This window comes from Podarcis vaucheri (assembly GCF_965113315.1).
Source record: "Podarcis vaucheri genome assembly, chromosome: 9".
Lineage (NCBI taxonomy): Eukaryota > Metazoa > Chordata > Lepidosauria > Squamata > Lacertidae > Podarcis > Podarcis vaucheri.
Genome location: NC_138767.1, coordinates 24,710,344 through 25,863,776, shown reverse-complemented (window position 1 = coordinate 25,863,776; position 1,153,433 = coordinate 24,710,344). Strand labels below are relative to the sequence as shown.

General features: G+C 42.0%; 18 protein-coding genes and 3 long non-coding RNA genes across 48 annotated transcripts; 8 read left to right on the top strand and 13 right to left on the bottom strand.

Annotated features, from left to right (window-relative positions):
- Nucleotides 1–25,239: 25,239 nt before the first annotated feature.
- On the bottom strand, nt 25,240–25,948 carry LOC309540560. The gene is made up of 2 exons (XR_014223352.1): nt 25,889–25,948; nt 25,240–25,508 (listed from the first exon to the last, which is right to left on the bottom strand). It is a non-coding gene; the product is annotated as an uncharacterized lncRNA (long non-coding RNA).
- Nucleotides 25,949–33,600: 7,652 nt separating this feature from the next.
- Nucleotides 33,601–111,642, top strand: ELOVL6 (ELOVL fatty acid elongase 6). Its single transcript, XM_082237824.1, has 4 exons — nt 33,601–33,949; nt 102,800–102,931; nt 106,195–106,346; nt 110,259–111,642. Exons 1-4 carry the CDS (start codon nt 33,861–33,863, stop codon nt 110,681–110,683), a joined length of 798 nt encoding a protein of 265 aa, XP_082093950.1. The 5' UTR covers nt 33,601–33,860; the 3' UTR covers nt 110,684–111,642.
- A 20,277-nt stretch (nt 111,643–131,919) lies between these two features.
- EGF (epidermal growth factor) lies at nt 131,920–174,644 on the bottom strand. Of its 3 annotated transcripts, XM_082236905.1 has the most exons (23): nt 174,532–174,644; nt 173,903–174,082; nt 167,322–167,521; nt 165,955–166,136; nt 165,384–165,614; nt 164,659–164,861; nt 161,338–161,463; nt 159,727–159,849; nt 157,807–157,929; nt 155,967–156,092; nt 154,988–155,124; nt 152,594–152,742; nt 151,361–151,465; nt 149,281–149,504; nt 145,948–146,115; nt 144,593–144,751; nt 144,067–144,183; nt 143,485–143,610; nt 141,947–142,088; nt 139,429–139,593; nt 136,664–136,772; nt 134,924–135,023; nt 131,920–133,750 (listed from the first exon to the last, which is right to left on the bottom strand). In XM_082236905.1, the coding sequence occupies exons 2-23, from the start codon at nt 174,021–174,023 to the stop codon at nt 133,746–133,748; spliced, it is 3,141 nt and encodes a 1,046-aa protein (XP_082093031.1). In that variant the 5' UTR covers nt 174,024–174,082; nt 174,532–174,644; the 3' UTR covers nt 131,920–133,745. The 3 variants fall into 3 exon arrangements, with proteins under 3 accessions (XP_082093031.1, XP_082093032.1, XP_082093033.1); XM_082236906.1 differs by lacking the exon at nt 174,532–174,644 and having other exon boundaries at nt 136,664–136,769; nt 173,903–174,220; XM_082236907.1 differs by lacking the exons at nt 144,067–144,183; nt 174,532–174,644 and having other exon boundaries at nt 173,903–174,220.
- Nucleotides 174,645–180,322: 5,678 nt separating this feature from the next.
- On the bottom strand, nt 180,323–191,492 carry LRIT3 (leucine rich repeat, Ig-like and transmembrane domains 3). Of its 7 annotated transcripts, none has more exons than XM_082236947.1 (4): nt 191,025–191,492; nt 186,522–187,012; nt 182,775–183,080; nt 180,323–181,972 (listed from the first exon to the last, which is right to left on the bottom strand). In XM_082236947.1, the coding sequence occupies exons 2-4, from the start codon at nt 186,985–186,987 to the stop codon at nt 180,894–180,896; spliced, it is 1,851 nt and encodes a 616-aa protein (XP_082093073.1). In that variant the 5' UTR covers nt 186,988–187,012; nt 191,025–191,492; the 3' UTR covers nt 180,323–180,893. The 7 variants fall into 7 exon arrangements, with proteins under 7 accessions (XP_082093073.1, XP_082093070.1, XP_082093074.1 ...); XM_082236944.1 differs by lacking the exon at nt 191,025–191,492 and adding an exon at nt 190,328–191,017; XM_082236948.1 differs by lacking the exon at nt 191,025–191,492 and adding an exon at nt 189,556–190,125.
- A 236-nt stretch (nt 191,493–191,728) lies between these two features.
- On the bottom strand, nt 191,729–201,522 carry RRH (retinal pigment epithelium-derived rhodopsin homolog). Its single transcript, XM_082237068.1, has 7 exons — nt 200,525–201,522; nt 197,458–197,648; nt 195,427–195,526; nt 193,844–193,997; nt 193,019–193,187; nt 192,147–192,325; nt 191,729–191,921 (listed from the first exon to the last, which is right to left on the bottom strand). Exons 1-7 carry the CDS (start codon nt 200,628–200,630, stop codon nt 191,816–191,818), a joined length of 1,005 nt encoding a protein of 334 aa, XP_082093194.1. The 5' UTR covers nt 200,631–201,522; the 3' UTR covers nt 191,729–191,815.
- Nucleotides 201,523–202,467: 945 nt separating this feature from the next.
- GAR1 (GAR1 ribonucleoprotein) lies at nt 202,468–208,258 on the bottom strand. 3 transcript variants are annotated; one of them, XM_082237522.1, is made up of 7 exons: nt 208,166–208,244; nt 208,019–208,117; nt 207,768–207,922; nt 206,219–206,278; nt 204,621–204,759; nt 204,326–204,400; nt 202,468–203,013 (listed from the first exon to the last, which is right to left on the bottom strand). In XM_082237522.1, the coding sequence occupies exons 1-7, from the start codon at nt 208,227–208,229 to the stop codon at nt 203,000–203,002; spliced, it is 606 nt and encodes a 201-aa protein (XP_082093648.1). In that variant the 5' UTR covers nt 208,230–208,244; the 3' UTR covers nt 202,468–202,999. The 3 variants fall into 3 exon arrangements, with proteins under 3 accessions (XP_082093648.1, XP_082093646.1, XP_082093647.1); XM_082237520.1 differs by having other exon boundaries at nt 208,019–208,258; XM_082237521.1 differs by having other exon boundaries at nt 204,636–204,759; nt 208,019–208,258.
- A 4,925-nt stretch (nt 208,259–213,183) lies between these two features.
- Nucleotides 213,184–230,439, top strand: CFI (complement factor I). Its single transcript, XM_082237506.1, has 14 exons — nt 213,184–213,695; nt 213,863–214,115; nt 215,057–215,207; nt 218,056–218,225; nt 221,624–221,734; nt 222,389–222,499; nt 223,947–223,982; nt 224,864–224,893; nt 225,098–225,133; nt 226,338–226,441; nt 227,116–227,222; nt 227,971–228,251; nt 228,726–228,827; nt 229,680–230,439. The coding sequence occupies exons 1-14, from the start codon at nt 213,633–213,635 to the stop codon at nt 229,895–229,897; spliced, it is 1,773 nt and encodes a 590-aa protein (XP_082093632.1). The 5' UTR covers nt 213,184–213,632; the 3' UTR covers nt 229,898–230,439.
- Nucleotides 230,440–232,815: 2,376 nt separating this feature from the next.
- PLA2G12A (phospholipase A2 group XIIA) lies at nt 232,816–243,279 on the top strand. Its single transcript, XM_082237101.1, has 4 exons — nt 232,816–233,285; nt 236,096–236,172; nt 238,356–238,521; nt 239,743–243,279. The coding sequence occupies exons 1-4, from the start codon at nt 233,075–233,077 to the stop codon at nt 239,859–239,861; spliced, it is 573 nt and encodes a 190-aa protein (XP_082093227.1). The 5' UTR covers nt 232,816–233,074; the 3' UTR covers nt 239,862–243,279.
- A 4,393-nt stretch (nt 243,280–247,672) lies between these two features.
- Nucleotides 247,673–258,363, top strand: CASP6 (caspase 6). Its single transcript, XM_082237078.1, has 8 exons — nt 247,673–247,999; nt 250,721–250,762; nt 251,963–252,005; nt 252,531–252,683; nt 253,699–253,775; nt 255,314–255,489; nt 256,077–256,227; nt 256,966–258,363. The coding sequence occupies exons 1-8, from the start codon at nt 247,957–247,959 to the stop codon at nt 257,202–257,204; spliced, it is 924 nt and encodes a 307-aa protein (XP_082093204.1). The 5' UTR covers nt 247,673–247,956; the 3' UTR covers nt 257,205–258,363.
- MCUB (mitochondrial calcium uniporter dominant negative subunit beta) lies at nt 258,269–318,915 on the bottom strand. 4 transcript variants are annotated; one of them, XM_082237066.1, is made up of 9 exons: nt 318,348–318,416; nt 318,147–318,212; nt 272,326–272,401; nt 271,407–271,577; nt 267,248–267,352; nt 265,834–265,994; nt 263,997–264,200; nt 262,683–262,799; nt 258,269–258,729 (listed from the first exon to the last, which is right to left on the bottom strand). In XM_082237066.1, exons 3-9 carry the CDS (start codon nt 272,399–272,401, stop codon nt 258,652–258,654), a joined length of 912 nt encoding a protein of 303 aa, XP_082093192.1. In that variant the 5' UTR covers nt 318,147–318,212; nt 318,348–318,416; the 3' UTR covers nt 258,269–258,651. The 4 variants fall into 4 exon arrangements, with proteins under 4 accessions (XP_082093192.1, XP_082093191.1, XP_082093189.1 ...); XM_082237065.1 differs by lacking the exons at nt 318,147–318,212; nt 318,348–318,416 and adding an exon at nt 318,676–318,912 and having other exon boundaries at nt 271,407–271,574; XM_082237063.1 differs by lacking the exons at nt 318,147–318,212; nt 318,348–318,416 and adding an exon at nt 318,676–318,910.
- A 5,113-nt stretch (nt 318,916–324,028) lies between these two features.
- SEC24B (SEC24 homolog B, COPII coat complex component) lies at nt 324,029–359,294 on the bottom strand. 2 transcript variants are annotated; one of them, XM_082236902.1, is made up of 24 exons: nt 359,012–359,294; nt 350,916–351,629; nt 348,875–349,036; nt 345,870–345,974; nt 343,081–343,161; nt 342,074–342,252; nt 340,311–340,486; nt 339,680–339,782; nt 339,091–339,217; nt 338,330–338,439; nt 337,966–338,078; nt 337,289–337,407; nt 336,830–336,885; nt 335,783–335,989; nt 335,333–335,456; nt 333,774–333,932; nt 332,367–332,540; nt 331,698–331,808; nt 330,607–330,782; nt 329,802–329,939; nt 328,327–328,431; nt 327,944–328,036; nt 326,934–327,037; nt 324,029–325,198 (listed from the first exon to the last, which is right to left on the bottom strand). In XM_082236902.1, exons 1-24 carry the CDS (start codon nt 359,136–359,138, stop codon nt 325,084–325,086), a joined length of 3,678 nt encoding a protein of 1,225 aa, XP_082093028.1. In that variant the 5' UTR covers nt 359,139–359,294; the 3' UTR covers nt 324,029–325,083. The 2 variants fall into 2 exon arrangements, with proteins under 2 accessions (XP_082093028.1, XP_082093029.1); XM_082236903.1 differs by lacking the exon at nt 345,870–345,974 and having other exon boundaries at nt 359,012–359,292.
- Nucleotides 359,295–405,129: 45,835 nt separating this feature from the next.
- COL25A1 (collagen type XXV alpha 1 chain) lies at nt 405,130–710,448 on the top strand. The gene is made up of 38 exons (XM_082237135.1): nt 405,130–406,077; nt 407,565–407,634; nt 547,479–547,523; nt 548,858–548,865; nt 573,315–573,332; nt 596,817–596,843; nt 597,003–597,029; nt 612,995–613,066; nt 615,096–615,203; nt 617,274–617,309; nt 620,947–620,973; nt 623,999–624,043; nt 632,983–633,027; nt 636,661–636,687; nt 637,219–637,263; nt 638,890–638,922; nt 639,615–639,650; nt 645,208–645,252; nt 651,162–651,224; nt 653,295–653,363; nt 654,791–654,835; nt 656,667–656,711; nt 657,562–657,639; nt 662,638–662,661; nt 665,078–665,122; nt 666,149–666,193; nt 666,989–667,069; nt 669,007–669,069; nt 670,432–670,482; nt 670,989–671,015; nt 676,157–676,210; nt 677,864–677,917; nt 680,270–680,296; nt 681,223–681,276; nt 687,364–687,441; nt 692,348–692,386; nt 707,963–708,048; nt 710,324–710,448. The coding sequence occupies exons 1-38, from the start codon at nt 405,757–405,759 to the stop codon at nt 710,340–710,342; spliced, it is 2,082 nt and encodes a 693-aa protein (XP_082093261.1). The 5' UTR covers nt 405,130–405,756; the 3' UTR covers nt 710,343–710,448.
- Nucleotides 710,449–712,482: 2,034 nt separating this feature from the next.
- On the top strand, nt 712,483–727,097 carry ETNPPL (ethanolamine-phosphate phospho-lyase). The gene is made up of 13 exons (XM_082237006.1): nt 712,483–712,640; nt 715,072–715,190; nt 715,320–715,479; nt 717,250–717,324; nt 717,903–717,996; nt 719,463–719,579; nt 721,774–721,856; nt 722,645–722,870; nt 723,894–724,048; nt 724,343–724,432; nt 724,685–724,815; nt 725,307–725,374; nt 726,059–727,097. Exons 1-13 carry the CDS (start codon nt 712,588–712,590, stop codon nt 726,191–726,193), a joined length of 1,506 nt encoding a protein of 501 aa, XP_082093132.1. The 5' UTR covers nt 712,483–712,587; the 3' UTR covers nt 726,194–727,097.
- A 2,627-nt stretch (nt 727,098–729,724) lies between these two features.
- Nucleotides 729,725–956,880, bottom strand: LOC309540355. The gene is made up of 3 exons (XR_014223210.1): nt 956,567–956,880; nt 732,623–732,811; nt 729,725–732,258 (listed from the first exon to the last, which is right to left on the bottom strand). It is a non-coding gene; the product is annotated as an uncharacterized lncRNA (long non-coding RNA).
- OSTC (oligosaccharyltransferase complex non-catalytic subunit) lies at nt 754,237–759,858 on the bottom strand. The gene is made up of 4 exons (XM_082238451.1): nt 759,559–759,858; nt 757,240–757,333; nt 756,259–756,456; nt 754,237–755,231 (listed from the first exon to the last, which is right to left on the bottom strand). The coding sequence occupies exons 1-4, from the start codon at nt 759,695–759,697 to the stop codon at nt 755,213–755,215; spliced, it is 450 nt and encodes a 149-aa protein (XP_082094577.1). The 5' UTR covers nt 759,698–759,858; the 3' UTR covers nt 754,237–755,212.
- RPL34 (ribosomal protein L34) lies at nt 765,604–769,036 on the bottom strand. Of its 2 annotated transcripts, none has more exons than XM_082238452.1 (5): nt 768,950–769,036; nt 767,838–767,907; nt 767,647–767,746; nt 766,491–766,594; nt 765,604–765,728 (listed from the first exon to the last, which is right to left on the bottom strand). In XM_082238452.1, exons 2-5 carry the CDS (start codon nt 767,900–767,902, stop codon nt 765,644–765,646), a joined length of 354 nt encoding a protein of 117 aa, XP_082094578.1. In that variant the 5' UTR covers nt 767,903–767,907; nt 768,950–769,036; the 3' UTR covers nt 765,604–765,643. The 2 variants fall into 2 exon arrangements, with proteins under 2 accessions (XP_082094578.1, XP_082094579.1); XM_082238453.1 differs by lacking the exon at nt 768,950–769,036 and adding an exon at nt 768,864–768,938.
- Nucleotides 939,823–1,040,724, top strand: LEF1 (lymphoid enhancer binding factor 1). 5 transcript variants are annotated; one of them, XM_082237019.1, is made up of 13 exons: nt 939,824–940,443; nt 941,185–941,425; nt 944,674–944,737; nt 946,597–946,730; nt 1,001,573–1,001,705; nt 1,008,282–1,008,372; nt 1,012,552–1,012,635; nt 1,014,850–1,014,972; nt 1,016,431–1,016,593; nt 1,023,195–1,023,302; nt 1,025,228–1,025,276; nt 1,026,314–1,026,354; nt 1,039,498–1,040,724. In XM_082237019.1, exons 2-12 carry the CDS (start codon nt 941,210–941,212, stop codon nt 1,026,346–1,026,348), a joined length of 1,200 nt encoding a protein of 399 aa, XP_082093145.1. In that variant the 5' UTR covers nt 939,824–940,443; nt 941,185–941,209; the 3' UTR covers nt 1,026,349–1,026,354; nt 1,039,498–1,040,724. The 5 variants fall into 5 exon arrangements, with proteins under 5 accessions (XP_082093142.1, XP_082093146.1, XP_082093145.1 ...); XM_082237016.1 differs by lacking the exon at nt 1,026,314–1,026,354 and having other exon boundaries at nt 939,823–940,443; XM_082237018.1 differs by lacking the exons at nt 939,824–940,443; nt 1,026,314–1,026,354 and adding an exon at nt 940,794–940,959 and having other exon boundaries at nt 941,199–941,425.
- A 4,206-nt stretch (nt 1,040,725–1,044,930) lies between these two features.
- HADH (hydroxyacyl-CoA dehydrogenase) lies at nt 1,044,931–1,065,340 on the bottom strand. The gene is made up of 8 exons (XM_082237077.1): nt 1,065,170–1,065,340; nt 1,059,541–1,059,669; nt 1,057,082–1,057,239; nt 1,053,136–1,053,262; nt 1,050,922–1,051,011; nt 1,049,790–1,049,862; nt 1,046,737–1,046,853; nt 1,044,931–1,045,384 (listed from the first exon to the last, which is right to left on the bottom strand). The coding sequence occupies exons 1-8, from the start codon at nt 1,065,290–1,065,292 to the stop codon at nt 1,045,266–1,045,268; spliced, it is 936 nt and encodes a 311-aa protein (XP_082093203.1). The 5' UTR covers nt 1,065,293–1,065,340; the 3' UTR covers nt 1,044,931–1,045,265.
- A 3,338-nt stretch (nt 1,065,341–1,068,678) lies between these two features.
- CYP2U1 (cytochrome P450 family 2 subfamily U member 1) lies at nt 1,068,679–1,084,180 on the bottom strand. Of its 2 annotated transcripts, XM_082236984.1 has the most exons (6): nt 1,083,358–1,084,180; nt 1,077,171–1,077,806; nt 1,073,484–1,073,645; nt 1,072,256–1,072,423; nt 1,070,657–1,070,864; nt 1,068,679–1,070,301 (listed from the first exon to the last, which is right to left on the bottom strand). In XM_082236984.1, the coding sequence occupies exons 1-5, from the start codon at nt 1,083,800–1,083,802 to the stop codon at nt 1,070,686–1,070,688; spliced, it is 1,590 nt and encodes a 529-aa protein (XP_082093110.1). In that variant the 5' UTR covers nt 1,083,803–1,084,180; the 3' UTR covers nt 1,068,679–1,070,301; nt 1,070,657–1,070,685. The 2 variants fall into 2 exon arrangements, with proteins under 2 accessions (XP_082093110.1, XP_082093109.1); XM_082236983.1 differs by having other exon boundaries at nt 1,068,679–1,070,864; nt 1,083,358–1,084,179.
- Nucleotides 1,084,181–1,093,671: 9,491 nt separating this feature from the next.
- Nucleotides 1,093,672–1,123,569, bottom strand: SGMS2 (sphingomyelin synthase 2). Of its 7 annotated transcripts, none has more exons than XM_082237047.1 (7): nt 1,123,405–1,123,569; nt 1,123,127–1,123,279; nt 1,104,272–1,104,941; nt 1,102,613–1,102,730; nt 1,102,329–1,102,482; nt 1,099,189–1,099,355; nt 1,093,672–1,098,194 (listed from the first exon to the last, which is right to left on the bottom strand). In XM_082237047.1, the coding sequence occupies exons 3-7, from the start codon at nt 1,104,724–1,104,726 to the stop codon at nt 1,097,991–1,097,993; spliced, it is 1,098 nt and encodes a 365-aa protein (XP_082093173.1). In that variant the 5' UTR covers nt 1,104,727–1,104,941; nt 1,123,127–1,123,279; nt 1,123,405–1,123,569; the 3' UTR covers nt 1,093,672–1,097,990. The 7 variants fall into 7 exon arrangements, with proteins under 7 accessions (XP_082093173.1, XP_082093175.1, XP_082093171.1 ...); XM_082237049.1 differs by having other exon boundaries at nt 1,123,131–1,123,279; XM_082237045.1 differs by lacking the exon at nt 1,123,127–1,123,279.
- A 1,251-nt stretch (nt 1,123,570–1,124,820) lies between these two features.
- On the top strand, nt 1,124,821–1,136,172 carry LOC309540338. 2 transcript variants are annotated; one of them, XR_014223188.1, is made up of 4 exons: nt 1,124,821–1,125,508; nt 1,127,728–1,127,815; nt 1,129,526–1,129,599; nt 1,135,950–1,136,172. It is a non-coding gene; the product is annotated as an uncharacterized lncRNA (long non-coding RNA). The 2 variants fall into 2 exon arrangements; XR_014223189.1 differs by lacking the exon at nt 1,124,821–1,125,508 and adding an exon at nt 1,125,965–1,126,604.
- The last annotated feature ends 17,261 nt before the right edge of the window (nt 1,136,173–1,153,433 follow it).

Below are 1,153,433 nucleotides of genomic sequence, written 5' to 3'. Positions count from 1 at the left end.
AGACTCCTTCGGGTAATAATAAAGTGGGGTATCAAATCCAAACTCCTCCTCCCCCAGGTGGCAGTGATGGCCCCTGACTTGGATGGCTTCCAAAGAGGATTAGACAATGGGACCAGGGAGAGGAGTTGGTGGAAGATTGGAAAAAGTTTAAAGAATATCTACAGAAATACTGTAAAATTTATGAATGTTAAATGGACGTTGGATGGAAAATTAGCGGTATTGGTAAAAGATTAATAAGATTAATAAGAATATGTAAATATAGATTGATAATGTGTGAAAATGTATTTTTAATATAGGTTAAGATCTTGAGTAAAGTTAAGGATAGAGGGTAAGGATTTCCTGAACTAAATATCTGAACTGGAATACGAAAAGGGAGGTGTGAGGAGGTCAAGAAACTAGTGATGAAGTATAGGTTATGAAAATTCTAATCTTTTTTTTGTTTTGTTTGTTGATGTTCTGTGTTCTTTTCTTTTATTCTGTTAAATGTTTTTTTTCTCTTTATTCTGTGTTTTTATTAATTGCTCAATAAATATTACTTTTTAAAAAAAACAACAAAGAGGATTAGACAAACCCATGGAGGAGAAGGTAAAGGGTAAAGGTAAATGACCCCTGGACGGTTAAGTCCAGTCAAAGGCAACTATGGGGTACGGCACTCATCTCGCTTTTCAGGCCGAGGGAGCTGGCATTTGTCCACAGACAGCTTTCCAGGTCATGTGGCCAGCATGACTAAACTGGTTCCGGCGCAACAGAACACCGTGATGGAACCAGAGCACACGGGCTATCAATGGCTACTAGCCGTAATGGCTATGCTCTGCCTCCACAGCTGGATGCAGCAATGCTTCCAAATACCCATTGCTGGAAACCATGGGAGGGGAGAGTGCGCCTGTGCTCCTGTTTCTGCTCCCTGGTTTCCCACAGCCATCTTAGCAGCCCCTGTGAGAACAAGATGCTGGTCTAGATGGACCATCAGGTATTACTCTGCTTGGAGCATTGCATGATATAATGAAACTGAAATATACTTGGAGTCGAGAGTGGATTTCATGCTCTTTATTCAACTCATAGTGGTGAGGAGGAATGGAAGTTCCCCCAGGATGTCTGCTTTATATACATTGTTTACACAATGGGCCCCACGTGATTGGCTAATTCCGGGATTCTCCTGTAGGCCAATCAGGTTGTGGATTCACTTCCACCTGGAGCTGGATTGGGTGGCTCCTGCGGACCAATCATACTGCTGCATTGTTCTAGGACCAATCAGACTGCTGCATTTTGGATCCTATTCAACTCAGTACATAACAGAAACAAAAAAGTGAAAGATCAAAGAAAAGTAGGGAGAAGATAAAAGTCCTAGAAGTAGAAATATGATGTGCTAAATCTATATATTTAATCTAGATATTCTAAAATCTGACTCATTAATCTTCAGCAACTGCTGTCAACACCCAATTTATGTGATGCTTGCTTAGATTTCTCCTTCATTTTGGTTCTTGGCTTTTCTCCCAGGTAGTAACAGGAGTACTGTACTCCAAATATGGTTGTACCATAGATTTGTAGTACAGCATTATGATATTGGCAGTTTTATTTTCAGTTCATTTTCTAATGATCCCTAGCATGGAATTTGCCTTTTTCACAGCTGCCACACTGAATCAACATGCTCATTGAGTTACCATATTTTTATGTGTATAATATGCCCCCCCCCCGTGTATAAGACTATTTGGGGAGACTCAAAATTAATAAAATGGAGGGAGATTGCCCACAGATGTTGAGCTTGGGGGGGGGGTTAACAAAAATTGCTCACCCACCTGACCAACACTTCCAATCTCTCACGCGCATTGCATAGGCCTTAAATTGTCTGCCCGCTTGCAACCAGCAGCATCCAGTCACCAGCCCAATTGCCAAAGCACCAGCCAATCAACAGCAGCCCTTGTCACAGCCACCAATCAACAGCACAATCATCGCTGAAAATCTCCTGCTCACAGCAGAAACCAATCCCCCATCCCCACTCTGCACTACTCATGTATAGGACGACCCCCAATTTTAGAGATTATTTTATCAGAAATTAACATAGTCTTATACACAGAAAAGTACGGTATCTACTATGACCCCAAGGTCTCTCTCCTGGTCTGTCAACTGAGCCCGCTCTTGGCCAGGGAAGGTGGGGTATAAATAAAATTACATAAATAAATAAAATAATAGATAAAACAGAAGGGGAAGAAATGGAGGCAGTGAGAGATTTTACTTTCTTCGGCTACATGATCACTGCAGATGGTGACAGCAGTCACGAAATTAAAAGACGCCTGCTCCTTGGGAGAAAGGCGATGGCAAACCTAGACAGCATCTTAAAAAGCAGAGACATCACCTTGCCAACAAAGGTCCGTATAGTTAAAGCCATGGTTTTCCCAGTAGTGATGTATGGAAGTGAGAGCTGGACCATAAAGAAGGCTGATCGCCGAAGAATTGACACTTTTGAATTATGGTGCTGGAGGAGACTCTTGAGAGTCCCATGGACTGCAAGGAGATCAAACCTGTCCATTCTTAAGGAAATCAGCCCTGAGTGCTCACTGGAAGGACAGATCGTGAAGCTGAGGCTCCAATACTTTGGCCACCTCATGAGAAGAGAAGACTCCCTGGAAGAGACCCTGATGTTGGGAAGGATGGAGGGCACAAGGAGAAGGGGACGACAGAGGATGAGATGGTTGGACAGTGTTCTCGAAGCTACAAACATGAGTCTGACCAGGCAGTGGAAGACAGGAGTGCCTGGCGTGCTCTGGTCCATGGGGTCACGAAGAGTCGGAAACGACTAAACGACTAAACAACAACAACAAGGATCCCACTACCCACTAGAAAGGTATCCTCAGCATGTGAGGATACACTAGCAACCGCCAAGGAATGGGTACCTTCTAAGGGAATAGAAGGTGAGGTGATGTTATCCTTTCTCAAGACCTTCATTCTTCCTGACAGCAGGGGAGCTGTCATTGTGGGAAAGATATCCAGCTATCACATCCATCACTCACTTTTCCTCTCTAACACTTCCAGTTCCGCCAGGAGCTCATTGCACTTCTGACATGCTCACAACTTCTGCCCCAAAGAGAGACATATGGCAGAGGGAGCTCGGAGTGTTTTCCTAGTAGTGTAAGACCAATGACATCCTTATTTTGATCCCCTAATTTGCCACGGATTAAAAAACTCTAATTTCACATTATTGCAATAGGTTGCTGCTGGTTATTAAGAAACATTACCACATACATATTACAACAGACCTCTCAAGTGTTCTGAGAGGGAGTATCTAAGCTTTAAAACCAATCAAAAATCCCATCGAATTGTAGTGGTTGCTACAATAGCCTTCTCTGATTGCCAAGTGATATTAAAAAAAATGTTGGATTGACATCTTAACACAAATGGGACAAATTGGTCCCTCCCTTTGATGCAGGAGCTTTTCTCTAGGCAGGATGGAAGACCGGCAGATGTTGTGGAACTATTGGGAGAAGTATTTAGGACATTATCTGCTAATCACAGTAACTTATATATTTGGATCCGGAGCCAGCTTGTGTGAAGTTCTGTTTGTGCACTCTTCTTTATAGTAATAAAAGCATCATTGTAAAGTCTACCCAGTGTCAAGTCTATGGAGATATAGAATAAAATATATTATATGTTAATTATTGGAAAATTATTATTTCTACTACTAATAAATTATTATCACTTTGTTAATTATTAGGAAAGAAGAAAGGAGGCACATTGTTTCAATTGGATCTGGAGATTGTAGAGATGTGACTGAACAGTGTTGCTCTAAGAGCAGTTGGAGGGAGGAGATTCAGTTAGACCACTTATAAACTGAGGATTTAAGGAAACGTGGAAAATCCTTGGAATGTGATGAAAGGAGTAGTCCATTTTTAAATTGCAATAAGGTCTGTGTCTTAAAAGGAAGCATTAGCTTAAAGGGTAGCATTAGCTACTGTAAGGCAGCATTTTGTCCTGTTTTATATAATTTGCTTGGTTTGGTCAATTTTCTGCAGAATGCTATTAAGCTGTTGCTCTTATTTAAAATACATCATTGCTTATTCAGTGTGGCTTGGCCAATTCTTTCCCCACATTGTAGTTATGGGGATGATCAACAATTTTCACAGTGCTCAACAACCAGCAGTGCAAGGTACGGAGCAAGAAAACAGAAGAAAATTCCTCAAGTGGTGGCAGCAAGATGGTAATAGCAGCTTTAGACTTTTCTCTCTCACAGGCTGACATATCATTAACTATCACCCTTATGAAACTTAAAGGACTCTAAGAGTAGAAATCACCCTTTGGCTGCAATAACTGAGCATGGCAGGATGCTTAAAAGAAGTAACTTAAAGCATGAGTAGGCAACTTCTTCAACCTCAAGAGATTTAATAGAATCATAGAATCTTAGAGTTTGGTTTCATCTGCAAATTTGATGACCATCCCCTCAATTCCTTCATCCAAGTCATTTATAAATATGTTAAACAACAACGGGCCCAGGACAGAACCCTGTGGCACCCCACTTGTCTCTTTTTTCCAGGCTGGTGATGAACTCTTTGGGTTCGATCAGTCAACCAGCTACAAATCCACCTAACAGTTACCTCGTTCAACCCACATTTTACCAGTTTCCATGAGAGAATATCATGGGGGACTCTGACAAAACCCTTACTGAAATCATGATACACTACATCCACAGCATTTCCCTGATCCACCAAGTTTGTTTTTGAATGTTTGATGCCTTTTAGAGCAGATTACCAAAGTCTTCAGTCTGGCTTGGCGGTCTATAGCAGACCCTCACAGTAAGGTCACTGTTCCATTCTCCTACAATTTTTACCCATATAGTCGCTACAATAATCTATACAGTATCTCTGTCTATAGCATCATCATCATCGTTGTTGTTGTTGTTGTTATTTCTATACAGTTCTTTATTTGAGGATCACAAGGCAGTTTACAGTATAAAAACACAAAAATATATAACATAGTAACAAACATGGATGTAGCCAAGGGGAGGCAGGGGCAGCAGCTGCTTCCCCCAAATCAATAAAATTCAATATACGGTAAATTTATAGCAAACTGAGGTTCTAACCCCCCCCCAACAAAAGGCCTGACCCCCCCTAACAAAAATCCTGGCTATGCCCACGGTAACAAACAAATACAACAGCCCCCTCAATGATCTATCTGACGACATTTGCAAGCTGATCTATGCTATGCTTTAGAACATAAAAATGTCAAAGAGTTCAAAGTTTCTAGGGCAAAAATGTGCAAGCTGATGGAAAAATGTGATTCATTTCTGCTCCAGTTAGAATTTGCTTGTGCTAATTGTTGAAGCGATGCATCTCTATAATGTGAACAATGGATTTAGGTAATTGTCTTGTTAGTTCTATTTCCTTCCTCCCCAGTCTGGAACTATGGGGATAGAGAACCTAGCATTAGCTGTGGAAATGCATGCAGCTGCATTTGTTACTAAATAAGTACTTTTGAAGCTCAGAAGGGCTGGTGTCCACATGGTGTAAAACTAGTGATTCAAGCTAGCACTGTTTGCTTGGTAAAGGTGGCCCCATTAGGGCTACTGGACCACAGCCCTCCCAGTGGGAATTACAAGCATTCTTTTTAATACCCTCAAAATCTCAAAACCACTCACTCTTTCCTGTCCCCATTTTATACTTCTATTTGAACTCACAGAAGCTCTGCAAACACTTCTGTCAATCTGTTGTTGTTCTCTGGCCAATCAGCAATCTTTACCACTCAGCCAGTCCTAATCCAAAAGTACAGCTATGGCAAAAAGGTCCCTCCTATATGGTTCTAAGCAGAAAAAACATGTGATTGATCAGACGACCTGAAATCTAGCCCCTGATGGAATGCTCTGTCTCCTGCTATGAGGCCTGTCCATCAAAGCCACTATTGCATATATGTCAGGATTGCCTCAACAACAGCATATGTGCCACAGCAGCCAAGAAGGTCTTACTTCTCCCAAGCAGAAACCAAGTGTGGTTCTATCTCTCCAGCTTTTGCTTGCTTCTAGCTCACACAAAACTCTGCTCTGGTTTTTGTCCTTCTAAGTACCAGCCAGGTGAGGGAGGGAGAGAGGTCTCCATTCATTTGCCCTCTGGGGACAACTTTTATCTGAAAATGAAAAAATTATTAAACTTGCTTTGGCGCTTCTTTTGAATGCGTGTTAAGCAGTCTCTGGTACTTTTAAAACAGTCACTTCAAGGACCTTTTGGATGACACAGTAGTTTATAAATATAAATATAAATATAAATATAAATATAAATATAAATAAAAGTAAGGCTAAACCAAAATATATTTAATAAACCTCGCATCGTGCAGGATTGCTAGATGACCACTTTAGCTATGTAGGCAATTCTTATTTCTGAGATCCTGTATAAAAGGGGTGATACCTTCACTTTCTGAGAAATAGTAAAGGTATCACCCCCTTTATACAGGATTTTAGGAATTTTGCTGCCATTAACAATGGCCTCAAACCTTAAAGGAGAATGGAATGTGGCTGGCTTTAGTTTATACCATTATAACTGAGATCAGGATCTGCCTATCATTCTTCATTCGCCATTACACTCCCCATTAATATTTTTTATTGGGTGATTAATCATGTGGCGTCATGAGGTGCAGAAAGTTATCAAGCTCTAAACTGCAAATTAAATTTTTCATAAGCAGATTTTACTTAGTCCACAATCATAGATGGATTTTATAATAGAAGCCAAAAGTTCTTGCATAAATTGACATGAAAGGACGGCGAGATAGATGGTTTTTCTGCATCAGTGGTCTATCGTGCACTAATGCTTGTTTCATATGAGTTTAGCACATCTCTCACTTGCAGCATTTACCCTATGCCCAGACAGAAATTTGTACAAACTAGGCATTTTGGCCCTCATCCAGCTCCAGTTATGGGCACCTAGTCATGCAGAACAACTGTAAGCCCCAGATGGAAACACAAATTCCCAGCTACATCAAATTCCCAGCTAGTTCAAAGGACTCTAGATAAATGCTGTGCTGTGTATGAGTGCTGGATGTGCTGCTGAAAACATGCCAGTTCTGTATACAGAAACTTTCTTCCACTTGCACATTTCCCTTGCTAGATTGGGGCACTTGTTTCCTAAAAGAATGGTGTAGCACAATGAAGGTGTTCCTGCTATAGGATTCAGGACAACAAAATGTAGAGAACATTTCCAGGACTTGGCCTATTGTAGCAGAGTCATTGAGGTGGATCTCTTTTTACCTTCTTTGATCCTTATATTCTTTTCTAGGTACTAGCACCCAGTGGGAGTCTTTCTGTTTTTATTTTAGAAAATGGAAGTTAGGGGAGATGATCAAAAATGTTTAAGAAATAGTGGCACAGAATATACATAGGGTTTATGGTTGTGTACACACCTCACATTTAAAGCACATTTAAAGCATATTTTCCCCTTCTAGAGAATCCTGGGAACTGCAGTATGTCAAGGTTTCTGGGAATTGTAGCTCCATAAAGGGTAAACTACAGTTCACATGAATCTTTGGGAGAGAGAAATGTGTGTTAAATGCATGGTGTGTACACGGCCTAAGGATTTATGAGAAGTATCCAGAGTTCCTACGAGTCGTACTTCACTCATGGGACATTGTTGAGGTTGGGAGGCAATTTTTTTTGCCAGTCCCTTTTTTCTCCGAGGCCCTCTGTGCCAATTGAAAAGCCAATTGGAAGGTTTGGGGGACACTCTGTAATGATGTGGGAGGAGATATGAGGGGTAGCATAGAAACTTACCTCTTTCTGCTTCCACAAGCAGAAACTTCTCCTGGATCTCAGTGCCTTCCAAAAACTGAAGGCGTGTTTTCACTCTCAGAAGAGATACTCTGGATCTAACCCAATATATTGTGTTAGTTATGTAAATGATATTAAAATTAATGGGGACTGTAAGGAAAATATACTGTTGGCCGGGGTTAAGACAATATTGACACTGAACAAAGGAGGAAGATTATTGCTATCCTATTTTACCAATACAAGAATTTTCAAAATACCTCTATCTCTCATGACATTGCCTAATCCACCATTAAAGCCATCTAAAGCCGTTTCGGTGTAGTGCTTAGAGTTCTGGACTAGGATCTGGGAAACCAGGGTTCAAATCACCACTCACCCCTGAAGCTCACTGGGTGACCCTGGGCCAGTCACAGTCTCTCAGCCTAACTTACCTCACAGGATGTTGTGAAGATAAAAAATGGAAAAAAGAAGGGAACGATGTACACCACCTTGAGTTCCTGGCAGGAAAGGCAAGATATAAACATAACAATAAATCAAATAAATAACATTTGCCTGAAGGCATGAGGGTTAATGTCAAGGCTCTGTCAAGGCTTTGGGAAAGCTATTCCTCCCCTGGCTGCAGCAAAAACAGAGAAAACAAGGTAGAGTCCTTTTTAAATGAGTTTTACTGAATCCTAATAGCAAGAGACAAAAGAACGCAAGCAGCCTCAACATGGCGTTGCTCCAAACTGGGCTCCTCCTTCCTAGCAACAGCATCTTCCCTTACGGTGGCCGCTCATGGTCAAATGTCTTTGAGTCCTTTGTTCCTGTACTCTTAACAAACTCCACATTCTGGGAGAAGGGGGATCAGAAATACTTTCCAGTGACAACGTGTCATCTAGCTGCCCTGCTGCAGTCCACCCCCTTCTTCTAACACTTCCCAACTTTTCTGTTTGTCTCTCTCTGAGCTGTGACTTTCCTTAAACCCCTCAAAGCCCTGCTGTAAATCAAAGCTGTCTCCTTGCAGCATCAGGAGAAGGGAAGGGGATGATCTCCACCATCCCTCCTCCTCCACCTCGCCCTCTTGAGTTCAGTCCCTGATATTTGCAGAGGATCATGGTGTGCATACAAGCCTCATCCCATGGCTCCCATCTGCTCAGAATTTCTTGCTCCGATCAATGTTTCTAAAGGGGGTTTCTAATTGCATTCAATCTGGATCTAGTTAGGAACCTCGGTGCAACCAGAAGCCCTGCAGTATCAAGGAGGCTCATTACCACATTCAGATCTTTCTTTGAGCGCCTCATGTTCAGGGAAGGAGATGCATCTGAAGTTCATGGGAGGTTGAGATCGTACACTTAAGCTCAGCCACCTATACACATTTAGTGTTCAAGTAATCAGGTGAAGGGTTGAAGTCTGTGACCATAATCCCATCCTACTGAGGCTTCCAAGTAACAGTGACAAATTTAGGGTGGTGCAAGCAATTTCCACACACAAGGTGCCAATATTTGTCCTTGCTCAAGGTTCCATATTACAAAAGTCTGTCCCTGCCAAATAGCTATTAAGATAATAATTGTTCGCACAGAGTATATGATAGCCTCATAGTTGCAAAGGAATTATGATGAAAGGTTTAAGTCAGACTAGCTCTAATTCAAAGGGTTGCAGATATCTCAGCACGTGAAACTTGGTGAAAGAGAGCCATGGGCCACTACTGTATACCCAGCCAGATGGGCAAGGTATAAATAATGAAGTTATCATCATCATCATCAGTGAGAATCTAGGCACACCAATGGATCACAGAGCACTTCATGGCTGTGCATTTGTACAATGAAATTGGCCTTAAAAACAAATCTGTGATGTTCCCCACAAGTAAAATTGTGTGGTTTTCATTCTTCTGCCAAACCATGCATACATAGTGGGCTAAGTTGATAATAGCACTGACTGACCCAGCACAATGGTCTTCTTTTCCTGGATCCACACATATCATCTCGATGACAAGCTCCTATTCACTTGGGTGATCCTAGCTTTGATATTTGGCCTGAATGCTCTGAGGTGTTTTCACAGTTGTGAAGAATGTGATTCATAGAACTAGCCAGAACTGCTGTTGACATTCAGATTCCTGTTGGTTTGAAATGAACAAATACTTTGGTAGGTCAGGTAGTGATAATGTGTTATATGACTGTCCATAAATAATGACCACAAGGAAACATAACAGTGAAAACTTGAATTAAATGGCTGCAATCCTGAACACACTAAGGAGAAGGCCCCGTGATCAGTGCATCTTGAGAGAGCATCAGCACATATTGAGGAAGTATTTTCTTCTGTTTCTAATCTATATGTAATTATTTCTGATAGAAATGCACTTGCTTGGCAGAATATCTTTTATATATATGTATATAAAATTTTTATTGGTTTTTCACAATTTTTATGAACACAAACATACAAACAAACAAACACATAAACAAACATGTATAATTTCAAATCCTTTTTTCTTAAACCTTACTTCACCGACTTCCCCATACCTCCCCTTTCTGCATCCCAATTTCCAAATTTATTTCAGCAAATCCTACCCCTTGGTTTTATCAAATTTTCCCTTATTCTTTTCTTTTACTTAATCTTTTACAGCTGTAATCCCCTTTTTTCTAAAACTTCAACATTTTAGCATTCATTAATTTTACAATGTTTCTTAAGATAAATTTTAAATTTCTTCCAGTCTTCATCTGCCGACTCTTTCCCCTGGTCACGGATTCTGCCAGTCATTTCAGCCAGTCCCATGTAGTCTATCACCTTCATCTGCCATTCTTCCAGAGTGGGTAGATCTTGTGTCTTCCAATACTTTGCGATGAGTATTCTTGCTGCTGTGGTAGCATACATAAAAAAAGTTCTGTCTTTCTTTGGCACCAATTGGCCAACAATGCCCAAGAGAAAGGCCTCTGGTTTCTTAGGGAAAGTACATTTAAGTACCTTTTTCATTTCATTATATATCATTTCCCAGAAAGCCTTAATCTTCGGGCACGTCCACCAAAGGTGATAAAAAGTACCTTCAGTTTCTTTACATTTCCAACACTTATTATCAGGCAAATGGTAGATTTTTGCTAGCTTGATTGGGGTCATGTACCACCTATAGATCATTTTCATAATATTTTCCTTTAAGGCATTACATGCCGTAAATTTTATACCGGTGGTCCACAACTGTTCCCAGTCAGCAAACATAATGTTATGACCAATGTCCTGTGCCCACTTAATCATAGCTGATTTAACTGTTTCATCTTGTGTATTCCATTTCAGTGACAAGTTATACATTCTTGACAGATTCTTAGCATTGGGTTCTAACAGTTCTGTTTCTAGTTTTGATTTCTCCACCTGGAAGCCAATTTTCCTGTCCTGTTTATAAACCTCCATTATTTGATAGTAATGGAGCCAGTCTCGTACTTTAGGCTTCAATCTCTCATAACTCTGTAATTTCAGTTTATCTCCCTCTTGTTCCAAAATTTCCCAATATTTTGGCCATTTGGCCTCCATGTTAAGTTTTTTCACGGCTTTAGCCTCCATTGGTGACAGCCACCTTGGGGTTTTATTTTCCAACAAATCTTTATATCTAATCCAAACATTATATAATGCTTTCCTAACAATGTGATTTTTAAAAGCTTTATGCGCTTTAACCTTATCATACCATAAATATGCATGCCATCCAAATACATTATTGAAACCTTCCAAGTCCAACATGTCTGTATTCTCGAGGAGCAGCCACTCTTTCATCCAGCAAAAAGCTGCTGATTCATAATACAGTTTTAAGTCCGGCAGGGCAAATCCCCCTCTTTCCTTTGCATCCGTTAAAATTTTAAACTTTATTCTGGGTTTTTTGCCCTGCCAGACAAATTTCGAAATGTCTTTCTGCCACCTCTTGAAACAGTCCATCTTGTCAAGAATTTGCAATGCTTGAAATAAAAATAACATTCTAGGCAATACATTCATCTTAATAACTGCAATTCGGCCTAACAAGGAAAGCTTCAAATTTGACCATATTTCTAGATCTTTTTTAACTTCTGTCCAACATTTCTCATAATTGTCTTTAAACAGATTTACATTCTTAGATGTCATATTAATCCCCAAGTATTTTACCTTCTTAACCACTGTCAACCCTGTTTCATTCTGGAACCTCTCCCTTTCAATAGCTGTTAAATTTTTCTCCAAGACCTTAGTTTTTTGTTTATTCAACTTGAATCCTGCAACTTGACCAAATTCTTGAATTAGTTCTAAAACCCTTTTCGTACTAGTGTCTGGCTCTTGTAAAGTAGGTACCAGATCATCCGTGAACGCCCTTAACTTATACTGTTTGGCTCCGACCTGAACCCCTTTAACCAGCTGGTCACTTCTGATCATGTTTAGCAGAACCTCCAGGACTGATATAAAAAGTAATGGGGAAATTGGGCACCCCTGTCGCGTCCCTTTTTCTATTTTAAATTATTCCGTTATCACATTGTTTACGATTAATTTAGCCTTTTGTTCTGAATATATTGCACCCATACCATTCTCAAATCCTTGCCCTACCCCCATCCCATGTAGATTCTTCTTCATAAAACTCCAAGAGTTGGCAGAATATCACTCACCTAAATGGAGGTAGTTTTCTCCCCACGTGGTGGACCTACATGGTAAATAAAGCACAATTCTGTTTAAACAGGAATGGCAGATTACATCAATAAATTGAAAACAAAACAGCATAATTTTAAATTTTCACAGCACTCGGGAAATATAAAATGCCCCATCTCTATCTCAGTTTCTGTCAAAACCCTTGTGAATCTTTTTGCCCATCTTAGTAAATGGTATTGTTTGAAAGCCAAAGGAATATATCACCCAAAGTACTTACCGGTAGGCAGAATGGTTGCAGTCCATGCACACTTATCTGGGAGAAAGCCCCATTGAATATGGCGGGGTAAACGTGTGGTGTTACTGCCAGCACTATATAAAAAACATGATGCAATACTAGAATGTTGGAACACCATTGTTAGCAGATAAAATAGCTGTGTTGCATGAAATACAGGCATGGAAGAATCTGTCCATTTTGGCAGAGATGGTAGAAGAGCAGAGCAGTACTTCTCATTTCACCTCAACCAACAAAATAGGACACACCACCCCTGCTACCCTGAATCTGTTGGTCTACAACACTGTCCGGCTGCAAATACTGTTTTCCTTTCAGATACTGATAATCTGGATTCATTCCAATTTGGATTCAGGCATAGTTTCAGAATTGAATAGGTCACAGTGATCCTTCATTAACAGACAAGGGAAGTGCAGCAACCACCCATGGCAGCTCCATCGAATCCGGATTTATCTTCAATTTGTTTGCCTACACCCAGTCCATACACCTCCAGACACCAATTCAAGAGCTTTCCTTCTGACACTAATGAAACAGGAAAACGGAGCTGGGTGTCATCAGTACGTTGACCTCAAATCACCTGATGACTGTTCCCAGTATTGGCAACAAAACATTACCAAAAAATGAGCCCATTAGGCATAGAATTGCATAGAAATATGGGCACATTTATTATTTCTTAGCATTCTTTATTAAATTCCTATACCACCCTTCAACCAAAAATCACGGGGCAGTTTACAATATAAAAACACAAAAATACAGAGCATAACAACAAACAAAAACAATACTCACATGCAGTTTAAAAGGCCATAGATTGATTAATTAGCCAAAGGCCTGGAAGAAGAGGAATGTTTTTGCCTCCACACTAAACTGTTGACACGGTTGCAAATGTGTTGCAGACATGTGGCAATCAAAACTGAATAAAAAGAGAAAGTGAGAGGAGCCAAAAGTGACAGATCCTTCTGAAGAGGGCTAGGGTCACATGCATCAAAAAGTCAAAGCTCTGGGTTTTTGCTCTCCTGGCACTAAATTGTACAGATTTATTTGAAATGTAGAAAGCAGTACCTGACCAGAATTTCCTTTTATGTTCTACTCTCTACAGCTTCCAGATGGTGCAGCAGAACTAATGAATCTGTGCTTCAGCACTGCCTAGTGCCAAAGCAGGTGCCTCAAAGTGGAGGAACAGCTTTTTGCCTGCTATTCATCACTTTCTCCAGAATTAGTACAGTGCATGAACCAGGAGAACAGCAGCAAAAAACTTTTGTCCTCATACCTTTCTCCTCACTTCCCTCCATTCCTCTCTTAAGGAGGGACAGCCAGCCCATTGCTCATTTCAGCAATGTGTTTACATTTGCACTTCTCTTCCATGTTCCTCTCATTCATTGCTCACTCATCCTTGAAAGGGCAAGTGAACAGGCAGCAGTGGCAAGGAGGACAAGCAGCAGTGCATGGGATCCCTGTTGGGAACTTGGCGTGTGCCCAGCAATGCTGGGGTCTGGCGCGGACACTGTGTCCATCAGAAGCAGATTCAAGGGCTGCTGGGTTGTGTGGAGGAATAGGCAGATCTGTCTGTTTCTGTTTCTTTCTGTTTCTCCTTTTTCCTTCTTGAGGTCAGTTATCCAGGTTTATACATTAGTTTGCTTTAAAAAACAAACTGCAAGATCTCAAGAAAATACATCAGCATTTTAGTACAATTTTCTCCTAAGATACACCTCTATCTACGCAATATCCCCCCCCCAATATACATATATTTGCAAATAATGTTTCCAACTAAAATGCATTTATTTTCACTAATATATGCATGTTTTATGGACACTTTGCACTGGTATATGCATTTTTATAGACATTACCTGGCTGGAGAACTGCATTGCAAGTGCATATTTTGTTTCAGAAAGTGCAGATTAGGTAACTTTGCCTTTAAACCAGTGTGATGTAGTGGTTAGTGTCGGACTAGGCTCTGAGAGAAAGCAGGGTTGTAGTCCTCACTCGACTAGGAAGCTCACAGTCTATCAGTCACCCTCAGCCTGCCCTACCACACAAGGTTGTTGTGAGGATAAAATACTTTATAATAACAAAACATATAATTGTTAATTTAAAAAAAATCCACGTGTGACCCTCAATAAAGTAGCAGCAACATCATCATAGTCTATCAAATGCCTGGGGAAAGAGTAAAGGTTTTAGCAGATGTTTGTGATGGCTCCAGTTGAAGCTCACTGGGGAGACCATTCCATAAACAGGGAGCCACAACTAAAAAGGCCCTGGTGAGCACTGGTGAGTTATGAGTTCCTGAAGGGCCCTTGCAAAACTACCAGGTGCACCGAGTGCTTCTTTTCCACCAGGCTTATGAAGATCAGCCTTGATTTATAATACTTGTGGCAGATGGAGAAGCAGACGGAGAAGCATATGGAGTGTACTGCAGTCATAGAAAAACTTACTTGTCATCAGCATGTGCTGCAGGGAACCACAGAGCTTGAGGATTATGTGGATATTGGGCGGACCGTTACGACGTATCTTAAGAGTCGCCCCTATCTCAATATAGTCCCTGCAAAGTATTAATTCATATGGCAGTACCTTTAACTAGTATCCCCCCCATTTATCTTCCTCACCCATTATTTACCTAGTCTGTCTATTTTTTCAAATATTCTTTTCCTTATAATTAGATGTCAATGGTCTTTGAATCTCTCTCTCTCTCTCTCTCTCTCTCTCTCACACACACACACACACACACACAGACACACACACACACACACACACACAGAGAGAGAGAGAGAGAGAGAGAGAATTATAAAACAAGAGAGTGGGGTCCTGTCCCTGCCCCACCACATAAGATAATGGAGAGGATGGGTACTGATAAATGTTAGTGGAACTTCCATGATGCGGGTGACGTCGTGGTCTAAACCACTGAGCCTCTTGGGCTTCCTGATCAGAAGGTTGGTGGTTCAAATCTCCATGATGGGGTGAGCTCCCGTTGTTATGTCCCAGCCTAGAAAGCAGGCCAGTGCAAGTAGATAAATAGGTACTGCTGCGGCGGGAAGGTAAACGGCATTTCCGTGTGCTCTGGTTTCTGTCACGGTGTTCTGTTGCGCCAGAAGTGATTTAGTCCTGCTGGCCACATGACCTGGAAAGCTGTTTGCAGACAAACGCCAGCTCCCTCGACCTGAAAACAAGATGAATGCTGCACCCCATAGTCGCCTTTAACTGGACTTAACCATCCAGGGGTCCTTTACCTTTATTTTTTGTTGTTGTTGTTGTTGTTTAGTCATGTCTGACTCTTCATTACCCCATGGACCAGAGCACACAGGCACTCCTGTCATCCACTGCCTCCCACAGTTTGGTCAAACTCATGTTAGTAGCTTCAAGAACACTATCCAACCATCTCATCCTCTGTTGTCCCCTTCTCCTTGTGCCCTTCATCTTCCCCAACATCAGGGTCTTTTCCAGGGAGTCTTCTCTTCTCACGAGGTGGCCAAAGTATTGGAGCCTCAGCTTCAGGATCTGTCCTTCCAATGTGCACTCAGGGCTGATTTCCTTAAGAATGGATAGGTTTGATCTTCTTGCAGTCCATGGGACTCTAGTAGAACTTCCTTTTCCCTACCATAGGGGGAATGAATATGTGTGTAGTACAAAGGGGGTGCAATGTGCAGCCTTTGGGTGGGGATTCCTAACCTTGATGTGTACTGCTGTGTTTGCCTTCCCTTTCCTAGGTCTTTAAGAAGCCAACTAATAGGGGTACCCCAAGACCTTATCACATGGAGGACTGAGTGGAAAGGATGTGCACATATTCTGGAGGACCCAGATCTGCTGAATAAACATGAGGGACACCCCAATGGTCTATATCAACAAAGGATACCCATTGTATGCTTGCTCTTTTCTCGCCCTTTGTGACTTGTCCTATGTGAGGTCACTTTTCCAGGCAAAATGGAGACCCTTACCTAAGAGGATTATAATCAGGGAGTTACGAAGAAAGATGTGGTTTGTTACTAATCATACAGAAGTTAATGCAACCTCACTTCCCTTTTATTACTACTACTGTATTATAGTGATGATGAACACTGTTGTTACTACTAATTATAATTGTTAAGTATCTAGAGCACTAGGCACTGAAAAGCTTTTAAAGAATGAAACAGACCATGCCTGCAGGCTTACATTGCAGTTTAGGCTTGGATCTACTACTATTACTATTTATTAATTACATTTATATACCACCCTTCATCCAAATATCTCCAGGTAGTTCACAAGGTAAAATACAGTATAAAGGCACAAAATAAACAAATACTTCAATCTCTGTATGTTCCATCTAACCTTAGACTTTGGTTTAAGAATGAACGGTGGTGGGTAGCAACCTAAAGTCATACTGGACTATTTCTCAATAAGTCATACACAGAATAGACCTTAGATTGAATCAATGGCCTTGGAGTTAGACCCAGGTCTACTCTGAGCAGGACTTAGTCAAGTATAACACCCTCTGGGGAGATGTAATACAAAATATATGCATTGAAATGCTGCCATTTTGGGGAATTCAGGTAGTATTTACAAAATTTCCATGGACTCTGAATGTTGACTATTGAATGACCTATGTGAATCAAAAGAGATTACCCAACAGTGCTAATTCTATATCTTTATATTTAATAACAATATTTATAAGTCCCATTAACAAAACGTTCTCTGGGTATAAGTAATACAGATTTGAGAAATGGAAAGAAAGGAGGGTCCTTTTGCACTCAGGTCCTTCTTGCAGGTCCTTCAGGTCCTTTCTATCTTCATCTGTGAGATCAGTGAGATCAGTATGCTGGACAGCATGAGCCACTGGCCTGATCCAGCAGGGCTCTTATGTTCATAAAGCTCAAAAATAAAGCATAAACATGAAATCTAAAACCAACTAGAAGAAGAAGAGTTTGGATTTGATCCAAGAGTTTGGATTTCCAAGTCGGCAGAAATATCTTTACTCCCTCTTCTCATGCAGGTAGATTATTGTTCAATTTTCTCCCCTCCACTCCTGCCAGCCGGAGGGGAGTCTCTTCTATTTTGGTGCTGGATTTGAACTGTCTCAGTCGCTGGCAGAATCCGTCAGTGGGCGTTTCTTAAACTTCTTCCAGCACAAAAGTTCCTTGACGTCTAGTCTCCGCCTAGACTCCCTGCGCAGAAGCCTTCTGCGCAGGGAGGGTGTGGGCAGCGGAGGACCCGTACTCTCTCCGCTGGTCTCCGGCGAGGAGTCTTGGAGCCTCCTCTCCAATTCCCCCATCTGCTCCCCCTTCTCTACTGGTGTTACGCTGATTTCCTTCCCCAGCGGACGGGCTGCCTCTCTCCCTACTGGGATCCCCTCCGCCATCCCTCTGGAGCCTTCCCTCCACCTCTAGCTCCGATGGCAGTTCCCTGACATCCATCTCCCCCCAGGACCCCCCCCCTTGGCCTGACCTTCTGATCCAACCTCGTCCCTTTCCTTGGCTGATGATGCGGGGAATCCCCTGAAGGAGTTGTCGCCATCCTCTGAGGATTCAAAACCCGCTTCCCACCCGCTCCGAACTCTTACCATGGGGTGGGCCTCCCAGTCTGATTCTTCTCCCTCCGACACCTCCCCTCCCTCCTCTTCGGAGGCAGGAAAACCCACAAATTCCTCTTCGTCATCTGTGGTTCCAAATTCTTCCTCCCAGAATCTCGCTAGTGGTTTTGGTTTGTCTGGGAACAGGCTGTGGAATTCTTCCACTAGATACCCATCATTGACCGCCTCAGCGGGGACCCACGTGTTTTCTGACCCGGGTTCTCCTTCCCAAGCCACTAAGTACTCCACCTGACGCCCTCGCCACCTTGAATCGAGTATTTCCGTGGCTTGGTTGTGGAGTTCCCTCTCCTCTACCCTCCTGCCCCTGGTGACTCCTCCCTCCTGCCCCTGGAATTCCCACCCCTCCCTGTACGGTGAGAGTAGGGACCTATGGAACACCGGATGTATCTTCATGCTATCAGGCAACTTGAGCTTGAATGCCACAGGGTTCACCTGCTGTGTTACCTCAAAGGGTCCCAGCCACCTTGGCTGCAACTTCTTGCACCTTCCCTTTAGGGGTAACCCTTGGGTTGACACCCACACTCGGTCTCCCACCCGTATGGCCTCCCCCTCCCGACGGTGCTTGTCTGCCTGTCTCTTGTAAATTTCCTTGGCTCGCTCCAAGTTCATCTTGAGTTGCTGGTGCAAGGCCTCCATTTCTTCCACAAACTGCTCTGCCGCAGGTACACTCCACCCTTCCTCCCCCCTCCCCGGGAAGGCCCTGGGGTGACACCCATAATTGGCCATGAACGGGCTCATCCCCGTGGACACATGTTCAGCGTTATTGTACGCAAATTCAGCCAACGCTAGTTTCTCTACCCAATCGTTCTGTCTCTCGCTGACGTAGCAGCGTAGGTATTGCTGGAGTATACTGTTTGCTCTTTCTGCTTGCCCGTTGGTTTCCGGGTGTCGCGCCGTCGAGAAGCCCACCTCTACCTGCAGCAAGCTCATGAGCTTCCTCCAGAACCAGGAAGTAAATCTGAGATGACCCTCGAGGGTGCCCCATGCAACATGTCGTCACCGCATGTGAGCAAGCTATGAAATGGCACATCTTCGTCAGTAGATCGACTACTACCATGACTGCTGTCTTCCCCCTTGACTTGGGCAAATCTGTCATAAAATCAATGGACACCACCTCCCAGGGTCTTCCCGGTGTGGGTAAGGGTTCCAGTAACCCTGCAGGGGCAACCCTCTCCCCCTTTGCCCTTTGGCAACGGTCGCACCCCCGTACATATTCCCGTACATCCTCCCTCACCCTTGGCCACCAGAACTGCCTGGTGATGAGCAGCATGGTTTTGTGCTGTCCAAAGTGCCCAGCTGTAGGGTTGTCGTGGAGTTGTTTGAGTACCTTCCCCTCAAGGTCTCCCCCGGTACATACAGCGCCCCCTTATAGTACAGCACCCCTTCCGTTTCCTCAAACCCTCCATGGTTTTCCCTTCCGTCTGAGTTCCCTGATTTTAGTTTGAGCGAACACGTCGTTTCTAGTAAGCCTGGCCAGTTCTCGTTTCCCAACCAAGGCTCCCCCCCACACCCATCGGTCCTCAGGGATCACGTGTTGGATCTCCAGCTGTCCCTCTCCTTCCATGTACTCCGGCTTCCGGGAGAGAGCATCTGCTCTTACGTTTTCCTCTCCCGGCACGTATTGGATCTCGAAGGAAAACTTGGAGAACTCCTGTGCCCATCGAATCTGTCTCTGGTTGAGTACTCGCGCGGTCCTCCAGTATTCCAAGTTCTTGTGATCAGTACAAACCTGGATCTTGTGCTGTGCCCCTATTAACAGATGTCTCCATCGGCGAAACACCACATAGATCGCAAGCAGTTCGCGGTCATACACAGTATAGTTTTGCTCCAACTTGCTCAGCTTCCTCGAGAAAAAGGCATACGGCTTCCAGTCCTGCTTGCCCCCCCCCAGCTGCAAAAGCACCACCCCAATGGCTCGGTCGGACGCGTCGGTCTCTAGCCTCATGGGCTTCTCCAGATCAACGTGCAGGAGCTGCTTTTCCGAAGCAAACGCCTTCTTCAGTCTTTCAAAGGATTGCTGGGCACTTTCTGTCCAGGCGAACTTCCTTTTGCTACTGAGACAATCTGTGATGGGTGCTGTCAAGTGGGCGAAGTTCTTGATGAACTTCCTGTAGAAGTTGCTGAACCCTAGGAACCTCTGCACATCCTTCCGGGTTTTAGGGGCTTTCCATTCCAGCACTGCCTGCACCTTGCTTGGGTCCATAGCTAGTCCCTTGTCTGACAACTTGTACCCCAGAAACTCGACCTCTCTGGTGTGAAATTGGCATTTTTCCAGCTTGACCCACAACTTGTGCTTCTGCAGCCTCTTTAGCACTTCCCTGACGTCTCTGATATGTTGCTTCTCATTGTCTGAATAGATTAAGACGTCGTCCAAGAAGGCTACGCAGTTCTTGTACAGCAGGGGCCCCAACATGTGGTGAATGAATGCTTGAAAGCAGGCGGAGCCCGACTGTAATCCAAATGGCATGACTAAGTACTCAAAAGCCCCCAGGGGGGGTGAACATGGTGGTTTTCCATTCGTCCCCCTCCCTTACCCTGATCAAATTGTACGCTCCCCTGAGGTCCAGCTTGGTAAAAAATTTCCCCTGCCTCACCCGTGTTAAAATGTCATCAATCCTGGGCATTGGGAAGGTCACGAGTTCTGATACCAGGTTTAACGCCTGGTAATCTACGACTAATCTGGGCTGATTAGTCCCTTTTTTGTCCACAAAGAACACCAGACTGCCCCCACCGCCTTTGATTCCCTTATGAACCCCCTCTTCAGGTTCTTGTCAATGAAATGGTGTAACTTCTACTTTAATCTTCAAGTGAATTAGGAAAGCTGATTCACTGTTGCTGAGAAGCTAGTTTGACTGCACATAGTGAAACCAGCATGGGACAGGAGAGAATGACACTTTAACTCTGCGTGGGCATCCAAGCTTCGTATCTTGAGCAGCTCACCCAGTGTTTGGAGAGAGAGAAAAGACGCTGAGAATGCTCAAAGGCCCAGTTCTCATTATTATTGGTCTGATATTCCTTAACTACTTGTTTAGGCATGCAGGTAAGAGTCTAGAGACACATGTAGAACTGGAGATGCTAAGCTCTGGAAATTGCACTTGCCATATTGTCATCACTGATGTATGGTAAATGACGCCTGAAAATTTTGCTTAAGGGGAAGCAGGTTCTACCAGTTCAAAGCACGCTTTATGCACAGATCAGATGTGTTGGTTGCCTGGAACATCACAAAAACAGTCTAGATTTGTGGTGGTGTTGTTGTTGTTGTTTAGTCGTTTAGTCGTGTCTGACTCTTCGTGACCCCATGGACCAGAGCACACCAGGCACTCCTGTCTTCCACTGCCTCCCGCAGTTTGGTCAGACTCATGTTTGTAGCTTTGAGAACACTGTCTAACCATCTCATCCTTTGTCGTCCCCTTCTCCTTGTGCCCTCAATCTTTCCCAACATCAGGGTCTTTTCCATGGAGTCTTCTCTTCTCATGAGGTGGCCAAAGTTTTGGAGCCTCAGCTTCACAATCTGTCCTTCCAGTGAGCACTCAGGGCTGATTTCCTTAAGAATGGATACGTTTGATCTTCTTGCAGTCCATGGGACTCTCAAGAGTCTCCTCCAGCACCATAATTCAAAAGCATCAATTCTTCGGCAATCAGCATTACTTTTATATGCCTGTTGTCTTTGTCCATGGAGTTTTCTTGGCAGGGATACTGGAGTGGCTTGCCGGTTCCTGCTCCAGGTGGATCACGTTTGGTCAAAACTCTCCACTATGACCTGTCCATCTTGGGTGGCCCTGCATGGCATAGCTCATAGCTTCTCTGAGTTATTCAAGCCCCTTCGCCACGGCAAGGCAGTGATCCATGAAGGGGTTTACAGCAAATCAAACTATATTATTATTATTATTATTACTATTATTTCAATACCAACATTCATCCGAAAATCACAGAGTGATTTGCAAGATAAAAACACAAAAATGCATATCATAATAACAACAAAAACCATTTGGCCATCTTGCCCACTCATTTCTGATTGCTCAGATTGGCAGGGGACATCCAGGTTCTCAAGGAGAGATTTTCCCCAGCACCTTCTATCTCAGAAGAGGCTGGTAGGATTACCTAGTGGGGCACTGAAGGTGAAAATGACAAGAGATCACTGGATGAAGTTCCTCAATTTTGCTGAAGTAGTTAAACTATTTAGTCTTAATGGGATTTTGAATAAATATGCAATTAATTGCAACTATTTTGAATTTCATTATGTTATTATCTTCCTCAGTGGGTTGTGCAAACCACTATTCTGAATACAGTAATGCTTTTTATAGCATAGGCGCCGACTCCATGGGGCGTGAGGGGGCCGAAGCCCCCTCAAAAATTCGTTTGGGGGGGCTCCGCCCCCCCAATAATCTCAGGCACCCCTCCAGCAGAGCGCCACCGCCGCCCCTCCCCATCCCAAAATGCACAGGGTCGGGCTGCATGCCTCCTGCCCTCCCTCCCAAGCAAAAGCTCCACCCAATTTCCTTTGGAGCTGATTAATAGGCGCAGCACGCTCTCCCCTATTCGCTCACGAGGAGGCGGCGCCACTTTATCTGCATATTCATGAGCTTATTAATTATTCATGAGCTTTCCCGGGGGCCCCCAATATTTTTTATAAGTCCGCGTCCCTGGGGTAGAGCATACTGCAGATGAGTTTATAGAACCAAGGAGACGAGTTTGGGAACCCCTGTTCTGATTCTTCTAAGACGAGGTGGCAAGGATTAAACCTTGGTCTTTCTGCAAAGAGCTCTAAGCTGTTGTTGCTGTCTCATACAAACAGCAGTTCGAGAGGACTCAAAAGAGGGTTCTGTTAACCCATCGGAAGAGATGGGGAGCAGCAAAACTGGAAAGGAAATCTGCACTCACTCAATAGGCAGAAATATGTGCCATTTGAAGAGCAAAGGCCTGAGGGAATCTGGAAGACCCTCATGCAAGCTCCTCTTCAATGTGTATCTGTTCTGTGTACACTGCAAACACCTCTTGGGTAGAGATATTTGATGAAGGGATGGGGGAACCTACAAGCCTAGATAGTTCCTGATGTGTGTATGTGTGTGATTTTGCAGGGGGTTCTGCATCTGTTAGAAACAAGCCAGTGAGTGTCTATAGAAACAGTGAAGAAATCTGATACAGAAAAGAAAGCCTGAATTTATTACAGAGCAAATGTTTTGGAATACAGTACGTAGAGAGTAATCACACATACCACTCTGTTGAGAATGTATGACTCTGCATGTTCTTTTATTTTATTTTTTGTTCCATTTCAAATAAAGCTGAATTTCAAAAGCTATATATTTTATTCATTGTTGTAACACAATCCTATACATTATAAGAGCTGTTGTTTTGCGGTACACCCTACGTTTTGCATGTAGAACATCCCAAGTCCAGTGCCCTGCATCCTAGGTCCACCTCCCTTACCTCTCACAGGTAAGGTTGGCAGAGACCACAGTCTGAAATCCTGGACAGCCACAGCCAGTCGGTGTAAACAATACAGAGCTGGGTGGAGCAATAGCCTCACTCCGTGTAAGGCAGCTTCCTGTTTCATTTGAAGTTCACTGCTTTGAGTGGGATTTACTAGCTAGTGTATCTAGTATTTGCTACATTTGCTTACTAAGAATTCCAATAAATCTGTGGGATTTCTCTTTTAAAAGGGCTTCTTGGTGGTTGTTCCCAGGCCCTGGAATGTCCTGCCTGGAGAACATAGACTGGTTTCCCCTTGTTGTCCTTCAACTGGCAGGTGTGAAGATCTTCTTGTTCCTACAGGTTTTTTGGGGAATTGACTGCTTTTAATGAAAGTGCTGGTGCTGTGTTGTTTTTATTGTAATTTCTGGTATGTTTTAAACAGATTATATACCGTATATGTTTGTAGTTTTAGTTCTATCAGTGTTTAGTTGTTTTTTAAGGATGGGTTGTTTTTTTCGGGGGGGGGGGGTAAGCGATTCTTATTTTTAACTGTAAGCCACCATGAGTCCTATGAGGGGAAAAGGCAGTATACTGTATAAATAAACTAATAATGCTAACACTAATACTACTAATAATAATGTTTTGGGTCAGGCCGTTATTGTGACAAAGAAAGCTTGAAGTGACGGAAATGCAACAGTAAACAACATTTAACATACTAGTTAAACTGGAATGATAGGATCTACAGTGGTTCAGCTGCATTTAGGAAACTGGCTTAAAGCCAAGCAATCTTGTTCAACTGGTTTGAGGATTTGCAACCTTAGCCTATGGAAGCTGAAAACTTGTAGTGAGAAAGTAATATACTGTTGCATGCCACCCCAACCTGAAAGCAGTGTGAGATTCCAGAGCTTCCAGGTGCTTACCCTTCAGCGTGAGGGACAGCGGAGACTGTAGTGTCTTTATGGTATATGGTCTATTTACACATACAGTGGTACTTCGGGTTACATACGCTTCAGGTTACAGACTCCACTAACCCAGAAATAGTACCTCGGGTTAAGAACTTTGCTTCAGGATGAGGACAGAAATCATGCTCCGGTGGCGCGGCAGCAGCAGGAGACCCCATTAGCTAAAGTGGTGCTTCAGGTTAATAACAGTTTCAGGTTAAGAACGGACCTCCGGAACGAATTAAGTTCTTAGCCCGAGGTACCACTGCTTATACAACCTGAGCCTATGATGGATTGGTTCACAACACTAACACCCAAGAGGGTCTTGCTTCTCCCATGGCCACAGCCTTGGATTCCAGCAGAAATCGGGCATAGCTGTGTCTCCCAGGAGCCTAGCCTGCACACTCCCAGCTTCTAGCTCACATAACTCTGCCCTTTGTCTTTCTAACTGCCAGCAAGGTGAGAGGGAGACATCCTTTGTTATTTGCCACAGAACCACTTCCTTTGTTACCTTAATGGCTCGTACACAGAGGGCCATTACCTCACCAGGAAACTAGCCCGGCTATTCCAAGAATTGAATCCAACCTGAAGGGGGCTCAAGCATATAGCATACCCCACACACAAAAAACCACAATACTAACATTAGCTGATCACCAAAGTGAGATGAAACTTCTTGCCCATGATAGGGCGAGATAGGGCTGGCTATTGGCCAGAAAATAAACCTAGCCAGCCAGGTCTGTGCTCTTTCTACTTTGACATGGATTTGCTATGCATAAATCAACAGGTGAAGCTCTGCATGTCATGAAAGGAAAGCGCCATCGCCTTTGGCAGAAGTACGATGTACACGTGTCAGCGTTCTTTAAAGCGATTTTCCTCGGGGGTGTACGGGTGAGTAGTAAGGATGAGTAGTTAAAGCGGCAAGACTAAAATGCAAACGCCTTTGGAAGTCTATCCCACTGGAATGCTGCTGTTGTTGTTCAGCTGGTGGTGATCTGGCGCTGGTAGGCTCACCTGCAAAAAAGATATCTATTACTTAAGCCGCCGCACGTCGGATGATTGGCCAAGGACACGCCTACAGCCCGTGGGCCGGCATAATGGCGAAGCGCCCCCTCCGCCGCGCTGCTCTCCCTCTTGCTCCGCGCTCTGCCTCTTTCGCGGGCATTCGGCTGGGCGTGACGTCATTTCATTCATACCGCCAGTTTGCAGAACAATCTAGAGCCTGGGCTCGTTCGAAGTGAGACAAAGGTGAGGGGGAAGCTGGACCGCCCAACTTCTCTCGCCGGTTTATAAATGCCTCGAAACCGGTTGCTTGAGTTCGGCGCGCGCCCCTGAGCTAAGTCGCTCCCCCTGCAGCGGATTATTTTTTTTAAAATAAAATCTCTTCCACTTACTCATGTTTCGGCACTGTGGATTCAGTGCATCACATATCTTTCATATAGATAATGTTTAAAAAGTCTCTATCTCTCCCCCCACCCCTTGCCAGCTCTCGGTGGTGCAGTCCATTGTGACATTCCGGTAGGAAACCTGTCGGCTTCGCCAACTGCAGACCACGAGGGCGCTCCTGGGTCTTAAAGCTCGCGATGTGTAGTTTGCTAAGATTTCGTTTTATCCTAGGGAAGGAAAGTGCGTTCCTCGAACCTAACAGTGACAGCTTTCCTCAGTTGCCTCTGAGGAAGATATTGGAACGATAAATTTGGTTGCCTCGCTGAATTGCTGAGAGACAGTATGGTGTAGTGGTCAGAGCGTCAGAATAGGACCTGGGGGAGAGCAGGATTCTAGTGCCAACCTGGCCACGAGGCTCACTCCGTGACTTTGAGCCAGGCAGTCACTCAGCCAAACTTACCTCACAGGGTTGTTGCCAGGATAAAATGTCACTATGGGGTGGGGAGAGAACTATAAACACCAACTTAAGCTCCTTTGATGAAAAATAGGGTGTAAAAGAATTACCGCAATTTGAATCCATTAGCTGGGAGTAAACATCTATCTTAGTATTCTGCATAGCTATTCAAAGGCAAATTCCACTGAGGTCAATTGGGCTTACTCCTAGGAAGTTGGGCATGGGATTGCTCCTTCGCTCTCCCATTGACATCAATTAAAATACCTAACTTTTGAAAGAGGGAAGGCCAAAAGGAGGGCAAACTGTGTAGATGGACATGTAAAAATTCAATCACTGTCCATTGTTATTTATTTAAGGCATTTATACTGCATAATCATTAGCATTTCTAAGCAGTGTATATAAAAATAAACCATACAGAGAAGAAAACAATAAATGTTCATCATAAAACCAAACTTAAGCTGGAGCATTACCTTAAAATGTCTGTGCCATGTGCCTGAAGTTCAGCAAGCAGAGTGCTTGTCTGATCTCAGGAGGGAATTCCACAGACATGTTCCCATAACACTGAATGCATGTCTTCTAGTTGTTACAAGATGTGCATGGGGGACCCACATACAGAGAGCAAGGTGCTTAAGAGGTTGGTGGCAGTCCAGCTTCAGGAATGCTTGGAAGAGACTGCATATATCTAAATCCATTTCAGTCTGGCTTCAGGCCTGGTCATGGCACTGGAACTGCCTTGGTTGCCCTGGCTGATGACATTTACTGGGAGAGAGATGGGGGCAGTTAAGCCCCACTCTTTCTTCTTGACCTCTTTCAATACATTAACCATTATCCTTCTGGTGCAGCTCAAGGAGTTGTAGGTACTGCACTTCAGTGTTTCCTCTTAGCTCCAGGGCCATTTCCATAAAGTTGTTATGGGAAGTCACTGTTCAGTGCCACAAGAGCTTGCCATCTTCTCCCACATGCTATTTAACTTGTATATGAAGCCTCTGGGAAGTCACCAGGAATGTCACCAATATGCAGATGACACCCAGCTCTATCTGTCCCTCTGTTCCATCTGAATCTGGCTTACAGGTGTTTGGTGGCCATGATGGGCTGGATGTGGACCAGGAAATTGAAACTGAATCCTAATAGACAGAGGAATTATGTGTTCCAAGTTCTCAAATCCAGGAGGTGAGAAGATGGCCTGTTGTAGACAGGGTTGCACTCCCCTGGAAGGGGCAGGTTTATCATTTGGGGGTATTCCTGGATCCAGTATTGTCACTTGAGATCCAGGTTCATGGTCCTTTCTGTATCCCAGCACAGAACCTTCAATCAGTCAACCAAGGTTATCTGTGTCCCAAAACCAAATCAAAAGTGACAGAAAAGGATCAAAATATCCTCCTCCAAGAATCTGTGGAGCTGGGTTGCTAAAATATGCTCCAATATATTCCTGAAGTAGACCATTTGTCTAAAGTTAATAGGGTTAGCTAAATCATATGTGGGCTTTTTAAAGAGAAACAATGTCATCTAACCACAGTCCTCTTCAGGTTTTTGGGAACCACCTTCTCCATTGTGTAGGCATTTACTACCCTCCTGGTCCAGTTGCTTAGTCTTCTTGTAGAAAATATAATCCAGGAACGGATAAAGATCAAGAGTGCTAGTTGTGGCTCTCACCCCATTAAGAATCTTGTCCATGTCCTCTGGTTGCAGAAACTGGAAGGCCAGAACAGAACACGAAAAGAACAAGTGGAACCAGGGCAAGTGGTTTCTTTCTCAACTAGGTCTACTCCAGGTGTTTTGAATGACATCAGCCCCAGCCCACACCTATGATTTAATACGTATTTAAGCTATGCCCAATAATCTGATTATCATTTGCGGTAAACACAAATCAGAAAGGAACAAAGGTGTATCACATTAAGAGTCAGATCAGGATAAGCTGGACATACCTAAAGAGATATTAAGAAAACGCCAATATTTATACATGGAACAGTGCTATTCAGCCATCAAATGCCTGAATAAACAGGATGTTTTCAAATTTATCCTGATAATAATGATAGAGACAGGTGCACCTCATTAGGGAGCACATTACACAACCAGGGATCCACCACTGGGGCCTTCTCAACTGAGGCCCAGCCAACTGTGCAGCCCATTGTAGCAGCAGCACAAACGAGGCCTCACTTGCTGAACACAGGGCCCAAAATGGTTGGGAAAGGTGTTCTTTTGGGTACTTGGGTCCTAAGCCATTTAGGGTTTTATATGCTAGTACTAGCACCTTGATTTGGGCCCAGTAGTTCACTGGAAGACAGGGCATTGCTTTCAGGACTGGTGTCACAGGGTTGCCCACATGCAGCAGCCTCCAGACAATCTTCAAGGGCAGCCCCATGTAGGCTACATAGCAGTAGTCCAAGTGGAAGGTCACTAGAGCATGAACAACTGAAACCAGGCTATCCATGACCCAGAATGGCCATAACTGGCAAACCAGCCTAAGCTGGGGGTAAGCACTCTTACCCACAAAAGTCATTTGAGACTCCAGTGACAAGTTGGAATCCAGGAGTACTCCCAGATTATGAACCTGATCCTTCAGTTGGAGTGTAGCATCCCTCAAAACAAGATATACATCTAACTTCCAAAATATAAGGTACACATGGAAACCACCCACACACTGTCTTGGCCCTCATTGTTGGATGAAGAACTCAAACGCCTCGTTTGGTTTCTGCTGAAGTCTTTAATCCACAAATCTGATGGGTGCATAGGCAAGGGACAGGTTACAAGATTCAGCAGGTGCATAAAGGTAAAGATACATGTTGCTGCTGTTGGCATCCATTTGTCTTGAGAGACAATGGTCAAACGGCTGTGCTGGCAGCACCATGGTGACCTCCCTGGGTAGCAGCTGGGGCAGTGCGTATGGAGGTCCTGGGCTGCCCAGACGACAATAACCCCCTCTTGGGCTCACTGTTGTGGTCCAAAGGAAAGCAGAACAATACATTTGTCACCAGCTTGGCTACAGGAGTTGCCGGAAGGAGGTGTACAAGATGCCATGCAACCGCCTTAGGGACTCCACCCTTGTGAAGGGTTTACTCCTTAGCCTTTTCTTCTCCCAAAGATATCCTGCAAAGCAGCAGAGGTTATGGATCAGATTTTTCCTTCTCCTAGATGGACTACGTTCCCAGGTTGAAGAGCCCCACCTGCCCTTCACTCCCCCCTACAGGATGCACATAAACCACCTTCTTGACAACTGGGCCCGCTATTGGTCTCACCCACTCAAAGGGACACGGGTGGCACTGTGGGTTAAACCACAGAGCCTAGGACTTGCCGATCAGAAAGTTGGTGGTTCGAATCCCCATGACGGGGTGAGCTCCCATTGCTCGGTCCCTGCTCCTGCCAACCTAGCAGTTCGAAAGCACGTCAAAGTGCTTCCGGTGGGAAGGTAAAGCCGTTTCCGTGCGCTGCTCTGGTTCGCCAGAAGCAGCTTAGTCATGCTGGCCACATGACCTGGAAGCTGTACGCCGGCTCCCTCGGCCAATAAAGCGAGATGAGCACTGCAACCCCAGAGTCGGTCGCGACTGGACCTAATGGTCAGGGGTCCCTTTACCTTTACTCCATCCCCCAGAGCCTGTCTTCACATGCTGGGCAAATCCCTAACTCAAGCTAAAATATTTATCCAACAAGCAACCCCCCCCCCCATACCTTCATTTTTTGAAGGGCAGGCAGAGAGCACTTAGTGTGGCAAGCAGCTAGAGTCCTGGGACTGGGCAAGCAGATGGACACTCCTTCAAGTGAGTTGAGCTTACTAAGTTTGTTTGCACTGGTGGTGGGGTCCCCATGTTCTTGGAGATGGAGGCGGTGCCAGCTCAGCATCCAATTGACTCTCCTCACTGGCAGGAGGCACTGAGGAGCAGCTCCACAACAGGAGGTATCTGAGATGGGGTGTCTGGTTCCATAGGGGCAGTACACTCCTCTGCCAACCTGCTTGGTCCCTCCCCTAGATCCAGCTCTCTATTCCCTGTAAATACTTGCACCCTCCCTGAGCTCAGACACTTCTTGGGGTCCCAATTGCATCTCCCCCCATGCTAGGATCCTCCCTGGGGTTATTCAGATCCAACTCTTTATTTCACAGTTAAGGTAACTGAAATGGAATCCCACGCACAGATTTTCTTTAGATTAGCATTTGTGAAGTTGAAACAATGTTTCTAATCCACCTTTTTTTGTAATCAACGGGTGGACTGATTGGAACTGGAGAACCAATTAATAGATTCCTGATAAGTGCTATAAGCATGCCCTGAAAAAAATGGCTAACAGAACATTCCTTAAAATGTTCTAAAGGTTGGCTAACCTAGCTACCACAGTGCCTGCGAACTGGCGATTCTCACCTAGTACTGATGACGGAAACAAACTAACAAGACACAATCTATTTCTAGATAGGAAAGGATACAATTGTAGGCACTTGGTGCAGCTTGGAAACTGAGCATGATTACTTAGATGCAAACCTGAGTTCAGTGGTTCCCCAGTAAAATGTGCAGCTACCTAGTTAAACAAGATGTAGTGATGTCTTCTTTGGCGATCACTCGCAGCCGAGTAAGATTGTCTTCCATAAACACAGTTTTAACAATGAGTCCATAAGTGACTGTGGAGGCCAATTCTGGATCCACACATCCTTCCACAGTAGGGACACTGGTTTCTGGGCAGGATTTGATCACGGTGTGGATTTGCCAAGTGTGCCTTCCTCTTAGCACATTTCTCCCTTGCGTCCTGAGTTCGAGTGTCTTCAAAACTCATGACACCTTTGGTAAAGGCTGTTCTCCAACTGGAGCGCCCGCAGGCCAGTGTTTCCCAGTTGTCAGTGTTTATACTTCTTCTTTTTTTTAAGATTTGCCTTAAGACAGTCTTTAAACCTCTTTTGTTGACCACCACCCCAGCATTACACTTTCCATTTTAAAGTTTAGAATTGAGTAGTTGCTTTGGAAGACTATCATCAGGCATCTGCACAACATGACCAGTCCAGCGAAGTTGATGTTGAAGAATCATTGCTTCACCAACTTGGATGGCTTTAAAAGAGGATTAGGCACCCTCCCCCTCTCCCCCCTCCCCACCCCAAGACTTCCCTCAGCTCCTCTCTCTGATTTCTCAACACATATTTTTCTCTGCATACTTGGGGAGGTGGGGGGCGGGAAAGGGGGGGAATAATGAATATGATATGTTTTGATATTTTGTTATGTTGAAATTGTTAATTTTAAAAATTTAAAATAAAATATAGGATTAGGCAAATTTGTGGAGCCTAAGGCTACCAGCATCTACTAGGCATGATGTCTATCTATGTATCCTGCACTTTCAGAGGCATTACATCCATGAATGCCAGTTGCTAAGAATCAAAGGTGAGCAGAGTGGCATCTGGTTGGCTGCTCTGAGAACAGGATGCTGGACTAGATGTGCCACTGGCCTGATCCAGCAGTGATCTCCTTATGTAGCTCCCTAGACATTATTTGCTGTGAATGCAGTGTGGAACATATGGTGGAAATAAGGGGAAACTGGGGGTCTTTTTTTGTTCCTTCTGGGTATTTCGCCTTCATCATTTCACCCATAGCAGAGTAGGCTTGGCCGAAGCTGTATGGTTACATCATTTTTTAAAAAGAAAAGACAAGACAAAATAAAGAGTCACTACTGCATTTGTATAGGGTAGTGAGGAAGAATACAAAGGGCAAGAATTTTATTTATTTTTCACAAAATTTAGATACTGATTGGTTGTTAAAAAACAACAACCCTCCAAGTGGTTAAGAAAAAGAATAAAATAATGAAATTATCAGTAAAACACAGTTAACAGCAACCATTAAAAACCTTCAAAAAGAATGTGGTTGTTTGTTGTTGTTGTTGGTTTTGCTAAAAACCAGATTAAAATACATGTCAGCATAACCACATGGCTGGATAGACTTGCCTAAACAGAATTTTTTTTTGTAGCAGTCACCAGAATGTACCTGCCTGGTGTGAATAGGCCGGGTGCCCCAAAGTATGGGTGCCTCCACGTCAAAATATTTTCATTACGAATGCCATGAGCAGGGCCAGCACAAGACATTTTGACACATGAGGCAAACCACAAAATGGCACCACCACACCAGGGAAGGAGGGTTGAGTAAAGATCTACACAGCAAGATCAAGCTGGGGATAAAGATCTACACTGGGAACAAAGGGGGGGGATAAAATGAACCCCAGCTGATGGTTGAAGGAATGGGAGGGGAAAAGGTGGGTGCAGAATTCAGGAGACCCCCTAAGGGTGGGAGGAGACTGGCAATGCCTCCTATTGGCTGAGAGGCCCCTATAGAGGGGAGCCTGCTGAGGAGGGGGCAGATCTGGCCTCTAAGGACCGTGCCACTGCTGTCACTGCCACTGCATTATCTGGAGGCTGGATCTGCTGCCCCTGTGGATCCTGCCGCCTGAGGCAGTTGCCTCACCTTGCCTCAAGAGTGGGCCTGCCCTGACCAGGAGCATTATGTGGCACCTGTAACAATGCCAGTGACACCGAAGGAAGATATTCCGCAGAGACTCTTACTCAGATCTATTCCCCAAATAGATCTTGCTCAATTGGTTCTTCCTGGCACTGGTGCACTCTTACTTGTTGGCATCCGTCCATCTCAAGAAACAATGGAGTGCACCTCCAGGGGTGTTAGCAGCACTGAAATGACCTCCCTGGGGTGCAAGCCTGAGCAGTGTGCGTGGAGGTCCTGGGCTGCCCAGACAACAAGACTCCCCTCTCAGCCTCACTGATGTGGTCCAAAGGAAAGCAGAGCCATATGTTGGGCAACAGCCTGGCTGCAGAAGTTGCTGGAAGGAGGGCATACAAGGTGCCATCCAATTGTCTTAGGGACTTAGGGTTTACTCCTTAGCCTTTTTTTCTCCTGATGGCGTCCCACAAGCATCATTTTAATCAAGTTATGGGAATGATAGGAATCAAGGAAGGCTTGGAGAGGAAAGACAAGTTTAAAACACATCCCTAAAAAGTGTGTTGCTGCCAAGGTTTGAAGGCCAGGTTGAAGGTGTTATCTGATGTGCAAACTGAGCAGAAAAGGTCCTTCACGGTATGGAAGTGTGGGAATCTCCTGCATGTGTCACGCAGCATGGTTAGGAAAGCAAAACCTTCGCACTGCTGCAAGCCCCGCCTCACCGCCCCTCCACCCGTTTCTTTTCTACCCACACTTGGAAGCTTGCCTAGTTAGGAAAGCCAACAGGAATGAATGGACTTGGGGAGGCTCTGAGCGAGGGTTGGGCACTAAGACCGCCGCGGCTCCCTTTCCGCCCAGGGTGGATTGCAGAAGCGGAGAGGAGGAGAGATCTCCAGACACGAGAGGAGGTTATAGGAAGAGGATAAAAGCAATGCTACAACAAGGATATAGCTGAGAGAGAGAAAGAGGGGCGAAGAAGAAAAGGAGAAGGTGGTGGATGAGGCCGTGTGGTGGGGATACCTGACGAGACGCTGAGCGGGGGGGGAAAGGGGGGCCTTTCGCAGACCTTGTATTGTCAGCCAGGCGTAAGGAAGCTTCCCCTCCAAGATCGTTCCAATGAACATGTCAGTGTTGACTCTGCAAGAATACGAATTCGAGAAGCAGTTCAACGAGAATGAAGCGATTCAATGGATGCAAGAGAACTGGTGAGTGATGATGGTGGCGGCGGCGGCGGCTCCAGGCGAGCCGGTGCTCTCTGGCTGGGAGCAAAGCGTGTGCGTCTCCGGGTGATGCTCTCGCTCCCTCCCTCCTGCCGTGGCAAGGATTACAAGCGAAGGAGGGAGGGAGCGGGGCGAGCGGTGGCGGAGAGGAGAGAATGCAGATCGCCCAATGTGCCCAAGACGCCTCTGTGCGTCCAGGGCGCGCGCGCGCGTGCGCCACAGAGTGCATTATTGGCGTGTGGGTCGGCGCGCATCGCGTGTAGGTAACGCTTTCCGTGAATGGGTCTAGTGTTGGGAAGCCTCCCAGGCTGGAACAAGAACACCACTGTCTTCTGGAGGAGACAGGCTCCTGTTGTTTATTTGGATGCCTATACTGTATATAGATATATTATATAATAGAGCCCATCTCCCACATTGTTCCTTGTCCTCAGAAACCATCTGCTTCTCCAGCACCACCGTTTTGCATTAGGCCCTCGCTCTGTTTCACCCATTGCGCCCCATGCGTCTTTAATTCGCACCCTCTCTTCTGTTGTGACTCCTAATTTTACTCGGGGTCCTTTACCTCCCCCCACGCCTTACCATGCATGTTTCCTCTCCCCCCACCGCCTTTTGTATGTGTGTAGGAGGTGAATACAGGCTTGTTTCGATCCATGCAAAAAAAAAACAACCCTCGCTTCGTTGCTGATAAAGAAGCCCCCGCTCCCAGCATCTCTCGGTGGGGCTGGGATCACTTTTGCGTTATAGCCGTGCATGTAAGCGCGGGGTAAATTTCTGTGGATGGGTTTGGAGAGGATGATGAGAGGAGGGGTTCCTCTTCCTGCCGCCGGTTGCCTGGAAGGCAGGGAGGGTCTGGGAACTTGGGAGCCGAGAAGTAGTAAGGCTGGTCACATTCAGGTAAAGCAATAGTAAGAAGGGGAGAGGGGCAAATGTAAAATGATACGCATTTGCCGCTGACGAAGTGGCCTGCATCTTCTCTGACTCTGCCGTAGGAGGGAGTTTCTGCTCACAGCTAGACTTTAGGCTAGACTCGTCAGGTGCTTTTTTATTTTATGGCGGTTTCTCCCTCCCTGCTGCCGCGATCCCAAATCTGATCTCCATCGAGATCTCTTGCTACAATAAGTCTCGGATAGAATGTCCTTGGCTTAAAAGTGCCTTTGATCCTGACAGCCTTCTCCAAGTAAACTTTGACTTGCCACCCCAAGAGGACTGAAAAATGCATCCTTCTTTCCCCATTTTGAGGATGATGGTGCGCATCGGAGGGAGGAAAATGGAGGGGGGAAGCTTTCCAGACAGAGGCTCATAGCACCCCCCGGATCTAGCCTGAGCCGGCCAGCGAGACTGTGTGTGTATGCGCGCGCGCCTTTCCTCAAACAAGCACATGCCGTTGTGGGCGAATCAGTGGGGAGACGGAGAGGGGAAATGAGGTGACGCCATGGGAGCCGCTGCGCGGACAGGGCTTAATTTTGAGCCCGGGCTCCGTCCCTGAACCTATTTTTGAAACGCCGGGACCATGCAAATCAAGTCGGAGAGTGGCCACTTCCTCTGCGCATGAGCAGAGCGCGCTCCCACGGAGTGACCCAGGCCGCCGGCACACCGTGGGAAGGGAGGAGCCGGGTTAGGTTGAGCCCTGGCATCTGTTGTCTTAGAAATTTCGCTTTGGAAGGAGATGGGTGGAGAAGGCAACCCCTTTTCCCTGCATGGAGGGAGAAGGATGGAGCTGATCGTGTGTGTCTGTGTCTCCTCTTGTCCTCCTGGCCTGCTTCTGCCGCTGCGACCTGCGGAGATCCGCCATCCTTCCAGACATAAACACGTGCCTGCCCCTAGCCAGTTCACGCTCTCTCAGGTTTAAATCTGCCATCCCGCTCCGCCCCTTCTTCCTCCCTTAAGTAGGCCGGGCCTGCTGCTTTGGCAAGCCTGCAAGCTGGCGAGCGGCGAGCGCGCTTGCCAGGTAGCAGATTCGCCCTGGCGCGCCCCGCGTGCAAAAATCTCTCCACCCCGCTCTCTTTCTCTCGGTCGTCACGCAGCATTCGCCTGTCCTCACCTGAACTGCAGCAGCTACATGAGGGAGGTCAGCAGATCGGTGGGGTGAAGTGTCTGGGTCCTCCAAGAGCCAACGAGGGCACCGTTGCACAACGGTGCCACGAGGTAGTCATCCCTGCTGGGGTGAGGAGACCAGTCTGTGTGCTGATCAGGTTGGCATGCAGGCAAGTGCGCGGCTCGCTACGATGCTCCTTTCCACACCTGGCACAGATCTGCCAGACGATCGATTTGGAACTCTCCTCAGACGAGGTTGCCAACTGTCTAGATTTGTCTGTTTGCATGTTTCATTCTTGGCCCCATTTCACGGCGGTTTGACCTGCAGCAGTCATCAGGTGAGACTTGGGGGAGGGGGGTAGAGCCGGACGTGATCACCTGATGAGCAGGTCAAACCGCTGCCAAAGGGGACATGCCAAAAAAGAGATACTCTTTGTCTGGCAGCTTAAATATTCCCCCTGTCCTCCTCTACTCTGTGCAAACTTTTGACTTTTAGTCAACTTTTGTACTTCTTTTAGCCAGCAGACATTTGTTGCGTGAGCTGTGGCCCTCTCACTTTCAGGTAGTGTGGCAGCCTTTGCCAACCTCCATATATTTTGGACTACAGCTCCCATCAGTCCCAGGCCAAATTCATAGAATCATAGAGTTGGAAGGGACCCTGAGAATCATTTAGTCCAACCCCCTGCAATATGCAGCTGTCCCTGACAGGGATTGAACCTGCAACCTTGGTGTTATCAGCACCCTGCTCTAACCAACTGAGCTATCCATACATTTAAAGTGCTATAATACTGCGCTAAAAAAGCACGGGTCCCCCCAAAGTATTCTGGGAGCTGTAGTTTGTCAACAGTACTCAGTTGTTAGGAGATGCCTTCTCCCCTCACAAAACTGCCTTCTCCCCTCACAAGGAGTTCCCAGTGCTCCATGTGAAGATTGGCTTATTGTAAAAACCACTCTGGGAACCAGCTGTGGGAGACAAATATGGGTCTCCAAACAACTCTCAGCGCCCTTAACAAACTACAGCTCCCAGAATTCTTTGGGGAAAGCCTTAAAATACTTTAAATGTTATCCTAGTGCTTTAAATGCATGGCATGAATGTGGCTTCAACATGATGGGAGTTGTAGTCTGTCTGGAGGGCCCTAGGGTGGCAAATGTTGGTCCTTCTGTATGTTCTCTTCTCACCCCTACCCTGCAAAAACCCCTGGTTCTTAGATTTCTTTGCTCCATTACTTTTCTTCAGCAGCACTGCTCACTAAGAAAAGCTGAGAAAGGGGGATGCATCTTCTTTTCCCACTGTCTATTGCTAGAGGGTTCTTCCACAATAAATTTATTCATTAAATTTATATCACACATCTTCAACACACTCAAAAGTTCCCAGGGCAGCAAACAATATGAATGTAATAATAACAAAAGTACAATAAAAAAATCTTGCAAAAAATAAAGAAAAGCCATCTATCAAAACCAGTACAAGCAGCTCTTCTCGGCAGTTTGGAAGGATAGAAAATCTAGGAAGTAATTCATTGACCTTAAGAATGCTCTTTTAACAGTAAACTGGTGGGGGCACTGAGGACCTTCGGCACATCATATTGCAAGCTCTTTCTTGATGGCTGTACTGAAGACTGTGACAGTATTATACTGAGCAATCTAAATTTTAATGTCTTTAGAACATTCATATCCCTCCTTTAATTTTTTTGAAAAATGAATTTAAAAATGAATTCTCATATCCATCTGTCTCCCCAACAGCTTCCCTGGTGGGGGTGGTACTGGTTTCATATCCTGAGCCCCCCCCCCCTCATTTGCAGCAGCTCAGAATTTCATGCCCTCCTTGACCACCATGGGCCTGTCTCAGTTGATCTTGTGATGTCACACATGTTTGATGTGGTCCATCTGGGATAGGATGGTGGTGATCTGGGGATGACAGTTACACTTAATTGTAATTAATTATCCTTAGCTGGTAGCATCTAGGCTTCCTGAGATGCCTAACCTCTGCAGGGGTGAAGGGCCAATTAAAATGGTCTGTCTGCAGACACTGATGGATTCCTGACTGCTCTTGAGGATGAAGTTGTGGCTGGGGCTTCATTCCTAATACCTCAAGCACCCTCTCCTGCCTGCAAGTGCTCTTGCTCTTTGGTTTACTGAAATGACTGAAGATGGCGTAGGGTGATGGTAGTTTGATTTGTATTCCAGGTAACCTTTGGGATTGTGCTGGTATGACATTGATTTTTGCCTATGCTGCCTTGTGTACTTTTGTAGAAAGGCAGGACATAAATACATTAATAATAATAATAATAATAATAATAATAATAATAATAATAATTGGATGAAGATTTTTGATACATCAAACACAAGCTTTAGATCATTTTAGAGACTACTCTATAGTTATGATGGCAGCAAAGAAATCTGAATTCTCTGCTACCATCGCATCAGTTCAGTGCCAGCCAGCAGAGCTTTTCCCAGTGGTTAGGACCTTATTTCATCTGGAGCTAACGAACTTTTGAAAACCCGCTTTGAGCGATTACCATATTTTTCGCTCTATGAGACGCACCATACCACAAGACGCACCTAGTTTTTGGAGGAGGAAAACAAGGAAAAAAATATTCTGAATCCCAGAAGCCAGAACAGCAAGAGGGATCGCTGTGTAGTGAAAGCAGCAATCCCTCTTGCTGTTCTGGCTTCTGGGATAGCTGCGCAGCCTGCATTCGCTCCATAAAATGCACACACATTTCCCCTTACTTTTTAGGAGGGAAAAAGTGAGTCATAGAGCAAAAAATACGGTATTTTTAAAAACCAACACTTTGCTGATAAAGTTGCCCATATCCGCTCCAACTTCACTCTGCATTTAAATCATGAGCAATGTATGTGCCCTTGATACCAGCTTGACATATTCTGATTGACACATTTCAGTTTCTTCAACCTGTGGATGTGGACAAGTTGCTTGGAGCTTTGAGACCAAACCTGTTATTGTTGACCTTGTCCATCCTGGCTGGTGAAAGCCACTAGTGGAGCAAGATGGCAAGATTGGTTAAATCTTACCTTTTGCAGAAGGTACAACACCATCTACTTTAAAGTAAGCAGTAGTAAGACCTCAGTGGACCTTGCCACTTTAGACAATTTAAGCCAATCTCTCATTTTTTCATTTCATAGCAAATTGCTCCAATGAGTGGCAATGACTCATCTCCAGGCTTCCTTGGTCAAAACTGATTATTGGGATCATTTGTAATCTGAGTTGAGGACTGATTTTGGAACTGAAACTGCCTTGGTCACTTTGGTGGGTGACCTTCACTGGGAACTGACTTGGTGGGGTGACCTTCACTGGAAATTGACTAGGGCAGGGGTGGGGAACCTGTGGTTCTCCAGATGTGGCTGAATTGTAACTCCTATAATCTCTGACCATTGACGATGCTGGCTGGGGCTGATGAGAACTGAAGTCCAACAACATCTGGAGGATCACAGGTTCCCCCACCCTCTGGTTAGGGGGAGTGTAGTCCTGGTCTTTGATACTATCAGTCAAAACATCTTTCTGGTTAATAGGAGAGCTGAATTGGGACTTGGGATATAGAGTATATCCTGTTCTAGATGGAATAGTATAACCCTTGAAAGACTCAAGTCCATAGCTGGTGCAGAGAAGGCATGTTTTGTACATTCATAAAGACTTGACAAGCTTGGAGACAGGAAGGAAAAAACAGTTTCACCATATAGTAGTACCTCGGGCTAAGAAGTTAATTCGTTCCGGAGGTCCATTCTTAACCTGAAACTGTTCTTAACCTGAAGCACCACTTTAGCTAATGGGGTCTCCTGCTGCTGCCGCGCCACCGGAGCATGATTTCTGTTCTCATCCTGAAGCAAAGTTCTTAACCCGAGGTACTATTTCTGGGTTAGTGGAGTCTGTAACCTGAAGCATATGTAACCCAAGGTATACAAATCTATGTGCCAGGGCACATCACTTTCCAAAAAATGGGCCTCACATTAGGAACTCTAAGCTAAATTAAAAATCTGGTTCTTCTATTGACACTGAAAGCCTAACTGAAGAAAAAAATGGTGTGATCAAATTGTCAAATAGATTTGAGGCACTTCTCTTTCAACAGAAACATCTTTATAGAAATGGCATCAATGTACCGCCTTACTGTTAGCTACTGAAAACAGAGGGAATTTAGCTCAGTTTATGCTCTCTGGCCCTTCTCCACAACTCCATCCACATCCTTTCCCTCTCTTTTCTGGATGCCACTGTGTCACCTCCCACTTTTGTCACCCACTATCTTTTACTTCTTCAGCTTGTCTCTGTTGGCAGCTTCATACATGTTCCCCAGGTAGCGTGCCACCTTGCAGTCTGTTGCTTATCTTCTGTACCCCACATATCATCATTGCTAGCACACCTATGCTCCAGTCTGTATCTTATTTTCGACATCTGCTTTGTATCTCACTCTTTCAAGTAGTCATCACTGGACTAGATGACCCTCAGGGTCCCTTCCAACACTACATTTCTATGATTCTATGTATTCTAGTTTATGGCCTCTCTATAGTCTTCTATAGTACTTTGCCTCGTTGTTTGCAATGAGCTATCCTGTTCAACCCATCTCTGCTTTTTTATCTGTTGCACCAACAAGCTCTCTAATTGTTTTATCCATTTGGGAGAGAAGGGAAGGGATAAATTATTACCCCCATCACTGATTTACACACAAAATTTTGTCCAGATGTCTTTCTCCTATATCTATAGTAAGCATTTTATCCACTTCTCACTAAGAGTAGCAGAATGGCTGAGAGCTGGACAAGTATCAATACCCAACTCTCATTTTTTACTCACTTTGCCAAACAAACCTGTACTCTGTTAGGTGAATCTTCAGAATTTTCTGTGTGACCTTCAAAATTTATTGGAAAGTAACACAAAATAAGTCATGTGTGGATGCTTCTTCTGTCTCCTATGAGGAAGGGTAGCCTTGAAAGGTTGGAAATTGTCTGGTTTTGAAAAAGATAGTTTCTGTTGCCTCTGGTAAGTTTCTTGGAGCTTTGTAGGGCTGGGAGCAATATATGTTGAGCTTCACACTGCTCACTAAAGGGGGAAATGAAACATTTCAAACTTGTGCAATAATTATATGTGATACTGATGCTTATTGTCAGATGATATTTGCTGCTAATCTTTAGTGATTGTTTACATTGTAATGAGCTTGTGCTTTAGGTTCCCGGACATTTCCTTAGGTATACTAGTCAAACTCAAGGTGTGTGCAGGTTCAGTTAAAGAATTACACCAGGTATCTTTCAACTACTTACGGTATGTGTTTCATAGTAAATATTATTGATATTGATTTGCAACATGGTACTTACTTCTAATCAGAGGCATATCTAAGGATTGGGAAAACCAGCTGCCCGAAATGTGTCTTTAATTACCTGTGTAAGGTGGTAAGTTTAGGCAAGAGCTGAGAGCTGAGTGGTAGGAGAAGTGGCAAGGCAGTGTCTTCATCTTCTATGTGTTGTCTTCTTCTTCTTTGCCGAGTCAGATTGTCTTCCATAAACACAGTTTTAACCGTGAGTCCACTTGGGATGGGTTTTTGGAAGACGCCTGTGCATGAATTTGTTTTATTTGTGTAGATCAGTGCACGCTGATTTACGCACGGTCTTTGCAGTAAGGCTCTATTTCAATGGCATAAGTATCATGACGACCGGTAGATTCTTTTCTGCTGCAGCCTTCATCTGCCTTCACAGCCGTTGTAACATACCGCTTGTTATCATCCGCCTGTTCTTCCATTGAGGACTTCTTGGGTCATTCTTTATCTAGCTTCTCCCCTTTGACCTTACCGTCTTGGGTGACCCTGCTGGGAGTACGAGACTCCTGGCGGCTTCATTCACAAGGGTCATAGGAACGTTCAAGCTCACTCACCACGACAAGGTGATGATCTAGCGAGTGAGAGTGTGAAGGTAGACTGTGGGATACTATGGAGTGTGAAATATACCGTATGTGTGTGGCATCATGGTGAGATAAAATGTAGGAGAAGCTTCCTTTCCTTCTTGCACTGTAGCACAAAGGCATGCTTCCCCTCCCTTCTCCTCCTCACTTTGTCCTTACCCTGGACTCTTCAAGTACTTGGGTTCTGTAACATGTAGCAATTTCTGGTGTGGCTGTTGTGGTTGATTTTTTTTGGGGGGGGGAGGGCAGGGACTCTGATACAGTTCCTTGCCAGGGAACCTTAGGTATGCCTCTGGTTCTAATACTAAGCAATTATTTTTAATAGCTAGGTCACACTATATTAAAAAAAATTCAACTACCAAATATTTGTTAAGCTAAATGAAGTAGATTACTTTAGAGTATTACAATGATTGGGCAATACATGTTGCATTCCAAGATTATTAATGTAGAACTATTATTCAGTACAAAAGTGACTCAGCAGGTAAACTCTTTTTGTAAGTAGCTTTGAGGTTATTTTTACAATAAAGTGGTGTGCAGTATCAGTTCTATAAAATAAATAAGTCAACTACAGGGACACTTTGATTTACAGTGGTACCTTGGTTGTCGAATTTAATCTGTTCTGGGAGTCCATTTGATTCCCGAAATGGTTTGAAAACCAAAGCGTGGCTTCCGATTGACTGCAGGAGCTACCTGCACTCAAGTTGAAGCCGCGTCGGATGTTCAGCTTCCAAAAAACGTTTGCAAACCGGAACACTTACTTCCAGATTTGCGATGTTCAGGAGCCAATTTGTTTGGGAGCCAAACCGTTTGAGAACCAAATCTGTATTCTCAGCTAGGCTCTGATGTGCATCTTTTTTGAGTGACCTTGTAGGGATCATACAACTGCCTCTGTTTCTCCAGCTGTAACATGAGAATACCGCTTACCTCGAAGAGGATTAATTTCTTATTGTTTCTGGAACTCTCTGCGAACAGGGAAAATGCAGAATGTGGTGTTGTGTATTAATAAAGAAGAAACCACAACCCTCATTATGAAATCCCTTGGGTATCTTAATTCGCTGCAGAAGTTTACCTGCTGGGATCTCAGTAATAGCAAGCTCTCACTGTTTTGCCTCATGGGGGAACTTAGTGCTTTTACACTGATTCCTTCCAGTTTCAGGTATTAGATCAGCCGCAAGTCTCTATCAAATGTGTGACTTTGCGTACTGTGTTAAAGGGCCCCAGTGAAGCAAACCCTTAAGCTTCATTTCATAATGCTTTAGGATGGGGTAGAAAATGGAATGGAACCGAGACTCGGGAGATGTTTACTAAATTCCTTGAAAATACTGGAAAGATTGAGGAGGGTGCGCAGGAAACTGGTCCATCTACCTCAGTGGTGTTTACACTTAGTACTGCAGAAAGGTTTCGCCCAGGTTTTGGATGGGTCTTTTCCAGCCCTACCTGGAGATTCCAGGGATCGAACCCGGAACTTTTTGCATGCAAATGTTTCCTACATTTCTAGGGACTGCTTATTTTCAAGACATCCAGTTTCCACTTCCACCACCACCCCACAGTAAAGAAGAAAGATTGCATTATTAGCAAGGGGTTGGAATTCTAGGCATGTTTGCTGGGAGATGAGCACTATTGAAATTAATGGAATTTATGTATGCAAGGTGAGAGGTAGGATTGTACAGGAAAGCTATTATTGCCATCCATGCATCATGGGGGAGGGGCTCTCAAGAGATGAGGTTGCTCTAGGCATTTAGCCTCTCCCCATGGTGTGAAAAGCTGATTGTGCTGGGTCCAAAATCCATAGCATGTAGAGCATGCTTCCTTCTTCTAACTCCCAAAGCAAGTGTGGCAGGGGGCAGAGCTGATGAGGACTGGATGGCAGGACCAGTTTTACATGAGCCTTAATGCCCTTGCAATATTCTGTTGCCTTCTTCCTCCTCCTTGCAGCCCAATGCCCACAGATCCCTGGCACTAGACACCCGTTTCTTGCAAATCCTCATGCAGTGCAAAGATATTCCAGTCTATGGGACCTTTGCAAGAATTGCCTTTCCCCAAACCAAACTTACAGCAGCTGATCCACATTTCATCATGACTTTACTCCAAGGAGCTCATGTACAATTCTCCCTGGACAAACACTTTGAGTTCACAACAACCCAGTTAGGCAGAGAAATAGTGACTGATCCATGGTCACCCATTCATAGCTGAGAGAGATTTACACATGAGCCTCCTGAATTTAACAGAATCACTACCCTGCTCTAATAATCAGACACTTCATATTTTAAATTCTCTTGCCTTGTGGCCTGGCTAGTTAGTTTTAACACTGAACATTTCCTTTTGCCATTTCCTGTTTAGAGTGAGGGGGGACCAATTCTCTCCCCTTTCCTCAGCTACCTCTATAGAGTTTAATTCCAAAACACAAAGTTCTTTCCCACCATGGCGTATATTATTTTTAGTTTTATCAGTACTTTGTCAAGGTCATGGGTCGGCAAACTAAGGGCCGTGGGCCGAATCAGGCCCAATTGTCTTCTAGATCCGGCCCGTGGACAGTCTGGGAATTGCTGCGTGGATTGCTAGTGCATGCATTCTTTCCCTCCCTCCCTTTCCCTCACATGGTGGCGCTTTTCTCCTCAGTTGAAGGAGCAATCTTATCCCACACCAGGCACCGTCAAAATCAGGAGTTGGCTCACCTGCCTGCCCGCCTCAGCAAGGTGGCACTGTGAAGGGGGCGTGTGATGCCAGCTGCAGGCTGCTGCGGCCTTTTCCTCCCTCTCCTCCTCCCTCTCCTTCAGTCCGCCCTTCCTGGCGGTGCCCCGGTTCCCCTACCTCCATCCACGGCTCCTCTGCCAGGGCTGCTGCTTCTGTCTTCGCCAACTAACCCAGCCTCTTACCCTGCCATAGCCCTGGCTGGCTGGAGAAGCCCAACTGCTGCTTTTGGGACAACAACTGGGACAGGTAAAGCGAAGCATCTTCAGGCCTCTTTGCGAGTAGACGAAAATCGTTCATTTTCTCTCTCTTCAAAATATAGTCCTGCCCCCCCCCAGGTCTGAGGGACAGTGGACCGGCCCCCTGCTGAAAAAGTTTGCTGACCCCTGGTCAAGGTCATAGACTCAGTAGAGGAAGACTATTTTTCAAACCTAATCCCTCCCCCTCTCCCACATTTCTCACAAATCTCAGTTTTTAACAATTATATGTTCAAATCTTTGAATCCATTCACATCAAAATAATTATAAGATCCAACATAGTAATATTAAATAGATTTCAATTTCTAAAAACTTTCCTTTCCGCAATCATAAGTCTTCATCTTCTTTGGCGATCAGTCATAGCCGAGTAAGATTGTCTTCCATAAATACGGTTTTAACAATAAGTCCGTAAGTGACTATGGGCGACAAGGTGATGATCCAGTGAGTGGGACAACCATAAGTAGAAGGTTTAAGACAGTGGTGTTGGGGCTCTCTGATGTTCCCAGGAGTCTGGCACCACCTTCCCTTTTCTGTCTCTCAACCCTGCATAGTAGCCGCTTTTAAAGTCTCCTGATATTAACAATCAGTGAAGAGAATCTAATATAGTAAATCAATGTTATTAAATTTATTTTAGTCAGTGTTCACAGTGAATAATCTTGTCCTTTTCTTTTGATCTTGATTTTTAGCCAGCAAATGCCCTTTAAGCACATAGTTGTAAATCCTTAATTTTGACATCATCAGAGTAAATCCCAAAGTACTTTACCAGAAGTAAAATAGTTTGCAGAGAGTCAATCTGTGGGCCATCAGTGAGTCTGCAGGACCCTGAGACACCCTGTCGCCCTCTCGCTCTTCCCCTCGCTCTACGGAGCCAAATCTTATAGAGCCATCAGATTCCCAGTCCGATCACCATGTTGCGAAGTCCTCTCCATTGTCATTGTCAAAATAATAATCAGCTGTCAGTCTTGTCAGCATGGGGATATGTGGGTGAGGAGCAGGGAAGGGAACTAGGTTGCAATTTCAGGCTCCCTCCCTGGCTATTCGGCAACAAATGGAAGCTACTTTAAAGCCACAATGGATTGCATAATACCATTGTACAACCAACACAAGTATGTTAGCATACCATTAATCCTGCTTAAGTAGAGGTTCAGTAAGATAAATAAAACAATTTCTGGATTAATTTCAAAAGATGACCTCAACAAGGTCAGTAGCGTGTTACAAAATGTTTGATGGAGCCAAACATTCCATAACACGCAATTGATCTTATTGAGGTCAACTTTTGAAATTAATCCATAGTTTCAGGTAGGTTTCATAAGAGTGTAAGAAGAGCTTACTGGATCAGGCCAATGGCCCTTGTAGTCTAGCATCTTGTTCTCACAGTGGACAACCCGTTGCCTGAGGGAAACCAGCATGCAGGACCGGAACACAAGAACAGTCTCCTCTACCATGATTTCCAGCAATTGGGGTTCAGAAGCGTTGCTGTCTCCAACTGTGACAGCAGAGCACAGCTATCGTATCCAGTAGCCATTGATATCCCAGTCCTATGATCTTGTCTGATCCTATATCAAAGTCACCCACGTTACTGGCCATCACTGACTCCCATGGGAATGAAGGCTATACCTGTTTTATAACTGTAATGGTGTTATCTGTTTTCACAATTGAATTTTCTGTTGCAATCCACCCTGGGACTTTGGGATGAAGGCAAGAATTGTTTCCCCCCAACATAAATACAGTGGTACCTTGGGTTACATACGCTTCAGGTTATATACGCTTCAGGTTACAGACTCCGTTAACCCAGAAATAGTACCTCGGGTTAAGAACTTTGCTTCAGGATGAGAACAGAAATCATGCTCCAGTGGCACGACAGCAGCAAGAGGCTCCATTAGCTAAAGTGGTGCTTCAGGTTAAGAACAGTTTCAGGTTAAGAACGGACGAATTAAGTACTTAACCCGAGGTACCACTGTAGATACATAAAAAATACTTATCTAATTTTACCAATTGGAAGTAGCTCCTATTGATGATGTTCAGTGGAGTCAGAGGATAGAAATGAGCTCAAACACACAGCCCTTACAAAAATCTGGAACATTCCCAAATGTGTTTTGAAAAACAAAAGCACCAGAACATAATCCTATTTACCAGTATTTTGTTTATACACTCCCTTCTCAAAACGACATGCCTGTGATCCCAGTGAGGTTTATACACATGAGACCTGAGACAAAGCTTTGCAGTGTGGAGTGCTCCTGTTTAGGGTTCCGTGTCCTCTTCCAGAATATTCCAATTCTTCCCCTCCCCACGCCTGGTTTTCTACCTGTGTGAAATGGAATTGTGTGAAATAGTGTGATTATGCTTTAAAATATGGGTGGCATCTGCAGGGCTGTCCCTACCATTAGGCAGAGTGAGGCAGTTGGTTGCCTCAGGTGGAAGCTGGAGTGTGTTACCAGGAGTCATTCATCATGCCATGCATATTAAGCTAGCCGAGTCTTATTTTCCCCTTTTGGATCTGCAAACCCTGCGGCTTCTCCACACCTACTGACACCTTCCTCTGTCTTGTCTATGGGTAGTGTTGTTTTCGCTTTCATAAAGATAAATAGATAGTTGGGTGGATAGATTCCAAACTGCTGCCATTGCCTTGTGGTCAAAGCTTTAGGACCTGAATGGAGCAAATCAAACTGTTTTCTTGGGGTGGGGTGGGGATTATTAATGTACAGTGGACCCTTTAGTTACATACCACTCTGGATACATATCTTTCGGGTTACGAACGTTTTGCCATGCGTGCATGTGCAGAAGCGCTCTGTGCACCGTGCACATGCACAGAAATGGCACCTCTCCCTACGGACTTTACGGGTTGCGGACGGATCCCTGGAATGAATATAATTCGTATCCGGAGGGTCCACTGTATTATCTATGGAACATGCTCCCCCAGGAGGCAGTGATGGCCACCAACTTGGATGGCTTTAGAAGAGGACTAGACAAATTCATGGAGGAGAGGGCTTTCAATGGCTACTAGCCGTGATGGCTATGCTCTGCCTCCACAGCTGGAGGCAGCAATGATTCTGAATACCAGTCGCTGGAAACCATGGGAGGGGAGAATGCTCTTGTGCTCATCTTTCTGCTCCCTGGTTTCCCACAGCCATCTTAGCAGCCACTGTGAGAACAGGATGCTGGACTAGATAGGCCATTGTCCTGATCCTGCAGGAATGCCAGCGCCTGTTGCTATCAATTCAGAAAGGTGGAATGGCGCTGGTTGTGAGAAGGGGAAAGGAGCACCTGTCCATCTGTGGAGGCTCGTATTCAGTGCTATCTCATGGTCTGTCCTTTTCCCCACTTGTCGCAGCTCCTCCTTTCTCAGATTCCAAACCTGCAGCCAACGAGCTTATCTACTTTTTCTTTTCACAACACCTGGTTGCTGTACAGACATAATTGGCTAGTATTGCAGAGTACATATTGAAAAATGGGCGAGTAATTGGCTGACAAAGTAAATCCAACACCTCGTCAATACTGCACTAGCTCACACTTCCTCCTCCAGGTTTTTGACACTCTTTAGTTGGACGCGGGTGGCGCTGTGGGCTAAAGCCTCAACGCCTAGGGCTTGCCGATCGAAAGGTCGGCGGTTCGAATCCCCGCGGCGGGGTGCGCTCCCGCTGTTCGGTCCCAGCGCCTGCCCACCTAGCAGTTCGAAAGCACCCCCGGGTGCAAGTAGATAAATAGGTACCGCTTACCAGCGGGAAGGTAAACGGCGTTCCGTGTGCGGCTCTGGCTCGCCAGAGCAGCGATGTCACGCTGGCCACGTGACCCGGAAGTGTCCCCGGACAGCGCTGGCCCCCGGCCAATAAATGTGAGATGGGCGCACAAACCCCACAGTCTGTCAAGACTGGCCCGTTCGGGCAGGGGTACCTTTACCTTTACCTTTAGTTGACCTGGTATAAGGTCATTAACATAAGCACCACAATCACCATGATGATCACCATTATCATATATTTATACCCCACCTTTTCCCCTAATAGGATTCAAGGTGGCTTACAGGTAAAAACAAGAACTGCCAAAAGCATAGAAAAAACAATCCTTCAATATATATAGAATTAAAACTATATACTTATATAAAATCTCTTAAAACCAGACAAATAATTACAATAATGCAGCACAGTACCAGCCTTTCCATTAAAAGCAGTCAGTTCCCAAAATCTTGTTGAGCAGAGACCTGGGTGTCCATACTAAGGGCTGAGTGCAGAAGCACACCCAATCTGTGTTTTCAGAGGGAGTGTTACCCCATACAGCGCAGGCCGAATCTCTATTGCCTGTTGCACCTTCTGACTAACCTGGATTGTCTGGATTAAGTTTCAGCTTGTTGACCCTCATCCAGGCCATTACTGATGATAGACACCAGTTTAGAACTGAGACAGCTTCCTTGGATTTAGGTGGAAAGGAGAAAAGGAGCATGCAGAACCCTGAAACTCTGGACAGCCTTTCCCAGCAGTTTCATGTAAATGGTAAATAGCACGGGGGATGGAACAGAACCCTCTGTCCAGTTCCTGGTTTAGGTCAACCACCAAGCTGATCAAAGCCATCTCTCTCCCATAAACAGGCCTGAAACGAGATTGAAATTGATCTAGATCAGGGTTTACCAAACTTGGGTCCCCAGCTGTTTTTGGACTACAATTCCCATCATCTCTATCTGGCAGAAGCAGTGGTCAGGGATGATGGAATTGTAGTACAAAAACAGCTGAAGACCCAAGTTTGCGAAACCCTGATCTAGACAATCCATCAGCTCCAGAAACTCTTGGAGCTGAGATGCCACCACACGCTCCCGTACCTTGCCCAAAAATGGGATGTTGGAGATGGTCTGAAAGTTATCCAGTATGGTGGGATTCAAGAAGGGCTTCTTTAATAGAGGTCCTTTAGGCACACTGGAATTATGTTTTGGGGTTGCTAGCACAAGTGCACAGGACACCTCAGATTTTTCCTTTGCAGTCTTTAATCAAACATTCAGCAGAGCAAACTCCTGTGCAGAACAACCGTCTTCTCTAAGGAGGCATATAATTATGCCTAAAAGTTCAGCCATGCAGTTGATCCGATTGCACTTCTTGCAAAAGATGAGTTACACAGAGTTTGCACACAATAAACTTAACACCATCCTAGTTGAAAGGGTCTGTAAGCTGTTATTCAGACAAAACAGCTACAGAAGTATCAAAAATTGGTCGGTGACTGTAGAATTTGTTTGTTTTCTTTTTTTTTAAAAAAAAGGAAACCAAGCAAACCACTGAGCTAGCAACAACACCCCACTTTTTCTTTCATTTGTACAGACTGTCAGCTTTAGGCTATCAGCAGTAAATGACAGTTACCTCCCTTGTAATGGTCCATCCAGTAATATTTGTCTTCTGATGTCTGCTGATGCAGGGCACACCAATAGGAACTCAGGAAGTCTGTGCTGACCGCTCAGAGAGAATTGAGTGAGGTTATGTCATCAGGAGGGGAGGGGGTTGGTTTGAAATGCCATCAAAACTTGACTCTTCTCTTCTCAGAACATCCATGAAGCATTCAGTATAGTTTTGCCCTGTAAAGCTGTATTTTTAAAGACTCATTTGGATTGATATATTTGTTACAGCTCTGAAACTGGCTGCAGTTTCCTTCTCTCTCTCTCTCTCTCTCTCTCTCTCTCTCTCTCTCTCTCTCTCACACACACACACACACACACACACACACACACTTAATATAAGATCAGAGTTCTTTATACAAAGTGATGTGAAAACTTGCTTTAAATAAGTGTACTGCAAATGTGTTTTCTAGGAAAGCTTGTTCCGCAACAGCCAATGGATTTTGTTTTAAAAGAGGCAGTGTTTAAATAATAAAAAACCACATTTGATTCAAAAGCCTAGGCTAAGTTTATAGTGCTCTTTATAAACAGGCATGCAAGCTTACTCCCTGTAGCAGTTTGAAACCAATTAGTCCTAGCAAGAAAAAAATATGGCTTAAAAAATTTGAGTATTACTAATTGGAGTATTAGTGTAACAGAAAAGTGGTGCATGAAAAAGAAATTGAAATATTAAAAAGGAATGTTCTTGTTTTTATGTGCGCTGGTGGAAAAAATACGAAACTAAAGAGATATTTGAATAGATATCAAAAATTTATATTTGCATTTATTTTTCTCTGTACAACAGAGCAATCTCTCTAATGCCCTTTCCCTCAGCTTTCTAGATCAATAGCAGAAATGTCAAATCTTTCCAACTCCTCAAACACAGAGTTGCAACAATTTATGCTATTAATTGAAAAAGCCATTTTTACTTTGATTGTGTAGTTGGTGACAGCCAATCTTGGATACAAATTAGGGCAACTTCCAGAGGGCTCTAATTTAGATCATTGTCAGCCAAATCCAAGCCAAAGCTCTTCCAGGATGAGAAAATTTGAATTCAACGGATCTTGAACTCAGCCAGGGCTATGTTAGTGTAATTCCCTCACCCTGGCTCAGCCAGGCCTCAGGCAGTGGAACTTATGTTGAAGTTAGTCCCCAAAAGAGGTGTTCTGGAGGTGTGGCAAAGGCGAAAGGAGGCAAGAAGAGACACCTATTCCAAATCCTATTCATCTCAGCAATGTGATCCAGGGCCTGATCTTCAACAATTGGGCCCACACTCACCTGCATGCTCAGTCAACAGTAGCTCCTCCCAAATGCTCCTGAATGGAGTTTGGGTAACTTAGTTCAGCCTAAGTTACACCATCTTTTATAATACGTTTTGCTCAATGTGCTTATTTATCAGTACAATTTGTAACTTGCCCTTCCCCAAAGGTCGCTGGGAAGGAATAAATATATAATTAAAACAAAAATTAAATATCTATTAAAAAATGTCACCATCTGCTGCCACCCTGCCCCAGAGTGAAGAGCACTGCAAGATGAGCAGCATGCAACATTCAGTTGACTTGCCTTTTGTAACTCGCCGATTTTATGGCAATAGCTGATGACAGTCTTTTGTAATTGCAGCTCAGTTCTCAGGACCAGAAGACTTACTACTGCTCCCAGAGTAGAATTATTGTAGCATACAGGGTGAACAAGAATAGAGATAGGCAGGGAACAGGACACCTACAGAACTCTTCACTCAGATTCATCACTTAGCCTATTTTCTGACACTTATTTTGGGACAAAGGTGACTCAGTTGTCTGCTCAGATCACTATTTGGAGGACTGGAAATATGTTGGATATGTTGTCCGTTTGAGCTTTTCCTCCCCTCCCCTTCTCTTCTTGCACATACTGATTATTTCTTCCAATTTCTGGTTTCCTCTAAACCAGGTATCTTCAACCTTTTCTGACCCAGGACTGACTTTTAACCCAAACATGCATTTGGGGACCCATTCTTAATCTTTCCCCATATATTTGCATGGTGGTGATGCTCTTGTTGTGACCCACCTTGGATCAGGCCATGACTTACTAGTGACCCTCATCCACATGTTGAAGATCAGTACTTTGCTATGACATTCAAATCAAGCAATCTATGGTGAGTGCTAAACCCAAACCATAGTTTGGAGGCAAGTGCTAACTACAGCTGTTCAACTTATTTTAACAATGTCTAAACTGTCCTGTATCCGAAAATGAATTTCAAGGCAGTGTACAAGAAAATTTAAAATCTCCAGGTGCGACATAAAACATAACCAGTAATGCCTTAAAATTAATAGGAAGAAAACCAACTAGCCAGCTAAAAATATCATAATTTAAAATGCCTGGGCAACTAAAGGTTTTAACCTTTTACAAATGTCACAACAAATTATAGTTAGAGAAACCTGAAAATGGTGGAGGAAATAGACTTGTGAGAGGGAATGAAGGTGTACATGAATCTGCTTAATTGTTTAGAAAAGCCATCTAAATCAATGACTGTTGCAGTTTGTGGCAATGCATCTCATAAACTACTATTGTGTTGAGCAAAGAAGTACTTTTGGTTTGGTTTGCCTTGAACCTACTTCCAATTAGCTTTTGTGTTATTGTATATGTCAGTCAAGGGACACGGGTGGCGCTGTGGGTTAAACCACAGAGGCTAGGGCTTGCTAATCAGAAGGTTGGCAGTTCGAATCCCCGCTATGGGATGAGCTCCCATTACTCGGTCCCAGCTCCTGCCAACCTAGCAGTTCGAAAGCATGTCAAAGTGCAAGTAGATAAATAGGTACCGTTCCAGCGGGAAGGTAAACGGCGTTTCCGTGCGCTGCTCTGGTTCCCCAGAAGCGGCTTAGTCATGCTGGCCACATGACCGGGAAGCTGTATGCCGGCTCCCTCGGCCAATAAAGCGAGATGAACGCTGCAACCCCAGAGTCGGCCACGACTGGACCTAATGGTCAGGGGTCCCTTTACCCTTTACCTTTATATGTCAGTCAAGCAAAATGCTTTTCCTATAGGGAGCATGCTTAGAGGTGGTAGTTGTGATTTGCGTATCATGAATTTTCCCTTATGTTGTGTCAGCCTTGGCACTCTCCAGAGGTTTTGAGCTACAGCTCCCATCAGCTCAACCAGCTAGCACAGCTGGCTAGGGTTGATGGGAGTTATAGCCCAAAACATTTGGAGGACACCGGCTTAGCGATGGCTGTTACAACTTGTTGAATCCCAGTGGGACATGGAAGGCCTTCTGCCCAGATTTTCTAGTTGCTTCTATTTCTATGAGACAAATGAAAATTCTATTTCATAACATGCTGTGATGTGGCTGTGGTTAGCATTAACTTTGTATTTATGATCCCCAGTATTATTAATTGATTAATTGCTTACAGCTAACCACTGGTGATGCTCAAACTCTGGGTTTCCTGCATTGAGCAGGAAGTAGGACTAGACCTCTTCCAACTCTGAGATTCTACGTATCCCACAGGGTCATGAACTCTAAGCAATTTACGACAAGATGCAGAAAGTTAAATGGATCAAGTAATAAAATCAAAATACTGTACTGTATCCAGCACCAAAATAAATAGCAAGGCCCAGAATTGACAAGTAAAAGCTCCAGCCTATAAACTCACTCATGTCAAAGGTTGTGAGCCACCAAGTACCTAGGACAGAACATTGTTACAACATCTCATTGCAGTATAGGACATTTTGTTGTCATTAAAGGGTTGTGTTGTTGGTTTCAGGCACACCCACCACTATGCTTTTTTTTTTTTTTAACTTGGTGTGTCCATAGCTTATCTGGTTATATACTGCTTGTATTTACATAAGAGGAGCAATCCTATATCAGTGAAACTCCCACAGGGAAAAAGTCCATTGTTTTCAGAGTTTTAAGATTGTGTAAATACGGAGTTTGATTGTTGCTTCCATTTCCCCACCTCCTTTCTTTTTGATTCCTGGACTCCTGTGCCTTTCACCAGCTGTGTTTTCAACCTGAAATTTTTCGGGATTTTCTCATGAAGGTGCAGTGAACAGACAAAGCATCACCTGTTGCCCTTGTGTTTGTCAGCTAGTTTATGAAAGCTCAGGAGTCTTCCTAGAAAAACTGGGGCATCCTAAGATAGAGAATAATCAAAATGATGCATTTGTATGCCATTCCTAATAGAGCTGGGTGATATATTGTTTAATTATCTGAGACTGGTATGATGTTCAGATCATGATACCGTTTTCATACATTTTGAGTTGGCAACATATTGTGCCAGCTCAAACTGCCGGCAGATGGTGTTGTAAACAAAAATTACCCTTTTCCCTTATGGGGTATCCAAGAGCCCATGTAGAGTCCTTACATAGGTTCCCTATCGGTAGGAGAGAATAACAAGAGGCCAACCAGAGAATATTGAGAAGCAAAGCAGCTAGTAAGCTTGATCTTTATTGATCTGTTGCAACAGGGTGCTCCCTTCACCCGCAGGAGAGGAGGAGGGACCTAGAAAAATGGCATGCAAGGCCTTATAAAGACTTTTGAAATTCCCATCCTGTAGATCAAGACCACCCCCAGAAACATCATACATACATCACAGAAGGGGTGTAACCTAAGACCATCCCTCAGATACATCACACCTACATCACAGAAAAGGCGGTCTAAAACAGAAATTTGAATATTGTTTTTCTCCTGTTGTTGTTTATCTCCTGTCTGGAAGGTTACTTGATTGGATTGCCTGGGGAGCCCGGCCATTCTTTTGTAGTGATAGATACTTAGTTCCTGGGCCAGGTCACAGGCTCACACCCTATTCATATCTTAAATGTGACCTTAAGACAGGATTTGCAAGGAAAGAGACAATGGGGAGGTTTCCCACTTTACCTTGCAGAGAAAACATTTGGTCAGTTTAGGAATCAAAATGGTTCCAGGTTGGCCTTCCTGTGCTGATCTATGTATGTGCTTGGTACATACACTTATGAACATTACCACTAAGACCATAAAATTCCTATCACAATGGCAAAGCTGCAGACAGGCAAATAATTAGCCTCAATTTCCCCATTATGGCATGGTGCCCATTATGATCAATGTACTCCTACATATGCATTCTTAGACTGCTGTTGCAAATCTTTTAATGGAGCCATCTCCATGGCCTCTGTTTCCCAATGCTTGCAGTTGGCAAATGGTTACCAGAAGTCCCACACAGCTCCCTTTCCCATCCCAGAAGCTACATGCACTCCATAAACTTACAGCTGCAGCCATGCTCTGTTGAAACGGCATCTAGATTTTGCTCTGGCCTCAGAGATTGCAAAGAAAACTGCAGTTCAGCCTTGCTTAAAGTATTATTGAAACAAATAGATCCTGCTGCAGACGAGGAGGTCTTAATAGGGAGGCTGATGTATTGTCTTATTCAGCAGAGCCGGATGGAAGTCTGATTGCACACATTGATCTTAATAGTCAGAAATGCTTGTCAATCGAACAGATTAAGGCAGTCTGCTGAGTCACGGTTGCACTGCTCCCCCACCTCTGGCATAATTTGATGTTATCTTTACTTGTGTGGTGGTGCTCGGCAGCTGTAATCTAACTACTGCCTCTGCTACTATTTTAAAATGCAATTAGCTCTGACAGTGCACTAGGCATTGAATCCCAGGATGCTCTTGTTTGTCCTGCATGCACATTCTGGTAAGAGTTGTCAATATGCCCATTAAAATGCTTTGTGTGTTCCTTGAAGCCAGACTCCAATGGCCTCAAATATTAAAGTTCCTCACCCTCTGCCTACTAAACACTACCATCCCTGAATGCTAGGAAGGATTTCATCTACTTATTGTTACTATGCTTGCCGTATAAATGCTCCTGACAAATGTGTATATTAATTGCAAATATCACATTTTAAATAATGAATTGCACGGAAACTACCTAACCTAGACAGTAGGGTTAAGTGTATGTTTATGTGGAACAAAGGAAGCTACCTTATTCAGATCACTGAACCATTTAGATCAGTATTGGCTACACTGGCCTTCAAAAAAACCCTGTTGCCTTCCAGATATTTTGGACTATATTTCCCATCAGCCCCAGCCCAGTGTTCGAAACTCCCATTGTTCTAGGCACATTTTGCAACAGGGAGTTACATTAGCGCAAGCAGTTTCTGTGCTCTGGGTACAGTACTGCGCCTAAGATTTCTGATTAAAACAGTGGCGTGGAGTGGAAGGAAAGGAAGACCTTTTCCTGCTTCCCCACTTCCAGCTACTCTCTGAAGACTGTAGAAGAGACCCTCTTAAGAATATTAGGGTGGTGAACATAATATTTTAGCTGCAGTTCATTCATTTGCAGCTTTGTTATATATAAAAAAAGCACGCCTAGACATTTCATTGTTGCTCCCATAACCTAGGTTCAAGGTGCCATCTAGCTCCTAGTTTTCATATCTCCGTTTCTAACAATGCCTCAGCCACCATGGCTAATGATCAAGGATTATGGAATCTGTAGTCTAAAACATCTGGAGAACTTCAGGGAAGGGACGGCTGGTCCATGCAGGTCAGCAGTGGTTCTCCGGGGTTTCCATGAGGGCTTGATCCCCTTCCCAGCTAGAGATAACAAGGATTCAAAGCATGTGCTCTAACTCTGGCTCTTGACAGTTCCCCTATGGAGAAGACTAAAGATTACATCACCAATACCAAAGTCCTGGGGCTTTTGTTTTCATCTTTACAGTACACATCTGTGTGATCCAAACATCTGGCCATGCATTGTGGGCAGCTGGCTTTTTGTAACCCCAGAAATTGGCAAAACCAGGAGTATTTATTTATTTATTTATTTATGTTGAATTTATACACTGCCCTTCATCCAAGGATCATGGGGCTGTTTAGAGTAGAAAAGGTGATGACTACAGTTCACCCCCTTCCTTCAACTCCATTCCTGTATAAGATTCCTGATTAAAAACTGAGCATTTTTTTGGCTCTGGCATAGGGATTCCAAAGTGTTAATCGGTCTTCGTTCACTGGAGTAGTAAGCTTAAGGGCATCATAGGAAAAACAAGGCAGGACGTACTTTTGCTGTTAAGTCTGCATCGATTTCAGTTCAGTAGATCAGTCCAGTGTTTCGATGCCTGTTAATGGTTCATTGTTGGTGTTTATAATTTTTCTGAGGGTCTCAGCCACAAAATGGTCTTATGGGCATTAAGCTATTTTCTGGTGGGTGTGTAGGAAGCTCACCTCACAGTCCCCATGGCGAACCTTTGAGCAACTAGGTTGAAGCATTCCGACTATGGCCCCTTGAGCTTAAGTTACATTCTGGTAATTTGTTCTTCCATTTTTAGAGAACTGCAGTTTTGCTTGTCAGTCCCATTCTTCAGGCAATCACGTTGCAGTGCATTGAGGAGATGGTTGTGAAAGGCGTCCTCAACCCCCCACCTCCTCTGAAGACTCTTCTGTAGAAATGCACAGTGTAGGCTTTGATATGTAAAAGAACGGAGCCTTATTCATTTTCAGCTTTCTTACACCAGGCTGTGAGACAGAGATGTGAGCACACAGCTGTTCTTCCTTGCCTCACCCAACCAGGTGAAACTGATTTCATTTACATTAGCAGTAGAGTTGCAGATATAAGGTGTTTTCTGTGAGTTGCCTGAGGATATTAGCTAACAGGGTGCAAAAGAGATGGGAGACTTAGAGCACTGCTATTTGTTTATTTTTAAATTTCTAGCCTGTCTTTTCTCTCAAAGTAGCCCAGAGCAGAAAACAACACAACAGCAAAACAATACAATTTTTAAAGTGCTTAAAAACAGTCACAGCTAATAATTTCAAGTGCAGTTTATTTCAGATGGCAAATGCCAGGGAGAATTGGAATGTTTTAAAATTCTTCCTGAATGTTAATGATGAAGGAGGGAGACACCTCAGGCTGGAGGGAATTCCATAAATGGGGAACTACTATCAAGGCCTTTGCTACACACCCTACTGTCCCAAGAAATTCAGGGTTGTGCAACAGGTTGAGAACATGAGATCCCTGATGGACCAGACTAAGACCCATGTAGTCCAGTATTCTGTTCCTTCCATAGTCGGCCATAGACCTATCAGAAGCCCACAAGCAAGTCCTGAGTGCAATATTTGAGCATAATCTGGCCTGACTGCACTGGCTGCCAGTTAGCTTCCAGGCTCAATTCAAAGTGCAGTTTCTGACCTGTAAAGCCTTAAACAGCTGAGGACCACAATACAGTACCTCAAAGAATGCCTCTACCCATATAAACTGTCCCAGACTCAGCATTTATCATCTGATGCCCTTCTTCGTGTGCCTCCTCTACCTCCACATGAGGGTGACAACATGAAAACGGGCCTTCTCTGTAGTTGCTTCTTGTTTGTGGAACGCTCTCCCCAGGGAGACTACCCTTACACCTTCATTATATACATTTTAGGCACCAGTCCTTTTCAATCAGGCTTTTGGTTGATTAATATTCTACAGCCTTTCAAATATGTATCTGTAGGAAGATGGGGCTATTGTTTTGCAGTTTTGCTTAATTATTTACTTGTTTTAATCCTATATTTTAGTCTGTGAACTGCCCTGAGACTTTATGATGAAGGGTGGTAAACAAATCAAATAAAGGATAATAATATTTCTGTAACTTTTATTTGGGTAAGACAGCACTTGAGATTAATGGCACATGTGTAATGTTTAATTACAATGTGCAGTGTTTAATTACAAATATGGGGGAGCACCTTCGTAACCAAATAACTCCTACCATACGGAACTTGCATCACTGTCCCTGGATGAACAGCATACCAGTAATCCTGCCAGAGCTCCTCTACCAGTCCAGCTACACCTACAAACTATTATCTCTTTCCATCTGTCTGTGACCAAATCCAAGCTTGAAGCAACTGCTTCACTGCCCTTCCTTTGGTGGGAAGAGTAGAACCTTCTAAAGGCCGGAGAAAGGTTGTAAAACATGGTTATACAATGGCATTAAGCTTTTTGTGTGATCCCTGACTGGGTAGGATTACAGCTGGATGATGCCCTCCTGGAACTGAAGTACTGTAATATATCAGCTGTGAATAGGAAGCAGATAAGGAGTGAAAAGTGCAATGACACTTTTAGCTCTTCCTAACACAACCCCCCCCCCCACACACAGATTTTAGGGAAGAGAAGATTGGCACAACCAGTGTAGACTTTTTTCCCATTTAAATTGCAACAAAGTCTTATTTCACTCCTTTAGCTGCCCCAGACTGTGCATTGTTGCTGTTTTGCAGGTGTTTTGCAACATGGCATTGATGCAATAGTAGGGGATTAGTGGTAGATTTATAACAGATCATCCACACCTTATTCTGCTTTATTAGTTGTTCTGCAATACTTTCCCAATGCTGCTGCATTATTGCCATCAGGAAGGGCACTATAACCTGCACAATAGGTTAGCAAAAGCAGGACAACACAACATTTGTCTACCCTGGCTGGCAGCTCACAGTTTAGATCTTCCATATCACCTGAGATTGAAATTAGGACCTTTTGCAATTGAAGGCATGGGCTCCCTGAGTTATGATCCCTTCTGATGTGGGAAGAAGTCATGCTTCTCACTTTGGCACTATTTGAGCAGCACCTGGTTTGTGTGGGCAGGGAAGTTCTTGTACCCTCTTCTAACTTCCAACCATCCTACACATTTGCACTGGCTTCAGATGTAAAGCATGGTGTGCAATTAGCCATGGAAAGGGCAAATGAAGAAAGAGAGTTTCTTGCAAGAAAATAGATCTGCCCCATTGCCTGGATTTCTATTTCTGTTGTGAGAAAAACATATTCCATGCCACCTATTTATTTATTTTTAAATAATTTTTATTAACCAGCCAATCAAATCAAATCAAATCACATCACATAAATTCCGAATTACAAAGCCGAATTTTAAATTTTGTTGGGGGGACCCATATTTCAAGATCCGAAGAGGGATTCTGATCATCTTCTTGCTACTGCATTAATGTCCAAATTAATGTCCAAATCAGTCCAAACAGAGTTCATAATTCTATCCAGTCTTATCTTGCTGTTTCCACATCACATCTTGTTCATATATTTTCTCTTTTTTCTTTATGATCTCTTATGATAGTCTCCTTAAGCCGATAAACATCAATAATAATCCTGTGTGAATTTTTCCGTTCTTCCAATCCTCAAATCGAGATGGTTTCCATATATCATCGCCTTCATAGATAACATCGCTCTTTCCATCATTAATTACAGAACTGTCGCTCTTAAGTCCCTCTGAGGAGTTTCACCCAAAATATAAAAACAGCTCTATTTCTCTACTTCTCCTCCCAGATTCAAGACCTCTGACAGAACTTCCCAATATGGTGACGGCATTTTTAACTGCGTCATTCCAAAGCCCTTATACATTCCACGCTCTTCTTAAAACATGCTTTGGTTCGAAAGTTTATCTCCACACAGCCTTAAATCCACAGCTTAAGTCCTTAAAACGACATTTCTGAATTGTTAGGGGAGGGGATTCTTGTTTAATCACATAAGGAAAAAAAGGAAAGTTTTCCCCCCTCCCCCATCAGTCATTTGCCATACCGAGTCTTGGCGTATCTTCTCAGGATTTATTCTTGTTCCTCCAACTCGTCTTGTTTTATCAGAGATCTCTTATGTTAGCATTCTTTACTCCCCCTCCTTCCTTGAAATATGTGCATTCCTTCATCCAAATTGTTTCTTTTGAAGTTCTTACAGCTAGTGGCGTGGATCAGGAATCAGGGAGCGCCGAAATCCCACAGGAGGGCTTTGTGCCAAGTACCCCCACCCCCACAAATTCGGGGGTGGTATAGGGCACAGCCATCCTTGGGGGGGGGGTAGGGAGGCTAATCACTCCCATCATAGCCTCCAAATTACCTCGTGTGGGTCGGAGAGATATTATTGTCAGCCATCTTCTGATGCGCCCCCTAGTGGCCCCCCATGCCACCTATTTTAAGGCAGGGAGAACATCAATCGGCATCATTTCCATTTCTTTTCTACATCAGATGTCATCCAGAAACTGAAAGGGGGAGGAACTTAAATCGTTCTAGGAACTGTAAACTGGGCAAGAGCACATTTTTGTATCCTGGTTCTGTCATAAAAAAGCAAAACAAATGTTCTGGGTATATACCTGGACCCGTGCCATAAGGTAGGATGAAACTTTGAGTTCTTAGGCAAATGAGCTCCCCTTTTCCCTACACTCTGTGACGCCCACACTTGTATTTTGCTTATATAGGCTTTGCTGCTGTGGTAGAATGAATTATTCAGAATGTAGCTGTCTAGCACAGTGCAAAGGAAAGGAATCTCTCATAAGCAGGTGCCGAACAGCACTCAGTTGCAGTGGTCAGGATCCTTTCCCTTCTTCTGTGTGATCAAGAATACAATTGGTAAGGGTGGAGGACATAGACAAGAAGTTTAGTTTGGTCATCGTGACCACGTGCTCTTAGGACCCTTGCCCATCTTGGCTAATGAAAAGTAGAAGGTAGTTGACAGCTGGCTGTGCCATGGAGGTGACTAGTGCCTCATTGTGAGATGGGCTGGTCCCTGTCTGCTTGAAGAAGGCAGTGGTAAAACTACTCCTAAAGAAATCCTCTGTGGATTCAGAAAATCATAAGTACTGTAATTCCTGGCGTGTTGCCAGTCTCACCTTATTGGGCAATGTTCTTGAGAGGGTGGTTGCATATAAAAACATTAAGGCCTTGGAAGTCTTTTAAAACTCCCCCCTGGGTGAGAGGCAGGAACGCGTTGTCTGACTCCTTTGGCATCCCATGATGAGTGATCAAAGAACTACATTAGTACCCTATGGTGTGGGAGGGTCACATGAGATTTCTCAGTACTATAATGTCCTACTGGCACAAAGATGGAAGGGGTAGCTGGAGAGAGGGCAGCAACAAGACAGGGCTTTCGCAGCTGTATACTGTATACCACAGATACTGATAAGGAATAATGATTTGTGGGGCAGTGCTTCCTACAACTAACTGCTATCATTTGCCCACTACATAATGGAACATTTGAGGAAGATGTATATAATTTGTGATTCGAGAATTAAATTAGAAACTAATTGATGTAAAAAATGAAAATTACTGCACCCAAACAAGGCAACTTTATTTGGTTTGCCTGACTAGAATGAGTTGCAATTTTCTGTTTGTTTTTTGCAGAGTTTAGCCTGAGGTTACAGCATTTAAATAAAATAGTTTGAAAATTTGTGATGCTGAAGAAGCATTGAAGGATGCTGTGGTATCAGTTTTGAACTGTGTGATTGGCCAAGAGACCTGAAAGATGTGTTTTGTGGCATCCCTAGGGAGAAATATATTGCTTCTTGTCTTGTGTGATGAATTGTCTGCATCAAGGCATTCTCTTCTTCCAAACAGAACCTCAATATGTCCCCTGCATGAGGCAGAAATATCATTTATTTGAACTTTCTATTGTTTGTTGCAAAACAACAGCAACAACCCCACTTTGGATATGATCCTTCCCTACTCTGAGACTCACACAATTTGATTGTGCTAGAAGGAGAGAGCTAGAGGAGTATTTCTTATTTCCAAAATGTTACACAGATTCCTTATTTCAAAAAATTGCCTTACTACAGTGGCTACACACCTGCCCAAGTGTAGCCAACTGAGCAGGGCAGCTAGAAATGGTTGAGTTTGTAGGGATCTCTCCGCACATGTGCTCTTGTATCCACAGGAGGAAATAAGTATCACATGCATGCTAGAAGAATTGTAGATGTTAATGCATGTTAAGACTTCCTGATCTACATTTGTTCCAGCGCAAGATTGAGTAAATGTAATTACAGTGGTACCTCGGGTTAAGTACTTAATTCGTTCCGGAGGTCCGTTCTTAACCTGAAACTGTTCTTAACCTGAAGCACCACTTTGGCTAATGGGGCCTCCCGCTGCCGCTGCACCGCCGGAGCACGATTTCTGTTCTTATCCTGAAGCAAAGTTCTTAACCTGAAGCACTATTTCTGGGATAGCGGAGTGTGTAACCTGAAGCGTATGTAACCTGAGGTACCACTGTACTGAAATCACAGCAGAGTCATCAGTAATGAATGTCTTTACTGAATAACAGAATTCATCTAGCAATTAATAACATTATTTACTGCATCATCAGTTGTTGAAATCCAACTCAGCAGCATTATACTAGGAATTATTTTGTCCTAGTCCTGTCCATGTGTACTTCAATGTACACAACAAAATCCCACGGAAATGTTCTGAACTTTTTGAAACTGGGTGGTTCAAACACAGAGGACTCACCACTTACATAGGAGTTATGTTCTGGTGCCCTGTGCACATAAGTGAAAAATCGCATAATGTGGGGGGGGGCACTCTCTAAACACCCTTTAAATGCCCTCTCTCTTCAATCCATACCAAAAATACCGTATCAAAAAATATTCCCAGCTAGAACTGAAGTTCTGGAGCTGGTGGGAGGCTGGAGGATACACAGCAAAGCGCAGCTGTTGCTGCTGCACTACCCTGCACATCAGCTGTTAGGTGGGGAAGCTGAGCAGCATAAACAAAGCTCTGCGGTGCCTCTAGACTCTTTGGGGCTTCCTCTTCGGGCTCTGGGGAGGGTCTCCTCATGAGCCACAAAGACTCTCCAGCTTGCTCCTGCCATTTCCAGGTATGAATCAAATTGTTAATTTATTTTCTGGCACCGCACATATATGTGGCCACATGCAAGTTGATCACTCGCAAATGTGGGGAAAGACTGTAGTCACAAACAAGGTGCTAGGCCTTTAATGGTGCTATAGCATTTCTGGCTTCATGTTTTGTAGTTGAAAGTCACACTTGGTTGAAAATTTAGCTCAGAATGGAGACAGAAGACCATTAAAAAGCTTAGCAAAAATGAGAAGGAACACCCCAGTCCACCTACCAACTTGTTGCACAGGAAGAAGGGGAAGTCAACTGCAGGAATGGTTGCCAGTTCCACCCTGTGGTGTTTCAAGGGCAGCTCACTGGGCTGTATAATTGTTGTTACATACTAGTGAATAATAGCTATTGCTCAATATGTATACCTAAGGTACAGATACTGGCATGAGTAGAGGAAAGCATATTGGACCTTGAACAGCAAGATCAGATATATAAGCTAGGTGCCAAATGGCTCCTTTCACCAGACTTCTAGTCACCAAAATGGAATGGCTAGTTGCCATTTGCGGGCCAGACAGTTCAAACATTGTATTTTTCAATACAATGTTTTGCTTCCTGAAATGCGTTCTGATTGTGCAGATAAAATTGAATTCTACAGGATATGTCAGGTGCACCAAGTTGGACACAACATTTGGGGGGGGGGAGCTATCGCACATGCATGACATCACATGTGCAACATCCCGCCCCCCATTGGGCCACGTCTGTCAGGACATACGGGCACCTACCAGGATGCTCTGGCAACCGTGGCGGGAAATACAGAGGGCGAAAATTGCCCTCCAACCCTCCCACCCCTGCCTGGTGCATGCCCGGGAGCAGCAGAGGATGGTGCCCTCCTCAATCGGGGTGGGGGGGCTCAGTCCCCTGCCTCAAAATATTGAAGGGGCTGAAGCCCCTTCTGCCCCCTATAGCAGGCACCTGTGGTTTGTGCTACTAGTGTGTGAAAACAGTCAAGATCCAAGGATTTTAATGTATTTTTAATCTTTGTTGGAAGCTGCCCAGAGTGGCTGGGGGAACACAGCCAGATGGGCAGGGTACAAATAAATTATTATTATTATTATTATTATTATTATTATTATTATCCCCAGGCATTCACCTCCAGGTGGTGAAGATATCAGGCACTATCCTGGCACCTGGGCATCTTCTCTTTGTGGCACATGGCCGGTATCCAGGCAAGCAAGTGGTTTGAGGTCCCGCACCCTTCTGTAATTGGTGCCTCTGGTGAAATGTGCCACACGGAGAGAACTGCCATGGGGAAAGCAATTAAAACAGCCTTCCTGTGGCAGCTTCTCCATTGGAACTGGCTGTTACTTTTCTTGACTTTAAGTTAAAAAGGTAAACAAAGGGAGAGAAGATGGCAGGTGGTAAAAGCAAATAAAAGAAGAAAAGGAAATGCACGAATAACGCACCGCATTCCGATTGCACAGGAGCGCCTAAGGCTGCCTCGCACAAGCACGCAGACAGGAATGTAACCAACTGCTTTATGCAGAGTCAGGGACCGCTGCCCTATCAAGCTCAGTGATTTTGACACTGGCTGACAGCAGCTCTCTAGAATTTCTGAGCCCTACCTGGAGGTGCAAGGAATTAAAGCCAGAATCTTCTACAATCAGCACATGTGTACTACTGAGCTATGCAGCATGCCTGGATCTGCCTGGGTGGGGAAGGGCTGGGAGTTTTCCATTTGCAGGTGGTGATAGTCAACAACATAGCTGATATATATGGAAATTGTTGGCACTGCAGCCTGCACAGTTGAGAACTGTGTGACTCATAAGGTTGTGGATTTTTTTTTAAAAAAAAGTATTGGCTGCATGACACATACATTGATCAAAATGAAACACCAATGGCCACCACATCTGAGGGCAGGGCAACAAGTTAAGGTAGGAGGTGCAGGGCGGATCATGTGGCACCTGCCACTCAGTCCTCCGAACACCCCATCACCACTCCCTAACCTCCAATATCTGCTGCCTGAGACTACTGCCTCCCTTTGCTTACTGGTTGGGCTGGCCCTGGGTTTAGTTTCTGGTTCATGCCTCATCCTTCTGATTATGGTCCACATATTGGGGTGGAAAACCTTCCCCCGCTCACTATAATCTGCAAAGGGGAGCATTGGCTGGCTTCACGGTTTCCCCCATGAAGTAATGTGTGTAAGTAAGCTTCATATGCGCTAAAACTTGCTGTATCTTGAACATGTGCATGCACACGAAAGACCTACACTGGCTCCCAGTACGTTTCCGAGCACAATTCAAAGCGTTGGTGCTGACCTTTAAAGCCCTAAACGGCCAGTATACCTGAAGGAGCATCTCCACCCCCATCATTCTGCCCGGACACTGAGGTCCAGTGCTGAGGGCCTTCTGGCGGTTCCTTCTCTGCGAGAAGCCAAGTTACAGGGAACCAGGCAGAGGGCCTTCTCGGTAGTGGCACCCGCCCTGTGGAACGCTCTCCCACCAGATGTCAAAGAGAACAACAACTACCAGACTTTTAGAAGACATCTGAAGGCAGCCCTGTTTAGGGAAGCTTTTAATGTTTAATAGGTTATTGTATTTTAATATTTTGTTGGGAGCCACCTGGAGTGGCTGGGGAAACCCAGCCAAATGGGCGGAGTATACATAAATAAATTATTATTATTATTATTACACCCAGAACAAACTTAGTTGGTCTCTAAGGTGCTACTGGACAATTTTTTAATTTTTAAACTTATTTCGACTGCGTCAGACCAACACAGCTACCTGCCTGAATCTATGCAACCGAAGGATGCTCTTTAGATAAAGGTCAGCGTTGTTTTCACGTTCATGCCAGTGCCTGAAAGCATGGCTGAAGAAAAAGCAGGCTGAACAGTAATATATACCAGGGGAGGAAAGGCCAAATAATGCCTAGAGCTCTGCACATATTTGCAATCTCAATTTTAGTTGATTGGGCAGTGGATTGTCTTTTTTGTGGAAGGGGTGGGGAATCCATTGGGCTATCCATTGAGCTATTCAAAAGCATGCTGACTGCAGCTGCTAAGCTCCCTTCTTGTTCGCAACTGTGGAGGAATTACTGCAATAGTAGGAATCCACTACTACTGTTAGTGGAGCAGGGAAGAACAATGGTACTGGTGACAACCACAGGTAATGCCAGTGAGGCTGAGGCTGAGTGAGGCTAGCTTGGTTCAGGGTGAACACTGATTCAGGCTAGCAAGAGGATTTGAGCAAAAGTAGTGAAGGCATGTGCCATCTCATAGCTTCCAGTGTTTGGATTATGTGATCCATTGCTTTTAAAACTGCTGCTTTTTTATTTTTTACTGCTGCTTGTTTTGTGTGTTTAGTTTGTTCTGATTTTAGGTTTCATTTTGCGCCATGTTGGTTTTGTGTAAGCCGCTATATGCCCTTTTGGATAAAGGTATGGCATACATTTATAATCAGTCATAATAATAACTTTGCACACATATACAGCTGTCCACACGAGGATGAAAATTAAAGAAACTGGATTTCTGATGCACTGGTCCCCAGAGTTAATATCTGAGTTTCATCTCTCCCCACTCATTTGTGACTATGTTTTTTTTAAAAAACCACAGAAATTTTAATTAAATGCATGACTTGCACAACTGTGTTTGTTTACACAGCACCACTATTTGGTAGAGCATGAGACTCTTAATCTCAGGTCCATGGGTTTGAGCCCCATGTTGGGCCACAGATGTCCCTTGTGGCCCCTTCCAACTCTGCTATGCTATGCTTCTATGATTCTAAAATCAGATTGTGCATATTTACATAGCTACCAAACACTTTCCCCAAGGCATCATCTTTTGCGTCTAGAAGATAATCTGACACTTATTTTGGTGAACGAGTGAAGCAAAACAAATCCTGCCAAATATACTTTTTATTTTTATTCATGATCCCCAGCATAATATATAGCACTGATAAAACATGTCAGTACAGTAATTCCTCGAGGTAGGCAGTGTCCCATACAGCTCTGTGAGAATGAACAAACACACAAAATACTGTGGGTGAAAAGGCTAGCTAGAATTTAAAACAAATGACACTCCTAGTTATTCAAACTTCTGGTAATGACCTATATACTTTGCATCTCTCCCAAGCTGTTCAGATGAATCAGGTTGTAGTGTGTTGGCAATCTGGGTGTGGATTTCAAGAGCAAAGGGAACTCTTTACATTAGAAATATGGGATACATATTCACAAGCTCTTCAAAATTGCTTTTGCTGTTCCAATTCTGTCTCAACTAACCTCCTCTGCTAACTGCCAGCACACCCGTCTTTTGAAGAATCGGATCATTCCTTCCAGGCAGTTAAGGAAGATCTGTAGCATTTTACTGTGTTGCAGGCCTCAGAGAGCCAGTATCACTGAAATATACACAGCATCTGATCTGCAGGGCTTTGTTTGTTTAGAGATGTGTGTATTTTGTGTTTCTGTGTGTGTGCGCGCACACACAACTAGCCTTAAAACAACAGATGTCCTGTTCATGAACTTAACTAGTCCGAGTACATAATTTAGCAGGCAATGGGTAGCTAAGCTGGCAATATTATTATTCCTAACAATGTCCAGGGAATCCTTTGTGCAGGAGGATGTCAAAGTGCTGCTGTATTCCAGTCTCCTTTCTAGCTCACCCACATTCAGATTGCTCTGCTCAGCAAAGTGACCTCATGCTCTTTGTAGAGGGGGCACTTCTCCATTGCAGGCTGATCCTGTGTAAACACAGCAGTGCCAATTGCCTCTTCCTGAAGTGGTGCCAGCCTTCAGGAAGTTGGATGCAGCATCTGTGCTTGATGATTATTCACCGAAAGGCAGGCAAAATACAGAAACAGTTGTAAAAATACTGCCAGCACTGAAACTACCAACACGTTTTGCTGTTTCTCAGAATGAAGACTCTCTCTTTGGACAAAAGCGTCAGAGTGGTAATGACTGGCAGCATGCCTTGCTGTGATACGAAGGGGCAGAGCAGGTGCATGCTCTTCTTGCGCAGGGAGGATGTGTGTTTGACTGTATTGTCTTGGGAAGAATAGTATATGTTAGCTTGTCATGGAAGGAAAATATGCAGTTAGGTAAGCAGAGATGAGCTAAGCCTTCTTAAGCTGCTTACTTTGTATTAGAGAAGCTATAGTCAAGAGAAGACTCATTATTCTCTCTCTCCACAGTTATTTCAGGAATGCTATTGGAAGGTATTCTCAATGCTATTGGAAGGTATTCTCAAGTTCTGGCTTCTATTGTGCTTCCTTCTCAACTTTCAGAAGAAAATTGTCGGCATGCAAAGACGAAAGGTCCCCAGATTTACATCATAGATAAATGATTCATAGATGACATCACCCATGTAAAGAGATAGATGCATCGATTAGCATAGATCTTAGTTCATTCTAGGACAGGGGTCACCAACATTGTGCCCTCTAGATGTTATTTGACTCTATCAGCCCCTGTCAGAATGACCAGTATTCAAAGATGATGGGAGTTGGAGTTCATACAACATCTGAAGGGCATCCATTGGGTATCCCTATCTTAGGAATGACCAAAACATATCCCTCTGTTATAACTAGTGAGTGAGAATGTTCCAAGACCTGTGAGAAGTATCAGGAAGCACAGTTGATTTAATGTTTGAAAGAGCAGCTAGCCAAGGGGCGACTGCAATTTTAGATGACAATGGTCTTTCAAGTTGGTATAAACTGGTTGCTTTGAGATCACTTTTCAGCCTCTGGTGCAACACTCCCAAACACTATGAATATAGCATTTTTTTAAAAGAAGGTCATTTCCTTTTATTTTTAAATGAAATGCATATTTCTCAGTCATTAAGTCTGTAATTCTTTGTGCATTTACTTTGGAAGAAGCTCTGCTAGAGGGACTTACTCCTGAATAAACATGCACAAGATTGTTCTACACGAGTAGGAATTGTGGGCCAAGTTTCAAAAGTGCAACCATGAATAGTATTTTCCAAGGTACAAAGTTTTGCAGATCAAGTGTTGGCAAAAATAGTATTCCTGCAATGGGATGTCTACACTGGAGGAGTGGAAAGCACACTGGGGAATCTTACATGAATCCTAAAAAAGACTAGAAAGGATAGACATTATATTGAAAGTACTGTTTACTGTAAATAGCTTTAAATTTACTTGCTGTGAATTGCTGTGCTTGAATAATTTGTGCATGGTCTGGAGACACACATGATACGGCCACCTTGCTGAAGCTTACCAGGTTTGGGTCTGGTCAGCAAATGAATGGGAGAGCCCTGTTAGCTGCCACAACAAAATGTTAAACGAAATAATAAAGTGTGCTGTAGACTTGGAATGCTGCCTTTAGAGGAGGACATTGATTTGGTCAAGATCATGATGCTTGGAGTTCTGACAACAATAGCTGAATTGCACAGCTTAAATATCCTTCAGGCAAAAGTGACCCATGGTCACTGTAGACAGTGGACAGATTTGAACTAATGAACCAGAGGTAAATGGATCTAGATCCCATTACAAAGCCACTGTTCAGTCCCCCTCATTAACATTTGAGTGGCAGAAGCTCAAATGATTTATTTCATTAATAGTCATGAAACTAATTACACTGAAGTGCATCTGTTGGTAGCAGAAGAGGCTGATTTTGTCCTGCAAAATAAATTCTCTCTCATTAGGTAAATGTTACCTTTTTAAAAAGCAAAGAGAGACTAATTTCAAAAACAAAAAGCTCATTGTAGTCCATGAAAGAGACAAGACTCATTTAAACATTGATCTGGAAGTGTGTTTTAAATATAGAGTGCCAGGTTTGAATTGCTTTTAATGCAATCATTTAAAAAAATCATCAGAAATGTGTATGCAGCTATAACACAGCCAGACCTTGCTTCATTCCATCCCCTGTTAGCATTTGCAACATATAACAGAGTCCATATCACATTATCCTTACTGCTGTTCACAACAAAGGGCATTTTCAGATGTTCTATAGGTGCAGGAGAGAAAGCACAAATTACATTTATGTCATATTGTCTGTGGAACATATAAAATGAGAGTGTGTGTGTTTTCCACACAGTATTATGCATTTCTGAAACTGTCCTATCTTTCCCCAGGGCAGCTCTGCAAGTCCCTCCTTCAACATTGGAGACTCAAACATAAGGCCAAATTACTTCTGCTTCCCCTTGCACCAATTCATTATAACATCTGAAGCTGCATAGCATTATTCTAGATCTGTCGATACTTCTTGAAAGCCTTAAGCAGAACTGACTCAGAAATGTGATGGACAGGAAGCAGATGCTGATTCCAAGGCTACCCAGATACCCCACCCATGACCACCCAGACACCCCACCCTTGTAAGGTGGTAGAGGAGTCTAGCTCTCCCATGTGCTCAGCACTCCTTCCAGTTGGTGTCATGACCTGAAACTTCCTCCTTTTTAAAAAAGCACCCTGGAAAATTGGAAGCACCATGATTCAGTAATAACACCAGGGTGGCCCACGCAAAATCAACTCATTTTGCTGGACACTTTGCTGAAATGTAATGGGGAGCAGCTTCTGGTCCAAAGTCACAATAAAAAAAAAAATCATTTATAATTTACTCACAGACATAGCATAAAAATAGATGAGCTTTGGCCTTAAAGCTTTATTTAAAGAGTGAGAGGGGGGAAGGTTAATCAGGAGGGCATGAGAAAGTGTAGTAGGTCAATGCTTGATGGCATGGGTATACGTTTTATACAGGACAGCCTGATTTTTGCTTTTTCCAGTAAATTGGAGGAGTAAGGTTGGCTGGGTGTGATTGAAAATGTATTTTGAAACATTTGGAGGGCACCAGGTTGGCAAGGGTTAATGCAGACTGATGTGCACACTGACTGTGTTGTGTCTCGCTTGCCTTTTACTAATAGCAGAGCTGCTGTTCACTGAGAGAGCAAATTTAATTTGGGTAGGATGGGAAATGACACTGTTGCAAATGGGATAACTGTATCAGAAACAGGGGAGCAGTAACATTACATCCTGGTCAGTTTGCTACTGTAGCCATAAAAAGATATGCTTTGTTTTGTTTGACACACCATTCGGTCCCTCAGAAAGATAAGGGTGAGGGGAAAGTAGTTACTGTAACCAAAATTTTGCAACCGAGGCTGTTCATGGATCCCATATCCATCCTATGATCCCCAGCTAATTACAGTGGTACCTCGGGTTAAGAACTTAATTCGTTCTGGAGGTCCGTTCTTAACCTGAAACTGTACTTAACCTGAGGTACCACTTTAGCTAATGGGGCCTCCCACTGCCGCTGCGCCGCTGGAGCACAATTTCTGTTCTCATCCTGAAGCAAAGTTCTTAACCCAAGGTACTATTTCTGGGTTAGGGGAGTCTGTAACCCGAAGCATCTGTAAACTGAAGTGTCTATAACCCAAGGTACCACTGTATACTGATTCGCCCTGTACTGCCTGGGGGCCAAGGCCCACTTAACCCCTCCTGGATCTGTTCCTGAAGCAGTTTGTGGGTAGGGGTCAGGGTGAGGGTTTCCAAAGCCTCTCCGGATTCAGAGGTTCTGGAGAAATAGAGCTGAGTATCATCAGCACGCTGGTGGCATCTCACCCCAAAATGCCTCATGACAGCAAAGAGCATTAGCGATAAGAAATAAACACCTATAATTAAAACAGTAAAATAACCCATTTAAAAATAATAAAATACAAATACCCATAATTAAAATATGGGGGAAAGTCCAATTAAGTCAACACAGCAATTAAAACAGGAGACTTGGGTTAAGAGAGTTTTCATCATTTGCACTTCCTCAGATGAAATCTATGTCAGTGCAGATGAAAGATCCATGATGATAATGTATCCCTCCGTGAATCACCCTTGGGCTGGATCTGGATGACACAGTAAGCCAGAGGTAGCCAATGTGGCTGTTGTTAGACTCCAACTCTCCTCATCGCTGTCCTTTGGCAAAGCTGGTTGGGGCTGATTGGAGTTGTTGTCCATCAATATCTGAAGGGTACCATGCTTGCTACCCATCTGGTAAGCCATAAACCATGGCTTGCCATGAATAAGCAGTGTGCTAGTGTGTGTTCATTCCCACTTACTGAGGTGTCTGAACCCTGACTCATGGTTTGCATCCCTGAACAAAACACAAACTATAAGCTCTGATTTGATTGCCCTGATGAGCCAGGGTTTGTGGTGTGCTGCTTTTGCAGGAGGGCAGCAGGAGTGAATCATCAGTATGCACTGGGCATGCTGCTCCTTCGCAGCAAACCATAGTTTGTGGCTTACCATATCATCTGAATGCAGATTCTGTCCAATATCTGACTTGGGTGATCCAGTTCTGATGTAGGATATCTAGCCTGAAAAATCAAACCACTGGAACACTGAAGCAGTTATGACTGTGCAAACTTTTTATAACCTCGCAATCTCAAAAGATGCATGAATGTGAAAAACCAGGGTAATCCCTCAATTGGATTGGTCCCTTCTGGAGACTGTTTAGAGAGAAACTGAATAGTATCTCTTTTACAGCTAGACACATCCCTGGCACTTGGCCTACACAGGTAATAGGAGCTGAGTCGCTGTGATTTCCAATGAACACAATGAGCATCAGTCTCCCCTGAGAACACAGTCAATAATTTGGAGATATCCCTTAACACTGTTTGGCTAGCACTGTTTTACTTGTTGCATAGTTTAAGTAGATCACAATTGGAAATGCAGGGTTCTCCTGTCTGTAACATTATATTCTTTAATATAGTGGTATATAAACTAGAACCTGCCCAGAAGCTCCACTGTTAAATTTTTCATGGAACTTTGTGTGGTCTTTGGGAAGGGGCTCTGAAAAGCAATACATCCTCAGAGATGGGAGAAGTTATGTTTTTTTTGCAACAGTTTTACCTGAAAAGCTGCCGTTTCTGTTTTTTAAAAATAACATTTTTTAAAAAAATTCAATCAATCTTTGTTGTTAAAATCACAGATCAGCCACTAAACGACAATCAAACAAATACCATTTTACAATGTATAAGAGAGCAAAAGACAATTTGGAATTAACTGCAAGGCAAAGAGCTAGGATATGTGTGTGTGGTGTTATACATTCACATTCACACTAGAATGAGGCTGTTGAGTGCTAGGTAGCAGCACTCCACCAGAACAACAACCATGCCTTCTATGAACCCCCTTCTATAGGGGTTATGTTCTGGACCCCCATGTGCGTTCCTCCCTTTTAGCAACATTTTAGTGATGTTTTTTGGTCACTTCTGGGTTCAGCACATGTGCAGTCACACATCAGACATGTGTAAATCAGTTGTTGCCTATAATACACAACTCAAACACATTTAACTTGTGTGCCTTCAAATTTATGTGCTTAGCAAATATAAATGGAAGGGAGTGGGTTTCCGGGGGGAAAGGTTTTGGCAGCCCCACTCAGCCATTGCACCCAATGTGTTTGTCTTTATGCAATTTCGGCTTTATGCACTATCCCTGTAATGTACCCCCCACATAAGTTGAGAGTCACCTGTAGGAGGATTTCTGGGTGGCTTGTTGAAGGGAAAAATGGTCACAGGGGAAGGTGGTTGGACAGACAGATAATGAGAAGAAACTGCCATCACTGTTTTTGGCCCCTATCATATCTACAAACATGTGCATATAGGAAGCTGCCTCATACCAAATAAGACTCTTAGTCCATCCAGCTCAGTATTGTCTAAACTGAGTAGCAGTAGCTTTACAGAGTTGCAGGCAGGGGTCTCACCCAGCCCTACCTGAAGATGCCAGGGACTGAAACTGAGATCTTCTTTATGCAAAGTAAATACTCCACCACTGCTCTGCAAAATGTGTTTGAGAAATTCAAGGCCACCTCTGCTACAGCCAGCCCCATTGTGTATGCGTAAGGGGGGGAGGAGAGAAACTTCTCAGGAAGCAGTGGAACCACCCCAGTTTTCTTGGCCGGATCCTGCAAGCACCTTGAAGTGGCCCAAGTGATGCCAAGGAGATAGGAAGTGTTAATAGTAAGCTAAGTCAGGATAGGGCAGAACTGAGCATGACACAGCTCTGCTGCGGCATGAAGAGATCATTGATGCGATAACTCCAAAAATTCCTACGTAGCCTGCGGGGCTGACAACTAATTGTTCAGTCATCCAAGTTTCTGTGCTCCTGCAGCAACCCTCTAGGTTTGGACTGTTAACTTGCACATTTTCCACCTCACCTCGATGCATGTAAATACACAAGCGTACAGAAAAAGCTCTGTGAGGTTAGGTTGCAGCTAAATATATTTGGAAACGATGTGAACTGTATATGTAAAGCCATGTGTATGTACTTGTAGTCATGACCTAGAGTGACCTGACCTGAGGGTGAATGAATAGTTCCTTTAATTTTTCTTTCTGTAGCCTTTTGTGATTACTGAACGGTACATTGCCCAGAGACTTCCCTGCTACATTCAGCTACAATATTATACCTTACTAGAGGACACATTTTTATGATAGTTCATACTAAGAGCAGCTGGGGACATCAGATGAGAGCGATTACATAGCCAGCCTCCAAACCTCCCAGCCTGTAGTTAACACCCAAGTCTTGAAGTAACTTGTGCAGACCTAACCCATTCCCATGGAAAAAAATTGGGACATAGTCAAAATAAAGCAAACATGAACATCATGAACTGAACTAATCTGTGGCCGGGTCATATACTTTATCCACTGCCCATTTGACCATATAGTTAGGGTTCTTCATGCTCAGCTAAACAAGTTCTCTGGATAATTCACTTACAGGTGCTATTCAAGCTTCTTTGTAAAACACATTGCACCTTTGTCACCTTTTCATCATGAGCTTGAGGCTGCCAGGAGCAACCAGGTTCACCAACGTTCTCTCAGCCTTGAGACCAAGGGCAAGAATGCCTTTAAAGAGGGCAGATCTGCACCAGATAAATGCCCAGCCACTGCAGCCCAGTACCACCAGAGATGCCACTATAAGGGCCACCACTCTCATCTAACAGCACTCTTGCCCTCAGTTGAAAATAATGGTCTGTGAGCTGAGTTACATAATAATAAATCAAGCAGCTTTATGTTTTGTACCTTAATTGCACCTCTGCTACAATGTCTGCACAGCCACAAACACTTGGGCAGTCTTCTTTAAAGAGTATAGGGCATAAATTGCAGTCTGCTTTAAAGAGTGACACTTTTTCTGCTTTTTTTATAATGGAACTTAAATATCACCTTAGTGTTGTGTGTCTTGGGCTTTCACCTTTCTTCATCCAGGCACCAAGGATATGTTAAATCTTTACAGCTGTGGGAACATGACTTACAGGAACTTTCTGTTGCTGGGAAGAAATTGTAAGTGGGATGAGGGAAGCAATGAGTTGCATCACCGCTTCAGCCTGAAGGATGAGCCACACCTAACTGTTAGGGCAAGAACATTTATGTCATTCTTATTTATGTTTGAAATATCTAGAGAGCACCAGGTTGGGGAAGTGGAAGCACTTCTTGTACTTAAACTTGCTATTCAAATACAGTTGAATACTTATTTTGGAGTGGAAACTAAAATGTATGGGTGTGTGTCATATTTGGATGAATCCCTTGGAGGGATTTTGGACTTGTCAAAGGTGAAACACGTTCAGTACAAGTCTGCATGAGTCAAAACAGGGATCCTTGATGGGCTTTGTAGTGCCTCAATGATCCAGGCATCTTAAAAAAATGCTGCGGACAACACTCTGCTAAATGCAAAAGTGATGTCTCTAAGCTTACTATACAAGGAATGATGTTGGAGTAGAGTGTTAGGGGAGGGGAGAACAAACACCAATGTGGGAAGAGGGAAAGCTCTGTTGTGATTGACAGGTAAAATTTTATTTAAGGGGAGTGGTTTTATTCAGAAGAAAAATCCCCTTTGGTTCTTCCCTTCAAAAATCAGCTTCAAAGGTGCCATGGCTTTTTGTCTGTGACTTGGCTGGTTCCTTACCCAGCACACCTCTCTCATGTCTACAATTTTCAGAGCAATTGCCAACTAAACACTGGGGGAAATTAAGTGATACATTTCTTATTTACTTCCAAACTGAATTGACTACCCTTGCAGAAAAGCCACTACAGCTATCCTTCTCAAAGCCAGCAAGATACATGACCTCAGAAGAGTGACCTTGCCAGCAAATTTTATCCAATTCTGTCCCTTTCCCCAAAAAGCAATTCTTTCCTCAAAATGGGTATAGGGCTGTCCCTTTCTCCCCTTCCAAAAACCCAAACTTTAAGGGGCCAACCACAAAAGAGCCAGGACCTGTTTGTCTGTAGATTAGAGGGACTACTATGCCTTCAAATTTTATCAATTTCTGTAAAAAGAAAAGTAAACCATTGTTTTGATCTCCCAATAGCTCAGGGCATGAAGCAGACTCAGATGGGGCCAAATTGGGCAGCCTACAAAGCCTCTCAGGCTGGGGCAAGCTATTTTCCAAAGCACCAGAGTATAAACAGTTTCTTGTGGTCAGTGCACAACCCCACATTGTTCCTGCCTGACCATCACACTTCATAATCACTACCCCCTTTTCACCTATTTTACTTGTGTCTGCATATGTGTTTGGCATCTACAAGTATATCTACCTCCAGGAGAGCAGCAAATGAAGTTGCAGCTTTAATTTTCTTTACTGAAGTTGATACATATGGCAGTTTGCCTTTGCTCACCAGAAGCCCTCTGAAAGAAGCAGCAGCAGATATATTAGGTGCAATTGCAATTTTACTTGCTAAAAAGTACAGAATGCCAGCAGGGAGAAATGTTAATCACTTTTACAAACTACTGAGGCAAACTGCCTAGGCATGGAAACAGCAAGCATGCAGTGCCAATCATTTGTGTGAATGGGGGAGGTGATGGAGGATTTTCATCACTCCTTTGGGTCTGGTAAATGTTCCTCATGTGAGACCTATACCCAAGGTCTTCCATTAGCATCGTGGGCATCTCAGCTTCCTGCACAGTGATGTAGCGGTGAATTTTGAAAAACAGGAGCTCCCCATCACCCTAGCCACACTCCCAATAAGACTTCAGAAATGCAAGCTGCTGTGTTTATCTGTCTCACACACATGCATCTCAAATAGTAGTAGTACATAGCACAATGCCAAAAATGTTACTATCACTATGATTACAATCCTATACAGTGGTACCTCGGGTTGCAGACACTTCAGGTTACAGATTCCGCTAACCCAGAAATAGTACCTCAGTTTAAGAACTTTGCTTCAGGATGAGAACAGAAATTGTGCAGCGGCAGCGGGAGGCCCCATTAGCTAAAGTGGTACCTCAGGTTAAGAACAGTTTCAGGTCAAGAACGGACCTCCAGAACAAATTAAGTTCTTAACCCGAGCAGTGGCGTAGCGTGGGGGTGCAGGGGGGGCCGGCCGCACCGGGCGCAACATCTGGGGGTTAGGGTTAGGGGGCGCAAATCCACGGGTTGGGGGTGCAAATCCACGGGTTAGGGGGCGCAAATTACTTGCCTTGCCCTGGGTGCTGACAACCCACGCTACGCCACTGAACCCGAGGTACCACTGTACACGGTCACCTGGGGAAAGATCTCAGTGGTGATTATTTCTGGATATGTGGGTGCAATTTGTCAAACACAGAGAACTTTAACAAAGTATCTACTGCTAGTTGAAATGCAACCAACTTCCTCTATGTTAGGTCCCATCTGCACTGTGCATTTAAAGCAGTATCATATCACTTCAAAGAGTCATGGCTTCCCTCAAAGAATCCTGGGAACAATAGTTTAAGAGTGCTGAGAGTTGTTAGGGGACCCCTAGTCCCCCTAAAAAAGTTACAATTCCCAGAGTTCCTTGGGAAGAGGTATTGTTAAACCATTCTGGGGCATATGAGTCTCTTATTCCAACTTGAAAACAAACTTGAAAGCCTCATTATCACTTCATTCACTTCCCAGAACAAAATAGGTTCATAGGTTTTTCTGGTGCTCTGACAAATGACATCAGCACTCCTGCTGTTCAGTAAGTTTTGGAGCCATGCTCACCTGCTTCCCCCCACCCTCCCGCTACAGCACTGTACCTATGTAAAGTCACAGCGTGTGGGCTTCAGAGTCTGAATACAGATTTGCTAAATGGTCACTTATCTGTAGGTTCCTTGAGAAGACTATCCCCATCACTTAAAAAAAAATATTTGCCATCACACACACACACACACAGAGAGAGAGAGAGAGAGAGAGAGAGAGAGAGAGAGAGAGACTTGATTTATGGTGTAGTCAATAGTTTCAAGTAATATGGACAGGCTAGGCTGGTAGTTTAGGGACATAGAAAGCTTCCTTATAACAAACCAGATCATTGGTCCATCTGACTATTTGGAAGATAAGGCTATCAATGCTCTGCCTTCATGTTTGAAGGCAGTAATGCATACCAGTTGCTGGAAACCACAGGAGCGTGCTCTTGTGCTCAGGTCCAGCTTGAGAATTTCCCACGGGCATCTGGGTGGTCACTGTGAGAACAGGATGTTAGACTAGATGCACCATTGGCCTAATAATAATAATAATAATAATAATAATAATTTATTTATACCCCGCCCATCTGGCTGGGTTTCCCCAGCCGCTCTGGGCTGCTTCCAACAAAATATTAAAACACAGTGGTCTGTATACAGGGCTGCCTTCAGATGTCTTCTATAAGTCTGGTAGTTGTTCTTCACTTTGACATCTGGTGGGAGGGCATTCCATAGGACCGGTGCCACTACCAAGAAAGCCCTCTGCCTGGTTCCCTATAACTTGGCTTCTCGCAGTGAGGGAACCGCCAGAAGGCCCTCGGAGCTGGACCTCAGTGTCTGGGCAGAACGATGAGGGTGGAGATGCTCCTCCTCCTCCGCCTTCTTCTGCTCTTACATCTACAGTGGCTGGCTGGCTGCCCCTATCTGGAGAAGCTGGAGATTAAGCCAAAGACATTTTGCCTGCAACACATATGCTCGGGCTTTTCATAGACCCAAAAAGCTTCTCTTGTCTTTATAGTTTCATTTGCTTGTTTTCTTGGCTTAATGCTGTTTAAAAGAGTTAAGATGGAGTCCTGATTTTATCTTCCAGTTGTGGCTCATTTCAAGGTGATTTGGGGACTTGTGGTAATAACCGTACATAACAACATACCTGTGCTGGTCTGTTTCTTCAGAAACAACAGAGAGCCCTGTGGCACATGAAAGACTAATGATTTTACCGCGACATAAGCTTTCATAGCCCTTCCTGGACATGCCCTTCCTGGGCTTTGCAGCATAGGATGTAATTAAGGAGGTCATTTGTGCTATGTAGTTGTACAGGGTTTTCCCCTATTATATATTCTCATTGCTGCACGGTTCAAGGAAGTGCTTGACTTTTCCCCCCACATGGGTAAATGTTTACATAGTAAGCTGCCTTGCACTGAATCATACCATTGCCCTACATAGCTCAGTACAGTGGAACCTTGGTTCTCAAATGCCTTGGTACTCAAACAACTTGGAACCCAAACACTGCAAACCTGGAAGTAAGTGTTCTGGTTTGCGAACTTTTTCCAGAAGCCAAACGTGCTCCGTTTTGAGTGTTACGCTGAGGTCTTTCTGTTTTTGCTATTTATTTTGCGTTTTTGAATTTGCAGCTTTTTTGTTTTGTTTTTGTGGCTGTGTGGAACCCAGTTCAGCTACTGACTGATTGACTGATTGATTGATTGATTGATTGATTGTGTGACTGCAGTAATTGTTTATTGCTTTCATTTTATGGATCAATAGTCTCGTTAGATAGTAAAATTCATGTTAAATTGCTGTTTTAGGGGGTGTTTTTTAAAGTCTGGAATGGATTGATCCATTTTGCATTACTTTCTATGGGAAAGCGTGCCTTCGTTTTGGAACACTTTGGTTTTGGAATGGACTTCTGGAATGGATTAAGTTTGAGAACCAAGGTACGACTGTACTACTGGCAGCAGTACTCTGGAGTTTGAAATGGGGTTATTCCCAGCCCTACATGGGAGTTGCTGAAGATTGTACCTGGAACCTTTTGCATGTTAACATGATGCTCTGTCTTTGAACTATGACCCTTACGCCACTTCCTTCCATCTTTTAGAAGCATGCCAAAATGTTGGCGTCTATATTATGAACTTGAATGAGTTGGCTTTCAGCCATCTGAAGCTGGTTTTTTCTTTTCTGACAAATCTTGTAGCTTGGTGCATAGGATTGTTGCCACATTCCATGTTGCTACAGCACCTTTCTTATTGCAGCCTTTCTTTTCTTTTTCCCATTTAGGTCACTCTTCCTCAGCCTAGTTCCCTCCAGCTGTTTTGGACTTCAATTCCCATTAGCCAGTGCTGGAGGAGCTGGTGGGAGTTGTATTCCAAAACAGCTGGAGGGCACCAGCTTAGGGAAGGTGCACCACAAACATAATCAGAAAAGTTCAAGTTAGCCTAATGCGTCAGCAGCCAACGTCATGCCCTACAGATGTTGTTGGATGAGCAAGGGATGATGGCAGTTGTAGGTCAACAACATCTGGAGGGCATACCTTGACTCACCTTTCCTAGTTTTGGATAATTCCCCTTTTCCGTTCCTTTTATTCCAAATGAGAGGTGGATTTTGACAGGGCAGAAAGCAAGTTCAAGGTCTAAAGGTTTAGATTTTATATGCAACAAATAATATAGCAAGCAACAACCAATCACTGCCTTCTCCTATTAGTGCAAATGTGCTCGTTGTTTTTCAGTTCCCATGACTCAAATTGCCTATTGCGCTCAGACTGTCTGCAGCTATCCCAGTGAGCTTAACTCTGCCCCAGATGGGCCCACTCTGTGTTGTTTCTGTTGTTTCAACAGTGTCCTGGAACCCTGCTGGCTACTCCAGTTCTGCAGAACTGTGTTGCTGTCTGTAAGCCAATTACAGTAACCACAGCCTCTTTTAGGTTCAGCTGAACAGACTAGGTCAAGAGTTCACGAATTAATCAGTTTGTTTAAGCACATTAGCATAACACATTTAGCAATAAGAGGCTAATAAAAGCACATACAAAGCAAACTATACCTCTCATGTAGATCATTGTCTCTCTGGGTTAGGCAGATTATCTGAATTTTTTTACTCCAGGAGCCAAGAACATTGATGGATCAGGTCTTCTCAGACATCCAAGGTCCTCTTTGTTCTTCATGTTCACAGTGGTGGAGACAGCAGAACAGAGCCATCCTTGCTTCTTCTTTTTTGTGATGATGGATCCTCTGTGTGTCTTTGGCTCTCTGTCCTGGGCTCCAGGCTTGGTGAGTTCCTGTAGACAACCAAAGAAAAATCTCATATAGTCCAATGTAAATGTGTACAAAAATCAACAGCGATTTCCCCTTGCAATAGGTTTCATGCTTGAGACTGAGCAGTGACTGGGTAGCTTTTGCCATCCTGGTTGTCCAAGACATGCGCCTTGGCACATTTCTTTGTACTTTCCATATGTACTTTTCAACTACAGGCATTTATTCATGCATCAGCTAAAGCATCCAAGTTAACTCAGGTGTTTCCTGCAGATGGGTGCTATGAGAATGGACCTCGCACCTTGGATAGTTTAACCACAAATTTAACTTAACTTGCTACAACATCATATCTGCAGTCCAGCTTGCAGAAAACAGGCCATCAGACCTCAGAGGATTTCCCTATCCCCAGAGTTCTACATGGTCATTTATGCTTAGAACCATGTTTTCAGATCATGAGGATTTGTGGGTTCCAGAATCATTGCACCCCTTTCCAGTTTTTCTTGAAATAAATTAAACATGCTTTTAAAAAATAGTTTTTAGGAGGCAGTTCCACTCATCGCAAGCTTTCTGAGTGTGAAGGAGCACATGCTGCAGCCTTCACCAAGGGTTACTCTGACATTTTATGTTGTTTGAAGCTTGTGGGCCAATGGTTGCACACACTATCCAAGCATTGTTCTTCTGGTTGTCTGCCACAATCATTGTTCATGTCATTTGGCAGCTCCTTGGACATTTTTTAAAGGCTAATAATTAGAACTGGTAACTGAGTAGCTGACAAGGTACAGTGGTACCTCTAGTTATGAACTTAATTCGTTCCGAAGGTCTGTTCTTAACCTGAAACAGTTCTTAACTAGAGGTGTGCTTTCGCTAATGGGGCCCCTTGCTGCCGTTGTACCGCTGGCACACGATTTCCATTCTCATCCTGAGGCAAAGTTCTCAACTCGAGGTAACTCTTCCAGGTTAGCGGAGTTTGTAACTTGAAGCATTTGTAACCTAAGGCAATTGTAACTTGAGGCACCACTGTATTCACATTTTGCCACTGGTTTTTAAATGGAACCAATGAGTACAAACAAGGTTGTAGACAGGGGTGTAGCTAGCAGCTCTGGCACCCGCAGTGATGGGGGCGGGGCGATCCACCCAGGGGGGTGGCGTGGCAAGCTGCCCACAGAGTCCATTTGGTGAATGCAAGCCCCATGCTGCCGTTTCAGGCAGCACGGGGCCCTGAGCCACCGTGTCACTCATGGCTTGGGCGTGCTGCAGGCTAGGCCCTGAGGTAAGTGCCGCCCCCCACGGTGTGCCATTTTGTCACCCCCCCCCCCAAGGATGGCACCCGGGGCAGACCGCAACCCCACCCCACACCACCCCTTCCTATGCCCCTGGTTATAGATCTCTTTGGTAGACTTGATAAGTCTTTGGTCCCCCCCCCCACTTCAGACTTTCACCCTAAAAACTTGTGGAGAACTGTAAACGGTGTGAAAGTGATGGATAGGAGCATGGCAGTGTGCCTCAGATCCCCCTCATGTTTTTGTTTACAAGTGGAGAGATTTGGGTTAACATGCAAACATGTTTTTGTTTACAAGCGGAGAGAGTTTTACACCCAAAAAGAATGAAAGAATACTGTGGTGTAATGAATTTACTTCATTCCCTCCTAACTTCACAACAGCCAAACTACCTATCACGTTGTTTTAGTATTGCTGTATTTATACACAAAATGTAAATGGCATTGCTCGCCCATGAAGAAAATTTTGAAATCCATATTTGGACAATACCTTAATTAGATTAACCAAAATGTCACTAGGCTTGATGGTAAAGGGATAGGACCGGGGGCCGGGGGTTGGGGTGGAGGTGTTGGTTAAATGTTGGAGCCATGACAACTGCATTTGTTCATTTATAAGAGTTGCATTCCAAGATGGAATATGGGAGGAGCTAGCAAACATTCAAATGAGGCTCTTTCCGTGCCTCCGTTACTCTGTTCATCTAGCCCAGGTGTGGACAATCTGTGGTCCTCCAGATGTTGAACTACAACTCCCATCAGCCCGACTAAGCGTAGTCAGTGCCCAGGGATGATGGCAGATATACAGCAACATTTGAAGAGCCCAAGGTTCCTCACACCTGATTTAGCCTGATGGAGAATTTTGGAGAATTCAAAAGTTTATGCACCATCTTATGACATTTTTGGTCATTGCCATTTCTAGGATAGCTACAAATAAATAAAAACCGTTTTAAAAATCTAACAACACTTTAAAGGTCAAGGAATTGTTTTTAAACAATCATTGCAGCTGGGAATCATGTAATAATGGCATCTTGTCACGATGTCAATGAAATTACATGCCTAAGTAAAATGTACAGATTCATCACTGTCTTCCTTTTTAAGGCACATTATGTGATACAATTAGTACAGCAGGAGCATTTGACCTCACAAGCTCTTATTTAAAGCTATTAACTAGTTATAGGCTTACTTTTCCTTAAAAAAAATTGTATTGATTGAACAATAAAAATGAACTGTTAATTCAGTCAGTCATTTATTTGCTTAAAACCAATGGTCAGCACTAAAATGCACAAGGCCCAGTTCCCAGTATAAAATATTAATATTATTAATTCATTGGACGAGAACCAGAAAAAGCAAAAATTGCAAAAATACATTCAAACACTGTAAACAACATTCTATTAAAGAAATAAATAGAAGTCCACCATTAACAAAATATAGTGTTGCCAATGCAGGTGCCTTGTTCTGTGAGTAGAAAGCCAATTCCATACAAGTTGGGGTTTTCCCACCCCCAAATCTACATTTTCTTCTCCTGTTGCAGCCTCAGCATACTATTCTGGAGGCCCCTAACCCTGACCATTAAAAACAGGATTTCAGAAGCCTACAGTTGGAGAAGGGGCAAGGAAACCTTGTGTGAACAGAACTCCTCTGACAGGGTAATAAGGAGCAGGGCCTAACAAAATGATGAAAACTTTTAATCCAGGGCAGGATACTTATGGACCAATTTTGGGTAACATTAAAAAGTAACATTGATGTTATGACATGTCAATACTTTATGAACAGATGGAATTTTGTCACACAGTATATCAATAAAGAATTATAAATATCAGGCATCGGAATAAACTATGTGTGATTTTTAAGTAAAGATGAATTAATTAGTAACTTGGTTACTGTTAAGCCCTCTTTTAGCGGTTATAAATAAGTTTTTGACTCTCTTTCTAAACAACTATGCACTTGATATTGATAAATATAAATTTTACTGGTTGTATAAAGGAAAATATTATGTTTACATCATTTGCACATTCACCAGTTTATAGATTTATCTACATACTTAAGATATTTATAATGTAGGATCAATAATTAAAAGAAGAAGAAGAAGAAGAAGAAGAAGAAGAAGAGGAGGAGGAGGAGGAGTTTGGATTTGATATCCCGCCTTTCACTCCCTTTAAGGAGTCTCAAAGTGGCTAACATTCTCCTTTCCCTTCCTCTCCCACAACAAACACTCTGTGAGGTGAGTGGGGCTGAGAGACTTAGAATCATAGAATCATAGAGTTGGAAGAGACCACAAGGGCCATCGAGTCCAACCCCCTGCCAAGCAGGAAACACCATCAGAGCACTCCTGACATATGGTTGTCAAGCCTCTGCTCAGAGAAGTGTGACTGGCCCAAGGTCACCCAGCAGCTGCATGTGGAGGAGCGGAGACGCGAACCCAGTTCCCCAGATTACGTAACTACCACTCTTAACCACTACACCATACTGGCTCTCAAAAGACATTGACCTGTCTATTTGTTCTTGTCCTGTTTTTCTGCATTGCAGAATGCATTGCATTGCAATCCATTTGCATTGCAAAATTTACAACCACGGCTGTATTCACGCCATACATTTAAAGCACATGACTTCCCCCAAAGAATACCGGAAACTGTAATTTGTTAAGGGCGTTGGAAGTTGTAACTTTGTGCAGTATAATTAAAGGTAATTTTTCTCATAACGTCTGCTCCTGAAGCTGGTTGGTTTCTTTTTTCTTTTTTACCATAGTGGTTTTCTTAGATCCAAAATAACACCTTACATTTATGCTCAGGTTTCTGTGCTACACAGCTATTTATTTAATTTTTGTTACATCTTGTTACATCTTTTTTACATCTTGTTTACATCTTTGTTACATCTTCCTTTTCTTCTATAGTAGAATTCAATGCAGCTAACAACACAAAAGTATGAACAATTCAAGCAATCACAATTTTTATTATTTGTCTGTCCGTCCGACTGTCTGTTTTATTACATTTATTACCTATATTTCCTCCAAGGAGCTCAAGATGGCATACATAGTTCTCCTCCTCTCCCTTTTGTCCTCACAATAACCCTGTGAGGTAAGTTAGGCAGAGAGTTGGTTACTCGCTCAAAATCACCCAGTGAGCTTCATGGCTGAATGGAGATTTGAACCCTGGTCTCTCAGGGCCTTGTCTGACAAAGAAAAGTTGGGGAAATGATAAAATGCTTCTGAAAATATAACGTATTATTTTCAGTGCCGGAATTCATCTACTTTTCAAGCACAGGCTGTTTTGCCCAGGCTGCATTGTTTATGTTGGCTATTATTTAAGTCATAGAGACTCTTATTATTTAACCTACAACCCTGACATTAAGAGTCTCATGTTCTACCAATTGAACCATGGGGTGAGAAGTTATAGGGGCATCTAGCCCCCTATGGAAGAGTCTTCTACTTCTGTCAGTCTTTCTTAACAAGATAAAGCCATCGTGGTGAAAGTCTCTATTAAGAAGAGTCGAGGAGCAAAGATATTTATTAGTCTTGCCTTAGGCACCTTCACTGACCTCATTCTAGGTGACATTGTCTTCCCTTCCAACATTGCTCTTTTCTGCAGGTTTTTTTTTGGGTAAGTTCCGCCTTAACCGTATTCCCCAGAGGCTTCTGTTTCAAGGCTTGTCTTACAACATTACTGTCTTATTTCTGCAGCAGCATGCAGGCAATTTTGGCTTCCCTTTTGCTCCCTTTTGCCTGGACCTGTGAAACTTGCCACTGAACCAACTGCTGCTCACAAGCAATATCTTCTGGCCTGGCAAAAGGTTTCAGTTAACCCCAGGGTTTTGGGTTCCCCACATTGGAAGGCAAAAAAGAAGAGAAGAGAAAGAAGTTTTATCAAGCTCTTTGTGGGCCCTAGAAGAAAGATCAGAACTTATCCAGCTTGTTATATACCCAGGTTGTCCACATTTGGTATGGCAGCAGCAGCAGCAGGAGGCCCCATTAGCTAAAATGGTGCTTCAGTTTAAGAACAGTTTCAGGTTAAGAACAGATCTCCAGAACAAATTAAGTTCTTAACTCGAGGTACCACTGTATTTAGAACTGGGAGGGCGGAGCCCTGATTGACTCCAGCTACAAAAGCTGAGACTGCTGAACAGAATATTGGGCTGAGGTATTGTTTAGTGAGTGTTGTTGCTGTTAAATCTTTGGATCTTATGGTTTATGTGGAAAGTGTTCAGTTTGGTTGTGTACTTTTTGATGTTTGGTTTATTGTTTATCACTACTTTTGTTATTTTTGTAGCTATGTAATTCTTTATCTGTTGTAAGCTGCCTTGAGCATGGTTTTATTTTGGAAACATGACATGCAAATAAAATGGTTGATTGATTGTGCAGGTGCAGATGGACATACAAGTACAGTTTACAGTTTAATGCAGCGTTGCCATATTTCAGAAAGTGAAAATCCAGACACAAAAGTGTCTTATGGGTTGCCATACGTCTGAATTTTCCTGGACATTCCAGCTATGTCCAGGAAATTCTGGATGTATGGAGGCCCATAAGTCTATATTTTGGAGAATTTCCTAATGATTAGGAGTTTCAGGGGGGTACCATGGGCAGGGAAACCAAGAAGGTCAGCCACATCAGGTGAATATAACCCCTCTCCAATGTGAACAACCCCATGCAAATGTTGCATGCAATTTATCAGGGGGAGTGACCTTGCTGCATTTTAAGCTTCTAGTGCAGGCATAGGCAAACTCAGCCCTCCAGATGTTTTGGGACTACAACTCCCATCATCCCTAGCTAACAGGACCAGTGGTCAGGGGTGATGGGAATTGTAGTCCCAAAACATCTGGAGGACCAAGTTTGCCTATGCCTATTCTAGTGTGACTATACCCTTACTTTCTTTTTAAATGAAAGCTGAGAATCTGGAGTTTATGGTTCATCTGGGGCAACTACCCCCTTCCCTTCCCCCATGAACAGCTATGCTTTCTGTTCAATGAAAATTAATGGTTCCAGGAGGCGGGGTACAGTTCACATGACTGTATGGAGGATGTCTTGTTAATTTCTAATTTTATCATTATAGTCTTTGCCTGTAATCTTCCCTGGGCAACAAAGTTCAGAAATCCTTATAGATAGATGTAGAAAATTGATTTGCCTTGACAATTGCTGGCTTTAGCACTATGTTTGTACAGAATATGTTATATGTTTCCTAACTAATTCATCTAGGCATGGATTAATGTAGCTCCCTGTTGTACTGAAAGCTATTACATTTATGGAATTACAGTTTTTGACATGTTTGTGGTGTTAGGAGATTCGAGTCGCAGCATAACTTAATGTTTGCTGTATTGCTGGAACAGTGGTAGGCAAGGTAGAAATTCCCATTGAAAATACATTGCTTCTGACGTAACTACAAAACAACAACAACAACAACAACAACAACAACAACAACAACAACAACAACAAAATAGGAAATGTGATACTTTTATACCTTTGGTTTTGCTTATGTCTGCAATGATAATTCAACATTCGGTAATAGCTGGTGGTGGCTGGTGAATTTTGCAGTTGATGAGACTGCAATTAAACAAGAAGAAGTATACTTCTTCTTTCTCCTCAATATCCCCTTCACCCAGTTTAAACACAGTATTAAAATAAATCTGCTCAACTTGAGACCTACCTGGAACATGTGCATGATCTGGGGTAAAAGCGGGCAATGAATCTCAGCCAGGAAGTTTGAATTGTTTTGGTTAGGGAAGATGATGAATAGGAAACTCACATTTAAATTCTGTACATCTTTGACCGTGGTTAGTAAAATTTTATGCTGTGTTCCGGTTAGGTGAATTTCATCTTACATTTTATCTTCTCCCAGAACCATAGGAAGCATTCAATCATCTTTTCTGAGGGCAGAAAGAGAGTTCACACCACACAGAGAGAGATACAGTGTTCAGTGCTCTAGAGACAGACACTGTCTCTGTGCCTAAACTATCTTACAGGGATGCTGTGAAGTTAAATGGGGAAGGGTGAAACCATGTACATCACTTGATGTCAGGGAGCCGACAAGGAGAACAGGGCGTTCGCAGATCAGAGAAAGACAAAGAAACACGGGCTAACTTACAGTTAGTTTCTTTATAAAGAAAGCAGAACAGAGAACACGCAAAGACTTCTAAGGGTTGCTCCTGTCTAGATGAAGCTGTTGCTCGGACTGCTTGTAACTGCCCCCTTCACTTCCTATTCCTCTGTGTCAGGCCAGCCCCAAGAGACCCTCCCTGTTTCTTTTTTTTTTTTAAATAGTTTTTATTACATTTTTTCAGACACAGACAGAAGACAGAAGAAGAAAAAAAGAAAGAAAAATGTAAAAGAAAATAAAAAAGATTATAACCCTTCAACAGCTTATTTCAACTTTCCATCGAACTTCCCCACATCTCCCGCACAATGCATTCTTAATAATAAATTTATCAGCAAATTGTAACCTTGTTTCATGTGTTTCTTTGGTACTTTCAATTGCAATTTAAGTTTAAATCCCTTATTGTCCATTTACTCTAAAAACAAAATGTATTATCTTTTTTAACATTTAAACTTTGATCCCTTCAATATTGTTATCCAATTTCATAAATATTGCACTCTCATTGCTGGAGCTAGCATTTCAAATTATGCGTCATTTTATAGTTCATATAACTTATAAAGTTTTTGCAAATAATTCGTAAATTTTTTCCAGTCCTCCTCCATTGCTTCTTCGCCCAGATCTCGGATTCTGGCAGTCATTTCGGCCAACTCCATGTAGTCAATCAGTTGCGTTTGCCACTCTTCCAGCGTGGGTAAATCTTGAGTCTTCCAATATTTGGCGATCAGAATTCTTGCTGCAGTGGTAGCATACATAAAAAACGTTCTATCCTTCTTTAACACCTTTTGGCCGACAATACCCAAGAGGAAGGCCTCCGGTTTTTTAGGGAAGGTGTGCTTAAACACCTTTTTTAACTCATTGTAGATCATTTCCCAGAAGGCCTTCACTCTTGGGCAAGTCCACCAAAGGTGAAAGAATGTTCCTTCAGCCTCCTTGCACTTCCAACATTTGTTATCAGACAAATGGTATATCTTAGCAAGCTTGACTGGGGTCATGTACCACCTGTATACCATTTTCATAATGTTTTCTTTCAAGGCATTACATGCCGTAAATTTCATACCGGTGGTCCATAACCTTTCCCAGTCTTCAGACATGATATTGTAACCAATGTCTTGAGCCCACTTTATCATGGCTGATTTAACTGTCTCATCCTGTGTATTCCACTTAAGCAGCAAGTTATACATTCTCGATAAAACCTTGGTCTTTGGTTCTAACAACTCTGTCTCAAGTTTCGATTTTTCCACCTGGAATCCTGTTTTTTTATCCAACTTAACAACCTCGTTAATTTGGGCATAATGGAACCAATCTTGCACCTTATCTTTTAAGTTTTCAAAGCTCCGCAACCTCCAATTGTCACCAACTTTTTCTATTAGTTCCCAATATTTCGGCCAGCCGGCCTCCATATTGGGTTTTTTCCACGCCTTAGCCTCCACTGGTGATAACCACCTCGGAGTCTTACTTTCAAGTAAGTCTTTGTATTTCAGCCAGACCATAAAAATTGCTTTCCTGACAATATGGTTTTTGAACATTCCATGTGTTTTTGCCTTGCCGTACCACAGATACGCATGCCATCCTAGCGAATTGTTAAAACCTTCCAGGTCTAGGACATCTGTATTCTCTAATAAAATCCAATCTTTCAACCAGCAGAAGGCTGCCGCCTCGTAGTATAACCTTAAGTCTGGCAGGGCAAACCCCCCTCTTTCTTTTGCGTCAGTTAGTATTTTAAACTTTATTCGGGGCTTTTTGCCCTGCCAGACAAACTTTGAGATATCCCTCTGCCACTTTCCAAAACATTCCACTCTGTCCACGACCTGCAAGGTTTGAAATAGAAACAACATTTTTGGCAAAACATTCATCTTAACAGCAGCAATTCGGCCCAGCAAGGAGAGCTTCAGTCTCGACCATGTTTCCAAATCTTTCTTAACTTCTGACCAGCATTTCTCATAGTTATCCTTAAACAAGTTCAAATTTTTAGGCGTCAAGTTTACCCCCAGGTATTTCACCTTCTTAACCACAACTAACTCTGTTTCCTTCTGAAACCCCTCTATTTCTAAAGGCGTCAAGTTTTTCCCCAAAACTTTAGTTTTTTGTTTGTTCAACTTAAATCCTGCCACCCGACCAAATTCTTGTATCAGTTCCAGAACTCTTTTTGTACTAGATTCTGGCTCCTGTAATGTTATTACTAAGTCATCTGCAAATGCTTTCAGTTTATATTGTTTCACTCCGACCGTGATCCCCTGTATTTGCCGGTCCCTCCTAATCATGTTCAGCAGAACCTCCAGGACTGATATAAATAGTAGGGGGGATAGGGGGCACCCCTGGCGTGTTCCTTTTTCAATATGGAACTCCTCTGTCACCACATTGTTCACTATCAACTTAGCTTTTTGTTCTGAATAAATTGCTTCTATACCATTTTCAAACCCTCGTCCCACTCCCATCCCTTCCAAGTTTTTCTTCATAAATTTCCAAGAAATATTGTCAAAGGCCTTCTCAGCATCGATAAAGATTAACACTGCTTTAGTGTTAATATTTGTTTGTAAAAGTTCCAGAATATCGATAATATTCCGAGTATTGTCAAACAAATGCCTGCCAGGAAGAAAGCCTGCTTGGTCCTTATGAATTACTTCATTTAAAACCTTTTTCAATCTACTTGCCAAAATGTCTGCAAATATTTTGTAATCCACATTTAGGAGTGAGATGGGACGGTAGTTCCTAAGTTGAGTCTTTTCAGTTTCCACTTTGGGTATCAATGTGATGAAAGCTTCTTTCCACGTTTCCGGTGCCCTTCCTCCCCCTATAATCTGATTGCAAACCTCCATTAGTGGTAGGGTCAAATAGTCTTTTAATGTCTTATAGTATTTGGAGGTAAGCCCATCTGGGCCTGGAGATTTGCCCAGCTGCATATTCTGAATGGCATCCTCAATTTCCTGTTGTGTTATTTTACAGTTCAAGATTGATCTCTTCTCCTGGGACAGTTCTGGTAAGCCATTGAGTTTCAAAAATTGTTCCATCTCAGACATTTCCTCAGGCCCTTGTGTATACAGCTTTTTGAAGTATTTCTGGAAACACTTTCTAATTTCACCTGGTTTCTGGATATTTTTCCCTTCCACCTCTAGATTGGTAACGTAATTAAGTTTCTGTCTTTTTTTCAACTGCCATGCCAGCAGTTTCCCACATTTGTTTGCTGACTCAAAGGATCTTTGTCTCATTTGTTTAATTTTCCATTCCACTTCTTGATTTATCAATTTCAAATATTGTGCCTGATGGAATTTAATTTCTCGCAAGATCTCTTTGGATTTTGGTTTAGATCTCAACCTTTTCTCTCCATCTCTTATCTTCTCTAATATTTTATCCTTTTTCCCATTCCAGAGTTTTTTCTTAATTGTGTTTTGTTGTATCAGAAACCCCCTCATTACAGCTTTACTGGCGTCCCAGATTGTTCTTTTTTCCACTGAAGTGTTCAAGTTGATTTCAAAATAGTCCTTTAAAGTTTTTTGGGCCTTCTTTACGATCTCTTGATCTCTAAAGAGGGTGTCATTCATTTTCCATCTGAAGAAACCGGCTGGAGTAAGTCTCAATTCCATTTTCAGGGCGTTGTGGTCGGAGCAAGTCTTTGGGCAGATTTCCACTCTTGTAGTCTTCGGTGCCAGCCCTCTAGTTGTCCAAATTTGGTCGATTCTCGTCCATGATGAGTGGGCCTCAGAAAAGAAAGTTCCCTCTCTACCTAGGGGGTTCCTTGTCTGCCAAATGTCAATCAAGTCCATATTGTCTGTCAGTTCAAAAAAGGTTTTCGGTAGTCTGCCGTCCTTAGTTATTTGGTTTTGTGATTTATCCATCAAAGTGGAGACCACCCCATTCATGTCTCCCATCATAATGATGTTCGAATAGTCCAGATAGTCCAGTAGTGTCTCATGTAGCTTCTTGTAAAATTCTGCTTTCCCCTCATTTGGAGCATAAATTCCTAATATCAAAACTTTTTCTCCTTGAGATTGTATTTCAATTGCCAAGATTCTCCCTTGTTCATCTTTAAACAAAAATTTCGGTGCTAGGTTCTCCTTTGCGTAGATCACCAGGCCCCTCTTTTTTACTTTGTCTGATGAAATAAATTCTTGGCCTAGTCTTTTGTTAATTAGTACTTTCCTATGGAGCCTAGTCACGTGCGTTTCTTGCAAGCAAATTATATCCAAATTTTCCTTTTTTCAAAATATGAAAGATCCTTTTCCGTTTTTCCGGGGAATTTGCGCCATTAATGTTCCAACTGTACAGCTGCAGAGACATCCTGTACCAATCTGTTGTTGCTCTTTATGGGGTGTCCTCCTTCTTGTCCGGGTCCGAGGGAGATGGTGTTGGATCCGGTCCAGGCTGTGGCAGAGGCCAAGGAACTGCTATTCCCTTCTGGAGATCTTCTCCGTTGTCGTGCAGGAACTTCTGGTTGTCCTCTTTTGACTTAATTCTAACCTTCTTTCCTTTGTATTTAAATGATAAGCCTTGTGGGAACTCCCACCTGTAAGGTATTCCGTTGCCTCTCAAAAGTCTTGCTAGGTCAGTGTAGATGGCTCTGAGATCCAGTAGTTGTTTTGGTATATCCTTATAAATTTCCGCTCTTCTATCCTGGATCTCAAGTGATTTGTTAAAATGAAGGTCAAGTATTTTGTCTCTCTCCTGTTTAGTCCTTAGGATGATCAGGCAGTCTCTGGGTCTGTCCTTTCTGGTAACACTTCCCAGTCTAAATGCCGTTGTTATTTTAAAGTCTTCGTCTTCCTTTATTCCCCAGAATTTGGAGAATTCTACTGTCAAAAAGCCAGTCAAATCTTCTTTTTCAATCTCTGGGATAGAACGTAATCTTAAATTATTTTCCCTGTTTCTCAACTCCACCATAGACAGGTAGGCCTGCTGGTCACTGATGTGCTTGTGTAGTGGCCTTACCTCTCCTTTCAGTTCATCCACTTTTTGAATTGCTTGATCAGCTTTTTCGTTCGCAGCTTCGGCCAGTTTCCGGTTCTCAGACGTAGCGTCTTTTAGATTCCCAATTGTTTGTGAGTGCTGTGCCACTTGTTCAGATAGCTTTGTAATGGAGGATGTGGCTAAGTCAATTTTTGCTGTTTGGTCATCAACCTTCTTATTTAAGATTGCAAATTGTTGTAGCATCTCCTTCAGAAGTGCATCGGATCCACCTGCAGCCATATCCTCTGTTGCTGGTTGTTCAGCTTCCTTAAGTTCAGCTGTTGTTGAAGGTTCAGTTCCCTTCAATTCAGCTACTGTTGGAAGTTCAATTCCCTTCAGTACAGCGGGGACTGATGATCTACGTGACTGAGAAGTCAGAGTTGTTTGCACAAGCTGGCCTTTTGTTGCTTTCGCTTTTGCAGATCTTGTTTTCGGTTGGCCACTCATTCCCCACCTGTCTATGAGTCAAGGTCAAGCTGTCAAAAGTTCCATGGGAAGGACAGGCCTCAGTGTAGATAACAACAGCGGAGAGACAAAACAAAGTTAGTTCCCAAGGAATTGTAAATCCCAATCTCCACTAGAGGGAGTACAGTTGGAGGGAGTACAGTTGGAGTTCAGGAAGGAAGGAAAAAAGTTATGGTCGCCATTAAAGTTCCTGCAGCTAAATAATTTTCCAATAGTCCTTAAAACTTTTTCCACTGGCAGAGCCCTTCCAAAGTTGCCACAAGTATCACCTCTCAAGGCGCAGGATACAGTTACTTAGTTATATAGTCCAAAGTTGCCTCTATGTATCTGGTTCAATTTTATAGATTGTATCAGCAAAAGACATTCTTTTCCCCTGCCACCCCGAGGCTGGGTCTTGAACTTTAAAGTCCGCCAGAGGAGAAGGTTCCCAAATTACTTCCACACTATAGAGTAAACTAATGAAAAAACTTGCCTTTCATTTCAAACCTCAGTACTGTCAGACGCATAGTGCTTCCACTTTAAAAATCCTTTTTCACTGCGTCCAGCCTGTCAGTTCCTTTGCCTTTGATCTGCAAGCTTTGCCGGAAGACGGACTTCCTGTTTCTCGTCACTCCGCTTTCAGCCAAATTCAAAGTCTTGAAAATCTTAAAAGTCTTAAAATTGTAAAGTCCCAATTACTCACGGATTGTGATTTTCCAAATTTGAAGGTTTCAGGAAGAAAGGTCAGCGTTGATTGGCAACAGCAGCGCGGCTTCGCTCCGTTGACTGCGAAACGACCCTCAGTGCCGCTACCCCCTCCGCGATCCGGAGCCCCGTTACGGGGTCCCTTCAACGTTTTAGGGGCTGCTTCTGGCACCCGCCGGGTCTCGGGACCACAGGCTTCTACCACCTGTGGTTTTCCTAAGTGGGTCTCCGCTTCGCCGTAGCGGACGACCCGTTTTCAGCGGAGCTCCCCTCTCCTTACAAGGAGCAGGCAGCCATTACCGAACGCGCCGCCTCCGGAAGTCCGAGACCCTCCCTGTTTCTGCCTGGCTCTCTGCCCTTTAACATGCAATAGACACCTTGTTCTGGGAGGGGGCGGGGCTTGCAGACTGTCAGCAGAGAAGCTGTCAGGGTGGCTCTGTGGTAGAACTGCCAAGTCTGATTCTCTGTGCTGATTCCCTGTGATGGGGCATCTGCCTGTTTCCTCCTCTTCATCATCCTTCAAGCTCCCAGCCTCCAGTACTTCCCAGCTCTTCCCCTCCTCTGGGGTGTGGCTGGTTTCCCACCACCAGGAGTCAGGATCCAAACCCTCCCCTTCTGTGCTTTCCCTGGGGGGTCTCTTGGTCAAGCGACTTCCACAACTCCTCATCCGGCCAGTCCCTGACACTTGAGTTCCTTGGAGGAAAGGAGGGGACATAAATGTAATAAATCCATAGTAGGAATTTTCAGCAGCCTTCTGGATAGTGGAGGACTCCAAATGTGGACTTTGCTAGCAAGGCCTCTGCCTTCAACACCTCCCCCAGATCTGGAATTCCTGTTTCTTTTATTCCTCTGCTGCCTCTTTTCAATTCTCTTTTATCCTCTTCCCTCCCTCTCTCTCTTTGGGTAGGGTCAGGGCTTTTATAGCCAGCTGACTGGACCCCGCCCAAGATTCCCCAACTCCCTTTGCCTGTTTAATCTTTCCCTGCCTTCCTGGGAGCCTCCCCCCAATGTTTGTTCTGTTGGACCATAGGTACCCTCCTTCTGGCTCTGGAGTCCTTTTCTGTAGGTGCCCACCTCTCAAGAACCACAGAACCAAAATATACAAGGTCCCATTTTGACCACAGAAAATATGCACAGCTGGATTTTCCCCTGTTGCAGAGAAGACAGGTCTTTGATCCAAGACTACTGGAGCATGGCCAGCTCCAAGCATTTGTCTGATGTTGTCCGGCTCACTATGAGCTAATCAATCTGTGGATGGAGCAGGGAGGTAAATGAGATGGCTTTGCTGTCTGTTACAATCCGTCGCTGTGTTGTCAGTCCACTGTGGAGAAAGGCACAGAAGGGATTTCAAAGGGAAGCCATCACAATGGATGTTATGTGGTTTCTAATATATACAGCTCAGATGGGCTGAGCCTGGAATTCCCTTACTTGAGTTCAATGGAGATTCACATCAACTATTAGATGCTTATATTTGAAGCAACCCACAATCTTCCAAATATAATGTAAAAATATTTCTATGTATCTGTTATGCGGCTGGGACAATCTGTTCATTCAATATACTTGAATAGAAAATATAAACCAATGTTGGTAGTCCACAGAAACACATTAGCATGTGGTAGCCAAATATTTTATTTCAGGAAAAAATGGTACGTCTCTGACACATTCCCATAAATGTTGACACATTTCCATACATTTTTGCTTTCCATTCATTTGCTCGTTTAGGTCAGTATCAGCGATGAGCCTGGCTTCTTAAACTTATCAGATTTTGTTATAAACTGCAATCCCTGGTCTGGATAACGGAAGAAACCAAGATTCAGAGAAAATGGAAATAAATATCTTTGAAGGCCTCATCCTGGCTTCAGGGCGGGAGGAGAAGAGAGGAGAGGAGGAGCACATGGCTCACTCATGCTTGTGCATGTAATGCTAAACAATGGTTTAGCGTGACACTGACCATAGTCAGTGCCTGGTCTAGTGTTTTTGGTACCAGTGCTATATGTTATGACATCCTTCTCCAACCTGGTGGCCTCTAGATAATAGCTGGACTACAACTCCCATCATCCCTTACCATTGACCATATTGGCTGGGGGTGATGGGAGCTGGAATCCAACATCAACTGGTGGGGTTTTGGGGAAGACTGTTTTATGAGATCAGTAGAGTGGTGGGCCCATAAATTTTCTCAGTATTTAACGAAGAATATAAATAAGACATTACTGCTGTATCCCCTCCCTTCCATCTCTTTTTTTGCTTGTGTCACATGTTAGTTTGTAAGAGGGCAGGGATCTGTGATTTTGTACTCCATGAACGCACACTGATGGCACAGCATAAAGACCTTACCTTTATCTGCACTGTAGTATCACCCCTTTTCCCCCCTTCATTTTTCATGCTTTCAGACCCCCTCTTTCATTTTAGACCATTCTTTTTCCTCTTGCTTTTTTATTCATGTTCATGACTCAGAAAAAGCAGTCTTTCTGATGGATTGTTTTTTTTACCACAATTCCCTGTTGCTCTTCAACTCTACTTGGGTATTCTGTTTGCACATAATCCTTACACACAAGCCGGGTGAGTAGAGACAAGCGGGGATATTCCCTGTAGGGAGTGAGAAGTCTCCTCTACTCATAGAAGTTCCCTGCATGATTTAATACCCTGCATAACTGGGGTTCTAAATCGTACAATGCAGGAATATGCAGTTGTCTCATACAGGGCTCAAACCATGCTCTAACCAGCTGAGCTATCCAGGCATGTGGGAGCCTGGACCCACTGCCCACTGAGGATGATGCCAGGGTAGAGTTTTGCATGCTTCTCCCAGCCTGCTCAACTCACGCACAGGGTTTACACCCGAACCAAGTGGAATTTCAGGCTCTGCTATTATTCTTCTATTGGTTGCTGTTTTTTCCTCCTCTCCTCACCTGTGAATGACAGTATGGATGACTAGATTACCAGCCACTAGACACCCACACTTTGATGTGGTCTTCTGTATTCACCATAACTCTCTGTGTTTCTTTTGCTCCTTTGAACGCCATCACTCCTTTGTTCCACAATGTCATTTCCCCCCAGATTTTAGGCCTCAATGGCCCATTTGTAGGGTCTGCTATTTAAATATCTTGCCAGGGAAGCAAAACATTCATTTTACTGATCCCCAGCAATAACGCCTTCTGTAGATAATGTAGACAGGCAGATAATGACCTTTAAAAGTCAGAAATAAGGAGCTAATTAAAAAGTTGTGAAGTGACCTAAGATATAATTATAGATGCTGACCTACTTAATACAGCTTGAACACAAAGTAATAGGGGTAATTTGGGTGCCATTTTCTGTTAAATAACTACATTGTGCCTATAAAAAAAACAAAAGAACTGGGAGAGAGGTCAGGTTTCTCCAGTCTATTATCTTGCACTGATGTAAGTTCTATTGCAACAGGGTAGAAATGGTTTTGTAATTTTATTCTGCTTGATATACATTCACAACAGAGGTAAAGACCCAAAGAGCTGTTTAGCTACATGAAAGAATTTGAGTCTGTCCTGTAGTTTTATATTTTAAATATGAGCTGTAGGTAGTTTTACTCTGCCCATGGGCCCAGAGGATGCCATTGATTGGCTATAAACAAACCTGACTGCTTTTAATTGGCTTCCCTGGGGAAATATAAGCATTGGCTAAACTTCAGTGCTGTGGCACCCACCAATAGCATACCATCTTGCAAAGGCAGACACAAGAGATACCTCGTGGGGCTAAAAGAAAACAGACCAGCAGAGAGCCAACTGTATGGGAAGCAATCCTTCCCTTGGTGCAGTCAAAAAATGTCTGAAATGTCAGACTCCATCCCATCTTGTCACTTCACGCCAACCCCCCAATTCTTTGCTTTGAGTTTGAACTACAAATTAGCCCTTGGCCATGGCCTTACTATATGTCTGAAGCACCCTTATAGCACTTAGATAGCCCCGGCTTCCCCCAAGGAATTCTGGGAACTGTAGTTTGTCAAGGGTGCCAAGAGTTGTTAGGCGACCCCTATTCCTATTGCAGAGCTACAGCTCTAGAGTGGCTTTTTTATGGTGACACTACAGTATTCATTTAGAAATTTGGAATTGGTTTGTGGCAAAGATTCCAACAAGGTGGTTTTATTTATTTATTCAGTGGTTCGACCGGAATGGTGAGGGAGAATGAACTGCAGGTTGATAGCAGGTTGAGAGGAAAGTGGGGTCCGGAAGAAGCCTCCCCAGCTCTGCACCCTGTCCCCCAACCCCAGCTCCTAGAGTGGCTTAACAATCAATCCCTCTTCCCAGAGCACTCTGGGAAATGTAGTTCTGCAAGGGGCTAATTAGGACTATGCTGGACAAGATGGTGTTTTTTCTCAGATGTGGAGGGGGAAATATGGGGGGACTCGTACCTCCCACATCCCACTGGTGGAAAAGCAGCTGAGGAAGGATGGTAGCTCAGTGATTTGAACACAGGCAGCTGTGTTATATTGAGCCAGACTGTTGGCCCATCTTAAGCAGTATTATCCATACTAGAGGAGGAGAATCTCAGGGCCAGTGGCCAATGTGGCCCTTCAATCCTCTCTATCTGGCCCTTGAGGCTTTCTCCAGGCCTCCTTCCCTCTTTAGGCACATCTGCTGCTCTGCTTCATGCCCTCCTTGAGAGTTTTTGCCTGGCTGGAATGTGTCCTTGCTTGCCTGGAGGGAGGATAGAGAGGGGTGTTTGTGCAGAAACCAGTCTGCTATAGAAAGGTAAAATCAACATCCATTGCTTCACCTACTTTTGCTCTGGTCCTGCCCATCACTGGTATGTGGTGCCAGGAAGATTGACCCTTGGGCTGAAAAGGGTTATTTATCCCTAGCCTACACTGGCTAGCAGTAGCTTTCCAGGGTTTCAGGCAGAAGTTACCCCTCTTCCTCCAGCCCTAGCTATTACAGTGGTACCTCTGGATGTGAACAGGATCCGTTCCGGAGCCCTGTTCGCATCCTGAAGTGACCATAGCACACGACTGCACATCTGCACGTGCGCGGGTTGCATTTCGCCACTTCCATGCATGCACGTGACATCATTTTGCGCATCTGCGCATGCGTGAGCGGCGAAACCCAGAAGTAATGTGTTCCATTACTTCTGGATCACTGCAGAGTGCAACCCAAAAACGCTCAACCTGAAGCGTATTCATCCCGAGGTATGACTGTATGATTATTAATAATACTAATAATAATAAAATAATAATAATAATTGAATTTATATACCTCTCTATACCTGGAGGTCTCAGAGCAGTTCACAATAGACTGTCTAGCTGTGTTCAGGTTATAAACCTGTTTTCCTGGAGGCTAAAAGCTGAGCTTGGCTTTTCGTCCTGAATCTTTAGATGCTTTAGATGCTTTAGAAACATGTGGCAGGAACTTTTGAGATGTCACTCTGCTGGCTGCAGTGCCCTGAGAGAAGGCAGGAGTGAAGAAGAGCAGGGCAGGGAGCTAATAGCCACCAGCTCCTGAAGCTTGGGAGAGAATATATTTTGTTTATTCTAATGTATTTTAAATTGTAAACTGCCTTGGGTTGACTTGGCAGGAGGGTGGCATGTAAATGCAATATATAAATAAACTTAAATCCATTAAATTTCGGGTTGTGGGTTGGCCTTTGTGTTAGTGAACTGCTTTCACTAGATTTTGGTTCCGGCTGTGTATGATGACTGCAAGTCTTTGATGGAAAATAACTCAGCAGAGCAGATTTGGACAACATATGGCCTGTTGGTTACATGCAGCTCCTGAGGCACACTTGTACAGCCTGTGTGATCGGGATCATTTTTTTTATTAAAAAAAGAAAAGAAAAACCCTTCTGCAACTAAAAGAGGCAGATTTATCTGCATGTGATTTATCAAGTCATGATGTATTTCCATTGTGCATGAGAAACATTGGTCAGGTTCAGATGTAGAGATCTCTGTTGTATCTTTTTGTACCCTTATTCAACAGAGTGTGATGTGAAGCAGCATATAAATTGTTGAAATAAATATATAACTAACTCAGACCAAGAAACTATGGGGTTTGTTTGTTTTTCAAACTGAGAACATTGTGAATGCTTCTTAAGTCTAGACAGGAAATCTGTGGTTAATGCTCTGGCGGCAAACTGGTCAAAGTTTATCAGCATGACCCAGGAATATACCTGCTTTCAGGGACAAAAGAATGTATTGTGTGAAACATCTCTACTAACTTGTTCCAAACCAAATGTGTTTCCCCAACCAACAGGGCAATCCTATGTAACTTGTTCCAAACCAAATGTGTTTCCCCAACCAACAGGGCAATCATCAGTAAGTCCCATTGAGTTTAATAGGTCTTACAGATATAGGGATCTGGGGTTGCAAACTTGATGATCTGTAAATGTGAAGGAGTGTCTCCACCCCCATCATTCTACCCGGACACTGAGGTCCAGCGCTGAGGGCCTTCTGACAGTTCCCTAACTGCGAGAAGCCAAGTTACAGGGAACCAGGCAGAGGGCCTTCTCGGTAGTGGCACCTGCCCTGTGGAACGCCCTCCCACCAGATGTCAAAGAGAACAACAACCACCAGACTTTTAGAAGACATCTGAAGGCAGCCCTGTTTAGGGAAGCTTTTAATGTTTGATGCATTACTGTATTTTAATATTTTGTTGGAAGCCGCCCAGAATAGCTGGGGAAGCCCAGCCAGATGGGCAGGGTATAAATAAATTATTATTATTATTATTATTATTATTATTATTATTATTATTATTCAGCTAAAAAGCTCACTGAATATCTGTCAGGGGTTCAGGAGCAGAGGCGAGGGCAAGGGAGGAAACAGAGAGCGAGGGGGAGGAGTCCGAAGGAAAGATGAGCGATGACGACGACCCGAGGTCTCCGAGTCTGTCCAGTGAATCGGAAGATTCACAGAAAGGAGCGCCAGTGACCAGAGCAAGGGGGGAGCTTAGGGGGACACCCCAGGAAGAAGGGACAAGAGGGGGCTCAGAGAGCAGCAGTTGGAAATCGGGGCCAACGTCCCCAACAGAGCGCAGTGGGGAGGAAGGGCGCCAGGCATCGGGATCCGGCGGCTCGCCGCAGGGGGGAGGACATGAGTCAGGAGTGGCCACGCCTCCATCGGAGAGCGAAGAAACGGTCAAGCGGAAAGTGGAAGGTTGGGCGCGCGCGCCAAGTTCAAATGCACAGGAAGGCGGCACAGTAAGCAGCCCGGAAAGGGAGCCAGGTCCTAAAGCCCGCCGCAAGGAGACAGAAGGGTCCGGGGGGGTCAGCGTCAGAAGAGTCCCGGAAGGAAGAGACCACGGGGGGCAGAGGGACCCAGAGAAGAACGGTCAGGCGGAAAAGGTGGAGTAAGGCTAGGGTAGTAAGTTGGTGTACAGGAGGCGGGGACTCAGACGGAGCTTCGCCGGTCTAGCTTATAAGACGTAGGGCTGCACGCTGCAGCTTGGAATTGGAAACTGTAACTTAATAAAGACTTTTATAAAGTGAACGCTGGCTAGCGTGATCCTCTGTGAGCTGGGATCTGGAAGCAGCCCTGACAATATCTTTTGGTAATTGTGGGTTTTGTGTTTTTCCCCCCCAGGAAAAAATCTTTCCTGTTTTCAGCTCTTTATGCTGCCTTTATATTTGGTGGTCGACATCTAATGAACAAACGAGCAAAATTTGAACTGAGGAAACCACTAGTGCTCTGGTCTCTGTGCCTGGCAGTCTTCAGGTAAGTTGAGGAATATGACAAGAATGCCCCTGATTTAATCAATATCCTATAATGCAGCCTTCCCCAAACTGATATCCTCCATATGTTTTAGCCAACCACTCCCCTCAGTCCTGGACACCATGGCCAATGGTCAGTGATGATGAGAGATGCAGTTTAACTACATTATTATTTATTAAATTTATATGCCCTCCTATACCCACAGGTTCAAGGCGGTTCACGGGATAAAGGGCACCAGGTTGGGGCAAGGGCAGTCTTTGGTCATATGGCACCTTGAGCAAGGATAAAATCCCCCCCCATTTTCCCATTTTTTCATGCCTTCCTGTGACTTGGACCCAGGTCACAGACCCACTTGACATGAGTTCAGTCGTGATGCACCCACCACTTGACCTCTGCTCAGTTAGTCCTTAGTAGCAGGCAACACAAACCAGCTACTATGATAGCTCTAGAAGCTGTCTGTTCTTAGAAAAGCTAATTCTGTAACCTAGCAGCCTCTGTGGTTGGGAATTTTCACATCAAAAGTACAGACAGGAGGTCCAGGCAGTGAGCTCACTCCCTCTCACCTTCCATTCTGCGCCCCCTCAGTTCAGCGGCCTGTGTGAAGGAGCCACCTTGACAGCCCTAAATCTGGCCTTGGTGTGGGAAGGCTGCTTTAGTTACTGCCGGTTTCTTAACCGCTTTCTCCAGCACACTACAAGCATTGCGACAGGAAGGAAGACAAAAACCACAAGGCTAGGCAAAGTGTATGAGCAAGAAAATTGCATTGTGCTACTGCCAGCTGCCCTAACATTGCAAACTTCGGCATTCAGTTGGTACCTGCACCAGGAACAGGCATTGAAAAGGCTGGATTGAAATAAATGAAAGGCATGCAAACATGTTCCCACATGGTGAAAGCACCCCCATGTGGCAAGAGTCTAGATTTCACATCCTGAAAAAGCATGCTTTCTGCATGGAACCTAATGGCTGTTGATTTAAAAGAACAGTGTAACTTTCAATCAGACCTGACATCAGCATGCAACCATTTTTGTTACCACCGCTGATGCCGGATCTAGCCCCCCACCTTTAATATAAGCTAAAGCATTCCTCTATAGCCAGGCTGTTGGCCTTTAACTATCTGTGGCCTTTTAGAAGTGGGTGGGATGCTTTTCATGTATTTCTCTTTCCTCTTGGTTTTAATGTATCTATGTGGGATTTGTTTTGTTTGGTTGGGTTGCCTTGTGCAAGATAAAGCAACTGACAAATTTTAATAATAATAATAATAGTCTGGGAACTGCCATTTTAATTTCCCACAGTGCCCTGGTGTGCCAGTTAGCTGTAGGCTAAATTCAGGGTGATGGCACTGGTATGCAAAACCCTACATATCTTAGGACCAGGATACCAAAAAAATCATATATAACATATATACCCAATGGATTGCTATGCTGTGCAGGGCAGCACCTCCTGCAGATACTGTTCCATGTGTTTGGTATAAGAATCAGAGATTTAATGTGGTGGCACTTTGAAATTCCCTCCCTTTATTTATTTATTTAGCCACAATTTGAAATACAAAATTTTAAAAAAAACACAGTTTAAAACAGCTTAGAACCACCGATTGAAGACTTTTTCTTTTCACCAATTTATTATAATTGTATTAGAACTCAGCTTTTCCTTCCAGCCATCTGAAACTTTCCATGCCATTTATAATCTGCTTAAACTATTTTATAGTTTAGCCTTATTGAGTTCATTTATTTGCCTCACGGCTTTCTTACTTTTTTCATTGTTTGCTCAGGATAATTTTCAACCGGCACATAGATACATACTTTTCAGGGCTAAATATTCTAGTTGCTATAACAACTGGATACCTTTGATCTTGTAAGAACCTTAAAGAGTATCCTCTAGAAACAGGTATTCTGCCTTTTCGGATTACTGTTCAAATCTCCAGATTACTGCAGTATTCTCAGATTCTGTTTGGAGCCTAGCCCTCTCCCACCGACCCCAGTAACTTCACAAGGCTACATCCCTGAAGTATTCATTAAGGATTATTTCAGTGTTATACCATGCTTATGAATCCCTCCTGTGCCATCCTAAAGATTATTAAGTGGCTTCCTTAATTCCAATGAGATCTCTTGCCAAACAGAGTTTTAGCTAAAAAGTGAGTATTGCCTTTGCATATAAAATCCAGAAGCTGTCCAGTCTTGTTAACTGTGAATGTGGCGGAACTAAGATATTTCCTTAATAAAAAAATTTATTGGTTATGCCCCAGTCTCCACAAGGCCTTCAGCAGACTTTGGCATAATTATAGAAGCTTTGATATATTTATTTGTAAATGCTGAATTTACCCACAAATGTATTTGAGCGGATGAGTAATTTCAAAATAAAGGAATCTTACAAAAGCAAGGAACTCTGTCTTCTGTAGCAATGAAATTCAGTATTGATTAATTCTAGGGGGTTACTTGGAAACTAGATGTGAAATGCTATGGAGAGGATATGGTGCTGCATATTTATTTCAAGAGTTCTGTTGCTCTAAGGCAGGGATAGGAAGCCTATGGACAACCAGATGTTGTTAGACTCCAACTTCCATCATATTGGACCACTGGCCATTGTTGACTGGCACTGATGGGAGTTAAGAGTCCAGCAACAACTGGAAGGCCCCTGCGCTAAACTGTATTGACTCGCCAATCATCCTCCCAACTAGAAGCAGTGTCTCTCACACAGGAGGCATGGAGGAAGTGTCCACTGTCTGTAAAGGGGTAGCCTTGAACTCCCACATAGATTCATAGAAGGGTATCACAAGGGTCATCTAGTCCAACCCCCTGCAATGCAGGAATATTTTACCCAGGACCCTGAGATTAAGAGTCCCATACTCTACCGGCTGAGCCATCTGTATGATAAGCTCTATGTTGGAGAATAACCACTGTCTATGCTGGCTGGGACTGATGGAAGTTGGAGTCCAACAAAATCAAAGGAACGTGTTTCCAATAAATGTGTTTAATAGCAGCCTCCTTAACTAAATTCTTCTGTGGGAACTTTTTGAGTATTCAGAAAGGGTGCAGTCTTCCCATGAGCATCTGCTTGGCTGCTATAAGAACAAGTTGCTGGACTAAATGCGCCTTTGACCGGATCCAGCAAGACTCATCTCATGTTCTTAAGTGGAGGTCAGGATAGGCACAATGAAGGTACTTCCTACTTCTTGCACTCAGCAACTATATCTGGGCTCTCTAAGGATTTTGTCTTCTACTTTCTGATGATAACCGACTGCTCTTTGTTTTCTCTTTATGGTCATGAAGTATATTTGGTGCTGTTCGAACGGGTGCTTATATGGTGTACATTTTGATGACCAAAGGACTGAAGCAGTCAGTTTGTGACCAGAGTTTTTACAATGGACCTGTCAGCAAATTCTGGGCTTATGCATTTGTGCTAAGCAAAGCACCAGAACTAGGTGAGTGCCTTCTCTCCTTTCTCACTTCATGGGGTACATTTGGATCAAAAGGACAAAGGTGTGACAGGATTGCTCCATAGCAGTTCTCTTGTTTATGGTATAAACAAGATGTGCTTGATGTGCTTGAAAAAGGTGCTTGTTTGATTGCTTAATGACAGTGCTAGAAAAATGCCTTTAAAATTTTGCATTCAGTCAATATATTAATCACCCTACAACCACTTGTATTTGTGGTCTCAAATGAGTTTTCCTCAGTGGAGCAAAATTGTAATATAGTTAAGTCATTGTGGGTCACATTTGTGAAAAAAATAACAAATACAGATAAGAATAATATGAAGATGACGAATATGTCGATGACAAAGAGACTCTCAAAATTCCAGATGGAATAGTTGTCCTTAACTCGTACTGTTTGGATTATTAAGGCTCGTGGGTTCTACATTTGCTTCTGTTCCTCAACTATCTTCCAAGAGCAAGAAAGTAGCTTTTTAGCAACCACACAAAGTAACCATTCACCAACCCAGTGAATGGCCAATGCAGCCAAAAAACCTTGACCCATTGGTGGCGCAGAGTCTACCTAACACAGATACGGTCATATATTGTTCATTCTGCAGTACTTCTACACCTATCAAAATATTGTATATAACCATCACAATCTTCTCAAGGGTCAAACTTCTCAAGGGCCAGCAGAACAGCAAAAAACAATAATACAGAAATCAGTCATATATATGACTGCCTGCTCATATGCCTGCCAACAGGATGGTCTAACGAATTCCTCACCTAGATATAATGGCCAGACCTAGTCTCCCTTAATCCTTTAGTTTATGAAGATGTGTCTAAGCAGTTTCCTCACCAGCAGTTTTAAAAAGCTTGTTAGTAGCAAACCCATTTGCACATCTATGCTTGCTTATCCTGAAGTTTCTTAGGCAGATTCTAATTGGAAATAGGAAGCAGTGATTTGGCAGACATTCCACAGCTTGTTTCTCAGGAAACCTCACAGGGCTTCCGACCCAACAAAACAATGATGACTATTAAGAATATGCTGTTTCAGTGCATTGCTGATTTTCAGCATCAGCCAGAAGGAGATATCCTTCATATTAACTTTATTATGTATCCTGCCTTACTCTCCTCTTAGGGCCCAAGGGAACCTGTGTTCCCCAAGTGCACTGACCAGAGCCAGACCTGCTTCACATCATTTAGAATGGTACCACTTTGTACCCTTCAGACTGCTGTTGAGAATGTCCAGTGCTTTTTTCTAAAAAAAAACACGTTTAGGGGTACTCTCATTTTCCTACTCATATTGAAATACTGCTTCCCAATGAGGCCAAACTATTCATAAAATGTTTAGGGGTACGCGTACCCATGTGTCCCCCTAGGAAAAAAAGCACTGGGAATCTGTGAAAACCTATTGTGAGTTACCTATATTAGTCCTGCAGTTGCTTATGGAAATGGGGCATTGTTAGAAACTCGTGTGTATATAAGCTAGGCACCAAATGTTTCCTTAAACCAGCATTACAGTTGCCAAAATGGAATGTCTAGTTGCCATTTGGGGGCCAGACCGCTCGGAAGTTGTATTTTTTCAATACGATTTTTGGGTTCCTGAAATTTATTCTGATTGTGCAGATAAAATATAACGGATATAATTCCACAGGCTGTGCTATTAGTGTGTGAAAACAGTCAAGATCCAAGGATCCCCAGGCGTGCACCTCCAGATAGTGGAGACATCAGGCACCATACTGGTGCCCAGGCATTTTAACTTGGTCACAAAATGACATGGTGAAATATGAAAACTGATTTACTAATCAGCTTTACTGCTGATTTAGGTTACCATCCTAAGCCCACTTCATTGGAAGTTGGCACCACCAGTTCACCCCCTTCCTCTTTGCAAGTAAACATGTATGAGGTTGGGTTACAGGCAATGAAGACACTGGTTCATATCCCTTACTAGTATTCTTTTGTTTGAATTTTGAAGCAGGGGTGGCTGCAGGGCAGGGCAGCAATGTTACTGGCCTCCTGGAACCAGTGTCTCTGCAGCTTACCAGAGGGGTGAGGCAGTGGGAACGTTGGCACATTGCACACACATTGGTGGGGGTGCCAGTTTGGCTCTGCTGGGGCATCAGTACCACACCAACCTCCCTCACAATATACAAAATGGTCTTAGAAAGAATCATGGAATAACTAAGTTTGATAGGGCATTGTTTACTTGCAACCTTTTCCTCTCTAAACATATCTAAAGAGATATGTTTAGATATTGATAATTTTCCCATAGAGGCAATTTCAGTAAGAACATCCCAACTGGAGGCTGTGATGTTTCAGTCTATGAGAGAGCTCTGCCATTCTAGCTGGGGAGCATCTCTTTGAGTAGATCTGATTTTCTAAGTAGTGTGTTAATAACTGAGTTGTGGGGAGATTTTCTGTATTACGCTCTCTCTAAAGTTGTACATTGTTCAGAAAGCAATTTGTATCTCTATAGGTAAAATTCAGGGATTTGATTCCAGTTGCACAATATTTTTCATTTGCACAGTACTTTTCTTCTCCCTAAATGTAAAGTTAATTTGTGTTGGAACCTATTGACATGACTAAATGTAATGACTTCAGAGACCATAGTATAATTAGGGCTTGGATTGATATGCATTTTCTTCATCTATACTTAACTTCCATTTTCCTCAGGCTAATACAAGATAAATAGCCATTATCCATGCTTAGAAAGATAATGGGTTATTTCAAAAATGTATTTTAGTTTTTTTCTCAATAATATCTTCTGTGAAATGTCTACCTTTGCTTAAATTTCATGCAAACCCAGTCATAAGCTGACTTTTGATTCTTTCACTGCAATCCTATACATGTCAACTGAAAAGTCCCATATGAGTTCAATGGGACTGACTCCCAGGTCAGTGGGAGTAGGATTGCAGCATCAATCTCATTGAAAAATTGATCTTTGCAACTAAATTGGACAAAAAATTCCTAAATGACCTTACACCTCATGGTTTTTGACAGTATAATCAACTGCAAATGTTCCTGGATGACACGGATGATCTACAATAGAACCACTTCAGTCTGGGTTTAGGCCAGGTTATGGGACTGAATTGACTTTGCTCACCCCACTGGAGGAGCTGAATCAGGAGAGGTAGTGGGGGATTGCAACCCTGCCATGCTTACTTAATCTCTTAGCATCTTTTGTACCATTCACCATGGTGTCATCCTGGATCAATTGAATAGGAGAGGTATCAGAGATACTGTATTACGTTAGTTCCATTCCTACCCAAGAAAATAACATTGGGCAAGTACTCTTGTGCTATGGGGTTCTGCAGGGCACCCATTGGTCTCAAATGTCACTTAACATCTGAAGCTACTAGGAGTGGCCATTAGAATTTTTGGAGCACGGTGCCATTAGCATGCTGACGACACACAGCTCAATTTCTCTATAACGGGGATGTCCAACAGGTCGATCGCGATCTACCGGTCAATCTCAGGGCATCCCTGGTCTATCCTGGTTGATCGTCAAGAAAGCTCAACAACTTTGGTCAATACAATGGGTAGATCACTGCCAGGTTTTTTTAGTGGGAGTAGATCACAGTCTCTTGGAAGTTGGACATCCCCGCTCTATAACATCTGAATCAGAAGAGGCTGTGCAAATTTTGGACGAGGGGCTTAATGGACTGGGTAAGGGCCAATAAACTGAGTGTGAACCCTGGGAAGATTGAAGTTTTGTGGTTTCCATGTCTGGAAGATAAGTAAGTTGCCTGTTGTTGGATGGGCAGGTAAATGTCTAAATGGGCAGGTACATAGTTTGGGGGTAGTTCTGGTTGCATCTTTGTTATTAGAGGGCCAGGTGACCTCCATGGCTAGTAGTGCCACCTGATTCACAAGTACGCTTCAGGGTTCTAACATTTTTCTTATGTTTTTTCCTCCCCCCAGGAGATACAATATTTATTGTTCTTAGGAAACAGAAGCTTATCTTCCTCCATTGGTACCACCATATTACTGTACTGCTTTACTCTTGGTACTCATACAAGGACATGGTAGCTGGTGGTGGCTGGTTTATGACCATGAACTATGGAGTGCATGCACTCATGTACACTTACTACGCCTTGCGGGCTGCTGGCTTCAGAGTGTCCCGGAAGTTTGCCATGTTTATCACACTATCACAGATCACACAGATGTTCGTGGGCTGCATCATCAACTACCTGGTCTTCGCCTGGATGCAACAAGGCCAGTGTCACTCACACATTTCCAACGTCTTCTGGTGTTCTCTTATGTACCTCAGCTACTTTGTGCTCTTCTGCCATTTCTTCTTTGACGCATATGTTAGCAACACCAGAAAAACAAGGAAGGCCGAGTAAAGCTAGAAAGGAGAGAGAGAAGGAAGCAGCTGCTCAGGTCATCCACAAAATGGCAAACACAAAGAGGGGGAGAGAGAAAGAGAGGAGGGGGGGACAGAAATGGCACAAGAAGGAAACATTTATATATGGTGCAACTAAAACTCAGCAGCTGAGGGACAGCTAAGTTTGTTCAAAACCAGTAAGTTTATGATCCTGTCATGGTGAGGACTCACTGAATGATCTTGCATCTCAAAAGGCTGCTGTAAGACATCTTCCTTCTTAGACATCTTACTGCTCTTTTAAAAAACCAACCACACTTTTTTTTAAGAAGGGGGGAAAGCAAAAGTAGATAATGATTTTGCAAAATAAAATGTTAAAAGAAATGGTTTCCCTGAGCATAGATGACTTTTATTTTTTAAAAAGCAAACTAATTATTTATATATACTTTCTAACGTGTTGTTTTTAAAATACAAAACTTGAACAAGATTTGAGCAGAGGAAACACACAATCTGTGTCATATGAACATAGGACTTTGACCTGTCAGAGCTGCATGTAGCCCCATAGAGTCACCTCTGACTGGCAGCTCCCTTGCAAGGTCTCAGGCAGATGTTCTGCAACCTGACAGCCATTAAAAAATAAAAATAAAAACTCAAAGAGTCCCAGGATCAAACCTGCCATTTTCTGCATGCAAAGTACCTTCTCTCCCACTGAGCTCTGACCCCCAACAGTACCAGGTTTTTGCAAAGTTAAAAGTTTTCTCCTTGGAAGAGATGAACCCTAAAAGCTTCAATGTGAAAATGAAAGGTTAATCTTGAGTGCCTGCTGTAGACAGCCATTTAAGCTCAATTGAAGTAATAAATGGAGAGGAATTGGTTGGGTTTCTGTTTTGTTTTTAGTACTGAGTATTATGCTGTGAGAGGACCTGGTATGAGATATTGATTTGAGAATTAAATACTGTTGAGATGCAGTATCAGAAAGAATGTGTTCCAGTGCATTGTCTGGTCAAAAGCAATGCGTACAAAAGAGCAGTTTAATATACAGTCAGTTATAATTAAATATGCTTGGGGCTAGTAATAAAGGAGAGCAGGGAAAAGGAATCCAGGAGCTAAGAAAGGCAGAGTAGGCCAGTCCTCAACGTGCCCTACAAAATACTGGTGAGAAGCGTTTGAGAGTCATAGTACAGTATATAATTTATTTTTCTGAAGTCCAATTCTCGCACAGGATGGCTCTGAGTGTGATTGCTATGGGTGCATTTTGTTGGGAATATATCACCAACATCACTTGCCCAAAGTCAATTCCAGGGACTCCTCAAGCACAGGTTAAAGAGTAAGAACCATAACAAGGGAAAGAAGGAGTCTTGAGGATGCCCAACCACAGCCAGCACTCGGGCAACAGACTGCCATTCTCACTAGAGTGAGAAGTATTATATTTCTCTTTAAATTTCAGCCATTATTTCCAAACTGGCACCTATCTTTATAAAAAGAACATGCAGATTTTATGCTAACTGTGCCCTCTTGTTTGTCTTTTTTGGGGGGGTGGGGGGGAGGTGATTTCTTCTTTTTTGGTGCTGTGCAAATGGCCACCCTACAGACACATCCATTTCATGCAGTCTCTTTCGAGAAGCTGAAGCGATTCTGATGTGACGCTTCCCTATGTGCACAGGGTCCATGAGGTGAGGTGAGGGGCAGCTGATCCTGCCTCCATGAACCTAACATTGCCTATCCCTCCGCCAACCCAGGACCCTTAACAAATTCCAGTTCCTGGGGGTACCATTTTCTGATTCACCTCAGGCAGCAGAGTATATTGAGCTGGCCCTGTGTGCACACACCCACCACAGGAATTGTTCCAAAAGCCATCTTGCGAATACAAAACATTACGGTGGGACTGGTCTTTGGAACAGGAAATGGTACTTTAAAATATCCTGATCGTGGTAGCATCCATTTTGATTCTAGTGCTGCCCATGATGGTTCCCACCACATGATCTGCGAAGTCATTTTCATGAAAGAAAAATTGTGATTTTAAAAAATTATTATTATTTTTGAGGAGACGCATGCAAAATGTCCGGTTCTGCTCCTAGCAAATAAATCCAAAATCCCAAGAACCATGAGCAAGCAATGAGCCATCATGGGCAGACGAGAACAGCAGCTGCTATAAACACAGAACAGCCCTGAAGTTACAGCAGTCAGTAAATGCAATTGGAGTGACAGGTGCAAAGACAAATGGAAAAAAACTAAATATCTTTAGAGAGGGTGTTGTTAGTGTTGGATGGAAACTTCAGGAAAAAAACAACCCTGTGGTATGGTACATATTTTATATTTTTATGAACTTTGAAGAATAGATATCTGCAACCTTAATAGTGTTCTACAGGATTATATGTGACTTTAGGTAACACTGTGTTTCTGCATTTGCCTCACAAGCAATGCAAAGATGTTTAAAGTGCCCTCATCTGGTCACTTGGAGATACTACAGTAAAAGGCATAAGCTTGGCGTCATCACACTGCAAGTTTTAAATGGGAAGGGATTGAAAGCCTAAATGCAGTAATTGTGCTGCAACAAATTAACTCTAATGTCCAGAGAGAACTATTCTTAATTTTTTTAAAAAAATTAAATCTGTAGAAAAATATACTGTAGCATCTTTGGTCGCTTAAAAAAGACACCTGGTTCTTCAGTCAGCTGCAGGTAAAAGGACAACCTCAGAGAATTAGCTGAAAAGAGCCATATTTTCTACAAGGAAAAGTAGATTGTATTATCTGTAAGATTTCAGTCCTTACAAAGCCAAATAAAATGTGTAAACGTTCCTAGTACTTCAAGGAAACAAGTGTGTAAACTTGATGTTATAACTGTGTTAACATAGTATTCTCAATCGTATCAGTTTGGTAGTTTTAACTAAACAATTAGAAGAACTAGCGGAACCAATTAAGAACTGCTGTTCTACATAGAAAAATCATACATGCCTATAACTACAACCATAACACATATGTGAGCTGTCCAAAAATAAAAAATAAAAAATAAAAACCTGGGTGGGGGCAAAATCTCCACCCTCCCCAGCTAATGCAAAATATTCTCAACTTCCCTGCTTTGAGACTGTACAATACCAAGTAATATTTTCCCTTATTTTTGCTTCAACTGTGCTGTTCACCATTCATGACAAAAAGCTGGTGTAATATTCTGTTAGACATAACAAGGGCTTTTAGTGTTTCACCTTGCGTAGAAAAACTGCTGCATTCTATATTATATGAACAGTGTTTTAAGAAAAGGAAATTGGAAAGCTCTCTGGAGTTTAATCATAACTGTGAAAAATGGTGGGGGAAGTTTCTGTCTGTGTCATTTAAGTTATTAATGTTCTGACATTGTTATATGGTACAAACCCCCCTCCCCAAGCAAATTGTTATGTTCAGTGAAACATATGACATGATCTTAAATTATAGACTCCTGTATAAATGGAAATATCAATTAAAATGTATAAAAAATTAATAATGTTATTTTACAGTTTTGGGAGTAGATTCTATTCCACAATGAGCCTTTTCTGCCTAAGTATTTCTCCCCAGTTTCCAATATTTGAAGTAAACCAAAACCAGTTATTACAGAATAACAAAATTATTGGGCAGCAGTAGTGAGTAACTTTCAATGGTGCCATTCATTTTTGTGACTCTTGTTCCTCCTGTTGTGCTGACTGATCTGGTGAATCAACACTTCCACAGATCTTATCTTGAAATAAATGAAAAGGTATTTCATAAGGGAAGCCAATACTGCATTATAGTTTCTTTTCTCTATAAACCAAAGGAACAAACAACATTAATCACAGCATACATAAGAAGCTAAAATCCTGGACATGTTCACCTGGGAGTAAGTCCTATTGAAATGAATGGGGCTTACTTCTGAGTGGGCAGATATAGGATTGCTCTGCAAATTTCAATATGTGTTTTTCTTCCACGTACACTCTTCCATTAACGGCAATGACAATTTAGACTCTAAAAGTTTAGAGGTAAAGAAAGGTATTCTTAATATCACTTGTGAAAAATGCTTCAATTCTTCTACCATGATTAAACAGTGATTACTATTCTTGTTGTTGCTATTGCATTTAGTTATTCATACTTTTTGTGTTCAAAAACCCAAATAAACATCACAAGAAACAAGCAAGCTATTGACAAAAAAAGGTATAGGATGTTTACAGAGGTAATAATTCTAAGAAATGTGTTCTCACTTAGTTGGATGTAAGTGCCATTGAATTTAACGGTGCTTGCTTCTGAGTAGATCTGTATATTGTACTGTTATGTCCCATTAGGACTGCACTGTTATATCCCATTATTTGAAATGTGAAAATGTAAAACATAAGCTAACTTTCCCATTGAAACCAATGGTTCTTAAAAATGCTTAATTTTAACTTGATTGTGCCCATTTTCTTATGCTAATATGTGTAGTGTTTTGAGACAGATGGACATTTTACACCTCCTTTAGTTTTCTTCACAAAATCTATGAAAACAATTATTAATAGCTCCATCCTGTCCACCACTTTTGGGTCAGTATCACATTGAATTCAGAAGGATTCATGAGTTTGAATTATGAGATTCAAAGTAATTCAGAAAAGCCCTTCAGAAACTGATGGTACCTCAGTCTTTGAATCTCCATAAGGGGAAAGGGTCTTTGCTATCCAACTATGAAACGCTCAGAGAAGACCCACTGAAAAAAGGGACTTTTCCATTGATTTTAATTGGTATACTCTAGGACAGGGGTCAGCAACCTTTTCCAGCCATGTGGTGGGCCAGACTATATTTTTTTTTGGGGGGGGGGGAGATGAATGAATTCCTATGCCCCACAAATAACCCAGAGATGCATTTTAAATAAAAGGACACATTCTCCTCATGTAAAAACACACTGATTCCTGGACCGTTCACGGGCCAGATTGAGAAGGCAATTGGGCCGCATCCAGCCCATGGGCCTTAGGTTGCCTACCCCTGCTCTAGGATATAGTTGTTTATTGCCCATAGATTCCTTAACCAGCTTCTAATGTGTAGTGCCTATTGTTTTAACTGTTCTGGGACTGCACAACATTATGGATAGGAGAGCTTTCCCACATGTGTTCATCTCTTGATTCAGATATGCAATGTAAAAGTGAATGATCTCTACACCTTAAGAACCCAAATTACCTAAAAACACTGCCAGCCAACACAACATCTGGAGCTACATATGAACAGCATATGCTCTCATTATTTCCATTAATTTTGATTTTTTTTGGCCATTGTTTATACAAATAGGTACCTCTTAGGTGTGGAAATTGTGGCACAAGTTAACAATAGTCAGGCTATTTACCTGGAAGTTTGCATTTAAAATGCATGTTTAAAAGTGAGTAGGATTTGTCTCGCAGAGTCAGCAATATGGTGGGTAGTGGAACAAAGCATGTGTGAAGTGTTCTTTTCTGTAGAATGGCATACATAGCTCGCAAGACAAAACTGCAAAAGGCTCCAGCACACTTACTCATGAGCCAATCCTCCTGAAATCTGTGACACTTTGTCATGAATGATGGTTTCTTAGGGGTGCGTGCCCTCCACTTGTTTTCCCACTTTAGAATAATTTGAAGATCATTCCATTGATTTAGGGCAGATATCCCCCAGAAGATGCTGAACTACAACTCCCATCATCCCTGGCCTGTGGTCATACTTACTAGGGCTAATGGGAGTTGTAGTTCACCAACATCTGGAATGCAAAAGGACATAAAGCATTTCTTAAAATTTTGCATATATTTGAAAGTAAGAAATTGTAGCTGAAAGCAAGAAAAATAAACTTCCCAGCGATTTTTTTAATGTTATACAAGACAGTATGCATGAAGCAGTATTTTTTAACTAACATTGAAATAGATATCTCAAATACTGATTTCAGTAATGAGACTTGGTTCAAGCCAAAATCTCCAAAGTAGTAAATGGCTTGAAGCTATGGCTGTCAGTTGTCTTTGCTTTATGTTGGTCAGAAATCCAGAATCTGGGTCCTTCCTTCCCATCTCTCGTGGCTGGAACCCAATTTACACGAGCCACTTTTGGTATGTATAAAACATTTATCTGCACAGGATTCCATTCTGCCTGGTGTTACATTTAAAGGGTTCTTAACTGGTGCAGCAGTCTCTATACGCATGACACCTGCATCTGTGAGCTATTATCTGTGGCTGCTGGTGGTAACCACATGGGCTTAGAACTCCTTAACTGTGACTGCAGGTTTGTGGCATCCTGGGGACATAGGTATTTCACACACCTATATTATCACACTTAAATGAGGTGCAGAAAACCAAATGAAGACTCAAAAATATTATACAATGGGGGGGGACATATTTAGAGACTATTTCCCTAGCTTTTGGTCATAGGAGGTATCAATTTGACCTACAACAGAAGTGTAGAGTGCTCCTGTTCAGCATTCCAGCCTGCCAGAATACTCCATTCTATTCCCTGCCCCCAGGCAGCAACAGCCAGCATTCTATTGCCTCTGAGCATGCTAAGTCCACATTGGGCTGTTTTTTCCTTTCCTTCATTTCCCACCCTCCCTTGCTCCCTCTCTCTCCCCTCTCATTCTGCAAATCATGGGCTTTCTCAAAATGTGCTGATAATCAATTACATGGATGGTGCCATCTTGGCTGCATAAGGCTCCATGCTCAGAGAAGGGGAGTTTATTATTAGTGTATAGGAACAGTAATCTTTCACTTGTGCACTTTACTTTGTTGTGGCCTGGGGAAGAGTTTCTTATGCCCAGTGCCACTTGTGCTACTGCTCAAATCTCATTGGGTTGAGTGAGTTGTGAAGGTGCTCAGCCCCTTGTGGGCTACCAGGGAGATTACTTGTAGCAATGGATACATGCCCTCTAAAATAAATGCCAGCTACCCTAAGAAGAAATGTCCAGTTGTTCTTTCTGTTAACAAGACTGCTTTAGGGGCAAACTAGATGGGATTGCATCAGTTCCATTTACTGCAATTAGAAGGATGTGGTGCTGTCTCATTTTAGCAGCAATGGGGACGTGTGGATGGGAAGAGCAAACTCTGTGTGAGACTTACCTTTCTCCTTAGATAAGCTCCGATGCCAAAACTTAGCTGAGCAAAAAGAGCTCAGGGAGATGGATTCAGGGAGTAAGCACATCACTTGCTTGCCCCTTTTGCTGTTAATACCAGTCATTTTTTAACACAACTGGAGCAGTACCAGTTTAAACAATACAGCCATCACACTTAGTTTGACCCTTGGAAAAGCACTAACGTATCTTGGACTCAGATGGATAAGGCTACGGATCTGTGAACAAGTCAAGTTTCTCTTCATTTTTACAAGGTCCGGTTGTCGATGTTGTCTACTCTCTCAATGTCTCTCCAGAGTCTCAGACAGGGGTCATTCCCAGCACCTTCATTTCATTTCTTTTCATTCCTTTAAAATGAAAAGACCTCTGGCTTGTAAAGGCCCTTGGCCATGTACAATAAAGTTGACTTACTGATACTGAAATTTAGGTGTCACATCTATGCCCTCTACCACTGAGTCACAGTCTTAGCCCAGTAAATGTCCACTGATGCCAATTTTACCCATTATTTTCATTTAATGCACATTACTTCTCTCACGATGAGTAGTAGCCACATCATAAAGAACGCTCAAGTCTGGTGCTCTAGGTCGTAAGCAATCTCAGACTTTTCTGTCCACTGGGTGCAATTATTAGAAGTATTCACCATTTGGAAATTATGGGTAAAAGGTGTGACCCAGTCATCAAAAAGAAGCATTAGAACTAGACCTTTTAAGGCAATTTGCTGCTTGTTTTCATAGCATAATTAAGACTGCAACTCCATTTCTCTCCATCCTTTTTTGTTATAGAAGGTTGCCCCGATCTATTAAGGGCTATCCTCTTCCACACAGGAAGCTGATGTTGAAGCACATCTGGATGCTGATATGCTGCACAATTCTTACCAGTACCCCCTTGAACTTGATTGACATGCCCAATAAGGTTGGGGGTGTCTCTTCAGCCAGGGCCATAGGTGTCACAGGTGACAAAGCACAACTAGATAAAACTGGATCCCTGAATCTAGTTATGGGTGCATGAAATAGTCAGTACAAAGTCCAGCAAACTCAGCAGCAGTTTCTCTAAGGCTGCAATGCTATATGCACACCTAGGAGGAAGCCCCATTGAATTCAATGGGATATACTTCTGAGTAGACCTGCTTGGTTGTGCTGTAATAGGTTGCTGTGATGTTTTTAAAAATAGACACATTGCATTTCAAAGGCTCAAAACACACACACACAAAAACACCCAGGGCATTAAAATAAAAATGCTAGTAATTATTTTTTGATTTCCAATTCCACAAATAAATCCATCTCAGAGATTTACAGGAAGCCAAGTCATGTTGTTGAACACTTTGCTTTTGCAGACCAACTCTCAAAGTTGCAAAGTCCATGTATGTATATTTGATTCTGTTGTCGAAACAAGTAGTATGTTGTGTTCCTTGCTAAAGCAATTTAAACCACCTAGCAAAATCAGCAAAAGCTATTTGTCTCAGCTTAATTCCATCAGCTTTGCTGAGGGAGGCTACTTCCGACCAGCCCTTTGGATCAGCTTTAGTTATTGCAGCACAGATAATATTTTGTACCAAAGCAGCTAAAGGTATCCATGGGCAACTGGGAAGAGATGAAATGATCTCCTCTCACTTGCCATTCCATACAGCAACATTTGCCACTTCCCAAACTTGTGCAACAGAGTCTCTCTGAGCTGCAGCTGAGCTGTTGAGGTGCTGTATGGAACACCACCATAGTTCTGCTGATGACTGGACTGAGACATTCTGGGTAGGCTGGGGTCCCAGTGCCTCAGCATGTCCATTTCCAGGCATGAGATGCCACCAGTATCCCTAGTGTTTAATTTTGTCTGGAGTCATTCTTCCCATGTATCAGATATGGAGCCATTGACCCCATGTCCTCCCTGCAATGCTCTACATCAGCCTTTGCCAACCTAGTGCCTTCCAGACGTTTGCACTGTTGTTGTCGTCCAAAACATCTGGAGCGTGCTGGGCGGGCAAAGGCTGTTCTATTTGTTATGTGGGTTGCCACATGTAAGCCTTCTTGTTCTCACTCACTCATCTGCTTTCTCCGAAGCCGTTCAGTGCTTTAGGCTCTTAAGTGTCTTAACGCTTGAGCTAGATGTACATTCAGATTCAAGTAGTTCTGTAAAATATCTATGAGATAATGACTAGGAACAGCTTTATTTTACCATTTTCAAAATATTGATATTTCACTACACAAAGGAAATTTTTGATTTTAATTTTATTTTTGGTATATGGATATTCTAAATAAAATGTTGATTTTTGGTTTAAAATAGCACACGTTTCTGTGTCTTCTTACACTGTCTTTCTATCCCATACCCTCTAACATTCCTCCGATGAAACCAGGGACATCACAACATTTCTCCGATGAAAATAGGGACATCCTATTCCATACACTCCAACATATCTCTGATGAAAATAGGGATGTCCTATGGAAAAGCAGGACATTCTGGGAATAAATCAGAAACAGGGACGGTTTCTCTAAACCTGAGAATGTCCCTGGAAAACAGCGACATTGCCTATCTATCAATATTCCATTGTGTAAGAATGGATGTGTGTATGCATATGGTTGCTAAAAGTGCAAATAAATAAATTGGAGGGCATCAAGTTAACTTCCCCTGGACTTTTGTCTCAATTATCTTGGACTTTTTTCTGCTGTTTATAGCAATAGACACTGAGGCCCTGATGGTTTTACTCTCATGTAGGCTCATGGCTTGGACACTAAATACATCCTTTCCTGTGCCCTTTCGTGATTTGTGCGTCCAATGGGAGCTGAGGGAGTGATACGAAACTCTGGAGGCCTTCATATTTTGCAACCATTGCAAGGTCAGATCAGATCAGAAGAATCTCTATTTGCATCAGCCACTAGCCATAGCAATAAAATAAAATGCACTGAAGATAGAGGTTAAAAACTTAACTAGCATGGTGTAGTGGTTAAGAATGGTAGACTCGTAATCTGGTGAACTGGGTTCGCGTCTCCACTCCTCCACATGCAGCTGCTGGGTGACCTTGGGCCAGTCACACGTCTTTGAAGTCTCTCAGCCTCACTCACCTCACAGAGTGTTTGTTGTGGGGGAGGAAGGGAAAGGAGATTGTTAGCTGCTTTGAGACTCCTTAGGGTAGTGATAAAGTGGGATATCAAATCCAAACTCCCTCCCTTCTTCTTCTTCTTCATCTTCTACTATTACTATCCAAAATACATTTGGGAGGTTTACATCAATATAATCAAATAATAGATCTTATTCTAACTGCCCCAGCTAAAAACCTTGCAGTTTTTGCAAAATATTGATCCAACATGAGTATTCAGGGTATCTTTTAATTGCATTTTATATATACAAAGCACAGCACTTTTTTGCTTTTGATAAAAAGGTTATTAATGTTGTCACAGACACTGAATGCTGGGAACAGGGCATGTTATGCATAAACAGGGTGAACACTTAAAGCCTTTCATTGCTCAGCGCCCCGCCAGCTATTCCTACTACTGGCCAACCTTTTTGATAAACTGAGATCACCAGTCAATGATGTTTACCCCATTAACTGAGGAAATTGGACTAATTGCTAGAGCTGAGCAGCATATTTGATAAATAAATAAAGATTAATAGCTGTGCTGCCCTCCGCTGAAAAATGTTCTTTTTATAGGTTGGAAGAGAACTGAGCGTTTATTATCCCTATTCATTTGCAGCCAGCAAGTCTCTCCAGTTGGATGAGTTTGTTACGAAACCAAAAGGTGTGTGGCAGGCAGCTCTGTGTCATTTGGCGATTCATAGCTGCTTTTATGGGGCCACATCTGTAGCATACTATGCCAGTAAGAGAGCAAAGTTGAATGTGAATTTTCATAAAAGTATTCTTAAGAAAGGAAAGACGACTGAGTCCTCTTGCATTCTGTGTGCATACAAATTGGGCATTTGGGGGATTTCTGCAAATCAAAGAAGCCTTGAGCTGAGCTGAGCTCATACTGGTTCACTCCCAGTCCCTGCAAGAGCAGCAGAGGACCATAATTAGGTCAGCAAGTTCAGCACATTGCGTTCTGCAGCTCTATCCATGCTCTGATGTTCTGTAAATAAGTGACTGGCTAGCTATCTCATTGGGGTAGTTCATACTCTCACACAGCATGTGTGTTAACTATGTTGCATGATGCATCACTGTGATTATGAACTGCATAAAAACACATCTCTGTTTCCTGATCTGGAGTTTCCAGTGTACAAGTTCCTCTCGTTTTTCTTCCTTTCTGTCCATTCTGCATGTCATTTTATCTCCAACTTTCCTATTGTCCCCCTTCCCCAACTCCTTTGTCAGCCTTTCCCTCTGGTCTGCATCTTCCACTCATCTTCACAGCTTCTCAGTCTGTTTTCTACTCTGCTATCCCAGGTGAGCTCCATTTCCTTTTAGACCCCCTGCATCCTGGACCTTTTCCCCACAGCTTCCCATTCCTCGTCTGCTCTCCCTGTTGATGGTTGCTTGCACACTAGCTATTTTGTCTTGAAACTGACACCCTTCAATCAATCACTTTTATACAGGGAGCCTAGATGCTATCCAACCAGGGCCAGATTTAGGTTTGATGAGGCCCTAAGCTACTGAAGGTAATGGGGCCCTTGACATGTCCCGCTATCCTTTGTCAACAACAAATTGTCACTTTTATGTTGAATATATGCTATATGGTAATTTATGGACCTAATAGGTATCTAAAGCTATTTGCACAGCACAAAATATGTATTTTATCAAAGTAATTGCATTTTTTCCTTTAATTTTTTGGGGGTCCCCCCAAGAGAGTGGGGCCCTAAGCTTTAGTTTGTTTAGCTTATACATAAATCCAGGACTCCATCCAATGCATTGAGTTCCACTGTTTTCTGTCTTATCTACCCTTCCTTTCTCAGATCGAGCTTTACTTTCCACTTAAACAATTCAAATGTGGACAGGAAAAACATTAACAAGGTGTTTCAGGGCTACTGTACCTTTAATAAGCAGCTTTCTCCTTCAGAAAGAATACTTTACTCTGCCTTTAATTGCTTTCTGTTCAGCATCAGGCAGGATTACAGGTGAATTGCCCCTTCATTATCCAATAATTAATCTGTTCCTGGTCTCCATGATCTAGACCCTAGATTCTAGGCTGATGGAACCATGGAAAATCAAACAGGCCTATAGACCACACAGGCTTTTCCACACCCCTACAACCATTATCAAAATGCAGATGAACAAGCATATGAATATACCTTAAAAGCTTAAGACCATACTGGCTTTTTGACAGCATTTAAGAGTTACATTATTCATATAAGAAAAATGAAAATCATGTTGAAAAGATCTCCATTTGGCTAACACATCAAGTGTGTACCCTCCAGTCGTCTTTGACAGAGGGAAATAGATACACTCTTTACATTTTACATTAAGTGTATGAGGGATTTAAAGAATGACAAAGAGCAAGCCAAATGAGGGAGCCACTTCCATAGGGCTTGGCAGCATGCCCTGCCAAAAAATGTCTGAAACAATAACTTCAAAATGTACACTTTCCTATAACCAGGAATTCACAGCTTTTCACTCTCTCGGGTCATAAATTTGTGCATTGGCACTGTCAAAAGTTTTGTGACTCTCCAAATATATGCATTTTTATTTAATACACATACATCCCTGCCTTCTTCCCAGGAGCTCAAGGTGACACAGGCAGTTCCTTTCCACTACTTCTTTTACCCAAGCAAAAAAGCTGTGAGGTTGGTTAGGCTGAGAAAGAAACACTTTCTTACAGGTCTCTCTTTGTCACGGTCCGGTCAACGGGTGATCAAAGCCCCAGCTGAGGACGTCGGATCCAGGGGCAAGATGGCAGGGTGGGAGCAGGAACGAGAGTCCAGAAGTCAGGGGTTCGAGGATCAAGAAGCAAGGCGTCAAGGAGCCGAGGTCCGAGGATCAGGAAGCAAGGAGCCAAACGCAGCAAGCCAGGAAACTTGTTGCTGTGGCAAAGAGCTGAAAGGAAATGGTAACCTTATATCCCTTCCCGGCACTTGCCACCAGATGCAGTGAGTTACCAAGTGGCCTCACCTGTGCGGCCGCACCTTGCCTCTCCAGAACAAACTTAGGAAGGTCCCAGTCCTGCAAAACCCTGCTGGTCACAAGACCTGGCTCCTGCACACACTCCTGAGACTCTTGTTTTAAGATATAAATGCCATACAATCCACAAAGTATTTCCCTGACATTCTAGTTTTCCACATGCAGGGATGATATTGGTTTGTGTTTTAGACAAGGTAGGGGTGTAAGTAAGCAACAATTTCTGTTCCTGCCACTTTTTGTCAAAATCAGCCCTGTTTCTATTCCACTACAGTTCACTTTCCACTAAATTCTATGATATTCATCTCACTGTCTGTTATTTCTCGTTTCTTAAGCTACATAACTCTATCGGTAATGTAACTTACATTCATTTCAATGCAAAGGAAACATTAAAACTAGTTAAAAGAGTAATTTGTTTGTTATCCTTTGGAGACTTAAAAAAACCACAACGTGAACATGAATACTGATTGCATTTTGTTGACTGATTTCCATTCCTGACTACAGACAAACAATTGAACTGCAGCAATTTCTGCTTCATTTTCCATTTTTGTCAGGATTCTCTGATACTCGTACAAGATGGGGCATTCAGATGTATGATCTCCCATGTGGAGTGTAGAGTGTCAAAGAAGACCTAAAAGTCACTTGTAATAAGATGAAGGTTAAAAAATGAAATATTAAGTTATAAGGTTTTAAGGACGTGTGTGAATGAGTATTAAACAATGAAACGGAGAAGAGGAGGGGAGGGAAGTCAACCAAAATTATGGTTTAAAAATTTGTTGATGAAGCTTTAGCTGTTATTTTTGGAAAAATTAATAAAATATTATTTTTTAAAATAGAGAGAGCATCAAAGAAGACCTGAACAAAGTGCTCTTTCTGCATGCTTAACTTGGCCCTGAGTATTCTCTGTCACAAATGTTCCAAGTGAAGAATCTCTAAGTCACATCAAGTGCCTCACAGCCTTTATTTTGAGGTCAGCATAAGAGATACAGAAAGCTTCCACCAAGATTTCTTTTGCTGCAACATTTACTGTAATATTCATCTAAGATGACAGTCCTCCTGGGGATCTAAGATGACACTGCCTCCTTTGCCATTTATTTATCTCTAATGACAAATGGAAAGACAAAGTACTTTTATATGAAGATTGGACATATACCCAACGGTGCCATAAAAGCACGACTTGGGGGGAGAATGAGCAGGGCGATCCTGGAGTGCAGCAAGGCTGGGTTACCACATATAGAAGTAGGTGGAGTAATGCATACTGCCATTTTAAAAGAGTAGAGGTGTTAGCACCATCAGCCCAGAGTCTCTTATTACTTAACTGCACAACTGCATAGACTTCCAAGTTATAAAATGAATGAAGTTCAGACAAATTGAGGGAAGTCCAAAAATGGAATTAAGAGGTAATTAAGAAGTTTGAATGTACAACTTTGTTTTCTTCTTTTGTATTTGTAAACCAATAAAAATATAATTTAAAAAAACAACAACTGCATAGACTTCCTCATTCTGTCCAAAGCTTTACACTGATCATTTCAACTGGATAAATTTAAAATGCGTGAAAATAATAATATGCCTGGAGAGAGAGAAAGTAACTTTACACTTGGTGCTGGGGTTCTTCCCAGTTCATCATGTTTGCTGCAGTCAGGTCTGGTAGTTGGCCAGTTGTCAGCAAGAAGTATTACACTAGGACCTGTGCATGCTTTCCCCTTTTAATTCTTCATTTTTATTTTATTAAATTTATAGACCACCCTCCACCTGAAGATCACAGGGCAGTTTGCAACATGAAACCAGAAAATAAAATCACAAGATGCATAACATAACGACCAAAAAAATCAGCCAAAGCCCTGGGAGATGAGAAATGCTTTTGCCTGGCATCTAAAGATATGTAAAGAGGGCACCAGGTGAGCCTCCCTGGGGAGAGCATTCTGCAAACAAGGAGCCACCACAGAAAAGGCCTGCTCTCCTGCTGCCACCCTCCAGACCTCTTGTGGAGGGGGCAAACAAAGATGGAGCTCAGATGATAACCACAGGATCCAGGTTGGTTCGTGTAAGGAGAAGCTACCGGTATTTCCCAGTATGATGGAACTTGGATGACATCCGCACCATAGATTTAAAGCAATCATATACTGATTTTACAGTCATGGCTTCCCCGGAAGACTCCTGGGAACTATAGTTTGTTAAGAGTGCAAACCTCACAGATCTGCAATGCCCAGCACCCTTGACAAAATGCAGTTCCTAGATTCTCCATAACTATTAAAATGGCATACGAGTGCTTTAAATCTATGTCGTGGGTGTGACCATTCAATGTACCACAAGAGGCAAAGTAACGCTGTTCTCATTGGCTGAAATAGTTACTCTTATATATTTATTTGTTTACTTTAAAGCATGTATAAGCTGCTTAGCATTTTTGTAAAAAAAATCCCTAAATACTGTACAATATAAGAAACAATATAATGAAAATAAAAACATGGCATAAAACTAAAGTATAGAGCTTTGTTTAAAAAAAGAAATTAAACAGGAATTTGGGGACTTCAAAAACATAAATCAAGATCTGATATTAAGGGTCAGTTAAAGCTTTGGCAAAAAGAAGACATCTGTTGGTTTTACATATGGGAGAGGAAATGACATTGAATAGTACAGAAAGAATAGAAGAAAATACCTGCTATTTAGCAGAAATTCCCAGATTAGTGGGGTTAGAAACAGATTATTTTCTGGAAGCAAGTAACATGAAAATGGGTACCAAACTTCTGGAAAACTAGTGGCATAAAGCAGTAGTGAAAGATAATATAACATGATGGGATTATCAGGTAAGGAAATGTCAGGGAAACAGAATAAAGTGCTGTCTGAATGCACCTTCATAGGGCCCAACATTTGATCCATGTGGCTTCAAAAAACAGATGCACAAATAGTAATTACTGCGTTACTGGGAAGAAACTGTATTCACAAACAAGACGGCCCCTTTCTCCTGACAGGAATTGTGCAATGAGATACAGAAACAAAAGACTTTCTTCTCTCTCTTTTCCTTCCAACCCCTTTGTTGCTGTTGCTGAAAATATAAGCAAAATTGGTTTCTAGTATCAAAGAACTACTTTGGCTAATTGAAAACTCACTTGAGCTTCCTCAGCCATTGTGATGCCAGCTCTTGCTTCAGTCTTCAAAGCAATCCCTCCCAGGTTGCTAAGGTGCTTCAGGTGTCAATAATTAAGCAGCCATCCTACCAAGGGGAGGTAGGCCCTGCAGGGTACAGTGAATTGAAAAATGCCCTTTGTCCTAGGCTCCAGGGAATTCACAAATTATTCTGGGAATTGCTGGATGATCACCTCTGCTTTAACTTAGTTTCAGTTGGAGAACATGTGGGCCCTCCAGATGTTGTGATATTTTTTAAAAAAGCAAAAACAGAAAAGTTGTTGAGCTTCATTAAAAAAATTGGCTAAAGAAAATTGAAGTTTCAGCAATTCCCATCCGGACACAGTTTCCAACAGCTGATTGCCTCCTATGTCGGGGAAATTCTGGACATATGTCAACCCCAAATTAGACTTTCTTCATCCCTGAACAAGGGTGCTGGCAGCTGAAGTTCACAACAAGCTCCCCACTTCTGATTTAAATTATAAATGGGTCAGTTGTTGTTGTTGTTACCCTGCCTTCCCCCCCTGACAGGGACTTACAGATAAAATAAGGTAAAGGTAAAGGGACCCCTGACCATTAGGTCCAGTCGTGGCCGACTCTGGGGTTGCTCATCTCTGGGATTGCTCATCTCGCTTTATTGGCCAAGGGAGCCGGCGTACATGTGGCCAGCATGACTGAGCCGCTTCTGGCGAACCAGAGCAGCGCACGGAAACGCCATTTACCTTCCCGCCGGAGCGGTACCTATTTATCTCTTGCACTTTAACATGCTTTCGAGCTGCTAGGCTGGCAGGAGCAGGGACCAAGCAACGGGAGCTCACCCCGTCATGGGGATTCGAACCGCCGACCTTCTGATTGGCAAGCCCTAGGCTCTGTTGTTTAACCCACAGCGCCATCCGTGTCCCTACAGATAAAATAGGAGCAGCTAAAACATAGGTGGGATCATTAAAAAAACAATTACACATTAACAGAATTAAAACTTTTATATATTTTATATACAATCTATTAAAACATACAGATAATTACAATAAAAACAACACGGCAAGCAACAAAACATTTCAGGAGAATAAAAGAATAACTTCTCACATTATACATAGTTTCGCCCTGAAATGCAATGCGGGAATAGAACTCCAAGGAAGGTTGTGCAGTATTATTCAAAATGTCTAGAAAGATCTCAGCAAAGGCTATGAAACAACCAGCATTTGCCAGTTTGAGTTCTTTTTTCTTTTTCATTTTTGGCCAGCTCTTAGCAACATAAAATGGGGAAAGCCTAATGGAATCTAGCAAATTTTAGCCATGCCCTAAGAGGGTAAGACTTATGCATAATGCAGAAGTACAAATGTTAACGGACTCTTCCAAGAGCGTTTACATTTATTTTTTATGACCTTGAGAAATTGATCTGTAAAACGGTCCTGCTGGAGGGTGCATTTGGGCCCTGAATGATGCCCAGAGAGAGAAGCCTGTCTTCCTTCCATCACATATGCTATGAATTTACAAATCTCAGAAGAACAGGGGATTCACATGTCCACTGCTGGGTTGTTACAGGCAAAAAGTGCTCCTCGTGTACAGAATTTGGGTTGTAAAACATCAGTTTAAGCAAGGTGTTCTCTTACTGTTCCCATCAATCTAAAGCACACCTCTGAGAAGCAAAACATGAATGCCATTACTAATAAAATAACAGTGCTGAGCATCTGTTTTTAGCTACACATTGTGAAAACAATCCATTCTCTTTTAATCCTGTCGTATCTCTCAGCACTGTTCCCATTCACTAGAAATGAGGGTGGAGAATTGTGTTTGTTTTTCTTTGTTTCGGAGAAAAACCCGAACAACCTTACTGGAAACTTGTGACAGTCATTGGTGTCTGTCTATCCACTTTTCATTAACAGAACTGAGAATCTAACCCGCAGCTCATTGGGAATTATGACAACCTTCCTTTTTGCCAGCAGAAGTCATGATCCCCAAGCCACTGAAGGCAGATTACCTGGATTTCATCCAACAGCTACCCAGTTCACAGAACAGTTTAACTGGGGCATGTGAACTTAAGCTGATTTTGTTTAGTTAGCTTTACAGAGACTTTAACTAAACCAAGCTAAATCCATGGACTCTCTATGCTTCTTGGTGGTGGATCAAGTTGCCTGCTTCCCCAACATAACTGGCAAAGAGTTCTCTTGCTGTTACTAATCCACGTGTACAAATACTGCGGCTGTGATCTGGTCGCTCTATTCCACACACTGAACCCCTCATGCACAAAGGTTCCCCATTGTCCTCAGCAAGACAGACGTTGTAGGAAGCAAGCAGGACCTGCAACAAAATGGCACCATCTGGAGCACTACTGGAATGTTCAGGGTTTGAACCAATCCTTTTCTAGGATACTCCAATACTCCTTCCCCAGCAGTCAATCAACATTCTTTGCCCACTGAGCATGCTCAGTCCTCACTGATCTATTTGGGATCCCTGCCTCCCTTTAAGGTTTCTTTCTAAAGGGCTTTACTTTTTTACTTTTGCACATCCTGGGGTTCCCCATAGCCTACTGTTCCGTCACTTATGTATGTGACTGGAGCTGTTTTGGATCTAGGGTGGTCTTCAAGGCAGAGGGCCTTCTCAGCAGTGGCCCCCCCCCTGTGGAACACCGTCCCATCAGATGTCAAAGAAAAAACAGCTATCTGATTTTTAGAAGACATCTGAAGGCAACCCTGTTTAGGGAAGTTTTTAATGTTTGATGTTTTATCATGTTTTTAATATTCTGTTGGGAGCCACCCAGAGTGGCTGGGGAAACCCAGCCAGATGGGTAAGGTATTATTATTATTATTATTATTATTATTATTATTATTCGACTATGTTTGACTCAGAGTAGGCACACTGAAATTCATGAACATAAATAAGGTTCATTAACTTCAGTTGGTCTGCTCCGAGTCACCTTGCATACAACCCCAGAAGCATCCATTCTCAGAGAGTGAATTTGCTATTAGCATTGTATGGGACCCCAGTCCCTGAGCAGTAAGAGACTGCAAAGGTCTCCACACATACTGTGGGTTATTATCTCCACAGAATGAAGGTCATTTGAGATTCCAGTGTCCTTGTAATATATACAGTTCTGTTTGCACATATATACAGGATAAGTGGTTCACAGCACTAGCACTCCAACAGGTACTGGTTCCCATTACATTTTGAGGGCCACAATCCCTCCCTTTCCCCCCAGATTCCAGTTACCAATCTGACTACTCCGTCCACAGACCCACAACATCACCTTCAGCCAGGGGAGGGGGAGGGGGGAAAGTGTGTCCTCCTCAGTCTACCTTCTGGAAAAGTCTCCATCTCTTAGTTCCTATGCACCATTTTGACCCCAGTTTAACACAACAAAGATAATACTTAACATGCTTGGCTAGAGCCATTCACTTAACCAAAAAATTGGTTTGGCCTCTTTTAGCAGCCTCTCTTTCTGTAGAATCCAACCCCCTACCTAAGAGATGGGATGGGGTTTGAGGGGACCCAGAATGACATCTAGAGACTATATAGGATATCTGTGAACCATTCTCATTTTCTCTAATATGAAATCCCTGAATGTGGAAATAATGTTTCTAGGTGGCAGCAGACGACACACACTATTCTACAAAAGCTTTCAGTGCAAATCCCAGTGCCTTGAGAAGTCTGCATGAACTTCTTTGAAATGCTGCCTTTAAAAACAGTGAATGGTTTTGTTTCACATATAAATCCTCCTGATTTTAGCTGGGTGACCTGCTGAAGAACAAGTGATGTTCAAATAAGTAACACAATCTGCATAGGAAAGGGAGAGAAGACGTGGCTTATAATTGAAAGAACTTGAAACATATCCATTTTCTACAAATACATGTGGAAAGAGTAGAATCATAGAATCCTAGAATCATAACATTTCACATTTTAAATCTCGGCTCCTTGTTGCTTTACATTCCAAGGATTGATCTTCCAGTGGATCACCACAGCCTTTTCTGTTCTGTCTTTTGGAAAGCTACTGCACTGCTATACCCGTTATTGGAAATCTTTCATTAAAAGCAACTGTTTAAAGAGGTTATCCAGACCCAGGGCCTTTCTTTTAGTGAAGTGGGTGGTGTGTAATAATACAGATACAAAGCCAAACTGTGGCACAACGTCTTGGGTGGTGGTGTGGGGAGATAAATGCCCCATTCTCAAGGTCACTAGAACAGTTCTTTAACTGGTAGGTTTCAACTGGATACTTGGATACTTTGTTTACTTGGAAACTCCCGCTTGGACTACTGCAATGCGCTCTCCGTGGGGCTACCTCTGAAGGTGACCTGGAAACTACAACTAATCCAGAATGCGGCAGCTAGACTGGTGACTGGGGGCAGCTGCCGAGACCACATAACACCGGTCTTGAAAGACCTACATTGGCTCCCAGTACGTTTCCGAGCACAATTCAAGGTGTTGGTGTTGACCTTTAAAGCCCTAAACGGCCTCGGTCCAGTATACCTGAAGGAGCGTCTCCACCCCCTTCGTTTTGCCCGGACGCTGAGGTTCAGCGCCGAGGGCCTTCTGGCGGTTCCCTCATTGTGAGAAGCAAAGCTACAGGGAACCAGGCACAGGGCCTTCTCGATAGTGGCGCCTACCCTGTGGAACGCCCTCCCATCAGATGTCAAAGAGATAAATTACCTGACATTCAGAAGACATCTTAAGGCAGCCCTGTTCAGGGAAGTTTTTAATGTGTGACATTTTAGTGTATTTTTGGTCTTTGTGGAAGCCGCCCAGAGTGGCTGGGGAAACTCAGCCAGATGGGTGGGGTACAAATAAATTATTATTATTATTATTATTATTATTACTACTACTACTACTACTACTATTACTATTATTGGGACAGTATTCCAAGATATAGATGGGTGTGACACACAAAGAGAGAAAAATGAAAAATGATGCATTTATATAATCAGTCAATCAATCAGTCACCTGATAGCAGAGGAACGATGTGGGGCAAGTGGGCACAGCTGGGGGGAAATGGCCATATGGGGCAAATTAGGGCCCCTACCAGGCTTTAGATTTCCAATGCCTGCTTCATAACAACTAAACTTGGGAATCAATTCATCAACAGTTCCATTTATTTCAATAACATTTAAAGCAGATAAGTTGTACAAATGTTTTTAGCATATATATGAGTGCTTTCGGCTATTGAACTGTAACATTTAAAATCCACAGTAGTGAAATATCTTTATCAATACGAACCAAAAGATCACAAAAATAGCGAGCAAGCTTTTGAGTTGGGTAGCATTACCTAGTGGCTGGCGTTTGGAATAGGGGTAAATTACACCAACATAATCTGCCCTAGGCACAAATTATTCTGGTTTCCTATAGCTTGGATTGCTCTGTAAGTCTCACTGTCTTCAAAAGGATTTACTCCCAGGTAAGTGAGAATAGGTAAGTGAGAAGAGGATTGCAGCCCAACTTTCCTAAATCTCTTAGTTTTAATTATGTCCTGAACTATAATCTGGAAATATATGTATGTAAATCATAAATATAAATCCTCTCCATTTTTATGCAATCTGTTTTGTAGATTTACAGAGCCAATATAGTTGAAGTAGCTCTATTCAAAATCAATTCCAAGATTGATTTTCTTCCAGTTTTAAAATAACCTTTTGTTGAAGGCACTGGAGCAGCCTTTTGCCATTCAACAGATCCCTATGGCCCCTTCTCTGCAGTGTGCATGATATATAGAACCAGAATTCCCAGCGTTGGCCTCAGAAAAGTGGTTCAAGCAGTTGCTGGAAGATAAATGGTTCCTTCCATTTCAGTCTGAATGTGCTTGATGAGTACAAGGCAGGGAGATGCCAGCCCTTCGCCTCCTAATCAATGCCATGTGATCAACTATGTATAGGGTTGATAAATGATAGTCAGGACAAGTACAAAAAGCTTTTCTAATATCTTCAGCTCAAAACCTAATATTCATTTTAATAAGGCAGAGATGAAGAACCTGCAATCCAGCCCTAATACTTCATCCAGGATTGTTGTTTTGGAGTTGGGGCATGTAATATGTGAATATCCCATCTTCAAATGCAATCTTCCAACCTCTTTGGAAATCCTTCCAAAGTTGCATTATTTTCCTTTCCAGAAAACTATTTTCCCTGCATTAAAAATGCTGGCCAACTTCATATATAGAAAAGTACTTTTGAGGACAGGGTTGGGGGGATAATATTGTCACCTTTGTTATACATGCAAATTAATTTTCATAAAATAGTTCTTTTGAAAGACCACACATTCCAGTTACATAACAAGGTGTAGCTGAAAGGTTACTGAATCTGCTTTCATTAACTGGCTGTGTGAGTACGGATGGGGGAGAAACAGAACTCACATTTAAAAGTGAACCTACCTAATTCACGCTTTCTGAAAGAATACAGGAACTGATACACAGCCAGCCTTTGAAAGCCACATTTCTGAGAATTTTCTGATGTAGATCTCCAGCCAAGTGGTGTCTACAGAAATGTATAAATGACTGGGGTAAAGTGTGCCTAGAAATGTATATATTAGCAAATATAATGCACAAAGATGTCATATTAGCAGTAATTTGCAAAAAAAAAAAAGGATATATTAGTCAAAACTGCATACAAAGATATGTGTAGTGGAAGAAATTCATACAAAAATACCGATGACAACTTTTTTCTTTTCTTTTTGCAAACTGATGTGGAGAACCAAACTGGAAAACTTGACAGATTTGCCCATCCTTATGTATGAGGATGTGGAGAGAGGATCACTTTTGGCGGTGTTTAGGGCTGGCATTCCACCGAAGAAGCTGAAAGTCATTTTCTGATTTACAAGGCAAAGGTTTTCAGGTAGCTGCAGACTGATTCTAAGAGAGAAGCCTGATCTGTTGCTTCCTTTGTCAACATTGGTAGACCACACTTCCATTGCTCAAGCTGGACAAGAAGAAAAAAGAGAACAGTTATTCTTGGTGTAAAAAACTTCAGGAGAAGGCTAGTGTGCTCATATCCTGCTTGTGGGCTTCCCATAGACATCTGATTGGCCACTGTGGGCGACAGAATATAGGACTAGATGGGCCTTCAGTCTGATCCAGTTTTTCTTATGTATCCAACAAATGTGCAAATGGCTTCAGAAATATACAGGAATGGCAGTTCTGAGAGCCGGTGTGATGCAGTATTGCAGATATTAATATTGTACAACTTGAAGCAACTGGATGCATAAAAACTGAATCCTTTTGGAATAAAAATTGTCCAGACCCATAAATATTATTCAAAGCTTTACTAACCAGAACTTCTTCAAAACAGGTGCAAAAACCATCAATGATGCACCCAGAAAGCTGTATAAAGGATATACATATTCAAGCATAGGCTCTTCTTCTTAGATATATAAATAACATAATTAGGATCAGAGCAAAGGCCAAAACACTGTCTCTCCCATAGCTTGCATTAGTCTGCATCCAGCCTATGGGTATGCAGTTGCTGGAGAGGCATCTTATCACATCCTTCTCTCTGTGTGCCTGAGAACAAAAAACCTTTCAAAATGGAGATTTGCAATTGAATACCTTAAGCGCATGTTTCAAGGTTAAACACTCGCATGACTGCTAGTAGAGAACATCAAATGTTAATTATCAACTCAGCTAGAAGCTCAGAGAGCCCTCTTCTAGCTTAGTATACTCCAACGGAATTCTCCAGTGTTAAACCCTTAGCAACACACAGGCATTCTCCATTTCAGTGTGCAATTATACTTAACATGTAAGGGATGGTGCCAGAAGAGTGGGGCTTTGGGTGAGCTGGAGAGGATAGGCAAGGGGGTGGGTGAGGTGTAGCCTCAAGTTCTTTGGTTTTTAATGCAAAGTCACATGGAAAAGTGAAGAACTGAAGTGAAGATGAGAAATTGAAAGGAGATGAAATTGACAGATTCAGCCATCCCTACTTTTAAGGCAGCCATTTCTCAGAAGTCGCTTCTCTTGTAGTTCCAAGTAAGGATTGTGATGGTACTCAAACTAGGCAGACAACTGAAGAATCTGACCTGAATAGCTTTGCTTATCTTTCCTTTTGCTATACTTTCGAGGTAAAGACATTCCCCAAAGATAAAGAAAATCTACTCACAGGGTTCTGAAAGGCAGAAATAATCAAGATCTTTCGTATCACAGTCTGTTCCATCAGTGGTTCTGCCTTCACTGTTGTCATCGCATGCCATTACAATGAACTACAAAACAGGCAATGTGCACATGTGAATTTGTATAGGCACATAATAATAATAAAAAAAATTATTTATACCCCGCCCTCCCCAGCCAAGACCGAGCTCAGGGCGGCTAACACCCGATATAAAAACAAGTTAATTGAAATACAACTTATAAACAAAGTTAAAATACAACATTAAAACATTAAAATATTAAAATACAGCCTAATTTCAATGGAAACTTTATTGCAAGCTTTATTGAAATGAAGGGGACTCATTCATTTCAATATGGCAGAGATAAGAGCTCTCCAGATGTTGGACTACAATCCCTATCCTCCCTGGCCAAGCTGGCTAGAGATGTTGGAAGTTGGAGTGTTGCAGCATATGGACTGCCAGTTATTCAGCCATCTAGCATATGGAGAGTCACAGGTTCTCCATGTTTCCATTTTTAAAAAATTATTATTATTATTATTATTATTATTATTATTATTATTATTATTATTATTATTATTTCATGGACTTACTTCAGGGCACAGCCACAAAAACTTAAATATGAATACTCTTCTGCCTATATATATATCTTATCCATTTTATTGTATACCTGAAGATCTTCCTACTGACCCAATGATGAGGCTAGACTAACAGAATTTGGATCCTACCAACTGCTGCTAATAATTTCACTATCAAGTAAAGCAACGCAGCAGGGAGAAAATCAACAGTGAAAAATACATCACAGCAGATTAAGTTAGATTTGATTTTATTGACTCAGTCCACTGTTTAGATGTTTAATTAACCCTCATACTCAACGACAATTACATTACTAGCCAAGATTAACTGCGGCAGGAACCACTGCAAAGGGCAGCCTTATTCAGCGATAACAAACAGCTTGACGTGAACAAGGTGGTTGCAGTTCTAATACATCATTCTGGTTCTAGAAGTTCTACATGAGATGACAAATTAGGTTTTCCGCCTATTGCCTCAAATAACGCAGGTCGTAAAATAAAACCTTTGGTGCAAAATGCAGCATTAAGGCACCTTTATTCTGTCAGGGTGGTACAAAAATGGCCTCCATGTAAAAGTTTACAAGGAACATGAGGTGATCTCATCAGCTCATTTATCATTCTCTTTGTTTCACTCCTCAGCTGCCGAAATAAATTCAAAGCTGCTTCTGGTGCAAAGGCATTTCATCCCTTCCAAACCAAACATCCCTAGGTAGCACACAGGATCCGTGAGCGGCAATTTGGTACCAACTTGATCATGCTTCGGACTCCTGGACTTGGGAGGCGAGCAAGCATGCCTAACTGGTTTCAGGATTGCAGGCTTGGTCTCTAAGAAACGGAACCCGTTTAGATCTCTGCTGTGAGAATCAGGCATGTCATCACATCGGTATTCCTTAATTTAGAACACATCCCCTCCAACTGTTGTGTGCCGAGCTAACAATAACACTGTCTCCTGCCTGCAATGCACCCAGGCAGCTGTGAACTTAGAAGGATAACATAACAATGAGGTAAGAGGGACTGGGGTTCATAGCTAAGCACTTGATGACCCCAGCAGTTATTTAATATATTTAAGATGTGAATTATTTGATGGATAATCTCAAGTGGATCCCTAATGCCCTTTGATCCTTTCTCCTTCTCTCACCACTCCACGTGTTAATATAAAATTACCAGCGGCTCGTTGCTGGGGAGCTTCGTGTTCCTGCTGTCAGCACTGCTGCCGCTAGTATCTTCTGTTGATTCTATGTATGGCTCCTTCTTGAAAAGCCTCCTGTGTCTACTGAAAAAGAGAAAGGAGCCAAGGAAATAAAACGCCCTCAGGGGAAAGGGATACTGGCCACACAACACAGCTCAAACACTCCATTTGTTTTGGCAGCTGACCTTCATTTCATCACTACCAGGAACCAACGTAGTCTAGCATTGCTCTTCAGCTGATGAGTCGGCACTCAATACTGCAGGGGTAGCCAATGGGCCTCCAGATGTTGGCGGACTACAACTCCCATCAGCCCCAGTTCAGAGATGATGGGAGCTGTAGTGCAGCGGCATCTGTAGGGCACCACAAGCTGGGACACAATTCAACCTACAGTTAGATGCAAAAGTGGTTGCTCTCTGCAGTGGTCATCCCCCTGCCAGAAGCCTGCCACTAATTTTCGTCCACCTTCAAATGCCATACCCTTCCATATGAATCTCTGGGGAATGGTGTCCATATCCCCAAATGCTGGCCGAATTGCGGGATATAAAATTTGGGAGGCTGGACTCTTGAATTCAGCACACTTTCCCCCATAAAGAACCACCTGAGTGTAGCACCATTTAGCTAGCTATGGATTACACTGACACAGAGGCTCATCTTTCCAAAGCCTACTGAGTTACCGTATTTTTCGTCCCATGGGACGCTCTGTCCCATAGGATGCACCTAGTTTTTTGGGGGGAAATAAAGGGGGGGAATTTCCTTTATTTCCCCCCCAAAACCAGGTCAGGGAAACTGAACCAGGTCGAGGAACAACGGGATGGCGGCGCTACACCTCCTTGCTGTCCCCCGAGCTTGTGGGGCTGGCCGATGTCTGCCCGGCGCGGGGGGCGCTCTGCTTCAGGGCGTCCCTCACGCCGGGTGGCATGCTGCTATCCGCAGCGTAGGGAGCCCTGCGGGAACTCCCCAGGGCTGCCTAGGCTGCGGATGTGTTCCCGAAGCGCCGGGCGCTCTGCTTACAGCACGCCCGGCGCTCCGTGAAGCAGGCTGCTATCCGCAGCCTAGACAGTTCCCGCAGGGCTGCCTAGGCTGCGGATGTGTTCCTGAAGCCTGGAGAGTGAGAGGGGTTGGTGCACACCGACCCCTCTCGCTCTCCAAGCTTCAGTGAAAGCCTGCATTCGCCCCATAGGACGCACCCAGATTTCCCCTTCATTTTTGGAGGAGAAAAAGTGCGTCCTATAGGGCGAAAAATACGGTAATTTTTTGAATGTGCATCCTTGAACAGCACCATGACCACACAAGATGGAGCTTTAGCAGGCTTAGTATAAACCATTTTTTAAAGAAATACATTTTTTTTAGAAGAAGAAAACAAGCTAGGGCACCCCAATGAGGACTGAACATGCTCACTGCCCACAGAATGCTGGCTAATTATTTCTGGGGAATCTAGAAGCAGGAGTATCCTTAAAGATGTCATGTCTGAACAAGAATATTCCACATGGCAACCTTTGGTTGCAGTACCCTCCTGTAAATGTTCTGAATAGGTAGATACAGGGAAGTTGGCGGGGAGCATGTGTGTATGTTTGTAGGTCTTGGTCTTTAAAAAGTCTTATCCCAGCAGCTCATTTTTTATTCCTGCAAGCCTCACATTAAGGGGCAAGATGAGTTTATGTTTTATGGATGAAGGGAAGGACTTTTACTGACCTGCTCATGGAACTTAATCGATAGGTCTTAAAATACAGCAGAGTATGAGCAAAAATGAAATAGCAATCCCAATCCAAATATTGGTTTCTGGACTCCAGTTAAAGGGGGATTTAGATCAGTGGTTTCATTTTGATCTAGTTAGGCTACTAATAGCTGTAGTACAAACCCAGCCGAGCATGTAATTGAAAACTTGCTTTCAAGATAAACAGTTATATTGATCAAAACCATTTGGTAAAGGAGGAAAGTAAATCAGGGCAAAACAATGACTTTTTATTTTTGTTTCTAAGTGAGAACAGGTTGCAGAAGGAGAAAGAAGAAATAAGAGTGCATGAATCAAGGCACCCAAATTTATATATACTGTATATATATATATTCTCAACAATATTTCCAGTGTTGTTAAAATGACATTTTTAGTGCTAGTTCACCAACAAATTTAGGAGCCTCAGTGTCATGTAATGATTCCAAGTATATCACTCAGGTTGTTGGGAAGTGGTGAAAGCAGAACAATCAGTTTTCGTTACAGAACTCTAAAACCAGGCCACAGAATCTATGAGGCACAAAAGCAGCACTATGTATGAAAGCAACACGTACGTAGTCTAAAATATTGCATATACTTTGCATTAGAATAATGCACTGGGTGACTCAGGGCCACTCTGAACTGGTGCATTTTTGTGGGTGTATGTATGTCATTGAGGCAATAATAGTGCATTCGTGGTGGACTTTTAATGGACCCTCCAGACAGCATTCCACATTATTAGTTGTGCTGTGATACTTCACCAGCCTTATTGCATTATTGCAGCCTATTGCTCACTTAATAGTGATATCCCTGCCTTGAGGTGTTATTGGTCTACAACTCCCATCATCCTGGGCCACTGGCTATGCTAGATGGAGCTGGAGGAAGTGGCCACAAACAAATCAGAACCAATGCTTGCTAAAGACTGGATATAACCTAACTTCTGTGTAAGCTTTGTGCAAGCAAATCAGGGTGAATGCTCAATAAAGAGGTTGTCTGGAGGGGTACTGTGGCAGGCTTTGCAGATAGATTTACCTGTAGCAGTAGACAGCGGCAACTCCAAGGAGGAGGGCCAGGAGCAAGATAGCCAAGCAAGCTGCAGTGACCATGTTCTGGTTGTTTCTTTGCATCACTTGCTGCTGTTCCCACCACTCCAAGTCACTGAACTGGCAGCGCTCTCCCAGGTAGCCTTTTGGACAGCTGTCAAACGAGGAGACACAGCAGCTAGTAAAGGAGAATACTACACAGATCACCATCATGGTTTAATTCCACCAAATTCAGCCATTCCAGAAACCTTGGATTAGGGTAATCTAAAGCAGTCAAAATCAATGTGGGCTTTGCTAATGGACCCAGGAGGATGTCGACTGCAACCAGTTGAGCACTTTTAAAATGAGGTTCTCTTGAAACCACCAGTAAAGGAAATTAAAATGAGCTATTTCCTGCTGAGCAAAAGACACTCTCTGGAGCCAATTTTACTCCAAACTATACTGTGCAGAGAAGCCCAACACAAATCATGAACAAATCATAAACACTAAGGGTGTTTGCAGATGGATGCTGATTGTGGAAAGACGCTCCTCATGCTTACATATTTTTTGCCACAGCAGAATTGCCATTAAAATTAGGGCTGTGGCCCCTGGATTGGACCAAGCCTGCCCCCCACCCTGTGCCAACCTTGGGACCACCTACCCCAGATCTAGTGCCAGATGAATTTGGGGATGAGGCTGCTTAGTTAGGGGTTTTCAAACACTACTTAAACATGAGGAGAACAGAAAGAGTATTGTTCATTGCATCTCTTCCCCGCTGAAGGCTGCTGCTTGCTCACAGTTGCCTTCCTTGCAGCAGAAATGGTTTTAGGGTAAAGGTAAAGGTAAAGGACCCCTGACCATTATGTCCAGTCACAGACGACTCTGGGGTTGCGGTATTCATCTCGCTTTATTGGCCAAGAGAGCCGGGTTCAGCTTCCGGGCCATGTGGCCAGCATGACTAAGCCACTTTCTGGCGAACTAGAGCAGTGCACGGAAATGCCATTTACCTTCCCGCCAGAGCGGTACCTATTTATCTACTTGCATTTCATGCTTTCGAACTGCTAGGTTGGCAGGAGCAGGGACCGAGCAACGGGAGCTCACCCCATCACGGGGATTCAAACCACCGCCCTGCTGATCGGCAAGCCCTAGGCTCTGCGGTTTAGGCCACAGCACCACCCGCGTCCCTGTAGCTGTTGCCAATGATCCGTCTGCAATATCAGAACTACCTATTTGTAATATTAAACTCCCATCTAGAAGCATCCTCACTTTTGTTGAGCTCTGTAAATTCATCATGCCTTCCATCTAGCGGTACCACCACACACATCTGAAGAATTAAGTTAGCTTTACAAGATAGTTTATATCACTAGGCTAGGAACATATATATGCTGATATCTAAACACTGATCATGCCATCTGCTCTGTAAGAATGGCATAACATGAGCCATATTAATAACTTTATATCTCAGGTATGCTTCCCAAAGTAAATCAGAAACTATGTAGTTTTGTCTACTTGAAACATATGGCAGAAGAATGTGTGTGAGTGTGTGAGTGTGTGAGTGTGTGTGTGTGTGTGCGCGCGCACGCACGCACATTTCCTGCTAGGTTTTCTGTGGGACCAAGAGTGTGCATGTGTTGGTGAAGAATGGTGAAACACTGCCACCTAGTGTGAATTTATTTTCAAAAAATTCACTAACATATTTATTATAGCAGAATCTTTCCATTTAATCAGATGCATGAAGTGTCATCCTGAGTTGCAAGCATAGGAGCAGGGGTGAATTGTAAACAGGGAGGTCAGAAGGAAAGGAAATTCAGAAATTACTGGAAGTGAATTAAGTTCTTAACTGTTGTTGGTGATATCACACATCTTGACATCGTTAAGATGATTAACTTGGGGGGCGGGTTCTCATGGAGAATGTACATATAATCATTTCATGAAGAGGGAATTGTGTGCCTCTCTTGGTCAATATCTCTGCTGAATTCTGTACACGAAAAAAGAGTGAAAAGCAAACCTCCCTTCTTCCTGCTGCTTGGCTGATCACAATTTCCTCTTCACAGAAGAATTATGTGCTTATTCTCCATGAGGTTTCGTGAATGTGCCCAATGGCTGACTATTATGGGCTCAAATTATGGTCCCCTATGCCTCTGCTAAACACTAGTATATTATTAACATGTTCAGCAACACTGTTTAACCTAGATGTTATTCCACTGAGCCCCAACCAAAATATTATATGTCATGGACGAAAGAATTCCCACTGCAACAAGCAGAAAACCCACAGCAGGGCCGGCCCTGCCATTAGGCAGAGTGAGAGGCCTCAGGTAGCCAATTTGAGATGTCATAAAAGGGCAGCAAATTGTTAGTTTATTTAATGTGTTATTATGGTTGTATTTTTACTGCCATGGAGAAAGAGAGGTGCTTGTGGGATATTCTGCCTCAGGTTTCAGAGTAACTCAACTGGCCTATGATACTTGCAGGATGGGGGCAACAAAATGTCTTGGGCTGCCCTTGCAGCACTAGAGTTCTCCACTTACTTGCATGCAAAAGCTTGGAGATCAAAAAAATAAACACAAACTCCTTCATGGAGACAGTAAGATGGAGGGCAGCCAGCAGAACTTTCTTGCTCAGATACGGTGGACTCATCACGTGTTGCAGTGGTAGGAGACATGGCAGGTTCTGAAACACAGTATTCCACAATTGTTTTTGTTTTGTTTGTTTTTTAAGAAAAAGAGAGAGAACTGGTTTGGATAAGCTGGTGATTTACACTATAATGCAGGGCAATTGCGATGTCATGGAAGAGAAGTTCTAAGGACCAGTAAATTGACCTAGAAGGCTTTCAAGATAAAAGAAAGACAGAAATGTGAGAAATAAAAACATTTTTTTATTATCTCATACTACTATATTGCAAAATGGATTCCTGAATTGTTTTAATTGTTTATTTTAATTATATTTCAAAGTCTTCTAAGATGACAATGTGATTTATTGTGGCATAGCTTGTTATTTCTACTGTTTGAGTAGTCACATAGAAAAGCAGCATACATGCTACAAATGAAATGAGAACAAAATACTGAGATACTGGGAGAATAAAAGCCGTATACAGCATAGTGATAGAATAATGTCAGACCTAGTTGTGGGGATCAGTGAGTCTGGCCTTAATTGTGAACATGGATTTAAATGTATTCAGACTGTAAATGTCAGCACTCTGAATCTCATGACTATTAAACCAACATAAAATTATTTGCTGAGTATTATGACTGACTCAATACTTTGCTTTCGTTTATATGCATGGCAATGATTTCCAATAAATCTCTGTTGGGTCATTCCCACCCCCCACCCCCTTCCATTAGATCTGCCTAACAAAAGGAGAAGAAAACATCCAGTTGACAAGGTGGCAACTGAAGGCTTTACATATAGATGAAGTGTTGAGGCTGCACATCATGGAGAACAGGAAGTGCTCAAAAGGAGAGCATAATCAGAGCTCAGAAGTTTAGCATTGGCACAGAAGGCCCTAAAGGCCAGTTTATATAGAAATTACAAACACACTGATGCATTTTTTAATTTGTTTTTTACATCATAACATTTGGATGTGTGTTGCAAGGAAAATCTATCTTCTAACCCACTAGCTTAGAGGTTGAAAAGCAAGGCTTGTGGCAGAGCTGCCTGGTGGTACAGGCTAGAGCAGGGGTTGTCAGCCTGGTCCCTACCACCCACTAGTGGGCGATTCAGGATTCTAGGTGGGCGGTAGAGGGTTCTACGGCATAAGCTGAATCCTCCTTCCATCGAGCACTGGTGGGCGGTAAGGATATTTTACCATCAAGAAAGATTCATTAGTGGCTGGTAGGTATAAAAAGGTTGACTACCCCTGGGCTAGACTGTACCATGAAAGAGGGATACTTAGAATGCAAAATCAACAGGTAAAGTTGCATCACTACAACCCTAAGAAAAATAGCTCATGTTCAATTTGGGCTGTCGTTCAGAAGCCTGCCACAAAAATCCCTTTGCAGAATATCAGCAAATCATCCCAAGTGCAAGGGTTTAGAGGACAAGCAGGAACAGCCTCCCATCTACTCACCAGAGCAGCAAAGCCCGTCTCCCGTATATCCCACAAGGCACTCACAAAAGTAGCTGCCTTCGGTATTGATACACGTCGACAAGCTCCGATCGCATGTGTCCATGTCGAAAGCACACTCATCAACATCTACAACAGAAACAAGGTTAAAAGCTGCGAGAAGGAATGGAAAGGGGCTTTGGTGTTTTTTGTTTTTTCGGTGAGAACTAGACTGGAAACAGTGTTGACTGCATTAAAAAATGTAACTGTTTTTAAGTCTAGATCAAGCTTTCTCAACCTTGGGTCCCCATTCGTTTTTGAACTATGACTCTCATGATCCCTGACGACTGATATTTGTTTTATTGTATATTGTGGGTCGCACCCAACTAAGTCATACTCAGCATGGACCCATTGAAATCAATGGACTTGACTACCCTAAGCCCATTGATTTAAATGGGTCTTCTCTTAGTGGGATTCAACTCTATATGTGGGAGGAGGTTAAGATGTACATCTCCTTGGGAGGGCCAAATAGTCCTTAAAACTTGTATACAAATATCTACGTGAATAAAATAAAATAAAATAAAAAACATGTGACACTAAAATTACCATAACACAGCTGGTCTTCCATGATGAACCCTGCCTGGCATTGACAAGTAGTGCCATCTTCATTCAAAATGCACTGGGCGTTGATATCACATCCCAACCATATGCAATTGTCCCGGTCTGTGGCACAAAACAAAGCATGCTCATTCTCATTGTTCATAGTACATGTGCTCAGAATAGGTAATTACTCAGGACAAATTAATTAGAGCCAACCCTTCAATACACTTCTCACTGAAGAAATTTGCAAAAAGTTCACCCCCTAAAATGATATGCCCTACTAGGACATTCTCCACCACTGAACCTGGATTTCTTCCATTTTCTTGCTATGCAGAAAAATGTCCTCGAATATACTTGCAACAAATTATTTTTGTGTTTAATAGCAGTACCCATGCCCTGGGACTCCCTGCCTTTTAACATCAATAGTTGTTGGTAAGCCTATTCAGGGCACATCTGTCTGAAACCAAATTGCCCATCGTTGGATGAATCAACCACTTCCTGGAGTTATGAAATAGGGAATTGCAATCTTTACTAGACACCACGATTTCAGCCGTCAGCATCGGTTTCATCTGTTTTGCATCTCCTCTGCTATCTCCGTATGAACTGTGACTCTGAGGATGCTGGTGGCGTGTTTTCAGGGCTAATAATGTCTTGTTAGTCAGCCCTCCAGCCTTGGATGTGACTCTGCAACCTGAAACAATAACAAGAAGATTCAAAGCATTTTGAAGTTTAGGTCTAGGGTGGCATCCAGCTGGGGCTCAAGCACTCAGAATGGTTTCTGATCCAGCACATGCCTCCACCAGTAACTTCCAGATGAGAATATGGCAATGCACTCTACATGGTGCTGCCCTTGAAGACGACTCAGTGATTCCAGCTGGTCCAAAATGCGGCAGTCAGATCACTGTCGAGGTTGCCACATAACCCCGGTTCTAAAACAGCTGCATTGACTTCTAGTTTGTTTCCAGGCCTAATTGAATGTGCTCGCATTAGTGTTTAAAGTCCTAAATGACCAAGGTCCCAAATATCTGAAGGGCTGCCTCTTTCCCTATAGACTTTCTCAGGTGCTAAGATCAGCAGAGAGGGCCCTTTGGGTAGTTCCACCTCCCACAGAAGTTTGGGAGGGTGACCCAGGAGAGGGCATTCTCTGTGGCAGCCCCTAAATTGCTCCTGACACCTGAGATTTGTGTTTTCAGGACCCACCCTAATCCTGTGATAGTACTGTTTTTAATTCTTCAATTTTTAATTGTTATAACATTCCCTGGAACTTCCTATTGAAGGGTGGATAAATTTGTTGTTGTTGTTGGTGATGATGCTTATAGAAGAGTAGATGAGAAAAGGCAGTTTTTGCTGATTCATTCTTTCCTCTTTCCCTACATTCTCTTCCTCCGTATTCTGCAGAGTCCCCAAACTGTATAAAGTTAATTTTCAGGGGCTGCAGTGGGAAGGGGCCATCTTCAAAAGCCCTTTCATACATGCCAAGTCAATGCATTGGATTTCTTGCAAAGCTGACTGGTGATTAGCAAATATCACAGTCGTATATGCAGCTTTCCAAATTATAAAAGAAAGCAAATGCAGCTTGTTTCTGGGACAAAACGGGCTAGTAATAGCTGCAGGGACCTGCATGTTGTGAAATAACACATATTTATTTCACATGGGATTCCTGTGACACTCACAAAATTCAGAATAATAGCAAAAACATTCAACTGAAAAGATACTTCACACATGGGTTGTTGGTCTCTAGCTCATTTGCCACCAGGGGTTCATTTCTTTCTTCACTATCTACAGCATTTGCCAAATAATACCTAGCCCACCACTCTGCTGCTCATTCATTCAGGCCCTGTTAGCTGGAGCTAATAGGAAAACAGCTGCCTAACCCTTGAAATATACCTGGTTTTGCTAAGGGGTGAATGATGATCAAAGACGAGGGTCTCAACATGCTCCCTCCAAGTCGGACCCTATTTAGGCCAGTCTTCTTGTCCATTCTCAGCAACGAAGGCCTTGCCCAGTCAGAGATCCAAATGTGATCCTCAAACACTGTTATGTCAAATGGATGGCCTAAAAAATATAGATATGTATGCTCTTTATAATCCCATTGCACCAACATACTGAAGAAAACATCAATGAATATGCACACAAGCACCTATTCCTCACATTATACTTAACATTGTATATAAATCAAGGGCTGTCATAGATAGGACAAAACCCACAGGTCACCCGGTTCAACCTCATTTCCTGAGGAAGCACATTCAGCAGGGGCTGCCAACCTTTTAAGACCACTGAGTGTGTTTGGAATTTTGAGAACGTGCTCTGGATGCCAATCACAAAATGGCAGACATGGGGGGGGGGGGCTTGTAAAAAAATGGCTGCCACGGGAGGGCATGGCATGACACATTGCCAAGCCCTGATCCACCACCAAGAACTTATTCAGTGCTTTAAAGCCTCCAAGGAAGGAGATGTCACAAACATGCTGACAGCTTGTTCCATTGTTCAAAGTAACTTTCCTGGAGTTCAAAACTTCTGTTTGTTGCATTATGCACAGCGGATAGGAGGTCAGCTGCTCTTCCTTTTCTGTGGCATTTTTTAGGCTGCTGTTACCTTGCTTTTGCATTTCTGCTTTGTGGCATACTGTGGTTGAGATGGCCAAAGTTAACTGCAGTAGCAGCTAGAGGTAAACTGGACAGAGAACTGAGCTTTTGGTAGTAGATAGGACGAGTGATTTTGTATCCCTTTTCCAGCCCTATTATTCTATATCAATCATATTGTCTGAGTTTCACCATAGACTTAATTCTTTAACTCAGTTGTTGTTGTTTTCATCTGACCTAATTCCATGCCAATTTATGAGGGATAAATAAAATCCTTCCTTGTCCAAATCAGGAACTATACTTTTATGATATATTTTCAGCCCCTCATAAAAAGTGCAGCAAAACAAGGAATGCAAAGCCACGCTGTTCTTGCAGTTGATGAGTCTCATTATTCACAGATCACGACACCAAGAGCAACAGTAGATGGCAGTGGCACTGCAGCAAGAATCCTTGCTCTAATCAATCTGCATTTTAATGGTACTGCTGAGCCCAAATGGGGCTGTATATTTTCTCCCCTGAAAGAACATGCCCAGTTTTCCAAGATTTTTCACATCTCTTTCCAAAAGGGTGTAAAATTGCAATGAAGTAGGTGCTAAAGGTAGGAAGGAATACATCCCCATTGCCAAGGCAACCACACCAATGCTTAAAATTATAGAAGGATAGTGTTGAGGGGGGGGGGTCTTGTAGGTCATCTAGCCCAAGTCCCTGCTCAAAGCAGGAAACTCAGAGCTAAAGCATCTCCAACAGATGGCTGCTCAGTCTCTACCTGAAGATTTCCAGCAAGGGAGAGCTCACCATCCTTCTAGGAAACAGGTTTCAGTGTCAAGGCATTCCTCCTGATGTTCCACCAAAACCCACGCTCCTATAGCTTCCACCCATTTTAACTAGTTCTGCCCTAGTCTTTGCCCCAATACAGTCACAGATTGTTGACTAGTTGGAGCAAAAGGGGAATGGGGATGTGGACTGGGCACATCCAATTGAGAATAATGGTGACAACCCAAGACCTTTGCAGCATAAACTGCTGCCTTCATTTATACTTCCTGAAGTACACCAGTTCACCCTGCTGCATGGCATGGCCAAGCTATGTATCACAGATGGCAGATCCACAGATGCAAATATGAATGTGGATAGTGTACATTTGTTATCCACTTTCAGTGAAATGTACATCTGGATGTGTGTTCCTATGCATAAGTTCATCCACATACTGTCCAATTGGTCATGAGTAACTGACTACCTGCTCAGAAATGGAAAGTTGTGCCAGCTCAGAAAGTCTTGTCATACAAGCACTGACACAGCATAGCAAGCAAGTGATCCTCAATTCAGCTGACAGAGGAATAGGGACGTACAGCGGTACCTTGGGTTAAGTACTTAATTCGTTCCAGAGGTCCGTACTTGACCTGAAACTGTTCTTAACCTGAAGCACCACTTTAGCTAATGGGGCCTCCTGCTGCCGCTGCACAATTTCTGTTCTCATCCTGAAGCAAAGTTCTTAACCCGAGGTACTATTTCTGGGTTAGCGGACTCTGTAACCTGAAGCGCCTGAAACCTGAAGCGTATGTAACCCGAGGTACCACTGTACACATTGTAATACTGTACAATATACTGACCGAATATATTGACCCAACTGAATAGCCCAGTTGAGCTATTTCATGCCTTTCCTGAAATTATACAACTAGTGCACTGTGAGCACATTGGCAAGACTTTAGGACCTGAGAGACCCTAGTTCTTCAAAGGCCCAGGTGTAACTTTTAAAAAGCCAGTAATTACTAGCTGCACTGTAGATCAACCTATCTGAAAGAGAAACATGAAATGAGTGGCTAAGTTTATTGTACCAGCCTATCAGCTTTTAAAGTGTTCAGTCAGGGCCAGCCAACTCAAAGGCCACCGGAGCACGATTTCTGTTCTCATCCTGAAGCAAAGTTCTTAACCTGAAGCACTATTTCTGGGTTAGCAGAGTCTGTAACCTGAAGCGTATGTAACCTGAAGCGTATGTAACCCGAGGTATCACTGTATTCCCTTATTCCCAACTCAAGTGAGAACAGTGAAACGGCTTTGTTTCTTCAAGAGGCTGGGATAAGGCAGTGAGGAAGTTCTTTTCAAGTAGCACTGAAACAAGGAAACAAATCAGGGAAACAATGGCTGTAGGCTGATAAACAAACTGCAAGAAAGAGGTTTCTGTCTGAAATGGCAGTGCTTGTAGCAAAAAAGAACAAAATGCCATGAACTTTCAGCAGAGAACTAGTTACTGTATATTTTTAGTTGTTTCTTATAGACCTTTCCATTTTAAAAAAGAAAAGCCTGTTCCCCTCTCATATTATTACACGTTTCTCTTTTCCCTTTGCAAAACTGCAGCTTATTTCTATAGTTAGCTTTGAATATATGTATGTTTTCAGCCACCCCACCCCAGTTTGCTCAAAGCAGTTCACAATATAGACTGATAACTTCAGTAAAAGCATAGAATAAATATGCAGGTTTCCTGAAATTTACTCCTTTTTCAACTGGCATCAATCTGTAGAATTCACAAGGCACTGGTTAACTCAAAAGGTGGCCTTTCACTGATATTTCGATATGTGCAGCATACCAATGCACTGAAACTCTTGCATCTATGGTCAGAAAACTGTCACTCCCAAAGCCTCACCTACATCATTCTGTGTGAGTATTTGCCGTTCAGAACCATCCAGATTTGAAGTCTCAATAGCAGCCTTTTTTGCATCACACCAGTACAGCTTGTCAGCAAAGTAGTCAATCGTTATTCCACTGGGCCAAAGCAAATCGGAATCTACTATAATGAGACGATCAAAGCCTTGTAAGGAAGACCTTTCAATCCGTGGATTAATCCCTACGTCTGTCCAAAATAGTTGCCTTTATTGAAGAAAAAGAGATTTATTTATTTTTTAAAAAAATTACTTTCACCTTGCAGTAAAGAGAGAGAGAGAGAAACTACTTAAAACATTGTATACATTACAGGATTTATTGTTGTGGATGATATAAATGTAAGCAATTATACAGGTAGGTTATTATTTTGTATGTTAAATTCTCTCCCTGATCCTTGAGCCGTGACAAAACAAAACAAAAGTCACATGACAACTTCAACAAGCACATTTCAAGCCACAGTGGCCACCAAGAGAATTATTTTTATTTTATTTTTACAGAATTTATATAATTTGACTGTTTTATTTTTTTGTAAACTGCTTGGAGGCTATATTTGCAAACATTAGCCCTGTCAATAAATGAAGAGCTAAAATATGAATTATTATTTTTAAATGAAATAATGATTATAGTCTACAATAAGCCAAAACCAGAATCATAGAATTGTTGACTTTTACATGTCTGGATAGGCTTGATTGAAGAAAAATGTTTTAAGCAAGTGCCAAAAGGAAGTGAAAGTGGCTGCCTGAGACTAGGGAGTTCCAAAGGAGAGGTGCTGCAACACGGAAATATTTATTTCTTACAAGTGTGGAAGGAATATTATGTAGCACCTATAACTGTGCCAGTTCCGCAGATCAAAAATTATGCTTTTCTCGTGATGAGTTCAGCACATGACAGCTGTGAGGAAAGCCTTTGGGTTTAACTGAGGTAGACACCCCCACGTGGTTAATTCAGCGTTGCCATGCCACTGCACACCGTGGTTTAGCATCTGCTTTGCATGCCGAAGATTCCCTGGTTGAATCCCCAGTATCTCTAGGTAGAACTGGGAATGTCTATGGCCTGAAATCCTGCAAGTCAATGTAGGCAGTGCTGACCCAGATAGACCAATTGGTCTGACTCCTGTGTACACTAACAGTTGACAAGCGATTGCCATAAACCCACAATTATCCTACAAGCTGTGTATGTCAATATGCTTCAGTTTGATGTTGCCTTATTGGAAAAATTTACTCCCTTATGTCCCATGTGAACGTGATTCCCTGTATTAGACCACCAATACCTCAGGTGTCATTCTGGACAGATGCTCTAGGGATAAAAAAACCCCTTTGAATTATTTTAATGCCTATTTTTATTTCATCCCCCTCTGCAAGGGTGCCAACTTGAATAAAATATTGTGTTGGCCCAGATAAGCCCTGCCCTGCATAATCAATCGCATGATGCAGTGCAAAAATGCCATTTGAATGGGAATGTTCATCAACTTGTGCTCAGCCCCCTCAAATATTTTATTGTGGGGCTCAAAGCCCCTATGGCCTCTAGAAGTTGGCTCCTATGCCTCTCTGGGATCAAAACACTCAGACAAGAGCAGGTTATAAATACTTAGAAAGAAAGAAAGAAATGATCCCTGTTTTGAGTGGCTTAGCTTTGTAGACACACTCCATAAAGGCATTCATGGCAAAACATGTATCTAAATAATAGTTTCACAGACTTTGTTCAGTGGTGCATTCTGGGCAGGATTTGGGGGCAGACGTCCAGAACCCCACTCAGCACAATGATCATAATATCAACCCCCAGCCCCAGCCAACACAGCAGGGCTGGCTAACCACATTTTCTTTAAATAAAGTTATAAACATTCCCATCTAATGAGCCTGTAAGGCTGCAGTCTTAACCACATCTTCTCAGAAATAAGTCTCACTGAATTCAATAAGGCCTGCTCCTAGGTAAATGGGGCTAGGATTGCAGTCTAAAGAAGACAATGAAGCCCAAAATCTAAAATAATCTAATTGCACTACTGGCTTTGTTCTTTAGTCTGTACTCCTCCTTCTGTCAGTTTCAAAGAAAGTTTCACTTCTTACTCAGTGAATGGATGGACAGCAATTCCCCGAGGCTGAGACACGTCTTCCCAGATAATTATTTTCCTCTGCATTCCGTTCAGATTGCTACTTTCAATTTGGGACTTCCTGCGTACACATGCAGATAGATTAGTTACTACAGTAATTTATTACCAACAAAATAAATTGTTGCTCTTTTCGTTTGTGGCTACAGTCAGTTCACGGTACCATCTGCGGTATATTTCCATCCAGTTTTGTCCTGCTCCATCCGTCCTATCCCCCTTCCTGATTTCTCCTTCTCAGTTTTGTTTTGTCCCTCTTACATGAGTCGTAAGCTGCCTAGGTAAGGGATTTTCTATTATATTTTGCTACGCAACCAGCCATTCTGTTAATGTTACTGCATATAATTCTAACAGCTTATATCAGGATCAAGAACCGGTTTAGCACAAACTGTCTGTGGACAAATGCCGGCTCCCTTGGCCTGTAAAGCAAGATGAGCTTTACAACACCAGAGTCATCTGCGACTGAACTTAACTGTCAGGGGTCCTTTACCTTTTTTAAGAGCATTAATTGCCCTGTTTAAAAAACACAAAAGCCATTGTTTGTCTTAAGCAAGCCTTATCCACCCCCATCCATAACATGGGGATAATATTATTAGCCTGCATCATAATTAGCTGATACATAGCACACATCTCCTTAAAACATGTTGCACACTTCTTTTTAAGCACCACAGATATTATCACTGAATGCAAATGACATGACATCATGGCATGGCATGGCATGACATCATAATTATTTGGCCTAGGCCCAAAAAGGGTGCAGCTTCTCCCACACCCACTCCATTGTGATTTCCTCATTTAACTAAAAAATTGTTCCCTTCCTTTATGGTGCCCCAGAGCTGAGAAATTTCTGTAGAAATTTAAGAGAAAGGAGACTTAAGAGAATTTACACGCAGGGGACACTGATCCACCACTGATTTTGTCGCCCCAAACGGTATGGATCTGCTCTTCATCCAGACACTGCCTTCCATGACCACTTCTATGCAGAATAAGGTTCAGCAAAAAGGTCTGTCTGACCCTTCGACATTGGGCAGCGATGGCATTTTCCATTTGCTAAACCTTTCTGTTATGACTTAAGCACACTGGCATCTCTGAGAGCGACATTTCAATTACGCCAGTCTTTTGCCAGTCATTCATTTCCCACAATGTCTTACGCCAGCATTAAGTTTGCTGTAATATGTGTGAGAGAGAAACCTACCCCCAGTCAGTCCAATACAATTTGCGGTTAATCCAGTCGATGGCGAGTCCTTCAGGTTTCTCCGTTGCTTCGCGGATAACATTTTCACGATCTGAGCCATCCAGATTAGCTCTCTCTATCCACTTCAAGGCTGTGTGAGCAAAATAAATCTGTAATGAGAAAAACAGAAGGTTTATAGCTGATTATTGCACATCTTATTAGAGAGCAGGATTTCCTTATCTAGTGGCTTTACCACCAGCAATGAAATTTATTTGGGGCAGGGGGAAATAAATGAGTAATTCCAAAATTGTAGCCCATGATTACAGATCAAATAAGCAGGCACTTATCCTTCAACCAGAATGACTTCTGCAGCCTGAGCATGCTTAGCAAGTAAATCCTGACTGCCCTATATACCATCTCTTCAATAACCTGTACTTCTCTTTCAGCCAAGCAACTTGCAATAGGAGAAACAATCAGTAATCTGTAAAATAATTCTGAAACCTGATAGGCTTTAACTAAGGACCTGCAAAATATGGTTACAGTATGGACTGCTCCTGTTCAGTGCTCCAGTCAGTTAGCTACCCCCTGCTCCAAAATACTCCATTCCATGCCCTCTTCCACTCAGTTTTCCCACCTGGCAACTGTCAGTCATTCCCTGGCTACTGCTCATTCTCAGTCTTTCTTGGGTATTTCTGAGTGCCCCCCCCTTTCGTTTTCTAAAGGGCAGTGGTTTTTCTTTTTGCTTTAAGTTCTGAAAATCATGGGGTTCCTTTGAGGCTGCTCCTGCCTCTCTCGTGCATTAATGGTACTGTTTTGGCTACATACACATTGGCCTTCATCCCTGAACACTGAAAACAGTGAGTATGGTTACTGATATCTTTTGAAACAAATTTGGAAATGCCAAGTATGAAAGATAAGTCATGTTAGTGCATGGAGAAAGTCAAACTACAGATTGAAAATGAGGAATTCCTGGCTTTTTATTCCAAGAATAAAATATAAATTACTAACTGATTCTAAAGAGAGAGGAGGCTTCTCTTTGCCAGATTTGAAATTATATTATGAAGCAACCTATCTCTGCTGGTTGCAGGAATGGATCTTGTTAAAAAATACAGATTTACTAGATTTGGAGGGTCATGATAATAGATTTGGGTGGCATGCTTATTTGTGGTATGATAAAACATAAAGGAAATATAAAGAGAAAGAGGGCACTTTCTATCATATGTGATGGACATGTACATTGGTAAAAAACTTTCTGGTAAATGATATATAATGGGTTAAAGAAAATATTTAAAAATACATTTGTCAAAAAACCAGAAGTCTTTGTACTAAGTATAATAGGTGAAGAGTTCCCAAGAGAAGATAAAAAAAAACTTTTTATGAATGCAACGACGGCAACAAGAATGCTACTAGCCCAGAGATGGAAAGAAGGAGAAGTACCAACAAAAGAAGAATGACAGGTGAAACTGATGGAGTATGCGGAAATGGCAAAACTGACGGGGAAGATCCGAAACCAGGAAGATCAAGTATTTTCTAAAGACTGGAGTAAATTTGTAATTTATTTAAAAGACCACTGTAAATGGTTAAAATCTTTGGCAGGGATGTAAAGACACTTGTAATGTGATTTTTTTATGGTAATTATGGTTATATAATAGAGAGATAAGGGTAAACGATGCAGTAAATTTAATCTTCAAGATGGAACCCATGGAGGGAGGGAAGGTCTAAGGGTTCGAAAGAACTCTGTATTTTAATGTCTGAAATGGTTTTGTTTTATATGTATAATTTTTTTTAAAAAAACTTAATTAAAAAATAAATAAAAAGCAAATGCAAACGAGGAATTCCATTTAACCGTTGATGGATTCTTAAGGATCATAAGAAATAAGCACAAGGCAACTGTGTCCAAATACATTATCTGACGAGATAGCAAGTTGTCCGCTGTTTCCAGGAACTCTTCTCACTGTGAGATTTTTGTGGGTGAGCTGGAGTTTGTTGGACCCTGGGTGAGAAGCCAGAGACTGAGAGGGTGTGTCTGAAGCAAAATGAATTGATACTGATTTATACATACTAGTAGCTTTGTATTAATGTAACATTTTTATATGTAACTGTGTATTTTTGTAATATTGCCATTGTTTGTGTTGTGCCAAAAGGAAACACAGACCCTACATAAGTGCCTGGAACACCATGAATCTCATAGAACTCAGAGAACGGGGTGGTGTGCAACAATGTTCTGTTTAAGTTGTTTGATTTTGCTTCAGTTTTCTGCACCAAGCTTAGAGATATTTTTAAATATATTAAATAAATCTAATCTAAACTCATGCACATCAAGGAGAACCAGTAACCAAGAGGTTAAAATGCAAAGAAGCAAAAGCCAAGTGTCCTTGCAACACTTCAAAATCCTCTAGTTTGCAAATGCCTTACCTTATTTTCAACAGGGTCATAGTCAAGAGCTAAGACTATTCCCATCTGCCACTCGAGTAAATTTGAGTAATCTGTTCCATCAAAACCAATACGGCGGATCTCTCGGCTCTGTGCAAACAACAGAAATGGCTTCGGCCCTGTTTGTGACAAATTTCATAGCATGTTAGCTCTTCTAGTCCCATAATAATCTTTAAAGAAGAAACCTTGAAGATTACAGAGTTACTTTTGCCTTTTGCACACTAAGGAAAAAGGGTGTTGCAGACCATTTTTTCCCTTAAAAGTTTTTTTTTTTTTTAAAGGAAGTCTACAGAAAAGCAGAATGTGACATTTGAATGGTATGGCATATGCTTCTTTTTCCATATGGAAAAGAGAAAAAAGCCACAATGCAGGGAAGAAAGAGAAACTTTAGAGGAAATTGGGGAAAATTAGAGAAACTCTCTCTGTAAGGTCAAACTGAAAGAACACCTGAGCTGTCAGTCTTATCTCTACACCATGCTTTTATCTGAGCTGTACATTTTTATTTTTGTAAAGAGCCACTTGTGCATTGAAACGACATAGACAGATATAATCGTTAGAAGACATCTGAAGGCAGTCCTGTATAGAGAAGCTTTTTAATGTGTAATGTTATATTATGTTTTTATATATGTTGGAAGCCACCCTGAGTAGCTGGGGAAACCCAGTCAGATGGGTGTGGTACAAATAATAAAATTATTATTATTATTATTATTATTATTATTATTATTATTATTATTATTATAAAATTGCTTCAGAGGGAGAGGAGCAAAGGAATTATGACATCACAGCTGTCAGCCAATCAACATTGTGCACAACCAACTTCAGAAGTTGAAATGGTTTTCTCTTAGCTCAACTTAAGGAGAAAGTGTGATGTCAGACAAGAACGTGTTCAGTACACTTCCAGAGTTTCTTCACTACTGAAATCATGTTTGCTTGTAATGAAACCAACTATTGTGCTACTAACCTGCAGCAGTACAGTGTCTTTTGTCCTCCTGGAGAATATAGCCAGGAAAGCAATCACATGCCCAAGTTAATGGACTCAGAGAGACACAAATGTGGCTGCAACCACCATTATCAGAAGATGAACAACCTTTAAGAGACCATGGGGGAAAATTGAACACAAAAACTCTATTACAACAAGGCTTACATTAAACATCACCACCCACCCTAATGAAGCCTTATTAACTGTTACTAAACTTTCTAAACATTATTAAACTTTCTAAAACAAGACTGTTCTTTTTGAAAATGGTGAGTGTTTGCTTCCAAGGAAGGTCACTGGAGCTTCAAGGCAAGGAGGTTCTTCCAAACTGCAAAAAAGGAAGTCCATTCCTCATGGTTGCCTGTCTCCAACAGTTAGCAAGTCTGGACGCTTGTCACGATGTCTAGATAACTTCAGAAAGATTTGCCGTAGTTGCTTACCACTCTAGTTTAGTAATATATGGAATATTCTCAGTATAAGAAGGTTTAGTCACGCACCTCCTGTGTACACACTATATGTTTAAAGCTCATTTGAAGCACATTATTTTCCCTCAAAGAATTCTGGACACTGTAGTTTACCCCTCACAAACTTACAATGCCCAGAAGGCCTTAGCAAACTAGGATTCTTTGAGGGAAGAGGTGTTCTTTAAAGTTAACGTGTATGCAGAGTCTTAAACTCAGAAGATAGTGATTGTTTACAACACTTGAGAGGTCACATTCTCGTGTCTACCCACAGTCTATGAAGTGCTGCAAGCACTGCCCTCTGAATGTGGAGTGACAGTCGGAAAAGAAAAATGATGAGTGGTGGGGAGGGGGTGGGATTGGAAGACTAGAACCCTAAACAGGAGTGCTTACTTTAGGAAGGTTGAAACGCTGCAACGTTTTGCTGCAGTTCCTATGTGTCCACTAAGCAAGAACCTTGTGAGTCAATCTGCATGTCACATGCAAACATATGGTTTGAAATCTGCTTCTTTTAAGGAAAAACAGCTTTGGGAGAAGAGATTTTGAGCAGAGAAGAAGCAGACATCATGGTGGGGCAGTGTTGTCACTGAAAAGTAGGGGGTACGTAAAAGGTTAAAAACCACTGCTGCTTCTACACTTAAAATCACCCCTTCCCAAACCTTAACCCTCTCCACCACCAGAAGAAAGATTTTAAAACATACAGTTGTGTGTAACATTTAGTTCAGCCCTAAACAATTAATGTTATGGCTGGACAAAGACTTAAGGAAAAGGTTTCATCCATAAGCGCCATAAAACATTTGCAGTAAAATGGATGAATATCACACATACCCCAGGGAAAACAGTATTTTTTGTTAAACCCTGTTCATGACAGACAGAAGAATCTCTGCCAAAAAAAGCAATGAATTCTAGCAGATATTAAGCACCCGAACCTCATTTAATGACACACCAAATGAAAGTCGTTCACACACCGCAATATGAAATGGCTTTGGATAATGAAGCAGTGAAACCCAATGATCCTGAAACTTGTCAAGAGGATGCTTCATGTTTTATTGCATCTTTTACTTTTAAATCCGTGTCTCATGATGAGTTGGGGGGCTTTAACCCTTTCCCTGCCTTCTGTTTTTCCATTTCACAGGGTTGCTACTGTAGATGATGAAAATCTTGTAGCAGGCTGGGCAGCAGTTATCTCAGTCAGAACATTTGGGTTAAAGTCCAACTTGAAGCTTACCTGTTACATGATTTAGCTGCTAATAAAAATGGGTTTCTTATTCCCACGATACTAATCTGGACAGTGCAAGAGTGGTGCTGAGTACACACAAACACACTCGCCTCCCAGGCAGGTGGCTCACTCTTCACATGCTTACCTGTGCATGTTCTTCCATCTGCTTGGAGAACTGATCCCTGGGGGCAAACGCAAACAGGCCCCTTCACTGTCTGCCCACAGCCATGGCTGCAATGAATGTAACTGCTTGGACAGGGAATTAGTTCTACAGTAAGTTTAAAACAAAGGAAATAAGAGTTAAAGGGGGAACAGATTGAACAATGGAAATAATGGTTTGCAGTAATTTCAAGGAAGGGATAAATTTCAGCCACCCTGGCTTCTCAAGCCTCAGCTCTTTTAACATATGGCAAGACGATCTCTGAGTGTATGATTTAATACACAGTACCTCTGCCTTTGAGGGACGCAGGTGGCGCTGTGGGTTAAATCACAGAGCCTAGGGCTTGCTGATCAGAAGGTTGGCAGTTCAAATCCCTGCGACGGGGTGAGCTCCCGTTGCTCGGTCCCTGCTCCTGCCAAGCTAGCAGTTCGAAAGCATGTCAAAGTGCAAGTAGATAAATAGGTACCCCTCCGGTGGGAAGGTAAACGGCGTTTCTGAGCGCTGCTCTGGTTCACCAGAAGTGGCTTAGTCATGCTGGCCACATGACCCAGAAGCTGTCTGCAGACAAACGCCGGCTCCCTCAGCCAATAAAGCAAGATGAGCGCCACAACCCCAGAGTCGGTCACGACTGGACCTAATTGTCAGGGGTCCCTTTACCTTTACCTTACCTCTGCCTTTAGAATTAAGCTACACAGGTCTCTATAACCAAAATAATGCATCTTGCCTCCAAGATCATAGTTTAGCCTCTGGGGTTTTTGGAGCAAGGACTGGCACTGCTGTAAGTAAGGATGGAATAGACTGGCTATTGGTGTTAGAGTGTCTAAAGGATCCAGGAGGATGTGGGGAAAGAAACCGTGCCTAAAGTCCCATGTCTGGATAAATGGAAGCAATTTCTTTGTCTTCTTCCAGCATTGCTCGTGTGTATCATATTGTCTGCCTTTTGAGATATACTGTATGGTGCACCTGGGACACAGAGCAATTGCAGCATATAAGCAACATTTGTGTGAAGGAAGGAAGGAAGACCAGTGCTACCTAAGTACAGTGATGTCAGCAACATGAAAGCTGAACACTGTGGTACACCACAGGAAAAAGTGGAGGACTCCATGATCCAACAACGATGTTTGATCTGGAGGGAAATCTCATTTGTCCCCATCTGTTCAGACCATTCATGGCTGAGTTTTTTTAATCTCACAATGCACACGTTTCTCATTTTGCTGAATAAGATTTTAGAATTTGGAAATAATAGGCTGATAGTACTAATACATATTTTTCAACTCTAAATTCTGGCTTTGTCCTTCTTAATATCTGCAAGCTGGAGGAGGAGCCCCTCGCCCCTCGCTTTTGCTCCCTTAATGGCCCATTCCTCAGGCAACCACCTATGAGGAAGCTAGGCTGATCTATATTTTAACACTTGCTAGGATTATAGGGATTAGAACTCTGGGGCCCACAAACTCATAACAATACATTTGAAGCAGTATTATACCACTTGTGCCTTCCTCCAAAGAATCCTGGGAAGTTTAGTTTGTTAAGGACGCAGAGCAGTGTTAAGAGACTCCTATTCCCCTAACAGAGCTTCAGTTCCCAGAGTTCCCTGGGAAGAGGGATTGATCATTAAACCCCTCTGGGTTTTGCATTCAGAGTACCCAGGTTCACTCCACAGCTTCTCCAGGGTAGGGTTGGGGAAAGCACGGCCTAGAATCCTAGAGAGCTACTGCCAATCATTAGAGACAAGAAAAAGCCAAATGGACCAAAGATCTGGCTCAACATAAGACAACTTCTTAGTTCCCTATGTAGCAAAAGTGTCGGATTAGCATGGTTGTTCTGGTAAACTTCCACTGCTATAGGAAGAGGACTTTCAGAAGGCAGGAGCAGACATGCTAGTATTTGTGTCTGACAGCTACCTACCGTGGCAAGTTTTCTTGTCAGACAGTAGAACAAAATTTCTTGGACATATACAATAATAGGAGCCTGGGACATTGACACAACCTAAAGTACATCCATGGTTCCAAAATGCACATTCATTGATATCTGAGGAAAGAACAATTATAAAAACTCAAGGGGGGGTTAATAAAAAAAAGTAAGAGAACATCATTAATGATATTATGGGCTGTCACTATTTGGGAATAGGATTCAGTCACATGCAAATGTAGGTAACACAATTAAATCTGATTTGGAGTTCCTGTACAACAAACCCACCCCCCACAAAGATCAGACGTCTGTGAAAAGGGAAGTAATGGGGAAACGCACTAGAAAGCGTATGATAAAACTTGCTTTGATGTAACATTACCTAACCTCTGCACAAACAAATCAGAGTGAATGCTCATTCAGTAGTCCATGCCTTCTAATCTCACTGCAAAGAAAATCAGCAAGCAGGTCATCTGCAGGTGCCCAATATTCATTTGGATGTCTTGAGTAAGAGAAGGTATCTATGTTACTTTTGGGAGGTGAGGGTTATTGGTTTCTTTTGTTCTTGTTTTTATTATGTATTTTGTGTTTTTATGCTGTAAACTGCCTTGAGATATTCAGATAAGATGCAGGATGCAAGTTCAATACATAGTAATAATATATTACTACACTGGAAACTTCCTGCAACTAATGGGAGAGAAAACTGAGATAGATGAACCAAGGGACCCAACTCAATATAAGGCAGTTTTTAATGTGCTGTCCAGAAGAGCTATAGCATGACAAAACTCAGAATATTTGTGGTATAAAGAGTTATGGGGTTTCAGCAGGAAGTTACAGGATACGCCCTATTTGGAAATAAAACAGTATGACTGCCCCAAAACTCCCCCCCAAAACAGTATTAAAAGCAGGATCCCATGTAACCATGCAAATACTATTGAAAGTGTGATTGTGTGTGACCATCCCAATAGCACCATGCACACAAATCACAATGAATGTGCAATAAAAAGCATGTCTGGAGGAGCCCATAGCATGATCACAACCAAACATTTTATCACTTATCTGTACCTAGCTCTGTACTTAGCTTGGTGGCCACAAAACCATGCACCTCACGCTAAGGGACCCAACACCATCATCTGTCTTGGTTCACACATGCATATGCTTGGGACAATTCATTCTACAAAAAACTGGCACCCTTTTTATTTCTATGTCCAGTATTAAGTGCTGATCAGTTTAGAGTGTATTATGTCTCATGAATCTCCTGCTTCACTCTGAACAAACCAGCACTTGAATTACAAGGGACAGCCTCATTAGTTACTGTATCTAAAAAGTGTAGGGAGTCATGATTTGGCAAAAAAGGGGGGTGAGTCAGGAGCTGGGGCCTCCTTGCCACCCACCTCAAATTAGTCCAGCATTGTGAACCAGACTGAAAGATTTCAAAAGAGCTGCCTTGTGGTCTGACATTTTTGTCCCTCTGTTCCTAAAATATATATGGTGGAGAAACACCATCTATTTTTCTAATTTAGTGCATCTGTTTATAATTTAAACACTAGAGAGTAACAAGTATGCCTGCCTACCCACATCATTCAATCACAAGCAGTTATCCTTCATTACCTTCACAATATTGCTTTGTTTTGCTTAAGGTAAACCCACTCATACATTTACAACGACTGCTCCTGGGGTCTCGATTGCAGGTACTTGTCTTGCAGCTTTTTCGAGTTGAAAGACATGGCCTTCTTTCTGGAAAAGAGGATTATATCAAGATAAAGAGTGACTCAAAATGCACCCAGTTTTTATTTATATATTAGGGGCTGATGTCCCTGGTGGCTTCCTTCAACAATCCCTTCCCTGCAACCCTTCCCCCAGAACCCGCCTTCCCCTTACTCCTTGCCCAAGCCCCCATCCCCAAACCTCTGTCTACTCTACCACACTGCCCATCTCACCAAACCTGCCCTTCTGATGATTTGCAGCATAACCCAATTCCACAAGGACCTTTGCTACAATACTGTCCTCCTGGAGAATAGATTCACTTGAAGAACAAATCTGAATTTCAATGCTCCATCTGTGTCTCAATTAGAAATTTGGGAAATTAGAAACTGAGCTGGATGCAAATATATCTACAAAAAGACCTGTGTGTAAAAAAAAATTGAGCAGAGAAAAATAGGTGTGTTTATGCATGAATGAATTTTGTGTGTATGTGTGTGCGTGCAGACATATACAGATAAATGACCTATCTAAGGCATAGGTAGGAAGATGATAGATAGATAGATAGATAGATAGATAGATAGATAGATAGATAGATAGACAGACACTCACACTCAAGTAAAGGAAGCCTTGGGTTCTTTTGATAGTAACATTGTAGAGAACATGGCTGTAAGTGGGTTCATCTTCAAATGCCGCTTTGTCACTGTATACAATTGTTACTTCATAAAGGTGCACTGTTTATGAATAGAGCTATGACATTGCACAAACGCATTGCATTGGTTTTGAAGCCAACGTACTTCTGTGCAGTGCCATGAAAGAGTCCTGGTAAAGATATGTCAGAACGCCGAGGGAAGGGCAGGTAAAACAGTAGGAGGGATCCTGGTTTGACCTGTTGGAAGCAGAACACTAATCTAGTGGAAGGAAAAGAGCTTGCAACTAATAACCCAAATTTGACCTTAGCAAGCATTTGACAGCTAAAACAGTTTCTGTATTGTATGTGAAAAGCACAGCAACAGCTATTTCCTTTAAAAAAAGAAAAAGGAAACAATGTTAGATTGTGCACTTTTAACTCCAGCGCACATTGACTTAGCCTCTGCAGAGCATTGAATTAATGCTCACATGATTTCATTTTCAGGTTTCCCTTGTTGTAAGATCCCCTTATAAATCTCATTTGTACTTTAGGCTAATTAGCCTTCCCTCAATCCAGGTCCTTGGGCTGGATAAGCTAAACAACGCACATGCAAAGTCCAAAGGCTTCATCTGGATTGGGCTACTTAAGCTTCTTTCCACCCCCTCAATGTTTTATAAGAAGTCATTGGTGGGGGAGTGGGGGAGGCCTATATTACATCCATTTCAAATTCCTATGCTCCAGTCTATCCTGCCGTAAAAGGAAGATTCCAGAGTCAACGAAGAGCTCATTTTAAAAGCGAGCTAATTATTAAGGTGGGAGAGAGGGGAAATTGCATCTCATCTCAACAGCTTTATACTATGGTAGCCAAAAAGGTCATGAGAAAAGGCAAGTAGGAGCATACACATGAGTCAATAAATTGCACCTTACTATGTACCTTCATTTGGACGGACAATTTACTTTCCCAGAATCCTCTGCCACTCTTGTCAGCCATTGTGACCCATATCACTTACAGTGTTGATTGCCTGTTCCCCAGTATACACACATGCAAATACACTGAAAGGCCTCCTGTCAATATGAGCACAGGCTGACTGAAGTGATATTATGCAATGATGTTTGCTAAGCTTAGGTTGACTGCTTGCATCAGCCTCCGCAACAGGACGGCACCTCAGTACCAGCCCACAATCATCTTTATTTGGCTGAATGCACACAACTGATTAGCAGTGTTCCATTTATAAGGATAAACTGCAACGAACTCACTGTCTACATATCCAGCAGAGCAATGGTCCCCAAGGATACAGGTGGACAGGTTTTACATATTTCTTAAAGTGCCATAAGCTTTGCAATTGCCCGAACATTCCCTTCTCTCTCCTCCTGTTTGTAAAGGCCCTGCATATGAATGGTCCATAGATGGGCAGACTATGCATGTACAATGGCTATGCATGTACACTGCGGCATTCAGACTTTCAGGCAACACCGGCAGTGAAAGCAGTACACAAGCATAGAGTGTCATCTGACAGATTTGGGAATTAGGCTGAAGGGAAGAGAAGCATGGTCAGGAACACATTCATCAAGCCAAGTTCCTATGGTGTTCTTCCAGTTTTATTCCTATTGCTTAAAGTAAACCATTGTTTTAATTTCAATCTTATATATTGGTGGGTTTGTGGGGAAGAAGTATTTTTTTTTATAATGAAATATTTTTAGATTTTGTGATCATTTGACTGATTATTTGATTGTTGTTAGCCGCCCTGAGCCCGGCTTCGGCTGGGAAGGGCGGGATATAAATAAAAATTATTATTATTATTATTATTATTATTATTATTATTATTATTATTATCCTTTATTCACAGCCATTTTATACTCCCTCAATAAATTAATCCGGAAGTATCCTCAGTGACATCTATTTTTAAAATAAGGAATTTATAATGAAGGGTGGTTTGAAAAACTACAAAATTTGGGACACGTTAACATGCAAACATTTGTTCCAAATGGATTTCTGGTGGTTGATTATTATACAATATATCTGTGAAGAACACTGGGTATTATTATGACTTATTCTTAGAAGAAGAAAAACTACAAATGAATAAATGTAAAAAGAAAGAGAATGAGGTATATTCATGTTTATCACATTATTAGAAATAGAAACGAAAGTAAGTTGTAAGAGCTATTGTGTGCCAATATCAAGGGAAGGGGGATACAAGTGTATGTGTGCATGCGTGTGAGTGTGCGTGTTTGTTTTACACAAAACATGCAATCTTCTTTTTAAAATGAGGTGCTGGAGAATGTGATATTAATAATGCAGATTTTATACCTTCATAATGAGCATGCTTAGCTAAGGAAATTAGAACAAAGAGAGAGATGAAAGAAATTGAACATAGTTGAACAAAGTTGCAGCATTGTTAAGGCATTTGAAAGGTTTGGTTGGAAAATGTGAACAGGAATTATCATGATAGTATATTCCTTGAATATCATGACAGTAGCAAAAGCAGGGTGGTGCAAGATAATTTGAGATGTGATCCTAATAACCGAGCAAAGCAATTATGCAACATGAGTTAAGCTTAAAATTCTTAAATATTTGATAATCAAATTACATGGAAACTTACCAAATGTTTTAGAACCCATCCTTATGCTGAGCTGTTTTAATGGGTGCACTACCAGTATTTCAGCAGGTGGGAGAAGTGACAGCTGCAGGTTAATTGCAACTATATCTTTTCCTGTATATTTATTGGCTCTCCAAATACTACCAGTGGTTGAGTCAGAATAGTACATGTGGTCAGCAAAGAGAAATATGTCAGAAAGTTGGTTTCTATGGGAAAATAAAGCAAATAGTTGCATCTGTTCATTAACTTGCTGAAAGTTCATTAAGTCATGGACAGCCCTCCAGCTGTTTTGGGACTACAGTTCCCATCATCCCTGACTACTGGTCCTGTTAGCTAGGGATGATGGGAGTTGTAGTCCCAAAACAGCTGGAGGGCCAAGTTTGGCTATCACTGTATCTAGCCAGTTAGGCAGCATTTCAGAGATAACAGGGCGGATCCTTACTATACATTTAAAACACATCCAGACACATTTAAAGCACACGAATTCCCCAAAGAATCCAGGGAACTGTAGTTTGTTAAGATTTCTGGGAATTGTAGCTCTGTGAAGGGAAAACTACAATTCCCAGAATGCTTTGCAGGAAGTCATGTGGTTTAAAAGCATGTTGGATGTACTTTAAATGTATGGGGTAGACCCCATATGTCTCCTGGCTAGATTGGGGCAATTTATTTTACACTTTGGCATTATATATTCACTAGCATATATATAAAAGTTATATTCATTAACATACCGTACTATGTATTTGTGCAAATGAACAGAACTAGCATTGTAGTCACAGCTTGCAATATGTGAAACTTCATCACTGGCATCATATTGGATCCAGAAGAGCTTCAGATCAATAAGATCTAGTGAGATACTTCTGATTTTTCCTGTGCTTCTCAGAAGTCTCCACATGTCTTTCCCATTCAGAACTGCTCTGTAGATGCTGTCAGTGGTTCCTTCAGAGGACCAAAATAAAAACCTGTTGATAAGATCAGTTATTGTCATTAATGTTATTAAAATTACTTCAAGAGCAGCAAATCATAAGTCTCTCACTTAATTCATTTGCAATCATAACTTGGAGGGCTCACCAAAATTTGCCAGTTCAGACATAAGAGGAACCTAGGTTCAATTGTGCCAGGAAATTACTCATTAAACTGATACATAAGAGGAGGAAGGAGAGAGAAGATGAGAATGAATATCCAGGCACATGACCCTTTCCCAGTCCTCCAAACCACAGAGGATCCTTCAGTCTACATTCCATCTAAAGCTTTTCATTTCAGCACTGTGTCACTATAAACCATAAAGACAATCTGAGTTACCTTCTGTTTGGATCAACCACAATACTTGTGGGATGGTGTCCATCATTTATGATGATTTGGGAATGGCTCCCATCCATGTCAACTGCCTCAATTGTGGCCTTCTGGTAGTGAGCAAAGTAAAAGTTGTGGTTTATCCAATCCACTGCAAATCCAGAAACATCTTTTTCTATGTGGTAAATTATCTATAATTGGGGGGGGGGGAGGAAACAATTGTCACCCAATTGTCATTATACTAAGACACCAGATCACTGGTTGAATCAGAATGCCATACAAAGCATTGGAATTCATGAACCTTAATCAAACAATTCAGTATGAAAGCCGCCTGAGATTACCACTTCAGGATATACATTTATGTGTTTACCAGAAAAGCAAGAAAAGGCCAGTTAAATTTGTAAGCAGCTATGCTATTTTTTCTATCACAAGACCTTTCTTGCCTGGACATTTTAGCCTTGGCTTTGTTTGCCTGACAAATAGCAGCTTTCTCCTAGCATCTGTGGGGGGAATTGTCATTAGGACTGCTATGGAGAGATGGTTAAACCTCTGCTCCTCCTCAGAGTAGTAGAGAAACAATAAAATTAATGACTCATTTAACATCATGTCTAGTTTGGTTGAGCGGCTAACTAGATATCTTACTCAAGATATTATTTCACACTACATGTACAGGTAAATGCACAAAACACATTTAGCTTAAAGTAAGGAGTGGGGAAGGAGACATAATTTAAAAATATAAACACAACAAACAAGCAGACAAACATAAGGAAATGCAACAAAGAGGAAACAGTTTTGCATTAAAATTGTAATTTATGAGTGTAGATGCAAATTTAGAAATAATTACTCTAGTTTATATAGAGCTACAATACATCTCACCAACTGTGACCCGGCGATGTGTATGTCTGCTCAAGGCTGCTGTAACTTCAAGGCCCTTTCTCTTCCTTCTTCTTCTCTTGCTTATCTTTAAACTGGGCTTGATTTACACTTCCAAGACAGGACTCATTGTAATAAAGGGTGGTCCTCTGCCAGTCCTTCAATTAGAGGACTGCTCTCTGTAAAGTTGGGTGAGTGATCACTCTAGTTATAATCATTAATAATAGACTGTCCATCACTCCTACTAATAGTGAATTTAGTTGGCGAGTGCTGAGAGGGCAGCAACTAAAATGTGTTTTTTATATTGTAATTTTATGTTGTGAGTTGCACTAACATCTATGGAGGGCAGTGTACAAATTTAATTAATTAAATAATAATAATAATAAAATAATAATAATAATAATAATAATAATAATAATAATAATAATAATACAGATGGAGGTATCAGCATGCTCCAGGGAGATGCAGATGTTTTCAGAATTTTGATGATTACATTCCATTACCTGTTGATTTGAACCATTCAGGTATACTCGCCAGATAAGGCCTTCTTCAGTGTCCACCCAATAAAGGCAATCTTCTTCATAATGAAAATCTATTAATGTTGATAAGCTAGCATCAGCCACCAGTCTTTTGTGATTGGTTCCCTCAGTGTCTATTCTAAAGATTGCATTTCCTTGGCTGAAAACTAGGAATGGTGCAGGATCTAAAAAGGCCAGGAGAGAAAGAGAGAGTTAAATACAAAAAAGTAGAGAATTTTGGATGTTATAGAATTTTAGTGACTTCTACTCGGGTGGTGCTGTGGGTTAAACCACAGAGCCTAGGGCTTGCCGATCAGAAGGTCGGCGGTTCAAATCCCTGTGACGGGGTGAGCTCCCGTTGCTTGGTCCCTGCTCCTGCCAACCTAGCAGTTCGAAAGCACGTCAAAGTGCAAGTAGATAAATAGGTACTCCTCTGGCGGGAAGGTAAACGGTGTTTCTGTGTGCTGCTCTGGTGGCCACATGACCCGGAAGCTTTACACCGGCTCCCTCGGCCAATAAAGCGAGATGAGCGCCGCAACACCAGAGTCGGTCACGACTGGACCTAATGGTCAGGGGTCCCTTTATCTTTACCTTTACTTGCACATCAGGACTTCTTCCTCTCTTTCACCTCCACCTGTTCCCTGTGTGTTCCCAAAATTTTATCCAAGGAGTACCTCAACCCTCTGGCACAGATTTTGGGGGTATACAGGTTTGCTGCCCCAACCACTCTGGGCAGCTTCCAACAAATTATAAAACCACAGTAAAATATCAGACATTTAAAAACTTCCCTATATAGTGCTGCCTTCAGATGTCTTCCAAATAGGTGTTTGCATGGAGAGGCGAGGAAAGGAAAGAGAAAAGCTTTCAGGGACTTGTTTCTTTTGCCTTCACCCTAAAATTCAAGTTAACTGTAGTTTTGCTTTACGTATCTGAGCTTCAAGCACATCATTGCTATCATGCAGCTAGTCATTTGGGTTTTTTGTGCTCAAAATGATCTCTACGAATCTAAGGTTTTGCTTTTGAGTTATTTAATAACACTTTTAATACATTTACAGATAGGTAGCCGTGTTGGTCTGCCATAGTCAAAATAAAAAAATTCCTTCCAGTAGCACCTTAAAGACCAACTAAGTTAATTCTTGGTATGAGCTTTCGTGTGCATGGTATCTGAAGAAGTGTGCATGCACACGAAAGCTCATACCAAGAACTAACTTAGTTGGTCTTTAAGGTGCTACTGGAAGGAATTTTTTTATTTTGACTTTTAATACATATTAGACTGGCTTACAGTTTATATTCAATGGGTAGTCCTGGTTTTTGGCTACGCAAGAGAAAACATCACAAAGTGTGGTTTACTTGGGGGGGGGGTGTTTTTGGAGCGTTCAGAGTTGTTCCTGCATTTGAAGTGATGTTGCTTTCTGCTGTTTGCACTGGGAGAATATGAAACTATGTAGACTTGCTTTGCATACATGGTAAATGAAGGTTGAACTGCAACAAAGTTGATTTGTCTTCAGGAATCTGACAGCTGTACGACTTGCACTTTTTCCAGTTACTCCCTTGACCAAACATTAACATACATTTTGTTACTAAGTTGTTTGAGACATGGAATTTCACACTGAGGTAGGCTAGTCCTACAGGACTTTGGAGGGGCAAATAGCTATGATGGCAAAAGTATTTTTGCTGTTGTTTTTGCTGATATTCTAAAATCTGTTTTTATGATTTAGTTATTGTCCTAAAACGTTGCCATAAGGCACCTTTGAGTATATGGGGAAAGGAGTATAAATATATAAAATGCATAAATACATTTATGCTATTTTTTTTTCCGTTGAAGCCTAGAGACAGAAACACTGGTCAGCTAAAACCATTACACCTTAGTTGAAACAAGTCAGCAGTTTGAGAGGATCAATATATCAACATTGCAAATTATCACCATCAAAAGCTATTTTCAACAGAACACTAAAAACCAAAGTGATATCCTATTAAGAAAATTCCTACAATGCACTTGGCTGATCCATGAATTTTGGATGACTCAAGAGACCATTATGTAATAATTACCCACTTAAAAATATCTCTCCTTGCATGTTTTATTAGTGGGAGTAGGAGAGGTGGGGGGGGATCACATCTAGCAACCATGCACCCCTTTGGTTTCAGATTGTACATGGGTAAAGGTAAAGGTAAAGGGACCCCTGACCATTAGGTCCAGTCGCGGATGACTCTGGGGTTGCGGCGCTCATCTCGCTTTATTGGCCGAGGGAGCTGGCGTACAGCTTCCGGGTCATGTGGCCAGCATGACTAAGCTGCTTCTGGGAAACCAGAGCAGCACATGGAAACGCCGTTTACCGTACCTTCCCGCCAGAGCGGTACCTATTTATTTACTTGCACTTTGACGTGCTTTCAAACTGCTAGGTTAGCAGGAGCAGGGACCAAGCAATGGGAGCTCACCCTGTCGTGGGGATTCGAACCGCCGACCTTCTGATCGGCAAGCCCTAGGCTCTGTGGTTTAACCCACAGTGCCACCCGCGTCCCATCAGTACATGGGTAGATGAGTCTAAAAAGCCTGGCCCTCTAACGGCTATGGTGCCTCATTTACTGAAGTAATGTACCGTATTTTGCGTTAACTCTGGAAGCGTATACTCAACTCTGACCAAACTAAGCCTCCTAGAGCAAAATATACATTCATCAATATCAATAAAGTAATCATTTATAGTTAGAACACAACGGTAAACCACAATCCAAACATGTTTTAATTGTTCAAGTACTGGAATAAGTTAACTACCAATTGCCAATTTTTGATTCCTGTAAATAAAGTAGTATGAGTTATTGTCTTAGATTTAGCTGTTCATGACACCTGGTAAAGAAAGCAAGGAATGACAGTTGATGATCAGCCTAAAATAATGTTCAGGTACTTTTTGAGGACTTACTATCTCCACTCTCCCTGTATTTATTTGTGTTGCTAATTTGGCCCTCATGCAGCTCTTACAGAAATGGAAAGCCATGTGATCTGAATGCACCTTGAATTGAAAATGTGTGCTGTCACCATTAAACTTGATAGATACATCTGATGTCACATCCTCATTCAGGTCCACTAGTCACATATTATAAAGCACAAATAGAACTGAATTTGGGCACTGGCTTTTATTAAATAAAATAGGTACTCTATTTAGTTTGCTCTACATCTGGAGCTCAGTAGGCTCTATTCAATAAAGTATCATGTAACTCATTTTAAACATGTGCTTGACTGTCAATACATTAACATCTTTATCCGACAGATTTTTGTATTCAGACAATCCCCCCCAAAAAAATCAGACCCCTGGAATTCAATCCAAACAGCAGCTAAGATTTGAGCACAGACATCCAAGTTCTGCAGGCTCCAACTAGATCAGCGGTTCTCAACCTGTTGGTCCCCAGATGCCATTGGACTATAACTCCCATCATCCCTGAGCTCTGGCCTTGCTAGCTAGCAGTGATGGGAGTTGTAGTTCAACAACATCTGGGGATCCACAGGTTGAGAAAGGCTGAACTAGATGTTTTGCATGTTAACTAGCTAGAGAATTGCATGTAAAAGAAACAGGAAAAGTTTTCCCCATCCCATCATCATCTGCTGGCCCTGCTTGTAGATCAAAAGCCAATGTGGTGAGATGATATGATGGTGTCATATATCTGTGATGGTCCTTTTGGACAACTCTAGAATGTTACAATTCTATGATGTCACAAGTGATTTCTTCCCTTTAGCCACAACTTGTCTTTGGTCCCTTTGCTAACAAATCAGGCAATTCTGGCCAATGCAGGGTGCTGCACTGTACAGACTAGACATCCAATACCTTGGGCGAAGCCCAACCCAAGAATTTATCCAGTTCCACATAATTCTGCAGACTGGAAAACACGCCAATTCTACAACAGAGGGCGTGGTGTTTTTGTTTATTCCATTTGGCAACTCTAGGCTTGCCCATTTTAACCAGCAGCGGAAACATCTATCTTTTTGTAGAGAAGATGCTGTTTCTTAACATACATCCCACAATATCAAGTGCAATCAAGTCTTAATCATCATCAGCTGCCTGTTTTGTACCCCACACCCATCAAAATAGTGAAGTAGCTGCCATCTTCCTGCAGCTGCTCTGGATACCCTGGCAACAATTTCCCCGTAATGAGAACTTTCCTTGTGTTAAATAAATCCTCTTAGAGAGAACAAAAGTTTCCTACAATGCTCTGGCAGGCAGTGCAGAATGGAAGAATGAGGTTCTGCTTCCAGCTCAAAGGCCTCTTTATGCCATCTCAGCAGAGGGTCTTAAGAAGGAGTAAAAACGATGAATCATGTCATTGCAATGCTAGTAGCCAGTCCTTAGCATCTTTATACACAAGCAACCTCGTTTACCAAGAGTCCGAAAAAAAGACCCAGTTAGAGAAGGTGAAGAAGCATTAGTATGCCTGTCAGGGAGGCAGAGTCCACATTGGTGTATTGTGAAGTGAGCCAGAGTCTGCCCTTGTTTATTTCCTCCCTAATGCCAAGGCCTATACAGAATCTTCTAGTATGATAGCGATATTCAGCTATTCCAAATTTAGGTTGCTACATGCTGCTGCTGAGTGTTATCTGCTGTGCTGCTACAAGTTTCTTCCCACCCCCTCTCCCCTACTCTTCTTTTCAATTTCAAATCATATGCTGAGGAGAAAATATACTTCATGTTAATGCAGATGCATTTTACCTCACCTCCAAAAGACTGAGGCTGTGCAAACATTATTTGAAGCATGTTCGAAGCACATTTCCTCCCTCTCCAAAGGATTGTGGGCACTGTACATAGTTTCTTAGGGGTTGCTGGGAATTTTAATTCTGTGAGAGGTACTCTATGGTGCCCAGAATTCTTTGTGAGGTGGAAATGTGCTTCAAATGTGCTTTAAATGTATAATAATAATAATAGTCTTTTGGAGGTGAGGTATGAGGGACCTCAAATACTGTGGTGTCTTTATGATATATGGTTTATTTACACACATATACAACTTTACTACAATGAAGAGGCTCACACCCCAAGAGGTGTTGCTTCTCCCATAGCCACAGCCTTGAATTCCAGCAGAAACCAAGCATGTCTCTGCCTCACAGGCTTCTGCCTGCCGCCTGCTTCTAGCTCAGTCCTGGCTTTTGTACTTCTAACTACCAGCCACTTGAGGGAGGTGGCACACCCATTTGATATCTGGCCAGAGTCTCTTCCTTTGTTGCCTTAATGACCTACCTGTACATAGACTATTACCAAGAAATTGACCGGGCTATTCCAGCAATTGAATCCTTGCTGGATTCAGGAATTGGAAGGGACTCAGGCATACAACCTAACTCCTGCCCCCAAATTCACAACACTATTGTTTACCCAGATGCTGGACTCTGATTCACAATTTTCTGATTGGTGGTCCTTTTTTCTTTTTGAGCAACGCTAAGTTTTGTCTATGGTACATAGTTTCATTCTGTTTTTAGTCAGCTTTTTAAAAGTTTTATTTGATTGTTAATGTTGCACTTCTATATGAATTTATATTGAGTTTCCCCATTATTATCTCTTATGCCTTTTTACATTAAGCAAAATGGAAATTTCATGAACAAACAAACAGTGTGGGCAATAAACAAAAGGACCTCATGCAACATCTATAATGGACTCCCATCCTGACTGTTAAATCCTGCCTTTTGTGGATTTGAACTAAATGTAGAACTATTCCCAAGATCAGTGTCTTCACAGGGTCTTGAACTGCAAAAATTAAACTTGTAGTGGATAAAATGGTCATGTGAATTCACCTTCAGTTTAAGGAAATCAAAGGATTGCTAGTAAATAGGCCTTTAAAAAAAAAAAAAACCCAGCGATGGAGAAGCAACACATCTTTCAACTATTTGATCCATCTGATGAGGGCTCTTATTGCTATGGTTTTAGCTTTCATGGGTTTTGAAACACTTCTCAATAAAGATATCTCAGAGGCAAATCCTGCTGAGTTGATGGGATTTACTCCCAAGTAAGCATGCGTATGATTGCAGCCAATATCTATTATATTAACACTACAGACTTACATTCCTTGGAAATGGTAGTTCTGTGAGAGGGGAATAGGCATCTTTCACAGATAATACTCACTGGCAAATTACTGTTTCCAGTGTTCTTATGGGGAAGCAAGAGCTCTTAAAGTGGTAGAAAGAAAATCAATAAAAGTTTTTTGAGTCACTCAAGAAACAATTGCTGCAAATTAGTTACTCCAAGGCACATATGAACCTAACTTCCATTAAATGTATCAATACTAACGTCTCCAAACCCACACACCCCCTCACCCAAATATTTCTCCTGCATGCTTTTGTTTTGTTATTTTTTCTGACAAGTTTCTTGGCAGACGTCTCAAAGCACCTGTTACTGTTCCACTGGAAACTTATCAAGGTTGTAGTCCTAGCTATTTCTTCTAAAAACGCACAGCAAACATAGCAGAGACTTCAAAGAATAAAGGCACATAAACATGGTTTCTTTTTAAAGGAAATAGCGTTGAATGAAAAAGCCCCGCATTGCTAAGCCTCTTAACTGACCTGAAGTTTGGAAGGGGGGAGGGACCAGTTCACTCACCTACACAAGAGGAATTTTCCTTCTGCATCTGGTATCCTCTGGGACAGCTCCAGAGCTTCTCAGCAGACAGACTGACCAAACTGATTTTAAAAGCCACAAGCAAAAGATCTGTGAGCAACATAGTCTTGACCCACTTTTTCAGTGTCAGTAGGACAGGTGAGACTGCTCAACTTCAGGCATCTTCAAGACAAAAAAGAAGCAGGTGTCCTCATTCCAAAGGTGCATCAAACACAGCAGAGACACATCACCTCCCAGCTCAATTCCGTGGTCTGGCTAAACTTGACACTAGGGAGAGCGGAGGGGCTGGCTGACTCCAGTTCTCACCCTCAAAGAAATTCCAGGGTGATCGCTTCTTTGCTCATGCACACACTTCTTCTTCTGCCTTTTTTTTTTTTTTTTTTTTTGGAAGTGAAGTATGAAATGCCTAACCCTCTTGTTACAAAATTAACACGGCTTTTTTTAAAAAAAATAAAAAATGTGCTACTGCAAAATTCAATACCAAGACAATGAAATTGTTGCAGGTTTATATGGATATACAAAGGCACTAATTTTTTAAGTAATATTTTTAAAGTAATAGGTAAGCAGAGACACTGTAGTCCCCCAAACATAGATCCCATTTTTGTACGCACGCTAGAATGACGGTCCTTCTCTTCCTAACAGCTTCTTGTCCCCCCCCCCCTCTTTCTTGTATTGTTAGTGCCACTTGAGTGAAGCTTGTGTTTGCAAATAGAACTGTAGCCAGCTCCATGGTCTAGGGAAGTTAGGCAATGCATAGCTAGACAATCGCTCCCAGTTAATTGCCTAGTTGAAGGGAAAGGGAAAGGGAAAAGAGAGAGGAAGCAGCAGCATGGTGTAGTGAATTAGAGTGTTGGACAAGGACCTGGGAGACTAGGGTTCAAATCTCCACTCAGATCAGGCATAGGAGAAGGAGCACAGAGATCAGGTGGGAAGGATGGTGTGGCAGGGGAAATCCTGCTTTGCCCTCCCAAAATGTTGGAGGATATGCAGCCTCCAGTATTTGCTGAAGAATGCTGCATGCTGACTCTGGGCCTGGAGGGGTGCCCAATAGTTTGGTAAGCAAACCGCAGCAAAATTGGGCCCAAGATGGGCCCAAGATGAGAGCCAGCGTGGTGTAGTGGTTAAGAGTGGTGGACTCATAATCTGGTGAAGCGGGTTCACATCCCCGCTCCTCCACATGCAGCTGCTGGGTGACCTTGGGCCAGTCAAACTTCTCTGAAGTCTCTCAGCCCCACTCACCTCACAGAGTGTTTGTTGTGGGGGAAGAAGGGAAAGGAGATTGTTGGCCGCTTTGAGACTCTTTAGGGTACTGATAAAGAGGGATATCAAATCCAAATTCTTATTCTTATTCTTCTGTCACTTGGAACCAGGGCTTCTTTCTCACAACAGGCTTGGAGACCTTTTTTAGGCCTGAAAGATTCCTCTCATGGGCAAACATCCAGACCAGATGCAAATGGGGGCAGAGCTGATGTATGGTACTCTTACTCTTACTCTTACACACACACACCATTTTCCAACCAGGCAAGCAAGAGCCATTATCACAGTTTAAGGACACATTCCAGCCAGGCAAAAATACTCAGGGATGATGCAGCCTATGGGATGGTTTGCAGGCTGGGGAAAGTCCTGAAACCCAAATGAGCAGGTTGGGAGAAACGCATTTGGTCCCCAGGCTTGAGATTCTCCACCCCTGTCTTAGGGCTGTCAAGACACCTATGGCCCTTTAGTTTGATCAGACAAGCTGCTATCTTGTCAGTGCCTCTTTGCTAAGATTGAGGTCTCAGTCTCTTGGGTCCTCTAAAATTAATTTGCTCTTGAATAGACACAGCTCCTTGTTAACTTCCAGGCTTTTGTTTCCAAATATTGCAGAATGGGTTCAGCATGACACCTAAACATGACTTGAACTCTTAAAGGAGCATCTCCACCCCCATTGTCCAGCCCGGACACTGTGGTCTAGCTCCAAGGGCCTTCTGGCGGTTCCCTCACTGCAAGAAGGAGCCAGGCAGAGGGTCTTCTCAGGAGCTGCGCCTGCCCGGTAGAATGCCCTCCCATCAGATGTCAAGGAGATAAATAACTATTCGACTTTTAGAAGACATCTGAAGGCAGCCCTGTACAGGGAAGTTTTTAATAGTTGGTGTTTTACTGTGTTTTTAATATTTTGTTGGGAGCCACTCAGCGTGGCTGGGAGAACCTGGTCAAATGGGCAGCATATAAATAATAAAATATAACAACAGCAGCAACAATTCTGTGCTTCCTGATTTCTCTAAAGAAGTATTTTAGTAGATTAGTTAGTTGGGACCCTTCAGGCAACTCCTTGTGAAATGTGAAGTATATTATTATATGATTAGCAGCATGATACAAGTCCCATTGAGTTCAGTAGGGCTTCCTTCCAGGGACATGGGCGTAGGACTGCAGTCTGGAATTGCACTACGCAACAGCTGGCAATCCTGGCAGCACCCAGGAGATGCCACAGCTGTACATGGAGCCATTCCTAGGAACACTAGCTTTGTTGACCTTAACTGACAGAAACTGATAAGCGTGCACTCTTGGAAATGAAGAAATAGCATGAAATAGCAGATTAGAAACTGTGCCACTTACAGCAATGGCACGAAACTGTTTCATTGTTGTTTATACATCTGTGCAGATGAAATCTCCTGTTTACGTAATCCATTCCATCCATTACTGCAGAGATAGGAAACCTTTTGCAGCCCAAGGTGGGTGTATCCAAAGGCAAAAGTCAGCAGAGCCATGAATGTAAATGGTTTTGTGGTCCTTCCTTTTTGTCTTCTTTTTAAAATGTAGTAGCAATCCCCCACAGCAGCAATTTTGTGACCCATAGTGCTTTCTCAAAATTCCAAATATGTCCACTGACTCAAATGGTTGATAACCCCTGGCATAGATGATCTAAATAAATAAATCAGGTTCTGGGCAGTAACATTACACAGCTAAGATAAGGTGTGTTATTAAAACAGACTAGAAACTATTACAGTTGCTTTAGGAGTGAACTGTGTTTCACCCAGAGATTATACTGTTAAGTGGTGATATTATAGCCACCTTCAAATATCTAGTGGCTATGACTTTGATGATAGAATAAATTTGATTTTATTGCACCTGAGAGTAGGACCTGACTCAAACAGTTTAAATTGCAGGAGTGGAAATTTTTCAACTAATCCAGGAAGACCACTGTTTGACAGTGAAACAGACTGCTTTGGAAAGGTAGTGAGAGTTGTCCTTTGTTAGAGCCTTTTAAGCAGAGCTCTGGGTTGTCTACGTAACAGGGATGGAGTAGCAGCAGATTTCCTGAAGGAACCTTGGAGACAGGGATGGGACAGAAGAGATTTGATTCAGTTCACATTTAAAAGTGAACTTACCTAATTTGCACTTTCTGAAATAATACACGAACCAAAACTCAGTAATCAGATGAAATTTGTACTTCTTTGCCTTTTGCAAAGCAATTCTCTACCCAAATAGTTTGTACGAAAATGCATATACTAGGGTAAAGTGTGCATTAAAATGCATATATTATTGAACGTAGTATAAAAAACTGCATTAAATGAGGGGGAAATTCCCTCCAAAAGTATCAGGCAAATTGGCATACAAAAATGTGTATATTAAGGGAAATTCACACTAAAATGTAGGTGAATTTTCAAGAGGACTTTTTGGGGGGGGTTCTTTTAAAAAAATGCAAACTGGTGTGAAAATTTGGAGAACGTAAGATTGGAAAAACTGACAGTCAGAAACTGAAATTGACATATCCACCAATCCCTACCCAGAAGTTCCTTCTAACTCACTTCCACACCAAACATTTAGGGGATTTATACTGCTTTAACAGTCACTCCCCCTCCCCCGCCCCCGCCCTCAAAGAATCCTGCGAACTGTAGTTTGTTAAAAGTGCTGGGAATTGTAGCTGTGAGAGGGAAACAGCAATTCCCAGGATTCTCTGGGTGAAGCAATATGCATTAACTGTGCATTAAATGCATGTGTGGATGTGACAGATGATTTTCCACAACTGGGATGAAAAAGTTGAGGTATAACATGCACTGTGGAGGAAGTGTTTCACCTTGCGAAGCAAACAAATCCAGCAAAGGCCAAGTCTTGTTTATTTCAAGACAGTCTGAGACCCACATTCTCCTAACATTAGCTCATTGTGAACAATACCTTTACTACAAAAAGTTCAAGTGGAAAAGGGTGAAACTTGGCATAAACTAGGAAACTCAATGCTGGGCATAATTAAAAGCAATTGTAAGTAAAACATATATTTAAATTATGGCTTTATTTCTAATCAGGAAGTGAGATAGTTTTGTTCCAAATTAGGCCAGATTCAGTTGCATCTGTGGAAAATAAGTGAGATGCTTTGAGGTCAATATGAAAAGAAACAGGATGATATATCATTCCATCAAACTCAACTCTGAAGTCTTTGAATGCCTTTTCCATTTGCAGTCAATGCTTGATTTGAATTGGCGAAACAGGATTTAAAAAAAAAACAAAAACCTACCTGAAAATATTCCAGATAACATTTATGGGGAGTGTATCTTATTTTTGATATATTTTGCTTTCTGTTTATTCATTTGATGCAACTTTGTTTTTTAAAATAATATCTATTATTATTATTACTTGATCAGATAGATATAATTCTCAATGCACCTCCAAATTGATCTGTCCTTATGAAGCTAGAGTTTTATTAGAAAACCTTTTTCTCCCACCTAAAATTAGATCCCAAGGAAGGAGTACCTCTTTGGAAACCGTGCCCAAAGTCAGCATGATTTGTTAACCAACTTCTTCAACGCTGCTTTTCCTTGACCAGTGCTGCAACCAACACTTCTAGAATATCCTGGAGTTCCTGGAAGTGGACCCTTTCAACAAGGTTTTAGTTGCAGCAACTGTAAGCAGTACAACACCGCTTTCAAGTTAACAGTTCTAAAGGTCTTTAACTACAGACATGTGGATAAGCCTTCAACAACATACCAAGCTATGCGACTGATAAAATGCGGTCCCAAAGTCTCTAAAGTATGTATTCAGGGGAAACTAGTTGATATGGAAACTGAACATGCTCTGTCTTCATTGAGCTATTTTTCTGTCATCCCCAATAGGAATTTCTAAAGATGTTTGTACTTCTGCCAGCCCTGGAGTTTCCCTCAGCATGCTACTCTCTTGTGCAGATAATGTTGCTTAACATAAATCTGGAGTGGCACCGACATCTGAACATTGGAAAGAGAAGGGGAAATGTTTTGCATTGCCAAGGGTATCCCTGGCCTTGAAAACCTATTATTATTATTATTATTATTATTATTATTATTATTATTATTATGGATTAGACAAAAATCATGGAGTAATAATGGTCTGCCAACTGCTATAAGTCATGACAGCTGAAATGGACCTTCCACAGTCCACAGCTGAATTGCAGGTGCTGAGGAAAAGCAATGAGGGAGAGCTAGTCTTGCCTCTATCGAAATATCCACCTCAAAACACCTATTTCAGTGCCTGTCAGTAAAGGCTTTAAACTGGTTAGCACACTTAACAGGGCCTTCTCAGCAGTGGCTCTGCAACCAGAAGCCAATTCCCCATCTCTTTTCTCAAGCAGTGTTGATTGGGGTGGGGCATGAGAAAGGGTAGTTATCTACTATGGTATTGCTGAATGATTTTTTCTACTGGTGGTTTTAATGTTGGTTTATCATTGCTGGCTGTGTTTTAAAAGGTTTTATGGAATGGATTTGTATATTAAAATATTGCAAGCTGCTCTGTGGAAGATTTCTTCCAGAAGGGAAGGAGAAACCCCTTAAATAAACAAGCAAAACAAACATGCCCTGCTATGTGCCTTTAGACATCTGGATCAAAATTTGTTTGATCAAATTTAACTTGATTTCCTCTTTTATCTTTAGCACTTATGTCTAACCTGGATTACAGTGTAAATTAGGAATATATTACTGTAACTATTACTGTAAATTACTGTAACTATTACTGTATTACTGTAACTATCTTCTACGCTAGCTGCCACCAACCAAGTCCCTCCAGATGTTTGGAACATCAACTCTCATCACCTCCAACCAACATGAATGTGTTGGCTGGCAGGCAGGCAGGCAGGCAGAGATGAGAGTTGTAGTGCAAAACATCTGGAGAGCCCTATATTGGGGAGGCTATTATGCACTTCTGTATAACAAAACACTTGTATCTTACAAAATTCTATATATTCATCATTTCCTTAAATTCAGAATGCAGATAAAACTTCTCCCAAATGTATCCATCATATACAGCTGATGCATAATTTCTCACAAGGAAAAAAAAGCCATGAATTTTGACTAAGTGGGTTGGATCCACAGTTAGTTAGTTATCCTTCCATTCCTTTGAAGTGAATGGGACCTAAGTAGGTCACTTAGTCTGGATCCAACCTGCATATCAAACAGCATATCAAAACAAGGCATTATTTAATGTTCAACTGTGTTCTACAACACAAACCACATTTTTATCACCAGACATCTCGCCCACAATTCAAAAAGCAGAATTAAACCAACAAATCCACACTTATTTCAATGAGTTGTGCTGGATTGTGGCCCTTGTATCTGTCAAATGTCCAAGCATAGAAATCTAACATTTTAACTGCACATGAAAAATGTATTTTTTAATACCTATTAATCTAAAGTTAGTTTATATAAAAACAAGAAACATAGATAGCAATGGACAGGCTGGTGGTACATGTTTTACACAAAATATTTCATTTGAACAAGAGCAAATTGATAAAAAGACAGAATATAAACAGGCAGAATGCTTCAAAAATAATACAAAAGTTCAAAAATGTCACTTTTCAAAGAGGCATTCCTCCCCATATGTCCCACCAAAGACAATTCTGATTTCTATTCAATGCTGCTGTCCTTATTCCTCACATTTTATAACTGGCACTGATCCAGCATCTGAAACAAGGCTGCAGTCACTCCCCTATTCCCCAGTAGGGATCTTCAGATGGTCCGCAGAACACCCAGAGTCAGCAGAGGTACTCTGACCTTGAGCCTTCACTTTTGAAGGTCATCTGAGAATCCATACTTGACCTAGAACACAGCAGTAGTCTTTCTGACTCATCGGTGTTCCGCCGAGCCCAAAGCTCCCCACCTGCCACCACGGAACGTGGCTTGAGGGAAAGGGTTTCAAATTTGACGTAAGTCTCTTTTTCAAGGTCATCTTCCCTGACAGGTTTGGGTTTCCGGTGAAGCATTAAGACTTTATACAGTAAGAAAAATATCAACGGTAAGACAACGGCACAGGCCACCCCACCAGCTACCAGCAAAATGGGAATCTGATAATCATCTTCCATGGTAATTCCATCAGTGGAGAAAATGATGCATTGGTCCTTCGTAGGTGGGGTCCCTTTGGGAACAACACAGGCCATATATTGTGTGCTGGGTTCCAAACCATCTATGGTGACTTTGTTTTTCGAGGGGTCAGTGCTCAGGGGCAGCATGTCTTTCTCCCCATACTTTGAGTACAACACAGTCAAAGAAGAGTTGCTTGTGACATTGGCAGTTTTCCATGTTAAGGTCACTCTTTCGTCAGTTTCAGGAATTACTCTTAGGTTTTTTACTGCACCGTTTTTTTCAGCTCCTGCTGCTGCACTGAGGGATGTCCCGTCATCCTTCTTGCTGACATCACCTGGTTGTTTCTTGCCTCCATTTGTATTTGATTTGGCGTTCTTTCTTCCATCTGGCATTGACTTGGGTGGTTTTTTGTCGCTGCTTCTGTCAGTTGTAGGCCTTTCACTGGTAGCCACTGTTGTAGGAGAAGAAGTGCTTGTAGGCAGTGTTGAAGGAGAAGCGGTGGTTGCATTCAAGGATTCTTGTTTGACCTCTTCCTGGGTGGTGTTTTGCTGGTCTGCTGCAGTCTTTTTCCCGTACTTTTGTGGAGAAACAGTTGTGGTGACAACACCAACAACAGTGACTGTAACAGCAGCTTCTGACATTCCAGCCAAATTTTTGGCCTTGCATCTGTAGTCACCTGCATCCTTGTAGGAAATGCCGGTCAAGCTGATGATGGACCACCTTACACCTTCACCGGGACTTTCTTGAATAACTGGAAAACAATTCAATGCAGATGAGTATGATAAGCTGAACACGAAGCAGCAGCATTCATACTACCTTAGTGTGCTTTTTGTGGTGTTACAGCATACATTTCAAATGAGAAGGAACTTTTTTCATAGGGCTACAACATTTCACTGATTAAGATCAATCAGTTGATTAAGGTCAACCCGTTAAAAACCTTTAAGTCTGATTAGTCAGACATCATCTTAGAAGAAACATTTCCCCTGCAGTATATTGTATTTTAATCCAAAATCCACTGGACTCTGTAGTACTTGATTCTACACAAATATATGCAAGGGTGGACTGTAAATCTGTTTCAGGTATGTGAAACTGGTTGAATGGCACAGGATCCAAGTCAGCCCTACATACAATGATCTATAAAAACTGATTTCCTGTTCTGCCTCTCAGACCAGCAGCATCCAATACAAAATATCTAATACATTTCTAAAAGGAAAACAGACCCTGAGTAAGTGCCTGGAACCCCTGGAATTTCACACCGCTTGGAGACTGGGGTGGTGTTCAACATAAGGAAGGCGAGGGCAGCAGAAGAAGCATCATTTATATCCCTGCCATCCATTTCACCACACTTCCTCTCTACACATGAGTAACGCACGAAGAGGGCTATAGTGGCTGGTCAAGACTACCTAGTGAGCTTCATGGCTGAGTGGGCATTTGAACTTGGGTCACTCCAGCCCACCACTCTTGATGACTACACCCTTATTTTGGTTCTCAATGATCTCACAGGTCACTGTCAACCCAAGGTAAAATGACCTCTTTTGCTTGAGACTCAATACCTGTATAGTTCACCGGCACATTGTCTGACCTAACCCAGGTGAGTTGTGGGGTGGGATAGCCAGTTGCATCACAGCGCAGTAGGACGTTGCTTCCCAGGGGCGAGGTGATCTTTGTGGCTGAAGTCATGACGGATGGTTTCAAGCACTGTTCCAGCTCTGCTCTTTGGAACAAAATCCCAGCCAGGCTCTCAGGTCCACTGCAAGCCACAAAAGGGTCCAGAAGCAAAATGGCGGTATCCACAATTTTGGAAAATTCAATTAGCTTGGAAATGCGACAATCACAATACCATGGGTTGTCCTGCAAGCCTGAAAACAGAAGAACAGTATGCTCATAGTCTTGCTAGCAACGCAACTCAGCAGTTAGACTAGGGCTATGTACATACCCCCATTTATTCTGCATCCAGACAGTGTACATATTGCTGGCTTAAAACACACCTAGGCCATTCTTTTTCTCAATTCAGATCAAAGCTAGCATGGAAGAAACAAAATATTTTATAAGAAATGACAGGGAAGGGCCATAGCTCAGTGGCAGAGGGTCTGGTTTTCTATAGTGGCCAACTGAATGACTTCCAGAGATCCACAAACATGAGGAAAATACCAACCGCCAGCTTCTGCGGGCAACTTGCTTACACAGCCAATGCAGGAAGCTGATGGGCAGAAGAGGTGAAGCATCAGTTACGTGGGCAAGTTCTTGGCAGGGATAGGAGCGTAGGAAGCTGCCTTATACTGAGTCAGACCATTGCACTGCTGGGACAAAGGGCAGGGAGCCCAACAGTAGGTAGAGACAATGAAAGGCAGAGCAAACTAATTCTAGCCTTGTCCCCATCCTCCTCCCTCCTGCGTTTCTACAGGGTCAACTCTGAGACTCGGGTGGAGGAAGCCAACTGGGAGTGCCAGGCCCTGTCAGTAGGAAAGTGGGCTTTAAGGACTCAAGGCTCAGGTTGGTGGGTTGTGCCCCATTTGCCCTAACAGAGCAGCATCCACTAGACATTAGAGGCAATGTCTTAGCAATAAGCCTACTGTGCCGATCTATCTGGTGCTGTTGTTTTAGCCTCATCCTGCTTCTCATTCTTTAAGCAGCTGAAGTTATGTCTGACAACATAGGGGGGTAAGCTTAAGTTATACCAAGCCAGGCCTTTGATCCATCTAGTTCAGTACTGTCTGCAATGACTGACAGTGACTCTCTAGGATCTCTCCCAGCACTATAAGATGAGGACATCTCCCTCCCTCCCTCCCTCTCCCTTCTCCACACCCTGAAATGTTTCTGTCAAGGTGGAAGTCATGGAAGTAAAGAGGACAGGTAGCAATGGGCCAACTGCTTGAAATATTTTGAAATATCTTCCGATTGTACTTTCTCCTTTTAGCCCACTCCAAAATTTGAACCACATTACACTCCAATGAAAAAAGGATGAGTCCAGGTACTAACCAATCAATGTCCCCCCACCAATCCGTGTGCCTCATTTTGCTGCCTGCTCCCCTTTTTCCTCACACTCAGATGTATCTGTCAGTAGTGACAACAGGCATTTCAAACTCTTAAGTTTGTCCTTACAAGCCCTTTGGAAAGCGCAATAGCTAAGTGCTAGCTAAAGCTTCTTCTTTGCATGCAGGTGGTCGCCAGTTCAATCCATGTCATCTCAGGAGAGAACCTCGCCTGACATCCTGGAGAGCTGCTGCCAGTCAGTGTAGACGATACTGATGGACCAATAGTCTGACTCAGTAGAAGGCAGCTTCCTATTGTTCACTTAATTCCAAACTTTGATGCTATCATTAGAGTAGAAGGCACCAGAAAATATATTTAAACCTGTGCAGGCGGGAAGCCAACCCAAGCATCCAAATTAGAATGAATAATCTGTGCACATGGTTAAAGATTTGAAGAAAGAACAATTGGGGGGGGGGGTTATAGGGGAGGGAGGGAGGGGGAAAATTAGTATAAATGAGTAGGGACAAAAAAATATACTGTAATGCATAACTAATAGGAGGGTGATTTTGATGTATGTTATAGTTAGATTTTCAACTGAATGATTTTTTTGTAAGTTATTCAATGAGCCTGGAGGAAAGTGTGATTATAAAGAATAAGAATAAGAATTAAAAAAAAACAACTCGTGCAGATCTGAACATTGAGAAAGGGCCCAGCAGAAAAATTCAGAAAGAGTAGGCACTACCGAACAGGAGAAAGAAAGATGGGGGAAAGGAGAGACAAAAGAAACATTCTAGGCATGAATCTCTATTGCAGCTGATTCAATAAATGAATCCCTAATTCAGGGCAGTTGTGTGCCAGCTCCCTTGTGCAGAAACAGTGCAAGGAACCTTAAATGGCTCCCAGAATTTCCAATACTGAGTTTTATTTTAGAATTGGAGATGCAGGACTTTTGTTTTGTTGGCTTTTGGCACTGCCAATTCTGCATGCAGAACAAGATAATTTGTGAGGAGGCACCTGATATTGAATCAGGATCAGCAGCAATTATTTATGAGAAGATAGTGCGAGAGAAGAATCAATCTGCAGGAGAAATGAGAAGTGATTTAAAAGCCATGTGTACAGCATAACCTTCAAAGTGGGGCATTCGGAAACTGGTCCTCAGTTCCAACTATAAAAGGAACAGCACCCTCTACTGAACAGCGATTTGTACTGCCTAAGTTGTCTAGCAAAGTCACCCGCAAGGATAACTTTGGAATTTGGACAACCCAAAAAACCGTGTTTCCCAAAGCGTAGTGCATGCATCCCTGGGGATACATGACAGGGTCTTAAAGGGTGTGCAGCAGAATATTTTTATTTTACTTTATCATAGTTAAATCGTATTATTCATACTACCCCCAAATTATATTTGTCTTAGAAGGGGTATTCAGGTAAGACTAAAGTCTCAGCAGCAGTATGCAATTCTTGCAGGATTAGGAAACACTGCTATATAACATACAAAGGTAGCAAACTCATTCTCTGAATGTGGACAATGGTGCGTATTTGACCTGGCACATATTTGTATGTGCTACTTGAACAGCCCATCACTGCACAGGAGAGATGTAACAGCAGGCTTTGTGAAACCTCAAGAGTTGCCCCCATATTAATATGCATATTTGTAGAACACATGTTCTACAAAGTGCAATATTTAGAGGGGTGGAAAACTAGGGAGCCCACTCCAAAGCTGCTCTGTGAGGAGCTCAATGGACATGGAATACTGACTGCCTCTTGAAGAAAACAGAAAACTGGGGTTGGGAATTGAATGCAATGTCCTGGAAAAGGGTACTCTGAGCAGAATCACATGACACTGCTAGATTTTGTGGCAGAACCCACATGTGTGGTTATAATACCAAAGCCAATGACTTTGTGTATGCCCCACCCCACCCCCACCCCGGATCATGAACTGAACTTTTGTCAGGTCAGTTCCTTTAAGACGCTTAAAGCAAACATGTCACAGTAATGCACATCTGCAGGGGGTTCTGGTCAGCACATCAAAAGCTCACAAGGCACACAAGCAGCGGCAGTGCTCCCCCCTAGTCAGCAAAGCAGACCATAGGAACTGTGGGTGCCCCAATCAACACAATAGACAGCAATGATCAAACTATTCTAACCAAGTTCCAGATTTTGCTGTTCTCACATTCCTTTCATGCTAAAATGCCAAACTAAAATTTAGGGAAACAGCAGTGCAAGAAATGTATGGCCAGAACTATTTTTCAATGGCCCAGAGACTCATTCAAGAATCATGCCAGCTGGCGCAGTTCAAAGAAGGAATTTCACGATATTTGCCAGCTTACCTAATATGACCCTCTGTATTATGGAGTCTGCATTCCTGGGTTCTGTGTTTCTGGGCAATCCTGTTTCAGAAAAAGGAAGCAAGATATCCAAGATGTCTGATGGCAGAGAGGTTAATTTGTTGCTAGATATGTCCAGGTAAGTGAGATTCCTCAGATATTTGCCGGCCTCAGCAGGAATGCTGGTCATTAGGTTGTTGTGTAAGTCAAGTGTTCGGAGGTTAGGCATCTCAGCCAAAGATTCCCAAGGGAAACTCGACAGCAAATTCCCATCCAGGCGCAATTCATGCAATAGTTTTAAATTATAGAAGCTGCTCGTGTCAATGTTTGCTATAGAGTTGTAGGTAAGCCACAGGTATTTGAGATCCACCAGGTAGTAGAAGGCTTCAGTCGGGATCTTTCGTATGACAGTCTTTTCTATCCGGAGTTTCACTGTATCCACTGGAACGTTTACAGGTATCTCAAACATATCAGGATCATTGCACAGCACGGACCTAAAGTCAAACAAAAAGAAAGAGAGGTGATAATGAATTGTTTTCAATGAAATTTTCAAGGAACCCTATTTCCCTCACAGCTGCAAGTCCCAGAGTAGTTTAACAAACAATCCCATGGAACTCTGGGAATTATAGCTCTTTGAGGGCAACAGGGGTCTCCTAAAAACTCCTAACAAACTACAGTTCCCAGGATTCTTTGAGGGAAGCCATGGGTGTTTAAAGTGGCATGATACTACTTGAAATGTATAGTGCCGATAGGGCCGTAGCACAGTCACATGATGGCAATGTGCCCAAGATGGGCCTTTTCGCTTTGTCAACCTGTGTTGCAGACAGGCATTTTCCTCTTCCTCACCCATCTTCTGCCCTGGCATGTGACAGTGATTCCACCACTCAGTTAAGCCCCATTGCTGCTAGCCAAGGGTTTGGACTGCAGCCTAACCCAGTCAATAGCACAGTATAAAGGGGGTCATGATAACCCAGGCTTCCTCAACCTTGGCCCTCCAGATGTTTTGATGATTCCCATCATCCCTGACCACTGGTCCTGCTAGCTAGGGATCATGGGAGTTGTAGGCCAAAAACATCTGGAGGGCCGAGGTTGAGGAAGCCTGTAATAACCCTTCAAACCCTCATGTCAAGTCCGCTCTTTCATTGCAGGTTGATGTTAAGTGAGCAGAGGAGGATGTAGCTCACACCAGAGGAAGCCCACATGGTGCTGAACAACACTGGATGGGGATGACTGGAATCAGAGACTGAAAACAGATGGCGGCAACCACTCTTCGTCCCCACTGGTCTCACACCAAACCGATTGCCTTCAGGGGGTGTTGTGCTCCTTCTGAGGTACACATACAAAGTGCCCATAACATACTTCCTCCAAATTGGGTGGGCACAACAGTCTCAGACACTCACCTGGCTTGATGTTTCAGGCAGATTTACTTGAACATCAGCTACTCTCCTCAGGTGTAAGAAAAAGTCAGAGCTGAGAGGAGGACAGATGACACTGTCCCTCACCCTACTCCTCTGCTTAACCATGTGCTCCCCTCACCTGCTGTCTGGCGGTACAATAGTACCGTCTAGGAACTGGTTCAGCCCCTCATTTATTTATTTTTTAATCTATCCCTAGGCCGCCTTTCAGGGCAAAAGCCCTCACAAGGCAGCTTACATTTAAAACAACAATAAAACCTAACATCACATTTCAATAAAAATCCGATTATTCAAAGCAACAGCCTAAAACACCACACAGGAAAACAGCATGATACACTTAATAATAATGATGATGATAAAATGTAACCAGACGTGCTATGTGTCCTTTAAGAGAAAGCCATCCAAAATAAACTGGTTTTGAAAACCAAGTTATAGCCTCTACTACTGGGGCCATAAGCATATTACTCAGGATTTCAACAAGGCCTTGTGCCTAACAGTCTCAACTGCCGTTTGTGGTGTCGCCTACCAGAGGCCACAAGCAGAGGCTAAGCATGATTCAAGAAGGAACACAGGCACAGACAATGCCAGATGGCTGACAGCATACATGATTTAACTATTCTTATTAAGCTGCCATAAGATTGCAGCATATTTGTGCAAGAGAAGAAGAACTGCACAATTCATAAAGACAAACCCCTTTTCTAACTGACCACTAATTCCATGAATCTCCGACCAGAAAAACACTAATGAGTTCACAATAGGATTATGTAAGAACAAATGGTGAAAACGAAACCTTAAATGTGGAGCACCAGAGCCAAAGAACCTTCAAGCTCAATTTCTACTATATCTAGATTCAAAAAGCATCTGGAATGCTTCTGAATTTATTTTCTGAAGGAAGGATTTTCAAAACCACTTCATCTAATTGAGCTGACATTTTTTTCCCTTCCCCCACTCAATGGCATTTGGGAAGATAAGGCAGTGCAGTCCAAAGCATATCTACTCCCACTGTAAACCGGTATAAGATTGCAGCATATCTGTGCAAGAAAAAAAGAACTGTGCAAGTCCTAAAACCAAACCCCTTTTCTAGCTAACCATTATATCTGGCTTTAGAAAACTAAAATATATCAAAAACAAAACAAAACCTAAATGATATTTGCAGGTGCAGACAAGATCCAAAAAGGCTAAGCCTATCATATTAAAAATCTCATTTTAGAAATTCTAGACAGCTGGATTTTTACTTTCATTTGTGTTTTACCTTATGCTGCACCATCCATTATTTCCAACAGTTCTTAACATTTGTTGGTCACTTTAAGCAAATCAACGTCTCAAAGCCACTCACGATTAAAAAAAAAGATAAAACCAAGAAGAAGTCAACTATTTAGCAAACAATGTAATACAAACTGCAGACGTTTGTATTGCTTTTGTGTCCTTTGTTTGTCCCAAATAAGGTATGATACAACTAAATAAACATTGTTTTCTTTTCCAAATTGAGAATAAAGACACGTTTTGAATCTATCATTACAAATTGTGTTGAAGTTTCCAGGACCTTGACTTCACTCCAGTGGTGTTGCTGAGGACCCCACCGCCCACCAAAGAAACAGGCTTCTGTCAATGGATTGCCCCACCATATTTGCAAATGATTGCTGTGGGGCCACAGAATCCACTACATCCTGAAGCCTGGGTTGCACAAATAGTTTGCACAAATAGTTTTTGGCCTACAATTAAGTCCCTCAACCTTCTCTTGGCTCAGTGCACCATCCTTCTCTGTTCCACCAATTATCTGCTTGGAATGGAGCAAAGCTGAAAATTCGTGGGCACGATTGCTGTCACAGAAGTCTGGGCCTGGATATCAGTATCTTCTTTGTTTCAAATCTGGCTTCCCTATGGAATGAATAACTGTAAAAAAGTGATGTGAACTGACTAGATGTTCTTTAAAACTATTTTCAAAATACTGGCATTGCAGAAGGATGTAGATTCTAGGGGCATTTGTCCCAAGCAATGAAGGAAACAGTTCGATACTCACTTACCAGTAAAGCCACAATGGGTATAGTGGGGGTTACTTCTGAGTAGACATGTATAGGCTTGCATTGACATTTCCCCCCTGCAGTTTCAGCCCCTTTTACTGCAATCCAATTAGATCAGACTTTGCAGCCAGCTACCTTGCCTATGCACGTAGCTTACTATATGAGTGCAAAGCGGGGTGGGGGGTGGGAATTCTAATTTCTCCCCTGGTATATTAATTTGCTACAGAAATAACTTGCAAAGCACATGAACCACTGTCGCATTTACACCAATCACTAGTAGGATTGGATGTTTTTTTGAAATTTCATCGGCTGCTTTGCTGTGGTTGCACTGAGTAGCATTTTCTTTTGAGCAGAAAAGAAAAGAAAAGCCTACCTTGTTCCAGTGTCGTCCCCTCTGCCATGATAGATGCAAGTGCACTGAGATGGGCAGAAACTATCGACTTCTTCCAAAAAGCTCATCACAATGCAGACAGCAGCAATCAGATACATGACTTCCTTCCAGGACAATTGATATACCCAAAACCTAAAATCTTTTATTCCTAGGCACTCCCTCTGTGTGCCACGGCTGTGAACATAGGCATCCATTTAGTAAGAGCAGATTACCCTGGATTAACCAAGAGCTGCAGTTACTTAACCTTCAAATGTATTCTGCAAAGGATCAGTTGAAACAGCTCGCTTCTTATTGTGTCAAAGGAGGAATATATTACCTTTAAATTGCAACCATCCTGAAGAGGGACTCTTTAAATATCAAATGAAAAACTGAAATTAAAGCGGGGAAGCATCACCAGAGTAACTCACAATTTAGACAGCCAATGCAACTAAAACACTACCTTTTTATTTTTTTAAAAATGTTCTATGCTTTGAATAACTAGAAGCACACCTATATTATGCAGCAAAAATAAAACACCAAACTGGCAGAAGCACAGAATGGGGGCAAAAATGCTTTTTGACTGGGTGCTATTGTAAAAGACCAATTATTTTAAATTAACAGCTGAATAAAATTAGCTGTATACAGATGGAGACCCATGAAGCATAAAGGAACTGATAATCATTTAATGAAATATACTTACAACTAGCAGCAGATGGTACCAATAATCTGAGTGCAATAATCTTGAAAAGTGGCTTCCTGTTGATTAAAAACTTAACTGTTTGTCCTTTGCTCTTCTTTAAAAACAGTCACATATTTGCTTTTTTAAAAAAGCACAGATTAGCTATCAGATCTAATTACTTTCTTTCAGAATAGTTTCAGTAAAAATCACTTTAAAACATACAAGAACTGGGAAGAGAAGGTGTATTGCTCGTTACTGTGTTTTTGGTGACATTTGTTTGCTTTTAAGAAAAGAAACAGGAATATTGGCTGTGTAAAAATATACTTGTTACTGTAATATGGTTTATATTCTTGATGAAAATGTACCATCCCCTCCTCACTCAACCTAATAGGTACAAAACTGACTAATAATTGTTGGAAAGGATATAAACCAGTCAAAAACACTAAGCTTTAAGTCTTGATTTTTATTGATGTTTTATTATCGATACTAAGGGCACACGTCTATGAAATATTGTGCTTGTACAATGAACCACAAGGGTCCTTTTGCTAATACAATGCTGCAGCAGATAGCTTGGCACCAGGGGTCAGCAACCATACAGCCTGGGCCAGCCAGGACCCTGGTACATCTTGGGGAATAAAATATATGGTGCTTGTTACCATCATGGCTACCACAGGATCCAGCTATGGAGTCCAATGACTTGAATGTAAGCAGAGGCCTTCTAACACAACTATCCGCAAAACAGATCAGACTTGCTTCTTTCCAGGGATTCGGCAAGCAAGTAAACATAGAGGCAATGCTTTCCATCAGCATCCTTAGGTAATTGTGCTTTGAGACGCACTCATTGGCAAGAAGACGTGGTTGATTGTGATCTCCTGCCGTGTTTGACATCTGACCATCGCAAAGATGGCCCTTCGAAACCTGAAAGAGGGAGAAATCCTTTCAGTGTTGGATGCATGAATTCAGTGCCAATCCCTCAAATTTCAAGAATTCCACCTCCAAGAAGTGAATGGCTCAAGGCCACCCATGAGTTTCACCATCCAAGTCCAGAAGTCTAACCACTGCATCACACCAGAACTCATTATAACACATTCTCTCCCCACAGAATATCCACCTCTTAAGTTGTGGTAGAAGTGAACCACTTACTTTTTGTTCGCAATGACATAAATACAGGGATTATAGAATGTGGAGGACTTGGCAAATAATGGTGCTATAATTGCCATGGCAGGAGAAATTTTCCTGGGATCCCCAAACGAAGACCATAAACACACGATAGAATATGGTGACCACGCCACCAGGAACATTAAAATCATGACAACAGACATCTGTAAAGGAAAATGAACAAAGTGTGATGTCCCAAAATATTTTCAGTTCTGTTCTAGCATCTCTTTTATCGTTACCTCAGACCTTCATTCTATCCAGTCTCCCTTTTTTGTTACAAGCCCATCTAAGGTTTGAATAAAGTAGGGATGGAAGGACACAGAGGAGATGTGAGGACGTGGGAGGAGGGAGGCTTGAAGGAGCTGTGAAGATATGGGGGTTTTGTGAAGTGAAAAGGAAGGAATTTGATTTGGCAAGGTGGATGGCGAGGAGTGGCAGAGTTGTCAAGTGACATGAGCAGGGGCGGCAACCCCTAGTGCAGTGTTTTTGGACTACTGTCATCCCTAACTAGCAAGACCAGTGGTCAGGGATGGTGGGAATTGTAGTCCCAAAGCAGCAGGAGACCCAAGTTTGGGTAACAGTGCCCTAGGATATTGTATTTGTGTTTGGCATGAACATATGTAGCTCAGTGATAGAGCAACGGCTTTTCATGCAGAACGTATGGCTGGGAAGCCCCCTTTCTAAAACCCTGGGGAACCACAACCAATCAATCCAATGAACTTGATGGACCTATAGTCTGATACAGTCTAAGGCAGCATCTTATGATCTGATGATTTGTTTCAGCACCTCAACGTGCAAAATAAACTGATTTCCTCCCCACTGAAACAGAAAAGGGAGCTCTGCCAGAATGACCATACCTTTGTTACATCTACTTGATCAGACCAATCTATATTGATGCTCTCCAGGCAACTGCTTCTGGCGTACCGCTTCATAGTTCGCGAAACATTGAAGTAACAGTAAAACATGACCGATAGCGGGATGACAAAGTTTACGGCAATCACAGACATCGTGAAAGAAACAAAGGATCTGAAAGTGGAAAAAACACAAAGATGATGACTAGAAAACACCACCTTTCATCCTGGTTTAACTGTAAGATTAGAGTAAAACATTTTATGTACTGTGCAAGATGTTCTAAAAGTGTTTTTTTATACTGTACCCATCAATAGTGGCTACATTTTGGCTGAGTTTAGACACACAGCCTCAAATCCTATACTCACTTAATAGGGAGTATTTCCCATTGAACCCAGTAGCACTTACTTCTGAGTAAATATAAAAAAGGATTGTGACCTTCACAACTGCCCACAAGGGTTTGTTTACCCTTGTCAACAGTAAGGGAGTCAGACTTTCCTGAGTTTCTAACTCCAGTCTATTCACAGTGCGCTATGAAGACTTTAAATATGGCTTTTTAATAAAATAAAAACCCTTACTTTTATTTAAGATATGAAGAAAAATAATAAAAAATAATTTAAATATAAAATCAATACAATATATTAAAAAAAACCCATGTTTTATATTCTTGGAGGAGAATATAGAGAAACCTTTCTTGCCCTCTTTAGAAGCTCTTTCCTCCTCACCAACATCTCAATATTTGCCACCTTTTATGGTAAGGCTGCACTGACACAAGCCCAGTACAAATTTACGAACAAACACACACACGTACTACCCGACAAGTCAAAACATACGCATCGTTTTTCCTCCAGTTCACTGTACAGGTAGCTCCAGTTGGATCTGGGGCATAGCTTGCCCAGCCCACAATCGGCATTGAGGCCCAAAAGACTGCATTGATCCAGGCAGCAAGAATCAGAACTGTGTAGTTGTTAGCAGTAAGTCTACTACCTATGGAGACAAAACAGTGATACCTCTGTTTATTCTCCCTGGTCGCTTATAACATTTTGCACTGAAGTAAACACAGTGTTTTAGTGATAACAAAACTGTATAAACCCATACAAATACAAAGTTAATCTACACTTATTGTAGATCTACACAAGAAAGCCCTCAGACATATTAATACCCAAATTTTATACTGGCTTCACACAGTTAATGAAATGGAAGCATTTATCTTCCCCTCCATCAACAAACTTTTTTCAGTCAAAAGCTGGCCCCCAAAAGACAAGAGATGACAAAACACCATTCCCCAAAACCAAGGGTAGGGAACCTATCACCGCCCACAAGATGCTGTTGGTCTGCTAAGTCCCATCTGCCCCAGCCTGAATGGCCAATGTTCAGGGATGATGGGAGATGCACTCCAGCAGCATTTGGAGAGTCACAGATTCCCCACACCTACCATGAACCTTTCACTAATAGGATTACCCCTGTACTTTATTTTCATTTATATCACACCTTTCTCCCATGATGGGATTCAGGGCAGCATGCATAGGATTAGGTTCAGCAAGGTAGCTTCATTGTGTGCCTAATCATAGGATTTTAGAGTTAGTAGAGACCTGAAAGGTAATCTATCCCAAGTTGCTCAGTGCTGGATCTCCAATGCAAGATATGTAAGTAAAATATTAAAATGGTGCTTTTGCCCACAAAACCATCATTTGGTTCCCCTGCTCCCAGATTATCAGTGCTCTGAGTCTTGTGGCTGCACTGCAGCCTATCTTGATTTATGACAAAACAAAATTTTAAAAAATCCTTCCAGTAGCACCTTAGAGACCAACTAAGTTTGTTATTGTGAGCTTTTGTGTGCATCCACACTTCTTCAGACACACACACAGTATGCATGCACATGAAAGCTCATCCCAGTAACAAACTTAGTTGGTCTCTAAGGTGCTACTGGAAGAAATTTTTTTATTTTGTTTTGACTACAGCAGACCAACAAGGCTACCTACCTATATCTTGTTTTATGACAGTTGAATCTCCCTCTACACACACACACCTACCCATGCAAACTGGTCACCAAGATTGTCTGCTTTCGTCTTCACCCCTTTCAATTTCTCAAGTGCCGGATCTCATAAACCTTATTAAAATATGACTTGGTTAACTCTGTGTGGGTAACAAAGTTTCCAAAGAGCGCTAAGAAGGCAAACAGAACTGCTGGTGCTTTAAATAGCAAAACTCTGTAGCATTTGTTTGCTCAACTGGTCCTGCTATGTGTAAGCAACAATCAACTCAAGCATCTATAACAAAAAGTCTACATGAAAAATCAGATTGCGTACAAAACCAGTTCATGAGTTTAGGCAATAAAATATAACCAAAACCTATATTGTGTTTTATACAGAAGTTGTGATATACTACATTTTTTGTGTGCAAGAATATAACATACCTATATGTGGCTTGCAGATTGTCAGGTAACGGTCAATTGCAACAACAGTAAGCAAACCAATACTTGCCATTCCAAAAAAGATATTTAAAGCAGCATAGATCTGAAATTGGAGAGATTATATAATCATTTTCAAGGAATAAGCATCATTGTTTTCGAAGGTTTTGAACTCTGATCCTTGTTACTGTTGTTTTTGCAGTTATTTTGCATTGTTACATAAATCCACCCCAAATAATATCAAGTTTAGCTTTAAAAAATGTAACACTGAAGTTCCTGCGTTGGATTTTGGCTAGCTGAGCATTGTTATCTCTTGTCTACGTCAGATATTTTAAATCGTCAGCTATTTGTTCAGCTTGTTTTAAAAATCAGATATTTTAAAACAAGCTGAACAATGCTGAACAACAAGCTGAACAACAGTACCAAAGGGTACTGTTTGACCTATAACAACATATACTTCATTCATAATTAGTTCCCCAAAGGATGGAACCTTCTTGCAGCTCCACCACCTATGGAGATAAACCCCCATTTGCTGAATCCTCTCCAACAGAGTGGACTAGATTGAAGATTTGTTCTGTGGCTTTTTATAGGTGGATGGTGCTATCTATATACTCCCCCCCCCCCGTTTTTTCTGGTAAATAACTTGCCATTTCCTGTATATTTTTTACTAATCTGACATTTCTATGTTACAATTCCAGCATAGATAATACTGAGAAAAATGGACCACTGGTCTGACTCAGCCTCAGTGGCCTCTTTCCTTCCTTCCTTCCTTCCTTCCTTCCTTCCTTCCTTCCTTCCTTCCTTCTTTCCTTCCCTCCCTCCTCTGTTTCCCTCTCGCGCCTCTGCCCCCCCCCCAAGGCTTGCACAGCTGTTTGTTGCAGCCTTGGTTACAAGCTCCCCAGACAATTGGTGCCTCTGTGGCTGGCCAAGGGATGCTGGCTGCCAGGAGCTAAGGAGCTTCAGAGACGGGGGGGGGGGGACTGCGAAGGCTGCCTGGAGGACTCCCAAGGAGATGGGAGAGGAGAGGAGGCTGAGGGAACACTCCACGAGGGAGGGTGTTTGAAAAAGGATAAGAGGCTGCCGAACAAGAGGTGACATAACTGGGCTCCTGAGCTCCACAGGGGTGCTACAGAAAGAACGTAGTTGGTCAAAGGAGGTGTGGACTCAAAAGGTTTGAAAACCTCTGGCCTAAGGCATCATCTCAAGCTCTGTTTCCTGCTCCAGCTGGCAGTAGTTCTTTATTTTCATCTACTCCCTGATCCTTTTAGGTGGAGGCACTGTGGGGCCTGTGGCATGTTTTGCCCCTGTGCTGGGTCCCTTACCCACCATTTGTTGCCCCTAATAGTCTTCGCAGCTGAAAAATGTTATGAATAGCTAGACAGTGCTAGGAGTCAGACGTTCTACTCTAGGCAGCCATCTAGTGGCAAGCCCGATTTAGTATGTGTTTTAATTTACAGTTCTGAAATGCCTCATTTCCAGCTTGCAGAGGGGTAGCTGAAAGCAAACAACTTTGAGCTATCTGAAAAGCTAACAGATTTATTGTGACATAAACTTTTGTTCACTAAATTCTCTAGAGCCTATTTTATCAGCTATTCGCTCTTTGGGAGCATGCATACCCTCCAACATTTCTCCATTGAAAATAGGGACGTCCTACTCCATAATAACTGCCTCTGCTGTAACATATGGAGTGACTGTTAGGTCTGCATCACTGTTTGTGCTCTGAACGGAACATGAACAATTGTAGGAATGGCCTAGATGCATCTCACTTGTTTACATGCATTCAAATCAATCAATCAATCAATCAATACCGCCCTATTATACCCGGAGGTCTCAGGGCAGTTCGAAAACAAAATAAAAATATAAAACCACAAAATATATAATCAAAATAAAAACAACAACCCAGTCACGCCCCTCCCCCCAAAAACCCACATTTTAAAAGGGCATAGGATGTCAATCAAATCAACCAAAGGCCTTATGTGGACTTCAACTGGAACAGGGATAAACACAAACATGCTTTGGTCTTTCATTTCTAAGTACCTGGCAGCCTGCATAGCCGAATTTCCAGCTTCCATGCAGATCTGAAGCTGCGGACATGGGGTAGCCAATCCCACTCACTCCAATGTCAGTGAAAGCCAGGTTAATAATAATGGCATTGGTTGCTGTTCGAAGTTCCTTATACTTAACAAAGATGCCTAGGACCACTATGTTGCTCAGAAGACTTACGACTCCTGTTAAAAGACCAAAAAAGGAAACTAAACAATAGCAAATAATTAACATTGGCATTCTGGAAAAAAAACAAAACAACTCCTCTATTATGGCTAATTTATTAAGGGTATCCATAACTCAGCAAGGCATTGTTTTTTTAACATTTCTATAAAACTTGGAAATGTATGCTAATGTTAATATAGTCTTATAATGCTGTGTTGCAGGCTTTTATACAAAGCTCTTGTTTGTTTTGAAAATGGACGGTTTTCTTTACCTCAACCCTTTCCAACTCAGAATTATTCATGCATTCAGCAATATTGTACCCAACATATGTCCTCCTTTCCTCAAGACTGGATTACTGTAGTATGTTCTATATAGGGCTGCCTTTAAAAAGCCTTTGGATCCTGCAGCTTATCCAAAGCAGTCAAAATAAATCATGGTCCTGTGTACAAATCAATGAGCAGGAACCATCCCATCACTGAATCTATACCCTTTAGGAACACAATCAAAGAGTTTAACAAGTTCATCAGTGGGATAGCTCAGTCGGTAGAGCATGAGACTCTTGATCACAGGGTCATTGGTTTGAGCCCTATGTAGGTCAAAAAGATTTCTGCAAGGGTTGGACTAGATGACTCTTAGGCCCCTTCCATCTCTACAATTCTATGATCACCAAGCCCTATTTTCAGCAGTAAGAATCAGCAAAGCATCACTATGTGCCCATAGGTCCAAAAAGGTTGGTGACATCTAATTTGCATCAAAGAGCTGCACTTCAGAAAACAGCTCCTTGCTTTCTTTGAAGCTTTTTTGTCTAAGGCAATACAGTCTGAAGCAAATAGAGCAACAATAAAACATTACTTCTTCATCAGCATATACCCTACTATTTATTATACGGTGTCAGACCATCAGTGGGTACTCAGTGTATCTATATATATTTTCCTCCTACACAAAGTAACATAAGACACAAGCCCAGAAGATAACAGAACATGTTCAGCATTCCTATTGCTAAACAAACTCAAGTAGCAATGCATTTAAACAGAAAAGTTGTAGAATTTTGTCATTTGTTCAGTTTGTGAATATAAAAGTAATACTGACCAAAATTTGAGCACTCTGGCAGTAAGATTAACTCTCGGATGGTATTGCATTTGTTACGCTGTCACATTGCCAATACAGTGGTACCTCAGGTTAAGTACTTAATTCGTTCCGGAGGTCCATTCCTAACCGGAAACTGTTCTTAACCTGAAGCACCACTTTAGCTAATAGGGCCTCCTGCTGCCGCTGCACCGCCGGAGCATGATTTTTGTTCTCATCCTGAAGCAAAGTTCTTAACCTGAAGCACTATTTCTGGGTTAGCGGAGTGTGTAACCTGAAGCATATGTAACCTGAAGCGTATGTAACCTGAGGTACCACTGTACTGCTCAGCGAGTCTTTCCTTAGAAGGAAAAGATTTGCCTCTAAGAAAACTGTGACTCAATTTATCGTGATAAGACTGGCCGAGAGTGACATATTTAAGCAAAATGGGTTGAAGCATTTATGATCCAACTGCTATAATGAAAAGCATCCATTTAAAAATATAGCACTGTAAGAATTTGAATTTTTAAAAACTTTTCTAAAAAAATATTTAATTGAAAAAAGATAATGCAATATACCCGACCTATCGTAAAACCACCACCTACTCACAGAATGTGGAATCTTATACTGATGACAGGAGGTAGCCTTTGCATCTATGACCACCTCCATTGCTTTGCTGCGTAAAACAGCTCTCCAGATCTCCAAGTACAGCCACTGCTTCAGCCAAAATAGAGATGCTCTAGGCTTTTTGAGACTATGCAACAGGCTCCTTTAGAAGCATGGCAATGCTTGTTGTATATGTCATAATAAGCTACTCAATCTTTAAAGAGAATTCTTGCTCACACTGGCCACCTCCTTTACGGACCTAGAGCACATCTAGGGACCAAATGTTATTTCTGAGTATCCAATATAGATACAAGTCTTCAACAAAACATATAGCTGAAACAAGGACCTATAGATGGGAGCTTTTTCCTCACGAGCAATTCCAACATCTCCCATAAAATGCACATAAGATTATATTAGGGGGAAATCAATTATGACCAATCCATGCACAATGTTGTTTTTAAAATATATTCCATAACTACTGCTATGGGAAGTGGAGTTAGAGCTGTTGAAATAACAAGCCACATGCTTCTTGAGGATAGTTTTCAGGCTGTATTGCTTAATCATTCACTGGCTGCCACTTGTGGCTGCAGCAGAGGACCCGAAAACCAAGAACAAGGCAGAGAGGAATGCAAAATGGGTGAACTCTCTGAGCTCTGAGACCATTCCAGCCTAGAACTAGCAAACAAAGAACTTCATATGGAGAAGCAAACATAGGGCTGAGAGCCAATATCCCTGCATACTTTTTATTCCTCAAAGCGACAGGTTGGAGACAAAGCCATTAATGTTCAGTAGACAAACAGAGGCCATTGGGACTTAAAGTTAGCCACGATTTCAGTTAGCCCACTCTAAGCAAGACTATGTCCTGGTCCAACCTTCTATCTTTATGATAAATGGCTCCCAGAACAGTGACAAACACATCATTTTACAAATCTAAATAAATTACATTTCTTTTGCAAGTTAACATTTACCATCTGAGTCACATCCACCCACATATATGCATATAGGGAATTGCACCCTTAATGTGCATGTTCAATACTTGTTTAAGATCATAGTTTTATCATTTCACATTTGATTGTTCTAAAACTTCCCTAACTTTAGAAAATGCTGGACAAAAACCAATTAACAGCTTTTTTTTTTTGCACTTGAGTAACACAGAATGCCTCTATTCCAAGTCTTAAATCCTGGTTTTTCATCCCCCTGCCACAAATTCCATCAACATTCATACCTGCTGTTATCAAATAAGCTGCAACTATGTTGTGCTCAGTCTGTGAAAAGGCCGAAAGAGGTTCATTTTCACTTTCCGAAAAGTTAGCAGAATCATTCAAAAACATTGCAGGGGAAAGAAAATTGGAAAAACACCCTCCAGGGTTATCCTGTATATGGCCATTCGAAACACACACACATCCCCAGCTTTTGTAGGCAGATCCTTGTCCTGCAAAACTGACTATAAAAGTTCTTCCCTGCTGAAAAGCTCCCAAATGGATTTCCACTCAAGAGCAAAGGGGTTTACATTCCCAAACTATGAAAGGGGAAGGCTTGTTAGCTCAACAAAGAACAGCACAGAGCTGCAAGCGCATTTTTAACAAGATCCTTACGGTTCATGGCCTTATTACTAAAGAGATTAGCGGCTGCATAGGCCCCACACTTTGGACTTCACATTTTCTTTCTTTCAATGTTTCAAAAAACCCGGCAGGAGTTGATTGTTCGTCATGTGTATGTTTGCATTTGAGAATTCTGAACCAAGTTTTTAAAAGCTATTAAGCAAAACAATAACTGCAAAAAACCCCTATTGCAAAAGACAGGGCAAAACACATCTCAATCTACAGTGGTACCTCGGTTTACGAACTTAATCAGTTTCAGAAATCCGTTCTTAAACCAAAACTGTTCTTAAACTGAGGCGCGCTTTCCCTAATGAGGCCTCCCGCTGCCCTTCCACCGTTCGGATTCCGTTCTTAGACCGAGGTAAAGTTCGCAAACCAGGACACTACTTCCAGTTTTGCAGAGTTCGTAAACCAAATTGCTCATAAACAGGACTGTTCTTAAACCGAGGTACCACTGTATTTGCAAGAAGAGGTTGAAGATTCACATCCTGATTTGAAATCCCAATTCGAAATACCTGCAATGTATCTGCTTTAAGAGCATCAACTTTGATTATTTGTCCATGGAGTCCATTATCTATATCAGAACTGCAGCTCAATGGCTCAGCTGAAGCCCAAGATTCAATAATAATAATAATAAATAATAATAATAATAAATTTTATTTATATCCCGCCCTCCCCAGCCGAAGCCGGGCTCAGGGCGGCTAACAACAATAAAACAGTATAAAAGTATAGCATAAACAACACTCTAAAATCATTCATTATAAAATTAATTAATTCAGGCCACTGGCAACCATTGGGCCAGAGCTCTGCGAAGATTGCCGAGGGAGTCAGGCTGTGCCCTGGCCAAAGGCCTGGTGGAACAGCTCTGTCTTGCAGGCCCTGCGGAAGGATGTCAAGTCCCGCAGGGCCCTGGTCTCTTGTGACAGAGTGTTCCACCAGATTGGAGCCGCAGCCGAGAAGGCCTTGGCTCTGGATGAGGCCAGCCTAACTTCTCTGTGGCCTGGGACCTTCAAGATGTTTTTATTTGAAGACCGTAACTTTCTCTGTGGGGCATACCAGGAGAGGCGGTCCCAGCAACTCCAGGTATGGCTGGAAAAGACTCCTAGCTGAAACTCTTCGAAGTTTCATTGGTGGAATGGCATTCATAAAAACATCCAGGTGAGAGCACTTGATGTGTGACACAGACTGGGACCTGATGGCACAAGCAGCCAAGAGGCCAACCACATATTATGGATAGCTGTGTATGAGTGAAATAATGCCAGTTTCTTTCCTCCCTGCTGGTTCCAAGTTATTATGGTACATTCAAACCAGATATCTTGGTTTGTTTCACTCCCAAACAAATCATAATCGGTAAGTCAAGAACAAACCACGGCTACATATTATGGTTTGCTGGAAGTGAAACAAACCATGGTGCCTGGTTTGGACATAACACCAAGAAAGGGATCATATCTAAAAGGCTCTCTTAGATGTGTACACAATTAACAATTAACTATGCTTTACTGTGATGTGTGAATGGAAAAATGAATTTAGCACAAATGCCCATCAATTATACTTCTGAGCTTTAACCTAAGTTATTACCAATTTTATTTTTAAAAAACAAGAAAACTTTTGTCATTTAGACATATCATTCATTAGACAGCCAAGTTAAATATAACTGCAAAAGCATATTCAAGTTGTTTTGATACAATTTGTATGAATCCATGAACACTATTTGAAGATTGACAAAAACCAAAATACAAAGACGGATAATAAAAAATATATTGAGCAGACCATCTTCTGTTATTGTTTAGGAAGTCACTGGTTTCCCAACTTCAAGATGAGTTTTTGACTAAAAAAATATAGCTCATAAAAAGTGTTTAAAAACAACATTCTGTTTAATGTCAAGAGCACAAGCGGTCCAAGGGGATTTCAAGAGAAGTATCTGTAGATCTGAAATTGGTTCATCTCAGCAGAAATCCAGGAACACGTGTGGGAGTACTTCGCTCCTTTAGACAATAACGTATTAAAAGTCCACTTTACGGCATTCAAGTTCATAAAAGAGCTCTCATTATATTCTGAAGATGAAACCAGTAACTTGGAATTTCCCAGAACTTCTTCACTTAACGTCCTCTGCCTAATTTGAAAGAAAAACACAAATCAGATCATCATTCCCAACTAGCCTGGCAAAACGCAACAAGTTTTTATAACAAACGGGTAGGTTGTTGTTGTAGTACCTGCAATATTGTCGACATCTGCATTTGTGGTTTTAACATTCCACTGAAGCACTATAGATAACATTCTAGCATTTACTGGTAGAAGTCTGGCTAGGTATTTTATCCTAGGCCAGCTTCACATGTGAGGATCTCCCAGAAAAGTAACATGAAATGGGGCTCCCAAGTATTTCCCATCACTACCATAAGCGCCTTTGCGCAGGATTACTACCAACAGTAGTAACAACACTGTTGTGATCCACAGCAAACACTTGCGAGACTCCTTCCGTATCGCTGTAAGAATGCCCCAACATAGCAACATCCTACATGTGGGAACATCAAAATGGGCATCTTCCTAAATATTACTTAACTGTTAGTGCCTTGACAAATTCAGGTGAGAGAATATGCTCAGCTTGGAGCGCCTACCCAAAAAACAGCAAGCCCTCCTGGAGCAGCTGGACCTCTGCACCTCACCTGTCTCCATCCTTATAAACTTCCAGGGCAAATTTGAAAACATTTCTGTTGACCCGGGGATTTGGTGGCTAAAGAATATTGTTGCTGCCAACCTCAAGATCATTGGCTCAAGTATGTTTCTAGGTGTAACTGCTTTTAGACATTTGCCATTGTAATTGTTTTTGGAATGCTGTAATCAGTTTAAATTTTTTTTGCTTTGTTTCTGTTTTGGAATTGTTTGCCACCCTGGGCTCCTTGGGGAGGAAGAGCTGGATATCAATTCAATCAATCAATCAATCAATCAATCAATCATGAATGAATGAATGAATGATTCTGATAGCCTTGACTCTACTCTTGGTAGTTTTAAAGCATTTTACCATCAACAAACACTGTCCACACTGCAGAGGACTCCTCTGTTCATTCACTACAGGGTTATGCTGCATATTGTATAGAATTTCACTGGACCCCTTACCAGATCCTTGGAGCATCACCAGTGCCCTGTGCGTGAACTTAACATGCACCACAGGGCACATCCAACGCTCTCCTTTGGTTGCACATTGCTGGGGGGGAATGGGTACTTGTGAACAAGCTATTAAGAAAACCTATCACCCAGTAAGGATCAGGAGCTCTTGATAAATTTCCAAGAAACCCTAAGTTTTCTGAAACAGGTTTAAAACAATTACTTAAGTCACAGTAAGAGAAAGGTAGCTGAATATTGCATGGATATATTACCAGAAACAGTACCATAGGTAATTAACTCCGTAATGTTGCCATTATACTTACCTCTAAATCCTCGGCCACCTCCACCACCTCGTCCTCCTCTGAACCCTCCACCACCTCTGCCACCCCTGAAACCACCTGGAAAATAAAAGCAGAAGGTAATTAATTAATTAATTATTCAAAGCACAATAAAACATAGGTATATTTTAAGACAGCAATGAGGCAGTACAACTTCCAAAACCATCAGGAACATCTTGCTTCCAGACCTGGATTTTCAAACTTTGTTGGGGGGTGGGGAGAGACACACAGAGAGAGATCTCTACCACCTTATTGCATGCATCCAGACAACAATACCTACCTCCCCCTCTGCCACCTCCACCTCTGCCACCTCCTCTTCCACCACGGCCTCCTCTTCCACCTCTCGGAGGCCCTTTTTCACCTGGAGGCCTTGGCAAAAATCTCTGCAGAGGGAGCAATTTTGCTGGATCGATATAAAACTGCGGGGGAGGGGGGGAGGGAAAGGACGAGGTTAGGTTTTGTCCAAAACCTTTCTTACATGTGTGTATAACTTAAAAGTTAGAGTAAACAAGTTTACTTTAGATTTAACAGCTAATATTAGAACTAGGTGTTGCTGTAAGCCTATGTTTCACTGCTTTCTTGATCCATGTATAGTCATCAACAAGTCCCAATGAAATAAATGCTAGACATATCAAGTTTCACAGCATCATAATGATGATATTTAATTATTTCCTGCCTTTTTCTCTGACAGGACTCAAGGAAGCTTACATATAAGAATAAGAACCTGTTAACACCATAGGGGGAAAAACAATAATTAAATAGCAATTGAACACTGATATTACATACGTATAATTTTACTTCTATTTAAAACCAAATAAATAAATCTCCTGCCTCAGGAACAGGAGAAAACAAGCTTGATTCATCTTCCATGCGACAGCCCTTTAGTTATAGGAAGATGGCTATCGTATCTCCTCTCAGTCTACTCTCTTCCAGGCTAAGGATACCAAACTCTCTCAGTCGTTCCTCATAAGGCTTGTGGATGAAGCCCTCCCCCTTCTGTTCACCAAATCTGCAGTGTTGCTGACAGGATGCTCATTGGCAGAAGCCAGCAGAGGGTCCAAAATGTTGGATCCCAGTCCAGCCTCAAAATGTTGGGCTTGACTGCTGTGGTAGCTGAATCCAAGCAAATAAAGAAAGTGAACATCATCTCAATGTGCCCTGTCACTTAGCAGCAAGAATACCCTATGGCTTGGGTGAAGAGGGGCCACAATGTGAACTCTACTCATGGGATTTTTTTCTAATCCCTTCTTTGTTCTGCAGCAGCCACAGCTCCTGAAAAACTGCTTTGGAGGGTTGGGAGACAACAGCTATCAAACAGGGTGGGAGCTGGTGCAAAGGGTGGGAAAATTGGACAGAAATCAACATCCCTTCCTCCAGCAGGAAGCTCTGCCAGCTCTCTGCCAGTTCCTTTCGCAAAGGGAGCCTTTCCATTCTTGGAAGGAAAACTCTGGGTCCAACCTGTTTAAATGAATAAGGCTAACACTAGGTCTACCTAGTGTTATACCTGCCACCCACTAATGCATCTTTCTTGATGGTAAAAATTCCTTACCGCCCACCAGTGCTCGATGGAAGGGGGATTCAGCTTGTGCCATAGAACCCTCTACAGCCCACCTAGAATCCTGAATCGCCCACTAGTGGGCGGTAGGGACCAGGTTGACAACCCCTGGTGTACACTATAATTTTGCAATTGGCAGACATGCACGCACGCGCGCACACACACACACACACACACACACACTCAATGACTACTTACATACCATTAATACTTACTGCACAACCATTTAGAAGGTAAGCTAAAATAACACCCCATGGCATGAGAGCTTTCATGCACCTTATCCAAGTTCAGAATTTTGAAACGCTGGTTAATGGGTACTTTACCTTTTGCAACTTTTTGAAGGAAGCAGCTTTCATGTTTTCCGACAATTTGACTGAAAAATACTATTTGACTTGTTTAGGAAAGATTACATTAAATGCATGTCCAATTCTTTTCATATGGATGAAAAGTGCCTCAAGCAATGTTTGAGTCTTATTACAGCTTTTTTGTCATTTATATTAGAAAACAAAGATCTAGAATTCCCAGAGAGATTGAGAATGCACTATCCTCTTTTTCACTTTGGATTTCAGATATGATTGATACAGTGGTGCACACTGGCTTCAAAATCTACAAAGATGCTGCTATTGAACTTTAAAATGTGACAGAGGCAACAGTTGCCATCAGAACACTTTCATTTTAGAAGCAGTCAGTGCCATGTTAGCTTATAAATCTTGGCTCATGTAAACCATGGCTTAGTGTTATGTATGAACACAGCACAACTGTGAAAAGGGTTAAAAAGCACCTTGTAATTATGAAATGCACACGCAATAGGTCCTAATACAGGGGTCAGCAAACTTTTTCAGCAGGGGGCTGGTCCACTGTCCCTCAGACCTTGTGGGGGGCCGGACTATATTTTGGAAAAAGAAAAAAAAAGAACGAATTACTATGCCCCACAAATAACCCAGAGATGCATTTTAAATAAAAGGACACATTCTACTCATGTAAAAACATGATACCCAGACCATCCGTGGGCCAGATTTAGAAGGAGATTGGCCAGGATCCCAGCCCCCGGGCCTTAGTTTGCCTACCCATGTCCTAATATACAACAACAACAATAACAACAACTGCCCTGTCCATGCAGCTGGGTTGCCCCAGCCACCCTGTGGAACTTCTAAAACACATATAAACATAATAAAACATCAAACATTGAAAACCTCATGATACAGGGCTTCCTTCAGATGTCTTCTAAAAGTTTTATAGTTATTTATCTCTTTGACATCTGATGGAAGAGCACCACTGCTGAGAAGGCCCTCTGCTTGGTTCCCTGTAACTTCACTTTTCGCAGTGAGGGAACTGCCAGAGGACCCTTGGAGCTGGATCTCAGTGTCCAAACTGAACGATGGGGGTGGAGATGCTCTTACACACATCCCTAGGGGGACATTAAGCTTTGTCTTCCCCCACAAACAGAGAAAACAAATGAGGATCCCAACAAACTCACTTTGTAAATCAGCTGACAAAGTTATGCCTGCAAAAAAAAATATTTTATTTTTTTTACTAGCCTGCTTTATACTCATAGGAAGGGATGGCAGACATATGATTCCATCTCTGTACAAGCCCCTTGCGTGAGTAAAAACACAGGCTAGCCACAAAATAAGTTTCTATGCTGGGTGCAAAGGTAATGTATGGGGTTGCATTTCACCCCTTCTCCAACAGCCCATTTGCTTGAATGAACTACAGGAATCAGGTAAATGGTTAAAATACAAGGCTGAGATTAATCTTAAAAGATGTACTGGAATTAGGTTCTAGATTATGGAACACTAGAAAATTAAAGAGAGAGGAACTGCTAGCAATTTATCTTCTGCAAACATTCAAAAGTACACAACTAAAGGATACAAAGTCTCTGAGCTGCCCAAAGATTTCATCCACTTTCCCAATCTGTTCCTTATTTTCTAAATAGACGGGTGCATTGAAATAAGGTACTTTGCTCTCCTGAGTCACACATTTGCAAACAATGTCATCTTCACAGGGGTGCATAAACTCTCCCAGGACTGTAAATAAAAAAGGGAAACATATTTAGATCAGGAATTCAAAGTCAGGATCAAAACGTTTTATTTCATGTACATTAAGAAATGACTGTAACTTACTGACTACACTTTCTGGAGGTCCTTGGTCATATGATCTGTTGAAACCTCCTCGTCCACCACCTCCACGGCCAAATCCACCTCTTCCACCACCCCGTCCACCTCTATTGAAGCCACCGCCACCTCGACTGAAGCCGCCGCTGCCACCACCTCTATTGAAGCTGCCACCGCCACGACTGAAGCTTCCACCACCGCCTCTTCCTCGATACGACATGACTCTTCTGTTCAATAAAGAATTCATGAAAATCAACAGCACTCCTATATACCGTATTTTTCGCCTTATAGGACGCACCGTCCCATAAGACGCACCTAGTTTTTTGGGGGGGAAATAAAGGGGGGGAAATTATTTTCCCCCCAGGCGCGGGGCTGGGGCAGCCCGAGCTTCTCCCGACCCCAGCCCCCAAACAGGCAGCTCTCTGCAAGCCGTGGGAGCCCAGCGGTGGCTCCCGCTGCTTGAGGAGAGATCCGTGAAGCCTGGACGCGCTGAGATCAGCGCGCGCAGGCTTCGGGATGCCGGCAACTCTCCCCAAGCAGCGGGAACGTTCCCGCTGCTTGGGGAGAGATCCGCGAAGCCTGGACGCGCTGAGATCAGCGCGCGCAGGCTTCGGGATGCCGGCAACTCTCCCCAAGCAGCGGGAGCGTTCCCGCTGCTTGAGGAGAGATCCGCGAAGCCTGGACGTGCTGAGATCAGCGCGCGCAGGCTTCAGGATGCCGGCAACTCTCCCCAAGCAGCGGGAACGTTCCCGCTGCTTGAGGAGAGATCCGCGAAGCCTGGACGCGCTGAGATCAGCGCGCGCAGGCTTCGGGATGCCGGCAACTCCCCCCAAGCAGCGGGAGCGTTCCCGCTGCTTGGGGAGAGGTCCGCGAAGCCTGGGGAGCGAGAGGGGTCGGTGCGCACCTACCGCTCTCGCTCTCCGGGCTTCAGCGAAAGCCTGCATTCGCCCCATAGGACGCACCCACATTTCCCCTTCATTTTTGGAGGGGAAAAAGTGTGTTTTATAGGGCGAAAAATACGGTATCTCTGTAGCGCTTGAATCACTCTAGACTTGTGCCAGTCATTTCACTGCATGCATTCGCTAGCGTTATCATATACAGTGGTGCCTCGCAAGACGAAATTAATTCGTTCCGTGAGTTTTGTCGTCTTGCGAAGCACGGTGTCGGGAAAGTTTTGGAAAAGCTTCAAAAATCACCAAAGTCTTTAAAAACCTCAAAAAAGGCTACCACACTGCGTTCTATGAGTTGCTCCTCAAAGTCAAGTCACAACTGTATTAACAGTGTTAAGAAAAAGGAAACAAACTTGCAAGACGTTTCCGTCTTGCGAAGCAAGCCCATAGGGAAAATCGTCTTGCGAAGCAGCTCAAAAAACCCTTTCGTCTAGTGAGTTTTTTGTCTTGCGAGGAATTCGTCTTGCGAGGTACCACTGTATTAATCTACATAATCCAAAATACTTTTCAAAAGATCAGTTACCTTGAAGACATAAGACGTAAGATTGAACATTCTTTGGAACCTGAATGTCTAATGCGGCTCCAATTGGCTGCAGTAGCTTCCTACAGCTAATCGGAAGCCGTGTCTTGATTTCCGAACGTTTTGGAAGTTGAACAGACTTCCAGAACGGATTCCATTTGACTTCCGAGGTACCACTGTACCTGTAGTTTTAGACAGCAAGTCTACCACATTCATGAGCTAAATGAGGGAGTAGGAAGGTATTACGGTAGTCTGCCAAGGGCCAACATGAGTCTAAGAGAGGGGTGGGCAACCACAAGCGGCCCACAGGGGTCATTTAATCGTCCCATGAGCCAGCCCCAAACCAAGCCGCCCGTTCGAGTCCCCGCATGCATCACAGCGCGGGGACTCACTTCCATGGGGCCAGAAATCGCGTCTGTGCAGATGCAGAAAATTGTGGGCGTGGGTGATCCAGCCCACAGAGGGATCTCCGCTGGAGTGAGCCAGCCCAGGTGAGGTAAACCTTGCTGCCCCCTGCTCTAAGACACCTGGTAAATAACTAAGACTCCCTACATTTCAATTCTGTTATACAACCCAACTTTATTCCAACAAAAGGTGAAATTAAGAAATGAGGTACTATTCAAGGAGTGAAGCAACCTCTAGCTTGAACCATAATTCTTTAAAATGATGCAACTTTAGCATTTGGCCCATGAAAGTGAACCAAAACCTTACCTAAATACTCAAATCATCACAGGCATTGTATCAGTGTTGTGAAAGGACATATAAGTACTGTGTTTTATTTTTAAAAAAGGGAGAAGGGGAACAGCTATTTCTTCACCCACCACAATCTTCCTTACGCCACTTCCAACTTAAATATTACACTAAACTTATACTGAAGTGTTATTTACTCTTCAGTATAGTAAAAATTTCATTTTTATATAATGAAAACTGTTAAATGATTATATAAGAACTACTCTTTAGCCCTTAAACCAGCCTTCCCAACCTGGTGCCCTCTAGAAGTTTTGAACTATTGATTTCCATCAGACCAAGCCTGCAAGGCCAACGATCAGGAGTGATGAAAACTGGAGTCCATAATATCTAGAGGACATTACATTAAGTGAGACAGCCTTAGATATGACTTTTGCTACTGCAACAGCTGTAGTTTTAAGATTCCATGATGGGCAGAGAACTGTCCCAACCATGCAACCTTGAAACCAACACCATGTAACACCAATTATTTTTAGTCCCTAGGGACCAGGGCCCCTCCTTAACCAGGTACTTGAGGCTCCTGGCAATTACGGGTGGGGAAATGACCACTCTACAGTGTAAGCATTGCAAAATGCCTAAACCCCAAACTTTTGATGCTGCTACCTTCCTCAAAAGCTTATCTTCTCCCTTTCTTCTCCCACACCATTTCCCAAAATGTGCACAGTGATGCTGCCTAGCCTCAAAAAACCCAACGAGCGATCCGAATCTTGTGCTTCCAACATGCGTGATGTTTCTTTAAAAAACAATGACGAACCACAGTGCTTCAGGTGTAGGGACAAAAACCTGCCCCTGTCAAAAAAAAACCAATGGTACCTCAGGTTAAGAACTTAATTCGTTCTGGAGGTCTGTTCTTATCCTGAAACTGTTCTTAACCTGAGATACCACTTTAGCTAATGGGACCTCCTGCTGCGGCCGCGATTTCTGTTCTCATCCTTAAGCAAAGTTCTTAATCCGAGGTAATATTTCTGGGTTAGCGGAGTCTGTAACCTGAAGCGTCTGTAACCTGAGGTACCACTGTATTCAGTATGACTTCATAATCAGCGGCAAAAACCAACATATGAGGAAGCGGGTCGTTTTAATAGCACGCATCGCCTTAGGAGTAAGCCTCACCGAGTTGAATGGGGTTTACTCGCAAGTAAGCGCGTTCCACACCCCAAGCTAAGAGCCACGTATTTCCCAACACACTCCCGCTCCATAAACAGCTAGGAGGTTCAGAAGCAGGCGCCCAACCCGGGGCTTTGCAAAGAAGCACAGCAAGGCTGCAGCCGCAACCACGACCCCCGCCCCTCCTCCTCCCAGCCCACACGGGCTCCAGGCGCCTGCAAGGCGAGGGAAGCCCCTGCAAGCAGCATTGCAAGGGGTCGGGCTAGATGACCCTCGGGATCCCTTCCGACTCTAACAGGATCTCCCACCTAAGCGCAGCACGCTCCGCTCTTCCTCCCCACGTGGACGCACTGCTCTTCCGCCAAGGACTCACGCGCGCAGGCCACTTCCGGCGGCCCTCCTCCTCCTTGCATGCTTGCCTGCGGTCCAGCCAATCGCAGCCCCGCCGTAAAATCACGCGCTTCCGTTTTACGACGCTTAGCCAACCATAGAGACGTTTTGTTTCTCCGAGGAACGGCGAGGCAGACGAATTGACGGGCGCCCGGAGCTCCGCAGGGCGCAGGTTGTCTCGTGGAATATTATTAACCTTACGGATTATCTCACGGAGTGTGTGTTCGTGTGCAGCAGAAACAAACCCACACGCACACACACAGAGAAAATTGCATTATTTCATAAAATTTGCAGTATTTAGCACAGTTCGGACGTCACTGGCGGCAGCAGAAGCCGCACCTTGTAATAAATCATATTGCGAAAAAAATGAACGCCGTGTCTGTTTTCGCAATTCGCTTGTTTCCACATTACTGTGTTGTCTGCATGCACCTGATGGAAGCTGGTGTCGCAGTAGGTTTGTGGTTCTGCAACGGTGGGACGCTTGCTATTCCCCCGAAAATTTAAGCGAAACTTCCAAAGTGAAGTTAACTGCTGTGGACAAAATGTATGTCTGTATCCTTGATCATAGCTGGTTGGGGCTGATAGGAGTCGTAGTCCAAAACATCTGATGGATCAGGTTCCAGGGGGAAATTTTTTTTGGATAGAATTTCCCTCAATCTTTTGGTGTTTCCTTATGTATCACATAATAAATCAAATTATAACAGTAAAAAGAATGAGGAAATACCTGTAGGGCTAATTTTCTGTTTACTTCCTTCTTTCCTAATCGTCAGTGATAAGAATTACTGAGAAATCAGCTACTGTGTTTTTAAAGTGAAAGAAATATGTGTATTTTAATCACACAAAGCCCAAAGTCTTCTGCACGCTGATTTGAGATTAATCCCTATTGAACTGAGTGGTGCTTATTTCTAAGCAGGCATGGCCAAAACAGAACTGTTCTTTCCAAATAACTATTGGTGTACCGCAAGAGAAGTTACACAATGTAGACATGCAGACCTCCAGGGTCCCTAAGCCCCTGACAAAATTCCTGGAGGTAAGCCATTTTCTTGTATGTCTTAATGTGCTCAGTGCTATTTTTCCAGAAAAAGAGGTGCAGGAACTCAGTTCTGGTGAGTTCCAGCTGAAAAAAAGCCCTAACAAAGAACATTTGTTGCTCCACTCCCCCTACAACTGTTTTATGGTGTGGTCCCCCAAGTATCAGTACAGATGAACGGAGGGGGCAGGAACTGTGTACTGTAACTAAAAGTTGGAGGCAGCCCCTGGTGTGAAGGCTTGTGTGAAGAGGTTGCTGCTACAGGCTGCAGACAACATTGTGTTACATGGACCAATGGACAAACCACCTTCCCTTGCTATGATTAAATAGAAGGATTTTTTAACTGTACAGCCCCACTATTTGTTGTTTTTGAAGGGCTAGTTGATTAGCCATTCCCGGAAACTGGCACTCCCAGAGCTTAGTGCACAAATACTTTTTTTATCCGTTTGCCAAGGCATTGAGCAACTGGCCAAACACAACCTTGAAATCTTAGTCTCCTGTCAGTTAAATATGCAAATCATCCATTATCTTTTGTTCCAGAGAAGCAGGCAACTATAAAGCAGCTACATAAATAAGTGAAAGTATTAAGAAAGTTGTGAGAGAGTTATGCACAGGAGAACACATTCCTTCAGGGATCTACCAGCCTTTTTACCTGTTTGCTTCTCTTATCGTTTTTGCAGTGAACATTGAACTGAGGTTTAAGCAGGATCTTGTCTAAGAGCTGAGAACCATCCATGCACATGGATGCTATCGTAGTTATTTCAGAACGATCTTTTTAAATATTTGCTAATGGTTAAAAATTAAACACAGAGCAGAAGTCTGAGACTGGGGGGAAAATTTAGGGAAAGAAAATATTCTAAATACGGACAGAAACTATTCACCATGAAATCATTATCAGCTCTCGTGTTTATTTCATGCTTACAACTTGGAATTTTTCAACAAAAGGTAAGGATTTTTATTTTTTAAAAATGGTTGGCATTGTAAGAAACATGTTTTATTGGTAATACTTTAAGGTTTGTTTTTATTTTATTTTTTCATGTGCTTAGCATGCATCTGAAGGAAGTATGAAAACAACAAATCAACTTCTGTTACTGAATAGTATTTGTTTTTAGGACAATACATATCTGATAGAAGAATGTGTAAACAATGGCTACACTCAGAATTCTTGCGAGAAAGTGTTTTGCCAGCCATGGCAGAGGTGTGTGGATGGCTCCTGTTTCTGTAAGCTACCTTACCAATGCCCCAAAAATGGAACCTTGGTTTGTTCTACTGAGAAGAGGACTTTAAATTACTGCCAGCTAAAGAGCTTGGAATGTCAACGTAAAAAGAGCAGATTTATGAACAGAGGAAGATGCAGCTCTCAAGGTAATATGTTTCATTTTCTTCTTCTGAATTGATTGTTGATCCTGAGAAAGATCAAGCTTTAACGGTGGGGTGCAGACATTAATGTCTGCCTGTAATTCTGTTATACTTACACAGTTTTGGTGCTTTCCAACTGTGGCTTTGCCTTAGCACATCGTGCTTCCACTTGCAAAAGTTGGAGCACCTGATTTCAACCAAATCACCACCACATTAACCCCCTATTACCCCCACCCCAGGGGTAGCCCATTGTTATTTACTGTTGTTAAGTGTCTTTTGAGTTATTTTTGTAAAAAAAACAATGAATAATTTTAATATAATAATTTAAATGTGTGTTATGTATATGCAGCCAAATACACAGGCAGAACAATCCTAGACTCGTATAACAGCTCTTGACACTCTAGGCCTACCTGTAGAATGTTGCACATGTCATTCCAAAAGCACAGAGTATTTTGTTTCTGTCATGCCTTATCACTCTCCCTCCACTGCATTTACTAGTCATATGCACAAAAAGCAGCAGAGAGTCTTGCTTGCTTTCCACTCAGAGTCCACTGCTCAAAGACTGGCTTAGTGACATTCCAGGCTCTTTAAAATAAACAACGCCCTGTAAATGGGGAAAAAACCCTGGGTTTTTTGTTTCTATATAAAACATCCAGCCATTTCCTGGTATGCATTTGTGTGAATTGTTGTGGAAATTCAAATCTGGCATCCCAGAGAGGAACCAAATTGACAAAGAATGTGCCATTTGATTAAATAATACTGTACCCGCCTTCCCATTCAAGGTTAATTTATCCTTTCACTTATTTTAACTCCACCCTTCGGACAAACAACGCCAACAGAACTATACACATGGCGCCTTGCATACAACAAAGTGGGTTTTGTCCACATTGCTGTCTTTTGTAAACCTTACAGACCTAAACATTAGCAGATTTTGCTTTGCTTTCTAGAGAGTTTTCAAGTTTCGTTGAAGCCTGAAAATGCAACATCAGCAGGAATTATCCAAGTTGAAGTGAATCTGTCCCCAAAGACACCTGTGTGTGGATCTGCTTGGAGTATGAATGAAGCAAATGTGGCCTGCAGACATCTTGGTTTTCCAGAGTAAGATTCTGGGGTGGAATGGAGAGCTGCTTATATGGATAAAATGTTACTTAAATAAATCTTAAGAAAAACTCTACATTACAGTGGTACCTCAGGTTAAGTACTTACCGTATTTTTCACTCTATAAAATGCACCAGACCACAAGAAAAAAAATATTCTGTATCTCAGAAGCCAGAACAGCAAGAGAGATCGCTGCGCAGTGAAAGCAGCAATCCCTCTTGCTGTTCTAGCTTCTGTGATAGCTGCACAGCCTGCACTCGCTCCATAAGACACACACACATTTCCCCTTACTTTTTAGGAGGGAAAAAGTGAGTCTTATAGAGCAAAAAAATACAGTAATTCATTCCGGAGGTCCGTTCTTAACCTGAAACTGTTCTTAACCTGAAGCACCACTTTAGCTAATGGGGCATCCTGCTGCTGCCGCGCCGCCGAAGCCTGATTTCTGTTCTTATCCTGAAGCAAAGTTCTTAACCTGAAGCACTATTTCTGGGTTAGTGGAGTCTGTAACCTGAAGTGTATGTAACCTGCTGTAGTGGGATCTATATTTATGATGGTACCACTGTAGTGGGATCTATCTTTATGATGGATTTGAGCTGGGATGGGGAATCTGTGGCCCTGCAGGTGTTGTTGGACTCGAAGTCCCATCATGCCTGTGTTCTTTCCCATGCAAGGGTCTCAGCTGGGTGCAAGGGAGGATTTTAGCATGTGCTGAGTAAAGAGCCCAGAGACGCCAGGTAGTGTATTGCTAGCTGCTAGCACCATTTCCAAATCCAGGAAGCGAAGTCAGGTCAAGCAATGCCAGTAAGTCCAGATAAAGAAGGTCCAGCAAAGCAAAGGCCAAAAAACAAACAGCCAAGGGAGATCGCTCCAAGCAGCACCTAGCTGGGATGTCAGCCAGTGCAGGCTGGATGTTGCTCCAGCAATGAGCAAATCAAGCCTTAAATAGGATGGCTTACACAACACTGTCAAACCGATAGTTACGTATGCGGTATCCGGCATGTCACTTGTTCCATGTCTCTGATACACAAAATATGAGTATGCTCGGCAGGGTGAAACAAGGTATTATTCCGCGAATCCTTGTCACGTTTAAGTTATTTTGTCTGACACCGGCATACAACAACTATATTTTGCAAAGGCACATGTTAAGAGCTTTTGTATCCTTTGTCTGATACCTGCATACAGCAGCTGCATACAACAACCATACTTTGCAAAGGCAGATGTGAAACATTTCAAATAAAAGTTCATCTTTTGCAAGTACTGCTCCTTAAAGTTGTTACATTTGACACTTGTATTTGCTAAGACATACGTGGAACACAGAAAGCTTTTATTTGGACATTACGTTTTAAAAAACTGATTCATTTGTACATACGTGGAACACAAAAGCTTCTATTTGGACATTACGTATATAAGAACTGATCCATTTGTATTTCCTGTTCTAAACGTTGGTCCTTAATTGCTTCTACTCAATTAGATGATATGAAAAGAGTTATGTTTATATGATGTATAAAGAATTAATATAGTTAAAAACAGCAAGTTACGTTGTGGCTATGTTTGTTAAATAGGATGGCAGCTTCTTTCAGCCCTGATTAATGGAGCCCTTTCTCTTAAAGGGGCCCTGGCTGTTTACTTAGTTTACTTTGGCTATGGTTCTGTTTTGCATTCTCAGCTAGAGTCTGAAGAGGGTAATGTGGCTTCTTCAAGATGGAGAGCTGCTGGCATCAGGTGCTCCTCTGGTGCTGGAATTCCCAAGGAGATAGGGATCCCCAAGGTGGGCTCAGAGGGCACATACTTCTCCCAGCTCTGAATTCGTAATAATTTCCCCTGAGGATGGGGAGGCAGAGCCCTGGGTCTTGGTTCCCTGACCACTGGGCATGGTGGTTTGAAGTTGATGGGAGCTTGAGTCCAGCAACATCTGAGAGGGTCCTAATTCCCACCTGTGGATTATGAGGTCAGGGCCATAGTTCATACAGCCAGTGCTTTTTTCCCCCCAGGAGGTACTCAAGAGTATGCAGTTTGAGGTAGTGGTGGTGTAGTGGTTAAGAGCAGTAGTCTCGTAATCTGGGGAACCGGGTTCGCGTCTCCGCTCCTCCACATGCAGCTGCTGGGTGACCTTGGGCCAGTCACACTTCTTTGAAGTCTCTCAGCCCCACTCACCTCACAGAGTGTTTGTTGTGGGGGAGGAAGGGAAAGGAGAATGTTAGCCGCTTTGAGACTCCTTTGGGTAGTGATAAAGCAGGATATCAAATCCAAACTCTTCTTCATCATCTTCTTTGAAGTAGCAGCACTTGGAAATACCTTTATTGAGTCCACGGAACACTACTGAACACTACTGAACCTTATAGAAGGTCATATTATTTGCCCATCTAGCCTGCTGTTGTCTTTTCTGTCTTGAGGTGTTTTGGGCTGCTCCCCATAAACTGGCAAAACCAAAGAGATGCTAGGCTCCTTACAGTTCAGCAGCTCTATTTGTAACACACACACACACACACACACACACACACACACACACACACTTTTAAGATATAAAACATGATAATTTTATAGCAAACCAAGTTATAAAGAATGCATTTTATATTCCAAAAGTAACAAAGGGACTTTCAATTTCTAAAAGGCGGGGGGAGAGATTGAATCTTTTCCAATTTCTCCCCAAAGTTCTGTTTTTTCCCATGACTTCATTTTATATCTCTACTCTTCCCTTTCTGCAGTTGCTTTGGCTCCTGGCACACAAGGTGGGCTAGTTTAAAGACTGTTGCAAATATGTTTTTTTTTCTTTTTCCCATCGGGTATGAATAATATGTGTGGTCCAGGGCCAATGATTACTTCTCTTCTTCTTTCTTGCATTGCTCAGAGGGGCTGATGGTACAGACAATGTTGACCCAGAAGAAGACTCTGATTCAGTGGAGTGCCTTAAGGCAAGATGCAGAGGAACAGAGACCAGCCTAGCAGAATGTACTTTAACTAGAGTGAATAAAACTAATGAGAAAGTGGCAAAAGTGGCGTGTCATACAACACACAGAGGTTGGTAAAATAAGTTTTATGGGGGGGGGATTGTCTGTAATAAGCCATTTCTAGCTTGATAATTAGATGGTAGAGATGACAAGTGGGACCAAGAACAAAACATTGCAATATGATTCCAGTTGTAGATAGGTATCCGTGTTGGTCTGCCATAGTCAAAATAAAAAAAATTCCTTCCAGTAGCACCTTAAAGACCAACTAAGTTAGTTCTTGGTATGAGCTTTCGTGTGCATGCACACTTCTTCAGATACAGAAGTGTATCTGAAGAAGTGTGCATGCACACGAAAGCTCATACCAAGAACTAACTTAGTTGGTCTTTAAGGTGCTACTGGAAGGAATTTTTTTTATTTTGACTTCAATATGAAATATTCCTGTTCAGTGTGCTAGACATGCTACACTTACAAGAGACTCCATTCCATTCCATTTCTCCTCTCCTCACCACTCCACTGGCATTAACTCCCCTTGCAACAAATAACTCAGCATTTTGTGGTCACTGAACATATCACAGGGTTTCAGCATGTTGATACCTCTCTTGTGGCTACATAGCTGTTGTAACTCAGCACCTGAGTTCATTACAGTATTAGTATATGGCTTTAGATGATCTGTTGGTGCAGTCCCTCTCTCACTTTCCCTGGGGTGGCTTAAGAAAAACTAAGGTACCCTGTGTCAGGAGTTCAGCCTACACTCGAGTAGGACCCTGGCAGAGACATATGCCCGACTGGCATGTTCTCTCCCTCCTGGTCGATCATTCGGGAGCTTCATAAGCTTTCTTCAGCCCGAATATCACAGTGACCGATGCCAACCGACACCGGCACAGTTAGGGATCCGCAGAGTTTGCACATCATGTGTGTGATAGACCTCAGACAGCCAGTGTGGTGTAATGGTTAAGAGCGGTGGACTTGTAATCTGGGGAACCGGGTTCGCGTCTCCGCTCCTCCACATGCAGCTGCTGGGTGACCTTGGGCCAGTCACACTTCTCTGAAGTCTCTTAGCCCCACTCACCTCACAGAGTGTTTGTTGTGGGGGAGGAAGGGAAAGGAGATTGTTAGCCGCTTTGATACTCCTTCCGGTAGTGATAAAGCGGGATATCAAATCCAAAATTCTTCTCTTCAGTAACTCAGCATTTTGGCTAATCTACTTTATTTACATATAAACACACACAGAGCACTGCAACATGGTTCCCTCTCTCTCTAGCATCAGACAGCCAAGAGAAAAAGAACAAAAGACAATAGTCCCACTTCACGGAACACAGTAACACAAACATCCTGTCTCCGTCACTTCCCACTTTGTGGAGTCAAAACATATACCGTCATGTGATAGACAAAAATCCCATGACTGCAATCATGGAGCAGGAATTCTAACACCCTGAGGCAACAAAGCCCAGGCCAGGGATCCTATGCCATCAGGCCCAGAAGAGACTTTTGGCATTGCAGGACACTTTTGCTTTATATCTTACACCATTTCATAGAATAGAGTCTTAGAACCATAGAGTTGGAAGGGACCACGAGGGTCATCTAGTCCAGCCCCCTGCAATGCAGGAATCTTTTGCCCAATGTGGGGCTTGAACCTGCAACCCTGAAATAGTCTCATGCTCTACTTTTTTAAAAAAGGTAAACCAGCTTGGGAGCCTTGGCAGAAAGGCACTGTATAAATGCAGTCACTCAGTCAATATGATAGAAAGGTTGCCTCTTAATTACTGCTGCTGTTGCTGCATATTTAGTCAAACTACACTGTGGATTCTTTTTTTAAAAAAATAATTTTTATTAACAGACCAATCAAATCAAATCACATAAATTACAAATTACAAATTTTAAATTTTTTGTTGGGGGTACCCATATTTCATGTTCCGAAAGGGATCCAATCCTCTTGTTGTTGCTGCTGCTTTAATGTCCACAAATCTGTCCAAATAGTGTTCACTATTCTATCCAATCCTTTCTTGTTCTTTTCCACATCTCTTCTTGTTATTTTCATATATTTTTCCTTTCTCTTTGTGACCTCTGATAGTCTCCACAAGCGGGTTGAAACAAATTGTACTCCTGTGTGGGTTTTTGCTCGTTAATCTTCACAGATCTGCCACTCACTTTCTCAGTCCTCTGAGGAGGTTCTGCCAGTCCATAGCTTCCTTCTCCCAATCATCAATCTTTCGACAGAACCTGCCAAGATGGTGATTCCCTTTTTATTACTGCGTCATTTCAAGAGCCTTTGTTCTTTTCTCGATCTCCATAAGCCAAACTTTTGGTTAATAATTCATTTCCACACAGTTTTTAATCATCCTGCTTAGGTCAGTTATGCGACGGTTCTTTCTTGGGGAGGGGTTATTGGTTAATCACATAGAAGAAAAGAAAAAAGTCCCCCCCCATCCAGTCCCGCTCCGACATACCGAACCTTTGAAGTATCTTCTTCAGATATATTCCTGTTAAATCCAACCCGTCGCTCTACTTTCGCAGAGCTCACTTCAATTAGCAGTCTTCACTCCCGTTCTTCACTTGAAATATGTGCATTTGCTTCTCTCTCTAATTGTTTATTTCGAGTTGCTGCAACTAGTGCGCAATCAGAGACAGCATCCGGGAGAGCCGGACCCACACAAGGGCTTTGTGCCTAGTGCCCTCACCCCCTTCTTTCAAATCCGGGGGTGATTTATGGCCACAGGAGGCAAGGCAGTGTTCCCCATATCCTTGGGGCAACAAGGGAGGCTGCATACTCCCATATCAGCCTCTTAATCACCTCGTGTGAGCCAGAGAGATGTTATTGTCGGCCATCTTCCAGTACGCCCCTAGCGGCCCCTACACTGTGGATTCTTTGAGACAATGCAGTCAGTGTGCAGAGTCAGTTGCGTTACCTGAAGACATTCTGCTGTGTTTTTAGGTTCTTATTGGTCGTGTTTGTTTTAGCTAGTTTTAATGTTAGTTGCTTTGGGTCACTGTTGCAAGGAAAGTGACTAAATAATAATCATCATGAATAAAGTCAGGTGACGGGTCCCACTCAATTTTCGAAGTGAACCCCATTCCCCAGGGCCAGCCAGATTCTGTTCATAGCTGTCAACATTTCCCCTTTTTAAAGGGAAATCCTATTTGGAATAAGGGAATTTACCTTTAAAAAAGGGAAATGTTGACAGCTATGATCCTGTTCCCCTCCCCACAACATACAGTTTTAAATCTCTTTTTTGTTTTTTAAATCCTTGTGAATGCTATGCTGAATTCATCTTTTGTTTGCTGTCTTGGATTTGTCACTGATGGAAATTAAACCAGCGGCAGACAATTATGCTGAACACAATAGTTTCATGCCTTCAGCTACTGTGCACCCATCCCAGCAAACAATCCTATGGATTTCTATACAGTATTTCTTTTTCTGCTGAAGAATATCTAACCAAAACATTATTTGTTTCTCATCCCACTTGACAGAATGTTTGCCAAAAGAATTCCGTTGTGTCAATAGAAAATGCATCCATTCCTCTAAGACATGCAATGGCATCAACGACTGTGGAGACTTAAGTGATGAAGTATGTTGCAAAGGTATGCTCTATACTATGTAATCATTCTTTTTGTGTGTGTGTATTATCAGTCATTTACACACAAATGGTTATGAAAGATACTTTAAAGCTATATGTTTGTCAAAGAAATGCTTGTACACATCATTGCTCTAAACTCTGCTTAAGAGCAAAAGGTTAAAAGTTTCAAGTCATATTTATTCGGTCATGTTATGTATCAGTTAGATTTATATACCAACTTTAACTCAAAATTCCCCAAGGTGGCTTACAACAAAGCAAACAAAAGCTTCACCAATCAAAATCAATGGATCAGAAGTAAAAACAGTACCATGAACATAAGGGATGGGGTGGGGGTGTTTTCATTGCTCCCAAAAAAGACAGAATAGCATTCAACTTTATACACACAAAGGAGCAGAAAAGCTGTCATTTCCAAAAATTATATAGAATATTTCAAAGTTACATTGCTTAATTTTGAAAAATAACTGAATAGTTCAATCGGTAGAGCATGAGACTCATAATCTCGGGTTTGTGCAAAAAGATTCCTGCATTGTAGGGGATTGGACTAGATGACCCTCATGTTCCCTTCCAACTCTACAATTCTTTGTGCTTAGGCCTTAAACCACTGTGCTATTGATGTACCATTTTGTGTTTTATATTCTGACTGATCTCTTTCCGATAGCATGTAGGGGGAAAAGCTTCCACTGTCATTCAGATGTGTGTATTCCAAGAAAATACGTCTGTAACAACGAAGTGGACTGTTTAACAGGAGAAGATGAGACTCGCTCACAGTGTAAGAGTATACCTTTCTATTTATTTGTGGCTGCATTCGGACAATAATCCTGCCCCCCCCCCAATACTATGTAATGGGTTTGGATAAGCTTAGAACATTCTAGCTAGCTCAAATTGTGGTGATATCTGAGACGATTGCACAGCCCATCCTTCATGTCCACTTGTCCCTCATTAACAGACGAGCAATATCAAAACCTAAACAGAGTGCTCCCGCACAACTCACAGTACAACATTGCAGCTTGAAAGGGGGAGAGGGATGCTTTCTGTAACCTAGTAGCTTACTTGATTTGAAGTTTGTGCTCCACTTACTGATATATAATTTGCAGCTGCCTTTTTGTTCATCTTAGATGTACAACCCGCCCCATCCAAAGAGGTTGTTGTAGCTAAAAACACAGAGAACAGCTCAAGAAAATGAGCATCATTCATTTCAATGGGGCTCATAAAGGCAATGCTTTCTGTTTATTTAACAAAAATATATACCTCTCTATTGTAAAAAGAACCCCTAAACAATTTACAAAAATGAAACAAAACTTTAATAGCGGTATTGTCAATAAATGGCAGCTGAAAACAGCTATTTTTAAAAGTTCAAAATATAATTAAAATTAACAGTAAGCTAAAAACAAATGTCACCTTCCCAGGTGGATATCACAGGTTGATTTGTACTACAGTAATTGAAAACCAAACCCTTCTCATTCTCATAGTAGAAGCAGAAGCAGTTTGCAAGCATATCTATGCATTTTCTCAACAAAGGCAATCAACCCCGTTCAATATTCTGCATTTTCCACAAATAGATTTGTGCACAAAGCAGTCCACAGCAATAGGACATAATAATAATAATGTGATAATCGTAATGAATCATAATTTAAGCACATTTTTTTTAAAAAATGTAAACCACCTTGGGTATCATGGTAGAAAAGTATGTATGTATCTATATCTATATAAAACACAATAGAAGTTATACGATCACTGCGATGCAGCCCTACCCATCCAACTATTAACAATTTCATTTAAAATTCATCAAAAAGTGAGCATGTGTCTGGTCTACATATCATGCTTGTCTAGTCACTTCACCCTGCAGAGCAAAAGGAGTGAATGGAGCCTAGGTCCATATTAAACATGATGCTAGAAAAATTAATAGCAAGTGAAGCACAAAGAGAAAGAAATCACCCCATCAGCACAACTGCTATTAGCCCTAGGAGGAAAGCTAATAGGGATTCCCAATGTCTACTTTGGCCCTTAGTCATCCGTATTACTGAGCAAGGTTCATATGTAGTTTTGAGCCACTCCCTACAATCCTTCCAATTTAGAGGTGGAGTTTAACAACATCTGCAGGACTATAGGCCCTTAATATAATGGAAGCCAGTCTAATTCATTGCTTGTTGGTGGATTGGGTTTTTTTTTCTGTGTTCACCTTACTTATTTTATGTATATGTGCATGTTTTAAATAGGTGATAAAAAAAGAGCTGAAGACAATGAAAACACGGGTAATTTATATATATATATTATTTTATAATTCTCCTCTTATGTTTCTCTCAGGTTTCTCTCAGGAGTGACCTGTTCTTTATAATTCAGCTTATTGGGCAGCAATAGCCCAGAAAAAAACAGCCCATTCATGGAACCACAGTTATAGAGAGCAATACAACAGTTTCCCCACAAATAAATAAATGCACTATTTGAAACTATAGTATTTGAAAAAAGAACAATGCAATCAATGGTCTCTCTGAGTCAGAAGAGAAAATGTATATATTATTGCTTGCAAATTTTGTGATCAGCCCATTTAAATGTTCCTCTGTCTATTCTCAAACCTGGGTCCTCAAATGTTGCTGTACTGCAGTGCTCATCATCCTTGACCATTGGGCCATGCTGGCTGGGGCTGATGAGAGTTGTAGTTTACCAACATCTGGAAACCCAAGGTTGGTAGAGGCTGCTCTTGCCTACCAAGGTGCAGAAGGCTTCCGAGTTGCTCCCTGCAATCCGCTTTAGTCCCACAATGAGAGGACAACGGCAATTGGCAACTTACAAATTGCAGCTCTGCGAGAACGGACTCTGCAACCCCATGCTAATTACTCATGCATATAAGAAAATGCAAGTTAAGTTGTACAGGGTGATCTACCCTATAATCTTATTTGGCTTCCCAGCTCTCTTCAAGAACTCTTCAAGAAGTTCACCCCTGCAAGGCTAAACCTGGAAGGTTATACTAGCATAGCCAATGGTCAAGTCTGATGCAGGCGTTATTGGACGTCCAAGCTCTAGATTCTCAAACCCCAATATACAGCAAATTCATAGCATAGTGTGCATTGGTGTATGTTTTTTTTCCCCTGTGTACACCCTACTTATATATAATATGTGTGTATGTTTTAAATAGGCAATAGAAGAGCTCAACAAAATGCAAGAGGTAACATTTTGTGTTTTGATCTTATTTCATGGACATCACTAAGTTCTTTGCAGCATGAAAATAAACATTTTCACTTGCAATTGCTGTATAGATCAAAGAGCTGTGAAGGCTCAGCTGCAGGGATCAGTTCAAAATGTTCATAGGTTTAGGGATCTGAAACTAGGTTTTCAGTTACAATAATTTAAAGTAGTTATTTTATTTCAGAAGGAAAAAAAGATGCTGAACAATCTATGGATGAAGGTAAATACACTATATCATCATCAATAGACAATATGACAATTACTTGGACTGATTCAGCAGTCTAGTCCTATGCATGCTTACTCATAAGTGAAGTCTGCTTTGCTCAATGGAACTTACTACATGCATTCACTAATCGCTCTTCAAAATGGGAAACTACTTCATAGGGAAGCTGCTTGTGTCAAATCATGCTTCTTGCTGAGCTTCCAGTGATTTTCACCATGCTGGTTTATCACCTCTTCTGGGGCACTTTTGACAGTGCACTGTCAGAAATGTACTGGAAGCTGCTCACATGAACAGCTGTGTAAAGCACATGAATATATGAACGGAGGATGAAGCTTTCAAGGCTACACAGGAGTATGTTGCTTAACAACCCCCTTTCCACCTTTGAAAACAACAATCAAACGAAAGAGCTGGCCTTGAAACCCCTGAGTCTTTATTCTTTTCTCAGGAAAGTGCCACGCACCAACTCCCTGAATGGAAACCTTTTAAAAAGTTGCTTACATTCGCTCAACAGTCCTGATTTAAGTGGGATATCCCAGAATTACAACAGCCAATCCCGACTTCTGATTGGATCCTGGAATGTCCTATTTTTTGGTCTGGCACTCTGGCAAGAGTCAGTAGACTTGTGCCAGAGAGCCGGAATGAAAGCCGCTTGGTTTTTGGTCTCATGAGACCAAAAAAAGAGCATCATGGTTTTGGTCCCCAAGATGTTGGAGGATATATGCTTAAAGAGAATTATTATGTAGGCTTAGGTGAATCTGCCAGTTTTGGTTTCTCATTTTTCCAATCTTCAGTACACCCAATTTCTGCATTAGTTTGCAATTTTTTAAACAAAGGAAAAGTAGGTATAAAAATTTATACACATTTTTGGGTGCACCTCCTCTAAAATGTGCATTTTTGCAAGCAATTATCCCTAATATGTGGGGGCTCTAGATTGCACCGGCAGCCTCCACGATAAGGGGCAGCTCCCCAGTTCAGAAGTTCACAATCCATCTTGTGAAGGACTGGAAGAACAGGGGATGTGATGTTCCAAAGGAGGTGCAGTTTGCCAGTGCACCCGACTCCTTTGTTCAATTATCATCAATGCACGTATGTAATCTAAATGCCCAAAGAAGTCATAAAAAACAAACCACAAAGTAGTTTATTTCAACTAATGCAAGTGAGCGAGTTGCAAGCATGACACTGCTTATCTCTTTTGTTAAAGAAAGAAGAAAGATCAAAACATTGTTACCCCAATTACAGTGCGGCATTGCAAACCACACGGCTACTCGTCAGAAGCGAATCGTAGGTGGATTCACTGCAGGAAAGGTAAAAGGAAAATCAGGCATAGCTAACAATACAGGCGCTATAATGTCACGTCTGTAATGTCAAGTCTGTGTTTTTAATGCATTTTTTAGACCTGCAGGAACGGTGACAATGGATAAAACAACCTAGAAATCTATGGTGAAGCATAAGCTTTTTGAGTACAGTATAAAGTAGGAAATCGAAGAGTTAATTTTCAGTCTTTTAAAATACTGCACAGCAATATATTTTCTCCCCTTTCCTACTCTCAACCTTCCCTCCCTCCAATCATAAGCTAGGGAATCTGAATGGGCAGTACAGCTGAAATAAGTGAAACACTCCAGTTTCGTGGATTTTTTTGCTATAGGACATTTTAGTACATCAAATATTATTTTTAAAAATCCAACTAGAAGTACGAACCAGAAAAGTGGAATAGACGAAAGAGCTATTTCTTTATCCAACAAGAAAAGAAGAAGCAGCACATCAAAATGCTGAACCTTTGTTTCTCTGACTTTTCCTGAAGAAGGTAGAGTAGAAACAGTAGGTTCTGAAATAAATACAGTATCTACTTTGTCAACCAACGGTGATTTTTGCTCCTACTTCCAGTTCCATCTGGAGACCACATACATAGATAGACACAGGTAATATTAGTAGTAGAACTGGTCTAGAAAAGTGTAACATCATGCCTCATGTATTTGCAGGATGAATTTCCTTGGCAAGTGGCCATTAAAGATGAACGGACAACAGTGAACTGCGGTGGCGTTTATATTGGGGGCTGTTGGGTTTTGACGGCTGCACACTGTGTTAGGTAAGTGGATTTGGCGACTCTCAAGTGGGAATTGCCTTGCAGCAAGAGACAGAACAAAATGAACTTTTAGGGTCTGGGACGACCGCAGCTCCATCTATGTTACAATCGTCTAGCAGTTCTATATTGACTTAATTGACATAGGTGTAGCCGGGGGGGGGCACGAGGGACAGTTGCCCCCCCCCAATCATGTAAATAAATAAAAATATTTCCCCCCCCCCCGAAATTCTTTGAGATCTTTGGGGGAATCTCATGGCTCAGACACACAGCTCATAACTAGTAGAAGCTGTACATTCAGCAGAGTGAGCTCAAGATTGTTGAACTCCTGCACAACTGAAATTAGAGAGACACACTCTCTGTTGAACCTCAGGTTCATGACGGAAGACTTTCTTGTTCCAGCTGGCATTTGTTTTTATTGTGATTTTTAATTGTTTGACTGTCCCATTTTCTGTGGATTTTCTTTTTTAAGAAATGCAAATAATTAAGTGGTTTAAAAAAAATAAATCTTAAAATGAATGCATTAATAAATAAATAGGCCTCAGCTATTTTTGCTGTATCTCAGAGGAATCTCAGCTTTTCTCATCTAATGGATTTCATAAAGGCACGGAAAACTGTGCAGGAGCCTATTGCTAAAAGTGGGCGCTTGTGTATATAATCCGTTTGACTACTTGATTAATTAGCTGGGAAATTTTTCATAATCCAAAGTTTGTGTTTCTGCTTGCACTCTTTGAAACACATTTCTTCTTTGCAGAGAGAACCGTGCACATACCTATCAGGTGTGGACTGGAATGCTGAACACAGTACTACAGGAAGGTATAATAGAAGCATTTCAAGTAGTTAAAGTAATAGTTCACGAGAAGTACAACACCAAAACATATGAAAATGACATTGCTTTGATGGAGATGAAACCCAAGGACACAAACAGCCCAACATGTTACCCTGTGGACTCTGCGCCAGTCTGTGTCCCTTGGTCAAAATACATGTTCAAAGGTGGCCACCAGTGCAAAGTGTCTGGCTGGGGACTCAATAAAGGTAAATGGAATAAGCTAATTACTTGTTTAAATTATGGTTACAATTTCCTCATCTCTTCTGGCCTCAAACTTTGCTAAGCTACAAAAGCACTTCCTTTCAACTCTTCTTTATAACAGCTCATTAAAAGCTGTTTCACTAGCATTTCCTGTTGGTCTCAGCTAGTATACTGCCGAACTTGTCTCCCCCCCCCCACCGTTGGTCAAGTCTTCACAACCCCTTAATTCAGTGACTTGAATGAAATTCATGTGAATTTTTTCACTTTTTAAAATTTATGTGAAATTTTTCACTTTTTTTAAAAAATGCAAGTTGTTTTGTCCTGCACTGGAAGAATCTCATCAGATACTTTAAAAAATCAGATTAACCTGACCACGGTTGAAATGGGATAAGTTTATGGACGGTGAATGAAAGTACTGAATTGTGAACAATTAATAAATGGTAAAATGAAACACCAACTGTTATTTATTTCTTTTTTAGAGTTTTCAAGGCAATTTGGTCTTAAGTGGGGGTACATTTATCTAATGGAAAACTGCTCTGAAATCTATGGGAACCGGTACTTTGAAGGCATGGAATGCGCAGGTGAATATGAACTGTATCATTTTTGACACCCATCTGGATGCAAACTCATGAGACAGTATTAAGTAAGCAGAGACGGGTCAACACATATCAGTGCCTGAAACAAAACAAACACACATATAGCTCCCCACATGAGTATTAGACTCGTAATCTGGTGAACCGGGTTCGATTCCCCGCTTCTCCACATGCAGCTGCTGGGTGACCTTGAGCTAGTCACACTTCTCTGAAGTCTCTCAGCCCCACTCACCTCACAGAGTGTTTATTGTGGGGGAGGAAGGGAAAGGAGAATGTTAGCCGCTTTGAGACTCCTTCGGGTAGTGATAAAGAGGGAAATCAAATCCAAACTCCTCCTCCTCTTCTTCTTCTTCTTCTTCTTCTTCTTCTTCTAAGAAGTTAACAGGAGGGGATGTTTATCTGCCTGCTCCCTTCTGCCTTGGTTGTCATGTATGGCAGGGCTGTGAATGCAGCCATGGCCCCATTGCTCCATGTGACTCCACTGGACTAGCAGGAGTTTGGATTGCTCCCTAAATCACCAGCATTTAAAGATATTATACAGAATAACACCAGTTCACTAAATAATTATGTCAGTCTTTGACAAGGATCAGGCTCAATGAACGCAGGCTCTGGATATGGGGGAATTGATTAATTGTCCCAAATGGGCAAAAAACAAATGCCTCAGCTATGGACAAGATAAAACACCACAAAGACATAGTCATACACACACTTTTGGCTTTCTACTCTGTTTTGACTGTATCTAGTATCAATAGAATAGTTTGGGAATGAAAATGCACCCATAATTGCCTTTGTTGTGGGTGAGGGCATCTGTAACAACTTACTTTGTTTTTCTCTTTTCAGGAACACATGATGGCTCTGTGGATTCCTGTAAAGGTGACTCAGGAGGACCCTTAGTTTGTTTTGACTCTAATAATGTGGGGTATGTTTGGGGTGTTGTGAGCTGGGGTGAAAATTGTGGTGAAAAAGGACACCCTGGGGTTTATACAAAAGTGGCACATTATTTCAATTGGATTGGCCGTCACACTGGACTGAATCTCATTTCGCGATATAACTTGTGATTTGGAATGTGATTTGGAATGTAAATATTACCTCTTTTTGCCTTGGCAATAACTAAAGATAGGCTGCAGAACTTGTGGCTCAATCCAGCCAAAGTGAAGCATTGTCCTAGTGGTTTCAATGAGAGAAATGTATGGCATGATCAAGTTTACTCGGAAGACGTAACTTACTCCCAAGTAAATATGTGTGCAGTTGTAGCTTTAAGCTTGCTGAAAACTGTGGCAGGGATGGGGAAGGAACCTTTGGCCCTCCAGATGTTTCAGGCTCCAGTTCCCATTAGCCCCAGCCAGCATGGCCAGCAGTTAGGATTGATGGGATTTGTAGTCCATTAACATGTGGAAGGCCACTGATTTCCCATCTCTCATCTGTGAAAGTTAGAAGTACTCAGCTCTGGCTGGATTATGCTGCGAAAGACCATCAGTTATGAGTTGTGAAATTTTGCATTTAATAAATTTTAAAGTATGTGTGCTTCTGTAAACAGTTACTGCATTTCTTTTGTACTCATTGTATATTCAAATAAAAGTGATGCATACCACCAAGGAAATGTTTGTTTTTATATTGTATTGAAATTTGCTAAGCAGGCTCCACTGTACACAAGATGGCATAATAGCCATGGATGGAGAATATTTAGGTATCTTACTGTACAGACTATTTTCAAACATTTCAAACACTTGCAGAATCCTTAAAACTCTGAAATCCTGTTTAGGTGCTATTTTCCCTATTGTTCCAAAAATGCATGGAGAATGTCATGGCCTTGGGCCAATAAACTTAGTTATGCAGCAGTAGCTCAGAAGAAAAATCAGAGCCTGATTTAAGGGGAGGACCTATGCTTGGATCTTGCACCCAATCTGATAAAACCCAGGGAAGTACTGTAAACTGCCCTGTGATCCTCAGATGGAAGGGTGGTATCAAAACAACAACACTGTCGTCACCACCCAGACTCAGAGGAGTAGACTTCAGATTCCTCCAATGAGCAAGAAGGCTCTGGGGAATGTTCCTCAACTAGGTTATCATTATTCTAACCTTCAGAATGCAAATGCAGAACATGATTCAAGCCCTTAATATAGCTAGCTAAAGCTGCTGAGGCCACTAGAGGTGAATGGACCACAGTGAACTGCAGTTGAGTTTATATCATAGCTGTCAACTTACAGATTTGAAAATAAGCCGCCCGACTCGCCCGCCTCCCTCCCACGGCACACCAGCCAACGTCTCACGGCACAGTAGTGTGCCGCGGAACACCGGTTGGGAAACACTGGTCTAAACCACCGAGCCTCATGGGCTTGCCGATCACAAGGTTGGCAGTTCGAATCTGCACAACGGGGTGAGTTCCCATTGCTCTGTCCCAGCTCCTGCCAACCTAGCAGTTTGAAAGCAAACCAGTGCACAGAAGCAAATCTTGCTTTAAGTCAGCCACCCACACTGATCTATTAGCATATGCAGTCAGGACTCAACTATTATTGCTGTGTCTCAGATGAGTATAATCTTTCCTCATCTAATTAATTTCAGAAAGCCCCAGAAAACTGGGCAGGATACTACTGCTAAAAGTGGACACCTGTGCATATGAAGTATTTGACTATGTTTCAGATTTATACTAAGCCAAAGTTTACACATTTGCTTGCCCTTTTAAAACCCTTTTCTTCTTTGCAGGGGGGGGGATGTGCATACTTATAAAATCTTGTCTGGAGTGGTAAGCCTCTCCCCAACAGAACCTTTTTCTTTAAACAAAGTAATACTTCATGAGAACTTTGACATACTGTACGAAAATGGCATTGCTTTCCTGGAGATGAGACCCAAGGGCAAGCCCAACATGTTCTCTGTAGGACTCTGTGTCAATTCCCTGGTCACAATACATATTCAGAGGCAGCCACCAGTGCAAAGTGTCCGGCTGGGGACTCAGTGAAGGTAATTAGAACTTACTAGCTCATTGCAATTAGAAGTTCGCACATGCAGTTAGAAGTTTGTGAATTAAAGGGAAAAATAAATTGTATAGCCTCGTGACAATATCTATTGAGTTGCAGGCTGCTGAAATTTCAGCCTAGAAAGTGGTGAGGATTGTGTGGCTCGGGGGAATTAAAGAAATCAGAAACTGGCCAGACTCTGTGTGCAAGTTTATGGTTCATAGTACTTTGGACACAAAATGTTAGGAAAAACATAGACAACACCAGGGGAGGAAATTGGGCTGTTTAAGTCACCAACAGCTTCTTGGAAGGGAAAGAGTGAAATACTGTACTCATCTATTGCACTTAAATAGGGATAGTTCAGTTTCTAGAATTGTTTCACAGTCACTATGTAGTTTAAAAATGCTATCGTTTAGGGCTGACAACTTTAAATACACACACGTATAAAAATTTTAATTTTTTAAAAATGCAAAAAATCATTTAAAAGAAAAGCAAAAGCCTGTTCTGTCCAGAGTTGTATTTATTGCGCATTAAATGTATACCTCCAGAATAAGGATTTAGCTCCTCCCAAACCATTTTTCTGTGTCTTTCCCCTCTGCCAGAGACTCTACCAATTGTGGTAGCTAGCCCCAAAAGAAAAATAGAAACAGCGTGGCGTGAAAAGAGCTCAGGCAAGGCGGTGGAGGCAGAACAACTACATTCGCTCATCCGTGCGCTCTCTATCGCGCGCGGTTGCGCCCGCAGTGGGGAGGGAAAGGTGACTTTTGTCCCCGTAATACAGGTCGGTCACCCACCCAGCCCCGAAGTGGAAGCCGTGGGATCCAGGGAAAGAATGCGCGCTTTTCCTTTAAGGCCTCTGGAAGAGCTTCAAGCGCCTGCCCACCGCGCACCGCCTACCTCCAACCGCCACGACCTCTTTCCCTACCGGGAGAGCGCTAGCCGCGCCCCCTTTCCTTCTCTGCGCCCGAAGCGCCCTGACGCGAGCGCGACTGAGGCGGGGCTGCTGGAAGCGGACGGCGCGCTGCAAACAGGGACCGGAGGGGCTTGTCCGGGATGGTAGCGCTTCCGTGGCCTCCGAGCGGTAAGCGCCGTGGAGGCGAGGCGGCTGCCTGCGGCGGCGACTGTGCGTGCGTAATGCAGCTGCCCGCGGGAGGAACGGGAGACTAGCCGGCCCGGCAGCGTGCGCGCCTCCCTCCCGAGCCCTCCGAATCCGTGGAGCTCCGTTGCGCCGCGCGTGGGCGGCGTTCTAGCGCTCTGGCCCCTGCGCGCTCGGCAGAGACGATGAGCCGGGCCCTGCTGCCGCTTCTCGTGACCTGCGGCTTGCTGGGGATGCGGCCCCTGCCCGCCCAGTGCCAGGAGCCCCAGACCCCGGACTGGAGGATGACGCTGAAGACCATCAGGAACGGCGTCCACAAGATCGACACTTACCTGAATGCTGCTTTGGATCTCCTGGGAGGAGAGGATGGGCTCTGCCAGTATAAGTGCAGCGATGGTAATGTCGATGGTGCCCTAAAGAAGTGGGGAGAGCAGGGCGGAGGGCAACGCGGTAATTCCCGGTTGGTATCGGTCCCAGCTCCTGCCCACCTAGCAGTTCGAAAGCACGTCAAAGTGCAAGTAGATAAATAGGTACCAGTCCGGTGGGAAGGTAAATGGCATTTCTGTGTGCTGCTCTGGTTCGCCAGAAGCGGCTTTGTCATGCTGGCCACATGACCCAGAAGCTGTACGCCAGCTCCCTTGGCCTATAGAGTGAGATGAGCGCCACAACCCCAGAGTTGTTCGCGACTGGACCTAATAGTCAGGGGTACCTTTACCTTTTTTTACCGAATCTTGAAAATGTTGGGTTCAAGTCTAAACGGTTTGGAAGGTGCATCAGATAAGGGATCTCCTTGGGTTCCAGAAGGCAAGGTATTTTTTATTACATTTATATACCACCTTTATCATCCAATAATCTCAAGGCAGTGTACATGGTTCTGCTTCCCATTTCATCTTCACACAACAACCCTGTGCGGTAGGTTAGGCTAAGAAATGGTGACTGGCCCGAGGTAACCCACTGAGCTTCATGGCAGAGTGGGGATTCGAACCCTGCTCTCCCAGGTCCTAGTCCAACATTGTTAACTATCATGCCGCACTGGTGTATAAATGTTATAAATAAACTCTCTAGATCAGAAGGTGCACACTGGGTCCATTTGGTTGAAAGATGTAGACTTATAAGTTCTACTGAGCTTTAATGGGGCATATTCTATGTAAAGGAGTAAAAGCTGCAGCTTAAAATACGTTTGCCAACCTTAGGGCAGTTCAATCTTAAAGCTTTGCATACTTACATGCGTCCTTAGGATCTCACTTGTGATGCTAGCCAACAACAGTGACCTTTTAAAATGTTGACTGTAGAGATTAGTACATTGTTGTCTTGGTTCCTGGATGCTTAATAAGCCTACTTTAGTATTGTTGGTTGTTTTATCATGACCTCAAAGTTCTCTTTGTTTTGGATGCTGGACTAGATGGGTCTTTGATCAGATCCAGCAGAGTGCTTCTTAGTGTTGTCAGGTCTGAGGTTAATTTGTAATGGTGCCAAATGATTATATTACAGAAAGACTAAGCTTTTATAAATACATCCTTCTTTGTTTAGGCACCACTTTGATAAACTGTGGATTGAAGTATTTGGAAATCATTGTGTAAAATAATCCATTCTTCCTTCATCAGCACTGAAAGTTCAGGTTAACCAGCTGGAGCCCAGTTTTTAAAACCAGCTTGATTGAGGTTTACCCCCAGTTATCTCTGGTCAAGGAGATGAGAAGATGGCTATGTGGAAAACTAGCTACTTTTAAAATGGTGTTGCTGAAAAATATAACTTCATAACTATGGTTGTATACCTTTTCCCTAAATTGTTAGATATCTTATGTGTTTTGAGAAATGCATCTTTTTAAAGAATCCTAAGGGAAGGGAGATTCTGTGATGCAGGAGATGCCATTTCTGGAGGAGCAGGAAAGCAACCTCTTGAGGGCCACATGAGGGGAATTAGGATCCTCATGATTCACAGCCTCTGACATCCCCGTAAAACAGCTTATGTCTGGGTATGGTGGACCAGTAAGAGCAGCAGAGCTTTCTTCTGTTGCCCTAGGAACACCTCCAGCAGCAGAACTCCCTCTCCACCCCCAGGGAGAAAGATCTCCATCATCTGTCCCTCCCCACTCCACTCAGTTGCCCTCCCAGGGAACATAGGATTGCTCCCTTAGTACAGTGGTGCCTCGCAAGACGAAATTAATTCGTTCTGCAAGTTTTTTCTTCTTGCGAGTTTTTCGTCTTACGAAGCACGGTTTCCCATAGGAATGCATTGAAAATCAATTAATGCGTTCCTATGGAAACTGCTTGCCAGGCTGGTGGTGCGGAGAAGGGCTTTTCTCCCCACCGCAAGCCTTCAGGACAGGTACGGGAACAGAGGGGAAGGGGCGCAGCGCTTCTCCTCTGTTCCCGGGGCTTGCGGTGGGAGGAGGGTTTTTCCTCCCCACTGCCAACATTCAGAACAGCATTCTGAATGTTGGCGGTGGGAAGGAAAACCCTCCTCCCACCGCAAGTCTTCAGGACAGCCATCCGAAGGCTGGCGCGGGGAGAAGGGCTTTCCGCCCCACCGCCAGGCTTTAGAGCATCCTCCCGAAGGCTGGCGGCGGGAGGAGGTCTTTCCGCCCCACCGCCAGCCTTCGGAGGAGGTCCGAGGACAGTGGGGAAGACGCGCTGCGCTTCCCCGCTGTCCCGGAGATTTCCCTTTGGGCTTTCGTCTTGCGAAGCAAGCCCATAGGGAAATTCGTTTTGCGAAGCGCCTCCAAAACGGAAAACCCTTTCGTCTAGCGGGTTTTCCGTCTTGCGAGGCGTTCGTCTTGCGGGGTACCACTGTACAGAATAGTTCCAAGTTAATGGTGTAGTGGTTAGAGTTGGGCTAGGACCTAGAAGGTGAGGATTCACTTCCTCACTCAGCCATGATCCTCCCCGGGTGACCTTTAGTCAATCACCACATCTCAGCTTAACCAACACTGGGTTTTTGTGAAGATAAAATGTGGACTCCCCTTTGAAATCCTTGGAGGAAAGGTGGAATCTAAATGTAGTAATAAATTAATTTTCCTTACGCTAAAGTCTCCAAACACAACTGTATATAACAGCTTATACTGGGTTATTTTATTGAATTCTGCGGTACAGATAATTTATATACATCTATACCAGTTGGATATTATTCACGGGCTCTTGCCTTGAGACATCTAATCAGGTGGAAATGAAACATGTTGAGTATTCAGAATTCTTTATATTTTACAGGATATAAGCCTTTACCTCGCTATGGCTATAAGCCTTCGCCACCCAACGGCTGCGGTTCTCCTCTTTTTGGAGTTCATGTAAGTATCTTATCAAGTACTTCCTCCTGCTCACTAGCTACATCTGTGTTTGGATGAAAAGAAGGAAAGATGCTTAAATGGCAATGTAACTGGATTAACCTGTATTAAATTTATGAAAACACTCACATTTATATGGAGAGACTGTAATATATAAATAGTAAATGTGCAGCTAGTTTATGTAAATAGTAGGCTATTGTTTTCGTCTAAGCACAAAGTGTTGTCATTATTCTCTCAAAATCGCTTTTGTAAAATTAAAAAAACTAAATCTCTCAGTCTCCCAAGAGGAGTCTTCGCAGCCTCAGAGCTATAGGTCTAAAATATGAGAACATTCATTCTGAGACAGTGGCCAGTTTGTTTGTTTTTTAATTTTATTCCGCTTGATTGTAGTAAAACCTCTAAACGATTTACAGATAATATTACTAAAAACAGTTTATAATGATTTTAAACATTTAAAGATAATTAAAATTAACAGGAAAAAGATTGAACTAGTCAACATCTGTGTCTAGATAGGCTTTGATAAACAAAAATGCTTTGTGCAGGTGCTTTAGCACAAAAAGTTACATGGCCAGACCTGGATTATGTTATACAATAACGTTTTCAGCTGTTCCACCACTAGTCTCTCCACTACCTTCCCCAGAAAGGGGTTATTTGTGATTGGTCACTAGTTATTCCAGTCCAAGGGGTCCACAGCTGGTTCCTTATAAGTAGTGACACCACCGCCTCTTTCAAGGCTGCAGGGACCACCTGTTTGTGCACTGAAACATTAACCACACTCTGCACCCAACTAGTCAAACCCTCTCTGCTAGATTCAGTAAGCCAAGAGGCGCAGAAGTCTAGAGAAAATGTACCGGTAGTTAGGCGTCTAAGCTGCCAGCACCTTGTCCAACTCCAATTCAGCCAACTCCACCAGCTGAATCCCATCCCACAACACATAAGAAGAGCCTGCTGGGTCTTGCCAATGACCCATTTAGTTTAGCATCCTATTCTCACAGTGGCCCAACCAGATGCTTGTGGGAAACACACAAGCAAGGTTTGAACGCAACAGCACTCTTCACTGCTGTGTTTTCCAGTAACTGGTATTCTGAAGCATTACTGCCATCATCTGCAGCGTTCCCCTCCATGGCTTTGTCCAGTCCTCTTTTAAAGCCATCTAGGTTGATCATGGATCAGTGCCTCCCATGAATCCGAATTCCATAGTTTAACCATGTACTGCATGAAGAAGCACTGTGGACTTGTTTCTCCTGCATTGTCATCTCACATGTCAAGACATCTACCCCTTATTCTGCCAGCCTAAATGCTCCTGTTGTGCAAAGGCTGTCTCTTAGTCCTGTAGAGAGATCAACTCTTCTTTCTTTTCTTTTCTTTTCTTTTCTTTTCTTTTCTTTCTTGCTTAGGGTATTAGGCGAGGTGCAGGATGCATTGAGAATCTGATAATAGAACTATCCTGTACAGCAAAAGCTAGTAAATTTTGTTACAGGAAACCACATTACAAGATTATCAGCCAATATGCTCAAAAAGTCCTCTCTGACCCCTATGAGATTATCAGTTTGTCTCTGAATGTGCAAATTCTAGGTTTCTGCTCCTCTGAAATATATGCTTAACTAGAACAACAAAGTGCCATGCTTAGTTTCTCCAGACTGAGTAACTGGGGTCCGCTTTTCCTAGTTACCGGTACTTTAAGATGTGTGATCCTCCAGATGTTTTAGACTACATCTGCCACCATCACTAACCATTGGCTATGCTGGCTGAGGCTGATGGGAGCTCAGATCCAACAATATCTTTGCTCCCATGACTGCTTTAGAGAAACTTTTATAATTTGGTTTCTCTGATGAAAATCCTTTTCCAATTTCCATCTTAAATTTCCTGTGGGCTTTTCTTTATTTGGTTTATTAAAATTCTCCTTTAAGACTTGATCTGTTTTATTAACTTCTTGATATATATATTTGGGGCATAAATTCATCCCTCTTCTAGCTGGATCTGAGTTGTTGTTGTTAATATTTATATACCAGCCTTCATCTGCAGATCTCAGGGTGATTCACAATATAAAATTACAATATAAAAACCACAAAATACCTGAGTTTCCCTCAGGAGACACAATTTCATCTTCTAGTACATTAAAAATAATAATAACAAGTCTCACAACTGTTCTCAAGGAATGCTAACTATTATAACTTGCTTCTCAGTTTGACATTGGCATTCCTTCAATGACAAAATGCTGCAATCAACATGACAGGTGTTACGATACCTGTGGCAACAAAAAACACGATTGCGACGAGGAGTTTCAATATTGCCTCTCTAAGATCTGTAGAGATGTACAGAAGACACTGGGAATACCAGAGAGCGTACAAGGTAAGCTTGTCTGGAATAACGCAGCTATAACGGATATTTACAGAGCTGACATATAACTGTAGGTAGTGTTTTATTAGAAATAATAAAGCCAGGAGGCACAAAGTAACGTGACTTAACTCTGTTCAGTTTTCCCAGTGCCTGTGTGCAGCTAATAAAGAAGAGCACTTTCTAACAGATGATGAAGTATGGATTGTGTTCATCATTGCACAAAAGTGGAAGGATTTGCCTGATACTGGAAATGTTGCATTGAGCAATGCATGATTATGCTGCCCAGTTTGGGCGAATTCTTCTCTCCTTGTGCAGCTCTGTAAGATGATGTTTTGGGATAGGTTTTGGCTGGGTCAATAGGTTTTGGAGTGTAGTCCTGGACTGGAATAGGTTTTGAACTGTGGTCCGAAACATCTGGAGGGTATCCTGCTTGCAAATGCTGCTTTATCTTGTGTCACCACTGAACATTCCTCCCCTTACAGTAGAATGTGAAAAAGACACGTCCTCCTAGCAGATGTCCTACCTAAGCAAAGCCATTAGCATGTAGCAATTCCACCAAATTGCTATAGCAGTGTGGAGAGTGAATATTAGATTTACTATATGATGAATAAAAAGCTTCTCTTGATGGTTTATTATCTGCCAGTTCTTAATTTTAGGCCTTCATTGCAGTTTTGATTTCTGCAAGTTTGGTGCAAAGAAGGTCACAACATAACGTCTTTTTCTGGGGCTAATTCTACTTTTGACACAGTGTAGACTGGCCACAGTCACACTTGTGAGTTAGCCAAATCTTGCAGGCTGTATTTGTGATCAGCGCAGTGCAAAATACAAGCAACTTCTGTCCTATTGCAGGAGCTGAATTGCTTGTGTATTGCTATGAACCTGATGCCCACCGAACCTTAAACTTGCCCAAACAGATATAGGGCTCACTCACATTATAGCTGACTACATGTCATTATCTCAAGCACGTGTGGAGCTGGTACCTCTACATGGATCGTATTTCCACATCCACCCCAATTCCCGTGGTGGTGGTCTTACTCTGAGCAATGATGGTGATGGAAATGACAAGTATAAGTTGGTTGTTCAATAGATTGAAATTTCATCTTATGTCAACCAGCAGAATAAGCTGCATACCTTGCCTTGGGTCTAGGTTAAGTGGATGCTTTGGTTCTTTATAGTGCCAACTGGGCCTCAGTACAATAATTTAAAAATTGATTTGCTTTTTCCTCCTTGCAGCGTGTGAATCAACAGTTCAACTAGTGTTTGACGCAGTCATACATTTAGGATGCAAGCCATACCTTGACAGTCAAAGAGCAGCATGTATGTGTCGGTATGAAGACAAGACAGACCTTTAAGAGAGAAGCTTTCGACCTGGTTCAGTTCATCTGTATTGTGAGAGCCCTTTTGTTGTTACAAAGCTGTTCAAAGCATACAGTCGGAGCGTCAAGCTGGTCTACACTTCTGTAGAAGACACTAATTTTTTTATATAGCACTTCTTCCCTCTGTCACCTTTGCATCCTTAATCTTTAAGGATCTTTTGCATACAACTTTGAAAGCGAAAATGGCAACTGGCCTCGGAGTGGTACCTCTACGTGAGTTTTTGCTCTTGAGGGGATTGTGGATGCTGCTCTTAAACTGATAGAGGTGAACACCCATAACTATTGCATGGGGTAAAAAGTAGGTCAAACCTTGGTCTTACCAGCATTTGGCATCTCCTCAGAGCCTTGCTTTATGGACGGAAGGGAAATGCCTTAAAAATGTATGGGTTTTGTTTGCAATCTTATGCTGCTGTTATAGTGGAATATTCCCTTGAGTAGATATTCTGTTTCTGCTTCTGTAGTTCAGTCCTGTGTGTGTTCAGTTAATTAATGAACCTTATGTATGTTCAATTAAGTCTCACTATTCACTGAGGCTTACCACTTAGTAAGTATATTTAGATTTTTCAGCCTTACACAGCAATCCTCTGCGTGCTTACCTAGGAGTAAGCCCCTTTAAAAACAGTGGAGCTTACCCCCCCCCCGAGAAGACACAGACCAGCTTTATTAAACATTCAATAGTGCTTAACATAGAAAAACCACAGTAAATTTTATTTCTGTCCACTCCCCCCACCCACCCCGGTTTGTAAATAAAAACCAAACTTATTTTGCCCCTTCTGATTAAGTAAGGGGAGAGAAAACAATGAGGTCGTTGCTTGGGTTGGCCACAAATTTCTCCGCCTCGTTCCTCAGAGTGATGAAGAGGCTGCCATCCAGTTTGGGCTGAAGCTCAAGCACTGCACCATCGCAGGAGAAGTCACTGAGAAGAGAACCTGGGAAGGACTTGAGTGATTCAATTTTGTTGTGGCTCTCCTGCTGGGTCAGACGAATCACTTGCTGGCAGGTCCACTTTCTGTGGATTGATCTGCTTTTCAAATCCATTGTTTCTTTAGTTACACATTCTGTGTTAGCACCTGGAAATTCAAGATGGATGTTCCTGAAGAACTGCCTTTGTCATTCCTAGGCTAGAGATCTTCTGTTTAAGCCCACAGCCCTGTGGCAAAACTTCCAGAGCACCTTCTCCAGGGACATTGCTGGTGGTCTTTTGCAGGGCTCCAGCAAAGATTGGGCGACAGGAGCACATCTGACATTGGCTTGACTTTGTAGGTAGTCAAACCCTCCGGAGGCTTGAGCACAAAATTCTCAGGGGCCAAGGAGCGCTCTCTCCTTTGTGGTGCAAGAGCCAGGATGATAGGGGCTGGAAGGTTATCTTTTCCTAGCTCTGTGGCTGTATCCAAAGGGATTTGGGTGATCACACCTTCTTTAAGAGGCTCCACTGAATGGTTCTCTTTCATGCCACACAGCACTGTTGCCTTTGCATTTTTGACCCTTCTCTGCTGCTGTTTTCTGTTACCTGTTTCACTTTTCTGCAGTGGAAGACCTGCATTCACAGCAGGCCAGGATATCTGTGATATTTTGGTCAGAGCAGCAGCTGTGGCTCCTGTAACTCTTCCAGCGGCAGTTGTGGAAGTTGTAGGCTGCGCCCCTTTCCTCTCTTTGGGGGCTTTGTCTACGAAGATCTGCCTCTGGTTATGCTGAGCTGTTTGCAGAGTGGAGCCCTTGCTAGGTACCATCACTGAATGCGGTGGTCTAGCTAGTGGTCTGACTGATTCTTGCAATTGGTTCTTCATCTTTGACCTTGTTAACTTCATTTCCACACTTGCTCCTTTTGTTACCGTCTCCTTTGGTTCGTTAAGCACCGGTATATTTGTTGATTTTGAAAGGAAGGCAGGGAAGGCATGAGACTTAGCTGAAACACTTGATTTTTGGCTTGACTTTGTGCTGCTCCTTAGTAAGTACCCTTCACCTGTTTCCTCCAGCAGTGGAGACTCACCATTTCTTGATGCCTGTGCATTGACATCAATGAGTCCAAACTGCCTGCCTTTATTAAACTCCTTGTGTCTGGTCTCCTTTCGGGAAATGGACTTTTGGTGGACAAGTTTTGCCTTCAAGGTCTCCGTACTTAGGTCCTTTTTGTACCGAGCAGCAAAAGTGGCAGCCATCCTGCTGTTTACTCACCAATCGCTTCCTACCAGCTCCAGCATCGACCCCCAAACTGCCTCTCGGCTCACCCCAAATTCCGGTGGAGCTTACTTTTGAGTGAATAGGCGCCAGATCACTATTTGCCTCTACCAACAATTATAGCATGTCAGATTATTAATCTCAGTGTTTAAGGATTACCTTAACAACAGATTCTCAAGTGCCTTAAAACTATAGATGGTATCCGACTGAGTCATATTCAGACTAGATCCACTACTGTGTACATTAAGCACACTAACCTCATTGGATCTACTCTGAGGATTACTTGGTTGCATATCTCCCTTAAAGTTTTAACTGACAAAGTTAAGTTGTTTACATGTTGGAATTCTAGGGTGCATCAAATCCATCTGCCAAAGCAATGAAACCAAGCTATTGATTCCCCTGCCCAATTATCCAAGAACACTATAAATTTTTAAAAAATTTTTTGATCTCTAATCAAGTGTTTTAGACACATAGACATTCTGTGAAGTAAAGGTGTATTAATATGGTTTATTGGCCTGAACAAGAGAATATTTGCATTTAGTGTGCGGAGCATTTGACTATCAAAACTGTTTCTTCTGTACTATTTCAGAACTAAATTATGACTAATGAATACTTTTACCATTGTTTCTGTGTTTTAAGCTTATGGAATTGCTTTAAGAACTCTGCAAGGGTTGTTTCCTACTTGATTTTTAATAATTTATTTGTACTTTTGCATTTGACTTTAATAGAAAAAGATTCTAATTTATTTGTACTTGCCTATTTGACATTAATAGAAAAAAAATCTCTTAATATTTTATATATATATATATTAAAATGAAGTCATTTGTGAGAAATAATCTGTTCCCATGCTGCTAATGTTAATTATAACTGACCCAATCAAAACAGTGGGGCTGTCTGCCCTATTAATTTTAATAGGTCTTGGTCACAACCAACTTTAGTTGGATCGAAACCTACAAAATGGGTGTTCTTATAGAGGCTTTTTGCCAAATGTATTTTGTCTTTTATGAAAAAATGTGAACTTTTAATGCTGAGTTGTTCTCAAGTTCTGAACACACAAGCACTAGAAACTACTGAATGAAATTACTTGAAAAGTGGTCTGTGATATATTTTCTTCTGGGAAATAAGGGATTTCTTTAGCGTGAAAATTTGTAAAAGAAAAAGAAAAAAAGAACTGTCTTTGTGTAAAGTGGGGGGGGGAATTAAAGAGTCAAAGCTGTGTCTGTGTCATGTCATTTTGCTATAAAGAAAACTTAACTGAGTAACATACTATACTGACGAAAATCTGCAGGATTCATTTTACAAGCCTTTATTCTTGCTCAGGGGTAAGCAACCTAAGGCCCGTGGGCCGGATGCAGTCAATCGCCTTCTCAATCTAGCCCATGGATGGTCTGGGAATCAGTGTGTTTTTACATGAGTAGAATGTGTGCTTTTATTTAAAATGCATCTCTGAGTTATTTGTGGGGCATAGGAATTCGTTCATCCCCCCCCCCAAAAAATACCGTATTTTTCGCCCCATAGGACGCACCTAGTTTTTTGGGGGGAAATAAAGGAAAAAAATTTCCCCTTTATTCCTCCCCCCCCCAAAGCAGGTCGGGGAAACAGAACCAGGTCGAGGAACAGCGGGATGGCAGCGCTGCGCCTCCCTGCTGTCCCCCGAGCTTGTGGGGCTGGCCGATGTCTGCCTGGCGCGGGGGGCGCTCTGCTTCAGGGCGCCCCGCCCGCCGGGCGGCAGGCTGCTATCCGCAGCATGGGGAGCCTTGCTGGGACCTCCCGTAGGGCTGCCTAGGCTGCGGATGTGTTCCTGAAGCCTGGAGAGCGAGAGGGGTCGGTGCGCACCGACCCCTCTTGCTCTCCAAGCTTCAGCAAAAGCCTGCATTCACCCCATAGGATGCACCCAGATTTCCCCTTCATTTTTGGAGGGGAAAAAGTGCGTCCTGTAGGGCGAAAAATACGGTAGTCCAGCCCACCACATGGTCTGAGGGACGGTGGACTGGCCCATGGCTGAAAAAGGTTGCTGACCCCTGTTCTAGCTGCATTTGGATGTAACATGAGATCCTGCAGCATCCAGTGTGGCTGCAAGGTCAGAAACTTTCCCTTCCATTTTTGGCTAACTGCAATTGTCTGAAGCTAGACAAACTGTGGTTAGTCATAACTTTTGTTTACTGACTACTGGCTTGTTTCAATAAAATTCTGGTTAAGAGTAGGTTCAGAACTAAAGCTTTAGGTTTGTGAAGAAGTATTTAATACAAGGCTCCAAAAAAAGTACACTGTAACAACCTTTCATCGAAATACACAAGTGCAATGAAGATGCAATTCAAACAGCAAATTTCAGGACTACTTTGGCCTGCCAAGAGCATTCCTAGCAATGTGACTCAAAGCTAGTAGTTTATATTATTAGCTTGCTGTAGGTACAAAGTTCAGTAGGAGCAATCTGCGAAACACAAACCAAAGCCAGAGGAAAGGAAGAGCAAACTACTTTCTCTAGATATTTTAATGAAAGCAATGACAAGCCAGAAGCAAGAAAACTTCAATTTGGAGATGTTTGAAGGAGTGTAAACTTTAATCATGGATCTAAAATCTAGAACTGATAGAGTTACATACTCCCCCTGCCAAAACACACTTTGGGGTAGAAGCATTTATACTGTTTTAACCATTTAATGCTGCAGAATCATAAAAGTTCTGGCCAGTTACAGAATGCTGAGCTATGTTCCCATTGCATTCTTAGCAAATGTTAATTCAACAAACATGACATAAGACTTTTTTTGGCATTGAAATGTCAGTTATATAAATAGTGACCAGGGTTCCTTCTGAATATTCAAAAAAAGTCAATACATTTATAAACTATTGCACTTGGTACAATATCCTGAAAAATACCTGCTTTTGTTTCTGAAAAAGGAAGTTTATTTCTAGTCCTTTATACTGAGATGATTGTGCCTGGTGAAAAATTAGGTGCAGAAGAAAAGGCGTCTGCAGCTCTGAAGAGAGTATCTAGTTACAGGTGGTGATTGGGCTTCCATACTCCACATAGGTCTTTTGTATTTCCCCACAATTTAAAGATTTGTATACTGCTTGACTGTCATAAAAACCTTTAAACAGTTTACAAGAAATATTAAAATTATCAATGAAAACCAGTTAAAACCAAATAATTAAAACAATTTAAAAGATAATTAAAGTTAACAATAAAAGGTTACAGCATGTCAATATGTGTCTGGGATTATTATTGTTGTTAATGCAAACTGAATAAATTTATACAGTATATGGGTCAGAAATCAGGTTGACCCAATAGTTTTATTTATGTTAGCACAGGGTTGACACAACTGTGACTAAGAGATCAAAGATTCCAGGTATACCTTGACCAAGGTTTAATTTTTAAGTTTGGAAAGAAAAGGTGATTCTTATATAGGAGTGCCATAACACAGACACGTCCAGCTCTCAAGAGACTGTGTTTTACTCACAGTATAAAAAGACCGGCTGTGATCTACCCATTGCCATTGCAGGAGTTGTTGAGCTATTTTTAGGGGTGAGTTGACCAAAGGCGATCACTGAACTTCATTCCGTGATCTACGTGGGACACCCCTGTGTTCTACCAGTAGATTGTGATGTACCTGTTGGACATGCCTGCCATAACACAATGGTAGAGTACGTGGATTTTTTTGCATGCACATTTTCCTAGGTTCAGTCTCTGATATAGGGCTGGGAACTGCTTCTACATGAAACTATTGAAAGCCCCCATCATCCAAACATGCAGGCCTAGGTGAACCAGTGTATGAGGCAGCTTCCTGCAATGTTAATCAGACGGTCCTGGAAGTGGTCACCACAGAAGACACTGGATTTAGTGGTGCTAAGTGGGAAATTGCCAGCCTCATGAAGAAGCTTTTCCACCTACAAACAGTGATCCCTCTGGAAGTTGTCAACATTTACATTATTGCACTTGCTGCACAATCCTAAAAACGCCTCAGTAGTTAGTCCCAATGGATTCATTGGAGCTCACTCCCATTTCAGTAGGGATAGATCCTTAGACTTAAGGTCAATTTGAGCTACTGGGTTGCAGTCAATGGTACCTTTGTGGTAGAAGTGCTTCTGCTAACAAGGTGAGACAACCCATTTTCACTAACCCTCCCCTACAATTTGTGGGCCATACCCATTCTCTACCCAGCTGGCAGGGAAATCTTTTTGGGGTAGGAGAAATTGTGGTTAGCAGCAACCAGATGTTTAACTTATGCAAGCAGACACGCTTCTGCTAGCCCAAAGTCACCATTAGATACGATTCCTAGTCTTCAGTATGATACATGTTAGAAACAGCGTATGTCATGCAAGTGGCTTTTTTGTGTTGGGTTACATCACAGGTGATGTTTATATCCTCTACCACCCTGCCAGCAGCCTGTATATCATGTTTTATTTTTGTCAACTGGAAACATTGGTACACACCCTTGAATGCTAACCATTTTTATGTCTAGTCAATTACATTTTCTTTCTAGAGGAGGACTACAGCAGGCTTCCTCAACCTCGGCCCTCCATATGCTTTTGACCTACAACTCCCATGATCCCTAGCTAGTGGTCAGGGATGATGGGAATTGTAGTCTCAAAACATCTGGAGGGCTGAGGTTCACGAAGCCTGGACTACAGCCTTACAGTAGCTGCGGGGTGGTGATGGAGGCAATGAGAATACCCATAGATAAAGGCAGAAAAACTGCCTTTTGGAAAATTCCTTTCAGTGTGTCCACCCAAACCCCTAGAGACCCTTTTCACATGTGCTTCTAGTAAGCCAGGTGTCCCCCATCTTATATCTGTGCATCTGGTTCTTCCTGCCTAAGTGCTGAACCTGACACTTATCCCCATTGAAAACCATTTTGTTAGCTTGGGCCCCATTCTCCAATCTGGAAAGGTCATTTTGAATTCTGATTCTGTCTTCTGTGAATTGCTACCCCTCCCTGTTTGGTGTCATCTGCAAATTTGATGAGTATCCCTTCAATTCCTTCATCCGAATTGTTTATAAAGACATTGAACAACATCTTTTGCTTCAGGCGGCAAAATGTACTGGCCTGCTCCTACTAACATGCACTTTAAATTATGTTTAAAGAAGATTGGAAAATGTTTAGTTAATATATTGGGGGGGTGGAATTGTGTACACTTGAGACCGTTGGCAGCATTAAGATAAATACAACAGTGTACTGTAAATAAGTTTTGATGGATGTAATAATGGAATATTGAATGGTTTAGTTTATGTAAAATTTGCAGGGATTTATGTTTTGCAAAGTGAATCATGAAAAGAGAAGAAGGGAAGTCATTGATATTTTAAGGTTGTTTAAATGAATATTCTAAAATGTTATGAAAAATTATAGAATAAAATAAAAATAAATTAAGTTGTAGGAACAGGACCGGCCCAGCCATTAGCCAATAGGCAGCAAACTGCTATATATTTATTATCAATGTGTTTTTTAATGCCAGGAAGAAAGCCTGTGCTATTTTTCTACCTCACAACTGGGCCAGCCTTGGAACTACTGTATACACCTTGGGGAGGGGAGGCGGTTGGCATTTGTTGCTTTGCTTGGACACGTCTTGGGACGGCAGGGTCTGGGGGCTGGCAACGAAAACAAGCCTCGGGGAGGGACAAGCCCTGGCGAGTTCTTTGACCTTGGGAGGGAAGGAACACGGAAGCTTCCTCGAGCTGTGCGTCCAGGCTGGCGCCCAGGAGCAGCAGCCCACGCCCCGCCTGGATAACCGAGAGGGACAGAGGAAGACAACTCGGGCTGGGTGGAGGGGGAGAAAAAGGTGGGCGGAGGAAGGCGGCTGCCTGGAGGAGGAGGAGGAGAAACGCTGACTCCGGCAGAAGCAGCACCCAAGGGGGTTCCTCCCTCCCTCAGTCTCGGGCGTGCCAGCCGAAAGCCCAGCCATGGCGAGCTCCAAGCGGCAGAGAAACTCCAACAACGGCTCAGGTAGGCGCCGGAAGCCGAGCGCGAGGGGCGTCTGTGCACAAAGGCGCCCTTTGCGCACTGGTGGAGAAACCGAGGGGCGGCGGGGCAGGAAGCCTGAGCGCGGCCCGGGTGCAGCCGGTTGCGGCTCTTCCTTCCCCTTTGCTCGGCTTCTCCGCCTGCATGGTCAGAGCTCGGAGATATCTCCCGGCGGGGAGGAACAGCCGCGGGAGACGGGTCTCCAAAAAGTGCCCTCCAGTAGGAAGGCTGCGCGCCGCCTTTAACCCCCGGAGAGAGCGAGGGATCCTGTCGGTGGGGTCTGGAGTCTGCCTGCGTGTCAACGTCTGAATGGGAACCAGGGGGACACCCAGTTCATTTAAAGCGTATTTGCTCCCCGGAAGAGCCCTGGGAACAGCAGCTCACCCCTCAATGAGCCCCCGTTTCCAGCACCCTTTATGAACCCGCGATTCCCAGGTCTCTTTGAAATGGGTGGTGTGCATGCAAGAACTCGCATCCTCTGCAGAATGCTCGTGTTCAGGAAAGAATGGCTTGTGCACCCGCACTTTCATTTAGCGATCAATTTATGATACTCATCCCGAGAATCATATCAATATATGATACAATATATGACCGGTTGGGGGGTAGGGAGAGAAAGCAAAACTGCTGTCCACGCCCGCCCTTTGTCCTCCTGGCTTCGAGTCGGCTTCTGTTCTACTCGTTCCTTTGTTCTTTCTCGCCTTCCTGTGTTTCCTCCCGGTCCGCCCCTCGTTCTCCTTGTCGTCACGTGGCCGCGTCGCTGTGTTTTGGGCTGGGTTGTAGCTGCCGGGCACGTTTGTTGTCGCTCCCGCAGGGCAGGGAGTCGGGTGCTTGGCTGCTGGGCAGAGCCGGTTATTCCGTGGTGCTGCAAAGCCAGCCAGACCCACGCCCGGATTTGGGGGTAACTGGAAAGAACAGTACTGGGTGTGCTCAGCTCTCACCTGTGGCTCCTAGAAGCATAGCTTACAATTTACAGATTTGGAAAAAAAGGGACCAGCAGCCTCAGAAATAAGGGATTAGCAGCCAAAATAAAGGATTTTCCTAACACTGGTGTGTTCAACTTCTGAGCCCCTCCGAGCCAAAGGCAGAAAGCCCAGCCAGCAGCCAAACAAAGCCTCAAGCGGTGGTTCCCGCAGCACAGCAACCCGGCAGAGGGGATGCAGCAAGGAAAACCACTGTCACCTCTCTGCTGGGAAGCACTGAGCAAAGGCGAGTCCCCATTTGATCGGCACAAGGCATGCAAGCTCCACCCCCCAGTCATTCTTAGATTCCTTATTGGGTGAGCAACGCAGCCAAGCAGCACAGTTGGAGCCTCCCTCCCCCCTGGCCGGCATTATCAATAAGGGCCAGCAGTGGGACACAGCGCTGGGATAAGGGACTTTCCCGCCAAATAAGGGACAGTTGACAGCTATGCCTAGAAGCTGTCAGCAGGTGGCCACAGCAGCCACACCCCGAGAACATAGCTGTCGACCTTCCCTTTTTTTGTGTGCGAAATTCCCTTATTCCAGCGCCGTTTCCTACTGCTATCCCAGATTGTTAGATATCCTGTAGACTGTTCCTGGGACAGGTGAGGTTGCTGATCCCTTATTTTCGAATCTGAATGTTGACAGCTATGCCCGAGAATGGCTTTGACTTGGCCTGGTGGGTCTCAAACCTTCAGTGAGTTAGGGACTCCCCCTGCATGCAAAGACAGGCTTCTGTGGATTGAGCAGACAAGACCAGTGGTCAAGAAGACAGTTTCTGCATGTGCTGTAGAGGGAAGTGAGGGGCAGGTAGGGCTCATCCATCTGGGAAGGTAGCCCATCTAAGAGAAGGACAACTCTGACCCTAAACCTCTGCTGCTTTGCGGGATATCTTCCGGAGAAGACAAGGCTGAGGAGTAAACCCTATACAAATCCAGAGTGGCGTCCCTAAGATAATTGGATGGCGTCTTCCAGCAGCTCCTGCCAAACTGGTGCCAAATGCATCCCTCTGCTTTCCTTTGAAACACATCAGTGAGGCCAAGAGGGAGGGGGGGGAGTCTTGTCCTTGCGCAGCTCAGGACATCCATAAACACTGCCCAGGTTTGTGCTCCAGGGAGGTCACTTCAGTGCTGCTAATGCAGCCATTTGACTTCACCCCCAGAGGCACATTCCATTGTCTCATGACCCAACAACAATGTGACAGTCTTTAGGGCAGCACCAGCTTCCATTTTCTACTCCAGAGAAAGTGTGAGCTGTAAGTTTCTTCTTCGTTTTACAGCTCATGATTTCTTTGGCGAAGACAAGCTATGAGCCGAGGTTTGGTCAGCACGCTAGTCCCAATCATGATTTACCTTGCTGCATCCAGGTGGACCAGGCGAGGAGTGAGTGGCTGTGATTTCTCTGGGAACCCTTGTGTTCATGCTAATCCATGTTTTGTCTTAGAGCCGCATCATTGCTGGACTTTCAATTCCCATCAGTCCCAACCTGCATGGCCAGAGACAAGGTCTTGTATGTAATTCAAGAGTGTCTGGAAGGCTACAGTTTCCCTGTCACTGTTCTGCAGGCACACAGCTGCACAAAACAGCATGGACACCTGGCCAAGGCTGGATTAAAGTCTTCTTGAGTTTAATGAGCAAGCAGAATCTACAAAACCTTGGAACCAACACAATTATATATAGAACTTCAGAAAAGAAGTGAACAGTCTACACTTTTATTGCAACACTAAATATGTTGTTTTCTGCCATAGGAGAAATCCATGTGGACAGCAAGAATGTACTGCAAGACAGAGGTAAAGTATCTGCTGTTTGTTCAAAATATAATTGAAAGCTATTCAAAAAAGTGTTCTGTTTCCACTTAGAAAGCTTTTCTAAGTGGGAACAGAACAGGGAAGCAAGCTGGAGAAGGAAATCTTCCTCCCCAGATGGGGTGTGGGTGTATTCTTGTGGAGTTGAAAACATTCAGAGGTGGATCTGATTTATGGGAAGGTGGCACACTCTTGCTTCATTAACCCAAGCTGGATTGTTTGCATAGGGAATGAACTAATAAACATTAAATTTGTAGGCATGGCTGATCGTTCTAATGAAGCTTCTCTGTATGTGCATTTAGAATGGAATGTACACGTCCTGTTATTTCCCCTGTTCATTGCAGGTGCTGTGATCCAATGATACACACAAACTGTCCTCTAAGGATTTGTGCATGTCTACCTATGCAAAAGACAATTGATTAGGCTTGAGAGTAGAGACAGGAGGCAGAAGTTTCGAGTTTCAAAAAGATTGAGAAAGATAGATCTTTAGATACACTTTCAAGATTTCAACTAGGGCAAAAGTTGTAAAATATTTTAAAAGATGAAATGCTGTTTTTTTTATTGTTAGCCAGGAACAGTGGAGGGGAAAAGCAGGACTGAAATCTGCACATACCTATTCATGCATAAGTACAATTGATGGCATGTAAAAACTTTCTTCTGCTTTCAGGCATATGATAATACTGGAAGGCAGACAATTAATTTCTGGGATAAGCAATTATTGTCTTGGTGGCAACCTTCTTTACGGGAACACACAGTGTTATAGAGACCTTGGTATATTGGGGCACCATTTTTACATTTTGCATATTGTATGGATAAAGGGCAGTTTTTCACTTTGTTTTTATGTATTGTATATTTTTATATTGTTGTAAGTTGCCTTGGGTTTGTTTGAGAAAGGTGTCAGCAAAATTTAATACATGAAAACAACAAAAATAGTCAAAGTTGGAGTGCTATTTTTTAGATTGCTAATTACAGATTTGGGGACAAGAGTTGTAGAAGCTCTTGATTTACTATAGCAAAATCTTAATACAGGAACAAACCCAGTTATCTCAAATGAAAACATCTTTGGAACATGTTGATGATACATTCCTTAAAAGCTTATTTGAAAAATAGGTCATTTATATATATTTCATTTGTGCCTTTAAGTATATTGGGTCAACCATGTTTTGAATTATTTTCAAATTATAGATGGACAGCAAAACCACACTGAAACAGATGCCATTGGTGAAAGGTAAGGATCTCTATTGTCCTTGAACAGCTGTTTGTAGCTGAAAACAAAGAGACGGAAAAGTATTTTCCACAGTATATGCACAACCACACCCCCAATATTTACTGGATCTCTAATAAGTATGGCTGTGCTCTGAAGTGCTCACAATACAAAAGATAACCTTTCTAGGAGCAACCAAAATTGTACTTGCTGATTATTTGACTGTTGTAACTGGGTTTATCACAGAATTAAGAGTTGTCAGTGCAGGGTAAATTTTCTATCCTAAAGCAATGTGTTTATATTTGTGTGTGTATATACAATGACTGGGCTATTTTCGTATGGAATAAATTCTGTTTGATTGGCAAAACTACAACTGGCATATGGAATTGGGACCTGTTATTTTAGAAGCATACAAGTCCTCTGGCCATGTATAACTAGTTGTACAGTTCTTTGGATCCTGGCTTGATCCAATAGATTCAGCAAGGTGGTGTGCATATGAGAGAGAGAGGGAGACTGGATTTAATAACTGAAAACGCCTTACTTTTGTAGAAACATCCAGCTTTTTGATCCAGCAGTGGAGTATAACATGAACCACAAGAGGAGGGGACTTGCTCTGATCTTCAACCACGAACGTTTTTTCTGGCACTTGACATTACCAGAGAGACGTGGCACCCAAGCTGACAGAGATAACCTAAAACGCAGGTGTGATGTTCTCAAATTATTTTAAAGCATGTGTGAGTTTGTGGGCGGAGTAGGGAGTATCCACTTCAACTTCATGCCATTTATACATAAAAACACCAAAGAATGAAGTTTCTTAAAGACAAAATCATCATGTATAAAAATGATGAAGCCCACTTGGGACTTGCCCTGAGAATGAGTGCACTGTAAGGACTAAAAAAGCATGAGCTGTGAAGTCCACAGTTCAAATGCTGCCTCAGACATGTGTTCCTTAGTTGGTCATTATGACTCAAGTCTTTCCCCACCGACCAATATACAGGTGAACATTACAGGTGCAGTTCAAAGAATGACTGTATATAAAGCACTTTGAATGCAGCTTTCAAACTTTTAGGCAACCCATCCCATGTTGACTTGCCTGTCACAAGCCACCTGTGTTTTGCAGAGAAGCATGACGCCACATGAACTGAAGGTGTACCTTAGAAGGCACCCAGCCCACTCTTGTGGCTGCACATTATTTTTCTCTTCATTTATAGACCACCTACTTGCCAAAAATGGCTTCTAAGCAGTTTTGAGTGCAGGATAGGAGTACACAGAGCAACCTGTTAAGAGTTGTAGGAGAGAAAACACCTTATTCTCCCCTCTATTCCTGAACACTGCATCAACCAATAAATTACATGGCAGATCGATAATGGGGTGCAGAGGGGAGAGTGTTAAGCTATCAATATGCTTTTTTGATCCAGTATTTGCTTTGAGAAGTCCCAAGAAAGTTTCCAAAGGAACCCCTGGTTCCTGTTCAATTAAGGTCAAGCCACTTGTAAACTGCTTCCCAGCAGATTACTCAAGTTAAAACAGTTAGGATAGCTTTCTCTTCAAAAAGTAGTTTTATTGTTCCTTTATTGCTGTTTTGGAGAAACCATGTCATATGTCATTGGTTAGTTATTAGTACCCCACACATTTCTAATGCTGCATTTTCTCAAGAAGAGAAAAATCAAGAAACAAATGCAACTTGCAAGACTTTTCTTGTTCCTATTTATACTAGTTTGACGGAGCTTGGGTTTGAAGTGAAGTGCTTTGATGACCTTAAAGCAGTTGAAGTGTTGCAAAACATTTACAACGGTAGGTGACTTTGCTTTATTTACTTGAGTAAATTCTGCTATGATTATTATACAGCTTTAATAGTGAATGTGTTCAACTTAAAACCTTTTGTTTAACCCTTTCTTGATAAAAATGTGTTACGGTAAAAAAATAATAGAAAAGAAATATGCTACTGTCACAGTTGCTTAGTTTCCTTATGAGAGTTGAACTGATCCAAAGTATCTAGATCAGGCATAGGCAAACTCGGCCCTCCAGATGTTTTGGGACTACAACTCCCATCATCCCTAGCTAACAGGACTAGTGGTCAGGGATGATGGGAGTTATAGTCCCAAAACATCTGGAGGGCCGAGTTTGCCTATGTCTGATCCAGATTGATAAATCAATAGCTGAATTATGACAATAGCAATAAGTAAGAGCAGATACGATGGCCAAATATTTGAAGGGCTGCCACTAGGATGGAAACACTCATGTTTTCTGTTGCGCCATTAGGAAGAAAGGGGGAAGACTGTGTTGTGATAGTGGGAGACTTACTCTCCATTAGAGTAAGTCTCCCACTACACAGTGGGACTGAATGACCAACATTAGGGATGCTCTAGTACTGTATTCCAGCATCAGCAGGACGTTGAGCCTTCCAACAATGTAAAGGAGCGTATTTTATGTTTAATGAATGAAACCTGCTGCTGTGGTTGACTTAAATCTGGTAAGTTGCAGCAGTGATATCAAGTCTGAAACAAAGCTGGTTTTGAACTGCTGTTCCAGAACCGCCAGAATGCACCAAGTAGGCTCTAGCAAAATTGTGATGAGACTTGCAGCACAGTCTCATTGTGTCTACTTAGAAGTAAGTCATAGTGAATTCAGTGGGGCTTACTCCCAGGAAAGCAGGGTTAGGATTGCAGCCTAAGGTACTAGAATTTGAGTGGGAATGTATCATTGAATTAGCAGGCAATATCGATGTAGTTTAATAGCCTTTCCAATTAAGTCACCTGACTCTAAATAAGAACTTTTTCCATTCATAGTACTCACCGGCACTATGAAGAAAGCACTATTTGCCCAACCCATAGTTCTTAATTGTCTCTGCCTGTAAGGAGCCTCCTTTCCTTACCTTGAATCCAGATACAGCAATAGCCCAAGCAGTAGCTTTTTGGGTACCCGAGTCCCTAGTATGGATGCTTATCAATCCGGCTTGATGGAGGCAACAAGGTCACCTTGAAGCCCATGTCCCTTTCATTCTGAACACTGTTTCTGTCAAGAACCTCTAGTTTTGAGGTTTAGTAGGAATACAAAAGGGCAGCTGTGCAGGATTCAGGGTCCCATGAGGAATTTGTAGAGGTGCTGGATACGGCAGAGACTTCCAGTGATACAATCGAGAGCAAAATATGGTTCATATTTTCAATCCATCTTAGTATAAAAGAGCATGAGCTATTTTCCCTTTTTTGGGGGGTGGGGATAGCTTGGGTTTGCTGAGCTCAGCTCCAACATGACCCCAGGGTACTTTGTTCATCACTACTTTACCAACCATTGCTTTTAAAATAACGTTTTTCAACGGCATTGTTTTGCAGTGTCTACAGACCAGCATGAAGATGCAGACTGCTTCGTGTGCATTTTCCTGAGCCATGGAGAAGATGATCACGTTTATGCCTATGATGCTAAAATAAAGATACAGGAATTAACTAAGATGTTCAAAGGAGACAAATGCCCAAGCCTAGTTGGGAAGCCAAAAGTATTTATAATTCAGGTGAGAAAGTGGAGCTTGTGAATTAAACCACATGATTCCCTCCAGGTGTTTTGGGCTAGAATTCCCACCAGTACCAGCCAGGTCACCACCAGGCTAGGGAAGGCAGGAGGAGACAGTTGCGTATTTTATTGGAAACAATACAGAAAAAGAAAAAAATGGAAACACAAAACCCCCTCCTCCAACCGAATAGGCAATGGCCCAGTTATTTGCTGCATCTTGCAGTTCCGGCCCTCAGTTTGGGGTAGACAGAACTTCATGTGTCAGTTTATGGAAAACTCTTCGGTATCATATAGAGCCACCTTTTATTCCCTTGCTTTTCTAAGTATTGCCTTGGTTTATGCATATGATAGGAAGTACAAAGCATGCTTCTTTCTAAACCCAATTCCAAAGTGAAAAACACACACCCTTTTTCCAGTGTTTGCTGCACTTCCTAAGCTGAGTCATCCTACCAAAAGACTCAGCAAAGCGTAACCAAATATTTAAGTATATATTCAGTGTATGTCAACAAAGGCAGAACTCGGAAGGGTTCTGCGTTAGAATGGTGTCCAGTTGTGAGACTTCGTTTCCAACCGTTTCTCCTCCCACAGGCATGCAGAGGAGATAGGCATGACGACCCAGTCCTTCATCGTGACACAGTGGATAGCAAAACAGAAATCAATGAAACACAAGTCGATGCTGCTGCTGTATATACACTGCCTGCTGGGGCAGATTTCCTCATGTGTTACTCAGTTGCAGAAGGTAAAATGCACACCCCCCCCCACTGTCTGTAACTGCTAATTCCTTGAAATAGCAGTTTTCTTACCTACAAAACAAAGAGACAATTTTCTTGAAGTTAGTCTCTGTGTATACTTGTATTATTGCCATGTGCAGGGTTGCGTGCTATATTTATGATAAGAAAAAATGTATGCAAAACCCACCCATTTCCTTTAATAGGAGTTGCTTGTGGAAGGTTCAAAAATTTGGCTTGAGAAAGTAAAAAAACAAAAGCACCCTCTGTAGCTCAGAGGTATCTCTGAAGCGTTGAGACTAGACTGCTTCAGGCAAGTTCAGTTCAGAGTTTTTAAGGATCTGCCTTGGGGTTAAAGCTTTGTCCAAAGTGGAAGTACACCTGTTGTCTTCTGCTGTTGAAGTTGGACACACGGATTCTTGCTGCAAGGTGTACTCATTAATAGTGCAAAAACTTTTTTAAGCCCTTAATCATTCTTGTTCCACAAATGAATATCCCTCAAGACCAACTAAGGCTGTAATCCTAAGCATATTTATTTTAAAAGTTCAGTTGATGACAGAGGAAACATGTTTTTAGATCAGGGTGTGTGATTATTTTCAGCTTTCCCAAAGCATGGAATTAGGTTTAATAATCTCTTAGATTACTATTTGCTGCTTTTTTTAAAAAAAATAATTGAATGCAGGTTCAGATCCGAGGCTTTCCTGCAGAAATGACAAAGACTTACTACCCTTTCCCCCTTTTTGCAATAGGGTATTATTCTCATCGCGAGACTGTAAATGGCTCTTGGTACATTCAAGATCTGTGTGAGATGATAAGAAAACATGGTTCTTCCCTGGAGTTCACAGAGCTACTGACGCTGGTTAACAGGAAGGTGGCTCACCGCAGAGTGGATGTGTGCAAAGATCTTAATGCTATAGGGAAAAAGCAGATTCCTTGCTTTGCATCAATGTTGACTAAGAAGCTGCATTTCTACCCAAAATCAAAATAACACTGAGGAGCAGTAACAAGAGGTTATCTCAAACTACCCACAATCTTGACATATGGGGTAATAGATTCAGGCTGCAATCCTGTACCCTTTTACCTGGGAGTAATCCCAACTGAACTCAATGGGGTTGCTTCTGCGTAGCTGATGTTTGGAACTGCACTGTCAGTGTGCACTATTTTAGTCTGCCTAAGAAATCACCCTTGTTTTTCTTGATCAACTAAGACGATTTGCAAAACTACAAAGTAGCAATAATGGAAGACCCAAGTACCCAAATTACAACCAGCAAGGTCTTTTTTTAAAAAAAGTGATTGTAAATATTGTAAGATAATTTCAAAATCTGACTTTTTTTTTAAACTTGTTAGAAAAATTGAAAAAAGAAATTTGAAAGGAAGTTGTACAATGCTGAACATTCCATAAAATTCAGCCTTTCTAAACTGAAAGTACTTTTTATGCAGTTCATTTGAAATTATTGGATTAGCAATCAACATTATACTTACCGAACCTCAGAGAATTTTGGAAAATAAGTCAATCTTTTTACATTTGAGCAAGAAAGAAGCAGTTAATCAGACGTAACTATTTTCAGGTGCATGAGTTTGCAACTTCATTTTGAAACTTTAGATTTTGTACTCTTCCCCCCCCCCCATACAATAATGGATCACTTCCATTATCTGACCTCATCCCCATACTTTAGCCTGGCAAATACCATCTGAAAACTGTCAGACTCTGTTGTGCAACTGCCACTGACTGGTGTAACTGGCTGGTATGGTCAAAAGAGTTCCAGGCATCCCATTTATAGTTCAAAATTATTATTAAGTGGCTTGACCTACTGCAGGCCATTAGCTATTGTTCTTTAGGTGCTAGGACATGCTCCCTGATGTTTGGGGTGGTGATGTTTGTACAGGTGAGTTGTGCCCCGTGGACTTTGCATCTTAAATGTAACAAGAAACTTTATATGTTTATAAAAAGCCACAGACTCTGAAACTATTTGTGCATGTGAGGATTTCTGAAAACTTAGGAGGTGCTTTCTTAATTTTTTTGCAGAACAGATCTTAACTCAGAAAATAAAATAAGCCCAAAACAGCAATGCATTTTTTATTTACCTTATTATAAAGTTACATTCAAATAGAGGGGTTCCAGATTAAAATAAAAATTTTAAAAATCATTTTTGTCTCTTCTTTCAATCAAGTATGCATTATTAATTCAACAGTAGCTGCTACATGTTTCTTTTTATTGTGAACAGTATTAAGAAACAAACTATATACATGGGGAGTCTGAATTTCTTTGTAAAACATGAAAAAAAAATCTCTGTTATCAGGAACAGTTTTAGCTGTTCCTTGTAGATTTCCTCACCCCCAAACCCCTTCAAAATCAGAAGGACTACTTCAGTCCAGAATACTCCAGTTTCAAATCTTATGAGGCAATTCAACAAAGCTAATAATTATCAAAAAAATTAATGTTTGTCATTTATTTCTTCGATAGGAAGACGCAATTGTAAGGGATTCTTCAGCCGCCTCAAGGATTCTTCCACCTAGCAGTGAGAAGAGAGAAATATAAACTGGTGAGCTTGCAGGTCAGGTGTGAAACCCTTCAGAATCTTTCTGATGCCTAGTTAATACCATCTGGATGGCAGTTGGCATTCAGTCATGTTACAAGGCAAAGAAGGGGTTCCTCAGAGGGAAACTACAACAAAAGCAAATCAAAAGCAGAAAAAGCAATGCAAAAATACATAAAATGCTCACCCAATAAGGACGACGAGAAGCACCACCTTAGGAGGCAACTTAATTACCAATGGCCTGAATAAACAAAAAAGGTCTTGGCTGGGTGCCTAAATGCTTTTTATAAACAAAGCCAGGTGCATCTCCTCAAGGACACCATTCCACAGATACCACTGAAAAGCTTTTATTTTTCATGCAGCCCAACTCTTCCTCTCCCTCCAAAAATCTCTGCAATGTTTTCCATCTCCCCTAACTCTGAGATTGGAAATTTGTTTAGTTGAAGGAAAAACAACCTTGGGACATAGGTAGAGAGGAATAAACCAGGAACTGGTTTTATTAACTCCCACCAGTTATTCACTGCATGTTGTCCCCCAGCACTTGAGTGCTTGCTGTAACATTGAGTTCTGCCCTTAGGTTGTATACATTTATATAACCTTAAACCTAAGGCAGAGGGGGACAACCTGTAGGCTCTAGTAATTTCCGGACTAAAACACAATCTCTGAGTTGGGGAGTCTGACAACAACTGGAGGGACACAGATTCCCCATCTAGGCCTAAGGAACTGGATAGATTAACTGCATCAGCATAAAAGGTACTCCAATTGTCGGCTTCTAGAGGAACTTTTTATATACCACATGCATGGAGGAAATCTGCTCTCATTGCAGGAAACCCTGTGGTTATTTACATGTGGGGTTCCTGAATTTTTAAATCTCACAGCATGCATATGCATTAGTAAGCTATGGCAAACTTTTAACATCCAAACTGTTTCCCCCAGTTAACTGCCACTTAATTCCAAGGAAGGAAATACATTGTGTCTATAACCATTTGAAACGATGGACAAAGGGCAGTAAGCTGTAATAAGAGGAATATCAAGTGTGTGCACACAATACACTTGTATATGAATGAATGAGTGGCAGGTGTCGCTGGGACAATTTTAGGGGTAGTCACTTCTTTAAACATCATAGCATTAAGAAGTAACAGGCTAGCTTAGGTTGCAGAGCCTGGTGAGCAAGCAGAGGGCTAGGAGTGGGGGACCTAAAGCTGAAGGCCAAACGTGGCCCTCTAGGCTTGTTTATATGGCCCTCAGGACTCTTATCCCAGGCCACACTGTTTTTGCTTGGCTAGAATGTATCCTTGAAGTTTGATTGTGCCTCCTGCTTGCCTGGAAGAAAGAGGGAATGGGAGAGCATATGTAGAAACTAGCCTGTAGCACAAAGGTAAGAAGTTCTTCCCACTCTGGCCTCTGGCTCTGACCATCAACCACCACTGGCATGTGCCTGTCCACACCCCATCTGAAGGTTGGCCAGAAGGGAATGAAAAGGGTTCCCCAGCCCTGCTTTTAAGGATGATAAGGAGACAAGCTTCAAAGCCATGTCCAACTTTTAAAGCAGTGGAAGGCAAAAACTGCCAAATCACTTAGCATCAGGGTATTTGCTTCTTTGCTCTAAAACTAGATGGGAACTGATCCAAGTAATCACTGTCATTTAGAAAACCTGCTGCTAAGGAGCAATCATGGATTTACCGCATTAAGATACAATAGACTGGATGCATGGTGACAGTTATTAGCTTCATCAGGGACAAGGGTAATTTTTAAACCTTTTTAAGAGAGGAACACAGGTGGCGCTGTGGGTTAACCTAGGACTTGCCAATCAGAAGGTCGGCGGTTCGAATCCCTGCGACGGGGTGAGCTCCCGTTGCTCGGTCCCTGCTCCTGCCAACCTAGCAGTTCAAAAGCACATCAAAGTGCAAGTAGATGAATAGGTACCGCTCTGATGGGAATGTAAACGGCGTCTCCGTGTGCTGCTCTGGTTCGCCAGAAGTGGCTTAGTCATGCTGGCCACATGACCCGGAAGCTGTACGCCGGCTCCCTCTGCCAGTAAAGCGAGATGAGCGCCGCAACCCCAGAGTCGGCCATGACTGGACCTAATGGTCAGGGGTCTCTTTACCTTTACCTAAGAGAGGGAATGCTTCCCAGAGTTTTGAAGGAAGGCACTGATTACCTCTGGGACCCAACTGGATATGCCTAAACTTGTCACATTAAGGGCACAAGAAGGGCAAGGGACTAGCTGCATATATGCAGTTGGTTTCATTTCTTCAAGGAGTCTGTCCATTTCTCTGATCTCATTTCAAAAATTGGAATCCAAATCAGAACTTATGCAAGGAGAGTTTAGCTGCAAAAGGTCTTGCATGATGCTCACAGCAGGCATCAATGGTTCTATCACTTCCCCTGCTTTGGCCAGATTGTAAGAGGCCTTTCACATGTGTGCAAGCTTAGCTCTGTGACACTGAGCAGACACGATGGTGGCAAAGAAGACTGATTTCCACATTTCAAATCCAGATGTCCACCATGAGCTGATCACTCATCTCACAGATTGTTGTGTGGAACAAATGGAATATACACCTCAAACATCACGCTGCCTAGTTACATGGTTTAACAACCAAGAGCACCCTGCAGGTTCGTGTGTCCCTCCCACCTCTGATTAGAATTAAGTATGGTTCAATTAACTAAAATCAGGAAGCTGGTTTGGCCATTGTACAGCATGACATTTCAACAGGGACTTTTATGGGCACTCCCTTCTTCAGTACACTTGGGCAAAGTGCAGGATATAAATGCAATAAACAAATCTACTTAGTGTAAGTATATATACTAAAGTATAACAGCATGAGCATTCTTCCACTGAGCAACCAGTGTTAGAATTTATTTAATCATCAAACAGTGGTCAAGTGTTTAATGGGGATGTCTTCCAACACAAAACCTGTACCTCAGCTTACACATTGCTACAGGTCAACCCCCCCCCCCCCAAGATCTGGAGCCTGGGACTCCCATGGGTTGCAACACATGTCCAAGGATGCCTGAAATCTGAAAGGGTAAGCAGAGGCAGTGACAGGGAGGGGAAGATGCCAATAGGGCCACTGGACAAAGCAGCACTGAGAATAGCAAGGGAAGCTATTGGCTTTGTAACTGTGTTGTGCTATATTGACAGTGAGCTCCTGGCAATCACATAAGCAAGTTAACGTGCCATCTAGGATGGCAGAATCCTCTTCCTGGCTGGCAAATCCAGTGAAAGCAGCAGCCGCTGGCAGCAGCTGCAAATCACAACACTCTGCCAGGGTCATCTTTTGCACCTGGTGACTATGGCAATGTCTCACCAGTTCTGAGAGGGGATATAGAAGGTGGGCAGGCCTATGATTTGGCTTTCTCTTTTGCAGCTGGTGCATTGTAAATTGTCACCGAGGAGTAGCAATGAAGTCCATAATCCAAACAATTCTCTATGGACTTGGAAGGTTTGAGCAGAGCTGGCCTGGCAAGGTCAACACTCTTCATTTTTGTTTTAAAGCCTACTGAAGTAGCTGGGAAGCATTCCATTAGCTTTTGGAGACAGCAAGGGAGATAAGGGTTTGTTTACTTTGGAGCTGGAGAGTTTTCCATTTCACATCTCCTTGACACTAATCACAGCTGCTGCAGCAGATGGAAAGGGAAGCTGTACCCATTTCCTCCAAAGTAAGATTATTACTTTTCTTCCTCACCTGTCAAGTGGCTGTCAATATGCATTTTAAACCCACTTTTCAAAAAGGAAGCCTGTATACGGCTACAAGAGTGTGCTTTCTATGCATGTTGTTTAGCAACAGACTACAGCGTTACTCCCGGAAATGTGCCAGCTGCAGAAGTGGGGGCCAATGTTGGGATTTCAAAACATTTTTGGAGCCACTTTTATATTACAGGACAAAATTTAAGTATATTGACTCAAAGCAAGTTATGCAACTAACCTCTGCAAGATCATCTTTTAATTTGTTATACTGATCCACATCGAAGTTCTGGCTTTTGGATTTCTGGTGAAAGTAGTGGAGAAATTGCCTGTCCCGAGCATCTGGGTAAATATAATCCTGTGTAAGAAAACAAAATATAAGGGAGTACTCTGAAATTTTAAACCAGGAGATCACAATTGCAGAGCTGTCCATTTTACTGCAGCTGCAGTCATTAAATGTGGATAAAGTGCTTTTTCCAAAAAAAAATTAATAATTTAGATTTCAAGACCATTTCCTCCTTTAAAAAAGTAAAAAAGAACCAAACATACAATGTAGCATATGAGAGACAGAGTATCTACTAGACTCCTAGTTCCATCAAATCAGTAAACAGAAAGATCTAAAAAATGTTAAGGGCTCATTTTCACGATAGCTTTTGAGGTAGAAAAAAATCACAATGAAATGCACGTTACAAATCTGAGTAATTTTCAGCATGTGGCAACGTGCTCTTTATCACATGGGATTATTCTTACAAGGCCACTTTCACATGAAGACTGAAAGGTCAAGCCACCTCACTGTGACTCTTTCATATAACTAATTTTAGCCTTTATAAATGATTGATTCAAAGTCCCAAGACATTAATGACTCTCCCAAGGTGACTGAGTGAATCAGCCACTGGAAAAAAAAAGCACTCAACATGGTATGGATGAGATGCATGCATTTCACATTTAGGCAAGTACTCTTGGTTGATTGTGGATATGTTGAAGGACAGAAGGTGACCCTTCAGGCATGTAGCCCCCGGCATAGAAGCTTTATAGATCCAATGACCAGCATCCACAAAATTGTATGAACCCCGTGGAGAGCAGAACAATAGGACAGTCTATTCCAAATTAGGTCTAGTTCAAGTGAAGGCAGAAAACAAACTGCCCCCCAAAGGAAAGGGAGGAGCCAGCATCTAGTCAAATGGGTGAAGTTTTTCACCTTCTTCAAGTGAGTGGTGCATAACAACACCTACCTGGTGGTGCACTTGTGCCCACCTGAGAATCTGTGGCCCTCCAGAAGCTGAAGGACCCTAACGCCCACAATCCCTTGTCCATTTGCCATGCCAGCTGGAGTTGATGGGACATGGAATCCAATGAAGCGGAGGGCTGCAGGTTAGCCAACCTTGGTCTATGGACATTTTACAACCTAACGAAATCCTAGGCCTCCTTGTTAGGATACTTTAGAAGATTTTGTTAGGATACTTTAGAAGATTCACAGATATGTACTTGCAGACTCTCACTATGATAACCATGTAGATTCTGCTAACATTACAGCTCCAAATTTACTGAGACTCACCTGTTTAGTAAGCACAAAGTAAGCATAGAACGCCATGGCAGTTCCATAGGTGATAAAGTAAGTAACAGGCTCCATGATATCCCATGAATAGACCCACCAAGTAAGCCATGCCAAGGCTCCACCTTGAGTTGACATTAAGGCTAAGCCAATCCATAGAAGCCGAGAAGTCTTAGCATCGACATCTGTAGTAATTCCAGCTTTAAGCTAGGAAGAGAGAACCAATGTTAAGACCGAAGAGACAACATTGTTCAAGCATGCACCACCCACTCCCACAGATTACCTTGTATTCAAAAGTGCATTAATAAATAAATTTCCCTATGTGGAGTGTAGAGAAGTCTCAAATGATGACTTCAGCCAGCCCTTCCCATGGAGACAAAACATGTTTCTCCTACATCACTCTCTACAGCCATAACAGGTGCCGCAAGCTTCCAATAGTTTGACTTCACTCATAAAGGCGCACTCCTCCATTGTCCCCCAAAACAGACGGGTGCCAACAACAATTCACTGTTTGCAAGGGAGCCATTTAACAGTAAGCACTGTCCTTCTTCCTTAGTCTTTTAGATGGTCTTGACCACTCTTCTAATTTAACCACTTTTGGAGAAGAATGTTGGATTTTGTAGACCTTGCTCTGATCCTGCAAGCCTGTTCTACTTTCTTATTGATAAAGCAGGTGTGACCATTTTGCTTTGTTCAAAGGATGTATCTAAGCCTGATTTCTATGCAGCAGAAGTTGAGTCTGACAATTAAGTTGTTGTTATTTAAATTTGTATACAGCCCTATACCCGCAGTTTTTCATTAACAACTATGATATTCAGGGGGAGACTTAGAATTAGCACACAGAAAAATCTAGTGTTCAAGGAGAGGTTTTCAGGCGTATAGCAGAGACATTTCATTTACTTAATAGAACTTAAGCCAGCAATACAGAGAAGAAGATAAATAAGATCAATAGCATAAAAACCTTATAAAATAACATTACTGATGCAGAGCTGAGAAACCCTAATTAAATAATAATTACTTTAATCTGCAAGGCTAGAATTGGGCAGCAAACAAAAGGTGATATGGACCCCCCAAATGAAAGACCAAGAGAAGCTTTAAAGAAGGGATATTTACGCTCAATTTTTGCTTTAAAGGAGATAATTTTTGCTATCCTTTCTCAATTATCAAAGAAAAAGAGTCTCCATTTCACAAACTATCCATGAAAGAAATTAAGTCATATGTCTAAAATACATACACTGCAACTTCTGCAATAATTTTAATTTTCAAATATTATAGTTTACTATCATCAAAGCAAAACATCTAAAATAACTACATCAAATACAAACTACTGCTTTTAAAAAGTGTATCTGGAAATAAGTTACATAGACATCAATACCTAAGTTATACAAAAATGTGTTCGGCTCACATCTGAGCATACTAAGAGAGTTTCAATGTTAAAAGTAGCTTTCGTTGTGAATACAACTTGCTTTACTTATCTATAAAAGTGGACTAATTAAGTCGAGCCAATTCAAAGTTTTATTTTTATAACAGGAGACATAAACCTAGTGGTTCAATATAAGGAATGGGGAGTAGAAATATACCAGTTCAGTATGCAGATCTGACCTGTCTCTGAAGGACGTTACAAAAACAGAAAGATGCCTTGTATTCCCATTATGATAAGTTAAATTGTGTTGAACTGGGGTAACAAAAAACAGGTACCGGGCCTATTCCAGTGTCTCTGGGGCCAGTCAAAAATGGGTGCAGAAGTGGGAAAATCTGCCACACATTTCATAGACTTCACCTGCTAAGCTCAAAATAGATTTCCACAATATGAAATGTATGAAGAACTATTTTTCCAGACCTGCTCCAGAGGCAGCAGTTCTTCTTTCAGAAGTTCCATTTTTTGCATTAATTCCCTCTCTCTCCTTGTCTGGTGGTCTTCTAAATGAAGTGCTGTAAACAACTTGTGGACCATAGACTTGATGTCATCCATCTCCAGTTTATGTTCTGTGCTCATTTGATCTGAAAGAAGAATGAAAGTGGAACCACTATACAGTGGTGCCCCGCAAGACGAATGCCTCGCAAGACGAAAGGGTTTTTCGGTTTTGTGTTGCTTCGCTAGACGAATTTCCCTATGGGCTTGCTTCGCAAGACGAAAACGTCTTGCGCTTTTTTCTTAAAGCCGCTTGAAGAGGCGCAGTTGCGACGGACCATGCTTCGCAAGACGAAAAACATCGCAAGACGAAAAGACTCGCGGAACGAATTATTTTCGTCTTGCGAGACACCACTGTACCAGCGCAGCTTTTGGGAAGCCTGAAATTCCATACCTTTTCAGGGATATGGCCAATAGGCAGGTACAACGGACCCGCCACTTACATGAGGGTTTGATTCCGGGAGTCTCTGTGCAAAGGCAAAATCACCAAAGTCAGGAACCCCATGCGCTATGAGCAAAGGGCTGTTTACTGGTCTCTGGGAAGGAGATGTTAGGCCCCTGGGATGCTCCCAGAGACTGGTAAGCAACTCTTCACCCCACCTTGTAAACTCCTGCCAACCTAGCAGTTCGAAAGCACGTCAAAGTGCAAGTAGATAAATGGGTACCGCTCCAGCGGGAAGGTAAATGGCGTTTCTGTGCGCTGCTCTGGTTCGCCGGAAGCAGCTTAGTCATGCTGGCCACATGACCTGGAAGCTGTACGCCAGCTCCCTCGGCCAATAAAGAGAGATGAGCGCCGCAACCCCAGAGTCGGTCATGACTGAACCTAATGGTCAGGGGTCCCTTTACAAAGGTTTACACCTTGTAAAGTGAGCATAAATTGCAGGTACACTGTATTTTCTCCTGTAGGCTGCCTTGAGCTGCCAAGCGTTTCCTGCTATTTCTTTTTCTCCCACTTCACCTCTTATTCAAGCTCAGAATAATGCAAATGAAGCAGGGCTATGCAAGAACAAGAACACCTGCATGCATTTCAATAGGCACCATTTATTTCAAGAGACAGAATTTAAATTAAGGTTGGGGGTTTGCAAAAGGAAGGAACAGCTCTATCATCCTGGTCATTTAAAGCACAGAATAAAGTGTCAGTTTTGACCACTTGTGATTTAAGGTTGTAATCTTCCTATATATCACAACAGTTACCTAGGAGTAAGTCCTATTGAACTCAATGGGGCTAACTTCTGAGCAAGCATGAAGTGGTAGGAGTTAAGTTTCTATTTTTGAAGGAATGGATTTTAAATATATTAAATATGTCTCCAGAAGATTTCATGTTGGTCATGGAACTGTGTACCTTTCAGTGGAGGATGAACACTGTATTCTGCACCATTGATGACAAGTTTAAAATCATTCATCAAAAGAATCTCCATCAACGTTGAAGAAGAAATCATGCTGCCATCTGTAGGGAGAAAGCAAATACCTCAATACTAGCAATAAAATGCTTCATTAAGTAATGAAGCACCAGTACTGTGTTGATCACAGATAATGAAGTTCAATACAGGCAAGGTTTACTGCACCAACAATTACTGAGTTAGGTTGTTTCTATGATAGGCCCATTTTTTGTCGCTTCCTGTTTCTTGTCACATCTAGTGAAACTCAAAACGTGACATGACATCAAGGCAATGGAAGCTTTCCTCCCAGGACTAATCTAGGAGGGAGATGGTTGCAATCGTCACTGAAATCATAGCATGGAGAGAAAGGGTTAACCCTTAGGACTCTATATGGGCTCTTGGATACCCCATAAAGGGAAAAGGGCAGATTTTGTTTACAACACCCTGCTTCCCAAAATCTACTTTTCCAATCCTGCCATTTACCTGGAAAAAACAAGAGAAGCTACCATGCATCCATGCACACCATTAGTGTGATCTACAGTTCGGTCCAAAGATTCTGAAAGTTAGTAAGCCAAGAATCACCACCTATGTGCTCGCATCTAGACTAGAACCACTGTATCCATCCACATATGCATTAATACTCTAAGAAAAGCCTATCTTCTTCCCAATGTAATACTTTTGGGAGCAGCATTTTGCTTTGGGGCTCTTGACCAATGTGGCCAGGGTTAGAGAAGAGCTATACCTCAATGGCAGAGCACGTATTTCGGCTCCCATTGGTCCCAGGTTCCATCTCTGGCATCGTCAGGTACAGCTAAGAGGCTCTTGCCTGAAACTCTGGAAAGCCACTGCCAGTAGGTATAGACAATACTGATATAGATAGATCAATGGTTTGACTCAGTAGAATAAGCTTCCTATGGTTTTATCAAACCAAGGAACAGTGTAGTGATTGCCTGCACACTCTCCCTGCTTCCCTCTTCCTGTGCACCATATGGTCAGAGCTGTTTACCATAATTTGCTGTCATCCTGTCATTTGCAGGTTATAGCAAGTGGCTTTGCATCATAGATCCTTCTCACTATCAGACTGCTTTAAATGGAGATTTATTTTCTTTAACAATATTGATATACCTCTTGATTGTAAGGAAACCTCTGAGCAGTTTAAAGAATATAAAATAAAACATTAAAATTATTGATAAAAGCAGATATATTAAAACCTTTCAGCTTGTAACTTCTACATGTCTGGATGGCCTAAAATAAAGATGTTTTAAAGCAGGTGCTGAAAAGAGAATAGTGAAGGACCCTACCAGAGATGCCAGATGGAACTGGGGGACCTTCTACATTCAAAGCATGTGTTCTAGCACTGAGCTGGTCATTCATTCAAAAGTTGCAACGTCAGTGCACTAATGTTTCTTTAAAACTAGCACAACAAGAGGCTCTGATAAAACATATTATTACTAGCTTGGAACTTGGCCTGCTTCTCTGTGTTATCTCTGACTCAAAGTAATGTGCTGTTAGCAAAGGCATACTGGCATATCCTGACTGGAACTCTGTCATCTGGGCTCATGCTGGGCTTCTGATTACAGTAGCGATGAACCAAGTACAGCAGCTTTCTTCTCCACCCGCTCTTTTGGGGATGCAATCTGGCCCAGTATCATTTATCAAAGGAGGGAAGGGGGGGACATTAAATATTTATATGAAATATTATTCTCGCTGCTTTGTTTTGCTATTAACTTTTATGGGTCGGCTACCAGGCATTCTACAAATAAATAAAAAATGCAACAACACAAAAATGCCAATTTAAGAAATGTTAAGTGCAAGTGAGATTCAGTATTCTCATATAAACATTATTTTTGGGGAAAGAAATCCAGGCGGAGTGGTATCTTTAAAAGGAAATATTTCTCTGAAAGCACTGCACACAGAATCTTTTGCACTTGTTGCAATGTTAAATTCACATTGCCCTAGAGATTAAAAGATAGAGAACAACAAATACAGGAGTCTCTCTAGTACACTTCTTAACCGTAACTGTCGTCTGCAAGATAATTTTCTATTTAATATTGCATAAAGTGAAGTCTGGTTGGTAGTTATCTCAGCTTATGCAAAGATGCAGAATAGAAATGCTGCAAATGTTTTGGGAATGAGAACATCAGAAGTCTGATAATCTCTTCAGTTATAGATTGCTGACAAGGATATTACTAAACTAGGCTATTGATCTGACCATCAGCATAATAAGGTTTTCAGTTCTATGATTCCAGCCAGCAAGCCAAGAATTCTCTCCCATTTGGTTACATCTATGACAACTTTTTTTCAAAATGAGTAATTGTAATAGAACTAATAGTATGATTGGCTATATTCATTCATTAAAAAAGTTAGTAATACCTATCCAAAAAATGAAGAGGCTTCAATTAGTGACACCATTAAAAGAGATAAAAGTCAACCATCAACACCTTGCCTGGTTTGCACATAACACCAAGTGATGGTTTGTTTAGCCAATGTGTGGGGTTTTTTAATGTCTCAACACAGCCCAAATGAACTAGCTATGATTTGTTTTCTGGAGGTGAAATCACATCCTCTGTTGAGATGTTGGCAGGAGCCAAACAATGCCAATCCCTGATGCTAGTCCCACTTATTGCTAGCCCAAGATTGTTCAGACTTCAGCCTTGTTCGAGCTTCCCTTTCTCCCCCTGGAACCTCAAGATGTACCAATCAGAGCCAGGTGCAAAAGACATTAAGAGTCAGAATTAAACATCAGGGGCCTTTGAGCAAATGCTGAGCCTCACAATTTGTTTTCAGTCCAAGAACTGAACTGAACTCATATTCTTCCTATCAAACAGAGGTCCACTCCTGCCTAGCTATCTTCATCCCAGAAGCCCAAGACATTTTGCTGTTGCTATTGTTAAGCAACAGCATCAGTCTCCTGATAAATTTCTATGTGGGACATGAAGCTACAGTTAGAACTGGATATGGAACAATTGATTGGTTCAAAATTGGGAAAGGAGTACGGCAGGGCTGTATATTGTCTCCCTGCTTATTTAACTTGTATGCAGAATTCATCACGCGAAAGGTTGGACTGCATGAATCACAAGCCGGAATTAAGATTGCCGGAAGAAACATCAACAACCTCAGATATGCAGATGGCAGAAAGTGAGGAGGAATTAAAAAAACCTTTTAATGAGGGTGAAAAAGGAGAGTACAAAATATGGTCTGAAGCTCAACATCAAAAAAACTAAGATCGTGGCCACTGGTCCCATCACCTCCTGGCAAATAGAAGGGAAAGAAGTGGAGGCAGTGAGAGATTTTACTTTCTTGGGTTCCATGATCACTGAAGATGGTGACAGCAGCCACAAAATTTAAAGACTCCTGCTTCTTGGGAGAAAAGCAATGACAAACCTAGACAGCATCTTAAAAAGCAGAGACATCATCTTTCCAACAAAGGTCCATATAGTTAAAGCTATGGTTTTCCCAGTAGTGATGTATGGAAGTGAGAGCTGGACCATAAAGAAGGCCGATCACCGAATAATTGATGCTTTTGAATTATGGTGCTGGAGGAGATTCTTGAGAGTCCCATGGATTGCAAGAAGACAAGACCTATCCATTCTTCAGGAAATCAGCCCTGAGTGCTCACTGGAAGGACAGATCCTGAAGCTGAGGCTCCAATACTTTGGCCACCTCATGAGAAGAGAAGACTCCCTGGAAAGACCCTGATGTTGGGAAAGATTGAGGGCACAAGGAGAAGGGGACGACAGAGGATGAGGTGGTTGGACAGTGTTCTTGAAGCTACTAACATGAGTTTGACCAAACTGTGGGAGGCAGTGGAAGACAAGAGTGCCTGGCGTGCTCTGGTCCATGGGGTCACGAAGAGTCAAACACGACTAAACAGCTAAACAACAAACAACAAAAATTGTTAAGCAACTGAGCATCAGAAATCTTTATGGAACTACTGGAGATCAGCCACAGAGATCTACCAGTTTACTTTCTGCCCACTCTTATGCTAGACATCTCATTGAAGGGGAAACCTCCACACCCCCAAAGTAGTACAGTTAACAAAAATTTCCGAAAGTCTGCTTTGCATGTAAAGGAGCTGGAACAGAATGTCCTTTACTTTCAAGGTGACAGTGATGTTAGTACCTGCTGTGAAGACTTCTACCTTTTCAATGGCATTATCCTCTCTCTGTATGTCCTGCAAGAAGGCTCCCACAGTCATCAGCATCGGCTTGACTGTAAACTGGCAGCGTTCCTTTCTCGAGGGTAATGTCAGAGTTATTGCAGGCAATCCATGTTTATAATGTACAGTTACTTCTGGGGGAGAAAAGGGCATTTTAATTGATTTATCACTCAAACTTTTTTTTTTAAAAAATGATGACAACAGAGTAACTTACAAGCACATGTTGAAAAGCTTGGGGAAAACAAAGACATGACACACCTTACTATATGCTGCCACATATACTCTGCACTGAAGATCTTGAAGAAAGGATGTGATAAAAACCAAACAAATACATACATATTAAATAGAAGGTCCAAAAGTGGAATGGGTAGCTACTAAGTGTATATGATATGATAGAAGGCCTCACTCCAGAATCCTGTATATCTGCATTACAGGATATGAAGAGGGATATGCTACTGAAATCCTGCACCACCCTGCCAGAATTCATGCAGAATCTAGTGCTTTTGCTTGGGGTGCAATGGGCTCCAAAGATACCCGGGATTTAAAGAACCTGTGAGACCTGTTAACTATCAAGCCCCAACACTACTGATCTTTGCCACACCTGCGCCAAGATCTCCAAATGCAGCACCATTCACTATTCCTAGGAGTTCAAAATACACGAGCATCTCATGACACACAAGGAGGATACTATTATATGATTTGGGGTGGGGTGGGCAAAATACTAAGAAGTCCGAAGCACTGAAGGGATATATGTTGACCTAAAAATTTGAAGACTTTCAATTGTCCAGAATAAAAACAGAGAAATTCTTGGATATGCATGCACCCAGACACCGAACGATGTCATCACTTGATATGAGAACAGTAACTGATAAGAAAGCTTACCATCAGATGGCACTAGTGTGCTATAAAGTGCTCTTCTGTGATGTCTTAGATTTCCAGTTTGTCTCAGGCAAAGCATCTGTAAAGAAGATTGATTAGATGTCAAGAGTTATCAGCTGAATACATTCAATGTAAGGGCTGCTTCTCATACCTAAGTTTCCTCACGAAGAGCCCACTGGGAGAAAAAGACAAGATATTTATTGAATATCTCCAGTTTAGGCCCAAGTTTGTCCAGATTTTAGATAATATATACAATGCACAGGCATAGGCATGGATTCAATTATATTGTTGTCAACAACAATATTACAAACTCTAAAGATGAAAAGCTCTTTAATGACTTTTGTCCACGAGGCTGTGAAGACTCCTGAAAAGTAATCTAAAAGAAGTGGGAACAGTTCCCTGACTGCGATGTGCTAAAATATCAGGCAAAGTTATTACCACTGACAAATTGGCACAGAAAAAACACAATTCTTAAATAGGAATATAAGAGGTTTAAATTCTTAAATAGGAATATAAGAGGTTTAAATTCAGGAGAAAAATGGTGTCAATAACAAATTCGAAAACATGCAAAAAACACTGTGCAAGACCCTGTAGTGAAAAATTATATGTGCTTTAAAAAGAAATACCTGAGCCAAACTAAGCTAAAATTTTGAAATAAACTTGCATAAACAAGCTATGAATTTCAGCTCCCAGCAGTTGGTTTTTCTTATGAAAAGCAGCTTTGGTGCCAACTCATTTTGAGTGATATATATAGGCAGGAGAAAGGCGGATGCCTAACATTATCCCCACCAACATTTACTATTCCAAAACTCTGCAAGCTTTTCCTGTCATGGTGTTTCAAACATCAGCAAACAAACTGCACTACGACAAAATGCTGCTGAACTTGTTGGGACTGCAGAAGTGGAAGGCCAAAAACCATACATGCAATTTTGAAAGTGCTCTCTAATCACTACTGATGAAGATTCCCTATTTCATGCAATGCACACAAACACAATTCACAGGTTATCCTGTTAAGAGTTCCATAATGCCACCACACATCTTCAGCTAGCATAGGAGAAGACACTCTTTGACCAACCTGTTAGAAAATGCTAGCCGTTCTGTTCTGCACTCTCACTACACTGGATACAGGTGAATCCTTCTAGTCCACCTTACTATACAGGTAAACATGCATGCCCTTTTGGGTGGGAAAATGGTAGCAGAGAAAAGGAGTAGATGGCTGAGGTCATCCTGGTATCTGTGAAACTGACAAAGCTTTCTTTGATGATAATCAACTTTCATGGGAAGGCAGGGAAAGCGAACTGTTAAGAAAGCCTACAATATTAAATGATAAGGTTCCTTATACTTCCATTCAGAGGATTTATTAAAAAAACACATGAAAAATGCTATTTAAATGTGTATAAATATATGAAAAAATGCACATTAGGTAATATACAGCAATTCTTGTACAAGGTTGGTGACACAAAAAAAGGCGAGGTGAAAATGCTATTTTAAATCCACCCTCTCCGCTGCCAATTAATGCTAAAGTTATGACACGCAGATGGATGCCAACAAACTATGACACACAAGCATTTTAAATTGACAATCTGGACTTTGACATGCACCCCCATGGGGCAAAAGCGGTGCACAAGGGATGATATGATCCCATGAGAAATTGACTACCAGACCGACACGCAGAGGAGGTCATTCATGTAACTGGGTTTGACATTGAGACAAGAATTTCAAATGAATAACCTTAACACTGATGCATGCTGTACTAAAAAATTAGAAATCTTGGCATGAAGGACTACTCTTATTCCTGTTTCTTAATATATCTATCACAACCAGCACAGCTATACGAAGACACAAAGGAGAACCTGGTCACTCAAGCAGCCATAACTACTATGGATGCGGGTACTATCATGGCATAGGTGCTCAAAATAGTAAAAAGCTTTTGTGTTGATTGTTAAGAAATGCACATATAGCAACTTTGGTTAGAATAGTTACCTTACAAAAACAATAATAATCAAAAGTGAACACTTCAAATTTTAGAATGAGTCTGTTTTGAAGCAAGACAAACAGAATAGAACAAACTAGGAAATTACCAAAAACAAGCAAAGTCTGCTTTATTCCTGCCTTAAAGGAAATGTTTACTTCTACCAATGACCCATTACTTCTGCTTTCAGTCAATATCCAATTATTTGTGGTTCTGGTTACTACACCCTGCTGCCAAATTCTAGTAGAGTTTTATTTCATTATGCTAAAAGAGTTCTAGCCAAATTTCCGAGTAATAACCTTGTCTCCATGTAATCAATTTAATACTCTCATTTGCTTTTGAAATTGCCCAAGTGCTTGCGAGGGCCACCCCTATTCTTTGCTTGTAAAATAACTGATGCACGTTAACCCACACACACACACAGCACATTTGCTGCTTCATCATCTCAAATTTGATTTACAACCCCCAATACAAATGAATTGTGAAGCAATAAAAAGGTTGCTGCAGATGCTAGAAATTGAGTGCAAGCAAGTAGCAGTCGGCTAAGCAATCAGGCACTGCAACTATTTATCATGCCAACTGCTTGGTTAATGGGAAATGCTGTTTGGTATACAGGGGCTTGGCAGATAAACTGAGGCTAACGGTGAACAGTGCCAATGCTTGCTCAACACAATCAATCTGCCAAGAGCATATTGGATTATGATATACACGAACTCCCAATGTTTACCATACAGTGCTTACTACTATAGTTGATTAAGGGATAGGTGACGACAGAAAAAGCCACCAGTCTCCTTTAGCTCATTTAATTAGGTTTTCCAATAGTCGTGGTGCATAAATAGCAGGATCATCAGAAAGTCTTTGCCCTTCTTCAGTACATTTGCCACCAATGTCTTAGGGGGCAGAGGAGGGGGCTATCCATCTCTGGTTAATACCATTGCATGATCAATTTGGTCTCCAAAGAAGCAAGAACCTGTTGTGCGGGCACACAAATTTTGTTCTACGAAAAGGATCCACATCCTTCTACAACCTGCTGTGTCCTGTATCCAGCATTGGTGCATTATGTAGCAGTATGAAAATTAACTCTTTCAGTGGTGGTGATCTTGAATGTGGAACACCCTCTCCTTGGAAGTCAGGCTGTTTGCAGGCTTTTGGTGCATGCTCAAAACTTATTTTCCTAACCCTTAAAGATTTTAATGGAACCATCCATAGGAATGAATTTTAACTGGCTTGAGTATTGGTTTTACCTGCTCTTGTTGTGTATTATTATATTCTGTGAACATTTATTCTTTTTATATATTTGTAACCTACCCTGGGATCAAGAATGACGAAGAACATTCCTGCCCAGTGATTCTTTGATTGACTGAATCTTTAATGAGTTTATGGTATGATCATGTTTCCGCTTAATCACAGGAAAAGTTTCTACTTAGTTTATTATAGTACATATTTTTTTAAATAAAAATATTATTTGGTTATGTGCTGTACAGAAAGTGCTTACGCAAAATGTTACTTAGGATACTGTCAGAATTTAATCCCCCCCAATGGGTAGCCATGTTAGTCTGCTACGCAAAACAACAACAATGAAGAGTCTTGTGGCACCTTGAAAGCTAGCAAATTTATTGCTGTAAGGGCTTTTATGGATATGGACAGATGCATGTAGTGTTATCCTAAGATACAGGTATTTGCACAAAGTATTTTTTTGGGGAGGGGTAGGGGTGTAAATAATTGGGTCAGATAAAAACGAAATGCAAAAAGTACAGGTAGCAATAGTAACAATACTCACTGGCAAAAGTTGTTGATAATAGGCATCCTGGTATTCATAAGCTAATTTACACATGTAGAGTAATAATAATAAAAAACAACCTTTGAGCCAGTTCAAGCTACAGTTCATAGAATTTGATCTCTTGCCGAATTGTAATTCAGCAGTTTCAGGTTGCAGTTTCCCTCTGAAGTTTCTTTGTTCACATAAGAAAACATACAGGGTGTCCTGGGAGAATGAAGTGTTGCTCCATTACTTTTTATTTAGTATTGTCATTTCTTATGTCAGATCTGTGCCCATTTATAATTTTCCTTAGAGCTTGTTTGTTCGAATATTAACAATGCTCTTCTGCATTCTACGTAGGTTGAAGTTTCTTGTTTAAAAACATGACTAACAAAACTCCAGCAGCCTGCAATTACATGTTGAATTGCTGCTCAGATAAATGAGTGTGTGCTGGGAGCCAAGCTTTCTGCAATTGGAGGATATAAAAATTTATCTCACTCTCAAGGCAGGAGTGACATGATTTGAGAGCTGAAGACTGATCTGGAATGAGCCTCTACAGATTGCAAGAAAAACCCAAACAGAGCATTTTGGCTGATGTATCAAACAAGAGCATGGTAGGATACCAGTTATATCAGTGATTACCGCTGTTGCGCCTATAGAATAACAGTTTGTCTTGGAAAATATGAGTTCTCTAGTATGGAAGTTGAAATTGTTGCAGTTCTGATTCAGCCATCTAAGGACTTGTTTCATGGGCTTGTAATTTAAAGCCTCTATAGAGGCTGTAAAGATGCAACAAGCAGGATCTATTCTCTTAATTTTAGAACAATTTAAACTTTGTATCTAATTGTTACATATTGCTTTTATTGACCAACATTATTTTTTATTAAAATACATTCTCTTCATATTTTGGAACTGATGATTACAGTTCTGGAATTGAAAGATTAAAAAAATAAAAACCTGAATGATAAATTAAAAACAAATAAGTTCGCCAGAAGTGGCTTAGTCATGCTGGCCACATGACCCGGAAGCTGTCTGCGGACAAACGCCAGCTCCCTTGGCCTATAGAATGAGATGAGCACGCAACTCCAGAGTTGTCCACAGCTGGACCTAACAGTCAGGGGTACATTTACCTTTACCTTTACTCCATTTGAAAGTACGGTATTCTACACTGTTTTCTATTTCATTACATCGTTACAATATGGCTAAGAATATTATCAACATCATGATGCACAATGATGTTGAGGGACGCGGGTGGCGCTGTGGGTTAAACCACAGAGCCTAGGACTTGCCGATCAGAAGGTCAGCAGTTCGAATTCCCGTGACGGGGTGAGCTCCCGTCGCTTGGTCCCTGCTCCTGCTAACCTAGCAGTTCGAAAGCACATCAAAGTGCAAGTAGATAAATAGGTACCGCTCCGGCGGGAAGGTAAACGACGTTTCCGTGCGCTGCTCTGGTTTGCCGGAAGCAGCTTAGTCATGCTGGCCACATGACCTGGAAGCTGTATGCTGGCTCCCTCGGCCAATAAAACGAGATGAGTGCCGCAACCCCAGAGTCGGTCATGACTAGACCTAATGGTTAGGGGTCCCTTTACCTTTATTATCAACATCATGATGCACAATGGCGGCAATAGTGTAATAACTCAAACATACAACTTCAGCCTACGATGGAGGGGTTCAGAGACCTAACACCCCAAGATGGTCTTGCTTCCCATTGTCACAACTTTGGATTCAAGGAGAAATTAAGCAAGGTTCCACTTCTGCCTGCTTCTAGCCCAGCTCTCACACACAACCCTGGCTAATGTCCTTCTCAGGTGAAGGAGGGGTGAGGGAGACGGTCCACCCCTTTGCCCTCTGGCATAGAACAACCTCCTTTGCCATACTAATGATCATACTTAGGTGGTACTTAGGTGGCAACTATGACCTTTGTATGGCTAATTCAACTATGGAATCCTCCATTAGATTTTAACCCTTGCTCAATTCAGGGGATTAGAAGGTATTCAAGCACCATACAGACTGATTCCCCCCCCATCAAACTCACAACACTATCAAGAATTCAGCAAAAATTACTTCAGCTAGTGGTGCCTGCATATAAGAGGCAGCAAAAGCATTAGTGGAAAAATAATGATTGAAATCTGACAAGTATTCTGCTGAAATACAGGCTATAACAATTCCATTGGTAAAACCTCTACAAGCTCACTATCTTGCCCTCAGAGAAATCAAAGACAAGAAAAGCTGTATGGGTGGTTAAAACCAGTTTAAATAATGCATGACATAATTCATCACGCTGCTAAGTAAATATGGGCTTAGTTCCAAAAATTCCACTAAACAAGTAAAGTCCCTTCTGATTACACAGCAGGCTCTTTGGATCCAAGCCACTGGGTTGTTGTTCTTACTGCCCCCTTTAAAAATTCTTCAGGTTTCAGCAGGATATTTGTACAATGGATGCCGAACAAACTTTTTCATTTCTTAGAAGGATGTTTTATATACCGGTAAATGAAGGTTTTATATCAGGAAAGTTTCCCCATAGCATGTATATAAAGAACGAGAATAACACTGCTATACAGGCAAGAAAATCCAGAAAAAAATTACAGCCAAACCCTTCAAGAACACCTAGAATGAACTTCCTAGAATGAAGGCTTCTTGTTTTATGTTGTTAAATAGTTTGCTTTTAACTTTTATTAACTTTGAAGGAGCTGTCCTTTCTTAGAAGGAAGCTGCAATTGTACCTAAGTAATCCAGAGGCACAAACCTTAGGGATGAAACTGTAAGAGAGCCACATTTATACAAATAACAACAACCCTCATAGGTTTCCTTGCTTAAACACAGCTCAAGGTAATTTCAGCTTTTTGTTTATACCCCTTTAAAACACGCACATGCGCAATGTTAAATACTGAATTCTGGCAGAATTCATGAAGGGGGAAACATTTCAGCAAGCAAGGAGTTGCACAGAACCCAGTCCAAGCTTCCTACAAGCTACTCCAAAAGCATTTACCCTAATTCAAATATTTTCCATGAAACGATGAGTACACAATATCCATCAGAACAAATAACTCAATATCCTCACTACATGAAGGATAAGCAATTAAGTTTGTTAATAGCATTTATTTGTTTTACCATTTGTCTCACCCATTTTTCTCCCAGTCTCATCACCAGATTGACACATTCCATGGATCACTTCAATATCATGTCCCTTCCAGCCTACTAGCATAATTTCTGAATAGGCTTTAAATTACTCTTGGTATTTGATAGGTTTCAGTACAGTATTGGACATTTCAAAGATTGATTGGATTCCCTTCACAGTAACGATTGCTAGACACATTTTATGTCTCAATTTTTAAGTCTACCTTCATTCTCTAGCAATAAAAGCCTGGTACTTTGACCGAAGAAAATCCTTTTTGAAAGGCAATGAATAAAACGAAGTCTGATCATACTCTAAAATCTGTTTAAACCCCAAATATCTGAAAAACTGCCTCCATCCCCAATTACCTTCTTTGGTGTTAAAATCAGCAGAGTGGGCTCTCTTGGTACTTGGTACCGCTCTCAGAAGTGCAACATCTACACTGCAGGAGGAAATAATTAGAACTAAACCCATAATAGTTGTTTATAAATATTTATTGGACTGTTATAAATGGGATGATTACAATCTGAGAGACAAATGGAATAAAGAGTTAAAGTGTTACATTCAGCTCAAAGTTGTTTAGCACAGGGCCAGCCCAACCATGAGGAAAGGTGGGGTGACCATATCAGATGGCAGAATCACAGGGGCAGAAGATCCTGCAAGGAATGCATCAACTGCTGCTGCCGCCAACTTCTTGGAGGCCGAATCTGGCTGCCTCTACAGCAGCTTCTAGGCAAATAGGAGGTGCTGCTGGTCTCCTCCCCTACTTGTTCCTGATCTGGATTTTCACTCACCCCTTCTTCCCACATATGGGATGGGCACCATTTTGTGCTTCGCCCCAGGTGTCAAAATGTATTGGGCTGGCCCTGATTTAGCATCTATACATAGTGTATCTTTAGATTAAAGACTGAGATTGAATCAACAAAAAATGATGTTTGGGACATACTGGACTCCACAGCATTTTTACAGGTATCTGACACTGAAGTCTGAGAGAGAGGAACAGAGGTAAGGGGAGGAATATTTCCACAAACCTCACTACATAATTTGCTTCCCAATTACCTAGTGATGTTTGAATATGAGTCCTTCTGCCTAATACCCGGTCTTAACACAAATGGTTTGTGGTAGGGGGAAAGCCCCATTGATCTCTTTAGGACTGCAGCCTCAGTGGTCTTTAATCTAAATGCTTCAAGTTCACTGGGGGCTGCTGGGAGATTCCTAGCTCCTTTCTCACATTTTATTCTGCTCTGGTTGCAGGTAATGAATAAACTGATTGATGTGGAAGTGCAACAGAAGCCAAATTCTCTCTCCCCTGCCCTCCTACAATTCCTTTATTCTTTACAAGACACATTGGCAATGGCCTAAGATTATGACTTTGGTGCAACCAACCCTTGAGGGAAAGGTGGGGTAATTAAAGGATGGCTTAACTTGTTCATTGATTTCAATGAGTCTGCTCTGATTATGGCTAACATTGACTATTGCCCATAGTACTGGGTATAATCAAGTAAGGTAAAAAACAAAAAAAAGGTAAAGGACCCCTGGATGGTCAAGTCCAGTCAAAGGTGACTACGGTGTTGCGGCGCTCATCTCATTTCAGGCCAAGGGAGGTGGCGTTTGTCCACAGAGAGCTTTCCAGGTCATGCGCACAGCATGACTAAACCACTTCTGGCACCACGGAACACCGTGACGGAAACCAGAGAGCACGGAAATGCCATTTACCTTCCCGCCACAACGGTACCTATTTATCTACTCGCACTGGAATGCTTTCAAACTGCTAGTTTGGCAGAAGCTGGGACAAAGCTACAGGAGCTCACCCCATTGTGGGGATTTGAACCGCTGACCTTCTGATTGGCAAGCCCAAGAGACTCAGTGGTTTAGACCACAGTGTCACCCGTGTCTCTGTATAATCAAGTATAAACAAGTTGACTAGTTAGCACCTTGATTAAGCTGGCTATAATGCTGAATAGAATTTGCTTGTCATTCTGTAGCATTTCCACACACACCCAACAAAACCTACCAGTTTTGAAAGTAATGTAATGAAATACATTCCATCACTGTTGAAGTTATACATCTGTCACCAATGTACCTGCCAAAAGCAGCAGTTCTGTTGGCAGATCAAATTGTTAGAAGTAATCGCAAAACAGTATTGCCAGTTCTCATTTACTTCCATCAAACTCAAGTTTTAAGTCTAATTGTTGTAGGCATTTGCCTCTCCTGACCTCTGCATTCAATCCTTAGTTTGCAGTTTTCCAAGTTAAATGTCAGTGACAATGAAATCAGCACACAAACCTTGTTCTTAACACCCTCTTTCAGGAAGGGTGAGCAAACTACGCGGCATTTCAAAGTATTTGTCACTTAGGTACATTTTCGCCTTACACTTCATATACGTTATCAGAGTGACTTACCCACCCCCCAAAAGCAGCACCTCTACATAAACAGAATGCAAACAAAACAGATCAACAGGAGTTAAAGGAACTAAAGTATTTGCTTGGCACCAAAAATACATCAGAATGGCTGCTATGTAATCCTTTCTGGGGAGAGAATTGGAAAGCTGGGGCACCACCAATGAAAAGGCCCTCTCACCGGGAGTAACAAGCACCTTAGATGGTAGGAGAATCTCAAAGCACAGCAAAGCAGCGGTCCTGCAGACACACCAAGCCCTGAAGGGCTTTCAAAAGGTACTTTAAAAACTGGGTCTAGAAACTATAAAGCCTGGTCCCAATAAGCACTCCAGCAGACCTGTCTTGCTATGACATATACTATTTCTTGGGCATTCACAACACCAAAGAATAGTACAGTTCAAGCCAGAACCGGTCAGAAGGAGCGGTAAATGCTCGTGGCACCTACAATGATACCATAGGATGCAAATTTAGATTAGCCACTCATTTTCTCCTTGATCCTTTTGTTAGTTAGAAAGACACTAGCAGCGGCTCTTTTGATATTTTTCATCTTAAATTATTCTTTCTTAGAGATAGTACAGTGGTTGCAACCCTTATCCCAAAAGGATCCAGATTGCAATCATCCACCCGGGGCATGTGTTGCAAGGAAATTGCATTTTCCCAGCTCTAAAATGGCAAAATGCAGCTGCAGGTAAAATGTAATTTTTGCCCCCCAGCCAATAAAAGCTGCTTGCAGTTGTGAGTATTATCAGATTGTGGCTCTGTACTCTAACAACTACCTATGAAATGGCAACTAATACATCACTAGAGCTGATGCCTCAAGAGCCCCTTCCTATTATACATGCTGTTTTTGAGAAATGAAATGGCATCTCGTCTCTTTAAGACAAATCAGAAGACTGTACACTGCCAAAAATAGTCCTCAGGGAGTGAGGACCCATACCAAGGTTTTAAATTAAAGCAGGAAAGAAAGAACAAGAAGCTAACACTCAGCAGGTTTTATTGATTGCAGTACAGCCAAACTGTTGATTTCTGCCTGACTACAATGCAGAACCCAGTGAATACAGGACCAGTATGAGGAGAGCCCAAAGAGGAAGCAGCACAGTAATGGCAACACACAAACATCTCCCAAAAAAGGTATTGACCGTTTGCCAACATCCACTTTATTAACTGCTCAATTAGCATGCAAGGACCGATCTTGAGAATCAGTAAACCACATGTCCCAATCGAAAACTCAGCGCGCTTGTTTTCCATTACAGAACTCCTCTTACGCTTTGAATTAATTGAAATTCAACAAAAAAGACTTAAAAAGGGAGAAAATGGGTATCGAGGACAGGAAGCAGCAGTTTACATAATTTAAGATATCTGTTGTAGCAAAACATTAAAATTCCCAAAGCGGCACTTATTGGCAAATGAGCAAATGCTCCCTTCGGTTTTGTTGGAAATGAATGGGAGCACCTTGCTGATACGCTTAAGTGAAGGTGTGTACGACAAGCATGGATAAGCAAATAATTAAAAAAGCAAATGAGTCTTTTTAAAATAATAAAAATACAAGGATACAGATGAGAAAAATATGGCACTGATCTACAAAAGAGATTTATAATCTACAGTCATACCTCGTGTTGTGTTCCGTTCGTTACGGACTTTCAGCTTATGCACACATGCACAGAAGAGGCGCTCTAGTTGCAGACTTTTCGGGGTGCAAACGGCACCCCAAAACCGATTAAGTAAGCAAATAGAGGTACCACTGTACTGAAATTTCCATGGGAGAAGTATGTTGCATTACCATCTCCAACAGTGCTATAATACCTACTGTATTTAAAAAGGCTTTTAAAAAATCATGCCCAAAGTGCCAAGAATTCCACTATTATAATTACAGTATTCAGAATTGGATTTGAAAACCACATTTGATTTTAAATAATTATAGCACACCAAGGCTTAGATTTTATCAACAAGAATGCCCAGCTGAATTTGCAGGAATAACACACCTGCAATGGTAGTGCTGTTGATCTGCAGTGAGCCTCTGGACTGAAGACACAGGATGAAGTAAACAATCTGATGCTGAATTATGTCTTAATCGTGTGCAACTTATTTTATGAAATAAAATCTTCATCTGATTCTCTGCCTTCTCTTTTGAAGTACTATACATCTTTTGTGCCTACTTGTAGATGACTAGAACTCTTAGATTGCACTATTTCATAAAGCCACCAATGGCAAAAGCATTATTAGAAAACACAAGTTCCAAGGCAACTTTACTAGCGAGACAGTTTTACTGCCCACTCTTTTAAGTTCCCCAAGGACACACAAGGAGATTAAATAGAGCTCAAGGAAGCCAGTAATTTCTCTCAAAAGTTTCCAGTTTCCCCTATATTCTTTACTGCATTTTTAAAAACAATCAAACAAAATAGTGCCTTCATAGAATGTGTGTGTGTGTGTGTGTGTGTGTGTGTGTGTGTGTGTATACAAAACAAAACAAAACAAAACAAAACAAAAAAACCCCAAAACAGTTTTGAGTTGAGCTTGGAAAATCTGCATTCCCAAGTGCAGAATATACAACAGGTTTATCTGTGCTATAATTTCTGAAAAAAACAAAAACAAAAAACTTGAGCAGAATATTCCATAGGATATCTATCTGGCCATGAGTTGAGGAGCTATCTGGGGGATACCAGGGATTGAATCTTGGACCTAGTACATACAAAGCATTTGATCCATCAGTTAGCTTCAGCTGTGAATAAAATGGAAGTCACTTACCAGTAGAGTGTCCGTTCACATTAGGAACTGGGCAAACGTTCAAAGCAGGAGCAGTCAACTAGGTAAGCATCTCTGCACGAATGCCGGCAAGCTGAACACAATCAGGTTCAGTCTGACTTGAAGGGGCTACCGTTTAGATCCCACCTGCTCTCTACCTAGTACTCTGCTGCTGTCAACACTATTCCCTTCCAACCTGGGAAAGAATGCCTGGAAAATGAGGCTTATTTGGTTAGCTGTATTTCTTCAGTCTTAAACTAGACATTAAATATGCCCACTTGGCTCATTAAGCTGCTTTAAACTCTGGAGGAAAATTAATGCCTGTTGTCAGCATGCTGTGAAAAAAATAAAAGGTAATGAAGGTATATAACTGCATGCAACAGCATTCTTACAAAAGAGATTGTGGTGGTTCTTGCTTCCTTCCAAGTTTCTAATGCCAAGAAAGACCCCATACTAGCCAGAAAGTTTATCTGAGTTACAAATGCCTCTCTTACATTAACCACTCACTTACATTAACAGAAAGAGAGTGAGTCTCAAATGCAATTTAAGCTTCAATATAAACCAATATGAGATTGCATTGGTTATTGTGGATATAAATGTTCCATCCTTCCCCAGTCTTTGACTCTAAGAAGAATAAGGTGCAGATGAGGCCTTCTGAGCTTGAGCGACAGAGTACAACCATTTCATCTTTTGAATGGAGGGAAGGATTATCATATGATATATCATATGAGAAACAAAGAATCATTACTGCTTTAAAATTGATAAGGTGAAAATCACCACAACGGCTCACTCTCCTGCAAAAGACAGGTAGTAGTCATAACATATGCCTCTGAATTTTATTGTTTCTACAGGAAGCCTCATTCTCATAATATTGAGATGAGTGCATTAATTTATGAAGTGAGAAGCAGCTGCAAACGAAACTACAATCCCTGAACTCGTTAGATTGCAAGTGAAGTCCTGAACTACACATATTTACATCTACAAGTGGGACTTTGTTTATCTGGTTGTAAGTTGTTTAGACTTGCCTTTGACAAGAAAAAGTGACCAATAAATTTAATTAATGAATAATAATCATACATCTTTCCTGCTCCCATCCAGACCACACCACATGATGTTTATAATCATATCCTACGACAGAGCCACATTTCTTCCAGTTCCTCACATAGGTGCCTTGGCTCTTCTCCACTGGTAGAGGAGTCAGTAGATTTGGGAGTTTGGGCTGTTTGACTTTAAGTGGCCGCAAGGCTACTTTCACTATTAGCACAACCACATAGTTAATCTATTGCTTAATAATCACTGCCTTTTCTGAACAGGAAGGCCAGAAAAGGAAGCAATTATAGCCGTTAGAGGAATGAAGTGATAATAACCACATCAACTGTTTATGCTAAATGTGGGGTGTGTGTGAGAGAGGAATATTGTGACTAAAAATATATATTTGCCTCTACCCTAATTTGTATTATATGAAGTAGAAAAATAGTTACCTTTCCATTATACGCAACAAAACATTCTAATGATGGATGAATGCACACCTGTTCATCGCCAGCTGATCACGTAGAAAATGTATTCATATGCATTGTTTCATACACAGAGGAAATCTTAAACATAAAAAAAATACAGCTATCTTCTTCATAACTTATCCAGTAGGGTTTTATTGCACTTGGGAGTAATTTAAGATGGGACGAGGTCTAGAAAGGAGGAAAGACAGGGGTATCAATTCATTATACTTTTCAATCCTAGGAAAGCCTGGATGACAGCACAAACCATAATATCTGTCTCTTAGCAAGCACTTTTCTTTTGGAATGAGGGATGGGAATGCAAAAAGAAATTCATTATATCAAGTTTAATGCAAGTACTCCATGACAGCTATAAAAGATGACATGGTTTGGCCATTCTATGGAGTGCCTTTTATAGGAGCACAGAATCCTAAGAACCTCTATATTTGGCTGGCAAGCCTTATAATACAAAGCTGACAAAAATCTGCTAACACTTCCAGAGAAGTAGGTCAAAAAGTAAGCATTAAAGTAGAACTAGTCAGTATTTATATATGAACAATGATGTAATATTCAAAGGTAGTGAATTGGCACTGTACTTTAAAATGACTCAATCATTTTATGGACCCGCTGTGTTAAATTTCACTTAATTTGAGGTTGTTTGGTTGTGTATTTAGCATTTACCGTATTTGTGTTTTAAATTATGGAAGCTTCTTCATATGACCCCTTGGAGGCTGTGAGGCAGGGAAGACATTTTCTCAATAAATAAATAATAGCAATAATACATGCAACATACTTTGGACAACAAGGTTTTAAGGCAGCCCCAGTCTTTCAGCATTCTGCAAGCCTGATGATTCTCCAGCACACACAGTTCATCATTTTTCATTACAGCAACTCAAGAGTAACTTGGGTAACAAATTATTACAGACACTGAGATACCATTGTACAGCATCTACACTGATAAGATCAAATATTCTCCAAGGGGAATGGGAAAGTATAAGATGGTTTACTTCTCATTTCTCATTCAATTTCCTCTGTACCTTATAAAGGAATTTGTGCTTATCACCCAGAAAGGGGTTAAAAATCTCATTCTGCATTCAGATTTGTAAGACTGCACTGAATGATCAGACTTTTACAGTAGCCTTTCAACTTCCATCTGCTACTACCTGTTAATAATATAGGGTAGTAGCAGATGGAAGTTGAGAGTCACAGACTAGCGCAAACATGAATCAAAACAGACAAAAATGTCCAGAGAGATAACTACATCTATAACAGCTGCTGTTTGGCTGCAAGTTACATACAGCCACGAATAACTCAATTAAACAGATGTGTTTAGGAAGAGTTACCGTATTTTTCTGCTCTTCTGCTGGTTTATACAAAGATACTGCAATGACACCCATTTCCCTGCCATATAAGTGGCCATCTCTGCTCTTGATTCTGCTCAACCTTGCAAGTATTTCATATAATTTCACATGCTCTATTAACCTTGCATCTTAATTACTGTCTATCCTACAGCTTGTGCAGACTGTGGTTGTGAGAATGCTGACTACAGCAGCATATGTGTGCAATCATGTTAAACACAACCAGACCCAAATTAAGATACTAATGCTGATACACAAAGCCCTAAAAGGCTTGGCAACCAAGTATCTAATGGAACAACTTTCCTTGTATTAGCCAACCTGGACTGAGATTAGCAGAGGTGGCACATCCCACACCCAATGCAGAACTGAACCCTACCACCTGCTCATCAGCTGATGTTAACCAGCAACATCAGCTCATTGACAGGTGACCATGGTTTGGGGACACAATGGCCTCGCAGGCCAAATTGGGCCCCCTGACAGGACAAGACTGGCCCATAGGCTAGAAGCTGTCTACCCCTGATGTGGACATCTCACACTTCAAATATTCTTTCTAGTGAGTTGCATATGCATATGTTTTTATATGTGCTGTAAACAGTCCAGGGTGGCTGGGGAAACTCAGCTAGATGGGTAGGATATAAATAAGATGATGATGATAATAATGTTAGTAGCATGTGTTTGGAAGAGTTGTTATCCATCCTTCTATGATACAAGGCTTCATAGAGTTATGTTTAGGTTTACATGAAACAATTCCAATTTAAATAATGTGACTAAATCTAGCCACACTATAATTCTTCCATCAACTCCTAGTGAGTTTTGCAGAGACCCTTTAAGTCAACGTGTTTAACTTAACATGGTACAGTTATTGCAACAGTTGTGCTATGAATTGTTAATGTTGATTACTATGGTTGTTATTTGCATATTTGAAATTCTTTGAATAAAAATATCCATTTTAAAAAATCCTGATTTACATACTATGGATTCTAACATGGCCAAGTCTATACTTTTAAAATATTAAAGATTGAACTGAATGATTAAAGGGCACATAAATGATACTTGGCCATAAAAAGGGCAGCAGTTGAAAGGCTCCACATGGAATAATTATAATTAGAGCTTAAATATTACCGTTATCAAGCTTTTTTTGCATTTTACAGCACAAGCTAGCTAGCTCACCAGAACAGTCAAGCCCTTCATTACATTAGAGATGATTTCCCCCCCACCAAATTACAGCCCAGGGCTTTCAACATCTGATTAATGGCTGAATTCCCACATCTGCCATTTTGAAACTCTTTTGGCAGGAGGACACGGGCAATTTCCAAGTAATCAGTAAGAGTTCTCCAACATTATTCAACATAAAAAGGAATGATGTATAGCCTTCAGTCATCTCTGTTCTGTAATTAATGTTGTAATGCCGCAGCAATGCCCTCGTAAGAAACATCTTATGAAGGCAAAATGAAAGGCATTCTCATGGCAAAAGGCGAATTATCAAATGCTAAATGATCACCCTGCTCTTAGCTAGGAAGTTTCCAATTTGGGGCCAATTAATACAATATGAAGAATTCAAGAATCATTATTAGCGTTAGCTCTTTAGTATGTGTTCCATTCTGTACATATGGGGGGAGGAAGAGGCACATATAGTTGCTACTTTATTAGTTAGAAGTGGGTACAGTTTGTATCTGAAATGTCCATGTTATTATATAAAAGTGATGGGAACACACATTAGGAAAGTCCAGATAAATTCATGCACCAATTGATCATCGCCTTTGAGAGCGTCACAAGAAGCAATTTATGGCCCAGTCATTGTAGCGAAACAGGTTCTCCATCCTGACCTGCCTTGAGTGTATGCTTCCTTTCAAGCAGGAGTCCTTTAAGTAAATCTTTTTATTATCAAGATTGATGTTGCTCCTTCAATATACTTCCAGTGATCAGAATTAATGAGCAGCAGATTGCCTGAAGGCATGGCTTGGAACCAACAGGGCAGATCTGCAAGCAGAAAGCACTCCAAGACATGCAAAGAGAAGTTCACAGTTTTCCACAGCTTTAAATATTTTATTTTAAAATTTTACAATATAACAACAATTTTCCATTCATAATAACACCATATTTGACTTCCCCCTACCCCACCCCCGTTTTCCAAAAATTTTCCTTTCTTTTTTCTTGAATATAATTACTTTTTCCATTATATTCCAAATATTTTAAAACCTAATTATAGAATTACTTCATAAATGTTACATCAATCCTGCTAATGTTTTAACATGCTCACAGTGTTCCTTAAAATAAGTCTATAATTTTTCCCATTCTTCACTGAATTTCTTCTCATCTTGATGCCTGATCTTCACGGTAAGTTCAGCCATTTCAGCATTGTCTATCATTTTCATTATGCATTCTTCTTTCATTGGGACCTCTTCTTCTTTCCATTTCTGGGCAAATAACATTCTAGCGGCTGTAGCAGCATACATAAACAATCTCCTTAGCTTCCTTGGCAATTCTTCACTTATTATTCCAACCGAAAAGGCTTCTGTTGTTGTTTTTTTAATAAATGTTACCTTAAACATTTTTTTTTAATTCATTATATATCATTTCCCAGTAGCCCCTTTTTTTTGCAAACCCACCACATAGGGGAAAAAATACCTTCTTTATCTTTACATTTCCGACACATTTTAGGAGAGTTTTTAGACATTTCTGCAAGTTTAACTGGTGTCAAATACCATCGGTACATCATTTTCATATAATTTTCTTTAAGTGAACTACAATACGTAAATATTAAATCTTCTCTCCACAATCTTTCACATGACTCAAGTGGAATATTATGTCCCAAATCCTCTGCCCACATTTCCACAGCTTTAAAGGGTGCACGGGAGACTGTGGCAGAAAGGAGGCAGCCAGCAGCAAAGCCCTGTTCTGCATGCCAAACACCCATCTCACAATTCTTAGGATCCAAACCTTCGTGTTTCATTGGACTTTGAAATAAACTTGGTATCTAAAATCTCATATTTCAGTATCAAATATGTTCTTATTAATAATATTGATTAAAAAGGAGCTACTGTAAAACGCCAGCTGTTTTTCATTGCAGCTTTTTTTTGGTACAGTGATAACTTCCGCTTTTGGTAGAAATCGCCACAGACGGTTTAGTATCATAAGGCATACTTTCAAACTGGCTATTTTTATTTCTTCAGTAAGAAATGTAACACTCTATAGATTACAATTTAGCCTCAGATTCTCTAACTCTGCTAAGCTTATGCATCTGAAGTATCTTAATACAGTGGTACCTCGGATTAAGTACTTAATTCATTTCGGAGGTCTGTTCTTAACCTGAAACTGTTCTTAACTTGAAGCACCACTTTAGCTAATGGGGCCTCCTGCTGCCACCGGAGCCCGATTTCTGTTCTTATCCTGAAGCAAAGTTCTTAACCTGAAGCATTATTTCTGGGTTAGCAGTGTGTGTAACCTGAAGCGTATGTAACCCGAGGTACCACTGTAGTAACTCCAACTGGCATAAACCAGTTTAGCTCCTACTGACTTACCAGTTGCACATTTACAGTAACCAGAACAGACAAGATGATCCTTAGCATCTGTTCCTTTCCATTACTTAAGTTACACTATTACACAGTGGAAAATACAACAATGTACTACATGAAAGTTATGCTACATTTCACATTAGATGTTCCAGTAGTTGGCCCAGCATGAGAAAGAGGGCACAATGATCAAACTAGACTAGTTTTATTTGCCATCTGTTATTTTTTTGGCACACAAACACACCAATGAAGGGAAGTGATACAGTACTTGGTTTCCATGCACTGTTAAGTTTTCTTTAGATTGTAAAGAATAAAACCTCAGTGTGGAATTTTAAAAAGAAGCATTTCATGGCATTAATTGCTGACTCCTTATACTGCAACCGCTCAACTTTTGACATAAGTTAAATAGATCTTTTCATTGCCTATACCTTTTCAAGCATTATAAAACCTCTAGGAAACAACCCAAAACAAGCCAGTGACAGTCTTGGGAAGCAAACAGCTACTGAAGAACCACAGAAAGTGCAGAACTCTCTAATTTAAGACCACTGAGAATACAAAGCAAAATACTGTAAGATCATTTGACAACTTTTCTACTAGTGGTGGCAAAAAAATTCCTAAATCCAATTCCTTAATTGAGCAAGTGTTTAAATTACACACCCCGCCAAAAGCCCTTGGTGAATGTTTACTCATTTGGCCGCTTATTGAGATTATGCATTGCTGATACGAAGCATCTGTACTGTATTTCATTCTTGCCAGAACACACTTAAGCATTAAGTTGATTAACATTACAGTTGAAGCAGCATTTTCAGTTTCGAAAACAAGCTAAGGGTAGTATAAGAGTCTTACTGAACAGGAAAGGAAAAATATTAAGTTTATTCCTATTTGTTAGGCCATCTACAAAAGTGTCAAAAGGAGGTGTGGGAGGCGGATCCATTGGCTGTGAATATGAACATACGCTGTCAATATTTCTGTCAACAGAAGCTGCTCAGATATTCAGTGATGGCCACACTCAACAATGACCATACTTGTGGCTAACGTGCTAGGCCACAATGGTGTGGGAAGGTCAAGCATAAACCTCTACTCAGAGAGGAACTTGATCAACAAGCTACTCTTTCTACTTATGTAGCCAAATACAATGCATTAGGTAAAGGTAAAGGAACCCCTGACCATTAGGTTCAGTCGTGGATGACTCTGGGGTTGCGGCGCTCATCTCGCTTTACTGGCTGAGGGAGCCAGTGTACAGCCTCTGGGTCATGTGGCCAGGATGACTAAGCTGCTTCTGGTGAACCAGAGTAGCACACGTAAACACCGTTTACCTTCCCGCTGGAGTGGTACCTATTTATCTACTTGCACTTTGACGTGCTTTCAAACTGCTAGGTTGGCAGGAGCTGGGACCAAACAACGGGAGCTCACCCCGTTGTGGGGATTCGAACCGCCAACCTTCTGATCGGCAAGCCCTAGGCTCTGTGGTTTAACCCTCAGTGCCACTCGCATTCCAACATAATTAGGAAAGCAAAGCTCTCTGGGGGAACAGCAAGGTACAAATTTAATCCACATTTAATATTGAAAATGCCCTGATGAAAGTATCATAGCTTGATTCTTGCACAATTTTGCTTCATTTCAGTGTAGTGTATACAAGAAACATTTTTGGCATGCTACCCTACCTGGAGACGGGAGAAAATATTTTCAGCATTATTTGTAATATTTCGAATATTTAAGAACCAGAAGGTTTTGCAACAAGCCTTCTGAAAGTTTTCGATTTTGCACTCCCATTAACCTGGTGCTAAACTGCATATTAATTTATGTTTAAGTATATTGTTAATGTACATATGATAAATGATAACACCGAAATTGCAATTATACTTACAGCGAGAAAATGGATTGCATTTCCCAAAATAACTGAAGTGTTGCCTCTGCCTCATCATCATTACACTAGGGGTCCTTCATAATAATGCCACAGAGGGGCAATTAGGGACACGAAAAAAATTAATGGAAAATGCATTTCTTCTCCTGTGATTGCTCAGACTAAATTGAAAAAATGCTTTTCCTATTAAGCCACATCAAAATACATTACGTTTTTAATGCTGCACAGTGGCAGTAAATGTGGCCATATAATTTTGATAGAGGGATCTCATGTGATCAAGTAAAACGAAGACACTTTGGAGCCAACAAAACAAGTCTATACTTTAAGATAAAAGGCCAAGAGAGTATTGGGGCAACGGTCCAATTACAAGATCTAGGAGAAGGAAAACTTTGATCCTATACTTCTTTGGGAGAAGGGCTTAGATTTAGTAATGACTCTTTCGCTCCGCATCCCAGTCGATTGCATTCTGGGACCAAAAAGGCAGAGGACACACATATATGCCACACATTACATTTTATTAAAGTTTTATTCTACCCTTCTTCCACAGAGGTCAAAGCAGTATACATTGTCCCCTCTTTCTTCTCAAGACCCCTATGAGGTAAGTTAAGCTCAGAGATACTGGCTGAACCAAGGTTACATAGTGGATATTTTAACCTGCGTCCCTTCACTTCAATGGTACTTCCAAACATGGACAATTTAGCAACACCCAATTGGTGCTGGCCTGCTTTTACCTGGACGAGGAATAGAAATTCTGCTTCCAGACTTCTGACACTCTCTAGCCAAGTGGGCAGTCAGCTCCCTCAACAGGATGAAGGAGATTTTCAATAGAACTACTGTGTATGTGGAAGCCTTAAATACGCCTTTCCCCCCTCACTGTGCTCCATTTTGTTTGGAAGGGGTAAAGTTGCTTGCTAGACTGGAGAAATGGACCACAGAAGAGAAAATGGCAACAGCAATAAGCCCAGGTCACTACTGGACAGAACAGCAGTTTGAATGGCAGCATTACTTAGAAAATTGCAGTTATTACGTTGAATTAAAAAAAAGTTAGGTTTTCTGAGCTGGGAGGTAGGGGGAAGGAAACTGAACAGAGAAAACATGCAGAGGATGTTTTCTTCACAATGTTGCGTAAGTGCCATGTAAAAAATGGTATGGTATGGTTTTTTCCACAGGAAATGGTTAGCACAAAAACAGCTTAAAATCTACCACACTGGCACTACATTTAATTATGTAGGATATGACTTGGAGTTCCATGTATTTGCATACTGTAGTTTCATTTTCAGAACAGAAACAAAGTTACTTCAGAGAGTAACAACCATAACAACTCAGATACAAATAAGAGCAACAAAAGCAGCCTCCGTTGACATTTTCATTGTGTTTAACTAGGACTGAATTTTTCTGAATGCCTAGATTCTTCAGAATGACACCTCTCTTCACAGAATCATAGAACAGGCTTTCTTAGACAGAACTACAATAATGGACCTTCACTGTATTTAGTAATGCAGTTCTTATGATTTCCCCCAAAATGGTTAACATTAATTCATGGCAAATCTAAGCCATGGTTTGTTTAACAGATTCTAAGTTAACCATGAGATGCCCCACAGAATATCAAATAAAACCATGGTTTGTTTTCTTTTGTAGCTACACTTGCCTCATACCTGTATACCTTGGTGAGAGTCTGGAGTGGCCAAGCAAACCAAAGGGTTGAGGAAGGATGATGGGTTTGCACCTAACACCAAGGTTAAAAGTTAAAAGAAACCAAGGTTAATAAGCCAAGAACAAACCATGGCTTCAGACTGTGGCTTGTTGTTAGTAAACAAGTCATAATTAATCTGCTGGGCAGGGTTCACACACAACACTAACCCATGTTTTAATAAGTTATGTGTGAACCATCCCATTCTTGGAATATTCACATGTTCAGAATATTCTGTTAGAAATCTCATTTTATATCCCTCCCAGTTATAGCTCCCTCTGCATTACTTGGCATCTACAAATTTATGGGCAAAATGGATTAATGTTCATGTTTGGATCACAGCTTTGAAAACCCATGTCTTTAATTGTGCCTCATAAATTCCAGCCACAGCCATTTTAACTTTCCCCTTTAACCATTTTAACTTTCCCCTTTAACACTTCCACATGAAATATTTCAGAAAGCAAGCTCAAATAACCATGACCCTTCCAAGCCAGGCATCAGTCTATAAAACACTGAAGATCTCTTGGGCCATTCCAAACAAAGAATACAGAGAGTAAAATCAATGTAGTCTCATAGGTTTAAATGGAACAAAGGATAGATTCTTACATACTAGACACAATAACAGTGGGGGGTTTTAAGGAGTGCCCCCCCAAAACATATACATGCAAAGTAATATGCTCCAATTGGCACCTCTCACCAAAAACAGCTTTTAAATGATGTGCCATCTAAGTGTGTTTTCCTACAGGATGACTCCTCTGTGCACAGAATCACAGAATTGGGACCACAAGGGTCATCCAGTCCAAACCTCTGCAATGCAGGAATCTTTTGCCCAACAGGGGGCTCAACTCCACAATCCTTAGATCTCATGTTCTACAAACTGAATAACCCACATGTGCCTGCAAATGTGATAAGGGACAATGTGTACAAAAAATTCCAGAGACCGTTTCATCTTCAAGATATGTACAAATCCACTAAAAGTCAACTAAAAGTCAAATATATACATGTAGTGATTTGTAAGTTCGACTGCAAATTATTTTTAAGAAATCGATTTCTCCAGAGTAAAGCATCTCCCCCACTGCCAACCAAATGTCAAAATCCCAATATTAATGACATCTTTCCAGTGAAAAGACCCTCTAGGTAGGAATGAACCATACAGCACTAGGCATATGAAAACTATCCAAGCTGAAATCCCCTTAAGATTAATAATGACAAACACTGAGAAAACTATTATTTATAACCCAATAGTGCAAGCCCAGTGCACAGGAACAGTGCGAGTCCTTGAAGCCTTTGTCCCTGATCGCTATCTTTGCCCAAGAAAGCAGGGCTCTAGCTACAAAGACTGTTTCTGTTGCTGAAAGGTCCAAGAACAGCTTCCCCCAAGTTGATGCCCTTCAGAAATTTCAGGCAACGATGGCTGGCCATGATGGCTGGAACTGATGGGTGTTGTAATCCAAAACACTGGGAGGGCACCAGGTTAGGGAAGGTTGGCCTGATGACTATCAGGGCAGAGTCTTTTTCAGGGGCTGTTTTCCTATTGCTAAGGTTTATTAATTACTGGTGGGTTTGTTTAATCTGGGTGTATGCTTATTAATATTAGTAGCTTAATCAAAACATCCCAGATTTGTATGCCTATTTAAATGCTAACCTAGGTAACTGTCAGTGCGTTAACTTAAAATGTTATGCTTTTATTATACACATTTTTATGATGTCATGAGCCACTCTGGAGATGGTTTACCATGGAAAAGCAGTGTCCAAATAATGTAAGGTTATGATGATAGTGTAAGTTCAGCCCCTGAAAGGGAAGTCCTTCCTTCCAAACTGTGCAGCCAGCATATTTCATTTAGTCGATTATCACAAATGCATATGCAAGACTAGTATCATTTTTTTCTCACATGAAAGGGCATTTTAGCAGCTTCAGGCAAACGTTTCCTTCACTAAGCCATGCAATTTTTTTATCTGTGCTATTACAGAAAAGGGGCATCGCCAAGTCTTCTAGTTCTCTGATGAGTTCTATTTAGCAAGCATTTTATTTCGCTGGGAAATACTTACCGTATTTTTCGCTCTATAACACGCACCTGACCATAACACGCACATCGTTTTTAGAGGAGGAAAACAAGGGAAAAAATATTCTGAATGAAACAGTGGACGTATCATTTTTGTGCTTCATGCTGTGGCCACAGACATGTGATCTGATGGTGAATTTGGGGTGACCCAATGCAAAAATCCTGAGAATCCCTGTGGATCCATGCTTTGTAACCACGTTTTTGCACCATTGCAGCCCCAGGCAACAGTGGGTGCGTGATTTTTTTTTGGGGGGGGCAGGCTGTAGCCATGGACATGCTATGTGCTCTGATGGTGAATTTTGGCTGACCCAATGCAAAGATCCTGAGGATCCATGTGGATCCATGCTTTGTAACCACGTTTTTGCACCATTGCAGCCCCAGGCAACAATGGGTGTGTGATTTTGGGGGGGCAGGCTGTAGCCATGGACATGCTGTGTGCTCTGATGGTGAATTTGGGGTGACCCAATGCAAAGATCCTGAGGATCCATGTGGATCCATGCTTTGTAACCACATTTTAAGTGGGGAGGGAAGGAAAAACACAGAAGGCTAAGAATGCAGGAGAGGGCTATAACGTGAGGAAAGGAAGGCAAAAGTTTCCCCCCACCCACCCACACAAGCCAGCCACTGTTTAAGGATTTCATCCTTTTAAATGGAAGAAAGCATATTTGAATGCTGTGTGTCTCCAAAAACAAAAAGCAGGAAGTCAAATCAGAATTTTAAGCCGAACCTGTAATCTCTCTTCCCTTCACAAACATTGTTCCCTCCGGAGCAGGGACAGGATAGAACGACGCTCTGCTTTCCTCTCTACTTGCCTGGAGGGGAGGGGCTTTCCCTGCTCTTTGTTCCGTTTGAGCAAACACAGCAAGGAAACAGAAGCGGGTGGGCAGTAAGACCCTGAGGCAGAATGCAGGAAAGCAGCAGCTTCCTGTCTCACGGAGCTCCCTTCTCCCTGAAGCGCGGTTTGATTTTTGCCTTATTTTTCGGCTCCAGGGACCACACATTCGCTGCATAACACGCACAGACATTTCCCCTTCCTTTTTAGGAGAAAAAATCTGCGTGTTATAGAGCGAAAAATACGGTAGCTCAGGAATTCTAGCAGGCCCGCATGACATTTAAGACAAGTGCCTTGCACCCAATTGTTTTATTTTACAGGTACAACTCAGCTTTCCCTGTGGGGAGCCCTGAAATCTTACCAGTGTGGTATGTGTGCAACTTGGCTCTTTAATCTCATTTCCTCAGTTGTGATGCTGGACATCAACTGAGTACAGGTGGGTCAATACCCTAAACTGGCAGAGTTCTGTTTTGTTTCGCCCCTCCTTTTCTTTTCCAATTCTCTAACTTGAAAAAGAGTAACTGAGACACAACACACCAAATGTGTTTTCTTAAATGAAGAGAAACTCGGGAAGAGTTCTACCACTAAAAACTGGACAGCACATGAAAATGTTTTGGGAAGGGCCAAAGCACAGTGATAGAGCATCTACATCCCTGGCATCACCAGGCAGGGCTGAGATAGAATTCTGTCTGAAATCTTATAGAACCTCTGCCAACATCCACAATACAGAGGTAGATGGAATAATGGTCAGTATAAGGCAGCTTCCTATGTTCCAATGTTATCCACTAGACTCTGCCTGTCCCCATTGCTGTCAGTAAACTTCTCAAATTATGGTAATGTTTATAGTCACATTTCATGCCAGAACCTCCTTGGGGAAAGGGAGTGTTATTTACTGCATAACCAAATGCTAAGAATAGTGATGAATAGGTTTGAAAGCATCTGTGTGCTGCATCAATATCAGCCTAAAAATACACCCGCTTTTTGAGCAATACTATATTTTTTGTTATTAAGTCTGCAAGGTTTTTTGTGCTAGTTTGAAGGCACATCAAGCAAAATCTGAAACCGAAAACTGATATGGTTTTAATGTGTTTTGACATGGTTGCATGTTGTACCCATCATGCATTTTAATCAGGCCAGATGAATAGCTAATCACAGTCCATTGCAAATCTGATGTTACTCCTTTCCTGCAATACTAAATTTATTGTGCTTTAGTGACACACATTTAGAGCATATTAGACTATCACGAAGCCATCGCAGAGACCAGAGCAAATTCTGTATGACAGATCCGTGTCCATTAGCAACGTAATTGCAGTAATTACCTTCTTTAGATGTGCCACTGCTCATCCTTTATACTGTGTAAGAAAATATAATTATATAGCTCTTAGCACAGGAGGAAATAATTTTCTAAATGACAGTTTATTTGTAAAGTGGGCACAGAGAGGAACATTTACCAAATTCCCAATGTTAGAATTTCACTGGAGTGTAGCTCCAAATAACCTTTTAAAAAAAGTCTCCTCATTTAAAAATTAGCTTAATGTTCTCTATCTATTGGGTAGTTTTCCTAACACGATGTTGCCTTAGTTCTTTTACCTTACATGTTTGTGCCCATCTGTGGAAAAATAAACCATCTACTGCTATATCCTGCCCAGTGCTTCTTGGAATAAGGGTGAGATGCATATGCTATTAAGAAAAAAAACTATAATAAGCCTGATTTAATTCAATAGCTGGTGGGGAAGAAAGTGGGAGTCCAGAATGAGTTTATTTTCAGTTATTTATAAACTGGGGGAGGGGGGGGATTACAAGCCATACAAGGATCCGTAAAAAGTTTACAGGGTTTGAAAAAATAAAAAATGCAAATTTACAGAACTGGCTCCAGATATTGAGAGCTGAAAAAGTATAATCAGTTTCTGTTTAAGAGAAAAGGGGCAAGGGAAATAAACAAGTTCCATCTGCAGTTTAGACCCACTTTCCTCCTCAACTTTGAATTAGGTTCAGTGTCCAACAGGAAACAATATCTGATAGTATTTACAACTAAATTGTTGTTGTTGTTTAGTCGTGTCCGACTCTTCGTGACCCCATGGACCAGAGCACGCCAGGCACTCCTGTCTTCCACTGCCTCCCGCTGTTTAGTCAAACTCATGCTGGTAGCTTCGAGAACACTATCCAACCATCTTGTCCTCTGTCGTCCCCTTCTCCTTGTGCCCTCAATCTTTCCCAACATCAAGGTCTTTTCCAGGGAGTCTTCTCTTCTCATGAGGTGGCCAAAGTACTGGAGCCTCAGCTTCAGGATCTGTCCTTCCAGGGCTGATTTCCTTAAGAATGGACAGGTTTTGTCTTCTTGCAGTCCATGGGACTCTCAAGAGTCTCCTCCAGTACCATAATTCAAAAGCATCCATTCTTCAGTGATCAGCGTTCTTTATGGTCCTTACAACTAAATAGTGACTAATAATTGTACAAGGGGTTCATTAAAAAGTGAAATAGAAAAGGATTTAGCATGGAGAATTTTTTTGCTAAAACAGTGTTCCCAGAAGGGTTTTCATGCTAGCACGTCCCATTCTGTAGAGACATTCCCAGCCCCTTGGAATGTACCCTGAAGAAATGCCAGTGCAGGAATGACACTGTTGTATTCTTCCAGTGACTTTGCTTTCAGTGCACATTTAGGGTGTTTTGTACCTAGCCAAGCCACTTAAAAAAAGTAAACACTTAAAGCCACATTGCACACCTCATTTGCTGGTACAGGATAAATGCATATGCTTCCTTTCCCATAACTGCCCCTAGAGGATGCACGTGACTAGTACCAAAATCAAGCAGGCTCAAATCTTAAGCCATCAGCTTGCATACAAATTTAATGCACAGAGCAAGTGTAAAATGGCAAGGAGAGCATCTGAATTCTGACCAACAGAGTTACCTCTTGCCTCTTTTACGGAATAAAAGCTTCAGCTAAGAAATAAACAGGGGACTCTTTTCTTAAAAACAACAACAAATAGCTTTCACTTCAAAGCTACTTGATTAACAGAGTGCTGTTTTTATTATTATTATCAGAAAAGAGTTTTCTCCCAAGGACATATGCTAAAAGAACTGGAAATGCCTATGACAAATAATCATCCAGGGCTCGCTCCTTCTCAGAGCTATAATTATCTTTGGATGGATTTTATTGCCTGGGGCAAGCAGAGTCTATTTGCCAGAGCAGGCTGATCTGCCCCAACTCTCTGTGGCCCGATTAGGATGCATCCAGAGTACAATCTGTTTTTTCACAACACAGAAGGAAAGATTTGTTCTCAAGGAAACTTCCCCAAAGCAGTATGATTAACTTGCCGAATTAGCAAAAAAATAACCTTCAAAGGATATTTACGGTAGAAAGGGTGTGCAATTCAAGCAAGTTGGGACTAATTAAAAACAAGCTGGCAAGACAGCTACGGCCATTTCTGGACTGGGATAACCTGACCACAGTTGTTTGGGCACCAGTAACCTCCAGAATGGATTACTGCAATGCACTCGATGTGTGGCTGCCTGCAAAGTTGGCCCGGAATCTGCACCTAGGGCAAAATATTGGCATGTTATACCACTGTTGAAAGAATTGAATTGGCTGCCATCTAGCTAGCAGGCTAAGTTCAAGGTCCTGGTACTAGAGTATAAAACCCTATACAACACCATGGGATCAGAATGCCTTAAAAATATACCCATTATTTTGCTCTGCAGAATAGGGCCTCCTGCAAATATCAGCATATTGGAAGGTTGCTTCTAAATGCTGTAGGAATCAGGCCTTTAGTGTGGCAGTGCTAACCTTTGGAATTCCCTTCCATTAAATATTATCATCATATTCTCAGTGCCTACTGAAGATCTTACTTTGAAGTGGAGATTCTTACCCCAGTCCATATGAGCAATGGAGTTGGATTTTTATATGAGGTTTTTATCATTAAATCACACCAGGAAAAAGATTAATAAATGAAATATATAAGGAAAGGACCAACAAATGACAGAAATTATAAAGAGTGAGAGCAAGTTAGTCCCATCGGAGACAAAAGATGAGGAAAAGGTTGCAGATTTTAGGTAAATGTTGCAGTGAAAGTACAGGACATGTTGACAGGCTGTGACTGACGACTGACATTTTTTCGCACGCAATTAAGGCACTACATTGCACTTTCTCCTTACCTAGACATATTGTAATGTGTATTTTGACCTTGAGGGGAATATTTTTGGAAGCACAAAACTTCATATGCAGGGTCCTTAAACCATTTTTGCACCTTACATCTGAAGGTCAATACCCAAAAGGCAAATTAAAAGAATCTCAAGGAAGTGGTTGGGGTGGTTTTTACACACACACACACACACACACACACACACCTCAAGGGTCACTAAATGAAAGTGAGTTGCTACCTTTTTCAAAAATAATTTTCTACCTCATCAAAATTTCAAGTTGCAAGCTCATTAGCAAGAAAGCAAAATTTCATTTTTGTACTTTCAGCTGCTCTTTTGGGTATGTATACATGCTGCAGCAAAGATCCACTTGAGCAGACACCTAGAACACAAGCCTTAGAGCCCAATCAGTGTAGAAATACCATCCCTGTAATTTGTAGTAGTCAGGTATAGAGATATCAACTACTCTTACTGGTTAGGTTAGGTCTAGGCATTTTTCCATGTATAAATGTTTGTGTTCTTAAGAGGCCAGTTATTATTTTCGAGCTAACATCAGGCTTTTTTCTATCTAAAGATTAATGACAATAATTTATTTGTTAAAATAATCCTGCATCAAGAATGGAAAATGAATTGAAGGTTCACAAAAAATATGCCTACATCTATGTTAAACTCTCAAACTTGCCACAAGCCTGGATAGCTCAGTTGAGCATGGTGGTGATACTGCCAAGGTTGCAAGTTCGATCCCCAGGGTCTCTTCCAACTCTATAATTCTATGATCTATGAAAGCATTACTATGTGATTCAGCTTTCCATAGATACACAACCTAAAACAAGCATGTTATGATTGATTGATTGATTGATTGATTGACTGACTGACTAGCTAGCTACATATTGAGATCTGAAGCATGTAACTGTGAGGAAGATATGGGAAGCAGGCCCTACCTCCAGCAGGGTCATGCCTGGGATATGGACCCCCTCAAAATGAATGTCAACTTAGGTGCCCCCCATCCCAGGCTGTTGTTGAAAGCTTTACGGCCCATCTGCTCCTCACTTGGCTTCGGGACAGAGACTTCCACTTAAACCCCATTAATTCACCCTGTGATTCACCCTGTGCCCAGAACTGGACTAGGATTCTACCCAATGCCTTATCCACCAAAAGTTGTTACAATTTCTATGAGGAAGGCAAAACTTCCAAATGGGCCAAAATGGTTTGCAAGCAAATTCCTTCCCGGTCCCAAATACGACAACCATTTTTCATCCACAGCAAGGTCATCATACAAGGTGCATAAGGAAACAAAGCAAGGTTATCACACAAGAGGCAAAGAAACAGCATTTTAGGGATGGACAGGTGGGTTGATCTTTCGCCAGCTGCGCTACTGAACTCATACACAGCTGGCTATTATTCTCTGACGGCGGACCAGAGTGAAGACTTCTGCACTCCTGTCTGCCGTCAAAGACATTAACTAAGGATAGGTTAATAGGAAGACGGGTTGTATTGTTTGCTATCCTAAGTCACTCAGAGTCTTTTCAGTGGTTAAGTGGGTACAAATGCATAAAATAAACACAGATGTTTATACACAGGACAGAAATCCTTCAACACTAACCCTTATTTAGCCAAGCAAGATGAATAGCTGAAGTCTATCTCAAGAAAGAGACAGGATAGTTACTTTTTCATTGAAAACATTTTCAATAACGAGACATCAACAAAGCTATCAAGCAGGTGAAAGCTATCTCTGTATCCTAAATTGCAGTGTACCTACCCTCCCACTTGCTACTTGAGCAACATCATGCCACTTGTATGCAGTAGGTGAGAAAGGGCAAGAAAATGGCCCCAATGTGTGGAGAGTCCAATTCTAGCCATGCGAAGATAGCTTTTGCATTACTAAAAAAAGAAAGTGGACAGCACAATAAGAGAGTCTACAGCAATGACACCATTACCAGACAAAGAAGTGAAAAAGTCAATTGCCTTCTCAAAAGTGACAACCAGTATTGAACTCTGCCCCTTTATCCTTCAAAGCCACAGGAGAGCTTTTCACATTCCTCTCACAAAGTATGCGGTACAACACTGCAGCCAACTCCCAATGGATCAAAGAAGCAGTGTATAGATTGCAACGGTTAGCAATTTCTAACAGGCAGACTTGCCAACTTATGTTCAGCCTTACTTTCACTCCTCTCTGTGAACATTGGATTTGGTGAACATAATACAGTGCACTTATTTGACTAAGAAAGGTTAGCTTTGCTGGTTCTGTAGTTAATGTGAAAAACTAAAGAAAGCATCACATATACAAGTGTTAATATTGCTTGTGTTATATATTGGAAACAGACACAAATGCAAAATGAAAACCAGTGAGTGTGAAAGAGATTTCAGCAGCAGAAGAGATTTCTTCTTTTTTTAAGGATAAGTAGAATCTATAAAACTTCACAAAAAGTGACCCCTAACTTTTTTATTCTTTGTTATGGTAGCCACCAAAATCTGTATGGAATAGGCTCTTTTTAGGGTTGGCGTTATGGACGTATATCATTTTGCAACAAAAAGGAAGGTTTCCCCTAGCTCCCTCCTCACCTGAAAAAAGAAGCGCTTAAATTTATTCAACTACAATAAATGGTTCCACTTTTTGGTAGTAATTAGCACAGCTGAATTCCCATGAACTAAAGGTGGAAAAGGAACCAAAACAAGCATGATGGCCGCCTTACTTTTAGTTTAGTATTTGTTCAACACTTCCCACAACCAAAGGAATTACCAAAGTGACACAAATAGATACAGGAATACGAGTGATAATTAACACAGTACAAATAAACTAAATATGTTCATCCTTCAAAACAAAAATGTCCACCTTCACCCAACATCAAAAGCAGATACTAAAATCCAACCATTATTGTTATCCAAATGCTTGCAAGAATATACCGTATTTTTCACTCTATAACACGCACCTGACCATAACACGCACGTAGTTTTTGGAGGAGGAAAATCCGTAGGCATGCCACCCGTAGGCATTTCCTCCATAACACGCACAGACATTTCCCCTTACTTTCTAGGAGGAAAAAGGTGAGTGTTATGGTGCACAAAATACGGTATGTCTTCACCTGGCACTGAGAAGATATTGGTGTCAGGTACAACCCCCAAACATTTATTTGAGGGGGCCAACTGCCAATCTCAGAGAGCGAGCCCTTGAGATATTGAGGTCTCAAGCTGTGTAAAGATTTATAAGGTCAAACCCCACACTCTGAACTGGGTTTGGAAACAAACTGGCAGTCAGTGCTGACAGACCAGAACTAGAGCTGTATGTTCAGATCGCCTGGTCCTAGTCAATAATCTGGCCACAAAATTTTGCATGAGCTGCAGCTTTCAAACCATCTTCAAAGCAACACAGCATAAACTGGGTAGTAATCTAACCTAGAGGTTACCAGAGCACAGACCTTGCCTTGGAGTGCAACTGTGCTTACTTGAAAGTAAGTCCCACTGAGTTCAGTCACACTTCAATGCAAACTCTGCCCAATGAAGTAGGCACATGATTGCAGCTTTCATACCCACCACTCTATAGAGCACAGAACACCAACACAGAGTCCTCTCCAGATACGGTTGGACTACAGTTCTCATAACCCCTGACCATTGACCAAGCTGGTTGGAAAAAATGGTAGTTAGGAGTCCAACAACATCTGGATGGCACCATGTAGGCTACGTATGCTCTAGAGCAGGGTTTCTCAAACTTAGGTCTCCACCTCTTTTTAGACTACAATTCCCATCACCCCTGACCATTGGTCCTGCTAGTTATGGATGATGGCAGTTTTAGTCCAACAGCAGCCGGAGAACCAAATCTGGGAAATCCTGCTGTAGGGGAACCTGTGACCCTTCAAATGTTGTTGGACTCCAGTTCCCATAAACCACAGCCAGCTTGGTCAATGGTCAGAGATGACGGCAGTTATAGTTCAACAACATCTGGAAAGCTGCAGGTTTCCCATACCCCTTCAAGACTCTTGTTGTTTAGTCGTTTAGTCGTGTCCGACTCTTTGTGACCCCATGGACCAGAGCACGCCAGGCACTCCTGTCTTCCCCTGCCTCCTGCAGTTTGGTCAAACTCATGCTGGTAGCTTCAAGACTCTGGCAACCCTCAAATATATGAAACTGTTTTCAGTCCAACTAGTGTCTATTCTGACATGCACTGGATCTCCAGGGTCTCAAGCACAAGGTCTTTACCACCAGCTGCTACCTGATCTTTGTAGCTAAAGAAGACAAGACATGAACGTGGGTTCTTTAGCATGCAATCCATCAAGGGAACATAGCTTTCAGTGCATTCATTCCCTTGTTACATGACAGCTGCCTCTCCTGTAAAGTAGAATAATTTCATACAACCATTCTTCCAAAGAAAAACACAACCACATTTCCATTTCAGTAAGGATTTGCATGCAAACTGTTCAGAAAAACACAGACTTTATCTCTCTCCCCCCTGCAAAAAGGCTATTTAAATTTCTAGAGGATGCTTTAAGAAGCTAATTCCTCTTCCGCTATGCTTTTGTCTATTTTGTCTATTTAAGTCTTTTGATAGCTTTTCATTTCACAGTATTTTACATTAAGTAGAACTGTTGATTGTAGGACTTGAAAAGCTCACTCTCTCCCCTCTCTTTTTTCCGGGATTTCTTTTGAAAACTTGACTTTCTAATTAAAGGCATGTTACTGAAGCCTTATCTCCCAGGTGCCAGTTATACATAATAACAGTTTGCTGGGTTTAGCTTGCAAGCTGTGTTTGCAGTGGGCTATTTCCTTTTTCCTGGATAGGGAAGGTTAGATCCAGGGCCACTTTGCAGGTTACAACATGAATGAGGAAGAGTCTACAAAGCTGTCAGAAGACTTCTGAAGCTTCCCTACAGATCTCAAAGATTACACAGTATTTGCAAAGACTGCATAATATATAAAGATCTAACTGAAGAAAAACAGCAGGGGGTCTAGAAGCCCGTAGCCAAAGATTTTACTGAATTTTTCACACAAAAGTTTGAAATTCAAGCCTGGGGTGGTAGTTCAATGGCGACCAGAGATTCTTGTAACCACACCTGTGACACTTAAAGCAGCTCACCCAATCACTGCTAGAGTGCAACCATCACCACAGAAATACTTGAGTCAGCGCATTATAATTAATATATGCTAAGAGAAGTAAATAGAATCAAGGAGATTGTTAATAGAAAGTAGAGAACATTTATTGCCAAAAATATATCATCTGCCTTATAATATCAAGCTTGAGCATGTGAAAGAAGAAGAGGAGGAGTTTGGATTTGATATCCCGCGTTATCACTACCCGAAGGAGTCTCAAAGCGGCTAACATTCTCCTTCCCTTCCTCCCCCACAACAAACACTCTGTGGGGTGAGTGGGGCTGAGAAGAAGTGTGACTAGCCCAAGAAGTGTGACTAGTCCAAGGTCACCCAGCAGCTGCATGTGGAGGAGCGGAGACACAAACCCAGTTCACCAGATTACGAGGCCACTGCTCTTAACCACTACACCACGCTGGCTAAATGAATTAAGTGGGCGAATGTTTGTTGTGTACTGAAATAAACTACTTGCTCCCCAAGATAAATCATGGTTTTTAAATACTCTGACTAGCTTCATTTTGTTTGCTATATAGATTACTAGTACAGTGGTGCCTCAGGTTAAGAACTTAATTCATTCTGGAGGTCCGTTCTTAACCTGAAACCGTTCTTAACCGGAGATACCACTTTAGCTAATGGGGCCTCCTGCTGCCGCCACCCGATTTCTGTTCTCATCCTGAAGCAAAGTTCTTAACCCGAGGTACTATTTCTGGGCTAGCGGAGTCTGTAACCTGAAGCGTCTGTAACCCAAGGTACCACCGTAGCCTTATGGTGTTAGGGACCATCACATAAAATGTGATTACCTTAAGAATTTGGTTATCTTAAGAAAAATCATAGTAACAACTCATGTAGCCAAAATGACACAATCCATGCACAACCCAAAGTTTACAGAATTATGGGAGGAAATATTTATGAGAGAAAGAAATGGGAAAACCCAAAAGAGTTTATTGAGGCCTAAGCATGCTTAGTAGCTACATAATGCTAAGTTTCGATGGGGAGGATGGCATACAGAACACTGGAGAATACTGGCTAGAACCACAAAGATAACCAACTACTCCACACTGAAACATTTCATTGCAGGATCAAGTTATAACAGAGATCATTTTCAGCAGAATTGTTGCTCCAAAAGGCCAATTTCAGAAAGGGTTGAGATAGGAGCTCTAACTCCATAATTAAACCTTCTGAATAAGCTTTTACCCTTAATCTGAAAGCAGCAACTATAACCCAACCCCTTGGCCAAACAAAATACTACGTTGGCAGTATGCCACTCTCAATTCCATTATGTCACATTGGCACTGAACCAAAATCGAAAGCAAGAGAATGGATGTTGTTGTTACAAGTGCTGAGGCAGGCAAGTTCCTTGTAATAGGGAAGAGAGGATCTGCCTGGCTTTTCTCCAGACTCTGCAATGCAATATTCACAAAACAGATGACAAGCTTGGACCACAAATGTCTTGCCTTTTATTGGCCTTCTATGCACTCTCTCGCTCTCTCTTTTTAAATTGGCATTTTAAGATCCAAGAAGCTCTACTTGTGCACATCAACAAGCCAAGACTAGAGCTTATTCACACTATGTTTTCTGACTTAGACAAGAATTTTTTTTGCGATGAAATGTTCTTGTGGGAGGGGGAGGAATCTCAAATAAAACAAAATGGCAATTATTATAATCTTGGATCAAAACTTTAGAACACATTCATTTTGTAGGATGTATTAACCTACCTTTTGTGTGGATGCATGGCATGTTTGTAAGATATGCTACTACTGGAATTATTGGGGGCGGGGGAGCACTTCAAGACAAATTTACTTGAGGAAAAGGCACATATAAATTCTCTCCCCCACTCATCATAACAGAAGACAGTTTACTAGTGTCTGTTGGGACTTCTCTGTGTATCTACTACCCACTAAATCCCTTGGAGAGAAGAGAATCTTTCCGCTGGGGGGTAACAGGCTGTTCTGAATGCACCTAAGTGAGATGTGTAACCAAAAATGCAAGTCCAGACCTGAACTTCAACACAGCTGAGGAAGGAATGATGAAGCCTTGCTTCTTCATCTGCTGCAGTTTCATTGCCCTAGTGCTCTCTCTTGGTAAGAAAAAAAGCACATACATAGCTATAGGCTACATTTGTGGGAGATTCATTCCCCGTGTCTGCAGTCATGGGATTGTTGTCTATCACATGACGGTGTATGTTTTCTACATACGTAGGCTGACCCTAGATTTTTGCCAGTTCCATGGCATAAACCTAGGGCATAAAGCCAAGGACATGTAAGTGAATTCCAAGAAATTCAAAATGCTTTCTTCACAGTCTCTGATCTAACTATATCACGGACTCAGGCCTGCCTGCCTACTGTGTAGCAGGCAAAATCACCAAGGAAATTAACCTCATGAGACAAAGGAACATAAATAAGATGCCAACTGTACAGATGCGAGATATATTTGGAAAGCTCTTCTCCAAGGCTAAGGAATGATTCATTACAGCTGCTGCTGATGTACTGGGGGGATGGCAGGATCTATTACAAAGCTTTTAAGTAGGTTAAGAAAGTGTCCCTTTCTGTGCTCTACACCAACTGAAGAGCTCACCTGAGAGGAGACATTCAACTGCATTGTTGAATCTATGTCATCCAGCACCTCTAGGCAGGGAAAGTGTCAAGAACGATAGCAGTCTGTTGGCAACGACAGACAAGAGTAATTTGCAAAGCAAAACCTGCACTTATGCTGGGGCTTTAGCTACAGGAATAGAAATCAGAACATTTGGATGAGACATCTAAATAGTTTTGCTCTGCCTGACTGCATCTCTCTGTACTCTCTCACAGCCAGTGGCGTAGCGTGGGTTGTCAGCACCCGGGGCAAGGCAAGTAATTTGCGCCCCTAACCCGTGGATTTGCGCCCCCTAATCCTAACCCCCAGATGTTGCGCCCGGTGCGGCCGGCCCCCCCTGCACCCCCCACGCTACGCCACTGCTCACAGCAGCAAGTAACAAACATGCCTTGATTTGAATCTTGTTCAAAGATGTTGTGATGCTATTTTACGTTGCTGGTTGGAAGGTTTGCAATATCATAGAGGTTGAAAAAAATACTAAATCCTTGATACTCTTAAAATCTGATAAAGGGACCTAGAAAATATTCATGTGTTCCTTCAGCCACGAGCATTGAACTCCACACAACCAGTGCAACAGACTCTTTAATAGACCTGTCCCAGCCATAGGCATGGCATAATGACACCACAGTGCATGGTAAATTGAAGGTGGAAAAAACTCCCAGTTCTCCTTGTCTCCTCCTTCATTTGTAATCCCTTGCAGAACAAACTGTTGATATATAAAAAAGACCAGACTTTAATAGCCTTGAACCAGGATATCTTCAAAACCACATTTTCCTAACTTAGATGTGGCACTCCGTATGCTACTGGAATACAATTCCCATCATCCCTGATCACTGAGAACCCCTGGAGGGCCACAGATTAACCACCCCTATCCTAAAACAATACTGCTTACGCCCAAAGGTAAGCTTCATAAGCTCTACTCTCCATCACCACTGGGATTCAACAGGAAGACAGGTATGAGCTATGCGGCCTTTTTGGTAGCAGCACTGAAACTTTAGAACACCTTTCCTGAGGAGATGAGTCTTAGACCTTTTCTTCCTGCACTGAACCTCCAACACCCATTTAAAAAAGTATGTGACCTGCTGCTTTCAAGTTTGTCTTAGTCTACTGCTACTCTTCTGTAGTTTCAAGATTATGTGTGTTTTCATTGCTTAATGGATTGCTATATGTGTTTGAACAATTCATTTGTGTAAATAACAGAGCATAAATTATTTTTATAACAAGGGCATTAAGTCTGGGTTTTTGTTTTTTGTTTAATGCCGATCATTTGTGAAGGATGCAGATTGCCGTGGGCCTCTGTAGCTTCATTTTGCTGCAATCATAAATATAACTGTGAATCTCCATTTTAATATCAGTCCTAAAAATGTTATTTCTGGAGTGATGCATTGACAGACCAACAACAGTAAAATTTATTTTTAACTCACATGAGATCTCTATCTATTCTACCCAAATAGATTTTGAAAGACCATTTTGTTGTCACAAATAAAGGCTTTATCGGTGACAAGAGTTTCACAGAAATCACTTACAGAACAGCATAGTTGTGCTAAAACCAGTTTTGTCCTGCTGGTAGTAAACCCACTTAAGAAGTTTATACAGCCAGCTTTAAAGCTTCAAACTACAAAGGGTGAAGCTGTGGGAAAATATTATATTACAGGCTATATAAAATACACTGTATATTAGACTGCTCCTATAAAATCACTCAGAAGAATCAATACTCAGAACTGGATTCATGTACAGAGATGGGTTTATTCCAAAAGCAGAACGCGTCGGGAAACAACTTAAAATTGGATAAAGAGTCTCAGCTTTCTCTTGCTAAGGTGAGTGGGCAATTCTCAGTTACTGGAGGCTTATAAATAAGTAAAAGAATATTTGAGCACAAAGCAGCAAGAGAAGAACCAAACTCGGCTACAACATTACCCACTAATGGCTGATGCATATAGCTCTGTTTATCGTGGTAAGTAAAATGGTACCCAGTCTCCAAATGTATGCTACTTATTCATGGAGAATAAAGCTATAAAGTCACAATAGATGTATTTAATATGTGTAAGAAGCAGAATGCCTCCAAATCATTTGCTGGTGACTAGGAGTGGGAGAACGATACTGCAGGCTTCCTAAAAGTGTGTTTGGGCACTGGGGAAACCAAAGGATGGAATAGACCTAGGATAGTTCAGTTGGTAGAGCCTGAGACTCTTAATACAGTGGTACCTCGGGTTAGAGACGCTTCAGGTTACAGACTCCGCTAACCCAGAAATAGTACCGTGGGTTAAGAACTTTGCTTCAGGATGAGAACAGAAACCGTGCGGCGGTGGCGGGAAGCCCCATTAGCTAAAGTGGTACCTCAGGGTAAGAACAGTTCCAGGTTAAGAACGGATCTCCAGAACGAATTAAGTTCTTAACCCAGGTACTACTGTTTAAGGGTTGTAGGTTCAAGCCCCACATTGGGCAAATGATTTCTGCATAGCAGGGGATTGGACTAGATGACCTACATGATTCCTCCCAACTCTAAAATTCTATGATTCTAGATGGGCCTTTGAGCATCTTTTCTTCTTATGTTATCATCTCTGGAATTCCTCCTCCTTTAAGCAATGCACCCCTTTACTATTTTTAAACAGGCCTTTTGGCTTTTAACTGATAGATAAATGTTCTGCATTGTTTTCAGCTGTCACTGTTCTAATAATGTTTTAGTTAATAAACACAGTGCTTGCCTTCATTTTAAATTGCTGTTGCATCATTTATATGGGATATTATTTATATGCTATATGAATAAAACTTTGTTATATGCAAACAGTCATTCATACACACAAAGGAAGAGCTCTGCTGGATCAGGTAAAAAAGGTAAAGGACCCCTGGACGGTTAAGTCCAGTCAAAGGTGACTATGGGGTTGTGGCGCTCATCTCGCTTCAGGTCGAAGGAGGCGGAGTTTTTTCCACAGACAGCTTTCTGGGTCATGTGGCCAGCATGACTAAACAGCTTCTGGCGCAACAGAACACCGCGATGGAAGCCAGAGCACACAAAAATGCCTTTTATCTTCCCACCACAGTGGTACCTATTTATCTACTTGCACTGGTGTGCTTTCGAACTGCTAGGTTGACAGAAGCTGGGATAGAGCAATGAGAGCTCACTCTGTTACGCAAATTCAAACCTGCAACCTTCTGATCAGCAAGCCCAAGAAGCTAAGTGGTTTAGACCACAGTGCCCCTGCCCCCTTTATCCTGCTGGATCAGGATAAAGGTCCATCTCAGCCAGTACTTTATTCTTACAGTGGCCAACCAGAGGCTTATAAGATGCCCAATATTTTAAGACTGGTTTCTGTATCACTATGATGCAAGCACTCTTAGGAGGGTTAGCACACAAAGGAGACATACAGAAATCTATATACATAAAGCTGGCATCAGCACTATTAATTACAGGTATGCTTAACTAGGATCTCCTTTAAATGCAAAACATGAAACCATAGTTTGGAGTGAGTTTCAGTCCTGATTTTGAAGAAAATTCTATGTAGTCTCAATCTGAGAGAGAGAGAGAGAGAGAGAGAGAGAGAGAGGAGAGGTTTATTGCTCCAGAAAGCAGACAGATTGAGAATATTGAATGAGAATTTTAAAGGCTGGCTCCCAAGTTTGCCTCAAGAACTGGCATTACTGTATGTTATCATAGCAGGTAGGGAAGCGTAAACTTCAGCTGAAAGAATGTGTGATGCCCATTAGCTTGAAAATACAATATTGCTGTCAAATATACTGGTACAATGCTCTCAAACTTCTTTGCTAATGATATGTAGAATTTTGGAAGTAGAAAGTTGAAGCATGTCTTGGGTATGTTATGTTAAGTTTCTATCTTCAATCTTTCACTTTGATCACTGAGTGTCAGGTTCTTAAAATCTGCAAAAATCACTCAACACACTTTCCCCCTTCAATTGAATGTGGAAGAAAAGAATGTGGAAGAAGAGGATTAAAGCCAGGGCCATTGTCAAGATTCTGAGCACAACCACAGTTATTTGTTTGTTTGTTTGCTTTTAAAAAAAAAACCTCAACACCTTAGAAGTAGAAATGTGATCTCTCATTGTGCAGCATTTGTGCTATATATTTAGACAACATTGATATAAAAAACAAAGACTTAAGCAACCTTTCACAAATGCTCATTTCCTTGCAGCTTTATACTTATTTCTTCACTTCAATAATACTGTTGTTACTTGTACCTATCTTCTGGTGCTGTTGTTTTTACTGCTCTGTCTCAAGACCTGGTTCACACATAAGCCTGGGTCATGGTTTGCTTAAGCTATGGTTTAACAAACAATGGTAAAGGTAATGGGACCCTTGACTGTTAGGTCCAGTCACAGACGACTCTGGGGTTGCGGCGCTCATCTCGCTTTACTGGCCAAGGGAGCCGGCGTACAGCTTCTGGGTCATGTCACCAGCATGACTAAACCGCTTCGGCGAACCAGAGCAGCGCACGGAAACTCTGTTTACTTTCCCGCCGGAGCAGTACCTATTTATCTACTTGCACATGACGTGCTTTTGGAACTGCTAGGTTGGCAGTAATGGGAGCTCACCCTGTCACGGGGATTCGAACCCCTGACCTTCTGATCGGCAAGCCCTAGGCTCTGTGGTTTAACCATGAGTTCACCCCAAATTATCCCACAGATGAACAAACAAGCCATAGATTGTATCTGCAAAGTTTGTTTCGTTTTCTTGTCTCATGTTTTCGAAGCTTAGTAACTACCCAACAGAATAGCTAAACAAATCATGACTAAGGAAGAGTCCTGGGTTTATTTGTAATGAAGGGCGTCAAACCTCCAGATCGTTGTTTGCTGACAGTAAACAAGTTGGATTCATTCAGCCCCAGCCAAGTATCGTTAATGGAAGAACCACCTATTATTTCCTCTGTAGTGGCACACCATATATACTGTATTATGGATTTTTTTCCTTGCCTCTGCAAGTCTGGGAATCTGTTCCACTACCCATTAGACTTAGACATACATTCTCCTGCTTCAACTACAGATGAAATGCAGTCAAGCTGGTTTACATGCCTTTGAAAAATGTGTGTTTAAGGATTAAGAGAAATGTTTGCAAGTGCACCAAGCAATTGCATGTCAGGTTCCCTTTAGGAAACAGGCTGAATTGGTTGGGTAATTGACAACATCACTGTTCTTATAACTTGCTTTCTCATTTTAGGGGACCCATGCCCCTAACAATGATGTGAGGTAAGCTCAGGACCGCAATACCTCAAGGACCGCCTCTCTCCATATGAACCTACCCTAACCCTAAAATTATCCTCTGAGGCCCTTCTTCGTATGCCTCCTCAACAGAAGTCCAGAGGGTGGCAACATGAGAAACAGGCCTTTTCTGCATTAGCTCCCCATTTGTGCAATGCTTTCCCCAGAAGCTTCTGCTGGTGTTTTCATTACACACCTTTAGGCAAAATGAAGAAGAATTTGGGACTTGATCTTGTGAAGGCTTCCTTTCTCTAGTTTTAAAATAATTTTGAATCCTCAAAATTCCTAGTTCCACATGGAGCTTTCCTGAGAGGGGCTGAAAGTAATAATGATTATGTAGGAGGAAAGTAATATAAATATACCATTTTAGGCAAAGTGGGCCACGGCAGATCCACAAAAGGGAAGAGGGTCTGATTGATTGATTCATGAATTGATTGATTGATTCATGCAATACAATCCACTTGCACCTGATATTTGATTCTGTACTTCTTTCTTGTTCTACCACATTTTCCCCATCTAACCAACACACACCTGGCTAAAAGAAATAGCACTGGAATCAGCATAGGCTGTGCAATCTACATGGCACTGGGCAAACCATTTAAGCCAAACTTCTCCCTTCCACCAAGTTGGAATTTATGCAATCAAAAATTTGGGCTGGATATCAAATTTAAGCAACTGTTTCCAAAGTAATATCAAAAGGTTAAACATAATTGTCAATTTATGGGTGTACTTTTGGGTATAATGCAAAATCACCGAGGGCAGTATCTAACAAAATGTTTTCATTATCACAAGGATTTCTACACAAAGGAACGTCTTCTCCATCTTCTTTTCCCATGGCACCCCTGATTCTGCTCCAGATGAATGGAGGAACCCCCAAAACGGATTTAAGGGTGCACAAAGAGAAAAGCTGGAGGAGTTCCACTGACCAGCCAATGTCTCTACCAGAAGCACTTTGTTGAATATTAGATCTAGCACAGGTTCTGTTTTTCCAAATCCCATTTGCAACTCAGTAATAACACATTTAATGGTTCCAAATCTAGCATTTGAAAATGGATTTCCTGCAGACATTTGTGTCAAATTAGAAAAGTGGATTGCTAGCATTAACCATGACAGAGGATTAATGCAACTGTTGGTTATATTTTGCTATTATTTACAATTTTAAGTTTTAACTTTCAATTACAGCATATACAGTAAAAAGCACCACAATCTTCTTTTTCATGCATGCAGTTTTTTATATACCCTATGCACTTCAGAACAATATTATGGACACAATTGCAAACCAAGCACATAATCTTCCCTATAGGAATACTACAGATCGTTTTTAAATAATCTGTCTTGCAAGACAATGAAGCAGATTTATAGTCATCTCAGAGGCCCTCAATATGGGAGGCAGCAATATAACCACTTGATGAAGAACTTTATTGTTTTAAAGATTTATACCCTGCACTGTCAAGGCCCCTTGGCATTCCCACAGCATATTTTTAAGCAAGTGTCTCTGAATACAAATCCATGAAAAGGTGTTTACTAGAAGCGATGCCAAACGATGCTCAAGCTTCCATTTTCCAAGGGAGTACCGTATTTTTCGCCCCATAGGGCGCACCTAGTTTTTTTTTGGGGGGGGAAATAAAGGAAAAAAATTATTCCCCCCCAGGCACGGGGCTGGCGCGGGGGAAGCCCGAGCTTCCCCCAATCCCAGCCCCGATAACAGCCTGCTATCTGCAAGCCTAGGGACGCCAGCGGTAAGTCGCGCCGGTCTCCCCAGGCTTCGGAATGCAGGCAGCTCTGCGCAGCCATCGGGAGGCGGGCGCGAATTCGCGCCCCGCTCCCGATGGCTGTGAAGAGCGGCGCTCACCCCGGGACTGCAGGCAGCTCTGCGCAGCCATCGGGAAGCAGGCGCGACTTCGCGCCCCGCTCCCGATGGCTGCGCAGAGCTGCGCTCTCCCCGGGACAGCAGGCAGCCCTGCACAGCCATCAGGAGGCGGGCGCGACTTCGCGCCCCGCTCCCGATGGCTGCGCAGAGCTGTGCTCACCCCGGGACTGCAGGCAGCTCTGCGCAACCCTCCGGAGGCGAGCGCGAAGTGGCGCCGGTCTCCCGAGGGTTGCGCAGAGCTTCCTGAAGCCTGGAGAGCGAGAGGGGTCGGTGCGCACCGACCCCTCTCGCTCTCCAGGCTTCAGCAAAAGCCTGCATTCGCCCCATAGGACGCACACACATTTCCCCTTCATTTTTGGAGGGGAAAAAGTGCGTCCTATAGGGCGAAAAATACGGTAAAACCAAAGTTACTGATAACCTTGCCACATGGTACACATTAAGAAGTAAATGAATAGTTACGATTCACTTAACTACAAGTGTACAGTACACAAAATGAGATGGGGTGGAATGTTAGAACTGCTTGTCTACATTGCTACTGCACTGTCCATAAAATATAAAGTGATTGTGTTACAGGGATACGTGCCCTAAAAGTTCCAGAAATTATGGTAATGAAGACAAACGTTTTGCAGTGTCTATAAGCAGGCACTTGCAAATGACAGGTTTACCAAACCCTGTCGATTTATCAAGCACATATTTATTTGCAAGATTCATTTCTATGCAAATTTTCTGTTTTCCAAACAACATTGTCTCCGTGCCAGACTCAACTCAAAAAGCGTGCAGCTGTGCTAAATCAAGTGTTATTTAAAACACTTTCCATTGATGATTCATTACCCTTTCAGAAATAGGACAAGTTAAGAAGAAGAAAAGTGCTGGGGGGTCATGGTTTTCAACTCCGGATTTTGAAGACCTTCTTTGTTTTGCCTGTCATAGGGGAAGACTTTGCCTCCAAGCAACAAGAAAATGACTCCTATCATCACCGTTTTCCCTGAACAATGCAATAACTCCTGCCAAATGCATTTGTCTCAGATATGCCTAGAGGCTCCCAAAGAGAAAAATCCTTTACTCCTGTATAAAGGTTTGGCAAGGAATGAAAAGCCACTAGCTGCACAGATATAAAAAAGCTGGTGGCTAAACATCCGTCAGCAAGTTTCGCGATTCACAAAACTCTTATCTTAAGGAAAGCACACCAAGTATCAATTACCTATATACACCTTAGATTTCTATATAATACTGGTGCTGGGAGCTGGGTAGCAAGCACTAACTTCCAAACTAATTTAATACTATATTATTTGTTGCACCAACACCTTTTCCTCTTGATGCATAGACCACTAGGAAGCCTGTTCGACAACCTGTAACGTAAGGTATGAAAAAGAGTGACAGGCAAGGTGAAAAGAATAAGAAGCTACCTACCACTGCTTCAGCTAGCTGAACTAATTGGTGCCTCCTATGGGACCATCCCCACAGGCTTCCTAATAATGAAACACAACTGTGCAGGAGAATGATTAACACTGAGTCTTCTAGGATTACAGAAGAGCACTCTGAGATATCACTGGTAGGCTAGCACTTTGCAGCCTCTCTTTAATGTTCACAGTCAATGTAATAAGGTTGCCTTACTCCGACATTTTGCAAGGTGCACATATGCCAACAAGGCAGGATAGGACTCTGGACGCCATTAGTGCTTTAAAATGGTTTTAGTGAATGGGCGATTAATGAGCTATTAATACCTAAGGATTGAAATCCCACTGGCGACTCAGAGAATAAAACCCCCGCAGCATGTACACATAGGCTCTCTTATTTACGACTGAGCATGCATGTAACCTTCCTCCAACAGTAGCAACATTCCCAGTTCACAGCACTCAAGTCTAAAAAAAAAAAAAGGCATTTCTAAGGAAGACAGTATCACTGAACGCAGCAGGATTTGCTGCCATGTAAATACACCTAGGATCAGAACGTGTAAATCATGTGGAAGCTTACACCATAGGTTTACAAGCATTCAAATGTCTGGCTTCTTGCTTTTGCTCTAAATAATAATAATTTTAAAAAAAATATTATGCCCCGCCCTTCCCAATTCAGAAAACCGGGCTAACAACAAATTTAAAGCACTTATTTGTGGGACTTAAAAATGGGACTTGCTTACATATTCCCTCTCTTTGGAGTCGGCCAGAGGACCTCCTCCTCCTCCTGAGTTTGCACGCAGATGGATCTGATCATCAAAAGGGATCCAAAGCAGTGACAGTAAACTTCGAGAAAGGGGGTGGGGAAACCCTTCCCTACCCCGCCACCCCACCCTATTAATGTAAGCATCCTCCCTCGCCCCCAAGCCGGAAAACACGATTACAGCCTGAAACTCAAGACGACAGAGACCAAGGCGGAGGAGGAAGAAGAGGGCGGCTCCTTCCTCTCTTCCCCGCCCAGCTCCCCAGCCAGCTGCAACTTTATACTTCGCCGTCTCGCGGGCGTGTCCCCGCGGGCGGGCGGCCGAAGTTCCAGCAAGGCAGGAAGGCTGTGGAGCAACAGACGGCCAAAGCCGGGCAAGCGCCCGCCTCGCCTTGCCGAGGAAGGAGCGGGTGGCGCGTGCGCTAAGAAGTTTCTTTCCTCAGGCCTGAGCCAAGAAAGGAGGAGGAAGCAGCGAGAGCGCCGGGGGGCAAGCCGTGTCCGCCACTCACCTGCAGCCGGTCCGCTGGGAGAAAGCCGCCGCTTTCCCTTCTCAGAGGAGCGGCGAGGAGCCCCAGGGGCTGAGGCGCTCGCCACCTTCTCCTGCAGCCCCGGAGCAACTGCTTGGCGGCGGGGAGCATCCTCGCCACCTTGCCCTGCTTCTCCTCTCCGCGCTGAGGGAGCCGAGGGGCGCCGGGGCGCGCAGCCGCCGTCGCCGTCCCGGCCGCGCAAGGAGCGGCTGCTGGGCGCGCGCGGAAAGCGATTGCAGCACCCGAGGAGCCCGTTGTGCGAGTGAGGAGGCGCGAGCTCTCCGAGTGAGCAGCAGAGGGCGGGTTTAAAGGGGAAGGCGTTTCTGCCGCTCGTCGGGCTCTCCGCTCCTCCCTCCCTCCCCCAGTCACATTTGTTTTTGCCGACAAAAAGAAAAGAAAAGCAGCAGCAACAGCCGAAAAGCAGCTCGCGCAAGAGCTGCAAAGTAGCTCCGTGCCCTAACCGCGCGCGAGAGACGAAGAGCGCCGCGCCCTTTGCCAGCTAGGAGGTGCAGGTCTCTCCCCTGCACAGCTTTCAATTTGAAATATTATTATTAACTCTTTTATTTTATTACTCTTAGGCACAAGATGGCATGGGAGAGCATGAAGCTCTTAGTCTCAGGGGTCCTGCGTTCGAGTCCCATGTGAGGTAAAAGGTTCTTGCATTGCACGGGGTTGGACTGGATGACTGGGTCCCTTCCAACTCCACAATTCTATAAAAAAAATCACAGTTCAAATATGATGGATTGCAAGCAAACAAAAGGCCAAGAGCGGAAATACTGCAAGTGACCATACACCCATGACTGGTAGCAAGTCAACCTCGCCACCCTCCCAGCAAACGCAAATTTTACGCAGTTCTTCATCAGCTAAGGATCTAAATGGTAATCACCATGCTTAGGTGAAAAGGCTATATCGCAGCTGCAGCTATGCAAAATAAATTAAATGCTTGGGAAGAGAGAAAAGTCTCCCCCTGACTCTGGAGAAATGTTAATGTGGGCACCAGAGAACAAGGAATACAGTGGTGCCTCGCAAGACGAAAATAATCCGTTCCGCGAGTCTCTTCATCTAGCGGTTTTTTCGTCTTGCGAAGCAACCCTATTAGAGGATTAGCGATATTAGCGGTTTAGCGGCTATTAAAGGCTTAGCGGCTAAAAGGCTATTAGCGGCTAAGCGGCTTAGAAAAAGGGGGGGAGCGGAAAAAAAATGGAACACTCACAAGACGTTTTCGTCTTGCGAAGCAAGCCCATAGGGAAATTTGTCTTGCGAAGCAGCTCAAAAACGGAAAACCCTTTCGTCTAGCAGGTTTTCCGTCTTGCGAGGCATTCGTCTTGCGGGGCACCACTGTATAGGAATTTGCCATATACCGAGCACAGCATTGGTCCATCTGGCTCAATATTAATCTTCACTGACGGGCAGTCGCTCTCCTTGGTTTCGGACTGAGATATCTCCCAGTCCTACCTAAAAATGTCAGGGGCTGAAATTGGGACTTTGTGTCAACACTCAACCACAGAGCTATGGCCAGGAGCTCTACAAAGTATGAGCACAAAGGACCCTGCCCCAATTGAAACAACTGCTCAACAGAGGATAATACAAGTCTGCCCCTGGAAGGGTTACCAATTCTCCAGCACCCCAATGTCTGCAACTCCAGATATGGATATTGGTGATGTTACCAGGTTGCCCATTCTGAAGTCAACAATAGAACAAACACATGGGTTGAGCCCGAGTGCATGGACCAGCCATAAAAGCGAGGAAGTTAGTGATGTATAGGCTCACAGAAATGGGGAGAAAACAGACTTGGGGGTGTGGGGAGTTGGGCGGAAGAGAGCAAATTTCTTCAGAATTGTGATACTTTTAAAATGCATGCTCCCACTTATCTGTTCAGCAAGTTAGCAACACTGCAGCCAGGGGAATCCACTAGCTAGTCTAGCATACCTGCACATTTAGAAGCCATCAAGGGGACAGTTCCCCGAGAATTAACCCCAAAACCTCATTTTGGGGCCATAATCTGACAAGTGGCAACCCTACCGGCTAGGGTTGTTCAACAAATTACAAGATAAGGTAAGTGAAATGCTTCCAAGAACCACTGTATGAATGCTAAATTTTGTACGGATTATTCTGTTTCTGCTAGTGAGTGATGGGTATGATGAAATTTAATCTGCCATGACTGCAGATTCACCAGGCACAGAACAGTCTGGAACTTACCGTAAGTCATATGTATAAACGCTAGAAGCTTGCCTTGAAAACAACGATTGTCTGCACTAAAAACAACATTCTTCAATCCCTTCATATCACCACCACATGCAGTTTTTCCTCATCTGTTCAATTCAAATTAAAACAAACTCATCTGATTCATGACAAACTTGTGTCTATTTTCTCAATCTCGCTGCCAGGCTTTGGGATCATTCTAATGTAGAAAGCATTATCGTTGTGTTGCTTTTTCCACCAGCCAGAGGTTTTTGAACATTAATAGCCCACACACTGTTTCATGACATTTCTCTTTCCAGAGCATGCTGAGTCCAGCTTGCAGCAAAAGGCAAATCACATGACTTCTGCACAAATTAATACAGGAAGTTAGGCAGCTGTGCTCTCCGCTCCCTCCAACTTCAGCTTTGTCTGCCATCACTTCCAGTCAACAGCCAGAATGTGATAAATTGAAGAGACAACACAGAAATCAGAAAATAAAGAATTCAAGACAGCTCAATACCTTACAATAAGCATTCCCTTCTTTTTTTGCACTGATTAACATCCAACACCACCTTAGTGATCAAAAACTATGGGTTGGATTCAGTGTACATACAGTATGGGGTAGGCCCATGACATCAATGGACATGACTAAGTTAGGGTCATCACTTTCAATGGGTCTACTCTTGAGTTAAGCTTAGTTGAATACAACCCTATAATAGCAGCTTTACTGTACATTTTAAGCCAAAGTTTAATTTACAATAGGTTGAATCTAATGGATTCAGTTGTTAAACATTTAGCAACTTGTCTAAGCAATATATTTGAACCCACTTGCCTGAGAGTAATAGCTACTGAACTTATTGGGACGTATGTAAGCATAGGATTGAGTTATTACATAATAATCTATGGTTGAGAATTATTGAGAGCCTAAGTAGTGTAAGCTTTTGGGGCCCATGAGCACATGTGAAACTTTGAAAAGGCAACGTGACTCGCAGTAAAAATTTCCGATCTGACATTCCCATCACTCCATGGCATAAAAGCATCAATTTGTGGGGGAATCCCTTGAAAAAAACCATGCTGTTGTGCCATGACGGTTCTGTAAAGTGCAGAGTTCCTGATATGTTGGTTCAGTCCATGTCATCTGTGTTTTGATGGTGGTTTGAGGAGGAATGCATGTAAAAAAAGAAGAAGCCCATAACTGTTTGCATGCACACACCTTCTGTCAACCTGCACCCCTATCTCTTACTGTTCTGCCCCTCTCTGGTTTCTCTACTCCGCTGATACCAATCTGAATCTCATTCAACCTCACTTTCTAAGATTAACTGCATAGAAAACCAGACTACAGCTTCATTTCATTGCAGAGTGTTTGCACTGCACTAAATCCATCGCCAAAATCGTATCGAGCCATTTAAAATATAGTTCTTGCCAGAGAAGCAATAACGCTTAAGGGTCCTGGCAGGAATTTCAACATTTACAAAATGCCTCCTAAGCTCACTCATGCAGTATCTCACAGTTGCTCTTTGTACAGAGACAGTATTAGCAGGTAATAATACTCACACAAGATTTAAGGATTACAAGAAGATTATGCACATGAAGTGCTCTGAACTCTCAAAAACCTTATGCAAATACAAAAGCATAAACCTGAGACAAGCAGGTAGAAGACTGATTAAAAAATAAACAGGGACACTGGTACTATATTTCAGAACAATCTGTCAGTTTCCCAACAATATGAAACAAACACTCAGTGTGTCCTTTTTAGCAGGGTCAGCTTGTAGTAGACGTCAATCACAGCTGGGCTCAGTCATCTAGAGTATAAAACTAGTTTTGAGATGTGATCAAGGCTGTTCTTTGAGAACTTCAGAACTTTCCTGCAGCCTAACAAAAGTTAATATTAGAACTGGTGACTGTGGCTAAAGAAGCATTGCATGAGGGGAAGTAAGGCAGCTATTTACTCCTAAAGAAGTCCCATTGAACTCACTTCTAGGTATACAAACCCAGCGTTGTGTTATAAAGGAACACAAAATCAACCATGTTTATCTTTGGACACTTAATGGGTTTTTTTAAATAGGAATTCTACTGATTTCTTCTAACAGTGTATGGCAAACTCCTATGTTCCCATCCTTCACCAATTTTCATCCTCTCTTCAGCCCCCTGAAAAGTTGCTCTGGCAGACTGGGGAGCTCTTTGAAGGTGATGTTAAGGCTGCAGAGGGAAGGGGGGAATCGGCAAAAATCATGTCCTAACTTCCTCCTGTGCAAATATCTGCTAGAATCCCATCTGTGAACAGAAAAAGCTCTTCCATTCGTTGAACAACTCTGCATCTATTCCTAGATATTTCCCAAGCAACAGGCAACAGGAACCTTACTCAAAGCAAAAACATCTCCAAAAAAAATTCAGCATTTTTTATATACAAAATATAGAATAATAGAGCTTTAAGTAATGGTTTTACAGATCATTTACCATACATCATGGCTTTGGATGTTTTTGGCTTATCAGCACTAAGCTCCACAAGCAACATTTTATTTCAAATTAATTAATTGTTAAGATCACACTAATACATCTGAAACATTTATGGCTCCACATGACATATATTACCAGCTGATTTCTTTACCAAAATAAATTTGACTCATTTTATTCCCCCCTCTCTCAGGTCAATTATGGGAAACGCTAACTTTAAAATGTTAGGTGACGGCTTCTTGCTGCAATAAACATTCTTAGACTTAAATGTGCCATAAACAAAGTTGAACAAGCAGATGATTTTTCTTCTATGAAATCCTTTGGCATGCTTTTTCAATCTTAAGGAAAATGTAGCCACAAGTATTTATCCATAAAATAAAAAGGTGCAAAGGTAAAATAACAACACAACTTTTGTTGCATATACAAATTGTGCACAGATGAAAAGTATACTGGGACACAGGTATATATTAGTGAGTGCATTCGTGTATCTGTCATCTTTTTAAAAAAGAAATGCATTGCTTTGGAAAATTATAATGTCCCATTATTATTACATGAAAAATTAAAGAAAACCAAATTTGTGATGCAGCAGCCCAAACAGACATCTCTCTCCATATGTGCATAAGAGCTCAAGTAAAAAATACACCAAGATAAATGTGAGTCTGTACTTGGATTATGTGTTGAAGAAACTCCCAGCTTAAAGTGAAATATAAATTTTCTTTAATGTCTCATGGTGGCAAGAGAAAATAAAGGATCCAGGACCACAATTGTTGCAGAGTACATAAAGTAAACCAGTTAAAAGACACTATCAAATGCCAGGTAGTGTCACAAGTCAGCTATATCCTTTACACAATCCAAATTCAGCCATATTTCCACTTACCCTTTCCCCAGAATTCTATACAATAAAGTAGTAAACATTCTCTCTTTAATACAGCAAGCCAAATTCAATATTAGTGTCTAAAATTTAGTAATCATGTAGATATAAAAACACATGATCAAGCAAAATACTTTTAATTAGCTGATCATAAATAAATCCACATAAAAGAATTAAATGGATTACAAAGTTGCATTTTTTCTATGTGGATTCAGATTTAATATGCATTAGTCATCTTTATTCTTTAAAGGGTAGTGATTTGTCATCAAATCACAAACACTGCAGCACGCTAACCAATTCATAGTCTGTAGTTACATTTTTACAACTTCTTTACAAATGTTAATACTTCTGTACACTATATATATTTCATTTCTACAGTTCATGTATGCTGTATTGAAATTCTACAGTCTTCACAGAGAAAATGGTGAAGTCTTCAAATACGAATTTTCTCTCTTACAAATTCATATAAACAGCATGGAGCACTGCGCTTTGGCATCTCTGCTGGAGATAATCTGGCTACCATAGTAAATATGAGGGGGGGAAGCTCTCCAATTTTAGATTTCATTAAGAAATACTATTCCACATCGCTATGTAAGTTCACCAGCTTGAAACAGAAGCACCATATCGTTGCACTATTGAAAACGCATACAAACCAACTTAAAAACATAGTACTAAAACTGCATCATAGCCATCATTTTTATACTGAAGCAAAACCGTAAAATTCCTTTGGAAATGTGTACTCTGTCCTCTTAGCTGAAAAGCTTTAGATATGGATGCTGAAGAACCCATGTCTGTTTATCATTTCCAGTGTACTTCTTTCACAGCTGACATTTGTATAAGTCCAGAAATGGTTTTTTTTTATTATTATTTCAGTTACTTCCTTCTCACTTACAAATTTGTTGTTGAATGTGAAGCAAAAATTCATAGTAAGAGAATGCTGCCTCGGTTTTGTCTTCAACTAAATGTTGAAGAAAATCTGCCTTTGCAGGGCTTTCATCTCTGAAACAGAAAAAACAACAACCCACCTTGTATTTGTTTCTTACAACATTTGTACATGACTTACGGCCCTTTAATTCACAATTCTAAGTGCTCACGAGGAGCACAGGGAACCGACAATAGCAACTGCCACCTAGTCTGGTACAAAGCTGAATTCCTGGAAGGAATCAGCACAGCGAATACAATATTCCAAGTGCCATTCAGTCAGCTCTCAGTAGTAGAAGTCAGAAGAGCCAATTCTTTCAGTACAGTCATACCTTGGGTTACAGACGCTTCAGGCTGCGCGTTTTTGGGTTGTGAACCCGGAAGTACTGGAACGGGTTACTTCCGGGTTTTGGCGCATGCGCAGAAGCACCAAACCGTGCTTTGCGCATGTGCAGAAGCACCGAATTGCAACCTGCGCATGCACAGATGCAGTGCTGCAGGTTGCGAACGTGCCTCCCGCATGGATCACGTGCGCAACCACTGTATTAGATTATGAGCCAGTAATATTGTAATATTGTAGTTACCTGCCAATCTGGCACTTAATACCAGCCAAATACAGAAGGGACAGCTGGCCAGTCATTCTATATGCCCTATATTAGGGATGAGACCAGACAAGGACAAGAGCACAAAGATGTCTCAACCCCCATTTCCATAAACAAAATTCCCTACACCTAACACTGCACCTCATGTTTCTTTCTGTAGCTATTGAAATTGCAAAACTATCATCACCTCTATTTTTTGCTAAACACATGCTGTTCTTGTTAACTCTGAGAAACATGTTTAAATAGGTACCAAGTGTCAAGCCCAGATAAAAAGGCAACCTTACCCACTCCACTCTCATCAGATGATTTTAGGCCAGGAATGAGGAACCTGTGGCCCTCCAGATTTTCTTGAACTACAACTCTGGAGTAGAGTCCCTAAGGCGGTTGGATGGCAACTTGTATGCCTCCTTCTGGCTACTCCTGCTGCCAAGCTGGTGCTAAACGTATTGCTCTGCCTTTCCTTGGGCCACATCAGTGAGGCTGAGAGGGTGTGTGTCTTGTCATCTGGGCAGATCAGGACCTCCATACATACAGCCCTGGCTTGTGCCCCAGAGAGGTTACTTTGGTGCTGCTAAGGCAGCAAAAACAATGTGGGAAGAAGCACTTACAAGTTACTGGTCTGTGTAGCTATAGGAGGCGCTGTGATTCTTCAGCATTTTGGCTTCACCCCCAGAAGCGCACTCCAATCTCTCTCAAGACAGATGGATGTCAACAACTCCAACCATCCCTGGCTCTTGGCCATGTGGGCTGGGACAGATGGCCCAGCCAAGGAGTTGGAATCCAACAACTTCTGGAGGGTTGGAGGTTCCCTGTCCCTGTTTCACGAACTCTTTCTAGAAAAACCTCTTGATTTCCTACCTCCTGGCCCCAGCTGACACCAAGTATCAGTTCTCCATCCTTCTCTAAATCAAAATTATGACATTATCATGCACTGATTAGTATCTGTGAGCACTTGGCAAGATTCATGTTTTTCTCCAATCAATAGAATATTAGATTGCTATGTGCATGTAAGCACACACACACTGGATCAATAGAATCCAGTGGAGATAGATATTATTTTATAACAAGATATAATTAGCACAATATGTCTATTAAGAAGAAACAAAGAGCTGTTGTGTATTAAAATATTATTGCAGTCAAAGATCAATCTGCTAATAAAGTAAGTGAATACTTACTTTATTACTTACTAAAGTAAGTAAGTGGATACTTACTTTATTACTTGAAGCACTGGGCTTAGAGATTTACTTTCCTTAAGCCAGGATATGAAGGACCTAGTTCGCTCTGAAGAAAGCGTATCTAATTCTGGAAGCTGTGTCTAGAAGAATTCAAATATTATTTATTATCTTTAATTCAATAGCATGATTATGTGAAAGTTCAATTAAACACCAATGATGTGTTGCATAATTCAGAAATTCAAATAACATAAGAACAACTGAATTCTTTATTTATTCCATTATCTATTTTTATTCTGTATATTTATTTATATCCTGCCTCTTTCAAGGCAGACTAAAATGCTAATAATACAAAATGAAACTAGAGAACTGTTTCGTGAGGAGGACTGGGAGCGGAGAATAAAGTGTATTGCTTATATTTCATGTTTATAAATACTGAATTTGTATAAGTAGATACGTACAAGCCACTTTAAGGAACAACGGAAATGTTTAAATGGCTTTCCTTCAGGCAACGATATGCTTCAGAATAATCTGTTGCTACAAAAAGCTCCTTAAACCAAAAAAAGTGTTACGGCATGATCCACTGCTTATTGTGTAGGACAAAGTTACATAGGTATGGTCTGAACTGGGGAGTCCCCCAAAGGACAAAGGAAGGAACAGTCAGTGGACTGGGATACCCTGACCACCCCATATCAAACCACAACAAGACTCATGCCTTGAATCAGGGCTGGCCCAAGACATTATGGTGCCTGAGGCAAGCCAGAAAATGATGCCCTCTGGGAATCCAGCTTAAGGTTATCAATTCCAAAACAAGAATATAGGGGCAGAAGCGAAACATTTCTATGCCCCACAGCTGGTCTATCACAAGAAAGGGGTGCTCAACACCTAGTGGATCACATGACCAGACTGCATTGCGGAAAAGGAAATCTAATCTCGATTTCAACATTAACATAAGAATGTGTAGCTCCTTTCAGGTATTATTATTTTCATGTAAACATTACAAATAAAATTATTTATAAATAAATATTTTTTTAAAAATTAACCCTCACCAGTTTCTGAGGAACAGCTGCATAATTAGGGCATCCGAGGACATCTTTTATGAAGTTATTAGCACAATTTCTTCCAATCCAAAGGTACAATATCTAAAGGTACAATGTTATTAAAGTAAACACATCTGGTTAATGTAACCAAGATTCTCTCAAGAATGAAATTGCTTTTTTAAAATATGCAAACTGCGACAATTTACATAATGAGGATGTGCTTGCAGATAAACATGGCAGTTTCCTTATTAGAAACTAAGTTTATAGCCCCTTTAAAAAATGATAATGCAACATTTTATAAAACCATCTAAAATTACTGTGCAATGAAGGGTGGGATATAAATTAAGTATGATAGTGACTAAATCGTATGTTGCCCCATCTGTGCAACTTACTGAGCCACAGTCCATAAGGAAAGCGCCTTCCCTTGTCAACTTCTCTGCAGACAGCCGCTGAAGAGGTGGCTGGGGTACAACTCTATCGTTGACATGTATAGCACCCTACAAGGAGGTGAAAATTAGGTCTACATGAAAATGGATATACAATTCAGTAGCACTGCAGCAATAATTCAACAGTTAGGAGCTGGGCACATGCACTTACAACATAAATCACAATGCAACACAATAAATGAGGAAACTGAAGTTGAAGTTATAGTTCATGTAAAGGAACATCAGAGTTGTCGCTAAGTCCAAACAGCAAAGAAGGGTTTAGTAAATTCCAGTCTGTGAACAAGCCTAAGAAAGTATGATGTCCGGGATAGAATACCAAAACTTTGGGAAAAATTGTAAATGGCCTCCATTAGTTCTGCTAATTGTGAGGAGGCTCTTAACAGAATTCAGATGTTAGTGCAGCATCACTTGAAAGACCCTGGAACTCCCTGCCTATTGATAGCAGGCAGGTACCTTCACTGTATTCCTTTTGGGGCTTGCTGAATACATTTTAAAAAAATATTTTTATTGATTTTCTTTTCTCATAGCAATTATTCAATATCATCATTTAACATCCATTTTCTACTTTCCCCCCTCCCTGTTGACTTCCCCCAACTTCCATTTCTGGTTTGTTACATAAAATGTTACATTCTGTTGTTTATATTGCTGAATATATTCTTATTTAGACAAACCTGCACAGATGTTTAGAAAGTCTGTAGGAGTTTTAACTGTTTTAGTCCATTTTGCTGCGATTCTAACCTTTTGTATAGTTTTAAATTACAGCTGTAAATTTTTTAGTGATAATTTTACCGTTTTATATATATTTTTTGTAAACTGCTTTGAAGCTCTTCTCTAAAGAGTTTGAAGCTCTTCTCTACAATCAATGTAGAGTTTATTAAATAATTAAATAATGATGCCTGCACTGTTAAATAATTTGTCAACATACTTTAAAGCATATACATCCAGAAAATTTAATACATAGAATACCGAAATATTTTAACTCCTAACATTTACACTATATTAAAGACCACAAAAAGTATTCCTTCTACTCTCCCAATGTACTGAAGCCTAAAAACTGACAGATTCAGTGCTAGGGAAAACCTCTTGGGAAAGAGCATTCACCACCTACCTAATTTCTAATAACAGAGCCATGGATGATGTGTTACAATTAGGCAAGTTTAACTGGCAGAAAGTGATCCTTCAGGCACCTGGGTCCCAAACCATGAAGGGCTTTAAAGCTAAAAACCAGCATTTAAACTGAGTTGGAAAATGGATTGGAAAAATGGTGCAGCTCTCCAGCAAGATGTTTATATGAATAGCCTCGGTAAGAAAATTAACTGCTATTAACTGTGAATCAAATTTTCCTAGTTATTTTTAATAGAGGTGTCTAATCAGAACATTCCCAGAACCTATGTCCAGAAGCAATAAAAATGGTAACATACCTCATCAGTAAGCTTGTCTATCCTATATAGATTAGGATAGATCATCTTCATCAAGCCAACCAGAGGCTGACTTTTTATTTGGCACATAGCATATACACGATCATCCAAGCGTGTACTTGTACCAGTTCTAAATGCTTTCTATAAAACAAAAAAACAACAACAACAAAGTTATCATTTAACAAAAAACTATTTTATTTATCAGATGAATATTGTAGCTAAATTGGGGGGGGGCAGGTCTGGGGAGTGGCTAGTAGTGGCTACTTTTTGATTCCACCACTCCTTGAATGGCAGCTACCACCTCAATCATACCAAAAATATGAAAGGACCCTACATTTCAAAAGGTCTGTCTGGGGCATGGCGCCTTCTGTTTTAGAAACACACAGCCAGCTTTCCTCTGGGGGTATGGAACAAGTTGTGCAGTGACTAGGTAACTAGATTTTAAAGAAATCAAACAAAACTAGAGCTAAGAGCAACCTTTCAAAAATAGTTAATTCCATCCTTTTCTTACAAATGCCACTTATGACAAAACAAGTGTTACAATCTATAAGTACTCAGCTTTAAAAACAGACATGTGTGCAACTCTCTCAATAGTTACATCTTTGCAAGTTCTTTTAAGCAACCTGGCATCTAGGCTCTTTACACTATACAGTGCCCCCCACAAATTAAAGCTGCACATTAAAAGGAAGAAGGTAGAAGGTAGGCTTTTAAACTAGGCATTTTCATGTAATTCACCAATGTTTCTGTAACTAAATCAAAGTTTCAAAATTGCCTGACGTCAATAACAATTGCTATTCATATGAAGTACCTGCTTGAAGAGAGCCAAAACATACAGAGGAAACAGCCTGAGGGAATTTGGAGCAATTAAAGCAGATTGCTGGAGATTTGATGCAGTTGACATATATGCAGACAGTGAATCTACCACTGCATTCACTAAGGCATCTCTTGCATCTGACAGACTTGAAGAAACTGATCGATCAACAGCTATGGAAGCGAAGCAGCAGTAAATTATTATGAAAGGAACCGTATTAAAAAAGGGAAACAAACAGCATACCACTCCAGACATTAATACTGGCCAGTACATTCTCATTTCTCTAAACAACCTTGAAAGTACTAAACATCCCAGCAAATCAAGAGGTCTACTTTGACAAAACCTTCCGTTTGCACAAAATTTTACAAGACAGGATAAAAAGGGCCCTAGTTTCTGTTACCTGTGTGGATAATGAACTTTGAATTGGGAAACGAGAGTGGGCTAAAAAACACACCTGATACTTCTGATGTTTCCCATCCGATAACTTAGTTTTAGATTTTATTGGTTTGTATAAATCATTTCATAAAATAACACTTTAGCAACTTCTGCTCTCAGTGCTACACAGAAGAAGGCATTCTTTTTCATCTTAAGGGCTGCATTCTTTCATGGACACTTTAGGGGTTGTGTGTCAGTGGAGTCAGACCCACATACACACTCTGACCGCACAAATCCATCACTTTACTCCCCATTGTATTAACATGCTTTTTGGGAGGAAGGAGAAGTATCATAGCATGGGGAAATGAAAGTTAATCCTTCGCTCTCCATGTATCAAGTCCCCAAACCATCCCTGTATTGCTTAGGAGGTTTTTTTGGGGGGAGGGTTGCATTGGGAATCACAGAGCAAAGGGTTAATCCCCAAGTGCCACATGAGAGGAGAGATCTGAAGGAAGGTGAACTGCAGGCCAGATCTAAAGATCTAGCAGCCTGTCGGTTCCCCACACCCACCTTGCAAGCATCCACATTGCATTTCTATCTTTCCACAAGTACTAAACACACCATTTTTTGCTTTCTTCTAATTACAGGTGAAAGAGGGACAAAATGACTTTGGGGAGAATGGAGAACCCTCTGAATGCTAATTCTCAACTCACCCATATTAGCTAAGAGGCATATAACTGCTTGTACATCTGCTCCAGCATAAACATCTGCCAGTGAAGTCACCACAGGCAAACAAAGCGTATGCACTCTGATTCTCCGTTCACCTGCATTAGAATAAACAGAACAGAACAATACTTAAGCTTTTTATCCAAAGCTATTGCTAAAACCGGGACGCGGGTGGCGCTGTGGGCTAAAGCCTCAACGCCTAGGGCTTGCCGATCGAAAGGTCGGCGGTTCGAATCCCCGCGGCGGGGTGCGCTCCCGCTGCTCGGTCCCAGCGCCTGCCCACCTAGCAGTTCGAAAGCACCCCCGGGGGCAAGTAGATAAATAGGTACCGCTTACCAGCGGGAAGGTAAACGGCGTTCCGTGTGCGGCTCTGGCTCGCCAGAGCAGCGATGTCACGCTGGCCACGTGACCCGGAAGTGTCCCCGGACAGCGCTGGCCCCCGGCCAATAGATGTGAGATGGGCGCACAAACCCCACAGTCTGTCAAGACTGGCCCGTTCGGGCAGGGGTACCTTTACCTTTACCTATTGCTAAAACCACTTTCACATGTCCGCCCCGCCCCCCTTTTGGCTAAAACCTCCAATCATCTGATTTTGTTCTTTGTAGGTGGTTGTTTCTTAAATTTATGTTGAGAAGAGACATCATAAGTGAAGTTACCTTTGCTGGAAGTATACAAAAGTGCTGTCTGAAAACAAACTAAAGATGTGTCTGACAGGCTTTCCTCAATGGACATCTGTACCGCAAATCCAGCATCAGGATTGACGTTGGCAAGTGACAGCAAATCAGTAGATCGCACAAAGAAGTTACCATGGAAGGTGTGAATTGAAAGACCTAAAAATTGGTAATGTTTAAGTTAAAATGGCAAGGTTTTGTTTTTTTAAAAAAGCATAGTTAACAGTTCAACCCTAAGCATAATTAATCAGAAGTCCTGTCAAGTTCAATGGGGCTTATTCCCTAAGTGTGCATGTTTAGGATTGCAGCCCAAGTTTTTAAAAAATAAGACCTATGGCTATTCGTACACTAGTGACAGGAAACCCCAAGTCTAGCACCCTGAGCAAGGCCTCCTTTGGGCCTCCAAATCCCTCCCTGCTGGATCTTCCCAAATCAATTTTGCCAGAGGAAAGGGCAGGAACAAGCCTCTAGATACCTAATGCCACCTCAGTCAAGAACTGAGGGGGGGAAAGGCTGAGAGAGGTGGCCACTGCAGCAACCACTGCCACCTTTGTTTCCTCAGAATCCCTCTGGGACCCAACGCAGTATATACTGGGGGCAAGGGCCTAGGCTAGAGTACAATTTATATGCTAGAACAGGGTTGGAAACCTCAGGCCCGGGGGCAAAATGCAGCCCGCCCCCCCCCCCCCGGTTTCTCTACCTTCGTATACTCTACACTTCATAGACCACGCTCCCTCTCCAAACTAGACCCATTGAAGGCTCTCTGCACTCTCAACACATTCCTGAACTGTCACCATGCCTCTTGCTTTCCTAGAAGGAGACGTGTGTGCATGTGTAGAAGCCTCTTACTTTTGCATGGTTGGAATGTAGGCAACTATGCCAACATAGGAGTCAGATATGTTGCTCTGCACACTTTTATCTGGCCTAGTCAACACCAACATGGAGACATGTGGGGAAAACATTCTCTTGTCCCCACAAGAAAATGCAGCCCTTGCGCAGGACCTTCCCTCCATTAGATACTTATTTTCTATTTCCTGTAATTTTGTAGTGAAGAAATTTTATTCATGGATTCATGAAGAGCACACAGTCCTCAAAGTACAGAGAACATTTCTCCTTTTTGTTTTCTATGTTGTTGCTACTACAGTGCTAGAATCACCCTCCACAAAAGGACTCCTCTGATGAAATGCCCTGCATCATTTTCTACAAGTGTGTGTACCATTTTTGCCCCAGCCACACTTTTTGAATGACATACATTCATGTTTGGTTGGAGTTGCTGAAAGAGGGACGATAGAACCTTTGGTAGAAGGGAAGGAGAAACCACTGTCTCAAACAAATCCTACCATTTTCACCAATATTGGGTGCATTTAATAATAAACCAGAACCACACCATACCTTTCGTACATCTTATTCTCATGACTGCTTCAAATCCAATTTTCCGTGTAAGATACCTTTTAAGGTCTTTTTGCAATTTATCTGCTTGCATAGGGTTGTGGGTATGATGGAAAGATGGGTAATAATAGATGCATCCAGCAGAATATTTGGACATGCAAGCTTTCGGCAAGGATGAAAAAAAGAGATAGTTATTATTCATTCACTAAAACAGTTGCAATGCAGAGAACAGACCCTGAGCCGATGAAGCTGTTTAAACAATGGCAAGATAAGCATCTAGTGTTTCACTCAGCAATCTTGCAGTTGTATTCTGAAATAACGGTAGTTTCCTGACAGTCTTCAAAGGCATACTTCAAAGTGATTTATACCAGTCTAGTCTAGAAATTACCAGAGGGTAACTTCTATCACACCCAATATATATGAGATTTAAAAAAAAAAAATCTAATTTGAATTTATAGAGCTTCTGGAAAGCCAGTAAAAACAGACATTGAAGGAAATCAGTGTATCTTCTTAGAAGATTGCCAGGCCAGCCAAATAATATATAAAAAGAATGGCACTTGCCAGCTCAGGTGGTAGATGAGCCTCTTAATCTTAGGGCTGTGGGTTCAAGCCCCATGCTGGGCGAAAGATTCCTGCATTGCAGGGGGTTGGACTAGATGGCCCTCGTGGTCCCTTCAACTCTATGATTCTATGTTTCATGATTCTAAGCTTTTCAGAAATTACCTTCACCTTCAAGCAATTTTCCATTTTTAAAGGCAAGTTACATATGTTACAGTGTCTCTTCAGAAGCAAAGCCAGGTTACAGTTGTATAGTGTCCTAAATTTAGACTAAGGCAGAGATCCTAAAAATGCTTATTTTGGACTGAATTATAGAAGTGTCACTGAAATAAATAATTTACTACTGCAGCATGGAATATCAAGGAAGCAACAAGACGAGTGGGGCAAGAAAGAACAAGTGAGCAGAGCTCTTTCCTAAGGAGTCAGTATGTTTGCTAAATACATGTTTTAAAAAACAAGTCGACTCCGCACTGGTTCACATTGCCGCTTGTTCCCATACAATCACTCCAGAAGTATGCAGGGCCACTAACAGCCTCAGAGCCGCCCAGTGTTTGCACAGTAGTAGAGTTGCATTAATCAGCGCAGCTGGGGTACGGGTGTATGTTGTGCATGCAGCAATTTGCATGACTGCAGTGGCTCTGCTACCATTTTCTGCACATTTTCTGAAGAATGATATCAGCTCCCATATAGGGGCATCAACTGGTACAACCTTTACACAAGGCTGACAGGATATGAGCTCTCATGAAATAGAGTGTCATGAACCAACCAACAAGAGTACATAATTTCATGATGGAAATATCTCCATTTTACAGTTCAGTCAGTCAGTTAGTACTTTGACATATTCCGAAGTGTGGGTGAAATATTAAAAACCATTAAAAATTTGCATCTAAGCAAATAGTATTTTTGAGCTTCAGAATTTTCCTTGGCAATTTTAACTGAACATAAAAATTGTTCTCTCAACACATGCTAATTATGAAGTAGCTCTGCAAGTTAAAAGCTCTTACCAAGAGAAGCCAAATCAGAATATTGTGAGCTTAAAAGGAACAAATCCACAGCTGTTTGCTGTCCTGAACAATCCAGTGCCAACTTTTTATAAAAATCTGTTGCTGGACCAAGATGCTGAACAACCTAGGATACAAAGAAAAAAATAAGGTTGGGAGTGCAACACAAACAAGTACATTTAAAAAAAAATGCAAATAAAATTCAGACTGCTTGTAATATGTAACATTTGGAAGGCCACAGATTCCCCAGCCAACATGGTCAAGTACCTGTTGCCCAAGCTATACCAATGCAAATCAGATACGCTTATTTTTATAACCCATTCTGTAATCCAAAGATTTTCAGGGTGGCACACAACATGAAAATACAACATTATAAAAACAATTCCCCTCCCAAAAAAAACCAGCCACCACAGAAGCTTGTTAGATCCATAATCACTACAGAGTCCAAAGTACCTTTGCATTTGATCTTTGATTGGGATCTTCCCTGGACTGCAAACGTCCTGTGCCCAATGATGGTAACTGTGTCTGAAATACCGATATGCGCCCGCCCGTTGGATACATCAATTTAAAGGCAGCTTGAAGGGCTGGGCCTAATGCACTGTGCGTTTCTCTTGTGTTAGTGAACATATTTGGTAGTGCATTTAGCAAGTCTTTAATTAGCTGTAAAATAATTGTTAAAGTGTTAGAAGGATATATTTTGCATTTTTTTTCTCGGAGTGGCAAGAATGCTGAAGTCCCACCACTAGCCAGTGAAAAATCTTATTTGGCCACCTCTCTATGGATTCCGGGATTCCCAGCAGGCATTATGTGCACACTCTGAAGCTTAAGAGATCTTTGAAATATTAAGTTGTGTATAAATTCATTTCAATAAATCTTTGAAACCACTGGGATCAAACACTTGATCGTTCTAAAAACGAAAGGCAAGATTCTCAGGAAGCTGAAATGACTCTATGCCCAGAGTCACATTCTTTCACGTAACTGGAGCCTATAAACATTACCCTTTAATCTAAAACTTCCTTGGTATCATGGACATAAAGGCTATTCAGTTCTTCCCCATTGGCTGTCCTCTTTCCCTACTGTCCACATAGTAGTCATGTGTCTCGCCTTCGAAAAGGGCTGCCACTATTCAATTTTCACTGGTCATCACCAGTTTCCATCTCAGTCTGACATATCTAGATTGCTTTCCTCTCAGACTGGCCTCCGTGTTTGTCCTACGTGGAACCTTGATTTTAAAGTCTAGCTCCAAGGACAGCAGAGGCCTTGGCTTGTCTGCTCAGCCTTCTTTTGTTCTTCTGAATCACAATGTGTCATAGGAGACAAAGCAAAAGCAGCAGAAGAAATTCTAAGGTGGGAGCAGGACTGGAAGTGCTGTAGGCCTGCTGTGATTTAAGAATTAGATTCAACATCCCCGCTCTAAAGCAGTTTAATCAAGGACAGAGCAGTCAGAAAGAATTATCTTCACTTTTAAGATTTAATTCTTCTGTGAATTATCCACCTTACCTCCTTACTTTCATGCAGATTAACCAGTAAGCTATCAGGTGTTGGCAGGAAAATATCTAGGAAGAAAACATATATTGGTATTATAGTTTTATGTTATGTACTTAAAAGGATACACCATAGCTAGGGTGCAAAGAGTTGCAGCAATATAAGTTAAAAGCACTTCTGTACATCCACAAGGACTTCGCCAAACTTCCTTTCTAGCTGCACCTCTTTATGTTGTTACTAATGGTCCCTGACAGTGTGTCAAATACACAACAACATGCCCTCATTTTATCTTGCAGGAATGAATTCTAGGCAGATATTATTCTATTATACTTAACATAGCACTATTATATTTCCTTTTCCACATCACTATTTTTAATTTTTTGTTACTTTCAATAAAATGTCTGTTAAATAGGGTCTCCTCTCCTTGAATCACTCTATCTCACACTCACTTTCTGAGACAATTAGCCCTCTTACCGTCAATTTCTGACACAATTAGCATCTGAGGCTGTGATAATCCTTCTTGCAAATTGTAGAACTGAACAGTGCTGTCAAACGTTATGAAGCCTATTCTTGTTCTTGAATCTCCAGGCAACCTTAAGATTAAAAAGAAAAATGACCCTGATGCATTGGTTTAGCACAGATATCTCTTGCTGTGCCTTTAACTTGTTCTAATGTTAGAAAAAAAATTATTCAAGAGACAGTCTTCAATGCTTGAAGACAACATATGCCCCAAATACAGCCTAGTGCAGCTCTGTATTTAACCCACAGGGGTTAGCAACAGCTTTCTAAAATATGAATTGTTTATTATTGCAATGAATAAGGGGGGGGGGGAGATGACTGGATAGATGACGTTCATGCTCCCATGGTTTGGCTCTGCTTAATCATGGGACTATTACACAACAAGATAAGAGCAGCCTGACGGATCAGGCCAATGGCTCAATTAGTCCAGCATCCTGTTTTCACATTGGCCAGACAGACGCCTGTGAGAAACCAGCAAGCAGGATTCAAGCACCAGAACACACACCCCTCCTGTGGTTTATGAAGCACTGTAGTCATGTAATCAAAGCAGGACCACATTGACAATTATTTTAATGGCTGCTGTATCCAGACCATGAATGCACACAACAACAAAAAACCAAGAAGGCTCTTACTTGTCTAAGTTTTCAAGCAGAGACTGGCACACAATTGACAAGTATCCAGCTTCTACTGCATTGTGGGATACATCCAACACAAACAAATACACTGCAGGCTGAGGAGGACGAAGCTGTAAATTAAAATTAAAGTTTAGACTCTAAGCTTACTGACAAAACCCTTTACATTCTATTTGTAATCATGAATGGTTTTGATCTCACATGTTCCTATGAGCCCCACTTTTTACACCTGCATAGACTCTTTGAAAAGAAGATAAGGGGCTGAACTGAAAACAGCAGAAGTGAATTCTCAATTCAAAACCCTCCATTCCCAAAGTTTTATGAATATTTATTTTAACCAATATTTTGTTCCAGATATACTTACCATGTAGTCTGAGGAAGCAATGAATTCCACTGTAGAGTTTTGGACTTCTGGCCGTTTGTGCGGCTCTCCATAGGACCGTGTCACAGGATTATACATAAATTCTTCAGGAACTAAATGATTATAAAATAAATATATTACCCATTGTTGAGTGCAAAAATACTAAACTTGGTAACACCATTCAAATAATAATTATTATTATTTATTTATATCCCGTCCATCTGGCTGGGCTTCCCCAGTCACTCTGGGCGGCTTTTAACAAAATATTAAAATACAGTAATGCATCAAACATTAAAAGCTTCCGTAAACAAACATTAAAAGCTTCCCTAAACCCTAGGGCAGCAGGCCCCACGTGCCAAGGAACAATAGGGATATTCCATACCACTTGCCAGTCTGCAAAGGGAAAATGTCCATCTGCAGGCATAGTCTGAACCCAGGCCCACACCACCAAATGAAGAACATTAAAGGGTCTTGTTGTCAGTACCCATCAGCTGACTGGCACTCACAGAAAGATAATCTGAAGTCATGGTCAGACATAACAATGATGTCAGGTTATTGACAGGTGGCCCACAGGGGTTGGTTGAGATAAGGATTCAGCCCATCATCTGAAAAAAATATCCTACGGCTGCCCTAAGGGGACTGTGTCACCCTATGTTTTGAGAGCTGCTTGCCATGCAAGGGCCAGGGGTGGTTTGCTTTCACAAAGGAAGTGCTGTAGATCATCATTCATTCCTTTAGACAGTGGCATTGTTATTAATATTCACCATCATTAACTCTGTAGCACAGGTTACATTTCCATCTCCTTTGGTCAATAAAAGAAACAAAAGGGTTGATGTATGTTCTGCATGATCTACATCTCACAATGGTGTTCGATGTTATCACAGGCAATTGCTGAGGAATAAAGAACATTGTAAAATGTCAATTTGAAGAAAAACTTTGAAGTATTTCATAATATTTTTCACCCCTAAACAACAAATTCAGGTTTTCTATGCATTTTTCAAAAATTACTACTGGAAAATATATATTCAATTTTTAATTTTTTTTCATAATTAAAATTAAGCCTAGAAGAATTCCATTATTAATGATCAGGGTATAAAGGCTACAATTAAACTCACTTAGCGTTGCTGAAATTTGTGCCAATTGCACATAAGTAAATTTAGTTAAAAGTGGTGTATTTGTAAAACAGTAATTATCTATTGTAAATATTCTCTCTCGATTCCAGTGTTGCGTTTGGGTTTCAAGACAACTGATTCACAATTATTTACTGCAACCACAACTTTAAAATATTAAAGATGTTTTTAATTTATTCAAGTTTGGCTAAATAAAAATTATGGGAATAAAAAGTCATTTTACCGTCAGATCTCTGAAGGGATGTAGAAGCAATCCCAAAGGAAGTTTTGCTTTGTTTAGCAAAGCCTGAGTTTGTGGAATATTTGTCAAAGTGCATCGAAATGAGCTAAAAGTGAAATCGCAAATGTTAGTTTCAAAGATCATGACTCATTTGTGCTATCAAAGAGGCCCATATTCACCAAAAGTCACCACCCACATCTCTACACGAAAGCATCCAGGTAGTAAAAGCAAAATTCAAAGCTTGATAACACATAGATTCACTGATATGGGGCAAGCAGTGCAACAAGCCACACCCTTGCCAAAAGAAACACTTGTATAAACTCAGCGTGAAAAGTTCTTGAGCCAATCATAACTTTCCATCATTTGTAATAGGTGCAATGAATGGAACCATTTGTGTCAACATATTTGCATCTGGGATGAGTACAATAGAAGCAGACTTCATTTGCTAAAACTTTCCATCCTTTCACAGAGAGGCAAAATGTGAGCATTACAAGGCAAGGCCTGAAATGTATGTTTGCCAAACCTATACCATAACAATCAAATCAGGATACCAGTTCTTGACTCACACAGAGATACGGATAAAAAAAGAATACAAGTCTAGAAGCTTGCTTAAGATTAGAAACTTTATACATACTCGGGGCTACAATTCAGTTTCTTCAGCTCAGAGTTCAAATTAGGCACAGGAGCTGGAATTGGACCAATAGGCAGAATATTTCTATCTTGAGTAACGTTGACAGGTCGCAAGCTCTCTGGTTGCTGAATACCTAGTCCTCCAAGACTAGCTGACAGTTGATTCATTGTAGGGTATTGCTGAAAAATAACATTTTAAAAAAGCATTTATTTTATAGCATTAGCTGCTTGAACAGTATCTGCCTAATTTTCCCCACCCTGCAATACCTAGTAAGCAAATTCAACTATTTACAAGGTTCTGTACTACACTAAGTTCTATCCTATATTCCATAAGCTGAATTCCATAAGCTGTTCCTGTCTCCATTTCGCCTCCCAAATTCATATCTGCAATGCATCTGACCCAGGCATATGAGGTTCTTGATAGATTCTCTTAACAGGAACATTCACTTCTACCCCTTCTGTGGTGTGATTTATGGATCATTGTTGCTTTTTAAAAACACCAATCTACTAGCACAAGTGGTCTGGGACCATCTTGGGCAGATCACCAGCCTTTTCCATTACAATATAATTTGTGACTTAAAATCAAGGATGGGAAACTTGTGGCCTTCCAGATGTTGTGCGACACCACCTCCCATCAACATGGGTTCTCTCATCCGTTCCTTAGACATAAAGAACATTCAAGATAGCATGGAGTGCCAAGCGACATGTTTACAGGGATATTTTGGAGTATTTTAAGAAGCGCCCCCCCCGCCCTATTTTTGTCTTCCCACAATAGCCCTCAGGCCATATTGCCAGTCATTCTGGGTGTATCCCTGACCCTTTTTAGGGAGCTGTGGGGAAGAGGGAGAAGGAAAGCTACAGTGAGTGAGCAGATTTCCACTAGCTCTTTCACAGCTCCATCATACAAATATAGGACAGTTGCTTATTATTATTATTATTATTATTATTATTAATCAATGTACATGAACTTGAATGTATTTATTCATATTACTTTACTGGAAGTGTATAATCTTCATATATAGCTGTCTGAAAGTCACATGCTTTGAGAAAATCACTGTATCATTAAAAACACAAACAGCTATCAATATTAACCATTTATTGTCAACCAAGTGCATATGGTCTTCTCATTTTCTAATCAGATAAGATGTGCAAATTATCAGTCATGGCAAAGGTGTATTTATTATGCAAAGAAGGGGAACAAAACAACCTTTGCCCCATAACTTTGCAATTTTCACCGGTCATGGCTGCAATCCAACTTCCATGAAGTGCCACATTTGTTTTCAATAGGATTTGCCACTTCCACTACAAGAATAGTAATTAAACTGACTAATCATCCTCCTTGACTGAATATATTAGATCTTTCCTACAAGTCACATTCATGTCTGTGGAGAACAGCAAGGTTGGTCCCTGCTGTATGAGAAGGTGGAAAATGTGGACTGAAGAAGCAGCTAGTATTTTATCATCTTGGTAGGCCTGGGACAACTGGTTTCTCAACTGTATTTCATAGCGCCACCTTAAGTCTATGTGTAAGTACTGTATTGATGTAACCTGTGGACACGGTTTTGAATTCCCTACCGAGAGGTGAATCAAAACAACAGACAAACGCAAATGTATTTACTCTAGCGACCTGTTTAATTGAAGTACAATTTTTAAAAAATAAAATAAAAAAATTATAATTCCAACCTTGATTCATGGGTAACTATGCTCCCTCATTCAGTTAATCTGTCACTATGACATCAAATATAGAGTTTGTGAGTATTTTCTAACCTGTGGATACTGAGGAAATCCAGAATTATATCCAGAGTTACTGGAAGGTGGAAGTGGTGGTGTCACATTCTGATAGCCAGGCTGGAGAGCTGGGTACCCATAGCCAAATGGTTTAGAGGTTTTAGATGTCTGTGGAACTGAGGGAACAGGAGCTGGACTACTTGTTGTAGAACGTGCCTCTAAACAGAAAAGCAATGCTTTAATACAGTATTTATTCCTTTAAAAAGCAAGCATCAAAATGCAAACTGTTGCTTATGAGAGTATTATGTGCCTGTAGTATAGTGAGTGTTTTAATTAACAGAGCAGGAAAGTGAACTTCAGTTAAATATCCTGTTGTAAATTAGTATTTAACACACAACAATAAAGTAACTAGTAACACAACTACTGTCATTTGAGTAAATAAAAGCCCATGCTTAATTTGTATTGATTTCTAACTATTAAACAAATATCAAATAATTCTTAAACAGGGTAGTAATAAAAATTTAATTGCAAATAAAATGAAGTAATTATATCTACTTTGTTACATATTTAACCTTCTGAATGCAGTTGTCCAATAAACTTTATGCATTCGACTGCAACCAGAATTAAATAGTTAATTCATCAGAAGCTGAAATATGTGAAATAAAACCCCATGTTATATAGGGAAATGTCAAAGGTGTATTTTTTAAAGAATACTTTACTTGGAACTACTTATTTTCAATCCTGCAATCCTATCCACATATATGGGAATAAATCCCACTAAAATCAGATGGCTTTACCTCTAATGAAGCATATTCAAGATTTACTACATGTTAAGGAACTTCTTATCAGTTTGAATTCATATGCAACTTGAAAAGCAGAAGTGAGTCAGTCACTTGAACAATACACTGTGCTGTATTTGAATCTCTACTCTGAGCAAATAATGTATAGGAGCTGTTCTACAGATGCTCCTGAACCTTGCATTTGTATATGTGTGTGTATATAAATATAAATAAAATAAACATCAAACAAACAAAAGCATGATTCACCTGGATAGCCACCTCCTTCAAGACTATCATAATTGTTGAGAACAGGAGATGCGCTGCTCGTAGTGGAAGAGCTGTCAATAGCTAGAAGAGAAAAACACACACATATTCATTAAACTGGCATTAAATCTGCACATTGAGAAATGTTTATCATTGCCAGGTAAGAAGCTGTAAAGAACCCTTAGGAACTTAGTATTTAGTGGTAATTTCATATGTTTATCAAACATAGGATTTCAGTCTTAATCTTTGTTAATAGCAGTTGCCAAACTGAACTAAAAATGCAATGGGGGGGGAGTTAAAAAGGACAAACTCCAATTAAGAAAAAAAAAATAACCTCAGAAGCTTTTGGTGATTATAGTTCATTTTACATATCCTGACTTCCCATTGCTGGACTTTGGAAGCAATTCTACTTCAAAGTTAAAGCATTTGCAAGCATAAACAAAAGTCTGGAGGCACTGTAAGAGTCTAGGCAGAGGGAAAAGAAATGTTCTCAGCACTTAATGGAAGCCCCTTGAATTTATTTGATATTCTGCTTCTGCATATTTTATGTTACCTCATAAATTGCTTTGAGACTTTTTTTTTGTAAAAACCAACAAATAAATTTAATAATCAATAAATGAGAAGGAAGATAATGTTGATGATGATGCTGGGGTCCCTGCTTACTGCAAATTCTCTTGCTTCCTGATTCCATCTGAACAGTCTACTTCAGGAGCACACATTTGTGGGGTACAAATGCTAAATACACTCACACAAGGATCCCATTTTAACCAGTAAGATATATACCAAGAAGAACAGCTAAGTTAAAGTCTTTAAACACACACACTGGAGCCGAAGATTCCTTTTCTATTTGGATCCAGTACTGTACCTTTATGGCATGCTGAAAAACTAACACCTAAGAAAGTATAGAGAAAAAAGCACTTCGTAAACGGTGGTGCCGAAAGGCCATGAAATGCCTGCTGTAATGTTTGGTATTTTCCTACGCAGAATTTGAACTTTGCATATTAATGTCCAAGACTGTACCTCTTGCATTTCATGACCCTTTTGCCATTTGCTTCTGAAGTTTGACATAAATAAAATGTACAACATTGGAAAACCTAAAAACAAGCAGCTCAATATGTTTTAATCGTACAGATGCCAATGTTAAACTTCTTATTTAGTTTTCTCTAAGCCATGAATTGCTTGAGTATCCCCTAATTTGCTATGTTCAGGAGACTGAATGCCTCCAGAAAAGCCCTGAAATACAGTAATTAGCTTTAAGCTTTTAATCTGCTTTAAATGGATTGTACAGAGATGGATCAACTGTAGAAGCAAAGTGATGAGTCTACTTTTTCATCCAGAAAAACCTTCAAGCCACATTAAGATGCAGAACTGAGAACTCTACATTATAGTGACGCCATATACAGTAAGCCCGCAACTTACACACGTTTAACTCATGCACATTCAGCTTTATACACTTGGCAAATATATATCAATAAATTAAAAGGGGGTGGGGTTCTGGCAAAAACAACTTTTGGCAATCCTGCCTGCCACTGAACCCAATGTGTTTTGACTATATGTGATTGTGGCGTTAGGCGAGATCCCTGGAACGTAACCCCTGTGTAAGTTGTGGGTTTACTGTATAACAATAAAATAGAGACTGGACAATGACAGGAAGTACATTTTTTTGCTATACTGAAATGAGGAATGTATTTGTGTGGATTAATACTGGAGAAATACCATTTGAAAAATGCATGTTCAGCATCAGCAACAAAGAAAAGTTCCCAAACCACCAACAAATTATTGAAGGCATATCCGTTCATGTTTTCAATATTTCCATGCACCACATGCAGCATACTGTACACATGTAGCTTGAAAACACTACTTCCCAGATTTTAAAAGAAATCAATTTCTTTTTCATTTATTAATTTGTGGTACTTTAAAAAAAATGTAGACTTTGAAACAACATGTTTATTACTGAAATTACTGTCAATATAACTACCAGCTATTTCAATAGTATGCATGCCATGTTCATATCTAAACCTTATTTTTTAAACTAGTTTCTATATACCACAATATAACTTTGATAGTTTGAAGTTTAATAACCTTTTTGGTTTCAAGCATCTCCAGGTCCTTTTTTTTTTTAACGGAATTAACCAAAACTTATTAAATCTGAAATAAATTTCTGCACTACATATTCACTGCAACAGGAAGAGAGCCAAACAAAATATTTTGGCAAATATGTTACCATATAGGAGGTATGTTAAGTAAATGTTTGCTTGCACAAGAGGACAAACAACAACCGGCCTCAGAAAGTATTTCTGTGTTCTGTCTTTTGGTTATTTGTAACTTTCTCACACATGAAGAATGACAAAATACTGTAGTTTTTTAACAATAAAGGGGGTAGTTTTATGTTTATAGTAGGACAAACGAATATTCATTGGACAATCTGGACAAAGTATGTCATACATGTCCACACCTGCAATTTTAAATAACAACACACTTTTATTGATGAGTGTCCAATTACTCTTTAATGAGTGGTATTCAATTAAGCTTTACTCAGAGCAGACCCATTGAAATTAGTTAATATAACCAATTTAGGTTAATTAATTCCAATCGATCTACTCTGAGTAAATCTTAATTGCATACCACCCTATATTATTAGCTACTAAATGCAATGCATTTTGCCTTCAATTATTTAGACTGTTTAAGAATCAGGAGACTTAGTGTTATGTACTTTTGTTCAGGGAATGGAATAAATGTTATCAAAATTGGGTATGAAAGTGAGAAATACTGGTGCAAAGCTTAAACCAGACCTGCTTCCTCATCCTCCTCCTCCTCTTCCTCATCATCTGAACTTGATGACAAGGGAGTTGCTGGAGAGCTAGCTTGATTATTAACATATCCACCATACTGCATGCCTGTGAAGTGGAAAGCACAAATACAAGAATCAGACACACAGAAAAGGTGAGAAACTGAAAGCACAAATCAGAGCATTAAGTGACAGCAAAACCAGGCATTACAAAAGACACCCAAACATGAAAAGTGAGTTACCCAATCCATACCAGGAAAGTTTTGTCTTTACAGAAAAACAGACTTTTTATTGCAATAGTTTGGTTAATTATTAGCAGTAGACAAAGAAATTTAGTAGAATTAGAACACACAGTTCATCCTCCAGAGATAGTGAAACAGCTCTCTTAATTAAGTCAGAGAATTTTTTAAGTAGTTGAAGTAGTTTTGAGACCTGTTTTTAAAAAAGTTGGGTGGATTTCACATTTTGACACAGTGATATTAATTGCCCATTGAGGAAAAAACAGATTTCACCAGTTATCATTAACATATAGTGCTGATATCAATTTCAAAAGTGCTAATGCTTAATGAGTGTTTTTTTTCCTTAATCCACACAACTTAAACTTCCAAATGATGTCACCAATGCTCCACATAAAGGGTCACACTTTAAATGAATTTTTGACTCTCTCTCTATGAAAAAGTTACTTATATTCACAAGTTGACCATAAGTGAATGGAAATGCCACTTCTGGTCACAGAACCTCTTTCTATTTATAAAACGGAACCTTTGGATCAAATACAATGAATTTATACACAGCTGGCAAAAAAAATATCCATAAAACAAAGGTATTATTAAACTGCTTCTAAGATTAACAGAATACTTTTTTGTTGCCAGTCAGATTTCATTTAGCAGAACCTATACAAATATAAAGCTTGAGACTGTGAGACTTGGATACCTAAACGATAGTCTCAACCTTCATATACCCAACCAGACTGCACGTTGCAGGAGGCCTGCAGATAGCACCTCCTCAAGAGATCTGTTCCATATGATGTAGGCATTGAGCCTTTAGTGTGGTGACACCTACCCTTTGGAACTCCCTCCAGTTAAGTATCAGAAAGGTTGCCTTTTCTCTGTTGCCTTTTCAATGCCTACCAAACGCTTTCTTTTTCAACAAGCCTTTTAAGTGAAGATTCTTATCTCAATCTGTATCTGTACTGGATCCAAATTTGTTTTTATTGTGGATGTTTCATGTAGGGGATTTACAAATAAACTTCAGCTAATACCTTAATACATTTGCAGTGTATTAGTCTTTACATGAGTAGTACAAGTAAGAGTCATAACACAAAGGCTTTATAGCGTGCCAGGGTTAAGTTCACAAACACGTGCACAGTTCAGCCGTGCTTACTTCAATGAGACTTGCTCCTGAGTGAACTTGCAAATAATCAAGCTGATTAGGTGTGGGGATGGGAAAGGAATTTACCAGTTAAAACACAGAGTGGACAACTATAATATAAATGTGGTAATAAGGAGGAATTAAGAAGTTGGACGCGGGTGGCGCTGTGGGTAAAAGCCTCAGCGCCTAGGGCTTGCCGATCGAAAGGTCGGCGGTTCAAATCCCCGCGGCGGGGTGCGCTCCCGTTGCTCGGTCCCAGCGCCTGCCAACCTAGCAGTTCGAAAGCACCCCCGGGTGCAAGTAGATAAATAGGTACCGCTTACCAGCGGGAAGGTAAACGGCGTTCCGTGTGCTGCGCTCGCCAGATGCAGCTTTGTCACGCTGGCCACGTGACCCGGAAGTGTCTCCGGACAGCGCTGGCCCCCGGCCTCTTGAGTGAGATGGGCGCACAAACCCCAGAGTCTGTCAAGACTGGCCCGTACGGGCAGGGGTACCTTTACCTTTACCTTAATACTATTGGTACATCAATCTAAGCTATGACAGCACATCTGTTATATCTACACACCAAAGTCACTCACAATGAACTCATTATAACCTCAAATGAAACTAGGGGACGGAGAATACAAAAAAGAAACCCTGTGACCCCCTTTTCTCATATTTAGGCTGAATTACTATTCATACCTTTGAAATCTTGACACCAAGTTACAGAATTAAGTATGTCACCTGAGGTGCTTTAAGGCAAAGAGGTGACTTAAAAATACTACCCTCTAAATCTGTTTGGATGTCTTAGCTGTTGCAGAATGCCATGGGCTGTCCAATACTAAGAACAGGTTGCCAGTAACACATTACACCAGTGATGTACACTGGTCCCCTTCCATCTTTCATATCAATATAAGGTAATGATACAGACTTATAAATCCCTAACTGATTTGAAGCCATTTATTATTACCATGCTCTCCAACCCTCTGCACCATTACAATCTCCAAAATCAAAACAGCACCTTCTTAAGACATAGTAGGACTTGTATAGCAGCATTCTTTGTAGCTGTCTTATCAATACCTCTCCCTCAGAAACTTGAAAAGTCAAGACTATTACTATTTACCAAAGCACTGGCTACAAACTCTTAAAACTTTATGTGGTGGTCACTGGAGCTCCCATTAAAAGGCTCACATTCAGCCAAGCCTACTGATTTCTGAATATATTTCAACTATATTTCTGTAAATTTACCATACATCCATCATCCTTGTAAAAGGCTCCTACTTGAAAAGTATGATTCTGCCTCTTGCAATTGTAATTTGACAACTGAGTAGATTGTCTTGCACATATCTTTCTAGACATACAAATGGAATCTGTGCTCACCTTGAAACGAGAATGAAGTAAAGATGCTTTCTCAAGCAGCTTGCATACAGTGCAAGTGTATATATTCTAAAACACAATGTATCTTGAAATATAAATAAACACAGTAACAAGAGCCAAATCTTACAGAAGTGCTAGCTAGAATTAATATTAAATTATTACTTGCACTGGGATTGATGAGCACATAAAACCGAGAAAAATGAACTCTTTAGAAATCATTAATTTCAAATTGTAGGGAAAATTCAAAATGCAGACACTTTAATTCATCTTCTAGTTTTATACCTTCTTGAAGCAAAGGATCAGATGGTTGTGTAAGGGAAGAGGAAGTGGTGGGCTTCGTTGTCTTTTCCACAACAGGTGTTCTTATTGAAGAAGTAACAGCTGAAGACGCTCCCTGGGCAGGTTTTATGTGCTGAATATTCTGGTTTACAAGATGCGGTGACCCTGAAATACGAACCAAAAAGTGGGAAATGCACTTTTGTATTTTGAAATGTAACTGGCAACAGTTACATTGATTAACGGTTTTCACAGTTGAAACCATGTAAGTCAGCTGCAGCAATGAAAGTTTTGTAGCTAACAGATTTACTGAGGCACAGAACTTTATCAGATACAGTGGCACCTCTGGTTACAAACTTAATTTGTTTTTAACTTGAAACCGTTCTTAACCCGAGGTACCACTTTAGCTAATGGGGCCTCCCGCTGCCACCACCGCCGCGTGATTTCTATTCTCATCCTGAGGTAAAGTTCTTAACGCGAGGTACTACTTCCGGGTTACTGGAGTCTGTAACCCAAAGTGTTTGTAACCCGAGGTGTTTATAACCCGAAGTACCACTGTACATGATTATTCTCAGTTTGCAAGAATATAGATTCACATGGACATATACGGATTGAGAAAAATACTGTCAACTGCTGGCCAAACTGCCATGACAATTCTATATTAAGAGTATGTGATGCATGCCAAATAAAGTGAGCCTTCTCAACAGGAGTTTACAGGTGAAAACACAATCTTCCTAGCATTACTATGCTAAATGAAACACTTCCAATGAGAGAGGAAATCACTGTTTAGATTGAGATATAACAAACAGAAAGATTGGTGATGATTGATCATCAGTATGCACAACCACTGCTGCTACTACTTATACCAGGGCATGTCATTTTAGGGAGTGAAACTTAATTCTTGCAAATTTACTCAGTGGGGGGGGGATCTTTAAAACATTTTGGGTGAATTATTTTTGTGTTTGGGCGAATTTCGCTTGGTAAGTCTATTTCTGATGAAGAAGCACAATTCCTTGGCTTTTGGAAAACCAAGGAAATTTAATTTTACCTTTGAAAATGTCATGTAAATTCTTAATAATAATAATATATAACAATAATGATAATAGATAACTGCAAGTGATATGGAATATAACTTGCCAAGTAGAATCTATGATTTTATTAGGCAATCATTTTTAGTGATTTCCATGCAACTTTACACACATTTTAATTACCAAGCAAATCTAAATTATATTTATTTAACCAAAATATCTTTTGAAATCCCAAGGCATGTTACAACTTTTTTGGAATTTGAAAGTTGAAAAATTCAACACGCCCTACAGTTACACACACATGTGTATATGAGAGGGAGCAAGAGAAATACAACACAGAACTGAGGACAAGCACTTAAGAAAACAAAGAACTAGTCTCTAGTCCCCGTGCACATTGGCGAAGCACATATAAATAAGCATGCCCTGTTCTGACCCCATTTTGTCCTCTTCTGGGTCTGAAAGGAACCATGCTTTAGCGATTTTGTATAATTTGGGTGCTCCTAAAAATGGTTGATGCTTTTATATTTTAATTAACACTGTCTGAATTTCTTACATGCTCAGATATGGACCGATCGAGTCACTGTAATACATACCTTGTCTATTCCAGGCAATATGATTTATTAGTATCACATTTAAAAAAAAAAATACAAATTAATTGTATGGAAGCAGTCAAATTCAAAAACATGACTGTAAGTATGTGCTAAACAGTATTCTCATGCTGCACAAACCAGAACATGCTCCTACAGTACATAATACGCACATCTGGTTGTGTAGCTCAGCCTGGACTTATGGGGGAAAGGATCTTTATTTAAGCAAAGGGGAAAAGTGCTGGAAAAAGTGCTTGGGGTAATGGAGCTTGGTGAGGTAAGGTGGTGGGTAGGATTCAGCTCTCTTCATCAACACACTCCTTTTGTTGTAAAAAGTAGACCACTCCCAACCTTTTTTTAAACATGAATGGTGCAGATAAATGAATAAATAAATTTACTGTGTCACATCCAGTTTGGTTCTTTGTGCAATACCTGTGCCTGCTGGGTTGCTTGCTTGTGGCAAGGATCCTGCAAAGCTTCCGCTATGATTTTTCTGAGCCAGCTGGAGCTCTGGGGCAGACCATGTTGCAGAACTTTGACTCAAAGGAACCCTCTGCTGCCCTGCAGGTGGTGCTCTATTTTGACTGGAAGAATAAGCATTTGCCTCTATTGGATGTCCAAAAGCTGGTATATTGTGAGAAGCAGTCACTTGCCCATATGGACCGCCGGCGGACATAGAAGGATATGAAACGTTAGGATAAGCAGCACTAGAGGCAACAGGTGTGGCATAGGGACCAGAAGGAGCAACAAATCCCTGAGATGGAACTGAAGAGCTGGCAGAGTGCAAGGCTGAATTACTATAGGGACTACCAAATGAGGAATATGACTGTGAAATGCTGGTATGTAACTGGGACGCTGACGAAACCATTCCTGGGACAGGTCCTGATGTTTCTACAATATGAGGTTCTCTATTGTACAAGTACTGTGATCCCTGCATGCTCAACATCTTGGGAGTCATAGAAGATGCATTAACATTTTGTGCCTGTGCTGAATAGTGGGCAGAATAATAATCAGCACCATAGTGGTTATCCAGCTGCGAAGGGATAATGTTATTGGGCACTTGAGAGTAGTGTCCTGATGGAGCACTATAGTTCTGAGGATGTGATCCATATCCAGGGGAGAACGGCATCTGATTTTGCATTGGACCTGGGGGAAAAGGGAGAAAAATCAGTATATTAAAGTTGTAGGGATCATCTCTTTAAAGGATGCCAAACCACTTAAGACACTATGGTAGTTATGCGGTACATAAAGTGTTTAAGAAATAAATTTTAAAAGTCATGAAATACACCTCTTAAAAATCATTAGTGGCTTTTTATTTATTTTAACTATGCATATTTTAAAAATCGAGTGGTTTACGTAAAAGCATAGCAATATTCAGTTTTCCTAAAAACCTGGAAAAAATGACATTTAAAAATGTAACATTTTGTAATACAGTCACTCATCTGGAATACGTCCAAGCAGTAACAATGCAGGCAGCATGTTACAAGCACACACTTTTGCAACAACCTGGGCAATTACACAAGTAGTAAACCTTAAAGCAGTTTAGATTGAAACTTCATGTGTCACATGTGTGTATCAAAAACAGTATTATATATAACTGATGTTATACTGTAGAATGGCATCAATGCAGTGAAGAGTTTTCCCAGAAAGACAGCAGATAGTGCAATTCAGCTATTCTGGGTGCCAAAGGCAGCTTATAATTCTGGGCCATCTTGCAATAAGAACCAGAGATGTATACTTATAATTCCGCATCCTATTTTGCACACAAGAGCCAGAGTGACAATAGAACCTATATCAGGGTATAAATATTTAAATTAAAACAAACAAGTAAAAAGCTGGACTAGGGGTATTTGGTGAGCTTGGCTCTGTCCTGGGTGTGGGAAATCTATAATTTCCAACCATGATTATGTGTATGCTTTGTAAAACAACAGTAACCAGCTATGACTTGTATCCATGTCCATTAGAGCTAATGAAGATCAGCTAGACCCGCTGCTAATTTACATGATGTTATCTGAGCTTATGCATAATTTACTGAGAAACAAGTATGCCAACTTTAATAGGACTTACTCAGTGACAGACAGGGGCCTCTTTGTAAATATTTATATCAGGCTGTAAGATTGTTAACCTCCTTTCAGAAACCATGCTTCTGATAGTCTCAATACTAATTATAAGTGATGCTTAGGAGAGAAGCTACCTTAAACAGAGTTCAGTATGAGCAGCAGCTCTTACTGGGTTTCTGAAATGGCTCTTTTCCAGCCCTGCCTGGGTAGACCAGACAGTGAACCTGGGACCTTGTGCATTCAAAGCATGTACTCTATCATTGAGCTATGGCCCTCTCTACAATCATACTACTAGCAGTACTAGTAACATAAGCTTAGTTCACACATGGAATTTCTCAAACTTACTGAGTCCCCTTGTATTTAACAGGGCTCACATCCCAGTTAAGTATATACTGGATTGCAGTCATAATTCATCTTTATCCGACTAAAAGAACCTAGAAATTGGGATTTCACCTAACTTATTTCAGTGTCAGTCCCAGCAATTACATACTGAATAACTAGAGAAATAAGGATCATTAGTACAGGTTAAGATAAAGTACTTTAAAGGTCACCTTACACCAATGGTGGCTAAAAACACTGGCTAAAATGATTATGACCACTACTGATCTGTTGCTTATCACAGAGGTTGTGAAATTGCAGTGTGAGTTCCATCTTAGCACACATCACCTGATTAGCACGGAGAGGGTGAGATGTCAGTATCAACATCAAGCAGCTGAGAAACCACCCTAAAAGGAGCTCCTCTCGCCATCCATTAGGTGCTGGGCAGTGAGAGGGAGACCAGCCGACTTCAAAAGGGGCCCCATCTAAGTGCCCATAGCTGCTCAGCACCGAAAGCAACCCCAATAAATGGCTGCAATGGGGTCCCTTTACCTTTACAGAGTTCCCAATGGAAACTCTCTTGTGCAGCCAATACAGGTCACATCTTTACCTGCCCCACACCTGACCATAACATATGCTATCCAGTGTTGGGCACACAACCATATTTTAGGGGAAACTGCCTTGCAGGCCTTATTAGGCTCGTGGGCTGGAGCTTCCCCACCGGGGACTTAGTCCAACATCAGAAAGAACAAAAATGACTTTTGGACTGATAACCTTTTAGGTACCTTCCAACTCTGTTCTATGAATTATATTTTCTAGAACAAAACCCAAGATGTGTGGAGCATAGAAATTTTGGCTAATTCCCTGTCCACAACTGTCATTCAAGAAGCACAAGTCCTGCAGCACTGTAAAGACCATCAACTTTTTTGTGATGAGCTTTTATAGGCTAGAGTCTATTTCTCAAGGGATGATCATTGAATCGCTGCCCATGAAACACTAGAGTTGGAAACACTAGAGTAGTTTGTTTTCTACTCAGAAGTCATGATGAAATCAGATTCATTTGGGGCTTTCGGAATTGTCCAAGTTTTATTTTAAAAACTCCTATTAAAAGGACAGGATACAATCTGCCAATTATAACATTTCCAAACTTTAAACTACTGCTGATTTCAGACGTGGGCTCACCAGCAGCAGCCTACTGGGAGCACAATCCTATACATACTTACATAGGAATAAGTCCCACTGAACTTCTGAGTAACCATGCATAGATAGGCTCAGAGTTTAACAGACACTGAACATTCACTTAACAAGGGCTCTTCTGCTTACTGTACTGCATATATAACATTTTCTTTGCATTTCTAACCACTTAAGCAATTGTACAAGGAGTGGTTACCCTTTAGGATAAAGCAAGTATTCTGAATATTGTAAACTGCTCATCTGTCTAAAGGAGAGAAATATACAGCCCTGACCTGCCACTCAAATGAAGCTCAGCCCAGCATGCCCCCAAACTAGTACAGAATCCAATTAGACACCCTCCAAAACTCCCCTTGAAGCATCTCCAGGTTGCTGCATCTCCACACCTTTAGACTTTGTACTAATAGTAAACTTTAAAAGACAGCTTCAGATTCATCCTTATTGACTCCTTCACTCCAAGCAGAGAAAAGGGAAGGGCTACTCATCAGAGCTGGGAGGGGCAGGCACAAGGAGATGCATTGTGTATACATTTGTAGATTGCTGCCAATATAACTTTTCAGTTATTTAGCTACATCAGCATGGAAATATAATTTATAACTTTGAAAGAGTCCATTCTTTTTTCCTATAGTGAGAAAGCTGTTGGACTAAGCAGGCATACTGTTTTAAGAACACGACTTTATCCTGGAGTCCAGAGAAACAAGCTTAAGTATTCTGATCAAAGTATTTGAATTCCACCAAATTTTTCATTTTTCATCACAGTTTACTTTTTAGGAATATTATAAGCCCAAAACATACTACCATCCTCTTCAATCTTTTGCACTTGTTCACCTGCAATGGCCACACTTGGATATTTGCCCACAGCTTCATAAATCATGGTCTATTAAGCTGTAGGTGGGCACCATGGAAATACAGTGGTACCTCAGAACTCAAATGGCTCTGTTGTCAAACGTTTCGGCTCCCGAACAAACGAAAACTCAGAAGTGAGTGCTCTGGTTTTTGAACGTTCCTCAGAACATGAACTTCCAATGTGGCTTCCACTGTGCAAAAACCTAGCTGTCGGCCAATCAGAAGCAGCGCCTCAGAAGTCGAACGGTCTTCCAGAACAGATTACATTTGAGTTCCGAGGTACCACTGTATATGGCTTTCTCACACCTCCCACTCCGTTCTGGCCTAATGCACCAGCTTTGGCACAGAAATTTTGGCTTGTATTAAAGCCAGCACACCCTATTATGTCCAAATCAGACAACTCTGGCTTAATGTCAGTTAGCAACCTAGGACAGTCAACTTGAATCAGATCCTCTGTTGTAGACCAAGGAGGCCGAAACGGGAAGCATCTGCTTCCACTTTTAATGAATGAGAGTTCCCAAGTATGTTTGAACTTCAGGGACTCTGGTTATTTTTAACTGTGGTTAGTCCACACCCCAGGATCATAAGCTACAATTTGATCCTGTCTTTTAACTTGAGATCCCAAAATCTGGACATAAGAGGAAACCCTAGTTAAAAAGTGGAAGCAGATGTTTCCAATCTCCTCCCCTGGCAAATGGTGGGTGCACATGAGGTTGAGGTTTGCAGAAACCTCATGTAATGCTACACTAGTGTTTAGCTTTACATCCAAAAGGGCCCACAATCTGCTTGTGCAATATTGCTCTCAATAAGTTGTCTGATAGAATACGAATTCTGAAGCACAACCAAACTGCACACCTGGGCCAGCGCTTACCATTTTGCTGCACTGTCGTAAGTTTATTGTCACAATGCAGCAAAACAGGGAGAATCGCCTTATCGCTAAAGCAAACAAGTCACTTCCTCTCCCATTACTAACACCCCCCTCCAAGATACACATTCATTCCGCATTTGGCTCAGCCCTATTTGCAACAGCTGCAATATGATTCTGCACCAAGCAAACCTGATTCCCTTCATTACAACCAGTTATAGCCAGTGCACATGCATGCTTAGCTCATCTACAGGCCAAGAAGAGCTGAAAAGTTGTAATGGAAGAAGGCAGGTATATAACTTGTACTGTCCCTACCCCGCCCCCGGTACGGAAGACTCTATCATAGAACAATTGTGCTGGGCAGGTATACACATAAGCTATAGGAACTTCAACCACCTGCTACAGCATGAAACTATAAAGAACTCACAACTTGCTCACTACTCTTCAACAATAATAATAGTTAAGTTTAGTGACAGGTATGTGTTTATTGGTCACATGTAACCCACAATTTACCCAAAGAACATGTATACTGGTCAGTCAGTTGATTACGCTGAGACCTCTGAGATGTATGTAGGGCAAGTCACCTTATTTCTGCCTTAATGGAGGAACAGTGAATTCAGCCTAGGTTTATGACATCTAAAAACCCCAGCTCTAGCTACTGCATAATACTATTCTCAAAAGTTTATTTTTAAGAGGTACAGCATTCCCACACCTCTGGCAAAGGCCCCACAGATCAGAATTGCTAGCAACAGTAACGTGATGCCCTATGATTTGCCACCAAGCAAAAGAATCATGTCCACCAAGAAGCCAGCAAGCCTTTCTAAAACCATACTTTTGAGACCATGTATCTAAAAACTATCATACATTTAACAATGTCTTGTCTTCCAATGGTAGCCAAAATAATAAAAAAATGAAAACCGCATGAGAAGTCTTTGCCATTACCTGCTTGCAACAATGAGGGCTATAAAATTCTGGAATCCTCAGGATCCTGACAAAAATCCTTGAACTGAAATAAACCATATGAAATACATGGTTTGGCTTACTCTCTTAAATGTTAGCTAAAGACTTTCTTTTGTTCATGAAGATTTATTCAACCACCATATCTGGTGAGTAAACTGCTCTAGATAAGTTTGTTTATTCAAACAAACTTACATTACTGTCAGCAGCATTTAAGTTATTTTAACTGTATTTAGAGACTTGTATTTTTGCCATAAATACTTTATTTAAAGCTTTGAGAAAACGCCACAAATCTTTGGCAACGTTGACAAATTTACACTGAAATCCAAACCTTGGCCAGGCAGCAGTGAGGCTTAATAGAGCAGTGGGTCAACCACATCATCCACAGCCATGCTGCTCACCCTGGGCTGGGTGTTCAGTGGGCAGAATAGGAAATTCCCCTCATGCGGAGTGACACTAGATTCACACCATCTCCCCAGCCCAAAATGGGGCTGGGGGCTTGATTGCTATATAAATCTGTAGGTATCTTACTAAGCCCTCTAAATGGTTTTTGTTGTCATTGTTGTAGCAAGTAACTTCATTCTACACATACCAAAACATATGCAATTTTGATAATGCATACTTGTTCAAAAGAGATACAATCTAACCTGAGAATCTTTCACAAAACAAAAGCCTCCCAAGCAAAAGGAGCAAAGCAGACTATCAGTGGTATGCTCTGTGTAACATAACTGCTGTGCTGAATCAGAGCAAAGACTCAACTAGTTCCCAACAAAAGCCATCCAGCTGCTTCTACAAAGCATGCAAACTGTAGAAAGCAACAGCCATTCCTCACTTTTTCCTTCACCACCTAATATGCAGAGGTATACTATGTATCCTCCATGGATCTGTTTAACTCAGGTTGACTCTGAGACAGTGACTGTGTTGTATGACGTAAGAATGTTTGACGATAAGAACATTTGATTACATTGGTTCAAAACACACTTTATTGGGAAATAGCTTTTAAAAAGCTGTTGAAAAACCACAGTATGACAACTACAGCACTCTATTCAAGATCCCAGAGTAAGAAAAAGTTACCTTCAAGCTAAAAACAAGTAGATCGCTCAAAAACAAAATCTCCAAATTAGGTGAATGTACAAAATTGGGGGGGGGGGGAGATCTAATGCAAACAAACGTAAAGCCAATCACACATTGGGGCAAAATCTCTAATACTGATCTACACAATAAAGAAAATGAATGTGTCCATTTAGAACAGAACAAAAAAGTTGATGTTAGAGATTTGTTTTGCAAACAAATTAAAAATAAGAGCCATTATCTTCATGTCTTTCCATAAATTTATGGTGTAGATGCAATATGGAACACGGACTGTACTGCGTCAAGAAGGCCACCAAAAATCTGGAAAAGGTGCAGGAAAGTCTCACAAAAATTACTGAGGGATTGGAGCAGTTTTTAAAAAAACAAAGTTCCTGAAGCAAAGTTCTTAACTCAAGGTACTATTTCTGGGTTAGCAGAGTCTGTAACCTGAAGCGTCTGTAACCCGAGGTACCACTGTACATCTTTATCCCAAGCATAATTAACTTCAAAAGATGTGTCAGTGACCACCAGCTTAGATGACTTTAAAGGGAGATTAGAAAAAGTCAAAGAGTAGCACCACCAATGGCTATTAGCAACAACAATTAAATGGAACCTCTCTGTATTGTACATACTGCAAATTTTGGCAGTCTTTCCTTCTACAGCCCCAAAGGCCCTTCTGAGGTTTTGTTACAATCAAGCAGCGTGTAGATCCCATGAAATAAACGTGTACGTATGAATGCATGCCTTGAGCCAGCAAAGCCTTCCAGTACCGTTTTCTGCCCTGCCTTCGTGCTTTTGCCAGTTCCCTTTTCAAAAGCAACCGCCCTGCCACTGCTGAATACAGGATGCAGAACCTACGTAACTTTGGGGCGCATAGGGAGGGGGGGGGACGGGGAATCCCAAAAGCAGGGCGCAAGTCCCACCACCAAAGAAACCCTCATAGAAGTTAAGATACCCTGAAAGCCTTTAACATTTCCACACTCGAAGTCAGCCTCCCTCCCTCTTTCTGCCCCACAACCCGCCCCTCACCTCCCGCTTGCTCCAACCGAGGACCTCCCCAGGGGGCTCCTTGCACCACCCCTTCCCGCCAGCTTGGCATGCTTCCCCTTCCCATCAGGAGCTGCCTCTGCCCCACCCCTCATGCCCCCCCCACCAGGCCCCGCGCTCCCTTCGGCCCCTCTCCGCCGCCCTGGGCCCGGCCGGCCCCGCCGCTCCCTTACCGTTCTGACACAGCCCCACACCGCCCGAGGCTCTGAGGCTGGCGGGCCCCACGCTGGGCCCTCCCGGGAAGGAGGCGCCGGCGGAGCCGAGGGGCGGCGGGGGGAACCCTGTCGGGGGCACCGACATGGCGCGGCTCCTCCCCTTCCTCGGCTAGTCCGGAAGGCGGCGGCGTGGCCCGGAGGAGAAGCAAGGCCTCCAACGGAACCGACTCTGAGAGGAACGCGCCGAGGACTCGCGACGTCGTTCCTCGGAAACCGACGCGCGACGTCTCCGCCGGCGCCGCTCCTTCGCAGCAGCAGCAGCCGCCCCAGCCCACAGCGACCCCTAGAGGCGGCGGCCAGCGCGAACGCTTCCTCCGCCAACGGGGAAGATGCGCGCTGGAACTTCTTGGCGGTTCTCGCCGCCGTCAGCGCCCGGCACTCCGCGCATGCCTGATGGAAAACCCCGCTGTTAGAAAAGGGGGAGGGAGGTCTGCACCTGTATGCGTGCAGGTAACGGAATGAAGCGGGATTAGGGGCGGTGCTTTGCTGGTGGAATGGAGCGCGCCGCTTCAGGGGGCAGGTGGGCGGGCGGGCCGTATTTTGGAATATATTGCACTGCTGTTCCTCTTGTGGATATGTGCAAATGGAAAGCTAGCGGTCGAAAATCTTCCCTAAAGCTCCTCCACAACTGCTGAGTTGACTTTCCGGGCTCGCAGACGGCTTTTAGATAGATATAGAGACAGGAGGCGCATTCAAAACCGCACTTCCCTACCTGCGCTGTGGAGTGGTGCAATCCAGCCGCAGAAAGCAGCCTGCCCTGGAAGAGAGAACTAAGACGTCGGGTGCCCCCTTCTTTGCCCTGCAGACGGAGCTCTGACATCAGTAGGGCCAAGGAGGGGGCAGACTGGAGGCTTGTCAGGGACAGAAGGTGAAGGCACAGATCCGGAGGATCCATGACCTTTCCAGCCCCCCAAACAAAATCCACAAATCAGGGACAAAACCGCACGACTCTGGAAGCTGGCTGCTGAACTTCCCCCTCCCATTCTTCCTCTTTTATAAGAAAGCGGTAGCTGAATGTATTTCTGTGGTTTGCTTTTTTTTTGGCATTTATTTTGAAAGCCTCATAAATTATCTTCCATGTGTAGCATTCACCCTGTGATTAAAACCATCTAGGAAACCCAGATGTGCTGGCAGAAGGAACACCAGACTCCCAAGTAAATTCCATATGAACCTAGATCCATTTTTTCCTTCATTGATAATGAATGTGGCCACATTAGCAGGATCTGGCTATTCAGCCTATATACAATTAAAGGCATTGTTCAGCCAGCAACATATGAACACACTTATCAAGCCATACATTGTCTGTATCCTGTTTCAAGCAATGCTAAATCCGTGATGATTTTATGTAAGCACTTGACTAAAATGTTTCTAATCAATACCAGTAAACTTTTCCCCAGCTGCACAATATTTCCTTTCCTTTTAAAAAAAAATCCAGAGAGAATAATACTCGGGCAATTATTTGATCCACATAATGCTTCAGTGGTGTTGTTTCCTTTTTGCTGTACAGTGAGAAATGAAATGGGTGCAGCTATATCCTACCTTTTCTATCTTAGTTCTCTTTTTAAAAAATCACGGTTAGTATTGTTTTTCTATAAATTTTAGGCAACTTCTCTTTTTTTTTATAAAATTTTTATTAGTTTTACAAAAGTTTTTATAACAAACAAACATAAAAAAAACCAGACAAACAAACAAATATAATTTCATAATGTCCTTTCATAGACTTCTTTCCTCGGACTTCCCCATACCTCCCCTTTCTGCATCCTCATGTCCAAATTTTATAGCAACTTATAAATGTTTTTTCCCGTCCTGATTCATCATAGTCCTTTCTTAATCTAATCTTATATTACTGCAACCCTTTCTCTCTATAAAATCTCGACATTCTAAACTTCATCAAGTTTATAATAGTCCTTAAGATAAATCTTAAATTTCTTCCAGTCTTCTTCCGCAGTCTCCTTTCCCTGGTCACGAATTCTGCTCGTCATTTCCGCCAATGTCATATAGTCAATCACTTTCATCTGCCATTCTTCCAAGGTGGGTAAATCTTGTGTCTTCCAATACTTTGCGATCAGTATTCTTGCTGCTGTTGTTGCATACATAAAAAAAGTTCTATCCTTTTTTGGCACCAATTGGCCGACAATGCCCAAGAGAAAGGCCTCTGGTTTCTTAAGGAAGGTATATTTAAATACCTTTTTCATTTCATTATATATCATCTCCCAGAAAGCCTTAATCTTCGGGCATGTCCACCAAAGGTGATAAAAAGTACCTTCAGTTTCCTTACATTTCCAACATTTGTTATCAGGCAAATGGTAAATTTTTGCTAGCTTAACTGGGGTCATGTACCACCTATAGACCATTTTCATCACATTTTCCTTTAAAGCACTACATGCCGTAAATTTAATACCGGTGTTCCACAACCTTTCCCAGTCAGCAGACATAATATTATGACCAATGTCCTGTGCCCACTTAATCATAGCTGATTTGACTGTTTCGTCTTGTGTATTCCATTTCAACAGCAAGTTATACATTCTTGACAAATTCTTAGTATTGGGTTCTAACAATTCTGTCTCAAGTTTTGATTTTTCCACCTGGAAGCCAATTTTCCTGTCTTGTTTAAAAACCTCCATTATTTGATAATAGTGGAGCCAATCTTGTACTTTGGGTTTTAGTTTTTCATGGCTCTTTAATTTCAGTTTCTCTCCATCCTGTTCTAAAATCTCACAATACTTTGGCCATCCGACCTCCATATTGACTTTCTTGTGGGCCTTAGCCTCTAAGGGTGACAACCATCTAGGGGTTTTGTTTTCTAACAGATCTTTATATCTCATCCAAACATTAAACAACGCTTTCCTTACAATATGATTTTTAAAGGCACTATGCACTTTGATTTTGTCATACCATAGATATGCATGCCAGCCAAATGCGTTATTGAAACCTTCTAAATCCAAGATATCTGTATTCTCGAGGAGCATCCACTCTTTCAGCCAGCAGAATGCTGCTGCTTCATAGTACAATTTTAAGTCCGGCAGGGCAAATCCCCCTCTTTCTTTTGCATCTGTTAATATTTTGTATTTTATTCTGGGCTTTTTGCCCTGCCAGACAAATTTCGCAATGTCTTTCTGCCACCTCTTGAAACAGTCCATCTTGTCAATAATCTGCAAAGTTTGAAATAAAAATAACATTCTAGGCAATACATTCATCTTAATCACTGCAATTCGGCCTAACATTGACAATCTCAAATTTGACCATATTTCTAGATCTTTTTTAATTTCTAACCAACATTTTTCATAGTTGTCCTTATACAAATTCAAGTTTTTAGATGTTAAATTAACCCCTAGATATTTCACCTTCTTAACCACCATCAGACCTGTCTCTTCTTGAAACTTATTCTTCTCCATATCTGTTAGGTTTTTCCCTAAGACTTTAGTTTTTTGTTTATTCAATTTAAATCCAGCTACCTGTCCAAATTGTTGGATTATTTCCAACACTCTTTTTGTACTAGTGTTTGGCTCTTGCAGGGTCAATACAAGGTCATCTGCGAACGCTCTTAACTTATAATGTTTAGTTCCGACCTTTACACCTTTAACTTGCTGGTCGTCTCTAATCATGTTCAGCAATACCTCCAGGACCGAAATAAAAAGCAATGGAGAAATTGGGCACCCCTGTCGTGTTCCTTTTTCTATCTTAAGTTCCTCAGTTATTACATTGTTTACAATCAACTTAGCTTTTTGTTCGGAATATATTGCACCCACACCATTCTCAAATCCTTGTCCTACCCCCATCCCATGAAGATTCTTTTTCATAAAACTCCACGAAATATTGTCAAAGGCTTTCTCCGCATCCACAAATATCAAAACTGCTTTAGTATTTATGTTCACCTCTAACTTTTCCAAAATGTCTATTATATTCCTAACATTGTCTGAGAGGTGTCTCTTTGGGAGAAAGCCTGCTTGGTCTCTGTGAATCTTCTCCATCAGTACTCTTTTAAATCTTTTTGCTAAAATGTCTGCAAAAATTTTGTAATCCACATTAAGTAACGAAATTGGGCGGTAGTTCTTCAGTTGAGTCTTTTCAGTCTCTGTCTTTGGTATGAGTGAAATATATGCTTCTTTCAATTTTAGGCAACTTCTCCAAACAAACTTAATTCTTGACATGAGGTTTAGTGAAAGTTTTTGTTGCCAGCTGCTGGCTTATATGCACAAATGCAAACCACGAATGGAGCATAGCAACAAATGAGACCAGTAACAACTACCAGACTTTGTATAAATCTTGGCCTCGACCTGTGGAACATTGGAAATATATAAGGCAGGGAAGGGGGACTGCAGAAGAAGAGGAGGAGTTTGGATTTGATATCCCGCTTTATCACTACCCGAAGGAGTCTCAAAGCGACTAACATTCTTCTTTCCCTTCCTTCCCCACAACAAACACTCTGTGAGGTGAGTGGGGCTGAGAAACTTCAAAGAAGTGTGACTAGCCCAAGGTCACCCAGCAGCTGCATGTGGAGGAGCGGGGAAGCGAACCCAGTTCACCAGATTACGAGTCTACCACTCTTAACCACTACACCACACTGGCTTACTACACCACCACTGCAGGCCCTTCAGGCTTGTCTACCTGGCCCTCAGAACTCTCCCCAAGCCACACTGCTGCTTCACATCCTGAGTGCCTAGCTGGCATGTGTCTTTGGAACTCTGGCAATGCTTCCTTGAGAGGATGAAGGCTAGAGGAAAGTGTGTGCATGTATAAACTATCTTATTGGACAAAGGTAAAATTGACTTTTGTTGCTCTGTCCACTTTTGCCTCTGCACCTACTTTTGCCACCTGTCACGGATGTGTGGCCTGAGAAAGGAATGCAGAACTCAGACTGAAAAAGTTTCCCAGCCAGATTTAAGGCTTTCAGTGCAAATGAGGTCATGGCCAGCCAGTGGCGGAGCAAGTGGACCGGGCACCGAGGGGTGGGACCAGCTGGCCACAGGGGCACTGCAGGGCCTCCAAGGTGTCTGCCTGTCTCCTCCCACTCAGCCGCCCCACAGCTGAGGGGGAAGCAATAGGTGGACTGTTTGGATAGTGTGGAGCCTGCGGTTGCTCAAGCCACTGCGTCACTCCCAGGAGAGACTTGTGGCTCTGGCGCACTGCAGGCCCCACGGTGAGTGCCGCCTGGCATTTTGTCACCCCCCTCAGTGGGGACACCTGGGGTGGACTGCACCTACCACACACCCCTTGCTACGCCCCAGTGGCCAGCAGACATCAATGTGGGAGAGATCAACAACAGAAGCACAAAGGAAAACTTGGCTGAGTGGCCATATCAGCGGCCCATAGCAATGTGCACATTTTTCAGTTTTGTCTTATGCAACTTAAGGGCTTGGGATACATTTTACTTCTAGAGCTGCCACCCAATTATAGAAAGCTTGGTTGATTAACTGTTCACCATTGTTAACACAGCATATTAAACCAACGCTGTCTCAGTATCTTCTTCAGAGGTTCTGGACATTGATGCAGTGACCTGGTGTTTAAAAAGTTAGAACAATTTTTAAAAAATGTTTCCCCACTCAAAAAACAAAGGCAACAAAAACCATTAGCAGCTGCTAAAAGCCAGTTTAAATAATAATAAAATTATTGGACATAATTTGAAAATCTTCAGGAGACGCACTGTAGCTTCTCTAGGGATACATGGATGGTCTAGCAAACTGCTTTGAGGGTGTGGGTGGGTGTTTTACACTCTAGCTGTATGTAAAATTTATCAAATAAATAAATATTCTTCATACTTTTTTAGTTTGTAAGACTTTTTTCCTTCCCAGGTTGAAAAGCAGTTTTCAATGGATATTTCCAAGGAAATGTGAATTTGTCCACTAGGGGTTGCTGTTGCACACCAATAGCATATGTGCTGAGGAGCCCACAATACATTTTAAACAATACAAAACAAAACAGGAGAAATGTACAAACCTATACACTGAAGCAACAACATTCACAATAAAACTTTAAAACTTTAATTAAAATATAATACAATTCAGAGAATGAACAATAATCAGCAGCCAGGGTGAAGAGGCATGGTTTTAGCCAGTGGTGAAGGTTGCTGCAAAATAAAAATATTATTTCCTCACCTCTTATCTTGAAACAGGAATGGGGTGTTGCCAGGACCACTGTATAGAAAATCATGTGTAGAGCTGTCGTGTAATTTATAGTATTCAGAACGCACACAAACACAGGGAAAGTATTTGAATTAAAGGAACGTCTTGAAGTATATTGAAATTCTATTATTCCTCTTGCATCCACTGTCCAGGGACAACAGGTTAGTCATAGCACAGTATTCTTTCAGACAAGGAGGGGAGATTCAACTACCCTGCTGCTGCTCCTTCTCTGGTCCATGAGTGGGCCCAGGTTAGACTCACTCTTGATGCCATTTCTCAGAAACATGGAATGCAGCCTCCTGGTGACCTTAGGTCCTCTGGCCAATACAGAAGCCAGTGAGTGCCTCCCCTTCTGCTCTCCAGTCCTAGCGTAACTATGTCAGGGAGGCTGATGTTTCAAAAGGAACTAGGTGGCTGATGGGAAATGTTTGCCTACTGCCATTTTGTTTTGTGGAAGCAGGCAGACCTGCACTTTCCTTTTTATATATAAATATATATTTTTATTGATTTTTACATATAATTTCCACAAATCATATAACATATTTTCTTATCTTATACAATGTTTTGGACTTCCATCAACCACATCTGAAGATTTTTCAGTCTTTATCACTTAATCTGCATTTCATTAATTTCACTATTAATTTTAATAGTCCTTCACTAATAATTCTTTTCATACTTTCCTCTGCAATATTTCACATAGGCCTCCTTACAAAACGTCTTGCAATCCTACTGGCGTAATCTGTTGATTACAATTGCTTTTCAAATAATTCACACATTTACTCCGGTCCTCTAAGAATCTCTCATCTCGCAGGTTTTGAATCCTTCCTGTCATCTTATCTAATTCTGAATAGTCCATTAATTTTGTCTGCCATTCTTCTTTCATCGGTAGTTCTTCTTGTTTCCATTTCTGTGCCAATAGTACACTTGCTCAGACCTGCACTTTCCACAGAAGTGAACAGGAGGAGACTCTGCGCCCTCAAGTCTGCAGATGCTGCATCAGTGTACAGTGGAACCTTGGTTCCCGAACACCTTGGTACTTGAACATTTCGGCTTCCAGACATTGAAAACCCAGAAGCAAGTGTTCCGGTTTTCGAATGTTTTTCAGAAGCTGAACGTCCAATGCAGCTGCACCTGTGCCAGTTGGAAGCTGTGCCTTGGTTTTCGAACATTTTGGAAGTTGAGCAGACTTCCAGAACAGATTACGTTCAAGAACCAAGGTACCACTCTATGTGTCTTTGGCCTTTCAAGCAGACCAATGCTGTGTAGTTTGCCTCTCCCCCCCCCCCCCGGCTTTTCTATGCTGCTAAAAAGTACTGGTAAATACAGATCACAGATCTCTTGCTTGTCTCCTAAACAAGCTCTAGCCGACTGCTAGGTCGTCATGAAATCAGCACAGATGCTCTTGGCCAGGAGATTGACATTGGAAGGCTTTGAAAGGAAATGTATTTAAGGAGGGATTAGAAGGAGGAAATGAAGGAAGCTTGGTATGTGAGGAGCTCTGATGAAACATTTCAGCTAGGTCCATAAATGACTGGACAGCAGTCAGAACAGTTTCATCAAAGGGCTTAATGGACACTTGATCCACAAGTGTCAAACTTGGAAAGTCCCTTGGCTGGTTGTGTTGCCACTAACATGCAGATTCACAAGGGCACTAATCTAAGTCAGTAGGCCTCGAAAGGAACACCTGTGGATCCTTACTGTTCTTGGGAGTGTAAAGATAGGTGGCATTCTCCTGCAAAGCGGCACGTGATTTTATTCTCAAAGAACTGCAAGATTAAATGTGGTCTCTGAAAGGATAAGGTTTGTTATCAATTTATCCTTTTCTTGCTCCTGGCAATAAACCGCAGCTACAGAAAACCATTCCACATTTGCTTGGAAAGCTGCATAATAAAACAACCAACTTTATTTTAAGGCAGCTACTGGGACCATGAGGACGTGGGTGGCGCTGTGGGTTAAACCACAGAGCCTAGGACTTGCCGATCAGAAGGTCGGCAGTTCGAATCCCCACAACGGGGTGAGCTCCTGTTGCTCGGTCCCAGCTCCTGCCCACCTAGCAGTTCGAAAGCATGTCAAAGTGCAAGTAGATAAATAGGTACCGCTCCAGCGGGAAGGTAAACGGCGTTTCCGTGCGCTGCTCTGGTTCGCCAGAAGCAGCTCAGTCATGCTGGCCACATGACCTGGAAGCTGTATACGGCTCCCTCGGCCAATAAAGCGAGATGAGTGCTGCAACCCCAGAGTCGGTCACAACTGGACCTAATGGTCAAGGGTCCCTTTACGTTTTTACTGGGACCATATAAACCTGGTTAACTATTTTAAATAGTAACTCTGCAGAAGGTGAAATCCTACGAAACAATGATTGACGCATGTCCTCCAAACGATCAGTAGAAGCTGGGGGAGGGGAAAGTGACAAAGTTGAATTCAAGTAGTAAAAATTAAAAGACTTCACAGAGCTGGGCCCATAAATGTAGACAGTGTGGAAAATGACAATGGGGAAACTGTAACAAAGGATGGATCTCCGCAAATATTCTGGCATGTACGTACTTAGGCTTCATTGCAGTTGTGAATGGGATCTGAGAGAAGTTAATGGTTTTGGCGACAGAGTTCTTGGATGTCTCCCGATGACTTGTTTATTGAGCATTTATCCTGATTGATTTGCATGGTGGTTACGTTACTTCCCGACACTTTCCTTGCCCCAAAAAGTCCAGGTTTTTCTAATTTGGTCCATTGCCACAGGAATGCTTTAATTGCATGAACCTAAACTGTCAGTATGCAACCAAATCCCTCCTGCAAAATAGCGACAGTCTGGATGGGGCCCTAAATATTGGCGAGAGAAAGTGCTCTAGTCAAAAGCAGTGCGTGACTAGAGAATAAAAAATACTTTAGTTGAGGATATGGAAAGAAGCCATAGATTTTCATAATGGATAGGGAGAAAGAATAGATCACGCCTGGGGGCCAAATGTGACCCTCTAGAATTCTGGCCAGTGGAACACACACACTCCCTATACTCTCGCTGGCCCTCTAGGCACTCCAAATGTTTTTGCCGAGCTGAAATAAGACTTGATTCAAGTTTAGCAGGAGCTGCTGGCTAACCCATGTGATGAGCTATCAGAAATGCAGCTTGGAACATCTTTCTTGCAATGGTATATCCCCACGCTCTGCCTACCCAATGCAAAGTGGCCGTTGGGCTCTCCTGGCCAAGAAATTGTATAGAAGACTTCTGGTTCAGGCTGGGATTTTGTCTGAGGAACACGGTCTTCCTCAATTTGAGGGGTTTCTGTGTGTCCCTCCACTGCTGACTCCGTAGCCCAGTATTGAAACATAGATTAAAGAAGGGGAGCAAATTAGAAGAAATAAAGGGGGAGACCTGAAAGCTTTCCTGCCTAATCAACAGTCTAAACTGGTGTGTTGATGAGCATAAAGTATAGTCAAGGACAGAAGAGCTGATGAGGAAATATGTGCTGCTCATTCTTAAGCAAAGTGTTGGGGAGGAGTTTCAGCCTCTCCAGAGAGCGACATGTCGTTGATGCAGTAATGTGAATTTATACTGGACTGTCCATATGTCATTCAGCTTTCTTAGTTGTTCTGCCATGCATGCCCAGTGTTACAGCATTATTGCCATCTGCTGGGGTAATCTTGTGCTATGAAGCACAACCAAGGCGGGACCAAAAATTGTGTTTGTGGTATATAAAGTTACAGGATTTCAGCAGGACATTGTGGGGTATACAGTGTTTGGAAATGAAGCAGTATGTCCACCCCAATAACATAATGAAAGCTGAATTAAAAGGATGCTTGGAGGGTCCCATAGTAATTGTTCACACCTCCTTTTAGGTGCACATCTCACAGAGCCATGGGAAAGAGCAATTCGGCACATTTGTGCATTCAAGAAAAGAAACAATCTGTTCAGCCGTTTCAAAGAGAGCAAGTATCCCTACCCCCCACCTGAAAACCACAAAAGCAAAGGAGTAAGAACCCAGCCACGGGTGGCACTGTGGGTAAAACCTCAGTGCCTAGGACTTGCCGATCGCATGGTCGGCGGTTTGAATCCCCGCTGCGGGGTGAGCTCCCATCGTTTGGTCCCAGCTCCTGCCCACCTAGCAGTTCGAAAGCACCCCCAAGTGCAAGTAGATAAATAGGTACCGCTTTATAGCGGGAAGGTAAACGGCGTTTCCGTGTGCTGCGCTGGTGCTGGCTCGCCAGAGTAGCTTCGTCACGCTGGCCACGTGACCCGGAAGTGTCTTCGGACAGTGCTGGCCCCCGGCCTCTTAAGCGAGATGAGCGCACAACCCTAGAGTCGGACACGACTGGCCCATACAGGCAGGGGTACCTTTACCTTTACCTAAGAATCCAGCCAATAGTTTGTATACAGTAACACCTATAATGACAATTGTATTTATAGGTCTATAGGTCTCACAACCTTAAACACGGCACGATTGGTTGGAGAACATAACAGCACACGCTCAACTTCCACTCCAGCGGTGTTGCACAGAAGTTGCCCTGCTCTCATTTGGAGCTCTCTGTATTTTATTTATATAGGTTTCTAATTCTTCTGTGCTAGAGACCTAATGCATTTTATTCATTCTTCCCGCGGCTCAGTGCAGTCACTTTTTGTTCTCCTTTTACATTCTGTGTATACTTAACAGCTACCAACTGCTCTGTTGGAATGAGGATGAGAGTTTGTAAGGAGTCTCTCCTCTATTACCGCAAACAGCTCTCTGGTCTTCTGCCAGCGTCTTTAAGGCTACCCCACTGTGCTCAAACCACTTGTGTTTCAGATCCTTTAGGTCTCTCCTTGGCTATCCAATTCCACGCACTTGCTTCCTAGCAAGGCCTCCTAACAACATGATAGCACAAAGCTGAGCCCTGGGACTTTAAACAGTTAAAAACAGGTCCTCTTATCTTAGCATGAAAACATTTAAGGAGTGAGGATATTGGCAGTAGCTTCTGGTCTGGTAATTTCATTTACAGATATCATGGAACGAGTATCAGTTTTACAGCATGGCTTATAACTGAGGATTTTCCAATGAGCGGATATTATTCCAGAGAGAATGAAACACCCTCAACATAAAACAGTGATGCCTCATAGTTTCTTTTGTCGAAAATCTCCATATAAACTAGTGAGCAGGGTTTATGTTTGCAAAGCATATTTGGGATGCATTCCAGAAGCCACTTACTTAAGAGGAGTCCAAATGACATCAGTGGGACTCCTTCAGATTAAGTGGCTTGTGGCTTTCATTGCCTTCCTTGCCTGCACATGCTATAGACACTTTGTCAAAGTTGTGTTGGTGGTTTCTGTCTTACAAAAATCACTCATATTTTAGTTCAGTAGCTATTTAAGGCAGTAGCTATTTAAGACAAACAAAGAGGAATGCTTTAAAGAAGATACCTTGAATTAGTTTCTTCTAATAGGTAAATCCCAAAAATTCAAAATGTCTAGAAGAAGAGGGGTTATTATATGTGCCCTAACTTGAAGATTATAACCCCAAAGTGCAGTATGAAATTATTTCCAACAAAACACCATAAGTCAGAGATGCAGCTAACTCATGATTATTAAGAGGGGAAGATGTGAAGGCAATAAATGTCTCTTGGAGCCATGTGTAGAAAGCCCCATCACCCAGCCTGATAGCAGCTCATATCCTTTAGCAATCCAAACCCAACATCCAGTAGCTTGCAAACAACCTGTGTGCTACTCACAGCTTCAATGGATGAAATATATGCTAGGCAACATCCTTGTTGCCTAGGTCATTCTAACCTTATCTTCCTGACTGGTTGAGCACTCCTGCATATCAACAATGGTGGCAACTCTAGCTTCTCCATCCTGCTGGACAACTCCTCTGTCACAGCAATGTTTAAAAAAGTACAGTAATCACCAGAATTCTCACTTGTGTGCCCATAGTTCTGTAGAGATAAAGGAAGACTGGTGTGACCCTATTTGCATTTTTGAGCTGTGTCCCAATGTTGGGGCTTTTATATTCCTGGCGTCATGCTATGATTAGCTACCGAGTTAGTCAGAATCCTATTTTCCAATGAAGGCGGCAGGGAAATAACAACAGGAGGTTCCTCATGGCTCCAGAGGAAGAGTTCAACTTACCTCTTCTGCTACTCAAGTATATACTCCTCATCTTTATCTTCTGCCTCCTCCTCCTTGCCATCATTACCACCTATGTCAGGTGAATTAGAGGCCTTGTCAAAAACCAAATCCTAGTAGTCAATGCACACTGTCCATTTTTAGCCAACACACACAGTCATGTAAGTGGGTGGGTAGCAGGCAGGTAAGGGAGAAAGGTGTTACTATCAGGCTCATATTCAATTTTGAGCCAAAGAGGAGCTTACAGCACAATAACGCTCACCTCATTTTGTTGGCAGATTTTACAAAAATTTCCAAATCTTTTCGTACCAAAAACTCGGCTGACATCATTATATAAAATGCATGTAGCAAGACTGTTCTGCCATCAACTAGGTCTAATCAACTAGGGGTGACGCTAGAATTAGTTTGCTAATCAACTAGGGCGGGCAAGACTACTTTTTGTTTCTTGTAAATTGTTAAAATTAGCTGCAGTGCTAACTTAGATGCTAGGTAGAGTTGATTTTATATTGCTTCATTACATTGCTTGTGTCTACATTGCTTCAAAATCTTTTTCATACAAGACTGTACTGCTATTCATTTTTGAGCTGGCAAAGCATAGTGGTCAAGCCTGAGCTAGGAACCAGAAAGTTCCTTCCTCAGATTTTACTTTATCCACAAACTCTCTAGGCAGAGGCTATTCTCTTAGTCTCAGCCCCACCACTACTGTATGAAGCTAGCCTTACCATGAGCCATGCTCAGCACAGATCAGCAGGGGTGGCAGTTTGGATGCTTCCCACCCACTGTCTGCTGGGCCACCTACAACAGTGGCAACTGACTAGCCAGTCACCTGACCATTGCAGCAACCAACTGCTTCTCCCCACTCCTGCTGATGCTAACGCCCAATTGATTGGCTGTCAGCAAAGCAGTGGAGGCACAGATACTCTCAGGAATGCGTGATCATGCCCATTGTTGCTGAGATCACCTTGGAAAGCACCTGTGCCACAGTTTCTTTGCTGCAATGGCAGCAAATGCTATTTAAACAGTATTTTAAACAGGCACAGGGTGACCTTGTGCACAATGCCTCACCCTGATGAAGGACCCCAGAACATTGCGTTGGGCTTGCCCAAAGTTGTAAGACAGAGGAGAAGAGGGCATTGGGGTGTTCTACCCAGCTCAGGCAATGTGATGCCTAGTGCAGACCTTGGTGGAAATAGTCATGCTGGCTTTCCATGCTCCAATCCTTTGTAAGAATTATTGAGATGAAGTAAGTCGGAGTTGGACAATCTGTTTCTGGACTCCAGCACCCATTAACCCCAGTCAGCACGGCCAGTTAGGGATGCCAGGAGTTCATATCCAAAAACATCTGGAGGCCTACATGATGCCCACCCCTAATGTAAGAGAAGCATTTGAACACTTGAAATATGTTATATCACTCAGAAGTACTGCCATTTAATGCACATTTGCTTTTAGCCCACAAAGTTTTTGTGCTTCCCTCCCCCCCAAATGAAGACATTTGCAAAACCATTTTAAAAACAACAAAATGATTCTCTACACTGATCGTCCTAAGAACATCCAAATCTAAATTTATGGATTGACTCACTAAAAACTACAATTCAATGACTTTAAGAAGAAAGTTTGTTCTTTGCCCAGAGACATTAGTGGTGCATTATGGACGACATGGAAAATGTAGCTTTTAATGGAAACTGCAACTAAACCATGTACTATTAGCACTGCAAATGCCATACTTTGATAAAGGATCTGTCACTCCCTGAATGAACTGTCTACAATGTTGTGTTGAAGGAATCAGTTGTTTTTGTACGGTCCCCTCCCGAAATGAAAAGAAAATCAACAGATTGCCTTGGATGAAAAGCATAAGAATTGTCAGCATGAATGTTGTTATGATTCTTTTGTGACTGGAAGTTATATAAGAATATTTAGTACACATTTTCAAGTAGCTGGCAAATGGCAGAGCAAGCCTCTTTTGAGAAAGAATTATGATGCAGATCTCTAGATGTTTAATTACCGTTACCGCATTCATATAAGGGGACAGATGTTTCCCCTCAGAGATGAGAAGAGGTGTCTAGGAAGGAAAACGTATTTCCTTGTAAAGCATGTAATGAATGGCAATACATTCACATGAACGAACATGTTAGACCCAAGTGTTTCTTCAGTACCCAATTCAGGGTAGGATGCTTCCATACCTCCCTTCCTCCCTTTCTGAATTCCCTCCTGGATTTAACAACTCAGATCACCTTGGCCTGTTGCATAGCAGCACCAACGTACTGTACTATTTCAAACTTAAATTTCCAGACTTTGTAAAGCAGGTGTGATTTGATGGTTGCTTCTTAAACTCCTTTACCGTCCTCAACATCCCATGTGAAAATTTCACAAGAATCTGCGAATAATAAATTGTCTTCCTGAAATTTCACTGCAATTTTAAAAAATATAAAGTATTATGATGAAAATTAACCAAAATGCACATAAAAGACTCCCCCCACCATGTTAGTTTCACTGGCTGCAGCTTATTCCATTTCCCATACATTTCCTATCTATTAATTTCTGCATTGCATTTGAGCTTTCACATGGTGCAAATCATGGAGTAAAGTGACAAAATTTGGGGTGGCATACAAAATTTGGGGTGGCATACAAAATTTAGGGTGGCATATAGTTTTCTGGCTGCTTTCTTGGGGGAATAATGGGGCAAGAGAAGTATGCATGTATTGAAAGAGTGAAGGAGGAATGATGTTATCCAATGATGTTCATTGTTGTGTCACACTATGGCAACTCCTGTGAAAGAAATTTAGCATGACATGCTGGTATATCAAACAAAAAGCTAGTTCCATAATACTACAGGCACCACAATATGAAAGGAGCATTCAAAAAAAGGACAGATGCACTAACATTACAATCAGGAAAACTAATGTGCTAATCCCCATGTCAGAATGCACCCCATGTCTTCTTTTCAATTCAGTTTACACACAGGTCCCACTATCAGAACGCTTATTATACACAAATTCAGTTATCTAAACATAAAGAATTATGCCTACAGACACAGCTGATTCACACATCCAAACAGGCTGAGTTTGCTCACTTGCTTACTTGTTTGTGCTTTTCTGGACAACAACAGCCATTTTGGGGCAAAAATCATGGAGAATGGGAGCAGGGAGAGAGATTGCACAAATCAGGGATATGGAGAGATCAGACAAATAGGTTTTGCCTTTGTCTCTATTTGGCTGGTTGCAGCAATTTAGGAAGAAACCCTGGAGGAAGAGAGATCATGGATTAGAAATGTTCCCATAGGAAATAATGGAGACTGTGGACTCTTCATGCAAACCCAATGAACAATTTCCTAGGAATGCATCGTGTTTGGAAAGCATTTTTAATAAAATGCACCCAACTTTTATTAAAATGCATTTTTAATAAAATGCACCCAACTTTTGGCCTAACATCTTGTTCACAGCAGTGCTGACACGCATTAATGCTGTTGCAGAAAAAGAAAAGCTTTGGGAAAGGCTGGTGAGCTGCTGCTGCTGACAGGCTTCAGATTACTGCTGCCCCTCTTGTGCTCTCCCAAGCCAACATTCCCAGCATGTCTGTACTGCTGTCTGAGCGACATCTACACAGGCTTGGTCATGTCCACGGAATGGAAGATGGCACGATCCCCAAGGATGTGCTCAATGGGGAGCTGGCTCAGGCACCAGGCCCACTGGCAAACCAACTCTGTGTTATGAAGATGTCTGCAATTGTGACGTGAAGGCCAGCAACATCAACCTTCTCATGTGGGAATCCCTTGCAGACTACTGCAGTGCCTGGAGACAGGCAGTCAGGTTGGGCATCCATAGCAGTGACCAGAGGAAGAATGACCACTGGGAGGAGCGCAGAGAAGAAACACCATGGTGCATCTGCAGCAGCACAACTAGATGCCTTCATCTGGCCCAGTTGCAACAAAACATGTCTCCCCCATGTTGGTCTCTACAGCCACAGCAGGCACCGCAGCCTTCCAACAGTTTGACGTTACCCCCAAAGGCTCACTCCTCCATTGTCTCCCAAGACAGACAGATTCCAACAACCAGCAACACACACAATAAACAAAACAATACTCCCACTCACCAACTAGCAGATGAGAATGAAAGGATATTTAAAAACAACAACAACAACATTGGATTTAAACTCACATATGTAAAATAATTCAAAGTTAATTCTCTCCCCGCACTTTTTATTGAACCAACATTTGCAAGTTCACAGAAGCCCCAATATATGGCAATCTATGACGCTGCCCTGTAAATGTCATTGCTTTATATCATCTGTTGTGGCAAATATCTTACTAGCGTTTGCAAAAGTGGATTTGTGCAGTGGGGTGTTTATGTGAGCTGAGTAGCAGCATCCATTAGTAGCTGTGAATTTACTGTTATTACACTTCGTAAAATAGATGCAAGCAACTTTGCCATTGCCATCAAAGGTGAATGATGCCTGCAGCACAGTGAGGGGTGAACCATAGAAATAAACACAGGAGATTTGTATTGGGTTGAAATGGAACACAACTTTTTTATTGCTTACAGATGAAAGTAGGTTTTGGCCAAGGCATTGGGTATGGATCCAGTATCAAGCAACCCACCCACTGGTTGATAAATAAGCTGGGGTCAACCCAGAGCTGGAGAGTCACCCCTGACATATACCAGATGCTATGATCTTGCGTGGGCTGCCATTGGAAGAGGTGCTATGGCCCATTGGCTCCCATGTGGATTCCCAGTCAGAGACTTCCCTCCCAGACCCCTGATCAGCTAAGGATCCAACTCAATGCCTTATGTTGCCACCTGAGCCAGACCCCACTTCGGCCAGCTCACCACCAAACCGTTCACATCTGCAACCAACCCCCAAGGTCCTTGGCCACCTCCTTCAACCAGAGCCCGTTCCCTGCATGTCATGGACAGGCTGAATGCAGAGGAGTGGTGGGAGGCAACAAAGATGTCCTTCTCTGCTGCATCCAGAGGTTCTTTCTCAGATACCAACACTTGGGACCATTTCAGAAGATGCTCAGGATTGTTCTCAGGGGGCCCTACCTACTCATCAGGGTCCTTGACCTCTGGGGTGTCCCTTTCATCCTCCAAGGACTCTATTCCTGTCACAAGGTCAGGACTAGACATGATGGACCCATTGGAACACTTTGTTCAAAATGAGGGGGGAGGGACTATTGTAAGAAAAGAACTATTACACGTTATAGATAAAAAATGAATACAATTCGATTTTGATTAAAATAGATTTGTTATGTTATGAAGACTGAATGTAGTTTAATTAATACTAATGGGTGGTTGGGTTATTTTTTCATTCTTCTACTCAACTATATCTACTCAACCCATGGAACTGGATATAGATTTTATTTTTGTTTTTCCTTTTCTGTTTCATCTTTTTCATAATTGCCTTCTTTCCATGTACAGTGATTTATTAAATAGAGGAGGGGAGGATCCAAAGTTAACAGACCTCTGTGGGTCCAACAGTCAAATAGACAGTTTCTGCATGTGCTGTAGAGAGAAATGAGGGCAGATGGAGTTCACCAGCCTGGGAAGGTAGCTCATCTAGAAGGAAAATTCTGGTCCTAAACATATACCAGATGCTATGATCTTGCTTGGGCTGCCATTGGAAGAGGTGCTATGGCCCATTGGCTCCCTCTGCTGCCTTGTAGGATATCTTCAGGAGAAGGAAAGATCAAAGAGTAAACCCCACACAAATCCAGAGTGGAGTCTCTAAGACAGTTGGATGGTGCCTTGTACACCTCCTTCTGGCAACTCCTGCAGCCAAGCTCTTACCACAGGTATTCTCTGCTTTCCTTCGAACCACATCAGTGAGGCCGAGAGGAAGGTCTTGTCATCTGGGCACCCCAAGACCTCCATACACACTGCGCAGGCTTGCACCCAGGGGAGATCACTTTGGTGCTGCTAACACAGCGGTTTGTCTTTACACACGGAGGCACACTCCATTGTCTCCTGAGATGCCAACAACAATTACCGCATTGGCCTGAATATAAGCCTCACTTTTTTCCAAATTCTGACTGTGAAAAGTTAAAGTGCAGCTTAAATTCACAACCTTACAAAAATTGGCTTTAATGATATCGCTGCTGAAACAGACATACGATAAAACAGAACAGGTTTGAATGCCTGTGGAATTTTAAGGGAATGGCTTATATTTGGGTATTATCTCTCCCCACTCCCCCGAATTTTAAAGGTGCGGTTTATATTCGGGCCAATACGGTACAGCTGATCTTATATGCTGGCGTAAGAGCTGCTGAGATAATAAATCTGTGGTGCTTTGAAGACTTAGGGAAAGGATTATAAGCCACCCTGAGAGCTCAGTTTGAGTCCTTTAGATGGGGTACATTTTTAACATAAATAGATATGTAACAACACAGAAGTCTTAATGGGTAAGCTGAATTCTTCCTATTTAACCTCAAAACCCAGGAAGCACTTGCTCTCCTTTAAAACATGCAAACACTTCAGCATTCCATGACAATCATAATTCCAGCTCAGCTATCAAACTGTGCTGGAATATATGATTGGCATTTGCTGACCTCCTAACTCATAACCGCTGCAAGAGTTTCTCTCACTTTCATTCTGCAGCACTTGCCAAATGATGTTGTTTCCCAGTTCTAAATTATTACAGTTTTAATAAGGCCAGTGATTTAGTGTCTGCATTTCGATATTCACTTAGCTACAATTTCTGTATTCCATCATCTGTCCAACAGTCAAGTTGTGTGTCGGGGCAAAGATGGATGAGGGAAGCATCAAGGCATCCCCTCTAAAATTATCCACAAGAGGGCTCATTGTGGGCCGTGTATTACTAGCAGTCTGGTAGCAAACATCAAACAAATGAGGAAATGGAGGGAGAGCCCATAAAACATCCCCATTTGGTTGAATGGCTTTTTAGAAAATTGAAAACTGAAACTGCCATCACCAGAGCTGACAACTTTCCTATCTGCTGCTTACAATCTAAGTTCTTCATATTACCTGCTTATTGAACATTCATCCTGATTTGCTTCTAGAAAGCCTACACAGTATTTACTGGTAGATTATGTCCAATCTTTACTGAGCTTTCATTCCTATTTGTTTACAGGGAAAGTTATATGACAATGAGCATTCCTCCTGATACACCTGTTCATCATTCGTTCATCCCACACTTTGCAGTGCATTCTCCCCTTCACTTTTCTAACTGCAAAAAGTTTTCTTTTTGTTTGTTTTTAAAGTAGATGTGTTGTGTTAGGGTGGCAGAGGACTTTAATCCACTTTCATTGGGCAAACCTAAATGAACAGTATGCACTTGAATAGCTCCTGCAAGATATTGACGGTCTGGAAGCACCCTAAGCCAATGGGTGTTTCATCCTGTTCCCTGGAAATGAGAGCTGGTCACAGTTCCACAGGCAAGTCTCTAATTGTTTGTACTTTTCCTGTGAATTGCTTTGAGCACCATGTATGTACAGTATATGCAAAAGAAGTGACACATACATAAAGTCATTATGACTTTATAATATGCCCCGAGCAAAATTGCCACCATGTAGAGCTCTGTTAGCCTACTTTGTAACCACTTTACAAAGTAATACAGGAAGTGACCTAACCCCACCCCCCATCTCTCAATCGTATCTAATCCCTTTCCTTTCAGTCTAACTAAGATAGAAGAGCAGATACAAGCCACAGCAGAGATTATGGTACATCTGGGAGCTGAGTCGCTGTACGATTAGTTACCATTTAATTTCTCTCTCACTCCCACTCCTTTTATGGGCAAGTGAGACACACACACTTAAGTGGTTTTCCTTAATGCACAATTCATGCCATATCTTCTTCTGTGACAATGGCAAACAGCACTAAGTGGCACTGATTCCTCACTTCATTCTTTTATTTCCTTTGCACAGAGTGGAGGGGTTGGTTCTGGAGTTGTGTCATTTTCTAGGCCAGTCCCAAAGCAAACACACCATCATTTATTAATATATAGGCCATCACTGGGAAACATGAACAATGACTTATTGTGTAAGAGACTGTTGATGCATCAAGTTCAAGCCCCCAGAATTCCTCCTCCTGGGCCCACAATTGACCCATAGGATCCCTTCAATTCCATTGAGAGCCCTTTGTTTTGTATTTCTATTAATAATTATGTTCGGCGTACATATTTGCATGCCTGTATACCCAGAATGCACTGTGCTCCCCCTTTTTTCTTTACAGATAATCCAAGGCAAAGCTGTTGCAAATTCTAGACTCAGAGTTGAGAGGACTCCAGTTTCTCTCCTCCAAAAATATATTTGGGCAGCAGGGTAATGAAGACCACTTCTCCCCCGTCATTCATTTTATATATCCCAGACTTACCTCTTTAGGGTGTGAAGAGTGATTAATGTAAGTGTGAAATCCTTTTTAATATCCTTTCTTGAAAACCTTTGGAGGTGTAGGGTTTCAGCGCAGCACTCTTCTCTGTAATTCAAACTGAGTACTAACTTGTTATAGCAAGTGTGCAATAAATAATGGATTTTACTTGGAGTGAAATCCTGTGCACGATGGACTTGTTGTATTACAAAAAAGCTTTATAGGAAGGACATGTATTTATTTCATTGCTGAAAAGCTTTGCAAATGCATATTTTGGCTTTTTACCTGGAATCTTGGATAGCACCCCCTCTAATAAAAAATAACAATACTTTTCTCCGGCTACTGACAGTGGAATTAGAATTCCAGTTAGCAGCAGTGTTGTGATTTTGGACACACATGAAAAAAGGGAAGGATGCAGGGCTACTAATGTCCAGAACCAGATGGTTATCTCTGCAGCCGAGGTCCTTTGCTGTCTCTGGATACTTTTTTTTTGTACAGTACTGTACTTCAGCAAATACTTGACCTGGCTTTTGTGTAGATTCACAAGCTGTCCCTCCAAACAGCAGGAGATTTATTATGTCTTTAACTTTTAATTTCCTTGCTTGGATTGTGGAAATGATGTGATGTGTGAGTCCAATGGTACTCCTTAAACAAATGTTGCCAGTATTTTAAACAGAACAAATAAGTTTGTTTCGGAATAAACAGGGTGTTGGGGAAATTAACTTTTCTTAAAACAGCTTTCAGGATTTACTGCATGTTGATCCATCATTCTCTTGGCAAATTTTACTATGGAAGGAGAACAAATTTAAAAAACACACTTTTGTGTGGGTGTACAAGTCAACACACACCAGTGAACAACTTTCATCTTAAAAGTGTTTGGAAATATCTTGAGACTAGGACTTTCGAACCCTTACATGCCTATTCTAAAGATGCTGAAGCCTATTAGTTGTCAGAATCTTGGCTGGAAGGTCTTGTGCTGATGTTATTTTCTTGAGCCAGGGAGTGGGATATTTAACCTTACAATTCATTCAGGATGGAAGAAGGAACCATGCCAACATGAAGGGCAATTGTCAGACTGCAGTGGTGGTTGCTTGTGAGTAATCAGTCGGGACTCAGACCTGTCTTTTACAGGGTTTATTTTGGTGCAAAACTATTTGCAGTGCAGAGCCACTGAAGGAATGGGTTTCCCAAACCCCAAAACTGACTGTGCAGGCAGTTTGAAACTGCACTAAAATCCCTATTTTTCCTTAGCTAAAATGCTTTAACTTGAGCTCTTGAGCTGAAACCCAGCTGTATAAACAAGTGCTCAGAGCCCTCTCCTTTATCAGTTGTGACAGCAAGTATGGCCTTGACTGTACCAGTAGAACAGGGAAGATACGTCTGTGCCTTATCTTATATCCTGACCACAAACCTAGTCTGGGAACAGCGCCAGAGATGGTGACCTCTTGCTCCAAGATAAGAGTAGGAACAGGAAGATCCTTTTATGGTCAGAAGTACAGGAAGGAATACCCTTTTATGGTTAAGAGTGCCGGAGCAGGAACATCTGTGATGTCAACCTGCGTGTACAAACTGACGTGGCTGGATTCCTGGGGGAGGGGGGAGAGGGTGCCTGGAGGATATATATACTGCATGTAATCTCTCATTTCTTTGGACTTGTTGTGAACTGACCACGCAAGTGCCTTTCTGCTGTTCTGGAGAGCAGAAATAAAGAACCCTTTCTCTGAACCAACCCTCGGTGTCATTTGACTTCCTTCCTCCTGTCTGGGAGCAACGCAGACCCAATCAGTGAACCCCAATAAGGCTACACCACAAGTTCATATCTGCCTCAATCGCTAGCAGAATCCGGGAGTAGTTGTTTCTGGGACCTCCCTCAACATAAGAGCTTCGTCACCCCCAGCCTTTTCCTTCTTTCTTTGCATTTTACACCTCTGCGCAGGGCGGGCGACGAAAGGGGTGTGCTTTCCTCCTGGCTGTCTTGGCCAGGAGCGGTGCTGAGGCTCCCAGCAGCATCCTCTGGTCCTTTCCCCTCTTCCCCACTAGAGGTGTGGCTTTCCTCGCCATAGGAAGAGGAACTGCTTCGCAAGATTTTCGGAGGTTCCCTGTAACCCAACAGCCCCTCTGCTTCCCTACCCTGTTCTGATGCTAGTACCCTGACAGCAATGAAGGAAAGTTGCTGAGAATCCAGAAAGCAGATCTCTGACTAGCCATAACTGGCATGCCCCATCCTGCTTCAGAATAAGTTGCATGAGGAGGGGAACAGTCCTTACAAAATGTTGCCGTCAGACATTGGAAACTAGGGTCACCATATTTCAAACAGTGAAAATCTGGACAGAAAAGTTGTTGATCTGCAAAATAGCCCAATTTTTTTTCTGTTTTTGAGCTATTTTTATGGAAAATTGGCACTGCTGACATGGGGTGCCGTTCGTCTGGATTTTCCCGGACATTTTTACTGATTTCTGCCTGGAACCTGCTAGAGACGGCAGTGTTCCAGATTTGCCTGGGAAATTCCAGGTGTATGGCAACCCTAAAAGAAGCAATGAGGAGCAGAATCTTCTAGGTGTTCATATCAGCAAGGAAATCTGACTTAATAAGCTTTTGTATACCAGGGATAGCTCAGTTGGTAGAGCATGAGACTCTTAATTTCAGGGTCATGGGTTCAAACCCTACATTGGGCAAAAGATTCCTACATTGCAGGAGGTGGACTAGATAACCCTTGTGGTCCCAACTCTATGAGTCTATAGGTCAGTACCTGATTCACACTGGCCTATATCTGTGGTTGCCCTTATACGATGAAATGCCCTTCCCTCTGTGGCAGCCACCAGTTGCTTCAGATATCATGTAAAACCTTCTCCTTTTGCCCAGGCTTTTCCTCATTCATAAGACTGGACCTTCTTTGATGTGCTTGACTCCCTTGAACTCAGTGGCGTAGGGTGGGTTGTCAGCACCCGGGGCAAGGCAAGTAATTTGCGCCCCCTAACCCGTGGAATTGCGCCCCTAACACGTGGATTTGCTCCCCCTAACCCTAACCCCCAGATGTTGTGCCCGGTGCGGCCGGGCCCCCCTGCACCCCCCACACTACGCCACTGCTTGAACTTATTGTTTTATTTGCTTTCACATGCTTTGGTGTACTTTTAGACTACTGTTCTAGGCTGTATTTTTTGCTTAAATAATATTGTTTGTTTTTAATATTGTATTACTGCTTAGACTTTTCTTTCTTTTCTAATGTTAATCAGAATGTAAGTGCTCTTAAATAAACAAAATAATGAACAAGGGATGTTCTTGGTGGTGAGGCCATTTATCTTGACGTTCCCTCTGGCTATCAGCAGCCTGAGTCCCTCCCTGCGGCCTCTCTCAAGTTACCATTTCAGTCTTGCCCACCGCATTGAAGTAAGTGTCACAAGCACACAAAATTCACTTGCACGTACCGATGTTTCTTTCTTCTGTTTGATGATTTGCGGTGCTCATGCTCGGTGGTGTCTTCTCTTTGATGCCAAATAACACAAATGGTTGGTTAATCTCCGGTTCCTTTAAAAAAAGAGAGAAGTTCATCTAATGTTTTGTCTGACAGTCCTCTCAGAATTAATGGGGGGCCGCCAATGGCATTCCACAGCTGTTGTCCCTGTTTACAAATTGTAACACATGAGGACGTTCCCATTGTGGGGCATATGGAGCATGTTCTGTATGTTACGTTTAGCATTCTGCGATGTCTTGTTAAATCTCAATTTTATGGCCTTACCCTGTAAGGCTTTTCTGAACGAGACAGACAAGAGAGACAGGTGTGTCACAGATTCAGCTTGGTGACAAGTTTTCAAATTCAGACGCATTCTTTGAGCCACAAAGTAAAGGAGCAGCTGGTGGCTCAAGGGCCTATCTGATTCTGTTGGAATTTTTGTGGCAGAAAGAATGAGTTGTTTTGTACTGCCTGAGAGCAACACCAGGCACATTTCTGTGGAGATACGATTTGTGTTTGATCTTGTCAGGTGGACTTTAGCCTTCACTAGTGGTCTGGCCATTATCTGTTCAGCTCTAAACAGTGTCTTGTGCTGGAGTTTGAATATTCTCAGCTTCTATTAAGATCAAAACTGTCTGAAAGTGCTGAGTGTGTCTGAATATACAGGCCTCAATATTTATCAAAACGTGACACGAAGGAAGAGAAGACTGTATGGGTACTGCGATTACATATACAAGATCATTTATGACAGTCATTTTAACACCATTGCTTTCCTACTAGAAGGAATACTGTCAGTCCAGAGTTGGGATACAGCTGAGGCAAAGGCAGAAAAACATAAAAAAGCCAAATTGGGCTGTTAAAAGCAGATCAGTAGTTGGGTTCTGGAACACAGAGACAAGGATGCAAAGGACCAGAAGTAATAATGGTGGAGGAACTGAGGTTGTATTCAACAAAGTCCTACTCAGAGTAGACCCACTGAAATCAATGGATCTAAATTAGCCATGTCCATTACCATCAATGGGTAAAAGGACTAGCACTGAATAACACTCTGTTTTTTTTCTTCCAGATATCAATGCAAACTGTCCTGATCCACACATCCTGGTCTCTCTCAGAAAGAGCATGATGTACCCCCCACCAGAGGTAGTACTACCCTTCCCCTAACACTGTTGAAAGCAGAATAATGTATAATCACCCAATACCACCATGAACACACAATAAAATCTGGAGGGGCCCATGTGTGTTCATCTGATCAAAAGAAAACATAATTTTTCCAAGCAGTTCTGGTCATGTTTATTTAAATCCAATAAGATGCTTTGAGAATATAGCATTATCAGTGCTCAGCTATTTCAGTAAGTAGCACAAGAGCAAAATAGGAAAATGCAAACATTTTGTGCTTAAGAGTTGTATGATAAACCAGATTACCTCATCATATTCCTCCTCTGCTTTGCTTTGCCAAGCTTTCTGATGTCGGGTTCCCATGTAAACACACGTAGCACTACAACTTTTCAAAGGCCCCTTGAGTAATTATCCTAAGATATTTTCAGAGGTAGGCCAAGAGGTTCCATGTGAAATTTCCTGGAGATGTTAAGTGGTCATAAAGTAAAATTGAACATAGGTTTGAGGAATGTGCATTGCAATTCAGTATGGCAAGCAAAGATCTATACAAAAGAGGCAACAGTTTAAATCATGGTCTCTTTGCATGGGGAAATAAGAGATCTGGGTATCCCTGCCACCCGATCATTATAAACATCAAATGATGCTCATGTAGTCAAGGTGCGTCAAATTATATCATTTGTAATTATGAGGTAACATTGGGGAAGCATCACAGAAGCATTGATTATTCATGTGTTTGAGCCGAAGATGATGTCTTTCAGAGCATAAATTCTATCCAGTGGTAAAGAAAAAAACCACACTGATCTGTTTGTTGTTTTGCTTGGAAGTAGTCAGAAATTCATTTATCATTCCTGCCAGGAAATTAAGACTGGCTCAAAACATTTTTTAAAACAGAAAATGACATTCAGGGTGTATGTACACCTCTCTGAGAAGGGCATGTAAGGAATTCCCTTGACAATTTATTCCTCATTCACTGGGCCAGGGATAGGGACTATGTGGCCCTTCAGATGTTGTTAGACTTCAGCTCCCATCATCCTTGACCTTTGGCCATGCTGGCTGGAAATTGTGGGATGTAAGAACATCTGAAGGCATCTAAGAACATCTGAAGGGCCACAAGTTCCCTATCTCTACATTAGGCTGCCTCATTTGTTGCAACTCCAGATGTTTGAGTTTTGTCCTACTGTCACTTGGACCTGGCCTCCGATGATCTCTCTTGTAAAGTGAAACAGCTGAGTAAAGTTCACAGACTGTCTGCAATCCCATACACACTTACTTGGGAATGAACCCTACTGAATCCAGGCATGAGCTACACATACAGCAGAAAAAGGTGACTCTCCTGAACCCCTGGCCTACCTGGCAGCAAGTCAGTATGTCATGCTCAAAGTCCAGGGGTTAAGCCACACAAGCAAAGTTCAGATCCAAAGTCCAAAGGTCAGGAAACACAGCTCAGGGTCTATCCAAGCAGCCAAGTCTGAAGTCCTGCAGTCAGGATACAATCAAACCTGAAGCACAGTCCCATAGAGGTACAGGAGCATCCAAGTCAAGATCCATCAACATGGGCAGTTGAGCAGACACAGCACCTCAGCTCTGCTTCCCTTTTGTACTTTGCATGCTGATTGCAGCATCTGAGCTTGAGGAGACATGTGACCCTCACCTGTCTTGAACCTAATCCATCTGAGGAATCACACCCCTCCTCCCAGAGCTAGCAAGCCCCATCTGGCCAGCTTGGGAGCTGGGCTGTGGGTCCTTGCCTGCCTCAGCCTCCTGGTGCTCCCTACACCTCAGAGCCTGCCATGTTCATGGAGACAGGGGCCCCTCTGGCTCTGGTGATGCGTCCTGCTGCTCTGGTTCCTGCGCACAGACCTCCATCCCCTCATCGTCCTCCATCACCCTGCGAGTACTTCCTCCCCCATCCCCACCTTGCCCCAGTGTGTCCCAGTCCTGGCTACACCCCTTTCTGGGATCCTCTTCCTCCTCTTCCCTGTCATCCTGCCAGTTTATGACAGTGGCGTAATGGGCTGTACCATGTCAGTTTCAAGATGAAGGAAGAGAAAGGAAGTAGGACAATTCCATTGGCTCTGCCTTTGGTCCTCCCTCAGCTGCCATTCCATCAGGCTACCTGAACTGCTTACATCAGTGGTGGCCAAACTCGACCCTCCACCTGTTTTGGGACTACAATTCCCATCATCCCTGACCACTGGTCCTGTTAGCTAGGGATGATGGAAGTTGTAGTCCCAAAACAGCTGGAGGGCCAAGTTTGGCTTTCACTGGCTTACATCACAGCTTATTATTATTAAAAACCTTCTAGCTTTAAGAACTAGTGCTTGAGTTTGCTTTTTTCCACCTCCCTTCCCTTTCCCTTTTCCCTTTTGTGTCATATCCTTTAGACTGTAAATTTGTGGGATTATCTTTTTTTTTTTACTGTGTGTATGCTGCTATGGGAGTCTACTTGACTGAATAATGGGGCCTTGTGCTTGACTAAATAAATAAAATAAGAGCATCTTATTATATGAAAACTATCATCTCAGAATCAGCCCTAAGCAACTCCTATAACAGTTCAGGATGGTGGATTTTTCTGAAAACCTACTTTATTTAACGTGATATTTTTAGCATTGAGAAACGAACAATTGCATGCACAAGATGGGGTCTTTTTAAAAAACATGGAAATGAAACAGAGAGTAGGATGAATAAGGTTTCGGTTACAAACCCAAGAGAAAGGACAGGGTCCAAGAGGAAAAATTCCTGCATTGAATTAACACATTTTACAATCACGCTGCTGTCCTTCTCTGCAAGACAAATAAGGAGACTGAAAGAGACACTTGGAATGTAAACCATAACTGCATAATTTTCCCTGTCAGCTGATGCACTGAAATTCTTACAATAACATAATAATACAAAATTAGGGACAGGTTTTTCCCTGTTTTATGAGTGTTTCCCTTTCTGCATATTAAAAAGCCATTGTTTCTTTATTTATCCCTCTCTGTGGAAGATAGGGTTTTCTCCAAAGAAATCTATGTGCCATAATACAACCTTATCCTTCCTTCTTATTTGAGTTGTTTGTAAAGGTTTGGAACCGGAGCCTTTTCTTCTTGTTTTATTAGCAGTGGATGCCTTTCCCACTTCCAAACACTAACAGTATATTTTGGCCACATGAGATAAACTATTCTAGTTCTTACGGAGCTGTTCATATGTGTAGCTTTCTTCCCTAAAGCTCCCCTTTTCCTCCCTTCCTAAGAGCAGCAGCTGTGACCCACGCAGTCGCCCAGTGGATGAAAGGACAATAAAACTCTGAAGCGACATAGTTGCTTGGTAACCACCTGCCAGGAAGCACAAGAATGGAACATATACAGTGCCCTGGAGACTGAGGGCATCACATAGACAAATGGGTGCCATGCAGTTGGCCTAAGGATCAGGAGTGTTGAGCATGAATATATCCTACAAGGCAGTCTCACGCTATACACACTGAACATAGCAGCACCTCAACTGCATCATATTATAGCCACAGCAAGGATTATTTCTTAACTATGACAACAGTCTTGGACAACTTTACCATATAAGTGCACAGAAAAATATCTAGAATTGGAAAAGAGATGACAGAATGGAAAAGCACATGTAATTTAGCCAAGCATTTCTATTTAAATACAATTAAAATAGTTAATCTTGTTTAAATTTCGAGACATTTGCATTCTTTGCTGTGGGTCAAGGCTATGGACTTTGGACGCGCATCAGAATCCCAGATTAGGTTAGCCACGGTTTGTGCTCAGAGTAAAAACAAAATAGCAGGCCTGGCTGCATTTGCAGTAAGCAGAGCTACAATTCTGGGAGCTGCTTTCCCAGATGTTGAGTCACAAATGCCAACCATCTTGAAGTAGATGATCTTGGGTAACTTAAGGCTTTCCCCATGAGATTATGTCCGCGTTGGCATGTGACTTTAAAAGAGATCACTTTCATCTGGATTTTGTCGGCTTCTTCCAACTTTGGAGCAAACCTGGAATCAGGACAGAAAGACTGATCTCTGATATAATTCTCTTTTATATAGTTACCCAATGGAAAGCATTTGCATGTTTAATAGCCTGTGTGGAACTGATATGTATGGCCCCATTACTACATGTTGAAATTAGAGTGTCATGCATTTACAGAGGACAGTCCTCTACCTGAATAGCTGTTTGAAGGAGTCCTTTACAGTGGTACCTTGGGTTACAGACGCTTCAGGTTACAGACTCCGCTAACCCAGAAATAGTACCTCGGGTTAAGAACTTTGCTTCAGGATGAGAACAGAAATCGCACGGTGGTGGCACGGCGGCAGCGGGAGGCCCCATTAGCTAAAGTGATACCTCAGGTTAAAAACAGTTTCAGGTTAAGAACGGACCTCCAGAACGAATTAAGTTCTTAACCCGAATGTACCACTGTATATGACAGGCTGCCCAATACAAGTCCATTTTGAAAACAAACCTTTGTTGTTGTTTAGTCGTTTAGTCGTGTCCGACTCTTCGTGACCCCATGGACCAGTGCACGCCAGGCACGCCGGTCTTCCACTGCCTCCCGCAGTTTGGTCAGACTCATGTTTGTAGCTTCGAGAACACTGTCCAACCATCTCATCCTCTGTCGTCCCCTTCTCCTTGTGCCCTCAATCTTTCCCAACATCAGGGTCTTTTCCAGGGAGTCCTCTCTTCTCATGAGGTGGCCAAAGTATTGGAGCCTCAGCTTCACGATCTGTCCTTCCAGTGAGCACTCAGGGCTAATTTCCTTAAGAATGGATGCATTTGATCTTCTTGCAGTCCACGGGACTCTCAAGAGTCTCTTCCAGCACCATAATTCAAAAGCATCAATTCTTCGGCGATCAGCCTTCTTTACGGTCCAGCTCTCACTTCCATACATCACTACCGGGAAAACCATGCCTTTAACTATACAGACCTTTGTTGGCAAGGTGATGTCTCTGCTTTTTTCCCCAAGGAGAAGGCGTCTTTTAATTTCGTGACTGCTGTCACCATCCGCAGTGATCATGGAGCCCAAGAAAGTAAAATCTCTCACTGCCTCCATTTCTTCCCCTTCTATTTGCCAGGAGGTGATGGGCCGAGTGGCCATGATCTTCGTTTTTTTGATTTTAAGCTTCAGACCATATTTTGCGCTCTCCTCTTTCACCCTCATTAAAAGGTTCTTTAATTCCTCCTCACTTTCTGCCATTAAGGTTGTGTCATCTGCATATCTGAGGTTATTGATATTTCTTCCGGCGATCTTAATTCCGGCTTGGGATTCATCCAGCCCAGCCTTTCGCATGATGAATTCTGCATATAAGTTAAATAAGCAGGGAGACAATATACAGCCTTGCCGTACTCCTTTCCCAATTTTGAACCAATCAGTTGTTCCATATCCAGTTCTAACTGTAGCTTCTTGTCCCACATAGAGATTTCTCAGGAGACAGATGAGGTGATCAGGCACTCCCATTTCTTTAAGACCTTGCCATAGTTTGCTGTGGTCGACACAGTCAAAGGCTTTTGCATAGTCAATGAAGCAGAAGTAGATATCCTTCTGGAACTCTCTAGCTTTCTCCATAATCCAGTGCATGTTTGCAATTTGGTCTCTGGTTCCTTAGGACAGCTAGGTATACGACTGTGGATTGAATTGGTTTGCATGCATGCTATGCTGAGGGAAGAATGGGTGGACTTCATACATCTGACTGAAGTCATTTGAAAATCTGTACTTCCAATCAAGTGTGGAAACCTGATCTGCCTCCATGAGTTGTATCTGCACACACATAACCAGCTCAGCCCTTGGAACTAAAAGCTAAAAATCAGCCTAGGCTGGCTAGTAAAAACCACACATACCGCAGCTTGGAAGTATCATGTGCATTGACCCATACTAGCAACAGATCAGAATGTCAGCTACAATTGTCAGAGTGGTGTCTCTGAAATAATAGCACAAGCATCATGTTCTTTTGTGGATCCTTTGATGATGCCTGTACAAAATATATGCTGGTGGAATGTGCTCCGTGAGAGAAAAGGGAGTGCAACATTATTTCATGTATATGGTTGCTCTACAGCATTGACGTGTCTTCTTCTCTCTGGATCACCTTTCCGGATGCAAAAAGTATAGCTGTTCTGCTGTTCATGCTAGGATAGGCAGGCTACTGGTATTTTGACTATTCCTGCAGCTGAGGATGTGATGAGTGAGCTGTCACGTTTTGAGGAGGAGGGGATTTAAAGGAGTGGCATGGAGAGAGCAGGAAGCCCTTAAAGAATTAGCCCATGCTAAACCTTTCCTCACATGGAGCACTGTGTGTCTCCTTTAACACATTTTAGCTGTGCACTTTCCAATTTATAATTCAGCTACATGGGAATGGTGAAGCAGGGGAGATTATACATTTTCAGGAGGATAACAGCCTACCTTCTACACAGAGTATGTATCAGATTTCAGTCCTGAAGCTACTGCTTGTCACCAATGATATTTTCATGAGCTTTTGCCTTCTGTGGGCAACATGAAGATGATGGTGGTGCATGATTTGTATCAGTAGACTCTTAACACACATGCAGTGATGCAGGTGCCTTGCAAAAATGTGGTGGTTCAGTTTTGACCCATCGTAGCCTCCACTTTGATTTCTTCCATCATAGGGTAATCATGACCTCTATAACCAAGATCATACTGCCCTTACATTTCTGAAAAGAGATAGTAATTTCATCTATGTCCTGTCTTTTTCCTTACGCTGACAATAAAAGGGATATTGAAAACCTGGGCTATATGATATGGACATGTTGACTTCACTGCAGCGTCAACACTGCCATTTCTGTGCGTGGGTCACTGATGTCAACACTGCCTCTTTGCTTGTTAGTTCACTTTTCATTGGTCATACAGTAGGGTACATTTCTCAAACTCCACGAACTGAATGCATCTCCCTTTCCTGGGAATAGATATATTTCCAAACTACACAAAATAACATGACTAACAATATTATTTTGTCATGATCCACTCTATATTTTTCAGAAGGGATATGTATTCTCTTTTTATTGTTTCTTCCTTTTATTGTCAGCAATTATTAGTAAGGCTGCAAGAAGAGGGGGCCAAGTGACCACATTCTTATCTGTAACAGTTGAAGAACAAATAATTACAACTCGTAGAGCAGACAATGGAAAATAATTGTGGAAATTAAAAACATATTGTTTACACAATTCAGGGCTAATCAGGCATGTTATGTAAGAAACTTATGAATTATGATTATATCTTGCAGTAATCATGAAGTGAAAATGTGAATATTATAAAAGCTGAGAAATACTGTACTCAAGTCAAGCACTGAGGTGTATTGCATTTGGTTTTAGATGGATTCCAGCAATATAACTGAAGAGCCTCAAGAGCAATAGTTTGATTTGCTACGTAGCAATGATTAATTTTCTCTCAGTCTTTACCTTTTTCTGATGTTATTTTCAATTTGTCTTTCATTTTGCTTTTGCAGGTAAATTGTTGACTTAGTCTTAGGCTTATATCAAATAGTGTCCATCCACCAAAAGGAGCAGACATTGAAACAGCTCCCCCCCCCCCTCCTGCCTGTACACTCAAATTTTCCTTGGGAGACTGAAGGAGCTTGACACTATCTCACAAAGACCCTGCTCCACTGAATTGAAATTTCAGCCTTCACGACATAGGAAAACGGCCAAGTAAACAGCTATTTTTGTGGAGGAGGGTCAAAATATTAACCGATATGCATGAAATTTCATATATAGCTATATAATCCCTAGTGTAGTAAGATAAGACCTTTGGAGCAGGCATTAAAAAAAAAAGTTTTTTTATGAACCGCCCTAGTAGGGCAGTAATTGTTCCTTGATAATTTGTCACCCCCTCCATGATGGCACTAGGGGTGGACTGCCCCCTGCCCCCCTTCCTACGCCCGTGCCCCCCCAACTCACAACTATAGTCACTTTTTAAATAGCTGAAGAGGCCACTGAGCTAGCAAGATAAGAACAGCCTTGCATGTATTGTCAATGTCAGGACCTGGGATCCACTATTGGGACCCATGTCTGGGCTGGTTTCCTTAGCAGTTGTAGTGCTTTTGCAAGTTATAGGATTTCTGGCCACCAGGTTACCTTCTCTAGGCCTTGATTTCACACATTAGGAGCAGCCATTTGCCCTCCTCCAGTTTCCCCTTCCTATGTGTTTATTGAAGTCACCCTTCACAAAATGGGTGCATTGACACTGTTGTGAAAATTATTCCTAAATGTGGAATTCTTTGCTGCTCTTGGCCTCTAGGTCTTGACCTTCACTCCCAATTGGTGTATAATTGTCTTCTCCCTAGCATTAGGCTGGAGCTACATGCAAATGTCCCCTCCCCACAGTGTGGAAAATGGTTGATAAAAACCTCCATAAAGGAAGGATCTTCAACTGATCTCTGCTAATTCACATCAGCTGTGCATCAGATCTCTCTCTCTCTCTCTCTTGTGTTAAGGAAAGAATTATGCTGGGGCAGGAATTGCAAGGTCAGCTACCACAGCTATCTGCAAAGACGCCAGAAAATTGTCATGTGCTGCCAAAAATGTTTTCTACCTCACTATGCTGTAAATCTGACACAGGAAGGTTGCATTCACTTTTGCAGACAGGGGATAGTCATTTATTTCCCCATTTAACATGCTTTATTGAGTTTAGAATCAAATAAAGAGGCTATATTGCAAGAAAAGCGTGCTTCAGAGTTAAATGAGTTCTGTCAGTTTATGACGTCTGAGGACCTTCCTCACTATGAATTGGCCTGTTTTCTTGGTCTATCATTCGAATGGACAAGGAGATCTGGAAGGAGGGAAACACTCTTGGGCGTTTTGTTTTTCTTAAGTAGAGATCCATCTTCCACGGATTCCACCAAGAATGATAAAATTTGGAGCAGAGCTACACTGCTACATAGGAGGGTGAAAAGATGGATTCCCTTTAGAATTATTATTTTATAAGTGCCCTAGTAATAAGACAGCAAAAGCATAGATAGCTGTGGTATGGTGTTGATCCATAGAATTTTAGTAATGTAAATATCTGGAGCAAGCCTTCCTCATCATCTTACTACTTACTACATCTTACTACTTTGGATATGGAGCATTCACTTGCCACTCAGAATTAGCAGAGGGCTACTTCAGCTGTGGGACCCGGGTGGTGGGCTTGCCGATCGGAAGGTCAGCGGTTCGAATCCCTGCGACGGGGTGAGCTCCGTTGCTTGGTCCCTGCTCCTGCCAACCTAGCAGTTTGAAAGCACATCAAAGTGCAAGTAGATAAACAGGGAAGGTAAACGGCGTTTCCGTGCGCTGCTCTGGTTCACCAGAAGCAGCTTAGTCATGCTGGCCACATGACCCAGAAGCTGTACGCTGGCTCCCTCGGCCAATAAAGCGAGATGAGCACTGCAACCCCAGAGTCGTCCGTGACTGGACCTAGTGGTCAGGGTCCCTTTACCTTTATACTTCAGCTGTGACTTTCTTCCAATACGGATTTTTAATACCTTTTTCAGAAATAAGGGAGTGACCATACAGACATTGCATTCACCCCTGGCACATACATTAGGGGAAGCTGATATCTTTCTCAGTTAATATAAATCAGGATCCATTCACACATTCTGCTGTGAACTACTGCCTGCACCTGGACAGAGGCCCCCATTAAAGCCCCTGTTTTGTTCATTTGCGGAAGTGGTGAGGTTTTGCCTAAAAGAAGGTGTGTGGGTTTTTTTTTTTAAGATGGTGTGACTGTGTGTGGTAAAAGGCATTCTTTACAATTTCTCAGTTCCCTGAAAGAATTGCATCAATAAGCAAAGGGTTTATTCATAAAAATCAGAGCATGTAGTCAATTGCAAAAGCTCTTCCACCCCCATTCCCCCTTCTGTGGTTCAGCACGGTTAGAAAGGAAACATAAAAGGACCAGGTCTACAGAGAATTTCTATGTGGTAGGTTGCTAATTCACAGATGATGTGGAGTTTTATGGATTAAGATGCAATTAACCCCAACAGCTGGATTTGCCTTACAGTTGAGTGCTTGGAGGTATAATCCACGTGTAAATAAGAAGTTTGGAAATTCAGATTTCCACTAGGCAATGCAGAGATCACGTTTGTAGTTTGTAGCTGGAAGCCAATTCATTTGGGTGCCTTCAAACCTAGCAGTTGTGACAATCATAGGTGCTTAATCTATAGGGATGGGATGAAAGAAGTTAACACCAATAAATTCACCTGCATTCATGGCACATTGCTATACCTGACATGGCCATTTAGTGTATTGTATTATTTCAGCATTCCTCTCCCTTTCCCCGTAACCTTCCAACAAGGTGCTCATTAGCTTAGAGAGCAAAAGCAATACATTATTATTTCAAATATCCTTCCCAACTTTTGTATATTATTGCAACAGTAAACAGCACTGTATTGAAACAGTTGATCTTTCATAGGTCACTACTTATAACAAACATGCAAGGAACATCCCCTCCTCCCCGCTCCCACTGAGTACATTTCCAATAACACATCATCGGGGAAGCAAATTTTGAAACAAATATAAGAATGCTCAATATTAGAAGTGTAGTATTACAAGTATCTGGGCAATGCAACCTATATTTTTTTCTACGGTCACTAGGAAAGTTCTTCTGAATATCAGTTGCTGGAAACCTGTAATGGCTATGAGTTACTCGTGCGTAAACTGGTGCCTCTCTAGGCTAATTTGCCTTGTTAAACCTTTCTGACTGCACAGCCCTTGCTCATTGCGGCTGCCTCAGTCGCTGGCAGAATCCGTCAGTGGGCGTTTCTTGAACCTCTTCCAACATAAAAGTTGTTTGACACCCAGTCTCCTCCTCCTCTCACTGCGCGGGAGTCTTCTGCTCAGGGAAGGCGTGGGTAGCGGAGGACCTGGGCTCTCCTCACTGACGTTCAGTGAAGAGTCCTGGAGCCCTCTCTCCAATTCCCCCGTCTGCCCCCCTTTATCCCTGGTGTTGCGCTGATTGGCTCCCCCCTCTACTGAGTTGTTTCTCCCCCTGTTTCTGGGTCCTTCGCCAGCAGAATCTGGGAGCCTCCCCTTCACCTCTCGCTCCGATGTCAGTTCCCTGACAAAACCACAGGAGGGAAGAGACCTCTTCTGCTTGAATCCTGCTTGCTGGTTTTCCACAGTTCAGCCACTGTGAGAACAGGATGCTGGACTTGATGGGTCACTGGCTTGGTCCAGGGGACTCTTCTTGTATTATTCGGAGTACCAGCAACTTATATGAAAGTCTATTAAGAACAATAGAACCAAAATGATTGATGATGTTATTGTATTATTTGTTTATTTATTGCAATTGCCTCCTGCCTTTCCTCTGGGGTGTACTTTGTTCTTCCTCTTCCCATTTTATCTTCACAACAACCCTGTGAGGGAGGTTAGGCTGAGATACAGTGATTGGCCAAAGGTCTTCCAGTGAGCTTCATGGCTGAGCAAGCATTTGAACCCTGGCCTCTCGGGTCTTAGTCCAACTCTCTAGTCACTACATCACTCAGGCTCCACATAACAGAACACCATAAGTGTGCCTGTCGCTTTACATGAGCTAAAATTCAACATGGGGAAACAGAGAGGAAAGTGGGGATGGGTAGGAGGGGAGGTAAATGAAGGAAGGGGTGGATAGGCTTAGATATAACAGGGCATGGGGAAAATACATGACTTGTTTATCTCAGGTGCATTTAATGTGTACTGAAAAATACACAGGGCACGTTCACCCGAAGCTCTGCAAATGAATAGGCAAGAACATCCACCAAATCTGCCTGAACAGAAAGCAAGCGAACAAGAAGGCAAAATCCCCCACTACTTGATTTCCCTTTTTCTCCCCAACGAGCTGTGCAAAAACCACAAAGAAATACAAAGTTTCCTATTGTATAAAAGCTGTTTCTAGCATCTACTAAAAAAGAAGAAGAAGTCTAATTTCATTCTAAGCATATGGTTGGCTATTCCAGGGGGTAAACTTCCTAAAAATTACTTCCAGAAGAGACACTCACATAACAAAATCACATCGTACAGATGATGAAACCTTGGCAGAAAGACGTTTCAGCACTGCTGCCAGAGAGAGGAGTTTCCAACCATGTAGGCAAATTCACTTCCCCAGTGATGATTGATACTACCATTATGCCTTATTCTTGGTAACTTTTCAGTATCTGTTATGTTCCATCAGCCTAACCATTCTCACTGCTTATCCTTTTAGCTAAAGAGCAGAGAGAAGATGCTTTAGTTTAAACCAGTCAATAGATTGTTTACAGTGGCTGTGCCTTCTGCTTTCTTAGGCTAATGTCTGGGCCAGTCGGGCAGCGGCTTGAGATTTTTGAGCATGCCAGCTCCCCCGCCTGTCATGTGCAGCCACTGCCACACGAAGAACTGAGATTTTTGCACATAACCACTACTGTCATTTCTCTGAGTATTTGCAGATGCAGGCAAAACCTTGATTCTGCACGGGGCTGCAGTCACACATGACTGGATAGCAATGGGCAGGGAGTCAACCTGCAGAGCAATTTCAAAGTGTTACCACGTACCTAGTGGACATGTGAGAAGACCCAAGGTTTTAATTGGATATGACTGGTAACAATTAGATGTGCTCTGCAGATGTGAGGGAACTGTGCAGTGTTGTCCTTTGTACAGTACCATCAACGTGCGCGATGCTTTACAATGCTGGTGGGCAAATTGAAGGCTGCATTCCTTCAGGGGAAATGTTTGGGAGTCACCTACCAGTGATGGGTAGGGCCAGCGCTGGTGGTGATTAGGAGCAAAGCCAAAAGATGGGGCAAAGCTGTATAGAAACCTCTTACACCTCATCCCACGTCATTCATTTTCTCTCTCCCTCTCCCTCCCTCCCTTCCTTCTCTCACCCATCAGAAGAGGATAGGTCCCTACCATGAGAGACCTGTAATATAAAATATGATTTAACAAGCAGAATCTTTTTGTTTGAGCCATTCATGTTTTATTCATCTGATCACTGTACTTGCCAATGATTCCTAGCTCTCAAACAGCATTCAGTGGCATTTTCTTTCTTTTCTTTTCTTTTTTTTTTTGGAAGCTACTAAATGATGCTATACAATACTATATGCCCTTCATGTGGAAGTCATGGCCGGATAATCTGTTCCAGTGCAATATTATCACCCATTCTCCTGCTGTAACATTATATAAATCTGAGTGCAAAACCTTGTAATTCCCCAAGCTCATCATACAGGGAGTCTAATATGATGTGTTTGATCAGATGCACATGGGGCCATTCACATGTCCCAAATGCCCACACATAATCTTGGTCTCATGAGGCAATGGAGACAGCTTTCAAAGCTGATGTTCATGTGTTCCAGCATTATTTTAGAAGACCAGAGACCAGAAAGATCAGCTCATTTGTGGGATCCTTAGCACCAAGGAATGCCTTGGAGACCTGTGACATCACAGGTATTCCTTCTCTGCATGTGAACATTTCTGTTCTGTGTTGCAAACATCCTCTTTCATAAGGTGAGTCAAGTGAAGGTCTTAGCCTGCAAAATACAAGTGAAGGCCTTTGTCTATGAAAGATACAATGTATTGCAGTCTACACCCTCTCACAAACAAAAGCAGGCTACAGATAACTCTTTATCTTCGCCTTCGTGTTTCCACAAACCAGAACCTAGAAGCAATTTCAGTAAAAGCTAAGTTCTTGTATCAAAGAACAGAAAATGTAAGATCATATTGCTGAGACACAGTGCCAAGAGTCTGGTAACTCTGTACAAAGGACCTTCATCCCAACAAACACTAACCACCCTGGCCATATTAAATTAGGGAGGAAGCAGCAGAAAATGAATAAGAATGTTAGAGGGAGGGAATAGGCCAGGTAAACATACTTCCTCTCTGCAATCAGGACCAATTCTATTTTATGCTTGAAAACATTCCCTAAAAAATAAACATAATTCCTAGAGCTGTTGCAAGCAGGCACACAAATGCGACCAGATTATTAGCTTAGATGTCATATTTATACCCTGCTTTTTTATTGAAATAACACTTAAAGCAGATTACAGTACAAAGCAACAGAAATATATAATATAATAATATAAAATATCAACAACAACAATTATATTATTCATACACAGGGTGGTTTTCCATGTTTTGAAACTACGTTTTCAATATCAATAAATGTAATGGGGTGCTATCACTTTTTTGTTATTAAGTTATGCATTTTGTGTATGTTTATGTCAGCAGAACAAGATAAGGTTCCTTTTTAGCATGAAGGTAGCATTATGGAATTATTCTATGGCTTGGGTTGTGATTGAACTGTAGTTTTCTTAGGATACTGGAGTCTTTTGTATAGAATTCCAGCATGCTGAGATTGGCTGTAGCATTCCAGCAAGTGGAAGGCAGGGAAGCCTACAGTGATATCTCCCCTCATCACCACTAATCTCATCAAACTAGGTGAAGTAAGTGGGGAAGAAATTGCAGGCAGGCTACAGTAGTGTGTGGGTGGAGGCTAGAGGATTTGTATCAGACACCATTGTGCCCCTGGATATAATTGCAAGTATGAGCAGGTCTGAATTGGGGTTAGAATTAACCAAGCAATTTTCAGATGTAAAATAATAACCATAATTTGGTTTGTTGAGCCCAGTTTTAAATTAGCATTGGGGATGAGGTTGCTCAATGTTAGCTGACACACCAAAATACTTGGTGGGCAGGCAGGAGAACTGACAGGAACTGAGGAGAGTCTGGTTTGGATCAAATGTTTCTGGGATTACGATTTTTAAAAAATGATGAAAATTTAAATGGGAAGAGCATAGAACTCGGCAATAAGAATGCAAAGACATAGGATAGCAATTCAGAGAGGCTGAATTATTACAGGCCAAAACACAAGAGCCAAAGACACTGTATGTAAATGTGTATATGCTAATGCTGGAAGCCTCTAAGCTAAGATGGATAAACTGGAGTTCTTGGTGTTAAGAGGACAAAACTGATATAATGGACATAACAGAAATCTAGTGGGATGCACTTTTCCCTTTTGCTCCAACTAGTCAGTATAACTACATATGACTAGAGCTTGATTGGGGTGAAGTTTTATTGAGCAGTGCTTGTAGGCAATGAAGCTACCAGTGCAGAGAGACAAGGGAGCATTGCTGTAATTGGGGCAATGAAGGACTTAATCTTCCCTCAGTGACATGAATACAGATCCGAATCTGATTGGCTATGTGATGCCAGGACATCATTGTATTTATTATGTGATTGCTGATTGGCTTGGATCACATAGTGGAGAAATGTTCAAAGTAAAAAGAATGGCACCAAAGCAGCCCTAACAGCACTGCAAGAAAGCCATCGCTGCAACAGGTGCAAAAAAGTAGGAAGCTTGTGTATTGAAAACCCAACCTATTAAAATTGTCACAACACAAACTGTTGTTATTATTGTTGTTGACATTCATCTGTCTCGGGAGACAATGGAGTGTGCCTCTAGGGGTGAAGTCAAACCGCTGGTTAGCAGCACAGAAGTGACCTCTCTAGGGCGCAAGTCTGGCAGTGTGTATGGAGGTCCTGGGCTGCGCAGATGACAAGACATCTTGGCCTCGCAGAGCAATACATTTGGCATGAGCTTGGCTGCAGGAGTTGTCAGAAAAAGGCATAAAAGGTGCCATCCAACCAACTTAGGGACTCCACTCTGGATTTCTGTAGGATTTACGCCTTAGCCCTTTCTTCTCCTAAAGATTTCCCTCAAGACAGGGAAAGTTTAGGATTTAGAACTTTTACTTAAATGAGCAATTGCTTTAACTGGAATGGTGATAAGAAGGAAGGGGGTTGTGTGTGCATAAATATTTACAAAGTGAGTATCATACATTTAAATCCATTGGCACAAAAATGGTCTATGAATGATGTTTTTCACATATAACATAAGAAGATAGAAACAGAAATAATTTCCATTACCTAAGTCACTCTGTCAAAAACATGTTTTGGCAACCTCTATAGGAAAACATAGCAATGTATATGAATTGTCTTGCTGGATAAGAACCAAACATCCATTTATTATTTTATAGTCGTCTCCTAAGGCTTCCTCCATAGAGATGTTGTGTTGTGTCCCTTCCCGTTCATTTAGTTGCTCTTTTATGTGTTTATTTTTGCTATATTGTATATTTTAGAATTGCAATAATTACCAAATCCCCAACAGATAATTAAGAACACTTATGTCCATTTATTTCAATAACATAGAAATGTGACCAGTATTCTGAATGTGGTTATACTGTACAAATTGTACACTTAAGATACTTTATTATCCTTACTGCTCTATTTGCAAGAGTGAAGATTAATGGCAAATAATGCATGTTTAATTTAAACAATCTCTTTCTTACCTTATGGTGGTAGTCACAAGGGCAGCAACTAGCAACCAAGCACCTGTTCTAAAGAACTGTACAATGCTGACACTAAATACATTTTGTGCCTGTTCTTTGCTATTATTTACTGGGCATATGTTTCACTGCATAAGTAACTGAGCCATGTGTTACTGCTTAGTATATCTATTTAAACAACAAGAGTCAAAAGTAATTTTTTCTTACTTTATATGGGTGACTAAGCTGCACTCAGAGTAGACCCACTGGAATTAATGGATGGGTTATTTAAGTCTACTGATTCTGGTAAGTCTACTCTGAGTATGACTCATACTGCATATCACCCTGTATTATTCTAAATTTTGTTCCAAATGACAGAATGTCCAAATTCATGTTTGAGTCTCCAAGCAAATGCATGACAGATAATAAACTGCTAAAATGCCTCATGCCTTTATATGTACATATGAACAATGAATGCCATACAAAAAGATGATGAGGTTTTCAGTATGAAAAACAAAAACAACTGAATTTGAACAAAAATGTTATTTACCGTAGATTGCAAACCTTTATCTTCATTTAGTCTATCTGCACTTAAGGTTTTACAAAGTGATTTCATCAGGTGGGAAAAAGGAAATTCTGTAAAATATATTAAAAACCAGATGGATAATCTAATAGGTTAACTGAAATAGCTGCAATTTGCAGGGTGTGACGCTATTGAAATAGTAGATGACTCTGTACTCATGTGACCCTGTTGTTTCTGACATTAATATTAACAGGCAAAGCAACCCTGGTGAGTAGGAGGAGGAAATTCAGTGATGGAGAAACTGCCACTTCCTGTTAACTTGCGCCGCACAGGTGAGAATGTAGGGGAAAGCAGCAGCTGCTCCTTTTTCGGATTTTCTTCATTGTTGTTTTTCAAAATTCCTTGCCCTTTAACCTCAATGGAAATAAAACAAACTATGCCAGTTCCAGTAGTTTTGCAGCCAGTTTGGGGTGTGTCTGTCTGTCAGAGGACCATGTAGATCTGTAGACCTTTGGTCCCCTGACAGGCAGACAGATCATGTAGATCTGTAGACATGCCCTTGGAACTTTCCATTTTGGCCTCTAATGTCGCAGGATTTCTACCTGAGGAACAGTGATGGCAGGTCTTCCTCTCCATGGACAGAGTGGGAGGTCTGTAAGTGGAAAAGGTGGTCCATCAGAGGTGACCTGGTGTGGCAGTGGCAAGCTCTGCCACCACCACCATTCTGTGGGCAGAAACATTGCCACTATTGGAGGCCAAAACAGAGAATTCTAGGGGTGTGTCAAGGCGTGCCACAGTTCTGCAGGATCTTAAGCTTCCCTGTTTCCCTGACATGTTCCCAAGCTGCTTCCAAAACTAAGTGGTGGTTCCTCTGCCAAAGAATCCCTGCCACCATTCAGAGTTGCTGTCCATCATTTTAAAAAGAAAATATCCTGCTTTCCTGTCTGTTTAGAAAAGAGATGGCTAGCTCTGCCGCAAACAAATGTATTAATCGATGCAGTTATTGCGCACAAAAGCTAGCACCTGAAAGACCACTGCATTGCCATTAACTGATGCTGCATCTACGGTATATCACTCTTCAGCCTGTAAGTTTTGCAAAGAAGTCTGCTGTTCTTTTCTCCAATGCCTAGGAAAGGAACAATATATTGTGCTAGGGCTGGTCCAAGACGTTTTGCTGTCAGAGATGGAGTAGCAGCCCGTGTCCACACTCCAAGTCATGGTGCATATTCCCAAGGCCAGACAAGCTACTTTGGCACCTGGGACATAAAATCCCACTTGTGCCTCTTCCCCCACCCTGGCAGTAAACCTATATCAATAACAGATTAAATAACTAATAGTTTGCTGCCATTTCATCACATCCAAAATCTGCTCCCGAGGCTGCCTCCCCATTCTGCCTAACGCTAGGACAGACCCTGATCATCATGAGTTATTCTGGTATCTCAGGCACATCATTTTGGATGGTTTTATGGATGTGCAACTGCGTTTAGGGACTATAGATAAGAGGCACAATTTAGTCTTTAAAATACTGCCCTGGTGAGCACAACTTGTTCAATGAAATGCTAATGTAACATTTATAAATGACACTATAATGTAACTCCATGAATATACATGCATGTATTTGTAGACAAGTTGCTTCCAGGTAGAGGCACCTGCCTATGACTGTTCACTCCTTTGTAAGGCTGTTAGGGAACCTAAGCCAAGTTCATTCTAGGACATGTGGAGCATGCACAAATCCTGTCCAGTATGGTTCCCTTTTTCAAAAGTAGACAGGGGATCCCAGTCAGGCTGTGCAGTTTAAGAGCTGTGCAGTTTCATTCTGTTTGTGGTCTACAGAACTGTTCCCTCACTCTTCTTGCATGCTAATTAATTTTCATATTTGCTTTAGATGTTGAAAATTAGCATTAAAATGCTATAAATAATACAGTCTGTTAGAAAGCTTGGCTTTTCTGGTATTTTATCCTCTCATTTCCTATTAATATTACATTAACCTGTCAGGGTCCCCCCCCCCTCATTTTTGTCTTCCCACAACAAATATGGTGTCTGGTGATGACTTCTCAGATACTGTAGACTAGCTGTATACAGCTACAGTCCATAAGGCAAATCTATCCAGCGGTAATGTTCAACACTCATATTAAAACAAATTGCAAAATATTAGGTGCAAAAGATTGTCAACATATCTGACTCACTGGTGGCTCCCAAATCTCTTTTAGAATGGATATAACAGATGAATTTTCTTATCCATTCATTCATTGGCAGAATCATAATCCACTTCCCAGAGAAAAACTACTGAGGCAGTACTGTATACAATAAGATAAAGATAAAGCACAAAAGTTTACAAACTCAGTAAATTAAAAGCAATAATATTACTTCTACAATTCTACAACTAGTGTTCCATAAAATGATTGGGATTCTTAAATAAATAGTATCTTCAGTAGCCTTCACCATGCTTTTCTCTGCCTCCCAAGATCACAGGCAACATACTTTTGAATACTAGCTGCTGAGAATCGTGGGTTGGGATAGTGCTGTTGCAACCAGGTTTGGCTTGCATGCTTCTCATGGGCAGCCATTTGGCCGGTGCAGGAACAAGATGCTGGACTAGATCAGCCTATGGCTCTTATGTTCTTACTGGCCACCCAATATTAAGATGCTAGGCATTTGTCTAATTTCAGCTGGTAACTGATTCCAGAGGACTAGAGCCGCAACACTAAAAGCCCCGATGTCTAGTAAATATAAGCACACCCAATCTGTTCAGTGCTACCCAGTTATGTGTGTATCTGGAAAGTATGTCTGTGTAGATGCTGCTAAACCTATTGAGTTAATTTCTACACAAGCATGAAATATACAATGTATTTGAGCTATTATTTATTTATTATTTATTACATCTATATTCTGCCTTGCCTTCGAGGAGCTCAATGCATGATTTCTCCATTCTTCCCCTATTTTATACTGTCAACAACTTGTGATGGTTAGGCTTAGAGGCAGTGACTGGGCCAGGGTCACTCAGGAAGTATTATGGCTGGTGGGGGATTTGAAACCTGGTCTCCCAGATCCTATTTTGACACTCTTAATCGCTGCAGTACAGTGATCCTAAATAAGACAATTGGTTATCACGATCCTAAAATGATGAACCAGTTGTAGACTATCATCCTATCTTTAGCACAAACCAGCACAGCATCACTGGTCATGACCTAGCTGCTTTAATACTCTGTTCTCCTTATTTCTTGGCATGCTATATTGCATAGCACCAGGCTCGGGCAGAACCATACACCATACATTGAAAGCACATTCAACACATATGGCTTCCCTCAAAGAATCCTGGACACTGCAGTTGGTTAAAGAGGCTGGGAACTCTGCCTACAATTCCCCCGGGGAAGCCGTGCACTTTAAATGCATGTTGAATGTGCTTTCTTTGTATGGTAGGAGTCTGCTAGCTGCGCCTGGAGTCATTTGCATTCTGTTAAGCAGCCAGAGGGCACCACTACAAGGTTGTTGTGTGGAGGGCAACACAGGAGAGGCAGTGGGTGTAAGGATACACACCAAATAAGTTGCCTAAGAGCCCTGGAAGAAAGATTTTGTAACATTTATGGATTGCAAAATGTTTCAAAGCGATGTACAAAAAGAGTAACAACAATTGAAACATCCACAGTCATGGGTGTAGCCAGGATTTTTGTTAGGGGGCCTCCAAAAAGTTGTTGAGCTAATTTTGGGGAGATCACGGGTAAAAATCCCCCCCAAAGAGGACATTATGGGGGGGGCAGGCTTTTGTTTTTTGGGAGGGCAGGCTTCTGATGGGGGGGAGCAGAACCTCAGTTAATTGAGTATTTTAATGCTTTTCAATACGTCTACGCCCATGTTCACAGGGTGGTACATTGCGATACACTGATGTGAAGCATTGATAAAAACCGAGCAATCTTTCTACCTGAGCTGCCTAAAGTCCCGGGACCGATTCTGAACGTAGGTACCTCTTTGCGCCCCCTTGAAACTCCTGCTCCTGACCTGTCCCCTCTGCCTTCCTCGCACACTGCAATTTAGAAGCGATCCCGATCCCGCGAGCCTGGGAAAGCAACGTAACACCGCGGCGCCGGGGGGCTTTGCGTATATTATGCAAATCCGCCCGAACCCCCCAGCCTCCTCTCTCTCTGGGAGCGCGCTGGTCGCCCGCCCCTCGGTCTAGGTGAATAAATTATGCTAATGAGCCTCCCGCGGTTCTGGCAGGCGCTTGGAGGCGGCGTGCGCTGTGCAGAGTCCAGAGAAGAGAGCGCGAGGCTCAGGAGTCGCTGCCGCCGCCGCCGCCGCCGCCGCCGCCGCTACTGTTCCTGACAGCCGCTACCGAAGGCGCCTACGCAGCCAGGGGGCTGCAAACACGCTCCGGGGAAAGGAAGAGAACCGCTGCCGCCGCCGCTCGCCGCTTCCTGGGGTCCCCTCGCACTTGGCTTGCCGCCGAAGTGACCCGGGCGCTGCGTAAAAGCGCACCAAGGAAGCCTGAGGAAAGCGGTGCAACAAGTCTCCGCTCCGCGCCGCTGGGTGGGGAAAACGGCTCCGGGGAGCACCTGGGAAGGTTGTCGGGCTTCGCTCGAGGGAGAATATTCCACGGAGGCGGCGTGTGGACCGTGTGGATGGCAATTTTGAGGGGCGCCCTGAGGAAGCTCGCCATGGTCTTTCTGCCTTGAAAGCCCCGCTCGCGCTTTGGCAAGCAGGCAGGGGGGTCTTGACTTGGAGTTTATTTTTGTCGCGAGTGGGGGGCGCGTGTTCGCGTTTCTGGGGGCGGGCAGCTGCGGGCCAAGTGTCCCTCCTCCCCAGAGGAGGAAAGGGGATTTCGCCCTCCGCCTGTGCCAGCAGCCCAGCATGGTGGGGAAAAGCCCGGACGCCAAAGGTCAGGGTGCCAACGGGGAGGCCAGCTACTGGGGAGGACAGCGCTGCTGCTCCGGCAGGACGGCGCCCCCCAGCTCGCTGCTGGCTGCCCTGCTGCTCTCGGCGGCGTCCATCGCTTCCTGCGTGTATCTGGGGATGAAGACCAGTGACCTTCAGGCCAGGGTCTTGGCCATCGAGACGGCCCAAGGGGACGGATCTGCTGCTGCTGCTGCTTCCTACCAGCTGCTGCCCAGCTACTCTTTGGATCAGCTCAATGCACTGATGAAGGAGAACGTGGAGCGGCTTCTGGCTCAGGTGGGGTGGCCTTGGGAGGCTGAGGGTGGGACTCCCAGGAAGAGACAGTTAGCCAGCCACCTCAGGAATGCCTCTCTGTTTACTGATGGAGGCCAGTTGCATGCGTAGCCCAAAATCGAAGCCAAAGGCAATAGAAGAAAAGTAGGGGGTTCGTGTGGGCATGCTTTCAACAGAAAGAGAGAGAAACTGGGTAAATATTAGGAAAAGAGTGTGTGAAAATAGCCAAACATTTTTGTGTGGCTGAATGACTTTTAGCTGGTTTTATTCTGGTAATTTGCGGACAGGGCTCCCCATGGCTTAGCCCTTCGGTTGGCTTTGAATTCTACAGAAACACACTCTTCATTATTGTTATTCACAGAGAAATAGAATCATAGAATTGCAGAGTTGGAAGGGACCCTCCAGGTCATCCAGCTCAAGCCCTAGAAATGTAGAAATCCTGCCCACAGCCATCCCTGGGTGGGCTCAAATCACCAGCCTTCTGGTTAACAGCCAGACACACTTCTTTACAGAGAAGCAATAATAATGAAGAGGGTGCCTCTGAGCATGTACAGTGCACCTTTCTGTTTTAACATTAGAAAGGAAAGAAGCCATACAAACCCCAAACAGGGTGCTGTCTAGACAGACTTGAGCTTTGAAACTAAATTAAGCCTTGGGCAGTAATTGCTTGAACAAGATGTTAAAAATCAGGATGGCCGCGTTGCTCTATGAACTGTGTTGCTCTGTGGGCATGGGATAAAGGCACAGTCTTATGAGACCTGGGATAGCTTGGAAAAAAAAGAGACATCTGTACTGTTATATCAGGACTGTTCCATGTGTATTTCAAAGTGATGCCATTCCCACCGAATGGTAGAAGAAATCCCTTTTACTTTAGTGTTGTGGCTCTTAAAATGCTTTTACTGAGATCTTTTGGAAGATAAAAATGTTCCAGACTTGAGGCTCAACAAGAACCCATACAGACATGTGGCTGTAAAATGTGGATCCAAGTTTCAGTGGGCTGCCAGGACCTGTCCCTAGTGACCATTTGGCAGCAGCCAGAATCCAATTGGCAGCGGCTGCTCCTATAATTGTGGTAGCATTTGACCTTCATATATAAAATATTCATTACTCTCTCATCTCTAATTTACAGATATTCACTCAAATCCAAGTTTTCTGCATTATTTTGTGCTTCACAGATGTGGGAAAGGGTGGGTGACTGTGTTCACATGAGCAGGTAAAACGTGCGCAAGGGTGATTCAAGTGAAAGCCAGTGTCTCTCTGTGTGTGACCATTTAATCCATTAGCTATTGTCGGGGTGAACAAGTGATGTGAGTTGACTGAAATCCAAGTTTAGAGACCGTTGTAACTTAAGTAGGATATTAAACAGAGGTAAATCATAATGCAACACAGATCCACAGAATGTTTAACACCAGCTCTCTTAATCAGTTTCTCCTGCAAGGGACTAACATGCTGCTTACTGCTTTTTCTATCTTTACCTCTCCTCCCTACAGAAGTCCTATGAGCATATGGCAAGAATCAGAATAGCAAGAGAAGCTCCTCCAGAATGCAATTGCCCACCAGGTAAATGGCAGCAGCCTGGACAGTTCTAACTCTGTTTTTGTTTAATGCTTGTAGATGGTTTCTTTGATTAGCTGATGGTGCTAAAGAAAGGTTTGAGAAGCATATCTTCTGTCTTCTGAAGTTTGAGATTAACAGAGGGGGAAAATGTTAATTAATATAGAAGAACAGCCTTAAACTTTCTAAGTAAAGATCAGTTTTACAGAAATAAGTGGAGTTTTCTTCCATGTACAGGTAATTCACAATTTACACAAATTTAATGTGTGTGCATTTAGCTTTACATGCTTGGTAATCAGGAAAAAAATAAAAAAATAAAGAGGGAGTGAAAAGGGGGGGGGACACATCTGGGAAAAAAGACTTTGGCAATCCCACCCGCCATTGAAGCCAATGTGTTTTGACTATACGCAATCCCTGTGTAAGTTGATAGTCACCTGTAATTGCAATGTGTGTTAATATTTTGCCTGTTAAGTACTTTTAATCTGTGCTGTGTGATCTTAAGTGTGCTTGCCAAAAAAATTAATTGCATTGTATTCATTTTGACTTATCCTCTATTAAATCAAGTCTACAGCCATTGGCCTGCGGGGAAGTCCCTTTGAACTCAGTGGCAGGGGTGCCAACTTGAATTAAAAAGGGGGGGCAGGTAAGCCCTGCCCTGCATAATCACAAAATGCAGTGCACCCACCCATCATTTGAATGGCAATGCCTACAAATTCTGTGGGGGGAAGCCCCCCCTAAATATTTTATTGGGGAGGGGCTGAAGAAGTTGACTTATATGCTCAATGGACTTTCTTCTGAGGAGAACTGTAGAGGATTGCACCATGAGCCTGCAATCCCAGGCACAGTTGCTTGGTAGTAAATCCCGCTGGAAGTAGTGGTATGTATTAATGAACAAAGTGCATCTGATAAGGTTATAAGGCTGCAATCCTGTTCACATGTTCTAAGATTTAAGTCTCATTTAATTCAGTGGAACTTACTTCTAAGTTAATATGGATAGGCTCAAACTGTCAATCCACTTATTTTTTAAGTATGATGCATTCAAATCAGTGGGATTCAATTCAAATAAATGTTTTTAAGAGTGAAGTGTTAGGTATGTGATTGAATGCATTCATGTAGTAGTACAAGCTTTACAGAGATGTTTGTGTTTAACGAGCAGCAGCACACATTCTGACATTCTGTAGTGTAGGATCGCATCTGTGAGCAGTTCTGTGCAGCTGTTTGGCTCTTCTGAAAGAAGCAAGTATGTTAAGTACATCAGACAGTTCAAAAAACAGATCCAAAAATAATTTTAGTGTTTGGTTTCAGTTTGCATTAAATAATACATAAACTTTTGGGTTACTGTTTCCTTACTGTTTCCTTCATCATTGTAAAGGGATATTTTACCAGGTGACTGCATGTCTCCTGCTGTATGTTATTATAAGGGATATGAGTTCACTACTGAAATCCATTAACTTCACTGGACATTCTTTGCAAGCAAACCTTTAAGTGGTGGATTCTATGAAAATGGGGTCAGTAATGTGTGAAATGTTATTATCCTTGCAGTCTATTTTTTGAAAAGGCTAGTGGTGCTTAGGTAACTTACCTTAATGTTTTTATAAGTTATTATATGAAGTTATGCTGTTTTATGCTGGGCATCTTGAAACTGGAATGTGTTACAGGATGAGGGACTGTTGTAGGTATTTATGTAGGGTGCACACCTTAAGCAAAATGCTATTAATTTAAATATTAATGTGGGATAACTATGAGTAAGCCATTTAACTCTCGGTTTTGAAAAGTTGCTGGTTTGCCATTATAAGGAGCAAAGTAACTTAGCCTGGTAATTAGTACATTAGATACACTTAAACATAAGACCCTCCCTTTCACATATGTACTCATGTGAAGTAGGCATCAAATGATTACTGGGGAGCAGTTCACATTCCTGGGGGAAGCATTGGGCATTCTGCCTAGTAACCCCCCCCAGCTGACCATACAGTAGTGTGGCCTTCTGTGATGAATGCACAAGTACCTTCTCATGCAGAAGTTTCATGCAACTGGGACACTTGATCGCAGAAGTGTCTTCATGGTAGGAAAGTCTGTACACATGCAGGCTTTTTCACTGTGGATGACCATGCTAATGTAAGGAGTCTGGAGTCAGGGCCAGGCAGGAAGGCTGATGCTGTGGGTGGGGCTGGAAATGTGGTTGTACTCTTCTGTAATTATGCATGAAGAAGGCTTTGGAGGATGACTGAACCTTAGAGCTAAGGTTCATTACTCAGAGACAAATCCATGTTTGCCACTGAGTGTATTATCAACAGATATGTGCATTTCTTAAAACTGCACTTCAAATATCTTGGGTTATATCTAAAAAGAAATATCTGAACAGGCTTGGTTTTCACTGTGATGATTAGTAGTACAGAGCTCTTTATCGTCTTCTTCAACAGTACTAACGGCTAAACTGGCATTAAACTAAAGAGCTGCTAAGGCTTTGGTAACCATTTTGGCTCTCTAGAACAAAAAGCATGGTGCAAATGAGGCGATACCATTTATTAACCCAGGAAATGTTCAAAATGTGAAACTCCTCTGTAAACAGAGTAGTCCGAAACAAACATTGGATTATATTACTCCAGCATTGTTGAGTGGTTTGTATATAATAAAAAGCATGGCTGGCTGTTGCTTTAAATAGCCATGTCTGAAGAAGTATTTTCTGCAGGGGTGCCAACTTGTATAAAATATGGGGAGGGCAGGAAAACCCCACTCCACATAATTGATCACACGACATGGCACATGCACACCATTTGAATGGCAATGCCCATCAACTTTGCAGGGGGCAATCCCCTTAATATTTTATTTGGGGAGCGGCAAGGGACCTCGGCCCCTAGGATTTGGCTCCTGTATCACCTTAAAACGTACATTAAATTTGTAAGAGCAGAGGTAATACACAACAACAACTTTTCTTCTTCTTCAGGGGAGACACACAAACATTTTGTCAGGCTTTGGCTAATATGTGTGTGTAGCAAAATTTTGAGCTTTTAGTAGGCATGGTTTACTACTTTCTTAAGTGGTATGATCCAACATGCAGATGCATTCTATGAAGCTGAAACTCAAATATCATGCTCTCCATGATATTTGTAACTGAAAATAAACACTATAGTTGCTTAAAAAAAAATTCCTGATCTACTTTCAAGCTTAGACACAGCCTCTTCATACAACTGCACTTATCACACATGCTGCCTTTCTTCTTTGCTGCCACTAGAGCTCCACATTATACCAACTATTACCTGAGCATCCTTTCTCTTTCTCTATGTCTTTAGTATTGTGTTCCATTATATTGAAATCAACTGGATTTGTAAGTACACTGGAAGACATATTCCAACATGCTGAAGAGAAGCACGTGTTAAAATGGCATGTGTCAGGGATAGAAAACTTTAAAAATTAGGTGAGATTAATAGAATGTGAATTATTTTTTAAAAGGACTCAAATTGTCATGGGATGAAAAAAGCAGACCCCACCTTTTGATTACTAGTCACTCTGAAGAAGGTATTGAAGAGTGATCATATGTATGATTACTGCATCTCAAAACTTGTAAATTAAATTTTAAGTCTCAAAACTGAAGTGATCTAAAAATGAAATATTTGAGTTTCCAGTCAGGATAAGAATTTAGCAAATATTTAAATAAAACTACAACAAACAGTTAAAGATAATCTTATATAGCCACTGTCCACTCCTCTTGTCTATTCCCTGCACAAACCCTCTTGCAAATCCATCAATCAAAGTATTTCATGTGTTCTGAGTTTGCTTGGAAGTCAGGCTTCCATATGGTTACAGACCTGCCTGTTGCATGATCAAATACTTGTACTAGATGCTTGTATTAGCATATCACAAGCCATGCCAGTATGTGCATCAAGTTAATTCTGACACTGTGTTAGGTCAGGGAGCTTTCAAAGGTAAAAAGAAGTTGGTCAGTGTGTCATAGCTGCTCACCAAACTCAAGCTGAAATTTTTGTTCAGTTATGAAGATCATTAAATGGCTATAAACATGTTGTTAGCCCCAGCAGTTTTATGTATATGAGTCTAAATTTCTGATTGTAGAACAAGCAAGTAGATAACAGCAACAACAACAATTTTTGTGGGAAAGGCTGTTGACACCAGTTTGTGCAACGCAACAAAAATGGGACATGTTCAGCCAGAGTAAAAGTTTGAACCATAATGCTTTGAAGTGATCTTATGTATCAATTCTCAAATATGCCTTACTCTATCAGCTGTTTTTTATTATCGCAAAGTGGTCAGTTTTAAGATTTATTCAAAGCTGCATAACTTTCTGTTAGCATCACGTGGAAACAGAGCAAGTAGGTCTTGAAATTGTTTATTTAGATTACTGTGAACACAATTTTCTATTTTTGTGGCCATTGAAATGCTCAGGTAAATAAAGATGGAACTCTGGGGACTAGTGTCGTTTGATGCCATTGTGGTTTAATTTACTGAATTTATTTATTATCAATTCACACAACTGAATGGAGTCCCAAAGCAATTTACAGGAAACATAAAATACAAAATTGCATAATAAAACATTCATGAAAACAATACAAATATACTAAAAGTGTTCATAAAACACATACACCACCTAGTATGATATATAATTCTGATTCATATGTGTAGACTGTGTTCTCGAATTGATTCTTTTCTTTAAAACTCCATTGTGGTTTTATACTTTATGATTACATTACTGCGAGTCAGGATCAGGCACTGGATTATTTGAATGGATTCTACAATAGTTGTTGTTGTTGTAGTTGTTGTAGTTGTAGTTGTTGTTGTTGTTGTTGTTGTTGTTGATGATGATGATGATGCAAGTACTGCGAAATGCTCCTAGCTTCAATGTGACTCGTGACATTCTGCTGGTCCTTTATGAACCCTGTAAAAAATACCGTATTTTTCGCCCTGTAGGACACACTTTTCCCCCTCTAAAAATGAAGGGGAAATGTGTGTGCGTCCTATGGGGCGAATGCAGGCTTTCGCTGAAGCCTGGAGAGCGATAGGGGTCGGTGCGCACCACCCCCTCTCGCTCTCCAGGCTTCAGGAAGCTCTGCGCAACCCTCGGGAGACCGGCTCCGAGGGTTGCACAGAGCTGCCTGCAGTCCCCAGATCAGCGCAGCTCTGCGCGGCCACCGGGAGCCGGGTGTGAAGTCCCGCCCCACTCCGGATGGCAGTGCAGAGCTGCCTGCCGTCCCGGGATCAGCGCAGCTCTGTGTGGCCACCGGGAGCCGGGGGCAAAGCCCCGCCCCACTCCCGATGGCCACGCAGAGCTGCCTGCAGTCCTGGGATCAGCGCAGCTCTGTGCAGCCATTGGGAGCGGGGCGCTAAGTCCCGCCCCGCTCCGGATGGCGGCGCAGAGCTGCCTGCAGTCCTGGGATCAGCACACTTCTCCCCATCGCCAGCCCCACAAGCTCGGGGGACAGCAGGGAGGCAGAGCGTGCCTTCCCACTGTTCCCTGACCTGGTTCTTCCAGCCCCGCACCTGGGGGGGGGGAAATAAGTTTTTTTTCCTTTATTTCCCCCCAAAAAAACTAGGTGCGTCCTATGGGCCGGAGCGTCCTATGGGGCGCAAAATACAGTAGTTTGTTCCATTTTCTCCTTGGCAAACTGCAATCTTCTGGCCATTTAGGAAGTGATCTGATCTCAAACATTGAAGTGCAGTAAGCGTGATTATGATTAATGTGAGCTAATCACTCCCTTGTGGTTCTCCATGGTAGGATTATGCATGGCCAGAGATAGGTTTCTTAAAGTCTTGGTCACTGAGAGAAGCCAGATTCATGACCTTCCCTGGCTGGCCTGCCAACATGCATGGGATTCCTTTTAACCAAATGGAGTCTTTAATTCCCATCCCTTGTCTAGGGTAAATAGGGTTTTCATTTCTTCTTACAAAGAAACTTCTCCAGACTTTGAAATCTGGGTGTCCACCAATGATGTATGTTTTATTTACTGGCTGCTTCCTTTTCTGCAGTGACATGCAATGAAGAGTCTGTTTCAATCAAATACAGTCGTACCTCGTTTTGCGGCCGGGATCTGTTCCGGAGCCTCGGCTGCTAGCCGAAAAGGATGCAGGGCAAAGTAGAGCGGTTTATGCTTCTGCGCACGCATGAAGTGCGATTTAGAGCTTCTGCGCATGCGCAAGTGGCAAACCGAGAAGTAACACGTCATGGTACTTCCGGGTTTGCCACAGACGTTTGCCAGAATGGACGCTAGACAAGGCGGACGTTCGCGGAGGTATTACTGTGATAGTTGGGTCCCGTCCCCCCCTTTTGTAAGAAGCCATAAGCCTCATGCTGAAAGAAAGTCAATTGAAAATGTCTCTGAGGCTACAATCCAATGCACGCTTATTAGAGAGTAATCACCATGAACACAGTTCCTAGTAAACATCCATAGAGTTGAATAGTAAATGGTATATATAAATAATAGCAGCCATTCATCATCATTATTTTTGCACCATATAGTATGCAACAGATACTAACCTTTTGCCAAATGGAGTTTTATACCTTCGTGTATAAACAAAAATGCTATCCCATTCAGAAATGGGCTGCAAACTGGAGTGCGTAGCCTTCAAGATGTTTCATTTCGATTCTTTTCCTCTTGTAGGCAAGGCTTTTCTCAAAGATGGAATTATTGTTCCAACTGCCACAATATAATCTGTGTTTCAGTCAAAGTTTCAGTTAATGCTGGCAATTAAAACTGCTTCAACTTTTTTTAGATTGAAATCCCTTGCCAACATACCTGGCTGTAAGCCTTATTGAACACAATGGGACTTAACTCTGAATAAACATGCATAGTATTGTACTACAAACATGAGCTGTCTGCATGAGAGCTCCATGATGGGTAGAATTCGACAGATGAAAATTGATTTTTGCCTACAATGCAGTTGTTAAAGGCACAGACGTTCTAGTTTTGATAAGGAGTCATCCCTGAGCCTGCTCATAGCCATGAAGGTTTTAAGAGATGGTAGTTGAATGTAGGGTGTAAATGCAATCCAATTTCAACATTCAAACCATCTGTTTTGATGTGAAAGGGACCAAATTAGCTTAAGGCTAATATTTCATGCTGATTCAGTACAGTAATCAAGCCTACATTAAATGAAAAATGAATAATTTTATCAGAGAGAAATGAATGAATTTTAGAAATGTTTATTAACATAATAGATATATTTTCCTTCATTACATGGTAATCCAGTGAGGGTTTCCAATAAAAGTTTAGAATCGTAATATGTTTTACTGTGCTCATAAGATAAATCCAATAAAAACCATTCGAAATAAACTGAATACCTTGACATGCAATTAACAATTTGACAATGACACTATTTTGCAAGGTTCTGAAATGATATAAAAAGGGGGGGGGGTAAAAAATTTTTTGCTGGGATAGCCAAGAGAGGGGAAAAAGAAACAGCACAGTCCTAAGCATGTTTACTCAGAAGTAAGGGCTATTGAGTTCAGTGGGGTTTACTCACAAGCTTGCTTAGGATTGCAACTTTAGTCGGATAAATTCAATTTTAAGAATTCAGTTTTATCCAATAAGGACCAAGTGAAACAGGCAGAAAGATTAGTAACTGAATGTAACGTAAGCTCTGGAAGAAGCGTGGAAAAGGACATATCCATAAATCACCAGTGCAATAAATTTATTTTGCAGAAGTGAGGAACTTGGAATCTACTATTATATATAGAAATGACACTGTTGTTATTGATACCTTTATGTCTGTTTTGGTTGTGCTGAGCTCAACAGCAGAACACCTATTGATTTCAGTGGAAACAATTGCACAGGAGGTTCACCTAGCATATGAACAAAACTTTGAACCTTCTCTCTGTGCTGATGGTATTTGGCAGAAAATAAACAACCTTCAGTGATGAACGTTCGTCTTTTTGAGGTTACAGCCAGTTTGAAAGGAAGATCAAAAATGTGGGAACACTGACATAGGATGAATCGGTTTTCAGTAAATACTGAAGATTCAGTATGTGATCACTTAGCTTAGCAGCTCTACAAAAAGCTTTTATATAGCAGGATGAGTAACTTTTTGTACAGTTCATTTGTTCTGTAACTTAAAAAAATGTTCATTTTAGACTTTGAACTGAAGGGTGATATACCAGTTTGTTTGGCATGTTATTGTTCAGATAGCTTTCCTTTTCCCATACCAAGTGAGTTGAACAACACCAGCATTTTCAGAACCCAACTTGCTCTTTCTAGACTTTTTTATTATTATTAAAGAAGCAGCAACACCTGTGGTTTGAAATAATTTCCAGTCTGTGGGTGCTGTCATCATTCTGAATTGCCTCTTTCTTCCTTCTTTCACCATCTGCATCTATTTTGTGCTGCTCCTCCAAGAGTCCCATAGTTTTCCATCTGAAGTGTTCTCATGCTTACTGTGCAAATTTGCCATGGTGAGGCCATCAAGTCTGCTTCAGTGCTGTTGTGTGAAAATGTGTAAAACCAAGTAAATGTTACAGGCGAGGCAGTCTTGAAATGTTAGCCTGGTATGATCTGTATCCATAGTTTTGATTTAGATGGTGTTATGAAGATGCTCCATTAATTAATTTAGCTTGTTGTGGCTCGAATCAGTAAAACGTTTCATTATTTGTCATGATTAATGCCATCAATGTAAGTGGTGCCTTATAGGGTTTTATAACCTCGGTAATGGGCTGGATGAGAGCCATCAAACTGAAGCTCAAACCAGATAAGACTTAGGCACCTAGACTGGATGGATAGGAGGTTGTCTACTCTTGATGGGGTTACACTCCCTCTGAAAGCGAGTACATAGCTTGGGGGATATTCCTGGATTCTTTGCAGTTGTTTGAGGCTCAGGTGGTTTTCCAGTGTTTTCCATCAGCTTTGGCTAGTGGCCCAACTGTGCCCCTATCTGGACAGGAACAGCCTAACTCCTGTTGTCCATGCTCTGGTAGCCTCTAGGTTAGATTACTGCTTTATACATAGGGCTGCCTCTGAAGATAGTCTGGAAACTGGAAGCTAGTGCAGAATTCACAGCCAGGTTACTCACTGGGGCAAATAGTTTGAGCATATTAAACCAATCCTGGCCCAACCGCACTGGCTGCTAATTAATTTCCAGGGCCAATTCAAAGTGCTGGTTTTGACTTATAAATCCTTAAATAGCTCAGGACAGCAATACCTCAAGGACTGTGAATAACTGTGGACGTGAAATGACTAAGGTGTGAAAAAGGAAGACCTGAGATAATAACAAAGTGCTAATCAAGCAGGGAATGGAGCAGAACATGAAACATCTGTTTAGATGAGGAGATGGAGAAGAGCATAAGTAGACATGTCAAGATTTGGCAACTGGTGTGCATCAGGTTGATGTAGTAATGTTGCTTGGCCAGAAAAATAGTTGGGAAGGAAAAGCAGAGGAATTTTCAGTGAACGAAGTCAGCAGGGCCTTTTCATTTCCTTCAAAGGCATTATTTCCTAAGTACTGCAAAGGCTACTTTAATTTTGTTATGAGATTAGGGGCTCACTTAAGGTGCAGTGCTTAACTGGGATATACACAGGGACATAATGTTGATGATGCAATACTATAGCAACACATTTCTAATTTTCAGTGTTCCATAAAGTTTGCTTCCTGAGGCATTACAATTAGGGAAGCTCATACAGGAGAGAATAAATCAATTTCAGGGATTAAAACAGGACTGAAATTGATATCAGCAGGGTGTTACTGCTTTATTATGACCAAAGAGACTGTGCAAAAGAAGAGATGAATTAGGAGTTGCAGGAACCTGGAAGGAAAGCTCAGTTTCACAAAACAATTGAGGCAATGCACTGTCTGCCTTGCTTGTTGACAGGGCTGTTCCAGTGCTGTTTCTCCTCCCATTCTTAGATGTTAAGTTGTCATGCTGTCCCTTAATTTTATGGGGTTTCCCCCTGTCAGTGCTTTTATGCTCCCTACATAAAGATGTTTGCTGAAGTGCAGTAGCATACAGGCTTTTCCTTAATCTGTTTAAGGTTACTCAGCCTATCCCCTACAGTAGAAATAAATGAGTTTTATTGGCTAAGATAAAACCTTTTAATTCTGTTCGCCATGGGGGACCAATAAAGTTGAAAGGGATGATACAGATGACTAAAGATGACCTGATTGAAAGCTTTAGGTTTAGTTGAGGCGTGACACTTGCTGTCTACTGGGAATTATACCCAAAGCAGTTTTGGCTTAGAATTAATACAGTACTTCATCTGGTTGAAATCTGGTTAATATTTGGTTGAAATCTTTTGTATGTGGCAGGCAGATTTTGAAAGGCAGTTATAGCAGAATCCTATACTACTCAAAATTAAGTTCCATTGGGTGGTAGTCAACTAAGTTTTACTCAGTGTAGACCCATTGGAATTAATGAACCTAATGTAGTCATGTTAATTAATTTAAATGAGTTTTCTCTGAGTTAAACTTTTTTCTGGAGGTCCTTCGTCTGTCTTGGTTAAGAGGAAACCTATTTTAAAGTGCTTATGCCCATCATTGCTAGTGCATTCATGTAACACAAATAACTCTGGTATGCAATTTGCCTTATCTCAAGAACAGCCCTATATGGTGGAGACAGACACAATATAGTACTTAGTCTGCCTGCTACTGATCAGGCTCAGGAGTTGAAGTGGATCTGTTATTCTGTTTAGCCTAATCAAGTACTATTAATAGCTCTTGGATTGGGAGTAATGGGTCCATGATTGTTCAGGCTCCTTGGGAAAATTCATTTTGGCATTAAAGAGCATTTGTTTCCAGCTGAAGGCAGATTTCCCCTCCCCAATATTTTCCTTTCTTTCGGGTGCCTGAGCATCCCTCCTCTGACTGCATTCAGTGTTCTTTACACTGGGGTGCATGTAGGTCATTACAAAGAGGGTTACTCACATCCCTTTCTTGCATTGTGGCCAGACACACTAACCTTTTTGTTAGGCCACGATTGGTCACTTTGGCCTAAACCTTACGAAACCTCTCTGAGCAGAAAGAGCCTTGAGAGGAACTTTGTGTGTGACACACAGACACCAGTTCAAAGTCTGGCAGGGATACTATGGCTTTCTGTGAGAAGGGGCTGTGAGGGAGGAGGGGGAGGCTTTTCAGAGTGAATAGACAGATGGTTTTTGCCACTTGAAATCATACAGGAGGTACAATGGCTATACCACTTGCATCTTTGCCATGTGGGTTTGCAAGGCTTCTACATGATGGGAATATACAGTTTGGATAGCCATAACAGTGAGACATTTGCTTGTTACTGCTGGTCTTTTCTTCTTCTTTGTGGTGAGGATAGGACTTCCCTTTTTGTGTGACGAAAGAAGCTTTACTCAAAGAATAATTTCATAAAGGGTGTTATTGTATGTGCATATATATATATTTAGTGTGTGTGCCATTCTATATGCACACACATACACACACATAATGCTTACCTTCTGTGGATTAAACTAATTTTGTATTTGAAATACAATCCAAAGTTTACAGTAAGAACAAATAATTCTGAATCCCCTTGGTATTGTGTAGTGTTATAATTAATTGTTTGAATTATGCTAATGGATAATGGTCAGAATAAATTAAAGTTTTAGAGGGAATTATAATTATGTGCATATTATGTCAACAACGATGGTGTAGAGGAACAAATTACAAGTAATGTAAAAAATAAGAAGTGATTGCACATTGCACTGAAGCCAGTTGCTCTCTGCTTTTTGCAGTTGTAATATTTGAAAACATTTCATTTTTTGATTCAGTCTGCTTACTTTTCATATATTTGCGCAATATATGTTGCCATGTTTTAAACGATTAAGAGTGCAATGTTATATGTGCCTCCTCAAAAGTAAGTCCCATGGAGTTCCTTAGGTTCGCTCCCAGGTAACTGGGCATAAGATGGCAATCATAAACTACATTGTGCTACATGGGTAGGGCGTGGGGAAAATTACATTTTACTCTAATTCTACGTTATCATATTATGGAGAATTCTACCCCACACTTCATATAAATTCTGAGGGTGGTTTGCAAACAATCTGAAATAAAAATGCACAAACATTGTGTGATATCAAAATATGTCATAAACCCATTGAAATCAAAGGACTTCCGGTGAGTTTAATTTGAGTGCGCCTTATTTGGATATCACCCTATATATCAAAAGCAGCCAATCTAAAGAAAACAGCAGAAAATCAGCAGCCCAGATAGAGCCAGGGGGGAGGTAGAGTTTTTTTGCCTGGCACTGAAATAACATCAAATGGATGCCTGATAAGTCTCTTTGGAGAGCGACTCTCCAAACTCTGGGTTAGCAGTGTTGTCCATCAGGTCCATGCTGCCACCAACCTGGAGCTCCCCTAAACTAGCTGCAACCACTTCCATCCTGGTGAATGCTGCGTCACTGCTGCTGCCCACTCCCCTCTTGCACCACTGATGTAACCAAAAAATCATTTTTCCTGAAACTTCTCTCCATCTTTCAGAGTTTACTCAGAGAAGAGCCTTTGTTGAGCATCTTAGTCTTGAGTGTGTAGACAGGGACAGGCGGTTCTTCAGGTACCCCACTTCAAACTCTTAATTTGATTTGTGGGAAAATGAAATAAAAGCTGAGAAGGGCCTATGCATTTCTGTCTAATCAATAGTTTATGTCTCACAATTGGTAATATATATGGTTAATAGAATCTTTATACATTTGTTTTGTAAGTCTGAAGTCCCAAAATGTGACTCTTTCTTCCTTGATTCATTGCACATTTCTGAACAATGATCAGTAATTTCATTGAGAACGTCTGTTGGAAAGCTCAGCATCGTGAAGATAAATTATGATGTTTGTAGGATTTCTGGTGATTATACTTCATCAAAAGTAATTATCTGTTTCCTTAGTGACCTTCCTGATCAGTGCTTTCCCTCTTCCCTACTGCATAAAAAATAAATAACATCAGATTGCTAGTATAAATAGTTCAGCATCATTTTACTGCTGAGTTTGCTCTTTATTTTACTAACAAGCTAAAAGGGGAAAAAATTAGTGACCGGGCTTTAGTGCATCATGCAAAACTAGTATAGAAGCAAGAAGCCAAAACAGAGGCACAAGCTGTCATTGAAAGTAATTATGCTACTTATGAATGAAGAAATCTTACAGGAAGTTGGGTCTTTGGTGCAAAGAAGTCTTTACAAAAATTGGCCCTCTAGTCACAAAAATAACTAAAATATTTCAAAGAATTCTTTATTTGAAAAAATAAAAATAAAATTTACACCAGGACATTCAAGCTTGAAGTGTGCACGTCATGATACAGTTTTTGCTCCTAGCTAAAGGCACAGAGTTCTTTTGCATGCCCATGTCTTTTGGGGTAGTATATTAGGAGGCTGGATAGGTGCCATGGAACCACCCTCCCCTTGTTTGCCTGTGTGAGATACCATGTTCTTATAGCCCCAGTTATTGGAGCCTGTGGTTGATCTGTTTGACATCCTATATCCTTTTAAAACGTGGCTGTTTTCTGGAGGGGAATGTTATTGGGTTGTTGTTTTTATTCTGATTATATATGTTGTGATATTTTATGTGAACTGCCCTGAGACCTCCAGGTATAGGGCGGTATATAAACTCAATAAATAATAATAAATAAAATAATAATAAGGATCAGGTGTACAGTTTGGAGGTGCTCTTAAAACTGGCTTTGTTCCTGGAAGTTTAGGTGGCAGCTGTAGCTAAGCCTTTTACTAACTTAGGTTGCTGTGGCAACTGTACCACTTCTTGAGTATCATAATCTCTAAGGAGAGTTATTATTTTGGTGAGTGTATTCTGTGGGTTGCAACTAGTGTTGCAACAGACGAATTCTGCTAGTTCAATAGAACTTCTCTTTCTTCTTCTGCTCCTCCTCTGCAGTGCACCACCAACACCCTGGAGCTTATTTTGAGGGGGCAGGGGGAGCTGAAGGGGAGAGAAGAGGAGGCTCCATAGAAGTCTGTTGTGCCAGTGGAGTTGCTGTGTTTGATACAACCCTGTGGTGTGTGGTGTTGTTGTTTTTTTAAAAAAGAGTTTTTATGATAAATTGTATGTTGCATTTGATATATTTCAGTTTTCTGTATATGGTTTGTTGAATTATTATTAGCAGTAGTGGTTTTGAATGTTGAATTTATTTTGTATTTCCCATATCGATTCCTTTTTGTTGTTATTTGTAAACTGCTTAGCGTGTATACATTAACAAAACGCAAATACATACACATGAAACAGGCTGTAGTACATCTTTTCAGCACTATGGCATTTGTCGAATTAAGCAACAAGTTAGCAATTTTGTATAGCTCACCAATCATATCCTGAAATCCTGATCACCGAAACACCAAAGAGTCTTGCGGCATCTTAAAATCTAGCAAATTTTTAGAAAAAGCCAGAATGTTTTCAAAATAAGCATGTTGATTCTTAACAGCATTGACAGGTAATAGAACAACTACATTGGACATGCTTATTGTATTTTCTATCTCTTCTGTTGTTAGGGGGATCAGTGTGTATATTTTACATATAGGCTAGCTCTATTGAATTGTCAGTCTAAGTTCATTTTTCATATCCTTCCCTTCTGACCTCACTGCTTTCAGTGCCCCTTTCTGCATGTGTGAATACCTGCTGTTCAGGATTGATGCATCTAACAAAGAAGATTTTAGTTCACAAAAGCTAATGCCGCAATAAAATTTCTTAAACCTGCTCAGAACCCCACCTGCCTTTGGTACCTATGCATTATATTGTTACTGCATACAGTCATACCTCTACTTGCGTTAGGTTCAGGTTGCGGATTTTTGGGTTGTAAATGCGGCAAACCCGGAGGTATATACTTCTGGGTTTCACCACGTGCAAAGAAGCATTTTGCATGCTTTGCGCATGCACAGGAGCACCCTATTGCATCGTACACATGTGCAGAAGCGGTGCTCTACTTACAGACTTTTTGGGGTGTGAACGGCACCCTGGAACGGATCACATCCGTAAGGAGAGGTACCACTGTATGCTTCACCCAGGCCCTTCTGCACTTCTTCATGGTTAGAATAATGCTTGATGATGTATTCCTGCAAATAAAAAGCAATTGAGATTATTGCATAGCCACCAGATTTTTCACACAGATTCTTGTGTTGGATCACCTTTGAAAGTTGGGATGCATTCATAGTATGGGATGCCATATGCATGGATATGCAAGTTGCGTTGTCTGACACCTACGATTATAAATGAAATGCCCCTTCAATTTGACTTATGATGCAGAGAGAAATGTATGTCTCCCAACCACTATCAGGGCCAACTGAGCATGATCCCCCCCAATAATTCATTGCTTTTGTTATGCAACACACTGTTGTATATGATGGTCTTTCAACTGGGTCTCTAGTTTTGAAGTCTGTGGGACCTCCTTTGGGGAAACTAGATCAAACCACCCTTTGACTGCAAGAAAAACAAACAAAATGAGAACCTGTTGTTGAGAGCTAATACCTAGAGTATTGGTGTGTGTGTGTTTTTCTAAACAAGGTGGCTTATACATTTTTAATATAGCTTGAATGATTATGGTGCTAATGAATATGGTTTCATTGAAATAAAACTGAGCCTTTAGTTCGCTTCAGAATAAGTTGCTGGGTTTGTTCTCTCTGAAGAACAAAGCCAAGATGGTGGGCAGGATTTTGCATGACCCTGCCGCTAGTCCCATGGGCTTGATAGGCTTTTTCAAAAGATGGAGCTGTATCTATTAACCTAATTAACTAAATTTTAATATGAGCAACTGAATTATCTCAAGTTTTGCCTCAGTTCAAGCCTTAGCTGGAAGTTCAAACAAAGAAAATACTGTAAACACTTCCCATACAACATCCATCCTTGGCTTTTTCTCTTTTTCTAGTTTCTTTATAAATAAGATTAACATTTCCCCTGGGAGTAAGTAAGCTTCTGTTTGGCCTCATTAAATGTACCTTTTGGCCTTTGCTCCCCTGTGGTGATGAGAAGCTGTTGGAAAGATTTTGATGGTGATTTGTATGAAGTAAATTTAATTATTATCTACATTTTGTGGAAGCAGCATGCAGGCATTTTTCCTTTCAAGAGAGAGTGGAGAAGTGTAAAAGTTATATGAACTGTGGGCTTAAGAAGCATAGTTTGCTTTTTTTTTTAAGTGAATCTAATAACTTTTTGAGATTGAAGACAACACATTGAAAAGCAGCAACAAATAACAGTCTAGCATACAATATCCCAAATAATTTTGTTGGGCAGGTTATTCTTAATTCAATTGCAAGTGTAGAAGTTTTGAACTTGTAAACAGCACTGCCCCCCCAACAGCTAAATTTTCAAAAATGGAAGCAAATAGCATTTAGGGTTACTAGACTTTTACTCCTCCAAATCTGGGCAACCCTATCTGCATATATAAAAAAAAGTTTTGCTGATTATTATAAAGATCAGATATGGGTGGCATGATCAGTATCAGGACAAAGCCAGGCCAGGGTGGCTGTATGGCAGTTCTGCTAGAATTCAGAGTAGCAGGTTTCAGGTCAATTAACTATGAAATGGTTTTCCATATCATCTCTCTCCCTGTGTAATGCTAGAGAAATCACATCTCTACCATAATCCTAAGTGTATTTCTGTGGAAGACAAATTTCAGTTCAAAAGAAAGCTTGCTAGGCTTACAGTTGCATTCACATGTCTTTTAAATTCATTTTTTTGTTACCGAATATCAGAGCCTAAAAATACATGCTATCGTTGATCCTAACTGTATCTATAAGGAAGCAAGCTCCACTGAAGTCAAAAAGTAATCATCTTAAAATCAGGATGCCAAGTCCTTAATGTATTTATAATGTCCCAAGACACAGAGTACAGTGTTGTAACAGTATCAGAACTGACCTGATAACACAATTACTTTCTACTAAACATCTTTCCTACTAAAGGTTGTTCCTTTTTCACACTGAATGTTTGCTATAATATTATTACTTTTACATTACCTTACTGCGCTGGATCATTAAATCTTATAAGGCAATAATTATTAACTGTGCAAAAACAATTTCCATTTATAGTGTATGTAATTTCAATGCTATCAGATGCTATATTTTATACATGCTTCATATACTTAATAAGAAATCTACTTTGGTAATTCTAGGAGAGTTGTAAAATACTAAGAAACAATAACACTGGAGGTGGGGCACAACTTCTTGCTTACATGCAGTGTATCTGTGCAATGTCAGGTCACCATTGAACATGTTAGCATGCACCTTGCCTCTCAGTTTACTAACATTTGTTTTTCCAGTTGATAGTTGCTTAAATGTCTATTGCCGCATGAAAATATGTGTTGTAACTGGATGGGCTTTCCATGTTGGGAGATAAAGCAGCTAAAATGGGTGTGAGAGGATTTGGTTCAGATCTTCACTATTTTATTATTACTACTGAAATTGTCTAGCTAGCTGTCTTTCTGCTAAGGTGTTCAAGGAGAAACATAGCAAAGCCACTTTGATAAACATTATGGCTGGAAAGTAGAATGTGCTGTTATAAATACACATACAGTGGTACCTCGGGTTAAGTACTTAATTTGTTCCGGAGGTCCGTTCTTAACCTGAAACTGTTCTTAACCTGAAGCACCACTTTAGCTAAATGGGGCCTCCTGCTGCTGCCGTGCCGCCAGAGCACGATTTCTGTTCTCATCCTGAAGCAAAGTTCTTAACCTGAAGCACTATTTCTGGGTTAGCGGAGTCTGTAACCTGAAGCGTATGTAACCTGAAGCGTATGTAACCTGAGGTACCACTGTATAGTAAAAACAAAAGCAACAGCAGAAACACATCCTGATTACTATAAACCAGACTCCTCATGGTTTGTTTCATTTTTCCATAGCATCTAATACATTCTGAAACTTTCTAACATGGAACTAAAATGTTCTACACCTCTGGCAAATCATGTGTGTAAACAAGGCCCAAGAATCAACATTGTGGGAAGGTATATTTGTAGAAATCCATGCAGAGGGTGGTTGATAGTTTCCTAGATTTGGGAGATGAGGAAAAGTGGAAAATGCTCAGATTTAATTTGTGTTATGACAAAGACACTTTGAAGCTTAAGATGATTCAGTGAGAGGAATTGGTTAAAGCGGTAAGGAGGAGGCCATTCCAGGACAAATGATTTGCTTTACGAATTTTGTATATCATTGCAAATTAATAACGAATTCATAGTACAGTTCATAAATCGTCCACTGGTGACCTAGTGGTTAGTGTGTTGGACCAGGACTGGAGAAACCCAGGTGTCATAAGTTCACTGAGGTCACTTTGGGTCAGCCACTATCTCTCAACCTCACCTACCACTATGAGGATAAAATGTAGAAGGAGAGCCATATCTGTTGCCTTGAGCTCACTGGAGAAAATGTGGGATATAAATCATAAACACATTGATGAAATTGTTTATCTCTGATCTAGAACACATATTGCTAATCACATTGACAGTGCTAAGTAGATGAATAATGGCTAGGTTTATCCTTCACGTTAACTCACAGTCAACAGTTTAAAAGTGTGGCCAAGTGTAGCAGACCTCATGGTATGCTAAAGGTAAAGGTAAAGGAACCCCTGACCATTAGGTCCAGTCGTGACAAACTCTGGGGTTGCGGCGCTCATCTCGCTTTACTGGCCAAGGGAGCCGGCGTACAGCTTCCGGGTCATGTGGCCAACATGACTAAGCCACTTCTAGCGAACCAGAGCAGCACACGGAAACGCCGTTTACCTTCCCGCCGGAGCGGTACCTCTTTATCTACTTGCACTTTGACATGCTTTCGAACTGCTAGGTTGGCAGGAGCAGGGACCGAGCAACTGGAGCTCACCCCGTCATTGGGGATTCGAACTGCCAACCTTCTGATCGGCAAGTCCTAGGCTCTGTGGTTTAACCCACAGTGCCACCTGCATCCCATGGTATTCTACTTTCAGTTTTATTTTGGCCATTTTAAATTTGAAATCATGATCTAAGCATCAAGCCAAGAACATTAGCCTAAATTCCAAGCACCTTGGAGCAATTCATTCTCAGAACGCTAGCATGGGCTAGTGGACAATAAAGATATACAAAAATAGCTTAGACCTAAACTACTGATTTTCAAATTAAACTGGAATGCTATTGGACCTTTTCTGAAATGACTAAATCACAGGCTTCTCCATCTTAGTGACATCGTTAAAATTGGAAACATCCAAAATGTCACAGTGTGATGTTGATGTATGAACACATGCTCTAATTTTATTCCGCTTTTAAAAAATGGTTCCACAAATGACCAGATTAATTTTAAATTACGATGATCTTACCACTCTTGTATGCATTCTGCAATGAATCATGCTGTTTGCTGTACACTTTCACATCCCTCACACAGCAGAGACTTGTAATTTACATTGAATTATTAATTGCATTTCACCACGAAACACATCAGAGATGGAGTTGTGAATAGACAATAGACAAAAGCAATTTTAGTACAGTCCATTAGCAGTTCTACACACACTTATTGTGAGTAAGTTCCAGTGAACTCAGTAAAATTTAATTCTGAGTAGGTCTGTATAGGATTGTACTACCAGGCCTGGCATTGTACCATACCAAGTACCTGAGGTGAACCACAAAATAGCACTTACCCTCCCCTCTATATCAGGAAAAAGGGAGGAAGATCTACATTGGGAAAAATGGGGGAACCAAATCAACCTTACCTAAAGGTTGAAGTGGGAATCCATGGCCATTGTGGGGGGCGGGGCAGGGAGGAAGGGACCTGTTCTGAAGAAGGCTATGCCACTGAATGTGTGGATTTTGGGTGCAAGGACAGCAGGTGATATACAATGATTATTGTTGTAGAGGTTTGTTTTTTCTTGTCACTGCTTCCCAAAGGTTCATAGAATTGGAATTTTCATTTTTGTTTTTCTTAATATAGAATTGTTGGGTTTCTGCTATCCTTTCTTTTAATAGTTGGTTGGCCACTAAAATAGGATTCAATGACCATGATGGCGAGGTTTGGGTTTCATTGCTCAGTTGTAAGGTCACTTCTACTGGAGCACAATCAGTGATCTTGATGTTGCCAATTTTCACTGCTTGTGTGAAGGGAATTAACTGTGGAGTGAGCAGTAAAAAGTCTAATCTGGACTGTGAAAAATACTAGCTTGAATGAAACGTAATACTGAAATCATTTGGATTTTCTTCACTCTATATATTGTATAAGCCCCATTTTTTGAAAAATTTAAGGAATTTATATGTGTCTTTGTCTTTATCTTTAAAAAAAGTTTTTCCAGGTAGCACCCTTAATTCTTTAGAGAAACTCCTTACACACATAAATGTTGAAGTCACTCCCTAATATGGTTTCTCCCTCAGCAAATTTATTGAATTTGAGGTTGGAGGATGGATGGCAGCTAACAGATTGAGGTTGAATCCTGCCAAGACAGAAGTATTATTCTTGGGGAACAGGGGGTGGGCTGGTGTGGAGGACTCCCTGGTCCTGAATGGAGTAACTGTGCCCCTGAAGGACCAGATGCGCAGCCTGGGAGTCATTTTGGAGTCACAGCTGTCCATGGAGGCACAGGTCAATTCTGTGTCCAGGGCAACTGTCTACCAGCTCCATCTGGTATGCAGGCTGAGACCCTACCTGCCCGTGGACTGTCTCACCAGAGTGGTGCATGCTCTAGTTATATCCCGCTTGGACTACTGCAATGTGATCTATGTGGGGCCACCTTAGAAGGTGACTCGAAAACTGCAATTAAACCAGAATGCAGCAGCTAGACTGGTGACCGGGGACGGCCACTGAGACCATATAACACCGGTCTTGAAAGATCTACATTGGCTCCCAGTATGTTTCCGAGCACAATTCAAAGTGTTGGTGCTGACCTTTAAAGCCCTAAATGGCCTCGGCCCTGTATACCTGAAGAAGCATCTCTACCACCACCGTTCAGCCTGGACACTGAGGTCCAGTGCTGAGGACCTTCTGGCAGTTCCCTCACTGTGAGAAGTGACGTTACAGGGAACCAGGCAGAGGGCCTTCTCAGCCCGCACTGTGGAACACCCTCCCATCAGATGTCAAGGAAATAAGCAACTCTCTAACTTTTAGAATATATCTGAAGACAGCCCTGTTTAGGGAAGTTTTAAATGTTTAATGCTGTATCATGTTTTTAATATTCAGTTGGGAACCACCCAGAGTGGCTGGGGAAACCCAGCCATATGGGCAGGGTATAAATTAATTAATTGTTATTATTATTATGAATTTACATAATATGTTTTTAACAAGGTCAAGTTGTTTCAAGTTTGATGCCTCCTCCTCCCAGCTGCCTGGAGCCTGCCACATTGAGGCCACTGCCTCACTTCTCTCCACAAGTGGACTGACCCTGATAAGGATCGCGGCTCAGCAGTACAGAAGATGGTTCACATGCAGAAGGTGCCAAATTCAATCCACAGCATCCTAAATCTGTATACCCTGGAGAGTGTAGACAGTACTGAGCTAGACAGGGGAATGGTCTGACTAGGTTGTAAATGAGTTTCTCAAGTCCCTATGGGACACAAGTGGACATTCATTTGCATGCCTTCTGTACATTTAAGTGGTTCTAAATCAACAATCATTCCACCAGGTGCAACTTCTCCTGTTTTTACACACAGTAGAGAGCTGATATAATGATACAGAATAATCCCTCTTCAAGTATACAGATCCAGATCAGTTGTCTACCATAATGTTGTTCTTTTCCCCCAGCTGATAATCTGTTCTTGCACCTTTCTGTTTATAACAGGTAGCCTATCCTCCAACTTTGACTCGTAGTCCTCTGTGTCATCTGATTTACCCTTAACAGAACCTAATATCTTGCTTGTATTCTATTGCAATGTGCCCCTAAGTTCCATTCCTTAGTATATCTTGAGTGCTTGAGCATAGGCCAGGCTTTGTGATTGGTAGACTCTGTTATTAAATTGCTTTAAGTGAAGTGTTCCAAAAATGCATTGTGTTGCCTTAAAAAAAAATCATAATGAAGAACAGCTTTGTTGCTCATCAGGATTCTTTAGGTGGTAACAGGGGGCGGGGCGGGCGGGCGGGAAAGAAGCATTATAGAATAGCTTTCAAAATAATATGTCCTTCTGAGTTGATTGTATGTGTGTAAGTGAGAAAGTGAAAGATACAAAACATTGGATTGCAATGTGAACTTCTAACATCTATGAGATGTGTTCTGGAAGGAGGGCAATGAAGAAATAGGTAGCAAAGGAGCTAATCTTAATAGGTAAAGGTAAAGGGACCCCTGACCATTAGGTCCAGTCGTGACCGACTCTGGGGTTGCGGTGCTCATCTCGCTTTATTGGCCGAGGGAGCTGATGTACAGCTTCCGGGTCATGTGACCAGCATGACTAAGCCACTTCTGGCGAACCAGAGCAGCGCACGGAAACACAGTTTACCTTCCCGCTGGAGCGGTACCTATTTATCTACTTGCACTTTGACATGCTTTTGAACTGCTAGGTTGGCAGGAGCAGGGACCGAGCAACGAGAGCTCACCCCGTCGCAGGGATTTGAACCGCCAACCTTCTGATCGGCAAAGTCCTAGGCTCTGTGGTTTAACCCACAGCACCACCCACGTCCCTAGAAAGTAGTAATTTATTTTTTAAAGGGTTTAAGAGGTCCATGCACTTGTGAAGTTGATGTGGCTCTTATGTATATTGTACTTGGGCATATTAACTTACCATTATCTTTACATGTGTGTTGAGATGTTTCAAATTATCATAGCAATTTTTCTTCATAAATCCATGTCACTGCATATATATTTCAATATTGGGCTTAAAAAACTGAATCATTCTTTAAAATAATGTATAATTTGGATAATAAAGCAGGTAGTAAGTACCCAATAATCAAATTCTAACTAAATCTGCTGAGACCACCACACCATTTATGATGTATGACTTTGCTTCTTTTCTTGCTCTGTGAGAAGAATTTCATGGGCTTTTTCAATGTAATTATTGCAATTTATTGTGAAGGGTGTGAATGATGAATCTGTGGCAAGTTTAGTACCAGTGTCAGTGGAAAAACTGCAATCAATTCATCATCAAGAAAAAGCAACAACTTCAGCCTGATATTTTGAAGACAAGCTATAGATCAAGTGGCCAAAATTGATTATTTTCTAATGATAAATATATCCCTTAGCTTAATGTGAGCCCACTTAGTGAAGGATTTAGAAAATATATTGAATTTTGTGCTAACATTTTTTCTGCCTTAAATTCTTTCAATGAAACTATAACCTTTTGGCCATAGTCAGTTTCTATCAGAAGTCTTTGATCTTGAAGTTGGTGTCCTTAAATTGAACAAGGGCTAATAAAATCATATGACTGTTTTAGGTTGCAATTTATAAAGCTCACCATCTAATAAGTATGAAAGATGCATTAATATAATTGCAAAATATTCCTGACTCTTATTTCTTTATGTTATATATCATGGTTTTGGCAGCCCATTTTTAGACTTAAATAGGGAGCTTTGCTCTTATGAGGCAGACATTCTAGTATATGGAAGCTAGAGCTGTTACTGCATTATTATTTTTTTAAAAAGAAAATCTTGATTTTTCTGTTCTGAGATCTTAGACTTCTCAAGGTAGCAAGTGTTCTCTGCTTGAGAGGCTGTTCCTAGAAGTGTTAAGCAACTATCACCCTTGGAACATACTGGTACTGAATATACTGGTACTGAAACATCCCCAGTTGACCTGACTGATGTCAGAACCAACTCCCCTATAACTCTCTGTGGTTTTTATACCCTTGACCACAATGTCCTCCTGGGACAGCTCTGCAGACTGGGAGTTGTTGGCATGGTACTACAGAGGTTTTGCTCATATCTATTGGGTCATTTTCAGAGACTGGTGATGGAGGACTACTGTTCAACTCTGTGGGAATTATCTTCCAGGGTTTGATATTGTTCCGTATGCTATTTAATATCTTTATGAAGCTGCTAGGAGCTATAATTTAGAAAGAGGTGTCATCAATATGTGGATGACATTCAGTGCTCTTTTGCTGCTGCATCCTAATCAGTTGTGGCAGTACAGGGACCTGTGCTAGGAAGCCCAATAAATTAAAACTGATTCCATACAAGATGGAAGTGTTATGGGTGATAGGTGAACAGGTCTAGGGAAGATGCCCTCTTATGGATGGGGTTGCAATCCTCTTGGAAGAGCAGATGTGTAGGCTGAGGATCCAGCTTTGCTGCACAAGGTACAGGGAGCTTGAATGGTGGAGAATGCCTAGGGCCAGCTTTAATAATAATAATAATAATAATAATAATAATAATAATAATAATAATAATAATAATTTATTATTTATACCCTGCCCATCTGGCTGGGCCTCCCCAGCCACTCTGGGCAGCTTCCAAAAGAATATTAAAATACTATAATACATCAAACATTAAAAGCTTCCCGAAACTTTTCCCCTAAATGGCCTCGGTCCAGTATACCTGAAGGAGCGTCTCCATCCCCATCGTTCAGCCCGGACACTGAGATCCAGCACCGAGGGCCTTCTGGCGGTTCCCTCATTGCGAGAAGTAAGGTTACAGGGAACCAGACAGAGGGCCTTCTCGGTAGTGGCGCCCTCCCTGTGGAACGCCCTCCCAGCAGATGTCAAAGCAATAAACAACTATTTTACTTTTAAAAGTCATCTGAAGGCAGCCCTCTTTAGGGAAGTTTTTAATGTTTGAAGCTGTACTGTTTTTAATATTCAGTTGGAAGCAGCCCAGAGTGGCTGGGGAAACCCAGCCAGATGGGCGGGGTATAAATAATAAATTATTATTATTATTATTATTATTATTATTATTATTATTATTATTATTATTAACAGGAACTTTGGTTGATGTGCCAGGAAAAAGGCTGGCTATAATTATCACACGATCAGGTAGCCTCTAGAATTGACTAATCTAATGTGCTCTGTGTGGGGCTGCCCTTAAAAATGGTTTGAAGATTGCGATGCAGAATGCAGTAGCTAGAGGTTGATGGGCGCTCCTGAGCAGACAGGCATTCTTGGCTAGACTCAGCTGCCGCTTGCTGCCAATTCAGATTCAAGCCCAATTCAAGGTGCTTTTGCAGACAAATAAAGTTGTAAATGATTGGGATCAAAGTAGATGAAGGAGCACCTTCCACGCCACCAGTACATTAAGATCTGCAGATCAAACCTGACTGGTGGTGCAGCTGCTAGATTGACATGTGAAAGGGCTTTCTCTGCAGCAGTGTCCCCTCTGTAAATGGCATCCCCTTGGGTGTGTGTCTAGTATCAATGTTGCTGGCTTTTCATTGGTTGGTGAACATTCATCTTTTTGCCCAAGCCGTTGGAAGAGGGTGAGAATTCTAATAAACCACTCCGTTTGAAGCTGTCTGTTGTTTGCTACTAGATGCTGAATGGCATGTTAGCCTTATCATGAATGAATAAATATTTCTACATTTAACACAAAGTACATTTTGCACATGTGAGTATAATTTAAATGCTCCTTCTGACAGATGGCACAAAAGGATAAATTAAGGGCCAGTTGATAAATTGTCATATGACCACTTCAGCATGTGAGGGTTGTTATTGAGAAGCTTGATTCAGCTGCAATTCTCTGTGTGCCTAGGAATTATGTATCTGCTTTGGCTTTCCTTTGAGCAATGAGTGCAGTGCCATTGCAAAGGATTAGAAAACGGTATTTTCCCACAGTAGCAACTGTGCATGGAATTGAATACTACAATGTAAGTACAAACCTCATTAGTCCCCAGATTCTTTGCCATATCCAATGCAAGTATATATACCCTTCTTTGGTCCTGAGGCATCAGGTATCTTCCACCAGTAATTAGATTAAGTCTAAGGGTATGTTCACATTACCATTTACAGTGGCTCCAGCACACTCCCACTGCTGTTTTTTAAAGCCAGGTTCACATTATATTAGCCACAATCCTTTTGTTTCCTGTAGCTTTTAGAGAAATACTCCTCGTTGATGCACTTTAACCCAGCTTCTGTGTTATTTGAAAATGGAAGCTGTGGTTATGGTGTAGAGGGAACAATTTGGGCAGCTTTTGTGCATGCACAAATCAAGGTATGTGGATAGATGAAAGCTTCACTGAATTGGAGTTCAGTGCAGGGAAGGAAATTATTGGCTGAAGGCATCCCTGCCCACACTCTGGTGTGAATAGCAGTGGAAGAAAGCAACTTGGAAATGCAATGTTTCAAGCTGCTAATGGGAACAAACTCTAAGTTTACTTTTCCTGGGAATCACCACCACCTTTCCCCACAAGGAAAAGTAACACTTTCTTCCCTTTTACTGCCAGTCCCTTCTTTGTTTATAACCTGGATCTGTTGACCCAGCCCTTCCCCTTGCTTTTTTTTTTTGTTATTCTTTTCTGTAGTACCTCCTTTCTCTCCCACTTGAGTCTAAGAGGACCTCTTGCCTCTCCGAGTCCCATATCTTTAGAGGTGTCCTTGGATAACTTTGCCAGCTCCCAGCATTCTCACAAGCTCTTTTCTGCAAGATTCATCCCCCAAACCCATAGATGACTATGAAAAAACTCACTAATATATCTGAGAATCAGCATGGGCAAATCTCTTCCTGCACCATCACATACTGAAATAATCATGAACATAGGCCCTTGGCATGTGGGTTGTATGGTGTACTGGTGTTCAATATACAGTACTTATTTGGCTTAAGCCATCAGCTCTCTCTTTCTCTCTGTCTCTCTTTGTGTTTGTGCGTGGGGTGAATGTGTACCAGCCACAGATCAGCAGACACAATTGCTGCAAACTGCCCTTACATTTAGGGGAAGCGAGTTTACAATGTGCATACTGTATTATAATCTTTTGTTTGGTCTGGCTAATGGTGGCTCTTTTACCTGCAAAACAAGGCCAGGAGAGCCTTTGTGGGGCATCTCTGCAATACCACCTCATTCTTCTACCCTTTCTCTTCCTGTGGGGCTTGGGGCAGTCTGGATGCAGTGCAAAGCCCAAACTAAAGGACAGCAAAAATTGCTCTGCAGCAGCCGCTTTACAATGGGATGGGCAAACTGGTTCTCTGCTATCACTGATCTATAGCAGGCTGGTCACCTGGAGAATATACACTATCCAGAACAGCTTCAGAAGGACGATGTAGGAAATAAGAACACCTAGTTAGTGCACGGCTGGGGTGAGCATTGAACTGTGGATGTCCTAGCTCATAGTCACAGCCACTAGACTATTTCAATACCTTTTAATTGCTTGCAGATGTGTACAACTATATCTGAGCCCAAGGACAAAAGTGTACCTCTGAACTGGATTCCTTATCATATTTCATCTCTTGCCGGGTGGGGGGAGTCTCTTTCTCGGGGTGATTAAAGGACTACCCCCCCCACAAAACCAGACAAATGGTGAATAGCTTAGTTAGTAGTTCTTACAGCTGAATTTATGAAGAGCACTGTGAAATTGGAGCAAAGCTGCAGAGATATGATAGCAGAGAATGCAGAATAAGAGAATCCCATCTCTGAAAGTAATATCCTTGTAAATAGGATGTTATTTTCCACCATTATTGCCACGGAATGGAAATGCTGTATTGAGCAAATTGTCCGATATGTTGAAAAATAATCTATCCAAAGGAATGGAAGAGAGGCATAAGCTGCCATTCGTTCAGACCATTTACCACCTACCTGTGATATTCTTTGTGTTTTTATCTTAACACAAAAGTTTGTAAGAAAGACAGCTCTAGCACTTTCATCACAAATTGATGGTACTCTGGATGTTTCAGGGACATAGCCTACTTTTAAATCCACCTTGAATTGTAATCATTCTCATTTTTGCATGTTTAAAGGCCCATCTTCCACGCAGTTCAGTAATTACAGCTGCTTGTTTATTTAAGTCTGTGACTTAAAAATATATTTCAAGGAGCACCTGTTGTTTTTAGTATATTACCATAAAACACATTTTTATACATTGCATGTATGATTTTGATGAGGAGAAATTCCAAAGCAGTTCCAAAGGTTAGTGTATGTATAAGTAATGTAGTAACAAGAGAGGAAGACTTTCACTCATCATCACAACAAGCTGCACTCATTTTAGCTCCTGTGCACAAAATACTTTTTTTTTCTTGTCCACATGTGGAGTTCAAAACTTTACTTTGGTATGCATACACTAGCATGGGGAAATGTACCAAGTGAACTAGTAAGTCACATCAGCAGCAATTTCCTATAATCATGGAGGAAATTTTCTCATCTGATGGAATCTAGGAAATCTTTCAGTCTGCACATTACACATCTCCATGAAAGCAGGTACAGGAGAAAGTCAGGAACAAAAAAGATCTTAGTGCTAGTGAAAGGAAACAAATTGTCTGTTTTGTCCATGGGTGGAAACTCTTTCCTTTCATTCTGAACATTTGAACTACACCTAAAGGACCGTCAGAGAGTTGCTTGATCCCCAACACTAATTAAATTTTCCACCCACAACTTTTCTTTCTTTAAACATTTTTAGTTGTTTTCACTACGCAAAGGTAGTCCAGGTTAGACACAGCTTCTAACTGTGTGAATCATAGAATCTTAGAATCATAGTGTTGGAAAGGACTTCAAAGGTCATCTAGTTGGGCGTGGCTTGGACTAGATGACCTTTGCAGTTCCTTTGAAGTCTGCGATGAAACACAGTCTGCACAACTGCATGTCAGGTCTCCTAAAATGCGCCTGCATCAGAATTCCTTCTAGGCCAGGGGAAAAGGGACAGGGGGAGTCTGGAGATGGGGTTGTAGATGGTGCACACCAAATTTACTGTGCTAAAATTTATAATGCATAGGCAGCATATGCACAACATTTTATTCTAGAATCAGTGAGGACTGAGTACTTGTTTTTTTCTATGTAGTTCATACCCAGTCTAGATCTAGTTCATGGGGGGGGGGGTTTGCCCATGAAAAGCATTTATTAACAACTTGAAAACAAGTTGATTCTGCATTACTCTACAGTGTGTTCATTTGAGACCAGATGGCAACGTGTGTGTGTACACACCCACCTGTCCAATGATGTGGTTGGGCATATACCAAGATCATAATCATTGCATCCTGGACGCATCTTATTCTTCTGGTTGTACAGTAATTTGCTTTAAACAGTTTTTTAAAATACTGCATTTTTAAATTGCTGGGACCCAGCTTGGGACCTTATGGTGAAGGATGGATAAGAAATGGAAAGAATAACAAATACATACATACATACATACATACATACATACATATGAAACCAGTCATGAAGAAAAGCAGCAATGTTATAGATACTCTCTATGTGTAAAAGAATGCACACATGCCAAGATTAGGGGAGGAGAATCTTAATGAAATGATGGCCTTTTTATAACTTGGAAATGTAATTGTTTTCAAACTTCCCTTCATATGTACAAGGCAGCAATCTAAATGGATGAGTGTAGATTTTGAAGGGTAAAAATGGAAACCATGTTGAAAAGAAAACCATTGGTAAATCTTGTTGGCATGTGTAGAGCTACGTATAAAACAATAAAAAAACCATATAATGTTGGAGGTGGGTGGAAAAAAACTTGTTGAAAGAAAGTATTTACCTAAATTCAGGGTTTTTTAAAATTAAAGGTAGCTGTGTTTCTGTAAGAAAAAATCCAAAATCCACATTACTGCAATACCATTATTAGGAGAGCAAAAATTTTCAAAATTTTGTGCAAGCTTTCAAATTCTCCAGGCAAGATGGTATACATCTTGGGGTAGGAGGAGAAAAAGTTGGCAGGTCTTGGAGCCATCAATGAAGTCTGCATTTATCCACAGTCTTGAGATAAAACATGAGAGTAGGCAGCAGATGCTCAAATCAGGCTCTTTTAGGTGCTATTCAGGTTTCAGGTTGCTCACAGGACTGTTGGGAAGAAGAAAGATACAAAGATTGATCTCCCATTTTTAAGAATATAAGTTCCATCTGTTTCCCAGATCTTCCTCCAAAAGAAGGCAAAAGGCACAAGTTATTTTGTAGGTAGAAAATGGGAATTCTGAGAAATTATGCATTTTATATATGAAGAAGAAGAGTTTGGATTTGATACCCCGCTTTATCACTACCCTAAGGAGTCTCAAAGCAGCTAACACTCTCCTTTCCCTTCCTCCCCCACAACAAACACTCTGTGAGGTGAGTGAGGCTGAGAGACTTCAAAGAAGTGTGACTAGCCCAAGGTCACCCAGCAGCTGCATGTGGAAGAGCGGGGAATCGAAGCCGGTTCACCAGAATACGAGTCCATCGCTCTTAACCACTACACCACACTGGCTCTCATGGGCAAAGCATGTCCCATGGACAAAGCATGGCTACACAGAACATAAGGCCCATTTTGTTCAATGGGACTTACTCTCAGGGTTATGTGTGTATAGGATTGCACCCGTGGAGATGTACAACTATCTTTCAGCTTCCCTTTTAGGAACCCCTACCCTAACAAAAAAGCAGGTGGAAATTTAGTGGAAAATCTCATTCAAGTGACCTTTACTGAGAAACATTGCAGAGTGGCTGGTGCCTATTAATGAGGCATCATTTTTCACATAGAAATGCTTAAAGTGGAGTACAAATTGTGAGGGATATCCAATGTTCACCATACTCAGAGTGGTCTCATTCATACCAGTATATTTATTTATATCCATTGATTTTAGTAGATTTACTCTGAGTACGACAAATGTTGGATATCACTGTATAACTATGCACAGTACTAACTGCAGATGATACAAGCTACATCTTTGCCCAGGTAGTCAAATAAACCAAATAATTTGGTCTGTTGCAGATACTCTATTCATTAATATGTTCAGGGAAAAGGAAAATGTTATGAGGAATATTTGTAGTGGGTATTTGGGGGATATTCCCAAACTAACAGTTTTGTAATTTTGTTATGCCCCTTGGGGCAAATCAGTTTCTTCTTCATCATCATCATCATCATCATCACTACTTACTACTACTTAGTCCTTAAAAAAACAAAAACAAAAAAGTAACTTAAAATAACTCCCATTCCATTTGTCATTAGTTGTTAGTTACAACCTTGAAGGAATCAGAAGAAGTCTTTCCTCGGATCTTGATTAAAGTTCTCACCACCTGTTTTAGTGGAATTATTACAGATGGGTCAATTCTAGCCAATTCTCTCTAACAAAGATGAAAATTTCATATGCATTCTATTCACAGCATTTAAAACAATGTACAGTGGTACCTTGGGTTAAGAACTTAATTATTTCTGGAGGTCCGTTCTTAACCTGAAACTGCTCTTAACCTGAGGTACCACTTTAGCTAATGGGGCCTCCTGCTGCCGCTGGTGCGCGATTTCTGTTCTCATCCTGAATCAAAGTTCTTAACCTGAGGTACTATTTCTGGGTTAGCGGAGTCTGTAACCTGAAGCGCCTGTAACCCGAGGTACCACTGTACTGTAACGTTACTATTAATATTATTCCCATGCTACAGATTGAGGGACTGAAGATGAAAGAAGTGGCCTGGCTTTGTGAGTGCATGGCTACAATGAGAAAGGAGATTTCTGGTGCACAGATTCCCAAACTGTGATCCATGGCATGTCCCTAAAAATAGTTTAAAACCACGGAGGATCTAGCACAGTACATCACAATTCCTACAGCCTACAACAGGCAAAAAAGTCATTAAGTAGTCCCCAATACCCTCAGCAATTTTCAAGTGGACCATCAGGGGGGAAGGTTTCGGAACCACTGTTCTAGCACTTAAGTGTTAACGGCTATGCTACCCTATTTTGTGCCTTAAGTCAGGATATGCTGCGGTTTGGTAAAATTACAGTATTTTATTAAGTAGCTAACATTCACTTTGTTTATTCAAACTGACTGATTTTTGTGTTCTTTGTTCAGCGTGGAAAGAGAAAAACAGCCTTTACAATAAACAGAAGGTTGACATTTTTGTGGTACGGAAGCACAGAAACATATCAAAATTTTAAAGCACCCTCTAATGTGTTCGGAATAATGCAATCCTGACATCATTCTTTTAGAAAATGTGAGGTGTGGGAGGAGTATTTTAAAAGGGAAATTGTTTAAACACCAGATCCTTACTTCTGCAGGGATTGTATCATACACCTAGTCTAGTTCATACATCGCCTTATTAAGCTTTCCTGTTGGCTAGAGGCCAAGAGCTATAAAAATACCATTATAAATCTGAATGCAAAATAGAAGTGTGCGTATTTATGATTTATGGAGTGGCTGTTGATTATTTCTTGTGTGTGAAGCTGGCTGAAATAGGGTTAAATATTTGAACTCCAAAGGAGAATGGTTGAAGGGCAGTTTGCATGATTATACTACTCCAAATGCATGTGGACAGCACACATGGTGCAAAGCTGAAGAAACACAGGGCACTTCCTCAGCTGTTTGTGTACTGGAAAAGCAGCCTGGGGAGATACATGACAACCATGTGTGCAAAGAAGAGTGGTATTCTACTTAGAAGCGGTGATGATGTCACACTAATAGAATGTGGTGTGCATGAGAAGCAAGCAAGAAAAAAGCCTTCTATGTATATTCCAGACCAAAATGTGTCATTGTGCTTTAGTTCCTGCCTTTAAAAGTGAAGCAATTCAAGCAAATGCAAGGCGACAATTTATTATTATTGCTTTTTAATTGCTTACTTATAGTTCAGGTGCTATACAGATGATACTAGAATTATAAAATACATTTGCATAAATGGAATTTGAGCCAAGTTTCCAAGATAGAGGTTCTGGGGTGAAATCAGGGTTGTTACAAGTTTCACCAATTTTATTGTTTCAACAAATTTAAAACATTTCCTGTGCTGTAAATAAGAATTATATTCTTAATTAAAGGCGCATGACACTCTAAATAACTTGAGATTTAAAAGAGAATGGAGGTAGGGGAAAATGTAATACAACTGCTTAGTTATTATAGCAAGGCATTCTGTCTTCTTGTAAGAAGCCAATTTTCTGTTTTGCATATTTTTGTTTCACACATGCATATTTTTCTTTGTATTATTGCAATTGCTGTACAGTTTGTAGCCAGAAAAGCATAGCCAACACACTCTCCTTTGGAAAGTAGAATGCATCTACAACAAGACACCAGAGTTTTGCATTTGTACTTTCTTTGTGTACACACACACACACACACACACGCCGGTACAGTAGAAATGGAGGTTACTTGGTGGACTATTGAGAATCTTGGTGCTTTCTCAAAGTTCACTTCTTCAGTATAGTAGCTAAACCTGTCTACTTTTCAACTTTCCATTTTTCAGTCTTGTCCAGTGATATTTCTTTTCTGCAGGACTTCAGATATTAAAAGGAACCTTCTTACATGGACTTGTTAGACAGGGATGCTATTAAAGCTGAAATGTTACTGCCAAACACCAAAAGGCTTAAGCTGCAATCACATCCACACTTTGCTGGAAGTAAGCTCCATTGCATACAATAGGATTTACTTCTAAGCAGAGTGGATTTGATTTAAATCAAATCGATTTAAATCACAATTTAAATCACTAGTCAGACTTGATTTAAATCACTAGTCAGTAAGACTTCATTTAAATCTTTTTTTTTTTTTTTTTACAGAAAGACTCATTCTTGCTGGTATAATCTTAATATTTACAACCAGATGAAGGTTTCATTTTTGGAATAAAAAATTTCCAGAGTAGTTTTTACAGTTATATCAAAAATTACTGATTTGATAATACTATTAGAAATACATAGACACATAACAGATAATTATGAAATTATTGTGAGGTTTAATAAGTTAACTGTTTATATTTGGACAACTTTTCTGCTGTAATTTCTTGGAAGGAGAAAAATAATCATTTCCTTAAAAACAATTTAAACAATTTAATTAACTAAAACAATAACATTATAGCATATGTATCCATGTTTGTTAACTGATGTGGTTGAACAGTTTTTTTAAAAAAAACTTCAACTGAGTTTTAGCACACATGAAAAACTTAAAACAAATCCTTACTTCCTGATGAATAGCCTTTGGACTATAATGCAACTTAAATAGAAAACTATCTTTAGAAAGATTTTTCCTCAAAAGCATTTTATTTTAAAAATCCAATTTAAATAAAAAAAATCCAATTTAAATAAAAAAATGTTTTCTTTTTAAAAAATCATTGATTTTTATCCACTGTGCTTCTAAGTGAATATCATCGAATTGATTGGTCAGCCTTTTTGTTTTAGTTGCATGCTACAATGACAGCTTGCATTTTGAGCAATTGATATTTTGGTATTTGAAGCCTTCTTTGTTATGCTTTTCTGCCAGGATTGCTGGCTCTCAAGAGAGACACAATTCTGACAGGTCCCAGGTGGTAGAACACAAGGAGATCAAATAAGGGTGGTCGGAAGAGGGTAACCACTTATGCATCACCAAAAAAGAAGACATACAAGAGTTCACAAATCTGCACAGAATTTACATATTTCACAGAAAGAAAGCCAATTAATTTCCCATCCAAATTACCCTGTATAAATTCTTGAGTTAATTTGCATCCCACCCCAGATGGAGTTCTTCAATTAATTTACCCCAATTAATTTACCACCATTAATTTACACCCAATTTCCCACCCAAATCCTGCTGCAAAATCAATTTCCCTCCAATTAATTATCCCCTATTCCTCATCAATCATCACATGATTGCTCCCCCACACATTTAATCAAATTAAATATAAAAACCATGCATTATGCCCTTTGGGTGGCAGTGGTGAAGATTCATTCTATGAAATGAGGCGGCCAGCAGGTAGTCTCCCCCCCCCCTTAATTAAGCAAAAGGGAACCCGTCAATTAAACTCCTGTTACTGGTGATGGAGGCTGCACCAAGCTAATGGAAATCTCAGGTGTTCCTAGGAAATGACATTGTTTCCATTTCCTTTCCAGGGACAGCATATGGAAAAAGAAATATTTGACCCTGGAAAGCAAATAGAATGTGTTGCTTCCCACGCAGGGGCATTTGAGGTTCAGACTGTGGTGCAGCCATGAGCTGGTAGTGGAAAGTCACGTGCCAGCTGTCCTACTGCTTAATTAAGTAGAAAGAAAAGAAATGGGAACCCTTGCCAACTACCTTGTCCTGCCCTGCCCTGTCCAGTATGGGCATACAAAAAAAAAAAAAGAGTCACCTCCCTAATCGGTCCTTGAAATACGAGTTGTCCAGTATCAAAGAGGTTGCCTGGCCCACCCCAAGGTTGAAATATTCAGCCCAGAGACTTTATCAGTAGTTTTAGGGAGTGAAGGGGACGCGGGTGGCGCTGTGGGTTAAACCACAGAGCCTAGGACCTGCAGATCAGAAGGTCGGTGGTTTGAATCCCGGCAACGGGGTGAGCTCCCATTGTTCAGTCCCTGCTCCTGCCAACCTAGCAGTTCAAAAGCACGTCAAAGTGCAAGTAGATAAATAGGTACCGCTCCGGTGGGAAGGTAAACGGCGTTTCCGTGTGCTGCTCTAGTTCGGAAGAAAGCGGCTTAGTCATGCTGGCCACATGACCCAGAAGCTGTACGCTGGCTCCCTCGGCTACTAAAGCGAGATGAGCACCGCAACCCCAGAGTCAGTCACGACTGGACCTAATGGTCAGGGGTCCCTTTAGCTTTTTTTAGGGAGTGAGCTGAAAATGTCTGAAATTGGTTTATGTTGTGCCCTATTTCAGATGAGGCAAAAGAAGTGTATTTTCTTTCTTAAACGGGGGTGGGGGGGTGGGGAGAGAGAAAAGCTTTGCAGTTGCTTCAAGCAATGACAGTCGAGCTGAGGTCAAAGTAGCTCAACAGAATTCTTATTTGCTGAATAATTGGTTCAATGGGAATGATGTTATAGCATGACGTAGCATCTGTTCCTTGGTATTCTTGTGGTAAAAATTGGCTGCCCCCATTGGCTGAATGACCCTGTCAGAAGTGGAAGTGCAAAGATGGCCCTGCTTTTAAGGTTCAAGGGTCAAATCCTGGCGTGTCTGGAGATGGAGCCCAGTGCAGAAATATCTGTACCCACAGAAGTTGGAACAGGACTTTTGGTCATTTTGTGAGCAAACTGTGGCAACTAAAGTTGGCAAGCAATCAAAATTCTGCTGTAGGATATTTCCCAGTGTATAACTCACCTCCTCCAAATATTTTTCTGTCCTTTCCCCTTCTTTAATAACATTACAAATTTGTTTTTATTGCAAAGAAAGCATCTGAAAAGGCAGCTTGTGATGAGCGAAATAGTTCCATTTTTTTCTTACAAAAAAGAGAGAAGGGAAGACCGCAAATTGCTTTAGTGGAAACTGACATCTCTTGAGTTAGAGAATCCTCAGTTGTAATGAAGCATTAATTAGCAAGTGAAGAGCAACATACAGAGTGTTGCTATTAATTTTACTGTAGTGCCTAGCAGCTATCATCATGGACCAAAGCTCCATTGTGTTGTGGTATTCTTCAGCATCACTGAATGAAAAAGATGGGACATGACCCAGAGCATTGGCAGACAATGTGCAAGAGACAACAGGTGGACACAGCAGACAGTCAGGGGAACATTGGGAAACAATGAGACATTAATAGTATAAAGCAAAACAGCTGCATAGGAGTAGTATATTGTTCATTAAGCGCTGAGGGAGAGCTTTGGTGAACAGGAGGTAATTACCCAAATCACAGTTTAGACCAAACTACAATAAGCTGAGGGATGTGGATCACTTGGTAACTGTAAGAAGAGCACCATATTCCAGAGCATTCTGTGTTGGAAAATATATTATATATACTGCTCATCTTTAATTCATGAATGATGATCTATGGGAATCTTTGCTTTCCTTCCAGCTCTTTTTGCCATAATGAACTTCATCTGAATAGCCACATTCAGCAAACCAGACTTATTATTCTAAATACACCACACTAAAAACATTTATATGTGAAACTATCTGGTTACTTATGCAGAAGACAAATGTATTGTTACTGTGCTCCCAGGACAATTCCAAACACTGTGAGTAAAACACAACACACTGTAAATTGTGTTGCCTTTGCATGACTGATCTGATCATACTGGATTCAAGTTTATATTAGAGTCAGGTTCTCTTTCTAAGTCAATAGCTTGAGTCATATGGCAATGCTTTAGCCTACCTTATTTATCGGATAGACTTCTTGTAAGAGTTCGAAACAATGGTGCCTTATTTTTCTTCTCAATGAAAATACCTACCCACAACTTGCAATGATCTTAAAATCCTTTCCGCTAGGCACAGTGAAAAGCAATTACACAAAACAAGGCAATTGTGTTTGACGCAGGGTGGATTTAGATGTCTGGTTTTCTTCCCTGCTGATATTTGCACAGTGGAATCTACAGGTCTGATATGTGAAAGGGTCTGATAGGTGATGGACTGTTGTAGTGATTTAGTGATGCTGTTAGAAACAACAAACAAAAACAATCCTTGTTACTGGAAGGATGGAAGAATAAAAATATGTGTGCATTGATCCAGGAAAGGTGACAGTTTAGGAGCTGCTGGTGAAAGGCATGTGAAGGGGCAACTACCTGCAGCTCTTGATTGGATGGAAGAGCTGGTCAGGGAGGAAACAAAGGACAAAATGTGTTTGTCAACCCCCCATCTCTGAATCTGAGGCCCCAGGAAACCATTGTAGGAGCCAGATAGAATGATGGTAGCTGCCAGACCTATATCTGAGAAATACCAGTTTCTGAGGAGAGGGACAACAGGAAAGGGGTTGCCTGCACACCCTTTCTGTGGATTTTCTTGAAGCTTCCAGTTTCTCTCTGTTGCAAACAGGATGCTTAATAGGTGGGTGTTTGGTGGGTTCTTCTTATGCTTTTGGATTCTTACAGTTAAATTATTATTTTTCTTGAGTATTTGCATGGATTAATAACAGACACTTTAATATTTGCAAAATAGTTACTCAATAATTAATATTTACTCAATTTTAACTGAATAAAAATAGTGTAATGCTCATTCAGTGTCATACATGACCAAATAATCTGGAAACTCAAACCATCAGTTAATACACTATTGCAGAACTATAGAATTTAAAGCATAGCATAAAGGGAGGAATAGAATGATTGGTTTTTAAGGTGCAGCATGAAACCATCAGGCAAAGGGCAGGATATAAATGCTGAAAATAAAAACAAAAACGTACATAGTCGGTTGGATCTTTAGTGTATTATTTGCCTTATCAATTAAGTTGATTACTTCTTGAATGTGGTTTTGAAGTAATCTAATTTTAATAAATCATTTTTGTTCCTCATTGATACTAGTATCTTAAAATATTATTTAGTCTATTTGCCATAATTGTTATCATTTAATAATGATATGGGTCTGTGCTGCTTTTGCTTCTTTCCATGGGATATTTTCTTCTTTAGAACTGGTGCTAATGCTATATCACAGAGGTTGAGAACCTGTGACCTTTCAGATTTGTTGAACTGCAGCTCCCACTGTTCCTGACCATTGCCCATCCTGGCTGGAACTATCAGGAACTGTAGTACTGCAACATCTATTAACTTTAACTCATTTACAGCCGCTTCTGGTTTTTGTTTAATTTTCTTTAATGAACCGTGTGACTTTCAGGACAAACCTGAAAGCTGAATCTCTGGTGGTTGAGTCGAAGTCAGGTGACTCAAGTATCTTCTCTAATTCCACTCACAGCGGACTTCCTCTTACTTAGAGCAGTAATTAGCACTTTCCTGTATGACTTTGAAATCTTAGAAGGAGATGCATGATGGATATCATTGAACATGCTTGAACTTTTTTTGGAACATTCTTTTCACATAGCATTGGTACCAGCTGCTCTTTTGACTCTGTCTGAACACTTATTTTCTGTTGCTGTTCCTCAGAGTACAAACATACTAAACCGAGACCAAGACATAAGTATAACTGAAACATTGGAAGGACCCAATTAGCAGCATAAGAGGATACTTTTGCAGTGTATTGTTCTTCGTGTAATTATTGTTTATTCAGCTTACATTTTTCTTAGAGCCATGATAAACAGAACTACCTTAATTGTATCTTTTAAAATATTGAATTCAGATAGTTAAATAGTATCTATTGCTCTTTACATGAATCAGTGTAATGGCAATATAACTAACCAAAGAAAAAGAAAAAAACACATTGTAGCATCCCAACACCTGTTTCTTAATAAATAACCTATCTAATTCTCCCTTAACTGGCCATTATAACTGGGCCTCTTCCCAAGAACAGTTACTTCATACTCTTTCTTCCATCAAAATCTTCTTCAAAGTCCTTGCTTGAACTGCCAGCCTTGAACTGCGAGCCTTGATTTCTAGTTCCAATACACTTTGTTAGCCTTTAAGGTGTCATAAACCTCTTTGCTGGATTTGATGCAGAGCAGACTAGCATCGGCCACTAATTGTTACAGTAAAGGTAAAGATAAAGGACCCCTGACAGTTAAGTCCAGTCGCGAACGACTTTGGGGTTGCAGCGCTCATCTCGCTTTACTGGCTGAGGGAGCTGACGTTTGTCCACAGACAGTTCTTCCAGGTCATGTGGCCAGCATGACTAAGCTGCTTCTGGTGAAACCAGAGGAGTGCATGGAAACGCCGTTTACCTTCCCGCTGGAGCGGTACCTATTTATCTACTTGCACTTTGATGTGATTTCGAACTGCTAGGTTGGCAGGAACTGGGACCGAGCAACAGAATCTCACCCCATCGTGGGGATTCAGTGGCGTAGCGTGGGGGGTGCCAGGGGTGCCAGCTGCACCGGGCGCAACATCTGGGGGGGCGCTCGCTGCCTCCAGAGTCGCCAAAGAGCCTCGGGCGCAGGCTGTAGCGGAGCCGCATGTCTCGCGGAACCGCCGAGCTGTGCGCGCGTCCGGGCTGAAGGCGCCCGGCAGGCAGCGGCTCTCAGCGCTCGCCGCGGAGGACGCGCCAGGCAGCCCCTCTTCACAGCCCCGCCTCCGCCGGTGCTGCTGCAGCTGCTGGGCAGTTGCATTTTCCTCGCCTCTCTGCCCCCCTCCTCCTCCGGGCAAGCGGCGTCGTTTGGGCGGCAGCGCCAGCGGCAACTCGCGGGTTAGGGGGGGCGCAAATTACTTGCCTTGCCCCGGGTTAGGGGGCGCAAATTACTTGCGTTGCCCCGGGTGCTGAGAACTCACGCTACGCCGCTGTGGGGATTCAAACCTCCGACCTTCTGATCGGCAAGCCCTAGGCTCTGTGGTTTAGCCCACAGCACCACCTGCATCCCACTAAAACCATAACTCCTCATAAAAATCCATCAGCATTTTAGCATGAATTTATCCTTATGTAAATATCTATTCATGGATTTTTGCCTAATATACACATTTCCCAATTGTTACAGTACAGTAGTTGTAATAATTTGGGGGGCAGTTTTATTCTTTCGCTAAACTTGTTGCTGAACTATGTGTCCCTTGTGTAATATTGTGCCCATGAGCTGCTTTGGATTCTAAAAATGGGGCTGAATTGCTGTAGAGAAATGATATAAAGCATGTTTCATAGAATCATAGAAATGTAGAGTCGGCATAGACCCAAAGTGTTTTTGTTTGTTGTCCTCATTATTTCATTGTACCATGACAGATGGCAAAAATGTTCGAATTGCCCATCTTTTATTTATGTATTTGTCTGAGAAATGAAGTAAGTTTTTATTATACATTCCATGGTAAAATGCATCATCTTACCAAAGAGTCTTAGTTGCAGTAATAATAAACCACATGCTAAAGCTACAAAAAAGAAGAAGAAAAAAGCAGAGACATCACCTTGCCAACAAAGGTCCGTATAATTAAAGCTATGGTTTTCCCAGTAGTGATATATGGAAGTGAGAGCTGAACCATAAAGAAGGCTGATCGCCAAAGAATTGATGCTTTTGAATTATGGTGCTGGAGGAGACTCTTGAGAGTCCCATGGACTGCAAGAAGATCCAACCTATCCATTCTTAAGGAAATCATAGGCTCAACTCAACTCACAGGCTCTTAAACAATAGCCTGCCAGTTCGTTTTGGGCTAACCACAACCACCTTTCCTGGACTGAGAAGTATAAGCTACAGCTAAAGGAAGGCAAACTGGGGAACAAACAGGATGTGGAATAATGGAAGCAAATACTGTAAGTGATCAAATTTTCTTTTTGTAGCTTTGTTGTTGTTGTTTAGTCGTTTAGTTGTGTCCGACTCTTCGTGACCCCATGGATCAGAGCACACCAGGCACTGCCTCCCACAGTTTGGTCAAACTCATGTTGGTAGCTTCGAGAACACTGTCCAACCATCTCATCCTCTGTCGTCCCCTTCTCCTTGTGCCCTCCATCTTTCCCAGCATCAGGGTCTTTTCCAGGGGGCCCTCTCTTCTCATGAGGTGGCCAAAGTATTGGAGCCTCAGCTTCAGGATCTGTCCTTCCAGTGAGCAGTCAGGGCTGATTTCCTTCAGAATGGATAAGTCTGATCTTCTTGCAGTCCATGGGACTCTCAAGAGTCTCCTCCAGCACCATAATTCAAAAGCATCAGTTCTTCGGCGATCAGCCTTCTTTATGGTCCAGCTCTCACTTCCATACATTACTACTGGGAAAACCATAGCTTTAACTATGTCTCTGCTTTTTAAGATGCTGTCTAGGTTTGTAATTGCTTTTCTCCCAAGAAGCAGGCGTCTTTTAATTTTGTGGCTGCTGTCACCACAAAATACATAGTATGTTTAATTAGCTTGGGATAAGAAGAATGTATTTGCCTGGTGCTTGAATATATGCAATGAAGGTGTCAGGCAAGCCACCCACTTCTAGATTATGCCTGCTAGCACTTTTCTTTCAACATTTCACAGTGCCTTCTCAGTAATGGCACCTACCTTCCATCAAATGTCGAACAGATAATCAACTACTGTATTTTTCCGTCTACAAGATGCTCCCATGTATAAGACCTCCCCCCAAGACCTCCCCCCTATTTTTGGGGACTCCATTTTAAGAAAATGAGGGGAGATGGCCCAAAGTTCTTGAGCTTCTCACCCCATGCAGCTGCGGGCAGCAAACACTGCCTAGATTGTTTCCCGTGCACAGTGGCATCAGGGAAAGTTGCGCTCCCACCAACCAGCTGGCTGGCGGGCATGCCACTTCTCCCCCCATGCCACTATCCGTGTATAGGACGATCCCAGGGCTTTGACATGATTTTTGAGTCAAAAAACCTCGTCTAATACATGGGAAAATACAGTATATGACTTTTAGAAGACTTTTGGAGCCAGCCCTGTATAGGGAAGTTTTCAATGCTTGATGTTTTATTGTGTGTGTTTTTAATATATTTTACTGAAAGACGCCCAGAGTGGCTGGGGAAACCCAGATGGGCGGCATTTAAATAATAAAATTATTATTATTTATTAATAAGATAAAAATAGGACTATTTCTATTCATGAATGGGAGGGATTAATGGGTATAGGTGGGATGCCAAGAGGGATGGCCCTGGCTCAGGGTATAAATTATTTATCAGGCTGTAAAGAAGCTGTTGGGATGCGGGTGGCACTGTGGGTTAAACCACAGAGCCTAGGACTTGCTGATCGGAAGGTCGGCGGTCCGAAGCCCTGCGACGGGGAGAGCTCTCGTTGCTTGGTCCCTGCTCCTGCCAACCTAGCAGTTCAAAAGCACATCAAAGTGCAAGTAGATAAATAGGTACCACCCTGGCGGGAAGGTAAATGGCATTTCCGTGTGCTGCTCTAGTTCGCCAGAAAGCGGCTTAGTCATGCTGACCACATGACCCGGACGCTATACGCCGGCTCCCTCGGCCAATAAAGTGAGATGAGTGCCGCAACCCCAGAGTCGGCCGTGACTGGACCTAATGGTCATGGGTCCCTTTACCTTTAAATAAGCTATATATCCTAAAGACACCACAGTCTCCACTCCACTTCCCTTCATTCCAGGGAAACTGAACCCTGGGGGTAGGTGCTAGAACACATGGAATCTCTCGCTGCTCAGAGATTGGGGTGGTATGTATTATAATACAAATATTTAATGGTGGAAAGTATGTGCTTTACAACTGGGTGACTTGGTTGAATTGGTTCCTGCGCTGTAATCTTGGCAAACATTTGTTCACCAGCTGAAAAGTGGCATCCTATTGTCTTCTAGGGAGACACATTATGTTAACTAGGGTATAAACACTGCATATGTTATTGGAGAGCCCATTGGGTCATTAAGTAGCCTAGTAAAAGAGGTGAACAAAGGTGATTTGGAGCCAGGGTTACTTCTTAATAATTCAAGAAAACATAGAATGTGGGGGGGGGGTGCCAATAAAGTAGGCAATGTGCATTCTTTATACATTTCAGACTTTAAATTTAAATCATGCTTTTTTAAGCACTGTCCCCTCTGCTGCCCTAATAAATAATGAGTAGAAAATAATCAGCTAGAATGCCTTGCCCTGCATAGCTCTTTCTCAAGACTGTTGAACAAAACCTTTAGTCAAACATAGTACTTGTATACCCGATGGAGTGCTATTAAACATGATGCACTGACTGAGCTAGTTCAGTTTGTTTAATGTAATTAAGAGTCTGTGGTAAACCCCCCCCTCTTGCATTCCACTGCAAAAGCCACAGTGAATGTGCCTAGTGAATGGCCTTTGCACACAACCTGTTTGTCTCAAATGAACGCCTTTTGTTTTTTAAATATCTGTTTTGCACTGTCATTTCTGAATCTCTCTTCAGTGTAAAATAAATGGCTTATACAAGTACCTAATGGGAGCTGGAGGACTGTTTATTCTCAAGGAGCCTTAAAGTTCATGAAGAGGGGTCTGCTGGGGCCCAAATCAGTCAATCTTTTTTAAAAAATGCAATAAACCAAATAAAGAAACTATAGTTCAGAGAGCTGACATCATACTATAATATTTCCCAGACAACCCAAGACCTCTCATAATGTGTGTTTGATGCTTTCTTTCTTCCTCTTTCTTTCTTTGGTAGACACACACAAAGATTCTAATTGATAAATACTTTTATAGGCATTTTGGAGTTGTTTTGTGCAATGAAGAGTATGCCAGTCATGCAAACAAAACACAGTAGAGCAGCATTTTCAAATGATGCTTGGAATTCTTAGCAGTTCTGGTAGACGCTGGAGAGAAAAAGCCAAAACACACACACAAAAAAACAACAACTGTTGAATCAAAAAAGGCACCGAAGTGAAGGAAATGAATGCAACTTTATTAATTACAAACTTTTATTGCAGCTGCACAGGGTGTTTGCAGTTGAACACTTTATCTCTCTTTTGTGAAGTGAACTATAAAATGAAAGACTGAATGTTTCATACTCAGATCTCTAATGTTTGATCTCTAACTCTATTTTTGTTAAATTATGTGTGCTGTACACACTAGATCTGCAGGTTTAATCTGTAGCATGACAGTGACCCTGGCACATCCTGCACAGATACCACATTAAGGCATTCCACAGGGTTAGTCAGTTGGGATCAGATTTCCAGATTTATTTTGATTTTATTTTATTTTGCTTTAAAGCAGCTGCAGGGGGTTCCCATTTTCAGTGGAACATGAACTCCAGAGGAGATATCGTTTAACCCTTTTCCCTATGCCTTTTCCCCAGTCAAACTGCCCTCCTTTCTAAGGTACTACCAGGCTGCATTCACACTGCAGTTTATTCTGTTTTTCCTATGTTTTCCTAAGATGCTGCCTTATGCCAGGTCTATTTAGCCCCAGTATTCTCTGCAGAAGCTCATGCATCATCTGCTACTACCTCATTCTACTTTAAATTCAGGTGGTAGGACCTTCTGCTTGTAGAGCATATGCTCTACCACATTGTCTTTGGTCCCTTCTCAAAGGACTCTCATTCACTGGAAGTTTTTAAGCAAAAGTTGGATGGGCATCTCTCAAAGATGCTTTAGTTGAGATTCCTGCATTGCAGGGGTTGAACTAGATGACTTTCAGGGTCCATTCAAACTCTACAGTTCCATGATTATTGACTTTCTAGACCAGAGATGTTCAACTGGTCGATCGCAGTCTAGTGGTAGATTCCCGGGACGTATTGGTAGATCATGGTCAATTGCTGGCTTCCTTTTGTTAATGGCGGCAAAAGAGCATCCAGCCCCCTGCCTCCTTCACCTCCATTATCGCTGTGAGGCTGATTGTTCCCTTAGCGATCTTTTGGTTTACCCCTTTCTCCCTAAAAAAAGCTCAACAACTTTTCACCAAAGGGCTGGGTCACTGCCAGATTTTTATTCTGTGAGTTGATCGCAGTCTCTTAGAAGTTGGACGTCCCTGTTCTAGACCAACAAACCAGGCAAAAAATCAGTTTGACCATCATCCCATCTTTGCTCCTGTTGGGACTTGAATCTATTTCTTATCTTTCTTAGTCCAGGCAGTTTATCATGCAGTTAAGAAGTTGGAAGGAACCTCAGAATTTATCCAGTCCATTCCCAAAAGGCCCTATTATGACATTTTGTGAAATGGGTTTCCTGATAGGATGATATCTACAGGATATCCTCTCCTGCAGAAGGTGGTGATCGGTTGGGTATATAAAGGATGAGACAATGTTTTAGGTATCTTTGTCCCAAGTTGCCTAGGGTATATCAGTACCAACATGTTGAACACAGCCTGGTATGTTGTAATTACTGTTCTTCGGTGAGAAAGGGGAAACCCAGTCAGATGGGTTGGGTATTATTGTTGTTGTTGCTGTTGTTGTTGCTGTTGTTGTTATTAAAGGGAATGCTATCAATAATAGACTTGTCCTTAACCCCTTTTCCAGTGAGCTGCTGGGATGATGTGCCAGATCTGTGACATTTCATGGGTATTGACTTAATATAAGAAATTTGTGTGCACATAAAGCAGTAGCTTGATGATTTAGACTTAGACAACAGACCTATTTTTGTAGAAGAGGATTATTTTATATGGATACAGGTCAGGCCACTAAATTGGAGAGTTGTATGGGATGGATTTCCTGAAAGCTCTTGAACAGCAATTGCATTGAAACAGAAAATAACAGAAGCTGCCTGTCATGTCCTTCCAAAAAGCAGGAAAAAAATAAGTAAATGTGAGTTTAAAGTAAAGGGAGTATGAGTTCAGGTCAATAGATGCAACTATCTACAAGTCCCAGCACTCTCGTATCAGGGTTTTACAAAGAACCATTCAACATTTCAGTTTTATGATGGATTATCTTTCATCAAGATTCCAGATAAAGCTCTAAAAACTAGGGCCATCTGTTTCAGTTGCACTGCAAATTCTATGGCATTATTATCAGTTAGGGGTTTCAATTATTTTACTTTTTTGTCTTTCCATCTTGGTCTTCTGAAAACCAAAAAGCATCAATCTTAGGCTCTTATTTTACTCCTAATTGCTTCAAGAAATCTTAGCTAGGATGTCCCTTTTAGCAAAGCAGAATCATTTACAGCTGGTGCTAAAAACCAGGAAATGGAGCAGGCACCTCAAAATACTTCAGTTCCCTAAATCACACAAGGGTCAGACTGCAGGAAATCCATTCAGTGGACTTGCTTCCTGTGGCTCTTTTCCATGGATTGGATCATTCATGGAGAAAATTGTTTGTAGGGGAGGGGTTGGTAGAGGCAGGCAGCAGAGGAGACAAATTTCAGAACTTGTGTCATTTTATCTAGTGATTTACAGACTGAGATAAATCCTTCTGATTCTCTTAAGATCTGCCAAAAACAAAATGGCAGATGAGGCACTTAACTTGTGTGTTGGGGCTGTACCGCTTCAGATTACCAGTGTGGGCGCTCTCATGATTTCTTCATACCCTCTCCAAGTAAGTCCCCACATATAGAAAAGGAATGAATAAAGGATAGACCTGTAGAATAGGAAGTGACCCCAAGGGTCATCCAGTCCACCCCTCTGCCGTGCAGCAATAACTGACCATTGGCCATCCAACTTCCATGTAAAAACCTCTAGTGACAGTCCAGCAACTTCCAGGGTAGTCTGTTCCACTGCCAAACAGTTCCTATCAATCAGAAAGTCATTCCTAATGTTTAGTTGGAATTTCCTTTCTTGTAATTTGAACCCACAGAGGCAAAAGCTAGGCTAGAGGCCCTTCTGTCCGAAAACCTAAGCCGTGCGTGGGAGGGTGTTTATATATATATATATATGAGACATATATATAATATGTATGTGTGAAATACATATCTATACTTTTTATATTTGCACTAAATTGCATCATGCTGTGGTGGCCACAGATGGCAATGTGAATTAGCATGTGAATTAGCATGACAAGAGTTGGTGGGTGGATGGCGTAGGCAAGCTACAGAGGGACAGCTACAACAGGCTGCAGCAGCCCCTCCCCCAGAAGCCATGCTGCTCTAGTGGCACATCTGCCTGCCAGCCCTGGGGCCCCTGTCCCCATAATCCAGATCCCCAGTCTGGCTGGCACTGCTACTGGCCGCCACCTCCCTGCCCTTCCACAGCCAGTCAGGGGATCTGCTGCTGTGATGCACATTCTCAAAGCCATATGCCCCTTCCATAGGGTCTGTTAAACTACTAGAGGAATGCCATTTACATATCCGCCAACATTTCTCTGATGAAAATAGGGACGTCCCATTTCATAATGATAATTTTACTATTTATACCCCACACATCTTACTGGGTTGCTCCAGCCACTCTGAGCAGCTTCCAACTTATATAAAAACATAAAAATCATTAAACATTTTAAAAAACTTCTGTATATAGGATTGCCTTCAGGCGGCTCAGGGGTTGGATAACTCCAACATAGCCTCCAACATTTCTCCAATGAAGATAGGGACATTCTAAGGAAAAGTGACCTAGACAGCATTTCAAAAAGCAGAGACGTCACCTTGCCAACAAAGGTCTGTACAGTTAAAGCTATGATTTTCCCAGTAGTGATGTATGGAAGTGAGAGCTGGACCACAAAGAAGGCTGATCGCTGAAGAATTGATGCTTTTGAATTATGGTGCTGGAGGAGACTTTTGAGAGTCCCATGGACTGCAAGAAGATCAAACCTATCCATTCTAAAGGAAAACAGCCCTGAGTGCTCACTGGAAGGACAAATCCTGAAGCTGAGGCTCCAATACTTTGGCCACCTCATGAGAAGAGAAGATTCCCTGGAAAAGACCCTGATGTTGGGAAAGATTGAAGGCACAAGGAGAAGGGGACGACAGAGGACGAGATGGTGGGACAGTGTTCTCGAAGCTACGAACATGAGTTTGACCAAACTGCGGGAGGCAGTGGAAGACAGGAGTGCCTGGCGTGCTGTGGTCCATGGGGTCACGAAGAGTCGGACATGACTAAATGACTAAACAACAACAACAAGGAAAAGTAGGACATTAAATCAGAAACTGGGATGGCTTCTCTAAGTTAGGGATGTCCCTGGAAAATAGGGACACTTGGAGGGTCTGCATTTAAAGGACCATGGAGTGCATTGAATATCTGTGCACATGTTGTCATTCCGTGCTGCATTACTTTTAGTGGGATGCATGTCAAAGTGCACATTCAATTGAAAGCAATGTGGTGCAGATAGTGCATGCATTTGGAGCAATGTCTCATTTAGTCCTGCCATACCTCATCCGGAAAGTAATACATGGAAGTGATGCATGGAGATTTGCTTAGATAGATAAAGAAGGAGGGGTAAAAAAAATTGGAAAGCTTATTTCTCTTTGCTTTTATTATTTGGAGATGAGACAAAAGAAAGCAAGCAAGAACAGAATACACTGACTACAGAAAGTGGGTGTGCATTTGTTTTTATTATTACTATTAAACCAAGGTATTTAATACTGCATTTACTGGAACAGCACTTGATAAGGGAATAAAGTGCTTTTTTCAGGCTTTCCAAAGACTTTGAAATGACAGTGAAATACCTAAGCATCAAATCTAATGGGAAAGCTAAAGTTGTCATCACAGCAGCCTATGGAGCTCACCAGAATTCAAGCTGATGAGAGAATTTCAGGAGCATTTATTGTTTTACTGCCATGGTGCTGAAGTAGGCCTTAAAGCCAGCTGTATTAAAGATACAGAGAGTGATTGAGAAGTGGGGAGTTATACTGTTTTACTAAGTTGGACTGAAAAAAGGAAATAAACTGGCAATCAAAATGATCAAGAATAGATGTAATAAATATGATTCAGAGAATTGTGTGTATTGGGCAGTCTGAATACACCCTGTAGTGCTTTGATTCCTTTCCAAAATCATGCCACCTCATAGGCAAGTTTTTAAAAGGCCAAGATTAAAAATCAGTTTACAGTTACGGGTGCTCAATCCTTTTTCACCTAAAAGTATGGGGGTCCCTTTGGAATCTATCACAATGAAAGCAAATAGTTCGTTGATTCCAACTGGATTCAGTCAGCCTGCCCGAAACAACTTGAAATTGCAGGTACTAATCTTAACTCAGTTGTAGATTCAGCTTTAAGGTTTACTGAAAAATATTTTTCCTTCACCTATGATTTCAGCATGCCATAAACTTAAAATAGTTAAAAGCAGCCAGCTGCAGGAGATGGGGCTTGATGTCGTTTTGTTTCTACAGTCAAAACCACCCTAAAATTGCTCTTTGCCCCATGGGGGTAAGCATAGAGGTACCAGTATGCTTCCTTCAGGGCATTATTAGGTGATTGCTTCAACTGGAAAAATGGCATGTGAGGAGAGTTAAGCCCCCCTCCGCTTCCTGCCATGGCCCTAATCTGAGTCAGGAGACCACCTGCAGATCTGTTTGCCACCTTGGGCAGGTCTCTTGCAATCTGGGTGAGCTGTACCTTCAGACACAGATTGAATGAATAGAACAGAAGGGATGTAATTTATGTGGAATATTTACTATGAATTCATATATGATATGAATTGGAATTACACATTTATTTTGTAAGTTGCTTTTTTACAGACAAGGAAAAAGTTGAAGTGCCAACAATAACAAAACCACTAGATAAAGAAAGGAAAATGTTAAAGGAGAGGGTTATGTTGCAATGCTCCTGTATGCTGTTGAACATCTCTCCTGCTATTCAGAGATGCGTTGGTGGTGTTAAACTGTAACTGCACCCTTAGGAGTAACCCCAAATGTTCCAGCTTCTGGTTTTCTGCTCCACTATGCCAGCTGATTACCTGAAATGTAATGCTTTGATTGGGCAACACTACATAAAGTCTGTATAGATTTAGGGCAGCTGGCGTGTTCATTTCTAATTTCAATTTTTGGCATATGGGAACGTTTGGCACTTTAAAGTCTTTCATTGTGGAGGTAGGCAGGATATTGCTGTGGGCTATCAAAGACCAGATTCATGATGAAGAAGTTGCAGGAATGAAGGCTTAGATTAAAAGACTTTGAGCATCCCAACTTCCTGTATATAGTCTTTATTCCCAACTCAATATATTTTTGTACTTGTTTACTTACCCATGATAGAGTTTACTGTCTCATGATAGAGACAGTTTATTTGATCTCAGGGCATATTTATTTTTCACTTTCTTGACTCAGAAAAATGACAGGCATGCCATTCCAGACAGCATATACCCTAGCAGCTTCGGTGTTTCTGCTGGGCCACTGTCACTACTGGCTCTGACACAGCTCAGCACACAATACATGGAGTTCAGTAGTGTATTTTAATTCTTTATTCCAGAACATGGCTTACAGCTCAGCACTGCCTACCAGCCGAACTTGCTTCCATTGAGCAGGTGCCAGAACTAAAGGTCTCCACCCTCTATGTCCCCCTAAGACTGTAAAGGTAAAGGTACCCCTGACCTTTAGGTCTGGTCGTGGACAACTCTGGGGTTGCAGCGCTCATCTTACTCTCTAGGCCGAGGGAGCCGGCATTTGTTCGCAGCAGCGCACGGAAATGCCATTTCCTAAGACGGTAGACTCCACCTATTTTTCAGCTGAATGTTTCCCTAGCAGCCTTTAACTATAATGGGGGGAGAGCCCCTCTGTGCCCTTTGTTCTGCCACATGCGAAGCCCTCTGTGCCCTTGGAGACAAAGGGGAAGCAGAGCTTGATCCAGTAGGAATGGCAAGGGAACATAGAATGCTGATATTCCCAGAAATAAAATTTGCAAAGCATTTCCATTTCTAGAGAGCCAGTGTGGTGTAGTGGTTAAGAGCGGTAGACTCGTAATCTGGTGAACCGGGTTCGCGTCTCCGCTCCTCCACATGCAGCTGCTGGGTGACCTTGGGTTAGTCACACTTCTCTGAAGTCTCTCAGCCCCACTCACCTCACAGAGTGTTTGTTGTGGAGGAGGAAGGGAAAGGAGATTGTTAGCTGCTTTGAGACTCCTTAGGGTAGTGATAAAGCAGGGTATCAAACCCAAACTCATCTTTTCTTCTTCTAGGTGCACTGTTGTGGTATAGCTAATGTCTGTGATTCAGACTGATGTACTGTAACACATATATGAACTCCAGCCAGTTTCAGTAGCACTCACATCCTGAAAGCATGCAGGTATTTATTTGGTGAGCATGAATAGGCAAAATGTAAATTCATTTGTATGGTTAAATTCATTTGTATATTTTTTTCTTTTTTCTTCTTCAATTTTTAATTTGTTTTTAAACAAATACAAGAACCATTAAACCCTTATCCAACAGTACATCTAATAGTGTTTGTTTAATGCCTTGACTCTAGACATAAACTTATACAGTCAACATTCAAGCATATTACTTAACGTAACCTTTCGACTGAGAATATTGAGCAGTTGGTATAACAAGGTCTTGATTTGATTTTGGCCATTAACATAGTTTAAAAGGGGGTCCACATTTCTTGGAAGATGTCTCTATTTGTTATGCCTTTAATTGCCCTCCTGTGGTTATTTGTTTTGGGGCACAGGCTTCCTCATTGATTGCTCAAGTTAAATGTGACAGTGCTAGTAGTGTCTGGCCACTGCAATTTATTTCTTTGCTCTGCTTACAAGATATACAAAAATAATCTTCATTGCAGCTTTCTGTGTTCCAGCAGAGCCCTTTGTAGCTCTGAATGCCAGTGTAACCCTGTGCCAGACTCAGATTATAGTTAGCAGCTAGAGGAATTTTTCCCTAGTAGTAGGGCCAAGATGGGTCACCAAGTCTCTTGTGCTGGGGATGTGATGATGTGGAAACTATGACTTTGTAAGTTAGGGCTGAATGTTTGAGTAGGTATGTTTAATACTGAATATATGCACATAAATTGCATAGGGGAACAACAGTCTGCATTTTTTTTAGCTGCTTTTTGGTTGTTCATATTGCTCACAAGAGTTCTTATTTAAAGAAGAAAAGCTCACTTCTGCATTTTTGCAAGATCCCCTGTCGGTAGGGAATGTTGTGAAGCAATGTATTATTGCTCGGATTTCCTCTATGCCTAATCACCAAAACTCTAATAGATGGGAGTCTGGTTCCCACTGGCCTGCTAAAATTTACGTATCTCCTTTATAACTGCAGATCTCTCTGCCTTATTCTGGCATTATGATACATATGGAAGATAGACTTAGCAAAATATTGAAACCCGATATTAAAGAGTCTGCCAGACAGGGAAGCAGGACTTGAGAAATCCATTCACTTAATCTTTCTCGTACTCAAGGTTTTCCTCAATGGATTTGTGATAGCCCATAATTGGGCCAGAATTACATTTTTTTTTTATAGTGAAAGTCTTGATAAGTAAAGTCTGTGATCTTAAGCAGTTGGGTCCACTGAAATATTTCCCCTTGTTTAAATGGTGATCCCTGCTCTTCTCACATTACTTCCCCCGCTCCTCTGTAAGCTTTCACTCATTCTTTCAGTATTTATTCAGCCCTGCATCTAAATTTTCATCCACAATAAGGATAAAAAAAGCACAATATCCCTGCTTGACTATTCATGGCTTCCCTCCTGCCGGTGGCTGTGTTGTCATTATCACCAGTGGGAAACTGAAAACGGACTGACGGGCTGTCAGATAGGGCCTGCAAGGGCTGGTGGTTCGTGCCCTTGATCTAATACATTTGCTCCCAGATAACATATTGATTGTTCAAGCTAAATATTGCAAAGAGAGAGCTCATATCTTCTCATGCTTTTCTGTCGGTTGATTCACATATTACATTTTAATTCAATACATTACCTCATGAGATTCTTTAAACTTTGTTTCCATGCTAGTAATTGTTCTTTGGATGTGTAATGGGTAGAGTGTTAGAGTAGGATCTGGGATACCATGGTTAAAATCCCCACTCAGCCATAAAACACACTGGATCTGTCAATGTATCTTAGTCTACACTACCTCACAGGGCTCTTGTAAGGATAAAGTGGGGAGTGCCAGAACTATGCATGCTACCTTGAGTTCCTCTGAGAAAGGGTGGGTTGTATACAAAATTGTGTGACTCCAGGAGCCCCTGGAACTGGGCCCCTTGCAAGGTGGAGGGTTGCTTGCTTGGCTTTGGGAAGGAGGTGGGACTAGAGCCCTTGTACCTCCTTCCCAAAGCCCCTATAACATGACTTTGAGGAGACAAGGGCTCTGGGATGCTGACAGAGGCCTTGCACCACCTTCCTAAAGCCAGGTAAGCTCAGATTGATCACAGCTTTACACAGGTGTATGTGGGAAATAAGTAACCGGAGAATGGGTTTCCTCCACTCTCCATTTATTTATTTATTTGCCCCCACCCAACTGCACAAAGCTACGACTGAGTAAGTAAAATAAGCGTTGAGTTGCTAGTTATCTTTATAACATCTGTATTAATGTGTATGGAATTGTGTTTAGATCATAGAGTCATAGGATTGTAGATTTGGAAGGGACCACAAGGGTCCTCGATTCCAACTCGCTGCTCAGCATGAGGTTTGAACCCATAACCTGAGATTAAGAGTCTCATAATCTACCCACTTGAGTTGTTATATCATTTGTCCGTTTGCTGCCCTAGGCTGCTGTGAGAGAAAGGGTGGGATATAAATTTAATAAATAATAATAGCAAAAAGTTTTGTTATTATTGCAACTATTAATATTATTATTATTATAATAATCATTATTATTACATTTTTATTTATTACATTTACCCTGTGGCCTGTCACATGTGTTGGGCCTGTGACATGTTGGGGCAGCCCCATAGTTGTCTTGGCAGCCATGAGCCATCCTAGAACCAGTTGCCTCAGCATAGATGTTGAAGTTCCCCTAAACTAGCAGTCCGTCTTGTTGCTTGGTGGCGGGAGGGGGGGAGAGAGTGATGCCAAAATTTGAGGCCCCTCCCCAGCCCTCATACTGCCTTCCCAAAGCCAGATAAGTGAGATGCCCAGATTTGAGAAGGACATGCAAGGCTCCTAGAGCCTTTTCATCACCTTCCCAAAGCCCACACTTCAATTGCCCAGCTTTAGGAAGGCAGCTCAAGAGCTGCATGGGGGCATCAAATGTTGCTGAGGGCTGCTAAAAAAGGGGTTCAAGGGCTGCATTCGGCCCTTGGTCGCATGTTGGACCGCCTTGTTGTAGATGGTGAGAGGACTGAAGTTTCTCCTCTTATCCCCCTGCTCCCTGCTCGTCTCCTTGCCGCAAACAGCAGTCTCTTCGTTCTTGGCCCCATCTTAATAACAGCAACAGCCTGAACTATATAAAATGTCAGGAGTTGGTGCAAGGGGTGGGGAATGGGAAGGCCTGCTGAATGATTATACAGTGCTGGGGAAATTGTCAAGTGTTCCGGATAGTTTTTGAAATATACTCGGAGTCAAGTGTGGATTTCATGCTCTTTATTCAGCTCATAGTAGTGAGAAATGAAAGTTCCCCCCAAAATATCTGCTTTATATACATTATTTACACAATGGGCTGCACATGATTGGCTAATTCCGGGATTCTCCTGTAGGCCAATCAGGTTGCAGATTCACTTCCATCTGGAGCTGGATTGGGTAGCTCCTGTGGACCAATCAGACTGCTGCATTGTTTTAGGACCAATCAGACTGCTGCTATTCAACTCAGTACATAACAGTTTTGGATGCGGCCACCTAGAAGAGTAGAGAGAGCTAGGCTGAAGTGTTCTTCTTTACTCCATTTCCCCAAGATCCATCTTATTTGGAACAAGTAAAACTAAACCTAAGCTCTATTCTCACTGCCTTCCCTATCCACCCTTCACAGCATCAACATAAGCCAGGGGTCACCAACTTCTTTTTGAGCCCATGGAGATATTTGCAAACTTGAGACATTTTTGCAGGCATCCCCAGCAACCCCCCAGCAATTGGCCTAACCCAATCCAGAAATCCAGACTTTCCCAAACTAAAGTAAGCCACCCGAGGATATGTTTGACATTGAAACAATGCATGTTTTTAACTGAAAAGAAAGCTGTTTTCCCCACCACCAGCATGCCAATAAATGCATTGTGCTTAGTTTAATGTAGGAGTGAAGCTTATATGACTGATTGCAAAACACCCTGAAGGACAGTTTGTTTTATGTGCTAGATCCCATAATACATTAAATCCAAAGCTGATCAGCTTGCTGAAGTAAGTGAAATACAGTGGCCACGATCCAGCATAATTAAGTGATGGCCACATGAACAATGTGCTGGATTGTGGCCAGTCAACTAAACTTGGAATTGATTGCACTCCATGCTTATTCTTAAAAGGATTTATGTAGGAGGGAAAAACTATTCCATTCTAAATAATCTCAATCATGGGTCAGGGATTGCTTATTTCAAGGGTGCCTAAGATGGTGCCCTACATATACTGAGGAACTCCAGTTCCTATCAGCCCCATCAGTCAAGAGATGATGGGAGTCAGTGTCCATCGGATAGAAACCCAAAGCTTACCTGCAACACTCAAATTCAACACTCCATGTGTAAGCTATGTATACTGGAATTCTTTTAACATGTCTACTTTATGCTTGCATATAGTATATATACTATCTATTTATTATTGTTACTTCAAATTTATAACCTTCCCTTCCGCCCCAGAGGGAGTGCAAGGTCGCTCACGATGATAAAAATCACATTAAAAAAACAACTTAAAACAATGCTATGACATATTGCAGTATATATGGTGTTTTTGTTTTTAAAAAATAAACCATAAAACACTCAGTCTGAATAAATAAACAAAAAATATCTGCATAATAGTAAAGAATTTACTAGATTCCAGATTCCATTTGGGAGGGAATTCTGTGTCTGGGGTGCCACCACTGAGAATGCCCTACACTGGGTTTTCTTTCTTTTTTGTACTGGTTGCAGCTCCCAGACTGTTCTTTAAAGGATACCCCTGTATAGTGCACTGCAGTAAACTATCTGGGGAGTTATTGTGGGACGCGGGTGGTGCTGTGGGTTAAACCACAGAGCCTAGGAGTTGCTGATCAGAAGGTCGGCGGTTCAAATCCCCGCGACTGGGTGAGCTCCTGTTGCTCGGTCCCTGCTCCTGCCAACCTAGCAGTTCGAAAGCACGTCAAAGTGCAAGTAGATAAATAGGTAGGAAGGTAAATGGCATTTCTGTGCACTGCTCTGGTTTGCCAGAAGCGGCTTAGTCATGCTGGCCACATGACCTGGAAGCTGTACGCTGGCTCTCTCGGCCAGTAAAGCGAGATGAGCGCCACAACCCCAGAGTTGGTCACGACTGGACCTAATGGTCAGGGGTCCCTTTACCTCTACTTAAGGTGAACCTATCTCAGTATATTCATAGAATCATAGAACTGTGGCATTGGAAAGTACCCCCTGCACTTTACATGTTATATACTGCATGATATCTTAATATGCCTGCGTCCTTTACTAGTTCCAACTTAAAAATATTAATGAAAAAGGGAAATCTGCATATATGAAGAAAATGTTTTCTCCTCTGATTTTGACATACACATATCTGTGGGCAGAACTTTTAAATCCAAACTACTGTGCGCTCCCAACTTTGTGTCTTTCCTTTCCTTCCCCAATGTACATGAGTTACATGTGGAAGGAGAATGGATATGATGAACAAATGGTATAAAATGGGGTAGGGTAGAGTAGGGAGAGAGAATTGATTTGGAGGTTTCCAAAATATGAACCACGCATACTATATACCACATTCACTTCCCCTGCAGACTTTAGGTAAATGAAAAACACATGGAGTGACTTGTTGAGTTGACTTTGTTCTCTGCTCTATCCTTGTTATGGATTTGTTTTCTGAATCCAGAGTTCTGAGTGTTTCTTGCTGGATGCTAGCAGGCTTGGAAATATCACAGCATGTGGGACCCAGTAAAACATGAACTTCATTTGTTTTCCTTGGCTTCTGTGTGTCATGATGTGTTCAAGATGACAGACTCGGCAAAACTGTAAATTTTAGTTAGGTCTCAGCTGAATCCTGAACTTTGTCCTGCTCAGCTCAGGATGCCCAGATAGGTTGTTAGAGGTCGATTTAATATTCCGCTCCATCCCTGAGAATGTATTTAATTCAACATTAAAGGTATATGAGGTTGTAAAGGCTAGCGGACCTTACACTCAAATAATAATTTGGGTTCCAGTCCACGTCCAACTGAAATCAATGGCAAAATTAATATTTATTTTAATGGTGTTGTTGGGCCCTGAAGGTGTTCTTACTTAGTTGGAGCCTTTATGAGTCTATAAACCAGCCACAAACATGGGTTTTTCTGTGAAAGGTGAGATCCACTAACTGCACTGGTCATTTTGGCAATGTGCCTTTATCCTTCCAGCATGTTTCTATACTCCCTTATCCAGAAAACATAAGTTCACACATTAATGGCCAAAACTGATGGCAAGGGTGAGGGACTCAATATACAAAAACTTTTCTGCCTGGTTACCTGTAAAAGTTTACTATTAGTGCTGAAAACACTTGGGTGAAATGCGGTCAATTTTACCCAGGTGAAACGCACTTCTAGGCAAGTGAGTCAAAGGATTGTAGTCTGAAGTCCAGTCAAAAGAAAACTGTAGCTCTTTCAATGGGACGATGTTCTCTGATCCTTTCCTTCTGAATATCTTAATGCATTTTTAAAACATACTTGACCTGACTTTATCAGTGCCAACTTTTCTTAATGGTAGGAGAATTTCATTTTGGTTTTATGAGGGATATGTTTTTCTGGAGGTTATCATGGCAGAATGCTATTCCCCGCTTTCACCCTAACTATGGGGAAAGTAGAGTGCCTTTCTCCCTCACTAATTACATTTCACCTCCAGAGATCTTAGTCTGAGTTGTCTGCATGAACGAGTCAATTTGCTAGTCTGAACACTGTTCCAGTGAGAAGCCATCATGGCTATTCCTGCAAAGAGTCTCTCTCTCTCTCTTGGAACAGTCCAAGCCGTGAAAGATTTTCAACCTAATATTACAGGTCAGAGGACTGGAAAATCCTCAGGACTGTTTGGGGATGAACTGTTGTCATCATTCCTACAGCAAAACTTCTGATTCCAAGACTTCATAATAAATCAAATTTGTCTGGTTATTTGCTGCATTTTCTGTTTTTAAAAATATTTCGTAAAGACAAGACACTGAAAAAGTTCTAAGACGGGGAAAAACCTTGGGGAAAAACATAATCAGCTTCGTGGTTAATGAGCCTTTGGCCTCTCAGAGCAGCTGCTCAGCTTGCAATGTTCTCTGTTTCTGTTTTATGTGGGTGATAAGTGTCTCTTAAAGCCAGAATGAAGAGAGATTGGGACTCACTGCCTCAGCTGTTGATGTGTGTCACCCAACACAGATAATTAGGATTTTCTTCTAACCAACCTTCAAGGTTTCCCAAAGGGATTTTTTTTTTTGCCTCCCCACTCATAAGGTCAAATGTATAATTTGAGAACAAGAAGACACTTGGGAGCACTTCCTTTTGCTCTGTGCACTTCCTGGATCTCTTCCAGTCAGCTAAAATAAACAGAATTGCACTGTGTGTAAACTGGGCTAATGTTGTAAACGAGAGCTTTTCCATCAAATGAAGCTGAGTTGCCAAGGTGGGAACTGTATGGAAGCAGCTGATTGCATGTGCAAAGGATCCCTGTGCAGATAATTAAATGTGGGAATATTCAGCTGATGCAGAGGAAGAGGCATGGTGCCTGCTGGCTTGATGCGTTAATATGCTTTTTTGCATAGAAGGTTCTGTGCTTGCATTATGTACTAGATAGCACATACACACGTTATCCCTGGGTACGTATAGCCTCTTTGCAGAAGAACCAATTGATGCATGGAAGTTGGGAACAGGGCCAGCGGGGGTAAGTCCCACTCCTGCTTCCATACATTGATTATCCCCACATTTGGTCATTTGCACAGGGCTATAGTGTTTGATTCATATGTATGTGCTTAGCTTAAAACTCCACATTTACTAGCAACTGTTTTTAGAAGCGATGAATGTGGAATGAATTTTATGCTAGATGCATTTTGAATCTGCTCCTCTGCAGTTTCTGCATAGATAGGAGTTTGCTCTGATCTTGCAGGCTCTTCCTATAGTCAACCAAAAATCCATCTTCTCAACCCAACTGCTGCTGTCTCAGTTTGGTCAACTTTATCTTTATTTAATGGCATGGTTTGTAAGATTGTTGGGCAGTTTTAATATGTTGGAGTGGAATCTGGCAGACAGTTATAAATCAATCTGACACAGCGTGACCCACAAAACTAAACATAGCCCACCCACCATGCATTGTGGTCAGCCACCCGCCGTTTTCCCCCTCCCCCCTTTTTACTGGGAAATAAAACTGGAAGGATCTTCCAACCATTGCCGAACTGCAAATGGTGGCTGCATTTGTCTTGGTGATTCACATCTGTGGGCTGTGGTGCTGTTAACAGGACTTCCTCTGCAGCTTGCAGCTTCTGGAGAAGTCCACATAAAGCATGAAATTTTTTCAACATGTTCCCATATACATTAATATTATATAATTTAATGCATTTGATGAAATGGCTTTTGTTCTATGCTGAGTTTCTTCCCTTTGCTTCTTCTTTTTAAATTTATTTTTATTAAAGATTTCTTGGTTTACAAAAGTATGTGCAGTGTCTCTTTTAAAGTTGCATTTTCTACAGATCAGTTTCATTTGTTGAGACATTAGTGTTACATTAGGAAGAAAAGGGAGAAAGAGGTGGAGCGGGGAATGATGAGTGGGGTTGGGGTTGCAGTTGGGTGGCATTGTTTCTATTTTACTTAATGTATGTGTGCCGTTTGTGTCAGCGTCGCTTGTGTAGGTTCTCTTTGCTATTCACTTGTGTTTCTTTGGTGGTGAGAGAGGTTGGGGTTGGCCTAGGGTGTGGTTGTTTGTTTGTGATTGGCTGTGGTGAACTTTGTTTTCATGTGTGAGTGGGGTGTGTGGGTGTTTTGGTTTAGGTCAGCCATATTGATTCCTATGCTGTTGGTAGATTCTTGTCGTTGTTTTGTTGGGCTGTGTATGTGATAAAGGGGAGCCATACCGGGGTGAAGGCGTCTTCTTCTATTTGTCCCCATGTCAGTTTCAGTTTACAGTGGTACCTCGCAAGACGAATGCCTCGCAAGACAAAAAACTCGCTAGACGAAAGGTTTTTCCATTTTCGATTTGCCTCGCAAGACGAATTTCCCTATGGGCTTGCTTCGCAAGACGAAAACTTTTCGCGACTTTGTTTCCTATGGGAAACCGTGCATCGCAAGACGAAAAATTCGCTAGACGGCAAAACTTGCGGAACGAATTAATTTCGTCTTGCGAGGCACCACTGTATTGGTTAATTTTTCTAGTAAGGCTGTTTCCCATACTATTTGGTACCTTTGGTCCATGCTTACTCCTGACAGGTCTCTCCAAGTGTCTGGTTATGATATTCCTGGCTGCTGAGAGTAGGTGGGTTATGAGTTCTTTGTGATGTGAGTGGGCATTATTGTCTTGGAAGAAGTTTAGTAGCGCCAGTTTTGGGGTGATTTCTAATACTTGCTTGGTTATTTTGCATATTTCTTTTATGGTTGTTGTCCCTTTCCTTCTTTTGAAACAGAAAACCTAGCAGTGACTTTGCAGCATCCTTCCTTCTTCTGCTGACACCAAAGACAGACATCCTTTCCTCCTCTTCCTTTGCTCCATTTAAAAGAACTTGTAAAAAAAAAACCTTGAACAAATGATCACAGCAGCAATAGACTCTTCCCTTCCTCTTGTCCACTTCATTCTATTTGAGAGCTTTATATCACAGGAGAAGTTTTGTGTCGTGGTAATCTGTGGAAATGGGATTTAGCCAAAGTAAAGCTCTTCGGAAATATGGAATGAGATTAAAATGACAGGATTGAGCTGTGATGTTTTTATCACTTTAAATACTTAGCTGTCACTTTCCTGGAAAAGAAGAAGAGGCACTTGTTTTATTTATTTATTTAATTCGTTCACTGTATATCCTGCCATGCGCCTCAACAAAGCCCAAACGCTCAAAATGCTGCTCACCTTGAGTTATATATTTCTATCGCTACAGCAGCACATCATTAGAAATGACAGTGTGGAGTTTTGTGTGGACACTGTGCCTACACAAGAACAGTGGCAGCTTTCCTAGATTTGATTAGTGGTTTATCTGGCTTGGTAGCCTATATCTGGACATGGAGAATATCAGATGCCACTTGCAGAGCACAAGGCACTGGGATCCAGCAATTTTAGTTCATTGTGATGGACAGCCAAGTGCTTAGGGACTCTCTGATCAGAGTGTTGTATGCCCTCACCATATTTCTTAATTCTCTTTGAAGATTCTATAATCCATCAATTAGTTGAGTTCTTTAGCTCCTCGACTGCCACCGCCACCTTTTTAAGCTAGTAATAATGTTTAGCTGTTGTTACATTCCCTGGTGGTAAGGTACAAAATAAGTCAAAACAAATCCAGTGGTTTGTATTAGATGGGGGGGGGACTCTTTCCCTCCCCCATCAAAAATGGAAAAAAGTATTTTTCTATAACAGAGAAAACAAACAAATCTCTACGAGTAAGGTAGAAAACCTCATTCTTTCTGTCTGTTTATTTTCATTAACCTCTTGGATATGTTTGTTCGCCTTGTGAAGAGGTTACAGAATGTACAGATGTGAAGAAGTTAGAGAAAAACCTTTTAACCTTTTGCTTCTGGGAGAAAGTATCATCCTTTGTATTTCTAAAGAAAGAAAGATTTCTTTTGTGTTAGTTTGGAAGTATGGCTCAAGATTGCTTCTACCAATTTGACAATAAGTGAATAGAGATTGTCCTTATGCACACTTAGATTGTTTTCCATTTCTTGCATCTGTAACTCAAATGTAAAACCCACTTTAGTCATAATCCAATTGGTATAAATTTGACACTCTTGCACTTTTTATCTCCCATCGATAACAGGGGCATATCCACACAAACAGCATGGGAGGCTCAAATGAGTTTTTAAATTTCACAAGTAAGCATTCTAATTATTCAGGACCCAGTTAAGATGCCAAAATAATAGTAATATCAATTTATATATTGCTTTTTTACAGTTGTCTCTAAGCAGTGTAAAAAAGCCTCTGTATAGTGAAATGTAAAATGATTTAAAACCATAAAATCAGAAAGTCTTCAGGAGGTGTTGAAAGTTCAACAGGAAGGTGACATCTCAGACATCAATTGGAAGGGAGTCCAATAAGATTGCACCCACAATACTGAATTGCATGGCTTCTGGTGGATATGAGCCATGCATTTGAACTGTGGGGATCCACTAACAAGGACATTCCTGAAGACCTCAATGATTGTGCAGGGATTTAAGGGAACAGGTAAACTTGTTTTCTGAACACCAGAAACTAGGTTTCAGGTGTGTGCAGCAAGAAAGGGGAATCTCAGGCTGAGGAGCAAACCTGCTGCACCTGGAACCAAGTGTGGCAAGAGCAGCTGAATGGGACACAGCTGAGTGGGAAACCTGAGGAAGTACCACCCACCTTGGGCCTGCCCATAAAACACAAGTCTAGAGGGAGAGACTAGGGTGCTGTCTCTGTTTCTTCTCATTGTGAGACTTCTGTGGGTGAGCTGGGAGTTTGTTTGGACCCTGGGTGAGAACCTGGAGGCTGAGAGGCAGGGTGTGTCAGAAGGTAAATGAATTGATACTGATTTTTGTATATATTATCAATTTTGTATTAAAGTAACATTTTTATATGTAATTGTATATTTCTGTAATATTTTGTTGTCCGTTGTTGCTTCAGCTACTTGTACACTACTTAGGCATATTTTTAATATATTAAGCAGGATAGAAATGATTGATCGATCAGATGTGTTCTCCAGGCATCTCTGTCTAGTTCTCAGGATTCCCCTCCCTGACCACACAATCTCCTGAGCCACACCTCTCACTCCCTTGCTTTGCACCCTCCTTGAGTGTTAATTGTCTGGCTGGAATGTATCACACAAAAACTAACTGCAGTTCGCAATGGGCAAATGTTCTGAAACTCTCCTTGCAGCCACACCAGACAAGGAGCAGGGGACGCATATACAGTGGCCGAGGAAGCCAATTGGGCACCTGGGGCAGTGCGTGTGCCCTGCGCCCAGGGGCGGGACCAGCCAGCCAGCCATGGGGCAGGGCCAGCTGCCCGCGGGGTGGGATGAGCCAGGGCAGGATGCTCTGTGGGGCCTCTGAGGAGTCTGCCTGCCTCCTCCCACTCAGCCGCCCTACAGCTGAGGGGGAGGTGGTGTGCGGACCGTTTGGGGCAGTGCAGAGTCTGCGGGCGCCCAAGCGACTAGGTATGTCATTCCCAGGAGAGATGCGTGGCTCAGGCGCACTGCAGGCCCCGCAGTGAGTGCCACCTGACATTTTGTCACCCCCTCAGGGGACTGCCCCCACCTCACCCCCTTCCTCCGCCACTGCGCGTATGCACTCAAGCCTTGCGTGGGCTTATTCCCTCAAGCACTAAGCTATAGTGTGAGGTGTTATATTGAAATGTAACAGTACTGAAATGTGAAAACCTGTTCTGGGTTTTAATATGTGAGGAGGCTCAGAATGCAGCCTTCACTTGAAGATATTCAAGAGGATAGAACTATATTCAAGTATAGAACCCCTTAAGTGAATCTGTATATCAATAGTAAGACATCAGTTTGTAATAAATGGTGTTTGTTTCCATTTACAGAAGAGTACAGACTATGCCTTAAGATCCCCATGATAGCATTTCTTTTGACTGAAGTGGAAATTGGTAGTGTTGATGCTATTACTTTCGAGAAGCTCAGGAATAGTTCCTGTTCTGTATCAAGGGACTGAGAAGGTTTTGAAGAACTTTGTGTACAACCTTTAGCAGCCTCCTTTGTTATAGCAAGGCAGCATTCAGCTACAATCTAGTGCACAACTGACATTTGTAAAGGAGTGCTGGATTGCAATCACTGGTCTTTATAGAATTCTAAGTAGAAATACATATAAACCTTCTTTGTGTGGATACCCTTTTTCTTTCAAAGTTGTAAATGCTAAAAAAAGAAATGTATATTTTTCCTATTTTGGATTCATTATTTTAAGAAATGGCTAGAAAGCCGTCTCATTTATGAAGAATGCAGTGTAATTCACTGCATCACAGATGTTTGGAAATACAGTGCACAAAATTATTAAGTGATCTAAAGTATATTGTAATCTAACGGATATATATTCAGCTTTCATAATGGGATAAAGTTTCCTAAGGAAAAAAAAAATTGCAGCAAATGTTTCAGATCATGACAACATATCAGAGGGCTCGGGTAACCATAGTGTAACCAGGATGAGACCAATGTGCATAGTTTAACCGTACAGGGCTTTGAAATTGGCAGAGCTGGTTGGAGCTGTCCAACAGTTGTTGTGTCAGGTGCAACTGGGGCCAGTCAAGCTGGATTGCATGGAAGGCTAGCTATGACGTGGTGGAGGATGTGCTGCTCTTGTCAGCTTGGAGAAATTCCAAGATCAGCTGCCCAGGACATTAATCTAGCAGGACACAGATGGTGTCACCTTTGGTGGTCATGTTGTAGTTTAGAGCAAACTTGGAGTCTCTGGCACATGCTAACAAGGATTTGAGGATATGACACTCTACATTCCTAGACCAGGGTGGCAGAAGACATTCTGAGGATGTCGAACATTGACCTTCCTCATATAAATGACTAAAAGAAGTGACACATTAGTCATGCTGCAGGTTGTAAAAGCTGTGGATTGTCAAGAGCTGGTCCGGCAGTTCCTTGATTTGGATTCTCAGAATGGTTTGGGAGGGTTCCAAATCTGGTATTAGCTGTTAAAATGTAATAAATATAATGGAACTAGAAACAACAAGCCTGTTTTACCCTTTTCAGGAGTAACAGCATACTCTTGCTATAATAATGTACTGTGTAATAGCATACCACACAGAAAAAATATTGTGTAGTATTAGAGCTTCTCTTACACAAGCTATACTAGTTATGTGAAATGACTAGAGCAGTGAGAAAATCCACAACAGTTGCCTGGCCCTGTCTGTTAAAGCATCTAATAAAATAGCTAAGCTTGCTATGTCTGAGTTATGGGAATTTATAGATGCATGTCAGGCTAGGAGTAAGCAACATTAGATTGTTCAGAGTGTGCACCTACATACAGCTCTTCAATTTCTTCTTTAAATTCTGTCTGTATATTCAGTTGCAAAATAAATAAGGTAGAAGGGCAAGCACTTTGAACATGTGGGTGCACAGTCGTGATATATGATATCTGTGGGGAAATATAGAGACATAATCTATTTCTCTTCATGGAAGTTCATATGTTTCCTGTTGTTACCTGTGCTGTGACCACTGCTTCTTTTATACTGATGTGGAACTTATCCTTGTGTTTGTTGCCACTTCCCATACCCTTAATGTTTAATTAAGACATGATAAAGTGGATTCTGCTAACATGCCACACTTTTGAATAATTATTTTTTTCTAGTTCATTTTTATTGAAAGTAATACAATAAAAGTAAAACTAGTCTAAAGACATAGAACAGTGAAAAACCAAAATAAGAAAGAAAAATCAAGAAATAGAGAGAAAAGAAGAAAGAAAGAAAAATAAATAAATATATAAAGGCCCTTCATCACATTTATATCATAGCCTTTATTGTGGATGATGATTCAATGGACAAGGGCTGGAAAATTACCTTTACCCTAAAGCATTTATGAGCAGTTTGTTGGATGCTAGAGAATGGAAGAGGGTTTGTTTGTTTGTTTTGCTAGCTTGCTAGCCTACCTACCAGAAAGGTAGACCCTCCTAGCTCCCACCTGAGAGCCTGTTTCTTTCCCCAGCCTCCCACTTTGGGGAACGCTTTCTACTCTGCCTCTCATGCAGGAACCACCATCTTTCAGCTGTTATGAGGTTGAACATAGATTCCAAAATTCATGAGCGGCATATAAAGCTGTAGCTTGTGCACTTAAATGCTGCAAATTTCTTTTGGTCATTATGCCAGACGCGTGGAAGAAGAAAGTGCGCTTCCATCCCTTCACACTCCCGCATCTTTAGAAATTTCAAAGTCATACTTGGAACGTAACTTTCCCTGTGTAAATATATTGATAGATGGCTGGAGTGGGGAATATATAATCTGTGACTGAGTTTCCTAGGTGTTGCTAACCCGGTGACTGAAAATGGTAGCAATAAAAAATAATAATCAAACAATGCACATCAGGGCTGGCCCAATACATTTTGGCACCTGAGGCGAACCACAGAATATTTCCCTGCCCCACTCCTGGCCAGGGAAGGAGGGGTGAGTAAAGATCTACATCGGGAACGAGTGGGAAGAGACCAGCAATGCCTCCTTATTTGCTAAGAGGCTGATGTAGAGATGGCATTTGGAGGAGGAGGCGGTTGCTCAGAGGTGGCAGATCCAGTCTTCATGGAGCATGCTACAGCTCTTGCTGCCACCATGGCAGTGGGTGATGCCCTCCTTGGAGGCCAGATCTGCTGGTCCTGTGGATCCTGTTGCCTGAGGCAGTCGCCTCACCTTGCCTCATGGGAGGGCCAGCCCTGATGCACAGTCTCTAAAAACACTATTGTCTTGGGTCTGTCTTCTCTGAAAGAAGAGCAATAGCTCAGTGATATAGCATCTGTCTTGCATGGAGAAAATCCAGGCTCAGTTGCTGATATCTCCATGTAGGGCAGGAATGTTCCCTGTCTGATACCCCGGAGAGCCACTGCCAGTCAGCAGAGACAATACTGAGTGAGGTGAACTGATGGTTCTGGCTTGGTATGAGGCAGCTTCCTATGTTCCTATCAGATGTATTAAAGCATTCCTGGGGCAGCAGCACCATTGCTCAGCTTCTTAGGTTGCACTTGGCTAGTAATATGATTCTGGCAAGAGCTGTGAAAATGATTTATTGTGGATGATGATTACATGGACAAGGGCTGGAAAATTACCTTTACCCCAAAGCATTTATGAGCAGTTTGTTGGATGCTAGAGAACGGAAGAGGGTTGGTTTGTTTGTTTTGCTAGCTTGCCTCTTCGCAAACCCGATTTCCAGCCAGTTGCCCTAGATAACTTTTGTTGTTGTTGTTGTTAGTGTGCCTCGAGAGTTTCTGTTACCAGTACAGTGGTACCTCAGGTTAAGTACTTAATTTGTTCCAGAGGTCCATTCTTAACCTGAAACTGTTCTTAAGCTGAAGCACCACTTTAGCTAATGGGGCCTCCTGCTGCCGCTGCACCACCGGAGCACAACTTCTGTTCTCATCCTGAAGCAAAGTTCTTAACCTGAAGCACTATTTCTGGGTTAGCGGAGTCTGTAACCTGAGGTACCACTGTACTGGTAAAAAAAATATATTTGCATTTGCAGCTTTCCAATAACTAACTTCAAATAGACCAAACACAAACCCACCAGCAGTTGTTTAAAATTAAAACCAGAAGGTGTTTATCCATCGTGCTGTAGCTTATGCTCTGCATGTTGGGCATCCCACTTTGCTCTCCTTCAAGCCAGGTAACTGAAACTGCTGGACAGAACGACTCGGAGTAAGGAAGCAAGAACTACTAGTGGGGAGCCAGAGACTGCTTCCAGCTAGGGATGGATGCATTGGTTAATTTGGTTTCTCATTTTCCCAGTCTTAAATTAGCTTTCTTTTTGTACAATTTTGAAATCTTGGGGAGTTTGTGAACAATACCACTAAAGTAAAAGATGGGTGACTAAATGAGTTTTCCAATGATCAGACAACAGAAGTCTAGTACTCCTTTGTATCTTCTTATCCTGCCCCATGACTAGCAGAATAAACAATGCAAAATAGTAAAAATTATGAAATAATAAGAAGTAGGAATAATATGAAGTAGGAAGCTTGAAGCCTATATAAACCGAGCAAATTCAGCATATATAAATGCTTCAAACTTTGTTTCCAAGGTGATAATTTATATTCGTGTTTTTGTGTAAATTATCTGATAAGACAAGGCAAGAACACACAGTGCAAGTTTGTTAGTACAGTGGACACTTGGGTTGCGAACGTGATCCATGTGGGATGCACGTTCGCAACCCACAGCATTCGCAACCCGTGTCTGCGCATGCACAGGTTGCGATTCAGCACTTCTGCGCATGCGCAAAGCGCAATTTAGCACTTCTGCGCATGTGCAACTGCTGAAACCTGGAAGTAACCCATTCCAGTACTTCCGGGTTTTGGCGGTCTGCAACCCAAAGAAACGCAACCTGAAGCAGCTGTAACCCGAGGTATGACTGTACAGTACTTATATTTCTCCCGAATTTGATAGCACACAAATCAACAGCAAAAAGAACAGCTGAGCCACATGGAGAACAAAGCAAAAATGAAGAATAGCTTTCCTGCATGCTTCCTGTGCCTTGCTTCCCACACTCACTACCACAGTTCCCTTTTTCTGGGGGACTGCATTGCTGGAGGAGCTTCAGGACCTCGTGGTGACCTAGCAGTGAGCGGAGAGATGCTGCCCACGTCACTAGGGCACCCAGCTGTGTTATGCCTCTGGCCGACCAATCAGGTTGGCCAGGGGGCATGGCCAACTGGCTGTTTAAAATGCTGGGTGCGTGGCCTCCATTCATCTCCTCCGTTGGATTTCCCAGCCCACCCACCCTCTTTTCTTGCGTTGCTTGAAAATGGCCTTGCTATGACTAATGTCGGTCTCCTGGTTGTTGGGGCCGGTAGGAATTTCTCCACTTAGCAAATTGGCACCAGCCATTTGGTTTTTGCCTTCCTTGTAGCAATCACCACAACTTAGGCATTGGGTAAGCCTTGTTCATGGGAGGGGAGGTTGTTGCCTCTGCCTGGCCCTCCTTGTTAAGGATATCCCGTTAAAGGGATCCGTAGGTGTGGATCCTGTCCGAAGCCTGGGTGTGGGTTAGGGCCATGCCATGACCCCATCGGTGACCCTGGGGGTGCTCTTAATTGGTGTATATCATAGGGCTCCCCCTATTGGTGGTCGACCCTTGAGACTTCCTGCAGATGGGGAGGAGTCAGGATATAGTCTTGCTTCACCCAATTGCCTAAGCCAAGCAGCTCACATCTGTAACCAATAAAGTTGTGGCCTTATTTATCCCATTAACCCAACATATTAGTGTCTGTGAGTTTATTTCTGTGGGAACTGTGGGGCCCGGGGCCTCGCCATGCAAACACATCTCTCAGTTTTGCTCGCTCTAATCGGCAGGATCTGAGATCTAGGTAAGCCCATTGCTCTGCTGGCCCAGTTAAAGCATATTCAAATATCAAACGGAAGCTTTATCTTAGGGCAGTTTTTGCCAGTTTGTAGCTCATGCTCTTCGAAGTGGATTTTAGAATTTCAGATGGATTGTAGCGTCTGATTTTGATCAATCAACATAATTTATTCATGTAGGCTCACAGGAGGCCAGTACACAGATCACAGTCAATAAAAAATAAGAGAGAGATTTAAATAACAAACTGACATTCGTGATCTTCACATATCCTGAATATTACAATGTGCTTGTCTTTGAAACAGCAACTGCTGTGTTTTAATTGCATTTTGCTTACATTATGTTAATTTTAGAAGAGTCACACATTTCAGAAACTACTCAGCCTTTACTGAACTGGCTTCCTATAGTGAAGGAGAGAAGCATTGGCTCTCTGTTAATACAATCCTTAATAGATTTCCTCGTTCTGCATTATTTATGAAATTAATTTTGACAACAGGCAGTTTTTTTTTAATTGCTCTAACATTTGCTTTGGATGCTTGAAAGTGTAGTAGCTGCTTGTTTTGGTAATTAAACAATGAGTCGCATTATCTGCCACATCAGGCTCTGACGTTTTCAATTATTCAGAAAAATGTTTTTTGTTGTAAGCTGGCACATCCTCATTAGCATGGATCTGGTTGAAATCAATCATGCAGCAACAATTCATAGACCGCTAGTCTTGTCACCTCCACTTAACTCACAAGATAAATTTGCCCTGAAACAAAGCATGTGGATGGTATTGATAGCAAATTATACTTACTATGTTATCATTTAGATGGCTAAATTTTGGCTGATTTAGACATAATGGGAAAGCATGCTTTCTCACTGTGTAAACAATTTATGGAAAGTCTATAGCTCATACAGTCTCCTACTCCTGATTTTGGCACAAGATGACATTGGAAGCTTCTGATTCTAATTTTAAAATTAACCTCAGTTCCTTGTGATATCCAAATCCACATAACAGTGGTCTGGTTAAACTGTAGCTTCAGAGCAATCAAGGCCAGCCCAAGAAACAGCAAATGTGCCCCATCCTTAGGTCAAGGTACATGTTGGCTAAGTTACAGAGGTACCTCGCAAGACGAAAAACGCGCAAGATGAAAGAGTGTTCCGTTTTTTGAGTCATTCCGCAAGACGAATTTCCCTATGGGCTTGCTTCGCAAGACGAAATGTCTTGCGAGTTCTTGCAAGTTTGTTTCCTTTTTCTTAAATCTGCTAAGCCGTTAATAGCCGCTAAGCCGCTAATAGCCGCTAAGCCGCTAATAGCCGTGCATCGCAAAACGAAAAAACCGCAAGACGAAGAGACTCGCGGAACGGATTAATTTCGTCTTGCAAGGCACCACTGTATTTTGGCACCTTGGACATCAAATTCAACAAGAGCCACTCACTGTGAGTAAAAAAGACAATAGTAATGATTCAAATAACTAACAATTTTCTTGTCTTTCATGACACACAAAATGAGTTTCCTAAGCATATGCCTCACTCTGCCTAACAATGTAGAATAAAAAACCAAGACTTGATCCTGTCTTGTTCTCACAAACCATAGTTTAAACAAACCAAATTAGCCAAGTTTGGATGTCATGGGGAGTTGTGGTTAGCTTAAAATGGGGAGCAAAAGCTTCTGAACTCCTCCTTGCAAATGCAAAAAAATGAGGTTGGATGCAGTCCTAAGACTCCTCATGGCCCATTCACAGTGTGAGAAATCACTGCTTTCTCTTACATCCCCCCCCCCCAAGATCTCTTGATTGAGAGCTGGTTTAGGAGCTCCCTCAGAAGATGGTTATGTGTCACATTTATCTATTGTGCTCCCCTGTGAAGAAGAGATCTGCCATCAGAAACTGTGCAGACACCTGTGCCTGACAAATCTCAAGTTCAATTATCAGAGGGAAAGAACATAGCTTATGTACTTTTTGTGATGAATATTTTCATAAATCTGTTCTCCATAGTTCAGGAGACTGACTCACTTTTCCTTCTCATTCCGAAATAATTTTAAGCAATTAGACTTCATTGTGTAACAATTTAAAGAAGGAAGGTTTGCTGTTTATCATCTCATTTAGAAAAGATCTCGTCGTATATCTGTGTCCCTTGGGAAAACATTAAAAGCCTGTAAGCCATTTTCTTTTATGCACATATATATGAAAAGGAAATAAACTGCTGTCAGGAGAGAAATTAGAAAATGGGAGTTCTGCACCCAAACTCTGGTATACATAAAGTTTATGGATGAGACACATTCAGTGTTGAAAGTGGGTAAGAGCAGGCTGGTACAGAGCATTGATTAAACCATATGCAGTTCTAGCAAAATGTGCCACTACATTTAAGGTCTGACATGTGCTGTGGCCACTGCATGAATGTGTGGTGTAGTGGCTAGAGTGTTGGGCTTGGACCTGGGAGACTGCGGTCCTAGTCACTCAGCCATGAAGCTTACTGAATGGTGTGGGGATAATATCAGGAGAAAGAGAACTTTATGCACCCCCTTGAGAACCTTGGAGAAAAGGTAGGATATACATGTAGTAAGTAAGTAAAGGACATGGGTGTGGAGACTCTCAGTGCAAAGTGCTGGATCAGTATGTGGGAATGGCTCCTGCGTGCTCTGGATGCAATGCAGAGCTGCCACTATATGAAATCATTTCTGCAGGCTCCCACGTGATAGCTGTAATCAGGCCTAAGAGTAATGGCAAAATGTTGTGGGAGCTCCGGCAAAGCACGTGTGCCATTTTTCATCTCTGGACAATCCTTAGAAGTTTTATCAACTTTGCTGCATGTGGTTTTCAACCACAGAACAATATTATTATCCTTTCCTTCCAGTGTGAAGTGTATGCTAGCTTCCTCACACAGCAAATGCTATTACAGCCCCACTGCAATGGTGGGGAACCTCTGTTCTGTGGGTCTAATAAGGCCTCCCAATTTGGCTCATGAGGCTGTTTCAACCAGGCCATGCACAACTGTCCTTCACCTGCCGCCTCCTGTGACACATTGCAGTGTGTGTGTGTGTGTGTGTGTGTGTGTGTGTGTGTGTGTTACAGGCAACTCCCCATTTATGCCAGGCACTGTGTTCCAAGGCACTGTGTGTTCATCCTGCTCTGCCCTACTTCTCATTTGCATTGAATCCAGATGAAATGGTGGGAGTACAGCATTGGTACTTGTCAGTAGTAATGGACTGGATGAGAGTTTACAAGCAGTGTTAGTAGGTTCCACTGTCAAGATGAGTGGTCTTTAACTGGTTCTAAAAAGGATTGAGTTGCATCTAAAGCAGGGGTCAGCAAACCTTTTTTTTGGAGGAGGCCGGTTCACCGTCCCCCAGACCTAGTGGCAGGCTGGACTGCGCGTGCGGGGTGGAGGGGGCTTTTCTCCCCCCTCTCTCCCCCAGCCCCTCCCCCTGCCTGCCTCCTCCGCCTCTCTGCCTGCAGTTGGAAGCCAGCGGTGGTGGCGGCACCTCTGCCTTTCAGGCCAGCTTTCCCGGGCACCAGGCGTGGGGCCAGCAAGCACGCCAAGCTCTATCCCACAGAGCGGCCATGGGGAGAGGCTGGCAGGTGGGCGGCGAGAGGCCAGCAGGCGTGCCAAGTTCCAGCCCACAACGCGGCCATGGGGAGAGGCTGGCGGGCAGGCGGGGAGGCTTCCTATCAAAGCCTAGCCCCCTTCCTCTGCAGGGCAGGGAGAAGCCAGGAAGAGGGAGGGAAGAGACGACGACATGGTGAGGGAGGGAGGGAGGAAATTGCAAAAAAATAAATGGTGCCGATTCCAGCAGTGATTGCAGAACTCTTCTTGGGCCGGATCCAGAGGGCAATTGGGCCGGATCTGGCATACGGGCCTTAGTTTGCTGACCCCTGATCTAAAGGACAAAAATTGGGGATGTCTTTGGTCTGTCACATATTGAGAGGCAAGGGGATGGTGCCACTTATCAAGACCAGAAGCAACTGTGCACCATACAATCCAAAAATATCATATAAAAACATGAGGCTAGCACATTTAGGCATATTTTTAAAAGTGGTGACTAATATCATATTTCTTGTAATTTTCTAGATCAGTGCTGTAATTATACAACTGCTTACAGATGAGTATTTGTACTGAAGCCAATAGAACTCTCTATGACATTTGGGCTTATAAAAATCCTTGAACATAATAGAAATAATTACTAACTACGCTAACTATATTTACAATAATATTTACAATCCAGGTTTAAACATACAATATTAAACTGATAGTTTAAATATTTATAGTTTGAATGTTGCAAATAGATCTGAACATATTTAAGATTTTTTAAATATATGTAATTGTTTTTATACGTGCAATTGTTTTGTAAATGGTTTTCATTGTATTGCAAAAGTGCTTTGAGATGTTTCAAAAGGAGCAGTTCGTAAATGAAATGATATGATATGCAAGATTGTTCCTACTGTTGGATTAATGTCTGTTGGTACTCTATAAGAGTATGTAGGCATTCAGTGGCTCCATTCAGATGTAACACAAGAAGGACAGGAAACTGAAATTTCCTTTCATGGTTTAGTTTTCACTTCATCTTGCAGCAACTCACTGATGCCCAAGTCTATCTCTCAAGTTTTACTCTTCCCCCATCAGCTACACCATATCACCAAATGCACCCTCAGAAGGAAGTAGCACTGTGGAACTCAGCATCATTGGGCAAAACCATGGTGAGAGCAGCTCTACAAAGCTGCATTACACATTGTTTAAGGCCACATTAAAATTTTCTCTACATAGGAAAACGAATGAATGGATTAGGCATAAGTCTAAGAGGTCACTCTCCTCATCTAAGTCAAGATCCACAACTGACTTCACAACAGTTGCAGGAGGTGGATGGAATGTGTCTTATTCCAAAGCAGAGACAGCAGTTTGCAGAGTGTCGTCTTGTTTAAGATGAAGGTCTACTGGTTGGTTGGGAGGCCATTCAGAGTCAGTGTGTCATGTGTCATTGTCCATGTTTTCTCTAATCATTTGCAAGACATTGCAAAACATTGCATTCATACTTGAAAATTCCTACTTGCAAACCATTTGATAACCTTGTGTCTAGATTATCTTCACAAACCTCTGTTGCTTTCTTGATGTTTGCCATCAGCATATAGGGTGATACAGGCCCTTTTTACAAGGTGCTTTAGAAGCTCATGCAATACGAGAATTAGAGTTCCGGTCAAGAATTAAAAGTGCATAATTTAAATACCTTCATTTGTCTTTCCCGATAGAGCTGCTCTAAGCACAAAGTGCTTCAAATGACTGTCATAACACAGTGGGGACTGATTTAGTAACCATGATCTTTAAGGCAGTAATATGTTGGTCTGGTCAAGGAGCTAAGTGCAATTTAACTTGCCCATGATGAGGAAAACATTGGGAAAATGTGTATAGGAATACTTGTTTAATTTCCTCCTTGCCTCTACGCCTACTCTGGAAAAATATGAATTGTCTGGGATTGTCTGGGAAAACTATTAATCATAATGACCATGTTAAAGTGTTCTCCCCACTCATTTAGAGGTCAGCACACTAATTCATGGGCAGTCATTCAGGTCAATAAATGGGTCACATATCCACCTCTGCTTGACTACTGGCTCACTGTGCCGGTTGTCATTGAATTAACAACAGCCGGCTCTTTTGGTAAATATAGGAAATGTGCAGATGAACGGAACTTTAGGGTGGAGTCAGGAATTGCCAAAGTCCAAAAATAATTTAAGACAATTCATCAGAATGATTACCATAACTTGCATATTTTTTATTTTTTGTAGATAGCAAAAATAAATTCGCAGGAATTGATATTTACGCACAATTATGTAGAGTTGTTTTTATTTTGTTTTTAAGATTCAGACATCGCACATTCATATTTAATCTGAATTGCCATTTGGTGAATCAGTTCTGATAAAGCAAAACCTAATAAATCTAGTGCTAATTAAATAATTAATTCAGTTCTCAGTCCTGTGAATACAGCAAAGCAATTTAAAAAAATAAAAAATAAAAGATGCTGCAAAGAGATTGATGTGTTTAGTAAAGAGATAATTAGATTTCATATTCAAAGTAAATAAAGAGCATAATTTTTCATTAATTAAAACCCTATTGGTGTGCACATAAAATGAAGTTTTAACTCTTCATTCTCAATATTAACTGATATGTCAGTACCATCCCAATAATACAGAAGGGAACGGAGGCTGTGAGTGGCTACTCCAGGGCCATTCAGAGTGTATGTGACTGAGTACAGATGTAAAGCAAGGGTGTCTGGCTGGGCTTAGACACAAGGGGAAATCACAGATCGTTACAGCCATAATTTGGCTGTATACAATAGACTGATAAAGATTTCAGCAGACAGATAATAGTTTGCAGTTGTTTGCCTGCTTTTGCTTTCCATCTGCTGATCAGTCACTTTAATACCTTCAAACCCATCTCCATTGCTAAGAAGCAATGGAGTTCAGGCTAGACAACTCCCATCTCCATGGTGTTGAGGAAAAGAAGACTAGCCCTAACTGTTGTTTGTCAGTGATATGTTGATTCAGCCATAACAGCAAACCATAGTTTGCACAAACTGTGGCTGTAAATGAACCACAAACAGAGGACTTAGATCTTGGTTTGTGGGTTCCAACCAAACAATAGATTGTGGAAAGACTGTAGCTTTGACATTTAATCAAACCATAGCTCAGCTGAACAAGTCATGATTTCACGTTATGTCTGAACCAGCCAATGAACTACTTCTGTGTTTTATTGGCTCAGAAGCTATCAGTTCCAAACATGCTTAGTCTGAGCAAGATTTTCTGTCTGCTTAGTAGGAAAAAAATAGCTTTTAAAAACATGCCCCTATTTTTGCATTGCTTTGCAAATCTGAATGCCTAGAGTGACCCCATCACCCATGCCACAAAGAACTTTATTTTCCCCCTTAAGACTCCAGTTAATTTATGCTGCTGCAGAATCATAAACAACATATTTTGAAACCACCATCAAGGAACCAACTGTTCCCTGTCACTTTTACATGTCTGTGCTTTTGGACTGAGGAGCACAATTTTATAAAAACCTTCATGCCTCATTTGTGTATGGCATTAATATTCTTCTGGGAAGTTCACCTTAAAAAAATCATTTAAATGGAGTAAAATAACAGTATCACTACAAATATTTGTATCAAATCAAAGCAAGCAGCATAAAATCACTTTAAGAGAAGCATCAAGTTAGTTAAAAATTGTTCCAAAGACTGTGATACACTGAAGCATAATTTTAAAAGACCTGGTAGAATACGAAGGTCTTTATTTGGTACCAAAATATGTCTCACCCTCATAGATGGGTGCCATTGTGGGTTGGTCCAACAACAGATGCCCCCTTTGAGCCATATCACAAAAGCCCTGGGCCGAGCTTGCTGCCTGTGGGGTGGATTCAGCCGAATCGCACAAATGGGCAGTCACAAGTGGGCATGGGAGCGGGCCACTCCTGATGGGCAGGCCCAACTGGACCTGAAGGTTTTACTTGGGTCTGTGTCCTGAATATAAAGGGTGTGGGGGGCCCTACCTTTTCAAGCCCCTTCTTCACCGGATCTCCTACCCTCTCTCCCTGCATGGTTGACATTTGTTGGTCACCATATTTGGGACCGGGTTGGAATTTTCCCACTTGGCAAATTGATTCCAACTCTGTGGTTTTCACCATCCTGTTAGGAGTTGTCACAACTTTGGTGGTATATGATGTTCTAACATAGTTGCAGAGCAGGCTCATCTGGGATGCTTCCCAACTGGGATGCCACCCAGAGTGGCTGGGGCAACCCAGTCAGATGAGCAGCATATAAATGACTTATTTTATTATTATCCATAGCTGGGGTGCTACCAGTGTAGCGGCTACCCACCACACCCCTTTAGCTGGAGGATTCTAGAGAACTGCCTCTGATAAAGATTTTAAGGCGAGCCAGCTTAGCCCAGCAGTTCCATTGATCAACACATTGGTTGGATCTCCCGATCGCTTCCAGCGGTTTGAGACCCATGGGCACTGCCTGGCTTTTTTTAAAAGAAAAAGATTTTAAGGTATACAATGGAGGAAGTGATCCTTTCAGAAACCTACGCTCACAACATTTAGTATAAGGTCTGTTCTAACACTATACATGGACCAGGAAGTGAGTTGAAATCCAGCGCAATTGATGAAGTGTTGGGGTGTTGTGCTTGTATCTGCCAGCCCCATTAATGTCCTCATTGCTTTGTTGTGGGCCAGCTAGAGTTTCTGAGCCATTTTCAAAAGCAGCCCCACATATAACACATTAGTTATCCAACTGCGATAGCGTCATATTTTGTTGTATATGCTGAAGCTGATAAAAGACATTCCATGCCATCAAGACCACCTGTGCCTCAGGTAACAATACTGGCTCCAGGAGTACCACAAATTATTAACCTGCTGCTTCAGGAGTTGTGCAAAAGTATCCTAAACAAGTTGAACACACATAACTAGGTAGATGAACCATCTGCAAAGTAACTCTGTCTTATCTAGATTTGAGTTTGTTTATTAGCCGGATTGCCAATCATAATCACAATATACTTTCCACTGGTGCTAGAATATAGGCCCTGACACATATATATAATCAGTGCAGCTCTCTCCGAGGTCACCAGATATTAAACAGGGGTGCTGTCCAACAGCTACTGGTTTATATGAAATGGGTTGCCAGCCAATACTGAATGAAAACATACCTTTACCTTCCTTGCTTGTAAGTGGAAGCCTTGATAGAAATTCAAAAGTTTGAATGAGCACAGTTAATATAGTGTTCTAGTTGAGGATGGGCAATCACCCTTCCACCCACCCTTAAACTGTTCAGGGATTTTTGAGTATTCTAAGCAAACACTCAAAAAGCCTCAGATGCCCTCAAAAACCAGAGGATTGGCAACTTAAGTTGACAGAATATGCAGAACTTGCAGACTTAACATATAGAATAAGAGATCAAGAAGAACACACATTTAGAGAAGACTGGAAAACTTTTATTGAATATCTGGGAAATGACTGTATACAGCTGAAAAGGCTGGCAGCATTAATATAAATTCAACAGAGTAAATAATTTTTGATGTAAAAGTGGAAAACTGATTTGAATGGCTATAGTAAAATATGCAGGGATGTACGGTATGTAAAATGAACCATGGAAAGAGAAGGAGGGAAGTCACTGGATATTTTAAAGTTTGTGAAATGTTTACTTGGAAATGTAAAATTCAATAAAAAATATTATATATATATATAAAACAAAAAGCCTCAAATGTGTTTGTTTCAAATACTCAAAGCACATAAAGATGCCCACCTTGTTTTCCTGGACTTTGTAGGGCAGCAGTTGAAGAAGGAGCAAAAAGGGTTTTCTTGTGTGTGTGTGTTTCTTGGTGGCTGATTAGCTGTTTTCCCTGTGTAAAGGTCAGAGGGGGCAGGGTTTCTGTTGAGGCAGGGGATTAGCTGTGGGAGGAGCTTATCAGAGTTTGTAGGGCAGCGGCGCGCGCCTAGTGGCGCGCGCAGTTATACCCATCTTTTAGATTTAGGGGAGCTAGTCTCAAACGTTTGTTGGGGGAGACCTAGGGTTTTTTTTGTGGGGGAAGTTATTTGTCCTGTCTTCAAGCTTTTTATGATGGAGGACCTCTGTAGCCACCCCCAACAACACGATCTCATGATGGAAGGGGAGGGAACAGCTGCAGTCGCCTGCGATTCCTGCGCAATGTTTGCCATCTTGCCAAAGGTTGCAGGCAGCTTTACCTGCAGCAATTGCATGTTGATTGCCCTATTAAAAGACAAAGTCCAGCAACTGGAGGAACGTGTAGCTACGCTCCAAAGAATTAGAGAGCTGGAGCTCTTCTTGGAAGCAACAGAGCACACCGTCCCCACCAAGGAGGAGACAGGGGACTCCCCTGAGAAGGAGGCTTGTTCACCAACACAGGAGCCAGATATATGGAGAAACATGACTCAAAGAAGTAGGAGGCCCAGGGTCCACTCTGATTGTCTAGAAATACACAATCGCTTTGAGGTCCTCTCCCCTAGCATGGAAGACGAAGAGCAGACTCCATTTGAGGATCTCTCCCTCATTACAGTCGATCAGGTATATGAAGACGAGCAGCAAAGTCAGTCCTCAGGGAATGTGCAGGCGACCTTGGAACGGACAGCTCACGGAAGAACCCCGACCAAACCCAAGAGGAGGCGTGTAGTGGTGATAGGGGATTCCCTACTGAGGGGAACAGAAGCAGTGATCTGTGGGCCTGACAAGATGTCTCGGGAAGTGTGCTGTCTCCCCGGGGCTAAGATCCAAGATGTAACTGAACGACTGCAAGGAATCATAAAACCCACTGACAAATACCCCTTCCTCTTGGTTCATGTGGGAACCAATGACACTGCAAGCAATAGCCTCCAGAAGATCAAAAGAGACTACGAGGCTCTCGGCAGGAAATTGAAGCAACTAAATGCACAAATTGTCATCTCGTCTGTCCTCCCAGTTGAACGACGTGGCCCAGGGAGAGAGGGGAAAATAGTGGAAGTGAACAGCTGGCTTCGCAAATGGTGTAAACAGGAACGGTTTGGATTCTTAGATCACGGACTGCAGTTTCTTGAAGATGGACTTCTGGCAAGCGATGGGCTGCACCTCACAACGGTTGGGAGAAATGTTTTTGCCAAAAATCTCAGAAACCTCATCAGGAGGGCTTTAAACTGACTAATGTGGGGGAGGGAGACAATGCTCCTGAAGGTAGGAGTCTATCAATTAATGAAGATGATCATCCAAATGTCATAGACCAAATGGAGCAAACAGCACGCGGACCTAGTGGTGGGAGGAAAAAATCCTTAAATAAGAGACACGGGGGAATGATTAATGGACTTCAATGTCTGTACACTAATGCGCAAAGCATGGGAAATAAACAAGATGAGCTTGAGCTCTTGGTACAGCAAACTAAATATGACATAATAGGCATCACTGAAACCTGGTGGGATAAGTCCCACGATTGGAATGTAATAATGGGGGGATACAATCTATTTCAGAGAAACAGACCAGACAAGAAAGGAGGAGGAGTGGCGTTATATGTCAGGGATGTGTATACCTGTGAAGAGATCCAAGATTTAGAACCTCAAAGCCAAAGTGAGAGCATTTGGGTCAAAATTAAGGGAGAGAAGAATAACAGAGACCTCATTGTGGGAGTTTACTATAGATCCCCAAGCCAAACGGAGGACATAGATGATGCCTTCCTGGAACAGATGGCCAAGCATGCAAAAGGAAGGGAGATAGTAGTAATGGGGGACTTCAATTACCCGGATATTTGTTGGACGTCAAACTCAGCCAAGAGCATAAGGTCAAACAGATTCCTCACTGGCCTTGCAGACAACTTCATTGTCCAGAAAGTGGGAGAAGCAACAAGAGGAACAGCCATTTTAGATCTGGTCCTAACCAATGTTGATGACCTGGTTAGTGGGGTAGATGTGGAAGGATCATTAGGCGCGAGTGATCATGCTCTTCTGAAGTTTACTATACAGCGGAAAGGAGCAGCCAAGCATACTAGGACTCAATTTCTTGACTTTAAGAAAGCCGACTTCATAAAACTTAGGGAAGTGCTGGGTGAGATCCCATGGACAGCAATACTTAAAGGAAAGGGAGTTCATGATGGCTGGGAGTTTGTTAAGAGGGAGATAGTAAAAGCACAACGACAGGCAATACCAATGAGACGGAAACATGGAAGGTGCCTAAAGAAGCCAGGGTGGCTATCTAAAGAACTTTTAACTGAATTAAGATTAAAAAAGGATGTGTACAAAAAATGGAAAAGGGGGGAAACCACCAAAGAGGAATTCAAACAAATAGCCAGCACGTGTAGACACAAAGTCAGAAAAGCTAAAGCACAGAATGAACTCAGGCTTGCTAGAGAGGTTAAAAGCAACAAAAAAGGCTTCTATGGGTATGTTCGTAGCAAAAGGAAGAACAAAGAAACTGTGGGGTCACTCAGAGGAGAAGATGGTGAAATGCAAACAGGGGACACAGAAAGGGCTGAACTACTCAATGCCTTCTTTGCCTCAGTCTTCTCCGATAAAGAAAACAATGCCCGACCTGAAGAATTTGGAGCAAATGATTCAGCAAAGGAAACACAGCCCAGAATAACTAAGGAGATAGTACAAGAATATTTGGCTAGTTTAGATGTATTCAAGTCTCCAGGGCCAGATGAACTGCATCCAAGAGTATTAAAAGAACTGGCAGATGTGATCTCAGAACCACTGGCAGTCATCTTTGAGAATTCCTGGAGAACAGGCGAAGTCCCGGCAGACTGGAGGAGGGCAAATGTTGTCCCTATTTTCAAAAAGGGGAAAAGAGAGGACCCAAATAATTACCGCCCAGTCAGTCTGACATCAATACCAGGGAAGATTCTGGAGCAGATCATTAAGCAAACAGTCTGTGAGCACCTAGAAAGGAATGCTGTGATCACCAATAGTCAGCATGGATTTCTGAAAAATAAGTCATGTCAGACTAACCTGATCTCGTTTTTTGACAGAATTACAAGCCTGGTAGATGAAGGGAACGCAGTGGATGTAGCCTACCTTGATTTCAGCAAAGCATTTGACAAGGTGCCCCATGATATTCTTGTAAAGAAGCTGGTAAAATGCGGTCTTGACTATGCTACCACTGAGTGGATTTGTAACTGGCTGACTGACCGAACCCAAAGGGTGCTCATCAATGGTTCCTCTTCATCCTGGAGAAGAGTGACTAGTGGGGTGCCACAGGGTTCTGTCTTGGGCCCGGTCTTATTCAACATCTTTATCAACGACTTGGATGATGGACTCAAGGGCATCCTGATCAAATTTGCAGATGACACCAAACTGGGAGGGGTGGCTAACACCCCAGAGGACAGGATCACACTTCAAAACGACCTTGACAGATTAGAGAACTGGGCAAAAACAAACAAGATGAATTTTAACAGGGAGAAATGTAAAGTATTGCACTTGGGCAAAAAAAATGAGAGGCACAAATACAAGATGGGTGACACCTGGCTTGAGAGCAGTACATGTGAAAAGGATCTAGGAGTCTTGGTTGACCACAAACTTGACATGAGCCAACAGTGTGACGCGGCAGCTAAAAAAGCCAATGCAATTCTGGGCTGCATCAATAGGAGTATAGCATCTAGATCAAGGGAAGTAATAGTGCCACTGTATTCTGCTCTGGTCAGACCACACCTGGAGTACTGTGTCCAGTTCTGGGCACCACAATTCAAGAGGGACACTGACAAACTGGAACGTGTCCAGAGGAGGGCAACCAAAATGGTCAAAGGCCTGGAAACGATGCCTTATGAGGAACGGCTAAGGGAGCTGGGCATGTTTAGCCTGCAGAAGAGGAGGTTAAGGGGTGATATGATAGCCATGTTCAAATATATAAAAGGATGTCACATAGAGGAGGGAGAAAGGTTGTTTTCTGCTGCTCCAGAGAAGCGGACACGGAGCAATGGATCCAAACTACAAGAAAGAAGATTCCACCTAAACATTAGGAAGAACTTCCTGACAGTAAGAGCTGTTCGACAGTGGAATTTGCTGCCAAGGAGTGTGGTGGAGTCTCCTTCTTTAGAGGTCTTTAAGCAGAGGCTTGACAACCATATGTCAGGAGTGCTCTGATGGTGTTTCCTGCTTGGCAGGGGGTTGGACTCGATGGCCCTTGTGGTCTCTTCCAACTCTATGATTCTATGATTCTATGACTTCACCTTTTTCTCTGCAAATCCATGCCCCCCTCCCCCGCAGCACCCACAAAATATTTCTACTTGGGAAAAGGTGACAGGGGACAACAGAATATAATTTGATAAATAAAGTGGAGAAAAGTGGTCTCTCAAGTAACAAGGTCCCAGGTTGTTTTGGTACTTTGCTATATTTTATATGCAGTATATAAAAGACTTTTAAGCCATAGTGAGTAGATTCAGGTCATTCTGTGGGTTATAGTAGTAGCTGTAGTAATAGCAGCAGGTCAACTGTGTGATTTTAAAAAAATGTTGATTGGACCCATTTTTAGTCTCTATCTAGTATGCTTCCTAAAGTGATGGTGTCATCATCTGAAAAAAGGAGAGCTGTTGCGTAGAACTTTGCTTTTAGCGAATGCTGAAGTTGTTCACATCTTAAGATGATTTTAATGGGTCCTCTTAAGGGATATAATCTTCATATTTATGAAGGGCATGTAAGGCTTCCCTGTCTCATCCTCTGTTACAAACACAATTGGTAATTATTTGGTGCTATTTCTAATTGCTCAAACCATATCACATATATCATCTCAGCCGTTCCGCAAGAATCCTGGAAGTAGGCCAGTAGTATTATTGTCATATTACAGATGGTGGCCAAGGCTAAGAGGCAGCCGTTTGCATAAGACCGTATGCTAGGGTGATGGTGGTAGGGCATTCCAGCTCATCGCTCAGGCTTTTAACCACTACACCGCACCAACTCTCAAGGGCTTTGTGAGAAAGGCAAGTGGCGCTGATGCAGGAAGGGGCTATTTCTCCTCCTCCTCCTCCTTTGACTGCTGTGCAACTTGTCCTCAGTGGCATAGCAAGGTCAAGTGGTACCCGGTACGGAAAATTTCTTGTCACCCCCACACTGAAATTATTAAAAGAAGGAAAAACAAGATACTTACATTTGCAAGTATTATTTTCTGGTTTATTTACTTAACATTTTGAGCATAAGCACTTAAAACCTTTTTTTTTTTGCAATGGGAATTTATTATGAATTAAATTTTTAACTTAATTTCGCTATTTTGAAACATTGGCTTAACGTACAAATACAAACAAATAGCATGATCATAATGTTTATGTTACTTACCAAACTCAATATCACAGAGAAGAGGATGATCACAATGAATCAATAAACTAAAAAATGTAAGAAAAATAAATTCAGCACAGAACTTATAAGCTTCAGTAATAATGCACAACTAACTCAACAGAATGACGTGGGGTGACTGACAGGCATGGCAGCGGATAGGATTGGTTGCGGGTTGAGTGATGATGAGTCACCAGTTGTTTACGTCTCGCTCGAGTACAAACTGCAGAGACAGACTTGAGTGAATCGGCGGAAAGAACCCCCCCAACTCTCTTTCCCTATCCATACGCTCTCCACTATACAGCATCGAGTTCATCCGCGTTTCGTTGAGTTTGTTGACTGAACTAAAAAGTTTCAATACGTATTATGTTGACTTGTTGAGGTTAATTGTCAGACGAAGCTATTAAACGCGTTTTAATTACAGTGGTACCTTGGGTTAAGTACTTAATTCATTCCAGAGGTCCGTTCTTAACCTGAAACTGTTCTTAACCTGAAGCACCACTTTAGCTAATGGGGTCTCCTGCTGCCGCTAGGCCGCCGGAGCACCATTTCTGTTCTCATCCTGAAGTAAAGTTCTTAACCTGAGGTACTATTTCTGGGCTAGTGGAGTCTGTAATAATAATAATAATAATAATAATAATAATAATTTATTATTTGTACCCCGCCCATCTGGCTGGGTTTCCCCAGCCACTCTGGGTGGCTTCCACAGAAACCAAAAAACACTAAAATATCATACATTAAAAACTTCCCTGAACAGGGCTGCCTTAAGATGTCTCCTGAATGTCAGGTAGTTGTCCATCACCTTGACATCCGATGGGAGGGCGTTCCACAGGGCGGGCGCCACTACCGAGAAGGCCCTCTGCCTGGTTCCCTGTAGCTTTGCTTCTCGCAATGAGGGAACCGCCAGAAGGCCCTCGGCGCTGGACCTCAGCGTCCGGGCAGAATGATGGGGGGGGGGTGTAACCTGAAACATCTGTAACCTGAAGCGTATGTAACCCGAGGTACCACTGTAATACTATTTTTTTAAAAAAGTGTCATGGGCCCAATTTTTTATTATAAAAAACCCACATATTTTTGCCATTTTGTCAACTCCCTCTCAGTGATGACACCCAGGGCGGACCACACCCACCGCACCACCCTTCCTACGCCACTGCTTATATTGTCTTGTTATGTCTGAGGAAAGGAGCAGCTGTGTCTGGCGCTGAGTTGCTCCACACCTCTGTGACACAAAGCCACAGACATTTTACACCTCCCAACACAGGCCTTTCGGATAGAAAAAGAGCTTTGCAAGAAAGGCTTCACAAAGACACGCGGGGAAAGGTGGCCTCACAAGGGCACAGTGTTGCACAGTTTTTCTTCAGCCCAACAGGTGGCTTGTCAACATGCCATAACTGTAATTTTATATGGAGGTATTTAGAAGCTTTAGTACACAGACTACAGTATTTCAATTATGCCCATGCCTTTGATACTACACTACACGGTCGGGAATAGAATGGCATTATTTCAACATGGTGTATGCCAGTGTTAGCTATGCAGATTTTCTTACGTTGAATGCATGTAGCCAACAAGAAGCTGTACCAGTAATGTTTGGAATTATTTTGATTTGTGGATCATATAGTAAGCACGTGTAGTTATAGTGAAAAGGCATCCTGAAGAATGCATGCACTAAACGGCCATTAATGAAGACGTCTATCTTTAGAGATGCCTTATAAACAAAACACCATCTACAAACAATAATGATTTATTGCGACAATTTGCTGTTGTGCTTGTGGATTGTTGGCTTAGGTGTGGGAACTCAGAGAGCTTGATGCGGGAATATTATCAGTGGGCAGCAATCTCTTATGCTGGCAGATGAGGCACACAAGCCCTTTGATCCCTTGTTGAATCAAGCTGCATGTTGTTGTCTTAAAAATCTAATGGAAACAAGTGCCCGTAACACACAGCTTTCTTTACCTACATTTGGAATTCTGTTGGGATGGGGAGGTGCTTTGGCAGATTTGGAGAGAAGAGGTGAGAGGCAGGGAAAGGCTGGAGTTCAATGACAGAGTACATGCTTTGCATACAGAAGGTCTAAGGGCTGGGGGAAACTCCTGCCTGAATCGTGGAGAGCTGTTGCCATTCAGTGTACTGAGCTAGATGGGCAAAAATGGTCTGTCTTAATTTAAGATGGTTTTCTGTGTTGTTAGGGTTCTTAGTGTTAAGCACTCCCCCCCTCCTTAAAGGTAAAGGTAAAGGGACCCCTGACCATTAGGTCCAGTCGTAACCGACTCTGGGGTTGCGGCGCTCATCTCGCTTTATTGGCCGAGGGAGCCGGCGTACAGCTTCCAGGTCATGTGGCCAGCATGACTAAGCCGCTTCTGGTGAACCAGAGCAGCGCACAGAAACGCCGTTTACCTTCCCGCTGGAGCGATACTTATTTATCTACGTGCACTTTGATGTGCTTTCGAACTGCTAGGTTGGCAGGAGCAGGGACCGAGCAACGGGAGCTCATCCCGTCGTGCGGATTCGAACCGCCGACCTTCTGATCGGCAAGTCCTAGGCTCTGTGGTTTAACCCACAGTGCCACCCACGTCCCTCCCCCTCTCCTTACCCCTTATCTAATCCCAATCATTCCACTGGAAAATGAAACTCTTCAACTCTTCAGAAGATCTAAGTGATAATAATTTATTGGCACAATTTTAATTCCATTTTGGTACAGAAAGCTTTAAGCAGCATTGGCCCTTAATGACTCAAAGGCCACATTTCTGGCCAAGTTACTCTCAAGCAGAAGACTGATTAGCTTTCTTCCAATATTCTTTCTTGTGTTTGATGAGGACTGGCTTAGCTCAAAGTGTTTTAGGTTATAATATCTATTATAAATACAAGATTCCCAATTTTGGAATGGATGGGTAAAAATCTCATCAGGTTAGGTGAATTGTTAAATGACTTGTGTCTGTGCGTCCTTTTGAAAATGATGCTTTAGGAAATGGATGTAGCTCTGGGGCAAACACTTGGGCATTAAATGCACATTTCCATTTAATGCACTGCGCCGTTGTTGTTTTTAATGGGTAAGATTGTGAGCATGGGGAATTTTTAGCCCCTTATTCTCTTTCCCTTCCTGTGGTCCTGAAGAAAACCCCTCCTTTGAAGATGGTTCTGCACACTTCTAGCTCTAGGGAAGATTACCATCCATTGTATGTTTCCTAAGTAATTAAGACCATTTTGTTCAATAGGACATACTTCCAAGTAAGTGTGTGTAGAATTGCAGCCAGAATCTAGAGCAATATTATTCTGCGTTCCCAGCATAAAGGAAGCTAATTTTGTTCCAACTTGAGGAGGGTGGAGTGGAAGATGGGAAACAATTGAACCCTGGAGAAAACGAAATGCAGTCAGCCTTAGCATACTACCTGCTTACCTTTGGGCAGAACATTTTAACCTCTGGTCATAGTTGTATGGCATGAAGTGAAACTGTAGATCATCTCTTATGGAAAGGGTCATGAGCAATCGGATCAGTCTCAGAAATGACTTTCTTATGTGTGGCATTGTAAACAGATTGCCTGCTGTATTGAGTGTAATTCTGTGTCTTAGGAATTTAGAAAATACCTTTCACCATGAGCCTAAACACACACATTCAGAAATAAAGGGTTCTTCTGTATGACTTTTTTTCCCCCTAAACGGATATAACTCATATGTCAATCTGCTGTGTACAAGGAGCATGCCACGTGCCACAATTTAAAGACCCTAGTGGTGGCTATAATGTGTGCACAAACCCTTACGGTGGCCTATGTCCTGCAAGGATAATCTCAAGGGACTTGGAGATCAATCAAAAGACAAAGGGCACAATTTTACAACCAATATATACAGAAATATATATAATGTGTCTTGATCATTTGATTTGTTTTTCTTTTTGCAGAATTCAGTATCCCCCTACTAGTTGCAACCAACGATTATTTCTTTTAATACGCCTAGATCCAATTTAAGTTTTATTTCTTAGTGCCTGCTTTTAAATGAACCATTGCACTCAGTCTTATTCTAGGAAACCTATTTCAAAGGCCAATTCTCAAAAGGTCTTTAGCTTTTATCCAGAAGAGACAAAGGCCTTTAGAAAACTCTTCCAGCTTTTACTTTCACTTGACACCTACACAGTAGGTCAGCTTGTGTCCCAGAGAGCCATGTCTAAATGGTTCCTTTTGTGCATTTCTAATTGCCTTGCTTTCTCAAGAGTGTCAGACTGAAGCTCATGCTCTCTGGACTATAGTTGGCAGTTCTATCTCTTGAGATGCAGAAGGCAGTGATTTGGAAGCACTTTTAGAAATATTTTTCATAAACACCATGAACTTGATAGTACATAGAGCCAATTCTAGCAAGCTTATTGTTCCACTGAAATCCTCTATCCCCACCCTCATTTGAGTCTAAGATAAAGCATGTAAATGGAGCCGTCTCACTCATAAATGATTATATCACTGGATTTCAAGCACCTATTCTCAACATTTGGTATATCCCAAGGCATTCTGATTTCTGAGAAAGTTTGGGGAAGGGATTATTTTTTTAACCTCCCCACCCCCTCAGTAAATGTCTTGTCTATAATGCAGGCTGTTATATGGTAAGGAAATACAAATACGGATGAACTGTTCACCTGATGTACCATTGTTACATTTTCACTGCTGAGACAAAAATTAACTGTGCTGTGCAAAGGATTTTTGAGGCTGAAAACAACATAGCCAATAAATGCAATTAAGTCAATTTAGTGTTTGATTTTAATATTCAGACTGAAGTTGCAGGATTTCAAGAAAAATCTAGGCATTTCGAGAGCATAAATCACCATATCTTCCATTCTATATTTATAACTAAATGTTAAGTGAACACATAGCACTGGAAGAAGGAAACAAGGAGACAAGGACTACTAGCGGACTATTTCCAGATGCATAATCATGAAAGCACATTAGCCTTATATGTTTACATGACATTTACATTGATGCAATAATGTGGTAAGTAGAACCACATTACTATTATGGTAGAGTAGTGATTACAGTGATCACAGCAAGACCCTCATTGTTATGTGATTATCCGATGTTCTCAGTGCAAAGAATGTGCCCATCTTTCAACCTACATCTTTACAATACCCCGCAGCAATTCAGAAATTGTTCAAAAGACATGAGGTCAGTAGGCATGTATTTAGCTATAGTCAAATTTAGGAAACCCAAATAATGAACTGTATGAGTAAACTATGTTAAACAATCTTCAAGTCACCTGAAAGACAGTTTGGAAACTCCAGCTGGTACAGAATTTGGCAGCCAGTTGCTCACTGAGACAAGATGGCTTGAGCATCTTACGCTGATCCTGGCCTCACTGCATTGACTGCCAATTAGTTTCCAGGCCCAATTCAAACTGCTGGTTTTGACAAATAAATCTTTAAATGACTCAGGACCACAATACTTCCATACCCTCCAACGTTTCTCCAATAAAAATAGGGATGTCCTAAGGAAAAGCAGAACATTCAGGTATCAAATAAGAAACAGGGACGGCTTCTGTAAATCTGAGACTGTGCCTGGAAAATAGGGACACTTGAAGGGTCTGGAGTCCAAGTACAGCCTTGCCCCATATGTACCAACCAGACCCTGTGATCATCATCTGAGGCCCTTCTTTGAGTGAATCCCCCATGAGAGGTTCAGAGGCTGGCAACACAGGAATGGACCTTTCCTGCAGCGGCTTTCCACTTGTGGAATGCTCTCTCCAGGGAGGATCACCTGGCACCTTCATTACATAGCTTTAGATGCCAGGCAAAAATGCTTCTCTTCACCCAGGCCTTTGTCTGGTTAACATTCTATGACCTCTAAAATCTTATCAGGGGTGGGTATTGTATTGTTTTGTTTTTGTTTATTATGCATTTTGTGTTTTCATTTGGTATTTTTATGTTGTGAACCATCCTGTGATCACATGAAGGGCTATATACAAACAAACAAAGTCTCCATAGGTTTCAGTAAAGACTACTTTGGAATACTAGATTTGCAGTTTAACCTATGTTTGGGGTTATATTATTTGTTTCATTCACTTTTATCAATGTTCCATTGATTTGCAACATAGTATGTCATTTACATTATCAAAAATGGAGTTCTAAATGGAGATTAGAATGCAGATTCAAGCTTAGTTTTGATACTTGGTGTCACTGTACATGACCCCCTCCCTCCCAATGTTCACCAAAGTTTCTTGGTTTTGTTATCAAAAGGAAAAGCTGGTTGTTTCAAGAAACCCTTTGTAGTATACACTTTGAGCAGGGTTGCCTTCCTTCATTCCAGAAAAAAAAATATTAAAAATGTTTGATTTATCCTCAACAACATCCCATGGGACTAAGTGGGCTGAAATCCAACTGAACTAGGTTACAGATTAGGCCATCTGTCATTTAAATGTCTCAGAAATGTTACTAGTTTAATTGCTTTGCTTTCTATAAATGCTCCTCTGTTTTCCTGCAGTGACTTTTTGGGAGTCATGGAACATACTTCTTTATTATTGTTTTTATTAGTGTCACCATCAAATGTTAGTTTTTATGTCTAAGCTAGGGGCATTCCATGTTGTGTCTGAGCTATGTTGGCCTCGGGAGTGAGAGGGTGGAGAGGCACTTGACTCATCCCACAGTATGGTCTAAAGGCGCATGAAGCCACCACCTTGTTGAAGCTAAGCAGACTTAGGTCTGGTAAAGTTCCTGTATATGAACCTGAGAACCACATATACACTTCCATTGCAGCTGTCACCTCAGGCTTGTGTGGTAGATGAATTATATACAAAAACTGCTTATTTAATATCAAGTTAAAATGTACTGGAGAACACATTTATATGAGCCAGACCTCACATAGAACTGGATATATGCTCAAATACTTTTTAGCAAAACTGGGGCATGAGAATAGAGTAAATTTCCACCTACCATTTTCCCAGCATGCCTGAGTCATGTTCTGGAATAAGAGGCTCTAGGACTGAGGTTAATTCATGCTCTGTAGTAGTCATTGGTCTACCTACTGGGCCAGGCAACAAACTGCTTATTATGATGAGGGAGGGAGGGAGGGTTTTTCCTCTGTGTGTTATTCCATCAACCCAGCTGCTGAGTGTGAGCTGAACCTAAGACTGCCAATTTATTAGACTGGCTTGTGGCAACAGAGAAGGCGTTTCTGTAAATGCAAATGTATTACTGAATCTTTTAAACAGTTGTGCACTTCATAATTAGTTTTTCCAGTGGAAAGTTTTTAATAGACACAGTAATAACATTTATTATGGACATGTTTTATATAAAATTATAGCCAACAACTTGGCATGGTGTGACAGGGAGATCCCTGTTGGTAAGTGATTTCTCTTGTAAAACATGCAGCAAAGTAATTTTGGTAGCTGGAATGTGAAGGGTTGTGAAAGGCCATTTGTAAGAGCAGACTTTCTGCTAGCTGTGAAGCAGTCACTTGATTCATCTGATTTACTCTCTACCCCATGTCACACACACACTGAAAGAATAGCCACAGAGAATGCTGAATCAGTTTCAGGGAGAGAGCAAAGCACGCGAAGAAGGTATTTCCTTGGTTTCCCCACATATGACTCCAAGGGAAAACAAGTGCCAGTGACTGGTCTCCAGAAATAAATAGTTTAGCAAGGTCCCAAATTGCATATATAATACAGTGGTACCTCGGGTTAAGTACTTAATTCATTCTGGAGGTCCGTTCTTAACCTGAAACTGTACTTAACCTGAAGCACCACTTTAGCTAATGGGGCCTCCTGCAGCTGCCGCGCTGCTGGCACACGATTTCTGTTCTCATCCTGAAGCAAAGTTCTTAACTTGAGGTAATATTTCTGGGTTTGCGGAGTCTGTAACCTGAAGCATATGTAGCATGAAGCGTATGTAACCCAAAGTACCACTGTATCCTTCTCCACTAACAATGGACCTTCATTCCAACAGACTAATCTTTCAATCTGAAAAATAGGTGCCAGAACTCACCTTGAAGCAGGGTTCAAAATTAGCAAGGCGCCAAGAGCATTTGCGCCTAAAGATTCTTGATTTGTGAACAACACGAAAAGTCTGGATGCTATTTTTTTGCGCCTGGCTGACACTCAGGGATTACTGAAATGCATGGGCTTTGAAGTCTTGAAGTAAATGATAGACAATATGCTAAGGAGTTTAACAATAAAGAGTAGAGTGTTTGGAAAACTGAAGTACAGTACATGTATAAAAAATTTCTGCTAAAAAAATGAGATATTAACAATGTGTCACTTATGTGAACTGTGTATTAGTTCATGCTTATATAAAAAAGTGTTGCGCCCCCCACCCAGCAGCCACCACTAGACATTCTTTTTGGTGCCCACAACCCAGGTCCTAGAAGCCATTTGGCTCCTAGCTTGTCTATCCCAGTTTCTAACACTGCCATGAAGTTGTCACAGTAAATTGCCGGGCGACTCGGGGCAGCCCTAAACAGATGCCGGTTTGACAACAGCCATGTTTACAACTCACAGGGGTGCTAAAAACTATGGCAAGCTGTCTCCCTAGCTGCTTTGGGGGTCGCTACTGGTTCTAGTGCAGCTCAAATAAATGCACCCCTGCCCTCCCACGTTCTCTTAGATTCAGATAAATGGCTAGGGCAGCTCAGAAGGTCCCTTGCACAGATGCGTGTGTGCGCAATGGTAGAGGCCTGACTGGAAAGCTTAAAGTCCACTGCTTCTATACACTGCTTCCTTTGAAGGAAAGGAAATCCAAAATGGCCCCACCCTGTAGCTTGCCCAGTTGTGGCTAGGAGTGGCTAGAGCTAGGTGGAGTCATAGCTCTAAAAAAAGCATAGACTTGCACATGCCAGCCAGCTTCCTTTTCTATGCTCCTTGCTCAAGCTCTTTAAACCTTTTAGGGGTAAAACTCAGTGCCAAATTACAAGGGGTGTTAAATGCTTTTTTGCATTCAAGGTTGCTTCCAGATTACCTTTTTGTTGAACATCCATATTTAGTTGTGGAGAGGCATTTCGGCTTTGCGTCAGGCCGTTGCTATCTCACAACCACCCTGGAATAGGAGCCTTGTAGTCTTGTTCTGGCCTCATTGAGAGTAGAGTTTCAGGAGGGTGGAAGCGGGGGGGGGGAATAAATGTTGGGCTTTCCCCACTTTCCAACCCAACTCCTTTGAGGCCTTTCCCTGCTGTGCTAAAAGAAAGCAGTAGCAGGAAAGACCTCCGAGACCCCTGGGGAGGCTCTGTCAAGCAGAGTAGACAATTCTGGGCTAGATGGACTAATAGGCAGACCTAGGAGAAGAGAAGGCAGCTTCCTGTGTTTTTGTAGCGCAAGAGAGATCAGGTTTGGGGTTGTCAGTGCTGACCCTGAGTATTTTATAAGGGGGTGGGGGGCTTGAAAATGGGGGGAAATGTTAATTTCCTGTCAATTCTGCAATTCAGGAAATTGTGTTTTCTAACCTCGTAGCACATATCTCTCCACTCTCACTCTAATCTGTCCTGCAGGTTACTACTACAAGCTGCTATGTGCTTGAAAATGCCAATTCCTCCTTCTTCCCAGGCCCCATGCTCCCCTGGTTCCTTCTCAACTGATATATTCGGTGTATCTTAGAACAGAGGTGGGCACCTGGATCTGGCTAGTGGGATGGATCCTGACCCCTCCTAAACTCTGCAGGCCAGTTTGGCATGTGGATAAAGCCACCTACCTGTCAATCACCTGGCATAACCAATGTTTCCCTTTGCAAGCACCCGTCAGCTGAATGTCAACGCTTGGGCTTTGCAAGTGTTGATAGTCAGCTGGCTGGTGCTTTCAAGCCCAGGGAGCCATGTCTTTGCCTGTCCCACACCTGACGTCATATATGTAGATGTGGCTGGGGGCGGTATAGCCTTATGAACCAAAGTAGGCCTGCTGGGCCTAATTAGCCCCTAAGGCCATAGGGTCCTCACCACTGTTCTAGGCCATTTTGGTGGGTTCTTTTTTTAACCCTCTTAATTTGTGGCATATTTCCGTGTACCTAAGGAACTCTTACAAAGAGTATGACATGATTTCAAATACACACATTTCGGCTCGGATGCAAGAAGACCAGGACACAGTCTTATTACAACAGGAAAAAAAACATGACTTTTTGAGGCAGGGACATAGGGGAGGAAATATGGTCACATGGAAGCATTCTGGGAAGCAGTTCCAGGCATCATGTTCAGCAATGGAAAATGGGTACAGTTGTTTTAGGGGGATAGGAGACCTTTTGCAAATTTTCATTGCAGCAATTGGCATTTAGGTTGGTTGACCTGTTTGCAAATTTTCATTGCAGCAATTGGCATTTTAGGTCTGTATAACTATGCCGTGCAAAAATCTGCTAAGCATTTGGTACTGACAGTTACTGAACTCTGTAATCTGTCTTGCAGAGCCAGCAAATCAGTAGAAATCTTTAAAATAACAGCAACAAGTTTTATTATGTTATTGAAATACCTGGATTCGTAAGAAAATAAGCAGCATACCTTCTCCTTGCATCATTCTCCCTCGCAAGCACATGTTTCCAACTCTGAAGTGACTTCAGCATTGAGCATATGTTCCATCCTAAATAATAATCAGTTATTCATTTTCTGAACCTACAGAACAAGAGTCACTTGACGTTTGGCAGGTACTTTTAATAAACTCAGGTGTTAAAATCTTTTTCTGTACAGATCTATATTATCCCCACATTAGCATTGTGGAAAACTTTAAAATACATATAATTCATTTTAATGAATGGAATTATATAAGCACATGTGTTTTGGGAGTTAATACAGTTATGCTATACTTTTTGGCTGATTGAATTACACTTGTGCTATTAAATTCAATCTTTTGATGAAGGATTGTACAGATATATGCATAAGACATGCCTGGGAATTCGCTAGCACTGTGGTAGAGCAAACAAAGGTTTTGCAAAACAAAATGTTTGAGTTCTGCTAGTGTGAGATTTGCCATTTGGATTTTAACTATACCCTCTTGGTGTTGCTAACGCATTATTCAAATAATGCATGCTTGTTTATTTGGGTGTTTCCTAAGGCAGCAGGGTGATTTCTTGCCACAAAGCTCCCAGTTCATTAGCAGTAAAATGGCGTGGAAATAAGAACACAACATATGATTCTCACAATATAAAATCCATTGCATATATCATAGAAGACGTGGCATCTCACTTAGATTGTATCCATACAAATTTCGCATGTGGTGTTAAATTTATGCATTGCCTTCCACTCAGATTGTATATGTTGAAAAAGTAATCTAAGATCGAAATGCCATGTGACTACAACTTCTGGTGACCAAGTTTCATGTGATAGTTTTATTTTCATATTTAGCCCTGAAGCTCAAGGTGGCTTGCAGCATAAAAATCACCAAGCAGCTGAATAAAACAGAGCACTGAAAGGCCATTACCAAAATGCAACAGTAAAAACAGAGTCATTATAATAAAAATTATAACAGCCATAAAATCAGAACAGCCTTTGCAACTTAAAATCACAACAGCCTTCACAAGCCTCCTTTCAGGGCTTGATATGCCTGCAGGAATAAATGTATTTTATGTCTCTCCCTAAAGGCCAGTGATGAGATACATTTCTGCATCTCGGTGAGATGTGCACACCGAGCTGGTCTCTTTAATGAATGACACCACTGGGCCTGATCCAGAAATGATTGCTGTGTGAGCCTGGAGCTGATGCAGGGATGGGATCCAATCATCTTGCCACTGCTCAACTTCCATTGCAGCTGCCATGAGTGGTTGGGCTGTGGATGGAGCAATGTCTCCTCTGCTCCACAAGGTCCTGTTGGTGGGAGTTAGAGCATTTGGATTGCTCCCTAACATGGCTGTCGTTCCAGAGGTAGATAGAATTGGGACCCCCCCCCCGATTCCATTAGTATTATGTATCCCTCTATATTTAGTTATGAATGTGAATTAAAACTTTTCTGGTTCTCTGTACTGGTCCAATTCCTGCTTCCTTTAACCACTGATTCTAACTCAAACACTGTATTACTAATGCATGTGAACTGTCTGACTAATGCCTCTAAAATAGGGAAATTGCCTATCGTAGGAGCATACGTGCAATGGGCCAGTATGCCCAGCTGTTTAACCAGAAGGTTGGTGGTTTGAATCCACCCAAGGATAGTTGTGGGCAGGATTCATGTATCACACGGGTTGGACTCAATGACCCTTGGAGTCCCTTCCAACTATACAATTCTATGATTCTCTTCCTGGGATGTTATCTTTGTCATGTATACGTGGTATGAGTTATAGAGTTGGATCCAGAGGTGAGTTGTGGGAGTAACATATATTTCTTCCCCATTGGCCATTCAGTAAAATCCCTGATCATCAGTGGCACATCTTACGTGTGACAGAGTGTGCTGCCACAGAGAGGATGCCGGAAAATTCAGCTTCTAGCCACTCCACTATATGCACTTATCTATGGATCCAACCTATCAAGTCATCTATCCGTTAATTTTCTTCCTTATAATATTTAGTTTACAGTTATTTCAGATTTTTTTAAAATATAAAATTATATTTAAATTTAAATTTTAAAAGCAAACACTACTTTTAATGCTATCACCTCTTCAGCTGTATGAATTAGCTTTCTGATTTGGTTCTAATTTCATGTATATGGAAATACTAATCATATGCAGAATTTGTTCTTAGAGGATCATGTCTTGACTCCAAAGACATTTCTGTATGTCAGAATTCACTGGCGTGAAATCTTAGAACAGAATGTTTTATTTTGGGTACACACACACACCCTCCCTGCCACCAATAGTAGCAAAATGATAGGAAATGGGAAAAGGAAACCCCAGATATCCCAACTGCATGGAAATCCATTCTGTGTATTTAAGGGAAATTGTTTGTCAAGACATGGTATGCATCACTGCTGCCTCTTGACAGGTTCACCATGGAGAGACACAAATTAAATTCTTTCAGTTGCAGTTTTGAAGCTAAAAGTGTTTGACTGATTCAGACTCTGAATGGTGTTTAACGAATAAAGGGAAAAGAGCAGGAAGTTCTAATTGGCAAATTACTCCTTGTTATTTAGTTTGGCTTCCAAGTTTGAAATTACGATAATGAGGATCTTTGTGGGACATGCCCTTGAGCAGATCCAGGGGGCTTTTTCTTCAATTACTATTTAATGTGAAGATAGTCTGGCAACATATTGTAACATTTATGCCATCACTTTCTATTAAACAAATATTTAAATGTAATGATTTTTAAAACTAGCTCCAGTCCTTTTTATGGCTTATTAAATGCCTAAAATGAAATGCAAAATGCAAACAAAAACACAGAAGGGATTTCTGCCCCCCACCTAGGATTAATCAGAACTTTAATTCAATTAGTGCTTGTAAATGACATTCTTCATAAGAGAATAAAATTAAAAACATTCTACAGCACTAGGTTCTGAAAATAATTGTTTTATGATATTGCAAATCTTGCATATAGCAAGAGGCCACAATAGGAAACAACATACTTTTTGCTGCCTAGATTTCCATTGTCTATGTCTCCAACCCCCCATAAAATAGAAAAGATCGTTTATAGGACTCAGTGTATACCAGCATTTCCATGTATACCAGTATTTCCATTTAATATTCTTATTAATTAAAACAGCTAAGCATGTTTAGGATTGCACTATTAGGCAACATAGCTTGATACAGCATCCTCAATCCAAATAACTGTATTAGTTGTATTAGTAGTGCTTTGAACTCATTGCTGTTTCAATAGCAGTTTGTGATATTGTCCTGGAGTCTGCTGGTTTTTGTTTTTGTTTTTGTTTTAAATAGAACTTGTACTGAGCATGTGAAAGTTCCTTGCCATGCTTCAAGTAGCTCATGAGCTCCAGCAAGGTCAACATTCCCCTTTTTTCATGTTTGTAGTATGAAAACTATGTTGTTGTTGTTTAGTCGTTTAGTTGTGTCCGACTCTTCGTGACCCCATGGACCAGAGCACGCCAGGCACTCCGGTCTTCCACTGCCTCCCGCAGTTTGGTCAGACTCATGTTTGTAGCTTCGAGAACACTATCCAACCATTTCACCCTCCATCGTCCCCTTCTCCTTGTGTCCTCCATCTTTCCCAATATCAGGGTCTTTTCCAGGGAGTCTTCTCTTCTCATGAGGTGGCCAAAGTATTGGAGCCTCAGCTTCAGGATCTGTCCTTCCAGTGAGCGCTCAGGGCTGATTTCTTTAAGAATTGATAGGTTTGATCTTCTTGCAGTCCATGGGACTCTCAAGAGAAAACTATAAATGAGGCTTAATGTGCACATTGTTGATGTGCAACATCAAAAACATGGTAAGAGTCCATGTGATTTTTTTCATTACCCATCATGCCAAGGCAGCCAAAGACACGCATTACATGCTAAGGATTATTGGGGAAGGGGCTGAAAAAAATTAAACTGTCCATTTCATTATGTTTTTATATAAATCTGTAGATGGCATACAGATCTGGTCACCCCATCTAAAAGCTGGACAAAATACAGAGAAGGGCAATAAAATGATCAAAGGGCTGTAGCATTTTCTCCACAGTGAAAGCTAACCCATGTCTCTGTGTGCTAGAGGTTTCTACAACTATGTAGGGGAGCAGGTGGCGCTGTGGTCTGAACCACTGAACCTCTTGGGTTTGCAGATTGGAAGATCGGTGGTTCGAATCTGCACGACAGGGTGAGCTCCCATTGCCCTGTCCCAGCTTCTGCCAACCTAGCAGTTCAAACACACACCAGTGCAAGTAGATAGATACCACTGCGGCGGAAAAGTAAATGGCGTTTCTGTGCGCTCTGGCACTCATAACGGCGTATTGTTGCACCAGAAGCAGTTTAGTCATGCTGGCCACATGACCAGGAAAGCTGTCTGTGGACAAACACTGGCTCTCTCATCCTGAAAGCGAGATGAGCGCCGCAATCCCATAGTTGCCTTTGACTGGACTTAACCATCCAGGGGTCCTTTACCTTTTTTTACAACTATGCATAGTGTAGAGAAAGTGGATACTAATTAGCTTCCTGTGTTCTTACAGTATTTCAGGTTTTCAGCCTCCAAACAGCTCCCCCCCCCCCGCATAATGCTCACTTGTTTGCAAAAATGAAAGAAGAGATTATCATCACCAACGCAGTAATGGTAACATATGTCGAAAGATAATAAATAAAAATCCTAAGGAGTGAGACTTGGCCTAGTCCTATGTGGTTGTTCCCCAAGAAGTGAGGTATATATGTGAAGAGCCTCTGTGTATTCCCTCTTGACCAGTTTGAAAACGAGCCAGGAAAATTGCAGGACTGTTCTTGAAGGTGTGGCAGACTCACACGCACACAGACTGCCCTCAGCCTTGCTTGAGGCAAAGAATGAGAACATAGGTTCCCTTCTCCTCTGTAACAGGACATCATAGCCCTTAAATCTGGATACACTTTGCAAAATTTGTCAGGCTTTAAAGCCTTGCTTCTCATTAATCCATTGCTTCTCTATCAACATCATTATAAACTAGACTCTGGAATTTAAAGCTGAATTTAAAGAGCTTACTTCCCGCCATGTGTGTCTGTGTTTAAGATCAAAATCACTGAGAATTAAGTATCAAATTAAGTATGTGCCTGAATTTCTTGGTTTCCTAATACCTGGTTGTGTGATATCTTTCATTAAATTCTATCTGTACTTTTTCCTGGGGAATATTAGCTAACTCCTGTCCATTTACCCTGCCTCTACAGCTGCTCAGCTGCAATCCCTAATTTCTGTGCTGGCAGTCTGGCAGAATCATTCGTGCAAAATTTGATGGCTATATGCTGGGGAGTCGTATAGATAATTTAATTAAATTAGCTGGATGCTGGTTGCACTAGGTGGCTCAGAGGTGGCTTTTATGGAGTGAAAATGGAAATAATTGTTTGACATTTCAGAGAAAGAATAATCTTATACTGTAATTCCTTCTATTTTCCAACTTCAGGGGTTGAGTGCTGGTGCGTATGTAGCCAAAGCAGAAACAGCCCCACACAAGGGAAAGGTAACAGCAAGCCTGTAAGAATCCTACAGCTTGCAGAATTACATAAATAGTGAGGGTTTCCCCTCCCCCCACCAAAAAATAGGAGGCAAATGGATTAGCACGCTCACAAGCAAAACAGGGGAGAGGGAAACAAGTGCCAAAAGAAAGCTTCCTAGCTGGAACTCAAGAGCTGGCTCCCCTCCTCCTGTGACCAGCTTTCCTCCCTGTTGGTCTCCCAGAACATGCAGAGAAATGAAGAGGGCAGAGGAAAGAGAGACAAGATGAAGGAACCTCAGGTTGCTGGGGAAGGAACCGGGTGAGGAGCCTTAGAGAGTGGTGGGAAGGTGGGGACCTTCAGTCTTCACAACTGCCTCATTGGGGCAAGATCTACTGGGAAGAGTTGCTGTGAGTTTTGAGGCTAGATCTGTGCAGATAGGCAGGCCCTGTTTTGGTTTCTTTGAATAAGGAGTTAACCTCACTGACACTGGGTGCTCTATTGCTGACCTGCCCCACACTTCAGCTCCTGTGTCACCCATGCTAACTAAGGGAAGGGAGTCATGTGGTTTGCACATGCAGCACTGGACTTTCAGCACTAATTTTCATGGATCTTGTGCATGTTTAGACATCCCTACAATATATGAACTATCAAGATTGGAAAGCCTGAAACAGCACAGCCAGACATGAATATCAGAGGATTCTGGAGGCATCCTTGGATCATAACAAGTGTCTTTAAAATCAAATTGTACATCTGATAGTTCTATGCTGGACTTTACATTTGGGGTTTACGTTTGGATTTTAAGAAAATGTATTTCCTTTCAAAACCCTTGCCACTCTGTGTTTATTTATTTAAATCATTTTCATCATTCTCTTCAGCCAAAAAAGGCCCCCAGAGCAGCTTACAGATGTCAATAATAAGACATTCCCTGCCCTCAGGTTTACAATATAAAAGACAGGAAGACATAATGGGAAAAGAGCCTGGAAAGGAGGAAAAGAGAAAGCACAGGCATTATTACTTAGTTACCGAGTTCTTATAATCAGTACAGTCATACCTCAGGTTACAGACGCTTCAGGTTGTGTTTTTTGGGGTTTGGCAGTCACGCATGCGCAGAAGCGCTAAATTGCGCTTTGTGCATGCACAGACACACCGCTGCGGGTTGTGAACACTGTGGGCTGCGAACGTGCATCCCGCACGGATCACGTTTGCAACCCAAGCGTCCACTGTACTTGGCATGAGAATATTTTAAGGAGAGGAGGAGCCAAAAGTTCCTGTCCTGCAATCCGCTCTACCTCTTCTGCAGCCTGATGGAATAGCTGCTAATGTCAGGTGAGGGAAGAGCCTGATGGAGTCAGTATTTAAGAAGAGCATATGGAGAGGTGCAGTTTCTCTCACCTGAAGCCCAATGCTGCTGTAGATGACAGCTGAGGAAGGAACCCTGAACATCACATCTTTTAGCCTTGAGTCAGACTAACACAACAGTTGAAAGCATAGTGAAGTTTTTAGTAGTAATAGTTTTTAACCCCAGAAGTGTGCAATAGTAGCAAAAATTCCCTCAGCAGAAGCCATAGTGATATATAAGATTGGCTGCTCAATACATCCCAATATTTTTTCTAAGTAGATATTCTCTTGTAGCAGCAGCCTTTGCCAACCTGGTGCCCTCTAGCTGTTTGGACTGATGGGAGTCGTGGTCCAAAACAGCTGGAAGGCACCAGTTAGGCAAAAGTTGTATTATAGTGTTACATCCTGAAGGGGTGATGCTCTTGTTGCAAAGAATAACTCTGTATGTTAAATAGATTACAGAGTTTCCTGGAACAGATTTTTATTGCTGTATCCATTAGTCATGCAGTGGCATCAAAATCTTTCACCAAGTGGATACTTGTCTACTTTCTGTTCCTTTTCTCTGCATGGAAGCCAGTGCGGAAGGCATCAGTTTACAAAGAAAAAAGGGTGGGGGACAACCCTCCCCATTTTAATTAGCTCCCATTTATGTTGGTGCTATTTTTGGAAATTATAGGCAAGATGCTATTCGTTATTCTTTTTGTGCGCAGGAGAGGAGTAAGGAAAGCACTGTGGCTGGTTTGTGAAATAAATCCTTGTTGCTTTTCAGTATGGTTTTGGGGGTTGCAACAAGAACCATTAGATATAGTGCATAAAGAGAAGGATCCAAAGAAATCTGTGAGAGGTTCCATGTGCCCAAGGCAGTCTTGGACTTGTCTGTCTTAAACAGCAGCTCTCCATTCTATACGGCAAGCTGTGTTTTTTTTCCTTTTTAGATGTGGGAGTTTCAAAAACAGTTTCTGATATTGCATGGTTAGAAAATACTGCTTTATTCTGACACTATTTTGTTGTGTGTTTTTTGAATGTTTTTTGATTGATTTTAACTGCTGATCACATTTCCTTGGCTCATAGTTTTATACTGTTGTTTTTAATGAGGCTAAAATGTTGTAAACCGCCCTGAGTAGTGCTTTTTCGGAAGAAGGGCAGGATATAACTGTTGATGATTGATAGATAGATAGATAGATAGATAGATGATAGGCGTATACTGCTTAAAATGGGGGATGGGGGGGAATAAGCCAGAGTATCCCACTAGGCATGTCTAAAATAGCTCTCTGACTCTCAGGTATTACTATACATGGATTTTTCTAAATCTTGATGTACGTTTTCAGAATCCGGAAAAAATGATCGAAGGCCAGTTGACATGTTCCATAGAGTTCTATGTAACTCTTCCTCCATTTTGGGGGGTTTTTAAAATGAAAAACAGCCACTAGAGGCTGAAATCAGGAGCAGAGGAAAGCCAGATATGGAGGGTTTGAGTGTGTGTGCGTGTGCACGTGCACACTTAACCCTTTCCCTACCAGATAATTTTCTCACTGATTACTAGTCAAAGGAAAGGAGACCTGTATCTTTTTCCCAGTAGGGACACTTAGAGATGGGATGATTTTAAAAGGAAAAACAACTGGGTGGGGAGTGAGTTAAGCACCTTACTCTTCCAACCTCTTCTCCATTCCTGATTGTAACATCCAGCATCCAGCATCCACTTTCCTTTCCTTTTAAATGTTTTTAATGTAGAAGTTTACACAGAGGCCTGCACATTGGGTTGTTTGGATTTTTGCATTCTACCTACATCCCACTTCTGCAGAAATAGTGAAAATTACTGTGTTGTTTTTAGATGCAAATACTTGTTGCATCTCTGTTATATTTTGCTCGAAAAAGAGCAAACATTGTCATGATTCAGAGACTCCATGAGGATTTTGTTTATATTTGTATTTAATTTGGTTTGCTTCATAATAAAATTAATGTTCCAGTTCAGTGAATGAATAACTGTTTTGCTATCATTAGATTTTGGAAGGAAACCCCCAGCGAATACCAGATCGCTTTTCTTTTATTAGCTGAGCACTTTCTTTTTCCATAGGCAATTCTTTTGGAACTAATTGGATTATACGTCAACAACATTTATAATTATTGGGGAGGAAAGGTAGTATAATTACATGGTCCAAAGGAAATGGTGTTGAACATAGAAAGCTTCCTTATACGGAGTCATCTAGCCTGGATCGGCAGTGGCTTTCTGGGAGGTGAACTTTCACAGCACCTGCTATTTTCAAGGTACTTTTAAAGAATTTCCAGGGATGAGTGGGGCCTTATGGATGCTAAGCTCATGCTGCACCACTGAGCATGGCCTACCCCCCAGTACCACATCTGGCTTCATGGTGATGCAATGATGCTTTGAGGTTCCTGATGTTCAAAACTCAAACTATGTTTGCTGCATCACTACTACCAAACCAGATTTGGAATGGTTGTGCTAATAAAATAATATGAGTCTGTAGCTGGCAATGAGCTTATGGTAGACTTAGAACCCCCACTTTCTCTGCAAGCATGCACAGAAGACATATTTCAGAATAGTCGCCTCCCTGAAAAATCTATGTTTGGCAGTTGGGCCTCCATGATGCTAAAACAAGGCTCAGGGAATCCTTCCCCTCCTCTGGTGGCAGCAAAAAAGAGTCCGTACCACATAATTTATTCAGAATTTACAGAGAGAGAGAAAGGAATGTAATTAATCAATGGCGTTGCTCCGAGTAATCTCCCCCCCCCTTTATTCTACGTCATCAGCAGTGTCACCACTTCTACAGTGGCTGCGTAAGGCCCTTTGTCTGTTCGCTTTCTGCTCTTCCACTTTCACAGCCCTCCTGGTTTTAGGAGAAGGGGGATCGGGAATGCTTTCTAATGATAACATGTTAGGCAGCTGTTCTGGCTCTGCTCCTTCCCCCTCCTCCCCTTCCATTATCTCCCACCTCTATCCTTCTTCTGTCTCAGACTCGTGACTTTCTGCAAACTACCGTTGTAAATCTATACTGTCCTCCTCTTCTTGTGAAGGTTGGGAGGAGGAGGCGGCCTCCACCATTCCTCTTCAGTCCAGTCCCTGACATGCTATAAGAAATTAAATCTTATTCCCACATGGAGCCATGGGATCATGTAGAAAACATCCCAGCACTGCCATGATATTCCCAGGACAATGTACTAGATTCATATAGGACTATGTCACGTCAAAGCCCTATCTAGTCCAACATCCTTAAGAACACAAGACAAGTGTGCTGGATCAGTCCAGACTAACATCCTGTTCTCACAGTGGCTGACCAGATGCCTATGAGAAGTCTGCAAGCTGGACATGAGTGTAACTGCCCACTGCCCAAATGTGATTCTCAATAACTGGTATTCAGAGGCGTAATGCCTCTGAAAGTGGAAGTAAAACATAGCTATCTACAACTAGTAGCCATTTATAGTCTTAACCAGGAATTTATTTAATCCTCTCTTAAAGCCATCCAAGTTGGTGGCCATCACTGCCTCCTCTGGGTGCAAATTCCATAATTTGAAACTATGTGCTGCGTGAAGAATTGCTTTCAGTTATTTGTCCTGAATCTTCTAACATGGTGGCCATTAAGATGCCTATAGGAAGTTTGTGAGATAAATAGACTTCCCAATGTTGTTGTCCAACAACTGCTATTCAGAGGCATGCTCACGCTACTCCTGTAGGCAGCAGAGTGGGTAACAGTATTGTTCTCCATGGGAATAGAGGATTGTTTTATGGGAAATGTTTGAGCAAATGCACCACATGTGGTTTGATGGGTAACTGCATAACTATGGAGTTAGTCCTGTAGACTTATAGCATGATAAGACTATATAAATATAAAGGTAAAGGTAAAGGGACCCCTGACCATTAGGTCCAGTCGCGGATGACTCGGGTTGCAGAGCTCATCTCGATTTACTGGCCGAGGGAGCTGGCATACAACTTCTGGGTCATGTGGCCAGCATGACTAAGCCGCTTCTGGTGAACCAGAGCAGTGCACGGAAATGCCGTTTACCTTCCCGTCGGAGCGGTACCTATTTATCTACTTGCACTGCATGCTTTCGAACTGCTAGGTTGGCAGGAGCAGGGACTGAGCAACGGGCGCTCATCCCATTGTGGGGATTCAAACTGCCGACCTTCTGATCGGCAAGCCCTAGGCTCTGTGGTTTAACCCAAAGCACCATATAAATATACATATATAAATATACATATATCTAAATATAAATATACATATATCTAAATAAAATGTAACATCTCAGGAGTCCCTGCTGTAATTTGGGTCTTATTTCATGGGGGGGGGGGTTAGTTCTTGAACATTTAAAAACTAAATAAATATATATATATTTGCTCATGAAATATTCTTGAACATTTAAAAATGGAACCAACCAGCCTGCATACAGGTGAGTGTGGGAGTCTGGCTTTAGCTTTTCTAAAGACGCTTGGACTTCTGCAAATTTTTAGTGTTTTCCCAAGCCTCTTGTGTGAGCATGTTGCAGTTTTGGCTCTGTAAGGATTGGCACTCTTTCCTAAACTTTGCAAATAAAGAGAGTGACATATTCTCATGTTTGCTTGTCGTTATTTATAGCATGCACATAGGTCATAACAACATTTGCCAGTATATACAAATCGTATTTTAAATTGCTATATTTTATTGGCAATGGGGTTGATGATGCAGGACCCAGTGTTTCTCCTAAAAATAGCATGGCCAGACCTATTTGGGGAACGCCCAGCAAACCGCAGGAATATTATAAGCTCAGCTGAAAGTGTTTGTTACTTAAATACTCTACAGCAGCCTTTGACAACCTGGCGCCCCCACCCCACCCTGGTGTTGTTGAACTGCAACTCCCATCAGCCCCAGCCAAAACAGGGTGATCTCAGCAAATGTGCTTGCCATGTGGGTTACTAAGTAGTGGTCAAATATGAATTGTGCAGCAAAACACATCATGTTTATTCAGAAGGGTCAAGGTTTGTGATTGGCTACAGATAACAGTTAGTGAGGAGAGACTTAACCATGAGATCATTACCTACTCTCCTTTTCTTCACTTCAACAAATGGAACAGGTAAAAAATGACTGAGCAGGTGTCTTGTGGACTGTGATGCAGCCTGCCAATGAACTATTGAAATATTAGCCTCAAAACACTCATTTCTTTGCAGTTGTGAAGCCTCTTTTTATTAGGAAAAGGATTGAAAATAATAATAATAATAATAATAATAATAATAATAATAATAATAATAATAATAAATTTTATTTATATCCCGCCCTCCCCAGCCGAAGCCGGGCTCAGGGCGGCTAACAACACTAAAATAGTGCAACATTATAAAAACATCATAAGAATTAATTAAAATCAGAATTGATGGCAACCATAAACTAAAGTATTGTAAAGATTGCCAAAGGAGGGAGTCAGGCTGTGCCCTAACCAAAGGCCTGGTGGAATGAAAATAAAACTGCTGGTATCAGAATGTCATTATACAAATTCATGATGTGACCACACTGTGTATTTCCATTCAGTGCACCTCCGAAAGGGTGCTATTGAGTTGGAAAAGTTTCAGAACCAATATGCTCAATATGCTGGACGAACTACAAGTAAGAGGTGACTTGACAGAGGTGTATAGAATGATGCACGTTGTGGAGAAAGTAGCTAGAGAAGTTCCCCTCCCCAACCCCTAATACAAAAACTTGGGAAGATTCAGTGACCCTGAACGCTGCAAGATTGAGGACAGACACTGCAGAATTTGCTACCAGGTAGTTAACAACCTGGTTGGCTTTAAAAGGAGTTGACTCACATTCATGGAGAATTAGGCTATCAATGCCTCTGTTGGAGGCATGAATACCAGTTGCTAGGAATTGCAAATGGGGAGAACACTGTTGTGGTCAAGTCCTGCTTACGGGTGTCCCATAGGCATGTGGTTAGTCACTGTGAGAATGGGATATTGGACTAGTTTGACCTTTGGTCTGATCCAGGGGGCCCTTTTTGTGTTTTTATGTTCCTAAAAGATCATGTTTTCAGCAGCAAAGTTGAACCTACTATCCAGAACTTAAACATTGGGCATTCTATGAAAATGTCTTTTCTAAAAACAAAACATTTTTTTTTTAATTCTTGTTGTGATTTGAGGAGTAGCTATGGGCAGGGGAACAAGCTCAGAGGAATGGAGCATTGACACAGTATGATTTGCATAATGCATAGCTCTTCTAAAATGAAAATTTCACGGTTTATCAGTTATATCCCTCCAGTGTGATTTACTTCTCATGAGATACTTCTATACATTTACAGAGTTTTTATTCCAATGGCTTTAGCACCTCTTTAATTGCGAAAGAAGGGGTATTGTGATGATATAGTTGAGTAATAGGCTTTAGGAATTAACATGCACTTTGTTTACCTATTTTTCTTAGATGTCTAATGCTCAGAGGCCCTAATTCCCTTATATGTACAGGAGCCTGTGTATTGCTGGTCACTTTCAGTAGTGCACAGCAAATGGTATCAGTTCAATAAAGAAAGAAACACTGAGAATAGAAGTGAGCAGCAGGACCTGGACAGCTTTATTGCTGTACTAAAAGAGCATGAGAAGAGATCTCCTGGATCAGACCAAGAGTCCACCAAGCATCCTGCTATCAACAGCAACCAAGCAAATGCTTCTGAGCAGTTCAAAAGCAGGCATGAAAGCAATGGCACTTGCCTGTTTTTTTTGTTTCTCAGCCGCTGGTATTCAGAGTAGGGTGGCCATATGCCCTACTGTTAAACAGTCCTCTGTTTAAAAGAATCTTCTGTTTGAAGGGCTGTCTGGTCCAAGCTTAAAGAGAAATAGCCCTAAGAAGGGAGAGCAGCTTTCAGTCAGTTGTCCATTGGCACTTAACATGGGGATTTCACCTGGTCAGGCACACAACTTACCTAGCCAAAGTCTTGTCTAATACAGTGAGATGAATTTTATTTCTATATAAAATTTTATGGCATATTTAAAATGTGTGCAAATCTTGTGTTCTCTTTTGGCCCTTTTGTGTGTGTGTGTGTGTGGGGGAGAATCCATAAGTAACCACCCTAATTCAGAGGCCTGCTGCCTCTGAACCTTTAAAAATAAAATAAAATAATAATAAATTGAACATGATTTTTATATCTCTTAATTGTCTATTACCTCTAAGCATATATAAAATATTCACAGGAAATACGGATAAAATCAACAGTTGTTGAAAACAAGTGAGTACGGCAGCTCCATGTGTCATCAATCTCCTTTTCCCTCTTTGAGCAAAGCTTCAATGGGAAAATATTAATTTGTTTTATACAAATTAAAGCCTGGAGGTTGATATCAGCATGCACATTAAGTGCTCATAGTACATTTATCAGACTATGTTTAAAAGAGGAGATTGATCTCCCTCACTGTGATAGTAACAGGGCCTGAATGTTGTTAATCCTCCACATCTCCACCCAAAGATTCAGTCTCTCCCCCCCCCCCAAAAAAAATTCAGCATTGCTAAGAATTACATTCCCTAAATCTATAGCACAGGGTGTGGCCTAGGAAGAGCCAGAGGGTCCAGATAGAAGGGGCTGCATTTGGAGAGCTAGGAGATTTATTACGGAGCTTACTGTCAATACTCCAGCTGCTTTTTAATATGGAATAGATTTCAGTGTACCTGCCTTCCATTAATAGCTGTTGAATGTATATTTGTGTGTGTGTTCCTCATCTTTACTCTGGGGTAGCTGATTGTTTTCAAAAGCTATTTGTCCCATTGTATCATATTTGGAGATGACCTACTTCATTTCCAAATAGCCATTTGGGTTTTGTTTACACAGATTTGTTTTCCTGTTGACTTTAGAGATGTCAGCATCATCTTCATAAATGGTTGATAGAAACATGGTCTGGATGTTTCTGATAACTCCTTCTGTTCTCCTTAAAAGGGATATTGATTGCCAGATAGCTCCTCCTCCAGCTTATCTCGGTGTTGCAGGAACTTGCTACATTTTCTGAATGAGACTTTGTGTGCGTGCATTTTCTATACTGCATGCTAATTTGGTAAACATTTGGTATTATTCTTTCATCAGACACCAAAAGACAATTTTAAAATTTCAAGTGACAGGTTAATGATGCAGTAATTACTTAACTTCACCTGCTAATTATTTCCAGCCCTATAAATATAGTTGGAGCTGAAAACCTCATTTACTTTTTATTTTTAATTTCCACCCATGCATTCAGTTGGTAATGATTACTGTGAAGTATCATAGGAGCAAAAGTACTAGTTGGTGGTTGCTATTTTTTCTTTAGAAAGTGCCAGCATTGAGTTAGAGAAAGAGCTAGTTTTAAAACTGATGAAAAGTTATCTCGTAACGTACGTTCTTCATTAAGGAAGATTTAGTAGCAGAGAGAAACTGCATGTCTCTATTTCACGAAGACCTAATGGCTGAATTTATTTATGGCTTTTTTATTACTCTGAGATGGACCTACATTGACGGTGATTCTTGCACCAGATTATTTTCTGGAAATCTGTGGTTTAAAAGGCTAGACTATAAAACAGATGGCTATTAAACTAAATCATTATTTAATATCATTTCTCTAGAGTGAAGAAGCAATGGAACCAAAAATGTCCTTTGGTAATGTTATCTACCTGGAGCTATTTAGTTATTGAGAAAGCTTCAGCCATATATTCATTGTTTGAATCAGTATATCTTCCACCTTTGGAATGTAACTTCATACTCTGAATTGCTAACAAGTCAGATGCTTCCCGCAAGAGGACATGGACCTCACTGTTCTTTCTTGTCCATTTGAATTGCCCTTGCTGTTCTACATACAGTCTCACCATCACAAACCTAAACATGTGAGCCTAGATGAGTAAAATTATAAGCTACTGGTGATTTCTTATGGATGTCTTTTTAAAGGCTCTCTCATCATAGAAACGAATGCTGGACAATAGCCACAAACACTTCCTTGTGCATTGTGAAAAACTGTGTATTCAGGGCAGCTACATGACTTAACATCTAGAAGAACTGGGCATTGGACTGTCAAGAAAGAGCTTCTCCAAACCATTTGTAAGCCCCATGAAGTCTTTGCTGTTCATCTGTCAGGAGGGTAGAAAGGGAGACAGCTGATTCTTGGCTCAGCTAATGTTGCAGCATATGAGAAAAACTACTTGTTGGGGCAAGTTCAGAAGTAGAGCAAGTTTTCCGTGTTTATTTACCATGCAACACTGTTCTCTCTCTGTATGTATGTATGTATGTATGTATGTATGTATATATATGTATATATATATATTGCTTGGTTAAAGTACAATGTGTGGTTAGATCCAAGGGGATTCTGAATTACACCCTTGCCTTGTGCCTTTTAGCCAAGCTACTGAAGAGTTCTGCTGCTCTATATGCAATATGTGGTGGCAGCTTGCAATCAATTAGGCTATTATATTGTGGATTTAATTCTGGTGAGCAAGGTGCAGGATGCTCGGTTGAAGTGGTCTTCCTTGTGATGCCTAGGGGGCATCAAGCTACAAAGAACAGTAGGACCTCTCTTAGGGACTCCAGGTTATGCCACAGGTGGGTCTTAATTTGATCAGGTCTGAGCTGTGGGAACAGTTTTCAATGCAGGCCTGGTCTCTCTATCTGGCCTTTGGGATTCTCCTCAAGTGGTGCCCTCTTCTTAGGCCACACATTTTACTGGCCCTATTTGCACCCTCCTTGAGGGTTTATTTCAACTGGAATGTGTCCTTCAACTTCGATAATGCTTCTAGTTTCCCTGGATGGAGTATAGATCGTGTGTACAATGGCAAAAATTACATTTGCTGTTCTGCCCCCACCTTGCAGTGCTGTAGTTTACCTGGGTGTCCCATACTGTGGGCCTGGCGGACTCGCAAGCTCAATGATTGGCATTCAGAAGTGCCCATTCATTCATTCTTCCTAGTTTGTGGTATGACCACAGTTTTTCTGTTTTGGTGCTAGAAAGTTGTCAGGAAGTGACATTGCAAGTGTCCTTTTTGGGAGGGAAAGTGGAAGCATCAAGGCTCCTCAAGTCTCCTATGAAAACCTTATGCTAGATCAGATATCTGCTTTCTGTTAATTCCTGTACTTGTACGTGTGGTGTGTTCAGAGCACTAATAAAAGTCAGGCCCAAAGTCTTGGTGCTTTAAGATTAACATTATTCATAAAAGATATAGAATTCCCTCAGAACCAGATTGGTTCCCCCCCCCTAGTATGTCATATGATCTGTTCTATTTTAAGGGAGTTAGGGTGGGGGGAGTGGGGATACACTTTGTTCTTTCTCTGCTGTCTTTGTCATAAAGGCCATTCTGCCTGAAACAGGGAAAGTGAAAAATATGGACAATTGATTTGTTTTACTAATAGATCCAGATTTCACTGTCCAACTTGGCATGTGTGTTACACTCCATCATATTCTTATACTGAGCCAGTATTTGGGGCTCCCATTGTGCTGAAACAGTTTTGACAGGGAACTTTACAGCTTCTGGAAGCTAACCATGTGCAAGAGTCAGAACAAAAGTGATATGTTGCAGAGGAAAGAATATATATAGCAACCCTAAATTGAAAAGCCAGCATGTTCTACATTAGGATTCCCTGATCAGCATGTTATCTATGCTTATGCCAGAGAGTTGATGGAGTTGTGTGGAAAGTGTTCTATCAAGAAAGGCCCCACTGTTTGGTTAATCTTGCAGTTAGCTTTTGGAAAGTGTCTAGCTACAAAAAAGCAAAATCTTTACTAATAAAGAGGACGTTCCACCCAATCCAACAATAAATCAGCAGCAGTTGATGGGGTGGGGTCTCTTATCGGACCTCCCAGGGCTGGATTCAATGTTGTTTACAAGGAAGGGCAAGGCTGGTGCTGGACAAATGCATCAGCATTAGTGCCAGATTGGCTCCACCACTGCATTTTCACCATGTCAACCATTATGGTGCCTTTTCCTTCACAGTAAACTGCTGTGACTTTCATGCTAAGAGGTCAGGTAAGTACCACCACGCTGCTGGCCACTATTGCAAAGAATAGCTTAGGGTGTCATGGAATCCTAGAATTGTAGAGTTGGAAGGAACCATGAGGGTCATCTAGTCCAACCCCCTACAATGCAGGAATCTTGCCCAATGTGGGGCTCGAACCCACAACAGGATGATCAGCAGCATAGGGATAGCAACATTTGTGCCTGGATTTTCACCCTACATTACTCTAATGAAGTCCCATAGGCAAGCCCACAAAAGAGAGCCCCAAAATTCAGGCACTTATGTTGATCTATTGTGTTTATGTTTAGGGGAATGTAATTTATGTAGTTAATGGAGATAAGAGTGGTCACTGTGCACGTTCACCAGGCCTCATAGAGAATGTACACATAATCCAACTATAAAGAGGGAATTATGCCCATTTTCTAGTCAATATGCATAGTTTCCAGCAAGCCTTGGGGAATGTGCACATTATCAATTGGATTGTGTAAGTTCTCTGCTATAATAGGCAGATTTCCCAAGGCCTTTTGAAGATTATGTATTGAGACTATATATGACCATGGTTTTGTGCCTTTGAAATCTTCCTGGGTAAATAAACTCCTCTTCCTCTTTTGGTCAGTCCTTATTTATTTAATATAATAACTTTGTTAGGCCCAGAACAAGAGGCTGTTTATTTATGAACAGGCTAGGAAACCACAGTGGAAGGAAGTAAAAGTAACCACAATAACAAGCTGAAGGGTATAGTCTTAAATATCTAACTCTACAATTATCAGTTGCAACAGAAAACTTGGGGACAACTTACTAGGACTCTAAAATAAGTCTATATCGAACTCCTGTTTGAGGTTAAAAACCTGAGTCTTTGCTGCTAGGGCATGGATGTTAGAGGACTGAACTGTATGCATAAAATGTAATTAAGTTGTGCTCTGTCTTTAACTTTCCAGACAGCAGCTAGTTTTTCCACTTGTGTAACCAATATACAAACAGTGGCAGAGGAAGCCGTTCAGGCGCCTGGGGCGGCGCGCCCATGGGCAGGGGGCTCCGCCCATAGGGACGGGGCCCACCGTGGGGGCTGCAGAGTCTGCCTGCCTCCTCCCACTCAGCTGCCTTACAGCTGGGGGGGGGGGAGGCAGCGGACTGACCTTTTGGGCAGAGTAGAGCCTGCACGTGCCCAAGTCACCACATCTCTTCCAGGAGAGAAGTGTGGTTTGGGCCCACTGCAGGCCCCGCGCTGAGTGCCGCCCAGCATTTTGTCACCCCTCTCAGTGGTGATACTTGGGACGGCCCGCACCTACCGCACCCCCTTCCTCTGCCACTGCATACAAACCCCTCAACTCTCTCTGCTCATGGATTCTAAGATTTGTACATGTTGCAAGTGGAAGAGAAGGCCGGATTGGATAGAATGTGCTTTGTAAATGTTATGTACTGATGTTCTCACCCTGGGCCAGCAGGGGGATACTGTAGATAGTTTTCACTCAGGTCCACATATGCAAATAAGGGATTGAAAGTGACGTTCAGTGATTGGATAGTTACAGAAAATGGTTACTGTTGCGTTCTAGTGGAGCTCTATATAAGCAGGCTGGCTGAACCCTTCAGTTCAGTTCTGTTTTGTGAATAAACAAGAGCTGTTTAAAGAATCGCTGTGTCGTCTGATATGTTCACCCACAACTTAACAGTAAAGTGGGCAGTTTTTCTGCTGACTAGACTTCATCCTGTCCACATTGCATGATGCAGTAGTACCTATCACTGGACAGTGTCAGAGTTTGCTAATGCAAGTGTTTTGGCTGTTCAAGGATCTCCAGCTTTTCCCCATGAGTGCAAGCAGAGCCACAAAAGTTGGCAAGAGTTGTTATGAAACCATTTCCTGGTGAGTGCTGATTTCCAAAAATCCAGGCCTATGTTTCACACTGAGAGCTGCTGGGTCTCCTCTACGTTTCTAATATCTCTCCTTAGTTGTCAGTAACAATTCCTGAAAATTTGTGGCTGCGCTCTTTGAAGAACTATGCTCTGTTTCTAAATTCTGCAGTCCTCACCTGACAGCAGGGCACTATTTTAGCTATGTTAACAGCAAAGTCCTTTTTCTGAAGTTCAGCAATCATACCCTGTAAAGCATTTAATTGCTAAAGGAAATAATAAAGACTTTAACAGCATAAAAGAGACATGGTCCATGTGATATATTAAACATTTCCGTTTAATGACATTTCAACCTTGTTTTAATGCTGTGTGTTTTTATAGGGTGAGGTGTAGTGAACTGTTGGTTATACATTTCTCGCTAGGGACACTAAAAGAAAAACTTCAGTGGTAGCTTAAATGGCTTAGTGTGTGTGAAGGGAAGACCCAGGAGGACCACAGAGTGTCTGAGTTTCTATGGGAGACAGCCAGATGTCAGCTCAATGAGAAATTTTTGTCTGTTTCTGTGCAAGGATAATAAACAGATGGAATATGTTACCCGAGAAGGCTATTGAAGCAAAAAGTACAAATGAGTCCAAGAGAAACCAAGATTTGTTTCTGGAGGATGTCGAGATATTATGAATAGCTGGAGTTTTTTTTACCCCCTCCTGCCAAATTAAGAAGCCATGTTTGGGTGGGAGGAGTGGGTCTTTTTGGCTTAACTTTTATCTTTATTCTTCTCAGTTTCTAGAATTTCTGGGTCAATTGTTGTGATGGAGGAAGGTCGGTGTGAGTTGTTAGTACTATAATCTAGCCCAACTGATAGCCATTTTAGAAATACAAACTCCATTTTGGAAGCTGAACCTGCAAAGTCAATCACTTGTAATTGATATGTGTGTAACAGCCAATGGTCCATTTCCTTTGTCCTACTCCATTTTCCGGTACAGTGAGTAGTTAGTTACCTTTTTTCTAGTTCAGACAGACCTGGACAGTTGTTTTTATGTGTTCTGTCTCCCCACCAGCACTTCCTGCTGGATCCTCAATTAAAATGGTGATCTGGAGACATTGTGGTTACCTGGCTCTGGTGCCTGATGGCATTAATGACTCACACAGAACTGTGGTTGGTATTTGGCCATGGAGGTCCAATCTGCTTACCTAGGTGGGAGGCTTTAGGTTTGAAAAGGAGAAGACTCTGATTTGTTGGAGAACTCTCTTCAGTCTTCCTTCCGAAGCCCTTTTCCTCTCCCCACCAACTGTTTAATCATTGTTCTTTCATGTTCTTTTACAATCTCCTGCCAGAAGATTTTCCTGTGCAAGAAAACACATCCTATGAGCAAGTCATCAACTCGATACCCCTGTGTTCCTTTGCATTCCTTTTCTGCTTCCTTGCCCAATAAACCTTTTCCTGTTTCTTATGCCTACTAGAGATCCATCCTCCTCATCTCTCTCTCTCTCTCCAATGAACTGAGACAGATTTTGTGGAATCGGTTATTTTTCAACTTCAAAGCCATCACATTTCTGAATGAGATGCGTAAACCCAGCCCTTTACATGATAACTGTTGCCCATTTATCTTTAAATTCTAGAGCAAGGGAAATGGTGTTCATATTATTGATTCATTATTTTATTGTCCTTTCATCAGAGTTCCTCTACCCCATTTTATACCCTTCCAAAGAGGAGCGGGTTGTTCTATGATCTAAACCACTTAGCCCTCTTGGGCTTGCGATCGGAGGTTCAGTGGTTTGAATCCACATGATGGGTAAGCTCCCATTGCTCTGTCACAGCTTCTGCCAACCTAGCAATTCAAAAGCACACCAGTGCAAGTAGATAAACAGGTACCACTGTGGTAGGAATGTAAGCGGTGTTTCTATGCACACTGGTTTCCGTCACGGTGGTCCATTGCACCAGAAGCAGTTTAGTCATGCTAGCCACATGACCTGGAAAGCTGTCTGTGAACAAGCACTGGCTCCCTTGGCCTGAAAGTGAGATGAGCGCCACTGTGCCATAGTTGCCTTTGACTGGACTTAACCATCCAGGGGTCCTTTACCTTTACCTTTATACCCTCCCAACAACCCTGTGCGTGGATTAGACTGAGAGATTGTGTGACTGGCCCAAGGTTACACAGTGAGTTTCATGGTTGAGTGAGGATTGGAGCCTTGGTCTCCCTGGCCATAATCGGACACCCTGGCCACTGCACTGACTTTAGCAGTGATGTTTTAAAGAAATATTTGGGACTGTTGCTTGGCTTTCTTGAAGAGTGCAATTTTTTGCAAAATGAAAACAATTCTAGCATTAGAAGTCTGATGCAGTGGTGCTTCCTTTCACCTATTGTTCTTCTCACAAACAGGTGTTAGTGATCAGAGGTAGATGAAAGCAGCATGTCAACTTAAGTTGAGAACTGGAAATGGCAGAATTTCTTCTAAGTGTCAATAATGAAAGTTGGTGTAAGGATAGGATCAAAGCTAACTCTTTACAGTGGTACCTCCGGTTGTGAATTTAATTCGTTCCAGAGGTCCGTTCTTAACCCGAAACCGTTCTTAACCTGAGGCGCGCTTTCGCTAATGGGGCCTCCCACTGCCACTGTGCCACTGCCACATGACTTCTGCTCGCATCCTGGGGCAAAGTTCGCTACCAGGAGCATCTACTTCGGGTTAGCGGAGCTCGTTACCCAAAGCATTCATAAGGAGGACGGTACGTAACCTGAGGTTCCACTGTGCTTAACCCCCCCAAACCTTAATTGTTATTTGGGCAGGGGGGAGAGGTGGAAAGTGATACATATGTTAGAATGTCAGTGACAATTGGGTTAGATTTGCGGACATTTCCTTCCATGTTAGGAGGCATTCCAGTAACTGGGACTGCAGCAGGTGGCTATCCATGTCTCCTAAATCAATGTCTTCGAACAAAGTTTTTCTGATCCTTGGCTCAGCAAGCTGCAGTGCCTTAAACAAAAGCATTTCCTTTGCCAGACTCTCCAGCCTGTGTTCTCTCAGATTCTCTCTCTCTGTTTCCTGGTGTAATGTTCCTAAATCACTCACCTCTGTCCAACCATCACATTCCGCCTCAGGTTACCACATTCGCTTGTACTTCTGTGTTCAGACACTTTCCCACACACCAGCTTTCAAGTCCAGGTACAGACTTAAGGAATTTGCCACCACTGTGACTCTTTTAAAGAAAAGATTCATGCTATAACTCTAGAATGTTTCTCAAGGAGTACATGATTTTGATGAAGGACTGCGAAGTGCTGTCGAAAGCAATGAAAAACCCCTTGCATAAACTCTGCTGAAGAATGATAAAGTGTCTTAGTGTGGAGGAGTCCGCATAAAAATCGATAGACCATCTGTGTGTCTGCGGATGCTGTTGTCTCATCATTTCCAATGAATGTCATTTACTGCCTTGGGAATGAAATTTGCTGTTTGCTAGGGATGACATTATTTCAGTTGATGAAACTTACATGGCAAGAACTGACCAGTAATTAAAACTAAAGATGAGAATAGAGGAAAAAGGCCATTACCCAATACATCAGTTGTTCTATGTGCACATTAGTAGTTCTGTGGAAAAGCAGGGTTTGTTCTAGGAAAAGATCTGGTGATCATCCTCCATGTGTATACGGTTTTTGCCAAATGTCATTCACTGCACACAGATCATGACTAGAGCAGTGGATCCACATGGCCATAGATGCATGGCCACACATGTTTCAATGTGACACTATAGCACCTACAATACAGGGTGGATGACTCTGCTTCTCTTTATCATTTGCCCAGTGCAGATTTTAATGAGCACCCATATCTAACATTTGCAGGATTTCTGGAAGCATAAGTAGTTTTATGTAGCATCTTGTTGCAGGTGAACCTCTCTGGATTGGGGCATGTGCATTTCCTTTCTGTGCTCTCCTTTGGTAGAATGAAATGAAAAGGTGTGCTGTGGTATCTTAAGACTGACTCTAATAAACTAGCGTGGCTACTGCTCTTCTTGAGGTGTTATGGAAGATGTTCCTTGACTCACTCGCTGCCGTTTTCTGTACATTCTACATTTACTGTATCTTATATTTTCAGGAGAAAAGCCTTTGGGATTTTTTTTTATCGCTGAAGTGTACCACAGAGCCTAGGACTTGCCGATCAGAAGGTCGGCGGTTCGAATCCCTGCAACTGGGGTGAGCTCCCGTTGCTCGGTCCTTGCTCCTGCCAACCTAGCAGTTCGAAAGCACCTCAAAGTGCAAGTAGATAAATAGGTACCGCTCCGGTGGGAAGGTAAACGGTGTTTCCATGCGCTGCTCTGGTTTCCCAGAAGCAGCTTAGTCATGTTGGCCACATGACCCGGAAGCTGTACGCCGGCTCCCACGGCCAGTAAAGCGAGATGAGCACCACAACCCCAGAGTCGGCCATGATTGGACCTAATGGTCAGGGGTCCCTTTACCTTTTTACTTAGCTCACGTCTGGGGCAAGGGTGGGGGTACCCATGGTTCTCCAGATGTTGCAAGGCTATAGCTCTCAGAAGTGGCTTACCCAGGGAAGGAGTCAACAGTGCCAATTTCCCAACAGTAGCATTGCTGCCGCTAATCAGAAAGGCTGAAGTCGGACCTGAATGGACACTGTACCTACAGTTCCTCCCTCATAGCTGTCTTCCTCTCCCTGTAAGCAGCAGTGACACCGCTGCCAAGAAGCTAGCACTGGGGCTTCTTTCTTCCTGATCACTGGCCATGCTAGCTGGGGCTGATGGGAGCTAGACATATAGTAAGCCACATATTCCTCATCCCTTCTCTAGGGAGCGCTTTCTGTGACTCTTTAGTGAAATTCATTCTCAAAATACTCATGTGGAAAAATCACTTTTAGGTAGAAACAGTATAAAATTGACCCAGTTAAAATACATTATATTAACAAGAAATAGCCTGATAAATATTGGAAGAGATGTGCCAGCAGAGGAACATATTTGCATATTCTGTGAACCTTGCCCAGATGTAATCCAGGCTTTAGCTATATTACGTCTATTGCAGGATCTGTGGTCCCTTTGAACCTGCTTATTGTTCTCTAGTCCAAGTACACAGCTTGAATTAATGGGCCTTTTGTTAATAGCAGCCAAACTGCAATTAGTGTAACAAGTGGAAATGACCCCAGAAACCACCTATTAAGGTGGGTCTCCCAAAGTGTGAGAAATATTTGTGCAAATTAGGGCCACTTTGTACTCTAATATTAAGTGTGGTATAGCGGAGAAATTGTCCTTTTTTTCTGGTATATGTTGACTCTAAAAGCCGATAAGTGTAAAAAAAACCTCTATCTTATATATGTCTTCTGGTTTATAATGCACTTTGTGCAATACATTCAGTGAATTCGATATCTGATCACTCTGAAAACGAGAATTTGCAAATATGGGTTATGTTTGAAATGAATTCTTAATACAATGTTTCTCTCCTGTAACTGGTTACAAAAAGAGAATAAATAAAAAGAGAATAAATAAAATTGGTTAATAAAACGTTTATCTTTTGTAACTGAAACATCTTCAAACAAAGTAGCTATAACTAAAATATGTGTACATAATGGCTATTTATCTCAAAATATGTTTTTGAATGTGCATATTCTTTCAAACTACATATTAAAGTGTCCCCCCCCTCAATATTTTTGGCTGAGTCACTGTTGCATACCAGGACAGAGAGGCTATAACTTAAAAGTAGACTCTTATAATCTTTGATTTTGTTAGTTTTAAATTTTCTGAAACTGTAGAGACTGGCAGTATTATTTTCAGAAAGTCCCAACACTTTAACATTGTATGAATGTTGTCTGCTTTATTGTGAGCTACCTCAGCTGATATTATGGCTGTGTGGAATTCACCTTAGATGAACATGGAATAGCAATTTATTACTCTCAATGAGGGTGCTTATAATGAAACATGTAAGGGGGAGAGGTGAAAGGAATCAACACTGGAATTTTGATAACCTTTCAATAATTGCTTGAGAAAGCAGCAATCCTTGTAACCTGCATCGTGTAGTGAAATTTAATGTGGCAATCATCCATTCTTGATTGGATCCTTGTATTGGATGCCGCAGGCGATCTTCACACAGGATTATAATTTGTTCTGGAAATTGTTCTCTGCCTCCAACCTTAGTTCCTTGCTCTTGCTTTCTGTCTTCCAAAAACATAGCCCTATTACTGCTCAATAGCAAGCTTGTGTTTTTCTGGAATAAAAACGATTACAGCAGATGAACCATAAAAATAGGGTACTTAGGTCACTAGCAAGTCTGTCAAGGGAGCCATTTCTTAGAGGAAGAAATCATGTAGCAAAATTGTTAACCCAGATTAAATATTTTGGGACAACTGCATGCACAAGCCTCAGATTGTCTATGTGCGTAACAAAAGACCTCTTAAGAAGCACTGCCTTCAAAAGCAGTCCACAAACTTCAGCTGGTGCAAAATTCAGTTTCCAGCAGCTAGGTGGTTTTATTATATTATACCAATTCTGTATCAGCTGCTAAGGCATGCCTGCTTTTAACTAATACTTTTTTCCCCTTTTTTCCCTTTCCTTTTCTTTCTTTTTCTAAATAAAGCTGGTACTTGGAGACTTAGGGAAATTAAACAAAAAAGAGAGCGAGCAAGAGAACAAAACGGGTAAACCAAAGAATGTCTCATGAGATAGAAGCAGGTAAACTTATTTATATATATTAAATTTAGTGGATGCTAAAAGCTTCCAAAAGAGATAGTAAACACTCAGCTTTTCAGATACTTCACTTCCGTTGCTTAAGTTTAAATGTTTAGGTCTTAATACTTGGGTTCTTAAACAAGGCGTCAATTTCCCAACCTTCTATAAATCACATTCCTGAGGCTCCTCTAGTAGTATAACAAACCCAGGAGATCACCACTGCCCTCCAATTGGTTTGGGATTCTTTTCTGTCTCTAGAAGTTCTCTCGCCTCCTTACTGAATGGAGACTCAAGTAAAGTGATCCCTCACAACTCCACTTCACCTGTGCCTAATTCAGCATCCCAGTTTTTCCCCATTTCTGTATACAGTGGTACCTCGGGTGAAGTACTTACCGTAATTCATTCCGGAGGTCCGTTCTTAACCTGAAACTGTTCTTCACCTGAAGCACCACTTTAGCTAATGGGGCCTCCTGCTGCCGCCGTGCTGCCGGAGCACGATTTCTGTTCTCATCCTGAAGCAAAGTTCTTAACCCGAGGTAATATTTCTGGCTTAGCGGAGTCTGTAACCTGAAGGGTATGTAACCTGAGGTACCACTGTACTCCTAAAAAGACACTAATACCTGCCTTTCAGACTGAGCTCAGAGACTTCCTTTTCTGGCTACGGATATTTTTCTCAGAGTGGATCTTACACACACAGCTCAGGAGATATACTCCTATCCATGGCGTAGCTTCAAGCTCTGGCGGGGGGGGGGGGAGAGCAGGCAGGGGCATGGCTAGCGCACGTCCTGGGGGGCATGACATGCTGCCTGCAGGGCATGGTGTGCTGCCCGCAGGGGCGTGGCATACGTCCTGGGTGGTGTGTGGCGCACTGTCTGTGGGGGCATGGCGCCCAGCGTGGGGGGGAAGGAGCCACAATGGCACCCCACTGGGATCATGCCGCTGGGGGCGTTGCGCTCCCCACCCCTGTTCCTCCGCCAGTGCTCCTATCCAGCTGAACATCAAGAACCCAAACACTATCAACTCTCCAATGCTCTTCCTTTTTCCCTCCCAAAGTGCTGACTTCCCATCCGTCTGGCTAGCTGTACCTGCAGCCCATCAGTGTGAGGTTATAGCCCAGGACTCTGGTGAAATTCTAAAGCACTGCATCACCATACTCTGGTCTAGCCGAGCTTTCTGTCACAGCTGCGTTTATTAATCATAACTTCCCAGAATCAATTTAAAGTTGTTAGTACTGACATAAAGTTTTGAATTGTTTGGAACCAGGTGTTTTTCTGAAAGACAATTTGCACCCATACCAACCTGCCTGTGGCAAACAATGACCATGAAAATGACCAAAGATAGAAGTACCCCTGGATAAGTCACTTTCAAAGGGGGTTGGTGAAGGGGTCAAGACATTGTGCTTTAAAAAAAGAAAAGAAAAAATAGGTTTTTTGTTCTGGTTTTCTGTTGACATTTTCCTGCTTTCTACATCCCTCCCCAAATCACGGTGATTGGAAGTGAAAATGATAGCCCTTGGTTAAAAGCTACAATTGTCGGTCACAAAACAGCACCGCCGCCTCCTCTCTTTTCGCCCTTTCTCCTCCCTAGCATTTTTCTTTTATGGAGAGCATTGCTGGGGGGTGGGGTGGCGGCGAGTATCAATTTCTACATACTCATTGTGTCTCTGTTCATCTCTGAATCACTAATGCAACTTTGGGATGACTCAGATTCAGTTTGGGATGCCTCTGATGACTCTCTGATTCAGATTACCCCCTAATTTTTTTTTTAATCAAACTGCTTTAATTCTTGATTTGAGTTTCTGCTGAAGTGATTGCACATCCCTAGCATTTGCTGTATCTACGCCAGTACTGCTAAACCATGCTCCCTTTGGAACAAGATCAGATTCTTCCATTTACAAACCAGCTAGTAGAGAGAATAATATCGGCAGAGCTGCTAATATCCTGGGCTGCAGTCCCACATCCAATTAGACAGCTTAAATTCCATTAAAGTGCAGAGTTCAGCTGGTCTCTAGCAGGAGATGCCTAACTGGTACATACTGCCAGCATACAGCAGAATCTGTGACATGTCTTCAACAATGTACATGTTTTAGTCATTTTGAGTAGATTACTCCCTAATCATAAAATGCTAATTCTCCAGTGTTATATACAGCACATTAACTAAGACAGATTACCAACAACAGAAATGACCTAAGCAACCAAAGCTTTTATTTGAACATTTCCCTCCTGCGTATTTAATGTCCCAGCATGTGTCTTGGCTTGTAAGTATCACTTACTCCCCAACCACACCATTTCCGGGTTGAATGGATGGAGTGATTGATTTCTCAGCACCACACATATATGCAGTCATGTGCGCTTAACACGAAGAAGTGGGGGGAATGCCAGTAATTCGTTCAGTTTCTCTGCAGACTCCTCCTCCTCTAGCACATGTTTCACTCCTTTTCATCTAAAGAGTCTGCTTGCCTCCTGGCTCTTTTTGCTGCTTCTGGTGTATTTTCATTTTTCTTGTTAGTCTGAATGTCTTTAGTAATATACTCCTCAAATACTTTTGTGTGTGCTTCCCTTGCTTCAGTTTGCATTTGTTGTGCCAGATTTTGTGTTTTGTCTCCCACAGCCCTCAATTAGTGCAAGACTTCCAATTTCTGAAGGAAGCTTTCTTGCCTTTTATAGCTTCCTTGTTAACCACACTTGCATCTCCTTGGAGGTGATGGTTTGTTTTCTGATCTGTGGTACATATTCTAGCTTGACATTATATTATTGCAGTTTTAAGTAACCTCTAATCGTTATGGAGAGACTGAACCCATTTCACTCTCCCTCTGAAATTCCTTTTCCTTGTTGTTTTTGAGAAACGCTGTTTGTTGTTGTTTTTTAAGTCAAATGTTGAATGTATAGGATTTACCTGGCAATTGCCTACTTAAATATGTATTGAATTTGATAATAATTTGGTTACAGTTCAGTTCACTTATAACTCAGACTTTGAATTCAGTGCAAGGTTGCCTCCCTTCTAGTTGATTCCATGACCAACTTTTCTTAGGCATAATTTGTGTTTGTGTGTGTATAACCTGTGGCCTTCCATATGTTGTTCAACTACAACTTCCATCATCCCTGATTGGTCTTGCTGGCTGGGGCTGATGAAAAGCTACATTGAAATCAATGGACATGACAAACTTAAATCCATTGATTTCGATGGATCTGTTCTGACTTGGCCAGCTATAATCCATTGATTCCAATAGTGGTCAGACACAAATCCCAAATATTGAAGAATATTTAAGGGTTGTCTAATTGGGCACAATTTTTATTGTGAGAGCTATCCTTTCTTCAATATGTATTAAGACACTTTTAAAAAACAAACACCAGAAATACACCTGACCTACTTATCAGCTGTTTGCAGATGGTTATGTTGTTCTAATATGAGATATATGAAAGCTTTGTGGCATGTCCTTGGAAATCCTACTGTGTGTCAATTCACACACACACCAGCCTTTTAAAGATAAGAGCAGACTGGTTTAAGACAGTTTGTTGCCAGAGGCAAAGGACAAGATGGTGCACCCCTTCTTTTCCTTCTATGTACAGTTGCTGACTGGCCTGGCAGTTGAAGCTAATGTCATCACTGGCAGTGGGCCAGCCTTATCCAGCGCACCTTAGGGAAGCAGTTCCATTTAGAGGACGCTTGACAATCTGTGTGGTGTACACAGCTCTGATCGTCAGCCGAAGGGAATGGCCTGATGATTCAGGAGGAACTGCTGAGGTGAGGGCTAAGGTTGGGCTAAAGCTTCCATCATCATCCCTGGCCATTGGTTATGCTGGCTGGGGCTGATGAGTAGCCCCATTGAAATTAATGGACATGGCTAATTGTCTACCCTGCCCTGGATGTCCCTGCCTACTGAAGACTAGAACTGGTTCCTCTAAGAGCATGGGGTGGAGAGATGTCAAATATGGTTTAGCAAAGTTGTATGCAGAAAATGCAGTACAGAGTTGAATGCTATAAACAAATTTGTTGCTGAAAGCTTTGCATCTATGGGTAAAAGCTTTTAGAAATTTATTTCTTTGTAAGGTATTAAGGAGAGTTACATTGGGGTTGGTTGGTTCCCCAACCCCCAACTAATTGAGACTAAGAAACTAGAACACATAATGAAATTGGTTACTGGGGTCTGGAAAGGGTACCATTCAACCTTGGGTACCATACACACACACACACACACACACACACACAACCTCAAGTAATGGTTATCATTAGCACCGCCTCTGGTGAATTTAATGAGAGAGAAATTCAGCTTTGGAAAGCAACAAAGCATTGAAGAATTCTGCACCAAAGGAACAGATTTCTTTAGTTGTCACCCAATGTTACCATTCTTACATAAGTCTGAATGATGATCTTTTCCTGAAATAACAAATTTCTCAAGGGAATAGCTGTCGGGCTTAAAAAGAGACGTCAGTGTTTTAAACGGAAGTGGCAAAACAATATTTCTTTAAACTGCTGAGCAATAAATAACGCATAATTGTGAACTCTGAAATAATAAAGTAGTTCTTTTGAAGGGTGGCACCCCATTTTCTTCTTTAGAACTCAAGCTCCTGGTAAACCATAAAATGCTTTCTTTGTCCATACAAAAATGTGTGAGAGAAGGGGGTTGTTGAAACATGGCAGTTTCTTTCACATTTCTGCAGGAGCTGCATCATTAAAAAAAAGAAAAGAAATAAAACTATTTCACATCTAACCACAGTATTTTCTTCTTCTTCATGGGATCCACCTCCATGTCCTTATCAGATCTCTATCAGATATCTGTCACTTGCTTGCAAATGTTGGGGGGGGGGAGTTTTTCAGTATATGTAGATATAGTCAGTTGTAAAATGCTGTAATCGAAATATCTGAACTCTTTTAATCACTTGACGCTAGTACCGGTAATTAAACCGCATTCTTGTAAATCATTATTGAGTTTGTGGTTAAAATACTTAAGCCTGCAATCCTAGACACATTTGTGTAGACCTGGTTTTAAAAATTTGGTAAATTTCCTGCTCAAAACTGTGCCTTTAATCAATCATTATTCACGGATGCTGATGTTAAGGTTAACCAAACACGAGATATTCCAGAAAACCTATCCCAGTGGCCTCCCATGTCAGTTACTGCAGTTAAGAATTTTCTTCTCCAGCTAAATAATAAATAAAGGTATAAATTTCATACCACCAGAATTTTTGAAATTTAATATTAGCTGATGGGCTTTTCTATTGGCAGTTCTATTTACTTTTATTGATTCAACAGGTATAGTATCTGATGCTTGGATTGTATTGTTGTAATTTCCCTCACATTTAAGAAAAGGTTCTAAAGTTGATCCAGCAAGTTCTCTTCCTGATAGTTTGTAAAGCACCTTCATAATAAACTGACTGGTTAAAAGAGAAATCTGTTTTGGCAGATGAACAAGAAGGGCTTAGACAATCTATAGATCCACTACTGATTGTTGTGGGTTTCAAAATATCTAACTGACAAATATATATTAAAAATATACAGAAGTGCATTGATTCACCAATTTGATTCAGTTCCTCACATGAGTCTCTGGAAAAAGTTTACCTAATCAATCATGGATAAAAAAGCTTCTTCTTTTTTACAATTAAAAGTCCTTATAATAATACCTGGTTGAAACTATAGTGTTCTGTGCCAATTGCACAGGCAGAAGTTCATGTGCTAACAGGATGACTTCATTCGATGCAATCCATAATCTGTTCGTTGTTTGTACTTAGTGCATAAATTGCTGTGCAGACTGATGCAAATAAATATTTAGTGTGCCCTCCCATGGCAGCAAACCACTGGAGTGGGGTAGGGACTGGTTTCTAACTTTATGCTTTGGTAATTTGTGCATCTTACCTATGAGGAAGAATTATTTACTTGGGGAAAGATCTCTTGCCTACTTACCATTTGTACGAAAGAAAAGTTGCACTGGTGTCCATATGAATTTATTTATTTATTATTATTATTTTTAAAATAGTTGATTCTAATATGCAGAAAATTAGTCATCTTAGTCAGCCCATTTCTCCCTCTCTCTTACCATACAAGAAAAAAGTAGTATTACAGCACCCAAATAGCTTTTACAGTATTTGCAGGCAGCAATAGTTTTAAATAAATAAATACAGTTGTGAAAAGGATTTTTAAAAAGTAACCAGAGACAACATGACCTGGTCATAATTGTGGTTTGCGTGTCTGGCCCTGCAGCTAGAATACCTGTCCAGGTCTTCATAGGCTGAAACTCAACCCTTTCTTTAATGAGAACTGAAGACACTTAACCCTCCGGATGATCTCAGTTACATTGTGCCATAAGGCTTGTAAGCCCTCTGTGTTTTATTGGGGAATACTTGTCTTGACCTTGTCCGTGATGTTGAGGAGGGAAGGCAAAAGAGTTTCTGAAACTGAAATAGCCACCCTGTGCTTGACAGATGAGAAGAGCTCCTGTTGTCTCCGCTGGGAACGTGCAAGAGCACAGAAATCTCGCACCTGTGCAAACTATTATCTGAGTAGGTGGACAGTAACTAGTACAGTAGGTTAGAGACTGGCAGCTGATCACGCTGGTATTAGCTGGGAGGGGTGAGGTCTGGATGCCTTGGAGCACTTTTGTCTGCTGCCATCATGTTTTGTGTTTGAGCTTCAGGTTCTCCGTTCCATGCCTGCAATAAATTCAACAGGAGGGGGGAGCGGGGTTGTGTAATCTTGAGAGCCATATTGACTCAGGGTATGTGGCACGGTTGTAATGAAAATGCATTTCACAGAAAGGAGGGATAATGCCACAGCATGAATTGCTAAAACCATTGCTCGGGGATGGGACTCCAACTATGTTTCTTACATTTTCTGAATATCACAGCATCATCAGCTACATGGGACATTTTGTTCAAGCGCTGGGTGGTTGACAGACAGGCCCATATTTGGCCTTCGAGCATTACTTACGCCCCAGCGCTGTGAATGGTGAAACTGTATAGCACAGATTCAGAAAGACTATAGGTGGCAGCAGGTGTTCCATTACTCACTGTCTGATAAGCCTATTCTTGAGTCCTCCTTCCCCTGCTGTCCAGTACAATGCAGCAAACTGTGCCAGTAGCCTCTGTTGCTTGAATATGTTTTGTGTGTGGTTGTTTTTTGGCATTATGTTAATGCCAGGGAAATTCTTGTGGAACTTTTCCCGTACCTTTTTGAAAAGGTGTGTCAATACATGTTGCTTTAGGAGCTGAATAATTATTCTGAGGTGCACAGGGAAGATGAACAGCTAATCTGTTGACTTCATTTCAGGGGTTGTGCCTTGATTTTGCTCGCAGCCACACACACACACACAAAAAAACTATTACTGTTGTTCATTTTGCAATGTGTGGACATGATAAAGGGGAGGGATGAAAGGTGAAGACCTCAACCAGTTCATAACCAGTGTGTGAATAGGGATGTTGGTGGAATAAATGTATAATTTTGTCTCGATCCTGGATTCTACAAGAAAGGTAGCAGAGGCTGTACATATCTTTTGAAACTTTCCTTGGAGCTGCTGAATGAATACAGTTATTCTCCTGTTATTCTTGCTCTTAATTGTGACTTTAAGCTGGAGAGTTGCACTTTGTAGTACAGAGGCCATTTCAGGAAGCCACTGAGTCATTCTTTCAAAGTTTGAAGTCTGGGAAGAAATGAACACTCGAAGAGAAGAAAATACCATTTTGGTTCACAAAAGGTATGTTCACCACTATTATTTTTTAGGTTGTAGTCAGGGGCTACAGAAGTGGTAGACAGAGGGCTTCCTTTTATGTATCAGATTCATATATTCAAAGGCAGGAGGGAAACCTCAGCAACACACATCATAAGCACATGCTGTGCGACTAGAATAGATAACGGCTCATAATTAGGTGCCAGGGCACACTTTTTGTAGAGTACATTGACTCTCATGTGGAATTGTGAGAACTTAGTCCTGAGATTGAGCATCCAGATTTAAGGCACTTGAAATAGTCTCATTAATCACCTGCTGGTGCTGCAATAGAAAATCAGCAGTAAGCAGTGATTGCAAGTTACAGAAGTGATGAGACCTTTTGGTAGCAAGTACTTGCCATTTCACATGTAATGAGAACAACAAAACAATTTTACGTAATCAATAGGTAGTGCCGAAAGCATAAGTAATAATATGATTTGATACTTCTCTGCTACATTGAACTGTGGTTGGGAACAAACACTCTCTCAACATTTTTTTTTAAAAAGCTTGCTTTCCCTTTTTTTTGTGTGGAATTAAGAGACTTAAGACGAAGTTAATGGGAACACAAAACTATTGGAGAAGAGGAGGAGAATGGATCCCTCTGTCATATCACTAAGTCACAGGAGGCTGCTGTATCAAATACAAGAAGATAATACTCAGCTACCTTCTGTTCTTTGTGGACTACTCTATTCTGATTCAGATCACACTCCAGAGATGACATCATATTCCCAGTGTAAGGCCTTAGATGGCATCCCCAAACTCGGCCCTTCAGATGTTTTGGGACTACAGTTCCCATCATCCCTGACCACTGGTCCTGTTAGCTAGGGATGATGGAAGTTGTAGTCCCAAAACATCTGGAGGGCCGAGTTTGGGGATGCCTGCCTTAGATGCACCAGAACATTGCTCACAAAACTTGCTCTACGTTAATTCCCAGGTCACCACTGCTCCTTTCCAAGGTTTTAAATTAAATATTAGTGATACTAGCACAAATGCTAGCACAATCCTAGGAGATGGATTGAAGGCACATGATTGCAGCAACCTTGCTAGAGCTGAGTAGGCTTGGGTCTTACCTATGCCAGGATTGGAGACCAGCTGGAAAGCCTTTGTATGCTGCCTTGAGTTCCACTGCAGAAGACTGGCAGTATATAAATGAAATAAATACATAAGAGACCCTCAGTCCTCATTAGCTTTTCCCACATATCCTGCTGCATGCTGTTACCCGTCTTCTCTCTCCCTGTTCCTGGGACCTGCTGTATTTTTTGACCATCTCTCTCTTTGCCTTTAGTACCTCTTCCCCAACTTTTCTCTCCAGAAAATGCAGCCCTTGCATAATGGAGAAATACACATACATCACATGCCACAAAGAATCTGTGCATCTGTAACTCTACAACAGTGAGTGGAGGTCGAATTTGTCACTATGATCCTCTGACCTCTGCCATGAAGGATGGTAAGAGCATGGGCAGAGCATCTGTGTGGGCTGGGCAATGTTGTAGTGGCTTACACACTGTTTGAAAGAAGGGCAAAAGAAGAAAGACCATAGGGTGGATAGCAGAAGCAGATGAACGGGGTTCAACATGTGGAAAAGTGAATAAGACTATGACTGTCCAAGCTCCATATGTTGAACTGAGTTTATGTGCATACAACTTAGATATGAATGCAGTCTGCTTGATCAAGGCCTTGCGTTTTTCATGGTTCTTGGTTATGAACCAACTGTATAAGGGAGTTCTGTTTTTACCTGCCAGTCAACATATGGACACCAAGAACAGGGCGATCAGGCAAGCTCATGCTTCTCCTTTACACATTGATCCCACATGGTTTTTGAAGGTGTGAAAAGGGCTCTTGTCAGTGGCGGATGGCGAAAAACCTGCTGACATAATTAAAAATACATCTGAAAAGGGGGAAATGTATTTTTATAGACATTATCTAATGCTAAAAGCACTTACGCAACTAGCTCTGTTTTTCTGTAAAAGTTAGTCTATGTTTTTGTTCTGAAACAGATTAGTGTAAAGAAAGAACTTCGTTATTCTTTTTTTATAAAAAAAAATTCTCAAAGGAGGATGAGGATTTATTTAAGTTAAATGTAGTTGGAAGCCTAAATCAGGAGCATGAATGGCAATGAGTATACCTAGAGTGGCAACGAGAAGTTCTGTTGAAGCTATTAAGTATGCAGTTATGGAGTAAAGGTATATGAAAGAGCAGCTGTGGAAGAATCCTGGGCTTCTTTCAGCAGCAATGTTCCAAGAACAACCAAGGTCTAAGTGTTCCTCTCCCACATCTTTCCCATCCATTCCTGATATTTCTTCAGTGGGCAATGCATAAATCTCTGTATGATGCTCTATCAAAATACCCTGTATTCATTATGCTAAAGCTCTAGGGAGTATAGACTCCGCCTGTGAAGGTTATGAATGGCTTTCTTACATTTACTTCTTTTGTCTAGGCATCTATCCTCATCCTAAAGCACTTAATCATTGTACAGCTTTCAACACAGCTGATTATTATATACTTGGCGAAATCCCTCATGTATTTTTACAAGTTGCCTGGTTCCGTTCTAAGATGGCTTCATTCATAAAACACCTGACCATACAACAGATGTATCAATAGGTGGCTATTGTTCTCGGAGGGGTGTGTGGACTTAATGAATGACATTCTATAGGCTTCTGATCTGCCCCTGTTTAATATTTATATGTAGACTTTGTCAAATTATTCATAGTCAAGAGATGTCTGTTGTTAGTCTACAGTTATGGCAGCTAGACTGAGTAAAGATGAAATATTATCTTCCTTTACTGGCAGGCAGATTGGCAGAAACAAATAAAACAAAGTTTTCATACTTCCTTTAAAATGACTTTTTGCTTGATTCCTTGGCACTAATACGTTACACAGATATATTTGATAGCTGAATGTAAGCTTTAAATTGTGTTGCGAACTTCAGAATAACCTCTCTTTTACTTACAGTGCAATAGTGCTTTCTAATCAGAAAATTTGAGAAGCTCTGAAAAGTCTTCTTTTCAGTGGGTCCCTTCAGGGATATGGTTATTGGCAAATGCCCAGCTATACCTGCCCAATCCTGGCCTTGGACTTAATATGCTTTTTGTTCAAATTGTATTTTGATAGTTAAGAGTCGGGTAGAATAATTATTCTAGTGTTTCTTTACCCAAGTGGTATATGTCTGTGTAAATAAAGAGATATATTTAACAAAGTTGCTGGTTAGGCTACCAAAAGATGCTGCCCTGAATGTAGGTGACAGGCTTTTTTTTTTTTTTTTTTAACGATGGCATTAAGAATAAGGTGGTTTGAAAAAGAAGAGCCAGACCATAGATGGTTTTTTGACACAGTCTGAATCACTTCATGTATTCGAATTATAAACAAAACATGAAATACTATTCTGCTATTGCAGACTTCTCTTTTACATCAAGTGGGGCAGGGGGAATTCTTCCTCTCATCTGGCTGTTGCATAGTTATTGGCTTTATTTATCACAGAAAAGGTTGAATTGTTTGATTTTTATTTACTGATGTAGTACCAACCCCAAATAGTTCCCCCACCTTTTCTGAATGAGGACTATAACAAAAAGTAACGCACTTTTGTTTTTAAGGCTTTGACATACTCCTGTCTGTCTTAGTTATTTGTTCCTTGCAAACAAATGTGCAACTTGGTTCGTGGCTGTTATGCAACAAGAGGATTAATGAATGTATGAATGCCACTGATGTTTATTTTTTCTTTTTTTTAACTCACTTCTGCAGCTGTCACTAAGCTCCTCTTCAAATGATATATTTATTATGATAGATATGGGAGGGGGATACTTGTACAAAACTTTGAAAGCAATATGCCTGGCTTGAGTTGGCTTTGGTAGAGAGTCTTATGCTTAAATGGATGTCCTGCCTGTGCGGGTTTGTCTGAGATTATTGTAGTGCCAGTGTGCCTGACTTACTAAGTGCCGCCTTTAATCTTAAAGTATTGGGTTTCACTGTCACTGAAATGAGAAACCGCTAAGTTCAGTGGCCATTTTAAATTGTCACCGTCATCACAAAAGTCTTGTCAGTCTTGGCTTAAAAATAAAGCCAGAATATCAAGTTTACTGTAAGAAGAGACACATCAGCTTTACAAAGTAATGGACATTAGCTGGACATTAGTTATTAGATACAGCAAATAAATAAATGTGCTGTTTTAAGTTAGTAAGGAAGAGTGATATTAAAATAATTAATTAAGGGACACTACATATATTCATGTTTGTAGCTGTTGCATTTGAACAAAACAATACAAATACAGCCTTCGGATACCAAAGACCATTCAGCAAGAATGTACCGACCAGCACAGAAATAATATATATTTATGTGTGCATTTATTTATTTACGTAAAAACGTTTGTACCACACCTTTCAGCCCATAAAGACATTTCAAGGCAGCTTACAATCATAGCAGATATAACAACAACAACAACAACAACAACAATTTATTTATACCCCGCCCATTCTGACTGAGTTTCCCCAGCCACTCTGGGCGGCTTCCAATCGAGTGTTAAAAACAATACAGCATTAAATATTAAAAACTTCCCTAAACAGGGCTGCCTTAAAATTACAACAATACATAGCAGAGAGAGTTGAAAACAAAAGCAGATAAAAACCTAGCCACACATCAAAGTGACATCAAGCTAAATACTTGGCAAAATGTCTTGTAGCTCCGTTGAAAGCCACAGGAGCCAATAAGGTCTCTCTAGCAAGAGTTCCATGACAAGAAGTCAACATTCCATATCTGAGCCAACTGAGTCTCAGATGGCAACAAGACATGGAGTAGGCCAGCCTCACTAAGATTTGCTTTTACTGACCTGGGTTTTCAAGCTATGGATGATACAGCAGAGTATGAAGACAGACTCTGTATATGTGGGCAACTGCCAGTGGAAGACATCTTGCACCACTTACTATATTGCCCACTACACATTGGACCTAAGACGCAATTTCTCACCCTGCTGTCCATACAGGAAAGATGTCTCTCGCTGTTAGAGAAGGTACTATGGCTTCTTAGCAGTGTAAACATTCTAGTGACTCTTAAAAAGTTGCCCTTTTTGCTTTGGCAGCCAAAAAGATCAGAAAGAAGACAATACAGCAGTGAACTGTAAGGGAGATGCAGAGATCTGAATAGAGACTATTATTTGTGGCGCAGCATCCCTTTTGCTTGTATTTATTTTTGATTCAGATTTGTCATGTCCAAAAGCTAGTGCAATAAAGTTATTTGGGATGGATTGGACTGGGCATGAAGTAAGTCATCAGGTGATGGCCACAGTAGGCAGGCAGGCTCATGCAGGAGAAAGCATAAGCGTATAAGAAGTGTTTCCTGGATCAGGCCAGTGGCCTGTCTAATTCAGCATCCTGTTCTCACAGTGGCCACCCAGATGCTTTTGGGAAACCAGCAAGCAGGACCTCAAGCACAAGAGCACGCTTGTGGTTTCCAGAAACAGGTATTCAGAAGCATCTGACAAAGAGTTTTCTTTTTTTTTTCAAACTGTGTAGGTGTACTTTGAATCATTTGTAAAGAAGACTATTATTAACTGAATTTTCCCCCAGAGGAAAATGCTTTGTAAGTTTCTCGACCAAAGATGTCGAGAAACTCAAGCAAAGTCACAGTGAAAATCAAAGCAGAGGTAGAAATGCCTCTAACCTCCTTCCTCTGGTGTTGATAAAGAGAGCTATGTGCTGAAGCAGGCTTCCATTCTTGAGCCACTTGCTGCATTTGTAAGCATGGGATGTTGTTTTCTTGCCCATATGAATGTGCATCTGCGTTCTGCCACAGCTAGTCATGCATCATACCATGCTGAAAAGCTAATCATGCATAATGTCATTATTAATTTATATTCCTTTCCAGTTATCCTAGCTGGAACATGCCTTTTTCACTGATGCCATACACTGGGTATTATGTGTACGTATGTGTGTGTGTATATATGTGTGTGTGTGTGTGTTGCCATTTTACTGCCCATTCACTTAGTTTGGACAGCTCCTTTTGAGGCTCTTCGCAGTCACATATTGTCTTAACCACTCTGAGCAATTTGGCATCATCAACAAATTTGGCTACCTCATTGCTCACCCCTAACTCATCAATCTTTATTACGGTCCAGAGACCCAACAAATTGTTACAAAGCAATACAGAATTCATACAGCCTACCTCCAGGTTAAACAAGCATTTTGTTCAGAATGTAGGGATCATTGGATCATATAGGGATCACTAATTTATGAACAAGTTTAAAAACACAGGTCCCAATACAAATCCTTGGGGGGACTTCACTTTCTCCAACCTTCCACTGGGAGAACTGTCCATTTATTTCTACTCTCTACTTCCTTTTCTTTTTCCATGACTTCCAAGTTCCTTTCTTGAGTCTTACTAAGCTTAAGTCTTTCATGAGGAACTTTATGAAAAGCCTTTTGAAAGTCTAAGTACACAATGTCAATATCTTAAGGACTGACATGGAGTATGGAGCAAGCTTGTTTTCCCTTGCTCTGGAGAGTAGGACTTGAACCAATGGATATAAATTACAAGAAAGAAATTCTGCCAAACATTAGGAGGAACTTTCTGACAGTAAGAGCTGTTCGACAGTGGAATGGTCTCCCTCAGGAGGTTGTGGACTCTCCTTCATTGGAGGCTTTTAAGCAGAGTTTGGATGGCCATCTGTCATGGATGCTTTAGTTGAGATTCCTGCATTGCAGGAGATTGGACTAGATGACCCTTAAGGTCCCTTCCAGTTCTACAAGTCTATGATTCTATGACCTGGAACCTTCTGACTTAAAAGTACCTGTGTTTAGAACTGTACCCTTAGAAAGGACACAAAAGAATATATTTTAATATAATATTAATATTATCCTTTAAGTTCCTCTGGGAAATTTGCCTTTAAATTTCTTATTATCAGTGCAACTCAATTAAGCGGGTTTGTAAAAATGCAAATGTGATTGTTTGTGTTGTCTTTTTACAGCATGTTTTTGTGTCTTGATAAGGAAAACATTTGCTATGACAAAGTAGTAATGCATTGGAATGGCAAACTGAAACTACAAGAAGGCTTTCATTCCATGCTAGTATAGAATGACTCTGCCTGCTTATTTCAGCTGTCCTTCAGTCATGTCTATCAAGTAAGTGACAGCAGCTATTTCTGTGTTTGCCAAGCTGAATATATGAAGTTCCTCTATTCCCTGCTAGCTAAAACAAAATGTAACATCTCTACTTAAGAAGATTTTCTCCACCCCCCCCAACAGTAGGACTTGTAAGGGTTGTCATGAATTCTGCTCATATTGAGCCAGAGCAGATTCCAATGTATAGTCAGCAGAATAAAATAAACACATTGCAGGTTTCTCCAAAACAAAAGACAAAAAAACCCAGACCAGAGGCAATATTTCATCCAGCAGAGCTTTACAATGTACATTAGGATTGGCACTGTCCATAAGAAATCCAGTTGCAGCAGACTTAATTTCCAATAATTTATGAAAGACTAAAACCTTAACACTAAGCATACTACATACAGAACACCACACCAGAAGGAAAGAGAGGTAAAAAGTGAAACTCAGGCTCCTTATGGCCTGTTTTATAGGACACAATGACCTTGAGTGAAAGAGGTAACAGAAGTAGTTCAAACCTGCTGTTTCTCTGAAGGAATAACCCAAACATCAGGAACCTTCTGCTTGTTTCTAGGCAGAATATAAACTTGCTTGTCAGCTAGAAACTTCCAGCTTGCACCAGCTTATATCACACAGAGAAGCTTCCAGAATCCTCTTGAATCAATTATAAAAGGAAATATCTTTACATTTCAGATCAATACTTTCTGTACCAAGAAATGCAAACTGACAAGGTTTATTTTTTTAATCATCATCATCATCAGAGAATTGCAGGATGCTAGCATGAGATTTATTTCCAATTATGAATTCTAGTTTTGGCCTTGGCCTCCATTGAATTCACTTGGATAGCAAGTGGAGGTATTTTATTTTTAAACTGAAATCATTGCATTTAATTTTCAACCCCCAAAGTCACAGTGGTAGTAGCTATGGTACAAGCATGCTGTGGTACTAGCATGATAGGGAGATCAAATCTTCTTTCTGTGCATAGTTGCACTGTTACTCCCAAGCCAGGAACTCTTCTCTGGGGTCTGGTAATGCTTACCTCTTCAATGGAGTGACCATTATGAACTAGCACATATCCAAACCTGAGCAGTTGCCCCTGTAAAAACATTTCCCAAGAGCAACCGAGGTCCTTCTCACTGGCATATTACTAGCGCACCAGAGTCAAGAGAAACAAGATAAAACCAGCAGCCATGCTTCTTTCTTCCCCTGGCTAAGGCACTAATGCTGCAGTAGTCCATGCCAGGTCTATGCCTGGACTGGGGTTTGGGAAGAAAAAGGGAGTGTCCTTATTCCCAGTTGCTGAAGAACAATAACTCAAATAACATTTTCCCTGCAAAGCTTTTATTCCAAATGTTTTAGGTTGGTGCAATACATATGCAAAGTGCTGGTCTGGTCTTAGGTGCAGCAGGCCATGCACATAGTTAATCCAAGGCACAGTTATACAAAGGCAGGTGATCTAACTAATCAAAGCTTAGACATTGGTCTGGCACTTGAAACATTCCTTGCTATCCTGTATAAAGGAATGGACTGGGCTCAGCTTAGTGCATCTACACCTTAGCTAGCAACCTGGCACTCCGCCTTGAAAGTGGGATCGGCTGCATATTCTCACATCTCCTGTGGTTTCTCCAGGACTGAGGTAATGGAAGGGGTGTCTCTGTCCCCTCTGCAGAAGCAAGGCTAGACACAGCATCTGATAACTCTAGTATGGGTGGCACAAGAGGCACTGTGAAGTAGTCAGAGATAGGCTCCAGCAGCTGTGAAGAAGAGGGAGGTGGGGCTCACAGCACCTGCTGTGGGTTCAGGTGAGGTGAGAGAAAAGGCTGAGGGAAAGGCTGCACCCCACTTGACCCCTGCTTAGAATCCTTACTATCAGGCCCCCCTGTGTCTGGAAGAACCCCCACCCTATCCCACTAGAGCCCTCCCCATTACTCTCCAACAAGCTATCCATCTGCATGGTCCTGCCCTGGCCAGCCCATGACAGGGAGTTTGAGAGCTGAGTGGTTACAAACACGTTCTTGCACAGCTCAAATTTTAATCTGAGCCAAACAAGAATTCAGGGACCTTGTAACAGTCATCTTTTCTTTTGAAGTGAATATTAGGGGGCCCCAAAGTCTGTATTTGGACCAGAGCCCAGTGAGTTTTGCAATATGACAAGTAAACTCCATGATCTGTATGAGATTGATATATTTTTGTGCCAACCGCTTCCTTGATTTCATATTTTATTTTTGTTGAAAGCCATAAAAACCCTGTTCTATTAGTGATAGGGGAACGTCATGTCTGGGTGGACTCTTAGTGCATATAATTAGACTGGCTTGTCATTATACTGTAATCAATAGCTTGGTTGAAAAAGCAGTATATGTATATTTTAAAAATGTAGATTTTACCTTTATCTGCTTTATTTTGCTGGTTATATTTAAAGCTGAGATTTAACAGATCCTGTAACTTGTTCAGACAGTTCATGATAGCAAGGGATTGAAATATAAACCAACACAGTTTCTGAAATTAAATTGATTAATGCTATCCTCAAAAACAACTTGTTTAAAATACCTCTCTAGAGAAGCATGAAAATAGCACCAGATCTTGCTGTTCTACTTAAAACATTGAATGCTTTATAAGTAGCCATCAAGTTGAACTACTGTACACTGTTTTTTTCTGTGTATTATTTGGTTTCATTAATCTTCATGACACCAGTTTGTTCCACCGCGAAGTCACATTTCTTTCTCAGAGGCTTTAAAACTGAAAGTGACATTTAAAGCAAGAGGTTGTTTCTAAAGTGCTTTGTGTTGGTAAGGTATTACGTGGCACAGAATTTACTCTCTGTACTTAAACATTAATTAATTGTTTTGAGATTAATTGGTGACTTTTATATTGGACCAGGAATACGTGTGGTACTGTACACGGGGATCCCTATTCTGCATGTAGAAAGGAAGGCATGGAATTCTGCTGCAGGATCCTTTCCCAAGCTAATAGCTAGAACAAATTGATAGGGAGAAAACAAACAATTGTCTTTTCTATGCCAGAGATTCTGCAGAATGCTGTACTTGAATATCTTGCACAAGCTGGCCCAAAATTCAGCATTTCCCTCTGCTTCTCCTGGAAACGCATTGCTACCTTAAAAGGGAGAGGAAATGGGGCTTTATACATTATCCCTTGATGCTCAGACACAAATGCAATTTGCCAGCTCTTCTCCTTTTGCATGGTGGAGTAATACTAACAATAGCCAATCTATCCTACAACCACATTTCTGATATTATTAGTGATGGCACGTTAATTAAATGTTTAGGGATTAATTTATGAAAACAAGTTTTCATCAACTGTATTGTCCCAGAACACTGTCCAGCAGGATATAGGCAAGCAAGTCTACAAGTCTAAAGGAGACCGGGAACTGCCACCTTTCTTTCTCTTCAATGCATCTGGAATGGTGCTACATTACGACTTAGTGTTCTTCAAGCATTATATTTTGGGATGGCATGGCAGCTGAGATGAGCTTAGGACTACTGTTCCTGGCTACATCAAGTGGCCAGGAAAATATATATTACAAAAAGAAGAAAATGTTTAAGATGCTGCCCATCTTTACTGGTAATCTGAAACCGACCTCAGTGTGTTACAACTTTTGCCTAGGATTTGAAACATTTGAGGTTTTTCCCTCCAACATTTGTCTATTCCAACACACAGCCACATCCAGAATGTGCAGAAAAATCCAGCCAGCCCTGCAGATGTCCCTAGACTGCAACTTCCATCATCCTTGATAATTGGCCGCTCTGATTAGGGCTGGTGGGAGTTGGGAGTCCCACAACATTATGGAGGGCTACAGGTTCCTCATTCCTGCTTTATTTCAAAGGTTAAAACATAATGCATATCTTTGATGACAGTTTGTCTGAGGAATTATCAGAAATTCAGAAGCTCTGCTTCTGGTCCCTTTAATGATTGAAATGTGCAGTGCAGGTAACTGGGAGAGGCCTTAATAATGGCACCATGGCTCTGGATTTCATGTAAGGCAACAAGCAAAGGCTGTTTTATTTCAGGTGTTCTGAGTTACTCTGTATTGACTAAGTTGCTGAGCTTTTTCCACAAAGTTGTTGAGCTTTTTTTAAAAAAATAAATAAATTGCAAAATCTCAAAAGAATTATGATGTTTTTGAGCTATCTTTCTGGAATTAGTCTGACATGGGTTGCCATATGTGTCCAGATTTTTCAGGGTATTTTTGTGATTTCTGCCCAAACACAGTGTGCAACAGCTGAATCCTGAGTGTGTCCAGGAAATTCTGGACATATGGCAACCCTAGTTTTGACTAACTACTGCTGCAAACAAGACTTTTTCATTGTTACTAGTATGTTATACATGTGCTGGACATTTCTGTTGTTATTTAAACCATTGAGGCATTCACAGTTTTGTTGTTATTGTTTAAGGCTGCAATCCATTACACACTTGCCTAGGAATGAGCACGGCATACCTCCCAGTAAACATGCATAGCACTAGATGTGCTAGGCGAGCCAAGCTTTAAAATGGCATGAAATAATTGGTGCCAATGAATTCTGTGGCATTTCTGCTGAGGATGGGACAAGGAAGACTATTTTCTTGAAAGACCATTAGGAGGCATTTGTGGTTGAATCGTGATGTCACTGATCCCATGCTTGGGTGTCACGTTGACTTCATGCATGTACTAGCCCACTTTAATTGCACTCCTCAATTACAAATCGGGAACTGTTTGCTTTTCAGGTCCTCCTGGTAAACGAGGCAAGCGAGGAAGAAGAGGAGAGATTGGTATGTTTCAGATTTAAAAGTAATGCTTCTGGTGTGTGTGTTTTCACCTGGTTCATTTTGTGAAGGCATGCTTGCTGATACTGTTTCATATATGAAAAGCAATTTTTATAGTATTTTTCCCCAAAGAGACTTGAAAAATATAAAAACAGTAACACGTGTATTAAAACAAAACAAGTGTAACAAATATATAACACAGATATAGCAAACTTATTTTTAATTTTTTCTATACAAAGGGTTTAACCATTGTTTGTTGCAACAAGCTAACTTCAAACCATAGTTTATGAAGCTGGCTTCTTTCAACAACCTATATCTACAGTTTAGATTTCAGATGATATTAAACTGCAGTTACATCTAAAATGGAAATCAAAGCTTTCAACAGCTTACTGACAACCATACCACAAGAGGACAAGCGTGTGAGCCCTAGGCAGCTCATCCTCATAAATCAAATGAAACCACTGTGATTTGGCATAGCATTTCAGTAGACCTTGGAGCCTTTAAATGTCATAAACGCATGACATTATTAACAAATGAAACTAATTTGCTTTCTGTTAGAAAAATACCTTGTAAGTTTAAAATTCTCTTTAGGATCATTTAACAACAACAAGAAATTACTTTAGTTAACTACATAATAAAATCACATTGTTAAAAATGAAAGTCTGACTATATTTAAAGCAAACTTCAAGGACAGCTGTTGCTATTATGTGCCCCCTTTGCAACATACTTGAGTCAGAAGAAAAAGGGAAGTATAAAAGCTAATGAAAAGTCATTGATTTGATGGCTACAGCTGCTCCTCTTAATAAGCCTGAAAGAAATATTAGATGTGATTTGCAGACCTCTGATAATGTTCTCTAGAACATTTGTACAAAAAGCTTTTGAGTGTAAATAATTGGAAAAATGTGCTAATATTGCTTCATAAAGTGTGACATTTTTAATGGGGAACATTTTATAAGTAGGCCTTGAAAGGAGTTGATTATAAAAGAAAGTTTGCCTGTCTTAGGAAAAGTAGAAGGAGTAACTGTAGATTCAAGCAATTCTGCCTTGGTGCTGAGGTTAAATCCAAGAGGGGAAAGGGAGGGAGTTCCTATGAGTCAGACTACAAGGGTTGCAGAACTGTATGTTTAAGAAAAATTCTGTAGACAGAGATGTACTTGTGAACACAAGGTATTTTGTACATGAGATGGCTTGGCACTTGCAGCAAAATAATAATCTTTAATGCTGGGTGAGACTACTTTCATAAAAAAAAAAATCTATATGGACACTCTATATGAATACCTTTCAAGTTTTCATAAACTTACATATATTTGTCTTTCTTTCCTTGTCTTTTCTTTTCGTAGGACCTCCTGTAAGTACAACTGATATACTATTGGATCATCTATGGTTATCATGAATGAGTCAGAAAGTGCTTTCGAAAACTGGTAAAAATGATGAATATGTTAAATGTACCAAGTATCATCCTAAATACATTCTCAGTTATTAACATGTTTTAAACATCAAATGGTTTTTCAATATTATTTTTTTATCTTGTTTTGGGTTTTGTCTTTTACATTTTGAAGCAGAACAGTATACATGAACGCTGGAAGCAGGTTATTATTATTACTATTTGTTTGTATACTACATTTCAGCCAAAAAAGCCCCCCATGCAGTGAACAGCACATTAAAACAGAATATACAGCAGAGTACAATAAAAAGCCATAAATCAATAAGCAAGCAAAACAATATAAAACTGCTAAGTCACAACACAGAAATGGCAAGAAGAAAGCCTTTCCAAACTAGTAGCTGAAAAGATGCTGTTACCAACCCAACATCCTACACACTTAGAGGCTAGAAGCCTGAACAAACAATGGGGGAAAGCTCATTCCATCTAAAAGAATGCTCTTACCACCAACCCCATTCTAGCAATTCAGCGTTAGAATGTTTTAGAACAGAACAGAAAGTAATATGCTGACTTTTTTCTGGTGGCGTCTCTTTCTGGCTTCCCTTCCTGTATTCGAACCCCTCCCCAATGCACCTCACATGTGGCCGAAGGGCTTTGAGATACATCCAATTTAATCTGTGATTAAAAGGAGAGATCAGAGAAACCAAATCACACTTTGCCAACAGCCCTGGAAATTCACTTTTATGGTAGAGAAATGAGCAGCAGCAACAGTGGCAAGAAGAGGAACAAAGTCCATCTTGTCCATTGGTATCCCATTCTTCATATGTAACAGGCCACACATATATACTATTAAGAGTGAACAAGCCTTACACGAGACCAGTGGTTCAACTTTGGAATATGACTAGTCATATCTAAGTAAAATCAGGTTGTTTTGCAGTCAGTAGATCATGTGAAGACTGTTATTATTTTCCTACGACAGTTAATAGTAATGAGAATCGCTTGGTTATAACTGGAGCTTCTGTTTGTCAGAATTTACCCCAATAGGGTTTTTGTATGATTAAGAAAGGGGTGGGGCCCTCCATTGTTGTTGAGTTACAACTCCCATCATACTTTAACATTAGCCATGCTGGCTAACGCGGATGGGGGTTGTAATCCAGCAATATCTCAAAGGCCATTGGTTCCCCTTCCTCCGGATAAATAGTACAATGAATCTGAGAACCTCCTGTTGCATCTCATAGATCCTTCCTTCTCAACATACAACACTTGTTCAGTGGCCTGTTCACTAATTCATATCCTTATTTAAAGCTGGGGGATTTTGGCTCAAGCTCTGCCTTACAGAGGGAAGAGCAGAGATAGGTAGATTTGGGCACAGCAAAATTACAGCAAATGTGGCAGAAGCTTCCTTCAAGCCACCAGAGCCCATTCATTGGAAAAATCAGTCCACCATATGGAAACATTTGCGTACTGTTGCAATACAACGATAGTAGCAAACATGAATAGCAACTGTGGCGTATTGGGCCTTAGATTTGTTTACCCCCAAAATAGTTTCAGGTTATCTTTTTTCCTCCTGTTCTCACATTATAGACAAAGGACACATTACTCACTTGTTCTTTATGATTGTTCACGATGTGTAACTAAAGTGTTTGTTTGACTTACTGGGTTTTCTGCCATCTGCAAAGCACGTGCTGCAACCTAAATCCAGTGAAGGAGAACACATATATTAGGGTTACCAGACATCCCCAGTCCCCGGATTTGCAAATCTGTCCCCAGGCAAATTCCTTCCCCGGAATGTCCCCAGATTTGCAAATCTGTCCCCGGGAAATGTGGCAGCGGCAGCCTCAGCAGCCTGGACCCAGCCTGATAACGCAGTTGGCTCTGGCTGGCTTCAGCAGCTGCTCACTGCTGCTGCCGCCGCCACTGCCAAAGGGGAACCAGGGACGTCCGGTGGTACAGATCTCCTGCCCCCTTCCCCCTTTGTTTTGACAGATCGGGGGAGGCTCAGGAGTCACGGTCGAGTGGGTGTTGCCTAGGATGTTGCAAGGTGCGTGGTTTCTCTGCCAGGCAAGGTGCAAAGTCCTCCTTTTGCACCCTGTGAAACATAAATGTGCAGAGTTTTTTTTAAAAAAACTGGGCAACAGCCGCCCGCCTGTGACTCCCAAGCCTCCCCCGATCAGTCAAAACAAAGGAGGAAGGGGGCAGGAGATCCGGGGAAGCTTGGGAGTCATGGGTGGCACGCTGTTGCCTAGTTTTTAAAAATCTCTGCACATTTATGTTTCACAGCATGCGAAAGAAGAGCTTTGCATGTGTGCTTGGGCCCCAGGGTCTTTTGTCTCACCATCCCCACTATTGACTCCCTGTTGCTACTCAGCTTAAAAAAAGAAAAGTGTCCCCGGATTCATTGAAAAAAATCTGGTAACCATAACATATATGGACTTTGGTTGACCCCACCTTCTGGTCCATGCTGCAGTCCTATTTAGATGAACCTTGGGTACCACAGGTGCTTTGCATATGTATGTGAAACCACCAAAGTGTTTGGCAATAGTCTTGAAGATAGCATCTTGATGGAGAGAGATAAGCTTTCTTTGCTTCTTTCACATTTCCTGCTTATAAAATAAGGCTCTCTGTTTTAAGTTCACTTATTTGAGAGAAAGCCCCTTTGAAATTCAGTGGGACTTTCTTCCAACATGACACAAATTCTTAAATAGGGATTTTTAATCCAATGATATAAAAGCTTTTTTTCCCCAATTATAAAAGTAAGTGAAGTCTTTGATTTTCATGTGTTGTTATGCTGCCTATTCACAATTTTGGATTTTTTAAATGGGATTATATAATCTGAGTGTGTTTTTATACATTCAGAAATATAAACACTGCTTTTCCGCCTTCCCTGGGAGACTACATGCTCGGAGGGAAGACAGAAGCAAGGGAAGCCAGGCCAGGGAACACACATTTGATCAGCTGTTATGAGAAAATTCTGTCAGTTTTCATTTTATATAGTGTACATTGTACACCAGCCTGTGTGCCTTGGCAGAAAGGTGTTACATAAATCCAGTAAATAAATAAATAAAGCATCATGCTTTAGGAATGTGATTATAGCTACTAAACAAAACAACAAAACAGATAACTGATTTTAGCACATAAAGTAAATCACAAATAAATTTGTCTCTTTTTGCTTTTGAAATTTGCACCTCTTTAAATATACGAGTAGTGTTCCTGAATACCAGAAACACATTTAAGCGATCTTGAGTATAGAAAGAGCAATTTGATTCACCGTGGTACCTCGGTTTTCGAACGTCTCCGTTGATGAACGTTTTGGAACTCGAACGCCGTAAACCCAGAAGTAAATGCTTTGGTTTTTGAGCACGCCTCGGAAGTCAAACAGGAAATGCAGCTTCCGTTGAGTGCAAAACCATGAAGCCTAGCTGTCGGCTATTGAGTTTTGGTTTTTTAACGTTTCAGAACTCAAATAGTCTTCCAGAATGGATTGCATTCGAAAACCGAGGTACCACTGTACTTTAGGGGCAACTGAAATCCTTCAATCAGTCCATTGCATGCGTGAATCCCACTGAAACCAGTGTTACTTACTCGTGAGCAATGCATCTGTAATCCTACACACACTGTAAGCCCCCTTGGATTCAGTGGGATTTATTTCTAAGTAAGCATGCATATTCTGCTACCCTTGACTGAAAAAACAAATACTGAATTTAAAACGACATTTTTGTTCCTATAAATGCACTTTTCAGGGCAAGAGAATATAAATAATTGTAAAAAGAGACAGCAGTGATACAAAGTTACATTTCCTGTTAATGTACAAAGCAGGTGTGTAGCCTCACATATCATTGTATGTATTCCTAATGAGTATCATTCCATTTCATTTCATTCAACCAGGGTCAACCAGGGCGAAATGGCTACCCGGTAACTGTCCTACTGTATATTAATGGAATGCATGTATCACTTTCAAAACCATTATTTTCTTAACTATATTTGTGCTTTTCTATGGCTGAATAATGAAATTTAACCTTCCCTGGTGTATTCTGCTGAATTCAGAATGAGACATTTTCTATATTTCTCTTAGCAAATCTTTACATAGGATCTAGCAAGTAAGACTAATTCCATGATATAGACATGGAAGACAATATAACAATTGTTTGAATTTCTGTCTATTGAACTTTCACATTCTAGAATGGTGACATCATTTTTTAAACCATAATTTAAAACATTACTTAAAGTACATCCATCGTGTATATTAGTTTTCTTCATTCAAATGCTATTTGTTTGGATACTAAATTTACAGTTCTACGGTTGCAAAAAAAGTGACTTAATTTTACACATCTCCAGCAAAGATAATTCCAGCGGTATTTGAAAATTCATAAAATCTCTTAGGATAGCAGTTTTTTAGCAGCATATATAACCCACTTCTGTACCATTTGCATGTTTACAACTTTATCTGAGCAATTTAAATATATGAAATAATGCATCCATCATAATTAAGACTGTCAAGGTACTACCAACCAAATATATACTTTTGTGTATGTGACATGTCCCTTTTTGACAGAAGACATACACAAAAAGATGGCTTACCATAATTTTCACGGGGGCAGTAGTTGCTGCCCGGCGTCACTGCTGGGGAGTCAAGGTTGCAGTGCTGGAGGTCTTGCATGGTCAGCTGACATCAGCTGTGGTCTTGGCCATTGGCAGGGGAGGGGGAGAAAATGCTAGTGGGGTTGCCCACCAATAAATTTGAAATGTAAACTTCCCAGTCATTGGCCATCGGGGTATGTGATGTCCCTCTTGTGGACCTGATTATGCCTGTTCTAGGTTGAGTCCACTTATAGGGCATAAAAGAGGACTGTACTGCTGGCTCGTGGCACAGTCCTAAGTGGTTGTCCGGCCCACCCACTGTTTATCTGGTGTCTCTGTCCACTGGTAAGTGGGCAGTGCTTTTATTTGCCTTTGCTATGGTTTAGTCACCATATTTGGGCCCAGGAAGGAATTTGCCTGCAGACAAATTGCACCTGTATGTAGGTATTTTTTGACATGATTTCATGATTCTAAAAAGTGAAAACAGGAAGCTGCCTTATAATGAGATAGACCACTAGTTCAGTGCTATCTGTAGGTCTGATGAAGGTTTCAGGGGAATCGTCAAGCCTGTTTAATTGGGATTCATTTCAGTTATTGGGGCCTAAAGAAGAGAGAACAAGATGCTAGTAGATATTCATGTAATCTCAACCTTTGCCCATTGTGGCTTATAAAAGCTAGTTGGTGGGTATTGACTGGGTTGGTTCGGGGAATGAAAAATGTTTCCTTATATGAAGGGGATTGTGCTAGCTGCTCTTAAAGAGGCATTGATATATCTCTCCTCATAAGGTCCTCCATGGGCTCAGTAGTGTGACATATACCAAGGTGCTTGAGAGAGAGATGACTGGCCAGCTTTGGATGTGCCTTATCTAGATTCATTTCAATCTGATTTAAGGCTTAGTTTTGGCACTTACCGTATTTTTTGCACCATAACACTCACTTTTTTCCTCCTAGAAAGTAAGGGGAAATGTCTGTGCGTGTTATGGAGCGAATGCCTACGGATGACAGGGGGATCTGCTGCAGTCATGAGCAGAGGATCCATGGTTACAGCCTGCACCAAAAAAATCACACACCCACTGTTGCCTGGGGCCACAGTGGTGCAAAAACATGGTTACAAAGCATGGATCCACATGGATCCTCAGGATTTTTGCATTGGGCCACCCCAAACTCACCGTCAGATCACATGTCTGTGGCTGCAGCATGAACCACAAAAATCATACATCCACTGTTTCGTTTTAGAATATATTTTTTTCTTGTTTTCCTCCTCTCAAAACTATGTGCGTGTTATGGTCAGGTGCGTGTTATAGAGCAAAAAATATGGTAAATAACTTTGCTTGTATTAGAGGAATGGGGGGTATGATCCTGCTAACTCTCATTGATCTCTCAGAAGTTTTTGATACCATCAACCATAGTGTTTTTCTGAACTAGCTTTGTGGGTTAGGAATAGAAGGCACTGAGTTATGGTGGTTCTGCACCATCCTGCCAGGCTGGTTCCGGAAAGTAGCAACGGGGGGGGGGCGCTTCTGTTTTGCTCCTTAACTGTGGGCTCCCCATTATGTTAATGGCACCCAGTTCGGTCTTTCCTTTCCATTGGATGTTTATGAAGCACTGCAGGTGCTTAATCCATGCCTGGAGGCAGTAATGGATGAGGGCCAATAAACTAAAGTTGAATCCTGACAAGATAGAGGTGCTGTAGAGTGATAGTTCCTGGTGCCAGGAATTAGGGGAATGACTTACTTTGGATGGAGTTGCACTTCCACTGACAGATCAGTTACCTAGTCAGACTTAGAGTTAGGCACTCCTAGCATAATGAAATAAAGATACATACTATGAAAAGCTGGATGCCTGGCCATGGTTGCTTGGTCTTTGTTCCGAAAGCAAAAGCAACTGCTTTTTCTTCATGATCTTATTTACTTTGGACCACTTTTCTTAAAAGCCTAATCCTGTATATGCATATAAATGTAGGTTGTGTGTGTATGAGAATGAGAATGATTTCAGCATTAGAGCTTACACAAGAAACAATATTGAGTATGCATCTGAGACGATGCTTTTGGAGTCAAGCCAGTGGCCTGACAAGCTGTGCTTCTTGGTTTGAGGCAAGAGCCTTTCCTACCAATAGTCATTTGGACTGAAGTTACCAAATGAATGAAACTGCAAAGCAATGTGCTCTAATTCTGTGCATACTGCTGCGCATACTGCTGAACAGCTGTAAAGTATGTCTTAGCGTTTCAAAAATTAAGGGTCATGTTCAGGGGTATGTTTTCATTTAACACAGGTATCGTGTCTCCTGATTGGCAGTTACCAAGATTATTTCAGCTTGCAGATTTTTCAGAGAATTAGAGCAATCATTTAAACTTTTCATAGGTGAGTGTGAAGGGGTGGATTAGAGCACATTGCAGACAGCTGTGGTCATTTGTAAGTTTTAATATCTTTCACCAGCATAGCCTGTGCATATATTCCTAATCAATGCTTTAGTACAAGACTGGGGTTTAATAGAAATTGTTTTAAAGGTCCCATTTGAATGGAACTAATTGGCTGTGGTTTCCTTCAGGTAGTCTAACCCATGAGCCATTCCACAGCATATCCCTAAATAGGAAATGACCTAAGCATTTCTACCTCCAGCTGTGCAGATCAATTATCCAGAGCTTTTCCTCCATGCTCAATGTGATAGAAGAGCACTTATTTTGAATTTTTGCCTTTCACGTGTGTAAAGTGTGCTCTGGTATTTCTATCATGCTTTTCCAGATATGATTAAAAGCATATGTTGTTTTTTTTATTCCACAGTGGGTATAAATAAGCTTAAAATGTAGTTAGAGGGTTGGAAAGCTTCTGGTGTTTGAGGTGGATTTAGGGGAGGCAAGAGTCTGGATTTCAAATAAGTAACTTTTTTTATCAAGGCAGCACTCAAATGTGTGATTTGGCAATTTATTAAAACTGGTCTTTTACATAAAGATTTTATCATAGCTTTATTTTAGAAACTGCAGGACTGATGAAGAGACATCACTAGCTAGGATTGGCTAATAACACAGCCTTTATCAAGTTAACAATCAAACTTATGCCACACACACACACACAATGTTAATGTGGACTTAAGTGAAAATTGCAGTTGTGCAAACAATTTTAATATTGTGGAGGAGTTAATAAGGAAATTTGGAGTATTTAATGGAAGCGTTTTTTTTGCAATTTCACCTGTTTCATGCAAACATTTCTAGATGTAGTTTTTGCAGTGAGTTGTGGGCTAAAGCCTCAGCGCCTAGGGCTTGCCGATCGAAAGGTCGGCGGTTCGAATCCCCGCGGCGGGGTGCGCTCCCGCTGCTCGGTCCCAGCGCCTGCCCACCTAGCAGTTCGAAAGCACCCCCGGGGGCAAGTAGATAAATAGGTACCGCTTACCAGCGGGAAGGTAAACGGCGTTCCGTGTGCGGCTCTGGCTCGCCAGAGCAGCGTTGTCACGCTGGCCACGTGACCCGGAAGTGTCTTCGGACAGCGCTGGCCCCCAGCCAATAGATGTGAGATGGGCGCACAAACCCCAGAGTCTGTCAAGACTGGCCCGTTCGGGCAGGGGTACCTTTACCTTTACCTTATGATTATTTGAACAAGTTTTTGTAAGAGAGGAGAATTATTGGATGCAGACAAACTGGAAAGTCACCGGCCAATGCTACTTTGGAAGAAGACTCAGTTATGTGTGCACTTTTAATCTGGGATCCAGTTTTTTAAGCTCACTCTTATTGCCCAAATATATTGTGGTATGTATCCACCATGTATCATCTAGAAATCCTTAAACTATAGCCCTATTCAGAATGCACAGGGTTAGCTTTGATGCTGATATCCTGCTGGTTAATAAATAAATGATAAAGAGGTCAGTGGAAAAGTTTCCATCCCTTTGGAAATCCTACTACATGAAGCCCCCTGATGCTGGTCATGTGTAGGCTGGGAGATGTGACCGATGCACATGTGAGCATTGAAATTTCCTCTGGTCCCTTCAAAATTTAGGAGCTCACATGGGTAAAAAAAAATGCCTTAATAAGGCTTGTAAAGACATTTGCCTTCCTCCTTGAATACACAGCATAATTTTGCCACAGATGAAGGTTATCTTCTGCAGGTGTACCCAAGTCTTAGCAGTAATGATCTGCAGCTCTTTTTCTCCTGACTGCCATAGTAAACTGAAATGCCCAGTGTTGTATTGGTCATCTATAGAAAATAGGTGAGTGTGGACACAAGCTCATTGTCAGGGTGGTCGATGGGTTTCAAAGCCTTGGTGAGTTAGGGACTTCTCCTGCACACTAAGAAAGGCTCTGTCAGATTGAGTGAACAAGACCAGTAGTGGGTCCAACAGTCAAGAAGGCAGTTTCTGCATGTGCTGTAGAGGAAAGTGAGGGGCAGATGGTGCTCATCAACTTGGTAAGGAAGAGGAGAAGGAAACTCTGATCCTCTGCTGCCTTGTGAGATATCTTTGGGAGAAGAAAAGGCTAAGGAGTAGACCCAACACAAATTCACAGTCAAGTACATAAGATGGTTGGATGGTGCCTTGTACACCTCCTCCTGGCAACTTCTGCAGCCAAGCTTGTGCCCAATATATTGCTCTGCTTTCCTTTGGACCACATCAGCAAGGCCAAGAGGGGTTCTTGTTGTCTGGGCAGCCCTGGACCAACACACACATTGCCCAGGCTTGTGCCCCAGGGTGCTTGTAACACAGCAGTTGGACTTCACCCCTGGAGATTGTCTCTCGAGACAGATGGATGTCAACAACAAGTATACTTTTGTGAGATGCGTACTTACTTGCTTTCAGCAACCATTTCAGTACCTAGAAATTTGATCTTGCTCTAAACCACCAGTGCCTGGCATAGGTACAAAGAGGAACAGAAAATTGGTTTGCTTCTTAAATTGAAGCAAGACAGCCCTGTTGCTGGAATAGAGTTCACATGCTGGCAGTGGTGGTGAACTGTCTGTGATTGTGGTCCTGCTGTGCCTTTCAAAGTAGCTCTCCCATAAAACGGGAAACAGGGGCACAGTCATGCCATTTTGAGTTATTTGGATAATTTCAGATCCGCAGTGAGAAATATGTTGTATCCTGTTCCAGATGCACAACCTGCAATCAATTACCTTGAACTCCAGTGATGAGGGTGCAATGGAGCACAGCAGCCCTTTTCATGAACAAAAGAGAAATAGGGTGAGGGGGACGAATCTCACAGGCAGCATTACAGATTAAGGGCAATGCTTTTACTCTGGAGCCCAAAGAGGAGTAACTCTGCTTGATTTCATATGTAGTATAATTTGCCCATAGGGCTAAGCAATTACAGACTTCATTTGCTGATACTTTAAGATCCCTGAACCAGGGCAATAGTGCTAATATCTTTTTTTAAAAAAAACACCCACACCCACCCACCCCTGGAATTTACCGTATTTTTCGCTCCACTTTTTCCCTCTTAAAAACTAAAGGGAAAGTCTGTGCATCCTATGGAGAGATTGCAGGGGGGAGGCAGGCAGGAAGAGCCCCGGGCTTTTCCCCAGGAGGGAGAAGGGACTGATGTGGCCAGTCAGTCCCTTTTCACTCCTTGTAGAAAAGCCCGCAGGAGCTGCGCACTCCTTAAAGAGTGCGCAGCTCCTGTGGGCTTTTGCGGGAGGTGGGGAGTTGCCATAGCCACATGCAGCCTCTCCAGCCAGGGGAGGCTGTGCAAGGCTAAAGAGGAAGCCAAGGCAGTGAGTGGGATGGATCGCGCTCACTGTCTTGGCTTCTTTAGCCACGCTGGAGAGGTTTAGCTCCCGGCTGGAGAGGTTGCGCGGTTATGGCAGAAACCAAGACAGCCAGCGGGATGGATCCCGCTCGCTGTCTTGGCTTCTTTGCTCTTTGGGGCTGGGGGGGGGGAACCTGGGCTTCCCCCGCTGCCCCGAGAAGCTCTGGGAGAAGCAGATAGTCTGCACACAGCCTGTCCACTGCTCTTTGGGGCTGGGGGGGGAATAATATTTTTTTTCTTGATTTCCCCCTCTAAAAACTAGGTACGTCTTGTGGTCCGGTGCGTCCTATAGAGCGAAAAATATGGTAGTTTATTGTTACTTTTTTAAAAAAAACCTCTCTGGATCTTTTGAAACAGAATTGTCACCTGCTTTAACAAGAAAAAAAAGACTTCTTTTTGGAACAAGAAGCAAGTTGCAGACATTATAAATGATTGTAGCTCAGAAGTAGAGCATCCCGGGTCCCGGGTCCCGGGTCCAGTCCCTGGCACCTCCAGGTAGAGTTGGTAATGCCCCTAATCAAGAACCCTTGTAGAGCTGCTGACAGTCAGTGTGGACAACACTGAACTAAATTAACCAGTGCAGCTTCCTATGCTTGAATTACCGAAGAGTGAGAAACAATGAGGACCAAATAAAGAAATTATATGCTTTTATGTCAACATGTCTTGGATGGCTTCTTCAGTCATCAGCACTCCCTTCTACACTTTCTGGTCTGAAGACGTGGCTGTCCCATTATCCTCAGACAATGGGAATGACTCTCCCATGGTTTCTCCTGCTCCACAGCCACACAGGAGCACGCAACTCCAAAATGAACTATGGGCTCATTTTAAGGCTTGCATAATTCTCCTGAAGGGACGCGGGTGGCACTGTGGGTTAAACCACAGAGCCTAGGACTTGCCAATCAGAAGGTTGGCGGTTCAGATCCCCGCGACGGGGTGAGCTCCCGTTGTTCAGTCCCTGCTCCTGCCAACCTAGCAGTTCGAAAGCACGTCAAAGTGCAAGTAGATAAATAGGTACCGCTCCGGTGGAAAGGTAAACGGTGTTTCCGTGTGCTGCACTGGTTCACCAGAAGCGGCTTAATCATGCTGGCCACATGACCCAGAAGCTGTACGCCGGCTCCCTCGGCCAATAAAGCGAGATGAGCACTGCAACCCCAGAGTCGGTCATGACTGGACCTAATGGTTAGGGGTCCCTTTACCTTTACCTTTAAGTCTCCTGAGGAAGGGGGCAGAGCCACTGTAAGAGGAGATGACTGAGGCAACATATAATCACAAAACTGTAGGGGTGTGGAAGGGACCCTGAGGGTCATCTAGTCCAACCCCTTACAATGCACCCCTTATCACCCAGTTCTGTGGCCTCTTCAAGTGCTTTCACCTGACTGCATAGGAGCCATCTCCTAGGGACCATAGGGGCTTCGGCCCCCACAATAAAATACTTGAGGGGGCCAAGCCCCCACAAAGTTGATGGGCATTCCTATTCAAATTGTGTGTGTGCATTGTGTCGTGTGACTGATTATGCAGGGCAGAGCTTACCTGGGCCCCCACAATATATTTTTTTCCAAGTTGGCACCCCTGACTGACTGGAATGTCTTCTGGAACCATGGTAATTCCTCTTGCTTGCCTGGATGGAAAGGTTTGTGTTTAGAATCCTATGGCTTTTGTGTGGCTGAAATTTCACCTACTATACAAAAGTGAGAGTCACTTCCACTTTTGCCTCTGCTCCCCTCCCCCACCACCAATGACATGCAGCTTCCAGAAGGTTGTCCACAATTGAATGTGGCCCTTGAACAGAACAGGGTTCTCCACCCGCATCTTAAATGGAAGGACAAATCCTGCAGTTCGCAGTTCACAGTTCCCCAGTGGTTACAATTAGGAAAAGCCTAGCCCAAAAGATACCCCCTATATATTTGTAGGCTACCTTTCTGAGTAAAACTCTCACAAGGCAATTTACATAATAATCTAAAATTGTTTCAATATTTCCTGCTTGGCAGGGGGTTGGACTCGATGGCCCTTGTGGTCTCTTCCAACTCTATGATTCTATGATTCTAAAAGTTTCAATAATAATGTTAAAAAAATACGATGCAGCTTCCGAAAACCTCCACAACATTAGTAAATCAGCAGCACTGAAAACACAATGTACATGCCCGGCTTCAAATCTAAACACAATTTGAGCAAGGCCAACAGCTAAAAGAAGCACAAATGTAAAGGAAATGCCACTCATGCTTAGCCCACCTGGAAAGAAAAGGTGTTCAAGGACTAGAGTGTGGTAGCTTTCTAGAAGTCTGCAGGCAATGAATACCAGAGTCATGGGGCCACCACAGAAAAACATATTGGCTCTCCCCCTTCTCTCACTTGCACACCTTGACATAATGGGTATGCCCAGTGGAAAACTGGTTGCTTATTAAGTGGGAGATAATGGAACAGATTGCTGTTTAGAATTGCTTTGGTATATTAATGATTTACATCGTGCCAAGGTGGAGGGAGGGGAAGAGATAGCGTTTATTCAGAATTATACCAGGACAGAACAAAAATCTAATTCATCAAAGTCATCATGCCACAGCTGTTACAACAATCCATCTCCCGCTGAATTCCAGCCAGCTAATTTTTGAGAAGTGACATTTTTCACAGTTTATTGTTTTCTCATCAACAAGGCACTAGCCACATCAAATATATTCACAGAATGGCATTGGCATTGATGAATTGGCCATGTGCTTTCTATTTAAAGATATGAGGGCTTCAGTTTCTTCGAAAAGAAATTAGGCATTTAAGTATGGGGCAGAAGGCTTCTTTCTGCTTTATAAAAAAAATGCTTTACACATGTTCACCGTGCCTAAGCATCCAACAAACAAAGCAAAATGAAAACAAACCAGTTTATGATATCTGGTAAACGATATTATGGATATCACTTACCAAATAAATTAAGAATAAGGATGATAGCCTAGTATATGCTTTCTATCCATCCTCTATGGCATTCTTTTTAGGTATCTGGGGATACCAGTTTAATCACAGCCTGGAAGTGATTAAACATCCGCTGAAGAAGACATATCCATTCCATTTGGCCTTTGGAGATAGATGAGATGCTAGGCTATGGAATTGTGTATTGCTTAAATATGTGGAAGTCTATTTTGTTTATTGGTGATGTTTTGGTTTTAATGTCTTCAATTTTTGTGCTGTGTCTTGTTGCAATTTCTGTTCTGCCCTAGGATCCTTGATTAAAGGAAGTTTTTAAAGGAAGTTATAACACTGGTACTGTTTCTGGCAGCAAGGTTAGGCAAAACATTTGTATTCTCAGTGTGTAAGTGGCCACTTATCCCAGACGTTCCCTTCACTTAACAGGGTTTCACAGAAACCTTGCTAGACACTTGAATGTGGCGGCTGGAGTTTTGCCTGTTTGGTTCCCAAAGAAGTGGACAGTTCTTCACTTCCTAGTATGGTGTGCTCTGCAGTCTTCTATACCAAAGAAGATTTCCTATAACTGCTATACCTTTAGACATTTCAGGCCAATTGGAACTACCATAATTGGTAGCCAGAACGGTTGCTGCTGAAGCAAGGAAAGGAGATGTAATCCAATGGTAGAGCACAGGCTGTGCCTACTGAAAGTCCCAGATTCAGTCGCCAGCAGCTCTTAGGTAGGGGTAAGGGAGATTACTGTTTGAAACCATGAAGAATCACTAACTGTTGATGTAGACAGCACTGAAAAACACAGGAAGGTGCTTTGCACTGAGTCAGAACCATGTAGGCCAGCATTGTCTACACCAGGCTTCCTCAACCTCAGCCCTCCAGATGTTTTGAGACTACAATTCCCACCATCCCTGACCACTAGTCTTGTTAGGTAGGGATCATGGGAGTTGTAGGCCAAAAACATCTGGAGGGCCAAGGCTGAGGAAGCCTGGTCTACACTGATTAGCAGTGGTTCTCCAGGGTTTCAAACAGGGCTTTCCCCAAACCTCCATGGAGATCTTGGGAATTGAACTGGGACCTTCTGCAGGCAAACCATGTGGTCTATCAGAACCTTTGGTCATGTCCATACCATACATTTAAAACTTACAACTTCCCCAAAATAATTTTGGGAACTTTACTTTGTTAAGAGTACTGAGACTTGGAGCTCTGATAAACTACAGTTTATCCTGTGGGGAAAACTATATGCTTCAAATGTTTAAGTATATGGTGTGGATCAGTGCTATTTTTCCAGAAAAAGAGGTGCCAGAATTCACCATGAACGCCTCCCTTGTTCTCTTATAATGGCAATGGTGCCCACCTGAGGAATGCCAGGACTGAGTTTCGGTGTGTTCTGGCTGAAAAAAACCCCCTGGTCTGGATATGTTTGAGATTCAGCACAGGACCTTGGGGTGGATGAAAGTAGTTTCTTTCTATTGCTGCTTTTAACAACAGTCCACTTATACTCATTCCAGCAGAAGCAGCAGCGAGTTTCATTACTAGAAAGGATTTAGCATGTAGAGTAACTCCTCTATGAAAGGGAAGGCAGCAGGGAGAAGCTTAGCAAGAACACATTAGCCTACCTACCTGAATTCCAAATTTCCTGTAACAAAGAAATCTCATCAGACTACTGGGGAATCACATAAAAGCACCCAATATAAAGCGACTATTGCTAAACATATAATTAACTTAGGTAGGAAGAAGAAATGGAGATCATTTATTTTAATGGGTTTCATGACGAACAGCAGCAGAGTGAATCGTGAACCAGCAGAGGAAAGGTTATCAGAAACATGTTCCATCTTTCATCTTACCTGAATCTAAACTGAATAATGTGCAAGTGCTGTTTAACACAGAAAAGCTTTTAAAATTGGCATTTTAATATTAACCTCTTATTAATATTAACCTCTCTTATAAATACAAATCTCTATGTGGCTTTCTTTTATCCACTGATATATTTTCCATTCAGTGAATAAAATTGGTTTTGGTCAAGTGCTCAAGAGTTGTCACAGTACGATGTACAAATGATTTGCAGATTGAGATAATTCTTGTAGCTAGACTCCTTAAGCACTTACTCTAAAATAGACCTGTTGAATTGAGTAAAGTAAATGATTTCTTTCCTGGCGAGAAGAGGACTATTTATTGTATTTGTGAGAAAATAAGCGAGATGGTGCAAGTATGATAACCAATTACTGTATGTTCTGGTGTATAAGACTATTTTTGAATCCCGGAAAATCTTCTCCAAAGTCAGGGGTCATCTTATATGCCGGGTATGGTTGTGGCGACGTGGAGCCACCCATTGGGAAGAAGGAGAGGGAGCCGGTGAGCAGAGGCGCCCCTTCTGCCGTCGCTCCTCCTCCCTCCCCACAGAATGCTTGATGTTTTATTGTGTTTTTAATATTCTGTTGGAAGCCGCACAGAGTGGCTGGGAAGGCCCAGCCAGATGGGTGGGGTATAAGTAATAAATTATTATTATTATTCCCAGAGGACGGTTCATCACCAACCTACATTTGCATAAGGTAGCCCAATAAATTCTTGGGTTCTTTCCTTCTTTTAAACAACAAGCCCTAGCTGCCTGCAGTGGCTAGAAAGCATAGCGATTGCCATACTTGTTAAAAACTTTTGACTAAAAAACCCCTGGAAATGGTGGTACTTTATGATGTGCCACCCCTTCCTGAGTGTATGGACAAAAAGAAGCCCTCTGACATCTCTTCTTCAAAGCAATTTAAATTTTAACAACAACAACAACATCTTATTTCAAACCTGCAGCTTCCAACAAAATATTAAAATACAATAATTCATCAAACATTAAAAACTTCCCTAAACAGTGCTGCTTTCAGATGTCTTCTAAAAGTCAGGTAGTTGTTTATTTCTTTGACCATCTGATAGGAGAGCGTTTTTAAAAAATTGTTTAAATGATTTCCCTGCCCACCGGGTTAAAAAAGTGAATAAATATCCAGATCAGCTTGCAAGGCTTCTTGTGAGCAAGGGACATGGACAAGCTCAATACTGTAATTTTTTTGTACATTTTCTAGGGAGATCACAAATGGTGGTTCTTGCAGGTGAAAGGTTGCAGGTTCCTCAGGCACAGTTCATTTTCTATCCTGTCTGTTCCATACATGGTTGTCCATGCACACAAAATTATTCAGGAGGAGAAAGCAGGTGAACAAACTCAGATATGTGGAAAATAAATATACAAGATAAGGAGGTGATGGAGACAGCTGAAGAAAGGTCACTTTGATTGACATTGTAGTCCTTTACATCTTCTATTCAGAACTTACTCCCAGGATAGTGGGTATAGGATTGTACTGTAAAATGTTTTATTCTGCTGTGGACCAAACTTGTTAAGCTTACTGCTGGCTGAGAGAGCCCTAGAGGAGGCATTTTAAAGGATTTATCTCTCTATCCATTTGCACAACATACCTCACCACAGAGGTGAGGATTAGCTAGCAAATATTTATATAGCACTCTGTGGAAATAAGTCTTCTTTCCAGCCAAGAATCCCTCAGACACCCTCCTTTTCTGCCTGCACAATTGTCCACAGTGATAAACAGCCTGGTTCTAAATACATTCACAGTCATGTTTGAATACAGTGGAATGTACTTCATAGTAAATATGCTTCAAATGGCAGCCAATGTTTAATTATTGCATTAGTGTATATGGGACAGATTCCCAAAATCCCCCAGGGGTTTGATTTTCAAGTGTTCAACATCCAAATTTAGAGACATGTTTTCAAAAGAATACAGCCTCGATTCAAGGTCAGATTTTTCAAAAGTGCTTGGAGCACAGTAGCTTCCTTTGTGTCACCCCTGGGCAGATTGTCAGAAATGTTTTGCGAGCCTGGGAGCTCTTTTGAATTCTAGCCCCAGTTGTGGGTGCAAGTCTGTGAATGTAATTATCTGAGGGTGTTAACGAAACATCAGCCCAAAGAAAAGGCCATTATTGTGCTGTTATGTATGAATATATGTATGGGGCTGACTTACGTTAAGGACATATAAATAAGCAGATAGAACTGAGAACTCATTTGAATAAACTTAAAACACATTGCTTTCATTTATAGAAAAAGCTTAAATGTTAATACCGAAGGGAAGTTGTTTTTCCATGCGGCATGTCCTTAAGGTTCTGTGGAACCCAAATCATACTGCATAAACAGCTTCCATCTGTTAACTCCAGACTATTTCTTCCAGCTGTGAAATTTGATCACTTCATCTGCTTTATGATGGACTAAGACAATCTGCAGCAATATTAAAAAAGTTGACATTAAAGCTTTTCTTTCTTTCTTTTTACAAAAACAACAACCAACCAAAACATTTTCCCTGCATTTGTGAAGCCCCTTTGAATGTCAATTTCCATTACTATTGATTTAATCTCTGTAAATACTGTAATTTCTGATTTTCTTAAAGCACAAAACCCTGCTCCCCCATTCCAAAAGCCAGAGAGACCATTCTGAGCTAAAAGTCTTGACCCTGTAGAAATAAATAAGCCAATCTTATTCTGAAAGTTAGTAAGGGAAACATATATTCAGAAGACAGTACATGATGTATAACATCATTCTAGAATCCATATTGGTGAATTTGTCGAAATCTAAAAAGATCGCCACAATAAATGTTGGTACATGGGAAATCAAGATGCTCAAATATTTACAGAAAGACTATTTAGGAAAGGGAAGTTTAGGAGAAAGAGAACTTAAACTGACTATTATTGATCCCTCTCCAATTCATCAAATGGCAGTAAATTAGTATAATACCTCAAATCTATGCAAATTTTATGCAAATCTGTGGCCTTTTCTGTGAGTGGTTTGAAGGGCTCAGTCTACATTCAGTACAAGGTTCAAGAAAACCCTGTTGGCACCCGCTGGTTATTGGACAGTGCATCTTTCATAACATAAATAAGTTTAATTACCTCACCCTTGAATTGCATCCAACCTCCAAGAGACAAGTATTTACACTCAAGATATGTTTTTGAAGCTATAGTTGTGGTAGCAGCCTAATAGTACACAGTTCACCTCATTTAGCTACCTAGTTGTTCAGAAGGAAAAATAAAAGCCAGATGCATTATTTCATATATTGTGTTCCAAAATAACATTTCTGGCTTGCAAGTCTAGCTTTCACGAACTCCTCCTTGTCGAGCACCAACAACTGCCTGGTGACTTTCCAACATCCTGTTCTGATTAATACCTTTCTATATCTGCTTCCCCTGCTGTTGCTTTCTCTCAGCTTTGCTGACTGAGATACCCTAAGGGCACTGCACCTCACTGCCGACAATCAGCAAATAATAGCCTAAACTTTTCCACAAGTTTGCATTTACCCTGACATCAGCATTCGTTTGATTTAACAATTTTATGTCCTTTTGGCTTCTGATTATCCTAGGGTCCAATTGGTTTGGATGGAAAGCTGGTAGGTGACTCCTATTCCCCCCCCCCCAAAAAAAAAAGAAACCTGCTGAGCCTTTCAATGTACTTTACTTTTTTCTTCCTATCTTGAATCACTTATGAAGCTTGCATATTTTTGTCAACTTACAATTTACTATTTGTAGTCAAATTTACGGAACTTTTATCAAATTGACTTGCTTTTAGTACCTCTGTCTTTTCCTTTTTATATAACCAAATTCACTTGAGAGTAGCCATTCAAAAGAGTTTTATAGTTTATAAGGGGGTTGCTGTTTTTGTTTTAGATATTAACTTGTGTTTATAGTTTATGGAGGGGTTATTGTTTCGATGTTTTTGTTTTAACTATTTACTTGTCTTTTATCCTGTGAACTGCTCAGAGATGAAGGGTGATATATAAATCTAACAAATAAAATAAACATAAATAAATAATTTTAATTTTTTATTATTACTGTATGTTAAATTGAAACACCACCTTTTATTCAAAATGCAGTTCATAATAGAAAGATACCAGTAAACAGGCTTCGGTATATTACTGCTCCCTGGCCTTGGGTCCTAAATCTTTGGAAACCAGTGGCACTTCAGATGTTGTTAAACTGCAATTCCCACCACCTCTGATCATTGCCTGGGCTGCAGGTTTCATACAACATCTGGAGGGCCAAAGTTTTCCCAACTCTGCTACAGCCCCCTAACTTGGAATTATCCATTATGAGATACCCACAATCTCAAATAGTCAATTACATGGCAAATTATTGTATTTGTTTCCTATAGGTGCTATATGATATAGGAACTGGAATTTTATATATATTCAGTTAGTCAAAGGCTTTCTTCCTCAAGGAATTCAATATTCAGCCACGTGTTAAAAGTCCAGTAAATGGCGTTATTCAGTGCCAGAATGTTTGTGGAACTGGGTCCTTCTGTGTAAAATTTATTATATCAGTAAAAGGCAAAATAATTACTGAAGCTCTAGAAGTGATTTTCCCTTATTTGGTTGATTTTTTTTTGTTATTCACCATGCGATGGGAATCAATGAAAATTTATGGAGCCTGGTGTGCAGGGGGAAAAACACTTTCTAAAGAACACTTCAGAGAGACGTACTGACACCAAAGGTGCATTTAACGTTCTCCCCCATTAATCAGATTGCAATCCTATTTCAAACCTTCATCCTTTGAGTTATGGGTAAATGGGTTGCTATAGTCCACAAAAGTTGCAATATTAATAACTTAGAATATTGCCTGTCAAATAGCTGTAGCCCTCTTAGTGGATGCCATGAGTACTGCTCAGACTTGCAATGCTAGATCTACCAGGGTAAACTGGATATTCACCACATTTCTAACATGAAATACTGCTTCTTGATACCTCCCACTTCTGTGTGGATGATGCCATTTTGGCTATGTAGCGCATCAGGAATTGAGAGAATGATGATATGCCTGGATTCCTAGAATGTTTCCCATTTGACAACTTACCAGAAGATCAAATCTTTTTATTAGTAGAAGACTAACAGAGGAATACCTTTACCTTTACCTTTAACAGAGGAAAATAATTATTTGATCTTATGATTTGAATTCCAGGAACAGGAAATATGTCCAATACTGTAGTGTGCACTTACAATAAGTCTGTTATGCTATTTTTAATAAAATGACTGCACAATTTTTGCAGCTATGTGCCACGTATAGCAGTATTGACTTGAAAATATCTTACCATATTCCATGTATTCTGAACCGAAGAAAGGGTTTTTCATATTCAAACTGGCCATGGGATGCTCTCTGCTCTCTGTTCATTGCAACTGTTTCATAGTGTTGCATGCCACCCCAATCTCTGAGGGTTCTAGACACTTAACCAGTGTTTCCTTTTGGAATGAGGCCCAACAGAGACTGTTGTGTCTTTATGATATATGGCTTATTCACACAAATATACAACCTGAGCCTGCAGTGGAGGGGTTCACAGCATCAGTACCCCAAAGGGGTCTTGCTTCTTCCATAGCTTTTTCAAACATTGCTCTGACTCCCTCTCACTTCCAAGCTCACAACTTTTTCTTCTCCCTTCTAGCTCACGTAACTCAACTTTCAACTCTGGCCTTCTCTTTTTCCAAGAGAAATGGCCCACCCATTTGCCCTGTGGCACAGAGCCACTCCCTTTGTCACCTTAACAACCCATACTTAGCAGGCCATTACCAGGCTTGCCTAGCTATTCCAGCAATTGAATCCATGCTGGATCCAGGAATTAGAAAGGTGGGGGTAGGCATTAGAAGAGTCTTGTCTTGCACCTACTCCCCCTTTAAACTTATAACAATATCTATATTCTGGTCTCAGCAAATTCCTTCTGAGCTCTTACAAAATTCTCTCTCCCTCCCTCCCTCCCATAGCTGTCAACTTACAGATTTGAAAATAAGGGACCAGCAGCCAAAATAAGGGACCTGCAGCCTCACCTGTTCCAGGCACTCCAGTTTTCCTGTCCTCTTGCAGTCTGGTCAAACTCATGCTGCTAGCTTTGAGAACAGTGTCCAACCAACTTTGTAACCAGAGGTTCAACTGAATAGAATCTGAATCACATGCACCACAAGGCCTATGCAGCCTCAACTTTGCACTGCAAAGTTTGCAGCAGCACGTGCAACAAAATGGCATCCAGCATTCAAAAACCCCCTCAGCTTGCATTAACTAGCCACACACAAGGCATGCAAGTTCCACCTCCCAGTCGTTCTTAGACTTCTTATTGGGTGAGCAACGCAGCCAAGCAACACCGTTGGAGCCTCCCTCCTCCCTGGCCAGCAGGGAGGGAGGGAGAGGAGCTGCTTCCTTTGAAATTTAAGGGACATCATTTAAGGGACATTTAAGGGACATCCATCAATAAGGGACAGCAGCGGGACATGGTGCAGAAATAAGGGACTGTCCCTTCAAATAAGGGACACTTGACAGCTATGCTCTCTCCGTCCCTCCCTCCCACCTTTCCTAATAGAAACATTTACCAGTATATATTTTAATAATCTATGGTGTGGAAATCCAGGCATCTATTTGTAGCACTGGGCATATATAATTTCTCTCTTGGCTAGGGTTGCAATGTGTATGTTTTTGAGGGATGTCATGGTGCAAGAAAGTATAGAGCAGTATGCTTTCATGTAATTCTTTGGCCTGAGAAAATTAATAGAACATATATGAAAGTAATGAAAATTAACTATCAGGTTTTTTAAATGATCTAAAATTGAGTGTGTGTTTCTACATGCGTGTGTGCATGCAAAAGACACCCCTCTTCCATCTCCTTTTCTGTCTCTTAAGCAATGGAAATGTCTTAAAACAGAACGTTGCACTTTGCTAAATTTGGATTTTACTGTCACCTATTAAATAATATAGCAACCATATAATGAGCTGTAAAAGACAAAGGGCTACTATTTCATGCAACTATAGAATTTAAACTTCTGCATCTTTGTGTCTGCCTAATTCATCTTACTTGGCAAAGCTTCCATTTTGTCCTGGTGAGGCACTACAAGTCCGAGACCAGAAGCCGGTTTTTGTCCCTGTCTCACAGTTATTAAAATAAAAAAATTCCTTCCAGTAGCACCTTAAAGACCAACTAAGTTAGTTCTTGGTATGAGCTTTCGTGTGCATGCACACTTCTTCAGATACACTTCTTCAGATACACACTTCTTCAGATACACACAAGTGTGCATGCACACGAAAGCTCATACCAAGAACTAACTTAGTTGGTCTTTAAGGTGCTACTGGAAGGAATTTTTTTATTTTGACTATGGCAGACCAACACGGCTACCTATCTGTAGTTATTAAAATGTTTGGCCAGCAGTTTGTGATTCTGTGCAAGACAGTAAAAATCCAGCAGGACTTTCAGAAGTCAGATTTAGTTTAAAGAAATTTCAATTGGTAAATGAAACTGGACTCCCAGTAAGAATTAAGGCTGCAACAATTCATGAATTAAAACAATACCCACAGTAGTGGGAATTCAGTTTGATAAAATAGTCCATTGTTGGTGGTTCTGTAGTTACAGACTGGGAGACTGGGGTTAGAAACCATAGTATTATTGGTAACAATATTGATAGTGATTAAAAGGGGCTTTGTTCCATATGACCGTAGATAAGTGAGGCAGCCCTGCAGGCAGCAAAGGGGTAGAGGGCATACAGAGCTATTTGACCCATACAGATAATATTTTACTCCCTAAGCTAGCCCTCAGGTGCCATGGAAGACTACATCCCATCACCAGTTGTTGGTTTTTGTACATGGGATGGTGGAGGCTGCCATCTTGTTGCCTCAGGCAGCAAAAATGTCTTGGAACAGCCCTGATTAAAACAGCCAGATTTAATTTATGTCAGATATTGGAGGACTCAGCAAATACCTAAATTAAGAGAATGGTATGTAGAATTAAGGGATACAGCTGTCTTAAGTAAACTAACATGAGCATTATGGATGAAATAGGGAGTGTGTAATGAAAGTATGTTTGAAATGGAAAGGGGCTGCTTTATACAAGAATGCGAGACCAAATTACGTAGTAGGGTATCTGATTCAACTGTTATAGATATTTTTCCATGTGTGTGTGTGTGTGTGTGTGTAACATAATACACAGTTTCTTTTATTGTAAGTTCCTTTTTTAAAAAAAGTTTATAAATTCTAGTGCATTATGAACAACACAAAGTTCTCAAGCAGGGAAAGTCTGCAATGCAGAACACTGAAATGTATCCTCATTATAGGCCTTGAATGCAAACAGGCATGTATGCATAAATACATACAGAAGCAGTATGGAGTCATTTGAGGATGGGTTGACATTCTATGAGCAGTTTTGCAAGTTTTAAATATTGTGGTGTCCTATGGGTACAATTGAAGAGGTAGTGGGGCTGTTTAAAAATCTAGCAGAGTTAGCTTTATGCTTTGGGGTGGGAAAGGAGATTTGCTGGCTGAACCACTGACAAATCCATTGCTCTGCCGTTTCACCATTGGCAGGCCAAGTGATGGAGTACAGCTTTTTATTTCTCTCTCTCTCTCTCTCTCTCTCTCTCTCTCTCTCTCTCTCTCTCTCTGTGACTTCTCATTGAAGGTGCCTTCACTTGACTTTCAAGTACCCCCACTCTTTCTCCTTCCACGTATGGCACAAAAAAAGCTCGCCCCATTTGGCACAGTCCATTCTCCCACTTGACACTCAGTAGAGCATTTTCAGTGGGGAGGCTGCTGTATGGTGGAGAAAAGCAGGGAAGTCAGCTTTTACTAGTTTCATTATTCACACTTAATTCTGGATCCAACCCTGTATTTATTAGATTCTTCATTTAGGGCCTCCTCTCAAGCAATCTTACCCAAATCCATTATTAGCTAGTGACCCTACCTCAGGAGCATTGTGGTTTAAGGATTGTAGCATGCATGCAGTGGGGATCACAAGTAGTTGGAAATGGCTGTTTTTCTTCCAACTTTGTCTGTTGGACACATTAATTTTACATAAGTCATTAGCAGCCCATTTTGAAAATAAAATTGCGCAATTTCTTCATCTCACATTATACACCAAATTTGCTTCTGGCTTGCACCTAACTAACTAGACGCTGTAAGAACTTAAGAAGCTTCTTAAATTAAATTCCTTCTTCAAATAATTATTTCACTCCCATTCTGGATCTGTTACTTTTAACTAATTCACTAATTGGCATTCTAACCAAGTGTCTTTAGGCTATGAGCTTTCAGCTGCGGAGTTTTTGTATTTATAGAGGCTGCATTTCACCTGATGCTCAATGACTTGTGGGCCTGGGGGGAGGGGTGGGGAGGAAACCAAGTTTAGACCTTTTCTAACTCCTTTCCTTTCCTTTGCAGGGTCAACCTGGTCCTCAAGTAAGTGTTAATCTTAAATTATTATCCATACTAGCAGAACTTACAGCAAAATGTAGCAGTGCATATTGTTCCTGTTGAGTATGCCAGACAGCTGTGCCTTCTTTCATGATGCTCCTTCCTATTCTGCTCACCTCTGGCCTCCAGCAGACACTGTGGCCTCTAAGTATGCTCAGTATTCCCTATTTGGGGCAAGGGCCGCTTTGTGGGAGATGGATTTTTTTGTGGTGGGGGGTGGGTTTCCTTGCAAGTTTCCTCTCCTCTTGCTTCTCAGTAACCCTGCATTGGCTACAAAGTTGCAGTAAGTCAGTCCCTGAGTTTGCTATTAGCTTATTACTTGTAATTTTAGTCTCATCGCCATCATCTTCCTTTATTGCAATAGCTATGGACCACATGGAACAAAAGTGATATTGCAAGTTTGGTCTGGTTAGTTTAAAATTGCTATTATTACACAATACAGTAGGCCACATATATTTCCCAGAAGAAACAACTGGGGGCCCCCATATGCTTGAGTTCTATCAGCTGTTTGACCAGATGGTGCTTTTAACAATGTATTACTAAATAAAGCAGGTCTCTTAACTATGGCTTGGAACTTGGTCACAGAACTTTGAAGTTAGATAAAATATCTTAACAAATGTGTTGCGGGAGCTGGTTTGCATTAACTGCTTATTAATCACATGCTAATAATGCTGCTGTAATCCAGGAAGCCTTCAGTTACTTAGGATAACATTGGCCACTTTGATTAATTATATGCAAGCCCGGGACTGATGTCTGCTTTGTTTAAGAATAGCCCAACTTGGAGCATAATTAAATAAATGTGAATTCATCCAAAAAGAGAGAGAATGTCCTGGGTCAGACATGTAAAAGAAAAGCACTGGGGAATAAATTGTATGGAAGTTACAGGGCAGGGGAGGGGGGGTGTTGAGGGGTTACCAGAAGGAGAATGGAGGAGTAGCAGGCAGTGATCAAAAGCACATCAGGCTTTTGTTAAAATAAAACTGAAGTTCTCGTATGAGGTTTGACTCACGTTAACAACTTTCTTGAATCATGGCTTTGGCTAGCAGAGTTTCCTTCACCAGCTAATAAATTTTGAGAACTGTAGCCACATTCAAGCACTTAGCGGGACTTGTGCATTCCATTGGGTTCAGTAATGTTGTGTGGCTCACATAGAGGGCAAATGTTAGTCCACTATGATGACATAGTGGAGGCCCTTGAGTTCAGGTTTTTAATTATTACCATCTAAACACTTGTATGATTTTCTTTGAGAAAGGATATTTATTTGTTAACTATCAATGCCTATTTTGGGTTTTTCTTTTCTTTAAAGCAAACAAATAAAAGGAGCATGTTGGTTCTTTCACACAATGGGAGTTCTCTAACCTTAACAGAAGTATTATAATGAACATAGGAATCCACGCAATGGGGTGAGATCCCATTGCCCTGTCCCAGCTTCTGCCAACCTAGCAGTTCGAAAGCACACCAGTGCAAATAGATACATAGATAGGTACCGCTGTGGCGGGAAGGTCAATAGCGTTTCCGTGCGCTCTGTCTTCTGTCACAGCATTCCGTTGCACCTGAAATGGTTTAGTCATGCTGGCCACATGACATGGAAAGTTGTCTTTGGAGAAACGCTGGCTTCCTCAGCCTAGAGCAAGACGAGTACCACACCCCATAGTCGCCTTTGACTGGACTTAGCTGTCAGGGATCCTTTACCTTTAGCTTTTTCCTATGCTAGTAACAAAACCTTTCCAATGCCAGTGGAAATTCTCCTCCTCCTCCTCCTCCTCCCCCCTCCTCCTCCTCCCTCCTCCTCCCCCCTCCTCCTCCTCCCTCCTCCTCCTCCTCCTCTTCTTCTTCTTCTAATTTGTAGACTGCCCTTCAGTTGAAGATCACAAGACAGTTCACAATGTAAAAATTCAAAATCAGAACACAAAATACATAATAAAACAAAAGCAAAGCAGCAACCCCCTTCCATAAGCACATTTAAAAGACCATATAAATGTTCCCTGCATCTGTTCTGGATGGTGTGGCTGGTCTACATCAAAATATAGGAGTTTGTCACATCTGCTAATCAGTTTCATATCTCATGCAATTGATGTCATGCATTGATTGTAGTTTAAGTGTGCTCACCATATCCTACAAGGGAGCATATATTTATCCAGCTTTTAAAAGGGGCTAGGGTAACTGAGTTCTCTTCTTCGTGTGTCTCAGTGTGTATGTCTCTATGTCTCTTTCCCTCTCTCCCTCTGCCCCTAGTTGTATCCAAAAGGAACATTATGATATAGGACTGCAGAAATGCCCTCAATCCCACATTCAGCCTTACAGAGAGCAAATTAAGTGTTTGTAAGGCTATGGAGAATGCCTGAAGAAATACCTGTCTGGTGGCTCCAGGTATTTAAGGGGTGGGAGTAGGAACCAAAATCCAGTGACAGGAATAAAAATAATAAATGCACAATAATTGTGCATTGATTGTAGTTCTGGACCGCAACCTTCCTTGCTTCTTCCCTGATGTACTGTGTGAGATAGACCAACTGATACAAGACAAATTCGTGTGCTAATATTTGTTGAAAACAGGGCAACAGGATGGTAGAGCAGAAACTTAATTCTTCCATTGACAATTGTTTCTTTCCTAGTCTTGTTTTTATGGAGTGTTTCCTATATCTGTTCAGCACATATAGAGAATGAAATTTGAACATGTAAAGGAAACTTCAGTGTCCATTTTCATCTTGAATCTTTTTTGTTATACTGTTTCCCTGACAACTGTCCCTTTAAAGCAAAGCAACTTTACAATAAATAATTAAAACCATTGAATTGTAGTTCTGGATTTAGGCTTTTGTTTAGTTTTTCACTATTTTGGTACAATAAAATGGTATATGTATTTCAAACTATAATATTTTCCATGAAATCTCCTGTTTCTGTTAAACTGCTGGCAGTGAAAAAGCAAAACAGTACTGTGGAATTTTTGCCAAAGTCTTTAAATGATATGGTTTTTTTGTTTCTTGAAAAGGATTAGGTTTCTCTGTACGTACCTCTTCACCCCCTACCCCTTCATTTTTATGCTGAGGATACATTGTGAATGAATGGCATTAGAGCTTATTTAATGCAAATGCTTTATCCAAAAATTGTGTCAAAAAGCTTTAAGAATTTCCTTGTCCAGTATTTGAAATCACCCAATTTACCTCATCAAAACAGTTTCTGTACTAATTCACACAGCCATTGTTATTTATGTGTTTTTTATATACCACCTTGCCTATGCTAGTTAGCAGATGAAATGAAATAATATACATTAAAAGAAGAAAAAATATGCAACAATAGAACAAAACATTAGCAATAATAAATAGCAGTTTGCCACAGTGAAAACTTTGTACAGCAAAATTCCCTCCATTCATGAACATAATTCAACACAGTTACTGGAAGGAATTTATTTTGATAATTCAACACAATAAAGCTGAGGTGCCAGGAATTAAAATTTTGAACACTTGACAACAGCAGAAATAGGTAGATAGATGATAGAACAATCTTATGCCATACCATTCACTTGCTGAACAGGATTTAATTGCACTCAGACCTTGTGTACCAGCAGAACTCAGCATTTCTGCTTGTGAAAGACCAAACCAAACACTAGTGCAGCAATGTCCTTTTGCCATGTGCAGGGGATAAAAGGCTATTGCAGTGCAGGGGGTAAAAATGGTTGTCATTGGGGAACAGAGGTGAAGGAGTAGCAGTTGTAGGGATCCTATGCTCCTAGCAATGGCCTATTTTTACACCTCTAAGAGAAGTTGCAAGTGAAAACACTCCTGTGGAATCAGATGGCTGCATCCCTTCCTTGCAACTCCTACCACAGTGGAGAATTCCAGTTAACTCAGGAGCCAATTGAACAGCACACTACCAGAAGTACCGAAGCTGCAGCCAGAGACCACAGCTCCATTGCTCACATATTTCAAGATCTGTGACATGAGGGCACTCTGCCTTTATGTCTGTCTGGTATAACCTTGAGGAAGGAGCACTTTGCACAAACAGCCCGCCAACCAGTCACCAGGGAGAATAAAAAACAAAAGCTGGGCAGCTGAATAACACATCATCTCAGAATCCTTACAGGCTTCCTGCCACAGGACTTCTTACCTCAGCACCCACCAGGGATCTCCGCTGCACTTCTGCAAGAATAAAGCACTTCACAGAGGTAAGCAAGACAGGACAAATTATCAGATGGGGGAATCCATGCTTCAGTTTGTGACATCTACACCTCCTCCATCCCCAAACAAAGGAGATGCAGAGCAGAGTTACCAAACACATCAATGTGCAGTTCTGGAGAAAGTGTGCATTAACTATGCAGTCTTTTCTCACTGAACACGGTAATCTATGCAGAAAACACAGTTTTCAATAATGGGCTCAACAACCTCCTGAATTCAAATAAGATTCCAGCATGTACCAGTGAAGGCAATGGGGAAGCACAGTCAACTCAGTGAATGCAAAGCTCTCTGTTTTCTACTGTTGCCACTGCTGGCCAAAAACATGTTTGTCTTTGCAGAATTGGAGTCAAGAAACACGAAGCAAAAGAAATAGGCATCCATTGCCAAAACCATTATTTAATGGATGATTATTGTCTTGGTCAAATTGAGGTTGAGTTGAATGGTGTCGTGTCACTGATAGAAATCCTCTGACAGCAGAATGAGGAGGGAATTCATTCTTGGCTATTTTCCCATGCCCTCTCCAATCTGCTGCAGAGGGTTTGGGGAGCTCTTGGATAAGATTTAGAAAGTGCAGGAGAGAGAGGGAATAGCTGAAAAAGCCTTCCCTTTCTGTTCTGCTGATGAAAGCTTTCTAATGGCTTCCACCCACTATCTCTCCCAGCTTATGAAACACCCATATAAAGGACTGCCAATGGGAAACTAGATTGCAGTGTGTTGGAGCAGAAAGCCCTTAATCAATCTTCCTCAGCCTGGGGTCCTCCAGATAAAACTCCCATGAGCCCAAGCACCATGGCCAATGGTCTGGAATGATCCAGTCCAACAACATCTGGAGGGTCACAGGTTGTCAGAGGCTGACCTGGATGATAGCACCCTCTCTCACTTCTTCATGCACCCCTCAATGAAAGTATTTTTGGTTTTTTGTGGGGGTTCTTTTGCAGCTGCTAGCCGTTACTCACTATTATTCCTATTTCTTCCTTATCCCTCTGCAGGTATTATTCAGTGTGAAGACAAAGATACTCATCACCTCCATGCCTGCTCAGCAGCATTGGAGCCCAGTAGGAAGCTGGTTTTCTCTCTCTGTTGGCCAGAACTTAGAATCATAGAATTGTAGAGTTGGAAGGGACCCCAAGGGTCATCTAGTTCAACAGTCTGTAATGCAGGAATCTCAGCTAAAGCATCCATGACAGATGGCCATCCAACCTCTGCTTAAAAAGCTCCAATGAAGGAGAGTCCACAACCTCCCAAAGGAGACCGTTCCAATGCTGAACAGGTCTTACAATCAGAAAGTTCTTTCTCCATAACTGATGTTGTTGAATAAAAGATCGACTGTTTCAGCTAAGCCTTTGTTCTCATGGTGATTAATGTCCATTTCTGCAGTTCAGGAAGGCTGAAACTTGGGAAGAGAGCTGTTGCTTCAGCAATGAACTAGGTCACACTGGGAGCTGGTGGCTCCACCTCTTCCTGGCTCTTGATTAGGCCTTGATCTGGACAGGTTCTTCCATGTGCTTCCTTCTCTTTCGGAGTAGTCTGACATTTATTATATTATTATTTGTTAAATTTCTATACTCCCCTTCATCCAGGAATCACAGGGTGGTTTGCAGTATAAAAGCACAAAAATACATACAGTAGTAACGAATAAAAATGCATGTAGCTGTTCAGCAGCTCTGAAATTCCTGCCTAGCTTACCATATTTTCTGCTCGTCTGAGAGCTGGCCAAGAACTCAGGCATCTGGTTTGGTGACCTCCAGTCCTGACACAATAATGTCTGGATGCAACAGCCCTTCAGGGTTTTTGTTGGGCAGGGTTTTTGCCCCGGGGTGTGGAAACCCTCTCTTTTAAGCTGAAGTGCAACAAACAGCAATTCGGGTTTTCCAGTTTGCAGACTGCTCCAATTCTGTTTTAAAGAGAGGGTTTTCATGGGGACAGCTCTGGAGCTTAAAACAAAAAAGAGCACTTGGACATGAAGCTTTAACATGCAGGCTGTGCCTGGAATGCACAAAGGAAGGGGAAGTGTGGATAAGCCCTTAGTTTGCTTTTGCAAACATTTGTTGCAGATTGTATCATTTGGCATCATATAATGAAACAGAATAATACATATTATACTCAAACCATTGTGGTAATAGACTTTAGGAGTTTCTTGCCACATAAATGATATAATGCATATAAATATGTATGGAATGCCATGGTCTTCTGTACAGGACATTGGCATAATTTCTAGGGAAGGTTGAATCCCAGCATCTTACATTTATAAATTAAACCGTACAATATGGCATAGGTCCTTGAAATTCTCACAAGACTGCGGGATGTACTTAACTTTCCAATGGAAACCAACTAGGGTTTCAAAATGCTTAACTTTAGCTGGATTGCACCCAGCATTTGTAGATTTGTTGTTGTTTAGTCGTTTAGTCGTGTCCGACTCTTCGTGACCCCATGGACCAGAGCACGCCAGGCACTTCTGTCCTCCACTGCCTCCCGCACTTTGATCAAACTCATGCTAGTAGCTTCAAGAACACCATCCAACCATCTCATTCTCTGTCGTCCCCTTTTCCTTGTGCCATCCATCTTTCCCAACATCAGGGTCTTTTCCAGGGAGTCTTCTCTTCTCATGAAGTATTGGAGCCTCAGCTTCACGATCTGTCCTTCCAGTGAGCGCTCAGGGCTGATTTCCTTCAGAATGGAGAGGTTTTATCTTCTTGCAGTCCATGGGACTCTCAAGAGTCTCCTCCAGCACCATAATTCAAAAGCATCAGTTCTTCGGCGATCAGCCTTCTTTATGGTCCAGCTCTCACTTCCATACATCACTACTGGGAAAACCATGGCTTTTACTATACGGACCTTTGTTGGCAAGGTGATGTCTCTGCTTTTTAAGATGTTGTCTAGGTTTGCCATCGCCTTTCTCCCAAGGAGCAGGCGTCTTTTAATTTCGTGACTGCTGTCACCATCTGCACTGATCATGGAGCCCAAGAAAGTAAAATCTCTCACTGCCTCCATTTCTTCCCCATCCATTTGCCAGGAGGTGATGGGCCCAGTGGCCATGATCTTCGTTTTTTTGATGTTGATCTTCAGACCATATTTTGCGCTCTCCTCTTTCACCCTCATTAAAAGGTTCTTTAATTCCTCTTCACTTTCTGCCATCAAGGTTGTGTCATCTGCATATCTGAGGTTGTTGATATTTCTTCCGGCAATCTTAATTCCGGCTTGGGATTCATCCAGCCCAGCCTTTCGCATGATGAATTCTGCATATAAGTTAAATAAGCAGGGAGACAATATACAGCCTTGCCGTACTCCTTTCCCAATTTGGAACCAATCAGTTGTTCCATATCCAGTTCTAACTGTAGCTTCTTGTCCCACATAGAGATTTCACAGGAGACAGATGAGGTGATCAGGCACTCCCATTTCTTTAAGAACTTGCCATAGTTTGCTGTGGTCAACACAGTCAAAGGCTTTTGCATAGTCAATGAAGCAGAAGTAGATGTCTTTCTGGAACTCTCTAGCTTTCTCCATAATCCAGCGCATGTTTGCAATTTGGTCTCTGGTTCCTCTGCCTCTTCTAAATCCAGCTTGCACTTCTGGGAGTTCTCGGTCCACAATTTGTAGATTTACATTTCACTTATATTGTGTTTGAGGCTGCAACACAAGTAGGTGATAAATTTGCAGGCTTGTGAGCTTATGAGGGTGGGTGGAAAGAAAGGAATGACAGGTCCTCAAGAGTAATTTTAAAACCACATATTCCTTTGAAAAGTTCAAAATGTCATCATATTCTATAGGTGATATTTTGACAACCAAATACTTCAGAACAGCATCTCAATTATTGGTATTTCCAATGAAAACACATTGTCACATGGACATGGGAAGTGGGGTGGGGGTAGGGGAATCCTACGCTTTGGTTGCGTTTTATATTACCATCTCAGAAATTCTGTCTCTTGGGAAATACTTTACAAAGCTATTGCTTCATATCAATATTTTACTGCTACTATTCGCCTACAGACCAGTTATGACTTGGGGATGCAAACCATCACCTCTTTTACAATCAAATTTTATAGTGGTATTTGTGGATATTGCAAGAGGAAACCATTTCTGGTTTTTTGTTTTGTTTTTTTAAAAAACATTCTTAAAAGAATATAAAGTCATAGCAGAATTCATAAGTGATATAAATGTTAACTTCAGGGAACAAAAATATTCTCTGAAGTAGGAAACTATACAAAGGGAAGTTGCTGCAGTTTGGTGCACAGGAGAACAATACATCCTCTTTGTCTTAATACACTAAAATGCAAAAAAATACAGTAGTGGAAAAGTATATTGCTTGCAGAAAGACTACAAGCACAAGGCAGTGCTGAGTATAGTGTCATTTCTAGGATATTTTATTTGATTTGTATACCACCCTTCATCCGTCTTAACTAGTGCCATTGAGTAAATTCAGGGCAAATAAATGTTTCAAATCAGAGGAGATTTCTTGTGGCACTAGCATTATTTGGTGGTGCTAGTACATTAAGTAAAGATTTCCTATAGTCATAATCATATGGATACTGATGGCACTTTCCTGAGCATATGGAGAATGAATATCACCTGTTTAAAGCCCTCGTCAATAACTAATGACTTTTTTTCTTAACTGAACAAGGGCCATGGTGCCAGCAACACTGGCTCTTTCCACCTGCTCCCTTAGGAGCCAGGATATCAGTGTGGGCATGAGCAGAGAGTCTTCCCAAAGGCAAAAGTCTGAAATTCTGTCGCTGTGCATACTTTGAAGAGGAGGTTAAATTGAGCATTAAAGTCAAGTGATTTCTATCTTGGGATAAGTGAAAATATGCTTAGAAACTTCTCTGTCACTAGTGTGATAGAATTTGATTGATATCTTCTCTTCTCAGTTAAATGAGTGTTGAAGTTGTTAAATCTTCATCTCTTTCTTTTTCATCCCCTTTCCAGTACATGCCCTTCTTGAAATGGTATGCGTATGAAATTAGCCTGATCTAATTCCTCTCTTTATATACTGTTACAGATGCGCTCTCATCTCTCTCATCGCTTACTTACCCCTACCATTTTATCTTTGGTTGTTGTTTCTGGATACAAACAATAGATAATAGTAACTTTAATTATAGAACATGTATGAAGAACATCTGACCTGTGGACCATATGAGACCAGCGAGGGTTCCTTTTTTAAAAAAATAATAATTAAATTTTATTAAATACAAAAAAGAAATAGATGCAAGTAACCAAATACAAAAAAGAAAAAGATACAAATAACCAAAGGAAAGAAAAGAAAAAAAGATAAAGAAGACAAAGTTTTTACATATACACATGCATATAGTTATTTACACATCTGTAAAACAATGTTCAAAAAAGAAGAAAAAAGCATATAGGAAAAAGAAGAAAAGTTAAAAATGGAAAACCACAAACAACAATTTTGAATCTGTACTTGCATACAATTATGTATTTCCATCCTACAGATATCAGTCTTGATTAAAATATTTTAAAAGACTACCACCGTTTACACCACATGTCTTTTATATTTCATTCACCATAACCTCTGTTCTTCGTATCCTTCCTATAGGCTTCCTTGATATCTTGCTTTCTATTCTTTATACTACTCACAAGCTTAATCTAAACACAGCCAAATTTTGGTAGTTGAGCCCTGGTTTTGTAAATATTCATTTAGACATTCCCACTGTTTCATGACCATAGTTTTGGGTTTCCTCCTTATTAAATCCATCAATTTAGCTAATTCCAGATACTCACAAAGTTTTCCCAACCAGTCTCTTTTTGTTGGAATGTTATTTCCTTTCCAATGGCTGGCTATCAAAACTCTCTGTTGTTGCGTATAAAAATACGTCAGTTTTGTCCTTTGGGATATCTTTGTCCAAAATTCCTAATAGGTAGGCTTCTGCCCTCTTATTGTGTGAGGCCTTTATCAATTTTTTTATCTCTTCGTGGATCATATTCCAGAATATTTTAATCTCTGGGCATGTCCACCACATATGGTGAGGGTTCCTAATTTAAACCGTGAAGTTGTTTCCTCCACTCACCTGATGTCATGTGATGTCAGGTATAGGACAGATGTAGCCATGGCTGCAGAGAAACAACTTTGAGCCTTAGATTGTGCTTCCAATTGCTCCTTTGTCAGTATGGCTTCAATTCAGTACCATTTAGATTTAGTTGGTTCTTCACCTGCAGAACAGGTTATCCAGCCCTGGAATAGATGTTCTGCTGAAAATTAAAACAGAATACTTGCTTGGCATTCTAGATACCAGCAAAAATCCCATAGACTCTCTTTTGGAATTTCAGGAAAGAAAGCTGGAGGCAGTATTGGGCAGTGTACCCAGACTTCCTTTGCTTGGAATCATGGGCCAATGGAATTCCACAATAATTTTGGCTACAGGTCTGTTAGTTGCTCCAGCAAGTCAGCTGCATTCTCATCTGAAGGCCTCCATGACCATTTTTCACATTGATCTAAATCTTCAAATAGCTTTGAAATATCCCAAGGATGCAAGTTTCTCTTAAGAATATGACAGCACTGCAAATGAGTGCTGTTATAGTAGACAAGTACAAGCTCTATCTGATAGTATCATTTAGCCCCAAAGCCCCATTCCTTATGAATATTAGTATTTTTGTATCATTGAAAATCACATAAGGCATTTTTCTTTTGGTGATTGCAATAGAAAGGAAGAAAGTAATTAGCTACAAGCATTGTGTAGTTTCAGTCCCAGTTGACTGGGATCCTCCACGAGACCCGTCCAAAAAGCATTGCCCTCGTTCTCAATTGTCTCTGAATTATTTATGCTTGGTAATGTCTAGTCCAATCTGGTTGGCTTTGTAGTTTCTTTGCCATCCTATCTACAGTGTTGTCATCCTGTTCATTGTGTGATTTCTGGTTGGCTGGGATCTCCCAAACAGCAGGAAAACATTCTGATAATTTAGTCTCACAATTCAGGGTTTTCTCAGGAACCCATCAACCACCACTCCTTTCAGCATGGGCACTGAAAGAGGAGAGCCTTCAGTGCAAACTTTTTTTTTTTAGTAAAGGTTCCTCATGATCTGACTTGTAGATGTTGAATATACAGAACCTAGTCACCAGGAGCTTATCTTAAAATCAGCGAGAACAATGAGATATTTAAAATAACAAGGGCTTATGTCTCAGTATAGGCAGGAAATAATAAGGGTTCAGCTTTGGAAAAAGCAATCAATAAATACATCTGGAAAATTGCACAGAATCTTAAAATTAAAAACTGTGGAAAGAAACCTGGAAAACATTTGTGCAGAGAAACATTGATAGCAGATAGAGGGACAGTAATATTTCAGTCTGGTAATGCAAAAGGATCCCACAATGGAGAAGGGAGCAATTATCATGCTGTATGGTACTCTCTTTCAACTCTACTTCGAGTTTTACTATCCATGTTCAGCTCTTAACATTTTGCATATGAGGAAAAACTGAGAGGCTGGCTCAGTGGCTGCAGTGTATCTTCATCGATCCATATATTGTACTGGATCTCATGAACTTACAACACAGCAAGCTTACAGCTGCGTGAGGGGCTGTACATGGAGGCAACCCAAAGCCATTACTATGAAAAAGCAGTGAGTTTGCACTCATCCTTAGATTTTCTAATCAAAGGTTCATTCCATCTTCTTTTTTAAAGTTTCTTAATTACCTGGTGAATAAAGTTATGCAATCCAAATATTTGTATAGTTAACTTTAATACATTGTCTCTGCTTGATGAGCAATTACGTTCTCCAGTTTGTACATGGACATAGATTTCTAGCTGAGACCTAACTGATGTTCAGTTGTATGACACTAAAATCTCTTTTGTTAATCATATTATGTTATGGTTATTAATTACAAAATTACAAATCACACATGAACACTCCCTCCCCTCCCTCCCCCCTCTCTTTTGGGGGGCCTTGAACAAGGTTCAACTTGAGATTTGCCATGGTTATCATTCCTAGATCCTTAGATGTGTATTCACTTTATTCTCCTTTCTAACATGTAATATTCAGTATTCCCATTTTACCAGTGCCATTTTTCAATTTGTATCCTAACCTCGAAAGCTTTTGCAATTCCTCCTATGAACTATCTTCCAGTTCAATATTGACACCATCAGCTCCTTCATCCAAGACATTCGTTGAAATGCCATATTTCCATTAACATTGTTATGCACCCATTATATTTTAGCTTTTTCCAGCCAATAATTCCATCTTCACCTCCATATGTAAGCCACAATATATCTCCGCTTGTCACCTCAGAACTGGTTTCTCTAGCAAAAATGGAAAGCTGGTTGCAAGTGAGCAACTTATTTATCTGTTGTTTGATCTAATGTTTATTTCTTATTATTTTCCCAACTTTACAAAGATAAGAGGGTGTGTGTGTGTGTGTGTGTGCGTGTGTGTGCGTGTGTGTGTGTAAAAGTGATATCGTTTACTATATAGTTTATTGGTTGTTTTATAACAACCTTAATCTCTTCTACCTTGAAACTTTGGAGTATGTAAAGGTACATTCTTTTGAAAACAGAAATATAAGATAATTGAGTTAACATCTGATTAAAGCAGTTAAAATGTCACTGATATCCAAGCTCTTTGGGAGCAATCCTGCTAGCAAAGTGCACCCATATGGAGTTTCCCCCTAGCTGCTAGTACATCTCTTCCTTCCCCGTCAGGCTTCCTTTGAGTCAGGTTGCATCACAGCCAGCATGTTCGACCCCAAAGTTCTTCCATGGATCCCACTGGGAGCATCTTATCCTTCCTCAGGTTTCCTCCACCTTCTCTAAGGGCTAGCAATTACTCGTGAGTGCCTAAGAATCATGAGCTGCTGGGTGCCATTAGGGGATGCAGATGGAAGCTTCTCAACCAAGCTCCTAAAAGTTAGAGGTCAAATACAAAGGCACAATAGACCTTTGACATGGAGCAGTTCCATAGCTGTTGGGAAGTCACTGGGAATGCTGTCTACCCATTTTTGTGGCGTTTTTACTTTTTGAAATATGGCAACCCTACCCAAATTTGTTGTATGTGCCTTTGTTTGGTGCACAGTTGGTAGATACAAGAAGCTTCATCTAGAAATGACACATGGATGTAGGTGTCAGGGCAGGAGTCAGGTGCAGGCCAGTAAGCAAGAAGCAGACTTCCCAATAAGTCTTGCCCCTATCAGTTGCCAAGAATGATGGCAAGTTCCCACCTTCAATCCCTCTAAGGCTCATTCTCTGGGGGTTGTTTCCCAAGCAGTTTCAAACTGCACATGGGCATCTCTAATCTCTGTTCTGCTCTATCCATCACTCTTTGTGTCCTTAGAGACAAGGGTAGAGGGGAGCTTGTCACATTAGGAGAGGCAGACTCCCTGTATTCTTCTCCTCCCTGTATTGCCCCCTCTCCTCTGCTTCTGCCTTGGAGTCTGAATTGCTCTCTAGCACAGGTTCTTTCTGCTCACTAAACCCTGCTGCCTCTGCCTCATCTGGTACCTGCCCCTTTCTCCTTCTGATCTCTCCCCTTTGTCCCAGCACCAGTCTCCAGACTCTGAGCCTTCTTCCTCTGAGGTTTCCCTTGGGGATTCTCTGCTGCCTCTCAGTGGCGTGGGGAGTGCAGGGGGGCCCGGCCGCACCGGGCGCAACATCTGGGGGGGCGCACTCGCACTCGCAGCTCTCTGCCCCTACCTGGCTCACTCACTCTCTCTCACTTTAATTACATCAGTATTTTCATAACAAACAATACATGTGCTTAGGGGGTAAGGGTTTCTTTAACTAATCTAGTGGAAGAGACTCAAGTGCTAAAATCCACGTGTTAGGGGGCGCAAATTACTTGCCTTGCCCCGGGTGCTGACAACCCACACTACGCCACTGCTGCCTCTCACCACTCCTCATCACCTAGTCAATCCCTGACAGTAGAAGAAGGCAAAATATATTTTGTACTCTGCTCGAACCTTGCCTCTGTGCTGTGAATTTGAAGCCGGGAATTGTATTTAACACTGGAGGACCCTGTTTTGCATTTACACAATTGTAAACTCCCTTGTAGTTGATACATTATTCCAGCATCTGTGTCCTGGCTCCCACCCAAACCACGCAGACGGGGGCTCCTGAAAGTAAGAAAGAGATTATTATTCAGGCAAGTGCTGGTACAGGTGCGGCAGCTGACAAAGACCTCAGGAGTCACAATTCAAGAATTCAGGAGCAGGGAGAGAAGTTCAGAACTGGCCAGAAGTGGCAAAGATGCAACAAGAAGTTTCCTGACCACCCTACTGAGAATTTAAAGATTTTCATGGCCTACTCAGTTGCTAGACACTCCTGCCTTGTGGGGATGTGGAGGTTGCATGCATGTGCTTTGTCAAGGTGGGTGGGTCTGCAAAGGTGGCGTCTGGTTCTAGGCAATGATACTCCTGTTCAGCCTCAACTGCCTCTTGCTCAGCCTTGCCTCCTCATCTGTTGAAAGCCCTCCCAGCCTCCAATGAGCAACTCTGCTTTGCAGGAAGTGCAGGGGGCAGAGTCAGCACCCCTGCTCCCTCCTCCAAGGCAGCTGAAGTCAGGGAGGAAGGGAGATTCCCCCACTCCAACCCAGTGGCATAGCGTGGGGGGGCAGGGGGGGCTGGCCGCACCGGGCGCAACATCTGGGGGTTAGGGGGCGCAAATTACTTGCCTTGCCCCGGGTGCTGACAACCCACGCTACGCCACTGCTCCAACCCAGGTTCCTACAATGCAGTCCTCCCTTCTCTTCCTCCTGAATCAGAACCTGCCAAGGGCTCATGACAGTCTAAACAGAACTGATGTCGATCATCAGATCCGAAGTCGAATCTCCTTGCGCCACTGGGATGGGAACCAGAGAATCAGTGACATGAAAGCTCAGCTTTTCAAATTTAGGCTAAAATAATTAAATATTCTTTTGTGAACTTCAGTTTACCTAAAGTGAGTAAGTGAAAGCATGTGAGGGTAAAGAAAACGTTAAGCTCTCACAGAGGATTTAATTGCTTCCACTTGCAGGAGGTGCTGTTTTCCTATGTTTAATTTTGCATTGTGTTAGGAAAGGCGCATTCTTCCCTCATCCCGGCAATCTTAAAAGCCTTAAATTCCATTTGACTTGATAAGTCGTCTTTTTAAGCCTCCTCCTCCTCTTCTCTGCTCCTATTTTCCTTCCAGTTCTGGGCTGCTTTAATTGCTTCCATATGGTTGAGTCTTGTGATTAGCATCAAGCTTCCCGTGCCCAACAGACTCCCTCAACGCAGCTCAGTCAAACATTCATACCTATTGAAGAAAATGCTCAGTAATAAAGATATCATCACAAGGATACCCTTAAAAAAAAGGGAAGCAATCTTTTTCCATGGCTGTGACCTGATAAGTGGGGCTGACTGAGAAATTCGGCAGCCTCTATTTGGTTCACTCTCCCCCCTGCCCATTTCCCCCCACTTCGCTTCATGGTCCCTTTAATCTTCAGTGCAGAATGAAAGGTGTGAAGTTATAAATCCGTTTATAGCTGTTGCTCACTTTCCAAGCTTAGCAGAGTTTGACATTGTAATAAACACTGGTCTTCTGTGGAAAGGTGGGACAGAGTACTTTGATAAAAAAAATTTTTTTTACATAGTCTCAACTTCTTCTATTATAAATTCTAAGGCAGACGTTTTATTCCTTTCAGACTGGTTGTATGTGTGGGGTTCATTCTCTCTCTCTTTCTCTCTCGTACAGATTTGTGGCTGGTTGATTTATTGTTCTGCTTCCTGAATTTCAATGCAGTCATTTCTGGTGACTGCCATGAATATATATTAACAATAATACTATACCCTAGTCAATTGAACTTCCTCCTTCTATTGAATCCTATCAGCATACTTTCCAGTATCTGACAAAGGGAAATAGGTATATATGTTTAAGATTAAGTGAACAAGTGGTTTGTATAATGGCAGGGAGCAACCAAATGAGTTAACCCCTTCCACAGGGTCAAGTAACTGGGCCTGTCAAAGACTTGGTGAGGTATTAACTTGTAAACAAGCTTCTTTTATTCACACACAACCCAATATCACATTGACATTTAGCTATCAACCTAAAACAGGTGACTAAATGAAGATTGTGGTCCACTGGGTGGTTCTTAGCTGGCCACCTACTGATTGCTGGTTGCTGAGATGTCTGAGGGAGGACCATAGCTCAGTGGCAGAACATCTGTTTTGTAGGCAGAAGGTCCCAGGTTCAGTCCCCCAATTAAGGCTGAGAATATATCCTGCCTGAAACCCTGGAGAGCTGCTGTCTGTGTAGACAATACTGAGCTAGATAGACCAGTGGATCTGACTCAGTATAAAGCAACTCCATTGAAGACTCTTTTGAAACTTCACAGGAGGCAGTGATGGCCACCAACTTAGATGGTTTTAAAATTTGATTTGGCAAATTGATGGAGGAGAGGTTTGTCAATGGCTCCTAGCCATGATGGCTATGTTCTACCTCCACAGTTGGAGGCAGAAATGCTTCTGAATATTAGTTGCTGGAAACCACAGGAAAGGAGGATACTCTTGTGTTGACATCCTGCTTGCTGGTCTCCCGCAGACATCTGGCTGGCCATTGTGAGAACAAGGATACTGGGCTGGATGGGTCATTGGCATGGTCCAGCAGGCTGTTCTTATGTTCTTAGAGTTACTCAAGTGGAAGTAGAGGAAGCAGTACTGAGAGAGAGAAATGGAAGCTTTACTGCAGAACCACCGTGAACTTTTAGGAGCATTTGCAGTTTTAATCCTTGGCATTCTGTAGCTTCTAGTCTAACGCTTTTCTTAAAACATAGCCAAATTCAATAAAGTCAAAACCACACCACTTAAGTTTCAGAGCTCTCATAACAGACAACAAAGAAAATAATATTCCAAGAAGCACAACAATGTGGTCGTTCCACTCCCAAGACTTTCTGTATCCCTTCTCATGATTCAGCACATTTCTCTGCTGATAAGTGTTTGTGGGACCACGATAAAGTTGGACCGTGAAACCAAATTGTTATGATAAGATGGCTACTTTTTTGTGAGCCAAAGTTTGATGGAATTAAAACTAATGATTCTACTAGTTTTTGTTTCTAACCAGATTAAACTGTTTTCCATATTAAAAAAAACAAGTCCACTATGATGTTATCTTCTAGTGAGATGCCCACTATGCAGGGTTCAGACTCACTCCTTCAGCTAATTTGCTCAGCTATACTCAGTATTTTTTATCACCAAAATAGGTGATTAAAAATATTTCAAATCTCTCTTGGGAGCTTGTGGACTCTCCTTCCTTGGAGGCTTTTAAACAAAAGTTGGATGACTATCTGTCATGGATGCCTTAGCTGAGATTCCTGCATTGCAGGAGGTTGACTAGATGACCCTTGGGGTCCCTTCCAACTCTACAATTATATGATTCTATATGGAGGTGCCACAGTACTGATGTCTTCAACTCAGATTTGGTTTATGACAGGAATGGGAACCTCTCGCCTGCGGGCCAAATCTGGCTTGCCACAAATCTCAATTTGGCCCTGAAGTGGTTTTCCTCACATCCACTTGCCCCACATCTAATGTCAGATGTGAGGCAGGCAGAAATGTAGTTGGAACAGCTGCATGACTCAGTTCTCCATGGGGAACTCAGTTGCACAGCTAATCCCTGCAGAAGTAAGACTAGAAGTCTCTACCACCTGATAGATGGTGACTTCAAAGCTGCTTATAAGTGGCACTTCAAAGCACTGTGCAGGGTTCCTTGCAATCTTTGTATGGTGCTTGGAAGTCCTGATGATTATCTCCTGACCCCTCTCACACATCATATTTAGCCTGCAAGGGGTAAAATAATCAGATTAAATTCCCCAACCCTAGTTTATGATACCTTTCATCCTTCAGTAATTACAATCTTGCAATCAATCAATCAATCAAGACCAAAGAGGTTGTTTCTCAGAAAAGATATTGCAAACATATCTGGAAGTTAAATGGAGTGGATATATCAAGTACATTTTTTGAGGTTTGGGGGAGGTATTTTTTCAGATAGGAAGCTGGACACTTCTTAAAAAGCAGGAAGTGGCAAAAACAGAATAGGGTTTTGCTTTTGTTTTGTATTTCTATAGAACGAGGGATGTACCAGCATTGGAACTGTACAATGGCAAACTTATTCCTCAACTTCTGCATGGGCTCCAGGTGTGGATCTCTGGGAATTTACACCCTTTGGATGTTATTCAGAATGAAGGCACACAATCATTGCTGTTACTTGTCCCATTGATTTATGTAGAGCTATGTTGACCATAACAGCAATACAAATAGTGGCATTTGACTAAAAATGATATTTAGTAAGCCTTGCTGCCCTCTTAGAGTAGCCTTTGAGGAAATGAACACTCTTGGAAGGGGTTTGTTTCATCTCTTAGTTCAGGCTTTTCTGAACAAAGTTCTGAGATAGCTTTTACCAAAAGCTTTTGAAACAGATATTGTCTGATATATCCCTTCAAATGGACAGAGCAACTGTATCAGTTTCTAAAATAGCACCATTGTATGAGAATTTCCCTTACATTCCTGTTGTACTACCTTGTTATTTTAAGAATTTGCAGAAACAGAGAGACATGATAGCTTTTACTAAAGCCCAGTTAAATCTGATGCTCTCAGCTGTCTTAAGAAAGGTTCAGAAATATCCCATATTCTGAACATACCTGTTCTTGTGGTTTAAACGGAGTTGAAGACCTCACACATGTGATTATATATTGATTGTTGTCTGCTCTGAGAAAATATTACTTGGGACAAATTTTGGTGAGAGATGTGGAGAGGTGTGACCATGCACCTGTAATTTATTTACTGGGTGGACAGGGTAAATATGCAACAGTGAAGACTGCACATTTTCTATCTGTAGTAACTGATAGGAGGAGAAAATGCTGAGGAGAAAAAGTGAGAATGTTGTGTCTTGTCAGGGAAATTTCACACATTAAGTATTTATATGTTATATAATTTTATTAAGATTTGCATACATTCATTTCATTTTAACATTTGTTAAAGGAGGAACAACAATTTTCAAGGGGGCATGTTGTCATCTGCTAGGGAAATTTAATTTATATTACCCTATTAAATGTATGGCTGATGACTAGATTTAAGAAACCTGAATCTGATCGACTTGATTGACATAACTTGGACAGCTCTGACATCACACCATTGGAAAAAATCTAAATTTTACTCAGAGTAAGCCTATTGAAATGAATGGACCTAAGATAGTCATGTTCATTAACTTCATTGAGACTACTCTGTGTGAATCTTAGTGGAATACTACCCAATTTATGGTTATTTGTTAGCGGCTCTATAACACGTCTGAGTTGGTCTGTAATGTTGCTGGCCTAGTTTGTGGTTCATTTGCAACTTAGGCTAAGCATGCTTCAGAGCCAGTTGAACGGACATAGCTGGTGGACCTTCAGGAAAGGCCTGAGAATACTGGGTAGAAGGGGGAATGTGGGGGGGGGCATGGATGGAGGCTGCTCATGCAAATTGTACTCAGCTGTGGGCCAGCTGGAAGCTGGAGACATGTTTTGCTCTGTGCTGGATCCCAGGCTGTGACTTGTGAACTTCTCTGGAAATGTAAGGGAGAAGCAAAATATTTTAATACTTTGAGCACTTCCATCATATGCTCAGGTTGTATATAGGTAAAGGTAAAGGTAAAGGGACCCCTGACAGTTAAGTCCAGTCGCCGCGCTCATCTCGCTTTACTGGCCGAGGGAGCCGGCTTCTAGGTCATGTGGCCAGCGTGACTAAGCTGCTTCTGGCAAACCAGAACAGCACACGGAAACACTGTTTACCTTCCCACTAGAGTGGTACCTATTTATCTACTTGAACTTTGACGTGCTTTCGAACTGCTAGGTTGGCAGGAGCAGGGACCAAACAATGGGAGCTCACCCCGGCATAGGGATTCGAACCACCGACCTTCTGATCGGCAAGCCAGGTGGTATATACGTGTGACTAAAACCATATATACCTACAGACACCACAGTCTCCACTCCTAGAGTCTCTCACTGCTCAGATATTTGGGTGGTACATAGCAGTATGTTAGGAATTATTTCTGGAAGTAGTAAGAATAGGACCAGTTCACATTCTAGTTGTGAAATATTTATCTTAGCAGCAGAGGATTGCATTCAATCACTCCATAGGAACATGGACAACACGCTGTGAGAATTACCTCCGGATTGTATCTTGCACATGTTAAAAGATGCTCTAATGGGGCATAGATGCATACATGGTGTTCCTGCATCACACACACAGCTGATCACCTGTTTGAGGGAGGAGGGAACTGAATCCAGGCACTTTCATTCCATTCTCTCCTCTCAACAGGTGATCAGTGCTGCCACAGATAAAATGGCCATATGTTCTATGTTCTCTTGCATTCATAAGTGTGAACACAAACCACTTTTGCACATGAGATTCTCTGGATTGCAGCCAGAATGTTTAAGGCAGAGGATGTGGGTTTTACATTTAAGGTACTCCTTTGAGTAAAATAAAAGCATAGCTCATGGAAATAACACAGTGTAAACAATATTGTATACCCTGTTACTGAACAAGATGGAAGGGCAAAGTATTTTAACATGTATGAATGTTAACAGAAATAAAGTTACCTTAGCTATTGTTGAAAAATATTTGCCTCAAGTCCTTTTGCTGGCTCTTTAAAAACCTGTCCTTTTTATCCCATTAGTCTGGCACATTAACCTGGTGATCTTATATCCGAGGCCTTCAAATCTCTTCCATGTCCCTTCCGCAGCTCTTCTTCATATTTTCCTTTCACTCGTGGGAACTCCAGCTTGGTAGTGTTTTTGACCCTTTTCAACAAATCAGCCCCTTTCTCATAGTCCAGACTAGACTCCATGTGGTATTTTAAGACATGTTTCAAATTCCCTCCAAAATTGGAAGTCCCAACAGCTCCAAACCTCTGACGGCCCATTGCCAGACTCGGAAAGTCCAAATATCCCTGCATGGGGGGGGGGTCAGTCCAACCCCCCATTTCCAAATCAATCCAAACTTTGTCTTTCCAAATCTGGTTTTTTCCAAGTTCATTTGTCAAATCCAAAGGCTCATTTTCCTGCTGGGCCAAAAGTCCCTCCATCTCTGGCGCCCAAGATTCTACAACATCCTCTTCTATCATCTGCTCTGTCAGGACACACTCCTGTTTAAGTTCCTGGGTGGGCTCCATATAATTTCCTGTTCAAATGTTCTGGCCGCATTAGTCATCAAATCCACTGATAGGGCCTGAACTGTTCCAGCTGAGGTTGATGTGAGTTGTAGTCTAAAACATCTGGAGGGAACCGGGTTGGCAAAGGCTGTGTAATGTAAAATCAATATGGAAAGCCAGAGTTGAGAACTGAAGATCTGGACTTTGGTTTCTGTTTACTGGAAAAGTGCAACAATATAAACTCTGAAAAATTGGCGCAAATGGGCTGCATCCAAGAAGTATCAAACAACAACATTACCATTTTGCTTGTCAAGTACAGTTAGAATGATGATATACTCTAAAGGGGAATGGCATCCAAAATTCTCAGGATGAAAGAGAATATCTTTGCTCACTGTGTTGCACCATGCCATCTCATTTAATAAGACTTCTTTGTACACAAAAGGAGTATTTCAGAATGAAAAGTTCCTTTGCCACACTGAAGGCAAAGTGTCAGCTTTTATGGCAAATTCATAAAAACCGAATCTCCATTAGGTATGTTTGCCAAGGCAGTTTATGGTCCAAGTGCACACATGCTACTGAGCACGGAGATTAGGGAAGATGAATAGTCACAATGAAGTTAATAAAATCACTCAGAAGGTGTGCTTTGCTATTCTGCTATTCTGTTCTACTGTATTATTATTCCTTTTCATCTCTTTGTTCGGTGTTTGTAAAATGTTAGGAGCAATTCAAAGATGGCTTACCCTGTCTTAAAGATACTTCAGCAGTAAAATAATCACTGAATTGGCCTTTAAAATGGCTAAGGATATGCACCTTAAGACGAAGCTTAAAATATTAATTTATTAGCACAGTTGGTCAGCCACATACGTGAAGGTTTGGCTCTAGGAGTCCGTGTGCAAAGGCAAAATCGTGCAAAGTCAAGAACCCCCAGGACTAGTCTCCCCGCAAGGCAGAGGGCTGCTTACTGGGCGCTCCTGTGACATTCCCAGAGCAAAGTAAGCAAGGAGCACCTGCTGGGGGAATGGGCGGGAAATAAAGAAATAAATAGAGAACAGGGAATGGTGGGTCTCCCCCCCCCCGTTATTTACTTATTTATTTCCCACCCATGTAAGGTTGCGATTGCATGTGCAAAGTTGAAGCCCAATGCACTATCTGACATTGGGTTTAATTATGATGCAACTATGGTGCATCTAGTTCCTCCTCTTTCATCTTGCTTGTGGCACATCTACCACCCTGAGGAATCACATTTGTAGTGGGGGGGGGGCTGATTCAATTTTTGGAAGGCCCTGCCTTCACACTGTCCTGTTTTGTATGATAAGCCTGTTAGTTTATGCATGCAATTTTCTGGGTTAATCTGGCATGTTTTTGCAAACAGTGGTTGAGGCACTAAGTCTGTGCCTGGGCTCTAGCCTTCACAACAAGATAATTTTCAATCTGCAGGGCTCAGGGCCGGTCCTGCCATTATATAGAGGGAAGCAGCAGGTGCTGGGGGCACAGAGCGGTAGTGACATGCTGGAGTACAGAGCTGTGTGTGCCATGCAAACTATCTGTGCCTGCTTACCTCAGGTGTAGCAGAGGATGTCGTCCCATCACCAGTGTTGAATCAAAATTCAACATATACTGTATATAATCAATCATAGCACCCTGCAGGTGAGGGCCTCCTGCAAATACCATCCTATCAGGAGGTCCATGCAGTATAGTAATCAGGCCTTGGTGTTCGGCGTCCCCCCCCCATTAAATAGTAGATGGGGGCCACCTGTGTTGTCTGTTTGTGCTTATTGAAGACCTTCCTCTTCCAACAAGGCTTTCAAGTAGAGTTCTTTCCAAGTCTGCATCTGTATCAGAATTGCTTTTAAGATGTTTCAAAGATGTTATTATATGTTTTAATTGCTTCCTCACACGTGTGTTTGCTACCCTAGGCTCCTTTGGGAGGAAGGGTGGGATATATTATTATTATTATTATTATTATTATTATTATTATTATTATTAATCAAACTACAAATCTAGTTGGCTTCTGTACAAGTAATTTTGCAGGGCTCCATCTTGTCCTTCACCTCAGGTAGCAAATACCTTGTTATATGGAAGAACATTCAGTCAACTGTCCTCCCCACTGCTCGTCCCTCACTCCTGCAGTCTAAAGGCACCCGATTCATGTGAGAACCAGACATTTTTGGCTCACCGTGACCACCTATCATTTGTTAATGAATATATTTTCCTGTTTCTTTCAGGGCCCACCTGGTCCAAAAGGCGAGAAGGTGAGTCTCAGCATGCTGTTGCCACTAACACAATAAGTGGAAGCCCTCCTGGTGTTAACTGGTGGCTATTGAAGCAGTATGATGTGAGATTATTTAAGAGAGCTGGGCTAGCACACAGATGCTGTGTTAAAACTATCATCTCATCTTTCCACTTTGCAGGGAGATCAAGGTGATCAGGGCCCTCGGGTAAGCATATTAACAAAAATGTTACACTTCCCCTTCCCTGACTAGGCAATTAGTCCTTAGTGCAAAACTAAACTGAACAGAGTGTCAAAGCTCATTTCGCTTTTCAGCTGCTTTTACCCCTGCATGTTGTAGATCTCCAGGAAGGCAATAGCCAAGAATGATTTCACGAACTATATAAGAAACATTTGACTAGAATTAGTTCATGCTGCACATTACTACTCACTAAAATTGGGAATTTCTGCTGTTAGGTGGCAATATATTTCAGAGTGGTTGTGATATGCTTAAAAAAGAAGAAGAAGTTTCACTAAACAAACCTTCGAGCTTCCACCTGTTTGTGTCAGATCTGCATGAGCTTCTAATAAAGCAACAGCAGGTAGATTTTAACAAATTAGAATTCTATGAGCAGGAAGCATGCATGTCCTTAGTACTTGCCCTTTTGAAATAGCAATTTGTTCCACACATCTAGAACATAATATATCAGGAACACTGTATTCAAAGGATTGGGTTTGTTTGTTTTAGAGCTGAAACAGAGAAACAAAGAAGAAAATTCTGTCATGTTGAGAGCGCCAGTTGTTTCTCTTTACATCTGTGCACTGTAGTAAAAATAGAATAAACACCAGCTGGTACTGGGAAACAATTGTCAAAACAGCAAGAAGCTAGCTTTCCCAACAGCCATTACAGTGCTGGCTCCAAAGATTTTTGAGGGAGGGGGGCTTGGGCACTAGACGTTGCTCCAAGTTTATCTGGCTTCTTAGCACTGTAAGCAATGGCCATTCAGTTGTCCTCTCCCTCTTGACTCAGTTTTCACCATTGCCCAGAAGGAGAGGGCACATGGAAGCCATTGTTCACTCTCCATGCTTTTGCTGCTGCTGAAACACTTCCAGAGGCAGGTAAAGAGGCAGCAAGAGCAAGAAGGAAGAGGAATAGCAGGACCAGTCCTCTGTTGTAAGTGATAGAGCCTCTACTGGGGACTGGGCCTTAGCAGGACCCAACAATGGAGGATTTCTTTTTTTAGGTAAAGGTAAAGGGGCCCCTGACCATTAGGTCCAGTCTGGGGTTGCGGCGCTCATCTCGCTTTATTGGCTGAGGGAGCTGGCGTACAGCTTCCAGGTCATGTGGCCAGCATGACTAAGCTGCTTCTGGCGAACCACAGCAGCACATAGAAACGCCGTCTACCTTCCCGCTGGAGTGGTACCTATTTATCTACTTGTACTTTGATGTGCTTTCGAACTGCTAGGTTGGCAGGATTTATTTTTTTAGTGCTCCCTAAAAACCAGTGCCTCCTGCAAAGAACTAGGATAGACCCCTCTTTCCTGCTGTACTAGTCTTTATTTATTTGGGGGGGGGGGTTAACAAGATCAGACCAGGCCCCAGAATCCTGGCAAATCCCACTGTTACTGGGGTGCCTGTACAAGGTAGTTGGACCTGGGAAGCTGCTATTTTTAATTTCTTCCAAGGATCCGGAGCAAGGCTACACTCAGCACTCCAGGGTATTGTGAATAATGTAAAATGGTGAGTTCCCTCCCACCTGTGTCAGGGAAGTCTGCAACCAGGGAAACCCACTACTGCAGGAGAACCAAGTTATGAAACATAAGAGAAAAGAAGAGACAGACAGCAGGTTGTGATTATGCTCGGAAGCCCAATTGTTTTATACCATTCAAAACTATTACTAAGGCATTCCTCTCCTTTTCAGAGACTTGCTATTGCTGCTGTCTGTCACTAAGGTTCAATCCCCACAGTGTATGAAAATATAGCTAAAGCCTCTTTTTGATGCATGAATAACTTTAATTAGCTCTCAAATTCCAGTAATGGGTCTGCTCTCAGTCATTATTTTTTTAAAAAAATCATTCTATTCAAATGTGTATGGTGTGGAGCGAAAGCACATGAAAATATATTTGGCACCACATTCAAAAGAAGTGAACATTTATACTAGACTAGAATTTTTTTAAAAGTCTTTTAAAATATCTGATTTGATAGATTTCACAGTAGGTTTTCAAAACCAAAATACCTCCACATAAAAACACAGGAAGCTCTTTTATCCTCTGTCAAACCGTTGGCCCATCTAGGTCTATGCTGTCTATGCTGACTATCAGTGGCACTCCAGCCCTATCTAGAGATGCTGTGGATGATGGTGGTTGAAATTTCTGTACCATCCTTCACCTGAGGATCACAGCGTGATTTACAGTATAAAAACACAAAATACATAACAGAGTAGCAAGCAAAACAATAATACCCACACACAGCTCAAAAGGCTATAGATTGTTTAAGTGGCCAAAGGCCTGGGAGAAGAATAATGTTTTTGCCTGGTGCCTAAAGAGATGCAATGAAGGTGTCAGGCGAGCTTTCCATGGATGAGCATTCCACAAGTGGGGAGCCACTGCAGAAAAGGCTTGTGTCGTCATCCTCCGGACCTCTTGTGGAGGGGGCACACGAAGAAGGGCCTCAGGTGTTGATCACAGGGTCCAGGTTGGTACATAGGGGGAAAGGTATTGTAATAGGTATGAGTTACTTGTGCATAAACTGGTGCCTTTCTCGGTTAATTTGCCTTGTTAAACCTTTCTGACTGCACAGCCCCTTCTCATCATGGCTGCCTCAGTCACTGGCAGAATCTGTCAGTGGGCGTTTCTTGAACCTCTTCCAACATAAAAGTTGTTTGACACCCAGTCTCCTCCTCCTCTCGCTGCGCGGGAGTCTTCTGCGCAGGGAAGGCGTGGGTAGCGGAGGACCTGGGCTCTCCTCACTGATGTCTAGTGAAGAGTCCTGGAGCCCTCTCTCCAATTCCCCCGTCTGCCCCCCTTGTCCCTGGTGTTGCGCTGATTGGCTTCCCCCTCTACTGAGCTGTTTCTCCCCCTGCTGCTGGGTCCTTCGCCAGCATCATCTGGGAGCCTCCCCTTCGCCTCTCGCTCCGATGTCAGTTCCCTGACAGGTATTGTGGTCCTAAGACATTTAAAGCTTTATAGGTCAAAACCAGCATTTTGAATTGGGCCAGGATACTGATTGGCAGCCAGTGCAGTTGAGCCAGAATTGACATTATATGCTCATAGCATACATTCCTTCTTACTACAAACATTCCGATTTTACAGACCAGGGGTGCAGCATTTACCCAAATTTGAAAGAGCCATTAGAGAATTATTGGCATCTTTGTAATACTTCCTTTGTTTACAAATATACAGGCTGAACCTAGGTGAAGGCACAACTTAAACACCCCACAGATCGGCAGAGGCAGCTTCAACCAGTTCAGATTTCTGTGGAGACAGACAATACTCAAAACTAAGTTTTCTGTCCCTGTTCACAATTTGGCTCAAACTTCAGTCGTGTTCTTTTATTTTCTTAACATGTAATGCTAAAGCCAAACCATGAGGAAAGAGTAAGAATTGAGGTTTATGCCCTCCTACCTAGGGTTGCCATGCATCCAGAATTTCCCGGATATATCCAGTATTCAGCTCTCGTAAACTGTGTCTTGGCAGAAATTGCTGACATGTCTGGGGAAATCCGGATGTATGGCAGCCCATGTTGGTAGTGTAGATTTTGGCAGATTTCATAAAATATAGCTCAAAAACTCAACTTTTGTTTCCGGATTTTCACTTTTTGAAATATGGCAACCCTACTCCTACATTGCTGCTTTTCTACCTGGGGCTAATCCATGGTTTGGCTTAGCATTAGGTCTGAACATATGGTTTATCAGGGGACAACAATAGCAGCAGAACAACTGGGTAGGAGCAACTGAGTAGGGAGCCCACATGCTTGCATATTCACAAGATGTTATAGTTTGCCATGATGTGTGAATCAGAACACTGTAGGACACTTAAGTTTTTCTAATATGTATTTAACATAAAGAACAATCACCATCTTGATTTTTAAATCATTAGAGAACAGACTGGGGAAATAAGCGGAGGACATAGCAAATTAATCTAGTCCTCAACCAAGAATAAGGAGGCAAATTTTTTTGGTAGAACAACAGGCGGCAAAGGCATAGCCCTATTTGTTATCTGTGAAATGTTGGCTGGTATATCCAACAACAGTACTAAAGATTTTACTGATCTAACAGCTCAGACCTTAATATCTTACTTGGAAGTGTGCCCATTGATTTTGTCTGGCTGGACTCCAAATGTCTAGCAGCCCAACACTCATGGGAAAGCTTCCTTCTTCAGCTTGTAGTAGAAATTTGCACGAGGAAAATAAAACCTTATACAGGGATTTTGTTCCAAATGTGAAGATCAAAAGTAGCACATTTTCTTTCAATGTATTCATTTCTTACTCTAGGATTTGTATGTCCTTGCCTGAAACTGCAAGGAGTAATTTCCTTTCCACTTGCAGCCCTTTGGATCCTGGCCAACATGTTTTAGGCTGAACATTATTATGTCTTTGGAATTTCATAACGGCCATATATAGTCATGATGAAGCATTTATGAACTCAGGATTTCTGGATAGGGTCCTACACATTTGATGTTATATGGCAGGCAAGGAATGTGGTTTTGAAAATAGTTTACAGAGCCAGAACAGTTTTCAGGGATTTTCTTTTTAACAGTTTGATCTTTTTAGTTCCATATTCACGACTTCAGCATTTTTACTCTGTTTTTCAAACTTTTATTATGAATACAAAATGCTGTAGTGAGCTTGACTGTCCTTATCACTGTAAATGAGTGGCCAAGAACTCTAAAACAGGGACGAATGAAGGCATCGTGACACCCAGGGCGGCAAACCGCTATGTACTGTGCATGTGTGGTGTCACTACATACAGCGCATGCGCCATACATAGCGACGCCGCTCCAGCGCCATACAGACAGTGCTGGGATCCTCTGCTCGTGGCTGCAGCCACGAATGGAGGATCCTCCGTTCATGGCTGTAGTGGCAACAGAGGGATCTCACCGCCATCCGTACGGCGCTTGAGCAGCGCCAGCGGCAAACCGCTATGTATGTGTGGCTGCAGCTGAGAACTGAGGATCCTCCACATGCAGCTGTGGCAGCGCGATGGCTGCTCACGCCACCGTGAGCCCCACGGGGTGCCTTCTTGTCACCCCCCCCCAGACATGGCACCCAGGGCGCACCGCCCCCCCCCCGTTGCAACACCACTGGGTCCATCTAGCTCAGTAATGTTGACACTGATTAGCAGTTTCAGACAGGAGACTTTTCCAGCCAGCTTGGAGGTGCTAGAAACAGACCGTCAAGTGGCAAAATGGGACACACCACCCTTGAAAACACTAAACCAGTGGTTCTCAAACTTTTTTCTCTGGGCCACACTTTCAGAACAAAAATTGCTCCCTCCACCCCGAATTTTTTATTGGTAAGGAATGCATTGTAACAACTCCTAGCAGTGCTTGATTTATAACGTAGAACACAACTGCTTTATAATATGATCATGGGGCATCCATAAAATATAAAATAATGCAGGTGCATAAGAACATGAATTGTTCCCAAAATATTATATTCATTGCCCTTGAATCTTCCTGTCACCCTCTCCTGCCACATCACTGCAGTGCACCACACACTTTGAAAACCACTGGGCTAAACCATAATTTAGCATTATAAGAATGATTGTCGCCTTCCCCTGGACTTGAACGCTCTCCTCACCAGCATGGAGGAGTTGGGAAGCTTGTGATTATTTACAGCTTGTCATGCCATCCAAAGCCAATTGCAATTGTGGTTAATTTTAACTATGGTTGGTGGGAATGAGCCAGATTTAAACCATAGTGCAGTGTAAACTGACTTGTTTTCACTAACCATAGCTAAGATTAGGATTTGGATGACACAGCAAACTATAATTAATTTTAAAATGGAGATAGAAACTCCTGATCTCCTTGTAACCATGCTTGAGGTAGAGGAAGACATCTGAGGCTAGACTCATTCTCATCTGAACACAGTCTTACTCCAAGTAAACATTTATAAGATTGCACTGCAAAGACTCTTACCCATGTGAAATCAAATGTCATTGCCCAAATAATTCATTTTAATAATTTTTAAAAGTAAATGCTAAGAGACATTTTTTTAAAACTTCTCAGAAGTCAGCCTGTATAACTGGTTAACTGGAAGCGTAGCTTGATGTGTGTTTGTTTTGAAAAGTATTTGCATCCAGTAGTTTGGAGTGGCAGTGTGTTTCAGGATGTCAGCTGAAGGTAGTGATAATTCTAGCACCAAGATCAAATATCCCTCACAATATCACAGCCAATGTGCAGTTCTCAGATTGTGAACAGCTGAATTTGATGTGAGAGTTGTGCCACAAGTTGCAGCATAAGAAGAGATCTCTTTAGGACAGCAATAGTTTGGCTCAGCTTTTACCTGTTGCATTGCTTTGTTCTGATGCAGTAGCAACTGTGGAAAGATGGAAGTCAGAGACTCAGTTTCATATCCCTGCTCTGCCCAAAAACAAAAACTTCCCCAGCTGTTAGGGGTAGCAGTCTCTAAGTGAACTGAATTGCATATTGATGGGAAAGGAGAGCTTATACCATATCTGAGAAATGTGTCTCTCAGAACCTGGCCACAATAATACCAGATGAAACACATTGTGTTGCTTGGCTTTTGTGCATGATCCTACCCTTTGGGCAACTTTATCTTGGCACTGAAGTGCAGTAGAGAGGTGGCAAGCATCTACTTCCTCTGGCAAGTTTCCACAATGGCACAGACAGTAAATTGTTTGGGTTGGACAGGTAGACTTGCTGCTATTAAACCACGGACACCTTATACTAAATGGATTTTGGCAACTCAGTAACTCTTATTTCACAGGATTATTGAGTGAAGAAACTAGATTATAGTTTCTAATTATAAGAATTTAGTCCTCTGGGGAAAAAAGATACTAATATGGTTAGTAACAGTTGTGACTCTAAAATATTAGGCACCCAGTCATAAATATTTAACTAGCTGACTGACACAGGAAGATATTTTTTTATTTCCAGATCTAGACAGTGTATAGCTAATATTCTCACTGTTTCTTCTTTCCGGAGTACACAATTGACTCCTTGTCCAGTAAAAATTAGGAATGTGCACTGACCATACGCAGGTGGCGCTGTGGGTTAAACCACAGAGCCTAGGACTTGCTGATCAGAAGGTTGGCGGTTCGAATCCCTGCAACGGGGTGAGCTCCCATCACTCGGTCCCTGCTCCTGCCAACCTAGCAGTTCGAAAGCACGTCAAAGTGCAAGTAGATAAAGAGGTACTGCTCCAACGGGAAGGTAAACGGCGTTTCCATGTTCTGCTCTGGTTTGCCAGAAGTGGCTTAGTCATGCTGGCCACATGACCTGGAAGCTGTACACCGCCTCCCTCAGCCAATAAAGCAAGATGAGCGCCGCAACCCCAGAGTCGGCCACAACTGGACCTAATGGTCAGGGTCCCTTGATTAGGTACTTCCAGAAATTCCACTTCATTTTAAGGTGCTTTGTAGACTGAACAGTTTGATCCAGGGTCTATCCAAGTCTGCTTTGTACCTCCCATTCACTATTAGGATAGCTCCTCACCTTTTGACAGAAGTGAATGAAATTTGTGTGCTAGTAGGCCCTACACCTACTAGTATGAGGCACACTAGCATTGCATGGAACACACATTACAGCATTATTTTCAAAGTGTTGATCTGGCAACCTTTCCACCTTCCCTCAAGCAGAGGAAGTGGAGAAACAAGAAGGTGGAGGTGTGAGTTTCGCAAGGCCTTTCCCCACAGAGCTAAGCTCAACTCTCAAAGTGAACAGAAATTTGCATACTAGTAGGTTCCAAACACCTCTCTTTGGGGTAGCAGAGGCAGTTCAGAGACCAGGGGTGGCAGCAGCGACTGCCCAGAGGACTCTCAAGGAGAGGAAGCTGAGGAAGCACTCCACAGGGTAGGGTATTTGAAAAAGGGTGAGAGGCTGCCATAACTGGGCTTCTGAACCCCACAGGGGTGCCACAGAAAGAATGTAGTTGGAGCCGTGGGCTCAAAAAGGTTGAAAACCTCTGGCCTATTTACAGGAGAATTTCATTTAGGGTATTGCAGGTCAACTTCTACAAGTGAAACTGACTTAATACACATTAAAGTCTCCTGAAGAGTTATTCTTTTTGTAAACACTTATATCACCAAATGTCTTAAGAGCTCTCCATCAGTTTTATCCTGAAGAAGAGAGAATTAAGCCAGACAGTTCTGTGTACCACCCAATGCACAGCTTCTGTTTACTTCAGCTGTACTTGGAAATCTTTGCACTAGAGAAATTAGCAAGCACTTCCAATATTTCAAAATGACTTTTACTTAAAGAACCTTGGCACTTGAAGATCATTCATGATTTATTGTCCAACCAGAGCAGTAATTAATGAAAATAGACCTTGAGCATGCACTAAACGGCTCTAATTGAGTATGTTAATCTATTTCCTATCCCCTTTCTGCAAATGATAATAAAGCACTACTGCCATTCAGTTCTGATATAGAAAAGATTTATTGTTTATCAGGTCTCACAATCATTATCCAGCAGCTGACTTTAAATTAGTTTTGGGGTCTAAGTGCAATAAGAAGCCACACAGGGTGCATACTTAACTATTTTCATAAAATTATTTTCTCCACATGGAGTGTTCCAAGTAAATTTTTTTAACAGCTGGGGCTGTACGCAACTGATAGCATCTTTCAAATGTCTTCAGCAGGAGGGATTAAGTTCCAGAAAGTGAAGGCATTCAGAACTTCCTTTTATTATCTTAACCTTTGTTAACTTGAGTGATTAAACAGATTCTTTTGCTTTGGTAAAACTGTTAGGACTCTCTAGTTAATATTCTTGTATGATTAACCCTTGTTTTGCCTCTGATTGCCTCTCTAACGCATGAGCAGATGCTCAATAATAAAGCAGAAGTAATGTAGTGGTTTGTGAATCATGTCTACTTCATCTTTACCACAGTCCCATGCCATGCCAGGTTTATGAGCACGTAGTTGAGGCTGAAAGATACTCATTTGGCCAATCCATTTAGTAAGTTAGCAAACCTCTGATTGGGCTGTTGAACCCAGAATCGAGTTCCTATGGGAGCTAACCTATCAGAAAGTGCTCTTCCTTTTCAACTAGCCACATCATATTATATGTGAATTGCAGTCCTCCCACAAAAAACAGCTCCATTTGGTAGAATGCTGTTGCAGGATGTTGATAGATTAGTCAACCCATCGTTATAATTAAACATCTACTAGCCAATTCTGAGTCTATCCCCCACAAAGGTACTAATTCACATAATTAAAATTAGGGTTGAAAGAATGCTGCCCAGAAATGATTTGCAACATGAAAAGGGTAACTTTTCAAGCTAACTGAAAAGTTTCCTGAAATACCCCCTGTCCGTAGTGCATCATGTGTGTGTGTGTGTGTGTGTGTGTGTGCGCGCGCGCGCGCATGCTGGTGTCCTGATGACAGCTCTACTCTCCTGAAAGTTTGGAATAGTTCTTTCCCTTCCCCATAACAATGAAATAATCACACAGTGCATTAGATTTGGCAAAACGATGTGTGGTCAGTACATCCTTAATAGGCATTGCCCTTCAGGGTGAGAAAATGTTCACTAAATGCACCCCACTCTTGTTTCAAGTCTTAGCCCTAATTAAGCATATATAATGATAACTAGTAGTAAACATGATTTTATCAGGAAGACATCCAGAGCTACTTGCTTTTATGTTTTCTTAAATAATTAAATAGATATTGGGATATGTCTTACAAAATGAGTTGCAAATATTGGTTGTTTGGAGCAAATGGTTGAGAATGTGTTATGTATTCCTCAGTTGGAATTGAACATTTTATATAAGGCACACTTCAGATGGGTTTGTGCTGCATTTTGAAGCTGATGAATGTGGAAATATTGGAAGGGGGAAGGTAAAACTGGAAAGATGGTTGATTCTTTGTATATGACAAATTGCCCAGAGGTTTCTAACATTATTGGATGGTAGTGGACTCTCCTTCATTGGAGGCTTTTAAGCAGAGGTTTGATAAGGCCACCTGTCATGGATTCTTTAGTTGAGATTCCTGCATTTCAGGGGGTTGGACTAGATGACCCTCAGGATCCCTTCCAACTCTACAATTCTACGATTTTGTGAAATGGACTGAAACTAGGGCTTGACTGACATTAATCTAAGAAAGCATATATTTGTTTATTTACATGCATATATTGGTTCCCCCCCCATTGATGTGAGCACAGTTCACTGCAAAATGATAGCAGTAGAATAAAACATGAATCAAAACGTGTGTTAGATGCATTTATGACAACTTGACTATGCACCTAGGTGAAAAAATAGTAATAGTCATAAATTATCCTATGAAGTTTTAGAGTGCTAGATCTGATGCTCTTCAGCGTCATCATTAATTATTTGCATGAGGAAGTGCCATTATCCAAAACTGTTTACTTGTGGATGATGCAGAACTCTGGAGGAATGCGAATACTTTTAAAACCCAAGGACGTCTAATTGGAACATTTATTTCCTGCCAAGGCGTGAGTAGAAATAGATCACTGAATGCCACATTTTTTGAAGAGGCTGCATTGCTTACAAAACATTCCCTTCCCCCTCCCAAGAATACAACCATTTCATATCAGATTATTTCTTATGACTGCAAAGTTTCCAAGAAGTGACACCCTCCATTAAAATTAAAGCTCTGCTTTGAATGAATGCACATGTTGGGAGGAAGAATGCCCTTTGGCCTTCTCATACTCTGTGGTGTATTATTGTTTTAGTTTGGCTGCTGATGGAGAAAGCAGCAGTTGCAATAAAAGGGTTTATATAAAGCTCCTGCTGCGAGTCTTTGGCAATACACGGGGAACGATGCAAGACACTATATTCCCTAGAGCAGGTACAATAATGAGCACCCGCCTGAGAGATTAATTGGAGCTTGAGGTGGTTGTAGGGCGGGGAGGCCATCATATAATGTGTCAGGATCACTCTGGCCTTCAGCTCGAGTGATCTGATGTGAAATAGTAGCAGCTGGCTGCAAATGTACAAAGTGCAAGTGAGCAGCAGGTGGCAATTCCTGCCTTGTTTGCCAGATCTTCACAGGAATATGTAAGCTTGTGCAGCAAGGTCAGGAGCAAAAGCAGACTTTGCTGTTTCTACCCTGAGAGGCACAGTAGATAGGCAAAGGTTTGCTCACAGCCGGCAGCGTTCACAAAGGAAGCTACATAATATATTACCATGTTGTAAATAGGCAGGGAAATTATGAAGTGCTGTCTGTGGAGCAGTTATCCAAAGGTAGTCACAGCAAGCCTCCTACAACAGGAACTTCCTGCACAGATTGCTTCATTCCTGAAGGAAGGGTAGCTTTCTTAGGATTGTTGCAAGTAGCACATCTATCACATTTGAGGAAAATGACAAGCCCAAGGAAGTCCAAGAGATGTGCTCCAGTATCCTCTGAGATAATGGACACTGAGATGACTTGCAAAGTTGGGCAAAGAACATAGGAGAGCACAGGAAGCTGCCTCATGCTGGTCAAGCTTACTGCCCATCTAGCTCAGTATTGTCTGCAAGATCTCTAACAGAAGTCTTTCGTATCGCCTGCTGTCAGAACCTTTTTAACCCAAGATGTCAGCATGTGCTTTACCCAGAGGTGTACTCAGGGCCATCTTACCCATAGGCGCTAGGGGTGCGGGGCACCCGGGCACCGGGCTCTCAGGGGCACCAGGCCGAGAGTCCGGGGCCCAAAAGTTGAGTCCAGGGAAGAGCCTGCCCGTCAGTTGGATTGCTGCAGCGGACTCTTCTGCTGCAGGCACCTCTGTGCTGTGAGTTTGGGGGTGACCGAGCCAGAGAGATGCTGAGGCGGCCAGCTGGCTCCGCCCTCCTGCACACCGGGGACTGGGCAACCTGAGGGGGTGGATCTTTGCACCCCGGCACTGCATATGCTTAATACAGCCCTGGGCGTACCTAGGGGTTGACAGAACTGGCCCCACCAGGGGCACAGGCACAGGGGTGGTACAAAATCACCTATACAGACTATGGAGTGCATGACAACAGGCACTGTCGTGGTGAGATCAAATGTAGGGAAAGATTCCTGCCCAGCACAAAGGCATGCAATTTTTTCCCACCCTTATTCCAGGCTGCGTAAAATGTAGCAATTTCTAATGCAGCTATTGCAGTAAAGTAATTTTTTTTTTGGGGGGGGGGAGATGGGGCACGACACTGATACAGCACCTTGCCAAGGGTGAAAGGGATCTTAGTTATGCCTCTGGCTCTATCACTGAGCTATGGCTCCTACCTAGAGCCAGGTGGGGGAATCTACAGTGCAGGAACTATGAAGTCCCAAGCTGTAAGGGACTGACTCCTTTTTTCAACCATTGCCATCCTTTCCTTTCTCCCCACACTTTGTATTTCCCTCTCATTGGTTCCATTTATGGGTTTTGGAATCAGTAGGCCAGCTTCAGAGTTGGTGTACTTCCCACCCCTGTTCTGGTTTTTGGTTTTTTTGATTGGGCAGTTCTAAATTGGCCCCCAATCCCCATCTCTGTATTGCCTTCTCAGGTATTGGAGCACCACTGACAGTGGAAGAACAATGGTAGTAGACCTTTCTAATGTTACTCCAAGGAGGCATCCATGTACATACCTCCTTCTCAGAAGACAGATCTTCCTCTCCACCCACTGAGGGGGTGATGCACTATATCCTGTGGTGCCTACAATGACTGTAGGATTGTTCCCTACACAGCTAATCCTGCAGTATAAATTATGGTTGTAAATCACTGAGTTTAAGAACAATGCATAGTACATCAGACTAAGAACTATCTACTCCACCATGTTGTTTCCAACTATATCCTGGAAGATCACAGTCAAGTAATGGGAGCAATAGGCGTATTCTTTGATCCCAGAATCTGGTATGTAGAGGTGAAATGCCTCAGTACATTTAGATTACCTTTGGCTATCATACGTCTGTGAACTCACCTAATCCTTTTTAAAAGTCATCTAAATTTGTGGATGTGCCCACATGAATTTTATCAATTTCATTATGAAAATTCACAGTGGATATTCTTGAGTTACATATTTGCAGTTGTCAAGGTTTCTGAATAAAAATTTTCCTATTAAAAAGATGTTCAATTTCCCCCTAGAATGGTCATTTTAATTAACATTACTTTTTAAAAGAAAATTGATCCGCTTTTAAAACCGATATATATATAATCTTTGGACTTAGTTTCTGTTTTTATTCAGTAAGAGTTGAAGCTGTAACGTGCAGAAAAAGGCTAATGAACCACAGGCATTCTGGTTATCATAAGAGGGGGGAAAGAGGTGGATATATCTAAACAACAAGGGCTGGGAATCTCAGGCTCTGGTTCTGGATGTGGCTTCAGCCTTCTCTATCCAGCTCCTCTCCTGGCCACACTGCTCCCCATCCCTTCATCCCACCTTTGTCCTTTGCTTTTTCTTAGTGGGAATGCCTTTCTTAGTTGCCAATGCCTTTTGAGTAGCTGGATAGAGAAACGTGTGCATTCGGTATGTATATGTTGAAACCTCCGATACGAGTGTTTCTGCAATGCAGCCCCTGTACAATGTTAAGAGTCACATCCATTACTCTGAGCACTTTTACCTCTGGTCTAGCCTACTACAGTGGTACCTCAGTTCTCAAACGTAATCCATTCCAGAAGACCATTCGACTTCCAAAATGTTTGAAAACTGAGGCACAAAGGGCTGGCTGCAAGTTCAATGGAGAAAATTGAAAAACATGCAGCGGAAGCCATTCGACTTCCAAGGTGTGTTCGAAAACAAAAGCATTTACTTCCGTGTTTTCAGCATTCGAAAATCAAAATGTTCAGCTTCTGAGACGCTTCAAAACCGAGGTACCACTGGACCAGCATGTGGGTTTTGGAAGGTTCCTCATAAGGGACTGTGGCTCTTGCGCCAATTAAGTTCCACACCCCTGTACTTCAACACATATACTGAGCAGTAAAATTAATGAAAACTCCATCTAGTTTGCTGTTTCTGTAAGTAGGGTTTCTTGTCCTCTGCTTATCTGAATTTGGAGGGGAGGGTTATTTTATGTAAATGATATGTATTCAAAACTTTTGGGGGCCACAAGAGTGTTTTTTTAAAGAAGTAACCAAACCGAAATATTTGCTTTGATCTTTTAAAAAAGTAATCCTCTCTCATTCCATAGAATTAAGTGATGAATCGCTGAACCAAAATTAATGGAAATATGTAAGAGCAAACTGATAGGAAAGGGCTTTGCTTTAACAAAATTATTTTAAAACACTCCAAAGAAGAGGTGGCGCTTCTTGATTCCCTTAAGCAGAACTTTATGAGGAAAAAATAGGTGTTGCTAATGACTTACACTAAGAGTAAAAAGCAAAGGAAAAAGCAGGATCCTGTGGCAAATCAGAAGTAATCTCAGGGACTCTCTGTGTAACATTCTGCCCTGAAGATTATCGGAGGACATTTTTCACCTATATTGCAAAGGTTGCTGGCCTCTAATGCACCCCTCATTCTCAATCATCCAGTGCAGTACTCGTGAGGTATAAGAAGCTGGGTGCTCTTGTCACATCTGACAGCCTTTTCTGATTGTGTAAAGGGTGTTAAAATATAGCAGTGAGCCGGTCAATGGGAAATGGAAGAGTTGAACTTCATCATGTACATGAAATACAGCTCTATACATATCAAATGTTGCTCTCAATTGTTTTTTTAACACTCTGGATCTCGTATTAGTCCAATGTCCAGTGTATTAATGTCTATAAATACTGTCAGTTCATGTTCTTTGTGTTGCATGCTAAAGAGAGGATTTTAAAATGAAGTTAAAAAGATCTGTCGTTTCAGAGTTTTTTGCCTACACGGCTCTTGTGGCCTTAGCTTAACATATGCTAAAAAAAAAGAGGTGTCTTTCTCTCCTGCTAATGTACTAAAAACTAATGAATATTCACAATTGTGATCTGTTGTTGTTTTTTTTTAAAAAATTAAACATTTATAATTCTGAGTGGCCTTACTCTTTCTTGGACCCCTCAATAGAAAACAGAATCTCTAACAGGCCACCCTTAGCAACAAAAATAACGATAGAGATAAAAACCTATTAAATGTCATGTCTGTTATTAAGTTGTTGTTCTGTGTGACGTTTTGTGTCGTGTTATTTTGGTACCATGTGTGTGTTCCTAGGGTCTGCCAGGCTTTCCCACAGTTGCTGCTCTTCACAGTAATCAGATCCTGACCGTCAAGGTTTGTGGCTGACCTGTACCAGCTAGCCAGTCTTTCTGTATCAGCATAGAAGTGTCATGAATGCTTAGTTTGTTTTTGGAAGCCGGCTAGCCCACCCTACATATCGTAATTGTCATCACACGTGCTGCTTCAGTGCTGTTGTGCTATCCAGGTATCAGTGGAACTACCTGGCATATGAGAGGGCACAAGGCTAGGATTATGTATGCTGGTATCTCTGCCAGCTTCCAGCCGTGTGTGTGTTCTTAATGAGAATTTTCTTAGCAGGAACTGTATTGCAACTCTGCTTGTAAAGGGCACACAAGGATGCACAATGCCTCAAATGAATCTACGTCAAAACGCTAAGGGTAAAAATGCAGTTTATTAGGCATTCATGGCTTCGTGTTTTCAATTTTTTCAAGTATTAAGCAGAAATGATTTAAGCTATCTATGGACCAGCAGACTCAGTATGTCATTTTAATGGCATCATTCTTCATGGCACAATATGCTGTTTGGAAAGTCTGACTAAATGCTGAACTGGTGCTTTGTCTCTAGGAATCTTTGCTTGTGAAGCATAATAAAGGTGTTCAGTGTAGTTCTAAATCTTGGCCAAAAAAGAATAAAAACCATAGAGAAGAGTAAGCTTGACTTGCATTACCTTTGCATTCATTAGGTGGCAATGTAATGAATAGATGATTTCCTGCGCTCTCTCTCTTTAGATTAGTGCTGCAATCCCTTTAAAAGAAAGCATAGATTCCTTTATCGGACACAAGCACCAGTTGTTTATTATATTTGCTATTGCAAGTCTAATGTATATATTTCTATTTCTTTCTTGGGGCCTTCTGATGTCTATTCTCCAATTCTTTCACCTCTGAACTTCAACCTTTGACCTCACCTGCCTGATCAGATGGTGTTTCCTAAAATCAATCATGGGTTTCTCTCTGCTGATCAGCAGCTCATTAAACGCCGCCTCATTAAGGTAGTGCTTAATCTCTCTCTGCACCTTTTGCTATGCTTTTGCTTGCAGCTGATTGCTGAATTGTAAATACTGCTGAACCACATTGTTCATAATGAAATGGAATTTATTTATTTATTTATTTATTTATTTATTTGCAAAGGGCTAGAAGACACTGCATGGAGCTTTGCCGTAAACCACAAAATTAATTTTGCCAACTATTTTCTGTTAGCTTTTTACTGGAAACTGGACAGAACTTAGTATTTTTGAAGAGGAATCATTGTGATTTAACGGTTCGTTGCCCAACTAGATTAAATTATTCCAATGTGGATATATTTGAAGCTGTAAATGTTGTTTCTCAATTGTCGCTATAAAATGGTTGCTAAAGAGAGATTAAATATTATTGCTGTTTGATTTATAGCATGAAAAGTACTGTACAGCTTTTCAACAAGGCAGTTATATTTCAGAGCCTGCTTAGAGCTCAGTCAGTGTCGCTTGCTGGGTCTCATGAACCAGTTTTGTAAGCTGCCCATAAAAGTTTTACGGCCTCCACACAGGTCTAATCACTCAGTCTTTAAAATGAACATGCTGGCCAAGTAAACATTTGCCCCTTTGCAGAAATCATGGGCATAGCCAAGGGAGGGCAGGGAGGGGCAGCTGCCCCCCCCCATAAATAAAAATACATAAAAATACATAGCAAACTGAGGTTCTGCCTCCCTGCCCCCCTAACAAAAGTCCTGGCTACTCCCATGGCAGAAATGTATTGGTAGAATTTTGCAAGTTTGTGTTAAACATTCCTGCATAGTGTCCTAATGCAGAAAACAAACTTCACAAACTGAAGTCATCCTAATGTAGGTAGTCAGTGTACAATCCCCTAGACCTGCATATAGCATCTAGATCAAGGGAAGTAATAGTGCCACTGTATTCTGCTCTGGTCAGAACTCACCTGAAGTACTGTGTCCAGTTCTGGGCACCACAGTTCAAGAAGGACACTGACAAACTGGAACGTGTCCAGAGGAGGGCAACCAAAATGGTCAAAGGCCTGGAAACGATGCCTTATGAGGAACGGCTAAGGGAGCTGGGCATGTTTAGCCTGGAGAAGAGGAGGTTAAGGGGTGATATGATAGCCATGTTCAAATATATAAAAGGATGTCACATAGAGGAGGGAGAAAGGTTGTTTTCTGCTGCTCCAGAGAAGCGGACATGGAGCAATGGATCCAAACTACAAGAAAGAAGATTCCACCTAAACATTAGGAAGAACTTCCTGACAGTAAGAGCTGTTCGACAGTGGAATTTGTTTCCAAGGAGTGTGGTGGAGTCTCCTTCTTTGGAGGTCTTTAAGCAGAGGCTTGACAACCATATGTCAGGAGTGCTCTGATGGTGTTTCCTGCTTGGCAGGGGGTTGGACTCGATGGCCCTTGTGGTCTATTCCAACTCTATGATTCTATGTGTAATGAGGCACTATGCACATGGTTATAGGCTGCACTAGGGTTTTTTTAGGGCTAGGAGTGTGGATTTGATTCTGTCTTTGTATCCAGAACCTTAGGTGAAAGTCCCATTTCAGACGGCTGACACTAGCATCTTTCAAAGCATATTCAACAGCAGCCTCACATAGAGTACATTGCAGTAATCCAAGCAGGAAGCTTGTGAAAACACCGATAACTGAGGCCAAATCCTTGTCTGAGAGGATCAGCCACAGCCAGCTTACTAGCGTATGTTGGCTATGGTCCTAGTCTCTGCTGCCACCTGAGAATCCATCAGTAGTGCCAATAAGTTCTTTGAGGCTGAGAGGTTGGAGTCCAGTCCCCTTTTCTCCACACACAGGTGCTGTGCTGTCAAATATGACAGCACCAACCATCTTGATGGTTCTGCACACAGCTGGATCAAGATCCTTGTTTAGCATATACTTTGAGCTCTTTTGCCCCTTCACAAACTCTTCCCTTGAATATCGCCTCTCTGTCTCTCTCTCTTACTGTGTTTTGTGCAATTGAGAGCTTATCTGCTAAGATTCGAAAGCTGTCTACTAACGCTGATTTTACTGACTGGTGTTCAGGGTGACCAAGGACAAGCCGGACCCCCGGGGCCTCCAGGGCCTCCTGGACCAAGGGGTCCTCCTGGAGATACTGGCAAAGATGGCCCTCGCGGAATGCCTGGCTTACCGGTGAGTCAGCCATCCATGTGTGTTACTATCATAGACGTAGATAGGCTCCATGTTTTGTGAGTGGAATTACAGATGCACATTGAGAATGTGTGATGCTACTTGCAGATACAGTGTGACTAGGCACTGTAATATACCGTATTTTTTGCTCTATAAGACTCACTTTTTCCCTCCTAAAAAGTTAGGGGAAATGTGTGTGTGTCTTATGGAGCGAATGCAGGCTGCACCAGCTATCCCAGAAGCCAGAACAGCAAGAGGGATCACTGCTTTCGCTGTGCAGCAATCCCTCTTGCTGTTCTGGCTTCTGGGATTCAGAATATTTTTTTTCTTGTTTTCCTCCTCCAAAAACTAGATGCATCTTGTGCATCTTATAGAGCGAAAAATATGGTAGTAATAATAATAATAATAGTGGTGATGGTGTTTAATAGTTTTTTTAATTATTGTTTTGTCAATGTTTTTAGCAATCTTGTTTTTTCCCCTGCAAGTCACCTAGAGTTCCATCAGAGGAAAAGGCAGGTATAAGTAATAACATCAGAAATAATACCCAGATGCCCTGGTCTTCTATCTTCAATACAGATTGATCTTTCCAAATAATTTTAGATAGCTGGCTGCCATTCACTTTATAGAACTGCTATGTGGCTGTATTGCACTCATAGCAAAAGCATTTCTGCACAACCTTCATTCTGAATAACCTTTAAAAAGCAAAGGCATTGCATTTGATTTTATAGCTGCTTCTTCAGTGATAGTTAACATTAAGAGAAGATAAACAAATAGTCTTTAATTATTAATGTATGGGTGTTTGATTTCTTATTGAGTTAGAAAGCCTTTTTATTTACTTTTAGACCAGGGTGACTAATATGTGGCCTTCCAGATGTTGCTGGACTCTCAACTCCCATCAATGATGATAGTTGTAGCTTAGCACCACCTGGGAAGCAGCCCCTCATTTAAGCATTTATAATTTGCTCTTATGTCACCTGACTCATTTTCAAAACATTGACATATTTGTCTTCCAGAGGACGATGATTATTGACTTAAATCATAGCACCTTATAATCCCTGGCCTGATACGTACTTGATCAACTCTTAGATCTGATTCTATGTCTAAAATTAGAACTGCCCTATAACACTTAAAAATATTGTTACATGCCACCCAGCTAATTAAAGAGCATATCCTCTTAGAACACTGCCAGATCTGTGGCACATAGATTCTAGTCCCATTTCTGTGAGCACCAGCAGCCAGGAAATTCTGGTAAGCAAGGCATAGCAGGTGCTCTCCAAATGGTCACAAATTCGTCAATAGATATTTCACTGCAATATAACAAAGAGACAGTTGGCATTAAAAGAACATAGGAAGAGCCCTGCTTCATGCAATTGCCAATTCAGTGCTTTATGGAAGCCCCAAAGCAGGCACAGAGATGGTTTTATACAAACCATTTTGAGGTGCTGATTAAGCAGTGTATAAATCCTGTTAAAAAAGAAAAAAAAGAACACGCCCTGTTGTTGGTCCGCAGCATCTGATGCTCAGTGGCCTCTGAACGTGGAGGGTGGAAATTAGTGTTGTGGTTGTCAAGTTGTTTCATCAGGCCAAGCATTACAGTCCCCCCGCCCATGCACCATTCTGGAGGTTCTCCCAACCCAGTTTTGGGGGGGCATGTGGCAGGAGAAGAAAGCCCAGGTGCACAGGAAGAAGTTCTTGTGCAGGGCTTCCACTGAGAGGACTGATTTGATGAATCCCATCCAGAATCTCCATATAGCTTTCATCACTAATGGCCATTGATAGACATATCCTCCATAACTTTGTCTATTCCAATCCCCTTTTAAAAGCCATCTAGACTTTTCAGATGCAGGATGCACTTTTAACCCAAGCATGTACTTGAGGACACATTCCTTAGTCTTTTACTGTTGTTGTGCTCCTGTTATGGCCCACCTTGGATCAAGCTGTGTTCCTGACCCACCAGTTTAAGACCAGTGATCTAGACCACTTGCCATCTCGTAGCAGTTAACTCTATGATTTATTAAAGCACAAACTGAATGTAAAGAATGGCATTGATGTTGATAACATTTTGTGTTTAAGGGAGAGCCAGGAAAGCCAGGTGAACAAGGCTTGTTGGTAAGTCCTCATTTCTTTAACTGATAAGAACAACCTGCAAGAAGTCTTATAGTTTCCTTTCTCTAATCATTTCCTTTTGCTGCGAGATATATGGCATGCCACTCGTGAGGCCAATGGGAGTTGCAAAGTAAATCATCTGGCAAAGTCACGAAAGAACTGGCAGAGATCTCTATGCACTTGAGTTTCCACAAACATAAGAAAAAGTTGGAATTTGTAGATTTTTTGTTTTCTTTTGGAAAGGGTATATCTTATAACATTAACACTCATTGTTAGAAAAACTAATCCCAAATTATATTCTCTTCAAAATCTTAATGTTATTCACAAGGCCCTAATCATTAAATAGTTCTCTCTTGTCCTGCCATTTAGATAGGCCTGGAAGAAAACATAGCAGTTGATAGCAATTCTGAATATCAATGGAGATCTTAAATTGTCACATATCAGATATTTCACTGTATTATTACAAAGGGACACCTGATATTTAAGAAGATGAGAAGAACCCTTCTGGGTGTGAATATCCACCTAGAAGAACCATCCTGCTTCTTACTATGGCCAACTTGGGCTTGAAATAGTGACCAAGCAATAGCTGGGTTTCTAATTATGACTATCATTCCTTATAGACATTTCAGGTTGGGAAAACCATGGTAAAGTACTGCATCAAAACTACAGTGAAACACTAGCTCTGCTTTCTGCCTAACTAGGGACCCATGTGCTTTGCTTAAGAGGCTTTATGTTTTCAGAAATGAGGAGCAGCTATTGGTTCTTTATCTCAGAATTTTAGATGCGCAACGTGATACCTGGAATATGTAGCAGAGACTTTATTCAGCCTGCAATATCCATATTGGGCCTAGGTCTAACTTATGGCTCCAATATAGTTTTTGTACTCCCACCCCAACACCCTGCTTTTTGCATAATTTTGCCTGATGAAGAGTTCTGCAGACCTCAAAAGCTTGCCAGTGTTAATTTTTGTGATATTTTGATGGAGTCTAATGAAGTGGATTTTGGAGAGTTTTTTCCTTATTGACCAACACAGCTGCTTTTAAAATCTGTCTATCTGTCTGTCTATCTATCTATCTATCTATCTATCTATCTACAACAACATATCCTGACAGACCTCCCTGTCTTGTCTTTACTTAAATGTTCATTGTTCAAAACTGCAGGTTATTCATATTCACTCTGCTATTTAACTATCCATTTATCTCCTTTGGTATATAAATAGCTATAATTCCATTGTTCTCTCTGGGAGCTTATTGAAAGGTGGGGCAGGGGAGAGAGAGAGAAAGAGAGAGTCATAAATAGATCATGAACAGGTCATCTGCAAAGGCTTTATAGCTTGGAGGGCCAAGCCTCCCTTACTCCCAATGGCATGGGAGAAATCCCTCCAAGGAACAAGGCTGCTGTTTGGCTCAACTCAATGAGCTGAAAGTTCACAGGGTAAGGAGCACTTGTCAGTATGAATAAATTCTGAAGTGTATTTTTGTGGGAGGTTTTAATTACAATTGGCATATCCATGCACAAATGCTGGAGGCGGACACTTTGCTGGAAAAAAGTGATATAATGCATGATTTGGAAGTACATGAGCATACGTACACAAGACCCGAGAGATACTTTAAATTCCAGTGTAAAACTACTATCACTTATTAAAAGCCTTAACTTTAAAGGGCATATTTCGTTCTAGGCGCAAACATTATAATTATAATACATTACAATGATTACTATTTATTTATATCCAACCTTTTTCTCCAGAGAGCTCAGAGTTGTGTACATAGTTCTCCCCTTCCTTATTTAATCCCCAGAACAACTGCAAAGAGGCAGTAACTGGTTCACAATCACCCAGTAAGCTTCATGGGTGAGTGGGGATTTGAGCCCTGGTCTCCCAGGTCCTAGTCCGACACTCTAATCACTGTGACAATCTGTACTTGTACATGATGCTTGCATATCATGTATAATACTGGAAAATTATGCCTAGTTTGGTAGAGCAGTGAAAAGTGCATGAGAAATCAGCAAGGTGTATGCTATTCTGTGACAGATAGGTAGCCGTGTTGGTCTGCCATAGTCAAAATAAAAAAATTCCTTCCAGTAGCACCTTAAAGACCAACTAAGTTAGTTCTTGGTATGAGCTTTCGTGTGCATGCACACTTCTTCAGATACCTATTCTTCAGATGCCTTTCTGTGGTAGGAGAGGAGGGAGAGACAGCAGAGTGGTTGCCTTTAACAACCGTCTGGCCTTTTGCAGCTAGCTTGTAACTAGAGTGACAAGGCTTAATGAAAGATGAAGGCCTGGTCATGCTAACCCCCTCCCTGCTTCAGATTAGTTCTTGTAGAGGTATGGCCTAAAACAAAGATAGCGGCAGAATGTGACAAGCAACCTCTGCTCTGCCATGAGAGTGGAGTTTGGTCCAGGTTGTGCTAGAGCGGCGTGGCCTTGGCCAGGAATGGGAAACTTGCAGTCCACTAGATGTTGTTGGACTACAGTTCCAATCAACCATGACCATTGGCCATGGTGACTGTAACTAATGGGAGTTGAAATTCAACAACATCTGGAGATCCACAGGCTTAGTGGGTGATTTGCTTTGAGGGAGTTGGTGAGGAGTGAAGGAAGACAGAAGTCTGCTAGTAGAACTTCCCTAATCCTTTTGTCAGGGTTTCAAAATATGGAACAAATTGTAGAAGTCAGTTAGGTTTTCTTGAAACTTGGATTTAAATCCCCAGCAAGTCAATTTATAGAAGTTGTTGTTGTTAACTACCACAACCCCCAAGTTCCTTACACAATGATGATTGTGGATGGAGAGTAAACATGTCTTCCAAAATCATTCATTACATGGGTAAATCATGCATTGAATGCCTTTTTTCCACGCCTAATGTTATCATGCTTTTCCCTCAGGTTTTAGTTCCTCTTGACAAGCTATTTTGTACTAGGGAAATATGCCCTTGACAAAATGTTGTCATGTTATCATCTGTCAAATACATAATATGAGACTCAGCTATACAGCTGCAAATAAAACGTTTCAAGTGTGTTTTAAGTGCAATATACAATGTGACACTGGATGGCAATGGTGAACCTTATGGAAAATTCAATGTATTTTTTAAAACGCTTTTTTTAAAAAAGCATTTTGAGAATGGTTTTTATATGTATGTAGATTCCAACATGGAAAGTTGAAACTAGCTTTTACCAGGTATTAGGAATAGAAAATGCTGTCCAACAGGGGCAGATTTATTGGTATCAGAAGAGCCAGGTTGGAGTGGAATGTAGAAAGTTAACATGGATATAAGCAGGAGTTGGAATTTTTGCAGAACTTCTAGGTTGGCAGGAGCAGGGACCGAGCAACGGGAGCTCACCCCATTGCGGGAATTCGAACCACCGATCTTCTGATTGGCAAGTCCTAGGCTCTGTGGTTTAGACCACAGTGCCACCCGCGTCCCTTTGCAGCTTGTAGTTAATGCTAAACAGAGGAGAAAAAACATCCATTATACATTTCTAGTACAGAGTTTTACATTTCCTTGATGTGAAAAACATCGGCTGATTTTGACCCAGCATAGGAACATTTACACAATGGGGCATTTTAATTGGTCATTTAAAGCTAAATTGGCTGCATTATTATGCTAATTGAATTACTGTTGTTGTTGTTTTGCTTTTCAGGGGCCTCAGGGGCCTCCAGGACAAAAGGTATAGTATAAACGATGCTGTGAAAGTGATTATACTTCCTACTGCCAAATTTCATGCTGTCAGAATGAAGGGCATTAGCTACTGTATCCCACACTGAAGCAGTTAGTTTAGTCTGTGTCAAGCTCTGTTTTCCCAAAATACATAGCATGAGATTCCCAATCCTCCGCCCCTCTGTATGGGAAAGAAGCTTGAGCAATGCCAAGCAAGACTTGCTTTCGATCCATCTGCTGAACTTCCATGTTACAGAAGTTACTACAGTTTTCTTCTTCAACACTGGTAAACTGATGAAACCAAACTTAAAACATTGTGGGATATACAGCCAGAGTTTCAAATGAGAGGCATGGTGTTATTCAAATAGATCACTGCCATATGACACACACACACCCTGAAAAAAATTCCAAACGAAACAAAGGATTCTAGGTGTCGCTGATAAATGGTGCTTGGTGGCTGGCCAGTGTCTTCCTATTTCTATAGTAACCTGAGAGCTCACTTCCTGTGAATGCTTCCGATATTACTTACACTCATCGGGGTTTACGGCTAAAGTTTGATAGAGTGAACCTGCGATTTATGGACTGCAGCATTAAACCAATACTAAATATATCAAGACTAAAAACAGTTTAAATGGGTTTTTGCATTTAACCCAGCCCCCCCATCAGCTCACAGAAAACTGTTTTAAAAGCTATCTTTAAAAGTTAATGTATTATAGTAGGTGTTTCATAAAACTAAAATGTTTAGGAAGAAGCTGAAGAAAGCTGAAAAGAAAAATTAGTAGCATTGTAGGTGGGGAAAAGCATGAATCTTCTGTTTCAATATCGCAGACATAATTTCCTTTTCTAACATCACCATCCTTACAAAATTAAGTAACACATTGCTAGTATGATACTAGTAAGTAGGGTTGCAATGAACATGGAGTGGTTAGCAGTAACGACAGACATTAAAGCTGCTGTAATCTGCTTATCACCACTTTAGAGTTACAGCAAGAGACACGGGAGATCTATAGCTACAGATTCCATTTTGAAAACATTTCCCCACATTCTATATTCCTGGAAAGAAACTAGAAGACAAGCAAATACTATACGAGTATCCAATACTTTGGCATTTACTCCTCTCACTATAGTATGTCTTCTATTGTTAAATTTCAGTAATGCTCCGTAATGGCCATTTCATTCATTGTCGACATTCCCAGCCTTTTTTCATGTGACAGTAGCCCTAAGGATATGCTGCTAAATCTGTTAGAATATCCTCAAGGTTAGGGGCAACTTCATTCCAACATGGACAGGTTGAAATCCAATCTAGTGCTTCTGATTCGCATCTGCTGGAAGCCTATGATCATTCAATTCTTGCTGCCTCTCCCTTTTGTTATGTTGTTACATGGACAATATTGGAAAGTATTGTTTATTTCTATAACCTTCTTCACAAATAAGGCTTAGGCATAGGGTTCAGAAAGATTTTATCCTGCATTGGACCAGCTACAACAGTTGTTCCAATAACTAAGTTGGATCTTTAAGGAAGTAAAGTACCCAAATGAGCTTAAGAAGTTAGTAGCCAATAAATGTACCTTAATTTTATTAAATCCCTATTGGATAATCCTAGCAGCAGCACCTTTGTCCTATGGGCTTGCTTCTTATCATTGTAGTACCTCACAAATACCTTCCGCTAGAGGTAAGTCTTCTAATTTAGAACTGAACCAGAAAGAAAAGGGGAATCTAATTGCCAGGGGTTCCTAAAATGTTTGCAACAAGTCCTGGCTACTGATATTTGTTGTCATGGGCAACTTTTCCATCTGTTCCTCTTTCCTTTGCTACAAGCAGGCCTTTGGAACAGATGTTTAATCACATATGGCACGATCTGAAGAATTGTTCAGAAATGAAAGATAAATTGGTGGTTTTGATTTATTTATTTCTCTAAAACTTACTGATGTGCTGGTGTACACTGCACGGCTGTTTCGTTCAAATTTCAAGCTGTCATTGAAAATGCATAAAGGCCAACATACAAATTATTCCAGAAAGGCAGAAGGACATCTAACTAATAGCAAATTGCACTATAGCTGGTATATATATATATATATATATATATATATATATATATAAATTTAAATTAAAACCACTTTCAATGCTGGGCTCCATTTCCGATTTAATTTACCCACTGATTGAGGGCGATAAAACTGATGCCATTATGAAGGATCAGGATATTTTGACAATTTTATGTTTAATTATTTCAAATTATATCTTTAAGGCATTGATGATATACCAGGTGGATCATAGTAACATTGTTCCTATAATTGCACATGCTAGATGTTAGGGGTTACTCTTCAAAATAGTTACTACTGAAGGATAAGTGTTTAATTTTTAGTGTTCTGTACAAGTGTCAAAGGATGTACAAATATCATTCAGTTAATTGAAAACTATGTTTAAGAAAAGTTAGGAAGTTCTTGACTTATAAAATTCTGAATTCATTATATAACTAGAAGAGCTTTATTGAATATATAAATAGAGGTGCTATCCTCCACAAATCCATGAGCTTATGTGGGATGACATATTTAGAAAACATTGACTGATGAATATTTATCCATCTTCTATTTTGTTTTTGGTGTGGGCCTCAAGAAAGCTGTGTGTGTATTCAGAGATATTTTGTGTGTTCTAAATATGAGTTGATCATCTTTTTTCGGTTGTTTACACTTTTACTGGTTATACTTTTTCTGCTACTGCTCCATAATAATAATAATAATAATTTGTAATTTTTTGTAATTTTGTCATTTTTTAAAAAAGATTCTCACGCACACAAGCTTGAAAATGTGACAGTTAACCAAGTGTAATTCTGAATCAAAATAACAATTATATAGAAATAAGTCATATTTCAGAAGAGTAGTGTCCAAGTTTACAGAACAAGGCCACTGAAATTTCAGTGGGTTAATTAAACTCCTCAGTTATAATAACATATGGAATGAAAGCACTGCATTTACACTGAGGTATCTCATGAGGAGTGTGATATATTTTCCTGAATCCATATATGTGCTTCTCTTCAGGGTTCTTTTGGTGCACCTGGTATCCCAGGGATGGATGGACAACAGGTGAGTCCCACACAGTTTTATACACTTGTTTTTGTTTTTGTAGTAGCAAAAATATTATTTTTGCAAATCCAGTTAATCAGGGCATGCATTTTTCTAATTAAAAAAAGAAAAAAGCAAGTGACCAATAAAGTAAATAATAAATTAAGTCATGGGCCCAGTGAATTTATTGGATAGGAAATACAGATTGTAAACATTGTGGCAAACCACCCCTACACAATCAACAACGCGTAACAAAAATGGCTGCAATCCAAAACATTGTTTCCATGCATACGAATCTAACTGAAATGAATGGGGCTTAAGAAGTGAATTGGCACTGTGGGAATTTTTGCCTTTTCTGATGACAGAGAGATTACAGAGGAATCTATCGAGATAAGAAACATATGAAGAAAATAAAAATTCATCCTGGAAAGAAGGGGGAAACGCAAATGAATGCATTTGGCAATACGTAAGCTAGAGGTGATCTAAAATAAAGCTAAATGGGAAAAGAAGTAGTCGTGGCTTAGATTGCCCATAAAATGTGTTCAGTAGTTCAAATCTTTCAGTTCCGTCACCAAATTGGGTCACAGTTCACCGTGACTGGCAGCCTGCATTCAGTCTCTTACTAAAACAGCAGGGTTTTTTCACATCAGCACTATAGACTGTTGGCAAAGCTGGTTATACATAATGTCTGGCCTGACACTTGAAAAATACTGTGCATCTATTGTTCTCATAAACATTAACTTTTATATCAAACTCGTTTTAAAAATTATGTGACAGCCACAATGGAATGGAATTACTGCATTTATACAAGAGCAAGTCATTGCACACAACAGTACGAGTACATAAAATTTTGTGCCCAAACTGTAACAGTAACCACATTGTTTGTATGTGATTTGTAGTGTTAGAATTTACAACTAATGGTGTGTGGCTCTTGGCTAATAAGGAGTAAATATTTTAATGACTTGTAATTTAGGTATAAACAAATAATAAGCCTCTTACTGCTACCCTATTGGAGACAGTAGGGCTTTTAGAAAGCATTGTGCTTATCAAATTAGAGGGAGAAACTTTCCTATAGCTTATGAACAAATGTCTGTTTCTATCTACATTTTCAGCCATGGGTGCTGATGAAAATTGCCTTCCTTTCCAGCATGCAATGGCTAAAACAGCATGTCTTATGGATTTCAACTTATTCCCTCAATTGCTAGAAACTTGACACTCAGTCATGGAAACTCATACATATCATGGTGGCAGAGGTCCACCCAGTGCATGGGTCCAGAAATTGCAGAAAGGGTGGGAATGGGATGGCACATTTTCTGTGATATTCCTGTGTTGAATGCCTCAGTGCTGAGTTTGAGGCTGCTACAGGATAACAAACTACATTTTTGCAAAGTCTCTCAGCCTGATCTGAAAACTCACATAGTATTTCCATCAAGGCCTAGGTGACCCATCTGAACTGCAGTCCAAGTGGTTTATCACTTGGATAGCAACAAGGGATGGAGGAATTGGTCAATTTAACTGTGTCTCAGTTTCTCATTTTTCCAATCTTAAGTTCTGCTCTCAACATTTCCACATCATTTTGCATTTTATTAAAAAAAACACCAGTTCTCATAAAAATTCACCAGCATTTTAGTGTGGTTTTCACAAATATACACATTTTGTATGCAGTTTTGCCTAAAGTACAGTATGTTATTTTCTCTAAATATATGCATATGTACACAATTTACCCTAGTTTATGTATTTTTTTTTACATATTTGCTTGGCTGGAGAACTTCATTGCAAATTCGGAAAACTGCAAATTTCAAAGGATGGCTTTGTTTCAGTTTGTGGATTGTTTTGAGAAGTGCAAACTTAGTATGTTTGCGTTTAAATGTGAACTGAATCAAATTTCTTTCCGATCCATCCTTAGCAGTGACAGAGTCTTAATAATTTTGGGATTTTTTTACAGGCTTGACAGCTCCTAATAGAATGTGTGCTCCTTCCTTTAGCAGCATTTTTTCTAAAGCCAGCTTCCTCCTTAAAAAAAAAAAATCTGGCTAGTCTCAAAGTGCTGAACATAGTATTCCATATGCTTATATACATTTTACAGTACTATTTTTCACCATGAACACCTTCCTCGTTCTGTTAGAATGGCAATGGCGCCCACCTGAGAGGTGCCAGAACTGAGTACCGGCAGGTTCTAGCTGAAGATTGCATTTTTCATCTTCCCTTTTCAGTGGCTGAAAAAAAACCTTTGACTTTGTCCTCTTTGACTATATATATGTTACAATTTAAATCAACTAAGTCACAAACCATCTATATGTTTTGTGGTAATGAATTCCATAAGTTAACTTTGGTCATCATTATAGCAATTAAAGGGAGCAGGGATGTTTAACAGTCCAGTTCCATAAATTAATCTTCATTATACGCATCATATGAATCCAGATTTGCTTCACAGTCATCTTTAAATATAATCTTATTTGAGAAGCAGGAAGATCCTTTAACTGGGGAAATATACAGTGGTACCTCTGGTTAGAGAGACTTCAGGTTCTAGATGCTTCAGGTTACAGACTCTGCTAACCCAGAAATAGTACCTCAGGTTAAGAACTTTGCTTCAGGATGAGAACAGAAATCGTGCGACAGCGGCGCAGCAGCAACAGGAGGCCCCATTAGCTAAAGTGGTACCTCAGGTTAAGAACAGTTTCAGGTTAAGAATGGACCTCTGGAATGAATTAAGTTCTTAACCCGAGGTACCACTGTATATGATTTCACAACTGTTACAGTTGCTTCCGCAGGGCATGTTTAAATGTTGTGTAGCTCAGAAAAAAAGAAGATAATATTAAGAGCATAAAAACAGCTGCTGTTTTGTGTCTTCATCTGTTTTCACAGTTTGTGTTGTACATCACAGGTATGCAGGTTAGAGTGGGAGGAGATTAGCATTACATAATTTTATGAAAGGAGATCCTAGGATTCCTAAGGAGCTAAGAACCCACTAGACCAGTTCTCAAGAACATGTTTCTCCTGGAGTTTGAAGACTCTGGTCACAAGGGGGACAGGCAAATCCCTGACACTGCAATGGAAGGTTATATTCCAGTTTTAATTACTATGTGCACAAAGGCATAGACCCAGGTCTGTCTTGGAACTGGAAATCAGAAAGCTTCTCATGCATTATAAGCAACCACCAGTGATCTCTTCAAATGCTGCATAGATTAAAAACAAAGGATCAGGGCCATAACATATACTAACAGAGAAAAGTTAATAATGTGTTCACACAGGTGTTCTTTTTAAACATTAGCCTTCTGTATTTGGCAGCAGCCCAGCAGTTTTGCTGCCAGAAGGTTAATCCTTCAAATAGGATACAAAGCCAAGGTTCTGCCAGTTTTGTGAGATGCAGGGTATTGTTATGCAAGATGTGATGTCAAATGGAGCTGAGATAACTTTAGTGCCTGGTGTAATTCTCCCATTGTCCATTATAGACCTCGGCTGCTCTGCAGTCTCAGACTAGCCTTTTGAGGAATCAGTGTTTCCGCTTTCAAAACCAGACTGAACTGAATTGAAGCTGGCTGTGGGTTGCTTGCTAAAGTCTTTGGCTTCATCCTTACACGTTTGTGGCTTTTTACTAAAGGCCTATGATGCAAACAGAAGGCCTTAAGACTCACAGCTGAAAAACTGTATTCCTTAAAGCTGTATTCCTCTAAAATTCTTATTCTGGAATAGTTCCATAGACTTCAGCAAGGAGATCTACTTTCAGTGATCTGAGGACTATGGACATAATACTTTTTTCTCAACCAATACGTGGTCAATAGCAAAAATAAACGGACTGCTACTGCTGTTCCTTCTGCTTAAGCAACATTCTCTGTGCAGTGGTTTGGCTTCTGTCATAGCATCACTATCACAGTATCAGTATGATTGGAGCATCACTAGTTGTCACCTGAGTTGATGAAGCTCATTTGACATGGACATGAAACTGAGCCTTTAGTCTTATTTGCCCAGCCTTGTGGAATGCTCTTCCAGTAGAGATTCAACAGCTGCCCTCTCTATTGACCATTAAGCTTTCCTGAAAACTTTACTTTGTAACAGGTTTATGTAGAGCAGTAAGTTAAACACTTTATGAATAGTAATTTCCTTTAGATTTTTTTGAAGTGGTTTATATTGTGTGTATATAATTGTTGTAAACCACTTATGAAATAGCAGCATACAGTACAGAATGAATAAATAAATAAATAAATAAATAAATAAATAAATAAATAAATAAATGCAATCACTACCATGTCATTTTGGTGTTTGTAGCTGGAGTGCAGTTCTGAGCAACACAAAGTAGACAATTCCCACAGAACACAAATCCTCTTTTGTGCATTAGCTGACATAGAAGAGGGCCCAAACACATTACTTCATCTAATTTTATTTTCTTTATATGCTGAGAACAATGTGTGTGCCCATGCAGTGTGACTAAAGCCTTACTCACACAACAGTTCCACATTCAGTGAAAACATAGAGGGGATTTTGCCCATTGGTCCAGTTCCAAGTATTGCATATTTAGCTATTCTCTGGACACAGAACCTATACCATGTTGCTCTTCAGATGTGTTGGACTACAGTACCCTTCAGACCCAGCCAGCAACACAGTGGCCAGGGATGATGGGAGTTGTAGTCCAACATCTGGAGGCCACCAGGTTGACTATATACCTCCCCACATATACAGCTAGTACTCTTTTAAGTTTCTTTCTGTGCTGTCAGTGATCTTGCAGGTTTCTAGACTGTACACAGTCAATGTTTACAGGTTTGGTTGAATGCACAGAGTCTTGGAGCATAGTCAGCGGCCACAATCCTGCTCCCCACTCCTCCCCTCCATGCAGTCACTGGGCTGGATCCACACCATTGCACTTAGGTCTCATTGAAACCAATGTGAAAGGTTCCATTGGTTTCAATGGGACCTGAATGGCAACTAATTAACTTCATCTGGATCCAACCCACTGAATGCAGAATTGTTATGCGAACAGGATTTGAGCTTCCCTTGCCACAAACTGATAAGCCACCTAAGTATTTCCATTCTTTTTTTAAAGTGCCAGTAAATTTATATAGTGGCTCAGACATACCATTGCCTTTTTTGATGTTTATTTCTTAGCGTTAGTACAGCAAAGAATAATTCTTCTTTACTATTATTACATTGGACACACTATTTCCTCTCCCCCTCCCTTTTCAAGAAGGCTTACCCCTCCACCTTTCCCCCCCTTTTCCTTTCAAGGAGCTGGATTTACGTGTGTATAAATCAAGTTGCTTATACTGCAGTTTATTAAAAGGAGAAATGAAAGGGAAAGAAACATCACTGCATATAGTTCACAAATTCTCAGACAGGTTTTGTGGGCCATCTGAGTATTGTTGAAAAGACTTCTCACTTACTTTCACTTGGTGAGTGGGCCAGGAGAGGTTTCTAACCTTAAGAGAAATAATTTAAAAGTTTCAGGCAGGTGGAAAGGAGAGATGAAAAGCAAGATGAAGAGGTAATTCAACACTGCTCTGAAATGAAGTCCAGGATGGGGCTAGCAGAGAACACGGCTAATGAACCACTTGCTTTGCTTATACAGAGAATGGTAAAACCAAGTTTGATTAGGTTGGGGTGATGTGGGGTGGCTTTTCTGTTTCCTCAGTCTTAAAATGAATTGCATTCCAGTGACTGGGGGGGAAAATGACAGAAAGATATAATCTATTGCTGCGGGGGAAAGGTTGTGTTTTTCATAGCAACTATGTAGAAGCTGCTTTTGGCGGTAGTTTGACCTCAAAATATATATTTTTTTAACTTTCCTAGATGGTGAATTGTATATGGAAGGGAAATAGCCTGAATCATATTAATATTTAAAGAATAGAAAAGGGCTATATTTGTTTGTAGCCTGCAACTCCCTTGAATTTAGAGATTCTCTACTCTCATTTTTTGAAGCAAGGTTTTCAGTCTTAAAGAATCTAAACATGTTAGAAGCATGTGCCGTAAGGCAAAGGGAATCAGAAAACTAGCAAATGAAAGAAGCCTAACTACAGTTTATTAAAACTTAGCTACTGCCATGTTTATTTCACTTTGGCTGAATGGCTATTTCAAGATTTACCACACTGGTTTTGCTGCTTAAGATTTAATAATTTAATAATAATTTTAATATGCGTACATAGCTGACAGTTTTGTAACTTACATAGTATTAAAAATGTTGCTAATAACTAACAATCAACAAAGGAAAATGGAAACACTTGTTGTAAGTTAAAAGAGCAGAGGTTTGTCTTGGTCCTGTACAAGGTAAACAGTGAAGTCTCTGGTGCTTTGCAATAGAGTATGAAATAATAATTTTGCAGTGGACCTTCCCTTGCAGTTTCTTTGTTTAGATATGTTGTGGTTTTTATTGGCACACGTCTCACACATCCCAAATACTAAAGCAGCCTTCCTCAACCTGCAGCTCTCCAGACGCTGTAGAATAAAACTCCTACCATCCCTGAACATTGGCCATGCTGGCTAGGGCTGATGGGAGTGGTAGCCTAAAACATTGAGAGGGTATTGGGTTGGGGAAGACTGTATTAAAATCTCTTGATGTCATCCTTGTGGCAAACAAATCTTATTTATTTAATAAAATTATTAGACGCTTGTCACCCAGAGGGTCCTCAAGCAATTTACATTGAAAAATCTATACATAAATTCATTGTACTGTAAAAAGGGCAGAGGACTGTATAGCACATTAGTTTTCCATACAGCATATAAAAAGGTAAAGGACCCCTGACAGTTAAGTCCAGTCGATAACAACTCTGGGGTTGTGGCGCTCGTCTCGCTTTACTGGCCGAGGGAGCCGACGTTTGTCCGCAGACAATTTTTCTGGGTCATCTGGCCAGCATGACTAAGCCACTTCTGGCGAAACCAGACCAGCACATGGAAACGCCGTTTACCTTCCTGCTGGAGTGGTACCTATTTATCCACTTGCACTTTGATGTGCTTTCAAACTGCTAGGTTGGCAGGAGCTGGGACCGAACAATGGGAGCTCACCCCATCGTGGGAATTCGAACCGCCGACCTTCTGATCAGCAAGCCCAAGTAGAGGGGGTTAAAAAAATGAATTCAATGTAGCCTCATGCTTCCTATGTTAATTTGGTTAACTTTATGGAAGGCCAGGCCAGTGGGGAAAAACTTGCTACATCAGTTTGTTGGAGCTTTCATTTTACTTTATTAATAAAAACCCTGTCATTTTACTCTGTACCATGTGAGCAAAAGAAAAGAAATGTCATGTGTCAGCAGCATTTGCATTCTTGCTAAATGGTCAGTTAGCACTAAAGGAGCACATGCTCCTACCAAGTGCTCATTTGTATGTGTAAAGAGTTCTGTGGGTCTGACCAAATATGCTCTTGGTCTGTATATATTTTTTGTGCCACAGAAGATGAATGTGTTGTCCATTCAGTTCTCCTTGAAAAGGTGATCTAAGGCTGCTGTTTTATTCCTTCCTCAAGCTATAGCACATAAATTCTTGGAATTTAAAAGTATTAAACAACCACATAAGAAAAAAATGTGCCAGGGGTTTTTGTGTATTTTTGGAGGGGGGAGCCTCAGTATTAAGTGGAAAACACTTTATCTGTAACATTAATATTGTCATTATCCATAGTAGTTGGGTATTCAAAGAATATAAATATAAAGTATCAGATTCAAAATCAAAATTATAAGCATCTTGCATTTAAAAAAAGTATATATATATAAAATGGTGTTACATAATTACATCTGGAATAGTTCTTTAATTACTTTATCTTCCTGTCATATTTTATTTCAAAATTTTATATACCCCATTCCTTACATTTATGTGTCTCTTGGGGTACTCCCAAAACATTGTTTCAGATAATTACAAAAAACCTCCATAGGGTTTTGTACTAGAAACATATTTTCAAGAAAATGAAGCTTTTAGCCAGATAATTTGCCTATACTTTCTAAGCTAGTAATTTACTCTTTTCCTTTTCTTTGTTAGTCTTAATGCTAAAACAGTCCATTGGGACTCATGTACTTGCAATAATACAGTGTTTGTAATATGCAGTAAAGAAGTTTCATCAATTTCTATAAAACTTTTAATGTTCCTCCTAGTTATTTCATGCTGTAAAAATATGTTGCTGTAAAAAATAACCTATAAATGTGGTCAAACCTTTGCCTTCTGTTCTAGTCACCCTCCTCTCCTATTTAATCTGCATATACATTTCAACCATAGCTGTGCTGCTAATATTTAATAATGATGTTTCCTCCCTAAAAAGTTTAGGGACTTTTACAAAAGTCTGTATGTGAAAGTCTACCGGCATACACTTAGACTCCTCAAGATCTTCTTGTATAAAGTCTGTGCAACTGTGAACTATTTGTTGCTTTAGATCTATTCTGTATCAAAAGTTACATACTGAAAGGATTCAGATGCATTCGTGCATGCTTCTTGCATTCCTGCTGAATCAGTGCATTAGCAACCTGAAAAAATCATTTTGTGAACATGCTTTTGTAATTAATATATACACCCGGGATGGAGATCCTGTGGCCCTCCAGATGTTGCTTGACTACAGCTCCCATCATCCCTGTCCATTGGCTGTTCCACCTGGGACTGATTCAGCCACATCTGGAAGACCACTCCTGAAATACACAAACTGATTCAAGTTACCTTCACATCCATCATTTAAGCATGGGCCCTTGATACTGCAATGTTCCATTGTGGTTTGCTTGATCCATTGCTGTTGCTAACTTCACATTGATAGTATAAGATCTGTTGGCTACAATACTGCCAATTTTGTTATAAACTATCCTACAAATCAGTTTAATAATTTCTACTTGTATTAGCTGCACTTCCACCAAGTGTTGGTGGTGATAAAATAATTGTTTTAAAATAATTTTAAAATAATTATATTATAACTTCAGCACCTAGAATCTTTTTGAGAAGTATCTGTCACTGATCCAGGGATTCTGCCAATAGTTCAGTAACATTTTTCCTTCATGTCGTTTTAGGGTGCACCTGGTATAATGGGAGAAAGAGGAGTTCCTGGGCTTAAGGTTAGTAGAGAAAACTCTTGTTGTTATTCCTTGTCATTTGTGTGTATACTTCATTGTTCTTATTTCATTTTTAATTGTGAACAATGTGGTGAATAGGTTGGGACTTACGGTAACAACTTACAAAGTTTTACCCACTGAACTTCATGATGTAGCAGGAATCTGAATCATAACCTCCAACACCCATACTTAGCACTTTCTTTGCCATACAACTCCATCAAGTACCGTACATTGGCTTGGATAACTGACTTTGATCCTATCTGAGGGAGCATATCTTTAGTCAAAATGGCTGGCAGAAAGGAGGGAGGTGACTTTTTCTAATTCTCCCTCTTTTAGCTCACATGTACGGAGAGTTGGGAGACCCTCTGGAAAAGTGTAGGATCCTATCTTCCACAAGGAAGGGCGAATTAGCAAAAGTCTTCAAAAGTCTTCCATAGACAGAAGGAGGCCTTCCATTTATGGAGGGTGAAATCTGTATCTAGGCCATTGTATGTATATAGTTGGAATTACTGTTTTGCTTCCAAGCTTTGTTACTGGAAAGGCCATAGATTACCCTTTGTATTAATCCAGCTGGACTTTTAAACTGATCCAGTCCTTTGTGGCTTTTAAAGTTGATTTTCATGGAGGGTACCTCCTTCACTCCCTGTTAAATGAAAAGCAAGCTTGTTCTCTTGCATGAGAGGTGACCACAGAGCCCTTGCTTTGCATGCAAAAGGTTCAAGGTTCAGTCTGTAGTTCACTCTGATGGCATCTAGAAGGGCTGGGAAATATTTTTATCTAAGACCCTGGAGAGCCACTGCCAGTCAAAGGAGATGGGCAGATAGCTTGGCCTTATTTACTTAAGGCAGCTTCCTGCGCTCCCCACTACGTTCTCTCATTTATTGTGTGGCATTGAGGGTTGCAGGGGAACCCTGCAATGAGTAAAATGTGATTAGGGCACAGTTTGATCAAGCAAAATAGCCCCAAATTCCTCACAATACAATAAAAGGAACACATTATTCTACTGCCGAAATGTAATTTCACTTAGATTTAATGACATTCCTGTAGCCTGTCTAATTACGTCAGCTGTGCCAGTGTTTGTCAGGAAGCACACAGGCCTCTCAGCAGAATTTGCACATTATATTGCTATTGACAGCTAACTAGGTGGAGGGAGGGGGCGTAAAAATCATGGGCTTGCTCTTTGTCCATCAGGAAAGAACATAGGCCTTTCGGGAACAGCCATTTCTCACTTCAGAATCCCAGCGATGACGCTTAATGCTTAATTAGTTTCCACGGCAGTATCTTTTAGAATTGCAGAGGAATCAATAGCCCTCAAATGGGATTTGAATGAGCTACAGTGGTTAAGCTCTGACAAGATGAGCTGTCTAGGTCAGGTTCAGAGAACTGAAAAGTGGCTTGCCAATGTGCTGGTTTGTCAAGCAGTCAGTAATTTAAAGAGCAACAGGTTTAAGCTTTCTTACACTGGAATCTATGCCTGATTATGGAGCTGTCTGAAAATGTAAAAGGAAGCTATAATCTGTAGGCCACAACTCACTGAAGTTTATGGATTCTTGCCCATATGCCAATTTGTCCTCATCCATGTCCATAATATTCTCTATCATTCAACCATATGCAAAGCCATCACAAGATGGAGCAACTTTTGTTTTTCTGCTACCCCAGAGGGGACAACTAGAACCAATGGAAATTGCAAGCAAACAAATTTTTGGTTAAACATTTGACTATGACAGTGGAAGAAGAAGAGTTTGGACTTGAAATCCCGCCTTTCACTCCCCTTAAGGAGTCTCAAAGCAGCTAACAATCTCCTTTCCCTTCCTGCCCCACAACAAACACTCTGTGAGGTGAGTGAGGCTGAGAGACTTCAGAGAAGTGTGACTAGTTCAAGGTCACCCAGCAGCTGCGTGTGGAGGAGCAGGGACGCGAACCTGGTTAACCAGATTACGAGTCCACCGCTCTTAACCTCTACACCACACTGACTCAACTATCTCAGGATGCGGTGGGCTCTCTTTCTCCTGAAAGAAGCAAACTCACAGCAGTACAAATCTGATATGTGCAAACAAGCCACTTATTGGTCTTCTGAAATGTATTTGCTATTGACGCAGGAGAGGTGCTCAGCACTTAGCACTCAGCACCCAACCTATGTTTCTGCTGCCACATCCCAGTGTGTCTTCCCAGGCAAAGAGTCACTCCATTATTATTATTATTTAGACTATTTCTTACTTGCTTTCCCCCATAAGGTCCCAATTGTGAGGCAGTGTGGGAGTTAAGGGTGTGTTAGTTGTTACCCAACAAATAGCCAGTAGCCGGGGTAGGGAGCCTCCAGCCCATGAGCAAATCTTGGCCTACCAGTAGGTCCAACTTTCCTCCTCACAAGGCCATTTTCCCCAAACTACACACCTGTCCTTCAACTGATGTCATAGGGTGATATCAGCTGATGAGCAGTGGGTGGGGTTCCCTGTAGAGAATACACTGGTGAAGCAGACCTCTTCAGGGAGCAGGACTAAACCCTCCCCCACCCCACCCCGTTCATCAGTTGATGGACAGAGAGTTCAGTGCTACTAGGTGCTGCTTTGCTTGAAGGGGAACATGCTAGGTAAGCATAATTCTCCCCCTACCCCATGGGTCAACTTTGACAGACAGGTGGGTGGGATCGCCCACTTAACAGTCACCAGCCATCATCATGATGTCAGATGACTGACACTAACTGGTCAAAGTTAGACCATAGGCTATGGGAAGATAAAGGTTTTGGCCCACCTGATCAAAAAGGTTCTCTATTCCAGTCTATAGTGAATTCTAGTAAAGAAAGGAGGCATAAGTCCACCAACAGCATACAAATACAAATCAATATGGCTAACCTGATCCAAAACACCCACCCACCTCACTCACACACGAAAACAAAGATCACCACAGCCAATCACAAACAAACAATCACACCCTAGGCCAACCCCAAGCTCTCTCACCACCAAAGGAACACAAGTGAACAACACAAGCAACGCTGACACCAAACTCTACATACATTAAGCATAATAGAAACATTACCACCCGACCCTACCCCCATCCATCTTCCCTCCCTCCACCCCCTTTCTTTTTTCTTTCTTTCTTTTTTTTCTTCTCCCCCTAATGCCTCAACAAATGAAACGGATTTGTAAAAATGTTACATGGGGGGGGAATGAGGCATTACACCTATTTCTGTAAAACAAGAAAATCCTTAATAAAACATTAAAAAAATTAAAATAAATAAATAAATAAAAAAGAAAGGAGGCATAAGAAGTATTTGGGGTGTTTCTGCCACATGGCATCATAAACAGCTGATACTGGACAAACATAAAACTAGGTGGAAGCAAGTCAGCTTTGTATAAAAAGAGGCTTTCTCTCATTGATTTAATACATTTAAAAGTTGGGTAAGATATAAATTATACTATCCAAAAACTTTTTTTGAAATGTGATAGAGCCTCCTATTTGTGATGAATCAATTTCCAAATTATTACTACTTATCATCACATCCTTTAAAAATTGCACAAGTTAAATTAAATATTTTATTACAGATTAATTTTAAGGAGGATCTTACAACTCTGTACTACCTGTACTTTGGAGCCATTACTGATCTGAACTTTTGCTTCTCTTTTCTGTTTAAATTAGGGTGACCCTGGCCAACGAGGAGAAAGGGTGAGCTGTACACTTTCTTAAAAAGCATATACAAATAAATCTAAAATCATTCTCAGAGCTTTCTTGACATCTGATGGGAGGGCATTCCACAGGGAGGGTGCCACCGCTGAGAAGGCCCTCTGCCTGGTCCCCTGTATCTTCATTTCTCACAGTGAAGGAACTGCCAGAAGGCTTCTCAGAGCTGGACCTCAGTGTCTGGGCTGAATGATGGGGTGGAGATGCTCCTTCAGGTATACAGTCCTGTGTTATAACCACTGCTATTTTTCTAGAAATAGAGGTGCCATAACTCTCCATAAAAGCCTCCCTTGCTCTCTTGGAATGGCAATGGTGCCCCCTGAGATGTGCTGGAACTGAGTTCTAGAGAGTTCTGGCTGAAAAAAACAAACCCTGGTTATAACTGATTTTGTGGGGGGAAAATGTGAATAACAATATAATTGGGAGGAAATATTGATAGTGTTACAAATTTTTAGTGGGAGGCAGATGTTGAATTAAACACAGTGCACATATTTAATTGATTGTTTTAATTTTTAGGGTGATTCTGGAGAACCTGGGCCCAAAGGTGACTCAGGAGAAAAGGTACAGTTCTTAGTGAATATTGTGGGGAAAAGTTACGTTCACAGTAATTTAATGCTTAAAAAATGTTTTGAAAAGTATTGAAAACAAACTGCATATAGAATATTTTTTAAAATGTTTTTCTCTGATAAGAGACAATCATAATAGCAATAAGCAAGAGTACAATAGCTATTGTTACAGAATGCATGGTGCTTTACACATTTTGAGGGACCGTGACTGGTTCTTGACCCACATACCTCCCAGGGTGGTTTGAGATTATTAAAATGCTTATCCATTATATCTCTCTATTTCAACAACATAGTCTACATTTACTCAGCTAGCATAAAATGAGATAATGGCACACATCCCCCCCCCCAGTATTATGAATAAATTATAAACAAATCAAATACAACTGGATTTCACAGCTGCATCTCTCCACACAACTATTTCTTTGTTTCTGAATACAACAGGGCAAATCTATTTTCAAATATTATTTCTCAAAGCATGTTATTTACAGTCAAGTGGATGTTGCAGATACTTCAGTCTTTTTTGATCTCCCCATCTCAAAAATTCTTTTTAAAAATAGTTCCTTTCATTAATTTGAGAGTGTTTATATCTGTGGGGTTTACAGAACAAATTCAAGGACAGGCAATTTGAAAGGCATGTGCTCCATCAGAGTGAAGCTTTCCCCCTCTTTTTTCTTCAGTAAATATAATATGAACATAGTATTATCCTGTCATTTGTGATACCTAGTTAGATTTCACTTCTCAAGATAAACTTTATGATGAGTTGGAGAAAAGGGATGATAGCTCTGACAGATCTTGACTGAGAATAAATAGATGACTACAGGGCTCTTTCAGTCTGACTTTATTAATTTAGAGATTTCAACACATCTTGCCATGATAAGTAATTTTTTGGGAGAGAAAGATAGTCTCTTTTTCTAAATAACGGCAATTATCTTGTGATATTTTTTTTAAAAAAACATGAAGAGTCTACCTTCACATGCTATTCCTTTTTCCCAGACCTGTTTAAATTGGCTGTGAAACATGAAAATGAATCTGTAATAATGTCATATAAAACAGGAAAGATGAAGAAGCATTTTTTCTTACACGTGAAATGTTCATTTCAATTACCTGTTCATCTTTGGTCCTACAATGGTCTATGTATGCGTGCCTTACCTTTCAAGGTGGCAAACATAGTCCCCCCTCCACCCAATTTTTTTCTTCACAACAACCCTGTAAGGTAGGTGAGACTGAGAGATAGTGGCTGCCCAAAGGATCACCCAATGAGCTATTTGGCTGGTTGGCTGGGGATTTGTCCACCAACAGACCTAGTCTGACATTCTAACAGCTCTGCTGAGCTCCAATTGTAAGTGATTTATGTCCTTGCTGAGATTTGCTTCTTGAACTTTTTCCCTAAAGAAGGATTAATCTGAAAAATACTAAGCACCTGTGGTTTCCTCCTCTTATTTCCTGCTCATGGGGCCTTCCTGGTTTTATTCTCACAACCACATTACACTCGCTCTCAACTATAGTTTATGAGTGAACATGACCCATAAAATATTTCATGTTTATACTGGTTTGCTACAACTGTTAAATCTCCACTTAAATTTCCACATTTGATCATTATTTCTGGATCTTTTTTATTCAGGGTGATCCTGGATCTTCTGCTGCAGGAATTAAGGTACAGTAATACTTCGTCTAGCGTCCGCTTCAGTGAATGTCCACAGCAAACCCGGAAGTACAGTGGTGCCTCGCAAAACAAAAGGAATCCATTCTGTCATTCTCTTCGTCTAGCGGTTTTTTCATCTTGCGAAGCAAGCCCATTGAAGGATTAGCGGATTAGCGCTATTAGCGGCTTTTATAGGCTTTTAGCGGCTTATCTGCTGATCGGATCAGCTGATAAGTGGCTCAGGAAAAGGGGGGGGGGACCAGCAGGAACTCGCAAGACATTGTCGTCTTGCGAAGCAAGCCCATAGGAAATTCGTTTTGCGAAGCACCTCCAAAACGGAAAACTCTTTCGTCTAGCGAGTTTTCCGTCTTGCGAGGCATTCGTCTTGCGGGGCACCACTGTACCGGAATGGGTTACTTGCGGGTTTGCCACTTGTGCATGCGCAGAATCACTAAATCACACTTTGCGCATGCACAGACAAGGCGCTTTGCCCTGTTTCCTTTTCGGCTTGTGGCCAGGGCTCCGGAATGAATCCCGGTCACAAAACAAGGTACAACTATAATGTATAAATCACAGCCTTTCTCCGATAGCTTTGCTGCTCAATGCCCAAATGAATTTTGCTGCATTTTCCTTCCTTCTTTCCAGCTTGGAGGTACTCCTACACCCATTTTATGATCTTGCATTCTATCATGTGTTTGTTTTAGGGAGAACCCGGAGAATCAGGTCGACCAGGGCAAAAGGTAATGTTTCAAAGTTATTCACTTATGTACTTGCAACTGATAATAATGCTCCATGCATCTGATTAAGTGATATGGTCCACAAAAGCTCATACCGTTAAAAAAATAAATCTTCAAGTTGCCACAAAACTGTTTGTTGCTTTTGCTGCAAAAGACTTAACACAGCCACCATTCTGGAAAGTTAAATGATGCTTTCCCTCAGTATTAAATCTGTGAGATGAATTAATGTTCATTTATTAAGCTCCCTACCACACCATTATTATTATAATTTCATAAATTTCTATACCATCCTTCACCCTTTACAATATAAAAACACAAAAACACATACCATAATAACAACGAAAACAAAAACAATAGCCAGCACTCCACACATAAAATGCCATAATTCTGAGGAGAATTAACAAGGACATATTTCCCCACCTTTCTCCTCACAGAAGTCATCAAATAGGGTGACCAAAGCAGTTTCTGTGCCAAAACCAGGCCTAAGCCCAAGTTGAAATGAATCTAGACAATCAGGTTCCTCCAAGTAGTAGCGGAGCAAGCCGATCAGGCACCTAAGGTAGCACATGTGCCCTGTGCCCAGGGGCAGGGCAAGCCGGGACAGGACTCTTCCAGGGGCCTCCGAGGAGTCTGCCTGCCTCCTCCCACTCAGCTGCCCCACAGCTGGGGGGGAGGCAGCGGGCGGACCGTTTGGGGCAGTGCGGAGCCTGTGGGCACCCAAGCCACCACATCACTCCCAGGAAAGACACATGGCTCGGGTGTGCTGCAGGCCCCGTGGTGAGTGCCACCCAGCATTTTGTCACCTCCTTCAGTGGTGACACTCGGGGCGCCCCGCCCCCACAGCACCCCCCTTCCTCCACCCCTGCCTCCAAGAATGTCTAGCTCTGGTCTGTGACCACCTGCTCAAGAAACCTGCCCAATAATGGGAGATTAGCAGAGAGTGTTTCTTGAGGAGTGGTTTTACCACTCCCTCCTTCAAGCAGGCAAGGACCACCCCCTCTAGCAAGGAGGTATGAAGCACCTCCATGGGCCCAGCCAGTTTCCCATCCCTCCTAGTTTTCATCAGTCAAGAGGAGCAGGGGTCAGCCCAAGACGTTTTGTTACTTGATGCAAAGGACAAGAAGATGCAATCCCCAATCCATATACAAAAGCCAACTAGGCTGGCAGCTGAATCTTGCTTCAACCCTGGCGATGGGACACTGTTCTCCACAGCTGGAAGACAGCAGACTAGTTTAGGGAGTGCAGAACTGACCACTTGACAGTTTCCCTGCAGAATCTGCCACCTGAGCCATCTGTCTCACTCTGCCTAGGGCCTGTCCTGAATAATACAATGCTGTGAAATATTCCTTTAAAAATAAGGGGTTTGTTAAACTAATATGGAATGCCCAGCTACCCTGTTCCCAATGAAGCACATGAAATCTCCTAGAACCACCCCTCATCATTATTCTCTCCTGTTTTCAGAATCACACTGGAAATATATTTCCTAATATGCTTACTTGCCTGAAAAAAGATAACTAGATCATATAAAAATTGCACACCAGGCCGTAAAATGTTTTAAACATTTCACTTTTTATGACACAGTTTGTGCTATGCTGGCTAGGTGCTTGGTTCATTCATTTTACTAGGGATTATATGGGAGGAACAGCAGAAACTACTTAAACTTTACGGAGGATGTTAAGCTGCATTTGGTGGATGGCACCCCAGGGCAGATAGTCTGTCAAAGTCTATAGGCCAGGATATGGAGAGACTTGCTTAAAGGCCTCAGCATGTCCATTGGAATGTTTGGGCTTTCCCCCCTTTGAGCAGCAGACCCTCAGGCAATATCACAAGCACCTTTTGAAAGGTGCCTAAAGTGCTTTCCATATGGCTGTTTGAGAAACTCAAGGCTAATGCCCTTTGGGTGTCCAGAATTAACTGTCCTCCTCTTTTGAATTCTAGTCATGGAGTTTTTAAAAGAATGGCTCAAAAAAATACTGCTTATTTTTTTAAAAAATTGTTGATAAATATGTACATAAAGTATTTGCAGCCAATGGATATTTATGTTTAAAACTGTTATGATCTGCAAATTTATTTTGTTCATAAAGAGTCTCTTTTAATTGGAAAAGCTAGTTAATGCATCTTAGATGAATTAATCTATAAAACCATTAAAATTGTTTATAATGCATTGGATGTACTACAGCATATTTTAAACCATGTTTGAATCATGTTCTCTATTGCTCTTTTCATCAGTCAGGGAATATTTTGCTGAAATGTGGCGTCACTAAAGTGGCTCTCGCTCCATTACATTCATGATTGACCAAATGGATGAGATTGCAATGAATAATCCATAGCCATGAAATCCACATTAATGTAGAATTTGATGAGATCATTGCCTTGGGTGGAAATGCATGATACCATAAATAAATAGATGTAGAGGGCACAATCCATTGGGGATTTCTCCCGTGCAAGATTCCTTGCAACAAAAGTCATCACAGCTGTAGTGTTGTGGAGCTCCCATTGGACTTGGGTCACAAAGTCCATTAAATCTCATCTGATTCAAGGACAGAAAAATCTGTGATGTTTTAAATGCAATACATTTCTCACCTAGTCTTGAGGATATAAGAAAATGTCATTGTCTTACATACGTATAGGTAGACTCCTGAAAAGTAATATTGCTTTTCTGTATTATTTTAGTTGGATTCTTAGAGCTCTCCTGTACATATCTTTTTGTCTGTGGTTGCCAGTGATGCTCAACACATCATAAACTCCATTGCACAACAAATCTTAGTTGGATATAATACAAGCTCTCATATTCTGACCTCCCAGTATATCTCTGCCTTAAAGCACTTGCAATTTCATCTTCAGACCTGTACAGCAGAAGCTATCAATTAGCATTAAGTGATGAGTTTGTGATGGTGCCTAACATATCCTGAGAACCTCTCTGACACTATGAAATCTATGATCCACCATAAATGATGTCTGAACTAAAGACACTTAAAGTAGAAATGAATTGATGTACTGTGCTGCTTGCTGCTTTATTTTCAGTGTGTATAATTCCTATAGATAAAATTTTGAAATTTAGAAACTAGATAAATGCTGGTGAGTAAAATAGTTGCAGAGTGATCTATCCAGCAGATACTGCTATCATGCAGTGTCTGGTCCATTCATTTCAGAGGTACTTGCACAGGTCTCTTCAGTGCCAGCCAAATACATGTTGCTACCTGAAGCAAGCCCAAATGGCACTTGTGCATGCAAACATGGCAGGATCAGCATTTTAAAAACTTTGGCTGCATCATATTCCTGCCTTCATATATCTTCGCTGACCTCTAAGACCAGCCCAGGATCGCTTGAAAATGGCAGCTAGAAGCTGGTCAGTGACAGTGTTTGATGGCCTTTGTCCTATTTTTATTATCACAAGTGATTCATAAAATGCCTTTTCCATTTCATACATCTGTGAAGCAAATAAAATGCATACATTCACTGTGAATGTAAATTTGATTTTAACACGACAAAGGACTTGAAAGTCTTACTGGACGTTGCAATAGAGCTAGGAGCGAAATGTCCCTGCATAGCAAGGTGAAGTACAGGAGCACTAATGGTATTGTAGGAAGCTGATGGAAGTTATAGTCAATCAACATCTGGAGAACTATAGCTTCCTCAGTCCACAGGCTAAATCTATGAGGCTCCGATCTTTACAGTGTTCAAGTCTTGCATTCTACAACACCATAAAAAAGGGACGCGGGGGGCGCTGTGGGTTAAACCACAGAGCCTAGGACTTGCCGATCAGAAGGTCAGCGGTTTGAATCCCCGTGACGGGGTGAGCTCCTGTTGCTCAGTCCCTGCTCCTGCCAACCTAGCAGTTCAAAAGCATGTCAAAGTGCAAGTAGATAAATGGGTACCGCTCCGGCAGGAAGGTAAACGGCATTTCTGTGCGCTGCTCTTGTTCACCAGAAGCGGCTTAGTCATGCTGGCCACATGATCTGGAAGCTGTACACTGGCTCCCTCGGCCAATAAAGCAAGATGAGTGCTGCAACCCCAGAGTCAGCCATGACTGGACCTAATGGTCAGGGGTCCCTTTACCTTTACTCAGGAGCCCTTCACCTTGCCGTGCCTTGCACATTTATCCTAGCTCTAAGGCAACTTCCTGTAAGGCTTTCTAGCCCTTGGCGGTTTGGTCTCTTTTGTCATCAGTAGAATTGGATTTAAGAGCAATGGTAGCAACCACCACTCATGCTGCTGCAGCTAAAACCAGTTCATTAGACTGGGCTGCCTGTCAGCACTTCCTACTAAACAAGCATTTCTGCCAGTTCAATGCACACTCTGCCAGTTTATATATCAAGGGCTTCTTGTTTACTTCTCAGCCTCTTCATCAAAACTGTGACCTCATGGAACTGCCTTTGAATATTGTTAGGCAGCAATTTTCACCCTTCTCCCTTGCTCTTAATTTATCCATAACAGAACAGAGCCCTGTTAGTTTAATGCCTAATCCATTGCTTCAAAACTCTGTTTGACAGCAGACAATATTCAGCATATCAGCAAGTGCCTACTATGGAATAAAAATATGAGCTGTAAATCACAATAAGCTTGTGCAGAACATTAGAGGGGAGAGAACTTTACCACTGTTCTTATATTAACATAAATAGAACAATGGCTAATAATTGAAGTTCATATGCAAGCAAAGTTGTCACTTGCCAGTGCTGTGGAAAATATAATTTATCCCTTGGCAATATTAAATGGATGGGTAGTGTTAATCTGAACCAGTATACCAGCTTATTCTACAACTGAAGTAAATCATGATGCTTTAAAGCAATCATCATCATCTTGCATTTTGGGGGGAAGTTTTAATGGGCATGCAGAGTTAATTGTAGATTCCATGCACATATGGAACTCCTTCTTGGGCAAAGGCTTTTGTCAATTCTGCAGCCATGTGCCTTGCCTGTTGCATGCAGTTTTGCACCAAAGTCCTTGGGTTTAAAAATATTTGGTTTCTTGAATGTGAAGGAAATCACTTTCAAGTAGGACATTTACGACAATTGTTTAGACCATGAGCAACTGTTTTGCTATGAATGCCACAACAGAAGTATGCTATCATAGAGGGCCTGTTCAGATGATGCTTGACCCACAGGTCTCTAGCTTGGGGTGAAACTTGGAGCAGGCCTTAGCCTTCCTTTGTGGCTTAAAAGGCCATAGATTGTTTAATCAGCAAAAGCCTGGTTATGGAGGAACGCTTTTGCCTAGTGCCTGAAGAGATGTTATGAAGGTACCAGGTGAGCCTCTCTGGGGAAAGCATTCCATAAACAGTCTGGTTGGGTTCATATTTAGCTTGTCAGATTGAATGATATCCCTTTCCTCCCCCTGTTTGCTGTTCTGGAGGTTTTCTGGATTCTCCACAGAGTGAATTTTGGGGGTCCTGGGGAGAGGAGAAGTACAGGGGAACCCCATACACTAGCATGGGTTTGTGCTAGTGGGACTAGTTAGTTGAATCCTGCCCCATATATTTAATTTTGACTATGTAGCTATCTTTTGGCTACTAAATGTGGTTTAATGTTCTCCTGCAATGCTATATTGTTTTATTTTGTAGGGTGAGCCTGGGCTCCCTGGACTTCCTGGACTTCCTGGGATTAAGGTAAATATAGTGATGATCTCCATGTAGTGAAGTTGAAACTGTTAAATGAATATGAGAAGGGTGCGTTAACATGTCAACTGGATATATATAAAACATACATTTTTAAAAAAGTTATTATGGAGACTTACAATAACTATGAAATATATTTACAAACAACAGCAGTAATCTCACATAGTCAATGGGCTAACTTCAATAGGACTGGTCCACTGACATTCAAAAAGGCATGTGCATAAAATCCAGTCATGTACATGGACTCAGACTGTAATGTCATTTCCTTTATTTTATGTGGCATGTCAAACCATACAATCATGGTTTGCAAGAGTTGGATTTTACACATAGACGTTGCAACAGAGGCAGGAGATTCATGCACATCAGTGGGTGAGAAGGGAAAGCATGTTTTCACTGCCCACCACAAATAGGAAAGCAAACTTGACAAGTGTATCGTTTGATACATAGCTGTCAGTTACAATCAATTATGCATTCTTGATCTTTGTTTAGTTTTGTAGATTTGGAATGCAATTGTGCGTGATTAGCACGGAAGTTAGCCCATTATATGCAATGGAGCTTACTCCTAGATAAGTGTGCATAGAATCTTTGAGAGTTAGGCAAATAAATGTCTCATGAGCACAGAAGCATATCTTATGAATTCATTACATTCAGCAAGAATGTTCTTACTGTGATATCTTAGGAATAAATTCCGTTCATGTTTTTCCCTCTTTCCCTTTCCCATTTTTATTTCAGTACATCAAGAGTAGCCAGTGTGGTACCCTCCAATGTGTGATTTTGTCACATTGCAGCTCTTATCAGCCCCAGCTAGTTGGCCAAGATCAGGCATGGGAATTACAGTGCAGGAAAATCTGGATGGCACCATGTTGGCCCTGCCTTTCCTACACTGACAGCTGGTTATTGAAGGAAAAAACCCAGAAATTCAATATGTTATAAAGCCTCCTGTGCTGTTGCTTTTTTGGAATAGTTAGAAATGTTACTGGTGTGAGAATGTGCTCCACAGTTTCATTCAGGAAACAGGCAGTGTACTCAAATATAGAATATTGACTCATCAGTGTGAAATCCCATGCTCCCCTTTAAACAAGTCTTCCTTGAACCTTGCATTGTGATACAAAGCAAAATGCCTTTTGGCTTTGTCTGCATTCCAGTATCCCAGGAAGTGATACTCCGTGTATGCATATAATATATACACACCGATTCCTGGTGGGCAGGGGGAACTCTGGAAAAGAGAAATTATTGCCTCTCTTTCTCTTGAAATTCAAGACATGAAGACTGTCTCTTAATAGCAGCCAGCACTCCAGAACTAAGCAAGCCAAGGCACATATGGGACAGGATGTTGACCCGTGTGAATTCCAAAACAGTCTAGGGTTGGGGGAAGATGGATTTGCAATGGCAGCCAGATATGTAAATCTACAAATTGAACCCACCACACAGGCATAGGGGATAACTCTTTATATTATTTAACAATATTTTGGATTAGGTGATTGGAGAATAGCAGCGGTTATCTATTCTTGCAAAATACAAAGTGCATTTTATTTCAGAGATATATAAATTAAATCATGTTTAAATATGAGGATTTTGATGCACTAGAGTTCTGCTAAACAGCTGAGACAGAGAAATTATCTGGGAAATGTTTGGCTGCCATTTTCCCTGCAGGCCTCTTGATGAACCTTGTTTCCTCCAACTTGTGGCTTACTGAAATTGGGATGGTGCAGCTTAATTTATGGTTACACTTCCTGGCTCCCCCTTCCTTACATGTACCATGAAGTACACAAAGTCAAATAGTTTTTAAAACAGTATGGAATAACAGTGCCCTGCCCCACAGCTGCTTGGTGCATGCCATCTTGAACATGCAAGAGTCTTAAGTGCTTTCTTCCCCAAGCAGGCATTGACTTTGTTTAGGAAAGAGTTGGGACCCAAAACTAGTCATACATGGCTATCACAGCTGTCAGAGAGAATGTGGTGAAGCTGTTAGCCCCCTGAAGACTGGCTCCATGGAACCTCAACATGGTGCAACTAAGAGCTGGGGGGGGAGTGGGTGTCCCCCCCAACAATGCATGCATCTCCACTTTAAGAAAATACCAAAATGCAGTTTCCTGTATTCTTGGCTATTTAAGAAGAAGTCCCCTATGGTGTCTGATTCCATAAGGACCCAGATCAAAACAGAATGGGTCTCTTGTTTTCATTTGCCTCTGCATTGCAGAGGCATCTGTATGCCTTGCTGAAATGGAACTGCCTGTTTACTTTGTTTCACACGCCATTAACATCACTAATCTGGGTAGAATTCCATTTGCTTCTTGCTATCTCAGTGGAGTAGTTGATGACAACACAAATCTGAAAAGAAGCAATGTTTGTAGAGTATTCTTGGTACAGTTATGTAAAATAACTTTTGAAGTTTTTGTATTTCTTTCTTGAATAAACCTGAAAGGAGAGTCATAAGGGGAGCCAGAGTAACTTTATTCAAGCAGCCAAATGGACTATTATGTTGAAGTTCTTTAGTGATGTTTTGGTTGAAAAAGCTGGTGATAGTTTTGGCAAACTGGCAGATATCAAGGCAGCAATCTGTGATGGCTAAATATACTGTACTTTGCTCTGTATGTAATTCCATCTTGTCTTTTAAAATTGTGTCTTATTTGGATTGTCAGTTTGTTTGAAATGACATGAACTCCTGCCCTTTTGAGTCATATTAGCCCTGTGCAAACATTCAAACCATTCTCTGTTTCAGCTAATATTGTAGGTAAATGTAGAAAAGAGAGTATGATGTCAATCTTGATGTTGACGACATATCAATAAAACAGTATATATAATTCTGGTATATCCAGAATTGCTGGCTAATCAGGGGAAAAAAATGACTTAGATTAGTTTGTTTTGGGGTTGATTGCGAGGTATTGGGTTGGGGTTGGAAGAGGTCACGGCAGCAGAATTTTCTTCTTTCAAGCGTGGATGCTGGAACTTCATTCTAAGGGAGCAAGTTACTGAGCTCACTTCTAGCACATAATTCCACATGCAAGGTGGCTGCAAGGGCTGCAAGGTGCATGCATACTGCTTCCTCCATAGTCCTCCTCACCATGCTTCTGCTGAGCCAAGGAACATAGTAAGCTGACTTATATTGGGTATATTAATTGTTCCACCTAACTTGCTACTATTTGCTGACCAGCAGTCACTCTCCAGGGATTGTTTTCAGCTTTACCTGCAGATGCCAGGGATTAAATTTAAGGCTTTCTTCATGCAAAATCTGTGCTCTGTCACTAAGCTACAGCCCTTCCCCAAGATGGGGTTGGCAGTGGCAGGACAATATGCCAACTTGCATTGTCAGCTGTTGGGGTTGCATTTACGTTCCCCTCCATCTACAGCTCCTTCAGATCTAGCCAAGAACTGGCTACGGGCTTGTTTCTGGGATCATTTCAAAAGTGGCAATTATAGCTATGTCAGAAAATTGGTAATAGAAGGGAGGGAAGGCATTTGCTGGAGGTGGGGCGTGGTTATGTCTTTATGTTCTTTTTGACAATCAATTAAAAACATTTGTTTTTTAAATAAAAAATAAAATAAAATTAGTAATAGGAGATGATGTGTCTTAACATCCAGGAACATTCGCCAATGTGGGCTTCGTTCTAAATATTTGATCACGTTTAAAGCCAAAGAGTTGGTCCTGGCACTGCACAGTTTGCCTACAAACACATTCACATGCATGGTTGTTAATGCGAGTGCTAATAGATGCCAGAAATCTGCTGGCAAAAGGCTTATACAATGGTGCTTTCCTGGGGTTCTTTAGGGATTATATCTGCACAGGTAAACCATTCAAAAAAGACTGCTTATAGGAATTAATTCTAGATCAAGATGTTTAGCCAGAAGTATTTTTCTATTCTATGTGACAAGGAGTTGGGGCCTCTCTGTGTGTTATGGAGACTTGAGAAAGGGTACATGAAAGCTGACTGGGACATTTTAGCAGTACTCTTGGCCTGGCAGTGATGGAGATTTCCTGTAACACAAGAGGAGAAGGAAGTAATCAGCCTCTTGTTTATACAAATATATTTAATAGGCTTTCACATGCCAAAATGTTAGACATGTAAAACTCATGGCAGCGATTGTGGTTACAGAACTAGGGGGCGGTTTATTGAGGATGAATTAACATGAAGCAGCATACTGATGTGATTTTGAGCATGTTGCAGTAGTGTGAGAAAGTTTTCTAGGAACTCTGTAAAATCAAAGCATTCTATTAATATTTTTGAAGATGATTTAAGAGCCTTAAAGTGTGCTTATTAAAGTAAGTTTGATCATGAAATCACTTTTTATTTCTGGCCACTGAAATGAGTTTGGAGTTGTCAGATTGCTGGACTGGCTTGTAACAGTGTTTTCATCATTTGTTCATCATTTGCCTCCCAAATAATAAGCTGGTAACTATTTTCATTGGTGCCTTTTAACAGAGTTTAAACATGCTCTGTTTTTCGCAACCTATCTCACGACAGTAAAACAAATGATTTACTATTCTTTACCTCTCCCTCCTTTTGTTCTTGGCTCTCACTTGCAATTTATTGATCCATTTAATGTTCTCTGCAATGCTTACACACTATGCTAATTTATCCAAATACAGTTTTTGTTTCCAGCTGTTCAGGAAATGTCTTTGCCTTCATAAAGTGGTAATTTTTTCACACCAACATAACTTACTGTATTTGTAAGTCCGCCTAGAGGGCAAGTTGACACTTCCCTGTTCTTTCACTGTATAATTAAGCCTGAGTTATTGACATCTGTCTCTTTTCATAGTAATGCCAACAGTTACAGTGCAAAATTTGTTTGTCATTTTTCATTATTTTGTAGGCAAATATCTCACATTTCATACTAGTTAGTACAAATAAAAATATTGTGCTTGAATTAAGGGACTAATTTAAATTAAGTGACTAAAGCAGCAAACCCGTGCATACTTACTGGTACTTGAGAATAAGTCCAATTGTGGAATGAAGATAGTGGAACTTACTTCTGCACAAACATGCATAAGATGGGTGTGTTGGGCTGCAATCCTATACTGTACCGTCTTTCCTGGGAGTAAGTCCCATTCAACACAATAGGACTTACTTTTGAATATAAATGTATAGGGCTGCATTGTTAGCCTTCATTTTACTTTCTGCACTGGTGGCTGACTGCACAAGTAATGCTTTTTTAGCATTTAGCATGAATCTCACCTACAGCAGACAAAATCCTTGCTACAGTTCTGCTATTGTTTGTAAACTGCCTTGATTATTTCTATAGAAGGGCAGGATAGAAGCACTAGAAAGTTTATCACATTAGTTTTCTAGAACAAATGAAAAGAACCTCATTTTTATTTGCATGTTGCTCTTTTCATTCAGTTTCTTCCTCTTAAGTTAGTTAGTATTGCCAAAACTATGTAAAGAGAAAGGGGTTGTGTTTGTCCCAGATTCTGATATAACATCTGCATAATAATGTCAAACACAATTGTTCTTCTTTTTAATCCTGGAATGAAAATTTGTTTTGTAACCAAAATTGCAAATGTTTAATATTTTGTAAGTTGTGAATGAAATGTAACTACAGCTAATTAGTTCCCTTTTCCCACTGAATCCGTCATGTTATTAGCCTTGTCTTGGTAGACTTTTTTTTTTTTTTACATAAATTGTAATGTAATCCAGGAAGCCTAACATGCATTAATTCCATGAAAAACAAGATGTAAGAGCTTCCAGTTCATTTGCTTTTCTTAAACTCAATGAAGCTTTTCTTGAAGAGCTCTGTGCTGGTGGAAATCAAACTTGATTAATTGTATCTGTCTATAGCAGTTGGATTTGCAGTTAGAAAACCATGGGCGACTAGGAAAAGTATCATTAGAGGTAAACTTATTTTTACTGTAATTATTCACAGTTAAATTAACAGAGATCTAATGTGCTCATTTTTCAAAGGGTGAACCGGGTTTCATAGGACCACAGGGAGAACCTGGATTACCAGGATTGCCAGGAACAAAGGTATGTTTCACATTCCCCCCCCCCTTAATGTATGTAGCTTACTTCATATCATATTAGTTCAAAACCTAATCCTTATCCTAGACCAAAGCACATTCACCCAACCAACCGTTAAAGCCAAACTGAAGTGATATGTACATTTTGCTGGAACTGAAAGAGAGAATAGAATCAGGTCCACTGGTGGCTCTGCTGAGAAGCCCAGCTTCTTCTGTTTTCTCTCTCCCTCAAGTGTCACTAGAAGCAGCCATTGCAGAAGGAGGATGAGAAGGCAAGTAGAGCTCAGCTGAGAGACCAGAGCTTTTGGCTCCACCTCCCCTTGAACATTTTCTATTCCAGCTGCTTGTTCTAGGAACTTGGTAAATAAGGACTAATGGTTGAGGGGAGATCTGCACCAAATATTTAAATTGCCTTCAACACACATGACTTTCCCCAAAGCATGCTAGTTTCTCTTTCACAGACCTATGATTTCTAGTACCTTTATCAAACTACCGTTCCAATGAAGCTTTGGGGGAAATCACCTGCTTTAAATGTGTGTTGGCTGTGATTTAAATAGATGCTGTGGATGCGCCCTGAATTTACTTTTCTCCTTCTACCCCCCCCATCCTTTAGTCTGCTGTGCAATATCTATTCCAGCAAACCTTTGCAGGGGTCCAGCTTGCCACTGGAGGCATAAGTGACCTCAGTTGCAAGGAGTACCTTTTACTAGCTACAGCTGGTTCACTAGCAATAGGCGTTTCTGCACAGGAATAGCCCAGCTGGTCCAGTCAAAGCTATCAGGACATGTGATTGAAATCCCTTTGGACTACTGTCTGGGTTTTTAGCAAGCCCATATCTGCCAGCTTGGGCAGGGAGACTGTGGGGCAGCAGGGTAAGCACTACAACCCATTCTGCCTCTATGGCCCAGTGTTAGGTATGGTCCCTTGATAATGCACTTTGAGTAGAGCTGTTTATTTTATTTTAACATCAAGCTCTTCAGGACAAGAGTTTGGATTTGATATCCCACATTATCACTACCCAAAGGAGTCTCAAAGTGGCTAACATTCTCCTTTCCCTTCTCCCCCACAACAAACACTCTGTGAGGTGAGTGGGGCTGAGAGACTTCAGAGAAGTGTGACTGGCCCAAGGTCACCCAGCAGTTGCATGTGGAGGAGCAGAGACGCGAACCCGGTTCCCCAGATTATGAGTCCACTGCTCTTAACCACTACACCACTGGCTCTCGTAAACCATCATTCACATTTGTACTCTGTAAACCATCATTCACTATCTTGGTGCTGTATAGTAACAAATAATATGGACCACTCTGTTTGCTCTGAGCATGTTCTTAATTGTACAACCTGAACTGCCTTTCAGTTTTCTCCTTAATCAGAGCGTTAGAGACTTCTGAACTTTCAGATTCACTTAATGAAGGAATGGGGAGCCCATGGCCTTCTTGCCAGATGTCCAACTCACATAATCTCTTGAAGTTCGCCATGCTGTCTGGTGCTGATGAGAGTTACAAACAATGTCTGCGAGGCCACAGGTTCCCTTCCCCTGCTTTAGAGGCCACAAATGCTCTTTGGAAAATCAAATCTCTATCCACATTTGATGCATTCCCCCAGTTGAACTATTACACTAAATTTGCAGTGGGTGGGGCAATATCGCCGTCTGATTAGCTGCCCAGTTGCTCACCTTGAAAACAGGATGAAGAACTGAAAGCATCTAAGACTCTGGTGATTGTTTAAAACACTGGAACTAATAAAATGAAAGCACTTTAAAAATGGTTTGCTTTATCTCTCTCGCTTCTCCCTCCCCCTGTGCTTCATATTCATATTTAATCCATAGCATTTGAAACTTTCACGGTAGTTTAACATTGACAATTCAGATGAAGTAGCAGTAAGCATCCACTTCTGGAACATAATTTATTTTCCAAAAGAAAGGTTTGTCACTGTATTGTGCTTATCAGCTCTCCATTTGAAATATGTTCAGGATATTATGCTCTTTAATGTTTATAAAATGGCTAGTTACCATGCCTGCTGCTGCCTGTATTCTATAATATTTTCCTCTCATCTTGCTTTCTCTGGTAACTTTTGACAGGGTGAAAGGGGAGAAGCAGGGCCCCCTGGGAAAGGCGAACGAGGTGAGCCTGGAGCTCCAGGGCCAAAGGTCAGTTTGGTTTAACTTTGACAATTAAAGTGTGCATTTTGGAGCTTTGTGTTTTGGTGTGTGTGTTCTTAAAAAAATAAAAGCTCTGCTAGTGATAAAAATAAATTTCAGTGTGATTTATAGTGCACTACAAAAGTCATTTGAATTTATGCTGGTCACTTTGGGGCACAGCCCAGCCAGAAATTATTTATGTAAACTGAGGGATCAAATGTTAAAAGCCAAACCTGTAGCTATGCACAAAATTTCTTCTTCATAATTGCAATATTGAAATTTAGGACTTTCAAGTATGTCTATGCAGAATTAACATCCTAAGGTGCTCACCATTGCAATGTTTCAAGTCCAGCTAATAAAATAAAATAAAATAAAATATTGACAGTGCAGTCCTATGTCTGCTGAGAAGTCTCATCAAGTTACTGCCAGGTAAGTTTGTATATGATTGCAACCTTAACCTGGTTTCTAACTTTGAGTCAGGAAGGAGTACTTCTACGTACATTCCATTATCTCATTAATTTACTGCTACAATAGGATTTAGGAATTCTTTATGCTTATTGCTTGCATCAATGTAATTTATTCAAAAGGTCTGAGAGCTACCCAAAATATTAAGATAAGAATTACAGGCCTATGGGTAGTATTCAATATTAGTCACACTCAGAGTAGATCCATTCTACTCCACTGAAATTAATGGGCAAATTATTGGTAAAATATTTTGGCCGCCCTTCACCATAAAGTTCTAAACTGAGTTACAACAATTGAATATACAATTATAAAAATGAATAAAACCATTGCAATTATGAAAGAAATAAAACCATTTTTGGGGGGCAGAGCAGTATAAATTCAGCAAAAGAGGTGGGCCTTTACTGTCAAAGGCCAGACATAACCAACGTAGGTCTATTAATTTCAGTGGGGTTGCTCAGAGTAGAACTTTTTTGGAGACAACCCTCTACAACGAAGGCATACAGTTTTATTTCCTCAGTTATTCTGAGTAAATGGACCCATCCAAATTGGTTTCTTGATTTGCAATGGTTACTTTATCTGACAAGTTGATGTCTGAGGGGAATTGAGAGAATTTAGCAAGCTGCTGTAGTAAGAATTATCATGTAGCCTGGATTCATTAATACTAAATCATTCATCATTCATATACCTGCATTAATATCTGTTATTTAGAAGCTTAGTTGTCATTATTGTAAAATGAAGTGTTTCTACCACACCAGTAATGGGGAACCTGTAGCCCCCTGATGTTGCTAAGCCGGAGCTCCAATGATCTCTGCCCATTGACCATGCTTGCTAGTCCAACAACATCTGGAGGGCTACAGCTTCCCCATCCCTGCACTAACTTTACAGGTAGCTGATACTAATTCCTTTTCTTCTCACTTTCCTTTTTCTGTCCTCATTTCTCCTGTCCATCTTGTATGTATTCCATCATCCAGGGAAGGTCAGGCGAATCTGGAGCTAGAGGCCCAAAGGGGTCGAAGGTCAGTAGTAAGCAAATTTTGGTTTTACTGATTCAATGTGATGTGGTGAGGTTTTGTGGTCTGTTGTTTAGTTCATTTTATATGTGTATAGACTGCCCTTCAAGCAAACAGTTTGCAGGGAAGATTACATTAAAACAAAGTAACGGCAAAATAGCAGAAGGCCTTTTTCTGTGCCAGCAACCTGGTTGTGGAATTTCCCCTCAAAGACTAGTCTCGTCCCTGATGGTCTTTAGGCAGGGAGTGAAAACTTTCTTATTCTGTGTGGCTCTTGATAGTTTTTGACTTATGATTGAAGAGTATTAACTATGCTGCTTTTGATTACAGTCATACCTCGGGTTACAGACACTTCAGGTTGCGTTGTTGTTGTTTTTTGGGTTACGGACTGCCGAAACCAGGAAGTACCAGAACGGGTTACTTCTGGGTTTTGGCAGTCGCACATGCGCAGAAGCACCGAACTGCAACCCGTGCATGCACAGACATGCCACTGTGGGTTGCGAATGCTGCAGGTTGCAAACGTGCATCCTGCCCGGATCACGTTCGCAACCTGAGCATCCACTGTATAAGTTTTTTCTTTTTCTGTTTTTGTTACTTGGTAGTGTTTTCTTTCATTTTGTTCTTTTATGTAAATTGCTTTGATCCAGAATGCAGAATACAACTGTTTCAAAGGTAGTCCTGTGGGTAACATTAAAGAAGTAAATCCAAAGTTTTAGCAAAGCATATTTAGCAAAGGCCAGGCTGTGCAGGAGAGGCCACAACTGGTATACTAGCCTAAATGGATGAAGGGCACTCTAGATGCTGTTTGGGGCTGTAATGACAAAGCTATATCCAGGAGACCACTAAACTGTGAACCAGATCCTATACAGTGAGTACAGCTCCATCTAGATCAGACTGAACACTACTGTATCTCCCTCAACACAGCACCCTTAGCTGGATAGATGTTGCCAAGCTTGCTCAGACACATCTGCACACTGTTTCCCTGTATTCAAGAGATCACCAATGATGGGGGGATTTAGCCAAATGTTGCACAATGAGGAACTGTTCCCAACATGACCCTCTGCAAGAAGATAGGCTGCTAAGGTCGCCTCGTAGAAGTTTCACTGTGCAAAGGCTGCTAAAGTGTTATTGTTGTTGTTTCTTATTTAAAACCACATTAACACTGAAAACATCTTGGTTCAGTCACAAGCCGAGCTGTACTGTCACAAATAGCCTCAGAGCTGTGTACTAATGTCTTTCTAGAGCAGCCTTTCTCAATCTGTGGGTCCCCAGATGTTGTTGGACTACAACTCCCATAACCCCAGCTAGCAAGGCCAGAGCTCAGGGAAGATGGGAGTTGTAGTCCAACAACATCTGGGGACCTACAGGTTGAGAAGCGCTGTTCTAGAGTCTTCTCTGACTTTCCGCTAGATTATTGTTACTATGAGCAAATGGGTACTCTGTTGCCGTCCTAATCAAGTCTCATACTGAATCTAGGCTGATCACAAAGATACAGCCCTTCTGTTATGTGCAGTGAACTACTTACATATGGACCACAGCTTAGCAAAACACATCTGTTGCTGTTCAAACTCACCAATCCGTGGTGCCATTGGGGGTGGGGCCAGGTGGACAGACCACAGGTGAGCAGGCTTCACTCCGGTCCACACCTGGGGCTTAAATTTGGGGCAGAGCCTGCGCTGAGTGCGCAGTTGGCTTTGGATCTTCAGAGGGAGGAGCAGGTTCCAGTGAAGACTCAGAGAGAAGTGTGTCGTGGGACAGAGCTACTCATAGTGAGTTGGTGAGTTTATCGCGTCCTTCCCCACGTGAAACTTGAAATACTTATTTTGCTTTTTATTAGGGTGATTCTGGAGACAAAGGTGATTTGGGGGCAATGGGTCCAAGGGTAAGTGACTACCATTTGAGCCATTCCATGCAGCATGATATCCGTTGCAGCTCACTTCCTCAAGCCACCCAGATGAAATCAGCAACATTTTAAAACAACTAAAGTATATGTCTGGGTAGGCTTGCGGAAATAAAAGAATTGTTTTCCGCAGGCATCTAAAACGGTATAGCAAGAGTACCTGTTTGATGTTAATAGGCAAAGAGATCTAAAAGTATTCAGCCACACTAAAAGGTTGACTCCTTAGAGAAGCAAAACAGGTATTGTCTGTGAATAAATATTATAGCCTTGATCTGCAACATTTTAGCTTTGATTTGCATTATATCTCTGATGCACGCTGGGTTGTGATGAGTTTTTCTGAGACTGCAAATTCCAGTTGTTATAATATTAGTCAGTTTTCCATTTAACACATTGGTATGATCAGACTAAAAGAACACATTGTCACTGATGGCATTGAATAGATGATTAATCTTGTCTGTTCTAAAGTTATCATTAGCATTATCAAGGCCAATCAACTCTTAAGCACGTCCATCAAGATTCTATGTGCATTTGTACACCTTGGGTAGCACAGACTGTGTGATACCAATAAGCTATCTGAAGAGAGTGAGCTTGGTGCAGCATTTGAAAATGAAGCAGGAAATATGCATCAATCCATCATATTCTGGTATAAATCTTCCAGGCAGCTAACATGCCATTTCTGTAATAAAGCAAAATGATACCCTGAATGGAACTGTGCTGTAATCAGCAGCTCCGGCAAAATTTTATGTTGCCTTCCTCAAATTGATGAGAATAGTGAGTGATTTGTATGCTGTGCTCTTGATCCAAATAACATTTTGGGGTGAATGTTTTACAGGGCCCTCCTGGACAAAAAGGTGATCAAGGGGCAACAGAGATAATTGATTACAATGGCAATATCCATGAAGCTTTGCAGGTATGTCACCAGACGTCATTCACAGTAGGCATAATTATATTTTTCCTTCCATGCCCTTTGAGTTGGAATAGAAAGTGTAATCATGGTATTCATATGTTGCCATAGTTTAGGAGTTGAGTATGTGGTTTGCATCCATCCATCCATCCAACTATCCATTGCCAGTCCCTGTGAAATATCTCAGCAAGGCTGGTAAATAAGTACACAATGGTAAGATAAATGGATTGATAGTCTGACCAAGGCAGCTCTCTGTGTTTATTTTAATGATACTCTAGAATATTCTGTTACTGGCAGTATAGTGAAATGGACACTCACCTGACCTTCTGACAACTGAGTCGCTGCTGCTTACCAGAAGGGGAGGGATGAGTTTGTAGTGAGGTTGACAGGGTGCAAAGGCATCAGTTGAGCCAATCTGGTGCTTCTACTGGAGAATTTATGTAACACTGACCTTCCCACCCCCTCCTTCCTGATAAGCAGCATGGACTCAGCTGTCAGAAGGTCAGGTGAATACTGCTACCACACTGTCCGCTACTGGCTTCTGGCTTCAAAAAACAAGCAGAAGTACCAGATTGGCACCACCAGTGCATTTGCAATCCACCAACCTCACAATCGCTGCACCTCTTGCTCCATCCATCCTGATACACTGCAGTGACTCAGCGGGACTGAGGTCAGATGACTAGTGCAGCTCCACCATACCACTTGCTGCTGTTTCCATTTATATGTCAAATCCATCTACAACCCAAATTAGTAATAGTAATAGCCTTCATAACCTTTTGCCTGTCTTTGTTGTACTCCACAATTCATAAAAGCAAAGGTCTGGTTTAGGTCAGGCGAACAATTACAGGCTCGGGCATTTAGGTGAATTTTCTTGCAGACAGATGCACTATGCTGCCATGTGCATTAACTCACAGGGAGAAATGGTGTCATTGGCATATGAAACACAAATGTATGGTAATAATTTCAGAGAAGGTTTGGGTGATTTCAGCTCAGCCTGTTGAAATACCTGGGTTACACTGCCATGATTGAAATTTCTATAACCACATGAGGAGAACTGAATAGGTCTAAAAGCCATCCGATGTAAGTAGATCTAAAAGGACTTGTAAAAGATGCTCAGTCTTTGAATCTCCAAGTGAAGACGAACAGCAGTATTGTTATATGTCAGCTGTACCCTAAGAATTAGCAGTGATCTTTTCCTCTCTTCCGAGATTCGTCAATGCACACTGAACTTATGGAAAATTCAGAATTTGGCTGTTATTTAGCTCCCCTCAGGACTTGGAATGCTATTTCAAGTAGGAATTGGCTTTGTTCCTCACAACAAGAAGGCTGTCCTCCTGGATGTGTGCTTAAGACCAGGGAAATAAACCAAAAAATAAGACAGAATTTTGCTGGCTGGCTTGCAGTTCCTCTGAGTCATTCCTTCAACTTCATTACACGGGTCATTAGAGAATAAGTCATTTTCATTCAAGCAGCACAGAACACTGTAAGAATTCAAAACCAAATAAGACTATTTCACCTACAAGTGGCCAATCCCGAAGTTCACTTCTTCTTCCTTCAGAAAGATCAAAGACTACAGTGAGCCCCAATCCAGTGAGATTATTTTACCCATGCACTACACAGGGGGTTATGTGTGTGAACAGTAGGGCTCTCGCATTGCAGAAGAAGAAGAAGAGTTTGGATTTGATATCCTGCCTTTCACGCCCTTTAAGGAGTCTCAAAGCAGCTAACATTCTCCTTTCCCTTCCTCCCCCACAACAAACACTCTGTGAGGTGAGTGGGGCTGAGAGACTTCAAAGAAGTGTGACTGGCCCAAGGTCACCCAGCAGCTGCATGTGGAGGAGCGGAGACGCGAACCCGGTTACCCAGATTACGTGACTACCGCTCTTAACCACTACACATGCCTACCCAGAGGCCAGTTCTGTTAAGGGTCTTATGGTCAGCTAAATAGGTATTGATTGACAGCATTAGTAACCTTTAGCGCTTTGCACAAATGATCTCTCATAGTTCTCCACTATTTCTATGGGAAGATAAATTAGAGGCCATTTTACAAATTTCTTAGTTTAGCAGGAGAAGAAATTAATTTTTCTATTTTTTCTATGGTGTTTCTTTTACTTTTGCAAGTGGTAGCGGCATTAACTATGTTGGCAGCCATCCACCACTCTAACCTTCCACACCATTCCAGAGCATTAGGGTAGTTGGGAGAATGTAAGCTACACACACCCAAGAAAGTTGAGAATTTTCAGAGGGGGAAAAATATTTAAAGTGATCTTTCTCTAAGAGAATGGGGCTGAGAAAGAAAAATCTCAGGCTATTTTTCCAGGAAAAATAATGGCTTCTAGGAAATTTGGACTCACCTCGTCTAGTTTTGCCAAGTATTAAGCCCTTCAACAGCAGTACTCCAGCAAACTGCTTTACAAACTGTAAGGTAAAGGTAAAGGTAAAGGTACCCCTGCCCGAACGGGCCAGTCTTGACAGACTGTGGGGTTTGTGCGCCCATCTCACATTTATTGGCCGGGGGCCAGCGCTGTCCGGGGACACTTCCGGGTCACGTGGCCAGCGTGACATCGCTGCTCTGGCGAGCCAGAGCCGCACACGGAACGCCGTTTACCTTCCCGCTGGTAAGCGGTACCTATTTATCTACTTGCACCCGGAGGTGCTTTCGAACTGCTAGGTGGGCAGGCGCTGGGACCGAACAGCGGGAGCGCACCCCGCCGCGGGGATTCGAACCGCCGACCTTTCGATCGGCAAGCCCTAGGCGTTGAGGCTTTAGCCCACAGCGCCACCCGCGTCCCACCAAAACTTGTATTTCAAAACTGTATTTCAAGCTAAATATTTTTTCATACATGACCTGTGTAGCTGTTATTTTCCATAATAGTAAACTGTTTGCTTGCTTGCTTGAGTTCATACATGCCCTTTTCTGTAAGATCCCTTGGTGGGTTGCAACGATATTACAAATGGCTAAAACAACTTACAAACATAAGAAGCATATATATTGGATGTCAAAGGCCAGGCCACTATAGATGTCCACCTCTGACTCATTTCTGCAGATCAGGATCAACAGTTGTAAAGAGAGGTTTGGTCCTTAAATCCTACATTTTTTAAAGTGTGTGGGGTAAATATTGCCATAAAGTGATATTAGGTATTAATGCTAGGTATACAATAATGACAAAACCAGTGTATTAGAAACCATTAATTTACCAGAAAAGGAGTATTTAGAACTAATACATCCATTCGGATGAGAAAATGAATTCAAAGCTCTAAACACTGTAGGTCCCAAATGAATCAGACCATTTCCAACAATTTTCTGTATGCCAAGTTTGCTACAACAGGGGCATGTAGAGATATATTTCGTCTATGGGATTCCCTTTTCCTTCCATTTGCAGATTGCCAAAATCCAACTTGGACTGTCTTATGGAAATGATGGAAAGATTTTTATTTGAGTCATAGTTTAGTGGTCAGAGATAAGCAAGGGGTTGCTTTAGTTATACATTTATTAATAATCCTTGTGTTTCCTTTATTCTGCCCTATAAAGATTGGTATCAAGCCAGCGCTTTCAAGGAACAATGCAGGCTATAAATCAAAACAGACAAGCACGGTGCTTCTCAAGTCATTTTTCATGGTGTTAAGCAGAGCTGAATATTAGTGTGCTTCATTCTTTGTAACTCCTTTATATGAAATAATTGAAAATGTTCCACCTTACAGAGAGCCATTACAATGCTAGATGCTAGATTCCTAGTTAGGATGATACCACTCTTTTATGAAAGTAAGCAAAGTAATATTCTGTTAGATGCAGACAATAGGTGATGGCGTTATTCACTAACTGTGCAGGATAATTTTTATAAACAATCAGCCTAGCAAATAGTGTTTTCTTACTCTAGTAGTGTTACTGCAATTCATGAACAATAGTATGTAACCAGCACAGCTTCTCAAAGTTTGATGAGACACTGTTCTTTTTCTAAAAGACTATGTGGTACTATCAGGAAAAGTGTGAGGATTGTACCACTTACCTTCTCACAATGTGCCTATGTGTTTGAGTTGGACTTAGCAGTTTGAAAGCATACCAGCGCGAGTACATAAATAGTACCGCTGCAGTGGGAAGGTAAACTGCATTTCCATGTGCTCTGGCACTCGTCATGGTGTCCCATTGCTCCAGAAGCAGTTTAGTCATGCTGGCCGCATGACCCAGAAAACTGTCTGTGGACAAGCGCCGACTCCCTCGGCCTGAAGCGAGATGAGTGCCACAACCCAGTAGTCACCTTTGACTGGACTTAACTGTCCAGGGGTCCTTTACTTTTACTGATAAGGATCACAGTCTTAAATTGCTGGTGTATCTCTGAGATTAGTACCGTATTTTTCGCTCTATAACACGCACCCAACCATAACACGCACATAGTTTTTAGAGGAGGAAAATCCGTAGGCATGACACCCGTAGGCATTCCCTCCATAACACGCACAGACATTTCCCCTTACTTTTTAGGAGGAAAAAAGTGAGTGTTATGGTGCAAAAAATACGGTAGGTCTATTTCTGTTCTGACCATACTGGAAACTCATTGGAATTTGAAGAATACACAAGAATATCATGTTTAAAGAAATGTCTGTTTCTAACAGTAATTAAACCTATGCAGCACATTCCACAAAGTATTTAAGATTTGAGTACTCTTAAGCTTATTAACGTCTTTGATGCCAATGTTCTCTAATGTGTGGATCACAGACATTTACTGGCAATGCAAATATATCCTTTTCAAAATCTGGAGGTGCCTTGGGCATGAAAATCTTATGGACAGGTTTAAGTTTTTTTAAAACAATCATACTTATTAATATCAATTGTGTTTAATGTTGTTGTTTTTTATAAAAAAGACAGTTTTCTTTAATTTATCTGAGACAGGCAAACACTTATCCCAAACTGCCCAAATTCTGTGAAATCCATTACTAAACAAGCAAAGTATTTTATTTCAAACTGAACATCTGGTAACATTGTCTTCTGTTAATACATTTTGCCAACAGAGGATTACCACCCTAACTGTCACGGTAATTCTTATTGCATGACTTATAGTGTTTTGTAGCTCTTTTCTTCCTTGGTGTTGCATGTTCATAACTTGCCTGATTTAGAATGTGTCTGTTTCATCAGATATTGACTTATCACTACATATAGTTCTACATCAAGTGTTATCAGTGTTGAAAACCAGGACTGCAGTTGAAATTAATAGCAATGATCCCATTCATTTCAGTAAAGAGAATGATTTAAAACTCTTGTTTGCTAGTCTAACAAGTTTATCTTTATTACAGCTGTGCATTTTCACTTCTGTTTCTTTTAGTAGGAATTTTTGAAGGCAAGGCTTGCGCAGGATATTTCCCAGTAGTTTTGTGTTTTGGATTGGTGTTTTTTTTTTAAGCCGTATTTCATAGAAGTTATATGCTAGAAGACACAGACCACACTTACTCCAGAATATTCTTTAATTCATCCTGTAGAATTCATTAGGATCTAAATGACAGTGCTCCAAAATAAGTGATTTGTGAGCTGCAACCAGAGTTGTCATCTCAAATGCAACTTCTTTACATTAAAAAAATGTCCCTTTTCCTGTTCAGTGTTGGTAGAAAGTAAGTGTATTAATTCCAAATGTAAAAAACATGGTTAAAGGAAATTTCAGTTGAGCAAGCTGAAAATTTGTCTGTACCTCAAGATCTGATACAGTGAACATGGTCTTCCTCCTCCTCCTCCTTCTCTGCCCTCTGCTTTCATTAACCCCCAGTGGATGCATGCTGGACTAGAATTCTGCCATGCAGTATTGCTAGGAAATAAAGATAGTTAAGACTATGAGGCTTCTTGGAAGGTAATTAACTATCTTTAGCAGTTCAGAGAAGCATGTTTTGACATCTGTACGGATGCTTTTAAAGCCGTAGATATTCTTTCTGGGACATCTCACTGCAGTGTAGCCCTTGGAGTGGTAATAGCCACATGTTAAATCTGTGCTGCAAAAACCTGAAGTTCCACAGTCCAGAAGAACGGGGCATGGCTTGCATGCAGGAGGCATCAGGGCTAACCCCCACCATCTCCAGTAGACCTCAAATAGGGCTAGGAAAGTCCTCTAATATCTTAGCGAGCAACTACCAGTACTAAGTTCACCTGTGAGTCTGTGCTCGAAACACAAAGGAAACTGTATTACAGTCACCGTAAATTATGTGGTGCATTGTGCTGAAGGAGGTTAAAGGGTTCTGTAAAAACTTAACTAATTCCAAAAATGAGATGGGGATCTCTAGTTAAGAATGGTTTCATCTGTGAGCTGAGATGTTCTGTCCTGAGTCCTCACTTGCCTTTCCCCCTTCTGCTTATGTGCTTTCTACCTCACACAAGAAGTGATTTCAAAACCACACGAACATATTCCTGTCCAATTCATGGAAGGCATAGTGATGTGTGTGTTTGCACTTTTGTCTTTTACTGTTGCACACACCTGTAGCGTAAATACTGCTTCCGTGATTTACATGTGTATATTGCCAATCTTGCTACGTGAGATTTTACAATAAGAAAATAGTTAAGGACGTATATGAGCATGGCAGTAAAACTGTCTATGAACAAGGTCGAAATAGACACATTAATGCAGGTAGCGAAATTCCAAAGTCGGCTTCTGTTAATGGAACAAACAAGAAGGTGTGATTTTCAGTAGAGAGGTGACAGTGGGTAGTGCTTAAGCCTTCCAGTACATCACTTTTTCACTGCAGTGTTTTCCATCAAGCTTCTTTATCCTCTATGGCATATATATATAATGCCAGTGTCAAGAAAAACTTTATCTAAACATATCAACCCTTCCTCTTTGGCACAGAATCCTTCTGAGAGGCAAGCACAGAATTTTTCTTATGATTTAGCTGAATAAGAAACAAGCAGAGGCCCTGAAAACTTAATTCTGTGTTAGGGTGGGCTCATACCTAAGGTTTGCACTATGTGAAGTCATCTTAATTCATGCAACAAGAAGGGAATTGCTATCCACACAATTAGGCCTTTACCCTGTTCCACCGCTCACTACCTACATGCCAATAGCTGCACATGGCACAGGTTAGCTGTTGGCAGAGAACTTACTTACACAGCAATTCAAATGGCCACCATTTGCCCAATGGTAAAAAAAAAATAATGCTCTTATTTCAAAGTTAAATGTGCTTGTTTTGTTTGCAGAAAGCTATAGACTTTGTTACCTAGAAGTTAGAATGCTAATGGGCATTCTAATAGAATTTCCGTTTAAGAGAATAATAATTGAATTGAATTTCAGTATGTTTGTGCTGTCTGTAATTGATCATTGAGTGTCATAGTTGTTAACTGCTTCTTAATACAGTGTTGTTGTTTTGTCACATTTGTTTGTTACTAACGAAGATTAGTATAACTGTGCCTGGCAGATAAATACTTTAGAAATCTGGATGGTGCTGGATTAAAAAATGAACTGTTGTTTACCTTCAGGGTCCTCCAGGTCCACCTGGACCCCAAGGATTGCAAGGGTCAAAGGTGAGTCTCCAACTGTTACTCATTTGACGAAGACCCCCTGAGCTTTAATTTATTTCTATGCAGAGTATGGTCTGAAGGTACATATGAGGCTACCACTTTGTAGAAGTTAAGGGGGTCAGGGTGCGATCATTGTCTGGCTTGGTGACCTTCTGGAAGCAGCATGTATGCTATCTTGGGTTCCATGATGGAATAAAGGCAGGACGTCAGTGTAAGAAAATAAATACTGTGCTCTTAAATGCATAATCATCACTAATAGCACAGTCCTATGCTTGTCTAAGGAAGCCCCACTGAGTAACTGTGTGTAGGAGTTCAGCCTAAGAAACTTTTTACTGCATTATGTTTTATATTTTATTTTTCCTTCCTTAATATTTATTAATAATTTTAGCCGGCATCACAATAATTCATTTAATTAATAATTTAATTTGTAACTTTAAATTAAGATACCTTAATTTACCCTGAGTAACCATACCCAGTCTATGTTCTTTTTGACTCTCATCTAAAGAATACTGTTGCTCAAAAGGTGGCCAGGAGAACAGGAGTAGCCAACATGGTGCCCTTCGGATGTTTTCAGGCTATAACTCCCTTCCAACAACTTATGGAGGCCGTCTGTATAACTGAAATAGGTGGTCTTCAAAACATTCACACATCCACCTAGATGTGAGATTATTATAGACCAGCATAGTTAATTCATATTGACCCAGTTTGGACCTAATAGTATACCACGGTTTAACACTATGCGGACAAATGTGGACAAACACTATGTTTGAGGCTCACAATCCTAGGAGCCCCCTCCACTTCTTCATCACAGCCATGAAGAAGAGATAAGACAACTTTCAGACTAACTGCAGCTTATTTTTATTTGTAAAATAATTTAAAAACAGTTGTTTCTTATTTCCTTGTGGCTGTTCCATAAGAGGGATGGGTGTGTGTGTAAGCCTAAGAATCAAGAAGTCTTATTAACAAAGCATTGAACTACAGTATATTCCAGGAAATAATAACTTAGTGTAATTGATTTTCACTTTGCAGGGTGAACCCGGATCTCCAGGATTGCCAGGTGCTGATGGAGAGCAGGTACTTGAACAATTATTGCTACTGAACATATGAATGATACAATAGTAGGTATAAAAAAGATATATAGATAATAAATAAGATAATTATTTTTGTTGCACAACTCTTTCTTCCCCTTTTCTTTTCTTTTCTTTTGTTATGGAATGAAAGATACTGCCAAAAATAAGTGAATATAGTACCAAGAAACAACCCAGAAGATGTTTCTGGATTTACTGGCCCAGTTCCCACAGCTCACTGGGAGGGGGAAATGCTTTCCATATAAAAGGTCCCAGTTTTAATTCCTTACATCTCCAGTGCTAAGAGAGACTTGGGTCTGAAACCCTGAGAACTGCTTCCACTCATTGTAGACAGCACTGTCCAAATCTACTTGAAGGAGTGGTCTGACTCAGCATGAAGCAGCATCCTGTATTGCAATATTTACTGTGAATATACGGTATCAATCTGGGGTGTTCTGCTGCTTTTCACTCACAATGAGGAGGAAGAAAACCACAATATATGGTTCAGCATTATTTCCAAACCAGAGATCATGGTTTGTTTTCCTCTTACAAACCACTATTAGTCATCCAAGAACAAAACTTAGCTGCAGATTGTAGCTTGTTGGGAGTGAAACCAACTATGATCCCTGGTTTGGACATAATGCTAAGCCAGGGATTATGGTTCTTTTCCTCCCAGTGGAAGCTGATGGGAGGAAGGCAGAGCAAAATGGGAGTGGTTTGTTGACACAGTAAGTCATGCTCTGAGGTTGATTTTAGATGATCTTGTAATATAAAACTCATTTATGTGACTGTGCTATTGCAGGGGCCTAAAGGCTCAAAAGGTGATACGGGTGACCCTGGACTCCTAGGAGAAAAAGGAGGAATTGGACTTCCAGGATTGCCAGTAAGTTTGCTTTAAAATGTACCTGCATTTTTAATTATATCTTCAGTGTCTGCTTACTCTTTAAAAGTCAAACATTATTATTATGAAGAGGGCCATTTTAGCACCATGCAGAAAGACCGACACATAGAGAAAGGTCTCTCTAACAAGGAGCTTATAAGGTACACAATGACAGAAAGAGAGATAACAGGAAATCAACAGAGGCAGGGGAAGCAGAGGAGAAAATGTGTACAAAGTGATGTATTTGGCTTAGATTAGTTTCACAGGATGAAGATAAAGAAATCCAACCAAAGACATAGGTGAAAAGAGAACTTTAAGGAAGGCTTTGAAGGGAGAGGGAGAGAGAAAGAGAAGGAACCATTTGGGTGCTTTCTGAAGTGATTTCCAGGCAAATAGGGCAGTGAGGAAATGTCAGCTTAGTATCACTACAACATGATACAAAATACTCATGATAAAAAAATGCATGGGATGTATGAACCATAGACCAAAAGTTGTATATGTCACAGCATGCCCTTCTAGCCATCTCTTTTCCTTTGGGAACATTGAAGTTTAACTGCTTTGATGCATTTGCTCTGTTTTCACCCTAGAACGTGAAATTTGACAATATTTCAAAGAGTATGTTAATTGAACAGTGAAAGGGGTGGTGGAATCTTTTATAAGGAGAGGCACTTTACTGGGATTAATCTTAAATGTATTGAGATGCAACCTATTTGCAGTTATTCTTGGGTAAGTCCTTTTGACTGTTATCTCATTACAAGGATCAAAATTTAACCATAACGTATTTTAAGTGATTGTATAAATGTAATTTTAAATAGTGAGTAGTAAAATGATTACACTTTAAACACAAGAGAAAAATGTTCCATAGTCTGGGCTCTCTGTATTTACTATGACATTTTGGCATGACACATCATTGATAATTGGCAGTTTGATTGAGCAGTGCTGTTCTGTGCACAGTAGGGATACTGTACCCATGAAAAATCTGCTCCTTATTAGCAGCCCCCTATGGGATCTTGTATACAGAAAACAAGAACAGATGCACATGGGGTCCTACTGAGCATGTATCACATTGAGCAGATCTGCTGATCAATTTCTATGTGCACAAGATGTTCTGTGTTGAAATGGCCATTATTAGTGATGCTGTCAAAGTTGGTAATTACCTGGTTCAGAATGCCCATCCGCCAATGCTTGAGTGTATTACCTAATTTCCCTAAGAAATTACTGTCCAGTTTGTGGTGTAAAATGAGATTATTTATGTGTGCCATGTGTGAAAATCAACCCACATCAAATTACTGTATAAAGCACTAGTCAAGCATGATTCTGTAATTTACATGTCAGTGTGTCTAGATAAAGGCCAGTATTTGCATTTGTAACCCCACCAAAAAAAGCAAAATTGTAGTAGACCATCCAGAAAATGCCCTCACACAAATTTGCCTTGTACTTTCATTTATTTCATTTTATTTAAACCCCATCTTTGAAACAAGAAGCTCATGTTGGCTAAAGAAAGATAAACTTAAAGAATAATATAAAATAAAAAGAATAATAAACTTAAATGTAATAGAATAAACTATAAACAACGAAGCAAATCAGCTAACAGAAACAAAATGTAAGGGTCACCAAAATTGCAAACCTGCCATAACGTCAGCTGTAGAGACATGCTCCAAGTACATTAACACTGCAATCCTATATGTGTCTACTCAGAAGTAAGTCCCATTGAATTCAAATCTGACTTCAGATCAGATATAGGTTGGCTTGTGCTGTAAGAGTTGTTGAGACAGGATTTGGGCATAAAGCAAAATAAATGATGCCTATAATTATAATTATAATTATTAATTATAATTATAAAGTGTAAGTAATGTAATGAAAATCCGTCTTCCGAACTAAATATTCCATGAGTTGATAAGATGAAAGCTTTGTTCATTGCGTAAATACTGATTTTGTAGGGATCCAATGGTATGAAAGGAGAAAAAGGAGATGTTGGCTTGCCAGGTCCTCAAGGTCCCTCTGTAAGTATTTCTATGCTATCTCAGTGCTTCCATAAAAATATACTAATGTCTTCTATTACCGGTAATTTTTATTTTATTTTAAAAAAAGAATGTTTTGGCATCACAGCACAAGGGCATCAAACAGAGCAGTCAGTTAAAAATGTTTGAAATAAAAGCTGATGGTCATGGTCTTGGAGGGCCATAGAAATGTTTTGCAGGGTGGGATGTGGCTCACCGATGATTAGTTCGGCACCCCTTCTCTATTGTCTTCTTGATAGAGGCTAATGGGGAAACCTTTCAAATACCGTATTTTTCACACCATAGGACGCACCGGACAATAGGACGCACTTTGTTTTAGAGGGGGGAGAACAAGAAAAAAAATTCTCCCCCTCTCTGCCCAGTGCCCCTTCAGTGAAGCGGCAGGAGGCGATGCACAGAGAGGGGGAGAACTTTCCCCCTCTTGTTTTTCCGCTCTAAAACAAGGTGCCGTTTAAGGTGCGTTCAGGCGGCTACCTTGGAAGCCTGGAGAGCGAGAGGGGTCGGTGTGCACTGACCCCTCTCGCTCTCCAGGCTTCAGGTTCCTTTCGACCTGCTCTTTGGGGCTGGCGGGGGAAGCCCACCACCAGCCCCAAAGAGCAGGTCAGGGAGCAGAGGAAAGGGGCAGCGGAGAGGCTCCTGTCATAGCCGCGGGTCACCTCCCCAGCCGGGAGAGGGTCGCGGGGGGCTGCTTTAGCCTCGCGCGCGCGCTCTCCCAGCTGGGGAGGTGACGCGGGGCTGTAGAGGCTCCTGCCATAGCCGCGCGTCACCTCTCCAGCTGGGAGAGCGCGCGCGGGGCTATGGCGTCTTCGCTCCATAGGACGCACACACATTTCCCCTTCATTTTTGAAGGGGAAAAAGTGCGTCCTATAGAGCGAAAAATACGGTAAGTTTTTCTATGTGATACAAAGCAACAGTGCATTAGCATTTATTACTGCAGGCACAGGAATGGTGAGTAAGTTAGCTCCTGAATTTATATCTCACCTCTTCAATTGGAATGCCAACCACTGACAAATATTTATTTGTTGTTTATTAAGTAATTTCGTTGTCCCCGAAGGGGGCAATGACAATAAAGATATTATTATTATTATAATATTATTATTAAATATTCTGATGCTGTACAGTAAATGCTTTACTGATGTTTTAGTTATGTTTTGTAGATTTTATTGCATTCTATTTGTTGCAAGCTGCCTTGTTACATTTTATGAAAGAACAGATTATACATTTTCAAATAAATAGTATATTTTATCTCATGTAAAGGATTGCAGCTTTCAGGCAGATGAGAAGTGCTACAATTCAGTAAGAACAGGTGTTAGTCTGAACTAATTATCCTGCTTTTACATGTAGATCATAGGACCACCAGGACCTCCAGGCCCACATGGACCACCTGGACCTATGGTAAGTCCTTTTCGGTTATCACATATGCAACTGCTGAGAGGTCAGACCAAAGGAGAATCGTTCCTCTTTCTGGAAGCTGTGGATGGAGGACGTTGCAAGGGCAGGGCTGGTAGGGGCAGGAGGCAGGTATTAGTAGGATCAAGACATGGGTATTTTTGTGGGTGTAGGGCAAATGATGACATCTGAAAAAGTGGAGCAAAGGGCTCTTGACCGTATAAATGTTGGCAATCATTTGTATGTCTGACTGGATATCAAGGGGGGGGAATATGGATAATCAAACATTTCAGACATGGATCCAGTTGACTTTGAAAATGGATTGTAGTTGGAAGTTGATGCAGAGTTTCATTCTGTCTTGACTAGTTAGGTATTTGCCAGTTAATTAAGGATTGTTATTTTATGCAGCTTTGGACGGCGACAAGAACAGCAAGCACTAGCTATTGGCACAGACCAATTTGTAGTTTAGAAATGTCCTCTCTAACTATGACATTTTCATTCTTATTTTTTAGGGACCTCATGGACTTCCAGGCCCAAAGGTAAAGAATCCAATACACAACTAACTTCATTATGTTTATTTGTTATGCACTCATTCTCGTTAATCACGTTGAAGCATGCAGTCATGTTTTGTTCTTCGTCGCACTTTTCTGTTAAATGTGTTTTTTATATTCTTAAACCTTTAAGCAGCTGCTTAAGATAAAGCATTAAAAATATTTTTTAATGATTTATGGCAATTTTCCTCATCACCATAAGTTGAATTAGTTTTCTATAATGTTAATTATAGAGAGCCAATAAAAATATCCAGTTGTCTGGTGAGAGATTCAAGCTATGCCATTTGGAACTACCTTACACATAAGCTTAGAAAAACAGGGGATGAGTGTGTTGTGCACTTAAGAAGTAAAGTAAAATCATTTCCAGATATTACTTTCTTCTTTACCTCTCTCCTTCATTCCTACTAATCTTTTCTGCTCAAGCTCCCACCTTTTACTACCTTTTATGATAAGTTCTCTTTCATTCTTTCTGTCCATGCCTTCATCTTTGAAAAGGCATTGCTAACAAGGGTCTATATCAACGAAGTCTTCATTGCTACTGCTGGAAGAGTTATTCCAGATATATGGGGGAAATCCTTCAGAAGGAATATAACCCTGAAGGAATATGTATTTGAAAGAACTTTGTATACCATAGCTAAACTTAGTTTCATTTTTAAAAAACTGTTTTACCAGAATGTGTTGGTTGTTTGTTTGTTTGATTATTTTGAAAGGAGAGAAAAGAGACATGCTGAGACCATTATGTATAGCATTGAACACTCACAAAACTGACCATAGTTTGTTCCATGCCAGGGCTAGCCTAATCTGACCTGAAGCATTTTAATGGAACTCATGACTCCTTGAGATTCTCCAAGCACCAAGTACTGTAGTTTTTGTTTCTACAGCTTCAACAGCACAATCCTATACATGTCTACTCAAAGTTAAGCCCCATTTCATTAAAAGAAACTTATTTTCAGGTATGTGGGTATATGGTTGCAGCCTAAAAGAATGCGATTGTAATGGAGTATGCAGTTGTGGAAAGAAAGAAATTCTTCTACTCTTGAGTACCAATAAAAGAGTAGGATATTTTCAGAGTAATAATAATAATCTCAAAATAAATGGTCTGAAAAATTTGAGGGTTGCAAGATTCAGTTCAGTCAACTTCTTTAGAATGCCCATTGAATTAAATTGAGCAAAATTAGTACATCATTTTTGTGTTTCATTTTCATTCAAGCCTCTTTTGAAAGCTTTATCTGTCACAGATTCACTCAAAGAACCTTGAGAATAAGGGTGCTAATAATTATTTGTTACAAATCCCTAGCTTCTGCAGAGCAAGGGAATATTGGCGCTGTAATTCTCTGGGTATATGTGTGTGTGGGTAGAGAGAGAGACACACAGAGAGAGATCTGAGATCTACAATAACAATATTTCTTTGCTTAGGAGCCATGACAGTTAAATAGGCTTGGAAGTGGTTTAAACTGCAGGGTGGACATTGCCCTTACAGTCATATAAGGATACAGTAGCAATGATCTTGGGCAGCTCCCGATAGGCTTTTGCAGAAGAAGTTTTTAGCAGATTGTACTCTTGTTAGCCTAAGCTTCAAAGCGGACTTACTCCTGGAGAGCAAGCTTTTAATGTAGATTTTAATATAGAATAAAGCTATATTATAGCATAATGTTGCATACATTAATTTCATGTGAAATTTCATAAACATGAAAAGATCACTAACATCTGTTGTTAATAGGAGTGTAATCACCTTTTTGGAGACCATTTCCTCATGGTTCCAGTGCATATTCCAATAAATCACACTCTTCCTCTGTTTAATTAATTATGCTTAAAGGTTTAGAATATCTTTATAAGATGTACTGCACATTCCAGTTCATCACAAGAAGAAAAAGGGGCCACTTAAGGCTCACAATTTTGCTTGAGTTATTCAGAAATGTTTCAACATCATGATGATGATGACTTGATTTGAATTTGCAAAATAATTGTGAAAGCTTTATGCCTTTGCAGATCGCTAACATCCCTCCATTTATTATATCATAGTCTGATAAAGTATATTTCACTGAACAGAACCAGTTGTGCTAAAGAACTGGAGTTTGCATCTATGTCTTTGACTGGTTCTCCTCTGTCCCAGCTTGAATACCTCTACCAGCACCCCCAATATACTTATACTTTTACATTTAGGGTGAACCAGGGTTAAATGGTCTTAAAGGATTGAAGGGTGAACCAGGTCACAAGGGTGACAGAGGGCCCCTTGGTCTTCCAGTAAGTAAAATACCTATTCAATTTCAGTGCAAATTGCAAACTACTCTTTCTGCTTTCAACCAAAAACTCTGGTTTACTCGATAGCAAATATAAAACTATATCATGTTGGAGTAAAACATTAGTCTTGTTTTGTTTTTATCCAGAGTCTGTTCTTGTATCATTTCATAACACATAGTTCTGTCAGTTGTTGGTTTTAATTTTTATTACCATTTTTGTGTCATTTGTCAGTGTCAACAATGTTACAGCATCATGTTCCTCCACATTAATTATGCCATTATTGAATGCTGTGTGGTGTTTGATTTTACTATTTTAAGTATAGTGTGTGTATATATTTAAACTCAATATTTTTTTTCTTGAGTTCAGTATTTATAAGGATTGAGACATTAAGGGTGAAGCCTGAAGAAACTAGCTTGTGTAACTTTAAGTGTTTTTCATTTACTCATAGATTTGTGGAATTGTTCTGATTTGACTATTTTGGAATTGTTCTTGTTGGTGGTGCTTATAGTAAATTTGCCTTCAGTGAAAGTGTGCTAAAATCAGGATTACTCAATATTGCCTTGAGTGAAAGAAGTGAAACGAATGTGCTGGAGCTAGACTATGTTAGCCATGCTATAGCCCCATTAAAATCAATCAGACTTAAGATAGTCATCATGACTAACGTGTCCCACAGTTTTCAATGGGACAAATATGTGACTAAGTTAATATGGATCCAACCCAGTGTTTGGTTTCTTGTAGTCTTATAATACCATAAATACAAACACATTTTACCAGTCTTTTTCAGTAGACCTTTCACATAGTGAAATGAAAGATGGCTCAAACCAGTTAAAATAACTGAGACACACTGTTCAGAAGAGGCACAGTCTAGGAAAATCAAACACTTTTAAATCTGTTGAATTCAATGGGTGTTCCACATGTGGAGTCCCACTGAAATCAGTGAGAAATTAAAGTGTCTAAGTTTGCCAGGGCAAGATCAAGGTTTTTAAAATACTTGAAGGGCCCAGTGCTCACAGACATTGGTTCTTTCCAGTGAAGCCATCTGACCTGTTTAATTCAGACAGTAGTATTAGCACTTTTGGAATTGTGCAGCATTGGGCTTTCCTTGTTCACACAATATCCACCAGGGGTCCTCTGTTCCTCAGCAGTGCCAGAATGAATAATATAAAACTTTACGAAAGTTTTATACATCCTGGCCGGAGACCACATCCTATGGAAGTGATAGGTGGAACTAATTTCAATGAATAAACATTACCTTAGTGAAAACCATTGGCACACTGGTGTGCTCAGGAACATGTTTTAAATTTTAATACAGTAAAGAAATAGAAATATTCTTTAAGAATCTAGCTGTTTTTTCTCATCTTATCATTAGGACATTCCAATGGGAACCCATATATTGTTTGCAATGCTCCGCAGTTTTCTTCTCCTTTCAGTTCTGGTAATGAAAAGACAGTTGACATGTCTGTGCAAAATTCATAATTCCCCTTGTTTTATCTTCCAAGCTAACCTGTTTTACTAACCTATGAATAGAGATGTGTGTGTTAAAGTACAAATAAACTTCCATGATAATATATGAGGTTTGTAGCACTAATACATCTAGGGGCTCATTCTGATTTCATAAAATTGAGGTGAATTTCACTAAAAATAGTGAGATTACCTTAATGTGGGGCACGTTGCAAAGGGGATCAGAATCAGATTCTTCATGTTGTGTGTAAATTAAAACTAACCTAATGCAGTACTGTGGTACTTATTCTAGAACCCTGTAGCAGCTCGCATCCTGTGTATAAATAGAAGTTGTATTTGTTTCATCATCACCAGTTACTAATCTCACATTCTTGTCATTCGTGTTATCCCTGCCATCTATGCTTCCACTTAACCATACAGGGAGCATCTGGCTTAGACGGAAAGCCAGGACCCCGGGTGAGTCCCTTGTGTTTGTATGTTATACTTCACTACTAAATCTACATGCTTTACGGCAGGCAGATTTCTTTTGCAGTTCAGTGTGGTACCACTGCTGCTGCTGCTGCTGCTATCCCTACTGGTACAGTGCTGACTACGCATTTTACAGGATGCTCCATCAGAGGAGGAGCCCCAGCTAACAAAAAAGCTAGTAACCTTTGAGATGCAAAGGGCCTAAGGTGCTATAGCTGTGTCCAATGTGAAAGACCGGCTGCAACTAACCCTGTTATACAACTGCCTAAATATACCTGCTACATAGGGCTAGTGCATGAGATAAAGAAAAAACAACAACACCCTTGCCTGGTGCATTGATCTGATCCTGCTAGCTTTGTTAAAGAAGCCAGCTTTCAAAGCCTGAATTACTAAAACTGCTGTTTGATTCAGGTACAGCCTTCTTTTCTTTCTCTTTTGTTTATATTTCTTCCTTGAGAGTCAACATTAGAAAGCTACTGTTTGCAATGCTTCCTGATCTTTTTAAACCACTAAGTTACACCACATTAAAAGACACTGCTCTTCTCCTGCTATTTGAAACAAATATTGCAGCTTTCGAATGATGGAGAAGTTAAGGAATAGCATAGCGGTAAACTTAAAATCTCCTCCTCTAAGCTTACCATCTATCCTTGTGGGTCTTCATGTGAATTGTGCATGATTGTTGTTGATGTTGCTGTTGTTGTTATCCTAAGTCCCTTTGTTTCAACCTTTAACCTATGCCCCTGCTATCTGAAAACCTTTAAATCAGCTGATCTACAACATGAAAGTAGAGATGAATGAGATGGGAGGAAGCACTGTTTGAGCTTGCCAGAAGGACTGGGAGCTCAGCTGCCCCTTCAGTGAAAGTCCAACCCATATTCTCTGCCTGATTCTCATGAAATTCTTTGCTAAATATAAAGCTTCATTCAGAGTTGTCAGCTCCTATTTGTTTAATCTTTCAGGGCATGGATGGTCCAATTGGTCCTCATGGCCTTGCAGGTCCAAAAGGAGACAGAGTGAGTGTTTGCAGGAGATCTTCTCTTTGGGGTGGTTCACTTCTTTTACATGATAAAGGTATCAGTTCAGCATATTTAATTGTGTTCGTTCTCTTGCAGATATAAATAAAGATGATTCGTAGTCGTGCAAAAAATAACACATACTCACCTCCCCCCCAAAAAAGAGACCTAGAATAATAAATTATTTATTTAATTTGTGGGGGTTTATAGTTACTTATATATTTTGTTAGTCACTTTATCATGCTCAAGGCAACCTAAAGCAATTTACAAACTAACAAAAAACCCACATAGCTACATACTATTTTTTTAAAATTAAATTAAAATAAAACAACCAAATTGTTTAAAGGTCCAGAATTTTAAAGCTAAAATGTTGTTTTTTCAAAAATATGTGTAATAGCTCAGTCAGTAAAGTATGAGACTCTCAATCTCAGGGTTGCAGATTCAAGTTCCACATTGAGCAAAAGATTCCTCCATTATAAGAGGTTGGACTAGATGACCCATGTGACCCCTTCCCACTCTACAATTCTATTATTCTCTACTGCCAGTGGAAGGCACTCAAATCTTTTACTGCTTTTGGCCATAACTGGTAACATATTAGCAAAAAAGGCTAATTGTTTTTTTAAAAAAACCACTCCATAGCACTTGACAGTTGTACATTTAGGTATAAACCAGAGCAAAGTTCAAATCTCAAGCATTCTGGTATATTGAGAAGTTCTGGATAGTACCTGTGTGTCCTCATTAAGGCACATCATGACAAATCAAAGAAACAGATACAGTGGTACCTCGGGTTACATACGCTTCAGGTTACAGACTCCGCTAACCCAGAAATAGTACCTCGGGTTAATAACTTTGCTTCAGGATAAGAACAGAAATCATGCTCCGGCGGCATGGCAGCAGCAGGAGGCCCCATTAGCTAAAATGGTGCTTCAGGTTAAGAACGGACCTCCAGAACAAATTAAGTACTTAACCCGAGGTACCACTGTACTGTCTCACGCGAGTTAGGCATCTTTGGTAGAGGGTTTCATTCTTTAAACAGCTTATTGAAGCCTATAGAAAGTGTGTTGCAGCCACTGCACAACCAAGCTGCTATCTCTCCCCCCCCCCCCCGGAAAAGCAGTAGGAGAGATAAGGGACCCTTTCCCTCCATTCCACATGGTTCCCATTCCTCTTCCATTGCTATTTGCGCAAGGAGAAAATACGTGTGACTAGATTGCTCCCATACAGAACAAATGAACCTGGGAGGATACTTTGGATTAAGAAAATGACAAAGAGGGAGAAGGGTTTAACAACCACCCCTGACAATACTCTGTCCCCCACCCCAAATGACACCCACCTGCAACTTCATTTCAGTATTTAAAAGATGTCAAGACAGCTAATGAGGAAGCTCTCATGCAATGTCTGTTTTTGCCCTCATACATAAAGTATACTGGCTAACCTTAGGATGACCTCAGGTATGTTGGGAGGGGGGGGGAGAAACAGGATAACTTTATGTGCAACCCTGAATGTTCGGTAGGACAGAAATGTAATAAATATTGTGTAATTGAAATAAATGCTACACAAATAAATGGATTTCAAATACACAATAAATACTGCATAATTGAAAACAAAGCCTCTTTGCCCTTTGTAATGAACATTTATGATATTGTATTTTAGGGTGAAAAGGGAACCACAGGAGATCCTGGGCCCAGAGGTCCATATGGCTTGCCTGTAAGTTACACGACATCTTTGGAAAGTGCAATTTTCAGAAATCCTTGATTAAATCCTACTGTGTTTTATGACCATTCATCACAGAGAAATGCAATTAGTTTAAGTTGCCCAAGGTCACTGCTCATGAGGCCATCCCTTATCTCAAGTTTAGGCAGTTTCATTCTCTCACATGCATCTATGCATAAATAATAGAGTAGGTTGTGACATAAACTAACAACAATGAGAAAAGCCAGAATTAAAAGTGACCCCCTCTGCGCAACTCCTGCCATTTCCAGTTTGCCGTACATGTGTTATTGCTTGTCTCTAGGCACCAGAAAGTAATGGCAGGAATTCAGGTCAATAAAAAAGTCTCAGGATCATGTTGTTTCTCCTTAAAATACCTCAAAAGACTCTCTAGTACAAAGGGTAATCAGCTGTCATTTATGCAAAATACTTTGTGATTCATTTGCATTTTGGGGAAATTTGTTACAGTTTCATATAGCATCTTCAAAAAAAACCCTTGTGCAAACTGATTTCTTCCTGTGTGGAAGGATGGACTAAGTAGGTATCACAATCCATTGAAGGTGATTCTTAATATTTTTGTCCAATACAAGTAGTTTTCCATTGTTTACATATGCAGGATGAGGAGAATGCCATATATCCAATATAAAATAATTTTGAAATATGCGTTACTTGGCTTTTGCTTTGTATGAATATCCCAGAATTCAAATTGATTCTGCAACATTTTATTAAACTTGCAGAAGTATGAAGAATGAGTTGGCTCTTAAGGTGTCTTTCTATGCATAGAATTGCTTTTTGTCCAACAGAAGATTCCACTAATGGAAATTAGTGGGGAATTACTCATTCCCCTAGCTGCTCTCTAAACTGCCCGGACAGTTTTCAGGTAGATGGACAGAGAGATAGAGAGATCTGTCTTAGACTTTATGGTATGTTATCTTTTTCTTGACACTCTACATGTGGCCAACTACATAAGGATATATGGTATGTACTCTACATTCATTGAAGTACATTCCATGTAGGAATTTTGTGACATTTTAGTCGAGGGTTCCCACTTACTTAAAGGTAAAGGGACCCCTGACCATTAGGTCCCATCGTGACCGACTCTAGGGTTACGGTGCTCATCTCACTTTATTGGCCAAGGGAGTACAGCTTCCAGGTCATGTGGCCAGCATGACTAAGCCACTTCTTGTGAGCCAGAGCAGCGCACGGAAACACCGTTTACCTTCCCACTGGAGTGGTACTTATTTATCTACTTGCACTTTGACATGCTTTCGAACTGCTAGGTTGGCAGGAGCAGGGACCGAGCAATGGAAGCTCACCCCGTCACGGGGATTCGAACTGCCAACCTTCTGATCGGCAAGTCCTAGGCTCTGTGGTTTAACCCACAGCACCACCTGCGTCCCTGTGGTACTTAGGCATCACCAAAAAGGAGGACAGAAGAGGATACTGCTTTATATAAAATGTGCATGTGCTAATTTTTATGTATGGATGCAACTTTAGAAATAATGGCAGTAATTTAAATTTTTAAAAAATGCATCTCACCATAGTGAGGAAGACTGTGGCCAGGTTGCCTGTGTGCCAACTGCTCTCCCTTCCAATGATTCTTTATCTTGGATTGGATAACCCTTCAAAGAGGGGGCTTCTTCGGCTGGAGGGCAGTACTCAGACAGCACTTCAAACAGAGACCTATCCTATCCTCCATTAATGTCTGGTTGCAATAAGCAGAGCAGTTCCCACTCTCTGTTTCTCTTGTCTCCATGCACACATAAACAATAGTGGCTGGAGTGGTCGAGCTGCTCTCCTGCCTTCCTAATGCATCAGGTTGCTGCAGTTTACTGAGGGGGAGGGCCAAGGCAGTGGGAGATTGGCGGTCTCTATTCTGGCCAGCAGAGAGTGAGACCTGATCTGCTGCACACCCTTCATGTTCCTGTCACCCATCCCCTTGCAATCCCCATTGAAAAACAACCAGTGCTTACACAAGGGCATTGTTCCCTTGGGGAACAATGGAATACCATTGCCCTATCTGCATTCAAAGCACATGTTGGCAAGAAGCCCCGTGTGCTAACCACTCAAGGTGTGGGTGGCTAGAGACCTTATTTTGAAAGTATTAAAGAAAAAGATGGAAGTGCAGCCCTCAGACCACCAGCTTGTAGTGGAGTCCACTGAAGTGCAGATTTTGAAGCACACCATTGATCTGATCTGGGTCATGATCTCCATTATCGTCTTTCATTTAAGAGAGCCAGTCTGTGTTGTATACACAATACAGCAACTGCATGCCTAAATAGTCCTGGCAGACGTCTTACACAAGCTGAGCTAACAAAGCTTAACATAATTAATATGATTCTTTAATAGGGCAAAGACGGTGAACCTGGCCTTGATGTAAGTAATATTTATCATCACTTTATTTGTGTGGTAGGTAGATGTTTGTTTTACAGCAATAGTTGCATGCTTGGAGCATGTTGAATTTCCCATTTGTTGTGCATGACAATCATGCAGAGAATATACTAAACATTGCATTGTTGTTTGCCTTTAAAATAATCATAGAGATAGGAAAATACCATTGAAGAGTGTGGAGAAAGCAGTGCTAAGTAAGGGCAGTTTTGTAAATCCCACCATAAATAGTGCCACTCATAAGTGCCCACAGCAACTGCTGCTAACTAGAGCACCTGACAGATGATCATGGAAAGTACTATTATAATTCTCCAGAGGCCTACAGATGCAACCAGTAGTGCTTGAAAATGTAAACTTATGGGGAGTATGTGGCATGACACTCCATTTGTGATAGCAGCTCCTTACAAATTTCTGGTGGTTTTCACCATGCAGAGAACATCGCTATTGCATGGTTAAAAACAGTTGAAAGCTCATGAGAAGCTGTTTAGAGGAACACTTTGACACATGGAGCAGCCTCCATGCAGTTGTGTTTTCAAGCACCACTGATTGCAGGTTTTGATTTGCAACCGAGTGTATTTCTCAACAGAAGTTGCAGTTGGGACAGTCCTGTTACGCATCTTCTTTTGCAGTGTGGGGAAGGGAAATAATTGTAACCATTTTGCCTACTTGACTGAATCACTTCTCTTTTTAACATTGCCAGTGCTAATTTGCATGTAGGAAAATAAGGGTGTCTTTTGCTGGGCATCTTCAATAACTTTCTGGCTATTATGCGCTTTCTAATTTCAAAATCATTTGGTACAGTTTTCTTGGTGTGAGTGTGTGTGTGTGTGTGTGTGTGTAGATAATTCAGCTACACAATAAAGGCAAGCCCACATACAGAAGCCAATAGAGGTATTTTTGTTCATTTTTTATAGGGTTTCCCTGGTCCTCGTGGAGAAAAGGGTGATGTAGGAGAAAAGGGAGAAAAGGTGACTTCAATGCTATTAACTGTTGTTTGATTACTTAGCCTAGTCAGCTCTTTTGTCCCAGTCCTATAATTTGTCCCATTAAGCTAGACTTTTCTTCCTTCTGTGTGCCAAAAGCCATGTCATGGATCTTTGCTAGACAAAGTCATCTGTCAGAATGTGAAAGAAAGCTTCCACCCAGATCCCGAAAGGTCAGCAGTTTCCATAATGGGAGAAGAGAGGCTTTCTCCTCCAAGACTCCTGACAGTCTGTGTTTGTTTATACAGTAGTTACTGACAAGAGACATTGGAGTAGCAACACGGTAGGAGACACTGGGACAGATTGACAGCTTGTGTAAATCAATATAGGTCCATTGGCTTCAATTAAATGGATGCTGTATTTATACCTGGAAAGCATCTGGCTTGTTGCTGAGAAGACGAAAGCTAAACCAAAAACACTTTGAGCTAATCCAGAGAAAGTTGGGTACATTTCAGCTCTCAAAGTGATGGTTAAGCACACAATTAAGGGCTTAACTTTGTTGATGCACCTTCAGTGTGCCTAATTGTCATTGGATTGCTCCCATGTGCCATGATTGATCCTCTCCTGGCCAGTATGGGAGGTCTGGTGCAGGTGCAAATCTCTTGGGGATACAAGGCGAAATCAGATCTCTGTGCAGTTTGTTACGTATACTTCCCTTGCACTGGCAGAGTTCTGAAAGTGAGAACTCTGGTGTGCAAACAGGCCTTCTGCACATGCAAGAGATTCCCCAATCAGATCAGTGGACAGGACCTCACGAGCCATAAATCTAGTTTCATAAGCCCAGCAGAGCTTTAGGCTCACTTTGCTTAAACAGCAGCTTTCCATGCAAAATGGCAAACTGTGTTTGAAACCTAGAAAATTTCAAAAATGGCATGTGACATGCATCTAAACTTAATTAGATAAGGTTGTCATGGGGCTGTCAAGTATGTCTCTAGGCTAGCTATGCCACAGGGCTGCTTAAGATACTTCAGGTGGATCCCTGCAGAGTTCTACAATCTTCTAATGTAGCCAGGAGGAGAAGACCTCCCTGGCCACTTTGAAGGGCTGCCCCTTGAGGACTGTGCAGATGAGACCCTCTGTGCAGTTCACTGCCTCCTCCAACATCAGAATGTTCACACCCATGAATTCCACACTCTTGATAGAACATCTGAAAGTTGTAAACATAAAGGGTCTTCCATGTGATCTGGAACTCTCATCACGTGAGGTTCCAAATTGTGTGGAAGCCCCCAGTGCATGAACAGCTATATGCACATAGGGACCTGTTTCACTGGTCAGTGAAATAACAGAGGTATAGGGCATAGTCAATGACTATGGCCACCAGTCATGGTCCCACTTTCTCCTTCGTGTGTTCACTGTGAACAAGGGAAGGGAGCTTGCGCACAGGAATGTCCACCCTTCAGCAGAGCGCTCAACATTTATGGAGTTTTTTAAAAAAAACAAAAACATGCCCCCCCCAAACATAGTTATTTTTATATTTTATGTGATTTTAAATATGTTTCATGTAAATCATTTTGAGATTAGAAGAGTGGTACACAAATGTCTTAAATGAAGAATGTAGTTAGATTATTATTTAATTCCCTTCCATTCGCTGAACAGCTCTTTGAATCCAAGTCAATGACAGCAGCAGCTCTTGGTGAATATTTTTATTACCCATTCAGAGCTGTGGAGAAGGACCATAGCTCAGTGGTAGAGCATCAGTTTTGCATGCAAAAATCCCTCCCTCAATGACTGGCATCTCCAGGTAGGGCTTGAAATATGCCCTTGCCTGAATATCCCGGAGAGCTGCTACTAGTCAGAGTAGACAATACTGAGCTAGCTGGACCCAGTGGTCTGGCTTCCTATGTTCTCTGACATTTAAGTGAACAGACATGTATATCAGAGACCCACAGATCTTTGCGTTGGGGACATTTTTAATATTAAAATAATCAGCTCCAGCAAGTAAGGGCAAGGACAAAGAAATAAGTTAACAGTATCCAGTTTCTGGCATTCTGGCAGGTGAAGTGCTTCTTATGCATTTAACTGGGGGGCAGGGGCTGTGGTGTTTCTCCTGAGCTTCTGCGGCCTTCCCAGGCCCCACCTCAGTTATGTGTAGGTTAGGAATCAATATGTGCAAGGGGAGAAATCTAAATGCCTATGGTTCCCCAGCTGTTGGAATCCTTCACAGTCGAGGTTCCACCTCCCAGGGAAGCCTATCACACATAGAGGTCTGTGTTTATAGCTTGTTGTTCCCATGCAGGGGGAAGGTGGGAAACCACAAAGTGGGGTAGTACTGTGGCCCTGCCCCCCTGATTCACATGAGGACCACTTCACATGTAAAACCAGGAAACTGAATTTTTTTATCAGCTTCCAACTGAGAAGCATTAACTGCAAACTTAAGAGTGAAAATGAATAGCTATTTAAATCATATTTATCTGAAGAATAACTGTTTCAGTTTCCAAAGCTAGGGAACAACCCTGAAATGGTGGTATAACACAGAAGCTTGTGCCAATGCCATTGTGGCAGTTGGTTTCCCCTTCATAAGCATTTATTTGCTGTCTCAGTAAGTCTTGGGATGAGGCCATTTCACTTCCTTAGCCAGACCATTGTTTGTTGAAGTCAACGATGGCAAAAACTGCAAGGACAAACTGAATTGATTTCCCCTAGATTTTCTAGGAGTAGGAAATGAATTGAGATTTGGATTGAGATTTGCCTTTAAAATCCATAAATGCTTCCTTGTCCTTTAAACACTACCTCCAAATCTAAATCCTACATAATCCAGGGGGGTGCGAGATTCCAGGCACTTACCGCAGGATTTGTCTTCCTTTGGAATGAGGAGTGGACACTTTAGTGCCTTTATGATATATGGTTTATTTACACATATAGACAACCTGAGCCTGTGATGGAGGGGTTCACAGCATTAACACCCTATAAGGGTCTTGTTCCTTCCATAGCTGCTGACTTGGGTGCAATCCAGCATGGCTCCTTCTCTGGCTTCCCTGCCTACAGCTTTTGCATCCAGCTGCTATCTCACATCGCTCAACTCTCCACTCTGGCCTTTGTCTTTCTAACTACCAGCGAGTTGATGGGAGGGAGGGAGACCACCCACTTGCCCTCTGGTGTCAAGCCGCTCCCTTTGTTTCCTTAATGACAAATATTTAAGGCTGTTACTTCACCAGGAAGCTAGCCTGGCCATTGCTTTTGTTATCACACTGAAGAAAAACACAGTGTTCCAAACAAAATAGAGTTACTTGAATCGTGGTTTCCTGTGTCCCCTAAGTTTCTGAATTGTTTCCCCCTAAGTGCCGCTACGTAACATTTTGGCACACAGACAAGACAGGCGAAATAGCGTCATTCATATGATGTAATACAGTATATCTCTCCATGGAAATGTGTTTGATTCTCATTGGAATGTTTGTCCTATATGCCATAGTATATCATGTGTGTTGTGTAATTTCACTTTTCAAATGCATAATAGTATGATAATTATTATTTTTTACATTAACGTAAGGTGAGCTTGCAATTGATTTTAAAGTATGTGTGCTCTGCCTAAGACATTGTAACATGAAAAAGAAACTCTAGCAAACGTTTTATATTCTGCTGTAAATGGATGCATAATATTTTTAATGAGAAAATGGGTGAATGTTCATTTCCTTTATGTCAGGGATGGGGAACCTGTGGTCATACAGATGTTGTGGAATACAACTTCCATCAACCCTTGGCCATTGGCAATGCTGGCTGGAGCTGATGGGACTTGGAATCCCATGGAATCTGGGCGACCACAGGTTTCCTAGCCCTACTATGCCTCATCCTAATCCCTTTTCCCCTTTCAGAGGTGCATCCCTCCCTTCTCCTTTTACCTTATTTCCTTACAATTCATCTTGTCCTTTTTTTACCCCTTTTCCTTACAAATTAAATCTTGCCTCCAACCACAGCCTTGACAACCCTTCCTTGGTTGCTCTTTATTTTATTCTACTAATTTTCCTTTTGCTATTTCTCCATCTCTATAATATTCTTGATTTCCCCTCGTTGCGTGTGGTGGGTTTTAAAATTAAAACAAACAAGCAAAGAGAGGCACTTTTGGTTTTTGTTAAAAACTGTGAGTGAGCCTGAAACTCATTTACCATTGTGACCATCTGATCATCTGTGAGATCTATTTTAAATTAGTTCTCAGAATGTCTCCCTCTGGCTGAAAATGAAGTCATTTTCTCAGATAGCAATTCAGTCCACCTAAGCATCAAATCAGTTTCATCAAATCTGTGCATTAGCACAAAATTCTGAAATTCTCATAATGCACGCCCCTTAAAAAGCAGCTCCATTTTCAACCACATGGCTGGATTTTTCAGTTTCAAATTCAGGACACATAAATAAGCTCTGAAAGCGATGTTTTAATGAACACGTTCTAATATGGCGTTAGAAAAAGAATGTACATTGCAAAAAGGATCAGAGTATCTTTTGACGAAGAAGATTTCTTTTGAACCCTTTTGCAGGGCAGAAAAAGAGAATACATACTTAATTCTCTAAGTGACTGATGACCCTTTATTGAACTTTTTAAGAATGGGATTAGCAGAGCATATTTGGCCAAGACCCTTTTAGAACTAATGACAAAAACAGTCATTTGGGAACAGAAGCAAATTGACCTCATTAAAATCCACTACAGATTTAGTTCATCTTATTCTCTCCTCTCATTCAGCTTTATTCTGTTCAGTGAAGCTGCACCACACAGATCTATTCAGTCCCTGTTAAGATGAACTCCATCCCTTGGATAGCAGGAGCATTCCTAAGTATTAAGGTGCAGCCCTCTTAGGACAATAGCTCCCTCATTGGCAAAAAGATCTTATGAAGAGAAATCCCATTTCGGAGCAATGTTTGCATACTTAGATAGGTGTGGAATTCATCTATGCACAATGTTTCCCATTCATTTCAGTGGAATGGGCAGTTCCATCTATACAAGAAAGGCATGAATTTCCCTCAGGTGCAGTTTACATTGCACTACATTGGAAAGGGGAGTGACTTCTCTGTGCTCTGTGGCTCAGTCCCACACAACACTAGGAGTCTGTGCACATATGTGAAAAGGGTGTGGCTGGGGCAAATGTCCCTGCCCCTGCAAATATCCCTGTCCCTGGGAAAAACAGCATTTTATTGGGAAAGAACCGTGAGAAAGTGGCTCCTCAACCAAGGTAAATGCACTGAGCCTTGCTGAATGCGTTGGAACTCGCATGCCTTCACGAGCAGGCTGATCGGGGTGGATTTTATCTGAAGGCACTTCCAGGTGCCTCTTTGAGTCAAATGACCAACAAAGCATTCATGCTTTCAAGCCCTGCTCTAGGATTCAAAGTGTTCATAATGTTCATAATAATGACATCAGTACAGAAGCTCAGTAAAACCCAACTGATGCAGTTGTTGCTCATGATCACCATTTATTTTCCCACATAATGCATCATGCAAAGTAGAACACAGTGGTAAGTGTCCTTTCAGCCCTCCACTGGCTTAAAAAAAATCTTTTAAAGCATCTCTCTCTTTTTTTCCCTGAAAAGAATGAAACATTTGTTTTGTCCAAACCATTGTGTCCACAGGGGGAAAAGGGAAAGAAAGGCAAAAAGGGGCCTAAAGGGGAGAAAGGAGAACAGGGTGCCCCTGGATTAGATGCACCTTGCCCATTGGTACGTCTCACTTGTGTATTGGACATGTCTCCTCATACAGTAATATAGTAGGTTGCTGCAATATGAGGAGGAGCAAGCTACTGATATGGTCTAATGCTGGTATCCAGCTGGTATTCAGACCAAAGAATCCAATTGCCCATTTAAAGAAATGGTGACATTTCGTCTAACTCTTTCCCAAAAAAGTGAAGATTTTAAAAATAGAATAGATATTAACGGCAAACGTTTCCATAATTTGTAGTATAATAATTTGCAATTATTAGCTATATTTTGTCACTTGCTCTGATACGTGGCTTGTTTCTGAGAAGCAAAATACCAAGATTATAACCCTCCTGTTAGCTTGCTCCTCCTTTTGTTCCTTCCTTCTTGTTTATTCCAGCGAAGTCAATGCAAAATATATTTCTTAGTAACGTTGCAAGTTAATCTTTACAAACAGGGATTCCGAGGAATTAAGGGGGAAAAAGGGGAGCCAGGCCAGCCTGGCCTGGATGGGCTGGATGCCCCTTGCCAATTGGTACAGTATTGCTCTTTCCTACCAACCCGCATGCAATTCCTGTGTTTCTAGTCAGCTGTTTCCAATGTAAAGTTTAAACTGACCAGACTTTACATTTACATGTCCCTGTACATGCATGTGCATGATCAAACTGGCTGCTTTGGTGATCGTAACAGTATCCAGAGATCACAACATCCTATCAACATCTGCAACGTAACACTAAGCACTTTGCGCCCGCCACCATACAACGATTCTGAGTTTGTTTTATTCCAGCATTGACAATAAGTGTAATTCCCACCCACCCTACTTCAGGATTGCTTGTCTCTCTCCCCATCCTCACCACCACCACCAAAATGTGTTCCATCCCTACTTACAAGAATGAAGTTGCCCTCTTTGCTGACACAAACCAGATATATAAACCACAGGACTGCCCAATTTAAAGAATGTATCACTTTTATTCTCGCCCTGCACATTTTATCTTAGCTCATTCCTGAACATGTTCTAAACTTTTAAGTATTCAGACTGCTTCTGTGGCTTTTCTTTTTAAATTAAGCAAGGGTACTATATATGCATAGGCAGGGGGAGGAACTAATCTCTAATCCAAGCCACTTTAATGCGAAATCATTTTTTATTCCCTGCAGTAATATTAATATGGTAGCTCCACTGTGTACACCAGGGGTAGTCAACCTTTTTATACCTACCGCCAACTAATGCATCTTTCTTGATGGTAAAATTTCCTTACCACCCACCAGTGCTTGATGGAAGGAGGATTCAGCTTGTGCCGTAGAACCCCCTACCGCCCACCTAGAATCCTCAAATGCCCACTAGTGGGCAGTAGGGACCAGGTTGACACCCCTGGTATACACGGACACCCCACTTCAGTAAGCACTTGTGGGCACTGGAATTCAAGCGCACCTATGTGTGCCTGTTCATTCATTACATTTATACCCCCACCTTTTCTCCAGGAAGCTCAAGGCAGTATACGTGATTCCCCCCCTCCTCATTTTTTCCCCTTGCAAGAACCCTGTGAGCTAGGTTAGATTGAGAGACTGTGGCTTACCTTAGTCACCCAGTGATCTCCTAGACCGAGCAGGGATTTATGCTCTGCTCTCCCATATCCTAGTCCAGCCCTCTGACAACTGCACCACACCTTGTTAACTTCAGTAGACGGGATCGCTTCATTCATACTCTTCTGTTTAAATGAAAGGGAAAATGCACACACAGGGAGGAGCTCTGTTAATGCACAAAGGATCAAGACCATGGGCTCTAATGTGTACCTTATCTATTGGACAACAGAGCTGCTCCAGTCTGTTCAATGCTAACAGAGTTCTCTGTGCATGTATGAGTAAAGATAGTCCCCTGCTATTGTTAGTGAGAAATGTTTTTTGATGTATTAGAATAGACACTTTAATCAAAATCCTCCATGGAGCTCTCTACTGCTGCCAATGTTAAAAATATGGAGGCAATGGTATAGGTTTGGGGTTTTTGCTGTTGTTTTTTGCCTAAAATTATATAGGCATTTAGGATGACTTGGAACTAGTCTTCAGGACCTCACTAATGTGTCTGCAGTCCCTATGAACAGTTCCACTCTTTTATATTTGAATGCTACACACATCTGAAAGTGAACTTCTCATACATTTGTAAGGAGTTAATGGCCTGCAGCCCCAAGCCCTCACTGTCTTTGTTTCTTAAATGTTTCCAGTGTAACAGTCTTTCCTTTGAAACTTAATTTCCCACAATATACACAACAGTTCCCAACTTTATGTTAGCATGAGTTCAAGCTCCTACCTATACTAAAATTCTACTCATCGATCCCTCTCCCTTGTACCAATCTGGCAACACTCTTTATTTTCATTATTATCAAAATATGATTATTATTATTTTTTCATTTTAAAAATCAACATTATTTACACATTTCTAGAAAATGCCAAAGGCTTTTTAATGGTTAGCAGTTACAGCTGATCTGCATGTTCTGATACTGTTTGTATAGTTTAAGCACGAATGTTAAAGTTAAGTAGGTTTTATTTCAAGCACAATGTTTCTAATCTAAGTTATCAAATGAATATTTATCTGACTACACAGTCCATGTTATATTTGGTTTGCCTCTGATTAATGATAACTTATAGTTCATGTATTTGGTTGCAAGTAAATCAAGCATGCCTTCATGATTTTTAAAGCGGGGGGAATGTTTGCAGTATCATTTCTGTCTGGAAGTAAACGGAAGGCAGGCAGCTATAGGACAAACTTAATAGCCGCTAGCAGTGTTGTTGCTGTTTGCTCAAATTATTGAAGATCTCCCAAAAGAAAATTTGTTGGCATATAGAAAATCCAAGAGTAAATTACAGAACTACCTTGACCTTGAATTGGGCCCACTCACCAACTATTCCTGTATTTCCACTTAGACAATGGAACTGCCCCTCCTGTTCCTCTACCCACATGTCTCCCATGTTCTTCCCAAATCTGGTCCAGAGGATTGGGGAAATACCAAGGACAGATGTGGGCGTGAGGTGGGGAGAGGAGAAGAGAAGAAAGGGAAGTTCCATTAAACAACCTGTCAGAGCTGCCTCCAGATCCCAGCTCACAGAGGATCACGCTAGCCAGCGTTCACTTTATAAAAGTCTTTATTGAGTTACAGATTCCATTTCCGAACTGCAGCGTGCAGCTCTACGTCTTAGAAGCTAGACCGACGAAGCTCCGTCTGATTCCCCGCCTCCTGTACACCAACTTAATACCCTAGCCTTGCTCCACCTCTTACGTCTTTCCTTCCTCCTCTGGGTCCCTCTGCCCCCCGGGGTCTCCTCCTTCCTACTCTCTTCCGACGCTGACCCCCTGGACCCTTCTGCCTCCTTGCGGCGGGCTTTAGGACCTGGCTCCCTTTCCGGGCTGCTTACTGTGCCGCCTTCCTGTGTATTTGAACTTGGCGCGCGCGCCCAACCTTCCACTTTCCGCTTGACCGTTTCTTCGCTCCCCGATGGAGGTGTAGCCACTCCTGACTCATGCACTCCCTCCTGCGGCGAGCCGCCGGATCCCGATGCCTGGCGCCCTTCCTCCCCACTGCGCTCTGCTGGGGACGCTGGCCCCGATTTCCAACTACTGCTCTCTGAACCCCCTCTGGTTCCTTCTTCCTGGGGTGTCCCCCTAGGTTTCCCCCTTGCTCTGGCCACTGGCGCTCCTTTCTGTGAATCTTCCGATTCACTGGAAAGACTCGGAGATCTCGGGTCGTCATCATCACTCATCTTTCCTTCGGACTCCTCCCCCTCGCTCTCTGTTTCCTCCCTTTCCCGCGCCTCTGCTCCTGAACCCCTGACACAACCAAAATCCTTGTACTAGTGGTAGGAAGCACTCAATTGGCTACTGTCCAGTATATTTTAAAAGAATAATAAAATGACTTGTCACTGTGGACATGTTTGGCTGGCTGCCCAGTGAATAGAAAATGTATTTAAAATGGCAATCCTGTTTGCCCCAGTGGTTCCCAGCATTCCCACACCAGCTCAGGCAATAAGATGGGGCCTGTTTGCTCCAGCCCCTCATCATCTGCCACTTTCTGATTCCATTGAGGCCATTGAGGATGGTAGAACTTATATTCAGGGACTCTGAAGCCCTGTGCCAGGGGTCAGCAATTTTTTTCAGCAGGGCGCCGGTCTACTGTCCCTCAGACCTTGTGGGGAGCCGGACTATATTTTGAAGAAAAAAATGAATGAATTCCTATGCCCCACAAATAACCCAGAGATGCATTTTGAATAAAAGCACACATTCTATTCATGTGAAAACACCAGACAAGCCCCACAAATAACCCAGAGGTGCATTTTAAATAAAAGCACACATTCTACTCATGTAAAGACATGCTGATTCCCGGACCATCTGAAGGCCGGATTTAGAAGGCGATTGGCCTGGATCTGGGCCCTGGGCCTTAGTTTGCCTACTCATGCCCTATGCATATATTACTCATGCGGAGGGAAACGTTGCAGTCATACCTTTAGCCCGTCTCTTAAAGTCACATCTGCTTCTTCCAGCCACTCTGCATTGCATGTGGTTCTCTGTGAAGAAACTTCAAATGCATGAGCTCCTGCACATGCGTAAGGGCTTCACCCTTCCCACTGACTACTAGTCATGACGGCTGTATTATGGCCAGTATCAGAGGCAGGATGTCTCTGAATACCAGTTGCTGGGGAATCACAAGAGGGTAGTGTTGTTGCACTCATGCCCTCCCTTACAGGCTTTTCATGGGCATCCGATAGTCCACTGTGGGAACAGAATGCTGGTCTGTTCTGATCCAGGACTCTTCTTACATTCTTACTGTTTCTGTGAATTTCTTACTTCTGTGAATTGGTTTTCATGTAGAGAGTTTTAATTCTAAACACGTTCTTACTGAAAATAAACCAGCATGTTTGGGTTTCGCTAGCCTACAGCTGAATTGATTTACTCCCGGGAGAGTAATTCCAGATAGAAATGATACACTCTTGCTCATGGAAAGATTATTCTGAATAGTTTTGTCATTTTCCAAGCCTATCCTGTCCTGCCTAAATGGACTAACTAGTTCAGTTCAACTCCACAGTTGATCCAAGGCAGTGAACTGGTAAAGGCCACCTACAACATGCTTCTTGCTGCATTGGAACTCTAATTATCCTTCCAATACCACAATTACATATGGATCAATGGAGATCTCAAAGCCACAAATAAATTTGCATGAAATGAGGCACTTGTTAATCTTTAAAGTGTTCCTATGGTGGTTAATTGTTCCTCAGAAAATCCAAGGAACACAGGTTAAGAGAATCTCCATGCATCCCACCCATTCTTCTGCTGAATGTTTCAGTCTTACTTATCTTCCTAAACAAGTTTTCATTTGTGAGATATGGAATGGTGTGGGTGTGGGTGCTTGTTGAGAGATGTTGTTAAACCTTAATCATGAACTTTGTTCTTCAAACAGGGACCAGATGGCTTACCAATGCCTGGCTGTTGGCAAAAGGTGAGGTGCTGAAAATCATATTGTATGTCCACTTTTTATTAGGCAAAATAAGTTTGGACAATCAGGGGAATGGCAGAATATTATCAAAATGCTTAGACTGTAGAAAGGAAGATTTTGCCAATTTCCTCTAGACTTTCACACTGTTCTCGGGGGGGAAATAGTGGGAAGGGGGAGTCAGTCCAAACTGTCCCATTTCCCACTCATGGGAGATCAGAGACGGCTCTTCATTCAGCACATTACTTAGTTGAAGCAGACATTTGAGCTCATTACTAATCTTGCCAAAATGTTGTTTCTTTGTTTTTGTTTTTTTGCAGTGATGAATCTAACTTTGCAAGCATGAAGTTGTGTATATAACACTCCGCTCTAGTATTTATAGTTGAAAATGGAACCATTGATTTTACAAGTCTGAAATATGTTTACACGTAGCTGCTTCTACTTGTTTGCAGTAGTCCATGTGTACCTCTATTCTTCACGTACATCTGCAATTCAACAAAATATAAACTGCAACAAACTTGCAAAATCAAGTATTAGTCTCTATACAGAGTTAATCTTTACAGAGTGATCACTCATAGACATTTGAGTTGTTTCTGCAGTTTTCCAGTTTTTTCTTTGTTTGTCTTCTTTTGGGCCTGCATGGACAACAAGTGCCATGAACTAGTTTACATGAAACTGTGACCAAATATGAGCTCAGTGCTATGAAACGTACTGTACCTGATTGCCATTGGAATACAGTGACTTGGCTTCCATGTTCACCTGCATCAATCCTATCACTGGTTCATAGCTCACATATTTGCTTGTGCTGACTAAAATCAGAAGCATGACTCGTGTGCCAAAACAGCTTGTTGTGTGATCATCCCCGTGAGCTACAATGGTTGCTTGCTGTGACTTTTAATTCAGACACCTGAATTGTTCTTTTTTGTCATCTCAAGGGAGTCACACCATGGCTTATTGCAAAAAAATGATAAGAGGAGGAAATTAAGACAATGGTCTTGAATTTGGAGGGAGCTGCAGTTCCTTCCAGCGGTGGATGGCTTTCAGTCTTCTGGGTTATGAAGCCACCTTTGTCAAAAGGGTGGAACCTCTTCATCAGCCTCTGTTTGCTTGCACTCCTCGCAGTCACAAGCCAATCAAATTGGGTGGATTTCTACACTAGTCCCTGTTGACTATTTAACCAAGGAGGAAAGAAGCATGAAGATCTTGCTTTGCGAGTAGGTAGATAAAGCTGCAGAGAGATACCAAAAGGATCATTTGATGATAGGTCTGAGTATCAACATGGCCATTTTCGAGGATTGGTGCAGTATTTGTTTCACATACTGCATTTTGAGACTTTTGAAGGCACGTATTCTTGACAAAAGATACCGTGAAATGCCTAAAGCAATGGAACAGACATGACTGTATATGGCTCGCCATTTGAATTTTAGAAGTTCCTGATGAAATATCAAATGCTTATAGGATTTTGGAAAAATATATTTTATTTTATTTGTGTTTCAGTTTGCTATCATCCAGCAGATACATGCTTCCTGAAATTTAAGTTCTGAAAAATGCACTTGTGTTCAACTTCTTTCAGTGTTGTCTTTTTTTGGATCTATAAGGTCTTTACTGCTGCAAAGCAGGGATTTGTTTCTTTTTAATTCACATGAACTCATTTATTCATATACTTTTTTTTCCTTCTACAGTTGTCCTGTTTTGGGGTTCTGTAGCCCAAAGAGTATGCAATAGGGAAAGAATATTACATGACAGTAACAGCAACATTTTTATCTCAAATGTATAATGAATTTCATCTGAATTTTAGACTGCAATCCTGTGCATTCTTCTCTGGGACTAAGACCCATTGAATTCAGTGGAACTTCTGAATATGTTCCAATTGTGTTGCATATTGCTTAAAAAAACAGCTTTCATTTCTCTATTTTGAACACATTTGCTTAACTTTAAAATCTTTAGACTTGTATTCATAAAGTACATTTGTAGACACCCCGAGAAACTAATTTATGTTGCATTTTTTACTTTGCTTTAAAAAAAAAAATCATTGCCAGTATTGAAATGGTGATTAAACTTCTATGTACATTCATAAAAAGTCTGACCAAATAAGAGATTTCATACATTTGTGAAATAATGTGAGGAAGACATGATCATGTGTTTCTGGAGACAAGCATCAGTTGCTCCAGAAATGTCATGTGCATCACCTCATAATGATTCCATTTCCAAATAATGGCTACTTTGGACATCACACTAAACCATTGTTTAGCATGATGATAATATGTTGCAGCAAGCCTTGGGCTCATGCACCTCCTCTGGTACATGTGCAAGGAGAACAAATACTTACATTTTCATTTTAGATGAACTGCGGTATAGTGTGCTACCCTATCCCTAAAGTATGGCTAATCTTAAGTGCATATTTAAGATTAACCACAGTTTGTTTAGGACTTTGAGCATCAATACAAGCTGCAGTTAATCTGAAATTGGAGTGCACACTTCAAAACTCCTCCTCACTACTGTGCCAGGGGACAGAGTGGAGTGCCCAAACCCAAAGCTCACCAAAGATAATTGTCATCACAATAAACTATCATGTCTGAACCATACCATTAGCTTAGTACAGTACTGCCTTCTGCCCATGAATCAATAGTATCTCCAGAACTCCTTTGTACTTTTACTTCGGATTTCATTTTCATAATGTTTCATTTTCATATCAGATTTCATTTTCATAATGTTTCATTTCAGATTACATTTTCAGAATGTCAAAACCATTTAATGAAAATAATACCCCCCCCCATTCAAAACTTCCTTTCCCACGTACCCCAAAGAGCTGGGGAAATTTCTGTTCAACAATAACTGCTTTAATGCTGAAGCTTTTGTCTTAATAGTTCTAACAAATATTTTGCCAAAGTTTCAGTGATGGCCTCTGAGCAGCAAGGGAAAAGAAAGATCAGGTGCTCAGGGAACTCAGAAAAAGGATGCTATCTTTGCTAACTGCTTTATCGGTTGTTGCGATTCTGTTTTAATTTTTATTGTAAGCTGCCCTGTGTGTGTAGAAAGACAGGATTTAAGCATTTTAAATAAATGAGATAAGTCGTATTGATCTGCATGTGTGTGCACACAGGTGTACACACACACTAACATTAATGCACACATGCAAACAAAGCATATCTTAATCTTTGAACAATTTATCCACAATGCAAGAAATTTGTTATTGCATCCCAACACATTTAATGCATAATTTTAAATATGTTCTGATGTCAATATTCATAACCAATCTCATTATGTAGAAATGGAGCCTGTCAACTTCCCGTGTACATTCCAATGTACATTTTTATTAGTTTGTATTTCAGATTATTAAGGCACAAGTGTCTCCATTTATCCCTCTTGTGATTTAAAACAAGAGGGTTATGAGCCTTACATGTCTGACTACAGAAGGTTCCCTACAGGACTAAACAGAGCCATTTCCCCACCCTAGCACTCATGCAATGCACAGATGCACACAGAGGCAGTGTGTCAAAAAAGAAGAATGTGGGAGCTCTTCTCATGTTCCCATTTAACTCTTCCCTTTCCACTTGGTCAAATTATGCTAGATCTGAAATGTGAACAAGTGGAGTGGGGAGGCTGGATCAGATGTAAGGGCTACACACAAACCTGTAGCATTTCCTGTAGTGTCCCAACATGTGGCTTGCAAGCAAACTTGCCAAAGGTCACAAAATGGAGCTCCATTGACCCCTGTGTCAAACCCTTAACACACATTTTCAGTCCACTTTAAATGAGCTAACAATGGGGTATCAACCACTAATTTTAGAGTGAAATTAAGTTCATGAATGGTGTCTTTGTAAATTAATAAATTTGCATGCCACTCTACTTTGCTCTAGCTGCCAACCACTCATTGGCATACAGAACAATGTAACATGTGATTTTATATAATCACAGAAACAGCTGCCAGCAATTCCCATTGTGGTCACCAGTCATTTTGATATATCTAGCAACAGACAGGTATGTCCCGTTTGAACTTCAGAATAAGGGAACCAGTGGTCCTCCAGCTGTTGCTGGACTACAACTCCTATTTACTGCTAACCATTGGCCATGACAGCTGTGGCTGACGCGAGTCCGACAACACCTGGAGGGCTACTGGTTCTGTACGCCTGCCTGAGTTGGTTTTCATATTCTTTCTTTCCCTCACTTATTGCTCCATGAGTTTGGCATACATCTGCTTAGAACTGGCCATTCAGTCATCTTAATTCTTACCCATTGTAATTAAAATGCTTTTGCTTGTTAGCAAGAGCCCATTCCATTTTGATAACGCCATCCTAGTAGAACTACATTGTGATCTGATAAGTCAGTTTGTGAGATAGCAAAATAGTGTCTGATTTTTTAAAATATCTGTTGCCTGATGAAAGTGCAAATGTGCTCATTCTAGCCATACAATCACTTTCGGAAGACATGCAGTGCCTTTTGTGTTGATCTTTGACAATTATTTTGGTGCTATTTTTTCTTCTTATTGTGTGTCTCTGGTGTAGCTGTTTATGTTTTGCTGCCGCAGGTTTCCTTTGCTTAAAATCTGCAGGTTTGTTGGCGGTGTGATCTTTTTTCTTTCAGTTCAAACATTGGACACAACTTGAGTTTACTTAAGTTCTGCAACTCCAGCTTCTTGTTTCTGTGATTATTTTTCTTTTGCTGCCCCCCCCCTCAACACACACCTCCCTGCAATATTAATTTGGTGTCCGTCCTCATGGGTATCTTTTACTCAACAAAGAAACAGCATGCCTGAAACCAACGTGTTTCAGATTAATCTTTCCTTTCGCTCCATAAATGGAGAAGCTGCTTTCCTTTAATTTCCATAAACTGAGGAATTGTATCTTCCAGGGTGCTTACAGAACAGATAATTGCAAGGGATGATGTAGGACAACAGTTCATAATGAAGCATTCATTTCTCTAATCTGTTTGTAATTTTAGAATAACAGAGAGATGTTATAGAGAGGTTGAGTGATGTCATGTTCCATATTGTGTCTATAAGAGGCTTAGATACAATCAAACTCATCCAGAGGTTTCAACTGTGTGCCCAAAGATCTCCCAACTATTTTCCTACGCTGTTCATTTAAATGGAGGGTGAATTCATGTTTTCACAAGTTGTGTGTGCAGACTTTCCATTGAAGTTAATGATCATGAGGGAGCTCCATGTGTGCCTCAAAGCACCCAGGGCTCTTGAAGCAGAGCTCTTGTATTTCTTCTCACTGTCAAATGACTTTTCTTTATGTTTGCCTATGTATCATGCTATAAAGACTTGAAATGTATTGTTCTTCATCGTCAGTATTATGTACAGGCTTGAAAGTATTTTAGTTTTATATGGGACTGGAAAGATATCTATTAGGCTTTGCTGTTGCGTTACTGTTTAATTTTGTTGTTTCTGGGTTGTTGCTTTCAATTAAGGGAACCCAGAGGTGGAATTTTGACTTTTGGTGCAATAAAAATGCCCCAAAATGTTAATGCTGGCTAAGAACAGGCAAGAGGCGATCCAGTAACATTCTTGTAGGTTCTGAATTTATTCACCGTACAGAACTGCTGGATGCAACTCTGGTTTACATAGGGCATTGTTAACTATGAGAATACATGGTTGGATTTATTTTGTATAATGGAATTGTTCTGTGTAATTATTTTTTTAAGAATAAAAGCTACAAGAATGGGTGCACTCTTCTACAAGAGAATGAGGTTTTTGATGACGTGCGTTTTCTTTGCAAGCTTTCTAAGCTCTGTTACTTGACTGTCATACAGTTATATCTGTATCTTTTTGTTTTATCTAAAAAGAGACTTTTCCTTTTCACACCAAAAACTACATTGAAATAAATAAATAGAATAAAAACACAAGTTGTGTCAACATGGTCTCTAGGAGCTTTGAACAATGAGACCTAAAGCTGCTAAGAGAAACATCTTTCTTTCTTTTTTCTTGTGTGGCATCTCAATATCAGTCTGAATGGTCCAGTGCTATGAAATATACAATTCATTTCTGAAACTGCCCAATGATTGGCTAAACACTGCCGGGGTGTGTGTGTCACACTGATTTCTGATCATTGGTGTCTGACCATGTGACAAGGTCACCAAAACAGCAAAATGGATGCTAAAAAGGAGGAGGTTTCTGTAATATTGGGAGTTTGTTTGCATTTTTTAAAAATATTGGTATTTGAAATGCATCCTGTTTACTATGCTGCTCAGAAATAGAACTGTCTTTCCTTGGATTAACAGGGGGCCTTATTCCAGCAGGGACCTTCAGTGTTTACCTTTAAACCTTTTTGCTGAAAATCTATCTAAATCTACTCAGTCACACTTGGTACTGCTTTGAGATAATTTGGAAGCATTTGATTGGGAGAGGGGTTTATTTTAAATGTTGTTAATGTTGGCCACAATCCTTTGTCCAGCTCTCCAGGGCATTTCCAATAAAATGAAAGGGTGCTACACAATAATACTGTTGCACGCAATCCCAATCTCCAAGTGTTGTGAGAGTCCAGGGGTTCCAAGCAAGTATTACCCAGGGTTTGTGTTTCCTTTTGGAATGAGACACAGCAGATATGTACAGCCTGAGCCTACGATGGAGGGTTTCCCAGCATTAACACCCCAAGAGGGTCTCACAGGGCTGCTTTCCTTTGTTCCCCTGAATGGCTAGTTACCAGGAGGCTAGCCTTGCTTGTCCAATAATTAGAACCCTTGATTAAATATCAACACTTGCTCAATCCAGGGATTTAGCAGGGTGTGGCATACAACTTAACTCCCCATACTCAGAACAATACTATCAAAGCCTTATGCTACTTTCATATTGGAGCTTGTGCAGGAGAGCTTCCCAATGGATTTTGCCCATTCATTGTGGATATTTTTTCTGTTGTACATGTTTGGGAAGTGTAGTATAATGCAACCTGGTAACAATTTTTAAAGGTGTATGTATCTGATCATTTTTCTTTTTGGAAAATATTATATTTTTAATTTGTGTTTTTTACTTTTTTTAATTGACCTGTATGTGCAGTTATTTTGATATTTCATAGCAGTCTTTCTTAAAAGAAGATGATGAGATTTGGAGTGAATTGTCACTGTGGGAACATTACATGAGTCATTCTCATATCACATATTCTGAGTGTCATTTCACTGTAAAACTATGGCTGTGTAAATAATTTCAAGGCTTAAATCATCACTTTTGATTTGTTATACATTTTTACTTAAGTGTGGCTTCTGGTTCAGACATAATTCAAGGCTGAGCCAAATGAAACAATATGAATTACTTCTTTTCTTTGTCAAATTCTCCTGGTTTCTCCTGTTCTTTACAGTTTTAAAATTGTTCTTGTTTCTTTGAGTTTTGTATTTGGTTTTTGTTCCTAGCTTGTGAGAAGTTGATCTTCAGAATTATTTTTACACTATTTATGACTTATTTTCATAATGTAAAAAGTGTGTAATTATTAAACTCTTAATCTTACTATTGAGGGTGTTTTGTGTTTTCTCTTTGCTCTCCCTGAGTTGTAAAAACAAGCTTGCCATTTCAAAAAAAGGTACCCTTTGCACAGTGCAGTTTCTGTGATAGTGTGTTTCTAAATGATCAACTATTTAAAATATTAATCTGAAGAAATAGTTGGCTTAAATACCAATATTTTATTCCAGATGGTCTTGAATATATTGGCCAGTGTTTGCCTCTGCCTAGCATATGAAATTTCCAAAACACTTAAGAGTGTTCTTACAAATTTACTCATGCACCAAACAGCTTGGAAACTGCAAGAACTCAATTTATTCCTGCTGCCTGCTTCTTAACTGGTCAACTGAGCCACAAAAATCCTTGCCTTAATAGCCCATGACTGCTAAATTTGCTCAGGAAAATGCTCTAAAATCACTGGAAACTTGGGTGAGTGCCTCTGTCAGGGGCACCGACTTGCCCCTCGCCTTGAGGGGACCCAGCGTCACATGATGCGTTCTGCCCCCGCCCAGTGGCAGCAGGGGATGGGGAACACAGAGGGTGATCTTCGCCCTCCATACACCCACCCTGCCCGGCTTGGCCCCCTCCCCACAAATGTTGAGGGGACCGAAGCCCCTTCTGCCCTCTATAGTTGGTGCCCCAGCCTCTGTCAGAAAGGTTTCGAAACCATTTCTCAAACAACCAACTCCAAAGGCTTTTTGCTTTCTTGTACTTTTTGGACCATGCTGCATTCTAAAACTTTCGTCTTTCAATCAGAGACTTGGAAGAACAACTAGCATTCAAGCAGTGTGCTGCTGCCTGTTGTTCTGCTCTTTTAAATAGCTCCTCTCCACAGGGTACTTCACATATCAGTGTGTACAAAAACCACTCGTGCTTCACAGCATCTAAATTCTGTAAATTTACAATGTTCTGTGATAGAGATTCCGCCTGGAAAAACTTTTATATTTTATTTTACTCAATACCCCTCATAGACTGCCATCTAGCGGTTCAGTCATACAAACACTTTTCTAAACTCAAGCAGATATGTTATTTTGATTTTTCCTACTACTGACCCAATGCGCCTTTCTTTTTAAAAGGGAAAGGGGGGAAAAGAAAACCACAGTTGTATGTAACATAACCTTTTCAGACTCCACAGCTCTGAAAGGTCTGTTCATCTTGAAATTCTGCTCTGATAATTGCATAGCACAGCATTTTCTGCATCCTAAAAGCCATGCTTATGGACACACATATGTGAAAGAAAATTGCTTTCAAACTATCTAGCCAATATAGATTTTTAAATGTGTAACAATAGATTATGGAAAAAAGGAAATGAAAAATTCATTTAGTGCTGTCCAATGCTTTTTTTCTGGGGGTACACAGGAGTACACATACCCCTAAACATTTTGTGAATCTTTGTACTTTTGTCCATTTACTGCATTTATTTCCACCAATTTGCACTATAAAATGGTGGTTTTCTTGAGTCAAAATGAGAGTACCCTTAAATATTTTTTTAGAAAGAAAAAAAAGCACTGGTGTTGTCTATATCCTTCCACTCTGCTCCTATGATGTATTAAGTTTACTTATATGCTGCTTTTCCACAATAACGTTTCTGGCAGAGGCGTACCTAGGCTGTCTTGCATCCTTGGCAAGGAGATTTATCAGCACCTCCCAAGGCTTTTTTCCAGCAGGAACTCCTCACTGGAGTCAAAATAAAAAAAATCCTTCCAGTAGCACCTTAAAGACCAACTAAGTTAGTTCTTGGTATGAGCTTTCGTGTGCATGCACACTTCTTCAGATACCAAGAAAGCTCATACCAAGAACTAACTTAGTTGGTCTTTAAGGTGCTACTGGAAGGAATTTTTTTATTTTGACTATGGCAGACCAACACGGCTACCTATCCTCACTGGAGGTAAAAGGTAAAGGACCCCTGAGCGGTTAAGTCCAGTGAAAGGTGACTATGGGGTTGTGGCGCTCATCTTGCTTTCAGGCCAAGGGAGCCGGCATTTGTCCACAGACAGCTTTCCGGGTCATGTGACCAGCATGACTAAACCGCTTCAGAAGCAGTTTAGTCCTCATTGGAACTTGGTTCTCAGGAGCCATTTTGTTACCTTAACAACCCATACTTAGTGGGCCATTCCCAGGCTGGCCTGTCTATTCCAGCAATTTAATCCATGCTGGATCCAGGAATTAGAAGGGAGACTCTGGGCTACAGCCGACCCACCAGTAAACTCATAACACTATATTCCCATTGAGCATTATCCAACATTAATCATACAGCCATTAAATCAGTAGAGTTCAGTTATGTCTGTTGATTTAAATGGGTCCGCTCTGAGGAATGACAAGCAATGGATATCACCCATTGAATTTAGTACTCAGTATACTCTTGGGCAGGGTACTCCTGCAGAGGATTGTGTTGTAATTTACTCTCTACCCTCATAAATTAAGGGGCCTGTGCATTAGATTAAGACATGGCTCCCCAGGTTTCCATCGTTTATCAGCTGCCTCGCTCTCTAATGTTTGATTTGGGAAAACACAGGGAGGCCCCTGCGCTAATTATATCTCCTGTGCAAATGTCACCGCATGCTTTCAGGCACATAAATATCCTTCAAACAGTAACATTAAAGATGCAGACAACCCATGATTAAAGCAGAGGGATGAAATAATACATTGTTCATTTTTGAAATAAAATCTCCCAAGCTTTTATAGTCCATAAGCAAAATTTTTGCTCAAAGCAAATTATTTATTTCTGGACGTCACATCACAGAAAATGAATGATTATTATTTTGAAGGCAGCCCTGTATACAGAAGTTTTTAATGTTTAATGTTTTGGGTTTTTTTCCTGTTTCTGTATATGCTGGAAGCTGCCCAGAGTGGCTAGGGCAACTCAGTCAGATGGGCAGAGTGCAACAACAACAACAACAACAAATCACAGAGCTGGAAAAGGTGCAGAAATGGTGTAGATCAAGTATAGTAGAGAGACTTCACCCCCCCCTCCAAAAAAAACCCCTCTCCCCTATAAACCCAGTGTCATAATAATCTCCTTTGTGAAACTGACTGCCAATAGATTCAGAACAGGCAAGATAAAATGCTTCTTCACACCATTAATCTATGGAATTCACTGCCACTAGGTGCCCCCTTGCTTACATTATCTAAAAAGGGGATTGGCCAATTCCATAGAGCAGCAGTAAAGAAACTAAGGTCTGGAGGCCAAAGAGGCTTCCCGATCTGCTCCTCGGAATTCTCCCCACACACCTCACTTGTCTGCCTGGCTGGAACGTGCCCTTGAACTCTGTTAATGCCTCTTGCTTGCCTAGATAAAAACAGGCGTGTGTCTGTAGAAACTTGCCCACTGTATCAGTGTGATTAGCCTTCTACAGACTCAAAAAGAAAATAACCCCCAGTTCTGGAAACAGGCACTGGCAGATTGGCATGCTGTTGGCTTCTCTCTAGAAACATGCTCTGTCACTGCTTCCCACCTCCCTCCGCATGAAGGAATGGAAAAACACTACCTACATAAACAGTAAAAAGTGCCAAGCCCATAGGCGTTAAGCCAGTATTTCCAGTTAAAGTTCTCTTCAAAAGTTCTTAGCCAACTCTTTAACCTTGATTTAATGGTGCCATTACGCTGAGATTTTTCCCCACCCAGCCACATGGGTGCATCATGTAAATCCCCCCCCCCAGCTGTTAACTATCCATAGATAAGAAGTTCCTGGTAATTTCATTGTTTCAGTCCTTTTCATTTGCAATTCCTTGTTTCCACTTCAGCAGGAGGTAGAACGGTCAATGAACTTTCCATATTTTTCACTATCTCTTATGTGATTGATTCAATGATGGGCTCTTAATATTCTTTAACAGGAAAAAACTTTTGAGGGGAAATATCTCCTGCCCGAAATTCAGCATTGCCTTTAGGATTGGTTACATGTAGTAACTGTTCCCTACTTGCTGGTTTTAATAACGCAATAAAGGCAGAAACGTGCGCAGCCAAAATCAACAAGCCTTATGTTATTACATATACTTACTGCTTTTTACGGTGCACGCGATGAGGGTATTCACATGTGCCGTTCATTCTGCAGAATGTGACACCTTTCTCTCGCACGGAATGTAAGTCTCCAAATGTAAATTTGGAATGCTTTTCAAGCAGCTGTAGAAATATACGATGCCTCGGGTGCTCAGACAGCTCTGTACAAGGAAGAAAACAATGAAGAAAATGACGTAAAAATCCTGGTACTGTAGGCAAAAGGGGGCTGAGGATTGTTAATCCCTTGCAGAGCTACAATACCTAGTGCAGTTTACCAAACAATCCCTCTTCCTAGGGAATATCAAAATATAAAAATTATCATATTCAAAGTTTATCAACGTATTTGTCACAGACGTGTGGAGTTCTTTAAGCACCTAGCAATGGTCGTCCATTGACTAAATAGCCTCGGGCAGTGTGCATACAGTGACAATAAGTGCCACTAAAGATCAGCTTTAGTGGCACTTATTGGGCACTGATAAGTCTCCCCTGATAAGTAGTGTTTCGCTGATAACCCTTGCATGTTTTTAGGGGCCCTTGATATTGAGGCTATTTGTTACCACTAGAGGGCAGGCATTGACAAGGAAGAGTGTTGTCCTTAAGAGCCCTTATAGGTTCCCTCACTTGTTTATTTCATTATCAGGCACTGAAACAATGCCCAGACTTTGTTGGTTCTTGTTTACATTTAGTTCGAAACCAAAGTTTGTAACTAGGTCACCATTAAGCATGTGAGCCCAGAGCTACAGCTCTTGCATCATAATGCAGAACAGTTGAAAAAGAAAAAGAAAATTAAAGGCAGTAAAAAAAAAAAACAACCAACCAGCTTTGGAGCACAAATTTAGACTGCCTAGAATTTCAACAGCCTGGCTGGTTTTAAACCAAATTGATTATTTATTCTGCCAGGTTTTCGGATGCAACCAAGAAACAGATGATGGAACATGCGTAAAAGGGCAAAAAATAGTTTCTGTTTTATCTGAGCAAACCCATGTTTCAGAATATAAATATTGATTTCATGATATCCACATGACAAGATGGGAAGAAGTTGCACTCCAGTGGTTTGCACGTCAAATGGGCTCTGCTGGGGCATTTGCACCATGCCAACCTCACTGCTGTGTTGCCCCTTGCCCTCCAAGTACACCACAGCAATGGAAGGTCAGGTAAAAGGCAGAACCACTCTGCTCCACCAACCTCTACTGTTCAGAAGACGCAAAGCTGGCCATTGGTTCCATCTCCTCTGTCTTTCTCAGAAAGGGGAAGCTTGGGTTCACTAGAGACTGGAAGTAATAGCCCACTTCAGAAAGTAATTGTATTCCTTTGCTTCATGTTGGCCATTCGTCTTTGCTTTTCCAATTCATTCCACTTGCAGAGCAGTTGACACTATTCTGATTGCATTTGAGTTCTTCATAATAATGATGCAAAAAAACCACACCTGTCCTTTGTAGGTCTCTGGGCCATCTGACTCACTTTGTAATGACATCCCCCTTTCTTCTTAATAATAATAATAATAATAATAAATTTTTATTTATATCCCGCCCTCCCCAGCCGAAGCCGGGCTCAGGGCGGCTAACAACACTAAAAAAGTGCAACAATATAAAAACATCATAAGAATTAATTAAAATCAAAATTAATGGCAACCATAAACTAAAATATTGTAAAGATTGCTGAAGGAGGGAGTCAGGCTGTGCCCTAACCAAAGGCCTGGTGGAACAGCTCTGTCTTGCAGGCCCTGCGGAAAGATGTCAAGTCCTGCAGGGCCCTTGTCTCTTGTGACAGAGCGTTCCACCAGGTTGGAGCCGCAGCCGAAAAAGCCCTGGCTCTAGTTGAGGCCAGCCTAACCTCTCTGTGGCCTGGGACCTTCAAGATGTTTTTATTAGAGGACCGTAAGTTCCTCTGTGGGGCATACCAGGAGAGGCGGTCCCGTAGATACGAGGGTCCCAGGCCGTATAGGGCTTTAAAGGTTAAAACCAGCACCTTAAACCTGATCCTGTACTCCACTGGGAGCCAGTGCAGCTGGTATAGCACCGGATGAATGTGATCCCGTAGCGAAGACCCCGTAAGGAGTCTCGCTGCGGCATTCTGCACCCGCTGGAGTTTCTGGGTCAGTCTCAAGGGCAGCCCCACGTAGAGCGAGTTACAATAATCCAGTCTGGAGGTGACCGTCGCGTGGATCACAGTGGCTAGGTCAGGGCGAGAGAGGTAAGGGGCCAACTGCTTAGCTTGGCGGAGATGAAAAAATGCCGCCTTTGTTATAGCTGCAATCTGCGCCTCCATAGAGAGGGAGGTATCGAAGATTACACCCAAACTCTTAACGGACGGTGCTGGCACTAATTGCACCCCCGCAAGAGATGGGAGTTGCCCCCTCAATCCCATATCGTCCCGTCCCAGCCAGAGGACCTCTGTCTTCGAAGGATTTAACTTCAACCGGCTCCCACGTAACCATCCAGCCACAGCTTCCAAGCATCTGATCAGTGTGTCTGGGGCCGAGTCAGGATGGCCATCCATCAACAGATAGAGTTGGGTGTCATCGGCATACTGATGGCAGCCCAGCCCAAAACTCCGGACAAGCTGGGCGAGGGGGCGCATAAAGATGTTAAAAAGCATCGGGGAGAGAATCGCACCCTGAGGCACTCCACACACCAAGGAGTGGCGGGATGACAGTTCCCCCCCAAGCGCCACCCTCTGTCCCCGACTAGAGAGAAACGAGCGCAGCCATTGAAGGACTGCGCCCTGGATCCCCACGTCGGCGAGGCGGTGGTCCAAAAGTTCGTGATCGACCATGTCGAAAGCTGCTGACAGGTCTAGAAGAATCAGCAGCCCCGACCCGCCTCGATCCAGCTGTCTACGGAGATCATCTGTTAGGGCGACCAGAGCCGTCTCGGTCCCATGACCAGCGCGGAAGCCGGACTGGAATGGATCTTTCTTGAATGTATTTAGAATCTGCCAGCTGATATGCATGATCACTTCATTCATCTGATGATGTTAGTTAGGGCCACAAAGCTTGGACCATGATCTATCTGCTAGCCTGAAAAGCCACAAGACTCTTTGTTATGCTTTTCTTTTCTTTTCTTTTCTTTTACTATAACAGACTCAGGTGAGCCCATTTCTGAAACTATTTATGGCAGCTTATTTGTGCCGAAATTTAGCCAGGGTGTGTAGAAATAACTGTCCAAAATGCATCCATATCTTCAGTAGCCCAGGTTCATAGAATCACTGAATTGTAGAGTTGGAAGGGACCCCAAGGGTCATCTCGTCCAACTCCTTGCAATGCAGGAATCTCAACTAAAATATCCATGGCCGATGGCCATCCAACCTCTGCTTAAAAACCTCCAATGAGTCCACAAACTCCTGAGGGAGTCCATTCCACCGAACAGCTCTTACTACCAGAAAGTTCTTCCTGGTATTTAGTCAGAATCTCCTTTCTTGTAACTCGAATCCATTAGTCCTGGTCCTTTTCACCAAAGCAGGAGAAAATAAGCTTGCTCCATCTTCCATGTGACAGCCCTTTAGATATTTGAAGATGGCTATCTTATCTCTTCTCAATCTCCTCTTTTCCAGGCTAAACATACTCAGCGCCTTCAACCATTCCTCATAATTCTTGGTTCCCAGACCCTTGGTCATCTTAGCTGCTGTCCTTTGCACACAGGAGTGGATAAAAATGCAATTGAAATTCCTACTTGCCTATTGTTCTAGGATCCAAGCTTAGTACATAACAGCAATAAATAAGTACAGTAAATAGTATTTCAACCTCCGGTCTGCTGCGAAGGGAAATGGCAACAAGCTCCGTGTCGTCCCATTAAGGAAGCACACGGTCCAGGCTGCTAGGGCGTTGGGGGTGAGTGCCAGGGCTAGGCCCCCCCCCCCCGAAAAATCCCCACTTGGACTCCTTGGCAGGTTTTGAATAAATATCTACAAATTTATTAATAGACTAGATGACAGATAAGGTAATGAAATGTACAATTTTTAACATGAAGAGAATAATAAGCACAAGCAAATCAGAGAAGGGAGCTGAGGGAAGTCTTGGGAGGGAGAGGGAGGAACGGGGAGGGGGGATAAAAAGGGGGGAAATAATGTAATTGACTATTTGGATTGATTGAAATTCTTTAGTAAAAATATAGTTTAAAAATAATAATAATTAAATAGTATTATTCCATCTCAGGTGACTCTTTACCCACGATTAACACTACATGGGAGAGGAATTGAGGACAAGTGTACATGCCACTGCTACCCTGCACAAATCAGAGGGTGACTGTCTATACTAGGAAGCTGGCTGGACTTGCGTAGGCTACCTGGTTGCTTTAGAACCTTGCTTTTTCCAGGGTTCTAAAATGTACAGGGAGTAGAACGTGATCAAATGTACGTGAGCATCCACTCTTGCGGAGGGCGATGGAGGGAGCAGGGGTAAGCTTGCTAGCCTCCACACAGTGTTGGTCCCATGGTGAGAAAAACACCTTAAGAGGGCTAGCGTGTCCCTCAAATCTGAAATTATTCTAATTGGCTTTTGGAAGGCATGGGTATAAGCTGGGGTTTAATTAGGGTAATTTATCAGGAGCATTAACACATTCTAATGTGCAACCGAGCTATAATGCTAGGGTAGTGGTACATATTTTAATAAATGGATAAATAATAGCATGTTGCACTTTCCCTGGTAAGGCCCACTGAATTAGCTGAGTACATCTAAGCTGGGCAATCTTCCAGTTATGGGTTGGCACCAAGTCAGAAGCTTCCCTCACATGGTGCAGCAACATTCTGCACTCCATGGGTGGAGCTAATCTGCTGCCCAGGATAGAAGACCACTGGCAACTCTGTTAAACCGTGGCAGAAAAGTATAATAAATTGTGCTTTAAAAAAAAAACAAAACCAACCTAATTTTTTAATGCTTAAGAATTCACAACAATGTTAGAAGCTGATTACTTTATTGTTCCCCCCCCCCATAAGGATTTGCTTCACTTTGCTTTCAAAAATCCCATTCAATTTAAAAATAAATATCACCCTTCCTTCCTCAAAAAAGAAAAAAAAGGAAAGAAAACGTACAGGACCCCTGACAGTTAAGTCCAGTCATGAACAACTCTGGGGTTGTGGCGCTCATCTCGCTTTACTGGCCGAGGGAGCTGACGTTTGTCGGCAGACAGCTTTTCCTTCCTCAAAGCACCTCCCCAAAACTGGTGGCCAGCAGCATAATTTAAAAACAAAGTAACTTTATTAACAATGAAGGCTTACTTACTTGAAATACCATAGTAGGCCTACCCTGCATAGTTCCTTTCACGTCATTGTCGCTAGGGGCATTTCCACTCACTGGGTTATACGTAACTAACTTTTGCTCAAAGTAGACCCACTGAAATTAATGGACCTCAGTTGGGCATGCTCATTAATGTAAATGGGTAAATGCTAGCTTCCTAAACCCACCCACCCCACATCCAAGATAGCAGAAATCATACATGCACATCAGAGGCTATTGGAATTTATAGAAATGGGAAAAGATTGTCACAGGAGGCCACCACAGGAAAATGTGAGCAGGGCCTTTAAAATGGAATGCCACCTCGCCCAAGCTGCACCTGCAAGATGTTTGTAATTTTATTTATTATTACATTTATATCCCACTTTCCCCCATCTCCATTGTTATCTTCACAACTGAGAGGATAAGAGACAGTGACTGGCCCAAAGCCACCCAGTGGGGTTCATGGCCGAGCCAGGATTTGAACCCTGGTCTCCCAGGTGTCAGTGCAGCACTCTAACCCCCACAGCACAATGCTGATGGTACAAGAATCCCGGTCTCCACATTGTGTGCAGACAGTGCCCATTGCTGGCTCTGCAGTTGCCTCACTCGCCATACTAAGGGTGTTGCCATCTAGAAAAGGTGGGTAGGGTTTCCTTGTGGTAAAGGTAACGCTGCAAAACAGGTTAGTTCTTCACAGAGGGGAACACTATCCATGCCAACCATGACAACTATATGCCTCCTCCAGACTAAGAGGTGATATATCAGCTTCTAGAGTGTGAGAACAGGGGAGTCATTGCTTTCACGTCCTGCCTGAGGGCTCTTATGTTCTTGCAGCATTTTGATGAGATCACTTTTTAACCAAGGTGCCAACCTTGAACTTGTGAACGAGATTTTGCCAAAATTTGACAATCCCACCAAATTTATCAACCAGTTTCTGCATCTATTTTGTATGCTAATGGCATTAGGAAGTATACACCACCTGCCATAATGCTGATTACATCTTCCATAACTACCTATTCACACCAACAGAGGGAAGGGTGTGGTGATAAACAAAGAATGCGAGCTAGTTGGATCTCTATTTTCCTGCCTTTAGCCTTTCCTCCTGAAATAAGGGGATAATAACATTAGCAGCTTACTTCACTGTGTTTGTATTAGGATTACTAAGGCTGTGTTAGCATGTTCCAGCAAGAACAACAAGGGACCTGGTAGCCCCTGAGGCTTAACTTGACGTTGTTAAGGTTGGCTTGTTTGTTTTGGTGAGTTGGAGTGCACATCGTTAGACACATGAAATGTTCTTCTCAGTTGGCATATCCATGCATGATGCTACAGGCCGAAAGGGAAGAGAGGTTATTCAACAGATGCAAGAGAACAGGTGTGCCCCATTGCACTGTGGGCACAAAGAAAAGAAAGACCCACTCCCATTTAAAGAGGACCATTTATCTTCCATATCAAGCTGGCCACTTGGAGAGGCTCTACTCCGCCCAATTCTGATGGCATTAAATTTGCATCTCAATTCCAGTTCAACAGCCCTGCAGGGGAGTCTGTCTCTGAAACTTTTTGTTCCTTTTTTGGGTTTTGTTCCCAGGGTGAGTTACAGCAATGCAACCGTGCAATCAAGAACAAGTAAAAGAAGTAGAACTGTCTGTGTACAAACAAGTGCATCTTGTAGCACAATATATAGATTAAGCAAAACAGAACAGGCGGAGTCCCATAAAGATGAAATAAAAAAATTCCTTCCAGTAGCACCTTAAAGACCAACTAAGTTAGTTCTTGGTATGAGCTTTTGTGTGCATGCACACTTCTTCAGATACGAAAAGATGGACCTTAGCTGTCCAAGGCCAGGACAAAGAGGTGTATCTTCAGCATAATCTGGAAGTTGTCCAGTGAAGATGCTCCTGTGAGGAGGGCTGCCACAAACAAAGCCCACTTCTGGACAATGCCTTTCCTAGTGAATGCAAAGGGAAACTCTGATCCTAAACCTGTGCTGCCATGTGGGATATCTTTGGGGGAAGAAAAAGCAAAGGGGTAAACTAAACAAATACGAAGAAGTGAAGTTGGATGGCGCCTTGTACACCCCCTCCCAGCAACTCCTGCTGCCAAGCTAGTGCCAAACACATCGCTCTGCTTTCCTTTGGATCACGAAGGATCCAAAGGATGCAGAGACGGGGCATTTGTGGCCCCTCCACATTGTGCTGCCTTCCAGGTCCCATCAGCATCCCAGCCAGAATTGCCAAGGGTCAGAGATGGTCCAACAACCCCTTGAGGGGACATAGAATCATAGAACTGCAGAATTGGAAGGGACCATAAGGAAGAACAGCCAGTCCAATCCCCTGCAATGCATTGTCCAATGTGGTGCTCAAACCTATAATCTAGAGATTAAGAGTCTACCACTGAGCAGTGCCGGATTTATGTATAAGCTAAATAAGCTATACCTTAGGGCCCCACTCCCTTGGTGGCCCCACAAAAAATTAAAGAAAAAAACGGGATGAACATTTCCAAAATATAAGATAAAAAACAAATAAAATAAAACCTCCATACAGCAACAGTGTTTTGTGTTGTGTAGGCTCCTATTTTGTTATGTGCAAATAGTTTTGATACCTATTAGGTCCATAAATTAGGGACGCGGGTGGCGCTGTGGACTTGCTGATCAGAAGGTTGGCATTTCGAATCCCAATGGGGTGAGCTCCCGTTGCTCAGTCCCTGCTCCTGCCAACCTAGCAGTTCGAAAGCACGCCAAAGTGCACGTAGATAAATAGGTACCGCTCCGGCGGGAAGGTAAACGGCGTTTCCGTGCGCTGCTCTGGTTCACCAGAAGCGGCTTAGTCATGCTGGCCACACAACCCGGAATCTCTCTCTGCCAATAAAGCAAGATGAGCGCCGCAACCCCAGAGTCGGCCATGACTGGACCTAATGGTCAGGGGTCCCTTTACCTTTAGGTCCATAAATTACCATATAGAATATATTCAATACAAAAAACTGTGACAATTTGTTGCTGACAAAGGACAGCTGGACCTATAATGGGCCCCATTACCTTCAGCAGCTTAGGGCCTTATCAAACCTAATTCCGACCCTGCCACTGAGCTATCTTATTGGTTGATTTGGATTATATTGCTGTGCCGCTTTGCACTGCAATGAATCTCAAAGCGGCTTCCAAACAGTCAAGAATAACGACCTTATTTATTTATTTATTCCCTGCTTGCTCTTTGCTGCAACGGACTGAACGGAGCTAACCCCTTGGGAAATGTTCCAGTGGAGAGACGGTGGTGGGAAGACCAGCCGGGCTGAAAGCGGGGTGTGGAATACTCCGGATTCCGGGGCGACGGAGTGGGGTGGTTTGAGGACTACCTCGTGCGGGTAAAGAAGAAGAGGTGGCTGGAAGCCAGCCTTGGCACTTTTGGCGGGTGGCGCGGAGATGGGCGGCGCGCAGGAGGCGGGGCCTGGGCGAAGGACGCGGCGGCCCCTGCCGGGCATGGGATAAAAGGCGAAGGCGGCTGCCCGGGAGCAGCGCAGGGCGAGATCCCCGGGGCTGCAGAGAGAGAGAGAGCAGGCGCGCGAGACCAGGCACGATGGAGATGTACAGCAAGGCAGAGACGCTGGAGCTGCGGAAGAAGCACATCGGGTGAGCCAGAGGCGCAAAGCCAGGGGGGCCGAGAGGGGCGGAGGGCGCAGGCATGCAAAACTCTCGCGCGCCCCAGAAAAAAACTTCCCAACTTTTCACCCCACATTCTGCAATCGCTCTCATTCTTCCTCCGGCACGATTGTTATTTATTATTAAATTTGTATACTGCCACTCATCCGTAGAACTCAGCTAACAGACCCCGGCAGGTCCTCTACCTGCAAAAGATCTCTCTAGCGGAGATGGTGGCCGGGATCCCTCTGCGGTTGGGAGTGGGGTGCAGAATCAAGGTGGTGGGTCTACACTCATCCTGGCCAGATCAAACTCTGAACCAAATCGAAAGGGGGTGGAAATCAACCTACCAAAACCTTCTTTGCCCTGTCCCTGCCATCCGCAGAACTGCCACTTTCCCTGTGTGAAAAGCCTCTGACATTATCTTGCAGTAACGTATTTCATAGCCCTAAATTGTCACATTTTCTGAAAGGATCCGTATTTGATCATTTGAATTATCACGAATATTTTCTTTTTCATAATTAGAAAGGATTTAAAAGCAACACTTTTAAATAGAAATAGAAAGGATTTAAAAGCAACACTTTCAATGGGAAAGTCAAGCACATGCTTTAAAATCTCCTCTTGAAATCCATGGAAGTTGCAGCATGCTTGTTTGGAGATTTCAGTGCAAATCTGTGCATTTTTGCAGATGTTCGGACCCACAGTTTGCATAGAATTTAAGTCTTTTAAAGCACTTAACTTTTGGTGGGTCGTATTGCTTACCTAATTTCTTCCCCCCCCTTAAAAAAAGAACACTTTAAAAAGTTTTTAGCACTTTCTAGAAGGCTTATTTCTAAAAAAAATCCAAACGGTTTTTTTAAAAAACATATTTCTTAGAAACAAAAATGGGGAAATGCTACACTTTCAGTGACACTTAGAAATGCCCTTCCCTCTCTCTCTCTCTCTTTGCCACGCAATCAGCTGAAGCCCTGCTGATAATGAAAATTATTCACTTCTCTGGGGTGTGATACTCTGGGGTGTAATGCTTGAATACTGTACAAAACCCCACCTGGCAGTCCAAAAAATCTCCTTTGCCTCTGTGCATAGGACATCTGTGCCCTTATCTAACCCCTGTATAAATAGTCAGATTAACAGCCAGGAAGGTGGATCAGTGTTTGACCTTCCAAAGGAAACTTGGACAAGTGCAGTAAATGCACAGAGGTGCATGTGATGTCAGTGGCATTAAACAAGCATGCAAGATTGTGTAACCAGTTGATACACTGTACTCACAGTCCTTGCATAACCCAAGTGGATCCTGGGCGTTTTGCAAAGCCAAGCCTGGAATTCTGCCCGCCAGAGAGGCGAAAAGTTCTGTGCAAACTCTGAGAGTTGTTGTCTCCCTTGGATTATTATTTCATCCTTAATACAATAATAAGCTATTTTGGCTCCATTGGCATACAGTAGAAGCTGGGAACCAGCTAAAGATACAAAAGGCCAGCCAAAACAAGCAAAAGGTTAGGGCTCAATTCTTTGGGGCTGTCTTCTTGTGGTTCATTAAAAAAACCCTAGGAAGAGACTTACTCCACGTTGCATTGTTCTCCCCTTCTCATGCACACTGCTTAATGCACGGGAGTCCCTACAGACACACTGGGAACCCCTCCCTTCCCCATTAGCAGCCCTGCTGTGCAGACAGCTCTCTCATGGAAGCAGCTGTATGCACCCAATGGAGAGTGTGGAAGAGGAAATGGATGGAGCCTTTTTTGTGTGGCGGGTTTGATCCTTTCTTAATGAATGGCCCCCAATTTCCCCAGTCTATGCTGTTTGTGGACAGGGAACAAAACCCTGTGCATGTCCAAAATAACTCTGTTATCTGGCGATTGGCTTGGTGTGTTGAGCAATATATCACATTTAAGTTATTGTCCTTTTCACAGGTGGGAAGAGATGCCAAATTTTCCCTAAGGCAATTCCTGTAGAGTGGTACCTCAGGTTACATACACTTCAGGTTACATTCGCTTCAGGTTACAGACTCCGCCAACCCAGAAATAGTACCTCGGGTTAAGAACTTTGCTTCAGGATGAGAACAGAAATTGTGCTCTGGTGGCATGTCAGCAGCAGCAGGAGGAGGCCCCATTAGCTAAAGTGGTGCTTCAGGTTAAGAACAGTTTCAGGTTAAGAACGGACGTCCAGAATGAATTAAGTACTTAACCAGAGGTACCACTGTACTATGATGAGTGTTCCATGAAGCCAGCCATATTTACACTTGGAAAGACATAATTTACTATTTCCCCCTCACTGACTGAGTCTTTCCAGGACAATGCTTGAGGACTCCTGATAGACCATAATGAATTTGCTGCATTTACGTGTTTGTACAAGTGTATGCAGTGGTCTGGAGAAGGAGCTTTTCAGCAGACCTAAACTAAAGCAATGCTTTTGTGCTTTTCAGGCCCTCATGCAAGGTCTTCTTTGCTAAGGACCCCATTAAGATTGTGTGTGCCCGTGGGCAGTATATGTTTGATGAGAACGGAGAAAAATACTTGGACTGCATTAACAACGTAGCACATGGTAAGAACTATGGCGTAATATATGTTGACAGCTTTTAAAGTGCTCCCATTCATTTTAGGTAGATTTGGGGTCCTTTTTCAGGTGCTCTCAAATGGGTTCATTGACTTCTCTTCGCTTGGTCCTTTCCAGTTGGACACAGCCATCCAGATGTGGTCAAGGCTGCAGTGAAACAGATGGAGTTACTCAACACCAATTCTCGCTTCCTGCACGACAATCTGGTCCAGTATGCCAAGCGTCTCACTGCGACCCTCCCAGAACCTCTCTCTGTTTGCTACTTCGTGAACTCTGGGTATGGCTGAAGGACTTTTCATTGCTATTATCTTTTGGAAACTTGTATAAATTAACTTCTACATTTTAACAGCTTTGGGAGATGATGAGAGAACAGAGTTAACAAATATAGGGCTTTCTAAGGTTGTGCCCAGGTCTTCATGTGGGCAAAAATTCATATGGTCACAGTATTTGTTTATCTTTTACATTTCTATCTCATCTATGCATGCATGTTTATTTGCGGGACCGCCTCTCCTGGTATGCCCTGCAGAGGACCTTAAGGTCCATGAATAACCATAGTTTAGAGGTCCCGGGCCCTAAGGAAGTCAGACTATCCTCCACCAGGGCCAGGGCCTTTTCAGTGATGGCTCCGACCTGGTGAAATGCTCTGTCCCATGAGACTAGGGCCCTACAGGATTTAACCTCCTTCCGTTGGGCCTGTAAGACAGAGCTATTCTACCTGGCCTTTAATCTGAATTCAGCCTGGTCTTTTATTTCCCTTCTTCCCTTCCCCTCCCCTTTTATGAAGATCACCTGCTCTGAGACCCCACAGCTAATTCTCCCCTGGCCTCCTCACTGGCCCAAGTAGGACCAATTCAGCCAGCTAGCCCTGGGGATTATCTAATGTTTATTTCCCCTAAAGTGATTTCTGAATTTTATTTTATTGTTATTCATGTGTTATACTGTATTTTATGCTGCTTTTACAATTGTTTTTAATTTGTTGTTAGCCACCCTGAGTCGAGTTTTTGAACAAGGAAGGGCGGAGTATAAATAAAATTATTATTATTATTATTATTATTATTATTATTATTATTATTATTATTAGTTTCCCTTGTTCCTATTTTACTCTTGCAACAACCCTGTGCGGTAGGCTGAGAGACAATGGGGGGAAAGCTTCATGGTTGAGTTGAACCTGGTTTTCCTAATCCTAGTCTGAGACTCTGTACTTTCAGCAGATAAGGGTTATGACTCTGCAAATGAAATCTCTGCAGAAGGAGGTTTCACTAGATACAATCAGTTTTACCAGATACAAAACACAGGAAGAAGCTTGCTGCAAAGGAAACAACAGATTGCAGCGCGAGGGTTTCTCCAAATGCAAAACAACCAGATTGTGCAATGGGGAACTGTCTCCCCCTCTCCCAGGCCTCTTTGGATCAGTCCAAGGAATTCCTCCCATCAGCTCCAATGCATTCAGTGAGCTCCATGCCCACAGGGGCTCCTCAGCTAGTGATTTTCTGTGTACACAGCAGGCCACATCTCTTCATAGAATGGGAAGGCTTCACATACAGGCAGCAGCAGATCATGTCCACAACCTGTATGTCCCCTCATTTTCCTGGGCAGCCCTCAAGATTAGCAATGTAAACCAAAGCTGAGCTATTCACAAGTTCATATTTTGTGTCCAGCTGTGGATTTTATGATAATCAAGACATGAACAAATGTGCAGAATTCACCGAGGTTTAGATGTGATCGCTATGGGATGCTTTAGTTGAGATTCCTGCATTGCAGGGGGGTTGGACTAGATTACCCTTGTAAGTCCCTTTCAACTCTACGATTTTATTTCCATGTGTGGGTCCATGTGAAGCGACTCTTTGGCTTTCCAACCCAAAGAGAATCCTGCCCTCATTCAACGTTTTCACTCTGAATCCAATAGGTGTGCTATTAATCATTTCTAGGGGATTAGAGTTTGGCATATGCCTGTCTGGAGTTATTTTATTTTTGCCTTTAAAAAGTTTATTATGTGGCTCTCCTGTTACAATAGCTGCTTTCATTGCCTTCTGATTTTGTCCTGCAGATCTGAAGCAAATGATCTCGCTTTGCGCCTGGCCCGCCAATACAGGGGCCACCAAGACGTGATTACACTTGACCAGTAAGTATGCTGATGGTATGGATGAGATCAGTTTGTTGCAACATGATGCAGATAGGTCAATCTGTTCAGTCTGTAGCCAAGCACCCAGAGCCCCATACATGAAGATTCTGCATGCAAGGAGCTTCCCTGATCACAGTTAGTTTCTTATTCACCTCAAATGAGGTCACTGATCTGCACACAGTGATCTGTAAATAAGTGTATCCATTAACTTCACCAAGACTTCTTCATTTTAACTCAAACCTCTGCTTTGACTCATCCGTTTCTGTGAGGAAGGGGTTGCCTCTGCATAGTTGTATGTCATAGAGGGAAACGGTCTACTAATTCCTATTAATTAGAGAATATTTGCATTTGTAGTTCAATAATAATAAATATTAAAAACAATGAAAATTGTGAACAACGACATTGAATATGTTGCTGTAGTGATACCGCATACAGAAAACTAAGGTTAAATTGAGATTCTTTGTCAGTTTAGGTGCAAAACTTATGTAAAACATGTACAAAACTAACCTGTAACAGAGTCTGCTTCTGTTGAACTCTTTCACACTCTGGAGTCACTTTGCATCCATCTTCTGTTTCAGTGCTTATCATGGCCATGTTACATCGCTGATTGACATCAGTCCATATAAATTTAATCAACTGGGGAAAGAGGCCAAAAAGGAATTTGTACATGTGGTAAGTAATTATTATACTGGATTCTTACTGCCCTTAGCATATTTCTATTCATTGCAGATACAAATGAAATGCAAAGCTAAACTGCATAGCAATACCTCCACAAAAATCAATAGATGCTATTTAGTGATATTTTGGTTGGCCTAATCAATGTAAGGGGACGCGGGTGGCGCTGTGGGCTAAAGCCTCAGCGCCTAGGGCTTGCCGATCGAAAGGTCGGCAGTTCGAATCCCCGCGACGGGGTGCGCTCCCGCTGCTCGGTCCCAGCGCCTGCCAACCTAGCAGTTCGAAAGCACCCCCGGGGGCAAGTAGATAAATAGGTACCGCTTACCAGCGGGAAGGTAAACGGCGTTCCGTGTGCTGCGCTGGCTCGCCAGATGCAGCTTTGTCACGCTGGCCACATGACCCGGAAGTGTCTCCGGACAGCGCTGGCCCCCGGCCAATAGATGTGAGATGGGCGCACAAACCCCAGAGTCTGCCAAGACTGGCCCGTTCGGGCAGGGGTACCTTTACCTTTAATCAATGTAAGAAGCCTGGGGCGCTTCTTACAAGATGAATTGTATATGGACAGAGATATATTTTGTCCTGAAAAATGCAAGATACAGTAGAAAAAGCATGTTTTTAAAAAACAAAAGCAAAAAAAATTGGTAGGTTTCTGTATCCAAGAGTCTCTTAAGAAATGGCTCTTAATTGTCATGAGGAATTCATGGACAATAAATCTGACAGTGGCTAGTAAGCATAGCTCTCTTGCAAGGTTCAGCATGAGCAGGCCCCAAGATCTGGAAATCATCCTGCCTTCTAGATGCCAATCCACCCTCCCCTCATGATAGGCCTGGCTTAAAGGACCCCTGCACACACAGATCCCTACACACTTTGAAGCCCCTTCAGACTGATGTCAATTAGACTGATGGACAACAGGGGCAGACTTTAGTAATATAGCTCCCTGAGTGAGGACCATTTTTTGTGCCCCTTCCCCCTTATTTTCACAATAATTCTTTTTGGTGCAGTTTACCCTTATTTATCCATATAAATATAAGTTTTTAAATTATTTTGTGCCCCCCCTCAGCCCGGCACCCTTCCAGATCATGGGGAGAAGCAGCAGAAGATTGCTCTTCCAAGCATCTAATAGGGGGTCGTTGAGAACAGATATTGAACTAGATATGAGTCAGTGTATGTTATTATGGTCTCAGTTCTTTGCCGTTTCTGCCTTCTATCCCACTTCCTGGAAAGCCAGGGATACGGAAAACCTGTGGACCTATACATTAAAATACTGGAAATGTTAAGGTCCTCTTGTGCCTCTGATGCATGGTTTCTTATTAACCTGCTGTGGGAAGATTTAGAAGAAAATCAGCATGTCCTACGTGAGGTGCACACCAGATAGGGTTTTTAAGGCCAGTTTTGTTCCTGTCGGAGGAGGAGCCAAGGACAGTGCATTCAAAGATTTCAGATCTTCTTTTGCCACTCTTTAGGCTCCTTCACCAGATATATACAGAGGAAAATATAGAGAGGACCATCCAGACCCAGGAAGCGCTTATGCCGATGATGTGAAAAAGATAATTGAAGAGACTCAGAAGAACGGCCGCAAGGTATGTAAACAATGAAGGAACATGAAAGCCTGCTCAGATTGTGTCCTGGAAAATGCTCAATTAGGTGAACTTGACTGCTTTATATAGTAATAATAATAATAAATTTTATTTATATCCCGCCCTCCCCAGCTGAAGCCGGGCTCAGGGCGGCTAACAACAAAGTTCTCTTTGCCTCAATTCATTCATAGAAAAATATAGCTGGAATTTCTTTTGTTTTTACTGGATTCCTGGATTTTAAGGTGCCTTCTACCCCCCCCCTTTAACTTGCATTCAAAACTCTCACAAGAAAGTAATAGGTAAGGATTGAGTAAAGAAGAAGAAAGGAATAAATAAATCTAAACCTCCGTTTCATACGTAAGAGTAGGCTTAAAGCATAAAGCACTATTTTGATTGTGCTCTGAAACTTCACATAGAACTTTTGCTGAAATTAATGTGGCTGTACGTAGCAACAGTTAAAAGGCACAGGATATAATGCACTGCAGTGTACAGCCTCTGTTCCTAAAATCCCCACCCAGTTTGAGCCCTCATGCCTAAAGGGGACTTATGTTTATTTATTTTTGCAACAACACAAAATCATACAAACTACCAAACAGATTAACAAGAAGAAATATATAAAAGCCCAGCAGCTTCTCAGAATTTCTCACGGGGGGTGTCCCAGTGCAAAGAGAAGCAAATCAGTAGGATCCAGTGGAATGTTGCACTTTGAGGATCCAGAGACATGAATTTAAATGCTAGCTCATGTGAACAAAAATTACTCAAAGCAGTTGACAAAATGGCAAAGTAAGCTGTTGATTTAAAACATAGCATCTTAACACAAGTAATGATATAGGAACTTGCTGACTTTGGTGTGGAGAGATATTTCTAGAACTCGCATGGAGGCTTGTTATTATTAGTCACTTCTTTTCCAGAAAGGTGAACTCGAAGGAACTTGCAAAAGCAAACAATACAAACAAGAATAAAGACAACCTAAAATGCCCAGCAGTAGTGATTGGAGCCACTATTTCCCCATCACCTTAAAGTCCAAAGGAGCCCACCCATCTGTCTTTAATTCCTTATTGAGATTTATAAAAAAGAAACTAACGGATAGTTTCTATTTTCCCCCCTTTGTCTGTTTCCTCCCTTCCCCCTCGCATTATCTTCCTCATAGGTTCTGGTGCCGTAGACCTCTGCCAGGAGCAGTTGATAAAGTTTCACAGACTATGGGGAGCCTCCTACTGTCTGGCTGTAGTATACCTCTTCGAATATAGTGTACGCTTCTTTACACGTTACCACACGACCTTCTTTCCAGGAAGACTGCACTGCTCAAGCTTGCATGGACCCCTGCTGATACTCGGGGAGGGTTGTGCAAGAGTGAGGGAGGCAGTCAGTTAAATAGCACATTTGGGCTGACCCTCCAGGCAGACTTGGGGGAGAACAAAGGCATAATGCTGAATGCAGAAAATGTAAGCTTCCAGTTCCAGTCTATCTGATCTGCTGATGTTGATTCCTGATCCCAAATAACCTTTTTTGGTTTGTTTGTTTTCATTCCTAGCTACTGGAATCACTTCAGCTGTAGGCTCTGTCTTTTTGTCAAATGCCTCATCCTGATTTGCTCTGCATCCGTTTTCCTTCTTCTTCTTCTGAAGCAGGGGTGCCCAAAATACAGCTCTGCACATCTTCAATGCATTTGTTTGTTTCCCATTTTGAGCCACAGGAAAGGGGTTAAATCGGCTATCACAGAATGCCATGTGAATGAAGCTGATGGAGGTTCACGAGTTCACAGGGTGAAGCTGATATAAAGACTATAAAGGACCTTTAGTAATTAAATTATTGAAATGTGGACAATCATTAATAATAAATAGATAATAAATAACTCATCGGAACTTCCAGTATCACATTTGTATTCTGCAAGAATAGGCCGACTAAATGAGTTTTTAAATAAATGTGCACAGTAAATCCAAGACTTCGAGCATTGGGTCAATCATGAGCTGTAGAATTATGCTGGATGCTTGCCCTGGCATTGAAAAACTGGGCACCTCTGCCATTTTTGTTGTCGTTACTGTTGCTCACAGCTGTTCAAGATGCAACATAGCTATCCAAACTGCATATTCATTTATCTCGCCTGTTTTCATAGGGTTCGTGCCTGTAGCTGTTGTTTCATTTGCAAACGAGTAAGCAGGGGAATGCTCTTCTTATAACATCTTCTCTTACTTAGATTGCAGCCTTTATTGCTGAGTCCATGCAGAGTTGCGGAGGCCAAGTAATTCCACCTGCAGGCTATTTCCAGAAAGTGGCAGAGTATGTATAGTGCTTGGGATGGGTTACTTACAGCAGGCTACTTACTAAAAATCACAGGAAGAGTCTACTTATTTGGTTCTTTGTGTAGCTTTAATCTTTGTTCCTTGAAATTTAAAACTGCTACGATTATTTTTTTTTATTTCTGTAAATAAATATTGCCCAGTAACAAGAGATGCCTTTCTCAAAGTAGCTTTTGGCAATTCAATCCAAGGCCAATAAGTTGGTGGGGTGGTACATAAGGAATATAAGTATTGCTCAAAGTTCAGTGATGGCAGACAAATTGGATGGCTTTAAAAGAGGACTAGACAGGATAAGGTTATTCATGGCTACTAGCCAGTTAATGTGTTATCACAGTCTGCTTATGGGATTCCCATAGGCAACTGGTTGACCCATTGAGAGAACAGGATTCTGGGCTAGTTGCAATGAACAGCATGACTTCTTATTGCACAGTAGCTCTGAGGTGATCTGCACATTAAGAAAAATCACATGGTACATCATTCCTAGAACTTGAGAATACAGGAGGCCCTGCGCATTGTGTGTATCAGATCTTTTTATCCAATATTTCAACACCACACATATCCTTCTGTGACTGGACAGAGTGAACTCAGGTCAACTTTATCCATCTTCTGGCCATGCTATAAAGAGCATATGGCCTGATAAGCACTTTTCTGAATTCTCAGCTGTAAATGCCCCTTGCAGGACCATAATTGAAGTCTTCATGTAAACACTCCTACATGACAGTGACACATCACAGTGAGACATCTGTTCTCTTCCCTTTTTATTTTCAGCACTGTCCGCAAAGCGGGTGGAGTTTTCATAGCTGATGAAGTCCAGGTCGGTTTTGGTCGAGTTGGAAAAAAATTCTGGGGATTCCAGCTACAAGGCGAAGACTTTGTGCCTGACATTGTCACTATGGGGAAGCCAATTGGCAATGGCCATCCCATGTCTTGTGTAGTTACCACCAGAGAGATTGCAGAAGCTTTTGGTGCCTCTGGACTGGAGTACTTCAATACGGTGAGCTTCTCTTCTAACAGCATCAGGCAACATCTGGCCCTGATCCATCTCTTATGTATGGTGTGAAGTGAAATAGCACCTGCTTTCTCAATCCATTTGGCAGAACTTCATGCAATCTGGGCCAATGTCTTTTGGATTCTATGACCATAGGTGCAGCAGTGGCCCAGGGGGTGGGGGAGCAGCAGTGACAGAATGTTACTGTGTAGGCCAGCACTGCCAACCCAGAGTTCCTCTGCCCTCACTGCTGCCCCAACCCCATCTCATCTCCACACAGCACTGCTGCATAGGCATGAAGTATTATTATCTTTTGAAGACACTGGTGGCACACCAGGAGGGTGGGGAAGACGAGCGTGCTCTCAATTCCCCATTAAGCACAAGGTGATAGGAAATATTCAGCCTAGTAAGGTTTGACCATACGTTGCAATATCATGCATGCACCAATTGAGTCTCATACTGAATAGATGCTCAGGTTGAACTTCTTAATGCCTAAATGAGACTTTGATTGAAAATGTACAGCTTCATCATGCAAATAATATTGAACACATGGTCTCTTGTGTGTATATGTAAAACCAGTACATGGTGCTTACTGTTTTATTTCTTTAAAAGTGGAGTTGGAGCCTTGTTGTTGTTTAGTCGTTTAGTCGTGTCCGACTCTTTGTGACCCCATGGACCAGAGCACGCCAGGCACTTCTGTCTTCCACTGCCTCCCGCAGGAGCTGGAGCCTAAGTTATAGCAAAGCTTTACTCTATGTAGGAAAGCAGTACAAACCCTGTGGTGTTTTACCCCCTTCAAACTTTTCAAAATAGAAACTGTGAAGAAGAAATATGACACTCCATAGCACCACATAAGGTGCAAGTTAAAAAGATAGAAGGGAATTTGCACCCAATATTTCTTGTTTGCCTAAGAAAATAATCTGATGCCAAGCCCCGTCTTGCTCAAAGCATTCATCAAAATCTTTGGAGGAAAAAATAAGTGAGGCAGCAATAACCTGTTTCTTCTTGGTCATTTCCCCCCCCCCTCAGTTTGGGGGCAACCCAGTGTCCTGTGCAATTGGACTGGCTGTTTTGGACGTGATAGAAAAAGAAGATCTCCAAGGGAATGCCACACGTGTTGGAAACTATCTCACTGGACTACTGAAGGAACAAAAAGAAAAGCATCCACTGGTGGGAGATGTCAGGTAGGCCCAACAGGGTAAACATAAAAAGTTTTAAGATCTAGAAGAATATATAACTAGGGGTGGCTTCTTCAATCCAAGGACTGCATTGCCTTCTGAAGACCCAGGAGACGCATTCCAGTGGAGGGTGCAATCATACCCATCCCCCACCACTGACAACTACTGAATAACAGATCAGATAACTGTTTTGTACAGGAGACCTACCTGCAAAACTATTTGGAGCTGTGTGCCTTTTGTGCAACACTGAGATTTGATTGCTGCACCTCTGATTCCCTCCCTTTTCTTTATATTTTTCAGAGGTGTTGGTTTGTTTGTTGGAGTGGATCTTGTGAAAGATCGACAAAAGAGAATGCCTGCCACTGCTGAGGCCCAGCATATTATCTACAAGTAAATATATACTGGCTTGCTTTAGATGTTCCTTTCATCAGTTTTAACTTTACAACTTCCAGGCTAGACATTCAAACTGAAGGAGCTGAAATTCATAGTCAGGTCAGGGCTGAGCAACTGAAGATGCCCTCACGACTTACCCAGAATCATGAAACACAGCTTTAAAAGGGACTGACTGCGTTATAATTTCACATACCTAAATGCATTTTGGAGTTTGCATTCCAAATTAAATCTGTGTTCCCTTCTAATCAGGCTGAAAGAACAGAGGATTCTTCTGAGTGCTGATGGACCTTATCGAAACATCTTGAAATTTAAGCCACCCATGTGCTTCACTATGGAAGATGCAAAGTTTGTAGTTGATCAGATTGATGAGATCCTCACAGGTAAGCATTCTTGCATGCCTACCGATTCCTTTGTATATATGGCCTCCAATTTTGTTCTATAGGTAACAGAGGTAGTTAAGAGTGTGGCAGAGAACTGGGGAAGGAGGGAGAAAGGGGTGCAGTGGCTGTAGCCTTTCTTAGTGTCTTGACACATTTAAAGATATAGGAAAGACTTTGCAACTCCAGATGCCAAAATCAGATAAGAAAGAGTGGCCAGGATAAGCTTGTGACCCATTGCAGAGATGTCTGATCATTGTTGGAGATGCAACATTAGATTATGTAGACTGCAGAACCTGGACTGATTTAGCCAGGATAATTTCAGCTCCCAGGTGAACTCATAGTGGTAAGTTGGGGATAGGTTGCTTGTTGCTGAAACGTGTCTTAAGTGAATTCTAAAGAAATTTATCTAGTTCTACAAGAACTTTTTCTTTACATTTTGCGACTTCTGTGCCTAATGATGGAAAACCTACTCCTTCCTTCTCTTGTCCCAGATTTAGAAGATTCAACAATAAACAGGACCAGAGATGAATTACCAACAAGTGTACAGAGTAAAAGAAAAGTAAGTTGGAAACCCCAAAATGACACTGCCAATAAATATAGTCAAAAGTAATCTAGATGGACCATTGTCCTGGCTCAATATAAGACAGCTTCCTAAGTTCCTATGAGCTGTCTGAAGACTTTCCTGTCTTATAAAACTTCACCCATGTACCTCATGTTTAGAGCTTTCTCTCAGTACACTTTATGTCATGCCATGCTCTCCCCCCTCCCAATCCTCATACAAGCTGCTCAAAACTCACCTATTCCATAAACCATTGCCATAACCCATAGTCATAACTGACATAATGCCTAAATTACGTGCATGCAGCTGCATTTGCTCACATCATTCTGTTCTTATCCTTGGCTTTGCATCCTTCATCTCTGCTGATTTCCTACACTTGCCTCTCTTCTGTCTCATGCAATGTCTAAAATTTGATTGTAAACATCTCAGGGACCTGTTTTGCGCTTGGGTCCTGGCCTCAGCTTTTCCACAGGCATCTGGTTAGCCACCGTGAGAACAGTGTGCTAGATTAGATGGGCCATTAATTAGCCGAATCCAGCAAGCCCTTCTACATTTTGCACCAATGATTACCGATAACCTAGAACCACAGGCTTGTAAAATATGTGGTTCTGGCAGTTCCCATGGCATCAAATATCTGCTGATGCCAATATCTGCATATTCAATCAAATTGTGCATTTGTTTTAGATGCCCACAGATGGGAGTTCCCAGCTTGAATGCATCAATGAAAGCATAAGCCATATCAATGGAAGTGCCTGCAGACAAAAAAATGGATTTTATGCTGAAAACAACACAATGCCTTGCAAAAGGATCAAGACATGAAAAGAAAATTCTATAAATAAGAATAACTATGTACAGTTGGGTTTGTTTAAGGATGTATGGGTTTGTGCAATAATTGGTAAGAATATTGGCTAGTTATACATTACGATGAAGCATCCATTTACTTATGGTCTAAATTTGGAGCATCATGCTTTGCAGCCACAGTACAATGGTAGCATGGCCTCATTTGTTTCAGATGTCTAGCTGACTGGCAGTCACTGATGTGTCTTTGTCCTTTTGGAATCTCAGTGTTCAGTATTGAGATTTTAATAATTTCCCCATGTTTTAATGGTTTATTTGTTATACTGTGCAACTTTCTGGTGGGGCAATTCATGCCAATGCTGAAATAAATAGAAATGTTATCTTGTAAATCTTACATGCAATCTAACAGAGGACACATGGAACAACCAAGAGGGTTCCACGAAAACCTGCCAATCAGCTTCTTAGGCTGCCACCCTATCCACATTTACATGGGAGTAAGTTCCACTGAACTCAGTGCAGCCTGCTTCCTGAATGTGTGGGGTTGCACTGTTGGTGGAGATGGGAGTGAGTCCAATCCCACATTCAAATGGATTTCAGATTTAAAAAAAAATAAAGGAGCATACACAGCACCTATTTCCACACACAATTTCCCCTTCCAGCTAGGGATGCACACTGGAGCAATATTGTAATATTGAATGACAAAGATTTTATAATAATTATTAATTGTACAGTATTAACTATATTGAAAATGAAAACTTTAAAGCACTGCTGTATTTAGACAGTATGCCTTCTTGGTCTATATTTGCCAGTTGTATCTCTGCTGTTATCAGTGTTGTTTATGAACTCTGTTAGGACACCAGTTTGTTTTCCATTTACTGGAAACTCTTGTTTATTCCAAAAAAAATAAAGCTATTTTTAACCTACAGGTCATTGTGTCATGAAATGAATAACCATCAATATTTAATAATTACTTGGTAAGGTTACATTCTTCTTAAAGTTGATCTTTGGCCTCATTTACTCATCTCAAACTAGGCTTGGCTATAAATTAACATGATTAATGCATATGGGTATTCCTTTCTTGGAGAAGATGAGTAATGGTCCAGAGGTTGCAGGTACATATTGCTGAGTGTGCACAAGCATTCTAAATTATGCAAAAGTAATAGTGAGCAACCCTAGGAGACAGAGTCCACATTTGTGCACAATTATATATAGATACAGATATAGACAGATTTATATAAAGGTAAAGTTTATATAAAGTTTACTTTATATAAGTATAAGTAAACTTTGGAAAAGTTTCAACTGGTTCATTATTGTAAATTCCCTTCAAAAGTCTGTGCAGTAGTCTCAGATCCACTCCATCCAGTGCCGTATTTACATATAAGGCAAACAAGCTATAACTTAGGGCCCCATTCTCTTGGGGGCCCCCAAAAAAATTAAAGGAAAAAAAACCTGGGTACTGCTTATTGTATTTCAGTTCAACAATTACTTTGATAAAATACATTTTTTTGTTAGGTGCAAATGGCTTTAGATACCTATTAGGTCCATAAATTACCATATAGCATATATTCAACACAAAAAACGACAATTTGTTGTGGGCAAAGGACAGCTGGACATAAATAAAGGGCCCCATTACCTTCAGTAGCTTAGGGCCTCATCAAACCTAAATCCAGCCCTGACTCCATCCCTCTGTACTGGGATCTCTTTGCATGTTCAGACCCAGAAACCTCCCCGCTAAATAAATTCACACTTGTCTCAAATTTTGGTTTGGTTTTTGGCAGAATTTAGGCCACAACTTTATTGATTGCAGAAAGTGATTGGTTGCATAGGCTCCGGTTCGACTAGCTCCCTGCCAAGCAGGTAGCGCTGACTCAGGGTTCCAGCATAGGTCAGCCAAGGGTGAACACCCGGATGAGTGGAAAGCCAGGAATGGGCTAACTCCGCCACGCAAATGTCCCCCTGGCCTAGACTCAGGCACAAACGATTGAGTCCCTGGATTCCTTTAGCGGAATACCCTTCACATAGGAATGGCGAAAGCATTCTCCCATCCCTATAACCTGAACCAGAGCCTATCTGCAACCTTACAAGTTGTGACGATTTGCTATGCAGCAGGCGAAACCCAGATGGCAACAGCCAATCAGCCAAGTGGGGAAAATTCCTGCCATGCCCGTCCCAACGACAGACAACACACGATGGCATAGCAAGGTTAAGTGCAAAGCCCTAAAAATAGGGAGAGGTGGGCGGGTGTTCCAAATGCACACGCCGAAAGAGGAAGCTCTGGGTCACATGCATGGGTATAAATAGGTCCCTTGAACCGTTTGGACTGCATCCCATTGGCCAGACTGCACCCAGCTATGAGGGACCTACCAATCAGGTGTTGTGGCTGACCAATCGTACCCACCCACAAGACAGGGTGTTGATTTCTAAGTCTCACCGTAATACGTGCCCTCTTTAAGGGAGGATTCGATTTCCAAAAACATTGTGAAGACACTATGCTATCTGTCAGTGATAGCACAAGAAAAGGAATTTCTACAAAACAGGGCAGGTCTAATTCAAAGATAGCTCTTCAACTCTATGAGGAAGAGCAACCTAAGCTCCCATCTCCGTTACTGTTCTGTATCCCAAAACAAGCAGACCTGCTCAGTCGCTTGTCCACAGACACCCTTGAGCTAAAATTTCTGGCAAGAGGCACCTAATGCATGGGAAACGTTTGTGAGCCGAGCACTGCGGTTGTGTTTTTGTTATTTCCCCCACTAGATTTCTGCAACTCAAATTAGTGGGATTCTGGAGTGGAAAATGTTAGCAGCAGTGCAGTATGACTCTATCAATGCTGAATGTCAATATTGATGTGTTCCCCTCCATATGTGGGGCTTGGAACAATATCCCCTCCCCATGGAATACTGATTGACTTTGGAGAGCAGAGGGAAGGCAGAAATCAGGGGCTGGGGTAAGGAATGGAGTGGCTGGAATCACGAACACAGTTTGGAGATGTTGCACTCTATGCTGCAACATTTTGTTGCGGACTCTGCTGCTATTAAGTTTGTGATCAATACAGCCATTTTAGTCAGGTAAGGCTGAAATTTATCTAAAGTAACTTGCCAAGACAGAGATCCCTCATTTTCACAGTCGGCTTTCCTATAAAATTTCATATTACAGTAAGCTTGTTAGTCTTTTAAATTGCTGAGAAGCTAACTTGTAATTCTATACATGGAATTCAAACTGTATCCTTATGGTTCCATCAGTATGGTTCTAATTAAATAAATCATTTGAATGTCAGATTAGAGAACAGGTTTCCTAAATTGGTTTGTTTTTACTATGAGACATTACACTGTGAAAATCTATATAATACACCTTTCTATAGATAAACTGTATTGCTTATCTACAGCTTTCTATGGAAAGGAGTTTAAATGAGTTTTTACAAGGCTTGGTTGTTTGAGTAATAAAAAAGTTTATTATTATTAGCCAAGTACCTTGAGAGTACTGACTCACAAGTAAAATTAAAAGTTTGTTCTACCACAAGAACTGCTGATTTTGGATACGCTCTTAATTGAGACAAAAGTCCCATTTTCAAGATTAATCTTAAATGGAAAAGCAATGACTTTATGCAGGTAGGCCTGTTCTGTTATTAAATATGATGAAAGGAAAGTGAAGCACACACAGAAAACAAATATTTGTCTGACAAGTAAGCTGAACGTTTAATGTTTCACAAGCGATAGTTTGTTAATCAGCAAAGTAAGGCATGTGGTTACCTTCCAGTAAGAAAATGGGAATGAATGTGGTAAGCAGGAGATGTCGTGAGTTTGGAACATTTAACATCTATGTATGTTTGCACTTATTTACAAATATACAACTGAGCAGAGGTGGAGGAGCAACTTACATATTCCAAAAAACTAAAATGTACTGTTCCAGTGTTTCAGCACACTGGAGTCCAAACGCCACACAGAAAGAGACATGTTGGTGTACATTCTCACGCCCAAAATAGACATGATCAGACTTCACAAAAAAAAAAAAACCAAAAAGCAGTTGGAGCAGGGAGCTGTAGCAGGGTGTGTTTAACTGTCCTCCTATCCACACCATTTTTCTAATGTAAAACATCCCCACCAACTAACAGCAGCTATCAGCTCAGTAGAAAGGAAACTCAGGAACCCGTATTAAGCCTGTATTTTATTTTTCCTTTGCATGGGCTAACAGCAATTTTGTGGCAGCAAGAATTTAGATAGGGAAAATAGCAAGAGAACGCACTCTCCACTTCCAGTTCTGCTGCCAATCAAAATCAGAGATTTTAATATTTTAAAGTAATTATGCTCAGAAACATCAAGAGATCTGATTACAGGTCAGTTGTCACCTTTGCCTTATGTCTGAGTTAGTCTATCCCTGTTGGATGATTTTACTGCCTCTGAAATTGCATATTTTAATCAAGAATTATTGGAAGCCATTATCTCTCAGCTTCGCCCCCACGATCTGGGGCTGGAAACTGCTGTTCAAAGACTATTTTCATAAACAGAAGTCAAGAGTCCAACTGGGTGTGCAAACCTGTTGGCACAAATCTTTGTTTTTAGTGTCAAGCAGTTATACAGCACATTTTACTCTTCAGAACATGGGCAGCTAAGCACTGGCCTCGTTCACCCTTGGGCAACCCCCAGGAACTGCATGATAGAAGGGAGGCTAAAAGTGAGGGGGGCCACCCCCTCACTTTTGTATGCACACTCACAGACACAGATACACAGTTCAGATGTGCCCCTCGCTGTAGCTCAATAGTGGAACAACTGCTTTGCATGTGGAAAGTCCCAGATCCAAACCACAGGATCTATAGAAAGGGCTCAGAATGTGCATGTAAACCTTGAGACCCACTGCAATACTGAGATAATATATATGATTAACCCAGGAGGACATGTCTGATTCACCACCAGGTTGCTGGGCCACTCATCACAGTACTGTCCCTATTTTGATATCCTTTTTTGCTTGTTTCAAAACTAGTGTGCTCTTGGCAGAACAAGGAAATTTTGCTTCCTGCAGGTCTCCTTTAGAAGATGATTTCCCTCGGACTTGCAGCCGTGTTCCCTTGAGGCGTAACTTCAGCTAGGCCCTGAAAAGGCTCTCCAGAAGAGGCCTTGGAATGGAAAATATTGTTCATAATTAATGTTACAGCTTCTTTTGTCACAGCCGATGGTTTTGGCAAGTAAATAAATAGGCTGAAATCAATAATGAATGTGTCTGTAGGAGATGACATACAGTAGACATAGGAAGACACACAGCACGGTCTCTGTGAACAGGCTCATTTTATTCAACAGAATTCTGGTGCTGAACAAAACAGATGCATTATTAGGCCTCCAAGGATCTTTCATAGTTGCCTGGTCCTGGGATGAGGAATTGAGCAAAATAAAAAATTGGGCTGGAGCAACGCTAGATCCTGACTCTACAGCAGCACCGTAAAGGTGGCCTTTTCCCATGGATCTCCAAACTACAACAGGGATAGGAAACCTTTGGCCCTCCAGGTGCCTGTTGAACTATAACTCCCATCATCCCTGACCATTGGCCAGCCCACCTGGAGCTGATGGATTTGGGAGTCTGGAGGGCTACAGTGTCCCTATCCCTGCATTACATCTAATTTTCTGTTACAATAGCAATGTGACAGTTCTACAGGATGACACAAGGGCACTGCCTTTCTGCCTTTTATGCAACAACCAATCATTTGAAAATCTGCCAAAATCTGTTAGCCACTTCACTTTTATCAGGCTTCCTGAGAACTTGTAGACACAGGGCAAGGTCGGGCAGGAGGGAAAAATGCTTACTGGGCACAGAACAGCTGTTTAGAAAGAGGGCACAGAAAGGTCAAACAACATTGCTACTTCAGCTCATGATTCAGCAACCAAGTCTGCAATAGTATATCTACTGATCTGGGAATAAGTATCACTGAAACCAGTGTGAGTTATTTCTGAGTAAACATCCATTGGGTTACATTGTTATATATTTGGATTAACGAAAAAATGAAAGTCAAGATGCCCTGTTTCTGTAAGGAAGTTCAATACTACATAAATTTCAAGGAAAACCATCAAATTCAATGGTCAAGGTCATATGTACAGTGGTACCTCGGGACGCGGGTGGTGCTGTGGGCTAAAGCCTCAGCGCCTAGGGCTTGCCGATCGAAAGGTCGGCGGTTCGAATCCCCGCGGCGGGGTGTGCTCCCGCTGCTCGGTCCCAGCGCCTGCCAACCTAGCAGTTCGAAAGCACCCCCGGGGGCAAGTAGATAAATAGGTACCGCTTACCAGCGGGAAGGTAAACGGCGTTCCGTGTGCGGCTCTGGCTCGCCAGAGCAGCGTTGTCACGCTGGCCACGTGACCCGGAAGTGTCTCCGGACAGCGCTGGCCCCCGGCCTCTAGATGTGAGATGGGCGCACAAACCCCAGAGTCTGTCAAGACTGGCCCGTTCGGGCAGGGGTACCTTTACCTTTACCTCACTGATTAAGTACTTAATTCGTTCCGGAGGTCCGTACTTAACCTGAAACTGTTCTTAACCTGAAGCACCACTTTAGCTAATGGGGCCTCCTGCTGCTGCCGCACCGCCGGAGCCCGATTTCTGTTCTTATCCTGGAGCAAAGTTCTTAACCTGAAGAACTATTTCTGGGTTAGCGGAGTTTGTAACCTGAAGCGTATGTAACCTGAGGTACCACTGTAATGCTAAACCATGGTTAACATTAAGCAGGGTTTCTAACCAACAACAAACAATGGCACATAGAGCATGGTTAAGCCACTGGGCCAGGTTCGGATGCTCGAATTAAACCATGGTTTATAAACCACAATTTAGTGTTAGGTTCAGACCAAGCCAGTGTAATGTATTCTTCCCATTATCTGCTTCAAGTACTTTGGTCAGGAACCATTTAAAGGCAAGCACCAACATTTTGAGCTGGACCTAGAAGCAAACAGACAGCTGTGAACAGCTTTTGGGACTTGCAAGATGTGATCAGTGTGAGCAATGCCTGTCAAATGCAGCAAGGTTTCCATCTATCTGTATTATATTTGTAGTGGTGTAGACTAACACTGGGAAATACATCCCACTTCAAAGCAGTGTGGTGGTTTTTTTAATCCCAATATAAATTTGATAATGTAGACCAGCCTTGGCCCTACAATGTTTTAGACTACAACTCCCATCTGGCCCAGGCACAGCCAATGGTCAGGGATTATGAGAGCTGTAGTCCAAAACATCTGGAAGGCACTGGATTGTGGAAAGCTGATGTGAACAATATAGATACTCATGCTCATTACAGAATTGAAAAGCTGGATAAATGTGAATATCTATTTCTCAACATTTCATTTCAGTGATGTGATCCGTGACTGTTACAAAGGTAACCTGCATGAGGCCATTCTCGCTCTCCTAAGAGTGCTGCTGAAAGAAAGACATTCATTTCTAAGTAATTTTATCCTCACTTTCCAATGCAGTGGTACCTCTAGTTGTGGACTTAATCCATTTCGGGTGCCGTTTGTACCCCGAAAAGTCCGCAACTAGAGCACCTCTTCTGCGCATGTGCGTGGTGCGATTGAGTGCTTCTGCGTGAAGCACGCAGATTGCCTCTGCGCATGCGCAGGCGGTGAACCCAGAAGTAAACACTTCTGGGTTTGCCATGTTCGTAAGTTGAAAGTCCATAACAAGAGTGGAACACAACACGTGGTATGACTGTACTCTTTCTCATACATAATTCTTGCCTGTCAGCATGTTTAGGAAGCCCAGTTTGGGCTATGTTCTATTCTTCTTGCTGAATTTTGACACCTTTCCCTCCATAACAGAACTTCCTAGCATCCACTCAGTAAATCAAATTTCCCGAGGCTTTATTATGTCCATCTGTGTAAGTATTACAACATCTTCCCTGGTTTTACTTAAGACCCTGGTAACATGATGACATAATGATGGCAATTCACTCTGCCCCTCTGTGGTTCCTCACAGTAACATTCCCCTCCTGTCAGCTATGTCCTGCCTACTGGCAGGAGATAAACAACCAGATCAGCTTCTTCCAAGAAATGGATATATCTGTCATGTCTAAAGCCTTAGGTGAACCTAAATGTTTCCCTGTTAAACTGCTGCCCTACTTTCGGACATGACACAGTAAACAAGTACTTGCATTCCTCTAGCTTGCAGCTAAGCACACATTTGGAGCAACACATGTACTTTTAAAACCCTCTCTGGCCATAAAGGGGGGGGGGAAGGTTTATGCCACTGGTTAAGTCCTGAACGTTGCATATTGCATACACTGGATTTTCAGGGGTGAACTAATAATTACATTACTGCACAGATGGGGAAACTTGTTCACCCTGAGGGCTGCATTCAATCCTGGGGAACCTTTTTTGAAGTTAGGAAAACAGGGCTGAATAGATCAGTCTATTCTAAGTCTGAATGAGTTTCCCATGTGCTAATCCATAAATCTGATCTGTCCCATTAAAAGGGTGTACATTTGCATTATTTTTCTGTGCATACTATCTCAGATTAGGAGTGACTGGTGGGGAAAGGCGTTGCCTTGAACCTGTTTCCTGGTAGCAGTGTCACTGCTGGCACACCAAGGTGGAGTTAGATCAGGGAAGTACTATGTGGCTGCACCAGCAGAGTGCTCTGGTGCTCTCAGTGATGCCCCCACATCACTCCAACCTTGTTGCCACTCTACCCAACAACCACACCATCCAGTATGTGGCGATGATGCTCCTGCTGGAATGCTATGCTTGCAGGGTTGTCCCTCCCCACTCTTGCTTCAAATATGCATTTTTGTATATGCATTTAGATGCATTTTTAAAGACAAAAACACTTAGGCAGGAATAACCAGCAGCACAAATATGAGATAGGGGACATCTTTTGAAAAGGATCTAGGTAGGGGTCTTTGTAGACCACAAGCGTAACATGGGTCAACAGTGTGACACAGCAGCAAAACAAAAAAGGAAAGAAAAAGCTAATGCTATTCTAGGCTGCCATCAACAGAACTATAGTGTCCAGATCAAAGGAAGTAATAGTGCCACTCTATTCTGTCTTGGTCAGACCACACCTAGAGTACAGTGTCCCATTCTGGGCACCACAATTTAAGGATACTGACAAGCTGGAATGTGTGCCAAGGAGGGTGACCAAAATTATCAAGGGGTCTTGGAAGCGGAATGGTTTAGTCTGGAAAAAAGGAGACTAAGAGGCTATACGATAGACATCTTCAAATATCTCAAGGGTTGTCACATGGAAGATAGAGCAAGCTTGTTTTCTCCGGCTCTGGAAGCTAGGACCCAAACCGATGGCTTCAAGTTACAAAAAGGAGATTCAGACCAAACACCAGGAATAACTTTCTGACAGTAAGAACTGTTTGACAATGGAATGGACTCCCACAAGAGGTGATGGACTTTCGTTCCTTGGAGGTTTTTAAGCAAAGATTGGATGGCCATCTGTTATGGATGCTTTAGTTGAGATTTCTTCTATGTCTTGCAAAATTCAGGGACGTGCAAATACTGAAGGGTAATTGCATTCTGATCCATATATTAGTCTCAAAATTGCAAATCAGGTTGGTTTGCTTGAAAATGCAGACTGAAAGAAATCCTCAAGCGTTCCTATAGGAAAGGTGATGGACAGAGGAGACTTTTTGCCACAAAGATATGCCAATACTTCTGTATTCATCTTTCACCTATTCATATAATTTCATTGCATACAAAGTGATGAAATGGCATATTATTTAATTCTATTTTTGCTTGGGCAGTGTAAAAGTTATTACTCTGAGAAGCTGAGTGCCAGTTCAAAGATGGGGGGGGGGGAGGATCACACCACCTGGTACACACCACTTGCATTGTCTACTATTGAGCACCAATAGCTGTCCACAGTCTTAGGCAGTTGTCCTTCTGGTTCTGCTACTTGAAATCCTTCAGCTGATGCCAGGAACTGAATCATTATGTAAACAAAATGTGTGTCTACTACTTAGGATCTCCCTAAGATTTTTGGTTCTGTGAAATTCTGGTCAAAGGCACTGAAAAGGAACTAATTCCAATGAATCTGAGCTTTTAATCTAGGATTCCAGCTTGACAAACTAGATCACGTGTGTTTAAGGGCCTATCCCTCGTCTGACAAAAGAAAACACACAACAGGCATCAATGGCAAACACGCTCCTCTGCAATTTAGTTCATATCCAGTTTTTCATCTTACCAATACTGGTAGTATCCATTAAGACTGAAGATATCACACTTGCAATTAGTAGGTGATATCCATTGTTAATACTGTGAGTAGACCCATTTACATTGGTGGAATCAAATTACTTTATCAAAGTATTTCAATGGGCCTATTCTGAGTATGACGAATGCTGGATATCCTCCAAGAGAAGCATATACAGTAGTGTCATGTACTTACTCATAAGTTACATGACATTAGGTGCATGGCCAAAAAGTAAACAAATGAATGCAGAGTGGGGGGGGGGGACCCACCGCAGAAAGAGCTTTTTTTAGCCATCCTGCTTGCTTGCTGGGCTCTGGGAATCACCTTTAACAAAACACATCTCCCATAATTTTTTGGGGATAGTGCTTAAATGTATTGTGTGAATGTGGCCCTAATCTATTTTGCTTCCTCTTTTCCTTGGAACCACTTGTTGGATTGGAAAATTACATTACCAACTTAGAAGTTACTACAGGGGCACCGACTGTGCGGCATCCAGACAAAATTTCCAGCAGGCTTTGGGTTGTGACGCAGGCTACTCCTATAACTTACTATGACTACAAGTACCGAGTAGAAAAGTTAAATTTAGTAACATTTGTGATCTTCTGCTCATCATGAGACCTTCTTGATAACAACAGGGAAAATCTGGAAATGACTTTTTTTCTAAGTAATGTGCAAAAAACACACAACCCCATTGCTAGCAAACACCAAATTACAGGCATTTCTACATGGAATCAGGACTAATCATCATTGCACTGTGCATTACTGCACCTGTTCAAACTAAAAAGTGATTTAAATTAGAAGTATGGTTTGCAAAAAATAATGCACTGATGTACATGAAATATAACAGTTCTGCCTAGAAACTTTGATATTCCAAACATATTTAACGAAAATATATTTTCTACCAATACCTGAACAGTTTTGGCAATAGTAGGTAAATACATTGTACAGTTATATTTTTATGTAAATTGCACACCTCCATGCATGCATACACATGCAGACATGTCCAAAGTTCGCATTCTCTTGCAACAGCTGGGTATTTTATTATGGAAGACAGTAAAATCAGCATTTTTAAAATTCTACCTATGCAACATACAGCCTTCCAGTCCTTTAAATCCAAATTGCATTTTATAATTTCCAATTTTGGTTTATGTGCTACTGGAGCGAGCATACTTTATAATTTATTCCTTCTTAAACTATTCATATTCTACACAGGTTGAGCAAATATGAGTGCATCTCCCTTCAACTTCAAACTTATCTCAGAAAACAGAATGTTAAACAGGGGGAGGGGGGAGAGAACAATTGTTCAAAGGATTTACATTATTACTCACGAAGGCACCCACCCCAATCTACCAAAACTGTACTTAAATCCCAGTTTTTCAATAGTTTGTCAGCTTACAAAGCTCCATCAACCCCCCCCCCTTTTTTTGCTTCTCAAAGATCTTCGCTGGACCATGAACCAAGGAATGGGTAAGATATTTTTATTGCTTAGCTGGTATAGGATTTTGAGGGGGGTGGGAGCTTAACACTTTCTTTATTTGCCTCTCATTTTTTAGTGTGGGTCTGTGGCAAAATTGCTGTGCTTGCTGTAAAAGCCTTGGGCGCTTAGGGAAACTTTACTTCCATATTCAAGTACATGTGAGTAGTTTCCCTTCCCCTCCATCTGTTTACCTAACACTTGCATGATTTTAAATTACTTTCAGTCCAAAGAATTGTAGCCAGTTAACAGTGTCTTATATAAGGCCCAAGCCTCTTCTGAAAACTCTGCTTGCTTGCTTGCTTGCTTGTTTTCCAATTCCTGAGGTCTTCAAGATGGGGGGAAAGCCCTTAGCTGTAGTGAAAACACTCTTTAATCTCTCTAAAGGGTAACACTTTATTTAGAGAGGTTAGGTTCTTTTGTTTTGTTTTTAATAGGAATAAACAGTGCCAGTACTTGCCATGAAGTTGTTACAGCAAGTGGCACACTTTAACATTTGGGGGTGGGGGAAGATGCTGCTACTATGTACCTTTGAGTACCCCCAGAATAAAACGCTGTTAAAACCAATATGCTTAAGCCCAATTAATGCAGGACTTCACTAGCACCCCCAAGCATGAGGTCCAGGCTCTAAGCTTATGGTTTTTTTTTAAAAGTAAGTCTGTAGCCCTCCTAGAAAGAAAGTTATGCAGCTGCAAAATATGCAAGAGGAACCCTTCTAAAATGAGCCAGCCTGTAAGTTGTTTTAGTCAATGAGTGAGGTCAGAGCTGTGGTTGATAAGTGAATTGCTGGGACACAAGGCAATCGGACTCCCTGGAGACCTTAAGAACTGCGCTTTTCACTTATCCTTAAGCGCACTTTTCCTGCTTCTGCCTTATTTTCTAGTCCTTGGAATCACTAGTTTGCTTTGCTTTCCCCCTAGCAACCAGGATGCATCTTTCCAGTGCTGGGTTCATCTGAGATCAAAGACACTCTAGAAATTATTTTCTGAAAATACTACTGCAAAATAACTGAGGGCAGATGGCCCTCGTGGCAACAGTTTTGGGTTATGCCCCCCCCCAAAAAACACAGCACTGTCTCAAAACGTGCTAACTCATCCAAAGAGGCTGGCAACCCCTTTGGAAGGATATGCTTGAAACCAAACAAATGTGAGCTAGCAGACACCATCTCTGTGTGGGAAACTGGCCTATCACCAAAATCCTGAGGGAACACAGTAGTGCTTTCTTGCCAAAAGTGAAAGGGTTGGCTGGGTGAGGCTGCTTTCTCAGAAAGGGTCAAGGTGACAGGGGGGCATGCAATAGGCTCTAGGAACCTCCCACCGAGGATGTAACACTTTCATTGGCTCTTTTCAAAACTGTCAATGTACACAAGTACATGGACCACAGACTGATGTAACTAGAGTGGAGGGACATTTGGGAAGGTGCCTGATGTTTTACGTCAGGTCTGATGAGCATTATTTCAAAACAACTGGAGGGCACCAAGTTGTTGCCCAATTCTAAGTGCCTGCTGGGTTTAGCTAAAAGGAAAAAAACCACAGATGTATATTTCTAAATGTCTGACATAAAGGGTAATAAACCAATTTTTTTTAGAGGGTAAAGGGAGAACCAGAACCAGTGATATGGATTTCTGTGTCACTGAAAACCTAGTTTCCTCAGTCAGTAAAGCACTCAGGGTTGTGAGTCTGAGTCCCACATTGAGGAAAAGATCCTTGCATTGCAGGGGATTTAACTAGATGACCCTCAGAATCCCTTTCAATTCTACAATTTCTTATTTACTTCTTACCAAAACCATACTTCATCTAAATGGGGAACTGATGCACACAGCCCTATTCCTTAATCTTCATAACCCTATCCTGGTGTCCATTCCTTAGCTCCTGCAGGAGTGTGGCAAAATGTTGGGAGAATATGACCAAGTTATAAAATGTTGAGAGCTTGATAATGTATAATACCTGCCATTCAGGCTGAGTGTGAGATCTGGCTTCAGGACAAGGGGGTCAGATTCTGTCACCTATCCACCCTTCTGCAGATAGGATATAAAGGACGGATAGACTACATACGTACGTAAATATACTACAACGGCTTATGGCTTTTGTTGCATTTATCCCCCTTGTTTTGTTAAGATAGTGTGATGACTTACAGTTTTACGGAGCAGATTTGAATATGTGTATACATTCAGTATATTCTGCCATGACATTTCTTTCAAATGTCAATGAATCACGAAAGCTAGTTCTGTCGGGTGGAAAGTATTTCTGGCATTTTGTAAACAAGTATTCTAAAATGGCATGGGATTGATGAGTTCACTGAAAAAGCATTTCAAAGAAAGATGGGATCATCTTAAAATTCAAGTGAGAGAGATGCTGTTTTTGACATCCAATAGCAACAGACTCTCCCACTTACACACACACACACACACACACACACACACTTCTACTAAATGCTCAAGGATCCTGTGGGCACTTTCTTTGAAAGAGGAAAATAAAAACAGGCACATGAAACCAGTGCTTTTCTAGAGCCAGTATCAATCTCTGATCTCCAACTTCATACGCAAGCTGGTAATGTAATGGCTGGGTATGAGGCAAAAACTTATATTCTCTAGTCATTTGTAAGCAAGAAATAGCAGGTGTGTTTGTGTGTGTGTATATTGCACATTAACTTCACACACACACCCCAAAAAAGGACACTGTTTTAGCAACTGGATTAAATGCTCACAAACCTTGTGTCATATGCCTTTCTATCTCTTGTGGTGTAATCACGTAATGTAAGCTGTTCCTGGTAGTATTGAGTTTTCAATCCCTTGACCTTTTGGCTGCCTGTTGGAAACTTACTGGTTTCATCCTGTCCGTGATGGTTTCAAGTTCAGTTACACTGATGGACTTTCAGTGCAGAAAGAATAGCCTAACTGGAGTAGTGTTGGTGGGGAGAATATCTAAAAGACAGTAGACTACCTTAAATCAAATAATCACCTTAAATCAAAAAATTAACATTTTTAATATGACCAGTTTTACAATGGATATTTAGGAAAGACTCAGACCCGAAACTATATGTTTCCTTATACCTTTCTTTTCAGGCTCATTTTAAGGACCTTAAGTTGAACTAACTTAGCACAGCGCAGACTCTTCTTTGGCCCATGTCACTTTTCCAAGGAAGAAAACAGAGTTTCATTTGTCTATAGCAAATGTATGCAAGTTTTAAGAATGCACAACATTTCCTTGCAGCTTTGCTGTGCAAAATCTTTAGGTCTATGCAAGTACTCAATTGTTCCCGGAGAAAAGACAAATGGAAAAAGGAAAGATTGAGAAGATAAACAGAGTAGTGTTCCAGGCCCCAGTGGCCATTTCTTGGTTTCCTTTTAGTCAGGATGGGTTACATTCCTAATAAAACCAATATCTGAAAACCCAGGAGTCGCAACTGTAGGAGTAGCAATCCATATGTTCCATCATCTTTTACTGTACACCTTTTAACAAGAAATCCTTTCAGCACGAAGGGAAGAAAGTCACGTCATACATCATTTCCTCGACATCTAATCAGCGCAGCACAACAGTATTTCTTAGCCTGCCTGGGTTGAAGGCAGTCTAAAGCTTACAGCCACAAATACCAAAATATCAAAAAGCAAATCCCACTGGGGGGATTCAATGATTCTTCTGAATTCTCCAGACACCAGTATATCTGAATCAAACCCGTAACCTTCAGGGCCTGGGAGAACCCAACAGCAGCAAATGATTAAACCAGTACATTTAGGAAATTCTCAAAATCGTATTACAAGTACTAAAAAGAACAATACATTTTAAGGTTTTATTTATTTGTATTTAACTATGTAGGCTGCATTTTAACTGGGGAGGGGAAAAAAGCTTGGGAATTTGCAGAGGAAAGGAAAGCTCCCACTGAAGCGGATGGGAGGTATTTTCCCCTGTGCAAATTGTTAGTGCAGGGCACGTGGTTCAAACTCGGACCCTAGGAGGTTGCAAAGGATTAAAGGTAAAGGCAAAGGGACCCCTGACCATTAGGCCCAGTCGTGGCCGACTCTGGGGTTGCGGCACTCATCTCGCTTTATTGGCCGAGGGAGCCAGCATACAGCTTCCGGGTCATGTGGCCAGCATGACTAAGCCGCTTCTGGCGAACCAGAGCAGCGCACGGAAACACCATTTACCTTCCCGCCAGAGCGGTACCTATTTATCTACTTGCACTTTCGAACTGCTAGGTTGGCAGGAGCAGGGACTGAGCGACGGGAGCTCACCCTGTCACGGTGATTCGAACCGCCGACCTGATTGGCAAGTCCTAGGCTCTGTTGTTTAATCCACAGTGCCACCCGCGTCCCACAGTCCCACCCGCAAAGGATTAAGTTCCCTTTAACAACCCTCCCCACCCCGATCACAATCTGGATCAGTTAGAGATGGGCTCTGCATTGGCACACTGTATAAAAAGAATCCTTCACTCAGGGGATAGATCTAGTTTGGATATCATCTAGCTTGGCCCTTGTAAATATGGGGGCAATGATGTTTTCTGACCATTTCCCACACAAGCAGGATGTCCTCTCACTGCGTTCTACAAGAGAGGGCATCCTACAGATACTATGCTATCAGGAGGTCCATTCCACCCCATGTTGGAATCACAGAATTGTAGAGTTGGAAGGGACCCCAAGGGTCATCTAGTCCAACCCTCTGCAATGAAGGGATCTCAGCTTAAAGCATCCATGACAGATGGCCATCCAACCTCTGCTTAAAAACCAGGAAGAAGAGTCCACAATCAAGCCTTTAGCGTGGCACCACCTACGCTATGGAACCCTCTCCTAATGGCACCTTCTCAACTGTTTTTTCAGAGCCTAAGGACACTTCCCTTTCAACAAGCTTTCTAAAATCTTCATCTCAGTTGGCGTCTGTCTTGGATTTGAAAGGATTTTATGTCTATAGTGTTGTTTGTATTCCTTTTAAAGAAATGTTTTATGTACCCAGTTTTTATTTATGCTTTTATATGGCAAATCCCTTCCGGATACATCATGGGAAGTGATTAAACAAACAAACAAACATCACCATCATCATAAACAACTAGCGATGAATGGCATTTTTGCATTTGACAAAGTATTACAGCTTTGGAACAATGTTTTTTCACTGGATGGAGCTCAAAGGAACCAAGGCAGGCTGCCTTTCACAGGATGCCCAGCTGGAGAGCAGAAACATGGCAGAAATGTGCCTGCAATGCAATCAGCTCAGGACAACGGCAGGCCAGGACACACAATGCAAGAACATTGAAGCAAGCCAACAAACCAAGAATCTCTGCAGTCAGTCTGACCTGGGAAAGGGGGTAGAAATTCTCTTTTGGCCCAAAACAAGGCTATGAGGCAGGCATTGAACACAAAGAAAACACACATCCAGGCAGTTTTCAAAAGGAACATAAGAGCCTGCTGGATCCGGCCAGTGATCCCTCTAGTCCAACATCCTGTTCTCGCAGTGGCCAACCAGCTGCCTGTGGGAAGCCCATAAACAGGACCAGAGAGCAACAGCCCTCTCCCCATTTGTGATTCCCAGCAACTGGGTGTGGGTCACATTAGTGCCTTAGTGCAGTGAAGTTGCTCCCCTGCTAGCTCTTTTCCCGCTAGCAGTTCACATCAGCATAGCTTCATTAGCGTCAGATTCATTTCCTCACATTTACGGGACCGCCTCTCCTGGTATGCCCCGCAGAGAACCTTAAGCTCCAGGAATAACCATAGTTTAGAGGTCCAAGGCCCTAAGGAAGTCAGGGCCAGGGCCTTTTCAGTGATGGCTCTGACCTGGTGGAATACTCTGTCCCATGAGACTAGGGCCCTTCAGGATTTAACCTCCTTCCATCGGGCCTGTAAGACAGAGCTATTCCGCCTGGCCTTTAATCTGAATTCAGCCTGATCTTTTATTTCCCTTCTCTTCCCCCCCTCCCCTTTTATGAAGATTACCTTCTCTGAGATCCCACAGCTAATTCTCCCCTGGCCTCCTCGCTGGCCCAAGTAGGACCAATTCAGCCAGCTAGCCCTGGGGATTATCTAATGCTTATTTCCTCCTAAATTGATTTTTGAATTGAATTTTATTGTTATTCATGTTTTTATACTGTATTTTATGCTGCTTTTACAATTAAGCGTTTTAAATTTGTTGTTAGCTGCCCTGAGCCTGGTTTTTGAACCGGGAAGGGCAGGGTATAAATAAAAATTTATTATTATTATTATTATTATTATTACACACAAGGGGATGTTGGTGCAAAGGTTCACAACTTGGCTACAGAGGAATTAGGAATGGCTTAAGGACTCCAATCAGTGTGAAGCTTATTTGAGAAACAATACATCAAACAGTGGTGTTTTATACCATAGTACAAGAGACATATTTTGGAAAATGTCATGTGAACACCGATTAAAAACCCAGCACTAGAAATACACTGAGTGCACAATAAATGGGAATGTGAACACAGCCTGGTGTTCAGAGGCATGCTACCTTTGACGGCGGAAGTAGAAAATAGCCATTGTAGCTAGTAACTAACCTTACACTCCAGGTATTTGTCTAATCCTCATTTAAAGCCGTGCAGTTTTAATATGGCTAGGAGTTCAAGGGTCACCAACATGGGGCCTGTGGGGTCACCCACTCCCTCCCCAGCTGTGGCATCGTAGCTGCCATGAACTGGCTGGACGACAGGGAGGAGGAAGAGGATCCCAGAGAGGGGTGTAGCCAGGACTGGGACACAGCGGGGCAAGCAGGGGATGAAGAAGGAAGTACTCACAGGGTGATGGAGGACAACAAGTGGATGGAGGTCAGGAACCAGAGCAGCAGGACCCCTCACCAGAGCCTGAGGGGCCCCTGTCTCCACAAACATGGCAGGCTCTGAGGCGTAGGGAGCAGCAGGAGTGGGACTCTAGGAGGCTGAGGCAAGCAAAGGCCCACAGCCCAGCTCCCTGGCCAGGTGCAGCTCGTTAGCTCTGGGAGGAGGGGTGTGATTCCTCAGCTGGAGTAGGCCTGGAACAGGTGAGGGCCACCCGCTTGGTCAAGCCCAGATGCTGCAATCAGCAGGCAAAGTACAGAAGGGAAGCAGAGGGGCTGTGTGTCTGCTCAACTGCCCATGGCTGAGAGTTGTGATTTTGTGGCTCACAACAACAACAACAAATAATAATAATAATAATAATAATAATAATAATAATAATAATAATAATTTTTTATTTATACCCTGCCCTTCCTGGTTCAAAAACCGGGCTCAGGGCGGCTAACAACAAATTTTAAACACTTAATTATAAAAGCAGCATAAAATACAGTATAAAAACATGAATAGCAATAAAATTCAAAAATCAGTTTAGGGGAAATAAGCATAATCCCCAGGGCTAGTTGGCTGAATTGGTCCTACTTGGGCCAGTGAGGAGGCCAGGGGAGAATTAGCTGTGGAGTCTCAGGGCAGGTGATCTTCATAAAAGGGAAGGGGGAGGGAAGGGAAGGGAAATAAAAGATCAGGCTAAATTCAAATTAAAGGGGTGGGGTGAACCATCACCAGCTGAAACCCCATCCCTGATATTGCCTCTCCCTGCCGCAATAAGGCCTGAAAAAGCCCTTCTACTGGCTCCAACAGAAGGTCTCTTCTAGCCCAATTGCTGGTAGGAGGGGAGAGTGAGTGTGTGTTCATGTGTTCTGTTGTCATGGTTCCATGTGTGGACATAACTGAGGTGTGTGTATGGTTGTGGTGCCCACTACCATTTCTACAGTTCACAAATGTATCCCTGGGACCCCAAAGGCTGGTGACTCCTGCAATAGTTTGACTTTGGCTGTGGCAATAAGTCGTACCCCAAAGAAAAGCTCCCTTCCATTATATGAATTTGGTTGTGACCTGGTTTGACTTGTTGTTGTGTCTGGGCTATCTTACGTCTTATCTTATCTACCCAGATCTGTCCAGGCTCACAGCGTTCAGTCCTAGATGCTATCTGTCTGCTGAAATATTTGAGTATTAACCTGTACTCTAGCTCTGGCTCCGGCGATATCTAGATGACATTGCTGGTATTTTTAGAACACCCTTCCTCATAGGAGCTGTCACCTATTTTATCATCATAACAACCCTATGTGATAGGTTAAGTTAAAAGAACATGCCTGGCTACAGACCACCCATGGGCAAATAGAGACTTGAACCCAGGTTTTCCTGGTCTAAGGGCAGTAGCTCAGTGGTAAAGCATCTGTTTTGTATGCAAAAAGTCCTGGGTTCAGTCTTCAGCATCTTGAGCTAGGGCTGGGAGAAGCCCTGCCTGAAAAGCTGGAGAGTCACTGCCACCCAAGACTGGACAGTACTGAGCTAGATGAACCAATGAAAGACACTTTCCTGTGTTCCCATACCCTTTTTTCAGGTGCCAAATTATGTAAGATGCACTTTCTAACCCTATGCATGAGCACCAGCCAGAATCCAAACATTTTAGCAAGAACCAAAACAACAGATCATTACTTTCAAACCTAACATTGGTATAGAACAGCATAAATGCAGCTCATGGTGCAAAAATGAAAGGGGGGAAAAGTTGCTTCTAGGGGAATCCAGTAGCCTGGAACAGCATCCCAAAATGGCAATATTACCTACAAAATGTAGTTTCCTGAAGGCAAAAGCATAAAAAAAACCACAAATAATATGTAAGTAAAAAAGCTTCAGACTGCAGCTCCCTTGGGAAGCATGGCAAAAATGGGGTGTCAGCAAGGAGGCAGGAAGCTAGCTGAAAGCAGACTCAGATTGATGGAGCAGCGTCCTCTGAAATTTCTAAATGAGGGCTAGGCAATGAGTGGGCAGAACTTTTACCCACCAGAGTTGTCCCTATTCCTGAGAAAACTAACCCGCTTGGGACTTCTTTTAGGGTTAAGGGAATCTCTCACCCAGTGCAGAAACTGATCCTTCATTCCCAGTGTCCATGACTTACACAAGCTGAGTGTGAAAATTAATACGATCTTTCATGGGCTTGCCTGTTTAAATACTATACTTATAGCTGCTCATTTGATCAACAGCATGCAGCTAAAAGGAGCACACTAGGCAGGGGAAGATAGCTCAGCACAAAGCCCTGTGGGAGAAAAGAGGTTAGCTCAGGACAAGCCACAAACACATGGCATCATCATCATCACGGGAGTGGATTGGGTGCCGGTGGAGGGTGTGTGTCCCTTCTGGTTCCTAGGCAGAAAAGGAGCTCCAAACCAAAACAGTGAGAAAGTGATTGACCAGCAGTTTGCTGAACTTTTTTTTATAGACCTTGTGGGTTTAAGAGAGGACATGTATTTTACAGCTTTGCAGAAGAAAAAAGGCAAACAAAAAAGAAGTGTTGATTAGTGGATTTAAAGGGAAGACAAATGCACTACTAATGGAGTTTTTAATCATGTAGACACAGGTGGCGCTGTGGTCTAAACCACCGAGCCTCTTGGGTTTGCCAATCGGAAGGTCAGCGGTTCAAATCCCTGCGACGGGATGAGCTCCCGTTTCTCTGTCCCAGCTCCTGCCAACCTAGCAGTTCGAAAGCACGCCAGTGCAAGTGGATAAATAGGTACCGCTGTGGCGGGAAGATAAACAGTGTTACCATGCGCTCTGGCTTCTGTCACGGTGTTCCATTGTGCCAGGAGTAGTTTAGTCATGTTGGCCACATGACATGGAAAGCTGTCTGTGGACAAACACCAGCTCCCTCGGCCTGAAAGTAAGATGAGAGCTGCACCCCATAGTTGCCTTTCACTGGACTTAACCGTCCAGGGGTCCTTTACCTTACCTTTTACCTTTAGTAGCCATACCCTATAAAACCGCTGCTGAGATGCTAAGCTTCCTAACAGGGCTGGAGAAGTGTTAGGTATTTTCACACATTACCACTCTGGAATGGGTCAAAAATAGCCTTCTGCAGCCTGACACCGAAAGCCTGAGAGAGTTACTGAAACAGATTCCTGAGCTCAAAGCTGTCCTGATTCCAAGTAGCTGTGTGGGGAAGAAACAAAGGCTGCATAAGCCATTTGCAGCCAGTTCAACAGTACAGTTACCTCAGAATTGTCAACATTGACTGGCAGTGTCCCTCCAGGATTTCAGACAGGGGTCTCTCCCAGCCCTACCTGGAGCTGCCGGGGATGGAACCTGGGACCTTCTGCATACAAAACATGTATCTTAAGTCCACGGGCAGCTAGTGCATCTTTGCCAAGTAAAAAAGGCTACACAATGGAGATGATCTAGCCAACAGGAAAGGAAGGAAGCAGGAAGATAATGAATATGGCCTTTATATTGCAGGATAGAAATGTGGGTTTTGTATGTGGCAAGTTTCCTAGCAGAACCGCACACAAACACATTATGCTCAGATCCCTTTTTAGCATGGAATTAGTGCATTCATTTCTATCACTTTTGGATAAAGAATTCAAAGCAGTGTGCCACACTTAAAAAAAAATTCACCAATCAATAGCAAAGGTGTCATGACTTTGAAGAAGCACAAAGTCCTCATGACTTTAAGGAAGGCATGTTTGGCAAACCCTCATCGTGATCAATTCCTGCCCGGAAACCTATGTCCCCACTGTGGAAGTATGTGTGGATCCAGAATTGGCCCCCAGAGTCACTTACAAACTCACTGTTAAGACCGTGTTCATGGAAGACAATCTTACTCAGCTATGAGTGATCACCAAAGAAGACCAACTAAAAACAGGCTGTAACAAATACAGTGTATCAGAACCAGCAACTTCTCAATTATCAAAGGTGGACTGAAAAATGAAGGTTTTAATTTGCATCCAACAAGACAGTAGGGAGGAATCACCTCCATGTATTGGGGGTTGCAGCAGGAAAAGCCCTGCTTCTTGTAGAAGTCAACCTGACCATATGACACTTTCATGGGGCCCAGTTCAGTGGCTCTCAAGTGATGCAGGAGTTTATACAGGAAGCGATTCTAGACTGTTTAAGGCTTTAACAGACCTTGAACTGAGCCCAAAACAAATTGGCAGCCAAAGAGTTTTCTCATGACAAGCATTATATGAGTGTGTTGACTCAAGTCTGTCAACTGGTAAGTGGCAGCATTCTGCAGCCACATTCAAGAGCAGTTCCACACACAGTATGTTACAGTAGTCCAGGCATAGGCAAACTAGGCCCTCCAGATGTTTAGAGACTACAGTTCCCATCATCACTGACCACTGGTCCTGTTAGCCAGGGATGATGGGAGTTGTAGTCCCAAAACATCTGGAGGGCTGAGTTTGCCTATGCCTGCAACTTGGAAGTCACTAAGGTGCAAATCAGCCTTAGCCAACCAGGTGCCCTCTAGATGTTTTTGGGCTACAATTCCCATCAGCCCCAGGGAGCAGGACAACAGCTAGATCTGCATTGTCCAGTTGTGGGCATAGCAGCTGAAACAGCAAAGGGGCATGTTGGGCCATGGGATGAGGAATCCAAACACTGGATTCGGGGAACCACATATGTCACTTGTTAAATATGTCATATGCCACTCAGAATTTGTTTTTTTGCATACCAACTCCTTAGCTGAGTATGTTCTGTTTTAAGCAACAGCTTCAGCAACGTGGAAACAAGCAAGGCTTTGGCGGCACCCTAGACAGCTCCATGCAGGATTTAGGCTGGAGATTCCGTAACAGCAGAGCGCAACAGCCATCTTGAGACTCAGCCTGTTTGGTTGGTTGGTTGTAAGTTGCTTTGAGTTGTTTTGGGCAAGACAAAGTGACTAACAACTATAATAAAATAATAATAATAATAATAATAATAATAATAATAATAATAATAATAATAATACAGCAGGTACAGCTCTATCTCAGCAGCTGGCTCCACATTCCATGAGAGCAGCCTTTGCATTTAAAGGGGTCCAGACTGCTTTAGGAGTAATAAATTCCAAAGGAGTGGGTAGGTCAGGCATAGGCAAACTCTGGCCCTCCAGATGTTTGGGACTACAACTCCCATCACCCTTGGCTAACAAGACCAGTGGTCAGGGATGATGGGAATTGTAGTCCCAAACATCTGGAGGGCCGGAGTTTGCCTATGCCTGGGGTAGGGGACCATGGTTCTACTAGGGCTTCTGAGCTGGAGTCAGAAGTGAGCAACATGACCTTTTCATGCTGGACAGGTAATGGCACAATGAGATCCTCTTGCACAAGTGATTCTGATGACAATTCCCTTCCCCACTTGAAACCCCCAGCCTCATTATCAGAAGATCACAGAGCTGGGAGGGATCACAAGAGCTATCTGGTCCAACCCCTTGCAATACAGGAATCTTTTTGCCAAAGATGGAGCTCATGATTAGGAGTCTCATGCTCTGCAGACGGAGCTATAGATAGGAAGCCCAGTTCTGGGGTCATAGGCAGGCAGTATTGGGGCAACATTGATCAAACATGTACACTGACACTTAGGTTCCATCAGCACAGCTGTATCTGCATAATCTACCAATCATTTCCATTAGCTCCAGATGGAAGCAGCACTTGGCTGATTATGTCCTCCCTCATTTCTGTTTATGAATTTACTATTATGAGACTTTGCCTGTATTTGCTATCATGTGGGTGGCATTCATTTTCCATGTCTGCAAAAGATTAGGTAACTGTTCAGCAAAACAATTGCAGTTCTGAGAAACTCAAGACTGTTCCGCATATTTAGTGGTTCAGGGACATTTTAAAGGCAGGACCAGGAAATAATAGCTTAGCAACAATAGTGTCTTTATTACATTCCCAGTAAATATTGTTGTTAAGATGTAGCCAGATATTTTGTTTCTAGGGTGAATCATATGAGCCCATGTGCAGATGACCGAGGAAAGAGGAAGGAACACAGATTCCAAATTAAAAATAAACTGAAGGGAGGGTAGAAGGAAAAGTAGAGCAAAAGGAAGAGATTGTAAACTGAACTGCTGCCACAAAAACATTCCAAAGGAAAACTGATTACAGTGGAGTCTGATAAAAACCTACCCTTTTCCTACTTCTCCCATCTCATTTTATCTTAGAATGGTATAAGTAAATCCTATTAAATCTCATTTATGTTTCACTTCAATACACAAAATCCATGCAAGCAGTGCCACCTGCTGGCAAAACAATGTAATACCTACTTAATTGCTTTCTTTGATATACTGTCTCTGTATTTGTGGCATTCAAAATACAGCAACAGTATTACATCCCCTCTGTTAGCAGGTTTTCTGGTGTACCTAAAAGGGGTTCTACAGTCACTAAGAATGCATATTTCTATTCAGAAGAGGCATTTGATGGGGATCAGAAGTCATATAAGTTAAACGTAGGGCTGCCTCTGAAGACAGTTCAGAAACTTCAGCTGGTGCAGAATTCAGCAACCAGGTTGCTCACCGGGTGCACAATATAGTTTGAGCATATTACACTGATCCTGGTCTGACTGCACTGGTTACCAATTAGTTTCCGGGCCCAATTCAAAGTGCTGGTTCTGACCTATAAAGCCTTAAACAGCTCAGGACCACAATACCTCAAGGACCATCTCTTCCCATATGAACCTACCCAGACCCTGAGATCATCTTCTGAGGCCCTTCTTTGTGTGCCTCCTTCTCAAGAGGTCAGGAGGGTGACAACACGGGAATAGGTCTTCTCTGCGGTGGCCCCATGTTTGTGGAATGCTCTCCCCAGGGAAGTTCACCTGGCACCTTCACTATACAGTGGTACCTCGGGTTAAATATGCTTCAAGTTACCGACTCCGCTAACCCAGAAATAGTGCTTCAGGTTAAGAACTTTCCTTCAGGATGAGAACAGAAATCGTGCTCCGGCGGCGCGGCAGCAGCAGGAGGCCCCATTAGCTAAAGTGGTGCTTCAGGTTAAGAACAGTTTCAGGTTAAGCACGGACCTCCAGAATGAATTAAGTACTTAGCCCGAGGTACCACTGTACATCTTTAGGCACCAGGCAAAAACGTTCCTTTCTAACCAGGCCTTTGCCTGACCTGATCTACATCCTATACCCTTTTTAAGGTATAAGAGCGGTTGCTGAACAGCTTGGTAGGTTTCTGGATGAAACATCTGCTCTCGATCCATTCCAGTCCGGCTTCCGCGCTGGTCATGGGACCGAGACGGCTCTGGTCGCCCTAACAGATGATCTCCGCAGGCAGCTGGATCGAGGCGGGTCAGGGCTGCTGATTCTTCTAGACCTGTCAGCAGCCTTCGACATGGTCGATCACGAACTCCTGGACCGCCGCCTTGCCGACGTGGGGATACAGGGCACAGTCCTTCAATGGCTGCGCTCGTTTCTTTCCGGTCGGGGACAGAGGGTGGCGCTTGGGGGGGAATTGTCATCGCGCCACTCCTTGGTGTGTGGAGTGCCTCAGGGTGCGATTCTCTCCCCGATGCTTTTTAACATCTTTATGCGCCCCCTCGCCCAGCTTGTCCGGAGTTTTGGGCTGGGTTGCCATCAGTATGCCGATGACACCCAACTCTATCTGTTGATGGATGGCCATCCTGACTCGGCCCCAGATACACTGACCAGATGTCTGGAAGCTGTGGCTGGATGGCTACGTGGGAGCCGGTTGAAGTTAAACCCTTCGAAGACAGAGGTCCTCTGGCTGGGACGGAGCGATATGGGATCAAGGGGGCAACTCCCGTCTCTTGCGGGGGTGCAATTAGTGCCAGCATCGTCCGTGAAGAGTCTGGGTGTAATCTTCGATACCTCCCTCTCTATGGAGGCGCAGATTACAGCTATAACAAAGGCGGCGTTTTTTCATCTCCGCCAAGCTAAGCAGTTGGCTCCTTATCTCTCTCGCCCTGACCTAGCCACTGTGATCCATGCGACGGTCACCTCCAGACTGGATTATTTTAACTCGCTCTACGTGGGGCTGCCCTTGAGACTGACCCAGAAACTCCAGCGGGTGCAGAATGCCGCGGCGAGACTCCCTACGGGGTCTTCGCTGCGAGATCATATCCATCCGGTGCTGTACCAGCTGCACTGGCTCCCGGTGGAGTACAGGATCAGGTTTAAGGTGCTGGTTTTAACCTTTAAAGCCCTATACGGCCTAGGACCCTCGTACCTACGGGACCGCCTCTCCTGGTATGTCCCACAGAGAAATTTACGGTCTGCAAATAAAAACACCCTAAAGAACCCAGGCCTCAGAGAGGTTAGGCTGGCCTCAACTAGAGCCAGGGCCTTCTCGGCCGCGGCTCCAATCTGGTGGAACGCTCTGTCACAAGAGACTAGGGCCCTGCAGGACCTGACATCCTTCCGCAGGGCCTGCAAGACAGAGCTGTTCCACCAGGCCTTTTGTCAGGGCGCAGCCTGACCCCCTCCTCTGGCAACCGGCACAAAACTTTGCCTGATGGTTGCCATTAATTTGATTTTAATCTGATTTAATTAATTTTATAATGAATGTTTTACAATGTTGAACCATTTGATTGTTGTTAGCCGCCCTGAGCCCGGCTTCGGCTGGGGAGGGCGGGATATAAATAAAAATTATTATTATTATTATTATTTAAAATGCTGGCTCTTTTTAGGAATTTTTAAATTGGGTTGTTTTTTGTATTTTGATTTTATGTATGTGATCCTTTATGTGAACCGCCCTGAGACCTTTGGGTATAGGACAGCATAGAAATAAAACAAAATATGCTGTGTTAAGTCTATGGTCTGTCACTTTCATAAAAAAAAATGAGGGACAAGAGGATAGACAGCAAAGCTTGATGGGACCAAAAAGTCTTACACTACCCAGTAGTATCATAACTCAGAATAAATTAAAGCTATTGGGCCTCCTGAAGTGAAAAATTCCACGTCTACATGACCAGTCTGTAATAGCAAAGAGCCATTCAAACATTGATGGCACAACCCAAAACACTTAGTGTGATTCCACCCGCCCTGACCTTGGAGAAGATTAAAGCTGCAGTCATATAAAAAAATATGCTCCATTAAATTCAGCAGGGCTTGCTTCTAAACAGAGATGTAAATCGCTGCACTGTAAGAGTATTTCCAAGTAATTGGCCTCAAGATTATGCACAGGTAGGTAGTACTATAGACAATTTAATGCAGCATCACAAAAGGCTCACCTGGCACCTTTATGACACACCTTGAGGCGCCAGGCAAAAATGTTTCTCTTTAACCAGGTGCTTTGCTGATTACTGATCTATGGCTTTTTAACTGTTTGTAGGAGGGCACTTAGTGGTTTGCTATTGTTTTAGTATGTATTTTGTGTTTTCATTTTGTATTTTTATGTTGTGAACTGAATTTTATTTTTAATCTGCATGTTGTAAACCATCCCATGATGAAGGGCAGGACAGAAATTTGAGTAAACAGAACAAACTGGACCTAGGCTATAAATGAAAAGTTGACCCAGAATAATTCCTTGGAAATTCCCAGAAAATTGGCCCGGGAACATCAGGGAAGAAGTCTATGGTTTAGCAGAAAACTCATTATGTGGTCAGGAACAAGTCATTCTCCCCATCTGTAAAACAGAAATAATACTGGCCGCCAGGCAGAGATGTTATGAAGCAGTAATCAACTCAGTCTGAATGCCAAAAAATGCTCCAAGATATGAACTCTGTACACAAAGTAATTTAGTAGAAAAAGATGTTTAATATGTCTTTCTTATCTTTTATGAAGAGGAATAACTACATTCACACAATAATGGATTTTTCCTTCACACATGTATTCTCTTGCTGCCTTAGAATGAATATCAAAGTAAACATTGCCCGAGACACTGCTCTGATAGAAGACCCCCCCCCCCCACTGAGAAGATACTCCTATGTGCAAAGCAGGTGAACTCTGCTGCAGGAGCCTGGTGTGGAAAGTGGAAGTCTGTACCCAATATCCAAAGTTACACAAGAGCAGCCCCTGCCCCTCATGCACACTATGCAAAATGTTTTCCAACACCAGCCACCTGTTAGGCAAGGGTGGGGTTAAGGAAGCAGAAGCTCAATTGGGAGCCTCCACAACCCTACAACTCTTCAACATCTCACAGCTTCTCAATATGTGATAAGCTCTGTCAGCTTGCACTGCCTAACCCAGAGACAGGCACAACTTTTTTTTTCTGCCATCGCAGGCTGCTGTATCGGGGACAGGTGGTATATGGCAGTCATGCATCACTGACAAACACTTCTGTCATGAAAATGATCAGTTTATATTCCTCTAACCCCCAACCCCATTCTCTCAAAATGAGCAAGAACAAGCCATGGTGGTACATGAGTAAAAGTATTACTTTTGGCTTGAAGCCTTAGGGGTGCGGAGAGGAACAGGATTGAAGGACAAAGGTTTTACATTTAAGGTTCAATACACTTAGGCCTAGTTAACACTTCTGAGTATTTTTTAACAATCATAAAAATAGACACAAATCTGTTAATAAACTAACCGCCTGTAACAAGTGTTGCTCTTTATACAAGAAGAAAAGGAGAAAGCAGCCCTTTCCTTAGTTCGTTCTCTTTTTCTTGTCTCTCTGGACAGGAGGGATGGGGCTGTGGAATTTTTGCTATTCATTCCTCTTCATGAAGAGAAGAAAATCCAATTTCTGCTTTGCGACACTCCACAATAAGGCACTAACCCATTAAGTAGCCCCTAGAGGACAAAGGGAAGATTTGAACAGGGAGGGAGGAATATATTACTAATTGTTTGCTCTTCACCAGGGTGGGTTACAACAATTTAAAATACAACATTAAAAACAGTTGCAATTACTCACAATTGCAAAAGCTACAATCATCAAAAATAGGGTGGGTTCTTAAAGTATACATTTCAGGTGTCAAAGGCAATCACTGAAAACTGTATAATGAAGTTGCCAGAGTGGACAGGGCATTTCACAACTTAGGGGCTGCCACAGAGAATGCCCTCCTCTGCTGAACTTAACACCCAGGACAAGAAAGGAGGCAGTCTTTCAGATATTTGGGGTGGGAGTGCTTTAGGGCTTAAAACACTAACGTGAGCATCTTTTATAAAATAAAATAATCACTACATAAGTACAGGAAGCCACCCTACACACCAGATACTTCTGTGTAGGAAACCATCTGTGGGTCATATTTAATTATTGTACTCTCATGTGCTTGCTTCAGGTTTACATTGCTGGAAGTCATGGTTAGCAACATGATCTACATATACAATAAACTGTTGTATATTCCTAGATAAATGTTTCTTCAATCATTCTTGGTTTCCTTCTGGACTTTAAAGCTAGCCACAAAGACTGCCTCAATCTCCCTCAAACTGGGGATAAAACTGATCTCCCTTGGAGGATTACTGTAAACAATATTAGTTGTTTATGAAATGCTTTTTACAACAGTACTTATATAGCTTTTCTCATAAATAGTATTGATTCATCTCAGACACTGTAGTCAGTTTTTAAAAAAAAAAAAAAAAATTCTTATTTCATGGCCTGTAATCTGTCAATATTATGATTACTCCTCTAGAGTGGACATTTGCTTGTCTATTGAAAAAAACCTGCGGTGTAATTCACACTGCTACAAACAATGTTTTAAAAACACGAGAAAAGTCCTTGCAATACCTTTATTTTCCCCTTAGTACTTATTTCATCTTAAGATTGTGATAAAGATTAAAAGTGGAGGTTGGAAAATCATAGGAGAAACAATTTACTTACGGTAATTTCATCCTCATGAATACTCTGGCCATAAAGAAACTCAACAGGACGCTGACAAATCCAATAAAAAGCAGCAGAAATCTGTTCAGCTTTGGGATATTTGGTGCATTAGAACGGTCCAATATTATAAAGCCAAGGCCTCCCATTGTGAAGAGGAAGCTGGAAGCGAGCCCTTCCATAATGTACTGTCCATTTACTCTGCATACAAGACAAGGAAATATTTTAGTTTGAACAGCAGTGCTATGGATTATCTGGCTAACCTGTCACATTGTGTAAAATTCACAAACATAGGTGCATGCATATATTCTACTCTCTCACACAATAAAAACAGTCATCATGATACAGTGGAAGATAGAAAATAAAATAAATGATCAGTGTCACATTACAGGAAAACCTGCTTCCTCTTTGAAACCATTAGACTTGATGCTATTAAACAAAGATGAGAAGTTCACAAAAGCAGTGCAGATAGCTACTATGCCCAGATCTCTATAATTTACTGAGAAGCAATCCCATCAAACATCTGGCTATTCCTTCAGCTATAACTATCAACACGCACAGAGCCCAATTTCTTTCCAGAATATGTAGGCATTTATTACTGGTTTTCCCTTTGCCATGATACTTCTTGTTGCTTTAGATCCCTAGTCCCCAAATAGGATGGCCCTACAACTCATTGTAGCTACACATAGTGTGTATTCTCTGGCAATTAGTTTCCATCCTTGACAGTATTTTAAACCACATGAATGACTATTAACTCAGTTCAACTAAGACTCTGTTCCAGAGAGCAGGAGGACTGTCTACTAAGTTAAACAACTTCTTTTAAAATGATGTTAGTGTTTCTATTAATTTCTGTAGCTCGCTAAAGCTACAATAAGCTTTGATCACAATGTTCTAACAGCCAGCTCACCATGTAAACAGCAGTCAAAATACTCCATAGTAATCTTTAGAGAAATACATTTTGCTAGTATCGAGTATATTTTCTACCTGTAAGCCAAGAAGGCCACAGGCCTCTGATGTCCATGTTCATCTGTCATTGAGCCAACACTGGGAGGTTCTACAATCACATCATAAATGATTCCTACAGAAAGAGAGAGAAAATGTAAATTTAGTTTGAAAGAACACACACACACACACACACACACATACACCACCTTCCCTAAGCCTAAAGGTAGAAAGAACGTTCATGATCTAAGGTCTTTTTTTCATGTGAAAAATTTGGTGGGCTGTATTTAATTTTAGACATACAAAAGTGTGCAATAGAGTACATAGCTACTATTGCCATATCACAAGTTTCAGGGAGAATGAGGAGGGCTGTGGTTGTGTAGCTTACTACAATCCTCCAATGCAGTCCATCGTTATTACCCATGCATTTACATGTGTGTGCAATGATACAAATAGTTTACAACAATCCTGTAATACAGCTCAATTGTTAATACTTCAGGTTGCAGTCCAGTATATTTTCTCTCCAGCTCTGCTGAAAGACCAGCTGAATCAGGAGTCTCCCTCAGCTGCACTATAGTAGCACCCACTCCATATTGTCGGGCTACACAGCAAAGGGAGAGGCAGCACTGCAGAGCCTTTAGAGACCTGCAGCTTTTGACTCCTTTTCTCCTTTCAGTTACAGTCATACCTTGGGTTGCGATCACTGCGGGTTGAGCTTTTTCAGGTTACGGACGCGCCAAACCTAGAAGTACTGGAACAGCCAAATCGTGTCTCGCACATGTGCAGTGCTGAGCATTGCGAATGTGTCTCCCGCACAGATCACATTTGCAACCCGAGGTTCCACTGTACTTGCTGTGGTCTAAAGCACTTAGCCTCTTGGGTTTGCCAATCAGAAGGTTGCCGGTTCGAATCCCTGCGACAGGATGAGCTCCCGTTGCTCTGTCCCAGCTCCTGCCAACCTAGCAGTTTGATAGCACACCAGTGCAAGTAGATAAATAGGTACTACTGCAGCAGGAAGGTAAACGGTGTTTCTGTGTGCTCTGGTTTCCGTCATGGTATTCCGCTGCACCAGAAGCGGTTTAGTCATGCTGGCCACATGACCCAGAAAGCTGTCTGTGAACAAACACTGGCTCCCTTGCCCCGAAGCGAGATGAGTGTTGCAACCCCATAGTCACCCTTGACTGGACTTAACAGTCCTTTATCTTTTTTTTATAAAAAAAACTTACTTGCGACAACCACCAAGAGCCATTCTCCAACTTAGAATGGGCCCTCAAATCCCCCTCTCCAGAGCGCACTGCCCAGACCACCACACCTCACACCAGCCTAGTGCTTTCATAGGATCATAATGTTGGGAGTCCGAAGATCATCAGGTTCAACCCCCTGCAATGCTCGGCTGGGGTGTGTCTTTAGAAACTTTAAAATAAGCCAGCCAATGGTGCTGTAGTGGACAATGTAAAACTAGGACTTGGGAGGTCAGGGTCTGAATCCCTGCTCAGCCCTGAAGCTCATCAGGTGATCCAGTGGGCCAGTCACTGTGCCTCTCAGGCTTAGCTACCTTATGGCCGTTGTTGTGGGAATTCAATGAATAGGGGCAGGGAAGTGGTTTGTTGCAGGGATTCCTCAAGGAGGAAAGGTGATATTACCTATGCATGCCATCTCAAACTCCTTAGAGGGAAAAGGCTTCAGGGCATAAACATATAACAAAAGAAATGAATGAAATGGAACAGTAGAGTTTCTGCACCCGTCCCTGGGTTACTTTCATTTGCTAGTGTTTCTGGGGCTTTCCTAAAATAATTAATACAAAAACACCCCTTCTGTAGCAAGGCACAACTCAGGACCACCCTGGCAGGCAAAAGGGAAGCCTGTTCATGCCTTTCCCCCACCCATTTCTGGCTTTTTTCACTCCTAAATGGAAGATTACAACTAGAATATGCGGCAACGGAGAAAGAACAGAAATTGTTTATTGAATATTTACAAACAGATTGCAAGCAGGTAAGAACACTGGCATGATTATTGTAATAGTAACCTGCAGTTTTCATAAGAGTATATCTTTAAAGCAGATGAATGAACAAATTAAGTTAAATTCGGATATACAGAATTGATTTTTAAAAATCAATTTAAGGAACCACAGAAAGAGGGGAGAGAAGGAAGTCTAGTTTTGAAATGTTAAAATGACTGTGAATTAATTGAGAGGCATAAAGCTGAAAATTCTATATATGAATATGGGGCAACCGAGGAGGCAGGAATGAGGTGCGCGTGTGCATTTGCGTGTATTTTTGTGCGCGTGTGCATTTGCGTGTATTTTTGCGCGCGCCTGAAGGCCCACCGCCCAGAGCCTCCCGTCGCTCCCAAGGGAATTACCTCCCGTGATGAGGAAGTACGAGACCACCACCAGCGCGTAGACCGTCATGGCCGAGGGCATATGCACCCAGCTCGGCTTCTTCAGCTTGATGTTGGGGCACTCCAGAACCGCGAACGGAACCCGGTAGAGCGTCTCCATGTCGACTCTCAGCGGCGGAGGCGGCTCGCCCGTCCTGTCTCCTCAGGCCACAAACTCCCCTCGTCTCCCAACGGCAGTTTACCCCGCGCATGCGCCGTTACAGAATCGATCGGCTCGTCTGGGCCACCGTCCGTACGATAACGAAAGCTGAGGCGGTAACTAGCCGGGTCCTGAAAGGGAAACAAGACAAACACGTCTCAGGAGAAAAAGGAAGGAAAATAACAACGTGCCGCGTAAACGAAACGCAAAACGAATAATTGTGGAGAAACCCGAATTTGAATGCGGCGAGTTATCAATATTGTTTTTACCCTCCCGCGGCGTGCGGTAAGGAGCGGCTGGGAGAGGATACTGATCTGCCAAGTCCTGACAACGCTCAACGTGGCTTTCTAAACGGGTAGACGTGGCCCTGCCAGGACGCGCGTAAGCCACGCCCCCTCAAATAAGCGCGCCCACATTCCAAGTAGAAGCTGCCATCTGCTACGTCACACCCTCTATCTTACTATTTTGAGCAGGATTTATTAGAAGGAAGCTCCGCTTAATCTTAAAAAGGGCACAATAGTTTTTCTTTTCCTGCAACCGACTAAGGAGCTATCTGCGGTGGCAGTATCATATTGCATTAAACAATCAGAAGTTCCCCCAAACAATCCTGGGAACTGTAGTTTTTTAAGGGTGTTAAAAAGACCTCTTACAGCATCTTAAAAAGCAGAGACATCACCTTGCCAACAAAGATTCGTATAGTTAAAGCTATGGTTTTCCCAGTAGTGATGTATGGAAGTGAGAGCTGGACCATAAAGAAGGCTGATCGCCGAAGAATTGAATTTTTGAATTATGGTGCTGGAGGAGACTCTTCAGAGTCCCATGGACTGCAAGAAGATCAAATGCATCCATTCTTAAGGAAATCAGCCCTGAGTGCTCACTGGAAGGACAGATCGTGAAGCTGAGGCTCCAATACTTTGGCCACCTCATGAGAAGAGAAGACTTCCTGGAAAAGACCCTGATGTTGGGAAAGATGGAGGGCACAAGGAGACAGAGGACGAGATGGTTGGACAGTGAAAGACAGGAGTGCCTGGCGTGCTCTGGTCCATGGGGTTTAGTCGGACACTATTAAACGACTAAACAACAACAAAAAGACCTCTATTCTCCTCAAAGAGCTACAATTTGCAGAGTGGTTTAATGATCCATCTGTCTTGACAGGCAGCTCTGAAATTGTACTTCTCTGAGCGGGGTCTCCTACCAATCCTCACCCTTAACAAACTACAATCCCCTGAATTCTTTGGAAAAAACCATGTCTGCTTAATATGACTTTTAAAATGTGGCTCTTTTGGGGGGTTATTGCTTTTATTTTTATTTTATATAATGTGATCTTTTTATGTGAACTGCCCTGAGACCTCTGGATATAGGGTGGTATATAGATTCTAATAATAATAATATGCATGATGCTGCTTTAAATGCTTAGATGGGGCCTAATATGGTGTTATCTCTCGAAAAGGCTTTGCTGATCTAGGCCCCTTCTACACATTTTTTAAAAATCTACAACTCCCATAGGTCCCAGTCAGTGTAGCTAATGGGCAGCGGCACTGGGAGTTGTATTCCCAAATAATTGCCAGACATTTGGTTGGCAAAGGTTGTCCTGGGAACAGTGGTTTCCATATTTTTTTTCCTGTCAAACCACTTGAAAAGGCTGAGGATCTTGGTGGAAAACTTAATGATTTTTATGCCTTTTGCAGGAACTGGAATGTGCTGCACTAAATGCTGTATGGTTTTTAGCTGTATTATGGACCACCTAAATGAAGCTCATGGACCACTGTTCAAGAACCCCCTGCCCTGGAAAAACTTCCAATTTCATCCACTTGCTGCTCAGTTATCCTTCACTATTTATTCACCTTAGAGTAGAACAAGGCAATAGAATTCCGAGCTAAGGATTTCAAAGTTCAAGATCAGAACTAAGAATTGAGCAGCGAAACATACTGACAGTTAGTGAAACTCCCTTCATACTGGTTTTTAAAGACAGTCCCAAATACAGCACATTAAAGTCATCTAGCCTTAATGTTACTAGAGCATGAATAACTTTGGGCAAACTCTCTAAGAAAGGGTGCAGTTGGTACACCAGTAGAATGGTCAGGTAAGTGAAGGGAACAGGAAAGAGTCCTTGTGTAATTTTGCCTAGAATAATCTCTGTGGGTGTTGAACAAGACTCTTGGGTTTGATAACCTTTATAGTTTGTGTTTAACGTTTCACCTGCAGCTTGGATTTAAAACACATTAATGATATTTATAAGGGGGGCATTATAATTCTGTGACTTCCTGTGCATGAGTACCTGCTTTGACTTCTTGTTTTTATCAAAAGTAAGAATATATAAGTTGATTATTTTAAAAATACTAATCTTCATAGACATATCCAGATGACAAAATTAGTGATAGTAATTGCAGTTGATAAGAGTAGCCACAGCATGGCAGAGTTGCTCTTTAAGAACAAGCCCACTCTCTTAACTTGAATTTTCTTTGTTGCTCAGCTTGTCAAAGCATCTATGTCTTTGCCAGAATGTACATAATCAATATACATGTGGAACTTCATAATTAAAGATGCAGTTTTCAACATTGAAATTAAGGTTAATGAGTTACACTTGATTTTTTTTAAAAAGTAGAATCAGCAGAGGGGAATAGCCTGAAGGTTAAGTACAACACCAAACCATTAGTGGCTAACTGGTGGTCCTCCAGCTGTTAACCAGACCCCAGCCACCGTAAGTGTGATATTGTCCAACATGAGCTACAGCTTTCCCCGCCCCCCCCAAGAGTGATTAAATAGTATTTTGGAAGTACAAACTTCAAACTTCCAATAGTATTTTGGAAGTACAAACTTCAAGAAATTATCGGGTATATACACATTTTATACTCCATCACCCACAAGATTTTCTATAAGCTAAGGAGTATACTAATATAAAGTTTTAAACTACCAAACAAAGAGGATTTGGTGCATTCTGCTATTTAGATTTAGCTAGGTGGCTGTCTCAATCCATCAAATGCTGAATTGTTCTGTTTATACGCAGAAAAGAGTGGTGGATGACACCAGCTGTTTAAAAGGCTGTCTCTTTCTACCACATTCAACAGTTATGCTTTCCTAGGTCAATTTAGAGCCATTTCCTCTTTTAAAAACCAGTGTTTTCCCTTTCTCATTAGAATTAACAGAAAAGGCTCTGCTTAAACTACTTTAACATGCAACTCACTAACTGAGGTAGTTTACTTTTAGCATGTCCTGCAGCATCAGACTCCTCTTCTCCCGATGTTCTTCATAAATTCAAAACAAAATTAGGGCTTTTTCATTAAACATTAAGCTTCTCCTGTCTCCGAAAATCACGCAACGTTTATTAAAAAAATTCTACTGAAGCCAATTAAACTTTCATCTAAATGAATTAAGATTCAGGAGTTAGAATAAACAAGCATTTGCCAGATTTTAACCCTTTCCCTCGCACAATAAGACACCTCCTGGAAGCAACCTCACCTCCCGTCATTGGGCAACTATGCTCATATACACTTTTGCTAGTGCCGAAGCATCCATTCCTAGTGTATTTTCCCCAGCTAGACTGGTTGCTCCCAGGCATTGACCATGCTGCAAAAAACACAGCTGAAGTTGGCACTTCCACATGTGCTGGGCCATTGTTAGATTCAAAGGGAAAATATTAATGGACATTTAAATGAGTCACTAAGAAGTATGAGTTTTGCCTTTTCAGAAAGCTGGTAAACAAAGCTGAGATAATTCCACCTGAGGGAGAAAAGTGTTTTAGCACCACATGCTCTTTCCAAAATTTTGATACTCACTGAACTTGTTTATAGGAAAACTAAGGCTGAAACCTGTCAAATTTTGGAGTTAAGTCCTATTGAAATCTATGGAAATTACTTTCAAACAAAAATTAACAAATGTTATATTTAGACCACTAAACTTGATGGTAAATCATCTTAAACTATGTGCAAATGTTTTTCATCCATTCATTTATCCTGTGTCATTTTAAGACTTCTATGAGGTCTTTAAAAAATGTAATCTGGTACTTCATTGCATTATAGATGTCACCATAATGGTGCTTATGTAGATGAGAGCCGTCATGTATTTTTTGAGTTAGGTCTGCCTTGATATTGCAGCAGTCTTTGTCTTTTAATCAGGGGGGCATATTACCGTTTTCTTAATGCCTGCATTGTTTTTACCACTAGCAGGGCTTTTTATCAGATTGTAGTGATTATTCTAAATCATCTTTCTTGTTCACTCAAATGAAGTTTAATGAATTAGCTACTTCTTGGTTTTTGACCTCATCTGATTGTTAAGAACGGATGATACTACACACTCAAAATTTAAGATTAGGAGCAAGATCTCCTTTCCAAAACATCATTTAATTATGGTGCTGTCCAACAGTTCTTAATACAAGCTAAGTCTAACCGAATACTTGCAGCAAAGGTTAAGCAGACATCTGTCTTACTTTTTTCATTTTTCCTGACAAGAAAATCAGAGATGATACAAAAGTCAACTCACAAAGGTTTTAAGGATATTACTGAATAGTTCCTTTCTAAGACAGAAAGGGAATTAAGAACAGCTTATATAACCATTACTAGGACGCGGGTGGCGCTGTGATCGTATGGTCGGCAGTTCGAATCCCCGTGGCGGGGTGAGCTCCCGTCGTTCGGTCCTAGCTCCTGCCCACCTAGCAGTTCGAAAGCACCCTTAAGTGCAAGTAGATAAATAGGTACCGCTTTATAGCGGGAAGGTAATGGCGTTTCCATGCGCTGCGCTGGTGCTGGCTCGCCAGAGCAGCTTCGTCACGCTGGCTACGTGACCCGGAAGTGTCTGCGGACAGCGCTGGCTCCCGGCCTCTTAAGCGAGATAAGCACGCAACCTGAGTCGGTCACGACTGGCCCGTACGGGCAGGGGTACCTTTACCTTTCTTTTATCTAACCATTAGTTCGTATGTTTCACAAGTATCACAGAAAGTGTCTGGTTGCTTTCAGAAGTGCTCCAAGAGCCTACAAGGTAAAGGCAAGCACTAAACAACTTACCTTGCAAGATCCCACATAAATTATGGGATGTATCCAGTGCTCTTTGTGCATAGATCTGCTGGTGCAACAGGAATCTCCTCCCTCACCCCATGCCCCAAACATCTGCTTTGGATGGTTCTTTAACTTTCCAGAGCCGATTCTGAGATTGCATGGGGAATTGGACGGACCAAGAGGAAGCTCCATTGCCTGCACAGTAGTTCACTGGCCAGCAGAACTGATATTGGATATTGTCCTATATTTAGTTCTTTTAAAATCACTTATGGCAGAAGGGTACATTTTAAACAAAACCAAAAAAATACATTTAATTATTATGCAAGTTCTGCCGTGATACATCCTCTTTCCCAGTGGAAGTAAGCTAAAAACAACAAAACTCATACTAAAGATCAGTAGTTTTCATCGCTTTTGGCCCATGAGGCACATTTAGAAATCTAAGGAATTGTAGTAAGCAGCATAAACACAGGAAATGCTGCCAAGCAACTACCCCTGCCAAATAATCCTTAACTAAAAGTTAAAAATTGGGAGTGATGGGGTCTTGATGGGTGGCAAAGGAAATGTCCAAGGTTGAGTCCAGGCTTACAGTGTCACAAAAGCAATCCCTCATGAAGGTTTCTAGCATACGCTAGGGAACCTAGCAAGATTGACTAAACCTGAAGGTGTGATGATTTCCTGGCTCATGCTAATTTCTCCCAGTGGATCCTCATGCTCCTTGTTCCATGCCACTTGTTTAGGATATGTATTTAATGCTTTTTAAAAAAAAACACCGAAGAGAGTAATCAGCATAAAGCCCTCACCCTTTACAACTCCAGTGTTCACCTCAATACTGAACATATTTGATAAGTTCTCCAGGGAAAAAAATCACTACACATGGAAGTGAAATCTTCATTTATTAGGCAGACAACACAAATTATCACTTTGATTTCTGACTCTGTGCTTGGGCCTTTAGCACCTTGACAACAATCTTCTGTTCCTCAATAAGGAATGCTCGTTTGATTCTAGAGAAAAAGGAAAGCACTTGTTACTATTTCAGCATTGCTCATTTGTTATCACACAGGCTATATTCAGAGAAGCCTCCAAACCATGGTCTGAGAAATCAGAAACAAGCCCTGTGCTCGCTAGGTCCCTTGTCCCCTTACAGTGCAGAAACTGAGGACACTGGTAATGGAGGAACAGATTGCACTGTTTCTCTTTTGTCTCCTCTTACTCAACTGGAGGGAATTCCTGGTGACCGATGATGACCAGGTGAACGGTTAAATACAAAACAGCTTGTGCTGCTGATTGCTTACAAGCTGATATGGCTGGAAGTCAAAATAAGCTATTTCATTCTGAGACAACAAGCAATAATCACTTAGTAAAATAAAATCCACAACACAATTTGTAAAATATACTAGTCTTCTTTTATTGGTATCTCAAGCAAGGATGAGTTAGTTTGGGTTAAAAAAAACATGCATTTGTACAGCACAAATTTTAGTCCAGATTTCTACAGTAGCAAAATTATTTATTTTTTAAAGACATTCCTACACTGCCTTTCACATCAAGTCACAAGGCGGTAGACAGCAACTTTAACATGCAAGCATCAACAACAGATATTATTTTAATCAGTGCTTAAAGGCCATTAAAGTTGCCTAAGCTCAGGGTAGAGGTGGCTGCATGAAGAAGGGGCCACTGCTAAGGAGGAGTTACAAGAAAGAAACTAGACAGATATTTGAAACTAAAAATTACAGCCCATGAACTTAAAAAAAATGCTTATAAATTACCTGTCACGAACACATTTAGCACACATGGACCCACCATAGGCTCTGCTAACATGCTTCTTTGTTTTTGACAGCCTCATAAGAACTTTAGGGCGAACAGCACGAACCTGTAAGAAGTGAAAAATACATTTGTATAACCCACAGTTTGCATGATTTGCAGTCTTAAGCTTGTTAAAAGACAATAGGCATATAATAGTATGAAACACTCTTGTCCTGCTTGTGGGCTTCTCACGGGCATCTGGTTGAAGACTGAGACCAGGATGGACTAGATAGGCCTTATGTCTGTTGCAGCTGGGCTTTTATGTTCTTAAATAACTTTAAGACATTATAAGCAGCTAAGAACATTCACTTTGTTTTTTGAATGGCAGACACATATATTTTTCTAACCAGGGAATTTTTTTTTGAAAGACAGTACTTTTACACTAAAATTGCTTTGCTACTTAGTGCTTCCCTTAAGCAACCTTCCACGACGTTGAGGAAATCAATTTTAAAGTCTTAGTTAAAACAATATTGAATATAGATATTCTCTTCAGATATTCACTTCACTAAATGCATACACTGTTAAAAATAGCAGCAGTTTATTAGCATGCTATTTTCAGCAGTAAAGCACTTCCAATTCTGTAATATTGGTTCACTGCTATTACCATGAAATAAACTATTCCTGTTTTGTCACAATGTAAAGAGGGAGGAAAGCAACTGCTACTTAGTTGTGGAAAATAGAGGACACATAAAAGAGGCAACTCTACATAGCTATTATTAGCTAAGATGGAAGAGGTATTTCTGTTTCAGATCTACCTGGACACCACTGATTTTTCTATAATGCTTGAAATTAATGACAAATGAATAATGATCAAGTGCAAAACAAACAACAGAAGGGGCACACTTATAGTTTCAGCTCTAAGATGCTATAGCAAATGACCCACATTGTTATAGTCCAACAGCGCATTAGGCACTGGCTTGAGCATCATGCCAACAATGAAATTACAAATGTATTAACAAGCAATTGCCTATGCAACACTTTAGATTTTTACAGGCGGGGGGGAGAGATTTACCTAAGTACCACATATACCAGATTTTCCAATATAAATTGGGCAATGAGCTAGAGTTCCTGTCTTTATTTAGGATGCCAGTCAACACAAGTAAAAGAGAATACACTTACACCACGAAGTCTTCCTGGGCACACGCCGCATGCAGACTTCGGTGCCTTGCCCACTTTCTTGGTGTATAAATACACAATCCTGTTGCCTGGTGTCCGGGATCTGCATCAACCAAAGAAACAGTCATTTAATTTAAGTGTTATAAAATTTATTTAACAATAATACAATCATTTAATAGTAGGATTTTACTTACAGCCTGGTCTTGTTAGAGGCTGTGTTGTAGGACAACCTACGTCGGTATGTTAGACGCTGGACCATCGTGTCTATACAAGGAAAGAAAATACAGTGAGAGAAGGCAGCATTCTAAGCAGAGTATGAGACAGAGAGAATACACACACACAAACCCCAATTGCCAGTGTTACATGACTATTCTGTCATTCAAATGAGATAGAGGTAACATAGTTTCTCACCAATTTAGCCTCACCACCACCCTGTGGGGTATGCTTGGTAACTGGCACATGAAAGTTCTTCCCAATTCAAGTCTCATACTTTATTTCGTAAAATTAACATATTGCTTGACTGCAAAACAGCAACAACACCCCAAAGCAGTTAGCCATTTTACCATACTGTTACAACAACAGTTTGCAATCAAGGTGGTGCATGATCACATTTGCCATTCCTCCAATGAACTAAATGTATTGCTTAGGGTTTATCTGACTACCCTCAAAACAACCCTGGAAGGCCAGTGAGGTTTAGCGAGACCACAAGACTGGTGAACCTCATGGCAGAAATAAGTGCTGCACTTGAACTCTTACCCAAGCCAAACGCTTCATAAACCACAGCACATCACTCTTGCAGTTCGGTTTGGTTTCTTCCCCCACCCACCCACCGCCAATTACCCCGCATTTTTAAGGGAGAATGTCTCAAAATCGATTCCCCGGTGACTCTGCATGGAGAAGGAAGAGACCGAACCCAGATGCTAAAAAATATGTCTTCGGCCCTTTATTTCTCGCAGTGAAAACTGGGCATCGAACGCGCCGTTGGATAGGGAGAAAACACATTTTATTTAGCCTTCCGTCCGAGTGCGAGAGAACTGGAGAGCCCAGTTATTAATCATAGCTCTGCGCGGCTTCGCAGACTGAAAGGCCTCGCTCAAGCCTGTGCGAGGCGGAGAGGCCTGCATTCAAGACTCCCACCCAGGCGCCGGCCTCTCCTGGCTTGCCCACCGACATACAGCCCTCGTCCTTCGCCCCAAGCTCCCAAGTACCCTCCGACGTACCCGCAAGGCCCCTCAAGCCCTCCCTGCCGCGGATGGAAACGGATTAAGCTAAGCTCCCCGAAAGAGACAGACTGAATCGCTCTTACCTGGAGTGGGAGCCGGCACCGGAAGAGGAAGCAGACGCTAGCGCGGGGGTCAAAGTTCAAGCGCCGACGCCAAGACCCGGAAGTGCGTTGACGTATTACTTCGTTCTTGTTGCTAGGACGCCATAGAGTAGACTGAACTGGGCGCCGCCATCTTGTACGGCAACCGCAGGAGGAGGAACCTGAGTGTTTTTCAACTTGAAAGGGAGGAGTTACGCAGCTTTCTTATTTTTACCCTTTGCCTTGGTTCCCAGGGCATCTTGCAAAAAAATAAAATAAAACAACAGAATGAAAAGATACTAAAAAAACCCTAAAGTTTTAATACAGCGGCATAAAACAATTATAATTAGTTCAAGTTTTAAAACCTGGTAAAATGAAATGGCTCAGCACTGAAATGATATTGGTGTAGTCACTTTTATAGTCCTCCTCTGTTCCGAGCATTGCTTATAAAAACGCCTCTTCTCTGATCTTCCGCTTCATCAACATGGGGGCCTTTTTTTGCAGGATGATTGGTGATATGTAGTGGATTTTTTTCTGCAGAAAATGTTCCACTTTTATACATGGCTTGATAAAATTATTAACATAATGAAAAGACAATATACTGTATGTTCCAGTTAAATTGGGAAAATGGAAGGGAGACAATAATGTTGAAATATAAAACTTGTAATTACCATTTTTCAGGAATTTTAATAAGAGTTTTCAGCACTTTTATTTTATCCCTTCATGCTGCAATCCTAAACACACTTATTAGGGAGTAATCCTCAGTGATCAGTGGAACTTTGAGTAAACGTGTAGGATTTTATTGTTAAAATATCTAGATAATATATGGGAAGTGTATGCTATTGAGGTATCTTAAAATATTTACAACCATTCCAATAAAAATAATTTCCAAGTAAAGCTATGCATTTCATTTTAGTATGACATTTAAACCACACAAAGTGCATTTTGCTGCTTCCCTATTCCCCATTCAAGTATTTTAGTTCAAGTACTTTGGGCTATTGGAGAAACTTTTCAGATATTTACACAGCACATAAAATGTACAAGGCACAGTTTAAATTTCCTAAGTGTAAGTTTTTTAGTTTTTTAAAGATCATGCTAAATCAGATCTTCATTTTAGGCAATTTTTTTTGTTTTGTTTTTTAAGCACATAGTACTGACGATGCCTGAAAGCACAACCCAAGCATATTTAAAACAATGTGATATACCTGTGCAAGTGATTTTTGACTGACTAATGTACGGGATGGCAAATGGTAGCCCATGGACAAAATCCAACTAAAGTGCGCCACTGGCTTGCCCCTAACACAAATAGCACATTTATACCCTGTCAAACCTGTTATGATTCATCAGGTAAATCCTAGGCTGAGGAGATAGCAGCTGTTAGAACTTTCCAGCCAGCTGTGCTCATTAACCATAAACTACAAAGAGAAAGGATGGGAAATAGTAGGAAACAGAACTTGCATGGTTGCCGGGCAACACATAAAAGATCTCATATTACTGTTATAAGCATGAAGCAAAAATGATAGTCACGTGGTTGCTTAGCAACCACTCCCTTTCCAAGCTTTAGCCCTGCCGACATGAATTTTGGCTTAACGGTTATATTTCTGCCATCATTATACTTGAAATTTACTATGGCCTTGAGAGAAACAACAGCCGCTGTGCTACCGCACCTGCCCAGGCATACCCCCTCCCTATCAGCTTGTTTAGTGGCCTTGCCGGCTCAAAATGCTTTGTATTAAAACCAGCTGATATGTCAACTGTGAGCTTATCTAGACAGAGATAGCCTTGCACTTAGATTACTGCAATGCATTGTATGTGGGGCTGTCTTTGAAAATAGTTTGGAAATTTCATTTTGGTCAAAAATAAGGCAGAAAAATTGTTAACCAGGATTGGAATGTACGAACACATTACCCCAATGTTTTGTCATTTGTCCTGGCTTCCAGTCTATTTCTATTCCCAATTCAAGTGTTGGCATTAGCATATAAAGGCATAAAGCCCTTAATGGCTTGGGGCCAGGTAACTGAGGATTCCTCCTCCATTTACTTACCCAGACTTTGATATAGTCTTTGGAGACCCTTCTCCAGGTGTCCCTGCCAGATGAGTTGTGGTGGGTGGCTACTCCAAGTGGCTATACAGGAATGTTCATCCAAGCAGCTTTACATTATTATTTTTTGTCTCCACTATGCACAACCTCCAAGAAAAAAGAGGTCAAGGTGTGCTGCATGGAGATTGCTGCCCTTTTTTGCTCTGCTGTGTGGCTGAAGAGGACACAAGAGTGAAGAAATGAAAGAGAAATTAATTATTGACAGTGTCTGCATTTACGGAAGTGGAATGCATTTCAGAAGAGCAATTTTCTTCTTGGGGGTGGGGGGGAGTATGTTTCGTGACTACAGTATCCTGAATCAGGAATGTGAGCATTCATACTCTTCTGTTTCATCGCTATACAGCCTTCTTTGTAAGCAAGCAGGCAGCCACTGCAAAGCAACTACAGGGATTGGCAGTGAGACCAATACGAGAGCATTGCCCTTGGCAGATGCCCAATGAGGCAAAACCCGATGCCAGCCCTAAGCACAAGACATGGTTTATTTATACTGTCTCTTTACATGTGTTTCCTGTGAGACCACCCATATTTAATTTGCAGAGGCGCTGAGGTTCTACCTTCATTTTCACTGCAGCAGTGCTAATCACCTAATGTCAGATCTATTGTTGCTATTATTATTATTACTGTTAAGTTGTGGGTGAACATATCAGACGACACAGCGATTCTTCAAACAGCTCTTGTTTTTTCAGAGGCCAGAACAGAACTGAACTGAAGGGTTCAGTCAGCCTGCTTATATAGAGCTCCAGTACAACGTAATTGTAGCAATTTTCTAAAACTATCCAATCACTGAACGTCACTTTCAATCCCTTATTTGCATAACTGTCTACAGTATCCCCCTACTGGCCCTGGGTGAGAACTTCAGTACATAACAATTACATATTAAGAAACTCTACCTTTTGCTCACGTGCTATTGACTACTTTAGGTTTTGGATATCAGATGATCCATTCCAGATAGCCACAGAAGTATGTGCCCGAGCATAACATGGGTGCAACAGGGCTTTTGACTGCCTTTTAAACCTTCATCCTTCTTATCACACTCCAGAAGACTTTTAAAACCTGTAGGACAATCCTCTCACCTTGCAGTATGTATGCCTCTCTGGATGGGGTCAACAGGTTCCAAAGTAAGCTGTCTTCCCAGACCCTGTGATGTCTGATGCCATCATTATCTGCTTCTGCTTTCGTCTTTTAAATAGCATGCTTTCAAAAAGCTTTGATGTGTGCTCATGGCCTTATTTATAAATTTGTAACTTACAGTTTGTTGTGATATAGCCTCTCTGTATGATATCTATATAATTATTATTTTGGTTAATTATTGGCTGTTTTCAAATGCAAATTTTAGACACCCAACGTTTCTCCATCTCATGAAATAATGAGAAGAATATGTATGAACTAGATATGCAAGCTCATTTTAAAAGGAACACATTTTAGACCACAAGTGAGTTTCAGAGCAATTAGAGTATTTAATTTGAACTTTCTGGGTCCAGAGAACCCTAAGGGGAGGAAAGAAACCAATTAAATTAAATTAAATAATAATGCCCTAAATAGAAAAATGTAACAGGATCCAATTGTTCAAGAACAACACTTAAATTGCTGATAAAGGAATTTGGAAATATTTTATAAAGGCAACACTTTGCTACTGTATTCGTATCTTTAAACAATAGTGCTGATGTTAGTTGGACATGACAGATTTGGGCCACATGTTCAACTGACAGAAATCCTAACATTAAAAGAAAAGAAAAGAAAAGTTCTAGAAATATGGAAAGGGAGGTTTTCCAATTTGCATAAAAACTTGACTGAAGTATTTAAACTGTAACAAACGCAGTGCATTTTACAGAAGTATTGGGGCTATCATGAGGTACTTTTAAGTAATACTTTAATGGTTCCCCCCCCAAAAAAAAATATTTGCCCAAGTGCCCTACATGTACTTTAGGAATGCGTACAGAACCAGTGTGGAATGTACCACCCTAAGCGAGCTTTACAATGTAAGGAGCCAAATTCCAGAGTACTTGCCATTTTCCCAGTTCCTCCATCTATGTGTGCCATTATACCAAATAACTGTCTTGTGAGGAGGAATTAAAGAACCTTTCAATGAGGGTGAAAGAAGAGAGTGCAAAACATGGTCTGAAGCTCAACATCAAAAAAACTAAGATCATGGCCACAGGTCCCATCACCTCCTGGCAAATGGATGGGGAAGAAATGGAGGCAGTGAGAGATTTTACTTTCTTGGGCTCCATGATCAGTGCAGATGGTGACAGCAGTCACGAAATTAAAAGACGCCTGCTCCTTGGGAGAAAGGCGATGGCAAACCTAGACAACATCTTAAAAAGCAGAGACATCACCTTGCCAACAAAGGTCCGTATAGTAAAAGCCATGGTTTTCCCAGTAGTGATGTATGGAAGTGAGAGCTGGACCATAAAGAAGGCTGATCGCCGAAGAATTGATGCTTTTGAATTATGGTGCTGGAGGAGACTCTTGAGAGTCCCATGGACTGCAAGAAGATCAAACCTCTCCATTCTGAAGGAAATCAGCCCTGAGCGCTCACTGGAAGGACAGATCGTGAAGCTGAGGCTCCAATACTTCATGAGAAGAGAAGACTCCCTGGAAAAGACCCTGATGTTGGGAAAGATGGATGGCACAAGGAGAAGGGGACGACAGAGAATGAGATGGTTGGACAGTGTTCTCAAAGCTACCAACATGAGCTTGACCAAACTGCGGGAGGCAGTGGAAGTCAGGAGTGCCTGGCGTGCTCTGGTCCATGGGGTCATGAAGAGTCGGACACAACTAAATGACTAAACAACAAAAGTATGCATGATATCTGTTTTGTGCTTCAGTTCTAAGGCTGTCACTGGGGGTGCCCAGTGGACAGCGGCTCCATGAGCGGAGAATAAACTTAGAACTGCTTCCTTCTATTGAAGTGAATAAGGAAGACGTCGTGTCCTCCTAGCAACCCAGAGCTAATTGCTGGGTAATAGTGGAACACACCAGAAACAATTATTTGTTGTTTACATGCCATACCAAACTGTGGGTTGTTAGCATTCTCCATATACATGGGTGTCAAGTCAGTCATAGGTCAAGGGCCAAAGATATATGATTCCCACTCAGAAAGGTATATACATAAATAATATCAAAAAGACATTTCAAAACTTTGCTTATATACACCCCCCCAAAAAGAGAGGTGGAATTCATTGGGGGGTTATTTATTTTAAAGCTGCAATGAACAAGGTCTTGTTCCACATACAAGCAGCAGGACATGGAGAAAGTATTCAGATGGCAAATGTAACTGGTGTTAGGCTGGTGTGGGAGGAGCAGTACTTCAACTAGTCTGGTCACAAATCCATCTGAAGCTTCATAGCTAATTACCAGCACCTTGGATAAAACTATAAATTTAAAATAATTAAATAACCGCAATCTGTGCAACTAAGAGGCTCAGCTAGGAATCAGGAACTCTCCAACTTGAATCTCACCTGAACACCTGAAGTGCCTGCCCCCTTTTTCCTCTCCCCACACCTACTGCAGTTTGCAATATTTACTGGGGGGGGGTGCAGGCGGCAGTAGTATTTATAAGATTGTTGTAAAGGTTGACAAGATAATGTGCCAAACACCTGGGTTGGTACACAAATAGTACAAACTGATGCATGTCTGCTCCGAAATGAGTCCAATGTGGCTTTCTTTCAGGTAAGTCTATTTCAAATTGCAGCCTCATCAGCAATCTGTATACTAAGTATTATTATTATTAACTCTACTGCATTTCTGAAAGAATCATATACAAAAAGAGCACCATTTTCCTTTCCTTTTTAGCCATCTAACATTTGTCTGCGCTGGCATCTATTCACACACACCTTAATTTAACCACTCCCCTGCATGGACCTGTGAAGATTGGGTGATGTTAAAAGGATCCAAAGTTCATTTCCACTTCAATGGTGCATGTTCAACAAACAAAAATATTTTGTAGCAAGGAGGTAAACAGTTTAGCAGAAGGCAGCCCCTCACATGCATACAAACATACGTACCATTGCATTTGGACTGGAACTTTTTCCTGTGTGTGTTTTTTTTAAAATGTCACAACCCCGTAAGAAAGAGAATTAAAACCCTGTTATTTTAATTTACATCTACCCACAAGATAAGTAAAGTTATCATTGAAATTCTAATTAAATAGGATGATTGACTAAGGTAGGACATCAAAGAAAAGAAGTGAATATGATAAGTCAAAGTCTTATTAATTAGTCCGCATGGAAGAAATTCCAGAGACGTCAAGCTGAGGCTGCTGCAAGGAGGAAAAATAGCAGACAAGAAAATGTGTGTTTCTTTGAAGTTAGGAATGGAGATAGTGATGGAGGTAATTGTGTCTGACTGGATCCAGTAATGAAGAGCCGTAAATCAGACCTAGGCATCGGAGGCAAGAGTCTGGTAACGAATATGGTTGCCCCCCTGCTGTGAAGAAACAGAATGCAGAGCTGACTAATTGACCCAGTCTATCTCCCAGTAGCTCCCTGTTATTATTTATTAATTTTTAATTTCTGAATTATTTACGTCCTGGGAAATTATTTTTGACAGCCTGTTAGGAGCGCCAAAGCTAATGGAGGATGAAAGGGCTGCAACCAGAATTAGCAGGGATGCAGTCACAGGCTACTGGATTTAATGATTTTGGAAAGGAAAATTGATTTCACACAGCGTGTCACTTTATACTACTTTAGGGATACACCAGCTATTTTATTAATTGAGGAATAACCAACTCAGAAGTATATTTGAAGTGTAAATGAATTGCAGGCCTCAGCTATTTATTCTTTCCCCACCGCATACACATTTGAGGGAGAGCAATGAGTTTGTTTAAAGTTGCTAATTAAAACCAACAGAGGTGGAGATCCTACTGAACCCTTGTTGGGGCTTTTTTTTTGCCCTGGGAGGGTGGAAATCATTCCATCCCAGGAAAATTTGTAAACCTTCTGCACTTTTCAAGTTACATTCCTTTCTCCTCGTGACAAAGCCCAGTCATGTAAACCTTCCATGTTTTCGTCTCACAGGAATCACGCTGGATGGAATTTAACACCCATCCCTAGGACTGGAACCCGCCGTGAAAGATGGTCAGTCGGGACTGTACAGCGGTATTTCAGGCTGGTAGTTTGAGCAGGAGGACAGACACTGTGATAAAGTCAACAAACTGCCTCAAAGTTTTGTGATGGCTTTCTAAATCCCAGAAAGCCACAGTCTGAATCAGGTTACAGCCATTAAATTGGGCTGTTTGCATGCTGCCATTTCTGTGCTTTTCTATACTGGCCAAAGTTAACTGTCATGTCAGAAGTTCAATAAATCCTACATGCAAACAATCTCTTGAATGTGGCAGAGAAAACCCCCAGCCCATAGGGCTAGTCCGACCCCTTTCTCAAGAGTATGTCAAGGAAACAGTAAGATTTATTCATGCATTGCAAACACAGTGATCTAGTGATCATTACTGACACAGACCAGAAATGTTTTCTGATCTCAAATCCACATAGAACAAACATGATTCCATGGAAGAAGCTAGGACAGGAACATATTTTCTTGCTACCTGCTCTCCCCCCCCCGGGGGGGGGGGAAGGCTTTCCAAGAATTTCCTGTAGTATCATAGCAGTGTCCCTATTTTCCAGAGACATCCCTGATTTAGAGAAGCCGTCCCAGTTTCTGAGTTGATCCTGGAATGTCTCACTTTTCCTTAGGATGTTCTTATTTTCGATGGAGAAATGTTGGAGGGTATGGAGTTATCCGACCCCCAAGCCGTCTTAAGGCAATCCTTTATAGGGAAGGGGTTTTTTTTAAAAAAAAGTTTTATTATGTTTTTATATATGTTGGAAGCTGCCCAGAGTGGCTGGGGCAACCCAGTCAGATGTGTCGGATATAAATAGTAAAATTATCATCATGGAATGGGGCATTCCTATTTTCATTGAAGAAATGTTTGAGGATATGTCATAGGGGGTTTGGGGCTGTGGAGCAAGAACAGTAAGGGAACTACCTGCTGCACAGAGATAGCTACTTCTTCCTACTGTTTCTCTTTCTTCAAACTTATCCCATAGTTAGACACAGTAGGGCTTGCTGGTTTCTTCAGCAACTGCTTGTCTAAGCTGTGAGCAGAATAGGCAGTGTTAAAGAAGAAGAAGAAGATAAGAAGAGTCCTGCTGGATTGGACCAAAGGCCTATTTATCCATAAACAGAGAATACATGTTCTAAAAATGATTCTTTTTGGACTTCATATGGAGATAATTGTGGAAGCAAAGAAAGGTTGTGCTGTAAGGAGTTTATAAGTCATTTAAGCACATCCCCTCAGCTTATTCCTCAGAGCAGTTCATGAGCACTGTGAACATTCCTTTTACTGACAAGAACATGCAAGGCTAGTCTGGGTTTATCTGTTACTTTGTGGATTATACCACTGGCAATTAATGAAGGCAGAAGGCTCAAGTCATAGAAGGAGTTATGTGAGATGGCTGACCTGTGGCCTACACTTCAAGCTCTGCGTCTTTATCGCTCCCTCACAGATCCACAATATTCCTGCAGTCCCATTTGGGTGCATGGTTTTACTTATGATTAAGACTAATCAGAGGGCCAGGGACATTAAAACATTAATACAGAGATGAAAGGAATCCTAAATTAGGCCCAATTAAAAGAACTATTTTGTTTACAACAAAACCTTCCACAGGGAAGGTGCTGCTAATGCCGCCAGATGCACAAGGATGGGCCAAAGCATGAATTTTTGTCCATCAACTTTCACAACTTTAAAAGAGGATTAGACAAATTTATGGAATTTGACTGGATACTGTCAATGATGGCTATGTGCTACCTGCCCTGTTGGAGGCAGTGTGCCTTTAAATACCAGTTGCTGGGAATTTAATTAGGAATTCGCAGTTTCTGGGAATTAGATATTCTGCTTGCAGTCTTCCCATGGGCTTCTGCTTGGCCACTCTGACAGACCCTCCAAGTGTCCCTATTTTCCAGGGACATCCTTGATTTAGAGAAGCCATCCCAGTTTTTGATTTGACCCCAGAATGCCCTACTTTCCCATAGGATATCCCTATTTTCATTGGAGAAATGTTGGAGGGTAGGCTCTGAGAACAGAGTGATAGACTAGATGGGCCTTTGGCCTGATCTGTCAGAATTCTACTTATCTTCTTAATTCTGCCTATACTTATCCTAATGCAATTATATTTACTTCAGTCTGGTTTACAGTGGTGCTAGCTTTTGGAGGCATAATAGTTACCGTACATAGAATGCCTACCTACCATTTAAGATCTTCATCAGACACCCTTCTCTTGCTGTCCGTGTCCTCCAAGTTAAGGCAGATGCAGGTCAAGGAGAGGGCTTTTTCTGAGGTGATACCAAAATTATGGAACTCATGGTTCCAGTTACAGATAGGTAGCCGTGTTGGTCTGCCATAGTCAAAATAAAAAAATTCCTTCCAGTAGCACCTTAAAGACCAACTAAGTTAGTTCTTGGTATGAGCTTTCGTGTGCATGACTATGGAACTCATGTTTGCTGAGCCCAATTTTTGATATTTTTACGTGCCATTTTAGGCATGCCTCTTTTTTCTTGCGCTTCTAATGATGTCTGAGATTCCTTAATGACTTTAGAGTTGCTATTTGTCTCTGATGAGCTTCTTATCTCATCTCTGTTGTTTACTTTTGTTTAAAATATATTTTTATTGTTTTTATTATTATTGTGAACTGCCTTGAGGATGCCTGACAGTGAAAGGCAGTATATTAAGCCCTTACAAATGCTTGCTGGTAGCTGTCATCATGTAAGATAGCTGTCACCATGTTACTGCCATTTTGTCGCCACTCTCCTTGGAGAGTGTTGTGGGACTACTACCATTGTTATTCTCACTGGCTCCAGTCCTGACGTGACTGCCATTTTGGAGCATGCTCTGTTCCTGCAAGAAGTGTGGCTACTGGGTTTCTATAAGGCCAGTTTACAGAAGCCAAGGAAAGGGAGACGTAACAAGTTGTAATGGAAAAGTAAGGGATCTAAGTGGAATGACTCTGAATCTAGAAAGATAACAGGTAGTGTTGAGACCAAACGTCTGTCTGAAAGAGGGCACCCTCCCTCATATATCCTGTCCAGGCATTCCCTGTCCCCCAATACAAGCAAGGCATCCATGTCACACAGAACTTTTCACACAGAACCTGGTATTTTCTTAATATACAGGTTTACCCGACCACGCTTACCTGCTAATAGTTTTTACCTGCTTATGGTTCGTATTTTGTTCTAGGGGGTTCCCCATTCCTTTGCTTGTAGCATTACCTTGAGAGGGGTTGTGATTTTTGAATCACACTCTCTGGCGTCAGCCCCTATAATAACGCCTGCCCTCTGGAGGGCAGAACCCCTTTTCAGAAGCTATAGGGGGGTTTCAAGGATGGAGAAGGCCTTCCTGATTACACATGAATCCCAGAATACAGCTGAAGGTATAGATGTGATTCATTTCACATTTCCTTCTACCCCATTGAAATATTCAGTGTATTATGCTTCACAGTTCTGGATCATTTGAGATATAATGAGGAATAGATTGTTTTAAAAAATCATTTATTTGCTAAGAGCGTGACCGAACAGCTTATGTGATGTCATGGAATGTTCATTTGGAAAGATTCACACTGTGCAGCATGTGCTATTGGCAAAATGGAAGTGGACAAAGGAGCTTTGGAGTCTAGAAACTATAGCACAGAATTGCTGGGGCCAATAGACTGATGGAAAAGCAGGAAGCCAGAATTTTGGATTCAATTTCAAGCATATTTTTAAACATTGGTGATTGAGAGGCTGAAGGCTCTAATTTTCAGCACTAGAAACTGTATGCCCTGTTGCTTACGTGGCAGAATAATCACACACTTCCCTAGATCATTCAGCTGCCTCCTCTCTGTTTCAATATTAAAACAAAGGGTATATTTTTCTGTGCTGTGCAGTGTTCTGGGATTTAAGCTCACAACTCCAATTAAGAGCAACTAATTCCCCACACAGAATATTTACCCCTAAGAGTTGGCTTGATATAATGAGTCATGTGTTTTGCATTTAAGCTCTTAATGCCTAGAGGATTTAGCTTTTTTTTAAAAAAAAACCTTTCTATTTTGATCACTTCATATTTTCATCATTTGAAGAGCAGCTTTTTACCCCTGGCAATTAAGTATATACATTACTAGATTAATAAAGTGACATAGATAGCTGCCATTTCCCTCTCTTTCCTCCACTGCCATATCTCTCTTGAAAAGGACAAAGAATGGGATAGCTGCTTCTTTATTACTTATGTCCGACACAGCAAATATTAAAGCTAGGCGGAAGAGAGAAGATTGATGCAGAGGTTAGCGGTACACAATAGTACCTTGGGTTACATACGCTTCAGGTTACATATGCTTCAGGTTACACACTCTGCTAACCCAGAAATAGTGCTTCAGGTTAAGAACTTTGCTTCAGGATAAGAACAGAAATCGGGCTCTGGCGGCGCGGCGGCAGCAGGAGGCCCCATTAGCTAAAGTGGTGCTTCAGGTTAAGAACAGTTTCATGTTAAGAACGGACCTCCGGAACGAATTAAGTACTTAACCTGAGGTACCACTGTACATGCAGGACTGATATGCAGCAGAACTTGTACCGTACAGCTCATCTTATTTAAAGATGAACTGTTTCACAACAACCAGCGCTGACCCAAAAGCTGGCACTGGCAACAAAAATCACACATACCCATTGAGCCTCAGTCCCCGAGCCTTAATCCAGCATTGCCACCCATTGTTGTGCCCTCCATACACCCGATGTGCAGCTTACACAGTCCTGGTAGCAAGAGGATGCCACCTGCTTAGCAGCCGGGAGCCATCTTAGGTGGCTCCAAATGCAATGTCCAATCTGTTGCTGACATCACACCAGGCATTGCATTTGGAGGCATCTAAGATGGCACCTACCTGATGATGGTCCAGAGCTGAGCAGGACTTTGGATGGAGGCAATAGCAGGCAGGCGCTCCATCGCCTTTCTGAATCAGTCACCTGAGTCCAATGGCATGTTGTCGCTAATGATAGGGCTGGGTCTGCTAGCAACGGTGGCACCACCAGGATGGACCTTTGGAGCAGAGGTCAAGAGGCTTAGCAGGATGAGCAGAAGAGCTCCTAATGCATGCAGCAGGTCCTTTGTAAGTGTAGTGGTATATCATTTAAAGAGGGTGCCCCTGTAAGCTCATTAAGTCCTGAGTTTAAAATTATGTAACTGTGCAGCAAACATTTCCCTATTCCTTCCTCTTTGTTAAGCTAGACTGCCATTGATTTAAGAACATCCGCTTGAGCAAGTTTTATTTTCTCCTACTTTCCACACTTCTGCAGCTCATAATAAACAACAACAAAAGAGGAACACTAGAAGGAACACATCCAGGGATGGGGAGGGGGAAAGAACCAAATTAACATGGCACCTCAGGGTCAAACTTCTCCATTTCAGGAAAACGAAAGGAAAGTGGCAACATTAATGACTCTCTTCTGTTTAAAAGACTCTTGAGGTTGTTGTTTTTAGCATTTTGAAGGAAAGTATTAAATTTTCATTAAAGGGACGCAGCCAATTTGGACATAGAAGCTTTTCGATTAAAATACATGAGTTTGTGGTAGATATAAACATTGTGCTTGGTTGATCCAAGAAACATAACCATGCCGTGCAACACAATAACCTTCTATTGAGCCCTATGAGCTTTAAATCCAGGTTGCTCCAACAGGAGCTTTGCAGTAAACCTGTGAAGTCTACAGGGTGTTTATATACCCTTCATTAACCCACTATCACCTATCATTAAGCAAGGGGAAGAAGGGTCAGTGTGATTAAATGTATATTTTCAGTAAACGTATATTTCTATTTAAGAGCAGGTTTTCAGAGATCCAAATAGCATTAGCTGGTGAGGGCTGAAAATGATCGTGACCGGGAAGAGAAGTGTAACCTTTTCCTCCCCTGATGCTTATGGAGGGATTTCCTTGCAATGCAAATACTGTAGCAGCTTCAGAGGAGTTATTTTTTGTCAATACAGCAATAAGCTGGAATGGGTTAAACTTCTCCCGTTTCACTATGCATATTGTTTCAGAAAGTCTGAGTTTTTCTTAAGTTCACCTTTGAATGTGAACTTAAATCAAATTTCTTCCCCATCCCTACTCCCATGTAAGTGTGAATAGGGTTGTTGTGCTCTTAATAAAGCCATTTTGCCAAGTCAGCAGCTATACAGTAAACGTGTGCAGAAAATCCCAGGTTGCACTGGACGGAAAGCAACACATATTTTAGCTCCTTTTTCTATTTCCTGCAAATGCCCCATACCCGAGTATTGTAAAGATAAGGCTTGCTTCTATGTACAATCTAACCTGGCTCTTTGGGCTCTCTGAATCTCTCTCCTTTTCCTTCCTGCTTCCAGAATCTGAAATGGCTTTCTTGCCAATATGATAGTGGTGGTGGTAGAAGACATTGTAGATATAAACAAAGAGAGCAACTATTCACGTAATGAATTGTTTGGCACAAGAGACATTTTGAGGACAATAGCGCTGCTGCAGTAGGAGTCCTTTTCTTCATGCACGCTTGAGGAATATGCATTATGTAACAGGAGAAATAAAATAACACATAGACGGCAGAGCTCAAAAGAGTGTTAGAACACAAATTGAACACTACTTGTTAAACAAGGTTAATTTGTTCCTATTCCACTTGAAATGGCTTCAAACACTTCTAAACTAGGTCATTTGATTGCTATGAAAATACATGTACAAGGCAGCTGTCTTTTTAGCAACAAGTTTATTGGAGAGTTTTGATTGCATCCCAAAAGCTTGTGAGATATTTCTGACCATATCAAAGAAAACCCAACTGCATTATCAAGGCACTCTAATGAGATGGTTTGTTTAATTGAAATGCTTTAAATTACCATCTGGTACAGCATGAAAAAATCATTATTTTCATTAGAGGAACTCCTCGTTAGCTTGAAATTGAAGTTACAAAATAGCACTGCATGATCTACTAAAAGTATTGTAAAGTATGCTCAAATTCGGGTTATTAAGAGACTTTTACATGCCAATTTCACTTCTGCATTCATTAAGTACCATCTCCCAACTTATATATTTGAGTTAATTTTTTTTAATCATGCATAGGTGGGGGAACGAAGTAGTGTGGGGGTTATTCCATGGATAAATCATAAATATGGGTGCCACAGCTACTTGGCATGAAATGAAATGGGGGGGAAACAAGGCAACCTCAAGACATATTTGCATAAAATTTACAATAATATGATAAGCACAAGACAAGAGCTAGTACCCATATTACATTTACTATTGCTATCATTTCTTTAGCAGTTTAAACATGCAGAACTCTTTACACATTTATCTTGTCCTCTTGTTAGTGACAATTCATAAGGTCACTAGTATTCCCATTTTACGGATGGAAACCAGCCCAACAAGAAGTGCCTCTTTTAGAGATATTCAGAGAATTGAACCCAGCATAAACTTGGTAATTGTGATATGTGATGTTTTCATTTTCATGTAATTCAATCCTGGGAACTGTAGTTTGTTTAGGGTGCTTTGAACTGCAGCACTGAGTGGTGAACTACAGTTCCCAGGTTTATTCGGGGGAGGGGCATGTGCTTTAAACATTTTGTGTATATGCATCCAGAGTCACAACTTGTGTCCAGTCCTGGAGAAGCAGAACCTGGTGAAGAAGAGGATGCAGATCTGGCGAGTTTGGGGACAATGGAAAGGGCAGTCAGGAAACAGATAGGATCCAGTCAGAATCAAGTAACTAGGATGATCAGAGCCCTTTATTTTCCTTGGGTGTGACTATGCCCTCAGAATTAGAAATTATGATATGCACAAGGACTGTGGTTGCTGTGATGGACTTATAAAAGGCTTCATTTTCAAAACAGCTCAGTGATTGGTCTTGTCAAGATTGCTTTTTTTTTTAACTTATTCAGCTATAAAATATGCACATTATGCAGCCACTATTCGGGCAGCAGGTTCCAAGAGGGACCAATTCTCCTACTTCCTTGTCATATTTTTAAGGGAAACTCTGATACTTCAGTATTTCAGTGTACTTCTTCATAGCTCGAGACCTTAGCACATCACAAGATTTCTAATCCATTTGAATACGAAACGTCTTCTTCTATTTCCTGCTTCGGGCTGAAAGAATTCTCAGACAATGATAAGTGGGGCTTCATACTGGCTGCTTTTGGACAATAATTCCTCAGCTTAATAAGTTGAAATATGAATGAGTCTTCTGCCTGCACACACACAGTCCTTTCGCTTGAGCTGAAATTAAGCTAGGAAATCTCCAACTCATCTTAATTTCCTATTTTGTCCAAACTGGGAAATGATGGCTAGCAGCTTTATTACAAGCCAGCATCCAAAACCTTGGTTTGAAGTTGGTTTAGGCTCCTGGTTTGTCCTGAAGCTGGTAACCATGGTTTCAATGCAATGGGAAACTATGGTTAATTGAAGACGTATGTGTTTCATCCAGTCTTGCTGCAAAAGGAATAGCCAAGAGGTTACACATGCCAGCAAAATAACTGTTCACATCTCTACATGGTAAGAGATATGATTGTCCAAATTGGGCCACACCCCCCCCTTTGAACAATCACTGTGAGCAGGAGTTCTGCATAACTCAAAAGCTGTCACAATGCATTGTTGAGCACTGGCTGGCTTGCTCTGCTAAAAAGGAGGTATTTCACTGTCCCTGCAAATTTCCATTTAAGTAAAGTTTGGCACCAGCAAAGTGTCCAGGGTTAAATTTTATCTTTTCTAAAAAAATTTATGTGGGTTTTAGGATCCCTCTCCCTCTCCTCTATTGAAGGCAATGGGGCCATTACTTGAAGATTAGCATTAGCTCTGTTTAATAGGCCTTTTTTATCCCAGTTTACGTTGAATAAAGAAGATTCATTTGTTAGCTTAAAAAAATCCAGAGACTTTAATTCTTTATCATCACTCCCCAGAGATCCCAGTAGGAGTCCTCTCATCATCGCTGATCAGGTCTGAACTTTTGTGTGTGTTTGCTCTTCACCGTTCTACGCTTTCATCATTTTAGACAGAACCAGCAGGCATTCTGCACTGCAGAAAGGGAGTGAGTCCCTTCAGCACTATGAAAAAAACCACACACACACACACATATATATAATTCACCCAGGCTCAGTTCCCTATAACTTCCCAAAAAGGACCCTCGTTTGCATTTGATTAAAATGAATGAGCTTCCTATGTTAATTATAGGGATAACAGCAGCAAATGCATTTTAGTAGGTTTGACTGAATTCACTGAGAACTATAAAGTTTATTAAAAGTAGATAAGATAGGTGAATCTTTAAGTGGACCGAGCCCCACTGATGACTTAAGCTAACTCTTTGCATTACCTGCCAGGTAAAAGGCATTTGGTACTTTCCAATGCCACAAAGTCTGCCTAGCCTAACATAAGAATAATAGGTTTTTTTATTTATATAAATAAACAGAGCAGCTCATGAGATAATTTGCCAAACATAGGGTCATATCTAATGTGGCTCTATGTTAAAGTCACTTACTTACCTGCTTACTTGTTGCCATAGCGGAACATTGTTGCACAAGGAGAAACACAAGCAAAAACTGTTGCACAACAGATTGCACAAGAACCAGCTGTTGTAACAACAAGCTTCTTTGGTGCAAATGTTGCATTGTGCAGCCTTTAAACAAGAGCTCTGGCACTAGCAGACAGGGAATTTTGGATACAGCCCAAGGTACTTTTGAAGTATAATGCACTTTGTCTTGCGAGACATCTTTGGGAGAAGAAAAAGCTAAGGAGTAAACCCTACACAAATCCAGAATGGTGTCCCTAAGACAGTTGGATGTCGCCTTGTCTGCTTCCTTCCAGCAACTCCTGCAGCCAAGCTGGTGCTAAACACATTGCGCAGCCTTTTTTTGGGCCACATCAGTGAGGTTTTGTCATCTTGGCAGGCCAGGACTGCCCAGACAGGCTGCCCAGGCTCATGCCCCAGAGAGGTCACTTTGGTGCTGATAATACAGCAAAAACAAAGCAGGAGTCAGCAGTTGTGAGTTACCGGTCTCTGCAGCCATTGTAGGCACTGTGATTGTCCAATGGTTTGGCTTTACCTCCGGAGGCACATTTTATTGTCTCTCAAGACAGACTGATGCAAACAAATGTGCTTTGCAATCTCATGCCATTCAACTTCACAACATACTGCTGGGTTTATATTTAGCCAGAAAACAGGTTCATAGAATCATGGATAAACAAGCATTTAAATCTAGCTCTTACAGGTGTACATCTTGCGCTCTCACCCTAATCTGGATTCCCTACTGGGAATAATAATGTGGGTTTTCTGGCCCTGGTCAAATGTGAAGAAATTCATACATATTAACAGATTGTCCCTATCAGGGCTTGAAAAGGTTGCAGTAGCCATCACACAATGATTAGAACAAACCTGTTGTGCTTGTGGAACTTACAAACACACACACTTTTGTTGGGGAGAAGAAATGAAATCCATGCACCTTGTCCCTCTCTCCCTCCAACTGATCCATCTGTTCAAAACTAGGAGAGTGGGGCAGATCCACAAGAACTATGATGCTATTAGATGTATGGATTGTTGTGGGCTCATTTTATACTAGTGTAAACCAGTTCATTGAAAATGTGCCTCTCTACAATAATCATAGCAATCATGGTTCATTTTTATTTAAAGTTGCATCATTATGAAAGGCATTTTCTCCTGTAGATGGCACTCCATAGCTAAGTAAAACTGTGAGCCCTAACCCAATATTCTATCCATTGGACTACAGTAGATATTTCCATATCTGACGAGATAGTTATGGGTGGTAGGCAGAATTGTCCATCATCTAACAGCTACTTAGATCCATGTTGATTGATTGTAGATGCCATGAAACCATCCTCAGGAGCTCCCAGGTAAGCCTAATTCTGGGTGACGCATGCAAAACCTCTTCCATCAGGTGATCCTCACAGCCCACTTGGTTGTCGCATCACTGCAAACTGTTGCGAGGACGGTCTTGACTGTTGCAGCATGCAGACAGATCACAGTGTGTGGACTAATGTGTGCTAGCATCCTTGAGCAGCTCACCCAATTTAATAGGGCCTCCATGTTGCCATCATATTGTGAGAAACAGACCTCAACTAATTGGTGTGTTCCAAGCTTTGCTTTCTTTTTGCTATTGAGTCAGAGCATTGAATCCTGTACTATACCACTGCTCTATTTCTGTTCAACTGGGGATGTGAGCACAGTGCTAAGGGATGGAATCAGCCCTTTTTAATAAACATTTAAGGCAGTCATACTCACTTAGATAGCACCTCTCTATTTGTTCTATTTTTAGCATTAATTTGGAAGTCCACTTTTTTGCTAGACACATTGGAATCTGAATTTAGAATCACTATCAATCTGGTTTTATACCCCAAGCATGTTCCATCTGAGCAGAGATGGGTATATCTGCCAACATCGGTTTCTCATCTTAAATCCTGTTCACCACATTTTCACACCAGTTTGCAATTTCTTTTAAAAAAGTCCTCATGGAAATTCATCAGTGAATTTCTCCTAATTAGTACACTTTTGTGTGCAATTGTTCCAAATATTTACATTTTTGCAAGCAAGTCCCCCTAATATAATGCATTTTTGTATGTTATTTCCACAAATATATGCATTTTTATGCACAATTCACCTAAGTATATGCATTTTTTGTAGACATCATAGGGCTGGAGAGGTGTATTGCAAAATTCAGAGATGTCCAAATTTTGAAAGCTGGCTTTGTTTCAATTCACATATTGTTTCAGAAAGTGCATATTAAATGCAAACTGAATCAAATTTCTCTCCCATCCCCACACATGAACTTTTTCTTTTAGATATCATGCCTTTTATGTAGATTGAGTTGTCAGTAAATTATGTGTAGTTCTAAATATTGTGTTAGGAGTTAAGAGCAGCCGTTTGTGAAGTTCTGAAGTGAAAAAATATTTCAACATTAAGACTTCACAAACTGCTGTTTCTCAGTCTCTTAAAACAATATTCAAAACTAATTTTACTTAGGATGAAAGGTTTGGTGGCATGGGGGCGGGGGCAGTGATTATCAAGACGGTTCCACATGTGAAAGCAGTTTTGGGATTAAGCAAAGGCCAGCTTTTCAAAGGTATGTTTGAGATAATGAAAAGGGGATGCTTACATGGGGCATGCTCAGATTCCTGTGCCAGAATGTGAGTTATTCCCAAGTGCTTCAGCCATTCACTAGGGAAAGCCAATATCCAAATCCACCCATAATTTCCTTGCTCTGCTGTATCAACAGTATTCATTTTACTTGTATATGCAGCTGAACTATTCCTCTTGTGCCAGTGGAACTTCGCATCAACAGAGGGCAGTAGAGGATGAAAAGATACCTGCGTTCCCTTTGTCTTCCAATCTTATGTGCCAGTTCTCCTTCAACATTCTTTTCAGAAAGCGCTCTTTCATGCTATCAGACAAGAAACTGGCTACAATCTCAGTTTCTGCAACATCCATCCTTCCATAAATACACACTACCAAGAGTTTTAGACTGATATGATGGAACTCACAGGTACAAAAAACCTGCCCCTCTGGGAGGAACTTTAAGGTTGAATACTTGCACATACTGATTGTCTCCAGTAATTGCAGGACTTATGGGGATGACTGGCATGCGGACATTCTAGAAAACCGGATGCCCATAAGCCAGAGGTCAACAGAGGCCATTTCCATGTTTGAGCAGTGCCAGCTCCTGTTTTGGGAGGGCGCTTGAGGTAGACACTCTCCATCGCTTCTCTCCCTCCATGGGAGAATCTACCTTCTCACCACCATGACCACCAGCAGCTCCTTTACGTCTTCATCTTTGCTACCATCCACTTGCTTGCTAGGCAGGGAGACAACGAGGATGCAGGCAGTATCATCAAGTGCTCCTTTTCACTGTTGGGGACAGAGCAAGAGACAGGTGAATAAGCAGGTTGCAATGGTGGGCAAGGACAGGGAAGCTCTTGCCATATGCCTGACCATGCTTTCTTCCACAGTGGCCAGAATTCTCTGAGGGAAAGGGTATGTTTTAAATGTGCTTTAAAGATAAATTGTGAGTACATGGCCTCCCTAGGCCTTTGGTCTGATCTGGAGGGGGTCTCCTCACACCAGTGTTTCTCAAATTTGGGTCTCCAGCTGTTGTTGGACTACAACTCCCATCATCCCTGACCACGGTTCCTGCTAGGGATGATGTGAGTTGCAGTTGAGCAACAGCTGGAGACCCAAGTTTGAGAAACACTGCCTTACATTCTTAACATGGTGCAGTGGAGAGTATCTGTTATGTACTGAGTTGAATAGGATCCAAACTGCAGCAGTCTGATTGGCCCTAGAACAATAGGATCCAAATTGCAGCAGTCTGATTGGTTCTAGAACAATAGGATTCAGAATGCAGCAGTCTGATTGGTCCAAGAACAATGCATCTTTGTGTGTCTTTTTCTACACACACACAAACATAGTGTACATATAGCCAGCGCTTTTTTCCTTGGGGGTACGCATACCCCTAAAGATTTTGCGAATCTAAGTTTGGCCTCATTGAGGGGCAGTTTTTCAACATGAGTAGGAAAATGAAAGTACCCTTAAACTTTTTTTGGGGGGGGGAAAGCACTGCATATAGTAAAAGCAAAGCACTCAGATGCACGAACCAGGCCTGTTGTGGGCTTATACAGAGGTCTTGTGATCGCCCAGATGATGTTCTGACAACAAACCATCTTTTCTTCTGTGTAAGTGTTTCAAACCATCATTGCCGGCCTCAGCATTGCCAGAGGGTTTGCTAGAGAGCCATGCAAGCATCTCCCTTCTCTCCCACAGCTGAGTATACAGCTGAAATTTATAGTCAAGTCACCATGGCACTTTTCTTCAAAGCTACAGACAGCCCCACCAGTGATGCTGCCTGGTGTGTGCTTGGGTTCCAGCTACAAGCATTCTACCTCCTGCAGATGTCTCAGAGCAGCCAGCTCAGTTGCACGTTCTCCCAGGAGGAGACAGGGCTGGTTGGGACAGTAAATAATTAGCTTTGCTGCCGTTGGCTACAGGAATGATTATGAATTTTTAAGCGCGGCAAGCGATTGAAGAAGTTTCTGTTTGCTTTCCTCCAGCCAACTTGCAAACCTTTGCTCCTGGAGGGAGAATATTCCCTAAAGCAGCTTGAGATTCAGGTGGGAAAACATTTAAGGTGCAAAAAAAACCTGAGCTGAGGGTAAGTTGCTCAGAATTTAGGGCTGGCGGGAGAGTGGGGGGGGGTCATGTTATGAAGGAGATTCCAGAAGTAATGCATGTTTTTTTTTTAAGTTTCTTAATTGTGCAGTCCTAGGTCTATCAATTAACAGATTATACCTGGAGCAATTTGCTTCTGGGAAGATAAATTTGAGTGGGTTATGAGCAAAGAAACTCATCTTTGGAAGATTTTTTCAGTAATTTTTTGTTATTGTTGCCTTAAATCTTTTTAAAATTAGATGCTGGTGAAAGGCATCACTTTGACAGCTTAAGAAATGAAAGTTTTCTCTAAATCCCCATAAAAAGTCTCTCACGCAGCCCCCTTTCCCCACAGAATACTTCTGGTCTGACTTCTGTTTGTATCACGTTTTTTATTCAGTGCCATGGAGCAGGCATATAGGAGCTATAGAAAAAGAAAGCATCTTTTGCCACCTTCACTATACCTACCACTTCAAACAGCCATAGCTTCACCCAAAGAATTCTGGGAGCTGTAGTTGTTTTTTTAAGGGTGCTAAGAGTTGCTAGGAGTTACTAACAGAACTACTATTCCCAGTTTCCTGAGTCAATGGATTGCTAAACCATACTGGGAGTTATTGGTCTGTAAGGAGAATAGGGAATAGGATTCTTTGGGGGGGAAACCATGGCTGTTTAAAGTGGTATGATATTTTTAAAAATATGAGCCCTTAGCTGAATACAACCCACTGTTAACAGAAATTGCAATTCAGATTGTTCTGTAATTGGTGACAACAACCTTTTTATTTTCCCAGGCACTTACTCTTTAATGGTGCTGCCAGTTTTATCCTCTTCTAAATTTAATTTTATGTTTTAATTGTTGTGTTCTATGGAGGCAAACCACCCTGCGAATATTGAAGAGTGGCATACAAATGTATCAAGTAAATAAATAAAGACATTGATACGGAACGGAAGGGGGGGCTCCTTTCCCCCTTCCTTCTAGGAACATCCGAGGCCCCGCTTATTCCTATGGCCCCGCTTTAGCCAATCACAGCCATGCATTCGTCCTGCAGAAGCTAGCTCAGGGAGCTCCTGCACGCCTCATTTCACCCCCGACAAGCTGCTGACGGCCCCCCACGGCGAGAACAATGGATCCGAAACCAGGGACCTCCTGTTACAATGTATCCATTCTGTTTCTGCTTTTGCCCTATAGTACAGAATGGGTTTGAAATCTTTAGAAATTGATATAAAATCAACCGTAACTCCGATTTCTTCGCTCTCAGTGTCATTCAACTCAGTTCCCCGTGGACTCCATGATGCTATCCCTACTTCCATAATCCCCAAAGCGGCAGGTCACGTACGCAGGAACTTCTTAATTCGCCAAACCTTCCCTCTAGGCAATATTAGGTGGCAGACGATGCATATCTCTGACCCATTGTCTTGCCACCACCGGTACTCAATAAATGTGTATCTATGTATATTTCTCGCTCCGCATATCCCCCCTCCCTCATCCGAAAATGCTAATTAATGTAATCCCACCTTTTCATAATGTATTCATGACGTGTAAAGTATATTCATGATGTAACTTGTGAAACCCAACCTTCCCATAATGTATTTGTGACGTTTCATGCACTGTATTCTGGGATATGGAGGGAAATTTCAAAAGTTCATGTCACCCCTTTCTCTGGGTTCAATCTCGCCTTGAACCTGTTGCGCAATAAACTTGGATCTTCTGCAGTTTGCTCCTGCGTCCGGCTGAGCTCATTTTCTTCCGCAGGGACCCACGGACTTAGTCCGATGAGCTGGGTGGCAGAGTAACCCCGCACCCAGATTTTAGCCATAACAACATAAAGATGACATCTTTTTTTCCTTCCTGATACAAAGCCTGTGCCTTTATTAGCTTCATGTTAGGCATACGCCAGTGAAGATGATGGACAGACTCTGTCAAGTTGGTCCAGCTGTAGTTATATATTATTACTAGCTTGTAACTATTAACTCTCTTAATGCTGGAAGAATGGGCAGCCTGATTTAAGCATATTGTCATTCTATTAACCTGTGGAGGGAAATAGTAGAGGCATAGAATACTCCACCCTGATGGAATATTATCCCTCCCTGCAGTTCAATTACATGCATGATCATAGAGTGTCTCAAGGCTTCCGGTCTAGTTCTGATACCCAAATGTACATTATATTATAAAGACACAATGCACATATCTTTAGAAGCTTTCAGTTTCAAAATACTCTCAAGTGGGCCAAATCTTTTACAAAATGGAGACACGGAACCCAAATGTTTCCCATTCGCAGAGTTGGCCCAATGTAATTCCAGTAGTTCTGGTTTATTTATTTTGTTAGACCGAACTAAAAGGGTAGGGTGGTTGTTGTTTTTTTAAAAAATGATATTCTGATATGCTTCTACCTTTTATTGTCATCTGCTTGAGGCAAAAGTCACAACTACTGGTGCTTTAATTTTTTTTAAAAAATAATTATGCCAATAAGAGCCCCATTCCCCCCCCCAGATAATACGGTTGTATAATAACTTTAACACACACTTTTTCTAAATGTTTGAATCAGCTGTGAGTCAGTAGGGCTCATGTGGCACGAGTTAGCTTAAAAGTTACATCCTAGATGCCATGCGTACTTCCATCCAGCTTCTTTTGAAAATCAAGTTGCGAACCAGGTTTTGAAGAGGTGCTGAAGTGTGTGCTCTTAGCAAAAGAATAGACCAGAAAGCGAAATAACAGCTTTATACAGGAGGGGGATGCTCAGATGGAACTAACCAAAACATTTCTTTCCCTTTCCTTTGGCATAGGACTCGTTCCCATCAAAACTAAAGGTTGTGCCCTGAGTTGTGCAGCCTGTGGAGAGAGGCACTTTGATGTGAAAGAGAATCCTAGTGAAGTACCGGATACAAATGTCTCTGTGGAAACAGGAGGAACTTCCAGAAGCAGGAAAAAACATTGTCAGAGAGAGGGTTTATTTATCCCTTCTCCATCATCACTCAGACAGTCTGGGTGGTTTCCTCTTGCAGGTCTATGTGCTGTGAGGAGGGTTCCGTGCTAATCATGGGGCAAATGTTGACAAATGTCACATGATCATCAAAGCATAAATATCCAGTCTCACTCTTGAAGATTGGATCAAGCTCCAGCTGTTCATGACTTGGGACCAGGGATGGGGGGAATCTGTCAATTTTGGTTTCACTCAGTTTCTAACTTTTCAAATCTTGTTTGTTTTTCCATATTTCCACATTAGTTTGTGATTATTATTTTTTAAGTCCTCATGAAAATTCACCAGTATTTTAGTGTGGATTTCTCCTAATGTACAAATTTTTGCAAGCCATTTCCGTTTTAATGCACCTTTTACCCCAGTAAATGCCTTTTTGTACATATTACTTGGCTAGAACTGTGCTGAAAAACTGGGAGAACTGCAAATTACAAAAGTACAGCTGTGATTCATTTTCCATGCTAAGTAAGTTCTTCTTACACGTAAACTGGACTGAATTTCTTCCCTATCCTTACTAGTGACACAGCTTGTTTCAGGAAAGCCAATTTCTATGTATTAAATTTCAGGAAAGCCAATTTCTATGTATTAAACTTCATGAGGCTGTCGCTTTAAACTGTCGCTCTGTACTAGGGACAGGGAGTAAGCCCTGTTGAATTCAGTGGGGTTTAGCTCTGAGTAGACATGCATGGACACACACTATCTGTTATGTATTTTGGATCTCTTTGTGAGGTTGCCCCTGAGATTGCTTCAGAAGCTGCAAAAGGAAAGCAACTCATAAATGAAATAAATAAATCCCTTAATCTACCCTGTCCTTAGGACTTAAAGTCAATCAAATAACACATTTTTTAAAAAAAATCCCAAAGATTGAGTATTACTGCAAAAATATACTACATGCAAACTATAAAAGCCAGCAAAAGCAAATTGAAATACCTACTGAAAGCCAAAACCAACACATTCATTTATTTAAATATTGATCTTCAAAATGGTTAAGAACAGTTTAAGAAATATATGTAGTTAATAAACAGTATACCTTCTATTTGATATAGAATATTGAAATCAAAGCTAGCCCACACTATTCTCTGAAAGGTTGCCAAAATAAGAGAGACATATATCACTCTTAGAAGGCATTCTATGTTGGAATTTGATAGACCTCTAGAGGAAGTCATTTCAACAGTTTTGAGGAGAATGAAAATGGTTGTGTGAGCCCTTGATACTTGGATCAATAGTTCAGTCAAGAAGACACTCTCAGTTGATCTTTAGGGACATAACAGAGAATTTAGAAATATGGTCCAATTATAGTTCTCTGGGTCTAGACTACTTTTCCGTACTTTTCCAGATTTGGCTTAACCTTGGCTGGGCAAAAACAAAATCCCCAGGCTATATGGTCAGCCTCAGATTTTGACAATCCTGGGCACAAAAGGCTCAGATCATTTTGGGAATATATATACTGAATGTGCGAATCAGCTCTAACTCGGCTGGGCCAATGTAGTCTTAGTTTAACAAGTGCATCTTAAATATTTTGTTGTGCGATAGCACACAAACTACATCTAAATGAATAACTCCTTATTAAGGAAGGAAAACCACAGACAGGGTACAATGAAATCTGAAAGAGGAGACACAGAGAGGCAAAGAAATGAGACCAAAAGGCAAATTCTTATAGTATAAGGGTTCCCCCCACCTCTCCTATACCTGAGTTTGATGTTCTTTCCTTTTATCTTTCCATATCAAGGAAGCAATAAGTCTTACCAGCCTCAGGGGTTGAAAAACAACAGAAGGTGATGCAATGGTTGCTCATCACTGGATGACAGGTGAATTGCCCACAAGCTATTATCTATAAAGATGGGAACAGATCAGTTAGGAGTTGCCCAGCCACCAAACCGCAACAGCATACATATGTTGTGATGTGACATGCCTGTCTCTTTATATCTATATTAGCTTCCATAAGTAAAATTTACTGCTGCAAACCAAGTAGTGAACAACATCTGTGCACTTTATCATAATTGTCACCTTTAATTTAATCAGTCTGCTTCTTTCCCAAGTTAAGGCCCTGTGAGAATTTGTGTTCATTGCTCCTACCATTAGTGTTAATGCAGCAAATGATCCACAGAGTAAGCCAACAGAGGACAGAGGGGTGGTTTATTCTTGACACGTCCCCTTGTGATTGCCTCAGAAATGTGTGGGTTGCTGCCGTGTTCATAGCTGAGCTGGGATTCTGTAAACTAGGCATGATTTGCTATAATTATAGCAATCAGGGAAGTCATGTATACACCATCCACGTTGCAGCCATGGCTCATACAAATACAATAAACACTGTTTAAAAGATAGATTGTCAAAAATATCTCACAATGATATAATTATTGCTGTTCATTGCATCCCGTATGTTCTGGGGTCTCTGCCAAACAGTGAGCTAGTGTGTAATAGTGGTTAGAGTGTTGGACTAGGGTCAGGAGAGGGTGGCACTGTGGTCTGAACCACTGAGCCTCTTGGGCTTGCCGATCAAAAGGTAGGCGGCTCCCATTGCTCTGTCCCAGCTCCTGCCAACCTAGCAGTTTGAAAGTTTGCTGTGGCAGTAAGGTAAATGGCATTTCCGTGCGCTCTGGCACTTGTCACAGTTCTCCATGTGCCATGTGCCAGTAGTGGTTTAGTCATGCTGGCCTCATGACCCGGAAAACTTTCTGTGGACAAGCAACAGCTCCCTTGGCCTGAAAAGTGAGATGAGCGCCGCCCCCCATAGTCGCCTTTGACTGGACTTAACCATCCAGGGGTCATTTATTTTTTACTTGAGAGAGACCAGGGTTCAAATCCCCACTTGACCATGAAGTACACTTGGCAACTTTAGGCCAATCTCAGTCTCTCAGCCTAACCTAATTCATCACAGGGTTGTTGAGAAGATAACATGAAGGTGTGTGCATGTATGGACAACCATGTATGCTACCTTGAGCTTCAGTGGGAACAGGCACTGGAATATAAATGCAATGTAAAATAAATGTAAAATATCTATTGTCTGCTTGCACGTGCACACAGAGGGGGGAGATTAATAGCAATGTACACAGACTAAACAGATTTTAGGAAGTAGTTTTGTTTCTATGTAAACCACTTATATTAAGTGATATATGAACATTAATTAATAAATAACTAATAGGAGCAGAAACAAAGTGACCAAACAGGAGATGAGTGAGATTGCACACTGGGAACTGTTGCCTGTTCTAAAACTTCTGTGACACAACAGTATATATTACATAATGTGAAAAAACCATGTGCCCTAACAAATAGAAGAAGGGACTTGGATCAGAAAGACAAGAATTCAGTTCCTTGCTTGGCCATGCATTCTATTAGACCTGTTCCTGTCTTTCAGCCTAACCTAGCTGACAGTGTTCTTGTGAGGAAACATGAGGTAATCCATCTGAGCAGAGCTACAAAGAGTGGCGCACAGCACACAAACGGAAGAAACAAATGTGTAAGTGTAAAGTTTTCTTTTACTCATCCCAGAATGCAGCTCTTGTCTTCTAAATTTCATTATAACTCAATTGGTTGTGACTAGATATATAAAGCCAGATTTTGTTTTGCTTTTTATGAATCAATGAGATGTAGAAAGCTATTGATCTGAGTGCTGGAACTTCTGTTTGCACTGACAGTTCTCATTCCCCTTTGATTTTTAACAAGAGTGGGTGTTTTATGCCCTAAAATCACGTGACCCAATGAAACTTGGGAGACAGAAATCATGCTGAGGTACCCCCTTGGGATCTATTTACTTTTGCTTGTTTTAGCAAGGCGTATCCATGAGATCAAAGAGCTAAATGCTATTGTACAGTAGCTAGTTGTTATAAACATTTTCTTCCCAAAAGCAAATTGCAGAATGGGCTCTTTATTTGTGCAGTTGCATTTTACAGCTGGAAATAATGCAGGTTGTGATTCTAAGAAGAATTCACGTTGTTTTCGTTTTCTTAAAGCAAACTCTCTTTTTTGTGGTTGAGGGGTTAAATTAGCCACCACAAAGGAAGGCAGTTTTAGAGTACCACACTGCCCTCTCTGCATGTCTTTCATACTTGCTTTCATCTCTTGTTATATGCTTGGGTGTGTTAGGCTGTGGTCAACCAGTATGGAAAGAGAGAATTATGTCAGCTTTCTCTAATAAACCTGGATTATGAACACACTAAATAATAAGGATTTGAGGAAGTGACTGCATATTGCTATGTATACGTAAGCTGCACTGAACACTATAAAATAAATAAACATGGATTGGATCGCTCTGTGAATTAATAAAACATTTAAACCAGAGATGAATTGGTGATTCCATCATGAGAATAAAATAGGCAATAGAAAGATGAGCTGTGGAGACCATGAAAATGTGCTGATTGTTAGAACCTAATAACCTAAGAAGAACCCCACTGGAGCAGGCCAAAGGCTTATCTACTCTAAGTAAAAAAAGGTAAAGGACCCCTGGACAGTTAAGTCCAGTCAAAGGCGGCTAAGGGTTGTGGCACACATCTCGCTTTCAGGCCGAGGGAGCCGGCATTTGTTCACATACAGCTTTCCGGGTCATGTGGCCAGCATGACCACTTATGGCACAACAGAACACCGTGCCAGAAGCCAGAGCACATTGGAATGCCATTTACCTTCCCACTGCAATGGTAGCTATTTATCTACTTGCACTGGCATGCTTTTGAACTGCTAGGTTGGCAGGAGCTGGGATAGAGCAGCGGGAGCTCACTCCATCGCAGGGATTCAAACCACTGACCTTCTGATCAGCAAGTCCAAGAGGCTCAGTGGTTTAGACCACAGCGCCACCCGCCTCCTTAACCACCCAGGGGTCAGTTACCTTTACCTTTATCTATCTACTCTAACACCATGTTCTCACAGTGGCCACAGAATGAATGAGTGTGTAAATTTGTGTTCTAAGAATAAAATTGATTATTTAATGGCTAGGTTATAGCCCTTTGTACTATACTGAAGTGAGAGCATATTGAGCCAATGTGTGTGGTGTCTCCTTAAGGGTAAAGGAAGTGTTGGATTTTACATTGAATATGTCAATGTGAGTTCTTATTTCTAAACTTTCAAAATGCCCCTTCATTCCCTAATGTGCAGTTAAAGCTTACTTTGGCTTCAAATGAGACACATTTTGTTTTCCAAGCTACAGAAACATTTTGGTCACATTTGTCACTTTGCTAGAGAGAGGAAGGGGAAAAGGGCATTTGGCAGCTATGTGAAGGAAGGCATTCTGACTGGAAAGGGGGGGGGGGGAGACTACAGAACTTTTCTGAATTACCAGCCTTTCTGCTTCCACTTATCACTGCATGAACCATAACGATGCTGGGTCATTCACTGATTTATAATATCAAAATATTTAGCAATAGCCTGATCCTAAATTCTAATCACAGGCTTAAATATAGTCTAGTGTAGAACAGCTTGGTCTCTGTTCTGCACACCACTCATGGAGCAAAAGCATAAGAGAATTGGCAAGGGAAGAAAATAATTCTACCCTAAAGCCATCATTGAAACAGCTTCACGTAAATGCACCTTAGTCAGTCTTTTTCAACTAAAGTCTTGATAGTCCTCAACAAATGTTTTGTCACTCATTCTTCCTGATGTTGCCAAATGGGAAATCAGAGGATTTAAAGTCCCACAGAGAGAAGTGTTGCAGGCCAAATGCTTGACATCTCTTGGGGAGTGGGAGGCTAAAATGCAAGGAAAAGGTGTACAGTTTGCTTCAATTTTATTAGCACCCTCAACTCCTGCAAGACAAGAAAGGCACTTCTGAGGAACTGCAAAAGGTAGCTTGAATTAATGGCATTCTAAAATGAGGATGTGAGAGAGACGTGTGTTAACTGATGAGGTGTTCACTTCTTGTTCTTTTCTTGTACCAGCAGCCTGCTATGGTAGGAATAATTTCAGTCATGTGATGATGAATTATCTCAATTTGATATGATAGCATTTCAAAAGTGTGTCTGGATATGCATTGCAATGGTGACTAGTCTAGGGTAGATAACTGGTGACCAACTGCAATCAATGTTCAGGGCACTGCCAGAAAAAGACTTTAGCCACGTATCAATTAGCAATTAAGTGTTTGTGTCAGCTTTTCAAGCAAGCACTTATAGTGGTGGCTCCATGGAATGAGACTGAAATGGATTCTGGAGATATCACTGCTTGGTTGACTAGCCATCATCCCTTCAACTAAGCAATTTGCTGTGGTGGCTTCATAGGTCTGATTCCTAGAGTCCAGCACAAGAGTCAGTATCCAACATCTTGGCTGTTGTGCAGTGCTCCATTTTTTAGTGCAGGAACTTATAATGATAGTCCCCATTGACATACTTCTAAGAAAAGGCCATAGTGATTTCAGGTTTCTAAGGAGCAACCACCATTTTGTTTTGTGACACATAGAGAAGTAAACTAGATGACACAGCTAGTGCACTACTGAAAGAACCTAGAACATTGTTTGTTTTATGTGTAAAAGCCTGCTCTGGTACAGGTTTGGACCCCTCTGAGGTGAGAGATGAGAGAGGATTATTAGGTGGTCCAGTGGCAGTAGGGCATGAGTCCATTACTGCTTCAGGTATTAAGAGCGTATCTTATATGTTGAATACTTGGTAGTGATCCTTAGTATGTGGGTTGTAACATTGTTGAGTGTCAGTGGTTTATGACTAAGTGGTTGGGAGAGGTAGTGAATGATTATAACAGTTGTGCGAATGGATGGCATGTGAGATTGGATGAGCGTTGTGTTGTTAGAAAAATTATATTATATCTTATGGAACATTTGTGGGCTGCTCCCACACTCTGTATGTTTAAATCTCTCTTTAAAATTTTATCCTTTCGGTCTGGTTGGCTGGTTTGATTTTATCTGATGTAATGTAATGTAATTCTGTATTTTAAACTGTTGATTTTTATTGTATTATTTGTTGTTTTAGACTGCATGCCCCTTAGGGTAGAAATTTGTATTTCAATTGGGCACAGAGCCATGTACATTGATGTTGCTATATAAATACATGTTGTTAATCAGGTCCTCCCTTAAAGAGGGCATGTGTTGCGGTGGGACCTGGCAACCTAACCCTGTGTTGTGGGTGGGTACATTTGGATAGCCACAACACCCAATTGGTAGGTCCCTTGATGCAGGATTCAATCAGGCCAATGGGACGCAGCCTAAACGGATCAAGGGACCTAAATACACCTATGAACGTGACCCAGAGTGTCCTCTTTCAATGCTTGCATCACCCGCCCACTTCTCCCTGTATTTAGGGCTTTGTGTTTGACCTTGCTATGCCGTCATGTGTCGTCTGTCATTGGGACAGGGGTACGGCAGGAATTTTCCCCACTTGGCTGATTGGCTGGTGGCATTTGGATTTTGCCTGCTGCGTAGCAAATGGTCACAACTTGTAAGGTTGCAGATAGGTTCTGGTTCAGGTGATAGGGATGAGAGAACATTCTCACCATCCCTATGTGAAGGGCATTCCATTAAAGGAATCCAGGGACTTGATGGTTTGGTCAACCCTGTGAGGGTGTTGTGCCCATGCCTGAGTCCAGGGGGGCATTTGGGTGGCGGAGATAGCCTGCTCCTGGCTTTCCACTTATCCAGGTGTTCACCCTAGGCTGACCTATACTGGTGCCCTGGGTCAGCCCTACCTGCAATGGTGCAGAGAGCTAGTTGAACCAGAGCCTATGCAACCAGTCACTTGCTGTAATCAATAAAGCTGTGGCCTAAATTCTGCCAAAAACCAAACCAAAATTTAAGGCTTGTGTGAATTTATTTAAGGGGGAGGTTTAAAGGTCTCAACACGCAATTAGTAGTAGTAGTAGTAGTAGTAGTAGTAGTAAAATACATGTTATTTGTAGTAATAATGGTAGTAGTAGTTATGCAGTATTTGCTCAAAGGGGGATTTTTGTTTTTTAGAAACCGAAGTCATGCATTCTCCAGCAAGCTATGCTCTACAACCCTTTGAAGTGTTGGCCTGACATTGGAGAAGAGGTTTAGCTCCCTGTATCTGGTCTTTCTCAATGTCCGCTGTATTATTCTATTGGTTGTTAATGACTCTGCATGTAATCTTTACACTTGGCCATAACCTGCCATGGGGGAGAAATGGCTGGCAAAATGAGAATAAAATTTCAGGTCAGTTTTGCAGGTCAGCACAACAAAACCTTAAGACTTTTGCTACCGAGCAGAGTGCATTGCTTATTCCTATTCTGCTGTCTCTGGATTTTCTCAACGTGATAAAATAAGTTGCCCATCGGCAGACACGAGTGATCCCAGGTGGTGCTGTTTCTAAAAAAGGCTGTCCCATTTCAATCTGACAAGTGCTTCTGGCATTTGAAAGTAACAAGGGAAATCCCTGTATTGAGATAATCTAGGATTAGAGAGAACTGTTTCAAGCAGGTACCTGAGGCAGATAGAATGAATTTGGGTTAAGCGCACAGCCAACATAACTTTTAAAGCCATGTACAAATGGAAACATGCACACATTTCTGGTGTAATTATCCCTGACCTCCTGTTACTATTGCGGTCTTTTGTCCTCTGTTTACTGCTGTCATAATTATGCCACATAGGAGTGACCTGGCAAGTATGCAGATAGAAAAAAATACTATAGTAGTGTTAATAATAATAATAATAATAATAATAATAATAATAATAATAATAATGTTGTGAGGGGTAAAATAGAATGGCTTATAGCTGAAGTTTCAACATTTTGGCTTTAAAAAGGAACCAGTTGACTAACCACACACAATTGCTTAAATCAGAGGCTTCTGGAAGGTTGGAGCAGTGGCTATAATACATACAGTGCCCTGTTTGGAGCTCCTTTGTATGTTTTAATTTGGTACTGAATTTATCTTTGTGGTCAATTTTATTTCAATGGTACTTAAAGGTAAAGGGACCCCTGACTGTTAGGTCCAGTTGCGGATGACTCTGGGGTTGCGGCGCTCATCTCGCTTTACTGGCTGAGGGAGCTGGTATACAGCTTCCAGGTCATGTGGCCAGCATGACTAATCTGCTTCTGGCAAACCAGAGCAGCACACAGAGATGCCATTTACCTTCCCGCCAGAGCGGTACCTATTTATCTACTTGCACTTTGATGTGCTTTCGAACTGCTAGGTTGGCAGGAGCTGGGACTGAGCAACGGGAGCTCACCCCATCATGGGTATTCGAACCGCCAACCTTCAGATCAGCAAGCCCAAGAGGCTCTGTGGTTTAGACCACAACGCCACCCACATCCCTATCAATGGTACTCAAGCATGACATATTCCAGCACTAGTATAGCAGCAGTCCCTTCCAGACACCCATAGGACCATGCTGGAAATAAGGCTGCTCCTAATTCTTAGGACTGGCATTTCATAATTTATGATATTTATGGTATTTCATTAAAAAAATACCCCCACACCCCAACAAGTCATGAGTAAAAGGTATTGGAATGTGTATTAGCCCCAACCAAACTAAAGATGCTTCCGGATGGGAGCTTAATTTTGCAAAAGGGTCATTCAAGCTACATCTGCACTATACATATAAATTAAAAGTACACCACTTTAATCAGTCATGGCTTCCCCCAAAGAATCCTGGGAACTGTAGTTTGTTAAGGGCGCTGAGAGTTGTTTGGACACCTGCAATTCCCCTCACCAAAGTACAATTCCCAGAGTTAATTTGACAATTAACCCCTCTTCCCAGGGAACTCTGGGAATGGCAGACACCAGGGAAAGGAAAATCTAGTGAAAAGAGGAGCTTCATACAAGGTTTAAAATTTAGGATCGAATGAAGGATGCTTCCTCTAATGAATACCGCTTGAGTAGCACTGTGTCTGTGAAACGAAAACCCACAAATCTTACCAGGAAATCCTGTAGTACAAACATGATCTAATATCACAGAAACATGTGCTGGCTACTTCCACTAGATGGTGCTGGATAATGGCCCTAACTTATAAATTAAGGAGATATTATTGGGTGGGGGGGGTGATTCCCCAGGAACCACAAGAGAACTAATTATTTCACTTGTTCCTTGCAGTTTGTCCCAAAGTGGTTCTTCTGTAAAGTTGTTTAACAAGAGAATGAGGATATTGGTAGGTAAGTTCATTAGTGGATTCATCCTAATTTTCTCCTACTAAATAGAACGCGCCTCTCACTATAAGATGGCGGTGAATTGCTTGAGATTGTCACTTCCCTTCAAATCTATGGTGTGCTCATCTGGATATTTGTTTTCAGAAAAGAAAATAGTACTGTATAGACCGGATTCAAGTTTGGGTCGCAATGGGGTTTTCCCTCCCCTCGCCCAACGATTGGCTTGTACTGGCAGAGGGATCCGCTTAGCACTATGTTTAATTACTCCCACTATTTCTGCGTCAAGATGAGAAAGTCTATACATGCCCAAGTAGTCCCTTGAACAAATATGTATGCTGATAAAGGAATGGCCACAATAGAAGATCAATTTCCCATTTACATTTTTGTTCCAGAAGTATGCTCTTGGCCAGGGGTCAGCAAACTTTTTCAGCAGGGGGCCGGTCCACTGTCCCTCAGACCTTGTGGGGGGCCAGACTATATTTTGGAGAGAAAAAAATGAACGGATTCCTATGCCCCACAAATAACCCAGAGGTGTATTTTAAATAAAAGGACACATTCTATTCATGTAAAAACATGCTGATTCCCAGACCGTCTGTGGGCCAGATTTAGAAGGCGATGGGGCTGGATTCGGCCCCTGGGCCTTAGTTTGCCTACCCATGCTGTTGGCAGCACAAAATGTACATTCTGTTTAAACAAGTTCATACCTAGTTGGACTTACTATATGTGTCTGTATGTGTGTGTTCAAATTTCACAGAAGAAATGCTCATGACCCACCCATCCCAACAACTGCTAAATCATGTATGGATAACCAAGAACAAATAAAACACAGAGAAGAGAAATCAGGCACCTCTTCTCCTGTCTGATGTGCATTAGAAACACATTCCAAATGGCTGGTGGCACTGCACTAAAAGCCCTGGACTTAGAGGTCATATAAAGCTCAGCAGCATATGGGACTACTAAGAGGGTCTCGCCTGAGGTTCAATGTGACTGGGGAAAGTCATACAAAGCATACCTTCCAACACTCCTCAGATGAAAATAGGTACATTCTGTTCAGGAAGCTCCCATATTTGATCTCCTTCTCACATATACGTCATATACACATATACATCTGTCACCTTGAGCTCCTTACAACCTCTCAGCCTAACCAACCTCCCAGGATTGTTGTAAAGAAAAAATGTGTGAGGGAAGGGATCATGTACAACACCTTCAACAGATTAATAATAATAATAATAATAATAATAATAATAATAATAATTATTATTATTATAATAATGGAGTCAAATTACTATTTTAAGTTCATCAAGAATTACAAGAGTATGCCGGTGTAATTTTTAACAAACACCTCAAACCTGAGACATATTTTTGTTCCATGGGAAAATGCTCAATTCTGACTACTAGGCAATATAGAACTGAACTTTACTTCAGCTGTTTTCCAACAGCAGACCTCCAGCTTTGCCAATATAATTATGAAAATGTTTTTGCTGTATGTGTTCTTAACCCAGTCATTAAGCTGTGCATCATCTTCTGTAATTAAGGTTATGTGTGGTGGCACATACTATTATTGACCATGCCCTTATTCTTCAAAGACTCTTCTACCTTTCATATACATATATGAAATCTATTTAAACCATACAATCAATTGCAATAAAAACAGCATGGCACAGGACTTTCATTGAAAGCAATCAGTTCTCAAATGCCTGTTGGAAGAAGTTAAAGTGTTCACAAGGACAAGGAGGGAGCCAGTCTGGCTTCTCTAGGGAGGGAGTTCCAGATTCTGGGAGCAGATGATGAGGCCTTGGCTTGCTGGCTGGGGCAGAGTCTTTAAGTTAATTTCCAAGTAGGTGAGTCTCTCTTGCTTAGCAGGAGGGGGGTGGGGAAGGAAGGATGAGAGGATGTGCTGGAGAAATCTGGGTGGTGGAAACACAACAGAATGCTCAGCTCTCTACCCTGTCTCAAGAAGCAACAGTGAGCCATCTGCCAAGAAGTGAGTATAATACGTCCCATCCAGAAAGCTGCTTTTGATGGTACTTGTGATAGAAAAAATGCCTTACGTCTGGTAATCTCTATCCTGAAACAGACTTTTGTAAGACTTTTCAAATTTAATTTACACAGCATCTACCAACCAACACCCTGTTTCTTATGTAGAATAGCAGGCTGAGCTAAGTAAATTTCATAATATTTATCCACAACGAGATCTAATAAAATTATGGCTCATGTTTTATGTCATCAGCAAGACCAACAAACGTTTATGCGTTACAAGTTTCCTTCACAAAAGGGAAACAATACAAAAGCTATATGTAACACAGTACATTGGAACGCCACCTATGACGATTGCATGTATTCATGGGTGCCAATAAAGGGCACCAAGTTGTCAATTATTCAGTTCATTTTGTGACGGGTGGCTGCTGCTATTTAGATTTTCAGAAATGAAAACATATGGTCACATCTGGCTTTAAGTCATATAGAAGCAGAAGCAGCTCTCCTATGCGCAGTTGTCACATGTAACTATATATATGCAGATGAAGTTCTTTATTATACTGAAGCATTTTTGTAGGAAATTTGTAATGCATGTATTTAGTATATGGTTCACTTTTCAGCCTGCCTGCGAGAGATTAGAACTGACAATAGTACTTCAAACAGCTGTAGTTCAAGGGCTAAACTCAATGTGACTTTGCTTCACGATTGGATCTCCAACTCCCCCCCCCCTTCCTCGGGGGATCAGATCAGGGCACCTTGGTACAAGGGGATAGGTGGTTTAAACATATTCCCCAAGCTGGTTTCAAAATTTAAATTATTCTCCAATTTGCCCCACCACAAGGGGAAAATATAGAGGTACCAGATAGGTATGTGTATGATTTCCCCCAAAGGTCAAATATTTGTTTATCTAATTTGTCTCCCACCTTTCTGCCAAATGAAGTGGCATTTCACCCAGTTTTATAGGCTGATTATCCCTGGCATTAGTACGGCTGTAAAAGTTTGAGCCCCTTGCTTCTAGCTATCATCTGTTCCGCAGTATTTCTATCAGATATCGACTCTGATTTCCAGAGCTCCTCTCATTCCCACAACTACTGAATAAAAGAATTGTGTTTTGGCAGATCTGTGCTGTTCGCAACGTGAATCCTGTATGAAAGGAGCAGCCACCTGGGAGGAAGCATCGCTTGGAAGAAGAGCCACTGACAACATGCTTGTTGTGAAACAGCTTGCCTCTGCTATATGTTGCAAGCATTTCCTTTTGAATGATGCCCCCAAACCATACTTAACCTCTAAACTCACTCTTGACAGCTTTAAGAACTGCTGAACCCTTTGGGGTCTTATATCGCTTGCATCTCAGCTTTACATGGAAACTTTGTGTAAAGATGTAATGAACACCAAAGTTCCACTTTTGCTGGCGAAAAGCTGGAAACTGCAAAACCAGGGAAGGGGACTGTAAGCTCGCAGGTGGAACATGTGCTTTATATACAGAAAGGTCCCAGGTTCAATCAAGCCCCAGCATCTCTATTAAAAAAAAGGGCAAAAAGTTGGTAGCGGATGAGGAGGAAGACCTCTCTCCACATGAGACTTTGGAAAGCTGCTACCAATCAGAGTGGATGATCCAACGCTAGATGGACAAATAGTCTAAACCTGGAATAAAGCAGTTCCTTGTATCACCTGAAAATGAACAGCCCTTTGGTAGGAAAGCAAGAGAAATAGTTTTTCACCCTTGTTAGATAAGGAACCTGGGTACTATTCCGGTGATATTTTTATTTTATTTATTTGAAAATGTGTTGTCAGGGGCTCAGGGACAGGGGAGACAGGAGATGGAGAGCGAATGGGAAGGATCTGAGGACAGCGGGGGGGAGAATGACAGTGACCCGAGAGATTCCATGAGCCTCTCCAGCGAATCAGAGGATTCCCAGAAGGGGGCGCCGGTGGTCAGAGCAAGGGGGGTCCCAGGAGGGACGCACCAGAAGCAAGGGGCCAGCGGGGACTCCCAAAGCAGCAGCTGGAGATCAGGACCAGCTTCCCCACCAGAGCATAGCGGGGGGGGGAAGGTTCCCGTGTGTCAGGGCCAGCGTCTCCTCCAGCAGGGAGAGGAGATGAGTCAGGGCTGATCACACCTCCATCGGAGAGAGGGGGGATGGAGGGGAGGTCAGAGCCAGCTAACCTCCACGAAGAGGAGGAAAGCAGCGACAGGAGCAGTGTAACGGTCAGAAGGAAGGTTGGGGGCTGGGCGCGCGCGCCAAGTTCAAATGTACAGGCGCGCGGGACAGCAGAAAGCCCAGATTCGGAACCAGGTCCTAAAGCCCGCCGGAGGGAGGGAGAACAATCAGGGGAATCAGCGTCAGAGGAATCTAGGAAGGGCGGAACCCCAGCGGGCAGGAGGACCCAGCGTAAGAGAGAGCAAAGGAAGAGGTGGAGCAAGGCAAGGGTCTTGAACTGGTGTCTGGGAGGAACGGACTCAGACGGAGCTTCAACGGTCTAGGGTTTCAGACGTAGGGCTGCGCGCCGCGGCTGTCAAACCGAAAATGAACTGCAATAAAGACTTCTGTATATAAAGAGAAACTGGTGTTGGTCCTTTGTGAGCTGGGACCTGAGGCAGCCCTGACATGTGTCATAAAATATAATGTGGGGCTTGCAACATACAAAATGCATTAAAATGTGTCCACAAATATCTATAAAACATAATTTAAAACTTCAAGAAAACATGAGCTGACTCTTGCAGGTTAAAGGTAAAGGGACCCCTGACCGTTAGGTCCAGTCATGGATGACTCTGTGGTTGCGGCGCTCACCTCACTTTACTGGCCGAGGAAGCCAGCATACAGCTTCCAGGTCATGTGGCCAGCTTGACTAAGCTGCTTCCTGGCAAACCAGAGCAGTGCACAGAAACGCCGTTTACTTTCCCGCTGGAGTGTTACCTAATTATCTGCTTGCACTTTGACGTGCTTTCGAACTGCTAGGTGGGCAGGAGCTGGGACCGAGCAACGGGAGTTCACCCCATCGCGGGGATTCGAACTGCCAACCTTCTGATCGGCAAGCCCTAGGCTCTGTGGTTTAACCCACAGCGCCACCCGCGTCTTGCAGGTTAGTCAAAAGCTAATACTCAGGGTAGAAAATTGGGGAATTGACTTCCATGTCATGTAATTAATTTGCTCCACGCCTATTTGCTGTCATAGTGGACAGATATGCAACTCAGAGGTTTTTCATCTATCATACCTCATCTATGGAAAGTCTTCCCTAAGGTGGTCTGCCTGGTTCAATCTTTGACCAACTTTAGATGTATGGCAAAATATAGCCATTTATAAGTGCTTTTGAAGTGCCGGTGGCTTGATTAGTGTTTTTATTTCAGGTGTTGTGTTTATTGGGGAGAGTGGCTACAGTCCATTTATTTTAGTGACTGTGTTCCACAAAGGGGCTTTTTTGTGGGAAGTAGAGAACTAACACATAGCTGTGTGGAGGCACTGATGTGATATGTGTACTGGTTTGTGCAATTCCTCACACCTTCTGGTTAGCTCGCAACCCTATTGGTCATTAAAGGTAAAGGTAAAGGGACTCCTGACCATTAGGTCCAGTTGTGACCGACTCTGGGGTTGCTGCGCTCATCTCGCTTTATTGGCCGAGGGAGCCGGCATACGGCTTCCGGGTCATGTGGCCAGCATGACTAAGCCGCTTCTGGCGAACTAGAGCAGCACACGGAAACATCGTTTACCTTCCCACTTTGCCGTGCTTTCGAACTGCTAGGTTGGCAGGAGCAGGGACAGAGCAACGGGAGCTCACCCCGTTGCGGGGATTCGAACCGCCGACCTTCTGATCGACAAGTCCTAGGCTCTGTGGACTTAGCTGTGTGCAAAAACTAGCTTGTGTTGACACCAAACTTGAAGCCCAATCCCACACATTTCCAGTGTTCTTTGGAATGTATAAATGTTTGCTGGCTTTATGCAAGATGCTACAGTGCTACACTGAAGGTAATGCTAGAACACCAAGCAAGTAGCACACTTTCAAAGAGAGCGGAATACGCAGCTAAGACTCACTCCTTTCTCCAGCCGCTGGGTACGTCTCAGTGAAAAACTTGTAAAATCAGCAAGTGTGGTGGCTGATCTCCTCAGATAAAAGAAGTGTTGCTTGGGCCGTGCCTATCTGTAGACAGAATCAAACTCCATGGGCTTTGTTTGTCGTTTTTCCACTCGCAACCAGAAGTGTTGCTCGACCGGCATCGAAATCTCTGCTTATATCTTATCGTTGCTAGCATAACAGTCAGATTTTGATGTTTGTTGTCTTGCAGGCACCCAGCAATCCATCCCGATGGAAAGAAGCATTAGACACGCAGTCTTAAGAGTGAAAGAATGACTGAGGGGGGAATGAGTGATAAGCAGAAAAGAAAAAGAGCGAGAGAAGAGCTTGAGTTAGCACCTCCACCGAGGACCCACATAGAGGCTCTTTTAGCCCCGATGTGAGACAATCCTTGAGCTATGTCTGGCATACAAGAGGATAATAAAATGCATTCCTCCGCTCTGAATATGTGCATTAACCTTTCTGTGCCGGTTCTTGCTGCAAAAATTGTGTGGCTGGAGCAACCCACTGAATAGTTTTGTAGGTGATTAACTCCATTGCTTTTAACAGACTAATCCATTTATCTGATTAAAATAAATATCCCAGGGCCTTAAGGCATGCATCGCTTATAAGAGATCTGAGAGGCAATGTGGTGTCCTAACCAGAGTGGGGTTTTTGTTTGTTTCAGAACGGGAGAGAGGCAGGGTTCAAATCCCCACTCAGCTAGAGTGCTGATCATGTGGCATTGAGGGAAATGACTGTCTCTCAGCCTAACTTACCTTGCAGGGTTGTGCTGAGGATAAAATGAATCTGCTGGCCAGTCTTAACTTTTTGGAGAAAGGGGAGGATAAACAAACCGTGTCAGCAATGACTTATTGCTGAAATTTAAAAATGAGGCATGCTGAGTTTCTAGACTGCCTGTTTCTAGACTTGCATGTTTTGCCCTGGAAGCTCCCCGTGTGTGGGAGCTGGTTGTGATTGCTCAGCTGGAATGAAATTGCATTCATCATCATCATCATTTATTGTCTCCTTAGCCATAAGCACTTCTGAGGCTGTTCCCTTTCTTGTTGTTGTTGTTTAGTTGTTTAGTTGTGTCTGACTCTTCGTGACTCCATGGACCAGAGCACACCAGGCTTCCACTGCTTCCCGCAGTTTGGCCAAACTCATGCTGTTCCCTTTCTTACTCTTCCCATTAAGAGGGAACTCAGTTTTCTGAATTTCCAGGTTGCTGAAGGGGACAACAACGTATCTGTGGTTGTCTTGTGCAAAGAAGTAGCAGTAGTAGCCAGCTTACTACTGCATTAGATTCAAAGTACCCTATTCTATAACAACAGCCCAGTCTAGACAACATTGCCTGAAATTTCAAAGCCACAAAATCTGGGAAATGCACTACAGTCCTGGCAAACTACAGTTCCCAGGATTCTTTGGGGGAAAGCATGATTATTTAAAGTGTTATAATGCTGCTTTGAAAGTATAGTGCAGATGAAACCTCTGTGGTGCACAGAAAGTGATCAGAGCCTTTGGCTTTCTTTCATATCCTTTTCGTTAATTACTATGTTTGGTTCTGTGTAAGGTGGGCCAGGAGACTTTTGCTGGGTACATGAAAATCCATCCCTTATGTGTGTTCTGGAAGCAGCAGATAGCAAGAGGAATGGGAAGGACTATAGACTACGATCGTAGTACTATGCCTGTCAAACTTTTCCTGCAGCCAAATTCAACACACACATACTGTGCCCAAATTTTGGAATCCTGTGTTTATTTGAGTGAGAAAAGGGGGGAGGTGCTTTTCTTCCTGATGAGAAATGGAAATAAGGGGATTAAAGGCATCAGACGAGTGATTTGTAATTGGTCTCCTGGCTGCCCTCCTTCCTTTAGCGGAGTGAATAAAATGGCACAGAAGGACTTTATTAGCAGCAGCTTTCTTTCCTGACCCTGGGATTAGAGGAATACTTTAACCTTGACACATTCATTCTATATCCACAAAACATCACTTTTAACGGTCTTGTCTCCATTCCTCTTTATACTTGTCTGGTTCTGTTTCTGCTTCACGTCTTCCTTCAAAAAACCAAAAGAGGATTGTATAGTGTCCCCTATCTGAAAGTTAACGCACACACCCCAACTCTGGTTATCTTTGACAGCAAGAGCATTAGGGATTCAACGTAACTTTCCAAACTTGGTTGTCAGAATATAACAAGTGTTTAGCCAAAGGTTGGATTAGACCAAAGGTTCATTTTGTTGGGCATTCTGGTTACAAGAAAGCCAATGCTTTGCTTGAGTCTTCACTTTGCTTGGGTGTTCACCCAAGAGAAAAGCAGTGCCCAACCTAGTGATAACAGAAAGAATGATACAAGGAGGGAGCTGTAGCCCAAGGTAGGAAAAGAGGTGGTAATGGATGAATTCATTTAGAAGAATTCAGATCTCTAGGACCTGATAAACTGCACCCAAGGATAGTCTTTCTTCTTCATCTTTGGCAATCACTCGTAGCCAAGTAAGATTGTCTTCTATCAACACGATCTTAACAGTGAGTCTGTAAGTGACTGTGGCCAATTCTGGATTTACACGTCCTTCCACAGTGGCGCCATAGGTTTCTGGGCGGGAGATGATCACAGTGAGGGTATGCCAAACGTGCCTTCCTCTTAACACGTTTCTCCTTTTTATCCTGAGTTCGAGCGTCTTTAAAGTCCATGACACCTTTGGTAAAGGCTGTTCTCCAACTGGAGCACTTGCAAGCCAGTGTTCCCCAATTGTAGGTGTTTATACTACTTTTTTAAAAAGATTTGCCTTGAGAGAGTCTTTAAACCTCTTTTGTTGATCACCAGCATCATGTTTTCCATTTATAGGCTTGGAATAGAGTAGTTGCTTTGGCAGACAATAATCAGGCATCCAAACATGACCAGTAGAACGAAGTTGATGCTGAAGAATCATTGCTTCAACACTACCGATCTTTGCTTTTTCCAGTACACTGGCATTAGTTCACCTGTCTTCCCAAGTGATGTGTAAAAAATTTTGGAGACACTGTTGATGGAATTTTTCAAGGAGTTGGTGATGGCGTTTATAAGTGGTCCATATTTCGCAAACATACAGTAAGGTAGGTAGTACAATAGCTTTGTAAATAAGAATTTTGGTTTCCCTGAGAATGTCCCAGTCCTCAAACACTCTGCACTTCAACTGGGAGAAAGCTGTACTAGTAGGGCTCAGGCAACGCTGGATTTTGACATCACTGTCAGCTCTTGTGGAAAGATAACTGTCCAGGTAGGAGAAGTGACCAACACTTTCCAATGTTGTTTTGTGTTTGTTGGTGCAGCACTTTGGTTTTTTGCATGTTGAGCAATAGGCCAAGCTTTTTGGTAAGTTTCTGTGAAGATATTTATGATGGTTTGGAGGTCATCCTCTGAGCGTGAGCACACTACGTTGTCATCAGCATACTGAAGCTCTATAACAGAAGTTACGGTAACCTTACTCTTTACTTTCAGCCTACATAGATTAAAGAGCTTTCCATCTGTTCGATATATGATTTCTACTCCAGTGGGGAGTTTCCCTTTAACAAAGTGTAGGATCATGGCATTGAAAATAATAAATAGAGTTGGGGCGATAACACAACCCTGTTTAACACCTGATCCCACTGTGAATGGTTGCATATAGGATGCATCAACAGAAGTGTAGTGTCCCGAAAAAGGAAAGTAACAGTCCTGTCTATTCTGCCTTGGTCAGACCACACCAGGGTAATTGTGTCCAGTTCTGGCTGCTACCATTTAAGAAGGATATTGACAAGCTAGAATGTGTTCAAGATTATAAAAGGTCTGGAAACGATGCTTATAAGGAGTGGTTGAGGGACTTAGGTATGTTTAGCCTAGTAAATAGGAAACTGAGAGGAGATATGATAGCCATCTTCAAATACTTAAAGTGCTGCCACTTGGATAATGGAGCAATCTTGTTTTCTCCTGCTCTGGAGGCTAGGACTGATCCAATGGATTCAAATTACGAAAAAAGAGATTCCAACATCAGGAAGAACAGTAAGAGCTATTCTACAGTGGAGCGGTCTCCCTTGGAATGTGATGGGCTCTCTTTCATTGGAAATTTTTAAGCAGAGCTTGGATGGCCACCTGCCATTTATGATCTAGTTGCATTGCAGGGCGTTGGTCCCTTCCAACTCTGCAATTCTATGAATCAACTATTGAAGGGCTTATTAGCAGAAGTTTTCCATTAGCCTAATACTTCTTTCCATCCCAGCTCAATCCTGCTACCAAAGTGCCATGGTAGATGAACCTCTAAATGCTTATAACCAGGTCCCAAAATTGGGATACTTCACAGGATGGAATGGGTGGTGATAGAAGGGTAAAAGAGAGGTAAAGGGTGCTCTGTGGCGTATACAGATGGTGGAAGGAAGAATGCTTAGTGAGACATCTGAAAGTTAATTGCGGAATAAAGAAATATCCCTCAAAGGTATACATTTCCCCTGTGCACTGATTTATTATAATTACAGAGTTTATCTATACCTTTTTTCTTTATCCAGCCACATATTTGAGTTGCTTTAGATTAAAGTATATGTCTTGTTAATTATGGCATTTAGTTCTCAAAATGTAATTGGTGTCTGGTGCTCTTAAGCTCCTATAACTCTTCTTGTCACTGTTTCAAGGGGGCCTGTTTAATTTGCCTGGGGTAAGCTAAAATGGAAAGTACCGTCTTACTTAAGTAATTTGAGTTTCTTCTTGTGGCTTTAGTGATTTAATATCACTCTGGTGTGGAGGGGGAGGGAGGAGAAAAGGAACAGAGTTTGGTAGCCCTGTCTTGCCAAGATTTAATCAAGCCTTGTGCTCTGTGCCAATAACAATTTTAATGGCTTTATTATGTCCTCTGAAAAGATGAAAGTAGCAGTGTTTGTAGTAAACAAAGCAGCACTGGACACTGAGCAAACGCACAGGATCAGACTGACAAGCAGTTTCTCACAAAGCCTTTCTTTTAAAAAAATCTACATGGAGTGCATAGATGCTCATGTGTATGTATGCACACAGACACTTGAATGTGAGTGAAGGGAGCCGTTTCCAATACAGCATGGCATTTTACCACAACTAGTTAATCATTTCCTTCAAAGTCCAGTCTAGTTTTGAAAAGGACTAGGTAAATTACTGGCATGGGTGGCTGTCAATAGTTGTCAGGACCTCCATCATAGCACTTACAGCACTTTGGGAAATTATGTTGGGAAGAAGTACAGCCCCAATGGCTTTTCAAGATTCATTTAGCACAATTATTGGTTTTTCCTTTATCTTTCTGTGGTGGCAAAATTTTGGTATTTTTATTATTATTATTAAAGATTTTCTTGTTTTACAGAAATATGCGTAATGTCTCTCATATTTTTTCCATGTAACATTTTTACAAATCAGTTTCATTTGTTGAGACATTAGGAAGAAAAGGGGTGGAGGGGGGAAGATGGGTGGGGTCGGGTGGCAGTGTTTCTATTTTGCTTAATGTATGTAGGGTTTGGTGTCAGCGTTACTCATGCCAGTTTTCTGCTGTTCACTTGTGTTCCTTTGGTGGTGAGAGAGGTTGGGGTTGGCCTAGGGTGTGGTTGTTTGTTTGTGAGTCTTCTTCTGTTTGTCCCCATGTCAGTTTCAGTTTATTGGTTAATTTTTCTAGTAGGGCTGTTTCCCATACTATTTGGTAACATTGGTCCATGCTTATTCCTGACAGGTCTCTCCAGTGTCTGGTTATGGTGTTTCTGGCTGCTGAAAGTAGGTGGGTTATGAGTGCTTTGTGGAAGCTCTTGCCCTGACTAAGAGATCTTTCTGCTTGGGGAAACTGTGTTTGTGTTTCCCCTCTCTCCCAACTGAGCACATAACTGTAAACTGATTGCCCATTGGAAGAAGAGAAAAGGAGAATGCAATGCCTGAATTCAGTATTTCTCTGTGGGAATCTGAATCAAGTCAGGGGTGCTAATCATATGACAAGCTGTGCATATGGTGCTGAATGTGGGTTTTTGCTTCATACAACATCTTTTTCTACACACAAGCACTGTTCTGATCTCTACACAGATGTGTGAATCACCTTGGCTAGAACTGAAACATCTAAGTTTACCCTCATAAAATATACAATAATGACTGAAACTTCTTCTTCCTAGGAAGAATGATGAACTTTCTTTAAACTTAGAAATAGGCAATAAAGTTTTAAGTTATGTTATAATTGTCTCAAGTCCAACTGCTGAAAAACCCTTTTATATTTAATCCAAGATAATTTCATTATTACGTATCATGATACTTAAGTAACTTGAGAAAGCTAAAAAGAGATTCCTACATAATTTTCTGTCCTCCAGGCTACTCATAAAGAGAATGATGTATCGTGCAAAAATCTTTATTTTATAATCACCGTAAACTTTAATTTGATAGAGTTAGAAATCAGTTTGAGGCAAATTCCACATCAAAATTTAGAAGCCTCGTTTTTGGCAATCTTTCCATAAGTGTTTTTTCCTTTCCCCTCTAACTGCAACTACTGAGGTGCAAATATATGTCAGTAATAAACTCTCTTTCCTGTGACCTCTTCCATAACTTACTGACATCAGCACAGCTTGTGAAATGCTTAGACAAAGCTTTAGGGCAGTAGCGTTCAGCCTCTGTATATACAAGACCTAACTTTAATCCCATAACCCCCACCCCCGATCTATCCCTGATCTTTCCCCTTGAAAACCTGCTCTTTAAAGCTGAATTGGAGCAAATGTCAATTTGGGTTTTCCATGGATTGACGTTGGCTCTAACTGATCTCTAAAGAGCAGGTTTACATGGAAAAATGCATCTGAAGAAGTGTGTGGTATCTGAAGAAGTGTGCATGCACACAAAAGCTTATACCCAGAACAAACTTAGTTGGTCTCTAAGGCGCTACTGGACAATTTATTTATTTATTTCATGTAAATTCTGTTGTACACAAGGTATAATCAGCACATGGAAATCAGAGGCATGATTCCATTCCCCCTACCATACATTGATTATACAAAGGTACAAGTCACCTGTACAGGGTCCATCTCTTAACCTAATCTGTCTCACAAGGTTGTTGTGAAAATCAGATTAGATAGCTTGATATACATTGTCCTAAGCTTCTTGGATGGTGGTGGTGGTTGTTTAATGTGTCCTTAGAAAACATTGAGCACCAGAACTAGAGATCAGACAAAGGAAATAGTATGGCAATAACACTTCATTTGCAATAACACATCTATTTATTAGGGCCTTTTATCTCTTCTCTTTTTGAGTACTGCAGACCATGATTTTTGATGTAAGCAGATTGCTAAGAAACAGCTTCAAAATGAGGAGCAGAAGGAAAAGAAATTGTAAGTACCATTTATAAGATATTTAAGTCAGGAAAATCTTCTTATCCATGTCTGCATTAAAACTTGCACTTAGGATGTTAATTCAGAAGAGAGGCTGATATCCTTTTAACATATGCTATTTTTGCTTAAGTATTGCATGGCAAAATGGCTTGTCACACAAAGTAGCCTTTTGAGCTGTGCACCAGGTCTCAGACATGGAGGAGTGATGAGGGAAAGTGGAGAAAAGCCCAAAATACGGAAATTTCAAAACCATTTTTTTCACTAAATTATTTTCATGGGCTCACACACCATTTTGTGATTTCAGGTATGGAAGCTGACTTTGTCCTTTTTGTGATGTAAGTGCTTGGTTTCATGAGATCAGTCTTCAGCAATACACCTGGGGAATGCTAGAGCCAACAGCCAATTATTAAGCAAAGCAGATCGTTATGAAAATTCACTCCTACCAGGCACAGATTATACCTGCACAAAAGGTGTCATGTCAACAATATAATCCACCAGCATTTATTCAAATTGCCTAGAGGAGATTCAAAGTCCAGATAAATAGGGTTGTTATCAATAGAGGACACTGATGAAGAAGAAACCAGGAGTGAGGACACACTAAATTCACACAATCATTCAAGGGACTCAAGATAATTGAGATTCTCTGTATTGCTATGATGTAGCCTTTGCTCATAATTAAATGGCGTGTCAACTTAAGTGGAATCAGTAGCTCAGTTTGTTCTTTTGTTTGTATCATATTCGGGCACATGCCTCCCCACCTTTGTATTTCTGCACAAAAGTTATTGAGTGTGGATAAAAGATCAGCACCTGGTCTATAACTGACTCATCTTGCTAGCTTCTTATGTGATTCACTGGGTGGAGGATAGCAAAGTACCTGTCAATAAGATTCCAGTAAACACAGGTGAGGATGAGCATAAGGTTTTCTGCACTTGAGTATCACAGGAAATGCCTGATCAAAATCTGCAACCACCTAAGTTTCTTGACTTACTGACCATCTGCTTAAAACATCCAAATGCATCCCCTCAGGCCAGTAGGAGCTGACACAATTAGCAGCTGCCTTTGGCTGTACTGCCAGTTTATCTCTTTACTACTCCATTCATATGCAATAGATCTGTGTTCCTGACAAGGATTGTTGTTGTTGTTGTTTAGTCGTTTAGTCATGTCTGACTCTTCGTGACCCCATGGACCAGAGCACGCCAGGCACTCCTGTCTTCCATTGCCTCCCACAGTTTGGTCAAACTCATGCTGGTAGCTTCAAGAACACTGTCCAACCATCTAGTCCTCTGTCGTCCCCTTCTCCTTGTGCCCTCCATATTTCCCAACATCAGGGTCTTTTGCAGGGAGTCTTCTCTTCTCATGAGGTGGCCAAAGTATTGGAGCCTCAGCTTCATGATCTGTCCTTCCAGTGAGCACTCAGGGCTGATTTCCTTCAGAATGGATAGGTTTGATTTCTTGCAGTTCATGGGACTCTCAAGAGTCTCCTCCAGCACCATAATTCAAAAGCATCAATTCTTTGGCAATCAGCCTTCTTTATGGTCTAGCTCTCACTTCCATGTATCACTACTGGGAAAACCATAGCTTTAATTATACAGACCTTTGTTGGCAAGGTGATGTCTCTGCTTTTTAAGATGCTGTCTAGGTTTGCCATTTATCTCTTTACTACTCCATTCATATGCAATAGATCTGTGTTCCTGATAAGGATGCTCTAGAAAAATTAGGAAGGAAACAGGGTTACCGTCCCCCATGCAGACACAGCTGGTGTAAATTTTACCTACCCCAAACTAGTGGTAAGGGCAGAGACGGGATTCACTTTGGAAATAGGGAAGATCCAGAGCTGTCGTCACAGCTACCTACAAACTAAGATTGGGCCAAAATCCCCTGCTCAAATTTCCTAAGAATATTCTCCTTTAATAAATATGCACAAGACTCAAACTAGGAGACAGTCAATAGACATCATAGTGGCAACATTTTTTTTCCTGTTGCAACAACAATAGTATTTCATTAGTATTCTAAGTGTTGGTCAAAATTAGTATTGGGTGCCATGGGAAGACTTCAAACATGAACCTTAAAGCAACATGGAAGAGTACAAAGGGAAACTGTAACAGGAGGATCAAATAATTCAACCCATGTGGCTCAAGCCAGATGTAGACTCAAACAAGAAGCAATGACAGGCATTCACATGAGACTTGCTCTTGAATCAGATTTGCTTAACTTTTTCCAGATAACACTGCTGCAGGGAACTGGGAGTGAGGTAAACGGGGAAATGGTGAGAAAAGAAATAATCAGGCATTATTCATACAACATAATGCCATAATTCAGCAATGAGAGCAATACAACTAAACAGAAACCATAGGCACACTTACTTCAGAGTATATACAGTATGTATAAAATTGAGCTGCACACCTAGAACCTATACCAGATTGATTCCATCCCCAAGGTTTAGGGAAGGAAGGGGATGCTTTGAAGAGTCACTACAAAGAAGGAGTGTATTTCATTGGGAACTGGATGCCGTGCTCCCAAAAACCCTTTTGAAAACCTTTGCTTTAGGTCTGAGCAAGTTTAAACCTATGTCATTCTCTCCCAGGCCAGTTTTTCAGAGCGGTCTGTTGCAGCAATATCAACAAAGAGCCTTCTGGCACCATCCGCAGAATCAGCTAGTTAACGAATATATTTTGTTGCCTTTGTTACTTTACAAAGTCCCTCCCCTTCCTTTTTAACCTCTTGCCAAAAGCCAAGGGGCTGAAGGGCAGGTGAGGTGGGGAGAGAGAGGAGAAACGCCGTGCTGAAAAATGAATGGAAGTTTCTGTTCCGTGTACATCTGGGGCCCATTAGTGAGAAGACTGTAACTGAAGGCACTTTGACTAGGCAACTTCAGCCTTCCTTGGGCAAAGATCATGCAGATGGGGGGGAGGGGAGTTGCGGTCTTAGCGGTTGATGAAACCCCAGCTGTGCAAAAGCAGGCTCCCGGCAGCTGCTGTCGCCGCAACCATGGTGCGAAGTGCACTCCTAGGTGAAACCTCTCCCCGGAGAACTGGAAGAGTTGCTGCCTCAGAAGTCAAAGCCATATGAAGAGATTGTGGCATGTCAGAACGCACTGAAAAAATGTCCCGCCTATGCATTATTTATTGCTTTCCTGTATTTATATAATATTCAGCATCCTGAAAGTAATTTGTTTTGGATTGTGTAATGTTGGGCAGAACATCAAAGGTATGTTAATCAGTGGCAATAAGACGCAAAGGTTTTATGGTCACTGAGGTATTAAATATTGCTAATAAATTACAGGGTTGGGATTTTTAAATGAGCTATCGCTGGAGAGGAGCATCAATGCCAAGGCCTAAAAATACTAATTGCCATGGCTTGACTTACCAACAGCTCCAAATAACTGGGCTTTTGAAGAAACACAAGTTCTCAATACCAGGTGCTTGTACAATATGAAAACACACAAATACGTTAAGGGCACATCCAGACAGTCACTATTTTGGGGTGGAATTCAATCACATACTGGCCAGCCCAGGTCGCACCATTTAAATTGATTTGGCACTCTTGCACAATATACCTGTTTCTGTGCCCTGCCCCCCAATCAGACTTTTTGCAGCAGGGAAAGTGACAAGAAAATGGACTGGAAAATGTAGGGTAGCACTTGTTTGATTCAGCATCAAATACCCCCCTTGCAAGCAAATTGTCCAAACAAATTGGGATGAATGCTCAATAAACAGGTTGTCTGGAAACGACCTAAGTAATAATTAACCTCAAGTTTCACCTTCAAAGCATTCTACAGATAATTCACATTTTTAAAAAATGTCAAATGGTTCTTCTAAGGACCACACAGTAAGGTGTATACAGACCTTCCCATTGTGTTTCTGTAAAATGGGAACAGTGCTTATTTTCTTGGTAGAGAAAGTTACAGGTGTGTCAGGTTCATGCTGGAACTGGACATGATGGAGGCTGCATGGTTACCATAGAAAACACCCGTGCCACATTTTGACCTTCCTTACCACTAACAAAGAATGGGACCAAAAAATGCATGCCATGATGTCTTCGTACTCCAGTTTTCTACATCAGCACAAGCAGCAGCCAATGAAGTAAAGGGAGGGGATCTCAAAGTCCAATGACGCCACATTGTTCTTTGTAGCATGTTATGTAGTATTAGGTATCATGGTGAGGAACAGAAGAAGAGTCCTGTTGGATTGGGTCAATGACCCATCTAGTCCAACAGTCTGTTCTCATAGTGGCCAACTATGAGGCCCACAGAAAGCCTGCAAGGGGAGTCTGAACACAACTGCACTCTCCCGAGTGCTGCAATTTCCAGCACCTACTATCCAAAGGCATTCTGCCACTGGCTGCAGAGATCAACCATTGCCATTTGGGCCAGTACTCATTTATAGACTTCTTCACCAAGAAATCTTCTAATCCTCTTTTAAAGCTGTCCAAATTGTTGTGCATCACTACCTCTTGCGGGAGCAAATAGCATAGTTTAATGATGTGCTGTATGAAGAAGTGCGTTATTTTGTCGCCCTGGATCTTCCAACACTCAGCTTTCTAGTAGTGTGAGAGGGGGAGGGAATGCCTGTGTTTCTTCCATTGAAAGTGCCTTCACAACGGCAAAGAAATTGGTATTCTTAGGCCACTATTTTAGCACTTCATTGGCAGGTTGTATCACAGGCCTCAAGAAACCCGCTGAGTCATTTTTGGCTTGTTCCATGTGTTCATTTCAAGGAGAGAAGAAGACCTATTTGACTTTGCTGAATGATAGAGGGTATGAATTTACAGGTAACATTCTAAACATGAAATAAAAATTGCTCTCTTTATGGGAAAGAAGCCAGGAGACTTGAGGTTAGAAAATTCCCAGTAAATTTATTAAGAATGGAAAATAGCTTTTCCAACAGACTGGGGGGCAGCGGCGGCGGCGGGGGGGAGATATTGACAGATTTTTTTCCCCTTGCGAAATTTCCTGCCAGGACAAAAAGGACAGCTGATCAAGAGTGTTTGTGGTTTCCTGAACACTTAGTTTCAGTCTGGATGTCCTAAACATTATTTTTATTTTTTGTTGGAAGCCTTCATGTGCTCATGGATTTCCTATGGGATGAAGAATTCCTTTCCCAAGCATTCACAATCTCAAGGTTTCTCACAACAATTACATAAAGTGTTCATCTAGGTCAATGAACTTTATTTGGCTTTCTAAAAAAAAAGGTTAATAAACTACAGTGCAATCTTAGTCACAACAACTCAGATGTGAATCCTATTGAATTCAACAGGGCTTACTCCCAAGTAGGAATGTCCGAGAATTCCAACAGAAATGGAAACAGGAGCAGATTTTGCCATTATTTGCACGTCTGCTAGAGGTCAAGAACAAGAATCATGCAAGTGCTATCTTTTGTTTTAGTCTGCAAACTTGTAAATAAGTCACCATGCATGGCTTTAATTATGGAAATGTAGTATGTAAATAAAATGATGGTGATGGTGATGGTGATGGTGATGGTGATGAAATACCACAAAAAGGTAGACTTGAAACATATTCTGGCAAGATTGCATCACTGCAAAGGTAGTTAAATCTGATAACTCTTTGAAGACAATGGAAAGCTTGTACAGGTTATGTCACACTGCAAATTTGTTATGAGATTAGAAGTGACATGCTATGTGCATTGTAGAATAGAAAAGGAGATTTTTTTACGATGACCTTTCCTTCCCTGAACATTCGTTCCTGATTCTCAAGGCTTACCAATTCTACACGTGAAATCTTTGTTTTGAGTTTATACACATACTGCAGCCACTGTCTCTTTTCATTTGCTAAACTTCTTTTCCTATGGTAATATACTTTGGTGTTTGGCTGTTTTAACTGCATTTTCAAGTGTTTTATGTTGTTGCTGTTTTTAAATGTTGATCGTTTTAAATATTGACCTTTATTTCATACATACATGTTAGCAAATAATTGAAGGGATACATTTTGCACAGAATAGAGGTTGAGCCTAAATTTTCAGTCTGGATTAAAGAATAAATAATAATAAATAATTTTTTATTTATACCCCTCCCTCCCCGGCCAGGGCCGAGCTCAGGGTGGCTAACACCAAATATGAATTACAATAAAACGTAGTAGAGAGAAAAAGAAAACAACAACAAACAGTTAATTAAAATACGGCTTAACATACAGGTTAAAATACAGGTTAAAATGCAGCCTCATTTTAGTAGTAGCCCATAAATCAAGACCATAAAGGGAGGAAACATCAGATATTCACCCGAGCCAGCTATCCATGCTGGTCCTACATGGGCCAGCAAAAAAGGCAAGGGCAAATTTATATACCAAATCCCATATAAGGAGTCAGAGTGAGTCTAAGCTGAAGGCCAGGTGGAACAGTTCCATCTTTCAGGCCCTGCAGAAAGATGTCAAATCCCGCAGGGCCCTAGTCTCTTGTGACAACCAATAAATTGTATTGTCCTCCATGGCAATAACTGCACCAATGATGGTCTCTCCTCTTGGAAGTGGGACAGTTGGTTCACTTCTGAACGATTTTACAGGATCTGTATATGACCAAGGAGCAACTGGGGACAATAAAGCCATACTCTTCCGACTCTGTCAAAAGAAAAATGATTCCCAAAAAGCAAAAGCATGTTTGTGCAGCGGTATCTCCCTGGTCCCCCCGCCCCCCACAGCATCAGGAGCTACAATCAGGAATGAAAGAAAGAAAACACTGGGGAGAGGGACAGATGAAACTTTCCCTTTATATCATTGAACACCCACACCTCCCCCACAAAATGAAGAAAAAGGTGTGGGTCTCATTTTTTGTGGGGAGAAGAGCAGTTTGAAGAAAGTAAAGGGAAGAGAAGCACCCCACCACCAACCTGCCACTGTTCACAGAACTGCTTCTCAGAGAAAATTGGATGATGATCTACCCATCTCTTGCCTGTCATCCTGGGTAAATAGTATCCTTGGGCAGTTGTGGTGACCTCACTATCCCACTAGGGACCACTCCTGCCCTAGGCAACCTAGGTAAAGGTAAAGGGACCCCTGACCATTAGGTCCAGTCGTGGCCGACTCTGGGGTTGTGGCACTCACATAGGCGCCGACTCCATGGGGCCTGAGGGGGCCCGAGCCCCCTCAAAAATTCGTTTGGGGGGCTCTGCCCCCACAATAATCTCAGGCACCCCTCCAGCAGAGTGCCGCCGCCGTCCCCCGCCTCCTCCCCACCTGCTCCCTCGCCAGCCAGCCAGCCAGCCGCGCGCCCTAGCCGGAGAGCCCCGGCCGTCCCCATCGCGCAATCGGCTGGATCTCCCTTCAGCAGGCCGTGCTCACAACTCGGCCCAGGGACCCCCCAGCAGCAGATCTCCGGCCCAGCTGAAGAATCCGGCAACAAGCCCCCTCCTCCCCAATCGCTCCGGCTCCGCCGAAATACTTTAAAACTCACTAATTTTCATCTAAAATTTAGAAAACTTCCCAGGGCAGGACCCCGGTATGGCCCCCCCCCAATATTTTTTATAAGTCAGCGCCCCTGGGCACTCATCTCGCTTTATTGGCCGAGGGAGCTGGTCATGTGGCCAGCATGAATAAGCCGCTTCTGGTGAACCAGAGCAGCGCACGGAAACGCTGGTTACCTATTTATCTACTTGCACTTTGTGCTTTCAAACTGCTAGGTTGGCAGGAGCAGGGACCGAGCAACGGGAACTCGCCCTGTTGTGGGGATTTGAACCACTGACCTTCTAATCAGCAAGTCCTAGGCTCTGTGGTTTAACCCACAGCGCCACCCGTGTCCCTTAGGCAACCTAAGCAGTGGCTTAAAACTGCCATTTTAATTTTCCAAGAATACCTTCAATACTATATTATGGGCACTGTGGTGATTTTTTTCAAAAGGAACAACACCAGGCCCACCCAGTACACAGCACAGCACTGCTGCTGCCACCACTACCAGCTTAACCCACTGAGGCACACTGGCATGGGAAGGGACCCATCTAAAAGCACTTTGCCAAAGCAGTGCCATAGCTGTGGGAGGGACTAGCCAGGGTTTTTTTTTTGCCCCAGGTGAAGCCCCCTCAATTTCTGTCATTCCATTTCATTTCAGCAAAACACAGGCCAAAATTGCCTCCATGTTGTTCTGCCTCTATGCCCTGACAGGATATTGTAAATGTTGAGGAGAGTGGGGTAGTGCTGATAGTATTGACAAAGGAAAGTGGAAGTATTTTTTATGCAATCTGAGATTAGAAGCCAAGATGACATATTGCTTTCCCCTCTTCTACATAAAACACCCACATGTGAGATTGTGAGTCTTGCAGGCAAGAGTATCTGAGTCAAAATATGTTCCACATGAAAGTCTCAGTCTATAAATTGGACTGCAGCTCCTGATGGGGAAGGAAGACAGGAAGGAAATCCTTCAGGCTTCTTGTCACACACTGATATTTCACAGCCATGTGGAATATCGGCATAATTTCTTTTTATAGACACTAGTTAGAAGAACAGCGTTCATTTGTCCAAATCCAGAATTACAAATACACAGTGATCACAAAAGTGATAGTTATAAGATGGGATATATTTTGGACCCTAAAAGAATAGGCTACAAGCCTCTGACTAAAATCCATTTTATTAAATGTGATTCTGGTAGGTTCTTCACAATGCTGGTAGGTTTTCTCACAGGGTAATTTCACCCCTCCCTTACATTTTACATTTTTCTTATAAGACCAACCACATGCCTGACCTTTATTTAGGATTGTTATGTGTCCTACATTATGATGGTAGTCCTCCACTGATATCAGTCCTCTATTTGAAAGGTGGTCCAGTCCGAGTCTGCTTTAAGGATAAGGAACCCTAAGAAGGGAAGGTTCTCAAAGCTGCCCATCAATGGTTAGTGCCTGGGGGTAGGCTTAGGAAGCACACAGATGGCCCAATCAGATTAGACTTCCCCTGTCTGTGAAATGTATTCTATTTCTGTTTATATTATAGAAATTATTTCTACATTTTATGTATACATGTATACAATACCGATTTTATGACCTATTTTTCCAAGGGTCCTATTTTTCAGAGATGCATAAGAGGACATGCATGCATTGCAGATAAGTTGAATTATTTCTTTACATCTGTCTTTACAACGGAAGTGGGACGCGGGTGGCACTATGGGTTAAACCACAGAGCCTAGGACTTGTCAATCAGAAGGTTGGCGGTTCGAATCCCCACGATGGGGTGAGCTCCCGTTGCTCGGTCCCTGCTCCTGCCAACCTAGCAGTTCGAAAGCACATCAAAGTGCAAGTAGATAAATAGGTACTGCTACGGCAGGAAGGTAAACGGCATTTCCGTGCGCTGCTCTGGTTCACCAGAAGCAGCTTAGTCATGCTGGCTACATGACCCGGAAGCTGTACATCAGCTCCCTCAGCCAATAAAGCGAGATGAGCGCTGCAACCCCAGAGTTGGCCACGACTGGACCTAATGGTCAGGGGTCCCTTTACCTTTACCTTACAATGAAAGCAACCTTTGTAGGAAGTGGGTCTGAGGAACTGAGGCAGATAGTAGTGATGAGATATAAAATTTTAGGCTTACGAGGCAAACTGACAAATTGCCATGTCCAGATGGCACCCACAGGAGAGGTCCCAAAGAACTCAAATGTGAAATTGCATATCTTCTAACAAAACTATATAACTTGCCCCTCAGATCAGCCTCCATGCCTGAGGGCTGGAAAGTAACTAATATGAAACCATTTTTTAAAAAAGTGACCAGAGGCATGCGTGCGGAGATGGAATCCTGTAAATTACAGGCTTATTAGCTTAAAAGCTGTCCTGAGAAAACTGATGGGAAGTACTGATAAAGATAAAAATAGCCAAGCATATAGAAGAACAAACCTAGCTAAAGCAGAACCAGCATGGCTTCTGCAAGGGCACGTCCTGCCTCACAAACAGTTCTTTGAGATTGTACTTGGGCTCAGTAGCATTCTGTGGGTTGCCAGCACCCGGGGCCATGCAGAGAAGTGGGTGGGACAGAGGCAAACAGAGTACGCATGTGCATTCTACTGCCTAACAGTGTCTGCATCACCCAGGAGATTGCTGTCAAAGAGACAAAAAAAGAAGAGTCATTCCACTGTCTGGAGTGGTCACTTCTTGGTTCTCATGGAGAAGCCGTTTTCAATGGAGCCCAGCAACAGAAGAATGCAGCCATACTGAGGCAGTACTGGGTGTTGAAATTTTGCTCCCCTAACAGTTTTGTGCCCGGGGCAACCGGTTCTGTTGCCCCCTGTGCTACCCCACTGCTTGAACTTTCTGAAGGCTTTTGGCAAAGTACCTCACCAAAGACTCCTGAGTAAGCTTAGCGGTTAAGGAATAAGAGGAGAGATCCTCTTGCAGATAAACAATTGTTTAAGATGCAGAAAGCAAAGAGTAGGAATAACTGGACAGGCACTCCAATTTTAAACAAAGTAGCAAAACTATTGATTTTGCCTGTGTAGTTTGGCATGGCATGTATAGAACAAGCATTATAATCTCCAACGGAGCATGCCTTGTTCAGATCTAGATTTCTGATTGGCTGGACATTTTTCCAAGTGTTATTTTGCACTGAAGCTTGGACAGACTTTGCAACATTTAATGCATATTGGAACAACGGATCCAAATAAAGATCAAGACACAGAAGCACAAATGAGCTTATCTGAGGCCAAAGAAAATGGAGCTATTCTAATCAACCAGACTCCAAATCAAGGACCAGACTAGAGCAAATTAGATACAGTGCAGCTGATCTTAAGTCAATAATCAACAGAGCCCAGGCAGTTCTCAAAGTCAATGAGGCAGAAAGATTTAAAGCATGACAAATTCAACACAGCAAAGCAAGAGCAAAACCAAGCTTTCCCCTCTGCCAGCAACAAAAATAGCTTCACTGAACAAAAACACAATTCCCATGTAGCATGCTAAAACCAGAAAGAGATGTAGATTTGTCCACAGCCAGAACTCTGATAGCTTCTGAAGCATTGTGAAGATGCTCTTCTGAGGGGGAGGCAAAAGAAGAATAATGTAAATGCTGCATATAGATTTTAAAGTCCCAAATTTATATTAGATTTCAGAAGGCGAGTATCTGTCTGTATCTAGGCCAACCATTTGCAAAAGTCCCTGAAGCACTCCTAAGCTGTGTAGTCTTTTTGTGTTTTTTTACATGCCGTGCTTTTCCGAGTCCAGAAATCTGCACTCACTCACTAATTCATTTAATTTTAGGGTGTTATATTAAGGTAGGAATCCAAACATTCACTTTGTGCTGCAAAGATTAGGAAGCACAGTGAAACACTGGGCAGTTTTAAAAGGCCATTATCTTGTATATTGAAGTCTACATCAGTTCAATACTCCGTAAAAGCTAATATTACCATTTCAAAAGGATACTGGTGCATCCTGTTCTCAAAGAGAAAAATGCTTCAAACTATGTTTTGCCATATGCAGTGAATGGAGTGAGGGTCATACTGTGACTTTGGCAGTGTCATAAGAGTCTAGACTATTAGCCAGTGGTTTTTTTCTGGGGGGAACACAGGGGCATGCACACTCCTAAACTTTTTGTGAATCTAACAGGAGAAGAAACTAATTTTCTTTTAATAGTTTCTTTTCTAGCACAGTGAACTGTCAGTTCTGTTGAACAACATGGTGAATCATCAGTTCTGTTGCTACCCCAATGGCAACCTCATTTCCTTTCATGGTGTTAGTCTTAGATGGAAGCGAGCGTTTAATGTGTGAAGTAGGAGTTGGAATCAAGCACGGTGATTGGTCAGTTTCATTGTTACCACCTCCGATGGCGGCTTTATTTCCTTTCCCGGTATAATGCATGTTCTTTGTACTTTTGTCCATTTACTGTATTTATTTTCCCTAATTTGAACTACAAAATGGTGATTTTCTTGAGTCAAAATGAGAGCACCCCTAAAGATTTTTTAAAGAAAAAAAGCACTGCTATGAGCTATTGAAGAACTATAGGTAAAATATTAGATCCATTCAGAAGAGAGTTGGAGCAGTGGAGAACTATGCCATGAAAATCCATGAATATAATTTAATATAGTATTTTTAAAATGTTTTAACTTACTACAAGGACAGTGTTCCTTTTTTCACAGTTCACCTAGATTTAAAACAACAACACATACAACATCCACTACAACTGAGCATCTTGAAAGTAAGTATCATTGGACACATATGGAACTAAGCTCAAGTTCCAAATTTTGTGGTGCTTTGAGAAAATAGCATTAAGACGCAGCTGAGGATGTGAGGAAATTGCAAAGGAGGTGCTAAAAGAGTGACAGGCTACAGTGGAGTGGAAGTCTTGATAGGACCATAGGGAAGGATGGAAGACAATGGTACTACTGATCCAGTTCCCTTTAAGCCAAGCTTGAGACTGGGAGATATTTCACTCTCTTGGGAATTGCAGAGATCTTATCAGAAAGGTTCTTTTTTCAAGTGTTTTTGGAATTGTATTACTATTACTATTACTATTATTATTATTATTATTATTATTATTATTATTATTATTATTTTACCAGCCAAAGGTGTTTTCAGTAGTTTCATAAAGAAGTGACTCTTCCCTACACTACTTCTTTGAGTCTGGGTGCTTGTTTCCCTTGGCTTATATATATATATAATATAATATATATAAAATACGATTGAAAACACACCATTTTTGCTTTCCCATACCTGTTAAAAGCCAAGGGAAACAAGCACCCAGACTCAAAGAGATAGTGTAGGGAAGAGTTCCTTCTTTATGAAACTACTGAATAGTTTATATAACGTTTTCTCTTCCGAGCAGTTTATAGTGGATCACCCTGTAGGGAGAAGAGAAAATAGAAAATAGAAAGTATGTGTGTGTGTGTGTGTGTGTGTGTGTGTGTATAAGTGGTGTGATACTGCTTTAAATATATAGAGTAGGAGTAGGTGGTGCTGGAGGAGACTCTTGAGAGTCCCATGGACTGCAAGAAGATCCAACCTATCCATTCTTAAGGAAATCAGCCCTGAGTGCTCACTGGAAGGACAGAGCCTGAAGCTGAGGCTCCAATAATTTGGCCACCTCATGAGAAGAGAAGACTGCCTGGAAAAGATTCTGATGTTGGGAAAGATTGAGGGCACAAGGAGAAGGGGACGACAGAGGAAGAGATGGTTGGATAGTGTTCTTGAAGCTACCAGCATGAGTTCGACCAAACTGTGGGAGGGAGTGGAAGACAGGAGTGCCTGGCATGCTCTGGTTCATGGGGTCACGAAGAGTCGGACACAACTAAACAACTAAACAACAACAACAAAGATGAAATGAACAACATAAAGAAACACGTACGGTCCTAAAACAAAATTTAGCATTGTGGGGTGCTTCTCTTGATGGTTCTAGCCATTCCCTTCCATCCTGTCTGCCATGGATATCTGCCTTCTACTCCAAACAGGTAGTCAGCTTTTCATGCCCTTTTGACAAATTCAATCTTCATTGGATTTTTTTGGTTTTTGCAATGGAGACACTGGTGCCTGTTACCATAAAGCACCAATGCTGCAGCAAGCAAAGGCTCCAGCAGCTCAGTCAGCTGCTTGTGGCTGGAAAGCCAGACAGGATGTTTGTGACTGTTGCCATGGAAACAAAGGGGCAGTCCATTCTGTACTGAGCACCGGATGTTAGCTCAGTGTGTATGTCATATGACCTGTACTGGAAGTACATGGGTGGAGTTTCTTCTTGCTGTTGTCGAGTGCAGACATGTTTCTCTGTACTGATATGAGAGACAGAAATAAAAGATGTAAATAGTTTTCTGTCTGCTTCTTTCCCCTCCTGGGGGACACCAAAGGGGAGAGACGAAGAACGGTGTGTTCCTCTCACACATCTGAGATGAATCGCCGGGACCTCGCCTGCTTATCAGCAGAGTGGAGACGCGGGGAGGTCGACAGGAATATCTGCCGGTGCCTACGCTGTGGCACATTCCTCTGACCCAGGCAGAATTCCAACAGTGGCAGCCTTCGGATGGTTGCTGTCCATCGGACATCTGGATGAGAGGCTGGTGAATTGTCCTCCTCTGCTCCATGGAAGCCTGAGGTGAGAGGCTGATTCTCTGCAGCCAGAAGCTGATCAGGAGAAGCTGACAGCAAAGCCGATGCTCAAGGTATGAGACTTTAAGGGCTTAGAAGTGTGAATGCAGAATGATTCATTCTCTGCTTCACGGAAAGCGAGTGTGGGAAAGCAGCTCCAACTTAGAAGAGGCCTGCATACCAGGCATTTTTGTGGTTTCCTGTCCGAGGAAAGGAATGCGCTGTTGCTAGGCAACGTCCTTCAGAAGGCTGTGCCTCAGAGAGGAGAAATGGAAAGTTACTCGAGAGGGCTGGAAAGTCAGTCTATGCCTCAGAGAGGCGAAAACAAAGTATGTTATGACTAGGTCCTCACGAACTGCTGGAAGGGACTTTCCAACGCAGCCAGTGTCAGAGTTGCCAGGTGTCGAGAGAGTAAACAAGCCAGCTATTGGATTTTAGAGGCTTGTGTTTTAGAGTCAAGGCAAGGACTCAAAATGGATGCTAAGAAGGGGGGAGGCTTGCCTTCTCCACCCCTCCTGACCAATGACAATTATTCATCTTGGTCTGTAAAGATGAAGGCCCTGCTGCAGAATCAGAGACTGTTTGGGGTGATTGAGAATCCCATCCCAGCAGCACCAACGCGTGCTTGGGAGTCACAGAATGTGAAGGCTAGGACTGCTATAATTCTGTGTGTCTCAGATGAGCAGTTTGTGCATATACAGCATTTGGAATTTGCGCAAGAGGTTTGGAACACGCTGCGTACAACGCATCAGAGAGATGCTGGTTCTTCAGCGTTGCTGTATTTTGAGAAGTTGACCAATCTGAGATTAGCGCCTGATGGAGATGTTCAAGCGCACCTGACAGAGATGAAGTATCTGCGTCAACAGATGGTGGAACGCAATTTCCGTCTACAGGAGGAAGTGTTTTGCTTCATGATGATAAACAGCCTTAATCGCACCTACAAGGTTGTTGCCAGTCAGCTTGGTTCGCTACCTGCTCAGCAGCTAACCGCGGAAAGAGTGTGTGCCGTCGTCCTGAACGAACACGACAGACTTGCTGCACTGGAAGTGAAAGACAGAGGGAGGCAAGAACAGAGTTCAAATCTTCCCACTGCTGAATCTACAAAGATGGAGAACTGTTTCTTACTGCCAAAGAGAAAGATGGACTGTATTTGTTGACTTTTGATCAAAGTGATTACATGAAATGTAATACTTCTGATTCTAACGAAATTTCTCTTGCAGGCGTGACCAGAGTGAACACCAGGAAGGTGTCCAAGAAGGTCCACAGAGCTTTTCAGCGGGTGTATGCTGATGTGATTGGTCCTTTAGAACCATCTAGAGGCGGAGCAAAATATTACCTTGTGTGTGTTGATTGTTACACTAATTATTCTTGGGTTTATGTGATGAAGAAACCGCAGGAAACTTTAGAAAAGTTTCAGGAGTTTTGTGACAAGGTTAAAAGTATGCATGATGCTAACATTGATTGTCTTTTCACAGATGACAAGCCAGTTTTTCTGTTACAGGATTTCCAGAGGTTCCTGGATGAGAAAGGGATAAGACACAAACTTGCTACTTCCGAAGAAGCATGGAAGAAATGTGTCTGTGTTAGGGTGAACAAAGAATTGCAAAAGGGGATGAATGCGCAGTTGCTGAGTTCACATTTGCCACATGATTATTGGGCCGAATCTCTAGCGTCCTATCTTCATGTGTGGTTGAGAAAAGTCTCAACAGAGTTGGGATGTTCTCCTTTTGAGAAGCTGTTTAATAGAAAACCTTCTGTTGCCTATTTTAAGGTTTTCGGATCTCATGTGAGAACAGAAGCTCCAAGTGGGGTAAAGAATGCCAGAGGCATCTTTGTGGGTTATGAAAAAGGTCTCTACAGAGTAATTTTGTCTGAATCTGGTCAGGTGATTCTCACAAAGTTTCTAGAGAGTGCTCCTGAACAAGAAAGAGTGATTGTTCACACATTTTCCACAGATGATTCTGATGATGATGATGATGATGAGTTTGATCTTATTGAGTTCAGTGGTACTGATGATGATGACACTGATAGCTCAGACAGCTCAGTTGTCACAGTCATTGAGAGGAAATCTCAAATAATGACTAGACCCTCAGAAAAGGAGGATAAACCACTGATTAAGCTTAGTACTGGTTCTCCAGAGAGTTCAGAGGCTGAACCAGAAAGCAGAGAAGAGCAGCAGCTCTTACGAAGGTCTGAGAGAGCAACGAAGGGTGTACCACCCAAGAGGTATTCAAAGGAGTTTGCTAACCTTGCATATGTTGCTGTTGTAAACGATCAAGGACAGATTGAAGCTGTGTCTGAGTCAGAGACAAAGGCACAACAGAGAGTTGTCAACCAAGGAAATGCGAAGTCACACAACCAGAGAGGTACATTGGTAAAACCAGTGGCGGGTAGTTCCAAGGGTGGAACTGGAACAACAGGGGAATGTTATAAGTATAACAACTGTTTGTTTTCTTCTCTGGATGACGCTTTGCTCGCAGCACGCATTGATACTTTAGGGGGAGTATGTTACCATAAAGCACCAATGCTGCAGCAAGCAAAGGCTCCAGCAGCTCAGTCAGCTGCTTGTGGCTGGAAAGCCAGACAGGATGTTTGTGACTGTTGCCATGGAAACAAAGGGGCAGTCCATTCTGTACTGAGCACCGGATGTTAGCTCAGTGTGTATGTCATATGACCTGTACTGGAAGTACATGGGTGGAGTTTCTTCTTGCTGTTGTCGAGTGCAGACATGTTTCTCTGTACTGATATGAGAGACAGAAATAAAAGATGTAAATAGTTTTCTGTCTGCTTCTTTCCCCTCCTGGGGGACACCAAAGGGGAGAGACGAAGAACGGTGTGTTCCTCTCACACATCTGAGATGAATCGCCGGGACCTCGCCTGCTTATCAGCAGAGTGGAGACGCGGGGAGGTCGACAGGAATATCTGCCGGTGCCTACGCTGTGGCACATTCCTCTGACCCAGGCAGAATTCCAACAGTGCCCAGTCTCAGTGACATTAAAATCTTGTATGTCTCCATTGATTTCTATAGACAACTCTTACTTCTGTTCTCAGGGACAACTAAAAATAGTTTCTTAGAATGAGACAGGAAATAACCTATCCAGACAATGTGATGGTTCTCTCTATTTCCCACCTCTGTGAGTCCCTTTCTCTGTCCTCTTTTTCCAACTACTTCAATTTGTTCTCCCTTCTTTTTGGTTTTCTGTCTCCCCACACCCAACTGACTCTGTCATCATCAGTCAGCATTTTACGCTGTCCTCATTTGTCTGTTTCGTAGTTTCTGCCTTACCCCCATAATAGGACTTAATTTACTTATGCCACAAGTATATCAGAACAGAATGACATGTCTCTCAATGGTTCGGAAAAAATGAATGGATACCATTCAGTCACAAAGGAACCTCAGCTCACTTATTATAGGCATGAGTTTGTTTTGTTTATTTGTCCATTAATGCCAAGGACTATATATTTTCTATATTATTGTTCTAGTGTAGGGAAAACCTTTGCTCCTCCACAGGTGGGCTATTTCTAACTTTGCTGCCAAGCATTAAAAAAGTCAGGGAGGATTCTGGGCACGGTGTCCTAAAGTTCTTGTCCAAATGTGCTTAATGCTGCCAACTTAGCTGTAGGTACAAAGCTGCAGTGTGTAATATTATTAATTTCATCAAAGACTTGCCTCCAGAAATGTGTGAATTGTTGTTATACATGAAATTTTCAAAGACAGAGCATGTATTTTGGGATTTTTACAGTGCAGTGTTATTGCAAAGACTGCCTTTTGCATTGATTGAAGGATCAGGCCATGGGCATGGGCCAGTGATAAATAACTAGTGAAGTTGAGAATGCATGGGTGAGAATGCATAAGAGAACGGGTCAATAACTCGGTGAGATACAACTATGTTCATTCAGACACTATTTGCTTCTCTAGACTCAACAGCAAACATATGAGCTGTGGTGGGGACATGCCATGAGCAGGACCTCAAGGAATATTCTTCTCAATCATTAGTCGTGTTGCTGAATAAATTAATTAGAGCCTTTAAAGGAGAGAAGGAGAGAGAGGAAAAACCCTCTGGCTTCCACCCACAAGTCCCCTGAAGTGTCAATATTTTGGGTTTATTAATGAACTTCAAAACACAAGGTGTGACGTGGTATGTCTCTAAGCAGCAGGCAGCTGGCATTTTGCCTAATTCTCCCTTCTCCTTCTTTCATGTGGGGAGGAGATTATGGTTTTGTTGCTGTTTGTACTCTGTACCTGAAGGGTGACACTTTAAAAAGGAAAACGTGGCTTCTGTGTGCCCCATTTTGGAAGCCTTCCAAACCACATGTAAGTGATGTATTTGTCTGTAGCCTCTTTCCTCCAGCTCTTTCCTTGGGGGTATGAGACTTAATATTTCAAACCACTGGTCTATCTATTTTGCAATGCCCTTGGCCTAGGTGATATTTCAGTGCAGGGGTATAAGCAAAAAAATTCTCTCTAGATACTTTCAGAGTTATGCACCATTAAGAAAACGGTTGTTTATTTTAAATCTAGGGTTCTTTACAGATGTGTTGGGTTATGGAAAGTGACCTGTTTGGCCAGAGACACTACTTCAAACTAGAGGACCACACGACCCAGTCCTAATTTCCTGTAGCTTTTGCATGCAAGAAGCCCAAGGTTCAGTCCCCAGCCTCTCCAAATAAGACTGGGAACGTCTCCTCTCTGAAAATCCTAAAATGCCAATCAGTGTAGACAATACTGAGCTAGATGGACCGATGTTCTAACAGCTTTTTCTTATATTCATTGACTGGCTAATACACCTTCCCCACACTATGAACATACGAAGCTGTCAGAACATTGGAGGACCAGCATCTTTGCTCAGGTATGATAGGCACACACCCTCTGTACTTTCTGGAAAGAACTGAAGCGTTTTGGTTTTGGCAGCCTTCTCCATCTGGATGAAAAGGTATCTGCCTTAGGCCTTCATTTGTTTTTAAACCTATCTTCACTTGTCTTTTGTCCTGTTTTTTAAAATAAAAAATTAGCTGTTTTTCGCCAGGTGAATCATTCAGATAAGATACCAGCCTCCCAAAGGGGTTCGGGGCTGGCAGGGTGGCATGAGAAAGCCATGACAGTAAGATGCCCTCAGATCCTAGCTTCACCCTTGCTTTGCGAGGCTGGAATCGAAGGGTGCATGACTGTTGCATCCTGCTCACATCGCCCTGCCAGCCCTGAGCCACTTTGTGAGGCTGGGATGACCCAAGAGCTGTGTCTGCAGGCCGGGCCCCTCTCTTCGCAGGCAAGCAGGCAGCACAGCACTGCCCCACTTCGCTCCAGTGGGTGGGGGGCTTCTCTGGCAGCAGCCGTGGGGCGGGCATGGCAGGCTCTATTCTCCCTCCATGCCCCGCATGTGTGCGCCCCCCCCCCGGTGCCAGTAAACCGTACTACGCTGCTGGGGAGAAGGAAGAGAGTCTACACACCATGTCCTTTAGATGGTGCCCCTGATTATAAGCAGTTAAAGTGTTAATAGCTCCAAGACTTCTTGAGCTGTTTTTTTTTTTTTTAAAAAAAAGAGACTTCTTATGAGAAGCCTGCTCTGTCCAACACAAGAAGAGACTGTGACACAATGTTGGCCTGTCTGGGTAAAGGGCTACGTTGTAGATTAACAACTTTTTTTTTTTTTGTAGCTTCCTTGGAATAGAAGCATGGTCTGGATTTGTCCCTTCCTGGGGGCATACACCACAAGCATTCAGGAAATGAATAGGGCAAGTTGAATGAAGATTCAATGGATTTTTGTTTGGTATGCAGTTTTGAAATTATTAACCCCACTCCCATACCTCTTAATTGCAATGAATGAATCTATTCATTTCTACAGGATAAGGGGGATGGAATCACAATGAACTCTGCTTATGCTAAAGAAGTCTCTTTCTCCTCCCTCTCTGCAGTAAACACACAAATAATTGTGGGGCCTGTAGTTTGTTATGGGTGTTGAGGGTTGTTAGGAGACCCCATTCCCCTCACAGAACTACAATTCTCAAAGTTCGCTTGGGAAAAGGGACTGATTGCTAAACCACTCTGGGAATTGCAGTGCTATGAAGGGAACAGCCTAACAACTCTCAGCACCCTCAACAAACTATGGTTCCCCGGATTATTTGTGGGAAGTTTCAAGTGGTGTGATACTGCTTTAAATATATAGAATAGGAGTAGGTGGAGTCTAAGACGAAATGAACAACATAAAGAAACACGTACAGTCCTAAAACAAAATTTAGCATTGTGGGGTGCTTCTCTTGATGGTTCTAGCCATTCCCTTCCATCCTGTCTGCCATGGATATCTGCCTTCCACCTTCTACCCCAAACAGGTAGTCAGCTTTTCATGCCCCTTTGACAAATTCAATCTTCATTGGATTTTTTTGGTTTTTGCAATGGAGACACTGGTGCCCAGTCTCATTGACATTAAAATCTTGTTGTCTCCATTGATTTCTATAGACAACTCTCACTTCTGTTCCCAGGGACATCTAAAAATAGTTTCTTAGAATGAGACAGGAAATAACTTTTCCAGACAATGGGAAATAACCTATCCAGACAACGGGAGCTCACCCTGTTGTGGGGATTCGAACTGCCGGCCTACTGATCAGCAAGCCCTAGGCTCTGTGGTTTAGACCACGGCGCCACCCTAGACAATTGGCAGCTGTAGCACTGGGTTGTCAGAAACTGATTCTGAAAGATGCTTCTGGGCTTTGCTAAATGAAAAGTCTCACATTCTAAACATCGATCAATCAAAATGTAGCAGAGAAATCGCTTTGTATTCACATGGTAAAACTTGTGCCACTACTATATCCATCACAACATGTTAGCAAGTGTGACTCAGTCAGTACATTTTGCACGCAGGAAATAAAGATTCCAAAGATAAGATATTAGGGGTGAATCAATAAAGAGTTCTCTTTTACATATCCCAAAAGTCTAATTAACTTCAAAGTAGTTGATATGAATATAATTAAAGAGAAGAACAAACAGCAAAAGGGGTGGGTGGGTGGGAGAGACCTGATTTAATATCATCGCTAAAATGACAGTGCTGGGCTGTGCACTGAACCATAGGAAACTATGCTATCAAGTTAACATAATTGTTAAACAAATAATAATAGTGACATTGTATGAATTTAAATGTAGCAATGCAGATGCCTATGTCAGAAAAAAACCAAATAAAAGGACAAAAAGAAAGAAAGAAAAGAAAGAAATAGCCAAGTGGGACTATTTTTAAATGGCCAAAATGATATAGTGGTGATTTAATGAGCTTATGTAGACATCAAGAGGCAAGATAAAATTAACATCTGGAAAGTAAAGTAGTGCTATTTATGCTGAGAAGAAGACTAATATAGCCTATAGAATAGGCCTTAGTTGTCTGAAAGCAACTTCGATAGAGAATACACTCATCCTATTATACTTCACTGATAACAGGGCAATTGTTCCTTCATTTTAAGAGCAAGTCAGCTATATTTCCAGATGTGGAAAACTTTCAAATAGAAGAAACATGCAAGGCCTTAGAATATATAGGTTCCCTACTAAACAAAGATCAGCCATGCTAATTGTGATTGTGTCAGAAAGAGTCTGACATTGATTGGCAGACTGTGATGCTACAGAATACCCATACATATTCCAACTTCTCAGGAAACCAAATCTGTTGGCAACAAAATTTCCAGAGTCCATCCTGTGAGGAAAAGAAAAGTTCTCACTTTGATTGGGAGCCTTGCCACCTTTTCTGTTGAGGTGAGTCAGTTGGGTGGGTTGCACCAGTACTTGGGAAACTTCTACTGCTCTGGGTAATGCTCCATTCTGTAACCTTGGTGTCTCACCACGTAACAACTGTGCTAGTCCTACAAGAGGGATGGGGAATCAGTGGCTCTCCAGATGTTGCTGGAGTACAACACCCATCAGTTCTGACCATTGGCCATGCTGATGGGAGTTGGAGTCCAACAACACCTGGAAGAGCACATGTTCAGAGTCCCTTCCCTAGAAGCACCTGAAACTGACGGTGTTAGTTTTACCCTTCTGATTTAGTTTTGGCTATGGAGGTTCTCTACTGATCAGGTCTTCGTTCTTCTTTTTCCTTTTCACCCTGTGATCTAATCATTACAGGCCCAGATTAAGGCTATGAAGGTCTTATGACTAATAGGAAGGAAGGCCAGTCCTAAGTAGTATGTACAACATATTGTAACAAATAAATAATTCATAAACTCATCAAATGATTTGAATTAAAATATGTATTCATTTTTTAAATAATTTTTTCCAGACATAAATCATTCACTACACTCATATCATCAAACATGTTCTTTTTATTTTATTTCCTGGCTCTCGTTGTGGCAAAATTATGAATCAGAATCAACAACGTGTTTGGTTTTGAGGGCATATTTCCAAGCTAGAGAAACTCTTCTGGGCAGCACAAATACACACACACACACACACACACACACACACACACACACATCCCACAATCAGGGACACAACTGGCTACTGGCTACAGTAGAAGGCTTTTTTGAAGCCTGATTTCAGCAGAGGAAGGGATGGGGAAAGAGGTTCATACATGCACCACAATGCTGATTGTGATGTCATTCCTCCCAGGGGCTGAAGGTGGCACACAAAAATAGGTTACCCAACAGAAACCCTGTGAGAAAGATAAGGCCAAGAGAGAATGGTTGGTTCAAGGTCACCCAGTGAGCTTTGTGGTTGAGCCAGCAAACTGAGGGCCTAAAAAATATGAGGCCCCGAGGCTATCACTTTAAAGGTAAAGGCCTATTGGTGAATCCTGCCTTGAATTCTCACTTCAGACTTGCAAGCCCATTTTGGAGAGACAAACTGAGACAGCCTTTATTAACGTCAAATAAAATACAGCATTAAATGTCTTCAGAGGGGAAAGTATGAATGCCTCTCTTGCTCATGGTGCTCATCAATGCCTCTCCCTCTTTAAGCATATGATTAAGGGGTGTCAATGTACTAATAGCATAATCATATGGAAAGTCCTGAAAGGAACATCATCTCATTTGGGGCTTACGGTATATATGCACACACACATATACGCTGGCATGCTCCTACCAAGTGTTAAATGAGAATTTACAGTGGTGCTAATTGAAGCAGCATTTTGGTGTTCACTGCATGCTGTTAGGAAAAATGAGGATCCTTTTGCCGGAGATTAAAAGTTTAATAATATCTTCTTTATGTTTACACCAGTTTAATGCCAGAGTTAAAAAATAATTATTACAGCAGGCTGTTAATGGATTAGACTGGCATTGCTCCCTCACTGAGTTCCACTTTCTCATCTACCGGCTTTAGTGCAGTCTGTTGTCATCTTCTAATTAGCTGCTCCTCTTTTCACTTGGATGGTTTAGGGGGTATTCCTGAAGCCCACATTAATTTGTATTTCCCAGCATTTGCTCTAAGAAGTTGGCCTTGCTTTTAAAACTTTATTGGATACAAGACTGCAATTGAGAAAAACGAACCACTTCATGTTTCTGTGGCCCATTATTCAGAGAGCTGTGATTGCTACCTTAGATGGCTTTGGAAGAGGATTAATGGAGACAGAATAATGGAGGAGGTCTCAAACTGAGGACCTAGATACCTTGCCTTCGGTGCCATCAAGGCAGACCTCAAATAGATGGTGCTTCAAGCCTGTTTCCTGCTCTGCTACAGCGCCACCTTTGTCATGGTCAGAGATAGTACTACAACTTTGTCAGTCCAGCCGGTTCAGGTGATCTGATGAACCAATAGGGGCTTGGATGGCCCTATATAACTGTTGCTTCAGGTTTGGTTCCTTGTCTGGGATGGAAGGTGCTGAACAGACCCTTTTCACCTCTGATGTCTTGCCTGGCCTGACCCCTGGCCCAATTTAACCATGCCATTTCCCTCTGACCTTATTGGGCCTTGACACAACTAGCCTCAGGCAGCTGATTTAGGGTGTCAGGAAAGACAGCACATTGTTAGTTGTTTCATTTATGATTGTTGTATTTTTACTCTCAGGTACAGTGGTACCTTTCTTGGGATTGGTACTTTTCTTGAGAGAAAAGCAATGACAAACCTAGACAGCAACTTAAAAAGTAGAGACATCACCTTGCTGACAAAGGTCCATATAGTTAAAGCTATGGTTTTCCCAGTAGTGATGTATGGAAGTGAGAGCTGGACTACAAATAAGGCTGATCACCAAGGAATTGATGCTTTTGAATTATGGTGCTGGAGGAGACTCTTGAGAGTCCCATGGACTGCTAGAAGATCAAACCTATCCGTTCTGAAGGAAATCAGCCCTGAGTACTCACTGGAAGGACAGATCCTGAAGCTGAGGCTCCAATACTTTGGCCACCTCATGAGAAGAGAAGACTCCCTGGAAAAGACCCTGGTGTGGGGAAGGTGACGACAGAGGACGAAATGGTTGGACAGTGTTCTCAAAGCCACTAACATGAGTTTACCAAACAGCGGGAGGCAATGGAAGACAGGAGTGCCTGGCGTGCTCTGGTCCATGAGGTCACGAAGAGTTGGACATGACTAAATGACTAAACAACAACAACAACAGTGGTACCTTGGTTTACAAACTTAATCCATTCCAGAAGTCCGTTCTTAAACCAAAGCATTCTTAAACCAAGGCGTGCTTTCCCATAGTAGCATGGGACTCAATTTACAAATGGAACACACTCAACAGGAAGCAGAACATGTTCTGCTTCCAAGGCAAAGTTCACAAACCAAAACTACTTCTGGGTTTGAAGTGTTTTTAATCCAAGTTGTTCATAAACTAAGCTGTTCTTAAACCAAAGTACCACTGTAGATGTGTTTTTGCCAAAATAACTTAGCCAGTCCTAGGTCCTATTCATGTTGACTTGAGCAGGGACACCATTTGCTCTTCTACCTCAGGCAAGAAAATGCCTTAGGCTGGCCCCTGGATGTAGACAATGGTCATGGTAGCTAAATGGACCATCAATGTACCTTTGAATATGGGGACCAACAACATATTCACCTTCACACTCAACTTGTTGTGATATCTCCCCTTCTTACACAGCTTTAACAATCCCTTTCACTTGAACGAACACTTTCAAAACCATGCTGATCTTTTTGAAGCAAATTCTGCATATCACTGCCCTGCAGTGTAGATTTTCCTGTCATCACCTACTCTCTGCAAAACAGTGTGGCTTCACAGATCTGAGCCTAGAGATGGGCGAATCTGTTAATTTTTATTTCTCTCAGCTTTTCATTTTCCTAATTGTAACATCAGTTATTTCCTACATGATTTAACAAAGTTTTTTTTAAGTCTCATGAAAATTCATCAGCATTTTTGTGCAAATTTCTCCCAATATGCAATTTTCTCTACTAAACACATTTCTGCAAAGCAATCTCCCTCCCCCAATATAATGTCTTTTAAAATTCTAGTTCCAGTAATATATGCATTGTTGTGCACACTTTGCATATGTCTTTGTACAGTCGTACCTTGGAAGTCAAACGGAATCCATTCCGGAAGTCCGTTCGACATCCAAAACCTTTCGAAACCAAAGCATGGCTTCTGATTGGCTTCAGGAAGCTCTTGCAGCCAATCGGAAGCTGCGGAAGCCCTGTCGGACATTCAGCTTCCAAAACTAGTTCGCAAACTGGAACAGTCACTTCCGGGTTTGTGGCGTTCAGGAGCCAAAACGTTCGAGAACTAAGCTGTTCAAAAACCAAGGTACAACTGTATATGCCTTTTTGTACATATTACTCTGCATTTGAAAAATTGTGATTTCCTTAGGATGACTGTGTTTTGGTTCATGTATTGTTTGGGAAAGTGTTAATTAGGTAGGTTTGCTCTTAAATGTGAACTGAATCAATTTCCCCCCATCCTTATGCCAGTCAAACTCATTCTCCAAAGTTTGCCGTGCACCAGTTATTCGAGCTTAAAATCAGGGCTGCAGCTATCAATCTGGAATCTGATCTAGTTTGTTTTTTTTAAAAGAAAAAAAAAGTTCAACGCTATTGGATTCAAAATTGTATAATGAATGAGTTAGCAGAATTATTATTTGTGTGATGTTGTATTGTATTATGTATGGCTGTCTGTTAATAATGCATGTCTTCCCCCACAGTCTCACTGAGGAGTAGCATTTTAAAAATAATTTGTTAAGGATGCAAGGTCTGTGAAAATAGACCTTGTTTCATATTCAAAATGTAATCTCTGCCAGAGAACAAAGGATCAATCCCATTTTAAAGATGCGTTGTAATTTGTGCTTTGAAATACCATGTACGTCTGGACTTGGAGTGCTTCCTCTTTGATAGTTCATTTGTGGGAAGGAGTTTGTTTTGGATTCCCCCCGCATTCATGTAAATTCTGTGGCATATTTTTAAAAATTAATGTCGCTGCTTGCTCTGCATCCAGGGTGCTAAGAATAAGTCTCTCTAGAAAAATGTAAACATTTATTTATTTATTTTCTGAAAGGGGGGGTGTTTGAGAATGATATCCTTTGTAGTGTTGTCGCAGACAGTGAAAAGGAGACGATCTTTGGCAGTGAAATTTACAGTAGCCACATCTAAGAGAATCAAGCACTCTAGCGCCAGTGCACAGGCCACGGATCACTATTTATATATGCTGCATCTGGTAGAGAGTCCCCCTGCCCCCGATTTTCATCTTCTGTTAGCAGCTGCTGCTGCTGAACTGAAACATTCCCTGGGAAGATGGATTAACGCTTAAACTACTCTGGAAATTATGGCTCTGTGACAGGAGTAGGAGTTAGCACCCTTAACGAACTACAGTTCCCAGGATAATGAGGGGAAGCCACTATTGTTTACAGTGATACGATACTGCTTTAAATCTACAATGCAGATGGATGTAAACCCCAGTGAACTTACTTCTCTGCTGATGCAAGTAGGGAATCTCTTACAATTGTTCAGAGGTGCCAGCTTTTGAGGAGGGGGCAACGCCGTGTGTGTGATGTCTCATGTGATGTTGATGTCACAAAACCATGCGTGTGATGTCAGGACGTCAGGAGGAGGCAAAGTAAAGCCAAATGCGGTGGCTCAGCAGCTTCAGTGGCTGGTGACTACTCTTCCTCCTTACATTGCCACCAGCGGGAGAATTGGCCACTGGAGACATGCCATGCTTGGCTCCACCCTTGCCTCTGTGCTTTTTGGACATTGGGGAGCACCCAAAAGGGCCCAGCCCCCAGGAACTAGTGCCCTTGCACTTGTCAGAGTTCTAGTTGCATTATGCATTATAAGAGCATGCAATGAATTTCTGCGTTGTGACACATGCCTTTAATTTTATTTATAAAAGTATTTTTATATTGCCCATTCATGTGAAATTTAAAAGCAATGTTTACCATATGTGGTGGACTTGCGATAAAGTAAGGACATTCTGCAGCTGATCTATAATGAATTAAAGAATTTTTTTTAGATATACCTTCCCCAAAAAAACAGAAGATTTTTTGCTTGGCTTGATGGGAAAGGAGATTAAGAAGTCAGATCAAAGATTCTTTTTGTATGCTACAGCGGCTGTGAGAACTTTGTTGGCCCAAAAGTGGAAATCACAAGAAATTCCTACTATTGCGGAGTGGCAGGCGAAGATGATGGATTTTGCTGAGTTAGCCAAACTGACCTGCAGGATTCAGGGCCAGGACGATTGGAAATTCCAGGAAAATTGGAGTAAATTTACTGTATACCTAAATTAAAATTGTAAAAATTTAAAGACACTAGCAGGATTGAAGTAATTCCTACAATGTAGATAAGATGTAAAGAGTTAGAATGCGTGATTGGATTTGATAAGGGATAACAGTTGAAGGAAGGGAGGGAAGTCGCAAGCTCGGCAGAGCAAAAAGGTTTATATGTTGATTAATGTATTGTTTGAATAAGTGTGTAAAGAAAATAATAAAAATTTATTGAAAAAAAATTAAATAAGGATGGAAGTGGAATAACAACTCTGATTCCACACCCTGAGAATAATAATAAAAAAGCAATGTACAATATATACAAGGAAAGATAAAACACTGTAAAAGCAATACAAAATAACCATTGAAATGACTGGCTAATCTTTTAAAAAATTAAACAGCTGCACAGACATTTCAACTTTTTTTTAAAAAGGTTTTCAAGAGATGCCTGAATATCAATACCAAGTATGCCTGCCTAATCTCTGCTGGAAGAGTGTTCCACAACATAGGAATGGTGACATTAAATGCCCATCTTCTAGTTGAGGGCAGTCAGGTCTTTGCAACATGAAGATGACTGACAGTGTTCCTCTGGAACAGAGCTGAACAACCTGCAGCCCTCCAGATGTTGCCGGACTACAACTCCCATCAGTCCCAGTCAGGATAGCGGGTGATCAGGGATGATGGGAGGTGTAGTCCAACAACATATGGTGGGCCGCAGGTTGTGCACCCCTGCTCTGGATGATCACATTTTTGACAGTTCTGGTTTGAACTTGATTCAAGAAGCAATTAAACTGAACAAGCAGATTAATACTGCTCCATTTCATAGCAGCAGTGGTAGTGTGGGTAGATCTTATTCAAAGTGAAGTATCATTCACACCATCTCTGCATTGAATCTTCCACTAGGGATGCAAGAAGGCACTGTTTTCCATTCCAACCCATATTTGGATTGGCTTGGCAGTGTGCAGCGCTGTTCTCGTTCTACTGCAGTTTGGCTTTTTGTCACATAATAAATTGTGTGAAATTCCACCATAGATGACAGCAAGATGAATAATGTAGTTTTTGTCGATACATTATCGTGGTGGAATTTTACATAATTAATAATGTGATTAATTGCTTTATTATTGCATTATCCCACTCCGTTAATTTCAATACAAAGACCATTAATTTCAATAATGTAGAGGGGAGAAACAACACAAATGGGCAATCATCAATTACCCATTGTTTGCAGACTGAAAACAAAAGCAACAGAAAATACTGATTTCCTGGAATGATTTCTGTTCTGGACATGGGGCAAATATGTAAACATCAGCCATGTCTCCTATTTCCATTAGAACATAGACATCCCTAGCTCCAACAGTTCCCATCTGCTGACACTGTCTCTATTTTCTAGTCTCTCTCCCAGGGGAAAAATGCATTTGAGAGAATGCATACAAGGAGTTGTACACTGTACATCTGCACGTACACAACTAGAATTCCTGGTCGAAACCTATGGAGAAAACTCTTTATGTTTATGTGCATTGGTCTGTGAGCAACTACCATACCAGTGGCTACGCATACCATGTCCGAAGAGTCTTCTATTGAAATATGGCTTTGATACCAACATTACACCTGCACTGTAGCCAAAAGGGTATCAATATTAATAAATAGAACAGCATATATTATCCCTACATCATGAACATTTATTTGCAACAAACGAAGAGATTTGTCAAGGTCCTGCAAACTTAAAATGTGTCAATATTAACCACCTTAATTGTGTTCCACACTAATCTCTCTCACACACTTATTAAATGAAAGAAAAATAAACAGTTGAATACTGAAGAGAAGCAGGAGTGGGTCTCTGTGATGAATATGCCAAGTGTAATCCAATTTGCATGGAAACATAGATGCTGTAAACATTTATGCATGATTTGGGAGGAACTGATCTAAATGTATAAACTAAAGGTACGCATTACAGAAACAGCATAAACATTGATTCCCATAACTTCTCTGCAGTAAGCTGCCAGGTATAATTAATTTGTGCTCCTGGCCATATTAAATTGCTAACAAGCATAGCGTGTTTGAAATAAAGCAATAATTTAAATAAAATGCAATTAGGGATCCACAGTTACTTCAGCCTGGGCAAAGTGACCCTTATTTCAGCAGCACAGTAGTTAATGAAGCTGGCATTAAAAAACATTTTCACCCTGCTTCTGAATGTTATCTTTATATTCACTCAAATGTCATACTGAGCCTAAAACAGAATTCCATTAAATGCATTTCGCAGTCAGAAGGTGCAAGAGATAGCAGGGCTGTGCAAATGGAGACTTTGTGGAAGCCCCATGTGATGGCAGGCTGAATAAACGAATAAACGAAAAGCGTAACTGGAGACCATGGTCCAAGGAACATTCAGAGTCTCTTATCTGAGGCCTGTTTACTTTTGACTGTCTTGATAGCTTGTCGTGTGCTGGGTTGTTGACTCTCAGGCACGCCCCCATGCGGTGACACGGGGGGAGGTCCTAGTTGACGTGCCTCAGCAGGACTCCTCCCACTGGTGATTAACCCTTCCGGCCTTCAAGCTGGTTAGTAGTTAGGACCAATGCCTAAGCCAATACCGCTCGATTCCTGTAATCAATAAAGTTGTGGCCTAAGTTGACCCATTCACCTGAATTCTTGTGTCCTGTGTCTTTATTTCCTCGGGGGGAGGCGGGAACTCGCCAAGCAATTACTGTCAAACTGGTTAAGGTCTGTAACATAAGATGGCGCTACAAATACTGCATTTGGATCATCCATAGTGGCAAATGAAAAACTCATTCTCCATTAGCAGAGGAGGGTATCCAGCTGGTCTTACCTTCTTCCATTTGCTCTGCAGGAGAGTCTTATTGCAAATTAAGCAAGCTTTGTCCCAGTCCTGCACTGAAGGCTCCTCCCACTTATTGTTCACCTGCATAGAATTGGATTTTTTCTTTTTCTTCAGAGGTCCTCTCAATTTTTGCACATTATATTTGTGGTAGAGATAACTGCCAGTTCCAGAGAACAGTATCTTTTGTGATGTGTAGTAAAAATACTTAACAGCTTTCTCGGGAATAGAAAATCACTGCCTGTGAATTCATTGTAGCCTGTAAATTCTGCTATATTGGATACCATATAGTTATACTATGCATCCAGTGGTTTCCAACCATATTGTGGACCTTAATAGAAGATGAGCCCTCAATTTGCTTTGTGGTAATATTTCTAAACATCTTAGTATTTCCATCAGATGGATCTGCATTGACTGCAATAAGTGATAACGATAAACCTTTTTTTAACTTGAAGGCATCCCTAAATTTTATGAGTTAGCGTTTGTTTTGAAATAAATGTTCATAGAATTTGCTGCTCCTTTGCCTTTTTGTTGCCAACCAACATTTCAGCTTCCCTCCAGTTCCCCCCCCCCACTACATTGTTATTTCAGAGGGGGTGGAATACTTTTGTTACACAAGAGGTGCCCGGAGATCATAGATTTTCATCGCATTAGACTACTGTCATGGGAAAATGCTTGTTTGAAGCCATAAAAGGGTCCTCACAAGAGAGAATGGCACAACAAATTATGTGTTTTCGCAGCCTGTGAAAGTGTACTGTGCTACTTCTCAGGAAATCTTAACAGCAACAGAAATAGAACAACCCATGATAGATCTACAGACCCCCAAGGCAAATGCAAAGCTCTCGGAGCAACTGGTTATTAGAAATCATGCCAACCTACAGAGATGTGGTGCAGACTATCATCAATAGTTCTCCTTTGCATCCCTCTTCTGCAATTGTTTTGTTAACTTGCTTCAAAAAATGTGACATTGATATCAGCAATGGAGAAATATCTGTCTGGCATTTCCCCATCCTTCTGCTCACAGAGGTCAGCTCCCAAAGAGCCCCTGATGGCTGGAGCTGATGTGTCTTTTAGTCTGAAACATCTAGAGGACAGCAGGTTGGGAAAGGCTGCCCTTAGGAATGCACAGGTGCTCCTACACATGCACTCTGACCTCTATCTCCCCCCCCCTTAAGTTGTAATTCCTTTCATTATGGGTTACAGACTAGTTTTATGTTTTGGAGGTAACTTGTCAGGGCTGGCGGAGGGGGTGTTTAGGAAGGAGGTGTAAAATTCCTTATTTTACAGAAGTTCCCATACAGGGCTTCGGATACAGACCTGATCTTTGATAGCTGGAAATTATAAATGGTTAACCCTCCCTATCTACAGTTGTACCTTGGTTTTCAAACAGCCTAGCTCTCAAACATTTTTGGCTCCTGAACGCCGCAATCCTGGAAGTGAGTGTTCCGGTATGCAGTCAATCTGAAGCTGCTCTTTGGTTTTTGAATGTTTTGGAAGTTGAACGGACTTCCGGAACGGATTCCATTTGACTTCCAAGGTACGACTGTAATTTCTTAGTGACTCCATGCAGTGTGCTACATAAACGATGCATTTTTAACCAGCGTTCACAGGACATGCAAGCATCCTTTCCCCCAAACAGCAAGAGCAGTCTTTCCATTGGGAGGGGGGGCATTTAGATAGTGATTTCAAACGGCACTACTTTCATGTGTACCCAGCTAAGTACCCTTCTAAATCGGAAATGTGTTCTGTGTTGGACTGCCTTTGAACACTGCTTGGAAACAGCAGTAAACTCACAAAAGCCCAGCAGCTAAATTACTGGCTAGAACTGGGTGAAGCAAAAATATATCTCTAGTATTTTTCTTTTAACAGCTAAATGGGTTCCTAGCAAATTTCCAAGTACAATTCAAAGTGCTAGTTTCGACCTCTAAATCATTAAGCAGCTGACTTTTTTACAGATCACTTTGTCCCATATGAAATGGCTTGAGTATTAAGAGCATCCTTCCAGGTCCTTCTCTAGCTGGGTGGCCATTTGTCTTACTTTACAGAAGACTGTCCACTACTTGAAGTGCTAACAGATGACAGTCGTCTGTTTGAAGGCATCCTCTCTCTGGATGGGCAGTCTGGTCCAAGTGTAGTTTAAAGATAAATAATCCCAAGAAGGGACAGCAGGAGCCTTGGATTTGTACATCCAAAGTTTGCCCCTTGGATGGCAGACTAAACTGGTACATAGGCCACAGTTTCCCCACTCTGGTGAGATGCACTGAATTTGCATTTAAATTTAAATCTATACATATAAATTAACACATGCACATTTTGTGCAAATCTGTATCTTCTTTTCTTCTCTGCCTGCCTGCCTTTTTCTCTTCTGCATTTCCTCTTCTGGGGCACTCACAGGGTTGTTGCAAGGGAAACATATGGAGGGAGGTTGATGCACCATTTACACCCACCAGTGGGATAAATATTTTAAGAAACACTGACTGCCGCACATTTTGTTCCTAGGTTGTGCCTGGGCACAGTCTTTCCTTTGCTTCAAATCTCCAGTAACAAAGCAGCTGCCGTGACCATGGAAAAAAAGCATGTATGTATATTAAACAAAGACAGCAGGACTTCTAAAGTATTTTTTTAAATGTAATCTGGTCTGCCAAGAGGTCTAGCACATGGTATATGCAGATGTAGGCAGCTTTCATACCAGAAATTCCTGGAGCACTCTTCCAGTGTGAAAGACAAGAGCATATTCCATTCATGTGAATTGCAAAAAGATAATAAAAGAAGCTGTAGATTCTATTTTCTATCACACTTGTCTGACACAAACTTGCAACCTAGCTACTGCAGTTGTTTCTACTACTTATTTCTTCTTCTTCTTAAAATAGATTTTTATTGGGTCATTTTGTTGTTGTTGTCTGTTGAACCTTCGTTGAATCCAGGCTCTACACATGTGTTGAGAATATAATTGGGTTCTACAAAGCTCAATCACCAGGTTCTTTATGCAAGGTTTATCCCAGGTTAAGAGCAAAATCCTGGGTGTGAGCTCAATGGGCCACATTGTACTAAAAGAGACAGCACACAACTAATTCACTGTAGCAGTTGATTTGTAAGCACTATCTATAAACAAAGACAGATGTCCAATATTTTTTATTTTTTATTTTGCTTATATAGCACAATACCTGATTTATTCAAGCTAAGATGTCTTGTCCACAATTTTGTCCAGGGGAATGAGCCAAACTCAGGGCCTCTTCACAATGACACTTTTAACAGGTACATATCAAAAGTTTAGGGGCCCCTCCAGACTGCTGTGTTTTTTTGCAAGTGCATTCTGCAATATGTTACTTATGCGATGACATGTGAGTGGTGGATTTATACTGGACCTCCCACACATCAGGATTCCATGTTATGAGTTGAGTGATGCTTCCCCAGTGTTCCTGCATTATTGCCAGGAAAGGAAAAGCAGACATTTTGAATGGGCAGCTTATTGTGGACTTGGTGCTGTTTTGCACAGCATCCACATGAAGGCATCATCATAAAAATGGCACCTCATATTACCATATTGGCAATGGTAAATCGGTGGGTGGGAGGAATATGGGATACATTTTGATGAGGTGCGCACTGTGAAGACACTGCACAAAGCATGCATGTATGCATGAACAGCATGGAGTTGAGAATAAAGTGCCATGTGGAAGTGCCCATAGAGTCAAGTGAGGACCAGGCTATTTAGAATGCTTGAGAGACTGTTTGGATCTCAGGAAATATGTGAACAGGTGGTATGTTCTTCTACTACAGTGGTACCTCTAGTTGCAAATGGGATCCGTTCCGGAGGCCCGTTCGCAACATGAAAAGAACGCAACCCGCAGCAGTGCATCTGCACATGCGCAGGTTGCGATTTGCCACTTCTGCGCATGTACGTGATGTCATATTGCACTTCTGCGCATGCGTGAGCGGCGAAACCCGGAAGCAACCCTTTCCGGTACTTCTGGGTCGCCGAGGGAGGTAACCTGAAAGAACGTAACATGAAGCAGACATAACATGAAGTATGACTGTATTTGTACTTATTAGGCTCCACCTCTAAGTTGGGAAATAAAGTTAAGTCCTGGTCCACTTCTGGACCTGCTTGCAGAGGCAGTCTCTGAGAATAATTCCTACATTTTTCATAAGTTCTATCAACAGAAGTAGAGAAAGAATTGATTTGAATTTGGTTCACATAAAGGATTTTATTCTTTTTGCAAGACTATATATTCAGCAACAAATTTCTTAGGCTGCAAAATCCCCTCACTGAATAATACAGCAGAGAGCAATGTATGAGGTCATTATCCAACATAATAAAATGCAAGACTGAAAAATTAAGGAAACTTTCAGAAGTGGTGTGAATAATACATTTTTATCTCTAATAGCTTCAGCCTATACAAGCTTACTTGGAGGCACATCCTTCGGAATTCAACAGAGTTTGGTTCTCTGTGTGCATAAAACTACAGCCTCATTTAAAAAGAAAAGTTACTATGATTGCTATGGTGTGGGATATAGGAAACAGCCATATACTTTTTAAGACCTTGCCAAGTTCAAGTTATTGTTCCTAAAAGTGTGACTGTTTGATTCAGGTTATCTGTGCTCTCTTGTTCCTTGGAGCCAGATGTGATCTTCAAAATCCCTGTTACTGGTTATTGATTGCTATTTGTGTGGCAAAGATAAATCACATTCAGGCACATTAGAAAATAGTGTGTGTTTGTGGGTGGGTGGGTGGGTGGGTGGGTGGTTGGGAGAGAGAGAGAGAGAACGAGAGAGAGAGAGAGAGAGAGAGAGAGAGAGAGAGAGAGAGAGAGAGAATTTCTATAGCCACACTCAAGTTAGCATTTGCCCATGCATCTTATTGGTCAGTGGGATATCATCATAACATTTTAGAAAGTTCACTGAGCAACTTTAGAGTCTGTTGAGACAGCACCTTATTAAGTAATACCTTTCTGCTCAAACCACCATTGGTCTTAATCTCCCCACCCTCCCACTGCCTTTACCATTCCAGCTACCAGAGAGTTTGGCAGCTGTCTCTGGGTTTTTAAGAACTGATTTTGTCATGTCATTGGCCTTATGGGACAAAATATACGGAATCATATTCTCATCAGGCATCCAAATAATTTCATTGAAGAGGGACAGTTTGTTAAACTCTTGTCTTTTTCACTAGGATAGCTGACACGTCTTCAAATGCCTGCCGACTTCACCGAATGACAGCTGTGTGGAATGGACCGGCATATCACAGGCAATGTGCAACAAGAGATAAAATGATGGTTTGGACTTCAAAGAAAGTGATTGTAACCATTCTGAAGTCAAAGGGTTTGCTGCTGCTGCCATTGCCAGTTGGTTACTCCTAGCTCAAGTGTGGGGGTCTGAGCTCCCAAGTATTTGGAAATTTTCCAGATCGCCGAGGTGCTATATATTGATCTGGGGTGAGGCGTGAATGGGAAGACGGCAGTTAGAAAGGAGCCAACTGTCATGATATTTCCGTTAAGTCTTGTGTGGGTCAATTGCAAACTGTTCCTGATGCTAGATCCAGATTAATTACATTTGCATTCCTCCAAAAATGCTCAGGAAAAGCATATTCTGCTCTGTATTACTCTGGGTTCACAATGAGAAGGCATTAAAAAATGATAAATAGTTCATGATCCTTTTAAGGAAAAGAATTATGAAGTTAGTTAATCTGTTCTCTTTAAAAGCTGGTCAGTCAATTAGAAAAAGAAACCTTTAAAATTCACAGTTATGTAATATCTGTTTGTCCATCCATCCATCTATCCCATCTACATCACTTCTTCCAGTGTGGGGTTGCATTGAATGCTTGTATATTTAGACAACAGCAATGCGACTCAGGTCAATTTTAATAATATTTATGAAAGTCTTTGAAAAAATGGAAAGCTTCCAGAGCTTGTTCCAAAAACATCAACTGGACCAAAAAGGTGTGAAATTAACCCAGTGAGAGAAATAATTTTGTGGAATTGTGGTCTCTCTCTGTAACTTTGTCTCCATATCGTTTTCTGATACATCAGTACATTTGAGTGAGGTTTGCTCCTTTGAAGTCCATGGGGAGATACTTCTGATTAGACACACAAAAGACGGCACTGTTCATCTCTGGTTCACCCCCTGCTTTCAAATAAAGGAGATGGCCATTTCTTCATGGCAGCAGCCATTCTGAATCTCCAAAATTCGAGAAACACATCAGAGAAAACAAAACTGAACTCCCAATTCCCATCCCTCCAAATGGGTGGTACTTCTGTACTCTCAGGGACTGAAGCTGGGATCTTTTTCTTGCAAAGCAGATGCTCTACCACTAAAATGAGGTCCTTCATGGCAGAGCAATGTTTAGATGACGAGGCATTGTGACAGACTTACTGTTAGTCATTAATTTGTGTGTGCCGGGCTTAGGGTTAGAGAGGGTTCAAGTTTGCTCAACAACATACAGGGTCACAGGATTCAAATTTGTAGCTCCATTAATACTGTGCATACCAGAGTATATATTACAAATTAGGGATGGATGAATCAGTCAGTTTGGGCCTTTCTTTTTTTGCCACATTTGCACATTGGTTTCCCTCCCCCCCTCCCAAAAAAAAAAACACTTCATGATAATTTGTCTGCATTTAAGACTCTGTACACACCAGAGCTTAATGCACAAATGTTTCAGAATACAGCCACAATAAAGCACAGAGGGGCCCAGGATGAGCCCAGGATTCACTAAATTGTCCTCTGTCTTTTCTGCTATATCTAAACTTGACTTCTTAAGTATTTCTCACATAAAGAAAGGCAGGGAATCTTTCACTACTAAGGGGAATTCTGCCGAGCCAAACCAAACTGGAGCTGCCATAATAAAGTTATTAAGTACGCCATTATAATTGAGAGTGTTCTGCGCAATGTAGCACTCAAGGTGAGCCTCTCTCGCTCGCTCTTTTCTCTGTTACTGTAGTTAAACTCCATACCTGGTTTGATGGACCAGCGCTTTTGAGCTAGTCAGCACATGCTCAGAGCACTTGATACAACTCTTGATCTCTTTCAAGTGAAGCCAAAGAATCAAGACTTAATTAGTAGAGAAATATCTCTTACACAGATCGACCCAGTGCAAATTCCCCGAGGGACAGAGATTTGTCTCTATTTGGAATCCCAACCCCAGGCTTCCTCACTCGCTAGGCGGCTTGTGTGCTTTTTTGTCATCTGGCAGACACATCTATGTGCTGCATGATACTTCGAAGCACAGGAGACTTCATGTCTTCAGGTAAAGGCGAGACATGTTGTAGCAGCTTTGATGCGTACTTATGCTCCCTCGGTGCCAAGCCAAACAAGACAGAGCGACTTGCTTTTTCTGATGCTCTTCACAAAGATCTATTTCTTGGCTCCTTTATTGGCTTGGTTTGCTTCAAAATATTTTAGGTACTTTTTTTTTTAATCCTAAGAATAGCTGTCCTTCAGCGCACTACTTTGTTGACAAGATTGTCCCAGGGCAGAAGATTAAATTATAGTGGAGTGCAGGCAAAGAATTATACATTCCCCCCTCCTCTAAAAAAAAAAAAAAGACATTTGAAAGGGAAATTACTGCAATACAGTACATTTTGTGCTCATTTTGGATGAAATTATTTCAATACATTTTGTGCTCGTTTTGAATGGCACTTCTCAAAGAGGTCTATGGGATTTAGAAGCACTAAGATGAAGGGGGGGAATCATTGTCAAGTTTATATCTCTTATGCGCTCTCTCACACTCTTCTCGCTTTAAGAGTAAGCCATCATCTGGGTTTGCAAACAATACCTTTTTTTGCATTGCTTTACTGTCTCCTCTCTGAGATGGGAGAGCCATCTGAGTTTCCTGCACTGCAAGGAAAGAAAGAACATAGGCAATTCTCTCTTGGAATCATCAGGACCGATTCATATCACCAGCTGATATGCACATCAGGTCAAGTTTCAGGCCAGTTGCATACCTCAGCATGGGCTGAAAACTGGACTGATCATGTGCTTAAAGGACTAAAGTGAAGAAGGAATGTGTAGCCACGCTTGTTTTCTTACTGGATTCATTTAGTGTTGCTAAGGCATTGCTTTTCCACAGTTGGCTGCAAGCATATTTAAAACTGTGTGTCAGGGGTTCAGGGACAGAGGCACAGGTGAGGGGGGAGACGGAGAGCGATGGGGAAGAAACCCAGGACAGTGAGGAAGAGGATGACAATGACTTGAGGTCTTCCATGAGTCTCTCAAGTGAATCGGAGGATTCCCAGAAGGGGGCGCCCCTGGTCAAGCCAAGGGGGGTCACAGGGGGGACTTGCCAGGAGCAGGGAAGCAGCAGGGAAACCCCGAGTGGCAGTGGGAGGTCGGGGTCGGCTTCCCAGGAGGAACGGAGTGAGAAGGGTGGAGTTCCCAGTGTGACACACGGAGCAGAGCAGGAAGGAGACAGGGGAAGGAGATTGGGGCAGGACGTCCTGCCGAAAGGGGCGGAGAGTAGTACAGGGAGTAGTGTAGCTGTCAAAAGGAAGGTCAGGGGTAGCGAACGCGCGCCAAGTTCAAATGTGGAGGCGCGCGGAAATGCAGAAAGCCCGGAGGAGGAGCCTGGCCCCAAAGCATGAAGGAGGGGGGAGCAGGCATCTGAGGAATCCGCGTCAGGGGAGAGCAGGAGGGAAGGAACCCAGGGGGGCAGAAAGACCCTGCGGAAAAGAAAGGACAGGAAGAGGTGGTCTAGCACAAGCCTCTTAAACTGGTGTAGGGGCGGGACCGATTCAGAGGGGACTTCAAATGTCTAGGCTAAGAGACGCGGGGCTGCGCGCCTCGGTTGTGGAACCAATAATGAACTGCAATAAACATCCTTGTATATAAGAAGAGCTTGGCGTTGGTCTTTTGTGAGCTGAGACCTGAGGCAGCCCCTGACACTGTGGTTGTGTATGGTGTATGATATAGAGCTACATTATCTAGCAATCAACAGCCTTTTATAATGTTAGTGCACAAGTAAAACTCATTCAGCCCAAGACTCCTGCAAGTTTCATTAGCGGCTTCCTACTTGCAGCTTCTGTCTCTTTTGGTTCTCCTTCTTCAGCACAGCAGAAAGATTAGTGATGAACCAACCTCTAATATCCCTTATGTTGATCAGCTTCTATTCCCCATTGGGGGAGGGCTTTAATTATTGATTTCCACTTTTTATTTTTGTCTTTTCTTTCATTTATAGCATAGAACATAGAAAACTGCCTTAAAGTAGGTCAGAGTTAAGTGGTCAACTAAGTTTTACCTAGACCCATTAAAAGTAATAAACATGACTAAATTAAGGAAAGAGACTGAGTTTGGCGGTGGAGATTTCTTAACAGAGAATTATTAGCATTACCAAACTACAGTTTCCAGTTAAAACTAGTATAAATTTGTAATGCAGATATGTCATTACTCCATACAGACACATGCAGCTTTCTGCTTCCCTTTCTATATGTGTACTACTTTTCATATGGTAAGGGCCTGATTCTGCATCCTCACACGGTGTTTGGATAAAAATTAAATTAAAATTCTCATATTTCCAGTTTGTTGTTTTTCTTTTTTTGGTATCTATATATTTGATAATGCAATTCTAAGTGTATTTTGAGATAAGTTCATTAGAAATTAATAGGGCATAGTTCCACCTAAACGTATTTAGGGTTAGAGTGCCAATAACAAAATCAAGCTTTGAAATAACTTCAGACTTTGTGAATAGCACTTAAGAACATTCACAGTTCTCAAGACAAAGCTTGAGTCAAGGAAAAGAGGTTTGCTAATTTTAAAGCATGTGATCATGTGACCAAATTCCAATTCATGCAATGTTTCATTGTAAACTCAAATGTTTCCAGTGGAGTCCACATTTGCTGTAAATTCGAATCTCAAACTATTCAAGCTATTTTAAATTTCAGTTGTTCTTGTATACATGCCAACCTTAATTTCTTCCCTTTTTGTGGCAGTTAAGGGTTTCATCCACTGTCATCTTTGACAGTCAATAATACACTCTGGTCAGTGAACGAAATAAATTGATTCATTCATACACAGTCAATCATATTGTTGCTTTATGCCTCTTCCTTTAGAAATCCTGATCAATTAGTAGCATTAGCTAACAGATGACATGCAGTTGAGCTATGTTGTGTTGTGATAGAGAAACATTATGTTTTGTTGGTTTATGATTGAATACAGCTGCTGGGGAGGTGGGAATCTTGGCAGAATCTTATCGTATGAAGTCCCAGCCTGCAAGGAATTTTGTTGAATTAAATTAGCTATGTGTGTGTGTTTGTACTCTAAAAAACAAAAAACAAACATGCAGGCCAGTCTATAGAAATGGATTTTCCTGCAGCTCATCTTCTGCTTCGCGTTCTCTGCTCAAATTTCCTTATCTCTTCTTTGCTGAACTCTACATATGCCTCAGGGATCTCTGGACCAGACCTCCATAGCCTGGTACTCTCCAGATGGTTTATACTAGAACTCCCAGCCGGCAGGGCCAAAAGTTGTCAAAAATATCTGAAGGGCACCAGATGAAGAATGTTGCCCTGGACTATATTAATACTGGCTCAATTATTAGTAGTATTAATTTAGGGGTACTCAGTGGACATTAGTTGCTCCTGCTCCTCCCCCCCCCCTGCTAGATGGAGCATCTGAACCACATACCAAGGCACACACTGAAAGAGGGCAGGCAGTTGTGCAGACAGGGAGTGGTATTATGTTTTCACAGTCCCCATGTTGTGCATGCCCAGATCATTGGCCATTGACCCCTGGCTAGCCAAGGATTTGCATCACCACCACCATATGCTCACTCATTCATTTTCTTCAATTGCTTTTTTGTTTTCACAACACAAGGTTGATGCTTCCCACATGAAGTGCTAATGCTTCCATAAGAGCAGCATTCCAAATGGAGATGGTGTTTTGGTGTCTCCCCCTCCTTCTCATCATCCTTGCCACCATGGCAATTTTGATCGATGACTAGTTGGACCTTCTGTCAGGCCATGGATGCTTATGGATGCCTAGACATACCTAGTTCTAATGCTGAGCATGAACCCAATGCTAAAGGAAAGACTTGGTAGCTGCATTCTCCAGGATTGTGCATGATGTTTCAGCACTGGTCCAAGTGTGTGTGGTGCTTCATCATGGTCTCTGACCAATCCACACTGCCAGTGGGGATTAGTTTTGCTACAGTGTGAGGCTATTGAATTTTACTGTCCCAGAACAAGGGCATTAAATGGAACACACCGGAGTAACTGGACTTCTGCTAAAGAATTTACAAAGATGCCAGAGAATAAACACTAGTGTGCCTGACACAACTAATGACCAGGCAGGTTGTGTTGACAAGGAAACTACAGGGGTACCTCAGGTTAAGTACTTAATTCGTTCCAGAGGTCCGTTCTTAATCTGAAACTGTTCTTAACCTGGAGCACCACTTTTGCTAATGGGGCCTCCTGCTGCCGCTGCGCTGCTGGAGCACGATTTCTGTTCTCATCCTGAAGCAAAGTTCTTAACCTGAAGCACTATTTCTGGGTTAGCGGAGTCTGTAACCTGAAGCGTATGTAACCTGAGGTACCACTGTATTGTAAAACTGTGACCAGCATCTTTCAAAGTACTTCCTTGCCTCACATAGCCATTTCTTGTAAAAACCAAAGTTTATTAGACAAACTTAGGAAGAGAAACGGAACAACAAATTTAGGAAGAGAACTGATGCAAAATAAATCACAGAGCAACCTCCAGCATTATACGATACAGTTTGTTAGAAGAGAATAAAAGGGTTCAGCTCTGGTGGACCAAAGAAAGTTGGCCTGTGTGGAGCACTAAAATATTAGATTCAAATCCCTGACACCCTTCTGTTTATGCTTTGAGATGGCAGAAATAAGCAGCCTTCGTGCACTGCAGTGGCAGCGGCACCAACAGAGAAGCAATAGCTTCTGGAGGTCACTGGCTCCTTTCGATTAAAAAGGGATACATTGAAATCCCAGCACCTCAGAAGCGCCGCCTGATTAGCTTTGGTAAAAAGCTGAATGACAACCGTTTTCCCAATCTACTGAAGCCATGCAGTGAAATGGAGCAATCCTGCCTGAGATGGGATTTAGACTTTTGTAGCATGCAAAGGAGGTAAAGAGCTGGTTTTAATCCATCAACAATGCTTTCTCTCTTGGAGATCTTGAAAATTAATACCACAGACTGGGCACTACCTCTCCCCTTACACATCCAAAATCTGCCAGTCAAAAGAGGTCTAGATTTGAAAGAAAGAAGATGGGCGATATTGTCTGCTGGGAGTGTGCAGTGGCTTCAGAGAAATCCAGAACCTTGAGCCAAAAAAAGGCACTTCAGATGGATTCTGGGCTTGTTCAAGGTGAAGCAGGCTATGCACAAGGCACCACAAAATGAAAGCATGCATAAATAAATAAATAAATAAATAAATAAATAAATAAATAAATAATTCACCCCTGAAGTGCCTCACGGTGTGTTGGTAACTCGGATGCCAAAAAACTACTGCAGACAAGTGACTGCTGAAAGTGAAACTAATATCTCTAGCCTTACCATACAGTACAGTGGTACCCCGCAAGACGAACGCCTCGCGAGACGAAAAACTCGCAAAACGAAAGGTTTTTTCGTTTTCGAGTTTCCTCACAAGACGAATTTCCCTATGGGCTTGCTTCGCAAAACGAAGCTTGCCCCGGGGACAGCGGGTCTTCTCTTTTGAAGCAAGGGGCGGCGGGGAGATCGCTTCTCCCCACCGCCCCTTGCTTTTGAAGTCCTCCTGATTTTCAATGCATTCCTATGGGAAACCGTGCATCGCAAGACGAAAAACTCGCAAGACGAAGAGACTTGCGGAACGAATTAATTTCGTCTTGCGAGGCACCACTGTATATGGAAAATCCTAGGGTAGGCCACAAGGACAGCGGTGGAGCAAGTGCCAAGGTGGGAAGAAGGAGGAGGGAAGAGTTTAATTGTGACTGACAGACCAAGCTTCTAATCAGAGGAAATTATTTTACCTGCACTCTCTGATCCAGAGATTTTGGGATGAACGTGAATCCTGTTTAGATCTCCCTTTAAAGGTGCCTGCCATTAAAACTGCTGGACTAATTTGTCTGCTATTTGACAGGACGCTTATCTAAGAGAGCCTCCCCCACGTATGTTATTTTCAGAGCAATTACACACAAAACACTAGGGGAGATTAAATGCATTTTTTTACCCACCCTGCAAACTGTAAAGCCTAACCTTGTGGGAAACCTACTGCAGCTATCCTTCTGAATTTTAACAGGATTTGTCTCTTCACAAGAAGGCTACTGTACCTGCAATTTTCATTCACTTCTGCCATAAAATAAAAATGTAAATGTTTTCTTAAAAAGAAAAACAACCTTTAAAGTGCCCAGCAAAAAAGCGTGGGGAGTGGGGTGGGGGTGGTTAACACTGGACCTATCTGGATATATTTAGTCAGGCTTAGTCCACACTGGAGGGGCTAGTGTGCTGAAAATTTCAAGCACTTTTGACAAAAGTTAAACTTTATAGCCATTTTTAATTTTTCAAATATTGTGGGGGAGGGGCGCCTTGGTTTTCCAAAGCACCAAACGGAAACCTGAACTGCATATTGTAGTCAATGGTGTGTGCCCCTATTGCCTGTAATTTCCATTTAAAATAGATCAGATCAAGGGAATTTAACCCACTGTTGTATTTTACAGTATTTACTGTACTCACACCTACAACAAGCCTAAGGAGATTGTGACTATTCCCATATTACAGGCAAGGAACAGAGAATAAGAAAGGACATCTTTCCATACAGGCAGTCTATAGTGGAAATCAATGTGTAGTTGTTGAGCATTCAGTATGTGCGATCCAAATATTTTCTCCCCCAAAATGCTTCTGTTACATTCCATTTTCCAGTACACAAAACTTCAGTATATTGTGTGTATGCATGCACATGCACGGTTATTGCCCTAATTAGCAATTTGGGGCCATTTTTAGAATATGGTTGAATGTTCCTAAGATCTGAGCCTATGTAATGAGTTCTAATTGTTAATGTCTCGTTTTCAGATGGCTCTTTTAACCAAGATGTCTTGGTTTCTGGATTTACCAAACTTCAAACTAATATAGGACTAATTTAACTATTTAGGCTTCTCCAGGCATTCCCTTTGAAGGAGAGACTTAGAAATTCCCCCTTGCATATTTCTCAAGAAATGCAATGTTTTGGACAATAAAAGATCATGGCATATGGCCCAGGAACGACTGCTGCTGGGAAGCTAGCTGCTGCAATTAGGATTGCAGATTTGCTGGATTTGTTTTTCTGCATTGCAACTTTTTTATGGTGTTTACATACCTGTGATGCAACTTATTTTCTGAACTAGTTTTGTTTAATCTCTACATCACAGTGAATGCCCTAACTTCAGTGACTGCCAAGAAGTCCAGACAGCTTAAGAACCTGTATATAGTGGTACCTCGGTTTAAGAACAGCCCTGTTTACAAACGATTCGGTTTATGAACACTGCAAAACCGGAAGTAGTGTCCCGGTTTGCAAACTTTACCTCAGTCTAAGAACAGAAGGGCACCAGCAGCGGGAGGCCTCATTAGGGAAAGTGCACCTCGGTTTAAGAACGGTTTCGGTTTAAGAATGGACTTCCGGAACGGATTAAGTTCGTAAACTGAGGTACCACTGTATATATTCACTGTGATGTAGAGATTAAACAAAACTGTTTCAGAAAATAAGTTGCCAGTGTATCCTAATTGTGATTGATATATGTCTGAAATGTGGAGAAAATAGAGTTGATTTCGAAATCCAACTGAGGTTGTCAGCATTTGCATGTGGACTTTCGCTGTTACCTATATACAAGGTTCACCATGCAAATGAAGGCCACTCCTCCTCTAAATACACTCACAATTAACACTACTGTTGCAGAAACATGAATTGCAGACGTGTTTCGAAAACAAGTATGAGAAATGCTTAGCACAGAATAGGAGCTGCATCAGCATGAAACACTTCAATTTTTCTATGGGTGCCTCTTGCTTTGGGGCTTTTCTGCTCATAATGATTAAAAAACAGTCTCCAGCAACCTGTCATTGCTACCATACTTGAGAGGCAGAATTCAGATGCAGATTGCTCTAAATCCCATTAAGCCTTTCGACCATTTGAGTATGAGTGTCTGCTTGTGTGTGTGTGTGTGTAAGGGTATATTTATAAGGCTATACATCCATTTACTGCATGCACACACGCTCTTCGACCCTTGCACAGGCACACACAGAGGCAAAAAACACACACACACATAAACATTTAAAAAGTTCAAGCAGAAGAGTGTTTATTTTCCAGGCTATTTTTTTTTGTCAGCTGCTCCTATGCACCCGTCTTATAAATATTTCATGCCCAATATTTAACATTATTCTTTCCCCAATCGGATCAGCTTTGAAATGCTCCTCAAAGTGAATTCTCTCCTAACAATGGCTTGACGCAAAAGCCTTTTTTCCTCTCTTAAGAAGAAGAGGCTGCACATGGTCTGCTGCCATAGCAGCATGAATAGTTCCTATTTAATGGAAAATCAAAGATACTTTACATTAATGCAGTGAGTGCAAGTGGGGAGGGGGAGAATGGAAAGCTGGACACATGTGCACCCTTCGGCTTGAAACACGGAGGAAAAGCCCACCTTCCTTCCTCCGGTCCCATTATTGCTACCCAGCCTGGATCTGAACCGTAATGGGAAGTGACAAGTTTATGTAAATGATCCACACAAGGATTTTGCTCTTGTAAAACAGAGCAGTTACTCTGGGCTTTCTAATTATTTCATGCCTTGTGGTTCTGTGATAGGGCAGAGATGACTATACTTGAAAAGTCTATTGTGATTGACAGGCCACTGTCCCCCTGGAACTCATTAAGGTCTGCGCTTTGTAAAAGGGGAAGAAAACCCTACCGGGCAAAAAAATAAGAAATCACCCTAAATAAAAAAAAAAAATGTTTTAATCCCACTGCCAGTGGCATTTTCTTAGTTTATTTGTTGGGAGTTCTGTGTTTGTGGAAAACTCTTAAAATAGAAGGAGTTCAGCTTGCTTGCTCCAAAAGAATCACTGGTTTTCAGCTACACACACACACACACTCCCCAACTCCTAGGGGCTGAAGGGTTTTTGCCCCCCAATAAAATATTTGAGGGGGCCAGCCCCTCCCCAAGTTGATAGGCATTGCCATTCAAATGGTGTTCATGCATTGAATTATGTGATCAATTATGTGGGGCAGAGCTTACCTGCCCCCCCATATTTTATTCAAGTTGGCACACACACACATGCATATATATCACAGCGATAACCCGCCTTTGGTGTGTGCATGCACTATGCATTTATAACCTGGCCTTTAGACAACCCCTCAGAGCAGCTTACTGCAGTGGTACCTCAGGTTAAGTACTTAATTCATTCCAGAGGTCTGTTCTTAACCTGAAACTGTTCTTAACCTGAAGCACCACTTTAGCTAATGGGACCTCCCGCTGCCGCTGTGCAATTTCTGTTCTCATCCTGAAGCAAAGTTCTTAACCCAAGGTACTATTTCTGGGTTAGCGGAGTCTGTAACCTGAAGTGTATGTAACCTGAAATGTATGTAACCCGAGGTACCGCTGTATTAAAAAGAAATGACACAGGAGGAAAAAGGAATGGGGCGGCAGAGGAACAAAGCAAGCTCAGGCAAGAGGTTGCACTTTTTTTATTAATTCTCTCTATGCATATTCTGAGATCGTGAAGGTGAGGCTCCAATACTTTGGCCACCACATGACAAGAAAAGACTACCTGGAAAACACCCTGATATTGGGAAAGATTGAGGGCACAAGGAGAAGGGGACGACAGTATTCTCGAAGCTACCAGCATGAGTTTGACCAAACTGCGAGAGGCAGTGGAAGACAGGAGGGCCTGGCGTAATCTAGTCCATGGGGTCATGAAGAGTCGGACACAACTAAACGATTAAACAACAACAACAGGCATATTCTGACTCTCCAGGAGAGCAGCAGCAGCATCTTGTTTATGTCATCCACAGTTCTGGACACTTTGCCCTTGATAAAAACTGTAGCTGATTTGATGGAATTAGAATCCTCACAGGGAGGGTCTGGCTTGAATGCTCTCCTCATGCATTGATTTAAGTGATGATTCTGTTTGTTTTGCCCTCCATGGATGCAATCTTCTCCCCAGGTCAGATCCAGAAGCAGAGTAGGTGACCACGTCCAGACCAGGAGGACAGCTTCTGCCACACTGCTCTTTCCCCAGACAGCTGACTTGATGGCAGTACGTTTTCAGATATTAATGTTGCTGAATTCAAATGTGTTGGCTTGATTGCAAAACAAATAAATAAAATAAAACCCATTGGCAATAGCTATAAAGATGATAAAATCTACCGTATTTTTTGCTCTATAAGACTCACTTTTTCCCTCCTAAAAAGTAAGGGGAAATGTGTGTGCATCTTATGGAGCGAATGCAGGCTGCACAGCTATCCCAGAAGCCAGAACAACAAGAGGGATTGCTGCTTTCGCTGCACAGAGATCCCTCTTGCTGTTCTGGCTTCTGAGATTCAGAATATTTTTTTTTTGTTTTCCTCCTCCAATAACTAGGTGCGTCTTGTGGTCTGGTGCGTCTTATAGAGCGAAAAATATGGTAGGTCCTCTGCCTTTGAGGTTTCATTTACTTACAACATGGATGTCCGTCATTCTTCCATGATGGAACTGGAAGTTTTCTGCATAGGGTTCCCATACAGTCTACCACCAAGGCAGTGACCACATTCAGACCTGCTCAGCTTCAGAGACTTTATTATTACTTAAGTCACTCCAAAAGAAGATGTTGGAGCACTCTAAATCATCTGCTCGCTTACATGCACAGAAAATAGAAGATCTAGCTGAATGGCAACAAATGGAGACCTACATTGATCATTGCAATGCAAGCCTGATTTTGATTATTGCATAATTCTAACAATATTTTATAATCTTAGAAGGTTGTATAATAAGGGAGTGGGGGGGGGGAGGATGTAGCTGTGACTAACATGAAGAGACCTGCACTTCTGAATTTGCAACTACAACTATTGACATTTGAAGCCCATTCTTTCCCTCAAAAATACTGGGTGCTGTAGCTTCTTTAAGAAGAATATAATCAAATTCAAACAAGTTCAGAGGAGGGCAATGAAAGAGGATTAGCAAACTGATAAGGAACGGGTGAAGGAACTGCTTTGTTAAGCCTGGAGAAGAAAAGGTTGAAGGGGTAAATGATATGTTAGATAGATAGATAGATAGATTCTTTATTGTCATTACACAAGTGCAACATTGCACAAAGTGCAACGAAATTGGATGCCATCCCTTAAAACAACAAAAGCAAGACAACAACAACAACCAAACAAACCACATTCCAGCCACACCCACACCACACCCATCAAACTCCCAGGTCACACTAACGAGTTACAGCATTCAAAAGGGCCACAGCTCTTGGATAGAAACTGTTTTTCAGTCTATTTGTCTTTGACTTGATGTTTCTATATCTTCTGCCAGAAGGCAGTAGTGCAAACAGACAGTGTCCCGGGTGAGATGAATCCTGCAGGATGTTATTTGCTTTCCTAAGACAACGGGAACCGTACAGTTCTTCCAAAGATGGGAGAGGATGACCAATAATCCTTTGGGCTGTGGTTATGACCTTCTGGAGCACCTTCCTCTCCCTAGCTGTACAACTGGAGAACCAAGCACAAATACAGTATGTAAGAATGCTCTCTATGGAGCCTCGGTAGAAGGACACCAGCAGTCTCTCACTCAGATTGTTCTTCTTTAAAAGTCTGAGGAAATAAATTCTCTGCTGGGCCTTCTTCACCAGAGCAGTGGTATGTGCGCTCCAAGTCATGCCCTGATCGATAGCTACTCCCAAAAACCTGAATTCCGCCACCCTCTCCACCCGTTCCCCGTTGATATACAAGGGCTGAATGTCCGCCTTTTTTTCCCTGTAATCCACCACCAATTCCTTGGTCTTAGCCGTATTAAGAGCCAGATTGTTCTCTCCACACCAAACACAGAGCCGCTCCACCTCGTCCCGATAGGCGGACTCATCCCCTCCTGAAATGAGCCCTACCACCGTAGTGTCATCAGCAAACTTGATGATTTTGTTGCTGGAATAGATGGCTGTACAGTCATACGTATAGATAGTGTAGAGCAGGGGACTCAACACACAACCCTGTGGTGAGCCGGTGTTAAGGCTAAGGGCTGTGGACATGTGTGACCCTACTCTAACCCTCTGGGAACGTTCTGACAAAAAATCCAAAACCCAGAGACAGGTGGAGTTGGAGAGTCCAATCGCCTCTAGCTTGGACACCAGTCTATGGGGGAGGATAGTGTTAAAAGCAGAGCTAAAATCCACAAACAGCAGCCTCACATAACTCCCCGGCTGCTCCAGATGGGACAGAGCAGCATGGAGAGTGGTATTGATGGCGTCTTCTGTGGATCTATTTGCTCTGTATGCAAACTGGTAGTTGTCAAAAGTTGATGGAAGACAGGAGATAATGTGACGGCGCACCAGTTTCTCAAAACACTTCATGATGATTGGAGTCAGTGCAACTGGTCTATAGTCATTCAAACTACTGATTGTGGATTTTTTAGGCAGAGGGACAATAGTTGACGACTTCAGGCAGGGTGGGACAATAGACTGGTGTAAGGACTTATTGAAGATCTTAGTAAAGACCCTCGCCAGCTGATCCGCACAGTCCTTCAACACCTTTCCAGTGATGCCATCAGGTCCAGCCGCCTTCCTCGGATTCGCCATCCTCAAAACCTGTCTCACCTCATGTTCCTCTACCGTGAATGAGGGGCCCCTATGGGCTGGTGGCTGTAATACCGGCGTCTCAGGTGGCTCCTTCTCGAAGCGAGCAAAGAAGAGGTTAAGCTCCTCTGCCAGCAAGGGGTCACCGTCGACAGCACCAAGGTTAGGTTTGTAGTTGGTAATATGCTGAATCCCCTGCCACATCTGTCTTGTGTTGTTGCTCCTTAAATTATCCTCAATCCTCAGCCTGTAATCCAATTTTGCCCGTCGAATACCCCTCCTCAAGTTAGCTCTTGCTACACTGTAAAGCTGCACCTCGCACGACCTGAAAGCCCTGTTCCTTTCCCGCAACAGGCACTGGACCTCTCTATTCATCCAGGGTTTCTGATTGGGGTAAAACCGGATGGATTTATTTACTGTGACAGTGTCTGTGCAGTGATTGATATAGCACAGAACTGCCGCCGTGTGCTCCTCCAGGTCTGAACTATCGAAAATATCCCAATTGGTTCTCTCAAAACAGTCCTGCAGCTGGTGAATAGCACCTTCAGGCCAGATTTTAACAGATTTTAATATTGTGGGAGCCCGTTTCCTGAGTGGGATATATGCTGGTACCAGGAACAGAGACATATGGTCGGACTGGCCCAAGTGTGGCAGCTGTAAAGCCCTATAGCCGTGATTTACATTCGAATAAACTTTATCCAGTGTCTTGTCCCCTCTTGTGGGACATTTCACATGCTGATAGAGCGTTGGGAGCACTGTTTTAAGTTCAACATGGTTGAAGTCTCCCGCAATGATGTGCACAGCTTCAGGATACTTGTCTTGCTGGCTGCTGATAAGGTCCTGCAGGCATCCCAAAGCCAAGTTGGCATTGGCATCTGGTGGCACGTACACACCAGTTAACATAACAGCTGTGAACTCCCTAGGGAGATAGACTGGTCTACATTTAACAGCCACATATTCCAAATCCGGTGAACAGTGACTGCCCACAGTCTTCGAATTATTGGACCAGCATTTGTTCACATATACACACAGCCCCCCTCCTTTGGTTTTTCCGAAGTCCATGCCTCGGTCATGACGATGTACCGCACAGCCTTCCAACTGAATAGCTGTGTCTGGTATGGACGGTTGAAGCCATGTCTCAATGACAAATAAAACGCAGCAATCTTTTACAAGGCTGTTTTTTGCTGCCTGCAGCCTCAATTCGTCCATCTTGTTGGTAAGAGATCTCACATTAGCAAGAAATATGCTAGGGAGCGGTGGTTTAGATGGACTCCTCTGCAATCTTACCAGGACGCCAGCCCGACAACCCCGCTTTTGCCTCCTGTCTCTACGCCGCCTTCGCCTCCTCCCTGGAGGCATAGTAATCCATGGAGAGCCCGGTGGCCTGGCTACTCCCACAGGAACGTTATCTGGGCGAAAATAATCAGCTCTTACAGCTTGTTCACACTGTAACCCGACCTTCAGAAGTTCCTGCCTGCTGTAAATCTTTCTTGCCCGACCAGACATACTCAGACCAAGTGAAAATAATAATAAAAAAAACAAAAACGCTGAGGGAGAGCACTAAGCCACAGCGTCTATGCGCGCTGCCATCTTGTATATCTTGTATCTGGTTACTGGCTATTAGATTCCCATTAAACCACTCCTTTCCTTGTTCGCTTATTCAAGGCTGAATTAATTTTCGGTCCTCTTCACAATCAGGAAGGTGCAAATCCCGTGTAGACAAATGGCATCCCAAAGCCAGCGCTCTACAGCAGCTGAACTGTCAGTTGGACTTTAACTGCCAGTTGGACTTTACCTGGCTACTCCCACAGGAACGTTATCTGGGCGAAAATAATCAGCTCTTACAGCTTGTTCACACTGTAACCTGACCTTCAGAAGTTCCTGCCTGCTGTAAATCTTTCTTGCCCGGCCAGACATACTCAGACCAAGCAAAAATAATAAAAACAAAACAAACAAAACAAAACGCTATGTTCTTCAATTACCTGAAAGGTTGCCATATATTCAAGACAAAGCCTTGTTCTCCAATGATGCAGAGGGAAGGGTTGGAGCTCATGGGCTTATTATATTAGGTTATATGGCAGTAGATTTTAGCTGAACAGTTAGGAGATACTTCTTAATGGTAAGAGCAGTTATTTTGACAATGGAGCCAGTTACCTAGAGAAGCATGGACTCTTCCTCACTGGAGGTCTTCAAGCAGAGACACTTGGGAATGCTATAGTTTGCATTTCCTGCACCAAGCAGAGCAGCTTTCCCTAACCTGGTACCACCAGATGTTCTCTCCCATCAATCCTGACCATTGACCATGATGTCTGGGAATTGTAGTCTGGAACATCTTCAGATCATCGGGTTGGGGGCAGAGTTTTTGGACTAGCAGAGTTTTTGGGTTAGTTAGCCTACAAGCCCCTCTCTGATTCCAGGTTCCTAGGAACTCTGCCAAGGAAGGAAAAGTAATAAAGAAAACTTAAGAGCTGTCAGCTTCTTTCCTATCAGAGGCTCTTTTGTCCAAGAGAAATTCATCGTCACAGCTTTTCTTGGTATGCTTTCACAGTAACATATTCAAATTACTGCAGTCAAACAGCTGTTTGAGACAGAGAAACCCATGCCTGAAAAACAGTTGGCAGCCTGATCCTTGCTTTTTGGTTTTCCTAAGACATGAACAGATTAACCAGGATGTTTGTAAAAGTTCCCTAAACTTCCGTTTACTCGTTGACTGTGATGCATCCCAATTTCAGAACTAAAGTTTCAAAACCAGAGCTGACCCATTTTGATATTTTTAACATCAGTAGTTAACCTTCTCTGCGGGTGTCTTACCCCTAGACAAACCGCCTGCCAGCAACTTCTCTCATATTCTACTTTGAAACGTGCAATTACGGAGCACCAAATGATTTTTCCTTTCAGAACCTGACATGGGCATTATTAATTTGTCCCAACATTAGCCGGCTGCTTTCCTTTTCATCTTCGTTACACAACTATACCTTCCTCAGAGGTCTTGTTTACATAAAACTCTGCGCACTAGGATGAGCTGACACTTAATGAGTTTCAGCCTAACCACTGCAGAGCAAATAAAGTGAGCTTGCTCTTTTTAATTATGAGTCACCTAAGTGTGTTAAAAGAAAAGTTGTGCCAAAATATGCCAGTAATCAATCTATCTAACCATCTATTTATCTTTCTACACACACACAGATAGAGAGAGAGAGTTGTAAAGTCTGAGTTGAAATGATGCTGTACTGACTACCAAGCAGAAATGCTAGAGGGATCTTGCTAGCTTTCATATTTTATACTCTTAAGATCATTGGTTCCTCCTGCATCTAGAAGTTTTGCCTGCAGACAACTAGAGGCCTACAGCCCAAGATAAGGCTGATTATTTCAAATCAATCAAAACTTCATTTCCCATTAGTTCTATAGCTTGTACAGCAGCGGTTAGGGCAATGTGGCTGTGTTGATAGCCCCTCTGAGCCTCGGCAGGGCTGGCAGCAGGGCAGGGGCAGGGGTCAGATCCACCACCTGAAGCAAATGGCTTCACCTGACTAATGGATGGGCCACCCCTGGATGGGAAGCGGGGGGTTGGATTTCACCAATTAGCTGATCAGCAAGATTGTGATTTAGAATGGGCAGTATGTGTGATCTTTCAGTTGAATGAAAACAATGGTCCCATTTAGACTGCAAACCCCTTTTGGCAATTTGATGCTAATATCTATTTGTCCTTGCTGTTTAGTAGTAAAGCTGATAAATTATTGTGAGGTGTAGGAGTCATCAGTGCTTTTGGGGGGGTGTACTCAAGGGTACGCAATACTGACACCTTTTTCTAGAAGAAAAGCACTGATTAAAAATGTGGCACTTGTTGTAAGAACTTCATGGTCAATACCAGCATGTTGTTTTTTTCTAAAAGAAAAGCATAGGTAGTAGTCATCTAGAGAGGAAATCTATAAAATTGCTTGATTTATGAGGAAAGTGACTACAGCCGTTTATTTGGTGTGTTTTCCCCCTTTTTGCCACCTATGCAAAACAGATTAGATGCTTATCTCCTGAGATTAGTTTATTTGGTGCCTGACTGTCTTAGTACAAAAGTCTGGGAATTTCCTGCAAAGCATGCAACATGCTTGAGGCCTCTAGTTTTCAATATTTAGTTTGCCAGAAAACTAGGGTGTATTTTTGGCATTGGTCCATTGTGATATAATTCAGGGACTATGGAAAAAGATGGAGATGGGAAACACTTTTTGATTTACCCAGTGCTAGTTATCTCGAGCTGGATTTGAAAGGAAAAAAACAAATTTCTCTTCCAGAAGTAATACCAAGGACAGTCACATCAGTTTACACTTGTTTACATAGTTAACTGGTTGAAATGTTTACTGGTTATAAGCAAGCCATTTATCTCCTCCAGGTATTTCTCTAAAATAGCAACAGCCACAGCATACGTTGCAACCTTCCAATATTTTGACTTCACCCCAAAAGGTATACTCCTTCATTGTCTCCCAAGACAGATGGATGCCAACAACGACAACAATGTACCACAGAGAAAATCTGTTGGGATGGGGAATTATTTGCCTGGGTAATTGTGGGACAATATGGAGAGGAGAGAATAAGATAGTTGCCACCTACTTGAGTTTTTGGAGGATGTTGTAAATGGAGAAAGTGCTACCTCCTCTGCTTTGGCTGCCCATGGAAGGACTTTTTGAAAAGGAGAGTGATGTTAAGAAGTGCCTTGTCATTTGTCTTCTCTTTGCTGCTGATTGAAGGAGATGTTGAAAAGTGGGGAGAAGCCTTCTTGTCCCTTGTGGGGTGAATTTTTTTTAAAGGGACAAAGTGTCATGACCCATTTGCTTCTTTCCTCTTAGCTTTGCTGCCCAATATCCTTATGGAAGTGAGGGCTGGACCATAAAGAAGGCTGATCGCCAAAGAATTGATGCTTTTCAATTATGGTGCTGGAGGAGACTCTTGAGAGTCCCAAGGACTGCAAGAAGATCAAACCTATCCATTCTGAAGGAAATCAGCCCTGAGTGCTCACTGGAGGGACAGATCGTGAAGCTGAGGCTCCAATACTTTGGCCACCTCATGAGAAGAGAAGACTCCCTGGAAAAGACCCTGATGTTGGGAAAGATGGAGGGCACAAGGAGAATGGGATGACAGAGGACGAGATGGTTGGACAGCATTCTTGAAGCTGCCAACATGAGTTTGACCAAACTGTGGGAGGCAGTGGAAGACAGGAGTGCCTGGCATGCTCTGGTCCACGGGGTCACGAAGCGTTGGACACAACTAAATGACTAAACAACAACATCCTTGTGGAGCAAGCAGCTGCTCTGGCCATAGAGAAGTTTTTGGAGTGTGTGTGTGTGTGTGTGTGTGTGTGTGTGTGTGTGTGTTTGTGGTGGAGGAAGAAGCACAAGATCCACTTATTTGCTGCTCTATTTGTTTCTTTTTTGCTGCTTTCCACCTCCGTGGGGCAGCAGGCAGGAAGCTAGTATAAAAAGTGTATGTTGGGGTGAAGGGGAAAGCATTAGAATCACTTGTTCTACATAAATGATTTCCTATGTTGAGCTTTCTGGTCTCCACCTTTCGGTAGAAAAATCAGAGCAACAGTAATGCTCAAAGCTGATCTCCTTGTGTCAGCATACTTACTGGTAATGCACTACTCTTGAGAGAGCCAAACAACAAGTTACCAGATCCGATACCATTTTCTCCAAAGTATGCTTGGATATCAAGATCAGGTAATCTGCTTAATGACTGACATAAAGAAAGGGAACAATGTGTATAATAAATGGAAAGTATTCCATGACAACACAGTTTTCTGCACAACTGTATGGCAAGTTTGTGATATAACTTCATTTTAATTTGAACAGTATATTATTAAGAACTCTACGTAATGACTGCACTTTTCTTTTATGTCTTTCTCTTATACAATAATAGCTGCATTCATGAGCAGATTTCTGAAATGATTATTCACCAGCAAAAGTAGGAAAATGAAGTTCCCACACCTTCTTCAGTTAAATAAATTTGTTGAACTAATCTGAACATGTCTAACTCCAAATATTAATATCAAGACTATGGGATTAGGTTGCAATTATATTTGTTACACTATCCGTGTTATTGAAATATTGTTCTTTTGCTGTTAAAGCATGAACAAAAAATGCTCTCCACAAAACAAAACTACACAATTAGTACTATCATTGTCTTCCGTTTCATACAGGCAGTTGATGAAAAATGTGTTTTTGCAATTTCTTTCTTTCCCCCCCTTAGGGTTATCCACAGAATGCAACCAAATGCTTATACAGTAAATTAAGTAAATTATCTCCTTCCCAGAGGCTGATTGGCTTAGACAAAGGAGATGGTAATTATGAAGTCTGGGTGGTTCCATAAAAGTGGTTCAACCACAGAACATGGGCCAAAGATATGTGGAGCCAAGGGTTATTCCGACACAGCCAAAAATATGTCTGGATGAGCCTAGCACAGGGTTGCTCTGCAAGCAAATTTACGGCAAGTGTGTTCAAAAAGCATTTATAAAACATGTGTCAAAGGGTGACCTGATGCTGGACAAAATGTGTGGGTTTTACTCCAGATTTGAGGGAGAGGCTTTGTACACAATAATAATTTGAGAGTGTGATCCTGTCGTTGGAAAATTTCATTCATACACAACTGTGATAAAACCTGCCCTCTAATTTCTAAAAAGGAAACCAGCAATCCCCAACAACTTCCCCTTTCTGCTTTGCTCCACCTGCAGTTCCTAGTCACACTTCTACCATTTCCTGTCCTGCATCCATGGACCCTTTCAAAAAGGTTAAAAAAAAATAGAGCAGCTATTCTAGAGAGACAGTGGGAATGTAGGTTTGGCTCTCTCTTCCACACTTGATCAGTATGGCTGCTTGCATCATCATTCCCCCCTCTCCCCTTATAATTTTTTTATTAGTTCAAGCAAATGAGAACTGGGGAAAAATTAAGAAAAAGGCAACTGTCACCTGCTGAAAAGTAAGGTGGGAAAGGACAGCATTTTACAACACAGGTTGCCCTTGGATGGCTGTGCCTGATGCAATAATGCATTTCTCATTCTTGTCTTTGCCATTAAAAGATGACAGGAAATAAAACAATAAATTTTGTGTCGTGTGGAAGCACCATTTTAATCAGCTTCCAACTAACTACAGAGTGGATCAGAAGCACTAAACAAGAATGCTAATATGGAAGGAGTCTTGGGTTTGCAATTATCTACTTATTTGATAGACCCTTGCAGAATGCCCTACAATTAGTCCCTAGTATTATTATTATTTTTGTTTTACAAAGTAGTGAGGCTGTGTTGTTACTGGATATAAGCTTTGGAGGACATCTGTCACAAATTTCACAGGAATTCAGGCCTATCTCCACACATGTAGCCAAACCTCTTCCTCTAGTTAAACAGCTCTCTAGCTTATACAAATCCTGTATGCTGCCTGCCAGATGCCTGAGACTCTCATCAAATCATACAGAGAGAAAATATTGTACTGTGCACGCTAACCCAGAGGTGGTTGCCCTATTCATATGGCCTTCCGGATGAAGAAGATGACGGTTCTTGGTTTCCTTCGTTTACGCTAGAAGGATTTAAGCTGAATCTGAATCCTGACAGGCACTTCCTGTCCTGCATACACGCCCTTGTCAGGCAGCTCTATGGAAGATATCAAAAGAGGATTAGCAGTGCTAGGTGTCTGCATGTCAGCTGGAGTTGAAAATCTCAAACAGCACTAGCAGGATTTTATTTTTATAAATCTCTAGCCCACTACAGTGCATCAGCCTCTGAAAAATGAACTCCATAGTGAATTCACACAAATGGTCATGAACAAACCTTATAATTCCCATATAAAATGGTATGGTTCTGCTCAGGGGGGAAACCCATTGGCCTCCACATTCTCGGCTTAAAAACGAGAGTGCCACTGAGATGAGGAGTAGGTTTGGCTCCCTGATTCACTCTTTCCCAATACAGGGTCCTTTCCTAAGTCATCTTGTTCCATAAGATCTCCCTTATCCGTGGAATTTCCAAAGCCTGGAGGATATCGAGATCTTGTGCAGTTATCGGGTCCAAAAGGCCTTCTATCAGTCACATTTAGGTTGAGCAGGAGTCCAGCTCAAATTTTATTTGTGCTGCCTGGAAAACACTAATCTGACCTACTAAGATTCTTCCCCTGACTGAACTGAGCTGCTCATTGGTGTTCCTGTACCTCCCGTATAATTTCTCCAGGAAGGATCCATGAGCAGGGTCCTACATTCCTCCTGGACCTTGGTTATTTCAATTCCATGTAGGTTATGTATGCCTCTAATTTCAATGGAATATAAGATTGCCAACTCTGTTTCTGCCAGTGCACCACAAAAAGCAATCATTCAGTTTCCTCAGCGCTCCAATGCAGGGAAAGCTTCAGATGTTGTGTTTCCATAAAATGCTGGCACTCTTATACTCATTCTTCACATCAGCAATTTGCACTTGCCATCTTAGGTAAAGCGTGTGGGTATTTATGTGAAGGATACTTTGTAGTATGTAGAATTGCTTAGAATAACAGATTGCATCTAACAAATAGCAGCTGGATTGGGAGACGTTTCAGATTGGGTGGGGGAAAGTGTTAAAACCCACTCCATCCAGCATTTAAGCCATTATCCCCCTTCAAGAAATAACGCAGGAGACCAGATATCACAAATCTATCTAGCTGAGGCCTTATGGGTCATTTCACTACCTATTTACAGGACTGTACAATTTCATTCTTCACTTGCTTGAATATGCACTCATGCTAGCTGATGTGAATACTCAGCCACTGAGTATAACTGGGTCAGGCTTCAGTATCAGACCATTAGCATGTAGAACACTCGTCACTGGGGGACTTCCGGGTTGGCGCGATCTGAGAATGGCGGATTCCCTCCGAGCTCCGGAGGGAATCGGCTCAGCGGGGGACGGGTCTTTGCCATGCCGGCGACACGGGGACCCTTAAAACCGCAGGCGCGGAAGCCTGCAGACAGAAGACTCGGTGGGTGCCTCAAGCGCCCCCCCTGATTCGCAAAGAGCCTTTTTAAAGGCTGCGGAGGGGATACGGGGGGTGGCGTGGCACTGAGAGTCCATCGCTACCCCCGCTGAGCGAAGCCGCGAGCCATGACCAGAGAGCGCTGACTTCCTTCCTTGAAATTCGGCCAAAAAGAACAACCCGTGAGTAAATTGGAACCGGACTTTAAGATTTTCCTATTTGAATTTGAGACGATCGGGGGGTGTGCTAAAAGGAAGTCCGCACCCCCCCCTTGCAGACGAACTAAAGCAACGACGTACGAACTAAGCTGGAGAGTTTACCCTGCAAAGGGTGATTTTAAAAGGACTGTAACTTCCAAGATTGGGCAAAAAAAAAAAAAGCAACTTTTTGCAGGAGAGTGAAGTTTTGGAGGTTTCTTTTTTTGCTGTAAACAAACCTCCCCCCCGGGCCCGGGAGCGTCCTATTTTGAAGCCTGTAAGCATAGAATTTGACAGCTGTCAAAGCTGTCAAATAGACAGTCTACAGGGAAAAATTGCTACATAAGACCCCTCTGGAATAAAAGGTGTTACAATTGAACTTAAATTGTTGGAAACAAAGTAATAAAAATAAGAAAGTGGACTGTTGGAGAAAACAACGTTAAGTAATTAGATTCCCTCTAGGGGGAATTCTGTGGAATTACAATGGCTGTGGATGGAAAGATACTGGAGCAAATCGAAAGGATGTTCCAACTGGTGGGAACCTTACAAGAGCATATTTCGGAAATGAGTAAACATATGATGACCTTGACTACTGAAACAAGTAGTCCTGCTGATTGTAAGGAGGATTGGAAGGAGAAAGAACCCACAGCTGAACTTGAAATGATAATCAAAGAAAAGGAGACAAAACAAGTGAAAGAGAAAATAAAGTTGGGAAATGCTGACCAGAATCTGACATCTGTGGAATACAAGCAAGGAGACTATTGGATTGAACCTACTACAAATCTACGAAAGATGCAAAAGATGAATGTGGAGGCCCTGGAAGTTTATAAAATGCAAGAATTTAAAACAAAGAAATATAATTGGGGCCTCCACATTGACTCTGATTCTGACTATGATTTGAAAGATCCATGCCTTGTGGAAATTCTTCAGCAGTTCTACTTAAGAGACTATGGATGGATTATGATAGACCTCTTTCGAGATTTGAGGATTAACACAAAGGATTACCAACAAGACCGGCGGAGAGGGACTGTGATAGACTTGAGAGCCTCGGACGTGTGGGACCCAGGCTAAGAAATGACATTGTGGACTTGTATTGGGAAGGGACGCAAACCGGGGATGGGAGGGAGGGAAAGATGTAATTTTAACAACACTCAGGACAATGGAAATTAATCAGTATGACCGATATTAATGACAAAATGGGAAATCGAGGGAAGGGAACTGAGGTCCATCTTAGAACAACTGTTTTTCTTTTTAAAAAGGGCTATTATTGAGAAGGTTAGGATGTTGAGAAATGACAATTTGCTGATATAACTTTGGGAATAGGGATGCAAGGGAGGGGGTGGGGGAAAGTCAGGGACCAGGGTTATGAAAATAAGTGTTTTCTTCGAAACTTTATATTCTTTTTGTTTTTGTGTCTTTTTTGTTGTCTGTTTGTTTGTTTTTTGTTTGTTTGTCTATAAAAAATGTGAAAACCCAATAAAATTTTATATAAAAAAAATAGAACACTCGTCACTGTTACCTTATGCTCTAGTCTACAATAACTGATGCAGTATTAACATGACCATTTTACAGATGGAAAAACCAAGCCTGAAAAATAGGCATTTTCCTATCATGACTGAATGAAGCTGTAGCTCAAAAGAATTGTACAATCAGCTTCTGCAGGTTCAGAATTCATCTGAACAGAAAACAATTATCAATAAACTTTGGTAGGTTTTGAGCTTTTGAAGCAGTGACAAAGTCTTTTGTTATTATGCCGGCTGGTCTACTGTGCCATAGGAATGGGTAGAAGAAATGCTGCCACTTACTTTTCACCATCTGGAAACATATCCCGTAATGCAGAACTGGGAACCAATAGCCCTCTAGATCTTGTTGGACTCCAGTTCCCATCAGTTCGAGCTACCATGGCTAATGGTTGAGAAAGATAGAACTCCTCACTTTGACCTATGGTCCCTGGCTGCTGTCTGTGGCCCAGCTCTGACTAGAGGATAGATTAGCCTAAAGGAGCAGCAGGGCCTTCTTGGTGGTGGCTTTGATGTTCTGGTATTTGCTTCTGAGAGAGACACAAGGTACCTCCTTCCTGCTATTTTTTTTTCCAAAGTACACGAAATAACTTCCTTTTAATTTCCAGACTGCTCTTTTCATGCTCTGCTCCTTCTATAGTTTGAATGATTGGTTATTTATGTTCTGTTAATATATTTTTTGTATACCGCCTAAATACCATTAAAAAAATTAAGCTGCAATCCTAAGGTGTGTGTTATGGGTTCAAATGCAAAGGCGTGTCTTCTGCTGGTACCCTGCTGGTTTCAAGCCACCAGGGAGGAATGAGCTTGCTTTTCTGTCTGTTTCCTGCTTAACAAATGTTTACCCTCCCAATGGAAATAATGGGAGAGACAGAGCGTTTTAGTCACATTTAGGAAAGTGACTAAAGTACTCCTTGGTTTGGGGACGTGTAAGGGTACCAGGACAGTTCTGCATCCTTCAAATCCAAGCTGGTGCCTTGCAATCCTCAAACATGCCCTGCTTTCAGCCTTACAGATGTCAGAGCTCTGACACTGGTTGGGTTGTTGTTCTTTAGTCGTTTAGTCGTGTCTGACTCTTTGTGACCCCATGGACCAGAGCACGCCAGGCACTCCTGTCTTCCACTGCCTCCTGCAGTTTGGTCAAACTCATGTTTGAGAACACTGTCCAACCATCTCATCCTCTGTCGTCCCCTTCTCCTTGTGCCTTCCATCTTTCTCAACATCAGAGTCTTTTCCAGGGAGTCTTCTCTTCTCATGAGGTGGCCAAAGTATTGGAGCCTCAGCTTCAGGATCTGCCCTTCCAGTGAGCACTCAGGGCTGATTTCCTTCAGAATGGATAGGTTTGATCTTCTTGCAGTCCATGGGACTCTCAAGAGTCTCCTCCAGCACCATAATTCAAAAGCATCAATTCTTCGGTGATCAGCCTTCTTTATAGTCCAGCTCTCACTTCCATACATCACTACTGGGAAAACCATAGCTTTAACTGTTTGGGCTAGAGCCCCCTGAAAATCTACCAACAGGACAAAAGGCTCTGTGCCTCTGACATCAGAACTCTGTCTCCAACATCAGAAGGGTAGATCCTACCTATTCTATGATCCATAAGACACCCCCCCCCCCGAGGACCATAGATTTGCATCCTAAATAAAAAGAAGTTCTCAAGAAATGTGGGGGCAAATATGTATCCCTTTATGTCCCATGCGGTCCTTTCATTCCTTGACTACCATAACCTGAGATACTATTCTTCAAAGGTACTTCCCCCCTATGGATATGAAGGCCTTGGACATCTGTGACTTTGAAAGGACTACCTGATGTGATACATGATTCGCTTCATTATTAACAGTTGCTAGACGTGGCCAGAATGCTGTTGCACTCATGTCCTGCTTGCAGACTTCCCATCCCACAGGCATCTGGTTGGCCACTGTGAGAACAGGATGCTGGAATAGATGGGCCTTTGGCCTGATCCAGCAAAGCTATGTGGATGTCTTATATTCTTATGCTCTTGGTAATCCTTCCTTTCATTGTTTTCTAAGCTTCATTTCAAAATATACACCAAACTTTACTGACAATCGTGGTGGACTCTACATTTTAGAGATTTACAGAAAAGTTTCATTGCTTACACCAAAGAAGCTTGGGAGGGAAACAGAGCCATGTGTAAAATCTTCAATCTAATAGCAAAGTTGCAGATCAGGTGTCCTATGATTATGACTAAAACACATCCTGGCTTGAATCCCAGCTGCCCAACCCTAACTCTTATACTTCCCTAGGCTGGCACCAGGACAACTAGCTCATAATTGTACACTCAGGAGGAGCATTTGTACTACGGCAAAAGAAAACATTGTCCTTCTTTGCCACTGTTCCTTAATTTTTATAAATTACCTTCATGACTCATTTTCTTTTGCCTTCTCCCTTTGATGACAGTACAGACTCAAAAAAATACACCATGCTACGAGAGCCATGTCAGCAAAATCTTAAGCGCAACTTGTGTTTTACAACAACAAAAATTGCTGGTTGGGAGAGTTTGGTGTTATTATGCAATTTAAAATGTGCATGTCATTCATAAATCACATTTTATTTGCAGACATGCATTATCTGGAAAGAAGCATGTAAGCACCTCGCTTGCTCACATTTTTTTAGCAAATCAGAACATGGGTTTAATGAGAAAACCACAAAGTATTCTCAAACCTGTCTGTAAAATATTAGGGAAGCTGTAATGATCTTCTCCCAAAACAGATATAGAAAGAGAAACCCTTACTATATCATAGGAAGTTTCTAGTCATGTTTGGTGCCCCAGGGGACAGTAGGGCAGAAGGCAGGAAAGACAATGGAAAGCCAATGGGAGGCAGAGGATGCTCCCATCCGCCTCCCTGCTCATTCTACAAGGGCAATACTGAGGCCACATTTACATCATACAGCACTATGATACCACTTTAAGCAGTCAGGTCTTCCCCCAAAGAATTATGGGAGCTGTAGTTTGTCAGGTGTGCCGAGAGTTGCTAGGAGACCGCCATTCTCCTCACAGGGCCACAATTTCCAGAGTTCCCTGTGGAGACAGATTGATTATTAAACCATTCTGGTTTGTCCAGAATCCTACCCAGCTTATAGAAGTCTTAGTGGGGGTGGTATACTAGATTTTAACTTGGCTATAGAATCTAGAGCATTCACAGGATTATTGTAGGGCATGCCCAGATGTAATCCGCTTAATCCACTTTAAGTCATGGTTATCTGAGAGGGCTCAAGAAACCAAGAAGTAGACAAAAGCAGAGGTAACTGCCAAGCTTGCAACGGAACATGGGCCCTGCTAACCTCTCAACTTGAGCACCATTCCTCTCTAGGAGATGTAAGATGTGCCAAGCTCCAGCTCTGCAAGAAGGAAAGCTGTGCTTGTAGCAGGGAGCCCAGCCTTCTCTGTTGGCCCTGGGGCAGCAAGCATTTACGTTTTAATGGATGTGTGCCCTTTAATTAAGGCGGTAGAATTAAATCCTTTTGAAGCCATGTTTGTGTTTGTCTTGTTAAACCCTATTATCGATTATAGACCAGCAAACGCAGCAGCCAAATGCAGACAGACAAAGATGAACACGTATGGGCCAATGCCAGAAGCAGACGCCTCCTCCCTTGCTCTGCAAAAGAGTCTGCATATGTTAAAGATTGTATATGCAAAGTCATCGTGTGGTAACTTTTATAGGCCCAACTTCTGCTGATGAAAGAGTAAGCTATCAAGTTATCCTGAAAGCAAAAGTGTGACTCATTGTGAATCATTCACCAAGAGAGTTTGCTCTATTAAAACCTCTCTCAGTAATGAATGACATGACAGCTGCTTTGTTTGCTTGTTTGTTTGTTTTAATATACCTTTCCTACCCTCACGCCAAAGAGCTTTGAACAGTATACAAAGGGCTGAAGGTCTTTCAAAGAGCCGCCAACTTTTTCTGCTGGCTAACAGAAGCCTTATATGCAAAATGTAAAGGGGAGAAGCTGTCCCCAAAACATCTCTCTCGCACATCACATAAAACCTTCAGATGCTTAACTTGCGTGTGCCAGGACGCTGTTAAAGATACAAGAGCAGCGATATTTTTTAAAAAAAGAAAAGAAGTGGGCATGTCTACAAACTGAGCAACGGCCCAAGATAAATAAGCACTGAACTAGATTCAAAGAACTGTGAACAGAGAGAAAATACTGCTCTGTGACTAGCACTGTTCCACAAATGCCAACATAAGAGCTTGAGCAAGAGTTAACAGAATGCTATAGCAGTTTTGATGGAAAACCTCAGGCTTGCGCAAAAGTGTGTAAGCTCTTGTTCCGATTCTTGAGATTTTTTAAAATTTTGTTTGTTTGGCTAAATGCAGGCACAGTCTCTGACTGCTCGGGGAAACCGTGGAGAAGCAGGGACTTTCAGCAACTGATTCATGTGGTAAGACCAACTGGGGATGAGCTGCTGTGTTCATTAGGCCAGATGCTCTGCCAAGTCTGTGCAGATTGTGTTCTTGCCAATAAAGAGCTAACTCCAATTCGCATGGTGTGATTCACTGCCAGTTCATAGAATCATAGAATCATAGAATCATAGAGTTGGAAGAGACCACAAGGGCCATCGAGACCAACCCCCTGCCAAGCAGGAAACACCATCAGAGCACTCCTGACATATGGTTGTCAAGCCTCTGCTTAAAGACCTCCAAAGTAGGAGACTCCACCACACTCCTTGGCAGCAAATTCCACTGTCAAACAGCTCTTACTGTCAGGAAGTTCTTCCTAATGTTTAGGTGGAATCTTCTTTCTTGTAGTTTGGATCCATTGCTCCGTGTCCGCTTCTCTGGAGCAGCAGAAAACAACCTTTCTCCCTCCTCTATGTGACATCCTTTTATATATTTGAACATGGCTATCATATCACCCCTTAACCTCCTCTTCTCCAGGCTAAACATGCCCAGCTCCTTAGCCGTTTCTCATAAGGCATCGTCTCCAGGCCTTTGACCATTTTGGTTGCCCTCCTCTGGACACGTTCCAGTTTGTCAGTGTCCTTCTTGAACTGTGGTGCCCAGAACTGGACACAGTACTCCAGGTGAGGTCTGACCAGAGCAGAATACAGTGGCACTATTACTTCCCTTGATCTAGATGCTATACTCCTATTGATGCAGCCCAGAATTGCATTGGCTTTTTTAGCTGCCGCGTCACACTGTTGGCTCATGTCAAGTTTGTGGTCAACCAAGACTCCTAGATCCTTTCTACATGTACTGCTCTCAAGCCAGGTGTCACCCATCTTGTATTTGTGCCTCTCATTTTTTGTGCCTCTCATTTTTTCACTCCTGACACAAGGGCTACAATCCCTCACGTGGAGCTTTCTGAGGGCCACATGCTTGTGATGTGCAGGGCCAAAGACAAAATTGGTTACAGCAGTGGATGCAACTCTTCTTGCCTCTGAGTTGTAAGCGATATTACAGCTAAACAAATCAGAGATTTCTAACACACACCCATTTCTCCATCCTGGTAAACCAGAGGCATAATCACAGGTCAGGGACACATTCTAGCCAAGTAAAAGCACTTGTGAGGGGGTGTGATTTGGGGAGAGGATGTGACCTAGAGAGTGTCCTGAGGCTGGATAAAGTCCTGGAAGGCCACACTTGGCCCCCAGGCCTGAGGTTCCCCACCTCTACTCAACAGGCCTCCCATGAGCAGAAGAAACCTCCCATATACAGTGGTACCTCGGGTTAAGTACTTAATTCGTTCTAGAGGTCTGTTCTTAACCTGAAACTGTTCTTAACCTGAGGTACCACTTTAGCTAAGGGGGACTCCTGCTGCTGCTGCGCCGCCGGAGCACGAATTCTGTTCTCATCCTGAAGCAAAGTTCTTAACCCAAGGTAATATTTCTGGGTTAGCAGAGTATGTAACCTGAAGCGTATGTAAGCTGAAGCCTATGTAACCCAAGGTACCACTGTACACCAAAGGCCAACTTTTTATTTGGCCATTTCACTAGCTAACTCAGTGACAACACATGGACAATACACAGTAAAGGACATGGTCTAAGGGGACATAGAATCTTAGAATTGTAGAGTTGGAAGGGGGCATGAGGGTTATTCAGTCCAGCCTCCTGCAATGCAGGAATCTTTAGCCCAACATGGGGCTCGAACCCATGACCTTTAGATTAAGAGTCTCATGCTCTGCTGGCTAAGCTATCCATGATGCAACAACCTTTCTCAAGCGAAGCAGGTCTGGTCTGTGCCTGGCTAGAAGGCTATCACCTGGAAACCCTTGAGTTCCAGAATGGCAGGATATAAACAAACAAACAAACATTTATTTTTATTTTTTAAAATGCAGCTAAAACGAGTAGAACAGATTTCCCCCACCCCTTTCTATCTCAGTGGGGTTTCCCCCCTGATTCTCATGAAGAGCCAAATGCAAAGGAAGGAAAGATGGTCTGGTCCTGCCAGTAACAAGGAGAGATCAGGGAAGGCAAAGGAATCACAGAAAAAGCCAGTTCAACCTGTTTGGATGCACCACACTGATCTACTCATTGGCTGATCCAGATCAAAAATCTAGTACCTCAGGATTCTCCTGGCATCTGCTGCTGAAAGCCCAGGACCACAACTAAAAGTTGGGTTGCCATTCTTCTTTCCTGCTAGAGAAGGTGTGGGGAACCTTTGATCCTCCAGATGCTGCTGAACTACAACTCCCACCAGCCCTAGCAAGCATGGCCAATGGCCAGGAATGATGGGAGTTGTAGTTGAGCATCGTATGGAAGGTCAAAGGTTCCCTATACCTGTGCTGCGGCTCCATGCCTTTGACAGCTTAATGACAAAGAAACATTTCAGAGGGTTTCCAGTTAGAGAGTCTGTGTGACAGAAGAAGCTATCAGAACTCATGAAAGATGCTCTGTCTTTCCTTCAAGCACCTTATTCCTGCAATGCAGAGACAACATGACTTTAGGGCACTGGAAAGTATACAGTTCTGAAACACCAACTTTGCAAATGTTGCTCTTTTGAATTTCATATATAAGGAGTAGGGTTTTTTTTTTCCTTTTTCCACCTTCCATATTTGGACCAAGTAGGCCGCATCCATGGATCTGCCTCCAGCAATGTTTTATGGGCAGATATAAAACTAAGACATGAAAGTTTATTATGAAAAATGCATGCACAACCTCAAGTCAGGTGGGACAACCTGGCGCCACTATAATTGAGTAAACACATTAACAAGGCAAACAATGCAGTGACCCTCAGTGTGGAATCTTCAAAGCTATTGGCCCATCTCTCATGGTACCACGTTTCCTCCTTTGGAACAACTCTTTGTAAAGAGATGTCTAGGTAAGGCGGACAGTTCTGCAGCCATCCTGTATCTGTGGCATCACAGATACACTTGACTCTTTTGAGAGCAACATCCATACCATACATTTAAAGCACAAGGCTTCCCCCATGGAAAACTGGCCACAGTTCCTCACATTCTTGGGGGGATGCCATCACTGTTCATGTGGTAGAAATGTGCTTTAAATGTATGACATGGATGAAACCTCGGATGCTGTTCAATAATAATTTAGAATAATAGAATCATAGAATTGTAGAATTGGAAGGGACCCCAAGGGTCATCTAGTTCAACCCCCTACAATGCAGGAATCTCAACTAGAGCATCCATGACAGATGGCCATCCCACCTCTGTTTAAAAACATCTGATGAAGGAGAGTCCACTACTTTCCGAGGGAGTCCGTTCTGCTGTTGAACAGCTCTTACCATCAGAAAGATCCTCCTGAATTTTAGTCAGAATCTCCTTTCTTGTAGCTCGAATCCATTGGTTCAGGTCCTGCCCTCCAGAGCTTGCTCCATCTTCCATGTGATAGCCCTTTAGATATCTGAAGATGGCTATCATATCTCTTAACTAGTAAATACTATTTTGGAGGAAACTGTAACATAGCTTATGGTCTTCGAATGTGACATTGCATCAAGGATAGGAAGAGTGTTATTTTAAAAGAATAGGAATTTAAGAACAGGGGCTATTAAAAGTATTTAAAAGATCAGAAATTATTAGATTCAGCCAAAGCGCCATTCCCATCAACTGTTGGGACACTGGTTTGCCTTTTGGCAGCTTCCATGGCCACTAATAGAACGTTTTACTACGACATTAAAAACTACTCTAAGGTAAAGGTAAACAACCCCTGGACATTTAAGTCCAGTCAAAGGTGACTATGGGGTTGTGGCGCTCATCTTACTTTCAGGCCAAGGGAGCTGGCTCAATGGAAGTCAGAGCGCACAGAAACACCGTTTACCTTCCTGCCACAGCAGTACCTATTTATCTACTTGCACTGGTATGCTTTTGAACTGCTAGGCTGGCAGGAGCTGGGACAGAGCAACAGGAGCTCACCCCGTCATGGGGATTTGAACCGCCGACCTTCCAATTGGTAAGCCCAACAGGCTCAGTGGTTTAGACCACAGCACCACCTGTGTCCCTTAAAAAAACAACAACCCTACTCTAGGAGACCCTGAGATACATTAGAAACTTATCAGAAATTCCTCAATAAGATCAGTAATGGAAGAAAAATATTTCCAATAGAATAGTTCGGGTGATATAGCAATGAAAAAAATTATGTCCCGATCGGAAAGAAAATTGCAAGGCTGCAGAGAGATAACCTGGATCCCAGGGCAAAATATAGCCTTGGGGTCCTTCTCCAACCCACCATATGCTATCAGCAGATAACATAGCATATTTAAAGTACATGGAATAACTACGTAATTCATGTTTTATATAGTTTAAGCATGCAATCATAATACATTCATTAATAGCTATGAATGTCAATTCACTAGCTAGGCAAACCTGCTTTAATGAAATCCATAAGGACTATTTTCATCATTGCATCTATTGATGTTATTCACAATTGTTAACAATAAGTGCAGAAATTATCAAATACTTTAGCTGAAGGAAGTAAACAAGGTGCATCACACAGGGGTTCGTAGGGGGAGAAAGGACAGAGTTGCTAAAGGAAAGAGAATATCTCCAGATAACTAAGGATAGTAGCGCTGTAGCAGCATATAGCTGTACTTGTAATAATACACTTATTAATATTTCAAGCTGTGCATATATTGGATGCATTTCTTCTTCCTTTGCGGCATCTCACAATCGCAAGGTTCGAAATTAGCAGGGAGCCAGGTGCATTTTGCTCCTAAAGTTTCTCCATTTGCGAGCACCTCCCAAAGTCTGGGTGCCATTTTTTGCACCTGGCTGACACTCAAGGATTACTGAGATGTATGAGTTTTGATACCTCAAAGAGTATGTTAAGCATAGGCAATATGTTAAAGAGTAACAATAAGAGTAGAGTGTTTTGAAAACTGAAGTATGGTGCCAATATTTTTATTGTAAACACCACACTAAACATGTAATAACAATTTCTGCTAAAAATGTGATATTAACAATGTGTCACTTATGTGAATTGCGAATTAATTCATGCTTATCAAAATAATTAATAAAAAATGTTGCCAACCCCCCCCCCCCAAATGGTGACTAGACATTCTGATTTGGCACCCACAACCCAGGTCCCAGAAGCTATTTGGCTCCTAGCTTTTCTATTCCAGTTTCTAACACCGCACAACCATATTGGTATATACACCTCTTCAGGTTCTCTCCATTGTTCTCTGTTGTTTGCTTCCTGCCTCCACATAAGCCATGGGTAGGCAAACTAATGCCCGGGGGCCGGATCCAGTCCAATTGCCTTCTAAATCTGGCCCGCGGATGGTCCGGGAATCAGTGTGTTTTTACATGAGTAGAATGTGTCCTTTTATTTAAAATGCATCTCTGGGTTATTTGTGGAGCATAGGAATTCATTCATATTTTCCCCCCAAAATGTAGTCTGGCCCCCCCACAAGGTCTGAGGGACAGTGGACTGGCCCCCTGCTGAAAAAGTTTGCTGACCCCTGACATAAGCTCTGCTGTTAGATTTACATTACCCATGCATCACATAGGTGATCATCCTCTTGGTCTTTTGAAGGCTCTCCACATTAACACTGCTTTATTCCACTGCCCCAAAGGAAAAAGGGGACATTTCAACCAACAATCAGGCCAGAATGGAATGATAAGGCCTAATATTGTCGATGCATGCATTTCTCTTATAAAAACTAAGAAACAATAAAAATACACCATCAAAATTAATCACGAATATTGTTCTTTCAGGCGGATTAATTCTGTTTATTTTGCTTGTTGAATCTATTGGATTTAATCCCAGTATTCTAAAAGTTAAAATAATTTCCCTCATTTCACCGTAACTGAAAGGTTCACGATCCTACAAACAACTTTCATAGGTCATAATGACTATTACTAAACCTTGGCCCTAATCCAGCCTTAGTCATTTGTGTGAGTTGCAAGAGTAGCCCAAATCTATGTAGATAGAGTTTTGCATCTGAATACACTTTGGGACGTGCCTCCCATCCAGAGTACTGCAGTGAGGCAGATTGCATCTTCATTTGGGCTGCACATTTGAATGTTAATTTAATTTATGTCACCATAAATGTATGCATGTTTATGCATGTGGATTTCCTTGGTTGGAACAGGGCATTTATTTTTAGCTTTGGGCAGTCTATTTGAATTAGAAGATAAGAGAGATTTGTTTAGACTATTGAACTACATGATAGAAGCCATGTAGTTAGTTAGCTAGGCCCATTAATTTCATTGGGTCTACTCTGACTAATGTTGGGTGCCATCCAATATATTCCCCCCTCTTTGGATAATTCCATCGCCCAATTTGAAGAGAGAAACTAAGCATAATGTTCTTTGGATGAGCAGAATATGGATGAAGTTTGGAAATAAAGGAGACAGCTGAATCTTATAAATCGGAGTAATACTAATTTACCAGTAAATATGTTGCCCACCAGAATGCACTGTTTTACCCTGTAGAGCAAGCTAATTGCCCACTCCAATACTTGTAAGAAATCCCTGTGTTTTGGTATTAAAAAAACAACATTTTTGTAAGTCGTCCAGCTCACTCATCAGCTTTGCAGCAGTTTCCTTAGACCTGCCTACTATTCTATGCCTACTCCAGGGTTAGATCAATCTGGTAAGATCCACAGCATATGTGGATCTGCCTGACTCTAATCCTTTCTGACTTTATGCCACATGCAATATGATTTTAATAAAGAGATACCAGATGTCCCCAGTTTCTGGGGACAGCCCCAGATTTGCAAATCTGTCCCTGGACAAATTCCGTCCTTGGAATGTCCCCAGATTTGCAAATCTGTCCCCAGGAAATGTGGCAGGTAGCTTGGTAGGGCAGTTGGCTCAGGCTGGCTCCGGGCTGCTGATTGCCGCTGCTACCGCCACTGCCAAAGGGTAACCGGGGATGTCCGGCGGTGCAGATCTCCTGCCCCCTTCCCCCTTCGTTTTGACTGATCGGGGGAGGCTCGGGAGTTGCGGGCGGGTGGCCATTGCCCAGTTTTTAAGAAAACTCTGTGCATTTATGTTTCACAGGGTGCGAAAGAAGGGTTGTGCACCTTTATACAATATGCATGTGTGCCTGGGCCCAGGGTCTTTTGCCTCACCATCCCCACTACTGACTCACTGTTGCTATTCAGCTTCAAAAATAAAATAAAATCTGGTAACCATATTTTAATAAGCAATGCACAAAGCTCCCCAAATTCACAGGTTTGTGCAAAGAAGCTTAAAACCAGGGCCAAGCTAGACATGACATTTGCCATGTGGTTAGCCCTGTGGTACAATATTTGTAAGCAAGTAATGAGAACTAAGTGGGACGCGGGTGGCGCTGTGGGTAAAATCTCAGCGCCTAGGACTTGCTGGTCGGCGGTTCGAATCCCCACGGCGGGATGCGCTCCCGTCGTTCGGTCCCAGCGCCTGCCAACCTAGCAGTTCGAAAGCACCTCCGGGTGCAAGTAGATAAATAGGGACTGCTTACCAGCGGGAAGGTAAACGGCATTCCGTGTGCTGCGCTGACTCGCCAGATGCAGCTTGTCACGCTGGCCACGTGACCCGGAAGTGTCTGCGGACAGCGCTGGCTCCCGGCCTATAGAGTGAGATGAGCACACAACCCTAGAGTCTGGCAAGACTGGCCCGAATGGGCAGGGGTACCTTTACCTTTACCTTTAATGAGAACCAATAGTGTAAGAACTATGGCATGAGGTGGTTGTGGGTGGCGAAATTGGCTTTGTTCTCCCATCATGGTGGTCTTACTGCAGTTGGGAAGGGGCAGAGCTTGTTCCCATTGGACTCCCCATTTCTAGTCAGGACCAAAGTGGGGGGAGGGAGGAGGTTTAAAGCCCCCTGTGCCCTGCACACCATGTCTCAGCGGGTAAAGGTAAAGGGGCCTCTGACCATTAGGTCCAGTCATGGCCGACTCTGGGGTTGCGGCGCTCATCTCGCTTTATTGGCTGAGGGAGCTAGTGTACAGCTTCCGCGTCATGTGACCAGCATGACTAAGCTGCTTCTGGCAAACCAGAGCAGTGCACAGAAACGCCATTTACCTTCCTGCCGGAGCAGTACCTATTTATCTACTTGCACTTTGTGCTTTCGAACTGCTAGGTTGGCAGGAGCAGGGACCGAGCAACGGGAGCTCACCCCGTCGTGGGGATTCGAACTGCTGAATCTAGCTTGGCCCTCAGCTATTCTCTCTCTGATTTGAAGATTTGTGCTGCTTTTCATATGCAGCAGTTGTTCCTAGGAGCAGAGTTTCTAATGCAATAGTCAACACTTGAATTCCCCCCCTCTCTCTTTCTGCCTTATCCATTGTCATGAAACTGAAGATGATTTGAGTGAAGTCTCTCATCTTTCTTATATGCTCCACTTACAATGCACCTTCTCCAGTTCTCCACAGCATTTATGTCAAACTTCGACCTTCCTGGAGGCTTTAGCTGGTCCATTAAAGTTTCCATTTTTGTTGAATCTTCAGTCCAACCCCCTTCAATTCATGTATTATTTCATAGAATCATAGAATCACAGAGTTGGAAGAGACCACAAGGGCCATCGAGTCCAACCCCCTGCCAAGCAGGAAACACCACCACAGCACTCCTGACATATGGTTGTCAAGCCTCTGCTTAAAGACCTCCAAAGTAGGAGACTCCACCACACTCCTTGGCAGCAAATTCCACTGTCGAACAGCTCTTACTGTCAGGAAGTTCTTCCTAATGCTTAGGTGGAATCTTCTTTCTTGTAGTTTGGATCCATTGCTCCGTGTCCGCTTCTCTGGAGCAGCAGAAAACAACCTTTCTCCCTCCTCTATGTGACATCCTTTTATATATTTGAACATGGCTATCATATCACCCCTTAACCTCCTCTTCTCCAGGCTAAACATGCCCAGCTCCCTTAGCCGTTCCTCATAAGGCATCGTTTCCAGGCCTTTGACCATTTTGGTTGCCCTCCTCTGGACACGTTCCAGTTTGTCAGTGTCCTTCTTGAACTGTGGTGCCCAGAACTGGACACAGTACTCCAGGTGAGGTCTGACCAGAGCAGAATACAGTGGCACTATTACTTCCCTTGATCTAGATGCTATACTCCTATTGATGCAGCCCAGAATTGCATTGGCTTTTTTAGCTGCCGCGTCACACTGTTGGCTCATGTCAAGTTTGTGGTCAACCAAGACTCCTAGATCCTTTCCACATGTACTGCTCTCAAGCCAGGTGTCACCCATCTTGTATTTGTGCCTCTCAATTTTTTTGCCCAAGTGCAATACTTTACATTTCTCCCTGTTAAAATTCATCTTGTTTGTTTTTGCCCAGTTGTCTAATCTGTCAAGGTCGTTTTGAAGTGTGATCCTGTCCTCTGGGGTGTTAGCCACCCCTCCCAGTTTGGTGTCATCTGCAAATTTGACCAGGATGTCCTTGAGTCCATCATCCAAGTCGTTGATAAAGATGTTGAATAAGACCGGGCCCAAGACAGAACCCTGCGGCACCCCACTAGTCACTCTTCTCCAGGATGAAGAGGAACCATTGATGAGCACCCTTTGGGTTCAGTCAGTCAGCCAGTTACAAATCCACTAAGTGGTAGCATAGTGTGCTGGTCCCGGAGGGAAGGTTACCGTTGGCGTAGTCAAAGTCCGGTCCTGGGTCACTGGGCTGGAAACAGTTCACAAGGAGCGAGGTGAGGTCCAAAGCAGGAAGCCGGGCGGGGACAGGAACACTGAGGGAAACAGGACTGGATGCTGGCCGAAGCAGCTCATCAGCGACGTTGTTCCCGCAACCTGGGACCGGGCTGACTGGCCTTTATCTTCTCTGAGGCCAGGGGCGGTCCCGGCCCCCAGGAGACCTGCCTCTCCTGGCCTTAAGGCGAGCACTCCTCCTGGGAGAAACCAGTTCCCTTCGCCTCTCTGCCCTGAGCCTCTGCAGTTCAGGAGAGGCTGAAGGGTTACTGGGCCCAGGGAGAGTCTCACCTGTAGGCACTGAGTCCTCAACCACCTCTGGAGCCAGAGTGGATTCACCTGGTGCCTGCTCCTGAGGATCCGACACAGGTGCAGGCACCTCAGAATCAAGGCCCAGCCCCAGTTCAGCCGGCCCTGGAGGCGGTGACTCCTGTGCAGGCTGGGATTCCTCCGGTTCACCCTCTGAATCAGGTTCCCAGGCCATCACACATAGTCAAGACCGCATTTTACCAGCTTCTTTACAAGAATATCATGGGGCACCTTGTCAAATGCCTTGCTGAAATCAAGGTAGGCTACATCCACTGTGTTCCCTTCATCTACCAGGCTTGTAATTCTGTCAAAAAATGAGATCAGGTTAGTCTGACATGACTTATTTTTCAGAAATCCATGCTGACTATTGGTGATCACAGCATTCTTTTCTAGGTGCTCACAGACTGTTTGCTTAATGATCTGCTCCAGAATCTTCCCTGGTATTGATGTCAGACTGACTGGGCGGTAATTACTTGGGTCCTCTCTTTTCCCCTTTTTGAAAATAGGGACAACATTTGCCCTCCTCCAGTCTGCCGGGACTTTGCCTGTTCTCCAGGAATCCTCAAAGATGACTGCCAGTGGTTCTGAGATCACATCTGCCAGTTCTTTTAATACTCTTGGATGCAGTTCATCTGGCCCTGGAGACTTGAATACATCTAAACTAGCCAAGTATTCTTGTACTATCTCCTTAGTTACCGTATTTTTCGCTCTATAGGACGCACTTTTTCCCCTCCAAAAATGAAGGGGAAATGTGTGTGCGTCCTATGGAGCGAATGCAGGCTTTCGCTGAAGCCTGGAGAACGAGAGGCATCGGTGCGCACCGACCCCTCTCGCTCTCCAGGCTTCAGGGATAGCCACCTGAAGCCTCCGGAACACAGCGGGAGGCCCCGCTGTGCTCCGGAGGCTTCGGGTTCCTTTTGCTGAAGCCGGGAGAGCAAGACTCTCCCGGCTTCAGCAGAGAGGAAGAGCGAGAGAGGGGGAGGAGGAGGAGCGCCGTCCAGGTTCCCCGCGCAGCCGTCTCGCCCCCTGCCTTGCCCCGGGCGGCAGCGTCCCGGTGCCTCTTTCCTCCGCGGCAGCTCTGGCAGCGGCAGCAGCGCGGGCTACGGAGAGAAAGGAGGAGCGAGAGAGGGGGAGGAGGAGGAGCGCCGTCCAGGTTCCCCGCGCAGCTGTCTCGCCCCCTGCCTTGCCCCGGGCGGCAGCGTCCCGGTGCCTCTTTCCTCCGCTGTGGCTGTGGCAGCGGCGGTAGCGGGCTCGGGGGGGAGGAAGAGCGAGAGAGGGGGTGGGGAGGAGTGCCGTCCAGGTTCCCCGCGCAGCTGTCTCGTCCCCTGCCTTGCCCCGGGCGGCAGCGTCCCGGTGCCTCTTTCCTCCGCGGCGGCCATAGCAGCGGCGGCGGGGTGGAGCGAGATGCACAGGCAGGACAGGCGGCGGCGGCCCGGGGAGTGCAGCGCGTCAGCCACCTCCCCTTTCTGGCCATTCATCACTTCCTCCACGCTCCAGTTGAAAAGGTCACTTTTTAAAAAAACAAACAAACCACCTGCCGCCGGGAGCCCAGTAGGAAGTTGTTCGAGCTGACATTCTCCGCCCGCCCCCGTCCGGGCTGGGTGAGGTGGGCAAGCGGCGCGTCTCTCTCCCCCTTTTCTGGAGCGCACGGCCAATTTGGGAGGGAAGGGGCGCTCTTCCAGGGTGGGGGATCCGCTCCTGGTTGCACCGCCATTGCATTGGGGGAGGATGCAAACCTGAACGAGGAAGCAGATCCTGTGCGGGGCTGCACCGAGGAAAGGCGCGCTGCGTCGAAGGTTCCTATTGAACTCAATGGCGCTCGCGCTTAGTTCGCGGGGCCAGAGGGCAAGCCTCTCTGGTCTACTCAGAAGCAAGTCTCAGCGATGCTGAGGGAATCTCACGCCCAAGATAAGTGTGCAGGCTGTTGCAGCCTCAGGCGCAGCAATCCAACTGTAGCTGCACTTGATGGCACACTTAGCTTACATGGGAACGAAACCAAAATCAGGGATGGCGAAGCTGTGACATTCCAGGTGTTGCTGGGCTACAAATCCCATCACCGCTGGCTGATGGAAGCTGGAGCCCAAGAATATATGGAGGGCTACATCCTCCCCACAACCTAGATGTGGAAAAGAACTACAAAAAAGGGGGAGAGAGAGATACTAGGCTATCAGAGATCGCAAAGCTCTTGCAAACTATTTTTAGCTGAGCTGAGAACTGGTGGTATCAGGAAATCCTTAAACGTGCTCATAAACCATGCAAGCAGCTTTAAATTTCACTTCTGCTTTTTCTTGAAATAAAGAGATGCAGGACAAACTGAAAGGGAACTCTGCACTGGTGGGACATTTAAATGTCTTGCTTTAGCCCTTTTGCAAAGAGGAATTTAAAATGCAGCATAGGTTTTCTGGTGTTTTCTTTTTTTACCACCCTGGCATCTTTCATGTTTAATAAAAGTGTTCTTGGTGAAATATGGAAGAAGAAAAAAGCAGAGATGGAGACCTGCACAGTGCCTCTTCAGCCAAGTGGGAGGAGAAATGGAAGGGGCTCCATTTCCCCTGCCGCTTCGCTGAAGGGGCGCTGCGCAGAGAGGGGAAAATTTTTTTCCCCTTGTTCTCCCCCTCTAAAACAAGGTGCGTCCTGTGGTCCGGAGCGTCCTATAGTGCGAAAAATACGGTATTCTGGGCTGTGTTTCCTCTGCTGAATCATTTGCTCCAAATTCTTCAGGTCGGGCATTGTTTTCTTGATCGGAGAAGACTGAGGCAAAGAAGGCATTGAGTTCAGCCCTTTCTGTGTCCCCTGTTTGCATTTCACCATCTTCTCCTCTGAGTGACCCCACTGTTTCTTTGTTCTTCCTTTTGCTACGAACATACCCATAAAAGCCTTTTTTGTTGCTTTTAACCTCTCTAGCAAGCCTGAGTTCATTCTGTGCTTTAGCTTTTCTGACTTTGTGTCTACACGTGCTGGGTATTTGTTTGAATTCCTCTTTGGTGGTTTCCCCCCTTTTCCATTTTTTGTACACATCCTTTTTTAATCTTAACTCAGTTAAAAGTTCTTTAGATAGCCACCCTGGCTTCTTTAGGCACCTTCCATGCTTCCGTCTCATTGGTATTGCCTGAAGTTGTGCTTTTACTATCTCCCTCTTAACAAACTCCCAGCCTTCATGAACTCCCTTTCCTTTTAGTATTACTGTCCATGGGATCTCACCCAGCACTTCCCTAAGTTTTATGAAGTCGGCTTTCTTAAAGTCAAGAAATTGAGTCCTAGTATGCTTGGCTGCTCCTTTCCGCTGTATAGTAAACTTCAGAAGAGCATGATCACTCGCGCCTAATGATCCTTCCACTTCTACCCCACTAACCAGGTCATCAACACTGGTTAGGACCAGATCTAAAATGGCTGTTCCTCTTGTTGCTTCTCCCACTTTCTGGACAATGAGGTTGTCTGCAAGGCCAGTGAGGAATCTGTTTGACCTTATGCTCTTGGCTGAGTTTGACATCCAACAAATATCCAGGTAATTGAAGGCCCCCATTACTACTGTCTCCCTTCCTTTTGCATGCTTGGCTATCTGTTCCAGGAAGGCATCATCTATGTCCTCCGTTTGGCTTGGGGATCTATAGTAAACTCCCACAATGAGGTCACTGTTATTCTTCTCTCCCTTAATTTTGACCCAAATGCTCTCACTTTGGCTTTGAGGTTCTAAATCTTGGATCTCTTCACAGGTATACACATCCCTGACATATATCGCCACTCCTCCTCCTTTCTTGTCTGGGCTGTTTCTCTGAAATAGATTGTACCCCTCCATTATTACATTCCAATCGTGGGACTTATCCCACCAGGTTTCAGTGATGCCTACTATGTCATATTTAGTTTGCTGTACCAAGAGCTCAAGCTCATCTTGTTTATTTCCCATGCTTTGCGCATTAGTGTACAGACATTGAAGTCCATTAATCATTCCCCCGTGTCTCTTATTTAAGGATTTTTTCCTCCCACCACTAGGTCTGCGTGCTGTTTGCTCCATTTGGTCTATGACATTTGGATGATCATCTTCATCAATTGATAGACTCCTACCTTCAGGAGCACTGTCTCCCTCCCCCACATTAGTCAGTTTAAAGCCCTCCTAATGAGGTTTCTGAGATTTTTGGCAAAAACATTCCTCCCAACCGTTGTGATGTGCAGCCCATCGCTTGCCAGAAGTCCATCTTCAAGAAAATGCAGTCCATGATCTAAGAATCCAAACCGTTCCTGTTTACACCATTTGTGAAGCCAGCTGTTCACTTCCACTATTTTTCCCTCTCTCCCTGGGCCACGTCGTTCAACTGGGAGGACAGATGAGATGACAATTTGTGCATTTAATTGCTTCAATTTCCTGCCCAGAGCCTCGTAGTCTCTTTTGATCTTCTGGAGGCTATTGCTTGCAGTGTCATTGGTTCCCACATGAACTAAGAGGAAGTGGTATTTGTCAATGGGTTTTATGATTCCTTGCAGTCGTTCAGTTACATCTTGGATCTTAGCCCCGGGGAGACAGCACACTTCCCGAGACATCTTGTCAGGCCCACAGATCACTGCTTCTGTTCCCCTCAGTAGGGAATCCCCTATCACCACTACATGCCTCCTCTTAGGTTTGGTCGGGGTTCTTCCGTGAGCTGTCCGTTCCAAGGTCGCCTGCACATTCCCTGAGGACTGACTTTGCTGCTCGTCTTCATATACCTGATCAACTGTAATGAGGGAGAGATCCTCAAATGGAGTCCGCTCTTCGTCTTCCATGCTAGGGGAGAGGACCTCAAAGCGATTGTGTATTTCTAAACAATCAGAGCGAACCCTGGGCCTCCTACTTCTTTGAGTCATGTTTCTCCATATATCTGGCTCCTGTGTTGGTGAACTAGCCTCCTTCTCAGGGGAGTCCCCTGTCTCCTCCTTGGTGGTAAACTCCTTGACATGGTAAACTTAGGGAAGTAGTGCCATAGGTGGCTTAGGAGCAGAATAGTAAACTTTTCTTAGCACTATGGAGCTAAGGTCAGTGGACAGGGAGCCTAGTAAATGGAGAGGGAGAGGCAACTTCAAGGTGAGGTTCAATAACCAAAAAGGCCCTGTCCCTTATTGCCACATAACTAATTGCAGACAACAGGGGCATTCTGAGTAGGATCTCTGAAGAAGATCTTCATTGGTCAGGCTCAACACTGCACTGCTATACAGTGGTGCCCCGCAAGACGAATGCCTCGCAAGACGAAAAACTCGCTAGACGAAAGGGTTTTGCGGTTTTTGAGCTGCTTCGCAAGACGAATTTCCCTATGGGCTTGCTTCGCAAGACGAAAACGTCTTGCGTTTTTTGCAAGTTTGTTTCCTTTTTCTTAACACCGTTAATACAGTGCGACTTGACTTCGAGGAGCAACTCATAGAACGCGGTGTGGTAGCCTTTTCTGAGGTTTTTGGTGATTTTTGAGGCTTTTCCAAAACTTTTCCGACACCGTGCTTCGCAAGACGAAAAATTCGCTAGACGAAAAAACTCGTGGAACGAATTAATTTCATCTTGCGAGGCACCACTGTATTCCTGTTCAATGAATGAGATCTTCAGGGGAATCACTGCTAGCGGTTCCCCCTGGTTTTTTTGAACTGTATGGTGTATTTGCAATATGTAAACTGCCTTGTGTTGGTGATGCCCCCAAAGTTAGCATATAAATCACCATCATCATCATATTATTTGTATGCCACCTTTCCATAGCTAAAACAGTGCTCAAGATGGCTTACAACATGACAAGATTTACACAATTACCAACATAACAAAAGTCATAAGCAATAAATAAAACACATCTAAAAGGACACAACCAAATGGAAAACAATTTCCACATAAATCATAAAATCTAAAACTAAGAACACAACATTAAGATCAATCACAATTTAAAATGACATAGATAAAAAATAAAAACAGAAACAGAAATGGAGCAGTCTCTGCCCAGCAACAGCAGTCCTTTATGGAGCCTGTCAGGCCCCGCCCCAAGCCAGGTGAGAGAAGCAGGGCAGATCCCTTCAGGTTCCCAGCAGGTCAGTCCTATAAATAAATTCATATATAAATAAAATATTAATACAGCTAGTACCCGCTAGTTTCTGGTTGCTGTGTTTTGTAGCAATCGTCATTTCTGAAAGCCTTCCAAAGCAGACTGACATGCAGGGTATCTCAGTGATCCAATCTGGATGTTATCAAGGCACTTGTAACTGTGGCTAGGACTCATTTTCCCAAGGGTGCCGCAGGTGAAATAGCCAGGCCTGATAAAAATTTCTATTCTGTAGCATAGTAGCATTTCTGGGTTCAGAGGGTCTCCACAAGGGGCTGAATAATGGTCCTTTTAAAGAGGGAGATGCTCCTTTTATCTTTTGACTGACTTTTGTTCTCCTGTTGCCTTCTTTTCTCCTGTTTTCTTCTTTTCTTATCAGTTTCGGTCCTTATCGATCCCAACCCATGCTTATATACCCTGGCTGCCTATGTTGCAAGCCACACAATCTGCTGTCATTCAGCCTCCATGATCACAATCCATTCCTCATCTGTCTTGAGGAAGGTACGCTTCATCAAAGTTTATTTGTTGTCTTATTGAAGCAGAGATATCCTCTAACACACACACACACACAGAGATACACACACACACGAGTGCACAACGATGACATGTTATCTCAAGCTAATCAATATAATTTATGTATGGGAGGAAACCAAATAAGCATTAAATGCATTCAAGCTCCAGGGCTGTTCCTTCCTGAGATAACATCAGATATTAGCCACAAACACTTGGCTCTTGCTATACTGATCCTGACAGTAATCAGTTTTTAATTACATACATCTCTATCTCTGGGTGTTTTTTATCACAGGGTATAAATGTGCAAGTATTTTAACTACTTGATTTAAGGTCTGGGGTCTTAGAAAGGTAGAGTCTTCCAGCCACAACTGTGGTGAAGCTATTCTCCAGCCAGTGATGCTGAACGTGTTGGGACAGAGATGGGGTTAGAGTTAGGTAGCCAGGTCTGGGTAGCTTTTGGATGGTGGCAGCCCTGCAGGTGTGTAGAGCTCCTCTTCTTGCCGCCTCCTTGCCTCCTTGCCATCCCAGTGAGTGCAGTGTCACCTCCACAACCCAGAGGACAGCACTGCCTCCATCTCCCACACGAGCCACCATTACCAACACCATAATGATGATCATGAAAGGTTGCCTTATACCTGGCAAGGGTGTCAACAGGAATTTCCAGACCTCTCTGCTCACAGCCTCCCTGGGTCAGACTATTTGACCATCTAAGCCAATATTGTTTGCTTTGACTGGCAAAGACTCTTTAAGGTCCCAGGCAGAGGCCTTTCCCAGCACCTGTGACCAGAACTTCAAACTTTATTATCAACACCAACAAACCAAAGCATTCAGAGCAAAAACTTTTCCAGGTCTACAAATCTTTCATTCATCTCTCTCTTCCCCCCTTGATTTCATAGTAGCTACTGAGTTTGAAAAGAACAAATGAGGAATTATAGTGGAACAAGTGCTTTATTTCATAACAACAAATGAGTGATTATAGTGGAACAAGTGCCTACACACAATGTTACCAGCTTTTTAAGTCTATAATAAAAAATTGCCTCTCTGTCATGGTAGATGTCAGCCACTAGTAAATATTGACAATCACAAGTAAATTCTGGAAATGAGGACAAAGTTCGTTGATAGCACTTTGGATTTTTGAGTTTTACCAAAGGATCTCAGAAATTATGTACTTCCTTTTCTGTCATTAAATACATATTGTTGACATATATTAAACATAATATATTTCATGTATTTATATTATATATGTAAATCGCATTTATATAATGCAAAAAACATATTTTATTAAACAAAGGATAAGAATGAAGAGAGTATATTGGGTTTAGATGTTAAATGTAATTTCCATGCCAGAATCCAGGGCATTAGGTGATTTCTCACTCATGTACAGTACATTAAAAATGCACACTTGATGGAGTTGCCATATAAAGAAGAAAAGGCACAATTCTAAAGAACAGGCATGCCCCCCCATGCTTTAATAGGGAGTATGCTAATCAGATGGATGGATTTCTCCTCAGAGAGTAGCACACGAGAACCCCACATTTTTTTGTTTCAGAGCTGCAGGACTGAAGAGAAGAAAGCTCTGGCGCACCGGCGATCCAAAACTACAGTCTGCCATTTTGTCCTCAGTACACTGCGCTGGAAATTATTATCACTTTCTACAAGTTACTATGGCACTGGCCCTACCCTTGATGCTGTGTGGCTTCCCTGGCTTTACCCCTGTTAGCAAACATAGGCAGTGGTTAAATGTCTCGGTACCTCAATTGTACAGGATTCAAGCTCTTCTGGGAGCCCGCACATGCAGACTTCCCTTCTGTAGGTGTTGCCATGCTCAATGTACGGGCACTGGAGGTGGGTCCTTTGTAGACAGCAGTGGAGCATATGTCTGCGCTGCCCAGGGAGGGCGCACTCCCAAGGGAGGGGGCACAGAGGGTGCCCTCCCACACACCACAGTTCAGGGTAGGAGAGGGGTGGGGAAGCTGCTGCTCACTCTCCTCCTGCTCTCCACAGCCAGGTCAGACATGACATGGCAATGGAGCTGCTGCGGCTGGGTATGCCTCGCCATGGGCTCAAGGTGTGCAGCCCATTTGCCTGCCATTTTGTCACCCCCCTCAGTCATGACACCCGGGGTGGACTGCACCCACCACACACCCCTTCCTACGCCTCTGTTTGTAGTCAAAAGAACTTGCTTCACGTGAGCAAACTCACACCTGAGGCAAGGGAGCAATCAAGAACCTCAGTAATAAGAGTTGCATCTTACTGCAAGTGGTCCTTTGATATAATTGCCAGCTAATCATATCCGATTCCAATTATTATTAAACTGTTATTATTGTTCATTGTTTATTCTACAGATATCTTAATAGTAAAGTGAATATTAGTACAGTGATACCTCGGGTTACAGATGCTTCAGGTTACAGACTCTGCTAACACAGAAATAGTACCTCGGGTTAAGAACTTTACCTCAAGATGAGAACAGAAATCATGTGGCGGCCGGGAGGCCCCATTAGCTAAAGTGGTACCTCAGATTATGAACTGTTTCAGGTTAAGAACGGACCTCCAGAACAAATTAAGTTCTTAACCCGAGGTACCACTGTAAAATGAAATCGTAAGGTAGATTTGTGTTGTCTATATAACACTGAAACTGTTGGTTGGTTGGTTGGTTGGTTGGTTGGTTGCTTGCTTGCTTGCTTGCTTGCTTGCTTGCTTGCTTGTTTTATGACATAAAACCTTATCTTCCAAGGATCTCAAGTTGGTGTATATGGTTCTCTTCCTCCCCAATTCGGCCTCACAACAGCCATGAGAGGTAGGTGAGGGTAAGAGGCTGTGACTGGCCCAAGATCACCCTGTGAGCTTCATGGGTGAGTAGGGATTCAAACCCTGCTCTCCCAGGTCCTAGTCTAACGCTCTAACCATTACTCCATACTGTTCCCCCTTCCTAGATGATGGGAAGCCTCACATTTGAAAAGAAATGAGGTTGCATTAAACTGCTAAAAATTAAAAGACAACATGGTTAGCCATATGTAGCAGCACTAATTATTAAATAGAAAGAAGCAGAAAGAGTAAGAGCTGAAGAAATTTCTGCATTGAAAAGTGAGAGAGTTTCAAAAATAATATCCAACTTACGCCATCTTTTCTTTCCTTATTACAAGTCTGGAGGTATCTGAACCCTTCAAAAATACACACACACATTCTGATGGAAGACGAACTTAAATAGTATTTTGGACTATGAGAAAACCGACTGAAAGAAATGATTATGAATACTAGCTCTTTGAGGCATGTGTACAGAAACAATGGATTCTATTCATTCTGGCCCAAACTTGCCATCAAAGACTTAACTTCAGGAAGCAGAGTTATAAAAGGAAAAAAGACCAGATGATCAGTACTGATGACAAGCTGAAGCAGTTCCTGTTTGGTGGTTGACGAATCCTTAAGTGTTGTGCCCTGCATTTGTCATGAAAATACCACACACACAAAAGTTCTGACCCAGGAGGTCAGGAGAGCATGAAGCTCTCTAAAGCAACTGCATAGTGCATACTGATTACTCATGAAGGATTAATATTCTGAAAATCTCATAAATAAGGGAAGTATGTCTATATGGTAGCTGGCCTGCAGTTATGCTGGACTCATGATTGACTAGAAATTATAAAGTCGAATGATCTAGTCTACTGTACTTCCTCAGTGGTGTGTGTGTGTGTGTGTGTGTGTGTGTGTGTGTAAGTATAGACCTATTTACGCAAGAAATTTGACAACCAAGGCAAAAACAAAAAAAACTTTACATTGCTGACCACAAAACATCTGCCTAAACCCTTTCTTCTACAAGACTAAGGCCTTTTATAGGATTTAGGGTCTTCCCACCTCCTAAACCACATAAAACAGATGCCAGCTTTCTTATCCCACAGGTTAGCCACCTTAAAATAACAAGGTAAGCTCAACACTCTACATGAACTAGAACTCAAATGTCCTGAGCATAAAGGGGGGGAAATGGAAGCCTCTTTTGCAGAGAAAGAAAGCTTTTGAGAAACCAGAGGACCGATTTAGGCATGGCACTATTCCAAATACTGGCAAAACATTATCAAGTTCTATAACAGCAGAAGAAGAAGAAGCTGAATCAGGCCAATGGCCCATCTAGTCCTATTATCACAGTGGCCAGCCAGATGCCTAAGGGAAGACTGAAAGCAGAACAGCACTCTGCCCACTTGAAATTCCCAGCACCTGGACCAGGTATCCAGGGACATGTGGCCTCTGACAGTGATGGTAGAACATAGCCATTGTGGCTAGCAGCCTTATCCTCCATGAATTCTGCCCCCCACCCCAAATGTTTTGTGTTAAGCTTTTCCTTGAGTGGTGTGAATTAGGCTCACTTGAGTATCCCACCCTGTTGCTTCATGAATCTGTTGAATCCGCATTTTAAACCATCCAAGTTGGTGGCCATCATTGCTTCCCGGGGAATTGAATACATAACTTCTGCTAGGTTCTGTCTGAATAAGTACCTTCTTTTGTCTGTCCTGAATATATAAAAACACCTCACCACTGATCTTAAGAGTTCCAAATCATGTTACAAGTGGTCTAACAAACCGATCTCATGTCTGCTGTCTGCCATTTTGCATGATATCCTGTGAGATGTTGGTGGCCCATAAGAGCTAACATGACCATCCCAAACTTATACTGATCCTATCTTAATCCCAAAACTAGGATCAATTTTAGCTGCAGAACTAAAGATCACTGCCTGTGGCATTGTACCTAATAGCATTCAGCAGTAAATCTCTTTTAACAACATTTCCCACTAAACTTCAACAGTCAGGGCACTTTCAGAAAATAATCATGTGTCAGTGCAAGGGTGGGAAATGTCAGGTCTTTACTTTTGGAATATCTCAAAGCCACACCCTTTCCCCAGACATATCCTCATTGAGTGTGTTTGCCTGGCTGGAATGCATATTTGAACTCTCATCATGATTATCGCTTGCCTGGATTAAGGATAGAGAGAGCAGTGCGTGTGTTTGTTTGTGCATGTTGTGTAGAAACTAGCCTTCTGCACAAAAGTAACATTTACATCCATTGCTCCACCCACTTTTGTCACTGGCCCTGCCTGCCACTAGCATTTGGTCCCCAGAAAGATGCCCAGGAAGGAAGCTGGCCCTTGAAAAATGTTCCCCACCCCTGAGCTACTGCAAACACTGCTTTTCTGTGTGATGCACACAAATACTAAGAAAGAGAGAATGCAGAAAGGAGCATCTAAGAACATCACTCCTTGAACTACAGGTTGGAAGCCAAATATATTAATTTTCTATTTATGGATAAATAAAGATATACTGCAGAAATTTGAAGGAAAATAATATAATTCTTCTTACGCTCTGTAATGCTGGCATCTTTAAGTTTAATGCCTTTTCAAAGAGATTTTTGGCTCAGTCTAATACTCAGCACTTCTGAAGAAGGTTGTTGGATCACACTTAAAAGTCTTATCCTGTCAGAGGAAGACCACATAACCACAAGTGATTTATTTATTTTTATTTCTTTTAAAAAATATTTCCAACTGTAGGTTATTATGCTGCATTCACCAACAAGCCTGGCTTACTTTGTGTCTTCATAATTGCTATAGATGTTTTCATTTATTTAAATTCAAACTGAGCATCAGCTGTTGTCTCCCACTGATAAAGGATCCCAGCCCCAGATGTGCAGCTCCTACAGTATCATGAAGGCTACCAGTATAGTTCTTGACCAGAAAAGATCAAAGAAGCATGCAATATGGATAAGACAGGAAACTTTGGAACTAAGGCACCGGAACTTGGGGAATAAATGTGGAGACATAAATTTAAACTATAGTCAAGTTGGGAATAAATGTCCATATGAATAGAAAATTGATCTTTTCAACATTTTAATTCCAGTTTCAATATCTACGCATCCTAAATAAGCCTGACACTAATTTACATACTTTAGAGTCTGACCCAAATGTTTGCCCAAAGCCCAAATCTAAATTTATTTGGGCAGGTCTTGCCTCTTCTTGCAAACCCTGAAATGAACTTCTGGATCATTATATACTAATAATGCAATATACTACACAACACCCTTATTCATTAGAGGAAAGGTTTTTCTTCTTATGTTTCTCTCATAACAGAGGTAGTCTATCCTTCTGGGAAGGAGCTGGGAATTTAGTCTGTCTGTGCCTGAAACATCTTTTGGTGAGTCCTTGGCAGCTTCACAGCCTTTTTAGTGCCAGAGAAGGGGAACTTTTAAGCATGTGCAAAGTTCCCATTTCTCTTCACTGCCTGTTTCTGAATCTGAGAGCATTATTTCCAACCTGGAAATCCCTGCTTTTGGAAAAGAAACACCGAGTGACTCAATCCAGCTCCTATAGATATGGTAATCCAAAGGAGTACTGTTTATTTTAGTGCTTAAAGTATTTTCACTGGTGCCTTGCCACAATAAAACTGCAGTCTTCGAAAATCTCCACAACCTCCTGTTATTATCTTCACTTTTTTTTCTGTGGAGGGCGGCAGGGAGTGGTTTACCGAATGAGCATGGTACAGATGTAACCTAATTAAAACAAGCCATTCCTCTGACTGTAGGGCAACTCTCTGACTCAGCAGAAGCTTTCAAAGCTTTTAAAATAAACACCAGTGCCTTGTTCATTGCTTGCACCTTAACCTGTTAAAGCCTCTCAGGCAATATATGCAGGCCTCAAGGTATGTGGAATGTGGTGAAGAAGATTACATTGTTAAGGATAATCCAACCCAGGGAAGAAGGATACATCTCGTCAGTAATGGAAACATCAAGGTTCTAACCTTTATGCCAGGAATGGAGAAGCCAAGCTGTTGTTGGACTTCCATCATCACCAGCCAGCTTGTCAAATGGTCAGTGATGTTGGGAGATGTAATCCTATAACTGGAGAGCCACAGTTCCCCTTGCTTTAAGCCATAAATGTTTCAAGTTAAGGATACTCTAGGATCTCCTTCTCCTACATATATTCTGCCCAGAAGCTTGGGTCACCAGGAGAATCCCTGTTCCAAGCAGAGGCATACTTAAGGTCCCTTGCGCCCTTAGCAAGCTGCTGTACAGTTGTACCTTGGTTCTTGAACTTGATCTGTTCCGGGAGTCCATTCAACTCCTGAAACCATTCAAAAACCAAGGTGCAGCTTCAGATTGGCTGCAGGAGCTTCCAGCAGTTGAACAGAAGCCGCGTCAGATGTTTGGCTTTCAAAAAAGTTCACAAACTGGAACATTTATTTCTGGGTTTGCAGCATTCGGGAGCCAAAACGTACAAGTATCAAGGCATTTGAGAACCAAGGTATGACTGTATCAGCAACCATTCCTCCCAGAAAAAAATCACTTTAACACAATAGTCACCAGCTAAGCGAGTCCCACACAGGAAGCAAGTGGGGAGGAAGGCAGGGCCTAATCAGATCCCCCAGGAAGGGAGAACTTCAGAGGCCGTGCACACACACAATAGTTGGGAAGAGTTAAAAGCCCCCATTGGTAGCCAGTGTAAAGAAGATGGCAGTGGAATCACCACTTGTCCCATCACCCACCCACCCCCAATCTCAATTTCTTGCACCTCTTGCCTCACACAATTAACTCTCTTTCCTCAGTAGGTATAATCTGGGGTGATTTTTTGTGGTGGTGGTGCTGTGCCTCTGATTGGGGCCAGTTTTGTCAACCCCTAGTACAGCCCTGGTTCCAAGTTCTCTGACCCTCACATATACTGCCAGGGTAAGCAGAACAGCCAGGGTTTTTATTTAGGTTGTGACTCTCATTTCCTAGTCAAGATCACAGTTAGGCAAATGCTATTTAAATTCAGAGTTTGGAGTTCTAGGCCAATCTACTTTGTTTTATACGTTGCCAAATTTTATTCACTTTTACCATTTAAGAAATGTTATTGCTTGATAGGTGTAGTTTTTAATGTGTTTTTCCAATGATAGCTTTTGCTGCAAGTCTCATAGACAGTATAGGGAGAATATTAATTTGGAAAACAAATTTGATAATACATGCTTTATTGCATCAGTTCAGAATGGTGCCCATTTCAAATGACAACATGCTGTTCAAAACACATGGAAACAAGGACACAATTATTTTCATGTATTTTAAAGAGGAACACTGCATTTAAAACATATGAGTTAATGCTCTGTGAATTTTCTACTGAAACGTGTACCCAAATGCAATATACTATAAGCCATGCCAGTGACTGGATATTTTATGACACCAGTCACACACATACCTGAACACCTTTTGTTAGGGTGATATTATTTGGGCTGCCTCTCATGTAGCTTGCAGACTTTCCCCTCAATTCATCAGGCTCTAAATTTATGTGATGGCATTTGTGAGCGGGGGGGGGGGGGAGCAAAATTGACTCCAGGATTGACAGAGAAATGCTAAGTGTAACTGCCCAAATTATTGTTTCAGTGGTTAGGAGACTTTCCTTTCACTGCTCAAGGAATCCCAGGGTGGGAGGATAATTTACTTTGGAGTGCACACATAAAGCACATTTCCCAATAAGAAAGGCTTTTAAAGCCACAGGAACAGAGCCAATAAAAATGGGTTATCTTGGTTAGTATATGAACTTATGGAGGAATTTCACATTATGGATCATGTCACACTTGCTGCCAAGATTTATGTATGTGTGCTTTAACTATCCATATATGTGGTCAGGTTCAGAAGGAGGAATTTGACAGTGTCAACAACCCATACCTCATAAATGGAAGATCAATGTGGATGGATGCTTCCATGCAACTGTGATGGAATAACACAAGAGAATCCTATAGAAAAACTAAAAGAGGAATAAATATTACAACAACATGAATATTTACTTAGTCGCTGGCAAGATGCGGGGGGAGAGATATTATGATAATGTTTTGTTTTCTATGTATATTTTGCTATACATCTATGAAAGCCAATAAAAAAATACTTACAAAAAATAAAAAACTGGAAGATCACATGTCTAGAATTATGTACTGCATTAGAATATTCACAAACAAACGCAAATTATCATCCATCCCAAACTTAACGTGCTCTATTGAGCCTAAGATGTGGGTGACAGATAAAACACAATAAATAAAAGGTAAAATTCTTCCCTAGTTGTGAGGTAGAGGCAGAACTATATTGGATTTGGGTGTGTGTTTTGTTCAGGGTTGCTTTTTTTAAAAAAAAATAATGCATGTTTTCCAGAGTGTCCAACTAGCTCCCTTTGGGAAGCCCACAAACAGAATCTGAAAGCAACACAACAACAACACGGAAAATATCGAAAAATAGCAATACACAAAACACAAAAAACCAGCATACAAAAAACAACACAAATCCATATATTACAAGTTAATAACAGAAACACTAAAAAGAAAAACAAACATTGACTTCCACCAATCCCACAGCACCTCCTTTACCTCTCATTGTGTCATCCTGTTTTCCTTATCATCGCTATCCTAGCATCGAGATATAAATCCCTCTTTATTCCAGACTCAGCCAGATTTCTGTCCTCGAACCTTGGCTTTTAAGGTGTTCATTTAGGCACTCCCATTCCTTTTTCACTTCACTCCCAGAATCTGGTATTCAGTGACTGCCCAGAAACTGGTATTCATGCTGCCCATGAAGGTATCATGCAGGGCTGGCCCAAGTCACTTTGGCACTTGAGGTGAACCACAAAATCCCCACCACCACCAGAGTAGAGAAAGTGAGTGAAGATTCACATCCGGAACAAGGGGAGGGGGAATAAAGATCCACATTGGGAACAAGGGTGGCAGGAGACCAGCAGAGCCTCCTATTTGCCAAGAGGCCACTGTAGGGGCAGCACTGGGGTGGGGCTGCCAATGACGTGGCAGATCCACCCTCCAAGGTGCATGCCACCGCAGTTGCCATCATCACAGAAGTGGCAGTGGCAGCAGGCAATGCATTCCTTGGATCTGCTACCCCTGTGGATCCTACCACCCAAGGCAGACGCCTCACCTTGCCTCATGGTTGAGCTGGTCCTGGTCTCATGGAACTATCATGGCTAGAATCCATTGATAGGCTTATTCTCCATTAATGCATCTAATCCGTTTTTTTTTTTTAAAAAAAAAAAAAGAGCTACAAAGTGGTAGCAAATTCCATACAATTGTGTTCACTGCTTTCTTTTCTCTTTCATGAAATTACTGCTGATCAGTTACATAAAGGTAAAGGGACCCCTGACCATTAGGTCTAGTCATGACCGACTCTGGGATTGCGGCGTTCATCTCGCTTTATTGGCCAAGGAAGCTGGCATACAGCTTCCGGGTCATGTGGCCAGCATGACTAAGCCGCTTCTGGTGAACCAAAGCAGCGCACGGAAACACCGTTTACCTTCCCACCGGAGTGGTACCTATTTATCTACTTGTACTTTGACGTGCTTTCGAACTGCTGGGTTGGCAGGAGCAGGGACTGAGCAACGGGAGCTCACCCCGTCGTGGGGATTCGAACCACCAACCTTCTGATCAGCAAGTCCTAGGCTCTGTGGTTTAACCCACAGCGCCACCCTGTAGTTACATGAGTGACCCTAAATTCTAGAATTAGAAGGGGAAACTGAACTTTATCCATTTTTATACACACCAGATACTACAGAAGGAAGGAAGGAAGTTGCTGCATGTCAGCTATGAAAAGAATCAGCTGAGATATACTGTCATAAATCGGGTCCTCCCTTAAAGAGGGCACATGTTGTGGTGGGACCTGGCAACCTAACCCTGTGTTGTGGGTGGGTACGTTTGGATAGCCACAACACCCGATTGGTAGGTCCCTTGATGCAGGGTTCATTCAGGCCAATGGGACGCAGCCTAAACGGATCAAGGGACCTATATATACCTATGCACGTGACCCAGAGTTTCCTCTTTCGGTGCATGCATCAGAACACCTGCCCACCTCTCCCTATATTTAGGGCTTGCACGCTTGAACTTGCTATGCTATTGTGTGTCATCTGTCATTGGGACAGGGGCACAGCAGGAATTTTCCCACTTGACTGATTGGCTGGTGCTATTTGGGTTTCGCCTGGTGCGTAGCAAATCATCACAACTTGTAAGTTTACGGATAGGCTCTGGTTCAGGTGATAGGGATGGGAGAACGCTCTTGCCATCCCTATGTGAAGGGTATTCCGTTAAAGGAATCCAGGGACTCAGTGGTTTGGTCAACCCTGTGAGGGGGTTGTGCCTGTGCCTGAGTCCAGGGGGGCATTTGGGTGGTGGAAATAGCCTACTCCTGGCTTTCCACTTATCCAGCTGTTCACCCTTGGCTGACCTATGCTGGTGCCCTGGGTCAGCTCTACCTGCAACGGTGCAGGGAGCTAGTCGAACCAGAGCCTATGCAACCAGTCACTTGCTGTAATCAATAAAGTTGTGGCCTAAATTCTGCCAAAAACCAAACCAAAATTTGAGTCTTGTCTGAATTTATTTAAGGGGGAGGTTTAAAGGTCTCAACACGCAATGGCTGTTGCTTCAGACAATACCGTTGGTCATCAAGGCACTCCAGAAAGCTGTCGCCTATGCCCTATGGCATTCAATTTATAAAAGGTATTCCTTTTATTAATGTTGCATGCCCCAAATGCCAGTGCTAGGAGCTTCCACTACCCAATCATTAATACCAGTTGGAGATTATTTGGTGTCTTTATTTTAAAAACACACAGAGCAGTATACAGACTCCTGCAGACTTTGCCCAAAATATGATGGCTGTGATGATTATGCCGTCCACGATGGATCCAACTCCAGATTGATGAGTCTTCCACATTTACTGTATGATGATAAGTTCCATTACTCCTCAGAAAGGACAGGGCCTAGGCAAAGGCAAGAGGCTTTAGCAAATCACACAAACTCTCTATGTTTTATCATCCAAAATAGGCCTCTCTGGAGCCAATTTAATGGGGTGTAATGTATACCAGACCCTTGCTGGAATAAGTCACGCTCTCTTCTCCCCTCTGATGTATTGCCAATAGGGAGCTCTATCTTGCTGGCTACATTTTTATTCAGAGATGCAAATACAAAATTTAGCATCTGGAGACATTACGTGCATTTGTGACACTCTTTTGAAAAATATTTCAAGTTCCATAAATCAGTAGATATGCTAGGCACAATTCCAGACGTTTCCCCTCATGCGAAAGGTAAAATATGTTTTTAACATTAAGAAACATTTATATTGCATAGTCTGTTCAGGCTGCATAGGCCTGCGGCAGATCCATGTGTTAAAGACTCCCAGCCAGGCTAAGTTCCAGTATCAAAGCCCAGCTAATGGGGAAGTGATGTCAGGGAGTCAGTCTGCAGGGAAATAAGGCACAGGTGGGGGCAGGTTTAGTATCCCTATATGTGTCCATTTTGCTCTTAATATGCCTCTGACTCCCCTGATTCATACAAGACTGGGATAAATTTAGGTCTAAAAATGTGGAGCTGCTGATAGCACGCATATTCTGAGTCTGTATCATGAACATGAAAAGTTCTGGCCAGAGTACCACCCAATACAGTGGTGCCTCGGGTTAAACACTTAATTCGTTCCGGAGGTCTGTACTTGACCTGAAACTGTTCTTAACCTGAAGCACCACTTTAGCTAATGGGGCCTCCCGCTGCTGCCGCGCTGCCGGAGCACGATTTCTGTTCTCATCCTGAAGCAACATTCTTAACCCGAACATTCCTACTCTGAATGTCTCTACCGTCTGCAATTAAGCATGTGGCAATAAGGGACAGGGCCTTTTGGGTTATTGCTCCTCACCTTGGAGTTGCCTCTCCCTCTCCGTTTACTAGGCTCCCTGTCCACAGACCTTAGCTCCATAGTGCTAAGAAAAGTTTACTGTTCTGCTCCTAAGCCTCCTATGGCTCTACAGTGGGACTTCGGGTTAATTACTTAATTTGTTCCGGAGGTCCGTTCTTAACCTGAAACTGTTCTTAACCTGAAGCACCACTTTAGCTAATGGGGCCTCCTGCTGCCGCCGCGCCGCTGGAGCATGATTTCTGTTCTCATCCTGAAGCAAAGTTCTTAACATGAGGTACTATTTCTGGGTTAGCAGAGTCTGTAACCTGAAGCGTATGTAACCCGAGGTACCACTGTAGATGTGATTCAGTGACATGTCATCTTCTTGCAGAAGTACCAGTTTCTATTTTAAAACAATAACAACAACTTTGTTTTCGAACGTTTTGAACGGATTGAGTTTGAGAACCAAGGTACTACTGTACTTCTGATTTATCAGCACTAGCTGCTGTTAAGAGTATTTTTGTGGGGGTTAGGCCTGGGCCCCATTGTAATTCCTGGAATAGCTAAATTAGCTTCCTGGTGATGAGCCATTAAGGAGAACAAAGGAAGGGGCTCTGTGAGAGACCTTTTCCTGACAGCAGAGGGACATGGCAAAGGGATGGTATCCACAATATTCAAAATACTGCCCCATAATCCCCAAAAAAACCCCTTTGATGCAATCAAAAAACAATGGGAGCACAGCATAAGCTATGAAATTAATCCCACCCAATGGGCTAGAATGTGGTCTGAACCTCCCTTTAAGTCCATATCATCCAAAAGAAGGGAACTCACTCTGAAACTCGCCTTTGGGTGGTACTTAACACCATGGAAACTGGTGCCGATATGCCCAGGAACCTCACCAAGATTTTGGAGAGGCTGCACCTCCACAGGCGCATACCTCCACATGTGGTGGGAATGCCCTAAAATCGAACCATTCTGGACTGCAGTCCTACAAGAGATATGCAAAATAACTAAACAGGTATTAGAACCCACCCCAGAACTGGCCCTGCTGAACATCTTCCAAGATCATAATGACCACACACATCATGCAGAGCTTATAATCCACCTACTCTCAGCAGCTAGAAGCCTCATAGCCACACACTAGAGAGACCTGTCAGGAGTAAACATAGACCAGGGGTCAGCAAACCTTCTCAACAGGAGGCCGTTCCACTGTCCCTCAGACCTTGCAGGCCCCACAAATAACCCAGAGATGCATTTTTTTGGGGGGGGAATAATGAACAAATTCCTCTGCCCCACAAATAACCCAGAGATGCATTTTAAATAAAAGCACACCTTCTACTCATGTAAAAACACCAGGCAGATCCCACAAATAAACCAGAGATGCATTTTAAATAAAGGCACACATTCTACTCATGTAAAAACATGCTGGTTCCCAGATTGTCCAAGGACCGGATTTAGAAGGCGATTGGGCTGGATCTGGCCCCGGGCCTTAGTTTGCCTTAGTTTGCATACAATTTGATACCATTGGACATAGACCAATGGTATCAAATTGTATGGGAAACGGACTTACTAGAAAAGCTAACCAACAAACTGAAACTGGCACGGGGACAATAGAAGAGGACGCCTTCACCCCAGTATGGCTCCCCTTTATCACACACAGCCCAACCAGACAACAACAGGAATCCACCGACAGCATACAAATCAGTCTGGTTTACCTGACCCAAGAAGCCCTCCGCCGCAAATGCAAACAAACCCCACTGCAGCCAACCACAGACAACCAACCACACCCTGCCCCCCAATACCTCTCACTACCAAGGGAATGTAATAAATGAATAGAAAGAGAACCTACCCAGTTGACGCTGACACAAAACCCCACACATACAATATACAAAAGAATATAAGCCTCACCACCCCTCGTCTCCCTGCCTCTTCTTCCTCAACCTTATACTGTACTCAACACTAATGTCTCACAACAAATGTAACTGATTTGTAAGAAAGACTGTACAACCTGGAAAAAAAGAGACAAGGCATTTCCTTTTGTAAACCAAGAAAATCTTTAATAAATAAATAACAAAGCCAAAGAAACCATAGAAGTTCTGAACCAGTGCCTAAAATCAGTAATGGGCTGGGTGTGAACTTAATCCAAACAAGAGAGCATTGGTTCAAGTTTTCTGACAGTAGGGACAAGCAAGGATTGGTGGAATTGTTAAAATGTATGGTGACCATTCCAGGCTGAACATATACAGTAGCTGCTGAAAGATTGGCTTTTATTCAGTAAAAAAAAAATCTTCAAAAGATGTCTATTACCTGGTATGAAGTGTTATTCTACTCAGGGAGGAATTATCAGGTGGCCAGAGAAAACGACCAACCTTGATAATTCTATACAAATTTTATTCATGGCCCGTGGCTCTCTGAAGAATCAAGGTTCTAGCTTCCTGGTAGCAGGAGGAAGTTTACAGTTTACATCCTGTTTTTCAAAATTCCTTTTAAAAAGAAACTAGCAGCTTGGCTTTTTATACAGTAGGTTTTAGAGACAGAAAACCTTCCACCACCCCCATTCTCGAATGAGAGAGAGAAACATGTCACCCTCAAGCAGTTCCATCAAGGGATGAAATTTTAAATCACATCATGTCTCACACCCATTTCTTAGTGCAAAATAAATCATTCTAACAGAGTGCAAGCCAATTTTTACTTTAAAAAATGTTGTGTCCTAAGGCTGTCTTCTTGAACTTCAAAAGCACACTTCATAATTACTCTACCTATCAAAGGAAACTCAATATTTCACCTCCAACCTCATTCTACTTGTGTTATAATTTTTAATTGTTAATCAATTATATTAATTTTAAGCTGGTTATTTTCTCTTGAAATTACATGTTTTGTAGAAGCATACTCAAAACTTATTTTACATGAGCATATATCCCTCAAAGTTATATTGTGGTGAGTTGTTTTATAATGATCTTCCCCAATTAACTCACGTATTAGAGTTTTAATCTCACATTTCCTTGTTCTAATTTGATTTGCATGATTTCTTCCCCCTCCCAATTTCTGAGCTATTTCCAATTAAGGTCTTCAGATTCCAGAAACTGCAGGATTTTGTACCTTTTATATTTATTTTACATAAACAGAGAAGATAGCTTAACTGAGGTGGGGTCTAGCAAAGGCACTCTCAGTAGCCTATTTAAAAAATGGCAATAAATTCTTCAAACTGTAAGTGGCATCCAATTCAGATATTAGCTAGCAAACACTATCATTCTGTGACACTGAGTTGAACTGGTTCAGACAATTGGTCTATAGCACCTTTCAAATGCAAAGCATCAATGACTGCAACTGAGACACTAAGTGCACTATACATTTAAAGCAGTATTATACTACTTTAAGCAGTCATGCATTCCCGCTAAGAATCCTGGAAAGTCTGGTTTGTTAAGGGTCCGCATTTCCTAGACTACCCTGGAAAGTAGGATTGGTTGTTAAACCACTCAGGAAATTGTAGCTCTGCACGGGAAATAGGGGTTATGTAATTTATTCTGATATTGCCATATAGGATTTTGATAGGGGGTTTTGGTACACACTTGGAAAGGGAAAGGTTTAGAAACTACAGTCATACCCTGGAAGCTGAATGGAAGCCGTTCTGGAAGTCCATTTGACTTCCAAAACATTGGGAAACCAAGGCGCGGCTTTCAATTGGCTGCTGGAAGCTCCTGCAGCCAACCAGAAGCTGCAGAAGCCACGCTGGATGTTTGGCTTCCAAAGAACGTTCGTTTCCAAACTGGAACACTCATTTCCAGGTCTGCGGCGTTCGGGAGCCAAAACGTACGAGTGCCAAGGCGTTCAGCTTCCAAGGTATGACTGTAGTAGTGAAGTATGCTTTAGACGTAACACCCAGTGAATGGAAGCCATAGAAGGAGGACTCTGGAGATTCCATTTGGATGGCCTATATGTTTAGAAGCTCTTAACAGTGCGACTTTAAATCAAACCTTTATAGGTAACCAATGTAACAAGCAGAGAGGGATGCAGTCATGACAGCTGCAGCCGGCATGCAGTCAGAACTAATAGGCAGTTGGAAGCATTTTTGACAAAGTGCAGGTTTTAACTCTTCGAAGAGAAGACTCACTTCCTTTCTGCCTTTGGAGGCCACAGAGAAATGAAGTGGTAGCCTGTTAGTTCTCTGTTTATAAAATATATTCCAGTAGTTGTCCCACATAACAAGTGGTGTGAAACATTATTCCTGAATCTCTTTCTGCCGATGGCGCAAGCAACAGATGTGGCACACTGGAAATCCCAAAGATAAATACAACATCTGTTTGCTGTAGCTTTGTTGGACTCCCAAGGATGGAATGTGGGCGCCTTATGGGAAAATTACAGATACTTGTAATCCTAATTTATTCACTGCTGATTTATTTATGCATCTTTGTTAGAAAAAATCTGGATAGCACACACGGAGATTTTAGCATGAAGATATAGCGTTGGTTGCTGAAAAGTGAACATTTTGTCCAGATATCCCTGGTTCAAATCTCAGTTACGAACTTTTTGAACAAACTTATGCTAGCCACGTTCTTTTCTCTTTAACAAACTACACACACACAAAATAATTACATGAAACAGCGAAATACATACTTATAATCAATACATTATCATCATATTTATCATTTAACTACATAGAAAAATTATTGTATTCTCCTATGTTTATTCATAAATTCAGTAAGTGGGTTTGTTTTATTTATTTCATAAAATCTGTACACTGCTTGAGAGTGGGGGGGAAAAACCAACCCAAAACTCTCAAAGCAATTTACAAAAAGATACCATGATTTGTTTTTTAAATCTTCCATTTCTTTTTTTGCCTTCCATTGCTCTAATCAATTCCATAGGCTTCTACATTGTTGCTACCTTCCAAATTTTCATTAACCATTCTTTCACTGTTGATGGTGGCCTATTTTTCCATTTTTGTGCAACAGGCATGTGAGCAGCTACTATTAAATTCCATATACGGTAAATGTTTAATGGTGTTTGTCTGGGTCTGTATAGCCGAAAGTGTAAGATGTTATTAACAATATTATCATTACGTACTACTCTCCCCCAAAAGATTAAAATTACTCGACAGCAGAGGCATAGAAATAGGGGGCCGGGGGGGGAGCCATGGCCCTGGGTGCCCATTTTTGAGGGGGCGCAATCAGGCGCCCCCCACAACAGGCACAGAGCCTGGCAGCTGAGGCACAGCAGCAGGCGGGTTGGTCTAGTGGTCAGGTGGGTGGAGGCAGCAGACGAGGAGTCTATTGTGGGTGGGCTCTATACCCCCCCAGGTTTGCAATACCACCTCAGCTGCCCAGTCCACCACGGGAGAAACAACACTTGCCCCGCCCTGACTGCCCACACTACACAGTTGCTCAACAGGTCCACTAAATGTGTTCCATATATGCCTTTAATAGTCCACATCACCAACACTTTCCAGCACAGGCAGTGTGAATTTTACTCAAACTGTGGGCAGCCATACACCATTGAGCGGTTCGTAATAATTTCCTCACAAAGAGACTGTGCTGGTTCCCAAGTAAAAAAAAACAACATTCCTTTTCTTGTTGAGAAAATGGTCTCCCTCCTTCTTAGTTGTCTGCACTGAAACCATTGTGGAGTCAGACACATTTGGGTTATTTCCACCATTGTTTTGCAGTAACCATTGTTAACAATTCCTTTTTATATGCAATTACACAATTAGATATTTGGCCTCAAATCTTAAAATATTTGTTAAACATAAAAGATGTAAGCAAGGATATATTAGATGTTAACATTATTTTCAAGCTATTCCAAACACCTAAGGCTGCTTCTATACAAACATTATATTTTACCAAATATTTGTTGTCCTTCTCTCTCTACTGTACTATGGAAGGATTTTTACACAACTCTGCTCTTCTTTACAATGTGGAGTAGCCTTTGAAACATAATATAGCACATGGATCATTGTAGAGACCTTTAACATAATCCTGAAATAGCTTGCCAATATGTCATTTCTCTGAGAGAGAATATAAGTACTTTCATTCTATACAATCAAATGCTTTTTTGAAAAACAAAGCTGTTTCAATTTTATTTTGGCATCTTTTGTTGATCAAATTCAACACTCTTTTTTATACTAGTAGATAGTAAATGACTCATAATAAAATCTGTCTGGTCTGGGTGGATATTTATAGTTATAATTCTATTTAGCCTCCATGTATCTATTGTGTCAATGATTTTATAATTTTAATTTAATAAAGATACTGGACCATAAGATGCAGATAACATTGCATATTTTCCTTTCTTATAAATTAATACTATTTTTGCACTTTTCCAGGTTCTGGCATATACTTAGTTATTCTATGTTCTCTAAATGTTATTTAATAATCTCATGAAGATATCTGAGAAACTTGTATAAAATACTGCAGGTAATCCATGCAGACCAGCTGTATTCTTATTTGTAAGAGAGCTTATAGTATCATAAGTTTATTGAGTGCTGATATCTTCAGTCAATGTTGGAAATGAAGTTTTATTCCACCAGTTTTATATATATACCCCTCTGGTTGTGTTGACTGGTATAGTTTATTGAGGGAGGGGGATACTCTCTCTCAGTTAGTCTATTTTGTTCTAAATGGAATCCATTTTTTATCTTGCTCCATGCTAGTTTACATGCTAACAGCTTATCAGCTTTGTTTTCTTTCTCAAAATATTTATATTGAGTAAAATTATATATTTAATCATTATTTTATATTGAGTGAAATTCAACATTCTGCTTTGTAAACATTTTGCAGATCAAACAAATTTCTATAGTTCTCAAGTCTGCACATGTACTATCTCATATTATAACTTTATGCTATTCTAAATTCTTTATCTTCTTTAATTTAGAATGCTGATAATTTGACCTATTTTTTTAAAAAAAAACTATTACAAAGCTTTTGCTGTATGCTGAATTATTTTCCAGTTTCTTCACTTGTGACATTCGGTTGGAAAAATTATTGCAAATGATTCTGTATTTTCTGTACAATCGTATGGGGACAGGGAGTTACAAGTGAAAGGGGAGTTACAAGTGAAAGGGGAAATTGACAAAAATTGTCCCTCCACTTCCATTCATGAAAGAACCCTGCTGAATCCAAGTCATTGCTTCCAGTAACACATACACTGTATACCTCTTAAAATGTTTGTTAGGTGCTTTGTTTTTTTAAGTTAAGTGGTCTAGAAATTTTCTAAAGAAGATAAGAAAATAAAATACATATGTTCACAGGGATTTAGACTGTGTGTATGTATAAACTCCTTATGTTCCATTTTTACTTTAACTGGACTCGAGCTAAAATCTGCTTTAAATGGTTCAAAAATCCTAAGAACAATATGATAAAAGGAGCAATGAGTGCTTAGAATGTTACGAAAATGTCTTAATTACTTTCTTCTGCTTTGATCTGTAAGATTGGGCTGACTGACTGTTCTGAGAGCTTGCCTGATCAAGCAAAAATATCAAAGTTCATCCCAATGATATTTTTGAATAGTGCCTTAAAATCATGTTTTTCCTTGTAAAATATGTGGCATGTACAGACTTTGTGACACTGGGGATTGTACTGGTACTCATTCGGCAATGCTCCATAATTCAATCATGGCTTCACCACACCTGAATAATTCAGCCAGCTTAACCTCTTGCCAATAAAAACTTCTTAGCACACCAAAGTATCATTTATTTTGCATTACACCCTCAGGCACTATTCTGTAGTTTCAATTTGTAATTGCTCTTTTTTGTTTGAGTTCAAGTATTAAGTCAGCTTTTCAGTAAAATAATCAATCTTCCTCCCATTGAAGAGAGAAGGATTCTGACACATCTTTTAATAAAAGCATTGGTTGATCATCAATTATTAAAACAAAACATAAAATCCAAGCCATTTTGGTATCTAGTTTCTGTGGGATACCAGCCTCATATACCCAGCATGCTTAACTCTAATAAATGCATGAAGGGGTTAAGACCATAGAGTAAGATGTCCTGCCAGGCTTAGCTAGGTCACTGCCCCTCACCTTGGAAGGAATGGTTGTCAAGCTCTTCATTCTCCCAGACTACCATGTTAACTCCTATGAAGTGGCTTACGCAAGCCATCTTTGTGCTTCTATACAAATAATTTAGAAACAGCTTTGGAACCTAAGTTTTACTGCCTGACTTTGGAAGCAACTTAGAAGCGGGTATTTTAAAGCTCTAACAGTCTATATTTCCTATATTTTGTGATTCAGATTCAGAAATCAGTATATGCGGGCCAAATCTCCTTTGTTGGCTAGCAAGGCTGCTCTTATGCATTAATAACTGCTGATATACAGTCGTACCTTGGTTTTCAAACAGCTTAGTTCTCGAACGTTTTGGCTCCCGAACGCGTAAACCCAGGGTGTTCTGATTTGAGAACTGTTTTTGGAAGCCAAACATCCAACAGGGTTTCCGTGGCTTCTGATTGGCTGCAGGAGCTTCCTGCAGCCAATCAGAATCCATACATTGGTTTCTGAACATTTTGGAAGTTGAAAGGACTTCCAGAATGGATTCTGTTCGACTTCCAAGGTACGACTGTATACCATTGTTGTACTGTGAATTTTGAGTCTATGGACTGCAATAAAGTTGTGTGTATGTATGTGTATGTGATTTTATATCTCTGCTGGGATTCTCCCACCAAATAATACTTGCCCCAAACCTGGATCTAGACATCCAGGAATTATTTTATATACTTATATACTTATTTATCCTTCTACCAAAAATTCCAACACCAACAATTTTCTGGACCTAGTACCGGTACTTCTAGGCTTGCTACATAGTTGCATAGCTTTGGTCCCTGTGCACTTTGGTGGGGGCGAAGGTGAATGCCAATGGAATTAAGTCTTATAAAAAATACAGCTTTTTTGTTGTGTGTTACACAGTCCAAGGAGCTCACGTGCAGGAGGCAGAAGCTGCTGGACATGCAACAATACATCAGGTCATGGTAGAGCAATGTCACGGCCAGCATTACTCACTGTAACCTGTAGCAGTGTAATGTCTGTCAGGAACAGAAGTAAGCGCACCATCAAGGCTCCTCCAAGATGGATGGGGGTAAGAAATGGGTTGGCATTCTCTCTTTTCTTCTCCCTGTCTCCTTTTATTTTTTTTGCTTGCCACGAAGGATGGAAGAATTTGTTAATTTTGGTTCTCTTGGTTTCTCATTTTTCCAGTCTGAAATTCAGTTCACCACTTCTCTGCAGTAACTTTCCTGGTAGCATCTGGGGCAGTGTGAGAGTGTCCATATAACCCATCGGTACTTTTTGTTTTTTTAAATCCTCATAAATTCTTCAATATTTTAGAGCAAATTTCTCCTAATAAACAATTCTGTGTTCATATTTTTCACTAATGTACACATTCTTGGAAGCAATTTGTCCTAATATATGATGCAATTTTGTATGTTACTTTCATTTTTATGCATTTCCCCCCAATCGGTGCACTGTTTACAAAACAATGAATTTTGAAAGATGGCTGTATGTCAGTTCTAATGTTGCTTTCGAAAGTGCAAATATGATAGATTTGGCTTTAAAGGTGAACTGAATCAAATTTATCCCCCATTCCTACTTGCCATTGACATGATGGAAGCCTCTGAAGGATTGTTCTCACCACCCAGTTGGCATTAATGAAAAGAAGGCAAGGGAAGAAAAACAAGAAGAAAAGCAGAAATAGGATAAGACCTTCCTCTTTCCCACCCCTTTTACTCACCCATCCATGGAACTTCCATGTGCAGAAAAAAGCAGAATTGTGCTGGAAACCATGGGTCACACAGATGACTATGGCGATCAATATATAGGAATGTTATGCAGCAATCAGGCCCTTCTCTCCCATCAGTTTCCCATTGCTCACCTTTACCTTCACTGTTCATGTGAAGAATTGCAACTGGCGCCAACATTACAATCCTTTTAGCACCGGGTTAAGACTTTTTCTATTTGCTCAGGCATTTTAGATAGCATGGTTTGTTGGAATTGCTGTACTCCGGTCTCAAGTGCTATGTTTTTAGTTTGTCTCATATCTTATCACAAATATACACTTTATGTTTTAATTGTATTTATATTGTCTGTGAATAATGTTATTCACACTTTTCTACCCTGCCCTGAAACCTTCTGTTGAAGGGTCATTAAAAATATTTTAAACAAATAATATGAAAAAAAACAAACTTGTACAAAAAACAACAACAACCAGATAAAGACTGCAATCCTCAACACACTTAACAGAGAGTAAGTTCCATTAGACATGAACGTGCCATCAGACTGAGTCTTTCTAAGTAGGGCTGGGAGTAGTTCCTGTCTGAAACCCTGGAGAGTTGCTTCCAATCAATGTAGACCAAAGGTTTTCAATCTTTTTGAGTCCACGACTCTCTTGATCAACTACACTCTTTCTGCAGCACCCCTCAGAAGCCCAGATATGTCACCCCTTGCCTGCAGAGCTGGCAGCTCCTCACCCTTTCTTGAACACCCTCCCTTGTGGAGTGTTCCCTCAGCCTCCTTTCCTCTCCCTGAGAGTCCTCCAGGCAGCTGCTGCTGCTGCCCCTGGTCTCTGAGCTGCCCACCTCTGCCCCAAGGAGACGTGTCTCCTCACACAGCCCCACAGGAGCCTAGGAAGAGGATGCCCCCAGCCTTAGTGGCCGAACAGAGACTGGCCAAAGGTGAACATGAGGCCAGCATCTTATTTTGGGAGGCAGCAGTTGCAGCAGCGGGCGCTGCTGGGCCTGCATGTTGAAAAGGTTCCCCTTCAGCACCGGGCACTCAGCTCCCAAGCAGGCATTACACACAGCAAGCACAAGAAAGGCCAGCACACTGCCTGCCCGCCTGCCTGCCCGGCCTCCCACTTGTCTATCCATTCCCAACAGCAAGTGTTGGCGGACTGGCTGGCTGGGCTCCCTCGCCCACTTGCTTGCTTACTCCAAGGCCACTTCAGCTCCTGGCAACCAGCACTCCCTGGCCAACTCCAGAGGCACCATTCACCAGTGGAGCTTGTAGCCTTGGCTGCTGCAACAAACAGCTGTGCAAGCCTTTGGGAGGCAGAGAGGCGAGGAGGGAGGGAAGGAAAGAGGGACAGAGGTCAATGTTGCCCGTGGCACCCCTGACCAACATTCAAGGCACCCCAGGGTGCCACGGAACACTGGGTGAAAACCACTGATGTAGGCGAGATGAGCGAGATGAACAGTGGTCTGACCCTGTAGGCAGCTTCCTACATTGCTATGAATTGCTGTATTTGGGGCTTCAGCTCAGGGCAGAGGAAACCAGCAGAATTCAGCAAGTGGTGTCTTTGCATTAGTGAAGATGCTTTTTGCTCTTGTGAAGAGACCCAAGCCATGGCTGGTCAGTTTAAGGACGGTTGTTAAGCAGGGTTGGGGTGGGTCAGGCCCAGCCAGGTCAATCCATTTTGATACTCAAGCGTCTAGAGTCAAGAGAGAAATCTAAATAGCAATCCCAACTGCCCTGAGGGCAGCTTCTGAAAGATTTTATCTGCTGGCAAATCTACCACTTCAGGCAACCAACTCATCTTGTCTCATAGTAAAACTGCTTGTGAATACAATACTCCTCATTAGCCACATTTCAGTGGACATTCCTCTTGCTCACTCTACAGATATGCCAGAGGGAGTTGGGTTTGATACTGGAACCCACCCTCTGTGCATAACTTGACACTAACACAGCAGATATGACACTGATTATTGCCAGATCTTCAGCTCACACCGTGTTTAACATTAAAAAGAAGTCAATGTAACATTCCCCCCAAAAAAATACAAAAGATCTAAAATATACCCCGCATAAATTCTGTCACTCTCCAAAGCATTTGGTTATCCAAGTGCACTGTGTGTCCACCATGTACGTCAGTTTCAATGTGTAACATTTATGAAAAGAAATCCTAGTAGACTTGCAATTTGTGGATTTCTTTTTATACATGTCCATAGAGTATTCTGTATTTATCCTCCCAAGTCACCAAGAGTTACACATCAAAGAGCGTGTTTGCATTTCTATAATAGATAACAGCACTGACTCAGGCTCCAGGGTTTGTACAAACTATAAACTGAATTAACAATCTCACATTTGTATACTATAAAGATTAGGCTAGGAGGGAGAAGAAAACCTTGCTGCAGGTGAACTAAACCTCCCAATGCCACATTCTTTACCATTACAATGGAAATCCAAGTGGGCAACATCTTACTTTAGTGTGCAACAATTTTCCAATCTCCTTCAAGAGCTAAAGAGTCATCCTAGATCTTAGGATTCCATTATCTGAACTTCACGTAGCCCATTATTCATTACAGTGGACACTCGGGTTGCGAATGTGATCCGTGCGGGAGGCACGTTCACAACCCGCAGCATTCACAACCCGCAGTGCCATGACTGCGCATGCAAAAAGCGTGATTTAGCATGTTTGCACATGCGCAAGCACCGAAACCCAGAAGTAACCCGTTCCGGTGTGCAACCCGAAAACACGCAACCTGAAGCATCTGTAACCCGAGGTATGACTGTATTTTATTGGCTGTCTCTGTTGCCAACTTCACTAAAACTACGTACAGGAACTTCATTCAATTTACTTGCCACAGGGCATATGAAGAAGGGCCTCAGAGGATGATCTTAGGGTCTGGGTAGGTTCATATGCAGAGAGATGGTCCCTGAGGTATTGCAGTCCTAATCTTTTTAAGGCTTTATAGGTCAAAACTAGCACTTTGAATTGGGCCTGGAAACTAATTGGCAGTCAGTGCAGTCTGGCCAGGATCGGTGTAACATGCTCAAACCATCTTTCCCCGCTGAGCAACTTGGCGACAGAATTCTGCAGTAGCTGAAGTTTCCAAACTGTCTTCAGTAATTAAAGTAATCTAACCTAGAGGTTACCAGAAGATAGACAACAGAAGTTAGACTGTCCCTATCCAGATAGGGATGTAGTTGGGCCATCAGCCCAAGCTGGTCACCTTGGTAGATGACTTAGTCTGGGAACTGGACAGCGGGACTGTGTGCTTGTTGGTTCTGCGAGACCTTTTGGTAGCTTTCAATACCATGGATCATGGTATCCTTCTGGGTCACCTTGTTGGGGTGGGACTTGGAGGCACTGTTCCATCCTGGAGGGGCAAACCCAGAAGGTGGTGCAGGAAGACTCCTGTTTGATGTCTGGATCATTGGTCTGTGTGGTCCCTCAGGTTCTTTTCTGTCCCCCATGCTATTTACCATTTACATGAATCTGCTCGGAGGCATTGCCTGGAGTTTGGGGGTTTGGTGTCACCAGCATTCTGATGACACCCATCTCTACTTCTCTTTTCCACCTAAATCCAAGGAAGCTGTCTTGGTTCTAAACCAGTGTCTGTCATCAGTAATGGACTGGATAAGGATGAGCAAACTTAAACTTAATCCAGACAAGACAGAGGTGTTCTTGGTCAATCACAAGAGAGAACAGGGAATAGGGGCTTGGCCTGCGCTGGATGGGGTAACACTTCCCCTGAAGACACAGGTTCACAGTTTGAGCATATACCTGAACTCAGCCCAGAGTAATAGATGTCCAGGTCTCTGGGGTGGCCAGGAGTGCATTTGCACAGTTAGTTACTGTGCCAGCTTCATGCATTCCTCTAGATGTCTGATTTAGCCACAGTGACACATGCCTTAGTCACATCCCTTTTGGATTGTGGTCTCTACATGGAACTGCCTTTGGAAAGTGCTCAGAAATGTCAACTGGCTCCAAGAGCCACAGTCAGGTCATTGACTGGGGCTGGTTATAGGGAGCATATGAGTCCCTTGCTAGAAGAACTCCACTGGCTACCCATCTGGTTCTGGGCACAATTGAAAGGGCTGTTTATCACCTGCAATGCCCTACACAACTTAGATCCAAGCTATCTGAAAGACTCTATACCCTCATACAAACCTGCCTAGGTTTTCAGATCTTCAAGGGAGGACCTTGCTCTCAGTCCCACCATCCCCCTCGCAGACACACTTGGTGGGCACACGGAAGAGGACCTTCTTGGTGACTGCTCCCAGATTTTGGAATTCCCTCCCTAGAGAAGCCAGGCAGGCTCCCTCCTTGTTGTTCTTCTGCCATCAGGTGAATACTTTCTTGTTCCAACTGGCCTTTAGGAATTGACTACTTTTAATGAAAGGGAAGGTGATATGCTGTTCTTTTTGCATGTTTTTTAAGCGCTCTCTCTGCCTCTCTCTATATATATCTGTGTGTGTGTGTGTGTGTGTGTGTGTGTGTGTCATTGTGATTTTATCAATGTTTAATTGTATTTTGATTTTTCTGTTTTTGGTTTTTTTCTGTTTTTAGCTATTATTGTTTCTATCTGTAAATTGCCTTGAGCCCTGTTAGGGGAAAAGGTGGGATATAACCTAAATAAGCAACAACAACAGCAACAGCAAAAACAGAAATCATGGCTAAAAGTGCCATAGGAATGCCTGGTGAGAAAATACCAATAGAACCATTGTAGGTTTTAGTGAATCTAAACTACATTGCAATGCAACCTGAATTAAAGAATTCACCATTCATAGTTCCCAGTTGAGAGTCTAGCAATTACTGTGTAGCTAAAACCACAATACTTGCAACAGTTAGAAGCTGTAGCACTTTAGCCTGCAGTTCCTTTGTTTTAATTGCTCTTCTCTCAAATGATAGAACTCTTCTGATGCAAAGCTACTGTATCTAAAGAAATGTGACATCTCTAGCTGGGTGAGAACAAGGGCTTGCAGGAGGAAACATTTTATTGGGGCCTGATGCTCTGAAGAGGAGCACCGGGGCCAAGTGCCTCAACTGCATTCCTTTTTTCTGTGGTAATGAAGATTGTGATGGCTGCTTTACTCAGGGCTTCTCTGCTGAACACCACTGCCCACCCTCTTCTGGCCTGCTAAGCTTACAGCAGGACAGGCAGTGGCACACAGTTTCCAGTACAGGTGGCAGCACCCAGCAGAGAAGTGGCAGGTTAAGTAGCTGCAGCCACCGCCGTTATCTTCATTTTTGGAATGGCCACCTGGGTGGCAGCTTGCGTAGGGCCCCTTGAACCTGGTGCCAGCCCTGTCCAAATTTGCTGCTTGAGGCAGCTACCACATTTCACCTAATATTATGTGCCTAAATCCAAAAGAAGGCTGAATTCAACACAGACCTCAATTTAGATTTCCTTGCTCTTGTTGTTTGCTCTTTACAATCTCTGTTTTAGTCATCATTTAGCTGTCTGCTTCTTGAGTACTGCCAGACTCCACAAAGAAGACATCATGACACAGAGATAAGACATCTTCTAAACAATACTACAGATCTCTATTCAAGACAACACATTTCTCCAGTCCTGGTTTCTACCCACATTTATAAGTTCCTATCATTTACAAACCTTTTGTACCTGTCTTGTACATTAGTTTCAGTTACTTTCAGTGGGAGGTTGAAAGGATTATTCCTCTCCAAAATAAAACAGTATTTTCATCTGTGTTTCATGATGACCAAGAAAAGTTTACTCCATACTCAATGCACAATTTTATTATTGCAAACCACTCACAAACTGGCTCTGCCCTTTGCCAATGTGCAGTGGATCAGAAAAAAAGGTCAGAACACCACAAGAGAATGGGCAAAGACCATAAACCTAGAACAAACATGCAGATTCTGTCCTGTTGCATTGCATTAGTGACTTGCTTGATAACTGCAAGTCTTGCACTTTTTCATGCCTATGGAAAGTTGTTCATTTGTCTCTTCCTCTTGCTGGGAATTGCCGTGTTACTTATGGTACAAAGCCATTCAGGAGAAGAGAACAGGCAGGCAGTATTTCACAGCTGTCCCACATCTGTGCAACTCAGTCAGCCTGCTTCCTTCTCTTAAAAAGATTTACAGCACACACACACAAAAGTAATAGAATTAGAGCATAATGTCACTACTCATCGTTTCTTATGCACACATCAGTACACAAGCACATATGTACATTTGCACTGTACTTGACATCTTTACTGTGCTTTCTTCAATGCTTCCCCCAAAGCAGATTTCTATTCTCCATTTTAGGGACTGAGAACTGAGGCTACAATCCTATACACATGGTTAACCTGAGAGTCAATACCATTGAACTTAATGGGACTTATTTCTGAGTTAATTTGCATAAGATTGGACTATAAGAGGCTAGTGGGCTGATGATTTTTTTAAAAAAAACCTAATCCACTGAACCACACTGATTTCACAATTAGGGCTTTGCTTGATACTTGTGCCTGGGGGCAAGGCAGGAATAAATAAGGTGACTTGTGCCACCAAGGACAGTGTATGTGTTTTTTTCCTGGAACAGTATTAATGAAACTTCTAAAGACATGCCCTATTGAAATGACTTCCCATCGCTGCATCATGTATTTTCAGATTATCAATCACCCAAATGGGGCAATGCCTTTCTTTGTGCTAAGTGACCGACTGATGAGCCTATGTGTTGAACCATCTTCCTCATTATCCGAGTTCAGACCAGTTTCAGGGAAAATCAAAGAGCTTCATGTTCGTCTGCTTCTTGTTTGAGATACTGCCTGTCACCTCTAGGTCACAGGTTTGAATCTGGCCCATGTCAGTGGTGACAGAAAGCTCTTACCATCTGCTGACAGCTCAGTGCCCTGTGTGAAATGAGCTGGAGGGTTGGGGGTTGTTTCTGGGAAAGAGGTGTTACAATCACACCCAGAAACACCAGCTGGTACTTTTTGATGCTAGGCTCACCTAAAGGGGCCGATTTTAACCTCTGGAGCTGACCTTTGCAAGATAATATTGAAAATTACCTATGAATACAAGGCATTTGTATTATCACTGAAAACTCTCTGCCCCGACATATGTAGTATTTAAACAGGGAGAAATATCAGAAAAAGAGGCGGATATTGCTCCTTGCCACTGATACAATCTCATGATGCAGCAGTCCCTAGGTCTTGGCCATTGTGAAACTGGAAGCAATTAACATAAGCATTCGATCAGATTTAAAAACCAAACCAAACTTATAAAAAGAGATGATTGCAGTGGGTTTATATGATGTTACATAAAGCAATTGTTATACTGTGTTTTCCAGTTATCCCTTTCCTTACTGCAGAAAGTTCTTTTTTTCTTTTTCTTTTTGGAAGCAAGTTTGGTGTGCACTGTGCAAGAATGTCAAACCCACTAGCTGAGCAACCTGAATTTGCTGGTATGCAGCTGAATCTCACTCACAAAGCACTGGAAGCAGCTTGCATCGTGGTCACTGATTCACATCATACAGTCTTCTACATAAGTGCACTCCTGAAATAATTGGAATGCACCTATGTAGAAAACAGAATTATGTGAAAGTGTCCACAGTGAGCAAACCCTCAAGGAACTAGCCCCAAGTTTGCAATCCTTGCCTATGTACTGAAGACTAAGCCCTAGAAAACTCAGGGGACACATAGGCTTGGGCTGCAAGACATTTTTCAGTGCTCCTATGATAAGGCTGAGCAACATATTTAAATATTTTAGCTGTTCCTCTGGTGCAATGCTAGATGACCTACAACCCAATTTGTACAGTGCTTAAGTTGCCCATATTAATTAGGGCCTAGAGAATCCAAGTTCTTGCCACAAGCACTACTGATCTCTAAGCCCTTGCTTCTATGCATGTTTATGGCAAGCAACTTTCTCTAGTAAGTACAGGATTGCAGCTTTAATATCCAAAGGCACTGGGTAAAAGGCATGACCTTTTTATGCTTGGAGCTATTTCTCTCTCAGTTATATTTTGCTGGAGAATGCTGGTACTGGAGAAACATTCCTGTTCTGGGAAAATAGTTAAACTTTTAGCCCTTTCCACCCCTTTGGGTGCAATGCACAAACAGCTGCCCTTTGGTGACACTTGCCCCTTTCCAGCAGTACTACCATTGCAGGCAGCCAAGCCCTGACAAGTTCCAGACATATCTGGGTGGGGGTATACAATATGACACCACTGTTGCTATTCGTAACTGACCAGAGCAGTCACAACAACATCTTGGTCAAACGTTGCAGGCCCAGTATTCCTGGTTTCTCCTGGACCAGGCATCCTGCACACAAAACATCTGGCTGGAAGCTGTTAGGAGTGCTTTGTCTGGTTGCAGCAGCCTCAACGGAAGGTGAACAGCTGTTTAAACCATGCATTAAGCACTCTTATTGATTTAATCTTGTGATCCCCCCCATAGCTTCACTGGTCCCCATGATATTAAGGTAAGTGTAGTCCCTGTGAGGATTTATATGATGTCCAATCTTGACTTAAACTGTACAGCGTGCAATCTTCTCACACGTCACAAAACTATTCTTTGTAGCTATGTTCTCTTGCTAGAATGCTGAGAATCTCAGTCAACTTTTTAAGTGAGTTTCTAGCCCTGATGGTTGCAGAAATACCTGTGGAAATGTATACTGGTGCTAGAAATTAACAAGGGCTGGATAGTGCTATTCAGCTTTGCTTTATCAGCTGGCCACTTTCGGTAGACAGAATTCTGAAGCAGTGATGAAAGTGGATTTCAGCTGCCACAGAGCTATTACAGTGGTACCTCGGGTTACATACGCTTCAGGTTACAGACACTTCAGGTTACAGAGACCTGGGAGAAGAGGCAGTGGGAGAGGATTGGAAAAAATTTAAGGACTATCTACAAAAATATTATAAGTTATATGAATGTTGAGAATTTGCTAAGTTCTGGGAAAAACATGCTTCAGTATTAAGATGTGAAAATGATGGAAATTAAGTTATGACTTTGAAAAGTTTAAATTATAGATTATATAACTAAATGAAAATACAAAAACATATGAAATAAGGTATCAATTTGCTGTTTATTTTTATTGTAAAGAAAACAGGGGATGGAGGATTTGGGGAAGTCCAGTTGATTATGAAAAAAGATCTGGAAAAGTGAATCTTTTCTTTTTTTTTCTTCTTTATCTAATCTCTTCTTTTTTCTGTAAAATCGCTTTTGTTGTGTTATTGGTGATGTATTCTGACCTTGGGAAAAAAAGCAAATAAAAAAATTATTATAAAAAAAAAACCAGACACTTCAGGTTACAGACTCCGCTAACCCAGAAATAGTACCTCGGGTTAAAAACTTTGCTTCAGGATGAGAACAGGAATTGTGCTCCTGTGGCGCGGCGACAACAGGAGACCCCATTAGCTAAAGTGGTGCTTCAGGTTAAGAACAGTTTCGGGTTAAGAACGGACCTCCGGAACAAATTAAGTACTTAACCCAAGGTACCACTGTACTAGCTCTTTGAGCTCAAACATGGCCTACACAGCATGCTTATTCTTATATGAATACAATGGCTGTAACACCTTTTTTGTGCTTGCAAATCATGTGAATCGGCTTCTTCCTTCACCTACTGAAGACCACCAGATTTGATCCTCTTGTCTCAGATTTTGAGATGACAGCAGAGGACAAAAACATTAACTGTGCTTATACCTTGTTTTAGGCTGCTTGCAGATTCGGGCAGTTATCATCCCAGAGGGGCCAACTGCTGCATCATAAAGAATCATGACTCAGCCTTATGCAGAGTAGCTGCCCACCCATGAGGCAAGGTGAGCCAACTGCCTCAGGTGGCAGGATCCACAGGGGTGGCAGACCTGGAATGTATTGCCTGCTGCAGCAGTGGCAGCAGCCATGTATTCCTTTGGAGCACAGATCTGCCACTTCCTTAGCAGCCTTTCCCCATGCCACCTCTACCGTGGCCTCTCGACAAAGAGAAGGCACTGTTTCTCTCCTTCTGCACCCAGAGAGGAAATGGCGAGGGCCCTCTGGGGTCTCCTGGACTCTGCACCTGACTAGCCTAATTCAGAATGGGCCCCTTCCCCACCCCCGGGCCCCCTTGACGGCCTTTGTTTCCCACTTCAACCATCAGGTAAGGTTGATTTTATTCTGCCTATTGTTCCCAATGCACATTTTCACTCCCTTGTTCCTGATGCACATTTCCCCACTTCTTCTCAGGCAGGTATGTGTGCCTGCCATTTTGTAGTTTGCTTCAGGTGCCAAAACATACTGGGCCAGCCCTGGTAGTGGCTTTCCTTTCATTCTCATCTATCTGATGCTAGTCACTCTTTCACTCATGAAGCACAACACATCCCAAAAAGCAAGAAAAATATACATTTGACAGGAAAGACATCCAAACAAGAAGTCTATTCGTATCTTACCACTAATCTCCTTTGAGATTTGCTGGGGGTGGGGCAACTGAGCCACCACATAGCCCAGAAAACACACTGCACCTAGTAAATGACTCATGTGAATAGTTTGCCAATAGCACAATGGAAGATTTTGCATACATCTACAAATGTACTGAAGTGATGTTTGGGGACTGGAGGGGAAGGAGATGCACACCTCTTTTATACCTCTGATTAGCTAATCCTCCAGAATATCTATACTTCTGGTTATTCTGATATTTATTTTTATATATATATATATATATATATATATATATATATATATATATATATATAATTAACACACCATAAATGCTCTTGAAATACACTGCTTTGAATATACTGAACCCATGCCAGTAATTAATCTTCCCCTCTTTTGCTGCACCTGAAATCTCTTCTTCCCAAAACCCAAGACCACTCAGATAGTTGTAGGCAGATTTGTGGATTGTGTTTACAATGTGCCGTTAAGATTATCAGGCTACTATTGCACAATGCAGCCTAGGCTAAAAATAAAGTGAACAATTATGTGAACAGGACTCAAGACAAATTGGGATCCCCATAGGATTCAAAACAATGGCAAGGGCAATTTAGGTTACAATCCTCTGCATACTTACTTGGGAGTAATTCCCATTGAACCTGGTGACAATTAGTTCCAATGAAACGTGTGCAATATCAGTAGGCTGATGTTCTACTCAACAGGTTCCTTAAGAGACAAGTTTACAGGAGAATCATGTGCTGTGCTTACTCCATTGCAAAGGCCTGCAGTCATGTAATGAAATCTTACCCATATTTACTTGGATGTAAGTACCACTGTATTCAATAGGTCTTGGCTATCTACCTGGTAAGTAGACAAATGAATGCAGCCTATCCATGCTTCCCTGGAAGCAAGATTCAGTTCAGCTGGACTCAATGTGTCTCATTTCCAAGTAGACATGCATAGGTCTGTGCAGAGAAATCACTGTTCTATTCCATTTGCCTTTCATAATTTTAATTACACACCTTCGTGAATTATTTTAATTATTACAGGGAATTCTACGCTTCAAACAAATTTGCATTGTGGCTTACAAAAAAATTACAGCATAGTCTTTATACCCCAGTATTTCTATTGGTGTGTTATAACAGCTTATAGTAGCTATTAAGCTCCTATATTTAGCTGAAAGCCATTTTGAGGATGTTTCGTTTAGTAAAAGGCGCTCCCTCCCTCCTATAACACTTACAAATAATTTGTTATTTGGGCAAAACTCTTAGCACACCTTGCCTGAGTCTGGGAGTATATTGAATTCATTTACAACAATGCAGTGTCTTTGATACAACTAATTTGTGCAGACTGCTTTGGATTACATCCTCACAGGGAATAGGGAAACATCACTCCGCACATAATTAGAGGCACTGACTTCAGAGAAGTTTGATCCTATGCAGATTTATTCCGTAATTAAGTCCCACTGATTGCAAATATGCTTACTCCCAAGTAAGTGTAGGACCGCCACCTCACTATTACTCCAGATGTTCCGCAGCTGACTCGGGGTCAAAATCTCTGGTTTACATCAGCCTCTGCAAGGATGTTCAGTTTATCCAATGGAATCACCCAGATCACTGACAGGGGAGGGATTATATAGTTACAATTTTTGAAAACCATTTTAGTTTATGGTTCAGAAATAGCACCATCTACAAATTCTTGCAATGACTCTAATAGGATGCAGTTGCTATGTTAGCAATACCATAGCTAAGGCTAATTCCATAGGAAACGGCTCCATTTGAAGAGCCTATTATAATCAGCAACATTACACGCATTTGGTTCTAAATATATTTGCCCTGGCAAAATTGCTCTGTTTTTAAAGGGGCTGTCACTCGGTGGTATTCTCTGACTCCCCCACCCCCAATCGCTGCAGATCTGCCAGAGCTTACTGTGTCTGAAAAGAGGCTCCCTAATTAGGGATTAATCTGGGAGGCAGCTCTCTCTCCCTCTCTCTCCTCAGTGTAGCACTGTTATGATTAAGGTTTTTGCAGTGAGTCATAAGGGGGGGGAGGGATAATAATAATAAAACCTTTCATCAGCACCTTTGTTCTGATTGTTTCAGCTGGAGGAGAGACGTGCGAGGCATATATTTGTTGCTGAAATAATATTGACAGTGGAAGACATCGAGCTGCACGGAGTGCAAATTGAGAACAAGCCATTTTTCTTCTCCCAAAATAATTGCCAAATTGCCAAACAGAAATCTGGAAAAGGAGGCGCAGGGAGGGAAATCTAACTAGTTTCCGCTGATTGCTTTTATTTTTACACCATGTGTTCCCTCCAGTCAGTCTGTTGAGGGGGCTGGAATGCGTCCAGGCTAAGCTGATCTTCTTTTTCTTTTTCCCCCCTTTCCTTTTTATTATTTTCAATTCGCATTTCAGATCCAACTCCCGAAACTCTTTGATCTTTCTTTCTGTCTCCTTACCCGGAAGAGAACCCTCGCCTGCTCAGCTGGGAGCTCTAAGCACACGTGGAAAACCTGGCGCGGCTCCATGTTCTTGCCAAATTTAGTCACACAAAGAGGCCAGAAAGGGGAAGAACAAGAGGATGAAAGAGGCAGCCGGCGGGACATCAAAGGGAGCCGCCGCCCCGCCCCCGCGGGCCCCGCTAACCCCGCCCTTTGCCTATATAAGGGCAGCCTCGCCGAGGTGGTCTTTTCTCACGCAACTACTGCGCTGCGCCTTACGCATTCCCCTGCGATTCCCTGCTTCGCTTTTCCCACTGAATTGCTACACTTTCCTCTTCCCCCGCAACTCAACAAAAAGATTAATTTATAAAAATCCTCGCTTTTTAAGGCAGCCGTCGTAGCTCTCTTGCCAGGAAGCAAATGTCCCTTCCCTTCCTACACACATACACACAATTATTCCTTCCACTTTCCATCCCGGTTTATTTCTTTTTGTTAAGATCGTGGTTGCTGCAACCTTCTGCACGCTCCTCGCAGGAGTAAACTCCATTGGAAGACTAGAGAGGGAGTGGGAGTATACGTTTGCTTACTAGAGAGTAAATGGGACTTGCTGCCGAGTAGACCAAACGAGGATATTTAGGTAGGGAGGGGTTTCTAAACAACAACAGCGCAGTACTTTTCTGTGTGCGATCCACACAACAGCGCTTCAAGCGGGGTCGGCCCCCGAAAACCTGTTTGCAATGATTCCTCGGTTCAGGGATAAGAGAAGGGGCGTTTTTAGCTGGATGTGCGCTGAGTGGCTTCGCGCTCGCCTTTCGCCACAGATCTGAAAAGCCAGACAACTTTGAGCCCCTGCATCTCTCAGTTCAGAAACTTCGCTCCTGAGCCTGCGCAAGGTCCTTTCTCGCTTTGCCTCTCCTCTTGTGTGGCTGGCAGCCGTGCTGTCTGCATGCAACTTTTCTCTTTGATGATGCGAGTTTGCAGATGATTATTGCTTTACAGCCGCCGTAGTCATATCCTGATTGTCTGTCTGTGACGCTTGGAAATCACATCCCTTCCACTCAGTGACATTCAACTCCCAAGTTCGGTTCATCCCCGTTGCTCCATCACGCATCTACCCATCTATGCAATCTGACGCGGTTTATTCGGCTCGTTTATCGATTAGAGAATCTGACCCCCCACCCACCATTATTGGCCTTGCAGAGTCCCCCCCCCCACTTCCGAAGTTTCACTCTCTGACAAGGGTTTCAAATCGACACCTTTCAACTAGACCTCCCCTGGTTTTGTCCCTTATTTAACCCTCTCGCGCCCATGAGAGTCCTAAACCTATTAAGTGGTTAATAATTACTTAGGTAGACGTGGCCTGAGAGCTTTGGATGCGCGTCATGATGAAGGGTATGTTTAGCGGGAGGCGAAGGGAGTGGAATTAGCAACAATGCCGCGAGTTTCCCTTGTTCCTTCGAGAGAGAGCGAAGCTGCTGAAAAAACCATTGTGTTCCTGCTTTGATGCCCCAAGCATCAGACGTAGCCAACGTGGTGGTGCGCTCCTCCCGACGACTTCCACCTGCCCCAGGCAGTAAGTATGGCCAATGGGGATGGGAGTTCAAAACATCTGCAATGCACAGTACCGGATTTACATATAAGCTAAACAAGCTATAACTTAGGGCCCCACTCTCTTGGGGGCCCCAAAAAAATTAAAGGAAAAAAACAGCTGGATGTACATTTCCAAAATATAAGATAAAAAACAAATAAAATAAAAGCTACATACAGCAACAGTGTTTTGGGTTGTGTAGGCTCCTATGATGTAAGTAATGGGCCCCGCCTGCTATATAAAGGGCCCCATTACCTTCAGTAGTTTAGGGCCTCATCAAACCTAAATCCGGCCCTGCCAAAAACCACCAATGCTGTCTCTGGTTTGGACAGTAGTAGCTTGCTACCAGAACGTGCTTTCCCCATTCCAGTTAGGTTTCCTAACATGGTTTCTTTTCCTTCAGCCAGTTTTTAACATCTCAGACAGACCATAAGTCAAGAACTCTCTACCTCTGTCTCTCTCTTTAATGCGTCCAGTCAAGCATCCGGTGCAATCCTATGTGCGCTTACTCGGAGGTGAGGCCCACTGAGTTCATCCTATGCACACCTCAATGCAGTTGGACTTGCATATGAGTTAAGGCGCGGTATATAGGATCGCAGTCGCAACCAGGGATTCATTCCTATTGAACCCAGTACAGCTTACAGCAGAGAACTGCATTGTAAATCTGGCTCAGCCCGACCCTATGCGTTTTTATTTGGATGTTGACTAAATCCCAAATAAGATAGTGTGCTGTTTTGGATTATCACCTAAAGTCGCGATCCTAGGGGTGCTGAACCTGGAAGGGGAGAAATCTCAGCGAAACAGGACCCTGTTCCAAGGAAATATGCTTCCTTTGAGCTTTGTCTCTGGAGATGCCCAGGAACGTCGAGCCTCCTGGGCGCTATGCGCAGCCCGATCCTATAGACACTTAATCAGAAGAAAGTCCTACGCAGTTCAATGATGCCAGACGTGTGGGCATTAGGGTGGCAATCTTACGGATAGGCCCTATACGGGCTTAATCAGAGGTAGCTCCTGCTTACACCAGATTAACCGCCTAAGTAAGAGTTACTTACTTCTAAGCAAGCCTGTATGCAGTTCAGCACAGGGGTGCTTGAATGCCCCCTTTCCCTTTCTCGTAACTCTCCCGCTTTCCTAACCTCGCAGTCTTTTCTTTTTTCTTTTCACCTCCACCCACTTCTGTACCACGAGGAATCTCTAGCCCTCCATCCAACCTATGAACTCGAGAAGATCCCCCTTGACAGCCTTGCGTTGTCTCCAGTCAAATCTGGCGTTGGAGTTGAGGTTTTCCTGAGTTTATCCCCTTGTCATAAATCATTAAGTTTCTAGCCCCCCGCCATCCCAGCTTCCCCCTCTTCCTCTTTAAAAGGCTCCCTCCGAACAAAAAAACTGGGATTGGGAAAACCTCCAGACCACATGAAAGGCAAGAGGAGATCCTTTTTTGCTTCAATTAAAAGAAAACAAAACAACCGCGCCTTTCCCTTTAATTAAACACACAGTTTATTTTGCAGGAGACCAATTTGGCGCAAGGCAGCGCTGCTGCTGTTCCGATTTTAGCCCCTCTGGCTACGCAGAAGAAGGGCATCGCTGCAACCCGGCGGAACTGCGCACAACATGCCTCTACTCCCCCCCCCCCTCCAGTAACTCAATTTTATTTTTTATTTTTCAAAAAATTAGCATCAAGAGCATGTCTTTTGCAAAGAGTGTGGCGGTGCTAGGAGGGAAAGCGTGTTTACCAGCCGGTGGGGATGCAGGCTGATAGAGAAGGGAGGAGGGGGAATAATAGATTTAGGGCAAATTTCAGAAAGAGGCACAAATCCTTCCCTAATTGTTTTATTAGAGGGATCAGATTAATACTAAACCTCCGTGTGAACAGTACTCCCTGGAGAAAGCTCCTCTCCTCCCCCGCCACCCTCCTCCAGGGTCCAGGAACGGTAAACAGCACCGAAATTGACACAAATCTCGTTGGAAGTGGAAAGGATTTCAGCACCCTTCCTCGATTTTTTTTAAATGGCAATAACAATCGATTAGACACATGCTAATTGGAGACCCAAATGCCTAATCGTTATGACAGCTAATAGAGTTCTTTTCAAAACAATGCCTTTCCGAGGGTATTATATTTGCTGTTAGTTATGAGAAAGGTTTCTCTTCCTTTTTTTATTGAAAAAGGCTGTTAAAAATATAATTTATTTCAAGGTTCCCTACTAATATATATACGGTTTTTTTTAAAAAAAAGGCAAACCCTCTCTGCCTTTTTAAAGGGGATCCCACGTAAATGGAGATATAAACAGCAAAACATTAAAATCACACATGCCTGTTAAAGAAAATCCTTAAGCTTATCGAAAGGGGCTCTTTGGTTTTCCGAAGCAGAAGATCTCTGTGCTAAAATACATCAAATGGATCCTTCCCTTTACGCACTGATTCTCAGCCCTCCTCCTCTCCATCTTCTCTGTCCCACCCACCCCCCACCCCAATCTACTTAAGCAGTCCCCATTAGGTAGTTCAGACTACAATGATCTCGAGGGCAAAGGGAGGGGTTCTGCAAATGAGTATGGCAGTCACAACAATTAACATGAAGGAGGAAATAGGATTCGAATTAGGAGGAACAAGATCAAAACTTCACAAATCGCCCCTTCAACTTCCTCCAGGTCCCGAGCAGCCACCTCAGCAGAGAGGGGGCGTGTAGTTTTGTAACACAACTCTGACAAGCACACCTTTACGTAAAGGTAAGCCCCACGCATTTCAATGGAAACTTGCACTATCCCACTGATCTGAATAGAACCGATTCCAACTATAGTCCTTTAGGAATTTGAGAGTAAAGCCCCTTTTGAACAGAGAGGGGTTCTCTTCCGCATGTCCCATGCAACACTATGTGCCCTATTGTGCCCCGATGGGGCTTACTTCTGAGTAAACAGGCGTAGGGTCATGCCTCGGAAACCCTACATGTTTACTCGGGAGCAAGACCCATTGCGTTCAGTGGATAGGAATAGGATTGCAGACCTGGGATCTGAGAATCCAAGCAACACCCCATGTTTTTTATGAGAAAGAGGAGCTGCTTCCTTTTTCTATGGAATGCACTTGCTTCTAGCTAGCACCGTAGGGTCTCGTCTCTCTCGCTCCTTCCCCTCGCACTTTTCTAGGGGATTTTGTACTTCAGGGGGGTTTTGATTACAGGTTGCAGGAAGGAGGTAGTGTCACGAAAATACGCCACATTTGCTTATTCCACCTCAATTTTTGAAGCAGTCTCGTCACCAGGAGCCGTTTATCCTTGCACACATACCCCGATGTCTTAGGAAGAGTTGAAAACGTTCTTGGGGAACGGACGAAGGATCTGACTGCACTCATGGGCTATGATATTCCTAATGTACCTTTCTCGTGTGCTTTTCGGGCGACTTAAAAACAACAGTAATTCTCGCACAAGATAGAAAGGATGCAAAGAGCACAGTTATTGGGAAGACCTGTCTAACTTAACGGCAGTTGCTTCCGAGTAAAACATGCAAAGCATCACGCTAAGAGTTTGGATTTTCCTTTTGCACATCACTGATTTAAAAACATAATAGCATGCTCTTTATTTCACTTTATCATACTAGTAACTACACATTGTTACTGGTAAGGATGGTTTTAGTTATATGTACTGTGCCCATAACGTGTTTTGTTTTTTTAATGCAGCCATAACCTATGCTTGTGTACTTAAAAGTATGTACCATTCAGTTCAATTGAACTTACTTGTCAATAAATTTAATGCACTCAAGACAGCAACCTTAAAATGGTAGGTGAATGGGTGGTTGTAAGCGTCCTCCTTTCCATTTTTGCTTCCTAATTCAAGATGCTAGAACTCATTACTATTCCGTCCTGAGAACCGGGAAACTATGTAGCTTTGTTCATTTTGGATCCCTTTCTCTCTCTCTTCCTGCATTACCGATTTTAGCGACTGTGTGTGTGTCTGTGTCTAAAACTGTAAATAAACAAGCAAAAAACACACCCACACAAACAAGCTCCCCCTTTTCAGCCACAAAACAATTGTGTATGTATAAGCTTACCCCTCCTCTCCAAAAAGGGGGAAGTCTTAACAAAGCAGCCCTAGAAAAACATCCTTGTTCCAGATTTGTCTGAAGATGTTCAGATAACTATTATTTGCCCTCTCTGGAGAGGCTTCCTTGGGGAGGGGGAGAGTGAATTAGAAACCTCCACCCCTTGGAATAGCAATTCCCTTTCCGCCCTCATCTCTTTTTTCTGTCTTTTAAAACTCAGCCCATCTCAGATAATAATAAATAAGAATAATAAGCGACGCCAGGAGAATTGGGGAAGAGGGCAGTTATCAGAGTTAAAGTGATTAAAGAGCAAACAATTAGGAAAGAGATAAGGGAGCCTTTCTTGGTCGAGGGGAGGGGGAGCCACAAGCGCGCATTGCTACCTCTTCCCTTCCTTTTTCAGCTACACCTTTGCTTTATTCTCACGCGGGCACCTTTCCCTTGCGTGGAAGTGGATGGCTGAAATTGTTTTAAACTTGGATTGCTGGGATGGCTTCGGGTGCATCTAATAAGGAGAGAGCTTCCATCCCACTCCTGTGCTTTCTAAGCTGGGTTTAGGTTGTTTTTCCTCCCCTCCTTCTCTGTATGGATACATTTCCTTTTTCCTCTCCCTCTCTCAAGAGCGTCTATCAATGCGCTGTCAATCAAAGCGGCGGCTTCTCTTTCATCTTCTTTCCTCCCGCCCCCACCCTTTCAACAGGGCGGGCGAGAGGGGGAGAGACGGAGAGAGGAGGTGGAGAAGAAGTGGGTGGAGGGGATGTTAAAGTTACATTACAGAGGGAGCCAGAGAGAGAGGGAGAGAGACACACAACTGGCTTCCCACTTCACACGGCCCCGCGTCAGCCAGCTCATCCTAGCTGAGCGGCTCCAGAGCTGGCCGCCGGCGCGTCGTCCCCACGCGCTCGCACGACCGCGGGAACACGTGTCCGAGCCGCCCGAGGAGCCCAGCAAGCGCCCCAGGCGAGAGAGAACCCGCTCACCTCTCCCGCGCGGGAGAGGGAGAGAGAGCGCGTTTCCGCGCGCGCACCTGGCTGGATTTCTTTGCGGCGCTAATTGGGCCGCGGCGGGGAAGCTGCGACACCTGGACGGAGAAGTCGACGGAGAGGAATCGCCCTTCTCCCCCGCAGACTCCGGCAGCCCGACCCCGCACACTCCGTTTTGAGAAGCGGGGCGCCCTGGAGGAGCTCTCGGCGTTTCCATCTTCCTGAGGCAGCTGACTTTAAAAGTTTCTTTCGAGGAGACACTCCCACCCCTTTCCTGTCACGCAAGAACTTCTTCACTCGAGGGATTTTTCCGGCACCACTTCTTCTTCTTCAGGAGAGAGGGGCGAGGACAGCGAGCAGCAAAAAGGAGAAAGAGGGGCGAGAAGGTGGGGGGGGACCCTCTTCCGTAGCCAAGGGACAAAGGCAGAGGCGTCCTGGTGTGTGTTTGTGTGCGCGCGCGCGCCTTTCCCTCCTTCCCCCTCTCCCACCCCAAGCGGAGGTGTCTCTCTGGCGTTTTCTTCCCCATCTCCAAGTTACCACAGAAAAGGGGGTGGGGGTGGGAGAGCCTCTTTTAAGCCAGCCAAGCACCCACCCACCTCTCCCAAACATCCAAATAGTGCTGTTACTTTTTGGAGAAGGAAAAACCCGGACAGTTGCATTTATTTATATCCAAGAACGTGGCGCAGGAATAACGCCGGGGTCAAGGGAGAAGCCCACCGAGGTCTTCTCTCTTCTTGTTTATCGAAAGAGGGGCGGGGATGGGGGGGGGGAGGCCAGAGGAGATAGACGCCTCTACGGGAAGGGACGCGGTCTTGCCCAGACTTTCCTGTCCTCTTCGCTGCAGACACAACAGAAACCGGGAGCGGAGGGGTGACGCCTCTTTTAAAGGCAGCCGGGCCCGGCCGCGCTGGAGCCCTTTCCTCTTCTCCCCTCCCCCAGGTGTTTGGGTCTGGATGGCATGGAGAGGGGCGGGCGAGGAGGAGGAGGAGGAGGAGGGGGGCAGCTGGGCTTAGGCGGCGAGGCGCGTGGGCTGCGCGGCTCGAGAGCCGGGAGAAAGTGATCGCCGAAGACTTTTAACTTCCCTCGTTCCTTCTGTTCTCCTCCTCCTCCTCCTCTTCTCCCTGCCCTCCCTTCTTCCCTTTCCTTCCTCTCCCTTGATTCCCGGGGTGGAGCAGCTTCTCCGGAGCAGCAGCCACTATGCCTCAGCTCTCGGGAGCCGGAGGAGGCGGCGGCGGCGGGGACCCGGAGCTTTGTGCTACCGACGAGATGATCCCGTTCAAAGACGAAGGCGACCCCCAGAAGGAGAAGATCTTCGCCGAGATCAGCCACCCGGAGGAAGAGGGCGACTTGGCCGACATCAAGTCGTCGCTGGTGAACGAGTCGGAGACGATCCCAAACAGCAATGGGCATGAGGTAGGTATGGAGAGAGAGGGAGAGGTGGGCACAAACGGTTGGGGGTCTGTGCGAAGGGCAAGGGGGACGCACACAACAGCTGGCGGAATAGCGCAAACTTTCCGGGAAGGGCGACGGTCAAGTAGCAGCAGCAGCAGCACAATAAAAGTTGTGCACAGGGAACAATCCGGTTTCACTCTTTGGGTGGGCTTCGGGGTGGGTTGTGGGGGGAGGCTTCGTCTTGATCCTTTTGCCCTCTTATCTCAAGCAGTAAATCAAGCAGTAAATCAGCCTGAGCTTGATAAAGTCGCTGGAATGCGTTCGAGTGGGTGGCTTTGCTATTCTGGGACTAGAGGAAAGGATGGGGGAGGTCGGGGGTGGAAGAGTAGGTTTCTGGCAAACTCAAGACTACCGCTCCTTTTCAGGGATTTTGGGGGCTGTTGTTGTTTTTTCAAGTGTAGAAGGGTTTTTCTTTCTTTCAGGCTAGCTAAGGAAAGGGCGTGTGTGCGCGCAGCGTGGAAAACGGGAAACTGTAAGCCGCCAAGTGGGATACTGTTTTGACCACGGCGCTTTGAAAACCGATACTCCACAGTTCCCCATGAATGAGTAGCGCTTGGCGCGGCGGAGGAGGGAGTGGAGTTGAAAGCTCCGCTTGCTGCCTTGAAATTGGGGGTGGGGGCAGGCAGAGCAGTTGAAGAGGAGCGGTTGTATTGTTGTGAAGCTGCTCTTTAATTTTCCTGTTACCTTTCCCCCAGTTTAAACCCATTTTCTGAGTGGCGAGGAGGCATGTATTGGGGTGCAAGTATGGCTAAACTGGCCTCCTTTGGTTTTGTTCCTTGTGCGTTTGCAGATGGCTATCGTGGCTCAAACGTAAACCTGGTCTGAGATTAAAACTTGAGTTTGGTGCCGTATTCCTTACATTACCATGGTTACTCTTGGTGCCCTGCCTCGCTGTGATGCAAAGAAGAGTACATAGAGACACGTGGGTGGTTAGGTGCCAGCTCCCTAACTCTGCAGAGATAAATGAATGTAGCACGGGCAGAGCAAGAAAAACACTAGAAAGTTAACTTCCTGTACATCTTTCAGTGAGAGATTTTTGGGAACGGTACGTCACAACAAAGTTCAGACTTTTTTCTAAAGGCAAACCACAGGTTTTAGGGCTGTGCTGCAGAAAATCAGTGAGGAGCCTTAAGTAGACAGACCTATGTATATTCGTTGCCAAAAGAAATATCTGCAGGCTGAACTGACTCATGCCTAGATCAGAAGTTTGCTTGCTGTGAAAAGGCAGAAGAATCAGAGATTTTGAGCAATTTAAGTAAATGGTTTGGGGGGGGGCAGGTTACCTAAAAGATTGACTCCACCCTTTCATACCTGCATATACTTTTAAGTTATTCATCAGAGGATGGAGAGGGCCTTTTCTGTGCTGGTACCCTAGCTATGGAATGTCTTCTCAGGCTTTCCTGGTGCCTGCATTAAAGTATTTTCAGCACCAGGCAAATACTATTTTTCCTTCTCCCCAGCAATTTTAAATTATTTCTTACTGGGTCTTCTGTTTATGAATGATGATAGAATGCTTGTGGAAATTTTTATTGCTCTTAGTATTTTATCAGATGGTTATTGTTTTTGTGATCTGCCCAGATGACATGGTTAATGGCTGGTCCATCATTTTTTTAAAAAAATAAACTATTAGCATCCGTGGCTTACAAATTGAAAGAGCTCCTTTCCATCATTGCTTTTGGTGTTATTTTGCTATAGTGGTACCTTAGGAACCTAGCCAAGGTGCTGCACTCTACTACTAACAGTTGGGGAAATGGTCCCAAGTACACTTAAGTCAACTAAATTTCACTAATGATCAATACAGTGAAGGGTTTTGTTTTCTGAATCCTTCAGAGTAAGAACTTGTTTCCAAGAAACGACTTCCAGCACACTGAGAAATGACCTGCAAACCTTCAGTGTTGGGTTGTGCATTAAAGGTTTAGTTTGAATTTCAATGTTTCTGGATTGCCTTTTAAATTTGTAGGAGCTTGCATTGATTCAAATGGAGTTAAGGTCTTTGAAATGTATTTAGTTACTTAATGCGTACTGGTGTGTGTTATTTGCAATCATTAACTACATATTCCTTAATGAGCAGAGGTGACTTGGCCATGGTATTCCCACATTAACTTTCCACATTGGGCTGTTGCAATGTGCTCTATGTAGGGCTGCTCTGGAAGACTTATCAAAAACTTCCAACTGGTTCAAAATGCTGGGTTGCTGCTAGAACTCCTATAACCTCTGTTCTAAAACAGCTGCGTTGGTTTACCCATTTGCTTTCAGGTTCAATTTAAGATGCTCTTGGCTGGTAATATGGGGGGGGCTCCTCCTGGTAGTTCTGCTGCCCTAAAAAGTTCAGGGAAGTGGTGGTCTAGAAGAGGGCGTTATCTGTGGCACCCCCTAAGTTCTGGAGTTCGCTCAGCACAGAGGTGTGTCTGGCATCTTCACTATATAGCTTTCAGTGAATGCACCTCTGCCCTGGCCTCGGCACCTGAGACATGTGTTTTCAGGACCCACTCTGTTCCTATGACTCTAATTTAAACTGCTTTTAATACTGGATTTGAAATTGTTGCAATCTGCCTTGGGACTTGCTGGTGATGAATTTAATGATAATGATTGTGAGTGCATATACCCCCCCCAAAATGTAATTCATTATTTTCCCTGAGTATGGAATGCAGTGTGAGTGCTTTCTTCCCTAAATCAGTTTTCATGGCACAGGAAAAGGCAGGTTTGTATGAATCACAGGATCATATAATAGCATTAGGCCTTAAGAGTAGCCATGAAATTTCTCGGGTTAAAATCAGCAAGGTCAGAGCATTAGTCATAAACTCTTTAAAGGATTTGCATAAACTGTTGGGCAACTTACCAACACTGAAACAAAATAGGGATTTATTCTTATATATATATATATATATAAACCAAGGATAGTTCAGAGACACCCACAATATATTTTTCACTAAAATGAGGTTTGTGCAAATTAAGGAGAATGGAAGCTATTCTTGCATCACTATAAAACTAAATACTAGCAAAGTGGTGCAAATTAAACAAAAACATAAAACATTTTGTTTTAAAGCACACTATCCTGTGGATAGATAGGTAGAGAGAGGGAGAGACATAGAAGTGTTTATGTGGGAATTGGACGTTATAATACATTTTTATTAAGGGAAGATATAAGGAAAAAAATAAGGTAAAAATGGATGGAAATGTAATAATGGCATGTGATGTTTTTTGTCCAGGTGTCCAGGCAAGGCCAGTCTCAGGAGTCTTACCACGAGAAAGGCAGAGAACACCCTGAAGAAGGTAAGATAGATCTTTCTTTACACAAGTTATAGATTTTGCTGCTATTTTCCCCCTATTCATGCTTTGCTTGCATGAAGGGCATTTTTGTATTGACTGTGGGTTGTACTTTTAGCCCCACCCACAACTTCACAACTCCTTCCTGCAATTGCTGCCATTGCAGCAATTGCGCAGAAGCACTTTTGCTTGTATGTTAGGGGTGAGGCAAAAAGTGCAGTCTTTCTCCGCAGTCCTTAAATAAATGCCTTGCACCCTCGCATCAAGTAACAGTAGATCTGGATGTTGGTTATTGAGGCCAATCTGCATGCAAGTATTCTGTTTCAAAAATTGCCTGCATGTGTGTGTGTGTGTGAGAGAGAGAGAGAGAGAGAAAAAGAGAGAGAGAGTCTGGTCTGCACTGGGACATGTGTGTGTGTTTTGGGGGTAGTAGGCTTAACTTTTTGCCACCCACTATGAGTTTGGGGTCCCTGGTTCCTGCAATTATCCATAGGGACTGGAAGCACCCTTTGGCTTCAGTAGCAGATTTTTTAGATGCAAGTTGCAACTTCAGGCAGCCTGACCTGGATCATAGTGGGTTGCATGCCCCCAACTCAACTGTGGGGGTCACAACTGGAAACACCCACATTGGCATTCAAATATAAATAAAAAAAGCTTATACTCAAGCGACTAAGTAAAGTCTCATAAAGCCTGGCCCCAACTAATGTTAATCTTATGGTTTTTCCATATGAGCCACTTTTTGTGTTGTGCCATTTTCAACAAATCAGTCCTGTGTACAAAACATTTTGATCAATTCCTATGGTATGAATATTTATTTACTGAAGCACGTATGTGCTTCTCTCCCACCGGCAGCTATAGGTAATTGTATTTGCTGGCTTCTTTCAGACTTTTTTTAAAAAAATAGAGGGAGTTATTCTGGCAAGTACTCACTTGTTCTATAACACGATGTAGGAAGCATAATTCAAGCAGCACAGTGGTTATCTGCTAATTAACCAAATATTTTGGATGCCCCCCAAGCCACTAGTTTAGATGAGGGTTTTGTTTTTTTCCAGTGAAGCTGATTAGATCAGCATGATTCTTACTGCAAATACGTATCAGTTTCAGTTAAATTCTCAATATAGAAATGTGTTTTGTTTGTTTTTTTGTCACCAGGGAATGGTAGTGAAGAGTTGGGGGGAACTCTGTCAGTAAGACTTGTAACATGGAGTCTGTAAAATTCAGCATTTCATTTGATTGCAAAATAGCCATTATTATTTAAATTACATATTAAGCAGATTAGAAATGGAACCCCCTGTGTTGAATAGGCTCACCATTAAGCAGCAGGTGTTGTTGTACAGAAGGCCGAACTCTCTTCCTTATTAATTGCTTCTAATTGGCACGGTCAGAACAAACTTTTTCCTGCTGCTGGTATAGACTACCAGAAGGAAGCCTTAAAAAGAATAAAGGGAAAAAACCTATCAAAAAACTAGCTATAATGTCCTGGTTCTTAACTGGAGAACAGAACATGCAGGACACTTTCCTCTAAAGATTAACCTGTTCTAAGATGTGGTTGTAAATGGACGTATTCAAAGTTTTAATATCTGTGATGCTTAGTGGGCTGAGCTTCCTCCTGCCTGGAAGTTTCATATCTTCAGATATAACAGAACCCATTTAAATGTGGTGGTCTAAGGTATACTTTAGTGCAGTCCTTTTACTAGGTCTAGGAACTTAAAGATGCAAACCTTGAGCAGAATGCAACCCCCCCACCACCTTCCTATATATATATATATATATATATATATATATATATATATATATATGTAGGACTGCTGGAAGATTGGAAAATTAAGTGACGGGGCTAAATCAGTAACTCTTGCTTTTTACAGGGAAACACAATGATGGTGGCTTATATAGTAAAGGACCTTCTTACTCTGGTTATTCTGGGTATATCATGATGCCAAATATGAATAATGATCCATATATGTCTAATGGATCTCTTTCTCCACCAATCCCCAGAACAGTAAGTTTACTTTTTTAAAAAATATATGTATGCATGCATATGTACACTCACAAATCATTCTTTGGAAGTACAAGCTTTGTTTACTGATTAGCAAGCCTCGGTTTTGGCAGGATTTGAGAGGAATGTTTCTTACTGCTAATTAAGGTGCTGACAGTGCATACCTGATCCTTAGGCTCATTTCTAGCTCTGTATATGCTTTCTAGGAATCTTGAACAGTTTACAGTGGAGCATAAGAGGTGAATCATACAGAATGGCATAGTGGTGTGAACCCATTGGCAAGTGGTGTATGTTTGTGGTACCCATTGTGAACTTGGCTTCCCTAGGAAGTTGCAGGTGGTTGCTAGAGGAGGTGGAGACTCCTCTTAGTGTTTGTCTTGGTTGGGCTGAAGAAGCTGAGTTACAATCTCAAGCCAGCCTATGTTGAACCATGCAATATGGCAGTAATCCTTTTGTATCAGAATTGGCGATCAATCTAATAATATATACAGGGTCTTGCAAACTTTTTCCTGCTTTAACACCCTTTTTCTGAGATAATGCATTCTCAGTGCCCTTGTAGCTCTCCTAATGCCTCCTTCTAACTTGATTATTATTATTATTATCATCATCATCATCATCATCATCTGTATAAGGGATGTTATACCTTCTTCATGGTCTCAGTAACCTATCAATGATAGCTATAGTTATCTAAAGTAAGTTAGGTTTTTCTTCTTCATTGAAAGCTACTTAAAATATGCTAACTTCTCAAAAGTCCTAAATTCTATCTTTTTTCCTCTTTGTTGGACATTTTCTAGTATACCTGAACATGCTAGTTTGGGTTTACTTTATTATTATTATTATTATTATTATTATTATTATTTATTAACAATAATTGTGTAAGAGCAAAAAAGCAATCTGATTTTAAGGGCTGTTGCATTAAACTGTATTTCTTATTGTAAGTTGTGAGTGGGTTAAGTGAACCAGCTACCTCTGAGTCCTTGGTGCACTGGAAGAGACCACAATTTGCATTCCTTTTTACCTCTGGTGCTGAAATTCAGTACATTTTTCATATAAACATGAAACTGTTAACTTTGGCATATGTTGAGTGTTTTCAGTGCATGTATTTACGCAGACAGAACACTGGGATTGGCTGCATCTCTGTGACAAATATGTTTGGTGGTGAACATGATTTATCACTTTGTGATTATTGAAGTGACCCTAAAGTTCCAAATCTGTGCTTACTTATTTTAGAGATGGTCCCACTGAAGTAAGTGGAGCTTCAGAGCAAGCGTAATGATTGCACTGTCTGTCTGAGGACTCTTGATGTAAATATCCCTCTCTTGTCAATTGAAAGGATGATGATGACTATAGGGGTTAGGATCTATAGGGACATATACAGTGGTGCCCCGCAAGACGAATGCCTCGCAAGATGAAAAACTCGCTAGATGAAAGGGTTTTGCGGTTTTTGAGCTGCTTCGCAAGACGAATTTCCCTATGGGCTTGCTTCACAAGACAAAAGCGTCTTGCGTTTTTTGCAAGTTTGTTTCCTTTTTCTTAACACCGTTAATACAGTTACGACTTGACTTCGAGGAGCAACTCATAGAACGCGGTGTGGTAGCCTTTTTTGAGGTTTTTGGTGATTTTTGAAGCTTTTCCAAAACTTTTCCGACACCGTGCTTCGCAAGATGAAAAATTCGCTAGACGCAAAAACTCGCGGAACGAATTAATTTCGTCTTGCGAGGCACCACTGTATTCTGTGCCACTGACCTTGAGTGAAATGGACAGATAAAACTGGTTATATATAGTGCATTTTCTTCTTCTTTTTATAAGTATGCATTACTTATGCTTCTGAACATGAAGGAAGTATGTTAATCTTTGCAAGTTCTGGAAACAAGCCAAATAGTTAAAGATTCAGTATGTGAAACAGCTGAGATCCAAAATTTTATTAAAGTTATTTCCTGGTTGAGTGCATCTCGTTCATGTTTGTGACTGGCTTACTCTAGAGGTTAATAATTGCTTTGGCTATCTGTATTTGGCACATGCACCTGAGAATACAAATAGTGTACTAGTAAGTTGTCATTGCTTTTGTGTTTATTGCCTCATAAACTTCCAAGATGGTTATGGAAGGAAATAATGTACACATATAATCTAACACTAGTTGTATATAAATCATCAAACACTGGCAGAATCCTGTTGGAGGAACCAATGCTTCCTGGATGTTCTAAGCACATAGTGGTGGTTAATACTAGAAAAGGGAAGAGAGTGTGTGTGTTAACAACATGCAAAATAACAATGTGTTTATAAACACAGAGATAGTTTTAATAGCAAACTCTAGGAGCTTACATAAAGCACTATTGTCAAAATAGAGTTACAATGATGGGAATATATTTTTGGCTTTCTGAAACAAAATCTTGCTACAGAGCGAAACAGTTACTTGAAACTGCTGTCCATTCTGCTTCGTTACCGTGTCTTGAATAAAAAGGCAGATGATTGACAAAATCGTGTGTTTGGGCATTTAATTTTTTTTTAAGTGTATTGTGCATAAGAAGTGAGAGGAGAACTTATCAGAAGTGAAAACTAAGGACTGTTCTTGCATTTTAGCACATTTTCTGCCCTTACATTTTCTGCCCTGTTGACATCAGGTTGGTTTTGTCTTCCCACATTGTGCTTTAAGTTATATAAAGGTCTGTGCCTTTGTGGGTATGGTTATAATGGTATCCGGTGATAGAAATCATGACATTTTAAAACAGAATATTCTTGCACAACTTCCAAAACTTGTCTGATCTGAGGCAACTAGAGTTCCCTTGAGGAAAATCCCCATCTGATTGGGACTAAGCTTGACAGAGGAAAAATTGCCTAGAGGAATATTTGGAGGGAAAACTGATGACCATGGGAGGAATTTGACATTCCTCTTCTTACTTGTTATTTTTCCGCTAGAAATCCTCCCTTCCAGTGGCGTAGCGTGGGGGGTGCAGGGGGGCCCAGCCGCACCGGGCACAACATCTGGGGGTTAGGGTTAGGGGGCGCAAATCCACGGGTTAGGGGGCGCAAATTACTTGCCTTGCCCCGGGTGCTGACAACCCACGCTACGCCACTGCTCCCTTCACCTTCATGTTGGTGACTCTTGTCAAACATGTTTTCCAGGGTAATGCAGTTTTGCCATTAGCTATCCTACATTTTGTCTATTATTCAACCAAGTTTTACTTAGGGTGGACCACTAAAATAAATTAACATGACAAAGTAAGGTCTATTAATTTCAATAGGCATACTCTGAATCAAACTTAGTTGAACTCTTTCTCTCCAAGGTGAAGATGGTTCAGATAGATTTAAAAGATAGACTTTACTTTTTACTTTTTAAAAAAGTTGTGTTGGACTGACCATTTGTTTGTGGATTTGATTCCTGTGGAATTTTTCATTAGCATAACAAAGCATCGGCCGGCTACATCTGTTGCCCCAGAGGTGTTAGGTAGGATTTGAACCACCTTGGGGGGAGTGAATTTTTTCACACTATTCTGGACAGCCTGATTTTCTTAATGTGCAGGGAAACTGATGAATACCACTGCTTATTTAAATTGAGTGGCTTGGGAATCATGATTAGTCAAACGGCCTACTGCTGATGAATATTCTGCTGCAAAAGTTTTTTTGCTGTATGTAAATAAGATTTTATTTTTTATCAGATGCTACAAATTCATAGTCATTATTTCTCCTTAAGATGATGACCTAATTTTGCACTTCTGACTACTGCTGGTGGTGATGGGGAATTCCACAGACAGAAATATGCATATAATGTTTCACAGAAATTCTAACATCTTTATATTAAGCTTATATAAGGCTACAATATAGACTTGTATTCTATGCGAGTTTTTACCAATTTTTCGTTGAATAACAGTGTTTGCATGGGTTGAATAACAGTATTTGCATGGTTTTCAATGTGTGAAGGAAAGTATACTGCTGAAATAACGAGAGCCAGCCAGTTTGTAAAAACTGTTTCCCCTATGGTTTTATGTAAATGGCTTTTGAGTTGCACATCTATGTATATGATATGTTCAGTTATCTCTCAGGAAGATTCACGGAGGTGGCAGCCTTCTGAATATATGAGCAAATCCGGTTTGGGTATCAGTTTGGACATATTTCTGTGTCTTGGATTTCAGTGAATTTAACTCATAATATTAGGCTTTGAAATGTATCATTTTCATGTGGTAGTGTGGCTCCCTTACCATCTCATGTTCTGAACCCTTTTCTTAAGACAGTTCATGCAGAAATGAAGAAAAGCTTCACTTAGCAGATAATACTGGGAAAGATGAAACAATATGGGTCACTATAAGGCATTATAAGACGCAAGGCTTTGGGGGTCAACTCATGAGATGCTTGCGAAAAGCACATCCTGAAGCAGTGGCCTAAAAAGAAAGGATTGTAATACAACTTTTTGTGAAAATCTTGCCACCAGACCTGTTGTTCAAAAAGTCACCAGCTCTGTTAATTTTCACCTAGCTTGTTTTTTATTCTGAACATCTCGGCTTTCAGGCTTCCGACCTACTGGGAGAAAAACTGCTATAACCATGGAAGAAAATGGTATGAACAGCTGGAGCAGCAAATGGCAGCAATGTTGTTCTTCATAAAGCAAGTGCTAATGTAGTACATATGTCAAGAGGGAGACTACAATTCTTGTGAACATAGCCTTGTGTGCCTTTTGGCGGCTTCCATCCTAGCATAAGTGTGGTGTGTGTGTGTGTGTGTGTGTGAGAGAGAGAGAGAGAGAGAGAGAGAGAGAGAAAGAGAGAGAGAGAATAAAGATTGGTTCCCTCTATATTATGGCACTTCAAGTGAGATTGGTTTTAGGTATCTATCCTGGAGCGGGATCTATCCCGCATTTCTTGAGAGTTCCTCTAATTATCTCACATTATTAGGCTATTTATATGTATCTCTTTCCAAAGCAATTAGATTAAGGCTTGAGTAAGATGTAGGGTGGCAAGTTTAAGTCATTCTATATTATGTGGCCTGTGTTCTTGGCAAGAAAAAGAAGGCTCCCCCTCTCTGCCACCCTTTGCATCTAAGCATCCTGGTTTTCATTCCCAGCTGGAATAATTAGACTGAACAATAGGCCTCTTGGCAGCAATGAAAGAGCCCCCATATGTTCTGGTATAGGCAGTGAGCTAAATGCCAATTTTAACTTAAACTCTCACAATGCTATTGTTAGTATTTGAAGCTGGACTTCATCTTGTAGTTTTCACAGACCTCAGTCTTGGTGATATCCAAAGATTGTGGCTTATGGTTTTAGATTGCAGGAATTACATGCCGAGGGTTGTGTACAGTGGGGGTCACTCAACTGATGGTAAGGCTTCCATCAGTGGAACAGGGAAGGAAACTATTTTCAGTGATGCCTGCTTATTCCTGCAGCAAGCTCCCATCTCTCTCTCCTCTCCCTCCCACCCGCCCCCTGAATTTAGTGGGGAGGCAGAATCATGGAAAATTGTTTCCCTCCCTGTTCTGTTGAAAGAAGCCTCACAGTCAGCTGAGACCACGTTTGAAAATCAGGCTGCTACTAAACGCTTGATGATACGGCCAGAGAGACCCAATTTAGCTTCAAATCATAATGCATTTATTTTATTTTGAAGTTCTCATGTGTAGCTCATGAAACACGTGCAGTCAGGGAAGGCAGCAAAACTATAAATGACGCGATTCCTCCATTGAAGGTACATACACATTATTACAAGGTATGGATCTCATATAGAAGTCAGGGACTCTTTTTTTACACCAGAGACCTCACGATTACTAATAAGCTTGAGATAACACAGTCAGCTTGTATGCTTAGAAATATGGGTGTAATTGGAATATCTTATTCATGTACACAGAACTTGCCAAATGATGTGTAGGCATATTCACCCTGCATTCTTTATTGTGCTCTTTTGGGGACAGGAAATGTTTATACTTTTTAGGGGGTGGGGTCTGAAGCACAGAGTGATTACTGGCAAGGGGGGAGATGGTGCTGGGGGAGTGGTAAAGACGATCTGGTAAAAGGGCTGATAGCCACTGTAAGCCCTTTTCAGTCACTTCCCAGCTCTCTGAATTCGGGTGATCACATCAGTCCATTTCCTAGTCTGGTTGTGCTGTTGATGAATGCCAGGTTGGCCTGAATAAAACATCTGTGCTCCATGATTCAATTATGAGATGAAGGCTGACCTGGTATGTGTTATGAAGAAGATCTTGGTGGGCAAGCTTGCCTCCCATGGTACCCAGTACAGCACCAGCCCAGATTGGAAGTTACTTTCATCCATTAGATTTCCATTGTCCTCACCAGGAAGCCAATCCACCCTGTAATTGAATTCAGTGGTCTGTTATTTGTGTTGGGCCTGAATAGGCAGAATAGGGATGCTGTTGGTGTACCACCCACCCCACTGCCCAACAGCCTCCATGGGTGTGCGAGTGGCTTCAGATAACCTCTTCATAGTAACGGTAATTGGGACTTCAACATCCATGCTGAAGCCAACTCCACACAGTGGCGGAGGAAGGGGGCAGTCCACTCCAGGTGCCATATTTGAGGGGGATGACAAGAAGGCACCCTGTGGGGAGCTTGCCCTGCTGTCCCCGGGGGCGGGGGCGCAAGCCGCCTCCATTGCTCCTTCACAGTCACATGAGGATCCTCCGTTCACGGCTACACCCTCCACTGCTGTCCATACGCTGCTTGAGCGGCTCTGTTGGCAAACCGCCAGGCGGCGCATGAGTGACGGCACTACATACGGTGCTGCACATGCACCCTTCGTACGGCACACACACATGTGTTGTACGTAGCAGCGTGAGCACATGCGCCCTACATAGTGGTGCCACACATGCACCGTACGTACGGCGCATGCACCACCAGGCGGTTTGCCCCCTGGTCTGGTTCTCCTTCCTTTGCCCCTGACTCCACATTGCCTCCATGATAACTATGGGTCTAATATCCCCTTCCTAGGCAAGGTGCTGAAGAAGGTGGTACCAGAACAACTTCAGGCATGCTTGAATAAAACCAGTTATCAAGACCTATTTCAATCTGGCCTCAGGCCTGGTTTCGGGACTAAAACTGCCTTGCTCACCCTGGTCAATGAACTTTGTCAGGAGAAATATTATTCTAGAACTCTCAAGCATATTTGATACCATGGTATCCTCCTGGACTGCCTTCAGGATTTGGAAGTTGGGAATAATGTTTTGTGGTGGTTTCATTCCATTTTCTTGAGGGGGGTTTAAAGAAAGTAGCATTGCGTGACTTACACTTGGCCCTGTATGAGTGATCCTGTGGGGTTCCTTAGGAATCTGTCTTGTTGCCCATGATCTTTAATATCTATCATAAACTTCTGGGAGCAGTCATCTGGAGATTTGGAGTAAAGTGCCATCAGTATGCTGCACGCTCGCCGCCAAAAGCACACCTGCCCACTTGACGCAACAGCATCAGATTGCACACATGCCTCACCGCTGCCATAGATCAATATCCAATTGCTGCAGCTGGAGCCAATCATCAGCAGGCCTTGCTGCAGCAACCAATCACACGCCCAATCGCCACTGCCAATCTCCTGCTGGCTGCTGCCACCAATCGCCCATCCCCCCTCTGCCTTCCTGGTGGTCCCTGCATTAAATGATGTGTGTAATGGAAAATACTTTATGGTGGTAGCTCCACATTTGTGAATGATTTCCTCATTGAAGCGTGTCTTGCCTCAACTTTATACTCTTTAGTTTTTAGCCTAAATGCAAAAGTTTGAACACTATGTGGAAGTAATAGGTCCTATGTTTTGTATCTAAATTCCACTCCCCGCAAAAAAAAAAAGTTGCAGTAAGGCACATTTCACTGGCATGCTGCTGCTTAGCTAGGCTGAGAAAAGGTAAGTCAGAAGTAAGGTTACTTTTAAAAATGCAACACTTCCCCCTCACAAGAAGACAAAAAGGCGAATGGCAGGAATACATTAAGATAACGTTGAACACATCTGTCCAGCTCATGCTTGCATTTCTGCATATCATAGGAAACCTGTGGATGTATCAGGAGAGCTTTTATAAAGGGGGGGGACCCTGTACAACAGAATCAATCTTGAGGCTGGCATTCGTACAAAATTCCATACTTTGTTGTTAGATGTTATCCCTATATCAATTCGAAGTTGAATTGTGAGTTGCTGAACTCTTTATTCAGCAGACATTAAAAAGTTGCCTAGTGTACTGAAACTTCATCAGTATAATTGTTTTTAAAAGAATTATAGTGAAATAGTAATTGTTGATGTACTGAAAGACCATTGAATAAAAGGCGCATCTTCAGTATACCACCAAAGTAAAATGCAAAACCTCCTGTAGGTAGAATAATTTTTAATATTTATATAGTCGTCCTTTTGGGGGTGTCATTCAAGGATATCCAAATCATGATATTTTTTAAACATGATGATACAATGCGCAAACTCAGAGAGAGGGGAGGTGATGTATTATATATCATATATATTTATTTAAAATTAGCTATGCAGTTAAAATGGTGCAAGAAGCAGAACTTCTCTGATTGCTGTGGTAAAAAAAGAACTCGTTCGTGGGGTATGGATTTGTTAAGGAATACATAGCATTTGGGGGGAGGGACAAAATGAACATACAAAACACTGTCTAGCTGTTGATGAATCCACTGCACACAACACCCCTTTTCAGCATTTGCTATTGAGTTGATGAAGAGCTTTTCCTTTCCACACTTGTTGAGTTTCTCACATTTTATTCTGTGTTTGCGTGTGTGTGTGTACCCTCCACCCCCACAACAGCTAAAGGAAGAATCTTACTGGTACCATAGATGTGCACTCCTCTGTAATTTAAATGCCACAGACGGTGAAAGGTCACGTGGTATTTTAAAATAATTGCACTTTGTTAGCTTTCATAGGCTTAGGATTGGAACCCCATGTCTACCTCCACTGTGTGAAATCAAAGCTCTGGTGTTGCTTTTGCAACCTGGCATGGAAAGCCATGTTTCCCAGTAGAGAAGCAGTGGATGGGAGGAGGGGGCTGGAAGAGAACCTGCTGTTCTTTTTCAGCGTCTGCATTTCCATCACAAGCGCAGGTCTAGAACATGGGCATGGGGAAAGTAGCTAATAAAAAGGAGAAGTTGGAAGGGTAAGGTGGTGGGGACGTTGAAAGGTTAAGCCACCCACCAACTCTTCAGTGGAAATTGTGACCTCCTCAGCCTCTTCTCACAAAGTACTAATTGCAGCTGGGCTTTGAATAAACAAGGCAGAAGCTCTCAGTTCTTGCAGTTCTGCCCTCAGAAATAATCAATTAGCAAGGAGAGCCACAATGCCCCCGTGTGTATTTTATTAGCAAAGAGACATTGTGCAACTAGCTGCTTTTGGTGTGTATTGCAGTTTTGGCTTGGCTTGTTGTGCTTGGTTAGAAAAGCATTGCTTGGATACAAATGTAGCTGATTATCTGGTTGTTAACATACTGGACTTGGCTGAAAATCTAAACATACCCTGAATTTCAAGTCCTGATGAAATTGGTGATTTGTTTCCAAGTAAGCAGGTTTAAGATTAGGGTGAGTTTATGTAGCCTAACATTTTAGCTCAAAGTATTTTGAAGTGTGGTGTGTACTTGGTTATTCTATAATGTGAAATAAAAAAGGCTAGCTAACTCTCAGTTTATATAGCACTTGTAACTTATTAAGGTTTAAAATTAACATTCTACAGTGGTACCTCAGGTTAAGTTCTTAATTAGTTCTGGAGGTCCATTCTTAACCTGAAACTGTTCTTAACCTGAAGCACCACTTTAGCTAATGGGGCCTCCTGCTGCTGCCGCGCCGCCGGAGTACAATTTTTTTCTCATCCTGAAGCAAAGTTCTTAACCCGAGGTAATATTTCTGGGTTAGCGGAGTCTGTAACCTGAAGTGTATGTAACCTGAGGCGTATGTAACCCGAGGTACCACTGTATTTGCTTGATGGCTCTGTTATCCAGAAAGTGAATTCTTACTGTAATCTCTGCTTATATCTTCCTCCTCCTTGCAGAAGATGAAATAAGCGTTCCAGATTGTCTTCACATCCAATTAAGTGCTAGCCTCCTGAAAGGATTGTGTGAATCAGCTCTGACTATCCAAAGTGTTTGTGTATGTTTGAGGTCGTCTGCTTCTTGTTTTTAATCTTTCATGAGAAAGAAAGAGTAACAGCAAGGATGATATGGTTGCAGAGCCAGCCACTTGCTAGGGGTAAGAAGCACAATGGTACCTCGGGTTACAGACGCTTCAGGTTACAGACTCTGCAAACCCAGAAATAGTACCTTGGGTTAAGAACTTTGCTTCAGGAGGAGAACAGAAATCATGCTTCAGCTGCGCGGCGGCAGCAGGAGGCCCTATTAGCTAAAGTGGTACCTCAGGTTAAGAACAGTTTCAGGTTAAGAACGGAGCTCCGGAACAAATTAAGTTCTTAACTTGAGGTACCACTGTATTCAAGTAGCTTGATAGAGAAATATGGATCAAACTGCCCTCCTTATGTAAATATGCTTTTGGGTGGCAACCCTCCATCAAAATCATTTATATTCCAGGCTATATTGGAGACAAGTATATGGTATTGATAGCATTTTATCTGTTCAAAAAATATATAAAATTTAGGATTTCTAAAGGAATGGCTTGTTGTTTTTCAAGCTATTCAACAAAAAAAGAAGACAGTGCTTGTTGTGCACCTTTAGTAGTTGTGTTGAAGATAATCAAAGGATTCAGGGAAGGATAGATTTTAGCAGAATTCTGAGGTCTCACCACATGCAAAGGAGAATTGGGCTTCTGTTGATTGGGAAATGTAGTTTGCTATGGATGCCAAAAGTTGTTTAGATGACCCCTCACAGAGCTTTAATTTCCAGCACCATTAACAAATAACACTTCCTAGGATTCCCTGCAGGGAACAGTGACTGTTAAAGTGGTTTGAGAATCCTTTAAATGTATACTGCGGATGTAACCTTAAGGGTGATAGAAAAGGGGAAATAATAGCAGGTGCAGCCTGCTAAGAAAGAACACTCACTGGGTTATCCCATTGAGATGGTGGTTGCAGCTCAGTGCCCATGGGAGCCTGGCCATTTTAATTGGCCAATTGTGGGTAGGCAGGGCGAGGGGGGGCAGCTTGGCTGGCAGACCTGGGGTGCTTAGGCTTCACTCAGGTCCATTAGCCACCCATATAACGGGACTGCAGCTGTTCTGAACAGCTCATTCTGAGCTGGATTCCCCAACCTCCTTCCCCGAATTTAGTGGCTGATAAGCAGCCAGTCCTTACTAAAGACTTTGCTATGGTACTACTCAGCTGCCATATTTAGGACCAGGGAGGAATTTTCCTGCAGACAAATTGGGCCTGTCTGGAAGTTTTGCTTGCCTCATAGCAATTGTCACAACTTTCATTGGTGGCGGATAAGGCATTGGGTTTGTAGTCTATTGGGGGGGGGGCAACCTTGATGCCCTTAAAACCATGGTCAATCCAGCTGGAATAATCAATGAGCAGCCAATGCCTGCTTACATCTGTAATATATAAAAGTTGTGGCCTAGTCTATTCAGCCCCAAGGTGGTTGTCCTGTGGCTTCATTTACTGGTTTTGATGAGGGCCTAGATTGCTGTGAGCACACTGCACCTGAGCCCACAAATGCAGGAGAAAAGAATTCACTTTTCAGGACTATTAAAAACATAGATACCTACTTGCAAAGCTAGTAATCGAAAAGACCCATTGTTTGCAAGATCTGCAGTCCTGTCCTCCTTTGCTCCTGGCCGCCGTGTCTCTCAGGAAAACTACTGGAGAAGAATCTGCAACATGGATGCTAAATGCACTGAAATCAGAAGTCAAATAAAAGAGAACCCATAATATTTTAAACACAATTGGATTATCTGGGGACTCAATTATTTTGTTAGCATTAGGGTTGATGAGGGATAAGTTCACTCATGCCAGAAGACTGAAATGCAGCACAAATACTGACTTAAAAGATTTCCACTCTGTCTGAAACCCAAGAGAGATGTGCCCCAGTCTTAGGAACATGCCTGGACTAAATGGACTTAAGCCTAGATCTTCTGGTTTAACAGGTTTAGATGAGAGCATTAGCAAATGTGTTGTTCTACAAGGACAAGTGGAAATTTGAGGCATCCAACCTCTTAAAAACCTATTTATTTCAGACCTTCTCCTCTTAAATAATGTATTCCTAGTTAAATTCTCTTGCCACATTGTTTCTACTTGTTTTAATTGTCCTGTGTTTTTAAATGAGGTTGCTGCTGTTATAGGTTTCTTTGTATGGTGTTTCTTTTTTAATGCTGTGCTACCTGCATTGAGTGGGCTAAATGTAGACTTGTAAGTAAACAAATCCAGTCTTGGGGAAGGTAGAGGCCGAATGCTTGCAGGCTCAGTGGTCTGAGACTTTAACCTGGCTTCCTTAGGGTAGAGACCTGGTAGCAGGTGAGCTGAAACCAAAAGCCAACCAAGACAACTGCTGTTAGTTGTTACAGCACAGGGGTTCTTAAACTGGTGTACAGAATAGTACCAAGGTTTGTGTAGGAGGGAGGAAGCAGCTCCAACCTCCTCTTCCTCCTTCTCCTTTGTTGAATTTATAAACCACCCTATAATCAGAGGTCTTAGCGGTTCACAGAATAACCACTGTTCTAATGCAAAGTTAGACATAAGCATTTTAAGCAGCCTGCAGCATGAAGCTCCGAAATATGTGGTGAAACTATTCTTTCTGACTTGCCACCTGAGGAGGAATTTGTATCTCTTACTGTGGTAATTCCTGCATCTGGGTAGCTTTACTTTTTGTGTGTGTTGTGTGTAGTTTACTACTGAAGGCACCACTTCATTATACCATTTTATATACAAAATTCTCACATGCGAAAATGAGCTTCTCTTGTTGTTTGTGACTAGTCATATGCATGATTTTTAGTAAGCTTCCAAGATACTTGCAAAATGTCTCAAGAGACATATCTGACATGTTGCATGTTACAAAGAAGTGAATATCCTGCCATTTTCCATGCACATTTGATTTGATTTATACCTCACATTTCTGCCATAACATTCAAGGTAGCGTACATTGGTTTCTAGGTGGGCCCTGACTGGACCCACATATACTTGGCTTTGGCGAGAGTCCTGACTCAATGTCTTTAAAACCTGCACCAACAACCTCAACTTAAAGGTGTGCATAGGGAAAAATCAACATAAATAAAAGTCCCTAAGCCGCTTGGACGCTTGGGAGCAGGATCTCTGTGTAGCACAAATTGAGAACAAATAGATCACTGCATTGCACATATGGAGAACATTATTCTGTTGCTGCACTTGCAGAGGCCATTGGCATTGGAGCTGGTTTAAAGAGTTCTTAAGATGTGCTCTTCCTGCCTAAGCTGGAATACATTTCAAATGCTTTGGGCTCAAACCAAGTTGGCAGGTCCAACTCATACTGTGGAAAGTAGTACGGAAATGTTCAACCAAATAGTGGGTTTCCACATGACTCCGCAGGCTGCTTCTTACAAGACATTTTGTACTTTGTTCAGATACCCAAGTATAAAATGCATGTCTGTCATGTCGGTTATAATGAATGGGGCACACATCTGTGTAGATTATCATTTTTATTCTTCAAAATGGCACATAAACCCTTTCCTAGTTGCCTTATGTTGAAGGGGGAAACCGTGATTCGAGCAAAGATTTGCCCTTCATACAGCGTGATTGATGGGGAATTTATGGTTTTATATTTATTGTACTTTTGTTGTCTCTTTCTTTTGTAATAACATGCTGTTCACTGCTTTGGGGACCTTTTGACCAAAATGAGGTATATAAATGAATTATAACATATAACATAACTGGTGTAATATGTATGTATTTTGTGCTGCTACAGGTGCTATCACTATTGCCTTTTAAACAAAAGTTAATTTGCTTGCATAAGAACCTACCCAGAAGAAGAAGAAATAGCTGTTAGAGATTTGTGCAAGTATGGAGTTTTTGCATTCATCACTGAAATAGGTTTGGCATAGTCCAGTGCTTCCCCCCCCGGGGGGGGGTACGCAGGGGTACACATACCCCCTAAACATTTTATGAATCTACGTTTGGCCTCATTGAGGGGCAGTATTTCAATATCAGTAGGAAAATGAGAGTACCCTTGGCTTAGTCTTTCAACCTTTTTTCCAAAAAGCAAGGTGTTTAGTATTGGCTTTTGCATAGTTCAGAGAGATTTGTGTTAAACAGTAAGAGGGTAGGTACTGAAATAAGCTAGTGATCACTGCTATCTAGGAAAATGGACTTCCTGCATACTTCACTTGCAGAGAAGACAAAGGGGTATCTAACTGGAGAGGCCGAATTAGTTCTTCCTTGGGTGGAAGTTTTGCTAAAGCAGTGTTTCCCAAACGTTTTTGGGCAACGGCACACCTGTTTACTGAAAAAAAATCTCGCGGCACACCACCATTAAAGCCCCGCCCCGTGACGTCAGCGCGCAGCGTCACGCCGGGAGGGACGCACAAAAGTGAAAGTTTTTTCCCTCGGCAGCTCCTCTCAGCTGCGCTCAATCCGCCTCGGAGCGCAGGAGCGATGCCTCTCTCTGGCTCTCCCTCCGCGCAGGCTGAGGGAGGGAGGGAGGGGCGCGTGTGACCCGTCTCTGCTGGGAGACCAAACCCAGCGAGGCAGAGTCGCGCGGAGGCGCCCAGGCAGCGCTGCCGGCTGCGAGGAGGAGCGCCAGGCAGCAGCAGGAGGCGCGACCTCTCCTCGCCGCCGCCGCCCCGCCTCTCGCCGCCCGACTCGCCCGCCTCCCTCCAGGTATCTCGCGGCACACCAGCCGATGTCTCACGGCACACTCGTGTGCCGCGGAACACCGGTTGGGAAACACTGCGCTAAAGGACTGCTTACGGAGCAGTATGTGTAGAAGCTAACCAAGCTTGCCCCTGTTCGGAAGTAGAACAGTGGTCACCATAATTGATTTCTCAGTTACGTTTATTAGGTGTTGAAGGGTTGCATGATGGAATGGAGAAAGACACAGCAACAATCTGACTAGGGATGGCTTCTTTAGCATTCAAATTTACCCACTCTGGAAGAATGGCAGATGAAGGTGATGGACTATATGGAATTGGCAGAAATGACTGGCAAAATCCGAGACCAGGGAGAAGAAATGGTGGAGGAAGATTGGAAGAAATTTAAAGACTATTTGCAGAAATACTGTAAAATTAATGAATGTTAAAATGATGTTGGACTGAAAAGAAGTGGTTTTGGTAATAAGGTTAATAAGAATAGGTAAATATAGATAGCTATATGGATGAAAATGTATAGTTATAATAGGTTAAGTATAGAGCAAAGTCAAATGAAAGAGGGTAAGGATTTGCTGAAAAGACTTGGAAAACGGGAATACAAAAGGGGAGGTGTGAGGAGGTCAAGGAAATAAGCAAATGAGATCAAAGATGCTGAAAAATGGATTTATCCTTTTTAAAAATATCTTTTTTTTCTTCTTTTTCCTATTTCCTTTTTTCCTTCTTTCTAGGTTGCCTTTTTGTCAATTTTCTTGTTAGCTTGTGTTTGTTAGTTTTTGTTTGTTTTTTCTTTATGTGTAATTTTTTTGTATAATCTCAATAAATATTCTTTAAAAAAATGCTATGCACGTGTCTAGCTGCTGGTTTCTTGTTCTCCACCATAAGATTCAATAGCTAATTAACTCTGATTTTACTGAATTTTGAGAAACTCTAGCTAAATGCATTAGTAATTTAATGTGTTTTCCCAACTGGATTAATCAGCCAGAAATTCTCAGGACAGAACCGAAAGTATATATATGTAACTTAGATTGTGTGTGTGTGAGAGAGAGAGAGAAGGGGGTGGGAAGGCTTAAAAATCTATATCAGAATGCTGGATCATGGAACAAGAATGCAGTGTTTGTCAAGATGAAAAGATGGCTACGTGTACTTTGGCTGAGATAGTGAGTGATCTTGATCAATCATGGCAAGGTTACTTAGGAATGGTCGGTCCATGTCTACAGAGTGGGGGTTTTCGTTGCTAAGTTTCAGTGTGCATTCCGATAGTCCGATGGGCATTTCTAACTATTGAAAAGATATTGAAAACATACCATTAAATATAGATAGATAGATGATAGATAGATAGATGATGATAGATGATAGATGATAGATGATAGATGATAGATGATAGATAGATAGATGATAGATAGATAGATAGATAGATAGATAGATAGATAGATAGATAGATAGACAGACAGATAGATGATAGATTGCCGAACTGATTTGTTGGCGAAGAGTTTATTCAAACCAGTATTTCTCTAAGCCAGAGGTTGCTAGTCCAGCCCTTGCAGGTACCATGTTGCCTGTGAAAACTTCCAGTGGTGCTCTAGGCAAGTAGATGCCCTGGACTCTGAACTTTAATTTTGGGGTCCATTAATTTCAGTGGGTCTAATCCAGGTAAAACTTAGTTGAATACCAGCCCTTTTATTTTAACATACTTCATAAATGTTATTTATTACACTTACCGTATTTTTCTGTGTATAATATGCCCCCCTGTATAAGATGCCCCCTACTTGGGGGGACTCAAAGTTAAGAAAATGGGTGGAGATTTTTGGGGGAGGGTTGCCCAGAGTTGTTGAGCTTTCTGGGGGGGATTTGCCGAGAATCACTCCCCCACGAAACAATCTCCAGCTCCCGGCAGCAGCCAATCCCCCGTCCCCCGACTGCACTACCCGTGTATAAGACTAGCCCAATACTTCAACACTACTTTAACATAAAAAATCCTTGTCTTATACATGGAAAAGTACGGTATATTCTACCTTTCTTCCAATTGGGTGCTTACAACTTCTACATAATAGGTGTTCACCAGGCGGGCTTAACTTTGGGTAGACTGTTGCATAAGGAGGTTCACTTAATTCCATTTCTGCTGGCTTTCTGTTACCTGGTTAAAACATTTCTGGCAGGCGTTTGTACTGTCAGGATAATGGAACTGCCCTGAACCAGCTGCCTTCTTGCTACAAAAGAGTGTTTTTGTCTGCTGTGCCTGTCTCTGATTTGCTTTTCTTAATGATGTTTATCTTGCACAGTTTTAATACAATACTAATAGGAGCTTCCCTAGGAAATTGTTCTATAATGAAAGGGTGGAGTGTAAATAAACCTTTTTAATTAATGAACAAATGCATTGGTAACATTTCCCTGTTTCTGCGCTCCCCCAAAGGCTAAGCATCCTATTTCCCATCCCATAGACCACCTGAAAACTATTCACTGAAAGACGAAACTGTGGATTTGGCAATGCCACTATTAGGGAATAAGGACAGCTTTCATTGAACTGAAAGGATAATGGATGCAAGAATAAGTAATTGCCCACTCATTTGAGAATAAGAAGCATTGGGTTTCAAATTCTAGGTAGGTAAGATATAGGAGTCAAAATAGTAAGGGAAACTTGTAGAAGAACAAAGATGTCTAGGGAGTTGTGCAGCTGGTTTCCTTGGAGGGACATAAAAGAAATGGTTGTGCAGGTAAAGTAATAAATCGGAATACAGTGTTGCAGAAAAAGTAGATTAAATAGGAAAACATTCCTGCTGTTGCTCTGGACTTTAGCTTTTCATAATTTTGCCAAGAGTTTCCCTTACCTGATAGAAAATGTTATTTTCCTGGAAGGCAATTTAGTGAATTTCGGTTGAAGACCAACATAATATAAACAAGAACTTCAGCACTATAAGCCTACAGTCATAACAGAATTATTAGATCATCCCATTATTGTTTACCCCCTCGCCATCTACTTTCTCCATTGCTTCTCCACAGCTGCCCCATTCCTCTTCCTCCAGAGCAGGAGAAAACAAGCTTGTTCGCTCTTCTATGTGATGGCCCTTGAGATAGTTGAAGATGGCTATCACATCTTCTCTCAAGTCTTCTCTTTTCCTGCCTAAACATACCCAGCTCCTTCAACTGTTCCTCATAAGGCTCGGTTTCCAGACCCTTGATCATCATTACGTATGTGCACATGGTGCAGTGGTTAGAGTATTTAGTTGTAACTTGCTCTCTTTGATACACAGGACGAGGTTTATGCTGCCTAGGCTTTAGACATCAGAGGTGCATGAGAGCTTTCCTAAACCTCAGGAAAAACATTCTGACAGTTAGAGCTGTTCCACAGTGGAACTGTCTCGCTCGGGAGGTTGTGAACTCTCCTTTCTTGGAGGTTTTTAAGCAAGAGGTTTGATGGCCATCTGTCATGGATGCTTTAGCTAAGATCCTTGCATCGCAGGAGGTTGGACTAGATGACCATTGTGTTCCCTTCCAACTCTACAATTCTCTGACTCCATAATTCTATGAAAGGGTGAAGACAAAATAAATTGAAGTCAAGCAGGACCCGATGAGGATCTGCCAAGCTCTTTTCTGCACTCTTAGGTGGTTGAAGAGGCCATCTGATCACTGGACAACCTCATACTGCTGGTGCTCATACATGATCTCACTGTTGCCTTTTTGTTATTTATCATTTACAAAGACTAGTCCTTGAATGCGCCACTATTCCAGTACCATACCCTCATTCTGGTTTATCTCACCCTTCCCAGACCAGATGTTTATTTGTTGTAGTGGAATTTTTTTTGCATAGTGTCTGTCTAGGTGAGTCCCAATTTGGGTACAGCCCAGGATTAGGTGTGGGCTGCATAAGCTGCACAGGAGCATTTATTGGCCTCTGTATTTTAAATGCACTATTAAATTCAGCTAACATCTTTTGGCTTTAATATGTGTAACTGAGCACACACACATTGGAGAAGTATGTTTCATTAAATCAACAGAAGTTGCTTCAAAATGAATTTGTACTTTTCGGGTGGCATGTTGCCATCTATCCTGCACCAAAATGATTTTAAACAGGACTTCTTTGTGTAAAGGACTGAAGGCTTTCATGTCTTGGGCCAAGGACTTGCATCTTTCTTTTCTTTTTTAATTATTATTATTATGAGTGAAGTTTGAAATGGTTTGTTTCACAACTTGATAAATCCATGTACTTGATTTCTTTTTTCTTTCTTTTTTTAAAGTGGTAATTCACTGAAGCATTCATTACTAATTTAAGGGATTAAAAATGAATTTGGTTTTGCATTTCTTAATGAAATTTTTGTACTATGAGAATATTAAAAAGTTGATTGATTTCAGGGAATATATTACTACAAGGAAAGGTGTCCATATTGTTCTATCTTAGATAAGATGCTGCTGCTTTAGTGGCTAATTTTAAAGCACTAATTTTTCTAGCCTGCCTTTCTCTGTGAAGTCACTCTTTATTTTACTCTTCAAGCCTCAAAATGTGTGTGAATAATAAGCAGTTCGTTTTGTGTGGTCCAAGCTATAAAAATGCCCCTTGTGTTCTTTCCGAATGAAAAACATGGTTTTCATTTTGAGAAATTTTGCATATTCCCCCCTCCGTGTGTGCTCACACGCTTTTCTTTATTATTTTGGATTAAAAACAAATGCTTCCCTGCTTTAACTTTACATGTTCCAATTACAGAGTTGTGAAAATAAGTCATCTTTCAGCTTTTTGTTTCTTTAAAACAGCTATCGGTGATGTCAGAGTCAATACTAAAAGCATTAAGAATGCTGGCAGAATGCAATGCAGCTGCAGTCCAACATGATGCTGGAAATGGGGTTGAGAACATAAAGGCTTTCCATATTCCCAGGGCGCACAACTGCTTGCGGCCTTGGCTTTGATCTCTTCAAAGGCTGCTGCCTCCTCCTAGATGGAGAGACTTGGCTGCCACTCGCTTGCATTGAAAAAAGGCAGAGGTCTCTATTCAGGCAGAAATCAATCACTGTGCAGAAACAATTATGTGTAATTCAACCATCATGAAAACAGGACGAGATTATGGGTTTGTTACCTGAGTGACTGCGTAGAGATGGGGGAACTCTGAACACAGGAGTCCTGCTGACATGCCACATCTTGATGACAATTATAGACATATGAATGATGTAGCAGGCAGGGGAGGCGTGATGACAAATGCCGGGCACACTGTCCAGCAGAGCAGAAAATGAGGTTACAATTGGGAGATAATGTTTGCATATGTAACCATATTTCATCAAGCTGGGCAACTTCAGGGGACAGGCTAGCTGGGCTGTGGCGGGGGGGGAGGGTGTGGGGTGGGGTAGTCGTGGCACTTGATATAAATACGGAGATAAATTATATATTGGAGAATGTTGTCAAATGATTATGTCGACAAGTATCCCAGCAATGTTTGAAGATGTGAAGGTTAGGGGGATGGAGAGAATGGATCATGAAGGCTTGGAAGGGGCAGGGGAATCTGAAAGAAGACTTGGAAGGGGCAGGGTAATTCTGAAATAAGCTCTAAGGTTGCTTTCTAGTGCTAGTGGTGGTCTGATGAATTGCTGTTTGTTTGAATTGCAAGAATGAATGCTCCCCACTGCTTTCCCATCCAAGTTGGACATTCAGGTGGCTTCATAACCATATTTTTGTAGAGCTGTGCCTTTTTTTACGTGCAGAGATCTTAAAGCACCTATCAAAACATTTCAGCTGTAATACTCTATTTAATATGCAAGCAGACTACTTAAAGGGGTTTTTTTCCCTCTCCCCTCTCTCCTTTTTTTAAAGGAACAAGATGCATTTGGAATAGTGGGGGTGACGGAACAACATACTAGATATTTTTTTAAAATAGAATTTTATATAGAGAGCATCATTCATAGGTGGGTGTTGTTGTTTCCCCCCAAAAAAATGTCACTTCACCTTAAAATACATGCTCGCTTCCCCATCCCCAAGCAAAATAAAATGCAGAGAGATGGCTTATTATAAGTGGCATCACTGCTCAGTTTGATACACAGGACTAGGTTTACCTTTTATGCTGCTCAGGCTTTAGACATCAGAGGCGTGAGAGCTGCTTTGAGTTACAGATCTTCAAACAATAAGTCAAAACAAAAAATCAATCCCTCCGGTCCCTGGCTGCAGTTATCTAGAGATAAAAGAGAAAAATAAAGTTATGCTAAAGCAGATAGAGGAAAGGAACAGATATGCCAAGGAAACACAAAGGACAAGTGCAGAGTTGAAGTGGGCCCAGTGTGAGCCAACATCAATGAATTTTTATCTTATCAAAAAGTTTTAGGGTTGCCAATTCTTTTCAGTCTGGACCCAGCCTGCTCCAGGGTAGCCTGAAGCACTGGCTTCAATAAAGTCACTTTCTTCCACTCTTAAATATAGCTACAGAGGAATTATAATACATTTCACTCACAAGTGTAAAACTTTGCCACATGCTTCAATAATAAATTAAAGACTGGAATAATCCTCCCTTTGCTAAATGGAATATAGATTGAGATCTCTTTAAAATGTTGAAAGGCATATACTAACAAGAAAAAGTGACAAATGCATATTGAGTTTCCCGTCTCTCATTTCCCGTTCTCAAAGTCACTGCAAAAGTTTTTTGTCTATTTGAGGCAAAAGTGTAACTTTCTGTAACCAAGGGAAAGAAATGGAAACTACATTGCAGGGCTTGGACTTAGATGACCCTTGGGCATCCTTTCAACTCTGAAATTCTATGATTGTATGTCGTTAGGCAGAGCGAGGCAGGTGTCAGATGCCTGGGGTCTGAAACCTTGACCATTCACTTATATTGGAGATCAGAGCAGTATATATATGTTACATAGCCTGTCACACACACCCTAAACTAACCTTTTGCACTCAGGGTGTAGTAGAAGCTGACAATCTGTTGCCAGTATTAGTATAAACTCACCTGCCAGTCAAGCCAGCTTTGGTGCATAGCATGAGGGAAGCGTTATCTTGTCCTTTGACTTTGGGCAGCAAAATGGTTGTGGCCAGTGGTTACTTCCTGAACCAGGAAGCTTGTTAAGTGCACATTCTGGATGGTGTTGCACCTCTCCCAAGGGAGCAGATTAATAGTGTGAGGGTGCTCTGAGAGTTATCCTTATCACTTGAGGGGGTTGCATAGCCTTGGGGGGCAAAGAGGCTATTCCTAGCTACAGGTATTACCTTTCTTGGGCCAAGACAGCCTAGCTGCGTTGGTAGATGCTGTGGCAATCTCTTGACTAGATGGCTGCAATGGTCACTATGTGTGGCTGCCCTTGGAGTTGATCAAAGAGCTGCAGCTAGTTCAGAATGTGGTTGCCAGGATGCTGAGCAGCACACAGCACCACAGCATGGGATTAAGAATTTATCAGGTTTTAAGAAACCTCATCTTTGCTACCTGGCTAAATTTAAGGTGCAGGATAATAGGAAGCCTTAAACAGACTGAGACCCAAATATTCTGAAGGATATCTGCCCTTATCTGCCACCCCATGTTTAATGATCTGCAGACAAGCTCTGCTTGTGCTTGTGGCTCACTACACAGCAACGCAGAGCAAGGGCCTCTCTGTTCCTGCAGCTGAAATATGGTACGACACCCCCTCCCCAGCGATGCCCTTAGCCCCTGCACTGACGGCGCTTCAGCAATATATTAAGTTTTATCTTTCAGCAGGCTTATGTGGGTGACTCAGTTAAAGAACTGCACTCCTTGCTACTGACAACTGGGATAGCTCAGTTGGTAGAACATGAGTCTCTTAATTGCAGGGTTATGGGTTCAAGGCGATGGGTTATGGGCAAAGGATTTCTGCATCGTAGGGAGTCGTACTAGATGACCCTCATGGTCCCTTCCAACTCTGCTTCTATGAATTGCTGTTTTTGCATTGTAGTTTTTTATATTGGGCCATGTTATATTTTGCTTAACTGTTTTTATCATGTGCATGTTCCAGTTTCATGAAATGCTGTGTGTTCCCCTGGGAATGTCTGGGCTGAAGGGTGGGCTGCAAGTTGAAAGAATATATAGAGAGAGAAATGACCACCCTAAGTGATACAGAATGGAGAAAGTTCAGAAGGAAAGAGCCACAGATAGCACATCCCCTAGTGCCACTGTTCTGATCATATTTGGATTACATTTTTGCCTGTTACACAAGAAAAACACCACTTGGGGAATCTCAGATTTGGCCCAAATGTTTTGCAGTTTCATAAGAAATCTAGTTTTTGCCTAGCACAAATACAGCTGAAGACTTCAACTGCCCTACATATTTGCAAAATAATAAATATTGAGCATCTATATCAGGCTTCCTCAAACTCAGCCCTCCAGGCTTAAAACTCCCATGATCCCTAGCTAGCAGGACCAGTGGTCAGGGTTGATGGGAATTGTAGTCTCAAAACATCTGGAGGGCCGAGTTTGAGGAAGCCTGATCTATATGCTTGTTTTCAGACAGGGCTGGCCCACTCATTAGGCAAGGTGAGGCTTCTGCCTCAGGTGGTAGGACCACAGGGGCAGCATACCCCAATGCAGATTTTTATTCCCCCATTGTTCCTAATGTAGATATTCACTCGCCGATTCTTTCCTGGTGGGAGGGAGGCACCATTTTGTGCTTCGCCTCAGGTGCCAAAAATGTCTTGGGCCAGCCCTGTATACGGTGCTTTAGAACCTGAAGCACTATGGGAAAAAACACAGTATTGTGTGTGTTGAATATATTTTTGTGTTGTGTGGGCTAATAGCTGGACATAGGCAAAAGGATGGGCCCCCACCTGTTTAAATGGATACTTTTTCATATACAGTACTGTATATGCCTTTTCATGCAAACTATTTCTTTAGCTACCATAACGTAACATTGCAAATAAGCTACAAATTGCAGTTATCTGTTTTGTGTGTTTCATGCCAGAATCTTGGGAATTTATAAGTTTTGTATCCTATTCAAAATTGAATCTTGAATGTCCAGATGAATGTAAGGTAGCCCTCCTTATTTTCTTCAGGGACGGGGATAAGATGGAGATGGTAGCCAAGTTTCTGCAACCTGCTGTTTGCAATAATGTAGTCACCACACTGTAGTAGCAGCTGTCCTGAAGCTGGGTTTTGCAAGTTACCAAATTCATGCAGAATACTTTTTGTGGCATGGGACTTCCAATGTATGCTTTTAGCATGCTCCCTTTTAAAATCCTCACATTTTTGAGACTCTCCTACTTGAGGATAACCATGCATGGCAATTAAAATCAGTGGACACCTTCCCGCTAATGTCAATTAAATCTGGATTAAAACTAGTGCTGTCATTTCGACTTATACAAGTGGATAAACCAAGATTTCTTACAGTTTTAATTGATTAAATCTGCGAAAATTTGTATATGAATAACACAATTTCGAAGGAGAGGAGGGATTAACTTGTTTTAGATAATGCCTGTCACTTTTGCAGCATGCATCTTACGAGAGGCTATACAATGTAATGGCTGTACTTGTATGTCATGCTAAACCAGCAGTTAGCATGGTATGCAAAAGCATGAATTATTGCAGCAAAGCTTTGGGCCATGTGCTCCCCTGACATATCTTCCACTGGGGCTGGGAGGAGGGGTTCAGAAGCTTTTGCTTCCACTTCGGATTAACCACCTTTGGGACCCAGAACTGTGGTTATTAGTCTCCTTATTGTGATTAATTTAACAAGCCAGCCTCCCTAGTTATGGTTTTAAGTATGATAGTTAATGCTAACCACAGTTTGTTGATCCACACAACATGAGAAACCATTGTCAAGCAAAAGCAGAAGCTTATGAACAGTTCCTTCAGGAGGAGAAGCGTGGAATTTTTTCAGAATTTTCATGAGTTCCAAAATTCAGCTTTTTGGGAGCACAAGAGATTCCCTTACTACAGAATTTTATTTGAAGTATAGAGTACAAATTTATTAGAACCTGAGTAGCCGGTATCATGTTTGCATGTGCTGCTAGCCAGTCAGGGGCTATCTCCCTATACTTTGTATGAGTGAATTTAAACCAAATATACTTTTTATTTGCTTTGCATTTAAAGTAAATGGTAACTACAGGTTATATTTCTGCTACTGGAAACTTACAGGGCTGCTATCTAATTTCAGATTATATGTTGCTATTTGTTGCCTCATTCCATTTCCTTAGAAGGGGGATTCTCTTTCACAATACTTGCATAATTGTTAATACTATATTAAGTAAGAATAAAACTACTACTTCTTCTTCTTCTTCTTCTTCTTATTATTATTATTATTATTATTATTATTATTATTATATTTATACCCCACCCATAAGGCTGGGTTTCCCCAGCCACTCTGGTCGGCTCCCAACAGAGGACTTAAAACAGAATAAAACTTCAAACATTTAAAACTTCCCTAAACAGTGCTTTAAATGCTAGGAGTATTTTCCAGTATATTTTCTTGCCATAATATTGATTACTTAACAAGGCTGTTGTATTCACTCCACATTCCATATTACTTCAGGGAGGGGAAGATAATTATGGATGTCCTAAGCATGGTGTAGTGCAGGCACCCCCAAACTTGGCCCTCCAGCTGTTTTGGGACTACAACTCCCATCATCCCTAGCTAACAGGACCAGTGGTCAGGGATGATGGGAATTGTAGTTCCAAAACAGCTGGAGGGTCGAGTTCGGGGGTGCCTGGTTAGAATGTCAGACCAGGATCTGGGAGATCAGTGTCAAAATACCCACTCAGCCATGTAACTTACTGGGTGTCCCTGGGCCAGTCACTGCATCTCAGCTTAATCTACCTCACAGGATTGTTGTGAAGATAAAATTGGGTGCCGGGAAGTTCTCAGAGAGGGGCATTTTTAGGTTATCTTTGCTTTTAAATACCATTGACTTCCATGGGATTGTAACTGTGTGCAGTGTTGCAGCTTAAGTTGGATGTAATGAACTACCTCTAAACAAAAACAAAACACCACCCCAAAGATAATTTTGAATCTACCAAGTCTCTCATTAGTCATATAATTCATGTCTTTGAAATGGGTACAAAAGTACAATCTCTTCAAAGGACACCATGGGAGAGTTTATCAATCTGCAATGATGCATTAATCAAGTATTTTGGTATATACACCCTTTAAAGATAAATTGTCCCCTTTAAAGCTTTCTTTCCCTTTCTGATTCTCCCTACAGCTTTCTAAGGTAATTTAATTACAGTGGTCCTTCTGCCAAAGAGCAAATTTAATTTTTCCCTCTGCACAGTATGCAGCAAATCAGAGACAAACAACATGACTGAGCTGAAATTACACAACTCCTAAGTAGAATTGTTTAGACTAGCTATTTTCCTCCATTTGAAATTAACTCTGAATATGATATGGATATGTTTGGCATAATGTTTAGCTGTTGTTGTTGTCACTCTACCTGAGGTTCTGGAAACAGCAGAGTACTAGGAACATAATTGATATAATGGTGATTCTAGCAAGATTGACTGAGCTTGACCACTAGCAAGATCATAGAATTTTAAAGTTGGAGGGGAGCCTGAGGATCATCTAGTCCAACCCCCCTATAGTGCAGTAATAATATGCAGCTGTTCCATACAGGGATTGAAACTGCAACCTTACCAATGATCAGCATCATACAATAACCAGCTAAGCCATCCAGGCTGACCAAGTAATCTTATTAAAGCATGTTATGATATCGGGTAACTCAACTGTGTAGATTCTTACTTTGGGGGGGGGGAGAACCATTTAAAACAATTTACTATACTGATTCTGATACATATACTCAACTTAAGCTCATGTTAACTTACAGTTATGTTGTGTGGTGTCCTTGTGTCTCCTTAGACACAATAGATTATAAGAAATTAAGGTAGTATATAGGTACCATTGTCACTTGCAGAGCATTTAAAATTGTGCTTTTGTTTTATTTTTTCACTCTCCATGTTGTTACAGAAGTTGTCAGACTAGAGGTTATGACAGGCTGTGCGCATCACAGGCAAAATGTCTACACTACAAAACTTTCAACACTTTTGAGAAAGAAAATTATTTGTGTCTCCATAAGCATATTCAAATTTATGGTTTCAATTAAAGCCACAAGAAGGTAAAGCCCACTTAATTATCAAGATGTGCATAAGGCTGGGTGGTGATGGTGGCAGTAGATGTGGCAAGATCGAGTGGAATAAGTTTCCATATGTCACATTCAGCGACTTTAAGGCTGCCTAAAATCAGTTTCTTTTTATTTTTTATAGCAACACCTTTTAAACTTATGCTATCAAATATTTATGCTACCAGGTTACTTAGCTGGGTGTGTGCATGTTTGTGTCTGCTCTTGCTTTTAAGTTCTGTGTAAAAGGACCCGGTAGTCCAGTTTGTTATCCAAAGAGGAAGCATTCTGACAGACAACCAAATCTGCTTTCTCATCTTAAAATAATTAGATTACAGTTAAGAAAGGTCTTAGAAACCTTTTATAATTTATAATAGCAGGTGGAAATGACACTGAATGGGTTCCAGAGTTTTTACTCAGTGCAGTGACATGGTGATTGCTTTCATTTACAACTTCTTATGCTTACTATTTTAAAGCCAAAGTAACCAAAGAACCTTCCTGAGCCCTACAGCTTCCTTTGTGAGAAGGACAGCTACAAGTGTAAAAGCAATTCTGCAGCCCAAGGTATAAAGACCGACTCCAGGTGGGACCACTTGAGATACACTCCTTTTTCTACATGGAGATAAAGCCAGCTGCTCTCTTGTGAATGGCTTTGTACGTTGAATGGATGCTATAAGGCAATAATACGCTACAAATGCAATGCCTGTTGTTTTTGGTATGGCTGCTACACTTTCTAGCTTACCCGTCTTACAACAGGGATTGCAGGATTCAGAAATGGTTTCTGGTTACTTTACAAAATTATAATGGGGAACAGCATCTTAAAAGTGCTACAGTCAAAGCCGTACACCAGAAAAGCAGCCATGCTCATACGTTATTAATAAACAGCATGTTTGACTTAGCTGACTCCAAAGCTTAGAGGAAAATACAGCTACAGCTAGTTAAGTAGATGTATTCATGAAATTTGAATTCTATTATCCATGGTCTTTCTTTCTTTCTTTCTTTCTTTCTTTCTTTCTTTCTTTCTTTCTCTCTCTCTCTCTCTCTCTCTCTCTTGCTGTAATCTGGCAAATCAACTATTTTATTTCATTTTATTCTTAATCAACATCTTGATCTCCTCCAGCTGGAATGCTTAACCCAACTTCATCCATTTAAAAGGACAGTGGGCAAAATATAATAACGATCCACAAAGCTTTATAGGGTTCCTTTATCTCTAACATGTACTTGGGCTGCAATACTAAATATAGCTACTAGGGAATATTCCCTATTGGACTTACTTCTGCGTAAACATGCTTAACATTGCACTGCAGCGTGAGTTCATCATTATTCAGCATTGGACATTTGATTTAAAAATGACCGGAAACTATTTTGAATATCAACAGTTGGATTTTCATTTCCATTTCCACCCTTTAATTCCAGTTCTCCCAATGGCGCCCCACCCCTCAACATGCACATTCTGTAAAGATGTTGCTACTTTTTTGCCTGTATATTACCTTTGTCCAGCTTTCTTTTGTGGTAGTGTTTTGCCCATTTCTGTTTGCAATAAATCTAACTTAATGATGGGTCCAGCTATCTTTTGGGGGCAGCTTGGCTGTTGATCTGGGTCAGATGAATTACAGTACAGTGGTACCTCCGGTTACAGATGCTTCAGGTTACAAATGCTTCAGGTTACAGACTCCGCTAACCCATAAATAGTACCTCAGGTTAAGAACTTTGCTTCAGGATGAGAACAGAAATCATGCTTTGGCAGTGCGGCAGCAGCAGGAGGCCCCATTAGCTAAAGTGGTGCTTCAGATTAAGAACAGTTTCAGGTTAAGAACAGACCTCCGGAATGAATTAAGTTCTTAACCCGAGGTACCACTGTACTAGGTCAGGGAAGCAAACTGTAGGCTGAGTTAGAAGCTATGTAAGGGGAATAGCTGGATGGCAACATTCTGTGAACTGGTTGCAGAGGAAGAAAGCCCAGGCAGACCAGCAGACTGTGAAGAGATACTACTGTACTGCAAGAAGCAGGGAAAGGAGGAAATGTACCAGTTACTTCGGCTTGAGGACAGTATGCAAGAGCCTCATCCTATGATTCCTATCCAGAACGGCTTCCTAAAGCTGTAATTTGTCTCATTACTATCATTTAAGCAAACCTGTACTGGGCAGGGGCGGAGGAAGGGGTTGGACCACCCCAGGTGTCTTTGCTGAGGAGGGTAACGTTTGGAGCGCTGCCTGCCCATGACTCCCAAGTCTACTTCGAGCCATCAGGGGAAGGGGAGAGCTATGCTGTCTTGCCAGCGGCATTCCCCCCTTCCCCCTTCATTTTGACAGCTGGGAGAGACTTGGGAGTCATGGGCGGGTGGCCCACTGAATGTCCACCATGGGTGGCTCGCTCTGCCCCCAGTTCGGTGCACCCGAGCGGTGATCCCACGCCTGGGAGGGTACCCTCCACACCCCACACCCTCAGGAGCGCACTCGCTCTGGGAAGCACAGGCATACACTCCGCTGCTGGTGCTGGGTTAGTTAAAGTAACATTTAAAGGTAAAGGTACCCCTGACCATTAGGTCCAGTTGTGAATGACTCTGGGGTTGCGGCACTCATCTTGCTTTATTGGCCGAGGGAGCCGGTGTACAGCTTCTGGGTCATGTGGCTGGCATGACTAAGCCGCTTCTGGTGAATCAGAGCAGAACACGGAAATGCCATTTATCTTCCTGCCGAAGCAGTACCTATTTATCTACTTGCACTTTGACGTGCTTTCGAACTGCTAGGTTGGCAGGAGCAGGGACCGAACAACGGGAGCTCACCCCGTCACAGGGATTCGAACCACCAACGTTCTGATTGGCAAGCCCTAGTCTCTGTGGTTTAACCCCCAGTGCCACCCGTGTCACAAAGTAACATTTAGAACAGGTTAAAAATGGTATTCCTAGGGTTGCATCCAATGAAGTAGTCCCATTTGCATGAGGCCTTCTGCCTGTGCCATGGGACTTCCCTTCCCTCCTCTATTCCTGCACGCCTCTGCACCCGCCCCGCATCTGCTCATTAGCTTTCTTCAGTGCTCTATGTTGTCAGAGGCGCCACCTTGGGCCAAATATTGGGGGGGGCAGCAGCGCATTGTGTTCCTGTGATGTTGACACACATGCCATCAGGAGGGGGGGGAGGAGGAGGCCTTGCCTAGCGTGGTGCAGTATCAAAGGCAGACTCATTTTTATTTCTGTGGTTTCAGCTGGCTCCAAATAAATATTCAAGCATCAATTTGGACAGTACATGGAAAATTGCATGGGCACCTGCTGAACTGAACTGCAATGCAGTGTACACATGGACTTTTCCATACTGACAAAAGTTCACTCCGACTATCCCCCCCAAATAATAATAATAATAATAATAGTTCTTAAATTTTGTTCCTCCTGGACACAGTGTGTTGCTCTGTCAATATCTACTTCATGCCATGGTCCTACTAAACCACAAAATGTGCATGACTCGGCAAGTTTAAGAATTGTGAAAGCTACTTTGTCTAATAGATATCGGAAGAGATGCACATTGTTTGTTACTGTGTTATGCATTTTTGTTTTTATGTTATAAACTGCCCTGTGATCCTTCGATGAAGGGTGGTGTAACAATAAAGCCTTTCCAAACCTGAAACAATTGCACAGAATATTTGTGCTATGCAAATCGTGTGGCTGTGCTTCTAAAAATGTCCATAGAATGATGTACAGTGGTGCCTCGCAAGACGAAATTAATTCGTTCCGCAAGTCTCTTCGTCTTGCGAGTTTTTCGTCTTGCGATGCACGGTTTCCCATAGGAATGCATTGAAAATCAATTAATGCATTCCTAGGGAAACCGCCTTCAGACCAGGTCCGGGGACAGTCTGTCCCCGGACCTCTTCTGAAGGCTGGGTGGGGGGGACAAGGGCTTTTCTTCCCACCCCCAGCATTTCAAAAAACCCCGGGACAGCGGAGGACTTCTCCGCTGTCCGGGCGATCTTAAAATGCTGGCGGGCGGCATTTTAAAATCGCCCCGGGACAGCGGAGGACTTCTCCGCTGTCCGGGGCGATTTAAAAGCCCCTGGGAAGGCAGGCAGGGGGAACAAAGACTTTCGCCCCCCGCCCGCCTTCAGAAGGTGTTCCCGCCCCGCCGCCCGGCTTCGGAGCATCGTTCCGAAGCCAGGCGGCGGGGGCAGGTGTTCCCGCCCCGCCGCCCGGCTTCGGAGCAGCGTTCCGAAGCCCGCGGCGGCGGGAGGAGGCGTTCCCGCCCCACTGCCCGGCTTCAGAGCAGCGTTCCGAAGCCCGGCGGCGGCGGGAGGAGGCGTTCCCGCCCCACCGCCCAGCTTCGGAGGAGGTCCGAGGACAGTGGGGAAGACGCGCTGCGCTTCCCCACTGTCCCGGATATTTCCCTATGGGCTGTCGCCTTGCGAAGCAAGCCCATAGGGAAATTCGTCTTGCGAAGCGCCTCCAAAATGGAAAACCCTTTCGTCTAGCGGGTTTTCCGTCTTGCGAGGCGTTCGTCTTGCGAGGTACCACTGTATCTATATGATTTGACTTTGCACTGTACAGTCTGAGGACAGACAGGACACCGAAGAGCATTTATTTGATATTCAGGTGCGTGCGCACACCCCAGTTAAATATAGGCCTATTCTTGGGGGGGGGGGGAGCCAATTGTAGAGAAATATGTGAAAAGTGCTTTTCTTCTTCCCAAAAGCTCAGAGAAGAGACAGCAGCTTGCCTGGCTTTACTCAAAAGTCTAATCTGCAAGTTCACCTGGTAACCAGATAAAGCACTTCCGTTAGGTGCTGGGCTAAAGCTTCTGCTGTGAGAAATGTAGGCTGGAAGAGTGCTTGCAGGCATCAGTCTCACTCCTAGTGGAATGTCTGACCTTTCCCAGGGCTTTGATCATGCAGGCTCACAGTTTGAGATAATGAGCCCTTTGCAGAATCTGGAAGGGTGTGTGGGGTGGGGGGTTTAGAGGCAGCTTTGATGGGTTTTTTATTTTTTAACCTCTTACCTGTGTTCCTGGTCTCTTGCCCATGTTCTCAGTGTTTTGTGTGTGTGTGTGTGCGTGCGTGTGCGTGCGCATGCGCACGCGTCCTAAATGTGTATGCACTGATTTTGGAATATGATTACCTTTACTTTTTTAAAAAAAGAACTTTTACACAGTAACCGAGAACTCTTGTGTGCCCAGTGAAAGCAGCCAAATCGGAAAAATCACAGGATATCATGAAACTGTGGTTTCCATTCAATGTTGTGTTGAGACTGCGGTATCTGGGGCATATCCTACCACAGACTCAAACTGGCTTAGTAGTCATTCACTTCAAGGGGGTGTGGGAAGGGGCCAAAGCAACAACAGCAACAAAATTCTCAGCATGTCAACAAACTTCATATCCAAGTATAGATCGTCTGGATACAACTAAAAATGATCAAAGCAGCTAAAAGTGGTATAAAACCTATATACGGTTGTTATAATGTCTAGCACTCCAGTGCATGTGGTGGTGCTTTGCTTCAGGTTTTGCAAGTAGCTTATGTATATTAGCTTCCATTGTACAACTTCGAGATAGGATAAAAAAAAATTTCCTTCCACTCACTGTATGCATCTGACTGTCTGCATCCTTGTATAAAATACTGCTGCTTCAGCCCATCTGAATTAGTCCCACAGCTGCTTGCCTAAATATAAATAGGATGCTAAGCATTTCACATCTGGAGGTTTGGGCAGGAATGTGCTAATTAGATAAATCTTGATTCATTTTCTTTAAGCTATAACTAAAGCCACATAAGCACCCAGTCTGTTTTTATGTATGCTGAAAATAGGCTTGCTTTAACAATTTTGCTCATAACTGTCTAATTCTTTGGGGAGAACACTGAAAAATGGCTTTGTGTTTGTGTTACAAGTGTTTGATGGACGATCTAGCTCTTGGTACACAGCTCTGTTCTGTAAACAGACAAACATTAAATATATCCTTTAGTTTTATCCACCTTAAGTTACTGAAGTTTCTCATTATGCGTACAGTTGCTGCTATCAGTCTAACATTGCAAATATATTAAACTACCTGCTTTCTCTGTTGTGGTGCATTACATCTCTGTTGGTTAGCATTACATCAAAACTTCAAAAATTAAGGTCCTTGTGAACTAGATTTGAGGCACACTCTGAAATTGTTTTGAGTTCGCACATGATGCTAAGCCAACCCATGTCTTCACATGATGAACACATAGGCTTCCTCTGGTCCTGCTGCACTACAGTGAGCAACGTCATGGTTTTGCTTAACATGTTGTCTGAACTAGGGCTCATGGTTTATCTTGCACCAGAAAAACCATAAGCTGTAAGCTCAGGAACAAGCCTTGGTTACAGCTTGTAGGTTGTCTGGAGCAAGAAAAACCAGAAGCTTGGGTTCAGATGACATGTTGGCTAAACCATGGCTTAGGTCACAGCAGTGGAGCAGCAGGAGTGAAGCTGTCCTATCTGGGAGCCTATGCACCAAACCATGGTTGGATTAGACCAAGTTATGCAAATGTGTCTGTCTGTATGCATGCATGTGCTCACACCCACCCACATGATATGAATGTAGTATTGAACTAAAGTTTATTGGTGTCTGCTGGTTATTGCTTGCTTCACTGGTTGCGTTTCTTACAATACCTTTTAATTGTCTTTTCAATTCTTGACAGAATTTAATCTGGCAGATATTGGGGTATGTAAATACTTTAAAGGGATGTTAGCTGTAGTCCTACCCCTAGTGTTAACCACAAGGATTTCTGATGGTTTTCACTATATGGCAAGATTGATGGCAAAAATTATTTCTCTTATCTCTTGCATATTTCATCTCTATAAATATTCTTTCTAATGGGGTCAGGAACATTTATATATATATTTATTTAATGAAGCAAGAGAATTTCTAGCTTGCCCTTTAAATTCTTTCCTTTTTGTAAACTGCTTTGAGGTGGTTTTTTACAATCAAGCAGTATATAAATTTTACGAAATAAAACAAATGACAAGTTACAAGTCAGCAACACTACAATAAAGCCAATTCAGCATTGGTTATAACAGCTAATAAAAACACAGCATCCTAAAGCACACAGGGAGCTACAAATAATGAATATCCTTCCGACTGCTTCTTAATGTGAACTCCCTGCATATTGCTTTAACTCCAGTGGGATACCACCACTCTGGGAGGGCCGCTTGGTTTACACTGAGGGCCACGCTAAAATATATAATCAGCTGCAGAACTAGTTGACATAAGCAGCATATTTGGCTTTCTTTTTTTTCAAGAACTTGCTCATTACGGTATTTTTCGCCCTATAGGGCACACTTTTTCCCCTCCAAAAATGAAGGGGAAATGTGTGTGCGTCCTATGGGGTGAATGCAGGCTTTCACTGAAGCCTGGAGAGCGAGAGGCATCGGTGTGCACCGACCCCTCTCGCTGTCCAGGCTTTAGGAAGCTATCTGCAAGCCTCCCGCACCCGGCGGGAGGTCCCGCCGGGCGCGCGAGGCTTGGGGCGGCAGCCTGCATCCTGAAGCATGGGGTGCCCTCCGGAGGATGCCCCGTGCTTCGGGAAGGTGCCTGTAAGCCTTGCGCGCCGGGCAGGAGGTCCCGCCAGGCTTGCAAGTCTTGCACAGTGGAGTAGCGTGGGGGGTGCAAGGGGGGCCAGATGCACCGGTCGCAACATCTGGGGGGGCGCGCTCGCTGTCTCCGGAGTCGCCGAAGAGCCTCGGGCGCAGGCTGTAGCAGAGCCCCATGTCTTGCGGAACCGACGAGCTGTGCGCGCGCCCGGTCTGAAGGCGTCCGGCTCTCAGCACTCGTCGCAGTCCCCGCATGTCAGGGCCGCGGAGGACGCGCCAGGCAGCCCCTCCTCACAGCCCCTCCTCCGACGCTGCTGCTGCAGCTGCTGGGCCATGTTGCATTTTCCTCGCCTCTCTGCCCCCCTCCTCCTCCGGGCAAGCGGCGTCGTTAGGGCAGCAGCGCCAGCGGCAACTCACCTCAGATCAGCAGGTTAGGGGTTAGGGGGGGCACAAATTACTTGCCTTGCCCCGGGTTAGGGGGCGCAAATTACTTGCCTTGCCCCGGGTGCTGACAACTCATACTACGCCGCTGGGCTTGCAGGCAGCAGCCTGTTCTGGGGGCTGGGGTCCGGGGAAGCTCGGGCTTCCCCCGCGCCAGCCCTGCACCTGGGGGGGAAATATTTTTTTTTCTTTATTCCCCCCCCCAAAAAAAAACTAGGTGTGTCTTATGGGGCGGTGTGTCCTATGGGGCGAAAAATATGGTACCTTGTGTACTGTAATTTTTTCATTATTAATTGTTGGCTTCACATGTGAAAAAGGGAGGTAGACGTTTGGGAGTAGTGTAATGGTAGAGTAATAGTTATTAAAAATGTAGGTTAATAGATAATTAAGGAGAAGAAACAGGGTCCAACAGGACTGGCAATTAGACCTGCTGTATAGTTTCCCTTCTGAGTCATGTATGGTGTGCAGACCTTCACTTTCTACCTCACTTGCTCTTCCACACTACTGATCCCACTTCCCCTTAAAGCAGGCATAGGCAAACTCAGCCTTCCAGATGTTTTCGGACTACAACTCCCATCATCCCTAACCACTGGTCCTGTTAGCTAGGGATGATGGGAGTTGTAGTCCCAAAACATCTGGAGGGCCAAATTTGCCTATGCTTGCCCTAAAGCTTGCCATGCCCACTCACCTGTCTCCTTTGCACTTGCCAAACCACTTCCCTCCTCTTGGAGGTGTTCCTCCATGGTCCTCCCTCCCCACATTGCCTTTTCCTTGCCCTCCAATGCTGCTGCGATGGCCCAGCAACTCTAAGAAGGCTGTTGTCACTTGTCAGCACCTCCTGTTGGCAGCCAAGCAAACTGCTGTGTGATGACAGCTTTACCTATACATACATACATACATACATACATACATACATACATACAGCATTTTTACTGCCCACAGTCCAGAAGCAGAGTTCCAGTTTAAAACAAAACAGCAAAAACTGTATGCTGCTAAATTACCCACATCAGCAAGCCACTGATCTTTTACTACTCTGGGTTTTCTTGGCCCTGAAAACTCTAATGGAAATTGTGGAGTAATCAGCCTAACACCAACATGCTTAAGTCTAATTAATGCATGAAGGAGTTAAAAACATTGAGTAAGCTGTCCTGGCAGGCTTAGCTCACCTTGGGAGGGACTAAGTAGTCAAGACTTTGTTTCCCTAGTCTACTTGAGAAGCTCAACCACATGGCTCTCAATAATTTAGGAACTTTCAACACTGTAACTAAGCCAGGTTTCACTGCCTGTGCAACTTTTTCTGAATGCTGTATGGAAAAGCACATGAATCTGACCTTTGGAGAGTTTGTAGGGAAACATTTTTTTTTACTTGTGTGATCTTTTTCTATGTGAGGGGAAGAGGAAAACTTTGGAAGGAACTCACAAGGGCATATTTTAAAGGTCTGAAAACCTATATTTCCACACTTTACTTTGCTGCATATTTTGTGGTTTTAAATATCTGCTGGGGTTTCCTCACCCAAGAATACTTGCCCCAAACTTGGTTTTTTACACCCAGGAATTCTCCTTTATACCTATTTTTTTTTCCACAGAAATTTCACAGGTTAGTGGCTTTTCTATCCTTTTCCAGTCACCCAATAATTGTTATTCTGTTTCCTACCTCCTCCGCCTTTTCTCTATTAAATCCCACCCTACATGGATATAGAAAACCAAAGAACTAGCCAATACTTAAAAACACCTCATTTGTATTCAGCACTGAGGCTTGTGAGAAAAAATATTGTTAACTTTCTTAGCTTGAGCCTTGGTGAAGATTCTTGTGGTTGCTGGTTACCTCCCCCACCCCACCCCCACCATCAGTATATGTAATATACCCAGATTTCAGGCCTTGCTTGGGAAGTCCTACTTAGAGGACTAGAGCATTTGCTGAAATAGGCATGCATAATTTTTTTAAAAAATAAAACAACCCATTGCCACTAAAATTGCAGCTAGTTCTTTGAAATTGCATTAATGAATAGGAACTTCCTGTTACAATGATTTAGAGCAGGAATGGGGAACATATGGCCCTCCAGATGTTGTCCCTATTTTCCAGTGACAGTCCCGATTCTAAAGAAGCTGCCCTGGTTTCTGATTTGATCCTGGACTGTCCTGTTTTTCCTTAGGATTTTCACTGGATAAATGTTGGAGGGTATGGAGCTATCTGACCCCTGAGCCATCTGAAGGCAGCCCTGTATAATTTTTTTAATAAAAAAAATTAATGTTTTATTATGCTTTTATATATGTTGGAATCCACCCAGAGTGGCTGGGGCATCCCAGTCAGATGGGTAGTGTATAAATAGTAAAATTATTATTATTGTGGAATAGGATGTCCCTATTTTCATCAGTATGCTCCTGTCCTGCCCAGCACTGTAATACAGTGGTACCTCGGGTTACATACGCTTCAGGTTACAGACTCTGCTAACCCAGAAATAGTGCTTCAGGTTAAGAACTTTGCTTCAGGATAAGAACAGAAATCGTGCTCTGGCTGCGTGGCGGCAGCAGGAGGCCCTATTAGCTAAAGTGGTGCTTCAGGTTAAGAACAGTTTCAGGTTAAGAACGGACCTCCGGAACGAATTAAGTACTCTACCCGAGGTACCACTGTATATATGCACTATCAACTGAATATCTGGCATGTGCCCACCCCCCTTAAGAGAAAGAGCTCTGACTCCATCCCCCTTCCCTAAAGCTGAGCACTGTAGCTGTTATTTCTACAGTCATATACAGCACTGATTGTAATCTATGGCACAGGACAGTACCTGGAGTAACTTAAAAGCTAACAGTTCCTTTTCTTGGGCAGAAGCCATTGACAAATGGCAAGATGTTTATCAAACAAACGAAAAGGGCCAGGTGGCAATCCTATTCTTCATTTCTCTTTTAATTAACTCATCTTAATAGAAGCACACTAATTACATGGAGGCGTCCTGCCTTCACAGGGACTGTAGAAGTGAAGTGAAGGTTGCAGGCAGTGATATGGTTTTCTGGCAGGTGAGCATGGTTCTGTAGTCATAGACAACAAACCAGCACGTCCTGTGCTTTTGAAAACCTTTTCTCTTTGCATGCCAGCTGCCTTAATTATTGTGTGACTGTGTCCTAAAATAAACTCTTTAAGTAGTCCTGATTTTCATAGTAGTCCTGTATTAAACTTGTGTTCATCTTTAGCAAGCACTCCTGGGCAAACCTTTTGTGTACCAGTATATGCTAAGAGCAGTGCAGTACTAATTTGGAGAATTTGCCTTCTTTTATCCTTTCACACACCTTGTGTTAGTTCAGTGCAAAAAAATATGAGATGCCACAGCTGTCAACTTTTCTCTTTTCTTGCGAGGAATCCTATTCGGAATGAGGGAATTTCCCTTAAAAAAGGGAAACGTTGACAGCTATGTGAGATGAGCCTATATTAGGGAAGCTTTCTCACACAGTGGTAGAATGAATGCAGAGTTTAATGTGCCCAGTAAACTGAAGCTCATCCTGGCAATATGGGTGAATGGTTCTAACTTGAGGAGGATTGCATTTAACCAGTTCTGGTTGAGGTTGCACATGTCTTGAAAGAGAAGGGGTTGTATCCAATGAAACCACCTCAGCCTGCACAATGGGATTTACTCACCCTTTCCTCTCCCCATAGGCTCCCTGCCTCCCCACCTCCAGTTTGCTCTGGAGGATTTGGGGGGCGGGGAGGCTGACCACAGTTAGTTCTCAGGTGATGCATGACTTTTTCTTAATGTCTGATCTGGCATGGGTCTCAAAGATGTTATTTATCTAAAAAAAAGAGAGCATAATATATTGAGTGACTGTGTGTGGATCAGATAGTCAACTGCTGCTGTGTAGTTAGATTTTGACAATCTGAATTCCATACTACTGAATTTGGAACACCTGTTCTGTAGCTTTCTTTAAAAGAAAAAAATCCTAATCAAACCTTTTCTTTTTTTAGTAGATAGGCCATTTTTTAGCACAAGGCTACACTATTCACACAGATGTTTTCTAAGATGTGATGCACTAAATCCTAGATAATTAACATACTTGGGTTTGAAGTTCAAACGATATAATATAATATATTCAGTAATATCAGGAAATTAACTCATTGCACTCATTATCTTGTTGCACATTGAGCCTAACTAAACAGTCACTCAAGATATGAATTCGTTTTGCTGTAAGAAGAATTAAAACAAATGGGGTAAGTGGGTTTGATGGGTACAAATATATCCCTGCTACATTTGAGTGGTAAATAGCCCTATGTACTATTCTGTTTGGAGGTATTAAAAAAAAACCCCTGTGTATCACTTTTGGCTTCTACCCTAACCCTTCAAAGAAGTCCTCCAGTTAGCACTGCAGTGAGAATCAGTTTGGGGTCAACCACAATTGTCTTCTAAGACTACCCTGGCACTGATGTGGGATAAGAAAGAGCAGAGCAGCATGACTGACTGATTAGGTCAGCTTTATTCCAATCTGCTATTGTTTTTAAATGATGTGTTCCAAGTGTTGCCAGTTTTCCATACGAATGAAATGCACACAGTCCTGCCTTGCTGGAATATAGATTGGCAGATCATAGTCTTGGAAATGCTTGCCAGCATTCTTAATTGTTCAGGCAACTCACAGTATTTGTTTTATGGCGCATACACATTCTATGTGTCTGAATATTTCAAAGAAAGGCCAAGTTTCTAGATGGATATAGATATATTCCCTTTCAGTTTGAAAATTGCCCCAGAGGTCCAGTTCTCTCACACATACAAACACCCCACTCCCCCAAGACAGCTAAGGCTGTACATAGAAACTCATAAGCAATTGAAGCCACTACACTTTGGAAATGATACTTGATACTTCAGAAATGTGTTCCCCTCCAGAACTGATTATGGGGGTGAGGTGTGGGGCAGATAAACGAGCTCTGTATGTTTTGTAAAAATGGTATGCACAGCACCAAGAGGTTAGTGGATAGTTGTGCACAGCAATGATTGTCTAGATCAGGGCGATTCAAATTTTTATACCAAGTGGACCACAAGAGTATTTTGACAAGGAGCCTGCGTGCCACATACAGCCTTGTTGTGCTGGGCAGGGGGAGGGAATGAGCCCAAAATTTTATGCCCTTGTACTACCGTACCTTCCCAAAGCTGGCTAAACAAGTGCTTTGGGAAGGAGGCACAAGGCTCTGACAGGGTCCTAGAGCCCTTCCATTTCCTTCCCAAAGATAGGAAAGCACTAACTAGGCTTTGGGAAGGAGGAAGGAGGACTCTGGGACCCTGTCAGAGTCCTTACGCCTCCTTCCCAAAGGCTGGCACCTCCCTTAATTAGCTTTGGGAAAGTAGTGCAAGGGAGTGGCTCAAACATTGCTGAGGGCCACCAGAAAAGGCATTGAGGGCCACATGAGGCCCTTGGGCCGTGCGTTGGACCACCCTGGTCTAGATGCTGTAGTCCCTCTTCCCTTCTCCCTCTGAATCAGTTTTACAATGGCATATAAATGGGTTGTGCTTTTAAAAAATAAAAATAAAAATGTGCCAATTGGAACTTTCCCCTTAAGCCACACCAGTGGTGTGTGTGTGCGTGGAGGGGGTTATCATGGCAAGGGAAGAAAATTATAATTCATCTCATGCTGTGCTCCCAATACCCCCCCTTCCCTTACACACAGCTGTAATTAATTACAGAAAATGAGGAGGCATAACTGCATGCTATTCATTAACCATAACATGTAGTGTGAACCTAAGATTCTGCTGGAATAATACAGTCAGAGCTGGGAATGATCAAAAGGCATTGGCATGGCACAACTGAGTTGCAGATTAAGCCCACAGTATGTACTGAGTTGGGAACTGAATCTTATGACTTGCCTAATATGTATTAAATTTTAAGAATTTCTAATCTTGTAGAATTCTGGGAGCAGAACATTTCATAACAAAAAAAGTACATTTGCAAAATACAGTATGAAAAAGGTGCAATCTGAGTAACTGGGAGATCTAATGTTTGTGTACTGTAGGTTTCAAATCCATTAAAAGAAAGGATTCTGCCTGTTTTCCTTTGACAAATTTGAAATGTGTGCTTCAGCTGCTACAGGAATAAGCAGGCAGTTCTAAGTCAAACATACGAAACTTGGCTAATAGCAACGCTCCAGCTTGGGATATGGACAGAAATAATCTCATCTCTCTTTCTGGCCTCAGTGCCAATGAGAGGTCCCTGGCAAAATATTTCAGATGAGCAACAGCTAAAGCTGTCAGGCAGAACAGTCCAAACGGAGAATCTGTTGTGCTGGAGGGCTTTGGATGAAGCAGAGATGTTTTGCTAGCCTCTGTATAATTGCAGGAGGGAAGCCCGCTGGCGAACACCTCAGTGTACTCACCCAAATAGCTGGTGAGTGAAAGCTACCACCAGTAGTATCCCTGCTGGCAGTAGCCAGCAGAGAACCCCCAAAATGGGTGTTTCAGGGTGGGAAGCAGGGCTGGCACAATATCTATGAGAACCCTACTGTTGTCATGTGACAGCATAGAGTCCCAATTTGGTCCTCCTTACGATGCCAGCCTGCGACTTGGCTCAGTAGAGGGGCATTTTTCCCCCTTTCCATTCCCTTCTCCACCTCCCATCCTGGCTGGCATGAGCGCTGGGGCTGTGAATGTGACACTGCCTGCAGCACTCCATTAAGCTCCGCTGCTGTTGCTAGAGGTGTGGGATTAACTGTCCTCCTGTGATACTGTGGGTCTTCAGGAGGTGAGTTTGGGAATGTTTTTCTTGCAGGATTGGAAAATATTCAGGCCCTGGCTAGCAAACCTAATAGCTCTTCCCCTGTCCCCCCATTTATACAATATCACTCTTTATGGATAGATTCTATAATCGAAAGTCCTTTGGACAGAAATTTAGAGGCTGTCAACTTCACCAGCCCATGATTCCTACAGAATCAAGAGCTGCAGATGAACCACACAATCTTTGAGTTCCTGACAGATGCTGGAATTTCCCCCCTGGGGTGGTGGGGGTGTCATCCAATGCTGGCTTCCTCTGCATTTTCATATTAGTCTCCAAAAGGTCATGCAACACACCGGCCAAGGTGCTGGATACACTCTGAGATCAGTCGATCACAATTGCCAGGTTGGCGACAAGTTTTCCATTGATGAAGCATTCTTTTTATCTTGTCTAACAGCAATTTTCTCTGGTCCATGCATGTATCTGTCCCCAGCCCTTGAAGGGTAATTTTTCCCCCTTTCCTCACAACCTGAATTAAACAGGACTAGGTAAAGAAAAACCAGATTCTGCCACTAAAGCTAACCATGCCCAGCTGCAGAGGAAAATCTTAAAATGCTGGTGCTGAATAGAATTCAATTCTAGCTCCAGGTGGGCCTGGCTTGAGAAAGCCCATGGGTGGATGGGACAACCAAAAGGCCCTTTCCCTAATTCTAAACCTACACGTTTCTTCCAGAGGGAGCACACTAAAGATGACTTCAGTTAACATGTGTAGAGTCGTTGATATCTTCTTGTTGGGAAAGGCAGTCAGTAAGGTACTGTGATCCAGTCTTGACACAGTGCATAAACTATGGCTGAAGTAGCCCGTCAGGTACCCTTCGGATGTTGTTGGAGTCCAACACCCATCAGCTCCTGTTAGCATGACCAGTGGAAAGGGATGATGGAAGTTGTACTCCAACATCTGGAGTGCACCACATTGGCTAACCAGAAGCTGCAGTAGGCTGCCAACCTAGCTTACTTTAAAAAGGGATTAGACAAATTCATGGAGGATAGGGCTGTCAACAACTACTTCAAATATGGCAGTTGTTGGGCCCATGAGTGGGAGGGTGGCTGTTGCACTCATGTCATGTGTGCAGGCATCTCATAAGCATCTTGTTGGCCACTGTGAGAGCAGGATGCTGGACCAGATAGGCCTTTGGTCTAATCCAGCACAGTTCGGCTTAGGTTTTTATGACCAGCTTATGTGTAATACATTTCACTTGGCAGCTTTCATATTTCCTGTGTTTAATTGAAATACTGTACTCACGTTTGGGTTTTTGCTGACGTCCCTCTTTTACATAGTAATTTTCATGTACATATTATTCAGAAACCAATCCAAGGCTCATACTGCACATGCAACATTTTTTACTTCCTTCCTTAGCATTTGCATTGCACTGCTTCTGTATGGCAACCTTTACTTGAATGCTATTTTAATACTTTTTTCTTGAGAGCCACACCACTTTTTGTAGAACACAATACACAAATAAGGGAAGACAGTGACATGCTTGTTTGTTTGTTCTAGAGGCATTTCTTTAGTTGGGCTACCATGTTCTGCTGCGAAAAAAGACATGTGGGCTTGGGAATTGAGAAGTCGCAATGGCCAACCAGATGCCCATAAGAAGCCAGAAAAGGAGGACATGATTCTAGCCTTGTCCTCCAGGAATTTGTCTAACCCTCTTTTGAAGCCATCCAAGTTGATGGCCATCATTGCCTCCTGTGGGAAGGAATTCTGTAGTTTAACTATGTGATGGTATGTGACAATAGTAGGTGTGGCGTTTGCCCTCCTATGTGTGTGACATCATACTGGGTTCATAGGGAAAGGGTTAACTAATTGTAAAATGACTAACCAATGGGAATCCAGGGGGCAGAGTTAACTGGGTATAAGGTTTAAGCACAGAGGGTTTTTTAGGGAGTTAGAGTTGTTGAGAAGACAGTCTGGAGTTAGGAGAGACGGAGAAGATAAGTCTATGGGTTGGGTTGGGCTAGTCTGGTGTGAGAGAGTGAGAGAATTTGTTAAGAGGAGTCAGTCAAACAGCTGAGATCAGCCAGAAGGTATTAGGAAGGTATACGCTAGTAAGGAAACTAAAGTTAAGATACTGACAGGAATATTATCTGAGAAACCATAAACTTGTTAATGTTTGTAAAATAAACTTGTTTTTTTGGTTCACTTTTAACAACTGACTGGACTCAGTGTTTTACCAGAGAGTAACTGGTTGGTGGCAGCGGGGAAGCAAGCACAGTGGTGGCACAGGGATCAATAGATCGTTAAATGTCCGAAGACCCTGTGTGATCGCCACAGTAGGCTTTTCTGCTTGAACAGGGAAGTCATTCAATCTGTTCATGGCCACAAGCTTCCCATAGGCATTTTGTCAGCCTGTGTGGGGAACAGGATTCTAGACTAGAGACACCTGTGGTCTGATCCAGCAGTGCTCTTACTGTGTTATTATGGATCCCTTTAAACGTTCAGGGTAATAAGCTTTTTCAGGCAGCATCCTCATTGTGCAGCTTCATCACCTAGTGTCTATATTCTATAAGAGGAGAATGGTTTTGAATCGGCAAATGGCAGGAAGGAAATTCTCCCCCCTCCCCTTTTCTGCATTTCTAATTGTGGCCTCCAGCTGCTACTGTTCATTTTTTTTATAAAAAAAAAGTTGGGGGAAAGTTGCATGATGAGAGAGAGTGACACAAGCAAAGGCATTCCAAAGCTTTGTAGTGCTGTGGGAAATAATAATGAACTGCCTCATAGAGTTGTCATAGAATTGTAGAGTTTGAAGGAACCATGAGGTTCATCTAGTCCAACCCCCTGGAATGCAAGAATCCTTTGGCCCAACGCGGGGCTCAAATCCACAACCTTGAGAACATGCTCTACTGACTGTGCCTCAGGCAAATAAATTGCTAACTGGAAAGTAAAGCAGTTCACCCGTCCACTCAGAATGCAAAATATTCCTTAAAGCTTGAATCATAAAGACCACATTCAAATTGCCACTAAAGTCATATGAAAAAGTGTTATTTTATTTGTTTAAAAATGTACAAATGTGCTTGAATACTTTTTTAAGTTCTACAAGATAATAATTTTGGCTTTGTTTATTGGGTGAACACAATGTGTTATTTTTGTTTGTTTTTAGTATCTAATATTGCAAAAGAGCTGGAGCCTAGTATTGTATGTAACTTCTTTAAAAGGTGCCGTGAAACTCTATAGCTCTATTTGTAAAATACCCCCCGCCCTTTTCAAACTGGTCAGTGGGGGCATTATAGGCACACTCTCAGGTTAACAGGCTTGAGTGTTCCTTTGCCGTTACCCTTTCATGTTCATAATACATTATGGCATCCGTGTGACAAGGTGCTTTTAAGCATGACACTGGGCTATTTAGTTTTACAGACCTGTGAAGTTCTGCATTTTTCTGATACTTTTGCTTTGCTCATCCAGTCATCAGTGTGTGGTGCAACCTGTAGCCTAGACACTTAGATGCTAAGTGAAAGAGTTTTTGTTCAGCTACATCTGCATCTGAAAAGTGATGCTTCAATGCAGACCTTTGACTTTTCCAGGTTTAAGGCCTTTATAAACTAAAAGAACATAGGAAACTGCCTAATTCTGATTCAGACTGTTGGTCCATATTGCACAACATTGTCTATAATGACTGACAGTAGCTCTCTAGGGTTTCAGTAGGAAACATTCCCAGACCAACCCAGAGATGCTAGCAGTTGAACCTAACATCTTCTGAATGTCAGGCAGATGATCTACCACTGACCTATATCATTTCCCCCAGTGAGTAACTAGTTAGAGGCAATGTAGGTACTCAACCTTTCACCCTTTTGTGACTGTTATCATCACCATTCCACAATGGAAATTGTTTATTTCTCTTTCACATATCCATACTCATTAGTCATCTCATCCAACAATGAGTTGGCCAGCCAGGGCCCTGTTGCTTAAGAGACAAAGAAATGGAACACTGTGTAACATTACTGCTGAGCAGGAGTGGCTCACTTTGTTTACTCTACTTAGTATATACTAAGTTTCTGATGTTGGTTTCTGAAACTGAAAGTGCATATGGAAGGGAAGATACTTCATGTTGACCTTGGAGAGGGTATGCAGCTGTTTTGAATATGGTTAGCTGGTCTAAGGGAAAGATACGTAGCTTATGTTCTAGGTATGGGTGGGGATGTTGCTGGGCTAAACTTTCATCATTCCTGACCACTGACCATATTGACTGGGGCTGATGGTAACTGATGTCCAACAATATCTGGAAGTCTACAGGTTCCGCACACCCATCTAATTGGCTATAAAGTAAGAAGTTCGCCCCAATTTGCACCCCTCCCCATTAGATTTAGTTGCGATGTGATTCTGTGATTATCTAATGGGTCCAATATGCGATGAATCACACCAAATCTGTTTGCTGAATATATTTCTTTAGATATCTGCTCAAAGGATCATCTTTGTTTTTCTTCTCCCTCTGGGTGTAATACTGTGTTCAGAGGAATGTTTACTTTGAATGGTAGCCCTTCTGGGAAGAAAAACAAAATCTTGTATAACTTTTTCAAGCATGAGATTAGTCAGAGATAATCAGAAAGCAACTTGTTTAAGGGAGCTTCCAGACTGTCAGTGCTTTGCAGGAGTGATTCAAGTGCATACTGACCTGGAGTGTTAGTTTTTTCTCGTTTGAAGCGGGATAAAGTGACCCTGGTGCAATAAATTCACTTTAAAAATTGACCTTTTTTGGTTTAGAAAGTGACAAGGAAATGCACTGAAAACTGTGAGATGGACAAATGGCTGATGTGTAATCACACCACAAGCAAATCAGGATGAATGTAGGTTGAACATTCATTGTCATATAGCCACCCCATAAAAATTTCAGAATGAATGCTCAATAAACATTGGACATAGTCTAACCACCACGTAAATTATGTGTAAGCAAATTAGGATGAATATTGAATAAACAGGTTGCGTGGAAGGAGCCCTAAGCAAAACCAGGTTAGCAGCAACATTGTTTAGAAGGAAGATATAAGTAACTTGTGCAGTTGTTTAGCTGAGAAGGAATCAATGAGTTGTTGGTCAAACAAAGTCCAGGTCCAGCCTCTCTCCTTACATCAGCTGTCCCAAAGCTATGCTTTAGTTTAGGAGAGACGGGACCCAAAGGATTGCTAAGCAGCTCTGCTTGCCATCATTTGGAGCTGCTTCCAGGCAAAGACAACTCTAATTGATCTATGCATAACTGTGAAATTCATTGGAGGCTTCTGAATTGGCTCCTAAGGGGACATCTCTGCAATCAGTTTCCTGCTTCAGCTATGTTGGAACAATGGTTTAGAAGATGGCTCCTGATTAAAGATTAGCAACACCATGCTGGCTTACTCTGAGCAGCTTACTCTGAGCAGCTTCTCCCTACTGGTTGCAAATACAATTTTGCAGGTTGGATACATATCCTGTTGTATTAATCCCTGCAAGTTCACTTATTTTTCCTGGTTAGTTTATGGACAATTCTGTGTTGTCTTTGTATCTCAGGCTGCTACACAGGAGCCAACTCCTAGGGGCCAAGGTAGCTTCACACACACCCTAAAATATTTGAGGAGGGCACCACCCGCAGAGTAGATAGGCATCGCCATTCAAACGGTATGCATGTGCCGTGTCATGTGATAGATTATGCAGGGTGGGGCTTACCTGCCCTCCCCCCATATTTTATTCAAGTTGGCACCCCTGGGTTGCTACATGCTTTGCATTTTAATCCATTGTCCATTGCCTACCATGTAGTCATAATGGTGTTTCATTTTGTGTAATTGAATTTTCTCCAGACTCTGACAAATTTGAAGAACCTTGACATTCCACAGCAGCTGTGGTGCAAGGTGGATATGTATGTCACAGGGACAGGGAATCCTTTTAAGCCTGAGGGCTATCATTTCCTTGTGGATAACCTTCTGGAGACCAGCGGAAAAATTGAGCAGAGCAATATATGTGATTCTTACCTTTGTATAGTAGGGTACAATCTATACAAGCAAAAGTCAGAATTTCCACAGGGAGGCAAGAGGCATTATGACAGTTCAATGACACATTCTAGTCAGTCAAATGCACTCAAGAAAGATGTGAAGCAGGGCAAGTGAGGGGTATGTTGACCTGGCAAGGCAGCATGGCCTGCAGAGAGTTCTGAGGGCCGTATAAAGAGTTATGGAGAGCCCGAGGTTACCCACACCTGATAAGTTAGCTCAATTGAATTTAGTACTGCGTGATTGTTTCTGTTCCTATTCAATTCTGAATTGGGGGAGTTGTGCTTGGTCTTTTGCAGTGAATTCCTAAGTACTGTCTAGTTGAGAGTTGTAGTTAGATGCCTTGATGTTATTTTTAGAATTTTTTCTTTTTTGTTCTTGTCTACAACCACCTTCCAACTAACTTAAATTGCATCCTGCCTGCAACATATATAAACATTTTATTGGGGGGCGTGGAAAGTGGAGTGATGTAACATCAAGAAAACAAGTAAAAAGAGAGGGAAATCTGCTATTGATTTTTTGCGTGAGATGGAGACGGGAGTCTTTATATGCGAAACTGCCTTCCATGTATGGTATTCCTGTACCATAAGAGAAAACTGTGAGCATACTATTGGACTGGACAGCTTGGCACTCCCTTCGCCATCTTCACCTCACCTTTTAGGTGATGAGCTCTGACATGAGAAGGTCCCAGGCTCAATCTCTGGCTTCTCCAGATGAAGGGATCTCTAGCAGCTGGGGCTGAGAGAGACCTCTGCCTAAGACCCTGAAGAACCACGAGTCTTAAGTGAACTAATGGTCTGAACTACTAGGAGGCAGATGTGTATGTGGCAGTGGAACACAAGATTCTACTGCTTCTTCTTTTTAAACCCTTGAGACCATTGGTTCCCAAACCATTTTTCCCCATGCACATTTTAGATATAGCTTTCTAGAGCAAAAATAGTTAAGTGTTGTCCATTGAGTCTCTGAGATAATGGCAGCATGTTGTACCCAGCCAAGGTTCTTTCTTACAGGAGCGGTATAGGGTTTTGTGCATGAGTTAGGTTGCCACCATGTCTGCTGGGACAGAAGAAGAATTGTTTTAAAAACTTCAGTTCATAAAGAAAGGTGCAGACAGACCTGCAAAGCTTCAAAATACTAGCAGGAAGATTTTCAGGTTACCCTGTCCTAGAGATTCCTAGACCTTTATTTGTTTTTAATGTGCAACCCCACCCTACATATTTAACAAACAGCAAGCCAGTTTATAAAAATATTTAGAAATGCAAAAAGCCTAATAGTGCTTGTTTCTTGTTGCAGTATAATTATTGGGTCAGATAATATAAGTATTAGAATAATACAGATGATGTTCTTAAAAGTGCTTGAAAGTTCATTTTGTTTTCATATTGCCAATATTAGATCTAAAATGCCACTGCCTTAATTCACTTTGCAAACCTTGGCACACTTATGCTGGCTATTGCAAGAAGCACTTTTGTGGTTTATCAACTCAGTTTTGACTTGTTTTTGTTGCGTTTTGTTTCCTAACCACTATTTAGGAAACATAGTATCAGAAATAAATTCTTTGTAACACCCAGTGTGCCATATTGGTTCTTAACTGTAGTATGATGTGTGTCTACCTTGGCAAGTATTAGAAGAGGCTATATTTTTTTGAACTAAGGATTGAAGAATCCGCACCATTTTTCATAGGGGAACAGAGGCACTGGCTTGCGAGGGTGATATGTGTGTGTGGGGGGGGGATGTCTCTCGTGTGATGTCACAACGTCTAATATGTGAGCATTGCTCCTTCCTTCCAAAGCCGGGCAGAAGCTTTCCAGGCTTTGGGAAGGTAGTGCCAGGCCTCTGAGAGGATGCTAGAGCCCTGCTGTCTCCTTCCCAAAGCTGGGTGGGCTTTGGGAAAGTGGCATAAAGGCTCTTGGACCCTTTAAGGAACTAACCTAGCCCCCCTAGTCCACTGACCGCACACCACTGTTGGCTACACTCCTGTGTGACACAAATCTTTGCTGTTCCCTGTTATGCACATCAGCAATGGTTTTCCACAGTGCTCTCAACTTTTTATACACCTCAGTGATGTCTGAACTAAGGCAGCCAGCCAAAGTGCACAAATAGAAAACGTTGTTTTTAAAGGGAGCAGAAGGGGAAAAAGCTCTTTCTGGATGTTTTATGCAGAAGAAAGCAGCTTTTGTGTTATATTGAGAGCCTTTTGTATGGAGGTTAAATTGGAAGGGGGGAAATTTGGAGGCTAAAATGAGCCCACAAACCCTCAGTTGGCTATTCATTTTTAAATACACTTTTATAATCTTTTAAATAATAATATAATAACCACTCATTCATTCAAACATGGATTCTCCCAAAACATCAATGTAGTATTTTTGAAGAAAAAAAACAATAAAAATCAAAAATCAATATAATATCTGAGAGGTAATACATCAAATCTATTCAACCTTCAATCTGAAGGTCTTTATGTGAGGGGCAGGTAGATATGGGGTGGGAGGAGGTGTTCAAGTGATTTAGCCCTTTAAAGGTACTTAAAGTACTTGGAACTGGGCTTGGGAACAAAACGACATCCAATGTACTGTAATTCCTTCAGTATATATGCTGCATAGCTCCCATCTAGACCAAGGTGGTCCAGCTTTTCATACCAAGGGGGCTGCAAGATTACTTTGACACAGAACCTGTGGGCTGCATACTGCCTTGTCATGTGTGCACCCATAGTGGCGGGTGGGGGGAGCCCTACCTCCTAGTCCTTGCGCCGTATTCCCAAAGCTGACTGAGTGAGGCACTGGGCTTTGGGAAGGAGGTGTGAGGCTCTGGCAGGGTCCTAGAACCCTCCCATCACCTTCCTAAAAGGTAGGAACTCTGGCAGCAGAATTCCACACTAATTGCACTTCATAACCATTTTTAAGGGCAGCCCCACATGATCCTACTTGGAGGTTAACAAAGCATGGATTGCTGCAGCCAGGCTATCCTAGTTGAAGAAAGGTTCAGCTAACAAACCAGCATAAGCTGGCTAAGGTCTCTAGTGACAATACTAGATCAATAAGCATCACTAAGCTGCATTTCTGATCCTTCAAGAGGGAATGCAAGCTCATTCAGCACATGCACAGCCCATTCCTGATCCCAGGAATGATCAATTCACAGTGCATTCATCTTATCAGGATTCATCTTTAGTTACTGGCCAGATTTTATTGTCGTTTAGTCATTTAGTCGTGTCCGACTCTTCGTGACCCCATGTATCAGAGCACACCAGGCACTCCTGTCTTCCACTGCCTCCCGCAGTTTGGTCAAACTCATGCTGGTAGCTTCGAGAACACTGTCCAACCATCTCGTCCTCTGTCGTCCCCTTCTCCATCTTTCCCAACATCAGGGTCTTTTCCAGGGAGTCTTCTCTTCTCATGAGGTGGCCAAAGTATTGGAGCCTCAGCTTTAGGACCTGTCCTTCCAGTGAGCACTCTCGGCTGATTTCCTTCAGAATGGATAGGTTTGATCATCTTGCAGTCCATGGGACTCTCAAGAATCTCCTCCAGCACCATAATTCAAAAGCATCAATTCTTTGGCGATCAGCCTTCTTTATGGTCCAGCTCTCACTTCCATACTGGCCTGTTACTGAGCCCAAACAGCAGTTCAGCACCTCCTAATGCATGGTGGTGACAAAAGTTCCCCTAAATGCTCATCTTTGAAAATGTTGCTTACTCAGTACTGTTTTCCGACGTTTTTTTTCTTTGTTTCTAAAGTATTTGTAAGTAACAGTAAAACTAATACAGTTTTCTTCCCAGATAACGGAGGCGTGTAGTTATAGATAATCTGAATCTGGGTATCCAATTTGCATCTTTTGAAAAAGGAGAGATGATGGCCGCTTGAGCTATCACCCTTGGAAGCCAGCTCCTATACGTTAATGAGAATCCATACAGCTTTTATTACTTGGCCACAAATAATGGGCCTAATGCTTGTTGGCTTTAAAACACCTATGAGTAGCACTGCTTTTTCTCTCCTGCCTGTGCACTGTCTCCCTCTTGCAAAATATAAGACAAGGCCAAAGCTTAAATTAAAATCCTCAGGTTCTTATCTCCTTCCCACAGGAAAGCAAATCTGTGTTGAAAACCGTAAAATTAAGAGGAGAGCAAGGATAGCATAATTTAGCAAAAATTCATGGCAGAAGATTCTGAGCCTATATGACTGGAGGGATAGGTCAGACATTAAGATGATACCACTTGCTAAAGCAGGCTCCTTAAGGTGGTGCTCTGAAAACAAGGGAAAGTATGCAGGGGGGGAGGAAACACACAAAGAAAAAAATATATGTCTCTGGCTTTGTGTTCGTTCGTTCTAAACTAGAAAGGCTTATTATACACAGACACTTCTCCTGCATTGTATTTTTAAATATGGGCCAACAAATTCTGATCATATTAGCATTCGACTAAATCTGGATCAGTTTCCTCTTTCCTTAGCTCCCAATATTTTACATTATTTGAAGTTCTTTTTAAGCCGTATCTGCATTTTGATCTGAACCCTCCCTTCCTTGTACAACCATCCGTCGTGATCTTAAATTTATGAGCAAAAAAATATTGCTTAAGGGGGATCCAGTAGGAGTCTCGTAAAAATACGCTAAGGTTTCTTTCTTGATAGCATAGCGCCCATCTACAGAAAAAGAGAAAATTAAACTACATGGTGTAATAATGCAAATGAGTCTCAAACATTTTCTGTGTTTTGCATAGACTTAGCCTGTGGGGAGAAAATTAGGAATTATTCTGGTAACTCCAGCATTTTTTTCAGCTTGAGGGGATTTCTGCATGTAGTAGTGGGATATCTTGATTTTTTTATATAAAAAAATGCTTTGCTAATTTCTAGCAAATACTGGATACAGTTTTGTTATATGAGCTTTGTTTTACCTTAACATCTATGGTAGCACTACTCTGATAGAAATGACTATGATTCAGTAATGTGGTGGTGGTGGGGTTTTTTAAGCACACTTCTATTATTATTCTTTTTGTTTGATATGAAATAGACTCCCCCTCCCCCCCCCCGCAGCATTGTAGTATCACTTTCAGAGTAACCTAACTTTGTGGTTTTTTTTTTAAAATGATATTTATTAGGAGTTTGAAAATTACAGAAAGAGAAAAAAAGCAATAGAAAATTAAACATAACAAAACAATATATTACAATACATAAAAACAAAAACAAAAAAGAAACAAAAAACAATACGAAAAAACAGAACAAAAACATTTAAAAACACATCCAGCCTTTCCATGTCTTTACCTCTCATATACTTGTTTCATCGACCTCCTCGCACCTCCCTTTTTGTATTCTAGTTCAATTAGCTATTTCAGCAAGTCCTTTCCATCTTTCTCAATTTTCGTTCTAAAATTTAACTTAAGACATTCTAACCTTAAATTTTCCACTTTGGTCCATTAACAATCTATTTTTACTTAATTCTTTATAACATTTCTGCTAAAGCCATATAACTTCGTTCCAGCATCCTTCTAACATTCAGTAATTTTGCAATATTTCTGTAAATATACTTTAAATTTTTTCCAATCTTCTTCCACCAACTCTTCTCCCTGGTCTCAGATTCTGCCAGTCATTTCCGCCAATTCCATGTAGTCCATCAGCTTCATCTGCCATTCTTCCCGGGTGGGTAGATCTTGTGTCTTCCAGAGTAACCTAACTTTGGGGTTACATGCAGTTTGGGAGTGGAACGGTCTAAATGAAAATGAAGCAGTATTGGGAATCTTCATATGATATCTTGGGAAGAAGATGCACTCGGTGAGATTGCAGTGAGAAGGGGACTTGCTTTGGAGAGTAGGTCTATGAACTATGGTGGTGGGCAGATTAAATGCAGAGAGGCAGTAGTGAATATTACTTTACCAGTGCTATAGAAGTCTGCCTTTCATAGTTGTTGTTGTTTAGTCGTTTAGTCGTGTCCGACTCTTCGTGACCCTATGGACCAGAGTATGTTATCAAAATAACAATAATATACACGTCTTTAACAATTTTTTTAAAAAGCTTAAAATAAAAAAATTCCTTCCTGTAGCACCTTAAAGACCAACTAAGTTAGTTCTTGGTATGAGCTTTTGTGTGCATGCACACTTCGTGTACATGCTTGTAAGACTTGGCACAGATTATCCTTAGGCACTGGAAACAAAAATAAGGTGATGACAGACACCAGCGCTGCATCTGTATCAAAGGTGGGTGTCAGGGAACTGACATCGGAGGGAGAGGCGAAGGGGAGGCTCCCAGATGATGCTGGCGAAGGACCCAGCAGCAGGGGGAGAAACAGCTCAGTAGAGGGGGAAGCCAATCAGCGCAACACCAGGGATAAAGGGGGGCAGACGGGGGAATTGGAGAGAGGGCTCCAGGACTCTTCACTGGACATCAGTGAGGAGAACCCAGGTCCTCCGCTACCCACGCCTTCCCTGTGCAGAAGACTCCCGCGCAGCGAGAGGAGGAGGAGACTGGGTGTCAAACAACTTTTATGTTGGAAGAGGTTCAAGAAACGCCCACTGACAGATTCTGCCAGTGACTGGGGCAGCCATGATGAGAAGGGGCTGTGCAGTCAGAAAGGTTTAACAAGGCAAAATTAACCGAGAAAGGCACCAGCTTACGTACGAGTAACTCATACCTATTACAGTGGGGTACATGTGACCACCCAGATGTTTCTGTACTCTCAATTCCCATCCACCCCAGCTAACATGACCATTAGCCAGGGATGGTGGGAGTTGTAGTCCTGACATTTGGCGGACTGCAGGCTCCCCACCCCTGATCTCTATGAATGACTCCACTGAGACTTAAACATTCCCATGTTTAATTCTGGAAACGTCATGGCAGAGCCCAAATAGAAAATAATGGGCGCTCCAACCTGACAGTCACACTGTTTACACCAGTTGTTGTTTACTGCTAGATCCCTGGCTGCATCTCTGACATTTTTACCATAATACATCGATTAATACGTATTCCCGAAGAGGTGGGCAGCTCCTCGTACCTGCCCTTTTGAACTGTAGTGAATAATGTGCCCATCCTGCTGTTTGGTGGCTTCCCACCCCCACCCCCCGCCTGGTGATGAGAATATTGCTGTGTGTGAAGCAGGCCTGTATGACTTCTGACCAATTGCAACAAATGCTGCCCCAGCAGCCATTAGTTATAGCTAGCACACCTTGCGTTTTCAGTCCCAGGTAGATTGCAAAACCAGAAGGCAAGTCACCTTAAAAGGCTAGTGGAGTAAATGTTGTGCGGATCCGGGTGGAGTAAGGAGATTGTGGAGAACTTGCCTAGTCCAGTGACCTGAACGTGTGCTCTCTGTGTGTGGGTGGGTGGGTGTGGGTGGGTGGGTGTTGTTTAAACTGTCACCTTTATGTACATTTAACTGCTTGGTTATTTAAAAGCTAGGCAGATAAACACGCTAAAAAAAAAAAAACCTCACAAAAACGTGACAAGCCCTATTTAAAATAAAATAAAAAATCTCTACCAATGCTTTTTGTTTTTTGTTTGCAGTCCAACAAAGTACCGGTGGTGCAGCCTTCCCATGCGGTCCACCCTCTCACCCCACTTATCACCTACAGTGATGAGCACTTTTCTCCAGGGACGCATCCATCACACCTCCCCTCAGACGTCAACTCAAAACAAGGTGAGAGGCCTTAATTTATTTGGAGCCGTTCGGCAGAATAGCCAACCGCGTTTTGCCCTTAGCTCAGGCATGCTAAAGGCAACAGTTATTCTGTCCTAAAATATATATTAATCAAGGAGCCAAATGCCTAGGTTTTCCTGGTTCACTTTTGTGGAAATAACCGCAATTGAAGTCCTTGGCGCCCCCTGCCATTTTACCAGTGTAGTACATACATTCTAAATTACCAGTGCATTAGGAGGTACTTTCCCCCAAATTGGCTTCTGATAGGTGAAAAGCAGATGCTATGAACCTTTCTTAATGACTAACCAAATTCTGTTTTAAAGTTTAGATTAGGCTTCCTTTAGAGGAAACCAAGAGGCTATTCAACCTGAAGCGTTCCCTTTCATCCAGCTTTTTCATCTGCGTTTGAATAAATAATAGCCATTTCTTACTTGGTTGGTTGGTTTTCTGAAAGTTTAGCTTGGACACTAATCTTAATTTAAAATATTACCACAGAATCTTAAATGCTGTTTATGGTGTGCTTTCAGAATATGAAACTGATCTTGCATTATTATGTGTGTGTTTGCTTTCGGATACCTGAATTTTTAACTTTGCTTTGTAATAAAAAGTTTGTGTATGTGTGTGTGTTTTCCTTTAAAGAAGTATTCCCCAAGTTTTTCTTACAGTAATATATGAAGTTTCCAATGGATAAAAATGTAGAGGCTGTATGTGCCTAGTTGAGTTGGTAGAGCATTTGCTTTGTGTCCAAAAGGTCTCATTTTCGATCCTCAGCATCTCCAGGTGGGGCCAGAAAGGTCTTCTGTCTGAAACACTGAGCAGTCACAGCCAGCCACTGTAGACAGAATTGAGCTGGACAGACCAATGGACTGACTTGGTATAAGGCAGCTTCTGTTGTTCCTGTATTTTATTGCCTAGACTGCTGGAGCGTAGTTGTTGTTCCTTTGAATTTTGGAGTGCAAGAGACAGCTTAGCTGGCTTCGGGAGTGGCCACTGCATTGAGGCCACTCTGCAATCATTGCTGGTGATATCTACTGTTCCAATTGCTTAGAATGTAGTAGAATATACATAGGTTAGAGTGGTTGTGACAGTTTAGGCTTGGTAGACCATGCTATGTTTGGCAGTGCCATTTCTGAAAACAACTGAAAAATCTATGGTGAGAGGGAGGAAAGACTTAGAAATAAGGTGCTGTTGGCTCTTTCGTGTCTCCTAAGCAATGTTGTGTCACATGATGTGGTCCTGTCCAAACATGCCATTTTGGAAAGAAGTGACCAGCCACATAAATGTGGTTTTGGATATATCCCTGATCCTCTCAGATGTTGACATGTTGCTGAATTATATACCAACCCATTGGAATTTAACCAAAGGGCAATGAGATTGGCTGTTGCATGCACTCACAGTGGCTAAATGTTTAACTGGAAGGAAACTTCCTCTCTCCCTCCTCTCCATCATACGATGGACAGAAAATATGATCCAACTGGCCGTTTATCACAAAGAGCCTTCTGTAAGCAGGAAAATGATGGGAAATACTCAGATATATGGACCCTCTACACAGACTTGCTTGCATAAACAATGGATGCTGGGCAAGTTTGGGGTGATAATCTAATTCTCTCTCCCCTCTATTCACATCGGTACATAATGATTGCTCATTGTAAACTTCTTTAATTATAAATGTTCCTTGTATTTGTGAAATTTGTATTTGTCCCCATTCTGTATATAAAATATTCACACACATAAAAGAAGGAAAGGTAAAGGTACCCCTGACCATTAGGTCCAGTTGCAGACGACTCTGGGGTTACGGCGCTCATCTCACTTTACTGGCTGAGGGAGCTGGCATACAGCTTCTGGGTCATGTGGCCAGCAGGACTAAGCCGCTTCTGGTGAACCAGAGCAGCACACGGAAACGGCGTTTACCTTTCCGCTGGAGTGGTACCTATTTATCTACTTGCACTTTGACGTGCTTGACATTGTCTTGTGTCTCTGGGCAATGCTCCATGGTCTAGCATGCAGTTTAGCAACATGTGTGGTAAGGGAAAAACGGTGTGGCAAGACCGACCCCATCTCCTTGGCCTAGACATTGTCACCAGTTCTGTTTCTGAATCTGGGGAAACAGAGGAGCACTTGCCTTTATCAAGGGTAAAAGAGCCAGAACAGCCACTGTTTTTCTCATGTCTCGTGTCTTTTTAGATTTTGAGCTTGAGAGTAGGGACCATCTTAGAACTGATTCTTGAAAGCTGCTCCGAAAGCTTTTATTGTTATTAATTGATTGATTAATATACCACCCTTCATCCAAAGATCTCAGGACAGTTCCCAAGATAAAAAATACAGGATAAAAACGCAAAATAAATAGTTAAAACAAAAAACAAAAAAATAACAGATAAGGACAATAATGGGAGTGTAGGAACGGGGACTTTAAGCTTTTGTCCCCCTGGTGATTGTAGCCTGAACCAGGGGCCCCACACCATCTATTTGCCACATAAACCTTTCTGCCATTATGGGTTTCCTTCATGCCCCCCCCCCCCAAATGTTGAAACCTGTTTTGATTATATTGAATTTTGATGTAGTCAGCTCCTCCCTCCCTCCTCCCCCCCCCACAAAATGGCAGGGTCACTTATACCTCCTCTGACTTAGAATAGAGGACTTTACATATGAAAAGAGACCTGTGATTTTTGCGTTGGTTCTTTAATGCACTAAATAAATCAATGGTTTAATGGTCTCTGTGACCATAATTCTGTGTGCCTCCTTGGGGCATGAGATTTAGGTAGAGCATGAAAACCATAGGGCTCATCTGGGACTAGGATTAGCTTTAATCCTTGAGGTGGTTTTTTTTTGAGTTTGTAGCATTTCTATGTTCTTGAGAATGTGAGTTGATGGATCATTTCCAGTGGGACTTCCTTATGCCATTGCAAAAATACTAACCAATACAAAAGATTGACCTTGGCGCCCACAAGAGTCAGAGACAAGGAGCTTAGCTGAAGCTGGAGTGACAATCAGGAGCCAAATGAATCATATCAAGTGTGACCATTACACGCCTGAAAATGATTCTTAATTAACCACCGATCCTCTGTGGTAGCAAGTTTCCAAAATCTGTGAATCACAAGGGAACCACAGAAAATGTACAAGCAGCAATTTACCTAATCTAATAAGTCTGGTCTGCTGCCTGTTTGGAGCTGCTGTTTTTCTGCTCTCTCAGCCCCTCTGAAAATGTTTCATTCTGATTTGTTTTACAAGACTTCTTTCCTTTAAGAGAGAGAGAGATCAGATAAGCTTCGCCATATACTTTTATTTTATCACTTTCCGCAGGGCGGGGAATCTGTGGTCTTCTAGAAGTTGTTGGACCCCAAAAAATCTCCCTCAGACAGCAAAGCCCAATGGTCAGGGATTAAGGGAGTTATTGTCCAATAACATCCAGCAGGCCAGAGGTACTCCACCCTTGACTTATAGGCTGTAACCTTCTTCCTCTCTTTCTTTTTAAATCAGAGTGAAAATTAACCATGCTATATAAAAACTACTGGTCTTGTGGCCTAAGCTTTTGTGAACCAGATCCTCCTCCATCAGAAAGACGAAGCAGTCACCTAAGTGGGTAGGTATATATATGTATATCCTAGTATAGAGAGAAGGAATCTTTTAAAAATTACGTATCACGTATAAATACTGAAGACAAAAGGTCAGTCAGTGCAAGGCAGGACAGCTGGTGCATCACAGTACCAACCAGAGCACAAATGAAAACTGAATCCAATCTGGTAAGCAGTCTGGGGAAGGGTCTCTGTAGCTCAATGGAAGGGCATATGGCTTGCATGCAGAAGGCCACAGGTTCAATCCCCATCATTTCCAGGTCGGGCCGGGGATGATTCCTGTTTGAAACTGTGGGGAACTGCTGCCAATCAGTGTTGACAGTACTGGCCTAGGTGGACAAATGGTGTGACTTGATATAAGGCTGCTGTGCAGTGGGGCAAACAGCTGAGCATGAAGAACGATGAACTCTCAAGGACAGAGCCTTACATAGACCCAACCTTCTCCACAAGTTTGCACTTCGCAGTATGTTCCCAAAACAAAGCAATCCATCTATATTTTTCAACATTATTTTCTATGCAAAACTCCTGCATGTTGCAAGGACCCACAAGAGTGGTGCCCTTAACTCACCTGGTAAAATTGTTAACCTGCTCAGTCTCATGCTAACTTAGGCAGAAGAGCCACGTCTTGTCTTGGAAACTCTCTTTTGGCTCAGTGACATCTGCATATATGTTGCAGAGGTTTACAGTGATGGAAGTTTATTTCCACCATCCCCAATTCAAGGAATACTTCAGTCACATCACTCAGCAGTGCACTGGTGACAGCAACTATCCTCTCGACACTGGAAAAGAGTTAATGTGTGGACCTCTCCTGGTGGTTTCAATATAGATTGGACTTTTACATGGAACGTTTATATATTCATGCAGCTTGCCGGGCTCAGAGCTGCAGGGGGAACCTTCCTACAGAATTTCAGGAACAAATCTACGCAGACACGCCCAATATTATCCTAGCTGCTACCCCGAATGCAGAAACTAGATAATCCTGTTTCATATTTTGGCGTTCTCACAGGACAGGTGCCTTACTTAAGAAGAGTTTATTCTTAGGACCAAAATCACCTGTAGTCATACTTATCTTCCAGGCATCACAGTCTTCCTGGAAACTACAATTTGCTGACATACTTACCGTATATGCTTCAAGCTGCCATCCAGGTCATACCACAGAATACATTGTCTACTGGATGATGTAACTGCATTTATCCATTCCTTTGGTTAGAGACTACCACCTTCAAGTTTTACATAATGCATTCTTAAAACTGGAGCACTCACTTGGGAAGAAGGAAAACCAGATCAACTAAGTCAAGGCAGGTACAGAGGAGTTGCTGTCAGTGGATTGGACCCAGCAAAAGGCTAACTGAATGCCATTTGCTGTCTACAGCTCATCCTGGAAGTTGATAATTCCACCTCACAACACCTTCTTAACAGATAGCACTTCTTAACTGAAGCAACTGCTAACTAGCAGCAATAGGCCACTTAATGGAGTTTAAAAATATATAAACTGGTGCCATTTTGCTACCCTAGCTATTCTGGCAACACTGTCATGGGACCAAACTACAATGGCCATAAAATCAAAGTCTTGTTCATCTACCTATCCTCTAACATTGTATGACTGAGCAGTGATGTCCTTCTATCATTGCCTTAAATAAGTTTATTTCTCATGCAAGAAGATAAATGGGGACAAATTGGTGATATTTGAATACCAGCAGGGGAGCATTTCAATTCCCAGGGCATTTTGTGGTCCCAGGAGATCACAGGATCATGGTATTCCTATGTAAGTTTCAAATGTGATGAGTATGACTCTCCTAGCAAATTTGATGCTCTGATGTTTCATCTGAGCAAATCCTAGGAATTGCTAGATCACTGCAGAAAGCAATTGTTAGGTGTGTGTTTAAGCTATTGATCTTGCAGTGCCTGTTCATTATCAGCACCCACTAGTCAGTGGGTTACATCCGTTCCGATTGGATCTTGAAGTCATTTGTGTTCTGCATAGCACTGTGATTCACTTACTGCTATGTCCTGTATTGCTTGACCTTTTGACTTTGCTTTAGAAACACAATCAATCACTTTTCCTTCTCTTTGTACTTGGGGTGTATATACTTACCTACTGAGTAGAGTATATATCTGACAAAGTGGGCTCTGGTGCATGAAAGCTTATGCCACAATCAATTTATTAGCACTTAAGATGCTGTAAGATTTTGTTGTTGTTGCAACAGATAGATAGCTATAACTATCCCCCTGGAACATGAAATGCATTCTGAGAGCCAGTATCTAGATTTTACTATAGCTATTCACACCAGATCCAAGGCTTGGATTAACAGGTTCTTACAAACATCTGTGGGCCTTGGGTAGCTATCTGAATTTGCTAGATGCTGACACCAGCCATTCTTACAAAGTGGCTATATGGCATGTAAAATCACTAATTTGATTGTTCCTTCCAACTCTAGAATCCTATGACTGTTTCGTTGAATGACATAGTGGTTTTTAATTTTTTTACCATAAATGATGTGGTTACGTAAGTAACAACTTAAGTCCCTTAATTTAAATGGGGCCTAAGCATGTATCTGGATCCAACCCTTAATATATTGGGGTCAATAGCTCTGTTGCACAAAGCAGCTGTAGCAAGCACATTTCTGACCCAGATCATATCCCAGCTGTAGCATCTAAGAATTAGTTTCGGCAGAGAACATGCCAGCTTTTAGTCTTTCCTCTGTGTGTCTTTGGTTTCGTTGACAGTTCGGTCCTAGTTGCCCTGTTGCTATCAAGTAGGTAGGGAAAACTCTTAGTCCCCCCCAAAATTGAAATTTAATCATTCATAATCTGGGCTGATGAAATGAGTCGTGTGGGTGTTTGTTTTTAAAGTGAATCTAAATGCTAAATGCACTATGGGCTTAGAGGCTTTGTTCCATTTTCTTCTTTTAATTTATGGACGAGTTGCTTCTATTTCTTTTTAACACAGTATTTCTTAATTTGATGACCAAAATGACAACTTGCGCTCTATACTTTTCAACAGGCATGTCCAGACATCCTCCAGGTCCTGATATGCCCACTTTCTATCCCTTGTCTCCCGGTGGTGTTGGGCAGATTACCCCACCTCTTGGCTGGTAAGAACCTCCTGGTGCTTCCGAACTAAGTTTGTGTGTGCTTGCATAGTTGTGTATGTGCGTGTTTGTTTTTGTTTTAAAATAATAATAATTGCTGCCTTTATGGGCTTGAGAAGTATCTCCTACCTGTTTACATTTTTTTAAAAGTAGAAATCCGTGGAAATGCCAATGAGTAAATAACAAAGTAGCAATTGATTATAACTAGCAATTGTTTCATAAACTGTAGATTTGTATTTACAGTCATACCTCGGGTTATGAACGCTGCAGGTTGCATGTTTTCGGGTTGCAGACCGTGCCGAACCCAGAAGTACCAGAACGGGTTACTTCTGGGTTTCGGTGCTCGCACATGCGTGGAAGCGCAAAATGACATCACGCGCATGCGCAGAAGTGCCGGATCGCTTCACACATGTGCACAGACGTGGTGCTGCGTTGTGGGTGGCGAATGCTGTGGGTTGCGAATGTGCCTCTCACATGGAACACGTTTGCAGCCCGAGGTATGACTGTACTGAACTCTAGTATGTATTGTACCTTCAACATGGTTCATTTGGCCCAGTGCTCACAAGGCCTTTCCTCTAAATGTTTGTAGGGTTCAGGATCGGGGCAGGCACATGAATGCCACTGAACATGTGCACTGCCTTCTTGCCACTGAATAATTGCAATTGATTTGCTCAAGGCACTGTCCATGTGGCAGATGGGTCCTTTTCATAGAGTCCTAGAATTGTAGAGATGGAAGAGACCCCTAAGAGTCCAGCCACCTTGCCATGCAGGAATCCTGCCCACAGGTATCCCTGAGTGGGCTTGAGACACCATCCTTCCCATTACCAGACAGACACACTGACCCATTGCGCCACCATTGGGCACAGAGTGAAAACACAATTAGAAGAAGAAGAAGAAGAAGAAGAAGAAGAAGAAGAAGAAGAAGAGGAGGAGGAGTTTGGATTTGATATCCTGCCTTTCACTCCCTTTAAGGAGTCTCAAAGCGGCTAACATTCTCCTTTCCCTTCCTCCCCCACAACAAACACTCTGTGAGGTGAGTGGGGCTGAGAGACTTCAAAGAAGTGTGACTGGCCCAAGGTCACCCAGCAGCTGCATGTGGAGGAGTGGAGACACGAACCCGGTTCCCCAGATTATGAGACTACCGCTCTTAACCACTACACCACACTGGCTCTCTGTGTGCACTTCATGGTGCAATCACATCTAAAGAAGAGCCATTGCAGAGTGACTGTATATACTTGTGTATACCTTCAGTAAACCTTCCCCCAGTCATGTTAATAAATTGCACTGCCATCCAGCAAGAGAGTGATTCAGACGCGGACAACAAAAGAATGACATCTGGAGTGTAGTGAGCTAAAATGATATATTCTTTAGAGTTCTATAGTTGGCAATTTCTGCACCTCTTTGGATTTGTTATACTGGGAGTGTGCATTTTGGCATTTTGCCACACACATCAGACATGAAAATTCCACAGCTGTAGGCTCTCTACACCTTGTTAGATTGGGCCCAAATCTTTGAATAATCTTCCCTCGATATTTTGGAAAATAATAGCAAAATGGCTGTCAGCACCATGAGTAAAAAATGGCTGCAACTTTTCAAAATGACCTTGTAATTAGAAGAGAATTTGAAAGAGCAGGATGTGTGGTGCCTGTTCTCTTTTGCACAGCTGCTTTTACACTATGGAAGCCTTTCTCATGGTTTTGATTCCAGCTTTTAAGTTTTGGCATTTCCTCGAAATGCTTTCTCAATGCAGATGTTTTTGCAAAGAGGGTGAATCTGGAGGAAAATGCTGATAACACAAATGATGAAGTCTAGCAGAGATTACTCTTACACTCTGCTTACTGTAGCTGAAAATGTGCTATATTTGGATTTCTTTTTCTTTTCCCCCAACCCTTTGGTGCACTGGCCCTCCCTACTGCACACACGCAGAGCTCTGTTTAAGTGTGAAGACCGTCATGGTGAGCAAAAGAAAGGGCCAATAGCTTTGGAAATGCCAATTTCTTAAAACATTAAATCTGTCAATCGATAGCTCTGCTTAAATAGAATTGAGCGAAGTCTTTCAAGAGTAGATCAATTATTCTCTCTGAACTTTGCTACTTAAGTGTGTTGAATCCTGCTCAGAAGTTGCATCAATGCAAGCTGGAGGAAAAGACAATGTAAACTAAGCAGAAAAAGTTCAAAGTAGTTGAAGCAATCAATTTGTGCTAGTGAGATATGGCATTCTGAAGAAGACTGGAACTTCAAACCAAGAGTTCATTGGTTTGTTTTCTGTGTGCCCTGCTTTCTCTCTCCCTCTCTTAAGATTCATGTTTTGCACTCAAGTTGCTTGCATACACATCTTTCGGTAAAAATACATGCTTAGTTTTCACTACCGAAAAAAGAGAACTGTTTGCATCGTTTCAAACCATACTAGGTAACTTCAGTAGGTCATGGAAAAGTGATGCTGTCAACAAGACAATAAGCTGCCTCAATACCTTGCCTAGAAAAGACTAGGCAAAAGTAGAATCTTATGAAGCTGCAGTGGTGCTTCTTATGCTTGTCTGTATGGTGCACTCAAACTACCGCATTTCAGGAATCTGAATGCACTATGCCCCCTTCATATAGAAATCATAAATATTAAAAAATGCAATTGGTTTACAAATATACACAATCTTTCCCCAAATATATTGATCCAATAAGATTTGGCAGGACTGTTAAAATAATTAACTCAGTACCCTATAATCAATATAGTTGCCAGAAAGGAATTACATTAATTATGCTAAAGAACTAGGTTTGATGTTATCTTTAACCTGTATTTATTATGTATCATCTTATTTTTTCCATAAATTTATTGTGTGTTCACCCTCTTGGCCTTTTTTGTAATAGCTAACTTTAGTAAAGAGTGCTGCTTATCAAAAGCTACTATCCACTCACTGAAAGAAGGATTTTAAAGATTTTTAGTTACCACTGATCTAGCAATCTAGCAATAGGTAAGATAGTAGTCATTAATCCAAATCCTCTTCATTTAAGATCTCATTTAAATATGCAGAGAGAATCAGCTTAGTTGTTTTAGGAATGTTGCAGCCAGTTATATTATTACCAGCACTTTTTGCCAGAAAATAGATAAATAAAGAAAAGTCCAAAACATATGAAGTAACATCAGCTTCCAAAATTTAACATTTCCAATGTATGTCCTCTTCACCTCATCCTGATAGAAGAAAATATATAAATTTGAAGTACCACTGAAATTGAAATTTATATTTACTTTAATGGTTATTTGAGTAACATTTTATTATTTCTTTATTTTGCATGACAAAAACCTATCCTTTACTCCTAAATCCTGTTAATTTAAGGATATGTTTGTTAAGCTAGCTGTTCTTAGGATCTAGGCCTCATATATGCTCTTTTTGTTAGATGTGGAGGTTTATCTTCCCAGATAATCATCATAATGATATCTTGCAACACCCTGAAGTGACTTTACTGACAAATTAATGTTCTTTGGGAGTTACTGATGCGACTAACACTTTTCAGAAATATAATTAGTCCCATGGTAAAAACTTTCCCACTTTTAATGTACTGTATTGGCAGACTGACGTATAAACATCTGTTGGTTGCAGTGGAACTATGAGTATAAGTTTTGTCTCACTTTGACTGCCATGGAGCCCCCCTCAAAGAATCATGGGAACTGCAGTTTACAGAGGATTCTTTGTTAGAGGTCAATAGACACCCACCCTCTTTTTACAGAACTATAGTTTCTAGGGTTTCATTGGCAAGTCAATACTGCACCCCTTATCACAAAGCAAATTCTAGTTTATTCGAATCCATTTTATAGAAAGTGTTTAAGTTTAAAGGTTGCATTGAAGGTTATCCACTTCAAGTTAATGTTCCCAAGATCTGTGGTGGTGGTCTTTCTCAGTAGGGAATCTGTAGAACAGGCTTCCACAACCTCAGCCCTCCAAATGTTTTGAGACTACAATTCCCGTCATCCTTGACAACTGGTCCTGCTAGCTAGGGATCATGGGAGTTGTAGGCCAAAAACATCTGGAGGGCCGAGGTTGGGGAAGCCTGCTGTAGAATCCTAAATCAGAATGCAGTGCAGTATGCTTTCGTTGATCGCTCGCATCTCAACTCATTGGTGTTTGGTAAAAAGGCAGGCTCACTTCTGTTACAGTATTATTGATGGGTTCCTTTCTTCTGTGACCTCAGGCAAGGTCAGCCTGTATATCCCATCTCAAGTGGATTCAGGCAGCCCTACCCACCCTCACTTTCAGTCGACACTTCCATGTCAAGGTAGGTCTAGGTGCGGAATGAGTGGCTGAGGTGTAACTGCTGGAATTAGAGAGGCAGTTTGCTCCCCTGCTTGCATCCTGGTGTATGCCTCTGCTTGCTACCCCCTTCCCCCAGTCAGCTAAAATGCATTTATACCTATAAACTATACTGTGTTTATACAGCTTACCTAAATCTCATTTTAATGACCTTCAGCATATAGTCAGGGCTGGAATCTGAAACAGCCTACCCCAATATCTGGTGCCCTCCAGATATTTTGGACTACATCTCCCATCAGTCCCAGCCAACATGGCCCAGTAGTCAGGAGGGATGGGAGTTATAGTCCCAAACATATGGAGAGCAGCAGGCTGGGGAACGTTGGTCTAAAGACACATGTTACTGCAGCCTTGCTGAAGCTAAACAGGTCTGGGTTTGATCAGTGCCTAAATAGAAGACTTCTTGGAAACCCTAAGTAATACTATGGGTAATGCAAAGAATGGTGGAATATAAATGTAAAATAATTATAATAAAAGACCAGATAGTCATTCAAACTGCACTGGTGTTTGTCGTTTTGCACCCCACGAATATAACCACTAAATATAAAATGGTCACTCCTTTGATCAGAGTCGCTTTGGCTTCACTCCCTGCTCCTGTGCTTTACTCTTTTCATGTAGATTGCAGCACCTCAAAGAAATTTCCAAGCCCAAATCTGTTTTAAAATAAAGGCAAAGAAGCTGTGTACACATGGTTATATCTGTAATAGTGGCGTGTGAATGGGTGGCAGTGTTAGTGCAAGCAAGCAGCACTAACTGGGACATGGCAAGGACAACACTTTCGCGTCACACTTTACATTTCTGCACTATGGGAAGGTGGCCTCTATATCCTGTGCTTGGTGTACCCAAAGGTTTCAGTGAACCTCTGCATATTTTACACATATTTAAAACACACAACTGTTGATTAACACAGGCATTTGCTATTTAGGTGTGGGTTCTATCACATTTCTTTACACGTGCTTTTATCACGTAGGGACTAATCCTATGCACAAGAAGCCGGCGTAGAGCACACTGGTGTAAGTTAAACTTGCATAAAGTTACACCAGATCCAAACCTCATTCAGCAGTAGAACTGCTGCTGTGCCTAAGCCTGGTATTTAAAGTAGTGTTCTATGCCAGGTTGCCAAGTCACGTGATCAAGTTGAATGGGTTTAGGATCCAGCCTAAGTCCTCCCCTCTGATCACGCCCCACCACATCCCTTTCTGCTGATTTACACCAGCTTTGGTTAAGGCAGGATGAGCTTTATCTGAGCCAGGGTTGGGACTTAATGCTGGCCAAGACAGGAATCAGCTGGCTGAGCCATAGATCTGCTGCATCCTAAACTGCTCATCCTGGTGGATTTTGTCATAGGATTGCCCCTTTAATCACTGTTTTTATGCATCTTTAGGAATAAGATGTCTTGCAAATTCCTAGCTGAGCAAGCCACCATTAAAAACATTTCAGTGTGCTCTTTAAGAGCACATGCTAATTTCCCTGCCCTGTGAGTTTCTTGATGGAATATGCAAGAAGGTTACCTTACCAACACATTTCAGGCGGGGGGCGGGGGGGGGAGAGAAAACCAAAGAAGCCTCAAAGGGGAAGTAGCAAACTAGTTCAGTAATGCCATTTTAAATATTTATTTCAATTTATCTGTAGTATGAGCCATCCCAATAGAAGCACACTGATTTGGATCTGTGCCTAAGGCAAAACACTAGCCCATATTCTTTCCCCCACACGCTTGGGGACTTAAAAGTTTGATATGTGATCAAGTAAGGTTGATGAAATGTAAGACAGGTTTTAATGTCCTTTTCTAAAGATACGCAAGTTACCTTTGTTGGAGGTTTTTTTAATTTTCTGCATGACAATTACTACCTTTTGTTGGCTGGTGGTGGATAACTCAATATCTTTTATACTTGTGTGGAAACAGTTTTTTTGGTTAAGGGCTTTATTCTTTTGAAATTATTGGCCATGTTAAATTCACTTGTGTCTAATTCCAGATTCCCAAAGCCACAGATAACAGGAGACTAAAAACCCTATTTGTAACACACGTTTTAGCCAAATAATTGTTTCCCACATTGGTGTATCATGGTTTCTTAAGTGGTATGAATGAACTGCCTCCTAGGCCTGTCTTGAGTGATTTGTAGGTATCCTATACTGTGTTTGAGTTCCCATTATGAAGAAGACTGTACTTTTTTCTTTTCTGTAGGTTTTCACATCATATGATCCCTGGTCCTCCAGGACCCCACACAACTGGAATCCCTCACCCAGCTATTGTAACACCTCAAGTCAAACAAGAACATCCACACACAGACAGTGACTTAATGCACGTGTGAGTTTTCCTCTGGTCTTTAATTGCAATCTCTGGTCTTTCATCTGCAATGCCTTAAAAGTTGAGTAAGCATGGCAAATAAGTAGTCTCAGTCTCTCTCTTTTTCACTTCCCATGGGAAATCACTGAATCTGTGTCTAAATACCATGTAAATGTTTGGTATTCTTCAACAAAGAAATAGTGATTGCATTAGTATTTTTAAAACATATTAAAAAATTAAAAGGGGGATGGAAAGGGGGCAGGGTTCTGGGGGAAATGACTTTGGCAATCCTGCCCGCCATTGTACCCAATGGGTTTTGACTTTACGTAATTTTGGCTTTAGGTGCAATCCCTGGAACGTAACTCCCATGTTAGTTGCATGCTTACAAAATCCTCACCTCTCAGAGTAATGAGCATATCGGGAATCAGCTGTCCACTGGACTTCAGGCTTCTGCAATGTTTTCAGAGTTTTAAGAGGAGACACATGAAAGTACATATTAAAATATTAAATATGTATTTAAATATTATTATTTAAAATGCAAGTTAATGCAGAGATAGAATGGAATTAGCCAAAATAATTATGCAAAACGTGGAATTTTGCAAAAGTGACAAGGGTCTAGAATAGTTGCCTCCATCCCTAGGACCAGTGGCATTCTTCAGTGATAAAGTTCCCAAGCTTGACGAAATGGGTCTTTTGGGAACTGAACCCTAGAATGAAATTCCATAGCTCAGCTTTCCTCAAGTACAGATATTTGTTCTGGAGATGATGTGATGTCCTCATGATTTTATTTTTATTTTTTTATAATAATATTTTATTAAGATGTCCTCATGATTTTAGGCAGAATTTGCTGATCCAAATGTTCTTAAGTGGGAAAGACTTTCTTTCTTTCTCTGCTTCACATCCCCACCTGTCTCTCAAAAGATTTTTACCCATATCCTGTAAGCTATTTTCATGCTCTTCTTTGTACTCAACTTGTACCCACCACCACCCTCCTGCAAAAGAACAACACAACACATTGCCACTTTATTTCCTCCCTCCCTCCCTCCTGGTTCTTTTATATTCCCTTCTCCTTCCTACAACATTTCCCCTCTTCTAGCCCCTTCCTTCATGCCTTTCCCCACCCCTGCCCCCCACTCCTGGAACGTCTCTGGCCCCTGACCATCTTGACTCAGCATGCAAGGAGTTGCTGGTGCTAGCACTCATCTAACTAGAAGCCTGGGGTTATATCAGGGGTTGGTGGGGCAAGCCAGTTAGGAGGCACTGGATAGGCTGTGGCACTGAGGACTACCTGAAAGTGGGTCCCAATCCACTGGTGGAGGAACATTGTGATAGAACATATAGGGTGTTTCCTCTTCTCTCCAAAAATGTGATAACCAATCAAGCATGGCTGCTCAGAATAATAGTTGGTCATCTGAAATAACGTGTTGAAAATGGTAACAGTTGCTCTTTCTGTATTTCCTTTCCTCCTGCTACCTTTAGGAAGCCTCAGCATGAACAGAGGAAAGAACAGGAGCCCAAAAGACCTCACATTAAGAAGCCTCTGAATGCTTTCATGTTATACATGAAAGAGATGAGAGCGAATGTCGTAGCAGAGTGTACTCTGAAAGAAAGTGCAGCTATCAATCAGATTCTTGGCAGAAGGGTATGACACAACCGTATTTGTGTATGTGCATGTTCTGTGTTCAGTATGTGCTGTCAAACAAACCCTTGCCCCGGTACCCACCTCGACAACGTAGTCACTGGCTACTGGGAGCTATGTGATGCAGTTTAAAATGAAAGCAAGTAGTCTTGTTGTGTCATAAAGCTGGGGCCCATAAGGTAAAGCACGTGTTTTGCATGCATAAAGGGTCAAATTTAAGTCCACAGACCTCCATTTACAAGGCTCTCAGGTAGGAGAACCAAAAAGACTCCTGACTGTGACCTGCTTTTCAGAGAAGTCAACACTAGGCTAGACCAGAAGTGGGGAATCTCTGATTCACATAGCTGTCAACTTTTCCCTTTTCTTGCGAGGAATCCTATTCAGAATAAGGGACTTTCCCTTTAAAAAGGGGGGACGTTGACAGCTATGGATTCATGAGACTTCCCAGGCTGGTGGCCACACTCACCAGCCACACCCACCAGCCCCACACCTGCAGTCATATATGACACCAGGTGTGTGGCAGGTAAAGGCAGGTGTTGGCCAAAAGGGGCTTTGCAGGCTCTACCAATTGGCAGTGCTCGCAAAGCTCTGTTGCACAGTGCTTCCAAAGAGCCCAACAAGCAGCACAAAGGACCTTTGCAAGTGTCAATCATTGGCATCATTAGGATGTCAGATGATTGGCAGGTGGGCTGTCCTATACACCTGTCAAAGTTCGTTTGTGGAGATGGAGGGGAGATAAGATTCTGGCCTGCCACATGAAAGCAGTCCTCTACTCTAGACGCACCAGTAGTAAAAGGCAGCTTCATATTTCACGCAGGTGTGCTCGCCATGTGTCATAAGACTGTCAGTGGCAGTGGAACATGAGTGGGGAAAATCCTGTTGCACTTACCGTATTTTTCGCCCCTATTTTTCCCCTCCAAAAATGAAGGGGAAATGTGTGTGTGTCCTATGGGGCGAATGCAGGCTTTCACTGAAGCCTGGAGAGCGAGAGGCATCGGTGCGCACCGACCCCTCTCACTCTCCAGGCTTCAGGAAGCTATCCGCAAGCCTTGCAAGCCTGGCGGGAGTTCCCGCGGTCTCACAAGGCTTGCGGGCAGCAGCCTGCAGCCCCGGCGAGTGTCCGCAAGCCTTGCGCGCCCGGCGGGAGGTCCCGCCGGGCGCGCGAGGCTTGGGGCGGCAGCCTGCAGCCCGAAGCACGCGGAGCCCTCTGGAGGGTGCCCCGTGCTTCGGGCAGGTGTGCGCAAGGTTTGGGGCGGCAGCTGCGGCTGGGGGGTAATAATTTTTCCTATGGTGCGTCCTATGGGCCGGTGCACCCTGTAGGACGAAAAATACGGTATGTCCTGTTTGCGAGCTTCCCATTCACATCTAGCTGTCCACTGTAGTAAGAGAATGCTACACTAGATTGGCCTTTGTTAGCCACTTGTTTTCATGCTTTGATTTGAACAAATGTATACAAATAGCCATGGTAAAATATGCAGAAGTTTTGCTGGAAGAAAGAAGTACATTTTGCAGTACATGTTTCCTTTTCTTCTGCAATATTTTCATGTGATACTTTCCTTAAACTATTAGCCAGTACTTTTTTTTCTAAAAAAAGTTTAGGGGTACTCTCATTTTCCTACTCATATTGAAATACTGCCCCTCAATGAGGCCAAACTTAGATTCACAAAATGTTTAGGGGTATGCATATCCCTGCGTCCCACAGAAAAACCCCACTGGTATTAGCAATATGACTACTATTTTGTTGAATTTGCAAGTTGAGACTTTCATTTTAAGTCTGAATTTTAATTCTCTTCTGATATTTCTTTAGCTTTCACTATGCTTGCCAGTTACTTAAACCCTTGGCTTTTAAAATGAGACTTGGCGTCAGAGTGATTAGGGCTCTATTTGCAAAGAATACTATAATGTTTATTGCTTGGGTTCTATCAAAGCACGTTCTCTGTGTTTTATTATTATGCTGTGTAAATATACCATAGGACAGAATATACCTTCTTTGGTTTTCACAAACACTGAATTAGCTTAAGCTCTTGTCTATATTTTGACAGCTTTCTGCAAGACTTACAAGTCCAATTACCTCTCGTCTCCCAAGGTAGCTCCTATGTCCTTTATTCCATGATTGGTCTCAGTGTTTGATAATGGCTTACAAAGGATAGCACCTAGGCAGGAATCCAAGTGCTGCCTTTCTGGGTAGACAGCTGTAGCTGTACTCTAGAAAGTACACTCAAATTTAGTTCCATGGAAGTACCTCTTCAGAACCTTTAAAAAACTTTTCATGCCAAATATTTTGGTATTTAAAGGACAAAAGAGTCTGAATGTACTGTCTGCTACACTTGTGTTGTGAAACAAACCACTTTTGGGGTATAGAAGTTTGAAGATTATTGGGCAGGTTGAGAGAAACTTCCACACCACATTCAATAATATGCATACATTTCGGAACCCATGGCATGGGTCAAAACAATTGATAGTCCTCCTAGATCAGGGCAGTCCAACATTTCATACAAAGTGGACTGCAAGAGTACTTTGACACGGAACCCAAAGGCTAAAATTTGACACTCTCCAAGCCCTCACACTGTCTTCTGGAAGCTAAGTGAGGTACCATGCTTTGGGAAGAAGTCACGAGGTTCTGGTACGATCCTGGAGCCCTCCTTCCTCCTTCCCAAAGTTGGGAAAGCACTTAGGACCCTGTCAGAGCCCTCGTGCTCCCTTCCCAAAGCCCAGTGTCTCACTTACCAAGCTTTGGGAAGGCATCCCGAGGGCTGGGGGCGGGCATCAAATGTTGTCAAAGGCCACCAAAAAAGGTATTTCAGGCTGCACGTGGCCCTTGAGCAGTATTCTGGACCACTCTGTCCTAGATGAAGGCAGATGTAACATTGTTAAAATAGTGTTGACAATTTGGAAACATTGTAGGTGTATTCAGTCCAAATTTCTCATCGCGCTCTAGCTTTGAGTTCTGGAGGATGGATGAAAATTTGCTACATAAGCTGGTTGTTCACTGTACTGGCTGGCTATTGCCTACTACAAGGTTCCCCAGTCCCAGAACATTCCTTAAGGAAAAGGGTTCCTTCTGAAAGTTAATGAGAAGGTGATGGATTATTTATTTTCAAATGTATATCATGATTATTATTCTTTGTGCTTCAGCAGGTTCTAGGTTGTATGCAAAGTTAAAATACATAATTAGCTAATAAACAATTTAGGGTGGTAGTCAACTAAGTTTTACTCAGAGTAGACCCATTGATATTAATGAACATGACTGAGTTAGGTCCATCAATTCTGATGGATCTATGTAGTTGAATTACCACGCCAGTCTAAACCACAACAGCAATAAAACATTTTTACTTAAGAGCACTGAGTGAAGGATGGGGAGAAAAAAAAATGTATGTATGCTGCTTTAAGAAATAAAAATATAAAAAAATAATAATATGTATACCCCATCCATATGACTGGGTTGCCCCAGCCATTCTGGGCAGCTTCCAACATATTAAAAACACAGCAAACATCCAACATTAAAAACTTCCCAATACAGGGCTACCTTCAGATGTCTTCAGAAAATTGTTTATCTGTTTGACACCTGATGGGAGGGTGTTCCCTTTGCCTTTGCCTTGTTCCCTGTAAGACAAGCCTGCAGGATCAGGCCAAGGCAACATCTCGTTAAGCAGCCTCTTCTCACAGTGGCCAACCAGATGCCTATGGAAGCCTGTAGGCAGACCATGAGCGCAACAGCACTCTCTGCCCATCTGCAATTCCTAGTAACTAGTATTCAGAGGACAACATGCCTTAAGTAAGGGTGTAGAGTGTGTCTGACGGCCAAGTGAGTATTCATTTTGTTGAAGTGCATGTCTGTAGCTTCCATGCCTGGAGGAAGCCCTTTGCAGGGCTCAGCCAAGGGACCTGCTCATTTTGTATTTTCTCATTCTCCGCTCTTACTTTAGGCTGCATTTCTGTGCAGCATTGCACATATTGTAAAGTTACCAGCCCTTCCCCCCGCCCCGAGTTGTAAATCCTACATTCTCTACAGCTAACCACGTTTGACAAAGAAGAACAGAGAATGGTTATTCCAACATTTCAGCTAGCGATAGAGGGGGCATTATGTTTGCCCACCACTTTATGCACCGTGTTTGGGTTTTCCCAGCCACCGAATGTTTAATTTGCTTGCTAAACACACGCTGTTCAAGGATGAGGGAAGCACACTGACTTCTCACTGAGGCCCGTCCTACGTAGGCAGAACTTATGGGGTAATAAATGGACTGTTTGATCACGCTGCCTCCGAAGGACATATTTGAAGGGAAAGTCTTTCCTGTGTCTGTACACAAGTCGCTTTAGCCTGAGGTCAGCTGGCTCTGTGCATCTGCCAACACACAAGAGGATTTGACTATTGGCATGTTACATCAAATATCACTTTTATAGTATTTGCGATGGCCTGCTAAAAGCCAAACTTTGAACACAGTGGCAGATGGCGCACAACTGAAATCACCTTGTAGCTGGGGGTTGGAGGGAGGAGAGAACGGTGTTGTGGGAATCTTTCCAGACTTCTGTTGAGACTTCTTTCCAAAGCAACTTCAGTACACAAACTAAGAGAGAGAGAGAGTTCTGTTTAAAAGCGTTGAAATGTTGCTGCCGCAAAACCTTTCCCAGCCCCACTTACCAAATAAATTAATACAGTGTTTTAAGCACTGTTTGTACATTTGTATAGAAGTCTGGGATAACTGTGCTACATGTTTCCACAGCTCTCGGGTTGCTATTGCTCCTAAACCTTAACCGATCCCATCAGTTAATTAAATTAAATTAAATTAAAACTGACCACATGTGTAAGTGCCCACCAACAGCAAACAATAAACAAACAAAGGAGACAGAAAAAATGAGGAGTTGCTAAAATGTTGGGTAACAACCGTGTCTTGCATAATGATGGCAAATTATTCGGAATATTACATTTGGGTGATAAAACATAGATGCAGAGATGATGATCTAACCTTTGTGATTCCCTCTGGAGGGCCCCAAACCTTTTTATTAGAAAACTATCAGCCCCTTGGGAGGAAAGCAGCATACCTTCTGTGCTACTGCTCTGTCCCCTGCTGGCTCCCTCCTCTGTTCCCTGCTGTTTGGCTCTTGGAAGCCCTAAGCTTCTACCCTCACTTCCTGCTGTGAAACAGCTGACAGGCAGCTGCGGGGGCTGGAACTGGCTGCTTCTTGAGAGCAAAAGCTGCTGTGGCTTGGAGAAGGTGTGTGTATGTGGAGAGAGAGAGAGGGGAGGGTCTGTTCACTTGTTCTAAAGATTGCCTTGCGCTGGAACAGCTGAAGTCCAGTCCTGAAATGCCAATTAATCAGAATGGGTTTTGAAACATTAAACTCAAAAGTTCGCTGAAGACTATAGTAGTAACCACAGCAATAACAAATGTTGTTCCAGTCTCAATCTGTGATGGAAATCGGGAAATATAAATGCTCCCAAAGGAAAGGAATGACTGGAAGTGTGACAGAGCTCCCACTAAAGAATGAACATACCTGCTACCCTTTTGAGAGATGGAAAAACATGATGTTCTATTGCCCCATCACTGGTGCTCAGATTAGAGCCAGTGATGCTTCTGACCATGCAAGGACATGAATGTACACAATGAGTAAGAGTAGCTGACTTTAAAAAGATTGTTATTTTTTATAACTAGGGTGACTTCTTACTCCAAGCCCCTATCTTCTGCTTCTGTGTCCCACCTCTCAACTGCTACCATTAATCTCACTTGCAGAAAGCAACTAGCAAGATAGACTGCTTTTACCTGTCTGTCTGTTCAGATGGTACCCACTTCATGGTCTCAAAACTTTGCAATGGCTTTTGAGTCTCTTACGTACCAAAACTAAATATATTCTAGGTTTCAGGCCATTTTTTGTTCTAATAGTAACTTCAGATCCTGTTGTCCAGATTTCTTTTTCTTTCCAAGTATCAGTTCAACATCTTTAGCAGTATGATGAAAAGAGAATTTTCCAAGTTGAATTGCCACGCCAGCATCATGGAAGTCAGTCCCCGAGTGGTGAGGCCTCCGCACCACGCCGGTTTAGAGCAGGGATTGACTGAATGGGTGGCAGGGTTCGCAAGGTCCGCAGGCTGGGTTAACGAGCCCGGTGGACCATATCCGGCCCCCGGGCTTTAGTTTGCCGACCCCTGCCTAAGAACATTAGAAGAGCCCTGCTGGCTGAAGGGCCATCCAGTCAAAGCGTCCTCTTCTGCCAGTGGCCAACCAGATCTCTATGGGAAGCTCTCAGACAGGAGAAACGCACGACAGCACTCTCTCCCCCCATGTGATTCTCAGCATCTAGTATTGAGAGGTATACTGCCTCTGACTTTGGAGGCAGAGCATAGTTATCGTGGTTGATAGTCTTCCATGGAGGTTGAGTCTATCTTGAAACACTATCACCGTGGGTATGTCAACAAAGTGGGTTAGAATTCATACGGATCTTACTACTTAAATAATCCTCTGTGTATAATATGGAGCTTCTCTTACCTTATCATTGAGCACTCTGTGTTTTCCCATGAACCAGAGAAATTAGAACTAATGCTGTCCTTTATTTTTAGCACGTTCTTGTACAAAAACGTAACATTCGTTCTTTCTCTCCTTATTTGCAGTGGCACGCATTGTCCCGTGAAGAACAAGCTAAATATTATGAACTAGCTCGGAAAGAAAGGCAGCTACACATGCAGCTCTACCCAGGCTGGTCTGCAAGGGACAACTACGTAAGCCGATTATTTACACTTTCTTCAGCTCGCAATTTGCAGTAGTTAAAAGTCTAGGTGAGGGTAGCAGCTAGGCCTTGAGATGCACCGTCGGCCTTGTGTTCACTTTCAATTAAGTGCCATTTATTCTCTTGCCTTTCTTTAGATTGCTTCTGCATATCCCAAACTAATCTGGAATTGGCCATGGGTGTGTTCCTGGTCCAGCTTTATGCCATGTGACAAATAACATCAAAACGGCAATTAAGGGATAGATAGCTTTGCAAACATCTGGAGCACTAATTCACATATGTCCCCCACCTGATAACTCTTTTGACGCATGCTTATCACATGGTTAATAAAAACACAGACAATGAATCTCTTCTGAAGGTGGCTTGTTGGATTTTCCTGGAACTAATCTGAGCTGTATGTTTGTGCTTTGTGTTTAAGGCTTGTTTGTGTGTGGATTTTATTTTATTAAGTAGGTAGAATGGATGTGAACTAAATTTCACACCTTGATTTGAAAAGAACAGTCATCTTCAGCTGCAGACGTATTATAAATTAATTATAAAAAACTGTTTAGTCAGTGCTGCTTTAAAAAATTATACATATTTAATTATGAAAAAAATTAACAAGCTAGACCGCTCATACCAAAACCCAATAATGATACTGTTAATGTTGAACATTTTGCCTTTTACTCATTGAAACTTATCTATCTGTATTTAAAAAAAAATTCCATACGCATGATAGCCTAGAAACTATTTGTCTGGGAATTAGCTAAGATTGAGCCTTGATCACTCCTAAATAAAGAATTCAAAGAGAAGCCTAATCCCAGACCTAGTTCTTACTTTGAAAATGCAGTGTGTCACACATTCATAAAAAACCCTCAATCCTTTGTTTGCTACAGCCATAATCCAGTATGCCTAGTTAATGATAGGTAAATAGACTTGCCCCTGAGTAAAACTCCATAAAAGAGCCACTGAGCTTCAGAGCAGAGAGAATCTCTTTTGCCCAGAACCTACATTCACTTAATAAAACCTTTTGTCTGCTCTTAATTTAAATCTCTTCTGAAAGACTTGTTTTATCCTAATGAATTGTGTTAAAATGGGCAAGAGGAAGGTAGTACTGTAACCATGCAGCTACTAGGAGCTAAGAACATGTGCTGCAGAGTATAGATTGGTTATACTGAGAGTTTATGCTGAAAACATGTGATAGCCAGTCCGACCTTTAAAACTGCGATCTCTTTCCAGTTGGAAAATGCTTTGCTTTCTGTCAAACACCCTGACCAAAATGTTTTGAGGCAGTCATGAGTATTTGCAAGAACACAGATTTATATGTTACTCTTTGTTGCAGAAATGCATCATTTTGCAGCATTTCACGTTACCACTCCTTATTACAGTTATATAGAGCTTTTTGGCTTACAAATACAGGCCTACAACTTGAATCATGGCTTCAAATGTTGTTTTAGTCTATTACTCATTATAATATATGTAACTGGGGTCCGGTAGCATTTTTCTGAAACAAGTTTCAATGTGTCTGCTTCCTGCAAGTATAGTCATTTAGGATATTTTCTTCCTTGAAATGATTTCTACTGAAAGAAGTACTCTTCACACTTAAACAACTGAGTAAGGTTTAAGGCACTTTGCAGAGCCTGGAGCTCAGTTTTGAGGAGGATCTTTTTACACTACACTGAAACTCCTGAGTTTTTTGTACCTGAATATAGGCAAAATTGTCAGAAGAATAATCCTTGTGGGATCACATAAATATGAAGATATTGAATTTGCTTTGGCTGGAAAACCCCAAATGAATATAATAGTTAAAAATAACATGGAGATAATCAGAAATGGCTTTTGATGTGCTATCACCCTTTCAGAAATGTTAAGTAGGAAGGTGATTATATGATTGTAAAAAGTGTCTGCCCCCCTCCCCACTTTTCTTGCCTAATATAGGGAAAGAAAAAGAAGAGGAAGAGAGAAAAGCTACAAGAGTCTACTGCAGGTATGCTTTATGTGTAGAGCTTCATGTTAAATATGTGTGCTATTTTAAAAATTGAGCACTTCCTTTAATGCTTATTTCTGGTTCTATATATAGAATTCTTTGCACAAACACTTCTGTATCAAATAGTACATATTCTAATGGATACTACTGCTGTCTTTATTGCCTTTTCCTTCTACACTCAGTGGGGTGCCAAACTGTAGACTTGCTCTCATTTTGAGGGAATGTATGGAATCCAGCTCTGTACTGTGTTTCGACATTTGGAAGGGAAGCGTGGCCTTCCCTTTTCTTGGAGGTCAGTACAGGCAGAAAGCCTGGAGATCACTGATAACACCTGCAAGCGCAGTTTACAATACTTTCCAAGTGCTCTTCGCCAGAGGTCTTCACAGACAGAAGCAGCACCATGTATAGGACATCCAACCTTTGCTGCTTCTTTGTACAAGCTCATGCTCTAATGGCAATGGCAGCTGAAAATTGTTTGCAGTAGCTGCAGAATTGCCACCACTACCCCTACACATACAGGCATGGGTGTTTTTAAAAGGGCTGTTTCCTTTGTTTCCAATCTTCATCCTGGTCTAGCTTCAACAAGTAGTAGCTGGGAGCCACTACTGGTTGAATCATAGTCCCTACTGACTCTACTGACCTCCAGAAGTAGGGGGGTGAGGAGGGAACAGGCAGCAACAGGTATCTCGGGTCTACACATTCCCTCACTGTGAAGATAACTGGTTGACTGATTTGGTATGGGGATGCTGCACTGTTTCATATATTCTCCTATTGTTCTCTAATGTAATTAAACATTTTTAAAAAGACAGGAGGAGCTGGTCTTTACAGCTGCCTGGTAGGTTGGCTCAAAGCATCAGTGAGGTCCTTTCACTTTTTTTGTATATTAAATAAAACAAAATGGCTGGTATAAGAACCATGAAAGACAGAGGAAATCAATCGGCAATCAATATCCTAGTAAAATACCTTTTATTTGGAGTGTGCAAAAAATAAAATAAATTATTCAATGGAAATTTGTTAAAAGCAACAATCTTCTACAGGTGCAGCCCCACGAATGACAGCTGCCTACATCTGAAGCATGGTAAGAATATTTCTAAAGCCTTTCTGCTAAATTTATTATTATTATTATTTTAAAAATTGTCTCTCTCACTTTGACTCTTGAACTATATAGCACATGGCTTTTTAAAGTGCTTTCTCCTCAAATGAATGCTCTCACAATTGATGGTTTTTATACCGGCTGTGTATTTTAGCCCCAACTCTTTTTGTTATTTAACTTGCATGAACCAAACTGATCATACCTCACTGACTAGCTGAAAGTCTGCCTGTAGGGCACAAAAATGATTTCACAAAGTCAGGGATGGGGAGCTTCTGGCCCTCTGGATGTTGTTGGACTCTGACTCCCATCAGCCCCAGCTAGTGGGGTCATGGGAGTTGGAGTCCAGCATCTTCTGGGGACCCACAGGCACCCTATCCCTGCATTAAGTAGTTGAACCATTTTGGCTGGCAGTGTACTGCACAAATCCTCATTAGAAGCGAGTTAGAATGGTTTCTAAGCACCCAAATTAATTTGCCATAATCAGTTACAAGTATATTGCAGGCTGGGCAGCAGAAGGGAGCACTGGCTTGACATTCTAATGTTCTGTTATGTTTGAACGTCATAGTTATGAATGCTATAAGGAAGTGGATCTTTATTTAATCTCTTTTGACTCCTATCTCCTATAAATGCATGTGTTAAATGTTGGGTGTGGTAAATACCGCAGTACTTACAAAGGGATTAAAGTTGCGGAGGTTAAGGTAGATACTGAAATTAATGCCAGTAATGGTTATGTGAAGACAGGAGTGCCTGGCATGCTCTGGTCCATGGGGTCACGAAGAGTCGGACACGACTAAATAACTAAACAAACAAGCAATGGTTATGTAACTAAATGTCTGCTAAAAATGCAAAAGTTAAGTTTGCATTGCCATGATAGGCTTTTCTACTGCTTAGTTTACTAGCAAATGAGCTAATGTGTTGCATGGTGTGTTTGCAGAAATCTAGATATAAATTAGCTTTGATGCTATTGAATTTGGGATATGGTGTTAAGGGTTCAATAACATCACACAGATTTTGTTTCTTTGCCTACCTCTAGAAAGCCCTCTGCTGGCTCATTTGCAAATGGATGCTTTATATCTGCTGCTCAGACTAATTTTATGAAAGGAAATGTAATGATGACGGAAACTGTAGCCTATCCTTAAGCAGTTTTGGAGGTTTTGTTTTGTTTCATTTTTTTTTAATCCAAGTGAACCTTTCTCTACTTTTTTCGGTGGTGGATTTGGAACTTAATGATCCTACAGCAGTTCATCTCACATTTTTCATTGAAAGTTTGGATAATACAGAACAGGCTTCCTCAGACTCAGCCCTCCAGATGTTTTGAGACTCCAATTCCCATCATCCCTGATCACTGGTCCTACTAACTAGGGATCATGGGAATTGGAGGGCCGAGTTTGAGGAAGCCTGATATAGAATGTAGTCACACCAATTCCATGCATAGAAATCGCAAAACATGAGGTTGGAGTGAGTGATGGAATGAACGAATGAATAAAAGTCTTGTGTCTCAAGTTAAAGGCATGTCGTCTGGATCAGTTATCTTGAATACTGGGAACATCACATTTTCCCACCAAGCTATTGCTTTTGGGAGAATTAGATATCCTTAAATAGATAGGCTTCTCTGAGGATTCAATACAACAGATGACCGAACCACTGCTCATTTTTTGTGCTATAAATTGATCATCTAAAAAGCCTTGTGAGTTTAGGAACCAAATGAGACTCTAGCCAAAAGCATCCAGTGCTCAGGAAGAAAGGCATTAAATATCCTGGATAGCTCCTATGAGCTCCTTTCACTTGTCTTCCTGACCTCGTTGGGCTGCCAACACAACTCTCCTTACCCTTTCCTAGTGCTGTCCCTCGTCTTAATCCACACTCCTCTAAATCCCCAAATCTCTTGTGCAAAAAAAGTAGATATATGCAAATTGGCTTAATTTTCATAATCCTGTTGATAGAATTGGGGGAGGGGGGTTGGCACTGTGTACACACAGCTGCTTCTATAGCTTGCCCTAAGCAGAGAGCAGGACCAGGAAGTACCCATCATAGGAAATGGGCTTCCAGCAAAACAAATGCAGATGATAAAAGCTTCCAACACACACGGCTGAATGTGACTTCTTGTGGGGGAAAGCCTCTAACATGGCCATTACTTAATAATTTTTCAGGGTGGTTTCACACTTGCCCCCCAAGTCCAGCTGTTGCATAATGTGATATACTTTAGTCATTGGAGTTTTATTAAGCTGTTTGTGGTGTGTTTGTTTGCTGTTTTATGACCTATAGTTACGAATATGACTTTAAATTATTAGTTACAAATATAAATAACTATTAGGAGGGAAAATGAAAATAAAGCTGCCAGTTTTTCATTATCCAGTTCTATGGTGTGGCCACATTTTTAACACTGTGTACAGTTCTGCTGCCCTTGTCTCAGAAAAGGGTAGTATTTTATTTCCATTTATTTTAAAACATTTGCATTGTGAAAACAAGAGAAATGCAGTGCCCACAGAATCCAAGAGAATCCAGTACAAGTAGTCGGTGTAAACCACCCAGGAACACTTGGGTAAACAAAAAGGTTTACAGCATGTGCCAAAAACACAAAATAGTTTCTGCATACCTTAATTTCTGGAGGCTGTTTAACATGATAGGTGCTAGTAAAGGCCCTACTCTGACTGGCTGCTAAGTGGACATGTGACTCTACCGGGGGGGGGGGACTTACCTAATGACCTTAGTGACTGAGGAAATCCCTATTGTAGAGTTGGGAATGGTGAAGAAAAAGTCAGCCAAAATGATCACGGCTTGAATCTCTTTCCGATAAGGAAAGGCTAAAGTACCGTATTTTTTGCTCTATAAGACTCACTTTTTCCCTCCTAAAAAGTAAGGGGAAATGTGTGTGCGTCTTATGGAGCAAATGCAGGCTGCGTAGCTATCCCAGAAGCCAGAACAGCAAGAGGGATTGCAACTTTCGCTGCGCAGCGATCCCTCTTGCTGTTCTGGCTTCTGAGATTCAGAATATTTTTTTTCTTGTTTTCCTCCTCCAAAAACTAGGTGGGTCTTGTGGTCTTGTGCGTCTTATAGAGCAAAAAATACGGTATTTGGGACCTCTTAAACTGATGACTTCAACTGAGACTAGCAGCACAATCCTATGCATGTTTATTCAGAAGTAAATCTCACCATGTCCTATAGGGCTTATTTGCGCCAAGTATGTATAGGATTGCAGCCTGCTGAGGAAGGCATGATAGAGGCTGATATCATAAAACACCTGGATTTTTAGGCAATATTTTCAATGAGTGCAGTAATCATGGTGCCCTCTGGCTACTTCAAGCATATTGAAAATGACAGAACATTTTAGACAGCCCTTGGCCCACTTTGTAAAAATATGCCCTCCCATCAGATGTTGTAGTAGTATGCCATGAGTGAACTATGCCATGGATTATTATTTTTTAAAGAAATGCAATTCAATCTGCATTTCCATGTTCTGATTTGAACACTGGCACAGGAGTTGTGAACCAAGGAGGTTTGCTTCAAACTGTGGAATGAACCAAATCTATCCCATATCCCTAGTTCTTTAGAGGAAAAACTTAACTGCTAAGCAAAATTTCTCTGATATGAGACTATATACTAAGTTATCCAGAGGCAACATATAGTAGAGAAATTATGTGGTTTATGTATTTGCCTGCTAATAACTATTGCTTTGAAATGTCTAAGGATATATAATAGAAAACGAAAAAGCCCATGTGCTAAATGGTGGGAATATGTAAACATGTCTGGCTAGCCATACCTTCAGTTGTGCAGCTCATAATGTCTTGCTGCAACACACATAGCTTCCCTAAACACTGAAATGTGTGTGTGTGTGTTTTGCTTTTACAGTGGTACCTCGGGTTAAGAACTTAATTCATTCTGGAAGTCTGTTCTTAACCTGAAACTGTTCTTAACCTGGGGTACACTTTAGCTAATGGGGCTTCCTGCTGCCACCACCACGCAATTTCTGTTCTCATCCTGAAGCAAAGTTCTTAATCCAAGGTACTATTTCTGGGTTAGCGGAGTCTGTAAACTGAAGTGTTTGTAACCGGAGGTACCCATGTATTGAAATAAAAAGAATTAAGTAGCTCAATAGGTAAAAATTGGATGATTATATTCCTCTTGCATTCCCCTTTTAGAGTATGCCTTTTTTTGTCCTGTTTGCATTTCCTAATACTTATCAGCAGTAGCTTTCATCGTAAGTATGGATTTCAGCTAGGTGTAAGGGTGGGGGGAATCAGTCCTGACAATTTCTCTAGAAAGCTATTTGTATTTTTCCAGAGCTGGGTGTGCTGTATCTTTACCTAGAAAACATGGCTCTTCCTTACCAGCTAGTATATACCCTAATTCCACTTCGTACTTGTGCAGGTGCCTTGATGGCCATCTATTGGCTGTTGTCTGTGATGTTTCCTCCCTTTCCTGTCTCTTTCCACATGTGAATTCACAGCAAAATTAACACTTCAGCTACACTTGAAGAAGTGTGCATGCACACAAAAGCTCATACCATAACTTAGTTGGTCTCTAAGGTGCTACTGGAAGGAATTTTTTAATTTTGTTTTTACTACGGCAGACCAGCATGGCTATACCTACCTGTAACTTCATTAATGATTATATATATGTTCTCATCCCCATGTACGATGCCCACAGTGACAATGGCTATTATTACTGTTCTGGTAAAGTAAGGCAAACAGAAAAAAATTCAAGCCAAAATAGTGCAGTAATCTTTATCTACGTAAAGACCTATAAAGCAGGTTCATATAATACTCTCTTAACAAAGGAAGGCAAGCACTCTGCTCTCCTTCCTTTATGTTTTCCCAGTGGCCACACACCCCTCTTCCTCTTTGACCCCACTACTTGCTAGCTGCTCTTAGCAGAAACCGCTGTCTTTATTGGCTGAAAGTGTCTCCCTGCCCCTGCTGTGCGGCTGTGATTTTTCCTAAGCCGTTTCAAAGAGGAGACCAAGCCCATTTGTCTAATTAGGGAAAATTAGTCTGCCAGAGAGAACAAGACAGCCAGCCAGCTAAGAGTACAGTACTGAGCAAAGCCTACCATCAAGACCATTTTGAAGATAACACCATGTTGTACTTTGATTTAGGCCCAGATTGCATATTACTTTTTCTCACACAAAGTGAAATTTAAGCACATTGTTGCTGTCCTTCTATGGCAAATACATTTGATTGAAAAGCACTCTCTAGTGGCAAGAAGCTGGAATCATCAGCCCCATTATGATAAATTTGAGGATGTATTTAAATGAGGGAACAGTTGTGCAAAACCAATACATCAAAATTTCACTGCATGGCAACCTTCTTTAAAGTGCTAACATGTGAAGAGTCAGAAGGGGATCTTGCTCTGAGTCTTCTAAGAAATTGGTTGTCCCAGACTAGTTGTATATCTATAGAACAAGCCTTGAAAATCAGCCATGATGTGACAGGGGAAGTGATGGGGAAGATTACCTCTCTAACTATTGGAAGGAAAAAAATATTTGTGATTTTCAGTTAATTGTATGAAATCCAGGTTTAGACTTGTGGCTGATCTGCAATCGTGGTAAGATTGATTGATTGATTGATTGATTGAGGTTTGGTGACACCTACAGCTAGTAAATTAAAATTCTTCAGTTGTTATCTCAACTCTTGGGCATAAATGAGAGTGCAAGTCTATTTGTTGATAACTGCTTAGTGTATAATATGATGACATCACTAACTCAGTAAGCTGTAGCAGCAAATGCATTCTGTGCAACTCCCACTGAGTAGAGCAAAGGCACACCAGACGTACAGTCCAGCCTTCACTATTAAACTGTTAAGACTGCATAGAGGTAACAACTTCAGTCTTCTTGTTTCGTGTATAACAGGGTGACACCTGGTGGGAGAGAGGGAGAATGAAACGCTTAATTGGACTTGCTTCTTTCCCAGTTAAGTGTTGCTGTTGCAAACATGTGTATTTCATGCTGTCATCCTAGAACAACTTCACTTGACCAAGTTAAAGGCTAATCTAGTCAGTTGTGTGTGCCCAATTGAATGCATCTGGGAGGCTCAAAGGATGCCATAAGGCAGGGGTGAATGAAGATCCTGTGGCTCTCCAATTGTTGTTCTCCAGCCCTCATCAACCTCAGACAGCATAGCTAACTGTGAGGGATTGTGGGAGCTGTAATCCAACAACATCTGGAAGATAAGTTCCTGATTCCTTGCATAAGGCAACAACCCTCCATTGTTGTTGAACTCTTGAGTCTGGTACCTGATAGCAAGAACTGTTGTGTTGCTTTCCCCAGTCTGGGGCCAGCAAAAATTGTTAAGACTACAACTCCTCTCCCACCATCCCTGAACCACAGGCCATGCTGGCTAGGAAAGGGACTGGCTAGGAATGGGAACTGGAATGGAAAAGATTTGAAGGACACCAGATTGGGAAACGCAGCACTATGGACATGAAAGCTCCCTTTTGCTGTTATGACTTATAGTTGACTGTGGTTTTGTCTAACCCATCTTGTGGTGCAAATGTCCAGAAAAGACAAGGGAATTGTAGTATCCACGGTTAGTGCTGAATCTGGATGTTCCTCTTTGACAGTGCAGATTGATGAAGAATTGATGGGTCTCAGATAAAAAATGGCTTTTGCAGCACCTGCTATTACTATGAGAGCTGTATGAACCCAGTTGCTTTCCAGTTGTCCAGACCTCAGTTTAACAGGACAGATGAACTCTAGGCTATTTCTGGTTCAGCCGCCTATAATGTCATCATGATCACATTACTTTTATCTCCGACCCGGAAATAACTGTGGTCAGGGCCCATGTAAATAGACCCGTTCAAACTGACTTCCATGGGAATATCATGTTTCACAGCCCCTTCAAAGACTGTCTGTTGGAAATTACATTTAAATCCAAATTTCCAGATCTTAGGCAGTATCTTTCCACCTCTCCCCGGTCTCTGACTGCCTTGCAGATTTAGGGCCAAATATGTACACTTTTAAAATAATTGCATAATCTAAAACTCCATTGACAATGGCTTCATATGAATAGAGGTGGGGATGGAATTTGGGGCAGTAGTGTTTTACAGTGTGGTTCTAATCCTTCCTAGAGGGTAGATTTGATTATCAGATTTTTTTAAAAAAATCTTTACCGCTTAATATATTTGAAGTACTGTATCTATAAGTGGTGTATAAAAAAGGACCAACAACAGACAACTTGAACAAAATGTTACAAAGTAGAGTTACATATAAAAATGTTACACTAAAACAAAGTTACTAATATGCACGCACGCGCGCACACACAACATCAATTCGTTTTCCTTCTGACACTCCCTCCCTCCAGGTTCACATCCAGGGTCCAAACAAACAGCCAGCTCACCCACAAAAAAGTCACACAACAAGAAGAATTCCTGGAAACAGCAGGCATCACCCTAGTCTCTCAATCTAGACTTGCTTTTTATGGGCAGGCCCAAGGTGGATTGTACTTCCTCAAGCTGCCCATGGTTGTGTCCCATTCAGCTGCACACTCCACACCCAGTGCCAGGTGCAGCAGGTTTGCTGAGTTTTCCAAGGGGCCCAAAGGATGGGAAAAGACACCCCCCCCCTCCACTCACAGCTCTTTCTTTATTCTCTGTCCTGGCCTCCTCCTCTTTAAGCTTCTAGGTATTAGAAGGTTGTGCTGGTGGAATTGTGCTTTTGACAACCAGGACTTTAGCTTATGTGCCCTGCAAGGTTCTCTCTTTCTCCTGTGCCGCTCCAAACCATTTAAAATATGCACAAAGCCACTGGACATGTTCATCTGGCAATTTGGGGTATGGTGCCATCGGTATGCTGACACCAATACTCTCCATCATGTCTGCGAAGGTCATGATTGGGTATTTGAAGTCATTGAAGGAATGGATGTGGGCTAAGAAATTGAAACTTAACCTAGACAAGAAGTACATGGTGTAGCGACATAGGTTCAGCCCGATTTGACGATGTTGCTCTACCCTTAAAAGAATCAGTTTGGTTTCGGAGTGCTACTACCTCCCATTTTGCTCCTAGATTTTCTGGCGCTGTCTTTGACTGGCTTTGGTTGGTGTACTAACTACACCTGTTCCTGGATAAGGCAGACCAGGCCACAGTTGTGCATGATTTGGTTACATCAAGTTTAGACTACTGTAGGGCTCTTTGTGTAAGGTTGTCTTTAAAAAGTATTTGGAAACTACAGCTGGTGCAAAATGGTGCAGCCAGTTGTGTGATAAGAGTCATTTCTTTAGAGCTCAAGACTCCATTGTTGTGCAAGATTCACTAGCTTCTAGTCTGTTTTCAGCTAAACTCAAAATATTGGCAATTACCTTTAAGCCCTAAACTGCTTGGATCCAGGTTACCTGAAAGGCTGCCTCCTCCAATGTGGCCTTGCTTTCTCAGCTCATCAATGGAAACCCGCCATTACATCCTGCTGCCATCAGAGTTGCAGCTGATTAGGACACCCAAGAGGATGTGGAACTTCCTGCCCCAAGATATCCACTCCCTGCCCTCTTGGTAATGGTGTTTGGGCACCATTTATAATCACTTTAACTTAGTGGGCTGATTTTGTGTTATTTCCCTTATTAGATTGCTCTTATATGGCACGACGACTATAGTTTAGCTGGTTTAACATTTTTCATATGATAAGTTTTTAGATGTGAGCTGCCCCAGGTGCTCTAGCAGAAAGTAGATAGATGTATTTGAAGGAGAGTCATGCATAAAGTAAAACCTTAAAGTGAAACTTTCCCCTTTTTCAAAGTCTAATTAATTTTTGAACCGGTTTATTTGCAGTCATTTATTGACATGGATTGAAGCCCATGTTTCTCACGGGCGATGGGGTTGCACTGCTTGATATATTGCTTCTCTCTAAAATCTGCCATGAGAAGATAAAGCATTGCAAGTGTCACTATTGCCTCTCCCCCAATTACTGATCATTATTGGTAAAAGAATCCTGATGCACAAATCACTGATCATAATGTCAACTGGACTGTATCAAATCAGATGGGGCAAGGGAGGTAAATGCCATTTCCTGTTGATGATAACCTAGGATTGCCAACAATGGATGAATCCTTTGCCTTTTAAATTAACTAAGTAAACTGCATATGAATATATATTTATCTAATTAAAACAATAATTCTGGTACGCTATTATAATGAAATATCAAAAGATTAGCACCTGTATTGAGGTTATATTAATATACAGTTTAATTAATTATCAAATTTACTTGGTAGGCTGCCCTAGATATTACAATCAGCAGGAAATAGTCTTCCCCCATCCTGAAGCCTTGATTTGATACAACCAGTGTGTCCTTAAATTGCACCCCAGACTGATTAATATCAAATAGCCAGAAGTTTAGTTGGTCAATCTACTGATTTATAAAACTTGCAGCCCTGACAGAATGACACAAGGGAGTTAGTGATTCCTTGACATTGCACCCTATTAAATTAGTGAGCTTGGGTTTAGATCATCAGGGTTTAAGAACTGTGGGATGGAACTGATAACTGAACTCAGAGGGGTGCAATAAAAATGATAATGACTGACATGGAATGCATGACAAATGAGGAAATGTTGGAAGGCGATGGTCAGATGTTGCTTAGATTGGGGGGGGGGGGAGATTATGGAATGTAGCATTTCTCAGATATTTTAAAGCGTGGGCACTGATCACTGGACCAGTTAAGGAAATGCCAATGGGAAGTTTGTTTAGGATGCAACCAAGTACACTATAGAGCTTAACTATAAAGTGTTGTAGAAAGGAACAAAATGCCTGGGGGAATGGAAGGGCACCCTCTAAGCAGCTCTGGAGTAAAAGGGCTGTCATTTCTCTGTGGTTTTAATCATGAGGTTGCTGTCATGGCAGAACTTGGGTTTGATTCACTTTCCTGTCCCTTTTAAGCTCCGACTCACTCATAAACGTTAGCCTGAAAACATATTTATTCATGAGCAAATCCAACTGAAATAACGAAAAAACGTACTCCTATGTAAATGTGTCTCCACTCGCTCACACACCCCTTTTAAAAATGCAGTGCAAAAAAGGCAAGACCTTGTTGGGTACTTTTTGTGGGGGGGAGAGAATTAAATTTCAGCTTCTGATCTCTGCATGTCGCAGGTCTCAAATTATGCACCCTTTCTCGCTGCCAAAATTTCAGTGTTATCTTTTAACAGTGGACCGTTTTCTTCCCCCTTTCTGCCCAACTTTTATTTCTGAGGAACGGTTTCCTTCATTTCTCTGCAGTCAGTCCTCTGCACTACACCATAACCCAGCATACTGGGATCTCGTTGTGGCTCGGGCTCAAGGCTTCACATATGCTAAAATGTGACTCGCAGCGCTTTGCTTTGAAGCCTAACCACAGCCAGGGAGCTGTAATTGCCGTCTTTGATTGCGCCGACTTCACTTGCGGCTTGGACTTTGCTTGGGCATGCCTGCCTTGGCGAGACTTCAGCTGCAGCCCTCCAGTGAAGCCTTAGATGTGGGAAGTCTTCAGTCTCTGTAGCACATACCTGCGGTTTCTTGAAAAGAATCCTGGCTTGACCTGTTTTATATCTGTAAGGCAACACCATAGCTGTTCCTTTAAGGCTCCAATCAACTTATTGGCAGGGAATGGAAGCCGCTTCCCCTTTGTAGCTCATGCTTGCAGGAGTTTGGATGTTTATTAATATTTATTGCTATAGGTATTTAGAGCCGGCGGAGGACTTTTAGTTCACGGACTTCAGCAGAGCTACTGAATTGATTCACTATATGTTTTCTTGGCAAATGTGTAAGCACGGACAAACGCACGAACCAAAATCAGAGGCAGAAAATCTTGAACTCTGGGTAGCCTCCAGGGAAATTTTAACTATTGTATTTGCAGACCCCCTCCACTTTGGGGGAAGGGTGGCCCAGTGTAGGAAAGAGGTAGAAAGGTTGTTAAGAAAGTGCAACTGTGGCAGTTTGAAGGAAAATAATGGCAATTAAAAAGGTCCGCTATCGTGAAGGAGGCAGCCAGAGCAAGGCCACGAACATTATTTTAACCTCCTCACTTCAAAGGAGGGCTGCTGGTAAGAGGAGGAAAAGCGTGAACCATCTCAACAGAAGGGCATTTCATTTCCTTCAGCAAGGAGTGCATTCCTGTCTGGTAACGGGGAATAACTCTGAATTGCAGTGTTTGTATCGGGCTCTGTGAACTGCTGGCCTGGCGCCTCAAGGCCGCTCCTCAACAGGAAACACAATGTTTTAATGTAAGACTGAGAGGAAAACCTTCCCAGGAAGAGCAACCTGGACCAAACCTTTGAAAATCCGGGATGAAAAGGCCCAAAGTAAATATAAATCAGCAGGGTGGCGCTCTCTTGCTCTCTCCCTCTCTTGCCAGTGTTCCTCTGCTGTTTGCTTTGCCTCTCTCCTTTGTGCCCCCTGGAAAACCTAAGCCCTTGTCACATGGCTCTTTTGATCCCCATGTTTTCTGGAGCAGTTTTCTGAGACAGGAAGCTGAGGCAGTTTTTTGGTTTTGGTTTTTAATTTGGGGAGTTTTATGAGGAAATGGGAAGTAGGTTAGTCAGTTACAGACCACCTCCACTGAAAGCAGCACTTTCCCAGAAAGCACTTGACTTTGCTGTTTAAAGACGTCAGGAAGATTTAACAAACAGTAACGTAAAATCAGGGTCCTAGCAGGTGAATGTCATATGAGCAAGTACAGGAAAAAGGAAACTATACACTGTAATCTTAAACGCTGTGCAACAGTCTTTGTGTTTCTATAGCAGTTTTATTCATGAAGCATTTTTGGTTCATTCCTCCCCTCGCTCATACGTACATGTGGTCACACTTGATCGTCAGGCAGATGCCATATATGTTGATGGGGCAAAATAAAAAAAATAGGATTAGCGCTGTGGAAAGACAGTCAGTGCAACCTTCTGTGCAAATACAGGTGTTCATGTGAATGTATGTACTGCTTGTTGAGTGTCCATGCTTAAGTTCTGGTAAAGGTGTGACGTTTCCTGTTAAATTTAATCGGCCAGGCACACAGATTTGAAAACACTAGGTTTTTTTTCTTTTCGAAAAATGGAGTCAACCCTTCAAAATGCAACCGTAGCATTAGTCAACAGCTGGATAAAACATGCAGCAACATCATCATGTCTCATACCTAAGTAGTAAGGCAGGCATCCCCAAACTCAGCCCTCCAGGTATTTTAGGACCACAACTCCATCATCCCTAGCTAACAGGACCAGTGGTCAGGGATGATGGGAACTGTAGTCCCAAAACATCTGGAGGGCTGAGTTTGGGAATGCCTGTAGTAAGGGAATATTCTGTATCAACCCATTATTGGAAGTCAATATGAAAAATTGCCAGCCATCCATAAACCTGGCTTGATATATTTGCCCTAAGCACTCCAGGTTCTCCCTAGGGCTGTATTGTTTTTTGAAGCAACAACAATAGCCTGAGGCCCTGTAAGTGAGAAGCACTGTACAAAGAGCAACACAGCGCAGAGTGTAGGCTTTTTACTATGATGCTAAGGAATCCTCTCTTCCCCGTAGCAGTTAGGACATTATTGTGTTTCTGTCGTTACACAAAGTCTGCGGGACCTGTTGTTTCAAGCTAGCTTTTGACTGCAGTCCTTCTGTGGGTGCTTAGTCTTAATTGTTGGCTATTGTTAGCAATGACCTTGTTTTGTAACCACTGTGAACAATGGAAAAAACAGTATAATGTATTTCAGTTAGTGTGCTTATAAAATCCTAGTCTGACCTTCAAACTACATTCACAGAGTATGTGAAGGAAAAGCAGAATCACACCTGCTGGCTCCCATCCCTGGTCATGTGTGAAAGGAACTATCCATGTGTTTATCTGTACAATTGTGTATTTTATATGCACACACACAAGTACCAAGCACTGCGTGATCCCAGTCACACACATATATAAGCAACATGGGCACAGCTGTGTTCTATTCTTATGCTGTACATGTGGACATAGCTGTCAACTTTTCCCTTTTCTTGCAAGGAATCCTATTTGTAATAAGGAAATTTCCCTTAAAAAAAGGGAAACTGACAGCTATGCATGTGGAAGTCAGGTAGGGACCCTGAGGTTCCATGCTCCTACTCTAAATGCTAAAAAGTAGTATAATCAAACAAACAAATAACAAAGTGTCTTGATACTTAAATATATACCCTAAAACTTTTCACCTTTCTGTTCCCTGCAGGTGGAAAGAGAAACGCTTTCTCAACGTGCAAAGCAAAGGCAGCGACATCAGGGCCCCTTCTGGAAATGGAAGCTTGTTAAAATCTCCAGGCATGTCCTTCATCTGCACAGACCACCATCAAGGAGTATGTCTAGGATGCTGACAACACTTGCCCCGATGTCACTGCTTAAAAAGACACTGAACCATAAAGACAATCACTGCCAGGCCCCTTTGCTATCATGGAGTCCCAAATCTTAACACAATAAAAGAGAGCAAGGAGAACATGTCAGAACTTCCCCAGTCAGCAGAGTAGCTCCTTTCCTTTTCGGTCTTCGCTCCGCCTTACACTCCTGTTTATATCTCTCATGCGTTGTCAATGCTGAGTCAGCAGCAAATATAGTTCGGCTGTGTTTTTGTTTTGCTTCAGGCAGCAGAATGATGTAAAAAAACCAGCAGCAACTCCCATCCTGGCCCTTCACACCGAAATGAACACACTTTAAATTCGTCAAGGAAGGCACAACCCAGTTTATTTAAATGCTGCAAAAGGATCGATCTTGGATTTTTAGCTTTTAAAAAAAGAAAACTTGAATGCTTTTTATGTTTTAGTTATTTCCTTGGTGTACATTTTTTTTGAGCTTTTAAAGAAGCATCCAAACGCCTGCCCGCCCCTTATTTTTTAAGAAAAGGAAATTCCTATCCTCTCCCCCCCCCCCCGCTGCCCCACCCTGCAGGAGAGGAACCAAAATGTTTGGAGGACTGTGGCTTTTTGTTCTGTTAACACTTTGTAGCATAACCATCCTCATTGTATATGTGTACTATGGAGTTAATACTAAACATAACCCATCAGCTGATCACCAGCCATGTTCATCTATTTCATTTACTCAGTATGTGTAAAGGCAAGATATTTCATCAGGTCTGACTACAGCGAGCTCTCCTCCTCCACCTTCCCTGAATTTCCTTGTAAAGAAAAAAAAAAAAGCCCAGCACTTGAATTATTATTACTTCAATTGTTCTGTATTTGTATCTGTTTTTGTTAGCCTGTTTAGTGGGATTTTATGCCAGTTGTTGAAATGAGCATCGATGTACCCATTTTTTTTAAAAAAAAAAATAGTTAAAAAAAACCTTTTTGCCAAAAATACCTGTCAACCAATATATATTTTGTCATTCCAGTATGAGTTAATGTGCTGAGCATTTTTTTTTTGTTTTTGTTTTTTTAAAAAATAAAAGCTTTGTAATAAAACTACAAAATACTTTATGGCTGTTTAAATGAGTCAGGGGAAGAAGGGGCCATAACTCAGCAGGAAGAATATTTGCTTTGCATGCAAAAAGTTTCCTGGTTCAATCTGCAACATCTGGCTGGATAGGACAGACTGCCTGCCTTGTAACTCTGGCGAGCCACTGCAAGTCAGTGCAGATAATACCTGAGCTAAAAGGACTAATATACCCAGACTCAGTGTAAGGACACTTCCAGTATTTATACAATGCTCTCCAAAACAAGTGCAAGAGGACCCGCTGGGAAAAAATAATCAGCTGTTCCGTTAGTTTTAAATGCCTTTGTGGGAGTGAATCCCAATTAAAACCTGACAAGTGAGTCCTGGGGGGGGGGGGGCTTCAGCCCATGGACTACATTTTGTCCAGCAGGTGGCTCTTCTCCAGAACAAGCCCCCACCCCTGACATCACATGTCAGGTATGGGGCAGGTAAGAGATGTGGCTGGTTCAGCTTCATGATCAAGTTCGCCACAGGAAAATGTTGCGTGCAGTTAAATCCACACGGAAAGCAGGGTGGAACTCAAAGCAGGGCAGGGAATTCAAGCTTGCTAATCTGCAGCTTCAAAGCATGGCTCTTTGGAAGCCTTGAGTGATGCTTTGAAATCACTATCTTCCCCCAACTTCACCAGGTGGGCTGGTCAAGCCAGTTCTCAGTCACATGACACCAACTTTGCCTGCCAAGCTGGTGAGGAGGTACTGGTCTGCCAAGTCCAAAAGGTTCCCCCCACTGCTGTCCTAGAGTTTGTATCTGGACTTAGGTTGCTTCATCTAGATCAGGCATGGCCAAATGTAGCCCTCCAGTTTTGGGACTACAACTTCCAGCATCCCTAGCAAACGGGACCAGTGGTCAGGGATGATGGGAATTGTAGCCCCAAAACAGCTGGAGGGCCACATTTGGCCATGCCTGGTCTAGAAAGATGGTTATAAAACAGGCTGCACAAGGCACTGCCTTGTTTGAGCAGTGGCCTCTGTTTTTTCCCTAGCCCCTTCGAGTGGTGGGCTGGAATTTGACTTTCAGGGGTATGTCTCAGTGTTTATTGGGGGAAGATGTGCTTAGTTTTGCTGCTGCCTTGGCACGCACAGCCTGTTTCCAAGCATCCCAACTCATGCAAGGCCATCAGCCGCCTTGCCTTCTGCCACCTGAACCTTGCTCACTGCCGCACTGGTGGTTCTTAAGGTCTGAGAGCAACTCTTGTAAGCCTGTAGACCTTTTCAACACCACTTCTGAGCCTCTGACCTCATTGCAGCTTTTATGTGTCTATGTGAGCCCCTGAAATTTGAACAATGTGCAGCAGAGTCTGCACGTTCATTTTGATGTTTATACCACAAACTGGAACAGCTGGCAAAGGATGCCTTGACAAGGCCTGAAAACAGCTGCTCTTATCTTAAGCATTCCCCTTTCCCCCCTTTAAGTACTTATGTGTATCCTACCGTTTTGTGCTGCTTCATCTTCTGAAGTCTGACATAGTACTGCAACCTGCTGCTGTGACTGCCTCACTTGCGAAGTTTCTACTGTCTTAGCTTAGGCCTCCTTGTTCGATATGTTGTTGATATAGCAGACAGCTGAGCAAGTTAGGGGTCTTGAGCTCTGGAACAGAAAGGCTGTTGGCTTTGAACAGTGAACTCTGTTTTGAGAGATAGCAGCCACTTTTCCTATGCACCAACTTCACATACGGCCCTTGGGGATCTGCTGTGAGCATTCAATTACGCTTGCAGAGCACATGTTTTACAGAAACTTGGTACAACCTATGAGGACAAAAATGGCACTCCGATGCACAGGTGGACTCAATTTTTCAATTAGCACTTCAAGGGTAACCTGCAAGACTATCCTTTAACAGTGTCCAAAATTCAGGCTGAATACTTGCACTTTTCCACCCAAAGGTCATACATAAAATGTAATGATTCACTAGTTTTAGCATGACTTTTCTATTGTTTTAAGAGTGATTTAGGCCCTTGAGAGAAGTGGAATCCCCAGCATCTTCTGGGACTGTCCCCTACCTGAAACCCTCAAGAGCCGTTGCCAGAGTAATATATATAATATTGAGGCCACATTCACACCATACGTATAAAAGCACTATGACTTTAAGCAGCCGTGTCTTCCGCCAAAGTATTCTAGGAGCTGTAGTTCATTAAGGGTGCTGAGAGTTGTTAGGAATCCCCCCTATTCCCCTCACGGAGCTACAATTCCCAGAGTTCCCTGGGAAGCGGCATTAACTGTTAAACCACTCCCTTACTTCTGTTCCACGTGACTGGCTGTTGCTGGCAGGAAGCCACAGCTTTTCCTAAATGTTGTAGGGAGAGGATAACTATGAACAGCAAACATCACGTTTCGTTCTGCACCAATAGTGGTAGGAGAAAAACATTGCACCATCAGTCAGGTGCCCAACTCAGATGATCAGTGATAGTACCAATAGTCTTTTTTGATAGGAGGTGGCGGCGGGGGGAGACAAGCAAGCTTCACAGTGAACTATATATTCACTTCGGTGAATGTTTAATTCACAATTAAATCTTGACAATTTAGGACTCTGACAGGTATCCATTTATCATCTTGGTTTACAGCAGGCATAGGCAAACTTGGCCCTCCAGATGTTTTTTAGGACTACAACTCCCATCATCCCTGACCACTGGGTCCTGTTAGCTAGGGATGATGGGAGTTGTAGTCCCAAAACATCTGGAGGGCCGAGTTTGCCTATGCCTGGTTTACAGCTATGCTGCCGACAGAAACACTTGTCACAGTACAACTTTCTAACAAGCCTCTGACTCCCACTTATTTTCCTGCATTTCTGTTCACTCCAGTTCGTTCCTATCTCTAGCCATAAAATAATGCAGATCCAAACACTAATTTTCTTCCTTTCCTTTGCCAGCCCAGTATTCTCCAAAAGGGAAGGGAAAGTCAAAGTTCAGCAGAGAGGTCCCTCTTGGTAGTTCCACCACCCTCAGAATCTCAGGGAGGTGGTGAGCTGGGAGAGGACATCCACTGTGGCAGCCCCTTAGTTGTGAAAAGACAGCTTTCGGCAAATGCACAAGACCCAACTCTTTGACACCTGCCACCCTATTTTTGCAGGCGTAGATTGTTTAAGCTGTTTTTTAACACTGTATTTTAACTGTTGTAACCCACCTTGGGACCTTAGGGTGAACAGAGGACAACCTATTAAAACAGGAGTTGTAGTAATTAATAATAATACTGGGAAGGGATTAGGTAATACGAGGTTCTCTTTTGTGGGGATTGCGTCTATATAGAGAATTTAAACTTTATATAGCTTAACCTGAACAAAAATATCCGTTTATCACTCATGCAAAGCACTTTCACTCCTGTTGGCTTTGCATGCTTGCCATACTCTTAATGTAATTAAAGCCAGGTATATGGAAAAAGAAGTAAATCCCAAACAGATATACAGTGTTACCTCGAGTTAAGAACTTAATTCATTCTGGAGGTCCGTTCTTAACCTGAAGCACCACTTTAACTAATGGGGCTGCCGCACAATTTCTGTTCTCATCCTGAAGCAAAGTTCTTAACTCAAGGTACTATTTCTGGGTTAGCGAAGTCTGTAACCTGAAGCGTCTGTAACCTGAAGCGTCTGTAACCCGAGGTAGCACTGTACTTGCTATCTTGGCATTGTATCCAGTTCTTAGGTACCCCCCCTCCCCCACATAGCCAAAAGCAGTTGTCTCAAACTTCATGCATAGTTTCTGCAAGCCTCTAATATTTTTCCTACCTGAGACTCTAAAGCAGAGGTGGAAACCTGTGCCGTGAATTTAGTGGAATCTGCATAAGTTTTAGTTGCAGTTGTAGCCACACTTAGATGGGTGGCTTTTAAATGAAGAAAAACGAAGGCTGGAAAGATCATACCTCAGTTTCCTTAGCAAGGGAGCCTCCTCCCCCCCTTTTAAAATTATTAAGTAGCTTAGGAACTCTCGGCTGCTGTCTCCTTCACCTCTATTTATTAAGTAAGGCAAGTACACGCGTCCAGGTTTAAAGCTGAAAACCTATACAGAGACAATAGAATAAAGGAGATAGTGGTTAAGGTATCACTCATTTGCACCAGTAGGTGCAAGCTTGCCTTTCATAAAATGTCACTGGTTGACATGCAAAAACTGTGTTTCCACTTGCATTCAGAACAATGCTGTCATAATGCCACCTACTGGCCAAGAAGGAAAAAGATAAATTAAAAGCAGTGTGCTGCTTATCAAGATGATCTCGGAACTATTTTATTCGCATTCAAGTGTCCGCCTCTTAAACAGGATGCTTGTTACAAGTCTTATTAACTCAGACCCCATTTATTTGGCCTTTGAGACAGGGAGCTTATAAAAAAAGGCACTTTGAGAATGTAAAGCTCTCAGAATCATAGATTGAGAAAATCATTAACCCGGGAAAACAATTGCCTCAAGACACATTGTGCATTTTGATTATATAGTAGTGTTGACTACTTCTTTTTAAAAGCCCTGATTAAGCAGCATTCCAAGTACATCCAAATGGCACAAGAAGGTTATCCTTAACTCTGGAAAAACGTGGCCAGGTTCATTTGTATTTGTAAAATCCTTCTCCAGTCTTCTTCCCCAGCTTCTTCTCCTCTACGAGTTTATCCAGCAGCGGGCTTGGAGCAAAGAGAGGGTTGTCTGGCTCTAACAAATGCCACCCTGGTGAGAGAGGGGGAAAGGAGCAGCGTAAAGTCTCAATTTGATCAGATGCTGGTTATTTTCAAGGCCTTCATTCCCAACTAACTCACCTGGGGTAGTGGAGAATGGAGGGAGGAACTGCACACTTCACCTGCTCAAAAAGGACTGGAGGAGAATTCCAGGACTAAATTCTGAAAATCCAGCACCTCTTTCACTTTATTCAAGACTAAGCACAGGTCTTAGTGACTCAGGTGATGTTATGCAGATTCCCATAGCGATGAGAGCGATAGTCCAAAATCAGTAGAACCACAGGTTCCCTGAGCCTGGCTCTAGGAGCGCGCGCGCACACACACACACACGCACACGCACACACACACAGCCTCAGGACCACTAAAACTCTCCCTAACATAGGGATTGTGCTGATGCAACTGTCATCTTTAGCACCTCCAAGGGAACTGTTGACAAAGACCCCTCGCAGTGGGGAGGGGGGGAACCTACCATAAACAGTAGCTTAGTCAAGCTCACTCTTACCAGAAGCAAGACTGAGACAGACAATAAGGAAACCTCTTCTGTGATTCTCAGGAACAGTCACTTTCCCCCCATGTGAGAACAGCAACAGAATTCAACACAACTGAAGTTTCATAAAGCCCCATTAGCTGTTTGCAAGAACAGGGGCAGGGGACACACACCATATCTATTTTAACTTGTGAGCCACTTTGGGTATCTCTTTCAATAAAGAAAGATGCATGTAAAATAGATACCGCATTTTTCGCTCTATAAGACGCACCTTTTTCCTCCTAAAAAGTAAGGGGAAATGTGTGTGCGTCTTATGGAGTGAATGCAGGCTGCGCAGCACTCCCTCTAGCTGTTCTAGCTTCTGGCCTAGCCACACGAAGCCTCCGCAGGGCACGGGGAGCCTTCATTCCCATGCCCAGCGGAGGCTTTGTGGGGCTATCCCTGACTTTTGCGAGACGTGGGGGAAGGGACAGAGCGCACAGCTCTGTCCCTTTCCCCACCTCCCAGAAAAGCCCCCAAGAGCCGCACTCCCTCTAAAGAGCAGCGTGAAACTTGTGTGCGGCTCTTGGGGGCTTTTCCCCGAGGAGGAAAAAAGGCAGCCCATCACTGACGGGCTGCCCTTCACCCTCCTCGGGGAAAAGCCTGCAAGCACTGCACACGCGCTCCTTGCGGCTCGTGAAAGGGAGAGCTGAGCAGAGCCTGGGATGCATACAGGCTCTGCTCAGCGCTCCCTTTAAAGAATTTTTTTCCCCTTGCATTCCCCCTCTAAAAATTAGGTGCGTCTTATCCTCAGGTGCATCTTATGGAGCAAAAAATATGGTATCTATCATCAAGCTCGTCAGGAAAAATGTACATACCATCTATAATATATTTACTAGTATCCAGACCAACGTAGTCCAGGAGTTCGAACGGGCCCATGGGATAGCCTGCCCCGAGCTTCATGGCAACGTCAATATCTTCCTTTGCTGCATCTCCTAAGGACACAGTTGACAGGCGGGTTAACAAAGGTCAGCATCTGTACTCCCTTCTTTCGAGGCCTAAAACTTGGTTCCAACTCACTAAAGCATTTGGGCTCCGCACTCAATAAAGCAGCAGCTTTTAAGAAGGGCTTTGCTGCAGAAACTGCACAACGTCCGAATACCAGTTAATAGATCACTAAAGGTGTGGCTTCCCAGTGGTTTGGGATGGGGACCACCTGATGCGCTGCTTTTAACAGGGGTCAGTGGCTTCATTCTGAGCTTGACTCACTCCTCCCACCATTTAACAGCAAATGGAGGTGAGTGGGCACAATAGCAGGGTCTGCATGGCAGTAGGCACATGCATTGCAGCTGATGCAAAAATGCAGGCTCAGTGCCCAGCATACAGAATCCTGTGCAGTGTAAAGAGATTCCATGACAGAGGCTTAGCCGATTCTTCAGAAAGCTGTGTTAAAGTAGAAAGCGCTCCCTGAAAATGGAAAGTCTGAAAAATCATATGCTAGAACTTCCACCTTACTTTGATTTTTTTTTTTTTTTAGGAGGGTGTGAGCAAAAGGCCAAGGACCAAGCCATAAACTACAATTTAATACATAGAATTACACTGGCCTTTACCTCTCCTGCTGGAATGAATAAAACCTCTCTCAAGTCTGGCACAATTAAAGCAAAACATCGGGTTGCAGTGAGATGCCAACCTTTTTTCTTTTTTTTTTACCACATTAGTTTTAATACATTTTCCAACAAGTTCTTAAAATCCCAAGTCTTAAATTTTTTAAAAGCCACATCAAAAACAAAAATCAGGATGCTACTTAGCCGAAGGGAGGGGGCGAAGACTTAAATTAAAGAATACATTTAATCAGACAAAGCCACATCCCGTTTCTCACCCATGTAAATTTAAAATGGATATATATTTTATGCATGCAGGAATGCAACATTTAACTGAAGCACTTTATATGGTGAGCTTTCAGATAAAACAAAAGTTGTTTCCATAATGCCACTCCTTTGCTTTTTGAAAAATCACTCTAATTTGTTCTTATACTGCCTTTGAGGAGTAATTAGCAGTATTTGTTGATGGATAAGCAAGAAGTATAGTTAATTTTGTTTCACAAGCTGAAGACACTTTTATGAACTACAAAGGGAGCTTTTAATATTTAAAATATATTTGCGGAGATCCTGATAATGGAGGTCTTTCATCTGCGAGGGAAGGCTGCTTTCCAAATAAAATGTTTGAAATAACATTCTTAATAGCAGACAACCATGAAAGGGGGCTTAATCTGAACAGTTACAACAGAGTAACTTTCTCTTTAGCTCTTCACACAACAAGCGTGTTTCCTTTGAAGACGACAAGGCTCATTTCAAGGCAGGCTCTCAGGTATGAAAGACAAAAATAATAATTCCTTATTTCCATCAACACAGTACCAGGGCAGGAACTGTCCAGCACTTTGTGCTAGCAGTTAATTTGCCCTCGGCTCATTATTCCTACTCCCATCAAACTGCTTTCTTCAACCCCCATCTACCCTATGAACCATTGTAGCAGTAAAATGGTACACGGAGAAGAGAAATGGATCACAGTGCCCCAAGGCATTTTCATTGCTCAAAAACATTTGTGCTGGCCCAGGAATGTAAGAAAGACTGGCAAAGAGAGAACTATGGGTAGATCCTAGGATCCAATCTTCCAAAGACCAGTCTTTTTAAAGCAAGTTTCCTATCTCTAACGGCATCAAATATGTCTTTTTGGGAAATTGTTTGTCCCCGATGCAGCATTTGGAAACCGCCTAAGGTATCTTAACCAAATTTTGTGCGATGGTTCCTGAGATCAAGAATCAGGCTTTTTGTCTGCAAATGGACACCATTTTGAATCAAGACGGCGGACTGGATCTTTTAAAATTGCACTGATTTTAAACACTGGTGTAAAACTGCACTTATTTTGCTGGTTTCTTAAAATTCCCAAGCAATGCCAGATGCAAGGCTAATATTGATGACATAAAGATGGGTTTGAAAGTGTGAGCACCATGCTTGCAAACAAAAAATCTCTGAGCAAGATTTCCCACTGCTGAAGCAGGCCACCTGTACCTGACATAGGTCTTTACAGAACCCAATGTACAATTTGGATATTTTAGCCCAGAGTATACCCAGCCTGGGCAAGAAGAACAAAACTCATTATTAATTATGCCTATTGATGTATGTTTTTTAATACTCACTTTTCAGTTCACGCATCTAGATTCTTTTTGGCTCCAATTTTGTGCATAGAGTTAAAATAAAAAAGCTTAAGAACATTGTTCAGTACAATGTCTCCAACCGCAATTTGGCACTTCCCAGTTTAATTGAAATGGTAATTAATAGGTCCAGTTCCAGAGATATCCTATGTACCATAGCCCAATAAGCTAATTTTGCATATTGGGGGGGTATCTTTAACAAATGAGTAAGAGTTGTAATGGCAGATAAGAAACACACTGTGCTCTATCAAAAAGGCTGGATTGTGGCCATGCAGACTGTACTAACCAAGCGCCACCAGAGTATGCAAAATGGCACCAGCTCTCTAGTCCATGTTGTATTGTCAACACAGCTAGATAATGAACAAACTGAGTACACAGGGAATATAAGAGCAATGCTGCACTTACAATGAAAGAAAAGCAGAGTGACAGGGTGAATGAGGAAACACATGTCAGAACAGATCTAGTGTGGACTCTCAAGTTGTGTGCATACGCCAAAAGGGTTTTGTCTAACTGAACAAAAAAACAACAATTTTCACACAAGTACCTACTTCACAGAGGTAATTTGCCCACATTAACAGGAATAGTTCCAATAATTTATTTTTCTTTCTGATTTCTGACACAGTTTGAAATGCCAGAGAAAATGATTGCTCGAGAACGTTCCACAGCACAACACAAATAAGCCGTTCATATCCCACAAAGCAGAACTCTGCTTATCTTTACCCCTCTCAAAGAGCCGAACTGCTTCCATCAGGTAAGGCACAAGAAGCCTGTTGACAATAAACCCAGGCGTGTCCTGTCAACAGAAAGACAGGGATTAAAGTGGACCCTATCAAGTTCTATACTGGTAAGTTATTTCAAAATGTGCCTACTACGGTGAAAGCAAGAGGAAGGAGAATCAGCTACAGAATACAATGGACAAGTGATGCATTCCTTGTTTTGACAAAAATACTATGTTAGCATTTACAGAATGCATTCCAATGTTCAAAGTGCTTCACGTGCATTAGCTTGTAACTCTGCAAGTTAGACTAGTATTATTAACCAATGTTTGTGTGTTATTTCTCCTTCTCATCCACTTCAAAGCAGATTACAAAAAACCAACAACAACAACAACCCATGATTAAAATGCAGTTACTAAAACAGAAACCAAACAGCAAGAATGTGAAGAGTCAAAACGAACAGTCAATAAATTATATTATGTAGATCTGGCAGCCGCTGGTGATGGTGGCTGAAGCTGAGAAGCACTTGTCTAAGATCACCTACTGGCAAATTTAAATCAATGACTTCCTGAGCTTAGTCTTAGTCATTACAGCACACTAGCTTATCTCATGAGCATCATGAATTGTTCTACAATATTTGTCGTTTCTACTATTCTCTTCCCATCCTGCCCCAAATCTCTTCTATTTGGCTTGGACTGGCCTTTCAGATATGATGATCATTAGTAATCAATCTAGTCAGTAATGGCGGTGACTGGCCTCTGCGACTGGAAGAAGGCAGTGAGACCAACACTCGGTGGAACCACATCCAAGGGCAGACAGAGCCAACTAATTCTAGTTTTCTCCCCATCCTCTTCCCTGCTCAAGTTCTACAAAGGCAGCAATGAAATTAAGGAGGCAGCTGACAGCCAGAACCACCCCTCGGATGGTAAGAAGGCAGGCAGAGGGGGCTGGCAGAGCACTGAGTCTTATTAAAAAAATCATTTTTGGCAACCTGTTGTCTGTGATTTTTTTTAAAAAAATTAAAATTTAAAGGATGACTTCATGAGCAGAGCAGAAAAAATCCCCAATGCCTCCAAGTCTGAAGCACTCTGAACTTACCTGGACCTCCCCCCTTCCACAATATAAAATATACTTGCCTTACAAGAGACCGGATTCTTCCCCAATGCTTTGCTGAAATCCATGAGGGACTCAAAAGTCTTTTGGCTGGTCATTGGGGTCTTGATAACCTAAGAACAAAATCATCAAAGGTGGGCGGGCTGGGGGGGGTTCTCTTTATGTCAACAACAAGTTTAACTTTCATAAAAGAAGCCATCCTGAGAGAGGGACCAACACAATACTTGCTCACACATTACACTGAACACAGGTACACACTGTCTCTACACATGCAGAAGGGTGATTATGGGTCTGTTGCTGTTCTTATTTTTATTACGTCTTCTGTGGTTTTTATAATGTAATTTTATGTTGTGAATTGCCCTGAGATCAAGAGGTGAAGGACAGCATACTAATTTAATAAATAGTAATAGTAATAGAAGTGTGTGCGTGAAAGAGCATACACTTTATGATTTCTGCAGCTCAACTATTGTGTATGCAGACTATCCACTTGTTGAACATTATTATTGTTATTTATTAAATTTTGGATACCATCCTTTATCTGTAGATCTCAGGGTGGTTCACAATCCGTGGATCTTGGGGGGGGGGGTAATGTGGAGGTTTGGTGTACACATACCATGCTTTTCCTAGGTACAAGTAATCGATATCTGTGTCAGCTACCCATGAGAAAGAGTCTACATGCAGTGATTTAAAAAATAAATAAATCTGTAACTCTTTTCTGGATAAAAAGCTGCATTCTGTTCACATGTAAGATCTCACTGGTCTGTCTATGTGGTTATGCTCATGAGGAGTTTCCTATCCCGGGACAGTCATTTTGAAGAGCTTTCCATGTTCTTTCAGGGACAATCAGCTGGAAGTACCGTATTTTTCGCCCCATAGGACGCACTTTTTCCCCTCCAAAAATGAAGGGGAAATGTGTGTGCGTCTTATGGGGCGAATGCAGGCTTTCGCTGAAGCCTGGAGAGCGAGAGGGGTCGGTGCGCACTGACCCCTCTCGCTCTCCAGGCTTCAGGAAGCTATCCGCAAGCCTTGCAAGCCCGGCGGGAGTTCCCGCGGGCTCACAAGGCTTGCGGGCAGCAGCCTGCAGCCCCGGCGAGTGTCCGCAAGCCTTGCGCGCCCGGCAGGAGGTCCCACCGAGCGCGCGAGGCTTGGCGCGGCAGCCTGTCACCCGAAGCACGGGGAGCCCTGCGGTGGGTGCCCCGTGCTTCGGGCAGGTGTGCACAAGGCTTGGGGCGGCAGCCGCGGCGGGGGGGGGGAATAAATTTTTTTTATTCATTTCCCCCACCCCCCAGTGCGCCCTATAGGACGAAAAATACGGTAAGTTCACCTGTTTCTCAGCAGCCCTGTTGTGGCTCTAGTTCTCTCAACTCTCACCATTAGAGGGAATAAAAGAGCCCCACCTGAATATTTAGTGCCACCTTAATTGAGCACCTTTTACTCTCTGAACACCTGTGCTATCAAAATAGCACTAGAAATGACCAGAGCAGAACAACAAGCATCGCTATGGGAAACCCTCACTTGGCAGGTGTGGCTAGCACAGACCCCAGTCACTCGTTGGTGCCAGATACACCTTCTCCCCCAGGCCTTCCGAGGGTGCCGACATAATGCGCTAGCTGTGAATCAATATGCTGTTCTTTCTGTTCAGATTTTTAAAATTTTGTTTTAAAAAGTCTGATGTTTAAATCACATCCTGGTTTTTACTGTAGATTAACATGATTCTATCTGTGGTGCTGGGACATGGGTGGCGCTGTGGGTTAAACCACAGAGCCTAGGACTTGCCGATCGGAAGGTCGGCAGTTCGAATCCCCGCGACAGGGTGAGCTCCCATTGCTCGGTCCCTACTCCTGCCAACCTAGCAGTTTGAAAGCATGCCAAAGAGCAAGTAGATAAATAGGTACCACTCCAGTGGGAAGGTAAACAGTGTTTCCGTGTGCTGCTCTGGTTCACAAGAAGCGGCTTAGTCATGCTGGCCACATGACCCAGAAGCTGTATGCCGGCTCCCTCGGCCAATAAAGCGAGATGAGCGCCGCAACCCCAGAGTCGGCCACAACTGGACCTAATGGCTAGGGGTCCCTTTACCTTATCTGTGGTGCAAAAACCTGCCCTGGGATCATGACTGATCAAACGTGGAGACAGAAGGTGAAACAAACAAACAAACATGGAGACCCTCTGCAACACACAGGTAGCAAGACACTCCAACCATGCTGCAACATTTTAGAACATTTTCAAAACCCCTTTACCTCCACAAGTTTCATCAAAGGCACCGGATTAAAGAAATGTAGGCCGCCAAAGCGATCCTGCCTCGTGGTAGCATTGGCTATCTCTGTGATGGGCAATGACGAAGTGTTGCTGGCAAATATGGTATGCCTGTGGAGAAACAACATGCATTTGGCATCAGCTGCCTGTTCTCTGCTTTCAGGACTCTATAGGCTATTATTTATTTTTATTCATACCCCACATTTTCCCTACAAGGAGTTCAAGGTGGCATACATGGTTCTCTCTCTCCTCATTTGATTTCCACAACAATCCTCAGAGGTAGGTTAGGCTGAGAAGCAGTGACTGGCCCAACACCACACAGTGAGCTTCATAGATGAGTGGGAACTTCAACGCTGGTCTCTCAGATCCCTGGTCCAACACTTTACAGAAGTAAAGAGACAGAACCCTGGAAATTTACTGCTTGAAATTAAAATGTCTGGGAGCAGGGACAGATAAGTCCCTCTCTTGCTTCCTGACCAAGCGTGTCTGTGAGGGTGGCAGGACCTCCCACTAAACATGTCAAAACCTGAACAGGTTCGTATGAGGCAGTATGGTCTTTCAGATAGCTTAGGCCAAAGCCATATAGAGCATTATAGGTGATAACCAGCATTTGGAATTCTGCCCAGAAACAGACCAGTAGAAAATGGAGCTGTTCTAGCAAGGCAGCCGTATATTTCCTACAACCAACCCCAGTTAGCAGTCTGGCTGCAGTTCTTTGAGTCAGATGAAGTTTCTGAGCACTTTCCCAAGGCAGCCCCACATAGAGCATGTTAAAGTAATAGTTTATAGAAGCAGCAGGGATGCTTGACACTGATATCACAATTCCTGGGTGAACTTCCCTCTGAGGTTCAAACGGCAGTTACCCCAATGGTTTGTTTGGCGCCAGGTAAAAACATATTTCCTCACCCAGTCCTTTGGCTTAGTTGTTATTGCTGGAAATGGGGCCTGGCCTTCTACTACTTATACTGTAATGCAACATATTAACTTACATTAGTTATACCTATTGGGTGGTTTTTATTAAGCATTGTGTTTATTATGTTGTACCCCACTCTAAGGTTGAATTTAATAAACAGCAGGCTTGGGATACTTAAAATAAAATAAATTGCAATTGTATTTTAAGTTGGTTGTATTTGGTGACTTACTTGCTCTTTAGACATGCAGCAGTTGCATTATGTCCCATGTACCCAGAAACCACAAAACCTTACTAGCTGCAGTGTTAAAAAGTTACATCTTACATTTTATTTCATAGTCTTCAAAATGCTGTGTCTTTCTCAATCTCAAGTAAAGATTCAGTGACACAGAAGTCATAGCCAGATGTCCCTCCAACAAGCTTTCAGTTCTGAATAAGCATCTACATGGCGCACTCTTTTAAAGTGCATCCTTTAAAATTCCAGCACCACTCCAATACCCTTAATAAAATCTATTCCCATATTTGCAGCGCCACCTTGTAGGCTGTATAATGGGAATAAAAATTAAAATAGTATGGTTCAGAAGTCACCACTCACTGTTCTATATTCTGCTTCAGCTAGTGAACTCATTTTCTGTGATGAACTAATTTTATAAGTCTCAGAAAGAGTCAGTCTGTTAACAGGAAGACAGGAATGTGGTCCAAATGTACAAAAAAGGGGGGGGGGCTTATAGAAGTGGTAAAGCCCAATCAATTCCAGTGAATTATTAACAGGTTTAATGCAAGATTTACTCAACTGTGTGGTGCAATTAATTAATAATAATATTAGCTGCAGTTTAAAGTTTGCCACTTGATTAATCTAGTACCCTTCTGAACTGATTATGTGTGACGCTCCTTGTTCCAGAGCCCAGGTGGCTGCAGTCAGTAGGAATGCCTTTCTGCAGTTATGGCTGGTAGGCCAGCTGCAACTTTTCCTGGACATAGGTACTTTTGCCACTGCAATTCATGCACGGATAACCTTAAGACTGGACTACCGTAATGCACTGTGAGGTTTCCTTAAAGGCTGTTCTGGAGGCTGAAACTATACAGGCGACTCCTCACTTGCACGTAACTGCAGGGAAATATGTTAGTAATTAAATTCTAACCTGAAATGGCGGGAGAGAGCTGGAAAGTCCCCATGGCCTGAGCCAAAGAGGATGTCCAGGAGCCAGAAGTCCAGGAGGAGGACGACTCCAAGGGGTCCAAAATGGCGCGTGGGAGCTCTTGCTGTTTCCACACTACTCAGCTCAACAGCTGTTGGGCAGAAAGCTGCAGGCATTGCAATGGGCAACCCACTTACACACATTTCACTTATGCACACGGAGGGGCCTGGAACGAAACTTCTGCATAAGTGGGGAGTCGCCTGTATTGCAAAATGCAGCAGCTAAGCTATGCACTGGGGCGTCCTGCTATTACATGCCAAGAGGTTACGGGTCAAGTTTGATGCTTTGGTTCTCCCCTGTAAAGCTCTAAACTTGGAACCTGGTTAGTCGAAGGAACACCTTACCCTACTTGGTCTGAGGCCCCCACATTGTGCTCCAGTCCTTGGAGACTTGCTTAGCAGCAGGTTGTGGACTCTCCTTCCTTGGAGGTTTTAAAGCAAAGGTTGGATGGCCATCTGTCATGGATGCTTTAGCTAAGATTCCTGCATTGGAGGGGGTTGGACTAGATGGCCCTTGTAGCCCCTTTTCAACTCTGCAATACTATGATTCTATGGCCAGGGAGGGCTTCTCCGCAGTGGTACCCCGTCTAGGGATTGCCGTCGAAGCTGATGCAAGCACCAACACTGATGGTGTTTCAAAGCCTGTTAAATGCATATTTATGTTCCCAGGCATTTGTGGGCAATTAATTTCAGTGAGAACTTAATTCTACCCTGGATTGTCAGCTGTTATCTTTATCTCACTGAAATGTTGTTGTTTTTTAAAATGCTACTGTACACCACCTTGAGACTTGATGCGAGAGGTGGCACAGAATGTTTTAGTAAATAATAAATGTAAAATGTAACAGACTACTGTCTACTGTGGAAGAAGAATAGGAGTCAGCAGACTTCCCACAAACATTCAGTAATAACCAAATCAATCTGATAAATATACCACTTTAGAATAGGTCTGTATTATATTATTCCCCCCCCCCTTCAGCCTTCTTAGCTGGTTATTTTATCAATCTAGAAAAAAGTATAACGTTGCTCATTTAAGGGTAGGATTCTTCAGAAACTACAGTGGTAGCAAAGATTAAATTTCTTTGGCATGAACAGCTGGAGGCCTGGGCGGGACTTTACATAAATAATTGGTTGGAGGTGGCTCTTTGGCACAGGGATATCTTTTTAATCTTTGCTCACAAGCGGAGAACTGCTCCACCTCCGTTCACTTCAGAAGTTAGTATCTTCACTCAGTTCTCAGGCCTCTCCCCGTGAGCAAAAAAAGAGAAACAGGGATCTTCAAATGATTAGCTACCACCGAATAATATATACGGAATTACGATGAACTTCCAAACTTCCTGTAGAACTTAAATCTTCATACTGAATGCTTTCTTTTGAAGCATCTCAGTTTGCACTGCCGGTGAAATAGCTGCAATATTTATTTTCTTTTTCACTTTTAATTGAAGAGGCACCTCTTTGCCCAAGTTTTTGGGAGGAGGTCACCAATCAGTTTTGAAATAATCTCCGTCTGCTTAACGATCGTAGGTTTTACATACCAGCTCACAGTCCCCTCTCCCATTTTATCTGCTTTCAGTAAGTGGGGAGAGAAACCCTGGAACCAACAACCCATTTTGTGATATCCCAATAATCTGTCTGCAAATTCAAGTCCCCATCTGGAAGCATCCGAGAAGTCTAAATATCCAACTAAACACCAATCAGTGGGAAAGGGTGGCTAGATAGGAGATTTCGGCTTGCCTCGCCTACTCTGTACCGGCCCATATTTTAGTGAAAACTAGTAGATAACAAGGACATTCTGCATTAGTTTTGTAACATTTTATGAACATACTCTGGTGCAAACTTATCCAATGTCTTGAAGAGCTCGTTTTTTACTGCCAAGTTTTCCACAATGGCTTCCACTACTAGGTCAGTGCTGTGGACTACAGAGACTGGATCTGTGCTCGTGGTCAGGTTCTTTAAGGTCTTCTCAATGAACTCAGCACCAGCCTGAGAAAAAAACAAAAATCTGTTCACCGAGCATTTCATTTGCCTTCATGGGAAGGATTAAAATTTCAACGGTAAAAATGTGTTTCAACAAATAAAACAAATATAGTGCTGCACATTGAAATTAAGAGCTCCTGCTAGCTGTGCATGAATGCTGCAATCCCCCAGTCTCCCAGCACACTGCTGCTCCTAACACACAATATAGACTATTATCATTACTATTATTAAATTTGTATACCGCCCTGTATCTGTAGATCGAAGGGCGGTTCACAACATAAAAAACAGAAAATACATAACAAAAACATAATGAAAACAAAGACAACCCAATAATTCCCCCCCCCCTTCCAAACACATTTTAAAGGGCAGCAGATGTCAATCAACCAAGTTTAACCTAGTTAAAAAGGAACATTTTTGCCTGACATCTAAAGGTGTATAATGAAGGCGCCAGCGGAACCTCCCTGGGGAGCACAGTCCACAAACAGGGAGCCACTAGCAAAGTACCATATTTACTTGAGCGTAGTGTGCCCTTAATTTTCGCAATGTAATTTGTGGAAAAGGTGTCTAAAAATGGTGAGAATTAGATTTGAGTAGATATGGTAAATTAACTCAAGAGAAAAGCAAATAGCCTCAATAATTGACTTGACAATGGAACAGAAGTAATTCCGATTGCCACCTACTTGGGGACGCAATACAAACTGCAAAATGAGACTTTTTCCACAGTCCATACTGCCACATGGTACACATGATTATGTGTTATTTACCAGTGTTCAGCCAGTTTTCCAGCAAGACTTGAACCACTTGCGCTCCAGTTCTTGTCCGTCTTTTCATAGCCTGGAGCAGCTTGGGCTGCACAAAGCCAGAAGGGACACTCAAGAGCGATAATGTCAACCGCCCATTTCATCTCGAGAGACCAGGGCTTTGACAGGATCACCAGCTTTCTCAATTCCCCAGAACGTCCAGGAACATATCCGGCTCCATCAGTCTCTGAGGGTGGGCCATCCAAATGGGTCCACCACCCTTACAGCGGGGAACTGCCACTGTCAGTCCAAACTTAACTAAAGAACGGTCTGGCCATGAGAAAAGGACTGCTTTGCCCTCCCACTATCTGTCAGTGCAGAAGGTGCACTGATGTGTACAGATCTTTCCTATTCTGATTAATACAAGACGATTCTATAAGCTACTAGAAGCTTCTCTGCGTGAGAGAAGCAGGCAGAAGGGTCATGAGTTGTTTGGGTTATACCTTCTGGGAAGCTGGTTTGAACTGGTTTTCTTATCTCTTCCAATTAAGGTCATGCTGACTATAAATACAGTGGTGCCTCGCAAGACGAAATTAATCCGTTCCGCGAGTCTCTTCGTCTTGAGGTTTTTTCGTCTTGCGAAGCATGGCTATTAGCGGCTTAGCGGCTATTAGCGGCTTAAAGAAAAAGGAAACAAACTTGCAAGAACTTGCAAGACGTTTCGTCTTGCGAAGCAAGCCCATAGGGAAATTCGTCTTGCGGAACGACTCAAAAAACGGAAAACTCTTTCGTCTTGCGCATTTTTCGTCTTGCGCGTTTTTCATCTTGCGAGGTACCACTGTATAGGCCAGAAGGAGCCTGGGTTTTACCTTCTCTTTCTCTCTCTCTTCCTTCTGGTGTGGTGTTTTGTTTCTGTATGCTACAGTGTTAAGTTTTACCCTTGTTACAAGTTTGTAAGTTTTTGTAAGTGCTGCAAATGGATACTTTTATGGACTGTGCCAATCCTGAATGTATCTGGATTTGTGACCATTACACCCATTTGCCTTCAGCACAAGTAAAGCTCTGCTGGACGAAGTACTACTGCCTCTGGTCTCTTTTTGGGAACTCTGCATCGTGTTTAAGTTTTTCCCTACACACGATTGACGTCATCTTCATATCACTAGGGGCAATATGTAAGAATGGGAAAGGCAAGATTCAGTTCCCCAGTTTGCTAAGACGTGTGTATGTGCAGGTCCACACAAGCAAGTGGTTAGAAGGGTTGTAGACTGTCGGCAGCCCTAAGTACTGAATGCAAGATCACCTTCTTGCAATTCTCTTTTGCAAGGGTAACGTGCAAAAAATCAGCCTACGTATGGAAGTTTGCTTTTGCTTGTTGACTGAGGTTGGGGGTAGGGGAAAGAGCAGAGTTGTTATAAGTGTGGAATTCACCCCAGCTCTTGAAAGGAATCTATTTAAAATATTATGCTAATCTAACAATTGTCTAACTAGGCATTACAACCAAACAAACAAGGTAGATTTATCACATGCAACCATTATTTCCAATATTTATAAATAATAAAGATCCCACCTCAGGTTTGTCTGCAAACTTTTTCTTTGTCAGCTTTTTCAAACTATCCTCGATTCCTTTCTTGGATTTATTCAGTATTTCATCTGACTGGTCCACTAATATAACAGTATGGCCAGTGGCTGCAGCAATCTACAGGAAAAACAGGGGAGAAAAATAATGATGAAAAAGGAAAGCAACCCATGGGAAAAAAGAGGTGAGCACCCATTACTAATATTTAATTATTTAGTACATTTATATCTGGCTAACAACCAGAGTTCAAGGTATGGTTCTGTCCTCACATTTTATCTTCACAACAAATCTGTGAGGTGGATTTGTGGCTGAGATTGTAGCTGGCCCGGATCACTCAGTGAGCTTCACAGAACTCCAGTCCTAGCCCAACACTCTTAACCACTATACTGCTCTGGATCAGCAACACAGGAACCTACTTATAGCAAATCAGACCATCACTCCAGCTTCCTCAGTACTGTCTATACCAGGCATGGCCAAACTTGGCCCTCCAGCTGTTTTGGGACTACAACTCCCACCATCCCTAGCTAACAGGACCAGTGGTCAGAGATGATGTAGTCCCAAAACAGCTGGAGGGCCAAGTTTGGCCATGCCTGGTCTACAATGACTGGCAGCATCTCTTCAGGGTTTCAGACAGGGGCCATTTGCGATGCTATTCGGACATGCCTGGGATTGAACTGGAAACCTTCTGCATGAAAAACAGAGGCTCTATAACTGAGCTATGGCCCTTCAGTGCCAAAAAGTGCAGCTAAACATCTACAGAAAGAAACCAGCATTGTTCAGCAGCTGCCAACAAGGATAAAGAGCTACCTTCTATATGGAGCTCAGATCTCTAACCCTATCTCCTTATCAGACAGATTATCCAACCTTCCCAGTGTTACATCCTTGCAAACAAAATATACCCATGATGAAAATTGCAAAATTATAAAAGCAAAAAAGCAAAGGGCCTTGGTCCAGTTTATCATCTGGGTACATAAAGAGGATAAGCAGAAAAGAAAATGTCATGTGTGTTTTGTTTGAGTGTTTCGAATCTTCTTCAGCTCAACCTTATCCAGTTTTAGTGCCCAAACTCGGCAGCAAACTTTTGCAACAGTCTTCAGACTAGCAACTGAAACTGGTTGTGCCCAAGCGTGCCCCCTAAAGAATAATTCAATTTGAGAAGTGTTGGGCTTAGTAACAAAAACATATGCGTCTGTGCACCTAGAGATCTCCTCCCTTCAGGCCATAAGAAAATCTAGGAGCTCTGAAGAACTTTGAACATCTGTCATCGCTATGTGCCCAAAGTGGCAGTGATCCCAATTGGGAACAAGAATTTAAGCAAGCAGTCTTAAGTGGTGGGGTGAGGTAGTTACAGCCCTCTACCTTCTGGAAAAAAAACAAAAAAAGGCGGGAGGGGTGAAACTGATGAATTGTGAGGGAAGACCAAACATTTCCCTAGGTACCAAAGGGCAGGCAGTATCACTGCAAATGGAAAATGTGCCTCAGCCAACCCTCACATTCCTTACTGGAGCAAAAGGCACTCAGCAAAAAGAGACAAGGGTTTTCAAGATGAACCTTCACCTGTCACACCCACAGAGACCAAACATGGTAACAGAACTCATTTCCTGCTTTAGAAAAGTTACTTTGTAACAGCAATCATTTCCCGCCCCCCCAAAAACAGACATTCTCTGACATGGCAAGACCTAGTTCTAGAAGAAAATCTCTTCTCTGCAATAATAATAATAATAATAATAATAATAATAATAATAATAATAATAATAATTTATTTATACCCCGCCAATCTGGCTGGGCCTCCCCAGCCACTCTGGGCGGCTTCCATAAAAACCAAAAATACAGTAAAATATCACACGTTAAAAACTTCCCTGAACAGGGCTGCCTTAAGATGTCTTCTGAATGTCAGGTAGTTGTTTATCGCTTTGACATGTGCTGGAAGGGCGTTCCACAGGGCGGGCGCCACTACCGAGAAGGCCCTCTGCCTGGTTCCCTGTAGCTTTGCTTCTCGCAATGAGGGAACCGCCAGAAGGCCCTCGGCGCTGGACCTCAGGGTCCGGGCAGAATGATGGGGGTGGAGACGCTCCCTCAGGTATACTGGACCGCCCCATAGGACGCACCGGCCCATAGGACGCATCACGTTTTTTTGGGGGGGGAAATATATTTTTCCCCCAGGTGCTTGTGGGGCAGGCAGCGGGGAGAAGCGCTCTTCTCCCCGCCGCCCGCCTTCAGATCAGGTCCGGGGACAGCGGGGAGACGAGCTGCGTCTCCCTGCTGTCCCTGGAGCTTGTGGGGCAGGCAGCGGGGAGAAGCGCTCTTCTCCCCTCCGCCCGCCTGGAGATCAGGTCCGGGGACAGCAGGAAGACGCGCTGCGTCTCCCTGCTGTCCCCGGAGTGGTGGGGCAGGCAGCGGGGAGAAGCGCTCTTCTCCCCGCCGTCAGCCTCCAAACCACTTCGGGAGACAGCGGGATGGCGGCCTTCCGCCTCCCTCTGTCCCCCGACCTTGTGGGGCTGGCGCTGGGGCTCTCCTGAAGCCTGGAGAGCAAGAGGGGTCGGTGCGCACCAAACCCTCTCACTCTCCAGGCTTCAGTGAAAGCCTGCATTCGCCCCATAGGACGCACCCACATTTCCCCTTCATTTTTGGAGGGGAAAAAGTGCGTCCTATAGGGCGAAAAATACGGTATATAAAGGTTTCTGCAATAAGCTGGGTAGTGCATTTTTATGATGTTGGCAAAATACCCTTCCTTATAGGGTGTATATAAATAAATGGTTGCCTTTTACTGCACCAGCTTTTTAGTGAATACAGGATAGCAAAAATGGTCATTTCACTTGCAGACCATGAGTAACTTGAAGACTTGCATACTCCTACATAAAAGAATCTACAAAATGGGCAAGATAGTAAGCAGTTTTGGGAACAAGGCCATCACAATACATTTTGCTGCCTGAGACAAAGAACAAGATGTCACCCCTATCACTGCATGTATAGAAGCCAACTGGAGAGGAAGATGAATCTTATTTAAGACTGGGCTCAATGGGAAGCAGGCTAGGAGTAGTTACAGGTGTTGGGTTTTTAATGTTTTTATAAGCAAAGAATGAAAGAGACATTTAAGTAAAGAACACAGAAATGATACTATAAAACCAATCTGCAGTGCTTCTTGGATATGTTAAAAATAGAAACTTGAACAGTATAGTAACAGTCTGGTTATAGAGTTATTGCTATATTCCTCTCACTTCAACACATCTGAAGGAGCGTCTCCACCCCCATCGTTCTACCCGGACACTGAGGTCCAGCACCGAGGGCCTTTTGGCGGTTCCCTCACTGCGAGAAGCCAAGTTACAGGGAACTAGGCAGAGGGCCTTCTCGGTACTGGCGCCTTCCCTGTGGAACACCCTCCCACCAGATGTCAAAGAGAACAACAACTACCAGGCTTTTAGAAGACATCTGAAGGCAGCCCTGTTTCGGGAAGCTTTTAATGTTTGATGTATTATAGTATTTTAATATTCTTTTGGAAGCCACCCAGATGGGCGGGGTATAAAAAATTATTATTATTATTATTATTATTATTATTATTATCATCTTATAGATAAAAACACACAAGCACCAGCATTACAGGAATGGATCAGACCAATTTTTTAAAAACAAAACAGAGGGATTATGCAAAGCTCAAATCATTTTTTATTTGAAAATTCACTCAATTTCCCCACAAGACAGAGGTGTACTGTTGGAGGGGTGTGTGGGAAACACCTTTTGGTGGTCCCACTTTTGTGCTTTAGTCTGTTTTTATTATCAGGGCTTTTTTTCCAGCCCAAACTCACTTCCGGCACCTCTTAGGTAGGCCCCATCATTCAGCGCCGAAGGCCTTCTGGCGGTTCCCTCACTGTAAGGAGTGAGGTTACAGGGAACCAGGCAGAGGGCCTTCTCAGTAGTGATGCCTGCCCTGTGGAACACCCTCCCATCAGATGTCAAGGCAATAAGCAACTATCTTACTTTTAAAAGACATCTGAAGGCAGCCCTATTTAGGGAAGTTTTTAATGTTTAATGCTGTATTGTATTTTTAATATTCAGTTGAGAGCTGCCCAGAGTGGCTGGGGAAACCCAGACAGATAGGCGGGGTATAAATATTATTATTATTATTATTATTATTATTATTATTATTATTATTATTATAGAACGAGGGAGGTGTTCATGGTGAGCTCTGGCACCTCTTTTTCTAGAAAAACAGCACTGCCGTTAACCACTTTTGAGTCTCTGGAAAAACAAGCAGAAGAGCAAACATTTGTAAAGTTTTTCCTCTGCCTTTCCAAATAGCGGTTTACAATTCAACAGCAAAACCACAATTAAAGAATCTCTGCGAAACCCAATGTGACATGCATGTAACTTGCAACAGCAGTATTGTCTACTCCCCTGCAGCATATTGTTGAGCAACATCCACAACCTAAGAGAGACAGGCGCCAGCTCTTAACAGATCCGGAAAGTCAGATTACAAGGAGAGGTATAAAAATCACACGTGACTGGAGAGAAGGTCCACAATCCTATCACCACACCCCATAAAAAACCCTCTCCCTTATCACTGATCACAGCCTCACACAGAGGGAACTCAGGGTACAGTGCATTTGTATATTGTGTTTTATGGTCTACTATTTGCACAATCCAAGACCACTGAACACAATACTGGTTTCTCCCTTGGCATAGACAGGGTGGTTTGGGAGCTCCGTTGCTGCTAGTGTTCATTTTGAAGTGGGAACCCTCAACTCCAGGCAACCAAGTCTTGCAAAGGGCCCTCACAGCTGCAAAAAAATTAAGCAACCCTATGACAAAACATGTGATCATGGAGGGGGATTAAGTTGCACTACTCTTTATTAGTCCTCCTGAGGCAAATATCCCACATATCTGGATGGTTAATGCATTTTTCTGCAGGGGCAGAAAATTCTAATTTCTCTCTCCCACCCTCCGGGGTAAATATGTAATAATAACTTGAAATTTGATGCTCTCTCCTCCTGCCTAAGACCTTGAACACTTACCATGACATTTGCTCAACCACATTCCACTCAGGCCACATGCATTTTGCTGCCTAGCTGATATGAAATGTGCATCTTCCCAGCCAAAACACCCAAGCGCAATTTTGCTTCTGGTCTTCAAAAAGCCACGCAGCCGAGGCACGAGAACCTGAGCAACAAGCCTGCACTAGCCATGCGCTCAAGTGGGCGGGAAGCCTCCCAGTTAATAAGACCTGCAACACACACGTGTGTACCGTACACACGTGTCAGGGGCAAAGGGGCGGGGCACATTTACCACGTCGGGAGACCAAGCTTCCCAGCTGCTCTGAGACACCCTTACAATAACATTTGCATAACCTACCAATATCCTCCACTTGTAAAGAGGCGTTAAGAAATTAAACTCGAAAGGAGTTTTCCTGGCAAGAAGCTCCTTCGCCAACACAGAGGAACAAGATTGTTGGGAGTTTGTGAGGTTTCGGGGCACCCAAATTCCTCGGTGCAATTCAAGGAGGGGTTAAATTTTTAAGAATAAAAAAAAAGAAAATGCTTTCTTGGCAAGTACTTAAGTACTGCTGCAGCTGCCGCCCCTTTGAAGCAGCAGCAGCAGCGCCCCTCCCGCCCCCCGCGCAGCTCACCTGGGCGATCCCGGCGCCCATGAGGCCGCCGCCGATCACCGCCACATGCTTCACCACCAGTTTCTTGGCGGCGGCGGTGGCGGCGGACGAGAAGCGCACGAACGGGCGGGTGGCGAAGGCCATGGCGAACCGGGGAGGAGCAGGAAGGGTCGAGGGGGTGGGCGCCGCGGAGCTGCAGCCCAGGCGGAGGAGGAGGAGGAGAATGGGGAAGAGGGCGGGAGCTCGGGCCTTAAAGGCGTCCCCGCCTCCGCCTCTTCGGCAGCTCTCCTCTGCATTGCCTTGCTGGCTTTAGGGCCCTTAGGGGAAATGTAGGTGTCCAGCTGGTTTCCCCCTGGAATATCTGACCCTACCCCGCTCCGGGCTGCTATTCAGACGTTGTTTTCCGGCAAAAGAAAAGAAAAAAAATGCACGCTCAAAATATTCCCCCGGGAAAACTCGTAGCAAAAGTCACATCTGAAGCCTGCATTTAAAGCACCTGGCTCCCCACCCACCACCCGCCAGGAATCTTGGGATTTGTAGTTTGTACCGGTCAGTGTAGTGAAGGCTGTAGGTCAAGCATGGGCAAACCCGGCCCTCCAGATGTTTTGGGACTACAACTCCCACCACCCCTGTCCTGTATCTGAAGAAGTGTGCATGCACACGAAAGCTCATACCAAGAACTAACTTAGTTGGTCTTTAAGGTGCTACTGGAAGGAATTTTTTTATTTTCACCCCTGTCCTGTTAGCTAAGGATGATGGGAGTTGTACTCCCAAAACATCTGGAGAGCTGAGTTTGCCTATGCCTGCTGTAGGTGATTAAGGAGTGCACCTCTGTTAGGCGTTAAAGGAGTGCACCATACTTAGGCGTTAAAACTTTTCATGGCTGCCTCAGCAGCTGCAGGAGTCAGTTTGTTACTGCCATTATATATAAAAGGGATTCGGCTGCAGTGCTAAAACATTCTAGGGAGAAAACCCCGTGGAACACAATGGTCTTTGATTTTGAGTAAAATGGAGTTTGTGAGGTCGCCCTGCAAGTCTGTCGCTGCAAACTTTAGAACTTGCGCCATTAAGTAGAAGATAAAACGGGCTCTAGCTTATGCCACAGTGACATATGGAGCCACAAAACTATTGTTTACTTTAAAAAAGTGAAAGCAAATAATGACTGTTTGCCATCTAAAAAGACCTACCGTAATATTAATTATTATTATTATTATTATTATTATTATTATTATTATTTCTACCCCACTCTGGGTGGCTTTCAACAGAACATTAAAAACAGAATAAAACTTCAAACATTAAAAAAATTTCCCTAAGCAGGGCTGCATTCAGATGTCTTCTAAAACTCAGATATTTGCCTATTTCCTTGACATCTGGTGGGAAGATGTTCCACAGGGTGGGTGCCACTACTGAGAAGGCCCTCTGCCTGGTTTCCTGTAACCTCACTTCTCACAGTGAAGGAACTGCCAGAAGGCCCTCGGAGCTGGACCTCAGTGTCCAGGCTGAATGATGGGGGTGGAGACGCTCCTTCAGGTATACTGGGCCGAGGCCGTTTAGGGCTTTAAAGTCAGCAGCAACACTTTGAATTGTGCTCAGAAATGTACTGGGTGCCAATGTAGGTCTTTCAGGACGGGTGTAATGTGGTCTCGGCGGCCACTCCAAGTCACCAGTCTAGCTGCCACATTCTGGTAGTACCATAGTCAGTACTAGCTGCAGAAATCCAGTCCTCTTGGCTGTTAGTATATTGCCATGTGCTACACACTTCTACAGGTTTCTTATGGAGTGTACACTGGAGTGTTGCGTTGTGCCTGAGTAACATTTGCAGAAACAAGGGGTGTTGAGAAATTATCTCCTTCACCCGCATTACAGATTGTGCTAAACTTTTGTAAACTATACCTTTGCAGAATCGACTCTACAAAGTTAATAGTGGGTTTTTTTGGGGGTGGGGGTGGGAATAGAGAACTTTCAAAGGAAGGAGAGATACATAACAGCATCATAAGCCAAAGGACAGCGCTATTTGTAATTGGCATAAAATTAACAAGAACATGACGAATTCCAGGGCAGTTCAAAGATGAATATTGCACAAGGATGCCATTTCCAGCAAGAGGATTACATCCAGATCATAGGAGTGCACACTTAAAAGTTACAGTGCAATCAAAGGTTGCTTTGATTCTAAGTAAATCAGGCTGAGATGTTCAGGAGATAGCCATCAGTCAACTGAAATATTTTATACACTTTTAAAAGTACAGCAATTAAAAAATTGCAGCAAGAACATAAAGTGTTTTTCTAGATCACATCCAAGCTATATCCAGGCCAGCGTTCTTGTTTCCTACAACATCCAACGGGATTCCACTTGAAAACAGGGCAGCACACATTATTATTATTATTATTCCCGGCACACATTCCTTGTGTGTGTGTGTGCCCACTTGCATTAAACACTGCCAGATGATCCAGTTGTCTATTATTATTACAATTTATTACCTGCCATTCACCCCAAGATCCCAGCTGCTAAATAAGTGTGCTATGACCTTTGGGACTTACTGTTATGTGAGGTACCCTAAATTACGGGAAGAGTCACAGCTCAGTGGTAGAGCACCTGCTTTGAGTGCATAAGGTCCTAGTTTCAGTCCCGAGGATCTCCTAGAAGAGTTGAGAGACCCTCTGGAGAGCTGCTGCCCACCAGTGTAGACAATACTGAGCTAGATGGAGCAGAAGTTGGTACAAGACATCTTCCTGTGTTCCTATGCTAGGGTGCAACTTTTCCAGCCAGTCACTACAGCAACAGGGTGTCACATAGAGGAGGGAGAAAGGTTGTTTTCTGCTGCTCCAGAGAAGCGGACACGGAGCAATGGATCCAAACTACAAGAAAGAAGATTCCACCTAAACATTAGGAAGAACTTCCTGACAGTGTTCGACAGTGGAATTTGCTGCCAAGGAGTGTGGTGGAGTCTCCTTCTTTGGAGGTCTTTAAGCAGAGGCTTGACAACCATATGTCAGGAGTGCTCTGATGGTGTTTCCTGCTTGGCAGGGGGTTGGACTCGATGGCCCTTGTGGTCTCTTCCAACTCTATGATTCTATGATTCTAACAGCTGATCCAGCTCAGCAGCTCGTTAGCATATATTTAAAATTATATAGTTGATTTAGAAATAATTTGAAGGCATATCTGTTTTGCAGCACTTTGTAAACCACTTTGTTTGTGGTTTCCTAGAAAGAATCATTGGAACAGGATTACTTGTTAAGAGATCCCTAGCATGTCCTTCTTTCCACATCGCCAATTCCAGCCCTTCTGCAAAAAGGCATATTCACTCCTCACCAGTTTCAAAAACAGAGTCCCCCCTCTGTTTTTTGTGTATCTGCAAATCTCAGGGTTTCTCTGAGCCTTCTGATAACTCCCCTTATGTGCAGTGATTGTTTCGGCTACATAAACTTACAGTACTCACTCGAAATATCTATTTGAGGGACCAATAAGAGACCAGGTAACAACAGATGCTCTAAATATCTGTTTAAAAAGCAAAATCGGCTTCCAGACAGTATTGCTTTTAAAATAAAAAGGTTTATTTAGACAAAGATTCATACTGAGAAACAGATCTCAGGCTGTATTTAGAAAGATAGGCACCTTTTAAAAATAGTCAGCAATGATCTCAAATGCTAGTTTCTAACAGCAATTATATATTCCATACTAAAATTCTAAACAAGGCATTCGTTTTGCTTTGTTTTTCATGGGGGAAGGGGAAGAAATAAAGCAGGCAAGGTAAACATCAGCAAGATATAGGCAATCCATGTAATATATATTATCATTCATGAGGCTCTTAACAACTACTAAAATATAGAAATACAGATCTTTGGATCCTGACAAAATTATAAAGTGCTTCATTAAAAAGGCTGCCTTATTACAAGAGGGCTTACATGCCATACAAAGAATCAGTTGCATTGCCAGCCATGTCACCCCCCGCCACACTCAGGCTGTTTAACAGTAGTCAGCTGAAAATTAGCAGTGCAATTTTAGTTTTTCCATTGAAGTTTCCAGTTAACTAAGAATGGCCCAAGGAGCCCGAGTCACCTTTCCTAAAGGTTCCTCTGCACTGCAGGCTTTCTGTAGCTCATACCTGCACAGTGTTGATTCATAAGCTCCTACCCCGTTTGTCTCAAGCCACTACTTCCTTTACAAGGTAATGAATTGGAAATGAACTCCATGATTATATCAAAGCAGCTTATCCTCTGCCAAAAAGGCCAGCCCAAGGCTTTGGCAGTATGGCTTTACCTCCCAGGATATGCATGTATTATTATCATACATGCATGTGTCTGGGGGAACTGTTAAGTGCCAGCCATCTTCCTAGATGGCCCTTATTTAAAATTACCGTATTTCAGATGCAGACAAGATAGCACAGTGAAGGGATGCAATTGCCTAAATTCATGCTAACCACGCACACAAAATGTTCCTGTTGTGTGTGGATCCATGCATTACCGTTTGTGCCTTCATATCCCCATTAGCAGGAATAAACAGCGGTACCAAGAGACAAACCTCGTGTACCTACAGATGTATATATAATTTGAGCTGTGAGCCTCCTGTGGAAGTGATCTTCTCCCTCCTTGGATGAAGAGGAAAGAGATTCTGCATGGTTGAAGGCAGCAATGCATCTGAATACCAGTTGCTGGAAACCACAGGAGAGGTGAGATTTCTTCTGCTGAAATCCTGCTTGCTGGTTTCCCACAGACATCTAGTTGACCCCTGTGAGAACAGGGTGCTGGACTAGATGGGACAGCAGGCTCTTCTTTATGTTCTTAGAAACCAGCTGTGCACAGCACTTATTGTCTGGAATGGTGACGTCACTAACCCACCTCCGCTAGAGTTTTCAACACTTCAGAAATGCTTCTATGTTTTTAGTATTAAAGGGGATGAAATGCACATTTAATGGAACAAATGCACACTCAATGCTTTGAAAGTTAAAAGAAAGAAAAGCAGTCAATCAGTCTGAAACATGAGGGAAGGGCAACCCTGAAGACTTGAATCAGGGGTGTGTAAGGCTGCTCTTTTCACAGTGAAGGCGGATAGAGGTCAGACTCACCCCACAGGAGCAAAAACCACAGCAAATCCTGTTTTTATTACACATCTCTCTGTACCTTCAATGTGTCCATTTTAAAGGATGTCACAACTCCTGTATAAGAGAGAGATACCCACTGTTGTTGTATGTAAAACTGAATTTTTATGTTTTTCCTCCTTCATTTCTAAGCTAATGTAAAAAGCCACTCAATGCCTGACGTTAACAGTCTCTGCACCAGTTGTCCCTTGTCATCCGGCAACTTCGAAGACTAGAAGCTTTTATTCCTTTTCCGCATTCAAAAAGTTTCAACACATTTAATGGAAGATCCCACAGGCTAAGGGGAAAGTGCTTGATGAGCCTGTGAGTACCCTGTGGGCTGCAGGTTTCCCATCCCTGCTCAGGGTTGGCGATTTTGTTACTGAAGTGCATTTCATATATAGCCCTGAATTTTCGTAAGAGTAATACAAACTTCATGCAGTGTTCTGGTCTGAGGTTCCTTCATCTCTTTAAGGCAATGATGTTGAATGGAAGTGGAGCTAAAGTCAGGCCAAATCTTCCTGCCATTGATGGCTTCTCCATGTCTTCGGGAAATTGAAATGTGAAATTTTGCAGGAGGCTCACAAACATCAAGAACAGCTCCATCTTGGCAAGTTGTTCTCCCATGCACACACGTTTTCCTGAAAAGGAAAGCAAAGTGGGTGAGAGAGATGAAAGGGGGGGAAACTTCACAGTTTAAATAAATATTAATAATCTCTGTGGGAATCCATTTTTTAAAAAGGAAAGAAAGAAATGCTACGAAGTCCAGGACGTACGCTATGATAACCAGGCTTTTATAAATCCATTAAGGCAGTTCCAAATTTATTAAGCACAAAGACCCCTGAAAAGAAATGGTATAAATCTTTATTCACTATCAGACTAAACTGGTTTTGCTGGATCCTGTCCCATATAAGACAGCTAAATATAACTTAATAGACCAGAGATGGGCAGAAGGTAGCTTAGAATCTCCCTGTTGAACTCTGGGTGATTTGAGCATTGGAAGACACAAGACCTACCCACCTTGGAAGAATGGCAGATGCAACTAATAGACTATATGGAGATGGCGGAAATGACTGGCAGAATCCGAGACCAGGGAGAAGAGTTGGTGGAAGAAGATTGGAGGAAATTTAAAATTTATTTGCAGAAATATTGTAAAATTTTTGAATGCTGATGACATTGAAATGAATTGAAGGGGTTTTAGCAACAAGGTAAAATGTAAGATGGGATTAATAAATAGATAAACTAACAGGACATGAATTTGCTGAACCAATTTTTAAAAGGGATACAAAAAAGGGAGACGTGAGGAAGTCAGGAAAATAAGTTAACTAAAGATGAGAAATTAAGAAAGAGGGGTTTTTGTTTTTTTCTATTTTGTATATGTGTATTTTCCTTTCTATTTTTGTGTTTAATGTTTGTATTTTTGTATTTTGTAATTTTGTATCTTTTTTGTTTTATGTATTCTTTTAAGCTTTTCTATTGATGAAATCTAATAAAATATTATTTTTTAAAAAATGAACTCTGGGTGATTTGACTGGGAAGGGTTTCCAACAATAGCAATAACTGCAACAAAAAATAACTTCCCAACTAAATTTCGCTGCTGAAATGAAGAAAGCAGCAGGAGGAGCAGACTATTGTGTGGAATGACTATGAGCTCCATTCAGTTCTGGTACTGAAAGCAAATTCCTAGCATTAGAATGTGCTCAGAGGTAAATCCTGTTCTTTAACTTTTGAACCGCTTTAAACCTTGGAGCTTTAGTAAAACAAAGCCTGAAGACTGTCCTCCCCTGTAATGGACTATAATAGACTGTGAACGGCTCTGAGATCTTATGATGAAGGGCAGTATATAAACCCTAATAAAATAAAGTAAAAATAAATAGGAGAGAGACCAGCAAGCATTTTCCTGGCCTTCATAAATGCTGAACATACAATACTTAATGTACACTGCTTTAAAGATGTCCTACTATCAAGAGATGGTGTCCCCACAATCTGCACCCCCACCCCTCCCTACACACACCAAACAGAGTTGAATTACCAATTCCAAAAGGAATAAATGTTTCTTTTTTGATGAGCTGGCCATTTTCATCCAGAAACCTTGCTGGGTGGAAATCATCCGGATTCTCCCATATGTTGGGATCTCGGTGCACGGACCACAAGTTTGGAATGATTATACTGCCCTTTGGAATAGTGTAGCCCTGGAGCACTTAAAACAACAACAACATATACACAACCAGAGAGGTACACAAATTAATAAATGGCATTACCCTTATGGAGAGATTTTACACGCAGACATATTAATCAAAGGAACATAAAATGCTTGTGTTTGGGTTGGGTTGTGGGAAAGTGTTGCTTCGTGACTGAGAGAATGCACACTTGTGTATTTCTACGTGCCATTAAAATGGTATTGTGGACTTCTCTAGGAGCAGGAAGGGGCAAATAAAACCCTCACCAAGGGCACAGAAAACGAAAAGCTTACCAAAAACACAGACCCTTTGTTATCAGAGCACTTTGTAAACACAGGGGTTGCTTGCTTTAAGTTTGCCAGCTGCTAACAGATAAACCTAAAGGAGGAGCACACTCCGTGAAGCAACACTGCAAAGTCCAAGCTGCAGTTTACAGCAGCTGAAAATCAGCCCTGGGTGACTTGACTAGTTGCAAAAGCAGCTCATTAATGAAGTATCTACTACATGTGCAATGCCTGGAGGTGCACAACAGTTCAAGCACTTAAGAAGAGTTTGGATTTGATATCCCGCTTTATCACTACCCGAAGGAGTCTCAAAGCAGCTAACAATCTCCTTTCCCTTCCTCTCCCACAACAAACACTCTGTGAGGTGAGTGGGGCTGAGAGACTTCAAAGAAGTGTGACTGGCCCAAGGTCACCCAGCAGCTGCATGTGGAGGAGCGGAGACGCGAACCCCGTTCACCAGATTCCGAGTCTACCGCTCTTAACCACTACACCACATTGGCTCTCTTACGCCTGACCACAGTCCATTCTCACTTCAGCTCTGGTATTGCTCTATAAAGCAGATAAATATGTGATAATGGGCAATTTGCCTGTGAAACTCCAGACTCTCCTGTCCCTGGCAACCCTGGAAAGCTGCTGCCAATCTAGGATAGACCAAAAGACCTGATAGGACAGACCTAGTATAAGAAAGCTTGTTCAAATTTCAGCCTTCCTTGTTTCTCTCCAATGTGAAAATCAGCTTTTGGCTAAATGAACTCATACCAAAACGTGAGAGCAGCAGCCCATCAAAAACACTTACCTGTAGTTTCTGAGGCCATTCGAGGAATTGAAAGAGGTACAACCACCGTCATCCTTTGAACTTCCATAATGGTTGCTTCTGTGAAGGGCATACGTGCCTTGTCCGCAAGAGTTGGAGGCCTACTGCGCCCAATGACCAACTCAATTTCTTCCTGGACCTTTTCTGTGCAAAACAAGAGACAGTAAGATGAGCACTGGGACTAAATGGCTAAATTAGGGTTGACATGTGTCCTCTTTTTCCAGGACATATCCTCTTTTTCAGGGGTAAAATTTCTGTCCAGGTGGATTTTGTTAAATTTGCCAAAATGTCTCTGGCTATACTTTCTGGATGAGACATAGACATAGCTGGTGGATGAAGGCTTTCCTCTTCTCTTCTCCTGCCCCTCTCAGCAATATATCACAGCTTCTATAGCCTACATATAGTAGGGGTATTTAAAATGAGAGTCGCCTCCTTTTTGCTCTTCAAATTAGGCAACCCTAGCTAAATGGGCTTTATGCAATTTATTTACTTTACATTAGTTTTCTATGATGGCATCATGCACTTCTGGGATTAGCGAGCAAGGCTGCAAAAAGAGTAAGAGAGAGATTACACTCAGACCTCTCTCTTTTAACAAATTAAATACTAATTGCATGTCAAACACTGCCCTCCAGTGTCTACAATCAGAAGTATTACTGCTGTGATCCTAAACATACTTGACTTAAGGGCACTTCCAGATTTTTGCTATTTTCAGGTGGGATTTAATCATATAATACTAGCAAATTCAGGTTGTGCAGTAAAAGTTTGCTGGGCTCTTGCACACATACAATCAGGCTTTTCGCAATAAGGAAAGTGATGGGAAATGCACTGGAAAGTATGGGATGGAAATTGCTTGTCATGAGGTCAGCTATTCTGCACATAGAGCAAAACAAATGTTCAATAAGTAGCCAATGTCACCTAACATCCCCCCAAACTTTGCCCACACTAAACAGGATGGATGCTCAATAAACAGATTGTCTGGAAGCGACTTTAGCCACGGTAAATAAATGGAACTCTATGTGAATTAGATAAGATTAGAAAAGGTCTTTACAGTGAAGGCCATGTTAACACCTTTCAGAGAGCTTTGTGTACTACAGACTGCCATCACACCATCATCTTTTGACATTCATGCCACTACGCATCTAACAAATACTCAAAACGCAGCTGTCTGTTTTCTGGAAGAAACTAAAAGAATCAACTTTTGGGAAACAGAAAGCATTAAATGTACACCAAGCAGTAAAATTGACTGATTTTATCTGCTCATCATAGCTATGTGATTTAAAATTAAAATGGCTATGGGGTGGAAAGAGAATGAATAAAAGCTGGAATATATTAAAAACATTAGGTGACCATTAAAACCAACTTTACACTTTTAATATAACCCAACTATTATTTAATATAATATGTAATATAACCTGACTCCAAGGATACTCTAGGTCTTTGCCCCATGAGACATACAAACCCAGTAATAAGAAAATCTGGCTCTGTATGTATAATAACTTATTAAAATGAACCCCATCTGCAGCCATCTACTTGAAACTGTCCGGTTTTTTTTTTTTTACAGAATTGGGGAGTGGGTTAGAGAGTGTTGTGGCAGAGGAGAAGAAATGTATTAAAACACAGAAACACTGATTCTGCCTGCAGCTACAACTCCCATCATCCCTGATCATTGGCCATGCTGGCTGAGGCTGATGGGAGTTAGAGTCCAACAATACCTCAAAGGCCAAACAAGTTCCCAGCCCTGCTATAAGCTGTTAGAGTCTCAAGGAATCCAATTTGCTATTCCTCCTTGGTTTCCAGTTTTTCTTTTTCCACCAACACTCAAAATGCCATGCTCCCGGGAAAACAACAAGTATGTCTGGAAACCAGGCCTTATGAGGAATGGTTGAGGGAGTTGGGAATGTTTAGCCTGGGAAAGAAGAGACTGAGAGGAGATAAGATGGCCATCTTCAAATACCTGTCACATGGAGGATGGAGCAAACTTGTTTTCTCCTGCTCTGGAGGGTATAACCCAAACCAATGGATTCAAGTTACAAGAAAGGAAATTCCAACTAAATGTTAGGAAGAACTTTCTGGTGGGAAGAGCTGAACAGTCTCCCTCGGAAGGTGGTGGACTCCCCTTCCTTGGAGGATTTTAAGCCAAGTTTGGATGGCCATCTGCCATGGATGCTTTGGCTGAAATTCCTGCATTGCATGGGTTGAACTAAAGGACCACTGGGGTCGCTTCCAACTCTGCAGTTCAATGATTCTATGTCCAGTACTCATTGAACTTTAGGCGTTAGTGGGTGGGGAGTTGTCATTTTGAAGTTTGCTTTTTGTCTCTTTGCATACCTCAGGATTCACAAAAGCATGCCCATAGCTATCTGCTTTTTCCTCAGTGACCCTGTTTCGGGCTCCTATAAGAACATAATAAGAGCCCTCTTGGATCCAACCAGAGCCTCATTTAGCTCGGGACCCTATTCATCCAATGGCCTGTTAGAATTCTTGATCTATGATTGCAGTCATGGGATTTTTGTCTATCACATGGCGGTATATGTTTTGACTCCACAGAGTGGGAAGTGACGGAGACAGGATGTTTGTGTTACTGTGTTCCATGAAGTGGGACTATTGTCCTTTGTTCTTTTTCTCTTTGCTGTCTGATACTGGAGAGGGAGCTATGTTGCAGTGCTCCGCGTGTGTTTATATGTAGATAAAGTAGATTAGTCAAAATGCTGAGTTGTTGAGGTCTGTCACGCGCATGATGCACAAACTCTGCGGATCTCTAAATGTGCCAGTGTTGGTTGGCATCGGTCGCTGTGATGTTTGGACTGAAGAAAGCTTACGAAGCTCTGGAACAATCGACCAGGAGGGAGAGAACATGCCAGTCGGGCATGTGTCTCTGCCGGGGTCCTACTCGAGTGTAGGCTGAACTCCTGACATGGCCAACCAGATGCCTATGGCAACAAGCCCCAAAGGAAGACCTGAGAACAACTGCTCCCTCCATCAGCTACTACAATTCAGAGGTATATACTGCCTCATAGATAAGATAGATAAAAATGGAAAGCTGTCTTTACACTGTAGCATGAGAGAATAGCAGGCAGGCAAGTGAGCAGCACAGGTAGCCACTGGCCAAGGCAAGCTGTTTGAAGGAGGGGGAGAGGTGTCCTATATTAAACACAGTCGCAGCGAGACATAACAGAATGGGACAGACGCTTCAGAGAGGAGTTTGCCGGACTCTCTGAAACGCCTCCCACCCTCCTTTAAAAGGGAGCGAGGATTGGGGCAAGCTATGAGGGGACGTGGGCGAAGTCTAAAGCAAGGGGGGGTTTGGTCACCCAGGTGTGAGGGAAGAGAGTTAGCAAAGGGGTTGGTGAGGAGGTGTGGTTGGCAAGCAGAGTGAGCAACAGGGGTGGCAGCCCTGTGTGTTGGTGTGTGTGTGCCTAGAGAGGGAGGGGGACATCATTTTGACTAGTACCCATGGATAGCCCATCAGCACCAAAGTACTGTGTTCCCTGTTAGAGGCAGCGGGTGATTGTTTTCCATGCAAGATTTGATCAGAAGGGTGCAGCTGTGGCCATATTATACACCCAGTTCTTCCGAACAATGCTGTGGAAAACCCCCCAAAATGGATAGCTTGCATAATAAGAGCAAACCCAATTAAGAATCAGCCACTGGAGAAAGGATGACATTTACTTTGTTCCTGTGGGTGAAGCGACATATAAAGCAGACTCCAGAGAAGGGTATTGGATGTGGTGTCTGTGCCTGCGATGAAAAGGTCCGCAATAATAAAAAACAGGTAGTCTTCAGTGAAGCTGCTCTCGCTGTCTATCTTCCTTTCCTCATCTGCATGAAGGAGGTACATGTCGATGAAGTCTCGGGGATTCTGGCTATCGAGACTTTCCCGGTGCTGTGCGATAATAGACTTCAGGAAGGCAGTGATATCCAGCTCAATCTGCCTAAGCACTCGGAAAGGATAGATTGGGAGGTAGTAGAGCCAAGGGCAGATGTTGACCAGAATCATGTGACTGTTCAGGCTTATCTCCAGACCACGAGACATGAGCTTCAGCATGGTCTTGAAGCCGGCGTCGTCATAGTCAAATCGCCTGCTAAACGCCATCGAGCAGATGACGTTCGCCACGGCGTTGCCAATTATGGGGAAGGGGTTGAACTTCTCGTCCCCGTGCTTCAGGATCTCGGCTTTCACATACTTGAATTCTTCAATTATTTTAGGCTCCAAGCTGTGCTTTCCTAATCCAAAGTGACGGAGGGTTGAATGGGAGAACTTCCTCTGTTTCTTCCACACCGGACCGTAAGGGGCAAAAACCACACCTGGAGGAAAAGAAAGGGGGAAAACATTGGAATCGAGAACAGAGTTTTCGGTTTTGTTTGTAAGATACCTTGAAGCTTCGAACTACAGGAAATCCTGGGTTCTCCCCTGTTTTCATTTCATGGGACGTGGGTGGCGCTGTGGTCTAAACTACTCAGCCTCTTGGGCTTGCCGATTGGAAAGTCGGTGGTTTGAATCCACAGGACAGGGTGAGCTCCTGTTGCTCTGTCCCAGCTTCTCCCAACCTAGCAGTTCAAAAGCATGCCAGTGCAAGTAGATAAATAGTGAAAATAAACGGCATTTCCATGCGCACTGGCACTTGTCATGGTGTCCTGTTGTGCCACAACCATTTCAGTCATGCTGACCACATGACTCAGAAAGCTGTCTGTAGACAAACGCCGGCTCCCTCAGCCTGAAAGCGAGATGAGCGCTGCAAGTCCATAGTCGCCTTTGACTGGACTTAACCATCCAGGGGTCCTTTATCGTTACCTATTTCATATTTCATAATATTTACACACCGCTTGATTGTAAAAAAAAACAACAACCCCAAAACCTCAGAGTGGTTTATGAAAAAGTTCATTGAATCATAGCATCGCGGAATTGCAGAGTTGGATGAAACCACAAGGGTCATCTAGTCCAACCCTCTGCAATGCAGAAATCTTTTCCTCAATGTACAGCAGGAGGATGGACAAGATGATGCTCTGGGTACCTTCCAACTCGATGATTATGTGATTCTAATACTTTGTGTAAAGATAACCACATGTTGTTGCTGTTGTTGATGATGATAATTGGATCTAATTACCAGCAAAATTTAAACAACTCCGGTTAAAGAATGGTTTCCCCCTAGGCAATAACAAGATAACAGTAAGACAAGAAACAAACAAGGATAGCCAGTTTAGTCATTGCTCACTAGGATTATATTCAATTAAGCAGAAAAAAAATACAAAATGGAAAATAGAAAATTACAGGAAGAGGCAACAGAACAACCAGAGTTATTGGAATTATAAAAACTGCTCATCTCAAAGACCCCCTTCCCTTCTCCATTAGAATACATTGGCTGAAAATAGTATTTAAGCCCTAGATTTTCAATGGCTGTTAGTTCTCAAAGCTCCAACATGGACCCCTTTTCACTCTTTGCTCTCAAGGACCAGCCTGACGCTATGCTTCACTACAGGACTGGTACCCCCTTCCATTTCTTGCCTTGCTAGTAGCATGGGTTCTGCAGCAAAATTGCCACGCTCACTTTCAGTAGGTTTTGAGGTTCTTTCACTCTTTCGATCCAGATGTGATTGAACTGTAGGATTTGCTGCCTGCTAAAATTGCAATTTTTCTGTCTCAAGCAGCATTTATATATTCCGTCCCTTTCATTTCATATAATAAACCATAAAATAAATCTTTATTTATTTTATGCAAGAACTTCTTGTGAGCATAAAGTGAAGGGTAAACAGATATTCATGACAAACACACACCTTAACTCTAGCAAAAGACCCTAAAGCTCTTGGTAGTGTGTGCATGAATACACATGAAAGTTGGACACTCTGGCTCCAATGTTCAAGTCCAAACTTGCATAATAGTATTATTTACACAGTCTTGATAACAAGTTATCAGGGTACCATATCTTCACATCTATTGTATACCCAAGGGCATTTATACTTGTGATGAAACTGTAGTTGCACTGTTGCCAAGATATCAACTTGCTCAATTGGCTTTGAGACCAAGCAAGGGTATGAATTTGGTTGCTCCAGCTGAAAATGCCACAAGGGATCTCATTACACCACACCGACCCTTTTAGCAGTAAGCTGCTGAAGAGGTATCACTTATGATTAGGTATGGGTGAATCTGCCAATTTCAGCTTCTCCCAGTTTCACGTTTTTCCAGTGTTCAATTCAGTTCTCCACATTTCCACATCAGTTTGCAATTCTTTATTTTTAAAAAGCCCCCATGAAAATACACCAGCATTTTAGCACAAATTTCTACTGTTATACCTATGTTCATATGCAACTTTGCTTAATATACACAAAATATAATTTACTTCTGTATGTTATCTTCACTAATACAGTGGTATCCCGCAAGACGAATGCCTCGCAAGACGGAAAACCCGCAAGACGAAAGGGTTTTCTGTTTTGGAGGCGCTTCGCAAGACGAATTTCCCTATGGGCTTGCTTCGCAAGACGAAAGCCCATAGGGAAATCTCCGGGGACCTCTTTTAAATGCTGGTGGTGGGGAGCAAAGCCTTTCCCCCCCTCCGGCCTTCAGAAGAGGTCCAGGAAGGCCGGCGGGGGCCGAAAGGCTTTGCTCCCCACCGCCAGCATTTTAAAAGCAGTCCGGGATAGCAGGGAAGTGCTTCCCGCTATCGCGGACGGCTTTTGAAGGCAGGCAGGTGGGAGCAAAGACTTGCGCCCCCCGCCCGCCTTCAGAAGAGGTCCTGGACCTCTTCTGAAGGCGGGCGGGGGGCGAAAGTCTTTGCTCCCCCCTGCCTGCCTTCCCGGGAGAGCGGAGAAAGGCAGCGCGTTTCTCCGCTGTCCCGGACGGCTTTTGAAGGCAGGCGGGGGGGCGAAGACTTTCGCCCCCCCCCCCCGCCTTCAGAAGAGGACCAGGACCTCTTCTGAAGGCGGGCGGGGGGCAAAAGTCTTTGTCCCCCCTGCCTGCCTTCCCAGGGGCTTTTACATCGCCCCGGACAGCGGAGATGTCCCCGCTGTCCCGGGGTTTTTTAAAATGCTGGGGGTGGGAAGAAAAGCCCTTGTCCCCCCCCCCAGCCTTCAGAAGAGGTCGGGGGACAGACTGTCCCCGGACCTGGTCTGAAGGCGGTTTCCATAGGAACGCATTAATTGATTTTCAATGCATTCCTATGGGAAACCGTGCATCGCAAGACGAAAAACTCGCAAGAAGAAAAAACTTGCGGAACGAATTAATTTTGTCTTGCGAGGCACCACTGTATACGCATTTTAACAAACCCTAGTACAAAGCTGTATACAGCTTGAGACCTGGACTTTTGAAGGCATACCATCTGCCACATCAACCTGCCTTCCTCAGAGCCCTTCCTGATACCATCCCTCCAATCAGTAGGGAGCAGGGTGGCAATGGGAGAAGGGGCTTTTAATTAGATAAGGCCCTTAATTTAAGACACATGCTGGAATCACATTCTGCTTACTTCAAAGCAACGTTGTTGTTTAGTCGTTTAGTCGTGTCCGACTCTTCGTGACCCCATGGACCAGAGCACGCCAAGCACTTCTGTCTTCCACTGCCTCCCGCAGTTTTTATTCAATTTTATAGAATCATAGAGTTGGAATGGGGGCACCCAAGGTCATCTAGTCCAACCCCCTACAATTTAGGGATCTCAGCTAAAAAGCATCCATGATCCAACCTCTGCTCAAAAACCTCTAAGTGTAAAACTTCCTTAGTATAAATGTCTCGGTGACAAGAGGAATGGGTCCCATGTTAAAAGGCAAACGCTTCTAGTCATGTTAGCTTTGCAGCATCGTTTTTTGAAGTAGCTACTGAGAGCTACTCTAAATTCCTTTGCTCCTTGTACAAATCTCTGAAAGCTGCTATGGTGCTTAAAAGGCTAGATGTTGGGCTACCTGAGAAGGCAGAGCTGCTGTTTTTTGGACTTGCACAACCAAGAATTGACTATGTTTCAGAAGACAGTTATTCTTTGCCCAGGAGAACCAAATTTGGGCATGTACGATTATACAAAAGAGTTGCACAATATTAAGTCCAAGTGTATTGTTTGGGCAGAACTGGGAGATTGCCTAGTTATCTGGTGCTCCTCTCCAACTATTTTAGACTGACAGGGAAGCTGCAAAAACAAACACAGCATCAGATAGCAAAGTTTCTTTGTTAGAAAGAAGAATCCTGAATAGGGATAGAACTCACAAACGTATCTCTCTCACCACTGTCATATTATACCGCAGTATTCAACAACAGGTGCCTGTGGTTTCCCTTTGCAGTAGGTTATATGGGAAACCTGAAAGGCAACGGGAAATCTGCATATGCAATCAGCTACAACAGTCTGCAGCTTTCAACACACAGGTGTCGCTGGCAAAGAAATGCTGGAAACAGCTACATGTGTTAATGCAGAAAAGATGCAGCCTGCAGCATCACCAGAGGCCTCTATGAAGTAACTTATCTTACTCTATCTGAGAACCAACTACTGTATCTGAGAAGTTAAGTACTCAGCTATCTCCTGTTAAACTTTATTGCTGCAGCAATAAAACCGCTAGCACATTTACAAAGCTAAGCAGGATCCGGTAAGGTTTCAAACTGGATGAGGAACTGCATGCTGAGATTCCAGTATTGCAAGGGGTTGGACCCTTGAGGTCCCTTTCTAACTCTGCCATTCTTGGAGTCTAAGATTCACTACCAACAGAATAGGGTACAGTGCGTGCTTGGTTGTGTGTTTTTTTGTGGGGGATGCCCATGACAGTTTGCAAATGGGCTCACAGGCCCAAGAAAGGTTTGCAACCCCAGTGCTACAGGGATTGATGCCAGCGAAATTGGCAATTCCCACTTATATGAGCATCGCCAACAGATGGCCAGAGTAAAATCAGATCTATAGGGTTCTGTATTTTGCTGAATATTTTATGTGCATCCACAGACGCTTCCTCGGTCCCTTCCACTTTAGAACTCTACAGCCCCCTGAATAACTGCAAAGTAATTATCACAATTCCAACATTCTTATACACCAGCAACTAGTGCAGATCTCTGAGTGCAGGTGCTATGTGCTCACAAGGTCTCACTCCTGTCAGCAATCGGGCTGCCGCATCCTGCACTAACTGCAGCTTCTGGATCAAGTGTGACAGAAGCCCAACATAGAGCACATTGTGGTAATCCAGTCCTGAAAGTCTGCTGGTTTTCCTCGCAACAGAGTCTTAGGCAAACCACATAACACACTCCAACAATAATGTTAGCCTACCTTACAGAGCTGTTGGAAGTATTGCATGCAGGACAGTGGAAATATTAGGAAATATGTCCCACCATGTTCAAGGAGCTTAGATGCACAGCTTCAAGTAGCCTTTGCCAACCTGGTGCACTCTAGATGTTATAGGACACAGCTCCCAGCAGTGAGGGATGGGAGTTGAAGCCCAAGAACATCTGGCTTATGGCAATATATGCAAAGCACTCTGTTAATCCTAAGAAATACTCTCATCAAGCCCCTCAATCAAAGACGTATTTCACTCCCTCCTTGACCCCTTCATCACGGCATGTCGCCCAACTGTCATGCCCGGGGCCTGGCACTCCAAGGGAGCCCTGCAGCTGGGCCTGCCACTCAATAATCCTAATAGGACTTCCTTCTTGGGTTTTTATTATTATTCAAGTTATATACCCCAGCCACAGGTGCCACATTCACCCGGTTGCTGCCATTCCGCTTCACGGGCCAACGTATGCAGCTGCCAGGAGTCACAGAATCAGAGAATTGGGGAGTTAGAAGGGTCTCCACCCCCTGCAATGGAGGCCTCTTTTGCCTGACGCGGGCCCCAAACCCACGACCCTGGGGAAGGGCGGCCGAACTGCCCCTTTGCGGATCTGACCCCTTCCCCTTCTTTGCCTTACCTTTCCTCTTGGAGATGAGGGCCACTAGGGGCACGCTGGGCCGGTCGCTGAAGACCTCGGCCTGGTTGACCAGGGCGTCCCGCACGGCCTCGAAGTCGCTGAGTATGATGAGCGGCCGGCTGCCCACGAAGAGGCTGAAGATGCTGCCGTAGATCTTGGCCAGGGCGGTGAGCAGCAGATGCGGGGGGTTCTGCTGCTGTGGCTGCTGCTCCCTCCCGGCGCCGCCTTCGCCTTTGGGGAGCTGCTTCTGCCGGACCATGTTCAGAAGCCGCTTGCGCACCAGCGGGTTGCGCACCAAGGCGAAGGCGAAGTTGCCCACCAAAGGCCACGGTTTGGGACCCGGCGGGAGCCCCTGCAGCAGCCGGCGGCGGCGGCTCAGCAGCCACCACAGCGCCAGCAGCAGCCCGGCGGCCGCCAGCAGCGCCGAGCTAACGGGATCCTCCATCAGGGCGGGCTCGCCAGACAGAAGCCGTGCGCAACGCGGAACCTCCCTTGCGCGCGCTCTGCGGCCCCCTGGAGTCCCCCTCCGCGGATCCCGCTACATCCTCTTCGCGGCGGCGGCGCCTCCTCCTCCGCCTCTGGTTGGCCGCCCGCGGGGCAGAGGAGGCGCAATCAGAACGCCCAGCTCCGGACAGAACTCCCCCGAGGCGCTGCGTCACCGGGGAAAGGGCTTCCCTGGCTTTGACCGTCCAGCTTTATCTCTCCGCTGCGCTTCCACCCCAACCCATCTATCTCTCTCTCTCTCTGCCCAAGACCCCAGCGCAAAGATTGCTGCAAAAAGCTGGGTGACGCTGGCGACTTGCAGCGGCCTGCTGCAGAGTTTAGGGAGGGAGGGAGGGAGGGAGGGAAGGGAGGAGAAAGCGAAGGGGTCAAAGGCGAAGAGAAAGCGGAAAAGGAGGGGGACATCTTCCAGACCCATGTTTATTGCAGGACAGGTGCATTCTGCAAGCATTGTTTTGTTCTTGTTATTTTATGTATTTATATCTCTCAGGGTGGGATTGGAGTTTTATTAGTTGATTCAGGACGCGTCCCTTGATTCTGCCATATTGCACCATCTGCAGTAGTTTCTAGTTCATAAGTTTATTGTTCAGCTGACTAAACTTGTGGCGATAGGGCTAATAAACTAATACAGAACATGCATTCATAATATAAGCCGACATCCATGATGTAAGAGAGAGAAGGTGCCAAAGACATCAACAAGCTTAAATCTAGCTTGATTTCAGAGTAAAGCTCTCAGTCACCACAACAATTTACAGGGATTTTATCTAAATGCGGTATCCCGATATTTTTTGCAGCCAATGCATAGAGGGCCACTCTGTGTGTTACAGAGCTATTATTGTTACTCAAAAGAAACCAAGCCATTTCTGACGGATAGTACCTGAAATCAGCTGTTTCAAACCCAAAGCAAGTGAACTGAAGTTTATCAAACGCTTCAACTCCTTTCCACGCCCTGCCCTGCTTCTGAACTTCTGAACTCCACCTCATGGCCACTCCCTCCTCTTGTCATTTAACATATACAAACCAGCACACCCTCCATAATGTACAATAACACATTGTTGATAATAAGGATGCTCTACACTTAATTTTGTGATAGTTTATACTATGTGATGTGAACTGTAAAGGCCCTTGACAATAAACAACACAAGTCACCAAAACTGTTGACAACGTACTCATCATCAGCCTTAGAAACCAAGGAGGCAACCAGGATAGAATTAACCATTTTGCGCCCCGCGTCAGACAGTGATACAATTTTGAGATGCACAGTGAACCTGACCAGGTCCTTAGTCTGTCTTGTTGTGCCTAATCTATCCATCCCATTTCTACTGTTAGAGGGCCACTCCAATCCCTGCTGAGTGGTAGCAAGAAATTTCAGGGGTCTTGGCACTTAACCAGGGTTTGTGTTCCTCTGAACATAGCGGGGAGATTGTGGTGTTTTCAGTACCCAGGACTTCAGGCAAGTACTTGCCTTCATCTTTCCATGTGCCACTGGTCATATTATGCAAAATAAAGTATTGCATTATGTAGCAGGTTACAGAAAGCAAGGATTCTTGCGCAGAATTAACTTTAATAATAAAAAAGCACACTACAGTAGGAACCAGAGAATAATAGGTGATCAAGGAAGACTATACTTTTTAAATAAACACATTTCAAAATGCAGTTCTCAACCATTTTTTCAATAGGCACTTTATTCTTATAGCATTGTTTTGCAGTGAAGTTTTTCAGAATATTACAAAACATACCACACCGCTAATACTGGTAAGTGTACATAAAGTCTGCAATTTACAGAACAAATAACTTCAAAGGCTGTGAAAATCTATGGAAAACAGATTCATGAATGAAAGAAAAATGTTTGCATAAGGCCAGTCACCTAAACCAGAACCCTGCCATAATGTTTATCTCTCATTGTATCACTTATCAATCACAGCACAGGCATACAATGCTATTAGAATGAGATTTTAAAAGGCACCATTTCTTAATGTAGTAGCAAAGCACTAATATATGCCTTTAAGTAGTGTTATTTTTCTAGAAAAAGAGGTGCCTGAAATTATCATTGTTCTCTTATCATGGCAGTGGTGCCCACCTGAGAGGTGCTGGAACTGAGTTTTGGTTAGTTCTGGCTGAAAAAAGCCCTGCCTTTAAGTAGTATTACAGGTTTGTTCCAGCACCTGCCAGCTCTTGGCAGTTCTCTCCTTCTCTACCACACAGAAGTGTTTATACTGTGCTGCTTCTGAGATCTGCACACACTCACATAGTTTATTAAGAGATTGTGCAGTTTGACTGCATTTAACACTGCACAGGTCAAGCCAGCCTGTACTAAGCTCTTTTAGACTGCAGGACTGCTAAGAATTGATCAGTACATGTTGATCAGTTTCTGCTGCTAACTATTGTGAATGAAGGACTTGGTTGAAAGAGATATCTCTCTTTTTTTCTAGGATATATCCTCTACACCCATTTTGTATATTACAAGTAGAACGTCACAAAGCTACTGTTCGGATAGTACCAAGACCAAAAAGGCACATCTACCACACATATTTAAATTGCTTTCCCCCCAAGGATCATGAATTTGTGATTTTGTGCAAATGCTGAAAACTGTGTCTTAGCAGTGATAGCTTCGTAATAGGTCTACAGTGGACAGGATTTATTGAGTGGAAATACTCAAATATGTTTAAAACATATGTATAGTGTAGAAACAGACTGTGTTCAGGGAAGTGTCTAGGGTTACTGCAGAGATAGCCAACAGATCAGGCATGCAGCCCTTGATTCCTTTTTTTTTTTTTTTTTTTTTTTTTGCAGTCCTCTGCAACATTTGATGTACTTCCCAGCCCTTGTGCTACCTTTCCAAAGCTGGGTGAGGTGCTAGACTTTGGGACTCTGCCAGAGCCTCACCCCTCCATCCAAAAGCTCAGCACCTAACTTAGCTTTAAGAAAGCAGTATGAAGGGTGGAGGGGGCATCAAAATTTGGCCTCAGTGTAACAAGGTAGTGTGTGCCCTGCATGTTTCATGTCAAAGTACTCTTGCAGCCCACTTGGTATGAAAAGTTGGGCTGCCCCGCCTACAGATGTTGTGGACTACAACACCATGATAATCTGCCATGTTGGCTGGAGTTGTAGCCCCAAACATCTGGAGGACACCGCATTAACTACCCTTGCGCTATTGTTTCACTGCAGCAGGAGAAGGTCTTTAATCTTCAGTGTAATGGTGTTTTATATTAGGTAATGATTTGCTGACAATGTTCCTCTATTAAGAAGGGCAGCACATCCATTGATTTTCACAGTGGATGTTTGCGCTTGTAAAGGTTCAACATTAGTGAATGAAACATTACTGAGCAGTTTATGATCGTACTATATTGAAGTGTTATTACAAGTTGCAGTTCCAAACACACAGATATATCCCTGCTTACAACCTTTCCCTGCACAACTAGTATTTTGCTAGGGCATCTTTTCTAAATGTCATTTGCTGATCAGAGTGAGCAGACCTAAGTGTTTTTCATAGCAGGATACTTTTTAAAATGGAAACAGGTTTGCTTTTGGGCTATGGGGTGGGCAAGATAGAGCTCCTTTAGCTTCATTACTGCTGGAGGAAAACAATGCCACGATTTGAGTGATTAAAAGAAACAGATGTTGTGAGTGTTGTTTGCAAACAAATGGAATCAGCTAAACAAACACACTTATCTGGACTGTGTTGTCTCAAGTTAGGAAATAGTAACTTTTTTTTAAAAAAGCCCCACTGGCCTGGGGTGGGGAACTACATTTACAATCCTGTGAGTTACAGATAGGTAGCCGTGTTGGTCTGCCATAGTCAAAATAAAAAAATTCCTTCCAGTAACACCTTAAAGACCAACTAAGTTAGTTCTTGGTATGAGCTTTCGTGTGCATGCACACTTCTTCAGATAAACTGAAACAAAAGTTGCCAGACCCTTCTATATAGTGAGAAGGTGGGGAGGGGTACTACTCAGAAGGGTGGTGGGAATGGGAGATTGGCAGATAGCTGAGATGAGCCTGTTGACGACTCTTAACGGACATAAATCTGACATCAAGAATCACAAAACAGAGAAACCAGTAGGAGAACACTTCCCAGGACATTCTATACAAGATCTCAAAGTAGCTGTTTTACTACAAAGGAATTTCAGAAATAGACTGGAAAGAGAAGCTGCTGAATTGCAACTCATTACCAAACTTAAAACCATGGAGGGACCTGGTCTGAACAAAGACATTGGATTCTTATCTCATTATACATGACTAAGCCATTTCTCACCTTTTCACCCCTTGCCTTTTCCTGTAAGACCTATTGCAGTCGTTAAGAGTCGTCAACAGGCTCATCTCAGCTATCTGCCAATCTCCCATTCCCACCACCCTTCTGAGTAATACCCCTCCCCACCTTCTCACTATATAGAAGGGTCTGGCAACTTCTGTTTCAGTGTATCTGAAGAAGTGTGCATGCACACGAAAGCTCATACCAAGAACTAACTTAGTTGGTCTTTAAGGTGCTACTGGAAGGAATTTTTTTATTTAATCCTGTGAGTGTTTAAGTAAGTTCCATTGAGTTCAATATGGCTTACTTGCTTGTGTGATTAGGATCACAACCTAAGGAACTAGTCTTTTCATTTATTTATGTGTAAATAGAAACACAACCATCTCTATTAACCTGTTAAAGGTGGAATAAGGAAAAAAATTGGTTTACCCCAAAGTAAATGTGCATGGATTGCAGATTTACCTCTATTGAGTACGGGACTGAAGAAATGCACGCAGTCCAATCCTATCCATGTTTACTCAGAAGTAAGTCTGTGTTTAACAGGGCTTATACATACATTTGTGTAAATTATTTTGCACAGGACTATCATTCACACACAAGTAAATGTGCACTGCACTATCACTGGAGCTCCATGTTCTAAAAGAAAAACTAAAATGTCCTCATCCCCACACTTCATGTATTACAGTTGTAGCAAGGAATCAGAAGGGGGAAATCCATAACTACCAGAAAATAGCAATCCTAAATACAGCAGTAACCAACCCTGGTATTTTGGGCTGCTTTTTTTTTTTTAAACTCAAGCTTCCCAAGCTATTCCGGTGATACCTGCATGCAGTGCTTTTTTATAAAAAAATTTTTAGGGGTACTCTCATTTTCCTACTCATATTGAAATACTGACCCCTCAATGAGGCCAAACTTAGATTCACAAAATGTTTAGGGGTATGTGTACCCCTGCGTCCCCCAGAAAAAAAAGCACTGGAAGAAGTAATAAAGTACCTGCAGGAAGTAATAAAGTATATCAGGTGCGTGATGCGGATTTCATGCCGAGAGGATGTTAGAACAGGATGCTAGACTAGATGGATTAAGCAGCCTCCAGTCCCCGTTAGAGAAAAAGGTGGGCCATAAATGAATGAATGAATGAAACGAAACTGTGAGAATGCTCAGGCACAGTGTAAGACTGCAAAGTGATTATCCAGTTCCTAGGAGTAAGCTCTATTTAATTCAGTGGAGCTTACTTTTGAGTAGACATGTAAAGTCTTGCAGTGTGAGGCTCTATTTACAACAAAGGAATAAAACACTCCATGTGTTTTCTTTTTAAAAAATGCTGGCTGAGAAACTATTGTAATTAAAGTGTTTAAAGTGGATTGGTTACATTTTCCTTCAAAATGTATGTCAGCTTCACCATTCCTTCCTTCCTTCAGTTCAGGTATTTATTTTCAGTATAAACAGGACTCTGTTTTTGTACCTGATTGTATGCAGCAATGCCCTTTTTATGTATTCACATTGGTGTAAACATTTATGTTGTCGTCTAGATCCAAATGCACACAAAAAATATTATAAGCAAGCAAAACCCTAGTGCAGTTTCCCAAACTTGGGTGTCCAGCTGTTTTTGGACTACAACTCCCATAATCCCTAGCTAGCGGGACCCAGTGGTCAGGAATGATGGAAATTGTAGTCCAAAAAAACAGCTAGAAGCCTAAGTTTGGGAAACCTTGCCCTAGTGCTTATCTTGCAAATTTGCCCTTATGTTCATTCATGGCAAAGGCTGTTTCCAAAAAGGACAGCAGGGGGAGGTCTGATCTCTCCATCACTTTAATGTCCGCATTAAAGTGTGGAGGAAAAGGAGAAAAGTAAGAAAGATAAAGGATATTCCCAAGCCTTTCCCAACCAACACTCATGCACCCACCCACCCACCCCAACGCATGGGAGGAGTCTTGTGCATTCGCAATACCAGTAAACGGTGTGTGTATCCAATGTAAACAAGATGCTGTAGCTCCTTTGCTCCTTTGCTGATTGCTGGGCTGCTGTAATAAAAGGGAAGGAAAGGCATCAGCAGGAACAACAGATGGAGATGAAGAGGAAGAGGCTGAAGGGTTTGAGCACCCTTTCCATCAGCCGCCCCTCTCTCTCCTGAGCAAAAGGAGAAGCGCCTGATGAGCAAGGAAGTGGAGAGCAACGGGTGCAACATAAGCCTGGGGTGATTTTTGCAGAAGGGGGGGTGGGCCAGTGCCCTTGGTGGGGGCCAAATTTGCCAACCCCTAGGTGCGCCTCTATGCGGTAGTATACAAATAGTGTAGTGCAACTTTTTTTTTTATTTAGAATAATACTTGGAAAGGTATCCTAACTTTTCTCAAGCAACATTTACCAGAGTAAATTTTAGCTGCTCTTTTTGCTTACTTTAGCATAAATAAAGCGAATCCCAGTCAAAATTTATCTGGGGAAAAGCAGGATATGTTAGAGCAGGGGTAGACAACATTGTGACCTCCAGTTGCTGCTAGATTACAAGTGCAACTCTCACTATCCTGATTTTGCAGGGAGTTCAACATCTGCTTCTGTAGTATGATGAAAACCCAAGCTTTGAAATATTTATTCTGCTCAGGATGTTTATATCAAAATATATCAGCACTCAAAAAGTTCAGAGGATTTTTTAAAATTAAATACAACGAGCTGGATCCAGACTAACAGTGTAATTCTACACATGTCCACTCAGAAGTAAGTCCCATTGAGTTCAGTGGGCATTACTCTCAGGAAAGTATGAATATCAGATTGTAGCCCAATATCAGATTGTAGCCCAAGTTAATTGAACTCGGGTGCCACTGGAATAAACAACTTGAGTATAACCGCACTTACCTGGAAGTAAGCCCTACTGAATTCAATAGAATTTACCTCTGAGGAGACATGGCTAAGATTGTGCTGATAGCCATGATGATTAGAGTCCAACTGACTTCAATGCAACTAGATCCAAGCCATAGGATCTGTTTTGACAGATCATAGGTAAAGGGTTTGAAAACTTTACAAACAAATATCAACACCAAAGCAGTGTTAATCTTTATTGATGCGGAGAAGGCCTTTGACAACATTTCCTGGAAATTCATGAAGAAAAATTTGGAAGGGATGGGAGTGGGAAGGGGGTTTGAGAATGGAATAGAAGCAATCTATTCAGAACAAAAAGCTAAGTTGATAGTGAACAATGTGGTGACAGAAGAACTTCATATTGAAAAAGGGACACGACAGGGGTGCCCCCTATCCCCTTTATTGTTTATTTCAGTCCTGGAGGTTTTGCTGAACATGATAAGGGAGGATCGGCAGGTACAAGGAATACGGGTCGGAGCGAAACAATATAAACTGAAAGCATTTGCAGATGATCTGGTTTTAACACTACAGGAGCCAGAACCCAGTACAAAAAGAGTTTTGGAACTGATCCAGAAATTTGGTCGGGTGGCGGGTTTTAAGCTGAACAAGCAAAAAACTAAGGTGTTAGGGAAAAATTTGACGGCTATGGAAACAGAAGGGTTCCAGAAAGAGACAGAACTAAATATTGTTAAAAAAGTGAAATACCTGGGAGTTAATCTGTCTTCTAAGAATTTGAATTTATTTAAAGACAACTATGAGAAATGTTGGTTAGAAGTTAAAAAAGATTTAGAAATTTGGTCAAGACTGAAATTATCCTTGTTAGGCCGAATCGCAGCTATAAAGATGAACGTTTTGCCAAAGATGTTGTTTTTGTTTCAGGCCTTGCAGATTGTGGACAGAGTGGAATGCTTTGGAAAGTGGCAGAAGGACATTTCTAGGTTTGTCTGGCAGGGCAAAAAGCCCCGAATAAAGTTTAAAATATTAACTGATGCAAAAGAGAGAGGGGGGTTTGCCCTGCCGGACTTAAGGTTATATTATGAAGCGGCGGCCTTCTGCTGGATGAAAGATTGGATTTTACTAGAAAACACTGATGTCCTAGATCTGGAAGGCTTTAACAATTCGTTAGGTTGGCATGCGTATTTGTGGTATGACAAGGGTAAATCATATGGAATGTTTAAAAACCATATTGTCAGAAAAGCAATATATATGGTCTGGAAAAAATACAAAGATTTATTGGAAAGCAAAACTCCGAGGTGGATTTCACCAATAGAGGCCAAAGCTCGGAAAACAACCAATATGGAGGCATACTGGCCGAAATATTGGGAAATAATAGAAAATATTGGAGGTAATTGGAGACTGCAGAGCTTTGAAAAATTAAAGGATAAGGTGCAAAATTGGCTGCATTATGCCCAAATTTATGAGGTTTTTAAGTTAGATAAAAAAACAGGTTTCCAGGTGGAAAAATCGAAACTTGAGACAGAGTTGCTTGAACCAAAGACCAAGTTATTATCGAGAATGTATAACTTGCTGCTTAAATGGAACACTCAGGATGAGACAGTTAAATCAGCAATGATAAAATGGGCTCAGGACATTGGTTATAATATTATGTCTGAAGACTGGGAAAGGTTATGGACCACCGGTATGAAATTTACTGCATGTAATGCTTTGAAAGAAAACATTATGAAGATGGTATACAGGTGGTACATGACCCCGGTTAAGCTAGCTAAGATATACCATTTGTCCGATAACAAATGCTGGAAATGCAAGGAAGCTGAGGGGACATTCTTTCACCTCTGGTGGACCTGCCCAAGACTGAAGGCCTTCTGGGAAATGATCTACAATGAGTTAAAAAAGGTGTTCAAGTACACCTTTCCCAAGAAACCAGAGGCCTTTCTTCTGGGCATTGTCGGCCAGAAGGTGTCTAAAAAGGATAGAACCTTTTTTATGTATGCTACAACAGCAGCAAGAATTCTAATCGCTAAGCATTGGAAGACCCAAGATTTGCCCACACTGGAGGACTGGCACTCGCAATTGATGAACTACATGGAATCAGCCGAGATGACTGCAAGGATCCGGGATCTGGGAGAAGAAGCAATGGAGGAGGACTGGAAAAAATTTAAAGACTATCTGCAAAAGTATTATAAGTTATATGAAACATAAGATGTCGTATGATTGGGAATTTAGCCCCAGTAACGAAATTTAACTATCTATGAAATTTGATAAGATTTATGAAAGAACCAAGATTTAAATGGGTAAAAATGATATTATGGTATATTTTTAGAGTATATGGTGAGTAAGAGATTTAAATCTAAATTGTAATTGAAAATATAAAGAAATACATGAAATAAGGGTATAATTTGCTGATAAATTTATTGTCAAGAATGCATTATGCGGGGGACGGGGGAAGTCCAATGGAAATCTGAAATAAGTTATTGAAGTGGTCGTGTTTCTTTTCTTTTTTATTTTCTTTCTTCCTATCCTTTTCTTTTTATTCTTTGATTGCTTTGTTATTTCTGTAAAAAATGTAATAAAAAATATTATAAAAAAAAAAATGAAAACTTCATCCAGATGCCACTATCTTATACTTACAACTGCTGGGTTTAAACCCACAAAATACTGCATATCTAGTCATAATATATTCACTTCTGCCTCTTGAGCCAAACTAGAAAGACCTAAGAAGCATACACTACAACAGTGTTGTAGACAAAAAGTAAATTGAAATTATATTTAATGCAAAACATGTGGGCATACAGTGCCTTTTTTACTTGAATTAATAAACCTTTAAAGATTCAGCCACAAGAATATGCTCATTGAAACTGATTGACATTGAACAGAAATGCAACACTATGTGTGTCCATTAGGGGGCTAACAGGCACTACACACAGAGGCTACGTACACTGGATTATATATCTAGGTTTAGTAACATATCCAAGACTTCTGTTGCCAGTCATCATACTAAAGCACTCTCCCTGCCCCCCTTTTCTTTACAAGATACAACTATGGCCAAAATCTAACAGAACTTGCTATTTTAGAAATGTTATCAGAGGCACTTCACTGACATCACAAGAGAAATGCACACCCCACCCCGGGGCGGGGGGGGGGACATGCCCAAGAAATTTCAACTTTACTGCTGTGGCTTGTATAAAGAATATTTAATTCAATAAAAATCCATAAAACTGGAAGGAAACAAAAGGAGGATGGGCTGTGACCACAATAATGATTTTGAATGTATTCTAAGATTTTTGTTTGTTTCTCATTTGTTGGTTCGTTTTTACTTCGGGATGGACATTATCTACTTTGCTGTGCCAGTTACAAATTTGACTTTATGTATATCATATTTCAAGCTTTTGAGCTATGCTTTTGGGATGCCTTTGCTCTGACAGCTGAAGGAGACTTCAGAGTACAGACTGGTATTTTTTATAGTTTTAAAGAGATAATGAAACTTATATTTAAGCTCCTTCCTATCCTGTATACTTTCTTTTCTTACGATTGTTTTCAGTCGGTTTGTCAAGCAATAAAGTTATTGGAAATATTTGGCAATAAAGTTAATACCAGAGACCAGGCCTTCATAGCCTGTGACCATCTTGCCAAATGCAGCCTCCCAGCCAAATATGATGGTCAGCCAGGTACTCTACAGCTCCCCTGGTTTGGTTTTGTAGACAGCAAAACCAAGAGGATTATTTAAGCCCTCAGGTATCCAGCAGACATGTCTGTCATAAGTTGTGCAGGCCTTTTAAGCAATATACTGAAATGAACATGAGCAAAAAAGCTCACTAAGACCAGAATAAACATGGTCAACAAAAATTGCATCATTTTTAATATTCTCCCTATTTCCCTATTTGTCAGATGATTAATCCTGAAGCTGTTTTCAAGCAGTGTACTACTGTAGTTTACTAGGCATTCCTTTGCTAACAGTTATCTACAAGCTTATCAAATTACACTTGCCATCTAAGGAGATGGATTCATTTATTCTCCACTTTAGTATTTCTCATCCAAAACAAGAATAATCAGAAACCAAGAAGCTCAAATTTCACTGTGAATTATGGAAATAGCTGTATAGCTGATTAAGTTCAATTCTATCTCTTTATTTTAATTAACTGGCCAGTGCATTTATATACTATTTGAATACCAGATCCTTGTGCTTTAGTGTTGAAAGCAATTTAGAGAAGCATGCCAAAGTCCCTCTGAATAATAATTTTTTAAAAAGCACAAAATTGCAGCTCAAGTTTCACCAATTTTGAATGGAAGATAAACAGTCCATCTTTCTCTGATCTACACTTGTCGTCTAGGAGATAAAATGTACATGTTTCAGTCACAGATGGTGCCCTCAAACCTACGGTAGGTGGTCTACCTTAGAAATTTAAAAGGTTAGCAATTTGATGTTAATGTGCAGAAACCAGGTTGAGGACTTGAAGGAAGAGACTATTTTTGCAAGTGTAGCTTTCAATTTCTGGCTGAGCCCCTAATACACATGCAACGTATTGAAAAGACACGAGGCCTTTTGTCCACACAGAAGTTTACCACGAACTTTGCCACTTGCTTTTGAAACATGCGAGTTTCAGTCCAGCTTGAGGGTTGCTTCAAATGTGATAAAATGCATCATGAGAACCACTTTGTTGTAGCAAAGTTGCATACAGGATAGGTGTAGATTGTTAATGTGCAAACATATGCACACATTTTGTTGCTCTACACAGCTGGAGTGCTATATTCATACAGAAATGCTCTATACATTTTGCCATGTTTGAAGCTGCCCTGAAATAGGACTTGGGGTGACTGATGTATCAGGAGTCCCTCTACATACTTTCCTTTGTATTTATCAGGTCCGTGACCACCGTCTCCAATGCAAATCAAAATAAGTTAAGTTTGTTTTAGCCTTGAGTTTTAAATCTGATTTTGTCATTTTATTAGCCACTGCATCTAATCGTTTACTGGTTAGTTATTAACCTTGTTAGTTATTAACACAAAAAAGTTATGTATGTACCTGTAACTGGCCTGAGAGCAAGTAAGTTAAATATTTCTAGGAAGGAAAAATTACCCATAAAAGTAAGGTTTCTGGCTGAATTATCATACTTCACTATCTTCTGTTCCCATGATGCATTATTTGTTGTACTAAGATTTGTTGTTGCCAAAGTGATAAGTCCGAAAACCAGAATTAGCTTAACGGCCTGGCCTGTGAATGAAAGAAACACCCAGACCTACACACTGAATTTTAAATTAGAATAAATTTTCCAGTCAAATTGTCTCATTACTTTTTTTTTAATGTCACTCTTTAAAGCATTATTTTAAAAAAAGTTATAGTAACTGATTAGACTTAAGCAAATTCAATAGTTATTTCTCTAGCTTCTCCTTTTACTGATTTTTTTATAGAAAAGCAATTGGCAACAATGAAAAATACATTTAACTACTAGATATTATAATGGTAATGACACTGTTTGATTCCTGTACAAAACAGAACAAAAAAAGCGGGCCATGTTAGCTTTCTTAAACATTAACTTAATAAATGTTTGGGTGTTTTCACATATACAGTTTTATATTACACAGAAACATTTTGTTCAACCAAAAAAATCTGTAAACAATAAAGTAGCAGACTGGCCACATGACCATTTAATAAATAAATATAGTGTTAGGTAATAGTGAAACAAACACACCTATTGCAGTGAATACCCTTGGCACAACAACTCAAATTCACACCAAGGAAAAAACAATGTGATGTTCATCTGTAGATGTATCACATCCAGCTCTCAGGCCCACTGTTCCATAGTTTTTGCAAAAATCGCACCATTTCTTTTTAAGTCTTCAAAAAATCCTTACAGAAGATCAAAGCCAGTGAGTGACTGGAGGATCAGGAGAAGTTTTATCTCCCACAGCATTTAAATGGTTCACTCAAGTTTATGTATTATTTGCTATACATGTGTAGATGCACAGCCACGTACAATCACAAAAACAATGTTAACAATCCTGCAGGAATTTTATGACTATTTAAAATTACAAATTTATACCTCTGAGAGCCAACAATGTGGTTGTCCGCACTCAGTGGTATTTTCAGTCATTGCCTGAAGGAGTATCAACATTCTCTTTCAATTACAGATCCTCCATTTTTTGAGCATTCGCTGCAAAGTGCATATACTCAAAATGTGTTATGCACATGCACCACACATTCATGCAAGCTGACCAGCAGAAATTTAAATAATTCCCTTGCCTTACATATATGCATTTTAACAATAAATTATTTTTTCCTGTTGTTGAATGCTGACGATGTTAGTAGACATTATTTCTAACTTACAGTATCATCAGGTAAAATAGGTTTTATGGTCATATATGGAGATATATATATATATATATAAAACTGCCACTTATTTTTTTAAAAAAATGTAAAAAACAATAGAGGGTAGCTAGAGTATATGGAAACAGTGGTGGCATTACAGGGTTATAATATATTCATTCCCATAAGAGTGTATAAAAAGATCAAGGTTCACTTCTGGTTTCACCAGTTATGTAAAACAAGTCTTGCCTTCACTAGTGAGAATAGTAAGACCACTGCTTGCCAACTTCTGTTACTCTCTGCATATAGCTAGAAAGACCAGTATTGTGCCTTTTATCGTTTACTATGGTTTTGCTCTTCAAACTCCACGAGTTTAAAGCAGATATTTTGTTTCAGTGCTTCTGTGGGATGAGTGATATTTAACAACAGATGGTGTGATGTGTTCTTTGGCACCTCTGAATCTCATTAAGAAACCAATGTCCTAGCTTTCCTCCTCCTCAGGAAGTGTTCTGTTGGCACCAGAGTGCCACTGAGTGCCAGTGTCTACTAGCGCTGAAGAGTGGGATGAAACTGTACAATATGACTAGAAAAATATACCAAGGGGCAATAATTATTTTGTTTGTGTCTACAATTGTCTTTTCTCAGATCAGTTGCACAAAGTTTGGTCCACTTCTGCAGTTAACAATCTAGTCATCTTAAGAGCTTTGGTTATAGCACAAATGTTTTGGTAGAAGTAAAGAACAATACATTCTCTTGTCTTCATTTTCTTCAGGTGGATTTTTCATTGTCCTCTCCCGTTTTCTGAACTCGGGAATACTTTTTGCATGAAGACTTGAAACAGCTAGGGGGCCAAGATATTGGCCATGAGAAACAGCAAGGCACGGAGCCCTGTATATTCTTTTCAAAGAAATTGAATATTGGAAACCACCATGCTCGAGAGAGAAAGTTTGTCTGTGATGAGATTTTCAAGTTCTGCATTAAGAGGGGGAAAAAAAATATATTAAGATCCTGCTGAGACTGCTTTAAAAAGAGACATATTTAAACCACTGGAATAATTCTTATTTTTTCCTTAGAAAGAAAGCACTTCCATGGAGTAAAAAGCATATAAAACATAGGTATGATTCAGATAGGACAATCAGTTTCTCTCTATCCTTCAGCTCCATATTGGTTTTCGTGCTGGAATTTTGTGATAACTGATGCCATTTGAAACAGAGGGCAGTAAAGTAAAACCAGGCAAAGTAGTATTATTTATTAACTCCTCGTATTACTTCAAGGAGTTCAGAGACATACACGTGGGATTCCTAGACTCCCATGAAGGTAATAAGGCAGCTCAAACCTGCTTAACCTCACATAGAAATTTTCTTTTGGTCATTTTTTTGTGCTACTTACAGCAAATGGCTTTATTTGTTTTCCAGACTAACAACAATATTTTTGACCAGCATTCCATTCACGTAGTGAAAATGCCTCTCCACTTACAGTTAACTGGTTCACAATTAAGTAAAGGAAGTTCCAGTAATTTAGAAAGGCATTCATTTAAACTGAACCAGATTTGTGATAGACTTTTTTTAAAAAAGCTTCACGTGTATAGTGTAGTTAAGGTACTGGATATGATTTACCAAAACACAGTTGCAACAAATGTGTGCAGTTAGATGTTTATGGTGGGATTCCTGTGCACATTTACTTGAAATGATAACTGATTGAAAAGGCAGGTCTTACTCCTCAGTGTGGGACTGGGATGTTAGTGCCTTAAATTCAAATAAACTTCACCATGACTAACTTTTTTCTGGATTATACCAATATTTTCTTAGATGTTGACCCATGAGACTTCCAGGGGGGGAGTAAAAATGCCTTTAAAAAGTCCAGCATAATTCAGCAATCTCATTTTAACATAATACATTTTGTAAAGCAGTACTATGTATCTCAAGTACCTAACATTAATTTAGAAGCTGGTATTCCCGTTACTCACCTTTTCATTAGCCATTGAGTGATACCACCAGAAGAGCCTTGTGGTGATATAATAAGCAATGACAACATCTATAGTATAATGTTCATGTCCTACTAGGATGCAGATTATTCCAGCAACACTCATACACCAGCAGATCAAGTGATACCACCAAAAGTGACGAGGTGAATCTGCCCAAGAAGGAAAGCATGTTAAAGAGGTTTCATATGAGAATTGTATCTAGAGCAGCAAAACAGATGCATATGAATTTGAACTAATTTGTGAATGCAAATGCATGGATATGCACATGCACACACAGAGACATAAACTAAAATATTATATTTAGTTCACAGGAACAGGTTGCCATATAATTTGATCCCATAGAGTAAATTTAACAGGAGATAAATATATGAATGCTGGCTAATCAGCTGATTTGCTCAATTTGCACTATGTTGCCGGCTGGGTTTCCATACAATACATATCTGACTCATGCTCCTAGGGGATATGGAGAATACACAACTGCCATGCAGAAGGTCTCGGGCTTAATCCTTGGATTATTCAATTAAAAGAATTTTCCATCAAGGAAAAAACCTCTGCCTGAGACTTTGGAGAGCTACTGCCCTTGGTGCAAATAGCACTGGACTAGATGGACCAATGGCAGTCTCCTATGTTCAAGGCCAATTGTATAATCTGCACCACCAACATTGCTTTATAAAGATGGGTTAGCAATATGGGCTCCAATCTGGCACCTAGCTCAACAATGATCAGATTTACTACCTGTTCCCCACATTCTTCCAACTTGCTGCAAGCCTCCTGTCACTCGTCCTTGCTATCTGACACTATGAGGAAGGAACACACTGGCAGGTAATGGAAGGAGTGTTACAGAACCATCACTACCATAACCCTTCATACAAAACTTACATTTAAGAGCTCTTAAAATTGTGCTGCAACAATCTGACATCCATAAAAGCATACGAGTAAAAAAGAAAATTAATCCATTCATTCAAAGGGGTAAATGCTTCCCACCACCATAATACTATCTTTCTTTTTCAATCCATGGCCACTTTTTACATGGCAGCACACTAATCATAATTATATTTGAGGAAGGAAAGAAGATAGCGAAATTAGATCAGAGAATCATTCATTTCCTTTGTGTTTTTTGACGAATAACAGCACCAGTACCTATTTCAAATAAATTCAATCCAATTTATGTAATTAACTAAAAATACAAACAAACCAGTTGCACTACTGCATTTTATTGCTCATTCCAAAAATAAATGTCAAAATGGAGGGAAGGAAGCTTGTACAGCCATCTCTGGCCAGGGAGTTAAATATATTGATAAACAGGGATGAGAACACAGGAAGCATCTTTCAGATTGGCAAAATGCCTGTTCAGAAAGATCAGTGGAGCATATTGCACTCAGCTTCAGAATAATGGAGCAGTATTTGCTCTTGCTTCAAACAGCATCCCCCCAACCCCATAATCATACAGGAACAAGAAATTAGTAGATAATATCCTGATGTACAGTCCACACCACTTATTTATAAAACCCTGCCAGCAGTATTCCAGGGTTCACAGGACAATCTAGTGAAGAAGAATGGCTGTAATAGCCCCATGTCAGTAATAATTTCCTTCCTTTCCTTTCCTTTCCTTTCCTTTTTCTTTTTCTGCAAAGGGCATATGCTAAATGTTAGATAGGTAAACTAAACAACAACATTAAATGGAATGATTAAACATGACCACAGTACATCTGTGACAACATCCTCACATAAAATAGTGCATGAAACGGCTATTTACCAACTACTCATGGAACATTATGTCCACATAATGTTCTCCCACCTCCACTAATGTATTAAAATGTAATATGTATATTACATTACCAGAAACTGTCACATATTCAGGCTTCACAGAACCTACATAGGTATATTCATGTTAATAGGAACATGCATATGCCAATGAAAGGCATGTTTTCCAGTTTATATGGAACCCAGTTTTTGACATGCTTGTTCTTTGTAGCACCAGCCTTCTAACAACCAAAATACAGTACTCATGCGTAAGTCTTCTAGAACTACAAATTGGTGTAGTGAAGTGGGTAGAGTTTTGGACAATGACTAGGAAGACCCATCCTTGGTTGACATTGGACCAGGAACTCTCTATCAGCCTACTTGACTGTAGGCTGTATCCCTATGGGGATAAGGTTGTTATGAGGATGAAGTGCACAAGGGACCTTCTCTGCAACCCCAAGTTCTCTGAAGGAAGTGTGGCATAAACATGTAAATAAATAAGGGAATATTTATTTTATGAGACCTCGTGGCAAAAAAACAACAAGGAAGACAATGCCAAAGAGAAAGGTAAGCAATTATTTCTGTCCTACACCAATTTATAGTAACTGAATTAGGCTTGGGAACACAAACATCTTTTCTTTTTTCTAACTGAAGGAACAGTTTGCAACAAGCCATCCAAATTAGATAGCTGTGTTTAAAAAACAACCAAAAACTAAGACCATGAGGCCTAGTTTGCACATTAGGATTGCCACACTAAGACCACCTAAAACCATACGAAACATTTAGGAAAATAAGAAAGGCTTTAGGTGTGGAGCAGTTCATCAAGTGAACTGAGTAACAGACAGGAATTCAATGTAGTGCAAAGCAGATTGCTCTTAGCGCAAGCATTGCTGCTTGCATGGTTTATCAATTTGCTCTTTCCTCCACCCACATTCTGTTCTAGGAGTTCTCTTCCCTTACCCAAGGCAACCTCAGGAGACACCTGGGGGGAAGAAGAGGGGAAACCCCAGTTGTGGCCAGTGGAAGTCCTTGCCTGTGGTTTCCTGGTGGCACTCATTAATTCAATCCTGCCCATATTTTCCACTTAAGTACAAACTTTTCCTTGGGATAATTACATTCCCACAGAAAAACCTGGTAAGCTGCTTCACATGACTGATCTACCATTTAAGAGTCACCAAATGGAGCAATTTTAAAAGTATTTCATGCACTGTCCAAAACGTCAGAACTGGCCCAGACTTTCTGCTATTTTCAATCCAAAATCAGAAGCATTTGGTTAGATTGGTGCACATACAGAATACTGAAACTAGTATAAAAATCAGTGGAATAGTGTTGCTAAGCATTTATGAAAATAAAAAAAAAAATGAAAAATTGAAACTTACATTCCTTGATAAATAGGTAAGTGAGTGTTAGCACTACAGTGTGACCACTGAACAGGAAATCTCCGCATAAGATGTGTGAGCCTGTTATAGACAGTCCACCGCCGGAAATTAGTTGCAGGATCCGCTGAACCTTGGCTTGAGAATTTCCATTTAGCTAGTTTGTCATAGGGAGAACAAAATAAGAAGAAACACAAGCTGAAGGAGACTGGAAGTGTTTGGTTGGATAAAGAACTCCAAGCCAACTGATTTGTAAAATAAATATAATTTGCATTTACTAGGTTTACCTTTGGAGCACACTGAAAATGCATTCCAGGCACAGGGAGAGTGGTGACATACATGGTAATGCAGCGGTAAAGGTATAAAGTTCCTATTATAAAGAAGAACCTTCGTCCCACTATTGATCTGAAAAATAATATTAAAGAGAGATTGTTCATGTAGTTATGCTATAAGTACAACTCCATAAAAAGACTATGCCTGCAAAATTCAACATATCTTTCCCACTCTTAATCTGTATTCCATAGCATAGGATAATGAGTACAACAGGAAAACTGTTACAGCCACATTCTTATTTATTCATTTATAAAAAACATTTTTCTACTGCAATGTCAAAAAATATCAAAGTGGTTTGCAACAATTATATATACATACACAATAGAAACCAAGCAAAAATTTAAAATCACAAACAAGCTAACTATTGCAGAATATGTTTCTTAATTGTCCACATAAACCTGCCAGCATAGAAAAGTTTTCAGCAGATGTTTAAAGTTAAAATGGAAATTTCCTGCTGAATCTCTACTGAAAGAATGTTCCACAGGACTGGGCCAATGACACTATAAATTTTACAGTAAAGTTTTGCATTTTTCAAGATTTGCAACGTTTGACTGCAATATGTCTATGTTATGGGCACCAATATACTCCAAAAAGAGCAATTCATACTTGTGGAACTACTAAGACATGCACTTCTCTATTATTTAACCACCCAAGTGTATCTTATGGGTTCTGTTATCATTGTTGTATATCACTTTTAAGGTTAGATTTTAGGAAGGTGGCATATACATATTTTTGAGTAAAACAGCTGTAGAGCAGTGACAATTCCTGCAAGACTTGATTGCTTATTTCCCATACAACCAACTTTGGGAAGCTGCATAATTCATCATGTTACTAGCTTCTTCCTGTATGTGGTTGTGACCATAGAACTACTCTCTGCATGAAGGGTTTGGCACTGATGAACTGGAATACAGATAGTAGCACATATTAAATATTTGTTGTGCTGGTTTTCTTTTAGGTGAATTGAACAATTCTACATGTGTGATCTCAGAAGTATGTCCCATTGAGTTGAACAGGAATTAATCCCAGATAAATTGCTATAGGACTGCATCTTCAATCACATTCAGATTAAATATAAATATGTTGCATCTTTGTTACAAATCCATTTGTTTTAAACATAATTATATAAAGAAGGAAAAACTGATAATCCAAAATGTTAGGCAACACCACTTACTATTTCTATAGCAGCATTATTGCAGACTTGCATGTATCTTTTTTCTAGTATCTCAGTCCTTTCTTTTGCAAGTCCACATGATTAATAATAATTATGGTTAATAGGTAAAACTCTGAATTCTCTCAGGGAGGGCCAAACTAGATGTGTCCTTAATATGTGTACTGTTCACTACATATCAGTTTTTCCTAAGCTACCTGCACAGCTGAGGAAGCTCAGTTCTCACTGTAAAGGAATCACTCCCCCATTGAGACTGGAATGGAAGTCCCTTCATACAGTTTTTTCCTAAAATCCCTAGCCATGCCATAAAACAGATTTCTATTCTGATCCCTGTAGGTAAGTGATTAATTAGTTAAAGACAGACAAGTTACATAATTGCCTATGTATTTAACTGACATCTAGTTTGGTCTTTAATAATAAGAAGAAAAGAAGCTGTGCAACTTACTTGTATCTGAGAAACAGCCACTGGATTGTCCATAATCCAAACAGTATAATTCCATTTATTTCTGATACAGAAAAAGCCCATTCTACACGATCAATATAATCAAAAAACTTATCTGGCAATGGAGGACTGAGCTCCTTGGGAGGCACCCTCTCATGTACGGCTGTGATAATGACAGTCGTTAGAATTAAGTTGAAGACAGCATACACAAAGGCAATGCCTGTTTTCCACCATTCTAAAGGAAGTTTGTTTCTAGATTCAGCGGGCATAGAAATCTGTATATAGTCTGGATACTTCTTAGTGCCTTTCCGCAAGCCATTGGATAAACCCTTTGGTTTGCTGCTGTTGTTCTTGTTCTCCTCACTGACAGTGAGTGTGGGTCGAGCATAACCATTTGCAGTTTCATTGTTCTGGACTTCCATGTGCTCTTCAAGCTTTGCTGTCTCTATGGTATCCATCAGGCCTAACACGTGCAGCAAAATTAACAAATTCTTGTCTGATTTCTAATATTATCTCCTGCTTCTTTTAAAGTCTGCCTCCCGTAATTCCAGCCAATCTTGGTCCTTTAATAAGCATGTAGAAACTGGAGATTCCAATTTAACTTTCAATTAAGGCTTCAGTTTTCCAGAAAGAGTCTCACAAGCTTTTCCTCCAGGGACCATCAATACATTCTCTGCAATTAAAGTTGACAAAGATGTAAAATTTGCAAAAATCATCACAGTTACCTCTGCATGTATGTTGGACAGCACAGGTGGCGACCATTTCTAATGTCCAGTACAGCTTTCCTGGGAGATGGCTGGACATTAGATTTGAGCTCTTAATAGTTGCTTTCAGTACCTAGCAATTCTAAAATGCAAGTTGCTGGGCATCAAGCTTATCCAGAAGTCACAACTTCAATACGATAAGGTCCTTCCTTTTTATCAGAGTTCTACAAGCTTGTGATTTATTATGTAGAATGCAGCCCGCCAGTAGCCTTACAACAACCACACACAAAATTTATTATCCAATCACAAGTAAACACATCTCTAAAACATAGACCCATTTGAGCGCTAGGGGGCAGTTAGATAGTTGGTAGGCTGCATTTGACTTCATAGTTGTGCCAAACTACTATAATTTCATAAATATGGGAATAGGTTGTGGCTATTCAGCAATGCCAGATAGTTACACTGTGTACACTCCTTTTGATTATCTTTACTATTTCAATTTTCCAGTCTGAGCCCTGCCCCAGGGAGGAGAAGATGCCTTTTGGTACGTGAAAGTCTAATCCACTGGTTCAAGGCATCTCCATGTTCTGCAAGTCACTTAATTCATGAGTAATATCAGATACAGATAGGGCAGATAAGTTTGATGGGACAGATAAGACTTCAGCTTTTAAAGTATGCCCATTTACAAAGGGGAACAGAATGTCCTTAAGAATGAGGAAAATACATTTCTGTCCCTATGTCTTATTCTGCTCTTAAATGTCCAACCATTTCCCTTTTAACATGCTTGCCCTTAGATACAGCTGCAAAGTTCTTTTTGATCTTTGCTTTCTCTCTCCCCTATCCATTATGCAAGCCAAGCCTGACACTATCCTTTTGATCTCTAGAAGCAGCACCAAATAATCTGTAGCCATTAGAAACCAAGTAATTTGTATGCTCCAAACACTGAAAGCAGTTGGGTCAAGATCACCAGGAACAATACACAACCAAGTAAGCAGTCAAAGGAATGAGTCCTGAACATTCTAGTCACTGAAGTTTATTTGTTCTGGCTCACCTTTGTTTTCACAACAGTGTAAACAAAAGAATCTGTCAATACAATATCACTCCTTTAGAAATAATGCAGTCAGTACAATAACTGTAAATCCAAATGAAGTTAAAAATAAAATGAAAATGAAAATCATTCAAAACACAAAGTGCAATTTTGAATGAGCAAACAGGCAGACATTGGCTTCTAATGTTCTAAAACCTTAATGTATGATGACTATATTTTTACGGACAGTAAGCAAAATCTAAGTTTTCTATTTACGTGGTGCTGTAAACTATGGTTAGGCTAGCATTGGTTGGTCAAGTCATTGCCACAAGAGAGGCTGAAGTGTGCTTTGAAAGTTAAGGCAATATATTAGATATACCGTATTTTTCGCTCTATAACACGCACCCGACCATAACACGCACATAGTTTTTAGAGGAGGAAAATCCGTAGGCATGCCACCCGTAGGCATTCCCTCCATAACACGCACAGACATTTCCCCTTATTTTTTAGGAGGAAAAAAGTGAGTGTTATGGTGCAAAAAATACGGTAATTCTATGCCCTTCGGAACCAAAAGATATTGTGGAACATTTTCCTATGGTCAGTATTAAGGGCAACAAAGAAATATCATGGGAAGGAGGGGAATGCAAGAATTTGTTGAGGCAGGTCACACTATAGCCAACAGATATGGAAGAGTCCTAGAAATATCAGCTGATACCTAGGTTCAAACTGAGTAATAGTTGAGCATTGGGGCAATCCCCTTGTTTCGGACCAAGGGGAGGTTGTCGTCCTCGCCTGCCCCTCCAAACGCTGGGATATCCTGGTAAAGGGATCAGGGGGAGTGGCCATGTCCACCCTATTTGATGGGAACACCCTATTTGATGTAGGAACCCCCACCTGGATTGACCACACGTCGCTTCCAGCAGGCGGGCCAGAAGTATTTAGATTGCCCCATGCCCAAGCCAAACCTCTTTCATCTGTGTTCAATAAATTTGTGGCCTGTTTTTACCCAAAACCCAGTCTTATTTATAGGGGTTGGGGTATAGGAAGTCTGATGCCTTGTTCTGCAACAGGATCAAGTATTACAGACTACCCTGAACTAGCAAGGAGGATGCCTACACATTGTTTTAGGAAATGGGTTTAGAAAATACATACCCATGTCTTTGAATGCAAGAATTAAGCATGCCTTCAATTTTAACCCAGACAAAAGAGAGAACGATAAACTAATTATTAGGTGTTTGAGAAATACTGCTTTAGATTGCAATAATTTGTGTGAAATATGTTTGCCTTCCAAGTAGCAGCTTAATCATCTCCCTCCTGGCACCTCATCTGTATGTATAGAAAGAAACAAGTATGTTCATGTGTATAACCTGTAAGCTTGAGAAAGAGTGATCCAGGATACCAAGTCCACATAAAAGATGTGAATTGGGAGAAAGTCTACTATATTGATTGTGCAATATTGTTTATTTAAAGAAAACTGGCTCCTGCTTCTCCTTCCAGAATTCAAGTTTATTAGAACTGCTCCTTGTCACTGGCTCTCCCTGCTCATTAAACCCTGTTGCCCCTTCAGCAAACTCCGCTGCCTTATGGGATATCTTTGGAAGAAAAAAAGCTAAGAACCCTACACAAATCCGGAGTTGAGTCCCTAAAACAGTAGGAACTAGTGTTTCTCTGCACTCCTTTCTTGCCTCACCTTTTTCTTCTTCCTCCGACAGCAAACAAAACAAAATCAAAAATCAAACACAACAGAATTTCCCATGACATTTGAATGAGGAAACTGATGTCAGGGCTCCATACAAACCAGAATATCAAAGCAAGGAATGCCTACTATTAAAACTCAAATTCAGTTCAGTTTAAGCTGTTTTCAAAATGAGAAGATAAACTTCACTGCTTCAGTAAATGAACATATACTGAAAGGAGATAGTTTTATGTCCAGTAGTGCTTCTCTTTGGATATCTTATCCCTGTTGTTGTGATATTTAATAATGCATTCTACATGCTTCATAACTCTGCAGCACAACCTGCGGTTTTCCCAATATCATAGCTTAAAGTCATCATTAATTGGATTTGTTACATCCTTGTGTTGTACTGTACAAAATGATTTTACCAGGTTTTTTATATCCACTGGCTAGTGTACAAAACTGGCAATGTCTTTTAAGATACTCAGTCATAAAGAACCAGAATACAATTGCATTATGCTTTTGCTTTGGCCATAGGCTATTTCAGGCCAAAAGGCTGATCTCCAAGTATAGCTTTCAAGACACAGGAGAGAACCATCAAATCAAGGCAGACAGCAAGCTTTTCTCAAATCAAGTACTTTACTTTGCAATATCATTTATAAACATTAGGCATAAAGCTCATTAGACAAATGATTGCTTCTTTTATGAGCAAGAGCAAAACACAGTGACCCATTATCACCATAGTTTCAAGCACTGCATTTTAAACACAATACATTATAAGCAAAGCATGTTGAGGATAAAGGATGAAGCAAGTTGGGATGTAGAGTCAACTTTTGGTTGTGCACTGGAATAGAGAAGAAGTCAGAGTTCAGGGTGGGGATGAACTCCATAATTATCATACTTGGTAAAAATAATTGTCCATCTGGGTTGGACTAGATCAGAGGTTCCCAACCTTTTTTTGGCCATGCCCCACCTAAGCATCTCTAAAATCCTGATGCCCCACGCCCAATGATATATAATTCTTATTATTCAAAAGTGAACTCCTATTCATGTGGAGGAAGCCTAAAAGGCCATTAACTTAGTCTAAACAAGCTCGAATTGCCCTCCTGTGGGGCACGTGCCCCATGCTGGGAACCACGGGACTAGACCCTTGTGGTACCTTCCAAATTATGGAATTCTGTGATTCTATGATAAAGTATTCTCCAAAACCATTTGGGGCCCCAAGTGGATTGGAATTATTGGATTATCCCTATATCAGGTAAACCTGAATTTACAGAGACTGGTGTTGTTTGAGGGTAATGTGATGTGGACTATGCAAATTAAATGGAAATGCAAACAGCTGCAAACACACAGTAAAGTTTGATATGGACAAGCCCAAAGTTTAGTCATAGGCATTAAAAGAGAGTGAGTGAGTAATATGTACTTTCCTTTACCCAGCTAAAAAGTGTGAGTCAACAGTCAGCAAAAGGAAAAGTGTAATTAGTCACATGCCCCACCAAGAAGAAGTGGCTCAGCTATATTTAGGATGTGTCATTTATATTTATTATCACCATGAGAGGTTGTCAAGTGACATAGGAATCTGGAATATTTGTGTATTAATTATGTAAGAGTTGATACCTAACTGTAATTTGTTCCTAAATGAGGCAAGATGTTACCACAGAATACACAGCAACTAAAACATGGAGATAAAGAAATACAGTTACATTTTAAGTTAAGAAGCTTTACTATAGTTTTACTGTAGTCTCTCTTTCCATTTCTTGAAAATATAGACTCCTTGTCCATAGTGAAAAGTTTTAGCATTGGTACATAAATATAAAGCGATGGCAAGAACAACTATAGTAGTTAAAAATTAAATCCAAAGATACCTAGATTATTTTTGCTGTTCCTGACACATGATTTATTATTTTGTGTGACAGGAAGCAGCTACACACGCTATGCTGATGTATGACTCGAATGTTTTGGCTCCCAAACACCACAAACCCAGAAGTGTTCCAGTTTGCAAACCTTTTTTGGAAGCCGAACACCCGACGCGGCTTCCGCAGCTTACTATTGAGTGCAGGAAGCTCCTGCAGCCAATCGAAAGTTGTGCCTTGGTTTTTGAACGTCAAACAGGCTTCTGGAATGGATTCCGTTTGAGAACCAAGGTATGACTGTATTTTTATTTAACAATTTCCTAAAATTTATACAAAACTTTATTTTAATTTAGCACTCTTTATTCAAGAAACAAGTTATTTCCTGAAAAAATCTAAATCCCTTATCTTTCTCTGAAAAAAACACTTATGGAGGACAAAATTTGATTTAAGATGGCCAGGTGTCCTCTTTTCTTTTAGACCACCCAATATTTCAGGACTCTGGACAAAGGACTCTGGAAAGAGTCCTTTGTCCATTTGGTACCAGACATACAGGATGAGATATGAAGTGGTCCATCTTTCCTTCTACTATTAAAGTCAAACACAACAGCTACAATTGTTGGCTGGCTGGCTCTTGAGCTACAACAGAAACTAATGCCCCTGTGAAAGGCGAAGCAATGTTGTTCCTATGAACACTATGGAAAAAGGAATATACATTTCCTCTCATATAGTATCTCTACAAGGAAGAGGAAATGACGTTCGTTACCTCCCTCCACATTTGGAGTTTGAGTTCACACATGCAGCTTGTTTTTGGTTTAGGTTAAAAGAAAGAAAAAACACTGCCAGTCACCTTATCCATAGTAAGAATCTGCCACCAAGTAAAGGGAATCATGCTCTACTGCCAGTACACCCTATTTATTTTGTTTGATTAAATTTGGGGAGGGGGTAGTGATAAAATTATTAATAGGCAGTAATTGAAGGAAATTTTATTTTGTAGCAGAACCTAGATCATCTGGGTGGTAAATTAAGGATGAACCAATGCTGGTGATCTGGGGAGCATATAAATTGAATAATATGCTGGGGATTATTTGGATGGGAAAATAATTGGGTTTCTTAGGTAAAATTTAAATGTTAGTAATTATCTCTAACATTTGCACACAAACGAGCATATGCAACTCTGTGTCCTCAGCTTGGTTGTGTCTATCCTTTTTGCTGATGCATAACTGGTCACCCTGCAGGTATGCCCTTTACCTACACACTGGCCCTTTTTTCTTAACTTGTTTGTTGCAATATTATGTCTATATTCAAAGCTGCTACACTTTCTGTATTCATGCATGCCTGATGCTAGAAGACCAACTGAAGTGTAAAGTAAGGCACAGGCACCAGTTGTAAAACACAACTGTCTTCTGCATTAAGAGGTCACCGTTGATACTACTGCAAGTACAGTATAAGAGACAAATGTGAAACATAACTCAGTTAAGACTGGTTGCTATCTGGCTCCTCCTTTCCCACAAATGTCTCATGGGTCATTCCACTTGGTCATGATTCATAACAGCAACTATGCAACATTACATAACAAAATTTAGGTATCAATTCTATTTCCCCCTTTCCATCCCCACCCATTTCTTTTTGCACTGCATCTGTTAGGCGGTATAGCTGTACTGGAGCTGCCTTCAGTGCACTGGCAGATAAGTAATATATAAATGCAATAAATAAACAAACCAGTTGAGGCATGAAATATTCATCAACTTTAAAAAGCAACAACAACCAAAGAGCAACTAGTTTTAGCACTGTCAAAACTGCCAGCACAGACATTTCCCACATTTATATAAAGTATTTTCCCCTCATCTTTCTACCCAAGATGATCTCCATGGCAAAGATATCTCTAAAGGCCAGGGATGTTTAGACCTCTGATGTGTTTCAGGTTGTGAGTTTGCTAGTGTAACATTGGTGGCACTTATTCCTGTGTGCCTTATACCCAGAAAATGTATTGCTTTTATCTTTTTAAAGTAGAAAGTGGGAGGGGGGGCAAAAAAATCACAATTTGATAATGCATAACACATGCTTCTTAACACCTCTAGCAGGCCAGTACCTACAGTCAAATACTGGCACTTTGCAACAGTCAAGTTATGTAGCCACAACAATGACCACAGAAGCTAGGAGGAGTGCAGAGAGAAGAAATGCCATGGTGCATCTGCATTAGCAAAACCAGAAGCCTTCATCTGCCCCAGCTTCAATAAAACATGTCTCTTGTGTATTGGTCTCTACACCCACAGCAGACGATGTAACTCTCCAATCGTTTGCCTTTACCCCCGATGAGACACTCTTCCATAGTCTCTTGAGACAGACAGATGCCAACAACAACAAAAAGATGAGCAGTCAACAGAAGGAGATGTTCTTTGCCACTAACATCATACCAAATATTTCTGCCATCATATAATCAAAGAGGAATGTAATTCCTTTGGGGTGAGGAGAAATAATAAAAGAAACTAAGTATACATATTAAAAGAGGATTCAGCAGGCTGCACAGCAGAATCTCAGCAGATCTATGTGGCCCAATCACTGTAGACTATGCATTAGGTTGGGAATCAGTAAACATACACACAAGTTTAAAGAAAGTCCAAGAAGCTTAAAAGGGAAAAACATCCTACTTTTCCTTCTGACCTGACTATTTAAGATGTTCTTTGATCCAAATCCTAGGCACAATACAATGTCCCAAGTGACACTTTGAACTGCCATCATAACCAGTTCATGCTCAACAGTTTTACATAATGGCTGAGCTGTACATGTACTCAGAAAGATTCTGAGGCAACTCAGGGCAAAGTTGGAACTGTTTATGATGTAATCGTAATTCAGATGTGTAAAAATTCCTATTCAGAACTTTTGCTGAGCAGAGATTTGGTAGGTGGTAATTTTCATCAGAAGTCTTACATTTCAGATTCTTTCTTACGTTAGTCACTGTTTCATTTTAATGGTCTGTTAGTAATGATGTTTTCCATCAATATGTTTTCAACTGTAGTATCAACTATATGAAATAAATACTTTGCTTCTTATTGATCCCCTTAGCTTTTTCCTTGAACACAATATTTTCTTGCTGTCAGCCTCTAAAAAAGCTAGGGGTAAGTGCTCCTAGATCAAGTTACTTTTTCTCAGCCAAACCCATTTCATAAAGTTGCTAGGACACTAGAATTCCCCCAAGTTTCTTGTAGGAAGGATAAGATCCAATGTATGAAATAGAAAATTACCACATGCTTTGCATATAGAAGATTCAAGGTTCGATTTCTAGCATCTCTATGCAGGGCTGGGAAAGAATGCTGTTTGAAATGCTGTGGTTAAACTCTAAACTATGGTTTGTTTAAATTAAGCTAACTTCAAACTGTGGTTTATGAAGTTGCCTTGTTTCAAACAAACCACAGTCAAAATTAACCACAATTTAGAAGTCAGATGTAATGCTAAACTGCTAAATGAAAGCTTCCAATCACTTCATTGCAGTCACACTGGAAGAGGAGAGGGGGTTAGAAAGCCCTGGCATTTAAGGATCATCTAGGGTCATTCTCATCAAGATAAACTATGGTTCAGCATGATACCTAAATGCAACCAGTGTCAACTTTGACTGACACCAGTTCTCTATGGTCTCAGACAGCAGTGCCCACCTCCTGCTACCCATGATCGTTCTAACTGGAAGTACCAGGGATTGAATGAAGATTTTATGCCTTCCAAGTATGTGCTCTATCGCAGAGCTATGGCACTTCACCTACTAGTTCCCATTTATGTGAAGAATGTTACGAAAAACCCTTCCTTGAAGCATCAGCCATACAACACTAGTGATCAAAGGTTTCAGCAATTGGTGCACAGCAAACAGTACGGTATCAGGACTTCATATATCATTTATTATAGCCAGCCTCTTATTTTCTGCTGTTGGCCCACTGAAGTTGGGATGGGTGGCTTTTTAACCTTTGTATAACACCAAAATGGTCCCAACCGCCCTAGCTAGACCACTGTAAATACCAGCACAAATAAAGGTGTGCATGATACTCATTTGACAGTCTGGCTTTACCCAAAACAGTCTAAGTTAAAGAGGTTTCTATTGACACAGTTAAAAACTCTCACTGAAATATGTTATATTATGTGTCATAGTTGCCTTTGACTGGACTTAATCATCCAGGGGTCCTTTACCTTTTACCATAGTAACTGGCACATTAACACTATTATTCACCAGTAAAATGATTGCAACATACATCAGTGAGGTCCCGGTTATTCAGAAGCAACATTAGACAATCCTAACCCATTTATCTCTATAATCGAGAATCACTATCACTTGCCTGACAGAAAAATAGACAACTGTGATCTAGCTGCTTTCTGGAATTATTAGCAACTACATTAAAAAAAAAAAATTGTAATTCTCTCATTATCATAGAAAGGAACATCAAAAGAGCAGTCAGTATATTAGAAAAGCATTTCATGATGAGAAAGAGGCATGTCCTGGGCCACAACTCTTGTCAGTTTTGCTGGATTTTTAGCCGTATTGCTCCTTGACAGCTATATCTAAGATAGCAGGGATATATTATGGACTGCATAATTATGGACGTGTTTAAATAGAGATAAAAGAGAAAAGGAACTGTGGATGAAGAACTTTGACCCACTATAACATTTATAATATGGTATTACCACCATAATACAGAAACAATGCATTTCCCCCAGCTTAATTAAAGGCACTATGCATATGGAAGCAGGATGCCATCTACATGTGTAATTAACTGCTGTGTGTAAGCCTGTTTGCCCCAATGCTAGAACACCCTCCGTCCGCAACAAAACAAAACAGAGGAGGGTGTTCTGCAAGGTCAAGGTCTTGCCGCTTGTCTGCTCTGCCCCAAGGCTGGGGAAGATAAGAATGCTGCACGCCAGAAAGCGTTCCTCTCACCAAGAGGCACATTCCAGTGGTGATGTTGCCACTTATGCTTTCTGCCACCTGAGGCAGCTGCTTCGCCCTGCCTCATGGGTGGGCTGGCTCTGATGACAGAAGATACATAAAAATGCAGCACAAGTATATAGCATCTAAACAATCTCATGAACTTTAAAAATATAATACGATCAACAAAATCGCTTACATACAGATTCACACTACCCAAATCTAAATACACAACCTCCACATACACAATCACTTAACAATCAGACTCTCCTTACACCACAACATTGCTCCACCACTCAATTCTCACTTTACTAAAAATGCTCAAAACATTTTATTTTCTTGGCTGTGTTCAAGCATCACACTAAACTATATTTTTAGTTTGACACAAATAAGCCCAGGTGAACCTCAGGCTCACAATCTACTTGCCCTCTTTGCTCTAGTGCAGTTGTGAGGAGTTTGGAGGTTTCTGCTTACCCAGCTTCTTGTCAACTGGCTAACTGTGGTTAATGTTAACTGTCATTTCTCTGAAAGAAGTTAATATTAACCATATGACACAACAAGCTATATTTAAAGAAAAACAGAAGGAGAAGTTTCGAAACTCATCTCCAATGCCACACAAAAAGGGGTGGGGTATGAGTCTGAAGCTCATTCACAACAAACAATAGTTTGTTTATTTATATTTGTATCCCAGCTTTCCTCTAAAAAGCACACAAAAGGGCATACATGGTTCTCCGTATCTTCAACTTATCCTCACAACAATCCTGTAATGGTAGGCTGAGATACATTTCCCCTAGGTCACCTGGTCTCTCAGGTCCTAGTCCAATACTCTAACCACTACACCACAGTGATACTAGTAGCACAGCATATTAATGTTTGTGATGAAGCCTGAGGTTCTACCTTCACTATTTGAGGCACTATACCTCTGTGTGGCTGTTGTTGGGAGTTGAAGGTGAGGAGAGTGCTGTTGAGCTCTGGTTCTGCTTCTGGGCATCTGCCCAAGGGCATCTGTTTGGCCAATGTGAGAGAAGACTGCTGAATGAGACAGGCATTTGGCCTGATCCAACAGGCTAAAGGAGGATGAACCACAATTACTGACAACATCCATAGAGACTAAGCAAACTTAGATTTAATGACAAGAAATAGAAACATTATTTCCTCAGTCAATAAGACTTACTTCTAAACCTAGGGAAGCTCACATAACAAACAACAGTCCAATACTGATTAAGCCTATTTGTTATGATCCACAGCTGACATAATAAAGAGCATCTAAGAATAAGACTCTTGGCCTCATGAAACAACCTCAGGCTGCACCACAACAAAACAAATAGGGGTAATCTACAGGACTACAAGTTAAGAATACTGATCTGAAAATATAGCTATCTTGAAAAAATGGATTTCACTAATCTAAATTATTGTTCCTTGGGGGAAATGTTTTGTCTGTCCAACAACATCTTGCCAAATTTTTTATTTTGGATAATAATTCAATAATACCCATTTCCCTCCTGTGATTTCTTCCACACCCCCCCCCCTTCATATCGTTACAAGGCAACCCAATCTCTGAGAAGTGCGAGATTCTAGAAGTATCAGGCACGCTTACCAGGCTCTGTGTTTCCTTTTGGAACAAAGAGACACAGTGGAGACTGATGTCTTTATGATATATGATTTATTTACACATGTATACAACCTGGACCTAGATGGAGAGAGGGCAGCGAATTCACACCCCAAGAGGGTCTTCTTCCTCCTATTGCTGCAGCATTGGATTCCAAGAGACCCCAAACATCATGTCTGATCTTTTCTGCAGCATAAAACACACTGCCCATTTCATGCTCTTCACACCCCTCCTCCAGATTGCAAAAGGGACTTTCCCCAATTCGCTAACCTCATCTCCCACTGCAATTTTGCCCTTCCCTCCTAAAACTATGGCCTTTTTTGTTGTTGTTAACTTTCTCATCTCATGGAGAAGCTTTCCCAGTTTCTCTCTGACCCAGAGAGTCTCTGTTAATGGCCTTCCTAAAAGGCCCAACCATTCCAGTTATTATTTCTTGATGGTTCTCTTGCCAAGCTGTTTCCTGGACACAGAAACACTGGTTTAAACTCCAGCCCCCACTAGACCTTGGAATATGGGGGTGGCTTAAATTCTAACCCTTTACTGAATCCAGATATTTTAGGATAGTATTGCCTAGCCACAAACTTATAACATCGTTGAAGGCTTTTCTGTCTATTATATTTAAGATTAGGACACAATAATTGTTTAGCATGTATGCAAGTCCTCAGCAGATGTGTCATCCACATTCATCTACAATTTGCTCAAAGATATTGTGATGTGCATGGATCTCCATGCTTGGATGAACAGCCATGGACAGTACAATTATCACTTTATTACTATTTATTAAATTTGTATACCTCCCTTCATCTGAAGATTACAGGGTGGTTCACAACATATGCACGTAACTTTTCCTTTTACAATCCTTATTTTCAAAGCAGCCATGAAGTGGAACCAGGCCTAAACAGCAGCAGATTTAGTGTATTGTACAAATCTCTGTGAGCATAGGATTGTACCTGTGTGAGACAGTGGCGGAGCAAGCTGATCAGGCACCTGGGGCATCTGCGCCCAGGGGCGGGGCCAGCCGGGGCAGGATGCTCCTTGGGGCCTCCGAGGAGTCTGCCTGCCTCCTCCCACTCAGCTGTGCACACCCTATTTCTGGCACTCTTCCAACCCAGAAGAATACCGGAAATAACTTGAGAGCACAAGCGGATGCGCACGCTCTGGCCCACCAAGAGGTCTGCCAGGGAGTGGACCGGACTGGTCTCAGAAAACATTGCTGACCCCTGAGCTATACTATATACTTTATCTGAACTAAAGTTTATTAGCTAATCCACACTGTGACCTTTCTTACTAGTCTTCTGATACAGTCCCTTCACCTCTGTTCTGTATATGTCTAACATACAGTATTTCTATATAATTTTAATATGATTTAAGTGACTCAGAAAAACTGGCATTCCCCTGGTTTTGTTTAAAGAGAAAGACTGAGAGTCCTTTGCACTGGCACCAAATCACTTTTATCTTCCATCTTGTACCTACTGACATATAATATATACTAGCCACAGCAATGTGCATTCCAAAAAGTTACCTACCATTAAAAACTTGAAATAAAAACCCAAAAGTGTGCTATAATAGGCCTTGTAATCTAGGACAACTAATAAAGTATGGGTGGTTCACCTAAATTAAGTTTTTTAAATTAAAAAATGACTATATACAGGACAACTAAACTTGAAAACAAAAATTCTATAGCAATAACTGCTACCATGCACTTCTCTCCAACATGTTATTGCCTTCATTCAGGCAGCATCGGTTATGCAGTATGATGCCACATATCTATGCAGTCATTAACCACTCTTGCATGCAAAGATAAGCTATTAACCACAATTTACCATGAAAGAGCAGCTATTCAACTGTTCCCACCCTTTGTGCTATGACAGGAAGAAACAAAACCAGAGTGTTGGCACATGTTCGGCCAATTATTTGTTTGGTTTTTCTCTCCCAGTTTTTCTGAACAGGATAACCATGGTATACACATTAACCAAGAAACGTGTATTTTTACTATCTTACAGTCCATGTTTTGTTTTATTTTTCTCTACTTAAACTGGGAAATGTGCAAAAAATAGTGAGACGGTACAACTTACATTTTCCAAAGCTGAATATTTTACATAGGTCAGATGTACCGGTAAATCCAACTGATTTCAATTGGAATGTACTTTCAAATAAGTTGAACTGCAGTGTAGCTCAATCCTGCATATGGGAATAAGTCCCATAAGGTTGAATGGGCCTTACTCCCAAATGTGGTACCTTCGTTTATGAACTTAATCTATTCCAGAAGTCCATTCTTAAACCAAAGCGTTCTTAAACCAAGGCGTGCTTTCCCATAGCTGTGGGGGACTCAATTTACACTCAACAGGAAGTGGAACATGTTCTGCTTCCAAGGCAAAGTTCACAAACCGAAACACCTACTTCTGGGTTTGCAGTGATCTTAATCCAAGTTGTTCATAAACTAAGCTGTTCTTAAACCAAGGTACCACTGTATAGGACTGCTGCTTTCTCGGTAGTCACACTCTCCCCGTGGAATGCCGTCCCATCAGACGTCAAGGAAATAAACAACTATCTGACTTTTAGAAGAAATCTGAAGGCAGCCCTTTACAGTGGTATCTTGGGATACAAACACTTCAGGTTACAGACTCCGCTAACCCGGAAGTAGTATCTTGGGTTAAGAACGTTACCTCAGGATGAGAACAGAAATCGTGTGCTGGCAGTGCAGCGGCAGTGGGAGGCCCCATTAGCTAAAGTGGTACCTGAGGTTAAGAACGGTTTTAGGTTAAGAACGGACCTTCGGAACGAATTAAGTTCGTAATCAGAGGTACCACTGTATAGGGAAGTTTTTAATGTTTGATGTCTTACTGTGTTTTAAGTTGTTGGAAGCCGCCCACAGTAGTTAAGGCAACCCAGTCAGATGGGTGGAATTAATAATAATAATAATAATAATAATAATAATAATAATAATAATTTGTTATTATTTTATTATTACCAGCCCAATCCTATGCATATTTACTCAAAAGCAAATCCCACCAAGGTCAATGGCACTGACTTTGCCCAAGTTTCAGCTCATGGCCAGTATAGTTAAACAGTTCTCTGAGCAGATGCACATCTGAGGAAACAGTAGTTCATCTGTCTTGCAGAAACTTTCCCATCAATGCCTGTTTTAGTTCCTAAATAAATCTCACAGCATCTGCTGGGACAGTACTGTCTGTGATTCTTAATGCCCTTTGGAATAATCTGGGACAGTAGTGTCCATGGTACAATAAGCCTCCTAACAGGCTGAGATCTGCAAAGACAGCAATGTCTCTGTTAAGAGCCATTCTTCCAGCATCTGCTTGGCATATAGCTGTTCTGTATCCATATTAAAATGAAGTGTTATGGTACCCGCATTTATATAGTGCTAAAAATATTGTGTAAAGACTATCTTACCTAAATGCAAATTAGACAAGCTAATACTTACCATAAATATTTTGCAAATAAAACAAATTAAATAAAAAATATAATTCATAAGCTAGAGTAAATCATAGAAAAGGGAAAGTCCACATTCAATCCTATAGACAAGCAAAGTCCATTAATATACATCCCTTTGTAACATAGATTGCAAACATGCAGAGGACACCAATAGAGGAATGCACAAGTTGGCAAAGGTAGTTTTCTGCTCACATTTTTGAGCAGTTGGTGATGGCAGCCCTAGAACATTAAAGTGTCTACTTGGCTGCAGTCTTCAAACCACTTACTCCAAAGTACTCCCATTTTTGTAAATATGATTATTCTCAGTGGTTACAGCCATTAAGGGCTGCTTCTCATGTTACAATTTCATATACACAAACTGATCCTTGTTTTGCAATGTGAAAATGGATGTAGCTGTGCTCTTTTTTTGCCCAATACAGAAACTGAATCAAAATCAAGGAGAGTATTGTAAGGAGAAGGGAATGAGAGGCAAACACCTACATGGCAATTCTTAAACTAGAAGATGCACGCTGTTCCATAAAACAACCTTGACTATAGATGGAACTGGGGTCTTAAGATTTATTTACAGAAAAAGAGACCCTAAAGCTAGCAACCATTGCAGTCACAAACTTTAATATAAACGTAACAGTTACTAAAAATGTAAACCAAAATTCTCAACTGTTTTATGCTTCAAGATACCTCCCTAAGGAAATAACTGCAGTTAAAAAATGGCTTAGAGTGCAAATTATATCCCATCTATAATGAAGTATGGGATGCAAGTGGCGCTGTGGGTTAAACCACAGAGCCTACGGCTTGCCGATCAGAAGGTCGACAGTTCGAATCCCTGCAACGGGGTGAGCTCCCGTTGCTCAGTCCCTGCTCCTGCCAACCTAGCAGTTCGAAAGCACGTCAAAGTGCAAGTAGATAAATAGGTACCGCTCCGGCGGGAAGGTAAACGGCGTTTCCGTGCGCTGCTCTGGTTCGCCAGAAGCGGCTTATTCATGCTGGCCACATGAGCTGTACGCTGGCTCCCTCGGCCAATAAAGCGAGATGAGCACCGCAACCCCAGAGTCAGCCACAACTGGACCTAATGAAGTATGCAAACTATCATGCTTTCCTCTTTCTTTAACTGTAGACATACTTGTGTTTTAATAGGATACACGTTGAAAAGAAATGCTTGTTAGATATCTGCTTTCTTAATTTTGTTCAAATATTAATATAATTAATTATGTGAATGGAAAACAAACATGAAGTTTCCAATTTTCTACTATAGTTAAGAACTCAAAAAACACTAAGTTGGATGCAGAAAGTTTCTTCTGCTCACATTATTATAAACTCAAAGATGTTCTTCTACTTGCTGAAGCTTGAGAGGAATCTATCTATTGTAGCACTAAATGAATGCTTGGACAAGCATTCGTGGAGAGCTGCTAATAGCTAATTGACTTTTGCTCATGGTTCTTTGGATGCAAATTACTACATGCAACAGTTTCACATGATATACATATAATCTGAAGCAAATGAGAGATTTCAATATGTGGCCATTAAAAGTTTAAAACCCAAATGATGTATAATGATGAGAAGTGTTGATTAAGAATACGTATTTTGAAGAGTTGCAAAAATCTTTCAGTATCAAGTGCTCAAGGGATTATAGGATGGAATACAAAACAAAGCAATCAAAGTATAATTAGGATTCTTATATTTTAATTTATTTAAATGAAGTTTGCGAACTGATCATAAAGACTTTTATGGTCAGAGAGAGACTGATTTCTCAGCCTGATTCAAGAATGTGGCAGGCAGGAGTGTACTTTCAATGACAGAAAGAAAGAAAGAAGTCTTCTGGGAACAGACTGACAACTGTAAACTCATCAAAGTAACAGGTCACATATTTGCTAGTTATAGATTGTCTTCTTTTCCTGCCTAGTCTTCCTCATTCAGTAGCTATGTGTAATCCTCCAAACATTACAGAGTTATCTATAAGATTACTCAGGATTGAATGGCTTTGGGTTGCAACCAGATGGAAGTTACCTTAAAAAGTAATACACCTGAATACTAAATTTGTTTACTTTAAAGACAGGCCTGCTGTTGTCAATACCCTTCACTTCCAAATAAGTTTTAGATTTAAACCCTATATCTAAAAACCTGCTGCTATCTCTATACCATATCCCTCAAGCGAAATACTCAAGAATACAGTACAAGTACTTTTTTTAAGCAGTTATTTGCAAACATTTGTGTTTACAGTACCCACTACACAGATGGCAGAAAGACTGTAAGGCCACTTTTTGCGGGGGGAGGGGGACATTTGTCATTTATTAACAAGACTTTCTACATCCATGAAACAAGACTTACCAAACGTAATCTTACTAAGCAAAACAATGGGAATATGGAAAACACTTTGTTTTGTTTGCAAGCCGAAAATTTTTGTTTTAAAACAATAATGGGAGCCAGGCTCAATCATGCTTAGCATAAACCCATTAAATTCAATGAAACGTCATTTGGACACAACAACCTTATGGAGCAAGGTAAACTCCTTCCACCCCGGTTGGATTTTACAGAGCAGTGGGCTCACAAGTACAGTACATTGCAGCCCTGCTATGCATGTAGCTGAGGTGGAAGATGGACCACAACACTGGCCTGGACCTGGTACAGGAATCAGATCCAAATTGCAAGCAACGCTGTCACACAGATGCAGGGCCAGCTCTGGATCCAACAGATCCAAGGCTGGCTCAGCCCTGCCCCTGAAATACCACATTCAGCAGACAGAAGTGGGGAAGCTCCACTCCAGCAGAGTGATGCACAGGTAACTGGCTAACAGCGGCTGGGAGAGGTACACCTCCATCCAATTAAGCACCCCCAGCCTTACATAAAAAGGATTCAAATTGTTCTGCCTCTATTCCATGCAAGACTGAGCCTGAATCCAGCCCAAACTGCATTTCATACAGTAGTGGTCCAACCTCTGCTTTTAGATAATAAACTACGTAGTATAACAATGTTATGTGTACAAGCAACCTTACCATTAAAAAAAAAACATTATTCCAAAGTCTCTAAACACTATTCAAGATAAACTGAATTACAGAACATTTCTACACATTTCTAATAAAGCTCAGTCAAAACCAGCGGGGCATTACCAAGTTCAAAACTACTTCTATGTAATTGTGACACGCTAAAGAAAAGTTTACCTACATTTGAAGTTTTCACAATACATGTATTTTACGGCAATGAAACTGAGCCAGAAATGTTTTGTCAGTTTGTTTCATATTTACAACAAACCATCTTATACAGTCAACTTTTATTTAAGTCCCCAGAAACGTCCTTCTGCTTTGGATGCAACCTGCACTACCCTGGGAGTAAGTCCAATTGAACTCAGTGGGATTTACTGGTGAACTGACATGCAAAGGACTGCCCTATTAATAACTGGAGTCAAGCAGATAGAAAAATAAAAAGGTTTTGGTGGAGATAAAGAAGTTTCGGAAGCAATATAAAGCATTTTAAGAAAAAGCAGTACTGGGTTAGTTTCATTCACATATTTGGCACCACAAACCTCCCCCATCCCCCCATTAGATTTTTCTAGGGGGGGGGGGAGCGCCATGGAGTTTTCGTTCCTTCTAATATACACAAGTAACCCCTTGGCTGACGCACCAGCTCTTGAACTTACCTACTTAATTTGGAGAGGGGAACAGCCTCCGAACTAGTTCTGCGTTCCAGCACTCAGCAGGAAAGTCTCCTGCATAGATAGCCTCCAACCAAGCTCCTTGGCATTTGCAGTTCCTTCTGGCCAGAACTAGAGGCAGGCACTCCCACCACTGGGCTAGGAGCCGCAAGAAGAAACAGCTAGAAGAAAGTTTCCTTTTCCCTTGCAGGCAGCTCTCTCTCCCCCCCCCCCTTCTTCTTCTTTATTTAATCCCAGCCTCTTTACGCGAATGCCATACGCACCGTTACCTCGGCAGTGCAACAGCTGGAGAGGTTTCCTCTGCGCGAGGGCGGCTCCTGGGAGACGGAGCCTCGAGGCAGGCTGGAGTGGCGGGGCCGTGGCTGCTTCTGGAGGCGCCGCTGTGTTTACAGCCAGTTTCATGCTCTCCGCTCGTCCCCTCCCTCTCCCTGCCTCCCTGCCACAGCCTCGCCTGACATCATTCATTCTCTTACATTCACACACACGCCCACTCCATTTCCAAACAGTGAGTCAGCCTAGCCCTGCTCCTATGCGAAGAAGGCTGGGCTAGAAAAACCGGTTGAGACCGAGGAAGGGAAATAAAAATAAAATGAGGGGAGGGGAAAAAATTAATCGAGCGGGGTGGGAAGCCCTGCTCCACAGTCTGTCACTAAAGGTGGGGATAGGAGGGATCTGCTACAGGGATCAAGGCACGGGTTGGTGCATGCACTGAACTCGCGTTGCAATTAAGAGAGTGGAGAGAGTTGGGGAGCGGATTCTGCAAGGAAACGAGCCAGCTCCTGTCTGGATAATCCTGCTCCTGATCTTCAGGCTACCTTAAACCGTTCTTCAAAAGGAGGAACTCCCTTTGGAATCAAACATGGGCAGAATCCGATCGTTCTAACTGCTGCTGCTGCTCTTTTCAGCGTTTCAAGGATCCTCTTTCATGGTTTCTTATGCCTCCGTGGTGCACTTTTCATATCAGCTGTCGTCCTTCAAACTTTCCCCACCCACTGCAAACATAAGAGCCAACTCCTAGGGACCGAGGTTCCTTCGTTGCCCCCCCCCTAAAATATTTGCCTCCAAGGGACCTCCAAGTTGATGGGCATTGACATTCAAATAGTATGTGCACGTGGCGTTATGTGAACAATTATGCAGGGTGGGGCTTACCTGCCCCTCCAATATTTTATTCAAATTGGCAGCCCTGCCCAGAAATGTGCTTGGCTGCCTGCCAGCAATTTAGCTGAAGGGTTAAAGACAGTGACTTAAAAAGGCCACCTAGCCTTCAAGTAAGAGAGCACTGACCAACCTGCACTAAATTAGTTCAGGTTTCCCAGACCATCATGTATCCAGAGAGCAAAATACAAGTTACAGCAGTGATGCTTGAAGTTACAGTACTTAATTGGAAATAAACCAAGGCTAGAATCCCTAGGCATGCTCAGGTTGCCATTCTAATTCGACTTGCCTGGGAGTAAATCCCACTGACTTCAATAGGGCGCCATCCGCACTACGCATTTAGAGCAGCCATGGCTTCCTTTCCACCCCCAATCCTGGGAGCTGTAGTTGGTTAACAGTGGCAAGAGTTGTTAGGAGACGCACATTCCCCTCGCAAAACTACAATTCCCAGAGTTCCTTAGGAAGAGGAGCTGACAAGCTGTCAACATTTCCCTTTTTAAAGGGAAATTCCCTTATTCCGAATAGGATTCCTTGCAAGAAAAGAGAAAAGTTGACAACTTAAGAGTTGTAGTTCTGGGAGGGGAATAGGCGCCTCCTAACAACTTTCAGCACCTTTACCAACTACAGTTCCCAGGATACTTTGGAGGGAAGAGGAGCTGTGACTTTTCTAAAGCAGCATGAAACTGCTTTCAGTGTATAATGCAGATGAGGCCTAAGATTTCCTTCAGAGTAGGCATAGATAGGACTGTGTTGTTACCTGGGAGTAAGGCCCATTGAGCAATGGAGGTTAATTCCAAGTAAGCAGGCCTAATATCGGATTGCACATCTATTAAGAGTCCTAGTAAGACATTTTCAACGCGATTATAGGGCAGGAGAAAAGATACTTACATAAGAAAGTCATTTTGAAAAATAAAAGTCCAAATGAAATGAATCAGAACTAGTCCTGGGCCTTGTCAGTAGCCCGATATGCAGACCAGTAGCAATTCATAAAGCTATTTCCACCACTTTTGTCTCCGCACCATGCTAAGTATCTTTGCCAAATGTTATTAAAGCCAGAGGAGCAAGGCTAGTGAAAAAACGGTGGCGACTTTACACAGAAAGGGGGGATGTGATTGCAACTGTACAAATGTGATTGGGCAGCGGAAGTGAGAAGCGTAACAAGGACCACCTGTATTATCTGTGAATGGAAGTACATTTGGCAATATTTCGCAGGTAAAAATGTTCACCTCGAGGAAGCTGCGCACGGAATTTCACTTCTGCACGGCTGATGTTTACTAGCAACCGGTGGTCCCACCAGAAGTATGTCTTCTGCACCAAGGGCCTAAACCTGGAAGGAAATAAGAACATCATGCTTAGGTTTGAAAGCTTTGAGCTCAGGATATTATATAAATACCTGTGGTCAAGGGGAAATTTTACCTCAGAAAACTCCTACAAGTGGTGGTAGTCCTTGAGACAAGAATGGCTGCCCCATTTTCCGCGTGGCTTGGTAGGCCTAGCATTGAGCAGCCAGCTTGGCAGTGCCTAGGAAGTGTGGCTTGCGGTTGCTTAGCAACGGTGACAGATTTACCTCAGCCCCTTCTCCCAGGCCAGCCATTTTGCCTGCGTGGCAGATGAGCAATGCTGGCGACAGCAGCGTTAAAGGGAAAGGGCTGCAAGGAGAGTGAAGAGAGGCTTGAATTAAGTGTGCCCCATTTATCTGGAGTACATTATCCAGATCTAGTGGATAGGAGTGTACAGTATGGATACCCAAATTCCAAATTCCTATCACTCAGTGAATGGCCACCTGCAATCTTTGTCTCAATGAAGTTGTTTGAATGGTACATGAGATCATCAGGATGCCATCCTGAGAATCTGGGACGGAGTAGGAAATAAGAACAAAATAAATACCATAAGTCACCCTGTTTGTTTGGGGCTTTTTTGGACAACGGGTTCCTGTTGATCAAAACAGCCAAGCTATTATGTTCTTCGTACAGAATGTTAATGAAATTGTTGCTTGCCACTTCTGGCCATTTTATGCCCTGCGTAAAGCTCAATATTAAGCAACAGCAATATTTAGCTTTAAATTCAAGTTACTTCATATGAGCCGGTGTGAGATAATCAGTTCTTGGGTTGCCTTTGGTCACAGTGAATTAATGCTACATTGCCTTTTTAAGCACAATTCACCTTCCCTCTTAGGAAAAGCCCAAGAGCAGGCCTGTGCTAAAAGCCCTGCTAATAAATTTATAAAGTTACCAACACCTATGTGGAGCCAAAATTATGTAGTCAATATTCCACATACTGGTACATCAAAAGGCATGGGGATGTTTCTGTAAGTCAACGGTCCTTGAATTGTTTTTTATAGTTATAGGTATAACTTTTTACGGTCATATGACAAAACTTGCATATAATATAACCTGTTTTGTCATTTAGTGGTTTATAAGGCATTGAAAGGTATAACTGTAGTATGAGAATTTTAATTTCTCCCTCCCAAACTGAGATTATTTCACTAACTGATCACATACAGTTGATCAGCAAATTCCACTATATATTTCAAACAGCAGTTGACAACAGATCAGTTAGCCCAGAAACGCTTGTTTTGTGATTTCAGGATTTTCAGGCCAAATAGAGCATGGCTATAATATTAGATGCAACCCTTTTCATATTATTTCAGTGCGATATGCTGTACAATGACTGGGAAGGTTTGATTACTCTTTTTGTTTGTTACTATATTACGTATGTATTTTTGTGTTTTATATTGTAAACTGCCCTGTGATCCTCAGATGAAGTGTACATAATTTACTAAATAAATAAAACAAATTCTGTAGAATAAGAAAAAAACCCCCACACATTAAGAGCTTTTATTTCTAAACATGTAAGAAAAAATCTATTCTCAACAAAAACCTATAAGTAGTGTATTTGCTTTTCGATGGGGAAATTTGATCCCAGTCTCCTCTTTTCTATTTTCTTAAAAAAATCATTCCCAGGGCAAACTTTTCTGTTCATCTGAGCTGAAGCAAACTCAATTTTCTTTTTCATTGCGGCATTTCTTTCATGAGATCAGCAGTGGTATTATTGGAGATGGTATTACTATAAATGGACACAGCCTAGCTCGTGCATTAAAGTTGTGATGATTTCCAGAAAGATGCCAGGCAGTTCTTTAAGTAAGCATTGTGGCTAGAATGCAGGAGTCGCACCAAAGTTCGGAAGGAAAGAGATGAAGAATTGTGTCCCTTAGACTGGCTGCACTGTTGTCAGGAGTCTTTGTTTAGACCATTTTTACACTCTTGCTGTATACTTATTTGAGTAGTTTTTCTTTGTCTACTAACCAGTACAATGTGACTTCTGTGTTCCACCTCTGCTTTACGTCAACTTTTTCCACCAAATAGTTAAATTTTAAAACAAACTCTCACCTGAGCACCTCCGTCATTAATGGACTTTTGTCTTTATAACAGGCTTGTCAAGTAAGGAGATATTACCCCTCGACTTTGAAGGAAGGTAATGAGTCAGAGAGCAAAGACCATACAGGAACTGCGCAATTCAGTATGTGAAACTAATCCTCACCCCAGCATTCTAATAATACAATCTCCACAAACCACACAGAACACCCATTTTGCTCCCTCCACCTCTGCTTTTATCTGGTGGCTTGAAATGCAGAATCATGAGATCAGCATCAGCAGAATTTCCACATTTTTGGGTTCCCTTTAATAATTATCTGCATGTCATACAGATAGTTAACAGATCTCCACTTCCATAATAATAAATGCTACATATGCTAAATTTGTGGCTGTCACCAGGGGAAACACAACAAAATATGCACATTAGAGAACTCAGTTCAATAAATTTTGCCTGAGATTGCCCAGACTCCTGCAGAGTTTCTGCTGCAACTGACTCCATCGAAATACTGAAGTTACATTTGCACCAGACATTTAAAGCACCATTATGCCAATTTAGCAGTCATGGCTTCCCCCAAAGAATCCTGGGAACTACAGTTGGTAAGGGTGCTGAGAATTTTGGAGGCATCACTATTCCCCTCACTCACCTGCAATTCCTAGAGTTCCCTAGGAAGAGGGACTGATTGTTAAACCACTTTGAGAATTGCAACTTCTTATTTAGAAAATATGGAAACACATAATGATTGTGAAAGTGTGACTTCCTCTCTAGATTGCATTGTATGTTTATTATTTGAAAATGATAACAAATATTTTAAAAAGTTTTTATTTCAGAATGCTGGGTGTCTATAATCATGGATACAGGCATACATATGAAGGTATAAGATGGAGAAAGTGGCTAGATGCATATTACCTATAGTTGCCAACTCCCTACCTAATGTGGCTCCTGTGCCAGCAAGAGAAACATGACAGGAAATTCAGTGCTGCAGGTGTTTACATAACTGCAATTCCTGAATGGGAAAAGTTGAGTTCACTATTGAAGAAAGGTTTTTGGAATGAACACTATTCTTGCTTGGCTAGATGTTTGTTGCCCAATCTCACTCCTACTAATTGAATACTATTCACAGCTCTACAAACATTACGGCATACACTGATCAGAACAAGTATGGCTACTTTATCTAGTCTATTTTATCTACTATAGTAAACTAATTCAGGTCTCTTTGTCTAAACTGTTTTGCTGATGTCATACATTGATCTGGTTTCCTCATCACGTTAAGCTAAACTATGTGTGGGTTTTCAGACTGAAGACTGTGTATGTAGCACTCCTCCCTTGGTGCTGCTGCACTATCTGTGACTTAACCACGGTTTGGCTTAGTGTTGTGTCTGAACCCAGGTTTGTGGTTTGTCTTGTTCCAGACAAACCATGAGCCATAACCAAAGCTTGTTCTTTGCTTGCCTCTTTCATTTTGTCTGATGGAGACAAACCACAACCACATGTTTGGATGTAACACTAAGCCAAACCAAGGTTTAGGTATGGGTAGTGCAGCAGCAGCAGGAGCAGCAGCAGCAGAACAACCAGCAGCAGAGCAATGAGACCATAATATTCATTCCATAAAGCCATGCATATATTTGTTCATGCAAAACCATGATTTATATTGTATTTTGCATGTAAGAGAGAGAAGACAACAATGCAAAGGATTATATGTGCTCTTTATTTTGAATGGGAGGTGTGTTAGTTTTAAACCAAATCCCATTAGAATAAGTTTTTTATGAGTGCTGGACATTCACAGTGTTCAAAATTGAAGTAAAGAGGAACGGTAGGTGTTTTAAAGCTTATATTGTTTGCTGAATGTCTTCACAGAATACGTAAACAAATGAACAGAATGAAACATATCTTTTAGTGAAACCACTAAAGACTCCATTACACAAACACAGGTAATGTCAATACAGCTTCATAATCCTTATTCAGGCCCTTTATACCTCTTTACTTGCATGGATTAACTAATCGATGGAACTATATTAGGACTGTGACATCTGCCACACATCCAAAAGAAGGGCTGTGACTCAGTGCTTTGCATGCAAAAGGTCCCAGCATAACTCCTCAACAACTTCAGGTATGGCTGGGAAGAGACCCGTTTGAAATCCTGGAGAATCACTGCCAGTCAGTGTAGACAATATTGAACTAGATGAACAGAATGTCTTACTCAGAATAAAGCAGTTTCTATGACCCCACTGGGAAGAGATACTGAGCATGTGTAGGATATTGCACTGGACACTCTTCCTGATGCACAACTTATGAAAAAGCGTGCATACAGTTTGTATGCATGTTCAGTGTATACTGTACTTTGGAAGGTCTGCAGCTCAGGGGTAGAGTGCATACTTTGTGTGCAAAAGGTCCAAAGTTCAGCCCCCGACCTTTCCAACTGGGGCTCAGAAAGATTCCCATCTGAAAACCTGAAGATCCAATGCCAGTCAGTGTACAACTTAGTCTAAGGCAACTTTCTATACAGTTATATCTACAGTTTTCCAAAGTATGTTTCTCTCCCCCCCCAAAAAATATGTTTTTATTAGCAATTTCAACATAACAACATATCAAAACATATGATATTGATTATTCCCCCTACCCCCCTCAAACCCTCCCTCGCCCCCAGGACTTCCCTTAGCTCCTCTCTCTGATTTCTCAGCCCATATTATTCTCTGCATGTTATAAAATTATACAAATCCTCACATTATCTATCTACCATGTTATCAATCGATAAATTTGTGTATGTTTATTCAAAACCTCCCAAGGAGTCCAATTCATTTTGTTGTCTTTTTAAGTAATTTGTGAAAAATTCCCATTCTTCTTTAAAGTCACAGTTGTCCTTATCTCGTAGTTTGTATGTCAGTTTAGCCAGTTCTGTATATTTCATCAATTTCTCTTGCCAGTGTTCTTTTGTTGGGGTTTCCTCATTCTTCCATCCTTGTGCTATCAAGACTCTTGCCGTTGTTGTTGCATACATAAATCAATTCTTTGTTTTCCTTGGCAGGTCTCGTCCTACAATCCCTAACAAAAATGCTTCTGGTTTTTTTTAACAAATGTCATTTTAAACATTTTCTTCAATTCATTATATATCATTTCCCAATTTTTTAAAACTTCTCTACATTCCCACCACATAAGATAAAAAGCCCCTTCTTTTTCTTTACATTTCCAACATGTATTTGACCCGGTCCCAAAGTATGTTTCAAGGGCAGGTCTGAAGGGGAAGACTTCTTTGCAAAGTAGCACCATGTTTATGAATTAAACAAATACTACTGCAAACACTAAAGGTATCCAGTACTGTATTCTTTTCACACACAAATGCTCTTCTTTTGAAACTTTTGACTACTTATGGGAGTGGTTAGCTGCAAAGCTTCCCTTGCAGGGAAAGTAATAATTCAGTGTTGCTTTTCCATCCAGAAGAAATAAAAAAAATTGGGAGGTTAGGAATAAATACGTCTATGATATGCTGTTGTGGTGGTGAAAATACACTTTGTTTACTGTTTTTGGACACCCAGTATCTAAAGTTAGAAAATGACAGTAATTTCAACGCCACACTTTTGGAACTACACTTAACACACAAAAGACTGTAAGCTATTTTCGAGGAATTCAGCCAAAAGCTTGAGTAATTAGCTAACCTTCCACTGTGTTGCCCAACCAACCCTACCCTGTCTCACCTTCTAAACCCAGGATTATCCCCACCCAAATGGTATTACCTCCCCTCCCCACTTCCTTTTGAGGCCAGACCTCCCATCTGTGCTCCGCTTTTTAATGCTCTGCAGCTGGCCCACCTGCATTGCATTGCAGGGCAGATAATCCCCAGAAGATTTTGAGTGCAAATGTTTTCTAAACAAATATATTCAAGAAGCCAAAGCTGCTATTTTAAATTGTAAGCAGGTTGAGCATAGAAACCAAATCTTCTTCTTTCAAGTCACACAATTTTCCTGCATTATATAATAAATTTGGGCAGGAGGGGCAGGAACCAGTAACTCTAACGCAATACCCAAACTAGGTTGGCAACCTAAGTAGTTAATAAATAAATACAAATAACCAGAATTCTTAAGCCTTTCCTTTATTCTTTCCTTAAGAGGAACGTACCCTGAAACATTATTATGAACAGCACAGTAGATTTTAATTTAACTGCCAAAAGCCTGAATAAATAGAAATATCTTACCTTCCACATATGTTCCAAGTTGATTTATAACATATAATAAAAACAGTTTAAAAGCCAGTTACAAAACAGTACAAAAACAATGAGAGGAGTTAAAAATGAATCCAAAATGGACACCTATGGTAGAGAGGTATTCAGCCAGCTAGTAAAGCTTATCAGAACAGTGTCTTCTATTGTTTCCTAAAAGTGCAGATAGTGGGTACCTATTGTATCTTGACAGCAATCTTGTTCTGATATCTCTGGAACTTTAAGGAGAAACTCTCAGGATAGTTGCAAGAGTTTTGGAACAGTCCAGGAAAAGTGTGGGCTTGACTCAGATGAAAATCAGTCAGGAACACATAAAACTAGGTGTGGTAGAATTTCCACTGGGATTATTAATATTGAAACTGAAGTCCATTTCTCATGTTGCCAGACATATTTGCTGCTGAATGTATAGCCAAGATACAACCAACTACAGCTCTCCAGTTAGTGTGTCTTTATGATACATATGTTTGCAAACAGATTTTTATCACATCCGTACTTTGTGCCTTGAAACAATATTTGAAAAGCCATTAGCTGTACACCTAAAAATGGCATGTGTCTACATTCTACAGGAAACACAGTGCTGCAAGAATCTTGTGTACTTTAGATTTGTTAGCTGAGCCAATGCAAAAGAATGAGCTGGCGAATTGTGATTTGGTGATGACATTCAAGTGACTCATGTGACCTGCACTGTAATGATCATGCCCTGACTGCACATTGGCAGTCTCTTGACAGACAGCAACTCTGCTGGATCAAAGTAGCAGGCCAGTACCGTTGCTGGTGCTATCAGTTTTGGGTGTCAGAGTGTCTTTAAGAATGGTGTCTGTGCCTTTGCCTCCTATTCTAATTAGATAGGATGGATGCATCTCATCATCCTTCTTCCATATTTATTTTGCATGACAACAATGGCAGCAGAAGACATCAATACTGGTCTTGGTTTACTAAAAGCAACGTAGAATATACTTCAATTGGAACCTATTCCAAGGACGGAAAGTGCTACAGAGTCTATTTAATGTAACCACATGTCAAAGCAGCTACAAAAAGAAACCGGTAGTTCCACATAAGCCTGGGATGCTGAGCTAAACCTTGAAAGCCTGCCAAAATGAAATCCCTGTGCTTTCCAATCCATTAGTACTTTTTATGGCAGTGTTTGTCCAGACACTATGTTTTGTTCCCAGAATTACCAGTGGGCCTGCTTTGTGAGCATCAGCTAAAAGTGTTCACTTTTCTTTCCACACATAATCCAACATTTGTAAGCCTTGGTTTCCTGATGTTTTCCAAGTGATGGTTGTTTGCTTGTGTTCTGTTTAATATTTCTAAAAGAACTCCAGAATTTACTTTAAAATCAAATAATTATGCACACATAAGTAATGAATGTATAGATGCACACTTTCTGCACACTTGACCAGTGGCAAGAAATTCCAGGGGCAATACTACCTAGGTTAGCTTTCTATTGCCTAGGTTGCATACAAACAAACAAAACATACATACCTAAAAGCAAATTAAGAGGAGCATAGGATGCTGCCTTATACTCAGTCAGGCCATTGGCCCATCTAGCTCAGTACCATCTACACTGACTGGCAGCAACTCTCCAGGATTTCAGACAGGGCTCTCTCCCAGTTCTAGCTGGAGATGCTGGGAATTGAACCCGAGATCTTTTGCATGCTAAGCAGATGCTCTACCACAGTGTTTCCCAAACTTTTTTGGGCAACGGCACACCTGTTTACTGAAAAAAAATCTCGCGGCACACCACCGCGGCACAGCCCCGTGACGTCAGCGCGCAGCGTCACGCCGGGAGGGACGCACGAAAGTGAAAGTTTTTTCCCTCCCCCTTGCCGGGGAACCTCCAAGCTTTGGGGGTGGGAGGAGGCAGCAGAGCGAGGGACTGAGGGACGGCGGCAACTGAGGCGGCGGCGGCTGTTGTGGTGGTGGCGGCGATAGCGGGCGGAGGAGGGGGCGGCGGCGGGGCTTGAGGAGCCGTCGCCGGGAGTTGCTGCTGCTGTTGTTGCTGCTGCTGCCCGGACATGCCGGCCTCCTCCTCCTCCGCTGTCTCGCACTCCTCCCTTTTGCACGCACTGCCCCGCCGCTCGGCACCACCACCGCGGAGCCGCCCCCGGCTCGATGCGGATCCTCGCCGCCGCCGCCGCCTCTCACCGCCCGACTCGCCCGCCTCCCTCCCACGGCACACCAGCCAATGTCTCACGGCACAGTAGTGTGCCGCGGAACACCGGTTGGGAAACACTGCTCTACCACACGGGTGTCAAACACAAGGCCCGTGGGCCGAATCTGGCCCGCCAGACCTCGTCATGTGGCCCGTGTAGCCACCGGCCGCCAGCCTTCACCTTTTATTCTCCCTTTTTTTTTTACACAAGAAAGCTGCCTCTTCAACGCATGCGCGGCAGCCTACAAGCCAGAGAACGTCTGCCCTCTAGCGGCGCCGGCCGTTCTACACAGGAAACCTCCACTTTACATGCATTCTACTTGCCATTATTCTATGTTTCTGCTTTCAGAGCTAGTTATTACTTACATTATTACAAAAAACAGTAATAATTGAATGCAGTGACAATAATTTATGATAATAAAGAGTGGACACATAGTCCTACAGATACAACCGGCCCTTTGAGGGTGACCAAACTGCTGATGCGGCCCCCGATGAATTTTGAGTTTGACACCCCTGCTCTACCACTAAGTTGTTGCTGTTGTTTAGTCGTTTAGTCGTGTCCAACTCTTCGTGACCCCATGGACCAGTGCACGCCAGGCCCTCCTGTCTTCCACTGCCTCCCACTAAGTTATAACCCTTCAAATGCCAAATAACATTAATAAGGTGTCAGTTTTCCAAGCCAATATTACAACTTTTAAAAGCCTGATAAAAAAGGCTGCGGCCTGAATCTGTACAATATTTCATATTAGTATGTTTATTTGTGAATATACAAACATAAGTGGAAGCAAGCCCAATAAGCAGCACCCTGCTATCCTACACCAGCTCTTCAGCAAGAGATGACTTCCAAGATGTGCTTAGTCTTCAGTTGATGTCTCTCTTTGCTTCTGCCTTTCTTTGTCTCTGTTCCAAGCTGGTTTGTTTCCTAACTGCATCCACCCACCTTTATGTCAGCTGCTCCCCTGGCAGCTGGTAGGCATCACTTTTTCAAAGTTGTGATAGCCAATTCTTGATCTTCAGAATATTTCCCAACCATTATGTCCCATTGGAAAAATATCAACCAATCTCCCTAACAAAGAAATGGCTAGCTATAACAAACCTGTACTAACTCAAGTAATACCAGATCCCATTTTGAAATGAATGTACAAGTCTCTGTTTATCCTGTCGCAACCACACTGAATGTTGAAACGCACGCCCACCCAGAACTTTTCAACATCCTCTCCCCCTCCCACCACAACATATACATTCAGGGAAGGGAGCTGGTCACTGCAGGAGGGGAGTCAGCCTGGCTTCCTCACCAGCCAGACTCATTGCTGTCTCTTAGTCCCCTTCCTCTCTAGCCTCCCCTTCTGCCTCCGGTTCTGGACTGCTATCTACCACAGATTCTTCCGTCTCACTAAACCTTGTTACCTCGTTAGCTTCTAACACCTTCTCCCCCCAGTCTGCTCTCTCTTCTCCCTCTGAGCCTTCTTTACTTGGGGTTTCCCCAGGTAGTGCCTCCTACTACTCCTCTGCGTCCAGGCAGCACATGACATCAAGTAAAGAGGCCTTAGTATAGTTCAAAGACACATTCCGGCCAGGCAAAAGCACCTGAGAAAAGTGTGGACCAAAGTGGTGCATGTATGGCCTGGAGAGAGATTAAAGGACCAGAAATAAAGGATGGGATGGGGGCTGCATTCAGGTCCCTAGTCTGGGATTCCCCATGCCTCTGTCAGGCCTTATGATGACAATGATGATACAGACATAATAGGCAGAAAGAATTTTGAGAAATTTGAGGGAAGGGGGAACAATCAAGACGTATACCTTTCACCTGTGGGTTTTTAAAAAGTTATTTACAGTATTTCAATGTAATATTTTGAAGAGCAGAGCAGATTCGGTCAGAAAAATAAAATGCTTACCAACTCTCTCATCTACAGCTGTTCATACTCTTGGCAGTACCACTTTGGCTATTAATTTGAATCGCGCTGAAAAGAAAGGTGGAAATTGTGGACAGATTTACACTAGGGGAAGTAAATAACAGTGGTGGTGAAATTGGGATGAAATCAGCAGGTGCAGAGGAACAAGAAATTCCAGTAAAACATTTTCTTCACATCACTGTGCTTAGAGTACCAAATGCATGATGCAGAGGTTCTCTGGAAACATGCAGAGAAGGTAGTGCCTGAAAGGACTTCGGAAGGAAATTACAAATTATGGGAATTAGATATTACATAGAAATGCTTTAGCATCTATAACTGGGACAAATTCCAAGTAACTGCCCTTTCAATATAGGACTGCTGCTGAGTCATCCCACAGTGCTCTATAACAGTGCCTTATTTTTGATTATTCATGCTGGCATAGCCTTAAGAGTTTCAATATCATCAAGAAATAATCTAAGATATAAAAAGGACTCTGAAGATTTTCTTTGAGAAGAAATAAGGAGGCTGTAGGGTGGGTGGAACTGATTCAATTTATTAAGCCTTATTTCCTGTTTCATTTACCAACCTATCTAGCAGCATGCTCATCAAGATTTGCTGCTGCAAATCAGATTTTAGTATGCAAACACTTAAGATTGAGCTGTGCCAATAGCTATGCCAGCACAACACCACAAAATGTAATATTTGCCCATGCCAAAATCAAAGGAGATGGTAGAAGCATGGTTGTTGTTGTTTAGTCGTTTAGTCGTGTCCGACTCTTCGTGACCCCATGGACCAGAGCACGCCAGGCACTTCTGTCCTCCACTGCCTCCCGCAGTTTGATCAAACTCATGCTAGTAGCTTCAAGAACACCATCCAACCATCTCATTCTCTGTCGTCCCCTTCTCCTTGTGCCCTCCATCTTTCCCAACATCAGGGTCTTTTCCAGGGAGTCCTCTCTTCTCATGAGGTGGCCAAAGTATTGGAGCCTCAGCTTCACGATCTGTCCTTCCAGTGAGCACTCAGGGCTGATTTCCTTCAGAATGGAGAGGTTTGATCTTCTTGCAGTCCATGGGACTCTCAAGAGTCTCCTCCAGCACCATAATTCAAAAGCATCAATTCTTCGGCGATCAGCCTTCTTTATGGTCCAGCTCTCACTTCCATACATCACTACTGGGAAAACCATGGCTTTTACTATACGGACCTTTGTTGGCAAGGTGATGTCTCTGCTTTTTAAGATGTTGTCTAGGTTTGCCATCGCCTTTCTCCCAAGGAGCAGGCGTCTTTTAATTTCGTGACTGCTGTCACCATCTGCACTGATCATGGAGCCCAAGAAAGTAAAATCTCTCACTGCCTCCATTTCTTCCCCATCTATTTGCCAGGAGGTGATGGGCCCAGTGGCCATGATCTTCGTTTTTTTGATGTTGAGCTTCAGACCATATTTTGCGCTCTCCTCTTTCACCCTCATTAAAAGGTTCTTTAATTCCTCTTCACTTTCTGCCATCAAGGTTGTGTCATCTGCATATCTGAGGTTGTTGATATTTCTTCCGGCAATCTTAATTCCGGCTTGGGATTCATCCAGCCCAGCCTTTCGCATGATGAATTCTGCATATAAGTTAAATAAGCAGGGAGACAATATACAGCCTTGCCGTACTCCTTTCCCAATTTGGAACCAATCAGTTGTTCCATATCCAGTTCTAACTGTAGCTTCTTGTCCCACATAGAGATTTCGCAGGAGACAGATGAGGTGATCAGGCACTCCCATTTCTTTAAGAACTTGCCATAGTTTGCTGTGGTCAACACAGTCAAAGGCTTTTGCATAGTCAATGAAGCAGAAGTAGATGTCTTTCTGGAACTCTCTAGCTTTCTCCATAATCCAGCGCATGTTTGCAATTTGGTCTCTGGTTCCTCTGCCTCTTCTAAATCCAGCTTGCACTTCTGGGAGTTCTCGGTCCACATACTGCTTGAGCCTTCCTTGTAGAATTTTAAGCATAACCTTGCTAGCATGTGAAATGAGTGAAATTGTGCGGTAGTTGGAGCATTCTTTGGCACTGCCTTTCTTTGGGATTGGAATGTAGACTGATCTTCTCCAATCCTCTGGCCACTGCTGAGTTTTCCAAACTTGCTGGCATATTGAGTGTAGCACCTTAACAGCATCATCTTTTAAAATTTTAAACAGTTCAGCTGGAATACCATCACTTCCACTGGCCTTGTTATTTGCAGTGCTTTCTAAGGCCCATTTGACTTCACTCTCCAGGATGTCTGGCTCAAGGTCAGCAACCACACTACCTGGGGTGTATGAGACATCCATATCTTTCTGGTATAATTCCTCTGTGTATTCTTGCCACCTCTTCTTGATGTCTTCTGCTTCAGTTAGATCTTTACCACTTTTGTCCTTTATTATGGTAATCTTTGTACGAAATGTTCCTTTCATATTTCCGATTTTCTTGAACAGATCTCTGGTTCTTCCCATTCTGTTGCTTTCCTCTATTTCTTTGCATTGCTCGTTTAAGAAGGCCTTCTTGTCTCTCCTTGCTGTTCTTTGGAAATCTGCATTCAATTTCCTGTATCTTTCACTATCTCCCTCGCATTTTGCTTGCCTTCTCTCCCCCGCTATTTGTAAGGCCTCGTTGGACAGCCACTTTGCTTTCTTGCATTTCTTTTTCATTGGGATGGTTTTAGTTGCTGCCTCCTGTATAATGTTGCGAGCCTCCATCCATAGTTCTTCAGGCACTCTGTCCAGCAAATCTAAATCCTTAAACCTGTTCCTCACTTCCACTGTGTATTCATAAGGGATTTGGTTTAGATTGTATCTTACCTGTCCAGTGGTTTTTCCTACTTTCTTCAGTTTAAGCTTGAATTTTGCTATAAGGAGCTGATGATCTGAGCCACAGTCAGCTCCAGGTCTTGTTTTTGCTGACTGTATAGAGCTTCTCCATCTTTGGCTGCAGAGAATATAATCAATCTGATTTCGATGTTGCCCATCTGGGGATGTCCATGTGTAGAGTCGTCTCTTGTGTTGTTGGAAAAGCGTGTTTGTGATGACCAGCTTGTTCTCTTGACAGAACTCTATTAGCCTTTGCCCTGCTTCGTTTTGATCTCCAAGGCCAAACTTGCCAGTTGTTCCTTTTATCTCTTGATTCCCTACTTTAGCATTCCAATCCCCTGTAATGAGCAGAACATCCTTCTTTGGTGTCACTTCGATAAGGTTTTGTAAGTCTTCATAGAACTGGTCAATTTCAGTTTCATCAGCACCAGTAGTTGGTGCATAAACTTGGATTACTGTGATGTTAAAAGGTCTGCCTTGGATTCGTATCGAGATCATTCTATCATTTTTGAGACTGCATCCCAGTACAGCTTTCGCCACTCTTTTGTTGACTATGAGGGCCACTCCATTTCTCTTACGGGTTTCTTGCCCACAGTAGTAGATATGGTAGTCATCCGAACTGAATTCGCCCATTCCCGTCCATTTTAGCTCACTGATGCCCAGGATGTCAATATTTATTCTTGCCATCTCATTTTTGACCACATCCAACTTACCCAGGTTCATGGTTCTTACATTCCAGGTTCCTATGCAATATTTTTCTTTACAGCATTGGACTTTCCTTTCGCTTCCATGCATATCCACAACTGAGCGTCCTTTCGGCTTTGGCCCAGCCGCTTCATCAGCTCTGGATCTACTTGTACTTGTCCTCCGCTCTTCCCCAGTAGCATGTTGGACACCTTCCGACCTGAGGGGCTCATCTTCCAGTGTCATAACTTTTATATGCCTGTTGTCTTTGTCCATGGAGTTTTCTTGGCAGGGATACTGGAGTAGCTTGCCGATTCCTACTCCAGGTGGATCACGTTTGGTCAAAACTCTCCACTATGACCTGTTCATCTTGGGTGCCCTGCTCGGCGTAGTTCATAGCTTCTCTGAGTTCTTCAAGCCCCTTCGCCACGGCAAGGCAGTGATCCATGAAGGGGAGAAGCATGGTAGAGAGCCCTTATAGACTAGTTTCTCACTCCCAGGTGTATTCTGCAACATTTCATTGATGCACTATCAGCGCATTAGTGATGGATTTATACAGGACCGCCAACACATCATTTCACTTCTGCAATGCTGCCCCAGTGTTATTACATTTTTGCTCTCTGCAGGGATGCTGTTCTACTATACAGAACCAAAAGCAGGACAAAACCTTAGCACAATTGTGGTATAAAAAGTTACAGGATTTCTGCAGGAAGTATCGGGATGTACATTGATTGGAAACAAAGCAGTATGTCAAGTATTCAATGCAGGATTCTACAGTATATAACTGCCCTGATATCATCCTGAGCACAAATCAGAATGAATGCACAATTAAAAATATATGCTTGGAGGACTGTTGCCATGTCGGCCATGAGAGATTGCCCCAAGAGACTGCAACCCTTCAAAAGAAAAGAAAAAAGTATTTTGGTGCAGTGTAATCTATGTGATTTAAGGAATAAATTAGGAGTGTGTAAGGAGAAGAGGGTGGTTCTGTCCTAAAACAGAAAACTGTTGCATGTTTTTACAAAAATCAGATGTGCCTGGTGGTTTGCTGGGTTTGTTGCAAGCATGAAGGTGGTAAGATCAAACATTTACCCTGTTTGTAATTAAAAGGATTTTGAGAATTCATCTTTCTATTTTCTTTTTTCCACCTAGCAAATATTGGATACAAAATTACAGAGCAGTTTCTGGGCAGCAAACTTGTGGGTGGCATATACATAATGCCAGCCAAGGTTAACATAGAAAGTCTCTGATCAAACTGTATCTCCTGGAGGGTGTGTGACATTTTTATAATATTTATGGAGAGTGGTGTATGCTCTGTAATTACTGCTATATATTGGTGTTAAATAATTATGTACCGTTTAATTAGCATATTCAGTTTGAATCTTTCCTTACAGATTGGTACTCCACAGTCTGCTATTTATATGGCAAATTTAGATTCCTCTTTGGTGATGAAAACGGCCATAGATTTTCTGAAAGCTGGATTCCGGCTCCTCCTCATGAATTTGTATGGATGTTTTAAAGTAAGGAAAGTGGCAGGAAAATGCACTGGATATTTGATGTGACCTTGTCTAACCTCCCCCCAAACAAATCAAAATGAAGGAAGTGAAGCTACTATATATTCTGGTTAGGTTTTTTTCTTTGCCTCTCTATTCTTTTGTGCATTTGGACACGTCTTAAGATATCTAACAACATTTTGCAAGGTGGTTCCTGAAATCACAGCAAGTTTTTATCTCTGCTTGGATATAGCTGGATGCCATTTTGAATCAAGATGGCAGACTGAACATTTCAAAACGGCACTGAGTTTAACCAAATTTGGCAGGATAGTTTCTGAGATCATGGAGCAGGGTATTTTTATTTATTTATTCTTAGAATTCCCAAGCAACGCCAGATATAAGACTGCTAGTTCTCATTAAACAGGTCACGTGGAAGTGATTTCTATCCAAAACTGCAGGCTTAACTTGCCTTCTCCCCCTTGGTCACACAGAGGATGAAAGAACAAGCCATTCTCCCATCTTTCTTGCCCATTCACAAAGGCAAGAAAGCTAACATAGGACAAGCCTGTGCAAGATCTTACCAAATCATTTCCCATAATATTTCTAATCCTGGAACTTTTACAGAATTACTGGGTTAAAAGACACACTGTGAGTTATTGAAATCCACAGTTTCATCTCCCTTTCTTCCCCCAGCCAGGGTCTTTGCAATATACCCACACTACATACCCAACTTGCCATAGGGGTAGTTTTCAAGTAAGTAATCAGTTGTAAACAGTTACTGTTTCTTTTTTAATACCTCCTGTGGTGTTTGTGCATTCTTGGTCATGGAAATCTCCTCCGATGAGCCACAGCCATTTCTTAGCATTGCAAGCAACTGCTGTTGTACTTTGCCATGGAAACACTCTTGACAGGAGTTAATAACACCTGTGGTATACCCGCTGTCCTATAGCTATGAGCCAAAAGTTTATTTTAGTTACCTTCAAGTACAACTGCTTCTCTCATTTCAGTAAATATAAGGACAAGCCCTTAATGGGCAGTCACAGTCTTCAGACTGATTATGCTCACATGGACATGCTCCCATTTTCATATGGTACTTATTTGAAACCATCTCCTGTTCCTCCTGAGTAAATTTCAATTAAGTAAAAACTTCATTTATTTATAATCAGGTAGCAATCTGAAGAGAGCTTTCTAGGCCACAGATCATTCATAGTGCTAACATGGGCAATTGGTTAGTTTATTTGCACCTTAAACAACAAGCTTAGCAGCAGTATGTGGCACCTGTAACCAGTGGCGTAGCGTGGGTTGTCAGCACCCGGGGCAAGGCAAGTAATTTGCGCCCCCTAACCTGTGGATTTGCGCCCCCTAACCTGTGGATTTGCGCCCCCTAACCCTAACCCCCAGATGTTGCGCCCGGCCCCCCCTGCACCCCCCACGCTACGCCACTGCCTGTAACAACTTTGGGGTTTTGCATGGGGACTGATTCGTAAATCTGGGGACTGTCCCCGGGAAATGGGGACGTCTGGTAACCTTAGTTAACTCTGACTTGCTCGATGTGATTTACTGCTGGCTTGCTCCTGCCAATCAGGCGCAGCTTTCTGGTGCTGTTCCCGCTGCTACTGGCCAGGTGCTGTCCAATAAGCCCCTCAGGTGAGGAGTGGGGAACCTTTCTCAGCCTGACGGCCCCATTCTTCTCTGGGCTGCAACCTTTCTGAGAGCCTCATGCCAGTGGTGTGTGGAGCCAGATTCAAAAGTGGGTAGACCTACAAATGTACTCCTTCTATGGTAGGCTAGTTCTTACAGAGTGTGGGGAGAGGAGGTGTGGCCTAGAGAGGATTCTAAGGACCAGATAGAGAGGAGTTGGGGGCCACAGTTGTCTCCTGGGTCTGAGGTTCCACACCCGTCGTCTCAGGATCTCCCAGTGTGGGAGAGAGTTAACCTCAGGACTCCCTCAAATCTGAGATAGCCTTGAACACAGCCCTGAACTTTTATATTGGTGGTATTCCATATATAAATTAAAATCACCATGATGATTACCGTTGTGTGTGATGCACAGCTCCTTCCTGCGAGACTCATTCTGCTTGAAATGTAGCCATCTGTAACAAAATCCAAATATTTATCTGCTTACTCACATATCAAAGCTGTTGGCAAGAAAAAGACCAATAAACTTTGTTCATATTCCCCCCCCCCAATCTTTTAAAATAATTTAATGTGTTTCAGTCTCAGGAATAATCACTTAACTATCCATCTCTTTTAATGAGATTCTTCTTTCCAGTATATAGTATGTCTGTTCTGATATACAGTTATTGCTAAGTATTATTCTGTTGCAGGTTTTGACTGGCTAACTCTTCTGACCCTTCTAGGATTGTCATTTCTCTCAGCAAAGGATGTAGGTTGGTGGTGAGTGTGTGTATAATTTATTATTATTATTATTATTATTATTATTATTATTATTATTATTATTATTCTCCCTCCTTTTTCCCTGATGGGACTCAAGGCAGCTTACTGATAAAAACAAGAATCACTCAAACAGAAAAAGTAAAAAAAACCCACAATTAAACATTGATAGAATTACAACTGTATACAAATATAAAGTCTATTAAAACCATTCCTATAATTGCAATTAAAACAGCACGGCACTAGCCCTTTCATTAAAAACAGTCAGTTCCCAAAAGCCTGCTGGAAGAAGAAAGTCTTCAACTACTGGCAGAAGGACAACAAGGAGGGAGCCAGTCTAGCTTCTCTAGGGATGGAGTTCAAAAGCCTAGGAGCAGCCACCAAGAAGGCTCTGCCTTCATCCACACCAAACATGCCTGTCAGGGTGACAGGACTGAGAGAAGGGCCTCTCCCAAAGATCTCAAACACTGAGCAGGTTCATTTGAGGGAATATAGTACAGTGGTACCTCGGGTTAAGAACTTAATTTGTTCTTGATGTCCATTCTTAACCTGAAACTGTTCTTAACCTGAGGTACCACTTTAGTTAATGGGGCCTCCGGCTGCTCCCGGCGGGGAGGGGCTCCTGGGGGCTGAGGCTAGTGAGAGGAGGCCTGAGGGGGTCGGGCCGGGCAGCCAACCCAAGCAGTTGGAGCCTCCCACCTCCCTGGCCGGCAGGGAGGGAGGGAGAGGAGCTACTTCCTTTGAAACCCACAAAATTTAAGGGGCATCATCAATAAGGGACAGCAGCAGGACACGGCGCTGGGATAAGGGAGCTTCCCACCAAATAAGGGACGGTTGACAGCTATGGGCAGGGAACACACAGGGGGAAGAGAAAGGGGACCGTCTTCTTGCGCAGGCCGAAATCCTCACATTGATGGGACAAAATTCACCTTCCTCCAGCCCTCACAGATGCCTCATGGGTGGCACAAAACCCCACAAATTGCTGGCCTCCTCTCCTGGGTCAGCGTCCCCCAGCCATTGCCACACACTCTTCAGAGCCCTGCCAGTCCCTGAGAAGATATTGCCTGCTTCTGCATCAGATGCACTGTGCCCTTTGTCACTTCCCTATCATATGGCAATGACAGGGCAGTTGCCCTGAAAAGGTGAAGGAGCAGAGGGGAAGAGTCAGGAAAGGGATTGTGAAATACCTGTACTGTATCTGTATTATTTTCTGAATGTTGCTTGCTGCTTGGAGATTCCAGCGAAGAAGCAGGATACAAATCAAAGCAATCAATACAATTTTGTGCATTGTAACCAAAAGCATTATCTTTATACATTTCGACCCTCAAAAGTACACAGAGAGAAAGGAATATTAAGATATTATTATTATTATTGGTTTTTAATTTATTTTACCTCTTTGTATTTTAACTTGTTTTTAAGTTGCTGTGATGCTTTTTTTTTGTACAAAGCAGCAAACAAAAGCAATGAATAATATTTATTTTTATTTAAATATTTACAAACTGCACATCCATAGAAATTATAGCAAGGTGGTATACGGAACACCTAAAAACACAATCCTATAGTAACAGTAAAAACCATCAACAACATCTATCAATAAAAACTGATGGGTGAATTTCCTGTTCCTGTCTGTCTGAACGATACTGTTTTTAAAAGATGCCTGGAAGAAATCATGGAGGACTCCTGCCGAACGTCTGTTGGCAAGGAGTTCCACAGCGCAGGGCCTGCCACACTAAAGGCTTGGTTCCTGGTAAAGGCTGACCACATCTCAGAGATTTAAGAAACTACCCAAAGTACCCATCCGAAGAAAGGAAACAGACACAGTAGAAAGAAGGTCCCCTTACACCATACATTTAAAGTGTTGGCTTCTCCAAAAGGATCATGGGAAGTGTAGTTTGTGACAGAGCTGCAGTTCCCAGCACACTTAAACTACAGTTCTCAGGATTCTTTGGGAGAAGCAAAGATGATAAAGGATCTGGAAACCAAGCCCTCTTTTTAATGGTTGGGGGAGCTGGGTATGTTGAGCCTAGAGGAGACTGAGGAGGTATGACAGCAATCTTCAAATATTTAAAAGGCTATCCATTGGCAGTGCTATTTTTCTACAAAAATTGGTGCCGGGGCTCACCATGAACCCACCCCTCATTCTCTTAGAATGACAATGCCACCCGCCTAAGAGGTGCCGGAACTGAGTTCCTGTGAGTTGCTGACCACATGGAAGATGGAGCGAGCTTATTTTCTCCTGCTCAGGAGGCTAGGACCTGAACCAATGGCTTCAAGTTACAAGAAAGAAGATTCCAACAACAACAATTTATCATTTATATGTTGCTCATCTGACTGGGTTGCCCCAGGCACTCTGGGCAGCTTCCAACAAATTAAAACATCAAACACAGCATAACACCAAACATTAAAAACTTCCCTATACAAGACTGCCTTCAGATGTCCTCTGAAAGTCAGACCGTTATTTATTTCCTTGACATCTGACGGGAGGGCGTTTCACAGGGCAGGCATGACTACCGAGAAGGCCTTCTGCTTGGTTCCCTGTAACTTTCCTTCTGAGGTTCCCTGTAACTTTCCCAGAAGGCCCTTGGAACTTGACCTCAGTGTCTGGGCTGAATGATGGGGGTGGAGATGCTCCTCCAGGTATACAACTAAACACCAAGAAGAACTTTCTGACAATCAGAGCTGTTCAACAGTGTAATGGACTCCCTCAGAAGGTGGTAGAGTCTCCTCCTTTGGAGGTTTTTAAACAGAGGTGGGATGGCAATCTGAGCTGAGATTCCCACATTTCAGGTGGTTGGACGAGATAACCCTTGGAGTCAACTCTATAATTCTATGAAAGGCTATCCAAGCAGTAAAAGTGTGCCTTAAATGTATGGTTTGATTGAAAAAGAAACACGAAAAATTAAACCTCCAAATAACGTAAGCACTTTAAACTTGTTCGTACATTGTTGCATCCTAAATCCTAAATGCTTTGCTTCAACAGCATTGCCCTTGTTGGTTTCTACCACAGGGAGTGGCAATAGTGAGTCACCTACTGTATTGTGGTAACCTACAGATTTGAGTGTGGTGGTAAGGAAAACAATACTGCTGAAGATGTGATCTTTACCTAAGAAGTGTCTTATATAATAATGTCTCATATGACACCAGCTCCGATGCTTTGTTTGTTTACCTTCCACTTTTGAACCACTTCCCAGTATGAGTGAGAGAGGTGCCACTAGGAAGCTGAGCAAGAGAAGTAAATTAGAGACTATATGTGTGTCCCTTTAGACTTTGTGCTGGGAGAGCCCCACCAAATGTTGTTTCCCGCAGACCTGCATGGAGGGACTTGCTCTGCTTTCAAAGCATCAGAAGAATTCTGGCATCAACACTGATTCCTTCATTTCTCACCTATTTGCATGTCTAGCAACCAACACATCTAAGGACCAAAGATTGCTCATGTTTAAGAGCCATGAAAGCAAAGGGTCAAGAATTAATGGGAGAACGGGACAAAAACTAGCACATCCGCTACTACCTGGGTACAGGCGAACAACAGGGTTTGCGTGAACAGCATGGTTATTATGGGGTCTGTCCTGCCACAATACCAAGTTGCTTGGAATGGAATTACTGTGATTCTGGTCCAGTGTTCGAACATCAAGAGAGCAGTCAGGTCCTACAGGTGCTGCCGCACTGACTGTTACTTCCTCCCTTTATTTGCTGTCTTTCCCCTTACAAATAAAAGCTTTCTCCAGTGCTGGTCTGGCGGACCCATGAGACGAGGAGATTCAACCACCTCAAACGGTAGGATCCATAGGGGCAATGGATCCTGATGTTGCTCTTTATTCCGCCTTGTCCCTGATGTCAATCTTCGCTCCTGCCTTCTTCCCTGGTGGGGAGAGGGGTGCCATTTTGTGGTTTACCTCAGGTACCAAAATGTATTGGGCCAGGCTTGCTCCAGTGGACCTATGCTCAAGCAGAGAGAAAAGCAAAGAGTAGAGTCAGGATTGAGGAGCATACTGGAGATAATTGATGGTGTATTTTGCCACAGATTCTCTTAATGCAATAATAGGGCATTATTGGTGTATTTATTCTGCTTAATTGTTCTGTGATGCTTCCCAAATGCTACCATATCACTGCTGTCTGGAAGGGCTGCAGCAAAAGTGGGACAAACCCCTTTCCCCAGAACATTTGCAATATGAAAAGTTATTGAATTTCAGCAGGAAATAAAAGGCTACCCACTGACTGGAAATGAAGCCATATGACCACCCTAAAGCCTTTGTAGGTTCAAAAAGTATTGAGAGGGGAAGCACATATGACTCCCCTAATACCAACCTGAGCACAATAAAAAGGATGTTTGGAGATGCCCAAAGTTAAACTGGATGCTGTAAATCTCATGTGGTAAGGTAAGGGTAAAGGACCCCTGGATGGTTAAGTCCAGTCAAGGCGACTATGGGGTTGTGGCCCTCATCTTGCTTTCAGGCCAAGAGAGCCAGCATTTGTCCACAGACAGCTTTCTGGGTCATGTGGTCAGTATGACTAAACCACTTCTGGTGCAACGGAACACCGTGAAAAGTGCCAGAGCACATGGAAATGCCATTTGCCTTCCTGCCACAGTGGTACCTATTTATCTACTTGCACTGGCATGCTTTTGAACTGGTAGGTTGGCAGGAGCTGTGACAGAGCAACGGGAGCTCACTCCATCGCGGGGATTCAAACCGCCAGCCTTTTGATTGGCAAGCCCAAGAGGCTCAGTCATTAGCTTTAAATCTCATGTATGGCAAAATGGATAATTATATTTGTTGCCATGTGCTAGTAATTTCTTAGGGGGTAAAAACAAACCTTTGAAGACTGTACCAAAATTAAAGACACAAGTTTTGGTTTTCTTTGAAATACAAGGAGACTTTCCATTTAAGGAAAAGATCATAGGGTTGAAATCTGGGTGACTTCACTTGAATCCCCACCCCAACGAATGGTGCAACTTTTCCAAAGGCTTCCTTGTATGTGGGTAAAACAAATTCTCGAACTGAAGGGATTTGTTGCCATGTTTAAAAGGTCTGTTTTCCTTGGTTATAAGTGGAAAGAAGCAAGCAAATGTTATGTAATAGGCACAGTAGTAATGAAAGGGATCTTCAAGATGTGGTGACGGTTCCTCTGGCAGGAATGAATAAAGGTAACAGTTGAGAGCATTCTTTCTCAATGTGTAAACACAACTGCTGGTTTCTTCATTTGGTGACCCTATTCAGGGTTGTGTCTACTGTCTGGGCTGCCTTGAGTGAGGGCTGTACAAGAAAACCAATAAAACCCCCAGTAAATAAAGCTTCTTCCATCCTAGTGCAGAACAGAAACTGACTAATTAGGGAGCAATTAAGCCCCTCTCCCTAGAATATTGCTAATCTCCTAGCCTCCCTGGAAAGGAAGCAAGATAGGGGGCAGTACTTTCAAGGAATAAGCTTTTAATTAACATTGTAAGGTACCTTTGGTGAATGGTACTTACTTCAAAGAAAACATTATAGAAGGAGCATAAACATGAGGGAGGGGGAAAGTAACACTATTGGTAAGGAGGAGAAATTCAATTCAGTTGGCATTTAAATGTGAACCAACCAGATTGGCGCCATTTGAAACAGCATGAGAACTAAAACACACCCATCCTCCAACATTTGCACTTCTCTGAATTTTGCAGGGCAGGGTTTGTTCTTGGCTACAGCTTGCATTTAGTGAGGAGGGGCCTTGACCATGAGTTCCAGTTGGACAACATGCTAAGCCAAACCTTGGTTTAGTTTAGTTTAGTTTAGTACAGCAGCAGGAAGGACACGGGGAAGAGTCTGCACGTGTTGTGTGATCAAGCTCATCAGCTGACCTTTTATAAGACATCTTCCTATATTCCTATTCAGCTAGACCTGGGTACTGAAAGAAGACCTCAGTCTCTGTTTCTTTGTGGGCTGGGCAAATATTTAAGCAACGTTCTAATTTTAACAAGGGTTGTTTAATACTCTTGAAGAACAGATTCATAAGGTTGCCTTGTGGCAGGACTTCTATTTCTTGTTTCCCGTACCACTGCTAAAAGCGAGCAATTGAAAATTGGCTTCCCAAATATATTTCAAAGAACCCATCTGAAGTCTTTTCAGGGTGTGATCCAGCAGATGCAAGCACAGAAAAGAGAACTCTGTATTTTACACACTGGGCATATCAAATAGCTCTGCACACGCACACCCTCGCCTGATGACTCTGAAAAAGAAAACTATGTAGGGCCATAGAGAGAAAAATATATAAATAGTTCACACCATCTGAGCTATAAAAAAATCTTACAGATAACAATTGCAATGATGGGTACTGCAAAGGAAATAGAAGGAGGGCTTGCTCAGAAAATTAACATTAAGATGCTATATAGTAATCTAAAACAAAAAAGATTACAACAGAGAACAAACAGAACTACTATATGGTTATTAGAGGAAACAATGTGCAATTGCACAAAGTATATCAAGAGAAAACAGTTCACAGAGTGAGGATGTTTAAACGGCAATCATCAGGTGAGCTCTCTTTATATTAACAGCAAGTTGAGGCAGAAAGAGGAATAGAGGGCAAATGTTTGGGCACCTGCGTTCTAGCAATTCTGCCAGAAAAAGAAAACATTTGGTCTTCTGATTCAAAGCTTTCTTTGTTCTTTAGCTTTTTACTAGCTTCTTTGATACCCCTTTGCCCTCCCTTCTTAAAAATTACTGGCAGGTTTCATCCCCCCCCCCACTCTGCCCTAGCATTTTGAAGTATGATTCCACATTATAATTTTCTGGAGAACAAAAGCTCCCTATTAACATACTTTTCTGCAGCACATCGAAGGATTGCAATCTAATTTCAGAGAGATATTTGATTAAAATCTGATCAGTAAAGTCAACAACCTTTGAACATACTGCATAAAGGTATACAAATAGTAATTTGCACTTTGAAAAATATATCTCTTTGGAACATAGGTAACTGCCTTAAACTGAGATCACTTCCAGGTTGACACTATTTTCAGGTGGGATTCAATTAGCACATGTGGCATAGAGGTTAAGAGTGCTGCACTAGGACCATGAAGCTCTCTTTTTCTAATTTCCCCAATCTTACATTCACTTCTCCACATCAGTTTGCACTTTGTCTTTCTTTAAAAGCATGTCTTCACCAGCATTTTAGTGCAAATTTCTCCAAACATATACATTTTGTATGCCATTTTGCCTAATATACAGGACACATTTTGTAAAGCATTTCCCCCTGATATAATGCATTTCCATATGGTATTTTTGCTAACATATATCTTTATAAGCACCCTTTACCCTAGTATATGCGTTTACTTGAGTGAAGAACCGCATCACAAAGTTCAGAGAAGTGTGGATTTCAAAGGTTGGCTGAGTTTGGACCCATATGTTGTTTTAGAAATGTGAATTAGGTAGGTTCACCTTTGAATGCAAACTGAATTGAATTTCGCTCCCTTCCTTAGCTGTGCAGTCTGAGTAAAAGCTGACTTTAGAACACAGAGGCTGTTAGCTGTCCCAGATCCCTGGAGCCAAACTGTTTGCCTGGTTTCTATAAGAAACTTTAAGAAATGATGGTGATCGATTCTCCACTGGTGTTCAGAGGCTGAACGTGATGACATTCAGATCCTTTCCAGCTTCACGTTGGACATGCCTGCATTTACTCTCCTGTTATCTCTATTCTTAGAGATATGGATGCGTTTCCAAATCTCTTTAAAAGGGATATGAAATAAACTGTTTATCCTTCGAAGATAAATAGGTGTTCCAGAAGTGTTCTGCTTTATATTATAAAGAAGCACGGAAGCCAGCAACAAGATGTTCCAAAGAGCAAAGATGGAACGGAAGGTGAATTAAAGGGCAATGGGGGTTGCAAATGGTGGAAGATTGGATGGGGTGGGGATCCAGTTTGGAAGAAGGAATGATTGCAAGCATGTTTGGCTTTGGAATGGAGAACGGAAAAAGAAACAGAGGAGAAAGTATTTTGAAGAAGCACCCAACTGACCACAACTAACCAATATTTTTTGTGAACATTTATCCTCCGCAAGGAGCTATTCTACACAATGTTGCTTTTTTTGAAGGGATGGTGAGCTCTCAGTAGGATCTCCTGCTACCTGAATCCATTGAGACTAGTTATAGGCCAACACCTGCTGAGGGCTGTTGCCCACGGCATGTTTTTAAAAACAAACAGTCCCTCTCCAGGGTCTTGTCGACCAGGCAGTTTCTGTTATGTAGCCAGTATTCACCCCTGAGAGTTGGTACTTAAAGATCTAACCCCAAACAAGTTATGGACTCTTGTTGCCTTAGGAAGGACTGTCAACATTCCGTGTGTGTACATTTTGTAGACTCCAGAAACAAAAGCAGAGCACACAGTGAACCAAAAAGAACACAACGTGAAAAGACTGACAGAAATTGTTCCAGGTGGTGACAAATCTCTGTTTTTGCAGAAAATTTATTTATATATGTCTTGACTAATTCCAGCATACCAAAATCTGGAAACATCCTGTGGAAACAGTATTTTTTTCCTAATGGTTTGGGGAATAAAGATAATGGTAGACGGTCTGGATAATAGTCCGGTGATGCATCCAAGGGAAGTAAGCTTGGAATGCAGGAATGCATAGAAAACCGTTTGTTTACATTGTGACTCATTACACCTGCCATTCTGTGACTTGTATGTAAGAGCAAGACAGAAAGGGTGGGGAGAGGAGGGGACTCTGCACTCTCTGGTGGGGCAGCTGGAGGAGGTCCAGGAGCCAAGCGGCTCATCCAAGGCTGTTGTCTGTGCTGTAGATTCAGGCAGTCAGAAAGCAATGACAGGAGCCAACCATGTTGCAAATCCTATGGGGGTGCTTGACCTGGAAACTATGATTAATTCCAGGCCAGGAAAAGGAAACAGGAAAGCTGAGGACAAGCAAGGAGAAAGGAACAGGAAATGGCAGGCTGGGAAATGCTAAAAAAGAGGCCGAAGGCAGGGAGGGGTGAATCCTGCTTCAGCTCCACCCCAAACTGAAGGGAAAGTTAGGGAAGAGGTGGATAAAGGATGGTTGTTGACCTTCTTTCCTCCCTCCCGGCAGAGAGGGAGGCTTCGATCCTGTAGGCGCCTGCTTCTCAAGAGCCTCCACCACAGGGAAAGCTCTTCAGACGCAGCAGGATGCAGGGGGTTTGATCCCGAGGAGGCGCTTCTTCTTCTTAGGAGCCTTCCCTGAGGGGTCTGGGGTGACTAGCGCATCATCCAAATCAGAGTTTTCTTCAGACCAGCACTGGGGACCTGAAGCAGTGAGCAAGACACTGATCACCTTCCACAAGTTGGATGGCAATGTTCTGAAATGGGAAGCCTGTAGGTTAAAGTTAGGCTCTTCTTTTGACACTGCATTGGAATGCAGATGGCCCCTTCTCCAGATACAGTGGTACCTCTGGTTACGTACTTAATTCGTTCCAGAGGTCCGTTCTTAACCTGAAACTGTTCTTAATCTAAAGCACCACTTTAGCTAAATGGGGCCTCCCGCTGCTGCCGTGCTGCCGCCTCGCGATTTCTGTTCTCATCCTGAAGCAAAGTTCTTAACCCGAGGTACTATTTCTGGGTTAGTGGAGTCTGTAACCTGAAGCGTATGTAACCTGAGGTACCACTGTACTAACTCTCAGTTCCTTAAGAGAGTTGTTGAATATTCTTTTAACACTGACAGGAGGCAGACTTGGGGGCCCATCCACTGTTGCTCTACAAATCTGAGGGAGAATGAAAGGTTTTGCTTCCTGCTATGGAAGCCGATTTGCTTTGAGTATGCTCTGCTTGTGTATTTATTATGCGAAACAAATATAACAAAGACATCAGGCATCTCCGCTACTCTCTCCGCCAAGGAAAACTAGGTCCTGCAGTGATATCTCCAGCTTCTTACTGCCTGGGGAAGAGGGGCTTGCATAACTCCATGAAAGTACAGGAGACAGATGTTTTTATAAAGATTCACATATATACGCTATGTGATCATTTCAGTTTGTTTCTTCTTTGATGAAATATAGATCATGCACATTGATGAACAATAAATAGATAGGAGGTGAATTCAGCCTGATCTGCCCTTGGATTATAGGCTCATAAATTATTGTTTGAAAGATGCTTTGATCACATCTTTCAGTCTGACCC

Excerpts from the sequence above, each read along its gene's own strand:
- CFI (XM_082237506.1), top strand. The coding sequence starts at position 213,633 with ATGAAATCATTATCAGCTCTCGTGTTTATTTCATGCTTACAACTTGGA. Across the intron at positions 215,208-218,055 it reads AGACATCTTGGTTTTCCAGA|AGGGGCTGATGGTACAGACA; the intron begins GTAAGATTCTGG and ends TGCATTGCTCAG. Across the intron at positions 222,500-223,946 it reads AGATGAGACTCGCTCACAGT|GTGATAAAAAAAGAGCTGAA; the intron begins GTAAGAGTATAC and ends TGTTTTAAATAG.
- EGF (XM_082236905.1), bottom strand. The coding sequence starts at position 174,023 with ATGTTGCTCACAGATCTTTTGCTTGTGGCTTTTAAAATCAGTTTGGTC. Across the intron at positions 157,930-159,726 it reads TGACAAGAAAACTTGCCACG|AACTAATTCCCTGTCCAAGC; the intron begins GTAGGTAGCTGT and ends AACTTACTGTAG. Across the intron at positions 155,125-155,966 it reads AAGACACTGTACTGCTGCAG|GGCCGAAGCCATTTCTGTTG; the intron begins GTTAGTAGCACA and ends TGTCACAAACAG.
- HADH (XM_082237077.1), bottom strand. The coding sequence starts at position 1,065,292 with ATGGCCTTCGCCACCCGCCCGTTCGTGCGCTTCTCGTCCGCCGCCACC. Across the intron at positions 1,053,263-1,057,081 it reads TTGGATAAGTTTGCACCAGA|GCATACCATATTTGCCAGCA; the intron begins GTATGTTCATAA and ends GTTTCTCCACAG. Across the intron at positions 1,051,012-1,053,135 it reads CTTTGATGAAACTTGTGGAG|GTTATCAAGACCCCAATGAC; the intron begins GTAAAGGGGTTT and ends TTTTGTTCTTAG.
- CASP6 (XM_082237078.1), top strand. The coding sequence starts at position 247,957 with ATGGCGAGCTCCAAGCGGCAGAGAAACTCCAACAACGGCTCAG. Across the intron at positions 250,763-251,962 it reads GAATGTACTGCAAGACAGAG|ATGGACAGCAAAACCACACT; the intron begins GTAAAGTATCTG and ends TTCAAATTATAG. Across the intron at positions 252,006-252,530 it reads ACAGATGCCATTGGTGAAAG|AAACATCCAGCTTTTTGATC; the intron begins GTAAGGATCTCT and ends TTACTTTTGTAG.
- GAR1 (XM_082237520.1), bottom strand. The coding sequence starts at position 208,256 with ATGAATTCTTTATTGAACAGAAGAGTCATGTCGTATCGAGGAAGAGGC. Across the intron at positions 204,760-206,218 it reads CCTTCAAAAAGTTGCAAAAG|TTTTATATCGATCCAGCAAA; the intron begins GTAAAGTACCCA and ends CCTCCCCCGCAG. Across the intron at positions 204,401-204,620 it reads TGGAGGTGGCAGAGGGGGAG|GTGGTTTCAGGGGTGGCAGA; the intron begins GTAGGTATTGTT and ends TTTATTTTCCAG.
- RPL34 (XM_082238452.1), bottom strand. The coding sequence starts at position 767,902 with ATGGTCCAGCGTCTAACATACCGACGTAGGTTGTCCTACAACACAGCC. Across the intron at positions 766,595-767,646 it reads GCCCAGGAAGACTTCGTGGT|GTTCGTGCTGTTCGCCCTAA; the intron begins GTAAGTGTATTC and ends CACTTCTTACAG. Across the intron at positions 765,729-766,490 it reads GCTAAATGTGTTCGTGACAG|AATCAAACGAGCATTCCTTA; the intron begins GTAATTTATAAG and ends CTTTTTCTCTAG.
- RRH (XM_082237068.1), bottom strand. The coding sequence starts at position 200,630 with ATGTTTTTGAATGATTCTGCTAACTTTTCGGAAAGTGAAAATGAACCT. Across the intron at positions 197,649-200,524 it reads AGCTTATTTGATAACAGCAG|GAGTCGTAAGTCTTCTGAGC; the intron begins GTATGAATGTTG and ends GTCTTTTAACAG. Across the intron at positions 193,998-195,426 it reads AATCTGCAAGCCACATATAG|GTAGTAGACTTACTGCTAAC; the intron begins GTATGTTATATT and ends TTGTCTCCATAG.
- SEC24B (XM_082236902.1), bottom strand. The coding sequence starts at position 359,138 with ATGTCGGTGCCCCCGACAGGGTTCCCCCCGCCGCCCCTCGGCTCCGCC. Across the intron at positions 339,783-340,310 it reads AAACTGAATTGTAGCCCCGA|CTCATTTCGATGCACTTTGA; the intron begins GTATGTATAAAG and ends TTTCACTTTTAG. Across the intron at positions 336,886-337,288 it reads AATTGTGTCAGAAATTGACG|ATATTTTCCTGCCAACACCT; the intron begins GTAAGAGGGCTA and ends TTTTCTTCCTAG.
- CYP2U1 (XM_082236984.1), bottom strand. The coding sequence starts at position 1,083,802 with ATGGAGGATCCCGTTAGCTCGGCGCTGCTGGCGGCCGCCGGGCTGCTG. Across the intron at positions 1,072,424-1,073,483 it reads AATGGCCTCAGAAACTACAG|TGCTCCAGGGCTACACTATT; the intron begins GTAAGTGTTTTT and ends TGTTGTTTTAAG. Across the intron at positions 1,070,865-1,072,255 it reads ATTTATTCCTTTTGGAATTG|GAAAACGTGTGTGCATGGGA; the intron begins GTAATTCAACTC and ends TTTCCTTTTCAG.
- ETNPPL (XM_082237006.1), top strand. The coding sequence starts at position 712,588 with ATGGAGATGTACAGCAAGGCAGAGACGCTGGAGCTGCGGAAGAAGCAC. Across the intron at positions 715,191-715,319 it reads CATTAACAACGTAGCACATG|TTGGACACAGCCATCCAGAT; the intron begins GTAAGAACTATG and ends GGTCCTTTCCAG. Across the intron at positions 721,857-722,644 it reads TATTTCCAGAAAGTGGCAGA|CACTGTCCGCAAAGCGGGTG; the intron begins GTATGTATAGTG and ends TTTTATTTTCAG.
- SGMS2 (XM_082237047.1), bottom strand. The coding sequence starts at position 1,104,726 with ATGGATACCATAGAGACAGCAAAGCTTGAAGAGCACATGGAAGTCCAG. Across the intron at positions 1,102,483-1,102,612 it reads ATTTTCAGTGTGCTCCAAAG|CTAAATGGAAATTCTCAAGC; the intron begins GTAAACCTAGTA and ends ATGACAAACTAG. Across the intron at positions 1,099,356-1,102,328 it reads TTACCTATTTATCAAGGAAT|ATTCACCTCGTCACTTTTGG; the intron begins GTAAGTTTCAAT and ends CTTCTTGGGCAG.
- ELOVL6 (XM_082237824.1), top strand. The coding sequence starts at position 33,861 with ATGAACATGTCAGTGTTGACTCTGCAAGAATACGAATTCGAGAAGCAG. Across the intron at positions 102,932-106,194 it reads CTGTGCCTGGCAGTCTTCAG|TATATTTGGTGCTGTTCGAA; the intron begins GTAAGTTGAGGA and ends ATGGTCATGAAG. Across the intron at positions 106,347-110,258 it reads AAGCAAAGCACCAGAACTAG|GAGATACAATATTTATTGTT; the intron begins GTGAGTGCCTTC and ends TCCTCCCCCCAG.
- MCUB (XM_082237063.1), bottom strand. The coding sequence starts at position 318,804 with ATGCTCCCCGCCGCCAAGCAGTTGCTCCGGGGCTGCAGGAGAAGGTGG. Across the intron at positions 265,995-267,247 it reads TGTTCATCCTCCACTGAAAG|ATCAAATGAGCACAGAACAT; the intron begins GTACACAGTTCC and ends TTCTTCTTTCAG. Across the intron at positions 264,201-265,833 it reads AACTGCTGCCTCTGGAGCAG|CTTAAAGCTGGAATTACTAC; the intron begins GTCTGGAAAAAT and ends CTCTCTTCCTAG.
- OSTC (XM_082238451.1), bottom strand. The coding sequence starts at position 759,697 with ATGGAGACGCTCTACCGGGTTCCGTTCGCGGTTCTGGAGTGCCCCAAC. Across the intron at positions 757,334-759,558 it reads GTACTTCCTCATCACGGGAG|GAATCATTTATGATGTGATT; the intron begins GTAATTCCCTTG and ends CTCTTTCTGTAG. Across the intron at positions 756,457-757,239 it reads GTGGCCTTCTTGGCTTACAG|AGTAAATGGACAGTACATTA; the intron begins GTAGAAAATATA and ends TCTTGTATGCAG.
- LEF1 (XM_082237016.1), top strand. The coding sequence starts at position 941,210 with ATGCCTCAGCTCTCGGGAGCCGGAGGAGGCGGCGGCGGCGGGGACCCG. Across the intron at positions 1,008,373-1,012,551 it reads ATTACCCCACCTCTTGGCTG|GCAAGGTCAGCCTGTATATC; the intron begins GTAAGAACCTCC and ends CTGTGACCTCAG. Across the intron at positions 1,016,594-1,023,194 it reads ATCAGATTCTTGGCAGAAGG|TGGCACGCATTGTCCCGTGA; the intron begins GTATGACACAAC and ends CCTTATTTGCAG.
- LRIT3 (XM_082236944.1), bottom strand. The coding sequence starts at position 190,539 with ATGGATGCCTATGTTCACAGCCGTGGCACACAGAGGGAGTGCCTAGGA. Across the intron at positions 187,013-190,327 it reads GGGGACGACACTGGAACAAG|GTCCGTGCTGTGCAATGATC; the intron begins GTAGGCTTTTCT and ends GTTTGACTTTAG. Across the intron at positions 181,973-182,774 it reads TGTGCCGGTGAACTATACAG|TTATTCAAGAAAGTCCCGGT; the intron begins GTATTGAGTCTC and ends ATTGTTTTCCAG.
- PLA2G12A (XM_082237101.1), top strand. The coding sequence starts at position 233,075 with ATGAGCCGGGCCCTGCTGCCGCTTCTCGTGACCTGCGGCTTGCTGGGG. Across the intron at positions 236,173-238,355 it reads CTCCTCTTTTTGGAGTTCAT|TTTGACATTGGCATTCCTTC; the intron begins GTAAGTATCTTA and ends CTTGCTTCTCAG. Across the intron at positions 238,522-239,742 it reads AATACCAGAGAGCGTACAAG|CGTGTGAATCAACAGTTCAA; the intron begins GTAAGCTTGTCT and ends TCCTCCTTGCAG.
- COL25A1 (XM_082237135.1), top strand. The coding sequence starts at position 405,757 with ATGGTGGGGAAAAGCCCGGACGCCAAAGGTCAGGGTGCCAACGGGGAG. Across the intron at positions 597,030-612,994 it reads AAGGTGATCAGGGCCCTCGG|ATGGTGTTTCCTAAAATCAA; the intron begins GTAAGCATATTA and ends CTGCCTGATCAG. Across the intron at positions 662,662-665,077 it reads TTACCACCCTAACTGTCACG|GGTCCTCCAGGTCCACCTGG; the intron begins GTAATTCTTATT and ends GTTTACCTTCAG.